Source organism: Apus apus, chromosome 3 (genome assembly GCF_020740795.1).
Source record: "Apus apus isolate bApuApu2 chromosome 3, bApuApu2.pri.cur, whole genome shotgun sequence".
NCBI lineage: Eukaryota > Metazoa > Chordata > Aves > Apodiformes > Apodidae > Apus > Apus apus.
In genome coordinates this window covers 38,368,889-39,455,535 of record NC_067284.1, presented here as the reverse complement: position 1 = coordinate 39,455,535, position 1,086,647 = coordinate 38,368,889, and the positions used below count along the sequence as shown (strand labels likewise).

At 38.1% G+C, this 1,086,647-nt stretch overlaps 4 protein-coding genes across 26 annotated transcripts; 2 read left to right on the top strand and 2 right to left on the bottom strand.

Moving 5' to 3' along the window:
* Positions 1 to 26,449: 26,449 nt before the first annotated feature.
* Positions 26,450 to 265,928, bottom strand: TRDN (triadin). Of its 17 annotated transcripts, none has more exons than XM_051616102.1 (39): positions 259,540 to 260,006; positions 231,265 to 231,474; positions 223,849 to 223,890; positions 217,095 to 217,235; positions 215,160 to 215,186; positions 198,718 to 198,768; positions 190,917 to 190,976; positions 188,112 to 188,171; positions 186,442 to 186,501; positions 183,627 to 183,686; positions 182,335 to 182,529; positions 176,308 to 176,367; positions 158,771 to 158,848; positions 148,687 to 148,722; positions 147,513 to 147,575; positions 146,894 to 146,956; positions 125,710 to 125,745; positions 123,152 to 123,205; positions 109,164 to 109,196; positions 109,028 to 109,060; positions 107,763 to 107,789; positions 102,625 to 102,672; positions 99,641 to 99,664; positions 96,916 to 96,966; positions 96,360 to 96,407; positions 91,367 to 91,417; positions 89,420 to 89,470; positions 88,785 to 88,835; positions 79,094 to 79,123; positions 67,752 to 67,778; positions 66,679 to 66,726; positions 62,197 to 62,241; positions 60,206 to 60,253; positions 59,160 to 59,180; positions 55,563 to 55,589; positions 54,461 to 54,496; positions 54,214 to 54,258; positions 53,260 to 53,307; positions 26,450 to 27,483 (listed from the first exon to the last, which is right to left on the bottom strand). In XM_051616102.1, the coding sequence occupies exons 1-39, from the start codon at positions 259,559 to 259,561 to the stop codon at positions 27,434 to 27,436; spliced, it is 2,160 nt and encodes a 719-aa protein (XP_051472062.1). In that variant the 5' UTR covers positions 259,562 to 260,006; the 3' UTR covers positions 26,450 to 27,433. The 17 variants fall into 17 exon arrangements, with proteins under 17 accessions (XP_051472062.1, XP_051472050.1, XP_051472046.1 ...); XM_051616090.1 differs by lacking the exons at positions 26,450 to 27,483; positions 259,540 to 260,006 and adding exons at positions 27,586 to 38,255; positions 265,867 to 265,928; XM_051616086.1 differs by lacking the exon at positions 26,450 to 27,483 and adding an exon at positions 27,586 to 38,255.
* A 63,175-nt stretch (positions 265,929 to 329,103) lies between these two features.
* On the top strand, positions 329,104 to 869,443 carry NKAIN2 (sodium/potassium transporting ATPase interacting 2). Its single transcript, XM_051615572.1, has 7 exons — positions 329,104 to 329,168; positions 574,853 to 574,990; positions 624,615 to 624,695; positions 791,767 to 791,967; positions 844,209 to 844,269; positions 860,734 to 860,815; positions 866,335 to 869,443. The coding sequence occupies exons 1-7, from the start codon at positions 329,115 to 329,117 to the stop codon at positions 866,342 to 866,344; spliced, it is 627 nt and encodes a 208-aa protein (XP_051471532.1). The 5' UTR covers positions 329,104 to 329,114; the 3' UTR covers positions 866,345 to 869,443.
* A 56,022-nt stretch (positions 869,444 to 925,465) lies between these two features.
* Positions 925,466 to 1,070,472, top strand: LOC127383404 (tumor protein D53 homolog). Of its 7 annotated transcripts, none has more exons than XR_007889186.1 (13): positions 925,466 to 926,450; positions 959,567 to 959,800; positions 966,275 to 966,439; positions 974,187 to 974,388; positions 979,422 to 979,493; positions 1,035,880 to 1,035,995; positions 1,042,286 to 1,042,434; positions 1,054,791 to 1,054,892; positions 1,060,291 to 1,060,305; positions 1,062,194 to 1,062,232; positions 1,064,994 to 1,065,054; positions 1,068,484 to 1,068,782; positions 1,070,321 to 1,070,472. XR_007889186.1 is itself a non-coding variant. In XM_051616298.1 (12 exons), the coding sequence occupies exons 1-12, from the start codon at positions 925,788 to 925,790 to the stop codon at positions 1,068,613 to 1,068,615; spliced, it is 1,950 nt and encodes a 649-aa protein (XP_051472258.1). In that variant the 5' UTR covers positions 925,466 to 925,787; the 3' UTR covers positions 1,068,616 to 1,070,235. The 7 variants fall into 7 exon arrangements, 5 of the variants coding, with proteins under 5 accessions (XP_051472258.1, XP_051472259.1, XP_051472260.1 ...); XR_007889185.1 differs by lacking the exon at positions 1,070,321 to 1,070,472 and adding an exon at positions 1,069,990 to 1,070,235; XM_051616298.1 differs by lacking the exon at positions 1,070,321 to 1,070,472 and having other exon boundaries at positions 1,068,484 to 1,070,235.
* Positions 1,070,473 to 1,072,902: 2,430 nt separating this feature from the next.
* HDDC2 (HD domain containing 2) lies at positions 1,072,903 to 1,082,436 on the bottom strand. Its single transcript, XM_051616304.1, has 6 exons — positions 1,082,188 to 1,082,436; positions 1,081,531 to 1,081,652; positions 1,080,515 to 1,080,617; positions 1,077,818 to 1,077,886; positions 1,074,283 to 1,074,421; positions 1,072,903 to 1,073,041 (listed from the first exon to the last, which is right to left on the bottom strand). Exons 1-6 carry the CDS (start codon positions 1,082,245 to 1,082,247, stop codon positions 1,072,947 to 1,072,949), a joined length of 588 nt encoding a protein of 195 aa, XP_051472264.1. The 5' UTR covers positions 1,082,248 to 1,082,436; the 3' UTR covers positions 1,072,903 to 1,072,946.
* Positions 1,082,437 to 1,086,647: the final 4,211 nt, after the last annotated feature.

Sequence of the window (1,086,647 nt, the reverse complement as noted above, 5' to 3'; positions counted from 1 at the left end):
CCGGTGGTCTCTTACCCGTGTTGCATAAAGAAATACACTCTCCTCCCAACCTCTGCTCCATTCTTTACATCCTTAGAATGACTTAATTAGTCCCTTTTCACCTCGTTATCATTCTGCAAGCTCATGCTCAGTTGCTCATCCTGTGTGGTTCTCACTGAGTCCCTGTACCATATGCAGTATTTAATTTCACAGGCATAGTCTGGATACTTTGGTCTAGAGGCACTTGACATTTAAAACGACTGTTTGTTTGAGCAGGCCCAGACTGACAAGCTGGATGTCTTCATCTTCATTATCTGCTATCCTAGCAATCTGTGTGTCATCCACACATTTTACCAGCAGTCATATTGTGTGTTATTTGAGAACATTAATAAAACATTATTGAATTAATCCCTGCAAAGGGATCATCCTGTTAGAATATTCATCACTTCAATATGACTCTCCATTGACAGCTGCATTTGGGCATCTGCCAATAAGTGAGTTCTTAATCCATTTAATGTGTTCTCTACTGGTTTATAAAAGACTAGTTTTATATCAAGGCTCACATGTGGTTCTAAATAAAACATCTTATAAATGGCAGAAGTTACCTATTACTTTTGACAGACAAGTTAGAAATCTCATCAAAGAAACACACAGATAGAGTTGTCTTGGGGACTGAGGTGCAGAATCTGGAAAGGAAGGGAGTGAAGCTACCTCTACTTGCCTCTCTCTTGCTGGCAATTTCATCCCTGAATACCTTACTACTCAAATTGTTTGTCATCCATTGTAAGAGAGGTCTTAGTACGGTGTTCTGATGGATAAAGAGAACACTCCAGTGTTCTTCAGTGTTGCAGTGCAAGTTGTCTGCTCCAAACCTTTTTTTTTACAAGTGCATTCTCTTCCTTGTCTTCTAATAGAGAGAGGACAGATTCAGGAGAACAAAATTAACTTGCCTAATAGAAAGAGGTGCAACACAGGACAAAGTGTGCAAGATTTTTCCTCCTCTCCTCCCTTCCATCTCTGTTTCTCTGTGATTAGTTTAGATGTCTCCTGGCTCAGCCCTAGTCTAAACCATTTTTAGGTATCTGAAAGATGTCTCCTGGCTCAGCCCTAGTCTAAACCATTTTTAGGTATCTGAAAGGATATCTGACCAGACTGTTGTCCACTGATGTGCATGTTCTCTGCCTCCAACTAAGCCTGGTACATATTGGCTCCACTGATCAAGCTGCTATTTTAGCATGACACTCTGCTGGAGTCAGTACTCTTTTCAGAGGGAGCACCATCATATTGATTTTATCAGTCCTTTCCCCTCTCAGCCCTACTACTAGAAGTAAAAATAATAAACTTCAGGGTTTTAGGCTGAAGGCCAAACTTTCATTACACCCATGTTCTGCAGTTTGAAGTATTGGCATTTGGTAATAGAAGGAAAATGTACCTTGGAAGTGTAGTATGAGATCATTCAAATTAGTACCACATTAAACATTTTTTTTCTTTTAAAATTTGTCTTACTTCAACAAGTGCCTGCAAACTGAGAACAGTGGCTGCATCAATCTTATAAATATTAATGGATCAGAAACTACTTTCAGGATGTTCCACACTAATAGTAAAATTATGCAAAATAACAGCATGCAAGGAAAATCTAAGTGTAGACTTTTGGGAACCATAATGTCTGACATCTATATAATAATTCTAAACTACCATTATTTCCTTGTATATGGCATCAGGCAATTTTATGAGCTTTACAGTAACTTAACTATGCAGGTGTTGAAAGACTTAGATTTATTGTCATCAACCGTTCCTTCAGGTAATCATTATTACTAGACAAGATGGGAGGAAATGTATTTAAATATAATGATCTTGACAAATTGGAGAAATAGTCTGAAAATAATGGGTCTCAGTTCAATAAGGACCAGAACAAATGCTTAGATGAAAATAGCAGCACAGAAGACAAGAAAAGGGCAACTAGGTGGAAGTTCCCAAGAAAAAGGTGAAGAACTATAAATATAAATATAGCCATATGGTGTAAGATTAAGACCAGCATCTGTTTCTGACAGTGATCAACTCTTCATGCTTAAGAAAAGAATTCAAGAATAAGGAAAGATAGGATGCCTCCTCTCCTACTATACTCTTTTACCTTCTGGCACTCTGGATTAGGAGTTTAGTGAAGCAGACTCACACTTCCAACATCATTAAAACAATCTCTGGCCCTGTTCATATTTGTGCTAACCAAATCCTATGGCAAAAAAAGTTCCACAATTTAGTTGTGTACCACATAATCATAGAGTGTCTTGGGTTGGAAGGGACCTCTAAAGGTCATCTAGTCTAACTTCCCTACACTAAATAGTGACATCCAAATTCTCTCCAGAGTCTCACTTCTGAGTCAGAAAATCTTATAGAAAGCCTGCTGCTGTATGTATAGAATTCAAATTACTTCTCTTCATTGTATTTATTTTGCATTTATTGACTTTGAACTTGTCCTGAAATATTTTCTTGCTTTATCATGAAATCCTTCTTCAACTATTTTCAGCCAGATTAGCTGCAACTGATGTGAATGTGGGAGGTAGTACTGCACCCAAATTATTGTCTCATCTCTGACTTATAAGTGGATCTGTATACTTATATCAGCTGTTTGCCTGGGTGCACAGCCAGTGAGAATACAAAGTATGTTTGTGTGCAGATACCTGATTTATGATTGCCCATATGACATTTATGCACATAAATAAGACATCCACAAACGTCTGTGGTTGCCTGTCACAAAAAATTTTGTCCTCTGTGAATTAAATGCCGCCCTAGTTAGAAACATAGCTTCATGCTGCAGAGACACTATGTGTACTTAATACAGTCTGTGGGTCCCAAGACTGAAAGAAAAGTCAGTCATGAACTCTGAATGTTCCTGCTATTGGTATTGAATTCTTTGCAAAAGTTGAATAGATAACTGTGGAATGGAGTCTGTAAACTGATTAATGACAGCACCAACCTTGTGGCCTAGTGGGATCTTGTATAGTTTTCAGACAAAGATTAACATTATAGGCAGTTCTGCTGTGTATGTTCTTTGTGGACAGATGCGATTTCCCTTTCTTTGATTTTATAACTATGGAAGAACAGTCATAGATCCTTCAACCCAAATGTTAAAGGTTAGCAGAAAACTAGGAAAATAATTTTCAAAATGAGGTCTGCCCAATTAGATGTGAGTTAGCTGAACACCTGATTGCACAGCCAACCAGCATGTTAAATTAGTCATGGTTTCTTATTCAGTTTGAGTAATTGTGCATGCAAATAAACAAGTAGTCATGTAACCTGTAATTTCCATAAGGAATTGACATATTTGCATGTGTAATTACTTTCTTCGTAACTGAAACTCAAATTTTTACTGCCTTGAGGTTCATCAGGAGCATGAACTTTTGTCATTTCAGCAGGATTTGAAGGTCAATGATCCATGTACAAAACGGAGTTTGCCTCACCAAAATCCTGCCTCACCAGCTGGGATCAGCAGTGACAGGTGACAAGATCCTAGTTAAATGTAAGTAACAAGGATCTAGACATAAAAAGACTATTCTCAGCAGCCACTAAGTCACTAATGTTTGTTTTAGAAGGAATAAAAATGGGAATAGCTTGTCAACCCATCAAAGGTTTCTATACTATTTACCACAGACACCATACAGGTATCTATATATTAATGTAAGAAAACAAATCTTGTCACTGTTGTGAGTTAACTGGCATAACAGAGATGGGATAACTCATCTGACTAGAAGATTAACATAAATCAATATGGTACACTCAAGAAGGACAAAGGAGAAGGGAAAAAGTATTACCTCATATATGCAGAAAGAGCACACTTGGTTGGTGATTGAACATGTAAAGTGTATGCCAAAAGCCTCTGGTTAATAATTAGAGAACAGGGAAGAAAGACTGCAGGTATGCTGACAGACCTTGACAATTCGGTGTGAAAAACCAAGATGAACCTCAATAGCAACACAAATAGGAATAAATGGCAAAACAGAAATAAGACAAAATAGCTTCAAGACAGAATGTGGGATTTACAGTTGACCACATCATGTGGAATATCATGTCTGGGATGTATGCTCAGAAATGCAGCCCATGGGACTTCTACTCCTCTCAGACCTGTAATGCCAAGCTGGATTTCTGTGGTCATCAGCCTTTGAGAAAGATGTGAAGAGACTGGACAAAGTTTAGGAGAACCTCTAAAAAAGATGGCCTTTAGGGAAATACTGAAAAAACTGGACCTGAATAAGATGCAGGATAGGAACTTGTTGGGACAAGGCAAGAGACTTTAAGTGTATAAAAGTCTGCTACAAAGAATGAGAGGATAAACTATTCTCCAAGTGTTCGGTAGATAAAGAAACCATAATAGGCTTTATTTTCAGCAAGAAAAGATCAAGTTAGGTATTAGGAAACACTTCCTACTTATATGGGACAGTGACAGTGCTAGTAAAAAATACAGCTTTGTGCTGTATGAGCAGACATCTGTGGAGGCTGTAAAATCTTAATTGCTAGAGATATTAAAAACAGTTTAGCCATATGTCTTTCACGAACAACACAGGGATAATTGATCCTGCCAGAGTTGGTCTAACTGATATTCTCTGGGTTGTTCCCAACAGTTCTTTATATAATTCTTTTATTTTATGGTTGACTGTTAAATTATGCATTTTTTAATAATTGCATAGGCTTTCACAAAGCCAGAATTGAAAAATTTTAATAACCCAGCAGTGCATATTTTTACAGCTACCTACAGTTCCTGTTCTTCTGGCCTCTTCTATTAGCATAAAAACAGTGGCTTAGTGACTTAATGTGTTTGTCCCTTTGGAGGGACCCTGAGGAAAGGCTGAAGGTAATTTCAGTGTCCAAGAGAGAAACAATCGTGAAGGCTTTATTAATTTGAAAGTTGGGTAATCCAGGCAGTCAGGGCTGTTAGGGTTGGATAATTCTCAGAGTCTCTCAAGAAGAAAATGCCTTTGACTTCAAGTCTATTTTTCATAATTTCTTATCCTGACTTCACGCTCTGAGTATTTCTGAGAGGTAACTATGGAAATGCTGCAAACCCCCCAGACTCATATGCTGCACTTCTGAGGAGAGCTTCTTTTGACTCTTTGATCCAGAGACTTGAAACCTGAAAACAAATACTGGAAAGGGAACTCAAGTGGCTTCCCATGCAGGCAGAGCCCCTCCATCTTTTCTGAAAATTGTGTCCATAAAAGCCTTGTGCAGTCTCAGGAAAAAAGCTGAGAGAACGTCAAAAGCCAAAGTTTTGCTTAAACAGATATGACATATTTAAAATGAAGATTACTTGCTTTAATAATTTTTTAATAATTGTGATTATTTTAATAAAGATTTAATAAAGACAGTAATGAAGATTCATGATCCAATTTTATAGACCTGAAAACATCTGACAATATACACTAGGTAACATAACTTTACAGTGGGAATCAAGACCTTTATCACCTTCTTCAGCATTTCCTCACCCTTCTCACTGCAGAAGTGGCTGGGCTAGGTGCCACACTGCCACACTAGGCTGCTGCCACACTGCTTGGATCTGTGCTGGGTTTGCACCTGGCTGGCTTAGATGGTGGTGGCACAGAGGAGAAAATCTGAACAATAGTAGTACAAAGTGTGAGCCACTGGCATGACCCTGAATTGAAGCCAGAAGCCAGGCTTGGTGTAGCTGAGGAAAAGAGAGAAATTCTCCAGAACTTGGGGGCTTACTTGAGTTTTCAATATTTCATGAAAGTGGAACAACAGTTTCTCAGGTCCCCCTCCCTGGAAGTATTCAAGGCCAGTTTAAATGGAGCTTTGAGCAACCTGGTCTAGTGAGAGGTGTCCCTGCCTGTGGGAGGAGGGTTGGAACTTAATGATCTTTAAGGTTCCTTTCAACCCAAACCATTCTATGATTCTATAACATGTGCCACATATTTCTGTGAAACACCCAGGAAAAGTCAGAAAGCCCCTTAACCTTAGGAATAACAATGCATATCACCTGTGTTTGCAGTCTTGTAGGTATAATTCTGAATTTATTACCTTCAACTCTCATAGATAAGCCTTTGCTTTGTCTTACAGTGAAGCCTGTGTGGTACTGGGGAGTGAAACGAATCTGGTTGAAAGCAGCAGAGGGGGTCTGCTCCAACAGGGTCAGTCGGCAAGTGTGGGTTGGGGTGTTCCAGCAGCTTAGAGGCATCCACTTCTTGGGGACTTGCTGAGGGAGGTTGACATCCAGGGGCTAGACTGGCAGACATGGCAGAGAGTGTCAAGGAAAGCTTATGTTAGCAGCATCTGAGTCTGCTGCAGGAGGCTTCACTAGAAATCACAGAGGAGCTCTGCCTGCAGGAATCAGGCAACAGTAGGTACCTGTCAGCCTAGAATCTTACCTGGGCTCCCAGAGCCACAGCTTACCAGCCATGGCACTGTGTGGAATACGCTGTGAGGAGCAACCTTTGAGAAGGATAGGAGTCAATGAAAACTAGTGGTGCTATGCAGAGGTTTGCCTTCCTAAAGGCTGTTGTGCAGTCAGATCAGGCAAGTGTCAGTGATCTGATCTCCAAAGGATTGTTGTGCAACAAAGCCTGGGTTCCTGTACCCACAGCTCAGCTGGGGCTACAGTTTCCTTTGTGAGAGGGTAAGGGAAGACAAACACATTTGCTATTTATATTAATAAAAAAAAGGTCACTGATCTTTGCTAGTTCAGAATCAGTCATGGCTGTAGTATTCCAGCTGTTTTTTTAAACTCTAAGGATCTCTGCACTATTAAATAATCAGGCATAAATTCACACAGGCATTTTCTTCAACATATGAAACAAAACATGACAATGCTGAAAACTCAGTTTCATAATATCTGCAAGAGAGATGGTTTTATTTGGTATGTGAATGCTGCTGTAAGACCCATTTACATCTATAAGAGTTTTTCCTTATAAGTGTGAATCTTTTCTGAGCTACAGTAAATACATCTAAAGAATAGTTTTGCGTTCAAAGTACTGTAGAAGGACAAATGTTCAGACCTCAGAGCATTCACAGTGAAGTGGTGTCACAATAGAAGCATTTCAGGTCCACTTGCACCAATCTTGATTATTTAAGGAAGATCTACAGAACAGTATTTTCCTACGTCTTATGAGAACACATGCAGAGGCTGCTTTCCTTCTAATGTTTTAACAAGCAATTTATTTACATGTTATTGCTATAAACTAAATTTATTCTCTTGTGTCTCAATCTCTCATCTGTATTTGTATGCCCAGGGCAAAATCCTGGGTCATATTTCTTGTCGGTTAAAGAAATGACATAGTGTGAAACCACCAAATTTTCTTCGTAGTAGGCAGTGAAAAGAAGTAGGCTGAGAAGCTGTAAGTAGGTAGCATATTGAAGGTGTCTCTGAATGAGACTTAACATTGTTTTCTACAGAAAGACATCAGCTAACATCTGCCCAGAATATACAGAAAAGAATGTGATGGATTTAGGCTTTTTCAGTCAGGATTATTCCAAGATTAAAGTGATGTAAAGCAGATCTCCCCCTTAAGGAAGTACTTAAAAGTAGCTGATAAGAATTTTTGTATATCACATTTGTGTTACTTGTGTAGCCGTAGATGTGATTGTAAGACCTTGAAACAAGATTGTTTCTCTTCTGCTTTAGTTTTGCAAAACTCACATATCTCTGAAATTGTTTCATTGGTAGGAAGGTTTTGGGATGTCTTTTTCTTCCAGTGCAATCAAATGTTAGAGTAAATGGAAAAGATCATTGTTCTTTGTGTTATGGCTAAGGAACACAGCTTCTCTCTCTCTAAGAAAAATTCACTCAGGGTTTTTAACTCCAGATATTTAATGGGTAATAAGATGACTACTGGGTATTTCACTCAGGTGAACACATCTTTGTGAGGATGTCTATATAGACAGCAGCACATAGACATTTTCAGTGGACTGTAAAGACGTGGATTCTAAAAAGATCATGGAGGTCTTCACTTTGTGTATTCCGATGCCTTCTTGCCTCTAAATGTTATACCTTTCTATGACTTCTTCTTTTCACTGTAGGCTACTACTCATGCAACCATGTGGTAAGTAACTCTACCTTATCTAGATTTGAAAAACTGTATGTGAGCTACAGGAAAAATACCACTAGCATCTGTTTCCACAGTGATTGAACTGCAGTGAAAGGACACATGATTCTCAAAAAAATGTTCGTTCATACAGAAATGCTTCAATTGCAGTATTTACCAGAATCATTTTCATAGTAGTGCTATCAATAGTGGAAGTGGTGTCATGGACAGAGGCAGACATAAGAGGTGTGCCTGGGCTACTCATTGCAGAGTTGCTCAGAAATCAATAAAGAAAACTATATCTATTCTCTTCCAGGTGCTTGTTTTATAAATTATACTTGTTCTGTTTGACAATGCAGACTAGTTCTCCATTGATGAGAAAGGGATCCTTCTGTGACTTGCAGCAAAGGTATCCATTTAGTCAGGTGAATCCCTTCTTCCACCCTCCTCCTGTAGGAGGTTTGTGAGTGGCTCTGCAAACTCAAAATCACTTGCAAAGACCAGGAGTTGTCTTTAAACTCTAACTCTTACTGCAGGTCATGGGGATGTTCATTAAAATGTGTTAGCATGCCCTGGCAGCAAAGAATTTCTCCACTGCAGGAAAGTCTATGCAGATTAAGGAATTTTTCTCTCATTAAGAGCTTACAGAAACATTTCTAGCATTTTATTCATCTCTTTTGTAAGGAAATGGGTCAAATAAAACTCATATATTTGAGAGAGAGTCCATTTTTAGGGACAGCTTGTGCATATCGCTCTTTGTGTGTTCAGTATTTTACATTTGAACTGGCACAGGGAGAAGTGAAATGACAGGCATGGCTAACCTGGACTCAATGCAGAATTGCTCATGGCAAGATTGCTCTCTTCTCCTATCTTATTTCACTCCGTGGCTATAAAATGATGAGCAATTCTTAATAGTTTTGTTTTTTCTTCAATATGTCAGCGTATCATATAGGAACTGTACAAGTGTGTGAATGTTTTGAGGGACAAGATTCATTACAAACAGGATCCTTGTAAGTGTGTGTATGTTTTGTTTATTTTTTTTTTAATCACAGTGACTTAGGATTGCTGTGTCAGATCAAACCACTGGCTCATCATATCTTACAGTCTACCTCTTACCCTAGGTAATATCTGAGGGTTTAAAAACACAAGGAAGAAAATCTTGTAAGGCACCTGGACTATCTGACCTGTTTTACAAGGTAAGTTTCTGCATCTAAGTTTCTATTATGTTACTTCAGATGCATCATTGCTACAGTAATACAAGTCATGCTTCTCTTCAGATAAGTCCGTAATATTGGATGCAATGTAAGGGGCTCAAAAAATTAATCTAAAAATCAGTATCAATATGCAAGAATTTTAATTGAGCACTAATGGGACAGACCAAGAATCATGATGCTTTTGCATACAGAGAAAGACAGAAATAGAAAATGCCTCACTTATTATTATATCACTCCTTTCCTTCAAGAACAACCCATCATTTTTATATCTGGTTCTTTGCTACTCTATCAGGGCATTCTGTGTACAGCTAAGATCATAGTGGTTTGCTGAATCAAAACAGCAGGTATCTGCTGAAGGGGATTATTAACACATTGTTATGCTCCTGACATTTTTTCAAGAACAAAAATACATAATCAAAGAGGAACTGGGCATAAGATCAGGGTTTATTTTGTAAAGTTTTCAGTTTAGTAAGATTTGTATTTTTAATTACTATTTGTCCATGTAGAAAAATTTGGCATGCAGATGTGTGGCATCACTTCAACTGGCTTATTTCTGTAGAAGATGCAGCTACCATACTGCAAATGGATAGCTGATTAATCAGTGGGTTGGCTTGGAACCTGTGTTTAGTCCAGTTTCCAGATCTCCCATGGACTTGCATGACCTTGGGTAAATCACCCTTGCTAAATCCGTGAAGGAACATCTGTCATTTCACACATTATACAACCCCTGTGCAATGAGTAGGAAGCCATATAGCCCAGTTTTGTATGACCTTGTTGATTTACTATGGTAGGGACTGACCCTGCGTTGCTTATTTTTCTGTATTCCTAATCCCATTGTTTTAACTTTAAATTTTAGTCACTAATTGAATGACAGTAAAAACACACAAAGGAAGCAAGCTTTCCCTTTTTATTTAGCAATAAAAAGGATTTATTTTAGTTTTTGAATATGCTGTTCTGGACAATGCCTATGGCACAAATAATGCCATTTTATTGCAGGGAAGAAGGAATACTGAGTCAGGCTGACTGGGGAATAAATAGTGCCCACCTCAGCTAGTGCCATGGGACACTACCAAGGATTGACTATGACAGCGACTATAACAGCCCTGGCTGAGAAGGTGACAGAGGAGTGCTGAGCATCTGCATGGGAGGTCTAGTTCTGGGGACTCTAGACATGAACATTTTGGCATGTCCTAGATGCAGCACAATAATTATTCTACAAGCTACAAGTGAATGCCAAGGATTAATTGTCCTAGCCACCTCACTTGCTGCCCTCCCTCCTTGTAGGTCAGTTACCACTTTGTGCAGCTTACTGGTTATGCATTCAGCTCCCAGAGGGTTACTGCTAGCAGGAGTTAGTACATTCAATTTCCCTGAAGCAGAACTGTTGAAAACATATAAATGCAGTTTATTACATTTTGTAATCATTAGAGTTCTATGAAGCATATTTATTTGACTCCTACTGTCACTTACTCTGTTTTCTCTGGAGTCATGTATTTACTGGAGTCAAGATTAATGTTATCAATCTAATCAATTAATGTTATTGATCAAATTTTCTGTGCTATTCCTATTATATATTTGATTCAGTAAGAGTTCTAACCTCAATAATAAGTCAAACAAATTTAAGAGCAATGGCCTGTTCACTCTAAATAAGAGTTAAAGATTTGCCTTAAATGAGCAATTTCAACACTGCGTGTAAGGTTTTTTGAGTATATTTCTATTCCGCCCTAATGGAGAAAGAACTTGTTTAACGAGAACACATTGAAGTATTTCCTATGTGCAGGAGACAACTCGAAATCATGTTAGTAGAGGGACACAGAATATGTAAAAGCACAGATACCTGAAGGAAGAGGGAAAAGGGAACAACCGTTAAGTAACTCGAATAACCTCTCCGGCTGTTTTGAGCTGAGTGAGATTAATTTTGATAACACGCTGTTTGTTTTCTTCCAGGTTTGCACACAATATAGAAATCTTTCCCCAAGACTGAAAAAGAAATTTGAAGCTTGCATCTCAGTAAAAGTCCCTGAATGGGTAATAAAATTATACCTCTTTCAGTAACTTGGAATCAGTACTTGTCCCAGTAGCCATAACCTCAATAATAAATAAATGAAGATACTGTCTTAAACATAACTCATTTCTGGATTGCAGCTGAAAGGAAAACCTGGGGAGGAAATGAGGAGGAAAGCTTCTCTCATTTTACTAAAAAATGGATTTACTGAAGAAAAAAAAAATCTATTTTAAATTAGAATAAAGCATAAAAATATAAGGCTTTGCAAAATGGAATTCCAAAATTTACTTCATTAACATAAAATATATGTTTAATTTTTAATTTTCCAGTGAGATATAAAAAATTGGATTGTTTAAATTTATTGTATTTAGCTTAATTAAAAAAATATTTAAAAGCAGAAAAATGTTTTTTTTTTGTTAGAAAAGATAAAAATTGTTGCTTTTGACAGCATTGAAAGTAAATAAATGCAGAAATTTTCTTCAGATATTTTGTTCTAATATTTTAGTCTGTCATACGGATGTGTAACTGAAAAATTCTCTAATAAACTAATGTATTTTGTAGCAGCTGAAGGAAGTGCTTATTTTTCTCAGAGCCTCCATCTGAATTTATCTAGTCCCTGCATATTTTGCAGGAGGAGAACTTGAGCCAGGACACAGTGCATTTTCCATTTCTGTGGATAAAGTATATCAGGGTTTCCTTTGTCTGCTCTGAGCATTGGTTCAGATACAGGGAACTCTGAACACTGTGAGAGTGATCCAGTCCCTGACCTTCAGCTGTATCCATCCAAAACACCCAATTCAGCTATGGTAACCGCATCTGTTAGTGAGATGAGGATGGGTTTGGGGACAAGGGCTGGCTGGCTGATGTTTGATTTGAAAGGGACCAAAGTGCTGGCAATGGTAAACAGCAGGAACACACGGCAAAGATAATATTGCTATTTTGACTCAGAAGAGGCAAGTAGGAATGAGGTTAATTCACTGCTGATATTTAAAAAATCAGAGAGATATTATGGAGGAAGGGATCTAGTTTCCCTCCTTGTTCTTCACTCTCATTTAGTTATGTAGCTGGGCTCATTTCTTCAACTCATTTTTCTAGCTATTACTTTCAGTCAGACTTTGCAATGAATTTTACTAAGAGGTACACTTTACAAACATCTGGCAATTGAAAGTGTAACAGAATCCAAGTTTCTGCTCACTACAAGCTTAGCTTTTTGGAGTGCATATACTAATGTTTCTGTATTTTTACAGTCTACACAGTAGGAACTAAATAGGATTCTGCTTAGTTTGCTGGCCTTGGACCAGCTTTGCTAAAGAATCTCTTCTCTCCTTAGGCCATTCTGTTGTTGCTGTGGTTGGAAGGAGACACATTCCATCTCTTGCCTCTGAACAGACAAATTGCCTGCAAAGGACACTGCAGCCAGCAGCCTACATGGTAGGGTCCAGCCTTCCAAAGATGAATGGGGTGATGAACAGGTTAAATGAAGTACAATCTCTCTTCCAAGCTGAATTGCTACCGGGTGCACTTTCACACATCTCTCCAAACTCCTGGAAGATAGTTACAGCCTCAGAAGCTTTGCAATAGTGTTAGGACGAAGAGTTTACCCAAATATCTTGTCCAAGAACTGTGAGTGTCAGAATATATATGAAACTGGGACAGGAAGTGTCATTGTAACTACTGTCCTGATATCATGGGGATAACTACAGCATAAAATCTTTTCATAAATATATCAAATTCCATCTTGAAACTAGCTATTACTTTTTCCCCTCTCACAATATGGCCTCTGGAAAGGCTGTTTCAGATTTATTCTAATGATGTTTAAGGTTGCAGATGGTGGCCTCTTTCTTAACAACCTATAGATAGTTGTTAAGCAGTTGTCCTCAAGATTTCAGTGTCTTCAGAAAGATGAAGGTTTAACACTGAAAGAAATTTTGCTCATGGCTGCTGCTTTTTATCTTTTAAAATCCCCTCCTCTTCATTGAGAAAATGTTCATTTCACCACAAGAGATGTTTTGAATAAAACAAAACTGGTGTATTTTTCTTAGCCAAAAGGTTCCTGCTTGAGTTGCCTGGAATGGAAATCCCATGAGAAGTTATAATTTTGGATCTATCTCTATCTATATCTAGAGGTTTGTGCCTCCTTTATGACCTCACACATCTAGGTATATCACTGAGGAAAATTAATGACATTTTCTAATATTTCTCCACTCTGCAGCTTTTCTGATCCCTCTGTATTACCAGAAAATGTCATACTGACATGTGTGACAATGTTTTGCACTGAAGATCCAGTACTGGACTAACTGCAAAGTCTTTGAAGAACACAGAATGTAAACTGCTTCTAGAAAAAAACTACCATTAAAAAACAAATTTAAGATTTACAACAAAATTTTGCTCAAATTTTGTGCAGAGTTTCAGCTCACAAGAAACTAGAAAGTATCAATGTCATTAAAATGTCAGAAACATTACAAATAGCACAATTTCAGGCAATATAGTTTCCTATTGCCAAATCACTGATAAGCCTGAAGGAAGTTGTATGGACTTGTGTGATCTCTTTCTTTAGTTAACAATGTGGAGCAAGAAGTGAGGTTAAATTGTGGGAAAAAAAAAAAAATAAAAAAAAAATTCATTGTCCCTGTGATTAGTTATGAAATAAAATCAAATGTAACTAACAATGCATATAAAGACATACTGTAAACAACCTTTCTTCTACTGTCCTTATGCTCTGCAGGGAAGTACTTCAATGTAGGGACAATAGAAAGATGTCTGTCTCTCTGGTGATTTCTTGCCCTGGGCCTGATGCATTAGGGAGGGGAAATGTGGAGTTTTAGATGAACGTGAGCAAGAAAGATTTTTTCTAGTTTTGGAATATTACCAGACTCTTTGCCCAAAAGGACCTTAGTAATATGCTCTCCATACAACTTTCACCCAGCAGAACCAAAACCAGGAGGTTCTTGTTTAGAGTCTTGTGCATCCTGTGTAGCCCAAATTCCAACACTAACATTTCACTTTCCAACCTCTTTCGTGATTTGGGCTGAAGAAGGAATCACTGATGCATAAAGAGGGTGAACTGGTCACTTGAGAAGAATTACACATAATTCTCTTTTGCACTCTTGCCTGCCCCATGCTTTCATTTTTCTTCTAGAATGCTGCTACTAACATTCACCTATGTTTCTCTTGAGCTAAAGATGTTTAATTCCCCACCTAAATGCTAAGTAGCTAGGGGGACAGAATAATATGCTGTCCTGAGCCTTGACACAAGAGGCAATGGGTCATTTCACCTGCTCTAGCCATTAGTGTAAATAAGGTTGCAAAAAAAGACTCCAGAAGAAGCTAAGGAGCTGGAGGTTATGAGCTGATAGTTTGATGCCAGGAAGAAGCACAGCTGTAGGAAGCAGAATGTTGAATTATTTATAGAGAATTTATGAGTTTTCATGAAGAGTTTTTTTCAGGTAATGTTGTGTGTATAAGACATTTTGGGAGAGAATAAAACAGACGAAGATCCTTAATAAAACCCTGAGAGGATCTCACCAGATTAAATGTGCCTGTTTTTTTTTTTTCTTCTCTTGTTGATTTTTTAATTTTTCAACAAAGGGCATGAATACACAGTGACCCCAGTTTTCAGTTCTGAAAGGCTCTTCACAAAAAACTACTTTTAAAGTCACTACAGCGCATGGGTGAGATGCCCTAGGTATGTTTAATTATTTAAGTTAACTTTCATCCTCTTGCCTCAACAGGCTTACCTATTTTAACGGGCACTCTTAAAGGAGATTGTGACAAATGTAGTGTCTCTTTTTGCTCTGAGTAAGGTACAGTTTTCCCTCATTTTGAAAATATTTTCTCTAGCTTCAGGTAGTGGAAAAGGATAGATTGATATCTTAGAGAACTGAGGTTGGCTATTGATTTCATTATAGTTAATGGCTGAATAATAAATATTAGGAAAGGTATTCTGAAAATTGACTAAGGGGAAATTGATTTGAAAGATGTGACCAGGGCAAAAGAAATGCTTTTCTTGCAATTAAGTGCCCCAGAAGCTGAAACTTAAACCACACAAACAGACTTGGGTGGCTTTCCAGCAAATATAGAAAAGTTTTTAAAAAGTAGGAGATGTATTCTGGGACAAGTATTATTTACTGTTATAATTTTAAATCTGAAGCAAAGATGTACACCAATGAGGTCACTTAATATTTTAGTTAAACAACAGATGATGATGTTCAGAGAAAAAATTGAGTCAAAATATGAATTCATAAGCTGAAGAATTTTCTTTCCTATAAGATGTAGAGTGTTACAAAAAACCCCAAACCAACAAAACAAACAAATAATAGTATTTTCTTTATAACATGGTTTTTCATCTACAGGGAGATGCATAATTATTTTTGCCTAGAATTTTTTTTTTTTTTTAGTATGTTCTCATAGCTGTCTTACATGGATGCAGTTCAAATATTAATCCTCATTCTCATGCTTTTTCATTTCTGAATTACTAGCTATCAGTTCATAATCCCGCTATGAACAACCTTCTGCTCTGTAGTCCTCAACTTCATCCTCCCCTGTTACTGTAGTCTCAAAGATCATCTAGTTCTTTCCTATCTTTCCTGGATTGATATTGTTATTCTTTATTAGGTCTTGCAGAAGTTTCATTATTACAGTTTTAGTTATTTTGTACTTAATTACTTTCTTTGGCAATTAAATTAATTTTGCTGAAGAACTTTCTTCTGAACCATTGTTTCTCTAAATGTACTCCCCAGCCTGGCACACTAATTTGCAATGGGTTATAAATGGGAATTTCTTCCCACATGAAGGGCATTTATTGTTTCTTTTTAGGTTCCATAAAAGCCCTTTCTCCCAGAGCAGGAAAATTTTTAAGAAAAAAACAGAAGTCTCCTTAACACTGAAGAGATCAGACATAAAATCAAGGAAGCCTCTGTTCTTTTTAGTCTACTGATTTAAATACACCACATGTTGAGACAATGGCATGACCATAGAATTGTAGAATGGTTTGGCTTGGGTGGGAGCGGGAGGGGATTGAGAGCATTGTTTCTCTCTGATTTAATTGCTGATCCTGAGCAAAACCGTAACAAAGGGACCTTAAAGACCTCATTCCAGTCTCCCTGCACGGACAGGGACACCTCCCACTGCTCAAAGGCCCATCCAACCTGGCCTAGGCTAAAAGTTGGCATTCAGTCACTCATATCTAGAACTTGAATTTGACAGTGTGATTTATTCTAACATTTCATAAACAGATATTTCAGGTAAGAAACCAATTTGGTGAAGTTACTGGCAGCACAACATTTGAGAAATCCTAGAAGGCAGCATGCTGCATAGACATTTCTATATTATATATGAAAAATTATGTGCTATACAGGACCTTTTAAAAGCAGAGCAGTGATATGGCACAGGTATGACTCATTTCACTAAGAAAAGTAGGCTTATGAGGGCATAAACTTTACTCTTTAGCCGAGTTTTTTGAGATTTATCCTGGGGACAATTACAAAGTTCTTTTGCATTCCTTTTGGATTGCAAAAAAGTTGGTTTGGTTTCAGAAATTACAGACAGCAGGGACTTATTTCCATTCTGAGCAAAATAGCTGGAAAATTAATTAAAGAAGAAATGGTTAATATTTACCTGAATTAGACTGGCAAGGACAAACCAACCAATATATTTAAAAGGAGAATAATACTCTTCTAATATGTTAGAGAAATCTATCTAGAGAGATTATCTATTATTTTAACGTTAGTTACAACTGTTGTTCTTTAAATTGATTATTTTTTTTCCTGTATTTCGTGAGAGTTATTGAATTTGACAAAACTCATGATGAGAAAGGTTTTTTTTAATCCAAGGGAGGCTATCTTGTTATTCCCAGAGGCAATAGAAAAATGTAAGGCAGAGAACTATTTCTCTCCCAAATGCTGACATTTTCAGTCTGAAAAAAAATTCATCAAGGGATAAGTCTGTTTGGTGAACCTGTTCAAATGTTTTCATTCCAAATGGAATAAAAATAATCTTTTAAACATCAGATGATGGGTGTTCAGCCAGCTTTGCTGATTTTCACCAATTACCGCAAAACATAACCCCAAACTAATTATTCTGATTTAAGTTTCTTCTTTATGAAGAAGTGAACAGGCATCTGTTTTATTGATATAAAATTGCACTTTTCAAATAATACTACTTTTGTTGGCTTTGTTTCTCTGACATTTCGTGGATAGAGAAGAATTGATGGTTCAGAAAATGCCATGCCTCTGATGCTGATTACACAGTGCCAATATATTTGCAGATGTTGGATGTGATTTCGCTTTTATAGGGGGTGGTAAAATTAACAGGAACTTGACTAATGTCAACGGAATTTTTCTATAGTGGCTACAAAAGTTCTTAGTTTGAAAACGTTGGTCATTGAATCATGAGACACAGAAACTTTGCTTCTCCAATTGTTTCAGTGGAGTTATACCACATTCATGCTAGCAAAGCTCTGTTGAGCTAGTTTGCAGGAGTAATAGCTAACATTTGTCTTTATCAGAATAATAGATGATTTTGGTAAAGACTTTTGAATCTATTATTCATATGTTCCTATATGAAGGAAGACATTGATTTTGTTAACTATCAAATAGTACTACTTCTATGTACTTTTTATTCACCTATCTCTATATGATAGCTGAACTCAGAATGATAATGTTACATAATTCTCTGGGTGCAGAGCTTCATGTGCCATGATGTGAAATTTTGTTATATCAGAAAAATTTACTTGAATAACTTTACAATTCCTCTGTTTTCAGTTTAACTTTTTATTTTGCTGATAGACTCTGTAACCTTTTTTTTTTTTTTTTAACTGATTTAAAATTCTATCTTGGAGTACTTTCAAAATTAACGTTTACTGAAGAAAAAGTGGAATAAAGAAGAAGCAGCAGTTCTTGCCAGTATTCAGAACATTAAGGTAAATTAAGAAAGATCATCACAGTTGTTATTTTGTAAGCTTGGGTCGCATCTGCCAGTAGTATTCTAACTAAGAAGGAACTGGTGTGTTTAACAGTGAAGCACATAAAGCCAATTTTTGACCATCAGTGTCTCTCCTCATGCTCTTTCAACATGACTCCTGAAACTTCTGAAAATGAAGGTGGCCTCAATTAAGAATCGTCTTGATCTGCTTTTTAGGTCAGACCAACAGCTATAGCAGTATGGCTAATGGCTGCATGTCTCTACAAACTGTTTGCCACTCTCTTCTAAGTATGGTGCAGGAGAATGATGGGATGAAAGAAGGGAAACTAGATATTGTTAAAAAGCACCCATCATCAGGAATTTTCTCAATAAAATTTCCAAGGTGAAAGGTTCCTTTGACAAATAGAAGAGTTGGCTTAATTTTCCTAAGTTAGGGGAGAGCTGTAATTTATTTGTCATTAACTGATTGAAGAAAGAGAGCATAAAAATGATATGAACTAATGCAATTTGAAATTGGGATCTTACCAAAGACCCAAAATAAATGGCAGCATGTCAAAGGATAAGACCTTTCCAGTTCCATAATGTACAGGAAAGTAAAGGTTACCCTACTTAAATAATTAAAAATGTAAACATCTCTAATGGGAAACGTGTGCCATGTCATAACTCAAGCCGAGTAATATCTGAATTTTGCCTAGCATTACATTACAGGTTTTGACAAAATATTCAGATCCAAACAGGGCTACACACAGAAGACAGACAATGTGAAAGCAATGAGGTAACAATATGTCTGCAAAACTTTCCAGTTTGGTTCAGAATCCTTACTGAAGCAAAGGTCTGCAGTTTTGATAGATAGAGCTTAACTATTAGAAATCCTTCCCTGAAACAGAACTGTGTGAGCTCTTTTTTTAATTTTTTTTTAATTTTTTTTTTATTTAATACCAGTTTCTTAAAGAAATGGTTGAAATCAGACTTTATGTCTGCTCATGTCTGGTTTTTTGTATGCAGTTGGGAATTGCTAGACAAATTTCAACCATGTTTGGCAGAGAAGTTAGTTAAATTGACTTTCTTCCAGCAAATATTGCCTGAAATGCTGCCTAGGTAGAGAGGTGCCCATGTTGGTGCTTCTCTTGGTGAAAAAACGTGGAAATGGGCACAGTGGTAAGCTACCCAAACACTGGTGCACATCAGTATGTCTTCAACAGGCAGTTTCTTGACCTGCCTCATTATTTCATGCAGTGAGGTGACAAGGGGAGAGGTCACGGCATTGTGGGAGTAAACCATAAAAGTCTGGCAGGACAACGTGAGGTAAGGAAAGTTACAAGAGTCTGGAAGGGACCTAATATCGTGAAGTGACACGGGGGATTCATTGATTCACCTGATGCAGAACAACTCCCGTTTTTGTGTCCTTTATTTATTTGTTCATTGTGAAATGAATAATGCTCCTCTCCTTTATAATGTCTAACAAATATCTTCACCTTCCTCTTAGTTAGTTTCTCATACGTGCAATGATATCAACTTTCTTTCCATATCCTGGAAATGAACACATCATTTATAAAAAAATATTTTGTTACTAATCTTCTGGGAAATATCAGCCCAGGTATATTTAATTAAAATAATAGGACGATGTACAACATCACTTTTGGCAAGGATATGTCATGAAAATTTTATATGGAGAGAGCTAATTCAGTTAATGTGTAGCTGGGCTAGTGTAAAAGAAATTCTGATGACAAAAGTGTTCTGGAAAGAATCTTGGCAATTGTGGAGAGTGGTAAAACTTTCTTGCTTGGGAGAAATAACGTGCAGCCTGATAGGCTTAAGAATTCAGAAGAGTACAACCAGTATTGGAATGAGTGAAAAAATTGCATGAGATATATCAGACATCAAATGTCAATGTGAAATAGGAAGCTCCATAAAGCATGCAAATAATCGTGCTGTTGAATCATTAGTATTAATTTTTAAAAGGACTGTTTTAAGTTTGTCCAGCACTTTCTGGCTGTCATCCTTCATTAGTCTACTTCTGTCTTGTAAATCAAAACACAGGCTATGCAGTCTAAAAAGGAATCTTGTGTGTTTCAGCCACTTATTTGCAGAGCTCATATTGGTCGTTCTTTGAGGAACCTAATGTAGGTAACTAAGTTAGCTAAGTAGTCTGCCTGGGCTACCTCTCTAGTCCCTGAAGAGAGATAAACACTTTTAAAAGGTGATTCAGAGCAATTAAAATCAGCTTCTGTCTTAACTGGCTACATTAAATGTCTCTACATGGAGTAGATATACCCCAGCCTGGATGTATTTGGTGGGAGGCAATAGCTGTAGTCTCCTAAATTCCTTGCTTGTGCAGTAGAGGATATAGAGGAAAAAAGTGGTACACAATCTTATTTCTTCTTCAGATTCTATTTGGGCTTCTCTGCTGGCATCTCATAAATAAAGTTTGTTGAGAGTTACCAGGTCATCTCTTCCACTATGTAAGACTCAATACAGTAACACTACCTGCACATTTTTACATTCATGTGATCTGTCTTTTTCTGCTTCATGTCAATCTCTTGTTTTATGATACATTTACCATTAGGTAACTTTTCCTGAGACTAATATTACATTTGTACCAGATTCTAAGGGAGACTCAACAAAAACTCTTGACATCAATAAGCACAACTGATTGCTGACAGGTTGTTAAACATTTGGAACATTTGAGCCAGGATTTTTTCCAACAAAAGGATCAAGTGCAGACAGGCTTAGCACTGCTCCAGGGAACTAAATCTGGACATTTTGCTCTACTTGAGAAAGTCAAGATGAATCAGAAGCCAGTCATTTCATCTTGGAGCCTTCTAAAGAGGTGCTTTCCTAGTGCAAATGGAAATAGTTTTCCTGGTAGCATGACAATATTATGTGTCTTACAGAGGAAGCTGGATTTTAGTTTAAGTTGCTTTCTGACATGTTTTAGTATAATGAACAAAAAAATATTATTGGTAGCATTGCTTTGGTATTTCTGTAGTCACTGGGTACGTAAATTCTGTTGCAAGTACATAATGAAGACAAATAAATGGTGCCAAAGATGGCCACATTTGCTCTACTTCATTGCTTGTGATATGTGACGTATGACAAAACCTCAGCAAAGGTCAACACACAGTATGAGCAATGAGGAAAACAACTACAGTTGTCTAAATGTCCCTCTAGCTGGAAATATTTTGCTAATAAATGACCCAGGAGAAATGAAGGCACAGAGTGATGACTCAGAAATTGCCCTTGACAAGCTCTAAGACCCAGTCAGCTTTAAACATTACAGAAAGGTGAACCAGTGTGCAGAACCAGCATGCCTTGAAGAACCTTTCACGTAAGTACATGGGAAAGTCTTACTAGTGATAATCAGCATAGCATAGTTATATGCCATGAGGACTTCCTAGTTGCAGTGTAAATGGTTGGTTTTGGTTTAGACTTTCTGAGAAATACGAGTTTATACCAAATAAGAAAGACTATGCTAAGACTATGCTAAGAAAAAAGATAGCTAACACAGGAAAAGAGAGAGGAAAGACATTGTCTTGGGCAACCTGCTCTTAGGTGGTCCTAATCGAACAAGGATGTTGGACCAGAGGTGCCTTCCATCCTTAACTGTGCTGTGATTCTGTGCATAATCATTCAGTGTGTTTGTTCTGCTAGTATTTGAGCTTATTCTGAGATAAGTCTCCTGTGCAAAAAAACAATGCTTAAACTCATGATATTACCATAGGAAACAAAGGAAAAAACCTCAAATATATGCTTAGCAGAGCTTGTCAGAAAGAAATACTGAAGGACAGAGGTAATGTGATGCTGAGCACCATAATCATACCAAGTGCTGACACACAGGTAAACCATAACCCATCTTTCCATTTTAGAGCTCATATCCATCATAAAAAGACAAAAAAGGAAGACATAGAATGAAAGATTTCCATTACTACTGGGAGAATGATGAAACAGGAAAAATATTTGTGAGTGATGAAGAGAAAACACTTACTATGTTTTCATTTTGTTTAGATTTTTGTCTCAAAAAATTATTATTCTTATTTTCATAGAAAAAAGTAAAAAAGAATGTGGTGATGCTATTTCCTTGTTGAAGAACACTACAGCCTTTTAAATTCTCTTGATATACTAAATGTAAACCATCACTCTTGCTATTCTGTTCACACAAGTACTTTTCCAATTAGCAAAATCTTAATGTGTGGTGTAACTATTCCAGGAGGCACATTTAATTGTATTTATTATGGTTGAAATGTTTTATTTTCCAACAGTTTTATCGATTCAATAATAACTATTAATTCAGTGTTATTTTGTCTGGGAAATTCAGTCTTGGATGACTGGTTATGAAGGTGTTCTTGATAGTGGTGGGTGGAAGTCAGATGTGTCTGCATATGCCACTGAGCTGGTGCAGAGCAGGAGTTGGTTGGTGTTGCAAGGTTTTGCCATTGGCTCACCAGGACAAGTAATTCCTTATTTAATTTACTGGCACAATAGAGGCGGTCTTAATGCACAAGGAGACTGAAGCTGTAGAAGCTATTGATGAATGGACCAAAAACAGCCAGCAGTGATACTGGCTTTTGTATTGTGGAGTTATTTTCTTCTGGAAGTGAACTGGGAAAAAAAAAATGTTTTCACAGCTGGCTGCACTGTCACATTGAAATAGTGATCAGGCAGAAGCAGCCAGGTCTAGCTTGAAACCAGCTTTCACTACTGAGTCTTGGTGTCCCACTGGTATTCCCCTGACCTCCAGAGCTTTTTGACTATAAAATTTAGTCAACTACCACCAACATGTTCTCTGAGCACCATGGTGTAGAAAATGAATAGCTACATTTTCAACAGTTGTGTAATGACAGGTTATTTTTCACAGGACATGAATTGTTGTATTGGTGATTCTGCTCTGCTGTGCTCTTAAGCCTCCTACCTCATCGTTCTGACCTGTGCTGTTTATTTTCACAGACATAAATTTGGTAAGTTGAAGTACAGATGTCAACTGTAGTCCACCATTTTATGCATTAATACTTTTTGTGACTGATTTTACCTAATCTGCTAGATAGATACAACACCTCCTGGGGTACTCCATTTTAGTTGAGGGTTGTGCCCCTCCATTGTAATCTGTGTGTTGGCAATCTGTGTGTTGGCAGTATTTACCCCTCTCTGATGTTTCCATGCCTGACACTCAACAAGGGTGCTGTATTGCAGCTTAAAGGCTTTATTTGAATTAAGCCTCTCAAGCACACCCAAATTTTTGCAAAGAAGATGCTGTCTCAATGGCAAAACCACCTATAAGGGAACCAGGTGTTTCATTCTGAATTATCCCAACACACAGCCTATTCTTAGGTTTTACTGATAAGGCATGGTAACAAAGTAGGTGATTTTTAATGAAGTCAACAATATTGCACATCCAGCATTGCTCACTATAGTGGAATTCACACAACCCTCAGTATATTAACCATACATACTAAAAACCTAATGCATGGTGCCCCAGGGGTTTATTGAAAAGCTGCTATCAAAGAGATCCTCCTTTTTCTTCAGAACTGCAAATCTTCAGAACTCAGACACCATTTCTCAAACAAACATTTGCTCAAGAGAACCCTCACAGGAAATCCACGTTTATATAAGTATTGGTGGAAGTAACACATGGATTTATTGGCAAATTTCTGTAGATAAAGAAAATTGTATCAGAAAACATGTAAATGTTTAGTAGCATTTGTACTTCAATTCTTACCTCAGTAAAATAGTGCAAATAAACACATGCCCTTTTCATTATCACTTCACTGATGAATGACATTGTAGACTAAAGTTTTCAGGTTGAAAATAAAAAAGTATGACTGGGGGTATAAAGGAAGACCATGAAATCAGCAGTATCACAAAGGACAGAAATAGGAAATGACTGTACACTGTCTTCTAGTACACAAATGGAGGTCAATCAAATTAAACAAGCAAGTGACAGTTGTAAACAAACTGAAGTCTATGGTTCTTCACATAGCATGTTTAATAACAGTGAAGCTCATTCACTCCATAATATTTTGGATACTAATTATTTACAGAGTTTAAAACCTGCCTTTTTTCTTCCATCACAGAAAAACAAAAATATCACTTTAAATTTAGTTCTTTAAATTGCCTCTTCTTTCTCTGCTGCCCTTAGTGCAATGATATGTTTGGAAATGTGCTTTGAGTCACTGACTACCTCTTCATTAAAACACACTTAAGGACAAGAATCAATTTAAACCCAAATTTTAGAGACAGGACAAGGAGAAATTTAATCTCTGAGCTTCAGCCAGTGATAAGAGGAACTTGTATGTGATGTTAACCTTTCAGTGGTGTCATAACTGAGTGAACTGCAACTCAGTCACCATCAACCCTTCACACACATGCTCCTCTGAATACACTCCATATGTGAAGTGTGTATGGAGAGCCTCAGCTTGACTCTATGTTATCACAAAAACAAATAAGCATATTGATGTCTACACATTAAAACTTTGCATAATAAAATCTTTCATTTATCATATGCTAAATGAAGCACACAGAGCATTTAGAAATTATGTGTCACTTGCTTGCTTTTTATTAATCAATTGATGTTTCATTTCAACTGTTTTTCATCTACAGCACAGAAATGCCAAATAAAAATATCTTTTGTTTTATTATAGAAGACTTGTTAATTTTATTGCAATTATAATTTCTCATTTAAGTGAAATTAATTTCAACAAGTAGAAGCACTATAAAGAATTAGTAATATAAATCTTTCAAGTATCTGTAATAACTTAGAAAAGGTACCTGCAGGGGAAACATCACAACCAAAAATGCATTTATAATGAATGACTGGAATTACATGGGGTTTACTCTGTATTTTCATTATTTCATTATTTATTTTCTATGACAAAAATTGCCAATACATGACAGTACATATACAATTTTATCTACATAGTGTGAAGAAAAAAACTATTGAAAAGTAAGAAGAAAAATCTGCAAATTAAGAGAAAGATACAACTTTTACATTTTGTTTTCTTGTTTTCTAATTATCAAGAAATTTTCAATCTTTTCTTTACAACTTTTTTCTTTTGAAATGCTTAGAAGATTGCAATTCATATTGTTCTGAATATGTATGCTGGGTTGGGTCCTGAAAGGACCTTCAGTGCTACTTTGTCTCCTGGAGCTTCATTTGGCCATGATGAGCATGAAATATTTCACACAGATTTTGACAGCTTTACAGTTTGCCAGAAATTGATGTATAGGTATGTGAAAGTATCAGAACAAACAGTAAGGTGTCTAATGGATCTAAATTTTTCTTAAAATGTTTTTCATGTATCTTGGCCCTTCTTTCTGGTTCAACAACTAGAGTAATTATCTTCACAGCATGTTTTATTGAGAAAGATATTATTTCTCTGTTCCTTAAACATTCAGTATTAACGGAAATACTTCTGTTTCATTAGGGAATTGAAGGATGGTAAAATAGATGTCTCTATGATAAAAAAAGAATATGGGGATAGTGTCATCCAGACTCTAGGCTTGTCTTCCTCTTATAACTTGTCCATGTTCTTAATCCCTCTCTGCCTACCTCAGATTGACGTATCTGTGAAAGCAAGTGTATTTATTTGAAGTTTGAGAGAAGAATTTGGAATATCTTCTCTAAGGGGCATGGTGCAAGTGAAAAAATGGAAGTAGAGAAAAAAAATAAATAAAAATACAGTGTTGACACTGACAGTGATAAAGGCCAGAGGGGCTGATATGCTATGTTGATATGTTAAGTTAGAAGTGAAATAGTTCACTTTCATTAAAGATGTAGGAAGCAGAACCATGCACTCAGAAGTGTAAATTTGTTATTTTTGGTACACAGGTGAAACAGCAGAAAATCTTGCACTCTGGACAATTGATGAGGAAGTATAGCCCAGCATGGGCTTCCTCTCCCCAGTACTGTCCTTGAGGAGCTCACCAGTTGCGAAAAAGAAGTTCAGGCACAAATATTCTGTATGCATATGATGGGAGGCACATTGTGTTTTGTATTGCACTTGACTGGCAGCTGTACTTTAAGGATCCAACCTTCCAGTGGTTTGAAGAGTGGAAATGTTCCAGTTAACTTCAGTAATGCAAACTGAGTCTTTCAAACTGAGAGGAAAGCCATTGCCTAAGTTTTATTCCTGCACAGGAATATTATTGCCTGTCATGGTTTCATCAGTGTCTCTGTAGAGGAAGGAATCACTGATTAAGAAATTAGTGTTTTACACCTCTATAGAGTGTAATAATTACAGCTGTAATAAGTCAAAGGAAAAAAAAAAAAAAGAAAAACAAAAGAAAAAACACCCTGCACAAGCAGCATGAGTTAAAGAGAAAAATATTATTAGATTTTTACAATGTCCTGAGCAATTCAAATAATCCTTATCTTCTACATAGTTCCATGGGGTAGGGGCAGTCAAAGGATACTGTATAAATATTGTTCAGAGTGTGAGCTGATTTATGCTCAAGTTGTTCAAATCCCACCTGGCTGCTGGCTGCTTTTTCTTTTAGACTATTTCCTATTTTGCTTCCTTTCATTCCAGAAGAGAAAATAGGAGGGAAATGGAAAGTATCCTATTTTTTACAGGATCAGGGACATAGCAGCCAGCACTGGTACTTAGGGATGGCTTTTCCTTATTTGAGTCTACAGTAACTCTGGTGAGAAGGTACACGTTTTCAACATCAGTTGTATTGTAGCTCCCCCACCTAATTTACCACAAACAAAGTCTACAAATTCAAGTTATGTAAGTAGGGTTGGCTTCTGTGAAATGTCATCTCTTCATTTGGTGATATAAAAAATCCAATTAGAAAGTCAATTGGAAACTTAGTCCCATGACATGTAGATGACATGAATTAAAAGAGGATAGGGAGTAAGAAGAGAGAAACAATAATGTACCAAATCTAATATGAAAACTTTTACTTTTGGCAACTACAAACTGACATAAAACAGAAAATGTTACACTGCACTTTTTCCATACATTAAGATTATCTACTGAAAGAGAGTCCATTTTTAACTTTAGAGCTAGGCATGTCACATCTTAGTATCATAGATGAATCTGATAGAGCTTTAGACCTATGAAAGCTAGAGACATCTTAGCTAGTTGAAAATACAGCAAACGAAGAAAGCCATGTTATCTTCATGGATGATTCATCCTACCTCTTAGATATTTATTGCAGAATGTGTAAATTGTCATCAAGAATTGCCGTTCTCTCTTCATTGACTAAATGTTGACACAGCATCAACCTCAGATTGGATGCATGACAAACCAGAGATAAAGTATCCTTTGAGTGATATAGTTCTGTATTCACTGAGCTTTAGGTGTTCTTTTGTATAGCAGCTCATCTTCACTGTGATCTATTGGGAAATCAGAAATATAGTCCCAGAGGTTGTTCACAGTTTGTTTCATAAACTTATTCTCATAAAGTCTAAAGTAATAAAAATCTGTAATACAGCTGGATTTTTATTTTTATTTTTTTCTCATTCGTCTCTGGGTCTACAAATTAGGACAGCATCACATGCAGAAGCTGGTCCGGCTACAGGATTTAATTTCTAGATGTTGGTGCTACTCAATGTTCCCACAAGACCAGTCGTGTTACTGGGATTCACAAAGGTTTTACTACTGAAATGAGGTCTGAATGACCAGAAGTAAGTAGAATGTAGCCCACTGTTTTCAAAGATATTTGAAAAAATGCCATTGTATTGAATGTCAGAATGAAACTGTTTTGACGAAAGAACCTGAAATGCTGTTTGGAAGTTGGTTAACTTTGGAAGAGCATATGCTTTCTTGACATTTCAGAATTTAATGCTACACCAAGAAAAATGTTAAGGATATAGACCAACTCAGTCACAGCACATAGGGCTAGAACGGACATTGTAAGGTGATCATCTTTGTCCCTAGGCAGGATCAGTTATAGTGGTGTCACTCCTGACACATGCTTATCTAATATTTTTTTTAAAGTTCTGAAAATTCTGTGAAGTCTACCAGTTTTCCACTGACTGTGTTTACCACCAGAAAATGGTATCTAATGTTTAATCAAAACCCTTGAGGATTTTTTTTTCCCCTAATAGTTGGAGCATGGACAGAGAATCTAATCCTATCTCTATTTCTGCAGTGAGAGGAGTATTCACATTTTCTTCTTTTTATCCTTGCACATCGGAATTTTAGTCAGTTATCAGAATCCCATTTGTTGAAGTACTGCACCACATAGACCAAATGAGATGATGCCTACTCTGCAGATAAAATGTTCTATTATATATTAATATTTTTTGCACGTAGGGAGTTGCTAGTATTGTATTTGAGATTATACTTTTGTAAAGCACAAAAGCAGAAGCATTATGCCATGGTTGTGGCTTGCAAGAAAACGTAATGGATAAAAACCCAGCTATTTTCAGTTCCATCATGAGTGACTGGAACAAGCAGGTAATGGAACAAATGTTGTGTCATAGAATCTTGTGGAAGGCTAGGGCAGGAGCTATGGGAAGGGAAAAGGTTTTAGATAGAAGCTACTTAATTGTCTCATGGGATATTAGTGATTATTTTTTTTTTGTTTAACAAAGAGAACAGAAGCATTATCTAACATTTGTTCCAACGGGAAAAATTTTAAACATCTGGAGATGCCTTTGGACATATTAAAGGAGCAGAAAAGAGCAAAATTAATTAACTTTGGTATGAGTTGTTGGCTTTCTGTAAAGCATAGTGATGAGATCTGGGGCCTGCTTTGTTTGTACCTGCCAGGGTATAATATAAATTATTGCCATTGAAATTGGACAAGGGGGTAGAACTCATTATACTTTTTGTGTAATTCCACACATTTTAATTTTTTTAAATTAGACTAGCTTGGTAGTGACTGTTTTTCTTTTGTCAGTTTTCAGATTCAGACAAGTTTTAACACAGTCATATACATTGGTCTTACGGCAGGTAAAGACTAGAGGACTTTTTTGCTGACTTGTCATTATCATAGTATATAAATACTAATATATCTTATTAAGATGTTATGGTTCATGTTGTATTCCAAGCCCTATGCAAATATATGGCAAATGATGGTTATTAATAATGACAACTAACAGAGCATCCAGCCCAGAGGAGTTCAGGAGCATTCTGCCCTGGTGTCTTGGTTGGCAAGAGCTGGGGATAATTACCCTGGCTCTGACAAATTCATGAAACAAATAACTTTCGGTCTTCACGCACACGATGAGCACCATCTATATAAATATTTTTAGGGCCTTGTCTGGTGGGTGAGGTAATTACTTTCCTGGAAGATGAGAGCAGTTTGGTCCCCAGCAAATGTCAAAGCTTCTAACACATTAACAGAAGCAAGCCCTCTTTGTCTCGTGGTTACTAGACACACTGGGATCACACCAGAGAGAAACAATTTTTATTTCCCCAGCATAACTGACAGTCCTAGTAGTTTGGAGTGGTGTTTGTCCACCAGCAGAAGATGGTACAGACAGCTTGGTGTGTGTGGTTGCTTGCCCAGACACAGAGAAAGAAGGAAGAGAGAATGATGATTTCTTAGACAGTCAGCAACTTCAGCTGCTTAACTGCAGATTTATGTTGGCTAGGCCAATTGATTTGAGCAGGTACTGATATTCATCAAAGCTATTATCAAAAAATAATCAACCAAAAGTAGACACAGCCTGGTAGTGGTTTGCAAGGGAAATGAATTGAATTTCCTGTTCATAAAACTGAACATGAACACTGTACATTCAAAGCTAGCTCCTCAGAAATAGTTGCAAAATAGTATTGTACCAGCAAAGAACAGAAAATTGTCAAGGATACAAAAATTTAACTCTGTAGCCCTTAGAGTTTCTTGAGTTCCGTAACCTCCAAGTAACACAGGGACTCAATGTGTCTCAAGCTTTGACTTTGTTCTCATCTGCTTTCACTGTCCTGCTTCTCATTTCTTCCTGGGGTGGCCAGTTCCTTGCAGGTCTGGTCTCTCCTCTCAGCTGGAGAGGGAAGGAATAAAGGAAGGTCTTCCTCAGTAAGCAAAAATCCCACTATCTCAGTTGCCCATCGTGTGTATGCACAATCATGTGTGTGATTTTCCACTCAATAGTTTGTTCCCAGACCTGTTTCTCACAAGCCTAAAATTACATTCTTAAAGCAGCCACTAATATAGATACTTCGTAAGGATTTCCAATAAGAGAAAGTCTGGTTCTAAACTTTAGAATCTTTTTCCAGTTAATGTACAAACATTAGATGTACAAATGTTCACATTTAATATAATCTAAGCTGTTGTCCTAGGTAAACATCTCAGTGCTCTAAAATGAAAAACATTACAGGTTGTTCCACTTTTTCCTCTACTGGAGAACACCAGTGATGGGGTATATTTGAATCTGTGCCTTGTGGTAGTAGAAATCTGATTTTGTCAAATACAACAATAATGGGTTTAGCTTCATCAATGATCCACAGTGAAATTATTTGTTCAGATCTCTGCCTCATCTGGGTCTTCACAGTAGGCAAAATCCAATTTTGAGCAATAAATTGTTATAGCTTCATCAGTGTCAATGGGAGAACACTAATGTAAACCATTATTAAAATGACTGTAATTGTGTTTTGAAAAGATAAGATAGGGTAGCACTGGATACTGAGACCTCTTATAAATACCAACAGCATGGGGAAAAGAGAGTGCTCAATCTACAAACTTTTTATTAGCTTGTCCAAAATGGTTTTTAAACAGTTCTGCTTTATTCCAGCTTGAGTTATTGGACTTTATATAAATAAAGGCCACAGGATGAAATAAAAGGGCCTGTTTGAGCTTTAAATTCCATGAATTTATGGATATGCTGAGGGAATGGGGTTAGCTCTGCATATGCATATCCATAGGAACACAGGTGCAGCCTGTGGAGCCTTGCTGCATCCAAACACACACAGACGTTTCTTCTCATCAGTCTTTGCATGTGAAATTTATGTCCTCAGATTGCTAATATAATGTAGTTCCACTAAATGTACATTTCAAGTAACTGGTATTTGTGCCATCAACAGGTAAGAAGTCATTCATAGTGTGAAAAGCATTCATTGCTAACATGTCAGAAGACAGCATCTATGTCATGTGATTTAGTTGTCAACCGCTATTTTAAAGAAATAGTTTTGTATATGTAGTATATGAAAATACTAAAGGTCTTCCCTCGTATTACTCAGTGATTTTTTACTAAGTACCAAATATCTTTCCAATTGAATTTAAATAATTTTCTTTCACTTAGAAGTTTTGGTTAAGGCATTCATATGAGAAAAAAATGAAAGAAATGGCCAAATTAAAAATGAAATACAAAATTTGCTTATACTGTTAGTTCCATTACAAGTCTAAAACACTGAGTTTCTTACTAAAACGAAGTCTTTGCATCTTAGACAGTTGTTTTATTTTTACAGCATATTAGTGCTAGAGAACAAATATTAGATATTTATTTTAACACTCTAAAAATACACATATATCTAAACAAAAGCATTTTTGGAAAAAAACAACTGACAATAGTTGCATGCAATAGAAGCCCTTCATGGTAATGGTCTCAACATGAAGGGTTAAAGTTGTCATATGGGGCCATACTCAAACCTCAACTGCTCTATTGTTGCATTTTTTTTTTCAGATAATTTATGGTGTCAACTAAATTGCAGAAAACCTTTCATTGCAGTGTGCCAATTACTACTGTCCATGATAAAACTGCTCACAAGCAGATTAATCTGTAAAATATCCCTATGAAAAATGTGAATTGGTATCCCATACCTGCATTAATTTTACAATATTTCTGTCTTTGATTACAAAGATATTTCATTCTCACTGATTCTAACCCACTAAGACTATAGAACATCAACAGCATAGCTATAAACTGAAATGTTAGACTATTTTTTCCCTAAATCATTAGGTTTTAGGAAAACTAGAGGCATGCATGTTTTTATTTCCTGGAAGCTGAAGCACCCAGGTGTTTAATTTTCATGACATTTAGCATTTAATAACCTTGCTGTCATTGTTATTAATTCTCCAAGTGCTTTTTCTGTTTTTGTTTTGAAAATGAATATGTGAAAAAATGCTTTGGTACTTTATTTTCTCTCCTGCTTTTTTTTGGGAAGCTTCCAAAATCATTAGCTAAATGATCAATCAGTTAAAAAAGTGGATTCAGGGATGGATTCAAATGTCCTTAAAGTCTGTAGAATTCTATTAGCTTCTATCACTTGTGCTCAAAGATAATAAATAAGTTGGCAAGACATTAATTGGAAAACACTATTGAAAATTAACTAAAAAGGAAGATCTGCCTGATTTGAACTGTTAGGGTCTTAAAATGTTCTAAGAAAAGCAGATATATTAATTAGTTTTTATCTTCCACTTCTGTATTATTATTTTTTTTACATTTGTCGTGAATTTTAAAAGAACAGTTAATGTTACTTGAATCACTGCTCCAATTTCCTTGTTTTATTTTACTAATCTGATTTATCAGAGAACATATTGTCATTCCAATTGAAATCTCCATGGTGGGTATACAAGTATAGTAGACCTATATGTATATATTCACATCTATAAATATATATATGTCAGCAGAACACTTTCATGGCTTCCAGGCTCTAAAAAATTTGCCAAGTAATAGTGATTTATTCAGTTTTTCACAAGCCAGACTTACAACCACTCACATCAAGATCAAGGACAGAACAAAGAGACTCGGTTGTTTTGCAAAAGGGTGACCGCATCACTTTGACAGGAAGATACAATGTTTAGAGAAGCACACCGAAGGTTCTCATCAAACTGTCTTCATGTTGCCTTCTCTTTTTTAAAATTCTAAAGCTAACCTCTAATTTTAAAGCCTGGTACTCAAGACTCTTTCTTTGCTTTGCTCTTCTGAAAGAAAAATAAAGCACAGAAGGTGGGTTGCACAATAAATGTGCATTTATATCTTTTTCATTCAGCTGGAAAGTATGTTGGATTGTTTATGTCCGCACCTTTATTTTCCCATTTGTTTGATAGATCCCAAACCAAGGAGATCTTAATTTTGTAATGTCCCTTTGCAGAATAAAAGAAGCATCTGACTAAGTGTTTCTGATTAGCCTTTACCATCATTACAGTTTTTCAGTTTGATGATTTGGTTTCAAAGAATGTTTGCTTTTGCTACTAGCTGGAGCTTAGCATGGGAAAATACATGTATTTCTGAGCAAAATTTAGCAGAAAAAATGAGAAAACTTTAGAATTATAAAAGCAAATATATTAAACTTATCAAGAAGAAGCTGCTTATTACCTCTGCTACTAACCATGTTCAGTGATACGCTTGTTCAGACACCAGACAGTATTACCTAATACACTTTCCCCTAGATGACTGAGACACATTCCAAAGGTTTAGGTTGTGGGCATGCTTATTACCATTAGATATTCTGTGAGAAAGTTAAGAGAAGTTTTCAGGTAGAAACAAATCTGGAAAGAAGCTTCCCTATGGGCAGAGTATCCTTTCATCTATAGAAAATGAAATCACTTAACAGAAGAACAAAGCAAAAAGGAACAGTCACTTGAGTAAGGATATATTTTTTTCCCTTTGAGAATAAGCAACTCATGTGAAGAAACAGGCCTAAAATTGTAAACAGATATAGTGAGCATTGGGAAAACTGATTTTCCTTTTCCTCTGTACATGACAAAACTGATATTGGGAAAGTGCTTTTTTTTTTTTTTCAATAATTTTCCAAAAGGAAGCATCATGGAGTAAATTAAGTGGCTGGGATTTTGGATGAGGAAAAATAAAATTGTGTTCTAAAAATGCTACTCATTTCTATCATAATAATAGACAAGACCGAAAACAGAAGAAAACTCTTAAGAAGTTACAGCAACAACTAACACAGTTCTTGAGATGCGAGTACTGCAGAACAGATTGTTATGCAGAGAATTAATCACAAGCAACAATTATACACAGAAATTAATACAAGAGGAAAAAAACCACAAAATATCATGTTATTTCATTGTTTAATTGAAAGGCTAAGAATTCTGCATTGAGAGATACACTCTGTGTAAGGAAGCTTTGCCCACAGAACTTCACTCAGGATAAATGGATGGTATTAAAGCTAGATACCTAGTGACCTTTTCAGGTGTATAAATAATACATGGTTCGTATTTCCACTTGTCTTTGTGTTTCTTCCTTCTGGAGAACTAAAGGGTGGCAGAAATATCACTTTCTCAAAGCTGAATCTTTAGCTGATCTTCTTTAATGCATAGTTCCTGCCTAGAAGCCCTCATAAGCATTTGATATTTACTCTTGTTTTGTCAGTTACCAGCCCCTCACACGTTCACTTTGTCTTTCTCCCGCTACTATTCATGCTATCCTTTTACTTTTGTTCTTGGATTCCAAGATCTTGAATCCTTGGAAAGAAGTACTTCTGATGGCATGTAACCATGGGCAACTGGAAGTTAAATGTCTTAAGTCTGAAGCAGCTTAAACAACCAGTATTCTTCCCATGGGAGTAAATCTTTCACTCATTTCTCACTATACTGTGTGGATTATAGAGGAGGATTCTGAAGTGGAAGCAAAGCATTAAGTAAGATAGGAAAGGGAAGAACCTTTCAGCTGCTCTCCTGGGTGCTTTTGTCCTGGCAGATAAAGACAGCACTCTGCAACTGTGTTTACTTCACTTCTAGTATTATGTTGGATTAAAGTAAAGTATTGTAGGGTATTTCTGCAGGGAATTTGGCATCTGCACTAGACTATAGTAAGTAGCAAATGGCTGTTTATAAAAACCCTAGCAGTGTAGTTCTGGAGTTGGTGATCCATGAGATAAATTTTGTGGCAATGGACAAGTTATATATGTTCTGTCTTGTGTTCTAAGTGGAGACCCTTCATGTGAGAGAAACATATTTTTTTTTGCCATTTAGTAAAAAGTGTATAGGATCTGTGTAACAACCAGTTGTGTTGGGTTTGCCTTGGCTCACAGCCAAACTCCCCATCCAGCCACTCACTTGTAACCTCAGGGGGACAAAATAAAAACTGGCAGGTTGACTAATTACTGTTGTAGACAAAGCAGACTCAGGGAAAATTAATATAAAATTGTAATTGCTGATTTTGATATTGGGAAACAGAAAAAACAAATATGAAAACAACACCTTTCTTCCCTGTTCTCCCAACCTCAATTTCACTCTTTCACTCCAGACTCAGGCAATTATGGCTGGTACATGGTGGTTCCTCTTCAGTGCAAAAACACTCATGTGGAATAACTGCAATGCCTATTGATACATGTTTCCAGTCTAATTGCAAGAAATGTGTTTTTATATTCAGAAGATTTGTATAACTTTGCAGGGATAGAAATTTTATATATATATATATATAAACCCTTGTTCTCTTTTGGATGGATCCATCTTAAAACATATCACAGCAACTGGAACAACATTTTTTTTTTCCCAAAATGAATAATAATCAGCACATGACTTTGCAATATTTCAGACTAATTTGAGTAAAACCATACAATTCAAGTAATATTTTTAGTTTCCAGCTGAATTTAAAATGAAAAATGCTTGCCACTTTGAGAGTGGACCTGTTTCTCCTGTTCTTTGAGACAGTGACTGAGATTAGGAAACAACAATATATTACTGATTTTATATAATTTATTCAGTGATAGTATTGTTTGTATTTCCAAAGATTTCGTATATCTAATTGAAACATTGTGGAAATGAAATCTGGAACATATTCTTGTCATCTCCCAACTCAAATTGCAAGAAAGGACTCAGGCTAACTATAATGAAAAAAGATTATTTTGCCAAAAGAAGCTGAAAAAAAAAATAATGACCTATATTATATTAAAATTCTATCCTGATCATTTGAACTCGATAAAATACTGAATTAAATTAACTGATTTTCAGAAAGTTATAATCTCATTTTAAAACTGTTTTCATGGTAAAATCCTAGGGCAATAACATCCATAGTAATGTATAAAATATCCAAGATTGTGAAGGGAAAAAAAGTCACTGGAAATATAAAGAGGCCCAATGTGCAAAGTAGATTGCAATTTTTATAGTGAAGTGTTCTGTTGCCAGCTCTATCTCCAGAGCAGATTTCACAGTCACTATGAATGCTTTTATCTGCAGTGTGCTCCTATGTGGGAAGAGTTGCTTCTAGGGCAGGACCTGTTCCTATGTCTTCCCAGGAACCACCATATAGACTGCTTGTTGCAATGACTGTTGTTGCAGCACAGGACCTGTGCAATATGAGAGCACATTAAGACCAAGAACCCAGTTATCATAAAGCCATGAGCAGCAATCAGAGCTTACCAACCTGACCCAGCAGTGTAACAGCTAAGCTTTCTGAATTGCACTATTCTGCCAAAGACTCAGTTGTCCAAAACTCCTGTGAGTCAATTATTTGATTGAGGTAAGAATGGATCACCAGGGAGAGGGGTGGGGGAAGGGACCGATGTTTTCTTGAACTATGTTAAAAATAAAAAAACAGTATACAGCTACTGGTGTGATCAAACTCTAGGAGTAGCTAGGTTGTACAGAGCGTCATGTGGCTTCATCCTGTAACTATATAACTAAGATCACTGCTGTACTTTTCACAGACTAAACAAACATACAGCAGCTTGCAAAAATGCATAATTACTGACATTGCCAGACATTCAGGCAACTGAGATGTTGGTTTTCAGTCATGTGCCTTCACATGGATCAAATACCATCCTATCTTCTTCTTAAGGCAACAAACCCATTATTTCTACAGAAATGGATGAAAAAAGGTTGAGGATTGGTTTATCTACTTCCAGTTCTCATCTATAAATTGCCAACTGCAAGGTGTTCTGAGGAGGTAATTTAATTTCATCTAGTAAAAACAGCTCCCCGGATTATTTCATATGCTCCTGATTGCTGTTGTTGGGGTTTTTTTGTTTGTTTGTTCTTTGTTTGTTGGTTTGGTTTTTTTGCCTGCTTGTTTGGTTTTTGCTTGGTTGTTTTTTTTGTGTTGTTGTTGTTTTTTGTGGTTTATTGTTGTTGTTTGTTTGTTTTGTTTTGTGTGATTTTTTGTGGTTTTTTTGGTGTTTTGTTTTGGTTTTGGTTTTTGTCTTTGTTTTGTTCAGTGATTTGACATTGCATCCAATTGGCATGTTTACCTATTGGAAATTTATGTTGCTTTAGTTTAATGAGTGGTATCTCGCATTATAGCTTTTCAGCTGACATGCTAATAGCAAATTGTTGCCTAATACATTCTTCATTTACATGGTCTTTGTTGCAAGTCAATCTGATTTATCTAGAGAAGAAAAGTAGGAGTACTAAAATTATTTAATTTGTTTCTTGGGACCTCCATGTTGGTAAAACATTGGATTTCCTCACCTTTGCTGTGTTGTTTCACTTTCTCTGGGTTTTACAGAGAGAAGAGTTGGTATTTCACCAACAGGCAGGGCAATCAGGCCATACTTTTACTGCTTCAAGTTAAATAGAAATATTAATCATTAACATGACTTGCAGAGTCAATTCACTAATAGTATATTGAGCTGCTCTGTATGTGTGAGCTTCAGGCTACACAGGTCAATGAGACATAAAAATAGCACCAGTCACAGAGCACATTTTCATGACTTACTGAGATTTTTTCCTGTCAGCAACTTGATTTAACATCAAGAAGAAATGATTTAGGACTGTAGGTAGTCTTGCAATCTTGCTGATATAAGAGCTACATTCAACCTTTCACTCTCTAGATAAGATTAAATGGAAAACAGACCCACTTCAATGCTAAGCAGGCAGGTAAAGAAAAACAAGAAGAGCAAAAGAGGCAGAAAAATACACACATGCACTCACACACACAATCAGGTCAATGTTTTGTTAGCTTTGCAGCCTTTCTATGAGAAATGGGGCACTTTTACGTTTCTACCTTTGTCCAACACAGTTCACTACTGCTTGATTTGCCTCTGTCCCATGGAAACTTTCCAGGTTCATGTGTCCAAGTGGATCACATTCTTGCAATGACAAGTACCACTGTAACTACTGTGGATGTCAACAGAAAAGATAAAGTGCAAAATGTGAGCAACAACAGAACTCTGTCTCTCTACTGCCCTGGTTTTCTTGTCTTTCTCTTGGAAGTCTTTGTGTGACTTGTTTCTTCCTTGTCTGAAGGGGGATTAGTGGGAAATTGCAGTCCAAATCCATTAGGTCCATTTAGGAAGACACATTGAAAGTAGCGGACAGGAGCTAGGAAAACAAGGAAGAGATGATTAATAATTGAGCCCATGAGTCAATTCCATGTTCTTTCAGTAAACACTGGTATAAATTCACTCACATAAAGTGAATTATAACAGCCCAATCTCTAGTGTGATCACAAGCCAGGTTCCAAATACCAACAAGATTTCAACTAAAAGGCTCAAGTACATCTTTGTAGTACAAGATGAGACATTATTGACAATTTCACATTTAAATCCATTATTCCTCTCAGTGTTATAATCTTATTTCTCCCCGAATATTTGTGGTTTGGGAAGGCTGAACAGAAGCCCCTAAAATTCACACACAGAATCTTAAAATGTGTTGGGTTTGAAGGGATCTTTTAAAGGTCATCTAGTCCAACCCCCCTGCAGTGGGCAGGGACCTCTTTAACTAGATCAAGTTGCTCAGAGCCCCATCAAGACTAACCTTGAATGTCTCCAGGGATAGGGCCTCCAAAACTTCCCTGGGCAACCTGTTCCAATGTCTCACCCCCTCACAGTCAAGAATTTCTTCCTTAACCTAAATCTCCCCTCTTTCAGTTTTAATCCATCACCTCTTGTCCTTTTACTACAGGCCCTTGTAAAAAGCCCCTCCCCAGCTTTCTTGTAGCCCCTTCAGGTACTGGAAGGCCCCTATAAGGTCTCCCTGGAGCCTTCTCTTCTCCAGGCTGAACAGCCCCAACTCTCTCAGCCTGTCTTCACAGGAGAGGTGCACCTTCCTTCTGATAATTTTTTTCTGATTTTGTATTTCACAGACACTTTCAGATACATTGAGGAATTCTGAAAGGACTCACATCTATCATTGATAATGACATATTTTATTAGGCTTCAAATGAATAGCTTTGATTTTGAATAAAGGAATAATAAATTACAGTAACTCTTCCTAGTCTTTCACAATCAGGAAGGTTTTCTCCCTTTTGATTTTGAGCACTAGCCTGTGTAGTCAAACTTCTTTTAATTATGTTTTAAAGCTTTTATATTAAACTTCTTTGAAATTATTTGGAAAATCTACAAATACTTCTGAAAAAAAGTTTTATTTTTTTAACTGGAATGTCATTAGAATTAATCTGAAATGTTTCATTTTGAAATGACAAATCTTCATTTTCTTCAGATGTTTTGGGGAGTCAGACAAACTAAAGCACCATACTTCATGCATTTATACTAAAATCAGGGCAATGTTTATACATGAGTAAATTAAGCAGATTAATTTTATTACATTGTTTACTATGTGAGATCTAGTATTTACTGTTGTCAGAGTACAAGGTCTAGTTAGCAAGGTGTTATGCTTCCATATGTAGGGGCAGAAAGGGTGTTTTCAGGTTTTGGAAGACAGTAAAAGTGTTAAAAAAGGGATTTTTTCCATACACTTTTTGTAATTGTTTCTTATTAATTTTTTCAGTACAAAACTACTCATTTATAAAAGAAAATTTCATCAGCATGCGTTGGTGGAATGGATCTTTTATATTTTACTTAATCAAACAACCGAAGCTTTGAAGAAGGCGTATTGCAGATGTCTGTTGTTTTTTTCTTTCCAATATTTTCTGGTGAGTATCTCATATATTGTCTTACTTCTTTATGATTGATGAGATCCAGTCTTTTTGCAAACTGAATGCTCTGTCTTTAGCACAGTCTAACTTGTTAGGCAAAACGAAGTTGGCTGTCCATGTAGTAAGTCTATGCAAGAGAAAATTGTTTCGGAATGACAGTTTTTGGTATGTGCTTTTTCACTATTTCCCTTGCATGTTACCCTGCTTAGGTTGCTTTATCTAGCAAAACTCAGCTGTAAAACATGCACATCAGTACTTCATTCAAAAAATACCAACATCTTTGGAACTGTGTCTGTACCGGAGTCTGCAACAATGTTATACAAAGGCTATAGTCAGGAGAACAATTTGAGTTTTGGGATGCAAATAAGACTATCGATGCAACTCATTCTGCCTTTGTAATTCCCACATTCAATGCGAATAAAGAATGTGTCTTTTAAATTGAAGAGTGTTCTTCAGGGCAATGTTACCAAAAAAGATGAACAGTAGGACTAAAATGTGCTTTAACACTAGATGTCTTTTGTCAGCTTAGCTGACACAAGAAATGTGAGGAATATTACAGGAGTACTCTCCCAGTGCCTTCAATTCTTCAACAGAAAGGAGGAAACCAGGTTCTTGAGGTTCCTCTGGATGGCAACGTGGTCCTCTGTGTATTAGCCATTCCCCCCAGTATTTTGACATCTGCAGAATTGCTGGGGGGACACTACCACATCACCCAGGTCATTAGAGAAGTTGATAAATGGAAGTAATACCCACCCCTGAGTTACCCACTAGTTACTGGCCGCCAACTAGAATTCTTGCCATAGATTCTCCACCCTCAAGGCCTGGCATTTTAACTAGCTTTCAGTCCTCCTCACTGTCTGCTCATCTAGCCCATACTTCATCAGCTTCTCTATGAGAATCGTATAGGGAGACAGTGCCAAAAGTCCTATTGATGTCCAGGTAAACAATATCCACTTCCCTTCTCTTGTGTATCAAGCCAGTCATTTCATCACATGGTGTCAGGTTGGTCAAGCATGACTTTTCCTTTGTGAATTTGTGCTGACTATTTCCGAACAATTCTTGTTGTTCATGTGCCTGGCAATGATTTCCAGGATTAGCTCCTCCATAGCCTTCCCAGGGATCAAGGTGATGGTTGACCAGGCTGTAGTTCCCCAGTTCCTTCTTGCCCTTTTTGAAGGCAGGAACAACATTTGTTTTCTGCCAGCTCTCAGGCACCTTCCCCAACTGTCATTATTTTTCAAAGACAATTAATTTTACTTTGAGAATCTATTTTAACTTTTAAAGAGCTAGAATGAAAATTACATACTATTAGTTGTTAATTGTTAAGCTTATTAAAACAGAAATGGTAACAGGTAAAAGGCAACCAGCTGGCATAAACCCCAGTAAGGGATGTGAGAGTAGAGAGCAAATATAACCAAAGCCATAAGATTGCTGGAGTAGTTCCATTTCCACATATTCAAGTAAGGTAAACATACCAGCAGGACTGACTTGGCTGAGGCAGGCTCACAGAGGTCTAAATATATCCCAGAATCACATCTTCCTTTCAAATTGTGCACATCTATCCTAGCCCCTACAGATAATATTGTGGTGTCATCCACAAGTTCTTTACCATTCCAGATAAACTGATTACTCTGTGTCTCATTCTTGGCAAAGACAATGAAGAGTTAAATACACCTGTATATGGCATAAGTCATCAATTTATGTGAATCTGTAGAGAATATTAGAATCAATGTATGAGAAAACTTCACACTCAGATTTGAATGTTGCTTAACAGATAGTCACAGTTTTTTTCTTTCTAGTGTCTTATATTGGTTAACAGTCTTTACTGTCTGGGCAGCAAGTTTCACACTCAGACATTTAAATTTTGAAAGCAAGAGAAAGCAGACACTGATGAAGCAACAGTAAAATCCCAAATATTTTTCTGATTAGAGAAGGATTAAAGAATTGCCGGGAAAGAGAGAAGTTTTAAATCTGAATAGATCACCAGAAATACCTTCCATACAAAGGGAATAAAGGGGTCCTCAACCAAGGGTCCCCTTCTGTGACAAATCTGGGTAAGGAAAGATTTTCATGAGAAGCCCAGTCACCAGGACACAGACTATTAAGCATCTGACAGTGGAACTGACAGTATAAAAGCCCAGTACCAGGTAAACACTGACTTGTACTGTTTCATCCTGCATATTTCTACCTTTCTAGATCCTGATATTCTAAGCAGTATATTTTGGGATTGTTTCTGTGCTGATTTAGCTGAAGCAGTTATTTAAGAAAACTGATTAATATGAGGAAACTCTGTCCTTAGAGAAGTGAACACATTTAAACTCCAGTGATGTCCAGGGACTTTGTGATAATTTTCATGAAAGTTTCTCTTGAGTTAATACAATTTAGTATAATTTAAGAGAAAACTACTTAGGTGTAGCTTTCTACCATTCAAAGTGCCAAACTACCATTCAAGTTACTACTTAAGCAATTAATAGGAGATTTATGTAAAGAATTATGGTGATCCATACAAACAAATAAGCATATTTTTTAATGATAGTATTTTTAGAAATTAACCTTACAAGGAAAAGTCATGGAAAATGTAGAGTGGTATTAAATTCAATCAATCCTAAATGTTATAAAGTTGTTCCTGTTTATGTGTTACAATAGTTAATGTCCCATTTCTACAAGGCTCAGATAGGTGTTTTTAAGGCACCTCACCAAATAAAATATTCATTAAAAATCAATAGCTTTCAGCAATAATGGACTGGTTATTATGGAAAAAAATTACAGAAAATACGTGAGGAAACATTTTTCATTGCTACTGTTTTTTAGTTTGAATCTAATTTATTCAGTTAGAGGCTCTCCTAACAGAATTAAACAATTCAACAGAGCATAAAAATTTAGTCAATCATAGCATTAGAAAAAACTAATTCTAGAACAATTATAAGTAAGAGGAAAGTATTAACAATTGGACTCATTTATTTATTATTGCTTCTCAGGAGCACACATACTGTGTTTTGGTTCAGCAATCAACACTGAACTACACAAGAACAAAGAAAACTTGTTCCAACAATGGTGGAACTGAAGTTTTTTTCACTTACGAAAGGTAAGGATAAGAAGCAGGTGATTTTCGCCTTGCTCTGCTTTTTTCCCTTTCCAACAATTTGGGTTCTTACCTTTAACATTTCAGAAAAATTACAGCATGACAACAGAGAAACTCTTGTCTGAACAGACAACAGAGAAAGCACAGCGGCAGGTGGGGAAGGGAAGTGGTGTGGAATCCTTGCTAAATATCTCAAATTTGTGCCTTCACACTTTCTAAAACCAAGTATATAAGTATTCTTTGTGCTTAGTGGCACTATGTAACTGACTAACTAGATCCCATTGCTCTGAATAGCAAAGCTGAAAATTGAGGGCCTATGCAGGAGACCAAATACTCTTTTCTTATTTTCACATAATGGTCCTTGTTTAGGTACTGGCTATTCAAAACAACACAGTTTGCCTAAAAAATGAAAATTATCTTTTTTTGATAAATTCTTTTAAACTTCTCTCTTATTACTGAGTGTGCTGTACAGCCACTCTGCTGTCATTCATAAGAAGTTTAATGCTTAATGGGAAGGAAGAGGGGGAAGAGAGGATGAGAAAACTTTTAAGTGTCCATTACAAATAAGCAAGAATTAAAGCAAGAAATATCACTATCACTTTAAATCACGTATATATATCTAAAAATATCTCCTAAAAGTGACATTTTTCTAGCATTGTAGAGACAATATGTAGGCAGGGAAAAGAAGAAATTGCCCCATGAGGATACATCTTTTTCTTCCCATTTTGTGTTTTGAATGAGGAAAGAAAAAGATGAATGGTTGGAAAGCAGCTCTCAATGCTGCTTTCTGTGTCTGTGACATAATGCAATTAATTGCTTATCTTTGCAAACACCACCCAAGTTTTCATATCCATTTTAGCAAAGGATCTGTCAGATAATTGATTAATTAAAAAGTACTAAAGGTGTTCGAGTAGCAGAATCAAATACCAGCAACATCATTATTACAGCCACGAGAACGCAGATCATATATTCTCCTTAACGACATTTTTTTTCTAACATTGTCGGCTTGCCAAGTCTGGAGAAGGTAAAATAGCTATACCTTAAAAGAATAAATATATCCTCTCTCAAAAGCAGTGCTCAACATTGAGCAGAAAATACCCAGAAGATTGTTCCATTTCCTTGTTGTGTCTGTGGTCCCAACTCTTGCAGGAAAATTACTAAATGCACAAAAGAGATCAGTCTTTATTGGTGTTTCAATTAGTAGGATAAAAACAATATCAGTGCAAAGTCATTAGTGCATGTCTTTAATAACACTTTTGTGATATTAAACATGTTATAAAAGTATCAAATCAGTTGTACTAGAAAGTTCCTGGTCATATTTAACATCATTAGAGGGGAAAAAATCTCCACGGTAAAAACGTACATAAAAACCTTAAGATCAGAACTGGTTAAAATCTGCTATGGTTTGTTACTTATCAAAGTCAATAATCTTATTGAAATATAACAACTAAGCTAAACAAATGAGGTCTTTATTCTAACAGAGAACCTTTTTCTGCATTATAAGGTGAAACTTATTATTTCTGTCTTTTAGTTTGAATGTGCCAGATGACACCTAAGAAATAGTGAAGGGAGAAAAAACAAATCTGTACTGTTGCTAATTGACTCTTGCATTGTTTAGTAAGAAGGCTTAATGGATAATAAGATTTATGTTTAGAGAAAAGTGTTAGATTCCAGGTTACGGTCACTGTACACAAACCACATCACTCTCACATGAATGTATGAATATCCCCAAAGTGTGACATTCCCCCAAAACTCATTTTAAAAATTCTTTTTGTTAGACAGCAAAACCATGCTAGATGTATCAGTGCAACACGTGTAGTAATACGGAAACTTCCACCAAAGCATAGCAGGGATCAGAGTACACAGTCTTTACTATTTTGCTAGCATTGAGCTTTCAAAGGAGTTTGGTACTGGCATTCTGTGTTGCACTAGTGAAACATAGGAGCAAACAAGTGAATCCAGGAATGATTGCCAGTAACTAAAGACTGGTTAAAACTTTACATGCAAACACACTGATGCACACAAAATATACTTAAAAACAAAGAAGATGTTAAAAATAATCAGGGATCTGATTATTTTAACAAGAATGGATACCAAATAACTGCAAGTTAATGCCAGATACTCATTCAGCTGTGAAGGCATGGAATGGAGAGAGGATGGAAAGAGAGAAGAGAGGAACAGAGAATGATAAGTCCATTAAGGAACTAATGAAAGTGAAGCTGGTATTGGAATGCTATAAGTGCTTCCTTCATTTCAGTTATAATTTTAAATGAAATATTTAGTAAATAAAGTTTTTTTGAGGGGATATGTGTAATATTCTGTGTACATATTTATCTTCTTCAGCGAAAACTTTTCTACAGGCAGCAGCAGCACTTCTTAATGACAATAACAACTCAGGAAAGGGATGAATAACCCCTTGGAGAAGTTCCTCTCTCATTGACCATGGGACTTCTTTAAGTATTCATTAAGTATTCATTATTAGGAGCATGGAATCTGTGTCTGTGTCCTACTTACAATAAGAATTAATTAGAATGTCTACCTCACCCTGAATTTGCACAGTTCTTGGAACAAGGAAAAACAGAAGGAAACTGTAGTAGCTCAATAAGCTGTCTTCTTTAAAACATTTCTCAGCATCTGCTGTCAGTTCTGGTCTCACTAGGTGAGAATTGCATCACATAATTACGATTTGTCCACTAGAATTGACTATACTGCTGATAACCTGGAATCAAGAACTCACTGTTACATCCGGATGCCTGTTTTTCAGCTGATAAATGTTTTAAACCAAAATCTATTGTGATAAAAAAAAGTAAGACAGTTACTCTGTCCTCTAAGCAATGTCTCCATTAGAAGAGAAGGAATATGACATTGGAGTAATGAGAATCCTAAACCTCAAGAGGCATTTGAAGAAATTGTCATTTATCTGAAAAAAAGATAAATAATCTCTGTCTCAGAAAACTATTGAGGAATCACATTTTTTATAGAACTTTGTTTCCATGAGATATGACATGGAAATATATAATATGTACTTCTCTTTTCTTGCAGTGTGATTTAAGAAGACACAGCGGTCAAACTAAAGGGCAAAACCTACTTAGCAAGGAGAAGCATTAAGATACTAGTTATTGATATTTTACTTATGCCAAAATAATTTAGAGATTTATACTGAGAGATATATATATATATGCTGTTTGTTTTTTCACTTGATTTGACACAAATTTAGTATATATTTATAAATGCTTGGAGCCACCTAGTTTAATTTCAGTGAAATGTTTTGACCCAGTTAAGGGGAAGGTAATGAAATAATTGTCCAGCAGGCACAAATAATGTTAATAATTGGATATGATTTGCAAAGTTAAACAAATCAGATTCTCATTGCTGGATCTAAAACCATCACAATAAAAAACAGTAATAATTTTTTTCATTATTTCATTATTTTATTCTATAGTCTGAGATCCTCATATGTCGTTTATTTAGCCAAATTTATCCCAACATTTATAGTAAATATAGATATAGCTGTAATAATTTGTTAGACAAATAATTTTTAGGCTAAGCATGAGAAGAAATCAATTAATGAATTAATTCTAAAAACCCCAACTTTTGACTATTTGGTTAGTTGTCGACTTCTGCTCATCCTCCAACTAATTTTTTAACCAAAGATCCCTCTTTGTTTTTGTGATCTCTGTATGGGCTCTGAGTTTTCTGTTAGTGTATTCATTGGTAGAAACCTGCTCATTCCCTTTTGATACAATCAACCATTTGAACCCCAGAGGGTATATTATCAAGTGTTAATGGAAGCAGCCAAAATGTTTGTGAACCAAGATTTAGAGTAGGCTTCAGACTCCCTGAACATGATTTAGGTTGAATGACAGCACCTATACTTAAAGAGAGGCCCTAGACAGACATCTGGATATATTAGAGATCCAGGCAATCACCAAATATGGTTGCCGGATTCTGCAAGTGGGGTGAGGTGATCCTGGTTATATGTGCAAAGTTGGGGGTGAGAGGCTGGAGTGAAGCCCTATGGAAAGAGATCTGGGGGTCTGAGTTGATGGCATGTTGAATATGATCGGTGTGTCCTTGCAGCCAAAAGGGCTAGGGAGCCTCAAGCACAGCACAGCTAGCCTGTCAGATTTCAAGGGGCATCTGAATGATGCTCTTAGTCACATAGTTTAGTCCTGCTAGGAGAAGGAAGCTGGACTCAGTGATCCTTGTGGGTCCCTTCTAAGTTGAGACATCCTGTGGTTCTATGATACCCAAGGATAGAGAAAGTATCACTGTCATTATCATTTTAGAAGCAAAATAATTACAGCTGCATTTGGTGAAGGGCTTGATGTTGTTGATCCATTAGTTGTACTCAAAGAAAATTTGGCAGGCAAGAGTTATCAAGTAAGTTTATGGATCCTAATGAAGTTTGTAGGAACGGAGTGCTAGGCCAGCAGTTCTTCCTGTTTCAAAAAAGAGTTGTAGGGGCAAAAAAATTCTGTGCTTTCATGTGAAGCTGCTTTATAAATGCAAAAACCTTAGGCTTTATGGAACCTCTTTGATAGACTATTTGGAATGTTAAAATCTTCTAAAATAATGTCTTGGGTCTGACCTTATGTTTCACACAGTGGTTTTCACTGTTGACTGGCAAGGACTCTCTCTGCTTGTTAATCTTCTGGATTTATCTTTTATGGATTTAGATTAGCATCCATCAATGTGGTCTATAAAGCACAATCATGGTTGTTGCACAGCCAAAGCTTGCATAACAATAAGAAAAGGTTCTCAGTAATTTGAAGACTGAGCTCATAAAGTTCAAGTACTATGCAGCTAATATTTAGGTGCTATACAGAAACTGAACTGAATTAACACTTCTTTTGCCACTGTGTTGATTACTGTGAAAATTTATGATTGTTTACTGGGGAGGTGGACTTTACACAGTTTAAGTAACTGTTATCATAATGCCAAGCTCACTGAGAATCTCTCTAAGTAATTCCTAATTGTAACCAAATCGTGACAATAAATAAATTCAAGAATTACCCAATATAGCCAAAGATTTAAAAAAACAGTAGTATAAAGCTAGGAATAGTTGTCCTCCTGTAGTAGACAAAAGGTACACAAAGACTCTTCCCATGAAGTTCTTTGTTTCAAAAGATAAAACTTAGCCTTTGGTCAATTAATTAGAATGTATGTAATTCATAATTTAGACTACTATGTTACTAGGCTGATAAGCTATCTCTAAACTTATAATTAATATAAAAAGGATGTATTGTTCTCATTTTTTGTGTGCTTTTACAGATTTTTATTTTCAAAACTTATTGCTATTTATAAGAAAATTTCCAGTGACATTTAATCAGCTTCATATCAGACCATAAAGCTTTTATTTTACCTAGCTAATACAATAAGTCATATATTTCCTCCTTATATGGCTTTTCTATGTAGAAACAATCAGGAAGACTAATCCAAGTTAACTTTAAAAATGGATTAATTAAGCTATATAAAAGTGTGACGTGGGCACTCAGAATTAAAGCAGCCTAGTGAAATATCAATCAATTCAATTTCAAGATAGGTTAAATGAAATTAAATCAAGGTCACCTTAGTTCCTAATAAGTGACCACTCAAGCATTTAGAACTGTGTAACTGAGCTCTTTCAATGCACACCTCTTGTTAATGTACAGCATGCCCCTGGTTAGACAGCTTCTCAAATTTAGTCTCCACATATTTATTTAGAAGTCAACTTCAGAATAGGGGAATGACTATCATCAAGTTGTTGGAAAGCCTACGTATGAAGCCTTGGTCCTCAAAGTCCAAACAACCTAACATGTTGAGACATTCCTGTGTATCCACGGAACAGAGGCTGTTCTGCATGGACTCTCTTGCAAGCAGCCTCAGTGCACAGCTCATCCTGCTCTTACAGTGAGCACTTGTCCTGCAGAGTGATGAGTACCCTGGAAAATCTTACTGAGACACAATATACTGCATAGATACAAGTCTCGTAAGTGAATGAGCACAGATCTGATGTAACGAATTCTGAAACTTCTCAAAGTACCATTCCCTTATATTGTTTTCCAGTCAATGGTACACTTTTTTATTTCCAGAAAACACAACATTAATATTAGTGATTTATTGCTGAATTCTGGTGAGAATATATTATTAATCTCTAATATAAATTATTTCAAAGATGCTATTTCTATTTTCATTACTACTTTTAGAGGGACAGCTGTTACAGCTAATGGTACCTTCTCTGTTCTAGATTTCTGTTTTGAGAAAGGACATAGTACCTTTTCTTCCTCATATTTTTGTTCAGCTTCTTTGGTCTAGTTACATTCAAATGGTCAGCTTCAGTAGTAGGAGTTTATGCAGCTGAAATTCTGGAAGAAACTGCTGACAGAGTATCAGAACCATGATACATCTGAGATGTACAGACTGGGTGGCAAGGTAAGTAGAAAATGTACTCCCAGCAGTTCATTATAGATGAGAGCTATCTGTCCTGAATCAAAGTTCTTGGTTCTTCTTTTGAATATTATGCATTATTTTTAAAGTAGTTCAAAGTTTTTGTTTCATGGAACAGAACCAATATATTTATACTTAATGAAATTGAATAAAACCACAACTTCAGAATAAAGAAAAAGATCAGATTTTGCTCCAAAGTCTTCAAATGCTTCAGAACTGAAGGAAAAATGTCAAGATTATCTAATCCTCATTCAAAATAACAATCCATAGAATAAATCTTATACATTGCACTCCTGACAAGATCATGTTTCCTCATCATTGCGTAAGCATCTTTGATGGTCTCTCAAACTGCTCTTATATAAAATCTCCTATTTAATAGAACTTTCTGCTTTTGCAGATTTGGAAATACTCTTTGCACTGGAAAGTATCTTACATGAATACAGAAAATGCAAAGCAATAGAACCACCTTACAGTAATAAACCAATTGTCACATGCTAATACAGACAAATAATGGATTAATCCACTGGAGTTGCTGAGGTTTTCCTGTGGTGACTGCTATGTGCTGTTGAATATATTTTTCTGAGAATATGATGAAATTATTCTCTTTAGGCTAGAAAACATCTGAAAAACTGTATCAGTCCCTATCACTACAAAAGCAGAATATAAATCTAGATGAGAAATGTGGGTGGTTTTTTTTGTGGGTTTGTTTTGTGTTGTTTTTTTCATAAATGCTTTAGTATAATATGTTCACATGAACTGTGTTAAATTCTGTTTAATGATAATTTTAGTTTTCCTGGAGGTATAACTTTTTTTTTTGAATGAATGAATGAACAGTACATATTGTTCTCCTGCCCAAGAAAGTTTTAAAACTCTAATAATATAGGAGAACAGATACATTAATTAAGTAAACCTATTTATGATACATGTATTTAAATGGAAATTAGCATGACAATTACTACAATTTCTTATGACCGACCTTGAAAATAATCTACATATTTCTCTAATTTAACAAAAAAACCTAGATAAGATTAGTATAAATCTCATTATTTTTCACTTTTAATGCTCTTCCATCACAGCCTCTCTTTATTTCTGCCACATCTGCACATCTGTGAGCCTAGATTACAGCACAGTAAAAACATCAACCTCTTCAACTAACTGTGACAAATGCAACACATATTGTTTCCTGAGTTTTTAGCCATGAGGATAGTTACAAGGTAAGTTACAAGGTACTAAACATAATAAACTTTTTATTATTTGAGATTTTTCACACTCTGTTATAAGCCTTAGAATAAACTGGGGCTTATATAAAAGTATACAATACTTCATATAATGTATATGGAAGATAGCCCTCCACACAGAGTTGCACTTGTACACTCCTCAGTTTCTACTCCAGGAGTCAACAAATCTGATTCCATCTGTTTGTTATTACATTTGTTATAAGATAGGAAAAAATCCCAAGAGTTCTAAGAATTCAAATTTTTTGCGTGTGTGGCTAAGTTTCAGCTGGGTACACCTGTCAATTTTTGACATTTAGGGAGGGAGAAAGAAGGGGAAAGACTTTTATGTAATTGCACACAGCTCTACAGGAGTGAAATTTAGTGTCCACTGCACTTATCACCATTGCTTGTGAAAGGTACTCTACTGTTTAAAATTCTGTTTAAATGCGGAACATTCTAAAATTGAAGATATATACAGCTTTTTAAATTGCTTTTTTGTCTTTATCTGATTGCTTTTTAATACCAGGGAAGGACTGAAAGACTCTGATAAAAATCTAAGAACATGTGTATCTACTCCATGCAGCTTTTGAAAGCTGAAAGAAGATTTACTATTTAGATTTTTAGGTTAGCTCAGGATGTGTAAATCCTTTTCTACTTCCTTTTATCAGCAGAAAGTATTAGCATTCATAAAACTGGAGAAAATGCACTGGCTTTGTCTTGAAATCACACAGTAAAAAGAAATCAAATTTTAACTGAAGTGTGCATGACCTAGGATTTAGTCTCAATTTGAGCAAATGCCAAAGAAAAATATTCACAAAGTGAAATAATTTTGAAGTTCTTCTGGAAACCTTTAATCCAATTTCTGAAAACTAACTTATTCTTCTTAGTGGACAAAGAATATTTGAAAATATTTATATAGTAAGTTCTATTTACGAAGCCAGTTATGAACTGTTTGCACAGAGCTGCTTATGATCTGGGAAACATCCAGTCAAGAATAATTGCACAATGAAAATGTACAATTAAGTTAACCAATCATAACAATCACTGTAAACAAAATCCACAGTAACACAGTTTTTGAATGATAGAACATTCACAGGAGTGTTGTGTGCAGGAGGAAGACAAGTTTTTATACATTCTTAGTTTACACTGAATTTGGAATTTTGCTCCATATGATAAATGTTTTCTCTCCTGGCAAAATATTTGGTGTAACTGAACTGCTTCTTTATTATGATCAGTATTACTTAGACTATATGAATACCATATTTATAAAGAGTATTATTATTTTTTTTTGCTAGCATAGATTCTACCTTCTATATCTGTCACTGAACAACTGAAACATTAAGAGGAATTAAAGTTTATGTCGGATTCTAAAACTCCATATTCCTGATTAAAAAAAACAAAAAAATTTGGAAAAAAAAAGCTAAGCCATGGTAGTTACCCTTACACAACAAAGTCAGTTGAGCCATTTGTGCAAATATTTTGACACAAGCACACATGCTAATATTTGGATCCTTGATACTAGAATTTTATTTGCATTTTCTCTTCTTTGATGTCAGATTGATCGGTACTTGTTTTATACTTAGCTACTGCTTTTATTATTATTCAAATATTTTGGGTTTATCCATATGGATTTCTAAATACACAGATACATACAGCTACACATATATCACACATTTTATATCATGTAAATAGGGCTCTAAAGCATTTTACTTATAATAAAAGAGGTAATATTAAAAAAGAAGTATGAGCCGAAAAAGTCTGGATGATGAGGTGAAATTCTTTCCTCACTAGTTTAAGACAACAAATATTTGCTAGGAAGTTCTATATTAATATTTAGTTTATATTTTCTGTGTAAACAAATTACACTTTACAGGTGAGATTAAAAAGTTCTATTATTGTTTCTCATGAATCTCAATGTCCTTCCTATACTGCTGCACCCAAAACTGCACACAGTGCTCGAGGTGCAGCCTCACCAAGGCCAAGTAGAGGGGCAGGATCACCTCCTTGGCCCTGCTGGTCACACTATTCCTGATGTAGGCCAGGATGGTGTTTGCCTTGGCCACCTGGGCACACTGCTGGCTCATGTTCAGCCAGCTGTCAATAAGGACCCCCAGGTGCCTCTCTACTGGGCAGCTCTCCAGTCACTCCTCCCCAAGCCTGTGGTGCTGCTGGGGGTTGTTGTGGCCGAAGTGCAGGACCCGACATTTGGTCTTATTGAAACTCATGCCATTGGCCTTGGCCCATCGATCAAGCCTGTCCAGATCCCTCCGCAGAATCTCCTACCCTCAAGCAGATCGACACTCCTACCCAGCTTAGTGTCATCTGCAAACTTACTAAGGGTGCACTCTGTCCCCTCATCCAAATAATCAATAAAGATGTGAAGCAGAAGCAAACCTAGAAGCATATGTTTGTTTTAAATAATGCACCACCAAATTAATTATGGGCTACGTGGTTTATACAGTAATTAACTGAATATATGCTTAACATTTTAGGAAGGTTATAAAGCAATACAATTTGAGCAAACCATTCTCCACAGAAAGAATATTTATGAATTTGATTTACCTGCTTGCCTCACACCTTATTCCATAGACTTGAATGATACATGGAAAGATAACAAGTGTGATCTTTACAAAAAACCTTCACAAACAAAACCCGTAAAACAAAAAGGACATTTTTGGAAAGGAAAAGGAAGGTCCTTTATGATAAAGGAAAATCATGTACCTGATGTCAGGTTGTGATGTCGTGGAGCTTCTTTTACTGGAGGGACTCCTAAAGAACAAAATATAGATGATAAATTAATCTTCAGTTTCAGGTGAAAATATTTATATAAATTTCAGTAAGAATCAAGCTGGTTTCTTGGAATGTCTATAAACCAGATGGTTTTTCAAATGTAACTTTCCTAGTAAACGATTTAAACATAGATACTAGTTTAGCTAATTTGCACCAGTAAAACCAACTAACTTTGTTATCCAAGGTTCCAGGACTTCAATAAATACAATATTCAATGTTTACATAAAAGTCACTCTCTTTGACCAACGTAGAGAAGGCATTTATATCTTAAGTCTTTATACATCAGTGTAAGATTACTAGATGCATTGGAGGTATAGCAGAAACTGTTTCTCTTTGTGCATATTACTGTAGGGAAACAATCAAGGCAGTGTTGTGTCCAGTAGGCTAATCACAATACAGGTGGCTATGAAGCATATCTTACTTTTAAAAGCACGTATTGTTATCTATGTAGTTATTCTTAAGTGTGAAGCAGGTAATCTAAAGCATCACACAAGCAATTGAGATGAACTTTGCACTGCTTCACTAGGGAGTATAACAGTCGACTAAGTGGGGACTACTTATCCGCTTGTCTGTGGATACAGTGCTGGAGGACCCTGCAGAAAGACTAATGAATGCAGCACCAGGCAGGGAGGGTCACAGGCAGGGCACTGCTGCAGCCAGACTTAATATGCTGACCTAATCCTTCATACTCATGTGCACAGGAGCCATCAGACATTCAATTACCAGGGATTTCTACACAATTTCATAATTTTGGCTCACTTGCACATATTTAGGAAGACTAACAAAGCTCCTTTTTTCCAATCTCATGAAAAAAAACACCAAACACAACAAACCTAACGTATGCATTTTCATGGCTGTTTTCAGAGATATAAACATTTTTATTACCTTTGCTTTTTTCATCTTTCATATGTTTCTTCTCAATTGTTTTTTCTAGCGAAGAAAAAGTAACACAGTTCAAGGTTCATTGACTGAATTCTGAACAGATCATTACTGAAGGTTTTAATATAAAATCTTTGAAAATTAACACAGCTCTTTTAGGGGTTGTTTCAAACAGCAATACATACAAAATTGTAATTTAATATTATTTTTTTTATCATCTAAACATGCATGTGCACACAGAGTAAATGCCTACCTTCTTTTTCTTTAGCTGTCTTTGTTTTTTTCATAGCTAGAAAGATTTGCAAGGAAACAACATTAAGTGACAGGCATCAGAAACAGGGAGCTTTTACTGGAAGTACATCGCACAAAGCTGATTGCCCTAGTAGTTTCCCTGGAATAATAAGGGTGGTAAATGTGTCTCATGGCATGTATACAATGTATCTAATATTACAACAGTGGCTGCTACTCTTAGCGGCAGTAGCAGTTCCGGGCTTTCTGAACAGTCATTGGAAATTCCCTAAGTATTGCTGGTTGCAGAGCAGTTTGGAAACTTCTGATACAGGCTTTAGGCACTAGAATTCTGTAATTCCCAAACTACTGTCATAAATTCCTAATTATTGGTGCCCAAAATGCACCAGGGAAGGATCCCTCTGGCTATTGTCTGCTTCTTACCTTCTCCTGGACCAATCTCAATCACCTCAGACAAACAAAAAGCCCATGCAGGACATGGAGCTAGATGGACCTGAAGAACTACCAACTGTGACCATTCTGAAGCCCTGCAGCAGTAGATTTGGATTTATTTTATTCAGTTCATTTTTCACTAATTGTACATTCACTTAGAACATATGCTTTTTTTTTTCCATTTGGCATCCTTTTTCCTAGCCCACAAATGCAGATGTTTGGTCTGTTGACCCCTTTCAAGAAGGCAGATTGAACTTGAGCAAGGTGTATTGCTTTAGGCATCTGAGCCCATTTCAGTATTCCCTGTTGACTCCAGCAGAAAACTGACAGGCTGCCTTCAAATTGCTAATTTTCACTTCATATTGTCCAACCGGTTGCAATAATGCTTTGTTCAATGTCGTCTGGAGCATGTGTTATCTGATTAACACTTGCTTGTTCAGTGCTGATCAACTGTGTCTAGCTCACCAAAATACTGCAGATGAGCAGTGAAAATATAATATAATCAGCCAGTCCCACCAGGCTTTGGTAGAGAACTGCAGACCTGCAACATGGCCAGTACACCAATGCTGATTTACAGTCGCATTGTTCATTGTTGATTAACAATATGCTTTAATCAACAGTGGTATGTTCCTTGGTTCTTTCCATAGGATGTACAAGAGAAATGCAATATTTACCTGCTGTTGGGATTTCATACACTGGCTCTCCAGGAAAGTAATAAAAAATGAAGAAGAAGGGCAACAGAAAAGAAAATGAGGTTCAGTACCTTGCCTTTTCAAGGAAAATAACTAATTAAATAAATGTCTTTAATCTGTAACTTTTCTGCAGGATATTAATTTGCAAAGAAATGTGCCTCAACAACAGGCATGTACACAGAATTTCACACTGAAAGCTGATTCCTACTCTTTGAAGTGCTCTAATCCAGCATGCAAGGGTTTTGCAAATGCAAACACTGTGCCAGACAAAGCTTTCTGGCAAGCAAATATTTAAATAGAGTTCTTTTAAAATGAACATTCAAGGTTGTAGCTGACTATGTTCCTTTCCAAGAAAATTTATTCAGTTTAATTGTTACCTCTCTTTTCATGTTATCCACACATCACAACAAAAGGCTGACACTGACCTTCAACAGCTGTCATTCACCCCTGTATAACTGTTTCTCCTGCATTATCAGTTTGTCTTGTCTCTTAAGAGTAAAACTCTGGAGAGGTGGAAAAATTTTTACTACATCATTGCACAGCACCTAGTGCAAAAGAGGTGTATATTTTCCCATGCTATCATAATACTCATAACAATTAATGAAAAAAGTTCAATGCAATGGGACAGCAATTCCCTTGTAAAATGTGTGTAAACCATCATTACTCCTTTTAAATCAAAGGAATTAATTAAATTGTGATTTGGAACCCAAGAGTTTTTTACACATCACTACTTCATTAGTCCCGGTTGTACTTGAGAAATCAGTTTTAAGGTGAGAGAATAACCTCCCTAGCCAGGCAAAACCTTTATTCTTTCAACCTAGAGCTGGATTAAAAAAACAAACAAACAAACAAAAAAAAAGGAATAAGGGCATAAAGCATTTCAAGGTTTCCTGTGATGGAATTATATCTGTATTTTCGTCATGTTGAGTTTTGGCTTCAGATGAACATGAGGTTCTACAGCTCACACCAAAGTGAAAATGTTTCAGTCAATGCTTTTTCAACAGGAAGACTGTGAAATTAAGCATGGTTTTCACTGACAAGTTCAGGTCTTTGTTTGTAAGGAGTCTCATAAATGTCAGTGCTCAATATTTAGGCACCAAAGGCGTTAAGCAAAGGATAGTTTTGCTGCTATTTAACCCCAGCATGCTTAAGGCTGTTAATATTTACATTTCTGCTTATGATCATGCTCATAGTTGCTGAAAGCTGATACATTACTGCATCATGACCTGGGGATAAATATGTGTTCTCATTTTCACATGAAAAATAAAAAGATTTTTCTGAGGCACCAGATCTAAGAAAGGGGTTCATGCTCTCAAGTCTTAAATGAGTTGTTCCTCTTGAACACCAAACATGGTTTGGTATTCTTGCATGAGTAAGAAATACCATCAGTTTTGTCCTCTGTTCAAGCTAATAAGTCACTATTTTAAAGAGCCTTTCATCAGTATGCAGGTCTCAAAGACCCTTCTCTGTGCTAAAACAGGAATAGTGAAAAATAATTTGTATCCGCATGATAATTCACTTAACAGGTCACTATAAACATGTTTGTAGTTAATTTGGGGACTTTACAAACTCAGCCTTCTATTTTGGTAACCTGTCATTCATTAAATGATGCAAGCTGTCTACTGATTTCAACCCCATTTACTTTTATGGTAAGACTGCACAGCGTGTAATGTGTGAAGAAATTTGGCCCAGGAAAAATATATGGATATATTTTACATTCCTGCTAGAACTGAACAGTGAGTATTTTTGTGTCCATGGCTAAGTGTCATACTGATGCTAGCTGTGTTCATGTTAAGCCAAGAATACTGTACATCTGTCTGAGAAACATATGAAGCAAAGCTGTATAGAGCTCTAGAAATAAAAAAGGCAGTGATCCAATTAATTGTTCCTCTGAGTAGGAAAAAAGTAATATAAAGCAGATAGCTTTGATGCTTAAAAACTTGAACATATTCAGGGATGACTCACACAAAATTGGCAATGTAGACAGAATTGCTTTTGTAGATGATCGTAGGTCTACTTGTTGCCTTTGTTCTTTTTTCTTTCCTTTTTTTTCTAAAGGCACTGTTAACCTGTATAATGACTTGAAACAGCAGGATATAAGCTCAAGAATGTGGTACAAACATCCCTCTGTGAAGGTCAAGGAAAAATATCTTGGCTGTTTCTTGTATTCACAGTAAGCCAGCATAAGATAGCTCTTGACAAAAAAGCATCGTGGACAGTAATTTTTATATTGCAAAAAAATACAAAGAGTTAGTCACTTAAATCTCTGGATGATTCTCTAATAGAAGAGAGTGCCTTCAGTGGATCTCTCGGATAAATCAGTACAGAAGGCATAAAATGTCTCTGAATAGATCCAGTGAATATAAGACTGAACAAATCTGAATAATGGAATCAAACATAGGAAACTTTACTTAAAATACAGGCAAAATAAACACCCCAACAGTATCACAGAGAGCAATAATTTTGCAATGATGACTTGAAAACTGAACACTACAATTCAGGATTGTAGGAGGTCTCCTTCAGTGGTGATACATTCCAGGTACTTGGTGTTCCCCCTTCCCCTTTGGAGCTGGGGTTCAGAATATCAGAGTGTCTCTTCCGACAGATGTTTAAGAGCAAGTATTTAACTTGCCTAACCAGACACTTAGCCTCAGATATGAGACTAATTTAGGAAGCTTAATGGAATCAGTTTGCCTCCCTTTGTAGTCAACTTCTGACCTGGAGCAGGATGAAGTCTGTGTCTCATGGAACCTGGCCTTGGTTTTAGGTACTCTGTAGATTAGTTTGCATTAGCATAACACATGGTTTGGTCATGATGTGTAAAGACCAGTATGAAAAGGCAAACAGAAGTCCTGTGCTAAAGAGGCTACAGCTAATTAATCTGTGAAGGTCCATCCTTCAAAATCTTCACAATTCAAGTCATGCAGTACAAATGTCCTGATTGTTGTCTGATCATGATTTGCAGTATGAAACATACAATGACTTGCCACAACAAAACATAGATCCCAGTCTTTATCTATTCAGAAATCTTACTGACTTTAACCTTCTTAAAACTAATCTAAAATGGAAACATTACTTTCTCTAATTTAATTTAATTTTTAATTAAAGTAGGAAAAAAATATATTGAAACAAGGTCAATAATGTGTTTAGTGAATTCATTAAATAAACAGTTTCCAAATAGTAAAAGAAGTAATGAAAAGGTTGTCTAAATGCAGTTGTGCTACATGACATTTTGTTATTTTTAAAAAATACTATTTTTCATAAAGCTAAGTCATGTGTCTATGCTCATCTAAAATCACCAGAACATCAATTAGGCTACTAGTATAATTTCCTTTACTTTTATGAAAAGTAAAAATTGCCAACAGAGTTTGAGTGTTGCAGCTTCACAGTATTGAGTTACAAATTGATTTAATTTTGTTGTGTTCAGCTGCTACTAAGCAGAATGACTAGAAAAGTATTTGTAGTATAAGCAAGAAAATAGCATTATCTAGCATGACATAATTGCAAAAATGCAAATTGAGACAACATGCATCTGAAAAGAAGGTTTATATTGCATAAGAAACAAGACATGAAACATACTTGCAGTGGTTTTCAGTTTGACTGGAGAGTAAAAAGAGGAAAGAAAAATGGTCAGAACACTTAGATGCAGCATAACAGCATTAAGGTGGAGAATTGCTTTATTTGTTCTGTGTATTTACTGCATACCTAAACATGATTTTTAGCAATCTCACAGCAATTAATAGCAATCTAATGATGGATAGCAGTAATAGGGATGTTCTCATTTACACATGATAATTGCTGGTTAAGGATGAATACCACTGAGAATTTTAATTCTTCATTTATTTCCTTTCACTGAGAAGCATGGAGAAAAATTTTTTAAAACCTCTAGTGAACCTGAACAGTGCTACTTCATATACCTGCAGTAATTTTGCTCTGTCTTGTACAAGTGAGGCTGTGTACGACCTATGATATGCAGCGATATTTATCATAGAAGAGAATCACAGAATGGTTAGGGTTGAAAGGGATCTTAAAGATCGTGAGGTTCCAACCTCCCTGCTATGAGCAGGGACACCTCACACTAGACCAGGCTGCACAAAGCCCCATCCAGCCTGGCCTTGAACACCTCCAGGGAGGGGGCATCAACAACCTCCCTGGGCAACCTATAGATGATGCACAGTGCAAGGTCATGATCTGAATAGCATAAGGTATAATACCTGCTCTGGAGGATAATTAAACTATGGCTGGTCCTGAGAAGTTGACTTATACAGAAAGGCTGCGAGGTCCAAATAAATGGCAGATATCAACAAATAATTAGGAAAATGAGACAATTTAAAACAAGCACTTTCAGAAAACGGTTCAAATTCTTTGTTGGCATAATTTCTTTGACCTCGGTGGAATTACAGAGGCAGAAGCTTGACCTTTACATATCTTCAGAAAATAACAACTGGCACTGCAAACATGTACAGTGCTACCTTAGCTATGGTACGGCACAGCAAGGCCACTATATACAGCAAAATAGATTACAGGGCCATGATTTTGGCACTTGTTTCCTGCCATTGTGTTTTGCAAATTCTTTAAGTAACACTTTCAAAAGTAATAAACAAATGAAATGCAGGATTGCCTACCTGATTTTGCAGGTGGAACATCTTTTTCATGTCTGACTGCTTCATGCTCTAGAGAAAAGAAACAGCAAAAAAAATTTGTCATAAATTATGTTTTGTATGCCTTTTTATTTAACTAAGAGGGATTGTATATATATTTTTTCAGGAATTAACATTCATTTTATCTTGCTTCATGCTGTTATTTTGGAAAAAAGCCACATGGCTAGTTGCTAACAGATTATCCACTGAGGGATCTGCCACAAATTAGCAAGTTCAGTAGTACTACACATAGCTGCACACATATAGCTACTATTAAAGTTACATTAAGATTTGTGCATATATCTTATGGAAGAAGTCAATTAATAGAGGCTCCCTTCGGTTTCTGAAATGTAATTTATATCCACTCTCCATTTTCGTTATTTGAAAGGAGAGTACAGAGAAAACTCGGCAAGCATTTACTTGACCTTGATGTTGTTGAGTCAGACATACTTGGGCTGAATTCCCAAAGTCTCAAACACATCCTATTCCATATGAATAAATTATATCTCACTGTGGAAAATTAGAGAACTAGTACTGCTGGATAAGCAATACATTTTTTAAATTTTATCCACCCCTCTGCTCTCCTTTCTATTTCATAATTGCTACTGAAAAAAAAGAGAATTTATGTTAGGTTGCTGGAAATAGAAAAAATGAAGAATCTTCTTTTTAAAAATAAGGTCTAACACTACTTGATACAAAAGTCACACCTTCATAAAAGCAATTGAAAAAACCCCACGCTGCAGATCTCATTGCATAGTAACAGCTACACCAAATGCATGCAAATAGGGGCCACTATACATTTCAGAGCTGAGAAATCAACGGACAGCTGTGCTGGCCTTGTTTCCAGAAGATGTTTCCTACTGCTAAAAATCTGGGCATCAGTTTCTTTTTGAGCAACAAGGACACGAAAGTGGGCTGTAAAGTGGAAAATGTTGAAAATGTGAGCAGCCCCTGAAAAAAGAACAATATACTTCAGCTCTTCTGCTACTTAGATGAATAAATGAACTAACAACTGTGAATTCAGGTGAAGATATATGCTGGGAAATGCCAGGATGAAGACATGATAGGGAATTTCAAATGGGAAACTGTTTTATGATGTATGTATTAAAATTTATGTCGGTGAAGAGCAAATTTATTCTTATATTTGGGCTTTTTTTAAGAGTGGCATTACTTTGGCTCTTAACTGATTTTTTTTTTTTTTCTTAATTTTGTAGCAAAGTAAGTTAGTGTATGGACTCTTCATTTTTTTTGACTGAGAAAAATTCTAGATGCAGTTATATCAAAATCGGATTGACCAGAAAATATGAGGATGTCTGTTTTTTCTCTTTTTAAGTCAGCAGCAATATTTATTCAACATAACTAATTCTAAACAGTGATTATCACTCCTGTATTAATTTTTATTATTTTTTTTCTGAGCCTCGTGAGACGATAAGGAGTTGACTCCTGTACTGAAGCCACTGAATGTGTCAAATGGACTTTCAAATAGCAATAACAAGACAGTATGTTAAATGAAAGTAATGGAAGGCATGATGATAAAGACACTATAGTTTTAAGCAAAACTAGAAATTGCTATGGGTTGTTTTCCATATGTTAAAGTTAAAAAACCCACACATATTCCAGTATTTTACAGGGATTTTTCTGATCAAGGTAGGTACCACATACAATTATTTACAAGGATATTTGGGAGAATTTCAGAGATCTGATTTACAGTTACACCCCACTTCACTAGCCTCTCTCTGCCAGAGAGGCTGAAGCAGGCAGCCCAAGAGCTGAAATGTCTTGACTTGGCTTTCTCATTGAAAAGAATTTTTTCTCAGGATGTTGGATTTGCTCTAAGAAAGTGTTATCAGTTGCATATTTCAAAATACTGTAAAAAATATTGCAATGTAAATATACTACAATATATATGAATACTGAATAGTATTTAACACCCCCTCCCACTGACCATAAATCAGGAGAGAATTATTTGTTCTTACCTGACTTTTCTGTGTGAGTTGTCCTTTGTTGTTTAATTTTCTCCTCTGTATTGTGAAAGCATTAAAATTAGAAGCTCACACTGTGTTAACATAGGTGCATATTACTGGAAAAATATTTCTATACATTATATTATTTATATGGCTCACACTGACAAAATAAATGCATGTCTTTATCATCACTATCCTGTTGTAGCAGTGTAAAAGAGCATGTATGCATTATGAGTTCTGACTGCATGGTGAGGTCATACTCCATGGGAAAAATAAGTTACTGGGCATTACCTCAGCCACCAGAAAACAGTCCCACACCTGGTGGTGTCTTCCAGCCAGGCACTCTGATGGAAACCGTATTCTAATAATGTAACTATCATGACTTTGTGAACATTGCCTTCCTAAGTGTTTAACAGTTCTGAAGTTATACAACACTGAGAACCTCTGCTCAGATGCTGCGTAACCACAAATATGTATGGATGTGTCTACACTCTGGAGATAAGAAAGGTATGGAAGGCCCGAAGCACATGCTAACTCACAGAGGCACATCCACATGGGACAGTGCCAGACTGAATGCCAGTTCAAACCTACTGCTACTGGACAAGCTCACCTAGACCAAGCAGGATGTCTGTCAGAAAACCTTAAAGCAGCCCTGAGCTTCTGCTTGTCTCATGAGAAAAGCTGCCCAAGTTCACATGCTGTTGAGCTGCCTGTGGCTTTGCTCAGGACAGTTCTCAGATGATGTGAACACATGGTGACATCAACCACCAGACCTGAGTGGCATCTTCTCCAACCTTCAAGCAGAGGCACAGGCAGAATTACACTTTCTGGTCAGGTGTGATTTGCCTTAACTTCTCAATGGCCCAGTCAGATGGGAACTGGTATGTTTGTTTTCTCTACTCTGCCCAATTTTGTTGTTTTGAACTTCACCCTTCCTGATTCTTTCTGAGCTCTAATTCTATTTTGTCTCTTTTCTCACACCTGAATTCAAACCTTTCTCCTAGCTCCTACCTTTCAACATTCACACACATCACTACCTTTCTTTGTAAATATGTTTAAGACACATTCAGAACGTATTTCCCCTTCCTCTTGTTGATGGAAGCTGCTTACAGCCACATGCCTCTGGCCCCTTCCTTTTACCCAAGACCTCTGAGGCATCAGATTGAAGCTGACAGTGGCTGGGTAGAGGTCAGGACAAACAGGGATGTCTTGTCCCCTGAAGCCATTCAACTCACCTGAGTACTAACTAGTTGGCTAGAAACCCTCCCGAGTAGTCTGTCTGTGCATAGTCCTGGAATATAAGCTAAGTTTCCAGCCTTGCAGATCTTAAACAAGGCAATGGATGGAGGTACTGGGAAGGTGATGAGTGGCTGGAACCACTCGTGAAGTGTCAGAACCCTGTCTCACCCATCAGTGTACCTATGCACCCTCAAACAGTCAACCTCAAGAACTGCTACTTTTTTGTGGGGGTTATTTCTCTGGCACCTAAATGTCCAAGTTTTGCTGCTAAATCTGCACTCTGACTAAATGTGTGTACCATACAATATTTAGAAGATCAGACTGTTGAGTGGTCTCAACATATGTGACATTTCCCATGAATTTAGAATGTAACTTACAAAGGATTTTTTTTTCCTCAGTGCAAAGAGCAGGTTTATCTTATTCTTGATGTTGATTTCTTTTTAACTTAGCTCTTTGAGATTGCTAGGGATATACATTTACCAAGGAGGTCTAAAAAGACATTTATCACGTTACTATGTGTAGATTCAGCCTCACTGCTCTACAGTCCATGCTTCTCATCCATAATACAGCAGCACCCAGCAAAGCTACAGCTCAAGTATTGACATGAAAGAGCAATTGTGGAATGGATTTTTTTTGGTTGGTTTGGGATTTTTTAGTTTGTTTCTGGAAGGAAATCTATACTGAAGGAGGAAAATACAGGGAAGAATAAAGCTCCATGGTTACTGATCTTTTCTGTTCTTTGGAAACAAAGTATAGCCCTGCATTATTATGCTTTACAGTTGTTGTCTAGGAGGTGGCAATTTAATTTCTTTTCACTTGTGTTAAGTTTAGGGCTTATTTCTCCCTTACTCAGCTGTCATTATTGTCAGCTTCTTATAAAAGCAGTGAATTAAAAAAAAATTCATCTCCATTTCATTGCTGTCTGTGAAGCTAGAAGTGTTTTTGTAGAGGAACCAGCAGCTTGCATATGCAACTTGTTGAAATAAAATATTCTCTTTCTCCTCATAGCTGAGCTTTAGCATATAAAAGTGTGTTTCACTAATTTGGATTGGAGTATTAAATTTTCCATGTACTGATACACAAAAAAGACACAATGTGCTGACTTTAAGCAAACAAACAAGCAAACAAAGAAGTGAAAAAGAAAGAAAAAGACATGCTGATGACCCCATAAAGCTACAAAACATCAAAAATGGTTTTTGGTTGAATATTTCAGAAAAATTCAGATTTGTTCCAATTTTGAATAAACTCCAGCTTTAGACTTCTGAAATCTTTCATTGGAAAGAATTTCTTTTCTCTGTAGAGCTCTAATTTTGCAGCACTACAAGGTTGAATATTATTTTTTTCCCTGCTGTACCTAGTTTAAATGGAAAAATAAAAAGCTGTAAACATTTTTCTGTGTATTGCAGGCAGCTTCAGAAGAATTACATCAGGAATGAACTCTCTTGCTGTACTTGCTCTCACACACATACACAAAACACTTTCCTACAGTATCAATACGTTTTCTGAAATTGTCTAGTTTCTTGGTCATGTGATACTTCTAAGTCTGCTGGTGGGAGACACAGGAAGAATAGTTTGAAGCTGCTCTGAATTAAGGTGAAAAAGGATGCTCTTTATAAAATGAGGCTTTTATAATTCAGTCTGCTAACTCAAGAGCACTCATTGGCACACAGCAGGCAGGAGCACTATTACCACCAGTCCTTGCAGATTAATACTTCCAGTCATAAACTGAAACTCAAAACAGCCACTGCTCTCCAAAGGGCTTTAGTCTGGACTGTACTGTACTATACTAGAGTAAGCTTCTAATCAGTCCAATGTACTGATTTGTGACATGATGCTCTTGATGTTGTCAAATTCCTCATCAAGGAAATTTACTTTTTGGGTGAGATAAGGTTGATTGTGCAGGACTGATTTCATTTTGCAGGAAAGGTGAGCAGTAATGCCAGCTGCACAGAGCTGGATAGAGTGGTTTCCCACCTACATTATTCTTGCCTTAGCTGAACCCACACACACCTGCCTGCTGGCTGAAGCCCTCTGCTAGCTGGTAATACACAAAAAGTGGCCAGAGGCACAAAAAAAAAAAAGCAAAAAAGCTTGACCTCTGCGTCTTTGAAAGCTAGAGCGACAAACATTGCTTTTTTTTTCTCCTGTTGGCTCAAAACCAGCAATAGAATGTAATTAATTCAGCTACTCAAGGCTTGTAGGAAACCTCAAAATGTCTATGGAAATACTTAACTTGCAAGTAGACTACTGTGTTTTAAAAATAAATTAGTAAAATGCATAGGAGAAGCTGCTTTCTTTAAAAAAACAACAAACCTAACCAACTAAATGAAAAAAGTCAGGAAAAAAAGCATAATGAAAAAAAAAGTCTGCCTGGTTATTATGGAATGTAATTAAGCAATTTTAACTGGTTTAGCCAATCACTTATTCATGAACACTTCGTTTTCATGTGAAGTTCAAACAGCAGGACTGCTAGTAAAGGCTGATGGGATGCTGATATTTGATTTTCCGTGCTCATTGTATCTGGTAAGACCACTAAGTAGTGATGGAAGTGGAGAACCAATAGTTGAATTTTCTATGAGGTTATCCTTTTAGACTTTTTTCTTTACACCAGACCCAACTGTGGATCCCAAGGTGTCTTCTTCCCCAAAAAGCATAATGAGGCACAAAGCCCTGGTCTAAAGAGCTTGTCCAGCTCACCACCACCAGTTGCTTCTGGTTATTATTCACAGATTACCTGAGTGCATATCCAGCCTGAGAATTATTTATTTATATATTTTTTAAATTGTTTACCTTCTGTTCTTCTGAGATTCAGAAACTGGAGGCAGCCTTTGTGTGAGCTATTATCTACCCAGTGAGATTGTAGCTCTCTTTTTTTGAGTTTCAAACTTATTTCATGTAACAACGGGTTTACATAAAAGGCTGTGATGGTGTAACTGCCTGTATTCCTCTTTAATGTACTGCAAGGCAGTAAAAAAACTCCTTCCTCAAATCCTGGAAAACAGGTTTTACTAAAGTTTTAAAAGGTGTACTGCACCAATGACAGCCAGAACTACAAAAAACTATTAAAATGGGATCCTTTTAGTTAAATTTAATTCTCATTTTTGTTCCTCTTCTAAACTCTGAAATGACAATAACACAAAGTAAAAAATAATAAAAAAAAGTGCCTAGCTTAAGAAAGTCTATAAGTTTTTCAACCCACACATATCTTTATGGAATGGAGCCTGGAGAAACTGGAAATTAAATTACCAAACCAACCTGGCTTAGTCTGGGAAACAGCTTTTTCATGTTTAACACGTTCATTTTCTGTAAATAAGAAGAAACCCTACATTAGAAGGTTTTTAATTTTTAGAATATTTAAAAAATAAGTTATTCACATTATGTTTTTAAGAGATAACTTTGCTTTATATAATCACACTAGACTTCAGGAGAACTTTTTGATGAGTATCTTCCTTGAGAAATTATATTTAATTATTTTTTTGGTAAAAAATGAAAATAATCCCAAAGAAGATACTTAGTAATGTGGCTTAAGAAATCACAAAATTCCTTTCTGTGTTTTTCAGAAATATGTAATGGAATTTCTAAAATTGTGAAATACTTCTATTAACAATTTTGATTGTTATCACCCTTCTTCTATATACAAAGTAATGAAGGCATTTTATTACAACAGAAGTGGGGTTGTCTCATATAAAGTATCAAATAAAAGATCTGTATACTGCATAAATTACAAATAGCTTTCCATATTTCTCTGTTCATCAGAATCCCATAAAATATTATGAAGCAGTAACAATAATAAATATTTTATTGTATTAAAATACAAGATGTATGCAATTCTGTGCCATTTTAAAACGGTATGGTATCTAAAACCCAACATTGTGAGACTGGAAAAAGCAAGCTATGGAATTTCAGAGGAATGCTAATAATATATTTAATTCTGATTTACAGCAGCTATATCTAAATAGTGAAACCATTGAGGGCTGCAGCATACAAGAGAAAAAAGTCTCTTGCCTGGATCTTGCCTAGTCAGAGAATTGCAATGACCTTTCCTCACTTCTCTCTTCCTTGATTTTTTTTCAGTGAGCAGCTGCCATGGAGGCAGAAGGCACAGGTGGGTCTTACTTCAGCCTGAATTGGAAAACTGTTTCTGCACTGGGACCTGTGAAGCAAACCTGGTCCTACTTTACAGGGACACTGAAAACTACTTTCATAAGTTGAAACTTCCTATGAGCTTAAGTTGCTCTTAAGCCGCTTGAACTTTGGCAACATAAAGAAATACCCCCCTCCTAAGAGCTGAAGTAACAAACAGTATTCTTTATCAACTTGATACTTACTGTTTTTGTGAGGTTTTTCTGAGGTAGCTAGAAGCAAACAAAGAAAAAAATGTATTTTAGTTTTTTTCTGATGACAATGCAAGATTTAATGTGTTTATTAATTATATTTGTAGACGGGTAAAATAGATGTTCAGTGAAATATATTTTGAAAAGTGCAACAGTTATTATTATTTATGCTATCCACCCCAGACACCTAACTGGGTCGCTTCCTTGAGGAACACAGGCACCCTAAATTCATCGTTTTGCTAATGTTAGATAAAAATACCCCTGGAAGGCTCTGTGTTCCTCAGTGGGCTGAATCCCCCTCCTTACATGGTGATCATAAATCAAACCTTGGGTCACTACCTTGCTAAGTGAGGTGATCAATTCAGTGCCCACTAAGAGACAGGACAAGCTCGGACCATGAGGTGTCCAACACTGGACAAAGTCAGACAAGAATTTTGAGGTAAATGGGGTAAATGACACCCAGGGCAGTCTAAATAAGACCCTGTAAGGTCTGTGACAATTGTACCTGCCATAGTGAGGTCAATGAATTTCAGAGGTACTGATACTCTGAGGAGCAGAGAGGCATACTTGAAAATGTAATTAAGATAATTAGAGCACATCTAACAAAATTGACTCATGATTTCAGTGCTGCAGCTCTTAAACGTTGTGTAATTCAATTTTCCACATTTGTCCAGATAAAACTGAAAACTGAGCCAATACTTTCCATGGACCCTAAGAGAACCTTTCTCAGGCAAAGCAAGAGCTCAGAGAGCTGTACCCATTATCGTTGCTGCAGAAATGCCAAGGCCTAACTTGCCACCTGGATTTTTCTTCTTGGCTTTTGTCAGGCAGTTGTTTTGGGTTTTTTTTAGAAGAATAAAGGCTCTACCATCTGCAAATAACAATCTGCTGTGTGCAAGAGAGTGTTGTCCCACTGAGAGGTGCAGCAGTGCAGGGGATGAGCTGCCTTTGCCAGCCCAGCATGGCAAGCAAGAGCTCTGTTCCTGTGAGCTCCTGGGCTGTGACTCACTGAGCTCCTTGAGCTCCCACTCAGGGCAAAAAGTAACTGCTGTGCAAGCAGGTTTTTGATCTGCTAGTTTTTGCTGCAGTAGAAAACAGATCCCATTCTATATCCAGTCTCAGTCCAAGTTGCTGCAGTGCATTTAATGATACAGCAACTGGAGATGTGTGCAGAATAAAGCAAAGATAATGGAATATTTTAGGGGTAATAGGAGACTAAAGGTACAAATTAAGTGTGTATGCTTACTCCTAAGGGAGGAATCAGAAATAAGAAGAGGCAGAAAAGAAGGGATCCTACAACACAGCCACTTTTGCTACCTGTTTGTGCGTAAGAAAGACTTACTGTACATTAGACTCTAATAAAATGGTTGTATCTTTGATTACATACTTGAAGCTACATAAGATCTGAACCAGATCAATGAAGAACAATTTTGAAATTTATTTTGTGTCATTCTGAATTAATCTTGATAACCAGGCTTGGTAGTGTTTTTGCTGTTTTTCACATTCACTTAATTATTTTTTTTTTAACTCTTGCCTGCTATTCTGCATGCCAGAAGGGTATTAATTATATATAGCATATTTTTGTAGATTAGGTTCTGATATAGGTTTAGAAAATAAATCATCTGTTTTATTGAACCATAAATTGGTGAGGTTAAAGCAGAATGTGCTTTTTGATTATAACATGTTTATTTTCCATCTGGATAACAGTCATTTTCTGTGTAGACAGCAAATATATATGTGAGTGTGCACATTAGGTAAGAAATGAAGATGTCATGCAAGAAATGGAAGCAAAGCCCAGAACTATATGTTTTAGTGAATAGTAGCAAAATAATAACTCATGCTGTAGCTGAGAAAATTATTTCTAATTGGACAGTTATATGTGTATTAGAAATAAGAAAGCTGCTCTCCAGTAGGCTAAGTAAGAGCCTGGCTCATCTCTCATTAAAGAGAGCACAAAGACTCTTTAACAGGATTTGGACTGGGCATTAGACAAATACACCCATTACGCTAATCTGTGACAACATTATAGACCAAAAGAGGAATCAAGATCAAGAGGAGTCTTTAAATGGAATTACCAAGATTTGTTCCTTAACCTTCCAGTTTATACATTGTGACGAAAGATAAGCCTTTGATTTTCTTATACAAGTTAAATGAGTCCTTTCTCTCTGAAAATGAACTCTAGTCAAGTTAACGAATGGGCTTTAAGACACACTAATGCACGTTCCTCCTGCAAAAATCAGTGGGAATACTGTAGCTTGCAAGAATTTAAGATACTACATCATTCTGCCTAATCTTCAATGCACTGTTAAATTAAGGTTGAATAAACCAGTTTTATTCTAGTTAGTACAAGGTTTTTCAGACTGTGGAGCAACTCTATTATCAAAAAGTCAACCAGAATAAAACATATTGGGCCAGTTCAGAATGTCTTAGATGATAATGACTTTGGACATAAGAGGGATTATTAGGATCTATTACTTTGTTCAAGAGCAGCTCCTCACCTTTGTGTAGTTATTGTCTGTACGCTTTGTAATTCAAAGGAGCAGTCAAATGTTCCCGTAAGTTTTCTAGATCAGCAAAGCTGATCTTTTGTATCTGACTGTGTCCTCCTAAATCCCTGCTGGCTGGCTGATCAGCTGGCAGACTGTGCAGAAAAATATTGTCTGATGAACGTAAGTCTTAAAATATGGCTCCTTACAAAACAGATTAGCTGCAGCAAGATTCCTATAAAGAGAATGGCTTGTGTTTGCACTGACCCCTGCTCTAGGTTAGGAAACTGACTTGACAGTGTACGGCAAATAGTCACCCTATGATGGGTCATACTGAAGAAGGCAATAAGAGTGTGGTGGTGGCACAAATAGAGGCAGCTGATGTATGGCTATTTTAACGTGCATGTTGTGCAAGTCTTGTCCTTACAGAATCTCTCAATTCCATACAGCATCCATTTTCCATTTCTGTTTTACTTTAAACCTTTAAACCTTAACTTTAAACCTAGCCAAAATACTAAACCTTTTCTGAGTTATATGTTCAGGTTTCTACACATTGAGGAAATATTATCCCACATTGATACGCCAAGTACAAAACACTAAGTGATTTATCATCTAATGCTATGTGGAAGCTTTGGAGTCAAGCAGAGAACTTGAGCTTCCAGCTGGCATTATCACATGTATTCATTAGCAGGGAGTGCTTGTCTGGGCCAGTGCAGCACCACAGACTTCCTTGGGCCACTCTTTCAGCATGACTCTTGATGAAAATAAGGTAAATGGTTAAGGCAAACCCTCCTAAAATGCCATGGTTTAATAATTAAACACTGGTAATAGAGCCAGTTGGGTTGCAACAGACTGATCTTTCTGTTGCCTCTTTCCACCAAAAAAGCTGTCAGGCTGCTCTCATTGTTCCTTCTGCTTTATTTCTGTTACCAGAGCAGCCTGGTCCACGATATCTGTCTTCATACAGTTAGCACATTTGTGTCCTTGCTGTTTGGTTTGCCTTTTACCTCAGGGCTGCACAGTGAAGAATGAGCTGACTCTTGGTTCTGAACAATTTTGCTGTTGTTGTCTAGAACAGCTTGTTATTTTTAACTGGCAATTCAAGAATACTTTACATAGCTGGGAAAAAACAAAAAGTAGTTCACAAAGAGGAGGGGAGGGAGGGACTTTAGCATGGTGTAAATAGAGTTGAAGTAGCAAAGAAGTACAGACATTTCCAACATTTTAAAATTATTTTTAATGAGAGGAATCGCTTCAACTTGAATCTGAGATGCATGCCTGTAGGGAGCATCTTTCTCTGTTTCCCAGTTTGTCAGTTAAACAATAGAAATGCACTGGGAAATGTAAGTCTTGTTGAAACAGCAATCTTCCATGATAGCACTGGAAGTTAATGACTTTAAAGTACTATAAGTCTTAAAATCCCAGGAGGACAAATCTTCAATCGACGGAGCTGGAAAGAATAAAATTTCAGTCAAATGTAGATGAGGTACATATGCTGTATGAATGCATTTCATCTTTAGGCACGTGTTGCGAAAGGCCTGAAGAGCTTCCTCTCAATATCATCCTCAGCTTCTGACGTTTTCATGTGTTCTTCCCTGAAATTATGGGATGGGAACATACAAATGAGGGAGAATATGCTTAACAAGCTTTCACTTTTAGTAGTATCAGTTTTACGTTTGCATATAGCTAAGGCAAAATATAGCTAAGCTCAGGCCATGCTTTATTGCAACACAAATTACTGACTTATAATGGGTAACTTAGTGAAATCTGGCAGACTGAGGTATGTAGGATGTTAAAGTGATGACATTTTTTCTGGATATTGACTTTAGTTTATGTAACAATAGTGTTTTTCATAATTCTATATAAAAAACTGGGGCCAAAAGGGCAACCTTTTGCAGATGTTTACATCAATTAATATTTGAATCTTCAGTTTATTTCACAATGCCTGTTGTCTGTGAAAGGTGCCAACCAGCCCCCTGGGTCATAATTTGGTGTAAATATTTTAAATACTAACTTCCTTGTCAAGCTCCTTCTTAACCATGACTGGATTTGTAAAAAAAAAAAAAAAAAAAAAAGATCATGGCTGAATATCTATTTACATACTCTGTTAAATAAAATACTCATCATTATGACAAGAACAAGATGACCCCCTGAAAATCTAGAAAATAAGATTTTTGGAGTAGAGGAGTGGGGAACAATTAAAAAAAAAAAAAACTTTTAGAAAGATGAATTTTTCTCAGTGTTTTACCCAAATTACTATGGTGATTAAAGCAGAGGGCTAATGACTATCTTCTAGAAGCAGAACATCCTGAACCATCTTCATTCCTCATGAAACGCTGCTGATCACTGTCCTTGTTTTAATTAAAACTTTGCAAGAGCACATTTCTGAACATGATGTCTGCATAGATAAAAAAGGAAACTGAGAATAGCAGTAGAAGAACTGTTAATTCTGGAATTTCAGCTGAATAGAATACCTCTGGGCATTTGTTTGCAGACATCTTTGTGCAATTTGAGCAATAAAGGAATAGTGCAACCCATGGGGAAAGTTTTAGCCAATTAACCATGTGTTGTATGGATATCTGGGTGTTTAAGCACATTATGCGGATTGACAGGTAAGAATGTTGCTGATGTGATACCAATATACATTTTATAAGTAACTTTTAGTAACAACACAGGACACAAATGACACAGATAATTCTTTCTTCAGAAATCACAGCTGTTTCATAATCTTACAATACTTCTAAAACTGCCTCCATTTATTGGAAGTAAGGGCTGAATGAATTACTGTTGTATTTAAGGCAAGTAAGAATTATTAACACAAGTTCTAATCATTATTGCAATTGAAATGTTATGCAAGATCTAAACTGCATGGAGTATGTAGCTTAACGCTGTGTATTCTAGATTAAATATTTGCATTAACCCCTCCATATAAGTACAATGAGAGTGGATATTTATCCAGCTTTTAAAATCTATAAATGACTTCCTGATTTTCCTCACCTTTCTTCTTTTTTGATGTAAGTTCTTAACAGAGAAAAAATAACTAAAGGGAGGATTGTTAAAATTATTAACAACAAACTATTCTGATGTTCATCATGGTTTGTTGTCTGTTTTTGTTACTAAACCTATATTATGTTCCTTGTTACAGTGAAGTCAGAAACACAGGTATCTCCAGGGGGCAAGTATTTGCATTTCGACGAATAGGTAAGACAAACAGATGAAACACTCTCTGCAGATGATTATTTCTTTCCATTAAATCTTAAGTGAGACTAGGGTGAACAGCTTCAATGTGGATGATTAACTTTAGACATTTAATTTTTTATGAGTTAAAGTTTCTTACTCATTAAGTTCATCTAAGTATGTAAAGAAGTTTTTTAAATTCATGAATTTGATTAAAAGTCTTGAGTCCAGTGCACTCACCATTCCTCTGCCTAATTTCTATTTATATTGAATGGGAATCCCAACTGAACTATCCGCAACATGGAAAGTGCATGAACCTGGTCCCTTAAGATATGGCCATTACTTATTTAACAGAGGTTGAAGAGAGCATTAAGCCTCCCATAATCCTGCAAAATGGAACACAAATTATTAATACTGCCCAAGACAGATGAGACAAGGTAAATAGAGGTCAAGTAAATTTAAGCTAATTGATGTAGACTTATCAAAGTATTTGCTATATTTCATGCAAATTCCCCATTCATGAAAGTGCCTTGAAAATCACAGGGTTTGCTGCTTCAGCATAGGAGGTCAAAGCTACCAATGCATGGCCCGTCATCTAGCAAATGAAAAATATCTTTAGGCAGGAGTGGATTTACATTGAAGCATACCTTGTCTGTACCTTAAGATTCCCATACATTTTACTTCGGTAAAACTGTGCTATTTTTTTCTTTATCTGATTCAGGATGGCGAAGTTAACTGCCTGCTCAGAGGTCCTTTGGGCTCCATCTTGTGGCTAATTTAATGACGGTTAACCTCTTGAGAGATTCTTACTTCCAATTACACCACATGGCTAGTTTAAACAGCATAGTAGCATGGGGTTGGTTTTTATTATCTTGGTCTGAACTTTTCACAAGATTTCAAGAAAATGCTTTTTAAATTATTTCTATTTTTTTCCTCCCTCTGCTTAGGAATATAGATTCTGCTAGGGGGCTGTATATTACACTTTGCAGTTATGGAATTCTGCAGTCCAGTTTCTTATTCTTGAAATATTTTACAAAATGATGTGATGAAGGTGTGGTTCATGTTGCACCAGTGGCATTTGCACCTGGACAGAAATCCCATGCTGCCGTGATTATTCGCTGTATGAATAAGCAGTTTTTTCTGGTCAACACCAAAGCTAAGTAGTTCTGAAATTCACTACTGCCCAGCCCTTTTTCAGATTGAAAAGCAACTTGATTTTTATATACATTGAAAAGGGACACGGCTGTGTCTTGGCCAGTTTCTACCACACTCCATATGCAGAGCAACAGTTTCCAAGGGATGCATAGGGTATCATTACAAGGAATAATTGAAACAAATTGTTCTTTACTGAATTGGCAAAAATATGTAGTTTGGAGCTGGAATGAGAAAATGTGAGCCTTACGCACTTTCTGCATTTGTTTGTTATTAGCTGTATTCAGACTAAATGCACTTTTTTACACCATGATGCATCTATGGGGAAAAGGTCAACATGTGATCCTCCATATCTCCTGTCAACATATTATTGATGAAACTTGTCAGACAAATGTGTTTTTTGGCTTTCTAAGAGCAAACTGCAGGCGAAATAACACTGTACATCAGAACAGGAGCCATGCTGTTGACAGGTAACTAGCTTCTGCATCTCACTGTCTTACGAGAACTCATAACATCTAAGTATAGGCAGTGTATACAGGAGATGAGATGCCCAGAAGACCACTACACTGAATTAGATGTGCCCTCTAACTTGCTCTCAGAAGCAAGACAGAGCCCTCTCTGCCTTGTTCATTAGCTGTAGCAGCCTGGAAAAATCAACTTTCCGGCAACTCAGGTCCATGATTTGCATGAAATAATGATACCTAACGCAAACCACTCTATGTTTCTACAGTTCTTACACATATGCATGTGATTGTGTAACCCACGGGGATTATGCAATGGTTAAATCTTATTTGCATTCACTAGAATTGCAGAAGTAACAAATCTTGTGGCAAGCTTTCCTGAGATGGATTTGGAGGGGGAACTTACTAAGCTTGTTAACGTTGGTTGCTTGACATCCCTACCTCAGTCTTTGCTCTCTTTAGTCAGAAATCAATAAGATATGGGAGCTACAGGCTGAAATGACAAATCCCATTTTATGCAGAACAAGGAAACCTTGAAAGTGGGTTTAATCTGGCTCCACTTCACATAAAGCATTTTGGAACTCTTTCTAATGATGAAATAATAATTGAAAATATAAAAATACTGTTTTGGTTTGCTACATTAACAGTTCTTTCCCTTTAAAAGAGCACTTAAAGCTGAAAAAATGCTGAAATAATTTGACATTTATTGCTTTCTGGAGATGTCCTAAAGCTGATGTGCTTTATCTCACTTCCCTAATATCTGAGTCTGTTGTACTTCATTTGAATCACTGGTTGCAGTGTTTTGAATTATGAGCAAGCATTACAAATTTTCATGTACTGGTAGCCGTATTTGCTCTTGGGGATTTTAGGAAGTGCCTTCCTCATGCAAAGGGCTGCTACCTCTTGTCCTTTAGAAACTAACAACTTTTCACATGTATCTATGACTGCTCCTCTATCCCACACACATTGACAGAAACCATAATGTGATGCTGGAATTTGAAGCCAATTATTTTCTAGGACTTCAGTCACCAAGTCTTAGAAACCTAAGCTTTCAAAAGGATGTTGTTAATTTGAATAATTCATGCATAGATGGTGCCTGATGGTTCCTACTATCACCACTCACATTTGGAGAAATCAGTGAAACACATAAGCTTTCTCCATCTGAATTTTGTTCTCTTCTGTCTCTTTCAAACTTCTTCATGTCTGATTCATGCTACGCATGGAATGCACTGTTGATAAAAATGTCATTTCATCTTCTCTCCTCTTTTTATGATAGCTTGTCTTTCTGTATTGCTCATTATTCTTGTTTTTCTAGATGACGGGTGCGTATTTGAATAAGACAATAACTGGAGAAAGCTTCATATACAGTACAGTGCCTAGGTGCTGCATGATTCACATGAGAATTAGTTAAGTGGTATTTGAACTGTGCATGCTACTACCACAATATATTTTGGATAATGAGTCAGTCAATATAGAGCACTGGCTGGCTACTTCACTTTTTTTTTTTTTTTTTTTTTTTTTTTTTTTTTTTTTTTTTGCTGCTGGGCAGTAAATACTGTATCCTTAAGCAAAACCAGCAGCAAACATTGCCACTTTTTAGTGCCAGTCAGAGGAATACACATGCAGATGAGTCAATTTTTTATGATAATTGATAATGGAATAAGTAGAAATAAATCAAACCTGATCATATTAGGAGTTACCTAGTAACATGTAATATTTTCCATGTGGGGCCTGCTGAGAGTGTGAAGCTAGATGAGAAAGCTAAAGCATGCCATATTCTTTTTTTGGAAGAGGTCTTGTTCTTTATCTCCAGTTGTTCAGTTCACTGCGTATCTACTGAAGACAGAGACATCGCTGAACCCGTTTTCCTTAGTTATTGGACTAGCATGTTTTCCACTACAATCATTACCTTCTTTGCTGACAATGTTGGTTATGATCTCAGAAAACCAGAGGGAGCTTTAGTCCATAAATAAATAAAATTATGATATCAGAGGAATGATCAGAGCTGACTTTTGGTTTGCACCTCCATGTTTCTGTGAAGAAGATTGGTGATAACCAGCAGGATCAGGTACATCCTGCCCTGTGCCAGGTGCTTGAAAGTATCCTACCTATACTTGTTGGCAAAATCTTTTCAATAAAATAAGAAATGAGAGGAAAATAATATTTTTTTAGCAAAATACATATATATATATATATATAAAGAATCAGAAAAATTGATCCAACTTCAAAGAATGTTCATTAAAAATTCATTTTTAATCAGGTTTTTTTTTTTGGACGATTATGATCAAGAGGAAAAAAATTCCTACCCTGTGAAATCCAAACCAAGGGCAAAGAGTAATAATTTCAAACGAATTCCCTTGATGTTCTGTCAGTGAATGAACCCATAACCTGTGGTAAGGCTGACAGAAACAGCACCCTTAGCAATTACCTCACTCCTTTCTTTCCATTAAGGATGTAACAGCCCACATGATAAATTCAAGGCTCCAAACACAGCAGGCATTTTGATGTCTGAAAACCAATGGCTGTAAGTAGCTGCCAGTTTTCTGATTCTCCTTGTTTCTTGTGTTACCTTTAACACTCCCATTGTTGCAAATTAATCTTTGGACAAAATATCTTGCCTGATACCTATTCAGCATGGTTGTTTTCGATAACCAAAATTAATTTTGTTAGTCTGTTAAACACTTGGGGCAAAACATTGGCTCCAGTTAAATCAATGGGAATTTTGCCACTAACACTAGCACAACCAGGATTTCACTCATGAGCTGTTAAAATGGTTGAGACTAAATTTTTTTTTTTCCAGTTCAGTTAACTCTGTATAGGCATAACATAAAAAATAATACCTTAACAGGAGTAAAAATATCTTCATGTATAGATAGCAAAGGCTGGCTCCATTATTCAACTATGTGAACCAGCAAATTTCTAAACTTTTTTTAAATTACAAAAGACATTCCTCCCACCCAAAAACTATCCACCTCACAAATAAACTTCAGAAATAGTCAATTTTTTTCTCACTTACTCAATACTAAATACCAAATAATCCTCTGAAATCTATGCAAAAGTTCTAGAAATGCTTCCAGTTTGGTGGGCAAGGTATGGCTTATAAACCAAATAATCAAAACACTTAAATAGATTAAAGAAAAATATCACTTCGGGTGCTAATATTTATATTTATTTTTGTCTTTCTTTCTTTCTTTCTTTCTTTCTTTCTTTCTTTCTTTCTTTCTTTCTTTCTTTCTTTCTTTCTTTCTTTCTTTCTTTCTTTCTTTCTTTCTTTCTTTCTTTCTTTCTTTCTTTCTTTCTTTCTTTCTTTCTTTCTTTCTTTCTTTCTTTCTTTCTTTCTTTCTTTCTTTCTTTCTTCCTTCCTTCCTTCCTTCCTTCCTTCCTTCCTTCCTTCCTTCCTTCCTTCCTTCCTTTCTTTCTTTCTTTCTTTTTTCCTCTTTTTCGTTTTCTTTCCAGTTGAATTAAATCAACAAATTACCAAAAAAAAAAAAAAAGTGTTTTAACTCACCAAATCTTATTCTGAAGGCAACACTATAAATATATACTTAGGGTCTGATAAATCCAGTATATTTATCTGTAGAAATTTTAAGTGAGGGTTTAGGTTCTGATTTAGTGCAGACTTTTCCACTAATCTGTTAAAATATCAAAGAAAGACTTCAGCAAAGCTCACATTCATGTTACATATATATCTGAAAAGAGGAAATTAAATGGCCCTAGGAAAGGGCCTCTGCCAAGAACAAACAGCCAGGTCAGCATGCACGGTGCACTACAAGTTTTGTTCTCTTTGACAAATCCTAACACGGTAACAAAAGCCTTTCATTTTCTTCCCAATCAGAATGATGAAGTGTCTGATACTGGGCTGTGTTGGCCTGTGGTAAAAAGAAGCTAACAATACTGGAAATGACAACTGTGTTATCACAGTAGGAGTAGATAAAGCTGGCTGATGGCAGCACATGAGGTGGTGTATGTCATCACAATTGTATTGCTGAAAGAAAGGAACGTTTCTCACAGTGGTCACAGCCTGAAAGACACTTCAGTCAAGAAAAAATAATGGATTTACCTTTCTTATCTCCCTCCTTTTTCACCGCAGCTGAAATGGAAACAAAAACACTACATTTTCACAACTGAAGTTAATAATAATAATGCCAGTAAAAATAATTCAAACACCTATCTATGAGTCTTGTGTACATTTCTCAAACCACACGCATATTATGCAGTATAGGAACAGATTTCTTCGCCAGATGAAGAAACTGATGCTCAGAAAGATTAAATGTTTCCTGACAGACACCCAGCTCTGCTATTGATGTGAGCAAATTCCAGCTTCCTAGATTCTCACACCAAACTTTAATCACAAAGTCATTGTTCCTCCCAGACACTAACACTGAGAGATAGAGGCAGAGAGTTAATATCTCAAAATCAACAATGAAGAAGGACGATAGATTGGAATGGGAAGGCATGAAGGCGTAAGTTGCTAAGCCTCTGTTCATCATATTTGAGATGTCATGGTGGTCTGGTGAAGTTCCTGCTGATTGGAGAAAAGGTACACATAGCCCCTATTTTTAAAAAGGGAGAAAAAGGAGATTCAGGGAACTACAGTCTGGTCAGTCTCACCTCTGTGCCTAGCAAGATCATGGAACAGATCCTCCTGGAAAATCTGCTAAGGCACATGGAAAATAAGGAAGTGATTGGTGACAGCCAACATAGTTTCACTAAGGGCAAAACATGCCTGTGCAATTTGCTGGCCTTCTATGACAAGGGTACAGACATGGTGGATAACGGCAGAGCAGCTGACATCATCTACCTGGATTTGGGCAAAGCATTTGACACGTGACACCCTGGTCTCCAAACTGATAAGACATGGATTTGACAGATGGACCCCTCAGTGGATAATTAATTGGCAGGGTGGCTGCACTCGGAGGTTTGTGGTCCATAGTTCAGAGTCCAAGTGGAGGCAAATGACGAGTGGCATTCCTCAGGGGTCAGTATTGGGACCAGTGCTGTTCAACATCTTTGTTGGAGACATGGATAATGTGATTGAGTTTATCCTCAGCAAGCTTACTGATGATATCAAGCTGTGTGAAGTAGTTGATACCATAGAGGGAAAGGGATGCAATCCAGAAGAGCCTTGACAGGCTTGAGAGGTGGGCCAATGCCAACTTCATGAAGTTCAACAAGGCCAAGTGCAAGGTCCTGCACCTGGGTCAGTGCAGCACCATGCCCAAATGCAGGCTGGGGGGAGAATGGCTAGAGAGCAGTCCTGAGGAAAAGGACTTGAGGGTGGTAGTAGATGAGAACTACTGCTACCAAGACAGGCTGTGAGAATTGAGGCTTTTCAGCCTGGAGAAGAGAAGGCTCTGGGAAGACCTTATAGTGGCCTTCCAGTACCTGAAGGGGGCCTACAGAAAAGCTGGGGAGGGGCTTTTCACCAGAGAGGGTATTAATAGGACAAGGGGTAATGGTTTTATACTGAAAGAGGGTAGATTTATGTTAGACATCAGGAAGAAATTCTTCACCATGAGGATAGTAAGGTCCTGGAATAGGTTGCCTAGGAAGGTTGTGGAAGCCATCTCCTTGGAGGTGTTCGAGGCCAGGTTGGATGAGGCAGTGTGCAGCCTGGTCTAGTGTGAGGTGTCCCTGCTCCTAGCAGGGAGGTTGGAACCTGATGATCTCTAAGATCCCTTCCAACTTTAACCATTCTATGATTCTGTGATTATAAGGGGAGTCTATAGGAAAGTTATAAAGCATCACCTGTTTGGGAGAAATATGTGCACTTTTTTTTTGGTGTTAAAGATTGTAGTGGTAAAGAAATCCATAAAATAAGAAGTAAAAAAACCAAACACCTAAAGTCATGTCCAGGTTTCTAAGCTTCTGCCTAACATAAGGAATAAGAAGATCTCATCATGCAGTAATCCCTCCTTCAACTCCCAAAGCATGAGTTTAGTTGGAAGGAAGACTGGAAAGAGACTGGAAGGAAACAGCTACTTTAAACTCAGTTTTAACAACCTGGATTTGGTTCCACAGAGTAAGCTGCACTGTGTGACCAGTATTAAAATTCTGGAGACAGAATAGAAGGCCCTGAAAATCTCAGTCTGGAATTCCGATAAAACATTCCATGTACTTGCAGGGAGTACTATGAAAACATACCAAAATTTTATTAAAATGACTGAGATGTTTAAAATGCTAAAAGTTACCTTCATTTACAGATGACTGCTGCAATCCTGATGGAGCTGAGCCAAGCTCATACCTAAGTCCATTTGAAATCCATGCATAAACATTCCCCAGCCTACATTTGTTGGGCTGAACCTTCTAAAAATGTAGTTACAGATATTACTTTGTTTTGAAACATGTCTGTTAGAAGTGGCAGTAGTAAGCCACTGCTTTAGGCTAGCATTTGCAGGCAAAAGCAGACAGAAGAATTAAAATTCAGAGCTCTTACTTTCTAGAAAATATGCTTGGCAGCAGGATGATGGTATGAACAGCTGTGATGTGGCACTGAAATTGGGAAGGAAATAAGGAGAAGCAGAGCTCTACCCTGTCTTTGCAGAAAGTGCCCTGGTGCAGGATGGAAATCAGGGGTCATGAGGCCATAGGTGGGAGTAGGCACCACCTCAGGCATTTGCATTTTTTATTTGAGTGCTGGTCTCTACCCCTTTAATGTTCTTAAAATGCAAAGTTCTTTTGCTTTAAACTGTTAGTACATTTGGATAAAACAGATCAGAAAGGAGAAGGTTAGTCCTGAAATTACCAAAATGCTATCATGGCCTGCAGCACAATCTCTGATTTCAAACATTTTTCAAGGTTTCTACCATTTACTCTCCTTTGAGAATGAAATTAATTTTTAGTATGTCAAGAATGTGCCAGCAATGGATAAAGTGTTTCATGCCTAGAATTAATGAAAAGCAGGCACAAGGTTTCCAGGATCTGGTCCTCTATAATCACTTTGCTTTCCTAAGTGATGTGTGTATCAAAGTTGTGAAGTGCACCTTTCACAAAACTTTAATTACAGAGGATTTACTGTATTTTCCCCAGAATCTGCTATAGAAGTATCAGTGGCCTTTGAAAGGCATACTTACTTGCAACTCAAATTATGTTAGATGGACTCCCAGATCAACAGAAAACCCAAATATGAAGAGTGTGGATAGGGCTTACAAGGAAACATGCAGTGCACCTCTGGATTCCTCCCAACTTCTGTCCTGCCAGCTTACATGATGTGATTCTTGCTTCTGGTGCCCAGGAAAACACAAGCAGAGCAAGGTCCATCTGGGCCTGCCACAGCATTTATGACTAGCTAATTTCTGTTATTATGCTATTATATCCTATACTGACATCTGTTTGAATTTTCACCTTGACTGTAAGATTTTCTGATGGAATTCACTGTAAATACTCAACAAATCTTCAGAGACAGAAGAGGCCTCATTCTGACTGCTGTTGAACAATCAAATCCTGTTACTCAAACTAAAAATGACAAGGAATAAATGAGAAAGAGCACAACACCATAATTTACATTGCTCTTCAGAATCTGAGAAATGTGTTTCTATCTCAAATGCAGCAAAAATGATGGACAGATTAGCCAAGAAATGTGGTCTACAGCTGATGAAAAGACAGATTATCTGTTGAGAACCAATATGAGCAATATATTGTAGCTGGGCAGAAAAGGACATGAAATAAAGTAGAATGATGTACTAGAAATTGTGATGCTCAGATATGAGAGTTGCTCTTCACTGTTTTATTTTTCATTTTGGTTTGGTTTGGTTTTTAACCTTGATTATTTGGAGAAAGAAGAAATTCTTAAGCCAACTTTTTTTGCACTGTTGGTGAGAGGTATAATCTAGTTCTTGAATTAGGAATTTGTACTTAGAAACCTGTTCAAGGAGGACTGTATTGACAGCCTTAAATCTTAATGACTCCAGTTAGATTCCAGTTTTCCTTTCCTAGACCTGTTGGAATCCAATCATACTTTATCAGTTAATATAGATTTCAGGGACTATGAATCCAGATTGACAACTACTCCAGAAACCAGAACAGAGCACCAATTTTTTTTTTTTTTTTTGGAAATGAGGAAAAAAACTTTATGAACCATGCCAGACTATGCTAAAAACTTTTTCATTGGGGTGGGAAAATAAAGAAAAATGTGTCAATATAGCAAATATTTTCATAAGGGAAAAAAAAAATCAGGTTCAGGATGGTTGTATCGTTTTTAACTGAAATCAGAAACTTGAATCTAGATCATCATCAGACCTATAACCCATAGATAGTGATGGTTCTGAGGGATTTTTTCTGAGCTGTTCAGAAAACATAAAAATTTCTGAAATTTTGAAAATATCTTGAAAATACAAAAAATCTTGAAAACAGTTTCCTACTCAAAAATAGTCCACTCCATGTAGCTTTATGACTCAGCACTAGCTAGGAACAGCTGAGTTCTTATTTAAGATTTTCCCTCCAGTATATATTACATTCTATTTATTTGCACTTCATTTTCTTTGTCATCATACTGTCCATTCATCTTTAAATTCAGTAAATAACACTCCCTTCTGATCCTGAAGTCTTTAACTAATTTTATGTAATCTGAAAATTCCATTACCTTACTATTTCTAACTTTTCCTGTTAATTAAGGAATATAATCAGCCCAGACATGGGATCATAAGCAATTATTCTGCAAATGGGCTACAAGATGAAAATTAATCAATTGCTGTCTACTTCCTAATCAGATATTTATTTCCTTCAATACTGGGTCTCTTAGGAAGTAGCTATTTAGTTTCTGCAGTAATTCCTACATTGGAACTTTCCAAAGGCATCTTCAAACCATCCTATAAAGGCTGTGCTTATTACTTCAGTAAGATGTTCAAAATACATATTACTAAGACACAATTTCCTTTTCCAGAAACCATGCAGGCTAGATTTCTGTCCCATGATTTTCTAGCCATTTGTGGTTTTGTTTTGGTTTGTTTGTTTGTTTTTCCTAATTTAAATTATGGTTTCACCATTTTTTTTACTAATTTTTAATGTCTGAATAACACTGGAGTAATTTCAAATATTACATTTACCCTGACACTTCGAGACAGACAGTAACTGGTTTAGCTGAAGTTAATGGATTTTTACTGAATTATTACATTTACTTTGGTTGTAGAGATGGAAGTTATGGTAAAACAAGATAAAATGCAGACTCATCCCTGGTGTAAAGTACTCTGTGATAATTATTCATGTGCATGCTGTTATGCTGAAGTGAAAACCACTTCATGCTACAGCAGAGCAGCTGTCATTCATTAAGTTGGTAGTGTCTTTGCTGCCCATATCACCATAAATTGTCCATCTGCTCATAGCTTGAGAGGTTGGTACGATTTTAAAATATTGGAGACAGGTATAGAGAGATCTTTCTGTCTCAGATCTTCCTAATAGCTGTTTTATCACTCTTTTCCAGTCTTTTGGAGTTCAGAATTTCTCTTATATATATCAAGTGAAATTTTATTCATGTTAAGAAATCACAGGTAAAAGAACCAGTACAGTGAGCAACAAAGAGGAGAATTTAGCCTTTGAATTGGCTGGAGCATGTTTGTTGAGAATGATTGTCATTCAGTAGCAGGAAACACCTTTCCTCCTCTGTTCCACGTTTTACTGGACAGGTTTGGAGAAATATCTTCTTATTCAATTATCATTCATTTTATTATTAACAGGCAAGGAAGATGTAGTGGTTGAACTCTCCTGCATAATCTAATTATCCCTTTTGTTCTAATTTGTAAGACTGTCAGACCCACTAAGAAAAACATAATTCACTAGATATCCCCCAAGAAATTTTACAGTGTTTTTCTTTTTATTTCCAGCAGTGCTTTAATGAGAATTAAGGCCTCTGGTCCTGCCTCTCACTGAGAGCTAAGGAGCGAGAAATGCAGACTTTTGGCAGAAGCCTGACTTGTCCTGTCCCAGCTTGAGTCCATGAAACTTGATACCCAACATGTATGAGGAATCACTCAAGCACTCTCTCAAAGACAGGCACAAATACCTGTGTGAAAATACCACTGAATGCCAAGAGAGAGGCAGAGCTATGCAGTGATCTGATCTCTCTGCTGCATCAGAGGGTGCAAATGTCTCTCTACCAACCACACTTTTCCATAAACTACTTTTTGGAATGAAATTTTCTTCTCTTTCCTTTTATAAAACGCTATTAATTCATATTATGTATCTTCTGTTTTCACCTTTACTTTCTAATATCTAGTAAAGATTTTTTACAGAGAAGTACTGACTCACAAGGGGAATTTTATACCTCCCTCTACAACTCAGTCTTGGCATTAATTTATCTGTCATAATCTTAGTTTATGAATTTTAAAGCTCTGATGTTTCCTGCAAGTATTTCTTATTGGCAATGTTCAGAAATAAGGTTCTGTAATGGAAGAACCATTTGAACAGGCTGATATTGCAATTTTTATGCTCTTAATATATCTACCTTACATTTAGGTTCTCTTTTATTCAGGATTTTCTGTTGCAATTCTATATCCAGCTTGGTTGAATTTGACTTTCGCATTTCAAAAACGTATTTATCTTCACAAAGTATTACATTGTAGTCACTTCTATTAATGCATTTTACACTGGATTTGACACATCTCTGTAAAATGGCAAGTGTTTCTCAATCCACTGCTGTTTCTCAAGGCATTTTTTGGTTGGCTGATTTAAACTGGGATGTTTACTGAAGAAATTCCCTGTGTACTCTCACCTGGCTAGAAAAAAAGTAGCAGTGCTCATAAATGTGACCTCCTGTTACCAGTTCTTCACAGGGCAACCGCCACAAAATTTCTGTACTACTTTTCCTTACAGAGGCTTTTTTCAAACTGTTTGCCTGATCTATGCAACATGTCACTTATCATTGTTAAGAAAGAGAGGTTTAGTGAAGCACAGCATCTCACATGGATGCTTAAAGCCACTTTGTACATTGGGGTTATACTTTTCTGAGAAAATGTCAAGGTCTTGTCATACATATTCAGTGTCACTGAGTTAGTTGTATTTGGTTTTGGAAGTGCTGCATTCTTATGAACTCCAGCAGCTAAGAAATGGCTTCTGAAAATCTGTCACATGGAACAAAAAAACCAGAAACTATTTTAAGAACCTGCAGCCACTGAGCTGAACCACCTTCAAAGTGAGCTTGTGTAATGCTGTGTCATGAACTCCAGTAACTGAAAAATAATGGAATCCTGTTGTAAACACTCAGGTGGCATCACTATACACATATATGCAACCTGAGATCTTCCCACTCAAGTTGCACTATTCTGTTGCAGTCTTGCTCTACGGGCCTTGAAGGATCTTCAGTCCTGCTCAGACCGGCCACTTTAGACATGTAACCAAGATACACAAGACTTAAAAAAGGGCAGTTGGCCTCATCATGTGTCTGACAGCATACAATCAAAATATTTTAAGTTCTCATAGAGCCAGCTAGAGTCAAAGAGAAATGCTCTCACTACTGTGAGATTTCAGATGTTCTGAGTGTGGTGTGCAAGATATGAAGTACATCTACAGGTGGCATGCACAGATGTGCCACTAGGGAAAACTGAAGGGAGTAGTGCTTGTGTCACTTGGGAAGCTGGTAAAGGCTGTGCAGGGTCAGCACATTAGTCCTCACTAAATGACAGCATTGCTCACCCAAATATCTTACTGTTACTATTAAAAAAAAAAAAAAAAAAAAAAATCAATTCTAGTTCAGACTTAATTCAAGACATTGTTCTTTATCAGAACAATCACAAATGTTTGTAGTGTGACCTTGTACTGCCATGGAGTTAAACTCAGCATACTCTGCACTAGTATTTGTTCTTGTGTTTTGACAGGTAGGAAACCATAAGAATGTGAGATGACACAACAACAAATAATCTTTTACATCTCTCACAGTGATCTAATCAATAGATTAAAAAAAAAGCCCATGGGAAAAACTCTGTGTGATATCAAAATTCACTGGGAAGATAGCTTGCATTTTCTACTCCTATCGTTTCAGGAAAACGTTGCATGCGTCCTACCAACTGCTATGGGAGAGAGAATTAATTTTATTTAAAACAAGAAAAAAAAAAAAGAGAGAGGTAGCGGAGTTAATCTATTTGAGGTATTGAGTTTCACTCTTAAATATACCAAGCATAAACCACTTCATGTGCAGTGAAAATCTACAATGTTTAATTAAAAATGTCCTTTCTTGAAGTAAGTCAGTTTTGGAACTTGAAAGGAGCTGTTATTCACCATTTATTTGACTGGCTGTTCAAACTAATTTAATTGAATATTTTAAAAATACTTATTTTTCTGCATAACTTGGTGGGTGTTTGACACTTCACTGAAGCTAATTCATTAGCAGTGCAGCTCAAAAAACTCTCACAGACATGTATTACTTCTTTTTAATATTTGATCTTTTGTAATAAATAGCACTTTATTTTAACTATCACTTAAATTTAAATAAAACCATCTTCAAATGAGAAATATTATTGTAGAGCTGAAGACTAAAATTAAATAGGAAACTCAGTGAGAAGCTCCAAAGTAATATACTTAAGGGGCTAATCAATGTTTACTTTTCTTTGTCCTACCTATGTTTCACAGATATGCTTGCAAGAACCTAACAGGAAGCTTGTAGGCCTTGCTTGCCTGAAGCTCAAAATACAAAAGCCAAGTTGTATTAAACCAATAATCAGTATTGGTTACTGTACTTGAACATTCCCTTTTGACTCAGATAAACTACAAGAAAGAGTACAACAATGCTTCCCTATTTTTCTAATGTTCTTGACTTTGGAATGACAATCCAAGTTCATTCACTTTGGCTACTTCAAAGAGTTTCAGACTAAACCCTAGTTCCGTTTGTAGCACTTAAGACCCTGCTTCGCTTCAGAAAGACACAATTGTGCAAAGTACCAGCTGATTTCTACTGTTCTGCTACTCCCTACCTACATACACCATGTTAAATAGCTACATTTAAAAACTTGCAAATGTTAACTGTCATAACTTTGTCAGAGAAAATACCGCCTCATTATTTCTAGTGATCCTTAAGGAAAACCTAAAGATAGGAAGTAATATTATTCAATTATCTGAAGTAGTTTTCAAAACTGACTAGATGTTTTAAAGATGGACTCCTATATTCCCATGGCTCCCATGACTGTTATTAGTTAGCAAGTTATTACATATTCTTATCTGTGTTGCATTATTTAAACATTTAACTTTAGAGACCGCATTTTAATGAGCAAGTGGTCTTCAATAAATATGCAGAGTGTCAAAGTAAGGCTAAGTTTTGTCTGAATTTAGTTTATATGAATAAATAATCCTTAAATAATTTGGTTAATAATACTTAGAATTTTATTACTGCCTAAAAAGGTCTAGTATTTAAGAGGTCATGTGCTATAAATTGTAATTGATCTTTATTTAATGGCTGGTGCTGATATTTCCGTATAAGAAGAGAGAGCAAAGCACAATCAAGTAATGTATTCTAGAAGAAAAGTAAAAATGTTATCTGAAAAGACAAATTTTAAATAGGAAGAACAAGACAAAATTAAGAAAGAAGAAAACGAGTCTTCATAACTTTGCTGGCTACAAAGTACTACTGCTACAACTTGCTTGTACAGCCCCACAAGTATCTCTCATTGCTCAGGTAAAAAGAACATTTGGCAGCAAAGGATGCCTGTCAAGGATATTTATCATGGCTAAGTGAAGAAATGAGGATTTGTTTTGGGAATACTTGCACAACACATTTATTTTCTCAACTGAATCTTATGCTAAGGCTCAGCTCAATTTGGGATTGTTACCTTTTTCCTTAGTTGTATCTGAAGTCTTAATTTCTTTTCCTTTTGAAGAGTCTGGAAAAGATATAAAACATAAAAATAGAAGGAAAAAGTTAGTAATATGAGTATACACTGTATCCATCAATACTATATCAAACATGTATGACACTAGATCAAGCAAAATGTGCCCAAGAGGTAAGCGTTAAGAAATAGAATTACTGTTGACTTCAATAAAAGGCTCGACTTCACATTTGAAAGCAAACAAAAAATAATTCTCACTAAATTAGCTGGCAAATTTTTTGCAGTTCAAACCATGCACTCAATCCTGTGCAGCCTGTCACCTCTGCCTGTCATGTGAATTCAGTAACAGCTCTGTTACTAATTCACTCAGAATAGACCAGCATTCCCACTGCAATGTTGGCTGTGCAGGTCAAACAGTGGTTAAAGAACACCAGAATAAGGGTTATGTTTTTATTATTTCTGAATTGTCAGACACTGCTTCTTTCAATATACCAGGTCTATTAAGTGAGAAGCTAGGTTTAGTTCCTCTTCACTAAAAGCCTGTAATTCAAAATATATCGAAAGTGCTCTGAGGTACCAGCAGACTCTTTCATGAAGATTACTTGTTTTTTCGCAACCACATTATGATAAGACATTACCCTTTTCCTTTAAGGATGCTGGAGGCTTCACATCTTTTCTTTTACCAGTCTCTAGAAAGAAACATTTAACATTTATCATAAGTCAGGTTAGAGAAATAAGAGGACACTTGAAAAGAAAGCAAGTCAAACCATTTGATGTGTAGAGATCAAAAAAGATGTGACAATTAAATGGATTTCACAGCATGGAAATAAAGAATAGGACAAAATAACAAGGTCATTCATTCGTCCTTTTAGACCTGGATATACAAAATAATACATCTTCAGTACGTCATTAGTTTCTTCACATTGAGGAAACTGTTCAGCTGTCTCTCTAGTAGACAACGAAGAATAGCAGTTTGAAAAGAGGAAAACAATTCTACAGAGCAGTTATCATAAATGTTTTTTTCTTTTACTGAACCCTAATAAAACTTTATCCACATTGATACAATTTAAATATTAGGAATACTGGTCTTGAAAGCTGTATGTTGGTGATAAAGGTAAGTGGGAGTTTTCTTTATTCAGGAGTGACAGAAGGACCAATTACTCTTTCAGGACTGTATTATTCTTTTAATATCAAAGAGGTCTTATGGGTATTCCCTGTGAACAGGATTTCACATCCTGCATATATATAACCTTTTAAAATCACAGGCAAGATGGGTATAAAATAAGAGCAGTGCTCATCCTTCAAATGTACATTCATGTGTTTTATGCCATAATGAATAGTCCAACAACACAATTAAATATTTGATTTTTCTGCCATATATGTCAAAGTAATAAATGAAATGATAGAAATAATTGAAATTCTAGTTCTTTCTTTCTTGTACCTGTTAAGGCAGAAGCCAAGGACAAAAGAAAGTCCAGAAGCTGCCTAAGCACAGATCTTGTTGTGGTGCCCAGGTGAGACATGTGGACCAACAACATTTAGAAAGAGGAGAATCCTGAGCCCCAAGTGGTGCTCTGGAGTTTTCACAAGGAATAATACATTCCTCCCAGAAGTGCCTCACTTTGCTGTCTGTCTGTTCAGTACTCTGCACTATGCCAGGTGTTATCTGGACTGTGTTGAATGTCAAAAAAATGGAACTTCATCACAATTTGGACCTAAAATATGCCTTTATAGCTCACGCGCCAGGCACAGTTCTAGTAGCCTTTGCTGTTTCCCTGAAATGTTTGAACCATTTCAGTACTATCCAGAAAGTCATCAGTGCCCAGGAATCCTATAATTCTTTGTATTAGTGTTCAATGCTTGTCTCATAGCAACAAACAGGGTTTTCTCCAAATAGATACTATCAAACAATCCATGTCCTCTGTGTGCACAGCTAGTGGGCCAAGCTCCTGCAGCTGAAAATATTAGAGATGTGGTTGGTGACTCAACCACCTCCCTGGGCAGGCTGTTCCACTGTCTGACTACTCTTTCAGCATAGAAATTCTTCCTAATATCCAATCTGAAACTCCCCTGCCTCACCTTCAGGCCATTTCCTCTGGTCCTGTCATTATTTACTTGGGAGAAGAGGCCAACACCCACCTCCCTACAACCTCCTTTCAGGTAGCTGTAGAGGGTAATAAGGTCTCCCCTCAGCCTCCTCTTCTTTAAACTTAACATCCCCAGTTCCTTCAGCTGCTCCTTGTATGACTTGTTCTCCAGACTTTTCACCAGCTTTCTTGCCCTTCTCTGGAGATGCTTCCAGCACCTCAGTGTCCTTATAGTGAGGGCCCGGAACTGAACACAGTGCTCAAGGTGCAGCCTCACCAGTGCTGAATACAGGGGCACACTCACCTCCCTACCCCTCCTGGCCATACTATTCCTGTTGTGACCAAAATGCAGGACCCAACACTTGGCCTTATTGAACCTCGTACAACTGGCTTTGGCCCATCAATACAGCCTGTCCAGGTCCCTTTGTAGAGCCTTCCTACCCTTGAGCAGATCAACACTTTCACCCAGTCTGGTGTCATCTTAACTCTTCCCCTTACCTTTTTCTTTTGATCCCTCTGGATTCTTAGGATTTTTTCCTTTCATAGAATCTGTAAGGTGATAATTAAGTTTTTGAGACTTAGAAGATAGGACTGCCCCTCCACACTTAAAACAAAAACTAACAAATATTTAAAAATTAAGAGTAAAATGGATGCAACTTTCACTTATCTTTACATCTTCTCTAGTAACCATATTTTATTTTTTAAGGTGCAATAATGTTAGTAGCAAATACAAGAGCAGAAGTCACTATAGACCACTCTGTCTGTAGAAACCTCACAGAAGGGACAAATTGGAAAGAAGGGGAAAATGCAAGTAATAATACAGGATTCTTATGGCCTTAACCAGAGCCAGAAGACAGAAAGGGTTATTCTTTTTTCTCTGATGGACTGAAGAAGTTTTTTGCTTCAGTCCTTCAGGGAGCATGTGTTAGGAGTCAGCAAGCACAGGAAAAACATACATTATATTGCATAAACAACTACATTTTAAATTTTTTTTCAAGCCTCCTGACCTTTTAAGTCTATGTATCAGAGAATATTTGGAATTAATAGCTTTTCCAAAATAAGTTCAACTCTGATCACCCTTCTGGCTGTTGAGGTACCATTTATCCATCTTCAAATAACAGAAAAAGTTCACTTCAGGGTGGCTGAAGCCATTGAGGATATTACACCAGTCAGGGTTGGATACTTAAATTAGGAGCATGGTCTTGACAGCAGCAGGTGGAATCCTTTAGGAGACTGAGAGAAAACTACCAGTGAGAAGACTGAAACCCTTTGAAGGATCCCATGTGTTGACTACATAGGAAACCTTGAGACAACAACTACCCAGCTTGACCATTCTACTCTGTGTGAACATTTGTGATCTCAAAGATCAGCAGCCACTGCTACAGCCACAGGCACAAACTATTGCCTTTGCTCTTGTGTGTTTGGTGGCATATGCCCATAAGATCTTTTTTGTCATTCATGTAGCAGGTCTTCCTGAGACTTCCTACAATTTGTAGCTTTTAAAGCAGGTTCAGCACTTTGAACTTACAACTTTTGGATGCGGCTATAAACACAGGACAGTTCCATGGTGCACTGACTTCCCCACCTCCTGAGTCAAAGCTACTGAGATCACAGTTCCTTCAGGTTATCATCTTCAGAATTTTTAACAGAGATGCACTGAAGACTTCTAAAACTTCTGCTCTTGAGTGACCACTTTCCTGATGGTCCCAGAAGGGAAAAAACATAAAACTGGCTTAAAGCCAACATTCAGCTTACTGCTTTCCTCTTGCATCCTACTCCAGCAGTGAAGCTGGGCCAGGTTAGCAAGATGGTATAGAAAGATGTAGCAGCAGTATGTGAACTCCTTAGGATAAAGATTATGCAAATTACAAGTAAGTGGATGGAAACAGGAGGAAATAACAACTGAATAGACACTGCTTTTCTATAGGTGAGTCTCACAGCATAACCTACTTTTAAATAAAAAAAATTGTGTGTTATAAGTTAAGATAAAAAATGCTACAGGCAATATGGTATTTCATTTTGCTTTTACTTTAAAGGAAGCATTTGTTTCTTTAATGACAATGTGCTATTATGTATATGGCAGGAAAGAAATATGCACTACTGACTTATTTCCCCTACCAATCTGTGCATAAAAATAAACAGATTTGTTATCCACATATAACTTATATAAGAAAGATGCAAAGATATCTCAAAACATGGCAAAAGCAAACGAGAAAGAAAGAAGGGGCATTGTTTGGGAAACAAATCATGGAACACAGGGTAAGAGTGAATTTATGTTATCTATAGAGCACAAATGCTGTCAGTGTAATAACTCAGATTAGTGCAATTCTAGCCAATTTCTTAGAAAAATTCAGGGAGGAGTTATATATGATCTACCACTAGCTTTTAGAGCCATTCTTAGAGACTGGATGCATGAGCTTCTACACTAATTAGCTGGGTAAGATATATAAAAACACATAACACATAAAATACATAAAAACACATGGCAAATGATACCTAAGAGACTAATTGGCCTCACATTATTTTAATATACTTATATCAACAGAAAATCAGCTTTTATATTAATTGCTGTAAGTGGGATTCTATACTCTTCTCTACTTCAGGAAAAAGCTGAAAAGCTAGGTATAAATTCAGAAGCCCTGAGATGTCCTTTATTACAAGGCAATGGTAAATATATTCTTCCAATGTTCTCCTTAATTACTGCCAATGAAATTAGACTCTAAGATTGAAGATGTTTTATTCACCTTATAAAATACATAAGGTAGCATTGTAAGGTTGTGTTCTATAGATTATCCCAGCAATAACTCTAAATTCAGGGCTTTATTTTCCTGTCTCTGTTTTAAATAAAACCACTATACATCAGTTTATGAGAAATAGGCTGCTTTATAATAAGGTTTTTGTCTGGACATCATCCTGATTTTGTACAAAATTAGCCCATCCTTCAAACAGAATGAGGTATGATGATGGCTCTTCATTGCATAAGGTGCCAGGAAAATGTTTATCATCACAAGAATGCAACACCTTTATTTGTTTTTCCATGAATAGTAACAAACTCCCAAGATACATAATTAGCATGTGTATGCAGTTTTAAAAATCCATACTTTCTTATGTTCTTCAATATATGTTGATTTGCCAGAGACATCCATTTTAAGGAACAGACTGTAAGACTCCAAGTCGCAACAAAGACTCTCTGAGGAAGCTTGAAGAAGTCATGGAAAAGGTAAAAAGCAGCATGCAAATAAGTCTTTAACTAATTTATGAACTAGAGTTTGGACAAATATGGTGACTGAAATGAGGAATTTATAGTGCTGAATGTATTTTTATGTAGGAGAGTAATCCAGAATGCAATACGGAAAGGGAATAGCCCAGAAAGACATCAAGGTCTCCAAAGGTTCCTCTTAGAAAGCTTTATAAATTCTTTCCACAGAGCCTTTGTTGCCAATACAATTTATACTTACTATTCAGCTTGCTGGTTAGCACCCATTTTTTTAGAAACAGACACTGAGCTATGCAAGTTTGATGCCTATTAGGGTAAACAGCAATGCCTCCATCAGCAAGTGGTCTCAGGAGCTGAGGAGCCAGGCCTGGCTGGGCTGGACACCCATCTTGCTGCAGGGGCTCAGGAGCCTGCTGTGCATTTCCAGCTATGCTCAGCATTGAGTAATAGGTCATGATCTTGCTGTTAGCATCAGTAATGCATTTGGCATACACGACTGTATTACACAAGGTAAATAAAGTGGTGTGAATCACAGAATCACGGAATTTTTTGAGTTGGAAGGGACCTTAAAGATCATCACGTTGCAACTCCCCTGCATGAGTAGGGACACCTTCCACTAGAACAGGTTGTGTGAAGCTCTAGTTGGCAACACTTTGAGTAGTATGCTGAAATTTTTTGCAGATTTTTTTTGCCTTTTTTTTTTTTTCCTAAAACATAGGAAATATGATATAACATGGCCTGCACTTGATGTTTAAATAAATTCTTGTCTACCCCTTTCTGAAGGCTGGGTGAAGAAGATCTAACCTCCTCTGTTATGTTAGAGGGACCTGTTAATAGCTTAGAGGTTGAAGTCACTGACCTGTAGAGCATGAATCTAGGAGATTAAAAGCAGAGCTGTAGGAGCACTCAGCAAAGGACATATTACAGAAGCCAGTTCAGTGCTGGCAACCCCCTTTCTGTTGGTTCTAAAGAAACTTACCAAAGAGGAAAAACTTTTTGGGTCTTCTCTCTGTTTCTTTTTCTTCCCCTCCCCCTCAGTAGTCCTTTGCAAGGAGCAGCAGTCTGAGCATAGCTGCTGCACACAGAGGAGGAGGGGGCAGAGCTGGCTCTCAAGTGCCTCTTCTAATTATTCAGCACAACTCCATTAGGGAACAACAGATTTAAAGCAGTCCGTTGCAAGGGCCATGGGACCCCAAGAGAGTTTGGATATACAGTTCAGGTCCAGACCAGATAACTAATCCCATGTAAATGGGGCATGCGTACATTAGGAGTAGAATACACACAGAAGAACAATATGTGAACAATAGGATTTGCAAATTTTTATAATTTAATTTTAATTTGTACATAAAAAAGGACTAATTAGTGATTGCCCAATTAAAGAAGAGTGAGTGAATGAACACAGCTTACAGGTCTTTGAAAATATGTCTAGAAATAAGATTATTTCTCCTTTTTTTTTTAGATTTTTTTCTCCTCATTTTTCCATAGTGCTTGAGCTAAACTCTTCATTCAGTTCTTTGTTTGAAATAGCATATAATGACTATAATTTAGAATAAATATTAATATGTCTATCTATATGGCAGATCTTCTTATCCTGATCATCTAAAGAACAGGTCAAATTAGAGTTATCCATAAATTACTTGTCCTTTCAAACACAGCTATGACTAGAAAGGAAGGAAACAATAAGATGGGTAAAAAGCACCCAGAAAAATAATGCATGAACAAAAAATCAGCTGAGCTAAGCATTCATTCTGACCAAATTTAAAAAGACATGGTAAATGTTAGATAAAAAAGAAGGAATAAAAGAAAGATTCAGACCAACTCTCATGTTGCAGGTTGTGGACTGGATGAAGCTATGGGCTTCTAACTATAGCTTTTACAGAGACTGGAAAGTACATTACCCAATTAAATGCTCATCAACTTAACTCCTATTATGTCCACAGATTTACTCAAGCATTCAATTCTGGCTCCTATTGAGCACTGCCTTGTTCAGAAGAACAACCTCTTAAGAAAGTTCTTAACTATTACTCACAGTGGTTTTGTGATCTTTATTTAATTTTGAGACTTCCAAACATTAATTGGCTCACTATATTCTATTTCTATACTTTTCCCCTCTTTTTTCATGCTATAAATCTTGTAGAATGTTTTAATCAATTAGATGTTGATTGGTTAGGATTTATAATGGGGAAGATTTAAAGAAGATAATTAAAAATTTAATACTTTCTTTCTATTTTCTGTAGTTTTCAACAAATTTCATATTCTATTGTGTATTCTTACCTTTATCTTTTGAAGAGGTAGGATTCTTTCCTTCTTCCTTAGCATGTTCTGTAAAAATAATTTATTAGTCTTCAAGCTAGAGTGATAAAAGGTTAAGATCTAATACTGCTGGGATAATGATTGATTGAATAATTGGCAGTTTCTAGCTCAGCCATGATACCAATTAAATGACTAGTACAAACCTGATTTGTATCAGTTTTAGCATGCTCACAAAGCGAAACCATGAACTTTTCTTAATCATGATGAAAGAACAAAGATCACTCAAAACTTTTTCACTTTGCAGCTTGTTATAAGAAATGTTAACAAGTGTTTCTAAATTCTGAGTTTGGACTTACAAGTTTTCATACAGATTCTTCATATTAACAAGGCTCTCTTTGCCCTTCTGATCCAGGAAATGCCAATGAAGTTTTATCAGAAACTTACTGAAATAGTTTTGTGCTCATGAATTCCTAACTAAACTATACCATAAAATCAAAATGGCCAATGTATTGCAAGATTTTTTTTCTTGATGCACATACTTCTAAGGATTTTATACAATGTTGTCCAGCCATGTTACCTTTATTTTTAGCAGCAGCTGGAGATTTCAATTCTTTCTCTTTTCCAGGATCTGTAAAAAAAGTATTTACACCAAAGAAGTGAAAGTCAGAAGTTATAACTGAGAGAAACTCAGATTTTTTCATAAAATAGAAAAAAGCATCTAGATCTTATGAGAGACTGTAACTGTATATTGGAAAAATAGTACAAAAAAAGAGTGTCTGGAAGACCTGTATGAAATTCACTTGTTTCTGTTCAGAGAGTTCAATCCATAAAATGTTTTTATCTATTTAACTCTGAAACCTATAAAATTTGCAAGCTTCAACTTAATGAGGGATAAGTATTGTTTTTCAACTTTCTTAAACAGAAAGGACAAAACTAACCAGTTGTTAATTTTTATTCATCAGAGCTGGTTGTGTTCTGTTTTCCTTATCTGTGAATGTTCACTTCTGCTGAGCAAGTCCATTATTGCAACTAATCTTTTCTGAGTCAGGTGTGTATCAAATTGAGATAGTAACACCATAGTGACAAATAGGAGGATGTAGAGTTCTTTTTATTCTGCCTAAAGACAAGTAGTGAAGATGGTGAGGCCACACCATCCTAGATGTATACTAGAAGGGGAAGGGCAGTTCCCTGTAAAAAGTAGAAGAAATTTTAAATATTTGAACTAGATGGAAGGCAAGAATTCTGCTTCAGACCAAATACGAGATCGTAATTCTAGGCTGATGATACCAAGGTGTCCAAAGATTTCCCACCAAGATTTAAAAGACAGATGAGACTGTCCCAAAGCAGAGTAGTCAGAAAGAACAGAGACTTGGATTTCAAATTCTTGCACATTAAGTGAGTGTTTTAACCATCTGGCTACACCAGTTTATACATGTTATTTGAGAAATACTGATTAACTATTTTGTTTTACTTTACTTATTAATTAATTAATTTAATAAAAGAAATAGAATAATGCAATGCTGTCCAGCAGATATGAATTTCTATTGAGGAACTCAGTAGCAATTCAGTGCCAGGAGATCTTACAGAATTCTGTTAGAAGACTCTCTTCATTTCTACACATAAGATAAGAGGTCAAGACTCCTAATCTGGAGGAAGTTGTATTTAGCAGATAGTAGAATAAGTGAGAATAGTTTACTGCCTTAAGCACACAACATTCAGAAATTGTTGTTTTTGTTAAAAAAGCATGGGATGTGTCTGGTAGTAATTTATCATATCAATTAAGTTTCTAGTTCACAATTTAGCATTCAACTCTGTGTATGACAAACTGATTTCAGGGGGAATCTAAAGTGAAGGAATAATAATAATAAAAAAACTACTTGTGGTAGAAGTAACCATCAAGTGGAAAAACGGTTTACTGATGATGTTGTATCTCCTGTTCTGTTGGGAGTGACTTGAAGGGATAAAATTTAATACATTTTCTCCTTCTACATCATGCTTTTAAAAAGGCAATACTTCCAGATGATAAATTTTTTAAAGAAGAGTTGGGAAAGGAAGTTGTAGAACAAGATTCAAAATGTAATTTTATTGTAATAAAGCCCTCTGTTTCCATCCCTACTACATCTCAGACATCTACTTGAGATGCTACTCCTGCTCTTCTGCTTCTGCCTTCAAGTTTTGTACTCATTAGTTTATGATTCAGTCATGAATTTTCCAGGTTAGAAAACAAATAATTTACTGCATATGTCTGTGAAGCCTGTACAGTGGGACTAAGTATCTCTAATAGTCCTAGTAAAAATTTCACATCAAATTTTAAATACTAAGTTAATGACAGAAATCTATTAAATAACACAGCTAAATACTACACTAGATGATCTCCAGAGGTTCCTTCTAACTCCTACTATTCCGTGATTCCAAGGCATTCTATTATGCCTTTACCAAAATAAATAATTTAATGCAAAACCTAAACCCTTTACTTTCAGAAGCCTACCTGTAAAAAATTAGAGTTGTTGTACACCTCCATTATTAAGAACATAGTTACCCAAATTGCTGCAGAATGCATTTTGAAAAAAACTATATAAAATATTCTGAATTGAAAGCTTAAGTCATAGCTGACAAAGCTTGAAGTCCCATGTGAACTCCAAACAAAGAAAGCTTTGGGAAAGTGCTTCAAAGATAGTTGTCATCTCCATGAGAAAAAAATGGCTTTTAAGATGGTGTGGCATGTGACACAGATGCTGCTGAAGAATTTAAAAAATGACCCAGGACTGACCTGGAAATGGGAAACTGAAGTGTAAATAAACACTGGCCATATTCTGTATGACTGAATTTACTGAGGTCTGTTAGATAATCTCCCGTAAGTTTTGCAAAATGACAACCTGTAACATAAATCCAATGACAAGAGCCTCTATTGATTTGCAGTGTTGAGCTCATATTGACATCAGGATACAGAACTGAGACTTGTAGTGAGCTTAGCAGGTGTGGAGAGAGTAAATTTTCCATAAAAAATATAAACTTTGTTAATAGTTTTTTTCATGCTGGCATTGCACAAATCGCTTCCTTTTTCCAAGGAAGCATATACAGTATTGGGATGAAACTTCGTCTTAAACAGAATAGAATTTCTCATCATATCCATTATTACTATTATCTGCATTGTTGTATCAGTTTTAGTTTGTCTAATCAACTATAATATGCATTCTGACTAGAAGTGGGAGCTTTTATATGTGGTTTTTTTTTACTTATTTACAGATCTGAAGTTGTTTTATCAGTTATAGGGAGAAGCAATATGTAAAATTGTAGCTTACTTCCTTGTTTCGTCTTTGGTTTATCTGGGGAAAGAGAAGAGAAGGGAAACAAAATTGAAGAGAAAAGAAAAAAATATTAGAATACATATTCACATAGGATTTTTTTTTAATACAGTCAGCCAATGAAAATGCATTTAAATATATGTTATCCCTGAATGTTGAAATAGATCTTGAAAGTGATTTCCACTGTATTGTTTCTTCACAGTGCATGTGAAAAAACTCACGGTTCCCACCTAGTTCCTTGCAGATGTTCAATGAGAGCATAAAAAAACCTGAGTCTCATATGCTTTGCTTTTACTGATGGTAATTAACTCCTTTCTTAGTACTATTGGATGCCACAAGAAAAAAATCTTTTTGTCATTTCTTCTAAGTAGTAATTCTCAGTTGCCTTAATAACAAGGATTAACTCTCTGGCAACCATCTGAGATCTGCTCATATCATTTTTCAAACAAATAGTGTAAAGGGTTAAAGCCCTATCTTTTTCTAGACACTTCTGGCAGTTCTCTGCCTTCTTGCTCTCCTTTTAACAGTTAAAAATGTCACAGGCAACTTTGCTTTACTTTGCTTTGCTGTAAAAAATCAGTAAACTGAACTGTTGCTACAATCTTTTAATCCATTTCCAGACTATAGAGATTTGAAGTCACAACTGCAGTAGCACGGGTGATCACTAAAACTGTCAGGCTTGAAACAATGAAGGTATGTCCTGATTGCTAAAGAAATCCTCTCCAACGCTCCAGATTTTCCTGTAAGTCTTATTATATTTAGTGTTTTCCTTAAATTGCAAATCCCAATTTTCACCAGGTCTGAATCCCCCTAGTTTTTTAAATGTATCCTGACATACAATAGCTAGCAGAGGAAATTATTTCACTTCTCAGTCTAAAAGGTTCAAAAATCCCTTTCAGTTTAAAAACTATTTCCTTGTGCATTCATACTTTTCTGATTAAGAAAAAGTGTCCTCACTTTTCCTCAGATCTTCCAGATACCTGAAATCAGTGAATTAGGTACAGTTTTCTCTTCACTCATAGCATAACACAGAGCTGTTTCATTCACCTTATACTTACTCTTCCATAAGAAAGACAAGTACCTGCTAATATTAAAAAATCAACCTTAAAGCTTCTTTTTGGCTCATTTTTAGTTGAGTGATCAACGTGTTGGCAGTAGCTACACACATATAGGGTGCAGAAATGAAAAAATGAAAACCTGAAAGTGTTGGTGTTCAATTCTGTGCAGCAGAGGAACGGAGCTGCTGTCAGCACTTGGAAGTAGCTGCAGGACTAGTTGCAATAGACATGACATGTTGCACTTTTTCCTTTGACTAGCAGAAACTAGATAGCTGCTGTCATGGGGAGATAGTGCTGCTGGTGCTAACTGCTCTCATGGGAAATAGTTTGTTCCCTTTTTGAGCTCCGAGTATCACAAACCATGGTTTAGAAATCTCTGCTCAATGTCAACCATGTGAAACTATGGTTTGTACCACTTGAACTGTGCTCTTTATGGCACAGTTAAAATATTTTGCAGACAAAGTCCCATCTAAGGGTCATTCATTGTCGAAGGAACAAATCTTACTGCAAAAACCACATAACTGTTCCATGAAACAGGCAGCCAAGCAGAGGGGAAGTAGGGCAGGTGGCTGGAGAACCACTTCTACGGCAATGGAAAATAGTGTGGAGATACCCAGATAGGGTGGAGATAACAATGACAGAAATCTAGGCCAAGGCCCATCTAATTATAACATTTTCCATGACAACTAAAAAGCAGCTGACAGCTGCTGCAGGGTGCCTGTTCTGACTTGAGCAATGCTGGGTAAAGCTGAATCTGAGAAACTGGTGAAAAGAAAGGGATAACAGTTCAACTGATTGAAGCAGCATTAGTTAATGTATCTTATACTTCATTCCAGAGGTTACTGGCAAGTTTGGAGTAAATCCAGTATGATGAGATTGAAAATGCCAAATTCATTATCAAGGCTCTAATTGCCAATGTGAGCATAAGTAAATACAAAAATCACCTTGGTAGAACTCTAGTAACAAAACACAGTAGATTAGGATGTATATCACATGAAGAAAGCCAGAACTGATAAATTTTGGGTCTTTATACCAGTGTTTTACAATCTTGCTCCTTACCATACTAACCTAAAAAAAAGTATGAATTGCCTTTAACAAATGTACAAGAAACAGATAGGCAGGATATAATGCTGAAACAGTAATAACAAATATAAGTCTATATAATGGGAAAAGGCACATCTTTGTCTAGATGCTTTAAGGCTCCAATGATTTTCTTTTTACATTCACCATCATCCCTCAGTGGCTTGAGTTTTGTTTTATCCTGGGTGTAGGCTGTCCCTTGGTTGACTTGAGAAGCTGTATGTAGGCTTGATGACCTGCTGAACCATTTGCCATCAACACATGCAGTTCTTTTATCCTTCTGGTGTTCCCACTCCCAGACATTCCCATTTATCCCTCCTCACTACTAATACCAAGCTTTTTGCTAAAAATGTCTACAAGTTCTGCTCCCAAAAACTTTTGAGTTTCTCTGCAGTGGGCCTTTATGGCTCTTCATGGGGTTAATGTTTCATATGGGGTAAGAAAAGCAGCTCAGCTGACTTTAGGGCACCTCTGCCCCCTTACCTCATTGCAAGTCACTCTCTGAGACTGAATAGTAAAGGCTGATCATTGCCCACGCTGCAGGGGCAGAAAGCCTCTTGCAAGATATGTGGGACACAAAGTCCCAGCACAGGATATTTCAGCTGGAGCTGGCAGCCTGCTCTCCTGAAGATTTTTCTGGGGATTTGCCATTTTGTTAAAGTGGGACAAAGCCAGTTTCCTGGAGGAAATTCCCTGTTGCTCAGATAAATACAGCACAGTGCTGGCAAATGCTAACGGAGCAGTGGTTTTAAAGGTTACTGTCATCCAGCTGTCTGAGGTTTTTGTTTCTGAGCCATTGCCTTTTAAGAGAGATAATGCTAACATGCTGTGTTTTCTTTTTACCTTGCTCTGCTCCCTTCCTTGCTTTTTCTTCCTTCTTTTCAGGTACTGCTGCAAAATAAAGATAAGGTTTAAGTAGGAAGCTTGTCTTAAATGCTTACAGATTATTTTGAGGCAAATTATTTCAAAAATTTGCAATCATGACATAGCTTCCTCCCCCCCAACCTTCAATATATGACTACATGATAAGTATCTTAAAAAGAGGAAAAGCAGAGAGAACATTTTTCTTCCAGAAAATAAATAGCAGCATTGTCTTCTTGATCTGAGGCGGAACAGGCTAAACTGCACTGGGTATCACAGAATGGACGAGAGAGCAAAACAGGCAGGTCTCTACTTTGCCCAGCTATGCGAGGGTTCCCTCTGTGAGTGCGGTTTTCTGTTTGCACCAGAAGAAACTTCCACCCTGCACCCCTGACACAGCAAAATACGTCCACACGTTATTAATTTTGAGCATGCAGTTAGCCTCACTGACGACACTGGACAGGCACCTAACTTGGTCCTTGTGAACACTGCAATTTCCTCCTGCAACAGAAAAGAATGAACCAAACCAGTTGTACAGTAGGGTTGCTGGACCCTCAGTGATGCCAGGGGATGCAGTTTTAACAGCCCAGGTCAGGGTGTCTGGACATACCCAACTGATTACTTGCAAGCTTTAGCTTGCACAGTTCCTAAATTGATTTCAACAGCTTGAGAGATTGTTTGCTTATGGCTTCACACTAAGGATTGAATTATATGAGAAGAGGAAATGCAGGAAGGATTTCTCTTGCTGAGATTTTGCTCTCTTAGGAAACTTGCATACCCATGAGTATCTTTTATAGTTTCTGACAATTTGCGTGGCAGGTTTGGCAAAGTACAAGATTTTCTGTATGCAATGTTGAGGCTGCTTTTTAAAAATAACAGTTAGTACTATTAATGGTATTCCGACTATCAATGTGTTCAGAAGTGTTGCAAGGCTTCTGTGAGTGAGTTTTTGTGAAGAGAAGAACTTGCTGAGACAGATCAGAGCTTTAGCAACTTTTGGGATCTGCCAAGTAGCATCATCTGGACATGGAAATGTAGTATCTGGAAGGACAAATGGGACATTACATTATTACCTTTGCTTTCTGAGAAGGGAGGTGCGAGATTTGGTAATACTGAGAAACCTTTTAACATCAGGGTAACAGGTGTCATTTAACAGTCTGTGTAAACAGAAAGCCTGTACATATAGTGTCAGTCTTTGGAATAAGGCTCTAAATAATGTTTTGTTTTGTTTCTATTATTTCTATTATTATTTCTATTTCTATTTGTTTCTATTCATGTTTTCTGAATAGCTCAAGATTTCATCCCTTCCACTGAGCATTTTCAAAGTTCTTAACATTTCTGAGTGAAAAATGTAATTGTAAATTGTAAATAATTGTTCCATTGCAGGTGTTTCCTATTAGAAAAGCTGATACTTAATCTTGTTACTTAATATAGATGTACTATAATATGTTAGAATTTTCTTTTCAGCAGAAGAACATCAGGTGTTAAAAAAAAACCCAAACACCCCCCCCCCCCGAAAACCAAATCAAAACCACAAAAAACAACCAACCCTTCCTGAATTAATACAAAATAAAATGAATGTACATAAAAAGTAGAACTAGAAATTTGTCAGGGATTCATATTTCAGTAAATTATAGTTGAAAATAAATAGATGAAGTAAATGGAGTCTGGACTCCCATTTATACTTCGTATTTTCTCAACAAAGTTCCTGACTTCTTGACATAATGTAGATCAAATGGGAAATTTCTAAGGGAATTGTTTCTCTGATTCCATCATGAGCTCTTTGGAATCAAATGAGGCAGAGCTTAGCAGACATTGTTTTGTGCTGAAAGTAGCCAGGAGAGAAATTTATCATTCAAATACTTCTGCAGTCTCAATAGTTTTAGGCTACAATCAAATTTGTCAGAATATTTTTATCCCAAAAGAGTCACGTTGCATAACGAACATACACACTAGAAATATGCATTCCAAAATGTCACTGCTTTTAAAGCTATTTTGAGAGGTCTGCTCAGTGTGAAGGAAAGCTAAAAGAATTCACTCTGACTGGAGACAACACTTTGCTCACATAACCCTGAGGTCAGAGACAGGAGCTCCTCGTCACGACGTCCCTAATATTAAGAAATCACGAATCTAAGAAGAGTGAATTATGATATTAGGAACTGTTCCTTATGTGAAAAAATTAAATAATCCTCTGCCATATCCAAGGTACAGAACCTTTTGTGGGAAAAATGCAACAAAATTTCATATGAGCTTGACAGTTCATCAAAAAGTACAAGCTAGTGGGAATGGCTCAGACCCTCTTCTGTGTCAATAGATTAATTTTTTCAGTTATCAAAGATGATAATTCCATCAAATTCTTTTCAGAACAGGACCTTTTGCCTTCCATGAATATGCTGAAAAATTTTAAAGTTAGCCAGCAGCTACTGAATATTGGAAACCACATTGCACCCAGAGAGCTGCTAAGTCTAAATGCATTAAGAGTATAAAAATGAGAAATAAGCATAAAGAACAAATACAGATTAAAAAACAATGGTTTTGTTCACATTTATTGAAAATGTAGCTATTAAAGTCTACTGGAATTTGTCATCATAAAAATTATACTTAAAGGAAAATAACAGCATTCCTTTGTGATTGTTACTAAGACACAAAAGAAACTACTGCAACATTTTAGTATAAATACATTTTTTTTCCATGGAGTACAGGCTATATTTGGGTTTCATAAAGTTAAATTTAGATCACTTGTTAACAAGTAGTTTTTCAGGAATTAACAATTACTTCAGAACTAACATCAGCTATTTCTGTCTAATGGGGACTGGTGAGTGATTAAAACTAAACAGTTACTTACTTAAATACTGGAGAATAATTTTGAGTTCAACATTAGGGTGATCCTATGGTAAAACTAAGATGGCTGAGATTAACTTTTTCAGTTGTGAGACTGCTCTTTTGACAACAGAAATAACAGAATTATTCTTGTTTTCTATCATAGAAATCTATGATTTCTAGCCATCCTTAATGAACTGTGATCTTCCTATAAAATCTTTTCAAGTGCCCCTTAATTCAATAACTCATTAGAAAGGGCTTGCTTCCATCCTGAAAAATGCAGGAGACAAAATGAGGACCTATTACATATACACAAATGTTTACTTCTTATTTGAGTAAATATGTTATTCACTAAAAAGACTGTAAAGTGATGAAAGAAATCTCTGTGGTTTTTGTTGTTGTTGTTGTTGTTTTTTCTATACCCTTGCTAATTCTCTTTGGAAACTTTACAAGTGGCCTAAATAAAATAACTTTTAATACAAGGGTAAATATATTCAGTGGGAATAGCAATTTCAAAGGGTATATGACAACATTTCCCAATAGTGGCCAAAGAAAAAGTTTGCAGAATTTTGCAATAATCAACTGCTTCACTTCTTTCCAGACCCTGGTGGGCACAGACTTGACATACATGAGTTCACAAGTGTTGAAATGTTGACTTCATGTGCATAGTACAGCATTACAGAAGAAATAATAATGTATCAAAAAGATTTGCTTAGAGGCTTCAAGCAATAGGGGAAAGCTATATTCAGTCACCCATAGCAGCAAGGCTATCTTTATTTTCAGCTATAGCTGTCTGGAATTTGCTAAAAATGCAGAAGCTTAACTCAACATATTTTTTTTTTCCACTTTAGTTTCTGTGTTTTTATCTGGTGGGAGTATAAAGAGAACAAATGCCTAAATTACTCTGGTTTCTGTTTTGCTCAATACAATTAGCTGCAGAGCAATAACAGCATTATGAATTTATCCAATAAAGCAGGGACCTTAAACACATCCAATAAGGGAAATAATGTATCAGCTTTGATTTCCTTATATTAATCTCCACAGCTGTGATTCTGCAACCCTGCTTTGTGCTCCAGAAGAGCACTCTACTGCCTTGCACTTCAGCCTGACTCCTTGTGCCAGTATTTACCAGCTAATGTCAATGAGGCTTCAGAGATGAACTCTTGATGCTTGAATGATAGCAGCTTATTAAAAACTGGAAATTATCTCTCCCCTGCCTTTGATTTGTTGTGAACAGCTTGAAGACCACAATCCACAAGTCTGGGCAGTTGATACATGCAGTCCTATTTGTTTGAAAGGAAATGTTTATAAAGGTAGTCATTGATACAAATAAACAAGGGCTGAGAGTGAGATGCAGTTTGTAACTTGCCATTCCATTTCCCATTTGTGTCTAGGATACAACTGACTTCTGTCATGTTCTTGAAGGCAATTGGGAGCTAGTATCTTGCATTGTATACATGTAAAATGTCAGACACTGACACAAAAAATCAAATATTTGCTCAGCTCAAACTTAAGCCCTTGAGGTTTCTCACCAGTCCAAGTTCACAGTGCCTTCAGGAAAGAAGTAACCTTTGGAGCAAGCACTGATACTCCCACACCTCCCTCCTTTTCCCATCAGCAGTTCTTGTACGAAAGGAAGGCAAAATCTGTTTCACTGAACGTCCCTGTAAAACTTACTGGACTCAGTAAAGAAAACTGTTCATTCCCTGGATTTGTGCTGCAACTGTATTGGCAAAAAGAGAAATATTACTCTTTGTAATGTCGGGAGCCTACAGGAAAGCTTTTCATCAGAGAGTGTAGTGATAGAACAAGGGGCAAGGTTTTTAAACTAAAAGAGGGTAGATTTTAGCTTAGATAATAGGAAGAAATTCTTCACTAAGAAGGTAGTAAGGTGCTGGAACAGGTGGCCCAGGAAGGTTGTGGATGCCCCCTCCTTGGAGGTGTTCAAGGCCAGGTTGGATGAGGTGTTGTGCAGCCTGGTCTAGTGTGAGATGTCCCTGGTCATAGCATTCTGTGATTATATTATTATCTTTCTGCCTTTCACCAAAACCTTATAGTTTGGGTTAGAAACTGAGAATTACAGTTTGTCAGTCTATGGATAACTTGGATAAAAGACACAAGTTTTCTAGAGGTGCCTTGATATGCTGCAAGAATGGAGCCATCACAATTTAAAAGGTCCGTTTTGTTTTACTTAAGTCACACCTATTAGCAGGTTTGTCCCAAGAAGCTTTTTCCTTTACAGGAGAATTAACAACAGTATTCTTCCATTTCAAGTTAAAAAGCCAAATGAAGTTGCTCACCTTTTGACTTTAGAGTTTCCATAGATGCTACCAGGAAAAAAATTACAAATGTATAAATAAATTAAGACCTGTTCCCTTAGTTAATATGCTACCTGACTATGCAGAGCAGGCATTCTTTTTTATTTTTTTGTTTTTTTTCAGAGAAACACTGACATACACATATATTGCTTGTTTGGACAGTGACATGGCAGATAACCAATTAACTTGCAGATTAAAAGTAATGAAAAATAAGGTGATTAGGTAAATTATATATGGAGATTCAATAGCACCACTGTTTTCAAGTAATGAGGATGAGAGAAGGAGTAAAAACAGGTTTCAGAATAGGCACATATCAGATTGTCCTGATTTGAGCAGGTGGAGGGTATGCAACAGAAATTTCCTTTTAACAATTTTAGTAATTTAGCAAAGTTAAGGATTTATTTTTTTTCTTTTAGCTTATTAAAACTAAGAGCTTCTAGTTGCATGGAACCGGGGAAGATCCACTTTCAAAAGTCTTCTTTGAACATATATTTTTTCAGTTTAATTTATTATTTTTTCATAATTTCATTAACTAAACCCAAGTTAATTGAACTACCACATTTCACTTTCTTCATTATTCAAACCTTCATTCTGAAGCACTGTGACAGGTTTTTATGCTATTAGAAAAGAACAGATTCATCTTTCTGTAAATTGTCTACTGTATGTATTTTTTCCTCAGAATTTATATCTGAGAAAATAGTCATCTGATGAATGAGTCATCAAGCTTTGCTGTAAAAGGGGTTGAAAATCTTTAAGCTCTCCCAAATTTGGATAAACTGTAGAAGCAGATTCCAGTCAGGAATAAGAAGAATACCTGGCTACAACAATAAAATACATGGACATGTGTGCTTGGAATAAAACCAAAATAAAACAAAATAAAACAACCGACATTTTTCCTCCCCTCCACACTCTGAAGCTCATATTTTGTGCTTTGTTCTCCATCCACTTCCTGTAACCTCCAGGCAGGCCCCCTTCCTCCTTAAAAAGACAAACCTTTTAAAAGCTGAAATAAAAAATTATCACCCTCATTGTTCTTTGCAGCAATATTTGATGAGATCTCAGTTCCAGAAAACCAAATGGCTAAATGTCTGCTCCACAGCCATTCACTTGCTTAAGTGACTTTGATTAAACTGACAAATATTTATTTCTGACTTCCATTTTTTTGTCCCTCAACCTAATCCTGTCTCAAATTAAAATTAAACCAGATAAATGATATTCTAAAACTTACTGTCTTTCACAGATCTTACCATGTATTTTTACTTCTTTCTTTGCTGTTTTGGCTGTGAAAACAAGCAAACAAAAATAAAATATTGACTTCTGACATTAATTAATTTCAAACATCAAGATAACTGGAAAATAAGATAAAAAGGGGACAATATTCACCACTTTGAATCATTTTTTCTCTCTTGTGTAGTTCTGAAAAAGAAAAAAAATGACATATACTTATTTTTTCTTGTAATATTTTGTTCAGTTGCACTGGACAATCATTTTCACATCACTAGAGGAGGTCTGATGTGATGCATTCCTTTAGACTTTTGGCTCAAGTGAGCCCTTCTCTACTTTCCTGCATGTAAAAATAAAGCCTTTAAAGTTGTCTTCAGTGTCTTCAGTGGCTTTCACACTGTGCAAACAAGGTGAGATCAGCTGTTAATAGTGGACATAAAGGGATTTAGCTCTTACAGTAAGGTGCTTGAAAGAAACTCTAGCAGCCATGCAGGTTAAAATACCTGCAGTTTCACTTCAGGGAGGTCTAAATGGAGGCCTGTGAACCAGCTGTATGTGCCTCAGACATCTGTGATACAGTCCTTGCCTTTATTCCCAGATACTGGGGAATAAGCACAGTTGCTGGTCCAGCTACTGCTGCTCTACAGCCTGGGGAAAAGGGGAGTGAGCCCTGGCCTCTTTTACATGAATACTCAGGGTGGGGGGTAGCTATGGCTCACAGAAGCTAATCACTGAAACAAACAAACAAACAAAAAAGCTTAATCCATCTAAATTCTGGCAAACTCTGAAAGGGATTTACAAATTTTTAATGGTTGTTTTTGTAACAGCTTTTTCCATCTTGCCAGAATGTGCTTCAAAAACCCCCTAGAGAAGGAGTAGGTGGCCCACCAGAGGAAGGAGGGAGAGACTGAAAGTTCTCAGAAACTGAGAATGATCTGCCAGCCAAGGCTGATGTTCACAGTAGGAGAACAATATATAAGCTCTTGCTGTCTGCAGATGATGTCTGCAGATGCTTTTAAGTAGCATGTATAAAGGTTTCAGTGTGCAGATTTGGATCTACACAGGCATATTACCTAAACTCAAGAGTATCTGAGCTGACTGATTATAGGGTAAAGGCAGTTTCTATTGAACATACGCATTTTCCTATGCTTATCACTTACCAGTGTCTGATGGTTATATCCTTACTATAGGATCCTTTACATATTGCTGTGATATACAGTTCAGGAATATCAATGTTTAAATAGTTTCCACTATAGAATCAAGATAAAAAGCTCCTTGTTCAAAGTGATTCTGAATGTTGTGCCCTCACTAAAAGCAAGTTTATCCTTAAATTTGAGATATCCTTGAACTACAAATTAAATATGTTGATCAGCAAAATTAATCTGAGTAATAGTCACATTTAATATTAATTCATAATCAATAGTAATACCGTATGCACAATGGATATCTAAAAGATGTACTCCACACAGAGGTATGAAAATGATTGATATTAGAAAGAACAGGCTGATCTGAAATATGAAAAAACACCCACAATTGCTAAGTTTTAAACAAAATATGTCAATGGTCCACACTCCCACTCCCAGCAAGCTTGTACTAAGCGATGCATGTAATTCTATTTGAAATAAAATATTAATTTTTTCTCAGTTTTTAAATCTGAGGAGTCAACATATATTTTAAATCAAAATGTAGTTTCTAGAACTAATGTTCACACTGACATAATAATAAAAAAAGCTTTTTATTTTTCTGTTTTAACAAAAAATATTGACAAAATTTCATCACCATTTCATGATCAATACCTTTCAGCCAAAACATACACTTTAAAGCATCAGGATTAGTTGACTGCAATCAGGGATCTAGCTTTAATATGGTTATATGAAGCTTATTTTAATATATTTATTATATAACATATATATGTATTTAAAATACCATAGGTGCTTTATCGTCACATTGTATATGAGACATGAGATTAAGTGGAAATGGCCATGAAGCAAGTTAATGTGGTCAAAACAATGAGCCAGCAAGCTGACTTTCCCAACATTTTGGAAAAATGATGGAGCTAGAGACTGACTTGGCATTAAATACTTTACTTCCTGAATAAATGTCTTATTTTTTTGCTGGCATCCTGCCTTGGGTGTCAATTCTAGTATAGGTCAAGGAGGAGAAACACAGCAAAAAGCGAGAAGACAGAAGTTTGGGACTCAGTAGTTTGTCTGACTCAATTGGCTTAATCATAACAACAGCTGCAGCTTTGGTTTTGTGCAGCCCAAGTGCTCTTCAGAGTACCCAATTTCATACATTTTAGGAGTCTTTCTGTGAAATGAGAATTATGATTTGTTTTGTGGGGTTTTCTGTTCTGCTATGGCTCAGAACTGCTTCCTGGAAACTGAAGGAAATGTAATCATGACTTTAGTGGTTCTGAGGCAATTATTTTTCCCTCTCATTTTACGATCTATCAGCTCTCATGAGATCAGGAAACAGTATGACATTAGCAACACTCAGCAAATGTTTTTGCAAAGTATAAAATTTTCCATTCATTCAGTTTTATCTCTTGTCTTTAAAAACTGAAAACATTAAGGAAGTTCTATAGAGATTATTTTATAATAGTTATACTTTCAGAAGCATATGATATAAGACCGTTTCACATGTGGAAAAGAAAAAAAACCACAAAAACCAACACAGAATTTCTGGTGAAATCTGCCATGATATGAAATTTCAGGTGATTCCTGGTCTGACATTTTAATTGAATGAACTGAAAAGCTTAATTACATGAGCCATAAACGTCAAGAAAGATCAGACTTAGAACTTTCCATTTTTCTACAGGTTATCATTGCTTTACCTCAATGTATTCTTTCTTTCTGGTTTTGGTTGGTTTTTTTTGGTTTTGTTGGGTTTTTTTGTGTGTGTGTGTGTTTTGGTTTGGTTTGGTTTGTTTTTTTGGGGGGGGAGTTTGTTGGTTATTTGGTTGGTTGGTTGGTTGCTTGGTTTGTGGGTTTTTTTGGGGGATGCTGCTTTTGTTTCTGTTTGTTTTGTTTTTGTTGCTGTTGAGTAGTTAGTAAAACACATGAAAGGATATTGCCAACTGTAGACACATTAGGCATTTGCTATGACATTGTAATTCTTTTATCTTTAACCATTTTTGTATGTATATGAGACCATACAATATGATTTTATTCAGGAAAATTTTGCTGGTAGTATATAATTTTTGTATTATGCATTGATTCAGTTAGACATTTCACCATCTTTACAAAGTCTGATGCTTTGAACAAATGGCTTTTCATTTTTATGAGAATTGGCAAAGTTACGCAGAACATGCAAATAAAACAATATAAATGCCTTTTTTATTTCATGACTACAGGACGGACAGTCACAAACTGGGACCCTCTGCCACTCACCAGGAGAGAACAATTGATAATCTAATGTGTTTAGCCATATGTGCAGAAATATCTGTGTGCGTGTGTGCGTGTGTGCGCACGTGCTATTTCATAGAATCATAGAATACCTGGGGTTGGAAGGGACCTATAAAGGTCATCTAGTCTAACTCCCTTACAACAAGCAGGGACATCTCCAGCTAGACCAGATTGCTCAGAGCCCCACCAAGCCTCACCTTGAATGTCTCCAGTGATGGGGCCTCCACCACCTCTCTAGGCCACCTGTTCCAGTGATCCACCACCCTCATATTAAAGAATTTTTTCTTAATGTCCAACGCAAATCTACCCTTTTCTAGCTTAAAACCATTATGCCTTGTCCTATTCTTACATGCCTTAGTGAACAGTTCTTCCCTGGCCTTCTCATAGGTTCCTTTCAGGTATTGGAAGATTGATATAAGGTACCCCCAGAGACTTCTCTTTTTCAAGCTGAACAACCCCAACTCCCTCTGTCTGTCATCCTCTCCTAATACAGATACAGCATTTATGTTCCAGAAGTGTTCAGAAAAATAAAAATTGTATATGGAATCACACAGAGGGAGAAGTTTAAATAGATGGAATTCCAGGTGGCTTTATTGTTTTGTGGTATGCATCACATATTAAACAACCAACACCGTACTGATTACACTCAGTAGCTGCATACAAATGGTGTTTTCTGTACTGTTGTTTAATTTTTGCCACAAGCGTTCAAATGAAACTAGTTTTATATTAATTAAAGCCTGTTGTTGTCATATTCCATGCAGTGTCTTGAATACTTAAATCCTTAGAGAGCACAAAGCCTGGGCTTACAGTCTTGCAATCATGGTTTTATAGGCTATATGCCTGTCATTTCTCTTCTAAGACCTTTGTACCATTTTGGTTAATTAAAACCAAATAAGACACTGTGGTAAAGCTCTCCAAGATATCCTTTAATTAAGAATATTGTGAACATAAGCAGCTAGATACAGAGAAGGTCCCTTTAGTCCCTCCTGCTGAAGGGAAAAGTTGCAATATGAGCTCAGTCACGTTATTAGATCTGAGATAATCCATATGAGAAGGTTTTGCATCAAGCTAGATATTTTAGTTCTCCTCCTAAGAAGTACTTGTTCTGCTATATTTGACTGCTCTTCTACTTACTGGATCAACGTAGAAAAACTCACTGCCACCATATGCTTTTATCCAGGGTTCCCTTCCAACCCCTAAAATTCTGTGATTCTGTGATTTTGTAAAGATAATGAACTGGGTAAATACATTTCTTTCTGCAATAAGAACACACCAAGGAAAATCACTTAATTGGTGAGATCATGCCACATAAATACTTGCTTCTCTATAAGTGAACATCTTTGGAGGGGGAGAAAAAAACAAACAGTTTTTCTGATGGATTTTTGTGAAGAAAAGGAAAGCAGGAGACAGTTTTCTGTATCAGTATCCTTGTATTAGAAATCTGCTGCTATGTTGGGACATATTTGGGAAATACATTGTGCAAAGATAAGAAAGAAAAGATGCGAATGGTTTTAATCCAATCTATTGGTTCTGAAAGCAATGTCGTCAAAACTGAGGATTGAAACTTCTTTTTTTACCATTGAGAAATATCTCAGGATCCCTGAATAAAGTAAAACTACCAAAAAGATTTAAAGACTTTTCTGCAGACTATTATGCTTTTATTCAAGCTTTTGTTACTGCACGGTTATACCTTGGTGATTTTGCTTAAGAAAACAAATAAGTAAATAATTGGGAGGCAGGAGGTAGAGATGCTGTCTCATGTCTAAACACTTGTTTTCACTATTTGCACTAGCCTCAGTTTATCACACCTCATTTCTTGTTTAATTCAGCTTGGGCATCATTCTGGATGTATGACTGAAACTCGCAGAGGCAGCTAGCATTAGGACAGACACAATCCAGATGGCCAAGGTCCCTAATTTTTGGTGAGTGTGGTCAGTTCTCAGCAAAAGAAAGCTAGAAACCTGTGTTTTCAAAATCTTCCTACATTACCATTTATCAGTGTGATATTAAAGTCATAATGAGGAAGAGGCTGAACTGGTCATGCCTTGCTAAACTGGTCATGCTTTGCTAAACCCGTCTTTACCTTTTAAGGGAGTAAACATGCTCTGCCTTTTTCTCAGAAGGTATGCACCACCAAAAAAGCCCACCCTGAAGTTAGAATAAATGTAACAGTTCATGGTCTTCTGTGCTATGCTGACATATTTGATTACAGATTGCTAGAAACCTTCACCTTGTTCAAGTCTAATATGCCTTCTCTTAGATTTCTGATCTTTCGTTGAAGCTAATGGGATCTATTTTCCTCTCTTTGAGTCAGCAGAATAGTCTATCTTGTGTTTTTTAGAACATCAAGTTGCATTAACACAGAGGGAAAGCAAACACCTTCTTTCCACAAGGCTACAGTATAATTTTACTGAGACATATATCTACATATACATATATACACACAAATATATGTAAAGACAAAGCTGTCTGTTAGAAAACAGACAGGTCCATTTTCCTCTCCAGAGTCTGAAATGCTCTGTTAGTTTCCGCAAAATTTGTAATAATAAGAAAAAAAGGAACCATCATAAAAAGGAAATGGAAATAACAGAATGCAGATTTCTGATGTCTGTTCTGCCAGCCTGGCAAAGCATCTCTCTCTGTTAGAGGAAAAACATTCCCTAAGGAGTCAAGTGACAGAAAAATCAGTTGCTCAAGTCAACACTCTTGAAGCACATACTTATGTAAATGTAGAGTATATTTTATCAGTCCTAGAAAATCAACACACTTTCATCACTTTTGCCATATGAAAATGGGTTTGTGTGGGTCTTATGGTTTCCCATCAGAAGGCACAGAACTAATATACTGCAGATGTATTCACAGATCACAGATGCCTAATTTCCCATTGAAATAAAAATCTTTTTGATTTAGAATCCTCAGAGTTCTGATTAGGGAACTGCCTGTGTTCAAAATCGATGTACCACCTGTGAGCAGCACTCTGTGAAATCCTTATACGTTATTAGAAGAGTCTAGGTGAAAAGATCAGTTCTTAATGCCTATTACTAGCACTAGTTTGTTTAAAGAACAAATTAACTTAACTAATCTTAGAATTTCTGGCATGGCTGTTCAGGCTAAGGCTCAGTTAGTAAAAAAAAATAAACAAATGAACAAGTTGTAATTCTTTAATGCAGAGAGCTAGTGTCTCCCAGTAGATCTTTACGTGTGAAACTGTATTTAAACTGTGTTTCCTTTTAAATAGGGATCTGAGGAGTACTTCCATCCTTTTGAGGACTAAGACAGCTAAGATTCTCAGATGTAGACTACTTCCAGTCAAACCCAATGAATAGAAGGACACTGTTGTGCATTTAGAAAAATCCTGTGTTCGACCACAACTGTTTGAAGCAGGAGCACCTCAAGGGAGGCACATCTATATCATGCCAGGTGGGTCTTCTAAAAGGAAGTTAGCCAGCAATGTGGCAAATTACTGAGCATGAGATCAGGTGCAGCAGTTGTACACATGTTCATACATCACAGCAAGGTGAAAGCAAGATTTTTTAATAGTCTCTCGTTGTGAACCGAAATGTGTCATACTACTTTGTATTCGAATTATGACAAGAGCACAACAACGGAGGGTCGTCATAGCTTGGATGTCAGCCATTACTACTTGTTCATGCTTTAACTTGTTCATACATCACATTCTTTTGACAAGGGAAGGACTTTTGCTTCAAGATCTGTAAGTCATTGAGAATATCAGCCCCAAACAGACATTTCAGAAGAGAAAGAACGCTTTGAAGTAAATAAGCACTTCTAGATTTTGACTGTCATTAGGCAAACATGACGCGGAGATTAAATTAGCTAATTCAGTAACAAAAACAGTAGACCTTAAAAATTAATGTAATGAGGTCCTAAAGGAATAAATTTAATTTGAAGTTAATTAACTTAGCACAGGAGCTCTAACTGCAGCTCCTGGCTTAGAACTGGGTACTGATGCTGGTTAGCCCAAAGGATTAGGATAGAACGAGACAGTGAGAAAAAATTTGGCATATTTTCTTGCAGCACAAGTCAAAAGGTGTGCATGTGGTTGAATATTTTGAAAGGCTTCCTTGACTGCCTTAAGCAGGACAAGCAACACCTCCAGGGGGTCCATTATAAAGGACATTGACAGAAAGCACTAGAAGCGTGCAGCACAGACAGTACATAAAACACTGGGAGGAGTCTACTGTATGTATGAAATAAATCCAGCACCCACTGTTTCTGAAAGTTGTAAAGCTCTAAACTTGGGCACTTTGTACAGCTATTAGAGAAGAGAAAAAAATAATCAGATTATTTGTGGCTCTCTGCAGACTGAAGTGGTACTGTGCATTGGCAATGACTTGCTTTGTTTTTATGATACTAGACTGCAACTTCTTAATACAGAAGCTTTCATATATGTAGTTGATGTAGGCCTGTATGATGATGTGAGAAAATCCATATTTAAGAAAGATCACAGTGAAGCATATTGTGTTTTCACTTGCTTTCTCTCTAAAACACAACACTGAATATAAAAAGAATATAAAAAACTGTAGATATAATATAATTGTACACAGTGTAGAAAACTCTACTCCACACTAGAAAACTCCCCTGAAAATCAAGTGCCATTTTCAAAATGGTCTCAATGATCAAGATGAGGCTTATTTATTCCCTTTCTAGCACAGCAAAGGTGGTATCACTTCTGAAAGAAGATAGTCCCATCCATAGCATCTGTGATAGTCTCAATTCAACAAAACTCACACATTGCCTTAAATGCTTTGCTAACTCAAGATGGAGTTAAAGATATGTTAAGTGCTTTGCTGAAACTAGGACAAATTCTTGCCAAAAGTGCACTTAAATCATGAAAGAACTTCAGGGCTATGAAAGATTGCCAGCCTCAGAACAATAGACTTTAATTTTATTTTTTTTTTTTTTCCTTAGAGTGGACACTTAGATAACCCTTTTGGCTCTGATTTGTATTTAAATAGCATTTAATTTTGACCCTCTTTTGTTCTCATTCTTTGATGCACTATATAATTTCTTTTTGTAGTTAACTTGCTCCCCCTGCCTTGCTTTTAAAGTAATGCCGTTTTTGTGCTGCTAATAGTACTTTGCTGCATTGCATAGATTGAACTGTAGAATTTAATAGTGCCCGGTAATACCAAAATAAACAAGGATCTATTTTTAGTGTGTCTTCACATTTTATTATATTGTTAAAGGAAGTATATACAATTATTTTAACTCTATGTGATCCTGAAACAGGGGATACTGTAAGGGACGTGTAAATGCAACAGTATTATGCCAGGCTACGAGACTGAGCATTTCAACATCCTAGGTAAAAGTAGCAAAAATATCCAGAAGTCTAAGCCATTTACTCAAAAATATTTTTAAAAATTAGTGAATAAAAACTGGATTTCAGTTTAGAAAGCTTAGTGTAAAATAAGCTATTTCGTGCTCCATTTAAATAAATCCAGTATGAAAAGCATTTAAGGTTGTAAAGTAAAATCTTGTAACATTGGAAAATTCTTCCCCTTTGAGGGCATATATTTTGACATAAGGCAAAAATTCATTTTTCCTTTCCTATTCAGAGTAGATAATGATTTGGCTTACATAATCCTGTGGACGATTTAAGACTTCCTTGTCTGCAATAGCTCCTCAGAGTTGAGCTGGGATGAAAATATCAGTGGATTGGAATGATTTGTGGAATTTATCTCCATCCACATAATAGACTCCTGCAGATATTAAAAAGCTGCTGAGTGATGGACTGCTGCAACAGCAGCAAGGTTTTAGCTGCTGAGGGCATAGTGCATTCCAAGCAGACCAGGAACAGTCAGCTGTAAGGCTTCATTAAGCCTAGTGGAAGCTCTCTGGGACAAACAGGTGAGGACCAAGACCAGTTTCTCTTATCCTTCTACAGATTGCTCGGGACTGAGATCAGATAATTTCTACCTATTGTGCAAAGATAGCCAAACCTGTATTTCTACCTTTAAAACCATAAAGAACCTGAATAAGTCAGAAGAGATATGATATTTAACTACCTAAAGAATTAAGGTAGAAGAGAGGAAGAATTATGATAAAGTAGACCAAAAGGAAAGCCTCTGTGATTCAAAAGGACTATAGTATGATCCTGAGTCTAAACCCGAGGACTCTGAGCAGAAGGATTAATACAGGTAGGGTTTCATTATTTTGTGTACCACCGCATATTCACCTGGTACCTGAAAGAAGATTTATTTTGTCTGGCAGTAAACTGCAAAGCCTACTCTTATGCATGCAATAAGCTGCCTCTATCAATTGTCCCTGAAGAGTTTATGTAAATCCAGAAAATAAACCCTGAGAGTGGGTGTGTTTACATTATGACATCTCTGAGAAGGCTAACATCAGGGACTTGAAAACTGCACAGAGTATTCAGCTACAAGAAGAATTTGCTGGGTAACACCTGTGCCACAGAAATGTAGGCAGAGATGCAAACCGGGGTCAGTGGATGCATATAAAGAGAAATTTTAGGGCACATAGAGGCACCCAGACAGAAGATCCTAAAGAGACTGCAGGATGGCAAACTCTACTAAGGCCATGTTCACATATGGTGAGAGAGAAAGAAACACTTTTCCTCTCCTTTCCTTTTTCCAAAAATATGTACATGGGGGTGTCAAACATCAAATTTACACTGTTTTTTGATGTGTCTTCTCTTGTGTGATATATCTGCAGAAGAGAACAAGTAGGTGGACTGATGATGGAGGGCATGTGCTGTTGTGAGTAAAATACACCTCTGACATGTGACTCAAGAGCTACTTGACTCTGAGAAACCTGAAACAAAATCCATGATAATTTTTCCTGTTCAACTGTGTTGGTAAAACATTCAGTAGCTGTGCTGAATTTTATTAATCTTTTGTAACATCTACATTGTTTTAGCATTTTTCCTGCCTAATTCTGTCCTATTGTGATCATTAAAACACAACCAAGGAGCCCAGCCTCCTAACAAACATTTTCTCCATTTTAAAGCATACCTGCTGTCCCAAAATTTTGTGTTATTTCTTTCTTTTTTGGTAGAATAGCACTGGTTATACCACATGGCAAGTACAAATGTTCTTCCCTGCTGCCATTTTAGTTGCTGTTGTTCACCTTGAACAAAGAATTAAAATAATTTGTCTGTTAAGTACATACTTCCCATCACCAGTTGAGCAGTTCTTCCTGCATTAGACAGAGGGATCTGAACCTCTTAAAATGATCCTCAAAACCTGAAAAAGGCAGGTTTTTCAGTATAGCCCACATTAACTCTTCTCTTATGTAATGTCTTTTTTTTATTATTATTCCCTCTATTCTGCTTCTTACCAACAGTAGAAGAATCAGATGCACAATAAAATAACAATAATTCTAGCACAACTGACAGAGTCACTTTGAGAGACTGGATGCAGACGACATCGGACCACTTAAAATGGGGTATTTTTCTGTCATATTTATTTTATTGTTTTCTGGGTCCAAACTAAATGTCACTGATTTTCAAAGAGGGATGTTTCTATTATGAACACAGATAGAGTATAAGATGGTTTGGGGTTTTTTTGCATGTGTGTGGAGAGGAAGATGGGAAAAATTAGGCATTACAAAACCAGTAATTAGGCAGTGAAATGACAGTTTGAAACATGTTAAATATACTGTAAAATTAAATTAAAAATTGCAAGACCATTCCAGGGAAATTCTAAGCTGCAATTAGGATTTAATTTTTACAGGGATTGAGAAAGAGTCGGATCTGATTTTTAAATCAGTCAAAACATCAGGGGAAAGCACTATGACTGAGGCTTAAAGAAGGTGCAGGAGCATTGTCTATAGTGTGAGGCTATGCCAGGAGAGGGACTCGCACTCAAACTGTTCCCATCCCTGACCCTACCTAAGAGGGTGTGCAGAGCTCCTTGGCCCCAAGGTTCCTTACTGTCTGCTGGGGAACCCAGCCATCCTTCTGATAACTTCTTTGCAAACACTCCCTGTGTTGTTTGGGCCTGTGCTCCCTTCCCTGCCCTGCTCTGCCGTGTGCTTGCTTTCCTCATGGTGCCAAAACAGACTGAGGAAACTTCCCAAGCAGAAGTGTGATGTGTCTGTGCCTGGTTCCCCTCCCAGCCACATTTCCTGGCAGAGAGAGGACGACAGGGTGAGGCAGGTGCTCAGCACCTGCACCCCAAGCTCTGAGAAGCCCTCCAAAGAACATGTTGGGCTCAGCCCACACTAGTGCCTAAGAAAAAGCTGTGAAAGAAACCTGTGCCTGTCCTCAGGGAAAAATTATAAACAGATATTTTGTAAGGCAGGTCACTCTCATACCTGTCCTGCTGGCACAGATGAGGAGGCAATGCACTGAGGTTAAAGAAGAGGAAATGTCAGCAGGGTTTGGGGTGGAAACATCAGAAGGCAGTGTAACTGAAGAAGACTGCTGTAATGAATTATCTCCAACTCTGGTTTCTCCCTTCGGAATAGCATCACTTGCATATATATGTATATATCTGTGAAACTATTCTGCTTTGAAGCACAATACTACGCTCTCCAGCCCACCTTCAGATGTGAGAGGTAATTTTTTTCCAGTTAGGGAAAACACTACATTTGAAAATATCTGCTTTCAAAATCAAGTAAAATATTAATGGAGGCGTGTTTCCTAGAGCAGCCAGCAGTTTCTAGATGCAGAATACACTTCTAAATTCCACACTCCATTTCTTTGCTTTCTCCATAAAAATTTATATGGAGATAAAAATAGTGCACAGTGTGTTAAGCAGGGTTTTCTTTGCCAGTGACATTAAAATCAGGAGCATATGTGATATAGAAGCAGTGGAAGATGACCAGCTGTGCCCTCAGTCTGTTCAGTCTGTTAATAGGACTGAACCTTCAGCTTTGGGCGTTCTGGGGTACAGGTTGCAATGTATTAAGATATATGGAAGAAAATCAAATATGAAATTGGATAATCCATTTAATTTACTGCACTAATAGGCAGCAGTCTAGTTCTGATGTTGCCAAACAAGTATATTTAATGTTTTGCTGTGGTGAGTTATTCTGGGGGTAAGTTAATTTTCAGAGAACAGTGCCATTTGGGGAGGGGAAACAAAAATGTCAAAGCCTACTGCTCTTTATCACTTTTAAGGCAAACTAGATATTTAGAAATGTGTAAGAGCAGACAAACTCACTTTATTTTTTCCTAAAAACCCATGCCAATTTTTCCTTTTTTCTATATCTTAAGCAGATTACTGTCATCACCATTCTTGCCAACAAGCAGACTCATTGGAATGTTTTTAAAAAATGAACACAAATATTGGATGCAAGCAGGTGGAATGAATTAATTATAAGCATATGGTTCTAACATAACGAATTCTGCAGTGTACTGTTGAGACATTAAGGGGTCTAGCTATACAACACACTTTGGCAACAAAGATGCTTTAAGAAATTATCAGTTACAGGGATATAAATGTTTGTGGAGCCAGACTTACTGAAATGATCCAGACTGAACACTCTGCCACACACACACATTTCTAGGACAGTTTTTAGCTCTAATCCATGGCAATTCTGTGGCTTACACTGTTCTCCTGGTAGTGTTAGCACAAATTAACATGGCACCATATAAATACAGCAGGCAGGGACTGGAAGCATCAGTAGGGAAATGGTGCTTCTTAGGCCAGATTCACACAGTACATTGTGCAGCTGTACAATCTGATTTACAACAGCCTATAGCAACTGTAATTACAGGCTACAAGTTGGTTTGTTGATGGTAGAGGTAACTGAAGGTGTTCTTGTCTTGCGCTGGTCCTTGACCCTGAGATGACAGACCACTGGGAAGGTCTGAATTACAGGAAACAGCCAGAAAACTTTCTTAAAAGATCCACACAGTTTCACATAGCTCACACCATGTGATCAGGTGCAGGTGAGAAGCAGCAGCGGCAGTGAGTGGGCTGGGCACTCCTGCAAAGCCTGCACCAGGCACAGCTCAGCAGAGCAGAGCCTGGTGCAGCATGGGCTGCCCTACTTTAGAGCAGAATATTATTATGTTTTTCTATTGGTCACATTTTCATATGGGAATTCCTGGGATTTTTTTGTTCATTAATTAAAAATGTTATAAAGGTACAAATAACCTCAATATTTAGATTGCTATTAATTATATTTGGTTTTATTAAATCAAGCAGAAATGTAAAGTGGCATTTTTTAAGGTGAGCAGAACAGATCGGAAATCAATAAAAAATTAGAATATTTTTACAATCCAGTCTAAATATAGATATGGATTTGTGCCATTATTTTTAAAAAAATTTTTGCTTGTCTTTTCAGTGCATATTTATGATTATCTAAGAGCTCCACTTTCATAAAACCTACTGTGTGATAACCACTTTTAAAAATCAGGTCCCCTTCTTGAAGGGCTCAAATACAGCTTCACATGGAAACACTTTTCTGTAAATACTGCTTTTCAAATCAGTCTTTACATCAAAATAAATTGTTTGGTTTTTTTAAATCTTAAGCCCTTCAGAATAGCCCAATATGACCTCTCATAGCTGCCAAAGGAGAACAAAAAACAATCATAAAGTTAGAGATCAGTGCAAAATGCTTATGTTATTAGCAAAGATTCCACATACAAATCATCACAATAATTTAGAGCAAATACTAAAAAAAACCCCTCGAAAACGTTGGCTTCTGTATAATCCAGCAGATGGTGCTATGATGCAATATACTGGTTCAAGAATACAAGAAATATAATAATAATATAACATAATATAAGTAATAATTTCACTCCTTTACCTGGTGCTACTGCCTTTTTGGCTGCTGGTTTGGCTGCAGGAGTTTTTTCTGGGTCTTAAAAATAAGAGAACAAATTAAACTAATTACTATAAATCATTATATCTTAAAAAAGCCCCAAAGAAAACAATCAAAAAGCCCCAGAAAAACCAGAAATCTAAGGAAAGGCTTCTAATGAGGTACAGCGGATTACCCAAAGAGAAAAGAGCTGAATTGCCTTCAATAAGCTCAAAGGCATCAACAAAATAGCAAGATGAAGGGGTAGCAGGCACTTGCCATAAGGCATTGAATAATTTATTTCACATTTTTTAATCTAGTAATTCAATATTTATTGGCAAAACAGGTATGTAGGAGTTTGGGCAGCAGTTATGTGTTGGAAGCCTCCATTTTTGATCTTGTAGCTATGAGAGCAACTTAGGTCGTGAACCAACCTAAGGCAATTGGCAAGGATTGACTGCTGTGAATTCAGCAGTGCTGCCTCTTGGGGTATCCCCTAGCTATTCAAGGTGGCATCCTTTGCCCTAAACTGAATCTGTCCTTGATGCAAAAAGGTGAAATTGGGCCACTTCTGAAAATCACATTCACAAACGTGGCTGTACCAGGAATCCCTCTCCATCCTGAGGAATGGAGGAGTGTTAGGAGAACAACTTCATGTTTGATCCTGCACTTGAAAGAGTAACTGCTGGGTTCTCCTACCAGAGAAATGTGCCCTCTTAGGATGCTTAACTGGTTCTGTTCTTGATCTTTTCATGAAACATTTGCACTATTCTCTTTACTGATGTAGGACATTTCCTTTCAGAATGAAGGTTCAAATCATGAAGGCTATGTGGATCTCCAAGAAGACTTTGAGAAACTCCGCCCTAGATAGAAGGACCTAACAAGGCTACTGTGTTTATTCACTTTTTACTAGTGCTTAATTAATAATTTTTATCTCCAGGTACTACTAAACCACACTTAAACTAAGATAATTTAACAAATATCCATAAGCTAAACTCCACCAAATTTTATGATGGATATTTTTATATCAAATAGAAGATCCTCTAGCTTAAAATACACATTTCTACATTGTGAGAGGAAATAATTAATCATTTTAATCACAATCTAAATTACAGAATGCAAAAAAAATGTTAGTTAATCCTTCACATCTGTCACTGTGTTATTACAAAGAAAAAGAGTACAGCTAAATCAGGAATGTAATTTTGAGTTCTTCCCCTCCAGTCTTTTGAGAAGTTCATAAAAGATGCATCAGATTGGCTTGTGAAACAGAATGAAAACAAAATATAGTTTGCATGTGTGGGATTGTTTTGTTTCCATCCATGTAAAAGTCTGCAGCAGATAATTATATCCTAACTTAGTTATTATCACAGCATTGTAATTATGTGGGGTGCTTGCCCTTCCTTCAAGAAAATATGCAGAAGACCCTGAAGAAGAGTTTATTTAGTATTACTTTCCTGAGTGCTTATTATTGCAGAAGAATCAGAAGATCCAATGCACATATTCTACAAGTGGCAAGATGGACTTCATAGAAAACTGCAAGACCCCTTCATTAATTCCCCTCTGAGTTCTTACCTGGAGCTTGCTGGCCACTAAGACTTTTGCCAGATCAACAGCTCCTTTAGGATCTGCTTGCAAGCAGGCAGTTATTTCACTAACAGGACAGTACTCATAGAGTAAGTCCCTTTAATATTTTGTTCAATGTTTCTGCAAATTTTGAGTATTAATCCAAAAGCTTATATGTAGGCTTTTCTTGACTGTCAAAAAATCTTTTAATAAATTCCTATAAAACTGAGAATGGAGGGGGATTCTTCTGCCATATAGGTCTGGAAAAATCATATATGGAGGTGGGAGTCAGTGCATTCTTTACTAATGAATTTGAATGAGATTTCAAAGCCCCATAGCTTTCCTGAAGTTTCTTATATATCATACTTTCAAAAAAGAGATCTGAGCAGATGAAGTCTTGCCAGTGAAACTGTCTTCTTAACTACAAGGCACTGATGCTTGCAAATTTGTAGAAAAGGAGGTTGTAAGAGTTCCCTTGTTAACAATACCATGTTCTCAGAGCATTTTTTGGTTACTTACGCAGAAGAGCCTAACCGCTATCTCTCTTCTGCCCCAGAAGTCTGTGTATGAATCTGAGGTAACTGGATAGGCAGGGCTCTTGTTTTGCATTTTTAACAATAAATTTGGTGGTCCTCAGCATGTTAGACTCTCAGCCTTATCAGTTCTTTTAACAAAAATTGCTGCAACTGAAGAACATGTTCAGTTGAGACCTCATTTGACATATCCTTCCCCATGAAACCTTTTTTTTTGAAGACTGATAAAAAAGAGGGGAAGGCAAAACTGTCAGTCACAAAGTGGAGTGTAGAACTGGAAGTAGGGTAAGAATGGATTTAGAAAGTAAGAGGCAGTCTAAACATATCATTTTCTATAATCAGTGTAGCTACTTTCTTATTTGTATTTTCAAGAATTCAGTAACTATTATTTTGGATTATTGAAACGTGCTGTTTGAAACTCAGTGACATATAAAAGAGATCATAACCTATGGCACAGTAGTTTCTTACTTTTGACTTCTTTGGACACCACAGCTTCTTTTTTATCTGTAAGATAAAAAACCACATATACATAAAACATAGTTAGGAAGGATATAAGCAGATAGAAAACTGCAGTCTGTTCTTTAGAGGTGAAACAACTTACTTCCTGCAAAGGGTATTTGAATGAATGATTCAGTGAATCAGTTCACTGCTGTTTCATAGAATAGTTGCATTAATTTAAGTGTAAATACAACAAAACCTGAGTGAACATGAACACTTTTGTAACATATGAGATTTGACATGTTGATTGAGTTACTCTGGCTTACTTGGACTAGCTGAGCCATGATTCCCCACCATGTGCACATTGTCTGGTTCCAAAAATGCAAGGGAATATGAGTGAAGAACTTCAGAACAGAGACATGTAATTAAAGGCATTATCTTTCTACAATTTTTGACAGCCATAAAATCGAGGCCTAGTTTGGAAGGCTCTGGGTAAAAATGTAGCCAAAATTCCAGCTGCCATGTATTTCCCACATGCCAAAACAAATGGAAGACTTACAGCTAAAGAGAAGAGAGAGAAAATCTGAGCCATCACTCTAGTCCAACCTGGAGGAAAGACACCTATTTCTCCAAACTTTTTGCAATGTTAATTTAAAGTTCAAGTCAATGCATTTCTTTCACGTTTGTGAGAAAGAGCACGCGCATGACTCTTACCAAAACTGAGCCAGCATGGAATACCTTATGAACCTGAAGAAACTCAGTCAGTCCTACATGTAGACCATGCCTCAAGCTGAAATAAGGTAGATTTAGATTAGATATTGAGAAGAAATTCTGTACTGTGAGAGTTGTCAGACACTGAACAGATTGCCTAGAGTTGTGGATGCCCCCTCTTTGGAAGTATTCAAGGAGAGGTTGGATGGAGCTTTGCGCAACCTGGTCTAGTGAGAGATGTCCCTGCCCATGCAGGAAGGTTGGAAATAGATGATCCTTAAGACACCTTCCAACCCAAACCATTCTATGCTTCTAGCAAGTAAAATCTGTCCCTGGTTGATTTAAATAAGGTAAATAACTCATCTCTAACAAAATAGAGCATGGCTAGTGAGTCTACCAGAGGCACTTAACAAAGCTGTTCAGTCCCTAGTTAAGGTGGCATTTGTGTGCCACTTTCTTGTAGGACTTTTTTCTAGTGGTTGAGAGAAGATTAGGAATCTTTACTAAGTAGAGTAACACCAACAGGGAAAAAGAAGTCATTACCTCACTCTACTCTGCACTTATCAGACCAGACCTAGAATACTGTATTCACTTCTGGTCCCTGCTATACAAAAAAAGACATGGGAGAGTTGGAGAGAGCCAACAGAAGGGCCACAAATATGATCAAAGAACTGGACAGCCTGCTGTATGAAGAAAGGTTGAGAAAACTGGGTTTGTTCAGCCTTGAGAAAGGCTTAGGAGAGACCTTATTGCCATGTTCCTGTACCTAGAGGGTGGCTACCAAGAAAGTGGAGACTCAGTCTTTACAAGGAGACACATAGAAAAGATAAGGGGTAATGGGTGCAAGTTTCTCCTGGGGAGATCCCAATTGGACATCAGAAGAAAAATTTTCGCTATGAGAACAATCAGGCATTTGCAATAATCTCCCTAGAGAAGTGGTGCTTTCCCCAATGCTGGACACTTTTAAGACAGCTTGACAAGGTGTTGGGCCATCATCTCATCTAAACAGTGTTCCCACCTTGAAAGGTTGGATGAGGTAATCCTTGAGGTCCCTTCCAACCTGGCATTCTGTGATTCTATAGACTAAATGGACAGAAATAGTCAGTGGTAGCTTCTTTCTCCATTGTAATTCTTGGTGCTATTCTACCTCAGGGCTTTTATCTCAGTACAAAAATGGGCCATTTTTATACTTGGGGCTGGCCTTAAGTACCCTTTTCATTAGTCTCACCTATACAACTAAGAAATGGTTCATGGAGGTCCTGTAAGACAGGAAGCAAAAGATCCATAAAGTAGTGATAGATTTGTCCCCCTGGATGCCCATGAGGAAACAAACACCCTCTCTAGTAATCTCTGGTGTGCCTGGAATGTAGGCAGGATAGTGCTTAGGTTCACAATATATAGGAATGTTAAATTAATTGTGCACTTAAACATTAATACAAGAAATACTTCTGGACAGAAGCTGCAAAAAAAGTAACTTACAAAACCAAGACCATTCCACTACTGTTAATAATGCAAAATTGCTTGAGTTTCTGTTGCTCTCCAAATTGCTGTGAAGTTGATATGAGATAAGGTAATGCAAATGACTGCCAAGTAGTCTAATAAAGTCTTGAAAAATTCAGGGGAAAATATATTTCTATTTGGGTGATATGTTGCTCTGAACAGGAAAGGTTTTTAGGTTAATCCTCTGCTTCCACTAACTCTCTGTGAAAGTATGTTTTGCAGGCATTACTTCAAAGTATGATAATTACCACATTTAGATGAAATTAATCATGAGGCAGCTTTCAACTACATTATCTAGCTAAGGAGCCTATTGAAGCCTTGAGGAAGTGCCTATTAGTTGCCAGATATGGAAATATTAAAAGGTGTATATTGTAGCAATATGAATCATTTATTACAATAAACTTCTATTCCTGGAGGTTATAAAAAGATAAATAAATTGGCAGCATCACTTACAACAACAGACTGGATCTAAATAAAGCCCTCATGTTCTTTCTCTCCTATTTTCATATAAGTCATCATTTATTAGGACAACATACATAAGTATATTTTAGAGACAAAATTTAGGTTAAAAGAATCAACATGTTTTTTCATCATCTGAAATACACAACATATGGTAAAATTTGAGTAAATATCTGGCTATTTTTCCAGTAGGAAAATCTTATTATTTGGGTTTTTTGGTGTATTTTGGGGGGTCATTTTTGTTTTGCTTTTTAAAAGCAGAAAAATTAACAATAGCTGATTCCAATAGTACACAATGACATGAAAAGATAAATGTTTTTACTCTTAGGCTATTCTTTTTAAGGCAAGATGCCTAAAGTTTGATTTCTAAAGCCGTACTTACATAACTTGGCTGGAATGATTTACAGAAAACAAAGCCAAATGTAGTTGGTGCTGGTCACCAGTGGTGTCTCTCAGGGCTCAGTTTTGGGGGTCAGTTTTGTTCAATATCTTTAACAGTGATCTGGATGAGGTGCTTGAGGGCACCTTCACTAAGTTTGCAGATGACACCAAATTGAGTGGGAGTGTTGTTCTTTTCAAGGGTAGGAATGCTCTACAGAGGGACCTGGACAGGCTGGCTTGATGGGCCAAGGCCAATTCTATGAGGTTCAATAAGGCCAAGCGTCAGGTCCTGCATTTTGGTCACAACAACACCAGGCAATAGTACAGGCTTGGGGCAGAGTTGCTAGAAAGCTGCCCAGCGGAAAAAGACCTGGTGGTATTGGTTAACAGATGGCTGAATATGAGTCAGCAGTGTGTCCAGGTGTCCAAGAAGTCTAACAGCCTCCTGGCATGCATCAGGAATAGCATGGCCAGCAGGAGTAGGGAAGTGATCATGCCCACGTACTCAGCACTGGTGAGGCTGCACTTCGAGTGCTGTGTTCAGTTCTGGGCCCCTCACTATAGAAAGAACATTGAGGTGCTGGAGTGTGTCCAGAGGAGAGCTACCAAGCTGGTGAAGGGCCTAGATAACAAGTCATATGAGGAGTGGCTGAGGAAACCTGGGTTGTTTAGTCTGAAAAAAATGAGGCTGAGGGGAGACCTTATAGCTCTCTACAACTACCTGAAAGGAGGTTGTAGGGATGTGGGTGTTGGCCTCTTCTCCTAAGTACTTCTCCTGAAGCAGCAGCACAGGAGCTTTAGATTGGATATAAGAAAAAAACTTCTACACTGCAAGAGTGGTCAAGCACTGGAACAGGCTGCCCAGGGAGGTGGTGGAGTTACCATCCCTGGAGGTATTCAAGAAACGTGTAGATGTAACACTTCAGGGCATGCTCTAGTGGCCGAGGTTGTGGGGGTTTTTTTGTGTGTGTGTGGATGCTTGGACTTGCTGATGTCAGAAGTCCTTTCCCACCATGATGATTCTCTGATTCTGTGAAAAGCGTCGAGGGAGTTTTTTGTAGGACCTTGTTCCATAGAGGTTCCTTTGAAGGTATAGAGCATTAGCATCTAGACATCTCATACTTGAATGAAATAAATTACCTAAGTATGAAGAAAAATTGGTAGTTCTCACAGGAGGGAAAACTGATCAGGACTTCTGATGTCCCTAAATTTAGTTACCTGCTATATGACACAACTAGCATGTAACTAAATAACTCAAAGGAAAAAAACATAAAAAGTAATTGAACAATGAGTTATATTAGTGTAATTAAAGTCTATGAGTATTTTGCCTGATTTATTTTTGTTTTGCACAGATCTAGAGTTTTACTTTTAAACTATGTGAGTGTGGAGAAACGCAGCTTATATTACATCAGATTTTTAAATCATTATGTCTTTTTCTTAAAAACAACAGCAGCAAGCCCTTTGGCCTCTCTGTGGGTCTCTTTTGTTTGTTTTTTTTCCTCAGTTAAGAAGAGGAATTACCAGAATAATTTATTTTTTTTTTTTCAAACATAGGTGTTAGGCAACATATGAACATCCTAAACATATCTTTGCTAATCAGCCTAGGAAACATAATCTCCAGAGTTTTAGACAATTTTCTCTTTAAAAATTTATTTTCAAGAAAAGCCCCATTTCTACAACAATGTAAAACAATATAAAAAACCCAACCTTTTCTAGACCTACTATAGGAGATCAGACTTCAAAATCTCATGCTTCTGGTAGTTAGGTGCCCAGTCTGAAACAGTCAATTTTTCAGAATGTGCTGAGGACACATTTGATATTCAGGTCTCCTTAAAAGGCTTATGTGGACCACTGAAATACTGAGCAATCCGAAATTTCTCATAACCTTAGGCATGGGTTTTTCTGAAAGCACCTGTAAGAGGCTTTAACAGGCTAAGAACCCTAGTTAACAACATCATTCATCAGCTGTGGAGGACTGTGAAGTAGCCTTTTCTTTTTACAGCTATTCTTGGGAGATATTTGAAGACAGTTTTATTCTGGTCTGTATTCTCAAAAAGTGAGCATGGTTGTATAAGCTCTCCTCTTCCCAGGTGAGTGAACAGGCTTTTCTTTTACTGGCTTTTGAAAAAGATTGAAGTACAGTAATTTTTTTTCTTATTATTTTGTTAAGAAAAACCAAATATTTAAACAAACATGGTCTGACTTTGTTCTTATCTGTACAGGCTAAAAGGATCATTTCTGAATTCAAGCTAGGAATGAACATCTGGCAGCCAGCACAGATGTATCTCAGTGAAACAGAAAAGCAATACTTTATTCTTTTGCTTCTTTTTAGCACATAGCTCCATCTTTTCCTCAGGCCTCAATCAGCATTCTTTTGAAGTAAACTAACAGTATACAGTAACTGCAAATGACATCTAAACTACTCATGGGACAAGAAAATAAAAATCCCTCTAAGCTTATATAGTGCCTTTCATGCTGGTGTGTCCCTAGGAGGCTGGTAATAAGCCATTAGACAAGGACACCCCAGTGCTCTAGTAGAGTATGGTTGTTTGAGTTTAAACAAACCTCTAAAATAGTATCTCAAACATTGCTCTGAAGTGAATTCTAGATCTAGGGTTCACAAAATGTTTACACCTGTTTTTTAGCAAAGAATTTATCATGCAGTGTACATCATCTGTCTGAGAACAGCAGATCTTCAGCTGCTCCATACAACCTATTATTTTTATATATAAAATGAAATACTATGAAATAAATGGCTCTCAGATTGTACTCTCTTGAAAGACTGTGTTTTTTTCTTTCTAGAAATCTCTCACTCAAATACATAGAAACATATAAAAATAAATTTAAAATGTTATTCAGATAATTTAATATTTCAATTATATTATGTTGATAGCTTAAAATAGCTGCCTAAACCACTTTTACTATGGGAAACATTATTTGGTATGTTGTACCTAAAGCAACCTTTCTCTTTGGAAGCTTCCAAAAGACCATGAAAGTAACATCAAATTTAGAAATAGAAACTAGTTTCAGCTTCAGTTGGCAACCACAGTATCAAAATGGAATGGTAGCTAGTACCCTAGTCAAAAATTGTGTAACCCACTGGCTAAGGCTAAAGATCCTAAGGATGCAAGCATTCCTCTGTACTGGCTGATCTTGACTAAGCACCAAGAACCAGGGGAATTACTAAATGTCTCTGAAAACCATGATTGACTGAATAAAAAACTAAAGAGAAATTTAAAATATTAAGCAGTTACTAAGGGAGGGATTCTCACCCTAAACCTCATTTGGCACTGCCGATCTGCCTTCTCTACCTTTTAGCTGATGATCACACACTAGAACAGACTTAATCAAACCCCACTGACTGGGTAATGATATACATAGACCCACAGAAAATAAGTTGTGTGATGAAGATGCCTCACACAATGTGACCATGGCTCTACAGCTGGCTCAGAGGAATGTTTCTAATAAGACTTACACAAATGTTGCATGATTGCTTGGCTCTTACAATTTATTTTGACTTAGGTATTAAATTAGTTTTGTAATTAAAAGTAGAAGAAACTTGAGGCTGCATCTTGAGTTCTATGTACAGTTTTGAGCCCCCCACTAGAAGAAAGACTTTGAGGTGCTGGAGCAAGTCCACAGAAAGGCAACAAAGCTAGTAAAGGATCTGGAGCACAAGCCCTGAAGGAACTGGGTTTCTTTAGTCTGGAGAAGAGGAGGCTGAGTGGAGACCTTATTGGTCTCTACAACTACCTGAAAGGAGGTTCTAATGAGATGGATGTCAGTCTCTTCTCCCAACTAACAAGTGACAGAACAAGAGGAAATGGGCTCAAGATGTATCAGGGGAGTTTTAGATTAAATATTGGAAACCATTTATTCAATTAAATGGTAATTAAGCATTGGAACAGCCTGCCCAGGAAGGTGGTTGGGTCTCCATTCCTGGAGGTGTTTCAGAGATGTAGAGATGTGATGTTTAGGAGCATGGTTTAAGCCCTGGACTTGGTAGAGTTAGGTTAATAGTTGGTGAAGTTGGGTTGTGGTTGCACTCAATGATCTTAAATGTTTTTTCCAACAAGAATGATTTTGTGATTCTGCAATTCTGCGAAAAAGAGGCAGAAAAATTAACAGAAACTTCAGGAATCACATAGAGTTGTGTTGAAGATACTTTCTGACGTATTGAAGTCAAAATTGTGCTGGTTCTCCAGGGCAAAAAAAAAAAAGGCTTCTTGACCAAAACACAGTCAAGAGCACGTTTAGGAGCTTGGTTCTGGTTTTGCAAGTGCAATACGACAGTACAGGTTTTTAAGACAATGCACCTTACTAGTACGAAAGCTAGTGTTCCCTTTGCTGCCCTGAGTGAGAGTTCACAAGAGTGGAAATAAAAATGATAGCAGGTGGCATCTGATGGCTGAGATTTTCCATCATGTGAATGAAAAACATAATTAAAGTTGCCTAGAGACGAGTCTCAGTACAGTCTGCTCCCAAGCTAGCAGATGTACCAGAATTTTAAAACAATTTATTAAGTAGCAAGATTTGCAATTAATATGATTTACAGTGTCAAAAGAGCAGATAGCTATTCACAATGAAGAATTACCTGCTATTGAACATATAGTAATTAAACAACCATTTTCAAACCTCTTATTGAAATAAACTGTTGTCTAGCATTTCTTTTTTTTATCTATGTGGAGTTCTTAAAAGTTATTTCTACAAAATAATATTGATTTTAACTAATATTACAACATTCTGAAAAGTGTTCAATTCTGAACTGTCTTTTAGAATTTGTTGCTCAGTTGTTTTTTAATTAATACTATTTTTGATAATTTTACCCTAACTGTATGCCATTAATGAAGTAATTATCATCTCACAACATCTCAAAGCTTTTGGAAGCTTTTTTTTTTTTTCCCGTCACTTCTGAAACAGCAGATGTCCACATATGAGGACATTTTATCAGAGTGCCTACACTTTCTATTAAGATTTTAAAAAATTAATATTACATCGAGTTAAAAAAATATTTCTTCTTTTCAGTGGGCTTAAGATCTAACAAGGCTGCTCAACTGAATGTGAGACTCAATTTTCAACATCCTTTCCCAAAACTCTAAAATTTGGCACTGGCATAAAAGAGCTGTTCAGAAATGCCAACATTTCTCCCACACGGAAAATTCTGTGTTTGGACCAACACTTGATTTTGTTCCCCGTCTTAATCACTGAGCATGATATTGCCATATGCTCTGCGACAACTACTGACAAAAACTGCTCTTGCCTTTCCAAACTGTCATTTCTTGGTTAGCATGAGAAAGGCATCTCACTGCACCAGTGAGGCTGCAGATGTGCTTGAGGAAAAGCAAGGTACTGCACCATTGCCACTTCAGAGATGTTCCCTGACCCATTTGGTAACAGCACTAAACTTCCTGACCAGAGTTTAAGTAGAGTCTTTGGAGAATAATTTGGGAATAACAGAGAAATTTAGTGGTAGAGACCAGTAAGCCTTGAACGTCAGACTGCAGGTTTTGCATTTAAATCTCTCCAGGCTCTAGGACACAAAGTGGGGGTAAACTGCAGATAACATTTCTAATGCTGGATGAAAATGGGAGTAAATGGAGCAACTGGAAAGTAAAATCTTGTTTCCTCAAACAGCATGAGACTGGACTATAAGAAACAGTTCTCAAAAGGTATTGATAACAAACGTTGGACTAGGAAAAAGAGTTAACTTACTACAAACACTCTTCTCTTGTGAACTACAATAGAAAATTTCAATGAAATGAAAATTTCTATTAAAGCAGGAAAAGTATTTAAGCTTGTCCTTCCACTCTTTCGTTACCATCACCTACATTTCCTCTCCACTCAGAGTAGAAAGCTTATTGATCAGTTCTTAATTTCTTTGGTGTCTCCAAGTCCCTTCTTATCAGCAGCCCTTGCATGTCTTGCATCCCCACTCCACCATCTCCTCACACCACCATGTCCCTCACGATTGACAAAGGAGCTCTGTCTTCTGTGCAGGCACAGAGGGCCTTCAAGGCCAGAGCAGCCTCAGAAATGGGTAGCAGCCTAGTCCATGTAGCTGCCCAGAAAGCTTTGTGGCAAAGCACATGGCTGAATACTAAATGCCACCATAAACACATTTCCAAAGATAAATAAATAAAAAAAAATCACTTGATAGAGTAAAAAATAAAGCAAGTAGAGAGCTGTGAGCAAAGAAGTGATTCAGCTACACTTGTTGTAAGAAACAGCCTGCACTTTGTGAACAACCAAACTCAGCTGTACCAGTGATTCATGGTCCTACTAATTAGTGGTTTCTCATTGCTATTTTATATTTGCTGAAATGGATTCAGTCTTCCCCACTGCAGAGCAGGTGGAAACATGTTCTCTTGCCTTCTGCATTCATCAAGAATGGTTTAAAAAAACAAAACTGGAGCACGATGCAAGATCAGTCATCCACACACAGGAAGTTATAAGTGCAGTTAATTACAGAAGCTGCAGTCATTGAGGGAAAAAGCAGTGGTGTTTTTTTTTTTTTGGTGTAGCAAACACAGGTAATATCATCAATTCCTAACATTTTAAGAATCAGATATTATCCTGGAGTAAATGTTCTTTTGAATTAGTGTAAATATTATAACTGCTGAAAAGGTTTGTCAGCATTTTTTACCTTTTCTTCAAACAGCATAGGGGATATACTCTCTCTACAGTTTTCTTAAGAAAGCTCAGCACCAATATTTTTTGAATGATTCACGAGAGGGTATTTTTTTTACAGTCAGAATCGGACTTGTCAACTGTATGTATGCTGTGTGCTCTTGTGATATCTCTTTCTGTACTTCTCAACATGTTTACTTTTCCTTCTTTCAGTTGGATTGGTGGATGAACAGCTGATATCTGTAGACATTATCACTATGGTGAAGATATTATTTGTACTTCTGAACACAGAGGCAGCCAGCATTCTCACTTTGTAAAAAGTGAAATCTTGAAGTATGTAATGTCCTTCCGTTCATCTTTATAACTCCAATTACACCCCTGTAAGTGAAGCAAAATCTATGAAGAAGCAACCTCATGCAGAATCAAACTAAAAATCAATGCACTTACAGCCACAGCTATGTATGGCCCTTCCGTTTAACAATATCTGCCAGTTCTTTTATCCTAATCCTTCAATAACATTTCATTTGACTTAGTCTCTCAGAGTTAAGCATAGCAAACCCATAAAGTTGGCTCTGCTTCTTAGAAAATTACTGAGAGAAGAAGCATAGACGTTTGGAACATTTACTAAAAGGTTAAACAATTGTAACTAAGAGTAAAGTGTAAAGGATGCCCTACTATAAGTCAAGAATACCTCCATGAACCTTTCTAGGGGAAAGGCATCCAAAAGACTGAATTATGCTTTCAAATAAGTGACGTGAAAGTCTTCATCTGTTCATTAAATGTAGTGAAAGCTTTTAAAACTTCATTTAAGGTAAATGAAAAATGTACTTTTTCTTTTGAAGTGTAAAGCAAAAAGAAAGAAAGAAAACCAGCTTGATCCAAAACTGTGAAGATTCCTACTGACTTTATTTAGCTCTGGGTCAAGCCTTCAGCTTGTTGATTGAGCTACAACAGGAAATAGATAGCACTACATTGGTATGTCATTGCAACCTGCCTGTTGTATCTATGCATCTATGCTTCACATAGAATAATTGTCCTAAATATCAGGCCTGCTGACTCAGATGTACATCTTATTTTGAGGGCACAGAACTGTTTTCCTTCATTAAAAAGATTAACTTTCTGTTGTTTGAAGCTTAGGCATATTCTAATCCTGTTATTTCTGGATGTGACTGGAAAAATAAACATTACATTAATCCCCAGACCAAAATAAACAGGGTTAAAGCAATAAATTAGATTCTTTAATTAAAGTTATGCCACCCAGCTGCTTGCACAGCACAGGTACTTCATTCTAAATATCTGAAAGTCCAAAGGCAAACTGATTATTTGCTTACCTGTGTGGTCTTTAGATTGAATATGTATCACCTTCAAGCTTAATTATTTCTAGGATCACATTTCCACAAAAGTTTCTCTGTAAGACTTACAAGAGATTGCTTGTCAGAAACTAAAATGATTCTTCTCCTTTGCCCACGGAAGATTGTCTCCCCAGGTCATGACAAAAGTTATTATAGTGTAAAGCCCAAGCCTCCTAGTTTTCCTCTGTATTTATTAAAGGATTGACATTTCTAATTCTTTGCTAACCAGATCTTACCACAACCATTTACCATTTGCCTTTCTCACATCACTCCTTGCTTTGTGCTGTCAAAGTTGGAAAAGAAGCAACACAAAGAAATGGGTCTGGGTTGAGCAATATTCAGCATAATCTTGAAAACTCTCAACTCAAAACAGTTAGCAAACAGACCACTGAAAGGTTCTGGAAGGTTGTTCATCTGCTATTAACATTTCACAGACAGAGCAGGCACCTCAGTAAGTGGATATTCACCACTTTCTCTTCTACAGTTGTTTTGTTTTTGTTGTTTTTTTTTTTTGCACAACACATGGAGGTGGCCGAGGATGGAAAAGGGAGACAGTTTACTCTAAAGCTGATACATACCACATGAAGTCAGTCTTCTAGCCCAGAGTTGCTGCATCAATTGCAACAGAAAGTCAGTCTTATGTTGAGACTGTTACTGTGAGGTGAGGGAGAGGCAAGGAGAAGGCAAGAAAACCTCATTTCTAACTATTTACCTCTTTGCATTTCACCTAATTTCTGCCTTTTGAACACTGAACCCTACCCATGTCCTGGAAGGGCATAAATGTTTGGTTTGCTCTTGGTATGAATAACAACATGATTGGCAGCTGAGGAACTATTTCATCAGGCAATAATGCACAATATTTGCAGAAACTCCACAGTGACTTTCCAGCCTCTGTACTCTTTCCAAAAGTGGTAGAGGTGTTTAGGAGCTCAGTTCTCACAGAAAATCAGTGGGTGTTTTGTGTCTGGCCTACTTTGGTGTGCTTGTAAATTCCATCGGGCGCCATGCTACATCTTTAGGAACATAAATATCTTTGAAATCTTTGTGTCAATCACTGCTGCTGCTGAAGAACAGAATTCAAAGTCCACTGGGTGCTTTGAACAGCAGTGCAGAACATATTTAAGCTGCCTTTTGTCTTGTTTCAGGAACAGACTCCCTTAATAGCCAGAAACATGGAGACCATGAGAATTGCTTTTCTGCTGTGTTTGCATCTCTGCTCTGCTGGATATTTTTCCTTGTCCCTCACTATGGCCCCATTTTTTTTCTTTTTATCTGTTTGGTGAGATACAATTTGATGTCTTGTGAATAGCCATCTCTATCTCTGGATGTTTTCTGAAAATATGTTAGAAAAGCAGGGTTTTGTTTTTTCCACAGAAGACTGAATACTTAGAGGATGACTACCAGTCAATCTTTCAGCTTACAAAGATTTACAAAAATAATGCAGAAAGGAATTTCCATTTTTCCAATGAACCTGCAAGACAGTTGTCTCTGGCTGCATTCTTGAACTGACTCTCCACTGCATTGTCTTTTAGCTTATCATGTGTATCTCTGAGGATATTCCTCCATAATGTTCAAGGTTAGAACACACCATCAGATTATCTAGTCTGACACTTGGATGTCAGAGAGTCCTGTATTTCAACTAGGCACCTTTTCAGCTGATGTGTATCTTCCACTAGGTAAACAATAATCTTCTGCAGACATCAGGGAAAGCAATATCCACCCTATGCTGTGGTAGTTCATCACTCTTAGTGTTAAGAACATGTTCCTCATTTTCAGTCTGAATTCAGTTAGCTCCAGCTTCCAGCCATTCATTCTTGTTAAACTCTTACTACTAGATTAAAGAGAGCTATAGTAACCAGAATATTTTCTTCTTCTGTGAAGGTACTTAGTATCCACAATAACAAAGTCACCTCATTCTGAAGAGATGAATAGAATACTCTGTTGCATTCTGTGAAGAATATCCTTAATTTGTAAATAACCTGAGTGACTTTTTTCTGGTTTTTCTCCAATTTGGACACCTAATCAACATGCAAGTCCCAGTCTCTGCAAGTGCCTTGTACACAGGTGATTGGTGGCCATGGTCTGTGCTCCCTGTTGTGAGGTTTATAATCTCTTATTGTATGGAAAAGCATCAACCTTAACTTACCATTCACCTTGTCAGTTTTAAGGCCACTTTCCGGATGTAAATGTAAGTGGCAATATAACACATGAGACGGTAGGGAATTGGGCCCTGGGGTTAGAAAGACTATATTTGGGTGTCATGAGAGAATATAACTCTGAGTAATGGGATAAAATTAAGCAAGGGAAAATTTAGACAGACTGGAATGAAACACTTCTTAACTGTGAGATCTATTATGTTGTAGAATAATCTTCTGTGGGAATTGATGGAGGGCTAGTTACTTCAGACATTTAAAACTAAACTGGATAAAGTACTTAAAGATATTCTATACAGAATTATCCTGCATTGCCAGAGGGAAGGATTAGATGACCTAGTAGGTCATTTCCATCTCTACTTTCTGTGAAACAAGAGTGAATAACATCACCTGCTGGTAACTGTGCAGGAATCCTAATCTAGCATTTCTTTGGCTTAGTAAATACAAACAATGTGGAGAACTAGGTGTATAATTTGTCTGAAAGCAGAATCATCTACTCATGTAAAAATGTCAGGAAACAGGAGGTGAGTTAGGAATAGGATCCAGGAGAGGAGGAGTACAAGAGGGAAAAATCATGATGGACCTGACATGCATGACAGTGTCATGAGCGAGTCATTAGTCAGAAATGAATCAGCCTGCAGTACAGGAAATGAAACCTGAAGCTCCAGTCAGCCAGCTGGGAAAACTGGATGCTTTTTATAGGCTTTGATGGATAGTCATTGATTCATATAATAATATTACCAATTGAAATAATAGTTGAGACCAGAGATAGAGTCAGCAGTAAGGGTTGTACAAACACATAGCAAGGCAAGCCATTGTCCTACAGAAACATACAAGGAGACAAACAGTCTAGCAGAGAAAGCTGTCATGACAATATTGATAAGTAATATCCTAGAGAAGGATCACACAGTTCTGAGGTCCATAATTTATTTTTTTTTGGTGTGTGTATGCTTTAACAGATGCCAAAACTTGCTCTCAACTCATAACACACCATGCTCCCTTGATTCCTGCTTTTATACAATCATTTTATCTGCATGAGAAGGCACCACACAACGAATTATTTATTATTTCTGTTACTTTTTTTTACATTTGTTTCTCCTCTTAATCTCTCTAAACTCTAGCTGGGTTGGAGTTAATTTTCTTCATAGCAGCTTGTATGGTGCTGTATTTTGAATCTGTGGCTCAGAAGTTATCAAACCAGTGTTTTGGCTATTACTGAACAGTGGTTTCATAACATCATGGCTTTATCTTTCTCCTGCTCTATCTGGTCCACTAAGCTGAGAAGAGGCTGGGAGGGGACACAACTGGGAGGACAGGTGACCCAGATTCTCCAGAGGTATGTTCCCTACTATATAATATCACAGCAATAAAAATTGAGAGTAGAGGAAGAACAGGGGGAAGGGTGGTTGTGGCTCAGATTGGTTGGTCATTGGTCTGCTTGTGGGAGGTGGTGAATGCTTGCCAGTGCATCTTTCCTCTTTCCTTCACTTACTAAGCTCAAACCACTGTTTTCTCCCTTTCAGTCTCCCTATTCTCTTCCCCATTTCACAGATGGGTAAAGAGTGAGCAAGAAGCTCTGTAGGTCTTTAACTGTTGGTCGGGGTCAACCTACTGCATTGTCTTTTTCTCATTGAAAAAACCCACAACAAAACAACCCAAACCAAAGAAACAGTCAGAGTTCTACCCTTAAAATTCCTGCCTTCTACATATTCTAGCAGCCACTCTGAAAACAGGCCTGGCTAATCCAAAATGCACAACAGCATGTATATATGCACCCCTCACCACTGTAGTTTATACCTTTCCCTCATGCTTTGTGTAGTAAGCTACCAGAAAAATTGTGAATAAATATGGTTTAGTTTTTTGTGTGACCAACAGCTTTCAAAATATGATGGGCTCACCTGGTCTGGCCTCTCAATTCCTTTTTGCCCTTGTAAGCAGCCTAAATTGAGACAGCCTCTATACCTCACTGGCTCTGGCAGACCTGACGTTGGGGTTCTTCTGAAAGTACCCACTACCCTCCCATCTGCTGATATCTATCCTGTAACATCTACCACATAAGGGAACATGAGACACATGGCAGTGCCCAAACTGGGCTGCAGAAAGCTGTCAGCATGTCAGTTATTTCCTATCTGGGAATACATTCCTGGGAGTGGGCAGGGGAGTTTTTCAGAAGTTTCAAAATCTGCTCCTGAGAGAACAGAGATGTCTTCCTACGAATCTGTACAAAGCCAATCCACTTGCTCATCAGAAAAAATATGGGATCAACATTTAGATCCCAGATTAAAGTGTTCAATCCATTGCAGATGTATTCACCCAAAGGATTTTAAGCAGTGTGGTATGCATGTAGTCCTCTAGATCAGTGGATATGTTAAACATGTGGTTTTTGTATGTATGAACTTATGTCATAAGATACATTTTATATAATTTTTACTTTTCTGGTAGTGCTGAAAACACCAAAATATTTCCTCTAAGAATGGTGTCACATTTGGATCACATTGTAACAAATTTATAGCCATGAAATAATAGGGTAAGGAGCATGGTGCAAAAAAAATGGGTTCATCATTTCATCAGCAAACTCTTTAAATAGCCACATTTGAAAAAACCCCATGCATACAGAATGAGAGAAAAATATAATTTGCCACCAGGTGTCAGTAGTTGTTCTCTTATTGTAATGGAAGGATTAATACCAAGACTGGAAGGGTAACGTTGAGCACATGAAGTCACAAAATTAGATATTTTTTTTTATGTTTTTCAGATCAGGAATTTAAAAATGAGCAGAGAAATTTGCCTTCGTGTCTGTATAGAGCACAGTAACAAAGAACATACTGTTGGTGTATAAAATGGTCTTTTCTCTCCATGTCCTATTCATTGCTCTTTTTTTGCAAATTACAAAGACTGGCTCTAAAAGCAAAGCAAGAGCAGCTGGTAAAAATTCATCTGTGATTAACCTGTGCAAAAAAAATCACTGTGACCTAGTAGGTCTTGTTTGCTCTTGCCAGATCACCTCCACTCTGCTGTGTCTACTGTAACATAGTAAAACATAGACTTTCCCCCAGCTACATGATCTCACTGGATGACAGACTAGCAAAACTAACCTGGTTAACTGAGTTCTGTGACAGTCATTATATTTTCCATGTTTATATCCAAGATTAACTTTTATGGGTTTTTTTCATGACTGCTAAGTGAGTTCACTTGTTACAGTGACGTCATTAAAATGCACCTCAGTGTTTGTAACATTAAACTCACTGAGACTTTTCCTATTCGGGAGGTAAAGATTTACTTTGGTATCTGGAGAGACATCACCACTCCCCTCTTCTGGTAACATTACATGGTGTGAAACATCGCATGGCATTATGCACCATAGATATATTTTTATCATAGTCATAACTTTATCAGTAATCAGGATGAGGGGATCAAGTGCACCCTCCAGAAGTTTGCTGACAACACCAAATTGGGTGGCAGTGTTGATCTGCTTGAGGGTGGGAAGTCTTTACAGAAGGACCAATAGACAGGCCAAGGCCACTTGTAGGAGGTTCAACCAACACCAAGTGCTGGGTCCTGTGCTTGAGTCATAGCAACCCCAGGCAATGCTACAGGCTTGGGCATGAATGGCTGGAAAGCTGCCCAGAAGAAAAGGACCTGGGGGTGTTGGTCAATAGCTGGCTGAATATGAGCCATCCAGGTGGCCAGGAAGGCCAACAGCATCCTGGCCTGCATCAAGAATTGTGTGGCCAGCAGTAGTAGGGAAGTGCCTCTGTACTCAGTACTGAAGAGGCCACATCTCAAATACTGTGCTCAGTTTTGAGCACCTCACTACAAGAAGGACAGTGAAATGCTAGAGCATGTCTCAAGAAGGGCAACAAAGCTGGTGAAGGGCCTGGGACACAAGTCTTATGAGGAGAGTGTGAGGGAACTGGGGATGTTTAGCCTGGAAAAAATGAGGCTGAGAGGTGACCTTATAGCTCTCTACAACTACCTGAAAGGAAGTAAGTGGGGGTCAGGTTCTTCTCCCAAGTAGCAAACAATAGAACAAGAGGAAATGACCTCAAGTTGTGCCAGTGGAGGTTTAGATCAGATGTTAAGAAAAATTTATTCACTGAAAGGGCTGTCAGGCACTGTAAAAGGCTGCCCGAGGAAGTGGTTGAGTCACCATCCGGAGGAGTTTAAAAGGTGTAGTGTTGTGGTGCTTTGAGACATGGGTCAGAGGGAGATTCTTGAACACTTGTCCAGCTCATTAGGCCTTACATTTTTAAGCAAAAATATTTTCTTCCTAAACATCATTTGTATTTGTTGGTTTCCCTGTTTCTTCATTAGGGAAATAATGAAAGAGTCTAGAAATTTAAGATCATTAATCTAGCTAAAATTAGTTTGGTGTTCAGAATATATATATATATATATATATATATAAAATAAGCCCTGTGGACAACTGTCCTCCATGACATGTCTATACCTGAATTTCCCTGTGTGGAAAGTGGAGGAAAAAGCACTGGTTATCTTTCTAAAGTCATTCTAAGATTTACTATAAAAAATGCTGCACAATACCTATTTTTTTTATTACCATTATTATTTGAAATTATGCAGCAATAACAGGAAGGCAAGATCATCAATGGCAGCTGAGCAGAGTTTTAGTTAGAAAATGGTGTGATGATCCAGGCTGACATTTTCATTGCTTTATAAGCTCATTTATTACCTACATTATTTTTGTTAGAAGCAAAACAAAGTGGAAGAGGAGTTTGCAGCAATCAAATTTAAAGACAAAGGCTGTGTGCCAAACATAATAAATTTTGAGGAAAGCTGATGCAAGAAGGAGCAGAGGAACTCTGGACTGCTGAGACTTTGAGAAAGGGACTATCAGGAAACATTCTCCAAGCAAAATATGAGTACCTGAAAGCACCAATCTCTTCATGTAGGGCTGGACACCAAAGCTTTAACAAAGAGGGTCCCCTTTCTCAGTCAGATGGCAAGCTGGACCCCTCTGAGCCCATGTGTCCCAACCACTGAGTGCTTTAGGACAGTCTGTCAAAGGCTTCTCTTTGCCAAGGCTCAGCAAGTCCCTTACAGAGATGTGGAGATGCAGCTCCTTCTATAACCAGCATAGCACTAGATAGATTTTTGTAAAATGTTTTGAAGTGTGACTGCACCATACCCTTGTGTCAGACAATTATGTTTGTTTAAGCAAGGCCTCTGAGTTTGTAACAATGGAATTATCTATTTTTCAGTACAATTAGCACAATGTTTTTGTACAAGATGAGGGTCAGAGGATTAATGTGGTTTTATCTACAATGCATTTTTAAAAGCTAATTAAGAATTATTCAGTTCACTCTGTATTAAAGACTGAGAACATTTCACATTAGATGACTCTTGCTTCTCTGCAGCAGCAGAAAGAGAAAGGGGGAGAGAGAGGAATCGAGAGTGGAGAAAGCTTGAGCTGGCATGCAAATAAACAAATACTTCACGTGGGTGCAGTTAATGGAGAGCAATAAAAAAACCTTCATTCTGGTAAGGCTAGAAATTAAATTGTCTCCTGGACAAAAGAGCTAATATAAAATATTAATCAGCAAAAATATTCAGTATTTGCAATCACAAGGATGCCTTGTTAAAGAAAGAGATATGGAGAGGAATAGAAGGAAGTGCCACTCTCAGAGCATGATTTCAGAGATGTTTTCATCACCTAGTGCTTGCAGAGCATCTCCTCCTCTTTCTCTCCCTTGCACCTGGCAGCCTGTACACACCTCCATTCCTCCGTGGGAAAAGCTTGGTTAATGGGCCTCCTGTCAGAGATGAGCCTTCAGGGAGGAGGGACGGTGCAGAAGAGGAGCAGCTATGGGAGCGGGGTACCAGGCAGCCAGCTTCTGGCAGAATGAGCTGCTTGCTGGCACAGGGTGGGTGCGGGTGGCAGTGAGGGGACAGCACAGCCTGCATGCACCTCAGCTTCAAGGATTGCAAAGGTTAGGGGAAGAAAAATGAGAGACAAAATCAGAGGCATCCAGAAGTAATGAGAGGATTTGGAAACCAGGATAAGGAGTTTATTTTTAATACAGTAGCCTCTGCCTAGCCTTTTAATGGGAAAAGGCAAGAAAACTGGAAGCTTTTCTTACACTGTTGCTTTTGGATACTCATCTGCTGATTCAAGTGCTCTGAGGTTCATTTGCTGTGTATGCCCAAATATTGTGTATACTATCAGACACTGAGGTGCCTCATTTAAAAACTGGACTATGCACTACTGTTTTGTTGATCAAATGTGGCAATTATTTCAGGCTTAAAACCTTTTAAGGATAACAGTAGGTGCTGTCAATCAAAGCTAGAAAGTACACTGCATTCAAAGAGCAAGCTGAATAAGGAATAACGGCAACATGTGTAGCTAGAATATATTATGGATTACTATCCTCTTACACAAAGGCTAGTAAACTCTTCAAAATACAGCAACCTACAGAGCTAATAAAAGGGACAGAAATATGTGGATGTCTTGGTTTGTCTAATTTGTGTCTTTCTAGCTTTGGTAGGATGACTCACTGGATTTAGCAACAGCTTGTGAAGATGAACATATTAATAACTTTATGCAGCAGCTCTGCCATAAAATGTAATCTTTTTACAAGTCTGTATTCTCAAGTGAAATACAAGCTTAGAATCAGAATAAAATTAGAAAAGATATTTGAATTGTCATCTTATTTTCTTTTTGAATTTGTGTTTATACATTTAAATATGCAACTTGGAAAATAATATTCACTTTCATCCTCATCTCTTCCCTAGTGTGCCCCTCTCCACTATAAAAGACTGAAGCATATTTAAATATGGGGCTACCAAGATAGTAGTACTCCAAGGTAGTCTGTGTCATTATGTGTATTTCTATACAGTACCAAACATAAATTAACCTTTTTACTTCCATCTGTAAACACTTGAATAGGAAAACTTATGTGGACCATGTATGACAAAAAAGCCAGTTGCATATTGAAATCTGCATATGTAATCCACAATGTTAGTAAACCATTATATACATATATCCTTCCAGCTTTTGATAAAATTCAACAGATTTGAATAATTAGATAACAGAGCACAGGGCTTGCCTTAAGGGTATAGTAACCATAGCCCTGAATTTTTCAATCCTATTAAAAACCTTTCTCTGTGGTTTTAGGCATTACTCTAGTCTACAGAAAGGTACATCTGACTACTTGATGACTCATAGCAGGTTACACGAAAGTGTCTGACAAAGCAGAAGGCAGAACAAGTGTTCCAAAATATTAAGATTATGACCAAACTGTTGGACTGGCCATTTAATTTCTCCTGGATTTTAATGTTACCTGATTTTAATGAGACAGTTTCACAGACTGTGTCACTCACGGAGATATGTATGCATGTGTGCATTAAACATACTCGTAAATTTAGTCAAATAATGGGAAAGAAAAGTTACATCTATTTTACTGTAGACAATATCAGAATTATGATTCCTAATCTTATTGAAAAAATTATCTTTTTATGCTCAATGTCATGAAACACAAGAAATTATATTCAGGCCATTCACTGACTGAAACATTTTAAACAACTATTTTGTGGGCATGGTTAAAGCCTCAGAAAGATATTTTGTTTGTTTTTTTTGGTTTTTACCCCATTAAGTGGTTTGATATGTTGAAATTTCTATTTATTACTGAAAATGGACTGAATTTATGAAATAATTAATGCAAAATTCTATGCACTCTATTCAATCTTTCCATGCCATGTACTTATGCTCTTATTTAGTGGATAAGAGAAAACAGTGTTTATAATGTTTTTTTAAAAAATCCCAGGCTCACAGAACTGAAAATTACATTGTATCTCCACATGCATATATGCATAATGTAATTTGCATAAATACTACCTGTAAACATATAATGTAAACAGTTGATATAAATAAATAAATCCTTCTTTGTATATCCATCTTGGATTCTGAAATGATAATGAATTACGTACACCTCTATCTTAAATGCTTGAAACCTGAAAGTGCTTACAATTAATAGGCAGATATCTACTGCAGGGAAAGACACTTCAATTTCTTACCTGCTTTTTTAATTTCAGAGACAGCTGTCTTCTCATCAGTTTTCTCTTTTTTTCCTTCTTTTTCTAAAATTTAAAGAAAGTAATTTCACATGCTAGATCTCTGAATCATACACTCAAATATCTAGTCAGCCAAGTCCTGGTGGGCACATCTTATAAAAAATATGACTTATTTGGGAGTTTAGTTCAGATTACTCCCTTGTAGCACTTGAACTGAACTAGCGACAGAGCAATCAGCTGAAAAGGAAAATTAATCAGTATGCATCAACTGTGGATGATTTTGACCCTTAATAATTCATCAAAGGCTAGGCAAAAATCATCAGTGCATGAATGTGGTACCTTTTAGCTTAATCTCCAGTAGCAATGAGAACATTAATAAATAATGAATGACATAAATATTTTCCATGAAAGTAAGGCCTTTTAGATGTTTCCTGGGAATGAATGATCCAAAATTGTATTTGGGTTGATATAAAGGTTTTGCAGTTTGGACAGTGAACACATCAGGCATTAAATACTGAAGAAGTCATTACATGCAAAGAGTGACTAAGCAGTGATGGGAATTGAGCCAGCAGTGGGAGTGAAAAGTTTAATGAGGCAAATACGGAACATTCCCAAACCATACCTTTCTTCTTAATTCCAGTTGAAGCCCTCTTTATATCAGTCCTTTTCTTTTCTTCATTTCTCTCTAAAAAAAAAAGGAAATAGAACTTCATCTGACTATTTTTACATACAGATACACATATATAGCCATGTATAAGCACGTATATATATCTGGTATGGGAATCCTTGAATAACTGTAGTAGGCTCTAGATTTGATAAGCTGGTCATTTATTTAGGAGTTTACTATCAATACCTCAGAAATACAGCATAATACTCAGAGTGGATGTGGAACTAAAGATAGAACTGGAACCCGTGTGTACAGCAGATAAGTACTTAAGTACTAATTCAAGAAATTATGCCCATTAACCTTGTGCAACTAGGAGTTTACTGTGGTGATTCAGAAACCATGTATCTGTTCAGCTTATTTTCTAGAAATTGACTAAATGGCAGCAAAACTTGCAAGTGACACTTGGGAATAAGTGCAGAATGCCCCAAGAAGCCTGTAAAAATAATATGGCTTTATAACCCTTTTTATGGATTCAACCTTTGAAACTTACAAGACTTCTCCTATTGGAGAACTACAGTCAAAGTATCATCTACAAAAGAACATGACTTGTTCTTTTAAAAGGGTGTGTGACTATTTTGTCAATTAATTGGGTAATAGTAGAAATAAGGACTTTTTTGCCTTTTTTTTTTTTTTTTTCCCAAAAAGCTACAGCAGTTTAATTACTTATTTCATTAACGTTATTAATTACAAAATTGAGAGTACAGTAAAGGAAATGAGAAAGCTCTAATTCTTATATTTCCTTTGGGAAATGGATCCCTGTTTTGATGGATAAGAAAACAAGACCACAAGAATAACTAATCTAAAATTTTTTGTCCATTATTCATCCACCAAATGCTAAATTTGTTATCTACAGTTTGTACTGTGTGGCTTTGGGTGTTGATGTAGTAAAAGATACTGTAGTTTTCTTTTTTGTGATGTTTTACTGTAATGAATGTGGGTAAGAAACCAAGTTTTATTACCTTATAAAATGGCGCAAACACAGGACCACAAGCCTGTAAGCACGAGTCTTTACTGCAAGAATATTTAAGTTATAGGAAGATTTTCTGAAGTCAGCAGATCCAAGAAGCAAATATAATATTATCCCTTCCATAAATTAACATGAAGATAAAAGAAAAATGAAGAAACTTACTTTTCACTTCTCTAGCTACCACAATAGACTTTTCTTCTGCAAGAAAAAATACAGACAAACAGGGAATGGAAAAAAAAAATAAAATTAAATACCTCACAATGTGCTTCCTAAACAAAAATAAAATATCTGTATATTTGATAGAAAAATTGATATTTTAATAAGTACATTAATTTCACAGCCTTTCTGTAGTGGTTTCATAAATAAAGTTATTTTGTCTATCATGGAAGTAATGTATTTACCAAGATTCAGTGTCTCCCCAAATCATGCATGATTTTTTTTCTAAAATAGTGTTTAATATTAAGTATCATATTGATGTGTTCCAGTTATTCTTTTTAAGTCAGTTTCTTCAATGCACATCCCTGGTTAAAGTCTCAACAAAATCAAGCAGAAAACCCTTGCATGTGTTTTACAGAATATTTCTCCCAGTGTTTTGTGTGCTGAATTCTCCCTGCTGAAAGCCTCAGTGTGCTGCACTTCATGCTACGAGTTACTTTGTGTCATGAGCGTGCTTTATGACACTCAGGTTCCTTATGCTCTTAGAGAGAGGGTATCAGAGTAATGCTCGTCCTTTACAAGCTTGTCTGGAGCTTCATTTGTTTGTGTATTTGAATATTCTTGCTATTGCCTATCAATGGGGTTCTCAGGAGTCTCTCTCACACTTTAACATGCTGTTCCAGAGGCTCATGTAGGGACTGCGGCTGCATCCTCAAAATGGAAGACTCTTCAGCCTCAGACTACACACAAGCTGTTCCACAGCTCTATTGTCCTGTGCCATTTAGGACTTCTTAGTGATTCATTTTCACATGTAATGTACAACTCTTCCAATTTCTAAAATGTGTAATTGTTTACTCTGCTTGATTTAACCAAAACTGTTAAACCTATCAAGTCTATCAGCTACTATCAGAAAAAAAAAAACACACCACTTCCTTCTAATTGTCTTCCTTCCACTAGCTTTTACTCCTAGTAACTAAAGACTGGAATGCTGCTGGTACTTCTGTGATTTCCATTTTTTCCTGAGTACCTCAGTTCTGGGGTATCTGTCAACAGCTCCACTCTTACAGTTAGATTATTTTTTTTACTTCCTTATACTCCTAGTGCTAGGTAATTCAAAGGAATAATTTGTAAGCCAAAGATTCTTGCAATCAACAAGATTCTTTTTAATCAGAGGCACATTTCTGCCTGTGAATCTGTAGCATACTTCTGGTGCCCAGCAAAGCCCTAAGTCTGCTTTCATAGCAAGGTTCAGAGCCATGTGCATCTTGAGAGTCACAAGCTGAGACATGGAGCTTTAAGGAATGAAGCTTTGTATGGGGGATATACAGAAGTAGCAGGAATTTTTACTGCAAGCAGCCTAAAACACAAGGAGATACATCCCTGCCTGAAGAGTTTCTATTGCTAAGCCATTCCACCAATTAATTCCACTGACAGAATTGTCTCCATCAAGCTCTTAAGCTGCAATATTCAGTGTGTCCAGTGAGCCTAGAGACATCTATATTTGTTATGAATTTTCTAAAGGATGATTACATAGAGGTATGAGAGGACTGTGGCACCTATTTCCCATCAGCACTGCCCAATGCAAGATATCCATTCTTGGTCAAGTGTGAGAAAAAGTTACAAGGCTTCCGTTCACATCTCAGCTGCATCTCACCCCACTGATGTCCCTTACAGGTACTACTGACAAAAGTTTATGTAAATCAGAATGGTAAATGGGTATTTCAGAATGAGTTACTTGTAATTTAAGGAAGCAATCCCATTTTCTGAATAAATTTATTTCCTCTCAATTTGAGTAGCTCACATTTAGATTCTTGTGTATTAAGTGTATATTTAACACCAACCAATATTGTCACTTTTGAAGCAGCAAATGCAGTGAGTTTTCTCCAGATGTACACACAGTTAAATGAAGAGGTAGAGCAAATAATTAAATAGGAACTTTGGCAGATCTTTTGCATTGTAAAATATGAACCCCATCTGTTAATTGAAAGTTCTTATTTTTTTCAGCTACGAACAGTAGCAGGACTACAAATGTCCATGAGTGTGATCATAATATGCATGAACAGTGGGTTACACAAGGAAACACAAGGAGTTTTGATGATTCAGGGTTGACTACAGTATGGAATTCAAGTGCAATTGAGAATTGAAAAATGTATTGTTATTGTTACTGCCTTTTAATATTGTAATTAATGATATTTATCACCAGAAGCACTAGTGCTGGATCACTTTTTCACATACAGGCTGCCAGAGATGCATACAAAAAGACCTCACCTTCAAAAGCCTGCAATGCATTTACAAGGATGAAAGAGGGATATATGGAGATGGCAGAGTACAAGATGACAGAATGGGTCAGCCAGACAAGCAATGTACTTCGAGTTAATCCAAGTTTTTTTCTGTAGACTGTACTCAAAACTGGACTTTATGTAGTACAAGGAGGAAACCAGTGAGAATAAGAAGTGTGAATTAAAGCAGTGATGTGCTGAGTGGGAAATTCACATATATAATTTATCCAAAGGGGAAAATAAGGAAGCAGCAAAGAATAATTTGCTTGAGTGGCTGGAGCAAAGAGAACAGCCCTCAAGGAAAGAAACATGAGATTAAGTTACTTATTTCTCAATAAGTGTTGAGAGACTGAGGACACTGGTGGAAATCCAAGTAAGATTCAACAGAGACCAAGCAAGACGTGTTTCTGAATTACCTTTACCAGTTTTGACAACATCTTTGTGTTATTGTCATGGGACAGCTAATTCTTGAATGACAGGGGGAGGGGAGATAGCATAAACATGCTAACAATGCAGCACTTGAAAACAGACCTGGCAAGGCCAGTCTGCTACTGCGCCAGCATTGAGTGGAAGCTAAATTTAGGGATGCATGTGAGTTACTGAGCATAATGTCATGGGAATGCTGGCCAGGGACTGGAAGAGGAGGGTGCTGTAAGAGTTTTTTCTCCTTATTGCTCCAGATGCTTCATGTGCTTAAGGTGACACTGACTCTGGAAGGACTTGTCAGCTCTTCCCGTCCCCTCTGAGAAGCTGAGGTAAGGAGGGCAGCAAATACAGCCACTGGTACCTTCTTTTGGAGAGGCGTGTGCGTAACAAATACTAACTAGTGGGACTGAATGCCAGTAGTTTGGACATGTTTTGATTCAGATAAACCTAAAGTTCAGGTACTTTGCAAGGCTTATCTGCATTTATATAAAATGCTATTGTCAGGAATTCTCAGGAGAAAAACTCTTGTGAAAGACTGGATATTGCCTGGCTTTGTGAATACTACAACAGTTTTTTTGTCTACTGATTCTGGTCCTGGAAGAAATGAGCAACAGCAGAGATATGTGTACTCACTTACAACAAAAGCAGAGCAAAACAAACTTTCATGTTGCTTTTTCTGAGAAACCGTAACTTAGACTGAATGCAGTAACTTAATTCCAGATAGAAATTGAAGCCATATTTCTGCAAGCACCTCTGTACACCTTAAGCTGTCATCAGCATAATTTTAAAAGATCTTCCAAAACATCACCCCAACCTATATTTTTAGATTTCTATTTCCTTATTAATTTTGAAGAAATAATGGTTGTTCTTCCTTTGTTTTAGTTGGTGACTGAAATCCTTTCCCTGCTGAAATCAATGGGATTTTTGCTGTTGATTTCAGTGGGACTTGAATATCCTTTAAAATATTAAATTACTCATTGCTTTTCAATTTTTATAATGATACTTCTTTCACCTTTGCATGTTGCTTAGGGTTGAGACTGGCAATGACTGGTAAGTTGCACTTTTGATTCTAGACAACTTCACACATGTTCACACAAGAAGGCCCCTTTAGGGTTACAAACATTTTAGAGGAATTAAAAAAAATGCAAAGGAATATTTCTGTTTCATTTAGGATGTCATGAGAAATCACATTTTAAAAAAAAATTAAATCCAAATTATAACTAAAAATTCACCTGAGCTACCTTTTTAAGAAAAATCCCTTTCTGAGATAACAATGTCCTTTTTGGTCCATTTATTTTCTCTGTGAGTAACAATCCTGTCTTGTCTCAGCCAAACTACTGAAAAGTCAAGAAAGATCAATGTAGGCTAAATAGTATTAATCTAAAGTTTTTAGAATGGCTTCTTTTCCCACACAAAGACATGGACACACACAAACACTAACATACTCTCTCCAATTTACAGGTGAGTGCTTAGGCCAAAATTAATGCATTTTTGGAAAGCTCTGTTTAAGCTGCAGCATTTCATTTCAGCAGACTAATGCAAAACAATTTGTTCTCCTGTTGAGCAAGTGAAAAACTAATGGGTCACACAGGTCCTGAAGTCCTAGGCAATCTCTCCAATCTCATTTTGCTTTTTGAACCACTTCACCATTTTCAAATCCCAATTTGAAACACTATTTGGCAGCTTTGAAGATTGCTTATGGAGATATTTTCAAAGTCTGCAGAAAGCATGGAATAGTAATATCATGCTTGAAATTCCTAGTGCTTTCATGTGACCCACATAAGTGTTCCTCATTTCTTCCTAGAGTGATTATAGGCTCTTTTTTCATGGCTTTGTTGAATTAAGCACCAAAACTATTCGTTAATAGCATGGGGCCATATGTTGCTCTCAGTAAACCACACAGTGGGGAGCAAAGGAATACAAATACCAGAGTAATGAAGCCAGAATACACATGTCAAGGGGAAAAAAAGAGGGCACACCAACTTCCATGACAAGACCATCTACAGAAGCTCCATTTGACAATGGTCAATGGCACATACAATACAAGTATGTGTATGATAAAGAATTACATTCCCAGAGGAACACTGACTTCTTAGGGAATGATCTTCATTAGCACGAGCGAAGCCAACACAGCTAAGGCAGCAGGGTTAGACTTTTCCCTCCTTGTGACTGGCATTCTGACTAGGCATCATCAATCAACAGCAGCATCATTTGTGTTGCCAGTGCTGGGAAAGGCTTTGATTATTCATTTTGTGGGGTTTGTTTTTGAGCAAGACAGTCTGAGGTTTAGGAAAACGGGATGACCAGCCTATGCAGGACTTCTCGTGCAAGGGTTCCACTTTTCTGTCCAAAGAAACATGGAGTTTTTGCCTTTAAAAGCCTAGAGAATCTTAAACAGAGTAAGTATTTTCCATTTGCAGGTGCCACATACGTGAAAGAATGTTGCATATCTGCACCAGTTAAAAAGCAGTTTAAAAGTTAAAATAGCCTTCAAAGTTTTTTGTTCTCTTTGACAGGGTAGATTTTGGTTACTATTTATTGTAAATGCATTTTCTAATATTTTAAATTGTATTATTATTGTTAATGAGAAAACAGTAATATATGAAATCAAAATACGCATATATTTGTATATATTTTTTGTAGATTATAATAAGCTTTTTTCCCTTTGTCTGTTAATTTTTTTCTGCCTTATGCTAGGACAAAAGTAGTACAGAAGAGCCTCATGTCATTAAATAAAATGTCAAGGGCTTTCTGGAACAGTAGAAGGTTTAGGCTTTTTTCATCTTAACTAAATCACTGGAGTTTACTGCTTAAATGTCTAACCTAATCATTAAATAACTCACTTTGAAACCTTGTGCATATTATTTCAAAGGTTTTACTGTCTTCTGTATAGACTTATGGAGATGTAGGGTCCATATTTCTCAACAAAACTTGGTTTTATACTGTATATACAGTATTCTGTTAGTGCTGCTTAAACTGTCTTCTAATAAACTAGATTAAAACCTAACACATTGTATTATGACATTTCCAACAGAAATATTTTTTCTTATTTTTTTTTAATTCTCTCTTGCATTAAAATTTATCAGAAAATGGATTTCCATCCACAAATCATGTCAGTATTATAAAAAAAATTCTAAATTGGCAATTCAAAATTCTCAATTTTTGAAAGGCTTCTATTGTATCTTGAATCACTATCTTTCACTAGAAGGATTTTCAAGTGTAATTTATTTTATAGTATCAAAGAAAAAAAAAAGTTTTTTATAGAACAATCTGTGTACAGAAGAGAAGAAGGCCATTGACAGACTGTACAGAGGCAGATTGATTTGTACAAGATTTATACACTTTTATACATCAAGGGAGCTTTGTCAAATTTTGTATTGACTTTAGTAATTTATATACTCTTGGTTATATCCCCTAATGTTATATTCATGAACTGAGATATAGACTAGAAATTCTTCTTAAGATAGTCACATCGTGTACATTCTATACAACAACAAAAATAGACACAGATTTCTATTTCAATGTCAATTTAGCCTCCACAGGAGTTTTGTACAAAGTTAAATGTATTTCTCAGTAACTCACTTTACTGCATTCTGCAAAATCTGTAATTAGAAGATTCAGTGACCTAAAGAAAATTTATTTTTTTTTTCCTTAAAGATCTTCCAAAGACATGCAGAAGTTTGGTTTTTTTGTTTTCTTTTCTTTTTTTTGTTTTCTTTTTTTTTTTTTTTTACCTTGTTTAATACCACAAATACCAGCAGGATGGCAAAGAACAGGCAGCATACTTCAGTCAAAGGAAGAGGATGTTTCAGAGCCCATCATGATCCATGCACAGATCAGGATGATTATGTTGGTGACTTTTCCATGAGGAGTGCTCTCCCAATCAGAGATAGAAGCACAGATTTCTAGGACCGTACAACTTGGAAAGTTATACTCAGATACAACGCTGTTAGAAGTTTTTTTTGTGATACAATGCTCTTCAGAGTGGTACAAAGCATTCAGTTTGTTTGAGATCATGTGTAATATGATGAAGGTGCCTTCCACTGAGACAAGGATTTTGATACAAGCCTCTCATAAAGGTACTGTGATCTTGTGAGAAAGCAAAGACGTTATTCTGGAACACTTAATATGGAGCCTTACGGCTAACTGACTAAGCCTCTGAGATTAGTTTTGACATTTCTTGTCTAACTGCAGCATCTCCCTGAGAGATTACTCTGCCATGATAGAGAGCATAACATGCAAGGACTGTCAGAAAGGAGAGTCCTTCTCAGGTGAATGAGGAAACAGAGGGAGCTGCGTGAGCCGAGCAAAAAAGTCACGAACTGAGAGAATCAATATGCATTTCAGAATTTTTAAGATGCCAGTGGGTAACAAAATACAAGAAAGCTAGAGAGAAAAGATGCAGAGAAGACTACAGTCAAGGAAGTAGCATATTAAAGTAAAAGTTCAGATAGCTCTAGAGAGCTTCAATTTATGTCCGGCACTGGCATCCTCCATAGATGGCAGCATCTGAGTGTCAGCCAAGCTGAGAGTGCTGCTTCCAAGTCCTTGTGAAAGCTCCAGCACAAGATAAGATCAAGCATTTTAAATTAGTTATTTTACTTCATGGCTTGCCAAACAAGGTTTCCAAGCTTGGAACACAAGTAGAAGTCATGTGTCAAAGTCTTTTGCTTCACAAATTCTCTTTTCCTTTTTCTATTGTTTATTGTTACAGGATTTTTGTTTTAGTTTGTGGGGTTTTTGTGTTATGCTCTTCCGTTGGTGACCTGAAACTTCAAACCTTTCATTGAACTCTGAGTAGCACCTCAAGAAAATATTTTTCTTTCCAACCACAAGACATCTGAAAAGTTCAATTCACATGCACATTCTCCAATGCAATCTATTGCATACTGCTATAATATAGGGTAGAAATTTGGATTGTCTAACATAATCACCCCTTTTTCAAAATATTTATTGTCAAGGTAAAGGAAGAGAAATTGGCAATGACAAGAGTAAGGTTGAGATTTAATACCCAATATCAATATACTGCTTTTCTAAGACCTCAAGAATTCAGCAGAGCATAGTTTCTACTGGGCATTGGATACTATCCAGGAAAAGCTTTCTATTTGAAATAATGTAAAAATGTTAGGGACATCTGGCACATACACTGCCACTGTTTGCACTTATCAGAAATCAAGAATGGTCCAAGATTAGTGAAAATATCTCAATTTAGAAAAAGAGTAACATCTTTTCAGCCTTTACCAGCTGCATGGTTTTGTATCTAATGTCTGAATATCACTGAGTTGTAAGCCTAGGGTTTAAACAGATTGGTTGCATAAATATTTTGTGTGACAACCATTCTGCTACTTCCTATGGTTTTACTGTTTTTCAGAGCTGGTTGCTTTAGTCAAAGGCTGGGCCAGTCCTTCCATGTAATATAAAGCACATTTTGTAGTTAACAAATGCTTGTACTGGTTTCCTCTTCCGAGAGCATAGTATACTATCTATGACTATACTTACAATAAGAACAACCTTTTGCTTCAACCTGTCCCTTCACCTGATCAGTGACATTTATTGACGTGCCAGCCATAAAGATATGGAAGCATTAAAGAGTCACAGAAAGATGTCTCTGCAACTACCTCAGAGATTTAAATTTCTCTGCCTACTCTTATTTTTCCCTTGTGATAGTGTGTCAAATATTCCCATACATTACTTTGTTTCCACAGGGCTGAAATAAAGCTTCAGTGTTTGGGGTTCCTAAAGGCACTGTGGCCTATTTTCTCATATATGGTAATCACACAATAGCACAATATAACAGCTTTCATAGCAGCATTTTACAAATATTGCTTTCTTCTTAACTTCCTCCAAAAGTCTTACATGAACAGTATTGTATCCTAGTGACTGGCCTTGAGTTTTAAAGGGAATTTAGTTGTATGATTCTAAGCAGATAACTTCCCCACCCCCAATTTGTTTGCCAAATGGATGTTTAATTTACATTTACAATTACCTCAATTGCATGCATAAATGTGATAATGAAACACCAAATGTGTAACTGGTCACAAATAGTCATTTCCATGTGCAATTGCAGTAATTCCATGCTCCTCATGATTTTGAAAATCAAGAACTTAATATTAATTTGATACTAGTTCGTGTTGTATAACAGTTATATTTAAAGATTAAGTTTATCATTCAGCAAATGCAGCAGCCTTTTACTATTATGTCTTTTTTTCCATTATGGTTAATTGGTGCATAACAGTGTTTAACATTGCAGGCACTTTTTGCTGATAAGCAGGGTTCAAATATTTCCCCAAAATAAGCAGGACCACAAACCTTTTTATATGTTATATTGTGTCAAAATAACCTCAGTTTTATACTCCTTTAAACAGTGAACTTTTAAAGAAATGCTCATTTGAGGTAAAAGTTTTTGGGGAAAGAGACAATAAGTCTCTTAAATATTTTTAGCCAAACATTCTGAATAACAATAATAACATTATATAAATCTCTAATAAAATTAACTGACTGTTTTAATCATAGGTTCTGCCACATTCTAACTATAATTTTGTGTTTCCAGATGCAGGTGGATCTTATACCTGTTGTTACTTACTCTGCTGCCATCCCATCTGTTTTCCTCTTAGATTGCAATTCCTTTCTGGATAATGTAGAACTAAGACCTCTATGAGAGATACTAGCAAGTACCATGGAGTGACTAAATGACTCTAAAGTATTATACAAATACTACCATAAAATTGCATTAAAAGACTCATGTATTTTGCACTACTGAATTGTATGGCATACAGACCAAGACTCTACATTGCATTAGGAGCTTTAAGTCATGGGACATAGTCCATTTTAAAATTAAAATGCTTATTTCAACCATTTTACTGATATGATTCAATTATATACAATATAATTCAATTGCAAAGTTATGTTTTAATCTTCTGAAGGTAAGGTCTGTCTTTGTATTTCTCTTTCAGTAGTTTTAACAATAAGAATAGGGTTGATAAACGCAGAGCCTGAAATACTATGCTCCTTATTGCAGATAACACACAGAATCATTACTGAATTACAATTGCTGAAAGAGTAATCTGAAGTATATTAAGAGGATAATGCTGATTATATTTACAGTTAGATGGCAACTTACTGATGAACACCATGCATAGCATTTTACAGATTGGGCCTCAATCCTGTAATCTATTTCATTTAGGAAATGCCCTGAGCCATCTGTGGGACTGCTACAAAGAATATGTAGGTCTTGCCATGCAAATATGATTGTACCATTCATTTCCCAGACCTAATAGTTTGATGAGTTTTGTAATCCAGGTTATGTTTATTAACAAAAATCCATTAGAACAGAGTGTTAAATTAATGAGTGAAAGCCAGAAAAGGAGGAAAACATTCAAACTTGCCTTCGATAGCTTCTGGTTTCTTTCTTGGACTATGTTCTAGAAGAAGACGAGGTGGTATCATTTCCTTATGTCCTCCACCTGAATATACAGGTTAAGAAGCATAGAAAATATATTCATGAACAGGCTGAGCAGAATCGCTGGGAAGCTGATCTCTCTTTAGAATTGTTCATGGTTAAAATATTACACTATGCATAAAAGCTATTACATTCCAGACACTGTAGGAAGGAAATGTATTTCTCAACAAATAAAGTAATTTGTTTTAAAGAGGTACATTTTAAATTAATGAAGTCCAAGTGACTCAAGTATATGCTGAAATGCTTACAATTCTATTTTTCTTCATTAGCCTAAAAAATTCTGAATAATAATGCTGTGATAATAGGGTTACATATTCATGATGCTTCTTCTACAGTAAAAGCTCATGTTCTTCTGTCAAACAAATGATCTTCAGTTCCCTCAAGTCCACTTATTATGAACTTCTTGAATCACCAGTAAAAATTATGATGTTTCTCATCCTTAAGGATTACTCCTAATTAGCGAATATCAACTAGGTCATGCACTGTAAACACTGATGAGGTTCTGATTCCAGCTGCTGACTGAAACACCTCTACTCTCTCATGGTGTTGAACTGGAACTTCCCGTACTGTCTTAGCCCACGTGCAGATAACAGGCTTTATCCAAAACATTTTTAACTTCAGTGGGGAAAGGTTCACAAACACATCTATTGCACCCACATATTACTTAAGCTTCTTTTCTGCTTTATAGCACCTGTTTGGAGTATTTGTATTTCCTTTTAATAGGTAGGGTTTTTTCCCTCTGATATTTATGCTCACTAGCTGTAATGCCCTTGCCCTTTGGAAAGCATACTATTTTGTCCTGGGAAATAAAATTAATTAGTTAAATATAATACTGATACAGTTGTATGTACCAGCCTACATTCACAGCACCAGAGTCCACATGCAATCAGGCTGTTAAATCTCAGCTCCAGCTCCACATCAGAAACTCGAAGCCATGCCTCATGCTCAGTGATAGACTCAGAAGAGAAATTAAGGTCTTAATGAGCCTTGGAAACTACAGTATCATACTTACCCCTCTTGTTTGACAAAGTTATGTATACTCATGGGGAATGCACAAGAGAAACATCATCTTGAAGACAGCAGTGAGATTTGAGTACCATGGTCTTAATGCTATTGCATCTCATCAGCATATGTATGGTTGCAGGCAAATAATTTACAAGCATGTAATTTAGCTCATATGTTAATTTGTGTGAAGTATCACACACAGAGCTGCTCTAACTTAACTCACATGCCTAAGCCACTGACAAAACATCAACACATTGTCAAAAACCAATGTTCTGAAGGCACTGTGTAATAAATTGTAAAAATCTTAGATTTTACATATTTTTCCTATGTTGGCAAGAATCACAACTGAATATTTACTGTTCTCTTCACAGAATGACTGAGGCCTTAAAATGAATGGTAGACAAACCAGAAATCCAGATGTCTAGCCATGACTAAAAAAAAAAAAAAAGTATTTAAAAAAACAGTCCTGAAATTGCAAACTGAGCTAATGAGATGCTGAATACCATTTTTTTCCAACCAGAATAGAGAAATTATATCCATAACCTCTGTCAGTAAAAAGAAACTTCATTAATTAAAGGTTCAGAATGAAAACAAAAGCAATTTAAAAATTAATGAAGATTGGGTAAATAATCCTTTTTTTTCCTGCTAGTTTTGATTAAAGTCCTAGACTAAAGTTAAGTATTTTTTTTCTTTTATTTGTTTTTATCTAAACTAGATCACCTATTAGTCCAATTTCACAATCTGAATGAGATGCTTTGTGCGAAAGTTGGTAAAGGGCAGTGGCTCAGTTTGTTGATTGGATCAGTAATGAAGAAGGATAGCCAATAATCTGGACTGCGGTGTGGTATCTACTGTGTGGGACAATGATCTAACACCTCAAGGTCAAAGTATAGGCTGGCCCCAATTATCTTCCTGTTCTTTGCTATAGTAGCAGTTTTCTAATGATTACACCCATGTTAGTTGGTATAATGCCAGTGCGATACCACTTATTGCTAATGACTTGTCAAGTTCTATTTTATAGCTTTACAAGTTTTGAACAAATCGTTTATTTCATGCAAATTGACCACATGATCCGATATGAGAGTGTTTTAAGCACCAAAAGCTTAAGCTTCACAGATCAAAAACTTTCCCTTAGGCCAGAATGTTTGTTCTGAGCGGGTTCCCATCCACTCTGATACAAAGCTTCTTTAATGTGTCCATGTGTTATTATATGTCTCTCTATTCACTTTGATGGGAATGCACAGAACAGTAGCTGAATGAATATTTTATCTATTCTTTTGATGAAATATGTTAAAGGGGATATCTTAAGTCGAATTTCTTTTCCTTTTTCTGTCCTTTGTAAGGTATAAAGCAGAAGTGGGGTTTTTTTGCAGTATAGAAAAGTCATATTAGAGTTAAGGAATTGGCCTCAGCCGATCAGACCCTTAGGATTAATGGTGTCTAATATCTCAAATCCAGCAGTGGCCAGCTGGACACATATCCATGTTGTACATGAGATGAAGGCAGGATATTTTTAATGATCCCAGTGAACAATCAGATTAGTCCATGAATTCTGAGAAGTCATTAACCAGATTATCACTATTATTATTGAACATACAGTTATCTCACTGCTTTAAAAATGCAGCCACAGAAAAAAGCACTGAAATTTACTATCTGCATATTTATTTTCTTCTCATTTCAAATGCAGACTTTATCTTTCTACTATAAGCCAAAAAGTTTTTTATTATGCTTTGACTGCTCCAAAAGCTGTAAGTGCAACCACAAAAATGTGCATATGTTTCCATGCCTGATCTGTACATGCAGTTGTGGTACAGATACCTGCTTCATATAAGATATTGTAAACAGCTATCTGACAACAAATTACAGCTGATGGAAAGTGAAATAGTGAAATCTGTTGACTGTAAGCTCTGTAGGAATTTGCACACCAGGATAAAAGGTAACATGTTAAGACATGAGTAGCTTCCTCCACTGACTGAATGGAAAAAAATATGCTGCAAAGTTGAGCAGAAGCTTTAAGACACTAGATGGTAACATGAATACTTCATTGAAAATAAGCTGCAGTCCTCAAGCTCTGTGAAACTTCTGTCATCGGTGTTTATTAAATTACTTGAGATGTCATGAAGAAATTATTTCTGACTTGGTTTATGAATATTTTAGATTTTTTCATTACATGATAAGGAATATAAGACAAATTTTAATTACCTTACTTTTCTCAGTCTAGGCAATGTCTTTCTACATGTGTCAAAAATGTCATGTCCAATCATTGAGGATAAATTGATTTCTTATGATAGCAGCAAATTATGTGGATTTTCTGTCTTCACTGCTCTGCCCCATTCAATTTATCTACAGTGACCTTAACTGACATACATAAAGTCTCTAAATGTATCTTTCTAAATCAAAAATAAAATGGAATAAAAGAAAACAATTGTAAAATTATTATTATGATGAAACAATTAAAGGCATTCTGGATGGAGGCATGTTACAATTGGATATGGGGATAAATAATGCCATCACAGAAAGAAATATGTGGAAACACCATTCCTATGACTGCACAATTCCTCATGTCCATATACTGGTTATCCGAACCATGAGAATCCTACAGTCCAACAGCACCAACACTTTGTTTTAATGTCTCTGAAACATGGCAGCAAAATGTCTTCAGATAAATCTCATTCTGCCCATATGTGACCTATTTCCCGAATGACAGTAGAAATAAATAAATCTGTGCTCTTTGCAGAATCGTTTGTTATGAAAAGTAAATTCAAATCAAATGTTTTGCAAAGCTTGGAACAAGATGTGGATGAGCAGAATGAGGTAAGGCTACCACATACGCTTTAAAGAGGACTGAAATCTTAATGGAGTCCCTCTGTTCCGTCCAGGCTTCCAGTGCTGACCTGTAAGTTGTTTGAAGTTAAAGATGAGCCTCTCCCTTGTTATTAGTCATTACTCTTGAGACATCAGAAGATTGTCACTATTCTGAGGAAGGCTTTCTTTGCTTAGTACATGCACATCAAACTGTTTTTTAATGAATAAAAAATAGCTGAGGACCAAAAGGAGAGATTGTATAACCGTTTTGAACAATGCAAGTGCTCATTTTGGGAAGGAATTAATTAAATTAATGAATCTTACTAACTAACACATCATCATGAGCTGGTTTTATGTAAACTAGCAAGTGAAATGGTGCCTGGATATGTTACTGGGCTCTGGAGTTCAAATACACATATTCTGCTATAGCATCTGACAATTTTGACCTGTACCAGGTAGCAACGTCTCAAACAATTAATTAGCTTAGATCAGGAGCCAGCAAAAGCCAGGGATCACTCCCAACAGACAGCCTGGATGCAGCTGGCCTGTTTTGACCTTGAGAAAGTATGGATGTGGATCACTCTAGAGCAGAATGAATCACATTCAGAAAACAGCTGAGCTGAGTTTGATTCACTAGTATAGATGCAGCCCAAAGACTTAAAAGTGATAACAAAATAACATCAAACGGAAAAAAAAAAGCCACAACAAAACTTTAAACAAGTTCTTAATGGCCTATTTTTGGAGCTCAATTTTTTGACAGCGGAAGATGGAATAAACAGATAGTAAAATGAAGCTGTCAAGGAGGTCTGTCCTAGTACCCAACATGTATTTCAGTTTTTCAATTATACTGAGGATCTGGCTCTTCATTAAATGGATAATTGCCCAACATACAGTGAAACTCTTATTTTACATTTTTACACTGCTACAGTATGTCCAACAATTGCCAGAAATAATACAATCCTTTACATTTGCATATTCTGTGACACTAGCTATCAACCAGTTAATAAGAAAAAAAAAAATAAAAAAATGAGAGATTACATGGATAACGCTCAATCTATGTGTTCTACTTTGGTTTAAAATACATTGAAAAATATCACAGATATATTGGAACTCTATATAGTGTCTAATTTATGTGTAAAGCATGTTATTGGAGATACTCCTCTCTGAACACACTGACAACAAACCCAAGCCTACTTTAAATACTCTAACAGCCCTGGGAGGCCATCCATCTATTAAACTAAAAGCAAGGACCAATAGGTTAACAGTGAAGGTGCAGGAAAGATGGATGCAGACTAGTAAGCTAAATGATCTTTAGAACGGCGCAGGGGTAAGGATTATATTTCCCTTTTCAAGGCATGAAGTAAAAAGTAGCAGCAAATTGATGTCTTCTATTTTTAATACGTAGAAATTTGAGTTAATCCTTTCTTTTTGATGATGCGTTCTTACATATATTTGTATACCTATGTAATATATTATTGCCGAAGCGAGAAACTGTGTACATATGCATGCCCATATATACACAAATACAGATAGATATAGATTTGGTGATGTTTCTAAACAGAAAATGCTTTATCTAGCCCTGCTTGATTTGGTGACTGAACAGATGTGAGACACTATTGGTGCAGATTCCTAGAGGTTGTGTGAACATCAGTCTGTAAGTTTTCACTCAGTCACCAAACCCAATTAAAGTTACAGCTGGGAATTTGTTTGATATTTTACACTTTTCCTGAGATTTTGCAACTCACAGAATGCAAGTGTGTATAGCAAGTATACAAATTAGGCAGGCAAGAGAGGCATGGCTAGGACTATGAGTGGGGTTTTGTTCACTGTTTTAGTCTACAGCTGATGCTTTTGGTCCTAACCAGAAATGTATGCAATGTATTTTAGCTGCACAACAACTGCTCAGTTAAATCCATTTACAAAAATATATCTGTGAAGTATTCTTTTCCAGAGATTTTCATGACATTGAGCCTCCAAAAACCCTCTTTAGCTCAACCAATATCTTGTGAAAGCTGGTATATTTTTTTGTTGTTGTTGTTCAAAAGACTTAATTAATTAAGGAATTAAAAGTTAAGTTTTAACAGTTTTGTCATTACACATTAAGTTATAAGTCACATAGCCTTTTCTGACATTATAAGAAAATTGAATTGGAAAAAAAAAAAAAATTGAATTGAATTGTCTTGATTTCCTGCCTTTATTTATCCTGTGGATTTAAAAAGTAAAAGTAATTCTACATGTTATGTTTGGAAATACTGAAAGACAAATCTCAAAGAATGAAGTCCTAGGGAAGTGAAAATTATGGTTTATTGTGTGGAAATGATGGGTTATTATAGTTATTCCTACATATTAGAGTGCAAAATACTGTAAATGTGGATTATAAAATAAAAAGACATATTCAGCCTTCCTCTTTTGCCCCAAGTAACCTTTAATAAATTGGTATCATATGCAGTGATCCCTAGCATAATTAACATGAATATCAGGATTTGATATAGATGCATAGTTTTTACAATATGAAGCATCCACAGGAAAATTATTAAAGCAGAGAAAATATTGCAGTTAAATAGTTTCTGGTAACAAACAGAATGGAGGGGCCTGATAAGAGATTATGATGAAAGGCAACAGACACTGACTATACCATGGGATCACTGCTCAGTAATTTATGAGTCATTTTTATTGGTTTATCTGCTTATAGCATCATTTCAACTGTCATTAGTTTAACGACATCTCAGCAACATTGGATGCTAAAGTCAGAAAAGCTGTCTAGACATTACTTCAAGAATGTAAAACTTTGTGCTGTCTTCAAAAAGTGTGCATATGCCTTGCTAAACAAAAAACACCTAGCATCAATAAAATAAGACTACAGATAAATCTCTCACAATTAGAGGTATATGTAAATAATTAATTTTTAATATAGAAATATCTGGAAGTCCAACCGAATTGAAATAGCTATGACCACAAGCCAAGAAGTTTTTCACCACTCTGCATTTTTTGCCAGACTGAGAGAAACAAGAAATTAATGGCTATGCTATTTCTCAATACCTGACAATCACCTGAGACTGAATCTATAACCGTTTTTCCAAAGTTAGAATTTCAATAATGCAGTTTGAAGTTAGAGGGAAAAGAACTGATAGATTTTATTAGATCGAATATCATGAGGAGGGCCCAAAAGTCCAGAGTTCCTGTTCCTTGTTCCCACTAAAATCAATGAGAGCATTAGATAGTGTTAAGTATTTCATACCTTTGAAGGTTAAGCTCTGTGTAATGAAGAAATTCAGTAAACTTTCTCTCTCTTCTAAAAGTGCCATGACTGTAATATTTTAGAGAATTATGAGGCTAAAATTTACACCCTTTGAGACATATCGTGATGTTAGGTTTGATGCAATACTCCGCAACAGCTGTGGTTTCAATGGCAAGACAGAATGCATGGCCTGAACTGCTTCTGGCTGAAACAATTTCAACTAAAGCTGCTAGTTTTGCATAAAGAGTAGGTAGAATTACAAGAAATACTGGAACAAAAAACTCCTGTAATACTGTAATACTCCTGTAATACATAATTACTAATTTAAAACAACCACAATTTGGCAACTTCTGTTTATTTTTCCCCTTTCTGTTTCCCAGGAAATATCCTCTTTCTTATAAAGAGGTTATTTTAAAGGACAAAGAGCCCTGGAATTCACTATCATGAGTTCCAATCCTTGAGCTCAAGCTTCCTCTATGATTTTTGGGAAACTGATTCAATTTATCATGCCTTTCAATTCCACCTTTAAAAGGGTATACTAGAAATTTTCTTTAAAAAAAAAAAAAAAAAAAAAAGACAATTTAATGTTGCAATCATACAGCAATTAAAAATTCCAAAGCTAAAACTCTATGAAAGTGGAAGCTGTAAAGATTAGGGTTTTGTTCTGATGCTAAAATTAGGTAGGCTTCATTTGTTTGGCTCATTTGGACAGAAGATGCCCTCCATATCTATTCAAGAGTATATTTCCCTCTACATTTCTTCCTTTTCCTTTTCTTTCACTCCCAAAATACTACAGTGATGTTATTATTGCTATTCATACTTTTCAGAGTGACAGTACTAGTTTGTTGGTTTAGCCAACATCTGCTCCTAATAATACTATTTGATGGCTTCCAGAAAACTTGTCATTTCAAGTCTTCATTTGAGTAAAATCCTTGTTTGCACATTTTTAGCGTACTGCTTGAAAGTATGTAGGCTCTTTACCAACCAGACACTTAAAAGTTAACTTTTAGACAGTTAAATCTAGATAAGTCACCCAGGGGATACATTTATAGCAAATGGAGAGAAATTGGTAGCTTCAAAGGGTGATTCATCTTTTCTATCTTAGGCATCTTTTTTAGGATCAAATTGTCCTCTGGAGGCCTCCATTTCATATCATTGGCTATAAAGACAGCTAAAGGTTAAAGTTTTGCAATTAACTTTTGGGTATCTAAGCAAGGTGCAATGAATTGCAAACATCTTATTTTGCAGTTCTACATAAAAATGACACTACATGCCACCAAAATATTCTGGGATTAAAATCAAGAACTGTGCATGATTTTTCACAGTGTAACTGCCGCCTAGTAACAAACACGGTATTCCCCAAGCCTCCAGAAACTATACAAATGAATATCACATGGAGAGAAAGGATTTTGTTGTCAAGCTTAACTAAAAAAAACAGAAAAAGAAAAGAAAAAAGTATTTCTTAGCTTTAATGTGTGTGGGCATTGGACATCTTTTGAACTGTATGCGCTGTCTGCTCTGTCAGATAATACTGAGTGTATTGAAGGACAAAGTGAAACAAGAGGAAGGGAAGTGAAATACCAGAGGGAAAAATACCATTTCCCAGTGAAGAAAAAATAAATTGATCTTGACTCATTCTAGGTATATGTCAGTAAGTTTCATGTCTCTTTTGACAAAGTAAATGCATGCAGGAAGAAAGTGGACAGCAAAAGAAAGATGCGCCTGAACTGAGAATGGCAAAAGGTTTGGACCTGCTACAGCTACCTGTCACAGTGGCCGTGGGCTAGATGCAGAGGTAAGGGGACATAAGCATGGCAAGGAGAGCACATGCTGCTTAGGTCACAGCTGGTGACTCTGCTGTCCTCTGCATTGCATTCTCACAGCAGAAGAGGTGAGGAATTATTGCTAAATTAGAAATGCTTCATCATGGAATGTTTCTAGTCAATGCATTTGTAGATCCTGTCTACGCTTTTATCTGTGTGCTTTGGTCACTGGGTGCTGTTCATGTTGGTAAAACTGAGCTCCATCATTTCCCAGAGGAGGCAACAGAGAATCTATATTTGAATGAGGAGAGTATCTTCTCTAAGTCCCACAAAAGAGCTGTAGGTTTTGCTTTGTTAATGAAAAATTCTGAAGAAAACTGGAAGCCCTTCAGTAGGCATTTTTCCTTCTTCATGAAGTTTCAGTGCATTCAGTGTCAGAAGGTGTTTAAGGGCATATTTGCATAGAACTCAGATATTTTCCTTTCTATTGCAGTTGAGAGATACTAGCTGGATGGTGGTTAATTTCTTTAAAACAGTTTCAGGAGTATATTCTAAAGGTAATGTATTCATTAGCTCACTTATAATTTTAGAAATACATGTGGTTTAGAGACATACATCCTGGGCTTCTACAACTAACTGAAGAAGACTGTAGGTTGTCATGTCTCATCAAAGACAGATGTTCACTTGCAACCCACATAAGGTTCCTAGTTTCCTGAAATGGCTGACATTTAAGATGTAGCTGGCTGCCTTGATTGGCTTATGAAACTACATGATGACCTTTATGGCTTCCCAGACATTGTGTAAGAACATTAGGCAATTGGTTAAGGACTTCAGAGACTATTAGGCTGATAAATGTTAAAAATATAGATTCTGTGGTGCTCAGTGTTACAACATCAAAATCTTCCTACAAGCCAAGCTTGCTCTCCAGCATTAGAAATTGGCAGAACCAAGGGGCACATACACATGGATCCATGTAGATGATCCTAAACTCTTTTTGACAATACTGTTTGCTAACAGGATGTTGCTAAGCAGATGTTCCAACCTGTGAAACACCTTTACTGGAGGAATATTTTGTCATGGCAAGTTTGGAACCCTACCAGATGAAATTTAGCAGGGCTATATGCAGCTGACTTTAGTGACAGTCTTTACCAATATTGTTGCAATGGCAGTTCCATCAACAATTGTATCCCATTCCTTTAAATAGCTAATCCTATGTGTGTTCCAAATCGAAATATAGGTAGTAAAATCTGCAGTATATTCATAGTCAGGGTTGTTTTCCAATATAGTGATTTTTTAAATCTAATAAACCTAGGCTTGAAAAAGACTCTTTCTTTTGGGAACTATGTTTTTTTTTGCCATGCTTGAAGTCATCCAAGCTCCAAAAAAGAAAAGAAACATATGCTTTTATAGGCTGACATTTGGAATTTAAGGTTTTTAGGTTTCTGAATTTTTTCCTTGCCAACTATGGTTCAAAAAGATGGATAAAGATACTTTTGGGTTAAGTAATTTTCTGCAAATATTTTTCATATTGAATTCACTTCCAAAAAAGCTATTAAGCACTGAAGAAGGGTTGTGCTCTATAACATTTCCATTTTTAAACTTACTTGAAATACTATCATTATTTTTTGTAATACTTCCAACTGGAAATCAGTGATGACAATGAGTCATTAAATGTAATAACTATTTTACAAGGTCACTGCTTAAGAGAATTTTTACCTTTGTAATATGACACACTTTTTTTTTTTTTAATTATTAGCTTTTTTTTTTTACATTTAAGTTTTACCTGTACTTTATAAAAAGCTTACTTTTCAAAGCTAAATTATTGAGTCTTTTGATAATGCTCCACAGCACAACTAGGTTTTTCAGACATGGTTAAGGAATATTTTTAAAGTAACCTTGATTTTAAAACTTGATTACTGACCTATTTGGAATAGCTATAATATGAAAAAATAGTAAATAAATATGATACAAAGGTGAGAATACTTTATTTTGTTTTAGTCTCTACCTTCACAGATTAAATTGGTTTATTTTCATTAAAAGCAAGGGTTTAAATTAATTTATACTAGCAAAGATTTTGGCTTTCTTTTGTATCACATAAGTCTGATTCCTCAGAGTGGCTTGCAGAGAACTATCAAAGAAAGAGATCCGTTCCTCTTCACAGAAGCAGAATACTACATGTTCCCTGGGTAGCTGCTTCTGAGAGACTGGAAGTCGTCTGAAATATTTGGCTAAGTTACAGGAAAGTGCCATAAGAGCGTTGACAGATGCAGCTTTGTGTGCCAGCATCTGGCTCTGATTCACGGTGGGATGATATAAACAGGGAATAATGGACAGCTGTTTTGCCTCCATGGGATGGTGTCAGGATTGTATGCTGATAACACTACATTAAGAGATCAATGTAATTTCAGAGTTTGACCAAATAGACACAGGTTTTGGGGTGAAAGTCATGTCATAGACAAGGACCTGGTTAAAATTACAGTGGGTGTCCTCTGATAGTTTTATATAACTGAATAGCAATGTAAAGAAGAAATATTTAGACTCCAAATGACAGCTAAAACTACTGCAAGTTTGCACATTAATAAATTAGTTTGAAATTTTTCAATAATTAAAACTTAATTCCCAGTTTCTCATACATATATTTAAAACCACTCTTCATTACTTCTTTCCATCCAGACAGTTTGAAAAGTATTCAGAATTCTCCCAGGAGATTACTAGAGGAATAAATGCTTCTGTCATTCAATCGTCTCCAGCAGAAACAAATGTGTCGACAAGTGTTTCATCATATGAACAACTTTTTATAAACTTATGGACAATTAACTGTCAACTCTGAAGATTAATCCAGATGGGTCTTTGCAAGTTTTGCGGTACAGTACTGCCCTCAGAGAGAGACGATATGTTATTTCTTGGGTACCTTCTCTGTTTAAAAACTAAAACTGGAAAATCTTCACAGCTCCCAAACTCTCCCTTTAGCATTTCACTAACAAAAAAATTTTAAAAATCTGATTTGCTTGTTTTCTATTGTAGGGAAGAGTGCTATCAAGTAGGCAGTGTCAGAAAGCATCTCTCCATAGGGAAAAAAAATAAAATAAAATTAATAATCTCCAGCATTTTCTTTCAAATGTGATAGCCTATCACTTTGTCCTCAGTTTTTCATGCTGAATTTCTCCAAAGAAGAAACAAACAACATATTACTTTCCCATTTATTATGACTGATTTCTTTATTGCATTGCATGAACTATATCCCCGGAGAAACTACACTGTTATCAAAGTTGTACCCACGTGAATGTATTGTAACAAGGTAAACAGTTACACTCTGTCATTTATATATCCTCAACACATCCTAGCCTTTAATCAAGTAGGAGTGACACTTAAAAATAGTTCAAGAGCCTAAAGCATTTTGCTATCTGAACAGCAGAGGGCAAGTATTTAACTCTAGTGGGTACAGCCCACCCACAGCAAATACAGGCATTTTTAACTTTCAAAATTAGACAGTTAACACTCTCAGGTTTTTGTTTGGTTTGGTTTGGTTGTTGTTGTTTTTTTTCAGTAATATACTTCATGATCTTGCAATATTGATGTACTTTTATACCAGTATCTCCATAAATCTTTTTTGATATTAAATGGTAAATATCACACTGATGATATTTTAGGATTCTCTTTTTGCATTGTGTAGTAACAGTAATCCCTGCTCTCTGACTGAATACTTTTTGACAACGGAAGAGAAGAGAGATGCCTTGGGAGAACATTGTAGACATGAAGGACATTCAGTCTGCCTATTCTTTCCAGCACCAAGTGGACTGCAGGGTTCCCTATGGACTCTCACAACTACTTGCCTGAATTTCTTAACTGTCTATGTTTGTCAATTACTTTTTTTCTTTTTTCAGAGAAGGTTTCCATAATTTTGAAATAAGAAGGTGGGATGACTGTTTTACCTTATAGGATGCACTCTTTCCATGTAAATGTGCCAGAAATCCTGATTAATTTTTCCTAAGCAAATATTTTTTTTCTACATCTACGTCACTTTGGTTTTTAGACCCTGGCATGGAATGCATAATAAACATATGAAGGAAAATTGATGAAAGAAAATTGTATGGCCACATTCCTTTTCAGTCTAGCTATTACTGCAATAGCTGCAAGAACAGCTATTACTGTTTTTCAGTACAAAGATTTTAAATAGGATAACTTGACAATCTGTGCTCCCACTGTCTTTGTTGTCAATCAGGTAACTGTAAAGATCATCCAGTGGTGAGTCCAGTGTACTGTGAAATGCAGTTTTGTTTAACCAAAACTAGAACACAGTAAAAATATGCATGTACAATAAACTTCCAAGTGATTAAAATGAAAACAAAATCTGACCATAAATATACAGTATACCTGTCAGAAACAAGGGTGCCACGATACAACCAAATACCAGAGAGATGCTTATCACTCTAGATTCAGCAGTACACAGCATGCACAATCACATGCTGGGGTGGGCATGCAAAAAGACACACAGAATAATCCACTTTAGGCAGCTGCAAAGTAAAAGAGATATTTCATTGTAACAGCTCCTTGATCTGTAAGAGTAGTTCAAGAAATATAAATATACAGTGAACTGGGAAACATTGCAGAAAAGGTGTGGGAGGAGTGGTAAAACAGGAGTATGGTAATGGGGAATAAAATAGAGCAGAACCAATTAACTTATGTAGTATGTGCTACGTGCTAAAAGAGTTGCAAACTAGTGTCCCTAAAATCCATCCCTATGGGTGAGGGTTTCAGACTCCATAAGGGAAAAAAATAGTCATGAAAATCAAGTTAAATATTTCTACTAAAATAGAACCTTTCCTCCTACCAATAAAATAGAAAAATACTAATAAGAACACTAGAACAAAATTCAGGAATTTCAAATAAATTATAGAATACATGAACTATACCCATTAAACCAGACAAAATAAAGTCTGTGGCCTTCTGTATTAAAAAAAGCTATCTTGGACCTCAGAAATACCAGTGCCAGTAGAAAAATAGAAGTGTTAGTCAGAACCACTCTCTTAGGCATCAATTAGGAAAAAAAAAAAAAAAAAAGAAAACAACAAAACTTTCCTCTTTAGGTTTTAAAGTTTTAGAAGTAAAACTTGGAAAATGAACACTGGAAGAAATGCATATTTTTCATTTACAGGCATCTAAAAGGAGTACAAAGCAATTTGGACAGAGGGATTTGTTGATGCTGAGACAGTACTGTCCATGCTTTTCTGAGAAACAGTAGTCCAGGAAGAAGATCAGAAAATCTATTATTTGGAGAAAAGATGGTTCAGCAGTCCCTCTTAGAAACTATTACTTATCACATGTACATAATATTCTCAAGTTATTTCCATACTTCATCAGATAAAATCAGAAAGTAATTTTTTAGACCTGTGTACAGTACAGCTCAAGAAGGCTATCTATAAATGTCTCAGTAGAATCCAGGGTAGGTCATTATTGCACTCGTTATATTAATGAGATGGACTTCTGATTTAGCAAAACCTATCTGAGTTCATGGCTAAAAGTCCACTCATTTATTGTAAAGGGCTGAGAATCTCAGATACTTTTCTTTTACAAAAAGTAAAATAGAAGTCTCAGAAGCTAATTGATATTGACATAATTACTGTGGTTTACAGGAGGATCTGCATGAAGCTAGTCAGTGTTAGGGACAAATGCTGGCCAGATAAACAAGAAAACCAGCTAATGCTGTCATGAAACAAGAATTCTCCCTTCTACGATTTCCTATGAATTCACTGTGTACAGTATATGTACATTTCATTCATTTTTTTTAAAGCTAGGACTGCAAGGGCATTACAAAATTTTACATAAATGAGCAACATTTCAGCCTCATTTGCTAGAATCAACACAAGAGCATTAACTGACTTCCAATAGATAGTTCAGGCAACTGTCAAAATGTATTAATTCACATATTTTTTAAAGTGAATCTAATCTGAGTTTTAGTTAATGGATCACTATAAAATGCAATCTTAAATGGTCTCCTTTTCTGTAAGTTCTCACATTAAAAATGTAAACCTAAAATAATCTAATCTTGCCAGTAATTAATATGAGCTTTTAATAATGTAAATATTCCAACAAAACCATCAAAGAATAAATACTGAATGGTATTGTTTTTACTGACATTGTAATCTATATATTGTGCATAAGGGATCTAATGAGTGGGACACTGCTCTTATAAACTCAAAGAACAGAAATTTATATTTTGTGTGAACAATACTACAAAAAGCCAATATATTAATGTGAGGAAACTTTCTATGACAAAAACGTGTCATAGAAAGTGGCAATATTGGGACTGAAATTATTCCTGATTTGAAAGTATTGTGGTCTTAGAAAGACTGTAATTAAATTCCTTAGCTGAATTGCACTCAGATCTCTTTGTTTGAATAATGCAATTTACCATAAAACACATAAACTGATGAAAGGATAAAGTATAGCAGATTTTTAAACTAATTGGATATTAGGGTTATTAAAAGGACTTAGAGTGCTGGTGTTTTCCCCAGATTTATCTATTCAAGAATATTAATTACAGTAATAATTCAGTTCACAAAGACCAATGTGAAATGAGCAGGTTGCCTGAGAAAGGCAGTAACAAAGGCTAACTAAGCTGTGCTTGGTGGCACTTTCCTCAATGATTTCTATAAAGAGCACAGAGCTGGGCATACCTGGCCTTTACCTTGCTTCTCAGAGACACAGTCTGGGTGTATCAGCATTGCCTTTCACAGCTTGTGCATTGACTATAGCTTGTTTTGAAGGCAATGCTGTATTTTACCTCTCACAAAAATGTATCAGTCTCCACCACAACAACCATTCAGTGTTTAACTTGTCAACAAATGACTTAGCAGGTCAAAAATCAATTGCTTTACATGTCGAGCCACTGGTGGACTTTTGGTAACCCTAAGTTAAGGGTCTGTCCTCTTTTTTCACCTACAAATCATGTGATTTAAGATGCTTTATGACTCATTTCCACTTTTTTCTGTGTCAAGCTGTCACCGTAACTGCTCACCTGTAAGGCCAGCTAACCACCTAACGACCACTGAAAATTTTTCAGCTGTTTACCTTGTGGTTTCTTAGCACAATTGTCACAGTACACTGAAATGGTACAAGGCAAATATAGGAAAGCAAGACCAGACAGTCAAGTCTTTCAGCTTCTGAAATTCAAGTCACTACAGACTTCCCTCTTTATCTTCCTTCTCCCCTTCGTGTTCTTCCCAGTTTCCTTGAAGCTGGAAAGGTCAAAACTGAAAAGCAATCTTCTCCAAAACTCCCTCCCCACAGCATGCTTGCTCTGCCTTAGGAAAGTGTCAAACACTCCAGGGAGCCATCGGAAAAAAAGAGCTCTGACGTGTCAAAGCTGCTTGCAAATGTCAGGAGAACTATAAGAGAGATCTTGAAGGTCTCCATGTAAGTCTTTGTGTTGTGATTTATTAATGGCTGTGCTGTGTAAAGCCAGAAATTGCATGAATCACATCTGTTATTGGGGGGTATTTTTTAAATCAAAGTGTAACTGAAGTTCTCTGGAAGGTTTTGTTAACCTTTCTCCCACTCTGATCTTCAATCAAGCCATCTGTTTGTAACTGCCTGCCTTTAAAAGTCCTAGAAACTATATAAAATTTTGCTCTCTTTTAATGGAACCTCATATATCTCTATGCCACTCTTTGAGAAAAGGTCATACAAACCCCCTTCTTCCAAAATCCCAAGCTTGTTCATTTCCTTCCACAAACATCTGTGTCCTCCTTCTCCCCACTTTTAGAGTCTCTGTTTCTCAACTACATCTTTCAGACTTCCCAGCTCTGACTGGACCTGGGCATGTCAAGAGAGGACCTATACCACAAGGTAGAGATAGGAACACACATCCAATTTAGAGATGTAACAGTAGAGAGCTTCTTGAGCAAGGAACTGACTGAACAAAGCTCATAAGGCTTAGTGTGTCCTTAAATATTCTATCCTTGACTCTTTCCATAAATATAATTGCTTATCATTCCTAGGATTATGTCCTCTCTATCGGATGCCCTCTTGCACTGGATTTCAGAAGGAAGAGTGTCCACAAAATAAGGTCAGGGTAGAATGACTTAATATTATGACATGATGGCCAGTCATAATCAGTAGATCTAGCTGCTTTTTTTTTTTTTTTTTTTTGGCTAAGAATTAAGTGTCTCTGTTAGAATAAATGAGCATGGATATATGGAAAGATAAAGCACAGAGTGATAGATCTGCTGAGGTATCTTGCATACTAAGAACAACAATGGCAGTTTTATTTTTGAAGCATTCTGCGATTAAGGCTTCCTATTTGTGGGGGGAAAAAAACCAACACACAATAAGCTATTAGGAATAAGCTTCTTTCTTTTGCATTTCAGCCAAAAAAAAAAAAAGCACAGAAACTTTAAGCAATTTCTACAGGCTCCTATTGAATCTACTTTTAACATAATCCTAATTTCAATTCATGCATTGTAGACAGAAAATTAAAAGCTTTAATAATACAGCCATTAGCTCTTATGCTTTATTAAAACTATTTGCACACTCATTGTTGCACTTGTGAGACCTTTCAACAATACAAAACACACTTTTAATACAAGGAGCAAAAAACTCTCAAGGAAACAGAAGAATATTAGAACAGATTTCAATGATGTAGGAAAGTACCTGGATAAAAATCCCCTTGCGCAAACATGTCAATCACATAACGACAGAATGCATATTGATCTAACAGAGTAAAAAGGAAAAAAAAAGAGTGAAGAAGAAAGTAAATTTAAAATGCTGTTTGTATTTAGCAGTTAAGATAAAGCTTGGCAGTGCAAAGGCACGTTTCAGGGACAATCTTACTTATGCGTTATTTTTTTTTTTACTGGCCTTCAAGTAATTCACATGTTCAGAAAGAGACAATTCATTGTTCAGTTCTAATTCAAGCCTCCCAGCCAAGAACTTCAGAGCTACCAGTGTCTCAGAGCTAGCAGCTCTTCCTTGGGGCCAGCAAGGCCCAGTGCGCATCCCGGGTCAGCACCGCACTGCCTTGGTTTTGGTGTACGTCTGGACCCCAGGCACACATACTGTGCAAACTGCTGCTTGGCCCAGCCCCCAAAGACTTTTCTTTATCCTTGAAGATCCATTTCAAAAGTTCACAGCCAGGCGATAGAAAAATTCAATAAAGTTTTATATCACGGTATCTTTTTAATATTGTTTTAAGAGTATAATCAATATGTACATTTAGTGAATGGGACTATAAAGAGAACTCTGTGTACTTACACTCCTGTAGCAAAGAGATTTAACACATAATTTTATCATTTCACTACAGAATTATTTTCCAAACACTAATCTTTACAACTATATATATATGTATATATGTATATATGTATATGTGTATATATGTATATATTAAATCTATATATATATATATAAAAACTGTGCTATTCAAAATTAAGGCTTCTGAATCTAAATGAAACAGTGACTTCAGAAATGTTAATTGTCTACTGATTTCTCCTATACACAGGCAGAGTTGAAGACCTTAATAAAAATTTCTAACATTAAGAATGGTGAAGAAAATTTATCAGTTGTAAATTATTATAAAAGACTTGCACTAATATCAGTGGACTCTCCCACTGGCCAGAAAAAACCCCACAATACTCCACTGTACTTTAAGGGACACTAGCTTTGAAAGTTAACATTGATGACTAAATGAAAATTCTGGTTAACTTAGTTCCCAACTGTCCTTGGGTTAAGCTTATTCATCCATCTGTCCTAGGCTGTTTGTAGGGTACAGAAGTTGCATCTCTTCCTCTCTCCACCTCCCATTCTTCTACTTACCAACAAAGCCACTTACTTTCTCTTTGCCAACTTCAAAGCAAAATTCTGCAGACCTTGAAACACAATGTTTAAACTGGCATGACTATGATATTTAAATACAAAATGATGTTCCCAAGTATATAACACTCGCTGTAGTATTTACTTTCTGATATTGTTCTCTGGACCAATATTAGTTGATACCGAGACATTCAGTGATTGTTGCTTTGTTATGTTGACTGCCATTGAGGTCCTTGGGTGGAGGACTGCAGTTTTCAAGTCCTGATTTTCTATGCAGTTGTAGAAACTAGGAAAGGGTTTACAAGATCAGCAAATATCCAATTGTTTCTGCTGGTTGATAGAAGTCCTTGAAGCTAGTTCATGTTACTGAGATGGCAAGGGCAATACTGGTCAGTATTGTAGAACCTGCTGCAAAACTTTCAGGATGTATGCAGGGATACACACTGCTTTTAAAACCTTTAATGAATAGTTTCTACTTTCATATTTAGGAATTCAATTTTATCATTCTGGCTGGTTTCATCTTTGGATTCCATCCTTAAGGAATCTAAAAAATTTGGCTGCAATATCTGCCCTAAATCTACCTGCTAATTTTCTGAAAAAAGGCAGCAGTGTATGCATGAGAAAACAACTCTATACTCTCAGTAAGCCCAGCTAGAGCCACTGAAGTCAGCAAAGTGTTTGCACTGGCATCAACACACTTGCAAATAGGGCTTCAGTGAGTCAGTCTGTATTAATAATTAAAGTGGACCAATGCCAATTCTTTAGCCCAGAAAGCAAATGGCAGGGCACAGCTCTTGCCCACAAAGCTGTTTTCCTTACCCATATTTTGCCAAAAAACCCTTTCCTTCATCCATACTGCCCACTGGGAAAACCCCTGGACTTTTTTTTCGTAACGGTATGGAAGACAGCTGGATAACATGGGACATAATTGGTGTCAGGGGACACAAGCTGTATGGACAGTCACAGGACAGAGCACAGTCCTGCAATGGTTCTATCTAGTTTATGATCTAGACATAGCCTGAGGGCCTTGCAGCTCACACCATTTTACTGATATTAAAATAATCAATTTTGTAAGCACAGTAATATAGATCAGGATTAAAATAGACTATGAGTGTTTGGATTGCTGTTTTGTTTTGGTTTTGTTTAGTTTGGCTTTTAGGGTTGGGCTTGGGTTTTTTTTTGCTTGTTTTGGATTTATTTTTTGTGTGTGTGTGGAAATGTAATCTACCTGGGTATATACAAGGCATTTGACACTGTCCCACATGACATCCTGGTCTGCAAACTGAAAAGACATGAATTTGACAGATAGACCACTCGGTGGGTAAGTAATTGGCTGGATGGCCACAGCAAGAAAGTTGTGGTCAATGGCTCAATGTCCAAATGGAGGCAGTTGACAAGTGGTGTCCCTCAGGGGTCAGTATCGGGAAAAGTGCTGTTTAACATCTTTTTTGGTGACATGGACAGTGGGATTGAGTGTGTTCTCAGCAAGTTTGCTGACAATATCAAGCTGTGTGGAGTAGTTGGCACCCTAGAGGGAAGGGAGGCCATCCAGAGGGACCTTGACAGGATGGAGAGGTGGGCCAATGCCAACCTCATAAAATTCAACAAGGCCAAGTGCAAGGTCCTGCACCTGGGTTCAGCAACCCCAGGTACAAATACAGGCTGGGGGGAGAATGGCTAGAGAGCAACCCTGAGGAGAAGGACTTGGGGGTGGCAGCTGATGAGAAGCTCAACATGAGCCGCCAGTGTGTGCTCGCAGCCCAGAGAGCCAAATGCATCCTGGGCTACGTCAAAAGAAGTGTGGCCAGCAGGGCTAGGGAGGTGATTCTGCCCCTCTACTCTGCTCTGGTGAGACCCCACCTGGAATACTGTGTACATGTCTGGAGCCCTCAGCACAGGAAAGACATGGAGCTGTTGGAGAGGGTCCAGAGAAAGACCACCAAGATGATCAAAGGCCTGGAGCACCTCTGCTATGAAGACAGGCTGAGGGAGTTGGGGCTGTTCAGCCTAGAGAAGAGAAGGCTCCAGGGAGTCCTTACAGTGGCTTTCCAGTACCTGAAGGGGCTACAGGAAAGCTAGGGAGGGCTTTTCACCAGAGAGGGTAGTGATAGGACAAGGGGTAATGGTTTTAAACTGAAAGAGGGGAGATTTAAGTTAGACATCAGGAAGAAATTCTTCAGTATAAGGGTAGTAAGGTGATGCAATAGGTTGCCTAGGAAGATTGTGGAAGTGCTCTACCTGGAGCTGTTTAAGGCCAGGTTGGATGAGGGTTTGTGCAGCTTGGTCTAGTGCGGGGTGTCCCTGCTCCTAGCAGGGAGGTTGGAACCTGATGATCTTTAAGGTCCCTTGCAACCTTAACTATTCTAAGATTCTATGATAATTTGAATATATTTTTTTTAAAAAGTTTAATCTTAGTTGCACCTGAGAAAAAAGATTTTGTATTAATCTTCTCATAAGATGTATTTAGTAACTCAAGCCCTGAAAATTTGGATTAATACAAAATTCCTGAAGGCGCAATGGTAAAGTGAATAATGACAATAGCATTCCTACTGCATGTGAAAAAATAAGGTGCACATTAACATGCCATTGAAGTTCATGGGAATTCTGCCCATCAGCAAACATTGAAATCTAAGGAATTTTGAGTGAATATGATTTTCCATGTATCTCTTCATGGCTAAAAATTCATGTTAATTTAAACCCTTCTGTTAAAAGAAAATTTCACTCTGTAGTTGTAACATTACAACTCTGTTACAGTGGCACAGATATTCATCTCCAGCAACTAATAAACAATGTCAAAGCTTTGAATAGATTCTTATTAATAAAGGCAATCATAGATATTTTGTCATATGATCTCATCTGATTTAGCCTAAGAGATGACCTATCTTTTTAAATTTTGAGGAAGAGATACTCAACAGCAGAAACATCGTAACAACCCTTCTATGATTAAGGCTATTTCCTTTTTTTTATATTGTTGCAGAAAAGCTGGCAGAATTACTCTCTTGAACACAGAAAAGTATGGATTGCAGGATCAAGAAATCTTGGCAAACCCATATTAACTTCAAAATTATTTTCACCTTAGGTCACAGTGGGACAGAAATACCTACTGAATTGAATTTTCTGCAAGCATCCAGCTGGGCAGCAATGGCTTATGGTGGGAAAAGGAAGGACAGAAGTAGAAAAGGCAGCTTTCACTGAAGGTGTGTAGCCCTATCTCCAGTGATAAGGGCAGTTTAAGAGGCTCCTTCTTTCCTCCACTCAAGCAGTTCAATCCCAATTTCACCTGCCATGGTTCAGTACATAGTCACTGGGGTCATGCTCTAAAGCAGACTTAGAAAAGGATCTGTTGATGTTTGATGTTAAGATGGCTCATTTTGCTAATATTTATCAGTTACAGTAAGGGAAGAAAACCTACAAAGAAATATAAAGAAAAACAAACAAACAAACCACCACCACTCCATTTCTCTCTGCAATCTTTGACCCCAACTTACTTAAAATATTTTGCTGTCAGGGAGTTAAGTGCCTCATCTGCACACTGTTGCTTTTTTGAGAGCCTTATCCTGACACTATGGAATGGATCCCACTGTGTGCTGAAACTCTGTCAAAGCAAACAAAAATGCAAAGGGATTTGCACCTCCCAAGAGGAGCACAGCAATTTGCTGAACTTTCCCCTCAGTCACTACAATCAGCATGAAAGATGTTGCTTTGATTTTATGCTTCAAAGGCTCCGGTATTTCAAGTAAACACCAAAATAATCTAGAATACAAAGAAATGTTTAAAAATACTGATTTAGCACACTGTGCATGTCAGAAAGGAGGCTATGTCTCAAAATCTCTCAGATTTCTAGTAAAGTATAATTTTGGCAACTCCTAAGGGATCCAGAGCTGATGCCTGTGAAATGCTGAGAGAATCTGCCCAGGCAGATTCAGATATCCAGGCAGGGATGGCTGCTTCGATGCTCAGGCATAATGATTTATTTGTGGTTATCAGCTGAAAGGATCAGATAGGTGTGTCATGCAATACTGAGCTGCCTCTATTAATGTCAGAATAATCCTTTACTTGCACTGTGGCAATTTGTACAGAGAGGCAAGTCCTGCTACCTTCATTCATACAAAATTGCATCTAATGCCATGGAATAGCCACAGGGAAATCAGGGAACACATCAGTGCAGCTTGGGAGTGGAGGAACCCAGGCTGGATCTGACAAAGAGCAGCTTTTAGTTAACTTTTTTGGTTTTGTGTGTGTTGATGCATGTTGATTATTTGGTTTATTGCTTAATTTCTTCCTTTTACCAAAGCAAGGACATTACTTTCCTTTTCTGGAGAAATTTGGAAGCTGTTCACATCAAATTGCATGAGGCAGGTATACCATTACTTCATAACTGGCAACATAAAAATGCCTCATATAATCTGATGTAATAGAAATTATCACATTCCCTTTCCTCTGCTGCTGCTTTTCTTATTGTTGCTGAGGACATATGCAAATATAGAAACAAAATGTAATTCCCAACAGGTCATTGGACAGTCTGCTTTTCCCAAAATAATTCTACTAGCAATTCACTGCGTACGATGTTACTAGGCAAATACATGAAGACTCCAGCCTTTCTGAAAAGATATTGGTCCTTTTTAAAGAAGGATTTAAACTAAAATGAATATTTAGCCATGACAAACAGTTAGAACATTTTGATTATTTAGATAAAACTATTTTATTCTCAAAAGTCTCCTAGCAGTCTGAGATTCGTCTGGAATTTATTTGTACCTCTCTTTTGTTTTTCATGGGTGGACATAGGTCCTTGCCAGCTTTAACTTCAGTCTCTCTGCTTCTTCCCTAACATCTTTTTAAGATCTTCATCTGTTTTCTCCTGGTTTTGTTTACCTTTCTTTTCCGATTTAGTTACAGTCTGAAGAGCTTTTTCCTCCTTAACTTTCGGTTTGGCCTTTATTAGCCCAACTTCTGTTGTTTTAGTCTCTGCCTGCTTGATCTTCTCAGTCATCTTTGCTTCTTCTTTTCCATCCTTCACTTCTTTTTTAACTTTTGCTTCCACTTTACCGCTCTTTACTTTCTTCTCCTCTGCAGGTAATAAAGAACAAGATGTCAGTGCAATTCTTTCCCACCAGTACCATTTATTTTTTTCCTATCCTGTTACTAATGAGTTTTTCTTCATCATTAATGCCTCACTCAGATCTGATAGAAGTTACAATCCCCCCAAACCAGACAGACAGACAGAAATATAAGATGCAAACATGTTTTGTCTTCAGTCCTGCACCAAGTCTTTGACCTATACAAACCATAATAGGCTAATCAATGTTTCTAAAGACAATGTGTTGGATTTGTGGTATAAACTACAGAGACAAATGTTGGTCATGAAGCAAACAAATATGGAAGATACTTCCAGGATAAATCTCAGTAACTTTAGACTTCAGAGATCAGAGTTAAACTCCGTTATGAGCTGTAAAAGTAGTTGACTTCAAGTGTGGCTGTTTGTAAGGGTCTCTCATCTGAGATATGGTGCTGACAAGATGTGTGCTTCTAGGTCAGTTCAGTGGATAAAACAACAGTAGCTTAAAATGCTTCTGAATAAGGTTTAAACTAATATGTTTACTCTGATGTTCACACTTCTGTTTTTTTCATAGCTTTAAAGGTCTCCATCCTTGAGGCAAAACTTAAATACTACAAAATCTTTGTCCTGTGTAAACTGTGGACTTCTTTTTCTATTAATCCACTGGGTTTATTTGACTGATCTTATCAATATGTAAACTCAATAGTTCTACCTATTCTAAACCAGAATACATATATTTATATAATGGCATTTCCAATTTGCAAACAAAGCCATGGCATACCCTAACATTGCTGGCTAACGAAGAAACAATTTCCTTATCTAGCTATAGCAAAAATGTACTTGCAGGTAAGCTTATTTTTTTTCAGGGAAATGGTTTTCCATCCCTTTAATTGTCATCTTTGAAATTTCAACAGGTTTTAAGAGATCAGGCACTGAACAAATTCCTGGATATTCTAGAGATATTTTAATTCAAATTATATTTTAACTTCATTACAGTATCAGGTAGCTGCTTTTTATACATGTTATATTGTCTACTCCAATAAAATAAAGTTTATAAATTTTAATGTAAATTCTAGTAAAAATGTAATATAATTAATTAAATAAATACCTTTGGGAGGAGGTTTCTTTTCAGTTTTTTCATGTCTTTCAGGTTTGTCTTTTTGAATTACTAGAAAGGAGTATAATTGTATATTAAGGAAAAACCTCACAAAGAATGAGAAAATATTGCTAAAACATAACAACGCCCCTGGAAGTTTCACATTTTATTCTCAATTCCTGTTGTACAATTTGCAAAATTCTTGCTTCTTTCTCTCTGGTTCAGACACTGTGTTTAAAAAACTTCAAAATATCTGTTGAAACTCACCTAACCAGAAGAAAAGGCAGTCATACAGACCTGAAGCTTCATAGGGAATGTTTATCCTGCATATTTCAGATGGCACACACTTGCTCTGCTCAAGCTCTGAACAGACACAGGCTTGATCTTCTTGTGCTCCAGCCAACGGGCAGCTGTGTGGCTACATTTGTCTTAGAGAAAAAGGTTTTTCTTAGCTTGGGCTCACTGTCAGACAAACACAGCCACCAGTCTGGTGCTCACTTCAGAGCCCAGCTTGAGTGAGTTCATGTCTGCACAGGATACACTGTGTAAACACACACACTGCTATGTCCCAGAAATGCCATCACGATTTTATGTGGAGACTTCTATCTTTCCTCTCTTGGTTGCCATCCAGACATATTGCCATGACAAAACAGCCTTGAGAATTAATTACACTTCTTTCAAGTGATAACTACATAATAGCAACATTCTGTCTAACTGAATTCCAGCCTGGAATTGCTAACTGTGAGCCATGATTGATATTTAGACTTGTGGGGTTGGTTTTTCTTTTGTTGTTGTTGGGGTTTTTTTTTGGTTTGTTTTTTTCTGTTTGTTGGTGGGTTTTTTGTTTGTTTTTTTTTTTTTTTGTTTTGTTTTGTTTTTGTTTTGTTTTGTTTTGTTTTTTCTTTTTTTTTCTTTTTACTTTTTTTTTTCTTTTTTTTTTTTTTTTTAAGAAATCTGTTTCTTAGATGACGTATTTACATAGCATTCATATCACTGAAGCTTTCTGGAGCCTTTGACTGGGGCTGAAAAAGTACCTTAAACCTTTATATTAAGCATATCGAAAATGTCTTGACTGTGAAGGACATCGCCACCTGATTTTCAGCACGCCTGTTCCCTCATGTCGGCCTGTACCTGAGCATCCTTGCTTCCTAAAGTCTGCAAGTGGCCCCTCAGCACTGCTGGCAGCTGCTGCATTTTCAAGCAGCCCCCAGACAAACGGGAGGTAAGTCTGGGAACAGCCAGCTCAGCACACTGCAGGCAGAATGGTGCCTGAGGAAGTGCCGAAGGCAAGGAGTGCCCCAGTGCTTTGTGTCCTGCCACAGGGACTGGCATGGCGTGAGAACTACCCAAGAGAGGGCAGCATGTCTAAACTTCATACTGCAAGAGCTTCAGCTTCAGAGTGACCAAATTCTTCATAAAATTTTTCAGCCAGTGACTGGAGTCGTGGCTGCTGTTAAACACATTAAAGCTCAAAGTGATTATTTGGTTAGCTAGCAGAAGATAAATGGGTAAACAGGGTGGCTGCTCATTAGGAATATCTCAGTGAGTGTTGGAAGTTATTTGCTTCTCAAATATACACAGTCTCCATGAGCATTTATTTTCTCTGAATTACTTCAGTGTGATTTTACTTTATAAAAAAATCCCACACTTTAAGGTTATAAACTGAAAGCAGAAAAATGAGCAAATATGCCTTTTAAACAGCTATCTAACAGTCTTTTAAGGTCTTACGTCTTCATTCCACTTTTTCTTCTCTCCCACTTTTTGTTTTCCCATTTCTCCTTAGAGTAAGGTTGACTTCAATAAACCCCAGTTTATATATTTCAATCTATATTGTCTGAACAGATCCAAATTAACCCTAATTAATTAATGAGTCCCATCATCAGATGATGATTAATTTGCATGTGATAACAGACTGATATTAAGTTACAGTGCACAGTATTTTTTAGTAGTTAATTGAGTAAAAGAAGAGACAAAAACTAAAACCTAACTTCATTATAAGTATACCTGGCTTCCAAAAAACAATGCATTAAAAAACCAGCACAAAACAAACAAAAAAAACACAAACACACACACAAAAAAAACCCAAACAAAACCAAAAAAAACCCCGGCACTACCACCAAAAAAATCCCAGACTTCAGAGCAAAATCATTCAAATGCTAAGCAATAATAAATGTTAGTTTTTTAAAAATGGCATAAGAGGGCCACTGGAATTTTAGATTCCCCTGTCCAAGTCCTGATGAAAGATGGAATTATCTCTCAAAAGAATACTGAAAATCACCTCTCATATTGCTTTCAGAAAATACGTGATAATTAGTATATGTAAATCTCAACCAACTCCAGTTCTGCTTTGGAGTACAGTACAAATCATGTACTGAAATGAAAATGTTATTGCAAAAAAATAAAGGCAAGAAAATTAAAATATGTTTTTGGATATGACGGAAGACCCAGATGGAGAGTTAGTAAACACTCTTGCATTAGATCTGCACCAGATAGAAAACTGATACAGCAGATAAAGCCTTCTTTGCAGACAAATTACTGAATATCATTGCTGGGGAAAAGACTTCAAGGAATGCAAATATAATAGTCATAGGCTTATTTCTTTAGCTGCACAAGAATGATTCCTAATTACCTCTGAGCAAGAAATATATGCTGAGCGAGACACTCAGGGGCTGACCAAGACCTGCTCAAACAAAACTGAGAGCAACCACAAAGGCAGAGCATGGACTAGAAGAGCTTTATATTTTAAAAACTTGTCTTCACAGTCTTGCAAGCTATGTAAGCTCTAGAAGTCTAAAATTCTACAATGTCTAGTAATAATTTGCATTACCTTTAGCAGGTGCCTTCTTTTCATATTTTTCTGGCTTTTCAGGTTTCTCTTTGTGAACAGCTAGAAACAGTAGTAATATTTATGGTTATTAAAAAAGAGAAATGTGATATTTGAAGTGAGAAAAAGGAGAAAAAAAATAAACACAAGGGGCAATAGCTTTACACTGAAAGAGGCCAGATTTAGACTAGGCAGTAGGAGGAAATTCTTCACTGTGTTGCTGATAACACACACGTTGAGGAGACCCAATCGCGGGAAGTGTTCAAAGGCATGTTGGATGGGGCTTTGAGCAACCTGGTTTCTTGGGAGGTGTCCCTGCCCATGCAGCAGATTGGAACTAGATGATCCTCAAGGTCCCTTCCAACCCAACCCATGAAGTAGGCACCATCTCCATGCAAAGAACCAACAAGATCAATTCAGTTGTTGCTGTCTGTTGCTGATGGTGCCAAAACATATTGGAGCTTTCAAAAACTCACCTACCAGCCCTGAGGCCTTTGCCATCAGGTGGGGGAGGAATGCCCTTTCTAGTACAACTGTAATCCCAAGAAAGAATTTAGTCAAGAAGAATCATGCTTACTTCTGTTGTTTACTGGTACATTTTATTTTGTTTATGCTGTTGATTATTGATTTATTTTGTTTTATTTTTATTTTTGAGCTTTCTTGTTTATTACTTTATTTAATTTTTGAAGGATATTCTGAACTCAATGTAACAACTAACTGTTTTTCCAGCTATGAATGATTAAACACTATAATTAATTACAAATCTAATTGCAATGGCATTATAACTAATGCTCTTTGGGGCTTTTTGTTTGCTTTTAATTTCCACTTTACATATTGAAATAAAGTACACTGTAGTGGCTAGATTTCTGGCTCAGATTTCATAATACACCTGAGTTGAGTAACAGTCCGTGAATGGTGGGTAGTCTGGAATATTCTCTTGTGTGGATTCTGTTTTGCTAATTTTTGTGATATATGTTCACACAGTAACTTGTCCATGAGTGTGCAGAACTGATAGTTGTATGTGTTTCTCTGCCCTGAGGTACCCTATAGGGATCAAGTGTGTGAAAACACTCAGCTGCCTATTTGTCTCCAGAATATGAGTTTATATTGAGAACACAAAATGTATGCATAAGCATTGCTATGTATTCTCCAGCCTTGTGTTGCTGTTTCAACAGAATGGTGGAAGTAAAGCCATGCTAGATACCTATTTATTGTAAGTAACTACTATAAAAAATTAGTCCTGCCCTACTCAATGCTTGTGCAACAGCCCTACTTTCTATCGTATTGAAAATGTCTTTCTCACATGGCCTGCCTCATTACCTTTGTTTACAGGTTGTCAGGTGTTTTTCTTGGATGACTGAACTCTCTTAACAACCATACTTACTGTGAGTGTTGAAAATACTCAGAGATTACTGGGAGATTACACTACAGAGTATAAAATATACTATCTCTATTCCTCAGAAAAAAAAAACAACAAATAAACATGTGAAAGGAATACAAAATGCTACTCAGCCCGTATGTCGCCAAAACCTTTATATGATCCCATAATTTTTATTGATAAACTTCTGTAACATTTGTATTCCAAGCGAGGGGATACATAAATATAAATTAAGTAGACAATTAGTTCTAGGGTACCTAAAAATGTAAGATAAGTTCTGGTGTTAAATCATTACCTGCATGCCTTTCCTTTTTTTCAGGTTTTTCTTGTCTTTCCAGTTTGTCTTTCTGTGACACTAGGAAAGAAGAAATATGTTCATATAAGTTAAAGTAAGTTAAATATTAAAATATTAAATATTAAATATTAAAGTAAGTTAATATAAGTTAAATAAATGTGGAAAAGCTTAAGAATCAGAAATAATTCTACAAAAAATAAACCTCAGGACTAAGTGGCAAACTGGGTTACTCCTGAGCTATCCTGTGCATATCTTCATGTCATACATCCATACTACATGGCTGTATGCAGTCAACTCTGGCTAACAAGTTACTGGTTACCACTGGTTACTAAAACACGGTAACATGCTGTTTACTATGGTAACACCATTTCTTGCAATGGTCTGTCCATTCCTAAAGCAAGATTTTCAGAAAACTGTCAAAGACTGAGGCAGAGTTCACTGTAGATGCTGCGGTCTGCACTAGAAAGAGGACGTCTCACCTGGGCCACCCCATTCACTGTCAGGCAGAGCCTCATAAAAACCCTGGAATCAATCCCAGAGCATAAAAGCATCACATGCACAAATGATGCATCTGTCACTTTCCAGCTGGCTTGAAATGGATAACCAGTAATGGATGTGGATAGCTAGCAATGTATACAGATAGCTAGTAATGGACACTGGCCGAGATCGGTCCCTGGCAGTGATGATCCCAGACCCATAATCAGTTGTTCAGTGTGTGCAAAGTAAAAACTAACATTGTGATAGTGGAAACTGTGTTATGCTATCCACTTGTTCATACAGTTTTTTCCACTCCCTTTTCTTAGGATTTTGCACATTAATTTTCCAGACAGTGGGAAATATGCATGTGGATTTTAGAGCACTTCAGAAAAATCAGCTGTGAAACTGCTAGCTAGCTTTACCTAATTCCTGTGGAGATTTCATCCCAGTGTAGTAAAACTCCCTTTGTCAAACATGAGAAAATAAGTAAGTTCTTTCATAGTACTGTGAATTCCATATCCAACTGGAAGAAAAAGACAAAGGGTAGAAAATCTACAGGCTCTCATATTTTTAGGACTATAGTGGTTAAATACATGAGAATGAGTTCCTAACATAGCTGACTGAGTCTCTTCTAAATGACTGAGACACACCTAATTATTCTCTGTGTCATTAGATAACTTTCTTAAACTTCATCACAGAAGTTGATTAGAAATTAGCATAAATTACTTACTGTCTCTGTTATCAAAATCTTGAAAGGGCAATGGATTTAAAGTAGAAAATAAGCAGTTAAAATAGAGGGATGCAATGAAACTTTGGAGTCTCCCAACCACACTATGATAAAAGACATGTAACAATAGCCATAGTTTTAAAATGTAATATAGTCTGAAAGCAATCTTTCTTAGTACTCTGAATACAGATAATCTCTATACCCAATCATGTTTTAGTAGCAATTGTAGAAATAGTTCTCTTAACAAAACTAAATAATACATTCACTTTACAATAAAATTCAGTTAGATAGACTGAATATAAGTAAGTGTCATGACAAGTTAAGGCAGTATAAAAATTCTTATTCTTCTTCTGGCGGTCTGACCTTGGCTGGGATCATCTTTTCTGTTCTAAGAAACTTTAAAAAAAAACTTTAAATACTGTTCTCTTATGATTAAATTGGTGAGTTTCCCAAGTTTTCACAAAATAACAGATGTCTTAATGACACGTTCATGTTTTAATATGAACTTTGTAGTCTTTGCTCTGTCATTTTTTCCAAATCTCAGAAAAAAAATTCTCTTTTCCATTCCATTTTCTAGTAATAAATATTCATCCTATCAGAAACCTGAACTTATATGCCTGTCATTAATCTCTAGAGTTACTCTTGCTAACTCGGTATATTTTGAATTATTTATATAAAATGGAAAAGTTCCAAACAGAGACCATTAGAAAGGCCCAGTCAAGCACAGATTTCAGAAAGGTGAAAGCTCACTGGAGTTGTAACACTCATGTTCTTGGTGTGAAATGAATCAGACATGGCTGGATATGGGGTCTTTTTTTTTTTTTAAGTGATTTATTATGAACATTGGCCAATTTGCCTTTCCAGAATGGGTCTCTTCCTCCAGGCTAAGACTCCATTAATCATATTTTTGTGTAAAGGACATGTTATCAGAAGGCTTAAAATGTTTTAGCAATTAGGTGTGTTTCAACAAAATTCCATTTGGCCCAAAAGTCCCTCATAAGAAGCAAACTAGGTGGTGGCTTTTGGAGCCCAGAGCTAACTCATGAGTCGTGGGTGGAGAGGAAGCTGTAACCTGATTCTAACTCCTACAGCAGGCTGGTCTGTAATTTGTTGTTGGCATACATCAACAGCAAACTAGTAAACTCTTTCTAACACCATCTCCCCAACATCTCTGAAATGAGTCTGGAGATTATTTTTTTCTAAGGCATTTCTCTGAAGCAGGATGCCTCCAGAGAGGATGCCCTTTATATTATAATATACGTTCTGCTCAGAAATATTCCCAAAGACAAATATTTTGTGACAAATATGCTTGAATTTATTAAAGAAGAATAAAAAAGGCACTTATTTATGCTTCAGGCATTTTAATAAGAATAATACAGTAAAAACTTATTAATTTATCTTTGAATATAATTTTTGCCTTTCTGAAGAGTGATTAATTCAAAGTGCTTTAAAAAACCTCATTCTCTTTCCAGCTGTCTTTAACAACACCTCCTTCATACTTAAACTTACTTATTATTTGCAAGAATGGTCTCAGAGTCAATAGGTTAGACTGTTTTGCACCACTGGTAAAAAAACACAGAACATTACATACTGATACATACCCTTTAGGGGTTCCTTCCTCTCAGTTTTTGCTTGCTTTTCAGGTTTGTCTCTATGAATTACTAGAAATAATAAAATAAAGAAATAAAACCCAACAACGATATATCTGTAATCTGGAGGTATTATGTACACTTATTTCACCAAAGTGATCAAGGAAAAATATTTGTAAAGTAAAATACTGGATTTTAGCTCAGAGTCACAGGTACTAGATGATGTATGGACCTTCTTAATGCCCATATTTAATTCCAAGTCCAAGAGAAATATTTTTCTTGAATAAGCCTTCAGATGTTGGAATTCATTCTTGCAGAATAAGTGATTACTCAGTAACCTTAATCTAATCTATGGGACCTCTTTTTGTCCCATTGCACAAGCACCTTGACTCTAAGAGTTCTGACACGGGAAATTATTTTCAGTCCTTGACAGCATTGCTTTCTATTCTTAAAAAAAAAACCCATCTACCATATTGCTTTCCATGCTCTTTTATTTATTTATTTATTTATTTTTAGATGTTACTTCAGCCACAGGATGGATTAACAAGAAAACACCTCTTTTAATCAGAGTGTAACTTCAGGAAGAGCAGCTGTTCACAACACAACCAACTACACGTCTTGCTAAAAGCAGGCAAACATGAATCCTTACAGACTGCATTGCCCACTCAAATTTTAGACAATGTTTTTTCCTGTGGCTGTGTTCTACATCCCAGTTATTTAGATAGACAAAAATGTTCCTTACCAACCTCTACCACTAAAAGGCCAGAGGTTTGCAGTTTCAGGGAAAAAAATATGTTCTTTTACAATACTCAAGTTTCTGTCAACAACAAAACCACAGAAAATACAACTGTGAATAGAAGACAAGTGTGAGCTTTATACACACAGTAATGTTTATGCATATATTCATTTTGTTTTGCAGCAAATGTAATTTCACAGAAGTGCAAGCAATTTTTTGTTGATTATATATTTCCTCATTAAAAATAGGTCCATGTCTTTAAAAAAAATAATTCCAAACTTTCAGTAATTTCAGTGTTTGCATTATCCAAATACATTTCCAGTCATAACAGTGAATTATTGTTGATAACAATTAGCAGTATAGTGGAAAGTGATTGAAGGGAGATTTTTCAAAGCCTTTAAGAACTGTGGACAGCCAATTTGTACTAAAAAAAACAAGCTGTGAAGAAGGCACCACACCAGCAAAGTATTAACGAATGAATTACAGACTGTAACTCATTCGATTGCTTTAGGATATCTAGGCACATAGCAAGGAAAAGCAGTTTCTTCTCTCCCTATACTGTATAGAACTTAGACTGAGTATTTTTGCCAAAACCCTAGCATGCTTACGCATCTCACAATTATATTAGTAGGTGCTAGCTCTGTGCAAAACACTTCAAGCCAGCATGTTTTGGGTTTTGGATGGTGTTAATATTCCAGTTTTACAGCCAATAGCTCTATGATGGTCAATGGCAGTGAAACATGAGACAAAAGCCTTTGTAGTCCCCGTGCCAAAAAATATAGCTGAACTATGCAGAACAGGCTGACAATCAGAAAGCTTGTTTTTATCCAGAGGTGACCTTACTTGAGCAAGGCAGATTGCTGTGCTTTTTTTAAAAAAATACGCTAGTTTCTCCATAACATTTTCCTATTTCATGCTTTGGAAAAAAAAATAAAAATAAAAAAAATAATAATAAAAAGCAGGCCCTGAACAACTCAAACTAGGTTGAGTATCAGCTGATCTTAAAGTGGCAGAAAAATCTATTTTAAGATTTCTTCCCATCATCAGCATGGTATAAAGGGCTAAAAGGGAAGCAAATATTAATTTTTGTGTGGACTCCAAGCCAAAAACATGGAGAAGAGATCAGTTGGCTCCTTCCTGAGAAATGAAAGTAACTTGATGTATCTGGGCAGGGAGCCTGGAATGCAGACAAGCAGAGACCAGGCTGGCATAAGCATAAGCTATTTTTCTCTTCCCAGTGATAGGCTGAAGGTGATCTCTGGTCAGTCCAAGAACCCTATCCTGTGTGTTGATATCTCCAAAGCTTCAGAGTTTGCTAATCTCAGGTTGTAATGTTCACCGTTACCACTTATGGACACTGTCAGAGCTATGGCTTTTTGGGTAGAACCTTATCTGGGCAGGGCAGGTGTTGTAAAAAATTAAAGGGTTCATGTTTCAGGACTGTGATGACTGGCAATTTTTAACTCTTCAGTTAGAGCGCAGCAGGGATACCAAAGTTCATGAAAGCTTTTGATCTGACAAACTTGAAAGATTTTTCTTTGCATATTAACTTTTTTCCTCAAAAAAAAATGTTTTCATGTTCAGTTTCATAGGTAGTCCTGAAAGCTGTCATAGAAAAAACTTTACTGCCCACAGATCTTTTCCAGATTTAGTCACTTGGATACCTCTTTCTTTTTTAAGAGCTCAACACACGCTCTTTTCCAAGCTCATAGTGCTCAGGTACAAGCATTAGGTTTTGGAAATAAGCTAGGCTGTCTGTGCTGACATGTTTCTGTGAAACAAACTAGAGTAAATAGGATATTTTGTATTTATTTATTTTTGCATATACAAACCAAGAGGAAAGCACGTACAAATATTTTTAAGGCTGCAAAATCAAACACACTTCAGATGAAAAATGCTGGTACTAAAATTGATTATTCAACTTTAGTTCAAACCTTTTATTTGCTTTATGGCACAATTTGTAGTTTAAAAATCACCTCTTTTTATTTCTTTTATTTTAATTTTTATTTTTTATTAGGATGCTGAATTAATCCAGAAAAAATTTAGAAGAATAACTAAAATGAGTTTCATGACAATTGTGTAAGCTAAAGTTTTCCCAAAACTTAAAGAAATTTTCTTGGACTTCCTTGCAAATACCAAAAAAGTATAAGCTGAGAATGAACTTTTATTAGCATTGGAAATGATACAACACCCCAACCTAATTTTTACCAACCTAGATTTTGGAAATTGCTGGAACATTTTTATATGACTTTGAATGAAAATTCAGCCTCAGGCAAAAAGATGAGCATGGGAAATTTTATCCTCAATGACTGCAATGTGGTAAATTTAGAAATAATCTAAAATAGGAGCTTATAATGGAAAATTTTAAATGGAATTTTTTGCAATGTATTCCAAACTTAATAAGAGCATTGTTATCTACTTCATATAAAATTAAAAGCAAGAAGCACAGTGTACATGTGAGAGATTTTTACAGATTTCAGTTGTCTAGTAGTATATTTGATTTGCATCAAGTGGAAGACGTACTGAAGGGGGCTGTGATTTAGTTTTACTTCATTAAAATGTCTGAGATAGAGACATTCCCCATCCCAAAAAAGCAAGTGCAAAAGAAGAAATGTAATAAGGAGGTACTAATTCCATGCCTAAGGGAAGTAAAAATAGTTTCCAGCTGAGTAAGTCTTAAGTCTGCTGCTTAGTATAAAGCTAGGTGATGAGTGCAATAACCATGAAGCAGAGATTGCTTGCTCCAGCTAACTGACTAAGTGGTTGTCTACAGAGCAACACTCAGGAAAGTTAAGACAAATGAACTCGTTCAATGAAGTTAGAGTGCATTAGTCAGAGAGCATTAAATCTCTGTGTAGATGCTTTTATTCAGAAGTAACTTTAGATGGCTATAACTTAATTCCTCTTGAAGTAACACGGAAAATAAAATAAAAAGGAAAGGGTTTGATCTAGAGAGGGGCACAGGCACAGTGTTAGATAATTGTTTAGGACCTAATAATCTGAGGAAATCCCAGCAATTCATGAACTGTGGAGGCACCTGCATTCATTAAAAAACCACCTCAGTTACCTGTGAGGGGGGGAAGAGTCTCACCTCTGAGCTTGCCCAGGTTTTCCCAGCTGGCACCAGACATGCTCACTGCACTACCTAGCACTAAGCTGGATACAGCCCTTCAGCATCAAATGTAAGTGCATATATGAGTGAGATAATGTTTCAAGAGTTACATTTCTGTACAATTTAAGATTGGATTTAATTGCAGCAGTGTTACATCCATCTGAATTGAAATTTAGGTTTGACCGCTACTGATGGTAGCCAAACTGCCCAAAGCATTGTCTTCACCCTAGGCTGCTGTAAGCCCACCCAGCTAAATAAATACATGACAGCTGTACTTGAGCCACTGCAGCTACATTGCTGTCTGTGCCGTGTTACCAATTTAACTCAGGTATATCTGTAGCCATACCTCCAGAAATCTGGTAGACAGCCCTTGTGTCACCTGTAAATAGGCCATTTAATTTGCTAACTTTTTCATCTTAATTGGATTTCAAGTATACTGTGGATTTGTATCATCCAGTTCTATTTAACTGTCTCAAATGCCTTATATTTCAGCTACAGGAAATTAAAATATGAGCACACTTTATATTTGTTTTTATAATCTCATAATTCATCCATATGCTAAAACATATTTTGATTTATTCCATGATGCTTAATATTTGCATTATCAGTATGGCCCTATTAGCAAGATGATAAGAGTAGGAGGGACAGGCATGTGTTACAGTAAATTGAATAGTTTTAGAGGACTTAGAACTGATTTTTCAAATCAGGCTGAAATCAGAGACAATTCCTGAGAAAAAGAGGGTGGTATTAATTCAGTCACACAAATATCTATCCTAACCGTGATTTAATCTACGGTTGTCAGAGGAAGTGTTTAATCATCATGTTGTCTTCTTCCATCCCCCACTCCAACAGCAATGGATTAGTGAAACTTTTTTTGGAAAAGCCACACGGTAGATAAGCCTTTTCCTATTGCTTCTCAATTTCTCTTGTAATAAGAGATATATCCCAAAAACCCAGGTAAATTGATTTCACTGCTAATATCAGTTTTCCATAACAAACTGAAATTATCCATTCACTTAGTTTATCATTGGAATTTCCACTAGACAGTAATTATACACTTCTATCTACTTTTACCTTAATAGTTATCTTATTATCGTTCTTCCTTATTGCCAAGTACCTCTTATTCATAGAATCACAGAATGGTTTGGGTTGGAAGTGACCTTAAAGATCATCTAGATCCAAACCCCCTGCATTGGCAGGGACACCTCCCATTAGGCCAGGTTGCTCAAAGCCCCATCCTACCTGCCCTTGAACACTTCCAGGAAGGGGTATCCATAGCTTCCCTGGGAAACCTGTTCCAGTGTCTCACCACACTCATGGTGAATAATTTCTTCCTCAATTCTAACCTAAATCTCCCCTCTTCTAGTTTTAATCAATTACCCCCTGCCCTCTCACTACAAGCCCTAGTTAAAAAAAGTCCCTCCACAGCTTTCCTGTAGCTTCTTCAGGTACTGGAAGGTTACTATGAGGTTTCCCCAGAGCCTTCTCTTCTCCAGGATAAACAACCTCAACTCTCTCAGTCTTCATAGGAGAGGTGCTCCAGCTCTCTGATCATTGTTGTGGCCCTTCTCTGGATTCTCTCCAGGAGCTCCATGTCCTTCTTATGTTGGTGGCTTCAGAACTCGACACAGTACTCCAGGTGAGATCTCGTAAGAGTGGAGTTGAGGGGGATTCATTGACAGCAATAGTATTAACAATTATAACAGTGACTTCTTACAGCCTTCAGCAGAAACTCAGAGCCTTGCAAAGTCTGTGTGCATCACAAAATGACAGACTCACAGGGCAGTTTTCCCTGGCTGAGCCAGCCCCATTCCTCTCACCTCCAGGTGACTGCTCCAGGCATGACCCCAGCCAATGGCCCCACACCGTACTTGCTCCTGATTATTGATGTCTTTCCTGTACTGGGAGGCCCAGAACTGGATGCAGTATCTAGATGTGGTCTCATGAGAGATGAGTACAGGGGGATAATTAATCCCTTGCCTCCACTGATTGGCCAAACTCCTGTTAATACAGTCTAGGGTGCTGTTGGCCCTTGTGAAAATACTAATGCATCAAATACAAAATTGGAAATATCCCGTTTTATAGTGAATTTGTGCTTATGTGTACATATAATCTTGAAATAATTTCATTTCAGTGCTCTTAAGCATGAGAAAATACTTTGTTGAATCATTTCTCAGAGTATTTCTTGTTTTCAGAATTAAATTGACTAAGTACGGTAATTAAAATGGACTTTATTCTAGTAGTTTGTCAAAATATTTAATTAAAAACAAATTTTAGGGCACAGGTTTCCCTGGCTTTATATTGTAAGAATATTTTTTTTAAATTTCAGTCACTTTTATGTGGCATCTTAATTCCTAGTATCTGTTCCTCATATTTTGGAATAATCCTCTCAAAATGAAGCTTATGGATAGAATTCTCTTGTAAATTTTGTGACTTGGATTCAGTGGATTTGACTCTTCAAAATTATACTTAACATTATTTTTAAAGCTCTAGTGTCCCCATATTTTTGGGTGAAGGGCTGAAAACTGCTTGGGGTGTCTGCTTCTATTAAAAACATTAATTTTAACTTGATTTTTTTCTATTAAAACCAGTAAGAGATTGTATTTGCACATGCTTGCTGGAGGTATTTTAGAAGGCAACGGTAAAAAAGATTCATGCCTTTATCATGCCTTAGCTTGAGGCTAGAATGTTTTCTTGTGACTGTTTCTCTTATGTGTGAGATGTATTTTTGGGACTAAATATGAAAATGAAAAAAAATAGAAAACAAATATTTGTCCTGTGTTTCATGAAGTGATTGTATAATTAAAGACTCCATTATTAGGTATATGCATAAAGGGTCTCAACTAATGGTACCTGAATGTCTCTTTTCTAGAATGTTACAACTTCTTTGTAATAATTCCTGCAATGTTAATATTCTTCTATGTAAGGAAATGCAGTACTGAATGAATGAAATGGTACACAACAAGCTATTTTGGTCAAGGCTGCTCCGTCATTTGAGCTTCTAGAATACTGTGTTTCAAAAGACCTTAACTGGTATCCCTTGCTAATGATCTGAGTTCATCATTGCCTGGCTAGCCCACTGATACTCTAAAAAAATTCATTTCCATAAAACATGATTTATTAAGTAGTTGGGAGGCTGTTATAGGCACTCCAGATGACCCTGATTAGCACTGAACTGGAAAGCTAGCACTAGAGGCATAAAGTACTATCAATTCATAAAAAGAATACAAACAGAAATTAATATAAATATAAAATAATATAATTGTGTGAGGGAGGGTGTACATTTGTAGACACTAATAATCTTCCTTCTTGCTGCCTTCTGACATTGTCAGGCACAGCTCTGGTGCATCAAAGAGATGCTCATCAAATTTTTTGTGGCCTGACCTTTATAGAGGTTTTCTTAGGCAACAAAAATCTACACATATCCCAGGAAACCTTTGTTTCCACAACCTCTGAAAACCAGTCCAAACCAGTTACTCTGTGGATATTTGGAAACTGCCAGTTAGAGAAGATGAAAAATTCTGAAAAAGAGTACATTCTTAAAGTTGAGACTTTTCTTATCTCTGGTATACACCTGGCTCACAGTTAACTAGGACTTCCTAACTTGGATGGCACCCACTGGCCTATAAATTTGCTTTCTTCGTTGCCTAGCACACATCACGCCTCTTGCACCAGCAGAAGTTCCTCAGCACTCTATTTTCTTGCACCTTTGTTACAGAAAAAAATCCTGCATATGTTTGGTCAGGAAAATCTTATTATGAAAGTGCGTTTACAACATAACCACACAAACATAAAATGACACTATTTGTTCATGCTAAGTCATAAATGAATTCTGTATCATTTGCAGTCTGTGCCAACTGATCATTGCATGTTTCTATGGCACAACAGTGGTAACATATGTAGTTAACACATACACTGTATATAACATACATATATGTAGGTAAACAGACAAAAAATAAAGTTACCCTTCAGTGGTGCTCTTTTTTCATGTTTCTCTGGTTTTGGTTTATGGATTTCTGAAAACAAAACAATACCAAGTTATCAATATTAAAATAATTCTCACACACAAAAATATCAGAGGCATTTGCGTAATAAAAAATAACTAAGTGCTTCAAAGAGCATAGCTGTGCTATGGCTTTATCTTCTGCATATTCAGAATGATATGTAGTAAAGTTCAATTTTATATGTATATATGCTGACAAAATATTAAAAATATAAAAAACCCATAACATTAAATGACTTCAAAAATGATTGTGTCTTCAATTGAGCAATGCAGCTACTTTTAAAGTCAATAATAAGTTCTGCTGATCTATAACAGCTACAAAGTTAATTGTCTTGGTAACGAATCAGAAAAAAAAAATGTTTTTACTAAATATTTTTCTGTATGTATCACAGAATCACGGAACGGTAGGGGTTGTAAGGGACCTCTGGAGATCGTCAAGTTCAACTCCCCTGCCAGAGCAGGACCACCTAGGGCAGGTCACACAGAAACACGTCCACAACCTCTCTGGCCAGTCTGTTCCAGTGCTCCATAACCCTCACAGTACAGAAGTTTTTTCTGATGTTGAGGTGGAACTTCCTGTGTTCTAGTTTGCATCAATTGCCCCTCATCCTGTCACAGGGCACTACTGAAAAGAGGTTTCCCCCCCCATTCTTGACACCCACCCTTCAGATATTTATCTTTATATATATATATATAATCATGCAGATATGTATCTTGAAAAGTTCATCAGGATTAATAATTTATGTTTTTCAAATAATCTTTGGAAGGAAAAAATGTCTTTTTTACTACATTTTCTAATTTTTTTGAAGTTCATATGCACAATTGGTAGCTCCAACACAATAAAATGTAGACTCAAAGCCATATACAAATTACAGAGATAAAAGTTCCCAGGTTAGGGATCACTGTCTTGGAGAATGACTTGTTATAATCACACTCTATACCAATGTATTGAGAACTGCCTTGGTAGAAGAGGAAGTGGTATGGTATTTTCCTGCCCTTGCTGTGTCATTTCTTGCATAAAATGCCTCAGCTGTGACATTGATACTAAATTACTGCTATATACATCTGTATCTGATTTTTCCTACTCTCTTTATTGTGCCAAAACCAGGATAATCTCAAAAATACAAAATGCTGAATTTGAGAAAAAGCAAATGGGAATTAAATTGAGCTTGCATAGCTTTGCTCGCATACCATGGCAGAAATTTAAAGGCCATTTATTAGAGGTGCACAATAAAGTATTTAAGGCTACACAGAGTGTCTAGTTTATGGTATTGTGCATATATTTCCTGCAGTAGGAAACTGGTATTAATTACTGCATCAAATTAGTCTTTGACAAAAGCACACAAAAATCTTACTAGACTCTGAGACGTGTCTTCCTGTATTTTAGGGTTAGATTTTGTCTGCAGGGTTTAAAGAACTAGAACACTGCCTTCAAAATTAATCAAAACAAAACTACACATATTACATCTCAACTCTAAGGAGCTACTTTAATGCCTAGTGAAGACAACACAAATCTTCCACTTATACTCTTAGTTTTTCCATCAGGTTTTAACCAGATACATGTTGCCAAAGAGATACACATAGAAAATTATATTTCCTCTGCCCAGGACCCTGATCTTTGTGTAGGTCCTTGAAAATAAACACATCATATTTTTATTGGATAGTATTTGCCATCTGAAGTAATGATTTGGTCTGGTTTGCAAGAAACGTAACTATCCTATAGTGTCAACCTCTGTCATCTTCAGACAGAAAGAACATTATTTCATTGAGATAAAGGTAGTAAAGGTCAAATAACTATCACTGTTAGCTACTTACATATGACAGCATAACTGAACTAATTATACAATGTCATTAAGCTAAAAGGACTTTTCAGTTTTTATCTTGCTCTTTGTATCCTGGGTGTGTAGTTAATTTATTATTCAGTAAACCTCAAAGGCTGGGTATTAGGAAGAAATCATGCTGTATTGATTTATTGTATTTCAGCTGTGCTTGGATTATTTTTTTCTGCAACGAAGTGAGGATTTATATTTTTTTTTCTATCAACTGAGAGAACCTAGTTTCTGGATTTTTATACTTTTCCCACCTGTTCTGCATAAACTAGTTTAGGTAGCGTAAATGGCAGGAATGGTGCAAGACAAAAACAGCTGGGGTATTACTTCCTGGTGCTGAGCACATCTCAGTTGATCTCCATGCTGCTTTTCCAGACCTCCAAACACTGATTAGTGCTTTTAAAGAAAGCTGAGCCACTTTCTCTGCATTGCAATGTATAGTGGAGATATATCTCATCTAGCTCTAGAGGTCATCCTAAACAGTGATGAGTATGGCCCACCAAGTGCTAAATCACATTCTTCTGTCAGTCACCTACGCACACACATGCTTCTTGCTTGCCTTAAGATGCCTCAGCTCTGCTGGGTTCCCGTTTCCTGTCACGTGTCTCACTACAGAAAGTGAGTGCTTCTTTTTCTTGAGAAAATAAGTACACTACTTTGCTACTTTAAAAAAAAAGCATATTTTAAAATTATTGTGGCTTTAGGGAATTTCCTGTTGCTACTTTGACAGCAAAATATTTACGGAGCAATGGCTGTAGAGCTGGTGATGTAAATCAGCTCCCCATGGAATCAGCAATGAAGCTTACTTGACACAAATACTTCAGTAAGGTGCACCAAAAATATTTTCTAGACAGCAGCACTGAGAATTTCATCTAACTTGTTGCAATTAGGATACCACATATCACAAAAAAAAACTACGTAGATTCCTTCAAGTGAAATACATCTTGATAACACATAAGTGTGTGTACATATGATTTCACACAATGCAAAATGTGCCATTATTAAGATATCTTCACAAGCTGCTCATTATAGTTTGAACCATCATAAAAAATTGCAGCATGGAACACATCAATTATGATACACTACAACCTAAATTTTCCCAGCAAAAAATAAATCTAGTCACAAGATATGTTGATCTTGATCAGTTTGCAAGACAAAAATAGTGACTCTTTGCTAACTCCAAAATATTTAAAACAGGGAAACACATTAGATTATTGGAGATATTATTTTGGTTTTGAGAGTTTTGATACTCTGCCTCATCCTTTATGACAAATAGCTTTAATTTTCTAGTAATCACATCATATCTTATTGCTGATTTGACAAAGAGGCTATAATATCATATAAGACTTACATGACCATTTTAAAGTATGTAATTTATCTCTATAAATGCGACACATTGTTGATAAATCCTAAATACTATGAATTCATGTTTAGAAAAATGACAGAATCAAGCAGCAGCAAGGATAATCTTTGTCACCAAGGCAACCATCCTGATTCTTTATAAGATGGCAGCACGGTTTATTAAATTACTGTAAGGGAGTATGTGTTTTAAAAGCTGTATTTCATTGTTTGTTTTCTTCGGTTATCAAGCAGACATGAAAAATTATCTTTCCCCTTGTGCTTCTTTGGTTTTGAATGGATAAGTACTTTGTTTCCTTAAATATAGATACTGCTCGACACTAGCTTCTCTAGCCCTTGGGTCTTATGCAGATCCACAGAATGTGCAGGGTGATTATTTTAACTCCAAGAAGGGAAGCTAGTAGTCTTCTCACTGACCATTTCAAGATGCTGAAAGGAGGTAGATTTGATTATACTGTTAGCAGGCCACTACGCCTATGCGCTGCTGCCCCAAAGCAGGCTCTCACAATCAGCTGAGAATCAGTATTGTGAGTGGCTTTACTCACAACCCCTGCTGAACACGCAGGTTGGCAGGGAGCTTCCCCCACCCCTCAGCTAGCTCATTTTAATTAACAGCAGTTCACAGTGTCTAGCAACAGCCTGGTACTGGGTATGCACTATGAAGCCCCAGCTCTGGGAATAAGAAAGTAAAAATGTGCAGTGCCCTGAACGCTTGTGAATTAGTGGTGCAGCACCGTGCAGGTTTATGTCAGCGTGAGCGAAAAGAACAGCCCCTCGTGGCAGGGCATGAGAAGATCTTCCTGGTTCCTGCCACAGACCTCTTGTCTTCATCTGATCTCATGTTTCTGATTTTGAATTTTGTTATTTCCTTGTTAAACAGAGTAAAATACATAACATTATTCTTAGCTGGTTTAATTGTATTATGACAGCACCTACGGGCCTCAGCTCTCATTAATTGCTTTAGGTACCTCATGGAGTTATCATATAATGTAATATGCTATCTCTGTAACACAGAAATTCAAATTTTAAAAGGGCTGCAGTTCTCTTAGTGGGAAAGTACAGTCCTGCATCTTGCTGCATAGGAAGATAAAGTGGTGAGTAGCAATATGGCATTGCTAAAAAAGCTCCTAGACCCCACCCTCTGCTGAGTTTCCGTCTTACAGACGAAATACACCTTAAAAAAAAAAACAAAATAAAAAATGTCAAATTTATGAGAGGCAAAGTGAGGAAAAAAGGGATTATTGTCTCCATCTGAAACACAAGAATGCTTTATTGAAGTAAACCAGAAAGTCAGCAAAACTGGAAATTCAGCTCTGATCCCTGAGCTGCATTATTTTCACCTCATATTAAAAGCTATCCTGTTTCTACTTAAATACTGTACTGAGGGTGGAACATCAGTTTAATGTATCTACTGTTTTAAGGTATAATTGGACAGATGGAATTTCAATTGAAATGATAATGTGCTGTTCATTCTTAGCAAATTTTACCAGGTGGTCCTATTTTTCATAATCTCTTACAGGTAACACAGCGATACACCTTCTGTGCTTTGACATTCTTTCACTTATAAATATGTAAGTGTGAAAAGCAGAAAGTCCTATCCAGAGCCCTACTGAACCAGAGGTCAATAATTTACTTTTGAGCAGTCAAAAGCTTTACAGCTATTGTCAGCAATTGAATGGGGCTATATCCTTGTTAGTTTATCATGATTAATTGGTAGCAGGCAGTTGATTATCCTGAAGAGTTGGTGAAAATAGATATTGAGGGCAAGACAAGAATGAGTGGTGTTAAGAGCTTTAGAAGATGAGAAGGATGTAATTTCTAGTGTTTCTAGATGCTCTCTGTGTGAAGAACTGTAGTCAACTCTCTCCCTGCTGCAATCCTCAGGAGGAATTTTTAGTTGTGCAGCTGATATCTATTTTTAATCTAGATAGTACCAGCTGGTGAGGGATGACAGTTACCCTTGTGATGCTAGGAAGAGAATAAAGGAATTTGTACATTAGAGCAACTTCCAGCTAAATACTAATTCATCATGTAGCTGTATTCCAGAGGGAAAAAAACCCCAACAACACAGACACAACCCCCCCAACAACAAAAAAAACAGCAGAACAAAACTCAAATTTTGCAACAGGGGGAAAAAAAAAAAAGGGGGGGGGAGAAAAAAAAAACAAAAAAATATCCCTACTCAAACAAAAAAAAAACAAACCTAGAAATATTTAATTGATGGATTAAATTGTTGTTTTATATCTATATCCAGGAACAAAAGACAGTGTAATGGAAGGTTTTAAGTTCCAAGTTTCAGTGTTGGAAAATCTGAGTGACACATACGACTAACTGAAGCGACTTCCCTTCTAGCTTGCTAGTAGCACAGTCTTATCTCTAGTGCTTTTTTAGGTCTTGCCCAGTTCTGAGGATTATCAGTAACTTCAGGCTGAGGCACAGAATGACTTTTCCTGAAGTCACGTGTCTAAGACCTTTCTTGAACATGTGATAGGAGATGAATTGTTTCTTACTGTTGAAAATGCTGAATGGTTTGTGTGGTCATCCAATGCATGAGATGCAAGGCCACAGTGCTTCTTAAGTATGGTTTCAAAATTGTTTATCTGTATCTTTGGAAATCACTATTACAATTTAGAGTAAGAAGGTTTCTCTTCTTTTTTTTTTTTTTTTTTTTTTCTTTCATATTTTGCAGAATTATACAGCTGTATAAGACTATTTTTGACAGACGTCACAAAAGGACACTTCTCATTCTTCTTGATGAAAAGCCTTTGCTCTGGTATATATTTACACAACACAATATGCTATTGTAAACTGTAAACATTGTTTTGAAGTGATGCTGACTGGTCTTTAATCTTCTCAGCAAAGCTCAGCTGCTTCACCTTACTAGCCTTTGTTCCATTTGATATGGTGGCATTGCTAAACAGCTCTCAGAGATGCAAAGAATATGACCCTCAAATATTTCTGAACGATTTACCTGTCTTGAGTAGCATACAGCAAACAAGTAGAATTTTGGTTCCCCCAAGAATATAGGGATTTAACATGGGCTTCCAGATATATATTAAGCCTTCGTTATAATGACAGAACAGGACACAAATACATTCACTATGGTTAAAGAGACATTCTAGTCTTTCTACAATATCGTAGTTTTGCTGGTCTATAATAGAAATTCACCATAGGGGACCTGCTGGCAACTTCATCATCTTGCTGAGGGGTGATTCCAGGAGGATGTTTTATCTTATTTTTATATTTTTACAAGACTATACAATGAAGGAGATGCATTGTAAGCAAGACATTTTCAGGAAGGCATGTTATTTTCATAACAAGAGAACATCCCAGCCTGTGTAAAGATTTAATTATAAGCCACTCTTCCATAATCTCCAACTTTCTAAACTGAACTTATTTCACTTCTCCTTTTCTCATTATGTTAAAGAAAATTAGATATGTACATATTTTTCCATATTGCTATGTTTGAAATAGTTGTAGAATAAAAAAGCTTTTGTTGTAGATTAAAAATGCTTTAGCAATTAATGGTGAGTAAAAGGGTATCATTATATTACAATGTGCTTATTAAAACAGCTTTATCACAAAATCATGATTGGTGTAGTTGAGCTTGCCCTTTTGTTTTTATATGCTCAGACATTTTTGTATATCTACCAGGGCTGCTTAAAAACTAAATCCTGCAAAGTCTTTCAATACAAAATGGTCTTTCAGCAATATAGGAAAATATTTCTTTTTCATGCAAAGCTGAGATGAAAGGGAAAGCTTAGTAGAAGTCCCCAAGGCTGAAGAATTAGCTGTAAATATAGAAGCCATTAACATAGCTCTCTTAAGGTTTGTTTCTTTGACAAAAATACAATAGTTGTGCTAGATTCGCCACTAAAAAAAAAGGAAATGGTTGTCTTGTCTTTAATTCCAGCCTGAAAGCCTCAATTTACCAGGGCAAATGGAACTTGGCGTAGAGTGCAACCATTTTAAGTTTTGGGTTTACTTTTCCCTCTGCTAAGGTTTCCATTTGTAGCAGAAAAGCAATATCTTAACACAAAAGTTTTTAAGGGAAGGGTGGTGCTTGTAATTATCTTTGATTAACTAACCTGTAAGTAGGACTGGCATGATACAGGAAAACCATGTGGAGGCTGTTTTATATGGACAAATTTTAATGACTGGGCTTTTGAAAGAATTAGAAGTGGAAGACATGAAAGATCTTCAACCCAAAACGTGTCTTACATAAAAGTAATTTTTATTCCAAGTATATAAATATGATTAGACTGTTTTTTCATTCTGTTCTGTAGCTTGGTACTGAAATGTAAAAGGAATGCTAAGTAAACTTTGATTTAAGTATAACAACAAAAAATAACCACAAAAAATCCCCAAACCATATGAATCAGAGATAGACGTGATCAAAACCATATTTTTCTTTTCTTCTGTGGAAAGCAAAATTGTCTTAAGATGTTTCTCTTTATGGATTCTATCCTGAAAGGATGTGATTGGACCAGTTTTAAATGCTTTTTTTCATAAGCAATTTTATCAGTCTGCCTTTAATTGAATGTAATTTTATACAAACAAAATGAAGACAAAAATCGTAGACCTCTAAGCAGAGCAAAATGATATATGCAGTAATATATAAAATCTCTAATCTTGATTACCATCAAAGAAATCTTTTTCCATATAAAACTATTCAAGAGGATTTTTTTTTTTGTGAAAGAAGGAAAAAACTAGAATAAAGAAATCACAAGACTAACCACAACTCCTCTGCTCAACTTTAAAATTGTCAACTCGGCAGATCCTACCTGAATGTATTGGTTTGCAAATATATATTCCTATAAATTCAATCACTTCTAGACCAAATTGACTTTTTTAGGGGCCTGGCATGCAGAGAAGAGATCTTTGTTCTGCAGGTCATGAGCATGGTACTCGCTATGTCCTCTCTTCAGCACAGCAGTAGCTGTGATGGGTTTTGAGTTCTCTCAGAAACATTCAGGATCCCCAGTTTTGGTGCTGTGGGTTCAAGTGAGTTGTGGATGACCCTTTCACATTTCAGGCCAGGCACTGGCTCTGTTCCAGGCACAGCAGGCTCCCAGCCAGGGGGGTGTCCGCCTAATGCTCCCCTCTTCTCTTTGAGTGAGGACCTCATCAGTGCTCCACTGCTGAGGCACAAATGGTTTCCACTGGTATAACATGGATAGCTTCAGTTGAGGTTTAGGAGGTTATTTTAAGCAGCAAACCTCTATGCTGCTTCACTTCCACCCAGGACTCCTACTAGCCTCGTTGTTCAAATTTCTTTGTGTATCTTTTAAAAGATAGCTGGCAAGTTTGGATTAAAATGTTTCAACTCGAGTTGAAATCCAACTCTTCAATAGGCATAAGAACTATACTTGAACATTGTTATTCCCTAGTGGTATATAGTATTGTTTCCTCTGGATAATATGGAAAATACTTTTTTTACATGATAAAATGTTATTTTATAGTGAATATGCTATTACTGTATTGATCAGAGTAAGTAAAACAATATGAGATTAATAACAGAAACGGATGCCACAAAAATGCAAAAAAACAACAAACTGGAAAAGTAGTTTAACATCTACAAATTAAATCAATCAACAATTTTCATCTTTTAACATAGGGTGCACTTTACATAAAGCTGTGCAAAATGCTTTGTGGTAAAGTGTAGCCTGGGGAGACAGTGAAAGTCTTTTAGAGAGATCTATAATAGCAACTCATACACAAAAAAATGAACATTACCATATGGCAACATAAAATAAACTGAATACATAAGATATTACGAGTACAAATAGATATATGCTTTAGGGACAAATAGAACTGCATAATTAATTTCTAAGACACACATGTAACAGCCACACTGGCAACTCAGTATTCAGGTTGCACCTATGGTACTCTGAAATTCCTTTCTCCAGTCCATTTGCAATTTCTTTGTTTGGAAACTGTTTTCTGAACCTGAATATTACCTCCAGAAAAAAGCTACTTGTTTCCTATATTTTTCCAGATTTGTTACTGTATAACAAAAGGACTTTTAAATGATAAAAATTATGTTCTAATTTCAGTATTCTGGCCAGAAATAGTTAGTTGCTGTGTTAGCTAACAATGTTAATTTTTCCAGATATTGTTCGGATAGAAACTATAGTAATAACAAATCATTATTTATATGTAACTTACAGTTATTTCAAACTTTAGAAAACCCTTAATTGGCACCTAATGGTATTTTAAACATCCTATGGTACTCTGGTATTCACCAGCTACCCCATAATGGTGCACTGCTCCCATCCTGTGTAATTTCTCCCAGTCCCATGATATATCTGAGATACTGTGTTGTATCTAAAATGGCACTTGCCAGCAATTCACCTGAATAAATGTTTATACGTTTATTCACCTGAATCCTCCTAGTGTGTTTCCACTGTGGGAAAAAGTTGTTGCTCGATAGCTAAAAGTAAAACCAAACAAACTTTCTAACGTATATGGTGCATATTTAGGACAGCAGATGTCTGAATGGGATTAATTACTAATCACATGAGAATTTAGAAAAGAAAAATACCTTCTTCAAAATGTTGTTATGAAACCTAACTTGTTCCAGTAGCTTACTGCCTTGGTGGTTTTGCTTCCTAAAGTTAAAGTACATGATACTTGTAGCCCTGGGTTTGCAGAAAGTGGCAGGTGGATTACAGCCCCACACAAACTGTGTCTGTGCTGAATTCAGTGACACCATTGTTTAGGGAGACCCTGACTGGGACAAATTTCTGGAGTGTGTTGAAAGGAAGAAGTCAGAACGTTGTGGTCAATGGGACAAAATCTAGTAGGAGGTCTGTGACTAGTGGAGTCTCTCAGGGGTCAGTACTGGGACCGGTGTTGGTCAGTATTTTCATCAACAACCTGGATGAGGGAACAGAGTGTGCCCTCAGCAAGTTTGCTGATGACAGTAAACTGGGAGGTGTGGCTGACACACCAGAAGGCTGTGCTGCCATTCAGCGAGACCTGGACAGGCTGGAGAGTTGGGTGGGGAGAAACTTGATGGAATTCAACAAGGGCAAGTGTAGAGTCTTGCATCTGGGGAAGAACAACCTCACGTACCAGTACAGGTTGGGGGCTGACCTGCTGGAGAGCAGTGTAGGAGAAAGGGACCTGGGGGTCCTGGTGGACAGGAGGATGACCATGAGCCAGCAATGTGCCCTTGTGGCCAAGAAGGCCAATGGCATCCTGGGGTGCATTAGAAAGGGTGTGGTTAGTAGGTCAAGGGAGGTTCTCCTTCCCCTCTATTCTGCATTGGTGAGGCCGCACCTGGAACATTGTGTCCAGTTCTGGGCCCCTCAGTTCAAGAAGGACAGGGAACTGCTTGAAAGGGTCCAGCACAGAGCAACAAAGATGATTAAGGGAGTGAAACATCTCCCTCATGAGGAAAGGCTGAGGGAGCTGGGTCTCTTTAGCTTGGAAGAGAGGAGACTGAGGGGCGACCTCATCAATGTTTACAAATATGTTAAGGGGGAGTGTCTGGAGGACAGAGCCAGGCTTTTTTCAGTGATGTCTAGTGACAGAACAAGGGGCAATGGGTGCAAACTGGAACATAGGAGGTTCCACATAAACATCAGAAAAAAATTCTTTACTGTGAGAGTGACAGAGCACTGGAACAGGCTGCCCAGAGAGGTTGTGGAGTCTCCTTCTCTGGAGACATTCAAAACCCACCTGGATGCGTTCCTGTATGATGTGCTCTAGGTGATTCTGCCTGGCAGGGAGGTTGGACTAGATGATCTTTTGAGGTCCCTTCCAACCCCTAAGATTCTCTGATTCTGTGATAGAGAACTGTTTTGGGGAATTATGACTATATTTTTAACAGTTCTTATACCCTTCCTGAGTCATTTGCACTTGGCACTCTTAGGCAGTGATGAGGACTTCTTTCCTATCCACTGGGTCTGAATCTAATAATATATAAACATTCTTATCTACTTAATAGATAAAACCAATCTGACACATTTTAAATTGCAGGACTAAAGCCTTAAATATTTGTCAGTATGTTTTTCCCTACCCTCTCTGAATATCCAAAACAGTTTCTTCTTAGGCTTATTCAGTCCATAATATCAAAGCTGTTTTCAAATCCAAATTAGCAATTTCCCTACCAGTCTTCTCTAGGCAGTTTGCTCCTGTCTCTCCCCTTTCCCAGACAAAGTTATTGCAGATGTTTGCTTAATCACTCTCAAACAGAGATGTAGAAAATTATCTGATCTCAGAACAGGAGCACTTTGTTGTTGTTAGTGCAGATTAACACCCAGATATGAGCAGACAAACAGTTTGTGCTGAATAAATTCTGAGTGTCTTAACTTTGAGGGGTTAATTGGAGTGGGTGTGAGGAGTCAGTTCTGGGGAAACAGCACCTTGGCCAGAGCTGCTGAGGGTAAGTCACTGTGACCAACTGTACCCTTAGAAGTTAGGAAGAGCTTTCACGTGTATGTCTTCAATATATTAATAACTGGCCTAACACTCAGGCAACCCATTCGAACTGGAGAAGGAAGGATAAGGTGTTTTGCTGAAAAGTTTATTTGTAATTAACAAAGTTTCCTACAACCAGTAACAGAGACTTTTCTTGCGTGTGGCTTCTTGTTTTAATTTATGATTCATTAGCTGTATTTCTTGTAAAAAAAATCGAAAAAAGAAAAAGAGTTTTCGAGACAAGCAAGAATAGGACCATTTCATATAACTGTTTTGTACATCTTTCTGTCTCATACATAGGCTAACTCACAGAAATTTAGACGTCTATCTCTATTTCAAGGAAATCAAGTTTTTTTTAATTATTGGTATAGAAAAATCTTATACCAATAAAAAACTATTCCATAAAACAGAAATAGTCAAAGTGCTGTGATAGTGCTTAGTTTATTAGTCTGCTTTCTAAGTCCACTGTATGTATCGAAAATTACTTGCATAGTGACTTAGGTGTGGGGGGAGTGTGTGCATGAAAGAGAGTCCAGGAGAGAGCAAGAGAAAGAGAGAAACAAAGAGAGGATTTAGTCTGAGCCCAAATACAAAACCAAAGAAGGAAATATCACCAAAACAAATTTACTAAACTTTGAAGTATAAAGTATAGAAAAACATTAAATAGAATTCTGACCTTAGAATCTTTCTCAGACCTTACCAACAACTTACTCCTAAGACCATATACCATATTCATGTTTTCCAGCCCAAATGCATTGGAGTTTTTGAAGCAGAAGAGGCTACTTTAACAAACAAAATCCACTACTTACATGTGCACAGCTTGTCAGGTGTACCCTGTCTAGCTAAATGAGGAATCCGTGTTCTGATTTTAAATTTTCAGTTACCCATATTTAAACTGGAATGAAGTTCCAGAGCAGTTTGACAATAACCATTTTAGCCATGGATAATAAAGCTGAAGTGTCTGCACTTGCCTGTGTTTTACAGATCATTATTTCCAATTCTATGTATCAGGTTTATCAGCTTTTCTCCAAATTCACAAAAGATACCTGTAACATCCACCAAAAAACAGTATTTTTTTTTTCTGTAACAATAATTTATTGGAAAAGGGGTCATAATCTGGGAAAACATAAAGCTGTCAAATAACTGGATTTGTCTTTAAAGGTTCAACTAAACCTGAAAAAATAAACAAGATTAACAGTCATAACCATTGTTCTCAAAAGAAACTAAGCCAAAAGCACATTGAGCCTGCAAGAATCTGTTATTAGGCTTCTCAATATCTCTTTTGAAAATGCTCTGTTGTCTTAGTATGTTGAGAACATGTATTGTTAAAGACTGCGAAGTCCTCTACAGAATAATCTGTCACTACTTCCACTAAAGAATACTTTTTCCAGACAATATCAAATGTTCATTCTTTCCCAATTATTAAAGATAAATATTAGCAATAAGACTTGAACTGACAAAAATAATTGCAATAAAAAAGGCATTCAAGAGGCATTTTCATTCTTTCTAAAGGATTCTGAAACTGATATTAGTCCTGTTGCATGTGCAAGTTTGTTGTCCTTATTGTACTTTTATTATCTGCACTTTCAATTTACATCTCTAGGAAGGTGATCTTTGCTATTTCTGGGCTCCTAATTACCATTGCACTTTCATCTGCTTCCTTAAGCACTGCACGGTGTCAGTACCAATCCCCTTGAAATGTTTTCATATGTAATTCTATTGTGGTACTAGTAATTTTCTTTTTTTTTTAGTTACTATATTCCATTTTAAAATAAAATTTGTGCTAAAATTTCAGCAGTCATAAAATCTGCTGGTCAACAAAGCAAAAGATTGAAGGCTTATTCATACCCCAAAAATAGGTATGGAGATTTTTCAAAAACCATCAGTCTCTTCAGGAACACCACCATAACTGTGGATTAGACTCAAAACAAATACTTAAAAATAAGACTCGGCAATCGTAATGTTTATTTCCAGCGTGAAATCTGAGGGCCATTCTTGTAAAGAAGTGCAAGAAGTCAAAATGTTCATCTTCTGGAGATGGTAGTAGTGCACTGCACAATTTCACTGAGTGATTTATTTTTTAGGATGTTCCAATGCCACAAGTGTGAGAGTCTCCTAAAGAAAAATAACTGACAAAGCTATAGATAGTAATGCTGCTTAGAGTGGAAGGGACTTCAATGCAGAAAAGGTATGTTAATGAAAGCAGATAATATTATATTACGTAACCTAAAAATTTGGTTTTGATTTTGTGGATCTAAATGCTAACATTTTGATACCCCGAAAGTCTCCGCATTTGTACATCTTGTCCTCCTCTGGATCGAGCCCTAACAGCAGTCACATGGGAAAAATCATGGATGCAATGTCCTGGTTTGTTTTAGAAAACTTTTCTTCTGGAACTGTTATTTCTGGACCATAGACACAACAGCACACATTCGTTAGGAAAAGCTACTCAAAGATGTGCACATTGTGCTCAGAGGGGCACATTGTGCTGTCTGTGAGACCATTACCTGCATGAGCTCGTCTGAGCCCTCACCTCCCGAGGCTTTGCCTTCTTTGCTCATGAGCTTTAGCCCTGGCCGTGAATGTCCCTGCCCCTAAGCAAAAAAGCTGTTGACTTCAGATGTTTTCATAGAACTCTCAGCAAACTTTTCTGTAGGCTTAGATCCAGGCAATTCATCTCCCTGATGTTTACACAATTTGAAGAGAAGTCTGCAAGGAGGGAGTAACAGCTCTGAGAAGCTCAGAGCTGCCTGCTGCTGAGCAGGCATTCTCAGTGCTCTGCACTGGCCTTTCCAAGGGACTGGTGGCTTCAGGTCACATATATTGTATTTCTGTAACCCAGAAAAAGAGGTGACAAAATAAAGTATCCTAGCTGCCAGGATGAAATTGAGACCTCCAGTCATCTGGAGATACTAACAAACTATTTGAGGATGTTGCTATGTGAAAGCTTATGGCTATGCTCAGAAAGGGTCTTCATCAGTCCTAGTCAAGAAATAGCTTTTTTCTGGGAGGCAAGGATAGGGTTCCTTTTCCTCTGAAAGATGGAGGGGAAGATCTCAAGCACACATCCAGGAAGTAGAAAATACCACTGAAAATTTGCTTTACAGCTCTGGCAGATGAAGCAGGTTTGAAATTGGGCACTTTCACATGTATGTGTGAGTGTTTAACATACCAGCTTCAGAGGAATCGTCAATTCCTCATCCATTTCCTTCACCCCAAAGACAAGATACTTTCTCAGGTTTGTGGTTTTTTTGTGTGGTTTTGTTTTGTTTTTTTTTCTTCCAGGGCAGGGCTGTGGGCTTTGAATACTGAGAAAAATAACAAAAGCTGGCAGTTGGATACTCAGCTCCTTGGATTGAGGGTTTTTAGGTACAATCAAACATCCCATCCCTTCCAACAGACTAATTGAAGCAGCTTCCAGTTTATTTTGGAGGCTTCTCTGAATTCTATTTCTGTAACCTAGTGTCCTAAATGAAAGTGTAAGGCATCAGTATGTCATGGATTTCTGAAGAAGCAGGCAATGCTGGGCTTGGTATTGTCCATACTGGTTTTATGGATTAAGCCTTCTCAGCAGTGCTGTCCACAATACTCCCAGCCTGGTCAGCTACACTGGTCCATTGGTGAGTAGACACCTTTCACCCATGTATCTGGCATCGCTGACAGCAACGCACTACAACTTCAGACTATTTTTGCATACTCTTCAATTTTCATACATTTTAACAATGCCTTTGTCTCTTTGGGAGAAGAGACAGGGCAAGGATGAGCCCTTTTGAGAAGCTTACCAATGAAGTAAAGAGATGGAATGTTTTCCTACACTGTGTAAATTTTCTTGAGTCCTAACATGAAAGATCATCCACAGGAAGATGAATGGTCCTGGTTTTCAAGCCTACTCATTCCTTGGATGTCCTATTGAGACTGACAAAATTTGTCATTAAATAGAAGCCTGATCCAGTTCCAATTAGCTTCAGATGAAACTGGATTGTAAACTCAGCACCAGCTGGGGCGATAGATTCTTCAGTACGGGCATTTACCTATTGAGAATTTGATGGATACCAAATTCAGATCACACAGGGCTGGTTACACATCTTGTTATTATCAAGCTGTGCTCAATTTGGAGAAAAAAAACACACTCTACTTTTGACAAGCTTTATATCATATCCCTGATATCTCAAGCACTCGAATATATTTTCATTTTGATTTAATAAAAGTTGAACTTAAGTTTTATGTTTCGACATAATTATTTCCATGTCTGAAAAGATTTATATGATATATCTTGCTTGCTTCACTTGTCTGCTCTAAAAATTTGATGACAGCTAAGTAATTTTTTTCAGAAGATTCAGAACTAGTCTTTATTTTAGGGTTCTGCTCTGGCACAAAGTAAAATGCTTTTACAATACTTCACCATTATTTCCCACTATTTTTTTTTTTTTTCATAATATTATTTCCAAATACCATCTATATCCAGACATACACATAACTCATATTGGCATTAATAGAAGTCTCAAATACAGGGCAAGGGCACAGATAATATTACTTCTGTAATTCTATTATTTTTTATGAATGTTTTTCAAATTTTCTGGATAATAATGAAACCGTCAAAATTCTCACAGCAAACAGTACAGCAAGTACCATTACTTAAGTTTCCTATGTAATGATTTGTTAAAGAACAACTTACATCATTACTAGAGTGACATGCAACTAGCGACAGAATCTGTATCACAAATAACAGATATACTAGTTAATTCTTAAAATTACACATTTGCTCCCCATAGTAAGTCAACTGACCAACCTTTTTTCAGGGAAGATTCCACTTCACCTAAACCAAGAGAAAAGAACAAACATCAGAGAAGGATATAATAATAGTAATAATTTTATTATTTTTTTTTCTTCCTCACATTGGCTCATTCTGGTTTGTTGGGTTTTTTTTTTGTTGTTTTTTTTTTTAATCTATTCTTTATATGCTAAACAGCAAGCACACTATTCTGAGATTTTTTATTTTTCACAACACATCTCTCTTACCATTGAGGTTTTCCTGGGTTTGGGGTAGGTAAATTCAATCTGCAGTAGTAATCAAGGCAACGGCCTTGTTAACTAAGTGTTAACTTGTGACTACAATTTACAATTTGCTTGATTGTATGCATGTTTCTATGTGTTAAGGAAAAGCCTAGTGCTTCAATTTAAGCTCCAAATAAAAATATGTGTGTGTAGGTTAGCAAAATTGTAAATGTAGCAACACTTCCAGCAAAATCCAAGACAAAAAATACTCCACTTTGGTGGAACTTTGAGCATTTGATTGCTGCTGTGTGTTATTCCACCCCCATGTGAAACATGGAATTTAAAGGATTGAGCCTGAACGACTGTGGTGAGTGTGCAGCCTCAGCTGTACTGGCTATAGTGCCCAGGGGGAAGGGGGTTCACATGCACACACTTCTTATGATATCAGGCAGCAAATTGCCTACTGCCTTTTCACACACCTGGTAGGTATTGATGTAATTCCACTTGGGTCAAAGACTGAGACTGAGGTTTCCAAACACTTTACAGTGAGCATTCAGATCGTGAATATTTATATGTCAGGTAGTTTGTGACCTTTCTTACTTGCATTAACACCTGAGTATTTGGAAGCTTGCAGGTGCTTTGAGAGCTATGAAATGGTAAAAAGGACAACTTTTCAAATTTTACCAAGCTCTCCATATTTCGCTTTTCCTCTGTTTCTCAACTACATGAGAGACTGACTTTCTATTAGCTGTAAATCATATCTCAGAATAGAATGCCCAGTTCACAGACTCACATGTAGCAGCTCATCTATTAGTATTCATATGTGATGCTAATATAAAAAGCTCATGCACATATTTAAAAGGTACAGATTTTGTAATATCTCAAGTTTATGAACAAATGGGCAGAAGTCTGTTTCAGTACATGCTGCTTTTTAGTTGTATTCTGGCATAGCCAAATAGAATATAAAATAAACTTCCATGAAGTGAAGATATCTCTCTTACACTTACTGCTTGTCAAAATGACCAATGCGATTTGACATGATGGTTCACTACTGCTCTGCTCATACCAGGGCACTATTTTATTTTTTTTTTATAAAAGAAGGCTGGTTACTTACAAACTTGAAATGCTAGCAATTTACTTTAATTTATCAGATAATGTCAAATGAGAAATGTTACTATAATGGCAGAACCATCATTTCTAGTAAACGGAACTATTTGCAATATACTATCTAAAATTCCCTTATTTCAGCCAAAATTCTACTTCTCTCCCGCCCTCTCCACCCCCACTCTCCCTGTGTATTTTTCTGTCATCAATATATCAAATAAAAAAATTTAAATTCCTTGGTCTATCTTGTATGTTTATCAGGGTTCTTTAGATTATTGCTGGTTAAAAATAATAGCTATTGCCATTCTCTGAAGCAATATCCTGATGCACACTTTGGTTGTGGCTTTGAAGTATTGTATAAATTAGTGCTCTTTACTTCAAGAGGTACTAATGGGAATATTTAATTCTGACAGCTTTTCTGCAACGGTACATTAAACACGAGATGAAAGCTAACAAAGAGACCAATTTACTGATTGGAATAGCCAGTAGATGCTTTATTAGCAGCAATGTTCACTTTTCATTTTGCTTGACCTTCTTGTCTGTGAGGTTAAAAGCTGAGTAAGCCAAGATAATGCATGTAAAACAGCAGTTAGAGCAGTTACAGAAGTCTTTACATTACAAATACCTTCATCACTGTCATCATCATCATCACTCCATACGATGTCAGACAGAAAAGAAATAAAGCCATAAAGCCAATCAGTGGATTCTTCCAGTGTCTCATGAATGATTCTCAGTGGTTCTGTGCTGAGCTTGTTAACAGACTTTCCTGAGTGCAGAGTTCAAAACAAAGAAAATACTCCTTCAGTGATTAAAATTAATCTTCATTTTATATACTACTAATTATACTACCTTGATAAAGATTGTGAATGTTAATTTTTATTATTCAAAGGTTTGAGGACAGCTCTCCTTCCTGTGCAAGACTGGTAGAAGCAGTATCCTACTGCACTTGCAGTAGTGATTAAGGACCCAGGGGATAATTTGGTGTGATACTGCACCCCAGGCTCTGGCTTTTCTGTGGTTTGGTTGGATAAAGGACATATACAGATTTGATTCTACCTAATTTTAATCCTTTTAGATGACTTCTTCCTTTCAGACCATTTTTTTTCTTTGGACCTTTTCCAGATCTCTGGACCTCAGGTCCTCTGCCTCTTGATGCCAATTTAGTATTCACTGACATCTGTGTCCCACTCGTCAGAGTACATCTCCCATTGAGCCCCCTCCTTTGCACAAATTCTGGCTGAGAAAATTGCTGAGCCCTGGTTTAACCTGGTTTAATGGCAGACAGGCAGTATAATTGCCATGGAATATGGGTAAAGGATGGGAAGGAGAAAACTCTGTGTACTTGGCCCAAAATAAACCTGAGTCCAGAATGAAGGGGAATGCAAAGTCCAAACTGGAATGCAGACACAGCTACTTTCAAACATGTACTCCTGGTTCTTCTCTTAGAAGTTTTCTGGAGTTCCTTTCACATACACACATCTGCATACTTTTCTAGTTCTTGTCTTACTGCTTCTGTAGGCAAGTACACCAGCAAACAAGGAAGCTGTGCATTTTAGCATGCTCCACTTTCCTGGGAGCCCTAATGGAAGTGAGGCCCCTGCTTCCCACTGTATCCACACCCAGGGAATGCAACCATCAGTGGGTAATATTTTCTTAGAGGCTTTTCCAGTAATGATTTCACCAGATTTCTCCCTACCCTGTTTATTCTGGCATAGTATTTTAGAGGAACTTTACAGCCTCTGGCAGAGTATTTCTTCCGACCTTTCTGCCCACCAAACTTTTATTTTTTTGAAATCTGTACAAAACTGCTTAGGAGGAGGAAAAGCTCTCATTCAGTCTATGTTTCTGTCCACAGTACATGAAAAGAAAGACTGAATGATTGCCCTGTGTGTGTGGAGGTTTTCCACAAACGTAGACAACTGAAGATAAATCACAAATATGAGTTGGGTCATTGGCCTAGTGTTGTTCCTAGGAGTTTCAATAGAAATATACACACTGAATGTAACCATACCAAGATAGGAACTGTATCTGTTTCCCACTATCTTTCTGTATGCAGATATTTTTGTAAGAAGTTAAACACAAGTCTCTTCAGAATTACTTCTGCTTGCAGTGTTCTGACTCACAAGCCAAATCTTAGTAGCAATCAGAAGTAGTCTCACATGGGCTTGCAGTTCACAAAAAAAGGCAAAGTGCAGGCTTGAAGCTACTTCTTTGATGGCAGCAGTATGAACAGTTATTTTCTAAAAGTATTGTAATGAAATATTCAAGCATGTGTTCATTTTAAATATAAATGTATCACTAAATAATGCCTTTTATTTCTAACTTATCATTCTGAAGCAGAAAAGACCAGGCTTATTTTCTGTTATTTTACATTTGCTCATTAATAATGCAAGCCAAATAAATATTTTGGTTAATAGTTTTTTGAAGATTGTATTCTGTAGGTATGTGCTACTGAACAATCAGGCACATCAAACAAATTAAGCATGTGCCACGATGAAATTATGTAATTGCAAAGAAATATGCATGCTCTATTAATGTATTGTATTATTGTTAGCACTATTGTTTCCAGAAAGATTGAGTAGTGTAACAGGGAATATTTACTTTGCTTATCATAAGACATTTATTTATTTGCATTGACCTCATGCATTGAGATGTAGGAATTTTATTTTTGCAACTGATTTGCCACATATGCTCTTCTAAAGTGTTTATCAGGAGAATGAATACAGACACTTAGGCTATTAAAAAGTAAATCTGCAACCCAGCCCTAGATGTCATTTGCACTTTACTTCAGGTTGACTAAAAGAATAGACATGGCCAGAAGGATCTTCACGTAACTGAGGTTTTGATTCACAAGCAGGGATGGTTTAACTTTGGACAGCTGCCTTGATTTCCATTCTGGCTGTCCACCTACCCTTTACCCACTGGATGGGATGACTCAGTTGCTTTTACAGCCACAGGCTTTCACAGTTGCAGGGACTGCAGCTGTAAATTAAAGAAGAATTGGTACTGCTTTTTTTTAATAAACTGGTCTATGAACTAGCAGTTCAAGAACTGCTTCACAGGTAGCAGAGCTGTCACTACAGGCCGGCAAGGGAAATGCTCAGAGAAGAGTAAGATCAAGAGCAGAGGAAATTATTCCAACCACCCCAAGGCAAGCCATCTTTGCTGATGAATCAGAGCCCTCAATGTCGTATCCTGATCTTTAATTCATAACATCTTCACAGCAAACTATGAAAAGGGATTAGAAATTATAACTGTCCAGAGGCAAAATCCTCCAGTCACGCCTAAACTAACAGGCACAAGTTGCAAATCCTGTTGAACAGTAAAAGTTTACAAAAATCAGTGTGGGCTGTGTAGAGGAAACTTCAGTGGTATTTGCAAAATTAAACATTATATACAGATACTGTGAAATCCACTTGCAGTCTGATGCAAGTGAAATAAGACTGGAAAATTGTCTCCTTCTACATAGATCTGTTTAGCTTCTGTCGTATTTCCTACATTTTTAAAAAGTACTGCTAAGAGTAACAATGAGTCCTAAAATGTTTAAGAAGAGAACACCAGGTAACGCTGAAGTGAAACTGACAACTGATCGAAGCCATGTTTTAGCTTTCCCCACAGCTTTAACAACAGTAGATTCTTTCCCTAGTAGAGCAAATGACTCAAGAAACAGGAAATAAAGCAATTAAAGAGCCAACAAGAAGAGAGAAAAGTGTCATTTTTCTCACACACATGCAAAGAAAGATAACAATTTCCAGAGCATTTACATTGTCTCAGCTTCAGGAATGAAGCTGAGAGAATGCAGATTTTCATAGCAAAATTCAAGCTTCATATTTGATGTTATTTAATTTTTTTTTTTAAGGGTACAGTATGATTAATTGTTTTAGAATAGTCTTGGATTCAACATGTTCAGACTGGATTAGCTGTTCTCTGTCTGACTTTTCATTTCTTGACAGACCTTAGAACACACATTATTTTAAAACTAAGCTCACAATATGCTTCTCTTGCTAGCATATGTTATATACTATGTAATATATAATTTGTAACTAATCTATAACTATAAAATATAATCATGATACCTCATATATGATGCATTGTGCTGGGAATATCAAGGGCAGGATCTTGATTTTAAACTTTAAAGAGCTTTTACGAAGACAGAGCATTTCTCAGATACAGGCTGTGAAATACTGAACTTTTAAATAAGGGCTGAGTACTTGCTCCTCTTAGATAACATAGTAGAAAAATACTAAACGTCTCCCAAAGGAGGAAAAAGAAAGGAGGGGATTGGAAGTGAATTGTTACCCGGCAGGTTAAGCTCAGGGATGAAACATGCAATTAATTTTGAAGAATTTCTCTGACAGTATGTAATTTCATTTAATCATGGCTTAAATTCAGATTATCCTAGCTAGTCAAATGGACCTGAAAGGCAGGCCTTGAATCCCTGGTGATTTCTACACTCTCACAAAAGCCAGTACAGAAAGACATATTGTGACTGTCAGAAAACAAGTCTCTTGTTTTTCTCTGACGTCTTTTTTAACATTATATGAATTAATTTCCAAATATGCCCATCCTTTTCCATTGACTAGAAAGGAAAGGAAGCCTGAAAAATTAGCATGGACACGACAACTTATTTTCATATGGCTGAAATACATGACAAGGATTCTACTAGTGGTGCTGTTTCATAGTTAAATAATTTTTGTCACTGTGTACTTCAGCTAAGCACTTAGATTTGTAACTTTACATTTATAATTAATTTCAGGCCAACATGACTATTTACTTTGATAAATTACTTGGATTGCAAGACAGTACTGGTACCACCAACAATGCTTTGTTATAATATTTTGTTCTGTCGTGGTCTTTTATTACTTGTTATGTGTTTCTCAGTTCAGTAAAAGTTCAGCTCTACTTGTGCTGGCACTTTTACTGTTATGAGAGTAATTAACAGTTTTGTTCCTTTTTCCTGTGGGAACTTAAACACTTTGATTCTGGAACTTTCGCAAATGCTGAAATTCAGAAGGGTTAAAGCTGACAGAGAAAGAAACCCAGTCAAGTTGAAGGCCTTTGTTTCATACCTTTCAACAAAACCTTATTGTAGGAAAATACACTGAATTTGGTTGGAGAATATTTGTTTCATATACAAGATACATGCAATAAAATGTGGAAGCTTGTTTGGATTTTCTTTATTAAACATATGCAAATTTGTTAAAATAATTCTTTAAGAAATAATTTCATATCTATTACAGGTATTTTATTCTCCTGAAAACTCACCTTGTATTTTGAAACTGGTTTTCATGATCATTACATCAAAATTAAACTGCTATAAATATTTGTAGCTCTCCAGCATCAATACAGAAACAGTGATTTGATTCAGAATGTGAAAGCAAGAATTTTGGCCAAGTAATTTCTTCAGTTTTGAATTTTCCTCACCTCACAATTTTATTTCCAATTGATTTGAAAATAGAATGTATACCTTTAATGGTAATTGATAACTCACACTTGACACAGTTCTTTGACATTAACCAATGGCAGATTTCCAAAGTCCTTCAATCAGCACTAGGTATACTCTTGGGACAGAAGACAATTTTCATCAAGTCACTTCAACTTCAGTAAAATAGTGGTATTTTGCAAACAGAGGAAACCCTATATTTAATCAGGACCGATAATGGATCCTTTAATAGTGGCTTTTGGAAACAGGATTTGATTAAACTCACAGTGTGATTTGATGTAGCACCTCAAGAATATTTGTTTACTTTCATGGTCTGTGTCATGTATTCCTGTAAAGCATACAACAAAAAATGACCAATTGGTTTATCTGTGCAAATCACTTCAGTCATTATTCCAGTCTTAATAACTCTGACAGGAATGTAGTCTCCTATCAGTCTTTATGGCTTGTCAAATAGTCAAATATATACTCAGAGTTCAACCTATTTCAAAGAGGTTTGTTGTTTTTTTGTTTTAATGAATTGCAGTGAATTACTTAATAATTGTTGAATTTTCATCAATTACATACTTTCACTCCAGTGAATTGGATGCAATTAAATTATACATTATGGTAATTATCTGGTGTAAAGATTGATCTATAAGATATAATCTAATTAATTGATACTGACAAGGTACACTTGATTAAGACAGAGAATTTCTGTCACCTTTGATAAAATACAAAAGCCTAACACTAGTTTATGATTAAAAAACCGTATCCTAGTTTTAATAAAATATTGTCTTATAAATCTAGAGAGACTTGTATTTTAATTTGGAAGTTTATATGTTTTCAAGTTTTGTTATTAGTAGCAGTAGTTTGTTTCTACTTTGTCGTCTTTTGAATACTATCTAACACATGAAATTCTGTGCACACATAAAAGTTATCCATTTTTAATATTCCAGTTTATCAGCATAGGTGTCCTTAGGTCTTATTTACTTACATCAAAGACTAACATTTTTGTTACTCTTACAGCACTAAGCTTCAGGACAAACTCTGGCGGGTATAATTGATTTAGAAGTATACAAATAGTAATTTAATTTTTAATTATAAGTATACTGAATTATAAGTATATAAAAATTGTCAGAGAAAAATCAGACCTAACATTAACCAGTAATTTCCATTTTACAAGTACTTAAATTGTAAATTTGAAGACTACGATTTGCCTTTTTCTAATATCAGCCTTAGATAATTATATTGAGGTCAAGCCTATAGAGAAAACCTCACCTGAAAGTGGACAAAGGCATTTTACCCAAAATGAGAACCAAACTGCAGTAGCTAGAATCTACTCACCAAAATTTAGGAAGAAATTCCCAAAGTTTCACAAAGTTTCAAGTAATTTCATAATCTTTTGTTATAGCCAGACACATGGACAGGAATGTAGGTTTAGGATGGGCTTTACATGTCATTTATATAACTCGATTTTATATCAGCTGAAGGGCTTCTGGTTTGATGGATCAGACCTTAATTAGGTGGCATTTTCTGAAACAGCCAGACATCTTATCTAAAATAATTTGATGATTTTTTGTTTTCTAATTCTAAGTACTCAGTTCTCTGACAAAGAACACAGAGCTTAACCACATGTAAAAGGCGATGCTGTTAAATAATTGTAAAATGGCATTTTTACAGGGCATTTATGAGGGTAAACTGACTGTCTCTCTGCTTGCCACCATTTCCTGGGAATCCCCTGATCATTAGCTGACAGATCTTTTTCAAGCATAATGTGAAAATGGGGAGGAGGTTATTTTAATGACTGTTGCAGCCCCAGGCAGCCACAGTTGGGGTTAGCAGAGAAGCAGTGGCCCCCTGTCCTGGCACTCCGCTGGTGCCCATGCTTTGTTATCACCCTCCAGCAGCCCCCACGCACAAACGGGTACTCAGAACACTGCAGGCAGAATGTCTTTACCAGGTGGTAAACAGGGATCATCACAATGTTCTGAATAGGTGGCTATAGCAGATGGCAACAGGATGAACCCCAGAAAGGCCAATAAAAGAAAAGGAAGAAACACCGTTAGCAATAATGAACGTACTAGGCTGTCACCTGGCTAAAGGAAGCAGTTAAGGAGTGAAGTGAGGAGTTATTTCATCTCTGTGGAGCTGCTGTTATGAAGCAGAAATTGCCGATCATTAAAAAGAAAAACAATGCACTGTAAGTGTGAGATACTAGAGTACAAATCAGAGCAATGTGAAAAGATGGTTAAATAAAGCACAGGTATTTTCACAAGTTACAAACATTCAATTGCTGAAAATAATATATTACACATAGTCAATTCTTGTTAAATTATTTTGATTTCTTCAATAGCTAATAACCAAAGAATTACATCACTGCAATTTTTATTGAAATAAATTGCTTGTTTAAAATTAGAAATTACACAGATATTATTCTGGACCAGAAATTTGGTTTGTACCCCATGAAGAGCTTTTTAGCATTCAAGACTTATTTCTCTTCTTAGATCCTTCTCTGTTCATTGAATCAGTTTCTAAAATTTCGTATTTTCAACTTCATGACCTCATGAAGTTTGATCTATCACAATTTATCACCTTGTATGTGCTAGACCATTTAGGATCAACACAGTACTTGCAGCACTGCAGTACTTCATAGACTGTCATTCTTTCCAGTATGAACTCATTTTCTAAGGGTTTATAACTCAGCTGTGACATTTCCTGCAGACTGAAACATGGAAAATAAGATGCCACCTGGGTAGCAATTCTTTAAGCTGGAATAAAGTTTAAATGCCTTTAATTGTTTTTATCATTGTGGAAGATAGTAGGAAAAAAATGCTTTCTAGGTTTTGGGTACATTAGTAAAAGTCCCATATAATTAAGTTAAGAATTTCCTTCAGAACTTTGAAATGGGTAAGCTGTCCTGCTCTGGACTGACACCTGTAAATACAGTAAAAATTATATTTCAAAAGAATATAGCACTATTTTGTTACATTCCAAGGTAAGAACAGCCAGGGCTAACACTTTTTTACATTCCACTCATTTGTTGTGTGGCAGGTTTGTGTAGAGTTTTGCATGCATGGAAAAGCTTTTTACCAATTATTCCAATTTGTTGAGACTGTGAAAAACTTCTTGCACCAAGAAAATAATTATTTGTTCTTTTAAGTTTGATGGTGCTTTCAACTAAGCCAGAAGTTCATTTTATTTTAATACTTGTGGATATGCTGTCATAAAATACAAGTTTAGTTACAAGTACACTTTTTTTTTTTTAAGTTCTTTAGAGTTTCCAGTGAACATGAGCCCAATAGAATGACTACAGTGTGGTGACATTCCAAGAGAAAAGGAGATGTATGTTTTCCCAATAATCTTTATCTCAAAAACAAGAAAAAAAACCCCAACCAAACAAAACCAACCAAACAAACAAAAATCCCAAAGAAAACAAAACCTTTAGAAAAGTCTTATTTTGCTACCTTAACCTCTTAATGATGAAACAAACTCTCTGAATCAAACAGATTTTGCACCTTACACTTTTATCATGCAGGAGACAGAGAAAACCAGTGTCCATCTATCAATTATCCAGTACAAGTTGTTTGGAGTCCTTTTTTTTTTTACCTTCACGTGTCTTTTTCCTCCAAAATACAGATGTTTATGTGAATATAAATTTTTGATTTTGTTTGTTTGTTTATTTTCTTCTGCTGGAAGATAATAATAGGCACATTATTCTCACTAACCAGGGCCTGTGAAAAGCTTTCTGTGGCTACAAGACAGTAAAAGAAGTGACCATAATCCGAGACAGGGAAAAGGTGACTTCAGACTGTGTTAGAAGCTCATGCCATAGACCCCACAACAATTTGGCCATATGTTTTGCCATTAACTTAAAAAAAAAACCCAAACAAACCCTAAAATATTGAAGAACGCATCTGACTGGAATCCCTTCCACTTCTTATCGAGCTGGAAGCTCTGCACCTCTATGCCCTGTTCCTATCCCCATTCCTGTCATTGACAGGCATCAAAACGAATTATCCACAACAGACCCTGCTCTTTTTTTCCCTTGATGTTTTGGGTTTTTTTCTTTTTGATTTTTGTTTCTGTTTTGTTTTGAAAGCACTCACAATGAAATGGCAATCTCACTGGGTTCTGTATATGTGTTTTATAGTTTCAGTTAGATTATTTTGTAAACAGTTTTGGGTTTCATAGATCTGGTGAGGTTTCATTAGCTTTGATTGAGTGTGGCCTTTAGGTGACTGGCTAAATCACTATCAATTTACTCTGAATATTGAACACACTGGATCTGAAATTAGGGTGGTGTTAATTAGCTCTAATTGGTCACAGAGATGGCAGGAAATTCTGAACACTTTATTAGCGCATTAAAGAATGTGGATTCCTGGGCATTTAATCTTTAGGACTAAAATAATCTTAAATTATTTAATTACGTTTACTAATTAAAATATATAATCCAGTTATGTGTACAAGAAATGCGTGAAATACATTAATGAATTATGAAGCCAATTAACAAGGCGTATATACTAACCCAAAGGATGGCAGTAATAACAACCTGTTGCAAAGCACACATCAAATAAAAATTAATCTTTTTCTGCATTTCTGAAAGCACTGATAATGTATAAGACAGCTTCCAGTGCTACTATGCTACTTTTTTGCATATTCATACACACTACGTACTGCACGAGTTTCATAGTTTCTTATCTCAGGCTTTTATAATGCATGTCCCCTTCGTACCACAATAGAAATATTTCAGTCATGTTTATAGTTGTACAATCCACCATGACAGGAATGCAAGCTTTCATTCCTTTCCTCAAAGGACTGAGCATAACACACTACAGCAAAACACTGCAAAATTTAATTTCCTTCTTCCGGGAATGAGTGAATCTTTCAGCACTGTTCTAATTCTTGTCTCACACTTTCCTTAAAATCCACCATCAAAGCTGCCTTGCAGATCCCATCTTTGTTTGAAACAAAATTCTGAACAAACTGACACAGCCACCAAGGAGAGACAGCTTTATACATGCAACCTGTAACAGAGGGTCCTCCTGCAATATTTTTTATTATAACCAGCACCTCCTGAATACTACACAGTACTGTAGAATTTGCAGTTCTCATGTTCAGAGTGTGTAAAATTACACAAAATGTATCTTAAATCTTTATATGAATGGAGTTTGAATTAATGTAATTAAAGATCATAGATTATATGATGATATGATTATATTATTATATATATATATTATTTTTTACAAGAAATTCCCTCCCCAGCCTTCCTGTAGGCCCCCTTCAGTTACTGGAAGGTCACTATGAAGGTCTCCCTAAAGCCTTCTCTCCTCCAGGCTGAACAACTGCAACTCTCTCAGGCTGCCCTTGTAGGAGAGGTGGTCCAGCCCTCTGATCATCTTCATGGCCCTTCTCTGGACTCTCTCTAATAGGTCCATGTCCTTTCTGTCTTGGAGACTCCATAACTGGACACAGTACTCCAGATGGGATCTCACAGGAGCTGAGAAGAGGGGGAAAATCAGCTCCCTTGACCTTCTGGCCATGCTTCTTTTGATGCAGACTCAGACACAGTTGGCTTTCTGGGCTGCAAGCACACTGTTGGCTCATGTTGAACTTCTTGTCCACCGTCACCCCCAATCTAACTTCAGCTACCCAAAACAAAAATGTTATTCTCCACTAGCCTCCCTCAGTTCTACAGGCTCCTTTTCAAATGCTAAATAAAGGGGGTGCCCCACAACCACATCTATTTTAAGATGAAACCAAACACCTCATTTTCTTATAGTTATTTCTGGGACAAATTTAATTTTATATAAATTGTTGAAATTGCCAAACTTTATCCTTTGCTTCTAAAAAAGCATGAAACCACAGTAATCAAGAAGCAAAATCTAGTAGTTGGCACTCTAATCACAGAGGCAACGTGAAGTTTATACTGATAAATTAAAAGAATACATAAGAACTAAAACACACATATTGATGGTTTATGTCTTTTTGGAATTATCTGTCTTTAGGGTAATGACAGCAACATTAATTGTTGAAATAAGAAAACAATATTTGAGTTCAAGTCTAAAATACTTCCTTGTCTGCTGATGTGTTGTTTTCCTACTGAGCTCCATGAATCTCTCTGTAATCTACGAAACTCATAATAAATAACACTTCCCTTACTGGCCAGAGGCCAGCAGTTCTGTAGTGTAATCAGAACGGACAAATCTGTGTATACTCCTCAGCCACTCAGTTCCCAGTCTTGATTAGTAAGTCAACCAGCTCCTGTTTTCTGCTGCAGCCAGTCCTGTGTAGTGCAGTTACTATGAGCAGCACTGCTAGGGAGATGGTAATTTCTGGCACAGAAACATAGTGGACATCTCCAGTGGAAGCCTATAAGTCAGAGTCAGACCCTGTGTGGAGGTGTATGCTACTTTCTCCAGCTCTGTCAGAGTTCTCTCAGTTCAGGTCCTTGGTTCCCATAATCTGGCAAAGGGCTGGCTCTGCAGATATGCACAGTATGCTTTTAAACCATCCCACTAAGAATCACTATGAAAAAACTGCATAAAAAATAACAGGATTAACTATATGAATGAGTGAAATCCTGACTACAAAGGTCACAGATCCACTCGCATGCTAGGCTGGAGAATCTGCCCCCTAGTTAACTTTGTGTCTCCACTGAGATCTCTGGCTGGATGCTTTCTAAATACCTCATGTTCAAACAGACATTTTAAAGAAATCTTGCAATCATGTAGATGTTGATCAGTAGCTATCTCTGCAGTTCATCTAGTGCAATTCTTCTCAGTAAGAGACTGTTGCTAACACTAGATCCAGCCAGTGATGGCCATCTGACCAAGTCTTGAACAGTACTAAGGATGGAGACTCCACAGCCTCTCTAAGCACCCCTCCTAACCTGTTTCAGTGCTGCACTGTTCTCCTGGTAAAGATTTCCCTCCCTCCCTCTCAGTAATCAATAAAAACCTTTTGGGTAGCACTTTCTGGATATATCCCCTTTGTTATATAACCTGATACAACAAGGATATCATCTTGGTAACTGTTTGTCTTCTGTCACCTTTGTAACTGCCTTTCCAAAAGCTGCAGGCTGCTCCTAGGTCACCCCACCATTTATTTTTTTTAGACTAACCAAGTTCACCTCTCTCAGCTTGTTTCATTCCTGTGCTATGTGTACTTCCTAAACTTCAACTTCGTGGAACTTCAGGTAAAGAAATGGGAAAGAAATTTAACACACTGACTAGAAAAAGGCCAGTGTAATTTAAAGAAAAATACACTCAATATTCTGTGTTTTATAGATTAAAAAATATACAGTTGAATGTAATTTCTTTGGCATTCTTCATTTAGTTTTGAATACTGGGAAATTAATTTAAATCATGCTGGCAAAAATAAACTTACAGTCCTGATAACTATTCCGCTTTTTTTTTCAGGTCTGGTTGTTCAAAGAACAATGTCAAACCCAAGAGAAAATATCACTGGATTTTAGAGTTAAAGAGTCAAAAGTATGCCCCAAATTCTACTTTCTATACAAAAAGATGGCATCACCTCCACTGGAGACAATAGGTCAAACTTTGAGAGGGTGAAAATCATTCTGTTATCAAAAACCAGAATGAGTAGGGATTCAGGAGTTGAAACCCAAGAAAAGAGCTGTGTAGCCATTGTTATATTTGTGTAAATATAGAAAACAATACAGTAAACCCTAGTCTGAAGTAGCACAGCAGCTCCTTCTCTTGACATTTCACTGTTTAACCTCAAGTTAAATATTGCCTTAATTAATCACTTAGGAACAGACACTCAGGAATAGAAATATCTTTGGGAAGGAAAATGAACCAACTCATGAACTCATAATACTGAACAATCTTCTCTCACGAGATCTCAACAAAATACGGACTCACACTGCAGATTAAATTTTACATTTATTTTTACAGTCTGGTCTGAAAATGTCAGTTTCCATCAGAACTTGTGGGACTTGAGCTACTTTTAACCAATACAACATGAACATCACATTTCCACCAGGTTAGAAAATTTCCTTCAGTGTCCAACATGAACACAGATTCTCATTGCTTAGCATTACTCTGAGCATGTGTGAGCTGACAGCCAGCTCAGGAATTGCTTAGTTTAAGAGCTTAAGACTTATACTCTGCTTCTTGACTGCTCACTGAAAACATATTAGGAACATGACTGATTGATTGCTTTCTTGATTATTAAAATGGAAAATCAAAAGCAGAATATGGTGGGTTCTCTCTCTTGGTGTGTACCTACAGTGTAGCAGTAAGTGTGTGGTGTCAAAATTAAAATCTGATGTCTGTTTTGGGAGGATCACTCAACAATAACTATATTTTGTTGAGACTCAAATGACTTCCTTGTAAAAACAAAGACAGACGAAAAGCAAAAAAAAAAAAAATCGAGAGAGGTTTGTCACACACTTTCTCCGCATTTCAAGCTTCTGTGTCAGCCATTAATCCATAATTGGCAATTTTTTTCAAAGATCTATTTATGTCTCTAAAGTTTTTGAGTAAATCTGGAGGTCAATATTGATATATAGCAGAACAAAAATATATGGATTTATCAGTAAACTAATAAAGTCCAGGAAATTAACTCCGAAACATCCACTCAATTTGTTTTGAATTAACAGGTAGAAGTCTGAATTTCCTTTCCTAGTAAATTATTGTGACAGATGTGATCAATTTAGAGATGGAGTTCTTATTTAAGAAACAAAAGGACCCAAATAATTTGTTTTCTGTTTCACATACGTATTTCCCAGTTGATACAGGCTGTTCACCTTACAAAAGTTTTATTGTTGAAATAGCTTGCTGAATTCTGTGCACCCTTTGCAAAAATAGTACTTAATTTATTTTATCTTTCACTATGCATCATTGCATACAAGACATAAAAATCAAGTAGCAGTGAGGTAATTTCTATTCCCCATTCCTTTCTTTCCATTCCTCAACCACAATCACAGTCCTTATACTACCCACTTCATCTTCATCTTTGCCCTCAAGATGTGGCCATCTGTACTTATGATTTTTGAAGATTAATTTAGAGTTAGCATGTTTAGAAAGTATCTTTTGCATTTTTCTTTTCATTGAACCATGTAAGCAATATGACTATACATGCTCATATGCATATTAAATTACTGTCAACACACACATTTTCCAGGACATGGATGGGATGCAGAATTGAGAGATTTAAATCATAAAGGTGTTTGAAACATAAAATAATATGTCCCAACAGTTGTCACAATATCTCCTAGCTTGGTAAACTCAGCAGAGACTGTGCTATCTCCAAGAAGGGGAGAGACATGCATACTTGCATAATACACACTTTTTAATAAATATTTTAGTTTAAATATATGAGATGTCAAACAGAATATCCTGAATTTTACCTGCAAGGTTTTTGTAATCCACCAAGTCAAACACTACAATAGCTACTGCTGACCAGGTAACGATAAGAGCAACAACAAGAATCCATGCTGCTGGTGAGCTGAATGTTGTCACGAGGTCTTCTGTAACTGATTTCTTGCCCACTTTCATGGATGATGAGGGAACAGATCCGTTCTTACCATCTATTATTGTTGTGGTTGTAGACATATGTCCTAGGCAAATAGTCAAAGGAGAAGAAATAGAATGTCAATGCTTGGAACCTAAAAATGAAGACTATGAGCATTGTTTTGAAATCACTCTGTAATCCAAATATTTTAAATAAATGAAAATATTTCATTACTAAAGACAGGTTCTTCTTGGTCCGTTAGCTGGGTATAATCAGCAGAAGGCTTCTTTGTTGACTTGAAAGGCATTTTGTCTAGAATTATGTGGGGAGGAAGAAGAACCATTTCCCACAGCTTCCTAGGAGTTTTTCCTGAACTGGGGACACTTCTAGTAAAGTTAATTTGGGAGCAAACATGGTGAAATAGCCATAACCAGCCAGATGATAATGTCTTCAGTCTGCCACTAATAGCTACAGACATAGGAGCGTGATTGATGAAAGCATAAAATATTGTTACCCTCCAAAGTACTGTCTTGTTATGGGCTGTAGGCCAGATTCTCAGGTGATGTGATTAAGTGTACTTCCATTGCCTGTAATGAAACTAATGTGTCTATGCCACTCAAGGTTGGGCTGAAATTCTGCTGGCAAGGACACATTATCAGTGGCAATAGGAATGTATATACTCCTTTTCATTCAACACAAACAAAAATTATCTACATTTCCAGTATCCTTACAAGTTGCAAAGATGTTTGTAGCTGATTTTAAAATACCTTTATTTGTGGTATTTTCCACTTAATTAAATAATCTCCTAATAATCAAGACTTACAGTGCCAAAGCAGGCTCAATTCCAGAAAGCATAGGTTTGGTACTAGAAGGCTGGTAGGAGGGTGAGGAAACACATTAGCTAAAAACCCCATTGTCACACATTAACTGTTTAACAGACAGTTAACAGTAATGACTTAATCTGCCTCTTTCTGGGGTATTAAGAAATGTTGATTCTGAATGCAAATCAATACTATAGTAAATGACACCTGACCACATTTGAATGTTCTCAAATTACTCTGCTTCATTAAAAAAAAAAAAAAAAAAAAAAAAGTCTCCTAAACTAATGTCAGTGATTTCAGGGACCTTTGTCCACACAGAGGTTTGAAATTCTGAGGAGTTAGATGATGCCTGGTTTGCTTATACCTTTGCTTCTTAACCTGAGATCACCTATCTTCTGTCACAGCTAATATTGCTTCTAAGGCTGCTAATTTTCTGGGATGACAGAGGTAAGGAAAGGGACAAAGCTGCTCTATAAAAATAAAATCATATTTACTTTCACTTTTCACATAGAAAATGGCAAATATGCATTTGGAAATAATCAGTAGAGCTCAAGTGCAAGGCTGTTGAAGGCTTTCAGATATTTGGCATCACAACGTGTATGTAGCCTCTGTTTGAATATTGTTATATTGGTATTCTTAAAGAAATAAATGAAGAAAGGTTTAGAACCTTAATATTACCCAGAGATACATGTATTTATCCCTAAAAAAAAAGAAAAAAAAAAGAAAAAAAAATGGCATTAGAAGTCTTACAACCCTTATGTGAATGAATATTGGTTTTGTTCCTTTTCCTGTAGAAAGTGAGAAAAATGTTCTAAAGTGTTACTGAAATGACCTTCATGTATCTCACATACAAATACCCTTCATTTTTTCATTGTTATGTAGTGCATTGCATTTGTGTGTACTTCCCCTAGCCCTTACTTTTCAAGCTTGCTTCTGCAAGCATCCTGACACTGATCAGTACCTTCCTTCAAGCCCCAGAAAGCTGTTCTGTTAAAATGGTGTTGTACAAGCAGAGCAAAGTTGGCATATTACATGTTTTTTGTTACTAATTTGAAATTTAGTCTTATTTATAGAATGTTTATTCTGTTTATGAATAATGTCTATCTGCTAGGATATAATTTAAATTTTTTTAAAAATAATATTATCAAAACATCACAGCTTCCATTTCTCCAAACATAAATTTTAGATCAAGCATTTCACAGTAGGAAGAAAAATCTACCAAGTGACAACTAGCAGTAAAGATCAGCTTCCTAAAGTCATATTCAAAATCAATAGCATTTTGTTATCCTACTACATACAAAGTGCAAGTAATTTGTGCATGCAACAAGTCATAAATGACACGTTATGCATTTTTTTCCCTTGGGTATATTAGTCAGAGTTTATGATGTGTAAGAGAGAATATAAAGGTACTGTCTCATCTTGACAAACCTGATTAGGACCACAGCATGTCTCCAAGGACATACTAATGACAGATATTTGCACAGTTATAATACAAGCCATTAAAACTCTATGTGTGTATATAGATACAGACTTTTAATTACCATTCAGAGGATCACTCCTCGAGGTCTGTTGCTGTGTAAAAAATAGCTACTTCCTATTTAGTAGACCTAACATTTCAAATTCAGACTGCTATGTGCTTTCTTTGGTGAAGAAAATAATCTCCCCACAAATCATCAGTCTGAGCAATGCTGAGGAGACAAAGCTCAAATATGCTAGAAGGTTCTCTGTGGCATGCTTTTGGTGGCTGATGTAGGCAAGTCAGATTTCCCTTTAAAATCTCAGGACATTATAAAATAACATCACCATCACTACCTTCATTGAAGTGGGCGTATACAGCTATAGAAACAAATTTGACTGTAAGGTAAGCAAGGTAAGAAAAATGCTGTTATGTTGCTAGACGTTCCCAACGCAGGTGCTTGCAGCATGATTCAAGTTCCTAAGAAAGATTTCCAGTGTTGTTATAGATGCTTTATAGTATCAGAGACACTCTCACAGGACCGGCAGGCATCATCTACAGGCCAGTAACTTCTGAACTACCTGGAAGAACCCAGGCAGGATGTCCTAAAACACTGAAAATAGAAATTAGACTTTTATGTCCCCAGATACTAATATAAACAAAATTGGCTGGAGGAGTTTATCTGAGGACTCCTGAGGAAGATATAGTTTGCTACTACATAATCTCACATGGAGTGGATTGTATATTGATAGCATCATAATTTCATGACTCCAGAAAAAAGACGCAATAACACCAAGGTGATTGCCCTCCCCACTACAACAATACTTTTATTGCACTACCCATGGTGCTATCCTGATGTTCTTCTCTGCCTGTTCCTTGCTTTGCAGTGCTCAGGTGTTGTGTGTATTTTCATCCATCTCCTGCCAGTGTTAACCTCCTCCCCAAAACTGCAATGATGCTATTTATGCAGTTAGATCAGTAGAGAAAGAGGGGATCTGCAAATGGGCAATGTTTCCACTAGTTCAGCCAGCAGCAATTTTCCTGTCTCTTAGAAAAGTGCCAAAGTTAAGCAGAGCTCCCGCCAGAGAAGTCAGTGTGACTGTGTTCCCAGTGGGGGAATGCGAAAGACAGGCATTTTTATTGCTTTGAAATCACCTGATGGAGCCCACTGAGTTTTACGTCTGCAATTGACAGGGGTCATTCAGCAACAGGTTAGCAACAGATTCCTGAACTTCTCCAGACATCCTTTATGCCCATATAATAGACATTCTCTTTCTCAAGACAATCCATGTTTTCTCGCCCAAGACAAATTTCACTGTCTGTATTACAGCCAACCAGAATCCAAGTCATCCAGATGAACACTGCAGAGGATCAGGAGATTCATGGGCAGATCAGTTGTCTCTTCTTTGGGAGAGGCAACATCCATCAGAGGAGTGGAGGGTACAGCTGAAGGCTCTTAAAATTTCAGCCATCCGATTTTAATCCGCCACCGCATGTCTGAGAGCCTCCTGGCACTTTGGGTTGTGATTGCTCTTGATTTTCAATGAGGATGGGAACTTTAAAAAGTTATACATACATATCTATAAAAAAGATTACTCTGGGAATATATACCTCTGAATTCACATCACAATTTCCCATGCACACAAAACTACTCCGTCAGGTCACAAATGTCACCTTTACATCAACAGATTGATTTGCTAAATTCCAAACAGCTTAAACTCTGAGATTCTTACTGTTCCTCTGGTTTCAGAGTTGTCACTTAGGATACAACCTGAAGACTCATAAGGTCTTGTAGCTATAAATAAATCTTGACAACTAGTGACAACTTTGAAGAGAACTCTGTGTGACTTTTAGAATCCAGAGTGAGCTTGTAGTCGTGGCAGCTTAGATAAGATACCCTTTGCATCTGTGAATTGAGCTCTCCTTAAGGCATAATAATAAGCATAGGAGTCCATGGTTAAGAATGGAAACTTGATTTTACAGTTTAGTAGCTACACCTTCCATTACCCCAGAAGAAAAACAAAATAAAACAAAAAGAAACCCAAACCAAAACATAAAATACCCCTACCCTGTTCAAATTCGTTCAAATCTAAAGTAGTAATTTTCCCTATTTATGTTGTTTCATAGTTAATTTATATGTAACAGTCTTCAGTCTTCAGTCTTCAATAGCACAAAAATAATAAAGTAAAATATTTAATGTGCAATGCCATCTTAAGGCTGGACATAGTAAAAATAAAGGGTTAGTTATGCTACTGAAAAAAAAAAAAAGAAAGAAAAAAAAGTTGTTCCCTCTCCAGTAATAATATTGTTGCCAGGGTAATTCAGTCGGGAAGTGAGAAGCCTCAGTGCAGTTTGCTGTAAAGGAGAGACCCAGTAGATTTTGTCTATTCCACTCCCCAGATGAATACACCAATATATAGGTTACAGAGTATTCTGGATTCAGGTCATTAATGGCTCCTTTCAACCTATTCCACTTCACTTGAAATATTTAAATACTAGTTGAGGGAGAAGAAAAGAGAAAGAATGACTGTATACATCGTCACGGTATGTTAAACACCGGCTCAAGCCTTGGGTTTTAACCTGGCGACCTTATCAATCCACTACTGTTGTAATCAGGCGGGCAGGAGTCTCAGTCTACGGTAAGGAGGGCACCTCAGGGAGAAGAGGACAAGGGATTTGAACCCTTCAGTGAAGGACTGGGCAATGGATATGTGATAATTTGCTGCATTTTTTTCAGGCACAGCATGTCACCCTTAGTGAGTCCACAGACAACAGCAGCTCTCACAGTGATTGTTCTTTTTGCACACAGGTAAAATGCTTTCTACCACAGGACAGGACTATACCCATACCTCTTGTTCAGGTGATATTTATGCCTGACTGTTGCCTCCTCCTCTTTTCATCTCTCTCTTATGACTTCTGCACCCTTGGCTAATACAAATGGAAAGGAAAAGACAGAACTTCTGCCGTGGTCAGTAGTAGCTTGCAGTAAAATATCAGGAGTAATATTCTTCCCTGAAGTAATCTAATGACTTTTGTTCAGAAAGCCTTTGCCTTGTCATAAGTATGTAGCCAATTTCCCAGCACTTCCACAGGCAGAGAGAGTTGAAAACTCTTCACTGGACTCATGTTTTTTGCCTCCTTTATACATTTATGTGGGAACAAAATGCTGAGCAGAAAGAATAAAGACCCTCAGAACCCACTGTGTGCACCTGAACAGTGTATCCACCACCTTATGTGGCCAGCATCAGAGGCCAAGAGATACAGATAGTAGATGATGAGTATGAGAGTGCAGAACACTTCAGACAAGGATGAGGAAGAGAAGTCCAGCTGTGCAAACCCTTTTACTCTCCTCCAAATGCCTCTAAAGCATGAGATTACAATGGATTTAAAAACGCTTATTATCAAGGACCTGTAGTCCAGTTAACCTTCAATAGGTTAGGAACCCAGTTAGATCCACCATGGATCATATTGGCCATACATGTTAACAGAAAGGTTCTGTGAGCAGGACAGTGATCTACAGTTCAGACCAGAAACCGATGTTGGACAGCTAGTGTAGATCTTCTGAGTATGGAGGAGCTTTTGCAAGATGTTGAGCTGAAATGTGACAGTTTTAAGAAAAGCTAACCTATGTAGAGCTGCAGCATAAATCTCTTGAGATGGCTGCCATCCAACTATTTATTTTCTTTTGTATCATACTACATCCCCATACAAACAAGCGAATTAATTCAACTGAAAAAACTAAAAGGGAATAATATATAAAAGGTGCTCCACAACGGATACCAGAATTTACAGTCTTCTGAATTGATTGCACAGAGTACTCAAGTGTTGCTCTATAGTTTATGTAAATACAGTGCAAGAAGAAAAACCTCTCAACACACATATATTGGCAAACTTCTCGGAATCAAAAAGTAGTCATTCTGCAGACTAAAGGCTTAGAAAGCTGTGCCTGGGACTGTCTGTGAGGGAACATTTGCAGATTTACTTCTGACTGATAGTTATAAAAATGTAATATTCTTTATGAAATGTGCAAAATAGAGTTGGAGATTGTGCAGCAACCAATTCTACATAACAAAAGAAATAGAAGAGAGATTATGGAATATGGAGAAGGTGGTGCATGAAAATTAACTGAACGATTGAATTCAGAAAAGGCTCTTATAATTACATATGGTAGTGTGTACTTTTTTAATTTCCTTTTCTGTTATTATATCTGTATTGGTCTTATTTTTGATCAATAGAGAGCATCTGATAATTTAAATAAGTAAATTGTATTAATCTTTTCCATTCATTCTCCAAGAAATTATGTATAGCAATCTTTTGATCTCATTGATTTCAATAAGAAGTTTGTAGAATAAAAGATACAGCCCATCAAGGCATTTCATTATCTAGTTAAAAAAAATGTGTACAATACAATATTCATACAATATTCATAAAATATTCAGTAAATAATACTAATAGTAATACTACTACTACTGTGAGGTGAAAACTAAAAGTTATTGATGCTGTATGGTATATTTTTTGGGACTGTAATAGTGACTGCTTCTTAACATGCAGTACACTATGGTGCCATGTGGGAAAAAAACCCCACAATTAAAGAATCTCTGAAGCAAATAGTTATAATAATATTCATTAGAAAACCTCCATACTTCTATGAACATAAACTTACTTTCCAGTGATGTATGGCCAGATAATGACTGGGCAATTATATGAATAGTATAAAAGGAAAAAGTACTTTTAAATACAAAGATACAATCTCTGACTCAGGAATTCTCTTTATTTCTTATCCCTAAATGCTAAGTAAGTATTCTGGCAGGGCAGGGATCAAGCATTTAATGGTCAACTTATACTTTTTCCTCAGCGAGTGGCTGCAGCTGAAGGCAAGGTAATGCCCCAGCTGGACCAATCCTCTGACATGTTGGCTGTTTTCACATTCTTCCTGACCATATTTTTGTCAAATAATACCAAATAAATAAAAAAATTAAAAGAAGTAACTATTTATTTATTTCTGTTATTGCTTCTCCATTGCTCTTTATTTGCACTGTGAGTTGTATGGAAACAGGATATTTTCACTTTTAGAACCTGCTGCTTATATTCTGCCTGCAGTCACAATTCTTTCATTGTGATATTACAACCATTTTCATGTCAATCTATTGTGAGGATTATGATGATTCTAAAAGGGAGAGAGCAGCAAGAGAAAATGAACTTTTAAGAAACAAATCTATTATTTTTATGCAAATGCCCTTTATAATAAAAAGGATAAAGATAAAATGTATGGGAGGATTTTTTTTTCCATATGGAACAATTTTTCAAAACCTGCTGTGAACTGCTACTGACTTTAAACAAAAGAAATATGAAAAAACTCAGAAAATCAGCTCCAATGTTTTAAAATGAGTTTCTCACTATATTTTTCTCTGTCTTATATCATCCACCGTATACCTGGTATGAATCACTTTTTGAAATAATTAATCAGGTAAGAACAGCAGTTCTTCATCATAATCCAAGAATACCAAAACAAAACACTTCCAAATCCCATGTTTTCCAGCTACCTACAGCTATCTGAATGCTATTAAGGATGGTTTGCCCAGAAAAGCTCAGAGCATGGAATGGGATAGTAGGAAAGGAAGTGTTCTACAGCCAAGAAATTACATTTTCTCCAAGACTAAATGAGAAAAGATCTTCAGAAGATTCTGAAAAGGCATAAAGATGTATAAGAAAGAAAACATCTCTCTGATCCAGGCAGATTTTCCCTGCAGAGAAAAGGAGTGGGAAAAAATCTTACCAAACACACTCCACCACCCTGCCAAAAAAATATAAATTATAGAATCATAGAATCATTGGCTGGTTAAGGTTGAAAGAGACCTTAAAGATCATCAGGTTCCAACCTCCCTGCTGTGAGCAGAGACACCTCACATTAGACCAGTTTGCACAAGGCCTCATCCAACCTGGCCTTAAACATCTTAAACACATCACATTGTGTTTTAAAATATTACCAGCAACAAAATAAGTTAACTATCTCAGGTGACATACTTCTAATCTTCGACTTCAGAGAGCCCAGTTAATTCAGCAGCTGTCTGCAGGATTCAGGAGCCCACATCCCACTGAAAATTCACATGAGTCCTAAATCACTTGAAAAGTTGAACTTCAGTGATTTGGAGCTGAATTTCCATCTTTCCTTACATGTTTGAATTTTATAGTCCAGTAGAGAATTGCTCGATACTTCATAGTAAGTGGGGGCAAATTTGTCTCACATACCTGTGCAAGGAAGTGTCAAAAATACCTTCACTTCATTCCAAAACTGCTTATAAAGAGCTTTATGCTGATACGACCTCTAACCCTTTGTCTCTCTGTGCTTGTTTCCTATATGCATATGTATTTCAAAGAGCTTTTACATTATTCTGATTATTCAAGCACAACAGACGCAGAAGGGATTAGGGGTTAGTTATTAGTTAGAAGATCTGTGTTGTTGAGTCTGCTGAAATACTCTTATATGATTGATTGTAATGAAAAACTCTCTGCAATAATTCATACCTGAAATGACTTTGGAAAGAAAAGTAAGGGAAGCCCTAAGGACCAGATTTAAAAGATAGCAAGTCATATTGGAAAATGTTATAGATCATTTTACGTTCAGCTGTATCACTTTGTGTATCAATTTCTTGAGAACTTATTAGGCCACAGGGGTTAACAATAATAAACACAGAATAAATTACTTCCATAAAATCAAAAGTGCAGGAAGTAGAGTTGATAAGAACAAGAAAAATTGTCATTTGCTGCACTTTAAACCAGCAGCAAGCATGGCAAAGGGATACTGAGCTGCTCCCTTTCCAAAAGGCAGTAGACTTCACTTCTTCCTGATTTGGAAGTTGAACATTTGAATTTTTTCTCTTTGAAGTGACTCTTCAGTTTGATATATTTTTTACATTTTCTTTTAGAAATGTTGATTTGTTCAAAAATCCAGTGTTTCATTTTCAGCTTTTCAGTATGCAAACGAGATAAAAATGTAACTGAATTCCAAACACTCAATCCTAAACTATCAGCACCCCTCTCCTGAAAAATCAATTTTTTCTTTGGTTCCATGCCTGAAGTTTTGTATTACTACATAGTAATACCTTCCCTTCTTGTGAAACAAATTGGTGCTCTAAAACAGTAAAAAAGAAGTTTTACCTTCCTGTTCATCTTAGAGAACTGACATTTCAGAAAGAGATGCCAAAGAGATATTTAGAAATACTCGTGAATTGATATAAGCTGAGAGGTACATCTTATCTTTTAAAACGTCAAAATGAAGGTTGGAGGAAAACGGTTGCCATTTATCTTTAAACAGCATGAAACCTTCTGAAGCAAGAGCACTGTATGCATTCTCCTTGTTATTTGTTTTCAGAAACTCAACTCTACACATCCTGAACCCTTCAGAGAGAATTAGAGAGAAACATTTACCTTTTTTTTGTGTTACAGAAAAAAGAAAATAAATCTGCCCCCATCTGTAAAATAGTGATAGATATAATAAATATTGAAAGTCACTAAGATAAACAGTAGGTTACAAATACCTGTAGCCACTGAGGACAAGTGTACCGGTATAAAGAAACTCTTTAAAGACAATTCCAGATCTTTGCTTCAAACGGTGGAACTATCATTCTGTCTCAAATAAGTGTATCTAGAAATTATTTGTAAGATTATTTGGTTTATTTCATTGATTCTAACCTAAACTGTCAGCGGAGGTAAGAACAACTTTATATGTCTTAATGGACTAATATCTACAGACTCTGAAGAGGAAAGTAGTTCTAGCAATAATTTGACAAATTCCCTACAACTTACAGTATCTCGCATCACAAGTCTGCCAAGTCTTCCATATGGAGCTATACAGTTCCTACAGCACTCAATATGGAGATCACTACACATATAGTTTGAATGTATATATGCAAAAGTCATATTCAAGAGACCTGAGCTAGAGAGCTCGCAGCGCAAAGAGTCAACTGCATCCTCGCCAGCAGGGCAAGGGAGATTATTCTGCCCCTCTATTCTGCTCTGTTGAGACGACAACTAGAGTACTGTGTACAGCTCTGGAGCTCTAAGCACAGGAAAGACATGAAACTGTTGGAGAAGGTCCAGCGAAAAGCCACAAAGATGATCAAAGGGCTGGAGCACCTCTGCTATGAAGACAGGCTGACCGAGTAGGGGCTATTCAGCCTGGAGAAGAGAAGGCACCAGGGAGATCTTATAACGGCCTTCCAGTATCCGAAGAGGGCCTACAGGAAGGCTGGGGAGGGGATTTTTACCATAGAGTGTAGTGATAGGACAAGGCATAGTGGCTTTAAACTGAAAGAGGGAAGATTTAGGTTAGATATTAGGAAGAAATTCTTCACTGTGAGGGTTATAAAGCACTGGAATATGTTGCCTGGGGAACTTGTGGATGCCCCCTTCCTGGAGGTGTTTAAGGCCAGGTTGGATGTGGCTTTGTACAGACTGGTATAGTGTCCCTGCTCATAGCAGGGGAGTTGGAACCCAATGATGTTTAAGGTCCCTTCCAATCTTAACCATTCTATCATTCTATGAATACAGAAATTGCTATAATAAGAATTATGCAGTATCTGTCTATATATAGACACACATATATTTATATACACACAAATACTTTGCTAAAAATATAGAGACAAAATTCCTCATCTGACAAAAGGGGAAAACCAAAAGCAATGCTTGCAGCAAGTCACTCATTTATATCACTGATATGTCACTCTAGTAAATGACAATTTACTACAAAACAGTATTACAGGTCATGCTGTCTGGGAAAGAGAAAACTGAATGAGATGTACTGAAGAAAACTGTTATGTGGCTTGCAAGATAGTCTAACCAGTTTCACAAGAGATGATAGTTAGCTACACTAAACAGGAGCAGATGAAGCAAGATCCGTCTTCTGTCAGGCACCTGTTTTCTAATAAGTATGAAAGCACTCCGTCTGCACACGTAACGAATAGCTACAGGCAAGTCCACTACATAGGCATCTAAAATACTAGGGAAACAAGATTTTCTGAAGCTGGCTTTGAAACATACAGGGCTATAAATATGCATTTTGATATACTATCTGTATTCGGTGTGTGTTCCCATAACAAAAAAATTCTAGGAAGCAGTGACAGTCGTGAAAAAAATGGTTTCTCTGAAGGTTTTTGGTTTTGTTTTCTTTTATTCTTTTTTGATCTGAAAGAATCCTTTGGAAAATAATCCTCCAGTTTTAGAGCATGAGAGGGGCTCTTGAACTCACACAGAGGAATAGAATTCAGTGTTTAGGTAAGGGTTCTGGGTGTTTTTTATAATTTTCTTTTTGGGATACTGATTCAAAAAATGCAATCTGAAGTTGAAGTTCAACCTTGATGGACTAAATTAATATTATTAATCTCTGTTTTTTATTTGGAAATAGGTGTGATCTCTACAAGCAGCTGAAACACATAGGATATGCTGCTGCAGTGAGAACAGTTGATCTTTGTTGAGGGTACATATGCACAATACATCTGTCATCTAAAATGTGTTCTGAGATTCTCAGGAGCTGGGAAATCTTTTCACTATCTTACAAAGATTCCTTTAATAGAAACTTATGCCAGATACATTTTAGAGGAAAACTTTGTTTCAAATGAGTATTAAGTAACCTGGAGTAAACTGAATGTTTTTGAGACTATTGAGACCCATTCTAAGTAGGAAAATCTTTGACCAAGTAAGAAAAAGTCACTGTGTCCTACCTTACTCACAGTCATTCCTGAACCTGCAACCATCACTTAGCAGTGTCTCAATCTATTTTATTCAATATTACACCCTGGCCAACTTTTGGAAAACATGTCAATTGAAATTGATGAGAAAAGACCACTACATACTGTTCATGTACAGGTACAGAGTTACAGAGTATTAGGTAACTTGTTTTCTTTTCTCCTTTTTTCCCTTTGCAGATATTTTATGGCACCTCATCTATACACTGAAAAGAAGGAAAACCCAAGAAGATTTGGGATTCCTCAAGGACTACCTTAAGAAAAAACAAAATCACTTCAGTAATCATATCCATTCCCTGTATCCTTTCTCCTGCAAGACCAAATAAATCAACACCTGTTAATAGAACAAGGTCATGATCAGATACTAGAAATTGTTAGCAATACCTGACTTTCATCCACAGGTAAATTAACAACAAATTAGACTACTAGGGAGTCTGTCTTGTATCCACAGTTAAGTGCAGAGGAATTCTAATATTGCTAATTTTCATGCTACCACATTCTGACCAAACAAACCCAGAAGAGCTGCTTGACAGCACAAAGGCTACAGATTGGTTTAGGGACTCTCACTTCTGTCATCTGGAAATCAGGTCCCAAACCCTCCTTATCTATTTTAAGGGGCAGGAGTTTGACTTGCAATTTAAATTCTTCTATCACACCTCTTCAGATCTCTGCAGAGTAGGTGAGATAAAATAATCAAGACCTCAACTGACCAAAAAGACATTTTTGGAATGTAAATCTTACTGAAGTTCATAGCCTCTCTCAGTTCCTTCATCTGTGTTAAAATATTAGACACTGAGACAAAATAAAGTTCCACCTTATTTGGTCATGGAAGATTAATATTTAAGCAGATGTCAGCAAAGCAGCCCTCAAATTTCAGTGATACATCTTTGAACAGAGGAAAATCTTTCTACTTTTTTAATGGTATAAAAGCTTTTATAATGTTAAAGTCTTGCCTCAGTGCAGTTTAAGATTTTATTCTGTGTTGGAAAGAAAGCCTCCATCTAGAGGTGACCCCTCCGTGTTGTTATTGCTAACTGGAACATAAAGTGATCTACATCAGGGGAAAATTTTGACTTGGTTGGAATGATAATTTCTTTATTTCCTCCATGGATTCTTAATCAAATAATCTTCAGCATCTGCTGTAAACATGCACAAAGTCATGGAAAAACCATTCAGTGCTCATTCACAAACTGTAACACCTTCCCACATTCTCCGTAATTGCAGATCCATAGAGTAGGAGCTCAAATATCCCTAGCCCACAGTAACAGCAGGTGCTGCAAAGTTTCCACTCAGCCTGAGTGCCCTGTATGCACAACAGATGCTTGCAGGATCTTGATAATGCTCCTGCCATCTTGCTCCAACCTTAAATCATAGAATCATAGAATTGTTTGGGTTAGAAGGAACCTTAAAGATCATCTAGTTCTAACCACCCTGCCATGGCCAGGGACACCTCCTGCTAGACCAGGTTGCTCAAAGCCCTGTCCAATCTGACCTTTAACAATTCCAGGGATGAGGTATTCACAACCTCACTGGACGACCTCTTCCCAGTCTCTCACCACCATCATAGTGGAGAATTTACTCCTAAATTCTAACCTAAATCAACCTTTTCCAGTTTAAAGCCTTTGCCCCTTGTCCTATCACTATATGCCCTTATGAAAAGTCCCTCCTCAGCATTCCTGTAGGTTCCCTTTAAGTACTGGAAGGCAGCTATAAGAGGCCCCAGGCCCTCCAGAAGAACCCCTTCAGAAGGCCCCAGAGCCTTCTCTTCTCCAGGCTGAACAACTCCAAAACTGCCTTTTGTCCTTCACTCCCTGATTCTTATGGTGATAGGAAATGAGAAGAGCAAAGTTGCATACATCTGCCTGAAGTTTCACCTTAACACCTGAAAAGGGTATTTATGCATATTTGTCCTGATTTCTTCCCACTCTTTTTCATTCAACAGAAAAACCTTTTTGTTCCGTATCAATGAAACAGAGGCAGCAGCTGAGAGGACATTTTTCAGCCTGGTGTTGCTTTCCAAACTGCCTGTGCTGTATTCACAAATCTTCTGGTGATGCTCAACCATGTCCATATAAGCACAATGTTTCTCTATTTATTAAACCTTCACATAGTCTCAAGTCATATTAAAAATGTGCAGTTCTGTTCTAGGTATTTGTGTAGATCTTCAAATATGGATTTATTTGCCCCTAGTCTTCTAACATTTATCTTCCTTCCAGCTTACACTCCGAGGTAAGGCCATATTATTTTAATTCAAAGGAAAGGAAGCGATGGAGCAATTAAGTGAAGAGTAAAAGCTATACTGGACATCTGGCAGGAGACAGAGCTGAACCCAGGTCTCCTATTCTAACTTCTGGTTCATTGCACCTTTACGTAGTGTAATGTTTAAGTTAAATACATCTCAGGCTTCACTTGAGTGCAGCTACTCATTGTCTTTGCTCATCTTTTCAAGGCATTTATACACATTCAGCATGTGTATAAATGTTCTTGAAATCTTTCCATCTTGGATTTTAAGAATACCCAAGCCACTGCTATTTTTTCATTTAAGGAAAATTTCAATAAATTCTCTGAAGTTTCTTTAATGTTAATACAGCAGTCTGAATTCATAACTTTGGCAGTATAATGAAAAGAGATAGAGATGTCCTCTGCAGATGTAGAAGATGACAGTGCTTTCTAAATTTTTAAGAAAGCTTTCAAGAGTTATTTAGTTATTCTGTATACATCTTTGCAAGATTTTACCAGCTTTCATATTCTGGCCAAAGGCCTAGTAATCATCCAACTTTTCTTTATTAATTTCCTTTTCTATAATATCAATACACTGCAGCTTCGGCTGTAATTAGATAAGTGCTTATAAATAAAATTGCATACTTTCACATTTATTGAAGATGAACATTTACATTAAAGTCAATATGTCAGCCTGACAGCTTACATTGGCTATATTCTTATGGCCACATACCTGATAATCTTTCATTCACTAACACAATTCATCCCCCAAAAAGTACAATACCGAGTGCTATTAAAGTATTATGGTAGAAGATAAGAATAACATAAAGTGCATGTAAAATAATTGAATTGCTAATAATGAATAATATTCACAATACGTAATAGAAGTAGGCCATGTACTACACTTGCTATAACTTTCTTGGCATTTTTGTTGAAAATAGTGCTTTATTTAAACCTTAGGCCAGATGCCACAAAAGAAGTGCAAAAGAAACTGTATAGGACAATGTTCTGCAAGAACTCTTACCTACGCACTGGACAGTTTCCCGTGTGCTCCCCAGGACCTGCGTGGGGAGGATACTTTTAACAAGTAAGTGGAGAAAAGCTAAAGTGCCTTTAGGGTTCTTCCACCATTGAGAATTAATTTTTTGCACCATCTAACTAGACAAGTAAGACTTAAATAAGACATCAGTCTTATTTCAGCTGAGCCTGTTTCCAAAGCTAGATCAACAGTTTATTCCTGCTGATTCTGCTGATCAGGGCAGGAGTGGTATTGTCAGCTTCTAAGGGATGTTAATTAGATACCTGTTGTGGGAGTCAGCTGGAACTTTTTTTTTGTCACCAAACGGGCAGGTGCTAGTTAGATTTTCTTACCTATATTTCCAGAAATACTCAGTCTGCAAACTGACAGAGTCCCTTGGGTATTCATTCCTCAGAAGGTGCTATTCCCTAGCAAATCTGTACACAATGGACTTGGAAAACCATTATAACAAGGATTTGTTAAAGTCACCATTCCTGTGATTAAGTGCTGAAAATATTGATAACAAATCTGCCAGTATAAGAAAGTGTAAGGTCTACTTGTCATGGAAAAATATTGCCAGGGTTTGTATCATGTGCAGTGTAGTTCTGTTCCAGCTGACACTTCAATTCATATCACCTTTTGCCAGGAGCTACTTCTCTGAAGGAAGAAGTGTAGATTAAAAAGAGTTTGAGTGCTGAAACACTTGCAGCTTCATATAGTGGAAATCTGGGCAGGTAACTTTTATACAGAATAAATTCAGATGATACCTTTGGAAATGAGCAAGACATTAAAATGTTATGTTTACAAGTGATCTGCAGAAAATTAATAGTCTTTGTGTTGGGAAGTTCGTATTATTTATACCTATGTTCAAAAACTGTTTAGGAAATGTTTGTTATAGAATCAATGAAGAATAATTTATGATTTCCTTATCTTCCCACTTCACTGCCCTATCATCTAAGCAAGTTGGAAAGACAAAACAAATGAAATATTTCTGTAACCAAAATTAAATCAGCAACTAATTAACTGATAATTAAGGACTAAAATTACATGCTCTTTCACATAGAACATAGGCTTCTCTTTTTCAGATGATGAGACAATACTGTAGTTCTAGTTTTATTCAAGTCCATTGAAAACATTCTCTCCAATCACTGTGAGAATAAAAGGTGATAATTCTACATTTAATGTAGCAGAAAAGTTTTATTCTTCCAATTAAAATAATGAAAGGCATAAAAGAAGAAAGATTGAAAGCAAACATAGATACAAAGTCCCAACTAGCTGAAAACAAGAGAATCTTTTCCAAGACAAAATTCAGAGATTTAGCAAACTACATGTAGACATCTTTAATTAAAGACATAAGTTAGTGCATCTACTTTTTGAAGACCTAGAATTATTCAATTAGACAAAGTGAAATAATTCTCAACAAAAAACTTAAATACTAACGAGGAACAATCCTTATTGGTAGTCATAGCAATAAGAGTGATTCCAAAGGTATTGATTTGACATATTCAATGAGTCCATGAATGTAAGAGTTTACAGTCAACACAAAAAATGGAATTTAAAATAGGACTGAGGAAAAGAAAATGTAGAATTATGTCTTCAAGAATATGAATGTAGAGAATGTATCCTATAAAAGCGAGTTTTTATTCAGACTAACCTGAACCAGTGAATCTGTGGTACGGTTGTTTTCAATTGTATATTCCTTAGGGACAGCTGATATGAGTTGATTTAGTGAGGAAAATATTGAGACAACTATTATAATAAAAAATGTTTTCAGAAGTACACTGACATTTCTGAAGTTTGCCATATGATTCTGCAAAATCACAGGCTTTAGGTCAGGGTGCAGTTCATGAAGTGCACTAAGCCTGAAGAGTTTAACACCTCCACTTCTCTGCAGCATACTTAGAATAGTCTATTTTAAAGTGTATTCATGTTGTATCTCATATATTTATATAAAGCACACTCTAAAAGAGTAGCAAACTTTAAAAGAGAATGTACCTACCTTTGGTATCACTTATTTTCAAACACAGGAAATGAGAGGAGGAAAAGGAACATGTTACACAACCAGGACTTCACTGAATTTTGTAAACACTCTATTATTTTAGCACATTTTACACATTTTTGTTTGTGATGCTACCTATCCTTGTGACAAAAAACAACAACAACAAAAAACACCAACAAAAAAAAACACACCACCAGAACAAACAAAAAAAATAAACCAACAAAAAAAAAAAAATCTGTGTTTGTTGTTTGGTTTTTTTTCAGATTACAGATTGACCTCCATACTACATAATGAACTACAGGCTGCTTACCAGATACCTGAGAAAATGAGTAGTGCAGGGTGGGAAGAAGGGAGAAACAGGGATATGTGGAACTGGCTGAAAATGAGATTTCTGGGCTAGAAAATATACACATAACAGCATTATAAGGTGGTATTTGTTGCTAGTTATGTAATTTCACCTGGAATACAGCTATCTCCTCCTGTGGAATACTGTTGACACTGGAATTGCTCCAACGCAACCAATGAACATTTATTGTCAAGAGAAGGTGCAGTCCATGTCTGTTTACTGTGGCATTTTCATAGAAGGAAGGAACACCAGGAAGTTAAAATTGTGTTCAAGTTTGAGAAATGTCAAGAAAATGTAAACAGCTTAATGGAAAAATACAGAGGAAAGTGCCTGAGTTTGCAGACACAGGGAATTGATGGCTACAACTTGATGTTTCACTCAACATCTCTTAGAGCAGCTCAGAAACAGAGAGAGAAAAATGGAGATGAGTTAGTTGAAATTCTGTAAGATATTTGCAATATTTAAGGAAAGGTCATGCTATGACAGAAATCTTGGGTCTTAGGCCTGGAAAGATACGTCGAGTTTTAAAATTGGGCACCTATATTCCAGGGTCACTAATCTTATTGTTAAAACTGAATAAAGACAAACTTCTAGAATCATAGAATCATTAAGGCTGGGAGGGACCTTAAAGATCCTCAATTTCCAACCCCCCTGCCATGAGTAGGGACCCCTACCACTAGATTAGGTTGCACAACACCTCAATCAACCTGGCCTTAAAAATCTACAGGAATGGGACATCAACAACCTCCCTGGGCAACCCATTCCAGCTCCTCACCACCCTTATAGTGAAGAATTTCTTCCTAATATCTAACCTGAATCTCCCATCTCTCAGTTTAAAACCATTGCCCCTTGTCTGATCACTACATTCACTGGTGAAAAGCCCCTCCCCAGCTTTCCTGTAGGCCCCTTTCAAGTACTGGAAGGCCGCTATAAGGTCTCCTCAGAGCCTTCTCTTCTCCAGGCTGAACAGCCCCAACTTTCTCATCTTGTCTTCATAGCAGAGGTGCTCCAGGCCTTTGATCATCTTGGTGGCCCTTCTCTAGACCCTCTGCAACAGCTCCATGTCTTTCCCGTGCTGAGGGCTCCAAAGCTGTACACAGTACTCCAGGTGGGGTCTCACCAGAGCAGAGCAGAGGGCAGAATCACCTCCCTGGCCCTGCTGGCCACACTTCTTTTGACGTAGCCCAGGATGCATTTGGCTCTCTGGGCTGCGAGCACACACTGGTGGCTCATGTTGAACTTCTCATTTATCACCCCCAAGTCCTTCTCCTCAGGACTGCTCTCCAGCCATCTTTATCTAAAGATCCGTTTCTGCCATGTTGAAAAATTCTTCTGAACATGAAAGTTTCTGAGACTCAAGAACAGATTCAAAATCACCGCAAGTACAAGAACCAAGAAGTACTATTGCTTGCTTGTCCTCCTTGGAGTAGCAGAGTTTTGAGAGTGTAGAACTAAGAGTTGAATAGATGGATGATTAGGGGGAGGACCAAAGGGAGGAATGAGGGTGGACTGGAGAGGTGTGTGCCTATGGGAGCACGAGCTCAGCTGCCCTCCTCCCTTCACCTGGGCATATGGGACCCCTACAGCCATGCAGCACTGGGAAGAGAGGCATCCCACTGCAAATGGCCCTGTTGGGGGGCAGTGAGGCAGATCATAGGTCCTGAAGCCCACCAGATCTGGCTGTCTCAGACAGAGCGGAGAGTAATCTCTTTTCTTCTTGTTTGGGTTACTCACATTTTTAAAGAAAAAAAAAAGTCATCCAGCAGAGAATGTAACACAGGGTTTATGTACTTAAACAGCATAGTTAAGCACTAAAAATATGGCAAAGAATTTCAGTGTTAGCTTTTAGAATGTTGTATAGTTTGGTATGTACTTAGAGCAGTAAAGCTTAACATTATTACCAAGAGAATTTTATTAGCGAAAATACTAAGGAAAGCAAAAAATCTACAAGTTGAAATGACTGTAAGATTGTAGTGTAGAAACTGTTGCTTACTACAAGAAGCAGTCCAATGCAGTTCTGACCCCTGGGCATTTCTACAGTAAATAAATAATTAAAATAAGAAGATCCAGTGCCATTTTGTAGTTCTGGCAAACTCTGTAGATGTATAGCATGACACATCGAAGAGTGGATAGTAACTGTGTTGTAAAACTAACTTAGTTGTTTGCACCTCTTTTGTGAAACTGCCTTTAGCACTTCACAGTGTGAAGTTCATTAGCCTATACTGGGCAACATATTAAACAATGCAAATATATTCTCAAAATAAACTTTCCACTAATTAGGTTTTAAGATAAAAAACTAGTCCTCGTCATTGTTTTCGCTGTAAAGTTGAAATTATCCTAATTCATTAACTTGGGCAAAATTGCACATTGCCCCCACCCCATGCACTAATATCTACATATGCACATATAATTCTCAATTAGTTTTAATTTTAGGTGTGTGTTGAAGCCTCATCAATATTTCTAGCTAACCTTGCAAAGCAAAAATGCTTTCCTGAATTGCATTCTCACATATAGGTAGCTGTTTTCTTCATCATTTCCAAATTTACTAAGTTCCCTTCTTTCCAGAATAACAGCCACCTAGAGAAGTTTCCCTTGTGATCTTTCTGACATGAGCTTTGTATAAATCACTAAAAGAAAACAACAACAAATCACTGGAAACATCACATTCAATAGCAACTTGCAGGCAAGATATAATAAAGTTGCATTACAAAATCTATGGATTTCTCACTTGTGATAAATGGAGTAGGCTTGGAGGTTTGCCTTTGGGCAGAGGGCCCTGCTCCACTCATTTCTGGAGGGGAAGGAATGAGAGAGTAGGTTGGGAAATAAGAGTTTTGGCTGTTACTGTTGTGGAAATTCTTCACTTCACCTGGTTTACTAACAGCAGAGTCAAATATTACATTCTCCAGAGCATTTCAGGTGGATTTTATGTAATCAATGAAAAATTATGATGTCTAGAACAAGAGATGCATTTCAAGGTAAATATATGTTACATGGGTTAATTTTGCTTGGGTGTCTGATAACAGGGCTACTATTGCTGTATAAAAGATACTTGCATTTAGTTTTGCATTGACATGCCTCTTACTAAATTGGTATTTTATAGAATATATTTACGGATTAAAAACAAACCAACAAACAAAAACTTTTTGAGCCCTCCATTTTTGTAGCAGGAGAAAACCTTGTATCCTCAGAATTCAATCTCTAGCACCAAAATAACATCTCCATTGACTTTACATGTTGTGACGCAAATTAAAAGCAAAGTTTGTAGTGAGACTGCTCCGAGGGATAAGATGTAGTAAGTCATCTGCTCATGTAGCTGTCCCAGGCAGACAGGGTTCACATTCAACCTCTGTCACAGACTTTTTGCTATGACTAGTGTAATAATGACAATAATACTGGTAAAAAACCAAAGCAAAACAAAACAACAATAAATATTTAAAGGAGTAATTCTAACTTTGGATATGTGGAAAGATCACATTTTTTAATCCCATCATTAATGGTGATGCAACAAAATCTCTAGGAAGAAAAGGGTTTGAGGTTTTCCCTTAATAAAATAAAATAAAAAATAATAAAAACACAATTAAAATGATACTAAATTAATGTTATTATTACAGTTTAAATATTAGGATTATAAAACTATAAAAGGTATATAGCTTGAGTTGTATCATGTCCATGTGATACCACCTCTTTGGGATGTTATATTGTATCCTGCATCATATATGCACCTGTACTAATTCTGTAGAAGTTACATATGGGGACCTGAAGTCAAAATTAAGGTTCTACCTCTTTTAGGAAAAAAAGGTCAAAGAAAAATGAGGATCTTAACATTTGAATAGACATATTAAATTATGCCTCTAAAAACAGTAAAAGAGTTCCCAGAAAACTGTATTTATGGTAATTGTGTCAACTGTGAATAACCTCTTAGCAGAGACTGAAACAAGATTTAGCCTTCCTGACATGCATAGAGAACCACAACTTAAATCTACATAATGGAATATAGGAAAAATTTAGTTCATTTGCATACCAAAGGAGGCTACAGAGGCTTAGATTCATTGTGCCTTTGACAATTTGACTCCAGGCAAAGGTACAGAGATACTTTTGAAGTTGTAAGAACATCAGCATGTACAGGGAGTAGCAGGTCTTTACTCATTACATATTTGTAAAAGATTTTTTAAAACTATCTTTGAAGATAGAGACTTCTCCAGTGAGAAAGTTTTTCTGTGCCTGGCATTTTATATTTTCCTTTCTTATGGTAAATGCCTTTGCATGACACTAAGTAGAACTTTTAGGCCAGAGGCAGGTTCATACTGTGCTCTGGAACTGATTCTAAAAAAAGCCCAAATCATGCACAGGACTCAAGTGAGGCTTATTCAGGACTTTAAGCCACAGCTTTTTCATTCTGATTTCTAAGGGCAAAGCCCAGCACTGACCATGATATGAGCATATGAAACAGTTTGGGATGAAAAAGAAATAAAATAGTATCTTCTGCCACTTTTTTGTTTATCTTCCTGTACATTACATGATCTTTTTTGTTAGCTCAGCTCTTTTCTTCAAAATCTAATGAGCCTGAAGAATAATGCAGCTGCTTACTCTGTGCTTGGTCATGTTCTTCTGACTATGTTTTGTATTTAGAGAAGGAACTAGACTTACATCTCCTGCGTATTGCGTGGAGTTTTGTCTACCAGATCTTGGAAGAGGGAGGAGAAGAGAAAAAGGAAAACTATTACAGAGCAAAAATGTATCAGAGGCTATGAAGAAAAAGACAGAACGTAGACAAGTTTTGTTGGCGTTGTCATCTGGTACCTCTGCTGCTGTTTTCCTTTTCTAGTCTTTGAAAAAAATTACATTAAAGAAACTAGCTTTACCAGCTATATACCCTTGTAGGATGCAGTGGCCTACATTTAAATTATAAATAGCATTATATTTGTTTAATAAATCACTTAACTTATCAAAACAAGTTATATTTAAAATTGACTTGCTCTATACATCCATTACATCCACAGTACACAAAAAAATTTTAAATGCTGGCTTTGTGCCATTTTAAGTTAATTCCAATTTCCATTCTAATGAAGCTTGACAGACAACACAAATAAAAATGAAATAACTATCTAGTAAAAAAAATAATGCACCATTTGCCATTGTCTATCATTAAAAAAACTCCAAAAACCTGTAAAAACTAAGAATCTGGATAACTGGCTCCTGAACTACGTAATTGTTTCACAGACAGATATTTAGGTTATCTTTCTCTCTAAGAGTAAAAGGCACAAATTTAGTGAGAAAGGCTGTATTCAGTCACCCTATTAGTAATCAGCCAACAGGAATCAGTGTTTTCCATTTTTGGGGGAAAAGAATTATAGAAGACATGCAAAAAAATACTGAAATTGCTGTTTTGAAATCCAGGTTCTTTTTGCTGATTTAAATAATTATTAAAATTGGTGATATAAAAGGTTTTTCAATCCTTTTTGTTTCAATTAATCCACCTTATACTACTTTAAATACAGTTGAAGCTGTTAAAATTAACTCTGTCCACTAGAGCATTCTTCTTAAACAGAACAGAAACCAGGAGATTTCAGCATCAGAAAGAAAAGGAAAGCTTGTCTGTTTCCATAAGCAGCTGACCTGCCTCGAAGAGGGCAACTCTGGTTTCTCTATCCTCAGTGTGCCCTGGACTGAAGCCAGACCTGCGTTATGAAACATTTTAAACTAAAACACTTTCTGCTTTCCACAGAAGAGCAGTAAAGCAGCATGAGTCCATCCCTTATTCAGTATTTATATTGTAGGCACTAGGTAAAAGTACCAAAAATATTTATATAGTAGATATTTTTTTAGGATTAGGTACCTGAACATGTAGATTGGGATTTCTGAGGATCTAAGTAGTTACACAGATTTCATTTTTAAATCAGTAGGAAATGATCCCCCTAATAACTTGAAAATGCTTCTAGGCTTTTAAACATATTTCTCATTACATAAGTAACCTTAAAGTATGTTCCAAACACTTATGAGCATAAGGTTCTTTTAATAAATTGAATAAATGATCAAGCCTATAGTTCAGCTGTTTGCACACAAGTGAACAAGAACTAACTGCACACATTCACAATTTTAGCCCATCATGGACCAGCAATACGACATTTTAGCTAAAACCTCTGAGAGCTTTAAAGACTGTCCATAGCTAGCTGACTTTCTAAGGGACTACCTAAGGTGTGATATATTAGAGTTTCTCTGTACCAACTGAACATGCATAGATACCATACCAGTTTTGAGTAACGTTGTTCACACATTCTTAAACCTAAAACTCTGGGTAACAAATTTGGCCTCACACTTTCTTGCCTTAATGGGCTAGGAGAAAGCACCCAGACAGAAGCCAAACTAACCAGCTCAGTTGTCCAGGCCCACAGGGACAGGGGAATCCAGGTTTTAAGGAATTTCACCAAGAATTTGTTCCCCCCCGAACAGTTTTTTACAGACAGTCCTGTTTTTTTCTGACTTCTTGTCTCTCCAGTTAATTTGGCAGTTGATTTTACCTGGTACTTCTGAAAAAGAGCAGAATAATGCCTTCAAAAAATTTTTGCCAAAATTGTTTCATTTTCCTTACCTCACTGCAAAAGGTATACTATCTGGTTCCTTTTCAATACTGATAGCCAGAAGAAGACAGCTTTTTATTTTGCAAACTCGCTTGTTGCAGACACATTCCATAGAAATTTCCTAACTCAATGCTTAAACAGCAAGTCTAATGGAAGGCTAGGAAACACCTCACATGCCTTTCAGCAATCAAAATGGATCATCTAATCTAATTTATTCATCTCAGCCTCTTTTGCAGTCAGCATAACTAGCACCTCTAGCAGCAACTCATGAATTACCATGAGAAGCAGCTATCTCCTTCTTGCCCATAGAGTGACTTCGCTTAACTTTTTTGGAGACTGCTGTTAGCTCCTGACCATCAGACCTGTGAAGTCATGGTTTTACCCTCTGGCTCTTGTGTGTTATTTCTCACACACTATCAATTTCATGTATATTAATCTTCAAGTATAGAGATCTTGTTAAAACTGCCTTTTGAAATGGCTTACATTTTCACTCTTTTTGTACCAAATAGCCTGAGAAAAGGACTGAAATCCAGAAGCTAATTTTGATTTTGTCACTGACAAGCTGTGTGTGGCCTCAGGGCTAGCCTGTCTCCTTGCAGCCTGCTACAAGACAGGGGAAATGTGTAGTTGCACATCTCTCAGCAGCAAAATAAGGACCAAACTGTGACTCATTGTCACATTTCTGTTTGTCTCCTGCTTCTCTCTTGCTCCACTGGGGAAATAAGTTGTGGCAGACAAACAGCTGGCATAGAAACCTTGTATTTCTCCTCTCCTCACCTCCCCAGATTAGATCAGTGCACAGTCTTGAGTGCATTGCAGCAAGCAGAGCTGAGTATCTGTTCACTCCTCGCTACGTGGGAGGATAAAGTTCCAGGGGACAACCATCAACCTTGAATGGTGACCTGCAGTAGATTGGACTAGAAAGGACCAACTATAGGGTGGCTGCTGGAGCTACTGTGCACATGCAGATTAAGCTGTACATTGGCAGAAGCCATTTCTTGGTGGTGCCAGGCTTTTTGTATTCCTATTTCAGTGGTGGCAACTCTAAGAATATCTGTGGTTGAGTCCAGTCCAATCACCATGTTCATAAACATAACAGAGTAGTATATTTAGATACTTGTGATGTTCTAGGTAAGCTCTTAAGTGGATCACAGAAAAGTCCCTGTCCATTACAGAATACTCAGTAACAACTGATATGTAATAATAATACAATAATACTAATAACAACAACAGCAACAACAATAATTATATCCTGCGTGTTGCAAAGACAGAGTACATAGTATCTGTACTGAGATCTTTTATACAGTTTTAAGGACTCCCACATTTCAATACTGTATTTCTGTGGTTGCAATTACATGTAATATAAGGATGCTGAAGATAATTCTTTGGAATCTTCTCTTAAATATTAGCCAGAGAAGATCTAGGTTCTGCCAACTTTCTAAAGACATTTATAATTTGCTGCCTTCAGAGATCTGCTTTTGTCTTTCACTGTGTATGCTTCACCAGTATTTCCACAACTAACAATTCATAACTGTGGAAATTAATAGGCAGTGCATGTGGCTTGTGATGCAAGTAGACAGGCCAGGGTAACTACTGGTCTCTACACTTTAAAGCTACTTAAGCCTCACTGTCATTCCCATGGTGTTGCTCTGAAAGAGCACTCCACCCGTCCTGTGTATCTGTGTCTGAATAGGTCATTTTATTTCCATGGGCTGTCATAGAAAGATACTTTGGGATGTGCACTAACAGTATCACTCTGCCAGGGTAGAACCATTTCTCTAAACCAGCAGCCACATTGGCTATGGCAGTGTTCAAGCCTGCATTACTGTTTTGCCATGCTCTCTGACATGTCAGTGTGGTACCCCAAAAAGCAAGGAGCCCCACAGTCTAGTTGATGTGTTACTGACAGTGTAAAATGGAGTTAAGAGTACCTACTACAAGGGGCAAGTACTCTAATCCTAATAAAGTCACAAAGACCCCAGCAAATCATGGGCTGGGATGTATTATGAAACAAAATTAAATCAAAAAGGACTTGTGTGAAGCATGAGGTATTTGTTTTTTAGTTGTACAAACTATATATTGCTGAAGTTGTCTTTCTCAGACTGTCATGTGAACTCCAGCAGTAGCCCCAGAGAAAAAAAAAACCTGCACTGAAACAGCAGCCCCAGGCTGAATTCTTAGTTTTCTGCCATAAGTAAAATTTCCATCTCACGGATCCAAAGTATAAAAATCAGTCGATCAATGTAAGTCCGTTTTAAAGACAAAAGGGAAGAGAAGGGAAGAGAAAGGAACTGAAGGGAAACCTGATTAAATGGCTTCTTTGCCTGTCATGGAGAAGGTCACGTTACTGTGGAGCTGATGCCCCTTATCACTTGAAGTGTATTGCTTTGAACAGAAAAAACACAAAAACAAAGACACACACAATAATACAGCTAAAGAACACCTGTAAAAAAACTACAGCAGTACTAGAAAAACATTTTCAGAATCTTTGTTTTACTTTTATTTTAGGGACTTAGATTTTCTTCATTTAATAAGCTAAATAACTGAAAAGTCACTTCCAGATTGATTGAAAAAAATCCTATTTTTGCTACTAATATTGGTGTTAAAATCTTGCTAAATCTCTTGCTAATAGAGAACCTTGCAAGATGCACTCCATACTGCTTCTCTGATACTGAGGGTATTAATGCAAGCATTTTGGAAGAAAAAGATAATTTCACAGATTTCCCTGATAGCAGCTAGAAAATAACCAATGTTTCCAACAAACCTGGTTAAGAATATCCAAATAAACTAGTGCTAACATTTGGATTAGAGCTGTCAGGCTGAGCCACCTGTTTTGGTAGTATTTGCTGCCAGAAGGAAATTATAGATCTGTTCAACTGCTGATTAAACAGTCATATGTACATAGTCTCCTTGCTGTGGCTAACCAGACATCAGGCAAGGATGGCACAATTTGATATAGTCCTAACATCAGTCCTTTAGAAGACAAAGGGCTCACCCTCTAACAGTGCTTAATGCAGATCCCTTCACAAATATTAACAGTGAAAAATGGAAGATGAAATGCACAGCTTTCATACACTGAAACATCTCTGAACCTTGACAAGCAGAATAAAAATAACTTTCAGGAGACTTTTTAAAAGCTGTTGGGTTTTTTTGTAGTGTCATAATTAAATTCAGATAAACAGTGGAGTAATCCATACTGGGAAAAAAAAAAAAAAAAAAAGGTTGGAATGAAATTCAACTAAAATATTCAGTATTAAATTTAAATAAGGTTGCATTTTAAATATATCTGCTGTCTGAGTGTGGTTGATAAAATAGTGTTATGCACATAAAATGTTATTTAAATATGAATGGTCAGGAAATATTAAAGTACTTAAATATTCATATTTTAGAATATGTATTTATTGGGTAATAAAATTGCCTTTTATTCTTGCAGGCCTAGCTCTGGTGTACTTATTTCAGCACAACTTTCACTGACTCCTTCAGAAGTTTACCTGAAAAACATTGCAGATTTGATAGCTTTTACCTCAGTATCTTCCTGTACTGTTCACAAATACTCTGTGCTCCTTATGGAAAAATCAGGGCCAACGAACTAAGCTGCTCTGGCTCTGACAAATCTGTTACTATAAGGGCCTACCAAAGCTTTACCTGAGCAGAACTTTGAGGATGGAACCACCTTACATTCAGATGTTCCCCTTCTTGTATCACTCTAACAAGCCTCCAAAGTGTTGTTCTGTAAACGAGACTAACACTGTTTTGCAAGTTGTACAGAGATCTAGCTTCAGTAACTGGTAGAAAATCAGGCTACAGGAGTGAAAAAGAAAAGCCAGGAAAGAAAAGTAGAAAGCAATCCAACAAACAAAATGAAATTATCCTGAATTGAAAGTGTTATTTGCTAAGAGCAATACATCACATTGACATGCTAGCTCAATTGCACTGTGAAAGTACATATCATTTTTAGTTAATTATATTTGAAAATAGTTACCGTACCTTCTGCTGTAATCTCGGCCATGATGATAAGAGATACTCTGTTAAAAAGGTCAAGATCTACTGTGGCAGCTTAGATAATACTTCTGTGTTGTTGGCTCTTGCAGGACCTGCAGAAGGTGGAGGAGGGAGGTCCTCTGCTTTTTGTAATTCTGTTCCTTCTTCTTTTGTGTTCCTCTGAACTTTCTGTTTCCTCTGCAGTCTCCTGCCCTCCCACAGCCACCTAAGGCTTTCCAGAGACAACACTAAAAGCTCAGTCTAAAGTATTAGCTTCTAACAAAAATAGCCATGCCTCACAGTGAATCTCCAACATATTTTTTTTCTAATATCCTATGAACCATGCACACTACAATTAAAAAGTAAAAGAGGCCCAGCTCTAAACAGGATAGGAATGCATGGAAAGGCAGCAAAACCCAGAAGAAGTGGGAAAGAGCTGTTTAATGCTCCTGCAGCTTGGCAAGCATAATTGCAGTTCTTTGGGGGGGTATGTCAGGAAACATGAAATATAGAGTTCAAAGTAACCTTATCCATCCCAGCTCAACTTTATTCTTAGCACACTTGGTGCTTAGCACATTCTTCCTGGCCTTATTTGGTTTGGGGAGGGTCCTATGAAGCTTACCGCTGACTAAGGGGGAGGGTAAATTTAGGTGATCTTCTCCACTTTGATACTTAGTCGCAGCTCAGAGTGAATTAAGACACCACTTTAAACCCGTTAAATTGGTACCTCCTTCACTTTGGACTTTTTTGGTACTCTTCTGGTTTTCTGCAAATACCACATGTAGCTCTGCAGTTCATCTGACTTTTACAGAACACTGTTAAAAATGTAAATAATAACTGTTCATATAGTAAACAGAAAATAATTTGTATGAACTAAATGTATGAAAGTAACATGCAAAAATATTAAACAGGTCATATTTTGTCTAGTTCTGATTCATAGAAACAAACAGATACAAAAAATCTGTGATTTTAAACAAGATTCTATAAAACTGAAAACAAGAAGAATTTAAAACAATTCAGAGGAACAAAAATAGTGACAGTTTAAATAAGAATAATGATTTAAAAACCTGAGCAATCTTTTCATTGCAATGCTTGCAATTTCACAGCTGTGGAATTATGTATGTAGGTAACAGCTTGAAAATTAAATTAGCAAAAAAGTGTCCTTAAGCCGGCATACCTCTACATAAATGTCAACATCACATGAAATTAGAAACCACCTTAAACAGTTCTTACTAGGGAACCTATAGTCATCTTGTCTCCTCTACATGGGCTGGCATTTGCAGTTCTCGTCTTCCCCCAGGAGATGTAAGCACCTGGCTCTGTGGCAAAGTATAAGGAAAGGAATCTACTTATCCAGTGCACAAGACGGAGAAGTGACACCTCACTGAACAGTTTATACAGTCACCACCAGGATTTTTCTCTTCCCTCAACTCTAACACACCTCAAATCTGCCACAAGTCAGAAAATGTTAGCTCGGTTAGATCGGTTCCCCATCCCCTTTCTTCTTCATCTGTGCTAACTAAATCTTTTGCATTGACAAGTTTTGATTACTCAGTGCTCAGCTGCTAATGCTGTTCTGATTATCCTTCTAACCCCTCTATTACTTCTTTAGCCTGTCATTCAGAAGATCCTCTTCACCAAAGCTGATGAAAAGATTTTGGAAAAAACCTTTATTCCTTAAAAAATACTCTTTCAAGAACACTGAAATACTCTATGTAATCACATTCACATCAAGAAAAAAAGCTGCCCAGAACAGTTCAGTGGTTAGTAAAGGGTGCTAGGATGTGTGACACTAAGACAAAGCCCTTGTCCTTCCTAATTTCTTCTTTCTTTCTGCTGGAGCAGTTCTGTTTTACGTGAACAGTTAAATATTTTGGGTCATCTGCATTTTGACAGTTATTCACTTGCTTGTGATGTGAGAGATCATGTCAGCTGAATACCTGAAGCACAGAGCTAATCAATATTTCAAAGTCAGGATTGCTTTCACTTGTGTTACTATTAGAATTGAAATAAAATAATAAAAAATTCAGTTAGGATATATAAGAAGACAGAACTGGGGAAAATATTAATGTCTCCCTTTTGTTCTTGTTTTATGTAGGAAAATTCTGAGATTGTGAACTATAATCAGGCATATCTGTTTGTATAACTGTATGTGTATGGTTGTCTGTCCCTCATTCTTTCCATTTCAGCTCCTACCACCTGCCCTCTCGCCTCCATGCCTTACTTCCCTTGCTACTATATATGCTCACTCTCAAACACGGGCTGATATTCTGAAACCAAAATATAAGAGCAGAGGAAGTGAGAGAATCCAGCTGGAAATCAATTTTCCACATCAGCCCACTGTCCAGAAAGGGAACTGCTTGGTAATCTCTGCATCCCTGGTATATGAAAAACATTCTTTCTGGGAAGCAGGCTAAGGCTGTCATGTGCACAAATACCTTACAACAAGTACAGCTCTAGGCACAGCTAGTTACACAGCTGCTCTCTTTAAGGGGGCAAAGTGAAGGGAGCTGGGTATCTTATATACTGGAGATAATAATATATTTTCAAAAAATACACGGAACTAAGGTAAACCAAATTCTGCTTCTGTGTATGTTCAGGTACCTTGATTTTGAAAAATGAATATTACTATCTGAAAATGATGCAGAATAGAATGTTTTCTTTAGGAGTCTAAGCAAGGGAAACTATCAAAATTATTTTTTAGGGCTGGTTAGAAATTTTGTTAAAATCTGAAGTTTCACACCTGACTCAGATTTAGGAGTTTGTTTATACTAACCTATGAAATTCATATTATGCAGAAGGCCAGCACAAAGTCTATACAGCTTTTCATCTGACAAAGTAAAACTAATTCCCTGATCGTGATTATATATAGGACCTGACTCAGAAAGTGTTTTGGTGGGAGCTTTCTCTGTCTAACCTAATAGGAAATAATATTTGTAAAATGCCCTTTCTCTCTCCTTGTTCATATTTCAAACAATAACAAAACAGAAAAATTTAAAACTGCTTTGGTTCTTGCAAGTGATATCCAAACCTGGACACACACAATTTCTCCTAATTTTCTTTCCATCAAGTCTCAGGCACAATGTGAAAATGCTCTTGGCTCCAGTTAGCAATAGGTGCTCCCTTCCCACTCACAGGGGCTTCATGGTAAATTAACTGTCCCAGGATCAGATCTCAACAGTGCTGGAGGGAGTTGTAGCAACAGGTTAAGTGTCCCTCCTCACACCAGATTCCTGAGCTAAGCAAGTCTGTATTAAAAAAAAATTAAATAAAATGAAGGTTCTTTTTGCTCTCTAGTTGCCTGGATAGGGAAAAATTAACAATCTTAGGAAAAGGGGAGAAGGAAGTTCTATATGATGCTACAGATGTTTGTGTGCAGCCATGTCCCTTAATCTCAGAGAATATGTATTTCAGTGAGAGTCCTAACTGACAAATCAAAGAAAAGCAATGATTTGAATATTTTACTTAAAGAAAATTTCAGAGGTTTTGTGTTTGGCAGACTCTAATACAAAGTCCTGCTTTTAGATGAAAAGTTGTACTGATTGTATAATCAAAGTAAGAGTATGTCAATACTTTATAAGCTGATTTCTGGGTTGCCTTGATGCTATTATTAAAAAGGAAATAGGGAAAGACAATGGGCTACGCTGAATTACTAGTTAATGAGAGGGAGACTTCAATACTGATACAACTAAACATTTGAGGATCTGAGTAAAACAGTCAAGAAGTAAATGCAGAACAATCCTTGAGCTTGTCTGCAAACACATTACTAAGGAATTTTCAGAGCTCAGTCCCACAAAAGCAAACTAAGCAAGTATTTCAGCACATGCTTAGCAGCATAGCATGTTTAAGGGATGGAAACTTAACTTTAATTCTGATATATCTTATAAATCCTGGAGTTGTTATCAGAAACAGCCAGTAATCAACTGATAAGAACTAAATATAGAATGGAAGTATAACGTTAGAGAGAGGGTGGATTCTGCTGAATACAGTGAACAGTAGACACATGCAGAGGGAAATACAGGATTAGAGTGATGTCTGTCACTGAGCTTTGTTGTGCATGTGAAGAAAAATACTAAGATTTTTTTTGAGGCACCAGCTGGTTTCCCCTGAAACAGACATTTCCACTTCTTTTTTGTTTGATTTTTGTTTAGCAATACTGTCACTTATAGATGAGATTTTCATTCGGTCCCAGTGGTAATACCCTGTGTTTTTGAGTATGAATATGAGCACACACTCATATTCTGATGTTCTTGAAGTTCTGGTGAGTCAGAGATGTAGTTATGGCCTTCTATGGACCATTGTGCAACTCTAAAGTTATTGGTTTTTCATTTGTGATTGATATTTCACCAATAACAATTGCCAGATTTTTTTGAATCAACATAACCAAAGTATAGACTTATTTTGGGTATACTGAAATACACCCAAAGAACTTAACTATACAAGACCTAAATATGATATTGGATGCAGGTAAAGCTTGACATATGCTTAAACACTCTCATAAAGCAGTCTGAAAATTTTTTCAATTAGAGAGTTGCTTGCATAGTACCTTTAAACAATTTCTTCTTTCATATGTAGGAGACAGTTGAACTCCATAGCAGATCTGTCCTACATTTTATGTGGACAACTGACAGACAGTTAAGAAGCCCTGTCTCTGTAGGCAGACTAGTCTGAATGCAAACCAGCCTCTGCCTGAAGATGGCTGACAAGCACACTGAGGTCACACCACCCTGGCACTCTGAGCTCATTAAGGGGCATTTGGTGAGGTAGGTTTCACACAAAGATTATTCCAAAGCTATATGATAGAAAATCACCAGTTACAAAAGAAATTGTCCTCTTCTCCATGACAAACTACATCCAAGGTTGATGGTATGAAGAACATAAAGAGAACCACCCAATTAGTAGTGATTGGCTGGCTCTGAGATAACATGAATCACCCATGGCAGAAGTAGTGATTGAGAACTGTTCTAATATCCTAATGAACAGATACAGAAGCAAAGGATTCCCCTTGCAAATAACCCTGGCCAAAACCTCAGGAGGCCCATCTGCATTTTGACTCTTTCCTAGCTCTTCTGAGAACAGACTCTCAGGATCTAGGCACAGTAAACTGAAACCACTTCCAAGCTGAGCACCATGTGTTTGGAAATGCAACAATAGGGCAGAAATAGGTTTGGACAATAGCAGGTCTGACACACTAGTCCTTTCTTGCCATTTTAAGCAGGCCCTTTTGTCCTAGAAGTTGCCATGTGTGTGATACAGTTACATCTCTAAGACAGGTCATGCAGACAGTGTGTGTCTCCTGGGGTGTTTTTTTAACAGCAAGTTTTTCTGCTGTTTTCTGCTGTCCCAAGTTCCTGTTTGCCCTGGGACATTAGGACCTGCTTGAGTTATGCATTTGCACAGATGGGATAGATATCAGCTCCTGGCAGTGGATGAATCATTCTTTGACTCCTGAAATAGAGAAGTCTGCAGCTGGAATTAACTCTTTGTGTGCCACAAAGTCAATTGCCCACTCAGCAGTACACAAACAGGATGAAAAATAATCAAGAAAAACTGTAATCTGTTATTTGTCTCAAGTTTATAGAGAGACAAATATAAACGAAAGGAGAAAAAAAACATATAGCATACAAAATATTTTGGCAATTTTCAGCTGTAGGAAAGAAATCACATGACAGAAATGAGATTTATTAGAAAACAATAAATTTTGTTTCAACAATAGCTGTGCTTCATCTTTCTTTCTCTCTCATGCTACCCACAATCTTAGAGAGATCAAAGTCAGCATTTCAGATGAAGAAATATATTTCTTATTGTTGTTATTATTATTGTAACTATTCAAAAATAAAATATAAATGGGGAGATTTTTCATTAGGCAATTTTGCATTTTTACAGGATGCAAGTGGAATATATTAATTAGGAAATTCAGCTTTGTCTATGCTGACAGCTGAAAGTGCACTGAGAAAAGTATGCCTAAAAAATAAAGGATCTTTTAAAAGGAGAAATAAGTTTGAGCATTAATATTTTTACCACTCATCATAGCAAATATACACTAATTTTCCTTGAATAGTACATCATCTTTTGTCACTGTCAATCACATTAGACTCATTTCCAAGCTCCAGCATATGTTCAAAGTCAACTTCCTAATGTAAACCATAAAATGATTTGTCTGCAAAGTTTTTACTGAAAAGAATTGCTACGTCTTCCTTTCTCCTCCCCTGTCTCCCTGAAAGAGCAGAACACAGACAGACCAAATGCAGAGGAATTTGTTGATCCTTAAAAAGGACAGTTATATAATTTATTTTTTCAAAGTCACAACTTAAACAGAAATAAAAGTATTACCCCAGAGATGCAGAGTAGAAGATCCTCAGCTGTGTCCCCAGAGCTCGGAAGGCAAGGCAAGGACATTGGGAACTTTTGGAGGCTCCCAGCTGCATTCCCAGGGCCTGATGAAACCATGCAGCTTTGGTACCACAGGCACAAACCGCAGCTGCCAAGGAGCTGTTGGCAGTTGTTCCCTGTGGGGTGAAGGAGCTGTGCAGCCAGATTCAGTAGTGCAGCACATTGAGAAGTTTTGCCACTGTAAAACAATCCTGGCTGGGGCACAAATACTGTCTGCTTCCAGGGTAGTTGGCCTCCAGTATAAAGATTTGTGCCTGAGATGATTTTGTGAGTCTTGGAAATAATTATGACTGTACTTACATATTTTCAATTCATAGAAACTTTCTCAAGCAGCCATTTGGCTATAAAATCCCATTTCATATCCCTGACACATTCAAGATTTTCCTCTTGGATCACTTGTGATTCTTCCCCTTTCCTGAGCTACCTGAACAGTTCAGAATTTTGCTTAAATTCATGCCTAGCAAAAGGTTTTGTGAAGCAAATATAACCTGGATTTTTGGATACTGCTTCACCTGACAATTCTACCTTATGTTTCTTGTTACTTAGGCAACAGACAATTGAGAGAGGAAGGTTTTTTTTGTTGTTGTTGTTTGAGAGAGGGAAGCTAGCCAGGGTTTTACTTAATCTCTGTGGAAGGCAGATATAACAACACTCCCATTCCCCACATTTCAGAGGAACTAAAAAAATTGTGTCTGTTCTACAAATAAGAAACAGAGCATGACAGCTAGGTGAAGAAACCCTTTGGTTCAGCTGCAGAAATAACAAAGGCCAGACAGCATAGAAACTACACAAAGACGGGACTGGAAGTACAACCAACCACAATGTGCACTTTTCACACATCATCAAATCTGAGCTAATGTTCACAATCATGTTTATGTCCCATATCCTGCAAAGAGATGCCTGACAGAAATTTGAGCACTGCACAGTCCTGGAGGTTGTAATGCACAGAGGCAGAAGGCCACAAGTAGTGAGAGATGTGCACCACAAGCAGGATTATGGTCCCAGTCCCTCTCCTTTGCTACCTGACTTTACAGACCTGCTCTGAAAATGACACTATCCTGCTTCCTTTACAGCATTTGTCAAATGAGTTCTTCTTACCCCACCCTCCCCATCAGTGCATTTGTTTTCATAGTTAAAAAACAACTCTTCCTTTGTCACAGTAGTGCCCTGACAGTGAACAGCAAATGCTACTGGCAGACTAAATTTTAATTTTTCTTAATGACTCAGAGTAACTTTACCGCTTCTTCCACTCCATACTAACAGATGTGGGCTGGGAAATATATTTGCTCCTGCTATTTTCCTCCTAAAAGACTGCCTTCAGTACATGCTAGGAAGTAAACAAAAGCTCTTTTCCCGCATCTGGCCATGCAAAGTCTTTCAACACTTTCATTAGAGTCAAAAGCAGTGCAGGATCAGGCACTTAAAGCTGATCATTCTGATGTAAATTAATGTCTTGAATAGTCCAGAGGTTTTTCTGAGGGTTTAATTTAAACACACCTGTCATCCTTAAGTACAAGGTGTTGGAGGATATTCATATTATCTTGAATTATTTAGAAGATATTACTAACAATTCATGTACTGTAAGATTGTTATCTGCAAAAATAACATCTGTGTCAGTCATTGCTGGGCAGTTAGGATTTTGGCTCTAGCATTTATCAGTATTTCTGAGTTATGAGTGATTCTGTCAAGTTACCAGATCTCCTTCACCTTCAGGTGTAAAACTCAGTCTACAGACTCCTTCACATTGTTCCTTTTGATCAGGGACAAATCAGAGAAAGGTACAGAGTCTTCTTCCTGAACAGAATCTCATGTAACAAGACAAAAAATCCTCCAGAAATATTTCTGAGAAAATATTTATTTTAATCACCAAAGGCTGTGGTGTAGATAAGTTAGCCTGGTGTGTTGTAAATCTTCTTTCAAAATAGCAGAAATGGATTCTACAATTTTATATTTTTTTTTGAGTCCTGAAGAAGAGCAGTAATATCAAATACATTAACTCAGGGAACTGCATGGAATACAATCTCCTAACTAAAAAAAAAATTCTCACAGTTTATGCTAATCTCTCCTGTGGTCACAGTAATATGGGTAGTTATGTATAAAATACAGTCTTCACGTGCATGCTAGGAATGAACCATCACTGAGAGGAAAAATGAAAGGGCATTAAAAAGTGCAACAAGGAAGTTTTAGTTCCTTTATTTATGGCAACAGTGTTCCTGTCTCCCATGATACATGTCTGATGCTAGATTAAGAACATTTGGGTAAACAAACTATATCTGATATTTATCTGATTTTATTGGAAAGAGTTAAAGAAGGACACTGTTTCTGCAATCTGCTGCTTCTACATGGAAAAGTACCAGCACAGCAAACTGTGCACCCCTTTGTCTCACCCTCAGTGAGACAGAAGTCATGTATGAAGTACAAGAACATTTCAAGGAAACAAGTTCCTATTCTGCTGCAGCATGGATGGATGAAGCTTTTTATAACCTGTTGCTCATGCCTTTCAGTAGAGGTCCTGGCACCAAAGAACTTCCTTCTCACCCGACTGAATAGATTAGAACCCAGTTTACAGAAGGCCAAAGATCTCTGTTAAAGCAAGTGAGAACCAAGGGAAACTTCAAACACAGAAGGCAGGCTATGTGCTTGTATTGCTTGTATACTTGTATTGAATATGTACTCAATAACTTTAAACAAAAGTATTTAATTGAAAGATTGTATATGCTGTGATCATACTAAAAGATGATAATTTTATTAAGCTATTCAAAGTTTTGCAGCCACTTCCCCAGGCATCTTTCATTAAATGCACAACATAGCAGGGAATTTGAGTCAGGTTATAGAAGGAATGTAGGAATGAATGAATGAATGAATGAATGAATGAATGAATGAATGAATGGTAGCCACATGTTTCAAAAGTCTAGTCCTTTATTAATTTGTATTCTCAATGTGAAAGGACATACAATATCTGTCTTTTCAAACTTTGCTGTCCTCTTTTATCTACTTACAAAATAATATTGTAGTACACTCCATAGAACAGAAATTTTAATTCCCTGAGAGCATCAAGAGATTAGCTCTCAGATTTCAGTTTATTTTTGTAAACTTTGTAAATTGTTTGCCTTATTTATTATTTGCATAACTAGTTATGCAAATCCAGAGTCAGAGTACTGGAATTTGTTTTAGTTCAAGTGGGGGGTCAGATGTAGAAGTGTATGTAGCCATCTTGAACAGTAGCAGTGTTGTGGTTCCCAGCTCCAGGTGTGCTTCAAAGCATAGCTGCTGCTACAGAAGAGCTGAGGGAGGAACAGTGAGGATATTGAGCTGCTCTTCTCATTTTGCAGATTTGTGCTAATATTCAACAGAGGAGGTATTTGAAATAAATACATCTTTGGGATAATAAAAGTATACTGGTGTGTCAAATAATTTACCAATGAAAAGTTCTGATCCAAGTGCATTCAAACACCCTGGTCTTGAGAAATGTTTTCTATAATATTTTTAGATTAGACAGCAATTTATGTCCGCAAGTCTAAAGAATAGGTCAAGGGCTTCATTTGAGCGTGAATCACTTGATATACTTTTTACATTGCCATTAGGATGATTTCTGTTGTGCCAAAGGCATCTAGAATGAAACACTAAGATGTGCAATCTAAATTATTATTTTACAAACCTTGGCAAGAACTGGAACCCAAATGCAAGAAGTTTACACCTGTGATCACCTACTGTGTCTGTTGCTCAACACCAAAATAACATAGGGATAATTCGTCTGTCACTATTAAAAAGAAATAAAACAGAACTATTAAAACGTAAGCTCACCATGATTTTAAATACTTTGACATATTTTTATAAAAAGAACACTTAAAAGCTATTTTTCAAGTGATTAACATTGATTAATTCAGCACTAAAAAGATTATTTGCATAATTTTTAGGATATATAATTAACACAGTGATTTGTATGAACACTTTAGTCTTGAAAGAGTTTTTAAAGGTTGTCCTTTCAAATCAAGCTGCTATTTTTGCATTCACAACCAGTAGGGCAAAATTAAATGTATATGCCTCGCTCTTTATACTGTTCATACTTACATTACATAAAGAATAAGTGAGCTTTCTTTGAGACTGCTCAGAAGGAGCTGCTAGTACTGGAAATACTGTGCCTGAGCCTTCTGACAGCTACACAATATAGTGTCATTAAGGTAGAAGAATTCCAGTTGCAATTGCAATTTTACTGGTTGTTACAGCAATGACTGCTGCTCATATCTCATCACTGCTGAAATGAAGTCCAGCATTTTATACCTGTTAAATTCAGAACAAAAGAACCAAATTTGTTTGTACGAGAAAACATGTTTGGAAAGCTTGAATGCCAAAATGCAACACCAAAACGACATGGTATAGAATCATAGAAGCATAGAATGTATGGGGTTGGATGGCACCTTTGAAGGTCATCTAGTCCAACTCCCTCTGCAGTGCACACGGACCTTTTTAACTAGATCAGGTTGCTCAGAGGCTCATCAAGCCTGACCTTGAATGTTTCCAGGGATGGGGCCTCCAGCACCTTTCTGGGTAATGTGTTCCAGTGCTTCACCACCCTTATAGTAAAGAACTTCTTCCTGATATCCAATCTAAATCTACCCTGGTCTAGTTTAAGGCCATTGCCCCTTGTCCTATGGCTAAACACCCTTGTAGAAAGTCTCTCCCCACCTTTTCTGCAGGCCCCCTTGAGGTACCGGAAGGCTTCTATAAGGTCTCCCTGACGCCTTCTCTTCTGCAGGCTGAACAACATTAACTCGTCTTCATAGGAGAGATGCTCCAGCCCTTCGATTATTTTTGTGACCCTTTTCTGGACTCATTCCAACAGGTCCATATCTTGACACACTTAGTTTTTTCCTGTCCTTTCTGACTTGAAGAAAGGCAAAGAATGTGCAAAATTTGAAATTTTCTGTGTTATCCATCCACTTCTTTTAAGATATTCTAGCATTAGAGCCCTTGTGATTTCAGTGGGCCAAGGCAAGATGGTGGCAGAAAAAACACACCTGCTTTGCTTATTGAATCCTTGGTTTCTGTAAAGATCATACAGTAATTCTGCAAAGAGAGAGCAAACTCAAGAATATCGTAAGAAAAAGGGGAGCAAATCTACTACGTGAATTCAGCACAGTGTAGAAACAAATTGTCTGGCCGTATCTGCAAAGCAAATACAGAAAGAATGGCAAAAAAAGCACACGTGATATGAGCAGTGGTGGTTTTCTACTGCTGCTAGAAAAGTCATCCTGTAGCTAAAATGCCAGTTCATTGATCAGATTGTATCAATAAAATCCAGCTACTTTACAGATCAATATCCAATCCGTATCCTTTTACTAGCAAATTTAAAACCTTCACCAGATTTTGGAGGGACAGAAAGTGCTATCATTACACTTGAAGACTTGTCAGCAGAAGGTTTGCCTTTTTATTGCAAAAAACAGACACATACACACTTGATAGTAAGGATTTCCTTTAAAAGTTATTTATAAAATGACAGCCACTTTTCTTTCTCATTTCCCTCTGGAAAACCTAGCATTAACAAATTTGATATTTTGTCTTTCAGATTTTCAAACATCTCCTGAATCTTCACCATGTCAAATTGATTCTGTCACTGAGTTTGAGATGAAGTTAGTCTCTTCCTGATATTCTTATTTCACTGTCCTATCCCAAAGTCTTCACTAGAAGTCCCCTGAACTTAGAGTTTTTTTCCTTTAGCTTTAGAAATAATCTGACACAAAAGAAATACTGGAAAAAAATAATCCCCGAGCATTTCTTATGCAGCTACCCCTGTCCTCCTCTGGCAGTTTGAGTGTGCTGCAAGGACATATAGACCAGAAGAGACTGGCAAGCCATTCTTCCTGATTCTACAAGACCTACTTCATCTGGTCCCACTGGGCTTTACCCTTACCCATTTGGCAATTGATACTTGTGAAGACTATCAGACTGGTGCCATTTTGAGCCCTGTAGCTCTAGTGAAAGCCCTCCACAACCCAGACAAGTCCACTTCTTAGCTGTATGGATTTCAGGTGGATTCCAATATATACTGGCTGATGAGTAACAATGGATTGCTTTGCCTTGCCAGGGCTATCGGAAATAAGTTGAACAAGTACCCTTGACATGGTTGCTTAGGCAGAAGATAATCAGCACCACATAAAATATTTCCAAGTACATCAATAATTAGACTAAGCTAATTTTTCTTGGTGGCAGAAGAAACTGGTCCATTTTATGCAGTACATTCAGTCTCTGTTAGTAAAACTCCCACCACAGGCATTCACCAGATACTTGCAACACTAGTCACAGGCCTCGTCTCCCCTGGTGAGTCTTCAGGTGCTGTTATCACACAGAGCCTCTGTCACTTGAGGCAGGCCAGTTTTCGTTACTTGGGTAACAATTACAGAGAAACAGCTTCTCTTTGGATAACCACAGTACTAGGTAGGGAGCTGGCAGCTCCACTGCATTGTCTTCATGATTACAGTTGTTCTTGTATAGACACCATAGTTTCTTTAGTGACTGCAGAATTTCCTGTAACAGCTGGAGATGTAAGGCTGAATATAGGCAACAGCCAAAATCAGAGACCACAAAATATCAGTTCCCCCAGTTTCCAGATTTGTCTCATTTTGGGAAAAAAAAAAAAATAAATAAAAAAATGGGGCTTGTAATCTTATGCATCCTTTGAGATCTTTGCTATGCTCTCACACATCTGTTTCCAGCTGATTTGACAGCTTGCCTGACTTATGAGACAGTTGCATCAGCGTTTCTCCTCTTTCCATTTTAGTGCTTCAATACACTCACCTCAGTGTTCCCTGTCACATCTCAGTTGGATCAAAACTCAGAATGCAAGATAGGGACAGCATCTTAAAAAAATATGTAACATTGCATATCAGGACCAAAGGGACCTATGAACCTACTCCTCTTACTGTAAGGAGATGAAATGTACCTGGTTTTAACTTTAAGTGGATGAGTAGTACTATTCATGTACCCATGTCACACTTCATTGCAGTCTAACACTTGTTTGAAAAGAAGGAAAAAAGCCTTCATGAGAATTGTGATAAATATAAATGTTTCCTTCAAAAACAGTCATGAGGCTTTGTCCTTCATTTCAGCCTTGTCTCAGGACTCCAGACTCTTACATGTGATTTACCCTTGACTCAAATTATCCTTGTGACTCAGAGCATGCTGAAGGTGTCTCTGATATGGATGAGATTCCTTTTTTAATTTGTATTAATTATTTTGGTAGTTTGCCTATTGCTGAAATCACTGAAGATTTCAATTTGACATGCATTTCTTTGCACCAAGATAGAAAGAGTTCGTGAATCAATTTACTTCTGCTGTATTTCTCCCTAAAATAAAAATATGCAAGCTGTCTCTCTCTCTGCTTTAAATATGCACAGACCACTTGACTGAAACTGTTTTGAGATATCTGAGAACTGAATATAAATAATTCTATTAATTTTCACTGACTAAACACTAAATCATAGGATTCTTCTCTGTCCCGCCAACTGCATTAGTCTTCAGTGGTTAGAAGCTGACTGAACTTACAAATAATATGCACCTATTAGTGTACCTAAAAAGGAACTAAAAGGTCACATCGAGTGAAAATCAAAGTCTGAAGGCAAAGGATTAGTTTTCAGCAGTCTCCTCTCTGGTCACTGTCAAGTAGTTCAAACCTAAACACCCTAAAGGGATTTAGGGTTTTCTTATCTTTTTATTGCTACCAGAAGGACAGTGGAACAGAGGGAACAGACTGTGGAAGTTCTTACCCCCAGCAAAGAATAAAATAGAAAAAATTACATATGCTTGCAAAATTTACTCAGAAAAACAACAAGTGCAACTTTAAGATGTGCTCCATTGGAGCAATCTCCAGGGCTAGAATCCTGGAATTTCTAAACTTGCCTACCGACAAGGTGGGCATAAGAAAAGTAAGCTGAGATCTGAGCAGGGAGGAATTCCAAGGTAGTAGGCTGGTGCAAAAACACTGTTCTCATTACACAGGCTCACATTTTCTTGGAGAGTCTGGTATTCTCCTCTTTGAAGGCTAGTTTTTGTGATTATTAGTGAAAGAAAACACATTTGTATCCTTATTCAAATGGATTGCCAGAAACTCTGAATCCCAACTGTTTCTCCCTAGGAAAGGATAATGTGACTTTCTATCTGCTGGCTGATCAATTAACCAGTTACAGATCAAGAAGAATAGACTTCCCTTGACACCATTGAAGTTTAGAGTTGTAGAACACATCAACCAGCTGTATTCCACAACTGGACTTCTGTGGATTTCAGGAAAGACTTCAACAAAGTTAGAAACCATTTATTTCAATGTAATAGGACTTGTATCATACTTTCTAATCAATAGAGAAAGCAAAGTAGCAGCAGCATCCCACACACTTCATGGCCTTTCTTGTTGGGAAAAGTCCCAAAAAAAGGAGCAAGTAAAAAAAATTTATTAAAAGTTATTAAGGTCAGATTGTAGTAAAGTGCAATTTTAGAAAACATTGGGAGATATCAATGGGGAATGTATAGCAGGGAGTAATGGGAATTAATTTTGGAGCTAAGCTGCTGCATTCTCCATCTGCACTGCATTTACAGAAAAATATCTAGAAGTATTTTACTACAGGCACCCCACACCCAAGGGTTCAGTGAACCCTGGCTGAGAAAGATGGGTTATAACTTGCTGCGGCTGGTAAAAGATAAAAGTTTTACAGTGACTGAAAAACAGTAGCAGTCTTTGAATGCCATTTCTAAAGCCAGCTCTTTTGCATCCTGAATAAGACTGTAACATGTTTTCTACTGGGTATTTCTTAAGATATTTTTCATTTTCCTCATAACAGAAAATAACAGCTGGAGTAATAAGGAATTCATTTCTCATCTGTTAGTGACAACCACATGTTCAGTTCTAGGCAGCTAGAAGAAAAAAAAAATGGCAGACATGAAAAAAAAACATCTCCTTAGAACTTCAAGCACCCTGATTCCTGTTGTTCTGCATGAGTGTCACTATTCCATGTAGAGTTTTCTGATATATTACTCAGGTAGGAAACAATAGGAAATACCTTGTGTTACATTCACTAAGATACATTAGAAATGTATTTGAGCTTAGCAACTTTGAAAGAGTGGTAGCTTTTTGAGTATACAAGCACGACAGAAATATGTTTTTATCTTTTCCCCCCAAATATTAAATAACCATATCAGAACTGCATTCTCTTGCTATTTCTTGGGTAGATAATGTTTGATGTATCATTTTTCTTTGATAAATATAGCTTCTGATCTATAAGAACCTTGTCCTTACATCCCCAAAAGAACAGAATCAGTCTAAAGAAAAGCTAAAACATGAAAAAGAGAGGATTAATCTATTGCTACAAATGAGACAAGTATCTCTACTAGGTATTTTCAGTGCTCCAGACTCTGAGAATATTTCAGTACTGAACATTTCGGCCATGCTAGATCAAAGTTGTGCACATTTTTCATTTGCTGCTTAAGACTAGAATATTGAAGATACGTTAGCCTTAGGTAAGTGACTGTATTTATTCACTCATGCTGGATAACAGATTGTATTGCTCACTGTTTCTTCTCCCTGCCAGCTCATTTCACAGTGCACTGGTACAAAGAGTTTGTTGGTGGAGATGGAGTTTCGCCAAAGTGGTCATTACTGGCAATCAGTAATTTGCTCACTGTCCTGCACACAAGCTAGGGCACACAAGGGAGGGATTTCCAATTCCCTGTCACAGACATACAGTACAGCTTGCAACTAAGCCCTTCACAAAAGGTCAGCCTATATTAGACGTGTTGAAAGATCCTTGGTGAATGGGAAATCTAGGAAAAAATCAGCCATAGGTCACTTTATTTCTCTGTTTTGGGCAAAGAGAAGAACAAAGTGTAATTTTAAGTGATAAGTAGGAAGGTCAGTACTGTGGAACCATGGCAAATAGCTTTGTGCTGAGTGCTTCTTGTCAGCCCCATAAGAGAAGGAACTTACCTAATTTAAATGACAGTGTTCCTAGACTTCCCAGTTGGAATAAGGATCAGGGTCCAGGGAGTGTTAAAGGAGCCTAGGAAGGGAAGATTTCTCTAATTATGCGCTGTAAACGAACTGCACTAGTATATGTGTTATGAAAGTCTTTCAAGGAATAACTATTCAAAATAGTATGGAATTACTGACTGAATGCCAAATTCTGAAGAAAAATAAAATCTTTATAGAGATGCATGGCAACTCTATTTTCAGTAACATAGTAATTTGGGGATTTGCAATAGCTAATAATAAGCCCCTGAATGCCTTTGACACTCCTAGAAGATAGCCAAAAAATGATGCCTGCCCACCTCCAGTGATCTCTGCCGTGAGTAGTGGGCCCATAGCAATCACATGCCTCCTATACCCTGTCTGCTTCTATCTCCAGCATACCTCAGGGCTGCTGTAAAGTTTGTAAAAAGCCTGCCCGCTCCTTTTTTCTTAGTTTTGGAGACAAAGGAATGTCCGCAACTTGGACCTGGAGTCTTCATAGCCTTTATACATAACTAACTTCAGTCTTTACCTTGAAATCATGGAAAAGAAGTGGGAGTAAGCTCCTGCCAAATAGGCAAAATTTACTTTTGTTCTCTCTTGTTTTTTCTTGATTTTTTTATTTCATATAATACATAAAGGAAATTATATTAACAGATTGAAATATGCTCTTTTGTCACCATTAATAACATTGGATTAGCAGTCTCATTTTATTTCCTATATATTTATATATTAACCATGCTCATGATCAATTAACATTAAATAAAAACAAGTAAAATGCAAGGTAAAATAGATATAAATCTCAAAAAGTATATGGAAATGTCTAAACATGAATGCAAGAAAAGAAAATGAAAAATTACTGTTAGGAGCCTTCCTTAAATTTAAGGATCAAAAAAGGAAAAATAATTAATCAATGACACACAACAGGGATTTTGATTATCCCATGATAATAATTCCCCCAGGCTTTCCCAGCAGTTTTCAATCCAAGATATAAATAGCATCACAGTAAATGCTAATTGCTGAGTTTCTCATTCATTTTCCATGTTATCACTGTGCAGACCTTAAGGGATCATTTCTGACAATGTTGCTCATGCTCTTCTACAAAATGAGCAGAATTTCAGGTGGAGATCTGAACAATAGGTATTACAGAGAAAAATATTCAGATTTTTTTTAAACAAACCTTGAAATAGAAGGACTTGCTATTATGGAAAATGTCACACTTTCTTTCATAAGTAAAGTGCAAAAATGGATTTCCACCTCTGAGTCATATTTATGAGAATACCAAAATTCTAATAACAATAATCGTATTTCCATTAGTGTTCATATTTCATACCCACATTACAAAATAATAATGTGTGGCAGCTGGAAATAATACAGATTAAAAATGTGTTAAACAGTAACTCACCGGGCTGTCTATAACCTTAGGGAATTCTTGAATCAAGAAAAATTAGTGAGTTTTCAAGCAATTTACAAAAACTGTTAAAGAGGAGGTAAAGGCTTTTAATAGCTGAAAGGAATAGGAAACATTTGCCATTAAATAAGCAGATTTCAGAGACAGTTTTGTATACAAACTATGTGTTAGCACTCTTTGCCAGTGTCTATTTCCACTCTCAGATTCACACTCAATATAAATAATAGGGTAAGGCAGCCATGAATACATGCTGGGAATGCATCATGATGAACTGGAACTCCTTAGAGGCACAGCTTACTGTGTGTGATCAAACTTGACGTATCCTAATTAATATACAGTCTCAGTAGCTTTCAGAGACAATGTTTGACAGGGTCCAGTGGTCCTGTTATAATTTTTCAGCTTGTATCTCATCCATGGACATATGAAATGTAGCACCATTTACTTGCTTGAAGTTTCAGCAAAGATGCCAGAAGCGACTACATTCTCTTATTCTAAAATTATAATTCTACACCAAAAAAAGAAGGCTACCTAGAAAAAATGCTCCTATATAGTTGTACAAAACTTATGGAGACACTTTTCATGCTCTCAGTCAATGCATAACACTGAACATTCATGATTAACAAAAAATAAAGGGTAGAAAATAAGTAAAGTTTTGCCATAATTTATATATTTCTTAAATGCTGCTTTTCATTAGTGGTTCTCAAAGCTCTGTGCCATTAGATAACATTACTGACTGCCATTTGCAGGTATGAGAGACAAAACCACAGAGAATAATATATATTTACGAAGATAATAAATTGCTAAACACAATTTGGTATACAAACCAGATTTCTTCAGTCTCAAGTAATTTATTTATTTGATCACCTCTATACTCTTCAATAAATATTTATTAGAAATATTTTATCATCTGTGGTTCAGATTATCCAATAAAAAACTAGGTGCACGTGATAATTCATTGTAGTGCTAAAATTTACCCAGGATCTAATCCTTACAAACTATTTCCATTTCTGTTTTTTCTCAAAACACATGCTTATTTTTCTTTGAAAGTTTTAAATAAAACCAATTCAAAAACATTCAGAAATTAAATGTAAATAATCACAGGAGGAACATAATTTCCTGTTGCAAAGACATCCACTTAGCTTCAGTTATTCTTTTTCTATTCTTATAACATGCCAGATGTTAATTTGGCTTGCAATCCCTTGCATACAGCCCTAGTGCAACTTTAATCAAGTGATTAAGAGAGCTGTTATTTCATTAGTGCATCTTTTTACTGATCATTGTGACACATTAGTCATAGATAAAATGGGTACCAGAGGCTTGCTTCAAAAATTGCTCATTGTGGTTTCAAATGCAACAACACTTTTGTTGCTTTCAATCTGCAAAAATGTCATTGTTCTAAACAATTTGGTCTAGCAACTCTTCTATCACTGTATAAAAAGGCTTCTCATTTTAGAGCAATATCCATTAATTTTGTCTTTTTTGAGTATTAAAAAAAAAAAAAAGAAAAGATAAAGCAATGCAGATAAGTATTTTATTTTGTTATTTGCAAAGACATCTTGACATGAGGGAATGACTTGTTAATAATAATCAGCCAGATACCTCCTACACCGCTTGTGATTAAATTGACTTAACTACTTTAAAAAAAAGCACTATGCCACAGTTTTCAATTTCCTGCATTTCCTGGCCCGGGTATGCAAATTACTCAGAGGAATGGATAGGAGCATTTTTTTGTAATGGGTTCTAATAAGAAATGAACTCCATAGTGAAATCAAAATTTTACAGAGACAAAAGCAATGTTATTAACAGTCAGAATTAAGGCATTTGTATAACCAGCCACCCATTTTTTGAGCTGTGTGTGGAAAATATCAGCAGTTTCCACACAGATAACACAAATTATACAAAACTTAAGCCTTTAAATTTTGTATTACATATACATTAGATGTTAAAAATTCACAAGTCTGTGAAATCCATTGTTGCCTTTCGTGAAAGGCGTGACGACCTGGTTCAAGAACGGCACGGCGGCCACTCCCAGGCCGCTCGGTCCATCAGCACGCAGACACCAATGTGGTGGACAGCAAATGGCGTTTTATTAGTGCGCAACACAGCTCTTTATACCCCAAATTATATCTTAGATTAGTGTAACTTCCATCTGCTTACTTCATATACTAAACCCCATTGGCTATCTAGGGATGGGGGGCCCTGTCTTTCCGTACAACGCGAAATCTTCCGACCGCCGGTCCCTGGCTACATTGTTTCCACGGGCTGCGTTTTCCCACAATTCCCCCCTCCCTATGCCTAACTAAATTGCCTAAAATATAACTACCTTAAAAAATTCATGTATCAAAATCTTAAGACTTAAAACTTCTTAACCTTACTCTATGTTTTTATAGCAGCATCACTTACTGGAGATATCTTTACCTTATTTTATGTTTTTATAACAGCGTTAGTGTATCTCTTTAAACTAAATAGAAAACATAAGACATGTTAAATAGGAGGTAGTTAGAGGGTAACAGGATAGGGCTGAGGATAGTTAATGAAAAACCTGAGCAAAAACTTTCTTAAAGCAATTGTTGGCGTCTCACCACCAAAATGTTCACCTTTTCCAGCCGGCTTTTGACACATGACACAAGCTTGTTAAATACACAGGGTCCAAAAATCAAAAATGCCACAATCGTTACGATCGGCCCTGCCAGGGTAGATATCAGGGTGGTTAGCCATGGTGAGTGGTTGAACCATGATAAAAACCAGTTTTCTTGTGCCTCTCGTTCCCTTCTCCGGTTTTCCAGTCCCTCCCTTAATTTGGCCATTGTGTCCCTCACTATCCCGGTGTGGTCCGCATAAACACAACATTCTTCTCCCAATGCTGCACATACTCCTCCCCGCTGTAAAAACACTAAGTCTAGCCCTCTTCTATTTTGCAAGACTACTTCCGACAGTGACCTAAGTGATTGTTCTAGGGCACTGATTGACTGCTCAATTCTAGCAAGATCCTCATCTACTGCCGACCTCAAGGCGCTAAATTCTTTGTTCTGTCGAGCTAAAGATGCCACTCCTGTACCTGTTCCCACTCCTCCTAAGATCATTAAAGTACCTAATGTTAGTGCTGTAAAGAGCTCTCGTTTTGACAGATGATGCTCTGGGATGATTACTGAGTCATAGACAAAGTCTTCAGAGTGATAAAAGATCTTAGGGACTATGGTTACCTGGACACAATATTCGGAGGACTCACTGATCCTGTCCAATGGCACACATGGTGTAATTCCTGCGAGAGAGCAAACCCACTTGGTATTGTTAGCTGGCACTAACCACTTGGCAGGGGTCTTAATTTGGATCAACTTATCACACAGTTGTTCTTTGTCTTTTGGGACTTTACCTACACACATGCCTCTTCCCACCACCTGCTCTAACGTAATCCCGTGCTTCTCTGTGTCCCAATTACACTGAGCCGGATTTGCACTGTTCTCAAGTATGGGTGTGTCGCTGATTCCCACAGCCTCATAAAAGGGTGGCTTTACGCCGTAGCACAGCCAACAATGCTCTGTAAAATTTGGGTTAGTTTTGTTTAGTACCTGATAGCTAGCCTGCATCATTTTCCAGAGAGAGTTGTCACTAAAAGGATTGGTAGTGGGCGTTACAGGCGCGATAGCTCTAAAAGTAGCTGTTATATCTTTTACATCATGCTGTGAGAGTATCTGTGGGTTGAAAACCTGGTTAGGTCCGATTGATTGGGGTGCTTGGGGTAGCAGAACCCTACGGATTTTTACTATCTCTCCCGGGTCTCTGGCAGCCTGGTGAAGAAACACTGACCACTTTTTTCCTAGAGCCCATCCCGCATTTCTTGAATGCAAGACCTTTATCTCCAGATGGGTACATGTGCTTTTACCTCTATTATATACCGCACCATACGGCAAAAATGTTGGGTGCTTACATCCGCCTGGTCCCCATGTTACCCGCAAAAATTCGCTCACATCCCCAGTACCCACAGAAATAATACCCTGGATAGTGGCAACGGGTGTTGCCTGGATTTGAGCTTGGACACCAATATGTTCCCCATAACATGTCTTCACTGGGTGTTCCAAGCATGGGAAACAAGTCAAGCACCTTTACTGTAAATATTGGAGCACCTGCTGTTGTGTTTTCTCTTATCACTTGGTCTCGGCTTTGTAGGACCCACTTGAATGGCCGATGAGGGTGGTATCCTGACTTTGCCTGTGTTTTGGTGATTAGCCCTAAAATCAAGATCACACAAAGGCTTCGCAGCCCTCCCCCACGGGGGCTGTGTCGCTGCTGATTGGATTCTGCTAGTGTAGAGCTCTCAGGTGCAGACCGGATGCTTGTCGGCTTGTCATCCTCTTTTGGCAGCGGGATGTATGGATTACGAGGACGTCCGATGATCCAGTCCTGTAAACAAAAACTCTCAGTTTTCATTAGTAATGCTAGCGTGGGTGATGGAACCCAATCGGCACATGCAATCTTTATTTTTTTCCAATCGGTGAAAGGGATGTTTTTCCCTTGCAGTCCCTTTTTATTTGGGATGGGAATGTTTTTGCTTTTGACTGTGTATATTCCCACTTCCTCCTCCTCCGAGTTTGAATCGGTAGCCGGCCACTCATCCTGGCTGGTGTCCGATCCCAAGTCAGAGCTCGACTGACCGGCTACTTCCGGTTTCCAGTCTCTTTTTGTTGAGCTCCAGCCCCGCCCACTTCCTTTGCGGGCGGGCCGCTCCGAGCTCCGGTTTCGCCCACTGCCCTTGTGGACGGCCCACTCTGAACTCCGGTTTCGCCCACTACCCTTGTGGACGGCCCACTCTGAACCCCGGTTTCGTCCACTGTCCTTGTGGACGGCCCCCTCCGAGCTCCGGTTTCGCCCACTGCCCTTGTGGACGTCCCACTCTGAACCCCGGTTTCGTCCACTGCCCTCGTGGACGGCCCACTCTGAACCCCGGTTTCGTCCACTGCCCTCGTGGACGGCCCACTCTGAACCCCGGTTTCGTCCACTGTCCTTGTGGACGGCCCACTCTGAACCCCTTGGCTCATCCCCCCCTCCGGGCTTGCTCCCCGCCCGGCTTGGCGGGGGATTTGCCCTACGGGGGCATTTTTTCAGATAACGACTCCGGTTGGCTTTCTGCCCTTCGTTCCTGCTCCCGTCCTCCTCCGTCTCGCTCCTGCTCCCGTCCTCCTCCGCCTCGCTCACACTCCCCTCACATTCTTTCACCTCCCCCCTCCTTCTGTGTGCAGTTGCTGATACTAACTTTTCCTCCCTTTTATCACCACAGGCATTTTTACTTTGCCCCCCCCTTTTTTGCTCGGCGCCATTATAGGGCGCATAGGGCGGCGGTTCAGCCCGAGCCTCCTCGGACTCTGCTTTCTCCGCGGCGCCCCGAGCCTCCTCCGCCAACCCGCCCCAGAAGGACCGAGCTTGTTTCTGTCCCTCCGTAAACGGCTCGGGGTCCGGGGACCGAGGGGATGCATCACCCTCCCTCAGCTCCACCACCCTTAAACCCTCCACAGACTCAGCAAAACCATCATCACCCGGGGGGTGCAAAGTCTGCGTGGCTGCCCCGACTCCCAACTTCGGGGTGTCCTGCAAGCAGTTCTTTGCCGCCCTCCAGGTCTCCTGCTCTTGTATCGCCTTCTGCAACGCCTGCACGACTTTCCCCCACGCCTTAAGGTGCTTCCCACAACTCGAGAGCATCGTCTCCTTAGCCAACGCTTTAGTGCATTTGTCCCACACCTCAGGGTGGAGAATATCCACCGGCTGATCAATGACCCCGATTTCCAAAAGCCTCGCAACGGCGAGAGTAAAATCTTTAGACTTACAATCTATCCCCCACTGCTTATGTAATTGCAATACGACCTTAACAAGGGCTTCCATCCTCCTTGTCGGTCCGCCCCTCCCCGCCGGGCCGGTCCTGACGCTCCGGCCGCCGCTTTCCTGACTCCAGGTGAATTTCCCGATCCCAGGCGTGTTCCCGGGTTTCGGCACCACTTGTTGCCTTTCGTGAAAGGCGTGACGACCTGGTTCAAGAACGGCACGGCGGCCACTCCCAGGCCGCCCGGTCCATCAGCACGCAGACACCAATGTGGTGGACAGCAAATGGCGTTTTATTAGTGCGCAACACAGCTCTTTATACCCCAAATTATATCTTAGATTAGTGTAACTTCCGTCTGCTTACTTCATATACTAAACCCCATTGGCTATCTAGGGATGGGGGGCCCTGTCTTTCCGTACAACGCGAAATCTTCCGACCGCCGGTCCCTGGCTACATTGTTTCCACGGGCTGCGTTTTCCCACAATCCATCCTATCTTCTCAGGCTTGCCAACGTGACACCCATCTACAGGAAGGGCTGGAGGAAGATCTGGGGAATTACAGGCCTGTCAGCCTGACTTCGGTACTGTGGAAAATCATGGAGAGGCTCATCTTCAGTGAGCTCACATGGCAGGTGCAGGACAGCCAGGGGATCAGAGCCAGCCAGCATGGATTCAGTAAGGGCAGGTCACGCTTGACTAACCTGGTCTCCTTCTACGACCACATGACCTGCCTGGTGGATGAGGAAAGGCTGTGGGTGTTGTCTATTTGGACTTTAGTAAGCCTTTGACAATGTTTTCCACAGCATTATCCTAGAGAAGCTGCTTGTGCGTTGCATAGACAGGTGTATTCTTTGCTGGATAAAAATCTGGCTGGATGGCTGGTCCCAGAGAGTTATAGTGAATGAGGTTGGATCCACTTGGCCAGTCACCAAGTGTGTGACTGGTGTCCCGTGTCCCCAAGGGCTCAGTTTTGGGGCCAGCCATGTTCAATGTCTATATCAATGATGTAGATGAGGGGATTGAAGGTTTCCTCAGTGAGATTGCAGACAACACCAAATTGGACAGAAGTGTTGATCTGCTTGAGGGTAGGACAGCTCTATAGAGGGATCTGGACAGTCTAGATTGAAGTGCTGTGGCCAGTGGTATGCAGTTCAACAAGGCCAAGTGACAGGTCCTGCACTTGGGTCATAACAAACTCATGCAATGCTACAGGCTGTGTTCACTTTTGGGCCCCTCACTACAAGAAGGACATTGAGGTGCTGGAGAGAGTCCAGAAAAAAGCAACCAAGCTGGTGAAAAGTCTAGAGAACAAGTCGTACGAGGAGTGGCTGAGGGAACTAGGGTTGTTTAGTTTGGAGAAGAGGAGGCTGAGGGGAGACCTTAGTGTTCTCTACAATTACCTGAAAGGAGGTTGTAGAGAGGAGGGTGCTGGCTTCTTCCTAGTAAATTATGACAGGACCAGAGAAAATGGCCTGAAGTTGTGTCAAGGGAGGTGTAGATTGGATATTAGGAAGAATTTCTCTACCAAAAGACTGATCAGGCACTGGAAGAGGCTGCCCAGGGAGGTGGTTGAGTCACCATTTCTGGAGATATTAAAAAAATGTGTAGATTTGGCACTTCAGGACATGCACCAGTGGGCATGATGTTTTTTTCTGGGTTGATGGTTGGACTAGGTGATCTTAGAGGCCTTTTCCAACCATGATGATTCTGTCATTCTGTGATTCCCAGACACCTTCAGCTTACTATATCAACATAATTCAACATATAAAGACAAAAAACATTTAGATGTTCATATACAGTCATGATTTTGCTGTTTTGGAGCATACTGACCAAGAGTTTGAAGCTCAGCAGCCTGGCAGTTGACTCTGGTGTCCTTATCAAAGGCTACCTCACAGTCTTTCCCTCTTACTTCCCCAGGGTGGATCTGCAATTCTTCCATGGCCTTCATCTATAGAAGCCTGGCTCAGCAAAACAACGAATTGGGCACTGAAGAATTCCCTGGTATTAATCTTTAAAAGATGTGTTCTAATAAGAGTTTTTAGTAGTTCAAAGAAATAGACTTTTTCTTCCTGCATGATCAGCTGCACATCTCAGAGACAAGTGGAAAAAAACCTAGAGATATTTTTTCCAAAATTGGATATGATCTAATCTAAGGAGTACGTCAACCTCCTTCAAAAGAGAAGCAGGCCTTTTAATTTTGAACCAGCAGGAGGGCCTAACTGAGCAGGCCAATCTTTCTCCTCAATTTCAGCCAGAATTTATAAGATAAACAGATTTGTAAATAGTCATTCATTCCACCAAGAAAAGATGGTTTTCAGAATCGCTATTAAAGAAGCATTTGACATCCTATTATTACAGTCTAATTACTGCACACATTCACAATGCTATAAAATTGTGAAAGGGTATGCTGCTACTTTTTGCTGACAAGTGTATTGTGATGTGAAATGTATGGAAGTATAGCGTATGAAAGAGCTATAGTGAAATTCAATTACTGTAGCATACATATAGGCTTGGAGAAAAATGTAACGGGAACATGCAGCTCTGTGTTACTGACAGATAATCAAAGTACTGGCTGCTTATCACAAACGTTGTAAGAAGGGATTTGCTATTACAGTTTGTTAGTTTATTTTTTTTTTTTTAAGTAGAATATGTACTGCTTCTTTAAAGATTACACAAACAACAAGAAAAAAATGCCAAAAGAATGGAACATATTAGCAAAAACACATTCAGCCTCCTGTAAATCCTTTTGCCACCAAAACAAATGCAGGATTGCCCTGCATTTTATTACAGGTTTCATCTGTAGATTCAGATCCAGGGCTCTGATTCAGGCCTGGAAATCTTATGCTGAAATTGAAAGACATACTTCAGCTGCAAATATGTAGCAATTATCATTAAATGAAGTTCATTCCACATTTTAGCTAATCACCATGGAAACCTATATTCATTGGCTCCTAATTGGAAATGTTCCAGACCTGGAAAACATTGTAAGTTTAAGACTGCATAATTTCTTAAGCAATTCTACTTTTCTTCTATGTTTGTGACAGTACATCATGGAAATTTTGGCAATACACCTAGAGAAAAAATATTTTCCTGAGAAGCCTGTATTTGGAAGTATTTTTTGCAGTCTGTTGGGACTTCTGCCCCTATCATTCCACTTCCGCAGTTTTTAAGATTAATACCTGAATACCCAGGCACAAGTATTCTAGAAGGATGCTCCTCCAGTAACTCCAAGTTAAAAATTAGTATTTGAAAATTTCTAAGACAAAAATGTTTTAAAAATCCTTATTATATACTTCTACTGAGCTTTTCTAATAGATTCAAGGCTAAATTTTCAAACTTTCGTGTCAAAAGTTAGCTGTCTTTAATGCAACTTCTATAAAAATGCTTGGACTCACTTAAGCAGAGATGGCACACTGATTTCCATTGATTCATTGCTAAACCCATCCTCTAGATTTGAAAATATTCTAATAAGCAAAAGTGATGAATAGTTAAAGGTTTCATTATTATTACTAAGACCCTCATAGACTTACTCTAAAAATCAGATTACTCAGTTAATTACTTTACCTTTACTTTTTTTAATATTTGGATCAAAAGCACAAATCGCCATTTCTTACATGTATCTTGTCTGTGTGTATATTTGTTATGTGATTTTTATTAAAGATGGCTACTATTTATAGTTGCAAGGATCATTTCAGAAAGGAGACTTCTAACTACAAGTTCCTAGATGATTGCTTTCTCTTTTGAAATATGCAATTACACTCACTGACTTTCATTAGGACTACAGCAAGTAATATTTCCTACCTTTCAAAAAAGAAGGGTTCAGACAAGGGTTGTTTTTCTGAAGATAAACATTCACTGCATTTCCAGGTTAGCTTGCTTGCAAAGTTTCCATCCTTTTCTTTCCCAGAAATATGCAGTTAACAGCTCACACATTTCTTCTGAACTCCATCTGAATAATTTTACTCTTTCTGGATGATATAATTTTCTTCATAGTAGCTGGGATGGGGTTTTGTTTTGGATTTGTGATGAAGTAGTGTTGGTAACACAAGCATGTTCTAGCTATTGCTGACCAGTGCTTACACAGCATCAAGACCTTTTCTGCTTCTTATGCTGCTCTGCCAGTCAATAGGCTGGGGTTGCACAAGAAGCTGGGAGGGGACACAGTTGGGACAGCTGACCCCAACTGACCAAAGGGATACTCCATACCATATGTCATACTCAGCATGTAAAGTTGGAGGAAGAAGAAGGAAGGGGGGATGTTCAGAGTTACAGTTTTTGTCTTCCTGAGTAACCATTACAGGAGATGGAGCCTTTCTGTCTTGGGGATGGCTGAACACCTGCCTGCCCATGGAAAGCAGTGAATGAATTCCCTGGTTTACTTTATTTATATGGAAGGCTTTTGCTTTGCCGGTTAAACTGTCTTTATCTCAACTCACGAGTTTTCTCACTTTGACCCTTCCGACTCCCACGCTGGGTGAATTTGAGCTGAGCTCCCTTCCAGGGCTAACCTTCAACAATAATGAAATCTCTGTCTTTCTATTTGAAAGAAAACTGTGGTCCAGTGAAGGCATGAGGAAAACTCATACAAAAAAAATATAATGTTTTCCAGGGTTTTTTCAGTTAAACGTAACACAGTGCACCTTTAGACAGGAAGGGATAAGCACAGGCTGAAAAAATCCTACCCTACGTAAGTAAGTTCTAAGTTAGAGTTAAGCTGCTTGATCAAACTCCAGAGTATTGCTCCATTACACATGTATTGGTGTCTGAACTACTGGTTTTTAAATCAGTTCATCTGCAACCACACTGTAAGATTACAATGTAAATGCTTCCCAAACTGTTATCAAAAGTATTCTACAATGTGTTTTGTTGGGTTTTTTTCTACTGCTATCTTCAATAAGTAAAAATGAATCTTTGTTATGCAGTTACAAAAAGGGCACAAAATACTTCAAATTATTGGAAATGGTTCTGTTTTGTTTTTTTTGTTTTGTTTTGTTTTATTTTCTGTGACTAGAAAGATACAGGATTCTTGTTCCCCTTCATCGCTGCAACTCACACAAAATACTCAAAGAGCAAAGGAATATCCAGATACCTACACCCTTTTATGCATATATACAGTTGTCATATAGTGGTCATTCAAAAGAACATTTGCAGGTAAGTTCTATGGACTCTGTTATGACATTTGGTGTCATTGGTCTGTACAAACTGATAGCACCAGTTTGTTGGCATAGCATTAATTTACACAGCCTATTTTTTCTCAGTGGAGTGGTACTTCTTTATATATATTTTTTTCTGCTAGAAAATTAATGAAATTATGAGTCAAAATAATTTATTTCTCTATTATTTAACTAAAATCAAATGTGATTATGTATGGAAGCCATGATCTTCAGGTTGAGTGGATGATGTTGATTTGAGTTTCAGATACATCTTCAAGTAATTAGACCAAGAAATGCACAATCTTTCTCATTTCTACAGGTCTAAGAGTTAATCTTGCATGTTGACAGGGCAGCATGTGACAATGCCATGGGTTTGGTTTTTCCCAAAATTTGTGTCAAATCAGCTTTCTAAGCTCAACCTCCCCTGACAGTGAGAAGCATGGAGTAGTAATGCAACTATTTAACTATCTAGTGAAAGTGTTTTTGGATGAGCTACAGTGAATGTGTGGAAACATATGAAAACATACCTTTACTCTTTCTATTCTTCAGATCTTGGTTGGTTTGGACTTAGCCTCTTGCTCTCAGTCCATGCGCCCTCCACACCACCCTCAGTGTTTCAGACTCATAAGCTGCTGAGTATGTGCTCCTGTCTTTACTGTGCAAACTACTTCTCACAGGGAGTCTCAGTATTATCAGGTTGTTTGAAGTACATATTAATTTATCACTTTTTCTTACAACGGAAACAGCCTTAAGTTCACATGCAGTCTTGGGTGGTTTTGCCTACTGATGTTGCTGCTGCCTCAGGTTAGCTATGGCCAAATCCAGGGTTCCACAGTCCCTGACAAGCAGCACAGCCTCTTCAGCACAAAAAGCTGCTGCCAAAATCTGCTCCCACCTTTTTCCTCCCACTAATGACTGCAGATTCCTGCTGTCACTCTAGCAAAAGCAGCATCTCTCCCTTTTCCCCAAGACCTTATCTTTCCCCTAACCCTTTCTCTTTTCCAAGGAATAATCAACAAATAATCATACCTACATTTCGTCCAGTCATCCTGTGGCCACAAGATGACAAAGGACTGGGGCACACATTTTCCTATTAAAACAGGGAAGGATGGTCTGGTTAGACACCAGTGCAGCACTGCTTTGTGAAAAGCCGATGCTCTTTTTCTAAAAAGTGGCCATTTTGAAATCTGTTGCACCACACTGCTGTGGTTTATTTGCTAAATTTGAGTTTTCACCAGTGTTTTGCTGCCTCAGTAGCTAAAAGACTGGAAAAACAGTTCTTTCTAATTTGGTCTTTCAGAGAAGCAACTTCCTGTTGTTTGTTAAAAACTTAAATGAGTGTTTTACATACATGTTCCATTGACTTTAAAACCTTCTAATCTTTAGGAACCATTCTTATTAAATGTCTCAGCATACTGATTTATCTGGCATTGCAAAAACCATTATATTTGGATCTAGCACTCCTTTCAGTTTCAAGCCTTGACATATCTGAGGCTTCTCCTGCTACATCTGCTGAGAACCTTAAGAATAACCAGTCTTCTGATGACTATATGTATTCATGCATTTTATTAATGCTTTCTGCTTCTGAGTAGTGTGCCTTCTTTTGTGCAAATGGTTGGCAAACTTTGAAGTTTTCTGTTACTCTAGCACTTTAAGATTATTTAGTGTGTGTTGATAGCTTTTGCTGAGATATTCTCCCCAAGTCTTCTTATTGCCCTCAAAAGAGCCACTCTACTTCTGCAAATACTTATGTGATGAATGGAATGAATGTTTACTGCTAGTTACATTACAAAATGAGATTTTTTTGCGTTCATGCTTTAAATTATTGTTCTCTAAAATCCCTTCCCCTAAATGGAACTCCAGAAACATTGAAGATAAATTAGAGCATACCTATTTTAAACCTGATTACTCTCTTAATGATTACATTCTTGTCAGCATCTTCCTTCCTCTATGCTTATTGGGTTGATCTGTTAGGATGGCAAAGGGAAGGCTGGGATGGCAAAGTGGGAGCTGGGAAATGAGCTATGCAGAAAATAAATGCAAGAAATAAAAATGTGCTTTCATTAAATAAAAAAAGCAAAAGAATATAAATTTACTTCAGCTAAAATAATAATAAATATTTATTATTAATTATGTTAATCTTTAACAGCAGGATAATAGATACCACTTTGTTAATTTATATAGAAGACAAGTAAATAGAGGTCTGGTTTGTAAAAAGTGGTTGTGGTTTCCAACTCTTTCTCAGAAGTGTACTACTTGCAATAATCTCCCAGGGTTTATGAGGTACAGATTTATTTTAAGTCTTTAGTGGTTTAAACAATAAAGCCAAGACTGGGACACCCCTGTTCAGGGATAACACAGGAAGTTTCCAGTCTTCATGTCATACTTACTATGCTGTTTTGCACCAAGTGTTTTAAAATACATCTAACTGCAGACAAAAGTCCAAACTTCATCTTTATAATTTTTAAAGCCATCACAAATATCCAGGCTACATCATTCCTCATCTTACAATGTTCTTCCTCTCAAGACCAGCTGATCAATAACATGTCTTGGAGTCACTTTTCTCCTGCTGGGAGCAACTGATGAAGGTCATCTTCAGCAGGGAATGTTTCTCATTAAAATTCAACTTTTTCAGACCAAATGTATCATAAAAAAATACTCCACTGAACAGTTAACTGAACAACAAATATTGTATATGAAAGGAAATAGCCAGGTTGGATGGGGCTTTGAGCAACTTGGACTGGTGGGAGGTGTCCTTGCCCATGACAGGGAGGTTGGAACTAGATGACCTTTAAGGTCTTCCAACTCTAACTATTCTATGATCCTATTAAATGGTTCCATGTTATCCAGAATATATCCTTCTTTATTCATTGTTCTGGTGGTTAATTTTTCTGAGCATAAATTAGTTTGATTTATGCTAGGTACAGGCATTCAAATAATGAAAATTTACTAAAATCAGCATTTTAATTTCTGAAAAAGAGCTCTGGAGGTAAAAAGTTGATGTGTAAACAAGATACATGTGTATCTAGGTAAGGTAAACCCTTTCTCCTATGGCGGACAAAAAGAAGCAGACAGGGCAATTGAAATAAATGTATTTTTTAAGAGAGGAATTAATTTTAAATCTCACAAGGAAGAGGTAAGGGAAGACATATATTAGTAGTATTCTTAGAGCACAGAGAGCACTACAATTTGAAAACCTTAAAAAACCCATTTTATAAGGTTCATTTATATGAATGTTATTAAAGCAATTTAATGGCAATCTCCTTCTGAAAAGGAGTGTTTAGTAGCCTGGATAGTACAATGACAGGTGCTAATAGAAAAACTAGAAAAATACAGTAGTGCTGCATTAATTCAGATGGAATAGGTTGGCTGGGCTTTACAAAGTTGTTCCCATAATCTTGTTACTTTATAATACCATGAAGAGCTAAGAAAAGTTCAGAATTTGAGTACCGTGATAATACATGTTATACAAAATCTTTTAAACTTTTATTAAACATATAGAAATGAAAAAAAAAAAAAAACAGTTAAAGTTTATGACATACAAAGAACAAGGCTAATTTTAAACAGCCTTTTTTTCTATTACTTTCTGCTATTGCTCTAAAGCTTTTAGAAATAGATTTCTTATATCACAGCTTTTAGATGGTAATAGCTGTCCATTTGGGATAGAGAAAAAAAAGCAAAAAAAGCATTAGATAGATGTTGTTATTGTAGTCTGTGTCCTTCAGAACAGAAGATAAACACAGACAAAAAGAAGATAAAAAGAGCATCAAACAAAAAAAGGAAAATGCAGCTTCTGCTTCTGAGCTTCACTTTTGAATTATGGGATTAGAGTTTAATGACCTTATAACTGTGATGAAGGTTATGCTTTCCTTTTGGCTAACCTGAAGAGGACACATTTCTCCTTTGGGCATGCATGACACGATGTACTGCTCAAACCCTGCCTTGGGGCTTCCCTTCCTTAATTGTTTTGTTGTGGGTTTTTTTGCAAAGTGTTTGAGAACAGGTAAATTTCTTTGCTCGTAATGAGAAGAGTATCATGTGGTCTGGACAGAGACCATTCTGTTCTAACCTGCACTTCAGAAAAATGATGTGAACCTTCTAAAACATGAAGGTTCCTCAAAATCATTAGCATACTTGGATACAGCGAGAGCTGACAGGCTGCCTGAACTAATCTATGATCTTTAGTCAGCCCAGCAGAGGCATGTTCTTTTCTGGTCATAGCTGTACTGCCTGAAGAGGTTGCTTTTGTCAGCCAGAAGATGAAGAATTTGCTCACCAGATAGTCTCTGGGTGGGGCTGGGAAACCTGCTACCAGTAGCAATTTGTTTCAGAACTTTTATTCAGCAAAATCTATTAGATGAAGATGTGGCTAGCAACACCAGGCAATAAACCTAAAAAAAAAAATCAACACCAAAAAACCACCAAAACAACTCCAAAAACCAAAAAAAAAACCAACCAAAAAAACCCACACAGAAAATGTAAAAGGAATGAAAAAGCTACGTGAGGGAAAGAGTCATTTTATTAGGGCTTCAGCTCATACTGTGAAGCTGGCATTTCCACTTACTTGTCTCCATCTGGTGTGGTATGCTCAGGGCATTTCTCTTAACTGGCTATGAAAGTTTTTGATGTTATAATGGAACTCCAAGGATCTTCAGTGCCAGACCCTTGGGGGGTGTATCTCAGTTTTTTCAGTAAAGTAACTGCTTATGACGGTAGGGATACCCTATCCTCTTAGCTTTTTTAATTCATTCAGTAAAGTGCAGCAGTTTTTGGTCTCACACTTTTGTCTGTCAGACATGATGTCAGCACAGTCCTCTGTGGATAATTTTGTGATAATTCTTTCTTTTTCTTTTCTTCTTTTCTTCTTTTCTTTTCTTTTCTTTTCTTTTTTTCTTTTCTTTTCTTTTCTTTTCTTTTCTTTTCTTTTCTTTTCTTTTCTTTTCTTTTCTTTTCTTTTCTTTTCTTTTCTTTTCTTTTCTTTTCTTTTCTTTTCTTTTCTTTTCTTTTCTCTTTTCTTTTCTTCTTTTTTTCCTTTCTTTTCTCTTTTCTTTTTTTCCCTTCCCTTCCCTTCCCTTCCCTTCCCTTCCCTTCCCTTCCCTTCCCTTCCCTTCCCTTCCCTTCCCTTCCCTTCCCTTCCCTTCCCTTCCCTTCCCTTCCCTTCCCTTCCCTCCCCTCCCCTCTCCTCCCCTCCCCTCTCCTCCCCTCCTCTTCTCTCCTCTCCTCTCCGCTCCTCTCGTCTCCTCTCCTCTCCAGAGCAGAACAGAACAGCTTGGCACAGTCAGTATAATACTGGCTTAACAATCTCTGTATGACATAAATTCAGAAAATCACAAAATTTGCATAGTAAACCAATTGCAATAATTACATTGACAAACAAAAACCATTAATTGAAGAACCTGTGTTTCAGATAATGCCTTTAACTATAATGAAGTTAAATATTTCTGACAAAAGTGAATCCTTCCAGTGACATAGGAGATGGAAAGAAAACAGTAGTCCACATTAAGTTCCATTTCTGTAACTTATTATTCTTCATAGACTCAAACATGCAAGCAAGCTATATCATAAGTTGCATAATACTGATCTTTTTGCCCTCGAGACTGTTGCAAATGTCTATCATTAAGGCAGCTACAGCTAGCCAGTCAGTGTCAATCAAAGCCTGCGAGGCATTTTACAAATTAGTCCCTATCAATATATAATGATATATGAAATAAAAGCAAAAGATGGAACCATTTGTCATTGTAACAGCTAAGTTTCCAATTAGCCTATTTAGTTACTTTTATTGTATATGCCATGTGTATGCCAAGCATTATTTATTGCTCAATGCATTTTAATTGAATAACACCAATGCTTGAAGGAGCTGACATTAAATCAGAAATCTGTTTTTTTGTAATCTACTGCATACACAAAAGCAGAAGAATAATATTTCTTATTTTATTCTTAACTTAATTTTGCTTATATTATTTACTTCATATTTCTTCATACAAAGAGAGACTTAAGTTATAACCAAAGACTCTTTGACAATATTTTGGGGACAAATTTGTTGAAAACAAAAGTTTATAGAGCATTCTTAGACAGAAAGAATCCAGAATAGACATATCTATCTCAGCAATGTAGACTAAATCTGCTGATGATAACTGAGTTGCTCCCACGTTTTGCCAATGAAGCTGAGATTCGAAGCTAACCCATCATTTCAAACAGTTCCTTGGGGTCACTTCTGCATACCTGTAGTGAACCTAGTGTCATGGTTTGGGCCTACCAGAACAACAAAGAATGAGCCACACGGCTGCTCACTCAGCTTCTGCCCCTGACTCACACACTTTGGGATGGGAAGGACAAAAGCCAACTAGAAGCTCATGGGTCAAGGTAAAGGGCAAGGAGGGTTCTTCATCTATTAAGGTCACAGGCAAAACACACTCAACTTAGGAGAAATAATAATTTAATTTAACACTAATCAGATGCACAGAGGACACAGACAATACAAACAGCAGTGGTTACCCCATCCCTCCTTTCTTCCCAAGCGCAAATTACTTTGTTTCCAATTCCTCTGCCTCCTTCTCCCCAGCAGCACTGGGGACAGGGAATGGGTTTTAGAGTGATTCCACAGTCTGTTGTTTCCTGCCGCTCCTTCCTCCTCAGGAAGGATTTCTTACAGTCCTCCCCTGCTTCCCCATGGGGTGCCTCCCATGGGAGAGAGTCCTCCACAAACCTCTCCTTCATAAGTCCTTTCCACAAGGTCAGGAGTAAGCTGCTCCGCTGTGGGCTTCCCAAAGAGTCACGGGCTACTTCAGTGAGAACAGTCAACCTCTCCTGCCGCTAGGTCTTCCACAGCTGCATAATTCAAGTCTGCTGGCAAAAAATCCAAGTTCACCCCTCCTGGCGGTGCCTTCAGGGAATGTTCCACCACATTCCTCCATGAATGTAGGGGGACATCCTGCCATCTTGCCATATGTTACAGGGAAACTTCTTCCTCTTCTTCCTCATCAACCATGGGCACTGCTCTGCCTCTCCAGCTCAGCTCCTTCTAACTGCTCGCTCTGCTCAGATCTTAAGTCAGTTCTTTCGTATGTTAATCGCAGAGGCTCATCCATTGTCCCTCTCTAATGGCTCCTTGGTTGGTTTTGGAGCTGGGGGAGCTTCTCAGCTTCTTACTGACCCCGTCCCTGGGGTCCTTCTCCCACTACCAAAAAGCTGCCAAACCAAACCATCACACCTAGCCAGAACTATATTCCTTTGCAGATGTGTTAGTGTACCCCAAAATGCATGTTCACTTTGCTCCCCAGAATATTTGACAGGGAATGAGGGAGCAGAAGAGGTGTCGGGATGACAGTCTTGCAGCTGTACTGCAGCATTTCTCTATACCCAGGCTAGGCATCACCCAAAGCATTAAGAATCAATTCAGCAGCTGGCAGATAAGCTGCAAGAATGAAAAACTGATGCTGTGTTTGGAGCTGCTTTTCTTTAGTTAGAGCAGGAAACTATTTAATTATTCTGTATTGCTCTAGATTTTAATTGGTGAAGTACTTTTGTTTATCTTGATTTCTAAAGTGTAACACTTTCACATCTAATATTCTGTATCAGAACCATAATTCTACCAAGATTGTTCTTGAGTTATTGTCATTCTCCATGCTGAATTTTGCATATCACATCTCAAGCATTTTAGACATTGATTTGTCATTTTTTTGGTCTCTCGTACTCAGAGAATATGATAGTTCCATTACATTACTTTTGGACTATTCTGAAATTTAAAGTGACATAATGCCATTAGAAATAAGATGCTTTTAAAGAAGAAGTATAAAGAAAAATTTAGAAGTAAAATAAAATAAAATGAAATTAATAATTTCACATAACAATATCAAGTAATTGCAGGAATCTGCTAGAGTACTGAACAATAATCATGAGTGAAAGAGGGAATTGTTAGATACTCTCTCTTCTAGATTTCTACTCCAAAGCTTCTTGCCAGATACTGTTTTGAATTTTCAAAAACAGTGAAGGGATTTAGATGTTAAAGTCACACTGGGAGTGCCTTTTCAAGTCCTCCCTAGGACAACAGCCTAGAAGGAATTTTGGGCAAGGAGTAATTAGGAACTACTGTGTACCTGTACCTGGAAGCTGAGCAGATGCAGAATAACAGGGTGGTGAGACACTGGAGCAGGTTCTCCAGGGAAGCTGTGGCTGCCCCATACCTGGAAATGCTCAAGACCAGGATGGATGGGGTTCTGAGAAACCTGGTCTAGTGAGAAGTGTTCTTGCCCATGCAGAGGGACTGGATCTAGATGATCTTTAAGGTCCTTCCCAACCCAAACCATTCTAGGATGCTATAATATATAGCAACTGTAATTTTTCACAGAGTTTACAATCATCACGTCACCGTTTTTTACTTAATCCAATGGTCCTCATTCACCACTGTACTTTCCCCTGTGTATAATCTATCAATGGGAAAAATACCCAGAGTCAACTGATTGCCTTGTTGTTTTTTTTTACTTCTTAAAAACCCCCTTCTTTTAATGAGAGGCTATTTACTGAGCTAAGAGGGCTTGTTTGATTGTATCACCCTGCTGCTATGTCTTGAAATGAGAATGAGTACTATATAAATGTAGTGGAGCACAAGTGCTGCAGGGTACAGACTGACCAGAAAAAGCAGAAATAAAGGCAGGTAGAAAGGGATCACAGGGAATGTTGGGAGATTGCAGAGATATAAGCAGGATGAAAAGAGATAAAAGAATCACCATGATTCAAACTCCTTTGAGGAAAGTGTTTTAAAAGGTTTTACAAGTACAATCTACCTTCACGGTAGAGAACTCTGCAATGCTATTAAAACAATGGCAAAATCCCTGAAACATATTACGGGAGATCTTTATTTTCCAGGTATAAATTAAGAATAAATGCTATTAAAATCATGAGGCTGAGAAGACAGTTGATTCTTCTCTCACAGCGTAAATACAAGAAAGAAGTAAGGAATGATTTACAGCGAAGGACAAAACTGGCATAAAGAAAATTAGTGCACATTGGTGAGGAATTAATTCAGGCTGCAAATTAGAAGCTATCTAACCATATAGAGAGCAGGTTTCTCAAAAGTTCAGCATGTGGCCCAGAAAAATAATCCATGTTGTGCTGGAACATGAGAAATACATGAGGGCAGTTGCACAGTAGTATCCTATCCTGGGAAGTGATTTGAAAGTGGAAAAAAGCAACAACAACAAAACTCCAAATCCCTCCTTTCAACTGTTCAGTTGGCCTGCTGTTTATCATTACATACTTAAATTTTAAGAGCCATTATCTCCTCGCTATACATTTGGACAAACAAAAGAAGAATCTGAATCTAATACAGCTAATATGGTAGAAATAATAAGAGACTAACATTGAGGTTTAAAAAGATCTATTAAGGGAAAAAAAGATTCAATTATGGTAGTCTTCCTTAGAAAATTTCAGTAAATCTACCAACATCATGTAAGTTCCTAATCAGTGAAATCTCACTATACCCACATTTACTAGGTAGAAGTTAACCAAATGAGTCATTTCTCTGAGTGGGGAAAATTAAGGAAATAAAAGAACACAGCTTTTTGGAAAAATGAGAACTTGGAGTTCACTCAAGACAAACATTCTCTGCTTTGTTCCTAAGCAAAATAGTAGGGTTAAACTCCATACTTTGCAAGCAATAAATTATCCTAGGTGTAGCTCAAGCTTCAGATTCACATAGAAACATTGGTGCAGTAGAAATTATTATAGCCAAGTCACAAGAACCACACTCTTCTTTGAAAATAAATGTTTCATTGTGACTTTATTATTCATTCCAGTGCTTTAGGATTCACGTGGAAGCAACAGACTATTATATTGTGACAATGTTCTGTTTGATTCATATTATCTCTTAATGAAATTAATGTAAACTGTATCACAGACACTTATTAAAGCAATTGTTCATGTCAAGCAAGGCTATCATAGATATAAACATTCTAGTCATCTTGATATGATCCAGAGATCTTTGCTAATGACTTACTTGAGTAAAAGTCTGGACTGGACTTGCCCTCTGTGATAATAGCTTATTAGAAATTGGGCTAAATTATTATGCCAGTTTTTTACTAGGCTTACAAACCTAGCTAAATTTATAAAAGGAAGATAAAAAGAAATATCCTGCAACTATGAGGTCTGGTGATCCTGTTTCCAGACTCAAACATCTAGGCAAGATTTCAATTCATACAGAGCAAATTAAAGGAAATGAATAAGAGTGCTGTCCCCCTGCCTCAGAACATGACATGATAGAGGGTCAGGGACAGTTTATTCTCTGGAGTCATGAACCTGCATCTTCACAGTGAGAATTCAACTCAAATTCATCAATAGCTTTGATATTTTAAGCACCACTGCCTCTTAGATAAGTTTACCCGATTAAGACTAATACTAATGATGATGTCGTACATTTCTCTTTAACAGGAGACTTCCTGAAACAATGACATGAAGAGTTGCCTCTTTCTTAGTATTATTATTTCTCTCTCCCCAACACATATCTGACCTGTCTGAAGATCAGTGAAAAAACTGTTTAATTTTACCAGGATTTTGAGGGAAAACAAGATATTTTCTCCACACGCAGACGTTCCCACCAGCAGCTATTAACTTGATAATGTAATATTAAAAGAAGAATTGTTGTGATATGTTCTTTGACTAGTACTATTTAACAAAGCAAAGATACTGGTGTCTTGAACATCACCTCAGACATATACTATATACAATGCTTAGGAATAAAAAATAGCCTTTGATTAAACACATTTCATTTTCAGTGAAGCGGACATTAATTGCATGGATTCCTGAGCCAAACTTGCCATTTGTAAGCTTTATTGATGTCTTCTATGTAGCCATGATAATTAACTTTACCAGATCTCATCTTCAAGCTTTTGCAAGACTAGAGCTAGAAACAAAATAGAAGACTATCACTGCTAATTTATAGTATCAGGTGATATCCTTGTAATGAGAAAAAAACCAAACAAACCCAAACCGCACTTTCCTCACATATGGGTATTGCAACTTTAGTGATGTTGAAGATAAAAAATATCCTTTTCATATCAGCTGGGCCAAATGTATATTCCTGAAATTTAAGAATTTGCTGAAAAAAGTTGGCTTTATAGTACTAGAAAAAACCCATGGAATTATTTATAAATTGTGGAATTGGCTACCAACCCAGAAAGAGATTGGTTGCTATGGCTGCTGCTTGTGAAAGCAGCTGCCTTCTTCAGCATCTCATTATTGTAATATATTAAGTGGCAATCTCCAAGTACTAGACTAATATATATATATATCTATATATATAAAATTATATATTTAAAATACAACCTGCATAGATAGTATTAATGAAAACTACCTATTTGAATATTTCATGTCTCTTCATTCCTCTTTCTGTAATGTTTCAGTTACTAGACTCAGCCAGATGTACTTTACACAACTTGATGGACAAATTGTCTTTCAGTGTTGTAAATTCTATTCTCCCGCTTTGATAAATTCAGGTTAATGCTATGACATTTACTTCACTCAGAAGAAGAGGTAGGAGAATTCATTCATATCTATTTCTCTCAAATGTTACTTTTGTTTTTTTTTACCATGAAACTGGAAAGAAAAAAGGAAAATGAGAGATTATCTGGATACAGGGTTATTATATTTGTAATTTTGAAACAAATCATTGGCTTGTCTTTTGAGTCACTTTTGCATACCATTCTAGAACAGTGTCATTTGGTTTTTTTGGATACTTTTATGGATCAAAGAACCACTTTCAAATAAAAAAATAAGTAAGCATATAAAAACTAACTTTAATAACTTTAATTCATAATTCACTTAGACAAAGCTGATTGCCCTCTCTTTTTTTCCTGTTCTTGAACTAAATAACAGAAGATAGGTGCACAAGTCATTACTCATGCTTGTGTGATGTCACCTTGCTATACTGTAACAATAATTTTCATGTTCAGCTACAACAACTTTCAGAGGGAATTAGTTGTTCTCAAGGCTTAAGCTGCAACTGGAGAAGTTCCAAATCATTAACTAAATTTACATTCTATTCTGTCTGGAAACATATTTTTTAACTTGCAGACATTGTCTTATGCCTTTTTAAGTCAATAGGAATTTTGCAGTTGACTTCAGTGTGAAAAGAGCATCCCTATAGTTTTTACAGGATAACTGAAAGTCACAGAATAATAGAATCACAGAATAGCCCAGGTGCAAGGGAACTCAAAAGACAATCTGGTGTTACCTTCCATGGCAATGGGAGCCTAGATGAGAATTACTCCATTCTTCTATTAGCTCACTGTCTATATATTATAATTTATTTTGTTTTAAAATTGAAAGTGTCACAACACACAGAAAAGACCTGTAGTCTTACAGAGGATGGATGGTTACGGACATAAAAGTAATGTTCTCTCAGAGAAATATCTTTTATGCACATGTACTGCTGAGACTTATTTCTTACATTTGAACTGCAATATAGCAGTCAGTAAATGTATGCAGGAGCTCTTTTGTATGACAGGGGGTGAAATCCTGCTTCCCTTAATCATCAGGTAGAATCCTTCAAGAGCAAAGGGCCTGACTACTAATTCTGCTTTGAAATTGAAAGCTTGGAAGTCAGAAGATTTCACCACTTAAGAGAACAAGGTACACTGATATCAGTCATCTTAGAATTCAGATGGCTCCTGTGTTGCAAAGGTTGTGCTAAATAGAGAAATAGTTTTGAGCTGAGGAAGAAAGTCTACATAAAATGCAGAAAACCCTGGTATAAAAAAGTTGTTTTTGCTCATGAGACTTCTCACATATATGAAACTGAAGAAATTATTCATTAAGGACAAATTCCACCAGTTTACAGGAATTCTTGTTAGATCAAAATCTCATTATTTAGGAAAATTGTACAACAATAGTTGCCAGATTTGGCTGATTTGTACTGTGAGTCAGAAATAAGAAAAAAAGGAATATTATTCTTTTTTTGAGTCACTCTCATGCTATCTTTCCCTCCCAGCTTACGAGTATTAACTCAAGAAGCAGAGAGAGAAAAGGAAAGCAAGCATTCATCTAAAACAAATGTAATTATTTTTTTTTCAGCCATAAAGACAGGTTAATATTTTTGGCAACTTACATTTTTCCCTCTGCAGCTGGAACTCAACAGTTCATAGCTGTCTGCCAAAGCAGATGCATAATCTAGGCCAATGCCTCACAACGGCTTTTGTTACTGTTGTTAAAAGAAACAATTTCTAGATAAACACTTAGAGAATCTTAAAATTAGAGTATTTGAATAAAAATTACTGGATTCAGTTGTCCAGGTTGGATCAAAGGAAACAGCTGGTTGCACAGTTTACATATGGTAATATTTTTTCCTGTTCTAATAAATACACATTAGTATTTCCCCCCTAACTGCCCATAAAGCAAAGATCTCACTGGAGGTTCTAATTCAGAGAATGCTGTATCAATGAAATAAAGCATTTTTCACAATAATCTATTCATCATGTTAACATGAATATGGAGAGAATTAAACCACTAAGAAGTTCACTTGTTCACAGTCCCTAGGCTTTTTCAGTTACTGTCCTGACTTTATAGCCTTTTTTCAAGTACACTTACAGTGCTGGGATTGTACTTTTTCCCCTTTTTTTATTTTGACCTGGGTGGAAACGGGTGCTTTTTGGAGGGGATTTGGAGGCTGCTATTTACTCAGCTGTCTCCTGTGAAAGCATTCCCACTAACATTCCTAGTAAATCAGAACCACCAAACTCATCAGTTTCAATAGTGCTCTAGCCAATGCAATATTTTTCTACTGCTAATTGAGGTATCAGGGCAATGTGTAGGAACTGTCATCTGCTACATACAAGTAAAACATTTTTGGATTTGGTTCTCCCCCTCTGGAGATCATATTTTCTCAAAGTACAAGCAGCTTAAAGCAGGTTGTTCAGGGCAAGATTTCACAGCCTTTCTGGGAAACCTATTCCATTGTGTGATTGGACTCACTTTAGTGTTGTTCTTTCTCATATATACTTAGAACTTCCCCTATTGTAACTTGTGTCCGTTGTCTCTTGTCCTTTCATTGTGGACTACTACTCACATAGCCTGGCTCCTTTTATTCTACACACCCTCATTAGGTTTTTGAGGACAACAGTAAGGTCCTCCCTTACAACACAGATCTCTCAACTTCCTCTCCTACTTCATGTGCTCCAGACTTTAATAATTGTGGTGGTCTTCAGCTGAACTTGCTCCAATTAGTCAATGCCTTCTTTTGCACAATGGTGAGTTGGAAAACCTAGCATGGTAGAAAGCCCCTGACAGTGGAAGTCACAAGCTAACTGCATCTTGCTCCTCCACAAGCTCTATATCATCTTTCCGTCTGTTTTGTCTTATGGGATGGCATTTAACTAGTGTACTTTAGGTCCAGAAGCAGTCTGCCCTCTGCATAACAGTTCTAAAGCAGATCCTCCTGTCTAGCATCAAAACAACTAAGGACTGTGATACAGCCAAGTCCAATCAGCTCCATATTGGTTTGGGAGTGTCTGCAAAAAAAAATGAAAATGGTTCCAGCTTCCTAATTAGAGCTAGTCTCTTATGGAACAGTCAAGTTTTCCTTTGCCATCAGTTCCCAGGCTTCTGAGGAAATAGCTGCACAAGCTGTACGGACTGATCGGTTATGCCAAACTTCATCCATTCTCCACTAGGTCGAATTAGGTGTATCTATAGCACAGATGGTGAATCTCTGATTCCTGCACTGTCCAACAATCATTTTCTGTAGATATGAAGATTCATATATCAGTGTATCTACCCACATACCTATCCCATGGTTTACAGAATTAGAGTTAATCAACCCAAATACTGACTTACTTCTTTGGGGCTGTTCATAGTGAAACAAGCACCTCTGTACCAGCTGATGCAGGGGAGACCTTGGCATGTACTTTGCTGGGTTTTTAATGCCAAAATATTAATTCTGTGTAGACACAGTGTGTGGTATGACACAAACCTTTTAGTCTAAAAGACTTGGTATATCTAAAAGCTTCCCTTACTAGTAAGTATTTCTGATATCTATTGTGGAAAAGAATCAGTATATTTTAATGGAAATCCTCTCTAGGGAAAAAAAAAAAAAAAAAAAAAGGTAAATGCACATGCCCCTACATCATGAATAAAGGTATAAAAAGAAGACAAAGGAGGAGAGAACAGGAGACAAAAGTAATAAAATATAACAAAATTCTAGATACCAAGTTAAAAATGTTTTGTTCTCCAACTGATAATCACCAGGTTTGTTAGGGAAGAAATCAGAAACTTGAGTGTGGTATTTGGTAAATATTAACTACCTGCAATGGAGCTTTTTGGCCAACTTCATGGCTGCATTCATTAAGCTCCTTTCTTCGGCAGTATTGTAGTGACCATATTGTAGTTAACATTGTCTTAAGACAAAAAATCCCAAAATACTATAAGAAACAACAATGGGACTCCTTAATGTTTTTTGTATTTCTGCCAGGAAAACAGATGTGTTCCTTTTGTACTGATTTGTGTATCCCTGAAGCAACAGCCACATGAGGTCACTGTTGCTCATACATGAGTCATGAGCTTGAATCACAATATTTTCAGTTGACTAAAGCCAAAATGCATTACTGGAAAATAAACCTTTTTGTCTTATACATTAACAAATCCTGCAAATATAATTTACTAACATTGTATATATTAAATTCAAACATTAATTGCATAAAATACAGAATATAAGTTAACAGGTTTTTTGTATTTGGAAAACAGTTAAAAATTAGCCCTAGTGGCTGAAAATAAGGAAGGGTTTAACCTACTGTAATTTACTGGAACTTTCTCTGCAGTTGTTACACCTCTGAGGGAAGTGATGAATGAAGTCACAAAGCCACTTTCCATTATATTGGAAAAGTCGTGGCAGTCCAGTGAAGTTCCCAGTGACTGGAAAAGAGGAAACATAAACACTATTGAAAAAAAAAAAAAAAAAGGAAAAAAAGAAGACCTGAGGAACTACAGGCCAGTCAGTGAAGGAGACTCCACAACCTCTCTGGGCAGTATGTTCCAGTGCTCTGTCACCTTCACAATGAAAAAGGTTTTCATCATGTTTATGTAGAACCTCCTATGCTACAGGTTGCACCTGTTGCCCCTTGTCCTATCACTGGACATCACTGAGAAGAGCCTGGCTCTGTCCTCCTCACACTTGCCCTTTACAGATTTGTAAACATTGAGGTTGAGGGAGCTGGGTCTCTTTAGCTTGGAGAAGAGGAGGCTGAGGGGTGACCTCATCAATGTTTACAAATATGTAAGGGGTGAGTGTCAGGGAGATGGAGTTAGGCTCTTCTCAGTGATGACCAGTGATAGGACAAGGGGTAATGGGTGTAAATTGGAGCATAGGAGGTTCAAGGTGAATATCCGAAAAAATTTTTTTACTGTAAGAGTGACAGAGCACTGGAACAGGCTGCCCAGGGAGGTTGTGGAGTCTCCTTCACTGGAGACATTCAAAAACCACCTGGATGCGTTCCTATGTGATGTACTCTAGGTGACCCTGCTCTGGCAGGGGGGGTTGGACTAGATGATCTTTCAAGGTCCCTTCCAACCCCTAGGATTCTAGGATTCTATGATTCTATGAAACATTAATGACGTCACTCCTCAGTCTCCTCTTCTCCAAGCTCAAGAGACCCAGCTCCTTCAGCCTTTCCTCATAAGGCAGATGTTCCACTCCCTTAATCATCTTTGTGGCTCTGTACTGGACTCTTTCAAGCAGTTCCCTGTCCTTCTTGAACTGAGGGGCCCAGAACTGGACACAATGTTCTAGACGTGACCTCACCCGGAGAGAGGAGAGGGGGAGGAGAACCTCCCTTGGCCTACTAACCACACCCTTTCTAATACATCCCAGGATGCCATTGACCTTCTTGGCCAAGATTCAAAGGCATTATTTTTTTTCTACTAATATAATAAAAGATAACTTTAGAAGCTGATTAATTTTTGCAACTTTTTAAATCAAATTACCATGCACATTAAATTGAACATTTGATCATAAAAAAAATTCTACATGATACACAAAAGGTCTGCTTTAATATGACATTAATATAGTAAAAAACCCAATCATCTGCTCAACAGTTCTTGCATTTATGTATTCATCTCCAGGCAGGTGAGTAAACAAGTCATCACATGATGTAATTATTGATTCCCATATGGGATTTAAGAGACCATGGTAAAAACTTAAAAATTGAACATACTCATCTTTGGTAAAAAGGGAACACAATAATCAAACTTAAAAGACAGAGCCTGTACAAAAAATTTATGAAGAAGTTGGTCAATACGGGACATTATCCCCAATTTATATTGACAGCATATTGCCTTAAAACTGGAAAAATAAATTATTCTCATAATTAAATATTCATTAGTTTAAATTCTACTGTAGAACTGACTAGACGTAATGTCACCTCCATGTATATAGAAACAAAACATAGTATAATTACAAAATATAATCAACTGTACTAATTAAGCTATAAAATAGCAGTAACTATAATAATAAGTATCTCACTACAGTTTGCTGCTTAGTTGAATTTATGATTGTAAAGGAAGGCTAAAAGGACTAGCTGTGGGAGTGAGTGCATGAGTTGATCATGCCCCAGCAGTCAACTAGGTTTAGAAAATCTGCCAGAATAGCTGGTGGAAAATCAGTAGCAACAATATGTGCAACAGATTATTGTACAACAGCAGAAAAGAGATCCTGTGTGCGAGGCTGCAATTGCTCCTTTCGTGGCTGGTGGCCCTCCTGTGATCTAAAATAGCAAGAAGAGGCTCATTTTGAGGTTTGTTAGCTGGGTCCACAAAGCAGCAATTCAGTCAGAATTGCCCTCAAAAAAGAGAAAAATCACTACCCAGAGAAATTTTAGATTGATGGGAAAGGAACAGTATCTAAATTATTATACAATATATAAAATTACTTGATAGTGTCATCAAGCTAGAAAAGAAAAACCTGTTGCACCTCCAGACTGTGATCATTACTGTGGAACACACGAATACTTTTCTTTTAGCTCTGATGTCCAAATAGATCCTGATTTTGTACAAACAATTATCCTAGCATATCTGACATTTTGCAACGTACCAGCTGGCAACTGTTGTACAAGATAAATACGGGAGGTATTTTCAGGAATAAGCCATATGACAAGCAATTCCAACTTAATGTTGCTTAGGTGTTTTTCAAGTAGTGAGTTCCTTCTTTCTTTTGTAAATTTTTCTAATAAAGTATTTCTGCTTACGCAAGCAAATAAGCTAACACGCCTCCTGCTACGTAGTCTTTACTCTCTGTAATAAAACTCTTTACTGAAAGAATTGATCAGAGGATAAGGAGCATATATTTTGAGTGGAAACCCTTCAAGGTGTTGGCAACACATCACTGGATTTCCCAGGGAAGAAAAAAACAAAACCGACAGAACCACTTCTTTACTAAAAAAACATTTTAGTGCCAGTACTATTAATCTAAAAGATCGGCAACCCTGGAGACTACTTTTGATCACTGAGTGTTATTGTCCACTGTGTCGTTCCAGCAGATGATGGTGGGGTAGGTGGAGGGCTATTCTATTAATTTATTTCAAGCAAGTTTTAATTTATTCTTCACCTTTTCATTTGCTGAGAACATCTCTTCCTTGCCTCAATAACCTACTTCATTCAGTGTGTCTGCCCAATCAGCAAAGAGGAAACAGGATAACATGTTTTTGTGTGAGTCATATGCTGGAAATGGTCTGAACTATTTTACTGCCTGAAGTAGCGTAGCTCTTTCATCTCATAAGTAGGTTTACCACTACTGCATAAAGCTTTAAATGAATGTATGGCCAGTCTATCTCAGGGGCAGCTGACACACAGTCAGAAAATACATTGGGGAAATTTTATATCAGTGAGGTTCAAATATCATTTAGAAGAAGCAAGCAAAAAAAAGCCTTTCATCATAGCCCTGTGATCTCAAATGCAGCTTTTATATTGTGTCTCTATTGCTTGCAACTTAAAAGGATCAAATTTGTACCATCTTTCAGAGAAATTTTTGAGATTTCATAATTTTGGTTGTTTCAGATTACTAGAAAAAAAATAGCACAGTTGCTGTCAAACCACCCATAAAACTTTTATAAAATTACACATTATTTAAACAAACATATTATAAAATTTTGCCTTTTTTTCCTCTGAAAAAATCATCATCCATCCATAGAGATGAAGAGATTTCAGCTGGCATAAGTAAAAGAGGAATTTTAGTAATTCAGAAGTATAATAATAATAGCATAATTAACATAATAATTAAACTTGTATACAACAACAATATGTAGTAAAACAGTTTTTTCCTACTGTTGTGGAGATTATTGGAAGACCTTACTCTCTGTACAGAAGTTTCTTCTTCCAAACCATGGAAGCCAAGGTCCAGACTCACAAAAGGCCATATCTCTCCAATCACCAGAAAGTCTGACACTATTCTTGTGGTAAATATACCACTTGTATATACCTTCCATTTAATCTCCACCTTATAAAAACACTTGGGACATGTAACTATGCAATTAGTTATTGTCAAGGCATTTTTTAAAGCCTTTTTTTGGGGGGAATATGTGTGTACATGTGTGCACATTTTTGTGTGTATAAACAGGGTCACAGAATAATTTAGATTGGTAGAGACCTCTGGAGGTCATCTTGCCCAACTTCCCTGCTCAAGACAGATATACATGCACTAATTAGGCTAGAAACAGTGAATTATTTATTTATATTAGCATCAGGACAGCAACAAAAAAGACACACTGTGATAAAATAAACCAGTATCTTGCAATTATGTACATTAAGCAACACCATTTTTCAGTTACCTTTCTAACATATACATATCTCTCTTTATATGCTTTCATATATATATATATATATGCACCACATATAAAGATACATACACAAAAGTTAGAATGATGTATTGTAGGATGTGTATGTACACGTATATAGCAGAAACTGCATTTGTAAAAAGAAATATCCTTATGTGAAATATTCTAAAATAATATTATTTTCCTCTTGAATTAAAGGCAAAGCCACAGACCATAGTAAGAGAGCTAAATAAAACAGGTTAGAAGATAAGACCACTTTTCTTTTACTTAGATCAATGTTTTTAAACAAAATTATTATAAAATGGAGCCTGGACAGAGGATGTAAAATTTTGAAAGCACACCAGTTGCCCTTCAATGCACTCTGTATGAATTTAACAAGTCAATGTTAATCTGGGTGACAACTAATTAAGACCCTGCTAATGAGGGTATAAAAATTGGGGTCCTTAGAGATTTCGGATTACTGGCACCTATTGCTCTTTGGTCATTGTATGAGGAGAAATGTCCATAAGTTAAAGCCTGAATCTTTCAAATCAGTTTTCCAGAGCACAGCTTTGCAATCTAAACAAATGTAGTTAATCATGCAGATATCAACAAAACATGGAACATTATGCTTTTGTGTGAATGCAGAAAGAAAACATGTCTGATGTAGATGTTTAGTTTTATAATAGCTTAATAGAACCAATATTTGGCATATTCAAATACCAAACTACAAACAAATGTGCTGTCACTCTGAAAGCTTTCATATGGTTGCAATTTTCAAATTAGCAAACTGAAAGTTATCTAAAATGTAACATATTGTTATACTCTAATGGGCCATTATGGTATAACTTATTTACTTATTTAGTTATCTCTTCCAGCTTAAACTAAATTTCTCCAGATTTTGGACTCAGAAACCCCACAGGGTTTTTACAATTTGGCTTCTGAAAAGCCTACTCCTTTCTCAAGAAGCACACATTTTCTTCTGCACTGTGTTCTAGGTGCGTGAACACTACAGACCTTGGCAATACATCTGAGTAAATGTGACCTGGTTAGGAATTTTTTTCCTGTACTTACCACCCCTGTTACAAGACCAGTGTAATGCAAAGACTCCCTTGTCATAGTATACCCTTGCAAACAGTAAAGCAACAAGACTGACCTGAGCCTATTCAGAGAGAAAATATCTGATCTCAGCACACAGGGAGAAGTTGAGTGAAGGCAGATTGCAGCCAATTGACCTGAAAGGAAAATATCCAAGCTCCTGTATTAGTTCCATTGATGCTCTACTGACTGAAAGGCATTTAAATTCACAATAATTTTCCCTGTGGTTTCTCTCCTAGCATTTTTATTTTCCTAGTTTTAAAACAGAGAACATGAAAAAGGTTGCCATGCTTATTCCATATACTTAATTCTAACAGAGTAATGCTGTTTTCTGAGATTCAGCATCTTTCCCTGACCCAGACATTAACTGTCCATAATTTAGATGTCTATATATGAAATAGTCAGTCTGAACAAACCGATTTTACAGTCAATGGAAAGCTGGTTGGTGTAGTATGCTTGAGGAGAAAAAGCATCTACAGGTCCTTTCATAACCATCAGGTTTCTGTTGACTACAGAGATACTTCATGATGATTTTTCAGAGACCCTTTTTTTTTGTGTCAGATGACTCCCAGAATTGCCTCAATTTGTCTAATAATAACCCATTGCTCTGTGTAGTTACATCTGGGGAAAAAAAAACCCAAAACATTAAAAACATTATCTCTTTCCTTTGACTTTCATTTCTTTAAAGCATTATCTCTTTCACTCTTACATATCAAAGTGACTTTCTGAATTCATTTTGATCTTCCATTAAGAAATCAAAGTATACACAAGTGAGGAGCTAAAGTTCTCATCCATGAAACTCAGAGATAACCACAGCTGGAATATTAGACTCAGGTCTAATTTAACATCTATCTTTTCTCTACAGGCATCTAAAACATTCAATTCCATTTCAGAGTTTTATGCAGTCTACTGCAGTCTGTTGAAAGATTTGCATCAATATCCACACTTACTGGATTAGGTTTCAGATATTTAAATTCTATAAGAATTTTGGGTGAAAAAAACCCCCTGAGTTCTTGGTTCAATCTGGTATTTAAACTGGTAACATTGTCAGCAGTACTGAATTATCTGGATGTCCTTATTTCTACATGCATATTGTATATGATCATTGACTTTCTCTTAGTGACTTTTCTTTCAAAGCTGTCTAAAAGATTTGTAAGATTCTTCCCAGAGCTGTGTTCAGTTTTTGTTTTTTTTTTTTTCAATATATTCCTAACACAGAGATGCCCTGAACTGGTCATAGTATTTCAAGTGTAGCCAGGACAGGAGTAATTATGTCCCTGTTAATACATGTTCTTTACATATGTCAAGTAAATATTTTTTTCGCTTTGTAAATGCAATATTAAAATTGCATATTTGCTTCACTGCATACTGACATCATTCCTTCTTTGAAGAAAATGAAAGTCAGGTTACTGCCTTCTATGGATTGTGTTGTTTCATACTATTCTCTGAATGAACTGTGTATGTCCTCGGTGGTATCTGTAAAATGCCATATCATGGCATTTTATCATGTAAAATCTCCCATATCATGGATCTGCCATTTGTTCTGTTTCTTCTGGATGTGCTATTTATTCTACTTCTTCTGAGCTTTCACTTTAGAAAGAAAAAAAGACTGACTTACCACTGATTCAGTAGGAGTTACTAATTTAGTTGTTGACAATATAGATAAACCTCTTTAATTCACAGTTATATGATTTTTCTCTTATAACTTCATTATATGATTTTATTTCCCTTTCTTTGTTTTAGAAGTAATTATATCATATTTATTAAGGAAAAAAAACACTATGATGACAATTATTTGGGTAGGGTTTGTGGTCCCTAATGTAAAATTGTAGTTAGTGCAAAAAAAGCATAGTCTACAGGATAGAGATGGAGATTTAGACCTCCCTGCTCCCAAGGCTGCGAATTTGATAATAGGATAAAACACCAACAGTATTTGGAGCAGTAACCGGAAGCTGGAATTATCTTTTCTCACAGACAAATACTTTTATCAATAGTTTGTTACAGATTTTTTCCCCCTTTCTGCCATCTCTTTGCAGAATGGCCTGTTTTTACCATGAACATGAGAAACATCTTACTACCATGGTATAACTGCTGATTAAGAAGGTTTCCTTGACAACAGAGTACTACATAGCTTTTTCTCCAGATTAGACACTCAACATCTAGTAGCTACAAGCTATAGTTTGAACTATGGGATTAACAGGGGAAAGAAAATAATTATTTATCCATAATACATACAGGAGACATCAAATAATACTTTCCTCAGTGGCTCACACTTTACAAGACAACAATGGTGTATTATACCTTTATAAATTAAATTAATAAAAGACTAATTTCAGGAGAACGTTTTTCAATTCTCTGTTTCCATCTTCATGAACATGCCAACTGAAGACTTCAGGCTTATGGCTATTAGCAAGATTTCAGATAATCTACTTTCTGTAGTATTTTCTGTTGATTTTTATTTACAAAAAACATCTAAGAAACTATTGCTTGTAACTACATTATATGATCTGTACACAGTGCACTGCTTTCAGACCTTTTACCATGGCTCTTTTTGAAGCTATCAGTGCTCTAAGTATCCTTGGAGGTAGGGCACTGCAGATCACAACTCTTGGTGAGCAGCCCAGGTTGTTTCCCCTGGTTACAACATTGAGACAAAACAGACCTGTAAAATCTTCAGACAGTAACAGTAAAGCAAGACTTTTCAGTATCCTGTCTCACCTACACTTGCAACTCCTGAAACCCCCTACACAGACTTAATGACTTCTCTGGGGTGAATCTCTTCTGCCTTCTGCTGCATGGCATGATGAGCTCCGAGGCCTGCAGCAAGCTGGCTGGTATTGCTTGGAGTGCACCACAGATCCCATCTGGAAATTTCATTCAGATTTCTTTTGCAGGGAAACTGGAGCCTGTGTGGAAGCGTGGGGAGAACAAGAAAAGTCTGAGGAAGAGTGGATGCATGCCCTTCTCTTTTCCCACCAGGATAACTTGATGCATCTATGCTTGGGCTTTGCTTCCTGTAGATCAGGACTTGAAGCCTGAGTCATAACGCAGCACTCACAGGTTCCAGCTCGTTCATTGCCTTCTGGAAATGGAAACCTTTAAGCTTTTTAATATATATTTCATTTTAAGATTGACTTGAGTATTAAAATCCTGGAGGAAGCCCCAGAAGCATCCTTTGTTATGTTGATATTCTGTATTGTATCATGCTAGGTGTGCTACTGTTTTTGTTTCCTACATTAAATCTTTTGATCTCACCCAAATGTAAGTAATTTATCACACAAAATGCACTGTTATTCACTGTGCCAAAAAAATAGAATGCAAATATTTCCCAGTTTGGCACACAGAGCATGTGCCACATCTTGTGACCAAATAACAGCAGCACACTACACATAAACAAGAAGTTAAAATTCCTTGACTATGTATCAGTCATCAGTTACCACCTCCCTCAAGACATTGTAATATAAAATTGCTTAATAATCACCTGCTGTTTTTTTGTTGGTGTTTTTTGTTTATTTGTTTTAATGAATAAGCCACACTTAGAAGACTTGTCTTTTAAGATAAAATGTACTCCTCTACTATTTTCTCATCACACCTTTTCCCCAAGAAAACATTTGAGAATCTTGTTAAAAGAGGGATTGGCCTATTTGAACAGGAGTATGTTTCACTAATATATTTCGCTCAGCATCCCACTGCTGAGGGAAGTTTACAGAAGTAAGCATAAGTTTTCACAGCCTGTTTATTGCATGACTTTGACACAATCTCTTGGAAGATCACAAATCCCTGTTCAGGACTGTAGTTTTTGGGAAAAAAAAAAAAAAAAAAAAAACAACACAAAAAAACCCCAACAAAACAGGGAACCAGATATACTATAGGGTAATTTTCTGAGATCTTGTCTGAGGTGTTACAAATCTTCACATTGCTTGTATTAGGACATGAATAGAAAGAACACTCTTAAAGATAATGTTTACAGACATTTGTATGTCAGCTCAAATGGAAAAAATATTCTGTTTTATTGAGAGATAATGATTACTTCTTATGGCTAAATTTTATAGTGCTGCATTATTTACAAAGCTTTGGGCGGATATTAAAATAGTCATTACCAAGGGGAGGATTTTCCTTTCATTCTGTCTCTGTTCTTTCACATAAAGCAACATATTGCAAATGTAAACACACTTTGAGCTGAATATATACAGTATTTCTGACACTCTTTCTGGCATCTTGCTGGGAGATGACTAGCTGTGATACCAAAAAATAAAAAAGCTTTTGTGACAATTGTTTTATGTGCTTTTTAGTGAAACTTTCTTCTGATATATGTGTTGTCAGGATGCACATGCACAACATATTTACGCTCTGCTGACTATCCATATTTTAAATATACCAGCTCGATATAGAACAATGAATGCAGTCAATCTCAAATGTCTGTGCATCTCAGCTCTGCAAACTAAAGAAATGTGGGTAGCTTTTCAATACTTACATGCCACAACTGCTCTATGTTTCTGTTAACTTGCCTTTGTCTATTTATTCTATTTGTATGAAGAAGAAGAAAAAAATAGGAACTTGCACAGGTTATTATTACAGGCAGGATTAGGTTTTTCAATACAGACAACAGTTGAGGTACCCCCTTTTAAGCCCAGAAGTCCCATTAATAGCCCCTGAAGACAGTGTGTTTTCTGAGACCCACTTTTTTAATCATTTACCTGGGTAGCCTTAGCATACATATGTGGCACAGGCTAATAGCAAATGTTAGTCGCTTTTCCCCTCTGCTAGTTGTTCATCTGAGCTAATGAAAAAGTCCATGAACAAAGGAAGAGCAGGTGCTGACTGCTATCTCTGTGCAGCTGTGGACAGGTTAGCTGAGACACCAAAGTCGACCCCACCACAAGCACAGAGCCACTCACAGCTTTCCTGCGCCTGAAGGCGTATCTTCATCAGAAGTTTCAGTTGGCTGCAATGATGTTAAAAATTGTGTGAGTCTGCATGAAAGGAATGATCAAGACAGTAAAGAGGTGGGAGGCTGAGGTCTATTTACACTTGTAAAATGTAAAAAGGTCTTACTCCTTTGCAAAAGCCACAGCTCACAGGGGAGCAGATTACTGCTGTGCGGTTGGTGTATCCATATGCTGATTGCATGGTGTGTGGAGTGGATGTGCAGAGATATCAGGGAGAGAAGTGAAGTCTATGGACTGAGTATGCTTCTGGTTAGGTAATGGTTTGTAAAGCAGTACCCCTATGTTGTCTCTTAGGTGGTGGCTGCTACATCTATGCTGTAAAAAGATCACCTTGAGTGAATCATCCAAAATAAGCGCATCAAGGAGAGATAAAGAAGGCAAATTTGGGGACAAATTAATTCAGCTCATACAAGCTGGTGTTGAGAGGAAAAAAAAAAAAAAAAAAAGCAATACTGATCATATTCTTTTATTCACAATGATTTGCATTATCCCAGTCAGCTCTATCCACTCATAGAATCTTGTTTGATGAAACGAAAGTCGCTTTAGTAATATAGTTTGCAGAGGGCATGGAGAACAAGATTGTTTATTCTTATGTTATAACTTTACTACTCTCTATATTTGCAGGAGAAGCTGCTTACTGTATGGGGGAAAATGAAGGTTTATAGTTTGACCATTCGCTTTTGAAATTTGTGGGGTTTTTACTTATATTTCATTTCCCATATCATTTTTAGATAATTAAAAAGAAAGCTACAAAAAGAATGAAGTTGAAGACTCACTTATAACAGGGAACTTTGGCTATGTCAAAACCTGCATGACTTGAGCATCTTTATTTCTTGATTGCATTTTCAAGATTTTTTGATCAGACTGATATATTGGGAAAATCGCAGAAGTGGGAAGAATCTCCAGTATCTCTGAGTCTTCTTCTGTATTACCCTGTAGCCACATCTTGAACGTAGAGTTGCAGTGACTTTTTCCCCCCAGTGTTGTTCAAGTAACAAACAGAATGTTCCAACTAATATTTTGAGTCACAAAAAATTAATAAATGGGAAAAAAGGCCTCAGGACTAGCAAAGAGATCACCTTGAGATCTTCCTGCACCAATTATCTGCAAATGAACCACAGAGTTCTGAAGAAATGTTGGGATATGGAAGGGATTTTAGCATGTGAAGAAAGAATTTCAGTGAAGTGAAGAAATGTCAGTGACAGAAGCAACACCTACAGGCAGTGAGAGCAAAACGAAAGTGAGTCAATATGTGTGAAAAGAGCAGTGTCAGGGAGAAAAACAGCTGAAGAAAAAGTGATAGAGAAAAAAAGAACAGGAAGAAAATGCAACAGAATATAGTTTTAGTATGGATTACTTATTTATGTGAAATCTTCCTAATGAGTAGTGAAAGATTACTCTAGGTTGGTTAAGCCTTCTTAGAAAAAATGACCCTGAGAAACAGACTGAAGGGAAGATTAATTTTGGACTTCTACTGAATATAATGGTAAAAAGAGTACTGCATATAATGGTAAAAATAGTACTGAACTCTTATCCTCAGAAAGCAATGATTTATTTTTTTAAATTATTTACCATCTTATTTACTATAATCTACCACGCTGTTTCTTAAGGGTCAGCCAAAAACAGAAGGGTTTTTATTATTATTTCCAGAGAACTGTAGGAAAATGCTGATAAAATAAATATTTGCTGAGAAGTTTTCAAGTCAGTCTACCTCAGTTTGTCATGCTTCTAACACAGGTGCATGGGATGGTGATACTCAGTAGCTGGCTGGAGGGGTGGATGGGGAACACATGGCAGGTACATACGTACTGTCAGGTGAGGGCATGAGGAATTTTAATGTACCTCGAGAACTTAAATGCTGAACAACAAACAACACACAAAATTTTGTAAACAAAGAAATAGAGATAGGTGATTTGCATCCACAAAGAGAATGCTCTCTCCAGAGAATGGATCTCTCCAGAGGATGGATCTCTCCAGAAAGGAATGTAAATAAATACCCTAGACTATCAATAGAAAGCATAGGGAGAAGGGAACAACAACAGATCTTAGAAAAAATTACACATACTGTAGGAACAACTGCAATAAAGCCCCAGATCTGGTGGCCACAGGAATTGACAAACCTTTTGCATTCAAACCTAACCTCAAGGCAGAACATGAAAAATTGGAAAAAGCATTAATTGCAAGAAAACTGCCACAGCTAAAGAATAAAATGAAATCAAATCTCTTTGCAATACTCAGCGGACTTAAGAGCAACTGAAAAAAATCTGCAATAAATCTTAACATGATACAGAAAATAGAAGCTTAAAGAATTTAGTTCTTCAATGTTCTATCTTTTTTAATGTTAATTTTTTAAATGACCAAATGTGTTAAGCATTTTATTATATGGTTAAGGGTGTAATCTCTCTCCTGAAGAATCCAATTTAGATTTGACGCGCAGCTTAGAACAAAAGTATTTCATAAAAAGAACTGGAATTGATAATATCAAGCTACACTGTTCAGATGATTGCTTGTTAAGCTTATGTGTGTCTCAGTGATTTGTGAAATCCATGTCCATCCAAATCCATTTTGGAAAAAACATGTCAAGAGACTAATTTTAAGGAAAGGTGTAAGGAAGAAGGAGAAACTAGTGGGATGAGTGAGAGAGAACAAAATAGACCTATTTCTAATTTCTAAATTTCTAAAAATAATCAGAGACTGTTACTTCTAAATACTAAGCATGGTGAAAACTTCAGCAGCCCATTACTATAAAGAAAAAAGAATCATAGTTAAAGATCAAAGCTTAATCTGCCTTCACAGCCCTCTGATATGTTGGTGATAGCAGGGAAGATGTTTACTTCACAGTTTTTATAATGAGATGATAGGATTTTTACAGCTTTGTTATAGCTACCTTCCACCAAAAGATATAATTTCTGTCCTGAGGAATTTTTTATCCTAAACTTTCCTTATTTCACTCTGACAGAAAAAGAAAATAAATCTGAAAAAAAAAAAACCCAAACAAAACAAAAACCAACAAACAACCGCTTGGAGGTTATTTTTATAACTAAACTAATATGGTGGTCTGAAAGGTTAATGTTTTCCAACATGCATCTTCTTTTAGCACACAATAACATCTTGCTGCTATCATCTCCACATATTAAATCTATCTCAAATCTCTGTGTCAGCTATGTAGCTGAAAAAAAATGACCATTCATGAAAGATAAATGGAAAGGATCTTCTTCAACCAGCACATATAAACCTCAGCATAGTTTGCTGTTATCCGAAGGCTGAGACACAGAATGTGACACTGCTATTTGATGAACTTTTTAAGCCAGTGAGTGAAACCTGATCCATTAAAGCTCTTCCCATACTTTCTGTGAACTAAATTAATCACACAGCTGGAAGCTGTTCCTGTGCTCTTCGTAGCAGATTTCCAGGCACAGTGGAGGAGTATCACCACAAGACAGACACATCTTTGTCTATGTCTTCCCCATCAGATAGTGCTGAGGACTCCTGCCTAAGAGCCAGGAGGACCTGCAAATTCAGACAGAGCCCCTGTGTGCCTCTTCCCCCCCACAAAGAAGGGCCCAGGTGTCACTGTGCAGAAGGGAAGACATGGCCCCTGCCTCTATAGCTCTGACCAGGGACCTTCAGCAGCCATCCCTGCCACCATGGGACTGGGACAAGGATTACTAGGGACCCTGCTCCCACCTTCATGCTTGCTGTCCCACTCTCCCTCAGACATTCCCACCCTCCCAGCCTGCTCCAGAGGAAGGCTTTTGGAAAAGTGGATTTCTTCACAGCTCTGATTTGCAGCCTGATTCCATGTGGAGTTGTACAGAGTTTCTGGGGAGGTGGTCCATTATGGGCAAGGCCTTGGTGAGAAGGGAAAGCAGGAACTTCTTAAACTGGTTCCACTACTAGCGGAAACAACAAGGAATTATATCCTAAAGGATGTTTAATGGATGTGAATCATGGCAGAAGAAGATGCCTGATTCTGAAGAAATTCCTATTGCCTATCTTTGGCAGAACTCTGCTGTTTCCATTGGGAATTCTCTTTCAGCCTCTTGATCTGCATTTCATTGGGAACATCGAACTTCCACTGCACATTTTACCAGGCAGCAACGCACCGGGTTATTTTTGCAAATGTTGCTTGAGGATGATAAACCAAAGCAGAGGACAGAGCAAGGAAGGGAACAGAGCAGTAATTCAGCACAAAATCAAGACACTAAGAACAAAATTAATTCAAGTTCCAAGGGATGTGAAGAAGGAAAAAAAAATATTTAATTGCCTATACTCCAAAGCTAGGGAATGGTTAGTAAATGAGAATTGGAATGGCTTATTTGTGAGCAAGAATTTGCCCTCACTGGCATTACAGAGACTTGATCGGGTCATCTGCATGACTGCAATGTTGAAATCACCAGTTGTAATCTATTTAGAAAAGATGAAGTGAGGAAAAAGAGTGGAATATGACACTTCATGTAAAAAATGGCACTATCTCTTTCCAAGTGCTGACACTGTAGATGCGATCAATATTGAAGGTTTATGGGTGGATATTTAACTGGCAAAGCACAAAGTACCAGCTGGGATTTGCTGCAAGGAAGCAGCACATCTGCAGCAGGAAGACAGGTTGCTCAGTTGAGTACCTGTCTATACAGGAGGAATCAGTGGCTCCGTTATCAGAAGGACTTCAGCCTGAATGACATATGCTGAGGAACTTCTGATGCCAGCGTTGAAACTTCTCTAGAATTTCAAAAAGTTGTAAGTGAAAAATTCTAACATATTACTACATAAAAAATCATGGTTGTATTTGCACAAATTCCTACATTTGTTGTTTGCAGAGAGAACAAAGCCCAGCCAGCACTGTTTATCTATCACTTTAAATGGGTTGATTTCAGAGAATTGATAGCAATTAAGAACCAAATTAAATGGAGGGGGAAAAAAGAGTACCACAATATAATGAGCATACACTTAAGTAGTAACTGGAGATAACAGAGAAAGGAAACAAAAGCAAAAGAATACACAATCTTTTTATCGTGGATCTCACCAGATCCAAGTATATCAGGATGAGTCAATTACAAAAATGAAAAGGCAGTAAGACTTGTCATGGCACTTAAGGTCAATAGGAAGAGAGACTGTTTGGGCTTTTTAAAAGGATATTAAAAGCAAATAAAAGAAGTACAATATTGGCTTTGTACTAGCAGGTGGGAATCACAGAATAAAGAATAATAATGCATGCAAGCCACGTGTGCTCAGTGCATAGCTCTGTTCTGTGTTTAAGAGGAGAAAAAGTAGAAATTTTATCATAAGGTAACACAGAAGCACTTTCCATTCCAGTGGTCACTCCAGAGAATTAAAAGGCAGTTACTAACAGCACGCATTTCCAACTAAAAAGGTCCAGATGATTTTAATTGAGGAGTTTTAGAAAAACCTGGCAAAGAAATTATCTGGACCATTAATGTTGATTTTCAATAAGAGTTGAAGGACCAGAAAAGCCCCAGAGAAAAGGAGGAAAGCTACTGTTGTGCCAATATTTTAAAGGGGTAAATGAGATGACCTGGACAATTATATACCTGTCAGTCTAACATTGATCCAAAGCAAAATGATGAAATAGCTGATATAAGACTCAATTAATAAAGAATTAAAGGAGGATAACATAATTAATTCTGATCAACATGACTTTATGGAAAACAGATCTTGTCAAGCTAACTTGATGGCTTTTACTGATGAGATTACAAATTTGGATGATGCTGGTAACTGTTGTTTTAAAAAGTTTAGACTTCTGAGAGCTCATTTTGATTAACATTTGATTAAGAAAAAAAAATGATGAAAAGACAACATAGAGCATATTAAGTTAGTCAAACTAACTAATATGTCTCAAAATGTAATTTTAGATGGAAAAAAACCACTGAATACGTCACTAGTACCTCACAGTATCTGCTATCTCAATTATTTCTACATAAAAGGAAAAAAAGAAATTGCTATGCATGTGGTTTGAAGATGAAAAATAGCTTCAGTGGCATGTTGTGCCATGTCCCAAGAATGAGAACCAGAGAAGGGGCCCTATAGGTCATGGGAAATGCACAAGATGGACAGGACCTCTTATCATGATGACATAAGCAAAAATGCTACAAGAGTTTTTGCACTTGATAATGCCACATTCCCTACTAAGATAATGTGTTCACTTCTACTGCCCTCATTTCTAGAAAATATTGAACACTAGCGAGGATTTCAAGAGATGCTGTGAGAATGATTAGATTGGAAAATCTATCTAGCAGTATAAGACAAAGGGAGACCAAAGTCTTTAGCTTACCAGAAGGAAGATTATATACTGAAATGGTAGCAGTATAGACAAGCTTGTAGAGAGAAGAAAGACTTTATTTATTATTATTTTTTTTTATTCCAGAAATAATCTTGTCCTCTTGACAGGACAAGAGATAACAGGCACAAAGTTGAATGCAGGAAGTTCCATCTAAACACGAGGAGGAACTTCTTCACTTTGAGGGTGGCAGAGCACTAGAACAGGCTGCCCAGAGCAGTTGTGGAGTCTCCATCTCTGAAGACATTCAAAATGCACCTGGACACCTTCCTGTGCACCCTGGTCTGGCAAAGGGGGTTGGACTAGATGATCTCCAGAGGTCTTTTCCAAGGCCTAACATTCTGTGATACTGTGATCCTCTGTGATTCCATAACTCTTCAGTGTTACAGACAGAGCCACTTCTTGAAAAATGAGTTTTAGACTAAAATTACAATGCAAATTGTTGATATTATACCTTTTACTGAATTCCTAGGATATATTCCATAATACTTTGTGCATTCCTTATTTTTCAAAAACTTAAAATCATGTCTGAATCAGCATTTCCCCAAAGTTTAGTTCAGTCAGAAATCAGTCCAAGGAAGACTTATGACCTCTTGCAGGTGGCTAGTCTGGGTCAACAAAGTGACATAATTTCACCCAGAAAGCCATTCAAATGTTATAAATGAAAATAATTAGAAGAACAGAATCATAGAATGGTTTTGGTTGGAAGGGACCTTAAAGATCATCAAGATCCAACCCTTCTGCATGGGCAGGGACGCCTCCAACTAGACCAGGTTGCTCAAAGCCACAGCCAACCTGGCTTTGAACATTTCCAGAGAGGGGCATCCTCAAGTTCCCTGGGAAACCTGTCTCACCACCCTCACACTAAAGAATTTCCTCCAAATATCTAAACTAAAGCTACCCTCTTCCAGTTTTAGTCCATTACCCCCTGTCCTTTCTCTGCAAGCCCTTGCAAGAGGTCCATCCCCAGCTTTTCTGTATCCCCTTTGCGTACTGGAAGGCTGCTATTCAGTCTCCCTAGAGCTTTCTCCACTCCAGGCTGAACAACCCCAACTCACTCAGCCTTCACAGGAGAGGTGCTGCAGCCCTCTGATCATCTTCCTGGCCCTCCTCTGGACTCTTTCCAGGAGCTACATGTCCTTCTTATGTTGGGGGCTCCAGAACTGGACACAGTACTCCAGGTGGGGTCAAAGTAAAGGAGACCCGAGTAAAGGGGAGTAAAGGAGAGCTGAGTAATTAGGGTTATTCTTCTCTCTGATCTGCTGTGTAAGTTACAAGTTCACTCACGGTTTCAGGAAAAAAGAATAGCTTCCCAAGACCAGAATCCAGAAGAGACCATTAGCTCTGCTGCGTTCCTTTTACACTTCATTCTTACATTTCGCTCTTCGTGGAGCCAATTAATCTGCTTGCGTGACAAAGTGAGATTGCGTCAGATGTGAGCTGCCTTCTGTAGCTTGGTAGCTTCGCACCAGCTTCCTCCGTTCTCCAGCGGCCGGTGGGAGCCGGCAGCGCTGCCAGGAGCACAGCTGTGCCGGCTGGGGCAGGAGGCAGGGCGGGAGAACGCGCTCGCTGGCTGGAAATCTGTGCATCCACAGGCGTGGTGAGGACGGCCGCCTCCCGTCTCGGGTGCTGTGTCTCTACATGAACACAGTGCCCTCTTTTGATGGGTTGCAGTTTAGAAAGAGTATCACGTTTCAGCTGTGGCTGAGAGCTCTTCCAACTACTCAGATGCCGATGAGATGTTTCCGCAAAGGCAGTATGAGGGTTCCTTCTATTTTTCTATTTGTCCATCAAGTTTCCTTTTTGAAGATGAGCCTTTTTTTCCCTTTTCCCCTTGGACTTTTTTTTCCCCGTTTCTAAGACTGTCATCACGCTTCTGCCCAGCTTCATCACAAAAGAAAATATCCTTGTGTTTTTCAAACATCAGGATTTTAGTCTCTCTGGTAATCAAAATATTTACTGAAAATAGAGCCCATTTATTACAGAATTAAAATACATTAAAATAGGTTTTTAAATATATTATATTAAATGAAAATTTAAGAAATGGAAATCAGATTTGACAGTGCCTTATGGAAAAGGCAACATCCAAGCCTATTAATAGAAGATTGCTTAAAAAATATATTGTTAACACAAATGCATCCATGATTCCATGACAATGAAGCAAATAGAAACAAAAAAAAGGTCACGAAGAATAATTTGACCTCCACATCAGCCAATTTTAAAAGTGAAAGGAAATTCCAGTGCTAGGAAAATTATTTCTCCCTTGTGTTACCTTGCCCTAGGCAAAATGAGAATACATTTATTTTCCAGATGAGACATAAAAGAAGCAGAATGTTTAAGCAACTTGCTAAAGGTTACACAAGTTTATAGGACACATGACGAAAATCCACTATGTGAATGTCCAAAGTCCCTAATATATGAAGTGTTTCAAATCTCTGTGCTCAGATCTACTGAAACATAGGATCAATAATATTCAGTTACCTATACAATGCTTTAACATCTACAAATGAGAAAGTATTGACTAAAAAAAAAAATAAAATAGCGATAGCATTATTAGAGTCTTCTTTTTTTTTTTTTATCCAGAAAGGCTAATAAAGGGACAGAAAATTATGGTGTTAGTTAAGAAAAACATTGTACAAATTAAGTCCATGGAAAGCAGTGGTAAGCCTCTAAGGTGACAATTTTGTTAACTCTGTGTGAAGCAACACAGCATAGCAAGGAAATCCTCCTCCCCTTTGATTCCTCTTTTTTCCCATTCACCCACAGACAGTGAAGCTGTTTGGGAATTGCCAGCACTGTTGCATCCTTGCTTTCTCCCCAGCCTGGATGGAGAACAAACTCAGCAGCAAGGATGAAGTGACAGCAGTTGCCTGCTATTGTTCTGTGGCCCAGGAGCAGGTTTTTGCCACTTGTGTTGTGCTGCAGTTGGTGGCCCAGGAAGGTCAAAGGCGTCCTTGGGCACTGAGATCTGCCTGTATCTAACAGACCTAAGGAGGTCAGCTCAGCACTTGCCTACAGCACCCCTATGATGGATGCAATATTGAGCCTCATGTATCATTTGCTATTATTTCTACTAGCTTTCATAATGGCAGGTATATGATGGATACATTGTCTGCAAAGCCAGTGTATGACAGAGTGCCAGGGACACCTCATTCTCTTCTTCAATCTAACAGCTTGCTGTGCTTTCCTGTCTTATTCCCTTCACATCCTGAAAACTGGCTTGTCCTTTGCCTGGCAAAAGTTGGAATGTTACTATTGCTACTTCATCGACTCATTAGCAATAACAAAATGCACTGGAAAATTCCCTAACTGGTTAGCATTCCTAGGTAGAAATGATATATCACATTATTTACAAAATCCAGTCACTCAGTATCTCTCAAGAAACTGAATACATTAAATTAACAGATTATCCTTTATCTTATTCAAGGTACAGAAGTTGTTCAATAAGGAAAGTAAATCATTATTCTCTTCACACTAATTTCCGTGACCCAATATTTCTGTGCAGAGGGGTAAGGGAGCCTGTTTTTCTACCCAGTAATCAGAGTGCATGACGTGGCCTCAGATCTCCAGCACAGGTTGGTAGGAATAATGGATTTTCCAAATAGGAGCGAAGCGGTTTTTCTTCTTTGCAGGAGCTGGGATATATCACAAGGCTTCCTGTTTCTGTCCTTAATTTCATTCATGAAATGATGCTCCTCCTAACTTGCCTCACCCTCTGGCTAGTTGTTGTCTGATGACTTTTACAAGTCCTAAATTCATGCTGGAAAGGGATAACACTTCTCATTCAGTTAAAACAAAGATTTGCTTAGAAAATGTACACATTTAAACCCACCTTAATGTTTCAAATATCATTATTTTCAGTGGAAATTGCTTCTTAGTTAAATGGGTTTCAGGCATCAGACTATTACATGACAGACAATTTTGTCACTATGCAAAATGTGAAACCTGTAATCAACTTGTTATGGCATTTCACAAAAGTATGTGACAGTAAAATAAGTAAACTGTCATTTGGGCAATCAAGTCTTGAAATCCTGCAATAGGAAAAAAGAACTACCTGACAGTCTTCATGGCAGGGATGAGGTTCAAATATAATTTAATACTGCCACAGTTTTACAGGTTTGAATAGAATTCTTACTGCAGTTTACTTAAGCCTGCAATAATTTTGTATTACGTTTTAGTCATGTACTTTCCCCCTAATTAATTTTTTCCCCAGATAATGTATACACACGTCACACAGCAAGGTCTGCTCTGTTAACAAGGTGTTGGTTAAATTGAAACAATATTCTCCCTTTACTGTCGATGACATTATCAATTACCAAGCACTCTCAGACTGGTTTGATATTAGAACAGATACAGTAGGCAGGAGCTCACGCTGATGAGAGCGTGTGAGAGCTGGACAGACAGGGTACTGGTGGTGGGGAAGGGTAAGCTCCTACAGGGCTAGAATGCTTGGACTGAAGCATCACAGAACCTGCCTTGTGCTGGCTTTAACAGAGTTCACATAAAAGTTTTATTAAAGGAAAGGGATATACAAGCTACAGTTCAGAAGCTGCTTGTGGCCTTTCATGCCAATTTGGCCTGTGGCTTGTTCTAGGAAGTCCTTGTTCTCTCCTGTGGTTGCAGGTTTGATGCAGCGGGCTGGCAGCCCTAGCCCTCTCTGGGCTCCCCTCTCCCCCAGGTTCTCCCTCAGGTGCAGGGAAGAAACAGGCTAGGGACAGGCTTACAACTGATTAGCAAGTCCTGTCAAACTTCAAGGAAGGCACCGGGTGGGACAAGACTTCTGCCATTTTGCCATAGAAGGCCCGTTCCCCACTGCCCCAAAAAGAGCAGACACCATGGGTATACAGGCAATAGCAATGAGCTCTTACAGCTCGGACTGTAAGATAATTCAGTAGCCTCGCATTTCCAGTCATTAGGGATGGTCACAAATTTTGGAATAGATCTCTTCCCAGATATGAGTTATAGAAATAAGAATAAAATTACACTTGATTATGAGGAGAGTGAAGGGAAACACAGAAACCTATTATCTTTTTTTTTTTTTTTTTTTTTTTCCTTTCCCCTTTTGGCCTCTTTACAGTTACAAATCAACTGGTGAAACCACCAAAATCTGCTAGTTAATATTTTGCATGGTATAACCTTCAGTGAAGAGCACTGCACAGTCTGGCTTCACAGAAAATTGGTTTTGTTTTGACAAAGTTATGAATGTTTGGAAATTACTGACTGAGCACACACAACAGACCTTTTGTTAAGTCTAACTGGGAACCTACAAAACAATATTACTGTATGTACACAGCTGATCTCGCCGCATGCTGAAGCAGAGGGGCCCCACAAACAGGCTTAGACTGGCCTGGGAAAGGCCCTGAGCGTTTGACCTAATGAGGGCTGAATCCTGTGGCTCACACAAAGTGCTCAGGGAGCAGTCTAATAAGGATTCAGGGGTAATGCTTCAGTTTTCCTTCCCCCTCTTGCTCTACATAATCATACTGTAATTTTTTTCCCCTCCCAATTTTTGATTTGTAGCTTCTCTAATTGCACAGAGCAAGCAAAGGCAAGCCTGCAGCAAGCCTAGCTGTGGTGAGTCTGTTGGCTACAGGGAGGAGGAATCCTCTTTGACACCTCAACAATGCGTTATGGCTGAAGACTCTCACAGAGAATCTACATGCCATAATTGTCAACAAGATTCAAGAGATGGATGAATACCTTTCTTTTTATATTTCAGCTTTTGGGAAGGTTCAAGCTTGGTAAGGTAGAATAACTGGAACAGCAACAGAGGGAAGCAGCGACGCAGGCAGTACCAGAGCTCAGACAAATGTCAGAGAACAGAGTGGCTGACACAACTGACTTCTTCATCTGCCTCTGCTGAGGTCTTATTCTGTGCATATGAGGGCTCTTACCAAGCAGCTCCAGCCAAAACCCGAGACAGGACAAAATGCAATCCACTGCCATGCAGCATTCGATGGTGTAGGACAGAGTGAAAGAGACTACTCAGCTCCTGCTAAAAAACAGGGCACAGACAGCCCGGAGAAGCCGAAAGGAAGGAGAAGTTTATGAGGTAAGAGTGACATGGAAAGAGAGTTAGTGTGGAAAGGCAAGTCATAGACCAAGGGGAACTGGAAAACAGTGGTAGAAAGAGATACAGCTACTTTGAAGCTCAGGAGAAAGCAAAGAAGTAGAAAATCTTACCAAAAAGCAAAACTACAGGAGAAAGTGATGAGAAAAGGATCAGGGTGCTCTGTAAAGCTACAGGTGTCCATGGAGATAATCCTTTTGGACTCTGTCACTACTGCCTGCATTTTCCTTAGGAAACCTCTCACTGGAATGAACAACCAGATCAGTTATGACACCCGCAGGGCACTAGTGTTAGGTCCCTCAAGAGTCTACATAGAGTACGCATTGCTTCACCTCCTATTAGCTTCCCAGCTCCCAGCCCCACATAATTGGATATGCTGCTCTTGCCACTTAGCCAGTTTTACCAGGACACAATTGCTGTGGGTAAAAAAAAAAAAAAAAAAGAAAAAAAAAAGTGTTTTCCATTGTTTTTCTGACCACTCTCACTCCTCAGTCAAGCAGGACTCACTGTAGTAGAAGAGATTATGACACAAAGCCAAACATGCCTGGGATGAGACAGAAGCATGGCTACAGAGGCTACTGCTACACCTGGTCTAGTTCAAATCTCAAGTTCAAACAACCATCATGCCAGTTAATACCCGCACACCAACACGTTACTTCTGTAAAATGCATGAATGGCATGGTGAAGAAGTCCACTTGCTGGACATCTCTGTTATCAGCAGCTCAAAAGCTTTATTTGTTCACAGATACAGCCCTCCCTAGCTGTTGCCTCCTTAGATCCTAAAGGAGATGTGTTCCCTCGGCTTGGAAATCTGCCTGACCAGTGTTATGGCAGGTCAATACTGTTTCTGATATCACAGAAGCTGATAAGCTGAAGGATGTCCTTATGGAGCGGTGGACAACCAGTGTCACTTTTGGGTGTGTTTTGCTTCCCTGTGGAGTGCTTATTATGTTGTAGGGCATTTTAGGAATCGTAACTGTTCACTTGACAGGCTGCCAACTATTTTGACAAACTCTCTCAGAAAATGAGAGAACAACTACACGGGATTCTAAGGTGTCAGAGACCTTCCTGTTTCACAGAATGCTTGTGCTGCAAACAAGCATCCACACGTGCTCAGAAAACTCAGTGGTCTTCCTCCAGTTCGTAATTGTTGATGTCACCACTAAAACTACCTGCACTAATGGGCAGCTCAGCAAAAAACTGACCTGGTCTGAATGCAATGTCAAGACTGCTGCTGATGACACAGCAAGTAAGTGCCTCTGGAGGCTGACTGACGCACTGGAATGTGACATATAATTTCCCATCAACTTCATGTATTCAAGATGCTTTTAATAGCAAGAGAAAGGCTGGACCACACCACTAAGTGCAACCGTTCTTCGTGGTGATGGTGAGCAGAACCAGTTCCCTGAAACCAACTAATATTTTTATAAATTTTCCTGATCATGTCTGCCCTCACCCTGCAGCGCCCGGCCTCTGCTTCGGAACCCTCTCAGGCCTCCAAGTCGGGTCTCTCCTGGCTTGCCCCCGCTCCTTCACTCTGCTTCGGCTGGGAGGGAGAACTGTCGCCAGGGCCGAGTGGATGCCGGCGTGTCCCTGGAGGTCTCCGGGAGCTCTCCCCGGTGCCGGCCGGAGCGGTGGCAGCAGCAGCGGAGGCAGAGCCCGCTGGGGAAGCTTCCCTCTGCACGGCCGGCCGCGGCCCGGCAGGCGGCAGCAGCGCGCCCCGCCGCGGGGCTGGGGCTGCGCGGGGCTGCGCCGCCCCGCTCCTTTCCGCGATCCGCGCTGTGCTCCGCTGCGGGCCGCGCGGCACTCCGCACCCCTGCCGTCCAGCCCCCGGCGAGGGCAGGGAGCTGTGCCTGGGCGGCAGCGGGGCTGTGGCTCGCCTGGTCTGGCCCGGCGCCGGTGGCCCGGTGTGGGGAAACCCCGGGACGCGGAGAGGCGTCCCGCCGAGACAAAGGCGCCCAGGAGGGTGAAGCCGCCCTCGCCGCGCCCGAGCAGACAAAGCGGCAGCTGCCCGTCCCCTCCGCGGCGCCGCCCCTCCTCGCCCTCCTGCCGGGGAGAGCCCTCGGGCGAGGCGTTTTCACTGCTGGGGCTGCCCGAGCCCTACCGGCGAGAAGAGAAGGGAGGGTGGGGGAAGCGCCTGTGCCGTGGGCAGGAGGGAATCCGCTCTCCCAGCGTGAACGAAGCTCAGCACCGCCGCCCGCCTCGCCTCGCCTCCACGTCCCTCCCTCCACCCCTCCTCCCCCCGCCTCCCCCCGCCGCAGACGGCTGCGAGCCCGGATGGTTTGCGAGCGGAGTTGAGGGGGCAAACTTTGAAGCCCAGATGCCTCTGGGGCTGCGCGGCAGAGCGCGGCTGCTCCTGCAGGCACCTGCCGCCGCCCTTCCCCCGGCGCTGCCGCCCTCCACGGGGGTGGCCGGCCCCGCTGCTGGCGGCCGCCGAGGCGGCGGGCGCTGCGGCCGCGGCTAGGGCGGGCAGGCGGGCGGGCGGCGGGCGCGCCCCCATGCGGGTCCCGGGCCGGGGCGCGCCGGCGGCGGCAGGCGGGAGCCGGGCGGCGGCCGGGTGGTGCTCCTCTCCCGCCGCCTGAGCGGGCGCGGCGCGGGACGGCGGCGCGGGGTGCCTGGAGCCATGGGCTATTGCAGCGGCCGGTGCACGCTGGTGGCGGTGTGCGGCGCGCAGCTGGTGAGTGGCGGCGGGGGCGGCCCGCGGAGGGAGCGGGGAGGGGGGAGGGAGGGAAGGAAGGAAGGGGCGGTGGGGCGGCTCCCCCGCTGCCCGGAGGGGGAGCCCGGGGAACGCGGGAGCGGGGGGCGGGCGGGCAGCGCCCCGTGTTTTGGGCGAGGAGGGGGAGCGCGGGGACCTGGATGGGGAAACGCGTGTGATAGCAGGGTGGGAAATGCGGGCTGCGTTACAGGTAGTTTCGCGGCAGCTTTGGCGGGGAGGCTGCGGTGGGCGCACGGCGGAGTTATCAAACTCAGGCAGACCTCCCAAGCGTTGGCTCAACTTGGTGCCTGCTTTCCTCTGGCAGGCCGGTATTGGGCTGACGTTAGGTAAAGCAGGGACGCGGCCGTGTCAGGGGTGATGCTTAGATCGCAAACACTTTGCCGTACAGGTGCGTGTGTGCGAAGTTTTTACGCCTGAGCTTTTCTGCAGATGTGTCTTTTCCCTTTCAGACTTAATGGGCAATGTACATTAACATTGTATCGTTATGTTGGTACAGAACCGAAACACGTATTTATACTTACCTTTAGAAGAGCCCTGTGGCAGCACTTGTGAGCTCAGCTACCAGCGAAACTAGACTGACTTTAAAAAGTAGGCACTGAGATACAATAACAAAGAGACCGCCTAAAAATAGCTCTGCTTAGCAAGATGGTTAAACCGTGCAATTGTGTTGTACTTTGACAGGGTTCAAAGTTGAGAAACTAAAAAAAAATATGTTTACTGTTATAAAAAAAAATACATGATGTATAGAATTCCTGTGGATTTGGATGCAGTGACACACAGCTAAAAACCCACCAATGGAATATGATCCATTTCTTATTTTCATTAGACCAAGTGTTTGTGTGCAGTCAGAAGATGTGCTGGAAGCACCTTTGGTAAGCAGTTAATCTTACAGCAGGAAGGAAATAATTCGTGTTTCTCCATCCCTCTACCTCTTACTGAATAGTTTTGCTGAGAAAGTGTTAGTCGGTATCAATAGCAACAAGCGTTGTCAGCAATTCTCCTGTGGACAGGTACTGAGAGTACTACAGAAGAAAAAACAGTAGATTTCAGGGACCAGTACAAAGGAAAAACCAGTAAAACAGTACAAAGGAAAAAGGTGATGTGTTAGCAGATTGGAAATTCAAAATGCCTATGGGCTTACTATTGGTTCTAATCAACCCTTAATCCTTCTGTATTCTGGAAAACATTTTATTTGTATACGCTGTTCTCAACATAAGTTATCTGATTCTTTGTACCCAGATGTATCTTGTCATATGTGATTTATTCATGCACACTGTCTAAAAAAAGAATCATGAATACAAGTAGAGGATCTTGAGTGGAATGGTAGGAATGTAACCTTTTCCAGCAATTTGAAAACATAAAATTAGTCACTGAAGTTCTTCAGATCCATTTAAGTTTCAGAGATATACTTTTAATTTTGTTTTTGTTTTTCCTGCAAAGGGAATAAAACATTGTTTAAATTGTACCTTTTATAGATAAAAGGTTGATTTAAAAAAAAGTTCATTCAACAAACAGGAGGTTATGATGACTGTGGACTGTGCTAAGAGGTTAAATTATTACTGGTTTGTAAGTCTGTGAAGGAAAACGTATTTGCTAACTCATGGTGACGAAAATACATGCAAAACTCATAGGAAAAACATCAACAGAAATGTCCTGTAGGAATGTATCAGCAGGTGGATGAGCAGGTACATGGATGAAGAACTGTAGCATTATGGTAAGCTTTCTAAAAGTGAACATTACAGGGTCAAATATATATTTATTTTTAAAAGTAAATACTGTATTCTGGAGTAGTTTTAGTGAACTTTTAATGTGTCATTTTAAACTGAAAGCAAACTTTGAAATTTTTACTGTGCAAGAGAAGGACCTGCTAGCAGCAGCATAAACCTCTGAATCACACTTGGCCTATGTAATGACATTTAGATAGGATCAAAGCAGAAATAATAATTTATGTGAGAAAAAAAGTAGTTGGGAATGGAAAAAATTATGCACTTTATGAAAAAGGCTAGTCACATTCCTTCACGTGCCATGTACCATCAGATGGGAACAGGTCCTAAGTTATAAGTCAAGGAGCCTTAACTCTCCTAAAGAGGCCTATGGGTCATTGATCAGCTGCCTTTTTTTAAGGTAAAGGCTACTTAAAGAAGCAAATTATGTCAAGATTCATTCTCAGATTAGCAGCCATGTTAATGCAGATGCAAATAAAAAACAAAAGATAAAGAAGTAATCTGGCCTGAGGAGATAGGCATGGGAAGCATTTCTACAAAGATAATAATACTAAAAAAAAAAGCATAAAGCTTTTAATGTGAAAATCTTTTGTTACTGATACCTGGGTTTAGCTTTTAAAATGATCATGTTTGAAGTAGAAAATACACTTTTCTTTGAGTGAAGAAGTTTGTAAAAAGAAAGGTTTCTTCCATTTTTTTATTGAAAATATTTTCTTCCATCTCTGCAGAGCTAGGATGTGGTGATCTAATTGGACTTTATAGACACCGTAAAATAAATAACGTTGAACAATACTGCAGCTCAATTAGAGAGGTTCTTGCATATGGCACATACCTAGATGATGTAAGTGAATGGGCAGAAAAAGTGTTTGTTTCAAATACTGGTGCAGCAGTAGAGCTACATCAACTTGAGAGACGCCGCACAAACAGAACTATTTTCATAAATACATTTTAAATGCTTATAGCCAAGGCAACAATACTGTACCATCAGATAATCAGAAAGCTAAAGGAATGTTTCTGCTCTCAAGGGCATACTGATCATTGCTCCCTTGCTTATTAACATACATATACCTTCTTGTTTGTGCTCTCATTTGCACTATGGAAAACAGCCTTTGGCAGCTCATTTTCCTCTGCATTTGTAGCCATTGAGAAGAATTAACAGCAAGTAAGAGCTAATTTTGCTGATGTTAGAGCAAGACATTGCCTTCTGTATACAAAGCTAATTATCATAAAATGCAATTTTATTTTTTTAAGATAATTTTGGTCTCTCTTGTACTTTGTCCTTCTGAAGAGAACAGTGGTCATGGAGGCTCTCATGTGTTTTGTTGAATGTCAGCCACCCTGGTTGCATTGAAAGAACTCTCAGCCACTGCATTTTGTCCTTTAAACCTCTTTATTTTTGGGTGTCTCCTTTTCTATTAATAGCTTATATCAGGAACACTAATATCTTGTTGCTTAGACTTCTTAATAGCAGGAGCAGCAAAGGTGAAACCACCAAGATTATTGTGCTTTCTGGAAGGCTTCAAGAGCCCTGTGGTAACCAGCTTGAAATTTTCTACATGTCCTGTGTTGCTGCTTGGGAAAACTTGGAGTAGTGGCAAAACAGTAAAATGCACTGCTTGTTTTCCACTTAGAGGCTCTTCCCAAGTGCAGTGATGAGAAAGGACAGCATTTCATAAGGCAACTTTAAGTCTCCAGAAATCATTGCCTTATTGTTTCTATCCATCAGACAAAGATCACTATAGTCCCAAGGCTAATGAGATGACAGATAATTCAACATTTGTACTGCCTTCTCTCAGTTTGCAGCTGAATTTATTTATACTGTTGTTCTTGAAAATTTTGCCTGTTTTTTTTTTTAAAAAAAAAAAACAACAAAACAAAACACAAACTAAATTGTAATACAATTCAGGTATTTTAGCTAAGCATTAAAATGGATATAAAATTTGTAAACAAGCTTCATAAATATCAAGGCTCAGATAGTGATTCTGGGCAGTTCAGTCTGCTACGCTGAAGAAGCATGTACTATAATGAGTACAGGCTTCCCAGTTTCTGAAAAACAGTGTCTTTCACGAGCATCAATGTATGGCTTTTGCAGTCTTTTGTTTTCCTCACCAACGCTTTGCTGTATTGGGGCATAAGCACACCGACAGACGATTTGGGTGTATCTCTCTGGGACCTCTTCCATTTACAATTCTGGCTGAAGCCCCTGTCCAAGCATGTCCTTGTGACCAAGCAGAAGACAGAGGCACCTGGATTTGGTTGCTTTTGCTAACAGGCCCAAAGTTTATCAAAATGGTCATAAAATGTTTATCAAAATGGTAAGTATGGAAATGTCTTTGTTTCATGCTTTTCCACAAAAGAATTACATGAATTAAGAGAAAATTCAAATATTTTATTTAAAAACCTGTATCAGCTGAGGTAATTTCTATACTTATCTGTGCTACAAATATCCATAAACACATATTGAGTTACCTTTTTTGCACATGAACGCACATGTTTGATCTGCAGCAAATAAAGTTATAGAACCACTCAAAGCCAGGAAATGAATTATGTACCAACTGGGAAACGATATCTACCATATGTCTTCTGTTTCTTCTTATGTCTATATTGCCCATGTGTTTTAAGGCTGAAGAGTGTTCTGTTCTCCTTCAGTTCTCACCTGCATTACAAAACAGTGGTACCTGTAACAAAGCTTGGTTCTTCGACAAAATCTCTTAGTGATGAATCCTGTAAAGTCTTGGTGTGCCTTTCAAAAATGTGAACAGCAAACATTCTTATGCTCATTCAGACACTTTGGGAATGGTGATTGTGGCAAGTTCTAGTCTATATCACAGATCTGCCTATAATGGGTAGCACTTGATATTATGAATATAATTGCTCAGTGGAAAACTCATGTTTTAACAGTTTGCAAACTGACTTGTTTCTGGACTGCAGCTTGATGTAATAAAGAACATCTTTGTGTTATATCATGCGTATCATCAAGGTGCTTCCCAGTAGCACACTGAACCATGTAACTAGTGTATGTAGCATGTTTATTTGCATTTAGTTGCTGGGTTTTGGGGAGGGTTGTTTTTTCTTTTTGCACGTGTGTTGTAATTGTGTTTCATTGTCGCTGTTGCCAATGGTTTTCAATGGCAGCTTTAGGAGAGAAGTGTCTGCAGTGGAAAATTCTGATGACATGTACATGTTCCTACATTTTTTGCTAGTCAAAGGGCATTTAAAGAAGTGGGTTTTCCATATTGAATGAAAAGTAATGCTGTTACAGCTTTTAGCCTGTGAATCTGTAGGCTTATCAGTCTAGAAAGAGCATAGAAAGAACTGGTTTCTCTGTTTAGGATAGTACTTAAATTTAAGTACTGCTTTTGAAATTGTAACTAGATCAAGTTGTGTCTGTGACTTCTCAAAGTTCTGCTTCTTCCTTTGTTTCAATTTTGATAGGAAAGAAAGTGAAAGTCTTAGTGCCATTGTATCAAAGAACATTGTGGTCCTACTAGCTATGAAAAGGAGACAGTCCTGTGAATAGCAGACTTTCAGCAAATATATATTTGAAAGCTATTGTATAATACTAAGGAGTAGATTTTGAGATGTTGCTGGGAATATATAAAACAAGACTTGATCACGAATTCAGAGAGCTAATGTCTTTTGTTCCTATGAAAGAAATACATAGCAACCTTTCTAGGTTTAAGTGAGACCTTGGTAAAAAAAAAGAAACACTATTATTCTGTTCTGTTTTTGAGATAAAATACTGAGAAGTCATAGCCAAGCTGTTTTTTTTCTGATAACTTAAGTTCAGAAATAGTGGTGCATAGAAAAAATAGATGTGAGGGGTAATGGTCCATTGCATAATTTAATTTTAGTGTCTTGATATTAACTATGAATTGTACTTTTTTGTATTATTTTTCATAGAATTGTGAATTAATAATAATTGTGAATAACCAATCATGCACTTCAAGAAAAGCAGAGTATGTTGTTTTAAGTTACAGGAATAAAAGAATTCAGGTCAGCTGACTAGGAAGCTTTAATTCACTGCTTTTGAAGCTGAACTTCTAAAGAGTTCAGTGAGCAGACTCAACATTCAGATGCTGTGATGATGGGTAGGAGGGAAAGGTTTAAATAGATTGAGAGAAGTGGAGTTGAATAAACTACCTGAATAGAGGGACCTAGAATATCTAGCAAAGTTACTCCTTTTGTATAGCCATGAGGCAAATCTTTGACGATAGGAATTAATTCCATATTGACAGAGATTTGAGCTAGCACTTTGAATGATGAGCAGCAGGATGGGTTGTTTTTTGTTTTTGTTTGACTTTTTTCTTTTTCTTTACAAAAAGCACTAAGTAAGCATTTTTAAAAGACAATAAAATATGAGAAATCTCTCATTCTGTAGTCAATAGAAAGGAACAGACTCCATTACAGAATTGTTCAAAGCAGAAACATAATGTTTTGAGTTGTTAGTGAGTTTACTGTCCCACGCTGAGCTGTAGGAATGTATACAATGCAAATGCAGCATGTAAGGTTTGTAAACAAGGGCTTGGTGACTCCTTCAAGGAAATAATGTAAATCTATTCCAGGTCTTCTCAGTGTTCTGGTGCACTGGATGACTTGGGTCTCAACATCTAGTTTTAGACTTGAAGTTTTGAGAAACTTCCCTGGGCTTAGGGTCCCATTCAGCCAGTGTCTGCTGTGGAGGCTGATGTCACTGCCCAGTGAACTACTCGGGTATCCCCCTATGTTCCAAACTGCCTTTTTGGTCCCATGGTTCCACTGAGCTCAAGAGATTATCCCAGGTGTACAATGCCAAAAGAGACAGATATGCCAAATGACATCTTAAAAGAACGATGTGTCAGAAATCTTGAATTTCTAGAGGATTTACTTTTGGTTCTGGATTTAAGTAACATTTAATGGAGAATAACAAAATTGAGTATTTTCATATTTGGCTTGGGGCAAGCGTATTGATGGTGTGACTGAACCAGAATAATATCACGCTCCTCTGCAGTCTGAAGAGGGACTCTTTCAGGGGCAGATCAGAGTGCCAGACATTTCTTACTGCCCTTTAGAGTTTTGTCTGAAGTAAAGTGCTCCTTCAGTTTAAATAAGCTTTTTGGGAGGTGCAGGGAGAGAAGAAACCAGAGATCCATTGTATGCTGTTTTTCCATTTACTATTTACATTTTCCTCCCTCTTGCATATTCAGTAGTCATTTTACTGAGGACTTCTTGATTTTAAAGATGACGGTGTTATAAAGACTGAGGAATGCTGTTTTGGGAAGGAATTTGTCTCTCTGCTGACTGCAGGAAGAAACTAAGGAGCCTGGTTTCACCAGAGCATGTCAGCTTTTGTGCATATATTCTTTAAGATCTCTTAATAAAAAAATAATGCTAAAATCAAATAGCTAAAGCTGATTTATGCTCACTTTGTTTTTTGGGTGATTTAATGTAGCTTCCAACAGGAGAGGGGAAGATATGGGGATCACTGTAAATAATGTGTGATCACAAAGAGTACACTGAAAACATGATAATTTGAAATCATCAAATAGTTTGTTGTCATGCAGATTAATCTTCACTTACATTTTTGTTATGGGGAGTGAGAGAGAGCGGCTGCTGAGTACTACCTGACTTGTAAAGTGGAATGGACACAGTCATTGAAATGACAGTTGCTTGCCCCTGTGACAAGTAAACATTTTGCAGTTTGTTATTTTATCCCTTCTCCCTAGATGTATATATACCAGCTGGATGTTACCTGATAATTGTTTCAGCATTTTATCATTCTATAACCCTCTGATAGAAATGACATTTAGAAGAAAAATTACTGATTTCTGTGTTCACTAAAAAGTAAACATGCATAACTAATAGTTTTATTCATCACAGATCATACTTATGCATTTTTAATAAAATCTTGATTTTAATTCATACATAACTTATGAGAAATGATTATCAGTTTAGGGCTCTGCTGATTCCCTCTTAAATGTTTACATATATCTGGATACCTTGAAAATGTATTTTTTTGAGCCTCTGATTTACCTTTTATACACAAACTTGCTTCTCTACTGCCTGTGTAATGATGTAATGTATATAAGAAATGCTGATTATTGTACTGATTGCTAAAATCAGTAAAAGTACCATTTATATGGCATAAATGAATCTCAGATTTTCCTATGCTGTAATAGCAGTAATAGCTTTCTTGCACTGGGTTTGTTGGGTTTTTTTGGGTTTTAATTTATTTTTTTTTTTTTCAGTTGGGATATTAGGCTGAATCTCTAGTGGCAACTCACCAGTTACATGTAACTGACAAGTTACCAGTTACGTGAATGGGAATAAGAAAAGTCTGTCTTACCCTATATTCATATGAGAACAGATTGAGGCTTGGTTTCCTCACCTTCTTTACTTATGAAGAATTCTCACTAGTAGAGTTTTGTACAGAAGGCAGCAAATGAGGTTAATACTATTATTTCTGAGAGGCATGTTGAAATGATGATGCCTGTCATGTTTATAGGTCACATCACCTTTCAGAAGGCAAAAATGCATCACCGTTTGCAGATGGTTGGGGAGAGATTCATACTGTCTCATATAAGCACTTAATTAATAGGCTTTGAACCACCTTCCAGAGGTGGCTGCTTCTTTCTGTTGACTATATAGTGATCTTTGAGGTGCTGTTGGGAATGAACCTCCAGGCTCTCTTCTGCATGCACCTTTACTTACTTCATTATATAGTTAAGCTTGCTCATCTTTGATGGTATCTTTGTACTAAAGAGGAGAGGATGGACTGTGAAAATATTATTTTGTAGGCAGAATAAATGAATGATGCATAACATTTCTTCTGGATGAATGGATGTCATGCTAAAAGCCTAGAACAAGGGTAAGAGGATTGCCCCTGTTCACCTTGAATAACATTTGCTGTCTTTGATCCCACAGTAGTGAATGAAATTGTTCTACATGAACAAGATAGTAATAAGAGATAGAGGGTCTTGAATCTAAGGTACTGACTAATATCTGTGTAAGAAAGCTAAACTGTCTTAGGAAATGATGTAATTCCTTTCCAGGTGACTCACACCATGGGTCAATTTTCTAATTAAATATCCCTTTCAGCTTCTTTATAGATGGATTACTAATTGGCCCTCAACAAGTATATTCTCTTTTGAAGATAAAAAGCTTTTCCAAGGAAAGTAGGAGAGATGCTAGAATGTCTCTTTAGAACAATGCAGGGATCTTTGGAAAGCCATTCTTCAGTAATTAAACAAAATGTGAAGTTTGCAAATTTTTGCCCTGGCCAACATTGACCCAGCATTTTTCATTATTCTCTGGTCACAGTCTCTGGCAGGCTGTTCTATTACAGAGCACAGAAACAAAAGGAGAAAAAAAAAGCCCATTGTGTGTCATTACTGTCTTCACAAAGCCACAGATACATTAAACTCATGATACTGTTCATTGTGTGCTTGAGCCACCAGTGACAAAGGTGCTGTGAGTACCACTGAATATCAGGCAGTCATATGTCATCACATCACTGTTCAAATTGGCTGAGCAAATGACAGTGAAACAAAGGAAAACATAAGCAGCTAAAGGAATGCAAAAGAGTAAAGCTTTTCTGAAAAAAAAAAATAAAAAATTGAATGTTATTTTTGCCATTAGCTCTGAAGTTGATTTATTTATTTATTTATAAGTTCTTCCCCATGCCCATCTTATGCCCTCAAGGCCAGTTAGCTTTTATTTCCTTTGATGCTAGTAGCAGTCACAGGCAGTGACAGCAGCTGGTAACAAGCCAGATGATGGCACTGGTAGTGTTAACATGAGACATGGGCTTCAGTGTATCCTGAAAACAGAGTTCATTGTCTCAGATTTTGTCACTGGCTTTCCTGAGTGTCAAGCTGGCAGTAAATTTGGTACTTGCAGAAGGAATACCACAAAAAAATGGAGCTGGATGTGGTATTCAGCAATATACCTAGTAATGACTGTTTCTGATCTTGGCACCCTCTCAGAGTTTTTAGAGAGGCTGCTGTCTGGTACAATCTTTTTTCATTTTTTGTTTTGGTTTGTTTGTTTTTTTAAATGAAAGCCATCACCCAGGGGTAGGATCATAATGGCAGCTTCAGAAGAAAGTTGTTGGCCTCAACTGCTGGAAGAGGTGGTATCTGTTCTGCATCGTGCTAAACTACGCTTTTTCAGATGCATAATAAAGGTTATTTATGGACACCAATAAAGTGGTATCTGTTGTATAATATCACAGATAGGCATAAGGACAATAACAAAAGGCAGCTGGTTTAGTAAGCTCTATTTGCTGCAGAAATGTGCTGTTCTTTGCAAATTGAAATAAAAAAAAAATGGGGGGGGAAAGTGTGGGGAGAATGTTGAGGGATTTTTTCCTGGTTCCTGGCATTTGCAGTAATTCTTGCTTTGCAGTGTGCTTATAAAGACAATTATGTGGGTCCCATGTCAGTATTATATTCGTCATGACAAGAGCCTTATTTGAGGACAGCTTCTCCTCACTGCCCAGCACATACTTGTAACTATCACTGACAATAATAGCAGTTATGAATGCAACCCTCCTCTGCTTTGTACAAATGGGGGATACTGGAGTTCTCATGGTTTCAGTTAATTCATTCAGGTGTAAAACCAGGAATCAAGCGATGAGGGACCTGGGGCTATTCATATGCTTGTTCAGAGTACAGTGTCCCTAAGGAGGCTTTGAGCTTCTAGCAATTATTAGTTGGCCTTGGTAACAGGTGGATAGGAAAGGCATTGTCTGAATGCACAACTGAGTCTTTTGGATCATGCTGAGTGCCTTCACTAGAACCCCAGATATTCAGGTCCTCATCAGCTTAGTGCAGCCACAAGGAAGACTGGTGTGCAGGGGATATTTCCGTGTTGTGAACATTTTATGGTAACTCCTCAGAATCTCTCTAATTCCATTTTGATTAAAAAAGGGGTAACAGGCAGGTTTCTTCAAAGTTCCTCAGATGCTGTAATGGTGCTTTGGCTGCTGTCACTTCTGCTGAGAACTGGACCAATTTGAAACAAAGCAGAATATAGAAATAGCTCAGTGCCATCACAAGGCCATTAAGAGCTAGTGTGAGCTGGAGAAAATGATTTGTAGTGATCAACAAGGTTTGTTGGCCATGCCAAACCAAATAATGTATTATCAGAAACTACCTTGTGGCATGTTAGCTATTGTAATGAGTTGCATGTGTACATCTTTAAGCACTTGCCTTCCTCAGCTCAGATCTGCATAATGGGCAACTCAGACTGACTTAGGGAATGTAAACTTTTGAGTAAGGTAGAAGTTCTGCAGTATTTCTGGGTGAGCACAAGCCATGACTTTTTTTGGAAGGTGAAAAGTATCAGAAGTGCAGCATCTATTCCAGACATTTCCCTTATTAATTTAACACTAGACATTGCTACAAAGCCACAGTGATGAATAGATTGAACAGTTAATATTTGACATCTCATTTTATGATTATACCATTTAAAAATAGCTGGATTTTGACATGATGTTAGTCTGGGGTTTTTTATGAATTAGAAAATCTGAATTTATGTAGTAAGTTCCCTGTTACCTTTCAATTTGAGGTCTGTGGAGAATGACCTGACTGAAGATATTAGCTGCTCTGATGTTTGGCACAAATAAGGACACATGCAATAAAGATGGCTTAGGGAGATGGGAGCATTTATTCACCCTCACAGCTGGACTGGTCAGGTGACAGAGAGAAATGCAAAACAGCATCACAGCCAGTGGTAAACTTTGGAAAAATAAAAGTAAAAAGAAAAAAAAATGTTTTAAGTGTCTGAGATATTTTTAACCTCTGCAAAATGAAAACTGGTGATACCAACAACTGCCAGAAGAGTACTTGAGAGCAGCCCTCTCTGAGGTAGTTTGAAAGGTATGTTTGTCAGAACTGGAATATATGGGAGAAGCTAACTTAGTATTTCAACCTCTCCAGATTTCAGGAAAAATTGGTTCTAATCTCTGCACCTCAGGCTCACCTGCACAATTTAGGACAATATTTTTTTTTCTGCCTTCAGAGGTGTTTTCATGTGTTGGTAGTAGCCAGTGGTGACTGGGATCTGGGGTAGGCTGATGAGCACATACTCCATGTCCTCTGTGTAAGCTGTGAATGTTGTAGCTTAGAGCTTTTATCTCATTTATTTTGAAGATGTGAAATTTGTCGAAAAGAGTGTGCTGAAGCATGCTTGCCGAAGGAAGGGATTGGTAATATTCCAGGAGGATTTCCATGTAAAGTCTCAACTTGCCTTTGTGAGGAACCTGTCTTGATGAATGATGTGGTTCCTTCCAGTTCTGTCGTCATAATTACGCAGATCTTTCCCAAAACAGCAAGGTTTGTTCTGCCTCTGACATGTGGTTCAACCCAGACCCAAATGATCATTGTGCAAAGGTGGGCTAAGCTGCAGTCCTACTAAAAGTATCATGCTCTACATCATAGCCATCCTAGACTTGTATAAGGTCAGTACGCTAACATATCCACTTGAATTCCTTTAGAACATCAAATTTGATAGCGATAAAATGTGCTTAGTGAATATTTTCTAAAAGGTCAAAAAGTAAAAATGATTTATTTACTTCAATTGAAATTCAGCAGGTCTTAGGTTAAGGTGAGGGGCCAAGAAGATAAATCTCTAGAATTATGTTATACTTGACAGAATATTGATCAGTAATTGTCTCCGCAGGAGATGATGGTGAGCTGAAAAGTAATTTTACAAATTTACATAAATATTTCTTATTGGGACTTCTTTTTGTTACATTGCTGTGCCTAGATTGTTGTTCCACACTTGGTCTCCAAATCTCAGGAATGTTAAATGATCCTAATTTTTTAAAAATTAAAAATACATTAGAAAATTCTGTCTTTCAGTTAATGTTCCTACAGTGAAAGAAAATAAATACATTTTTGTGCATTATTATCTTACAAATTTCACAAAGAATGTTTTATGTTGCTGTGGTTTTACTGGATGCCTAACACCCTGAGTAGTCGCTACAATAAGGAAGTTGGCCTTGGAAAGGGTGAGCATCTTCCACAGGCATCTAATAGTCACTTTTGAAGAATGTATGTCTATGAAGTTCTTCTAACAAGAGTACTTATATTTACAAAATATAATCTAGCTTTCTTTTATCACCCCTTTCTTCTTGTGCCTACTTTATGGTCTGCCCATGATTGCAGATGTAATAAAAACTCTTTCACTAGCCAACTGGCATAATCTTAAAGTGGATATTTCTAGTGCATGTTGCTGGAGATCTGTGTTATTTTCTGTACCTCTTTCTTTACTTGTTGCTATACTTTCCTGCCCATGCAAGCACCTGAGAGGAATTCCCACCAGGTACCTCAGCACCGAGGCTGCCTATCAAGACGATGGAGGCAGGCAGGTGCCTCGAGAGGGAGAATTCACTTCTCTGGATTAGCATGTATCAAGCTTCACTTTGGTGTTCTAAATAATACTCTGGAAGAACCAGTATGTCTCCCAATTGGATATAGAATATCAGGCCCTAAATTAGGTGCTTAGAGTACACTGAATACCTATGCTCTTTCTGCCCCCATGCACATCTGGTGTATGCTTCTTTTTGCTAAGTGTGGAATAGTTTCAAATATGGACAATTTTTATCTTTTTTTCCTTTCTCTTTTCCCTCCTGTATATTGGCTTTCAAGGCCTGCATCTTTGTAGTCAGCTGTAGCACAGACAAGCTCTACTCATTAGGCATCCCATGATTTGCTTGGACTAGCTGTAGGACCCTAGTCTCTTTTGATGGTACGTTGAAAAAGGATCTGGAGAATAAAAGATTCCTGCGCAGGGGCTGTTACCACTTATCCTGACAGATACACTGCATGAAGGAATGTGCTGCTTCTGAAGCAGGCCAGGTCTAAAGCGAAGTAGAGTTGAAAGGCAGATACTCACACAGTTCCTCCCTGCCCCCTCCACACATTCATGCATGTGTCCACACACATGCTCTGCCATAACCAGGTTTGTTAAATTATAGCATCTCCTTATGGGTCTTCACAATACATCAAGAAGAAACAAACAAAAAAGAGTCTATTTCTTCAAACTTGCTTATGTAAGAAATGGATATAATTGTAAACAAGAAAGCTGTAAAATAGTTAATTAAATTCATCCTTATAAGGACTGTTTGCCCTCAGAATGGTGACTGAGTCTCTGGTTTTGAAGAGCTGAGTCACTAATGGAGTATGAGAGAGCAGTTTTCTTTCATATCCTCTTTTTGCCACTGTTCATATCTTTTCACTACTCAGGTCCTACTTGTATTACTTCCCTGAAATATCTTGGTAGTAAGAAAAGATAGAGATGCTACTTAGTTGACATTTGTTGTATTAGCTTACCTTCTACTGCTGCTATGAGAAATATTGCTTATGTAGATATGAACAAAGCTATATAAGCAGTAAGAATTGCCTGCTAAATAGCTACTAATAAACACGAAGTATTTCTGGACAGAATTACTCTTTCTGCTTCCTTCATCCTATCATTGAGGCCTCATGAATCTTCTTGGTTGTAGTTAGTGAACTGTTTGGTGACAAGGTAATGTCTAGCCGAACAAATCCACCTACAATTCACGGAATTATCATCTTTATTCCCATGGGGAACCGTGGTTAAAAATGTGAGGGAATATCAGTTCTGTTGCAGCTAAACAGGAGGAAAAGAGGTGGACAGGTTCCCCAAGAATACTGTGCATCTTGGGGAAATGCATCTTTAGTGAAAGAAAATCCATTGACAGTAAGTGAATGGAATGACAGGCTTATTGAATTCAAGAAGTGAAGTTAGGAAAATGAGAACTGGTCTCTGAGGTAGTAACTACTGATTTAGTCACAAAACCACCATGAGCTGTGGAGATTAAGGAATGGGAGAAGAGATGGAGGGAAGAAAAATAAAATAAATCACAGATGGAACTGATTTTGAATTTTGGGAATTTAATTTCACAGGGATGTCTTTCCCTTAGACCCACCTCTTTTTATAGTGCTCTGAAATTAAAAAGGTTGAAATTAACAACTTTTCAGGGATTCATGGTTCTGATGAGATAAAGGGGTTGAAGGAATCATGTCAGTTTGAAACATTTATTCAATATATGTATACATATACAGGAAATGTATGTGTTTATCTAACAGGTAAAAATGAGTACATCTCGGTGATGTGTAAAAATGTCATGTTTGAAATCAAATTAATATTTAAGGCAGCAATGTGTCAGGTACTGCAGGTGTACTGCAGTGCATATGTGATGACACTCAATATATCATAAAACTGGGGACTTTCAAAGAAAAAACTCACGTACCTCTACAGCTTGAGTTGGAAAACTGGGCTTCTTGGGGAAAAGATTAGTAGATGAAGCTAAGGCACAGCCAGAGTCTTACACAGTATGTTGAATAAAGGGTATGTATAAGAAACGGATTACATATCCATTTCCAGTTCAGTGTTGCAACAAAGGAGACAGTAGCTTAAGCAAATATGCCTGAATGAAGTCATAGCTCTGTGTGTGCTGAGAGTTTTTAAAATAGAATCCTGTTGAATAGAGTCATGTTCTCCTACGCTGCATGGGTGGTACTTAAGCCTTTAGGAGAATGGATGATAAATCTGACACTAATGGAAGTATATTAGAAAGTGATATGAATTTATCTTCATGCATATGTCACAGGTGGATTTGTCTTTAGCAGACCTATGAGCTGAGTAAATGATAAATGTTTCATATTTATGTCACTGTATTAAATGGGAAAGGTCATTCATTCTGCCACTTCCTACTATTATTATCAGTGCTTGACTGCTAATTTGAGGGGGGAAAAAAAGGAAGGAGAACAGAAGAAAAGAAAAAGTAACCTGGGTAATGAATGGAGGTGGCAAGACCCAGGACCCTGCTGGGAACACAGAAATACACAAAACTCGTCTTCAGAGCAGGTAGAGCTCTGAAATAAATACAGACGGAGAGCACCTGCTGCTTGATCTTGCTGTCCAGGGATCTCATTGCTTCTAGTCGTTCTTTTGTGGCATTAGGACAGCACCCCAGGGAAGGAGACAATAGGGATGGACAAACTGTCACAGGCATCCAGGAGTGTCTTTGTTATGCCAGTAATCTGTATCACTGACCATCAGAACTGATGTTTCCTTTTGTGGAGAAATACCTTGCTTTTCTCTTTATTCCAGTCACCCCTGGCTTGATCACCTAAGAGAGAAATCAGTTGGGCCATTTATTTGGATGGTCTGGAAAAAAACCCAACATACTTGTAGCTTATGTGCTCTAGCAGCAAGCACATGCGCTTGAAATTAATTTTGTAAAAAAACCAACAAACAACAAACAAAACTTTAAAATATGCTTGGCTCAGTAATATACAAGTTGTATAGTCTGTAGTTCATATTGAGTATATTTAGAGAGTCTGCTAGAATTCAAGCTTCAGCTTAGGTTTTACGATAAAGAAATGGGCATAAATGGAGAACTGTGAGTAATGTCAGTAAGACAAGTTTTTATTCATAAATTGTATAAAAGTTGTTTTTTAAAGCAAAACTACACCCATACTAAGAAGACACATGATAAAGGAAAGAATGCATTAGAATTGAACAACTGTCGTGTTTTTTAGACTACCCACAGTGAGACACCTTTTGGCTAAGGCAAGGTGATGGTTTGAAGGTTTCTCCTATTTCTGAAAACTGTTCTTTATTGCGTTTTCACTCACTTAGCTTTTACAATTTTTCTTTTTTGTGTTATTTTGATTTTGTGAGGGACTAATTCTTGCTGATGTGAGCTTTTAACTGTTCTTTTATATCAACTTGATTTTATTATTCCTTTAAAAATATCTCTGTTTGTTTTCTGGATTTCATCAATCACCACAGAAAAATTCTGTCCAAAATGTAAGTATTTTCTAAATTCCCCTGAAGCTTTACTGGTATTATAATGCTGTGTTTAGGCTAAATAATTTTCCATTAGTTTGCTTGTCTGTACTCATTGTCCAGCTTGCCTTAGCTCCCAGTCAGGCCCGAAGACTACGTATTTTTGCTGCTTTAGCTACTTAGTAAGCTAAGAAGTGGTCAATATAGTGAAAGCTATTTTAATTAATTCTGTGGCCTTGCCCTAGGCCCTAGTGTAGGCTAGTTACTTGGTTTCTCTTCAGTGAACAGCATGAGCAGGACAGGCAGAAGTACTCCTGGGGTCATGCTGAAGATGGAAAAGGTGTCTCATCTCTCTTCCTGGCTGGGTTTAGGTGTCCACTCATTGCTCATGTTAGACACCTGTGGAGGTTTAGGATCCATACTTGCAGTCTGTGCTGTATTCAGACACTGAGATTGTTCTTGTGGTACTGAGGGGAGGGTTGGTCCTTTCTGTCACAATGTTTTTGGAGAAGGAATGGTGGTAGCTGTAGTGCTGCCCAGTTTTTTGCACAGTAAGTGACTAGTTGTTTTGGGTGCAATAGAAGAAACATCCATTTGTTGGCATCTTGAGCAGACTGGGACTGAAGCCTTCATTTCTCAGCTGTCTTGAGAGAGAGTACCCACACTAGCAACACAGAGCAATGGGAACATCTATCTATCTATCTCTCATTCAGTCTGGGCCAAGAACAGGACAGAGAAAGGAAAAATAGGCCTGCGCTCCATCTATGTAGAACAGAAGAGTTCTCTAAATAAAGGTAACAGGACTCAGCTCCTTGGACCACTCATTTTCTGTGATAGTTATAAGATGCAAAAACAGTATTAAGAGCAGATGTATACTGAGAATTTGTTTAGTGTGGTATTGAGTCGGGTAGAAATAATCTCAGTCACTTGCCTGGAGTCATGACATCAACCAGTGGGAACTGGATCTGAACCCTTAACCCTTGATGCTTTCTCTTGGAGGAGTGAGTTTACTTAATTTTTTCTTTAGTAAAGTGGTTCAAAGATTAATTACACTAATCATTGCTGTTACAAAAAAAAAAAATAGATTTAGGCCCCAGAACAAATGACTTTTTACAAAACAAAATCTCTTATTAAAAACATTAACTAAACTCCAGAGAGATTCCTTATAAAACTACTTTCATTACAACACCAAGTTGCTTTGTCAGGAAAAGCAGAATTAAGGTAAAAGGATCAAACATAACTTTCATATTTTTTTCCTTGCACTCTAAGATATGGTTGTTTCTGTCATCATCAGTAGTTATCTAAAAAGGCCTTACAAAGGGAAATTTCTTAAGCTTGCTTTCTTCTGCTAAGTTACTGGTCATGGTCTGATTTTATTCAATGAGCCTTCAGAACCGCTTTCAACAATAAAAAATGAATATACTTGGAGTTCTCTGTGCCTAGGAGAAATACTGAGTGAGTCTGAATCAGGGCAACCTGGTAGTAGTTATAACATTGCTCTTTTCTGCTCATTCTCATTCTCTGTGCCCTCTGCAGAGCAGTGCCGTGTGCGTGCAGAGGCTGACTTTGCGGGTCCCCTTCTGGTGAAGGATGGTGCCATGCTGAGGGGCCAAGCGCAGCATACAGGGCTCTTCCAGTCTTCACCAGATTGTGGTCTTTTGCCTTTGAGTATCTCTTTATGGCTCTTTTTTCTCTCTGAATAGCTCCTTACAGCAATTTTCAGAACAGCTGAAGATACCCTGATGTTTGAATTGGGATTATTTCTTTTTGGAGTCATCTTTCCTAAGTGCTGTCTTCAGTGTGTCTGGTCCCTGTTTTGCACAAAATGGAGTTTTTGTCTGACCATTGTCCTGTGTTTTACATCCCTGGTATCTCACAGGCAGAACTGAGCTGTTTTTCCTGATCTGTCCTTCTCTTTGGCTGTATTGTCTTTCAAATCTTGGGGGGAAAAAAAAGGATGTTATGGTTTGTTTGTTGCATATCCATCTGATTACTGTTGCTATCATCTTACTGCCATCTGCCAGACAAGGAAAAAAAATAAATACTACCATAACTACCAACAAAAAAAGCCCCTTACAGCTAAAATATATTTCTTTATAACCTACATTATTCATAAATACAGATCTGGTACTTTCAGAACGATGGTGTGCTTTCTGGGCTTATCAAAGGTCAGTGATGTTTCTTCATGTTTCCAGTGTCAGTTCAAGCAAGTGTGCTTTCAACAGATCAATTCTGAGTTTGTGAAAGCAAGACTCAAGTTTTTGAAAGCTGCCCTTGTTTTCAGTCACCCAAATCTGTTAAAATGTAAATCTAAAGTGGACATCCAAATGCCTTTCTGGCAGCTTTGAAAGTCTTAGTTTATGTGAGCTCTGTTGCAATTGCCAGAGTAACAGTCCATGAACCCTGTGTATCAGCCAAGTGATTCAAGTAAATTACTGGTAGCCACCATTATGGTTTTCTTTTCATTGGCAAAAACGTTAATGTAGTAGCTTTGCTATCTTGCCTCAGTTTTTCATCCAGACTGCCAGTAATAAAAAGTATGATTGCTTTATTGGAAATGTGCAGGTTGCTATAATTTCTGGAGTCTTCTCTGTTGTATTTTCTTTTCTCTGTCTCATTTTTCTTTCTCTTATTATATGCATAAAAATTAATCAGGTGATGATGTTGCACATTTGTAAAGCTTAGACTACTCCTTATATTTGGCAATATAAAGCTCAATCAGGGAGCTTTTCCAATTTTGATTACTTTTGTACATAATGCCTTATTGCTCTTACCTTCCTGTTACTCCCCTATATTTGCAATTGTATGTATTTTCCAAAACCAAAAAGAAATATAATAGAAAAAAAATTCATGACTGCTTTTTTGTTTCTCAGTTTTTTCCATATCATCTCCCAATAATGTTTTAAAGCATATGTATCTAACTGCTTTCCTTTTCTACAGAAAGTGATTAAATGTTATGTTAAATGTAATTTATAGAAACAGATGGGCAATTTTATGCATGATATCAGATGCTATCTCAGTATCTTTAAAATAAATCCTCATATGAATGTTTACTCACCTACAAGTTGTTCTCTCTTTAAAGAACACTGATAAGTAATACTGTGTGGTGGGTTGACCCTCGCTGGATGCCAGGTGCCCACCACAGTTTCTCTGTCACTTCCCTCCTCATCTGAACAGGGGAGACTAAATATAACTAAAGGGTCATGAGTTGAGATAAGTAGAGGGAGACATCACTCCCCAATTTGTCCCAGGCAAAACAGACTCAAGGTGGGTCCATCTTGGAGCTGGCTGGCATTGACTCTGTTGGACATGGCAGGAGCTTCTAGCAGCTTCTCTCAGAAATGACCGCTGTAGCCATCCCACTACCAAAACTCTGCCACACAGGCGCCGTGCATACTAGTAGCTTGAATTTGTATGTGAGGCAAGATTAATTTATAAAAAATCTTAAAGCCTAATTTTTGTTATATTCAAAGGGTATTTCCCTTCTGTTTATCTAGCACAAGCACAAGTGAAACTCAGTTTATGAATAACTGCATTTCATGTTATAACAAAAAATGTAGACAGTGATTACCACTGGGTCTAAAGAAAATAAAAATAGTTATGGTGAAAAAAGACAGAGAGTATCTTCAGTATTTGGGGACATCTGTCCTCTTAGTTTGTATAGCAGTACTGAAGTTAGAGTAAAGCTGTGTTTTCCTAGTCAACATATAAAATATCAGATAACATAGATCCCCATCTGACAAAGCTGTCAGAGTTTTTATGAAAGTACGGAAGTTTGAGTAAGTTGCTAAAGGTTACGAACTTTCGTAGTCATCAGGAGGAATATAAATGTAGGCTGGAAGTGGTTATCACTGGTGCCATCTCCTTAGGTGACCATTAAGAATCTTCTCTTTAATTTTGAAAGCCTTTCCAAGAACTGGTTGGAAAGCAAAAGGTTCTTCTCATTTTGACATTTATGTTGTCTCATCTTTGGCAGCCCAAAATAGGAAAGATTTATGGCAAACAATAAAGTATTAAAGATCTGCTTTTTACATATTTGAAAATGTTCTTAGTTTGCTACCAGTGATAATGCCTGCTGAGATGGAAGTTCACATGCTAGTGATATTGAAAACGCAGTTGAGAAGATGTCTGGTGATCTTTTAAGTAAATAAAGGTGCAGGGAACAAGTCGTCATCTCCGTTCATTTTAGAAATCTGTGGAAGGGCCCCAACTTCTTATCACTACCGCCATCTATATAATGTTTTTACTGACTTGTAGAGTTTAACCTCTTGGAACCAATCCAGAAAAGAATAGATTTCAGTTGCTCGCTCTGACTCTTGTTATATGTGTATACTCCTTGCAGCGCATTGCATCTTCGGGCTCTCACAATGCTCAGTAACTCATGGCAATATTTTGAGGATGACAGCCTCTCTGCATTTCACGCAAACTGAAAAGCTGAAGTTGCAGCATTGTCATTGATTAAGCAGTAATAAATAATTGTGCCAAAATATGGTGTCAGCTTCATATTCAGCTCAACTGGTTTCAAAATGCAAAACTTTCCTCTGAGATTCTTTCTTCAGTATTAGTACAATTTCGTTTCTCAGGCAGCTTCATAAATAAGTATTGTTAGAATGATTGAAGTGAAGCATCCATGTTTTCCAATTGAAACAAATATTTGGAAATGCTCCTCATTAAGCTACGTGTGAAATTGGTCTAGTATAGTAACTTTCGAAAAATATTTTCTACAGGCATGTTTAATCAAGAGCAACAGCAATCAAACCAGTAGCTCTTCTGGTAGTGAAACTCAGTTTGGGTAAACAGCTTTATTTTGAGCTGTGTTCAGTCCATTTTTTCAAGGAATGTCTTTGAGGATAGTGTTCAGATTTTAATTAAACATAAAAATGGCAGTTGGTAAAATGAATTGTATTATGTATTTTATTTTGCTTCATCCAAGACCATGTATGTGTACCTTCAAATATTTTCGGTTTTTCCTTTATTCCTTGACTTTATCCTAGAAAATGTAGCACATACTGTGAAAGTTGTAATTGATCTATATTGCTTTCTTTTCACTTACCACTGTTCTTTAAATACTACTTAGATATTCTTACCAAATTATTATATGCTCTTCTTAAAATATTTACTTTTTTCTATGGTTGAAGTGGTATTCAGGAAACATTTACGTATAAATTACATATTTGGCTTGAAAAATGTCCGAACACACAGGACAAAAAGGTGAAAAAAGTGATTCCCCAAGTTTCTTTTCTGTCAAAGGTGGCTTTCAAATCTGTCATTGGCAAGTCTTCAACTTTGCAAAAAAAAAGTAGATTTTGTAACTGAAAAGTGGATGCTTAATCCACAAGGTGACTCATTTTTGAAGACAGAATCACTGCAGAATTTTTTAAACATGGAAATTTTTATTATTTTTTTTTTTTTTACAATTGTTTTGGATAACTTCTGATTGTTTATGGTGTGAAATCAGTCATACCCTGGTAAGTGTGGTTTTTATCCTCCCATCTATGCTGTAATGAATTCTAGTTCTTTAGAAAGGAAAAGTAGGATTTCGTGCCCACTTCCTATACAGGCTTACACTCCTGGACATGTGTCTAGTTTAGCTCTGGTTCCTTCTTTTGTGGCTCCTTATGCCGTGCAGTTCCTCGTACTTCACTGCTGCATAACTGTCGGTGAGGACTTGAGTGCTGTTGGCTTGCAGTAGAGTCTAATGCAGGGTTTCACTGTTGTGATTTAATTCCTCTGAAGATGCTAAGTCTTGCTTTTTTAAATTGTTTTTCCCTAACAAGATTCTGACTTGAAAAAGTTGCCAACTCTATTGATACATGAGAAAACAAGAATAACAGACTTCAGAAGCAACAATCCAGACTTATCCGATTATTTCTGCTCTTAGTTTTTTTACCTGCGTTTTTTTCTACCTACCTTTAGTCTTTAGAATTTCTTAAAATATGTGCAGAGCTGTGTGATCATATGATTAAAGACATTAAAATAATGCGTATCTTAATGGTGTATGGTAAGACCAGAAGACTATATCTGCAGAGGCTTCCTCTTGACATGTTTTAAAGTTCTCATGTGCCTTTTCTCCAAACTTTTTTATCAACATTTTTGCAGTTTTTCTTATGAAGAAGCACAGGCTACACCTATGCACACAAAGACAAGACACTAAATTCCTCAATTTAAAACCCTATTAGATGCTAGTAGAATTTACAAAGTCACTGTTAGCTATTGTATGCTGCTTGCCAGTGTCTAGTGTCTGCAGAAAGCTTTGTGGATAGGTTTCACAGCTGTGTGCTGACGGCAGAGGAGCATTGAGACATGGAAGATGTATGTTTCCTTTGGCTCTAGGTCACATAGAGATTTCCATTTAAAGCCAAAGGATGTTTCCTGCCAAATCTGGAATCGACTCTAGAGTTGTTGCTCTCAGCAAGCAGTTAACAAGCCTTTTTTTTCAAAATATCTCATCTCCAGAAATAGTTGCTCAAAATGGTAATATCTTGCCATTGATTTATGTTAATTCTCTGCCTGTCATATGATCATCTGTAATTTACCTTATAACTTCTCTTATGAACCTAGGGGTTGGGTGAAAACTTGGGATTGGAAAAGTCCCCTTTTTTAGGGGGGCCTACAGGAAAGCTGCGGAGGGACTGTTCATAAGGGTGTGTAGCAATAGGATGAGGGGCAGTGGTCTTATAATAGAACAGGGTAGATTTAAATTAGGTATTAGGAAGAAGTTATTTACTATAAGGGTGGAGAAACACTGGAACAGGTTTCTCAGAGAGGTAGTGGAGGCCCTATCCCTGAAAGTTTTCAAGGACAGGCTGGATGAGGCTTTGAGCAACCTGATGTAGTTAAAGAGGTCCCCACTCACTGCATAGAATAGTGCATTCTGTGATTCTATGAAAGAAAGCTTCCATCTCCTGGGTAGGCTTTCCTATTAATTAGCATCTTCATGGTCTGGAGTGATGCTCAATGTATTGCCAAAACTCTGGAGGACAGCTGAATTTCAAAACCAGCATCTCCTGTGACATCATGATACCTACAATATCCAGATCATGGATTCTGCCTCATGCTGCACCAAATGTCTCCCTCTTTCATCTCTCTGTGCTGCACAGGGTGTCATTTTTCCCTTCCCACTTCAGTACCAGGTTTGTCCACGTCCCATCTGTTGTATCCTTGCAACCCACCTACTCTTTACTCACTGACTTTCCTAATTTGGCCCACTTAAAATAAAAAGGCAAAGAGCTCTGCTCCAGTATATGATTCAGTATTAGAAGCAATAAGCTTTGTTGTCTCTCTCTCTCAGCAGCAGATTACCTAAACCACATCATCTGAGCACTGTTTCATGCCTCTGTGTACCTGTTCTGCTTTTCCTACTTTTCCCATTCCCTCCCACCATGATTGTTCCCATTCACCCTTCTTTATTTTAGTCCTCCCTCATTTTTCAGCTTATAACCTGTTTCCTTCCCTGTTCCTTGTTCTGCTTTGTGGGAGTCAGGCTGCCTCTTCCTTCACTTGGAATCATTTGGCATGACTGAGAGCAAGGAAAACAACATTTTATTGCATTGACGCAGAAGAAAACCCTGGTAGATTGAAGTCAGGTGGTGCTCTCATCTGTCAGCCTCTTCTGGCTATTGCTTTTCAGCCTGAGAGACATGTTTGAAGCAGTTCCTGAACTGTGTATTTCAGCACATCGGGTGGGCTGTATGTTGTAAAGATTGCAATACTGTTTCAAGTGAGGTCTGACATCCTCGCTAGGTCACCAGCTAATGGATGGAAGAAAGACGTGACTAGTGGAGCAGAAACCATGTCAGGAGTCCCAACTTTTCATGATAAATCAACACTCTTGGAATGGAAAACACCTAATGTCTAATCCAATAATACAGTAAATCAAGAAGGTCTGATTGGTGAGAGAAATGGTGATTTGGAAGCAAGAGGAGTAATTTCTGATGTGTTCCTGCAGTCTCTGACATGTGATTTTCTTCAATATATAAGATGTGTTTCTTCAAAATATGAAATGAGCATGTGAATTTAAGTTGTGAAACTTTGAATTGCATGATTAACATATGGACAAAAAATTTAATTGCTGGCATGTATTTTCACCTGACTTTAAACACTGTTAGAAAACCTTCCAGTCTCACGTTTTGGCATAAAGATTCCTTTGTCACTTTCCAAATAAGTCAAATGTAAAATTGGAAAAAAACTTCTAATGTATTCTGGTAGTTCCTTTGCTGATTAACCTCACAGTGTGATTAATAAAGTCACTGTATTATTTTTACATTGTACAGCCTTGAATAACAACTTTTGAAAGAACCCTTCTTTCCTACTCAAATTGAAAACACCTCCATGTGATATACTGTACACCCCATCAAAGAACTTTGCATGGTTTATTCATTCTTGAACGCAGAAAACTCTGGCTGCACTAAAGCACTGGGAAGAACACTGAATTTTGTAAAATACTAGCAGTCAGGCCAACAAGCTCTCTTAATGAACCAGAGTGACAGATATAGCAAGTATTTGTTATTCTCCCTGGTGCTTTCTGAGTCAGAGAGCAGGAGTGCTCTGATGCTGCTGAGGCCAACAGAAGTCACAGTGGATATGTCCATGGTGGCGGTGAGGTTTATGCTGCAGGGTCCCTGTGTGTCTGGCTCTTCACTGGTATAGGGAGGATTAAGGTTGGCTGGTGAAGCAGTTACCTGCTCCCTAGGTGTGTTGTTTTCAGAAGAGCCCTGACATTGCCTGGGGTACCCACCCAGCAGCGTAGTAACCACATAAAGGTAGCTGCGTCCCACTGTTGAAGTTATTGGTCTGGATTCTGGGCGAAGAAGATTCCAAGTCCAAAATTTCATCAACAGCCACAAAGTCTGGAGTCACAGTCCCTCCATGAATCATGCAGGGGTTTAAGCAGCGATGGAATTACAGAGCAATAGCCATAGGCAATACTGCAGCTGTCACACTATCTGAATGTCTTGAATTCATTAATCACAAAGATTGTCATAATGTGATTGTCCCTGACCTGGGGATGTGTGGTTGCCAGCAACATTGTCAGGATTGCACTTTGACTCTCTATGGAAATAGTCTTTATTTACTGTATAATTAATTGTTAAGTTACATGGCTGAATAAAACAAGGCCTGGCATTAAGTTTGATGTGGGTTTTCTGGCAGCCCCTCAGGGCTGTGCTCACCTTCTCAGTGTTCCTAGCATAATTAAATACCATTCATCCTTTGAAGGACTTCCCAGGTAGGAAGGAAAGAAAAGAGAACACTGGGAGCAGGGAGGATGTGGGGGAAAAAGAACAGAGTGAGGGACCTGAGCATGGGGGAAAGTGGGATCTGGGGATAGGATAGGGACAGCATTTGGGGCAGGGGGATGTGGTTAATACAGGTCCTTCACTTGTAGCTGAGAGTAGCTGAGGATATCAAGTCGTTCAGGAACACAAAGAAGTTATGGTATCAGCTGGTGGACTGTAAAATACTCTGCATATTTAAAAACTTATCTCTTCAGCTTTCTGGTACGTTTTTTTTTTTTCCTTTTTTTTTTTTTTTTTTTTTTTGGTAGATATACTCTGAAGTGCTAGTAGTGTTTTAGAAGGATGGGAGACCCATGTTTTCAGAAGTGACCACTGCTTTCAGATAACTTTATTTTGTATATATAACCTGAAATACACAATGAAGCCATTTCAAAAAGGTTTGTAGCCACAGCTTTTGTTCACTGTACTTTGAATTTTGCATACATTTGTGGAATTTAAACCCCAATTTTACTTTGGATTGAATGCGTGAAATTGTTCCCTTGCAAAAATACTGACCCAAAGTGATTTTCCAGTCCTGATATGACAGCATTAGGAAAAAACTGCTAGATTCTAGGTGCAGTCTGTGCATTTTATTAAACTCTGAAAGAAATAGTATACTGTAAGAAGAGCATACAATGCTAGTTTACAACATCAGAAGTTTGTTCAGTGGAGTTAACAAGTTCTGATTATGGGACTGTAGTTTATAGAAGTTAAAAAGCATTTTGTAGCTTATGAAGTAAGCTAAGAAGTACAGCTTTGCAGTTTTCATTAAGAATCATTGATGATAAGGAGGGCAGAAATTTACTCTTGACTGAAGGCCTATGACTAAATCAAACTTTTTTCCCTCTCATCATGGAAAAAAGGGAAGGCAAAGGGTGGCACAGGATGTATTGAATTAAGAAGTTAAAAATACAGAAGTGAATGTAGAGTGGGCCTTAGGGTAACAATCAGAAAGCATTCAAAGAGCAAGTGTGTTGATGAGTTTCTGTCTAAAAGGTAGGTACTTTTTTGACAGATAGATTAGATAAGGGATAAATTCCTAGAGCTCATGGATTTAAACTAGCTGAGTTTTTAGCCCAGGGGGATTGCCATTACTTTGGGGGTCTGTTTTTCTGCTGCTCTCCCAAAACTTCCTCTCACCAATTACACTGAATATTAATGACACTGCGTGGCAATTCTGGCAAGGATATGGTAATAATTTTGTAGTAACTTGTTTTTTCTGCAGTTTTGCAGTTGTCAGCCTTCATATATCTGTTTAAAGTACCTGATTTTTTACTGCAAGCCTAAATGCTCAGAGCTAAGTTGGGGCTGACTGCTGCTGCTGCTGTTACGGGTGAGAGGGCCACAGAGCAGAACATTGCTGCTTTTAATGTGAAAACTTGCTGAGCACAAACTCTGCAGGCAGCTTCAGCCAAAGGCCTGTGGGCCCCAAGCCCAGCAGTGCCACAGCTCTGGCCTGTCTTGATGCCTTTCTGAGCATGATCTGGAGCAGGGGGCAGAGGGGCCCTTTATTGGATCTTACTTTTCTTCCTTAGTTACCTTCTCTTCAGTGCTCTGCCCGAGCTTTAGCTAAATGTACAATATATGTGCAATGCTGTATGTATTCATTGCATGAACAGAATAAAATAGATATACAGTGAATCCATAAGAAAAAAAAATATATATATATAAGTGAATCATAGCTGGAGAAACACTGCTATTAGGCTGTCAGCTGTTCTCAGCAGAGACTTTCAGATAAATGGCACAGCAAACTTCAGCCAAGTGACCTAGAAAGGCGTATGCTTTATCTAGATGTCAGCTCACTTCTTGCCAATAAAGTATCTCAAGGTCATGGTTGGTGGCTGTGTGCTGACCTCAGATGGTCCTGCCCTGCTGGAAACATATTTTTGCTGTAACCCCACCTCTGCTAATGTACAGCAGAAGCTCTTACAGCTCACTTGCACAGGGAATGAGTTATTTCACAGAGACAATTTTTATTTAAGTTGGTCTGTTTTGTCTCTTTGCATACTACTGTTGAGGCTGTTGCTGGTTAACCAGCAGGTAGGCTGAGGCAGCAGTCTGCTGTGCTGACCAGGGTTATGACTGCCTGATTCACTGAAGTGTCTTGACTGTCTGTACCCTTCTGCTGTCTTCCATACATACCATATGCTCTTTGGCTCATTTACTGTCGTATTCTGTGTTTGCATTATGCCAAGTGCTGAGATCTAACTTGGATCTTACATGCTACAAGAATGCCACTATTACTGTAGTCTTCCATATATAGGAGCTGTTGTAATTTTCTCTGTTTAAGGTTTCATTTCCAAAGCAATGCTATAACTAATATTTTCAAATTAGGCTAATTGGAATGTGGATATCTCCAGCTCCTACCTCAATCACTAATCCTGAAGCACTGCTAGCAATAAAACTGAGAAGGAAAATATTCAAGGTGTCTTTGATAGAGGATGGATTCTCCTGGCTCACTACTTCTGATGATTTCTAAGCACAATGGCAATTCTTAGATCAGACATGGAGACAAAATCCAGCAGGAGCCTACATTTTTCACAGTAACTGACGTGTAAGGTAATACCCGTCAAAATACCTTGATGATGTAGGAAGTGTGGGCTGCTTTGCCCCCAGAGTACCCTCTGATGCTGTCAGGATTTCAGACGGATCAACAGCCTTCTGCACGCAGGTGTTTTTTCCCCCAAAATGTTACTATGTTCAAAGACACATCAGTGCTCTGCCACACTATTTTCTACTGACCTGCTTTGAGTAGTAGGCATGGTTTATCTTGAGCACTCCAGAGGCCCCCTGGAAGGATTATAATGCAATTCAGTAACTAAAAGGAATATCATAATGAGTCAAGACCAAGATGCTGAATTTTCTTTCCACGTGCATCTCCTAACTTCATAATATGTGCAATCTGAGTATTCATTTAATATATTTTTTTCTATGTATCTCATTTGCCAGATTTTTTCAGCTGCCTCCAGAAAGTTTGTAATTAAGAAACATAATGTGGCCCACATGTTCATCAGTGCTATTGAAAGCTCTCATAATTAATAGCAGGAGAAGGATGTTACTGTAAGTGCAGATCGATCACTAGTCATAGATGGGGCATACAAATTGCCAGCAGGATTTTGAAGGTACAGTAACAGTGGTATAGAACAAATGAGAATTCTCTCTGATGGTTTTCAGGGGAATACTTGGTAGCATTTGTAGCTAAGAGCACCAGCAGATGACACTCCCTTTGCTCTGTAGAGAAAGTATGTAATCAAGTGTAATGGATACATATAACATATAGATGCATACGAGGACATACATACCTGTGGATACATAAGGAGCTGGGAAGTTCCAATATCAAAGACAAACAAAAGGCACAGAATAAATTTGGACATGAATCCATTGCATACTTCTTTCATTGGTTAAGCAGCATCTGGCTCATAATTTCTGATCTGACTGGCTAGTGATACCTCAGTGGCAGATGACCTATTTTGGGCCTTCAACCCAAGCTCTTTGGTCAGTTTATGATGATATTTTCCATCTTCCCACACTCCCTTAACCTTATGGATATCAGTGAGGCCGTAATATTTTTCTTTTAAATTTGGCATTTGAGTATTTTCACATTGACAGTTTGTTTTTGTGCTGCAAGAATGGATGTTTGTGCCTCTCTTTTGGCTTTGTGGATTTTTAATTACCTTCCCTGGCTAGCCTAGCCAGCTTATTCCTAGCAGATTGGTTCCTTATATACCAAGAAAGAGGCAATCAAGATTATGAAGAACTTCTCTGTAAAAACTGGATTAACATTGCACAAGGTCCAAGCTTTCTTTTTTATAAAAGATGTACTTCCAGAGCCTTTTGATTCCTTCCCTCCTAACCAATCTTTCTTTGTGGGGCAGACAGGATTGCTGGGGGGAAAAAAAAAAAAAAAAAAAAAAAAAGTCCTTAATTGCCCTTTTAAGTTAATTCTCTTGTCTGTGAATGACTGTGACAAATAGCACTTATATTAAAATCTGTAGCCCTGTGGGTTTTGATGATTTCAGAAATCTCTTCAATACACAGGCCCAGAAGACCATCATGTTATTCTCCTGGACATCAACCTTGCAGATCTGTTTACTGTTCTTCTTAGAATGGAAAGTTAAACAAGGATCAGATGGCTTCCTTAGAAAGTTGGTGATGTCTTTATTAATACTCTTAGAGCCTTTTGGCTGGCCTCTATAGTTACATAAAAATATGTCTTAATCAGCTGTTTACAATTTCAGGGACATTTAGTGAAATTTCTAAACTGAGAAGCTGATACAATCTGAGCAGTACTTGCTGATCTGTTCTTTTTTGAGTTTGGTTGTTTGGGTTGTGTTTTCTTGTGGTTTTGTTGTGGTTTTGTTTTTTTGTTTAATCTGGAAGCTTTTAGCTTTATAGAATGTCACCTGGTTTATGTGCTTGTGGTAAATTAACTGCAAAGGTTTCTGGTTTTGGGCTCTCTTATTCTTTCTTCTTTTGTTCCCTTATTCTTGTGTGCTAATGTTTGATTTTCATGTATTTTTCAGGCTCATATTTACAGTACTTGTCCTTTCAAATTCCTTTAAAACTGTTCTTTCACATTGTCTTTTCTGAATTGTTATATAAACACATTTTTCTGAAGTTTGTTTTTTCTTAGCTGAAGTCAGATACCGCAGTGTGGTTTTGGTTTTTGTTTTTCTTTTTCTGGGTCTGATTGTGTGGCTCTTGTGCTCTGACCACTGTTAGTGGTGATATATCACTGGACTAAAATAAAGACTAAAATAAAATCTTTGAGCAGGCTTACAAGGAAGCATTTTTGTTGTCCTCTGTACTTACATACTACAGACAAGAAGAGGTACTATGATTTGCTCTTTTTTTAGTAGTAACATGCAAAGAGACACTCTAACAAAGGATTAAATTCAGGATAATATCAGTTTCATGGTTGTTTTGTAACAGGATTAAGGGAAGGGGGGGATAAGCTAGTTTACCTACTCCAGCTAGTGTCTATCTTGTAACCGCCATTAGTGGGAAAGAACATAAAATGGAGAGCGACAGCTCAGAAAAAAAGCAAACTCTGGTGACTGGTATTGTTAGGAAGCTGTTCTGTTTTTGGAGAGCTTCCCCATGAAGTACAGTTACCAAAGGCAAAGCATTTTTCTTCTGATGTGAACCCTGTGGTTTAGGAAGTTGCTCTGCAACACAGTGTTTCACTGATAGTGTGCTTCACTTCTCTCTTGATTGTGCATCCCTCCAGTGCTTTGGCACAGGGGAGCTTGACTCCCATGACTTGTGATCTGCAGAGGCTTCTGAGCTGCTTGGTTGCTGTCCCCTGGCCCAGGCCCCTCTGTGTGAGCTGGTCACCTGAAAGCATAGCTGCACAAGGAACCTGGCTTGCCCTCAGGTGCCACTAGTACCTCACAGAGGAGATGAGATGTGACAAGGATGATAAGGGTTATCCCCATCTTATAAAAACTTAGAAACTATTTCATTTGGTTCCTTGAGGTGTAAAGTCTGAGTCTTCTGTCTTCCCTGGATAACAATTTTGATATGAGTTGAAGGCAGATGCCTTGGTTGCCCTTTTTCAAGTGTGTATTATAGCTACTGCCATGCAATCCCATCACATTCCTTTAATTGCATCTTCTCTATGGTTTTTCCATCAGACCAACCAATTGCCAGAAATGGACCAGGTTAGCACCTTAGTTATCTAGCCTTAATTAAAATAAAATCCCCAAACCTTGAGTGATTTGGAGCATTAAGAACAAATGAGCCAGAAAAGTTAATTACCAAGAAGGGCAGGCTTAAAGTAAGATGGAAGACTGATTGTGTGTGTGTGCACGCTGGTTTTGGGTTTCTTTCCTCCTTAATGGAGGTGTTAAACAGGTTAAGATGAAGTTTAGAAGCAGATAGGATAAGAGAGGAAAAGGGATCAGTGTGGATTTTGTCACTGACATTTTAAGATCAAGGTCTAGGAGAAAGGTAACTGACAAATTGTGAAATGGTAGCTTCTTAGTATAATGTGGTTGGTATATTAATTTATATATATATATATATATATATTTATACAGTTTGACCCACAATTAAGTTGGAATGTGAAAATGCAGAGTTTGGGGCTTTCTCAGTATTAGATTTTGTTCTGAAGAGAGAAAGAAACATAATATCTTTACCTGACCAGAATAATTTTATTTTCATAGAATCATAGAATGGTTAAGGTTGGAAGGGACCTCAAAGATCATTAGATTCCAACCTCCCTCCTATGAGCAGGGACACCTTCCACTAGAACAGGCTGCACGAGCCTCATCCAACCTGGCCTTAAAGACCTCCAGGGAGGGGGCATCGACAATGTCCCTGGGCAACCTATTCCAGTGCCTTACTACCCTCATGGTGAAGAATTTCATGATGTCTAACATAAATCTACACTGTTTCAGTTTAAAACCATTACCCCTTGTCCTATCACTACATTCATTGGTGAAAAGCCCCTCCCCAGCTATCCTGTAGGCCTCTTTCAGGTACTGGAAGGTGCTATAAGGTCTCCTCGGAGCCTTCTCTTCTCCAGGCTGAACAGCCCCAACTCTCTCAGCCTGTCTTCATAACAGAGGTGCTCTAGCCCTATGATCATCTTCTTACCTGCAAAAAGGCGCAGAGTGGCATGAAGCTTCTTCTAGAATGAGTATCCTGGAGGCATATAATGAAGAGACTACAGAAAATGGTAGCATGTTGCAGAATACAGAGTAAAGACAGACATCCTTCCAGGATTCATGGGGCTGAACTGTGGTGCAGAGTACAGTTTGTTGCTAGAGAGAGCAGTCATGATGCTGAATGCTTAAGCAGAATGGACCTGTTGAGTAAGAGGGATAACTTTTCCACAATCAGTTTTTAAAGTTATTTAAGTGCCAAACTAGTATTGGTTGTACTGAGTTAAATGCTTAAGTAACACATCTGACACACATTGAAGTCTTTGCTGTCTTGTATGCTACTGTTATCTGCATAGGCATCTAACTTGTAGGAAGTGCTGGGCAAATAAAGATGCACTGAAAGAGAGCATCCTCCTTCATTATAAAAATGACCTTTGAAAAATACATAATATATTTAAAAAATTGCTGTCAAGGTAGTATGACCTACTACACCCATACTAGACACCAGTTTAAACAGAAATCCTGGTTAAATTGCATTTCAATACCAATGTCATTTTATTCCTCCTTCTCCTATGTATTTATCAAGCAGTGATATACAGCTGACAGTACTAGTCAATAGCAGATGATTTTGTTACTAAACATCAGTGTCCTGGCTGGAATTCCACATTTTCCATCAATCTTTGTTGTCAGGTTGTTATAGATTATCCATGGTTGTTACAGTGTTTCTAGTATTTAATCGCATGGGGTTGATGTAACACAATATCTGGTAGGACAGTAGACACATGCATTTGTATTGTGCATTAAACATCACTGTTGTCCTACAGCTTTACTCTCTGAACATCTGGCATGCGAACATTACTGGTCAATGTCTTAAATTAATGTGAAGCTATCCTAAGTAGGTATCTATCTGAATGTCTTTATCTTAATTGTTCTATATAGACTCATGGCAAAATTATTAAGCCTATTGGAATGTAGAGGAAAAGTAGGTTGAGCACACTGCTTGTAACCTGTGACAGTAAACATATTCCTAAGCAATTAGAAAAGAGATAAAGTCTGGAAGTTCAGGTAGAAGTACACTGTGATCACTCAAAGTACCTAATTTCTTGTAATGTCAAATGACCCATATTTTGACAGTTGTTAGGAGGGAAAAAGGAAGGAAATCTTAAATATTTTTATTTTTTTTTGTCACATGAAAATAAAGCAAGTGAAAAGAAAATCTTTGTTTCCAAACCACAGTTGTTCTTCTAGTAGCATTTCCCTGGTGTTTTCTTAGGGATTTTTCTGAGTTCCTAGAAAACATGAAGTGTTCAATTCAGCTAGTAAACAGGCTTTTGTTGTTATTTTAAGCATATGAACAATGATATGGTTTAATTAGAATACCAAATATGAAGAAGGGAACTGAAATTCTACTTCAAATTATTCTTGGCTCTGAATATTCTGTCACTTCTACAGCATGCCGTATACAGGTGTGTAGAAAAAGCATTTTGTCTGTTGCAGATTATTTGCAAATGGCTCTTTGAAGGCAAGTGAGTCATGACAATCAACTCTAAATTTAGGATCTCCCTTGTATGGCTTTCACATATGAAAAATGCATGGTTGGTTCCATCCCTAGTGGATGCTGTTCTGTTTTTACTGCAAGTTTTACCCATGGACCACTATGTCAAACTAATACAAATTCAGTTGCGGGACATGTTCCATCTATATGATACAGTCTTTTAAATCTTCAGACTTAAACTTCTACATAACGTAGGGATTGAACAGATTTTTTTTTGCAGCCAAAACCTGTGATTGACCAGAACGGAGCAGCTGTAGCTCTGGGTAGGGGAATGTGCTTCACAGGTAAGGAAGCAAGTCCAAGACACAAATCTCTCAGGATATGAGCATTGGGGTTCCCTGATGACGTAGCATTGAGCCATTTAATTCTTTACCACACCTTGGCCTAAAGCCTCAATATTTGACACATACCTGAATACTGGAATGGTAAAAATGCAGGTATTCATCTTACCTTTCTTGGTTGCTTAAGGCAGAGGATTTCAGAATGACCGAATGACCCATTTCTATATTTTAATTTTTTTTAATTTAGGTATATTTTATTTAAAACATTAGACTTAAAAATCTAGAATATTCAGTGGACATCTTATTTTGTCATCTCTGCATATAAATACCGCCTGTAACTGTGAGCATTTCAGCATATATATTCTGTAGCTGCTAGTCCTTAGTGGCTATAAAGGAGCTGTAATTATGTAAAAAATGTAATTAAGGAATTTTTATTTTTTTTTAAATACATGTACTTTTTTTTTTATATCGCCTATAATGGCTCCAGTGTGTAAACATGTAATTATGGAGTTTTCTTAAATGCTTACTATTTACTCAATAGGCCATGAGGGCTACAGAAGGAGCTCTTTATTGCTTTGCAGATCATTGAACTTATAGGCTGCATAATAGCTCCTTTGAAGCCAACATGCGCTATGTTAATGTGGGTGCTGTGTGGAGTCCACATGCCCACATCCTATTTTAAACAGAGAGCAGGAAAATTATCTTCTCCTAATAGAAAAAACAGTTGTTCTACTCTATGGGAGACTTGAAATGTTTAGACAAAGAGAAAACATTACTGATTTAGGGATATAGTTTTTGAGGTTTAGTTATGTATTTTGTGACTTTTATTTTTAGGTTGTATGACCCAGATCAACATTTTTGCTGCTAAACAGTGACTTAGTGAATATAGAGCTTCATAAAAGAAACTATTGACATGATTTAACATTTCAGACATGAACAAACCAATTTTAATCTTTAGCAATCTGATGCTGTTTGTCTTTGAAGTGCTGGTGTGGGAAAGTTGCCAAGCTAGGGATCAGAATGGACAGGAATGATATAGAGAGTATCTCTCTTCTGCCTGTGGTTATTCACAGTAGTCAACAGGATTTTAGTAGAATCATAGAATCATCATAGATGGTTTGGGTTGGAAGGGGCCTTAAAGTTCATCTGGTTCCAACCCCCCTGCCATGGGCAGGGACACCTCCCACTAGACCAGGTTGCTCCAAGTCCCATCTAACCTGGCCTGGGAGGCTACTTCCAGGGAGGAAATATACACAACTTCCCTGGGCAACCTGTTCCAGTGTCTCACTTCCGACACACCTAATTTCCTTCCATTCAACTTCCCAGTTTCAGTCCTGCAGCTGGTCGCTGAGATGCCTGACAGACAGATCACTGAACCCTTGGAGTCATGCCCATAATAAACCTATGTAAGTCTCTTTCCAGGCCAGAGATGAACAGGGAGAAAACAGGAGCAGTATTTTTCATTAATGAAGAAGATATATACTGTGGAGATACACAGAAGAAGCAGGGCATCTGGAAGAAGAACCATGTTTAAAGCACTTGCCAAGTGGAGGATGAATCTAACTGGCAGTCTCTGGCAGGGAAGAAAAGCATCCCACAGGTGCTATGGAGACAAGGGTTGGAGGAATGAAATGCCTTGTTCCTCAAAATTCATAGTATGGTTGTTTTTGTATCCTAAAACCTGATAGGAAATATAAGTCACTTTAAAGGAGGTATTTTAGCAGTAAAAAGGGGAGAAAATGCAGTGTTGTGAAGACCTCAGTAGTGTTCCTGAGCAACGGGGGAACAGAAGATCAAAGCTTCCATTTTCATAATTTCATTTAACTTCTCTGATATGTAATTAGCTACATCCAGATGCCCAAGAAATTATGTCTAAAGAGTAAAAGTAATATGAATTCTGAGTCCGACAGGACTAATGAGCTAAAAAGCAGCGCATATTCTGATGACTGAGAAGAGGGTACTGTTCTTTTATTCTTTTGTAAGAGTTTGTATCTACCAAATGCCACAAAGCAAAATCAAACTCCATCTCAAAACATATTTTTGCAAGGCAAAAGAGATGTGTCATTTTAATAAGTATATTGTAAATACCTTAATTAAATGTACAAGTTTAAATTAAAAAGTTGCTCACAAATGATGAATGAATGAGTTTGGAGAATAACTGACTCAATATCAATGCTAACATTCAAGTTAGAGAATTTAATGAAGATAGGGTCTTAGTTTAATGAAGGGTCTTAGTTGCAGCTACCTCTTAAGATACTTGAGAAGAGTTTTCTGTTACATCAACGTGCAGGTTGAAGTTAGGTACATTGACATGAATTAGGAATAATGCTCTCAAATTTTATGTATGTTTTTAATTTTTTTTGTATGAAGTAGTGTAATGTTCCATTAGCTGAGTAATTTGTTCATGTCCTATTGTATACAAAGGGCCATTAGATACACCAACATAAAAATATTTCCTACAAATCATTCACAGAACTGTTTATTAAAAGGCAATATTGTGAGCATCTGGTTGGCTTCTAATCCATTTTGTAGTTTGTTACTGGTGGCACTAATTGGCATTGACTTGGTAGAGATGAATAGTGTTCTTCTAAGCCCTTGAACTGGCTTTTCCAGAACCATGCAATCAGTATACACCTTGCACTATCCTTACCTTTTATTGAAACTATTGTGCTGATAAGACAAGCCCTTACAGCCCAGAGCTCTTTGGAATTGCACCCTTGTGAGTGCACAATTGTGATACAATTGTATATGCAAATAAAAACATAAAGAAAAGTAATAAAAGAGGGCAAATTTTCCCTTGTTTGGCTTGTTTTTCTCTCCTTGAACTGAAAATTGCTTGGATTGAAAGTGAAAGAGGTACAAACAATGACGTTACAATCATCAGACTTCTAAATCTATGTCTCATAGGGGCAGGTGAGTAGAGGATTTGATAATCCTTCAAGGTGAAGTATGTCCACATTCTGAAGAGCTCTGTTAGAAAGGTTTTGTTGAGAGGAGACCAAGAAAAGCCAAAATCCCCCTTTCCCTAAGAAGTGGCATGTAAATGGGGCTATGAATTTAAACATGACCTATCAAATTAAAACTTAGAGCTGCAATGGGGGAAGAGAAGGTGAGTTGTTCTGTGCAAGTGTCTTTCCAGTTCAGACTTCTGTTTTAAATTGAGATTAATTGTCCACAAGATAAAGGTATTTGTTTCCACTCACCACAGGCAGCATAGAGTTTCTAGTTTAGACATAACCAACTTATTTTTAGAGGTTTTAAGTCAAATGATACAAATTTCACTATGACTGTTATTTAAGAAAGCCCTTGTGCATCTCTATTAGTGCATTTTTTTAATTGAATGTATCGCTCAGAAATCTCCATAATCTTGTGTACATCAACTTTTAGGAAAGAATACTGTTGTGTTTGTAAGGCAAAGAAAGAAAATTACTGTGTTCAGTATTAAGCCTACCATGTCAATGTAAGCAATATTTCAAAATGCTTCTCACCAGAACATGCGTCAGTAGAAATATATGGAAAGCCTTTCATCCTATCAACCATCATTTTGCTAATCTGTTGTTTATTCTCCCAGTGTTTCTTCCTTCGACTACATGGGTAAAAACATACTCTATTCCCCGTCTCCCAACTCTATTAATCCCCTTTTGTTTTGTGAGTAGCTCCAAAAAAAGAGAGAATTGTGTTTCCAGTATCACTTAAATCAATCAGTGTTGAGAACTGCTGTTTGGGGATTCCCTATTAAAAAATACTACAGGAAGATCACATTTAAAGTCCGATGATGTCCCTGATTTCAAAATACTCTTGTTTGTGGCATATTTCAACACCAACCATCTCTAAATTCTTCGGCTATGAAGTTTTGTGCTGCTGAAGGGTCTAGAACTCATGTCTTATGAGGAGCATCTGAGGGAACTGGGGTTGTTTAGCCTGGTGAAAAGGAGACTGAGGGGACACTTTATTGCTCTCTGCAAGTACCTGAAATGAGGTTGTAGTGAGATGGAGATCATTCACTTCTCTCAAGTAACAAGAGATAGAGGAAGAGGAAATGGTTTCAAGTTGTGCCAGGGGAGGTTTAGATTGGATGTTAGGAGAACATTCTTCACTGGAAGGGTTGTCAAGCAGTGGAACAGGCTGCCCAGGGAGACAGTTGAGTCACCATCACTGGAGGTCTGTAAAAGATGTGTAGATGTGGTGCTTAGGGACATGGTTTAGTGGGACTTTGCAGTGTTAGGTTAATGGTTGGATTTGATGATCTTAAAGGTTCTTTCCAACCTAAATTAATTCTATTATTTTATGAAGGAGTATTTTAGAAGGAGAAAACTTCTCTTGGCTGTAAAATCTTGACTATCTCATCCTCCAGGTGTAGACAGGTGAAGTATCCTTTGCAGTACACTTCATATTAAAATAATTAGTGTTATGAGGAAAGTACAGCCACCAGGAAATGCCAGTGGCCTGGAAAGCACCGGGGCATTGGACAGTGCCTGCAAGAGAAGGGATGGTCGTCCCATGCCACAGGGGACCAACTACAGGAAAACACTGAAGGTGTGTAGGTAGAGATACACATGTTGAGAGTGATTCAGTCAGACAAACTGACATGGTGGAGAGAAAAGCATGCCAAATGGTCAGCGTTGTGTAAGCTTGTTGCATGTCTGGAGATTCCTTCTTCCTGTTCATGCTCCCTCCTGCCTCCACCTTGTTTTCCTTCATTCATCCCAGTCCTAAGAGGGAAGTGGAGGATGGATTGGAGGAAGTAGCTGGGGAGAGTCGGGCAGTTCACAGTGCGTTGAGGTTCAGCATCTCCATGCAATCAATCCATTTTATTCAGATGAATTGTGGAAAACTTCCCTGTGCTATGCACAAAGACTCACTGTGGTGATTCTGTTTCCATTTCTGCCTTCTACCTGAACTTGTGGACTTCCTTATATAAAGCTTTTTGTGTTCATGTTTATTTTACTTTAAGCACTACTTTATTCTTTCTCTCAACCATCCTTGTCTTTCCATGCCTACAGATTTTTGAAAATGGTGACATGCTACTGAGCTCCAGCAATACATCAGATGCTTCTCTCTGAGTTCTTGCAAGCGTGAGACTTGCCCAGCATTGCCAAAAAGCTAATTATATCAAGTTATTATTTCCTTCTGGGATATAATTCTCATCAGCGCATACTGGCATTTTTATGAACTTAGTGAAAACCGTTGTAACCTGTTCACAGAATAGTGGGATTAAATACAGTCCCTAGTAAATAGCAATAAGTTATAATCAGCCTCTTCAGGTACCTCAAGAGTCTTGAGGGAGAGGCCATACAGTATAGATTGGTTAAAAAAGGGAAAGAATTGGGCTTCCAATCACATTTGGAAGGCATTTTGCAACTGCCATTAATGGTATTAATGGGTGTCATGATCAGCTGCAATGCTGACAATTAATTTGCTGCACTGGGGAAAAATAGTGACCAAGATACTGTAAAAAGAGTTAGATTCTTATCTGAGTATTAGACTAGCAATGAAAAGGAAATGTATTTGCAAAATTTTTATTTATTTATTTTAATAAACCAGACTATCTGAATGAATATCATCCAGACTGGCAGTTACAGATTTAAGTTATTTAAAGGTAGATTGGTAGCCATTGGGTTCCTGTGGCACTTTTGTCACTCTTGTGATTAATTTAGTGGTGCAGATCCTCTGGGACACTAGCTTTTATGACAGAAAGGTATAGGATACAGTATCATTCAATCTAGTGATGAATTTCCTGCCGTGTTCCCAACAGCACTGAGTAGGCAGCAAGTTTTGGTTTTGGGTGTATCAGCAATAAATTGGTAGAGACATTTTCTGTCAGAATGTTTTTTCAGAAAAGATAGTGCTTTGTCAGCAGCATCAATGGGTGGAATTTTGAAAGTGAACCGTATACAAGCACCTACAGTCTCTTATTCAGATACATTGTCTTGGGATAGCTGGTGGTGTAACACCTCCATAGGAGATGAAACTCAGGTTAGGGTCTCTGTTATGCTTATTTTAAAACTTGGTCTTCCAGATCTCATGAAAGTGCTCGGATCTCAAGACTATTTGCCGTTCAGTATTGTTGCCTTAGTTTAAGATCTTCTTTTAGTTCTATTGTTTAATGTAGAAAGATTTTGAAACCTTGGTATTTTTTGTAGGACTACAGCTCTGCTTCTCTCCCCATTCTGTATTTGCCAGCTGGTGTGCAGAAGAGTGGTCCCAAAGCTGCACATGCAGTTTGTCAGCTGAAGAACCAGTACAGATTTCAGTAGTCCTTCCCTTCTACTATGCCACCTGGAACCTGGGGACACCACAGGATCTCTGCCAATGCTGTTGTTAATGCTCTTGAAGAGGCATACAGTTTGTTAGCTGTGTTTTGAGATTGTATGAAACTGGGAGGAGTTGCAAACACTACTGAGGGGAAGGAAATGATTAAAAAGAAGAAAAGTGATGGTGTCATCGTTCAATTTGACAGGGGAACAGCAATTTGGTTTTGAGTGCTCTACCTAGAATGGTTGTCACGTCTTGGCTCAGGAAGGTGACAGTTCAGTTCTACGTATGGAGTATTGGGACATGGAAGCATTTGACAAGGCTACTTAATTTATTAGTACATTTTAACAAGCTTGTCAGGGAACTCTGAAGCTGGGAGTGGGGAGGAGTTGCAGAATAGTGAACTTTTAACTTAAAAGCTTGTGCAGTGTTGTTGAGCAGCACACAGAACCCTATCTTCAGGTTTTGGCACCTGAAAAATTTGTAAACATTCTAATGTGGTATCAGTGGTTTTATTTTATTTTGGTTTGGTTTATGTTATTTTATTTTTAGAGTGTTTTTAAGGGGTTCGTGAAAACAGGATAGAAAAGTTAATTGTTACAGGCTTGATATTCCACTAGCAATGTGCAGAAGTGAAACCAGTACAATTAATGAGCGACATAAGTTTACCACTAATGTGTATTCTGGTCTGCATTTTCTTACCAAAATTCCTGTCATTAAGTTGGAATTAGTTTTGTCCTTACACTTTTTCAAGTAGGAATTAGGTGACTCAGGCTCTGTAGTGGTTCTATACATGACTTGATTTCACCTCCAGTGAAGGAGAGACCGTAAGTTAGACAGCTAGGTAACCTAAACAGGATCATATGGAAACATCATTCTTTAAGTTGGATTCTTAATCTCCAAGTTGTCAGAGGTGCAGATTATCATATACACGAGACAGCTAGGGACAGAATGGGGTGACTCCTGTGAGAAACAGGTGGTCGATCATGCCAGAATATATTTCTTTAAGACCCTTTCTTCAGTTTAATTTCTTCTGTTTTCTCTATTTTTGCTCCAAAATACCTATAACAGAATCAATGAAGAAGTCAACAGCTTTTTTGCTTTTTTTTTTTTTTTAAATTCTTTTCCTTTTTCTGTCACATAATCATGAATCTCAGGAATCTAACTAAAATAAAAACACTACACTATATGATTCCAGTCAAAGATGAAAATTACAATTTCCTTATTTAACTTTATAGATTGTATTCCTTTTACTTGGTAGATATCTGGTGCTTTCAAGTGTTTCTGAATTTGACAATACAGACATTTACCTACAGGGAAGGGAAAAAAAACCAACATGAACAATGAACCCCAAACCTCCTAAGGCTTGAGCTTCTTTTGTGACATAAAACTTACCAGAAAGGTTCCATTAACCTGATCCAGGCTCTTCTTTAATAGGCTGCAGTTGATCCATCTATCCAAAAGACATTAGTGTGCCCAGTGTCTGGAAAAACTTTTCCTGCTTTTGCTAAGGTTATTGTACCAGTCGTTAGGTATTTTCTATTGAAATAAAAGTACTACATTGTAAAATCTTTTATTCTAAACAAGCTACCAGTAGTCATTGAAGGATTTTGCCCTCTTCCTCAACCCTCTGTCTCTGTAATTAGGACTTCGTTCAAAAACTAAATTAATGGCTTTGGCTTTTGTGTCAAATCACAAGAGGAATAAGGTAGAATAATTCTATCCTGCCAAGAAACACTGTCTCAAAAGCAGTAGACAGCTAACAAAATGCTGGTTAGAGTACTCAAGCTGGGAGTCAGGTGAAATTCTGAAGCCATGTAAAATCACATTTAGTGACTGCTGAGCTTAACACCACTGTGGGAATTACAGCATGACCCTCGGCAAGAAGGGCGGATGGACACTACTGCGACAGGCTGGGTCAGAAGGCAAAGGGATCTGTAAGAAAAGGATCTCTCTACGGCAAGGACGGACTTCTGAAGAAAGCATATAATCCTATGTCCAAACAGCTGACAACTAGTATAGAAGACACGGATGGGAGGGAGACTGTACCTCATTAGGGACATTGAATATCCTGTAAGAAAATGCTGCTCGGTTAAAAGAGGTATAGGAGCAAACACTGAATTGCTGTATTACTCAGAGCTGAAATGAGCTAATATCATATATATTATGCAAGGAGTTTAATAAAATAATAAAAATCCTATAATAAGTTTTGTAACTTGGCAAGAGAATTTGTCCCAAATGGAAGCAAAATTGTCCTCTAATTGTTATTTAAAAAAAAAAATAAAAAATGTTATATAGGGTACACTCCAGAGATTTTTATCTGTTCTGGATAAACCCTGTCTAGTATTTGTGCATCATTTCTAGCATGAGAGAGACAAAATATCATTTTGGGGAAATACTGCAACTGGAATGAGCCATTAAATAAAAAACGGGCTACAAAGGCATTTGCAGTAGGAGAATAAAATAGTGTCACTTCTTACCTTATGAAGACAAGAAGAGTGGATTTGACAAATACAGTGAATTGCTTCTTGTTACCCAGAAAAGTGATCCTTCTGTATTTGCAGAGTGATTTATATCACCAAGGGATAAAAAAAAAAGAAAGAAAGAAAGAAAGAAAAAAGGGTTAAATCCGTGATCTATAGAGAGAACACTAAACCAGCAGTGTTATTGATTAAGACTACATTTCCTTTTCTCTTCACATATTTGAAGTAATTGCTTGGAATAGATTTTTTTGAGAGCTCAATGAATTAAATATAATCCCCCTACACCTTAATAGCGCAAAAACTATGACACAAACAATAAAATAATAGAAACCTCACCTTTTAATGTCTCTTCTCCTGCTGTCTAAACACAGCGGAGAAGTGAGAGGTAAACTTGTGGTAAACATGGAATGGTTTGAAGGATATTGCACACATATGCCACAGAACACACACTCTTCACAGTTTGTGATGTATATATTTTGAGACATGATATTGAATCAGCTGGAAAAGTTCTAACAAACCTTTGCCAGATTGTGACTTTTACTGTGTAGACTTTTCACTAGAATTTTATTACATTGAAAAAAAACAAAACAAGACCAAACAAACAAACAAAAAAGGTTTCCAGTTGGCATTTCAGTAGGAGCTGATTAAATGGATGTAAAGTATGAAGCATCCAACCAACGTGTTAAAGGGCTGCTGTGTAGTCAGTAACTGTGCCTACTAGCTTCCTGTCAGGAAAAAAAATTGTGCAGAAATGGTCATAATTTTTTCCAGTTTTGGAAAACTTGTTTTTAAGGTAGCTTAGTGGTTTGGGTTTTGTTTATTTGTTTTTTATTTCAATTATTCTGTCAATGATATTAACACATGGGCTTAGTTATGTTTCTTGACTAATCACTGCTTCAGTATGGACAAGTGGTAAGCATTAAACATCTTTGTGCTTAATCCAGAGAGGTGATTTTGCAATAATTTCAATGACAGATCAATAGTTAGCTTTTAAAAGCTACTGTGATAAATACTTTCTGTGGCCTTTCAATAAATGTCCCTTCTTTTAATTTTTGGCAGTATTTTTCAGCACTGATTTAAAAGGTTTAGGCTGGCTATTAGAAAGAATTTCCTTACCGAAAGAGTTGTTGGGCAGTGGAACAGGCTGCCCAGGGAGGTGGTGGAGTCACCATACCTGGAATTACAGAATCACAGAATCACAGGATCATAGGGGTAGGAAGGGTCCTCAAAAGATCATCTAGTCCAACCCGCCTGCCAGACAGGGTCATCTAGAGCACATCACACAGAAACATGTCCAGGCAGGTTTTGAATGTCTCCAGTGAAGGAGTCTCCACAACCTCTCTGAGCAGCCTGTTCCAGAGCTCTCTCACTCTCACAGTAAAGAAGTTTTTTCTGATGTTTACATGGAACCTCCTATGTTCCAGTTTGCACCCACTGCCCCTTGTCCTATCACTGGACATAACTGAAAAAAGCCTGGCTCAATCCTCCTGACACTCACCCTTAACATATTTATAAGCATTGAGGAGGTCACCCCTCAGTCTCCTCTTCTCCAAGCTAAAGAGACCCAGCTCCCTCAGCCTTTCCTCATAAGGGAGATGTCCCACTCCCTTAATCATCTTTGTAGCTCTGCGCTGGACTCTTTCAAGCAGTTCCCTGTCCTTCTTGAACTGAGGGGCCCAGAACTGGACACAATACTCCAGATGTGGCCTCACCAAGGCAGAATAAAGAGGTAGGAGAACCTCTCTTGACCTACTAACCACACCCTTTCTAATGCACCCCAGGATGCCATTGGCCTTCTTGGCCACAAGGGCACATTGCTGGCTCATGGTCATCCTCCTGTCCACCAGGACCCCCAGATCCCTTTCACCTACACTGCTCTCCAGCAAGTCAGCCCCCAACCTCTTCTGGTACATGGGGTTGTTCTTCCCCAGATGCAAAACTTTACACTTGCCCTTATTGAATTATTTAAAAGAAATGTGGATATAGTGCTTAGCAACATGATCTAAGCACTGAACAGGTAAATTAGGTTATGGTAAGGGGATTTAGGTTATGGTTGGACTTGATGAACTTCCTTCCTTCCCTTCCAACCAGGATGATTCTATGATTCTTTGATTCTATGATTCTGTGATTCTATGATTATAAGAAGAAATTTAACTATGAAGTAGAACTGATTAAATTGAAACCATCTGTGAGTTCGTATTTTCTCTGCAAAATACTGTTTTTGAATCCCTACAGATTTTTTAGCTTTCATCCTGCTGCAGTGAAGCAAATAAAAACCATATATTCTGGCTTCCAAGACAAATCAGCAGAGTATCTCTGTAGTTCCATGCAGGCACCTGAGATCTACTCACAGTTTTCTAATACCTACAACAAGATATAAATATTTTTTTTGGTCAGCATTACACTGAATGTAAGTAAATGCAGATGTAGAAATGGAAACCACTCCACAGCAGCAGAACATTATAAATGTGTAACAAAGCTTCATTTTTCCTGTGTCCTGCTTGACTGTTTTCATAGCTGCCAGTCCGCCTTTTTTTTTTCTTTCCCATATAGAGGTGCAGTACCTTCACTTAGATTCATGCACAAAAATCAGTCTCTACTGTTAATGTTCTCTCCACATCTCCTTCCACCTGTTTGTGGATATGTGAATTTGAGGGTTTGGCTTTCATAAAATTTTGCTCATAATATACATTAGCAATCCATTAGCCTTAATAATTTGTTTAGCCAAAAATGGTTTTCCATTAGCACCCTTGTGGAAACTAAAATGGAAAAATGATTTGCTCGTGAAAGGCAGAAAAGAAGAATTTCAGAGAGATGAGTGCTTTCCTGATCTGTGTATCTTTCTGATCAGCCAGCTGGAAAATAAGACTAAAATAAGCATGGCCATTGAAAAAATGAGGATTGCAGACTACTCATGCTTTTTCTCACAGGACTTTGTAGAGATTTCATTCTTTGATTCCAAAATTATTTCTTATGTTATTGTACATATTCATGACATGAAGAATGTTACTTGGTATCAAGTCAGCCACCCTAGTTTAACCCTTTAGCAACATAGTTACTCTTTTGTAGTCCATATCTAGGTGAGTTGCGGTGGTTGAAGGCAAATCAATAATTTCCTTTAAATCAAGGATTTAAAAGGGTTTGGAATTATTTTTTTCTCTTTTCATTCTCAGACATTGCTGCTTGTTGTTGTTAGTTAAAATGCTCCAGTATGCAGGAGTTCACAGACAAGGAATGGAAAACATGTACCTTCAGGTATTCCATAGCCTGTCCAACCTTTTTATTTGCCTAATTTCATGTCGTTATTCCTTATTAAGCCTCCTTTGTCAGAACTAATCAGTGTACTTAACCTGTGTATTTGTTTTTCTCTACAAGGTATATTGAATGCATTTGTGATAGTGTTTAAGCTTGCATCAGGAGTGGGCTTTTGAAGTGAATCTCGGTTCCCAACTTCAGGGCTATGGTTCACAATGAGGATTTCAACTGGAACCCATTTGGATCAAACTAAAGCAGGATTGCCAAGAACAAACCTCACATGCTTTTGTTATGAAAGCAAACTCAGGGCATGGCACAGAATTAGGGCTTTTGAAAGAAAAAACCTCTCGATTACAAGAGCATCGGGTCCTCAGCACAAACCGCTTAGCTCAGCAAATCTGTTCCTGTTAGTCTTCACTACATGCTAGTGTAGATGGAGGCATTTAGTCCTGATTCTAGTTACACTACACTCTTACGCAGAAGGATTTATTCTTACACCTCGCACAGCTGAATCTGGATTTCTGAGTATACCAAGTTAGCACATATAGAATGTTCTTTTGGTTTTCTTGTCTGTCTCATAAGTATTTTCAGTTTCTTCTCTGCATTCTTACTACTATTATCTTTTTCTGTGTGTGTTATAACTCCATGGTATTATAGATACATTATTGGTAAGGACACAGATTGCAGGGCTGTATCGTGATATTGCCAAGGATCTGCAGGCACCCTCTTTAAGTAATTATAAACTTTTTTTTATCATGTGTCTTTCATTAATAGTAACATCTCTACTGTAGGCTAGAACTGAGACTGAAGAAAATGACAGTATAGGTCAGGCTGTGCCATGGGCCTCATGGGTGACCTTGGCCATATAATTTACCACACTGTACAGCTCTTTCTGAATCTCTGAGAAAAAGAAGTAATTTTTGCCTAAATTTATTAAGTTTTGAGATGTATAAATTAAAGTGAAGGCAAAACGCTGATGTCTTAGTTACTGGTGGTTCTCAGCCACTTTTGGAATATATTATTCTCTTAAAATGAAAGAGGGCAATGTTTTATAGTGTCCTGAGCAAATACATAGTATTAAAAATAATCAGGAAATGTAGGCAACTTACTACATTTCAGTATTTATCTCACTTCCCTTAATTTTTCTTTTTTTTTTTTCCTTTTCTGTGAGGATGGATTAGAGATATTAAGTAGTCAGACATCAGTTCTGATCAGGATTCAAAGAATAATATCAGACATTAATATAATACAATAAAATTGCCTAGGATTGCTGCTGTGCTGAAAGAAATGGAAATTGGGTGGTTCTTGGTCAGTAGGCTTTCCTTTTCTCTATTAACTCCAAGGAAGAGAGAGAAGGATGTCGGTAGAAACGTAATTAGAAACGTCATATGTGTTATTGTGGCTGGGTTTTTTTGTTTGTTGTTTTGTTGTGGGTTTTTTGGGTGAGGTTTTTCTGTTGATTTGGGGTTTTTTGGTCATTTTGGGTTTTTTGGGTGTTTTGTGTGTTTGGGAATTTTTTTTAAATGCGTACTTTGTGAAGTTAGTGGCATAGTTTAGTTGTGATGAAGGTGGAGCTGATGAAAAATTTTACATAACTTAGGCAATGCTGAAATAAAGCAGCTGACACTGGCAGAAACAAAAGCAGACATTTTTCCAGGCAAAATTACTGGTACTGAAATAACATTTCAACAGTAAAACATGAAAGCGATACGTAGTGGGAGATCATTAAAAAGTATCCTGTCACTTGAATCGGACCATGTATTGTAATGCAGATTATATTCATTTGCTGCAAGTTTTGGATTCAAACTAGAGTTTCCCCCAAGTGAGCGTAGGTACTAAATCTCTTTGAATTATGATGGCAAGCAGCAGGGTAGTTGGTAAAATGTCCCTCTTACCAAAATCCTGAGATCAGAAGGTTATTAGCAAGGAGGTTTTTAGACTTATTTCTGAAAGCTTAATAAATTATTAACCAATTGTATTCATACTATTTGCAGTAATGCCAATGGATAGATTTTTAAAAAGAGCACTGCTGTGTTTTGCCTTTGTTTTCGTTGTAAAGCAGAATATTATTCATGTTGTTATTTTCAAAGATTAAGAGACATTATCTCAGTTAGAGGCAAGATACCCTTTCCCAAGATCTCAATTCAAATCTTCCACGTTATGGTTCCCTGCAATTACCATATCTGTAAGACATTTCTTGTTGGTGATTTTTACAAATATGTCCTATCAGTTTTACCTTTGGTAGATACTGTATCCCACATCATCAAAGGATGTAAGCAGGAAAAAGAAAAGCCGTAACAAAAAGGCATGTCAAGACTATAGATGAGACTGCTGGAATTATCCTCTCAAATGATCCATTGTGACAGTTGAAAGTACTGGATGTGATAGCAAACTTCTCATAATTAATTTGATCAGCATGTGTCATGCAGAATAGAGGTTTCCTTCCATTTAGGTGCTGTGATCTCTCATTCATGTTCTGCCAGCTGAAGCCCATGGCAGTACAGCCTGTCCCAGTTTCCATGAGAACTCACAAAAAGTTCTGTGGGAACATGCCTGGTGTCTAATGCCCTGCTTTGGGCAGCTGAGGGACAAATGACTGAGTAAATCTTCCTCTGCTGAAGGCCAGTAGCAAGAAGCCCAATTCAGTTTCATTAAGACCCCTTTAGGTTACCTTACTAGTATGACTCAACCTGACAGTTACAGAACCCCTGCGTGCAAAGGAGTAGCCGACAGCCAGAGCAGAGAGTGTAGCACTATGTGAGCCTACTTACAGCCCCCAAAGGGTGAGATCAGACACTGAACTTAGGGAAGGGGAGGCTATTCAAGAGGAACAGTGGCACTGTATTGGGTGCCACTTTTGCAGCCTCTGCCAAGGAGAGGTGGGTTGTTGAGGAGGACCCCAGGAAGCACAGCTACAGGCAGAGCAGCCTGGACCCCCATCAACTTTTGCTGCTGGAGACACCATCTCAGCCTCTGTCAGAGTGCTGAAGTACAAAGTACTGGTGATTCAATGTTCATCTAATCTCCTCAGCTCTTTTCTCTGTTGCTGAAATTGCATATCTGAGAGCTGGGGCTAGGGAGTGGAATAAGATCAGAATTGCTCAGTAGCTGGTGGTGATACTTTTGAGGATCACACACCACCAGTACTAAAAATTACAGTAGATTTTCATCACTTTTCAAAGAAACTGCATTCAATTTCTGCTTTACCTTGATGCATCATATCAGATCTGTCAGCTTCTGTTTCACATTAGATCTGGCTTTGAAAAGATTGTTTTATCATTTCTTTGCCTGAAAGACTTTACAACTAAAGTAAGGAATGTGTTGTGATTTTCTTATTTTTTAGCTTGATTTAGTACTCTGGAATAAGCTCTATCTGAATTCTGATATTCTTGCTGTTACCAAATTTTGCCCTCATAGAAGAATAGCCTTTCAGGCTGTATGTCCCTATTGCAGAAGAGACATGACATGAGCATCTGCTTTCCCTCCCTAGCATTACTCTTTCAGCTTGTTCACCTTCCCCCTCAAGGAGCCCTCATTAACCATCAAGAGCAGTTCTTTCTCAGAGATCTGTTTTATCTTGGGCATTTTTGCTGGGCCTGTTCTGATAGTACAGAGTTGTAGAGGTGGGATATTTCTTGTGGCATTTTCTTAATTGGGTTTTGGACTCAGTCTGCCATCTTGTGTCAAATAAACTAATGAATATGTAACATGGTGCAGGCAGTTCAAATATTTCTGTCAATTTCTGTCATTTCCTGGCAAAATTATACCTTTTATAATTTTGGAAGGATTTCTTATACTAAAAAAGTTGCTGAGCTGTACCCCCATATCATGCCAGAAATTTGACCAAATATATGTTAATTTGTCCTACTGTGGTACTTTTGCATAATTTGTGGATTTCAAAAGGGAAGGAGGGGAGATGTCTGACCAGGTGCAAGTCTGAAAGCCTTTAAAAATTGCTAAATTGCTAGTATTTCAATAGAGGTTACTGATCATTGATTAAAAGGAAGTTCAAAAGGATTAGAAGAACAAAATCTTAAGTTGTGGACCTTAAGGTAATAGGTTTGTTCTTAACAGGTGGAGATTTTTTTGGCTGTAATGACATCCATGAGTTTACACCTTTATGAAGCCTTTAGTCTGAAAAGCTTTTCCTCTTAGCTTATGCATTTTTCTGCAAACACAAAGAAGAGAGAATTAATACTAGTTGAAAATGAGCATTTGTGAATTTAATTTGTGTCCTCATATGCAATATCCTGTGTCCCTATTTGTTTCCCATTGTTTTTATTTTCTCCGATGTTCAAAATGTGCTGGAGAATTATTCTAGCCCTTGTCTGGTTTTCAGTAGATCGGTGTCTTTACCAAATGTTAGATTTTCAGCACACCGTGGGATCTTGCCAAAAGTAATCATTGCCTTTTTCAGTGTTTGGATCCTGGATTTCAATTAATTGCTGTTATTTATTACTGTCTTTTAGAAGGCTTAGTAATACATTTGTACCATGCTGTAGCACTTCTGAAGTACAGCTAAATTAATGGCAAATTCATGGAAGAGAGCTTACTGGCAAGAGAGCTAACTGGCAAGAGAAACCACTGAATTTTTCAGTCTGAATTACAGCTTAGGAAGGATTGTTCAATGTGGAGTTCATGCATAGCAGACTTAGACATGGCAGTAGAACAAATGGCATTAGGGATTTTTTTTCAGTAATTCTCTGATGTTTCAAAAGGCCAACGCAATCTGCACAGATACAAGATACAGATTCATTTCTGTAATCAACGTATTTTTTGTTTCAAGCTCTCACCCCTGATTGAGTGGAACTGCATTGAGAAAGCAGCTTATATTTTAGATTCAGGTTTTCCTGGAAGATATCCCTATCAGCTGGGGTCACATTTGCCTCCTTTTCAGACATCTAAACTGAGATTCTTTTCACCCAGTAAAGGCTACAAGCTAGTTATTTCACCTTAAGTGACTCACTCACTCCTTCACTTCCCAATGAAGAGAAACAGCTAGATCAAGCAAGGGCAAATACCTCACATCACAGAATCACAAAATCACAGAATATTAGGGGTTGGAAGGGACCTCCAAAGATCATTGAGTCCAACCTCCCTGCCAGAGCAGGATCAAAAAAACTGGGGCAGATCACTCAGAAACGCATCCAGACAGGTCTTGAAAGTCTCCAGGGAAGAAGACTCCACAACCTCTCTGGGGAGCCTGTTCCAATGCTCTGTAACCCCCACAGTAAAGAAGTTCTTCCTCATGTTGAGCTGGAACTTCCTGTGCTCAAGTTTGAATCCATTGCCCTTACAATGAAATGAAGCACACTTCAATGGTACCTATTTCTCTCCCCTGATTATAGAAGATCATAGTCTAAGGCACAGATAGTTTTAGCTAACCTGACAATGTATCCTTACTTCTAAGTTCATCATTTATTGCTGAAGCTTCTCAGAAGAGCTGAATCATGCAAACAAGTGGCAGGAATGTTTATTAAAAAATATTAAAAACCATTCAACCAGGAGCTGAAAAGCAATTTCTTAGCTGGAGGTTAAGTACATCCCCCATTTGAACACTTCCTTAAAAGTGTATTATGAAGCTCTGGTGCCTGGAAGAAGTCTTTAACAAATTATGTTCTTGAATCATAAGAGCTGCATCAAGTTACTTTAAGAAAATGTTACTGAAGTGAGAGAACAAAAAGGAAGGGATGAGAACAAAAAGGAAGGGGTAAAGGAAGACCTGAAAACTTGATGTGTGTTAGCTGTTGGGTCAGTTGGTTTGATTCAGAAGAGATGTAGGGAGCCTTTGCAGGCCAGAAACCCACACAATTAAAAGGAAAGATGAAAACAGTCAGTGCAGTCACAATGACATATCTTGCTTATTAATTATCCTTTAGTAAAAGATTTGGGAATAGAGTTTGTCTGTAGTTCTTTTATTATTTCAGTTTAGAAAAAGCAAAGCTTTATGAAATGTTTTTGCACGCAACAGTTTTCCTTGAGTTTTAAAAGGAATATTTGTGATTAATAAAGCAAAGGTTAGAATTTATCAGCTAAGGGTAGAGGTACTGAAGCTGCTTTCTAAAGATGAAGTCTGTATTGAGGAAGAAATTAAACGGCTTCATGTACACTTGTACATATTTTTGAAAATGTAGAGGTATGAGAAGTATGAAAGCCACAATACCTTTCCTTTCCTAATGTATTCTGACAGTTAAAATTGCTAGAACCTAAGAAATCCCAGGCTTGCTTATTTGATCACTATCTAAGCTTAAGATGTTCTTTTACTCAGGACTCATAAAACTATCTGCATATTGATAAATGGGTAGTGCATTTTCACATTTGCTTTCTATAAATAAACAAACAAAGTAACATTAAAATATGGTAACAGCAGCACCAAAGTTTTACAATTATGTTTTTTTCTGCATTCCAAATCTATTTTCTTGCGGTAATTTTACACCATATTGCTTAGTTATATAGACAATGAAATCTTCATTTATGTTTTGAGAATAATAGAATGGTTAAGGTTGGAAGGGACCTTAAAAACCATCTAGATCCAGACCCCCTGCATGGGCAGGGACCCCACCCACTAGATCAGGCTGCTCAGAGTCCCATCCAACCTGGCCTTGAACACTTCTGGGGATGGAGCTTCCACAACATCTTTGGGCAGACTGTTCCAGTGTCTCACTACCCTCACACTAAAGAATTTCCTCCTGATCTCCAAGCTAAATCTCTCTTCTTTCAGTTTAAAACCATTACCTCTTGTCATCTCACTACAAGCCCTTGTAACAAGTCCCTCCCCAGCTTTCCTGTAGGCCCCCTTCAGGTACTGAAAGGCTGCTGTAAGGTTTCCTTGCAGCCAGCTCTTCTCCAGGCTGAACAGCCCCAACGCTCTCAGCCTCTCTTCATAGGAGATGTAGCCCTCTAATCATCTTCGTGGCCCTCCTCTGGACTTTCCCCAGGAGATCAAGGTCCTTCTTATGTTGGGGGCTCCAGAATTGGACACAGTATCCCATGTGGGGTCTCATGAGAGCCAAGTAAAGGAGGAGAATCACCTCCCTTGATCTGCTGGGTATGCTTCTTTTAATGCAGTCCAGGACACAGTTGGCTTTCTGGGCTGCAAGTGCACATTGCCAGCTCATGTTCAGCTTCTCATCCATCATCATCATTGTGTTTGCTATTCCACCTGTACTGGAAGACTGCCCTTCTAGCATTAACCAAAGGAAGTATTTCCCCCTCTTCCATGCTGGAGTTGGTTCTTCACCTTTTCCCGTGCAGAATATACTTCTAATACTTCCAGAAACCAACTGGAAGAATTCCATCACCTTGAATTACAAAAAAAGTAAGAAACTTATTATTACCACTCCCCCTGCCAAAAAAAAAACAAAACCAAAAAACACCCCAAACCCACAAAACAACAACAACAACAACAAAACACCACAAAAAACCAAACCCCCTAACAATAATTGAGCAAAAATATAGAAAGCCATAGTGTCTTACAACATATTCATGTTTTATCTTCTGGATTCCTTGTCAAGAGACTGGCACGTTCTACATGGGATTTTAGTAGGCTGCCACCACAACCAAAAATTCAATCAATAGCCAAATAATCCATCTTGTCAACTTAGTTTGCATTTAAAAAGAGTTGATATAGAAGACCTCTGTGCAAGCTTAGATAATTCTACAGCTTCCCTTGTTATCTACTGTACAAATACTTTGCAGTTCATCTTCCCTGTCTTGCCAATGTTGTAATGTTGGTGTCTGTCGCAAGGTCAACCAGAATTGAGAGTTCAACAGAAAAAATTAGGAACAGAAACCTAAGACTTCCTGCATAGCAACGCAACCCAGCATAAGCACATTGTCAAGCTCTGTATGACATTGGCTTGAAGCTTCAGGCAATGCTGAAGTATTTCTTGTTTGGTAAGTAGAAGCAGTGTCAGTGATGCTGTGCTTCACCGTCTCTATTACTAAGAGACTTTTGAAGTGCAGCCCATGTCATTAAACCAGTTAATGCTTTGTGACAAATTTGAAGCTGAGTAAGTGTATGTTTACAGGATACATGAAGAAGCTGTGTAAGTGGCTATCATTTATCTCAAAGGGGTCAAAAGGTACAGCAATCACAGGAAAGCAAGCAAAAGGAGAACGTTAGAGGAGAATGGCTCTGCTACTCTTCCTTACAGTTCTCCATTGCTTTCTTTTTTTAAACCTCTTTTCAGCTTCCCAGGTGATATCTTCATACTCATGCCTCTGTAATTTCTACCAATATTCATGTATTCCTTTACTTTAGCCCCAGATCTTTGCTTTGAACTTGCCTCATTGCAGTACAGACAGTACACATTGCTCAGTTTTGGAAGAGGACTTCAGGCATGACAACAGGCAGAATTTGAACTCTTTCTTTGAACTGCCTCTTTTATGAAATACATCACCTATAAAAGCTAAAGAATATAACAACTGGTTTATTCAAAGGGAATATAACTGGTTCCTAGGCCCTCTTCAGTGCCATTCAAAAAGCAGCTGTCAGACTAAATAAAAACACATGATAAAACAAACTTATCTTTTAAATTTATTTTAGTCTAGCTGCATCCAGCCATAAAACGCTCCCCATTGATGACATGGCAAATAGTGTGAATGCAATTAGTTAGCACTTCAATGTGCCTTCCAGAAAACAGACACCAAACCTTTCTGGAAATAAATGTCATAACAAAAAGGTTTTTTTGAGGTATATGTAACCACCAGGTTTTAGAATCTCTTCAGATCTGTATTCTGACAATTCATATGCTCTTTCTGAAATTAATACAAAAGCTTTGGTGTATGAGGCAATGAATGCTGGTTTTAAAGAGAAAGAAATAATTGTGGCATGTCCTAGCATGTAGACATTCTTCTGAAAATATTTATGCATCATGTATTATCTTCCACCAATCAGAGTCCTCCGCAGGACTGCAGTAACTTGTTTCACATTACCTTAAAGGTACAGTTACCATGATTTGAAGATAACCTTCTGTTTGTATTTCTAATATTGTCATATTTTGTGATCAAAAGGAACAGTATACTACAATTACTCATTTGAAAAAAAAAGGAAACCACAAGTGGTACTCAGTCCATTAGTGTACTGCATGCCTTACCTAAGTGATTCTGGAGCATCCTCTGGTGAAAGCGAAAATGTTCACTGAACTTCTCTGTTTGTGATACTGATACTGATAATTATCTAAAACTGATCACACAGATTGTTCTTTCCACATTGGATTACGGTTTTAAGCAACCTAAACCAGATGAAGTCCTTGCCCTCAGCCACTATGCAATCCTACAGTAGTTTCCTCTTGATCATTCGCAGATTATTTCTTGCATGTGTTGCTACATTCAGGTCAAACAAACACTTTCTAACACACAGCAACAAAATTAAGATCAAATGACCAAAAGCTACAACTGAGAAGAACACTGAGGTAGGTCAAGAAGGACTGCCTCTGGTAAGCTTCCTTCTGTTTACCCACCAGCTCACTGTCTTCCTTTCTGCAGTGCAAATAGCCTTGTCATTGCTGATGACATGATAAACAAAGGCTTTTAATTTCCAAGCTGGTGCATCTGGATTTAGATTGTTGGGTGACTATTATTATTGTTGGTTCTTTCTCAACAGGAGTTACATCTAAGCATGAATGCAGAATTGTCATTCACAGGTTCTTCTCCCTAGCTCTTAATGAAGGGTTGAAGGAAACTGTTTCCTTCGGAGTTTTTCTTTTACTGCATTTGTCTTGAGTACTACTGGCTAATGAGACAGCTCCACAAAATGGCCAGAAATGAGTAAAAGTCAAACACCAAGTTCTTCTCTGTGTGTGTAAAGATTATGCCTAGTTTTACAGCTGTTTCTCCAGTTCCCATCAGTTTCTAATAGACAATCACCAGGCTGCAGCTGATCCCCCTCGTAGGTAAGAGCCTGATACGTTTTGGGCTTGTATAGGAGCTTGACTGTGGTTACCTCACTGCTTTTGTGCTGGATTGAGGTACCTGTTTTGTTGTTCAGTGTGTTTCAGGGGCAGCCTGGCCCTTGAAGTAACACTTACATGTGTGTTTTGTTGCCTTGCTCTTTGGTGTACTTGAAAGTCTGCTTCATTACTGAGCCTATCTTGACTGCAAACCTGTCTTCCCTGCTCTTGTCAGGGGGAAATACTTCTTGATTATTGCTTAATCCTGGTTGACGTGCACTGCAGCATTTGACTCTCTACTGCAGTGGGTTTTGAAATTTTTACTGGAAATCTCTTGAGACTTTTTAAATCAATGACCTTTCACAGCAAAGTGAATCTATGTCACTTTCCAAGCACTTACTATGATTTCTCGAGTCCCTGGTTTGGGCTACTTTTAAAATAATTTCCTCTTCTTGTGTTGATAGGCTAACAACAGATTAGAGTATGTGTTTTGACATAGTCACCATTAATTCCAATTGTTGTTGTGCATGTAAGGTACAAGTACTCTTACCCATTTAACGGTAAGGCTTCCCTTACTTCCCTAATTTTTTCTTTATGGAAGAGAAGTGAATGACCTTTATTAATGTGGTAGTATTACACATTTTTCCTTTTCAAGAAGTTTCATTGAAAGTAGAGCTACAGGTGTAATATATTACTGTGACTAGGCATAATGAAATATCACTTTAAGAAAAAATTATTTTTAGTTGTCACCTGATGATCCGTATCTTTAGTTGAAGTACTTTAGTTTAAGATTATTTTTGCCTGAAGGCTATTTCTATTAAATATACGAAAAATACCTGTGATTTTTATAAGCTAGCTTCTCTGTTAATGATTCTTGTTTACAGGAGTTTCAGCACTTTACAAACTTCTTAAATGTATTGATTCATTTGACATTCTCTGGAAGCCAGATATAATTAAGAGTTTGCAAGTGTTTGTTTACTGGAATAATTTTGTGAACTGTAGAAAGAATATAGTGTTCATGCTAGAAAAAACCTTCTGATTATTAATCTAATGAGGATTATGTTGCTAAGTGCTTCTGCCTCCTAAAAGGCAAGAAATGGAGCCATAATACGACAATCATCAGCACCAGTGAATGTGTGTGTTACCAACAGCTTAGTTTCTCTGAGTTTTGAACTGCTGTTGAAAGCAATGAGATGCTTTGCGTGTTCTGTGCAATGCAGCCTCCTTGGGTGGAAAATGAAAATATGGAAGTGGATGGTATTTTGAGTCTAAAAGCAAAAATTTCCACTAGGTCAGCAAAACTTCAGTGCAAATTAACCGTAGTGACTACATATAGAGTGCATTTAAGAGCTCAAAAGAGCCAAATCGTACTGCATTTTTTTTTTTCTTTTGCAATGAGAATAAAATTCCTTCACTAATTCATTTGGGTGTATCATGTTCAGGTGGGGTTTTTTTGTTGTGACTGGTGTTGGGGTTTTTGGTTGTAGGGATTGTTTTATTTTGGTTGTAGTTTTTTGTTTGTTTGTTTGATTTGGGGTTTTTTCCCCTCCATAGGAATAGGCAAGAGATTAAAGAGAGTATTAACTATTTTGTGAAGCAGAGTTCCTCCCCTGTCTTGTGTAGCACCTAGTGCCCATTTAGTGACATATTTTGTGTTACCTGCATGGACTAAGAATGTGAAGAAAGAAGATACAATAAGAACTGTTCATATTCTGCTAATTTTGTAATTTTACACAGATGTGTTTACACAAATGAGAAGCTTTACTTTCTGAAGACAAATGAAAGGATTGGAATGTTGATTTTATGGGAGTAACTGCTATAGTTGAAGACAAACGTATTTGATTTTTAAGAGTTTCTAGCAGTGTGTGTTTATTTTAGATTTATTTGACACATTAAAAAGCACCCATCCAGGATTGGAAATGCCTTTGACATTTATCGAAAATACAGTTGTTACTCTAGGCAATTGTTGATTCTGTCCATAATTATACAGCCTAGGACTCAGCGAAGCATATATACAACTTTAAGTACACACTTAAATGTTCTGATGGCTTGGACAGCTTGGCTACTACATGGCAGTGAGGAAGAACGAAATGGAAATGTCATCTTCTCTTCTCTGAGTCAATCTACCAGGGCAAAGGAACCAGAAATTGGACAAATTTTACTATGTGGGTGTGGAACCAGCAGAACCAGATTTTATTTCACACTCTTTCAGAACAGTGCCAGAGAATTGTGAAGGAGCACATGGCAGGAACTTGTCAGCCTGCAACACATCATGTGGCTCTTTCAACATCTGGTGAGGGATAATGGTTTTAAACTGAAAGAGGGTAGATTGAAGTTAGACATTAGGAAGAAATTATTCACTATGAGGGTGGTGACATGCTGGAACAAGTTTCCCAGGAAGGTTGTGAATGCCTCATCCTTGAAATGTTCAAGGCCAGGTTGGATAGGCCTTTGAGTAACCTGGTTTAGTCCTTGCTCATGCAGGGGGCTTGAAACTAGATGATCTTTAAGGTCCCTTCCAACCCAAACCATTATATGATTTTAAGAAAGTGAGACCTACTGTGGTCTAGGAGAGCTTAGGAGCTCATCCCTATTAGGGACTTGCAAAGAATATCCTTACTCTTGTTTTAGGCATAGTTCAAACCAATGCAGGGTTACAATATTCAAAGTTAAGAAAATGCGGATCACTTAAAGACTGTTGTGGTGTTTTTTTTTCTATCTGATTCATTAGGAAGAGACTGTGCACTCCAATTAAATTGTTGGATACTTGAGACCAGTTTTACTACTTCCACAGCCTTAGTTCAGGAAGCCTTACTTAGATGAATGACCCATTTGGAAAAAAAAAAGAAAAAGTGGGAAGGATTTCCTGTTATGATTCTTAATAGACCTTGCATATTCTCAGTTTCTTACATATTTTTTTCCACCACTTTATGCCTGTATATATATCTGTGTATCTAAAAATATATATATAAAACCACTAGGATTTAGGCCTCTTTCTGAAAAAGAAACAGTGCTCATGAAAGTGTAAGTGTACTGCTCTTGTTACTAGTGTCTTGCTGCAGCCATCAGGGGGGTTAAAGTGAACTATAGTATCTCTTTAATTATCAGTTTAAAGGAGAAAAACATAGGTAGCCTCCTTTACATCACAGCTTACAAGAGTGGCTGGAGTGAACAAAACTGGCAGCCACATATTGACTTCATGCTTTAAATTACACGTCTGTAGTTTCCTAGTGATCACCAAAGAAGAAATCTTTATTTAGTGAGGAGAGAAACTGAGCAATTTTTATTAAAAACCCGTCGGTTGGTAAAGTAATTGGCCTTCTGCTGTGCATTGAAGACAAAGTTTAGTGTCACCAGAACTACCTATAGGGACTTGTCCTCTGGAAAGTGAGGAATCCGTAGGTGAATCTCACTTCTAAGGTAATGGAGCCTTCCAGCACATTCTGTTCACAAAGGTGTTACCCCAGGCTCTGACCACTATTAATCTAGAGCAGGTGAAGGGTGAAACAGAAGGATTCTGCCAAATAACTGAGCTAAGCACATGGTGTGTTGCAGTGACTCCAAGAGTACAGATAAATATACTTCCATGTGGCAGGATGATATCTGGTTTGGTGGCTCTAACCAGTCTGTATAGAAAATAAATAAGCTTGTAAATAAAGAAGAAAAAGAAAAGCAGATTCTAGGATTTTATTTAGAAATCTGAGGTAAGAGGATCCTGCAGAAAGGAACTCCTTTCATTTAGGAATCTTTCTTGAAATTGTGTTTTTAGCTTTAGCCCTTTGAAGGAGCAGGAACTAGTGCAGGCTATCTTTAGTTTATAACCTCTTGCAAGCAAGCAGTGACTGAAAGAAAGAAGCGTTTGTCAGAGATCCTTAATTTTTTTTCCTGTGGGGATTTCCTGACTGCAGGCTGCTTTACAGTTGATAAGATCCTATTGCATAATTCTACCTACCCTACATGCATGCACAAACACAAAAGAATATTGAAATTCCAGCATGATACCTAGAAGTTCATTGAAATGGCAGTAACCGATGCCTCTTAGTTCACATTGGACTGTCATGTTGCCAGGAATGAATGCAGAGACATGAACTCAAGCAGTATTTAACTTGTCCAATATCACTCTATCACACTCATACTATGTTTTTTTAAAGGCTGTGCTGGTGCATCTACGTACTGCCCTCTTCTCTAACCATGTCCAAGTTGTGTATCTAAGCCCACTTTCTTTCCAGGATTATTTTGAGAATGTTCTGTACACCTCCTTGGGGTTGATGTTTATATTATTTTGCTTTTGTGGGTGCTTGTTTTTGTGTTGTGTTGTTTTGTTTTGTTTTGTTTTTTCCCCAGTGTGTGTATACCACTATGGGCTGAAGTGATAAATAAGGATGTGTAGAGACATAGGTAATGCTGAGGGCTGGTTGTGATCTACTCATCCAAAAATGTAAGATGCAAAATGATTCAAGAGATGGGGCTGGGAGCCCTTCAAAGGATTTTATAGTTAGAGAAAGATCCAAGTGAGAAACAATTATTTGCCTTTCTATAAAACAACAGTACATTAAAAATAATGCTGTCCACAGTTTTGTTCCTGTCCACAGGGACAAAAACTCAATATTTTTACTCTTGGTTCTTGATTTGAAATAAAATTAAATAATTCTACAGTATAATTTCAGTTTTGCGTACTTTTACATTGCTATAGGTAGACTAATAACCCCATCTTCCAAATATTATTTTAGATCAATATTTTTCAATCTAAGAAATAAGAAATACAATTCTATTTTTCTTGCTGGGGTTTTGAATGTCAAAAGCTGGCTTTTAAAAGATGGCCTTTTCTTTGAAAGAAAACGTTTTATAAAAACGCTATGTAGTGTGCAAGCTAGATCTGCAAACTTCAGTGTTCTGATATGAATCTGTCCTACCTTCATCTTAAATGACACATTAGACTGACTTCATAGGAAAACTCTGCCTCAGGTATTAGTACAGTACCTTTATCTGTTAGAAAGATTAAGTGAACAGGTAACAGCTCAAGCAGAGAATCTGAGATGCAGAGGAGTAAGTACTGGATACCAGTGAACAAATCCAGAAAACAAATTAGATAAGAATTATTATACTAGAAGTTTTTTTGTCTCTAGGCTTTTTCAGTTTAATAAATATAGACAGACATAGCTTCAATAGTATTGATATTAATAAATGGGGACTGTTGTACTCCAGTATGTCAAAGTCATTCTCTTCCCTAAATAAGATAATTGACAAGAAAGGAGAAAAAAATGTGTACTTTTGTAAATACTTTGAAATGTTTAGGAGACTCCAGGCACCAGACTTCAATTATTCATTTCATGAAATAAGCTATTGCCTATGCAGTTAAACCACAAAATAAAAGTAACAGCTTAGTTGTTACACTGGATAAAGACTACATAGTGTAGTAGAAACTGAAACAAAATGAGAGGTTTATTTAGAAGTCTCATGTTTGTGTCAATGCTTATTGCTACATGGGGTAGACTAACACAACACTATTTCTTAGCAGTGTTTCTGCTTGCTTTATTTAATGTTTTTCTTTCATCAGTTTGTTTTTGTTATGTTTTTGTTGTAGGTTGCTTTTGGTTTTTTTTAAATTCCTGTGGTGTGAAGTACTCTTGTAAAGCTGTATCACTTTCCTCTTGGCATTATCTGCTGTAACTGAAAATTCTTACGAGTGGGAAGTATACATGTTTTCATGGAGTCTCATTGTGTAGTGTTGACATATAGAAGACACATGCTAATCCCCCTCCTGCAAACTTAGCTTTTTAGATCCTTAAAATAGTCTCTATAAAATAGGCTAATTCAAATACTTCAGAGAGGTCCCTATATGGAAGGAGCAGGGTAGAATCATGCCACCCTATTATATAGATTTTGCAGTGGCTACTACCAGAGCTGCTACCAAATTTTCCACAAGTGTGTGTCTGAAAGTTCAAAATGGGAAAGTAACTAAGCTTAAGAAGAGGAATTATGAACAGTACAAAAGCAATACAGACATTTTCTGTATTGTCTGACAGCTTAGTCTCAGTTGATTCTGGTGTATATTTACTGTGGGGAAGCAGAGATGGCCAGAGCTTAGAGATCTAGCCACATCTATTCCTTCAAATGAGCAATCCTAAAACACTTTAGGTGAGCAGATCTTGAAACAGAGAACACTCAAGATTTATTGGTCGAGATGGATTAAAATAAAGGGTTTGACAACAAATCTCTTTCCCCTCCCAGCCCACTGTGTTTGTTGCATGGATCCTGTCTTGCTGTCATTCCAGCAACTTTCATGAGTTTTTTGAGCTACTAGGAATTCAGCATTGTCTATTCTTAACCTCTACAAAACTTTAGCTTTGAAGTTTGGCTTTGAGCCTGTTCACTGCTTGTCTTCAGAGTCTCTTAATCTCCTCTTTTGCTGCAGGCTCTTACCTTGCTGTGTTTCTCCATCACTCTGTGTGCTCCATCCTGCAGTCAAACACATCCACTCTAAGGCAAGCATCCACTCCCATCCAGGAGGCTCCACACCCATTCTCAGCAGAGCATATGTGGTATACATGCTGCAATTGGCAATGCATAAACCAGAGTGGATGCCTTTCATCAGCCAACTGAGCAATGGGTTAACAAGGAAACACTTCAGGAGAGGTAGCTGTGCCATGAATTTCAGGAGCCTGGTGGTACCAGGAGCCAGAGTGTTCTGGAGGAAAAGAACTGTAAGTGAAGTTATAGCTTGCTGTTGTGCCCAACATGTAGGAATAGGTGGAGAAACAGAGATAATAACAAGGAATTAAGGACACAGTTCTGAAAATCTGTTTCCTTTCATAATATATTAAATATAGTATCAATTGTTTGTGTTAAAGGGTTTTGACTGTCATTCCCTGCAGTTTTATTGAGTGTGGGAGGCCAACCCTCCTGTTCCAAGGAATGGTGAATGATGAGTGACTGCTTCCAGGTAAATTCTTCCTCCCTCAGATGTCAGCAGAAAGAACCAGACTGATGTGTAGTGTCTGTCACTTGGTTATATGATTTTATTAAACAAACAGAATAGTTCCCCCATCTTTTTCAATGTAGCATATTATAAAATAGCTGGAAAGAATAAAAATAAAATGTTTGTCAGGTTGATTGCTGATTATCTAGCTCATTTGCACTCATAAAAGCTTAGGGGGAAAAAAAAAAAAGAAAAGAAAAAAAGCCCTGAAAAAGAGTAGAGCCAGCCATCACAGAATAAAGTATAGCATGATGAAAAAGAAATTCTGAGTGAACAAATTTACAATTGACCAAAGCATAGCTGCCATCTGTCCTTCAAATAAATGAGAATGCAGCTGTTCAATGATGTTACATTAGACTAATGTACCAAGGACTACAAGACTAAATGATGACATCTGAGTCATTTGGCATATATGAAATAGACATTGAAATAAATCACTGTCCCAAAGCAAATATCTCTTTGAAAACAAATTATTCTGGCTCAGCATTTATTCTTGATCTGTTCCTTGTCCCCACCTCTATTTCGTAGTTGAGGTGCCACACTAGAAAAAAATGCAAGAGTTTATGTGCCCCACACAGGCTGTGTAGATTAAGCAGAGGCACATGATTCACTGAATGGCAAAGGGACTTAGTGACTTATTCAAAACCAATGTGAAAGGAAATGGGTCACTTTTAACCGTTTGACAGTTCTGGCTTTGTAAGTAGGTCACAGCATTGGAATATTAACACATTACCGTGAAATTAATTGCATACAAGAGAAAGATTGTAAGGAAAGGATTTTCACTTTAGCTTCTGGATCTGTATTGAGTTCTGTAAGCAGAAAAAAGTACACAATATATGTCCTGTCTTGTTTCTTTTGTAAAGGAGCCAAAATAATTTTATCCAAACCCCTTTTTATTTGGATGTATAGACTGCAGATACCATTTTATAATCCTTAGTCGTAATGGTTAAGTGGTGGGTGTCTTGTTGAGTGTATGCCTGTATAGTTGGCTATGCTGCTACATCGCTTTCTAAAAAGCAAACTTAAGTACTTTGAGAGAAAGAAGATGTCACAGAGAGAACCTGACCTGGCCTTTACTTAAATGCACAGACCTTGTAGTGAAGATAAAATCTGTGCTTTGAAGGATCTTGCTTTAAAATGCAAAGCTTTCTCCCACATTGATGTCACTGGTGAAGAGCTTATTTCACAGAGGGTTCTGCTTTTAATTGTAGGGCACTACATCAAATTCTAGAAGTTAAATGAACATGGAACAAATTTGTCCTGGCTCTGTCAATAACTAATCTGACATCAGCATTTTAGCTCTTGGACAAAGGAAGCTTTGACATCCAGAGAAGATGACAAAAGGTCCTTTTCTTTGTGTTTAATTCAAATGTTAAATTTCTATCAGCTCAAACACCATAGTATTAAAAAAAGGAAAGAAAGAAAGAAAAAAAAGGAAAAAAGAAGAAAAAAAAAGGAAAGAAGGTGATCTTTGCTTCTTTTCCAGAACCAGCACACACGCTGTTATACTGAGACCTTTACAAGCTGCTGTTGGCTAGCCTTACACTCCTGAGGCTGTTTTATTATTGTTCACCCTTTCTGCAGAAAACAAAATACACCAACTTATGCCATGACATTTTGTGACATTTCCAGATATGAACATCTGGGAAGTTTAGTGTGACAGTGACAGCAAAGCTGACAATGATTTTCCAGTGCCATGTACAGCCTGGGCATCTGCACTCATTGCCTTTTAATTTCATTTTCCTCTCCCTCCCTCCTTCTCCCACCCAAATGCTTCATACAGCCCTTCACTGTTTTGGCCTTGAAGATAGAATGATATCCCAGATTTATTTCAAAGCTGTGTGGGGAGCATTGTACATCAAGTGGATCACAAAGCAGTTCAGAGCAAAAGGGAAGTGCATTCCAGCTAGCAAGGGGAAGCGCAGCTGCATAAGTTGGTCTAATTGCCGACATTGCATGGATTTGATCATCAGATGTCTCCTCTGCATAAAATGGAAGTTAAACAGCTAAACATTAATTACTTCTATTATTGTGTGTATATAATGAGATGAAGGGGATGAAAACCCCAACAACCCACGCATCTTGGATATTAAGCCACAGGGAGAGAAGGAAAAAAAAAGAATGCCAACAGCAGTCTGGTTTGTGTGATGAAAGGTGCGCTGGAGGAAGGCAACGCTGTTACAAATTACTCAAAATGCAACACTAATATGGTTAGTTAATAAAATCATGTAAAACAAATCATAGTATACTGAAACTTTGGGAAAGGTTATCAGGATCATCTCAAAATTATATTGATAGATATTGGTATGGGTGACTGTAGGGAGTTGTAGATAGCAAAAGACAGGGCTATGTGCCAGCAATGTACGTTCATGTTGGATTTCAGCACCGCATCTAGAAGCTTGTCTAAACAAGGAATTTTTGATGTTTTGAAAATATGATTTACTGTGACTTAATGATGGAACAAACACTTCGTCAACATAGTGCTATGTCAAATTATTTTTCAACTTAAGCTACCTCTTTGTCTTTTGTAGTCTCTTAGACAACTACAGAAACTGTGTTTTGTAAGGAACAGTTTCTCTCTTGCTTTGAAAGCCAATACTGAGAGGCATTAGTGCAAAAAAAAAACAACAAACCCAAACAAAATCAAAAAGCATAACGTATCTAGTGTGTTACAGCATTTGAATACACAAGACTGTGGAAAAGCCTCAAAAAATTGTAGCATCCAGGCCTTAAAATTACAGTGTGGCTTTCAAAGATAAATCAGAGAGTAATGCCTAAAATAAATACCTTCCTATCTTAAAAATATTAAAATGGAAGATTCAGTATCCACCTTCAGGTTTATGTTATGAGAACCTCTACTTCAGCACAGGTTGACAGCAAAATAGTTTGTAAGGAACTATTTTTGTTTGGATTTACTACAGTCCAATACTGTCCTGTGTTTGGCTGTGTTTAAACATGACACTGGTCTTACAGGGATTTTTCCTGCAATGAGCAGCCTTAAATATCTGTAGTGTCACTTAAAAAAAAAAAAAAAAAGTCTGTTAGGTGAGCATCTTGTTCATATCCTTTAGGAATTTTTACATTATTTTTTTTCAACATTGCTTTACCGGGAGAGGAGAAATGGCTGTATTGAATCCAGTCCACTTTTTGATCCCAGAATGGGTAGTATTCTTGGAAACAGTGACCCAGATGGAAAATTGTCTTCCTTGTTTTTCTTATCAGAGATCCCCCAAAACACAAGATTTTTCACTTCCTTGAAAAATACTGCATTTCCCCTGCTGTTCTTCTGGAAATCTTACTAGTAAATTCAATTATTAGAATATTCTCTGAAAGTAAGTGCTAAACGAGAGTGGTAACGGTGCAAAGGTCATAACTTGTCAACTGAAAACCAAGAATTGGGAGACTGGGGCCACAGAGCAATCCTTCAGTCAGACCAAGGAAGCTCTTGCTTTTGGAGGACAGGCAGAGCTGGAGGATGTTTCCATGTTGCATTCAGAAGAGTCGCTGCCTGGCAGAGAGGCAGAAATGACTTCTAATAGCTGGGTGATTTACTGCCTTCCCGTAGAAATACATATAATGAGTCAGAGACACCGTCTGAGTTTTTAGTCTACTATTAGCTGGTGCTCATTTTAGCCTGAGACAGCCCTCATTGAAATGAAGTAATTTCCTTACCCAGCTGAATATATTAAAACAAAGGAGATTATTATAATCTTAACTGGAAACTGGCCTGGTGAATCAGATTCGAGAGAAAGGTTTCTCTTTTACCTCTTTCCTCTTCCCTAAGCTTAGTCTTCATTTGAAACTCTCACACGTCTTTCTTTTACTTTTCAAGACCTTTGTCTTATTTTGCTTTGCCCTTTTTATCCTGCTGAAAACCTAAGCAAATTGATAGAGCAAAGCCCAAGTACAATGTCAACAGCCTACCGAGAGGTTTCCTTAGAAGACAGCAGGCAGCAGACTTGTATTTTCTGCTTCACAGTAAGAGGACGCAGAAAATATGATCAGCTGTTCAGTGGAGAGTTTTGGCACAGTGAAACAATTTTGTGCAATGATGCTTTGGCCTGGTCCCAAACTTTCTTCTTCACAAGCAGCCCTTATGTGATGTCCATCTTGCCATATAATTCCCAGGAACTGGATCTCTCATGTAGGTCCCTTGACCTGGCCTCCTTTCACAGCAAAATCAGCTTCCAGAAGAATTTGGATGATCTTTTTATCTTTCTTGAAAACTTCTTCTGGTGTGTCACCCCACACGATGATGTAATCGATGTACTGCAGGTGTTCTGGAGCTCCACCCTTCTCCAGGGCAGCATGGATCAGTCCATGGCAAATGGTTGAGCTGTGTTTCCACCCCTGGGGTAGTCCATTCCAGGTGTTTTGGACTGTAATCCAGGTGAAGGCAAACTGTGGCCTGCACTCTGGTGCTAGAGGAGTAGGGAAAAAGGCATGAAAATGTCAATAGTGGCATACCACCTAGCTGCTTTCGACTCCAGCTCATACTGAAGTTCTAGCATGTCCAGCACAGCGGCACTATGGGGTGGTGTAACCTGATTCAGGCCACAATAGTCCACTGTCAGCCTCCGCTCGCCATCAGGCTTTTGCACTGGCGAGATAGGACTGTTGAAAAGTGAGTGAGTCCTGCTGATCACTCCTTGGCTCTCCAGTTGCCGGATCTGCTTATGAATGGGGATCACAGAGTCTCTGTTGGTGTGATATTGTTGTCTATGCACTGTTGAAGTTAAAATTGGCACCTGCTGGTCTTTGACATTCAGCAACCCCACTAGAGTAGGATCATCTGAAAGGCCAGGCACAGTATGCAGCTGTTCAGTGTCCTCAGTTTCTACAGCTACTATAACAAAGGATGACTGGTACCCTTTCGGGTCCTGGAAATATCCTCTCCTGAGGCAGTCTATACCAAGGATGCAAGGAGCATCTAGGTCAGTCACTATAGGGTGTATTTGCCATTTTTTACCAGTGAGGCTTACATCGGCCTCCACAACAGTCAGTTCTTGAGATCCTCCCATCACTCCAGAAATAGCAATGGATTCTGTTCCTTTATGATTTGATGGCATTAGGATGCACTGTGCACCAGTCTCCACCAAGATTTTATACTTTCGGGATTCTGATGTGCCAGGCCACTGAGTCCACACAGTCCAATAAACTCAGACCATCTCCTGCATTTGTTCTATTTAGCAGCTCTTGTAAGCTTATCTGGAGAGTAGCAGTGGGTTTATTGTCCCAGATTCTCATATCCTCTTTGTAATAATAATGCAAGAGACCCCATAGGTATTGTAGAAGTGGGTCTCGTCTCTCCTGCTGCTGTCTCATAGCGGAATGTCTCCTTTTAATGGCTGCAACAGGAGCCAAATAGTCTCTAGGGAGATACTGCGGTTTGCCTTGCCGTCTTTCCAGCATCTGAATCCTTCTGTCAGTAATTTTTTCAGTGGCTGAGGTGTGGAACTGATGGGAATTGGATAACATATTGTTATGCTTTGAAAGCAAACTCACACACAGTTGGTCCCTCATATTCATCCCAGCATCCTATGAAGGATAATATGTGGGCATGTGCTGCTGGCACAGCCTGTGCAATCCACTGGAACATGGGCGTGTCGCAGAGACGTCATCAAGGTTTGTAATCGTGTGATTATCATAGATCCCCTCTTGCACAGCTAATTATCTCAAATATGTGGTGGTTCTTTCAAGAGTAGGCATTCTGCTCTGGTGCCAGTCGATGTCTCCCTATGGGGGTATCTCTCCCTTACAGCTGAAAGTTGGCTCCATGGGGTGGTACTTCCTCTCTTACTACCAGTTGTTCTATCCATACCAGCATCTCTGGCCAGGGATCCCAGCTGCCTGGCTAAGTTTCATCCATGTCATAGGTATCAGCCCCACTGTCAAAGCACTGGAGCAACCAACAAAGAAGTGGCTCACCTTTATTGCAGGTAAAGTCCTTTCTCATGAGGCACTGTTCCTTTAGAGAGAAATTTGGACAAGATCCTCATCCTCATCTGCTTGAGAGGGGCCTGCTCCTCTATCTGCTTTAGAAGGCCCTGCTCCTTTATCTCCTTTAGAAGTGTCTGTTTACATCTTTTAATATCACTTTTAAAAAGGGGTCTTCTATTGTTAAACATGTTCTTGTGGCTTTGGGTGGCTGTTTCTTTGCTTTGCTCCTAGTCAGGGGATTAACTGTAACTTTTGCTCATTTGAATCGAGTGGGAGTGGCCTTAGTCTTTGCAGCAGCAGCAGTGCTGGCAGCAACCTTGCCTGGGAGGGAGTGGATTGTGATCACTTTACAAATCCACAGTACATTATAAACATTCAGCAGAAGTGTCCTTAGTGAAACAATGCTATTTAGATAAAAAGCTGGGAGATTCAGCTGAAGAGAAAATGGAGAGGTAGAACTGTACCTGCCACTACCAACAAAGACCTTTCTGTTCACAAAAAAATCCTTACTATACAGTGCCAGCCAAAAGATCAGTATCAAAACCCCTGTTATCACTAAATAGCTAATCACATGATAGATTATGACTTTGGCAATAGTCTTGTGGATAAACTGTAAAACAATAGCAAGAGCTGCTACTCAGAGTAGTATTAAACAAGTGACAATAATGCTCCTGATCCCCTCCACCTCCTACCCAGGTAGCGAAAGGAGAGAGGGAATAAGGAGAGAGGCTTTCCAGATTGAAAACGAAACCAGACAGCTTTAATTAAATACTAATTATAAGAAAATACGTACAATTGTATACAATATGTATATACAATATGTACAAATTATATACAAGTGTGTGCAAGAATGTGCAAAACCCCTGTTGCCTCCCTCCACCCCTAGCAACTCCCACGGCATCTCCTGAGCTGTGAGCAGTTCCTAAATGTCCTGGAGCAGCAGGGCAGATAGGAGCGGAGAGTTAAGAGGGTCAGGAATGCACAAGCTTAGGGATCAACGGTGATGGATAGACAAAGTCCTCCCCAGATGACCACCATGGATGGAAGACAGAAGACTTCAGATCTCTGAATTTATATAAAAAAAAATATTGTATATATATCTATGGAATAGCTCTGGACAACTTTGCTGTCCATCTAGTCTGCTCCTCCCTAAGGTGGAGGGTTGTAGATACAACTGATCTGCTCCCTTAAATGTCCAAATTAGTAAATCTAACAAGGAGAGCAAAGTGTCCTTGGTCTCTCAGCAGCATCTATAAACACTGAGTGTTATCAGTCCACCAGCTAGAAAACGCTGCTGCTTAAAAGAGAGTTCACTGAAGGAAAAAAAAAAACAAAACAGTAAAAAAAAATTTGATTACGTCATGGCTTGAACCAGGACATGTAGTGTACTGGGGAGCTCAGTTGTCTGGGGGATGCTGTGCCCCCCTTCCCTTCACCCCAGCCCCTGTGCATCTACTCTACAGTTCAAGCTACTTGTGGAGAAGAAATATTCTTTCTATTGCTTTTCTGTTGCTTTTGGCCCTTGCACATCACTATCAGCAAACAGAAGGTTCTCTGTGTCCCCTTCCTTGACTGGTGGCTGGTTCACAATGCTGTATCTACTAAACCACCTACTCTGAGTTTTCAGCTTGGCTAAGTGGCCTTCCATTCACCCAGGCCTTTTGCTTCCTTGTCTTGTGGCAAGATCAGCAAATTCAGTTCCGTTCACTACAACTCTGTTTCTTCTATTCCTAGGTATTTTCCCTTAAATTTTCACGTTGATGAACTGGCAAGTGCTTTACAACATATCTAGAGGTTTTGCTGCTCTTGCAGCATGTGTTTTCTCGTCTGTGTTCATGGCTGGAGTCTGTTCATAGAGGATTTTTTTTTTTTAGTTAAGCTCTGAATTAATTCTCAAATAGTTTCTCAGATTTTTGTGAGAATGTTGCTACACAAACTTGGCCGACTTCCATGTGAGTGCTGTGTTGTAGTCTAGCTGAGGACTAGTTCACACATGTACATTCAGGGAAGTTTACAAAATCCTAATAAATTATTCTTGCATCTGTTATGGTCTCTGGATAGCGATGTGTGGGTGTAATGGGTACCCATGGGTGTGCAGGCTGTAATGCCACTGGCACAGGCAGTGTTGGGAATCACTTTAGTTGCCATGTAAGAAGCAGACATCCTAGGAAGTACCAGTGCAGACGATATACCAGAATTTAATCTGCAAGTAGGAAATTGAATGAAGTAGGAAATAACTCAAGCATTCTGGTGATGGAATCCCAGCTAATGTATCTCAGATGGGCCATGGAAATTAATGGAGTCAGCCAAAATATAAAGCAATGTTAAGAGCATATTTTGATGTCTGCTGGAGCCTGAGACTTGAGAAAGTTCACTTAGCTTTTTGACCCTTTTGTTACACCTTCAGGATGCTGGGCATAGAATTTTACATGACTGTAGCCCTTTAGCGAGTTTCTTCTGCCTCACTTGTGAGACTCCCTTAGAGTTTTTCATAGACATTGGTTTCCCTCTGGCCCCCCAAAAAATATCTCAAACCCACACAAAACAGAACTAAAATTAGGACTTGCATCACATTGCTTATAAAACTACATAGATTGCAAAGTATATATTAAACAAGTTGTCACCATTTGACTCAGGTCTGACAACAATGCTCTCGATCCCCTCCCCCTCCCACCCGGGTAGGGAAGGAGAGAGAGAAAAAGAGAGAGACTTGGCTGGATTGAAAACTAAACTACACAGCTTTAATTAAACACTAATGAATGATACAAGAAAATATATACAATTATATACAAATATGTTCAGGTATGAGCAAAAGCCTCTCGCCTACCCCACCCCCAGCAACTCCCACAGCACACCCCTCAGCTGGAACAGTCCCGAGAAATCCCGGAGCTGCTGCTGGAGAAAGCGGAGATTGATGAGGGTCAGGAGAGCTCGAGCCTGGGGGTCAGTGGTGGTGGATGGACGGAGTCCTCCCCAGACTCCGGCCATCGACGGAAGAGAAGGGAAGAAGAAGCAGGAAGGAAGTTGTCTTCTGTGATCTGTGACCTTCCTCTGAGCTTACGTAGATATATGGAATGGAATATCTCTGGCCAATTTTGCTGTCTGTCTAATTCAGCCTCCTACGGGGGGGTAATAGACCTCCCTGTAGTGTCTGAGCCGGCAGAGTGAAGGTGCGACCTTGAAGCCCCAGCAGCTAGGAAAACATTCCAATGTCCTATCAGCCTAGCTAGAACAGAATGTTGCTAGTTAAAAGAAAGCTTACTGAAGGGAAAAAAAAAATCAGTAAAAAGGAAAATTGGCTTCATCCTGGCTCAAACCAGGACACAAGTTTTATGAAGTAACTTGGATGTGAGTTTAGCAAACAATTTGGCAAAATATATAATCTGGAAGAACACAGGCATATTGAGAAAATCAAGGAGCTTTAAATAAACAAAATCAACTTTGTGGTTTTTGAGATCATAGCACAAGTGACGACAGTTTGTTTTGGTTTGTGTGCTTGTTATGTCAATCCGTCTATCAGGGGTTTGAACTGTTTTACTGAGCCCATGCCGGGGACTGCACACACTCTGTCACACTCTGATTTTCCCTCTGACACTACACTAGCTTTCACCCTGAAGCTCGGTATTATTTTATGCCATGTGTTAATTTCTTGCATGAATGCCTTATTTACCTTCATTTAGAGTAGGCTGCAGGTGGAAACAGAACAGTACTTACTGGAAATATTTTTTGTGGCAAAAACCTGAAGGACAGCTCAGGGTCTTACATAGCTCCAGAGTATCACCACTGTGTAAGCAATTTGGAGGTGTGATTTGTCATTAAGGAGGATCAGTTTCTTAAATACTGGTGCTCCACAGGACTAACCACGAGTATGAAGTTCTGCAATCTCTTCAAAGCAAGCAGATCTAACAATTTCTGGGCTTCATCCAAAAGCCACTCAAGCCAATAGGAATCTTTCCTGGAATTACAGCCAGCATTTGATCAGGCCCTCAGAACAAAAACACTGCTTTTTGTTTGAAAGTGTCTGGTAAGAACAGCTGAACTCTTGGTCTAAAATTAAAAATTTATGTAAAATCTGAGTAGGGTTTTTTTTCTAAGTTGTTAGTGGATATCAGTAGCTGTTCTACTATTCCCCCCCCCCTTCTTGTCAGATACAGTATTTACTGCACATTGTTCTGTTTTTTTTACTATTACAGAAGTTATATCCATGTGATTTACATCAGTTTTCCTGTAACTCAAGTGCACTGATTTTAGTAGTTACAGTGTGCCTTTAAAAAGGGTAGGTAGGTATGCATATGCATTCAGACATTTTTGCCCAGTGCAGCAAGCTTTGTAGAAGATCTGTTCGGTGGTACATCATATAGAGGGGTCATTCCTTCTCAGAGTTTTGTGGTGTTTTCCTTTATTACCTGGGTAGGTTTTGATTTTCAAAAAGGTCTTTTAGACACTTGCTCTGGAAAGTGACCTTTCAGTCAGCTTGGACGTTTTGTATCTGTTTTGCTCTGCAACCATTTGATCCTCTATTAATGATCTTCCAAACAGTGAAGCTGGTCTTCTCCAAGTATTAGGGTACACACTTTTTCTCAGGTATTTTTAGTGGCTAAATATATGGCTAAATGCCCTAGGCTGTCTGGGCAATGAAAGTCTAATTTTGGTGTTTTTCTTTTTCCTCCTTCACCATTCTCTTCAAAGGCTAATAAAACTACTTTTCAGTGATTAAGTATGTATTCAGCAACAGAGAGGTTTTAATGTGTGTGTTTCTGTGTTTGTGGTATTGGATGATTATCAGAGATATTCACATGTGTATGAATGCATGTATACATATGTGTGTATATATATAAGCTTAAACCATAATTGTGATAGAAAAGCTTTTAAGTTTCTATGTCCTGTGCTTCTCTTTGCATTTTCTTCTAGGAATGCAGAAATATGGTTTGTGTTTACCTTGAGGATGAATGCAGGGCTGCTTAAATCGCAGCTACAATAACTTATTACCTTTGCTTTTCAAGAGTGAAAGTCTAGGAAAAACAAAACTACAAGGAAATACCTTTGAAATAAAGTAACATACAATAATAGTACACTAATACATTTAAGCAGTATAGAACTTTATGTCATAAGATACTGTAGAAGTCAAAAGTTTAGCACAGTTTCTATGAACATTCAAGCTTAAGGGCATAAACTAACTTCTGAATTCAGATTTAAGAAGCAACTTTACTTATTGCAAAGTTATTCCATAATTGCCAATTTCATGGTTTCTTGCCCTTTCTTCTGAAGCATCTGCTGCTGGTCACTGTCAAAAAGAAGATGTTGGACTAGATGAATTGGTCTGAATTGCTATGACTATGGCTGTATTTTTTATTGTGAGGAAATTATAATTTCTGCTGATGCCTTACCAATAAAAACACTTGTAGCATGTAGGCGTTAGACTGAGAAACAACCTGTAGTAACATGCTCACACATTGTGATGGTTTTAGAATGCACAACTTTAAAATGCAAAATTTCAGACTGATCAGCCTGTTTATAGGAAAGAAATTAATCAATGCCTTGTATCTTCTTTAAAAGAAACATGATCCAGTGAAAAGTTCAGAGTTAGCAAATAATATACAATACAGGAGGGGGGATGTATTTCAGATGAGCAGCTTATGACCTTTTCAGGAAAACAAACCTGAATGTTCTCCCAAATTTCAGACCTTTATCACAATGATTTCAGGTCTACAGGCTGGGCTTCTAGGTAATATGTTAGTACAAACAATAAACGGTGATAGAAACATTAGTAAATATGATATTTCTCTTCCTGTTGTTTACTCTTTTCCTAGTTTCAGTAGTGGTGGCAATGCTAATACTCCTTTTAAAGAAGTGAATGATGCATCAGAGAGAAGCAGATATGCTTCATGGAAAACTTCTGCGGCAGGTTAGACAGAGGGCTTTGGTAATTTTTTTTTGTATTTTCTTGTGTAAAAGTGTTCTTCACTACGTGTCCCAAGTATCAGGAACTCAGTATCAGGAGATTCATATCTTCTAAACATTGACTTTTTTTTTTCCCCAAATCAAGCAGTCCTATTATGATAAGCCTGTAGTATAGACAGACAGACAGATAGATAGAGTTCATTTTGCTTACAGTTCAAGGATTTATTGTATTCCAGCCTAGGTACTTTTATGAAAAGGATATAAAAAGCTAAAAAGTAAGACTCAGGATACTTTTAGTAATCTTGTTCTTGATTTCTGCACTTATCCATGTAAAACTGACATCCAGCACATCACCGGAACCTCTGTAAATGCTTAGCTGTGGGACTCCACAGAGTTGAAACAAATAGCTTTGAAGAATTTTGTTTGGGCTGTGCTTAAGAATTAGAAAAAAATAAATATTCAGTCCTTGTCTTTGAGCACAAGCTGATCTTTCTGGTACCTTTGCATCACATAATTATTAAAATTTCCAGAAATTTCTGGGAAAGAGAGCCAAGTTTCTCCAAATTCTACATAAAAATATGCACAGAACCTGTACATTTTTGGACATGTTACTTACTTCTTTACTGTGGAGAAAAATGCTTTTATTAGGAAGGCCTCACTGGAACCTGCAAAAATATTTGGCAAGAACTTTGAATTGTCATTGCAGATTCAAAGGCAGCAGACAAAATATACATATACACATTTTTGAGGACAGAACAGACTGATGCAAAGTCTTGCTGAGAGAGAGCCAAGATGATCAGATCTGCTTGGTCATACAAGTTATTCACTGGCAAGCTTACAGTTTAGAATGTCAAATTATTAGGTCTTTCTGGCATGTTATGATTTTCCTAATTATAACAAGTTTACAGATTTTGTTGATGATGTCACCACAGGAGCATAGAAAAGAATTTGAATTGCTGAGGGACAGTTAGCAGCAAGAGCACCTTTACAAATAGCTCTAGATGCTGCAGTTACTATGACACAGTCAATGGAAATATGTTTGGTAATGAACCGCTCTCTTCTTGGCTCTGGAGTTCTAAGGTCCCAGGAGCAGTGTAGTTATCAGAGGAGAATCTTCTTTTTGGATTATGGGAATTAGTTCTGCTTGAAAAAGGACAATGCCCTTCACACTTTGGATGATTCCTTTGCTGCACTTTTTTCTTACAATGTGTATATGACAGCAGAAAAAGAAAACAGAATTTTCTGATGGCCTGTCCATGTACAGGGTAGGACAACACAGCAAATTTTCTTATTTGAGATCGCAGAAGACCCTGGTGTCTGCTCAAGGTATTCATAGAATCACAGAATCATAGAATCATAAGGGTTGGAAGGGACCTCGAAAGATCATCTAGTCCAACCCCCCCTGCCAGAGCAGGGTCACCTAGAGCACATCAGACAGGAAGGCGTCCAGGCGGGTTTTGAATGTCTCCAGTGAAGAAGACTCCACAACTTCTCTGGGCAGCCTGTTCCAGTGCTCTGTCACTCTCACAGTAAAAAAAAATTTTCTAATATTCACCTTAAACCTCCTATGCTCCAATTTGTATCCATTACCCCTTGTCCTATCACTGGTCATCACTGAAAAAAGCTTAACTCCATCTTCTTGACACTCACCCTTTACATATTTGTAAACACTGATGAGGTCACCCCTCAGTCTCCTTTTCTCCAAACTAAAGAGACCCAGCTCCCTCAGCCTTTCCTCATAAGGGAGATGTTCCACTCCCTTCATCATCTTTGTGGCTCTGCGCTGGACTCTTTCAAGCAGTTCCCTGTCCTTCTTGAACTGAGGGGCCCAGAACTGGACACAATACTCCAGATGCGGCCTCACCAATGCAGAATAGAGGGGGAGGAGAACCTCTCTTGACCTACTAACCACACCCTTTCTAATACACCCCAGGATGCCATTGGCCTTCTTGGCCACAAGGGCACATTGCTGGCTCATGGTCATCCTCCTGTCTACCAGGACCCCCAGATCCCTTTCACCTACACTGCTCTCCAGCAGGTCAGCCCCCAACCTGTACTGGTGCATGACATTTTTCTTCCCCAAATGCAAAACTCTACACTTGCCCTTGTTAAATTTCATCAGGTTTTTCCCCGCCCAAGTCTCCAGCCTGTCTAAGTCTCTCTGAATGGCAGCACAGCCTTCAGGTGTGTCAGCAGCTCCTCCCATCTTGGTGTCATCAGCAAACTTGCTGAGGGTACATTCTGTACCCTCATCCAGGTCGTTGATGAAGATGTTGAACAACACCGGTCCCAGTACCGACCCCTGAGGGACTCCACTAGTCACAGGCCTCCAACTAGATTCTGCCCCATTGATTACAACTCTCTGACTTCTTCCTTTCAACCAGTTCTTGATCCACCTCAGTGCCTGATCATCAAACCCATACTTGATCAATTTATCTACAAGGATGCTGTGGGAGACGGTGTCAAATGCTTTACTGAAATCAAGATAGACCACATCCACCGCTCTACCATCATCTATCCACCTAGTAATTTCCTCATAGAAGGCTATGAGGTTAGTCAAACATGACTTACCCTTGGTAAAACCATGTTGACTGCTCTTGATGACCCCCATCTCCTTGATATGTCTAGAGATAGTGCCAAGGACAAGTTGTTCCATCACCTTTCCAGGGATGGAGGTGAGGCTGACCGGTCTATAGTTACCCGGGTCCTCCTTCTTGCCCTTCTTGTAGACTGGAGTGACACTTGTTACCCTCCAGTCCTCAGGCACCTCTCCTGTTACCCCTGACTTACCGAAGATGATGGAGAGTGGCCTAGCAATGACCTCCGCCAGCTCCCTCAGCACCCTTGGATGCATTTCATCCGGACCCATCGATTTATGGATGGATTTTTCCAAGTAGCAATCCTTCTGACAAGAGTGTTTGGAGTTACCATTTTGCCATACTTACAGATTATAATAATTTTCCTTGCTTTGTAGACTGCCTTTTCTCATTCTTAGTACTGAGATGCTAAACAATGTGGACTGAAAGGTCAGAGAACTTTCCAGGTTGCCTCATACTTGCCTCCAACTGGTTTATCTTTCCCTTAGAGTCCACTTTCACCAGATTCTGTCAGAGGAAGTGAACCTTCTCTGTGTTTTGCAACAGGGGAAGAAGTTCCTCATGAATAAGAAGGAAAAATTTCAGTTTACACTATGTCATTGTTACTGTCCACAGAGAAGGGCTGGAGAGCCCACCATACCTTAATTCCCCAATTAACATCCAGAAAGATCTCCCAACACTTAGATACGTTCTCAGATGACAGTCAGAACTTGACAACACCTTCAGATCTTTTTTTCGTTTGTTTGATTGATTGTTTTTTTTTTGTTTGGTTTTGTTGGTTGGTTGGTTGTGGTTTTTTGTCTAGCAGCCCTCCTAACTGTGGCTGTGCTAAATAACAACATTACTTGAAAACAAGCACAATTTGGACATATATCCAACAGTTCTGTCCTTATTAACATCTGATATAAAGATCCTGGCAAAGTAAATAAAAAGATATTTTTTAATTAGACGATGATATGTATGTTTTAGAAAATATAAGTTCTCATGACATCCCCTTTTTATATATTTTATATAAGAATTTACTGGCCGTGTAAGGATGGACCTAAATTCCGAATAGCCTAGCATGCTGTTTCTAGCACCTTCCCAGAACATATATTGGGAATAATACAGATCAACCATTTAGAGATACTTGCCCAGAATATTCTCAGCCTCCAAGAGTTAGTAGATAGAGATGGCATATTTACAGTTGATATACATAAATGGATTTCTCGATCTGATGCAGTCTTTCCTGGAACTCCTGGAACTTCTGTCATTCATCCTGGTTTTCTTAAACATGCCTTGAATTCTTGCTAAAAATACTGTCAAGCTTCCCTATAGATCTCGTTTGTCTGCATAATTTCACTAGTTGTCATCTGGGTATGGAGGCCTTAATATCACTGTTTCGCTGTTCCAGTCTTTTTATGGAAAACAAATTAAAGCCTTCCAGAGTTTCCATAAGGCCTATTTGTTCCTTATCAAAAGTGAGACATTTTTTTAGTCCAAAGTTGATATAAACAATTTCCAAAGGTTGCTAAGCTATGTTATTAAGGCAACTACACTAGACTTTGCTTGACTTTGAGAAAAGTGTGATTGTGTTCTCAGCCCTATGAATCATCTATTGTTTCACATACAGAGGAGTAAGCATAACCAACATTATGTAAATTATCTGCTTGTTTTGCCCCAAAGGAATGATCTTTAGATGAATATAATTCTAAGTATTCTAATTCTGCTTAGTGCTCTGCTGCACTGGTTGAATGGTGTAACCTTCAGTACTCATGGGAAGCTCTGGGCAAAGAATGAACATTTTATGGCTTATCAATCTCATATCTGGAGAATTCTAGCTCTCTGAACATAATATATTGTACTGCCTGAACAGGTGAGCAAAATACTCTTACCACACAGAAGAAACTGGAAACTGCACCATCTTCTTTTCTGGAAAATCTTTACAGCTTTTCTTTTTAAATAGGCTGTATAGAACATCTGTATGAAGGATGGCTCTAAAGTACCCCTGTGCAAATATGTGGCTGTGTCTGGCTAGATCCTGTTTTCAAAATGACTTTCCTATCCTTAATAGGGAAGTTTAAATGTCTCTTTAAAGCCTGTTGATCCGTGGTGCTAACTTGCCAAGTGTTTTTCAGCAGCAGGTACCACACATGTCCAAATGTCAGTGCTTTGGGTCTCTGTTCACTGAGGCTGCCTTCAGCCTTGCAGAAAAGCAAGATCTGATTTCTTTGCATCTAAACAGAGCTATTTTAACAGCTTTGCCAGTATAATTTATAACAATGGAAGTATCAAAATGACAATGTGTGAAACAGCTGCACCAAGTGTCTTCACAGTATGGCAGAGCCGCTACACTTCTCATCCTTACAAGTTGAAACATCAGCTGAGGTTAGTACAGTCAAGAGAATTGTGTCTGTAACTGAGGATATTGTACCTTTACTAAGAGGAGCTACTGGATGTTTCTACACTGCTCGATGGGCAAGGCAAGTGCTATATGTTGGAGGTAACTTCCTCCTTGCTATTCATTTATGTGAGAGAGATGCTCAACTGGTCAGATAGTGTCGCGTATCTTCATCAAACCAAACTGACAAAAAGTAGTAAGGTTGCAAGAGAGTATTTAATTCCATAGACTATATCCAATATCTGAACTTCTGAAAAAACATTCCATAAAACATCATTCTAAAGAAATGGCCCTTACAGGAGTGTTCTTCAACACAAAATGTTTCAGAAGATGAGCTTGGTGATTATAGCAGTCATTGTCAAGGGGTAAGGAACTCTATGCAAATTTAGTATCACAGTGAAAAAGCAGTCAGACTACCTTTAAAAAAGTACTGAAAAGTTATGCCTCCATAAATCATCATGTTACTGGTTAATTGCATAATTTTCCTATCTTATTCTGATGTATTTCAGAACTTATGGTCATACCAGGCAAGGGAAATCAAAGAGACTGAAAACTCCTCTAAATATGGACACAGCTATCCAGGAACTCCAGCCCCTGAGAACAAGACAGCTTAGGAGGGAAGGATGGTGCAGCTCAGTATCAGATTCAGCAGCTGTTATTCTGGACCTGACCATCCGAAACAAGTGGGATGAAATACCTGCTTCTACAGGGATGTTAAGACAAGATCAATTGGAATAGAGTCAGAAATTTATCGGCTTTCAAAAGGGGTATATATTTCAAAAAAGAAGGGGGAAAAGAGGCTGTATGGAAGCCTCTAACATTGTTGAAAAGCTTTTGTGGAGCAATGCAGTTCTGTTAAAGGGATGGGTTTGATGTCTTAAGAAATGTAAAACAAGATATATGCACATCTCTGCTTTTGCAGTTCTATTGCCTTAGATTGCAGCTATTGCTTTCAGCAATTGGAAATGCATGTTGGCAATTATAAATCTGTGTGTGACTTCTAGTAAGGAAAGAAAAAGCTGTAAATACTTAGTGCCATAAATGCACCGACTAGCCCCCAGTGTCCTATTTTCAGCAACAAAAATAAATAAGTCTTAGCACTGTGCGTAAAGCTCTTCTGCCATATATTGCTATTTTTCCTGATTCATTAAACACTTTCTTGATATAATCAAACTTGTGGGAAAATGGTCATAGAACAAGTGTGGAAAAATAATTGCTTGTGGATTATTATTGCTATTAATCAACACTGCAGGATTTGTACAATGTATGATGTTTCCATAGTATATATTTTGTGTTCATCAGTAGTACTTCATCTGTGTAAAGTACTACAAACAGGATAGCAATTAAAGAAACCAGTAAAAAACAGTAATTGTATGGAGGCAGGTATTACAGCTGGACCTCAATTTAGTGCAAAAGTTCAGTATTTGCTGGAAGAAACTTCACATTGTGTAAACAAATGAGCATCCATACTTGGATGGGCACCCAGAAGATATCTGTGCTGTAACGGGGCAAAAAGCCAACATTTTTGGTAGCCTAGCAACAACACTATTCTGGACCAGAGCCCCCATCACATTGCCTCTGTGATACCAAGCTTAAGACCCCCTGAGCTAGTTTCTCTTGAAGTCCCAGCAGGAGAGGAATAAGGAGTCTGCTAGCCTGGGAACTCTAATCTTAGCTAAAATTTTCATGAAGATCAAAGGAGTGAAACTGAATATTTTAAGCACTTCTAGCCGTACCTAGCTTGGAAAGTTACACTTTGGCAATTGAAGACTGTAAGCTTTCTAAAATTACAGAAACAACTTGGATAAATGGTACCATTGAGTAAACACCTATTCTGTGTGTGCTAGGACTTTCTTTACACTGCAGAAGGAGATGTGGCTGGGTGGCATCAATCAGGAGCAGAGAGCAAGCAACATAGGATTTGTGAGGAGCAAAAATGCTTTTTTTTTTTTTTTAATAGTTACTTGTGCAGCAGTTGCTGTGCTATCAGGAGATTAAGGGTTCAGGGAGTGACACTATTCTTTGAGTCAGTAAGTCTATAAATTGTAATGCTATGGTTCTTCAGCTTCTCTGTATAGAAGGAAGGGCATCTGATTACAACAGGTGAAGAAAGTAAGTGATTTAAAGGGCTTTTTTCCTACTTAGATTTAGGATTAATTTTCCTTGATTAGTTTTGGTGTGTCTTCACTCCATATTAGCCTAAGTCACTTGTGATAGAGAGTGAAGGTGTTAATTGAGAGTTACTGTGTTGCTGCTGTGTGGTAGGTGAATTCCTTGTGTGGAAGGTTGTTGTTTGGTGTATTTTGTACAGCTGTTAGCACAGCTGTTTTGAGTGTCTCCTGATAGATGATTATAGAAGAGCTAGTTTGTGCTCTTGTGTTTGGAGAAAAAAAAGCAAACTATTGTGGAGAGGTATTTAAGTGCTCTAAATTGTTCAGTAGTTCAGTTTAATTCTCACAGAAGATGGACTGGTGACCCTCCTGAATGGAAACAGACCTAAAGGATGTTTCATGCTTCCAGATTAATGTAACTAACAGCTCCACCCAACTCAGGTTAGTGAGGTTTTTATGAGAGTGGAATGGCTGAGATTCTGTGTATATGTAAGGGTAGCTTTGAAATTATGTTAATATCTTCCTGTTATAAAGGGTGTCTCAGTGGCCAAAGTTTTAAAAAAGTTGCAGGTATGTATTCACCTCTGTTAAGGGTGAGTGGTTTGTATGGGTGGATGCATTAAATTAATTTCTCAGTTACTGTTCTAACCACCTTCTGCAACTTTATCTCAGGTCTGTTACTCAGAGTGTGTGGGGAAATGGCTGGAGTAAGATTGCTTTTTCTATCTATCCAGTGGGAGGGTTGCCACTGGATGTGGTTATTTTTATGAGTCTTTTCTGTGGTGTGCATGGAAGCAAAGAGAAGCTTATTGAATTTTAAGGTAAATAGAGGATTAAGGATTTAAGTAGGTACTATTTTTTCAGTCCTATCTTCCCTTATAGGGCTGATTTGTCAAGAGGAAGATTGTGTTAAAATAAATGCTATCTTGAGGAGAAAACCAGGATGTGAGTTAAGTTCTTGAGTAATAACTGCAACTGAGGTTTTAGCTTATCTTGGAAGCTGCTATTTATTTTCTATTACTCCTTATTAATAAAGACTGCAGTTGGGCTAGTAATCTTCTCTCTTGAGGCATGGAAGCATAGTGACCCATAGCCTCCTTTGTATTGGGAAGTTCTGCAATAGGTAATGTAGTGGTCCTCAGAGTTTTTATTGCCAGAGCTTTCATGCTCAGTATAATGGTAGGAAACGGAGGAATATATGACAACAAGTTTCAATGAAGTAGTATGTCCTTATGTTTGCTACTAAATTAGACAATAAAGAAAACAAAGATCTGTTCCTCTTGAAGTACAGTGTTTCTCTATGTGTCTAGGTATGTACATGTAGCACGAGGGTGGTTTGTTTGCTTATATAGGCTGGAAACCTGTCTTCCCTGAAGCTAATGGAAGAAGTATCCCTGACTAATAGAATTAAAACTTTGTTATATTGTATGGTCTTTGAAGGTAACCACTTTTACATAGAGGTTTCTGTGTGATTTTAAACATAGACCTGATGCATTTTGAGACAAAGGCTTGCTTTCAAATATGTTGGTTTTTTTTACATATTTAAAATAACCCATTAATGAATTAAGTGGTCAACTTGTTTCTCTAAGCAGCTTGACTATTGTAGTCAGAATTTGCCCATTCTGAGAAGTCAGATTATGCTTTGGATGAGCATAGGCCTGGTGTGTTTGGTGACCCAAGCAATTTCTGCATGTTGTAAAATACTTGGCAATTATTTCATCTCTTTGAACATCTGCTAGTTTGGGTGTACTTTAGCAATAAAATGTTTTGTTGATGTTTCTACTATAAAACCTCTTTTGTTTCTCATGTGAGTTTATAAATATCCTCCATGATCTTTCTTTTTTTTTTTTTTTTTTTTTTTTTTTGCATGTAAACTGAAGAAGGGCACAAGACCTTAGTTTCATCAGAAGCAATTTGGTTTTAGGTTTAGTTGTTTATGTCTTCAAAGCTGAGTGAATCATGGTTCAGTTTTAAGTGGAAGGGAAGAAGATAAACCTAAATAGTTGGACCTATGACTGCATTCATTTGGGAGCAAGAAGAGATCAATACAGAACTCTAGCTGAGGGAGTCTAGCCTGTGAAAGATGTGACTATGATGTCAGTTGTTTGATGTAAGGTAATAAGGTTTTTCATTTTTTAAGAAATTGCCCAAAAGCTATTGTAATGAAAATCTCTCCTTATAATAAGGAGTCACTGGATGAAGTTCCTTGGCTAGTGTTCCACTCTGTGTAGCTCTAGTTAATCACACTTAAAGCCTGCAAAGCCAAAGCTGTTTGTGCATCCTTGAATTTAAGCTAGTGAAAATATGCTTGCTGAGAATTTAGAAAGTGAGCACTTGTGTACAGGTTTTTTTTTATTGTATTTTTACATTGAGCAGAGAAATGGGAGCACCTTATTTTGCATTATTGAATTATATTGACCATATGGTTAAATTTGTGGTAGTGTAGACAATGGTCTAAAGAAGTCTTCAAGTGGAAAACTAGATAGATTAAGTAAGAATTTCCAGCTTTATGACAAAAATAAAAATGTCAGAGCTGGGGGATGGGGAAAGAATAGCCTCTGATCAGAGTCTTCAAAACAATATAATTTATTTGACAGCAGAAAAGATCAATAGAAAATTATTGATCCTGTGTATATAGTCGCAGAATCAATGCTCTTCATCAAAAAAGTAGGCAATTTTTTAAATTTTTTTTTTTGGCTGAGCTAGCTCATTGATAAAGAAAATACTATGAGCTCTCTGATAGTCTTAGAAAAAAAGAGCTGTCAACCAGTGATGGGAAGCTGTGGAGCAAAGGTAAGATGAGCAGGAGTGGTTGGAAAGATGGTCTTGGTGAAGAACTTTGCTCTTTCTATCTTGCTTAGCTTTCTGAAATAAAAGCAGACCTGCAAAAGAGAAATTTATGGTGTGATCTATGGTAAAATGGAGAGTACCATACTTACCTTGTGTCTGCTAGAACACAAAATGCTAAAAATCTTATCTATGGTGGCTCATTTGCTAGTCAGTCACTCTAATGTAGCTTAGCTGAAATAAACTAGTGTAAATCAGTCTCCTGTGTTTACTTGTCAGATGAGGAGATGGCTGCTTTTTTCTGGTTTTACTGCAGGGGTTTGTTTTTTTTATAATGTTCTTGTTACAGTTGTATAATATTTTGCATGGCTCTGGAGTCAGTTTTTAATTTAAAAGAAGTATTACACCTAAGAAGTGTTTATGATTGAAAGGCTATATTTTGGGGAAGTGACTATAGTGCCATTTAAATCTGGAAGTTTGTTTACAATATATATTAAAAAAAAATAAATCTTTGGGGTGTTTTGTACTACTGGAGACCAAAGCTTTAGGAGGCTTTATAGAAATACATGTTCTAAGATAAAACTGTATTTTTATAGCTAAATTCCCAAAGTGGGAGATGCTTAACTCTTAGGACTAATACTGGAGCTCAAGAACCCTAAGAGACAGGAAGAGCAAAGTGCTTGCAAAATGAGGATGATTACACACACCAAGTGTAGCTGTTACAGTCTTTAATCAGCCTTAGGATACATACCCTTTACAGTATTATTCAGCCATAATAATATATATTAGTATTTATAACCTGACAAGAATGAGATATTAGCTGTGACTGAGAACCATTCATCTCAGTGGTGACTCCATTCAAATGAAAGGAAAAGATCTACCATTTGGAACTGGACTAAGCTTGATAGCAGTGTGGGTGGTTTCCCTAATGGTGTGGGTGTTGGGGCTCTGTTCTCCATCTGATTATTCTTTACTCTGATTATTATACTTTTCTATAATGATCAAGTGATTACACCCAGAGGAAAATGGGTGTCATATTTTTATGTTTTACTCTTTGCTTTCTGTGTAGGACCACCTGAAGGTTTGTCTGTTGTCAGTGCTTTGGTATAGGCTGGGCTGACTTCCCTTTAGGTGGCTGAAATGAGAAAACCCTTGTGCTTTCTTGGGCCAATAGGAGGTGCCAGAAATACTGAAGGACTGAGCTTCAGATGTGTTTAGGAAGCCAGATCTTAACTGTTATGACTACAAGTGCTTAAGCCCTTTTTGAAAATCAGAGATTTGTGATTTGAGACAAGGTGTTTGTTGTTTTTTTTCTCCTCTCCCAAACATTCTGTGTGATGGAAGGAAGAGTAAAGCATCCTCCTTAGGATGGTTGGAGAAATTTGCAGAATGCGAGTCTCTCTGTAACAACATGGTGAGTTGAATGGATGTAGCATTTAGGAAGTGGTAGACAGCAGGAGGAGAGAAGGAAGCAACGCATCATGCTCCAGCACTTGAATGGGAACTGTAAGTTCTCAGCACTGTATTGTTCCAAGTCCTTCCTGCAGTTAATTGCTAAGGGACAGGGACCCAAAAGCAAATTGGCTGTTGGGATTAAAAAATTTAGATCAGTGTAGATTGTTTCGTTCAAATCAATGAAATTGCAAAGCAAAACAGAATTCTAAACTTTTCAGTGCCATTGTATTTCTAAAATAACCTAAAGCTCTGTCCTGTCTCTGGAGTTCATACCTTGCCTGCCTTTTCAGGGTGGGTGAGAACAGGCAATCAAGAAGATAAATAGGAACATGAATATTTTTAAGATTAAGGTTCTGGAAAGCTAAAGTGTGTTCAGCCATATCGTGTGGGGTTTTTTGGGGCTGTATATTTACTAAACAATTCTGTGCCGTTCTTCCTTCTTGTTAGAGCGTTGCTTGCAGAAGAATGCCTGAATGAGATTTTTCAATCCAACTCTGCCAAACCCTGACCCTCTTTTAAGACAAAAATGATGTACTGGAGGAGCCTAGATTAGACACTGAAAGATCCAGAGATCCAACTCATCCATTATCTTCTTAGACTCTGATTAACTGGACACTATGCCAGTACCTCTGGTCTTCATGAGGGTAGGGCACCATAAAACCAGCCAGGATCTTGACCCTGATGTAAGACGTGTTTTTTTTTTTTATAATGTGATTAAAAAACTAGGAATAATGTGATCCTCAGTCTGAAACAACAAAGCCATGCCCTGCATTTGCATGCTCATTGCCAGATGGATGCTGGTACTTAAAATTATCTGCTGGATGTAGAGGTTTTTAGTAAATTACTTAAACGCCAGAATAACTCACCATCTTCTAGTTCTGTCAGTCTTGACCCAGGTGATAGTACAACCCCTGAGACACAGGAAATTGAGTAGCAGGACAGTAACTGAGAAGCCAGTGGAAGATTGGTTGTGTGTTGTCTTGATCCAGCTAAGCTTATTGTATGACTTCCAGTCTATGAAGGTTGTCCTTGTTATACCATTGATCTACTGTGTTTTTAAGTGCTTTGCAGGATCTTTAGAAAATGTTTGTCCTGGTTCCTACTTGGTAGTTAAAACCACAAAGCTCTCTTTGTGTCTTTTGCTGGTATTACACTATAGTGAGCTCGTTGCCTGGAGTTCTCTATCACAGTTTGGAGGAAGTTATTGCCAGTAGTGGGCACCAACTGCAGCAGATAAAACAGTTCTATCAAACTGGAAAAACTGAAGTTTCCTTGACAGCCCTAACATCCTCTTTAATGTCTTGTATTTGCTGCCTGTAAGACGCTGGCTGGGAAAAAGAGGGTATTGTCTCTCAACAGCAGGACTGTTTGCCAGCCCTTTGACTCAACAGGAGAATTTTGAGCATTTGCAAAATTTGCAGTTGAGCAGATGGACAGCACACAGGAGACCAAAATGACACAAAGGGAGCCCTTAGTTTGTAGAGAACAGTTTGGATCTGTCTCCAGATTATCAGCTTTGTTCTGTGCAAACAAGGGTGGTACAGAGAAGAGTACAGGAATGAGACTGAAAGAAAATACTCCAAGCACAAAATGTTGGTCAAGACTCATAAACCTCTTCCCTATTTCTTCAAGCTGGATAGAAAATTGGAAGGCTGGCAGCGAACATGCAGTGTTTTTTAATTGTTTCCGCCAAAAAATGTGGAGGTACATCATTGTGACCTTGCAAAGGATACAGATTTCCTTTCTAGTATAGCTTCATTTGGGATTTTCTGAGCAGAAAGGACTTAATGCTCTAGCAATGCGGAATGTGGCTCAGACTTCACACAGTGACCCTGAATAAGTGCTTAATGCAAGAGGATAGCCTTTCCCTTCCAGAACTAGGAATAGAAAATAAATTGAAGTCATAGGAAAAGGAAGGAAAAGACAGATAATTAAGAAACACTCTGAGGCTTAAGAACTCATCTACTCTCCCTCCTCAAAGCCTTCCTCCTTTGTTGGAGGCTGAGGCATTGGTACTTGACCCACAGAACTTGAAAGAAGAAACTCGGGGCAGATTGTTCCCAAAGGATTTATTTGATACTGTGGTTGAATAGTAATACAATGTTCAAATCTTCAGCTGGAAAAGGGGAAAAAAGTAAGTTGAAAAGAGAAACACTAATATTCAAAAGTAGTCTGATTCTTTCCCCTTAGGGCATAACTTAGATTCAGAGGTCCTTGAAGGAAAGCTCTGACATGTCAACAGCATCCTATTAAACAACACCCAACCATCCACTGATTTTACTGAAGCATTGCTCTTCTAGTGCAATATATTAAAATGTGAATTAAAAAAAAAAATAGAGCTTAATTGACACCATATTAGATCTGTCTGGCAGTAATTTCCCACTTGATGTTCTTCTGGAAATAAGACATCAGCAGTGGCCTTGGCAGTGGAGTATTAACTCTGCCCTCAGTTATGCAACTCCCATAGCTCTAGAAAGCTAAGGCTCGTAGGAAAACATCTGTTAAAAAGAAAATAAAAAGTGTAATGTTAACAGTACAAGAATATCTAAAATGTGATCATTGTTCTTTCAGCCCAACCATGCAATGAATGTTTACCAATATACCAGGCAGATATTAATTCCAGGGGGACAGAACTGGAAAAGTTGAAAAGACATCTTTTTTTCCCTTTTCTGTTTCTCAGAGAGCCTCCTCAAATGGAGAAACTTCCATGCTTTCAGTTAACATAGTGTCCTTTTCACTCAGCAAAAGACAAGCATATCTGAAATGGGATGAGATGGCCTATGCAGAAGTTAGTGGGAATTTTTGATGACTTAAAGATATGCAGTCAGAGAAATAATAGCTTTCAATGGGACTGGTGTTTTACCTTATTTATCTCAAAACTTAAGGGCTACTTGTGTATTTCCTGAAAATATTATTTTAATAAGAGGAAATAATAAGGCCAGAAAAACACTGATAGTAAGTTTCAGGAGGCTTCCTTTGCCACAACTGTTATACTTGGTCACAACATGGATCTTAATGGGATGTTGTCAACTTGCAGTGTTCAAGTTTGGAATCAATGCAGTGATGCAGGCAGGCCCACTGTAGCAATCCATAATCAGCCAATTTATCTGTTGTGTGTAGCAGATATGGGAACAATTCTGAAAAATGTTTCAGAAAGAAACAACATGTTGAATAGTAAAAGAAGGCTGGAAAATTAAGTTCTCTTCCACAGGACTTCAAAAGGGGTGGAAAAAAAAGAACTTGAAGAGATGGAACAGATTAAGCCTGATGAGAAGAGGGCTAAAGGAGGGCAGTGTTTTGGAGATTGTCACTAAACTGGTGTGTGTTCATACAGCTGGTGTTTAGTTGGTACTGGAGCCAAAGTAGATGTGTGAGTGCTATCCACTTCTCTCATCTTTCTCACACCTCATCAGAGGTTTTTTGGGACTTGCAGTCATTCCATCATTTTCCCAGGAAATGGATGCATTCACTGGCTAATCTTGATAGTGTGTATTCTTAAGAACTCAGGCTCAGACATTTTTCCCTACTTTCTGGATGCATGGTAGGGAGCGTACCAGCTAATGCGAAGTGGTATGTATTTTGTATTACGAATTCCTGGGTGGATCTGCAGCTCAGGAGAGGGGATTTTGTAGCAATGAGTTACATATGGTGCTGGTCCCATGTATCTTCACTCATCCTTGTCAGATATTGCTGCACGTGTTTTTCTGCTTGCCAGACTACTCAAACAACTTTATCACTTGAAAAGACTTGGAAATAAAATAAACCTGCTTCAGTTACTTTATTGAACAGATTTGTTAATGGAACAAAATACTTCCTTGTTTTAGGGGGAAAAAAGGCAGAATACACTATTATGACTGTATTCAATGGTAAAAACTTCCTTAGTGGCTCCAATGTCATGTACAGTTTAAGAAGTTGGGTTATTCACTCAGCTATCTCAGTCTTTCCTCATAGGGTAGATGCTCCATTCCTCTAATCATCTCTGTGGCCCTGTGCAGGACTCTTTCCAGTAGTTCCTTATCCTTTATGAACTAGAGCCCAGAACTGGACACACTATTCCAGATATGGCTTCATCAGGTCAGAACAGAGTGGGAGGATAAGCTCCTTTGACCTGAGTTTTAGGGGCTTTTCTTCAGTTTTAGGAATTACTTTCTATCAAAACCCAGAAGACCTGTTATAATTAATGTGTAATATGCACTCTTCTATTCACAGAAGCTTGTAGCTTGATTCTCTTGATTATTGCTTTATACAGCTTGATAAATGAATATATCTATTTTCCTTTAATTACAAGTTCATGAGTCTCATGCTGATTTGCCTTTTATGATAACTGACCATAGTGGAACGGAAAAGAGATGAAGAATGAGAGACACTCTGTTAGAGGAATTGAATTTGAGATTAGAATTTGGCACTGAGCTGCAAGTTTAAGTGTATGATGTTTGGGCACCAGATTAAGAGGTGATTATGCAATGACACATCATTGTTCCTGTTTTCATGTGGTTCAAACTATGGGTAAGTAAACTAGCTTAGGGAGCAATGTCTCCTACCTCACCTTGAAGTTTAAATATACACTGAGGAATAATGTGTTATGCCTATCTTCTTGCAGAAGCTGGAAGAATACTTGCAGGCAGCCCTGCTGTGAGGAGCAAAAATATTTATATACCTGAAGTTATAAAATAAATTTAAAAATTCCTATTGTACTTTTATCATATACTGCTCAAGATCAGAGTTTCACACGTTGGCCTGTGCATTTTTAACTTTATTAAACTCTCAAGATGTAGTGGTACTGCCTTTGTATGAACTGCCTCAGAGCATGGATATCCTCAATTTGGTTCATGTGTTTCAGATGAAAAACAAGTAATTTTGCAGTGCATCAACACCCTGAATTATGATACCTATTCTATATTTAAATAAATGGTTCCCAAGGAGTGCTTATATCTTCCCTTGAGTTAACAAAACAAAAACAACCCAAAACCTAAGGTGAGTACCTTACATATAGCCAGTTATGATGACCTACAAAATAGGTTTCTTAAATGATGTGTTTCCGAGTTCAGTTGTGTTCCTTACTTATGCAGAGTAAAAGGTAGCTGCTCCGAAGTTTGCTTTGGGGATATAAACTTATGACTTGGGCACTACAAGGACAGGCATTCAAGGTTTACCATGTCTGGAATTCAGAATCTGTGCCCCGAAGTAGTTGCAATGTAAGACAGCAGTCCTATAAATGCATGCCCAGCTTGGTATTTTATGTTGTCAGGATTAAATACATGTTTTACTCTGTTTGGTCAGTAAAACATCTGAAGACTTAACTTCCCAGTTTGTTTAAGCTGAATCTCCTTAAATGTTCAGTTTCCATTTACGGAACATACAGTTTTGTTCTCTGAGCCTGTTTCATTCAGAGAAATGTGCAGTAACAGCGCTTTTGCTGGCCTCTTGATATCACGGCCATGTTTCTCAAGCAGGTGTTTGTATGCTGGAAATACTAATTTAAAATTATTATTAAATCACTTCTCCTTCACAACATACTGGGTACAAGTGTGTTACTGTACCAGGAAATGAGTCAACATTTACAAAGATACTGAATTACTGTTTCAACATACTGTATTAAATCCTGAGCAACAATAATATTGCCTTACTTGGCACTCACAGCCTTTGGGTCAGGGCCAAAACCTGGTGTTTGTACAATACAATCTACTTCCTAGAAGTGATAGGAAACAAAGTGGTGGCATTGTTTATAATCCTTCCTAAAAGGAAAGCTTGTGAAAGCTTAGTGAAGTGCTATGGCAATTAAAATAGCGTTTTGGTTTAATAGTTGTACTCAAGGTTGTGTGTACAATTATTTCATTACGAACTTCTGGTTTGTTGCTCAAACTGCTGTATGTTTTGCTCTTCCTGCTGTCTTTTTCCAGTCATCTTTCCATCCTGAAGGTGTTTCTAGTGGTGGTTTATTGTAGACTTCTAGCAACAATAACAGTTCTGCCATTTTTAAGTGTATGAAATCTAAAGAAAAAGCCTTTCCCCTTCAGTGACCCTTTGGATCTGTCCTTAAAGAGCTCTGCTGGACAGCAAGGTGGGAGACAGAAAGCTGGAATAGCTGCTACTATGGAAAACAGATTTCAGTGTTCTGGTAAAAACTGGCTTTAGTTTGGACAAATGAGGAGGAAACTGCAAAAATACACGCATGAAGTTTTTGTATTTGAAATAAGCATTTTAATGTGATTTTTATCGTAAAATATACTCAACTGTGGATTTTAACCAAGGACTTAGCAGTGGAAAAGCTGTCAGTTTTATATCCCAAATAGTATCCTCAAATATTGAGCAGTAGCTGTTTGTTTACAGCATTTCTGCAGTTCTTATTTTATTAGTGTCAAATAGATAACTACATTTTTGAAATGTAGCTAGTGTACTTTAACCCTGAATTTAACTGGGTAACTAAACTTTGTACAAGAGGAAAAAATAATGTGTTAAATCATATCTAACTTTCATGTGAGTTTGCATTCATGTAGCTCTGTCTGAGCTAGAAAACAAGATTTATTTAATTTGTGTAGGCTTCAAATGTGTCTTTTGTTAGACTCTTCCCTGGAAAAATATTGCAGCATTTTAGTGGTTGTACTGTATTTCTAAATCTTCCTGAATGGTATCTAAAGCTGATGGCAACAAGGTTGTAGAAATTCACTTCATGTGACTGATGTCAATTCAATCCCTGTGGTAATGATCTTAATCTTTTAGCTCTCTGGTATCAAGGGAATTGTGGTGGAAATGTTAGTCAATTGTTGGAACAAGTTGTAGTATTAGAAGAAGCACACCAATGTTCTGAAAGCTGTTTTTTATTTTGTGCAGTGCATTGATAAAAGATGGATTTTTAAGTACATGAAAAATACATGTTATGAAAAAGTTAGATATTCAAAATCAGTCTTATACAGGCAGAGTTAATATATTTTGTCCAGGGTTCCTGGTCTGTGATCAGTGGTCTGTTTTGGTGGGGTTTTGTAAATGGAGATGTGAAAACTGAACTAGTGAAAGAAGTGTTTATAGTCTCTGTCCTGGGGGTACCAATTCTGGCCTTGGGTTTCTGATAGCACCTGTGACAGTAACTCACTTTTTAAAAAAAAAGTGCAGTAGTTTTCTATGTATCATATTAATATGCAAGTTCAATTAAAGGATCAAATGCTGAAATACCTCTTTATCATCTGGATCTTTTAATAACAAACTTTTCTATTCCAGGGGTAGGGGGAGTAGAAATGGCCAAAAATGTTCTGTAGAAATAGATGTGTATGTTGTGATAGCCATCATTGCTGACCTGCAATTGAATGCCCATTGTCTCATTGAACTTCAAGAGGAAATTGAGACATTTCCAAATGCCACCAGAAAAAGAGTAAGAATTGGTTGATACAGTATTTTGAAGTACAGGAGTGCAAAGCTGTTAATGAGCTTTAGTGGCTGCCTTCACTAAGAAAGACATGTTGCTTTAATCAGAAAGGTCATACATGTCAGGTAGCATTATTGTTTCCTATGTTAGCTTGACTCTGCCTGAGTCTGGGGGAATTAAGATTTCAATGAACATTGCTAATAGTAAGACACATGTCTGGACATGTGGATGCTTCTGCATTCAGCTCTGCTGAAATTTCACTTTTGATTAATTGGCATTGCTGTTAAATACTGCTTAAATATAACCAGTTTGTGTGTCACTGAAACCCCTGGAGTCATGCAAGTGTTAAATTTATAGCACAGAGAATAGCTCAGGGATTAGTGAAGCACAACTAGTTCCTGCTTGGGTTTGAATGCTAAGAGCACCTTCATCATCCCCAAGATTCAAGTGATGTAGTCATATTCCTTAGATGTGCTGGAAGGAATGGAAGAGTTGTAGCTCAATTAGGCTGAGACTCAAATAATTTGGGAATTATCTGCAGAAAACTTTTTTTTTTTCAGTGGTCAGGCCCTCCTAGAAGTTTTATTTCCTTCAGGTCTCTCTTTGGTATGAAAACAAAGTTTTTCCAAATTAAGCTTTCTTCACACACTTCTAGTATATGACCTCACCCTGTGTCAAACAAGTTTTAAATGGAATGCTACTTGAGGGGATGTTCAGCAAGTTTTCCTTTTCACAAGATACTGGTTATCTGGATGGATTTCATTCTTCTTGGTGTCAGCAAATGATTCAGGGTTGTTAGTCTCTTCACTATCAGGTCAGTCTGTTTTTTGTTATTTAAGTCATGCACTAGGATTGAGTTCCCTTGATCTGGGTGGTTGTTGCTCCAACATGATTTCTTAGGCAACCTGAAGAGCTTTTTGGGAACCAATAATAATTTTTCTACATTCTGATACCCATCTTTATCACATTGTTTAACAGCTCATGAGTATCCTGATCAGCCTGACCAGTATTCCTGAAATTAATGTCAAATTATTTCTGTTCTTTACTAAACCTATTGAGGAAATGGTCAAATTCAAGAAAACATTCTCTAAATAGTATTTCTCAATAGGATCTCTCTAGTAACAAAAAACTGTATGCAGGATAATCCAAGATAATGCTTTTAAATTTTGTAGTTTTTTTTTCTAGAGCATTTTATTACATATGTGTATGCAAAAAAGAGGATATTTTCATCCACTAGGTGTTGACAAAACTGGTTTTGTCTCTGAGCCAGGAAAATGAAAAATGAGTAAAATGCAGGGGGGGAATAAAATCCCACCATTCATCTAACCTGAAAGTGTTTGGGGAAATGTATTCTGATGAGTATTTCATGGGAGCTGGCCAGCCTATCTTTCTGCCAACTTCTCCAGCCAGAACAGCAAGGAATCTGTGACGTTCCACAGGAATCTGTATCCTAGCAGAAATGATACTGTTGCTGTTTCAGTGCTATTGACCTGCAGTGATGCTAGACTGTACAGAAAGTCCTTTTTCATGGCTTGAGTGGGAAGTAGGATAGTCATCTTGTATATAGATATAGCGGACAAAATTCACATGGAGAAAAAAGTTATAGGAAAATATATTTAGCTCATTATTGCTACTTGTAAGCCTCTTCACTGGACTGAGGTCAAGATTTTGCTCTGTGGCTACAGGAAAGGCTGATAAAGAATAATATGGGAAATGACTGCTTTCAGAAATTGCATGGCAAGCCTCCCATGTTGATTCTTCTCACTGCCTGGGAAAGTCTGTGTACTTCCTTTTTTATTCTTTATGCATTGGTGATATTTTCTCTGCTTTGATTCACTTGAGTGAAAACTGGAGGCTTGCTTTGATTTTAATTTTTAAATTCTTTAATTTTTAATCTTAAGCTTTATTTTTCTCCCCTACCTAAGCCCTTTCTTCAGATGGAGTAAAAGTTGAGCATTTTAAGCCTAGCACTTGAAACCCAGGTTACAGCATTCAATTTCGTGGTACAGAAAATGAGATGAATGTCCAGAGAGCTGAAAAAAAATGAAGTTCAGAACAAGGTCAATGCAACCATGTTGCATTGTAGGAGAAGTGTATGTATGCACACCAAGCACTTAATAGAAATCATACCAATTGATATGGCCTTTGCCAGTGGGAGCTATTGTGCCTAAGTGAGGTGTGCATCTAAAAATTACCGACCTTGCAGGCAGCATCCTTTTTAAATAGAAAAGCACTGGTCAGCACTTTGTGGCATAGTTTCTTTCTGTGCAAAGGCTGTGGAGAGTAGTTTTCAGGGATAAGACTCAGCAAGGTAAGTGTGGGCTGGCCAGGAGTACAGCATCTTTCCCCTCAAGAGCTACAGTATCATACAGAGAGCTGGTGTGATTTGTCTTCCACTCATTAAAAATATTCTTAAATAATAGAATCACAGAATGGTTAGGGTTGGAAGAGACCTTAAAGATAATTTACTTCCAACCCCCATTCCATGGACAGAGGCACCTCTCACTGGACCAGGTTGCTCAGAGCCCCATCCAACCTGGCCTTGAACACTTCCAGAGAGGGGACATTCACCCTCAAGCTAAAGAATTTCTTCCTAATGTCTAACAGAAATATCTTCTAGTTTACAACCATTACCCCTTGTCCTGTCACTACAAGCCCTTGTAAAAAGCCCCTCCCCAGCTTTCCTGTAGCCCCTTCAGGTACTGGAAGGCTGCCAGAAGGTCTGCCTGGAGCCTTCTCTTCTCCAGGCTGAACAACCCCAACTCTCTCAGCCTCTCTTCGTAGGAGAGGTGCTCCAGCCAAATATGTTTGGGTACACAACCATTATGATTCTCCTGCATTTTAAAAGTCTCCTAATGGAGTTCTGTGTTCTCTGTGCAAACTATTTTTCATCTGTTTTCATCTTGAGAAGAATGGGGAAATACCTTTGCAGCCACTGATTACAGAGTGATTCAAATAGACTTTTCAATAAAAAAGGAAGCTGAGCTCTACTGTTCCAAGCCAAAGCATATAAAAGAAGCTGACAATAATTACAGACCAAATGGGAGGAACAGCAGCAACAAAAGAGGGGCTGGCACAAAAATTAGTAACTGTGTAAAAGACATAAAACAAATATCCATTTTTGGATGGCAAAGAGGCAACACCATCTTTGAATGTGCTACTATCTCAATACAAGTGCAACTGTAGGATGTGACAGCTCTGATTACATTGAAACACCAACAGTGTTTTAGTATCTGTCAGGTCATTCCTGTTTGTGATGTGGAAAAGCTCTTCACCAAAGGAAAGCTAGGAAATGTCTACATTAACATTGCCCAAGTCTATTGCTCCTTAATTGATTTTTGACTCTGAAGAAGAGAACAAGGAAAGCCATGCCAGTGATGTGGTTATAGGTTAACCTTTTGAAAGGTGAAACTTTAAATTGCACTTGGCAATATGAAAACTTGAAGCTTCCCAGTATAGATGCTCCAGATCATGAAGAAGAAAACATAAACCTCTTCATAATAAGTTATGCAAGAGTGGCCTGGCTAAATGCTTATTAAAGAAGATTGAAGATGAAAAAAATCACCTTTTTTTCTTTGATTTTTCTTCCGCCTTTACTTGTGTTGTCTTGTAAGGGCCTGGTGATTAACCTAGGGCATGGTATTCAATAGCATTTCAAACCTAGGCTATTTCACACCTTTGCAAGAGAGGTGCCAAAGTGTCACTGTTAAATTTCTGTAGCCTTGCCTTATGTGAGACGGAGAAGAGCAAAAGTAGCATTTTGCAAGTTGCCTGAGAACTTCCCTCAGGGCACCTGAGGTGCTACAAGTCAGATTAGACTTGTCCCAGAAATCAAGCCCCTGATTGTGCTAACACCTACTCCATCTTTCTTGTACCTGTACAACAAAAGTGATTAGGGATGTGATCAAAGCCTTCTGTTTGCAGTGCAGCTTTCAATAATATATAGATGCTTATTCCAGTGGATTATGATACCTTTTTTCCAAAGCTTAAATAGGTACTTTTTTAGATTTCCTCTCATGTCTTTGTCTGCCCTGTATGAGTTGTTTTTTATTACAGTAAACAAGTCATAATAATGATAATTCTGTAAGCAAAAGCCCTAATAATCTATACACCCACGTAAGGAGTATTCAAGTATATTAAATTGTTTTTATCCCTCTTATTACTTCTATCCTTCAGACTTGTCTAGGACAGCCCTGGTACAAATCTGGTACCAAGGTTTTTCTGCTGGAGCATGGGGAGCTCCTAGTGCTTCGCCTGCCCTCTAGTGGCTTTTCAATGGCTGGGGATGCCTGTTGGGTTACACTGCTGGCATTCCTAGTCGTGGGTGTGTTCAGTCAATAAAGGTACTAACCCAAGAGGTTTTGTTAGCAAAATATCTTTATGTTGCATTTGACATTGGAATACATAAGGTAAAGGATATAGTGCAAACTCAAAGAGCTTCCTGGTCTTGCATGTGTCCAAATAATCGCTTTGGCTGCAAGGGAGAGAACTGTTCTTCCAAATAAATGTTTACAGGAATGCTCTATGCACTTGAGGCAGAAATTTGCAATTGAAAATGTTATGAACATAGTCTCATTCTTGTGTTGCTAGAAGACTGCTTTAATTTTGTATCACCGACAGATTGGTTTTATTGACACTTTCACATCAGTGATTTATATAGAATAAAGTTAACTACAATTCATTAGCTGCTTCTAGTTTAAGGACATTATGAAATACTAGTTTACTTGCATCTCAGAAAATTCCCTTTGCTTAGTAACAAGATAAAGAAATATTTAACATTATATCCTTTCCCTCTAAATTATATTTTGGTGTTCGGTAGTTAAAACAATCTTCTGCCACCCACACTTAAAACTTTCTGTCTGCACTGAGGTGGTCACACCCTGTTATCTAGAACAACGATCAAAATGTCAATTCAGACTGATCATTCAGCTGAATACTGTTCATTGCTCTCACGCAGGAAAGTTAGCTGCAGAATAGTGCCTTCTGTTCATTGCTCTCTGGCACTGGATACCTCTTACCCCTGCTACATATACTGTAAACTGTTATCCTTCAGTTGCTTCTTTATGAGCTGTGGTGTTCACTGTGCAAGTCTGAAGTTGTTTCTTTGTTGTTTTTTTATTTCTGTTTTTTTAAGTTCAGTTAGATTTACTAAACTGTCCTGTAAAATCAAATCTATCAAGTTTGTCCTTCCATATCTGACCAGCATATGTGGTGGTCTGTGCATGTGTAAGACATACTCTAAAGGAACTTTTTTCAAATCAATACTTCTCAAACAAAATTGTCAGTTTCAAGTCTTCCTGTGAGTTCTTGTGCTCTTACAGTTAAGCATGGGATCAGATAAACGGGGTTTTTGGAATCACACTTGCAGTAAAAATTTAGTGCATTTTCTTCTGGTACAATGATTTTAGACATAATGGACATGGCAGCATTTTCAGTCTTGAGCCTTTATGTTGATAGAGTATCATTAAGAACTGCTTCAACTATGTTGACTCTTTAAAATTATCTACGTTTACCAAGCACTAGCATAAAGTAAAAGGAGTTGAATGGGTTTGTACTAGGTAATTACAGACAAAGCATCAAATCAGCAAGAACAGCCTTCAAACACTTGCATGCTGAAGTAAATTCATTAATTTAGCTTTATTAGTTGTTTGCTGAGAGACCAAGTGAAGGGTAGAGTGTATATATAACCAGGAAACTCTTAATCTGTGATCAAGAGAGTGGATGTGCAGGTGACTGCCCGTGCTGTTTTCAGGAGTTGATGCCTATAGCAGGAGACCTGTGTGTCAGTCTCAAATAGGCTTTCTTCTCTGCCTACAGGAACCATCTTATTAAAACACAGTAGAGGACTAAAATGGTGGTGTATTTGTGACTTAATATGATTCATTCATGCCCAAATGATAGAAAAGCCTAACTTGGAAAGAACCTCAAAGTTGTACAAAGCTTGCTTGTGGCCACAGAAGTTATTTATGATACTATGATTGTGTCTGTTAAAATTAGTTTCCCAGTCTTTGAAATGAGAACATGTCTCATTAAAATGTTTATACATTTTCAGGTGTTCCTTTTGCATGTAACATCTAGCACAACCAAGTATTTTTTTTTATGTGGGTGTGTCTGTGCACAATTCAGGATATAGGGATGGCTGGATGGACATTTCCAATGTGCAATTTGCATGCAGTCACTCTGCCCCTGTAAGCTAGGAGTTAATTGTCTAGGTTGCTCTGTGCCAGTAGGTCTCAGTGTCCAGGAACAAGTGGTATGTTGCATTTGCTAATATTGATACAGCTAATAGAAGTCTACTCATATTTTCTGTGATATTAGTGAGTAACTCATTAGTTTGGTAATAATGAAACCAAAACTTGGCGATCTTCATCTTATCTCTGTTGAGGCTCAAGGAAATAAGTGGAGCCGAGATGTGTTTGATTTCTCCCATCTGCCCTAGAGAAAGGGAACTGTATTTTCATGCTATTTCAGAAAGAATACACATTTCTTTGGAGGATAATGGGGAAAGCATAGCAGAACAGAAATAGTTCTTTTGCATCTGATATATTTTTATTTATGCCCTTGAAACGCAAGACTTAAAATCAGTTCCAAAATTTTGGTTAGTGTCAGGTAGCGACATACTAACTAGGGACTCCTTTTAATACCTGAATAACAAAATGTCCACTTTTTGCTCAAAATTTCTTCATTTTTGTTTTTTTAACTCAGTCTACTGTCCCTTCTCATCCAAGTTTACCTATCAAAGGATTGTTGTGTCATCTTCTTAGTCATCAGGAACAGGCCACTGAACTCTCCTGATCCTTGAAATCTTCTGTCACTTGCTGGCTTCTGTCTTTCTGTGAGGCTATAAAGCAGTAGAGGACCTTCAGATAAGCTTTTTTATTGCTTTGTAAAGATGAACTAGATAATTTTTTGTGATGATGGGAATTAATATTTATCCTATGCAAAACCTGAATTGTTCATAGTGAATATACATTTAAACCAGTGCTCAATGCTTCCTTTTTTCTTTGTTTTTGTCAGATCAGCTCTCTTTCTGAATAGTATGTGGTGATTGCCTGTGAAAGCAAGTGTTCCCAGCTTGTCTTGTGATTTGGGAAACTAATATGGAAAGTCAATGTATTTGCATTTTTTTGTTTTCCAAGGCTTTTGTACACTGGATTTGTAAATGAAAATTGATTTCCATGCTATATGGTTAAATGAATATTTGAGAAGAACAATGATAGGTGCAGAAAAATGATATTGTATATCTTGAAGCTATTTTGCTAAATGATATAGTACTCCCATATGTTCCCATTTTTTCAGATACCTTGCCTTTTGTTGCACAAGGAATAATGCTGAATAAGAATACTGAGAAGGGCAGAGAGACTGGTATGTAGGAACTGAAGATGCAACCAGATGACTTGCAATAACACTTTTGTCACTTCTATTATCTGAGGAATATGACAGTTAACTTCTTTTCCAGCTTAAAGAGAGACTGCTCTTGGAAAGCTTTATTGCTCTTTTCTTTTACTAAGCTAAAGTTGGAACCAAAGGTTATGAATGAACCCTATCTGTTAAAAGGAGAAGGCTCCTGCTTAAACTTATGTAGGATTATTAATAGACAAGGAATTGATATTTCTCAGTTCTTCAAAACTTTTATTCAATTCCTTAGTCATTTGTCAATCAAGACCACAAGTAGTTTTAAGTATGTGCACAGGAAGGATACATCTTTGTTTCAGTTTTCTTCATAGTTGTAGCTCAAACAGCAATCATGAAGTAGCAAGATTAGGTAAGTATTTGCAGTCCTTACTGAAGACCTTGATTAAACCTGATGGCCAGCCCAAGGCAGCCCAACTTTGCACCACTGTCAGCATCTCCTTGGCTGGATAAGCATTTGCATATCTGCATGAGCTGTAACTGCACTTTAATTACGGTGTCGAAGGATTCTTGAAAAGTCATGTCATTTCGAAAAATACCTCTTCTACTTGTTTACAAAGCTCCCTGTACAGGGACTTCTTGGTAATACGCAGGATTATGGAAATGCATATATTTACTAGTAATAGCGTATAGCTGAACTCCTAACCTGATTTACTAGCTTCAAGCAAATAGTTGCATAAAATGTTGCATATAAATTAAATCTGTTACTGTGGACTTTGAAGTTGACTCATTTCAATACAAAACTTGTATGGTTTTTTATATGGTAAAATGATCAATCTGTTAGATTCTTTCTTCTTATGTGTTGACCTGCTTAATTTCAGTAGTAAACATATGAACAAAATCATGTAATCCTAGGGTATACATGTCTGTTTATAGCAAATCAATTCCATTTGGAAAGGAACAGAAACTCAGATCACAATGACAAGAGAAAGGTGAAACTGTACTAAGTTTAACCAAAAGTCTGCCTGGAAAAATATCCCTGCCTTAAAATTATGCAGAGGATTCCAGAAAATAATTATGTGCTTTCAAGGGGAAGCCTTGGAAAGGAGGCAATGGGAGAGCATGGAGAGACTGCTTGGAATCGAGCAGTGGTCTATGGAGAAGGTCAAACTGTGCTTAGATGTCAAAGCTTGTAACTTTATCCTGCCATGCAAAGAGCTAACAAATTATTCTTGTGGTGATAACAATAGCACTGTTTCTTCTGAAACATTGTAAAAAAGCATCAAATCCAGTGAAAGTGAGCCTGACAGAATGCCTGTGACTGTTGTCTTGATTATACGTAAAATGCAACTAGAAGAATGTTATCTGTTGTGATCCAAAGATCAGGAAAAATTGTGCTAGAGACTCTGAGGGGCAGTCAGAGTAAATTTAGCCTAGTGAGTTGAATCTCCCTAGATTTGCTCTTTTGATTGATGCAAATATGGGAAAGAGAAAGTTTAAAAAGATTTATTTCAGTAGGCAAAAATTAGCTTTCTGTGATTTTTATCTTCCCTGGTCTCCCCTGGGAAGTCTCTAACAGATAACATGCTGAAACCAAGAAAGATAACTGATAAACTGCATGGACAACCTCAAATGCTACTACTTGGTCATCAAAGCTCAAAGGATTTTCATCAAAGCCTCTGGCTGATAGTGGGTAACAAATATCTTTCCTCCAGAAACAGTTATTTCTTTATGGTGCCCTGGAGCTGCCTTTCTTACCTTGCTAGCATTAGCATTGCACATTGGAACTGCAAAGCAGCAGCTTTGAAGGTAAAAGGGCAAGAAACCCAGTTAAGTCATAAAGAAAGGAAGGTCACATCATTGTAGTACACACTGAATAGCCTGATTTGGAGTGATGGGTGTCCTAGTGGCTTTGTGTCCACTAGTCAGGGTATAGAAACAATTTCCGATGTATAAAGAGTAAAGGCAATTATGAGTGTGAAATAATGCAAAAATTTATAGTTGGAGAATTTCTTGAGAACTAATTATCTAAAATATTTCAAGCAAACCATGAAATAAAATATAGCGTATGGCAAGCCCTGTGGGAACTTCTCTTGACCTGTTAGGTGAAACCTAGAGTGGCCATTATTTCTGTGCCAATTTATGCAGTGTGGCACCTGACTGTATTATAAGTTTAAAATAACTTTTAATATTTCTCTGAATTGATCTCTCAATTTTTTAATACCTTTACTCAGTGTGTTCTGAGTATGATAAAGACAGACAAGTAGAGAGAACTCAGTTTTCATCAGTGGTCTCCACAAACTACTATAAAAAAATCTATAAGTGTTGCTTATAATACTTACTTAAAATGCAAAACAAGGATGCTTAATTTGCTGTTATATATTTACATCACATCTTAAAATAAAATCTATATTGTAAGATAGGTTTCTTGTATATGTTTTACTGCTGAGGATTAAGAGTTTAGTCACTTTTAAAACTTGAAAGCATCTCAGTTTCTGAGATTTAAATAATGTGTTTTCACATCCATTATTTAAATAGGCTTAACAACTACACCATCAAAACTGTAGCTACTTTGGCATTTAAAATTGAATCTTCACATAAGATGAAGTTTATATTTTTGGTTCTCTTGTAAATTAGCTTTTATCTATTATCTGATTCTGCATCTCCAGAGAAGTCTGTACAGAGTTTGGTTCCCTCAAGAAAGAAAACACAGGATTTGAGGATTTTGTTATATGTTAAAATGGATTATCTACTCATCAGAATCGGTGCAGGACTTCATGGATCTTGTCACCTCACAGGAGTTATTAACATAAACCAAAGGAGAGAGGTGATGATGATGATGTTAGAAAAAGCTATAGAAATATCACAAATAAAGCAAGATTTCAAAGAAGTGGAAAACACCATTTAATTAACATGAGGCTGGCACATTCATAGCAATTGCTAGCTATTAGTCTGAGTCATTAACAGTTAACCTGAACTAAAATTTGCCGTATGTAGCAATCCAGTTTGGAATGCATGAAAAAATCTGGAGCATTCACAGTATGAAAGCACACAAACCAAAACAGTAACCTTTTCCTAATGGCAGCATAATTCATTAGCAAAATATTACTATGTCTGTGTTTCTTTTATGCTTTTTTAGGAGGTATCAGGATGCTAGTTTGTTTTTGTTTTTTTTTACCCTTCTATCCATGACTTAGTAGAACTTGAAATGCAATTCAATGTGCTTAAAGCAAAACAATTGTATAAAGCTACTCTTCACTGGAAAATCAACAACAAAGACTTTCTACAAAACAACAGAATTGGTGCTGGCAGTTGTTTTCCTCTCCCAAAATCAAGGAGTTTCAGCAATATACACCCCAATAAATCAAGTAGGAATATATATTGGGGGAAAATAGCAGAATAAACAGTCTTTAAGAGGCATTAAGGATAGACCTATGAAAAAGGCCCAGCTGAGATGGGGATGCAAGTGTCCTCTGAACACAATGGTAGCAACAGCTTTTGAGGGCCAGCTAGTATGTCCAACCTCTAACAAACCATTAGCTGAAAGGACAAACATATGCATTTTTAATGTCTCATTTGGATCCTTCACAGCCTGGGCAGCATTTCTGCTTCACTGAAAATAGTTTATGAAGCTATTATGGCATTTTGTTTAAGAACATAATTTCTGCTTGGAGAGAAGCCTTGGAATAGATGAAGAACTATGTTCAGGCCTTTTAAGAGGTTGCAGGAGAACTTCAAAAAGTATGCAGATAATGCTGCCTGAGTTTTGACTTGAAAAGTAAAGTCTTTCATGACTCAGTTTGAAGCTGTGTCTGTAATTGTTTGTTTTTGTGGAATACCTTTTTCATTGACATCAAGTTATTAGTATATTTTTGCAAAGATGGGGTTGGGGGCAAGGCAGGGCGCAGGGAGTGAAGAAGTGCAACTTTTTTACTATCCCCATAGTAAAAATATACTGTTCCTAGTACTATGAAAAAATCCCTACCCTGCTGAAGTAAATAGAAATTTACAGAGATTACAGTAGTATCAGGATTTGGCTTCTAATTATCATTACTTACAATATGTTCGTACAACTCTCTCCCAGTATAGATCAGTAATTGCTTGCTGCCTCAGAAGTCTTTGTTCAATTATATCTAGGAGAAAAGAGTTCCCTAGAGCAGCTGATACGCAGTGATCTCTTTTGTAGAAATTAACTGACGTTGCCAAGAATTTCACTTACACTGTCAGGTCAGAATTTTAAAAGGGATCAAAACCCAGTGTGATAATGATGTTAAATATTTGGTGTAGAAATGGAGCTGAGCATATCTGAGAATATTGGCCCAGGTTTGTCTTGCAAACTGCCTTGTGGATTGTAAAGGCGAGAAAACTACTAAGTGAGATGAATGATCTGCGGAAACTAATGAAATTAACAGAGTAGGAAGGAAAAATATCAGTATTGCCCCCCTAAAAGTTTTTACTTTAACTTTATTTGGAAAAGATTACTTTTATCTTAAGAACACAAAGTTTCTCCAGAAATGAGAACATTATGTATAGAATTCAGTTTAATAATATTTTTATAACGGCAAGAGACAGGAAATTCTACCCTGATAAAATGAAAGTGCGTATGTGAAGTATTTTGTGGGAAACTGGGATTTTTTGCTTTAGGTCTTCAGTTTGCACTTTTTGCAAAGCAGAGGGTGGGGACTATTTGTTTTATTACTTTAATGCTTTTATTTACTAGAATATAAAAGAGAAGGAGAAATCAAATTAGTCCAAAAGACAAAATATAAAATTGCTTTTGATCTATTCCAGTAACAGCTTTCTTTTCAAGGAAATTGAATACTGATTTTAAATATGTGGAGTCAATGAAACCTAGACATACGTGGATACCTGTATGTTCATTCAAATGACTCAAGTGGTTACTCAAGTGCTAAATGAAAAGGAGGACATAAAATATTCCAGACTGGAAAGTTAAAATATAAATGAATAATGAGTTTCAACATCATGAGAGCTCTAAAAATATTGAGATGTTTTATTCAGGTTCTGTTAAAAAGATTTTAGGTGGAAAGTCACTTTCTTGCCTTTGGTGCTCTCAAAGTAACTATGGACACATGTAGTCATACCATCTTTGCAAAGCAACATTATACTCAAAACAGTAAGGAGTCTTTGCTTGAAGTCCCTGTCCAAATAGGGTCTTCCGCTTTGGAGATGTGACTAATTGTGGAGAATTCCACAGTGTAAAATATACTGGGTTACGAGGAGTTGGAATCTGGTGTTGAAACTTTTGTTGTTACTTTGAGTTTTGCTTTTGCAAGGAGCCCAGTAATTGTGAGGGAACACAGGAATAATACTAAGAATCTCTGTTGGAAAGAGTTGACAGCCCCTGCAGGTTTAGGCTGAAAATTAATTCACAAGCCCACTGCAGATGAGAAGGTTCATTCAGTTTGATTATAAATAGACTGTATTTAGCTTTGAAATGCATCAATTTTATTCTGAGCTTCCAATAAAGTCCCACAGATATGCAGCTCCAGTGAGAGCTCTAAAGTTGGTAATAAAGAGAAAAATGACAGGGCTTTTATTTGGAGTGTTCTGACAGCTGTGGAAGAAAAATAAATCCATACATTGTTGTAGCTGCTTTATTTTCTACAATCAGTGAAGGAGCTGATAAAAAAACCCTTTCTGTTCTCAGGAAGCAAGTTCCTTGTTCTGAGAGAAATGTTCTCTGTGTGAGTGGAAATGTATATAGTTCTTGTACCCTTTTTTTTCACAATGTCCTTTCTTGTACTTAGATCCAGTAATGCCATGTGTGCTCCAGAAGAAGCCAGGTGCTGTTCTTATCTTGTAGTCTTGTGGAGATGGGATGGCTAGACCTATGCTTTTGCCAGCAGAGCAGAAGATGCAGACCCACAAGCTGGTACTCACCTGAACACATTGTTCAGTACAGGACTTTTCATAGTGGCAGCAGTAAAGGCAGTGCTATGTGCTGCCCAGCCTGAATTAATGAACTCTGTCTTGTAAGGAGTTACTAGGATGATTTGGATCCACATCTAGCAGGGTTCCCATTTGACTAGAGTATCTGCAGAGTAGACTATAGCACAGTGTAGGCCTGTGCTAGATGGAGCAGAAGCAATGTACCATCCTAAAAGGTATATAACACCAAACATCTTAGTCTTTGCATGTTAAGGAATAATGCTGTCTAGGTAACCCTGGCTATCACCTGAGGCAGAACTACATTTCTTCAATCTACTTTAAAATATATATTTTGGTGATTGAATGGACAGCATGTTTTTCTAATATGCATCTCGAATATGTGTGAAGTTTTTAATTCAGCTGGTGATTTTTAGTTTTTTAGAATGCGATTGAAACGGACAATCTCTGTCCCATCACCAAACATGAGAAAGGGTAATGTGTGTATTGCTGCTAAACAAAATCAGAGCATAGCCTTGTAAATTCTCCAAGTAATTTGATTTTGCATTGGGAGACAGATGGCCATAATAAACAACCAGAGAGTTGAGAGCCTTCAGCTTGCATCAGGAGCACATTGGTCTCTTAATTGTCACCAGTTTTGGAATCTACCTAACCATAAGCTATTCCTAGAGGGGATGTAAGGATAAAAGGGAATGCAACTATTGCCTTTATATGGAGTGCAGAGGCCTTAGCACACTGCTTTGCAAAATCTCTTTTCTGCACAAGAGCTACAATGGCTTTCCTAAACCACCATGTATGAGTGCTTGCACACTCTGGAATTTGTCCTTGCACAGGTGAAAGGTAAAATGAACACAACATAGTTGAATATTGCAGATAGCTTGCCAATGCAACAGAGAAAGGATCAGTTTACACAAAGCTGGTAACCAGCCAAGGTCCTTCAGCTTCTGTAGAGGCTGTAGGTGAGCTGGTGTATTCCCAGGCTGACACCATCTGATAAATTCCAATTATTGTGAGCTTTCTGCAATGCTGGTGTAGTTACTTAGTCATAAAGTAAAAACAGATACATCTTTAATCAGTAAAAAGGAGAGACTAGTGCTGCTCTTAAGAATTTATGTATTGTGTAACTGAGGCCATTAGAGCCATTCACCCCTTGATAAGAACCTTTATTATGTGCTGCCACTGGATTTCCATCATAAAATAACTAGATAAACTATTTGATTTGCTGCACAAAGCTGTAATATTTCAGTTTGATTAGTGCTTTTGGATGGGATTCTCAATCATAGTGCTGCGTTCATGTTAACTTTTGATTTTAAAGGCGATTTTATTATTCCTGATTCCTAAGAGCCCAATTGAGAGCTTGTATTGGCAGCTTTCCGTTGCAGCCCTACTTGCTAAGGCTTTCTAGAACTGTTCCTGACAGTGGAGATGGCAATGTGTGGCCTGTATTTTTCATGACAAATGACTGCCTTCTGTTTTCTTTCCAGCTGGATGTGTGCATCTCAGTACTAGAAAGTGAACCAGGTCCTTCAAAAGCCAGTGCTGCATGTAATGGTGTTACAAGTTATGAAACATCTTAGTTCACTTGACACTGTCCTGTTTGTATGGAATATTTAGGCAGAGCTGGGATTTAGCAGGACAAAATTGTTATCATCTGTATCGTATGTCCCTAATCAGTGGCAAGGAACTATCATCATGGATGTGGCTGTCACTCCAGCAGAAATGTTTGGATTGGTCCCACAGTTTGATCTAGATCAAACAGATTTTTGGTTGCTTTTTGTTCATATATATTGGGTTTTTTTAAATAAGTGTCTGAAAGACATGATAGCAAATAAATCCAGCATTGTAATTTGAAGGAAATGTTTAAGTATCCAATTGCTTTTGACACTATTATAAATTAGTTGGTGTTCATAGATGCTTTTTTGTTTGTCCAAAACAAACTGCGAAATTTGCAGTTCTCTGGGTCATAAAATCTCACATCACTGTATGAATCCAATTACAAGACTTGTTAGAAGCAAACAAACATGAAACATTACAAATCTAATACTGAGAAAAACACAGCAATAACCATCTCTGTTTTTTCACCTCTCACTGTGTTCTGGCCATTTTTCTTACTGTTCCTCAAGCTTCCAGGCACTGTTTTCTTCTAAGAAGTCAGATCTCCATTTTTTCTTGGTGTTTACCAGTCTCTGTTCTGATGCTTGTCTCTCTGCTTGTCTCATTTATAACAAATACCAATGCTGAGAACTGTCTAAGGCATCTAATGCAATTGTTGTAGTTGATGAAATGTTTTGGGGCAATATTAACTCTTTCATGCTAAAACAAAAATATTATATTCAGTTTTCTTATTGCAAAATGCTGAGGAGAAAAAAAAAACATAGTATCCTTGTAAATTATTCTGCCATTCTGTAACCAAGGTCACATTATCTTCAGAGCATGCTGCTTGTTGTTATTTTAAAAAATTAGTAACCATTTTCTTTTACATACTCATTTTTCCAGTGTAAATGTTCTAATTCTGTTGTGCTACTGATGAGTGCAGTGCACATTTACATAACAACCTTCCTTGTTGAGTTTTCTTTGCTAGAAATTAGACAAAAAATGTTTGTCTATTGAGTACTCTTGGTTCTTGGGATACAATAAGATTAGAACATAATGATACCACTATTATAGCCACATTTCAAAGTCCAAATGCACTTCATCTTTTTGACCCCTTTGTTCTACTGCTGGAAAAAGATCTTAGCTGCTGAATGAGCTTCCATACTGTTGCATGCAAAGCTGTTTAATCAAGGGCCTAAGACTCTTATTCCATTAAACAAAACCAATAATAATTCTGCAGGAGAACTGAAGTTTTAAGACGGATTTGATTTTCTTTTTCAGACTTTTTCAGTAATGAATTGCAGTGGGTATCAAATAGTTTCTGCTTTTTAGTTTGCAAGGAGCTCTCAGCTGCCACTCAAAGCAGGTACAGAACCCATATAGCTACATAGCAATAGCTAACATATAATGATATATTTTCTTTTTCAAAATATGTTTGCTTAGCTTTTGTAAAACTCCCCTACTCCTAAAAAGTCATCCTGTTTTGGGGACCTTTGGTAGCATGCTCTGCAAGACATTTTGAAAGGAAGAAGGGTTCCAGGGCAAGATGGATAGTTAACAATTCTGGTAGTGAGACTTCTAATTAGGATCTTGGTGTTTGTACTCATGAGCCTTGGACACTTTCCAAATCATTGAAATACTGGATAGTGCAAAATGCAGTTGCTCTGACTATACATATTTATCTTCCCAGTGTGTGACTTATGACCAATATTTTGCATTTCCCATAATTCTCTTCCTCCTGCATGCATTTCCTTTTTCCTTGTCCAAATGAGAACAATAATTGATTTCACTCAGTCTAGAGCTGCTGCTTACCTTTTCTAACAAATAATCTCTCATCAAATGTGTAGAACTTCAGGAAGCAGTCTGTAAGAAAAACCCCCAAAACAACAAAAAACCCACAAAACAAAAATAAACAACCCAAAAACTAAGTATAGAGTAACTTTGTCTTAAGATGCTACATAAGCAATAGAATTTAAGTTTGAGGTTGGCATTCAAATGCTCTGACTGATTAGAATCTGTAATGCATTACTTGTCTGTTATGTGTATACATATGCATATTCCTTAGTTATGTACTGTATTGAGTTTTATTTCAGTAGTGTATATTTAAAAGTGAAAGACTTAAATTTTGAAGTTTTTCTTCATGTTCTCCCTCTGTTCAGAGAGCTTCTTCAACCAGTCCAGTCCCACCCAAGTAACTGAAACATGCAAGGCTCATATGCATTTTTCTCTTAGGTTCTAGATCCTGTTTTGCCTCGTGATCCTTTTTTTAAAGACTGCAAACTAAGGTGCTGAAATAGGTTAAGCTGTTGGTCAACAAGGAAAATAAGTTACACTGCATTGAATTTTGCATTATAATAGACAGTTATTATCAATGGGGTAGTCTACATAGCAGCAGCAGCCTTTGATGCAACGGCTTTAATCTGATTCTTTCCCTCTACCTCTCTCAGGTTAGTGACCCGAGCATTCCCACCAAAACGTTTATTATTTCCTTTGCCTTGTGCAAAGTTTAACAGTTTCAGAAGGAAGCTGGAGCCCTCCTGAAGTAACTGATGTTAGCAAATTTAAGTTCTCATAGGCTTATCTACTCATTAGCATGGCTATTTTGTAAATGTATAAGTTGCTTAAAGTGAGATTTCCTTAAAAGAAGGAAAATCTATTATTTATCTATTTTATACTGTTAATTTTAATAATCTCTTCATCTGTTGTGATTCCTAACATTCCTATGACTGGCCCTGGAATGTATGTCTTCCCTGTTTTCTTTTGTGATTTTTGAGTTAGTAAAGATAGAAGTGAAAATATAAAGCAACAAGGGAAGTAACCTGATAGCGTTCATGTGTGAGGAAAAAGCTAGGTGGTCCAATCAGTTCATTAGCTCTTGCTTGTTCTTGAGTGTCAGACGATAATTTTATTGCCTGTTGTATTAATATACAATTAACTGACTGTATTTATTAAAAAAAACAGTTTTTGTATTTTTAACCTATTATGCTTGTATATTATAATAATTGAGTTATCTCGGACTATAGCAGGAATGCCTGACTGAAGCATTAAGGATGTGTTTGGGATTTTTCTTTATCTCTTGAAGTAATAGACAAACAAAAAAAGGAACAATACCAATATCTGGAAAGCATAACTTTTAAATTCGGTAGCTGGAAAATTATTCTCTGTTGGCTCTTAGAAAATAAACTTGGTGATCTAGTGAACTCATGTAAAATTTATGAGCTGGATCATCACGTTTTGTGTGGGCAGAACTTGAGATGTGTTTTACTTCAAAATGACTGAAATATTCTGAAGGCTGTTTGTCAATTTTAGCAAAATGGAGATTTTGGTGTAAGGGGTGGGGGTGGGGGGGTGGCATGCAGGCAGCTCAGTTTGAAATGTCTCAAGTAGTTAACTGCCAGACCTAACAGATCCTGTGGAGACATGGCAAAAAGCTTCTAGAACAGGTTTTAATCTACCCTCTTAGTACTTACTATTGAGTCTTCATTTCCAAAAGACAGTCTGTGCTCCTGTCTCATTTGTGAAGTGGCCCGTACAGCAATAATCTCCTGTGTGCAGTGCTACAGACGTGAGAAATATGCTCACCTGTGCACTTCCTCAGGCATAAGCACTAAATCAGGCTACTTACTGGGTTGAAGTCCAGGACTTGGGGTGCAGGTTGGTCTCTCAACCTATGTGTCATTGCAGTTGGCCCAGGAAGATGAATGCTGTTGCCAGGAAGAGCCCAGCTGGACTTCCCTACATGTCTCAGCCAGAAAAGGCTGGTAGTTAGAAGAAGGATCTGATTTATGTTGGGAATGGAATTCTGTGTGGCGTCGCTAAAGAAGAGTAATGCAAAAGCCCTCTCCTCTCTCCACCCCACACTGTGCCTTCTCTGAAGTTAAGAGCAATAAAACATTTTAAAGCTGTCCTCAGACACCCTCATTTGCCTTGCAAAGCTTTTATTGGTAAGGATATGCTGGCTGATACTGTAGTTTTGCAGGCTGAGTTCAGTCTACCATAGTAGACTGAACTGCATCTTGCACGTATGATATATCACCTTTATGCTAGTCAGCCTGTTTCATAAGCTAAAGTGTTTTACTGGTTGACTTCATAGTTCATTAAAAGACTTGAGTTTTCCTCCAACAACTGAGTGGTAAATGAAAATACCACTTGGTTGCAGAGACTGTTACCTAGTAATTCTGTCCTAAATGGCCATGCCTCTAGGAAGCAGTAAAGTCATTAAGTGTGACAGCACTGTTATTAATAATAATGTCTCATTCATCTCATATCCATGGTCCTTGACTTCAGCTGTTTTTCTTATGCATATTATTTAATGCTATTTGAAATTATTCCCTAAAATGTAAAGGTAATAGATTTAATTAATCTCCTTAAAAAAAGCTCTGATGCTGTGTCTTCAAACAATTATGTACTCAAAATTTAGACAGAAAATAAAACTGAATTATTAACTTATCTTAAAAAGGCATTCTTATGCAAGGCTTGATTACCTTGATTAATGTAGCAATTTACCACACGTTTCAAAAATGTGGCTAGTATTTTTAGTTCAAAATAGGTTTAGATACCCTAGAATTTCCTACTATATTCCATCAACACTGTTCAGACTTCAAATGGCATTTAATTTTTGCAGGTACAATAAGATTTAATTTTAAATAGGCTTTGAATTGGCTGATGGCTGAATGTGAGCCAGCTGTGTGCCCAGGTGGGCAACAAGGCCAACAGCATCCTGGCTTGTATCAGAAGTAGTGTGGCCAGGAGGAGTTGGGAAGGGATCATACCCCTGTACTCAGCACTGGTGAGGCCACATCTTGAGTACTGTGTTCAGTTCTGGGTCCCTCACTGCAAGAAAGATATCAAGGTGCTGGAGCCTGTCCAAAGAAAGAAGCTCATGAAGGGTCTAGAGCACAAGCCCTATGAAGAGTGTCTGAGGGTACTGAGGTTGTTTAGCATGGAGTAAAGGAGCCTGAGGGAGACCTTCTCACTCTCTACAACTGCCTGAAAGGAGGCTGAAGAGTGAGGGTTGGTCTCTTCTCCCAAGTAACAAGGGATAGCATGAGAGCAAATGACCTCAAGTTGTGCCAGAGGACATTTAGGTTGGATATTAGGAAAAAAATCTTAATTGAAAGATGTAAGGCACTGGAACAGGCTGCCCAGGGAAGTGGTTGAGTCACTATCCCTGGAGGTATTTAAAAGATGAGTAGATGTGGTTCTTAGGGACATGGTTTAGTAGGACTTGGCACTGCTGGGTTAACAGTTGATCTTGGTAATATTAAAGGTCTTTTGCAGCCAAGAGGATTCTATGATAACAACTAAGTGAATGCAGTTAGTTTTAAAGCTGTTAGTGTTAAAGCTATGTTTAGTCATTTATTTTGCAGCACATCCTTGATGAGCCCCTTTAAAATATCCTTTCATCTAGGTAGTAAGATTTTTGAGGTACATATCATTCACTCTATTTTCCTGGCAGTGTTTAGGGGCAAACTCAAATGATCAAAGAATGATCCTTTGTCCCTGGAGGCTGTGCAAAACATGCAAGTTACAATATTGCCTGGAGTCCAGCAAAGTTTTTCACACCATCCTGGGGAAGCAGTTTGTGTCCTAGGGTTACTATTGAAACAAGCAAAAGTTTTGTGAAGGCAGGTAAGCATGAACTGAAGAAAGTGGTGCCAGTGAGTTAGAACGTAACAGCAGAAAAAGAAGCAGCAAATCCCCTGTCCCTCTCCTCCATGTTCCCTCCTCTCCCCAAAAAAGGGGGGGAACCCAACCTGAAAACAACCTGCTAACCAAACAAAAACTCACTCAACAAATAAAAGGGCAAGTCAAATGTTCATTATTTGGTTTAAAAGGAACAGAAGTGAGAAATGGACACACCCGAAGTCTTGTTTCTCCCCCTTTTTTTCTTTTCTTTGAGAGTATAGAAATGTGTCTGTACTATCAACATACATACAAACTATCAGATTGCTGTCCTCTGGTCAGTCTTGGTTGGTCACTCATCTTCACAGGCACTAGTCCTTCCAATGTGTATGTGACTGTCCTTATACAAATGAGTCACTCCAGTAATCTGGCAGGTCAGTAGGTTCAGTGCAAATAGGGACTGGATTTTTTTTAGGACCACGTACAGTAGCACTTTTCTTGTCATTGAGTCATATCTGTACAGGCGTGGGGCAGCAATGATGATCAAGAGCTAAAACAAGCCATTTGATCTCTTTGCTGGCTCCCTTAGCCTTCAGGTGTGAAATAGTTGCTGCTCCACGAACTCTCATAGGGGCAAAAAGGCAAGATTGACACAGCAGGGCTGATTCTGGATACTAGGCTTTGAAAATGAGCCTGTTAGAAAGCTGGAAATAAGGAAGGAAACTGCAGATATTACATCACAGTAATTTATCATCTTTTTAGCTAAACATTTGACAATAGGCTATAGATCAGGTTAATCTCTGAATAATGTATCCGACTTTCTGGGGAAAATAGTGGCAAACAATGCAACCCTTTCTGCAGGCATTAAAAATTGACTTAAGGTAGGAGTTGAAGCACATCTCCTAAATGGTTGCATGTAAGAGTAGAGATGAGGCTCTGAAACACGTAGATTGCTAAAGGAGAGTAGTTGTACTAGTAGGAGGGTAACTTCAGCCTTATTTTTTGTTGATGTTTTCACTGTGTTGTGAGCAGATTGTGTGAAGCAGAGCCCCACTAAGTAGGTTAAGGCTGGATACAGAAGTGTCCATTTAGTTCCTATAGTGCTTTTTAAGATTAAGACCTAATCTGGAGGACACAGCAGCTGGGTTCTTGTGGTAGTAGCAAGACCACAGTGCTCTAGTGAGATCTGAAAGAAGCCAGAAGGAAGCCAGCATCCAATCAGGACAACATTAAGTGAGAAATAAAATAGTGATCTTCAATAACTGTTATTGCTTAAGAAAGAAAATAAGACAAATGGAAAAAATAATAATTCTGTAAGTAACTGATGCACATGCATAGCTACAATGGTAATAAAGGTCAGATAGTTGAAAATTATGGTAATGCAGTGTTTCTTAGACATTCTTGGACTATCTTTTTGTTCCTTCCTACTATTGCATATATAAACTTGATTTTTTATTTCAGGTTGGACATGAAAAATTATTTTATAAGTACCCAGGAACAGTACTGCTACAGGTTGGCGTATTAAAAAATCTAACAAGAGTCAGAAATTGTTCAGAAATTCATGTTATCTTTACATGGAATGTATTGAAATATATAGATTTTGTTACAGACTTGAAACTTCTTCTCATGGCACCTTTTTGTAGACTGCAAGTGTCTTATGCAATTTCCAGTGGCTTCAGTGTATGTTGGATCAGGCATACAGCAAGTAAGCTTGGAAACAGATCTGTAAAAGAGGTCAAACACATCCATGTGTGATTTACAAAAATAAGTATATTAAAACTTTTTAATGTGTTTCTGAATTAATTTTCTTTTGAAAGCCTCAGGGTTTTGCTGATTTTTTTCTTTTTTACTTTAATATTGAGCAAGCTTTAGCATACATTATAAACAAAATCCTTCCAAGAGTTGGTCATTTGTCCTATTTTTTATTATATAGTGCGTTACTCCTGCTTTAATTGTACTGATTTTATTACTAAATTAAATGTTAAAAACCAGTTTTTTATGCTACGATCCTGATTCAATAAAATGCATTTCGTAGTTCACCGTCAATACAGAAAACTTAAAGCTGTTCTTGGGGTTATTCTGTCTTTTCACATGTCTTTAAAATATTTTATCTGCACTTAGGAGGTTTTCTTCTAGCGCTCAGCCCGAGCTACCTGTGTAGGAGATAAAGTACATTTCCTTAGGCTCAAAGTCAGTTTCTGATAGACTGTAGCCAGATCTAATTTCTTACAATTTTTTCAACTTATTTTTTTCTGATATTTCTCCGTATCATGGTTTTTCTCATTAGCTCCTCTCCTAATGGTCCCACACCACCAGAGGTGGTATGACACTTCATTTCTGCTTGGGCTGTATTCTGGTTCAGTGATGCAGGTTGATTCCCATTCATCACTAGCACAGTATTATGTCTTCCTGAATAAATCCCCTGCTTTCCTAATGTACTAAATTACTGAAACCAATTTTGGCCGCCTCTTCACATATCTTAGACTGATCAGTGACTCTTGAAATATCTCCTTATCTTTATAGAACAGAAGACTGTGGTGCCTATCTTTTTTTTTATACAGGCAAACTAGACTGAAAGAGAGAAATGCAGGTGCCTAAATAAGGTCATCAGAAGAATATGCATTGTGATATCAAAGACATTAGCAGACACTGGGCAGGTAGGATATGTGATTAATGGGATACACTTCTGGAGTAGCACCTGGAAAACACACAGGGTACTTGAAACATCAGATGCCTGCTTTTAGACTCCCAAGTCACTACCCGGAAATACTGCTGAAAGAGGTTGTTCTTGTAGGTTTGTTGTTGTTGTTGGGTTGTTTTTGTTTTTTTAAGTAGTCTGTCCCAAATACACATGTGATTTATTTTTTTTTACCCACTAATTTTAAGGGTCATAGTTGCCACACCTTTTCTGATTGCTATGTGTAAAGTTGCCAAAAATGTGCATTCCAAAAATCAGAAGAAATATTTAAATATGGCAAAAGCAAAGGGAATAAAGGCACAAATATCTGCAAAGAACCCATTTATTCTAGCAAGCATGAAAGAAAAACTTGTAAAGGCAGTTATTGTTTGTGAATATGCTGTGGTTCCACTGGAGGGGGGAAAAATGGTTACTAAAATGCACATGTACACACACGTACACTTTTAGCCTTTTTTTTTCTGCTACACATTTCCTTCAGCCTTAGCAGTAAAATAGCGCTGAGCCATTCATAGGGAATTTCATTTTCTGATCTTTGTACTGCTGGACTATTTTAATTTCCTGATAGTGCCAGAATATAGCCACTTTGAAATCTCAGGTTTAATTTTCTTAAAATTATGAAAGCATTTTTAGAAACCAGGCTTTTAGAGGATATCTTTTTTCCTCACAGAAGATCCTCACCTTGAAGAGGGGAGGGGTGACAGAGTGAATATCCACTTGTAGTAATGTTGGAAATAAAGTAAGGCTGAAGTATCATTTTCTTTCAGTGAAGCAATGAAAATGAGAAGGGATGCTTTAAAAGTGCTAATGAAGGACTATGTTATGAAGAAGCTGCAGAACTCAAAAAGCACCCAGGAGATTGCTGCTTCCAAATGTGTTTTGCCACAATGTTCCTATTGGGTAAAAATTTTTTTCATGAGTCAAAGACTGGATGATTCCCACACACAACTGCATTGGTATTCAGGTTTGAGCGTGCAGGAATAAACATCACTGTGGCTAATCTCCTCTTTACTTAGAAGAGTTAGAAAGGAGCAGGGCAGAATCTGGTGTCTCAGGAGTACAAGGAAGAAGTAGGAAAAGATTCCTCGTAGAGCATGATGCTCAAGGCTTTGTTTAAGAGCACTGTCTGCCATTACCTGTTGCTTCATCTGAAGTGCTCAATGGAGAGATTACACTCAAAAAAACAGTGAAGCATTATGCTGCTTCTAGTAATTTGTGTCAGTGAAGTGACATTTCGTTTGTTGAAAAAGGCCCAGTAACAGTGGCAACTACCTTATATCTCTATACTAAGTGTTTTCACATCCTAGCTTGAACTAAAACAGCACTTTAAAAGGATAGAGCAACTAAGGATAACTTTGCATGTGTTGAAGGCATAGGCTCAATGAGAGCAGAATTTGTCGTGTGTTTTTACTTTGGTTTGAGGCAGAAAGATCAGAAGAGATTTGGCTAATTTAATGAACGAAGTGTTGCCTCACGTGAGTCCCATGTAGAAAACAGATGAAGAGCTATTTGCTGGTGGCTCTATCATTAATGACATACTCCAACCCACAAAAGGAAGAGGCATTTAAATTATTAACTGCATGATCAGCAACTCAGTTGGAATTTTTGTTGGGTCATGAATGCTGGTAGGTTGTCACGGAAACAAGAATAATTTAACCAACTACTTAGATTTGCTGAAAGATGAAACCTTTTTACATATATTTGGTGGCTAATAGCTGAACTGGGTTTTTAAATGGTTGCTGAAATAGAAAACACAGTAATACTTCGGTTTCCATGCAGACAATTTAGACAATTTAGTTCTTAATTTGTTTTGATTAATGAGAAACTCCTTGGGTGTTTGTGTCCCCCTTACCTTTTCCCTACCCTAACCTTTATATGAAGACTTCTTGTTATCTTGGCAATTTGAAAGCAATGAAGTAGTGTTCTGAAGCTCACTTTAGTTTCCTGAGTATGATGAGCCAAAAGAATGTAAGTGGTCCAGGTGCCACCATTTCAGCTTAGAATTTTATTTGAAGCTGCTGCCTTTGCCAAACATATGCCCTTCAGGACCAGCAACGGTTACTTTCAATGGCTGAGGCAGTTTCTCTTTGTTCTGGATAATGAAGCAACCACCTGGAAAGGCAGGTGGAGAATCACAGGCAGGAGAAAATCTGTGTTTGACTGAGAGTTAAAAGTAAGATTCAGTCTATGATTTGGAGAGATGGGAGGTTCCTCTGGTTGCCAGGACCACCTTTCTGCCTGCAGTTAGGCTGTAGTAAGTTGTGAAATGGAGTCTATGGTCTGAAACTCTCAGAATTCCCTGTGGCAAGCTCATTAGACTTGATAGCTAGTCCATAGGGTTTGCCTGTTCTCCTGAGTGTTTTCTCATCCGGAAGGCCCAATGATGGGAGCAGGGAAAAATAACTGTTGCAACAACTACCTCTTCATGTATATTTTTTTATTTTTATATATATTTATTGTCTCTATAGATAGAATTATAGATTACTGGGTTTGACTGTTCCAAGTCACTGCTGCTTTTCCACCCCTTTACAGGCTCCCATCCCTTTACAGTTCTTGAAATGGCATAGCTTGCCATCAGCATAATTCTGCTGTATTTCTGGGTCTGAATACTGCCTTAAAAGATAACAGCTCATCTCATTTAATTCAGCTAGTTGTCTAGACCCACTTTATACTTGACAAAGAGAAACAACTATTTAGAAGAAGCAGTTTGCTCCATCTGACAGCATAACTACCTGCCTTTCATGTGGATCTGCTGACTTCATGGAAATGCATATTTCCTTCTGTTGACAAGTGGAGTTTGGACAATCCGTTCAGATACCTGAAGTGTTTAAATCTGTATCTGGACAGATAAAATGCACTGAATTGACAAAGGCTAGGTAAAATAGTAGTTTGTATTTGGATGTGAAAATAAACCATTTCTCAATCACACTTTCTCAGATACTGAAGCATTTCCCTGCTGGTTAGGAGACTTGAATAAAAAATATTCCCCTGGTAGCCATCTAGTATTTTTCATGACAGAATTTTCCTTTTTTATTTATTGATACTACACCACCACATCTAGTTCCAGGTGTTTTTAATGTATGCTACAAATAAAATTACACTGTGCATATTCACAAGAGAAAATACAACTTCCTTGACCAGACTATCAGAATTTTCTCTGTTAGAAGAAAATGTACTTAATCTCTTCTTGACTAGTAGGAACAAATTTCCTTTTACCTGGAGTAGCAAGATTAAAAAATTCTCCAAGTCTTTTTGCTTATACTTTTGTTTTTTTCTTTTATAAGCAGACCTTTTACAAGTGTAACAGTAGTAAAATAAACTCCCTGTTAATAAGATGGAGAAGCAAAACTATACCTCGTATTATTCAGCATCATCAAATCCACTTCTCTATTTCAAAGTAGTGGGTTTTTAACTGCTAATGAAAGCATTATAAAGACATGTTTCTGAAGGGGAAAAAAGCTTTTTCTGTTTTCTTTTTTTCTTGTATTCTGTCATTCAGCTGTGGTTCAGAAACAATTTTGCTGTTTTGGATAAAATTCATTTGATGCACTACTAAAGTGCATTAAAATTACCAAATTCTCATTCATGCCTTAGAATATGGTATTGAAGTGAGAACACTGGTCTCCTGGCATTTCATGGATAGCTTGAAAATATCAAGCTAAGAAACTGCAGATGAAGTCACTCAGTTTCTGCTTGTAGGTGGTTATCTGTTTTCCCTTCCTATTGTGTATTAAAATATTATTTCCCTGTAGGTTTTTTTTCCTCTTACCATCTAGTCAAAAGCTTCAATTTGTTATTCTCTGCAGTGGTGACTTAAACTTCAGCCGCTAAACCTTTCACAGTTGAAGAGCTACTTTAATATAAAACACAGTTCTAGAAAGCCAGAGAAGTCTTCCATATTATAGCGACTCACAGAAGAAGCAAATATACTTGTGAATTTGATTGAGAACTGTTTTGGTAAATGAAGATCAGATTATGAAAGAGATTTGAGTCTTTTTTTTCCATAAGTTGTCCTGTCACTGAAATATAATACATTCCATTCATACCAGCCTCTAACTCTAGTGGACCTCTGTGACAAAGTCTGGATTAAAGAGAAAAGGAGTTAGACTACCTAAGTATGTGAGAACAATGAGAGCATCAACTTATTAGTCTAAAGTCTTCATGATCATCTCGCCCCTCAAGTTTTCTGTGCTGTGCACGGCAACTAATGTACTACTACTTTCTGACTGTTATACTCCCTGAGTATTGTATCCTACTTTAGCTTGTCTCCAGTGGCATCTGAATGATAAAATACTTTTGTTCTATGTAAAGTAACAACTTTTGTGACTTTGGTGTCTTTCGTATTTTGTTTCTAATATCAAACTTTTACTAAAGAGGGCAAGTCAATAAAAAGAGCAGGTTAAGTAAGAGAAAATTGCAGAAGTCAGTAACTCGTAAGAATTAGAATTTTTCAAAAGCAGATAAACACCAAGGATTGTGAACTTCAGAGATACCTAGACAACTTAATGCCATTAATATATTCGCCAGTAATGCAGTCAAGTATTCGTGCTCTTGTGTCAATTACTAGTGTCTCTGAGTGTCTTGGTGGTTTTTCTACCTCTTTCTGAAAAAGTAGCTTACAGTCCATTGAGGGTGGTTTGTCACTGAAAGTGGTTTGTGTCCCTTAAAAAGGCTATTGGTGTGTCAAGTGGTACTATCTACTCAAGGGTAACTGATAATATATATATTTTTAAATTGTTAATAATTTAAATGTTATATGCATTTTTAGGCCTGGCTGCATGATGTTCTTGGAAGAATTTTCACATTTCTGTGTGGACGCTTGCTGCAAACCAAATAAAATAGACTATGAAATACAAATTTACGGTTGGAGGTCTTGCCAAGTCAACATTAAAAGCCCAAGGTGTGATTAGCACAAGGATGCTTTGTATGAAGCATATAGATCAAATACTAAGTCTGAATTCTTGGTGACAAAAATCAAGATCTTCATCACAGATAAAGAGATAACAGGTAGGACTGTTTTCTGTTCCAGCATTTAATAAATTATTACTGGTGCTTGCTGTCCACCAAACTTCCTTAGAACAGGTAGTATCACTTTTGTAATCCTGAAAAAGTGATTAGTGCTATTAGTTCACAGCTCAAGAGCTGAGTCATCAACAGCTGGAAAATTTGAAAGGGGAGTAATTGCGTCTGGCAAATATTTGGATTAGAGGGACCATTGGTGCCTTGATCTGTGTGTGCTTACTGCAGAAAAGGCTCCCAAGAGCTTTTCTTGTGTGTGTAAAACTGTTGAAAATACTTTTATTTCTATTTCATATTGCCTAGGCAAAATAGAGAGAGAGGCGTTTTACCAGTTTTATGGGTTATAATTTCCATATTTATAGATTAAACCAAATAATTAGGTATTTATATCATCTACGGTAATTAATTTTGTCTGCCTAGCACTAAAATATTCACACTTGACATGTTTAACATCTTTTTCTTATGACTAATTAGCAAAGTGATAGTATTCACTTATTTCAGTTGTATACAGGGAAGTAGCATTATGGTGAAATGGTCGTTAATTATTAATATGTGTAGTCAAGGAGGCTGTTTCTTCATTTTATAATCCTTTCAAATGACACATTACATTATATTAATAACATGTTACACTGGTATTTTTGCAACTCTTTTTGTGCAGTTAGTAGGCATCCCAGTTTGAAGATATACTCTGCTTGACCTTTGGCACTTACTGAATGGCTGTTGTTCTTACTGGAACTAATTTGGAGGGCTGAAGAGATCAGGATCTCTGCCATCGTTTGTTTTACTGTGTTCAAGGATAAATAAGGGAATAAAATTATGCTCTGATTCAGATTTTCAATAGAAACCCCTATGAAAGTGAGTTGTTCCTTGTGTCTATGAAACTTTGGAAGTCTGTCTTTATTGACTAGAGTTCCTTAGCTGCAGTGTACATCCAGGCCAATAGTAGGACATTTTGGACCATGGCCTGTAATTTAATTTTTTGGCTTTTTTGCTGGTTTGTTCGGGGGTTTTCTTACTTTCTTATATAGAAAATACTAAAGTGTGTCTGTTAAAGCTTTTTGACTTCCAATGAGACGGTTTTCTACTTTTGACTTAGATTTGTTTTGTAGTGCTTCATGTGCTTGCATTTTAAATTTTCTCTTTTGAGTTGTAAGAAAACTCAACAATCTTCAGAAACTGAGGCTATATCCTACTGAACATGCTATACAAAATTCAAATACTCCTTTTAGAGCTTAGAGGCAGATTTCTGTGGCTACAGATATTAAATGGCAAGGTACCAGCCTCTGGACTTTCTCTGTTCAGTGGAAAGAGTTGGTTTGTGATGGTGGTTGGTAGCTGTGAAATATGGACTCATGGGAAATATACCATAGTGCTAATGGTTTATTGCAAGCTTGTCAGAAAGATTAAATAATACTGGCAACAAAATTCCTTCTTTGGTTTGTGTCTGTTTGAATACTTGCAAAATGAATCCATTTCCACTTTTTTCTTACCATACGTCTTTGCCCTTGTCTGAACAATCGGTGCAAACCTCAGGCACAAGAGTTTAATTCTTTACTGACAGAAAACGGGGATGATAACCGAGTAACCTTTGTCTCACTCAGAGGCTCAAAAATGAGGCTAAATGGTTCTTTTATGGTGGTAGTGATTATAGTGTTTCAGCTTATTCTTTTTAAATTACATTTAACTCCCTTTTAAAAAAATCAGAATTTATATAATGCAGTTCTCAAAATGACCAAGGTCAGGGTTACTACAGCTAAATCCTTCCCCTTTTTGCCTTCTCCTCTTACCCTCCCAAATATGTTAGTATATAAATTAACATGTTTTTTTTCATGAAAATACAGTGTGTGCCTATGCTTTCTCTGACCATCTCATCTCAACTGTAATAGGTGACAAAATCTAGCCAGTGTTGCTACTTCCTCAGATATTTTACCCATACAAGTAAAATCCTTTTGCTTGTACAAGTAATTGGTGGCTTTCTTGAAACTCTTTTGCAGAGCTTGGAGTCTTAGCCAAATCTCATTCAAGACAACAGGATGACTTTAATGGATTTCAATAACTACACAGTCATTCAAAATGTACATTTTGGAAGCAGCTTTTAGCTGTTATTGCTAAAGAAAATTTTAATACAAAAGCTTAAACTACAAATTCTGGCTGTTCTTTGTCTACCAAAAATGTTCTGCCAAAGCTGGAGTCCTGTAGTAAGGCAACACTTTTACAAAACATAACTTGGGAAAAAAAAAACAACAGAACAAAACATGCTTTTCTGAGAAAACATCTGCTTCTAAGGAAAGAGACTGAAATCTTCCAACAATCGCTTACACCTACTCATTTTGCTGTGTCATGTTGGAAGAGCTGTTGAGAGACATGAAGGGAACATGAGAGTAGAAAAAGTAATTTGAATACTTGAGTTTGGGATTTTTTTCCACTTTGCCCATTGCTTGTTAGACAACAGGTTTGTCTAAAATGCTTTTTCTTATTTACCTTACTAAATGATTGATCATCTAGTGAAGAATTAATAGTTCAAATAGAAGGACTAATCTGCGAAGGTATACCAACTCATTATATTTGCTTTGGAGTTGTTGCCTGCTTGTTGTTTTTTTGTTGTTGTTGTTTTTGAGTCAAGACCTATAAGTAGAGTTAATAATTTACTTCCTAACAGATAAACAGAAGACTCACTTTATACATGTAATAAAGTAACATTTTCTTTAATGCACATTTTGGCCACTCACTCATTATCCATCTTATTTAGAAATGCTGAAAGATAACTTCTCCTCTCGTCCCTGCCCTGGTATGTTAGAAATGTTTCTTTTGCGGTGTGGAAATCACTGTGAGGTTAGTGGATTTTCGTTAGTGCATAATTCTAAAAGTGAATAGAAAATTCTAAGGAACCTTTATGGCACAGTCAAAAATCAAATTTTTGTCACAGAATCATAGAATGTTTTGGGTTGTAAGGAACCTTAAAGATCACCTACTTCCAACCCTGCTGCATGGGCAGGGACACCTTCCACTAGACTAAGTTGCTCAAAGCCCCATCCAGCCTTGCCTTGAAATTTGCTGGGAAATGTCTCTGCTCATGGGTAAATAATTTTGGGTGTTTTTTAGGATTGAATGAATGAAGTTGCTGTGAGAATGAATAAAATTAAATTAAGACATTTACTTACACATTGAAGATCAGGAGCAAAAATAATTCATCTGCAGTAGGTCATAAAGAGATTAATCATGATTCTCTGATAAAGAGGATAGCCATATGTAAAGAGCAGTAAGAATCAAGACCAGTAACCTGATTTTATTTGCAAGACAAGTAGTGTCATAAAATTTACCAGAGCATAAATGCATGGACACTAGAATATTCAGTTTAAAGCAGTGTGATGTTTCATCTGTGGAGAGTACAAACCCTTAAGAATTCACTTTCCCTTTTTTGCTAGAGCAATACTGTGAAATGTTGATGAAACAATATTTTGGTTAAATAATTCGATGCTGAACCATAGTAATGTGAATTACTACAAGTTAGGGCTAGTGATTTAGCAGTAGTGCTACAAGTTAGACTCAGGTTTATTTAATGTATTTTATACAAGGCTAGTAAGTTTTCCAGTAACTTTAGATTTTAATGATCTTGTCCCTATTTTGCTTATTTGTGTGATGGTAGCACAGCCAATAATGAAGGAAAATTATAGCTACTAGGCAATCTGTGTGTCCTTAACACCCGCCCCCCCCCCCCAAACCAAATAAAAACCACCACACCAAACCCACAAAAAAACCTCTAAAATTTGCAGATTTAATTATTTACGAGAAATTGTTTTCTTAGGAGTCTTCAATTCAAATTAGACATCTAACTTCACTATAGATTTACTGTCATCCTGGAAATTAAGCATAAGTTTGGAATCAAGTAAGGCCAACAAAAAAATTTGAGTAAGTAATGAATCAGCAGCATTACCTTCCAGGGTCTGCAGAGCTCTGAATCCAAAACAAGCAAATAACTGGGAAACATGCACACTTGAAGATGTTTTGGTGCGGAGTGATTCTTGGTTCATATGTGTTTCATAATTGCACAGTACTGTGTAAGTAGTTTTGAATTTACCAATTCTTAGGAAACTGGGATAATATACCATTCTTAATAAACGTGACAATGTATAAGCAAACATTTTTTAATTATCTGTTTTAAGTTAATTCTGCACTTCAATGGATGCGATAAGAGGTTTGCATGTATATATGGAACAGTTGCTGAGGTGGCCTTCTTGAGCGTTAACACAGATAAACAATTTAAGTAATTTATTGAAGGTATAGGACCCCTGACTGGGTGCAGTGCATATGAAGTGCCAGGGCTGCTGAGATCAGGAATAGGAACAGGTAATTTCAGTGATTTTTAAAAGCTGAAATAGATTATTTTTCATTCCCCTTGGAAATTTCTGTAAACTGTTCTGTTGAAAGAATCTTTTTAAGGGATAGATGTCAATAATAACAATACCAGCAACACAGGTGGACCTTGTGTGCCTATAGGGGAATTCTCTCTGAAACAGTGACATGATACTTGACTGTACTTTAGTCAGTGGCAGTATTTCCTCTGGCTTCAGTGGTTTCTGAAAGTAGACTTAAACTCTGCCTTAAACTCTATATTGGCATAATTTCCTATTTGTTCTAATTAATTTCATTTCAGAAGGGCAGTTCACCTTGGACCTCGTGGCCTAATTATTTTTTTATGAATCAAATTAACATTTCTTATCACATAGCTTGCTTGCTGAAAAGGTAAAATAACTTTTAGGATGAATAAGGTCAAGTATCAATCTAACCTATTAGATGGTCAGGAGTCACCTATCTGTAGGCACATGCAGCCCTTGCAACATTTCTGAAACTCAGTTATTTCCCTTTGTGTGAGTATTTTCTATTAAAGTTAATGCAGCTTTAGTATTTCTCAGTTTACACATCTAGGTGACATGCAGAAATTTACATATAATGATTGAAAAACTTATATAGCTTCTCATTTGAAGTTCAGCTGTGTAGGCAGCAGATGAATATGGATTCTTACAAAGATCACTGCTAGTACTTCTTCATACAGAGTAAGTTCAGCTTGCTGTGCATTCAGAAAGTGTAATGGGGTGAAAAGGCAGGACTGTAAAAGTCTAAGAAGCCATTTGTGCATGTTAGCAATTCATAGAAAAAATATTCGTGGTCACTTTTTCAGACAGCTTTTGGTCTCAGGGCCCCTCAGCTTGTTGCATTGCATGAGGCTAGTTCCACCTTGCAGTCAGGGCTGGGTGACAGGGCTGCTGGCACCCTGGCAAAGCATATTTGTAGACCCCTTTTGTAGAACCTGCCTTCTCCAGGTATTGTACCATTACAGCTAGGATTTGTCCCTGTGTGTTTTGGGGTGAAAGAAATATGAGAAGATCCCACTGCTTGCGACATTTTAATCTAGTAAAGACAACTTACAGAGTGCAGAGGTGGTTTTCCCCTTTTTTATTCTGCTCAGAATGTGCTATGTCTAAAATAGGCAAATAGTAACTGCATATCATTAATCATTAATAGGCTAGTATCAAAACACAGGATCACCTTAATCCTTTTGGACATTGACAAGTGCACACTGCCATTTTAAATAATGGCATAAAAGGCATCATTACTACCTAGTATGGATTTACCATAGTAAATGAGTTTGAGTTACTGTATATATTTTGCACTCCATACCCTGTTATAAATAACAGTCCCTAGGCCTCACAAAGGGCCACATGAGCAGGAAAAGAATAATTGCCATTCTGCATGGAGCCAGTTTATTGATGAGGTGGACAGAAGTAATATTTTTAGCCTGCTGGGTGTCCATCTGTAAGCAGTTTCCTGGAGCTGCCACTTCTCCTTTCTCTGGAAACTGTTATGGCTTTGTCTGCCCAAGGAAAATAATGAGATCCATCTATCAAAGAGAGAACAAACAATAAACTCTATACGTTCCAATTAATTTGTTTTTCACCTCTGTTTACCAGTGTGCATGCAGTTAACTATCCATCATATTATATGCATGTAAAGAAGTACATTTTTCAAAAGGTTGAATCTATTAACCCTTTTGCTAGAAAAATATATCTGCTTGCCCTGCAGCTAAACAGGAGACTTGGAAAAAAAAAAATCAATCCTTTTGAAGTGCCAGAACCTAAAAACATAGTGTGCTGTAAAATCATACTGTCCGATCATAAGTCTGTATCCTCTGTTGTGTTAATGACTTGTAGTCTGTAAAAAAAAATCTTTTCATGGAAAAAACCCCAACATAATTTGTTTATCTTGCCCAAAATGTACAGTAATGAATCAATTCAGGATGCAATATATCTATATTAAACATAGAGATATTTCAGAAAATGCATTGAGCTTATACTTGAAGCTGGAGTGGCTTCTTACCACAATACAATAACTTATTTTTGTCCTAGTTTTGCTTCCCTCTCTTAAGTGGTCTTCCATTGTCCATGTACAGGGATTTTCGAAGAATGTGGGAATGGCAATAGCAAATGCTGACCAAGCTATATTTTTCCATTGATATGATAATGCGAGAGCTTGGGGTGGTTTTTTATTTTTTGGGGTTTTTTTTTCATTGGTCTGTTACAGGGGTTTGCTTTTGTGTCTTGCCATTTGCATGATTAAGAAGCACTTGAATCCAGGTATTATTAAGCTACTGAAACAGGTTTGTGTACTATTTCCTTGTATAAAACATGCAAGTTCAGTTTTTCAGGACACAGATGGTGAATGAAAAAAAACAAGAAGCCAACTAGACAGAAGCATTAAAAATCTGGCCACACACACAAAAACCAACCTGTCCTAGGAAATGGGCTCCTAGGAATCAAATTGTTCCTGATATTTCATTAGCTTTTAATGCATAAAAGGCTTGAATGTTGGAAAAGATTCAAAACAGTATAGTCGGTCTTCTTAAAATGTGTCTGGGAAAATGCCTAGTGCTAGGGAACGCGTGATGCTTTAGATCTTGGAATGCTGGCTGGCTATGAGTAATGTATGAATGGCTCAAGCACTGTATCATTGCCATTAGGCCCTCTGAAATATAGTAAAAATTCCACTGGGAAGGAGCTTGCTTGCTTTTGAAAAGGAGAGGAATCTCTGTTGTGAAGAAAAAGGTTAAAAGGCTTCAGAATTGAAGTGTAACAAAGGGAAAACAAGATGAAAAAGATAAAGCCAAGAAGAAAATGTCTTTCTATGTATTTGTCTCTAAAGCAAACGAATTTCTAGCTGCCCTAAGTTAAACAATTGGTAGATGACTTTTTATGCAGATGAATCAATGTGTTCCCAATTATGGTTTTGTATACAATATCTGACATGCAGACCACGTTTTAACTAGTATTTTTTTAGCAAGTTGCTCTAAGCTCAGCCACAAATATGTCATAGAGAGAAGTCTGTATGTTCTGAGTAAGTGTGAATTTGAGAGGCAGATGGGAAGGCTTCCAGATTCATCTTCCTTAAACATGGATGTGTTCAAGATTGGCTACACTGCCCAGGATTATTCTTTGTTCCACAAGCTGTCATCAGCATGACGATACTTCAGAAATAAGCTCAGGCTCAATAGCAGATCATGTGTTTGATTGGTCCTGGCCTCAGCCACTGGAACTGGTAAGTCTTAAAGGAAGAAATGTCTTATCTGGTGTTCTCCTGTTATTTCTGTCTTGATATTGGATGGCCAAGTAGTATAAATTGGCACAGCTCCATTCAATTTAATGCTTAGCTAATGATCTACATAAAGAAACCCAACAAAACATACCACCAAACCCAAAAAAAAGCACAATATGGTACATCTATTAGTTATGAATTTCTTATGAAACATCTGAAATTGAGAAGTTCTACACTTCCCTGCTTTTTTGGCTTTTGTCATCCCATCTGGTTGTATGACTGTAATTTTAACTTCTATCCTTTATTATTTATGCATTGTTCAGCACTGGTACTCTGCCTCATTCTCTGAAGCAGCAACAGCTCTGCATATAAGGCTGCTACACAGTTCTGGACCCAAGTGTAGTTCATTTAGTCTGAATTTCAACACAATTCCTTTAAAAAAGTCATCTATACAAAGTGCTTTCCAGTAGGATCACACTCTTATTTTGATATAGCTGGAATATTTGACTTCTATGTAACACTTCACAATGATACCTCACATGCATTGCAATGTACCTGTATCACGGGATTTTTAGCATTCACTACTATTGTTTTGGTAATATCTCCCTGGATAAAGATTGCTACTTACACAAAGTGTGTGATTACTCTGCCTTGGCAAAAAGCTGTTAAGCTTAACAAGACTGCAAGAAGGGTGTATTTTCAAGGAACAGGTTTGTAGGTTCCAAATGTTCCAGCCCTGTAGTTTCAATATCAAATGGGAGGGATATAACTTAATTAATCTACTTCTATAAATTTTACTCCAATTGTGAGTTCTCATAAAAAAAAGACTAAAAGTCAATGTTGATGACATGCTCTTGTGTATATAGAGGACTACAGCTGAATTAAGTAAAATTTATTGGGAATCTTGTTCAAAAGAAAAGGATTTTAAGGCCTGATTTTTCAGCTGAAATAGCTCTGAAGAACTTTAGTGAAGCCTGCAGAAGATATGTTAATTTATACTTTCCTAGAGTATGGTTTATGTTTTATAAGGGTTTAAAATATGACATGGTGAAATTAGAAGAATTTGGCTTAATATATTTCTGTAAGATCAATCTGTTTCATATGGTCATACTCCTTTAAAGCCAAAGTGTTTAACAATCTGATTCCCTTCCTGTTCATAGTTCAATTCAGACCATAGGTCATTAAGTAATGACAAGCAGTTTTTCCTGAGTTACTCTGAACTGACTTTGTTTGCCAAGATATTAAAGGGTTTTTGGCACTTAATGAAATTTTACTCATGACATTTTATATCCATTACTCAAGAGGCTAACTAAACTTGCATGTATCTACTGTCAAGATGCAAGATTGATAATGCTACATTGTTGCCACAATGAAAAGAATATTTAGTGTGTTGTGGGTTTTTTTTGTTTGTTTTTTAATTCAAGATAATTTCAAGAAATAGCACTAAATAGGGGCAGAAATACTGCACTGCTGCCTAGAAGCATTATGTAAAAAGCACTGTATTTGTGTGAAAATCTGTGGGGTCTGAGGGGAGAAATGCATTAGTCTGAGTAATGTAGGCTCATTTCTGCAAAATTATTATGGCAAAAGCTTTGCAGAGATTTTTTTAATATTAATCACGTAATTTCCAAGAGAAGGCTTACTATGATAGACTGGAATAGTTTGATGTTTCCAGGTACTATAATATTATGTAGTGAGATTTTTTTCAAGTGCTTCAAATATTTCATAATTGAATAATGTGACTGATAAACTTCTGCAAGTAAATGTGTAAAAGGCAGCCTTCCAAGCAGAACAGAGGCCCTTCAAGCTCTGCAGGAGATAAGCTGCCTGGCCTCAGTCCACTGAAGCACTTAAGTATGTATGCAGCTTTAAACACCTAGCAGTCCCATAGTCTCACATTTTAGGTATCAAATCACTTGCATGAGGGAGACTACGCGGGTGCTTAAGCTTATTTACATGCTTAAGTTATTGCTAGATATGGATGGGTTTAAGGAACTAGGCCCAAAAACAGGCTTTCTTTAAGGAGAGAGTTCTGCACCATGGGAGGGAGATGCAACTATGTCTTGGATCATTTTGTCTCCAAAATGAAGTAGAAACTTTCTGTGGATGCTACAGCAGGAAGTTCTGTAGGGAAAACAGATCAAAAATTGACAAATGGATGCACCTGCTGTTCTTTCTTATTTTACTTTGATCCTTGTAGTTGTTTTAAAGTATACCTTAAAAATGTGGCATGAATGATCCTTAAGCAATAGCTATTCACTGTTGCATGATTAGTACATTTATAAACTAGAAGATTAGATATGGTGCCTGGTGTGTGATGGACTGTGAATTGTCAAGAGAGAACTTCTGAATACTAAAAATGCAAAAAACCCACTTGTTATGAAGAATACTCAATTCTGTTTCAGATAATATCATGGTATATTAAGAAAAAATAGAAGTACAGCCATTTTTAGTTGCTGTTTCTTTCTTTTAAATGTTGATTCTTGGGAACAGGAAATATTAATCTGTTCAAGAAATACTTCCATTAAATATATCTATCTATATATATAATGCTATGCAAATGGAATCTGATTCTGATCTCCTTTTTACTGATGCTAGTTGCAATGTTTCAATTTAAGTGAGATCTCTCAAGAGACAATGGATAGCCATGGACCACAGCATATTGGCAGGAAACAGGAAATCCAGCAAAGAACAAAATAATCAGATGAAATTTTTGGTCAGTGGAGAAAAGCTTTCAGCATTTTGTAAGAAGATGTGGATCTGGAGAAAATATGACTGTTAGGAGATGGGAACCCAGAGTTCAGGGATCAGATAAGATGGCACACGGCAGGCATAGCAAGGTAGAAGAAAATCGTTAGGTGTGTATGAGGAAGTGTCACTTCTTTGGGTTCTTTTATAGTATCTTGACTTTACATGTCAGTTGATGCAAACGTCTCTGGGAAGTAAAATCCAAAGTAGACAATAATTGTAAAGATAAAAATTACTTTAATCTTATTACCCTGATACTATGTAGATGACTTAATTCCATCACTAGCCAAGATTTTTTAAGTGTTGTTACAAGCCTGCATGGATATACTTCTTCTTTTTTCCTTTAATCTCTTTTTCAAAACAAAAAGAAATTCATACTGTGTGTGTTCACAAAAGGAACTGCATAGACATGCTATAGACCTTGTAATTCACACTTTGCTCATATAATATTGTCATACATGCAAGTTCTTTATAATAGATGCTAAAATGACATGGTGAGACAGTTTTTTGTAGCTGTAACCCCTAGAGCTTACTTTCAAATCAGTTGAAAATGATATGGACCAGTTAGCTCATCCTGAGTAAAAGGCACAGAAGAAATCATGAGCTTCAGCAGACAAATGGAAGAGGGCATAAGCACACAGACAAAATAATGTGTATTTCTTCAAAGATATTAGAAGCAGGAAGGCAAAGAGAAGTACTCATAAACAGCTCTGCAGTATCCCTGCTTTTCCTACTTTTACACTTTGGAGTAGCCAAATTGTTGATCTGGCTCAGTCTTCACTACGGAGGATGATGAAGACACATACTTGCTGTTAGGTGCTACAAGCAGTAGAACTAAAGCACAAACACTGAAGTGTTAAAAAGGGAAGATGTCAACCAGTTCAGTTCAAAGTTATAGCTTACTGGTGATACTCACCAGTGGTTCAAATAAATTGGTCAAGAGAAATGAAGTAGATAAGAAGCTACAGAAATCAGCCCCTGATGATAGCCTTACACCTTGCTTAATGATCAGAAGATGCCACATGTTGCACATATTTTTTAAAAAAGAAATATATTAAGAGTGTAGGAGTTAGACATTTTAAGCCTTACTTCAGTATTTTTGAAATTTAGAGGGGAAAAAAAAAAACCAACAAAGATTATTTAAGAGAAGAGTTAAGTTCTTTACTAATGGCACCATGATGTATAAAATTTATACTGCTCGGATTAAAGGCAACTATATATATCCAAGATTCACTAAAAAATTTCTTATATTAGGATCAACCTGTACTGCAATAATTTCAGGCAAGGAGAGCAGAAGTAAAACAACTCTAGTAAAAGTTACCAATACAAATGCATAACTTCCTGTGAGAGAAGTCAGTCTAGTTTCTGCAGCTATTGTCCACACATGTTAAAATAAACTTTGCTTGGTTTACATAATATTTTTGTTCTTGAAAGTATTTAAAAATCAATTTTTTTCCTTTGGAGCCATTAAACTTGCCTGCTTGGTTGACAGAAGCTGATGCCCCTGATATTCCTACCAGGACTCAGGCTCCTGCTATTTACCTCCTAAGGTAATTAGAATTTCTCATGTTTACATCTGAGACTTCAGACACATAAATGAATTTATCCTTGCTGCATCCCTGTTGAGATCTGGCGATCCAGACCTGAGCTTACCTCTGAATCATTGTACATGTTTATTTGGAGGAGCCCTGGGAGACTAATCTTCCCTTCCTATGTGAAGGGACCATACAGCTTCTCTTGCCTGACAGAGTTTATGCATGAGAAATAGGGCGAATTTTACCCATGGGGGTTGCCTTTTAACTCTTATGAAATAAGATGAAAACTTGTTACTAGCATATTTTAAAGTCAACCTTGTGTCTGTTTTCTGAGGTGTAGTTTTCCCATGCAAAGCAAGTGATAATAAAAATTTCACATTAAAAGAATGCTATAGATATGAAATGGAGCTAATAATTTCAGTGTTATGTTACAGGGTTTTGAAAAATGAAATAAGATACTTGAAGCAATTAAACATAAGATTTCTATTCTAGATGCTTAAGGTGATTAGAAAATGTAAATGAATAATGCTTCATTCCAGCTGTTCTGGGAGCAGGTTTTCATGCGCCATAGCCATACTGAGCATAGCTGTACTTCTGTTCATTTGCACAGCCCATCAAAATACCATTTTGATTAATGGTTTTTACCCTGTTAGACAGTCTCAGTGTTATAAACTATGGGTTTCTATATTACAACAGAGCAGACTAAATCTATGATATATGGTGAAAGCTGAAGATACTCTGAATAAAAAAAATATTTCAACAAAATTCATATTAACATTCTATTTAGCAATAATGTTCCGAGGTGCATTTTGCTTCGTTTCATGGAATAGACAAGTTTTATGTGTATAATCTGCAGCAGTAATTGCAAAAGGAGCTAAAGTTTATTGCCTTCCAATTCTCCAGCATAGTGTGTTTTCACTCACTTAAATGTGGAGAATTCTTGATGTCGGTTCCAACCTCTACTAAAGGAAAAAAGAAAATCATCTGGCTTTTTTTTTCCTGGTGAAGACACTCTGGTTTTGCTTCCAGTATGCTGAAGAAGCTGTTTTTATTAGGCAAGTAAGGATTGTAGCAAATGTATAAAATCAAATCTTAGAATGCTCTTGGCATTGCCTGAGATTCCTCAGATTTTAGTGCTAATCTTATGGGAACCCTTTTCAGTTAATTACTAGTCACACCCTAGCAATAAAGTCATAGCAATTCTTTGTGTTGTTTTCTTTCTGTTGATTATGTGGTACTTTAACTATCAAAAACTGTATTCCTATTTAAAGTAGTGCTATCAGTTTGGAGGTGGGAATTAAAGGTCTTCCAAAGACTTTTCCCCCATGTACTTTTTATTCATGTTAAAAGCTTAAAAGAGCTTTTGTCTGAAATGTGCTTCTGGGGCTTTAATCTTTCATGTACTTGCACGAAAGCAGCAGCCTCTCACTTGATTATGTATTATCCAAGTGACACTAAGTAATTTCTATGTTAACTTTCCATTTAGTTTTACGAATGTCTGTGGTGTTGATTCTCCCTCACCTCCTTCTTTTCCTTCCCTCAAGTCTTTCTTTTATGCACAGGGGTTAGCTGAGTGTCTTGTCTACGAACAAATTCTCATTCTGCTGCTCCAGAAGTAAAGCTAGAGCATCTCGTCACCTCAGCTGAAGTTATGTCATTAACTGCTTCTGCTCACTAATAGATGCAGTGAGCAGAGAACTGCAAACTGTTAGAGATATCTGTGTCCCTTTGTGCCTTATACTTGGTCTTGATACTCCATTGCATTGTTCCCTTCAGCATTCATTGCATTGCTGTGAAGGAAAGCTGTACCATTCCAAACGGAAGAAGTATTTTAGTTGTGAATATCACAGGAAAAAAAAAGGGCGTAAAGGTCATCTAGTCAATCATCTGTCCCTGGAAAGCATCATATCTTCATCCATCTTATCTGCAGGATCTTAAAAGCCTCTGTTGATAGAGATTATATAACATTTACAGGCTGTTACAGTACTTCAGTGTGTTCATCAGTAGGACACGCACATGTGCACCCATGTATGTATGTGTGTATATACACATTTATGATCATATGGCCAGGCAACTTAATACTCCCTCACAGCAATTAAAGGCCCCTGTTGCTACTTGCCATGTCCACAGTAGACTCAGAGAACAATTAATTCTCTTGCAACAGCATTTTACATGTTTTAATCCATTGTTTTATCTCCATTGATGTATTAACTGGCCACCCCCTCTTCCTTGTATCACTTCATCACAAAGATGGAAACACTGGAGTATAACAGAGATTTAGGTTTCAAATTCTGTGTTGAGGTTTTTTATTATTTTGTCTTTTTACAAAAAAAAAAACCCACATCACTACCCAAAAGAGTGTTTTGTTTGGTTTGAAGTTTTTTTTTTTTTTCTTGGTCTGTATTTTGTTACTGTTACAAGTAATTACTCAGTGCAGCTTTGGAGACTATTTTTAATTAACTAATGCTTCATCAAGGGTGAAAGCCCACATACATTGTGCTTTTTGTAGACAGACATGAAAATGGAGCCTTGTGTTTTAATTTCTCTACAATAACACAGCTTTTCTAGGTGACAAGGTGTTTAGGTGTTGATTATATAATTTCAAATATGTCTTCATATTCTAAATTATTTTTCAACTGTTTCTCTGAAAGCAGGTCTATATTATAATAGTTTAGTATAAAACAATGACAAGCTAATTTGAAATTTTGACTTGAGGAATGACAATATGCAGGTTAATCTGATTGATCAAAGCTTTCGGTTGCTTTTTTTGTTGTTGTAATTGGGTTTGGTTTGGGTTTTTTGTTATTTTTTTTAAGAGATTTTACTGGATTTGGCTATTGTAAATGTTTAGAAAACTTATATCAGAGAGAATAATTTTACATTCCTTGGGATTTATTTGTATGTACACACAATATGGTGTATATTGCTTCATTTACACATTGAGTTGGACATTTAGTGAGAGAAGCACAACCTATTTGCTCCTTTCTGCAAAAGTGAGTTGTAATATTGTTCCCGGCAGGTTCTTCAGCTGCTGTAGCAGAAATGGCACCAGGCACTTTCTGGACAGGGGGTTTCTGAGCACATTCACAGCACCCTAATTCCTTGTCAGACCCTTTTTTTTCCTGGGCTGTACTGGCTCCCCAGTGCCCAGAAATGGGAGCAGACAGCCCCAGGCAGAGGGGGGGAGTATCTGCGGGGCTGTGGAGGTGCCTCTGTGAGGTGGAGGAACAGAGTGCATACGTGCTGCTGTGTTTGTACACCTCAGTACACACCTCCCCCAGGTGACATCCTTTCATTTCAGAAGGATTATTCTTCAGAGGCTTGCCTTTCTTCTGCTAATCAACAGAGCTGACTTTATACTCTCCCCTTTTTGCTTTCATCATCATCCACTTGGCTTATTTTCCTCTAGCATCAAACCCTCTCTAGCTTTAATTAATCTCTCTCACTGGTAAGTCAAAAGCTGCAATTATTTGCAGTGTGTCAAGAGGAGGGAGGGAGCATGTTAATTTATAAATAATTTAAAATTTACTCTTCATAAAAGGTGGTGTATGGAGAGCTCTGGCCTCCATCCACTGAGCTTAGCCAGAAAACAACAGACTTGTTTAATCAGTAGTGCCAATTCTTCCTGTCTCCTACAACAGCTTTATTCTGCAGGGACCACCTGAATGATGAGAGGTCTGCCTTTCCCCAACCCTGCACAGTTTGTGGCTTTGCTGCAGGAAAAGTCAATATCCCTTCTAGTTCTACTGTTGAGATTTTTTTAACCTGCTAGGAGACTGGGGGTTGTGACTGTTGGCTTGTTTTTCCCAGATCACAGAACTGCTTCAGCCTTGCTTTCAGAGTGGTAGTCTGGGGAGTGTTGGCCAGGAGACAGACATTGCAATATTCTAAACAAGGTATTAAAGTTCCTGATGGTCATTCAGGTGGAACTGTGGGGAGGGGAGAAAGAATAAAATAAAATCTCAGCACATGTGCTTTGACTGTATACTATTAAATTACAGAGGACTGGATGAGTAATTTTCTGAGATAAGCAACACGTAAAGAACAAATGTGGAAGGAGGAATACATGAGTACTACCAAAGATTGTCTCAAGATATGGTCCAAGCAGCACAGTGGTAGAAATGGCTACTAAAAACAGTTGTTAATGTCTGGTGAAAGAAAAGTTACAAGTGGGCAAGTATTCTGTAACCCAGAGAAGAAAATCAAGAGTGTAGAGTTCACAAAGTGTCCCCTCTGGAAGGAGCATAGATGAATAGCTGTTACCCATCTGGGCTTCACACAACCCCAAAAAAAGTCAGAAAATATATCATAGACATTCATCAGTGATGGCATGTGTGGTATGCTTATGTGTAGATACTTCTGTGAGCTTGTGCAAAAGATCTGTGATTCATGTGCCACGTCCAGAGAAAATGCCAGGAACTGGGTGTTGTGATACCTTGTAAAAGCCTGTACCCCCACAGCAACTCTTAAGACTATATCCCAGCTCTGGCAGCAGCTGGTGGCGGGGACTTGTCTGCCAGCCCCACATCCCTGTGTGAGCACATGCTGTGCAGTCAGATCAGAGCCTTTGAACATGAAACGCGTGACAGCAGCTCTGACGCTGCTCATGGTGGTGATCTCTGTGACACTCCTATTCCTTCTTCTCGCCCCTAGGTCGGTGCCGAAACAAGTTTAAACTATTGTATTTACTTTGAGGCAGTCTCTTCAGTGGCACAATGCCTGAATCCAGGCTGCCAATACCTTCCCATTTTTCAATGGAGATTTTTAGTTTATTCTTAAAATTCGTCTGTCATTTAGATGAGTTTTCTCCATCCCAGCCTTGTGGGTGATGGTGAGGGATGGCCAGGGCCATGCTCTGCAGTGATTAGAGCTAACTTTTAAATTACCTGCATTTGCTACATTTCACCTCCAAAGAGCCTTTAAAATTAATACAGGGACAGGTGTTGTCTTCCAAATTCAGCTGAGTTCACTGCAGTCAATACTACCCAACTGCAGGTTGATGCTGAACTTTTGCCACCCTTAGAGCCCTGCAGTTTAAAATTAGCTGAGCCGGTTCAACTGTGCCTGCTGATGAAGTAAATGAGGTGTGCTGGGGACAATTCTCCCTGCAGAGTTCTGAGATGTGGAAAGGACTTCTAGACAGAAAAAGCTAAACATGCATTAATCCTTCTTCAGCTTCAGTCCGTGTGTACTTATGGTCTCCCGCTCAGATGTGTTGCCCTATAAGCAAGGATTTCTCCTTTTTACATCACTGAGGGATGATATATAATTACTCCATATGGTTCTGAAGCAAGTCCTTTTTGTATTGCCTAGAATGCATGTAGAAAAGCAGTATAAAATGGGGATTGTGAACCAGCAATGCTGAGACTTATTAGTCATTGAATCGGTTCTATGAGAACAAATTTCTGTAGTACATTCATTACCAGAACCTGCTTTGCAGCTGCACTTTAATAACTCTTCTCTGTTTCTTCCTATCAAAAAGAACAAAGTTTTTAAAGAATAATGCTCTGTAGCATGGAGCAGTGGATTCTGTGAGGGTTTTAAGCCCAGATATTTGATGCAGAAAGGGAGTTTTGCAGCTTAAATGATGCACCACACTTTTGTAAACGGGTCCCTGTAGTGTTATAGTAGGAAATGAATGACCTGCAGTGGACAGCAGGGACTTTGCATGAAGTTTAAATGCTGCAGCCTGCAACTAGCAGTATTTTTAGAATGCTATTAAACTCAGTGAGAGTACTTGCATACTTTAAGTGCAGCATACTCTTAAATATTTTGCTAGAATATAGGGGTAGTATGCTCAGCATCTAGTAATTTCAAGTATTGGATTAGTGCTAAGTTTATACAAATACTTTTGTTTTGTTTGAGTATTTTGAGTTCCAGAGTATTTCTTTGCAAGGATTTGCACAGGAAGTAATTTCAGAGTTGTGTTTTTTTTGGTGTTGTGCATTTGTTTTAAAAATGTGAATGCTGAGGTACAAAGGGACTCACTTGGAAATGAGTAAATAAATGATGGGAAATTCAGAATATTTTATTTTATTAATTAAAGTAAGAGTTTATGGTGCAACTGTGAAGTTAGAAAGCAGGTAATTCTCAGCTGTTGGGATTAGAATTGTGCTTTAGAGGGTGCATTTGGCTGTACTATTGAACCATCTTATTTTGTAAATGGAACTAAATTTCTATCACTGGTCATTTTATAAATGCTGTGAGAGAATTGCTGTAATGCTACTGGTATTGCTGTTTTTTTTCTTTTAGATGGTAATCTTTGACTAGAACTAAATACCAGCCACAGTCCCCATTGGAGACAGTGGAAGGGGGGGAGGTCAGTCTTTTAGTACACACAAGAGGCTTAAAAAGTTACTATACTACTCTTCATTTTAGTTTATCTAGACCTGGAAGTAATTTATTTTGAAACACAATTGGTCTAAGAGTTACATAATGATGCTCACTGGCAGGAACCTCAGGAGCAAAGGTGGAACACTCCTTTGCAGTATAAAGGAATGGACTCCCTATGGCTTTATATAGTATTTCAAAAGAAGAAGAAAAATGTGAATGTGAAGATTGTACTTTATAACTAATTTCACTGAAAATATCAGTTGTACAGAAGTGTAATAATAGAAATCCTTAATTGTCTGTGCTAATAAAAAGCATAAAATAGAATTTTAAGTCATAGAATTCAGAGCAGAAAGCTAATTGACAGCAAACAGTGGAAGCTTAAGTTTTAAAATATTGGACCATAAATTCTGAAAAAAAAAAAAAGAAAAGAATGGAAAACAAATTTGATGCTATAGGGAGTAACAGAATGTGTCTTACAAATGTTGCTCATTAATGCTATTTTCTTATCTGTTTTAAATTCAACTTCCACAACTAACCATAAGTAAGTGCAAGTAGTAAATTTTCACCATTCAAAACTATACAGGTTTTAAAAGACATTATTAGAAACTGCATTTTTTAAAGGTCATTTTTTAATCATATATGCAAGTCAAATAAATGCATGCTTTTTAAAAGTTTTGCTGAATCAGGACTTTAACATCATTTTGCTTATGTGAGCAGTCAAACTCAATCTTTTTCAGAATGGATGTTACCCATTAAGATTAGTTTAATGTAACAATTCAAAACTACTTAAGGGTAGGTGATATTTCTCTGTTCCACCTCCTCAATCCTACACGTGGTGGTCCTCCCCCCTTGTTTGCCCTGAATCTTTATCTTATGCTTCACTAGGCCAATTCAGCTCACTAACTTTCCAGAAAAATATACACTAGAATTTTCCTAATCATTATAATTATTATTACTCCTAATGTAGCAGCATGAATTAAACTGGGACACAAACTGGTACAGAATGATGAGAGGTGGAAGTATAAAAAATGGTAGGACGAAGACCACTTCCTTTTAGAAGCTCAAAATGGCCCAAAATAGTATGTGTAATGCCATCTTGAGGAGAACGGGTGCTGGAACTGCATGATACAGTCTTTAAACTCTAGATCTTTGCAATTTTCTTTTTCATTTTATAAGCTAGTTAAAGAATACATAGAGCATTACATAAATAGCCTTTCAACATATAACAGAGGCTTGTAAGAAAGATGGAGAGGGACTTTACCAAGGTCTGTGGTGACAGGGCAAGGAAAACTTATTTTAAAGTGAAAGAGGGTAAATTGATATTGGACATAAGGATGATTTTTTTTATTATTATGTTTTAATGATAAGTGTGGTGGAACACAGCAATGGGTTTCCCAGAGAAGTTGTGGATTCCCCATCATTGGAAGTGTTCAAGGCCAGGTTGAATGGGGCTTTGAGAAACCTGGTCTAGTGGAAGATGTTGCTACCCATGGCAGGGCGGTTGGACTTATATGATCTTTAAAGGTCTATTCTAACCTAAACCATTCTGTGATTCTATGAAATTCTGAAATGTTACAATCTTGGGTTGGGGGAGAGAGGGCAGAGTTGCTTTTTTCACTCTAGCATTCTTGTTTCTTCTACTGTTGCTCTGCTACTACTCTATAAGTGTATTACTATAAGTGTTGCTGTCTGCAGTTTAACTTCTTGGTGGTCTGAAGCATCCCTGAATTTGAGGTCCCAACCTGTATTCCCTCCATAGGCTTGCTTGAGCTATGGTTGCTGTTTTGACTGGTAAGCTGCTGTGTTTTTGTCTGTTGAGTATAACTACCATTTAGAAGAGCATCTCTGAGTTTTGAGACTTATTCCTGAGGCAAATAAGCTCTGCGTAATGCCCATTCTCATGGAAGGGTTTCAGGAGATGCTGATCTGACACTAGCTCACACAGAGCTCAGCTGACTGAATGACTGGCTGCCACCAGAAGGAAGAAGTCTTTCTACTCCTCACTGAGCTGTCCTACCCTGTGGGCTGTGCTGGTCCCAAAGGGAAAACAACAGAAATTTACCTGGGGAAACATGGCAAATTTTGAAGGTGGGTCAGTAGATCAGTAGAGTTCCAGCAGTTTATTAGAAAAAAGTCTCAGTAAACAACAGAATTTGTTGAGGTACGAGGTGGAGAGCAGGGATAAAAAAGGCAGGTGGAAAAGAGGTGAGATGGCTTTCAGTGATTGTGCTGGTTTACTTTGGCAGGGTTTTTGGTAGTGGGGGAGGGAGGGGCCCTACAAGTGGCTCTGGTAAGAAGCTGAGAAGTTCCCCCAGCTTCAAAACCAGTGAGCCAAGGAGCCACTAGAGAAACAATAGATGCACCTCTGCGATTAACATATGTAAGAACTGTTATAAGACCTGAGCAGACCAAGCAGTTAGAAGGGGCTTAGCTGGAGAGGCAGAGCAGTGCCAGTGGCTGGTGAGGAAGAAGGGGAAGAAGGTGCCCAAGCAGAAATTTCCCTGCAACCTATGGCAAGCTGGCAGGCTGTCCCCCTTCCATTAATGGAAGAACGTGGTGGAACATTCCCTGAAGGCATCAGGACAGGTGAACTTGGATTTGCTGCCAGTGGACTTGGATTATGCAGCTGTGGAAGACAGCGACAGGAGAGGTTGACTGTTCCTGAAGCAGCCTCTGACTCTGTTGGAAACCCATACTGGAGCAGCTTGCTCCTGATCTTGTGGGAAGGACTCATGAAGGAGAGGTTCATGGAGGACTCTCTCCCATGGGAGAGACCCCATGGGGAAGCAAGGGAGGACTGTCAGGAATCCTTCTCCCTGAAGAGGAAAGAACGGCAGGAAATGACAGACTGTAGACTCCATCCCCTGTCCCCCTGTGCCACTGGGAGGAAGGAGGTAGAGAAATTTGGAACAATGAAACTGGGGCCTGGGAAGAAGGGAGGGGTGGGTGTAACGTTTATAAGCACTGCTCTTTATGTTGTCTGTGTCCTGTGTGCATTTGATTAATGATAAAATTATTTTTTCCCCAAGTTGAGTCTGTTTTGCCTGTGACCTTAATCGATGAAGAACCCTCCTTGCCCTTTGCCTCCACCCGTGAGCTTCTGGTTGGCCTTTGTCCTCCCCATCCCATGTGTGTGTGGGGGGGGGGGTGGAAGGAAAGTTGAATGAGTGGCCTTGTGGCTGACTCTTTGTTGTAGCATTAGGCCTAAACCACATGGTATAGAGCCATTAGCTGGACTTCAGGAGGCCCTTCAGCTGAAGAGATGGTCCAGTATATTTGCATCTCCAAAGCAGCACTTTGCTAGGCAGTGTGCTCACTGTTCAGGAGGCAAGGAAAGGCCTATAAAGATCAAGTAATAGCAAAAAAGTACTGCAAGTTAAATATTTCCTGCATGTTTACCACTATGAGGCAATCGGAATATATTTTTGTCAGTGTTTGCAGGTACTTGGACTCTCCAGTCTCCATGTTCATGCCTTACATACCCTGTCTTTACAATGCTGTATATGTATATCTTGTACCTCAAGCAGTAAAAAAACCAGATTCCCTTGGACTAATCTATTCTGATTATCACAGAAGCTATAAGGACTTATTTGATAGAAGCGTGAGGAAAGAAGTGGGAGTATTTGCTCATTTACCATCCCTGTTACTCCTTTCTCTTTTTTCTCTTTTCATGAAATGATGATTAGCTATTGTTTTTAGATTGCTCATGCAGCCAAGTTTGGTACTGGTTGTGGGGCTGAGCTATCCCCTTGTTTTTTGGTTGGTGGATTTTTTTTTGTTATGTGTTGGGTTTTGTTTTGGGTTTTTTTTGGGAGGTTGTGTTTTTGGTTTTGTGGTTTTAATTGAAAGAGAGACTATTCTGGTGCATCAGGTCCCTTGTTCCATGTTAGGAGGCAACGTAGCACAAAACCTTTTGAAATTTTGGGACTGAATTACTGGCAACAGGAGCATTAGAAATTAAGATGATCTTAAGAAACAAAAATTCAGTTTGCAGTGTTATTTATGTGTGTATATGTATGTTTATGTGTGCATATACATGGGTGTATATAAAACAAAATGTTAAAAAAAACACACATGAGCACCATAATGTAAACACAGGGCTGCTACACTGTAACTCCACTTAATGACCTGGCATACTCAGCAACTCTAAATATAACCTCCAAATCACTGTTGCTTACTTCATGATCTTGCTCTTCAAGTAGAACAAAGAAAATCACATATACAATAGAAAGCTACTGTTTTCATGGGAGCTTTCAAATGAGCAAAAGCTCTGAAATTTAGAGACTGTAATAACTTATTCTTGTCTTATTATTGTTATTTAGAAACTGGAATAACTGGTTTTTGATAGATTGAATGAGTTTAGTTTAGGTATTTGAGTTGGAATATTTGTCTTAGTCTTGCTTTGTCTCTCCAAGATATATACTTGGGCACTTTTTTCAATTAAAAAGAAAGACTCTTGGGCTGAGGTGCTAAATTTCAGCATAAATTTTTATTCTGAAGTTAAAACCCCCCGGAAATAGCAAGGGGGAAGGTTATAACTGTCTGACACTACCTTATCTATATAGCTGAGAACAGCATCACTACAGTAAAAGAAGATAGCAGTGTCTCCCATTGATTGTTGTTTGATGAATGTAAAGCAATTTACTGGAATGCAATTAGCATTCGCAAACGCATTACCGTGGGGAATATTTTTATGCTGCTTTTGAATTGAAAATCTATACATTTTCTGGCCATGAGTCACTTCTAAGGAAGCTTTTTTCTTTAATTTTTTTTTTTTTAAGGTTTCAGAACTATAATTTGTGCAATGCTGAAAAGAAGAAAACCTAGAATTTTATTGTTTAAAATATGCTGAGGGACAAATTGTACAGTGCATCTACGGCAGTGAATGACTTCGATTTAAATTTGTAATGTTGTGTATTGCTGGGAAATTAGTTTTCCAGGTTTTTTTATAGAAAGAAATAGCTCTCCTGAAAAACAAATGACTTCTAGATATGGAAATTTAGCAACCTTGAAATAATTTTATAAATATATGAATTAAGAAGCTGGAAGTACATAGACTGAGCGTATTGCTTTGCTTATTTAAACAATAAAAGCTGTGTACGATAGCAGGCTAAAAATACTGCAGGAAGTAACAATGGTGCCTTTTCACAAGCACCCAGATCTCCAAAAAGAAATACATGTGCATACAAGTGCTTAGTTGGACACACTCTTCTGTCTGCACTTTAAATGGGTTTAGATTTTTTTATGTTCCAGCTATTTTTATTTCTGCATCACATAGAAATAATATAGAGGTTTTAGAAAGAAAATACATACAGTTGTGCTAAAATTTGCATTTTCTGTGGACATGTATGTGAATGATTGTCAGTGTCACTGGACAAATCTCAGCCAACATGCAGAAGCTATCGATGAAAGATATGTGTATGTTGTAGCAGGCTGTCAACGTCCTCCTGGTGGTGACATGTGAATATAATAGCAACAGTAATCTGTGTGGTGGCTTCTATATCTTTTGGTCCATGTGATGCTCTCCTAGCTCAAAGACTACCACAGAGAATTATTTCCATAGAGCACTAGCTGTGAATGTTTGTTGTTTTCAAAACACAGTTATTTTTAACACTCTCAGTTCATATTCTCTTGCTATAACGGTATATAGTTTAACTTAACCACTTTAGGAGAAACTTCTCTTTTATGTGTTTGACCTTAGAGGTCTTACGAAGTTCCATTCTCTATTGCACTTTTTGTACCTAAATCTCTGTGAGGTCTAGAAAGCATTGCTACTGAGTTCCTGGATACTATATTAATTTTCACATTGGGATGTTATCTTCTGAGTTTTCAAAGGATTATTTTTTTTTTTTTTTTTTTTTTTTATTGTAATGAAAGCCTTTAAAGAAATCCAAACAGATAGGAATAGGAACAAAAGAGTTTCTGTGTTTATAATATAGTGGTAGAACTAATAATTTTATTTTTCTTTCCACTGAAAACTTTCTTCAATTTTAATTATAACAATGACATTGTAATGGTAATTTTTTTTAACTGGGGTTGGTATTCATATTTTATGAGGTAGAATTGTCTGTGTGCCCCCATCACTTCCTTGCTTACCAAAAAGAATGGTCCCCCCATTTATCCCCATTTGCTGCTATGATCAGGCTGTGGCCTGGCCTGTCTGCCATCTTAGGGAGAGGCTAGAGGCTTTGGGACACCTCTTGGTTTGGTAACAAGCAAACATAATTTAGGAAGAATAACTAGGGTAGCAATGCAGTCCCTGCTTCCTTCAGAATTAACTCTTTGCTGCATTTTCCTTTAACAATAATCAGTAGATTACTTCATATTTTCCACACATCCTTTTTTGATGAAAAAGTCTAAATACTTTTGACATACTGACACAAATTTTCTATCATTTATGTTCTGTGAAGACCCAGATCAACCAATATGTAATGCATGGTGCAAGAAACAACGTAACGTTGTATGTGAACAGAAGAATTGCATTTTTATTATTATTTTTAGGGGGAGAAAAAAAAAAATATCTGTTTCCCTGGCTGAAAAGCCAGAGACATTTTATTGCTGAGTTTCAAGGCTGGTTGTGTTCCAAGTTTTAATTCTTGCAAATGAGTTTCTTGAGAAGGGAGATTTGCGTTATTTATACATTTCCCCTTCTATATTGCTGTCTCCTTAGACTACAAATGCCATTGCTGTGCCCTAGTTTCCTTGCCAAACAATCCTAAGGCTAAAGCAGATTCTTTGCCCTGGGAAATATTTTTGTTAAGTCTTGACTCTTATTTCATATTTGTAAGGCTGGTGTGGGACTTCCAAATATAGTAATAAAAATTCTGTCTTGGCTGCTGGTCTTCTGGAAGACACGTGTTTCTTGGGATGCAGTAGGGGTTGGCGTTTCATCCAGAAGCTGCTGAGACCAAGCTATGTGTGTGATAATTGTGTGCTGGGTTGTATCTAGCTAGTGTTCAGACTGGGGAAGATGCAATGCTACTGGTTTTTCTGCTTTATGAGCAGTGACATTTGTGGCTGAGGGACAGGCTGGCTTGGAAGCCGACACCTGGCACTAAGGTAAGAGCGAGCGTGCCAGGCAGCGGTTTAAGTTACTCTGCTCATGGGTGATCAATGACTCCTGCTGTCTGATAGCTTTAACTTAACAAGACCCAGTGCACAGCAGGGGATAGGAGACACTGTTTGTTGGATTACTGATTACCTGATTAACATTGTCTTATCTCTATGAAGGCAATGGCTCCTGTTTCTTGATGGGATAGGACCTGCAACTTCATACAGAGGCTTGTCTCTAGGGTGAAGGCTGGTTTCTTGCCCTGTGCAAGTTTGCTGCCATTGTGGGAGGCTTGGCCTACCTTGAAGGAAGGCACTATCAATAAGAGCCCAGAGCCTTTGTTTCACATGGAGAGAATAAAAGAGAGGTCATACGGGAGGAAATTGCTCCTGTATGTATAAGAAATAAACAGGAAGCAAGAGCTCCCTCATGGTAGAATTTGGATGATTGCAGGAGCTCATAAAATACCTTTCCGCTTCCATGTGAAGCAGGCATCAAAACTTACTAGGCTTAATGCCAATTTCCCTCTAACTGCCCTATTGACCTTCAAGCATTATGTTCAAGGATCCTTCTGGTTTTTTTATTATATAATTTTAAGGCCCTTCATCAGAGGTAAGGGGTGACAGCTGTCAAGCAGAAACTTTATGGTGCCCTTGTAAGAGAGTAATTTTGTGCTCAGCCTATGCAAGCTCAGTGCAGCATTTTGAGTTCATTTTGATCCTGGCTTTAAAATAATTGAAAATTACTTGGGGGAAAAAATGGGTTTTGAAGATCTTGCCCCTCTCTACCAGCTATTGGATGCTGTCCAAGCTAGTGAAGGCTCTTGCACAAGTAGAGGATCTGCATGGAAGGTAGACCAGAATTAGGTCATGTGGAAGCTGGAGGACTTTCATTGAGGTCAAACAATGAGTGTCTAAGACATGCCAGAGAGTCTAGGTGTTTTGAGAATAGACTGCAGGAAATAGCTTTGCTTTAATATGCAACCAGTGTGAAAGGGATTAGGCAGGAGGAGGAGTCATAATAAGTTAGAGCTACTTAGAAATGGTAAACTGAAAATACTTAAACCTGCTTTTAATGCATCTTCTGAAACAAAGGAAGGAGCCCAGCCCCTCTAAAAACATGTCATTGTCACTGTAGAAAAGGGGATTCATTTATTTAAAAAAACATACAAACAAAAATAAAACCCCTGTGCACAGATTGACATTACCCATCAGGAGGACAGAGCAAATATCAGTTCACCTCATCAAATAAAGGATTTGAAAAAGTTTGCCTGAGGAAGAGGTCATGGAAGCTTCAATCACAGCATTTTGTCCAGATTTGAGTCTTGGGAGTAACTTAGAAGAGAAAACTGAGCTCTTTCTGCCAAAAGTGATGTATATCTTGAGGTCTTATTTGCATATTTTTCCTGACAATGAGCTTTACAGGCAGTTATCAAGAATGGAACATGAGCCAAAAAGAATCACCTCAGGATTTATAAATTTAAAAAGTCCTGAATTGGAACAGTAAATGCAGTTTGCTTCAAAAGTATGTTCTCACCTCACGTGTGTTCCTTTATTTCAATCAACTATGTTTTCTTTGGTGCTGTTGGGATCACAAAAAAATGTAGTATTAATTCATGGATGAAAAATGATTTTAGCAACCTGGCATTAATACATTTAAAAGACAAAGAATAAAGTGGTGTCCTTTGAAACCACTGTGTGCTGAAGTCCTACCAGTAATGGAAGCAGCAGTAGTTTTTATCAAGGGAAAAATGTCTAAAAATGTAATTTATTTTGTGAAAGTGATACATGAACTAAGGGCCACAGTTGATGAAATAAGGTCATAAATGCAGAGATGAACATATTAAAAGTAGTTGTCCAAACACATAAGAGAAGCATATCTGGGAAGAAGAGTGTGGCCAAGGATCATGGTAAATATCTTTATGGAGATACTTATGAAACCCTTTCAGAGTTGGGGGTAAAAAACACAACTGTCACATGCTGTGGAATGAAGACCTCCAAAGAACTGCTCTGAAGGAGAATTCTAAAGCCTCTTGATCTCAAAGTCAGGTTCAGTGCCTTGCAAAGAAAATTGCTGGGTAAAGGGACAAAACTGAGAATACGTTTCACTTATAAGGAGTAATAAGCACTTGGTTGATGACTAAGATGTAAGCAGGGTCTCAAGTGATTGATAAAGTGGAAATATCCTGAGGATTTTTTTTATAATTCTTATTAGAATATATATTCTTCATAAAGGATGGACTAAAGTTCTCTTCAGTTTAAAAGTAGTGACAGCATGACCATTTCTGTTCTGCACAGGACATGTGAAAGGAAGGTAAATGCTCAAATATTCAAAATTACCTTAAGGAACAAGGAATGTAAAAGTGACCCCGTGGGAAGACTGGTATTCCTCATATGCTTTTTGTTCCACAAATTCATGTCTCCATTGCATGGTTTTTTATTTGATGTTTACAGAGCTTGTTGCTGTCTGAACAAAAGCAAACCCAACTACTCACTTGGTACAAGCAAATGTCCAGTCTTCCCCTGTTGTGGTTTATCTTCTATGCCTCCCCCAATAAGATGATCATGCACTTACGAAGGTAAACCAAGAATATCTGACTACGCATCAGAATGCAAACTGCAGCTAAGAAGTATTATTAACTTCATATAAGAAGGGTGAAGTTTTTGCCTTGAAGTTTGGCTGTAGCTGACAAATGTCACCCCTACCTGTACAATTCTTCATGCTTTGTAGCCATAACAGCCTGCTAACCTATGTTTTCACTTCTGCAAGGCTGAATGTTACAGCACACTGGTGGATATAAGAATTACCTGACTGCAACTTTGAGAGCAAAGGGAAATCTAATACTGCACTTAATTCATTATTCTCCTCTTGATATGAAAGAGATTATATATGACAGAGAAATGAATAACGGATCTTTTAATGTTGCGTAACATCCTTGGGCATACCATAAAGTGCCAAGATATCTTGGCTAATAGCTATTGCTACCAACCATCAGCAGTAAAAAGCTTCTCCATGGACATTAAAGCTGCCATCAAGCCTATTGCACAAGAAGACAGCTGAATAATACCTAAAAGAAAATCAACCTGTTGTAAAAATATTTGATCCTAAATCATAGATCACAGTAGACAATTGTGGATACTTCTCTAGATAATCAAGAGAACACTTGAGACTGGTAAAAAGTCTTCATGACAGAGCAACTTGAATGACTGTGTTTGGGGAAAAAATCACCTACTTTTTTGTGATGTGAAGCAATGAAATCACCAGTTACCAACTAAAAGGTTACAAATTGATTCAAGTCCTTGAAAATAAGTTACATGACTAATTAAAGAGTAAATAATCATCTCAGCTGCAAAGAAGAAACCAAAGGCTTGATCACGTGCAAAGTGGAACAGTCAGCTTTACATAGCAACCAGAAGTGGTGTGTTCACAATGTATTCACCAGACACCTGTTTCTGTCTCACCCATTCAGTAAGAACTCCTAAGAAGCTGAAGGAATGAACAAATGAATATAGTTTCTAGGGAAAAATAACACGCATACAGTAGGTAAATGAAAAAAAATGAAATAATTTAGATTTGGTGGAGGGACCACTTGGTGGATAAGGAGTGGGCTGGATGGTTGCACTCAGGGGAGACCTTATAGTGGCTTTCCGGTATGTGAAGGGGGCCTGCCAGAAAGCCAGGGAGAGACTTTCACCAGAGAGGGTAGTGAGAGGATGGGGGCTAATGGTTTTAAGCTGGAAGAGGGGAGATTTAGTTTAGACATTAGGAAGAAATTATTCACTGTGAGAGTGGTGAGACACTGGAACAGGTTTCCCAGGAATGTTGTGGTTGCCCCCTCCCTGGAAATGTTTAAGGCCAGGTTGGATGGGGCTCTGAGCAACCTGGTCTAGTGGAAGGTGTCCCTGCCCATGCAAGGGGGTTGGAACTAGATGATCTTTAATATCCCTTTCAACCCAAAATACTCTGATTCTGTGATTTAGGGAACTTGTGTTTTTTTAGAGACAAGTTACCTTTGAGGAGTTTCTAGTGCTTGAGAGGGCTGTAACAGACCCCAGCAGCCTGCCTCGCTCGGCTCTTTCCCTAGAGCAGCAGCTACACTGCTGCTGTCATCCTTTATGAGGGGGCAGGTTTTTGTGCTGATTGAAGGCATGTTTTTGCAAAGAAAATGCACTAAAAATCTGAAAGCTGTTTGTCTCTCTTCTGCACCTGGTGTTTTAGCATTCCACTGAGTAAATTGCAACCTTTTTTTGCTACGCTGTTTTCCTCCTTTTTTTTTTTTTCTTTCCCTAAAAGCTTAACCTTTTGAATTTAGATTTACAAAAACTGTAGAGTCTACAAAATATCTACATTCACTATAAACCACCTGTAATTGCATAAATTAAAATGAATGTTACTGCTAGTAGTTATTCTAGTAAAACAGTTATTTTACCATAGTTGAATTACTGTTCTGAATATCTGAGAGTTGTGTTGTCTTTCAGGTTAACTCTTTGGCAGACATTAGTGCTTTAATATTAGCCTGTATTTAAAAAGTAGTATCTATAAGTAATAACTACAGATTTATATCTGACTTCTCTAGGGCTTCAGAGATAAAGGTGGAAGAAGATGTTACCATGCTTTAACAAGCTTCAGTGAAAAATCCATGGTCCTTGCTTCTGTTTTGATAAGGAAAAAAACCCACGACAATCTAAGGAATTCCAAACCTATACTTAATATTTATGCTATCCATGAAGATTACAGTAAAAGGCTAATTTTCAGCTGGCCTGCACAATTTTCTCAGGTGTGCGATATCCTTCCTAAGTACTGCATTTACACTCAGATTTCTGTGCAGGGTTGGTCCCCGCCTGTGATAATTGTACTTTGGGTTTTTTTGGGAGGGTTGTTTGGTTGTTGTTTTTACTTTGTTTATTTTGTTTGTTTTATAGCACAAACATAGTATAATCATAGAATCACAGAGTGGTATGGGTTGGAAGGCACAGGGAGACCTTCCACTAGACCAGTTTGCTCAAAGCCCCATCCAACCTGGCCTTTGAACACTTCCAGGGAGGAGGCATCCACAATGTCCCTGGGCAATCTGTTCCAGTGTCTCACCACCCCTACATTAAAGAATTTCCTTCTAATGTTTAACCTAAATCTCCCCTCTTCTAGCGTAGAACCTTTACCCCTCATTCTGACACTACAAATGTATGATCCTGGTGAAGTAACTGAGATGCAGTGAAATCTGTGAACAGCAGGCAGTTCTGAGATCTTTTGTAATTTTCAGTAACTACTGTTACAACTACACTACTGCTTTTGTCACCTATTTAGATTATATTTCATAGCTTTCTTTAGGGAACTGTTATAGTTATAGTGCTGAGAAATATATATATAATATATATATATAAATGTTATAGTGCTGAGAAAGCTTTTGCACCTGATCCAGAGATGGTGCTGCACTAATATGATTTTATGGACCCTCCAATTGCATAAAGAAAATATGATCGTTGTAGCAACAGAATTTCAGCTGTGAAGATGTTTTAAGAAAAGGGAGAAAAAGCCTCTGTCACCCAAAGCCTCCAAATGGCCTAAAATGGTAGCTTACAAAACTGGCAGAGTATGAAAAGCATGATATACTTGAACCTTCAAAGAATGGACATTGTAACAGATGAGAAGAAAGAGTAAATGTCACTGAAATAGAACAGATAGTGGCTTTTTGCTGCCACATAAAGGCTGAGGCCACAAGGTGAAGTAGAAGGCATTTCAAAACAGGCAGCATTGATCCTGTGATAACAGTCCCATTACCCTGATTTTATTTCTGTGACATTGCTTGATTGATACAGATGTAATCATTTCATTTCCTAGTTGCTGGTGCAATAGAAGAATATTTCCTTATTGTGTGCACAATACCCCTTTCCTTGCACAGCCAGAAGTCTCACCCCTATTTCTCGCATTACTAACATAGGACCTAGCCTGATGACAGAATACACCTGTATTTTGCTTCAAGGCAACCAAGTGTAATTGTGTGTGGTGTTTTTATTACATATTTTTGCATACAATCTAGTTACTTCCTGAAGTTTCATAATCATTAAATTGCACTGTTAGTAAATTAGGGATGTGCATCTTACAGTAAAATAAGTCATAAAAACTGAAACTGCTGACAAATATAAAGCACTCAGTGTATCAAAGTCAAAACAACAAATAATTGAAAGACCAGTTTTCAAATGTAGAAAGTTGAAACCAGAAAACTTTGACCAAGCTATGTGAATTCTACTTACTCCAGATGTAGCCCTAAAAATTGTGTGATTGTGGGATATTTTCTTTTTATACTTTATCTTAAGATATTTATATATCTTATATATATGTTATTTCTAGGAAATGCTGTTGTTAATACTGAAAGTAATTATTAAACATCTAACAAAGATTTAAAAGGAAAATGTGCATTGTGTGTGATTTGTTTTTTTAATGGAGAGATTAACAACAGTAGAGTGGTGCTTGTTTAAGAATGTAAGTGGGGAAATGCCTTTAAGGAATATATATATTTTATTAGAGCAACTGATATAGTTGGGAGAGAGAGACAGGCAAGATTTCTGTCACAAAAACCCTTTTTCCTGCATATGTTTGTTCTGTCATTCAGGAGTGCTGTTCAGAGCCTACAAAATATGCCATATGTCTTTGACAAAGTGTTTATAGTTTGTCATTAAAATTAATTTCTCTAACTTGTACCAACATGTCTTGAGTTTTAAAGAAGTTCAAAGTACAAAAGTTCATTGTTACAATTATATATTTCATAATTTGCTTTATCCAAATTACTAGAAAAAAATAAATTTCACTTGTGCAATTATTCTGGAGCTCCTGTGCCAGCAATGGTATTTCTTTAAGGGGTTTCTGCTAGTACCATCTCCTTCTCTGTTTGAACTATAATAAAGGTCACTGGAATAAGATTAGAAGAGAAATCTACTGGTTCTTAATCTCACTTGCATCAGTGTAACTCAGGTATAATTCTGAGCTCTCCGGATAGCATCTTAGTCCTAGTGAAGTCAGTACCCAATTCCCTCCCAAGTAGCTTGGTAGGTACAAAATCAGACTAAATAATGAAATCATATAAGCTAGTGTATGGGTGATGTAAGTGTATCTAGTTTGTCCACATCTCCATTATTATAAATAAAGACACTGGGCAATTAGACCTCTTTTTTTTTTTTTTTTTTTTTTTCTCTTTTTTTTTTTTACTTCTGTGCTACTATCATGAATGCCAAGCACCTTGTGGATTCCAGCTCAGCCTACAACATCACTGTGGTGTCCATATTTTTTATATATGGCAGCTAGGTGTGTCATCACACATCTCCTGTACAATGGGGAAACATTTAGCTGCTGCATCTAGGGCATTGTCAAGATTAATTAGTTTGTGTTTGTTCAGTGTTATAAAGAGTATTACTGATATTAACCGAGCATGAAATGATTGAAGTTATTTAGCAGAGCAGTTCACTAGAACATTTACAGAGGGAATTTCCTGTGAACATATATGTATACTTAGGGTTAGTTCTCATTCATCCTGGACAAACCAATCAATGAATAGAAGATTTAGCTGTTAAACATGTCTCAGATTTTGTTGACACTTTCACACAAGAAAGTTGAAGTTAAAACACAATCTGGATTCCAGTGCCTATCTCTGCTGAATGTTTGGCATTCTACATGTGACATCTACATGTCACTTTATTACTAGAATTCCAATAACAGAGAAAGCAAGAAAATATTATCAGAAATAAGCTATTGCTGTTCAGGAAATTCTTACGCCCTGGTTTCTGTTTCATATGAGACTTCACTTGCTGTTAGCCAATCTGAGCCTTAGAAATACATATGATTTCTTCAAGATATTCTGCATTATTTTGTCAAGGACTGGTTAATCTCTTTTTACTGTGTCTGGACATAAAATAACCAAACACTCAATTCAGATATCTTGGAATATAATTCTTTGTGATGGATACAGGCTACCTTTTTTTTTTTTTGCTTTATTTTGTTTTGTGTGGGTTTTTTGTTGTTGTTGTTGTTTTTGGGGGGGTCTCTTCTCTACTACATTCTCACACCTTTTAGGAAGAACATTTCAGTGGATTTTACCTTCCAGACTAAATTTTTTGTTTCTTGAATAAGACTCCCTCCATCATTACAGTCTCCATTATGAGGGGACATACCCAGATGTCCCAGCCCAAGAGCAACAATAAGGAGTGTTTTCTGTTCCTCAACCGATTGTTCTGACTGCCCTCAATTCCTCCAACTATTATCTTTTCTCAGTATCTCTGCGCTGTGCCATAATCCCATTCAAGACTGTGTATGGTCAGGGAAATGTTACTGCCAGTTATCATTTCCCGCAGTCTCGTTATTGATTATGTGAGGGGCCAGAGCTCTTTGCAGCTGTGCCCATTTCTTATGGTCACTTGCATGGAAGTGCCTTTGAGGTTTGACCCTATCTCAGGTAGCTGAATTACCTATACTTGCTGATTAGCCAAGATTATCAGGGTCTTCTACAATAAATATGATACCTACAAAAAACTGTTACACATTAGCTTATAATTGAATCTGAGATCTTAGTGAATTGGTGCAGTTTCACCGTTGGAATTCAATTCAGTAACCATCTCAAAATTAAGTCACTGGAGATTATGCAATGAGAGGGAAGAATGTGAAATGCTTTAGCTGGATCTACCACAAGAAATTAATGTAAAAGTCATGTGATATCCTTTTTTTTAATTATTTCTCCAATTTACATCTTTTCAAAGGGGGTTTCAATTTTTGGTTTACTTAAATGTTAAATTAAACTCAAGTTCTTAATGTTTCTTCTGGTAGAATTTAAACTTCATTTAATTCAGATTCTGAAGAGGTTCTGCTGCTTGTTTCCTAAGACCACTATGTCCTAAAATGCTCTTTGCTTCATCATTGCCATGACATTTCAGGGATTGGCATTAAGTCTTTTTGCAGAAGCAACTAGAACACATTTTACAAAAGGGTCTTTCTACAGTTAAGAACACTGTATAACATGTTGAATTGTGTATGCATTTTCAAAACCATTACTCCTGTTTTGCAGAAATAACTACTAATATTGCAGTTATTTGCAGCATTCTTGTTGGACAATCAAGTGAATTCCCAGACTCTGTTGTAGAGTATTCTTCTTAACAATTTCATAAAAACATAAAAATGGCCTGACTGTTGTTTTGAGGTTTACATATGTGATCATTTTCACTAATAGTGATGTGGATTACATACAGCAAACATCTGAAATTGGAGATCAGTCTCTTTATATTAAGAGGTTTCTGCAGGCTTAGAATTAATGAAATGTGTAAATCAGTATGTTGCATCATAGATCCTGAATGTGATTAAGTACTTGCTGAGGTTTCATGTAATCAATAAAACTTCTGGAAGGTGGTGGAGCTTTTAACTAGTCATAGCATCATTTGGATGGAAAAGACCTTTAAGATCATCAAGTCCAACCATTAGTCCAGCACTGCCAAGTCCACCACTAAAAAATGTTCTTAAGCACCACATCTACATGGCTTTTAAATACCTTCAGGGATGGTGACTCCACCACTTCCCTGAGGAACCTCTTACAGTACCTGACAACCATTTTGGTGAAGAAATTTTTCCTAATATCCAATATAAACCTCCATTGGCACATCCTGAGGCCATTTTCTCTTGCCATCAGGGTTTGTTCTTCATGGCCTTACTAAAGGCAGTTAAAAACACATGAAGAAAAAGTTAAAATATTTCTGCAGTATATCAAGGCTATTTCTGTCTTAATATTTTTCAAGTTATTTTCTGCATCATTTTTAAGAAACATGTTGTATTTTAGAAGATGACAAGGAAAATAGATATGCTACAGAGCATAGTTACCTATATAGCAAGAATGAAAAATATGTTGCCTAGACCCCTATTATTTGAGATAACTTTCCTATTATAAGATTTAAATTTTCCCTTGACATTGGGCTTGTATGCTGCTGAAATCCATAATACATAGAATTAAGGAAAAGTTGACAAATTCGTGGTATCTCACTAGTAGAGCAGTTTCCACTTCTGGTCCTTTGTTTTACAGGGGAAAAAAAAAATAAAGGGGGGCGGGGGGGAGTGTGTACAGAAATAAGTAATCATTTTCTTATAGCTGAAGTTTTTCAGTGAACTGGTAATGCCTAATTAATTTTGCTTATTTATGATAAAGTCTGAGAATGAAGAGGTCACAAGCAAACCAGAAAAGCAAATCAGTCTTAAGACTGCTGTAGTTGTGAGTCTGTGCATAGATGGTAGGGTGAAATTTCTTGGAGTAAAACCTGTACCTTCTCAAGCTCACTGGTGTTTTGGTTTTGTACCACATCTGAGAAAGATGTGTTGTGTTGTTTTGTAGTTTTGTTTAGAGTTAAGAAAGAATGCAAAGAATGAGCTCATTTAAGTAAAGGAGTACATTTTTCCACAGTACAACCAGTTTTTTCCACCATTAATCATAGCACTGTATTTAACTAGGATAAATTAAACTATTTTTATTCTGATTGTGTCACAAAGGATCATGTTTAGTGTATAATACAGGTTCTCAGGTCTGTATTCTTAATATAATGTGGCCTGTTGAACTGGCTAAGTGCTCAGGTGAGCCAGTATTTGATGATAGTAGCTTTTTATGTGCTAAATAGGAATGAATCTATGTAAATTCAAATAAATAATGAAACACACATGCATTCTTTATAATCTATATTTAAAATCTTCTTTACTTCATGAAGACAGGTTGCTGGATTGCTATTTATGGTGGGGTTGGAAGCTTATGAATATTCATTACATATAATATGTCTTATATCTGATTGTCCTGAAAGAAGCACCATACCTGTAAATAAATATTCAAACAAGCAAATGAAGTGCAATAAAAGTAGAATGCACATCAGTGTTATCCAAAGAGCAACAAAGAAGGCACTTTAAAGAAAGATAAACCTGTGAATAAAATAACCTCTTTTTTTACATTTCTCTTATTTTCTCAATAGAAAAGGAATATATCAAACAAAGGTGAATACGACTTGTCTGATTAAAAGGTGATCATAAAAAAGTAGTCTAGAATCAAATAAAGAACACAGATATTCCCTGAAAAGTCAGGAGCATGCTTTTTTAAAATTTGTATTTACCATGATCTCTCTTATGGTTCAAGCTGCATCATAGTTTATATCATAAAGAAGAATTTAATGAATTTTGCTTACCTTAATATGGCGTAAATGCAAATATTCAAGACCGAGTGGGAAATGATTTCTGGAAGCATAAATTGAAAGCAGATGAATGTTTCAATGTGCAGTCATAAATAAAATTAAAGGGAGCTAAATACATGGTTCTCATGTCCTAAAGTAGTATAGAAAGACATTTAGCAACAACAGTTAGTCTGCAGAAGATTTGTCAAAACTTATAGAAGAATCTGGAAAAACGAAGGAAAGCAATTATGTTCTTGTGGGTGTTCTAACTGCTTAGGATTCTGGTAGTGCACTAAAAATTCAACTAAGAAATAGTTCCTTTAAATGTTTTTCAGATCAAACAAATTTGAACTAATAAGAATTGCGAGTTATTTTTATAATCCTTTCAGTGATAACCATGCACATCACACTTAAAAGATCAAATTTCTCCCTTAAAAAGATATTTGGAAAAATATCACTGTTTGGTTTTTGCATTCAATGAATTAACTGGAGTTATGTTTCTTACTATTCAAATGGCTGCAAAATTAAGCAGTTGTGTCACCTTTGGAAGCATTGGTTGTTGATTCAGTTGGTTTGGGGGGTTTCGTTTGATTGGGTGGTTTGGTTTGGGTTGGGTGTTTTTGCAGGTTGGAGGGAGGATGAAGAAACCTTTTTTGCTTTGCTTTACGTCCATTATCTCTTGTGAATGAGATCAGCACCAGAAATGCCCATGCCTGAGTTCTCAACCTCCAAGACGTTTTGCTGAGGAGGAGCAACTTCATTGTTGGTTGTACTGTAATACACCTTAGCAATTCCTTGCACCTTTGTCCTGAAGGTCTCTCCAGCTGCAAAGGAGAAATTAGAGAGGCTAGGGCAGGTATCCACCCAAGAGCTGGCTTGGCAGCTCCTGGCTGAGCTGTTCTCAGAGAGATGCTGACTATGGGGCAATCCCAAAGGTGCCCACTGCACCCTTCCAATATTCCTTTTACTTTGAGAAGCAAAGTTCTCCCTCCCTTGACTAAGGAAGTTAGGGTGCTTGTAGGACATTCATCTAGAAGTCCTCCTGTGTCTGTCTAGTTTGACCCAGTGCTCTGTAAGGATCAAGCAGACATTGTTTCTGAGGCAGTTTCTCCAGCATCCCTGCTGCAGGTCATAGCTTCTAAGCCACAATCTCACCTATTCTGCACCTGTCCTAACAGCTGGGGTGCTCCAGACCACAGCATTGCAAATGAAACACTGCGGTTTAAACATGCCCAAGTTATGCTATAGGTTGGAGTGCATATAGATGAGTAAGACACACCAGGGACAGAGCAGAAAGACTCAGCATGGTTTACTCATAGTTAGGATAGGGAAAATGAGTGAACAGCATACTAATTACAGGAGCCTGAAATACCAGCTTTAGTATTCTTTACAGTGATTGGCAACAGGTAGTTCAGAGTGCTCAGTGGCACTGAGCAAAGCCAGGGATACATACAAAACCAAATCTGAGTTAGTTTTTGGAAAATCCTTACTACTGCTATCCAGATCCACCCAAAATGTTTTTGTGCCATTGCCTAGTATGAAGTTTCCTTGAATATTCTTTCCTGTTAGCTTAAGGGAATTTACCTAGTATCTAATTGAACGCTTTTGCCCAGAAAATGAGGAACTAGTACAATGGGATCCTATTTAAAGTGAGCAGTAATTTCTTCCTCCTCAAAGTAACAAAAGGATCTGTTTGTTAATATGGGAGAGGAACCACTCTTGAGAGAGAATAATTTTCCATGCAAGTTTCAGGAAGGTTTTATGAGAAAGTATTATGCAACAGAAGAAGTAATCACTGAACCTCTGATACAAATAACAGGATCAGTTTCTTAGTTCACATCTTGTGCCATATTGCTGCTCTCTGCATTGTATCAACTTTTTTTCCTCTCTGCTCTTCAGCTAGCTCTGGGATTATGATTGTTTTCACTGCCTTTTGCAGACTTTCCTTACCCTATTGTCTCTCAATTGATACTAAAATATCAACTGACTCATCTGATTAGCCCTGTTCCAGTGGCCACTGTTTTCTAGATGATTGTCAAAGAAGTACCTCCTTTTAATTGTTGTGTTGTTTATTTCCATACAGCCCTTCATATTAATGCAAGAGTTTTGCATTTTAATATAGTTTACCTTAGTTTTATGAAGGAATGAAGACAATACAAAATTCAGAACTAATATTTAAAGCAATGCTTTTTACCTTTTACACCTGTTTTTCTTTTGTTAACGTTCAAGTCTTGGAACTTGATTCCTTCAAGATGATCAAGCAAAAAGGTCTATATTGAACCAGTCACTGAGTCACTGCCCTGGGTCTTGCCTGAGAAGCTTGCAGGCAGGTTTCACTCATCTGACTTTTACCTAGTACTCTAACCTAGTCCTCTAGGCAGCAACTTATTGTCAAGAAGAACAAAGCTTCCAGAGGACAATTCAATTCACACATTTTAGATGTCAGTTTTTTTAATTGAATTAATGCCCCCATGACAGTCCCTGTTGCCTTCTCTCAGCCACAGAAGGAGTCCAGAGATCTGGTTCAGAACAGGTGCCTCTCTGGGAGAAATGAATTTAAGATCAATCTGCTGTTTTTCTTTGGTATTCTCTCTTTGCTGATGAATGTGACTAAAACACTGAAATGGTGGTAAGGACAGTTTATTTTTATTGATGGAGATGTTTTTAGGAATCAGGCTTCTCTTTTGTATTTGATCTCTCTTAATAAGGCCATTTTTTGACAAGGGTAGAAATGCTGCATATGATATCAGTGCTGGCTCAGGAACCACAGAAACCACAGGGTGAGACCTCCAGCACCCCATCTTTCATGCATACATGTATCTTTATTGTTAACAGCAGACACCTAATTGGTCTTTTATCCATGGTCCCCAAGTATCACTATTGTTGTCACATCATTCCAGTTCTTTTTAAACATTTAGTTATTAATTACTTTTTGTGAAAAGTGGCTCTCTTTTTTTTTTTTAATTTATTTTTCCATTTCCTGTTTGCTTCTGTCTCCTTCAAAACATGGTCTCAGTGTTTCCTCTTTTTTTTGTTGTATTTTTTGTTTGTTTGTTTTGTTGATTTTTTTTTTTTTTTTGTTAATGGCTTTACACGTAATTTCCAGTAATATTAAATGGTCTTAAACAGGAATGTAAAAAAAAAAAAAAAAGAAAAAAGGTTGGAATATCTTCCTTCTTTTTCTCAAGCTTCTTTTTTTCCCATTTGGTTCTGTGGTTCTTTTAAGCTATTATTTTTTTTTCCCCTTTTAAAGCTAAATGCAGCTGTCTAATAGAGTATGTTGCCTTCTCTTAGTACTTTAATTGGTATTATACCTCCTTGTCCTGGAAGAATAAGGGCACTTTTTCTAAAGCAAGCAAATTATATACTTCAGGTTGTGTAGCAACATGGTGCTGATGAGCAAGTCCTTTAAAGGAGTTGTGTAGAAAGCACTTTTGAATTACAATATATTGAACTGGTAACGTCTATATTTTTTAGTATAGTATTCTTACGCTGCTGTTAGCAATGCAAATCTAATCCCATTATTGAAGTCAATGTAGTACAATTTTCTGTACCTAAATTTAGATCTCAAATATTTCAAATAGTTTCCAAAATATTGTAATAGGAGTAATTATTATCAATCTACTCTTTTCATTAGTTAAAATCCAACTTTGGATATATTAGGAAATTGAGAGATAACAGAGAATAAAAAATAGACTTAATTAAATATAGGGACAAAGATAAATCAGGCTACAGTGTACAGTTTCTAGAAATTATCAAGCAAGCTATCTTCTTGTGCAACTGGGAGTGGAAATACAAGTAAGCCTGTGCTTCTTATTTAAAGTCTTCAGCTATGTTGGTTAATCTCAAAACTTTGATGTGACTGAATGTCAGAATTATGCAGCAGTGTTAGAGTTCAAACTATCTCTTAAAACTCTGTGGGGACTGGAGTGGTAATTAAAGTCCCCTTCCATCCCCCTGCGGTCTAACCATTAACGCCTTTCTTTCCAGGGAAGGATAAGATTCTCCTTCATGCTGCTCATTGCCAGAGATCAGCAGAGCTTATGGTTTCTGTAACCGGGGACTGGATGTAGGAGAACAAGGGCTTTGGTGACTGGAATAAATTGGCTGCCAACATGGGATTGTAATTGAAGCGCAAAGCTGGACAAAGCTCACCTTCCCTCTGCCCAGCAGAGAGTCATTTGCAATGCTCTGTTTCACTGGCACAGGCATGGAAGAAGATGTCAGCCTCACCTTTTTTAATTAGGTGCTGAAGGCTAAAAATATTCTCCTTGTATGTGATAGAAAGACAAGATAAGGTACGCATGCTGACTCCCACGTGCTGCACGACTAGTACGGCTGCATTTGCTGAATGACAATTGAGTTAAAGCCGGGAAAATGTAGCTTCAATGCAAGCTTCCGAAGGGAAAGCCGGAAGAGCCGCACATTTTATTTGCATACAGAAAACTTCACCTCTCACACACTGAGCTATAATAGCAGCAGCATGTTCTGGTCCAAACCTGCAGACGTGCACAGGGTCATACACTTTTCTTGAGCTCTCTCAACTGCAAACCATTGAGCAAGCTGAATAGTGCCACAAAGGGGAGAGAGCTGTAGCTCTGAGAGCAAAGGCATTCTGTCACCTTTGAAACTGTATCTTCCTGTAGCAATTCAGAGACAATGCAAGCTAGGGAACGGTGTACATATTTTGGCAGAAATTAAACTTTCTAAAGGAGATGCAGACCATTAGGCAGCTAGCAAAAAAAAAACAAAACAAAACCAAAAAAAACAAAAATTCAGACTTAAATAAAAAGACCAAAATAATTGTGCCATGAAAAGTCCCTTGGCCAAAAGCAATTCACACTTTATATTTTTGCTGAGTTTTCTCTGGTTTAAAACTATCTCAGCTCCACTGTATTGAAAAGTGCTACCATGCTTAAACTTGAATGTTGCTTCTTCTCAGAGAAGACCCAAATCAAAAGCAGTGGGCAAGGTACTTGACTGAGCAAAACATTTAAATGAAGAGGACCCCTTCTCCTCAGATAGATTGATTCTTGTGGGAGACTTAAGTAGAATTAATAAAAATTAAATGTGCTCATTGTGATCTTTTCCCTGTCCTGATGCTAGCTGTCTAGTTACATCAGTGTAGCTACTCTGTCGAAAGGGTGAAGTATGTGATCTTTCAGGTTAGCTTTCCAGTAGAGAAGTGATGACATTAGCTTTGCAGGGTTCTTATATTTAATGCAACTTCTTTTATTTGCACGCAAACATCAGTGTTTGACCAGAGCTGGCCCATTAGGATGCAAAGCAATAGTTTCCTCTGATTATCTCATGCCCACATTGTGTTACATAGTTATGGAGACTAAAGCTAAGAATAAATTCTGGTTTTGATATCTCTCTCCCATGAAGTACACTGTATAACCCATCTAAAACCCACCACATGCTTTCCCTCCATGGATGAAATCATTAAGTAATCAAGCAAATCAGACTATAGTTATCTTCATCTGGTGTTACTTCCCAAGATCGAATGTTACAGTCCAGTGGCTGCAGGTTGTCTTTTTCTTGGGGATAGCTGGTATCTTGAATGCCTGATATATTTTCTACCTTTAATACAGAGAAAAGAAAAGTCTTCTGAGAGGAGTATGCTGTTCAAGTATAGGAAGAAAAGAGTTATATTAAACTGGATTTGTGCTGATGTCAGTCCTGCTGATGGTGGTTATGTTTCTAAAGGGTGGCTTTTTTGTTTTATTTTTTGAAGGGGTGGTAGTGTCCAGAGTTGTGTGGATTGGCATGGGAAGGCCCAGTCAAAGTTTACAGATGAGCAGGAAATTAAAAGTAAATTTAATCAGATGTCAGAGTTTCGGAGTAGAGAAAAGTTCCTCTCTAAGAGTTCAGCATTGGTTTGGCTTATTCTTGTGAATCACTGTTTCTGTTTTCATAAACTTCTTCAGTGATCTCAAAAGAGTCTCTGTCCTGTCTATGTACTTAGCTAAATGACTGGTGTTTTTTTTCCTACACCATTGTAACTGCAATCTGTAGGGTACTTGAATCTATCTAAGATGATAAGTTTTAAAGATATTTCAATTTTTTTTATTTTTTAATTTTTTTTGTTACCAGCATTGCAGTTCCACCCACTCTTCAGAAAGGGAGTACTGTCTTTTTTCTTTTTATTTTTTTTTTCCTTTTTTTTCCTTTTTTTTTTTTCTAATTATCAAAGCTGAATGAGTTGAATATGATCCAGAAATACTTAATCTCCAGATTTCCTGAATAAATGATGGCATTAGAAAGCTCCATATCTTCAGTTGATATTGTCAGTGATGGTTACACATCTATATGATAGGATAAAGCCCTTCAAAGTGCCTGTACAAGGCTTTCTGATTGTTTATAACTTTCAGCATCCTTTAGAGTGGCAACCACTTGCACAGTCAAATTTTTCGCTACATCACCTGTATTTCCTTGTGTCATGACGTCCTTCATCCATATTAATGAAGTAAATTTCTTTCTGGTAATCTAAATACTTGGTTCTCCTTCCACTCAGCCCTTCTTTAACTAAGTGATTTTTTTACAGCAAAAATAGTGTTTTTAAAATGTTAAGACAAATCCATAATTATGAGGAAAAAATAGCTTTTTTTCTTAAAAAAAAAAAAAGCAGGTTTTATTCAGGGGCTTTCTTACTAGACAGATCTTTTTTAAAAATGTACTTGGGGCCTAAAAGTAGTCTGTCAAGAATCAGATAAACCTTAGTTTAAGGCATCTGAAAAATGGAAGCAATGTTATCCAAGGGGTTGTATTGATTAAAAGGGTAAAGTGAGGATGCAAAATGCCACCTCATTTATTCAGCACAGAGATAGCAATGAGAAAGGTGGTAGAGGGATTTAAAGAAGCTTTCAAGATCAAGGCTAGATTTTCCAGTAAATTGAGGTACATGGATAATAAAAAATTCATTACTTCATAAGATGATGAATAAAAGATTGTAGTTAATTAAAGGGGTGCATATAATAGGAAAATAGTTTAGATTTGCAGTTAATATCCAAGACGAAGCAGGTAAAACAAAAAGTGGCAAGAATATTCTGATGGAGAGTGTTTTATTTAGGTTGAATGTTTGGTTTATAGACTTGGTTATTACTGACAACAGTAAAAAAAAGCCCTGATAAGTTTATTGAGCAGAATTCAACTTTAATATAAAAGCCTATCTTTTGGAGGCACGCTGAAACACCACCAGTTTTTTTAAAATTTGATATTATTTTTTTTTAAAGGCACTTAAACCAAGATCTTACAGAGAATTGGTTAGAGTTGCATGACCAGTGGAGAAGCCTAATGGCTTGATTAGTGTCATAAGGAGAATGGTGTGACAGAAATCAAGTCAGCAAATTGGGATTTGTAATGAGATGAGAGAGACAATCATTTAAGGATGCCTGGACAAAGAAGAGTACAAGAGCAAATGAAGAGGAGTGAATGAAATTGATCACCCATCACTCAGAAAGATTAGTGATAATTAAACCACTGTGGTGAGATCTGATTTATCACCCCACCAAATCTCAGAGCAGTTATAGTTAGTGATGAAAATAATGGTTAGCAAAAGTAATGTTTTCCTTTAAGAAACCATTGACATATATCATGTAATGTCTCTTTTGCTAGTTGATGAGGCCCTGCACGCCCTATAGTCCATCATGCCAGTGTCTGTAAGTTGTCTGCTGTAGTGACTGGTGCAGCATTAAGAAAGGAGGATACCATTTTGATTTGGCATGTTCTGTTGCTGTCCTGGGAGTGTATATTTGCATTCTGTATTTTTTTACAATAAATTTGATACTAGTTTTTAGTCTTAGGTAAATAAGATTAATTTGTATCTAACAGATGAGACAAAGTAGGTTTCAGTACAGCCATCCCCTCGCCATTGCATATACTGTTACTAATAGACAGGCATGCGTATGTAGTGAGTAAACAGCTGGAGGACCTCTGAGAAGATGTGTTTTCCTCCCAAGAAAGGCACCCTGTGTCCACATAGCATGTAGAGGACACACTGCCCTGGCATATTACTTAAGCCTTGCATTTCCAGTGCATTTCAAGGTGCAGTTTAATTCATGACACATGACTCAAGTACAGATGTGATACAATGCATTTCTATCACTTTGCAAATGAATAGGATGGTTCCAGTCCACTAAATGAGTTACGTAGATGCACCCTGAGCAGCATGCACTCCTCCTGTACCAGTACTTCGCCTTTTTGCCACTCCTGCCAGATAGATAATTAGGAACCCCTCTGGTTAATTTCTGGCCTTAGAATATTATGATTGCTTACAGAATGGAAGTTTTCTTATACTTCTGGTAGGGCAAGTTCCAGTTTTACATGGTTAATCTGTAATATGCAGAATTCCAGTTTTTCTATATTTTTGTTTTGTTTGTGGCATGACGCATTTATTTATTTTTTTAAAGCAATACAATATTACCAAAGGTCCATGTATGTAACTGTCCTCATTAATTTTGTGCATTAAGTCTTTTAAAGCGTGTGTGTTTACAGTGTCTCTTCCACACAAACCTTTTCTAGGGTCTAATTCCAATTTTGAAAGTAGCATTGGGTAGAGCGAGAATCTCACAGGCATATACACATTTTATCTGTAGAGCAAGTTCATTTGTTTAGGGTTTATTTTCCCCAGGGTGTCTGTCCACCATCAGTGATTTGTTTAATGAATGCATTTTAGCTATTGCTTCAAATCTCACAGGATTAGAGTTCTAAAATATTTTAATGTCATTAGCTACCACTGGAAATCTCAGTGTAATTCTGAATCAAATATTTGTATCAAGGTGCTCAGTATTCTTTTCAGTCATGTATATTTTTCCTCAGTGTAAATTTTAAAGGCCGTTCTGCTTCATCTGTGTACATAGTAGAAGTTTGATGGCTTTCTCCTCAACAACACGGTAACCTTCCTTAAGACACAAGATAGTAAATACTGGTTGCAATTTCTTTGTATGGATTATGTATCCTTCCTGTCAGAGTCTGTGTTTTGTTTTGCTGTGTGGATTGTTTATAATTTATTCTTGATGTCATCGTTTATGGTTTTTTCGTGGAGCTTCTCTGTTTTATATGCAGGCCTTTGCAGTATTTTTCCTGACCAGTACTGCGTAACAGTTGGCAGCGCACAGCATCACAAGATGATTCTTTTCATTGAAGGCTTTTGTAATAAATCTTTAACCATGGGGATGGCGTTCTTTATCTTTACCTGAGGGGATGTACCTGTGCAGGGCATGATTATGTGAGTTTCTCAGATGCCCTGAATCACTGGGTTTTCTATCTTTTTTTTATCTTTTTTTTTTTTTTTTTAATTGATTCAGCAATTTTTTTTAATTGATTCTCTATGGAGAACCTGGGTTTCTTTCCTTGCCCTCAAAATACTATATAAGTTTAAATGGGAAGCTATGCTCCTTTGACTGAAGACACTAGATATTTTAGTGGAAGTACTTGTAATGTTCTCTATATTAGAGTGTAAATCCTTTAGAGCTTTAAAGACTAGAAATCCCTCTTCTAACTTAAAGCAAATGTTTAGTTTGTAGGATGGTGTATTTAATATTCTAAGCTAGAACTGCAAAATGTTCCTCTGCATGTGTGCAGGTGGATGCTTCCTTGTCCACCTGACTCTACATGTGGCAAAGCACTTGAGCTATATATGAGTGCTGAGTCATGCTCTACTTCAGGTATTTTGTTTTTTACCCTGCTGTACAGTTGTAATTTGGATGTATCTAATTAGTCTGGTATACATACAGAACATTTCTATCTTCATGTTCTGTCCACAAATTTTCTTTTGAACAAGTTTTCTTGATAGAGCAGCCTCATGTCTCTTGGCATAGAGGATCATACAGCTGCTAAAAGTATAGAAAACCATGATGGGCTGAGGCAGTTCATGGGAGGAACTAGAACAGGATGAGGAAAAAAAATCCATTTCATGACCAAAAGTTTTAACTAGATACAAGGCTTTCAGCAGCCTTGGGAGTATGCCTGTCAGCATAGTAATTCACCAAATATTCGTATTTTTTTTTAATATATATTAATCTAATTTGATTTATCACATATATAACAAATGTAAGAATCACTTTTTACTTTTGTGAACATCATTCACTAGAATGGCATACAATACTCAGGGTTGAGTCCTGCCAGTGTTTTGTCGACTCTCTTCAAAACTTCCTTTACCAGAGCTAGAGCAGGGTTTAATTTCCATTTTTGTGCCCACATTACGTTGATCACTTACAATTGATGAATCTATCTAATTTTTGTCATCTTCTATTCTTAAATTTTGAATTTGCAACAGAGTTTATATTAGTCATTTAATTGATCTTATGCTTGTTTCCATTTCTATTACTTTAATATTGCTTTTATGATTGCTTTTGTGTGCACTTTGGTCACAACAGCCCCAGGCTACGCTACAGGCTTGGGAAAGAATGGCTGGAAAGCTACCCAGAGGAAAAGGAGAGATGGCCAATAGCATTCTGGCTTGTGTCAGAAATAGTGCAACAGGCAGGACTAGGGAAGTGATTGTTCCCCTGTACTCAGCACTGATGAGGCTGCACCTCAAATCCTGTGTTCAGTTTTGTGCCCCTCACTACAAGGAGGACATTGAGATGCTGGAGTCCAGAAAAGGTTGATAAAGCTGGTGGACCTTATTGCGCTCTACAACTACCTGCAGTGGGATGGGGGTTGGTCTCTTCTCCAAGTAACAATTGATAGAACAAAGAGGAAATTATATCAAGTTGTTCCACGGGAGGTTTAGATTTGATATTAGAAGAACAGGAACAGGCTGCCCAGGGAGGTGGTTGAATCACCATCCTTGGAGGAGTTTAAAAGACGTATAGATGTGGTGCTTAGGGACATGATTTACCACTGGACTTGGCAAAGTTGGGTTAGTAGTTGGACTTGGTGGCCATAAGGTTCTTTTCCAGCCAAAACAATTCTGTAATTCTGTGATCAAATAACTTTTCTCCTGTGATAACTGCAATTCTCCCCTGAATGTTATTCTGCCTGTTGTAATTTTTACCAAAATTGAGGTTCTGGGAGGAGGACAAAATAAGAAAATAAGTTACTCCAGAAGCTCTCAATCCTTACTTTTCCAAGTTGGTGTCTACATTTTGGTGAAAAAGGTGTTAGAGAAGCTAGCTATCTTCTGCCATCTGTGTAGCTCTTCGGATGGTGCATAGTCTTATATAGGGTATTTTCTTAAAGTAATAAATATTTTTACTGCCATAAGGCAAAAGCAAGTCAAGAGTGCAGAAAAATTCTGGCTTTAGTCATCTGGATTCTAATTTAAAAATCTTAGTTGCAAAATGATATGATATTTGAAACTGATCATGTTGTTGGTGATGAAAATAATTCTGCATCTGGCAAAGTTGATCACTGGTATGCACTTAATGTTTCATTTATGGATTCGTTTTATTTAATTAGCTGGGCTCTTGTATTCATTCCCCTGAAACACTGCAATGTAATGTTTATGAAAGTGCATGTGACCTTGGAGATGTACTTCTAGCCATTCCCTTGTCTTCTGAGAATACAAAATCCATATGGTGCTCTCCAGAAAAGAAAGTTTATGTTGCCTTGATGCTAAATTAGCTGTCATTATATTTGAATAAAAGGTGAATAGTTTGAGGCAAAATCTAATTATCATCTATTGCTGCTTATATTCTTTGTGCAAATTGAATATTTATATTTTTTAATAACAAAGTAGAAGACCAAGGTATATACTTGTCAGTTTTGTTTATTGTTGCCATCTATGCTGGTGTCATAAACTCTGGTATTGACAGACTGACTGACAGAATAGCTAGAGATCTAATTATTTGAAGTAGGTTTCATTAAAGCTATTAATAAAACCTTGTCACAATTATCACACGTAAAAAGATGAAGAATGCTGTATTGGAGCACTGGTTTTGTCGAAAACTTTGTTTCTATTGAAGAATTTACACAACTGTAACTATTTACAAACTTGTAATGATTTTTTCATTAAAAAAAATTAAGACAGTTGATAGTGAACATTTAACAAAGGAAAAATTTCAACTTTTCACCTAAATATTTTTAATTTCAAAATGCACTTTTGAAAAATGATCAACATTATTCCCAAAAATCTACTCCTAAACTGCATAAAATGCTCAGTTTCTAACTAAGTAGTCTAGTTTCATTTTATTTGAGCTGGTTGCTTGAACAAGCACAACTGTTTCAAATTAATATTTAAAAAAATCATCCTCTTTTTAAGCCTCCTAATCAAAACAATATAATGAGAATAGAATAGTGTTTCAAAGGCTAAGGATGTTCTTGGAAGAGATGTTGACATTTCAGTCATAGAATCATAGAATGCCAGGTTGGAAGGAACTTCAAAGATCATCTGGTTCAGCCTTTCTTGGCCTAGATAAGATGGGCCAGCATCCTGTCCAGCTCAATCCTAAAAGTGTACAGTGTTGGGGAGATTAGTCTGATGTCTGATTGTTCTCATTGTGAAAAAATTTCCTCTTACCTCCAATCGGAATCTCCCCAGGAGTACCTTTTACCCATTAGCCCTAGTTTCACCCATGTGACTCCTTGCAAATAGGGAATCTCTGTCTTCTTTTTAGCCATCCTTTAAGTGCTGGAACAGTGGCAATAAGGTCTCTCCTAAGCCTTTCTCAAGGCTGAACAAACCCTGTTCTCTCAGCCTTTCTTCGTGTGACAGGCTGCCCAGTCCTTTGGACATCTTTGTGGTCCTTCTCTGGACCAGGCTGTCCACATCTTTAAAGCAGGGACTAAAAACTGAGCACGGTGTTCTAGGTGTGGCCTGACAAGCACTGAGTAGGCTAACAACTTCTTTATCTCTGATGATTATGCCCTTATTGATGCAACCCGTCATCCTGTTGGCTGCCTGCAACATGCTCTTCACTCATGTCAGGCTTGCTGTTCACTAGGACCCCCAGGTCCACAGAGCTGCTCTCCAGCCAGGTAGATCACAGTCCGTGCTGTGCTCCTGGGCTATGTTTTCCCAGGTCGGTGACCTTATGCTTCACATTTATGATGGTCCACAAACAACCTGCCCCATACAAGAGGCACAAAGAATTTTCCAATTATTTACATGAATCCCAACACTTAAAGGACTGAAGATCAAAATATAAAGAATCAGTGGGCCACAGAGAGACAGAAGAGATCAAAGGCATTGCCAATGTCCTAACTGCCTCCAGGTTTACCTGGAAGAGTACTGTCCTCACCATGCCAGTGGAAGTTGGACCTTGGAATCAGCCCTGATGTGATTGGGGCTGAAATTCCATCCTGTCTGCAAATCTGGAGATCAAAGGCTCTAATCATGTGATCTATACAGTGACCCATCCTGGAGTATTCTGTCCAATTCTGGAGTCCCCAACATAAGAAGGACATAGAACTCCTCAAGCATGTCCAGAGGAGAGCCATGAAAATGATCAGAGGGCTTGAGCACCTCCTCTATGAAGACAAGATAAGGAAGTTGGGGTTGTTCAACCTAGAGAAGAGGAGGCTCCGTGGTGACCTTATAGCAACTTTCCAATATCTGAAGGGGGCCTGCAAGAAAGCTAGGGTAGAGCTTTTTACACAGGTGTGTAGTGAGAGGAGAAGGGGCAATGGTTTGAAGCTTAAAGAAGGGAGATTCAGCTTGGACATTGGGGAAAAAGTTCTTTCCTGTGGGGGTGGTGAGACCCTGGAACAGGTTGTCAATGGAAGTTGTGTATGCCCTCTTCCTGGAGATGTTCAGAGCCAGGTTGGAAGGGGCCTTGAGCAACCTGATCTAGTGGGAGATGTCCCTGCCCATGCAGGGGAGTTGGAACTCGATAGTCTTTAAGGTGCCTTCTAACCCAAACCATTCTCTGGTTCTATGATATAACCGTGAGAGCTGAAATCACATGCCCTTTATTTTTCATATCTAGTTGACTGCCAGTTTCTGGAGTGTTTGATGCCACTAGCCAATCACAGTCTATGGATTGAAACCAAAAATTCCCAGGTTATGAGCATGCTTCCTGCTGATACAGGTACTCTTAAATATCTGGGAGAAGCAAAAGGACAGAGGAAGTTAAATACACTTTCAAATTCAAACAAATATTTGTGGAAATATTTTCCGTTCTTGACTCAGCTCTGGCCAAAAGAAGAATATTTTAATTAACAGAGCTTGGAAAAGTAAAACTCCTATTTTGAATTTACCAAAAGTATTTCCCATGGTGACACTGATGACCAAATTTTTCAGAGATCAACAGCTAACATGCTGATTTTTCCTTGAAAAACCTCTCTTGACTGTGGGAGCTGGAAAATGTAGGTGACTGTGCACTATTCACAGGAAAAACCTGCTGAAGCTTCCAAGCAGAATTCATTTGGAAGGATTTTTACTTGTATAGCTTTTTAACTAGGCTATGTTGAAAGAGGATTTCTAGAGTGTGTTGTGTTCACAGCTGGTTTCATCAAGAGCTACATTAGTGATGAGTAGACTTGATATCCTGTTTGGGTGTGCTTTCGTGTTAGTACATGTGTCTTGAGAGTAGTATGCCTAGACATCTTTATTCTCAAGTAGCTAAGAGAATTTGCAAGCTGAGCATATTTTATGTGAATGTGAAATAGGCACCTGCCAAGTAATGACACTTCTGAGATTCCTCAAGCTTGTAACGCACAAAAAAGTTTCCAGGTAAAAACAGAATTTTCTTGGTATTTTTAGATAAATACTATCATGCTTGAGCTCCTGAAGCCACATGTAAAATATATTATTGGGTTCATTCTTAACACTTCAAATGCAACCTTGTAATTTAAATGGATTTTTTAATGTGTATTAATTTTAATGAATGACTGGGAGGTTTATTGGCGGGAGGGAGGTAGATCAATGTCTCTGAAACTTCACTGGCTAATTAAATTGCTATAAATAACCTTCGGTAGTCTAAGTCTCTTCCCCTAGATGATTTCTGTCATCATTATCCAAGATATTAAAGAACTGACACCTGCAGAGGTTGCTTTCAGCTGTTGTGAATGGTCCTGAGCATAAATCCTCCCCCCATGACAAATACCTTTCAGGAGAGGCTGTATGTAGCATGTAGAATGTCAAATCTTTGTTTTGTGTACACTTGGCAACGAAAACTCATCTTCTTTAAGCCAGCATAGATTGGCATTCATGCTCACGCTTTAGATCATGGAAGAAAGACCGAGGGGAATAAGTGTGCACCTTTGCTTGGAAGCCTAATTTGTTCTTGCGCCATGCAGTCCATACAGCAAAAATAGAGAAACTTTCGTAAAACTCTTGCAGAGATTTCAAAGGGAATACAATAAAAGGTGGGACAGTGCAAAAGTGAATCAGCGGTGTGTGGACTGGGAAACTTCTTTCTGTAACTGAATGTTGCTGAGAATGGCTATCAGTCTGTCTTCATCTACTCCAAATTCTTCTTCTTAATAGATCTGCACTATAATTGGGTTTTTCAGCAAGAAACTAGATGAAAGTTAATGCAAACAACTGTAGTAATAGTTTCCATTTTGGAAGTGTGAGTTTGACACCGAGAAGTTGATTCAGTTGTCCAAAATAATGACAGAAAAAGCCAGCATGAGACCTGCCCAGCAGCAGAAATAATTTGATCCTAGGTCCTACACATATTTAAAGAACCAACTAATTAATTCTCACTCATAGTTTCTGTATTCTTTACCTTCGATTCTGACAGACTGCAGACTGGTCCTGTTGGGGTTATGCATTTGTTCTTACTCTGTGGCAGTCTGTGATTTGCATCTACCTTTTATTATTTCATACTTTCTTGAAAATGTAACTAAGCATATTAAATATGTCTGCATATTTATTCAAATTTCTGTGCAAATACAAAAAATGGGGAACTTCGGAGGGTTCACAGCAGGTTCAAGTAAGTGAAATTAGGTTTTATCTGTTGCATTAGTGTAACGTTAAGGTCAGCTTTGGCATTGTACCAGTTTAGGCCCAGTCACAAAGCTCACTGTCTTTTCCTAGCTTTTTTACTTGTAGTCTCAGCTGAGAAATTTGGTATTCAGTGTGCTCAAAAACAGGAATCACCTGTGCCCACTAGAGATACCAACTTAAAATTAGAGTATTTTGTACGGGCTAATAAATGTGAGCTGATTGACAGCCTTGTGAAGACTGTTCTGCAGTTTAGACACATCTTAGTATAAACTGAGGGTTTACTGGTGCAGACTTAAAGTTAGAAAACAGAGTCTTTGTAATCTCACACTGCTGTACCTGTCTGAGCAAGAGAGCAAAGATGCAAACCTGTTGTGCACTTATATTTGTGACAGCCTTGGGGCTGAAATTTTGAAATGCACATTTCCCTCTGGTCAATATGGAAACTACATGTCCCAAGAAAGGTTTTGAGAGTTTGTTTTCCCTGGTGTACCTAGTAAATACCTTACTTCCCATCCTGTTTTGTCGTTCACTGGGCTACACACCAAATTGGCTGTATTTCAGCACTGCCACGTGTTTATTTTGATAAGCACATTGTAGCGAATCTTCAAGACAAAAAGCACTGTATGAACGTCAAGTTATTTACCCATTTTAAAGCATTCAGTCTTCCAGAGGTTTAAATCCAGCAGTGTTTGCTAACACAAAATTAGCTTTTTAATGCTATAGGTCCCTTCAATACATATAGCAATGTCCATATCTTTGCTGATGGGAAAAAGATGAATGTGTGTAGCAAGTGAAGCTTCAGCAATTCAAGTCCGTTATTCACATTGAATTTGGAATCACAATAGGCCATATCAGGTCTTAATTCATAAGTTCAGTCATCCTGCCTTCTCTTACAAACAGTATGCACCAAATATGCTCATATACACAGTCAACACTCACTGAAATCAGCAGGAGCAATAAGTATCCAAGCAAGAGCAGAATAGAACTCCAAGTTTCTTACTGATAAAGTCAGCGTAGGATAGTGCATTGTTTCTGACTATTACTATGTTTGCTCCATAGAAGATTTATTACTTCTTTTTTGGCAATTAGTTGTGGTCACCTGAAAACCTGAAAAAATGGTGGAAAGCCTTCTTGTTTCTTCTCAGGCTGGTGATGTATTACACACCTTGTGTTTTATCTCTGTTGGTGTTCCATTGTGAATTACTTTTTTTTTGTCAGCTTCAGCTTTCTGTTGCCTAAATTTGTCTTACTACTCTCATGTCCTTTTCTTAGAAGAAACAATCAATAGAAAGTGCTTTTAGCAGTGGCACAGCACAGTGGTTTTCTGCAGTGTAGGTTCTCGGTAGCATCAACAGTGCTGACTTCTATATTTGGATTTTGGTTAAACAGGTATCTTATGGTGCTCCTTTAATATGTGTCTTCATGATGCCTGGGCATGTCTGGAGCTGGGCTTTGTTAATACACGTTTGCTTTAGCTTCTGAAAGAAGACCTAAGACAGAATCTTATTTTCTGTTTTCTAAATACCATACAAAGAATATTTGTTCATGTATAAAGTATTTCTATTAACAATATAATACTGAGAAAAGGGAACACAAAACTATCAAGTATGAAAATACATTCTATTTTCACTTGATTTTTAGTGCTATTTACAGTGTGGCAGGATGTTACTGCTTGTTCCTTATTTTGGACCTGAACATGTACTTCATATGTTAAAAAGCTTTGAGGTAAGGTTCATTTTCCATTTAAGCCAGTATGTGTGAGATTTAAATTCCTGAGACCTAAGTTTCAGAGAGAATTTAGTATGAATTCATAACTACCTACAAGTAATAGTCAAGAAGTACTTCCTTGCTTGACAATAGCCCAAGTTTTTGTACTCCCAAAGAAGTGCAGTTTGGCAGAGAAGAACAGGAGCCACTGCCACATCCAGTGAGGTAACTGATGTTTCTGTCTCAGATGGAACATCTCAGCTCTGTGCTTTCTTCAGCTCTCATGTGCTTGAATCTGAAGTGTACCCAATTGCCCCAGCTCTCCCTGTGACAGTACACTGTGGGCAGCAGGATAGCATGGCCGGAATTGGCTATTGTGGAGACGGGACTGTAGGAAACAGAGAGTGAGGAACAGAGAAGCACCAGGGAACCTGGCTTCAGCAGTTGGCAAAGGATCCGGTATGAATGGGATCCTAGAGCATAGGTGCACACTTTACATAGCACTCGCTTTGAAGGAAGAAGCAAGCTACTGTCTCTTCTGCTTCTTACTAGTTTCTTCTCCTCAGGATAGCTAGGTAGATTCTTGGCTTTCTTAGAGACACCTAAGAGGACTTCAGAGTTAAGAATAATGCCTGGACTAAGGTAATGCTTAATGTATCTGATTTAACATGGTTTGTCTGGTTAACTCTGATTTAGATCATGGCTTTCATTACATGCCTTAAGAAATATTTAAACATGTGGGCAGCAGAAGGAAGATGAGGGCAGCCTGACACTACGCCTACACTGTTTACATAGGGTCTTTTCTAGGCACCCTTCAGTGTTGGAACTCGGGAAGTCAGGTTGGGTCCTCCTGTTGTGAGAATCTCATTTTTCCTCTACTCAGTCCATCCTCTGCCTCTGTTTGTTTGTTTTGTTTGTTGTGTTGTTGTTTTTTAATATAAATATAGCAGCAAAATGCCTTTTCTCTTCCTTAAGAATTGTAATGTCTGTCTGACTGAAGTTAAGAAGTAGTCTCCAGATGGTTTGAGATTTTCACAGGCCTAAGTTAAGTTGCAAGAGGGAATTTTTTAAAATTCTATTTAAAAATAGAAGCAGAAAACAGGATATAGTGTTACTACACCTGATATAATTTTTGTTTTGTAAGGAAGATATAGCTTGTCAAAAAGCTGTGAGATAAAGCCTTGAAAATTCTAGAGCCTTCATGCTTGATCTTTTTAATTGCTGAAGTTACTTGGGATTTATGAATGCAGAGGCAAACGAGAAACTGAATAGTAACTGGGGGATTTCTGCAAGGTTCCATGATAAGAGTTATATTCTATTCCTGGAACAAAATAAATGACAGTAATGCAAATTAAAAATTAGTACCTGAAGCTATCTTTTAAAAACCTTTGAAAATCAATGTAAAGTCATTTGGGAGATTTAAAAAATATAATACTTAATATTAGCTTTTTGTCTTTTAACTTCCTGCCTGGTGAAGATAACTTGGCTTCAGAAACTTTAGTTTCTGAACATAAACTTCAGTAAGTGCATTCTTTACAGATGTGTGGGAATACAAAAAATCTGAAGGCATATGAAAAAGCTACCCTAATGAAATGTCTAATATAGATAAACACAGTAAGTGATGTTTTGCATTTTATCTGCTTATTTATAGTTCACAGAGACAAGTAAAGGTCATCTTTTGCTAATGGCATTATAACCTTGGCCACTTTGGTGTGAAAATGTTAAATAATTTAAAGAAATGTTTCTGTGAGAGGAGAATTTTAATTACAATAAATCTTTATGTTTTCATTTTAGCACCAGTCCATTTTCCTTCCCTACTGAAGTTCTCAGTAATTTATTCATGACCTTTAACTGCTTTTAAGAAACGTAGATTGGGAATTACTGCTCTCCTAACCACTGGAAGTACCAAGGCAGGAATGCCTTGAGAAGCTTCAAGGGATTTTATTAATGAGATCTACTTCTCTCATTAGAATAAAACAGCTGAAGCTGCTGATTTTGCTCCTCCTGATATATATGTGAAGGAGCAATGTTTAAAATCATGGGGAGACTTTTGAGCGAAGATAAACAAGTGATCAGACCACATAAGGATGTGCAATTTATGACTTGGTTTAGGATTAATTTTCAGCATTGTGATTCTGACTTTCCTTGCCCTAAAAGTTAGTAAAAAAAACCCCCACATCTGATTTCAAAGGCTGAGTAAGAAAAGAAAAACTTCTTCATATTTATGAAAGTATGGGTAAGAGTATATAGCATATCTACCCATGTTTATGTAACATATGTTCAGAAACACAGATATAACATGTGTTCCTTCCCAAAATAGCTTCCTCCCAGTGAACTAATGCTGTAGGCACAGACTTCAAATAAAAATTTTTAAGTTAGACACCTGAGAACTGTTAACTTTTCTATATTGCTTGCTTTGTCACTAAGCAAAGTGACATCTGGCAGGATGACAAGGGTGGAGAGCTCAGAGACCCTGTCTCCTTCATGTGTTTTATTTTTTACTTCCCATACCATGATCTACTCTGGGTAACTCCATACTGTGATGGGAGTAGAATTGGAGATGAGGGGAGAATGGAGCAGGGAAGAAGAGATGGTTGCCAAGTGGCTATGTGAAGATAAAGACCACAAGAGGAGGAAGGAAGACTGAGAAGCAGGTATTCAGTTTATAGGGCAAGACTAGAAGGACAAGCAATCAAGTCTTCAGAAATTTGTTTTTGCATATGGTAAATTCTTCAGTATTTTCATAGGTGTTGAGAGAACCTCCACCACGGCTGGCAACAGCTGAGTGTTCCCTATGCAGCTTTCACCACCTGTACGTGTGCTAAGGTTACAGAAACTGAAACACTGGGATTTTTGTCCCTAAACATTCTCTACAATCTTCCAGAGAGCGTGAATCGGGAAACATCTTTAGTTAAGTATTAGTGAATGTACCAGATTGGGGTTACAAGACTTTTTTGACATAATTGATTCAGATTAGGGAGGCTAAGACTGCATCCTATGCCTACAGGAGACAGAATGGCAGTGGGATCATGAGTGAAATTTGGAAATGAAGGTCCCAGGGAAGAATGCTGGAACTTAAAAGGGAGAAGGAGATTAGGAAGGACTAAATGAAGCACATGCTATCTCAAACCCTTAATGTTAGCAAATAATTGTGAAATATTGACAAAATGTGCATCTTTCTCAGAGAGAATGACAAAAGATGGTAACTCTTTGTTTACTTGGTTCCAGCAGAACATTCTGTTGTGAGTCTGTACTACCTAACCATGCTTAAGCACTTTGATGTCCTGTGCCTCATATTGACTATCTTATTTTGTTAACTTGATATTTTATCTTTGGAGATGGGAGGAATTATTTTAATTATTACTAAATACAAGATCAGATCTCTAGCATTTACCATATTCTAGAACTGGCAATCCAAAGTATTATACTTAATTTAATGATGAGTGCTTTTTTGCTATAGTCTGTTATGTGCATTAGATTCTGTATCGACAGATTTTAAACTCACTTTATTTACTCTAATTCTCAACCTAATTACTACTCTGCAGTAAAGAAAAATAACACATTTCAAGAAACCTCTTCAACTCATTTCAAAATTTAGAGAAAAATTTACTTTGGTCCCAGATGTCATCCACCACTGAAAAAATAACACAGTTTTAAGAAGGATTAATTTAGACACATGATAAAATCAGTTGTAACCTTTTTTAGGGGAATGACTGTTAGCATATTTTCTTAGAGGTCATGAGAAGCTTATGTCTTATTTCTTTTCTAATGACTAAGTGATGTACTCCCTGGAAGCAGTAGAAATATTTTTTTCCAGAATAGAGCCTTGTGGCTAAAGTAGAGTTTCATTATTTCATCAGTGTAAGGTGTGATACAGGGGAACATTTTGATCTCAGCAGTATAAATCAATACAATTACTGTAGAAAGACATATATTGTGATGTGCTTTATTCCCTAAATATGTGTATAGCTTCTGTCCATTTATGAGTGATTTTCACAACAGCATTACCTGCACATCTTTACTATTGACAGGACATATTTCAGCTCTTCCGAGGAACTCCTTAATATTGCAACAAGTTCTTGAACAGCGTTAAGCCTATATGATGCATCCTATCACTAAATTTTAGATATATTTAATAAATAAAAATAAAAATAAAAATCTTATTTTGGTTTCCACATTTGAATACTTGCCAGATGTGCTCAAATTCAAATGCATAAGTAAATAATTTTTACACAATCAGGTTTTACTGTTATATTCATGACCGGTAAGCATTTACGATTAGTTGACTGGCATTTAGCATTAGAAGATCTGATGACTAGTTATTTGTTTGGTAAATGAGTCCTATTTAGATTTAAATTTTACATATTAGGGTCTTCCTGAAAGAAAATGTCATCAGAAGTTAAAATAAATTATATAAAAATAAGTATTTACCAAGAGAATGGAGAGAGAACACAGGGGACTCTGCAGATTGGAAGGAAGAAACTAGGACAAAAAGTAGGAATGGAAATTAAGAAGGGGAATAAGACATTTCTAGGAACAAAACAATGGAACAGGTTGCCTGGAGAAGTTGTGCATGCCCCCTCTGTGGAAGTGTGCAAGGCCAGACTGGATGGGACTTTGAGCAACCTGGTCTAGTAGGAAGTGTACCTGTCATACAGGGTGGACGAAACGGTATGATTTTTAAGGTCTATTCAAACCCAAACCATTCTGTGATTCTATGATAAGAAAGGGAGCAAATGAGGAAAGGGGGAGGGCAGAGCTAGTTCTGGCAAGGGATATGTTTTGAGTGTTTTGGATGATGAATTAGTAGGGGCGGTGATTGGAAGATATCTGGGATCAGGAGGGAAAAATAGAGAAAACAGAGATGGTTAAAGTGGGAAGTACCCAACATGGGTCAGAGAAAATTAAGCTAGGTTAAATTAGTTACTTTAGATATGAAAAATTACCCCTCTATGTGAAAAGCCTTCTCAGAAGGAAAAAAAAAATGCCCTCTGCAGAGTACTCAGTATGCTTCCTCTATTAGGTTGGCTGTTTCAGGTGTCTCTATTCCTCAGTACATTATGTGGTATAGATAGCCTAGGTTTCAGTGTCTGAAGGAGCATGTTAAGGTGGGTTGAGTAAAGAAATTGAAACTGAGTTGATAGTCTCATACAGGTCCAGTTCAGTCAAAAAGCAGGACTCAGAAAATTAGCAAAGATTAGAAAGAAATAGCAGTGGGAGAACAACAGATTGGAAGAAGAAGAAGGAGAGGTCAGGCCTGTTATGATCAGGCTGAAGAATCTGTTCCCCAGATGGTCAGTACATTGGTATGGCCTCCAGGATTCCTGGACATCATTCTTCTGCTAGTTGAAATATTTCTAAAAACCTCCAGCAGACTCTGGACTTTCTGGTGATAATCCAACAGTCACCTGCCCGCCACTGCTGCTACTTACTCTGCTACCTCAAGAAAAACTATGTGGTGGATCTACAAGTTCCCCAAATAGCTGATGTTGGAACAGTGATGTGAGTAAGATATCAAAAAATGGGGTTTGGTTTTTCACTCTGCTTTTAAAATCAAACTAGACAACTAAGAAATAATTTGCAGAAATAGCTTAAAAGGACACCTTGAAAGTAGAGTTAAACTTTTGGAAAAGACATTGCTCTGGATGCTTCTGCAAATTCAGCTTCTCTCCCTTTTAACATAATTGTAAGGTTATTTCTTCCTTACACTTCAAACAGAGCAGGATGGTCCTACTCTGGGAATCCATCAATACTGAGTAATGAAAGGAAAGCATTTTTTTTAATCTGACTTCTGCCTCACTTGATGCAAAAATTGGAAAGCATACTCTTTAAGTGGGCAAAAGACTGTGGAAGAGGAGAGGTCATTTCAAGATAGAAGTATTGCCACTTGTTCTGAGGAGTTTTACTCTAAGCGTAACACTGACATCAAGTTCCTACCTCATGCCTAACAGGTGATTAAAGCAGACTTTTCCTAGGTGGGATTGTATATTCTTAATTTGTAAGATTCTAATTTTTATATTTAAGATCCTAACTTTCATATGTGGGGCATATCCTTTTTCTTGGAAAACAGGTTTCAGGGTATGAATTGCTGCATATGCACAGAACCTTGAAAATCAGGTCTTAGGTTCTCATCCTAATCCTCAAGAAATAATGGATGCCCTAACCTTAATCTCTCTGTGCTACAGTTGTAGTAGCATAAAGGTTGTTGTGAAAATCATATGAAGTGTGGAAAGAGCCATCAACAATCTGGTGATGAAAATTAATAACACTGGGAGGAAACTAATAACTCTGTCTTTAGAGCAGGATGTGAGTAGCATGCTGTAGGTAATCATGGAGCCACATGTTGAACAACAAAGAGAAAATAAAATATTGAATTATTACTTGAGTGGGTAGTGTCCATCAGGAGCCCTGAATAAGGTGGAGATTTTGTTTAAAAAAAACATAATGCGGACAAAGACATGATCATACTACAAAAGCAAAAAGGGCTATGTAAAAGTTGCACAGGCAGCCTCTGGAATTGCCTCACATTTGGGTACTCAACCTTACAATGATTTTGATGTTCTTTGATTAGAATTTTGTTTTGTAAAAACTCATTTGCTCATAAATCTGTGTATATTTCTGCACAAATGTTTATTACACACATTCTAATTGGGTGATTACATTCTGTTTCTGTATCAAAGTAATTTTTCCTATTCAAGCTTTAGTTTTAGTAGACCCTAGAGGCCTAATGCAGTCTTGAATTTTACTATTCAAGGATGATTATAACTTTTTTTTTTTTTTTTTCACCACAAGTGTTAATACTGTTATAAATTATTTGGTGTTAGTGCTCAGTATGTTTTGTACTACATTTCTTAATTAAATAAGCTGGTTTTCTTAGTGTTTTAACTGTTAAGGTCTTGTCCTGCAACTTGTGGTAACCTTATGTATACCTGGTGACTTTTCCTGGACATTTTGGAGTCTCTACTTTATAGATTATTATTATCCCTCACCTCCCACTCCCCTGCCCAGCTTGTACAGAGTAAAAAAATCACAGCATCATGGAATTGTCAGAGTTGGAAGGGAACTCTAGAGATCATCTAGTCCAACTCCCCTGCTAAAGCAGGATTTCCTAGAGCACATTACTCATGACTGCATCCAGGCAGGTCTTGAATATCTCCAGAGAAGGGGACTCCACAACCTCCCTGGGCAGCCTGTCCCAGTGCTTTGTCACCCTCACCATAAATAATTTTCCCTCATATTTAAATGGAATTTCCTATGTTCCAACTTGTGCCTGTTGCCCCTCACCCTCTCACTTGCAACTACTGAAAAGAGTCTGGGTCCATCCTCCTTGCACCCACCCTTTAGATACTTACAGGCATTAATACGGTCTCCCCTCAGCCTTCTCTTCTCCAGGCTAAAGAGTCTCAGCTCTCTCAGCCTTTACTCCACTCCCCCAGTCATCTTTGTTTCCCTCCGCTGGACTCTCTCTAGTAGTGCCCTTTCTCTCTTCAACTGGGAAGCCCAGAACTGGACACAGTATTGCAGATGTGACCTTATCAGGGCAGAGTAGAGGGGGAGGATGACCTCTCTCAACCTACTGGCCACACTCTTGCTTATGCACCCCAGGATTCCATTTGCCCTCTTGGTGACAAGGACACCTTGCTGGCTCATGGATAATTTACTATCTACCAGGACTTCCAGGTCCTTCTCCTCAGAACTGCTTTCCAGCAAGTCCACCTCTAAGCTGTATTGGTACATGGTGTTCTTCCTCCCCAGGTGCAGGACCCTACAATTCCCCTTGTTGAAGCTCATTAAATTCTCCTCTGCCAGCTCTCCAGCCTGTCCGTGTCACACTGGATGGCAGCACAGCCCTCTGGAGTTTTGGCCAGCCCTCCCAGTTTGGTATCATCAGTGAACTTGCTGAGGATACACTCTGTCCCCTTGTCTAGGTCTTTGATGAGTATGTTGAACAAGACTGAATTAGCTGTTGACCCCTGGGGGACACCACCAGTTGCAGGCCTCCAACTCGACCCTGCACCATTAATCACAATCCTCTGAGTTCTGTCACTCAGAATGAGTTGTGAGACATCAAGGTAAACCTACATTCAGTGCCATTGCCATGTTTGTCCATTAATTCTGCCAAAAAAGTGAATCATATGAAGTATTTCCAAAAGCCACACTGAAAGCTAACACAGGATTTGAATATAGATTGACTTGCAGGAGCACAGCAGCTCTCCTCAGTTTGAAACAGTGTCAAAGAACATATAATGTCGTTCTGTGCATGCTTCTTGGGGATGTGAGTCTTTTACTTTTCTAAGTGCAGTAGAGATAGGAAGAGCTTGATTTGTGCAGGTGATGGAGAAGAAAGTGTGGGCACCCCTGTTACAAAAAGTAATTTAGTACTGGAAAAAAAAAAAAATCTTTAAACTGCTACTGCATGAGGAGGACTTATCCAGATAAAGAAGCATCCTGTCCTTAGTTTGAAAACATCACAATCCCAACTTTGTCCAATTAGTCATAACTGCCAGTTATTGCACAGCCTACCAGAAATGCATGTGGGCTTTCCATCTAAGTCACTGAAAAATTAGCATTCAGTGTTTCCATGCATTTTTATTTCCATTATAAGAGAACTCTGAACCAGTACATCTCATTAAAGAGTGTAATAGCAATACAATGTTTTTATTTTTAGAAACTGACAAAATCCATTGCAGTGACTGCAGTCTCCTCTTGGTACAAGTTCTGAAGAACCTGGAAATCTAATCTGTCTAGAATTGAAACTGAATTTTCTGTTTTGCAGAGTATTCTGCAAAGTCTAAATTGCCAAGCTTCAAAGTCAGAAAATTGAAATTAAAAATTGAAATTAAAAATTGCAATTAAAAATTAAGAAAAAACGTCATTAACATTTAAAAATGATATTTTGCTTTAACACAGAAATATGCTTCCGAAACAAGGAGCTAGTTCTGAAATTAAAAATAAGTGTTCGATTCCCAAGATGAAATTTGATCTAAAAGTGTACACTGCTGTAATAAGTTTCAATACTGCCAGTGTGATTTCTGTGTAATTTTTCCAAAATCGAATATATTTTCTGATGGAAAATTGTTCTGTTAAAAAATTTCTAATCTGTTCAAGTTGTAGCACCTTTTTATCTGAGACGTGAGAATAAATGTATTATTATGGTAATTTGTTTCTAACTAGGGATAGGAAATCTCTTTCTGAGCATATAATGCTTTCATTGAAAGCTATGGAAGTTCAGCAGTTGTGCATGTTGATGTATTTGAACACAGTTTTCTCTCTCCTATCAAATGTGTGACATGATTATAAGATAAAAATATATATCAAATCCTGTTTTAGTTACAAGCATTCATTTTTCTTGTAAAACGAATGGACTGTAACAAAGTAGAAATATACAGAAAGGATCATTTATTTATTTATTTATTTATTTAATACATTTAGAGTTCATGCTGATTTGGAATGAAAGCTTAAAAAATAATAATAAAAGAAGAATTAGAAACGCTGGATGCCTGAGAACAAGATCACTGTTCCTCATTTCAGATTCACAAGATGAGGAGAATCTGAAAGTGGTGGACTCCACCCAGATGTAAAGTCTTGAATTTGTTTGAAAGCATGTACTGTGGGGCTTCTGCATTCCCCAAATCTCCTCCTTGGCTTCTTAGCTAGACTATACGGATATATATATATAAGTGACAGCTTTTGAGATGGCTCTTAGCATCTTAGTTCTTGTATTCTTTTCTGTCTACTACAGTGTAAGTAAGGCTTGGAAGCTTAAGATATTCATATGGATATCTGAAGCTTGCAGGTGGAATTGGAAAACATGGCTTCTTGTGTAAATTAATAGAAATTGAATAATCTCCACAAAACAAAGTAGGAGAGCTACAACTAGCCAAATGTCCCAGTCCCCTAACTTTATATCCTTGGCTCTGTTAGGTGGTGCTGAGTAGAAAAAAATGGGACCATTTCCAGAATGTGTTAATACTGACAACCAATGGTGACTGGAAAAGACCTAGGGAGGCACCTGGCAGTGCAGGAAGAGTTAGACGTTAGAGTTAGAGCTCATTGGAAGGCATAATTTGAGCTAACCATACACATTGCTGGATTCTAGCTGAGCAGTGAAGATCTGATACTGCCAAGGATTATTCAATCAGTGCAGCAGGAATTGGGAAAGCAAACAGGGTGTTGGAATATTTAAACAAACAGGTAGGAAATAGTATTATGTGACACATAAGTAAATTATAACCACTCAGCTGGAATACATCCAGTTCTGGTCAAAAAAGATAATTCTGAAACACAGTAAGTATATGAAGGGAGGCTCAGTAGAAATATTTCCATATAAAGACTCAACATATTATTTTAATTTAGAAAGTATTAAAGAGAAGAAATTATAGAAATGTGTAAGTAGATACACAAGAGGAAGATAAAAAACACTCTCAATTACCTTTTGTTATCGTATAAGAAAAAAATTGATAACTGAAAGAAAATAGCTAACAAAAAGCATACTGTTGTAAAATACAAATTTTGGAAGCACACAAGATGTGTGAATCTCATTTCCACAGGCAGGATAGAATTGAGGCCAAGATCTTAATACAATTTTTTAATGAATTAGACATTTGCATACTTCTTTCAGCTTCCTAATTTATCAAATAAAGATTTTGTAAGCAATATGCCTTTCAGGCTTAAGAGTTAAGAAGAAACATCCCCAATAGGCAGATTATTCCATAACTGTTCATTACTTTACCCAAGGCATCTTGTCATCCTCTCTGTTTGAGACAGACTACTGGAATAAACCAGTGTTACAAGTTGTTTATAGAAGTGCACTGTCCAGTATTTTAGATGAAATATTTTAATGACATTAGGACTGGCTCTTTTCGGACACAATGACTGAAGTGTTCAGAAACATGCAAGCATTCCTATAAATTCTTGCCATGCCTTGTATTAAAGAACAATTTCTGCTTTAGCTCATTCTCTGTATATCCACAATACAGTAACAGAGCATACGGGCAGGAAGGTATACAGAAAACACGAAAAAAGGAAATATGACTCAATATACAGTAAAATGTCTTAGGTTTATAGTCGTTCCCATTTACAAATTTTCTCCAACTCAAAATTAATTTTTAATTCTGACAATGGCTCTTAAATGTTTCCTAAATGAAAAGGTGCTTTTTAAAAGGATGTTGTTTTAGCACTTCTTTTTCTTTAAAAATTAGCCTGGGAAAATAATAATATTATTTACCTGAGATATCAAGGCAACCAAAACATTAAAAAATGTCATCAAGTATTTAGATACTTATGATTAATTAGCCAATCTATTAATGAGAGATTAAGAAGCAGTCAGAAATATTTGAAGTGTGCTTAATTAGTAGTTTTTTATGATGTCTTGGTTTTTTTGATGTTGTTTGCCATTTCAGGCTGTGAAATCAAAGATGTACAAGCTTGCTATGCTTTGCATATTGAATTCTGCCATTGCTCTGGTTGACTGCTATACAAAAGGATAAGCTGCTCAGAAAAATAAGGTCTATGCAGTGTTCATGCTTCAATATTAGATACAGCAAATTAAATACAGAATGAAATCCTGCCTTCCTAAAATCAGTTCAATGACAGTTTTGTTGGTCACTTCAGTAGGATCAAGATCAGAACAGAGGTACTCTAACTTATTAGACTGTTGTTTGTAGTAATCATAGAATTATAGCATCATAGAATCATTTAGGTTGGAAAAGACTGTTAAAATACTTGAGTCAAAACATGAACCCTACTCTACTGAGTCCAGCACTAAGACATATTCCCAAGCACTGCGCTGCACCTAGACAACTTTTGAACACAACCAGGGATGATTACTCAACCACATCTGTCACGAGCTGATGCCAGGGGGGCTATCGGCTGTCAGGTGCTTTCGCGACTTCCCACCCTGATGTGGAGGGGTTATTGAATAAGACCGAGGGCTCGCACATGGCACTCACCTCTCACAGAGGAACAGCCGCTGCGGGACCATATTTTAGAGTGGTAGTTAGAATACACCCCCACCACGCTCACAAACTGCTTCTAAGACCAATGTTTACTTCACAAATTAACTGGTTTATTAAGAGTTAACACAAACTGAGGGATGATGTGTTAGGGAAAATATAAATGTAAATGGCTACCAGGGATATATATATATATATATATATATATATATATGTATATATATATATGCGTGCAGTAAGAAAGTGTCCTTTAGGGAGGTAATGCAAAAGGTACTGTGCTTTGAGGCATTCTCTCCGAGAGGGGGTTGAGGACCAAAGGGAGGAGGGAGGAATCCCGACGTCAGTCTTCTTTAAGAGGTCACGCTGTGTGTGCGAGTATGAGGAGCAGAGTGTGCGTGTGTGTGTGTGTTGATGTCACCCTCGAGCTTGTCCCCAACAGCTCCTTACCCAGCGGCAGCATTGGTCGATGGCCCCTTCTCGCCAGGCAGGACGGCAGGTTCACAGCCCATGGTGTCGGAGGGGCAGCCTCTCGGCAGCGGGTGCAGCAGCCGCTGGTTTCCCCTCAACCGGCAGCAACATGGGGGGGCTCCAGCCCCGACCCCAGGGCTCAGGACCCTGGCACACTCAGTGCTAAGGCCCAGGCTCAACCCGGGGCAGGCAGGCAGGGTTCCAGCACCAGTATCCACAGCAGCAGGGGGGTGTCCTATGCAGAAGGCGTCCAAACAGGCCTCAGATAGAGAGAGACCACCTGCAGAACTTGCTGTCTTTTATACCCCTGTGACCCACCTGTCCAGTCAGTGTCACTGTCCAGAGCCAATTAACATCCATGAGCCCCAAGTTAGGGTGGTGACTGTCAGGGGCACAGGATGGCTTGTCGCTCATCCTTTCTGTCCCGTACCACATCTGTTGTTTTGGGTTCATTTGTCCTTGAGAAGCAAGTCTGTTCTAGTCCGTTAGCTGGGGATAATCAGGAGAGGCCTTCGCTGGCTTTTACGGCATTTTGTTTAGACTTATGTGGGGAAGAAAAGAACAGTTTCCCACAACGTCCCTGGGCAAGTAGCCTCCCTGGTGACAGCCAACTGTAAAAGGTTATAAAGTCAGCATCAGCCCGTCGCAACATTTCTCCTGAATATTGGCAGCCACCGGGTTAGAGGTGTTTCTTTCATATTTACTAACTCTGACAGTTCTTTCTCCTTTTCTCCTAGTCTCCCCTCATATTAATCTAAACTTTTTTTATCCACAAATTCCTGAAGAATTACTCCCACAAGTAGACATCTCCCTTGGCTTGCTACCTCCTAGGTTTCCTATGATACCCTCTAGTTCTTGTATTTGAAAAGATGGTGAATGATGTAATGCTTTCTACTAGAGTGCAACATAAAGCAAATGAAACATCTCACTCTTGCTTTCCTCTAGTAGGGACAGACCCATGTGTAATTCTGAAGGAAAAGATACAAGTTCTCCCACTGAGTTTTAAGCTGAAATTTTCACTGCAATAGATAATTTTGTCCTATTATCAATGGTATGATATGGCTCTGTAAATTCCTTTCATAAAAAAGAAAAAGGTCTTAAAGCCTCCAAAGTACTTGTTTCACTTATAATGTAGAGCTTTTCTTTTGGGGAGGAATGATAAAATGGAAAGGTTTTAATGATTGCTTGCCCGGAAGCCCCTAATTTTCCTTAAGTTTTACAAAGGCTAAAGATGTAGATAACACTCTGTTTAACATTTCACACAGGTTTCCAAGATAATAAATCTATTGGGGTGATTGCATTCAGTTGATACCTTTTGCTAGCATAAGGAGATCACCAGCTCTGGGACCATGGCAAAGGGTGGAGGGGCAGTGGAGAAGGGAAAGAACAGGCTTGGGACAAAATTAAACAGCAGTGCGTGTTCTCCAATGTGTGAGAAACAGCTAAAGGTGCCATAAGATTATGGCATGGCAGACTGATATGAACTGGATACAGATACTCACCCACTCAGAATTCTCATGTTAATGTGGGTTTTAGGACTTGAGTGTTGTCTCTCAAGTATCAATGGGAGACCTTCCACTGAATTTAATTAAAATTAAATGAGGCTACTCTTCAGAAAGGTGGTTAAGAACAGGCCCAGTTTCCAGGCACATGAGTAACTGACTTCAGAGGGACCTGGTACATGCATAAATACCTTAGTGAACTGGGACTATATTGGGTGATAGTCTGACAGGACTAACCAGGATGTGAAGACCATAAAATCAGATGGATATGGCAATGTGAAAGTAGCATATTTTATGTCATCAATTTTTTTGCCAGACGCACCACATTTATCTCTTCATTTCCACACAGGAAAATCTTCCTTAAAATTCTACATTCTAGTACTGAAATGTATTGTGAAATGGTTCATTTTATTTTGACAGAATTAAATATGCTTTTAAAGGTCCAAAATGGAGTAGATTTTAAAACCAGAACACTTAAAAATAATACAGAACCCAAACCTTGCTACACTGAACAGGTAAATGCGGGGGTTTATGTCAGATTGTTTGAATTGATAAGAAATTTCAGAAATTCTATGAAAAATTAGTGCAGTGGGGTAGGGTGTTGTTTAGTGCCTCTTTCTATGGTGTCTGCACTTTTTTCTCTTATAAGTAAACAATGAAATATAGGATCTGTAATTATTCAAATAGGCACAATTACAGTTGTAATTCATTCTTTCACATGCAAAACTATTTCAAACGGGAAAGGGAAGAAAGAATCTCTTTATGACTTTAAATTAAAAATACCAGTAATGTGATGGAGCAATTTATAATTGTAAAAACAACCCAAAACACAACTTATTCTAGTTAATTTGAAATGTTGGGACAACAGGTCTTTCTCTTACCCTGTTCAGCTGTTACTGACCAGAGCTTTTAGACATTTAATCTTAGCTGCAAAGCCTTCAGCTAATAGAAGACAATAATTTCTATTCCATCTCTTTTCTGTCAGGGAATGCTGGTGTATTAGTTTAAATGCTCTGATTGTACTTGCACCTGATCTTATATTAGAGCAGCTCGGAAGCTGCTCTAAAATGCATAATATTGTAGTGGTAGCTACAGAAATTCAAATCCCAGAAGCTTAATAATTTCTAGGTTTACATCAGTGTAATTTTATGCAGTGACAGCAGGATAAAACTTGAAGAACATCACAGTGATGCAAGCCTTCCCCATAGATAAGTTTGTAGGAAATGGTTGCTGAGTAAAGAGGAGTTAATCCATCATTTATTCAGGTTAAAGTAAAAATATCTGTTGACCTTAACTTTATTAGCCAATTATTAAGTGTATCTGATGACAATTTCTGAGTGTTATTTTACAAAATGCCTGGAATTAACATGTTTTTTGCTAGGTCCTGTTTAATACCAGTTTTATATTGTTTACTAACCATCTGGGCATCTGATTAGGCACTATAACAGTCATTTGGTAGGAGCTTCTCTACTTACACTAACTATGAGTTATAAAAGATAATGGCTTGGAAGTGAAAATATACAGCTCACATGGGTAGCAGAGCAATTGTTTTGGCTAGCTGTGACTTTCTTTGTATTTTGATGCTTTGTGCTCAAAAGAGGAATAAATTCTCCCAAGTCTTGTATTCTACAAAGAACCTGATGTGTAGTATGTGAGGGTTTGCTGGGCTTTGTACACCCCTCATGGCAAACAAAGATTAAAGCTTTTTCTCCTGAGCATTTTGTGTTCATAGATACTAATAGCCAAATAAGAAAAAAGGAGATATTTGATAGCTAAAATCCAGTAATATTATGTGTCCCAAGTCAATTTGAAATTTAACATGTTTTTCCCCTTCGGCAATTTTACTACAAAGGGCAATTCAAACATTTAAAGAGAGGGATCCATCTTGCTTAGTTGTTCTTTTCTCTACATAGGTGATCTTTTATCATTACAGCAGTGGCATTTCCTTATGTACATAGATGGTCTATAAAGAAGATTAATATGTATAGCAAAGGCTTTATTATGACTGATAATGACCTCCTGAAGGTTTCTTATTTTTTTAAATAATATAAGGCTTTCAAATTTTTGGATGCTTATTTCCAGAACTACAAGTAAGAAAGAGGGGAAAGCAGCTATACATTTTTGTGTGTGCATATGTTTGGGTAGATTAAGGCAGAATTATTTAACAGATTTGTAAATTCAGTAAGAATACCTAAACTTTCAGAAACTTATCCAAGTGGCTGGCAACAATAATGATGTAGACTCATTGACAATAAATAGCTACTGAAAATTTTGATTTTCTGTGAATCACTGCAAATCCTTCCATGGTCAGTTGTCATAATAAGTTGGGGTTTTTTTATGGATCAGTGTGCTGAAAGGGAAAATAACCGTCAGTAATTGATGATTTTTTGTAACTGTTAAATAATTACTTTAAACTGTACCCAAGATACAATTTTTTTAACATGTTCATTTAAATACAGGTTACTTTTAAAAGCAAAAGCAGCAAAGGGTAACCATTGGGTTAGAATTAATAACTGTAGTTGGTGACAACCAAATACTGCTAATTTTTAAGTCTGTAAGTCTGTAGGCATCTTCACATTGTCTGGTATTACTGTTCCATAGTAACTTTTATAGCCAATGACTCCAAAGAGAAGCCCTCTTTTTATTGAGTCCCCATCCCTTCCAACTGGTAAATACGTGGTAAATACAAACCTGAGCTGGGCTATTTATTGTGTACTTTTTTTTAGTTGAAACAGTGAAAATACCTATTTAAGTTCTTCCATATAACACATCACTGACACTTAAGACATTCATTAGGTCATGATACATAACTGTTTTTATCTGTTAGGTATGGAAAATCACTGCTTTTTAAATCTTTTTTATGGTGTACCAAAAAATTGTTTGTCATATGAAGTCTTCCTTTGGTTGAATGATAATCCAGAGAGACCATAACATGGATTTTCTCTTAGCAGATTTTATTTTTTTTGTTTCAAAAACCAATTACAATTTATCGTGATGAAAAAAAAAAAAAAATAGAATCGCTACCAGAACAAAAATACCAGCAGAAACAAAATGCATAGACCCTGAACTGTAGTATTCTGGAAACAGGGAGGGTATCAAAGAGGAAAGGTCACTGCACACTGCTCTTCTTAGACTGTTCTCTCAGCATCGGCCACAGGCCACTGTCCAAACGGAAAACAAGATAGGCAGACCTTGGTCTAGGTATAGTATAATTGTGTTTAGTTATGCCTTATTTAATATGGACCTGATGAAAATCTCAGGAAAATTATCAGAAAGGTCACTTGGGAAAAAGAAAATTACGTCTTTTCCTCGTAATGCTCTACAGAGGTCATGATAATCTCTGGCAGAAATTTGTTTTATAGGTGAGCACCTCTAAAAAGGAGATGTTCTTGAAGTTTCTCTCTGAAGTATCTGTAATCTCCATTAGCTTCTGAGGATTCTGCAAATATTCTTCAGCTCCTATTCACTTCTTAGACTATAAAAATTATTAAGTTAGAGACAACAAAAAATTAAGATATATCTTTTGCCCTGTGCATAGGTAGAAACGTCTTCATTAATGTTTAGTTATGGACCTAGAATTCTGCAGTCACCTTCTTCCATACAGATAAGGATGTTACATATGTCATTCTAGTATTTGGTATTCTCAGTCATCCCTAAAAATGTCCCCTACCTTTAATCATATCCCTAGTCCTGCCTCTCCCCAGGCTTTCTTACACAGACAAAATGATTTCTAATTGGTTTAAATCCTCTCAACTTCTGTGGTTTGCATTGCAAAAAATGTTGTGTATGGAGTTCCTTGGTTTAATAGTTCAGGTCTGGTTTACAAAAACACCTCTGATGTTTCCCAGTACAGACTGAAAAATAAAATGTGCTCAGCAAAATCTCTGTAAATATAATAATTAAGTAATTCATATATATAATCCGTGAGTTGGAAATGTTGGCTTCGGTCCTGCAAATACAGATGTCTTTTCAGATGCATGCTTTCTGTTTGTTACACTTCAGTGATTTCATTCCTTTTGCAAAATATTGCTTCATCCTGGGACAGTGAAAAAGACTCAGTGCTCCTGTCTAATTTTATATCCACTATAAATGAAATATTTTGAACATCTTTTTATTCTATCACTTGTGCTTATTAATGCTGAATTATGAGAGTAGAACCAGGGAAACAGACACTTGCAGACTCCCTGTCTTTGCCACCTGTGGCAAAGGGATTTACTTGTTCCTTTCTAAATCACTTCTTTTCATAAAATCATATTGACAAATATCTTGTTTCACTTTGGGTTTTGAAGGACAAATCCTTGTGCATATCCAGCCTTACTCAATACCTTTGTGAGGAACAGAAGGGCCATGCCTTCTTTCCCTCCTGTGCTAAGGAAGATCCTTGCCACAGGAGCAATGGAGCAAACATTCAGTTCTGCACCAAAGGACTTTTGCAGGTCCTGCTTAGCATGTTTCAAGGAAAAGAGGCCAGAGCTATAACAGTTAAGTCCTCTTTTGTGGCACTGCTGATGGTAAGCAGTGAAGCCCTACCTGAAAAAACCTCCTCTCTTCTACCCGGGTTTATACATAGGTTAACCACAGCTTTATGTCACACCCCTAGCCCCAGAGGACAGTGAAGTTTTACAGACAGACCTGCTTTCTTTTCCTCTGGCTGCTGAACATTTTGTTCTGATTAGGGAACAGAAGCTCAACTCAAAAGAGCAAGAAAACACTTTCATTCACGTACAGTTTTTTATCAGTTTTGTCAGCATTTGATCAAAACTCATGTTCCTGGTTGTGCAGGAGAATCCTATTGTGCCAGGTAGCATATAAACACAGCATGAAAATATTGCCCTTGCTCCAAGAGATTGTAAGACAAGAAGATGGCAGGTTGTTGTAGGCAGATGGGGAAGTGGGTTGAGACAAAGAGGCAGAGCTGCTTAGCTGAAGAGGCAGCATTACTGGCATAACAGGGACTTAACAACTGTCAGGCAGTGTAAAGTTTCAAGGAGGGATTTAAAGGAGGTTAAAAAAGAGTCTCTGTGGATGTTTACAGGGAACTCCTATTAGACATCAGAGGCAACTGTGTTTGAAAATACACCTAGTAGCAATACAAGTGTCATAATTTGATCAGGGACAGAAACTGACAAAGGAAAAAAGATAGGAAAGGAACAGCCTATACAGTGCTTTGAAAATTGAATTAAGACAAGTCAATTAAAGTTTATGTTCTGCATAGGGGTGGTATGATCAATGCAATGCCTAGGGAAAGGGATCCTTGCAAAAAAATGGTAGATACTTGAAGGATGCAATTGCTTTTGTTAAAGCAAGATTTTAGTGCCTTGCTGGATAGCTCTTTATTGTTGTGAAAAGGGTTTCTGCTAAATCATGTGCGAATTGTAGGAAAAAATCTGCATACAATTTTATTTCTACAAGTGCAGTTCAAATAATTGTTCTTGTTTCTATTTTCTTTCAAATCAAACCAGTCATTTTCCTGTGTTACTTAAAAACATCGAATTAAAGTATTTAGGTTTTCCTCTCATATTTTACTCCATTATGACTAAAGCTATAACAAAGACTTACTTATCATTCAGCTATTCTGACAAGTTCAGCATGAATACCTTCATAGAGCTATTTTAAACACACTTTATAGTAGAAGCAGTTTTCTGGCATACCTCTTTCCATTGAGGCGTGATTCTCTGATTGAGAATTTGTATTGTAAACAATATGTATTGAATTTAGAAAATTGTTTTGACTAAAAGGATATGAAAAAGTGAAAACAAACCTAAAAATTTATCTAGATCTGTAGAACAAAGTATACCCATTTCTCATCTCAAAATACTTTTTATCTGAAGTTAGTCTTTATTTCTCAAGTTTCAGTTAAAAGTAAATGAAATATTGTCTTGACCTGAAGCACCTTTGCTGTAGTTTTTTAAAAATAATTCTGATGGGTTTTTTTTGCCTATTTTTAATTAGGTTTAATAGTAAGGCATTTATTATTTTCAAAATGTATTACAAAATAGTATCTTGATCTGTCAAACATCATAGTCTAATGGTGTCTCAAATTTATATTGTATGCAGAATTGCTTTGTATATTGTCTAGATTCCTTTTGTCTTCAAGTGTCTTCGAATACTGCACATTAGGGCAGATAAATATGATAATTCTCAAATTTTCATATGCTCCTTTATCTTAAGCTTTATGTACACATTGGATTTTGGGTGGCTGTGTTGGCCTGAGTACTATTTCTCATGTGTAACCTACACTCTACAAATAACTATGCAAAACATGTTTCACGCATGATGCAAGTCCACCTCACAGCTCTGCACAGGAAAGTAATCACTGCTCTCTTCCTTTGTTCTTAAAGCATCCACATTACGTCCAAGTTATTCTCTTGTGTTGAATGCAAAAGCCCTTTGAAATAGAGGTGTCACCCTCTTTGATTTTCTTTTTTTTTTTTTTTTTTTTTGCTGTCTGTGAAGATTATTCTGTGTCTTCGAGGCAGTGCATATGTGTAGAGCTGATGTAGTGGGAATAAGGAATGCCATGTCTGATTCATTAGTTGCAATTACTTATCATTATTCATTATTTATTTTGATTTATAATGGATAAAAAGAACCTACCCAGGGCCATTTTAGCATGAATGATAAATGCAGTCTCATAAAACGATTAAACTGGCAACTACAGCTTGTTTCTTAAGTGGACAATAATTAATGTAAGATTGAGAAAATTTCAACCAATGCATCCTTCAGTCTTTTTTATGCAACTAATTACAAACTCTGGCCAATCTTCCCCAAAGCTAGAAAATCTCCAGATCATTTTTAGCAAATGGCTAAGAAACAAATGTTATAAAATCACACACTTTTCTCATTGCAGTCAACAAAACTCATTCTTCAGTCTCAAAAGTCAGTTAGGTCCAGAGTAAGCAGGGGACTAAAAATTTGTCATGGGAAGGTTTGAGTGAAAATCACTTTTTCTAACTTAAGGGTGTCTGTCAGATCTAGAACCTCTTCTACAAGCTGGAAATAGTCTTTCATTATACTAATGTCATAGAGCTACACTTAAAAAAACTAAAATTCCCTGCCCACCAAAAGGACAGAAAAGGACATCAGCTTTTAGAATGTCAGGACATTGTTAAATACAATAATGTTGTATACCATTTTTTTACATGTTTCCTAGTAGTTATATTGAAATATAACCATATATATATATGTGTTTATACACACACATATATACACAAGTATTTTTCAACAATCTTGGCTCAGAATTATGCTGGAAAGGGGAAGTATGTCTATAGTTCACATGCTTTCACTGATTCAATTGCTGTTGAGCATTTGTGTGGTACAGTATTTCAATTTCTGTCTGCCTAGTAAAGCTATTAACTTTTCTGTCCTATGTAAAATGAAATCCTGGTGCCTAGGAAATCCTTGCAAGTACAAATATAATAAAAAATAATTGGGCTTGTGGTCACCAAGAAAGCAATTCTAGGTATCTTCAATTCAAAGATAAAAAAGTTTAATTTACCTATCATTATGCATATATTCTTTCTTTCTCAGGAGCAAGAAGAATTTCTTGAAAATGGCTACCTGCCTGTCTTGTGGCAGGCATATCCCTATGGTATGCTTAAATTATCTCTTTCTTGGTGGGTGCAGTGATTTGTGAGCACAGCAGTTCTTTATATTGTGACTCTTAGTACATATAAACGTGAAGCAGGATTTATCCTTGGCAAACAGTCTCAAATAAAGCCAGGCCTCAGTATTTCATGAAGCTGTAAGAGCTGGATATCTTCATATCTGTGCCTTGAAGATAAATGAAATTTAGTGACCCAGTCACATGTGGAACATTCCTTTGGTAAGATGAAGTCAGTATAGTTGTAGATAACAGGAGTATAGGTATTTTTGGTCAGTAAATCTTGAATGGGACAAAGTATACTGTGGTTCCTCACTGAGTCTTTCTGTTGAGCAATGTGATCTTTGATTGAGAAGAATAGGGACATCTCTCAGCTTGTGGAAATACCACATGTCCTGCTTCTTCTCTTACTCAATCACACACAAGAAATGGTGTCTTGCTAATCAAAATTATCTCTCAGTGTCTAGACATCACTTATGTGACAGGCCATTGGAAGGATTCTACTCAGCCGTGTAGGGAGGCAGTATGTCTTAAGCATGCTACTGAATATATGCAAGTATAATACTAGTTGTTCTCAGTTGTAGAGCTAATGAGAGTGCCTGGTTTCCTACAGACTTTTGTCCTTTAATCTCTCAGATCTGTCTTCCATGGAAATAACATCTGTTCCTTCCTGGGTCTGTGACACCCCTGCAGATAAAGCATTTTGTCATTTGTCTGCAACTAGATATGTGCAGATTGCCTGGCCCAGCTGCCTTCAGAAGGGATGTGTAGCTGTTATATTCTGTCTACCTTCCTCTTAGGAAATTGTATCTCAGGATGTAGCTGTGTCTGTAGTTCTCTCTTAAGCTCCATTTTTTCTTGTCTCAAATTTTATGAAATCTTTTAGAAAATCAAATATTTTAGGAAGTCAACATTGCTTCAAAAGTTATTTTAGGGATAACATGGAAAGACATAAAACTAAGCCTTCTGTTCTGAGACATTTTAAAATTAAACCTGTTTCTTTAAAGTCTAACTTTAAATATGTATCTGAAATATCTTAAACTTATTTGATGTAATATGGTAATACTTACATACATGAAGAACAATCTGTGATCAGTACACTCACAGATATGTGTAGAATGCACCGTATACTACTTAGCCTGCAGTCTTCACCATATTAATCCTATACATAAATTTATGAAACTGACTTTCCCAACAGGAGTAGAACAGTATTTGAATATATTTTTTTTTAAGCAATTATTTGCTTGGATGTTTTTATTATAGTTTATTGACCAACATAGAGGTTTTTGATTAACATACACAATGCTGGGATTTGCAAAGTGTTTCTGTAAACGTAGGTACAAGGTGTGGTGACTTGCGTCTGAGAATAATTTTAGAATAGATGATCAGACCTCTGTTTTTTTTTTATAGCTTCCTGCAATATTTTTATGCTTTCTGCATTCCAGGACTCCTCTGAGCAAAGCCTGATGTAGACTTCTCAGTCACAAATTTTGCTGTATAAAGAGTATAAACTGGAAAGCTGCTAGATTTCTGTTACATATCCCTAAAAGCACAGATTGTAGAGAAGGTAAAGAAAACACTAAGGCAGTTGAGAATAATTGGTTTTATTTAATACTAGATGTCTTTTTTCCTTCTGAATTAAATTATGCATAGACAACATAACAGATTACTCCCCTCTGTGCCCTGGAACTTCTTTGCTTAATGGATAGATAGGTGGAACTTCAAAAATAAATTATTACCATTAAAAAAAAAATAATAATAATAAATGAAGTGTAAGAACTTGATTACCACTGCAAGGCTTGTTCTAATATTAAGTCTGCAGCATGTGCTGCATATAAATGCCTGGTTTGTGTGGTAAAGGGCAAGATGGACTGCTCTGCTACCATGAGCTTACTAATTAAGCAGCACTGAAGGTAGCCTTCTCATGAGAAAATAGTCACCTCCAGTACAACTAGGAAGCAAATGCTTTTGCCACCCAGACCAAACGATTAGTACAAAAGCAGGGTGGAAGATACTGTAACAAAAGAACAACTATTATGTGTGAAAGACACTTATTTTCCATTCTGTATCAAGACTTGGGGTGCTGTAACATTACTAGAGTTACAGGTTTTTTGCTAGTAGCCCTAAACTGAATGAAGAAAAAGTGAAGCAGAAAGGAAGAGCTTAAGCAGACAGTGCTGCCAAGGTCCGCTAGTTTTTATTCTGTATAATCAATTTTCTGCTGTTCTTCCAACATCTTATTTAATGCTTCCAACATTTGCAATTACTTTCCCTGTGCCTTCTCTTAAAATGTGCATATTTATACGCAGCAGTGAAAATAAGTTGGGGACTATTTAGAAAATTAATGGTTGATGATCAGTTGTGGTAATTCTGCTTTTATTTTTATTTTATTTAAACTCTGTTTTTATTTTATTAGAACAGCCTTAGCTGAAAATCAGACAGATGTGATAGTTTTCCCAGCCAGTCTCATTTTCCTTAGTGGAGCTAATAGTGCATTTGCATGTGAACACCTGTTTTTAATAAATAATTGAAGCTGCTGATCTTATGCTTTTCAGAAGTGTCACACTAAGATAACTGATATTGGAAATGTACTGTGAAGCAAGCTTTAGATTTTAAGAAGTCAGCTATTATAACAACTTTTAATAGGAAACATAGCAGTTAAAGGAAATTAGCTATCTATTGTTGGTGGCAGTAATATGGAAGTGTTGCAGTTCTCCGTATTATGACTCTTAGTACATATAACTATATTTCCCACTGTTTCTATCCCAGCCAGCTGATAAGGCTAAGTAACTGAAAACAAAAGAATACAATACACTCCTACTTCTGGGAAATATAAAGAATTGTTCTGTTTTGAACGTCACAAAGTATTAGAAAGGATAATATTTTAATCCCGTGAAGATGCCGATTGTAATGATAATTCCTAGAATAACTCTTGTTTTTCTTGTAATAAGTATGGATCCCTCTAGAAAAATAATTTCGAAATGAACACATTTTTTTAATATTTTTTTTTCCCCTTGAGAAACAAACCAAAACTTTTTACTCCACAAATATCATTCAATTATTGACAGTGTAATGCCTGGGCCATCCAGTCAGAAGCTCACAGCTCCTTACAGAGCACTTATACCAATGGAGCCCTGCTCACACCAGAGAAGTTCACCTCTGACAACATGGATGTACTGCCCTTTCCAGCCTAGTGGGTTTTATTTGGTAGAATTTGTGCATGATTTTCAGTGAATGCTTACAGAGAGTCTTCAGTGAATGTGTAATATTGTGAACTTAATAGGGGAAAGAAAAATATCTTTAGGCCAAAGATGCTAGTTATTTTCATTTGTGTAGCAGTATAGGAAAAATATTTGGCAGTTGGAAAACTAACCCTGCCTACAACATTACAGAGAGGCATACAGGCTTCCTGAGAGCTCTCTCTCTTTGCTGTCACAATTAGATATCTCAATCTTTATGATTTACAATTAATTTTGGTTCTTCATGTATTGGTGTTTACCCCTGAGCTATTCCTCTGTTTTACCCTGCCCTGGCTCTCTACAGCTGGTATAAGAGGTTAGTAAAGACGTGTCCCAGCCAAGGGGTCTTGGTAGGTTTCCTTCCTGTAGCTTGACTTCCAGCCAAGGTGGGATCAACTTGAGTATCAGCCATGCATTTCCTAGGACAGAATACTTGGGTTCACAAGCCATAAAGGAGCCACAATGTAATCTAGTTAGATACCCAGTTTCTACAATTAGAGGACCAGTCTCAGAACATACATCTACATCTTCATCCAGGTAGAGCCATGGAGAACTTTGTCTTAACCCTGTTGTTGTTATTATTCATTACCTTTTAAAATACTTTTCCCCCTCAAAACAAACCATGATAGAATGGTCATAGTAATTAATGGTAATCAGTAATAAAAAATCTCAAACAATATTTGCACTAGAAGCATGATCACTCCATCATTATGTTTGACTAAAATTTATAATTGTTATGTGATTTCCAGATAGCTAAACTGTAAAATGGCAAGCACAGGAGTGTTGCGGGTGCAGGTTGCACATTGTGTAAATATCGTTTAATTCCTGAGAAACGGCCGAGAGAAGAGAGAGAAAAATAGCCACATAAGAGTCCTATGAGTGTAATGAAGAAAGGCTTCATGGCCTGAAAACACGATGTTCATGCAATTCAGCTAGCAAGAAGAGGCAGTCCAATCCTTTAAGTCAGCTGTCTAGCTCAGTATTACATGTACTACAAGACAGTAGTCGGCATTTGCTGCATGTCTCCTTGACCTTCATTTTGCACAGCCTTCTACTGTGGATGTGCACCAAACAGGCTGTGGGATGTAACCATGCTTACTACTTTGTTACTGCTACTTCTGACCTCCTTCACTGTCTGGCAGCGAGAAGCCCCCCATATGAGGAACAGCAAACTGGGCTCTTGGCTGTATTAATTTCAAGAAAGATTGAACTCATCATTTTATGTACTTAATCCTTACTCTGAGTGAGCATGTGCTCCTCCAACTTCTTTATACTTAGACCACAGTGAGTTAGAAGCACAGTAGTCATGATGGATAGCTTCTTGGAGGGGAGTGAGTTCTGGGGAATTAGAAGAGGCATTGATGTGGTTGCAGGTCAGTCCCACAAACAGAAACATATTCTACTTAGGTCTGCTTTAGACAAAGAAATAGCACTGCAGCAGCAGCCAGGAGCCAGCTCAATGCCAAACACTTTGCTAGAATTATGTTTCCTCCTGCTCCTTCTGGTCTTACGGCTCTTGACTGCTCCCTGCCTGGCTACCCACAGTCTAGCTGAAAGGCGGAGGGTGGAAAACACACTCACTTCCAGTTAGAAAGCAGACTATATTGGTGTGGACCTAGATTAATTTGAGGTACTTAAACAGCAATTTAGATAGGCGGATCTGGTTTGTTAAATGAGCATGGAATTATGACTTCTCTCCCACACCTGGAAGTGCATCTACCTGAACAGGATTACAGCTGCTGCCCACTCTCTCTCTCCCTTCTTTGTCAATGACAAGGAACTCTTGAATCCTTAGCAGATGGTCAAATACCTTGATGGATTGCTGAATTAGTATTTACCTGAATATTTAATCTCCTTTTCTAACTTCACCAAAGTTTTGTATAATGTCCTGTTTTAGCAACAAAATAAGCATATTGGCAGACAAAGATTATGTTAGTATAATCTATTATTCATAAAAGGAATGGCTTATACAAAATAATGAGGAACTTGTAGTGACTGTATGACATGGTAAAGTTTTAGTGTGAGATTCTAAGGGAAAAAAAAAACAAAAACAACAAAACTATGTTAAGGAAAATAGAAAATACGATAGGGGATATTTTAATGGAGACAAACATTTTACATATTTTTAAGATTATCTATGTATTTGAAACAGCCTTTGTGTAATGAAATACACATAGTAAATCTTGTAAATCTTACATCGACTTTAATGTACCTGCCTCCACATTAATGCATACAAGATAACTGTTGCACAAGTCTTTGGTTCTTCTTGGTTGTTTAAACCTGCACAGTTTCTTTGACGTTGGTAAAGTGATAAAAAATTTTTTTTTTACTGTGTGGGTGATGAGACACTGCCCAGGGAAGTTGTGGATGTCCCCTCCCTGGAATTGTTCAAAGCCAGGTTGAATGGGACTTTGAACAACCTGATCTAGTGGGAGATGTCCCTGCCCATGGCAGAGAAGTTGCAACTGGATGATCTTTAAGGTCCTTTTCAATCCAAACCATTCTATGATTCTATAATATTGGCAGTAGCCTTCCATCATTTTATTGAAAAAGGATAACAAATATCAAGTTGGGCTTAGGTAATAATTTTTATTATTGCAGTCATTCCAAACTGTTTTTCTCTAGAAATCTGAAATTTGTATCTTTCTTAGTGTATGTCTGATGATTACAGCTGAAAGGAAAATTTGGTAGAACTGACATTTCTGTCAGTATATTTGGGTATTTTAGGTGAAGTTTCATGCCTATTGCATGAGTTTTGTTGCAAATCCGTTTTGTTTCATTATTCTGTGTGATTATGTTGGAAGGAAATACATATGAACAACTTCCCCTTAAATTAAGTGGGAGGGGTTTTTTGCAATTGTATTAAATTCCTTTCCTTAAGTCTGTATGAGACCTCTGGAAGATAAGCAAAATGTACAGAACAATCCCATTTAACACCTGGGTGCAATTTCTTAGTACATGGTTGGTTGTAGGTGAGAAAAAGTGCTTACTAACTATGGTCAAAATTATTATAGAATCATAGAATGGCTAGGGTTGGAAGGGACCTTAAAGATCATCTAGCTCAAACACTTCTGCATGGGCAGGGACACCTCCCACTAGATCAAGGCCCCATCCAACCTGGCCTTGAACACCTCCAGGAAGGGAGCATCCACAACCTTCCTGGGCAACCTGTTCCAGCATCGCACCACCCTCACAGGAAAGAACTGTAGTGCACAATAGAAAAATGCACCTGACAGAAATGAACACTGCACTCAGAAATTACAGTATGAGAAAAAGCCACTGCCTTGGATTCTTAGATTCATAGATTAGTCAGATAGTTACAGTAAATATTTTTCACATTTGTCAGACTAAAATACTGTGGAGTTTATTTTTAGACTATTCATGGTTTATTTAAAATTAAGACCTATAATTTACAGCAGCTGTCGTTTTCAGTGTAAGGATGCCAGTGCTTGTGCCTAAGTGATAGTCTCATTAACAAAAGCTCTGCTAATTTACATATCAGCATAAATGTACTATAAATCATCTTTTGCTGTAGTCTAGATAACATTTTTTTAAAGACTGTTGCTATCTTGGGTGGGGGAGAAAATTCTCAAAGAATGGTCTGTTGGGACCTGTAACCATAGGAACTAGAAAACTGACTTGCTATAATTTGTTGAAATTTTAAAGATCTAATACCAATTTACTTTTTATTTCACAAAATATAATGGAATCTCTACTAAGGAATCCATACAAAGAAGTGTTGTGTTTCTACCCTGTGTTGAAATTCAGTAAAACTGTATCTTCAGAAAATAATGTCGTCGATCTGTAATATTTGAATAAGTTTTTGTTTTCAGTTGTAAGTCAAAAGATTTTATCATGATGATACTACCTTGAAGTTCCGTTACAATATATACGTCTTGGTCCCTCCTAGTCTTGATCTATGAGATATTTGAAAAGGGCACTTTTAATAACACTGTTGTTATATTTCCCCTTTGGGCAGTTGTTTTGCACCAGTACCTAAAATCTACATCCAACACAGCAAGAAAGGTTAAAAAAATAAAAGCTACCACTCAGAATACTCCAACCTCCCCAAGTGCTGTACCAGAACCTGAATGGGAGGGAGGGATTCCTGCAAATCAAGACTCTTTTGGAAGCAGGGAAAGAAAGGAAAGTGAAATATTAAGTCAACTCTTCCCAGACTGGAAGAAAGAGTTGCTCTCTTTAATTACATTTTAGAATTGGAGAACTTTGAAGTCAAGGATTAGTAACCTTCCTACTTTTGAATTTAAATAAAATAGCTAATTAGCCCCTAGGAGAGAAAAGGAGTCCCATGAAGTCAAGCTTTTGTCTTTGTTTTATGTTTCCATGACCTCTGAGGATTATCAAGGTTTTGTTTTGGAAGTAAACGACCATTTTGTGGGAAACTGTAACTCAAGGGGATTCCTGCATGAATTAGAACCTGTGGTGTCTTTGTGCAAACATTGACCAAGTTCAGATTTCAAAGAATTAAAGCCCAGATACTAAAAGAAAATTACTTCTCTTAAATGCTTTGGCTCTCACTGCTTGCTGAACAAAACATATATTCTCCATGTACCTTTGAATTGTAGTGATCACCTTGTTCAAGTAAAGCTGTTTTTTATATTTTGCTTATACTTCCAAGGCAAGGATGACATTTACTGTTAATTCTTGAGGGAAAGACAGATTGCAGGCTCTTCTTATGTCATCCCTTCCTCTGACATTCTTTGCAAGAGCTCTCTCCTACTGCAGCTGTGAAATACCTGCCTGTTTCAGTATCTGAAGTTCACAAGTGGGTTCAGACAGCATATACATACCCTTTAATCCTAACATTTGCTAATTTAAGGGGACAAGCTTTTGAATACTCTGTGTTAAAAAAAAGGTGAACTTCAAGTCAGTATTTGTAGTGTCCACAATTGATGGCAGTTTCAGAAACCACCATTAACTTAGAATACACAAATGAAATTGAGAGTTTTCAATATAAATCAAAATTTCAATATAGGAAGAGGTGAAATGATTTCTATGTTGAAGCTTGTACATTTAAAGAAACACCCAAAAGGCAAGCTGTACTTATGGACTTTATATGCTTTGAAGCGTCTTTCTATCCAGAGTGCGAATATGATATAAACTCAGGCAGGTCCATTTCTATAAAATGCATCTAGATTTTATGGAGTCACAATGGAAGAAAACAAAGTGATGCAATTAGTGCAAATCAATCAGCCTGAAGGTAGAAGAATAAAGAATATCTTCTACCCATATTTGTACTCATCACAGTTCCATCTGACATCTGCTTACAAAGGAACTTTGAATTGTAGCTCAGTTATGTATATGACATTTTGTCCATAAATATCTTTAAAAATCAGTATGATTGTGAGAGAAAAATGTCAGCAGTTTCTTCTGCAGGTGCATATATGCCATTCTGCTAAACTTGAACTTTTCTTGGTTTATTATGCTCTTTTTAGGGAAAAGACTTTCTTCTATGGTAATTATAATCTTGAAACAGCTCAAAATATTGAACTAGTTTAAAAATAACACTTCCTTAATAAAGAGAGACCTGAGTCAAAGGGTGCTATGTCATTATGTAATTAAAAGGTACATTAAAAATTCATATGCATACGAGAGAAGACTTCAAAAGTTCAAATTTAACTTTTGAATCTCTGATTTTTGATGAGGGAAAATAAATCTTGCATGAAAGTAGGATCTTACATGGAACTTAAAACGAAAAAAATAGTATCTATTGTCCTTTTTGCCAAAGTGCTTGGAGTTCCAGATTTGGGATTTTGTTTTTGTGTATTTTTTAAAACCATCTCAATCTATTTTTATGCTATTCTTATTTCCTCTCTAGGTGCATGGTTAATTTAAAGTGAAATTGTTCTAATTCGAAGTCAGATTGTCCTCCTTTTCTCTATCAAAATAACGCCTCTCTGTCTCATATAACCTTCCTCCAGAAGAATGTTTTTACATGCTTCATAAACTACTGAAATTATAGATTTTTCTACAATTAGAGAGGAAGAGCATATTTTCTATTAAACGTATTAAAATAATTTATTTTTTTGTTCTGCTGCTCTTTGCTGGAAGTATGTCTTGATCCTGACAGTATTGCACCTGACACAAAATGTGCTTGGATAATCTGTACTAAGTTTTACCATAATTAATTTAATGAATGAGAGTCAATTTAGTTTTTTCAACTAGTTACTAGTTTTTCTCAAATTCTGGGAGAGTACATTCTGTTTGAAAAAACTACTAGTGTCTCCGCAGGGTGCTGTCTTTGCTGCTGAGTTTAGACCAACCCACCATACTCCTTCCCATTTTTCAGGTGCCAATACCCACTCAAAATTTAGGATATGTTATCACCAAGGTCAATATCAGAAACTAATTCAGTTGAGATAAATGTGGATAGTAGGACAGAAAGGTTTGATGGTAGCACTTTATTATTATTTTTTTTTAGTTGTGGACAAGGTGTATGGGAAAGGAAAGGTCAGATTAGGTGGGGGAATGTGAACTCAACATGAAGAGGACTGGTGTCAGGAGCTTCCTCTTTCTTGTGAAATTTTACTGCTGCAAGCTCCGTTCCCTGGTAGAAGTTTTCCCAAGTCTTCAGCAGTTTGTTGTTCTAAAATGATGCTAATCAGATGGGATCTATCAAGGTTTTATTATTCCTGGTCTAGAAGATCCATGGCATGGGCTTGATACCATACACTCTGAGACACTTAATGATGCAGCAACTTCACACCATCAATTAGAATTCGACTTGCATCCATATTCCCTTAATCATCGTATCCTCAAATCACATCTCCTCTCCTCTGTTACGTAAATGAAGTGTAAAAATACACTTTACAGTTCCTGCAAGATGCATTGCTGTACAAGGAGCAGCTCGTAAAATTACTGAATAGAGTGAATTGATTAAGAACATTCACGCTGTTACTTTCAGAGGATTAAATCTCCCTGCTTTTTATTTCAAGTTAATCAGCACTTCGTACTGCAGGACAAAAAACAACAGTCCCATTCACTAAGTCTCAGTAATAAGAATCGTTATCATGCCAAAGAACTTTTTTTGCTGTAAATAAACTGCTGAAATTTTAGAGATGCCAAATTGCACTTCCTGAGTATGTACTATTTTTGTTATTTTTAAAGTGAACATAGAGGTTTATTAAGTAGCTTTTTCAAAAGTTTGGAGTTAAAAAAGTATCACAAAAAATCTAAGCCATGTTATTCATTCTGTCTAAATTGTAGTATACACTCTGTATAACAGATCTTAATATACTCCCACAGATGATATTAATATTTGCTGAAAGTGGCTGGGTGACATGTGGAGGTTTTTTCAAATTGCATATGTTAATAAAGAAAGATATTTTGGTTTTGACTTTAAAAAATTCCATACGACACTACATTTTACCCTACAACACTTAAGCAAGTAAGGAATATTTTTCGTAAGTGTAGAAGATGCACAAATGTGAAACCATAGTTGAAGTCCTTGTGCAACATTAATTTGGACATGCTACATGAAGTGCCTTTCATAACCATTGTATCTTATACATATTGTAACTTTTAAATTGTAATGTGTATTTACAAACTGTAGGCGGTCTTTTGATAAATACATACCTGCTAGCTCTTCTGAGAAGAAGAAAGTACAACATTGACTGGTCTTACTAATAAAGCATAATAAACTTAAATTGTTTTCTCAAATAAAGACTCATGGGTGTGCCACATCAATACCAAAATCTGAAGAATGCTGAAGATTATTCTAGACAAGTGTGTGTCTAATACCAATTGTATCAAAGTTTACCAGATCCTTTCAGGGTATTGCTTACTTTATCAGACTAATTTTAAAAAGAGGGCTGAGGGGTTTTAGGAGTTTTAAGCCAAGGTATATTTATGGCAGCTCAGGTATTCTGGAAATACTGTGGGTGTTGGCATCATTTCTACTTCACTTTTGTGATGTAACCCCTTTTCACCTCCTTCTTTTAGAAGTAAATGTTTCCCTTGGCAAACACTTTGAGACTAAATTCCAGGTTGGGCACCCAAAGAGGTGATATTTCTGCTGTACCTTAAGCCACAAAATAGAGGAGAGTAGGAAAAAATCTACATATTTTTCTCCTCACTGTGATTCTAATTCAGCTGTTAGTAGCTGCCTTCTCCAGGTTCTTCCTCTTTGTTTCCTTAAGTGAAATGTTGCTTGTAAGAATGACCAAAGTTACAGTGATAGCATGTGTAGGGGCATTTTTTTTTTTTTTAATCTTCTGTTGTGTTTCTTTTTTTTCTTTTTTTCTTTTTTTTTTTTACTGTTTCTAATTGTATTCTATTTTATTTCAGACATTTCCTTAGTTTGAAAACTAACCTGGGCTGTAAAAAAAAAGTCTATAAATCGGAACTATTTCATGTTTAGTCTGAGGAAAGTCCTATATTAGTCTACAATTTAAACACTAGAATTGCAGCTTTCTGTCAGTCAAACTAAGGGCTACTGTAATCTGATAATTATGGTTTGAGTCCTAGCTAGGTAAGAAGTGTTAATAAATGGTCCAGTCAGAAACCCCATGCACCTCACCCATTTACTGTATGAGGCACTGGATGAGACTATTGGATGTTTGAGATCACATTCAGCAGAGCTAAGAACAGATCTCTAAATTCTCAGTTCAAACTGGGCATTCACTTGCTTGTGAATAGGGAGCCATGGTGATCATCCTTTTAACCCCAGCTTATCCTCAACAAACTTCTGCATGGAAGTATAAACAGCTGCCAGGAAAGATAACAAGACAACACATTCTTCTGATTAGCTCAGTGTGCTTCCCCTAGGCTACAGGGAATTTATTTCTTGGAAAAATGTAGCTGAAGGATACTAATTTTGTTCTGAGTTGCTAGACAATAGACAGTGGTATTTGATTGAAAACCTGATACTTCTGAATTGTGGAAACCTTTGTGTACCTTTTCCTCCTAATCATTAAGCGCTGATGTTGTATTAAGCTCATTAGATTTTTGTCTTCATCTGTGTTTGATGTTGTATTCTGCTAAACATTTCAATTTTGAATGGGAAATACAGATCAGAAGTGGGAGGGCTTCACATCTGTTTCTTCTGTCTTCCTAGACAGTGGCAGTGTTTACTTTTTCTCTTTTAATTTTATTTTATAATATTAAAATTATTGTTCTTCTCTTATTCTTTCCCTAGTGCATCTCAGAGTTTACAAATGTATAGCAAATATTACAAGGTGGATTTTTATCTGCTTGATTTTATCTTCTCTTTTGTAGTTTGTCATATCTGTACTAGTCATGACAGATGGTATCCATTAAATTCCCAAATCTGTAGAAGGTCAAAATTGCCCTGGAATTTTTCATCATTCTGTCACAAGTCATAGTGTCAACCTCACTTGAAGGTGCCAAGTCAAAAAGTCAGCCCTGTTTTCCCTGATTTTAGCAACTGTAACTGGGTGCACAGTAATTCTTGATCCTCTTCCTTCCTGCTTCCCAGAGGCTTGCACGCTTTTAGATCAACCATCATAACAACACAGATCGTTGCTCTCTAACCCATTTCTATAAAAATCAGGCAGCATTAACACTAAGGCTGCACGGATCTGGGCCATGCAGGCCAATTTAAGAATGACAACTTACACACTTACCTCCACAGATCCATGATACACCGTGTTTGTGATGAAGGGCAGTAGGACCGTATCCCTATAACCCAGTTCAGCTCTAGGCAGTGTATAAACTCCTATCACAGCCTGAGTGATCGTAGCTTTTGGAACTTTCTGATTGTATGTGCACTTTAAAGGTGCCCAGGGACTCATGATAAGGATTACAGTAGGTCAAGCAATGCTTAACTGTCTCACTTCTGCACCAGTTCTTCAGTCACTGGGCAGATCTGATGGTTCTTTACCAAAACACCTAAGCACCTAAGTGTTTGAACGAACGAAAGTGCTGGGATATCATCCAAAAGCCATTAGAAGCAGCGGAATGTCCTGTTTTCTTCAAGCTTGAATAATTCCCTAATAGGACATGCCATTTTGGTGCCTTAGTGTTGATGAGACAGGGGAAGAAGCTGAGCTGTTGCAGATTAGTCAGGGCAGCTTATGGTCTTTATGCTTCAAATCATGTATGTGGTTGCCAAGCCAACAGAAGAGGTCAACTTCTTTTCATTTTTTTTTGCTAAGGGACAAGCTGCCAGAAACCAAATGCCAGTAAAATTACAATGTACGCTAAATATGGGAAAGTTGTTACTACTAGAAGTTTCTCAAAATCTCTGTCCATTAAAAATATTGCAAGTACTTTGTGGAGTAAGCTAATGTGAGTCTTTAAGAAAAATAATAATATTCTTAAAATAACTCTTTCTTGATACTAATCTTTAAGAACATAGCTGGAACATAGGAAGTTCCATTTAATTATGAGGAAAAACTTCTTTATGGTGAGAGTGACAGAGCACTGGGACAGGCTGCCCAGGGAGGTTGTGGAGTCCCCTTCTCTGGAGATATTCAAGACCTGCCTGGATGCAGTCATGAGTAATGTGCTCTAGGCAATCCTGCTTTAGCGGGGGAGTTGGACTAGATAATCTCTAGAGCTCCCTTCCAACTCTGACAATTCCATGATTCTGTGAAGAACAGAGCTTGATTAATGTTTGCAGTAAACATTTTCTTTTCAGTGCTGTCCAGTTGAGTGACAATATACTCTAATAAACACTAGAAGAATAGCAGCACAAATAATCACATTTAAATACCATTTAAATCCCAACCTTCTTGATTGGAGAATGGCAATACTTTCTTCTTGACACAGGACCTTTCCATGCCTGGACCATTTATTTAAATTATTTCGTCAAAAATACTTTCCAGATAATAAAGAAATGTCATGAAATATATTGTCTTGAACAGAATTACTTTGTTTTAAAGTGTTATGCATGACACCCAACAGAATTAAGCACCCTGCATTCATCCAGAGCACTTCCTGTGCTTTGCTGTTAAGAGTTGCTTGTGTGGCAATGACTTGTCAACCCAAGTTCTGCTTCCCTACTGCTGAACTCAGCAAATGCTCTGTACAGAACTCTAGCATATGGGCCTCTTCTCTTCTGACAATGCATTTTATCTTATGGACCATTGTATAACAGAGACATGGTGGGACAGCTCACATGACTGGAATGTGGTCATGGATGGTTATGTGCTTTTTAGGAAAGATAGGGTGGGGAAGCAAGGTGGTGGAGTTGCTCTTTATGTGAGAGAGCAACTAGAATGTATTGAGTTTTGTGCAGGGGCCGATGAGGGGCAAGTTGAAAGTCTGTGGGTAAGAATTAAGGGGCAGGCTGGTGTGGGTGATACAGCTGTGGGGGTCTACTACAGACCTCCAGATCAAGATGAGGAAGTTGATGAGGCTTTCTACAGGCAGTTGAAAGCAGCCTCACAACTACAGGCCCTAGTCCTCATGGGAGATTTTAACTACCCCGATATCTGCTGGAAGACTTACACAGCCAGCCTTTCACAGTCTAGGAGGTTCCTCCAGTGCATTGATGATAACTTCTTAATGCAAATGGTGGACAAGCCAACTAGAAGAGGAGCGCTCCTGGATCTTGTATTAACTAACAAGGAGGGCCTTGTTGAAGCAGTGGTGGTCAATGGCAGCCTTGGCTGCAGTGATCACGAGATGGTGGAGTTCAGGATCCTGTGTGGAAGGAACAGAATACCCAGCAGGATCAGAACCCTGGACTTCCACAAGGCAAACTTTGGCCTCCTTAATCAACTGTTAAGGGAAATCCCATGGGACAGGGTGCTAGAAGGTAAAGGGGCTCAAGATAGCTGGTCAACATTCAAGGACCACTTCTTGCGAGCACAGGATCAGAGCATCCCAATGGTTAGGAAATCTAGTAAGGGAGCTAGGAGACCTGCATGGTTAAAAAAGGAACTACTGGGCAAACTCAAGTGGAAGAGGAAAATCTACAGATCATGGAAGGAGGGGCTGGTCACTTGGGAGGAATATAGGTCTGTTGTCAGAGGATGTAGGGAGGCAATTAGAAAAGCTAAGGCCCCTTTGGAACTTAACCTTGCAAGTCAGGTTAAGGATAATAGAAAGGGCTTTTTCAAATACATAGCTAACAAGTCTAACACTAGAGGCAATATTGGCCCTCTGATGAATGCGGTGGGAGCCCTGGTGACAGAGGATATAAAGAAGGCAGAGGTGCTGAACACCTTCTTTGCCTCTGTCTTTACTCCTGCAGGATTTCCCCATGAGCCCCAGATTCATATAGCCCCAGAAGAAGTCAAGATAGAGGAGGAGTTTGCCATGGTAGATGAGGATTGGGTTAGGGATCAGTTGAGTAATCTGGACATCCATAAATCGATGGGTCCGGATGGAATGCACCCAAGGGTGCTGAGGGAGCTGGCGGAGGTCATTGCTAGGCCACTCTCCATCATCTTTGGTAAGTCATGGGTAACAGGAGAGGTGCCTGAGGACTGGAGGATAGCAAATGTCACTCCAGTCTACAAGAAGGGCAAGAAGGAGGACCCGGGTAACTATAGACCGGTCAGCCTCACCTCCATCCCTGGAAAGGTGATGGAACAACTTGTTCTAGTCACTATCTCCAGGCATATCAAGGATATGGGGGTCGTCAGGAGCAGTCAGCATGGTTTTATCAAGGGTAAATCATGTTTGACTAACCTCATAGCCTTCTATGAGGAAATTACTAGGTGGATAGATGATGGTAGAGTGGTGGATGTGGTATACCTTGATTTCAGTAAAGCATTTGACACTGTCTCCCACAGCATCCTTGTAGATAAGTTGATCAAGTATGGGTTTGGTGATCAGGTAGTGAGATGGATCAAGAACTGGTTGAAAGGAAGAAGTCAGAGAGTTGTAGTCAATGGGGCAGAATCTAGTTGGAGGGGTGTGACCAGTGGAGTCCCTCAGGGGTCGGTACTGGGACCGGTGTTGTTCAACATCTTCATCAACGACCTGGATGAGGGTATAGAATGTACCCTCAGCAAGTTTGCTGATGACACTAAGCTGGGAGGAGTGGCTGACACACCTGAAGGCTGTGCTGCCATTCAGAGGGACTTAGACAGGCTGGAGAGTTGGGCGGGGAGAAACATGATGAAGTTCAACAAGGGCAAGTGTAGAGTTCTGCATTTGGGGAAGAAAAACACCATGCACCAGTACAGGTTGGGGGCTGACCTGCTGGAGAGCAGTGTAGGAGAAAGGGACCTGGGAATCCTGGTAGACAGGAGGATGACCATGAGCCAGCAATGTGCCCTTGTGGCCAAGAAGGCCAATGGCATCCTGGGGTGCATTAGAAAGGGTGTGGTTAGTAGGTCAAGAGAGGTTCTCCTACCTCTTTATTCTGCCTTGGTGAGGCCACATCTGGAGTATTGTGTCCAGTTCTGGGCCCCTCAGTTCAAGAAGGACAGGGATCTGCTTGAGAGAGTCCAGCGCAGAGCTACAAAGATGATGAAGGGAGTGGAACATCTCCCTTATGAGGAAAGGCTGAGGGAGCTGGGTCTCTTCAGCTTGGAGAAGAGGAGACTGAGGGGTGACCTCATTAATGTTTACAAATACGTAAGGGGTGAGTGTCAGGGAGATGGAGTTAGGCTTTTCTCAGTGATGAGCAGTGATAGGACAAGGGGTAATGGGTGGAAACTGGAGCATAGGAGGTTCAAGGTGAATATACGAAAAAATTTTTTTACTGTGAGAGTGACAGAGCACTGGAACAGGCTGCCCAGGGAGGTTGTGGAGTCTCCTTCACTGGAGACATTCAAAACCCACCTGGATGTGTTCTTGTGTGATGTGCTCTAGGTGACCCTGCTCTAGCAGGGGGGGTTGGACTAGATGATCTTTCGTGGTCCCTTCCAACCCCTAAGATTCTATGATTCTATGATTCTATAGCTTATGCTTGTTCAGTTTGTACCATAATAGATGCACTAATAAATAGACCATCCATGGAGTTCAGCTCTTTTCTTCAGAAAGATGGAAGATGTCATGAAAAATAAATCGCTAAAAACAGGATGGGTCCAAATGCCTCGATTTCAGTGTGGCCGTGGAAGATTTATGCCTGCTGATGATTTTTTTTTTTTTCTATAGAAACCCAAAAAAAGGAATTATATATGTTTTAAAAATAAAGAACACTAGCTTAATATGTTATCTTGGTATGGCATACAGTCCTGAGCTGAAGCCGTATCCCTTTCCTGGATGCACTGAATTCCATTCTGCGAGCTCTTTTTTGAGGAATCTGATATGTGGATCAAGCTCATTGTGAAACAAAAATATTAATAATTTATAAAAGGAATTAAATTTTGCTTTAAGACACAGGTGTAAGACCAGTTCAGGATGGGATTTAAACTGTAGTCAGTTTGCTTGCTTCTGTGGTCAAATATAAGTGTACTCTGCAAGGAAAGGGTAAGAATGCTTAGGGAATTGTGTGCATCTCTTAATTAAAAACAAATTTTGAGTGAAATTATATTTTGACTCTGGGTTTTGTGATAGCAGGGCTGTGGGCCAGGATAGAGGTTTGGGGGCTTAGTAATTCTGACAGCTCTCTATAGCTACTCTAAGCTCTGATTCATTCTGCCTTTCTAGCAGGGATGTACTTCCATCACTTGATGTTAAAAAAATAGTCCTATAGTTGGCAACATCAATTGTCTGAGGACTGAGAGGGAGAACTTTGAAACGTCTCTTCAGGCTAGAAGGATACTCAGTGTTTATTCAGTTTTAACAGAGATACACTTACAAGAGTCTTATTCTAATGTTGCAGAACATGAATTTGTGGTTTTTTTCTATACTTACGTTTGAGGGTTAAAAATGCATTCAAGGTATGAGCTACAAGCCCACAGCCTTGGTTTCCATCATGTATTCTGCTTTTGTGTGGTGTGGGAAGTTACTGGGATGCTGGGGTGAACAATTTCTAGGTTGCTGTATGACCTCCTTATATAATGTTATAATCTATACACGTATGTCTTCTGATTTCACAACATAATTTTGTTCATATTTAATCCCTAGACTCATCTGTATGGTGTCTTAAAGTCAGGGAGTACAATGACACAAAACAGAGAAAAGTCATTTGGTCTTTAAGAAAAGCCCCATTGATACTGTGTGGTTAAGAGAAATAACATTCATTTTTAAACAGCTGCTTGGGTGCTCCTCACTGTGCTGTGTGGCTGCAGGAAGAGTAGGAGAGAGAAGCTGGCATCCTTTCCCTTTCTCCCAACTGTCAAAATCCTCCTACATCCCTGTGTTTTCACCAGAACTTTCTATCACATACTCACCCATCACTCAGCTCCTGCAGCATATGTCCTTCTGTGTATTATGGAGTTTTCTTGGCTTACTAAGTCTTTTCATGTTTGAAGCAGAAGTACCAGCTTTTCTACCTTTCTAGAACAATTTTGACAGCTGTAAAATTCTATCAACTGCAAGGGTATAAAATAGGATCCAACCTGAGTCAGTGACAATCCCTGTGTGCATACAGAGAGAAAGAAAGACGTCTGTTTAAATACCAAAATCTGTGGTAAAATGATGTGAAGGGACAGTCTGAAGCAAAAAAGTCAAACAGCACAGAGTAAAAAGCTTTTCAACCTTTAATCCTGTAACTGTATCTCTGTATTTCAGTTGACACACGGCAATGTATTGCTATGTAGTGGTGCAACTCAAGAATCAAGTAATGTAGTCAGAAAATCAGTAACTGCACTTTCATTTCTTTGTTTCAATTTCCTCTTTTTAAGCTCAAAAGGAAAAAAAAAAAAAAAGGAGGAAATTGGAAGAGTAAGTTTAAAACCAAGAGGCATACACATTTTTTTTAATTATTATTTTTCTCTCTCATGGTGTATATATTTGTATATTTATTCCTAACTTAGAGTTACATATAGAAAAATTTGAATGAAGTGCATCTATCTATATCCATTATGAAAAGCATTAGAAGTGACTGGAGAACTGTACATATATAGAAGGTTTTTAAGTCTTTATTTGACAGATTAAAAAGCTAGGGGTACTGTTTTCTTCTTTTCTCAGAGTTTACAACTGACTTTACATTGAAACTATGTATTGAGTGAATAGGAAGGTAGAGTTAATAAGGGAAAAGGAAGTGTCAGGAATTAGGGGTTTTAGATTACTAGATTCCCTTGTATATCCACGTGGACAGGGATGCTTACATTATGCTTGTCAGCCCACTACACCCAACAACTTGCAAGGAGTCCATCTTCTTATAATAGCTTATTGACTAAGCTGAACCATCCCAATAGTAGAGGGGGCAGAAATTACTCAAAGGCAGAGAAGTTGACACAATAACCCAGAAAGTTTTTTGTTTTTTTTCCTTAGTCCTAAAAAAAATTATCTCTGTCCTTGCAAACGGTCAGTGTTAGTTTAAGTCAGTTATTCTCCCTGAGTTTGAACCAAGAATAATTTGAATGGGTTATAAATGATGGTAAACAGCAGTTTTCCAGACCCAGTCTTGCCAGTTATTTTTCTGGGAGTTGCACAAGTGTGTATATTTTCAAGATACCCAATCTTGAAACACGAGCTTCAATAAAACATTGGGTTAGCTAAATGTACCATGCAAACCTTAAGTTTTTAATTACTTTGTGTTTAATGTCGTAGTTGTGTTATCACTTTTTCCAACAATTTCCTAGTGAGATTTAGCCTTTAGATCTTGGATCATAGCAGTCAATGCTATGGAACTTAAAATTAATTTTGTTTCATCAGGGTACAGAATTTTACCATTTTTTCACCTCAAAATTGCACCTTCTAAATGAAACCCATGTTGTTCACAGAAGTGCCGTGAAAAAAAAACATTGCAATGAGAAGGTTCACATTGCTAGGGGTAAAGATTTTTCTTGCTGGCAAATTATCTACAGAAGATTTCACTGTTTGTTTATGAGGAATTCCATTTGTGAGGAATTCCAAATTCAACTTGTCTCTTCTGGAGTTGTATTTTGCTGCCAATCATTCTGACACTTGTTATCTGCTACAAAATATCAGTCTGCAGATCACTTAAGAGGTCTTCTCCTGTGAGGAGTGCCTCCAGTATTTGCTATTTGCAATCTATGATTAGCATGTTAAGTAATATGATAATTTTCTGTGATTTAAATTTATATGAAAGCAAAAGATTATACACTGTCTTTTCCCCCAGAAAAATATATATCAATGCTTTGTATTGGCTTTGACAGGAATAAAAATAGGTTCATTATTGATTACCTTGCTGGTTATATCAATGAAAATAAAAAAGGTGATAAATAGATTTGGGAAAGGCTCTTCTGTGAGCTTTGCTTTTATCTGTAGTGCTGTGGAGAATTACTGTGCAGGTGCCTAACATTAAATCAAGATGAAGGGAACTCTTAGGGTTGTTGGGTTTTTTTTTTGTTTGTTTCTTTGTTTGTTTTTCTAGTTTTTGTGGGTTTATTAACTTATTTTAAAAAAATATTTTGTAGAAGACCCAGTCATGGCTTAGAACTTATTTTCTGTGTAAATACAAAATGATGGTCTGTGCCCTAAAGTCTGCCCATATGTCAGGAAGCTGCTCCACTAGAGATGAAAAAAGAGGCAAGGCTGATGAGCATGATAGACAGCATCTTAATCTATTTTCAAATGGTGTGATGGTTTTAGAGCAAAGGATAAATTTAGGAAAGGACATGAAGGAAAAAAATAAGGGAGTTCTGTATGTGTTTACAAGGAAATCTTCCAAAATGTGTAAAGCAAAATAGGAGAAAAGAAACTGATGTTTTTAAACGCAGTAAATGAATGGAGCCTTGTATCATGAGCTTATCAGTGGCAGAAGTAAGTCTTTGTGGCTGATGAGAGAGAAATGGTCTTGACAATTGAGGCTGATATTTGAGTCAATAGTGAAAGAGGCAACAAGTGGGGTGGTGTGAAATGGATGACCCTGAGCAACTCACTGAAACAAAAAGATCCTTGCAACAGTGTTATGAACAGAGATAACAGAGCAAGATCACATGGATTCAGGTCAGAAAAAAGGATAGTACTGTGATTAAGATTTCTGATTACAGAGTCTGTTATAATATTTACATGCATGTGCAGGTGGAAAGGCAAAAAATATGTAAGGCATTAAGCAGTGAGAATCTGTAAGGTTAAAGCTAAATACTTACTTAGGTATTTGAAGGATACTCTCAGATTTAATATAATTAGTGATTTCAAAGAACTAAATGACATGTTAATGGAATTCATAGATAACAAAAGTTGACAGGAGTTGCAAACATATTTAGGAGAAAGTATCCAAAGACTGGAAGAGCTGGTTAGTGAGAAAATATGTAAATGCAAATACAGTAAAGCAGGATTGTTTACAAGATGTTGGGGTATTAGAAAAAAAAGGCCTTTGATCATTAAAAATTTAATATCTTTAAGTCAAGTTATGTGACAGAAGTGTGAAAAAGATTCAAAGGTCTAATTTCAGAGTTTGTTACAGATTGCCACTGTTAGGTTATAAAAAGTTTGGTCTAATATTGTTTATATTACAGGAATAAATGTCCTTTGGGAGATCTGAAGTTGCCTTATCAAAGAACAGCTCTTGTAAATTATAATAGGTTTTACATATTTGTAAACCAGATAAACAATCTACCAACAAAATATTTGATATTGTACATTGGCAAGTTGTTGCAGAACACCTGTTGCTTAAAACAACCCCGCATGTGGGTGTTCCTAAGAAGTATCAATTTGGTGTATTATTTAAAGATTATACTAAATCTGTACAAAGTTCTTAATTTTAGAAGAGAAAATTGGAATAATAATGTAGACACTGTAGTGAAAATAAGTGGGCTAAACAGTTCCAGAATTTTAAAATCATAAATGCAAAAGATATTTGAGCTAAGGGAAAATATTTCATGAGCAATAGTTGACAACAGTTAATGAAACATGTCCTTTTTTACTTTTATTTTTTAAAAGGAATAGAGTATAAGTAGATAACTTTTTTAAAAAGCTAGTCACTACAAAAGCTACATATTAAGATTCATCACACACAAGGAGTGTGAGAATTGCCAAATATCAAGCCAAGATACATCATACAAAAAGTAATCAAAACAGGAAGTCTTTAACCATGCAAAACTGAGAACAAAACAAACAAAACAAAACAAAACAAAAAAGGAAGAAAAGAGCTCTTTATTTTGGGAACTGGCAGATGTTAAAAATGGCTTATTTGCCCCCAATTCTAAATAAAAATCTTATCAATCTTATCTTCTGTGAAGGCAATGGTATAGAATATGGAGAAAACTATGAACATGAGGACATGGAAATTTGATTTACTGCTTCACAGGAGGAAAAAAATGCTTAAACAATTCCAAGGGATCCAGATGGAAGAGATTAGGTCTTCTTCATTCCAGAATTTTGAAAGAACCATATTTGAAACCATAGGTCTATTTGATCAATCTGTCCCTAGTCAGCCTTTCCCAGCTGATACCACATACTTGGAGAATAATAGTAAAGCCTGCATTTAAAATTTAGAGGAAGTTATTAAGTGATTTGAGATAGATGGTTCATCTGGCCTTAATAGCATGCAAAGTGTTAGGACAAATTTCAACTGAAATTATAATGAGATGTATGAAGGCAATTAGAAATGGGACAAAACACATGTTTTTAACCGCAATTTTTTCTTTGACAAATAATTTTGTAGGCAAATGAAATGCAGTAAAGTTCATCTATTTGGACTTTAGTTAAATATTTGATACCATGCCAGAGACTAAATTAAAAATTGGATTACTACAAGAATTTTAATGTGCTGCAAGGAAGTTACTAAAGAAGAGAAAACCATGTGTGATATTGAAGCAGATAAGATACACTGCAGGGGAAGGATGTTATTGTGAGAGATTTTTAGCATTGGTTTATAAGGGTTCTCATTTATTATTTTCTTTGATGACCTTAGTCCAAAAGGTAGAAGGATGTAATTGATAGTTAGTTGTCTGTCGTACATGCTTAGAAGGATTTTGTCAATTCAAAGAAAAACTGCAGTAGGAAAAGGAAAGAATTAAAAAATAATTGAAGACTAAGAACAGGAATATGGAATAAAATTCATTAGTGCAATAGAGAGTAGTAGATTTAGGGACTGTTATGAATTTGTACTATAAACTGGGAAATACTCAGTAGGTAAAGAGGAAAAAGTTGGATGTATTAGACAAGTGAATCATCAAAATAATTCATATGTGAAGAAAACAAACTCAGTTGAGGAGCTGGCTCTGGAAAGAAAAAAATGCTCATTTCATTGTGGAAGTGAGTATTCAGGCCTCCTCTGAAAAGCTTTTTAAGACTGAAGTTACTAAGTCTCAGAAAAACTGAATTCAATGTAACTGATTAATAAAAGCATCCCAAAAGAATCAAGCAGGGGGGAAACATAACATATTAGAAGACACCAAGAAGCTGAAAAAAAAATAAAAATAAAGCTGAGAGCAGATATTATCGTATCCTATAAATCTACCAGAAGTGTAAATACAGAAAGGAAGGGAGTTGGAAAGTAGTTACATGAAGAGAATTAATTGGGTATAATCTGTTCATTTATTGTTTTAAGCTGGTAATTAGAAGATTTCTAACCACGATAGCTTTGTGTCTCAAGCTTTCCAACAGAAATAGAAAAATAAGAAACTAACTGCTTTTAATAGTACATATTTACTTCACAAAATAAATTACATGTAGTAGCATTATAATCAAGTTAGTGAGCCATAAATTCTTTTTTCAATCCGATGTTCCTTTCATAACCAAGGGGAAACATGATACAAATATCTGAAAGATATTTCATTTTTCCTTTCCATTATTGTTTTTAATATGGTACATAGTGCTAACATTACTTTAAGAGTACTGGAATATCAAAAAGGATAAAAATGCCTCTCTTCCTTTTGGTTCTGAAATAGCTCTTTAAGAAAAGTGATGGTAGCTTCATCTCTTGGAACTTCAAAAATCAGATTCAAAACACAACTGAAGAAAAATACTGTAGGGAAAAAAACTGACAATGAAAGGAAGAAAGAGGCTTAATAAGCAGTTTTCCCCCTCCCTGCTTCCTAGAGTGCCAGCCCTTCCACTGTTCTTTGCTCTGGTGTGGCATCTCCCAGTCTGTGCACAGCACTACTGCCCTTCTGAATCCAGAGATTAGCAAAGTAGCTAACACAAATGTTTGGTAGCGATTTTCAGATTTACGGCATTTTCCATTTCAGTTTTTTCTTTTAATTACAACAACTGCTCGCCCGTAAATTGTGCATACTCTTTAATTGTTAATGGGAGATTTAATTTTCTGGTTGAATATTCTGTTGAATATTCATTCTGATTGAATATTTGACACAAAGAAAATGGCAGTTTCTGGAAACTAATAGCATATACCCAAGAACTATTGAGGAAAATGTAGAGTCAAGGAAGTCTTGTATTTATTTACTGTGAAATAAAAAAATGGACAAACTTGTATGCGAAAAATAAGTAATTCAATTATTTGTGAGAAACTTTACTTGCAAATAAAAGCAAAGCATCTTCTAGTACTTTTCTGAATGTAATCAGTGTTGCTTTGGGAGTAGAGCAGAAAAATCCCAGACTGGCACATCAGAAATATCTGCTTTTATTCTCATGGAAAAAAAGAGTATTCAAGCAACAGAATGTGCTATGACTGCCAACTCATGAGTCATTGTCTTTTAGGTAAAGCTAAAGTTTCACAGGTTGCAACCTGCGAGCAGACCAGTCAACATTCTCAGAGCCTTTTAGACTTAGCAGTGTTTCACTGGAAGCCAAGCAGTCCATAGGTACATTTTAGCTGTCAGAAGCATTTCTACTGGGGAGAACACTTCTGCACTAGGATGGAAAAGGAAGTAATTTGTAACCTAACAATAATTCTTATCATCTGTCCCTTTTCCTGAAATCGTACAAAATCATTATCCCATTGGTTCAAGAGTTTAGAATACATCTTTTTTTATACTTGAATAGTTTAATCAAGTTAACAATTTGCACTAGGATGATTGAATTGTCACTTTGAAGGTCCTATTTTGAAAGAGAAAATAAATTCATTGTGAACTTTTGTTAACACTGGTGGAGGGAAGAAGAAAATTTTGCTTCCTGGGTCCAGCACTGAATCACTGAAATTGCTTACTTTAATTCTCCAAGTGACTTTGTGAATTACTAATCTGGCACAAAATGAAAGAAAAACTTAACTCTTGCTTCTACTGCACGTGTTACAAAGGCAACATTCCTTCCTAACTTGAAGAGTGTGTTACAGTTTGAAGAAAGAGCTTACTCTGGCCTCATGTTTAAGGGCTTCACTTTTCTTTAGAGATGCATAATATCACAACACTAATTTTTCTGTTCTTTATGGAGTGCTGAGGTGTTCATGGAGGTCAACAGGAAATAGTAGAGTTGCTATTATTTAATGGCACCATTTTCAGTAAGACTGAGTTGCTAGGCAAAGTATTAAGTGTACTATAAATTTAACAATAACGTATTATTACATGTGTAAATGGCCTAGAAATACTCCATTTTATGAGTACATCTTGTTAGTTGACACACAATTATGTTAATGCAATAGAATTGGAGAGTAATTTAAATGCAATTATCATTTTAGAGCTTAAAAGATAAATCATACAGAACATAGAACTTGTTCTCATAGAGTATGTCTGAAATACCGTTTTACCTTTGAAATTCATTTTTTTCCAAATGGAATAGAATAAGAGTAATTTGTAAACCAAAATACAATTGCACTGCTCGGGCTTCAGTTCCATTCCCAGTTGCACAATTAAGACAATCAGAAAACATATCCATAACTGAAATTCAGAATAATTATATGGATGTCTTGGCTTCAGTTTTTCTGCTTTTCTAATGCATTGAATTTTCAGCCTTAGCACCACAGACCTATTAGTTCATTTACCACAGAAATAGAAAATTAGCTATGGTCAGTCTTCAAGGTCTAGTGGGAGGTGTCCCTGCTATGGCAGGTGGGTTGGAACCAAATGCTCTTTAAGGTCCCTTCCAATCCAAAGCATTCTGTGATTCTGTCTCAGGTGTCGTATAGTCAAAAGCTGACTAGCATCTACAGCTGCCAGACTGGCTACCTAAATTCCTTACAAAGTAGGTGGCAACAGGCCAGTGCCTCTGAAGACCTGCAGTGTTCATATAAATGCTTTAGCCCTCCTAATGTTTTTTCTCTGTTTTGGTCATACATCTAACTTAGCCAGGTGCAGGACAGCTCAAGTTGCTGAAGCTCTCTATCTCTGGTGCATGGTGTTTATGAACCCAGTAAGAAATGTTAGTCACCTTTGGGCTGCTCTCCTTGTGTTGCTTCCTTTTCTTGCCATACAGATTCAGCAGGAGACAGAGTGTTCTTACATTCAGGTTACCACTGAATGGGCCTGCTCCATACTGTAGTGCATCCAAGGCTGTCACAGCTAGGAATGAATGTTGGTATTTTCTGGATCAGTGCTTAACCACTAAGATGTTAAATAAGTTATGAGCTCCAAATCCAACTTTTAAAATGGAATTTAACCAGATTTCACATCTATCTGCCTGATCCCAGATCATAATGGAGCCTTTGTTAACAAATGTCATCTCTTCTGCCTTTTGAGGCAATTTCGAGCATGCACAGATAAGTAAACAGGGTAAGACAACCCGGTTACTTTAACCACCTTCAGAATCGTTCCGCTGGAAAGCATATTTGTTGGAACTCAGTTTGGGACCATGTTAGCTTTAGGCAAAAAAAATCTAGCTTTTTTTGCCAAAGTAGCAAAGTGCCATCCTAACCATTTTTCCTGAAAACTCCTTAAATATCTCTGAATACACAAATTTTGCTTTCTCCCACTGGACACTGACAGAGTAAAACACTGCAGGGGCCCATCCCACAGTTTTGAGAAAGCTGCACTGATTCCTACAGTTTTCAGACAAGTAACTGTAAACATAGTGAAAGAATACCAATTTTATTGTTCTGAAATACTTAGAATACTCAACAAAGTCTTCTTAATTCAGAAAACAAATAAACAAACAAGCAACAAAAACCCAAACAAACAACAAAACCCACGCTATTTACAATTCTGTGAAGCTGTGCCATAACAAATGTTTCAAAAATCTGGAAACTAGGCAAAATTCTCAGCCTGATGTTAAGGCTACTCTGCTCTATTTTGTTTCAAAAAGATGTATTGCATCACATCTTGTTTGGCATATAAAGAATTTGTCTTGTGTGTGACATTCTTGTACACACTTTTAAGCAGCCAAGGTCTCTGGCTGTCAGAGTGGTCTATAGGCACTAGAATTTTTCAGTTAGGGCACTGGCATTACTCCAACCATCTGTTCTAGAATAAATTCCATCCAGTGTGACTTTTAAAAATCAGTATGCTTTTTGCTGTTTTGGCTATGTTTAACTGAATATTGGATTTGAAAAATGTCCATTACTTTTAGGATTGGCCAAGCAACACAAGCTACCATTCTCTTCAGGAAAGCCTGGTCTGATTCGTGCTTTGCCCTGGAGTAGATGTTAAAATTAACTTTGGGAATGAACTTTTACAGAATCAAAATTGTATCTGGAATGTATTGCTATGGAGGAGGTAAGAAGAGGGAAACTGCAAGAGAAGCAATCCAAAACCAATTTAATAATCCCAGTGGCTTAGTACAAGCTCATTCAAATGACAGAGCATCTTTTAGGGGTATAAATTAGCACTGTACATGAAATTTTGCATTCTGTCTGGGCTTCAAACCTTGTCTTCATCTGCTAAGTACAGCTTTCTGAAGCATAAACCTGTCTTCATAGTGTCCTTGAAAAGTCACTTAGAAAAATTTGCCATCCTAATGACAAAATATACAGAAGGAAAAAAAAAAGAAAAATAAAAAAAAAAGGAAAGAAAACAAAGAATACAATGGCAACTAAGGCTGATGGAGGGAAATGAGTTTGGCACAGGGATAGTTTACATAGATTGGCAAGGGGAGGAGGAATGAAATTGGAGTGATATAGCTTAGCAAGTGCTCATCCCTCCAGGACTCTGAACAAGAAGTATTTCCCTCTAGATGACAGCTTTAAAAAGCCTGCTGACATCCTTTACTATTTTTTAAAGTATTATCATCTACAGTCACAGAACAGTTACAGTTTCAAAAACAAAAGGGAACTTGCATAAAAGGTGTTTTCAATTCTCCGATGGAACTTAGATAAATAGCTTATATGAATACAATATAATGTGATGTATTAGACTTGGTCAATGCTACTGAAAACTCACACATACTTCATACGTGCATTTCCTGTATTTCTTAATTGCTTACATTATTTTTCCCAATACACTATTTTCCCTAAATTAACATTGTAAGTTTTGCGAAGTGATGGCTAGGCAAAGAGGGAAGACTCTGAATGGGTGGCACCATTGAGTGCAAGTGAGCAAGACTGCAAGGGAATTGCATCTCTCAGTGCATACATGACTCAGAACCTCCTCAGTATAATCTCATCTTTTCCTCAGGTCACTGCTGGGATCCTTGGGAAAGGGGACATACAGAGTGTATATGAAGACCGAGGGTTATCATTAGTATCTGAACAAAGTGCTGGACAATCAGAAGATCACAAAGGCCAGGAAAAAGAGCAAGGCTATTGTGGCAGTCGTGTTTTAAGGATGGTGGTTTAGATGACCTGCCCATCACTACAGTTGGTCAGAATTCATGTCTATGTATCAGTTCTTTTACTTGAGGTCAGAGAAGTCATATTGAAATGCCTGGGTTTCACTGGGCTAGTAATGTGTCACAAAGATGCCTGGCCTGTGTCAATGCAGCAATGGGCTCAAGGATATATCAATTCATCTTCAGTGCTTGCTAAAGCAGTGGGTTAAGACTGCTTTAGAAATCTCCAAGATAGGGATGTTTTGATTTCCCTTTTTCAAACCTGTGCAGTAAAACAAAGTAGATTTTATGGATTAGGAAACTATTTCAGAAGTGCTTAGCTGAAGGCTTACCAAAGATTCATTTACACCAAAATACAATTAGACAATAAACTTTTTTCAACAAAGATTATTAAAAAGTTGACATTTTCACTCAATGCAAAGTGTGTATTGAAGAAAAAAACATTTGTTTGTTTTCCTGACTTGTATATCTGTTGATCAAAAGAGAAATTCAGAATTTAAAACTGGTTTTATAATGTGCTATTCCAAACCATTAATACTTTTTTTCACTGGAAGGTATTTTCCTCTTCAGTGAAGGGGAAAAAAAAATATTAAAAATCTGTTCTCTTCAGAAGAGGACCAAGACAGCAGGCTTTCTTCTGTTCCCTTTTCAGATGGTGAGTTCATTTCATTGCTCCATTTTCAGGAAGAGCAGAGACAATAGCATCCACAGTATAAGAACTGCAATTATTCTCATTCTTCCAGTTCTGCAAGTTGCTAGAGCAATCTGTACCCAGATAAATAAACTATAAAACCTATTCAGAAAATCTTTTTCCAAAGAAGCTATTTCAAATTCATAAACTTCAGCCTGTAAAGAAAAGCACAAAATTTTCTAATTATTATGCCACATATTTATTTTTATCTCAGCTCTTTCATCTGTTTGTGAGTTTGCTTTGTGTTTTGTTTTATGTCAGTACCATTTTCAATCTCTTCTTGTCTTTTCTCCTTGAAGACTAATCCTCATCCACAGTTTGACCTTTTGCCAAAGAACTTTGTAGTTTATAAATCCTTTTTTTTTCCCTCCTACATTCTTCAGTGATAGCTCTCTGGGAAATGTATTGCTTCCTTCCCAAGCTATGAGGACTAATCCAGCCAAGGACCCCCACTCCTTAATAAGACATATGAAAGGTGCTCCAGGCATTTAAACTGAAATGTGCTTCACCCTATCGACAGTTTCTTGGTTTGGCACATGGGAATGATCATTGATTTCTCTCGTTCAATGTTCTGCCTCTGGCAATGGCTTATAGCACATTATGCCAAAAAAGAGATCATACATATGGCACATAACAATTGAGTTTTTTCTGAGTGAAGTAGGATGAACTCATTCTTTCAACTTAAATGTGAATATTTTTTTTTCAGTTATTTTCTCAGCTGGGGTATCTATGACTGCAGCATGCCTGGGAGTCCCTTGGCTGGAGTTCCTTTATCTGAAATAGAAAACATGGAGAGCTTATCCTATGTGGTGACATACGGTGTTCTGGAGAAGGCCAGATACCGGACAAGATTCAAACATAGCCTGTCCTCCATAAAAGGTGCAGGGAGTAGAGCATCCTTGTGAGAGTCCTTCACCATCACAGCATTAGTATGAAAAGTACTTTTGGCCAGTTAGGTTGGAAGGATTACCAGTGCCTAGTATAATGTTTGAAATCCATCACAGACAGGAGATATTAAAGAAAGGGCATGTCCTGTTCCCTCTTTCTTTGGGATATGTTTAAACACAAAGGGCTTTATCTGTAATAAAATATCTGACCAGAACAAGAATGCTGTTAACTGTTAGCATGTCTGTATCTGAAAACATTTCATTATTTCAAACAGCTGCACTTAAAAAGATATCCAAAACTAGACTAATAATTCATGAGTTTTGCACAAAGTAATCACATATGGATCTTTCTGATTGCAAATTGAAGGTTGTTTTATGTTTACATACAAGTCAGATTTTGATTTTGGCTTTTTTTCGGTTACTTAATCTTGTCAGTTTGGGCCTTTAGAAGATAACAAAGCCTCATGTTTTCAAATGTCAGTGCAAGAGATATTTTTTTAGCTGGAGGCTTGTTGGTTTTTTTAGGGGGCAGTGAGAGATGGGTTTAGGACTTGACTAATTAAAAGTTATTTGTTTTCATGATCTGGATAAAGTGTTTTTGCCAGATGCCTAAGATACCTCTGAGATTCAGGCAGAATTTTGTCACATCATCCAGGAAATCCTTATCAAAACACAGCTTGGATCTCTGGTGGCACTGGGTGTATGGTTTGATAAGTGAGTCCTATTTTCTTGTCCTCACACCAGTCCTTTATAGCAGAGGGCATTTATTAAGGAAACAGATGGGGAAACATCAGTTATCTTTTGTGCCTTCTGTTTTCTATAAAGGCCAGTAAGACAAGGCAAGCTCAACCAAAATAATTGAAGGCTTTGTAGGATGAGTGAAGTAAGTCAGGGGAGAATAGATTCACTACAGCTCTGGTAGCAGTACAGTTCCTGATAAAACAAAGTGCTTTTCTTGTAGGTTAGTAAAACAGCTTAAATTTTGAAAATCCAGAGACTGTTTTTCAAAGAAATTTTGTTCCATGAAATTACTTTATACTGATACAGACTGTTCTGCTAAGTATACATGTAACTGGTATAAACCAATTCTGAACAAAAGTTATTTAAAAATCTAGGGTAAACCACCACTTGCAGGTTTTATGGACTTCTGCAGAAATGGTCAATAATAATAAAAATCCTAGGAAAGTTATCTTTAATCAGAATAAGACTCATTAAAATGAATATTTTTGTCAAATAAATAGCTTCTGTAGTATTAACTCAGGTCTCATGTGTTTATGTTTCCCATAGTTTTATAGCTTGTTGCCTGATGCTCACCCTTCTGTTCTCACTCCCCTTCCTCAACAGGACAGGGGCAGAAAATAAGAGGAAAAATCTTGTGGGTCAAGACAAAGGCAGGGAGATCACTCACCAGTTACCATCACAGCATAAACAGGCACAGCTTGGGGAAAAACTTAATTTATGGCCAAATAAGATGGATTTGGATGGTGAGAAACAAAACCTAAACACTTCTCCCAGTCCACACTATTTTTCCCAGGCTCAACTTCACTCCTTCATTCTCAACTCGGCTTCCTCACCCCAAATGGCAGAGGGGGATAGGGAATGGGGGCTTGGGATCAGAACATGACAGCTCTTTTCTACCATTCCTTCCTCCTCATGCTCTCACCCTGCTCCAGCTTGATGTCTCCAGGGATTGCAAAGCAATCTCTGCTCAGACACCCCAAGCTCCTTCTCCTCCCCTCCTTCTGGCCTCACCTTGGGGTTCAAAGGCCTGTTTCTCATACTTTTCCCCCCTCACTCATTGTACCTGGGCACTGCTTTGCACAGACTTTCCTCATGGTGCTGCCATCCTCTCCACAGGGCTCAGCCATGCCCTGTTGGTTGAAGCCACCTGGAACTGGCTGTGTCTGTCATGGAGCAAACCCTGGCTGCCCCTCACAAAGGCCACCTTGCAGCCCTCTGCCCAGAACCTAGATACCTGCACCCAATAAAGGTTTACAAGTAAAATGTGAATTACTTGACAATATTAGAATGAAAACTATAAGACTTAGAGATTATGTCTTTCATCTGAGCTTTGTTCATGGCTGCACTTTATAATTCTAATACCTATGAGGCTTTTGCTTTTGTTCACTAATGATAAATGTATTAATATATAGTGATGATTAAATAAATAAAAATGTAATCACTCAATGCTGAGATGATTTCTCATAAAAATCCTTCTGATAAAAATAACGAAGAAAGTGAAAAGTACTTTTTAATATGAGTTCTCTCTATTTTTTGAGACAGTCTTTGCCATATACATGCATGGAATTAAAATAGTTCTATTTGATTTAGTAATCAAATGAGGCCCTAACAGGTATTGCACATTCTCACAAATTTGTGTTAGGCAATAGCCCATAAAAGAGGCTCTCGAGGGAGAACATGGAGTTCCTCAGCTGTACATTCTGCCATAGGTGTAGAACAGACCAAGGAGTGCAGTAACATGGAGAAATACTGCATGTTAAGAATCACAATGAGAATGAAAAAGTCACATTATCATACAGTTAGTAAGCCGTAGGTTTTTTACTGGCCACCATTCAGTGATTGTCAGGTGTCAGTGGAGTTTTCTATCTGCTGTTCCGTTCTTCCAATCCAGGCTTCTCAGGGCATGTGTTTTCTCCTTAAACATTATATTTTAAGCTTGCAAAATACGTTTTTTGTCTTGTGCTTTCACTTGCAGGATGTTGCATTTATCTGCCATATCTGAGTGATACTTTTTCATTTGAAAATATACTTAGTGATTCATTCTCATTGCAGTGACAGTTTTGTGTAGGGATATATCCTGTAGCAGTTACTAGATGTTTTCACCTCTCAGTGCCATGACAGCTAGTGTTCATCCAATTAAAGCGCTACTTAAAATAAGGAAGCATTGATATTTTGGTTGGAACACCATCACCTTATTATTAACATATCTCACAGTCTTACATTTTTTCATGGCATACATTATTAGAGCCAGGTAATAATATAGGTAACAGGTGTTCATTAGAAACAGAAGGCTCTCTTCAGGTTCTTGAGAATGAAAAGAAAGTACCTTCAGTGCAAGTAAAGGCTGTGTACTTCACTGGATAGGACTCTCAGCAGAACTGAGAACATGTCAGCTACTCTCCAGCTGTTATTTAGGGGTTTTTTTGGTGGATCTCTGTCCTTCTCGTTCTCTAGTTCTTTATTTTTAAAATGAAGACTGGTGTTTCATGTCCTTTTGCAAGAATCTTAGGCTCAGTAAAGGCACAGTAACAGACTTCCAGATGTATTTATTTATTTAGACTTGCTAGTGACCACAGAGGAGCAGATGAATTGAAGAGAAATAGTTGAGTAGGATCAGCACAGCAATACATATCCCAGGATAGACAAAATAACTTGTACCTAAGGATGGATAAATCCAAACTGGAACCAAGGTTTCTTGTAACCTCATTTTATTCACAAATACTTGACTTGTGCCTCAGTTTTGCCACCTCCTTTCCTGCCCTCTCCCCACTGCCTCCAGTATCTGGACATGTAAGTGGAGAACAGTATTTTCCAAATTTTTTGAAGTGGTACTACTCAGCATCAAATTTATGTAACATGTACAAAGAGATTAAAATGGAAACAAATTTATAAAGAGTTTTAAATAAAGAAAGTTATTTCCTTTTATACTCTACTAATTCTTGGTCTTTCCTGTTAGCCACTAGAGAGCAGCTTCTAACAGGACCTGAGAAAATTTTACTGTCCTGCACTGTTACTGAAACTTTACGGGGGGATATCTCTGAAATGATCCTGTTGAAAAGTCATTTTATAAATATGTTTAGGCAATATGATTCTGGATCATATTGGGTTTTGTTCATGAACAAATTCAAATATTAACATTTTCAGAAGTCTGAAAGCATAATTGTCTGTGACTTACGCATAAGTATATTTATTCTTGTATGGTTTTAGTAGGCATCATTTTAATATGATTTGTGATTTTGCAGTAATTTCATTGCAACTTAAACTGAAAACAAAACAAAACAAAATCCTGTAAGCTGCTTCAAATGGAAGATATAAAAGCCATATTATATGAGAACAAAAGATCACCTAAGCACAGAAACTTGCCTCAAGCAGCCACCAGTAGCAGGTGCCTAGTGAACAGTGCAGGACGCTGCACATCATGGCTATTCCTTCAATTTGCCCTCCCAGGTTTCAGAAATTCATAATTATGAGACTTTTTAAAACAAAGGCTGTGGTCAGACCATTATTTTTAACTGCTCTCAATGGACTAATCTGCTGTTAAATTCTCTAATGTTTTTCTGTCTAAAATACAAAAGCCTTTAGCAGTTTTTTTTCCAGTTTCATTATTAGCCCTGTGGAAAAATATTACCTTTTTTTTGTGGGTTTTGTTGTTTTGTTTTTTCCTCAGATCATTGTAGCTAGCTACCTCTATAGCTAGTACAAGAAGAAATAATAAAACTTGTTCCCTACTTATTTATATCATCCTTGATTTTAAAGACTTTTTCATATCCCCCTACAGCACGCTCTTTTCTGACCTCAAGAGTCCTAATTGGTTTAGTCTGTCCTCAGTAGAAATCCTTCACTGTTCTGATCATCCCTATTATATTTCTTTGTACTTTTGCAGTTTTACTGCGTCTACTACTGCAAGTGTGGTGCAGTTCCCCATTTCATTGCCCACTGTTTCCTAACAATTTCTAAAATTTGGGGGTTGGTTACTATCAGGCTGACATTTTTAATGCTAAATATCTGTATCTGGAATAATTTTAGATTTCCTGAGTAGTAATAGTTAATGTAGAACCATTCACTATGTATATGTTCTTTCCCAGGATATTACATCATTTTACATTTATCAGGAATTTATTTAATTTACCATTTCAATGCACAGTCACTCAGTATTGTGATATCCTTTGCAACAAATTGCTGTCAATTTTAATATTGCCTACCAAGCAAATTTGGATAATCAGAAAACTTCATCAATTCACACATAACACCTTCTTACAGCATGCTTTCTTCGAGTGTTCAGTATTGCCAAAGCTTCATGAAAGAACAGGTGTACTGTGAAGATTCAGCCACTGATTCTTAACATCCTTCAGCAAAAGTAGTGTTGATTGTCCCACAACAAATTATATTCATCAAAATGTTTTCCCAGTCTAACCTAACTGTAACCTGCAATACAGAAGGAAAAGAACCTGGTTGAATAGCATTTGACCAGATTTTTACTCCATGACACTGACTGTTGATAGGAAATTAACTGGTGTCGCCTCTGATTCCTGATCTCCTTTTAAAAGGATGGAAAAGAAAGTCCAGTGTATAATAATGCTGACAACTAATATTACCATTAAAGATTTTTCACCTTACAGGTGAATCTGATACATGAAATAAAATATGCAGAAACATTTAAATAAGATGGGAACTTAATAATTAGAGAAAGCCAATGAAATCTACAGTTCCAAATGACTTTGTCTTGTAACCAGGATGTAAATACTGCCTATATGTGTTACCATGAGATTAAAAGATTTTGTCTGGATCCTGTGGGGAATTTGTGGCAGACCCTGGTCTGTTTATTCATGAACTATCAGCCATATAAATGAATTAATAATGACACTTTTAGATGAAGTGGATGGATCAGATGCAGTTTTTCTGACTTGGGTACCTGCACTCCCTTGCCAGTGTCTTCTTTCCCAGGAAAATAGTGTCAATACATGGGGAAAGTTTACTTGCTCAGCTGTAAGGGTTTTACATCCATGTATGTGTTGAAACCTACTTCTGGGCAAAGGATGAATGAAGGGACTGGGCTGCAGTTAATCAACACTCACCACAGCAGGGAAGGCAGTTTCAACTAGGGGAGGGCAGCTATACAGGAAGCAGTTGTTCCTACCTGAGCTTCTCACAAAGCAAGAACATGAACATCACTTCCGAAATATCATAGACACCAGCAATCATTGACAGCTCTCAGCAGAAATCTGCTAGCACTTTGGTTAGTTTCCCACAATAAAAACTGTATTTACCCTGGAGTTTTACCTTCTGGCATGATTTTCTTTGTATAGTGAGTTAAGAGAAAGTGTGATGAATCCTATTTTTTCTTCATATTTTCCCAGATGCGCACAAGCTTTATCTAATGCTTACTTTTCTCCAATGTACCTGTCAGTAGCAGGGCATTTTGAATGGGCATTGATCCTTTCTTTCCTTAGCTGCAGTAACAGAGCAGCAGGGGTGAAAGAGGTTGACTCTGCTTCGAGTTTTTTTTTCCACTCAGAAAGAAGGCAGTTCTCATTAAAGTAAGTTTGCTTTCCAGCTAACTATGCTGTTTGCCAAGGAGGTCAAATGCCTGCATCTTCGTTGTAAATGGAGTTCTAATCGTCATGTCATGGGGCTAGAGATAAACCACAGAGTAAAACCATTACCCCAGTCAGAAAAGTGTCATGCAGCAAAAAGCAGGAACCAGTAGGTGCAGCATTTGTTGCATGAAGTTATGATTTTGCTTTAGCAGAGAAGCAGAATGCACAATCTTATCAGATTTGTTTTTTGAGTTAAAATTACTCTCTCTAAAGAGATCACTGATGCTACTAAGGAATGTACAGATATTTGGTGTTACGTAAATGTTATTTTTTCTTACTGTTTCAGTAATAACAGAAGTCCACTTGGAAAAATACATTGTAGTTTCCTCAAATAATTGTATTAAAAGCCACTGTCTAACAAAGCTTAGAGAGTCAGTAGACATGCATAATTTAAAGCACTAATATGATTATAAGAAAAAACCTCCACTCTGTTATTTTTACAATCTTGTGTAAAATAGCCTAAGTTTTTTAATTGTCAAGCACTGTTAGCCTTTATTTCCTAGTCTACTCCACATTAAATTGGTTGAAAACAATTATAAACACCTCTTTTTTGACAGGTCATTATTGAATAGATGATTGTGTTTTGTGGAATTTGAGAAGGTCATTTACTAACAAGCCAGAGCATTTAAAATTGCTAGATTTAAGCAGCTAACCTAAAATTGTCAGCTCTTCTTTTTTCTTTTCTTTTTTTTTTTTTTTTTGCTAGGCACTGTACAAGAGTCTAGCTCAAGCAATTTAATTTTCCTTTCATAGTCTGTCACAAGGCTCAGGATTATTGCTAACAACAAAATATTCTGTGCAACAAATTAGTAAATTCTGCTTTGTTGGTTGGGCTCCATTCCAATTCCTGCCTTGGTGATGCTGGCTGCCTTCAGAACTGCCAGCGCAATAATTATTGCTGAGTTTTCTAGACCTCATCAAACCAGCAAGGTGATCACCCCCTTGGAACAGCTGGGGATATGAGGTATGGAAAAGTGGAAGGAAATTGCTGCAACTCTGTGCTATCGTATCAGCAAGTGCCACTTGAATGATGGCAGCTACAGGCAGGGGTAGGGCTCTGCTGAAGGAGAGCTTGCAGTCGTTCTAGATTACAGCTTTTGCTTCTTTCAAGAAGAATTGCTGTGAGCACTGAATTAAACAAGGCAAATTGGAAGGTAAGGGAAACAAGGATTTCAAGGCAAATGTAGAAGGGGAGGAGATAATCTGTGGTAGTGAAGCAATTTTTCTTTTACTATACGTGATTGGATCTTGTATAAAGCTAAAAGCTTCCACAAACACCATGATGTTAGCTATACAGGTTAGGCAGTCCTCTCCAGCCTTCATCACATAATGAAGGTACCAACTGGTGTCAGCAAACTGATGTCATGCTTGTTCCAATACAGGGAAGTATAGTACTACTTGTCAGTATTTTACCATATGAGGTACATAAGCAATGTAAAAAAATGTATCATTTTACATAAATTTAACAATATCGTCATCTTTGAAATTCCTGCTGAGAGACTTCTACTGTGCTTGACTGTAAATTTTGGATAAACAAATGGGTTTAATCCAGGACATTCAACACTAACCTTTACACAAAATAAGCACCCAGTAAAAATCAGTTTAGCTGCAAATTATTTGATGTAAATGATCTCCATGTAAATCAGAGAAATATTCTTGACTGCAGTAAACATTTAGGAAAATAAGAAGGCACATTTTAGCCCTCTTTATTGTCTTTATTGTTTTTCCTTTTTTTCCCTTTGGTTTGAAGATTTTAGTGTTGATGCAACTACATTTAATGTTCTGGACAATCTACTCACATTGAAGTGTAATATTTTGACACCGTGCTCGTCCTCATTGCTGGGGTACAGTAGCACCTGTTAGCAGTTCACTACAGAATATAGCAAGCATTCATCATGCATGTTTGGTTTTTTGTTAGAGCTTTGCATCTATCCTTTTCCTTGTCCCTCATATTTTTAACTTTTCAATCTTAACAAACTGGGAGTAGAGCTTTGTGATTCACTGTCTCGTAAGCTAGAATTTCATTATAAGACTATTCACTATTTGTTACCTTGTAGTTTGATAAGTCCTGGCTGCAAACAGGCAATATTTCAGAAGCAATGTACTTAAGACAAGGAGGTATTTGTATGCATACATGAATTGGTTTACTAAAAAGAGGTCAACATGCAGTATAAGTTCATTTATCATTACAGACTAGCTTTTTTATCATTACATTTGTCATCAGGGCTGGTGAAAAGGAATGGGCAATCTGCCTTTTAATTTTATCATCGCTTTAATTTTGGAAGAGGCAAGAGAATGTGACTGTAATCTGTAGTGTGTACTTACATTACAGAGTCTGTGCTTTCTAGAGACAGGTTATGGGGTTTGTATTTCTTTAAAACAGGAAACTTAGAGTCCCACTCGTTTCAACATGTTTCATAATACCAGAAAAAAAATAAAAAAAATACTAGATCCTGTTTTACTCCAAATGTTTAATGGGATCCTTTTGAGGGCAGTGTCTGACTGATTCACTCCAGCTCTCCAAAGGGCTTGGAATGGTGACCCCCACCCCAGTTGCCCAATGGCCTAAGGTTTTCCTGTAATCATTATGACAGCATGAAGTGTTTTATATGCTACCCTTTTTTCATATAATCATATTCCAAAGCAGATTGAATACAAATGGTGAAATGTTGAAAATTGCTGCAAATTGACTGGCTCTAATCAACAATTCTTGAATTGAATCAACAATCTTGAACTAGCCTATGAGAATGCCCTATTTTCTGTGAAAACAAAACAAAACAAAACAAAAAACAAACAACAAACCATCACCCATTGGGATAGAAATTTCTTAGTCAAACTGGGTTGTAGACAGCAATCTATGTTCCCCAGCTGTGGTTGAATTTAAAGTTGCTGGACCTGGGTCTCTGGACATCCGAAAAAGGAGATCTGAGACACTGTGCTTGTCCCTGGGACTCTGATGCAGAGAGTAGATGACAGGTCTGACTCTTAAGATAGCCAACTTGCAGAGGAGATGGACTGATGCCTTCAGCACTACTTGGAGTTCCCTAAGGACTAATGGCTTTATATACAGGTAGCAGGCAAAGTTTAGCAACTACAAACTTTTCTGACTGTAACTGATGTCAATTATCTCTCTTCCATAAAGTGGCTCAAACCAGGACAAGTTTAAATGTCAATTTTAAGGTTATACCAAGGCACGAAAGTGTAGTATGTGCTTCACATATTCTGTACAAAAATAATGAATATGTCATCAGAAGCATCTTAAGAGAGCGATTTTTGTAAGGTCAGACAAAGTCAGCATCCTACTTATCCAGGTTTAGCTGTGGAATGAGTAATTACAAAGCAAGGAGCCCTCTGTACCTTAGAGTTCTGACATGGATTAGTTGTCATTCTCTGTCTTGCTTTGTGGACACTAATGTCTGAATACAAGTAAAACCACCATAGTAACTCTAGATTGGCTATTTTCTCTTTTTATTGTCCTCTGATACCAAATGCCCAGTTCTTATTATCACAATATGCAGTCTTGATGAGATAGTGTGTGATCCCTACCAATACCACTCAAAATTATTTGGCTAATGAGGTTTCTTACAGGTGTGCCTTTCCTGCTGAAAAGGAATACTGATTTTTTATTGTTGTTGTTAGAATATATTTTTCTTTTCCCCAGGTATTAGGTCACATTCTATTTTCTCTGAAGAAATATACATAGAGGATTGTTTTGCTACATGACAGTTAAGATACCCTAGATGCATTCTCTTGTCAAGTCCAAAACAGCATTATGAGCTGGAAGGGAACCCCTGAGAGATCAGTCTTGATCTTCCCAGTGTCATTGGCAGAATGGGAGAAGCTGAGGTTGAGCGTGTTGCCAGTGTTTAAACTTATTCCCACCAGTGGTCACTAACTCATCTATCGTGATCCCTCCTGTCCTGGTTTAATCTGAGATAGAGCTATTTTTCTTCTAAGTAGCTAGAACAGCATTGTGTTTTGGATTTATATTGCATTTGGTAAGAGAAGAATGTTGATAATATACTGATGATTTTAGTTGTTGCTAAGAAATCGTGAACTTTCAAACTTCCTATGCTTTGCTTACGTGCAGATGCATAAGAAGCTGGGAGGGAGCATAGCCAAAGCAACAAATCTAAGCTAGCCAATGAGGTATTCCCTGTCATGCAACATCATGCTCAGTACATATATGAGAGCTGACTGGGAAGTTTGCTCTCTGTCTCTTCCAGGATTGTGGTTTCAGGGTTTCTCTCCTCTGGGATTGCTATCCAGGGAAGGCACGGGCATTGGTCACCGGGTGGTGAGGAGCTGCACTGTGCCTTACTTGTTCGTATATTCTATTATTACTATTATTACTGCTGTTGTTGTTATTTTATTTCAAATATTAAATAGTTTTTATCTCAACCCACGAGTCTCTACCTTTACCTTTCCAGTTCTGGCCCCAACTCCCCAGTGGGGCAGGGGAGAGTGAGTGAGCAGCTGCAATGGCATTCATCTGCCTGCCATGTTAGACCATCATGACACATCCACTGGCCACAATCACAGCTAGCCTATCCCTGCACAAGTTTGACATAAGCATCAAACCCCAGCCCATGCTCATGACCTACTATGCTACCTGACTTTGTACCAGGTGGTCATATGAAGCTAATAAGGCAAAGCACTGCCTCCAGGAAATGATAGGTTCCCAGTGTGTTTAAGTAGTTTTCTTAATCCTTGAACCTACTCTAAGCTTGTACCAGCAAACTGTCACAGCTTTTTCAGCAGGGTTCTGTAGCTGTGGCAGGTTACTGTGTTGTTGTACTGCTTCCAGGCCTGAACTGGCATGCAAAGAGATGTCAGCTCTGTCTGCCCTGTGCTCTGTGGGGGGAGGCAGCCCTCACATCTCTGCTCGTGTGGTACAGGCCTGCTCTCACCAGTCCTGTAAATCTGGCCTTCTAAAGGTACAAATGACATCTAAGCAAGTGTGTTAACTATTTTTATACATTCTATATATTTTATATGTTCTATCTTTGTTAATAAAGATTATTTTCTATGTATATGTGCATGCAGCTCATCTCATTTTGAGTGTTCCTAAAAAAACACATTGGCAGGGTTTACTAAATGCTTACTACACTCCTAGCTGGGACCTGAGAGCTGAATATTTTCTGCTCTAACATTATCTTGGTTTTAAGGTAAAAATGAACCTCATAACTGAAACAAATTTATCAGTTTGAGTCTGAACCATTTTGGGCACGTTCATTCCTTACCTTCCTGGTCTTGGTGGAGTGCAAATATGTCTTACTAAAATAATGCACACATTTTTAATATAAATGTGTATTAGCAGGAAATAAAATCTTAGCACCTCTGAGTTACTATTACTTAAGTTCATCCTGTAGCTGAAATACTAATTGCATTATATTTAGCCTCATGGGTAAGACAGTTTACATAAGATAAATTTTGCAAATTTCCTTTCAGGTATACAAAAGGATGAGGTTCTGATACATATCTAAATCCTGTTACTGTTGGCCAACCAGGAATAACAAACTCCGTAGTCTTAAAGCGTACACACATGCACACACACACACACAAAAATTGGCAGTAACTTGGTGTTAAGATTTGTGATCTAAATTGTAGGGTTATACTAAAAATAATTTTGGAAAGCAGTATTAAAAATACTAAATAATTCCATGTAAAATTAGGGACTTCCTTCATTTTTTCCCTCATCATTTATCTTTTTCAAGGATATTGACCTTTCATAACTTGAATGAAGCAAGTATTTTACAAGAATTGAACTTGTTGATCAAGCATTCTTCCAGCAATCTCCTCTTTTTTTTTTTTTTTTTTTTTTTTAATGCCTGCACACACAGAAGGTGATTCTTTCATTGAAGTTCTTGGAAGACAGGGTGTTGATTTTGTAATTGTTTGAGTCACTGGGTCTCCATGTATGTATGATGGAGTCTAAATGTTTATAAATCATGAACATAATGCCCTGAGTATATGTTCATTGCACAAGAAATAATTTTTATTTAAACAAACTGTCAGCTTCACCAGCTCAGCTTTATCTAGACTTTCCTATTTTCATGTCATGAGTAATAATAACTGAAGTGTTATTTAGATAGCAGCTCTGCTTCTCATTTCTACATGCTACTTGTGACCCTTTTCCTACCCCTGTTGCCTGATAACACTGCTTAGGTTCCTTCAGTCATCTTTACTTCTGCACCTGTGAAACTGGTGTAATTGAGCCTATTTGTTTTCCCTCCTTGCCCCTCCTTTCCCCCCTGTTCCCTTCCTTTCCCCTAGACATTAGAAGGAAGTTCTTCACTATGAGGGTGGTGAGACACTGGAACAGGTTGCCTGGGGAAGTTGTGGAAGCCCCATCCCTGAAAGTGTTCAAGGCCAGGTTGAATGGGGCCCTGAGCAACCTCATCTAGGTTGGAAGGTGTCCCTGCCCATGCAGGGAGGTTGGATCTGGATGATCTTTAAGATCCCTCCCAACCCAAACCATTCTATAACAGAAAACCAGCTGCAGAAAGCTTGTATTTGACAGTTTTGTATTACTACTATATTCAGCTAGAGGCAGCAGCAGCTGAGACTTAGAATACACTCTGTGCCCATGGAGAGCCCTGTTGTCCTCAGTAGGTCACAGCAGAAATCCACTTGTACCCAGTATGGTGCAGGAATGTGGTCCTGCACTGGATTTTTAAAAAACATGATTACCTTTTTATCAAGTACTGTGGTCTATTCCTTCTCTCAGCAGCATCAAATGGATTAAGGACAGGGACTTAGTACTATATTTGTGATTCCTTCAAGGAACCAGTGGAAAGCTGCAAACTAATTCCTTCTTGATTTTAACTTGAATTACCTGTGCTTGTGGTGGTTTTTATTAGATGTGCTGAGAACACCATTGTGTACACAGCTCTTCACAGAACTTCATTTTAGCTTTGCCACTCTTCTTACATAAAAAAAAAAATATATCTTTTTTTCTTTCCCTCCTGTCTTGCAGTGAAGGACTTGACTCACATGCACACTTGCAGATGTGTAGGTGTATTTTGTATGGATTTGACTTTCAAAATATCAATGTTTTTCTGCTGTGTGACTGTGGAGAATTCATTAAGTAACTGTGTCCTCTATCTCAGGATGCTATCTGAAATTTTGATGAAAAATTAAATTAACCTCTCTAAGGAATGGTGCAAATATATGCATTCTGCCTCAAAATGATGGAAGTGCTGGGGAAAGGTTAGCTGGGGATGTTGTGTGTGATGCAGGCAGGCTTTAGCATTAGAATTCTTTCCTAAGCCACAAGCCCAAAATGCTTGCAATTTATTGGGCTCTTTTTAGCTTTCTATGCCATAGAACCAAGACCTGAAAGTCATTAAAAACCTGTGTGTCTAACTTAAAAACACAAGCAAATGATTAGAAGCTGAGGGCATCTGAAGCAATACAATTGAGCTGAGGGGACTTAATGAGTTACTGATTAGAGTTTAATTTCAGTAGCTCATTCTTAGCCTGCACCAGTCACGGTCTAAGCTATGGTTGCTTAATTCTCCTTCATTGCGATTTAAGCTCATACTCTCTTCTTCCTTTAGAGTGCACTGAGAGCCTGTTACCATGACTCAGCTGGGGACCCCATCAGTTGAGTGTGACCCTGCCCCAGGCCCCAGAGTACTGGGTGCCTCAGTGCTGCATGTGCTGCCCAAGGGCCCTGGGTGGCGGGAACCATACGTACCCACTTGTATGTGTGTGCCTGTGTGCACTTTAATTTATATCAATGAAAAGTTTTGATTTTGTATCATTATGAAGTAGTCGTGGTTGAGTTTCTTCTCAAGGAGCTTTCAAAGGAAAGGCACTTTGTCATTTTCCATTTTGGAGTTTGTGTTATAAATCATCTTTTGACTGGTTTCTCCTTTGTGGTTCCTGTCTGAAATTTTAGTCCAATCATATACTTTAAGAATCATCTCAAATGGTTTTCTTTATCCTCTGGAAATTCAATTCTTAGATCCCTCAAGGTCAGTAACACTGTTAACCTATTAACAACCAGTCTCTGACAAGAATCTGGAAATAGTTTGAGCTATTCCAACTTGACAGTATACAGGCTGATTTTATTTTGTATTTATTTTTAAAAGAGTTAGCAGAAGTCTGGAAAAAATGCATTAGTAAAGATAGTTCACTGTAATTACACTTAACTCTTCTGTAATTTTATCAGTGATTTATTTAGAAGCCTAAGAAGAAGATGTGGTGGATGTTTATTTTCTAACATTAGGAGCTAACTCTCCATAAACCTACCTTTTGGGTTCACTGCATTATTAAAATGAAGCTGAAGTAAAACATTTTTCTTACCATAGTGTACTTTTTCATCTAAAGCATCCATATTTTCCTCTTTCCTGTTCTCATTTTAAGCTCTTTTTTCCAGAAGAAGAAAGAAAACGGACAATTCTTTATTTATTCCTAGACTTCAAAGATTAATATTTCTTTGTCAGTCCTTCCCTATTTCTTTGTAATGTCCTTGAAACACCATTACACATTTGAAGCTGGTGGACAGGATTTGGAGAAAGAACCAAAAATTTCAATTTTTTTAAAGTAAAAAATAATCTTTCAAAATCAGGTCTATATTTTCTCTTGCTGTGTAAGGAAATTCCTTATGATTCTGGCACCTGTGGAAGAGGAGGAAGCTGTGTAATACTGGTGATAATATATGTTGTCAGTACGTTGTCCTACTTTTCACTTTTCCCCTTTTAGAAACACAGATCAAATGAGATTATTTTTTTTAGTAACTGCATGTAGTAAGTCCATATTGTCTTTGTTTGTTTGTGGGTTGTTTTTATTTTCTCTCCACCATCATCTCTTCAATAAGTGGGAATAAAGATCTAGCTCTGTCCTATTTTTCCATTTGATAAATCTACCATGCACCTTGCTGCAGCAGTCTGATATTCTAAGGAACAGCAGCTGCATTTCTGCAGCATTTTATCTCTGCCCAGCCTACCAGAACACTGTCATTTCACATATCCAGCAGTCCCCACACATAGCTGATTTCTTGGAGTGACAGGAGGAAGACTAATAGCAAGTCTGCCTCTGGCAAACGTGAGGTAGATACACAGGAACAGAGGTGGTGCAGACTTGTCTCCTTGTTCTGCACAGCTGATATTTGCCCACTGCCTTGTCTGCCATGTTTTATAGTAGTTCCCCCCACTGAAAGTTTCAAGATGGTCACAAAATCTGAGGGAGTGGTTACTTGGTACTGATGAAATTGCTAGTGTTCCAAAAGAAAAAAAAAATAGTAGGACATTGGCAAATGGGGAGCACAGATTTGGACAGAATAGCCATTTGTCCAACACAGCCTCATAGCAAGTTTTTCACAAAACAAACAAACAAACAAAAAAAAACAAAACAAAAATGTCCTTGATGCATGATAGTGCAGTTTCCTTTCAACCTTAAGTTGTAGCAGGAATATTAGGTTTTCTACTTTTTTATATAATTAACTAGAGTGCTGCAATTTCCCTCTATAATTGGCATGCTTAACTGTATGATTTCCTACTGGTTGAATGATTTGCCGCATCCCCTGTTTTTTTTTACTTGCTGATTCCCTGCTGTTACTATACTAGAAACTTGTACAGTCTAGATTCATTTTGCTGCTGCTTTGCTATTTTCATTTACTCCTTATTCAGATGATGAAAATAAGAGCTCTATTTTCAGAGGGACCATTTTCCCTTTGTTAACTATTAAGCAGCACTTAAGGTGTAGCATGGTCTTTTGCTTATACTCCTAACAGACTTCACGTAGACATACATAGTACTGCTATATGACACATATTGGTTGGTTTTTTTTATATAAATGACTTTGTCAGTAGTCAAGGAAATATTTCTTAATGATAAACTCAGAAGCACGGGGAGTCTGAGATTTCATTAAGTTCCTGGTACAGCTTGGCCTTCCTTTTCTTTCTTCATCCCACTGTCACCATTAGAATGTCATGTGTTTGGATTCTGAGAACTCTTCTGTGATGTTGCTTTGCTATGGAGAGTTGAAGGGTAGGACAAATCAGATCATTAATATCTAGGAAGATATAGGACCAGAGTATCTTTCTGTCAATAAATCTGTACAAGAAAATGTTAGACAAAATACCAAGACTAGCTATAATCTGGATGCATTTTGCGAAAGGAATTTTAGTTGCAGAGGGGAATTCAGTGGTTGACGTGAAACCCTGAGCTTTCAATTTCAAAATTATACTGGTAAAAAATTTCCCCAGGGTTATTTTGAGAATCCCTATCTTCAAGTTCAACATATACCAGTAAGTACTAAGTAATTAACACTCTTTGCATTTGCAATACTGGTGTAAGCGTAGGCTGTCTTAAGGGCAAGTTTTCTTACTTAATTTCACAAATAAAGTGTTGGTGTGGGAGTGGACTACAGAATGAAAACTGAGAAGTTCTCCCATAGCCATATTGGACAAGAACACTGGTGAACAGCAGTTAATTATTCATTTAGTACTCAATCTCTAAATGTGTTATTTTTTAAATTAATGAAGTCTGTGGCAGATGCACCTAATTCAATTAATCCATGGTTTAATATTAACTGAGTAAATAATCACTTGTCATTTAATGAAACTTTATAAAGAAACAACCTGCTTTTTCTCTCTGTCTTGTGTGTGTGTGTGGTGTTGGCATTGTCTTTATTGTCATTGTTTTTATTTAATTATCCGTATCTTCATGAAACTCATCTGTTCACCATTCCAGTTAGTGAAATTGTTGGAATGGTGCCAAAGGAACTCCTTACGCTTTCTGTCTAATTTTATTTCACCGTCACATTGCCTTCTAGTACTCACATCACTATTATTTTTATTAAAACATGCCATTCTGCCTATGGGTTGGGGTGCAATGCTGTATTTTGATTTAATATTCAAACACTGGTTAAGAACATGTACTATTTGAATTCTGAAATAATTTCTACTCATACTGTTAGAAATGCAGTTTCTCTAGTTTTTGTTTTGTCTGCTCGGGATGGTATTGCTTGAAAATAGTAGTCAACAGCCCTAGATTGTTCCTTATTTAACTTTTAAAATTAAATATCTGAAGTGTTGGGTAACAGCTTATACTTCACCTGATGTTTGTGACAGCGAGAGGAGGTAAACTAAAGTAATTATCAGCAGAACCAGGTCAAAAAGTTACGTACTTTTGGATACAGGTTAAAGTCCACTGACAGGATAGCTAGGGATAGAGGGAAGAGAAAAAATCAAAACCTAGGGAAACAGTGGAAGTAAAGGGGCAGGACTAGTCTGTAGGATGGTGTTTGTGAATGGATGCAAAGTAGCTCAGATGTCATAATCCTGCCACTTACTTTCAGCACCAATACCCCAGAACGTTATAGTGTTTGCTGGTATATATAACAAAATGATTTGTCCTTCTCCTGCTGCAAACATACCATCCTAGTGAACAGTTTAGTATCTCAGTAGAATTGCCCACATTAATAATTTAGCTAACTGAATATAATTTAGTAAACCGCCAGTGAGAAATGCAGCTTTCATTAAAACATGAAGGTGAAACATTGCAAACTCATTTCATTTCACTGCTGACTGAAGTATTTTTTTTAACTCAGAGCAATTATCTTGGATATGGGAAAGGGAAATGCCCTAATAGATATTTTATAGTCTGTTCTAATCTATTTATTCTTTTGCTTTTAAATCATAGGTTTCTGTGCTGGAGAGGCAGATATTTGACTTCCTTGGTTATCAGTGGGCACCCATACTGGCAAATTTCATACACATTATTATAGTCATACTTGGCTTATTTGGAACCATCCAGTATAGACCTCGTTACATAACAGGAGTGAGTATTTGATTTTATTTACTTGTTTTGATGTGTATGTAAAAAAAAAAAAAAAAAAAAAAAAGAGTTCCAAACTCTATTGCTTATAAATCAAGTAGAAATCTTGTTGTGATTTAACTTTCTTCTGTAATATTTTACATTCACTTATGCTGCTTTTGAGACACCTGCAATAATTAAGTGGTAACAACCTACAGAAGTTGCAAGTCAGTTTGATCACAAGCTACATGACAGTATGAACTCTCAAGAACTGAAATCAGTTTAAAGAATTACGGCACCTTCAGAATTAAAGGAATCAAAAGCTGGAATAAATGCTAAGCATAATTGTCTTGGATGCACTGGACCTACACAAAAGATCAATTCTTTATTTTAGCTACTCATTATTTTTATTGATAATGCACACAGAAAATGCACACAATTAAATATATTCCAAACCATGTCTTATCAACACGGAAAAATGTATCACAAGCCTGAAATATTCACACTGTTTCCTTCAAGTCAGAACTCTGGGACTCACATGAATGTGAACTGGAGCTTTCTTCTTCCATTTCTAGTGCTTTGAACAGTACAAAAGGCTTGAAAATTGTAGAATCATAGAATCATAGAATGGTAGGGGTAGGAAGGGACATCTGGAGATCATCAAGCACAATGCCCCTGCCAGAACAGGATCACCTAGGGCAGGCTACACAGAAAAGCATCAAGATGGGTCTTCAGAGTTTTCAAAATCTCCAGGGAAGGAGACTCCACAACCTCTCTGGGCAGCCCAATTAAGTGCTCAATCACCTTTACAGCAAATAAGTTTTTCCTTATGTTGAGGTGGAACTTCCCATGTTCTAGTTTGTTTCTGTTGCCCCTTGTCCTATCAAAGGGCATGACTGAAAAGAGACTGGCCCCTCCTTCTTGACAGGCACCCTTCAGATATTTTTATATACATTAATAAGATCCCTTCTTAGTCTTTTTTCTAGACTAAACACCCCCGGGTCTCTCAGCCTTTCCTCATAAGACAGATGTTCCACTCCCTTAATCATCCTCGTAGCCCTCCATCAGACTGTCTCAAATAAATCCCTGTCCCTCTTGAACTGGGGAACACAGAACTGGACACAGTACTCCAGGTGGGGTCTCACTAGGGCAGAGTAGAGGGGAAGGATGACCTCCCTTGACCTGCTGGACACACTCTTCTTAATGCACCCCAGGATCCCATTGGTCCTCTTGGCCACAAGGGCACATTGCTGTCTCATGGATAACTGATTGTCCATCAGGATTCCAAGATACTTCATGGAGCTGCTTTCCAGGAAGTCAATACCTGATCTGTACTGGTGCATGGTGTTATTCCTCCCCAGGTGCAGGACTCTAAACTTATCCTTGTTGAACCTCATTACATTCCACTTTGCCCAGCTCTCCAGTCTGTCCAGATCTTGTTGAATGGCTGCACAGCCTTCCTGTATATCAGCCAATCCTCCCAGTTTTATCATCAGCAAACTTGCTAAGGATACATTCTGTCCCCTCATCCAGGTTGTTGATGAAGATGTTGAACTGTAACCAGGACTGTAGCCAGTACTGACCCCTGGGGAATTCCACTAGTTACAGGTCTCCAACTGGACTCTGCAGTATTGATCACTGCCCTCTGGGCTCTATTTTTTTGCCAGTTCTCAATCCATCTCACCATCCCCTTTTTCAGCCCACACTTCCTGAGCTTACCCATGAAGATGTTATGGGAGACAGTATCAAAAGCCTTGCTAAGGTTAAGGTAGACAACATCTTCTGCATCTACCCATTCAGTCATATCATCATAGAAGACTATCAGATTAGCCAAACATGATTTCCCCTTGGTGAATACATGCTGGCTACTCCTGATAAACTTCTTTTGACCCATGTACTTAGCGATGACCTCCAGAATGAGCTGCTCCATCATCTTTCCAGCAGTGGGGGTGAGGCTGACTGGTCTGTAGTTTCCTGGATCTTACTTCTTGCCCTTTTTGAAGACTGGAGTGACGTTGGCTTTCTACAAGTCCTCAGGCACCTCTCCTGGTTTTCCATGATCTATCAAAAATGATGGACAGTGCAGCCAGTTCTCTTAGCACTCATGTGTGCATCCCATCGGGGCCCATGGATTTGTGCATGTTCAGTTTACCCTAATTTCTAACCCAGTCCTTATTGACCAGTGGAGAGTCTTCCTTCCTCCAGGCTTTCTCTCTTATTTCCAGGGTCTGGGATTCTCACTGGCTGGTCTTAGCAGTAATGACTGAGGCAAAGAAGGTGTTTACTAACTCTTCCTTCTCTGCATCCTTTGTTACCAGAGCTCCCACCTCATTCAGCACTGGACCCACATTTTCCCTATTCTTCCTTTTACTGCTGATGCATTCGAAGAAGCCCTTCTTATTCTCTTTTGCTTCCTTTACTAGCTTTAATTCCAAGAGGGCTTTGTCCTTCCTTGTTACCCTGACAACATTCCTATAATTCTCCCAAGTGCCCAGTCCCTTTTTCCACATCCTGTGAACTTCTTTCTTCCACATTTTTTTTCAGCATCTTTTTACCCATCAATGCAGGTCTCCTTCCTCCTCTGTTTGAATTCTTACTCAAAGAAATAAAAAATCAAAATTCAAGCAAGTGTCAGTGAAATAAAAAAAAAAATTAAAAGTTCCATCCCAAGACTATTCTAAGGTATAAAAATAAGCATGGGCAAAAATGTTTAGCTGATCTAACAAAAAAGCTAGATTTAAATGGCCTTTTCAACAGTAATACAGATAATTACCTGCTACAAGGATTAGTTCATTTTGAATGGAGTGGAATAGTAGCCTTATAAATAGGTACCATTCACATGAGTTTCTGGATGATACTGTTTGTGCCACACCATCCTACTAATTTTCACACACATTTTTCCTTAGAGCTCACCCTCACTGTATAGCCCATCTGCCTTTGTGAGCTTGCCTCCCTGCATCCTCACACTGAAATGAATAGAACCAATATTGTATCAAATTGTCTGTCTTTGTCTTTTAATAGACACCTAAATCTACCACCTTTCAGACTGCTTAGAGAAGGTGACAAAAAAAAATTCATCCTTCATTTAGTTAGATCACCAAAAGAGTACTGTGATTTTTACATTTCTACTGCTGCTCTCTCTGCAAAGTATCTAAGGTCAGGATGTGGGAAATTATGCTGGTCACTGGAGGGAGAGATAAGAGAACCACATCCTTTTCTTCAGTTCTACTGCACCCAAAATAGGCACCTTGTTGAAGATGGGCAAAACTCAGTGGTGTCATCTGTCATCAGGAGTAAAGTTATGAGGTCAAAGGCAAGAAGAAAGATGACAGCCTAGAAGCCTGCAAGGGTATAGCTATGAGGTTTTCCGGTGAGTGGAAGAAAATGCCCAGACTTCAATAGATTCTGCAAGGGTCAATCTATCTTGAGTCAACCCTCTAGGACCCTTAATTCATAGTCACAAGTACTGCAAGTATAGCTTGCTTCAACAAGACTACAATAAATTTCCTTTTTACTGTGCATGCTTCATAAAGGATATCACAAAAATGTTTTCCAGAGGTTGTGAATCATAGGTTAAAGAGAGCAGGGAGGTTTTAAGGTGAGATTTAAAGAAATGATTCAGTGGCTTAGGAAGAAAAATAAACAAGTTTTAGACAGATGAGACACCACAAGTGAAAGTGTATTCTTGAAATCACAAGTCACAGGGAAATTTAGAAGTGGGTGAGAGGAATAGGAGGTGGTGTGGTTTTAGGCCGTGGAAAACATTTAAATTTACATGAGTTGCAGGAGTTGTGGAGGTTAATCTTAGTGTAGGTTTGGCAAGAACAAATTCATTTTTGCTTGTAAAACTAAACAAATGATCAAGTTATACAGGAGGTGCAACATCTGTTCTGAGGGTGGGAATGTGTGTATGTTCAAAGATTTCTTTTCAAAAAACGTTACTGAAGCAAGTGGTTTTTGGTTTTTTGGGGTTTTTTTTATTTGTTTGAGGGGTGGAAAACAATAATGATAAAAGGACTGCTAAACAGCACTATGCTGAAAGAGAGAATGAGGATTTCATTAGGAGCAAAGGTTAGCCAGCATAATTACGGAGATGTAAATGTGTTTTTTAGCAGTGCTATTATAGGTTCTATTCAGGCACATGCCTGAGGAGAAATACCAATGCAAATTTTAAAGGTTCTGGAAAGAAGAAATGCTCTTCACCTGGGTAGAGCACTCACTGGAGGCTCAGTTTCTCCCTGTGCCTTCTATAGAGGGGTTCCAGCTGTGCTGATATGCTCAGAATGTATTCCTCACTCTGCTATTGATTATTAGTCAGCTGATTAGTCTAGTGACCTTCTACATGGACTGACTGCTTCAATAGACAAAGGAAGTGCTATGGATGCAATCTATCTAGACTTGTGTAAGGCCATTGATATTGTTCCCCACAGCATTCTAGCTGCTAGATTGGAGAGATGTGGTTTTGACAGACAGACGGTTAGATGAATAAGGAAGTGGCTGGATGGCTGCATCCAAAGAGTTTTACTCAATGGATCAATGTCCAAGTGGAATCCAGTAATGAGGGGTGTCACTCAATGGTCTGTACTGGGACCAACCGTATTTAATATCTTCATCAATGACAAAGACAGTGGGATTGAGTGCACCCACAGCATGTTTGCAGACAACACCAAGCTGAGTGATGCAGTTGATTTGCTGGAGGGAAGGGATGTTATCCAGAGGCACCCAGACAGCCTTGAGAATTGGGCCCACGTGAAACTCATTAAGTTCAACAAGGCCAGGTGCAAGGTCCTGCACATGGATCAGGGCAATCCACAGTATGAATATAGACTGAGGAATTAAGGGATTGAGAGCAGACCTGCAGAGGACTTGAGGGTAATGGTGGACAAAAAATTGAACATGAGCTGACAAAGTGAGCTTGCAGCCCAGAAAGCAAATCATATCCTGGGCTGCATAAAATGAAGTGTGACCAGTGGGTCAAAGGCAATGGTAGTCCCCCTCTACTCTCCTGGGACCTCACTTGGAGTACTGAGTTCTGGGGCCCACAGTACAAGAAAGACACAGACATGTTCAAGAAGGTCCAGAAGTCTACAAAAAGTCGGAGTCCTGGAGCACCTCTCCTATGAATACAGGCTGAGAGAGTTGGAGTTGTTCAGCCTGGAGAAGAAAAGGCTTCAGAGAGACTTTATGTCAGCCTTTCAACATATAAAGGGAGCTTATAAGAAAGATGAAGCAATACTTTTTACCTGAGCCTGTGATGACAGGAAAAAGGGGAAAAAGGTTTAAATTGAAAGACAGTAGGTTTAGATTGAACACAAGGAAGAAAATCTTTGAATGAGGATGTCAAAATGCAAGAACAGGTTACCCAGAGGAGTCATGGATGCCCTGTCCCTAGAATTAATCAAGGCCATGTTGGATGGTGTTTTGAGCAACATGGTTTAGTGGAGGGTATCCCTGCTTATGGTAGGGGGGTTGGAACTAGGTGATCTTTAAATGTCCCTTCCAACCAAACCATTCTGTGATTCTATGAAAGAAAAAAGTAAGGAAATTCCACTGAATGAACAGGTGTTTTCTGGTTCCTGTACTATGGCAAACCGTGGCAATATCATTCTACTGTTCACTTAACATTTCTAGAAAGCATTCTCAGAATATCTGAAAAGGACAAAAAGCTCCATTTGTACTGAATATCTCTCCTCCAAATAGAGGAATCCACCTGACACGTGAAGCTCACGGTATGGTTGTCCAGTGCTACAAAGACAACACTGTAGATTTAGGTACTTTGTTTCTTTACTGCCATGAGAAGAAGATAAAGGAATGTCTAGTGGAGCTTGACAGTGACATAAACAGAGACAAGCTTTGAAGTGAGTTATGAAACATAATAACTTGAGGAAAATCATGTCTGGGAGGTCAATTCTACTGTAAATGCCACTTCTTATTTGTACCTTGTAGACCTATTATATTTACCACTTCTGAAATTAGTTTGCACAAAGAGAGAATTTTTGTATAACTCTGTAGATTTTATTGAGCAATCTTATAGACAAAGCAAGAGTGACAAGAAAATGAAAAAGCATTTTCACTGAAGAATAAATTGTCTTACCTTGAGCATAAAGTGAAGACTCAGTATCAGAAAGAGTGAAAACTTTTAATCCAGAAGGAATTACATTGTTTAAAACCTGCAGTAGCAGGAGACTGCACAAATTGTTTTCTCACTATGACCTATTCATTGCGTATTTCAAATGGACTTCAGTTGTGTCTGCAATGGAAAGCAATGCTACTAACATTTTTCCAGGGATTAATTTATTCCGTTCTAGTATTTCCTCCTCTTAAACATAGTGGTAACACCCCCTAATACCAGTGAACATAATAGGGACTCATAGAGTCCAAAATATACTAACAGAAGAGAACAAGAATCTGTTTGACACAAAGCAAATTTGCAACCTTTATAAGCAAGAAAAAATCTTAGACAGGGTAGTACCTGGTCACATAAAGTCTGAGAGAAAAGGATAGATTATTACTGGTACATTACTTAACACATAATTGCTGATATATATTAAAAAAGAGAATGAGGCAATTACCTTATGTCTGAGCTTCTTGCAGCATCATCAGTCCAACAAACCGTTAGGCCCCAGAGAATGCAACTGAGTTAATCTATGTCTTTTTAAAGACTAGACATTGTCAATGGCTTTAATATCCCTAGTGAGATCTACTTAATTCCCTGAGTCTACCAGGTCTGTTTTGGGGATATTTCAGTTGTGTATTGCAATTTAGGATCTTCCATTTTTTTAAAATGTTTAAAGTAATACATCAAAGGGTGCAGCAGTTCATCAGGATACTATCAAACAACAGTAACCATACTATAGAAAACTGTAAAGCCCAGAACAGCAGGATATCTGCAGTTTTAGTTCCATGCTCTCTGACCTACTTTTTTAAATTTTAAAGACAGGCTTCATATACTTTGGCCAGAAGTTTGGTGAGAAAATGTTTCAGGAGACCATTTTGCTAAATCTTGTAAGAGAACCAGTTTTCATTTCTTGGATTCTTAACATTTTTAATAGGTCTTATGTGAGTAATTGACCTTATGACTTTTTTTAATTTTTTTTTTTTCCCCCCCCAGATACTTGGTTTATTTTGAATAAGAAAGTGTGTGTACTCAACCTCAGTACAGAAAGTAAATTTGACAAAAAAATATCTTTTACTTCTGCTTTCTGTATAGCTGTAGGGAAAAAATATACATATAAACCCATTAAATAAAGAGGTGGATGAAATAAAATGAAACAGAATGGTCATTGTACATTCTGGTCAGCCTGCAAGTCATGAAGTTCTTGACATCAGTGATGTCAGACTTTTACCTGAGACTGTTCTCTATTAGAGGAGTTCTCAGGAAGTACTTTCATCTCCATTCTAAGACAAATAATTCAGTGCTTCACCATAATTATTTTTATACAATGACTTATGGTGTTGCAACTAAAATACTGACATTTATTTATAGAAGGAGGCACATAGTCACACAAACTACTTCTATGCTCTACACAACTTTTTAGAGAAAATTATAATTTGGGGACATAAATAACAATCTTCTGCATGATAATTTTGAGCTAATGCCCAATAATACTATAAGTACAATTAAATAAATTAAGACCTTGAACATTTCAGCTTTGTCTGTTGCCGGTCACTGGAGACTGTGAATCAGGATACTGATTCTGCTTCAAAATGTGCCATTGGCAAGATGTTTTGTTTGCCAATATGTCGTTCAAGCACACATAATGATGTTCCTCAGTTTGTTCCTTGATTCAGTAGTTTGCCATGGATGTTTATGAACATGAATGTTTAGTCTGTATCTATGCTCTTTCAATGTATTCAGTTACTGAATTCAATATTGCTAATACTCAACATAGATTTCTGGTGATTCTGTTTACAAAGTAAGCAACCAAATAGTTATCTACATAAATATTTATTATATCTACTTGTCTTTTGGAGAAGACCGGCCTCTTAAGCATTTGTTTCTGGCACATATGTGTTTGAAAAAAAAAGTAATTTCTTGTCTGCAAATACCATAAATACTAGCAACAGAATGGATTTGTTTTAGCATATTCTGTCACTGTATTTACTAGAATCTTTGCTGAATGTGAACCAGAAAGCAAGCTGACAAAGACTGAAGTAAATACACTTAAAATTTGAAATATTACTTGTAGGAAGCATTTTAATTATCCATGCTGTTCTCAGTGTAAAATCTCAAGGATTTATTGGTTTCAATCAAGTTGATTCATGTTTTAGTACTTACAGGTCAGATCAAAACCAGGAAGTGTGTGACCACAGAGGTTGTATTTCCATGCTAGTAGAAAAAACTCAGTTAAAATGTAAGTAATGGCTAAAAAGTCAGAGGTAATCCAAATGTTTATATACCCACTGGAAAAGTTAAAAGAGAACGAAAAAGTAAGGTGTCTCAATGACAAGAATAAAAGAGAATGGTGACAGAATAGAATTTTCCCCAAATAGCTGAATTCTATAAATTCAGCCCTATATAGTGTGTGTGTGTCTTAAACAAAGGGGGCAGAACAGCTATTTTATTTGAGAAGTGCAAGTGTATAAAGAAGTTCTTACACTTGGGAAGGGAATAAGTAGATGTATACATTCAGTATTTTCAAGTCACTGTGGTATAAGCACACTAAAATTACATTTTCAATCAGAAAAAATAAAAGATTCAGAAATCCAGAACTACACAACATCAAGGAAATTATAACATCCCACAAAGTGGTCATTATGGAAAGCTCTGTCTACACCTAAGTAGAAAAAATGCTCAGTCAGGTTAAACTTTAACAAAATGTTTCCATGATGCTTACTCACTTGAGGGTGTTGATTAAAAATGAGTCACATCGAAGAGGTTGCTTTCAGTTGAAAGTAAATCACATTAGTTTGTTAAAAAATAATTATATCTGAGTCATCAAATAAGAGAGACTACAAGATTGGCGATCATTGTGCCTCAGGAAATATCAAGAAACAAACATTTATTACTAATCCTCATATTGGTGAAAAATGGGTAGTAAAATCTTGATGATAGTTTAGGATCCCCAGAGAATCATCCTAAATTAAAAAGGAAACAAAGCAAAGGAGAAACAGCACAGTCGTATGGCTACTTAGTAGAGATTGTAAATTAAAGTTAAACATTTCTGTGAGAGTTTGAGTCTGATGAAAGAAATTAGAAAAGAAAATTACTAAAACTATAAAACATGATAGGATTGTATAGAAGTTAATAAAGGCTTTGAAGAACCAAGTGCATGACCAAGACTATGAGGACAAACAAAAAAATACAGAATAAAAATCGAAATGTTAAAAAATAACTAGTAAACCTTCCAACTGAGTATTGCAAAACCATTTTTGGGACACTGTGGTAAAGCTCAAAATTGTAACATTAATTAAGACTGTTATAGTGCTGGAGAATCCACGTCAACCCTGAATTAACCGCAAGTTTCATGCATTGTTTCATTTTCATTATGCCAGATAAATCAATGCTAATTGAAGCACTGGTATTTTATGGTATAGCAATTACTCTATAGGGGCACTTTCATGAAATGTTTTCCATGCCTTGAATAGCAACATGAATTCTTCTTAGCACTTTTCATGATAAGTATTCAGTATCATTAACATTCTTTTCATTAGAGTTTATACTAAATAGTTTGATTGAGGGTTGCTTGCTGATTTTTGAATCTTGTCTTCCTAAGAAGATCCTTTGTCCTGGTCACATTTTCATTAATCCTCTTAAAGATCTCATCAGTGTTTTCTGAAATATTTCCTTGTTCGGAAATACCTAGAGCAAGAACATGTTATTACAACTTTTTATCATAAGAATGCTTATAGAAGATAACAGTTTAGGTGCCAGAGAAGAGTAGAGTTTGGGATTCTTTATATAGTCTGTCCTTTCACTACTGGATGCTACCTTTGTATGACCTTTGTAAACTTTGCTAACTGCTGTTTTATTGGAGAGTTTCGCTCACTTCTGGCAGATGCTGTGAAAAATCTGTAGGGACTTAAGTAGAAGACTGGTCTTTAAACAACATTTGCTGAAAGGGATTTCAATTCACAGGGAGGTATGCTATTTAACAGAGTGGTTTTGCTGGTGTTGTGTTACAAGGTTAGATTTTAGTATGTTGTGGATTTAAATGTGCTTTAATTTATATTTAGAAGGACAGGCTCAGCAGCTTGCTTTTGGAACTGAATCGAGCCTACTTTATGGTTGGGGTGGGAATGTGAAAGGAATAGAAGCCAGTGAATAGCTAGCTGGTCAGTGTCATAGTTCTAGGGGTATAACTAATCCAAATATAGAGTCTAACACCTTACACACATACAAAATTTGAACGAATAAAAACTTAAGTAATCCAATGGTCAAAAAGTCATTCTTTGTTTTATGTTTATTGTTGGAGTATTAAATATCAGTTTGAAACCAACGTTCCAGTTTTTTACCTGATAGTCAGTCCACAAAGATAGTTTAGGATTTGATTACACAGGGATTTTGGTTTTGACTTCTCCTTTTAGAAATGTTTTTATAACTTACAAAAGATCTCAACAGATCTCATGTTCTCCAGCCCTTGAGATTCAGTCTGAGCCTTGGGCAAATATCTTGGAGAATCACTTCCAATATGATATTATACATCTGTCCCTTGACTGTATGGAAGCAGATGAAAGAAGGTAGCCTACAATAAATAAAGACCACACTAAGTAAATTTTTTTCATCGAAAATGCCTGAGTAAAGTTTCACTACTTTCATCTATACTCTTCACTGAAACGTATTTAGGTGTGAGGCAACCAGGTACAAAAGGATTAATCTAAAGAAAATTACTATAAGGAAATTTCTTCTCTATTCAGAAAACCTGACCCAACTTCTTTAGAAAGTGTAAAATATTCTTTCAAGATTAAAGAGCAACCAGACATTTATATAGGTCATTAATTTGTCAGAAGTCCCCTACTGTCAGAAAACAGTTCTAAAGAGAAAAAGTATACCAGACCTCTAGAGTTGCATTGAGAAGTTGAGTGAGAAGCTGTGAAACTTGGGGCATTTTAAATAGTAAACATTTTGAAAACACAATAAGCTCTTATCACTTATTTGCTTATAAAATCTATTATGTTCTGAGTCACTGAATCTTGAAAATTAATTTAGGGTGTTTTCAGAAAATATGGTGAAAGACACCCTGGATAAGACTCCAGGACAGAGTTTACTTCAACAACAGTTCTGCTTGTAGTTTCATTTTCTTTTAGATTGTAGTGGATTTGCATTAATTTTCAGAGTGTTTTTTAAGTTTTCCATTATAACAAATGCTTTTAAAGAGACTTAGCTAATACTAGTTTTTAATGTGATATGTATGTTGAGTATTAGAATATGAAAGATTGTAATTTGCATCATATAATGAAGTACAGCACTGGTTTCCAGAAAAATTTAACAAAGAACCTGTTTAGTGCATGAAGCTGTCTGCTATTTGAAATTTAAATCCTTAATTATTAGTTTCATAGAGTTTTAACTGGTGTAGAATTCAGCTGCCTTCATCCTTTCCTAATGCTTTTATCCACTTTCAAAGAATTGTATTCATTTTTAAAAAGTAGCTATTTATAATGTCTCTCCCTCGTCCATTCCACAGAAAAGGAAGATGGTTTTCCACAGACTCCACTGAGGAGTCCTGTGTGGAACTGCTAGTAACATATAATAAAGATAGTATTTTCATTCAAATTAGAGAGCCCACTAACAGAATCCCTGGAAAGGTACCAGAACATGAAAACATTAAGTTCCTCTATATTTCATGTTCTCTTTCTTTGGAATAGATCCTCTGGTTTGTCACCATAATGATGATTGGATTTTATCCTACAGGTTTTATGTGGGGCTGGTCTTTGGGTTTGGTTTTGTTTGGGGTTTTTTTATTTTGTTTTGGGTTCTGTTTTTTTGTTGTTGTTGTTGTGAGGTTTTCTGTGGTTGTTTTGTTTGGTTTTGTTTGTTGTTTTTTTTTTGGTTGGTTGGTTTGGGTTTTTTTAAGAATAAGCACCCCTTTCTTTTAAAATACTGTCTAATTGACACTTTGTAGGTGAGATACTATAAAAAACATGGAGAATGAATGGCTTGGGTGATGGTGTCTTTAACGCATACTCAGAGGAAGAGATTAGAGAGAAAATCCATGGGGTTTGCTACCACTATCTAAACTGCAGTTGAAAACAGTACAGTTCTCTCAAACACTCAATAGTTCTGGCCAGGTAGAGATAATTAAAAATTAAGTAAGGGTAAGGTAACGTTTCCACTGCTCTGAGATGATCTCTGTAGTTCAGTGCCAAATATTTCACTTCATCTGGAGTAATCAGATTTCCTTGTATTTCCCACAATTGATCCTGTATCTTTTACTATGGGTTTCCACCTTCTTATTTTAGTATTTTTGCTAGCTGGCACATATCAATGACTGCTGACATTTGCTTGTCTAACAAGTGATAGCTGTATCTTTTTGTCTTGTATGTGTTTATAGCATGCATTCATGGAGTCCGTATCTACCTCAGAACTTTTAATGTTCTGTCCTTGCATCACACTTCTGAACTAGGGGAGCACTCCCCTCACTGCTTTATAAAGTGGAAACTAAAACACTAGAAGACTGAGATGTTTTCAGTACAGGAGGAAACACTGGGACAGATCAACATGTGAATCTCTTTTTCTGAAGTTACAAGCCAGTGCTCTATCCATTGCATCCTGCAATACAGAGATGCCCCAAATTCTCCGTAAAGTCTAGGAATAAAGGTTGGGATCACAGCTACATAACAATGTGGAATAGTTGTCTCAGAAAAAAAAAAAAAAAGGAAAACAGTGTTTGGACAGCATCTCTGTCACCAAGGGAAAAGTCTGTTGATGCCTTAATCTGTCATTGTGATAACTCGTTTGTCAGACTTAGCGGCGGTTACGATGGTGGCTGGGACCTGTATTTGCACTCCTTCTGGGAAAAGATTAATATATTTTAATTAACAACTTATACCACAATGAGGTGGTATAAGCTTTAGAAATTAGAAATTTCTACATTAGAAAATCCACATTAGAAAATAACCAACTACATTGCCTCTAGTCCAGACTACTGAGTCTCACTTTCCTCTGGTCTGCCTCTCCTCACAACAGGCTGCAGGTTGAGAGCTTATTCTAGAGTACAGTTGAGTAACAACAGCTCTGCTACTGATCCTCTTTCTATTCCAGCTCCTTCTGTACTTGAACATCTTCCTCTATTCTCTTCACCTAGATCCTGTCACTATTATCTACACATATTTAAAAGGGCATTGTACTGCATGTAGCTAAAATGAAGTGGTCAATTTTTAAATTAAATGAAGTCTGAACAGCAGTAATTGCAGATACATTGTGCCAAAATCCAGTTCTTCTTTTGGCCAACTGATTCAGGTTTAGACAATCTCAGTCATTGAAATGAAGCTGACAGTACTCATAGTTGGTTTCTATCTCTGATCTACCAATACCTGGAGTCCGCCCTTTTTTCCCCAAGCCTTTTTTCTAGGCAATATGACTGATTTTCTTATTTTGTGAGTTTTATTGTCATCCTGAGGTTATGCTTCACAAAAGTTTCCATGATTGTCACACAGAACTATACAATTCTATTAATTTACAAATCACCATCTCCAGTTTTAAGAGAAAATGTAGATTATTTTCCTCAGTCATATTCCAAATGTGGCTTTTTTTGGCTGCTTTTTTTTTTTTTTTCTTTTTTTTCTCCTGAGCAAGAACCTACATAAAACTCTTTCTGTAAGTCTCCTTGTAACAAATCTCCATTTCAGAACTTCGGAGATTTTTCTCACTTCTTATCTGTACTTATCATACTCACTTTTTAATGTTTCATCTTCTGAAGCTCCACAAGAAAAAGGACACGCTAGTGTTTTTCAAGCTTTTCCTGTTGCCGTGAGTACCATTACCAATGAAGATATATTTTCTGAATGACACTGAAAAGCAAGGTAAACAATGAGTAGAGCTGTAAAATGCACTATTAAACATGTTCCAAAATTTCCATTGCTCTCTATTTCCATAATTTAGCTGCCAAGGGTACTATTTATTTGCAGCTTGTTTTTATGGGTTATTTTGTATGTTTGGACATAGATTTTAATGCCACATACATTCACATTGGATAAACTTAAGTATAAATTATAAATAAATTTAAAATACTTAAGATCACACTGAAAAAGCACTTTATGTGCTGTGAACTCAGCAGTTATGATTTGAATTATAAATGCCTCTAAGGACAAAATTTTGCATACCAATATAAATTTTACTTTTAAGCAAGTCTAGTAAAGTAGCATTGTAGTTTTACAAGTAAACACTATGATTCCCTCTATACCACTTTGAACTACCAATGGTTCTGCTGCTCAGTTTTGTTTGTAGCTTCAGTTTCGTAGCTATTTCAAATAATGCTGGTTTTCAGAATTTTTTAAAATTTATTCATTTATTTATTTATTGAAGCTCTACAGCTTTTTTATTTCATTGATTTTAGTATCAATTTTGGGTGGTTGTACACATAAACAATTTTGGTTTTCGTGCTGATTTCTCTAGCCAATATGCCACTTAAAGTTTCTGTGGTGCTTCTGCTATAAGACCAGTGAGTTTTTTCACTTTGATTTACTTTATGGGTCAAAAAAATTAATATTTAGCTGTGGTGGGTTTACTGTCCAACCAGAAAAATACGGTGCTTGATAAAAATAGCTACAGAGCTTTCCAAGTTAATAAAATCATCAGCTTCGGGAAGACCCTTGATATTAGTCCTTGGTTTAAAAAATTTTGTTAATGGATAGCATTATGTAATTAATGCATAAACAAGCACAATTGTGCACAATTTCTTTCTTAAATTATTTGGTTCAGTGATAAATCTGAAAATAAAATAATTAATTTTAAGGTGGCATCATTTATGTTAACTTTTTGCTGGTAAGCAGTTTGGCATTTCTAGTCTAAGTCTAAAGTAAACTGCTTCAAAACTTTTCAATCCTATATAAAAATAAAAAAGCTACTCACAGCATGTGGCACTGTGCACTCTGCATGTTTCACCTTAATTACATATCTCCCTGAAGAGCAAGTTCCTGTTTGAAATTCAATGTTGAAACATGTGTATTTACTTTTGAATTTGGTTTACCTACTTACTACTACTTTCTGTGAAACAAGAAGCAGCCTTTTGTCTTTATTCTTGTTGAAATACCTGTTCATAGATTTGAAATGGTTTTGGTGATATAAATGGTACAAAGGTTCTGGGTTCTACACCACTTACTCTGCTTGATAAGCCAATATTTGATTTCATCTTGAATTGCTGTATTCTATAAAAAATTTAGATCCGATTTATATCTTGAGAGACTTGCTCTTGTAATTAATTCAGTTACTGGCAACATTAGTGGTTTTGTCTGCATGTCTTACATTGATTGACAATACTTTGCCCTCATAAAGATGTGATTGTTAAATTCACATTAAGTATAGATACAGTGTGAATAAGCAGCCTTTTGTGATACACGTCTGTTTCTAAGATCTGTTGCTGTTTCTGTGTCAGAAGTCTCTCTGAGATTATTGACACTGCCTTTTTACCATTCAATAATTGAATTCTAGCATAACTGATTCTAAAAATGTGCAATTTTATTTATAGCCACAAAAAGTCTGAAGATGGGCACTAGTCAACATTCTACATTTCAGCTCAGATGCAGATAAGACCACAAATAAACAAAACTGCGTTGTTTTTCAGAGGCCTAAAACTGATATTGAAGTTTATTCAAGTTACTGCACAGGAGCTAGATTTACCACAGAAATTCAGGAATTCATATTTTAGTTTAATAAATGCAATCTCTAATCAAACTGCCAAAATGTATCATGTCAAACAACATGGAAACAAAATCCAGTCCACTCCAAACTTACAGAAAGTCAAAGGGTGAAAAAAAGAACCCACATGTTGTTGACTAAAAAACCTCAAAAGGGCTGACCTATGGAAAGGCATACACTGTACATAACTGTAAATAAACAGTTCCACTCTGGAGAATTTACCCATAAAAATGCAATAGCCACACTACTGGTTAAGAAAAATTGCCAATAAATGAACACTACATCCATATACTTAATTTTTATGTCTTAAGCCTAATGTGAAAAATAATAATTAATGTAAGCTGGAAGTAACAAGAAGTTAAATATGATGACTGCAATGTCTGAATCACAGCCACTGATATTTTTGGACTTGAAGATAAAGTCTGTATGTTAGATGACATAAAAACTAGGAAAATGGTCTTGAAATGAGGTCAAGACCACTTAATCCTTGTATGCTGTTACTCTGTTGCACTTTAAAAGATGTGACTGCATAGTAGGAGGATTCCTGTATGACCATATAGCTCAGAGTCTGTAGGAACTCTAGAGGTCTGATTCAGTCAGGGTAGTACTGCATATGTTCATGCATGACAATGACTGGAGATTTTAAATACAATGTTGCCTTCCCCACAAGACTAGTCTTCATTCCACTGGTTGGAGAAAAGACAAGGCATTCAGATGTATCCCTTTCTGCCATCTGGGAAACAGAGGTGCCAAGTGAGTGCTGGCAACACTGGCACAAGTGAGGATTTTTTTATTGTCTTCAGAGGAGTTGAGTTTTTCTGTGTGTGTGTGTCAACAGAGTAATCCTGAGCTCCAGCTGGCACTTACACCAATACTCTGCTGGTGCCAAGTATCCACATTCTCCTGGCCATCAAGTGGGCTGCAAAGGCCTCCTGGCAGTCCAGTCACTGCTCTGCACACTCAGACAGGGGATCCAGAATCTCACCTTTCAATATGAAAAAATCCTTTTGTAAAACACATAGGCTTTCAGGAAAGAAACACACTTTAAAACAAACAAACAAAAAAAGCATGCTATGGAGTTACTCAAAGAAAACTATCATGACTTGTGAAAATGTCATATGGACAGGATGTTATTTCAATTCTCTGAACTGTTTAAAATAAGTAAATAAGTTGACCAAGCAGACAGGGGAGTTAAAAAAACTAGAAATGCCCTGTCTTCAAAATTATTCATTTTCAAAAGTTACCCATTCGAAATACATTTGTGTGGTTTAAAAATTCATTCTTGTCCTACTTTTTTATACTGAGTGGTATGGCTCTCATCAAAGAGGTCTGTTGGTTGAAATATACGTCATGGGTTTTACCACTGTTCCTCCTTCACCTGAATACAATTAGATGCCAATTCCGTACCTCATTTTATTGTCTATAAAAAGGGACAGGTAAAACATTGCAGTCATGTAAAGCACAAACCAACCAACTGAAAAATGGTTGTGAAGACAAGAATTGTGGGATAAGTAAACCATTCCTAAGTTATTAAAAAGTATTCAAATGATCTTCCTGAAAAGGAAGCTAAACTCATGGAACATATTTATCCTGTAGGCAAATTTAAATGGTTAAAAAAAAAATAATTATTAGTACTAACTTAGATTTTGCAACAGATTTTATATTTAAGCAATACTTCATCAAGTAGGGGAGAGAAGAATAAAATCATAAAGACCAATTAAAAAATCAGCAATTTATATATGTTATTTACTGTAAAGTATATGGCCTGCATGTTGAACTTGACTGATTCCAGTTCCACATCTGAATGTAGTCTTTTATATATTCCAGACAAACCACTAGACTCTCCGAGTGTCACATATATAAATATTCCTCAGACCATTAAAACTATGCTGATGAGATGAGCTGCAAAGTCTTGGCTTAGTGATGAAAGGTCTGGAGTGCTCTGGTCATAGACTCCCAGGGAGTTAAGGGTACATTAAAAAACAGTATGTTGTACTGAGGCTATTTTTTAATTTGATGCCTAAAAATACAGAAGTATTTTATCATTATTTGAATGACAAAATATTTCAGTATGTTTCTGTGCTTGCACAACAGCAACACAAATGTCCACTATCAACTTTAGCATCTAGCAGCTATACTGGTTTTGCCCAATCAATTTGGCAATTTGCTTTCACTACCAGTAATGTACATTTTCACAGAAACTGACATTTACTAACATTAGCAATTAGCATTTGCTTATATTACCTCTCTGAAATTCAGGTAGAGATAGGAATGCTTCAAGCTGCAATTGACTTTACCAAGTCAACAATGCATTTACCTCATGATAAAAGCAAAGTAGCTCATACTCACTAGCATTTTTCAATTGGTTTGCTGCTACTGGTAGAAGCCTAATTTTATTAAAAACTGAATTTGACATGGAAATGTATTTGTTTTGACAATTAATTACTTTTTATCAAGATATTTCAAATTTAGCTATGTGAAGAGGTGGTAGATGAAAGTAAAATACCTTGATATATTAATGACTGCTCATCTGAGATATGAGGGAATAATATTTAAGGTTGTATAGGTTCTGAATTGTTCCTACCCATCCTTTGCTGGTGCTGTAGTATAAGCTCTTTGCCTGTTCTCAAAGACTTCTGTGTAGTTGTTAACTTTTTAAGTGTGTTGTATTTTTTTTCTCCAATGCACTTTGAAAACAAATTTAAAATATCAAATACAATTTTGCATAATGGGAAAGTTTTTTTGTAGTTGTTTTTATGTTTGTGTTTTGTTTTTTTCTGGGCAGCTTTGTTAAGTATCCTGTTGGGGGTTTTTACTGGTTTGGGTTTGTTGTTTGTTTTTTTTTCAGTGAGGTTTTAGACTAGGTAACTGTAACATTTAATGCTTCCCATCTTATTAGAAATCTATCAAAGTAGACTCTGCTGTTACTTGAATGGGAGAACAGTTTGCATTTCTTTACAGAGTAACCTTTATCGTGAGGGAGTACAAAAATCAAAGAAATGGAAGCCCTCTCCCCGTAGGGGTTGGCTCTCAATGAATCATCTATCATCTGTCTCTCCATCTATTTTATGTAAACTATTTGAAGCTCTGTGGTGAGTGGTGAGTGTTGAATGTCAATGACATCTGTGTTAAGCCAGCCAGGAATATTCCTGAATATAGAATCATAGAATCATTAAGGTTGGAAGGGACCCTAAAGATCATCAAGTTCCAACCCCCCTGCCGTGGGGTTTCCCCAGCAGGGAACCCTACCACTAGATCAGGTTGCACAAAACCTCATCCAACCTGGCCTTAAAAACCTCCAGGGATGGGGCATCAACAACCTCCCTGGGCAACCCATTCTAGCTCCTCACCATCCTTATAGTGAAGAATTTATTCCTAATATCTAACCTGAATCTCCCGTCTCACAGTTTAAAACCATTGCCCCTTGTCCTATCATTATCTTCTCTGATGAAAAGCCCCTCCCCAGCTTTCCTGTAGGCCCTTTCAAGTACTGGAAGGCTGCTATAAGGTCTCCTCAGAGCCTTCTCTTCTCTAGGCTGAACAGCCCCAATTCTCTTAGCCTGTCTTCATAGCAGAGGTGCTCCAGGCCTTTGATCATCTTGGTGGCCCTTCTCTGGACCCTCTCCAACAGGTCTATATCTTTCCTGTGGTGAGGGCTCCAGCACAGTATTCCAGGTAGCGTCTCACAAGAGGAGAGGGGCAGAATCACCTCCCTGGCCCTGCTGGTCACACTTCTTTTGATGCAGCCCAGGATGCAGTTGGCTCTCTGGGCTCCAGCGCACACTGGCAGCTCATGTCGAGCTTCTCATCTACTATCACCCCCAAGTCCTTCTCCTCAGGACTGCTCTCTAACCATTCTTCCCCCAGCCTGTATTTGTGCCTGAAGTTGTGCCGACCCAGGTGCAGGACTGTACATTTGGCCTTGTTGAATTTAATGAGGTTGGCATTGGCCCAGCTCTCCAGTCTGTCAAGGTCCATCTGGATGGCCTCCCTTCCCTCAAGGGTGTCAACCCCACCACACAGCTGGGTATTGTCAGCAAACTTGCTGAGGATACACTCAATCCCACTATCCATGTCACCAACAAAGATGTTGAACAGGACCCAATACTGGTCCCAATACTGACTCCTGAGGGACACCACTCATCACCTGCCTCCATTTGGACATTGAACCATTCACCACAACTCTTTGGGTGTGGCCATCCAGCCAATTTCTTATCCACCGAGTGGTCCATCTGTCAAATCCATGCCTTGTCAGTTTGGAGACCAGGATGTCATGTGGGACAGTGTCAAACGCTTTGCACAAATCCAGGTAGATGATGTTAGTTGCTCTGCCACCATCCACCATCTCCGTAGGCTTGTTGTAGAAGGCCAGCAGATTGGTCAGGCATGACTTGCCCTTAGTTAAGCCATGTTGGTTGTCACCAGTCACCTCTTTATTTTCCACGTGCCTCAGCAGACTTTCCAGGAGGACCTGCTCCATGATCTTCCTGGGCACGGAGGTGAGACTGACTGGCCTGTAGTTCCCTGTGTCTTCCTTTTCCCCTTTTTAAAAATAGGGGCTATGTTCCCTTTTTTTCAGTCAGCAAGAACCACTGCAATATGCTTGTGTGTAGTTTTCTGTTTATTTTTTTTTCCTGATATTTGGAACTACTTCTACTAATTTATTAGGAAGCATTTATACTTACTAATATTTAATTGAGAAGTTAAATATGAAATGCAAAGGGATTTTCAATAATTAGAGTTTCAGTAGAATACTAGTGTTTTATGACATTCTTCAGAGGTCCAGTGCCCATTATGACTGGTTAAGATCAGTCTACCATAAACAAGGCATGCTATTTTCTTAGCCAACAGCACATGAAGTGGGAATGCAATATTATCATTGTATCACTGTTATAATTTCTCTAGGCCAAATGAGCAAATGTTTCCTTAAAATTGGGTGAACTCAGTTTAGGACTAAGGCATGTTTTCAACTTTTTATTTTTTGTTTGTTTGTTGGTTTGGTTTGTTTTTTTGGTTAGCAGAATGCCTTTAATTTCTGCATTGTTATGGCTCAAGAACAAATAAAATTTTGAAAACGGTTTAGCAGCTGGATGCCACTTTTAGGCTGAGTTACAGAATTAATTCATAGTTAACACTTCCTTTGAACCTCCAAATTCTTCTAGGACAGGCATTTGGAGTTTTCCTGCAGCTCAACAGATGTGTGTTAAAGGCTTTAATTCTACTGGGGAGAGATGAGAGAAGACTATGGTCACTTTCAGGAGAAAATATAAAACAGAAAACGGCCTGTAGAAGGAAACCGGAACATGTGCATGTAACTGCAATGTACAGATGGCACAATTACACTGTAATAAGGCCAGTATAGTACAAAGTTATACAGACATCATGGTTGTAAGGGACCTCAGAAGATCTCTCCTACTCACAGTCAACACCAAATTTATAGCAGGTTGCTCCAACTGGGTCTTGAAAGGGTTGACATTACTTTTGATCATTTATACCAAAAATCAAAACCCTCTTCAAACTAGTCTGGGTGGTTGAGATTTGCACCAGCTCTTCTGAAAAGATGCTTACTGCTGTAGCTTTAAGGACGGGATTGTAGCAGGATGAGTAAAGATCCAGATAATATAGCCATGCTGAATCTGTCTTAATATGCCTCTGAAAGTAGACTGCACTGCTTTCATTTATATCTGCAGCCCCTAACATAAGAAGGTCATGGGGCTCATGGAGAAAGTCCAGAGAAGGGCCATGAAGATGATCTGAGGGAAGGAGCAGCTCGCCTATGAAGACAAGCTGAGAGAGTTGGGATTGTTCATCCTGGAGAAGAGAAGGCTCTGGGGAGACCTTATAGCGGCCTTCCAGTACCTGAAGGGGGCCTAAAGGAAAGCTGGGGAGGGACTTTTTACAAGGGCTTGTAGAGAGAGGACAAAACTGGAAGAGGGGAGATTTAGGTTAGACATTAGGAGGAAATTCTTTAACGTGAGGGTGGAGAGACACTGTAACAGATGGAGGCCCTCTCCCTTGAAGCATTCCAGGTCAGGTTGGATGGGGCTTTGAGCAACTTGGTCTAGCGGGAGGTGTCCCTGTCCATGCAGGGGGGTTGGAACTAGATGATCTTTAAGGTCCCTTCCAACTCAAACCATTCTGTCATTCTAGGATTCTAATTACATTCATCAAGAACAAGAAGACTGTATAAGGGGGCATTTAGAAAGTCAAGGCATATAATGAATGTACTATAATGCAGTGAAAACTGATTTCCACCCTTTTAAGGCTTTCCTGCTGTAAGACTTCTGGGAGGAGTAGCATGTTAGGAGACTGCTGAATGATACTGTCAACAGTTTAACTATTTGAAGTTTTCCTGAGCTATAGATGAAATATTTATATCTACCAGAGGGAGAAATGCTTTTAATCCATTCCTCATTAAAGGCTTCTAGTCAATAGTTGTGTGCATGCTGTGGTTGTCACCAGTGAAAATGGAAAGCTTTTAATATACATAAGAGATAACAGTCGTAATTGACATTCTCTTTCTTTCCTTTTACTAATCCAGGGAATAAGCCATATCCTGAACAATAAATATCTGGGTTTTGGTTGGCTACGTATTTTTTAATGTTTCTCAATTGCAAATTTTCTCTCACCACATATAATTCTCTATGTTTTTCCAGAATAGACACTTGTTTAAAAATTTGCCTCAGCTTTTTTCCAATGGGGAGAGTTTTGCTGTAACTAAATTATAAATTACCTCAATATGAACCTAATAAAAATTACAGCAAAAAAAATACATAAGTGAATATTCATTGCTAACTTTTTCATTAAAGGTTTAAGGATGCTTTTGAAAGTAAAAATGGGTTCAGAATATCACTATTCCATTATTTTGTACAGTCTTTAGCAAGAGTTGCAAAAATTGTGAAAAGGTTGTTAAGGTTAAAAAAAAGGTTAATGTTGATGTTAATACAAGATCTAACTAGAAGATTTTAATTTAACTCCTTCTTTAAAGTAGTTAAACTAGCTATTCTTTTTATTTCCTGTGAGTGGGCACCAGGGTGGAGTCATGAGAGGTTGCTGACATGAAAAAGTTTTCAGACAACTAGGGGACCAATCCTACATACACCTACATGCATGTTTTAACTTTTACACATCAATAAAACACTGAATTCAGCAGGACTAGTTAGGCATAAAGCTAAGTATGAACATATTTGGGGAATTGTGGCTGGAAATTCTGATCCACTATATCATTCACTGAAAAGAGGATTTCGATTGGAATTTGATACAGACTTAAAAAAGGGCAGCAAAAGCAACTTCTCTTTTTAAATTAAATCAAATTGAAAAGCAAATCTACAATGTGAAAGGATTTTTACCTACTGAGCTTTCTAACCTTCATAAATAGAATTATGACTTTGCATTTCAGATCTATAGAGGATGTGTATTTGCAACAGGAATTTTGAAGAAATCTTTCCGAATAAATGTTTCTCATCAAGCTTACACAAACACTTTGGAAAATATTTATACAACATATCAAATGGATTTACATTGTTCCCTATATCTTCTCTTCCTGGCAGTATTCTCATAAATGACCTTCACAAGCATGAAACTTCAAGGCTGAGAGACAAAACCCCCCCATGAACATTTGAATAATAACATTTGAACAATAATGAACATTTGAGTATTTGTTCAAGTTGAATGCAAATCCTACATTCATGTATAATATTCTTAGTTCACTGTATTGATTATTCAGGTAAGTAAAGCAGCCACACGCATACGATATCACAGAATTTATGAAACAACCTAAACAAGAGAAGGATGTACTATCAAGAACAAATCTAAACAGAAAATCTTATTACTGTCAAGCTTGGTAGCTAGTAGCCAATGCATCAAGAAGTTATCCTGTATGATGTTCAAGTCAAACTTCTGAGTAATAATGTATTTACATAAATATCTTTTGATTAATTATGAAATTAAAAGGTCCAGTTAGCAAAATTTTATTTCTGTGCATTTGCAATTTTTAAAATGCATTCATGAGCATTATCACTTTATGCAAGTAATATATTCTACATTCTCTGGAAAATTGCAGACTAATTTCGCACCTTTTGGTTTAACTAAGCTTTCTTGGCAGAACTCTGGGATTTGAATTATCACACAGTAAAATGCACAGCCTGAAAGATTGCTGCTGTTAATATCATTATGAATCACTTTTGTTACCAAACTTTTTAAGAGCCAACCAAGAATGTGCTCTGTTGTGCTAAACAGTGTACAAATTCAGCAATGATGGGATAAGATAGTAACTTGCAGAGAAAAGTTTAAAAGTTAGGAGAGAACAACGTAGCAATCACAGTGACAAAGGCAAGAGTAAAGCTGAACTGAGCAGACTGGTTTTGTTTTAATGGTGAAGACATACAGTGGCTAGACACCAGGCTCCCATTTTGAAAAGAGTTACCCATTTAGTTGCAAGGACCTAATGACCATGCACTGAGTCAGATTGGACTTTTGTTAAGGTTTCCTGGGGGTATCAAACCTCTTGGAGGGGCTGGAAATGGGAGCATCATCCCATGCACACCCTCCGCATTCTGACAGACATTACTGGAACAGAAGAGAAAAGCACAAAACAGGGAACTCTAATCATAACTGCAGAAAGGTCTCAAGAGTCTGATGCTCCCTGACTGGCTGCTTTCTGTGATTGTTAAGGCAGGAGACTCCCTCTGAAGTTTTATCTCATTTGCCTGGAAATAGAGAGGGATCTCTGTGGCCCTCTTTGTCCAGTATCTGCAGTTTGAGTGCTGCCAGTATACAATTATTGTGGAAGATTTTATTAGTTACCTTAAAATAAGAGCTTGCAAATAAGTGTCTTCTCAGCTTTGTCTCCTTTTTTGGACAAAATGACGCATTAGATGCCATACAATTTATTGAGTGTCTACCCTGTATCAGATAGAGAATGTCACAAAAAGTTCACACAGTTATCACAGGTCAGCAGATATGAGGATTTAAAATCCTTGTCTGGATTATAGCCCTAGTGAAAATACATGGAGAGCGATTGCTTTCAGTGGAGCTTCGCTTAATGAACTAGCTAAGAATTTGGTGTTGAGGGCTGAATGTAGCACTGACAGAATGCTTTTTTTCCTCTCCATAATAAATTCCAAGAAATAACAATAACACATCAGCAGCATACCTACCTGTAAGAGTAATTGTATTAGAGCTTGAATAATAGACAGTGACTGTTCAGTCAAAATCTTCCTCTCTTTCAAAAATCTCACGACATTGCAGATGCAGTGCTTAGCTGAGGTCTTGTTTTTTGTTTATATTTTATGGATCTAATTCTCATGGAAAGAGGCAACTTAATTTCCTTAGAAAATTAAGTTGTTGTTTTTTTTTACTGAACAGACACACGCTTACTGTACTCGAGATCCATGTTAGCATCTGCATTATAACCTGCCATATACCTCATCCTAGGCCAACAGGTGAAAGAGTAGTTTAGTTCCAATATTAATGTATGTAATTTTTCCATGACCAAATAGTTCAGTATTTGGCCTATCTGCCACATATAATCTAATCAAAATAGGTCTTTATACAGTACTCACTACTGATGTTTCTTAGTGCCTTACAAATATTTTAGATCATTAGCATTTTAAAACTGAGAAAATTAGGTTATATTTCTATGAAAATATATAAAATTAACATCTTTCTTCTAGCATAATCTGCCACTTTAGGAAGTTTATTTAAGCCTCTTTATTTTTTTTTTTTTTTCTTTTTCTTCTTAGTCTAGTGTTTTTATAGAGGAGATTTTATATAATTGCAAGCACTGTTAAGGGTATTTGGTTTTGATGGGTACTGTCTGTTAAGTACCCACTATATTTAATAAAACAAAACCCCAAAGTTCATTTTTCGATAGGATTACATTTAATACTGCATTTTGTTCAGCCGGGTATCTCATGCTTTGTGAGTACTTAAGTTCCATTGACTCCAATAGACTTTGCTTGAAATTATTCTTAAAAGTGTACACATATTTTCAAATGAGTATTAAATTAATCGTGCTAGATTAGAGCATTAGATCTCAAAGAACTGCAGATTTCTGCCTATGCAATAGATGCTACCCTGTGACAGCCTCAGGATTTCTTTGTTTATTGCTGTTAAATGAAGTTGACTAATCCTGTCACAGAAGAGAAATGGTTAAGAAATCTTTGAATTGTCCTCCTGAAATCTTCATGGGTTTAGAATCCAGTGTGAAATTCCTGGGTGTGCTGGGTGTTTTCAGCACCAGCTTAATATTTTTCCACTTAGCACATTGCAAATGTACTGTCAAATTTTACACTGTATGGAGCTTGCTAAAGAGGAAACACAAATGGACATGCAGGACTAACGTATGGCATGTACACAGAGAGTGTAAACATTAGTAAACAGGTTCTGCAGCAACTCCAGCATAGGTCATTAAGAAATTAGAACTTTGCAGGGAAGTCATGCTAAATTGTAGCTTTGTATCTCTAATTTTTAGCCCTTGAAACCATTGAACTGTGAGTCAGTTTTAAAATTATTAACACATTTGGGTGACAAAGTGGAAAATGCTGAGGGATAAGAAATTAAACAAAACAAGTGACTGTGTGTGTGGGTGGTGAGAAACAGCAATGTTTCTGTTATGAAGGTAGAAACAGTCGTCATAGATACAGAGAGAGCTGGTTCTGGAACCAGTTAAAATGTTCACAGAAAGTCAGCCAATATGTGACAATATTGCTAAAAGTGAAAGGAAAAGGATGAATGTGTGTGAGAAAATCCAGTATGGTAGAAGTTCAGATTCTACAGCAATCCAATTTTACTTTCAGGAGTAAATATAATAGAATTATTGCATTTCTGATTCCTAAGAATTCCTGAACTCATGCTTTTGGCGAGGGCTGTATACTCTAGGAACAGAACAGTCACCATGAACTGAAGTTCTTGGGTCCTTGAGCTAACACTAGAGCATCAAGTGTTGCAGCTGAAATAACTGCAAACATTTGAATGCTCTTCAAAATTTCTTTCAGACCTGTGCTGGCTTTAGAAAAGGTTTGAAAAATTTCTGATAGGAAGTATGACTAGATGATGCTGAAGTTGTCAGTTTTTTTAGTTGTTTATGTTTGTTTGTTTGGGGTTTGGGGAGGTTTTTGGTTTTGGGGGGTGGGATGTCATTTTTGTTGTTGGTTTTGGGTTGTTGTTTTGGGGGGTTCTTCGGTTTGTTGGGGGTTTTTTGTGTTGTTGTTAGGGGTTTTTTTCCTTTAATTTGTGGGATCTGTTGGAAAAAATGGCAACATGTTGTGATTCATGTGCTTGCAAATGAGTCAATAAAATCATTGAATCTTCTCAGACACTCAGCCATAAAACAACCAGATTTTAAATATAAGACTATAGATTTTTTAGTAAGGAAATTACAAGAAAAAAAAATAATAAAAAAAATGTAGTTACTATGCCAGGGAAAATGTTGAATTTTGCTTACCTGTTCTTTCTTAAGGCAGCAACACAAGGCAGGAAATCTCATACTACTGGGAAATCTCTAGATATGCCATAAGCAACTGACAAGTATAAAGCTATTATTGGAGTGCAGCAAAGCTACAAAAAAGCTATAAAATATTTCAACAGTATGTCTGACAACAGAATAAAAAAATTGAAGACATGAGTTCAGTTGTAAAGTCAGTCTTGGACAGAAATTATGTGAAGCTGATATTTGAATTTTGCTGCCTGCTCAGGTGGTATTTGGATTACTTGCTGGGTATATTAGCACAGTTTCATCACATCAGTCAAAATAGATCTAACCTAAAATAAAAATAGCTTTATAACTAACATTGGAATAGGAACTTCATAGTAGTATATAAAATCCATTTTTAAAAATCACATTGACTGGAAAGGAAGATAACGTAGTAATGAAGCAGCATTTATACTAACAGCAGTCATGAAAATGTAGTTACTGTTTTCCCCTTTCAGCTCTCAAACATTTCCATTAAAGACAAAAATGAACCCTTATTTGAACAGTATAGATAAATCCTTCTTTGTTACTATTAGAAAGACAGAACTTTGTTTTCCTCCTTTTATTTGTGCAGTGCCATATGCACATTTAGAATTTATTAACATTTTGAAGTTTGTTCTTCAGGCTGGAAAATGCTGATCACAGCTTAAAATGTCATCATAGGAGGGCTCTTAGAATAAAAAGCATCCTTTTTTTCTCAGGAGGCATCTAAATTGGTTGTGCAGCTCTCTCACTTGAGGATAATATGTAACAAGCAGGAAGAAAATTGTACTTTTTTACATTGGGATCGAATCCCCAACATGTTCTTTTGTGTTATGAGTTATTTTTCTATCTGCAGTACATTTTTTCTTTGTTTTATCACAGACTTTTAAGTCCCGATTTTAAGTCCTCAGAATTAAAAGGGCTACTGCATAATACTCTTGTCTGTCCATGAACTACCTTGCTTAGCATTTAACCTGTGATAAGGATGATCTTATCAATATAGAAGGTAGTTAACCTTAAACAAGGGCATTCTAAACACTTAGACAACTGATCTTTGGCGTACATTTTTCACAGCTCGTATTCAGTTCAAGAATCAGAAAGAAGTGTTATTTATATCACATAAGAGGTTCCTGTTAGGTTTCTGTTACTGAAAGGGTTAGAGTAGGTCTCCTCTGCATTGCTGGGGAAAGGTTTACCTCTCCCTGAACAATCTTCTTCTTCATTTAGGAGTACAATGGATGTCATAGCTATTTCCAAATCAAGACTGGTTTTCATAGAACTGTTCTTTGGTAAATATTTGTCTGTGGAGGCACCACAGCCCTTGTGATATATCTTTTAAAAATATAATAGTTATAAATAATAAATAATCGTTTTGGTGTCTTCCACTTGTGAAATTTAATGAACCCATGGCTTCTTTTCAGTTTTCTAATTCCTAGGAATTACTAAAAAATGAGAAAATTAGCCATAATGCCAACTGTTACAGCATTCTTTTAATTACATCTCTGTGTCCCAGACATGCGATAATTTACATATGGAGTTTAGGGCCCATTTCTTACTTGCTTTTCAACCTGTAGAGAGCAAAGAAAGCAAACTAATAATACCAAAGGCTATAAAATTGCTGGACAGCACATTGTTTCTTTCCCTTGACTTCCTGAGATGTCTTTATTGCTATATTGCTTTATTGCTTAGGACTTCTTCAACTAAGAATAAAACAAGGGTAATTGTAGTAGGTGACTCCCCTTTCAGGGGAACAGAGGGCCCCATTTGTCCACCAGACACATCCCAGATGGAAGTCTGCTGCCTCCCTGGGGCTCAGAATAAAGTTGTTAAAAGAAAGCTCTCTGGTCTGGTGCAGCCCTCTGGTTATTACCCTCTGTTGATTATCCAGGTTGGCCGTGATGAGGTTGCAGAGAGAAGTCCAAAGGCAATTAAAAGGACTTCAGGCATTGGGGTGACTGGTTGAAGGCTTGGGTGTGCAGGTGGTGTTTTCATCAGTCCTTCAAGTGGTAGGGAAAAATACCAAAAGAGGGAGGAAAACACACCTGATTAACATGTGGCTATCATCATCAGAATCTTGGGTTCTTTGATCAAAGGGAAGTGTATATGGCCCTGGGTCTGCTGGCAGCAGATGGAGTACATCTGTCTCAAAAGGGGAAAAGGATCCCTGTGCACGAGTTGGCAGAGCTCACTGAAAAGGCTTTTCAGTCTAGAGAGGAGAAGACTGAGGATCTAATTAATGTCTATAAATACCTGAGGGCTGGGCATCAAAAAGGCAGGGACAAGCTCTTTTCACTTGTGCCCTGTGATAGGACGAGGGGCTATGGACTCAAACTTGAGCACAGGAAGTTCCACCTCAACATGAAGAAGAACTTCCTTACTGTGAGGGTTACAGAGCACTGGAACAGGCTCCCCAGGGAGTTTGTGGAGTCTCCTTCTCTGGAGACTTTCAAGACCTGTCTGGATGCCTTTCTGAGTGTTCTGTCCTAGTTGCTTGTTTGAGGTTTTTTGTTGTTGTTGTTGGTTGGGGTTGTTTTTTAGTTGCTGTTTGTTTGGTTGGTTTTGCTTGAGTTTTGTTTGTTTCGTTGGTTTTGGTTTGGTTTGGTTTTTTTCCTGCTCTGGCCGGGGGGTGGGACTCAATGATCTTCAGAGGTCCCTTCCAACCCCTAATATTCTGTGACTCTGTGATCAAAAAGATAGTCAAGGAGATTGTCCACCCTTTACTGAATGCGAGGAGGAACATTGCTATCAAGGATAAGGAAAAGGCTGAGGTACTGAATGCCTTCTTTGCCTCAGTCTTTAACAGTCAGACCCATTATCCTCAGGGTATTCAACCTCCTGATAGGGATGGAGAGCAACAGCAACTCCCTATAATCCAGGAGGAAGCTGTTAATTAGCTGTTATGCTACCTGGACATTTAAAAGTCTATGGGGCTGTATGGGATTCACCCAAAAGTGCTGAGGGAGCTGTTAGAGGAGCGTGCTGAGCCACTGTCCATCATCTATCAGCAGTCCTGATTAACTGGGAGTTTAGTTTGGATATTAAGAAAAATTTATTTACTGAAAGACTGGTGAGGTGTTGGAACGGGCTGCCCAGGGATATGGTAGAGTCACCATCTCTGGAGGTGTTCAAGAAGTGTTTAGACGTGACACTTCAGGATATAGTTTACTGGTTGTGGTAGCTAGATTGCAGTTGGACTCGATGATCTTAAAGGTCTTTTCCAACCTTAATGATTCTATGATTCTATGCCAAATCTGCAAGGTTTGGAATAGGTTTGGTATCAAAAGGCATATGGAAAAGATCTGCAGACTTGCTACACTGAACAGATACTTTCACCCAACCTGTCATAGCAGCATTTTACAAGCTGACTACAGATCATTTTGAGAAAGGATTCTGAACAGTGCAATTCATGCTGGAGTCAATAATTTAGGGGCCTAACAGAGGTTCAGGACTTTCCTGTTTTTAGGCAGATGTTCCGTTATCTTTCCTTCATCAAGAATGACTTTGCAATGTAGGCTTCTTAAGGCTTAATTTCTGTAGGTTTACATATAGTGAACTTTCCGTTTCCACAACAAAATAAAGTCTTAAGACAGAAATCCCTGCTGAATCAGAACAATTGTACAGGCTAGCCTCTGGCTTCTTCCCAGTGAGTTTGGGGATCACATCTTCCGTCTGCACTTGAGACCTTATATAAGGCTTGCCATCTATTCGTTTGAGTGTTCTGCAAGAATATCCCATGAGATAACTAAAAAAAAAGATAGACTTCCTTACTTCCTAATACACCTTCAAGAAGCAAAAGCATAAGGACTCGTAGAACAGCTCCAGAGTAAATAGGGAATGTGAGTTGGATATTCAAGTTGCATGGCAACCTCTTATGGTGCTTCATCTACTTTCTGCAGCATTTTTTTCCAAATGAGTGCCACATGAATGTCATCATGACAATAGGTTCTCACTTAAACTGGGAGCAGAAAAGATTGCCACAGAATTAATTCAGCCAAAGACATTGCAGATGTTGGGACAGAGCAGAGGATGAGGGTGCACTATCCTTTTCTTCCTATCCATTCACCCCCAGGCAAGTGTGGTCTCAGGTTGGGTGAGAGGAGCAAGTGTTCACTAATCGGAAAGGACAGAGATTTCTAAGGATTCCCCTCTTACTAGGTCTGCCTTCTGCTACTCAGCCCAATTAACACAATGAGTATTTATTTACATAACCTTGAGAGTAATTGATGTCGATACTGCTAAACCTAGACTTTCCAATTCCTTTCAACCAATTCTGTCTGGTGGGGGAACACTGATTTTATTGTTTTATAGCTGGATCTATATGACAAGTGCATGGCTGGCATAGATTTCCATCTTTTCATGTTAATGTCAAACTGCTTTGCAGTTACTTCTATTGCTTTTCTATGGAAGTGTGATCCTGAATCTAAAAGATTGCAAACACAAGCTAATTGTTCCTTTATCCTTCTTGCCATTTCATTAGTGTTCTGGGACAAAATCCAACTGCCATGGAAGCTTTCCTAATCCTCAGAAACTAATTTCTTGCTGACCACTACTGACCTGATAGCAATACTCTGATATTTTGGGTTTGTTTTTGTTTTTCTCCCTTGGAGTTTTATGCTTATCATGGCTGGCTTTTTTACCTAAGTGCTTATGTGAGGCACAAATCCTGTCTACATTTAGATTTATCTTTTTATTTTGTCAGTGAAATTACCCTTTTTATACTTTAAAGGTGTGAACATATTCTCCAATGACGTCTTGCGACTTACGTATTTGAACAAATCTTATTTACTTAACATTTCACTCCTTTCTGTTCTGAGACTTATTCTCTAACTCTCTTTACATTGTTAATATTCCTATCTTCCTTACCCTCCTTGCTTTGGAAGTTCTTCTCTTTTTTTCTCTGTATTACTGCTGCTGTAGGATGTCTGGAATGAAGGAATGAGGGCAAAAGAATTTCTAACGATGGGAAGAGATGGCCAGCAAAATAACTCAAGATACGGGTAATTCACTGAAATTTCTAGTAGATGAAAGGACAGCAGAGCTTTTCTATGTGACTATTTCTTTTGAAATATCAGCAAAGAATGGGAATATATCTGTTCAAAATTCCTGAAGTCCCGGAAGTGCTTTTATTCAATGTCTGAATTTCTAAAGGAGGAATAATAAATTACTGGATCTGTTTAATGATTTACATAATGATAGTCAGATTTGATAATAAGTGTTTACACATAAAGTTGTCTAACATTTTACATTACAGGACCTTGATATTTAGCCACTGTTTTGAGTGGGTTACAGTTAAATCCTTCAAACTCAAGTTTTGCCTAAGTCTATTATTTTATAGTTAAAGCAACTCAGCTTTCCTGATCATCTAGATCAATAAAATTAAAAACAAACAAAAAAAAATATGGATTTTTTTTTCATAGCCATTACAATAATGAGTTCTAATAATTCTTTTTTGCAATGTCAGTGTGACATTTGATGTGGAAACAAAGAGGGAAGAGATGCCACGGGGCATCATTTCAGGCTGTCATTTGTCCTTTTTGCAAATTCATCTAGCTTTGTTTGACTGGGCAGTGATTTCAAATCAGGGTATGGCAGCAAACTCTAGACAAGAGAGCCAGTGTGCAGCCGTCCATCCAGCAACAGAGACACAGTGCTAAGGGAACAGGCTCTGCTCCTCCTGAACAGACGGACGAACCCTGGGGGCTGTGTGGGCCCTCACTCTGCCCATGCCTCTCCTGGCTTGGGCAACTAGCACCTGTGTGGGATGGAGAACAAAAGGGACCATCCTTTCTTCTTTGCTCCAGCCGTGTGGAGGAGAGGAAGGAAACTATCACTCACTGTAGGGAAGGGAGGAGGGCAGAGTCCAGAAGCCTCTAGACCATATAATTGTGGCTGGTGTAGGGTTGCCTCTAGTGTTTTTGTTGTCTTGATTGGCACAGATCTGTTTTGAGAGGCTGAGGGTCTCTAATGGCCATGTTTAGATCAGCATCTCTCTGTAATAGTGTTTTAGGGCTTATCTTTGGTTTTAATGTTTCCTTTCAACAAGATAGAAGCATTTATAGGTATGTATTAACAGAAAACTTACCTGGGAGCTAAAAGAGCATTATCTTCCTACTCACATGGAGGAAACTTCTCATCACATGTTATTAATTAACTGTGGCTACCTGAATACATAACACCCACTATGCACAACATAAGCACAGTTGTGAAAATACCTACACACACAATTTTATATGCACTGGAACAAGAGTTTATTAAAGTTCCAAATGCAGCACCCAAGACTAAGAAAGCTCCAGAACTGAAGCTGCTTCTGTGGCCATTATTTAGCCACCTGTGCTTTTGAATTATGCTACAGTCTTTAACTGTGTGATCAAAGTGAGCACCTCCTTATTAGTGCACAAGGTGGTTTTCTCTCACTGGTAATGAGTAATGTGCCCCTGACTCATTTGCAGCAGAAATTTCTCATCTCTCACATGGGACTAACAGCTATTGCCCAGCCCAGCCAGGTTTTTAGGAAGGTAAACTGTGGTTAAATGTATTCAGAAGCTGCAGTATGTCAGCTTGCCTAAGAAGAAAATCCAACAAACAACTGAATGTGGATAATATTCAGTAAATAAAGCACAAGGCTGGGCTGGATGATGAAGGTAAAAAAAAATATTGAACAGCAGCATCCAGTGAACCTCTGCTGTGATACATTAAAAAGAACTGGATGTTGATTTAAATTAACATGGGTAACTTCTCATTCTCACTTTTCTTAATTTTCCAGTACTTTGCTTGAATTTCCTTTGGATGCTCAGAAGCATCTTTTTTATTTTCTTTGCATGCAATACATTATTGTGCTTGGACACAAATTTATTTTTTGAAACATCCAAGCAATCAGGCCAGCAGCAGATTCTAATCAAATTCAAGCATTAAATATAAGCATGAATTTAGCTTGCATAGTTGCAACTTTTTTAAATGGTCACAAAGTTATCCTGTTGATTTGACAGCAATTAAAAAATGACAGGATTATCCTACTGGGTGTTTTTGTACTTATTTCCACATACAGGGGGGAGGATGCACTTGATCTGGTACTCTGAAATGGAACTGGAAAGCAGGGAAACCTGTTCAGTTTTCATAATACCTTACAGAATTTAGAATAATTCAGTCCAGACTCTTTAAAAAAATGTTGCTTTTCCAAGCAAAGTTACCATTCTGTCATGCTGTTGTCTCCTGTCATAAAACTGCCTTCACAGTCCCTCTGATGTGGCAATGGTGGGGGCACTAGTGAAACTTCTTGGCTTGATGGTACTCCTATTTTGCATAGCAAGCTAAGTTGCTGCAATGAAAGTCACATGGCTCTACTGCTGCAATGTGGGAGCTACTAGGCCTTTCATTACTAATGTCATCAAATGCCATCTTGACATTTGGATATATTCCCACCCCATTTGAAGTATCAGCTGTTTATTCCCTCACTGTTGACCTTTCTTACTGCCTTATAATTTGTTGAGCTTTCATCCTTTCAGCAACCTGGTGGTTTTTTTGTCTGGTTTGTTGTTTTTTGTTGTTGTTTTTTTTGTTGTGGTTTTTTTTTTTTTTCTGAAAAGTGCTGGAAAAGGGTCTGTGTAACACTGTTTATCAAAATAACGAGTATGTTTCTCCATCTGAATTGTGCATAGACTCATAATGCCAAGACAGATCTGTAAAAGTCAAAGAATCAGAGGGAAAGCTGAGTTGGGAGGAGCCCCTGAATATTATCTTGCCCAACACCCCTCTAAAAGTAAATCAAAGTTGTGTAATCTTATGATTCAAGGCAGGTTTTGGACCCTATGGTCTCGGACCCTATAGTTTTGGACCACTGGGTTTCTTGACTGTATTTGCTATATCTCCTGATGTTGTTATATCAGAAATTATGCTGTAATTGATTGTCTTAATGATATATGACAAATCCATACGCATCTTGTACCTTGCAAGTCAGTTTAATTCCTTCATCATGTAATTCTCAGTAATTTTTTAAAAGATTTGTTTAATTTAAAATAATCTCATTAGATTCCAATTTGCTAAGTTAGGACTGCTACAAAAAGAATGTGTTATCTCACCTTAGCTTGAAATAACATCTATGCTGAACAGTGGTTGTTTTCAGGTGATACATCCAAGCAGAAATGTAGCTATATTTTAATTTGGTTTTCTGTGGAATATAATGGATTTACAAGAACTCTAAAACACTATACTCAAGAGGGATTTGTTTTTCTAAATCTTCTCCAACAAGTCCCCAGCCTTTGGGTTTTTCATTAATCACCAATGTGTCATAGAAAAGAATCTTCTGAAGTTTTAAATATTTCTTGCCAGAACTATTTTAAACTAGTTACTTTCGCCTCATAATCAATACTTTGTACAATTTTTCCTTTTGTTTAATCACAGACAATAAGTAATGTTTCCATGAACAATTTTCCTTTAAACTCCTGTTCAGAATGTGAAAATGACAGACTTTTAACACCTAAAAAACAATGTGATGCTTTTACTAGGGACTACTCTGTGATTAAAGGTTCCAAATAGCTGCAACTCCTTCTACAGATACTGCTTTCTTTCTCTTTGACTACCAATAATATATCTTTCTTTGTAAAAGAAAGATTGTATTAATTTGTAAAAGAAAGATTGTATTAATTGTTTTACCAAAACACATCTTCAGTGAGTGGGGAAAAAAAAGAAATAAAAAAATTAAGAAGACAGTCTATTTTAGTATCTCAGCACTAGCATTTCTTCTTGCAAAAGAAATGGCAGTTCCAGGGTACAGTACACGCTACCCATGTAAAACCTTTATTTGGCAGTCCTGTGTACTGAAACTGTCCAACTAGCTGATAAGCAGGCACCATGCCACTGGAGCAGATGGGAATAGCTGTAGAGAGCCAAAAGACAATGTATGTTCATCAAGTGTGGATGTTGGTGGCAGGCTTCCCAGTCAGTGATGTCTTAACGATTAAATGTCCTCAGTTTTTTGCATCTGTAGTTACAGAGATGCCAGCCTTACTCCTGAGTGATCTTTGAAAATCTCTCCCATTTTATTTTTAAATTATAAAGAGCTTCTTGAGAATGCTTGATCTGGAAGGTAATTGAGACAAGAAGGTTAACAGTAAAGAAGATGGTAATTATAATCTTTCCCAGTCCAAACCAGGCACATGCTCTCACCCAAAACTGAGATGCAAACTGGCATTCTGGAGGAAAGAGAGTGAAAGCATTTTTCAGGGTATTTGAGATTTGCAATGGAGAGAAGCCACAGGTATTTCCAGAGAAAGAAAATCAGATACAATCAAAAAAATTGCAATTACTGCAATTTCACCAAAAAGAAGGATTTGGAGGTTACATCATGAATGAAAAAAACTCAAAGGCATAAATAAGGCACATTATGACAGTCTTTGATTGTATCACAGTTAGAGAAATAGAATTTGGCCAGTCTATATATATTAAGAGGGCTGGATCACAAAATTACCTTATTACATTACCAGTTTATTCCCAGAACTGGAAGAACTTACTGCATGTAATATTTTTAGCTGATGTTTTTTTTTTTAGTGCAAGTTGAAAGTAAGGGAAAAAACACTTTCCCTAAAATACACTAAGAGAAAGGTTTTCTTTATTTCCTGAATAGTACAGAACCAAACATGCACGCAGATCCAGGTGTAAACCTTTCTGAGGAAGGTCATAATTCAACCAATAAACAAACAAAGTATGATGTGTTCTGGTGATTTGAGTGAAGTCAGATATTGATTGATTGATTGATTGATTGATTGATAAATGAAGAAGATATTTTTAGAATAGTGCTTCCTTTAAATATATACAGTCTTGTTTCGGTGTGAAATTAATGTTTTTTTCATATTTCCCTGAAGAAATTAGAAAAAGAACTCAACTTTTATGCAGAAAGAGTGATGTTTTGAGTATCTATTTTATTGTTATAGCTTTATATTTCTTTTTTATCTCATTGAAAAAAAAAAAAAAAAGAAATTGAAAAAGACTCGAAAAAAGCCATGTTGTATTAAAACATACTGTTCTTGCAAAATCAGGCAGCCTTGCCAATCAGATGTACCAGAAAGGAAGAATGGAAGAGTAAATGTCTTCCTCTCTCCCTGCCCTGTGGCTCCTTAGAATGAGTCAGTGAGTCAGTCACACTCATGTGGGCAGGTGACAATCTCACAGGTATGTATTCCCTACACAAGGAACTTTCATCTAACCCTATGATCACCCTACAGTTTCAAGAAGCTAGTTTTTGTGCCTCTAGAATTTTGCTCCATCCACTCCAGCCATCAGCCTCCTAAACAAAATTCAATCTAGCTCCATAATATGGTTGGCTCAAAACAGCTGTGTTACTTGGGGTCCCTTAAAAACTGAACGCTCTGCAGATCAAATTTATGTATGTTTGTTATCTCCAAAGAATGGGAAGTGACCTCTGCTGTTGACTGGTACAACTACTAACCTCCCAAACAGAGCTCCCAGCCAGTGTCTTTGAATGACTATGTTCTCTGTTCCCCAACCTTGAAACACAAACTCCTAGTTTTGTAGCCACCTCCCATTTTTTTTTCTCAAATTTTGGAGTGGTCTTAGGAATTTCTGAACATTTGTGCTTTAGAAAACAGTTCAGAGAGAGGTAAGAAAGATCCTGGTGATTCTCGCTTATTTTCCCATTACAAATACATCTTTAGCTTCAATTAAATCTCCTTTGGAATATGAACACCAGGGGCCAAACTTAAAGCCCTGTGAATTCAATCTCAGGCTCCTCATGGCTTTGACTGTTAAGGCTTTAAGTAAAAAAAAAATGTAAGGAGGAAAACAATACCCAAGAAGCTGAATAAAACCCTCTTAATTTAGCAAAAAGATCATATTGTAAAATGCTTCGTTTTTGCAAGAATTTTGATGTATTCTCTGAGGGAGATGGATTCCCTTTATAAATAGTTTCAGTTGGCACTCAAATACTGAGGCATCAATAAAAGAATCTAGATAAATGTCAGTAGAGTTCTGTTCCTAGCAACAGTATCTATCAATTTTATTTTTTGCATTCTGTTAAAAATGAACACTGAAAGAATTCCGAGTGTCCTGATTTGTATTTTTAACAGGGAATTTAAATGGGCACAGCTGCTAAAAACTCCATTAAAATGAACTGTTCAATGGCTGAATTATAATAAAGATTTTTCTCTTTGGGTATTTCTGAAAAAGCCAGAGTCACCAAGGAAACAGTCAATACATGTGTATATCCACCAATATGCTGATATCCAAAAAAAATTACAGCTTCCCACCTTTCCAGTGAGAAGCCCTCCGTGTCAGATTACAGCAAAAATATATTTCTTGTGTTTATTTTATCTGGACAAAACCACCTTGCCTTCTTGGCTGCATGTTATCCAGTTCAAGCAGGAAAAAGAGAGAATGTTCTCACCCATGTCTGGTCACTCAGCAAAACAGGTAGGTTCCTCCTAGGGCTGTCTGAGGTTGAAAAAGACCTTGAGAAGTGGTCCTGAGCAGGTGAGACTGGTTTATCCCGGGTGAAATGCAAGCATATGGCAGGGTGAGCATTGCACAGAATCCACATGGAGAAACACTGCTGTCCTGCAGAAGAGAGAGGCAGGGAGGCTTGTTGGACTGCTCTCAAGAACTGTTACAATCCGTGAACCCCCTCAGCAGGGTTTTTGTTCTCAGACTGGGCAATGGCAGTTAGGGAGCAGCACTGCTTCTTGCTAAGGAGCTATTCACCTATTCTGCAGAAAAGCAATTACACAATCTGTTTTTTTGCGTTTTTCCAAATATTTGTAAACAATTGAGGCAGACTTGTACATACAAAATTATTCTTCTACCTATCACTTTTGTGCTAAATGTGTGGGATTTTTTAGCTGTGGGTTCATTCATACTAAAAGACACTCTCAGGTGAAGCCTTGGATAAAGCAGTAGCCGTTTCTAGTGGCCAGTGACCTTGTTCATGTTTCCTTTTTATTATTAATTCGTTGGCAAAATGTTCTGTAATGCTACAAGTTACACTGAAAATTTACTGCAACAATTTATGCAGTTTTCCCCTAAGATTTAGTAATTAAAAAATATACATATAGGTCAGCTTGAATTCTTGTGAATGCAATTTCTACGCTGATCACTACCTATGAACACTGAGGAAATCACGGGCTTGAAATACTTAGTGTCTTAAGAGTGATCTAGAAGGCAGGGTTCGGAAAAAAAATTTTCAAACATTTCTAGCCCTTGCATGGAAGAAACAAATGACCTCCAAAATCACATCATTTTGATTTCCATCCTTCTTTCTATGCCAACTATAATATGAATTTAGCAACTGATAAGAACTGCTTAAAAATAATGCCATTTCAAAGCTATGATTTTGTTTGTAGATCTTGCACAGCATTGATTTTTAGTGTGAGCAGCTCTTGAGGTAGATCCTGGTAGATTCATATTGGAATTGAAGTAGAGAGGTAGGAGAGGGTTAAACCAGCACTATTTTAAGGTTCACTGTTGCCTGAGTAGCTCCAGTTATGTCTTGAAAAATAAAGATATTGCTAGAAATCCAGTACCAGGAAAGGATATTGAGCTCTATTCAAGTGAGAATTATCTGTATATCATTTTATTGTTACTTACATTTAATTAGCCATTTCTATTTTGAGAGACTTTATAATATCTTCCACAAACAAAAGAAAGAATGCTGAAAAACAAGGAAGGTAACATAAGAGGAAAAACATCAAACCATCTGTGAATATATGCATGTATATGTATGTGTCTGCAGCTGGGTGGATATGTACTGTGTTGCAGGAAATTAGGTATTCAGATATTTGAAGTTGCTTCCTGCTGGTAAATGTTTCACAACAAAGATGTGATCAAAAGAAATATAGGAATTGAATGATAAGTGAAGCCAAGCAAATTAAATCTCTACTGCTAAGTCAAAAGGATAAAATAAATATGATAAAAAATACACTTTTGTTAAAAAGGTCATTAGCTTTAACATATGGATGCAGAAGAAACCTAAAAACAAAAGAGCAAAGAAAATAAATTGAGATGACAGGAGAAAGTTTCTCTGTTCCCATTTTTAAGAATAGTAGAAATACTGTCTTTTTTAAGAAAACTTACAGAATGCTTTCATTTGAGGATCTAGGATATTTGCAACACCCTAGCATAACATAATAGATTGACTGAACAATGCTAAAATGTAAGTTATCTATTTCTGTGTGCTTCATTTAACATTTTGGCTATTCACACTTAAAGCATCATATGAAAATATGTTATTATTTCTTAATAATAGAGTAATTTAGTGTTTAGGGTAAAATTTTAAGATGGTACAACTGGACACTGAAACAGAAGCTGAAAAACAAGCTAAAGTGATGCAGTACCCAAAAGCATCTGTCATGTTAGGAATTCTCCCAGTCTTTCCCACTAAAATCTAAAGAGCTGTGAATCCAAGAAAGGGAAAATGAACAAATTCAAGCTTAAGCTTGAATGATTCAAGCTTAAGCATTAATGGGCCATCAGTGTGTTCAGGACACAAAGGACACTAGTTCTCAGAAGATGTCTCTTTAGCTGTCCTTTGTGAATATTTACAGTGATGATATTTAAATTGCTTTGTTCTTTTTGTTTATGTGGATTAAAAAAAAAAAAAAAAAGTGCATATCTGCATAGTGCAGTGTTAAGGTCTCATTTTTTTATGACACCAGTACAAGATTTTTAATGGGCTCTGTGACATTGCAAAATTTGCCTTGAAGGAGTTTAGTTTTCCAAACAGCAAGGGTGGAGTGATCTGTGTCAGACTCTGAGAAATTGTCTGAATTGACTGTGATGGGAATCTAGACACTGCTCAGAGGAGGACATCTGCATTGCAGACATCTAAATGTGGACAGATGGATATCACTCTGGCAGTAATGTACTCTGTAAAAATCTAGCTTCTTTTATGCAGAAAGACCTATGAAGACCTATATCTTCAGGAAAAAAAAAATAAAATATATATATATATAATGGAAACAAAACAGAAGAAGCCAAAAGAAAAAAGGAGCCCCACTCAAGCTGTAACTCGCTGGCTATGAGTAGACTGATGAGTGGCAGCACAGCATAGCAATGTCCTGGACTCTGGCATGTCCCTTCATCCATTTGTGACCTGACAAGAATGTGTTTCAGCTTTCTTCTTGCCTTTTATGCTTATGAATCCTTCTCTCACAAATCAAGGAGAAAATAGAGTTAACAAACTCCTATATAAAATCAGGGCTTATAACTGAGTCCAAGGATCTTGAAAGTTTATACATAGCTACTGGGTATATAGAAGCCTCTGGGAAGAAATTTTAAGTAGCACTCACTCCATTTCTGCAAGCAGTGATTGCTCAGGAGTAAAAAACCAATCTAACAGTAATTTTCTATTTGGTAGTGACCATTTCTGATGCACTTGACAGGTCAGCAGTTTTGAGTCAGTTTTGGCAAAGGATATTAATTATTAAAGTGTAACATAAAGGAAGTAAAATATCAGAGATATTTTTTATCTGAGAATGCAAAGCAAGGAGAAAAACAGATGTACATTTGTAAATGATGAAATGCTGAAGAACCAAGGTTAAAAGGTTCCCTGATAAACATAAGCAGACAAACTAGACTGTCACTGTAATTTGAGATAGAAAAGTCCGACAACTCAAAAATTAGCAAAATCAATTCCTACTCACTCAGAAATGGTAACTCACAAAGATGGACAGTGCTCTGACACTATAGCCATGATTAATTAAAAATTAAACAAACACAGCAAAACAAAAGTAAAGCAAAACAAAAACAAACAAAAAGCAAACAAAAAAACCCCCCAAAACCAAGAAAATATCTGAATAATAATAATATGAAGAATTCAGCCCAGCAAAACTACTGAAAAAAAAAAAGCTGCATGCTGTGACAACCAAGAAGTAATTAAAAAAATCCAGAGGATTATGTCATTTTGCAAGAGCTTCCCAGCTCATTCAAGAAAATTCAAGAATTTATTGAAGTTGAACTGGTTACACAAAGCCCTCTTCTGCCAGAAACAGTATTTGTTACTATTTGTTGTCAAGACTATTGGCTTTGGCCCTGAGCTCTCTCCTATTGAGGCCTGTAGGTAACTACTGGGCAGGGAAGACTTTAATCTGGATCATTAAAAGCACAGCACGGTTGCTCTTTGTGTTTAGTTGCTGAGAGCAGCAGTTCTGCTTAAAACAGCTGGTCCTCACACATTCAATAACTGAATCTCTCCTAGGCATGAATTTGGCTCTTGATTCCTCTTTGGGGTCAGGCTGTGGTTTCTGATCCTGCTCTGCAGTGAAGGCTTCCTGCTGAGGTGTGGCTCCTGTTGGCTTCTAGAGCTGGACTTTCCACCATGCTGTGTTGCCCACACCCTCATCAGCTCTCAGGGGAAAGCCTCAGGCAATGGGAATGGGAAGGAACCAGCAAAATGTACCGAGCAGATTAAATTACATAATGGTGCCTACTAAGTAGCCACATGAAGTCACCGTGTAGACTGCTGTTGCTGTCATTTCAGATGGACGTCTCCTAGGGAAGTCTAGGTGAGGTGTTTTACTAGTTCCAGGAAGGAGGGAATAAGAGGCAGACCTTTTGCTGTTTGGTGCTGAAGAGGTTTGAGCAGGCAACACCACAGGTAATGTCAACTAAACTGTGAACTTTGCTGTTCAAGAACAGCTGACTGCACCAAATAGTTGTTTCTGTTTCAGAGGGGCTTTTTAAAGGTAAGCAGAGCTGTAAGCACCTCAAAGGTTAAATGAATGTTCTCAGTAAGTTTAAATAATATGTTGGTGTCAAGTATTCAGGATTCCACTTGTTACCAGATTTGATGGGGAAAAGACAAGTTTGAAAACTGTATTTCTAAGTGATGTATCTTCATAGACAGAGGAAATTAGGGGAAATTGCTTTAGAAGCAAAGTTAATTATAATTGTGGACAGTGATTACTGTGTTATTGAAGAGTTGCTCCTTTCCAGACATGCTGGGCTCAAGATAATCTTTGAACAACTCAGGTACTACTGCCCAGATAGAGTAAACAATCACATTTTAAGTTACTATGGCAAATGTAGTCATTATAATTTTAGAAATGAATTTAATGGGTTTTTTCCTGAATAAACGATAGAAGAGTTTTGGGGCATCATATTTTCAGATTTGGAAGAATCTGAAACTAAAATTTTTACATTTCTATAAAGATGCTAAGTAGCAAATCACTAATCACAACAACAATTGCTTTAACTCGCACTAGATAATATCTTGTAGGCCTGGAATGGTCTAATGTGACTGTAATTGACTCACATATCCAAAAACAAATTGGAAGCAAGAGAAATGTCGTGAAGTTCTGTGGGGGGAAAAAAAAAAAACAACAAAAAAAAAAACAACAACCCCAAACAAAACAAACCAACCAAACAAAAAAAAACAAAAAAGCTCCTGGCTGTGAGGGTTGCTGTCACAATTTCAGTCAGGATTGGTAATTAAACCAGCAACAATAATGCTCTCAATCCCCTCCCTTTCCCACCCAGATAGGGAAAGGAGAGAGAGAATAAAGGAGAGGGCTTTCTGGATTGAAAACTAAACTAGACAGCTTTAATTAAATACTAAGAAAATATGTGCAGTTATATACATGTACAAAACCCTATCACCTCTCCCCATCCCCAGCAACCCCCACGGCATCTCCTGAGCTGTGAGCAGTTCTGAAATGTCCCAAAGTGCTGCCGGAGAGAGCGGCAGAGCAGACGGGAGCTGAGGGGAGAGTTAGGAGGGTCAGGAATGCATGGGCCTGGGGATCAATGGTGGTGGATAGATGGAGTCCTCCCTGGCCACCAGCCATGAACAGAAGAAAAGGGAAGAAGAGGAGGAGGCTTGACTTCCACTATCCCTGAATTTATACTGAGCATTACGTGTATATATATGTATGGAATATCTCTGGCCACTTTTGTAGTTTGTCTGGTCTCCCTACAGGAGGGTTGCAGATACGACTCTTCTCCTTTAGTATCTGAAGCAGTAGATTCAACAAGAACAAAGTGTCCTTTTTTTCTCAGCAGTAGCGTAAACATTCAAGCATTACCAGTCCACTAGCTGTAAAACTTGTGTGCCACTTAAAAAGAGAGTTCAGTAAAGGAAAAAAAAAAAATAAATCAGTAAAAGGAAAATTGGCTATATCCTGGCTCAAACCAGGACAGTTGCTTACTATTCATACTCAAGAGGTTTGTGACGTATTTCGCCTTCATGTAAAGTGACAGTATTAGATGTGAGTTCTGGAGACTAGGTTTATATCAAAGGCTGTAGTGAGCTACCTGGACCTTTGGCTTTTGTCCCCTTGTGATCATTTTTCTATTAGGCTGTGGAATTCGGTCTAGTCATTTTTATGTCTTTCACCTTCAGTTTTCCTGTTAGTAAAATGGACGTAATGCAACTTAGCTGACTTTGAGAGAAGTGTGAAGAGGGGCGTGTGGATTCTTAATGCTGTTACAAGCAAGTGTTTTAATATTTCAGTGTCCCATTCCCCAATAAAAGGGATATCCTATATTGTTTTTTGATGACTCATAGCAAATTTTCAAACCTGTAACTACACAGTATCACGAAATCATAAAGTAGGTAATCATTCTTTGCAGAGGGCTATAACTTTATAAAGTAATGTTTACTTGAAGAATGGTAAGTGTATTCTACCATATAAGAGCTATTTCTGTATAATCTATTTAAAAAAAAAAAAAAAAAGTAACTTTTGCTGATTGGCTACAGCTTTGCAAAATAGTATTTAAATCTTCAGTCTTAGCCTTCCAGTTATACCACTTTCCATTGTGGATTTCCATAAAAATAATAAGCTGTGTTGTTGTTGCTATGCCACCTGTCAGTATCTTCTGCTTGGTCAAGTGTCTGTTCAAGGTTCTTGTCTCATTGATATGTGACTGCTGTAGCATTGTGGTGGCTTCTGTCAGATAATGCAGCTGTCTTGAACTCCCACATATGAGAAAAAAATACAGCTACAGCCCTTTGAAGAACTCTTATAAAATGTGTTTCTAATTAGAAACATATAATAGAGGGTACCAGAGGGATTTGTTCATTGTCACAGACCTTCAGAGCTGAATTTCCACAACAATTTGCTGAAGCACATAGACAACAAGAGGCATTTATGTCTGTATGTGATCCAGAGATAAGAGATTTGCTGGATCTGAAGCATCTGAAGTCAGAAGCACTGGGAAGCAGAAGCATCATTGTATTTTAAGATAATTATACTCAGTGTTTATCCATAGAATTCAGGCAGCAAACACTTATTCTAACATTTCAAAAGGAAGCAGTTTAAAACATACTTTTAAAAGACATTTATAAACCTTATCTTTAGTCCAGTAACAGCAGATGCTTCTTAAAACAGTGTATCTAAAAGTCAGATAAATTTGATATTTTTTTAGTGATAGTGGAAAAGAGAAGTTTCATTTCTTCATGTAAGCATAAGGCTCTCTGCCAGAACAAGCAGCTCTGAAGTAGACTATTTTGTTGGATGTTCTGTGTACAGGGAGCTTTTTAACCAGCTGTTGCTTACAAGCAATGTGACAAGTTGTGCCATGAACAGCTGATCTAATGAAACCTATTTTCCAGTGGCTCTCTCCCATATTTTTCCCCCTTCACATTGACTGATGAAAGGTGAGTTCATAAGTCTTTCTCTGTACAAGGATTTAATAGTCTCTCTTCCCATTTCTAGGCCTATTTTCATTTTTGTAGGCCTATTTTCCTGAAACAATTGTGATAAAATATCTTTGAATCTTCTAGTCTTTTGTAGAGTTGTCCTGCTTTGAGCCAGGATTAAGCCAATTTTCCTTTTACTGGTTTTATTTTCTTTCAGTAAGCTTTTTTTTTAACTAGTAACAGAGTGTTCCAGCTAGGAAAGATGACAAACAGTGGAATGTTTTTCCAACTTCTGGGTCTTCAAGGTCGCACCTTTAGTCTGCCAGCTCGGACACTACGGGGAGATCTATGACTCCCTCCTAGGAACCTGAATTAGACAGACAGCAAAATTGGCCAGAGATACTCCATTCCATGTATCCATGTAAGCTCAGAGGAAGGTCAGAGATCACAGAAGACAACTTCCTTCCTGCTTCTTCTTCCCTTCTCTTCCATCCATGGCCGGCGTCCAGGGAGGACTCCGTCCATCCAGCACCGTCGACCACCAGGCTTGAGCTCTCCTTTCTCCAGCAGCAGTCCAGGATTTTTTGGGACTGTTTGCTGCTAAGGAGAGTGCTGTGGGAATTGCTGGGGGGTGGAGGGAGGCAATAGGGGTTCTGTACATTTCCTGAATACATTTGTATATAATTGTGTATATTTTCTCTTATCACTAGTCTTTAATTAAAGCTGTGTAGTTTAGTTTTCAATCCAGCCAAGTCTCTCTCTTTTTCTCTCTCCTTCCCTACCTGGGTGGGAGGGGGTGGGGATCGAGAGCATTGTCATCGAAGCTGAGTCAAATGGTGACACCAGTTCACTTAAAATCACTCAGGAGCAGAGAAGGCATTTCAAGGAAACAGACATTGCACACAGATACTACTGCTTTAGTCCTATTTCTTTGGAAAACCAGTCTAGATTCAGTATTTACAATTTTCACTATAAAAATCCAATTGGCTTCATGTGTCAGAAGGAATACTTTTATTAACTCTGTCGGGATATGTGTATACTTGTATATAACATTAATTTAGATTTTATAACCTTAATTATTATTTTTTTTCCTAACTTTGCAGCATTTTGACTTATCACTTTTTGCCAATTATTTCAATATGTTAATGTTTCCTTCTCTTGTTCTGGTAGCTACAACACTCTGTGTTACAGGTGAAGCCAATAGTACCATGAATAAGCTACAGGAAAATTAAATGCTCGGTATACTTCATGTCTCAGAGTGTGTTAAGGCCGTTCATCTGCATTAAGTCTCTGTGTTCCAAAGTTTTATGAGCAACCTTCACTCAAAGAATAGTGCATCAGACAGGCCATAAAAACTCCATCACCTTCAGACCTCAACTGGACAAATCTCTGCACAACTTGATCTATGCTGGTCGTACTTGGAGCAGAAATTGGATTAGGTGAACTCTAGAGGGTGCCTCCTGACCTAAATAAATCTATGATCTGTGGCCAGACCTGTGGACCCAAAAGGGCTGTCCTATAAAGTATATGCAATCTGCTTGCTTTAAATTACCTGAGGTTACTACTGTGTAAAACTATTTGAACCTTTAAAACTGTTAGCTTCCACTAGATCAACACAGTATTTATCATAATTATTACAAATTGTACAATTATAGAATGATTTGGGTTGGAAGAGACCTTAAAGATTTTCTAGTTCCAACCCCCCCTGCATGGGCAGGGATGCCTCCCATTAGACCAGGTTGCTCAAAGCTCCATTCAAACTTGAACTCTTCCAGGGCTGGGGCATCCACAATTTCCCTGGGCAACCTGCTCCAGTGTCTCACCACCCTCACAGCAAAGAATTTCTTCATAACATCTAATCTAAATCTACCCTCTTTCAGCTTGAAGCCATTACTCTGTGTCCATTGCTACAAGCCCTTGTAAAAAGCCACTCCCCAGCTTCCCCTAGCTCCTTCAGGTACTGGAAGCCTACTATAAATTCTTCCTGAAGCCTTCTCCAGGTTGAACAGCCTCAGTTCTCTCAGGCTGTCTTCGTAGGAGAGGTGCTCCAGCCTTCTGATCATTTTTGTGGCCCTTCTCTGGACTGGCTCCAACAGCTCCATCTCCTTGTTATGCTGGGAGCTCCAGAACTTGACACAGTACTCCAGGTGGGGTCTCACAAGAGCGGAGCACAGGGGGAGAATCACCTGCCTTGACCTGCTAGCCACAATTATTTTGATGCAGCCCCAGATATGGTTGTCTTTCTGGGCTGCAAGTGCACATTTTCTGGCTCAGGCTGAGCTTCTCATCTCCTACCACCTCCAAGTCTTCCTCAGGGCTGCTCTCAATCCGTTCTTCACCCAGCCTGTAGTTGTACTTGAGATTCCCCCAATCCAGGTGCAGGACCTTGTTGAACTGCATGCTATTTGACAATTATTTGGCTAGAAATAAGAAATTGGAACTGACTTAAATTTTAGTCATGTGGAATATAGTCTCACTTTAGATCTCCTGAGAAAGGACAAAGCTGTATTATTTTCACAGTATCTAGAATATTAAGTAGAAAATGGCATCTTGAGCGATAGACAACCTGATGTAAAGCAGCCCTTCCAAGAGAAATGCAAGAAGAATCCTACATAGGTTGTTACTGAGTTTATAAAATGGGATTGTCATTCATGACAAACAATTTTTTAATTTATTTTTTTTTTTTGTAAGAGCATTGTCCAGTCTAAAATACTGTCTGCTTATTCAGAATACTGAGCTGTGCAGGAAAGGGTTTTTCCCAATTTGGAAAAGTTGTTTACAAAATGTAATCAGTACAGTTTGTAGAAAAGACAACAAAACAAAAAGAGTAAGTCTATAAATAGTTGAGAGAAAGGAGGAGGAAATAACCCTCAGCTATCACAGGTAGGAAACAGTGTCATGTCTCTGTCATGTTTCACACATAAGCAGTGCCATGGGTCTATGGAAATAAATTAGCAAACGTGGAACTGAATTGTGAACAGCTAGAGGATAGGTACAGCAACCATTAGAAAGGAAATTGTACATCCTAAAGTTTATTAGCTGACACAATAATTTGTCAAGGGAAGTTCTCAAGCACAAACATTAGATAAGAGTAGCAACAACAGGTCAAACTTTATTAACAGGATCCTCTATCATTACAGCAGGGAAATGTAGTTTCCAGTCCTAGTACATAAGGTATTATGAATACAGGAATGAAGCAAACTAGTGGACAGATGGAGAAAAAAAATATACTCCAAATAGGTGAATAAGAATTTATCAACCACAAATGAACAGATTAAGCATGAGTATTTCTCCTATACACTGTAACACAAAACAAACAGAAAAAAACCCCACACCAACCAACAAACAAAGTTTATTTTCTTGAGGTTATATATGTAAGTTAAGTTTCTTGAGACTAATTCTGAAGTGCTGCAAAATCCAGTGCCTCCTCCAATTAGACATTATATTTTAATAAACATTTGAAGATAGAGCCTTGCACTTCTCACATATAATTGATATTGCCTCTCTTGACCTTGCAATATTTCCCATTTGAACAATAATAAGAGCTCCAGATTAGTCTCAAATTCAGTTGTCAAATCTTTCAACTGTTTTCTCAGCTACTGATTTTCTGGTGTGACTGAGTACTCACTAGGTCTCTCTAGACTGTGTCTGTGAAAGGGAAGAATTTATTCTTGATTCTCTTTTCTATATCACATTTTTATTCATATGCACCATATTTATAGGCTGTTTTTGTCTTGGATTGAACTAATGATGTAATGAACTTAACTCAATTGATAGTGAAATTATTAATGCACTGTTTCTCTCTTCTTCCTTGCAGTATGCTGGCTGGCTGGTCCTTTGGGTTACGTGGAACATATTTGTTATCTGCTTCTATTTGGAGGCTGGGGACCTTTCAAAGGTAATTTACCACTGGATACATTTAAGCCATCAGCTCTGTGTTAGCATGGCCCAGTTGAAAGGCTATATTCTGTTTTACTCATCCTCTTAGTATTATTAGAATGACGGTAGTATGATGGAAATCTGGAGTATTCTGGGTGCTTAGAAACGTTTAATCTAGACAGTAATGAACATATACCTTCTGATGCCCACAATAATAACGGTGTATACATTTTAAAAGCAAATTACTTTTTTTTGCCCACTCGGTAATTCTGAAATGCAAATTTCACCATTATGAGAGGTACTAATTAGTGATTTCATGAGTACAAGAGATTACAATCTCAAGGATAAACAATTTTTTTTCTACCATTTAGCTTGTTGTTACTTAGCTGGATTCCTTTCAGAGGTCTTATACTGCAGCATAATAGTAGTAAAACAAGGTGTCTTTCATTAAATTAAAATGTAAACTGAGGTTCAATAATAGCCATCTGGCTACTGCAATGTTATTTAACTTTATGCATCTGATCAGAATGTTATGATTGAACACATATACACAGTCAAAATCCATAGGGAAAATATATTTTACTACAAATGATGTATTTGTAGGTTTTTATTGACTCTGTAAGTGATAGGACATTGAGTGCCAGTTTGTAATAGGCTCAAACCAACACCTCAAACTGAAATTCCTGCATTCTAAGGAATTTCCAAAAGACTGGCAATTTGTGGGATAAAAGATTAGCAATGGTAACAAATTATTTTGTTAAAGTAATAAGCCTCAACTGGGTCTAAATATTGCTGTCTGTGCAGTTAGGCTCACAGTGATGTGAACCGACCATCAAGGAGATTCCCACAAGTGAAAGAGATTACATTCTCTTCTTGACTCAAATATTTAATTGCCTTTCCTGATTAAAGGGAGTTCAGCTCAACTGTAAATTACAGATGCAATTCTCTGATCCTTTGTGAGTTACTGATATGTTATGATGCAGAAAGTTAAACACAATTATAGGAAGAATAATGAGGCAAAGAGACTTCCTTTACCTGTATTTTCTCTCAAATCACCCTCGAAGTATGAAAAATACTAGAGACTGGGATATTTCATCTCCATGTGTTCTGCTCTTCAAAAGATGCAGACTTCAAAAGGATCAGAATTTAATTTCCTGAGGGTATAAGGTAATCTTCTGCAGGTGAAACATTACACTTTCTAGGATTTATACCTTCATACAGGCCCAATCTCATTAAAAGCTTGGCAAAAACATAGTCAAAAGAACTTGCATATATTAGCGTTTATTTGGTTAAAATGCTTTCTATATTGTTAAGTGAACTAATGTATATAACAAAACGGACACCTGTTTTACAGTTGTACTCAACCCAATCCACCCTCTTTCCACCTGCATTCCTAAACCTGTAAATGTTGGGATGCTTATTGTGTCTGGGGAAGTAAAAGAGGGTTAGAAGGAAGGGAGAAAGGAGAAGCATCTGTTTTAACACTTTTAGTGTTTAGTGATGAGTATAAAAAAAGCTTAAGAATATTAAGTGCTGGTTGAAATAAAATTGGGCTAAACCAGCATCTAAACCTGGAACTGATTTTTTGGAAAAAATCTTGAGGCTTTGTTATCCAAAGTGTTTCCCAATCAATCATATATTTCAGTCTTATTTTTGGATGAAGTTAAAATTTTATTTATATTTTATACATTTATATATATTTATATACGTTAAAGTATTTAGAGGTATTATTTGTTCCTGTGAGAATATCTGCCTTGAAATAACCAGTTGGGTATATTTCTTCCACTTCAACTGTTTTTCAGACCAACACCATTGGTAAAGAGAGGGAGAAAAGGAAAAGTTCCTAGAAAACAGATTTAAGAAATAGGTACAGATTGACTCATTATCTACAAAAGGTCAAATTCACACATGGAACATGACTCTCGTCTCCCTTTCAATTGTTTATGGTACATCAGAACTTTCCCACATTGTCAGATATTCTGCAAGATCTAACAACTAAAAATATATGTCTCATGGAAAGATACCCAACTTTTTGGGTGGATAAAACTTGCCCCCTTGTTCTAGATCCTTCAGAGGATCCAACTGCTTTATAGATGGATCATTTTAAGTTTTATGTATCTCAGTCACACGCATACATCTAGCATTGAATCTTCTTTATGTTTTATATTTTCATGTGGGAATAACTGCTACTTCAAATCTGTAATGATTCTCTTGTGTATTTTTTTTTTGTTTGGAATGGCACATAGAACCTTGAAAAAAGCTCTGGGTTTGAATTGGTTCTAAATAGAGAATAAAAGATAACCTTTAAGTAAGTACCAGAGGGATGCTTCTGAGGTTGTAAATGATGAGAGAGGATCCTGCGTAGCATGGCTTTAGGAATTTATAGGTTGAAATTAGAGCCCAATAATAGTTCAGCTGGGCATAGTTTATTTTTATATGTATAATTTATAGCTTTTTATGAAATAAAAGAGGAAAGGTTTGTTTTGGTTGTTGGTTTTTTTTTTAAGTTTTGAGAACAGCTTTTATTCTGTGTATGTACATAAATTTTTGTACCACCTCCTGATAAAATGGAGAAGACGTATTTCAAGTGTTAATATCCCTTATTGCAAAAGGCTTGCTAGCTTCATCCTTTTTATTTTAGTTATGGGGGCAGAGGTCTTGACATTTTTACAGCTTCTTTTTATTACTCTGAAAAAGGCCTGCAAATTCTCAGAGATGTTTAGAACAATGAGTTAATAATGTCTGAAGGATTATTAGTTAAAAGACATGCAAATCAGTTTGCATTATATACCATTACAATCCTATATAACTTCTGGAGAATGGCATCACACTAGGTATTTTCTCTCTGTGAGGCATGGTTGTCTTTGCTGAAGCACTTTCACACCAAGCTGGAATATTTATGGCAAAGGTTTCTAACAAGGAGGAAGTGCAATCACTTGTTCTTAACCTTCATTGTTATATGGATCTGTGAATGAATACCTAGAAAACCCACTTCTCAGACTTACTTTTCAGTATTACTTTTCAATAGTATTTAGATAGTCTCTGTGTTGTTTTTCTTGTTGGTAAATGCCATACTCAGTATAAGTAGGACTTTAAGGTTTCAGGAGTGGTAATATTTATTTTGGCCTGTGGCTGAGTAAATGTAGCATACAAAAAGCATAACCTTTTTTCTTGAGTAAGACACATCTGAAGAACAATAGTAAAACAAAAAAAGAAAACATAAAACATCTCTCTAAGAAAATGTAATATTTCAATGTTTTGGTTAAATATATCAAGAAAGGACACAAGGGACTAGGTTCAGCTATCTTGAAAAAAAAATAAATCTGTTTAGCATTTTTTACTTTCTTCTTCAGACAAAACTCGTGTTTACTTCTATGGTATTCAGCTGCAACTTCCAAGTAAAAGCCTCAGAAGAAACAGTGCTGCAAATACTCATGTAATGATAAAACAGCACTCTTGCTACAAGGCATTTACAAGCAGATTAGAAGCAGAATAAGAACTATCAAACTTCCATTTTTAGTTTAAAAATGCGTAGACATTTTTTCACCACCAAAAAATGCATGGTTGAAGTTGCACTGGCCCCATGACAAGTGTGGGAGTGTAGAGATGCTGCAGCCATCAATTACTGGGAGTCAAAGCAGAGGCTGGACTCGGGGTACGGGACTTGAGGGATCAGCTGAGGTTCAGGGTCCAAAGCAGCCCTTGCTGCGCATGATCCCAGCCTTATGCCATTACTTTTGATTCTCCTTGCATGCAACCCTACTTACGTGACTGGATACAAGAGCTCTCCTCTCAGTGCTGCCTGGCTGAGCTCTGTTATCTCTTTGCTGTAGTCCCTAGAGTACTATGGGAATGTGATCAAGAATACAGTTTCTTGAAATAATGACGTAGTTTCTGTTTGTGTGTAATTCTTAACATCTTTCTTTTTTATACCTAATAACATACAAAGGTTATATTTAATATATTAAATCATAAGGCTGTACTTTTGACACAAAAATTAGGTGTTTGAAAGTCAAACACTCCAGTACCAAGAGATGCCAGTATTAAAGCTGGTTATATAAGCATAATTTAGCTCTCTCTGAATACTCAGTTTTATATAGCTTTTAATTATGCAGTCACAACTGTATTTTTTTCTTTTTCACTTTTCCTTAATTTCTGTACAGTATGGCCTAATTTAGAGATGAATCAGGTTTAAGAATTGAGTGAGGTTCCCAAACTGGATTTTATTCCATATATTGCAGCAGTAAGAAAAAGCTTAATAAAGGGGCAAGGAAAAAAAAAAAATAATAATAATGGTCATTTTCTTACCATGCATGGCAGTTACATATGGTTTTTTTCTAATTGGCCATTATTTTCCATTAGTTTCATTGACCAATTACTTTCCATACTTCATACGAGTAAATCCTCTGCTTCAACTCTGCTCTGCAAACATGCAGAATGATGCTAGGAAAACTTACGCACAGAACTGTGGCACCTAGGAATTCTAATCACAGTGGCAACAGTATGTACATAGTTCACCATGTGTCGTTAAAGTTCAGCTCCTCGTTATTCTTGCAGTCATTCTACAGATCTGAGTTGCAAGCTACTGCTCTTAAAAAAAAAAAAAAAAGAAAAAAAAAAGTTGCTATTTGCATTCAAATGAGGTTAATTCCTTTCCTGTTTTGTCCTGAGCTGCAAGAGGGGCAACATGAAAGAACAGGAAAGATTTTTAAAAGATATGTATTTAAAATGTAAATTATTAAATATGATACAAAGAACTGAATCAATTGTAGCTATTAAAATGGACACTAAATATGTAATCAGGTTGTTTCCTGCCAGAAGTTTTAAGAGAAATAAAATGTTTCTGAGCACATTTTCTCCTACCCATCCCAAATATCTGCAAATATAAGATAACTTAGACCCACAAAATCAGAAACTAATTCCCATAGAAAGATATGTCTCAAGGTCACTTAATCTGGTTTCCTCCTCAGAGCAGCACCAACTTCAAAGCTAGATCAGGTTGCTCAGAGTTTTAGCCAGTCAACTTTTTAAAGTCTCCAAGAATGTAAATTTCACAGCCTCTCTAGTTCTTAACCATTATCATTGCAAAAAACTTTTTCCTGATATAAAGTTGAAATTTCCATTGAAATTGAAATCTGTGACATTGCCTTGTGTCCTTTCATTGTGTACCTCTGTGAAGGGTCATGCTTCATCTTTTCTAGCATGGCCTTTCGGCTTTTAACTGAAGTTGAGTACTTTGTCCTTCTTTTTGTCCTTTCTGTAGCTAAATACCTATTTCCAACCATATGCAGCTTGTTGCCTCTCACAAGAGCAATAAAAGCTAATTCCCTTTTCATAATTTGATGTGCTTTATTATGGAAGAAAAACGAAGGATCTTCACATATATGTAAATCTATATAGAATCTTAAATAAAATGCAAAAAGATGGTTATCCTTGTTATCTGGAAGAAGTAATAATACATTTTAAAAGAATTATTACCCTTTAGCTCAAAGACAATTAAATTGTTATCAACATTTATGTTGTCTCATATTGTATTCAGGGAAATACTGAAAATATTGCATATAAAACTTGCAGTCGAATAAAATGCTGAAAATATGTAACTCTTCCCCTTGTCTGCTGAAGTATGAATCAGGAAGGTTAACCAAAAGTTGGTGAAGGCTCTCCAGTAACAGATAGGGAGCAGGAGAAAGGCAATATAATGGCATTGCTGAGAAATATCCCTGGGGAGAGAGATGGCTCTGGGAGTGTAGAGGAACTACTGGAGAAAAGAAGATTTAGGGAGAGAGTTTGATGGTGTTTCATTGCGTGCAAGTATTACCCACTCTATAGCTGAACTGCAAGTTTGACCGTTTTCCACTTAATGAAAGCAGAGATGAAAGAAGTAATTTAAGTGGAATTCCCCAACTGCCAATGTACACTGTGATTGAAATCAGTGTTTTCATATTCATAGTCATGGTTCATATGAACCATGATGTTATATGGTATGATATTCATAGTCATGCTTCATAGTAAAGTAAGGCCACAAGAGACTTCAGGATATGACTAGTCCATTCTCCTTCCTTCAGCCAGGGCCAGCAACCAACCAGGACTGTGGTAGAGCATCTGATACAAAAGGTCTTAAGGGAGAAATGAGCAGTTTAGAAATCCAGCCATAGCTGACAAACATGCATTGGCAGCTATTTGCTACTGATAAGTCCACCATTCCCTTGGTGACCTGTGACGTTAGTCCAGGATTAGCCAGATACGGCTGACTTTTAATGGCTGTGGTACAGTCCATCCATTCTCTTCCTTGTCCATTCGATGATACTAATGGGAAGAAGAAGAGGTATCTATGATCATAGCACTCCCTGCCAACAGATATATTATCATCAGCCCTGCATTGCTAGTGGGTATAAATGAAAGGGGTAGGAGGAACTGTGGAGCCCGTGTTTTCTCCTGCTGTTTCCATTTGTTTCTACCATCTTATCCAGCAAAATTATAAGGACCACCAGAAACAGACACCTTGTTGTACTTTTCCACTTGAAACATTCCAACATTGGCAAGCACACACCCATCTTTGCATCTGACTTTCACATGGCACCACTTGGATTGACACCTAGTTGCTCTGAAGTGCAGTTTATATCCGCATGCAAATTAACTGCAATAATGCAAATTACTTCAGGATATGATTAGCATACCTTGTCACTCATAATGCTTTAGCATGCTGGCTATGAGTGCTGAACACTTTATGCAGCTAATATGCTCTGATTTTAAAGGAACAGTTTGGATGAAAGTGGTGAAAGAGGGAAACAAAAGAAACCATTAATTTGTCTTTGTGTCAGGTGTAATAAAGCAATGAACTTGGCAACAAAACTGAGTGTAGACCAGTCACAAAATCATTCCATGTTACTTTGTGTCCATTAGTTTAATCATTATACTGCTTCAATTCCACATTTATTAATTCTTTTTGAGACAGTGGTTGTTAACAGTTAAATGTCAATGTTGCACGTGCTCTAATAAAACAATCTGCAGGATGTTTAATTTTGAACATATTACCTTCCTTGGATGTTTTAACAGATGTCCTGTTAAGATAACAGAGAAATGAAATTAGTTTTCAACTCAAAGCATCTGGTTAACTTTGTAGGTAAATGCCTTTGAGCAGTAAATCTGACCAGGGTTTTCAGATAAATAGCTATCAGAATGTTTTAAGTAAATGACTTTATTTTTCCACTTCTATTACTCAGGGCAGATTTGACATGCTTGATCATATACCTAACAGATGAAAATTGAAAATAGTGCTGGCAACCAGCAGTGCTAGGTTATTCTGAGGATAGCTTCATGGGTAGATAATATTAAGCATGGTTATGGTTTCAGACAATTTAGTTGTGCACAATTTTTTAAACCTCAACATCTTAACCAGCTAGAAGATAACCATTTGTAAAATTGTAACTTTATTACTGTAGACGTAGCATATGGTGGAAAACATTTAGATGAAAGTGCAATTTTTTTATCTCCTTAATAGTAAAGTCAATTGTGATAGGAAATCATTAGAAGTATAGAAAATTCTGAAATATGGGTGTATAGATTTTGCTTATCGTACAAAATTTATCTTTTAAAATTCTGGCATGTAACTATCTGTATCTATCTATATAATCTATATCTATCTATATCCTTGTTCTCTGGAAACATTCAAAACCTGCCTGAACTCATTCCTGTGTGATGTACTCTAGGTGACTCTGCTCTGGCAGGGCAGTTGGACTGGATGATCTTTCAAGGTGTCTTCCAACGTCTAAGATTCTGTGATTCTGCGATTTATATATATATATATATTATGTTCAGTTCATGAATGAACATAACTGCATTTTGATGTACACTTTTCCCATAATCTGTTATGCACTGAGTACAGAAACACATTAAAACGAGTAGGTGTAGTGACTGATCAGATGCTAATTCCATATGATAGTGAACATATGTGTGTGCATATTGTATAAATATATATATGTGTACATAGTTATTAAGTATTAAGAGTACATAGGTAAGCACATATTTTACCATGTGCCTTGCAACTCCGTGTATTTTAGTTACATGGAGGTTTTATTATTATATATTTAAAGGCAGTGCTGTGGATATTTCTGCAAGTCTTCCAAATGCTACAGCCAAGACATTTCAGAAAAAAAACAAAACAAAGCAAAACAAAAACCAAACTTTAAACCCCAAATATCTATTTATGATATTATTTTCAATATTTATTAATTATATTGCAGTACCATCTAGTGGCCCCAATTTGATATCAGGGTTCCACTATTCTATGAGCCCTAGAAACACATAAATAAAGTCTGTCCTAAATGGTGGACAGTCTTAGTATGTGGTGAAACAGAATAAGAAGTGGAAACCAAAAAACAAGAGGCTGCAGGGAGAATACAAATCAATCTAACATCTTTGAAATTCTTCATGAAGTCTGGATTTTGTCAGCTCTCTCATCAAGTTTTCCCTATGTTTTTCATCCTTGTGAGGAGGGATACCAAGCCTTGCTTTAGATTGGGTAAGATTTCCTCATCCCCCTTTATAAGGAAATAGATTTTGAATCCACCATTGCTAGCATTTCACCAATTATTTGAGGAACTGGAGGGAAAATTGTGGGGTTTGCTTAAAATGAAAAATCAGAAGATTAATTTAATTCCAGTGAAGCAGATGCTCAGAAGATCACAGCTACTGAATACACATTTGCTATGACACCTCTTCTGGGAGTTGTCTGTGCCTCTCATAGACAGGACTGTTCCTATGGATAGATATATAAATCAGGCTTTGGAATCAGCTGTGGAAAAGGGCTGAAGGTTTATTTACCATAGTTGAAAGTTGGGGAGTTTGCCAGACACTTGCTTGTCTTCTGTGAAAGTATAAAAACATATGAAAATGTGTTCTGCTTTTTAAAACTGAATTAAGCTGCACTGTCTAATGGTCTCAGCTTTTTGTTTTATTATATATTCTTGTTAAGTACATATGCAATACTGTAAGACAGTCCTTAACAATTTGTTGTTCTAAATGTACGCGCAATGGCTAGAATACACTTTATCCACATTTACTTTTTCTCTAAATAAAAGCAAATGTTTGACATTCTAATTGTAATCTATCAGATAAGCTCCATCTTGTGAACCAGGGGACTGCCAGAAATTTCAAGGCAGTACTAAGCCCATGCATTTTCCAAGGAGCTTTGTAGTCGAATTTCTGAAGGTAAACATTTTCATCCTCATATTACTGAAAATTATGCCAGTGTTAATTCCACAGGAAATAATAATTCTGAATCCGGGAAAGCATTGTGAGCTGTGAAGCACTGTTCTTCTTAGTTCCTGTTTGATATTGTCCTCACCCCATAGAACATTGTGAAACAGCCAACAAGCAGTTCAGTGTCATTTGTACCATACTCCTTTGTCACCATGACGGTGGTAGCAGCAAGATCACAGACTACAAGGACATACACTGAAAATGTCTGTGGTGGCTGATCAAGGGTCCCACTCCCATGACATTGCCAGAGCACTGAAGCACTTGAACATTCATTACATTGCCTAAAATACACAGGTGTATCTTAAGCCACTGCTACCAGCCACATAAAATACGTTCTTATGCACACATCCAACTTGGTACTGAAGGAGATGAGAAGCTCCTAGAGAAGACTCTAACAAAAGCCAAGGAGCCAGTAATATGTGTAAACACAAATATTTCCAAGTCAGTGTCTGCCCTGATCACAAAGCCATTCAATGCTTTCTACACCCCAAGAGAATTTACGCTCACTTGATAAATCGCCTTAAATATTTAAACAGATCTTTCCAGGAAAAATGGTGCAATGTAACTATTTGGGATGCAATAGAAAATTTTTCCTCCTGTAAAATTGCTAACTCAAAACTATATAGTTAATTTGAAATATTAGTCTTTTTTTCTTCTCATTTTCTTCCTTTGTCATTCCAATGGAAGTAATGTTTCGAAAACTGAAAGGCAGTGACCTTTGGCTTATGCATAAGTTACTTAACTAATGTCAACTTTGATAACTGTAGGATTTGATTTAAAAATTTTATTAAGTGTCCATAATAGAACAGAAAAATTATTCTCTAGCAAATCCTCATTGATTTCAGTGCTGTCCCACTGAAGCTTCCAGCACACTTCCAATTTGGTTTGTTAATTCCATATGCTCAGAATGAAGGCCTAGCTATCAACAATCTTGTGTCTTCTTTTTTAATAATGCACTAAACCAAATTGTTATCTTTGTGAACTCACCCGATTATGAGTTCACTCTAGTGTTGATGTTTTCAAAACTTGCTGGTGCTATTTCAATGACATTAATTTTAAGGGGCATCCTATCTATTCAGAAGTAGACAGCTGTACTGTGGCATTATGGCCCACTTATCAAACTACCACAAACACCTTTTTGGATACAAAGTGTATTCTGTGTTTTGAGAGTAAAGTTTGATTGATTAAAGAACTTTACAAATTGAACAAAAATGTGGTTTATATATATATATATATATATATATGTAATTTTCAGTGTTTTCCATTTATTTTCACAGGATATATGTGCTGTTTTGTGTCTGATTCTTCTTTAATATTATTTTTTTATTTCTTCTTATAGAAAGAATTGTACAAAAGCAACCAAATGTTGTTCTTAGCTGTTGTTTGTTTTACTTTTTTTTTTTATTTCATGAGTTGTTTTCTTGTGATATGGGTGCCTTGGTTTACACTGTGAAAAATATCCCATCTCCTTTCAGTTATTCTGTCTTGAATAGCTCCTAACCTACTTACCAAATGTTATCAGTGCCTTTGTGAATGTTTTTAAGTATTTCTATCACATAAGTAGTTTCAAGTCAGCACAAGATTATACAAGATAGCATAATTTGTGTAGAATCAGAAAGCTTTTGAGCTTCTAACTATGCATTCTTTGTGGCTGACAATAATGGGGTTCAAAGCATGTTTACTAAAACTACAACTTCTGGCTGTTGTGTTTGCCTTCCTGAATTATTGGTTTTAAAGTTATAAGCTCAGACAGCTGTTTGGGAGGTTACAGGAGTGCTTAGTATCAACAGACAATGATACTATGTAATTAGTTTTTTTCTCTTCATTAGCATATACAACCTGCTACAGGAATGAGAATATAATGATAATTGCCAGACTCTTGGGTTTTCACACTTTGAAATAGTGTAAAGTACAAATCTGAAGTAATTTGGATTCTTTCAAGAAATGTCTCTCTCCACATAGTGAAAGCAGGAGCTTGTAACAGACTATAGAGACTTAATTTTGATGTTACATTTCTGGCAAACAATCTTCAGGAGATAATAGTACTCATCCTGATTCTGGTCTCAAAGTGAAAAAGAATGTAGTCATTTTTAACTTATCATTAAAAGATGTTTGTGTTACAGTATGTAGCATTAATGATTCTACAGAGGAGAGTTGCTTTTATAGGAAAAGTCACTGAAGAGAAAAGTTTACTGAGAGAGTTTACATGTTAAATAGTGTGTTTGATTCCTGTATCCATTCTGTTTAGCTTTAGGCAATGTGTTCAGCTGTTTTTCTCATGTGCAAAAATACATCTGTTAAAAAGAATATATAAACACTAATACAACTTTTTCACACTGATGTCATTTTGTACTGTGTAAGACAGCACTCCCTTGTTTCCTATCACACAGAAGCATGCTTTCAGAGTTCACATGTATCAAGTACCATCTCCTCCAGGTCTCTCTCTGCTATTTATGAAAAATGTCAGGTTTTAGGCATGAAAATATGGACTCGAGGAAACCAGCAAGCTACTGTGAGTCCAGAGGCTGATGTGTCTTCAGCTCCTCTCAGCAGAACATGCCACTGTGTGCTGCCATCCTTCCATGCCCATGTGACATGCTCCTTCCCATGTGTAATTCTTCAGACTCTCACTCCTCCTTTTACACTTCCCCTGTTTTCCTAGCCTGATGCAGGTTGTGATAGGTGGAAACACTCTTTGGAGATCTGTGCTTCTCTGCCTAGACTGCCAACATGGCTCAGAATAGATACCTGACTTCTAGACAGCTAAAGTTAAATGAGCTGTATCCAACCCTAAATGCATATCACCTATTGAATTCATGGTAGTTAAGCACAACAGGATGCTTTCCTCACCAAGCTCCTCATATATTTAAAAATCTGGTGCCATGAAGCCTAGATTGCATTTAGATTGGAATTTTCAGTATTTAGTCTGTTAGTAATTTCTGAGTATGGGGTTTGAGTTCTAGAAAAAAATTCCTTTTTTTTTTTTTTTAAATCCTGCATGTACTGATTTGCATTGAAGAAAAGGAGAATGAATGGCAATGGTAGAGTTTTCATTTATAAACTTACTGAAGACATACTACTTCATGGTTTCCATTGGATTTGCTTAGTTCATTTGATTCTTCTCCTTTATTGACTATAATTTTGTGTCAGATTAAGTCAGTGATGCTGCACATGAAATAAATTGAAAACCTGCCTACCATGTCCATGAAACAATGGGAGTCAGTTTTGAAAACCTTATAAAAAATGTCATGCCAACATGCAAATGAATAATAAGCATTTGTGTTTTTAATTCAGAGCATGGAATAGCTGAATTTCAAATACTCATGTCCTTGAAAAGGCAAATGAAGTGCGCTCTTCAAAGCAAAGAGTAATGTCAAGAATTTGTGACTATATTGACTGGTATATATTGAGAAGACACTCAAAACAAATAGAAAGACTGCATGAAAAATCAAAGCAAAAGATCTGGTCTGAGGTTTTTCAGTACTGAGCAAGATATATATATATATATATTGACCCTACTTAAAATTTTAAAAGTATATTTTTATCAGTGGTTGCTTCTTTCCTGTACTATTTTCTTTGTGAATGGCTTTATGGTACATGACAGATAAGGTAAAAAGGGGGAAAAAGCAAACAGTTGAATATGCAAGTCCTTTAGCAAATAAATGTTCTATTTTATTTTTTAGAATTAAATATTAAAATATAGAAATGTGGAACACCTGTATTTTATGTATATAAAGACACGTGGCACTATGTTAAGTGTAAGTCCTTTGGGATTATGATTTGTTTTATCATTACAATGAAAAAAAAAAGATAAGAAAATTACATATTCATACGTTGCTGATGTATTTAGAAAGATATACCACTGAGTCCAGAACGTCCTCTCTCTTTTGCTCCTCCGCTTAGGTGATGCTAAATTACCTATAGTAGAATTATAGAAACATAAAGATGGAAAAGGTGTCCTTATAATATTTCTTGCACATGGAAAATAGTAATATTTAATCTGTCTTTAACACTTGGTTAGCTAATGATTCTTTACAAAATAATAAAATGAATTGCATATCATTACTGAGTAGTTTGGTTTTGCATCCAGGATGATTTTCTTAGTATCCAACCAGAATTATTTTACTATATCCTTGAATATCTTTGAGCTTTCCTGAACAGGCAGGACAAACACTGTCTTTATTATACCATCTACACATTGAAAGACATTTATGCTGATTCTTCTGGGGTTTTTTTCCTCCTCTCTAGGCAAAGCAGATTTTTCTTTTTTTCCAGGTCTTGCTGTTCTCCTTTAGATTCTTCCCATATATACTCTGTAGTGTTTTTAGTATGAAGTAACAAAACAAAACCAACGAACCAACCAAAAACCCAGCTGTACTCCAGCTGAGACTGCATAAAGTGGAACTACGGGACCTCTAGTATTTTTATCTGTAAAGCTTCCATTAAAGCTTTACTGATTTAGATTTTCAGAGTTTTGCTCAGGTCTACAGTGTTAGTTCTCATTTCTGAGTCACTTTTACAATCTCCTGCAGTTCTCTTTGCCATATTTTGCCAGCTTGCCAAATGTTCCTTACTTTCAATCTGTCTGATTTCTCCTGCCTACATTGCTCTTTTTATTTAATTCACCTTCTTGTTCTTGGGTCATCCCTTCAATTTGCTGAGATCATTTGAATCACAATCCTGCCCTCTGCAGTGTTTACTGTCCTTCTGCATTATATAAACAGCGTTCAACACACCCAAATAATTCATTAAAATGCTAATGGAGTTGACACTGGAGTGGATACCCACCTCCCACTTCAAACCCTTTCTCAGCTTCATGGCCAAATACTGATAAATGCTCTTTGTGAACATGTTTTAAACTATCTGTGCAACTGGTGCATGGTAATTTGTATCTATTATGCACTTTCTTAGTTTGCATGCCGTGATATCACACAGCCTAGTGTTGGAAGCCACAATGAAGTCAAGTATGTTCTAACTACTGCTCCCTCTCCCCAAATCCACCGCAGCCAACTCACCTGTCATAGTTGAAAAAGGAAAGTTATTTTTTCTGTGAACTGCTCTGGAACGCTCAGATAAGTATCTCTTCCATCTTACAATTTCATATGAATGCAGGGATCAATGAATTAACAATTTTGTTACAGAACCTTAAGATCAAATAAATAATCACTATTCTAAAAATCTAAAAAAACCACTTCTGTCCTGATTTTCTGTGATTGCTCCTACAGCTTTTTAATTAGGTCTGGGTTTTTTGGGGTTGTTTTGTGTGTGTGTGGTTTTGGAGCTTTTTTTAGGCAGGAACTTCAGGTGAAGTCAATGCCTGGTGTTTGTTGTTTTTTGGTGTTGGTTTTTTTTTTATTATTATTCTATTGACTAAAATGAGGCCAGGAGCTGACACAGACTCTTCAAGGGCTTCTCAAAGTGTCAAGTCTTACCCCTAAAAACATGATGATGTCTTGAGAATTCTTCACATCAAAAACAATTGAAAAAATAAAAAAGAATATTTTTGTTTCATTGATATGGAAATCATGTTGCAGAGCATGTATCGTGCAAGCATTTGGTGTCTAAACTGACACCATGTAAGGCATGCATAGATAATTTCCATCCTCACCAAAATGTTGTTGAATTAGATTTAGTGAAAAATGACATACTGGTATTCATCATCACAAAACAGATAAACATATGAGTAATGGTATGAGTTCAGGTTTGTTTTTTGGCTTTCGTATTACAGTGAGCTTGGAATATAAAAGATGTGCAAATGTTAGGGGATCTGAATCTGTACATGAAGAAGTAAACATTTATTAATCTATTAAATATCATCTGCTCACTGAATGAGCCAGTGATTTAACTGCAGAAAAGGAGCAGTAGTTCAAATCAGTTGTCTGAACCTTGAGAGATTTGGGTCCACCTTTCAGCTCACCCAGATTTCCTGTAAATCAGAGCTTCTGCCTCAACTTCCACTCTCAGTTCTTGCCACTGTAAAACAAAGTGACTGTGGCTGCCCACACGAAAACAACAGCATTAAAGTAAGGTTATAAACTCAGTATTCCTCAAGACCCCCAAAGTACTAGTGGAGACACCTTAATCTAATGGTTCACCAAGTGTAGTCCTGTTTGTATTGCAGAATTACTTGAAGCCCTGCTTGTAGAGATGGACCCCATTAGGTTTTCTCATGTATGAATTATTCCCTTTCTCAGTGAAATTACCGCCTATTGCTAACAAGACAAACTTAACCTTTCTTCCACTAATTTTTGCGATGACTATGGTTATCATACTTGTATATTCAAGTTATTTATAGAACTTTATGGGGAAAATCTCTTACTAGAAATTTGCCACCACCCAATGACCAACAGTCAGTTTTGTTCAAAGATATTTTTCTTTTTACTGATTGAATGAGTATGATTGGATTAAATTAATCTATTTGGCATACTGAGTTTCCAAGCTATAGGGCATTTGCATACTTTAAGAAGCTGGTGAAAGTAATCTGAAAATAAGGAAAATCAGAAGCAAGATTAGCCACTTTTACTTCTTCTTTCTGTCTCATTTTGGGGAAAATAAGTAAATAAATAAATAAATATATTTCCTGGAAAATCACTAATAAAAAGCTAAAGAAGTCCAGGGCTCCTGAAAGTTGCATACCTTTTTTTTTTTTTTTTTTAACTTGATTTTCTTGGTTTTTTACTCACTAATTCATAACAGTCGATGAAAAAGTATTAGTAGGAAATATGTGGCAGAACCCTTGTAATTCTTCTTTCATCTGGATTTTGGGTGAACAGATCTGGAAAGCAAGCCTAGGGAACCGGTCAACACTTCTGTTCTATATTAACCAAACACAGTTGTAACTTCACCGTCTTTAAGTAGTTATCCTTGGATTTGATGTTGTAGAAGCCATATGAACAATATTTTTATTTAAACAGTATACTTCATTAAAGATGAAAATTGTTCATGATGCAGTCTGGCAATTTAAATGAGTCCTTACATCTATGTTTCTTTTTTGTGTGGCATAGAGGAAATGGGGAAAAGGAACATGGGGAATTGAACAAGTTTATTTTAGAAAATCAGTAACAATTGCTTAGTTTATTCATATATATCTTAAAATACATTTATTTGGGGGACTATGCAGACTAAAGATTTGTACAATATTTTATATTTCTAAAACAAGTATTCTGACTTAAATAATGAAGATTGACTGCGATACATTTAAATGAATATTAGTGCACTGAAAGTTTCTGTTTGCCATAATTTAAGGTGTCATATTTTGCTGTAGAAAAGGTGATCGGCCCTGACAAAAGCAATAGGAAATCTCTTCCAGTTTAGTAGAGCTGATAGGAAAGTTTGGCCCTGATGATACATACACAATGATCGATCTAAATTAGCTGTTATCACTTAGGAAAAAGAACTATCATGTAATGAGTTCTCTGAAGCAGCAGCTTGCCACTGAAAAAACAATGTCAAGACCTGCTAGGAAAGGAGCAGATCACCAGACAAGGAATATCATGCTACTGCCGAAACATGATGAAGCCCAGTATTAAATTCTGTGTTAAGTTCTGTTCATTTGTATGAAAAATAATTAATAAAATTGTTCAAGAAGATGAACAGGGATGCGGGAATGTTTGTATGAGGGGTGAATGACTGTCAAAGCTTCTTGAAGTAAACAGTATTTTCCTCCAGTGTCTGTGTTACACTTACACTGTCATGGCAGTAGTTTCAGTTTAGGCTATGGTTTCTATACTCTTTTATTTTCAGGAAATAGGACATGTTTTGATTTGTTGCTTGTAAATATTGAGCTGTTAAAAACACCAATGAAAAAAAAAATAATCCAAAATAAAAAACTGAGGAACAAAGACAACTGTCCAAAATTATTTAGGAATTTCCTTGCAATTACTTGGTTTTGCTTTTCTAGCTGGTAAACCACCCTGTCTCGCTTCCCTCCCTCTCCTCTTCTGCTCCAGTAGAGCAGAGAGGAAGACAGCAGTGATAATCCTCTTGGAATGAAATATTTTACACTTTTTTGGTAAGTGATAAATGCTGCATTCTGAGGGGATTAGCAGAGTGAAACTTCACTAAAGGAGTGAGTTTTTGCATGCACACTAAACAATTCAGAGCCTTGTTGGATCAGCAGTAATATTAATACTTTTTTCAGTAGGAAAAGCTAATACAGGAACAATAGCCACATGAAGTTAACCACAAAGCATTTTCTGAGTAGATTATATTCTTCTGCTGCAGATTCTGTCATGGGAACACAGTTAATTGTTGCAGATTTTGTTGGTTTTTTTTTCCATTAGTTTACACTAATTTGTGAACTTCAGTTAAGTCTGAACTGAGTTAGTGACATGAATTATGTCTTCTTGGGAAAGGAAGCCAATTTTAGGCAATCTAATGTTCTAACCTAGATGCAACATTTGTAATGATCAACATTATAACCACCATAAAATCTTAATAAACGTATCTCCTAATAATTGCAAAGGGAATAATATTGTAAGTGAAACATATCTACCTTTAGTGGATTCCTATAATTTCTATAAGCATTTCAATTTCATTAAAACCCGTCTTTAAAAAGATACACTGAGTTTTCAGGAAAGGGAACTGAAAGAGCATTTTGCATTTCCTCCTCAAACGTATAAGCATTTAAAAGTACCGTTGAGAGCATTCAGATTTGTTTCTTACCTTAGTGAAAATAATGTCATAGGTACAGCAGGCTTAAAATGAGAAATCAATTTTATTATTACAAGCTGCTTTAACTCCCTTCTTCCAGATATGTACAATTTATGGTTTAAAAAATGCTGTTGCTTGAAATTTCTAGTCTGCATAGAATAACAAGGCAATAACCTATTTTAACACAGAATCCAAACAATGTGAGATTTAAAGTACCATATGGAAAGAGCAAAGTGAAATTGTTTTCTGGTGTCTTTATATTTAAACACAGAACATAATCAAAAGTCGTATGGAAAAATGTTATCGACATTTTTTGTTTGACTTATTTTTTCTTATTCTGTCATTTACTATCTGTAGTCATGTCCTAATGCCCAGGCAGAAGGGTACAGTGTAACACCAGGAAAAAAGAACTCATATACCTAATACACCTAATACTAAATATTTCTACTACCAGATGGAATCACATGCATTATTTAAAATTGTCAGATTTATGCTAGAGCTGATTGCGCCATCTGTGACAGACTTCCAGCTACCCAAGATGGAAATACTGCTTTTCATCAATTTCCCTGATAGAGACAAAATGCATTAAAAAAAAAAAAAAAGCCATGCTTTGAGCACAGTTATATTTAATTTTAAGAACCAATGCAAAATAATGTCCAGTGAATTGATGCCAAGAGATTGAGATGTGCTCACTCCCTTAAATATTACTTGTCTTTGAAGTCATTATACAGGTTATTGTCATAACTGATCTCAATATTGAAAGCAGGGAAGGGGAGGGATTTGCATAATTATCTTTTATTTCCCTTTTAAAATGTGGTTTATGCAACTCTTCAACAACATAGGATTACAGACAAAGAAAATGTAGCCACATTGCGTGAACCTATTGATATGTGATGTAGTGGAGAAGATGAAGGAATCAGAGGCCAGAGTGACAGAGATCTCAATCTGGATGTGAAGTGATTGCTGGGAATATTGATACACCCTTTGAATGCTGAGATGCTGTGCCTTTACCAATCCCTTTTGCAGCTTTTGTCTCAAACTAAGTGTACCAAGTGCTCAGACTGTATGTACAATAGACTGCTTTAGGTGAAAACTCCATTTCTAAAAAATAATTTCATTGATTGAAATGTTAAAAAAAAAGAACTAGTGAAGGCAGAATTTAGAAAATATCAAATGTGTTTTCTGTCTTCAGCATCTTGACAAGAGCTGTACAGCTTAAATGGTAGGCAATGCATTTAAAATACATATTAAGCTAGGAGAAGAAAACCCTAATTAGCCACACTACTAATTTTTTTTCTGAAGAAAATGATGGTTTTAATGTTTGAAAAAAAGCTACCAGTGATGGATAATTAGACCTTGAATTTAATGTGCAATTTATTTTATTTTATTTTAAGCAATCATATATAAAATGCTACCAAAAGTGCATTTACAGTGTTTACCTTAGAATTAGTTATTTCATAATTTTGTTCCAGCTTTCCAATATGAAATGCAGTCATTATGGCAGAAGGTAAAATGATGCCTCTTCTGCTGATTTAGGCTACAACCTTTAAATGCTGAGGTATCTGGAAAAACTGTCTGCACCTGGTAATTTTTAGTAATTTGTTGGACTGCTGGAAATCTTCTTGACACATGCAAAAGGGAAGAATAAAATATTTCTATTATAATGCTGCAACACTAAAAATATCTAAATATCATCAGATAACTCATTTGATGGTTAACACCAAAAATTTTCCTTTTCAAGTAATGTACCTTTTTAGCCCTTTAGAAAAAATAATACTTGTGGCAATAAAAATGCACAATATTGGAAAGTCCACTGAATATATTTCCATGTAGACATAATATTATGTGAGTTTTCATTTTCAGATTTATGCTCCTAAAATTGGAACAAAATTTTTTAACATAGGTTGATATCTCATAGTCAAAGTTGCATCTCAGAAGATGTGCAGTGGAATTAGTAAAACTTTTCATAAACAAGTCCTGTCATAAAGATGTTTACATGTTTCATCTCTTATACACATTTTAAAGTAGTTCAAATAACGAATATAGAATTTTGGAGATGTTTGTTTGCTTTTTTGGGGCTGGCTGTATAAAATCCTCTGGAGATCGCATAAGGTCTGTATTGATGTGTGAGAACGCTGAGGGTTTGTGTATATTGTGACTTTTGTCACTGCTTTTGACAAGCAGTAGGGAGGTGGCAGGTTCAAGGTAATAGAACTGATAAAAATGGTTCTATGCACAAAAGCATGAATATAAAAAAAAAATGGACAGTGGAATTGAGTGCACCCTCAGCAAGTTTGCTGATGACACAGAGCTGTGTGGTGTGGTCAACACACTGGTAGGAAGCTGTGCCATCCAGGGGTACCCTGACAGGTCTGCAAGGCCAAGTACAAGGTCCTGCACCTGGGTCAGGTTAATCCCAAGCACAATTACAAGTTGGGTGGAGAATGCATTGAGAACAGCCCTGAGAAGACGGACTTGGGAGTCTTGGCTTGTTAAAAGCTATACGAGTCATCAATGTGCACTTGCAGCCCAGAAAGACAATCATATCCTGGGCTGCATCAAAAGAAGTGTGGGCAGCAGGTCAAGGGAGGTGATTCTCACCCTCTGTTTCGTTCTTGTGAGACCCCACCTGGAGTACTGTGTTCAATTCTGGAGTCTCCAGATATAAAGAGGACATGGAGCTCCTGGAGTGAGTCCAGAGGAGGGCCACAAAGATGAGAGGGCTGGAGCACCACCTATCCTATGAAGATAGGCTGAGAGAGTTGGGATTGTTCAGCCTGGAGAAGAGAAGGCTCTGGGGAGACTTTCATAGTGACCTTCCAGTACTTAAGGGGGGCCTACAGGGAAGCTGGGGAGGGACTTTTTACAAGGGCTTGTAGTGATGGGGCGAGGAGGAATGGCTTTAAAGTGGAAGAGGGGAGATTTGGGTTAGACATTAGGAAGAAATTCTTTGGTGTGAGGGTGGTGAAACACTGGAATAGGTTGCCCAGGGAAGCTGTGGATGCCCCCTCCCTGGAAGTGTTCAAGGGCAGGTTGGATTGGGCTTTGAGGAACCCAGTCTAGTGGTAGCTGTCCTTGTCCATGCAGGGTGTGGGAACTAGATTATCTTTAGGGTCCCTTCCTACCCAAGCCATTCTATGATTCTACGATTTTTCCTCAACAGATCTGATATTTTGACGTGTTCATTTTTCATGGCAAAAATCAGTTTTGCTCCATTTTACTGCTTTATTACAGTGTTGGTACAAATATTAAGAGGTAGACAGGTTTTTAAGTCTTTCCCTTGTCTAATCATTGGTGTTATTTAGTCAGTTACACTTTTAATCCCATTTGAAGGTTATTAGGCACCATTTTGGAGACACATTCACTGACAATTGAGGGCTACAGGGGACACAAATTATCTCACCGAATCTTTTCCTGCGTAGTGGCGTAATAAAAGATGACACTGTTTGATTCCAGGTGGTGCACTGGATTTTGTGATTTTTTTATTCTTTTATCTGGAAATCATTTTGAAAAATTAAAATTTGAGCTGTGGATTTAGTGTCTTCTGTAATATTAGGATCACCTCTTAAAAGTTCTGGTTGTAGTAGGTGTGTACAAATCAGTTGTAGCAAAAAATTTTGCTGAAATACTCTTGCATCTTTCATTTTACCTGGAGAATCACAGAGAACAATGTAGTTTTCATCAGAATATGAAGTACAGTATGAATATTAAATGTGTTCATTAAACAAAACTTCTTTGTTGTTGTTGCTTACATATTTCAAAGGTTGCAGGGGTGGCTTTGAATTGAGAATATTCTCAGTAATTATAGTATGCTGATGCTAGTAAGAGATGTTGTCATGTATTTTAATATATATAAGAAGTGTAACAATACTGTCAGCATTCACCTGTCTGAAAATTTTGGCAAGTGAAAAGGACCCTGAGTGCGGTGCACAGAAGTAGGCAAACAGGGGTGGGCACGTCTGAAGTGGGGCAGTTGGCGTGGGCAGGGCGGGTGGCATGGCAGGGCTGCAAGGGCACTGAGGAGCTTGTGACTCAGGGAGGGAGCCAAGAGCTGAGATGTGACCTCAAGGATCTTTAAGGCATTTAGCACTTAGGACCCAGCACTTCGCATAGTTGATTTCCAGATAATGAGGCAAACAACAGCTACTACAGTACCAACAATAGAAGAAAAACCAACAAAGAAGAAGAAACTTGGAGATGGTTTCCACACTGCAAAAGCAGTTACCTCTGCTGTAAAGAATAAAGCAACCCAGACGATGCTGCCACAGAGGCATGCGGCTGTCCAGTTCTCTGGCTGCAGGGAATGCCACAGCCTACCTCCAACACTTGATGATTGCTCTAGCAACATGTGTATGAGGTGTGACCAAGTAATGGACCTGCTCTGCATGGTGGCTGAGCTAAGAGATGAACTCGAGAGGCTAAAAAGCATCACAGACTCTGAGGATGAAATAGGTTGGTGGAGTCGCACTCTAACATCCCTGAGGCAGGTACATCAAGAGATGCAGGAAGACAAAAAGAGTCCTCAGCCCTCCTGCTACCAGTCTAGCAGTAGCAAGCAAGAAGATGAGGGAAGGTGGAAGCAGGTTCCTGCTCGAGGCTGTAGGCATCCCCCTTCCCTTCATACATTCTCCCCTCAGATAAGTCTGCACAACAGGTGTGAGGCTCTGGAAGTTGAGGGGCAGACTAATGACATCACAGATGATAGACCATCTGGGACAGAGGAGAAGCCCAACGTGAGTCAGCCTACTCATATAACATCTTCTGTTAAGAAAAAGCAAAGAGTTGTTGTCATTGGTGATTTCCTGCTCAGAGGAATGGAGGGCCTGTTGGAACGTGTCCAGAGAAGGGCTACAAAAATGATCCGAGGGCTGGAGCACCTCTCTTATGAGGACAGGCTGAGGGAGTTGGGGTTGTTCAGCCTGAAGTACAGAAGGTTCCCGGGGGGACCTCGTCGTGGCCTTCCAGTACCTGAAGGGGGCCTACAGGAAAGCTGAGGAGGGTCTTTTCACAGGGGCTTGCAGTGAGAGGATGAGGGGTAATGGTTTTAAGCTGAAAGAAGAGAGATTAGGTTGGAGATCAGGTGTAAATTCTTCAGTGTAAGGGTGGTGAGACACTGGAACAGGCTGCCCAGAGATGTTGTGGGGGCTTCATCCCTGAAGGTGTTCAAGGGCGAGTTGGATGGGGCTCTGAGCAGCCTGTTCCGGTGGAAGGTGTCCCTGCCCATGCAGGGGAGTTGGAACTCGATGACCTTTAAGGTGTCTTCCAACTCAAAAAATTCTGAGATTCTGTGAATCTGAAGGAAGGCAAAGACAGAAGGGAATTGGAAGCGTTACAAGAAGTGTTGAATATTGTATGATAAGAGCTGTAAAATATTTTTAAATGAGAAGTATCAATATTTTTTATTGTTACCATAAAGAGAACATATTTAAGTAACTAGTTTAAAAATAATGTGACTTGTTGTACCAGAACTGTGATATTCATGAGTTTCAGGTGCTTTTTAATGGGAAAATATTTTCATTCAGTCCAACTGTGCATCATCAGACATGTCCTCTGCCAGAAAAGTCATGAAAGTGGTAAGTCTTGCTGAGGGGCAAAATAGACCAATATTTTGTTGGGGGATAGTAAAAAGGTCAAAGGTATTTCTCGAAATGTTATGGCAATTTCTCCTTTATACTTGCTGTGTATTCTGTTGAAACTTCTATACTTGTGATCTGAGATGTAAGTTATCCTTTTTAAGACTCCGGGAGCTCATTATGATCCTCTAGTTTGATCTTCTGAATAACATCGTCCTCTGAATTTCACTGAGCAATTTTTTTTTAATTATGATGGATTTTCTTCTTATAGAAGGAAACTCATTCTAGTCTAAAATAGTTGAACTGATGGAAAATCCATTGCTTTAGATAAGTTTTTCTACTGTAGAAGTATCTTCAGTGTTAAAAATATTCCTCCTATCCAATCTGAATTAATTTAGCTTCACCTTCCAGGCTTCTTATACCTTTGGTAAATCTAGCATCTTGCATCATGAGGAATGTTCTCTTCATATGAATCATCTATATCAAGCTTAAACTATGAAGTTTACTACTATTGAACTACTAACTTAATTTTAAAAGTTTGCGACTTTGAAATCTCTCACTGTAATTCATGTTTCTGAGATCTAGAATAACTTTTTGAGCTCTTCCTGGTGCTCTTTTCATTTTTTCAGTATCTATGTAAAGTGACATAAAAGAGCTCAACATTGTCAAGAACAGGGTAAACAAAAAGTCCAGACCAAACATGAACATGCTACATATTGGTCAGAGACTGCTTCTATTCTCTTCTCCATTATTTTACTGTGGGATTTCTAGTTCATTACCCACTACAGAAATCAAAATCCTGGCTGAGAATTATTTTCCAGAATATGGGCATTTATCTGAAAGACTGTGACATCAGTTCCTACTTCCTCATCATAAAATATTAAAATGACTTCTTTTAAAAGTCTGCCTTACTCTGTAGCCTGGTATACATGTAGCACTGTCTGTTCCTTATTACTGTTGGTCATTCTACCATTTTTGTCAACTGTGTTTTCACTGACACAAATATACAGTTTCTTCTGGATAAACAAATATTGGATATTAATTGGTCAAGATCTCTGCACTATCCCACTAGAAACTAATTTTTACACTGTTGTTCCCAATTTAAAACTATTTTCTGAGATTTGCCAGCAAACTGTTTTTTTAAAAATTATTAGTATATGATACAAGGAATTTTGTATAATGCTAATTTTTAATCTGCATGTTATGCAGACAAATGCCCTAACAGAATTTATATTATGTCAACACACATTCATCTGTGAACTGAACTTGTCACCTCATCAGAAATTTTGACAAGATCTATTTTCCATGAAACTGTGCTGATTGGCACTAATTGTGCTATCATCCTTTAATTCTTTAGTCCTTTTATGTTGCATCAGCTTTTCTGTGACTTTGCCCAGAATGGAAGTTCAGCTAACTATAGACTATAATTATTTGGGTCATCATGTCTACTCTTTACAAAATATGCCACAGAAGATAATTACAGGATTTTATCCTTTATGTTGTGTTTTCTAAACATATTTTAGATCTAGACACAGAATGGAAAGTATAGTTTCTTGTAGTTGTCCTTGAAAAGGTTGCAGATTTGCAGGTCCCAGAACACACTGTCCCACACAGGACAGTGTACCTACAATGCACGTGAAGAGGCTGAATATTGCTTATTTTTGACATGACATAAAGTGCATGCTGATGATACTACTGGAAAGGTTACAGCCTCCTTAAAATCTTCTCTACCCCATTGAGTCACTCCATATCTCAGATAATCTCTTTCAATGGTGTGTTTTTAAAGCTTCTGTCACAGTTCAGTATTGTTGTCCCACTCTTGCCTGTTATGGCATCTCATCACAGAATATATGCCCCATAGAGACCATGAAGATGGATGAAAATCACTATATGACCGTGTTGCTTTCACCAGTGAAGAATCAGAAGACATAAATGTATTTAGAAAAGGCACCATAGAATATATATTGATCCTGGACCTTTAATTCTCAATCTCCTGATCTTTAGGCAGTTATAATCTCAGGGCCAGATCCTTAACCAGGGTAAAGCAGTGTCACCAAGCAATGGTCTATTGAATATCGTGATGCCACTATGATTTCTACAGCAGCTGAACAGTCATCTTCATTCTGAAATGACAGACGGTATTTTACTTTTGCTTCTGCAGAATAGCTAAAAGAGTTGCATGGCATTACCAGAAACTTTTCTGATGTCTTTAAATTTAAGTATTTGCTATGCATTTGGAGTTACTCCAATTTTATTTTATTTTTTTCAGATTAATATATCAAAAAGCCTCTGTAGTGATACTGAAGAGCAAAAAACAGAAGAGTGTCGCAATCAGAAAAAAACACTTCAGAAAAAAATACCTAATGTTTTCATACCTGCTCTTGCCCCTTATGTGGTGAACTTTTAGGAAACAAAGCTTAATTCTCCACTTTACAAACCCAGTCTTCTCCTGTGCAATAAATGAGGTCAGCATATATAAAGGGAGTTATCTATGATTTAGAATGTTATTTTCCCACCTAATCAGATATGCATTTTGCTGCCATCTTGATCTTAGACAATAATTGGAGGACAAAGTGTTCTTGAAATGTGCCAGCAAAAATACTTTATCAGAACTCTTTTTATTTTGAAGTTGCACTGCAATCCACTGAAAGTGAACAAAATTCTCTATATAGAGGGACTGAAAGTAAAATACAATAGCCTGGTTTCTGTGTGGAAGGTGAAAAGTGTAAACAAAATCTATTTGATTATCCAAATTTATAAAGTGTATTAAAATTTATAAGAGGCATAAATAATTTGGGAGAAGGTAAACTGTAATCCACATACCATGCCACATCTGAGGATTCATAGCGGATGTCACCTTGAGCAACTGCTAGTCCATATTCATGGACATGTACACACACAAAGCTTAATCAAGTCGTTCTTACAATGAAAATATTTCCAATTCTTTTTTTTTTCTTTTTTTTTTTTTTATTAGGGTTATATAAAATAACATGGAGTAGCTTATTTTTTTTGTACTTTGCATTGCTGTTGGTTTTGATCCAGAATTCTCCTGAGGATATTTTTCTTCTTGGGAAATTTCTAATGCTTATTGCTACTAGGAATTTAACAGGTCACTTTCATCAGATGTTTCTGTAAGTTTGATAAAATCAAGAAGGAAAAAAAAAATTATAGAAACTACCAACTATGCTGGAGGCAATATATCTATAATTTTTTCTCTGTCACGGAAAAGGCTCAGATGTTGTGCTTTTCAAAATGTTATTGTAATTAGTTTGCAAATTCTTGAAATAGGTTTAAGGTGTTTTTAAGTGAACCCAGTAAATACAAATTTAGTAATTTTTCCATTTCTCTGTCATAGTTTTTGGTATAGGTATTTTTCTAGTCTCAAACAGCATTGATTTATCTGTGATCCATGAACAGAATACATATTATCTGTGATGTGGGCCAAAGTTCTTTGAAGATTAATTGACATGGATAAGTTTGAAGCGTAATGATTCCCCTCCCAGGTGACAAATTTGTCATTATCAGCTAAAGAATCTGTTTCAGCTTTCTGAATCTGATACTGATTTTTTCCTTCAGCTTATACATTATAAAATACCATAATACATGCAATGGAGAAATTATATTTCAAAATTATAAAATGTCTACAAGTACTTGAATTCCAGCTTTTTAAATTAAGTGTGTCATACCAGTCAGTCATTAGAGACATTCTACTTAATTCACACTTTTAGCTGAGACCTACTTGCCAGTTCCTGTCTATAGGTTATCTTTGCCTTCCATTGAGAATTATTCTGTAGTTAGTAGTGCTTATCTGTGGCCAGAGACTGTTGTGAAACCTTAGCAGTAGACCTCAGTGTAGTGCCTGACTTCTGTGAGTGTGCTTTGCATTTGAAAAGGATGCTTGCATATTTTGAAGACAGCTATTTAACTTGAAAAGCCAAACATAGTTTCATCCTGTGCAACAACACAGGACTTGATCCAGTTTTTATCACCTGGAAATGTGCTCCTCTGTTCTCCACAGAAACTGCTGGATTAAAAAAATTATTACTTTATGCCAGATCAATCTGGTTTTTATATTATACTGTTAATGCATTAGCCCTCTGTGTTGATCTACTGAACATGATAAAGTTTTGCCTGCAAAGAGCATCAAAGAGTCATTGTTCATCTAGTGATGAGGTGATACATGAATTTTGGGAGACTTTTATTTTTCTTCTTTGGTTTTACTCAGCTTTCTTTTACTATTTTGTCATTTCATTGTGCTAGAAACTTCAGGGTTATATAATTAGAAAATCTGTCCTGATTTTAACAGAGTCCAGTTGTGATTTCTGGAACATAAAGCCACCTCACTATCTAAAACTAGGTTCCTGAAATTAGAGGTAACTCCTGGAAAATTGCTAATTTATCTCTTGTTTTTCAATTTTTTTTAATTCCAGTATTCTAGATGATAGCTTGGAAAGCATCAGCTGCAGTTTTGAACTCTGTTGGTACAGAGCCAGTTAGTCTCTGTAAATTAAGGAAGGAAAAATGGATAAAGTGTGTCAATGAAGAAAAGAGACAGACATTTAGACTCTTGAATGTGAGACTAGTTTTCCTTAAGTAGATTGTTTTTTCTCAAGTCTTATCTATTTTAATGAGTGGTGGTTGAAAAAACTGATCAAAAGCTGCATTAACAAAATGTATGCTTTAAAAGTTACCCAAAGAGATTAAAAAGGAGGCCTGTAAGTGGAATAATTTCCATAAGCTACTGTGCTTATATGTATTTTTAAAAAATGTAGTGTACTTTTGTATAATTAAACTTACATTCTTTTTTAAAGACCTGAAGAGCAAAAGGTCTTGTACTTTTTTATAGGTAAAAATCAATAATGCTTTTCCTCTCTATTTTCCTTTATGTAGAAATTCCATGTTCAGAAGATATTTTAGAAACTTAACAGCAGTATGACAATATAGGTGTGAAGAAATTGAAATGTAATTCATTAAGAGAGCATGTTTTTTTCTTACTCTCTTTTCAGTAATATCCTTTCAAGCACTTCAGACAAAAGATGAAGGCTAATTATGTCTCTTGGCTGCGTATTTAAGGATAGATAAACATATCAGACAATTTTGCAGAAGGAAGAGAATAAAAGCATACAGGAAACAAAAGCTAAGGACAGATTACAAATAGTTGAGAAAAATCACTGTATCAACAGGCAGTTTTTTCACTGGTACTGAAGTAAGGAATTTTTTCCCCTGTTTTTATTCCTCTCTATATTTTTGTTGTCAGTGGAATCAGTTTCCAGCTGTTGGAACCAGTTTTATCATATTTTTCTATATTTTTGTATTGTAGACTGAATTATATTTCTTTTTTGGGAGGGGAGAAGGGGGAGTACGAGGAAAGCAGGAGAAAGTGAAACACCCTCATTTTGAGTGAGAGGTCTTTATTCCTGAGCATATCTACTATCCAGTTTCTGAAGACAATTTATAGGAATGGAGACTTGTTTCTTTTGCTGAGTCTTAGGTAGAGAAGAAGAAAGGAATTTGGCTGCCTTCAATTTCATTTTTCATGTTCAACAGAAAGCAAGGGCAAAGACAAAGAACAGTCATGTCAGGACAGGTCTCCCTTTTTACATGGTGACTTCCATTTTTTCAGCTTTTCAGATGCAGTTGCTCAAATGTGAAATTCCGTTATGTATATGCAACCTAATGACTTGAAAATGTTACCATTCCAGATAGTCTGGGTACCATGGAATGTAATTGTTCTCTTCCATTTGATTTTAATGCAATGGCAAGCCTGTTTAATTCTAATCCTTTGTTCTGAGTCAGCCACAAATATTGTTATTTTTAACAAACAGGGGAAAATGGAAAGTCTAAGCAGCTCTTTCTACAAAGATGTTACATCTTTGATTTTGTTCTCTCTTATAAATACAGATCAACACATATTTTGAGGAAATGCACACACAGCAATCTTTTCCAAACATAACAGCAATAATACTGCCAAAACATGATACTCAATTGCACATTTTTCTCTCATTTCTCTCTTCCTTAGATCAAGGTTATTAAGGAAACACATGGGATAGCTGTTAGTTATGTTGTTTAGAATACACTTAACATAAGAATCAAAAAGCATAGAAAGGTTAAAATTATTTTGAATTTACTTCTCCCTGAAGACTGTTTCTATAACATATACATGTAATTTTCCCTTCAGAAAATGAAATCTAGAGAAGTCACAAATTTATGAGGCTAATGATAATTAATGTCTTAAACAGCTGTATTCATCTAACTACAAATCGTGTTTTCATACAGATACATTCTTCCAGTATATGTACATAGAAAACACATGTACTCTCCATTTGCACTCACTGTGCTGCTATCAAATATATGGTTTAATAATCTTAAATACAGGTTATATTATAATCAACATTTATATCCAAATTTTTCTGTTCCATGTAGATTTACATGTATCTCCAGAAACAAACATGGCCAACCCTACCCTATTTGAAAGGATGCTATTGAAATTTAAATCTAGCATTCAGACATTTGGAAAGTGCAGTCCAATATGTTGTCCTTTTGTGAAGAGTATTAAACAGAATGTGAATAGATGGGCACACACAACTTTTGCTTCAGACCCACTGCCACATTAAATGCACAGAGTCCTGGTTATGGTCTAAAGTAGCAGAGTATTTCTGTTTGTGACATAGATTATTTGTTACACATTATCAAGTCTCCGCATAGGTAATAGGAGTGTTCTACTGAACATTGTTTTAGAAGTATATATATTTTTTCATACAGAACAGTCACCTCTTTGATAAAAAGAGTATCTATAGTGCTTAGCCTTAATAAGGACTTTTTTTTTTTCCTTTCTGATGAACTTTCATTTGCAAGCAATATAATAACTATTAATTAAAGCTGATTATGTATCAGAAACTAATGTGTGCTAAGGTATCTGCTAAAACATCACGTGGATAGATTAGAAATAGTTGTGCAAACTGCATCCCAATAAGGCAGTCCAGTTTTCTTTGCAAGGAGCTTGCCACAGGCACAGTATTAGCAGAACAGGAAGACAAATCAGGCGTTTCAATTCACTGGCTATTCTTTGATGTGATGGGAGCTGTTCTTTTTATCTAAATTACATATTTCAAGAGTGCCTAATAATACAATTACGCTGCATTTAAAAACTCTGCCCTATCTTTCTAGGAAGGACGCCAACAGTAGTGACAATAGTCCAGAGTAGCTTTCAAGAATTATCCCAAAACACTTCATATAAGCTTCTGTGCCGGTGCTTTTCATTCAGTGCTCTAATATAGTCTTCAATATGACATGTTTCAAATCCCCCCAGCCAGCTCAATAGTTTACCACACAAGCAAAACCTTGGGCTTATATCCCAAAAAGCTATTTTGCCTTCTCATGTTGCAAGAAGTTCCCCAGATATTTCATAACTGCAAGTCTTGTCTGCACTGATTGTGTCTCCCCTGGAAGCTGGCACACTGAGTTACCAAATGGTTTCTCAATATTATGCTGAGGCATCGGTCTGTTTATGAAGAGAGGGAAGAGTGCCAGATACTGAATCACTAGTGCTACTTTCCTGAGCACCTGGGATTTTCTTTGGAGCATTCCCAATCAATTATTATGCAGGCCAGAATCTGCTTACCTTATGAGATCTGACAAGATCATAACCTGAACAGACACAGATGGTAAGGCATTTCCATCATCACCAGAATCCACAGGCAAATGAACTATTTTCTGTTCAGATCTGGTTCCAAGGAGACTTAATATTTGAGGGCTATAATTATGTTAAGAGAAGGCTGAATCCAGGACTAGATATGGAACTATATTTGCAGTGCATAGACAAGATGTCTCAGGTATGGATATATGCCAGTCCAAATAGCTAAAATACGAGAAAGTGATCCCAAAGTAAGTTGTACAAGAACTCTGTAACTAATCATTTTGTTGGCCATCAGTTACATGAGAAAACCCAAACCAGTGCCTTTCAGAGAACCTGCAAAGAGACCTTTTCACATATATATGCCTCTGTGTGTATGTTTGTGTATATACATATACATATATATATATATATATATATATAAAAATTCAAAATCTATGGACCTAAAAGATTCATGGGAGAGAAGCAGTTCTCATTATTAAAAAAAAAAAAAAAAATTTAATCCAAATTTCCCCTCCAAGACAGCTGAAATAACAGTAGAGCCCATGAGAGTGGTGCTGATCAGAAGGCAGAGATGAGAATAGAGACACCCTAAAATAATGCCTCATCACAGAGTCATTGAAGTCATTCCCACTTTCATTTCTGACTCAATAAATACTTTATAATTTCACAAATTTGAATAGCTTTCAAGTATGGATTTCCTGTTACTAGATCTACCCAAAATTTCCACAGGTGAGGCTGAGAGACTTTTCAAAACACTTCAGAGGTGACAAAAGATGGTATCTATTTGAGTGACAGGAGAGTCTAAATTAGATCAAGGGTGTTTAAAGCTCTCACATTCATTTTTAGTTGTCTAGTCACAAATACAGAAGATACAAAAAAAGAATCCCATTGATTTTAAAGGTGATGCATCATAAGATAAATTTTTGGTAGGACATGCTGTAATCAGTTATTTAAATGTGCTTCTCATTTGGTGTCCTGCAAAGATGGATTCTACAGCAAAAATGCAACAAATGAAAATAATTACCAAGACTGAAGAAATAAAATATGCAACAAATGAAACATTATTGTCCAGATTATGTATACATAAAGTCAAGGATTTGTGCCATCTGCCTCCTCTGTTTGAACTCCAGATATTTTTGAATCCCAGCTTTTCTGACAGTGGTGGCTTTGCAGTCTGTGAATCTTTCCAAAATCTCTCTGGATTTTCCTTTTGCTAAAAGATCTATTTTGTCTTTCACAGAAGTAATTTTGCAGTTCTCTCCCTTGATATCGAGCTGCCTTTCTCATTTAGTGGAATTGCAGTGCTTTGGCTCAGAAATTTTACGGTTCTTCCAATGATCACGACTCGTGACCCTCATGGAGCACCTACAATTCATCTACAGCAACAAAATGAGTCTGCCTTGATATAATTTACCTGCCTCCTTTTTCTGGTAGCTTTATCAGAGCTATCATTTCACCAGCAGTGAAACTGTGCTAATAATATACATATTTCTGTCTGAAATGTAGATGAAAGGAAAATAAGTCTGATTGATATGCTAAGAAATGTTATTCTTCTGGCTCACTTTAGGGTGGGAGCAGACAAATGTCTGAAGAAAGGCACTTTTTGTTTCTCTTGTGTACTCTCCAATCCATAAATAAAGGGGTCAATATCAGCTACCCAAAGGAAGAAAATCCTCCCATAAAATGCTGCAACAGACTTGCCTGCATACCATTGTGTGATAGCCATCATCTCAATCCTCTCTGCAATTATGATACCATTTTGCTTTACAAAACTGCTGCAATTAGCATCTTTAAACATAGCCCTTTCAAAGTATGCTATTTAGCTCAAATTTATCAGCATTTTCATTGTATAAAATTTCATCTTAATAACCCATGAAGGTCAAGCTATTCACAAGACATACTTAAGCTCCCAAAGACTATGCCTGAAGCATAGTGGAAAATTCATGACACTCTAAGTGACTTGGCTATAATTCCTTTTCATCTCAACAGCCCTTAAAACTCTCCGCGTGAAAACAGCAATAACCTTATGACAGTTGCAGGGCACTGTGTTTTCTGGATATTTGCTCACTTGACAGTGTTTTTTTTTTAACCTAAGGGTAACACACAATGTCAGCATATTTGAAAAAAGTTAAGGGCAGAAACAGACTTCAAAACTGTAATATTTTTCTTAAGAGCCTTATGGTATTTTTTATTTTTTTTTAATACATCACTATGTAGGTGCTCTTAATTTGCATATGTGTAGTATTTTCTGTGGATAGCCTGAATTTTTATGAAGAGAAGAGAAAACCATGCATGCATGTCCTGTTTTATGCCTCACAATATTATTTCTTACAAATACTTGTTCAGCTGCCTTTCTGAAATTGTTTCTTCCTATAGCTCTGAATTCTGCATGAAGCTGTGAACTTTATACATTAGTTTATTTAAGAGGAGAATTTCTTTCACAATTATTTTGACTATTTGTGTTTCAGTAGTAGTATGTGAAATCGCATAATTTGACAAAAAAGCTCTCCATGTGTTTTAATTTTTATAATGAAAAAAAAACAAACAAAAAAACAAGCAAAAAAAACCCAAACAGCCCAGACAAGAAATGTACATACTGTTCCTCTTCTACGGTAAATACCACCATTAAGGAACCAAATGCATTCAGTTTTAATCCACGCTTTGTTTAGGTCCATGTCATGGATGTAAATTACCTTCTCAATGCCTTTAGCACTGGATTTGATAAGAAACTTCTGAAACACTTCATGAGGTGCTATTTATGGCCCTAATCTCAATCTCCCAGGAATGTTCATATTTTATTTCTAGTGTACATTTAATTCAGATTTTTATCAGATTTTTTCTGCATACTGTGTGCACATTCTTCTAGCTTACTGTTCCATCAGCTGTGCAAAACTCCATGCCATTAATAGAGTTAATGGGGCAAGCAAGTGTCCATTGTCTAGTGATATATGCAACCTAATGCAAAAGCAAATGAAATAATATTTAATGGAGTTTAGTAAGGAAAGGTGGGGGAGGTTTCTGCTGCCCCAGGTCAGTGTTAAGAATGACAATAGTCAGTGCGAAGGGAGTAGGAAAAGGGCAGCTGATGTCAGTATTCAGCCATTTTAAATAATGATGTCATACACATGCTCATTACCTGCTGTTACAAGGATCAGGTTCAAACACCTTTTCACTTGCAACTTACTGATATTAACAGTTTGCTGGGTTGTCCCATGAAGTTTTTGGTCTTGGAGAACCACTTTTAAGCTAGGCTTAGGCATGCATTACAGTGCGGCCTAAATGTTAATGACTAAGTGGTTTCAGTTTTGAGCCAGGCTACCTTCTGTACTGGCTTTAGTTTATAATTTGTTATAACGTGTTCTCTTCTGTAAAATTTTGCCATGGTCAGTGTGGCTGGTTAGTAGGGAGATCTGTGTGGTTCATCTCCATAGTGCTACATCTTGCCAAAACAAATGCAGTGAACAGGGAACACCTTAAATTACACTGCTTCATCATGTCATCCGCCTACAGAAATTATTGCCACCTGTCCTGTCACCTACAAAGAAGGGTTTACCTCCTTGACTACATGCCCATAGAGATGAAGAAAGTAAAATTTTATGTAATAACTTCAAAAGCTTAAAATAATCAGTTGGAGAAATTCATTCACCCTGGAGGACAAAAAAAGCCAAAATCCAGTCACTTTAGCTTAAGTCATCTTCTGTCCTCCACTTCTAGGGGACATATTTCAGTTCAATGTGATCAAACAAAAACACCTAATTCCTCATAGTGATTTCTATTCCTAGACAGTGATCATCAAATCTCTAAGTGTCCTTGAAGTTATAATGAGTCAGGTCAGAAGTATAAACAATTTTATTTTACCTGCTTACATAGGTTTCTAAGTGTCTCTCTCCTGTTACTTCATGTAGAGAGTTTGTTGGCCTTGCTTGATATTTTTTATATTTTTAATAGAGATGGCTATTTGCTTAAGAAAAACAAGTCCTTCAGTGCTGGAATTAAATAATAATATTTACATAGTGTATTTACATAAGTACTTTCAGTATATCCACCCTGGTTTTCTGTTTTTCACTTTATTAAGAATGGACACAAAAGAGACCAGAGAGTTTCTTCTCCACTGAAATAGTATTGTGTAGTAAAGAATTTTATTGTTTTTTTGATCAGCGAATATAGTAGGAGACTTCAAAGTCAAAATAAGAAATTAACTTGCCAAGAGCTGAAAGTAAATGTAAATAGCAAGTTCACATAAATATAAACTTAGATTATATACCCAGTAGAATATTTGCCCAGAATTTGCCCAGTGAGCCTGATCAGCATTCCTTCTCTGTCACCATGTCAAGTGTGTGTCTGTGTATATGTGTATGCACCTGTCTGGTTAGTGGAAGTCAAATTGCAATTTTTTTTATGGGAGTGTTAAACCTTGCAAGATGCATTGCCCTCCAACAACAAGATTGACTGTGGGTCTTATTTCTACCACTAGCCTCTATGACTTAATATAAAATTCCAAAATTCTGATAAACTGTCATGGGGAAAAAATGATAAAGTGATTTATACTTGATTTCACTGGAAGGGAGAAATGCAGAGGCTGTCAGTCTGGGTCTTCAGAACAAATGAGTTACAGCTCATGAGGCAGCTCAATAAGGCTATCATTTCCCATCAGCTCCTATCACTGACAGCCACAGATTTACTGGATGGAGAAAAGGAAAATGGCTGAGTTTTGGTGCCAGGTGAGTCGACACTATTACTCCATCAACCAGACTTGTGTAGACAAAAGGCTACCATGAATATTTGATAGAAGCTTCTTCCCAGAAGTGCCTGTAGAAAGCAGTAAAGCTGTTCTTTCATTTGTGTAAAAAAAAAAAAGCTTGCTCTCTCTCTCTGTTTGGATCCTGTTGAAAATGCCCATTTGTAAACCACTAAGGTTTCTCTGATTTATTTTGTGTGTGTGCATTTGTTTCACTCAGCAGTCTGGTTTGTGCCACATCGCTTATTTATAGCCCTCACAGAATGAAACAAAAGAATCCTAAATCTGCTGGGATTTCATATACAATGCATTTGTCACTCTCTGTCTCACAAAATGGCAATAGGAACACAGCCTCAGAGCCACCTGTGCATGCCCAGAGGAAAGAGGCCTTTGATCTGCCACAATTACAAATTGTTAGAAATAAGTATGTTCCACTTCCAGGCAGAAAAAAAAAATAATCAGGTCAAAGCTAAAAACTTACTCCTTATATATTCATGTTAAAATAGTTCAACATAAATGTCTAGTTTATTATCCCAGCTTTCTGTTGCACAAAACTTTCCTGGCAATTGCTGGCATCTGTTCAAAGAGCTGCTATGTATGCTGCCTGCATTTTTTTAGGATGTTTGCACAGCAGGATTTCCTAACAGAAATCCAGATTTGCCTTGCTGATACTCAGATGCTAAAACATTTAGCTTTTTTTAATCTTAATGGTCAGTAAGGGATTTGGTCCCTAGATGTCAGCATCAAACATTCTCTTAGGCTGGATTGTTGTGCTACAAGGGTGGGATGCTACCTGCAGATACTATTGCCTGTTTGCCTTTTAAGACAGAGATATATATTTCCAAAGGAGAATTTATTATGACAGCTAGAAACAAGGCTGTGATGTTCTCCCTCACATTGATATACCTAATTCAGTGTGCAAGTCTAAGCTGAGAGTCAAACACTACTATACCTGAATCAGTCACCAGAGCTAACTCTCTATCCCATAAATACCTACAGAAATGAGATGTTCTCCAACCGTTGCTTGTGTCTGTAGCTTAGAAAAAATTATTTTTAAAATATCTGTTCTGTTACAGGAAGTTCTTCTATCACCCATCCACTCAGAAATAAAGATTTGGAGAGTTCACAAAACAAGAATTCAGCTTGTTATCAAATATTGCTTCCATTAAAAATGAAAACAAAACCCAAAATGAAACAAACAAAACCAAACCAAAAACCAAACCAAACAAAAAAAAAACCCTGAAAAACACAACAACAAATACAAACACAAGCCAAACAAAAACCACCAACATGAAATATCATTGATATAGTTTCGCAGAATTCCCTAGGTCACCTATTTGAGAGAATCTTATCTATTCTGGTCTGTAAATCATTCCTCCCAGATGTACAGTTCTTTTCCTAGATAATAAATACATGTATAAATAAAAGCATTATATCCCCAAAACAATCATGGGCTGTCTTCATATATGATTGTGTTCCTGAGTTTCCACAGGAAACCTAATTTATTATTTTTGTTTTAGAATCTGTGAAGGCCATGACAAGGATATCCAGGCATTGCAGCTATGACTGACCTAGCACCAAAAGTGTTAATGATGTCAGATTTGTTTTGAAACAGATGTTTTTTGTCTTGCAATTGAAGACTGAAAGATTAAGAATGACCGTAAACCTTTCCACAATTATGTAAAAGTAGAGCTAACACATGTATTGCTAAAGTTAAAATAATGGTTTCTTGCCTGAAACCAGTGATAACTTTTTTGTTTTATTGTTTTGCCTGGAAAACAAATATGTTTCAAAAATATTATTTGGGGTTTTCTTTCCCCTCTTGTTAGACCCTTTCCCATCATTGCTAATAGGTACTTATGTTTTTTACTTTTTTTTTTTTTTTTTTTTTCAAAAACTGGTCTGCTTTCATTTGCTTTAATGATTGAAAGCTGTGTACCAACTCTATCTTTAATCTTTTTCTCTTAATCTTGGAGAATCTCAGTAAATACACATTCTAAAATAGAGAAAAAAAAATTCAAAGTCAGATCAGATTAACAGGTCTGTCATTTCATGGACCGTTTTTCATCTAGGAATAATAAATACAAAGAAGTATTTTCTGATTCATATTTCTCTCTCCAGGAGCTAGAGATGCAGACTGATGAAAATCAAAAAGGTTTCATAAATGAATCAGAGTGTGTAGACAGAGTAAGGAAAGTGCAGGATGACTGCAGTCATAGAGTCCTCATGTGGTTGTTTTTGTCATCTGTCATGTTGAAGTCTCAGAATACATAGCGAAATACACGCTAATCGAGTCTGAGAGATCCTAACATCTATTGCCACATGTTTTTGCACTCCTGTTTTTCTTGATTTATTTAAATGCAGGAGATAGTGTTGCTATGACAGAGCCTCAAAATTATCTGTGTACAGAGCAGGAACTCATAGGAATCCCTGCATCACTTCAGGTTTTGTCTTCTTTTTGTACACATAGCTGATCATAAGAAGAAATAACAAACTAGGACACCAGTGCTCTATGATCCTTATCACTGCAACAGTTCCCTGCTCTCTCCACTAACTGAAGCATTGAGTATGAACTGGAAGAACTGCATTTTTTCAGAACATCAAATGATCTTTCACAACCTGAAACATCCTATATCTCTGTGAGTGAATATTATGTCCTAAAAGCAAGTCAAGAAATGGAAAATAAATGGAGAAGGGGATGAGGAAAAAGAGGAAAATTGAAAAAGTAGGGGGAAGGGGGATGAAGGGGAAAAATGAGAAAGGGAAATGGAAAGGGAAATGGAAAGGAAAAAACATACAAGGCAAGAGGTTTCTCAATTAGTAGACGGTCCTGGAAAAATCTGGCATTTTCTAACACTTTAATTCTAGCTTGAGTTTAGTTTATTGGTCTGGAGTATGTTACCTTTGCATGCCACTCAAATTTTAAATTGACTTTTGTTTCTTGTAATCTCCTATGAATTAGGAGCTACAAGTCGCAGATTTATGAAGTTTTACAAAATTTAATGTCACTTTAATTTCTCTTTTGTATCGATATCATTCCTAAATTTATCCTGTTTTCCAGTTCTCTAAAGAGGTGCCCACCTCGACTGGGGGTGATAGGAAAGTATTTTTCTCAGTTTCCACTCCCATCTTGCTTAACTATTACTGACTGTCATAAAAATCACAAGTTAGAGATATTTATCCTTTCTGAAATGTTTTTCAAAAAGTTCTTATGACACCTGATATACCTTTGATTTGTTATGCTTCCTAAATGAACTGCATCCTTTCTAGGCTTCTGGTTTCAAACAAAGACTGGTAATGCAAGAGCAAATGAATTTTCAGGTTTAGTCCAATTTTCAGGTTCACATTTGAAATCTACTTGTATCACAAAGCCACTATAAAAGCTGGCAAGAGTAACAGCAGAAGAAATGTATAGCTGAAGAGTATCACGTGGGCAGTTTCCACATTGCCTTCCTATCTGCCTTCCCATAATTTCTGGCACTGGTTCTTATATTTCTTTAAACATCCTGTTGCATGACAGCCTTATTCTTACTCTCTGATTTTGCTGTCCCAAGAACAAAACAACCAAATATGTGTATGGGGTGTTAAGCAAAGTCTGTGGAGAACGAAAAGATTTGGAGTCAGTGCAATACCCTGTCTTCTGCACTAGCAGCAGTACTTCTGTACAAATATTACACATTAAGTTATCTTCAGGAATAAGAAACTGTCTTGTGAATTCCTCATTTACAGTTGTGCAGGTGAATATGTGCATGAGTATATGACATTATCTCCATTTTATTAAGTCATGTAAAAGGCAGAGAGCCTGTGAAAATAAAATAATAATAATAATAAAAATATAAGAACTTACTAGAAGGTATTCATTGCTATCACAGTAATTAATGGATGCATCATATAAATTCTGTAAAACTAAGCTTGTAAGAATGCAGCTGCTGAACTGTTTTCAAACTATACGCGTTTCTATGGATAGTGATGGACAAATCTGGCTCTTTGCCAAATCGCATCACTCTCCTTGTCTCATGTAGGTTAACGTGGTTGCTGTTTTTTTACAGCATGAGAAATTGTGTATCTTGCTCAGGATCAAATAATTTACTTTCTAGCAGTTGAATCACCCCTCAGTTTTCTTTATTAGCTGCTGGAGTTGTCACATCTTCCCCATTGCATGGATGAACCATGTCTCTTGCTTTCTTTTCCACAAGAATTTCTGCTCATTCAGACATTTGGTCTGGCTCAGTGCACATTGATAGAGAGCTCAAAGAAAAAATGTGGAATATCTGGCAGTCCTGTATATGGCCTGGCAGTAGGCACCTCAGGGCATGATTCAGACACCATCAAGGGGAAAAGCAAGAAGGGTAACTACTGTAATATCAACAGTGAACTAGAGAGGAGGCCACACATCACTACAGCCTCACTGTCATCTGCTGATATGAAACATATGCCACCCAGGGCAATTCTCACAGAGTCAGGGAGAGAACCAGACCACAGGACCTTCATTTTGCACAGTAGCATTCGTTTTCCAGTTTTCTTTCTGTCTTGGGAAAGCCAGCCCTAATTCTCCAACCATACTAGAAAGTGTTTTGGCAGCAATGTTTTCCTTTGATCCTTTACGCACAGCCTGCTATACACCGTGGAATTCAAGATTATTTAGACTTGAGAGAGTGAAGGTGTAGCCCTGTAATGCATTGTGGGCCAACAGTCTCAGATGCCCACAAGAAGATCAAGGGATCTGAGGAGCTGTATCTTCCTCCTTATCTACAAAAGCCTCAGTGTAAATTGGCAGGCTTGTATGAAATTTCTGGACTTCTTCAAATTGATGGTTGCCAATGATAAACATTTCGGTTGGTGAATTTGCAACGAGCTGTCCTTCTCTGCAAGATGTTGAGAAAAATCTGACAAGAGACAAAATTCATGTCAATTTTCTTTCGTAAATGGGAATCAGTAAGTTCTTTTGGCAACAGGAACTAATGATTTGATTGTCACATAGAATTTGCAACAACCCAGTTCCAAGGAGCTGGAAAAATTGCTAATGTGCAACACTTTTTCATCAAAACATACAGACATATACAAATGTTTTGGTTTGGTTTTTTTTTTCTTTTCTCTAAAATATGTATTTAAAAATAAAGACATTGAAGGTCTCCCTTTTACACAAAATGACAGTGACCACATCTAGTTCTTCACTGACTTGGTATTTAGTGTGACTTACTTCCTGCCCACTTGCATCTAGAAGTAGTTCTTTAATCCTAATAACACAATTCTTTTGAGAATCCTGTTTAGGCTGTGCTAACCAAATTGATTTTAACAATAACACAGTACCTCTGTACTTGCTTGGACATATTATTATATATATAAATATATGGTATCATGTCTACTGATGAGCTTTCCTGAAAAACTTACAACTGTTCTTTCTTGTAGCTCGTAACTATTTAAAAAAAGCTTTTGATCTTTAACAATAGAGGCATGGGTTCTTTCAGAAGTTTTGGCTATTCTTTCTTAGAAAGCTTTCTATGCATAGCATATATTACCAGAGCTGTGAAGGACATGGAATTTAAGTTCCTCCATAAATACTAAATTATTAATTGGGGTTTTTTTCACTGGAAATAGAATATTTTAAATGCTTTCTTTTTCAGCTGAACATTTTGCTTCCCATTTCAACTTTTTAATTTTGTGTTAATGATTTACAATACAAAACTTCATCTCAAAAGAAATAAAAATTAAAATATTATTGTTTGTGTCTAAAACAAGCTTCCCTGAATCTGTTGACATTCTCATGGAACATTTTTATCATATTAAATGAGAATTTCACAATAGAAAATGTTTCCAAAATCTTGGCATCTTTTTCATTGCCTTGGTACATTTCTGGCTGTGTTATGACATTTTGTGAAATTCCTCCACGTTACTCTGAGCTTTTGATGATCCCTTCATGTTCTGTTTAGACTTTGTTACCATACATTTTTTAAAAAATGAGTAAGGAAGAGTAACTCCTATTTCCAGTGAGTTAATTCTGTGCAATTTCTACTGATATTTGCTAAGTGGCTTTGCGGCTGAGGATCTAGGTCTTTATCCTAAACCTCTGTAGTTTCTTTATGATGTGTCTTTTCCTTTTCTATTTGCATTTTCATCCTGGCTTTACTATGCTTTACTACCTTTACTACTTTCTTCTTTTGCTTTGATTTTCTATCTTGTATTATCCCACTTTTTAAAAAATCATAGATATTTCTTACTGTAAGTAATTCATTCTTTTTCTTTATGCTTATTATTCTAGACATATCACTTTTCTTAATTCATTACACTTTCCTCAGTAAAGGATAAAACTTGACTACTAATACTTGACAGGGCAATTAATGCAGTTATTTTGGGGAAGATAAACTGTGCTTGTTGAATATGCTTTGCTTGTAGCAGTTGTAATTTTATTTTTCTGATTGCATTAGCAGTGCAAAAAATTCAGTATTAAATGTTCGGTTAATGTCAGAATTTACTCCTGTTTTTTTAGGAGCTGCATCTTGCCCTGTCCACTATATAAGAAAAAAACCAAACCCAAAGCACATGTTACTGGCCTGTGTTAAAGCCTGAGGATTTGGGGGTTTTCCTCTTAATGTGATTTAAGCTGTCAAAGTAGGTGGCCTAGTTGCTTAGCATTATTCTCTGGCTCACATAGCATCTAATTGAGTTAAATTATCTGAATTTTCATCTTAGTACTATCAGTCTGTTTCATATCTATTGAATTTGGAGTGAAACAGAAAACAACTGTTGGCAGAAATATATGAATCTTTGATACACTCATCTCTCAATCCCTATCATATTCTGCACTCAGTGCACACATAGGCAACCCAGTTAAAGTCGTGATATCCCACAATGCAAACTCAGTTTCTCTGTATAGGAGTGTTATTGGGATTTTGCAAATTCCCTCTATATTAGTGTATTCATTGAAATAAGATCCTGTTATGTTAAAAGTAGAACTCTTATGTTTAGAGTTTTCCACAAATTATAATTTGTATCTTCCTTCATGCTGAGATATCCTTTTCATTAATGTAGATGGGAACATAAAGATGTTGGGAAACAAAGCTCTTTATCACTTTGGGAAGGTCATTAGTATTTTGGATTAAGTTTTTGAAGAAAGGGTCTCTAAAGTTTGGCCCTACATATTTCAGTGCCTGTGACATGTTTCTAAAGCCATTGAGTACAGCTGGTTGTTGTGTTATAACTTTTATCTCTATGGAAAATTTTTACATAAACAATCTGTTTACTAAAATTAACAGAGGAATGTTTTGTTTTCTGAGTGAAGGACTGGAAATATCTATTTTAGAAACCCTGGTTTCGATTAAAAATTTGGAGAAATAGCCAAGGAATAAATTTAATGAACATGTTTGCCTAGTGAAAATTATTGTTCTTATTAGAAGGGTTTTGAGGGACTTTTTACCATGTCCATGCTTGATCAGTCCAACAGCAACTATGGCTCTCTCTTGGCTGGATTTTTCTCTCGTGTGGAAGGAAGTATATAAATAATATCAACACTATGACTGTGCACTTCATACTTGGATGATTTTAAAATTCTTACATGTTTCAGAATACTGTCTGCTACAAGGACTGGTTGAAGGCAATAAAAGGAGGACATAAAAAAATGCAAAAGCATTCCCTGCCTCTCTGTCTTTCTTCACACAGATTCAGAATACTTATAATCCAACGAAAACTAAACATGCAGAAGAAAGTCTGGTTAGCCATACTTATGCAACTGTTTTACGCTGTGCCAAAATTAATTGTGTATGTAAATGTGAATAGTGTAATAATTGTATAGTAGATGGAGCACTGGCATGTCACATCTACGGTCATTTAAATCTAACCTGAGGTTTTAACCACAATTAGAAGAGTGGTTTAGGGTTATTACCTGTAGTCCCCCATTATCTTGAATAGAGAAAACATAATTTTTCACAATTAATCCTAATTGGCAATTCTCAGTCTGTGTTCAGCAGGATATCAAGACTGAGACAACATTGGCAATCACTTTATTCCTTCTATCCCCAAAAGTGATTTTCCTTGGGTCATTTCCAATCTCAGTGATAAACAGTATGAGGATCTCATTTTAAGAAATCAAAATTATAAATTCTGTACCAGTAGCTATCATACATTTCATTCCTCCTCAAGTAAAACATTCAAGGCAATTCAGTTAGCAGAGAGGGCGCTTCAGTCAGAACATATCTCAAAGTGTATTACATTAGATATGCAGAAAGCAAAAAAATATGCATTACAATACTTACATTCATTAATAAGATTTTTGTTGGCGAGTGCTGTGACTACTAAGATGACAAATCTTCGTATGTTAAAAGAGAATAAATAAAAGTTAACACTATCTTGAATTTTGTGACCTAGTCTGCCCACCACTAGGACTGTATTTCTGGAAAAACTGTAACCCCATTCAAGCCTTGTTCTCTAGTCTGACCTATTCAAAATCCTGTTCCACTGATGCTGAAAATGTGACAAGACTGCAGCTTATGCACAAACAGCTCAACTGACTTCACAGTATTTTTTTGTCTCAGAGGACATTCTTCCTTATCAGCTGCATTTAACTTTCACTGATTATCTACTATAGCAATTTATTTTATTTTATTATTATTTTTTTGGCAATCTCTGTGACCCAGCACTGGCAAGTAAAAAAAAAAAGTTTGCAGGGAGAGAACTCTCTGGCACGTTTGCTTGTCATTTATGCAGTTGTTTCATGGAAACAAGAGAAAACATGGGAAAATTAACAAATCTAGGTTTTGTTCCTTTTATGTATGGAATTTCTGTGTTTCAAAATGTTGCCAAGTGTTGTTTTTCAGTGTTACGGTGAAGCAGGAAGGAATGGGTCTATTTCAGAAATAAAAATAAACTTCTGTCCTAGCCTGTAATATGTGTAGATTGGACTAATCTGAAGGACAATCATATCACTCAGAATATGACAACAGATGTAGATAAATTATTACCTTTGTATTGCTTGAAATAGAGTAATTACTCTTTTCTGGGAAAATTAACTTGAAGTGACTTCATGGTATGCAGGACTTGCTTACTGAATTTGGTATTAAGGATACTTATAGATAGTGATAACATGTATGACAAACAATAAGAATGTAATCCTTTCTTCATAGTGAGTGCTTAAGCAAGAGCAGTATTTCATGTTAGGATAAGTTTTTTCTGTTCAAATTATATGATTTTAAAAAATTTCTTTCAAACACGAGTGACCAGAATAGAACTGAAGCATTTGCACTCATATGGCTTTTTGTTCTTAAAGGAATCATTGAGAAACATTTCTTCTGGATTTTGAACATAGTATTCACTTCCAGATGCTGTTCTCCCTCACAATCCATTTCCATTGCCCCAGCATCACCTCTTTCAACCTGTTTCAACAAGTACACTTGTTCAGCATCAGAAACATGCACTTGATCCTTAAGAAAAGTAAAAATAGATACAGATATGGGGAATGTAACCACATATTTTTTCAATAACAAAATATGTCAGAACTTACTGTTTTGTAAACTGATGAAATGAGAAGGGAATAATCTGCCTCAAAGCACATGAATGCAAAGTTGAAGAGTATCTGAAGAAATTTATACAATGAAGAATCAATATTTCACTCATTCACTTGAGATGCAAGATCTGTATCGTGAAATGCACTGGTTTTTACCTGTGAGAAATGGAGAATTTAAACAGTCACTTCAGTGCAGTAACAACACAATCTATTTATATAGCAACTTCCCTAAAAGAGTCACAAGGGGCCTATCTGTGATCTTTCAGTATGTCAAGCATACTGGCTCTGACTAATTTCTTGTGTGGTGAAAGGAAAAATGAATGTTGTTTAGGTCTCCTAGACAACAGTCGATGCTTCAAAAGTGTAGTATGCAGTAGGTACACATTTGATTCAAATCTAGGATTCAATTTGGAAGTAAAAGAACATGAGTATCTGGCATTGTTTGCCTGTGCTGCTTCAGGTGGACAAATGAAACTTAGCTAGGCTTTGGTATTGTTCAGTTCTGATAATACAGTGTTTTTTTTAAAAATAAATAGTACTCATCCTTTTACCTTATATAAAAAATAATTGAATTTATCTTAGTGTATTGGGCTTTCTTATAACAGTGGTGTTTGCTATGTGTAAATTCTATTTTTCTGAATGGGCAATTGCGTACTACAAGCAAACAACTAGTAATGCTTTTCTGCATTGTTCTTTAGATATTATTTTTAACAGAACATTATTTTCCATGGGTTTAGACCTGTATTTCTCCCTACATATAGTTTAACTTTCCCAATAGATTTCTGATACCTGCAATCACCAACCCAGATACCTCAGTAATATGAATTAGACTGACTTTTTTCTAACAGGCTACAGAAAAGGGAATATTCTCCACAGAAAGTAACAAAGTACTAAATAAGTCAGCAGTGCTTTCCTTATTTGGTAACAACATCTTAAAAAACCCACAATTATGAAACAACTTCGATGTGATTTCTAGCATATACATTAACATTTAATTGGTTGAGCAGCACCATATGGATTAACTAACTTAATTAATTGAATTTTAGCTGCATCAGATTTCAGGTGAAATTCCAATTAGCTGAGCCAAGTTTAGCTAAACCTTTTTTCCAGGACTACTCCTTGGGGAAAGAGGGAAGAAATCAACCAAAATACTTTGGATCGTAAAAAATATAGCCAATTCTTCAATGGCATTTGATCCTGAAGAAGTAAACTGTCTACCCGAATTGTTGAATTCTGGCAGTAGAAACTGATTCAGAAGCTCTGCCTGTTATATAAGGCTAAAGCAACATAAAAGAAAAAAATTGTTTTCTGTGAAAATTCATGTTTGAGAACTCCCAAATGCAAGAAAAGCATGCTATGATAATTTGCCTGCAGAGTAATACTGCTTTTCTCTAGCAAGGAAAATAATTAAGTTTGTTTCTTTACTAATTCACTGTTCATAAAATTTGTCACAGCTGCAACTATTCATGTTTAAAATTCAAGAATTTATAGAATTTAACTTACATCTTTATAAAATCAGATGGACTTGCCAAGTTATTTTTCATTTTATATACTATATGTGATATATAAGTAGTTATGCTGGTTTATAAATAAAATGTGATACAGGTAGATATTTTAACAAGTAGTCTGAGTAGAAAAATGTCCTCTGCTGGTTGCCAGGCTGTATATTCTCATTTACTTTCAGAAGCAAAAACTTGCCATAGTTACATGTCTGTGACAATTCTGATGCAAAATAATTAGATAATTATAATTAACAGGTGTATTTTTTTCTCACATTAAAAGACTTGATATATCTTTCTCGAGCAGCTGTTGGGCTGTTAAAATTGGCCAAGTAGCTTTTTCCTGTTGAGTAACCATTTTAATACTTTAAATACTTCGAAAGTTCTCTCAGCTGTTTCGTCTCAATGTTAACCACAATATAGTTGTCCATAGGAAATTAAATTTTTGTTTGTTTGTTTATGGCATTTTAAAGGGAAAGTATGTACACTTTAAGATGACAAATGAAAGTCAGAATAAGAGCTAAGATTAGAGGTGAGTAAAGCAGTTTATATTGAAAGACTAGTAATTTTTTAGATTAAATCACTTTAAAAAACATATGTATGTGTAATAATTGACTCTTTTTTCCCCTTTCAAGCTTCATAGTAGTGTAATTCTATGATATTTGGTATTTTTAATAAAATGACGTCTGAAGCCTCTGTGCCATAAATCCCTGACATGAAAAAAATAAAACTTTAGTGGGACTCCATCCTGGTATTCTGATGTTGAACTGCATTTGCATGGGGAAGGGGTGGGGAAGTGTAGGATGTGGGATCAGTGCCTAAATCTGAAGGGCATCTAGCTCAGTGAATTAGGGAATACAAAGGATGACAGACTGTCAAGTCACTGACAGTTTTCTTGTTGCTCCTGCCCCATGGGAGAGCAGATGCCTGACCCAGAGCTTACAAATGCTGTGCTTTCTTCTACCGTTCCCAAGTTTCACAGCAGCGGGTCAGAGGCTGATGCACAAGAGCAGATAGTCTGTAAGCTGTTAACTGGGGAAAGCTGTAAGAATGCACCAGCAAAGAAAGACTGGATACATTCCTCTGAAGCTTCCAGAACTGGTCTATGTCATAAAAAAAGACACCAGATGCTCTTACAGTTGGGTGTTGTATGGCTCGAGAGTGTTTGTTTTTACTCTCTGGGAGCTGAAAGCTCAAAGCAAAACTGCATGTTCAACCACCAAAATGTTTTCCAAGGCTTTTTTAAGGTAGAAGGCTTCACAGTAGCCGTCTTCATATCATATTGGCACGGCTTATCTTCTGTCATGTTATATTTAATGACAGACTGTTAGAAGAACTTCAGAGTACACATGGTTTAAGCACTGACATTTGGCCACAGATGCCACTGTGAGATCCCAAATTGCCATTGCAAATAGCTAGAGTATTAATGGGGAATTAAATCTCTACCCACTAAAAGATAAAGCATTTTCTTTTATGCTTCCCTGCCCTGCCTGAAGTACTTCCCTTTTATAACGGCTGCATTTCTGCCAACTGCCTTATCTTTGCAGCCAGGAACTATAAAAGCAAAGTGTCCTTGCCATTTGGGAAAGATGTTGACAGGAGGTGGATGCAATGATCCCCTGCATCCTTATGGCATCAATTCTTTCCCCGTAGCATCATATATGAATAAATGACTAACTGCCAAATGCCATTTGCTGGAATGGAGACATTTAGGAACACTGAAGAGTTGAGTCTGGATCCCTAAAACTAGAAATCTCAAGTTTGCATCTCTGCATAAGAATGAGCTTACTTAGCTTTAAAACTGAGTATTACTGAACAAAGTAAGTTGGCTTAAACAAAGCATTGCAATTAATGTTTACACTTTACAGATAAGCTTTTATGATATGTATGATGCACAGGAACGCTGGCCATTGAATTCAATGAGTATTTACTTTATTTTCTGAGGCTTAGAGGATAGCATGGATCAATTTTTAGTCCTGGAACACATCATAATACCAGACCATCTCCCTATCCTAATATGTAGTGAGAATAAATGCACTGAAGTGATCTGGGTATTTTATACATTACAGTGTAGATTTGGTAAGTACCATCTACAAAGCGAATGTAGAAAAACACACAAGGTGTGTTTTCTCAATGCTAAATTTGAGCATGCAACGTCTGCAACTAATGCTCCCTGTTCTTGCTTTCTGTATTGCCTCTTAAATGACTATAACTTTTCAGTGAAGAAACAAACACATCCTTAGAAGATAGGTTTTAGAAATAAAAATGGCAAACATTTTACACTGTGTAGAGGTGTGATATATTACAAGTAATCTTGGAAGAAATGGCGTAGTGGGCAGATTGCAGGTGGAGCGTTCGAAGCTGCATGTATAATTCACACTTAGTGTGGTGGGTGCTATAAAAGAAATCAATACATGAACTCAAAGGCAGATGGAACTTATCACTTATCTCTGCTGTTTGTCACCTGAATATCACCAGTATGTATAGATGCATCTGTATAGTTCAATTTTATTTTCCTTCTAAAAACACATAATAATGACATATTAATTCCTGTACACAGAACTAGAAGTGCTTAGTGTAAAATATGATTAGGATATTAAGAGGCTTTAGCTGGAGAAAACATGCATAGTGCCAGAACAAAATGCATCTTTTCCAAATATTATGTGTACTCCTCTATGAAAGATCTGTCACACCAGTGCTTCTGTTTGGATAGCTCATTTTGTTGAAATGTACAATAATTACTTAACCTGTAATAAAATATGACAAGAAAACAAAACCTTTTAGTACAGCAATCATTACAGCATGCTAATTAAATATATTATGCTTCATTTCCATAGCTAGGCCAAATGCTGATTTCTGACAACTAGAGAATTCTGGTTTTGCCATTTGTTTGAAATCTGCTGGGTTATCCTAAAAGAATGAGGAATTATTGAGATGTGTTAGTATGTTCTTAATATGCTAAAAAAGAAAATGGCCTTTGGGACTTTGCTATGATATTGAAAAATGACCTATTAAAGGGAAACAGTAGGAATTTTAATTCCAGTATAAAGTTTTCAGTGTTCTAAGAAGGACCTTCCTGATAGTTTAAATTGTAAACACCTGAAAATCCAGTGTAAACTGATGTTATATTTACTGTGTAGCAGTCACTTCAATATGCTTGCCTTGAAGCCTCAAAAGAAAAATCCCGTGTATTAATACTATGACTTCAGAAAAGCAGGCAGAAAAATAACCATTGATGCTTATAAATATGAAGCCTGCAGAGTATCAGCAAAAGAAATTTATAGATAAAACCTTGAATGATTCCTACAGCAACATCAGCCCAGCTTCATTCTGAACTGCTGAGCCAGAAATGTGAGAAAATGAAGTGACTGAAGCCTGTCAGAAAAGAAAAACAGCTAGTGGAGTGATGATGTGAAACCACAGACGGCAGCATTGAATCCACTGTCTTCACTGCATTGATTAAAGTCTGTTAGTATTCATGTGAATTGAAACCTTCACAGAAACCATGGTGGAGACGAGCACAATAAAAACTTGTTTGTCATTTGTAACACAGTAGGACTCTGAAGTAAGGAACTGTTTTCTTCTTTTTTTGCTTCAACTGAGTTATCTTAGATGGCTCATGGAAAGAAATATCCATTGTGTATGTTTCTTCCCATAAATACCTGGGTTTATAGTTGGGTGGGTTGCCCCTGAGTGGATGCCAGGTGCCCACCAAAGCTGCCCTGTCACTTCCCTCCTCAGCTGGACAGGGGTGAGAAAATACAACAAAAAGCCCATGGGTTCAGATAAGGACAGGGAGTAATCACTCACTAATTACCATCATGGGCAAAACAGTCTCGACTTGGGCAAAAAATTAATTTAGTTTATTATCAATCAAATAAATGTAGAATAATGAGAAATAAAAACAAATCTTAAAAACACCTTCCCCACACCCTGGCCCCCTTCCCAGGTTCAACTTCACTCATTATTTTCTCTGTCTCCTATCCCCAGCAGTGCAGGGGGATGGGGAATGGGGCTTGTGGTCAGTTCATCACATATTGTCTCTGCTGTTCATTCTCCTTCAGGAGGGGGACACCTCACACTCTTCCCCTGCTCCAGCATGGGGTCCCTCCCATGGGAGGCAGTCCTCCACTAACTTCTCCAGCATGGGTCTTCCCATGGGCTACAGTTCTTCATTAACTGCTCCAGCATGAGCCCCTTCAACAGGATTCAGTCCTTCAGGAACAGACTGCTCTTGCATGGGTCCCCCATGGGATCACATGTCCTGCCAGCAAACCTGCTCCAGCATGAGCTTCCCAGAGCATCACTATCTCCTTCTGGCATCCACCTGCTCCAGCATGGGATCCTCCATGGGCTGCAGGTGGATGTCTGCTCTGCCATGGACCTCCATGGGCTGCAGGGGGACAACTGGCCTGTCACCATGGTCTTCAACACAAGCTGCAGGGTATCCTCTGCTCTGGTGCCATGAGCACCTATTTCCCCTCCTCCTTCACTGACCTTGGTGTCTGCAGAGTTGTTTCTCCCACATGTTCTCACTCCTCTCTCTGGCTGCAGGTTTTTTCCTCCCCTTCTTAACTACGTTTTCCCAGAGGCACTATCACTGTCACTGATGGGCTCAGCCTTGGCCAGCCTCGTGTCCGTCTTAAAGCTGACTGCCATTGCCTCTATCAGACATGGGGAAAGCTTCTAGCAACTTCTCACAGAAGCTGCGCCTATAGCCCCCCTGCTGCCAAAACCTTGCCAAGCAACCTAAAACAATAGTACATGTAAGCAGATTAGGTACAACAAGGTTCACCTTCCAAGTATGGCACTACCTTATTGCTATAGCTTATAGCTTGAGTCCTTCCAGATTGCATAAAACAGTGTATCACATTTAGTCTCATTTGAAGATGAATCTGAACCTTGCAGACACCCCAGGTGTCAACACACTCTGCTCTCTCCTGAGCCAAATGGATATAAATATCTCATGCCAACTGTGACAGAAAACAGTTAGGCCTTTTCCCTGACAAAAAAAAAAAAAAAAAAAAGTATAAATAAATTAAAAATCAGCATTTGTTCCATAGCTGAAACTTAAGGGAGTTAATTTTTTGTTTGTTTGTTTGTTTATTTGTGAGAAGACAGCAATTTTCATTAAACCTTCATCTTTTTAGCATTTCACATCTTGTGGACAGATAAACTGATCAAAGTCAGACACTGCAATCCCCAAGGACTCTCCAGTGGCCCAAATGACTGCCAGGGAGAAGGCATTTATATGGAGCTTTTTTCCTGACTTAAAACTGAGTACCTAAGCTGGGTGTCCCACATTTCAGTCACACCTCCCATATATGAAACGACTAAGTGCTATGAGTAGGTTTTCCCAAAAAATGTGTAGGAACTGTTCAGGGAAGTTATTTCAAAAGCTAACTTTTACCATTTCCATGAAGATAGTCTTCTTGCCATGAAAAAAACACATTTTAATACCATTATAAAATATATTATTCATGCCAGGACCTGTAAAAATGAGGTATGTGACAAAGGCCCAAACAACCTAAAAGTTAAACAATGTTGGAGGCTTGTCAGGAGTTTGACATTGGTTTAAGTGAGATTCAGAAAATAGCTATCATAAATCTTTCTACGGCTTTACATGAAGTCCTGTAGTTTAGAGCATACCACAAAGAATGACTGTCAGGAACACAGAAGAGCAAACCTCTGCTCTGCCACTCATGTGTGCATAGTAGCAGAAATCAGATTAAGAGTATTCACTAAAGTTTAAGGGGAAAATAATTATTTCCTCCAGCAGTTCTGAAATTAAGTTGGCATTATTTTAAACCCATGAGGTTAAATTCATTCAGAATCCTTTTTGTTTTCCAGTCAGTTATAAACCAGTATCGTTTTTGTTCCTTATCCCTCAAAAACCTGTGAAAGTGAAGCCAAAAACCTTCTAATCTACGTGAAACAGCTTTGAAATATGACCTATAGTAGCACTGTTTTACAAAGCATCATCAGCCTGACAGAATCAAAAAAACTAAAACTTATCTGCTGTGTTGCTGTCCTGCTTCTACTGAAAAACTTTCAAAAATCAGTTGAGAAATGCCTAGTGATTTTAAAAGATAACCTTCTTTTTCAGATGAAAACTCAGCTGTCTCTGTATATACTTTATCCTCTCTTAGTAGTTTTTTAACATCACTGAAGATGAGACTTAAAACTTTCAGGAGATATTTGTTGAACCATTAGTATTTGAAGAACATGTTATGAGTTTGCAATGTGAATTTATAAGTCAGCAATCACAGAATCACAGAATCATCAAGGTTGGGAAAGACCTTGAAGATCATCAAGTCCAACCATCCACCCTACAACTCCTAAACACTAAACCATCTCTCAAAACACCACATCAACCCCTTTTTTGAACACCTCCAAGGGTGGTGCCTCCACCACCTCCCTGAGCAGCCTGTTAATAATTGTTCAGGACTTTGGATGGAAGGAGGTTTTGTTTCAAATTACATCAGCTAACAGTAATATATGATTTCAGTGAGCTCTCAGTCTTCATAGAATCAATTGTCAGTAACATCACATTCTCTGATGTAAGTTTATCTAATTAAATCTGATTATTTACCATTTATTAAGTTGTGGTTAAGAAAGCTCTCCCTAGTATTTTGTAGATCACTGAGAAATTTTTCAATTTTACAGTTTAAAATTTTGTTATTCCAGTTGACCTTACCCATCCTTACCCAAAGCTTTTAAGTATAGCAGGAAAACATTGATCCTACTGAGGCAAATGCATATATTGGGCATAAAGCCAAAGCAGACTGGCTATTGCATATTCTTGTTTAAATCTGATGCACCTGAATGTAATGAAGTTAAAATTGTTAATTAAGAACAAAACATTGATGAATGTTCTCCCTTTAGAGTAGTTCCCCTAGTCACAAAATGTTGCAGGTTTTTTCAAGATCTTCAAGGTGAAGAATGGCCAAAAGAAAGCCTGGTGAGGCAGTTGGGTCCTCTGCATTTCTTCCTCATGAGCTGACCTAGCTTTGTCACTTAAGAAACTCATGACCGCAGTGAGTTATTCGCATGGTAGCAGCAAATAATATAAACTAGATTCTTAACCTTCTCAGTCAGATAGAATGTCAAGCATATATTTTGGCAGTGCTGTGTATTTTCCAACAACTACCAATTAACCTTAAGGTGAAATTCAAGGTGTTGGGACATAACCCTACCTGTTTAACATCCCATTTCCTACAAGATAGCTTTCCAGTCTCTGCATGGCTGTGTTTCCTATGTTTAGTTATCTGTGCCGTAGGTAATGAGGTTCAAAGTCACATGCTATTTGTAGTGCTGGGTTCGCCTGTCTGGAATTGATCCTCACTGGGTAAGTGTAGGTGTGACTACTTTTAGAACATGACATAAGCTGTGAGCTATGTTCAACTTTACTACTTCACCTCCCTTTTCATTTAGATTCCTGACAATTTCTTTTTCAGTTCTTTGATTCTTCCAACGAGTTAGTTCACTTGCTGCAAGGGATGACACTATGAAGTATTCCCTAGTATAGAGGAAAATGCCCCTTGTAATTTTAAATTTGAATCCTATAAGGATCCCAGATCATAGAATGGAGTTTTACAAATTTATGTCTTAATAATTACAACTAAAAATCTTTAGAATCTGTGCTGCTATATATGTTTAGGTGGAAAATTCTCTGTGCATGCTAACCAAGGAGAAAGAACAGTGCCAATACACTTAGTGGGGAAAAAAATGAAATTTCTTTCACAGAAATATTAATATTTGGTACAATCTGAAACAGTTACTCCTGGACTTTGAGAGAAATGCCTATTATTAGTAAACCCACCCCAGCCGCTGTTACAAAACTCATACCAGTGTGTGTGGTATCTTGCAATAGCTTAAGTGGGAGAGAACCGAGAGAGGAGAGCATTTTTTAGCTTCCAAATTTGAGCTTCCTATCTGTCATTTCATATAAGTTTAGAGCCCTGTCTTCTCCAGGCTGTCAACTTCACCCCTCTACAGTTATAGCTTCTGCTCTTATGGAAGCCATTCCACAAGTTTGATCAGCCTTATCCCATTTTCTGCATTTTTTCAAGTTCTTCTTTCAGCTTCATATATTTGAAGATCAGGACAATAGAACTGTACACATTATCCATAGTAAGGCTGCACCATTGCTTTAAAGTGGCACAGAGTTATTTTTGGTTTGTTCTCTGTCTCCTTCAAATATTTCCTAGTATTTTATTTGTCTTTTAAGTACCTCTGAGTAGTGAGCTGAGATTTGCAAAAGTCTCTCTCAAGTGCTAACTTCATGTTTTGTCACCGGTGAATTTCATCTGTTATTTTGTTGCTCAGTTATTCAGCATTGCAGTATCTTACAACTCCGTTGCACTTCTCTGTTTCAGTTCTGATCATCCTGAACATTTTTTATTATAGAAATTAGGAAAAGTATTACAGTGTCAGACTTTTGCACATACTGCATGCATTCATTCTTCAGTGAGTGCAGTTCAGTTCAGGTGATTGACTTCTATTCAGTTTCTTATGTACTGATTTACTTTATCACTTTATTCTAAAACCTATTCTACTGGGTCTCCAGTAGACATTTTATTCTCTTCATGACATCTTAGAATGATGCCCAAGAGGAAAATAGATAGATAAATAAATAAATAAATACTCTTGTAGTGAGCATCATTAGAAGTAATTATTCTAGGTTTTCTGCTGTGATCTTCTCTTTCTTTGAGCGTTTGTGCAACACATTGGTCTTCTATAGGCACTGAAGACTTCTTTTGCTAAATTAACACTTCTAATAAATGTAGGGGGAAAAGGTTCTTTTCTGAGTTTAATGGATTTGCAGACAACTTCCTCACACTCCCTTTTTGGCCTGTGTTGTCATGCTTTTGCATTTCACTTCCCAGATAGTAGATTATTTCTGTTCTTCTGGTCTGGACATAAATTGCAATTTTGTAAGGATATCTTTTACTGCCTTTTTTTTCTTTTTTCTCTTTTTTTTTTTAACAAATATCCTTACTTTCTCTTCAAGAAATTAAATACTGCTCTGTGGATAATGGATAATAAATATTTTACTATGACTATTATAAAATGGCTGTTGTAGCTATTATGCCTTGAATCAGATTCTGGACAGCTATGCTATTTAACAGAAGATTCTAAACAGAGTAATTTCTATAGGCATGAACATATATATAAAATAAGAATATAAATAACTGGGGGGGAAAAAATGGCCTAGCAATAGAATAGAATATATCAAAGACTGAGGATTCCACATTGACAATTAGGTATAAAGTTTGCGAAGATGATAGAACACCCTCAAATAAATGCATTTTTAATAAAAGCATTTACACATTCATCTACTACAGGCAAAATCCTAAATCCTTCATAAATACAGCTGCTATTATTATATGACAGAACAGTGAAAAGCAGATGGACCTTATTTACAATAATGTAGCTGAGCTGAAGGTATTTTTCCACCTCTCTTCCTACATTAATAATGACAGGTGTTGTTGGAGATAATTTTACCCAGATTATGATGAGCTGTAGTTCAGATTCAAAGACTTTTTCAGCTTCTCATGCCTCGTATATGACTGAACATACTTTTAAATGCAATTCTTCAAAAACAGCATTTGAAGATTTGTGTGCATGAGAGCTGATGAGGTGCTTGCCTTTTCTGAAAAGAATTCTTTGAAAAACTTAAAAAGGACATATTTAAAAAAAAAAAAAAAAGGTTCCTCTGACTTTCATGTGAAGATCCCTATTTTGATATGAAAATGCTTGTAAATGGGATTTCCAAATAGCAGATTCCCCCCTTCTGAAAAAAGGGATCAAAAAGTAGATGAAAAACAAAAAAGAATCCTTTGCTTATTTTAGACCTTGTGTGCTAACAAGGCAGTGCATTAATTGCAAACTAATTGCAAGGTGGTGTTTCTTCTTTTTAAGAAGGATATAAGAATATATACATTTATGTGGTACTTGGTTTACCTCATAGCTCAATGAGTTACCTTCAAAGCTACCTCAGCCTTTGAAGAGAATTTCAGTTTCTTAACTTACATGCTTTGAGTTTTACCTTCTGTGCTATGTGCATTTATGCGTATGAATGTATGCAGATATGTGCAAATCACTGCATATGTTCAGACATTTTATAGTTGTTTAACCATATGTAGTGCAAAAGGAAAGTATAATAGTGCTTAAACTACAGTTTATAACTTATGAGAGTGAAGAAATTATTTGTGAAAGGGTTAATAACCGTAACAGCTCGATTCAGGTGAATGAAGGTGCATATTGATGAAATATTAAATAGAGAACTTGTGCTTTCTGTCGTTTTGCTTGTGATGAAAAGTTTCATGTTATGAAAAGCCTGTTTTCAAACACAGGAAACTGAAGGTACAAGGAAAGCAAAAAAAACACACTGAGTCCTGCCACAGATTTGTTTTGAATGACATCTGAATTATCAGGCTGCGAGGGTTGAAAACATAGTAGCTATAGGTATTTGGTAATTTGTAGAGACTTCACTTGCTTGGGAAAAACAATATAAAGAACAGTCCACAACTTCTGTAAATGTTTGTTTATTCTGCCTGTTGAAGCTACAATTTGATGCACTTTCATCCTGCCATCTGAAGACACTAAAAAAGTTGATATCATTGCAAATACGTTAGAGTAATAATATGGTGCTTCCATATGGTTGAATTACATTTTGCCGTCAAGGAGCTATTCCTGTCCTGACGGAGAGCTGGTGGCAGATTCATGGGGGCCTGAGGCTGAGTTCACAGGCTTCTCCTTTCTTCTGTTTGTGCATCAAGTGACTTTCTTTGATGTCTTTTGCCCAGCTGAGTCCTCACGCATACTTGTGGCAAGCTTACAGTCTGTTTATATATGCAGTTTAAGGGAGAACAGGTCATGTGAGTAGTAAGTTCTCTTCACCTGGGCTTGGTTTGTATACAACCACGACTTTAAAGAATTCTCAGAGGAGGAGTAGTAATGTTTGCCCTTCCCAGTGGGAGCTCACTGACACCATGTTGTGGTTTGGGACAACACAACAACAAAAGGAACAGCCCCGTGGCCACTCACTCAACTCTACACACACACACACACAAACACACACACACACACTCTGGGATGAGGAGGACAAAGCTCATGGGTTGAGACAAAGGACAAGGAGGGTTCTTCACCGATTAAGGTCCTGGGCAAAACAGACTCGGGGAAAAATAACTTTATTTCACACTAATCAAACACACACAGGACACAGACAACACACAGAGCAGGGCTTGCATATGTTACCCCACCCCTCCCTTCTTCCCAGGCCCAAATCACTTTGTTCCCAGTTTCTCTACCTCCTTCCCCCCAGCGGCACAGGGGAGCACACCATTAGAAAATTAATCAGGAAACAAAGATATTTTTTCCCAAACCAATTCCTAGTCTGCATAAGGAGGATCTGCATAAGGTTCAGTTTTCCTTTAAAACACCTTGATCATTTGAGGATTGTTCCAATCCCATATTTTAATGTGTTCTTGGTATGAAGTGTTTGGAAGATCCTTGTAGAATGCTGTTAGGTCTCACTCACTTGTGCAGTGCAGTTACACAGTAGCCATTTTCAGAAGTGGGCTTTGTTAGTTACTGCTCAAAATAGCAAGATAATTAGCAATTCAACCAAACGTAATATATATATAACTAATTTAACTAAACCAGTAAATTAAGTTGTGCAGCTACTTTTATTGCAGTTTAAATGAGGCATTTTTCAATTTAGCATAAATTGAAATATGTTTAAGCTAAACCGAATAAACCATATTTAAACTGAGTTATACACCCACAATGGATTTTAACTAATTCACTTTATAAAAAAGCTTAAGTTAATAAACCACAGATCTCTTGTGTGAACAGAACTTAATTCGTCCTCTACAAAACTGATAAAATACTGTTAAATAAGGTTTCTTTGCCTTAATAGAAAAGTGTAAAAGGAGTCATATTTGACACACAGTAATCAGATCGCATCTGTACTTTGCTGAAATATGCTCAGACAGAAAGTAAAGATATTAAATAAAAATTTGACTTGGTTAGAACAGTAAGTGTAAACACTAAAAAAATGTTGTGTGACAAAATATAAATAAATTAATCACAACTCTTTGAAAAGGTAGTGCTTTTATCATTAGGGAGAGGAAAGACCAGAATGAACAACATATCTTGGTTCAGGGTGCTGGATTCTTTGCTGCAATGAAGACAGTGGAACTGCAATGATTTCTTTATATTATCTCATGATCTACCTTCTTCTAATATATCACTTATATGTGATTTATTTCATACACAAACCTGAATTCAGGCTGACAAAGTTTTTTAAGTAAAGCATTGAAGATAAAGAGTAATTAATCTTCAAGCATATGCTTCAGTTCTATGAAATTCCTGAGTAAAGAGAGACTTAAGCACATACTTCTGGACTTTTTATGATTTCTAACTATGGAAGTACAAGTTCTCTGTGTTATAGTGCAGTATAACTGAAAAGAGAAATTGGTTTTTTACTTCAGAATAAGAGAATACCTTGGAAAAAAAAATTTATTATAGTAGCCTGAGGCCCCTCTGTAGACAAGAGGGGTCTGGAGTAGTGTAAGTCTGCTGCTAGAGCATATTGTACTTTATATAGATACTATGGATCATACCTGTAGGGAAACTGTATTGAAGATCACCTTCATCAGGCTTTGATATTTTTTCTACATCTGACTTCAATGAACTTTTCTCCAGCAAAGAGCAGCCACATTTATGCTAGGCTGCTGAACAGAACTCTCACAATGTGTCAAATGCAGCAAGGTGGATCTCCTCACTGTGACACCAGAAAAGGAAAAAGGAACAAAAGACTCTTCACAAAAAAAATCACAAAAACTTCACGTCTGAAGCCATGGAGTAGTTCAAGCACCTTTTATTCCTGATTCTAGATATATCATGAATATGTCATTTGAGCAACCCTGTCCTCAATATAGTCTTACTGAGCTCTCCAGATCTTCTGGATCTCAAGCATACTGTTTTCACAAGCAAAGTATGGAGGGGAAAGTGATGGACACCTTCTCACCAAGAGGAAAGTCTGCCCTTTATGAGGGGATCCTGCCCTTGAAGGAGCACGGAGCTGGAGATATTGCACCAGAACAACTAAAGGGTGGACTGTGGCTTTATGCTATGATTGCCCTATAAGACTGTATGAGACAATAGGTAGGAACAATTCTGAGGCCATAGATAAGATCACAAAGCAGCTTTGGTTGATTAGTCATGAGAAAAAAGAAAAAAGGTAAAAATCCATCTTAAGTAGGTACTTTGTTTCCAGAGCAGAAAGCTGACATGGAACATCTAACTCTTTTTAAACTGTGTGTTTCATTCAGGATAAAATGTTGGCAGAATTCAGTTATTTAAAAATAAATAAGCAGCAGCTTGAATGCAGATAAAGGTAACTTACTCAGTTAGGAACAATTTTTGTTTCCAAATCTGAAAGCAGGGATTATATTCCTTCAATAGAAAAACACAGCTGTGCAGTGCTGAGATACTAATGCATTCTGTGTTCAGCAGATTGTAGGGAAAGCAGACATTCTTATTTTGGATACAATTCAAACTTTTGACAGTGTCTTCCAGCTTCTGAGGTCATTTAAATCAACATGTTCATACCTTGTTATATGCCGATTGACTCTAAGTATCTCCATATTATTGCTCAATAGCTTATTGAGAGTAATTTCTTTTCAGAACTTTAAATATTTAGTGACCAGGTGTTTAACTGCCAAATTCAAATTATCGTCTGCTTCTTATGAGGAAAAAATCCAGCCAATGTGGTAAGACATTCTCAGCACCCAGCCAGTGGCGTATGTAAAAAATGTAGTAAACTAAATTCTGTTCTCATTTAAAACAGCATAAATCTGCAATTACTCCTCTAAAGCAAAAAATTCGCCAAAAAAAATTGAATACAGAATCTAGTATCTCAGTATGATAGTGATTGTTTTCATTAAAACACAAACACAATGGATGGGAACACTAGTCGAGGGAGGAATAAAGAAAACAAAAGAGTAAACATACTTTTAAGGGGTTTTGTCCATTGCTGTTTGTGTCTTTTTCCAATTTATTCACATTTCAAAACTGTTCTCTTTTTTTATTATTATTATTATTAGTGGTTTGGGGGTTTGAGGGGCTTTGTTGTTCTTTTTAAATTGATGAGTGACTGAAAGACTCTTTAACATGTGCCTAAATGAAAATAGTTTGATTTTCAAAGTCATAAAGCATCTTCTGCTCTCCTTGATTTACTAGCTTTCATTATTTGACCATGAAATGACTATTAATGTGAATGTAATGGGATCATAAAAAAGACAGATATAGTCCAGGGTTATGTCAGGTAAGGTATTTCCACTAGAAATGGGGAGGTATTGAAGCTTTTTTAGAAGTCATGGCTGAATATTCATGCAAAAGACAGGGCACAGTCCCAGTGGTTGCACTGAAGAACCAAGTATTCGAAAGCATCAGATGTAAACAGAGGCTACTGGGATGATTAGAGGTTTGGAGAGCTTGCAAGAACTGACTAAAAGAGTTCAACTTATTCAGTTGAAAAAGAAAAAACTATAAGATAGAGGAAAAGAGGAGGGTGGTCTCTTAATGATATCCCTTCCTGCCTCTGTGAATTAGTGTACTAGACACTTTCTGAGCTGCAGAAAGTTGCTTCATCCTACCAGCCATCCTTGTCCCTTTGTGTACTGTGAATAGTATTGTAACCTCATGTCTGAGATAAGTGACCTGAAGTGTGTACACAGTATTTGAGATTTCTATGAATTGTGTATTTATATAGCAGCATAATATTTTTTTCCATTTTGTCATATTTTCTTTAGTGACCTATTTAATTTAGTAGAAAATAATTCAAATTTTCTATTTGTCTTTTTATTGTTATTGATGTTTTCAGATCTCTAATCATTCCAAAATCTGTAACCTGACTAGTAAGATGTAATTCAGAATCCATCAATGAATTTGTAAAACCAGAGATTGTATTTTTTCGTGAATAGTATTTTTCACTGAATTTCTTTTACATATTATTTATCCAGAGAGTTAATTTATCCTGGTCCTGGTATGCAGACTGCATATATATTACCAGACCTAAAAGTATGCAGACAGGAACTGGGTCACTGGCTCAGATCCATATCCCTGCATTGTTTAGCTGGGTCCCTGACATATTTTTTGGCCTATGCCAACCAGTCATTGTTCAGACAAGTGACAAACACCATTTGCAAAAGAAGACTGTCAAGAGGCCTTTTAAATGCAGCTATAGAATAGGAAATGTGTAGTAAGCAAGTTTAGCAATGTGTGTACAAGCTACACATTTTCAACTGTCCTCTGGACTAGAGACCAAGCCCTGAATGTTTTTGTTTACTACTATACACATTGTCATATCAAAGATTGGAAGAGACTCAGAAAATAAAAATGAATTTTACACATTAAACTCCTGACAGATACATGTGTAGCCTAGTCTTAACTGTCCGATGATTCTACAGTCATTGAATGGTACTGCCAGATCATGACTGCATACCTTAGCTTCACAATTAAATGACATTTTATGATATTGAAGGAAACTCATCTATACCTGCTGCTTTTGTCCTATTCTAATACAGTGGTAATAAACCAGTTGCTCAGTAGCTATTATTACCATGTTCCCTCTTAGATTTGCTTTTTGGTTAATTAAAATCTTGAACTGTATCCTCAGATTTTCATGACTGCAGGTTTTCATCTCTTGTTTGCTATGGTCTTCTCTGCCAGCCCACAACTTTTTGGGAGACTGGTGCCCAGAGCAACTTTCTGAAATGCTCCAGTTGAGTCATTGCCATTACTGGGATGAGGAAAAGAATGTCTCACATGTCTTACAGAAGATAATGCTTTTAAGACTCTTAATATGGTATTTGCTACTTCTACAAGTGTGTGAGAAAAAAATGAAAAAACCAAAACTTCTTTCTATTTGCCTTATGGTTCTGAGACCTTCAACAACAGAAACATCTGTTTTCTTTGCTTCCTTTAAATCATCCAGCCTTTTTAAAGAGAAGGATCTTGCTAAATTCTGAATGTCAATACAGCTGTTAGGCATAATTAACACACAATTCGATGCTTCCTCTTGTTCTCTCTGCCTGTCCTTCCTGAGTTAGCTATTACTCTTAGCATTAGTTAGTCCAGTCAGTGTCCTGCTGATTCTCAGTTACCATACATTTCACCTGCATTTTTCCTGTACCTCTGACCTCACCATACAGATATCCAGCAGTGAATTACTCACTATCCAAGCCAAGAAGAATAATGTAATCTCACCACTACCACTGCAACCACCACAATAACTTTTGCCTTCTGACCAACAGCCATAGGCTGGTTTTCATTAAAAGCTGCAAAATGGTGTGATGTTTTCAAGGTGAAGATACTCTTCCTCTTTTTCATTACAGAACCTCTCTCGCTCCTTACCAGTTCATTGAACTGTATTCCAGCATCAGAGCAGCCAAAGTATTCTTGTCAACATCATTGCACAATTTGGTATTCATCTCCACATTTCACTTGTTTCTCACTGTGCACGTCTTCTTATTTTTTCATAGTGAGTAAGGGTGGACCAAAAATCTCAGAAAATGCAGCCTGTGATGTGAATTAAATCATCAGATCTTCAGGTGCCCCTTTTCAAATCTTGGTGTAGTCATTTGTGAGGCATAATATAAAGAGAATAAATGCAAGCTATATGAAGTCAAGTAAATGCACAAGACTGATAGGAAGCCTTCTCAGCCCTCCCTTCCCCCAAATGACAGATATTGTAGGAAACTGATGTACTTCCCCTAGCTGAAACTGTTTTTCCTCAGGGATGAGAGATATTCCATTACAAAAGCCCTTCAGATGTGCAGAGGCAAAACACACTTATCCACTGTATTTCTTATGTTTACTGTACAGCTGATTCCCACCAATAATCCAAGATTTCTGGGTGCCAAGACTGTAAATTATTTTAAGCAGTCTGGACTATCCTAATCAGATGCCTGTATTTCATTACAGTGTACAGACATGCCTTCTTTATTCACAAAATTTGAAAGAGAATAATTGATGAATACAGTTTCTTAATCAGAGGTAATGATTAAAACTTCAACTTTTAATACTTTAGATTTTGGATTATTTTCTTTTACTATTTTGACTTAGAACACTGCAGTTATAAATGTTTCATCAGACAAGTTTGAAGCATCTTCAAACTAGCAAAGAACTCTGTTAGGTCGGAGGACGGCTGAAAGTTTGAAGGATCTTTCACTGAATTGCTGAGGACTGGTTTATGTTACTTTTGCTTCACAATGCCTTATTTTGGAACCATTTTTCAGTTAAATAAAAAGCACATTTCGGTCTGAAAGACTTATAGATGTTTTCTTCCCTTTTGTCTGAATCATTGAGGTAGAGAAGAGAGTGTGTGCGTACAGGGAGAATGGGTTCTTCGTAAAATAAGCAACCCTTTTATGAATTGGTAGCCTAAGAACTATAACTACTAATGCCCTCTGATATCTTCCAAATATAAGTGAGTAGATATTTTGCTATTGTGAAAATATTTTTTTTAAACAGTTTTTTGATCTTTCCTTTCTTTATGCGATGTTCCACTGCTTGAAAAAATATATATGTTCAAATTTTCATCTGCTGACCAACAGTGATCTGGCTTGATATACACTTATTTAAGGTAGGAATCCCAATTGCTTCTTGTTGGTTTATTTATATCTGGGTTGTTTTTATTATCAGTATTAAATTTAGAACTTTAAGTGTTCTATATTTTTACATACCTGCATTGCAAACATATAAGATTTCAATACACTTCATATTTTTCTCAGCTTTAAAACAAATCTTAAGGGTTAACACCTTATGCTTTGTTTAACAGCAAAACAGATCTAAAACAGTCAAGTTATAAGCGATTAAAAATAGACTCTAAGGATAACTGCATAATAGCTCAGTAAGAAAGGCTATAAAGCCATTGATCACTATGTTGATATAATCTAATATGTTTAGAAAATTGTTATTTTCAATCTTCTTCCTGAGCTTCCTGTAAAAAACAACTGTTTTAATTTTAATTCTCTAATTTTCTTTATTTTTCAAATGCACAGTAATACAATCTAAAAACAGATGTTGCCAGATTAATCTCTATGCATCCTGCTTTACATTCATGTGGAAATTTGCCATGTGTGTATTATCACACACATCACACAAGAGGGATTGAGCAGCTATGTCTCACTGGCCAAAGGCAGTTTATTGAACTTCCATAAAGTTTTCAGATTCCTGTATGACAAATAATTCAGAATGGTCTTGTTAAAAAGCTGCCTCTTCATGAGAAGTCTTAAAGCCCTGTACATAGTTTCACTAAAAGTTCCATCTCACCATTTAAACTTTAAACTCTGGGGTCCAGCAGTCATTAGCCTGACAGGGGAAAAGAAGGTGCCCTTATTTTAAACTAAAACTATCAGGATGCAGTATTGTAAATATTGGACTGTTAAAAATGTGAGTCTTTCCCTGCTAAGCCTTCAATTGATTCTGATTAAAACTGTAACTCTTTCTAAAGCTTGATGTATCCTAAATACTATAAAGGATCCCATGAAACCATCTCCAAGCAGAGCTAAGATAAATGAGCTCAGAAAGTTGTCCTGTGGCAACAGATATTGTTCTTACATGTTGTGCTTATGAGAGTCCTGTTCTGAGACATTTTAAGTTTTGAATGCCAGCAAGCACTCATGTACAGAATATACAATATTGATTTGGAAAACAAAAATAGATGTTCACATTAGCTGTTTTTCTACTTCCCTCTTTACAAAGCTTATAAATATGTCAGCAGGGATGCTTAGGCCTCACTTTAGCTTCTGGTGATTAATTTATCTTGCTTTGCTATTATTTATGTCTACTTGATTGCCCAAATAAAGAGCATGCCCAAGTTAGTTATGTTGTGTTTTATTTTTATTTTATTAACTCCAGCCTTGGTCTCTTGTTCCCTTTTTCTTGCTTAGTGCCATTACAGACGTTTCATTTATGAGTACTATCAGCAGTTACGAAAGAGCGATAAAAATGATTGAGGGTCTGGAAGGGCCTGATTTATGAGGAAAAGGAGAAGAGCTAGATATGGAATGCCTGTCTAATTAATTATTTATGAATGACGTGCTAACTATCTCTAAGTGTTTTAAGAGGATAAATGAGAGACGACTCAGGTAGGGTGGTTGAAAGAGAAGTAACCAGGAGTGACTGAATGGAAGTAAGTAAAAGAAGGATTTAGGCATATTTTTCTTTATAACCCTATTTTTCTTACTGTAAAACTGTATGCAATAAGAAACAATCTCCCAGGGGTGCTTTAAGCAATGCTACAACTTGACTGGATCAAACACAACCATCAAGACACTTTAAAAAAAACACTTTCCTTTGAATCAGTAATAGCTACAAGAACTGCTTTTGTGTATGTATCTGAAAGTGCTCTGCAGCCAGTACTTAACACCTTCTGACACCTTTTTGAGAGGTGAGGAAGGAGTATTAGTGATCAAAATCAGTATAGACACATATGTTTACAAACTTTGACATAAATCACATCTTTCCTCTTAAATGCTTCAGTTTGAATCACAAAATTGTGAAGAAAGAAATGCTTTGCCCAGCAGCCTAGTTACAGCGCTCAGAAAATCTCAGTCCCTCGTTCTGTCCTATCCTTTATTTATAGATATTTCACTCTATGTCTTTTATCTCCTAGAGGAAGACCGAGTCACCCATGTATAGAGCTAACAAATGTGAAGTATTTGAGATGCATTATTCCTATTTTCAGATAGTTAAGCTATCCTACTTCCTAGGAAGTTCTTCTGCATGGACTGCAGAAAGGCACTGAGAGTCACTCTGCAGCATGACAACCCTAGCAGTCTTCTGGAAGCTGGATGACACGTGTCAAGTTTCCCTGAGCAGAGGAGGGAGGTAACTTCCAAAACCTGGCCAGTATTCAGACACTGGTCATTCTGATAGTATCACATGGATATTTTGAGATTGTGTAAAAGGACTCAAGGAAACAAAAATGTTTCGTTCATCCCTAGCAACATTTTATTTTCTCTTTTACACATATTTTCTTTGCTTTGATCTGGAATTTTCTTTTTCATTTTGTCTGTTCAGCTTCCACAGACAGCTTCCAGTCATATGCAAAAAATCTGCTACTCCCTTATTAGTCTCAAATATCCTTCTACCTGCAAAGCTGGATGACCTAGAAACATTCACAGCAGTAAGATTAGTGAGAGAAAGCCAATCACAAATTAGAGGATACCAGTGAGCCAAGCTGCAGAGTGGAACGTTGAATCCTGGGAAGTTTGTCTCTTCTTTTTATAAGATGCAGTGTGGAATTAGAAAGACAAGGAGTAGTGACTGTGCTTCCCCTACTGGGATATTTTATAACCTTATTTTCCTGTTAGAACATACTGCTCAGTTGGTAATGTTCTGAAAAGGTAGTACCATTTCAGCCCTTTCATAAGAGGTGAGGAAATGGTATAGGATGTAGTCTCTGTAAGAGAACATGGAACAGAATTGCAGAACCACACAACAGCTTTAGTTGAAGGGACCTATGAAGGTTATCTGATACACTGCCCCCACCCCGCTCCTCAAGCAGGTCCACCTACAGCCGGTTCCCCAGGATCACATCTAGACAGCTTTAGAATATCTCCAGGGATGGAGACTCCTCAGCCTCTCTGGACAACCCATATTCAGCCACCCTCACAGTGAAAAAGTGTTTCCTGGTGTTTAGAGGGAACCTGCTGTGTTTCAGTTTCTGCCCATTGCCTCTTGTCGTGTCACTGAGCACCACTGAAAAGACCCTGGCTCTGCCCACTTTGCACCATCTTGGCAGGTATTTTTTTGTACACATTGTCAAAATCCAAGAGCCTTTTCTTCTCCAGGCTGACCAGTCTGTTCTCTCAGCCTCTCCTTATGAGGTATGCTCCAGTCCCTTAATTATTTTTATGGCTCTTTGCTGGACTCTCTTCAGTATTTTCACTTCTGCCTTGTACAGGGGAGCTGCTGAGACCTGGATCCAGCACTCCAGTTATTGCTCCACCAGTGCCAAATAGATAGGAAGGATCACCTCCCTCAACCTGTGGGCAGTGTTCTGTCTAACGCAGCCCAATAAACCATTAGTTACCTTTGCTGTAAGGGTGTTGTGCTCTCTCATATTCAACTTGATGTCCACCATGATCCCCAGGTCCTTATCTGCAAAGATGCCTTCCATGTGGTCATCCCTCCAGCATATATACAGGTTCCTGGAGTTTATCCTTCCTCAGGTGTAGGCTTTCACACTTGCTTTCTTGAACCATGAAGAGGTCAGGCTAAAGTTGCTCGATTTTTAGATACTTTTTTTTCCCTATCGTTCCCTTCTACAAACACACTGTTCTCAATTTGCTTTTTAAGTTTGGTCCTGAATCAGTAATGAGGAAGTTCACTTTTCACAAGTGGCCTCTTAACATGTAGTCATTCAAATCCTGCCACGGATCCTGCCAGTTTGGACTGGACAAGACCCTGTCAAGATCTATAAGCTGGTTAAGAATAATAGATTTGGCCTAATTTCTAGTTTCTTCAGGGAAAGTTTGTATCTGCAGGTCTTTTGATTCTTAGCACGTAAGCACTGGTAACTTTCTCTATGGCTGCTAATTTCAGTTCTTGCAGAAAAAATTCTCCATTCGCTTTCATTTTTTTCTTCTTTTACATCATACGTCTTGCAAGAAGTAGAGGAATTATTACCATAATAAATTACTTCTAACAGTATCAGTGAAACAACTTTGAGAAGAATGGGTTTTTTTATCATCCAATCCTGAATTGTAAAAGCTGATTTGGACTTTCACTGGTTTATGGACCAGTGTCAATTACAGAACCAAGTAATATATTCATATTCTCTTTCTAGAATACCGCAGTAGGTGTAGAGGTTGCAGCATAAATAGTTTCTGTTCCTAGATAAGTGTGACCTATGCAGTGTACATTAAAAAAAACCAACACCAAACAACAAACCACAAAACTACCCTGAGGTACTTTGCATGAGTCATAGAAGACATAGTATTATATTTAGAATAATAATCAGACAAGAAATAACAGACTCCCAAAACTTAACAAGGTCATTTAGTAAAAAAGTGTATTCCCAGTTTGTGTCAAGCTACAAGTCAGTGTTATATGTGCTTAGTTCTTTTTCTTCCTTTCTTTTACATTCTTTTAAACAACTATGTGCAATGGAGCTATAAATTCCCATAACATTAGTTCATAACCTTAACAAGGAAATATGAGGTGTCTAAGGTTTTGTTTTGTAATCATATTGCCTGCATATTATAGGGACCACTGTAGTAAAAAATAAATATCTATATTAGAGTGCCTTGTAAGTGAATAATCCTTATTGTATCACTGTAGGTGATAGAGGCAACCTGCAAAAAAATAGAAATGCTTCAATGATGGCCAAGCCCATAGACTTAAATAAAAGGAGATTTGCCATTTGAGACGGTCAGGAGTCAGCAAAGGTGCATTGCTTCATCCTTCTGGTTGGAAGAAAAGGAATGATGAGTTAAACAGCAGAGGAACTGGAGTCGTGTCTTCCTTTCAAATTGCACTCTTGTCCAGTTTCTGAGCTACTCCTGAAAAAGGGAATACAAGTTCTGGTGATTATGTAAAGAGAAGGTTACCAATATAATTCCTGTTCTTTGGGGGTTTAGGTTGTATTTCTTTTTTCATTTTCCTTCTGCAATAGTATAGCTTTTGAAGAAAGGATGTTTTGAATTAATTGCTTTTCTCCTGTCCCATATATATATCTGAAAAAAAACACCAAAAAAACTCTTTTTTTTTTTTTTTCCAAAAATGTGCAAGAAAAATGTGGTGGGCTTCCATGAAATGCATATATTTTTTTACTGTAAATTACAGTGATGTGTTCTTTCAGATTAGGTTGTACCTATCTCTAATGTGCAGCAAAAGCAGCTCCTGAAAAATCCTGGTATTTTGAACTATTTGTGAAATTTCAGATGTAGGGAAGATACAGGTTTATTCAGGAACATGCTTGCTGAACCACAAGTAATCCGCTATAAAAGAAAAAGCTCTCTAGATGTTACTGTTATTCTTTTATACATTCCATAGATCTGAGAACTGTCAGGCCACAGGGCACCATGTAGGATTGTTCAAGAGATAGTCTCTTGCCATAGAACAGATATTTCAGCACAGAATTTGAAATAATACTGGTGGATCTTATTTCACGTGTCCATGTTTGTTTGGGTTTTGCTTTTCTGAGATCTCTTTAATAATTTAAACATAATCACAAGCAACATAAATTCATTATCTTGATATTTCAGTTGCAAATTCTATTATTTACTGCTCAGTCCTGGAGCTAGCTGCTAGTCCTGAGTTAGCTGACATTTTTAGCTATTATCTAACACTGCAGAATTGGACAAATTACTTTAAAAGCAAATGAGCAAGCTAAGCAAAGCAAACAATCAACCCACAGGAAAAAGGTGGAAGAGGGTTTTTTTCTAGAAAGGTTTTCTATTAAGGCCATTAATTACCTCCTAAAATAAATCTGAAAGAGTCACCTTCATGATGTGGTGTTTGCTATCCTTGACAGTGGACTTGCAAAAGTGGAGATTAATTTAAAAAATTGTTTAGGATGCTCTGCACAGTATACTAGATACACAGAATCTGATTTTATCATGTAGCAGAAAATTAAATGCATGAGCATTGAGCAAAGTATTTTGCTGATTCTTATTGAAGAAAAAGACTTTGGACTGATGTGAGGATGTTTGTTAATTAATTGTAGTGGTCAAAAACCATGATGCTCTCAAAGACTCTCAACTTCTATATAGTGGTGGTGTTTTTTTATGGGCCACAGAGATAACGATTGGGTTGCTAGGAAACTTACTTGAGTTTAACAAATAGTAATGTAGGCATCTCATCTATGGAAATGATGCATGAGTCAAAAGCTGTGTTACTTAAAGAGCTGCTTACCCTAAAATGCCTTTGGTTTTGGTTTCCAAAGGGTGAACAGGTTCATCTGTCTCTTCACAGAAATATTTAATGTATTCTTATTTGTTAGAGTGTATAAATGTGCCTTAATCTAACTCCAAAGTGCAGACTTCCCTGAGACATAGTGGGATTGTTTCATTAACAAGAAATACACAAATGTTCAAACTGTATCAGTGAAAGAACCAGGAGATCCTACCTGTCTTGCCTGAGTCTGTTAATAAAATAATTCTACAAATCTAATACCCCGTAAGTAGAAAAAGGGAGAGAGTTACTCTTGGTTTTGTCCTTTAAGAGAGTCTTAATTCTGATTCTCTTTGCCTTAGCCCTGAAGACAAGGCTGCTTTAGTGTGTTGTTTGGTGCTGTCCCTTCACCTATGCAATTTTCCCCCTATAGCTAAAGAAGTATCTTCACAAACGTTCTTGTGCCTTCCCCAGTCTGAAGTACAGTAATCCCAAACAACATTCATAGAATCATAGAATCATAGAATCCTAGGGGTTGGAAGGGACCTCAAAAGATCATCTAGTCCAACCTCCCTGCCAGAGCAGGGTCATCTAGAGCACATCACACAGGAACGCATCCAGGTGGGTTTTGAATGTCTCCAGAGAAGGAGACTCCACAACCTCTCTGGGCAGCCTGTTCCAGTGCTCTGTCACTCTCACAGTAAAAAAATTTTTCCGAATATTCACCTTGAACCTCCTATGCTCCAATTTGATCCCATTACCCCTTGTCCTATCACTGGTCAACACTGAGAAAAGCCTAACTCCATCTCCCTGACACTCACCCCTTACATATTTGTAAACATTGATGAAGTCACCCCTCAGTCTCCTTTTCTCCAAACTAAAGAGACCCAGCTCCCTCAGCCTTTCCTCATAAGACAACTCCAGGGTCCAGAGCCTCACCTAGATCATGGGGTGTCTTAGATGCTGCCCGCATGTCAGCATTACCCTTACACAGGGTTTAGAAAAGGTTTCTCTTCAATGATAAACCTATGTGAAGGCACTGAAGACACTGATATACCTTTCTTCTTACTCTAGGGACATTTCCCACCAGGCCACAGCTTTACTCTGATTCATTCCTTTCACTCACAATTTTAGGCAGAAGCAGTCAAGGTGATAATCTAGCTTTGTAAAAATTTTGTAAAAAAAATCTATAGAAACAAGCTGTGTTCAGGTTGAATGCTATTGGTTTTATCCCTTTTGAATGGTGTTAATTTTTTTTGGTGAGCTTTTTCTTCTCAGGGTAACCATGGCAGCATCATTATCTTACCTACTATATCCTTCTTTCCCCTGTTATCAATAGGTTTTCTAGGGGGTCAGAAGAATATATAAAAATGAATCCATGCTTTAAAATAATATTAGCGTGCTTTGCTGACATTTAACCCCCCCTGATTTTAAGATCACTGAGAGCAGATTTGCTTTTGGCAATGGGAGTATGACAGCCATCACTTGCACTGCACAGACTACTTTAGCATTGTTAGGATCATAGAAATAGCATAAAAATTATTTATTATGCTCTTCAGTGGAACAATTTATTTCTATTTCTTGCTGTCAAAATAATAATGATGTAAACTTAAAATAACACGTCAAGGAGAAAATGAAAACATACCTTATGGATTTCAGCCTATTTACCAGGTTCCTCACAGTTAGCATCTGAAATCATAGACAGTCTGGATACTGAATATGGGTTCCAAGTGTGCTGGTGAATATAATTTTTTAGTTATAAGTATGATTTCAGAGGTAAAATCAGAAGGTTTTCTGAAGGATAAGTAGTCTATGTCACACCACCTGTCTTTTTATAATGTAGGCTACACTATTATTCATCTTTTAGAAGGTAGGAATATAACGATTCTAAATGTAAAAGCAATAATCAATGTTTTAAAAGTTATTATACTTCATTGATTACCATAAAAATTAATTTGTTAATTTGTCCAGTTCTACATGAGTTTGAAAGAGGCAGAAAGAATCAAGGGATTCTTATTTTTAAGAGATCTGAAATAAGAAGTGCTGGTCCTTCATTCAACTGAAATAATTTCTATTGAACTCAAAAAACCCAGAAAATTGGTTTCTTCAGATTCTCCAAGATCAAGTGTGCCAATGACTGAAATTTTTCTAGTCATAAGCAGAAAATTGATGAGTCAGATGATCCTGCAAATGAGACATTTTTATTTCATCATCCTCATTGAAACATAGCCACATGTTAACTGATGTTTCTTCTCCAGAGCTTTCAGCAATATTTTAACATCTGTTTTATTCAGGAGTAGTTTTCATTAATTTTCAGCATCTGAAGCACTGCAGAGATCAATCTGTGCTGTATGATATAAAAACAACTGAAAGGCAAAAGCTTCAACCTGATCAAAAAGTTAAGGTTTCCTTTTATATGAATAAAAATGCCTTCTATTGAACAACATCATATTAAAAATAGTGAATGGAAGTCTGACAGATTTGCCAACAAATTTTGGCAAGCAGAAAAAATATAGGTAGTGATAAAGGAAGGCTACATGAAAGGAAGGAACATGGTTTAACTTGGTGGAGTTGGGTTATGGTTGGAGCTGATGATCTTAAAGGTCTTTTCTGACTAGAATGATTCTATGATTCTGTGAAGAACTAAGGCTTAGGTCTTGTGAGCCAAATGGTTGTGACCTTTTAAAACATGTATTGAGCAACAGAAGCACATACTGTGACTTAACAAAAAAATATAATAAATTATTATTTGGATTCATCTGACCATGAAGGCATCATCAGACATATCACTGACTTAAAAATTCTTTAGTGCCCAGTAACCCTACTTATGTCCTTTACTGCTATTACTTGAGGATCTTTTTTCACCTAAAATCTGTGGTTTGGTTTGTATTCTCTAAAAGGCTTAATCTCTAACCTAATATAAACTGAATTTAATGGCAGTCTGGTGGCTAGGTTTCCTGTATAGGAAACAAATAATCTAGATTCAGTTCTTTCCTTCCCATCAAAACAAAACAAAACAAAAGGTCTCCAGGTTCTATAAAGATGCCTTAGTTAATATGCTATGAAGAAGTACTTCAGAGCAAAAATCTCTCCGTGGTTTTAAGTAGAGACTCTGCAGTGAAGAACTCAAGAGCTAAAGCGCATGGAGGACCGAGCATGAGCCTTCAGCCTTGTGACTGACACATTCATTTTATGAGAAAAATATGCTATTTCAGTTATGTTTGTGCATTTCATGTTTCAAAATCACTGGCTGAAATATTGAATAACTTCTATTAGAGAACAGATCCAAACCTTGGTCTCCTCTCCTGATGAGCATCTTCTTACTGTACTTCCTAGAGCCCCGTGGATCTGAATTCTTCCCTGCAGTGATAGAGATTCAGAAAGATAGCATGAATGGATCTGTAGCCTGAATAGCAAATAGCATAACACCTATTGCGTTTTCTGGAAATGCAAATTTATATTCAAGACCTGACAGAGAGGGTTGGATAAGACTGATACATGGCAGTTTTTCTATAAAGCCTTTTTTTGATGTGGCCTAACATTTCGTGTTAGCCTGTTCACTGTGAGATTTTTCGGTTACAGCTCTAGTACTTAGCCCAGTAAGTCCGCGTTTAACTGGGGATCAACATGCTTAAAATGTCAATGCTCCAGTACCCAGCCTATAGTCACCTAAGGTGTTTCTTAGAGCTATCACTACTTAATAACTACTGTAATGTCAGGTGGTTAATCAGACAAGATGTCTGGTCTAAAAATCCATACAGTTAAATGTTCTCACTACTAAAATACCCCATGCATAACTTTGTGTCCAGGTTCCTAAGGATGCAGTTTGTAAACCCAGGGCTTGCAAAACAAGCTCATTGCTAATTTGGGACTGCTGCTTCATTAGCCACAAGTGAAGGCCGGTAGGAGAGTTTTTGAGAGCAAAGCTGTGGGTGCTGAGGACCTGACTTGCACGCTATGAAGGGTTCATGGTCAAATCCCATTAATTTAATGCCTGCAGCAGTGGGAAGTCATTGGGAGGTTCCTAGAGTACATTTAGTTTGTTTTGCCCAAAAGGGTGTGCATGCAGAATTTCTGGGACTGCTCTGCAGTGTGAACCAAGGCACACCAAGTGAGGTGATCTGCAGTCCTTTCCCAAATTGAACCACTAAATTAGTCTCACTCTTGTCTTGTGAAAAGCCTGGAAAACTGAGGGATTTCAAATCAAATTCTAAAAGGATTTTTGGCTCTTGAGCCATCTATATGAAACCACATGGCCTTAGAAATGCCCGGGGGTGTCGGGTTCCCCCTCCAGGCCCAGCAGCTCTGACACAGGCCTCTGAGAAGACCACCCATCTGTTCAGTAGCAGTTGCACACCAGGAAGAACAACTCAGGCTGCATCAGCACCTACATTATGGAAACCCTACCATTCCCTTGGCAAGGCCCTTAGTTCAATATTAAGGCATCAGGATTTAGGTGCCTTTTATGCACAAGCGTCTTGTATTCTGTTCTACACTGCTATGCTGTCAGTATTGTGAATGGAGCGCAATATGGAGTTGGAGCAAGTAATTTTCATCCAAAAGTAAATACTTATAATCTGGTCTTCTGAATCCCTCCTTACGTTCCATTGGTTGTATCTCCATTGACTGCAGCAGAACATTATGGACCCATATAATGGAATGTATATATTTATCACACAAGCAGACATCTGTGTGAGGCATGAAATTAGGTGTCTTCATCTTGCACTGCATTTGTTCCTTGAAATTGCATCTTGGCCATGCTGAGGTTCCCAAAGAGCTTTATAAGCATCAGCGGAGTATTTGTGTTCAAATCATTCACATTAGGATTATTCAGATCATTGTGAACCTTTATAAATGTTGAGTCTTTCTGAAAGCATAGGTTTTGAAAGGGCAAATGATTTCAACAAGAGAATGCCAGTGTGTCAAAATAGACTGAAAAAGCTGGTTTCCCTTCACAGTGAAACTAAATTACTTATTGTTGTGTTATTTGCAGAATGGTGAGGTTTTCATTTACAACATGGATTTATTCTTGGTTTTGGAATAAATATACTTATGGAGTAAATTTAGGATTTCCAGCTCTGCAGGATTTCAGTAAGATAGTAAGTTTTTAGAAATTATCAATTTGCTGGGAAATCTTGTAGCCAATGAAAAATTTTCCTTCTGTTTGGCTGCTGTTACTCATTCCTCTATTGCAGAAGAGCAGTAACTCATCTCTCCATGTGCTGAGGGACAGATTGTTCCTTGTCGTATGCAATAGACATAGGCAGTGCGTTAGAGCTGAGGGGCTGGGGTCATCTTCCTACACTTAAATCACTTCTGTTAGCTTTTAAAGCTTTTGTTTTACTCTGTCCCCTTTCTTTTACTTCCAACTTTTTCGTCACTCATCCTGGAAAGTGGAGGACAAGATCTCCCTTCTTTATAGTGACAAGAGTCCATCTGTAAGAGGCAAAGAAAAATTTTAGTGCTTTAGATATGAAAGGGGGGAAAGGCTGGAAGATGGTGAGCAGAGACATCTGTTTTTTAAGAACAAGCTTAACTGTGGGAGACCTGAACACCAACATGATATTATTGGAAGGCTAACTGCAGAATAAAGGTGTTTCTTAAAATGTAGCTGATAGGAAAGTGTAGCATTTGAAAAGAAAAAATGTTTCAGAAACAGAAAAAGGAAATTCTTTGGAGGAGATGAAAGTGATAGGGTAAAATACTGGAAGTTTTTGGAAAGAAAGTAGATGAGTCAAAATACAGATGGTAGTATCTGAAGAGGAGAAAGTCAAATCCACAACACCCTTACATCTTTTTTGAGGAAAAATACATCAGTAACTTCTTGGCAATAACATTCAGTATTCAGTATGCTGGGCCACATACTCATGGAAGAGGGAAAAAAGAGCAGAATGTGGTGGTGTGTGTGTGTATGTACCTGTAACTGAGATTTTTCTTTTTTCTCCAAGTTTGTCCTTTATACTGGAAAAAAAAAAAATAAAAATCAAAAGCCCCAAACCAGGAAACAACCAGCTGTGAAGGATAAATTGTACCTCAATACTCTCTTAACATCAGAAGAAAGACTGAGTGTATTTCAAAAGCTTTGGTTACCCTCAAGTCTTGATATAGTACTGTGGTTTGATACTCAGAAATCACTTGTAATTTTTATGGAAAATCTGTCTTGCTAGAATAGGAAACACTCATAGCAGTCCCGTCAAGGTGTTGCATTTTTATTACAGAAAGTAATGTAATGGAAAAGTGAATTTATTTTTTGTTGTTGTTATTGTTCTGTTTTTATATATTGTGCTAACCATTACCTTTGGCAGATCACTGCTGATGTAATTGGCACAGAATTTAGAGAGAAAAGGTTTCCTCTGTTTTCTGTACCTGATAATCCAGACTTTAATTCTAACAAGTTAGGAATTAGAAATATTAATTTGAGAAAACCTTGTTTATTTTTCTTTTTTTCAGAATTAAATCAAACTCATTTTATTATTGAGTCTATAGCTGAGCAATTTGTTTTTTTCTCATGAATTTAGTTTAATTTGTTGAATACTGCAGCTTCATGGTCCACACATATTCAAAGGGTAGGGTAAAAAATAGTGAATGGTTTTCATTCAGAAACTTGTACAAGTTGAACCATATTTGCACACTTCATTGATGTTATTGTTTGGCCACTGACTGTAGAAGTAATTTTCACTTTTTTTTTGCAACTGAAATCTACACATAAAATGCACTACATTATTATTTCTGTGACCAACTAATAGATATAATGGTTTCACTGAAAAAAGAATGTCTATTTTTCAGAGTGCAATTTCTTTGAGGTATCATTTTTGTGCTTTGCATATATAATAGGAATGTCTAATACGTTTCCTTGCTTTCAAACACTTCATCTGTCCTTGACATGGAGAAAATGTCATTCATTACATGGCTGCTAACCCAGTTTCTGTTCATTGACCCCAATTATACAAGCCAGCACTTCCAAGGCTTAAGAAAGCACTTAGACTCACCCTTGAGGTCCATTAATGGGGCTTGTTGAATGGGGAAAGGCAGACACAGACTTGAGTGCCTTGCTGAACAAGGCCCATCTTAGGCACTAGCCCTGCCAGAGTTAACATCTTGTGGTACAAGAGTCATCTCATTACTTCCAGCAGGGCAGCTTACACAGATAAAAGATCAAAATTAAGCAAGTACCCAAAAACTGGAAGAATCAGAAGCTTAATGCCTGTCTGTGTATTTAACTGCAGATAAATGCAAGTTAGTCTTGTCCACAATGCAGACTGGCCACATACATGCTGGCCCAAATCCTGTGACTGTTGTGGTAAATCTGGGAGGGTACTGTTAGACTATTTCTGGAGCAGCCACTCTGTCTGCTACTTTGGGCTATCTACACCGTTGCACTACAGGGATGCACATCACAGGTTTGGTTGGCAACAGGGCTGTCTGTGCCTCTGCATGAAGGACCTATATCTCATTCACTCTACAAAGATAATTGAGTGACTATGAACATAATTCACAATTGCATAGCTCCCGTAGAGCTGTCAGAGGTAGGACATTGGATACATCTCCCCAGGTCTCACATTGTTCAGCATTTCCCTAGTAAGGGATTCCTGATGAATCACTCACTGACATTAGAGGCCAGGGCCAGATAGGTGCTTTCTCATGAAAAGGAGCAGTGGTGATGGTGGCCAGGGAAAAACAAGGAAATCAAACTAATTTTAGTGAAAATTCTTTTTTGCCCTTTTATTTTTCCTGCAATATACAGACATTTCTGAGATGAAGGGAAGCTAAGAGTCTATGGTTGAAAAAAACAAAGACCTTGTGTCTGCACAGAGCGCACAGTTTTCAAGATGGGCAACAAATTTGTAGGGATACAATATCTAATTCTGCATTATAAGCCAGCTTGTCATTCACTTTGCTTTGATAATTTTGTGTTCTTTCTGCTGAAGTGTTTTTTATTTTCACTGAATTTAATTCAGACATCCAATTATCATAGTTCTTGACAGAGTCACACATCCTTCTAGGTGGGCTTACACAAAGCAGCCTTTCTGTCTCTTACGTCACTATGAAAGCCATGCACTGATGTTTCAGGTGCAGAACTTGTTGCTAAAAATATAACCTACCAACAAGGAAACAAACATATAGATTGCCTTTGGCCAGCCATCATATTTAATTGTTTTCCTAAACTGTATCACCTCCCAGGCACACATTGCAACACGCTTGTATCAGAAGAGGTAATACAGCATCATTATTTTTCAGGGGGAAGAAAGGATTTTAATGAAATGCCACATTTAATAAGAAAACTCAATAATATTCAGTCCTGGTTGTTCCAGCTAAGATATTAATGTCTTGCTCTCCTTCTGGAATCCAATAACTAAAAGGAAAAAAGGTAGAGACAGAGAGTTAAAAAATACTTGGCTGCGCTAAGTGTACAAGGTGACTGGAATTGCGGGTGGAACTGATTTAACACCACTTGCTCTTTAAAGATATTTTTGTACTATTTTTCAAGACAGCTGGCAGGGAGCTCCTCATCTACCTAAAGGCTAAAAATGATTACACACTTTTACTGCCAGGCAGAAGCCGTATCATATGGAGTCCAAGAAAATTCTGAAGCCATTTGCAGTGCAATATCTTTGTACTACCACCATCTTGTACACAGGGACAATGAAAGCAACTGCCATTCAAAGCCATAGACTAGAATTGGGGAAGATCTGGAAGTCAAATATTGAAACAAGCAGGTTTGCATTCACCAATTGTTTTCTGCTTTAAAATGTTTTATTTGACCTAAAAAGACCTGCTTTAGAGGCCTGCTGACTAGGGATCTAATCTGTGGAGTTATGTGCTTAATGTCGCAAGCAGGAGCAGACCCACTCACTTTCATGAGATTGTTGTGGGCATTAAATTAAGAATGAGTGCTTTTAGACCACAGAAGATGAAGTCCGTTATTGTTATATATAGTTGTGATCAACAGAGATGTTTCAGTGTGACTTAGGAGAGCCTCTGCTGAGGTGGTATTTGGAATGGACTGACCCTTTTGCACTACATGCCACTCATTCTGCAATTGTCGAGATAAGATTTCTGCACTTGCAGCAAATACCCACACATCAGAAAGAAACTGTGGGCAGCATGTGAAAGGTAATCTGATAGAAATTTTAGCATGTGGGGCTTCTTAAATTTCCCTATTTTTCCACTGAAAAAAATGCTGCCAGCATTTTCTTAAATGACAGTTTCCCAGTACTTGGCAAGCTCAATGATTCACTCACTCTTTTTGTCCCCTTTTAATTCTTTATGTAAGATATATTTCAATACTTAAATGAATGAAAGAAAAATTAAGAAATAAAAAGAAATGTTGACTGAAATTGAGTACATCTTTTCATCCCAACACTTTTATTTGCAACACTGCTATGTATCGCTTTGTTTGCAAAAAATATGTCAGTAAAAAACCCACAAGTCTGAACATTTTATAGTGGCCAGTTTTACACTTTCAAAAGGAAAATCTCCAGCTTTTTCTTTTGAAATTATTTTTCATATTATACCCTTCAATTCTAAAAATAAAAATTAAACAAACTGTATAAAAAGCTTGGACATTTTGAAGTTCATTTTATACTTCAATGTAATGTGTTTCTTCTCATCTCGGCAAGAAAAAGCTTTTAAAAAACAGCATCATAGCACGTAAAAAAAAAAAAAAAAAAAGTGGAAATCAGAGCTGAACACTAACATTGGAGATTAGGAAGAAATTCTTTAGAGTGAAGGTGGTGAGACACTGGAACAGGTCACCTAGGAAAGCTGTGGATGTCCTCTCGTTAAAGTGTTCAAGTCCAGGTTGGACGGTGCTTGGAGCAACCTGGTCTAGTGGGAGGTGTCCCTGCCCATGCAGGAGGGTTGGAGCTAGATGATCTTTAAGGTCCCTTCCAACCCAAACCATTCTATGATGATACTATGATTAAGCATCATAGTTTATTGAAGCTGAAGTGTACAGAATTTAGGTAAATGCCCAGTGGATCATGCTTCATTCATTTTAAAAAATCGGCTGCTGGAAAAGTATATTTGGGTAAATATAGCCCTTATCTTTTGCAAATAGTGTAATAATTAAAACATTTTCCCAGTTGATGTAAAATCTGAGTTGTTGATCTGTATGTCAGATTCCAGGGTTTCAAATCATTATATGCTGCTTACATGGAAAGTTTCTCTAGCAAATGGGGCAAAAAAAGAGAACAAAAAGGCATCAAGCTCCTTAGTCAGAACATTAACTTACTCTTCTTGAGGGGGAAAGGCCCAGTCCAAGTTCTTGTCCCTGGGCTGTTTTATGTATTATTCACTAGAGAAGTGTTGCATGAAAACAAAAAATAAAATACATAAATCATTGCAAGATCGATAAGCTATTTTAAAACAACAAAAAAACTTGTTATTTCCAGTATTTTATGTTATTATTTTTTTAAGAACAGAAAATATTTTACTGTTCATTAGATTGGCATTGCAGGATGGAATGGCATCCGTGTTGATATTGCGTTAGGTCTTCACACATGCTGTCTTTCAAAGACAGTTATGCTTTGGATAAGTTCACGTTGGAGTTTAACTGAAAGGTACAAAAGTAGCAACAGTATGAATGACCAAACCACAGAATAACAGTTTGGAAGGGGCATCCGGAGGTTACTTAGTGCAGTGCTTCCTGCTCAAAGCAGGATCAGCTATAGCAGGTTTCCCAGGCACATGTCTAGACAGCTTTAGAATATCTCCAGGGATGGAGACTACTCAGCCTCTCTGGACAACCCATGCCCAGTCACCCTCACAGTAAAAAAGTATTTCCTGGTATTCAAGGGGAACCTGCTGTGTTTCAGTTTGTATCCATTGCCTCTTGTCCTGTCACTGAGCACCACTGAAGAGACCTGGCTCTGCCCACTTTGCATCCTCCCTTCATGTATATATTTATACATGTTGGTAAGATCCCCCCAAGACTTCTCTTATCCAGGCTGACTGTTCTCTCAGCCTCTTCTCATATGAGATGCTCCAGTCCCTTAATCATCTTTATGGCCCTTTGCTGGTCTCTCTCCATGTTTGCTTTGTATAGGAGAGCTGAGACCCGGACCCAGCACTCCAAGTGTGACCCCACCAGTGCCAAGCAGATGACAGCCTGCTGTCTAATTCAGCCCAAGAAACCATTAGTTGCCTTCTTTTCCATGAGGGTGCATTGCTGGCTCATGCCAGGATGCCAGGTCTTTTTCTGCTAAGGTGCCTTCCCAATGGTCAACCTCAAGTACTGGTGCTGGGGTTGTTCCTTCCCAGATCCAGGACTTTTCCTTTCCCCTTCATCAGATTTCTCTTCATCCTTTTTCTTAACTATATGAACAGAGTATGATTATACCCCACTTACAGCACTTAAGGTGAGGTGATTGCAACTTCCCAAGTGTTCATAGTCCTCAGGTAGCAGTGAAGCCTTGCTGCAAAGTAACAACTGATGTTTATTTTCTTATTCAGATCCTAGTTGTCTCAAAATAGAGCTATGGAAAGTTTTCAGTTTTTCAGGTACAGTATAGTGTTATGGATGTCTCCATTGGCTGACTGAAAAATCATATAAGCAGAGAATATCTGCTTCTTTTTTATTTATTTAAATGTCTTTTGTATCAAATGCAATAAATAAATTGACTTGCCTGTAGCAGTGAAAAATCAAGGATCAAAGTAGAATTCTTGCAGCAACAACAAGCAGAGTAGTCACTGAAACAGAAAGGCTCCCCAGCCCCTACTGAATTGTTTGTACCTAAGTAGCACTGTCACCATCCTCAGGATTTCATATTCTAGTGCAAATGATTCAGCTGTGGCTTAATCAACCCCTTCTTGACATCAGTCTCATTTTACAAGTTTCAATAAATATATTTAAAAAAAAAAGTTGTAAGATTCCTTATCTTGTCATTCCCAGCATCCCAGCCACCAAAGTGTATGCACAAACATCTTGTTAATGTTGGACATGAGCAGCATGCTTGAAATTTGGGTGAAGAAACACCAAATGCAAGAAAGAAAGAGATTTGGAGGAAGAGACAGTCCTGTGTCTGCAGGGCTAGAATTCTTCCTGTAATTCTACCACTTTTGTAAATAGCTCTTATAAATACACAATTCAGACTTATAAAGCACAAGTCCTCTGATGTAATAAGATGCACTCAATGCATGAAACAAAGTAGAAAGAATCTGCTTACTAGCACTCACAGCAAGAAAGAGGGGATGATTAATAGGAAAAGGAAGCAACATATTGAAACAGAGCAGCAGGAAGCATGGGAAGAGTCAGATTACCTTTAAACCTTATTTCCAGGAAAACAGAACAACCTTACATAAACAAGAAAGTGGTTATAAAAAGAATTAAATCTGTGTTTGTAGCCAGTTTGGGGGACAAGGGTGTAATAGTGATGATATGAAGACAAAGTTCATTACTACCTATTTTAAAGGACAGATTAGGAAGTCAATGATACAATGTGGCTAGACATAACTTTCTAAATATCAGATGGCTGGAAAACACTTAAGTACTGCCACACAGGAGAGAATAGATTGGATATGACCTGTCTTTTAGGGAAAATTGATCTGTATCCAACAGCAGGTGCCCAGCCTAAGTATAAATCACTCCAGACTCCCTCTGTAATAAATAGAGAGAAACAAAGTCCATCTCACCATAAAAAAAAGGACAAAGATTATTTTTCTCTACTTTTCTTCTAGAAATCTTCAGCTCAGATTTAAATGTGAAACTGAAAGTTTGGATGATAGATTCTATCAATAAAGGCTAGAGCAATACCTTTTTTTATTTCTTTTGTTACTTTGGAACTAGAAATGGGTCTCAACAAATTATTTATCCCTACAGCTGCTCAAGACAGCATCTAGGAAATTTCTAACATATTTGTCACATTTTCTAGAGATTTTCAGGTTTTGTCAAATCTGTTTGTTAGTTTTTCATGCACCACCACAGCCCTAGATAATTTCTCCCAATTTTCATTAGTTTTAACATGAAAAGACTGCTATCATGGAGAAGAAACTCTGTAACGATTAATGCACTGTGCTGCAAGAGTATTTCAGGAATTAATGGCAATATATTTGCCCCTTCTTATCTGCCTCCCTAGGCACCTGTTTGTGGCCATTGACAGAGATAGGACAGAAGGCAGGATGCATTTTTGGTCTTACCCATTACAGCCATTGTCTTTCTAATGTTGCTCCTTAGATTTCTTTTCTTAGTAAGGCTACACAGCACCAGTCATTCTGGAAGAATATAAAGCTAGCTTTTCAGATTTTCCAGAGTCAAGATCAGCTGTGAGATTTGTAACACCAATTTCCAGGAGGCATTATTTCAAAGAAAGAAATTTAACCATACTGAAGTGACTCCAAAGCAAGGGTGACCGAAACCACCCCGGGGAAAAGTTAAAAGGTCACAGTTCCTGCTGGAGAACAAGAATGCCTGGCTAAGCTTCAAGAGCTCAAGTAGCAGAACAAAAACACTAAGTGTTTAAGTGTGCTAGGTCCAGTACATATATCAAGACCAGCATGATGAGAAGGAAAGTATTTACTCCCTATCAAGTAGTAGAAAGAGGGTTAGAAATAATACTAGCCCCTCCAAGGCTTCTTGTATTCTAATTATCTTGGCAGGCCCAGGTGAGTCCAGCATCAAAAGCTGTGCTCCTTCTCAGGCACAGTGTCAAAGTTGCCCAGGGATGGCCAGGTTTTTAGTGCACACTACAGTTTGTTCAGAATTGAAGAACAGATTAAATAGATCACAGAGCAGTAAGTGGCTTCCAGTAATTTCTTGCTTTCCTAACACTATCTATTGCACCTGTAGGAACCAGATCTCTTTTGTTTGGTTGGTTGGTTGTTTTTGTTCTGGTTGGATGTCCCCTATCCTTCCAAACTATATGTATTATATTTATCTCTATCAGAGTTATGGATAAATTACAGGAACAGATAACACCCATGTATAACACATGCCTATACACAGAAACACATATAAAAATTGTAGTACACTTATGCAATAGATCTTGAATATTTAATGTATCCATAGCATCTGTTATATGTCAATTCATTATTACATGCTTCCAAAACATCTCATCTTTCTCAAAAGGCAACTGCAATTCTACTGCTGCATTTTGCAACTATGCTGTTAGATCAGTGAAAAAATTATATTCCAGTCAATTTGTGGAGGCAGCTGCAATGTGACCCCTAACACACAGAAGAGCAGAAAAATTATGCTGAAGGAGTAGGAACAAGTGCTAGTGTTTTAGAAAAATAAAAGGTTCTGAGGCCAGTGGCCAAATGCAGTGTTGCTAAGAAAGTCCTGTGAAAAAGAAGGTTTATAATGTTTGCAAACAGTGGCACCAAGTGCTGGGGAGCTGGATGGATCAATCCATATATTTAATTTCAAGTAGCACCAGGATATTCTCAAACTGAAAAACAGGAATTATAATGGGTCTGTACAGTTTTCTAAAAATAGCAGAGTCATGATGCTAGGGAATAATTACTAGGATACTAAGAAAAATATGAAGTAGATCTTGCAGTGCAACATGAGACTATAGCATGTAGCACCTTAATGGTCTTGATGAAATTCAGAAGAAAGAATATGTCAAATCCGTAAAGAAAAGGCCATGCTGAAACTTGCACAACCTTCTAGGAAACAGTGAGAAACTTAAATAAAGTGAGATTCTGCACTGCACCTAAGTGATTTCTCAACCCATATAGAAGATATTATCATGAATCCAGTGATTGTGTGCACACCTGCCAGGGAAAAGTGGGTTTTGCATGTGAACAAATAAGGTTAGCTGGGTAGGTAAGGTTCTCCAAGGGGGAGGAGAATGCTATATAAACACAGAAGAGATATTGGAAAAGCTCAGCTGTTTCACAATGTCTGTCAGGAATGACCAAAAGGGACAAAGATTTTCTCATGCCAAAGAGCATTACACAAACTCCATCAGACACAGTAAAAGAAACTGTTTAGATAATATCAGACTAAGCAGGCACCCTTAAACAGTAGAGGAGCTGAAATAGAAGAATCCTGTTTGGTTCAACCACAATTCAGATAAAGCAACAGTGAAAGGCATCATGCTGAGCCTCAAGGGCTTCTGCTTTCTTGACAACATCACACACTGCAGAATGAAAATAGGGAAAACTTTCCCAGATTGGGAGCAGTCCATCCTCAGTGGCAATAATACAGCAGACAAGAAAAGGCTTTTTTATATGTATCATCACAGCTGAAGAGTGGTCTTAGTTATCAAAAGAAAAAAAGGTTGAGAGTGAAGATAATTTTGCTAATCTACTGCCTGTATAATTATGCATCTTTTCCCAGACAGTTAGTTAAGAAATTTCAGAGCAGAACACATTTTCAGGAGAAAAGACAAGCAGGGAAGGGAAGGTATGAATAAAGGGGCTGAAAGAGGTGCCTAGAAACAGTCTAGATGTTGTAAACATCTGTAATTGTAGACAATAGCTGTATCTCTGTTAACAGGCTTTGTTGTATGAAACTTGTACTTTAGTCTTATACATTCTGGTACAATGCAAACAACAGACATTAAGACAAAACTGAATACCTTAAAAACAAGAGAGCATGTAGGTCTTCTCTCAACTCCTTGCTTTCACACAGGCAAGCTGTTCCTGTGCAAACTGTCATCTGGTACAGGCTGGATGAGGGAGTAGCAAGAGCAGGGCCTTTCCAGTATGAGAGGATGAGCTGAAGGGATGAGGTTGACTACAGCACAGGTAGTGCCCTCAAGGACCTGGGCACAGTCCCACAGCTCAGAGCAGGGTCTGCATGGCAGCAGTGTCAGGACTTGTTGACAGTCTTAGACAGGACGAGGTGACGGGTCATATCTGGGGTGGATCCAGGTGAGCAGCAGGACGTGGCTGCAGTCAGGTCTGGAGACAAGGCTATCCAGCTCACAACCCAGCAAGCTAAAAGCTTAGTTGTGGGATGCCCTGCTCCTGGTGTGGATTCAGTCTCTTGCAAGATATTTTACAACAAGACTATGTTCATTGCTCCAGAAATATTTTATTCAATGCTAGTAATGCTCTGTTTTCTAAATGTACAGGACCACACATGTAGGATTCAAACTAACAGCAGAAGGTCTTACCATGCTTTACTGAATCTTTTTAACTGATGAGGATATATTATTTAGGAAAAGGGTAGTCAATAATTTATCACAAGTCATATGGTATTAAAAGACCAATGTTGCAACAGTGCATCAGAAAATTTTTCTTTTCTAGAGTTAAAGTAGGAGAAAAGTGTGTTTTATTAATTAAGAACTGTTCTACAACTAGGCAAATGAGGTTCCTATTGATAAAGTGTACTGATATCAGTCATATGGGTGACAGTGTCCTCGATGTACTCTATAGGTTGTAATGTGAAAACTGTGTGGCTTCAGTTCTATGAGTTTTTAATACAACAGAATGACCTTAAATACTTTGAATACTGAAAAAGCCCAGATTTTATGGGTTTGCATAGTTTATGGTTGGTACAGATTAACAAAGTGAAATCCAGAGACATTCCACTTCATAAATGCATTAATTTGTATAGGAAGAAAATGCAACCAAAGAGACCTCTTGAGGGTTTGTGGAGCTTATGTTATCAGTGGACGCCTCTGACTTTCCCAGAAGTGGGAAGGGTTGTGTCATGGGGTGCTACAGTTACCATTCCTGGAGCAAGTGAATGGGAAACTGAGTATTATGCAAAGATGGATGCAAGGATTTGCTTTTACAGAGTTCCACACTATCACATAAAATGTTATTTCTGTCTTGTACAGCAGCCGTACTAGTGGCCCTTTGCATTTGGCTATAAAAATCTCCAGACTCAAAATAAACATTTTTCTCATGCTCTGTGCTGGAGCAGAATGCTTCCATAGCACAGCTTTCACAGGATTTGGTAATATTTTAATAGATTTTCTGCTTCTTGTTTCTAAATCAGACTCTGAATTGTATATGAAGTCTGGATTAAAAATGTTGTTGGAAATCAAGAGCTCCTAGCAGCAATTTCATACTTTGAAAGGGAAATTCTCTGCCTGGACCAGATTCTTTCCAACAGGAATTACCATCGTTTGCAGAAATTTTTCTGGGTGAAGCATAGTAACAATAGTCTCTGCTAATCAGTTTTAGCACTGAATCCCAAAAAAGCAGCCCAGAGAGACTTAAACAAGGGAGTGAAAAATTAGCTGTAGTGCTAAACTGGTCACTTGTTAAATAACCATTTGTTTTCTTATCAAACTGAGCCTCATTCACCCTCCTTTCAGCACTAGACATGTTCACTCTCTTTCTCTTACTTCCCCTCCCAGATGAAATAAGGATTATACTTAGGTGCTTGGAAGCTGAAAACAGTGCATGCTGCAGCACTAGGAAAAACATTTATGATGTTGTTAAAATATTTATACAGCTGGATTCAGCAAGATGCAGCATCACCTTTTAAGCTAACAAGCCTCTGTCAGCTGGTAGATAGAAAAAATAAAACACACCTTTAGAGCCAAACCCCCCTCAGACAATTTTTGCAGTTATCTTATGAACCACGTATTTCACAACACCATTGAAAACACGGTGCAGTGCCTTATCCCAAATACAGACCAGAATATGCACATAAGTGCATGAAGAATACTCATACATTATTCTTAAGTCTCTGTGCTTGGAAAGATTTGCTTTAGTTCTGACTCTGGGAAGAGAAAACATTTCCAAGAGAACAGAAAAATAATTTGGTTATCATCAAGGTGAAACCAAAGTCACACATTTGTTTCTCTGTATATACATTCTAGCTGGTAATATCAGAGAAAGCATTTTCCTCATATTAGCAGACAGAGCTGGATTGCTTTTATGTATCTTAGACAAAGCTATTATGCCAGTAGTAAATTAAACGTTACTATATAGTATTTATTCCAGTGAGCGATATCATTATTTTTGCACTGACAATAATATCTGAAATTGCTGTTTTAAAATCACTAACTTAGAAACCAGAAGTAATTCTGTATTCACAAGACCTTGGTACTGAATAATCTTTCTGGCATATTTCAGCACACAGTCTGGCTGCTCACATAAAAAACCTAGAAAACATAAGCAGTGGAGGCTAGCAAGCCACAGGGTGAATCAAACCCCCATATGGTGTGTGCCTGTCTGTCAGACAGGTGCAGATACATACATCTCATGGTCTAGGAAACTTAATTTTCTGTGTGAGCAGCTGGGAGGAGACTGCCTTTCCAGAAAGACCCTAGACAAGCCACTCTCCTGCTCTGGGCTAACCACGGAGAGTAATCATGGCCCCTTCCTCCACTTCCTTCCCCTAGTGCCGAGTCTGAACATCAGAGGCTGTGCTGGACCATTCCTACAAGTCCCTGGAAGTATTTCACCTCCCAAGGCAGTTTCCTAACAACCTCTCAAGATTAGCTTTTCATTTTTAACTTCATTGTGTAGTTCTGGCATTGGGTATGGACGGTGTTTGCACCCATGGCTGCCCATTAATTTGTTTGCAGGAAAGTTCACCTTCACAAAAGGGACAATACAGAAAGCCAAAAACAAGTATTTGTGTGAGCTTTCTTCTCTTTAGTTTTGGAAAATGCTTCCTATTTTATATGCTGAAAAGTTATATAATTTTTTACTTTGAGATTTAGCTATGGGAATTTTTACACAAAAACGTAATTGTGGTAGCCCCTCCCTGATGTTAATAGAGCAGCTGTATCTATTGTTCACAATTGTAATGACAACAAATTGGTGGACACTCAAGAAAGTGATGGTCCTTATGGTTTCACTGATAACAGTAGCATGACAAAACTGTCAATTTTATTTAAAAGCCGTAAGGGGTCATTTGTGAGGTCAGTGCCCTGGAGCAGACCTGCCAGTTCCATGTCTAAGTTGGACACAAGTTGGGATCTGATTAGGACTGAAACTAAATTATAAGCAAACAAATAAAATTCCCAGCAACTGGAAAAATGGGTTTTGGCTACCTCAACTGATAAATGACAGGGTCAAGTCAGCTTTATGGATTAAACTGAATTGCTTGGTGAAGCAGGTTCATTTGAAAAATGCAAAGAATACCAAATCTAAGGTCATGAATCTAGGAACAAAAAAGTTGTAGGTTATTCCTGTGAGATGAGAGTATCTTGGATTGCATCATTGGTGCTGGGAAGAATTTGGAGACATGATAGACTAAGGAAAGTCTCAGTTAGATACTGTACCTCTGAGGATAAACATGACCTATGAATATAGAATATTACATTTATAAATGGCTGTCAGTCTCCTGAATGCAGTTTTGCTGTTGACATTTTAAAAATTATAACAAACACGAGAGGAGTGGGAAAACAGTAATTAATAAAACATAACAAGAAATACAGGAAAGTCAATTTATTGCATTTGTTCACAGAAAATAAAATCAATCTGGAGGATGACCAGAAAATTTCTAGCAGATAATTTTTTTTAATCAAGGAGAAAAAAAAATTTGTAGTAAAAACTAATGGTTGAAAATTCTAGGTAGATTAATTAAAAGTTCTTAGAAGTGCTTATTTGTAAAACAGAAATAATTAATATTCCCTAGAGAACTGGAGAAGCCCTCATCACTAGAAGTAGTTAAGCCGAGATTGTATACTATTTTTAATTCTACACAAAATGCTACTGCACAGTACCTTTGTACTTTGTGAAATTGTCTGAAATTATCTATCCTGTTCTACAGAAAATGAAAAAACACTTTAACACTCCTCACTGACTTTAAAATATACATTTCTGGTAAACTTTTTTCCAAGGAGCTCAACACTGCAACTTCCTGAAATCCTTTTGGCATTTATTGTCTCCTACTTCCACTTACATTCTGTGGGCTACTGAATAAAATAGTAACCAAATTCCACAGGAGAAGCCTAGCTTTTATACACATTTACAGGGAGGGGTTTTTTTTTATGGGTATGTATGACCATTTAGGTTACACAGCTGTTTGGAAATCTTACCTAAACTCCTGAATCATTGTTCACTCTGCACATTGAGGTATGGTCTGCAGCTATTTGCACCCCGACAGTAAAAGTATTTACATTTACATATGCAAACTAAATAATCTCCAGTAACCTAGGTCTTGGAAACAAGGTCATTGTATCAAACTGACTACTTTTCTTGAAGTATCCTTAGGAGGCAGGGGGGGGGAGGCAGGAAAGAAGGAGAGAGAGAGAGAGAGAGAGAGAGAGAGAGAGAGAGAAACAGGCTTATCTGGGCTTCAGTAGCCCTTAAATCAGTGCTATATGTAGAAGAAGGGATCACAAAGTTTGTGTTTTATGTAGTTAGTTGTGGAGTCTTATTCCAATTGCTTCTACTCTCAGGATGCTTTCCAAGTGAGGTATCACTCATCACAAATAACAAGGCCACAATTAAGCCCTTCAACAACAGAGTCAGCAAAGTGAATCACCTGCAGCCCACAGTGAATAAAAGTCTATCTTTTTTAGAGAACTATATTGACAAAAAACTTAACCTGAGGAACAAATTTGGATCATAAAAGGGCTTTTTTTTTTTTTTTTTTGCCAGATTTTACCATGACTTCGGGAGCTGCCAGGAAAAGAACAAAAGAAACTCAGTTTTTAAATACTGATTAGCAAGTTTTGTTTATTTATTTTTAATAATAATAATAAAGAAAACAACCAGAGGCTTGCTTTGATATTCTTGAACACACTCTTGGATTTGCATCCTTAACTAGACATTGAACACAGCAGTGGTCTTAGGTATGTGACATTTTAACTTGTGTTCATTTGATAAAAGTATCAGACTTCAAACATTTATATCTTTAGAACCATTAGTAAATTAGTCAATATTAATGAAGTGTTACAGTGCTCGTACTATTTTTATAAAGTTATAGTATCCTGTCATGCTGTCCTTTATGCGTTAGAATTTCAGAACTGAAAACCACCCATACATTGAGCAGTCTGGCTCACAGCCAGGTGCTCAACTTGACATTTTGAAGAGCATGGATATTTCTAGCTCCCTTTTTTTTTTTTTTTTTTTCTGCTTAATGCATTATAATTATGCATTTTAAAGCATTTTTATTCTAATTTATCGCTCTCCTTCCAAGCAGTATTGCTCTTGAGTCTCATACAGCATATATTTCATTACAAATGTAATTAATAGTATTTTCAAAGCTACTTCTTTTTTGTATACTCTGTTGCATCCACTGTTGTTTCTCATTATTTAATATGAGTAAAGCTGGGGAAAAAACAATACCCCTCTAGCTCTTTTATATCTCTTGCTCTGTCCATACAGTAGGAAAAGAAATACCAGTCCTGTGAAAATTATTATCGTACATACTGTGCATTTTTCAAATGCACTGTGTACTATAGGCTCTGTGCCTAATATAGTACAATACTATGTGCTTATGAACAACTCAAGCCTGGGCTTTCTGTGTAGCTTAAGCAGTGTTTCAGATTTACTTTCTTCATGGACTGATTTTAGGAACCTGAGTTAGTCTAAAATAGCCAGCAGAATGAAACACCCACGCTATTTGATCTGAAGGTTCACAAACTAACAAGATATTTGCCTGTGTTCTGTGACTATAACTGCTGATTTACTTAACTCACACTCACAGTGATTTTATTCACAAACATTTGTACAAGGAAGACTTTATTCATAATAATAGTCAAGGAAAGAGAATGAATAATGAAAAGTAGAAAGAATACGTTTATAGGGTATTCACAGTTAGTAGAAGGCATCATGGCTCTTTATTAAAACCTCTTTTTTGCCTTTATCACAAGAGGTATAAAAACCTGTGATATTAGTGTATAATTAATTTTAAAAGGCATTTTTTTTCCTGTTTATAATCCATAGATTATCCATTCTTGGAGCAGAAATAATAGCATTTGATTTTGGTGGTTAATCAAAATTCACAGAATAAACAGGAAATAATCATACTGACCATTTATGAATAAATTCTGCAGGAGGTTAAAAACAGTGCAAACAAACTACTAAAAATAAGCAAATACAAAGATTCAATTAACAGCTTGGCAAGGGATAATTTGCAGAATGACTGTATTAATAAAAAATTTGCTCTCCATAGTTTGTAAAAGCAATAAATTTTAACTTTTTAATGTTCTGTGGCAGTGCTTGGATAAGCAAAATATCTTCATATACTTAGCCCTCCATGAAGTTGGGAAAATTTTGTTTTATATTCATAGTTAAAATGGAAGGTTGGGTAGTTCCACTATTTTGAACATAATTCTGGACATAGGAAAAAAAATGTGTGAAGTGCAGAACCTGAAAAAGTTGGGATACAAATAAGAAAATACAAAAAAAGGTTTTGCATGGCAGACTAACTCATAAGACCTTATTTCCTACCATTTTGTATCTTTTTGTATCTTTTACAATCATTATTGCTGTGGCTGCCCTCTGCCAAATCAACTTATTCCATAATACTCTCCTTTTCCCCTTCAAGGGCCTCCATGAATCCTCTTCCCCAAACCATCCCTGTGCTGACTTATCATCTGTGATACTACCTCAGTTTGCCAGAGAAAAAAAAACAACAAACAACCAAACAAAAGTATTTACACAGTGCTTAGCACTGTGTCAGCCTGTTTGCTTCCTACCTGGTTGGGCAAGAAATGCCAGTTGTGCTGAGTTGCAGCCACATTTGTACTGATCTCTTGGTCCAGGTACATGTGCTGCCCACATGAGACACCAAGTCAGACTGCAGAAAAAAAAAAAGTAAACACATTTTATGCTTTTCCTCAGTGGATACAGTACTAGGTTGTTTCTCCTCTTGATTGTTTCCTCTCTTCATGAAATTTGTACGATTTTACTATCTAGATGTCTCTGTCAGATTTGGTTATAGTCTGCCGGAAAGCTCAAAAACTGCATAGGAGAAGGAAAGAAGTTATACAGACAGGCAGTAGAATGCTGGAAGCTTTTATTTTTTTCCTTAGAAAACTAATCCAAAGGAATTCCTGTAATACATGTTTGAGTACAGAGCTTTAAATATTCATTTAGTGACAAATATGGGATTCAGGACACTCATGCAGTTTACATGAAACACTAGCTGTAATTGAAATAAGAGTTTTCCAAAGACCGATGACATTGTGTAGGATCTGTGGCAGGTCTCAGTAGGCAGGTGGTTAGTATGAAGTATGAAAAGCCTGCAGAAATGTTAGTAGTAGTCAACTAGGAAACTCTTATTTAATCTTTGGACTTGTGGGAAGTAAAAGTGGATGGCACATTTAGCTTTGGTGGTTTTTCACTGCTTGGCAGCTAAGAAGCCCAGGAGAGACATGAGCAGTCCTGGTTATTGAGAGCAAACATGGACACAATAGATCTGTCAGATTCTTCATCTCCCTGCTGAGATGTCCTTTGATGCAGTCAGTGAGGTCTCTGCCTGTCTCTCCATTATAAATGTCTGGGCATTTTCTGAAGGGAAAAAAAATACCAAAACCAGATACACTCCAGTATATTCTGTTACTGGAAGTGTAAGTAAACTTTTATGCTTCATACAAGAAATCACCTTCTGACTGATGAAATGCCTACCTGTGTTCACATACAGCATGCAGAGAACAGAGAGAGTTTTGTGCACCTGTGAGTATACTTTTTAAGCTTATTACTGTTAGAAGAATAAAAACACGAAACAGAATAAGTTCCTCTTCTGCTCCCCCCAAATACTCAAGTACTCCACCTCTTGTGGATAAGTTGGTCAGGTGCTGTTTTATTAATGTCACTAGATACTTTTTTTTTTGGTCTAAGTATATTGGCTAGGAGTATCAGTCATCAGTTTTTCTACCAAGTGCTGCACAAACACAGGACAAAAAGATAGTCTCATGCAAAAGTGCTCACTATTTTAAGTATAAAACAAGCAAACAATCAAAATTAAAAAATAACAAAAAACCCCAAACAAGCAAAAAAAAAAAAACAACAAACCCAAAATTAAACAAAACCGAAGGCTAGAGAACACAAAGTAAATGTTAGAGGTGGGTAGAGTTAACTTCATTTAGAATACTTTAACTGCAACTCTGTGCTTTCCCATTTTTTCCCATATTTCACTTCATCTTTGGTTAGCTGATTGCTTTTGTCTAGTTTCTCTAATATTTGTGGATTTAAGACTGAAGTATTCTTGTTTCCATTTGTTTTATAGACATCTGTTTACAATCACACTCAATTTGAACAAAGAACTGCGAGACTGAGCTTGTTCAAAAACAGTATTTCCTTGTGGTTTGTAACTGGTAATTCTTATCCACTTGCAGTCAAGGACCATTTTCTCCTCAGGCAGCAATACTTAATATCTTCTATGCTAGAGAAAAGCATATCTAAGAATTAATTTCCTGCACACAGGATTTAGTATAAACCCTCTTTACCTTCTCACACTGTTTCTTGAAAACACAACAGCCCATTAACTTCAGTGTGGTTTAGTTGCACCACCTGCCTCCTTTACTCCTGCAAGGACTACAGTAAATACAACACTAATAAAGGTGGTATTTGTCCACCTCACCTTTAGTTTTCCATGCTTGTGGCTTTTAAACTAGTTTATCTCCAATGTACAAGGTGATAATAATAAATCTGTGTGTTCCAATATTTCTAGGGAGGTGGGAGCAGTATAGGTATCATCCAATATATTCCAGTGTTGGTTCTGAGTGCAAGCAGTTACATTTGCTGACAACAAAATGCATTTATCTTCAGTGGCATTTTAGATACCTTCACAACCTGCTGCGTATTCTAATGAAACCTGTATCACTACCAATTAGACACCTGCAGAAGAAGTGGGCTATGCAAATGCCTTGCCCCCCAAATGCTATTTTCCTCTCTCATTAAGCTTTCAGACTAAATTATATCACAGTTAATGGCTAAAGACTTTCCCCTCAAATTTCAGTGTTGCATGGAATTCAGCCAAACATCTCCCACTGGTTTTAAGGAGCTGTGTGACTGAAAATCTTTGAAAATGGATTTGCATTGCTTCCCACATGCCTAACCTAACCCTGCACCTGAGCATCTTCCTTTTCTTGCACACAAACAAAACCACAAATGCACTCCCTCCATTCATCTCTCTTCCCACCTTCCATCACTGTGACAATGTATTCTGCTAGCCTTGGCAAACTGTAAATTATTGTTATGCTTTTCATTTCTGGGGGTCCTTGAGTTCAAATGTGACTAGATGTAAGTCATGTTTGCTGTAAACAAATACTTGTGGGTTATATACACAAGGTATAGAATAAATATCAGGTATCTTGCATATGAGAGTGTATTTCTATCAAGGGTTTCCAATGATATCGTAAACTATGAGAGAAAAGCAAACATGATTTATGAAGTTACCGCAAGTCCCAAGATAGAACTATGTCTTGGTAATTCACACTTACCCGTTTGTTTCATGCGAATCTCAGGACCTGTTCTAAGCTCTGCCTGGGATACAGTCCCCATCTTGATCTCACAAACGTTGCATTAACATTTTATCTGCTCCCAGCTCCTACTGTTGCTGCCTCATATCCTAATTTGTCTGGCTTCTGCTCTGGTTGCTTTCATCTCCTTCTCTAGGGAGCTCTCTGTTGAATGCCTTGGCATGAGCTGTAAGCATTACCCTGTATCTTTGAATTACACATGCAAGCATATTTCTGAAAGCAAGCTGTGCATTCGTAAGTCAAAAATGGATTACGAGATGCCTAAACAGTTTGTGCTCACAAGTGAGTATAAATACAAGATCGTCTCTGAAAATGTGGAAGACAGAGATTTGGCAGTAAGCTTTAGAGTTCTCCTTTGTAATTTTGTCCATATTGTTTTAAGCATTTCTTGAAGAAAAAATTCTCAAGAACAGCTAAACAGAAACCTAAAATCTGATTTACAAAGGCAGAGGGAGGGAAGTAAACAAATATTTTACCTTGACCTACTATCACTTAAACAAGATCCTCTTTATATGTCAGTAACTGTAGAATGCCACAGAAAAGCCATCAGTGCTTTGCAGAAAGAAAATGTGTGTCTTTCCAAATTGTTTTCTATCTGCAGTTATGATAAAGATTGAACATGCCTGTGACTTTACAATTTTTCACTGGACAGTTTCAGTGAGACTGGTCATAAGAACATCCTTAGTTTGTGTAATTGTCAGCAGAAATTAATGTCGTTCTATCATTATGCACATTCTTATATTGTAAAGTCAGAAAATAGAGGACAGGATGAATCTGGTAATGAGTTCATTTCCTAAATATGGTAAGTCATATCCAGAACTGGAATTAATTTAAGGCATTAAACCACACTTCAACTGACCCTATAACAAGTAATGTTGTGGTTTAACCCTGGTGGGCAGCTCAGTCCTACCCACCAGGCGGATGGGGGAGACAATCAGAAAGGTACAAGTGAGAAAACTTGCAGGTTGAGATAAAGATAATTTCATAGCTAAAGCAAAAGCTGAGCTCACAAGCAAAGGAATGTAAGTGGAATCTGTATGTGTATATATATATATATGTACATATAAAAGTGTATGTGTATATGCATATATCTCAGGATTACTTTTACATAAAGTTATGTAGCCTGTTGAGAGTATGTATTTTATATATGTACATATATATATATTTAATTATAAACATATAATCTTTTAAGAGACAGGCATCTCTACCAGTTATTATTTTTCTAGGAAATGGGAAAAAATATTTTTTTAGCTTTGCATTCAAGTTTTTATTTGAGTTTTTGCCTTTTTATTCTCATTATGGCATTAGCTAAATATTTTCCAGTTCTAGTAGCTTTGACAAATATGGGCACAAGATCAGACATAAGTATTACTCTGATAGAAGCATTAGCAATGTAGTATTTCTATCTATCTCACAAATGGCAAGAAATTCACACAGTAATGTCAACTACAAATATTGCCTTTAGCACAATTCACTGTAGCTGGCTATAAAGTAAGCATTTACAATGTGAGTTTATCTTTATGACAGAGACCCTTGCCCAGGGGGCAAAGTCTGTGAAAAGGGATGTCAAATGACTATTTAGCGAGCAAGGCTTGCTTTTATTCTATGGATGAGTTTTTTTGGTATTCCTTTTGTTAGCTTGCAGTAACATCTCTCCAGGTGACAGAAAAGATTTGAATGTGCTTTATTTGCTATTGCTCATAAAACCTCAGAGAATAAAAATTATTCTGAGTCTTAAGAGAACAAAAATTTTAGATACTGAAAGAAACCTTATGGCTAACTGGTTAACCTGGATTATTTTGCCTGATGGTCTGTAAGATTTTTCTGGATAACCAACAGGTGTTCTTGTCTGTCTCAGAATAAAATATGATTTTTCCTTGATTAAAGTATGTTTCTATTCTTAATTCAGTGTTGAGGAAGATATATTCCTTTTAGGCTTGCTTTTTGTCTAGCATGCATAAGAGTCTGAGGGAAGTTTGGGACGTTATTCTCGGTGGGCTAGTGTTTTTGTCACAATTGTCGTCAAAAACCCAAGGCAGTGAAGGAAAATATTTAAACTGTGCTGATTCATAGCAACAGGTTGAGCCTCTTTCAGCTGTAATGTAGGGTGGCTCAAGTTGCTAAAAACTGCAAAAGTTGCAGCTTTATAATTTCTTTCTGGTGTTTTGCTTGATTTCCTGATTCTGGAGTCAAGATTCACCATGCAGATATCCTTCTATCACACAAATACCCTAAAAAGGTTCTAAAAAATATTAGTTAATAATGATGTAATTATGACCCTCACATCTGTTAAGAAACACACCTGTACTCACAAAGGTTCAGAAACCAAGAGAAACGATTCTTAGGGTTCCGAGAAACAGGTTCAAGATTTTTGTATGTTTGAAATGGAAAATCAACCCAGAGGTAAGGGGAAAAAATTGGGATGGGCCCTTTCTCTCACAATTATTCCATGTATTTCTTAAGTTAATATGTGTTTCTTCCTTGGAATGTCTAGAGTGCATCAGTAGACAGGGAGAGCAGTTCCCAGTCCTCGTGGAGTAACATGCTGCACTGTAGCCATATCATGAAAAAGAGATTATCTACCTGCCACAATAACTTATGAGAATTTTTTTTCAACCTTCTCCCAAAAAAAACTTAGTCATACACAGGTTAATACTCCTTTCATGTTCCTTTTGAGGCGTCAGGGGTACTATGACCTGCTAGCAACCATCAAAACACTAGGTCTTCTCTGGTCATTGAAGAGAGATTGGCATCTTCAGAAGGTTGCTCATTTAATCTGCCTTGGAAGCCTATCCATTTCCTTGTGCAGCCTGAAATCTGTCATTTAGATGACTAAAATTAGGTGGGTGAAACCCCAGTTTGAGTTGGTAGCATTGCATAATGATTGTGTATTAAGAAGCATTTGGTGTGTTCCTGTACAGCCAATACTGTTGTATCAATTTGGGTTCATTTTATGGAATAACTGAAGGATTGTTTCGACAATATGCTATTGATCTGGAAGAATCACAATCAATAACTATTACAGCTACTCAGTGACTAGATTATTATAAAATAAATTAGGAACTATACTGCTTGCAAATAACCAATATTTCACATGATGGGTAGAAAAAACTGTATACATACCATGGCATATTGTTCATTTGCAAACATAGAGAGACCTTTTCTAATGTTATAAATTTCAGTTATTGATTGGACACCATGATAAAGTGGTTTCTTTTGGAGTGCTCTTTGTCTAAGCGCTCTCTTTTAAATTAAGAATCTATTTTGCATTACACAACCCAACATAAAAAGTATGTGCCTGAATGCATTCAAGCAAGTCACTTCCTCTCTCTTCTGTTTCAACATAACTGACTCAGCAACCCTTTTTATTAAGGAACATAAAATCTGTTTTAATCTTTCTCCAGCTGATCTTTGTGTTCAGGTATAGCAAACATACTGCTTCCTATTGTGGCTTATGCTACAGGTGGTTATGACATTTGTACATCATGTGCAGTTTGAAATAAAGAAGTGACAGCTTATCTCCATGTTGAAAGCAGGCTTTTGTATTGATATTGCTTTGTGTTTGTTGTTTTGTTTGGCGTTGCTTTGTTTCCTGTGGCTAATATCTGCTGTGAAGATTTTTTGTGTTAAAAAAAGGAAAAAAGAAGTATAACTCTCATAGAGAAAAAGTACTTGATGCAGAGCAAAATTGTCACAAAGAGCCAGGCATCTCTGATAGAGGTTCAAGCCTTTAGACCCACAACAACAAAAATACACTGAGGTAGCCATAGGTTCCTTATAGGGGAATTTGCCCTTTCCAAGCACACCTCTCGTATTGTATTGATCAAGGAATGGCGGAGCCTAAAAAAACAACTGCTCATCCTTAAACAAAGTAGAAAGAGGTTATGACAGAGAGATACACAGAATTCAGTGCACCGAGAATTCAGTGAAACATGAGATGCACAGCCCTGGTCTCCTTTGTAAACAGCAATAATCAAATGCATCTGGCTGCCTATGTACAAGCATTTGCCTTACTTGGTACTTTGCAAATGCCAGCTCACAGATAATGACACACAAACAGCTGAGAGAATTAGAAGTAGGTAGAGGCAGCAGGACAAGGATGGGTTTGATGGAAGTGGAGAAAGTATGGGAGCTGACCCTGGTACACAGGAAAGAGAAGGTAAGAAAAGGCTTTGAGAACAATGTAATCCATATGCTGCTATTTTCATTAGGTTATTTTTAATGCAAAACTGTCTAAAAATTCAATATCCGCAATGTAAATGTTCAGAAGCCAAATCAATACATATAATTGCTACGCAGGTCTGGTTCAGACTGTCACTAAATGACAAGATGAGTTGTATCGACAGGCTTAGTACACTCATAGGGAAATAGCAGGGCAGAGAATTAATTACTAAATGTCCACAAGGTTTAAGAGAAAAAAGGGGTAAAAATATTAGGCTGACCAATTCCAAGTATTATGATAATGTAATCCTGAGAGTAAATTTCTACATCTTTGGTACAGAAGGGTGTTGAGGACAAAACTGAGGTACAGGGAAGCACAGTGCCTGTCCTGTGTCAGCCTGCACGGCCCAAGCCCTTTATCCTTTGTCAAGCACAGGAGTACAGTACTGGCAGTGCGTCCAGCATTGACCAGTCCTTTCAGTTGCTGGAGTAGGTGCCAAAATGTACTGAGAGGACACCCTTTGATTTCCATTCCCTCATAGTGGGTACAGTTGACCCCTGAAATTACAGGTTCCACCAATTAATCAGCATGATAGTTCAAAATTCGATCTGGAAATGTTGTCTCTTCCTGTTCTCCTACACCTTCTCCATCTGGGGGTGGAGGAGCTTTGTCAATGCCAGCATACTTTTGACCTTCTTGAGTGAATAAGACAAACCTTTAGCCTTGAAAGATGAACTAGACCTTTAGTTCTCTTCAACTTACATCTAGACAGATACGTGCATTGCTATCCCACTAGTTCCTTCACTCTTAGTCTTAAAACTTCAGAGAATAGAGAAATTATTCTTCCTCCAGCAGCAAGTGTTCCCCTCTACACCTTTAATATGGTCTCCTTCTTTATGGCTTGTTTCATTTATGCTAATCACTTTTTGTTGACATGGGAGAAATTTTCTTCTCCTTTCCAAATAAGCATGCATTTCTCTTCTCTCAGACCCCAAGTGACCAGAACAGATAGGTTCAGTTACACACTTCTTTTTCCCCAGTCAGAGAAGTGTCACGGAGAGAGTTTGTGAAGCACTAGATTCACTTCAACAGACATTACACCCTTTGAAGTAACAGAGATGAGCCTGAAGCACCAAGAAAACCACGCCTTTGCCCTGGTCTCAGTGGTCATCCAAGGGTGAGCTAGGGAGCTGCATTATCAGGGGGCTTGAGGACAGCACTCATACAGAGCCAGAGCAAGCCTACTGCAGTGGTAAAGTCACAGACAAAGAGTGCTCATAATACATTGCTCACAAAACCCTAATAGTGTATATGTTATCTTTCTTTCAGTGGTTTTCAGTGTGTGTGTGCAAGTTTTTCTATTTTTCATCCCTTGTTAGCTTAAATATTTTTGTATTAGTAGTGGCACTAATGCATGCTATAAAATATGCAGTATGGCTGACTTAGTACTGCCTTAATACTGCTTTATAAAATATGATTTTTGCATCTTCAACTTCAGAAATTTAACACTACATTAGATCTAGTTTTTTGGCATTTAAAAGATAAGACCTTCCCATGCAATATTTTCTTGAAAATAATCAAATGTTTGGCTCTTTCAGTAGAATCAATGCAACTTTTAAACTTTTTTTGTTTGTTTATTATATCATTATTCTTTTTTAATTAAATTGAATATAGCAATCAGAAAATATTCCATGTTTCTAATCTACAGTGTGTTGCAGGGAGTATCTTCTCTCCAAGTATGTAGCATCCTATTTCCAAATAGTACTTTGAGTCATTCGACTTATGTGACTAAACGTCATGTGTGTGCAGAAATCACGAAGTGACACAGATAAAACTGAAGGCCTTTTTAATGAAAATCTATATTTTAGGGTTTAATAATATAAATGGCAAATGCTAATGAGTAGATGTGACAGATCACCAACTTCCCAGCTCGTTCTGACCAATACTTTTATCTTTAAAAAGAAACAAACCCAACAATGAAACAAAATCAAACCTACCAGAAGAAAACATCTGCCACCTGGAGAATTTTGCTTCCTTTAGAAATAAGATTTGCAGATACTCTACATCAGCACAGAATGAATGTCTTTGCTGTTTCTTGTGCTTATTCATCCATTTTCTACTACTCCTTGTAGGGGAGGAGAGGTCAGGAAGTGATTCCTTCTGTCTACCTGCAGCCTCCTCTCTGGAGCACAGCATCTTTACAAACAGACTTTATCTTTCCTATGTTGCTGTGAGATAAGAAAATACTGTCCCCTGTTTAGGAACTCACAAGTGAAGGAAAGAGAAGCGGGGTATTTTATTCCACCAATTATTAATGTATTTCTACCAAATCTGGAAAACCTGCCCAGACCTTTTGCACCTTGGCCTGATGCTCCTACCAACAAAGTCTGGACCCAAAATGCAGGTAGCATCATGTTTGTTTGCATAGTTCTTTTCTCCTTATATTCTAGTAAAGGAGAATATACTTTAAGAAAATACAACACAATGGGAAAATTCTTTTCTAATGATGGAGCACTACAGAGACCATCACAGTGAGAGTATGGATGCCAGTGCAAACAACCGTTTGAATGTTGTACAAGAAACTAAACAAAGACACATAAAAAGATTATATTGGATAAAGCTTCTGTTGTAAATGAAACACACTGTTGGAATAATGAAAACAAGTCTTTTGTCTGATGAGATGGTATCCTTGGGAGTCCAGTGTAAATTTCTTTATATTTCATTTCCCTGAAAAACAGATCTTGCCAATTGAATACAGTGGTTACAGCTCTGGGATACTTATTTATAGCAGCAGAATCCAGTCTATAAACAAGCATTACACCCCATGTCCTTTGTTATCTGTATTTTACTGTGATGAGGACAAACTGCTAGACCAGTCCTGCTTCTTGTATTTACAAAGTATCCCGATAGATAGTCAATATGGCACTTTTCTGTAAGGGCTAAGGACAAACTATGCAAAGCAGGCTTCTCCCACCTCCTTTTCTCTCTTTGATCATTACTCCTTTCTTTCATGTTGTTTTCAGCCAAAAAAACACCACATGACCTTTGATAAATGCCAGGAAAGCATTATTTTCTCTGCACTGCTCCAGTTTGCAGCCATCAGGTACATCCTTACTCCAAGACCTGCTCATCGTAGTGGCTCTGAGATAGGTCATGCAAAATCACCTGTTGCTGTGCTCTTGGGGATGCTGCACACCCCTCTTGACATTCTCCAACTGCTAATGTGGGTGTGGGAGGTTCACTGATGAATGGCATTGCACCATTCATGGTTTGGCTCCCCCGTTGCACCTCCTTAGGGTGAGGGAGGAGAAGCAAGCACGTGCTGGTCCAATACCTTGGCCTGACTCACAAAGCAATACAGCCACAGCTCCTGGGATTTGTGCCTCCTTTTTTTTCTTTACAGAATTACTCAGATACATTGTCTTTCAGAAATGTTCCAAAAGTGTAGAAATTTTAAATGCATGTAACAGAAATAAAGTGATCAAAGTATATATTAAAGGAATAAATAAAGGAAAATTCAACCTGGATATATTTCGAACTGCATGAAAATTTATCTGTGAATAGTTACAGAAGTACAGGTTTCAGGTTTTGAGAGCTGATTTTTAAAAAAAAAAAAATATCTTTTGGGTATAAATTATTTATCAGGGCTTTTACATTGCACTCATCAATTAAAAAAAATAAAAGATATGTATGTCATTATCATGATTGCACTTCATTTTAAATTTGATGGGACCAATACTCTGTTCTTTCTTCTCTATATATTTTCTATACATTTTTACACCATGGTAATACAGATTTTGGCATTTTGAGGTGCCCTGTGCCAGAAATGCACATTTTATTTTGTACTCTACAACAGAAGGAAAGGTAGTGACTTAATATGATACATCGACTATCATACTCAGTCTCCATGGAGGTGCTGAGCCCTGACTGATGCACTCAATGAGAGGAGGAGCTCACCTGGGGGGTGATGCCCCTGGGGTTGTGGGGCAGGAGATATACCATGCCACAGGGCTTCTCACTGCACAGAGGGACCTGCTCAGGTGGGCATTAATAGGTATGTTGCCATGGATATGTTTCACCTTGTGAAAACATACCTTTTATTTCCATTTCCCTAGTTAAAATCTCTTAAGTGCTCCTGCACAGGTTGGAGATTTGCAACATTATTTCAAAGGACTTTGGAATTCTATTCTTGCTACTTTTGTTAAGTAAATGTCTTGTGTTATGTCTTCAAATAGTATACACCCAGAAACTCTGGCTAATGACTGGGAGAAGTGGGTGAAAGAAGCCTGTAGGCACAATGTTGATGACAAAATATTCTGGGAATATTGAATACATTCTGGAAAGTCTGAAAGGATTGAGCTGAAAAGGAGCAAGCAGAAGAGGAAAACCAGAAGATGCTCTTTATGTTTGTTTCTTACAACTGACAGGAAAGACCTTTAAAGACTAGTCTTAGAAGAGGGTTATCAATGTCTGATTATTTTATCACACATCTATGTCACTGATGTGTTTTTTAATATCTGTTCCTTCTCTTAAACTATTCAACCTGTTCCAAAATCAGTGATAAATCTGTTTCTGTATTCCCCAAGCTTATATACACTGTGCAATCAATGGTGAAGTCTGTGGCTGGTATTTTATGCTCTTCCACACACAAAAGAAATTAGAAACTATTTTATAGATGCACATATCTTCTGGCTGTTTTTTTAACAATAAGAAAATTTTCACAGAAGCTGACAAAATCAGAAAAAGTTTTGAAACTATTGTTAAGTATTATATTAATTCCCCTAGGATTTAGGGCATGATTTCTTCTTTAACTTGTATTTTATTCAAAGCTTTGATAGGAGTACAATGTACTATCAATTAGTTTGTAATGCTCATTTATCTTGAAGGAAATTTTCAAGGCCAACTCTAATATGAGGTATCTAAACAGAAGAAAAATGCTGAAACTGCAAATATCCTTACCTGAAGTAGCAAAGGGTTTTCAAGACTACCTGTAAGGTGCCTGTTTTATTTCACACTGGGGACACTATTTACTACCTCTGAAGAAATGGTGTGCCTTCTCCAGTGAGACTAATCTGTAGAGGCATAACGTGTTTACACTCCAGATGCTGGATTTCCAGGGGTTCACTCATGACAGGGCTGATTCGTTGCTTTCAGAATGGATGAAATTCACTCCTTCAGGCACTCTGTAAACAAAAGTCACTTACTGCATTTAAATGTAGCTTAAACTCCCAAGTGTATGTTGTTACTGATATTGTAAGTGACATGCAGGGAGCAATTTTGTTTCATTTATATGTAATTGTCTTCCCAAAGCTCCAAGGAAGACTCTTGGAAAGGTTAAATATGAGGCACAAACTTCAGAGGAAAAAAACCAAACATGGTACCTGCCTTCCATAAAGACCATTTTCAGAATAACAACTGTGCTGAACTGTATCCACTGCTGGGCAAACACATGCCAGAGCCTCACTTTGTTCACTCAGAATTACTTTGGCATTGTTTGTTTGTTTTTCAATTGTTTTGCACTCCAAAATATGAGCAGGATACACAGAAACCAACCCCAACCAAGTCTTGCAATCAAATGTCACAACAGTTTCATTTTATATTGCAGCAAAGGGAATATTTTCTGATGTACTTTAATATATAATGCTGCATCCGCTCAGAAAATGAGATAGTCTTATGAAATTTTACAGGAAAAATACATTTATTTCACCTCTACTATGGAATGTACTTGGCTGAATAGCTGTGAAGTATATATAATGCTATTTTAAAAGAAAAAACAGTGTGTGGGGTGGAAGATTTACATTTAAATCATATTTCAAGCAAACTTAAAGGTTCTCTTTACACAGAAGGATATAAAATTTTAGCTCATTAAATATGCACAATGTTTTGCATTGCAGAAAGGATGTGGATTATACTTTCGATTTCCAAGCAAATTAAAGCTGCTGTCAGAAAGCACACTGTAGAAGGATACAGTGGGCTCTGTGGAAACCAATTTAAGCAATTTATGCTAGTGCTTAAAAGCAGGGTGAATTGGATTTCAGATAAATGCTCAGTGACAAGCTTAGGTTCCTCTTACAGGAGAAGGAAGACTTTTCATTTCTTGTAGGCAGGGGGCAGTTCCTCTTTTTCTGTTCACAGATTAAGGGCTGCAAAGAGTTTCAACAATGGATTGAAAGAGTTGGAACAGGGGATCCAACACTGAAGGCACAAAAAAATGCAAAGCAGCGAGACAGCCTCCACAACTTAGCAGCAACTGGCTATGTCTTGCCACGTACACATCAGAGGTTGATCAATTAAGGTTGGTACCTTGCAGCCCAGCCCTCTCATCCCCAGACCCCATCAGTGCCAATGCAGCCAGCCCAGTCAGTGACCTGTTATCCTCTTTTCCTTCCTCATTTCAGTTCATAGATATGTATAAATGGCTTTCTGGGTCTTTGAAAAGGCCAGAATGTGCATTTTCAAAATTAACTCATTCCAGTAAATCTACCTCATTGTATGGTTTTCCTTAATGCCTATGCTATGAAAAAGAGGAGGGCAAACCCTGCCTTTCCAGTGCCTTGCATTGTTTTTTCTTAAGGCGCAATTAGTAAACCACAATGCAAATGAAGTTTTCAAACAGCAACATTCCACTCCTTTCCCATGTTCTAATGAACAGCCAGGGACATATCTTCACATTACTTTTTATGGTATTCACTGTGCTTAAAAAAGATACGCTAACAACTTTCCAAACACTGATTCATCATCCAGCTGAGAATTCTTCTGTTGGGAAAAATGTATATAATAAAGATGAGGCCACAAAGTAACTGCTGGCATTTAATTTAAAAGCATCTCAGATAACTATATGTATAACACAAACAAAAACAAAACTATTTTGAAGATAACCAAATGTCTGAGGTAAGATAATTTTATCGAACAGGTATAATTCCTTGGTAATAATACACTTATATCTTTAGGTTAGAGGATTTGAAATCCCTTTACAGACTGCATGGCCCATCTTCATTATATTAACAGAAGCAGGCAAAAAGTCCTAGATGGTACCCTTAAAAATTAAATGACTCAGCAAACTCCTTTTATGATTCTTTCTCAAAAGGAGCCTGGAAGTCTTTATATTACCATCATATCCTCCCAGTCGATGTATTGGTAAATTACTGCAGCTACTGAAGAAATTGGATTTTGTTTGTACAACACCCAACCATATTTTCAGCCATCTTATCTCTGGACAGCAATCACAGCAGGTCCAATTTCTAATCATAAAGTCTATTTTTCCAAAACTGGCATCTGTCTCACAAAAGGCTTCCATCAGACACTCCTGTTAACATCCTTTGGGTTTCCTCTGGATGAATCTGTCATGCAATTAGGTTACTGATGGGCTGCCGTGACAAATAGGTTGCTATTTTCCTTTTGATGTACTTTTGATTTTGATGCTTTAAGTATTTTATGCATCTAAATACTGTCTTCTGGGAGCAGTACCCACTCAGTTTTATGTTTTCAATGAAATACTTGCAGCAGCATCTTTCTATAATGTGTCATACTTTTCCCAAGAAGGTATTTTATTTTAAACAACATTTATTGTATCATGGAATAGTCTATAGACTAAAGAGCGTATTTAGTTACTGTTTCTCACAGGCCTGAGAGAGTTCACCAATAATTTTCAGCCCATTACTAATACTGTGCAACTCGTTAAATTGGCAGTGAAATATTTTCATTGGTAAAATAAATGTTGATGTTTGTCCAAAATATCTAAATATCTATTACTATCTAATAGTAATGATTTCTGTGCAGACTTCATGTGGCTCTGCTGCCTGTGACTTACGATATCATCTTTAATTATTTTACGATTTACTATTTTTCCTCAAGATATGTGCCTTGTTCACTGCACAGGAGAATGAATTTGCAGGTAAATCACATCTAGGCAATGAAAGAGACTATTGTCTGAAGGAACTGATTTGCTTAAGTTGGAATAGTAAGGCAGGAGCCTGCAAGAGAAGGGAAAAACTGAGAGGTATTGCTGCCCTGAAGAACTAGGTTCTACTGCTGTCTTTATTGCCTCCATTTCTGAGTGATGCTACTGTCCCCTATCTAAACTAACATTTGCCTAGTCACTGTATTCTTTTGTTTTGGGTTGGTTTATTTTTGTTTAGTTTTTTCTTCTTTTTTTCTTTTTGTTTGGTGTTAATTAGGTTTGCCCAAATAAAGTGCTGTCTGAAAAATTTGACAAATGGAAGGTAAATTTAGTCTTTTTTGAGTTATTCTATAGTTAAATTCAGCATCTAGTTCCGACTGCTTTAAGCTGTGTTGAAAGATTACTAAAGAAGCAAAGCATGATGGCCTTTGAATTATAGAACTGCTTTATTGTACTAGATCAATGCCAAACAGTTATAGAATACACTTTGAATTTCTCACTGATGCCATTTTCCAATTTCTCCCTGCCTTATTTTTGCCTGGCTTTCCCTACACCAGTATGGAAAAATTTAGGTCAAAGAGACTTAATTAATATTTAAAAATATTTATTTAAATTCCAATCAGTATGAGCTTTTATAAAAAGAAATTCAAAACCTTGTGCATTGCTGCTTTTTATTACCGTGTTTAATGAACAAATTATGAATGCAGATTTTAATGACATAAATGTGAGGATATTGCTTTTGAATTTTGCAACACATCTAGAGGCAAAGAAATAAAATGGCCCCTTAAAACAAATGTTTGGTACTGCAGGTGAGTAGGCAACTCCTCAGCTCTTCTGCACATGACCAGCATATTCCATTTATGCAAATGCAAAACACAGTTCAGGATTTGCCTCTAAACAAGGCGACTGATCTGCAAATAAATTTGGGTTGAGTACTGAAGATTATTGTTGTCTGAGGGCAATTCAAATTTTAGTCTATTCTTTTCTCTTAGTTGCTTAATGTCCTTGTAACTTACAAAGCAAATTGCCTTGTATTAATGAGGAATAATTATTTCCACTTTCTAAACACTGACTAATTTTTTTTGTTCAGTTTCTTTGTAGAAGCACTAACACTTAAGAGTAGTCTACGTTCACACTCTTCATTTAGGCATTTAAAAGATGGGCTTTCCCAAAGCAGTTAAGTGATTTAAGAATGCAAGTCCTATATTTAAAATAAAAGCTCAGATCATCATAAGGTGGCATAAAGGTTTCAGAGCTTTCGATACACTGGAAGTCAAATGTGTCAGAAGATGTCAGTGGCCTAAAAGCACCTTGTCAATAGCCAGGTTATAAAATAGAAAGAGGTAAAGAGCTAGAAATAAGAAACATAAAATAATAGAAATTAAAATTACAAAATTTACTCAGGTTGGCCTATATTCTGAATTTCTCCCACCAGTCTTTCTTAAGTATTGATGTATCCTACTTTATTTTTATGTTGTCATCTTTCTATTGGAGGAAATTAACTCTGCAAAAGATGAGCTTAAGATAAAAGAGTAAATACTGAAATTTAGGAGGGAAGATTTCTTAGTTTTTTTCATACAAAAACTCAACTTCTCTTTGAACTTGTCTTTAACATGAAAGCTGCTGCTTGTTTCCTCACAATGTTTACCAATGTGCTCAATGTCTTCCGCACACTTTATGTTTTAAAAATAGTATTACTTCTATGATATAAGGAGGCATAGGTAATTGTGGTATATACTAGCTAAAAATTTCTTTTTTCAGCAACAAATATATGCAGGCTTAATGTGTAAAGGATGTTGCCTTTGTACTGCATACAAAAGAAAAGTAGCAGAAATAATACTAACTAGCAAATATAACTGCTTGTTCAAATATTAATATACTTTCCATACAGTCATTGTAACTAGAAGAAAAAAATTGCTTTTGAGCATTTCAAATTCATCAGCAGTTCATGAAAATACATAACAAGTTATGACATATCTAATAAAGATGAAAGGGATTAAAATCCTGGTGAATTTTTAATATGGATAATAAAAGGCATTAATGCAGCTTAATTATATTGATAAATAATTAAAATTAATGTTAAACTATGTTTTATTTTTAGCTGAAATATCTTTATATGGTACTCTTGGAGGAATTATATAGATGGCATTACAGTGCCAGCCCCTCTACAAGGGGAAGTAAAAGTTGTTCTATTGATTATCTGAGTAAATATGGCCATTTAAAACATTCTTAGGACATTTCAGCCAAGATACTCTTATCTTTTTGAAACAGCCTTTTAAATCAAAAGTTTAGATAAATATTAAATAACAATGAAGAAACTCAAAGGCCTGTTCTGAGGTTCGATGGCTGATTGTACTGCCACTCCAAGCAAATTAATTTCTGTATATAACCACATACCTAGGAATAATGTGGCTGGCTTTGCAGGGGATGCATTTGGTTTTGAGTCAGCTCAGGTACAGCTGAGATAAATGAGAGTTTTAAATTCAAAGGCTTAAACCAAAGTTCAGCACAAAGTTGCTAGCTTTACTCCAGTGAATTATCTCAATCTTATTCCCACAGAAATACAAGGTAATATTTCACACTAGTGTTAACTACTCAGCAACTCAGGCTTGACATACTGTTAGCAAGAACTGTACACCCATGTTGAAATTTGTCTTCTCCACCTTTGCTGCATTTTCACAGGTGCACATTTTCACCAGTGCACCTCCCTTCCTCTCTTTCCTCGTCTCTGTCAGCATACCCTAGCTGGAGCCTGCTGGCACTCACTTAGAATCATAGAGCCACAGAATATCTTGAGTTAGAGGGACCCATAAGGATCAAGTCCAACACCCTGCTTCTAGCAGGACTATCTAAAACTCAACCACATGACTAAGAGCGTCATCCAGATGCTTCTTCGTCTGACAGGCTTGGTGCTGTGACCACTTCCACAGTGGAGAACCTTTTCCTAATGTCCAGTTTGAACTTCCCGTAACTCAGCTTCATTCCAGTTCCTCATGTCCTGTCACTGGTCACCAGAGAGAGGAGATCAGCACCTTCCCCTGTGCTGCCTCCTTTGAGGAAGCTGTAGACAGCAATGAGGTCACCCTTCTTTTCTCCAAGCTGAACAAACCAAGTGACCTCAGCTGCTACTTACAAGTCTTGCCCTTGAGACTTTTCACCCCCTTGGTCACCCTCCTCTAGACACATTCTAGATCTCCTTCTTACACTGAGGTGCCCAAACATTCACACAGTACTTGTGGTGGGGCCATAGCAGTGCAGTGTAGAGTGGGACGATCGCCTCCATTGACAGCTGTGCTGTGCTTAATGCATCCCAGAATATGGTTGGCCCTTTTGGCTGCCAGGGCACACTGCTGGCTCATATTCAACTTGCCATTGACCCAAACCCCCAGATCTCTTTCTGTGGAGCTGCCCTTCAGCCTGTCATTCCCCAACTTGTATGTATAACCTGTACAGTTTACTATTGTAACTGGCTAACTAGTTTGAGCTTACCAGCTTCCAGGGTTTCTCACCTTCTAATCATGAGAGCCAGGGAAACAGTTATTACAGCCACTTGAATCAGTAAGTGCAGCAAACTTTTACAGGGATTTTTTTTTATTATTTTTTTAAATTATGCATTACTTGCAGTACTGCCACCTTTTGACAGCTTTAACATACCCAAGTGCCTCCAAAGGTCCAGAGGCATTTTGTGTCTAAAACATGTGAGGCTGATCTCTGCCTTTTCAACCTGAGCAGTCTCTTGGAAATGGAACAGGGTGTTTTCTAGCAGCTCTCGAGACCTTTAATCCTCTTCAAAGTACTCTCCTGGTCTCAGCAGTAAGCAGACCAAAGCCTCAGAGTTACTAGTTGTGTCTTATCCTGTGCATAAACGAGTTGCAAGTGTTCACTGAGAGGTGACTGTCTTGAACTATCCCTGTCCTCCTGTTTGACTGATTCCTACAGAGAAATACTTAAACTGCAACACATATAACCCTATACCCATAAGCAAGCCAACACCTATATTAATAACCTATTGAAATCCCTGCATAACTGTCACAATCTCCATATAGGTAACTTTTGAAATATTTGTTAATTGCATAATACTTTGTGGAGTTGTCTGTATTCTTATATCGAAATAAATTAATAAAAATCCATGTCCAAATCTGTGGATGCTAACAGGAATTCTGAATTTGGGTAGTGGTCAAACTGCCTCTTTGCAACAGCTCAGCAACACCTGTTTTCCAGAGATAGGGTGGGACTGGTGTACTTTTTGCCCCCGAGGAAACATCACCTCTCTGGCCTCCCAGCAGAGTAAAATGAATTTTTATTTCTGCTGTCTGCTTACTGCTGAGGGTAATTGAATGGTTCACAAACATGAGAGAAAGGGAGAATCTCTCAGTGGCCAATGATCTTATGAGTCATGAAAACAAACAAACAAACAAACAAAAAATACCAAAACAAGGTTGCTGGAGAATAACAGCTTCACAGACATCTAAAAACTCCCCTCTCTTGTGTAAATATTGAAGGGGTTTATTTAGTCATGTGTTAGAATAGCATAAGCCACCACATCTATATTAAAAGCTTTAGGATCAAGGCTTAGAAATTTTATTTCACAAAATATGTAAGTTCAAAAAGTGCTGCATTCATATGAAGAGGAAAAACAGAAAAAAAATGTTCCTAGGAAGTATAGAAGAGGAAAAGTAGAGGAACAATATCTGCCCCTGCTTTTAGAAAAAAATTGCTCAAATTTGAAAAAGAGAAAGGTGACATAATGTGTCCAGTTTAGGGAAAGTGGATTATGTCCTTTCAGACTCTCAGCTGGCTCCCTTTGCATCAGATGACCTCTAGAGTTTCCTTCCAACCTCAGCCATCTGTGAAAGGATATGTGCCCTCTCACAAGGAGACCTCTTGACAGCCAGAGGGACACAAAGGTGCCCCAAGGGCCAGACCACCTGCTGAGCAGGCCCTGAGCATGTGGCTGAGAATATAAAGTGCGTGTCCATGGTGTAGTCCATCAGCTTCTGGCTTGTACCATTTTTGAGTAGAGAGAGAGCCCAGGGCTGGGCCAAGTGTGCAGCCTCTCATCGAGCTCCACCTCAAATTCTTCTGCAGTTGTGCCTTCACCTTTTTTAATTAGACTCTCTGCATCTGAGAGTCTTCTGTAACACCTGTTGATTACACAGTCTCCTGTAACCATTTGAGTAATTCATATTCCTCTCTTATGCCTTGAGACAGACCTTTGAAAATGCTCTGAGGTTTTTGGTAGGGCTAGGATAATTTTAATGGAGACAAGCCCTAGTGACAACAGCCAACACTGAATACCCTGAATCTGCAATGGGCAGAAGATGTGCCTTTTGGCATTTCTTCAGATGTCTCTCCTGGCCCTCAACTGCTTAGGGAAGTCCTCAGGTACTTGACATGCATTTACATTTTTCCATAAATTTCCACATTTGCCTTTTAAGCTTCTGTAAGCTTGTCCAAGAGGTCAGTATCCCACAGCAATTAGTTCCACAGCTGAATTACAGTTTGCGTTTCAGCTGTTTGAAATGTAACTAGGTTTTCCAGCAAATGCTTCAAAACAAAGTGTCCAGGGATCCATGCAAAGCTACAAGAAAAGGGGGTTATATCTGCTGTTGAATTTCCTTTCCTTGCTACTCAGACAATCTTTATGGCTTCAAGGCAAATAATAAAACTACCTTATTTGATATCATATGCTTTCAACTTGGTACTGATATAAAGACTGAGGTTAAAACAAAGAAACTTGATTTCTTTTTATTTCATTGCCTGGGCCCATGAACAGAACTTGGCAAGTACCATTATTCAATGGTACTTAAATATAATGATATTCAATGCCTTAGAGTTGTATTTTTAAAATAAGTGAAGGCTATAAAATCTTGTGTTGAAACATCATTATTTTTCTATTACTAAAGCTCCATCTTAACATGACATTTAGCTAAGATTCAAAAAGCCTTATGATTTTCCTAGTGTCTTCAATATTTAATAATAATAAAAAAATCCCTGTTTTGATGAATTTGCACAAAATATAAATACATAGTCATCACAAACAGGGAATCTCCGTCTGAGGTATGTTTGGGGTTTGCTCATGCACTTGCACACCTCTAAAACACCTTTTAAAAAATTCAGCTAGATGACCGCTATGGGAGAAGTTCAATCCACAACAGTATATAAAGTGATACTGACAAGCAATAAAAGACAGAAATGTCAGGAAAAGTTACATAAAGTCAGGACTGAAATTCAGTTTTCTTTCTTTATTAATAATATTCATCATTACCACACCCTAAAGAAGAGTATCTTTCTCATTGAATTGAAGAACACTTGATCTTATAAGCAGCTACACAGGATAGCATTAAAATACCTTATTTGACATAGAAAACTCTGAAATCTCTCGTATTTTTTTTCCCATTTTGTTTTTTTAAGCTTGTCTATAAGAAGTGCCTATCAGACAACAGATAAAATAAAACATTACTTGGGTTATTCTCAGTCATTTAGTGCATTTCATAAAATCGTAGACTCATAGAATGTGTGGTGTTGGAAGGGACCTTTAAAGGTCATCTAGTCCAGCCCTCCCTGCAGTGTGCAGAAACCTTTTTAACTAGATCAGGTTGCTCAGAGCCTCGTCAAGCCTGACTTTTAATGTCTCCAGGAAGTCTGAAATTTTTTACTTCCTTCTGCTGGATTTTGGAGTGAACTATGGGCAGCTAGAACTCTGAGAGAAGGATCTCTTCATAAAATGTAATCTCAGGGGGGCCTATCAGGCCTTTTTCAGAGCATTCAGACATGTCAGTCTGCAGGAGACATCTCAGCTAAAACCCGCACTGAGATTGACGAGCAACTATGTGCTTCATCTGGATTAGAAACACCTAAAAATAAACACCCATTGCAAAATATGAAAAACCTTCCCTTTCTCTTCTCGAGATTGCTAAAGCTATGTTAACACTGTGTTTGTGACTCAGAGTCCAAGCCCCAGGTTCTCACCTGCCAAGTCAGCTGTCATGGTCAGTTTATGTCTGTAGCTTCATTCCCAGTCTTATCTTGCTGTTCAAGCAGCACAATTCAGGGCCAATTCTGCTCAGCAACCAGTTGCTTGTAAAGGGGCAGTGATTGGGTTCAGTCACTCACAAGGATTTTCTGGAGTGCAGGCACAGATGTTATGAAAGGGAGCTTTGTTTTTGAGGAGTTCCAGGTTAAATATTAGCAACCTTGTAACTGGGTGCTGCTTGGTCAGATGGGAACTTGGGGGGAGGATCAATGTATTGTATTCAGTAATCCTGTCTCTTCATGGTAGTAGACTGAAATTTTAGTTCATTATGTTCCTAATACAACCCACTGTTCCTGTTTACCTGTTAAAATAATATTTGTGGAAAGTCATTTTGGGGTTTGAAATCTGTTTTTTTGTGTGTGTAACAAATTTTTTGTATGTGTGGTTTCACATCCTGGGATCTGATGCATTTCCCAGACTTTCTTTAAGGTGGAGACTTTAAAGACAAGTGGGAATAGTCCAATGAAGAATACCCCTTAAATTCAGGGGATAACATACTCAAATTAAGTAAATTGGTAAGTTCCAACTCACTCACTTATGCTGGTTGAATGTGAGGGTCTTGACAGGGCAAACCACTCTGAATGCTACGTGAAGCAATGCAGTGAGTAGAGTTCTGCTATGGATTCTGGTGGAAGTGAAGCATTGCATCACTAGCTGACATACGATAGCATAGCTCTGACTGTAACCTATGGTTATGATTCATAACCTTCATAATATTGTCTTACATGTCTAGGACTGTATGACATACTCTTTCATCTCTTTTCAGTTTGTTCATTATATGTAGGCAAGAAGAATTTAAAAAATGAGTTTTGGACAATTTGTGGCAAATGAGTTCAGCATAAACTGAGAGAGAAGATGTGAAAAAGATATGTCAAGCAGCTAGATTCACCAGCAGACTGACTTTTTTGTTGGTATATAGAAGATAAAAAGCACATGAGATCTGAAAGTGAGAAAGGTGTAGGATTCAGAATCCCAGTGATTAAAAAATCTGAAGAAAAATGAAGGGAAGTTCTCAGCCAAATATGTGATGGCCTGGGATGAGCTGTAACTAGAAATTAGCCTAAATGGAAATCACAAACTTTGGATATTATTACTTTTGGGAGACAGATTGTGTCTTTTAGTGAAACATTAAATCTCTGTTCAAGTCTTTTAAATGCCTTCCGTGACCAGGAGAAAAAAAATCTGAATTTTGAACCTCCTTTGAACCTGGGAAGTTTTAAATTTTTATTTCAGATCCAAATCTAACACTTTTACCACTTTTCTAAATGTGAATTGGATTAATGAGCTTGTGAATTGGGTTCATGGGCCTACACTTTTCTCAGACTTCTTACACTCAGTCTACTACAGCTGTGTGTGTCTGTGCCTGTGTGGGTCGGTGGGTACATCTGTTTTAAATAAGTAACTTAAAACTACAAGGGAGGGAGTGTATCTTTCAGTAAGATATCTTAACATGGAATGCTTGTTGCTGTTTAGTGCTGGTACCTGCAACTTTAGTCTTTAATATTTCTTTTTGTGAGAAGTAAAATTTGAGTTTAACATTTACGTCTTGAACATAATTGTTTTCATTTAAGATCATATTTTCTCCTTATGAGAAAAACTTAACCTAAGAGACCTGAGTTAGAATATTCTACTTTTGTACTTTTACTGAAGATAGCAAAGTTTGACAAGAATTCAGGCCTTTATCATCTGAAATGGGAAAGATACTGTCAGGGTTAAAGCAGTAAAATAAACAGAAATGTTTGCTTCTCTTTTCACTACCTTAATCTGTTCAGGAGTTGTTCTGAGTCATATAGCCTTAGCCAAAAGTAATATCAGGGACCTTTTTATTATTTATTTTTTCTTTTGTGGAGTCTGTAATCACTTTTCAAATACTGCACTCCCTAATCCTTTTCTGAGACAGGTGCGCCTTCTCCTGTGTAGTTCCTGGGAGAATTGAGCCTGCTTCTTCTCCTCATATGTATTACTTATGTAAGTACACAGGAAAGCTGAGATGAATAAATTCACATATTCTTCATTGTACACCATTCAGCAGAAAGGTTAGGATGCACGGCACCACAAAAAGTGCACCATAACTTTCCAGAGTCGTTGGGCTCTTTGAAATATTTTACCTCTTTATGGTCAAGATGTCTGGCTTCTGCCAACATACCTGAAAATTAACCATGACAACAAATACTTGTAGGACTTGTACACTGCAATAAATATACCCAAATAATAGCAATAATTCAGACCACACAGGATTTTCTGTTACTATTTTTAAAAAGGAAGAATAGTCTAGTAAAGTAAATGCAAAGGTTGCCTGTGGTCGCCTGTGTTTCAAGTAAGATATTTTGTGCAGGTTATTCATACCTTACATCTCCCCAGGCAGAATTTTCTTTCTGTCTAGCCACTATGTAGAAAGAGGAGGGCAGCAGCTATTTTGGGAGTTTTGCCTGCACCTGTTAACTAGGTGACAGGAACAGTGGGAACAGTAAACTTCTGTGAATGTAGGGCAGCAGTATGTTGCCTGCCTTCTGCAGAGAAAGAGGAGAGTATTAGTATAATCTCTTTCCTAGGATGTTCCTGGAGTGGAAGAGCACTGCAACATCTGCTGGCATAGATACTCCCACAGGGTTTAAGAGCTACTTAAGGAACACATTCATAGCAGTCCCAAAAAAAAACCTCCTTCACCTACTCTAACTCTAGCCACCTGAAAATCAAGCCTACAATCCAGTGTGATATGCAGCAAAGCAGAAAGAAATCCGTATCTCAGATAAACTACCAACCTGGAGGTGCAGTACCTTGGTAGGTGCAACTGTGAAATCCCTGTGAAGGCACTGAGTGGCTATTACCTGAAAGAAGCATCTTAAAAATGTAAAAATTGTTGAAAATATAAAATTCAAATGAAATTGTAATGGCATAAGAAGTAAAAAGCTCTGAATGATCTTTCTGAAAGGAATTATGCACATGCAGGTATGCTGTGGGACCCATAGTTCTTCACAAGTGCTTATGGTCTCTTTCACTGTGCTTTCATTCTTAACTATTACCAATAAGAGAACAATGCAACAGTGACATTTTACAAAGGAGAGAGAAAGCTTTATTTACCACAGATGCACATTTAAATCCAGAAAGTTAGAAGATATATGAGGAAACTTCTCCTATGAGCATCTCCATTAAATAGTTTCTCATCTTTAATGACTGCCTTCTGTATTCATAATCTCCTGTACAGCTTTTCATGTCATTTAATTCAAGATCACTTCTACTAGACAGTTGTTTGCTGATAATCCTTTACTACTATTCATATCCCTAGTGTTGTAGTCATATCCTATCAATCTCTAGCAACATGAAAGCTGCATTTTTCTTATATGCTTTACAAAAACATAACAAATTCAGATACACAGAAATACAACATGAATTTATCTCTGTTTAAAACAAAACAAACTCCGGGAAAATTGTTTTCTTTCTAATTCTATTTTTTTTTTGTCTCTTTGAGCTTCTATGTTTTTCATCAGTGTTTATTCAAATCATTAAATAGGCAAGACAAACCTGTAGAATATAATTCCTACACTGGCAGGTAAACAGAGCAGCACAGTGTATTTTAGCTAAGGTTCTCTTCTATGGTTTGTTTTTCCACCTGAATCTGAGCACAAAATAAAACTGGGGAATGGAAATTTGTGTTTTTACCCTGTGATACTCACTCTTAAAATTTTTTCTAGATTACTGAAAGGAGACAACTAAAATGGATAAAAGATTAAATTATTATATGTTTTACTGCTGTATTTCTGATGGAACAAACTAAAAACTGAAGTTCCATTGTTCGCAATACACAGTTCTTGTTTACTGATTTAATGAGTCTATAGAGCTGAAATTTAAAGAGTTATCATTAATTTAAAAACAAATGTTGGTCATGGATTTCTTTCCAAACTACTGTTATAAAGGATGCAGGATAGTGCACTATTTTTTTTTTTTTTTTCCTATTGGTTTTATACTTTTGCTTTTTGCAGTGTCTGTTTTTTTTCTCTGGATAGTCAGTTATTCAGCTGACATTGTTATAAGTTTGCTGTTAATTTTGCTGTAAGTTCTGGCTGGATGTAGGAAAAAGGTTTGCTAAGCAGGGCAAGTAGCTCGCAGGATTTAGCAGGGCATTGCAGGTTGTTGTTATGTGTTGTGTTCTGATCACTACAATTACAATTTTCCTGACCAGAAAAAACTTTTCTAACCACCTGCATTTTCTCATTACATTGTATGAGAAAAACTTATGATCCTCCATTCTACCTGTGGAGAGAGAAAAGTCTGCATGGGAGGAGAAAAGGCAGAGAAGGGACAAAGAAAAAGAAAGCAGAGCATGTTGCTTCTCAGTTACTGAACACTGATAGATTAATCTTCCTTGGTGTCTCCACCTGACCTGATTATCTAGATTACCATTTTAAGTCCATGTAGAAAAAGGTACCTCTGGACTATGATTTCTCTGCCCTGAGTTACAGAGAAGAGACCTATACATATATGAAGGAACAAAATGCATTTACCTCTACAAGGGACTGTTTCCTTTGGTTGTAAATGGATTCCAGATATCTTGCTTAGCTTGGCTTTGCTAGTCCAAAAGTTATGTTATTATAAATGTATAAAAATAGACAAGATGAATCTCACCCTAAGTGCCTAGAAAAGAGTTAGGTCAAAGCAAACCTACACCTTCAGTCCCAGTAACTACGTTGAATAAATAAAACCTGCCTCAGGTGGGATTCAATTGGAGGCAATGCATAACTCTGTTTAAGTCAGTCAGTTTTCTCACCTTTGACAGTTACTGGAATTATATTTAATGGAGTTAATGGGCTCTAGGATACAAGTCATCTCATCTAACATAATCATCTAATAAAGGTCATATAAATCATATCTTTAAAGTGAATGTTTGCCTGCAGCTGTAAAATGGGAGTTGGTAACATAGTAGTGAAGGAAGAGTCTAGCATTGGGATGGGAGTACCAGGCTTGTGAATGCCTGGCTCCCAGAATACAGTCACAGAGTTGTAGAATTGTCACAGTTGGAAAAGACCTCTAAGATCACCGAGTCCAACCATCAACCCCAGAAAAAACAACCAACCAACCAAATAAAACCCACCATGCCCACATAGATCATGCCCTGAAATGCCTCATCTAAATGTTTTTTTAATACCTCCAGGGATGGTGACTCAACCACCCTCTGGGCAGGCTGTTCCAGTGCCTGACTACGGTTTTGGTAAAATAAATTCTTTTCAATATCCAGTCTAAACCTCCCCTGGTGCAACTTCAGACTGTTTCCTCTAATCCTATTGTTATTCACTTAGGAGAAGAAGCTAAGACCTGCCTCACTCTTTTCAAGTAGTTGTAGAGAGCAATGAGGTCTCCCCTCAGCTGCCTCTTCACCAAACTAAACAAGCCAAATTGCCTTGGTTGGTGTTCTCTGGACTCACTCCAGCACCTCAATGTCCTCCTTCTAGTGAAGGGCCCAGAAATGAACACAGTACTTGAGGTGCAGCCTCACCAGTGCCAAGTACAGGGACACGATCACTTGCCTACTCCTGCTGGCCACACTATTCTGGGTGCAGGCCACAGCTTTTGTCTTTTGTCTTCACTCTCATTCATACATTTAATCTAAATTATACTCATAATTAAATAGGCTAAAAGCATGCTCACAAACCCTTGCAGCTGCTCAGCTGACAGGAGGCAGCTTGTTAAGTCACCACAATTCAATTGTGTTTGATCGTGCTGCTACAACCTGAAGTTTTGGCTTTCTTCTGCTGTGGGTTTAAGTCACAAGTAACTTCCTTGAAGACGTTAGATTTATTTCACAGAATAAAACCAAAATGAGAAGAGAATCAGGGCCTCAGGCCACCCAGCTTATACAACAATAAAAAAGAGAGGGGGAATTTATGTGTGACATCAGCAAAGAGGGTTATAAAAGCAAACTTAGCAGCTTGAAACATCTATACTAATTAAGAAAGCGGATTGCAGAAGTTAGAGGTTATAGTGTAGATAACCACACTGCACAAAACCATAAAGGTTGATGTTTTCTGTTGAACTGTTGAACAATAGCTGAAGCCCACAAGTCTTGAATCACAAGTGGTTTGACTTAATCAGAGGCGTGGGTCTGTAAATCCTACACAATAGAAATACACAGCCTTTACATACCTCAAGTGAGTATTTCCTATCTTATTGTAGGTGTCTGAGCCATGAACACAATTTTATTATTCAGTTAAATACATTAAAAAGCAAAAGCCAAACCAACACACCATACTGTTCAACATTACAAAACAATTATTCTATTCAGTCAGTGCTTTAAAAACAAACCCATTTTGGAACAGCTGGAAGCCTGCAAGTGACATTTATAACAATTGCAAGTAGCAGCTAACAGAATGTAGTAAAAGAAAAGATTGACTCTTTTGGTCTTTTTTTTCCACATATTTTACTTTTAAATTTGTGTTTGGTTTATGGTTTTCATGTAGTATCTTGCCTATTCTTTTGTCTCCTCTAATTAGCAATTCTCACTGGCTCTGCTGCACCTGTCACTAGAATTCCTCCTAATGTGTTTTAACATGCCAAAAGTCTGGTCCAGAGTGTTTTTACACCAGTATATGAGTTTTGTTTGTTTACTTGTTTCAAATTCAGATGCATTCTGCAAGCACAGGTTTATCTACCAGAATGTATTGTGCCTGATATGTTGCTGTAATTGTGCTCACAGCTGGCGAATTGCTGCTAAATATTCCTGTAAAGAAATAAGCATTTCTATGTTTTGGTTTGGTTTGGTTCTTAAATGTTGATGAGTGACCTCTCATGGGTTTGTGCTGTTTAGGGCAGATGTCAGTGAAAAGCAAGGCAAGCCATACCAAAAAGATACTCCGTGATGTCTCATGCCTGAAGAAAAAGAAAAGCATTTGAGGGCAGAATGTAAATACTCAGTTTGAAAGGCTCTAGTCTGTTCTTGTCATCTCAGTGAAGATGCAGCATCACACTGAAGCAGATCAGTTCAGTCTTAGATTCCCAAAACTAGAAACGAGGTACCGCACTGAATTTATTGCGCTAACATGTAGTCCTGACTAGGAATGCCCGTTAGCAGTGCAGTAGTACAAGTAGATATTTTACTTCAGTGACCATCCAGAAGCTATGAATTCAGGCCAATGAATGAAAAACATTCATTGATGAAAAGCCAAAATACATTGTAGTGGGTGGTCAATCACCTCATGTATCTTCAGGCAATAAAATTAGTGGTGAAGGGTTAAGAGCTGTATTTACTGAGGAATCCAATGAACTTTAGATATGGAGAAGGAAGGCTGAAGCTTCTCTGCTGCACAGAAAGAGCTCCACAGCCAAGTTCATGGCCAGATTCAGCAACTGTGGAAACAATCCTTAAAATGCTTTGCCAGGTCTGGGGAAAAGGGGAGGTAATGCTACATGCCTTACAATACACCTCAGGTTATAGTTACCTGCCATGTGGGTAAGCTCTAGACCTTGTCCATTTCATCTGCTGGTTCTACAGCTTTTATGCAGCTGATGTTAGAGGGTCATAAGGAGCTAGGGTTTGTCCTAGGGAAGCTCTGTGATGCTTATTGCTAAAGCACAGGCTGCTCCAAGGCTGCCTGCATAAACAATGTAGGCACAAGCTATCAGGTCTTGGGAGTATCCAGGATTTCAAGCACTCAGACTAGCCATCTTGACTGCCCTCTACACATCCCCATAAGATTTTCCACAGTGTACTTATATCACCTAAGTTAATCTCCTGCTCTGAGTGTTCCTTTAGAAGTTTCAGCCACACTCCAATGACTGTAGAAGTAGTGCTGGGAGATCAGACCTAAATAAGACACTTCATCCTGATTCCCTAGTGCTTTCTATCATTATGAATTAAACTGTTACACACATATACGAAGTATTTGGTTTATTTTTTTAAAGCCTTGTATTTGAGGAAGGGTTATCAAGGCATTTTAGTTTATTTTCCAGTGATTCCTTCCAGACACTCAAAGAGGCACACCGGACTTCTGATTTCAAGACAGCAGGAGAGTGATGCGGGCAGCCCTAAAGCACCACACAGTAGTACTTTTATTCCTCCCAGACCCACTTAGATTTCTGCATGCAGTTCAGCTCATCTAACCAATAATTGTTCAGAGTTTTGTTCAGAGTTTATAGTGTCCATCCATATTCTATATGTAGGAATATTCAGAGGATAAAACAGCCAATGACAGTATGTTGCAGAGATCAGTAAGAAGATGTTTTCAGAAAATCTTATCCTTAAATAGATTAGTAAGCCTAATGTATTATTAAAAGATATTCTGAAATCTTAGTGGATTCTTTCTTCTCATGTTGCCAATTGTTGTGATACCCCTCTTGTACAGTTTCATTTTGCTGCTGGATCTGGTCCAGTTCCCCAAGCAGACAGGAGAAATCCAGCTGCTAACGGGTTGAACAGCTCTCATATTGAAAAAAAAAAAAAAAAAAAAAAAAAAAAAAAAAAAAAAAGCATTATTATAGTTGGCTTTGTGGCAGAGCCTGTATTTTAAACATGCCATTTTCTATCATGTAATCTGATTTATGCCATCCTAAGCTCTACAACATTAAGGACTTCATGGATTAGGTAATTCAAGTTATTTAACAGAAAGAATAGGCATGTCCACAACTTCATATTTGCTTTTGTGGAATCGATTCTAGAGTTCTTTTCTAAAAGTGTTTAAACAAAAATGAGAATGAATCCACTATTTGACTTTCTGACTTTGTTTTGTTCTTGTGGTCTGTGCTAGGAAGAGTGAGACACTGCACAGCTTTTAATAAGCCTTTGGTGGTTATTTTTAGCCACAGAAATAACTCATAATTTCTTTCCTTGCCTTTTTATTTTCAAAGAAATTAATAACAAAATGTAAAGTAAAACATAAAGACTAAACATTTTCCCTGTGGATTTCAAGTTAGTATTCTTTAAAATTGTTATTTATCAGCTTAATAATTCAGTTTGGGAACCTGTTTCTCCCCTCCTTTCATGCACCTGACAGAGCAAATTATAGAAAGTACTATCAGTTCAGATTTTACTGCAGACTGAGATTGTTCATCCAGAGCACAGCTTCAACTTGTGACAGCTTCTGAGTCTGAATAAGCTGGGTTTTATTTCAGGCATTTTGGGTTGTAAATCTCTCAGATCTCACTGAACCTTATCAAATTAGTGTTGATGTCTGTAGCACTCAGAAAATGAAGGAAAGGTCAATACCATCAATTCAGCTTCAACTGAGGTCATGCCAACAACAAGAGAGATCCTCAAATAAGATATGATAACTCATCTCCTTGAAGAAACCTGCAGCGTGGCTCATTTGTTGGTTATTCTGTTTAGTCGTCAAGGTTTGCTGCTGATAAAGAAAGGAAAAGAGGAAGTTGTCTAGCTCTCAACTTTGGGAAAAAAGCTGGTTTAGTTCTCCATCAGTACACATCTGTATACCTGTCTGGTCACAAAGCAGGTGTTGTTTATTCAGGTGTGTGATAGGTCTTACTGAAAACAGAAGCATCATGCATTTTATCAATACAGTCATGTTCAGAGCCAGATAGCGCTGTACACAATAAGATCAGAAAGAAGCACATAATCCCTCAGCAATACAGTCTACAATCTGATAGATTTTAAACATCCAAAGAGTGAAAAAGAAGTTAAAAAGTCAATACAACCTTTGCATTTGACATACATGATGCCTTATTTTCCATTGTATCTCACTTTAAGTAAAAGCTGAGCTACCTGGGTGTGCTCCCATTCAAGCTGGAATTCAAACTCTTCAGGCAATAAGTCAGAGCCTGGTCTTCAGCTAAAGAGCTCAAGCCCCATGTTAGGCATCAATAAATCTGTCAAGTTTTAATGCTGGGCCTGCAATTAAACAACTGACACATGCTGTCTACTAACCCCTCTCTCTTTCCAGAAAGAGAAAGGAGAGAGAATAAGGGAGAGAGACTTACTGACTGGACACTAAACTACACAGTATTAGTTAAAAAATAATGATGAAAAAGAAAATAATGAAATATGTACAAATATATACGTAACCAATATCATATCCAGGTCCCCAATAACACTCATATTGCCACTGAGGCTGCAGGGCAGGTCCATGGAAAATACCCAACTGGACACCTGGGCTCAGCAGCAGACAGGAACTGGATTCAGGAACACACTGATGGGGATCAAAGGCAAGCAGATAGGCAGCCGGCCATGGAAGAAAAGAGCTTAACCCTCATTATCCATCAGATTGATACTGCATGTGACACATACGGGATGGAATATTTTGTTTGGTCAATTTTGATCACATGTCTGGCCTGCACCTCCCCACAGGGTTGAAGGTGTGACTCTTTTTCCTCCCTTTCATTTCTGGTGTTTAGGAAGTTCAGCATAACTAAGCAGTGACCTTGGTTTCTATTAAAATAAGTATAAGCAAGAGCCTTTCTACACACCATTCTCCAGCAATAACTATAAGCATAGAGCATTATCCATCCTAGAAGCAGCACTGACTGAAAAACGTGCTGTTAATTTCAGGAAGTGCAGTTACTTAGAAGAGGCTTGACTGAAAGTAAAATTACTAAAAAGAAAATTGATTCTGTCCTGACTCAAACCAGGACACACTGGCACTAGGATCCTCAAATTAACCTGATCACTTTTGACTCAGGAACATGGAACCGTGCATGCTTACACAGGTGGCAAAGAAATAAACTTGTTTCCGTGTAACACCTGTCTGTGGGCTTTTAAAGATTGGTAAATATTGCCTAAAATCCATATAATCTATATCATCTCCTCTCTTGTTGCAGTCTAATGCTATGAAAGTCTGGCATCACTTTGAGTAGGAGTCACCAGCTGCAGCTGTCTGACAGTGAGTTGTCTAAGGCAAAACTAATCAGCTTGAGGTAATCATCTGGGTAGGTGGGATGATTCATCCACTGGAGCTGGCAGTCACTTCTCAGTCCTGCCAAGGGAGCCTAAGCAGCTAGTTTAGTTTAGAAGCTTAACAATTAGTCAGCCAAAGATAGGTGAGATTAATCTTAGTCTTGCATATAAAATTACTCCAATCTAGCATAAAGCTATCCTTAGTCATGGAGACCCTTAACATGATAGGTACCATCTGATATCTTCTGCTGAATTAAGTGCAAGAGTGATTCAAAACTGAATCAGAAGAGGTTTAGGCTGGACCTTAGAAAGCAGTTAATTTATTGAGAGGGTTGTCAAACACTGCAACAGGCTCCCCAGAGAGGTGTTTGATGCCCCAAGCCTTCCAATGTTTAAGAGGCATTTGAACAATGCCCTTAACAACTTTTGGTCAGCCTTGAATTGGTCAGGTAGTTGGACTAGATGCTCAATGTAGGTCTCTTCCCACCAAAACTCAACTCTTCCCTTCCCTTCCCTTCCCTTCCCTTCCCTTCCCTTCCCTTCCCTCCTCTGCCATTAACTTTCTGTAAGGTTAACATTTTGCTGCTGAAGACCATCAAGAAAAGCTCAGGGTCTTGTCAACTGATAATTTTAACAGTCTTTAAATGGTATTATCAGTGATCATCCTTTAAAGAAGTACAGATTAGTTTCTTAGCAGTTGCAAACTGCTAGCAAGCTGCTCCTGTTCTCATAGTTTTGGGGAAAACTCTTGACCAGGGAATCCAGACAAAGTTTTTAATTCCATAAATCAGGATATATAGTAGTGATTTCTCTGGTCAAATTTGTAGATAATCTTCCTTCAGAAATGGAAATAAATAAATAAATAGGTGTGTGGGTGTGTGTGTATGCGTTAGGTCATTTTTTTTATCTAGCATCAACCTTTGATATGAGGTCTGCCTTACAGCATTGTTCTGGAGTTTTCCCTCAGACATATCCCACACCCCTTTAGGCACCAACCAGAATAATTAAGTTAACCTTTATCTGACTGTGTGTCCTGATGCATGCTCTGCATCATCTGGCAACATCTATAGGAAAAAGGCAAGCTCTGACATTCATTATAATGTGTTGATAAGACTAGATTCTATTTGTATCATTTGTCTTGAAAGTCAAGGTGAATACATGAACTGGTGTAAATCTCCCAGGTTGTTGGATGGTTTTAAATTTCAAACAGACTTTTCTCAAATGTTTCCTGAGAAAAAATGTTGGTTTTGAATGCACATATGAAATCAAATCCCCAAAGATTTTCAGTCTGTTTCATGGCAGTCTTTTTCCTCCCCTGCTTTCAAGGGGCAAAAAGGGAGTGAGAACATGGACCAAAATATACAATCCATTCTGTAATTTGTTCTGAAACTCCAAATTTGTTCTCAAGCAGGTGTCAAAAGTGACACTTTTTAATGAAATTAAAAATAACTGAGGATAAAAAAGACATTTTTCATCATGCAACTGCTTTTCTAAAAATGACTACTGACTTTTTGCTACTTTGATAATTTAGCCAAATGTTAGGAATTGATGATAGTGAAAATTACGGATCAAGAGGTATGTACTCTATTAAGAGTACAAGCTGATGTTCTTTCTGTTGTTAGTTGATATATTTTTCTCCTTGTTCTTCACCAAGGATCTGTTCATGTGATTTCTTTTCCACATATATAAAAGTTTGGCCTTCGTTCATGCTGGTGAGAAGAACAGTGCTGGTTTTTGTTTGTTTTATCATTTAGATTGAACAATTCACCTGTGTTTCAGTATTTGCATTGCTATCTCTCCAAAGTCAAGGTTAAAAAGACTTAATTTTAGAAGACAGATAAATATTGTTAATAATTTCCTGAAAGTATTAATTCCTCTTGGGATATTGAGCAGCAGCTAGAAGAAAATAAGGTAAGGTATTACGAGTCTCTTGTTATAGAGGACTTAGTCTTTTATGGTTGTGACAATTACATATACTGCAAAGTTTCTGTGAATATTGTCTGTATGGGAAAGGATAAGAACAAGCAGTGGGAAGGAGCTGTACTGATTGCTTAAAGAGACTTATTTTGTCTTTCTACATTCATTTGTGGAGCCAAATAATACTAATTAGGTTCCACTGAGATATGTTAAAAAAAAATAATTTACTACAGCTAGAAGTAGTTTAATGTGGTTCAGGGTGTTTTCTTTTAGAATGTTTTGCAGCTGCCTTCTGCACTTTGAAGCTGTGGAAAAACATTAGATTAGGAGTAGTCAAATCTGCTTATATGTTAAGAAGCTTTATATGTACTATAGCTTTGTCATTTCCATACATTTCCTAAAAATACCACCTGTGTTAGCTACCAGATAGAGCTACAGGTAAAATCTATTTTCAAAGATGAGCCTGATGGTCTTTTGTAAGTAACCAAGACCATTAAATCTAGATCTGATGTTAGAAAAAGTGAGCTTGGAGATAAACAGAGATCCTTCCAATCTGGAATTGTGTTGGAGCTCTTTGATTCTATTACATGCATCACAGACTCCCTGGTGTAGCCCTGCAGAAATCTAGTGTTAAATGAGCCTCAAGTACCATGAAGAGATTGATCATTTATATAAAATAATGCTCTTTTTCTGGTTTATTCCATTTGTGCAATCACTGGAAAAAACATTTCGTTTCTTCAGAAAAGCATTGTTCACCATCTGACAGGTCTTATGAAACTAAGAGAAATATTTTCTTTTGCACGACTAGATAGAATTCTTATTAAATACTTTGCCATTATTTTAAGCAATGTTCTCTGTGATTTTCGGCTTCCTATTTTTTTCTTGCAAAGATATATTAATTGTACCTTCTTTTTCTGTACAATGGATATAACTTGATACCAAGATTTATAAAAATTCTAATAATTCTAATTAATTTCAAGTGTATTAAACAGAGGTTGGCCACTTAAGTTTACAAAAAAATAAAAAAGGAAATAATAATAACAATAATAATAACAACAACAATAATCATCATAATCATAATTTCATAATTTCATTGTCCTTTGAGATAATTTCATTGTCCTTTTAGGAAACCGTAACAACAAACTCTTCAAGTATAAGGAAAATTTTGCAGTCCCCTCTACAGCCTGTATCTCCTTTTTGCTTTGGGTTTTCTTTGCAATTTCAGAAACATTATCATGCTAGAAAGAAGATATCCATGTGTTTGGGGACGGGGGGGAAATCAACAATAACAAAAAACCTAAACAGCCCAAAACCAGAAGAGGGCATGTAATTTCCAACACTAATTCAGAAGGATGCTTAGTCTTGTGCCCAACTTTTGCCATTGAAAAGCATTAGACTACTAGTCAGACTGAGGTTTATTGGAGTCTTCTGCTGAGCCTCTGAACAGAAGAGGTTTTTTAACATAATTCAAACTTAAAGAATTCCAGGTCCTCATGTGTGCTTTAAAACTTCACCATTCCTGTAGAAGTCACCACTGGCCATCTGCAGTAGTTACAGATGGTAGAGAAAATTGCCAGAGAGTCCCTGAAAGAGTCTGACATTTTAGAAAAATTGCTAACAAAGGAAAATTGTTTTTTTTCGATGCAGCTAATCCTTTTTTCTCCAGCAATACAATTCCTTTTGATCTTTTGGTGAAACGTTTACACATTTGTAAACAAAAATATAGTGGTGTGAATGTCTGCCTGGGATAGCAGATGTGATATGCACTGTACTTTCTTTCCTGGATGATGTTACTCTCATAAACATATTCTCAAACTCTTTAATCATTTGACTTTCAAAAATAATCATGCTAACAAGCAAAACTGTCATTGTCCACAAGACCAATAAACAAAGTAATGTCGTAATTATTTACTGCCATAAATCTGATGCTATCATGAATAAGGGTATCGTGACTCTTAAAAGGTAATTTCTCTTAAGCTGTAGGAGAACTAACAAGCTAATTATAAATCTAGCTGAAGGGAAGACTTATGGACTCAGCCCATAATTATGCCTAGAATTCATTGTTTTTATTCTGACAGGATGGTGAACTCAGTGGAACCCACTGGGATTTCAGGCACTGTACTTAGACCATTAAAATAAATCCTTAACACTGTTACCTAGAATTTAACTTTTTTGTTTTACTTTTTTTTTTTACTTTTTTTTTTTCTGTATAGATCAGATTATTCTGAATGCAGAGATATTTTTTTTTCCAATTATTTAATTGTACCAAGCACTTAATGATGCCATTTTGTAATAAAATGTATTGTAACACTTATACAGATTTAAATATATAAAGATATATAACTTTAGACCTATATTCAAGGGGGGACATGCTGAGATTTTGAACCCAATAGAGAAAAAGATGTGTTCAGCTATTTGCTGGACCAGGGTTTTATTTGAAACATAGATGAAGAATAATGGGAGTTTCAAAGGAAAATATTTCTCCCCTACTGCAAAGTGACTGGGAAAATAAAAGGAAAAAAAAATGAAACCTTAGAGGTTTTTATATTAAACCTGAGAAACAACATATGAGGTGAATTTGAAAGACTGTGCTTTTAAAATGGTTTTTCAAATTAAAAAACAAAACCAAAAACAAACCCCAAAAAAACCCACAAAATGTTTTTTCACTATTAATTTTAAACATATTTTCTCAATCAAATGAATGACCTTTTATGTACAATCAATAGTCCCTGAGTATGTAAATTTTGCTTTCAAATCAATATATAGGAATAAGCATCAAGATAGAAATATTATCATTGACAAAAATATCCCCATATAACTGAGTGGAGATGAAAATTTATTTTTCTAAACTTAGCATCATAGTAATTTTTTCCCTTTGCTGTGAATTGGTAACTGGTACTGGCATACATAACAATTATACTAAAATGAATATCAATGTGAAAATACTAAGACGTACTAAAATAAAAACTCCTCCTTTGAAGCTTTAAACTGCAATTCAAGAAACTTGCCATTTTTATTGATTGATGCGGGAAGACTACAGCAAAAGCTGTGAAGTATGAAAACTTTCCTGAGGAATAACATGTAATTGTCAATAAACTGAATTTAAGTCCTTTCTTCACCTGAACAATGCTTCCTTTTGAAAGAAAATCCATTTGTCAGGCTGATCAAAACTGAACTCTCCATTAACATATGAAGGAAAAATAAGAAATCCTACAAAGAATTGGACATGCTGACAAAAGTGGGCAGAAGCGTGCCCTACAATTTTATTGAATATGTGGAAATATCAAACCAAAAACCAGAATTTGAGATAACTTTATATTATCCCCAAATGCTTTAATAAATGCAAATATGAGAGAAAGCTTTGGCATGTTCTTGAAATACACATCCCTGGTTATTTTACAGTCTAAAATTCCCATTCAAAAGCATGGCTTTTGTCCAAAGGCAATTTTCTTAGATAATCAAGGAAAAGCTTTGTCTTTGCTAACACAACTGTGTAATGCACTTTCTGCATGTAGACTGACAATGCTTTGAAAAGATCACTAAATTTGTTCTGTTTTCCCTGACCTGTCAGAAAAGCTCAGAGGTTTGCTGATTAATATATATTTGACCTTGGTTTATTAAGTAGGAAAAAAACGGAGTATATATTAAAAAAGTTTTATTTTGATAGTAATTCTGTTCTTCAGCCTGTCATCCAATAAAGCAGAACATTTAAGTCTTACTATCAAACAGCTATAACTACTCTGTCAAGCGTGACTTTTTAAACCTGTCAAGCAGTCATTCCTTTCCCATTGCAAAACATCTAACTTCAAGTTTCCTAGCCTTCTTCCCAAATGAAAGTTCCAGAAAAATACACGGTAAAATTCAACTTTATAAAAACTTTTTTTTTACAAACTCTTACTCAAAGAAAAATTCTGAAAGATGCTCTAATTAATATTTTTGATCAGAGGTTCATTTAACTTATGTTTCTGTGCTCAGGTCAAAGCAATTTCTAGAAACAATAGTTCAGTGGGGAACTGTACGGAACAGCTAATATTTTAGCTCATTGGTTACCACCTGTCAAGAATTAAAGTGCTATGGTATTTAGTTATCAAATTGTCAACATTTGATTAAAAGTTGAATTCTTTACTTGTAGCACAGGTTGTGTAACTAAAGTGTTGTCTTTCTGTACTGCCATCTCAGCAGGAAATTCTAACATAAAATCTGTATAATTAAAAAACTACAAAAAGTTACTTTCTCTGGCACAGGGTAATGTTAGAAATTTATATATGAAGCTACCTAATACATTCTGCTAAGAAATCCCCATTTTCAGCAGCTTATGATTTTGACTTAGGTCAACTTTTCATGCTGAAATTTTCCATACTTCCTTTCAGCTTCAGGCTTTTCCTTTTTTTGGAGGGGAGATGGGTGTTAAATTTCAGAAGAGGTTCAGGTACTGCAGAGAATGAGAGTAGATGGTGGTTTTACCACAAAGAATTCTCAGGTATTTGTCAGATGCATTCTGGACTATTCATACTTTAGAACAACATTTTTACAAGAGAAGTAAAGACTGGCGTTGGAGATACTCACCTATTCTCCTTTTGAAAGGCAGATTTGGCGAAATTAGCAGAGTCCTAAAATTTTCTAGTGCACATGTTCAGTGGGTTCAGCCAGGTTTTGTCATGGATCCCCTGTAGGTGATCTAGGCACCTGGCTGTTGCTCTGGTCTCACAGTGGACCAACTGCACTGAGGCCACCAGAGTCCTCCCAGGAACAGAGCACATGTCCGAGAAGATCCTTCCTATGTGGCCTGGGGCAACAGTGACTTGTCAGCAGGAATTCCTGTTTGCATTCTAGTTTAGCTTTTCCAGGAGTAATAGATTACAGATCTATACCTTCAACTCTCTTCACAGTTTTATAGGAGCTCCTGTTGACTACTATGTTGTAGGCAGAGAGCAAACATTGCTTCTGTATCTTACAAAAAAAAAAAAAATGCAAGAATTTGCACAAACTCTCTTCTGGAAGATGTGAGGCAGTAACTCTATGATCCTATAATAAATTTTCTCTACTTAGCCAGGAAACTATAAGAAAAGACGAGCCTTTTCAAAAAAATTCTTTCAAGAAATAAACCTGTTAATTTTTAACTGAGAATGTTCTGCCTTTAAAAGATTTAATGGCTAGGCAAATATTAGAAAATATTCTATATATATCTTTTGGTTTTGGCTGTCATAAGAAGTTGGGATCATCCAGATGTGTCCCCAGCTGAGTCTGGTTCAATTGGGACATTGGAAGGAGAGCCCACAGTGTTCCTTCAGGGACAGAGGCTACTAAACCACTGAAGCTTCTTTCCACAGATTGGTAGGGAAAATAGGAGTTATTCAGTTCTGGAAGTTCTTTTGTTGCCTTGCATCCATTTTTCAGTGCCTCTGACCCTATCCTTTCTTTTCTTTAACAAAAAATCACCAAAACCAAAAATTAGGTTAAGAGCTATTTTTGCACAGACTATGGAACTATGCTAACAACTTTAGCAACACATAAATAAATTAATAGTTTTGTGAAGACTTACAAAGTCCTGTGACAAAAGGGACCAAAATGTTCTTCATGGCTGGATCCTGGGCTTTGTTCTAATTGTCCTCTGAGAAAAAGAAGCTGGGAAAACCAAGTAAGAAACAAAAAGCCCAAGCCCAAGATAATTTGTTTCTTGACTCAGCCTCTCTAAGCAACATTACTGACCCCTAAATCACCTTCAAAAGGCCAAAGCCCTCTACCCTAGAACTGCACTGCAGTGAGCTTTGTCTGTGACAACTAAAATAAGAGAGCAGAGTGAATGTGCAAATCAAACTGAAATAACCGTTTTGCTGAAGTACAACAGTTATGGCCCTAGAAAAGAAGGGCAAACAGCTCTCTTAAAAATCCTGCTCACCCTCACACTTTACATCCCTCAAGATCTGGCCTTTGGGGACTTGGCAAGTATACCAGTATATGGAAAGATATACTTAGCTTTAGTTATTTCTGATTTGTGGCCAGCTTCATACCCAGGGTAGAATGAGGCGCTCTATTCCTCATGCCAATTGAAAACACAGACACAAAAAAAGTTTCTAGTTTACCAATATGGCAAGTTAACTATTCCCATTGTCTTTTACAAAAAGAAGAGGTGAAATCAACCTACTCTGTGTTTTTTCAATGCCACTGTGAGCCCTTAGCTGAGATCATGGCTGTCATTGCACAGGTAACAGAAAAGGACAGGTAGTGACTAGTGACCAATATTTGCAATCAGCTAGACACCTCCTTTTCTGAACTTTCCCCCTGTATTCCACTGCAATAAACACATATTTTGAGATGTAAAAAGGCCTGGGAGATGTCAGTCTTTAAATTAGAGGCTTGAGCTTGCTCTGAAACATGTTCACACCATCTTCTTGTGATTTTCCAAAATATTTTTACTCTTCTTTGAAAAGCATACTGTTTGTGGGCAGAGCTAATATTAACAAGATTTTTCTAAAGCATAATGAACTCTTCTAAAAAGCTCAGTAACATATTCCATTTTGAGCATGTGCTATACAGATCTAAATTATTGCAAAACTTCCTAAGTTTTTAGTAAAGCCTTCATTCCCAAGGAAATGAGCAGAATAACAGAAATAATATGTATAAATTCAAGTGTGCTTTAAAAAGTATGTGCCTGCAATTTCAAAACTGCTGACAGTGAGTCAGAGCAGGGAGGCAGGTTTTTGCATCCTCTATAAAACTAGACAAAGCCTTCTGCTTTCTCCTGCTTGGCCATACGGTTTTTTAAGGGCTAATTTTAATTTGAGTAATTTGTGAGTAATTTGAGTAATTAGTGAAGCAGGATTTTCAGCATTGTGCAGTGCAGCACCTAGGAAAGAACATTGCAGATCATCTGGAAATGTATCAAAGCAGGAATGTTTTCCCTTGGAAGAAGGAGGACAGCATATTGTAAATTCCAAGTTCAAAGCAGTTTTACATTTGCAGTCAGACATCCCAAGGCCACTAAATGCATAGTACCTCACAGATTATGCAATTAAAACTATTTATATACACAAATAGAGAACAAAAACTTACTTTGCACCCAGCTTTTTTTTTTCTTCAAAAGGAGAGGAAAGGAAACAAACTGCATATCACAGATATGAGTCATGTTGTTTCAGTCACTGGTGGATAACAGACAGAGATTGCAATAATGAGATCAGTATAAGGCTCTGTATTGAGTGAAATGGTTTATCTTAGTGACAGCAGAGAGGCTGAGTTTGTGACAGCAATTCTGAAGACATACTGAGCACAGAGCAAGGTGGAACAAAATGGTCATAAAAGCACCCACAGCCGTGTTTCAGTTCCATAGCTGTTGTCAGTGGCAAGTTGCTTTGCTTTTTTTTTTTTTTTTTAGGTTAAATGCATGGAGTCTGTCTGCATCACAATTCTCAAAAACTTGATGAAGCTGGATGTAAACATCAACCTATAAATGGAAGACTTAGCAAGAACACAGTAAAGTAAAGCTCCCAATTTTAGAAATAGAGCATCTTTTTACTCTGTACTGAAATGCAAGACACAGATTTAATAATGTTATAGAACATATTGCAGGGAGAAGAAAGTTGCTGTTAAAATACCAGGACATTCTCACCAAGTCCCTGGGGCTAATATGAAATGATTTTCTGGCTTTATAGTGCTGTGTAGATTTTAATTCACAATGAATGTCTGAATTTGCATATAATGGACAACTCTCTGAATTCCCTTTGCAGCACGTTATTATTCTCTAATCTTTTACTTTTTTAAGAAGTTAAAGTGGTCTTTGACAAACCATTTGCATCAGAGAGCTGCCTTTGCAGATATCTAGGCTTTGCAGATTGGCATGTATTTCCCAGACTCACACAGCAATAAGCAGTTCCAAAATGATAAAGAAAATACCAAACCATGTGTCTAGAATGTGTTCCTACTGGGTTTCAAATCAATTCTGTATAGGATTGTATTAAGGCCTTTCTGAAAAATCCATGTTATTCACAAAGCTGAGCACACAGTGCCATTGAAAATTATGTGGTTCATTGTTCAGCTTCTGCACAGGGTAAAGACATCTGGGGCAAAGAATATGACTGTATTATATTTGGAGAATAGACACAAATGGAATATGGAGCAAATGGTATAATGAGTTCTTGAGCAGACAAGGTCCAATTAATTATTTTTAGTGTCAATATAAAGATTGCTCCTGGATTTCTGGGAGATCTAATGTTAAAACTATATATTTATTTTTATTCATGGATAGAAGAAAGGAGCCCTTGGAATGGAACACCTCACTATGCAAGTGAGGTGTACAAATACAGAAAAAGTTTTAATTCAGAGTATTTTTAAGTGTAAGATGAGATTTTAATGATTTCAAGGGGTTTATCCCCATAATGAAAAAAGTTAACATGCATTCAGACTATTTTAGTAACAGATCATGTTCTAAAGGACTGGCCTAAATAATTTTGAAAAGCTGAAGATATTAAAAGCATTTGATAATTTTGTGGTGCAGTGTGTTTTTAGGCAGTTCTGAGGTTATAAATAACTGTCACACATTTTAGTGCAGACAATATATTAATGTATCTTATTTCTACATCGATGTACTTCATCTGAGCTCCTCACTACAAGAAAGACACCAAGGTGCTGGAGCGAGTCCAAAGGATGTGTTTAAAAAAACATGTAGATGTGGTGGTTATGGACATTGTTTAGCATCAGGCTCAGGAGAGTTAGTTTAATGGTAGGATATGATGATCTTAAAGGTCTTTTCCAACCAAAACAATTCTATGACTCTATGTATCTATGTAAATCTGTGGCATCTGGGATCTGGAAAATATTACTCCTTTTTGAGATCTATAATTGTTTTCAAAAAGCTTTGTCTACATAGTAAAATAAGATTAAACTCTAGTCATTTTATTCAAAGTGATCAACAGTGTGGAACAAGTTTTCTAATTACAAAACTTTTGGGACAACTTTTATTTATGTCATCATTATTCAGCTCTATCAGGCATATCAACAGCCAAAATGCAGTAAAAATTACATGTATTTTGGCTGATGAAAAAAGCACCTTGCATTATAGATAATTGACTGTTTTCTTGCTGACAGTAAGAGTTTTATTCTCTCTGTATAGGTTTAAATTCTTATGTTCAAGATATGATACTACATAACTGCCCATACAAAGTATGTACAGGATGAGTTCTACAAAAGAACGAGTAAACTCACAAGGGAGTGCTCTGTGCTTAAACTAGGGGTGTATTGCTAGTTCATTTAAAAACATAAAAGACAGTAGTCATTGCTCACCATCTTTTCCCCATGATTTTCAAAGGTTTCATAAATTTTTATTCTCATGACTCTCACTGACATTATGAGAGTTGTCTCTTATGATGGGATTCTTGCACCTAGAAACCCAATGTTATTTGAGGAACCCACATATGTAAGGACTTCTGAAGTTAATTTCACTTTATGCAGGGCTGTACCCCACATTATCACTTAAAATAATGTTTTGTGATGAACCATCAAAGCTTTTTAGCACATGACCAACTCTAAACAGGAGGACTGTTCAGGAGATGGGACTGACCTGAGAAGAGGATATGTCCCGGCATATGACTCTGCCTCCCCATGCAGCTCAGATCCACAACAAACCTTGCACTTGTGGTTCTTAAACCCTTCTCATTGTCAAAGGGTGTCCACAACATCTTTTTTACAGCAATGGCAGCATCAAATGTCTGGAGCCACAAAGACCTTTGTATGGTACATCCAGGCCAGGTCCAAATCCAGGGAAGTTTCTTTTGAAGCAGGGGTAGGCACTCCCCAGTCCCACATCATGCAGTAGCTACAGGACATGAAACAAGTGGTTGAATACTTGTCCTTTATGTGACACAGAAATTTAAATTTTGTTCCAGTGCCACAGAGCCTTCAGCAAATAAGGTATATCAGAAAAGCCTGTGGGAGGACCCTGTGCATGAAAACATGAGCTTTGATCCATCTTTCTGTTTTGCACCCAGTAACAATGAAGATCTAGAAAAAGTCTCTTCATTGCAGATCATAAAAGTAATTTGTGCATACTTTCTCCCTAGCATTAAGTAACAATCGATAGGCTTTTGAAAATTTTCTGTAGTACTCACAGTCTTCTTTTCATTCTTATTATATTGCTTCTGTTAAGTCTCTGAAAATCTCTCATAAGTAAGGAGAAAGGTTTCTTAAGCTATGCAGTAGTCCTACTTCCTTTTTCACAGAAGATTAATATGGAGTTTATTTAGTTATTTCATTACTACAAGATTTTTTGCTTCTATACTAGGCATATAATTAAGCTTGATATTATAGCAAAGTTTTGTTCCATATTGTCATTTAATTACTTACATAGTTGGAATAAAACTGCAAAGACATCTCCTGTAAAAAAAGGTTATAATATGACTCAGTAACTGCTGTGATTTTTTTCAAGGAGTGGTATAATAAACGAGCAATAAATTTCAGTTATATGAAGGACAAGCCAAAAGGATGTTAATAAGCACAATAACTTACCTCTGTTTTTAGTGCACCTGTGCCAACGTACTGTTCAGCCTCATAGTGAGGAGGATAAGGCTGGTTTCACCATGACCTCTGGTGAAAATTGGGTACAGAGGACCCTCAGTTTACGATCTTAAACTTCTCACTAAATAGATTGGGAAGACCCACTTTATTGTCTGAATGCAGTAAACTGTATCGAGAAAAAAAAAAAAAAGCAAGAGAAAAGCAGAACTTAAAAAATGAGAACTACGGGAAGGCTGGATCACATAAACATAATTGCTACATCACACTTCAGCTACAAATGTGCCATGAAGCGTTTTATTGTGCCTCGCATCCTAGTTCTACTTGTGAGGTTTGTGCAGAAAGTACCATTCCAGCCGGCTTTGTCACGCAAGTGCGCTTTTGTGTTGCTAATTTGCCAAAGCTGTCACCTTACAGAATGCAGCAGCATTAATCTTGGGAGTTGCACGTTAACATTCCCCAAATGATCGCAGTAGCTGGAGCACCCACATCTGGTCTCTGTCTGCTGCCGGTGCTAAACCCTTGTGTCACGAAGATGATCTTGCCTTTTCATCTTAGATTTGGTCTGAGAAAGGGAGAATTTCTCATTAGTGGGGTGACTCCAGCACAAGGCTTCTGGCTCCAACAGATCAAAAGCTCCAAACTGACCAGCACAGAATTCTAAATCTTTAAATTATCAGTCTTACTGTGAGCTTTCCAAATGCAGTTAAGCACCTTATTTTGTAGGGGTCTGTTGCCATTTGTGGATCCCTAAGCAGTGTCTCTTTACTAAACAGGAGGGAATGTCGTTAGCTCCAGCTGACCTCCTGCATATTTCCATCAACTGCAAAGCCTTGTTCCTATCCACATTCTGGCTACATACATCCCTTGTAAGCACTTTTTTATGTCTGGCCCTTGATGAGCTGCAATCATGTCTCAAAAGTGTGTAAGACCTATAAAAAATGGATTTTATATAGAGGTGAAGAGCACAACTCCCTTTCTAATCATACTTTCTATTCATCAGGCAAGGTTGTCAGATGTTTTACTTTGGTAGGCAGAAATGTAATTGGAATGGAAAAAAACTTAAAAAATAAATAAATAAAAAAGCTTTACAGTCATCTCTAAGTAAATATATTTCTAAATTTTGCAACAGTGAGATCATACATTTTACCTGTGTTATACAACTGATGACACACCTATCTGCCATATATAAAAAAATCTGGACACCACAGTGATGTTGTAGGCTGAGCTGGAACCAACAAAGTGATTGGCATTCATGATAGTAGCATAGAAGTAAGCAAACACTGTGCCTAAGCAAGGAAAAACTTTCTTGAGCATCCAGCATTAATTTCACAATTACCCATCACTCTGTAAACTCCAGAAAAGACAACTTTCAGCCATGATTCCATGAATCCACACATAAATTTGGATTTCTACTACAAAAGAGAAAGTCTGCAGAATAGATCAACATACCAGAGCAAAACCAGATTTCTGGCCCATCTTAGAAAACATGCTGTAAAATCCAGAGAGAAAACCACACAGTTTTATGAGTCTAGAACTTGTCTCTTAGATATCGTGGTTACAGGACTGTAACTTGGAAAAACAAGTTTTCAGAACCTGCACTTAATTTAATTTTCTATCTCCTTTGCATTTGTCACCAAAATGCATACCATTCTGAAGGAAGGCAAAAGATTTTTTAGCAGTCACAGACTCACCAGCAGATGTCTGGCAATATCTATGCACGCCAAAACAAGAACTGAGAGGTAAACTCCATGTCTTTGTAAGGAATGACCTAATAAACCAAGATAGATTAAATAACAGAAGAACCTAAATTTGGAATTCCTTTTTAACACTATTTATAAAGTTTTCTCACAGCTTCAAATTAAGGTTTCACTTTTGTCATCTAAATAATTTTTAGGGTGCTGTGCTGGTATGCAATTGAGAAAACTGGAAACCATTAGGAGATTACCTTAATAGTTTTCACCTTGATAGGGTTGTTAAATTTGCCTTGCAAATATAGCTAATAATTGATCCGCGATGGTAAAACATTGATTATAGTTTTCTTTTCCTCCATAGTGATGGTTTTAATTTCCTTCATAAGGAGGGTTTTCATACACTCAGAACCAGGTACAAACAAAATTCTTTTTGATATTCAGTGCTATTGATGGAGCAGAACTTCTCATCAGGGAGGAGAGAAGGAAATTGCCTATGGTGGTGATGCTACCAACAGAGGAGGAAGACTTTATAAGCTCTGGTATCTGTCCCTTTGCAATATTGGTTGTTGTGGTTTGCTTGGAGGAAGGTGAATTTGGGGGCTAGAAGCCTGTGGTCTGATAACTGGTACTCGTAGCTGCGGATTGCTATATCTTAAATTGAGGTGTCATCTGTTACTTTGGTAGCAACACAGAATATAGAATAGTCTTGATGTCGCAAACTTTCCTTTTTCTGAACTATAAGGGAGGTGCTATTGAAGAAACATCCTACTGCATACTGTACAGAAGAGTTTACAATAGTCATGTATACTTGCAATTGTATATATTTTTCAAGTCATTCGACAGCCTAAAATGCAGTGTGGTTGACATAGATCTAAATGTGGGAACTCACTACAGTAGGCTGTGGTTTGGTCTTCTGTTGTATTTTGTTTTGTTCTCTCAGGAGGTCTTTTCTGTAGAAAAAATATTTTGACAGAAAATGTTGGAATAAATTCAGACAGTCTATTCCCCTTTGGAGCAAAGTTAATTCCTCCAGCATTAGCAGACATAATGCAAAGGGCAATTTAGTTACTCTTACAGCAATCTAGCCATTAGTGATAATAATGTAGAAATATGCAATGTTAAATACTTACAGATTCACCAACACCTTCAGAGGTGAGGATTTAAAAATAAGTCAAAATTTCCTGTGCAGAATGTACTTTTCTAAAAGCAATTAATTTACAGCAGTAAAAGGAAGGTGATAGAAATTGCATTAAGAATTAAGAATTTAATTCCCAACCCAATCAGGCTCATGGGGAAAAAAAAAAAAAGCTTCTAATTGCCTAAAATACATTTTGGGTCTACTCCTTGTTCACTTGTATTAATTGTTAATATATGAAATAGATAAATGGTTCTTGCCTTTGTCTTCTGAAGGGAACTTCTAGACTATTGTTAACTAAGGCAAATTCTAATCTTGTATCTTCATTATCAAAATAACGGAGAGAGGCAATTTAGTCTAATGGTTCAAAAAACAAAGCTGGAAATTAGTAACTCTTCAATCCTAATTTGCCAAAATCAACTCAGTTTCCTGTCTCAGTTTCACTACCTGTAATAATTTTACTACTGACACTATATACCTCATGCTATTAATTACTTCTAAAGTGCTTTGAAACTATAAGGAGTTGAATGTTTTTATTAAATCACTAAACAAAATAATTAAACTGCCTAAACAGAATTACAAAGAATAATTAGCAATTAAACAGGATGCTATTATCTGTGCAGTGTGATGTTGAGAGCAAAACTAGAAGAATGCAGAACTCATCTGAATACAGAAGAAATAAGCAACAGTGAAAACGTGCATAAAATTCAATTCATTAAAATGCTCCAAAATTACTTTAAATGCATTTTGTCTTATATTAAATGATCAGATTTAAGACTTGGAAAATAATTTTCTCTTCTATTTACAAATGAATGTAGTTGTTCATCCTCCACTCTGGTCAAGCATTAAACTCCTTCCTGAAAGTATCAATGAAAAGGAAGCCTCCAGCAATTTAATCACTCTTGGTCATAGCTAGTTGGAATATATAGGTACCACCAGATCTGTGACATATCTTTAATCTATGTGTTCTTAAAATCCAAACTTTCCCTTTAGCTACCTGTATTCAGATCTCAATGGAAGACACTGGGAATTGTATCTGGCATCTTTGGACAAAATACTACAGTAAATCTGAAAGCACCAATATTTCTGTGCTGTCCCAAACAATAGACGTATCAGGGAGCTGCAGTGTCGATAGAGATACAGACACTACATAGTTTGCTTATAGGAAACTTGTATATGTTGCAGGACATTCCAATGAGCAGCTTTATACAGGCACCAGTCTGCTGACTTCTCACAAAAAAATTAGGAATGTGGAGAAGGCATTCAATTCATAAAGTGTTTTGTCTTTTAGAAGCTTTTCCAGATTGTTCTGTCATCATTTAATATGTAAAAACAAATAAACAACAGAAAAAAATGTTTCTTCCTTTGGGTACAATGGAGAGTGTAAACAATACAACTGGGCATCTCTATTTCTTAAAATAAAGCATTGCAATCTTAGTTGCCCATCATAGGAATAACCAGGTTAAGGCCCCTAGAAAACAGGGTAGTTTCACAGAAACACTTGTGTGATCTGCTGACAAAAAGTATCGTTTTCACAAATGCTGAAAATACTCTAAAGGCTTTCTCTGAGATGCTCTAACAAAAGTGTGTTTGATCATTTAATTAAACAACCCAGGAAATTTCAGAAAAGATTTAAAGAATATTTAGATGTGAGCACAAATGAGCAATTATCTATAAAAAAACCAAGAAATATTAGTATTTTTTAATCTGAAAAGCACACAATTTAATAAGAACTCAGACGCATAACTATGATCAAAGGTCTCAATTTTGAGTGGTTTGCTAGTTACTCTAGAGACAAGTGGAAGATACATAAAGATGAGTTCCTGCACACTATGTAGACATGTGATGGTCCCAGCCTGGGTAGTGAGTCAGTGAGCACATGGGGGAAGTGATTAGGATCGCAACTCAAGGCAATGGAGGGAATGTCAATACACTGTCCAGAGGGGATAAGCAACAGCAGGTGCCTCCAGGGCTAAAACTGAACACCCTAGTCTGGGATCCAGGCTGAAGAGCAGGATGTCAGACATGTGAAGATCTGCGGTCAGAGATAAATCTTCGGGAAGGCATGCAGTTACGTGTCAGGCAGCACAGGGAAAAGGCAAGAACGAGGAGTAGGAATAGACTGCTTGAAGCCACCAAAGAAGCCTTGTAATGACCAGTGAATGTGCTGGACTTGCTGTTTCTCGGGGGCCAAGCCAGCCCTCTAGGAAACTGCCTGTCACTGCTGGCTGACACATGCTGGAAGTTGTCTGCTAAAATGTCAGCACGCTCAAGACATACATATTTACTTTACAAATTGAAAAATCAGTCAAGGCTGCATGCTTGTATTATTTGGCTTGGAGGCTGCATGAGATTGACAGGCTTTGCTTAACCATTCTTGTTTGGCCATGATTATACTGCTGCCCAAATACACTCTGTCATCCAACCATCTGCTAAAGTTTATTGTATCCTGATGAAGTACTTCACATGTTTCAGTTTAAGAGAGGCAGATAAGTTTAAAGAATATAACTAGTTGGTCTTTGGTAACTGACTGATACTGGCAGAATTGGTTTTGACTAAATGACAGATCTGAGAATCTGGTAACCTCTGATATACTGTGGAAAGTGAGGAGGTCTCTAGCCACCCCAGATCCAGTGAAAAAAGGTGTACCTGAAGCCTATCTTCCTTGCTGTTTATTTTGTTATTAGACTTGATATAATAGACTCAGTTCATTTGACCGAGTTCTAAGATATTTTTTATCATTTTCAGGTATATGTAGATGAGCATGTTTAATCTTCATTTGTTAAAAAAAAATAAAAATCTAATTTTTAAGGCAAATAGAAATAAAATTCTTTATTAAGCTTCCCTCTTGAAAAACAAACTCCAAATAGCATTAGGACTAAGTGCATTACAGCTTCAAGAAGCACAATGACTTCAAGAAACACTAATGCTATATGAATGAATGACTAAAAGCATGAAGAGGTCATAGTAACCACTGCCAGTTCAGCCCTCTTACACTGTATCATCCTGTCTGGAATGTATACACTGTGTGAAATGCATAAGGATGGGCAGAAATACAAGAATTACTTTTGTCCCATTTATTAGTCATCTCTTGGTGTTCTGGATACTGCTCCATAATATGGGAATATTTCTGTGGTGAGTTACATTATCTCAGATTAATTTAACATGTTCTATAGAATTGTCCCTGAAGAAAGAACAATTACATGAAGTTTTGAACTGAATACTGATGTGGCATTAACAGCCTTTACAAATAAAGCTTAAGGGTTTAGATGACAGAGTAAGCTAGGTCAAGTCACAGCAAACTAAGCCTTTTAGCATTGTGTATGTTCAAGTCAAATGTATTAGTTTCTAATGGAAAAACTGGCTCAAAAGCTTGGAGGGATTTATAGTGAGCAAAAATAAATGAGCACAGCCTCTCGAAGCCAGAAAGATCTAGTTTAAATCCCATAAAAGAACACTAGAAAAGACCTGCCAGAGGGATCAAAAAATGTTTAAAAATAGTAGCAACAATAGCAATGCACTTTATGTACTTGATGTGCCAGAGGAGACAAGTTTGGAATCAGCACCTTTAAACAAATGGAAAAACATAAGCTGGCCTGTGTGCAAATGTGCAAGGGCTTTTCTGCAGCAATATCTGTGGTACTTTAACTTTTAGTCCTGTAGCTGATGAACAACCAAGAAAGTCTAGCAAATGTTTGCAGAAGTTTGTATGGTAAACACGTAAGACTACTCGAAACCTACATCCAGTGGAAAAATACTGAAGAAGTTGAAATGTTGCCTATTTGGAAACCCCAGAATTAAGTTTTTTACACATCTGCAATTCATTCCTTATTGTCCATAAGCATCATAATATGGTTCTCACATAATATTTACATCCTACTATTTTCTGCAAAGGTGTGTCTCACACCTATGTCCACACAAGGTACAGAGTGTTATCTTAGTGCTCTCCTGTAATTTTTTTTTTCTTTCCCCCCACCCCATCCCCCTTTGTTCAGTAGGTGTCTTGTGGTGTTGTTATTTTATGCTATTCAAAATCCACTTCTTCCTCAGTGTATGGCTATAAAAAAGGAAGGAGAGTAAAAGAGAAATAACAAGACATCAGGCCTTTTGTTTCCTCCTTCCCAAGCATGTTGACTCAAATACAAATTCAAGTTGTTTCAGCCACCCTTTCTAGCAGGAAAAGGGGAGTATTATACTACATATCAATGCAAAGGAAGTAGAAAATTAAGTATGAGCCTAAAATATCGTTACAATTGCAAGGAAGATTTGTGATGGCATTTTATGTAGTCAGAAGCATGACAACTTCATTTAGTTTAGGTTAAATACCAATAGCCATATAGTCATAGCAATGTGGATCTTACTGCACAAGCCCATCCAGGGCCTCTAAGCAAGTGGTTGAATTATTTTATGCACCTTCTTAATTAATATTGGTATGTCAAATTAGTTAAATTAAAGGTAACCAAGACATACATCTAAGCTGCAAATTCACACTACATTTCAGTGTCACAAGACAAATTTTTGGTCTTTGGGTGGTTCAGTCTATATGAGCCCTCATACAAAGCCCACACTGAAATAACTCATATGTCAATTTGTAATGTGATCATCATAATGCCGAGAAGACAGATGGGATTCTAGTAGAGATTATAAAACTAAAAGATTCATTAGACCAATTGCAGTATGGTTATCTGAGAAATTTCAGGGTCTGAATCAGTTAGAATAGAATTAGAATCTACTTATTTTTAATTTGCAGTGTCCTGATTACAGAGGCCTGTACAAGATGTACTCAAGATTTCTGAAAATAAATATTACTTATGCAGTATTGTGCTAATGGTGTTGAAAGGAGGGCCGAATGATAAAGATTCTGTTCTGAATGTATCAGATGTGTTGAAGCAAAAGTTATATACCAATGTTATTTTTACTTATCCATAGTTCTTTTATACAGAGGTGATTGGTCCTTCTTGTCTTTGTTTTCAGTGTACGTATTGCTTGTACAATGTATGTATCAGTATGATCTGTAGCCTTCCTCTTCTTGGTGAGATTGCAGTGTCATTTTACCAGGCCTGTAGTTTTCCAGGCCAGTGTATATTCGTACACTCAAATGTTACTAAAGTGAATGAAGATTAAACAGAAGTCCTATTTTTAAAGGATTTCACATCAGCTTAAGACAGTTTTCTTCTTACTGAACCAATTGTGGTTATTTGAACAACATATGAACATCAAGGATTTAGCTAGTGTTTTCAATAAATTTTACACTAAGGAAATAAGTTTGTTATTTTGATAGATTAATTTTAAATAGATTTCTAACTCAGGCGTTAGGAAAATAAAGATAACTTGGACTGTTATTTGCTGAGAATACAGTAGGTAACATATTAAAAGATTAAACTTTTCACAGATTCCATACTGTTCCTCTTTTTCTATAATTTTTTAAAAACCTTGATACAATGAATTAAAATGTTTGAGATATGCTCTTAATCAAAGGAAATGTTGTTTTCATTTATTTATTTATTTATTTAAGGTAACTGGATATGTGCTTGTCTTTTCCTTCCATGGGCAGATTAAGACCAGTGCATAGAGACTTTAGGCTTGTTGTTCACTGGTGAGTAGCTTCAGTGGGGCTTTAAAGTAAAGTACCTAAATCATACAAGTCTGGATAAAGACATCTCTTTTGCACTCAGAAAATCCTAAGTAAGTGAAAACAGAATTTTAATGTTTGTATCAATATAACCTTTATGTATAAACACATGCAACAAAGCAGCAGTCGCTCTTACTTTTGAGATGAATACTCAACAGACAACATACACATACAGATGTACAAAATATCCTTAAATTAATGGTGTGTATATACAGTCAGGCACTGAGACACATGTAAGCATGTACATATCTGTTAGGATACATATAATTTATTTTGATTGAATTTCAGGAATTCAGCAAAAACTATGCATTTAGAAGGTCAAGAAAGAGATTTCAGTATTGCAATGTATGGAATTTAATTCAAATGCATGTACATTAACACAAACTAACCCTCGTATCAGTAGACTTTGGATAAGCCTCTCTCCCAGCTTCAGGAATATTGAGAAAAACAGTAAGTAACTCAAAATATCTTATACCTACTTGAAATTTAGGCATTTAGATTATGGTAGTCATCTAGGACAGTGGAAAATTGTGGTTTCCTTACAAGACACATTATCATGAGTTTCTTTCGCACTTGTAAAAAGAGAAGGGTTAGCAGTTGCTGTCTAGTGCTACCTGCTCCTCTCCATTGACTGTAACGCAACCAGGGAGTTAGTTTTGAGTGGATACCTAACTTTTGGAAGGTTAAAGTTAAGTGAGTTTAATTCTGCCCTAACTTTTTACTACTATAAATTTTAGGGTAATTTACTGTATTTGCTTTGCACATTGGTAGCCTGGTATATCAGTTAATCAAAATGGAATTGTAGCTGGTAAATGGTGTAATTAAGATAAAAGTAAGAGAAGCCCCAATAAGAAACTGCAATCTATTCCTGATGTTGCTTATTGTACCAAGAGGTTGACATCATTGACATACAACAGCGATCATCAACCACTAATTTCACTTATTGCTCTTCCTTACATACACAGAGGGAATGTAAGTGTGTGTATGCATGCCCACACACATGGATATAAGCAGTGATACTTTCCGTGCATGGATCTCTGCATCCATTCAGTTCTGAGCATTTCTTATAAAGAAGTTTATTCTAAATAGAGAGACAGACCCAGGCAGATTTTCAGTTATATTATGCAATGTAAAGATGGCAGCTTAAAGAACTTGATGCCATTTCTTAGCAATGGGCAGAGACCACCTTATCTCCTGTTTCTGCGATGCATAATTTTGGTGTGAATGGTTAAATAAAGTGCAGGGCTTGAGAAATCATAGAATCATAGAATGGCTAGGTTTGGGAGGGACCTTAAAGATAATCTAGATCCATGCATTGTCAGGGACACCTCCCACCAGACCAGGTTGCTCAGAGCCCCATTCAACCTGGCCTCCAACAGTTCGAGGGATGGGGCTTCCACGATTTTCCTGGGCAACCTGTTCCAGTCTCTCACCATCCTACTAGTGAAGAATTTCTTCCTAATGTCTAATCTAAGTCTCCCTTCTTCCAGTTTTAATCCACTACCTCTTGTCCTGTCACTACATGCCCTGGTAAAATGTCCCTTCCCACCTTAAATGAAGCTCTAGCTCCATGAAATATATCCAGTAAATATCCTCCCACTGATAAGATTTTCCATCTTGTCTGATCAAGGAGTTTATAATCTTCCATTTAGATTTTATCAAAGATTTAGTTTTGTCTTGTTATAGATCATTTTTTAAATGTTTAGTCAAGCTGTCTGCTCTGTATCAGAGGAATAATATACCTCTAAGAAAGTAATAACTGCATTTTAATAGGAAATATAAAGTGTGATTGTTCACTTTGATTCATCATTCAGTGGTAATATCATAAACTCCATTTCACAGAATTATATCCAGAGATCCAATGAAAGTGTTTACAACTACTGAGAAAATATTGCCACTAATGACCGATTTAGAGAGTTGCAATATTAAGCGGAACATGGCCCTTGCGTGTACTACAGGATTCATAAAATTTGATCTGCTCTTTATCCAGAAGACATATTGCATTTAACCCAATGATTAATATCTAGTTTGAAGCTATAAATAGAAGTGTTACCTGCTGATATTTTGAATGTATATGAACTGTGCAGGGATCAAGAGCCACTGGTTCTAATATATACATAGGCCTGTTACATGAGGGTTGGCTGATAATCACAGCTGGTAGCAGCTTGCAAACAAAGTGTTAAGTAGAGACTGGAATTGTTCAGGATAAAGATCATAATATGTATGATGGCAGCTAAGAAGCAGATTAATAATGAGTAGAAAATTAGGACTCAACAGAAATTAAAATCATAATCTGAAAATGGAAAATAGGAAAGTATCCAGGATAGGAAAATATCCGGGACTGTGAAAGAGAAATAGATTGGTGGAGTAATACCCTATCATCCTTGAGACAAAGCCTTAAGGTGGAGGCTTCATGAGAAGTAGAGGATCCTCTGCCTTCCTGTCACCTGGCAGAGGTAGGGGACCTGAGACAAGAGGGGAACTGGAAGCGGGTCCCTGCTCGAGGCAACAGATGAACCCACTCCTGGCTTCCCTCTCCTTCACATGTGCCCCTACAAAACAGGTATATGGCCCTGGATCAGGAAAATCAGGTAACTGAGGTTACTGACAAAGGTCTGTCCAGGGAGTTGCCAGGGCAGTCTGTCCCATGTGTTAGGACTGCCTCTGCTAAGAACAAAAATAAGGTAATTGTTGTAGGACATTCTCTTTTGAGGGGAGCTGAAGGCCCTATATGCCATTCAGACCCAACCCTCAGGGAGGTCTGCTGCCTCCCTGGGGCCCAGGTTAGGGATGTTACTAAGAAACTCCCAGGCCTGGTGCAGCCCTCTGGTTACTACCCACTAGTGGTCATGCAGGTGGGCACTGATGAGGTTGCCAAGGCAAGTCCCAGGGCGATGAAAAGAGATTTCAGAGGACTAGGCCGACTGCTTGTGGGATCAGGAGCACAGGTGCTCTTTGCTCTTTTCCTCAGTTGCTTCAGGGACTAGGAAAACACAACTGATTAATGTATGGCTTAGAGGCTGGTGCTGTCAGATGAACTTTGGGTTTTTCGATCATGGAGATGTTTGCAGGGCACCAGGTATGCTAGCAAACAATGGCATAGAGCTATCAACAAGGGGGGAAAGGATTCTTGGCCAGGAGTTGACAGGACTCATTGAGAGAGCTTTAAACTAGACTTGAAGGGGGTAGGGGACAAAACTCCTGGATGGTTTGATTTCCAGGACACTGGGCCTGCTGGCATTGGATGGGAAGACCCTGTCCTGCAGGAGACAAAGGGTCCTAGGACAGGAGTTAGCAGGACTCATAAACAGAGCTTTAAACTACATTTGAAGCGGGAGGGGGCTGTAGCTGGTTTTGAACTAGTGGGGCATTGTTCTGGTATTAGTGAAGACCAGAAGGCGTCGCGCCTCCTGGTGGACAGGAGGATGACCATGAGCCAGCAATGTGCCCTTGTAGCCAAGAAGGCCAATGGCATCCTGGGGTGCATTAGAAAGGGTGTGGTTAGTAGGTCGAGAGAGGTTCTCCTTCCCCTCTATTCTGCCTTGGTGAGGCCACACCTGGAATATTGTGTCCAGTTCTGGGCCCCTCAGTTCAGGAAGGACAGGGAACTGCTTGAAAGAGTCCAGCACAGAGCCACAAAGATGATTAAGGGAGTGGAACATCTCCCTTATGAGGAAAGGCTGAGAGAGCTGGGTCTCTTTAGCTTGGAAAAGAGGAGACTGAGGGGCAACCTCATCAGTGTTTGCAAATATACTAAGGGCGAGTGTCAGGAGGACAGAGCCAGGCTTTTTTCAGTGATGTCCAATGATAGGACAAGGGGCAATGAGTGCAAACTGGAGCATAGAAGGTTCCATGTAAATATCAGAAAAAACTTCTTTACTGTGAGAGTGACAGAGCACTGGAACAGGCTGCCCAGAGAGGTTCTGGAGTCTCCTTCTATGGAGACATTCAAAACCCGCCTGGACACGTTTCTGTGTGATGTGCTCTGGGTGATCCTGCTCTGGCAGGGGGGTTGGACTAGATGATCTTTCGAGGTCCCTTCCAACCTCTAAGATTCTGTGATTCTGTGAAAATTACTTTCAGGTTCACACAAAGAAAGCAAAGCTTATACATTTATACCTATGTCCATTAGACTAAATTAATTACAAACATGTTCACTTTTGCAAAATCTAGAAAACATCAAGAGCCAATTCATTTGCAAGCAGATTTAAATTTAAAGATTCAAAATCAAGTGATAAGATATTTTAATCTTCCAGATAAATCATGAACCAAACATGCTCAGTGTTATTACAAACTGTTTCTGATTGCAATTTTTTTCTTTCATGCTACTGTATTTTACCAAATCTTTTGAAGATTACGGTGAGCATGAAGAGAAGCTAAGCTTCAGGAAATTCCACTGGCTTCAGGCCTGTTTTGCCTATTTAATAAAAACAGCTTATCAAATTTATTACATTTTATTTTTTTTAAAGACTAAATGTGTTCCAAATAAAATTTGACCTTTTCATCTCTCTGAGTGCTAGAATACTTGTCATAGCAATATTTTTCTGCCTACTATTAATATGTTAAATGTGTGGGGGTTTTTTCTGTTTCCAAGACATTTTTTATACTTGAGCATTCATTACTTCTTTTTTCTTTGTGGCAATTTAAAATTTGTGTTCAAGCTAATGCTATGGGAAAAAAAAATCCCAGGTGCATTACGTTTCTGTATTGTCTCCTATTACTGAGTATAGTTTTCAACTTAGAAAACAAGTCATCTTTACTGAATTTGGTAACATTTAGTTGCCTGGAAAAGTGGTTACTTTTTAATTTTTTTTTACTTTTCCGTGGCTACTTAGATCAGCTTTGTCATGCCAAATATGAATTTTACAGACAGTTTTGATATTATTATGAGTATAATATCTGTCTTGTCTTCTTTCCACTTTTGGGCTGGGATATGAAATGCATGTCAGAGAATCTGATGGTTAGTTCCAATGGGAAGTTTGGGAGTGTGAATTTTTAATCCAGAGCAATACAGCCATGGCAAAATGCTTGTAGAAGGCTGGGAACTGACTACAGCCCTGCTGCAGTTCCTGGAGGTCACAAGCACCCATCAATCAACCATTTAGTTGATTGACACAGAAATCAGTTTTCCAATATCACAGACCCCCAGGAACCGTGTCTCAGAGTCCTCAGATTTCTCAAGTGACATGAGTTCATTTATGGTTAATGCCAAGTTTACAACAAGTTCTAAAAGTTTTGGAATCCTACATAAGTCTCAAAACAAATAATCTTCCTAATTTTCAAGCAGAATTTCAGTATTCTTGCAAAGGAAATTCTGCATTATATATTTAACTAAATTTTTTGTTATGCATGAGAGACTTTCTAACTTATTGAATAGTCGCAGTAATACCAGGTATTTCTAGTTGAAGTGCCTTGACATATCTAGATGCAGAAGACATGCAGTTGGCTCACAGATTATTTTCATATCAGTGTATATATATATATATAATTTATTTTACATCTGATTTATATGTATTCCAGGATATCTATACTTCTGATTTTATTTTTTTAATATAGAGAGTATCTAGATCTGCTCTAAAGCAAACAGACTTGTAAACAAGGGACATTTTAAGGTGTGACTGACTTCATACTAAAGACACCTAATGGCCTACAACTGATGAGATGACTGAAAGTTCCTCTTTAGCTCCACTGACTATATAGGTGACTGGCTCAGAAGTAGATAACCAAAGCTGCAGAAATGCATTCCAGCCATTACAAGTCATAGTCTGTTTCAAGAGTTCTGAGTAGACTGGACAATACTATAGGAATTATACTATCGAAAGCTGGGAACGTAAGAAAGAATAATTTTTTTATAGTCATTCACTTAACATGACTTCTATAAATAAAGCTCCCTATTTTTGCATTAAAATTTCTCATATTTGTTAGAAAACTCCAGGGAAAAGTGATATCTTTAAATTCAGTTGTTTTTAAGCTTTACATGTTGGGTATTTCCGGTAATTATTTTAAATATACCAGATCTCATTGGAATTACTTGTGATACATGTTACATATTTACAAATATTATATATTCCCAGAACCATGCTTTTAGTCATTATAAACATAGATTCACATTGCTGAATGACTCAGTACATCAGTTAGTCCATGTCCCCAACCTAAATATGTGTGAAAATGTGACTGAAGTTTGTCAATCTTTTTCTTAAATGCCAGCAACTATAGATCCCACAGACTTCCCAGACGGTCCCTTCCAGTGGCTTCCTCTCCCATGGCTTCAGAAGCTTCTTTCCCAGAGATCTTATTTGTATCCTCTTTGCAATGCAGTCCAGTTCCTGGGCCAATGATTAATGTCTCTCCAGTGTAGGCAGGGAAACAGGTTACATAGCTCTTTTTGACAGCCAGTTATACTTTCAATCTTGTCTCTTCTGAGCTAGAAAACCCCAGTTCCTTCTACCTTTCTTCACAGGTGTTGTTTGCAGACATGGATCCATTTTAATTGCTCCTTTTTGGCTCCTCTCTAGTCCGTCTGCAGTTTTTCTTGAAGTCTTTTGAGCTGAGGCCTCACAAACGTTAAGAAAACATGAATTGTAACAGTGCTGCAGACTTCCCTCCTGTTTATACAACCCAGAAAGATGACTCCTTTTCTGCAGCAACATGAGTGTTTACTTCTATTCAGGTTGTGAACTGTGTTAACCTTCTATTCCCTTGTGAGAGAGCAGTCAGTGCCTAGACTGCTGTTATGCCTACTGTGCTAGTGCATTTAGTTACCTCAACCTCAGTGTGGTACTTTCCATTTGTCCTTGCTGAATAGCATTTCTCCAGGACAAATCTCAGTTTTCTAAAGATGAATTTGAATGCTCCTTCTTTCCTCAAACATATTGCAATCATAAAGCATACACTTAGTCTTTTCTCTAGTCAGCCATTCATGTAATTAATCAAAATGCCATAGCATTGGACCCACAACACATCACAGCATACCATGATGTGATGCTTCTTCCCATCATGACCATGAACTATTGAAACTTCTCTCAGGATATAGTTTTCCCTTTTGCAGAATGCCTTATGAATAAACCTGGAAGGAGATATAGTAGGTCTTGGTTTTGACAACATTAAACTTTACTCATATGACATTCTCTTCGCTATGCAGAGGAATCACAGTATAATTATCCAAATCAGGAGGAAAACCACACCCAGAATGAAAAAGATATCCATGTCATCATCAGTATGGAAATACATATTAACGGGGTCAGTGTACATCTTGGAAAGTGTTTATCTGAGTGTCTGGTCTCAGTGTAACAAACTTAGTATCAAATATTGTGAGTCCCATTAATTTAATGGAATAATTGCCAGTACAAAAAAAAATAAAAAATAAAAAAAAAAAATCTGAAGTCATCTAGGATTAAGCTGCAAGACTTCACACATTTTAAGACTGAAAAATGTGTAAGGGTAGCTTAATTATGAACTTTTATAGAAAGTTGTCCATTCCGCTCAGGAAAACAGTGTGTAACTAATAATATATGGTAGTGCTGATGTGCAATAGAGCAGAACCAAGGAGTTTGTTATTTCCTAACCTTTGAGTACTAAACTACAGAATCTCTATTTTCATGCCTAATTCTGTCATTCATTTTTGAGATTAAATCCTTTTTCTTTTTTTTTAAGAGATGTATGCCTCATATGTAGTAATACTTTATGGATCACTCTTTCAGTTTAAATTAAAGCATTTCTTTTGAATTGGACGTGTATAGGGCTTCACTGCTACGTTCTCTGGGCAACCTCATCTCCCAGTGAAATCAGAATTTCACTAATGCACATTATGGAAAACTACTCTGGTAGTAGGAATTCACAGAAACTTTAATACTTCCAATGCTTTTCTTCAAGAAAGAAAAAAATCCACCACATTATGTCGATCTAAAAGCTATTTGTCTTGTAAACAAAAAAATCCCTCTTATAAGTATTTTATGAGAGTTTTATTTCAAAGAAAGAGACAGAGCACATGTGGTATATTGCTGGCACTTCATAGTGAAGTGATTATATAGATACTGTAAAAATGAATTATTTATTGAAGTTTATATATTTTTCCCTTGGGCAGATATATATTTTCTTGAAAATATTTTTACCGAGTCTATATTTAATAAACCAGATATACTATGTTTATTTCTTGACCAAAAAAAAAAAAAAAATGAACTCTACTTCTTTGAATTCACAGTGTATTGCAATATTCCTAGGCACCAGGAAATCAAAGAAGAGCTCTGTATCATTCTTCCCACTGCGACTGTTCTATTGTGTATACCAGCTTTCCAATTCAGAGTAATAAAAGCATCGATCTTGTAACATCTTGACAGCGAAGTTCCTCTAATTCTGCATTAGCACTAAACACAAACAAAAAATTTAGTATAAGCAGCCCCAAGAGACGCTTCAACCAGATTTCTGCATTTCCCTGGGCTAAATCAGCTCTTGAAAACTCAATTTAAGAAACTGACACAGACACTACAGTTAGAATGGTAAATCTACTCCCCGTCAGTTTCTTAAATAAAGTTTTCAATCACTGATTCAGTCTACAGAGATAGAGCTCTGTTCTAGTTACTCCTCTTAGGCTACGCTCATTAAAGATCATTGCTGCTAGTGTTTCATCTTAATCTTGGTTGGAAACTGGAGAGTCTTTGGATACAGAGCTAGATTCTGAAGAGATTTTCTTAAGTGAAATTTTAGCTAGACAGCATGAGATGCTTGCGAACTAAATATGCAGACCTAAGTACTGTGATGATACAATTCAAATAGAACGAATGCTAGAGATATAGGACTTTCAAAATAAATTTCCTAAATTTTTGAACACTTCAATTGTTTCATTCTCTCTTACTTGGGATATTTCATTGGCAAGATAGAGAAGAGCCGTAATTGTAGCTGCATGATTAAAAAATCTCTGCAAAATCTTTGGGGCTGATATTTATGCTAAACCAATGCAACCTTTTCCTTTTCCATTTCACTGAAGGACACATAACCAGATTGTCCCAAGGGAGAAAGCATATAGGTTAAATACATATTCTGGGTTCCTGGAAATACGTTTTCCCTGCAGAATAGCATACAAGTCAGATTTGAGTTGCTGTGCTCTTACTACTACTGTGCTCCACAGTATGTTATAGTATGATCTTAAGATATTCATGCTGCAGGAAGACAAACTATTCTGTAATTTAGGGGGTTTTGTTTGTTTGTTTGGATATTGTTTTGTTTGTGGCTTTTGTTGTGGTTTTTTGTGGGTTTTTTTAAGAACTGCAACAACATTCTAAGTCTTCAAGGAAATACACTTTGAATCACAAAATTCATAGAATCATAGAATGGTTAGAGTTGGAAGGGACCTTAAAGATCATTGATTTCCAACCCCCCTGCATGGGGGGTTCCAACCCCACTAGTTCAGGCTGCTCAGAGTCCCATCAAACCTGGCCTTGAACGTTTCCAGGGATGGACCTTCCACAACTTCTCTGGGCAGCTTGTTCCAGTGTCTCTACCCTCACACTAAAGAATTTCTGCCTGATCTCTAACCTAAATCTCTCTTTCAGTTTAAAACCATTACCCCTTGTCCTCTCACTGCAAGCCCCTGTAAAAAGCCCCTCCCCAGCTTTCCTGTAGGCCCTCTTCAGGTACTGGAAGGTCACTATGAGGTCCCTCCGGAGCCTCCTCGTCTTCGGCTGAACAGCCCCAACTCCCTCAGCCTATCCTCTTAAGAGAGGTGCTCCAGCCCTTGGATCATTTTCATGGCCCTCTTCTGGACACGTTCCAACAGGTCCACATCTTTCTTGTGTTGGGGGCACCAGAGCTGGACACACTATTCCAGGTGGGGTCTCACGAGAGTCAAATAAAGGGGGAGAAAACATATCTTATCTTCTATCTAAATGTATCTTACATATATTATACAGGCTAGTATGTGTGTTGTATGAACTGGTTCTAAGCATAAGATCAACAAAATAATGGATCTTCTTATTGAGGTGATTTTGCCATCTTAAATTGATTTCTTAAATTCTTTTATTATATATAAGAACACATATTCTTGTAGTAGGTAGTCCTCTATGCTTTAGCAGCATTGTACATTGCATAGTCAACATGTAAAAGAGAGACAAACTACTAATCTATGGATTAGTACCTTAACTGGTTTAAATTGCTACCGTTTCTTTCAAAGTACATGGCATAGTCTCCCTCTTGCTAGCATGGCTTCATAGCATTACTCCTCAGGGTGTGCTTTTGAAAATCTAATAAAAAACATACATTTACCCTAAGTTATGCACTGAATCTTTTAAAATGGCTTTGAATAGTTCGTAGGAGGCTGCAGTTTACCAAAGGTGTGGGCATTGCCACGTCTAAGCAATATCTCACAAGAGAAAAGGACATACACTTGAAACATTTGCTAACATCAGCTTGTTTGACATTGTAGTTTGTGTATTAATGCAGGTGACCAAGCTTCTTTTTAGTCTATTTCTATGATATTTGAATTGTCAGAGTAGAATTTTGTGAACAGATTATTTTTCTTTTCTTTATCAAGGAGATTTGAATATGTGGGAGGTTTGGATATGTGGGAGTGCTAACATTTTCCATCCAATTTGCAAATGCCACCTAAAGGCCTTAATAAGTCAAACTTGGAAGAGTGTAATATTTTCTTTTTAAATGTTGAAACACATTTTTTGCAGGTTTGTTCACATTCTTTTCATTTTGAAATCTAAAATTAGCTAAAACTCAAAAACAGCTCTAGAACTGGAGAAACCGTTCATCTTGTTTTTTTAGAAATAATTCAAATAATACTCAAATGCAGGAAGCAGCAATACAGAATATCTATAATTGACCCTGTGTTCAAGACAAGTTAGATCTTATTATTTCTGTACTTAGATGACAGTCGAACATAATCAAATTAGTTTCAAGAAAACTAATCTGTGGCCCATGCTGTGTGACATAATATCACACCACAAAAAGAGAGCAGTTTCACCTACTGTTAAATTAATTACTGTAGGTAAAGTGAAAAGAGTTTGATTTATCAAATCTGAATATAGCCTTAGGTGTTCTAATAACTGTCATCAACTGCAAGGACATGAGTGAGCTTCTTATGAACTAAAGTTTATCAGAGTCAGATAACATGGCCCTGTGAGAAATATCTTTTTAATTTTAAAAATAAATAGAACCTTTCTGACAGAACTAAAGGTAGTTTTCAAAGTCCATGGGGCAAGTATAGATCAGACAAATGGAGTTCTTGCCACACATGAGCACTGAAACCTGTGGCACAGTTTTTGTTATGTCATCTGCTGGAGTTGCAGCTGTTCAATCCCTTGAAACTCATAAAAGTCATATTTAGGAGTAAAATGTGTCAAACTGATGATCAGAAACACCTTGCTATAGGTACTCAGCAGTGTTGCAATAGAGACTGTTGTATACAGGCTTTGTGCACATCATGCTGAGTATGTATTGCTGTGGCTTCATTGGTGTGTGTTTTGGTTTACTATCCCAAATTTGCAAGCTACACAAATGCTGTTCATCTTCAGATCTGTGGTTATTCCACACTGTTTCTTGAACAGGACAAAAGGGCTGTGTGGAGCTGGCCCACACGTCCACTTCTGTACTCTGCTTCCTCACTATCAGTCCATGGTTGGCTTCCTGCTCAGCATCTTATCTAGGTTCTCTAAGCAGCTATTCAGAGTACTTCAGGAATAGTTAGGACTCTCTTTCAGCTGAGTCCTTTCTGTTGACTGCAGAGGAATTAAAACTATTTAAATCTGGCTATTTCATTTCATACTGAGAATGCAAGTGGGTTGTGAGGACTAGCTATGCATTTTAAACTGATGTGTTAGCCCATTGCAGCCTCCCCACAGAAGTATACCCTTCTGAAAATATTCACCTGGGCTAGATTTGAATTAAACTGAGTAAGATGACTCCACATGCTTTTTAGTAATTTCCCAACTCATCCAGGCTTATTTTTAAATCTTCTGAAATCTTAATGCATATAAAATCACTGCTGGCTAGAAATGCTTAGATTAGAGAGCACTATGTACAACATCCATTTATCCTCAGCCTAGTGTTTCAGGGAACTCTTCTGCATCACAATGATCTCATGTTCCCTAACACCACTTCTGGGTGTGAGGGGGTGAAAAAAACAAGGAAAAAAAACCCCACAAAAACATTTTAAAATATAATAAAATGTAGTAGGAACCAGAGAGCAAAGGTTTGTCACTGTACTCCTGAATTTTGTACTACAGCACCTAATACTATGTAATAACCAACACCAAGGAACACTGAACAAACCACATCATCTGGAATTTCTTTCTGCACACCCTCTGTAAACCTACTGATGTTACATTCTGCACCATACACTTCTGCATCCTTCCTTACTAAATGTTGGACCACAGTAATACATGTCTTGGACAGAGATGATTAAACAGTGTTCTTGAAGTGATTTGGCAACTCAGTAAACCATTTATTCTAGAAAAGGGAAGCATTTTAAGGATATTTGTTTTATCCTGATAATTTTTTCAAGGCCTAGACCTTTCCATTTCCAGCCTGCAGAACTGTGTTCCCAGCTCGCTCAAAGCTCTGCATAGTCTTTTGGATAGTATCCAAACAGAAGATGTCCTTGTACTTAGAAGGGTTATTTAGAATTAAGAGGTTATTTATATTTGTGTCTGCAAATTCTAAGCACTATTGATCTGTGTATTTGCCTGGGTAAACCAAGACAAGAGACATACCTCCTTTACCATTTAAAAAGAAGAGGGAAAGAAATTATTCCCAAGAGGTGAAGGAACTTAAACTTCTTTAAAAGCATTATGTCTTACTCATAGTTCTGTTATATCATAGAATCATAGAATCCTAGGGGTTGGAAGGGACCTCAAAAGAGTACTGTTATATCATTAAAGTGGTGAAATCGTGTGTTTTCAGCTCAAAATTAATAACCAGGGTTTATGAACCATTCAGAACATTTGCTTCACCTTAGAAAGAGATTCAGAGCCACACTGATTTTGGTACCATGATAAAATCCTTTACTAGTTTTCTTCCATGGAACATATGTGGGTGTGGGAAAAGAGACCATGTGCCACCACCCTGTTTCCAGCTCTGGATCCCTGTCCTAAATCAGGCTGCTCAGTTTCACCCAAAAGCAGAAAATTCTCTCAGTATCTGCATGACCATCATCTTCTGGTTCCCGTAGTAAATATTTAAATTGCCTCTTTGTATCTTCAGATTTAATCCAAATATTAAAATAGCTTTGGTTTTTGAAATAAAATAAGCTGGGATTGTTTGTTGTTGTTGTTGTTATTTTAATAAGAGCTGGTAATAAACCCATGCCCATCAGTAAGGTCAGAACAAAGTAAATCAACTGAGGCTGGAAAACAGACCATTGTACACCCCCACTAATGAAGTTTGCAGGCAAAGAGAAAGACAGTCAAAACAGTAACTTTTCAAAACAAAGTGTTACATTTAACTCAATTTGCTTCAACAAATTCTCACAATTTCAGAATGATATTCCTGATTACTCTACAGTGAGAAATAAATAAGGTTCCACAAAGTTAGCTACTACTCTGGGATTTTAGCACCTCTGGTCTGTTGCATATCACAGTGTAGTTTTTTCATTGTACAAGCTTAGATCCTCCAGAAAGTAATTTTCCAAGAAAATACAAACATTCTAGTGCTCAGGATCTTTGCTAGGTAGGTATAAGAGCCAAATTACAGCATAAGAACTGCAACTTTTCAGGCCCTATAAGTGACATGGGGCTACAATGATGAGCTTAATGTTCTACACAGAAAAAAAAGTCAAAGAATCTTAGCCCAGAACATTTTTATTCTAAAAATACTCTGATTAGATATGAAAAATATGAATGGGGTAGTAATAATAATTTTAACCTCGCAATACAAACTGAAAGTTTCTATTTTCTTTCTATGATACCTTTAATTTAAAAACTACATGGGTAGAAAAAAATTGAACAAAGATGTTAATGAAAGATGTTGGTGGCACTGAACTGGAGGGAAGCAGGTATCTTTTTTTTAATGAGTTGAAACAGAGCAGGAAAAATTTGGTAGGTTTGTCAATGTACATATTCCAATGCTATAAAAATATGGAGATCTTAATTAAGATAATATTGATTGCAGCTCTAAAGAATTCATAAGATTATTGATAGGAATCACACCACAGAATAGTAAGTGACAATGTTAATCTCTTCATAGTATTACCTATGCTTTCTCAGGACTATTTTATATTTTATTAATTTAATACTCTAGTTTAATTTTAGAAAAGAAAATCAGGACACCTGAGTCATCTCTTTCTTTCATGCTGGTATCTCTATAAGTAATTAATTGAAATCTTCAGAAATAGGTTGGAAATCACTCAAGATACCTTTGAAATATTTTTTACAAAATATTGAGAAAAGCTAACAGTGAGAAAATTTTTACTGGTTTTCGCGGATTAATTTTACTAGTAGATCCACTAGGTGGATTCAGACTGATTAAATCTTAGCTGATTAATGACAGATATATACATAAATTTCTATATTCAATTTCTAATTATACTCACATAAAATTATTTTGTAAGAGGAAGTGAAAGTTCTACATCACTGAAGAAAAAAAATCAAAGAATCATGCAAATATGAAAAAATGGAGAGGCTAAAAAGTTCAGATGCAAAAGGATAAAAAAGATCAGGATACTTAAATATCCATGATCCCTACAAAATTACACAATAACTATTCCCTATATCTCAACTGTGGATTAAAAAATAAAATATAATAAAAAGGAAATAAAAAGGAAAAGAAACACAGCTGCCAACATCTATTTTGACCCTTCAGTGAGAGCTGATTTTTCTTTAGACAGGAAAATATCTGCTTGCATGAGAAGATGGTACTGCCTGCTGGGAGCTAGTTTTAGTTGAAAAGTGAGATAGCAGAAGAAAAAAAATGCCTGTAGAGTCCTCTGTGCATCCAAGGAATCCAGAACTACAAATGCTTTCCGACCCTGATCTTTTATCACTGAAGCCTTGTGTGATCATTCGGTATCCAAGCAGCCTGTTCTTGCTAGTTTGAGTTGGAAAAATGAAACAAGTGCTTACATGGCTGTATTTGACAAAGCTTGTACAGAAGCTTGGCAGGTGTGTGCAGATTTCAGCTATTCCTAATTAGAAAAATGGAAGAAACTTATTTCCCCTGGCACCGCAATCCACAGCTATTGAAGTCAGTACAATTTAATTTCCCTGAGTCTGTGAGGTCTCCTGGACTTTCAGAGAATCACCCTGAATCACTGCTGCCTCTTTTTTCTCTTGGCACTATATTTGGGGTCTGCTTCTCTAAGCTGCACCTAACACAAATAATTGAAAAAGTAATATATTGTAATTAATACATAGAGATAGTATAATAAGTTATTATCTACTGTATTAAACACAGGCAAAACCATCAGAGCCCAACGTTTTTCACAAACTAAGCTGAAAAAAAAAATTACAGACTTGATTTGAAGATGCAGGCAGGCTAGAGAGGGTCCAAAGGGCCACAAAGATGATTAAAGGACTGGAGGACCTGCTGTATAAGGAAAGGCTGAGAGAACTGGGTTTGTTCAGCCTGCAGAAAAGAAGGCTTCAGGAAGACTTTATTGTTATTCTCCAGTACTTAAAGGGTGGCTACCAAGAAGCTGGAGACTCCCTTTTCACAAGGACTCACACAGAAAAGACAAGGGGTAGTGGGTGCAAGTTACCCCTGGAGAGATCCCGATGAACCAGAAGGTAATGTTTCACTAGGAGAACAGTCAGATATTGGAATAATCTCTCCAGGAAAGTGATGGATTCCCCAATGCTAGGCACTTCCAAGACTCAGTTTGACAAGGTGCTGGGTGATCTCATCTAAACCATGTTTCTACTTAGAAAGGTTGGATCAGATGATCCTTGAGATTCCTTCCAACCTGGCATTCAGCTATTCTATGTCTCAGCTTCTAACCTCTGAGAGCTGATACTCTGAGACCTCCAAACCCTAGCCTTGTCTAACCCAGCAGTACTTCCCCGACCACTACAAATGCCAGCACATCTTAAGAATGTCAGCAAAGATGTAGTACTAAATATTTTCTGCTGCATTTTTCCTCTTTGATGAATAGCAAAATCTCCTTTAATGCACCAGTTTTCATTAACAGGCTTTACAAATACCAGCAGGATTTACAAAAACAGCACAGTGATCATCAATAAAGCTCACACAGATGTATTTCTGGGTCCATGAAGGAGGCAGCTGTTTATTGAATTCAGGATAATGAAATCTTTTCTGGCACACAGACTGTGAACAACACTGTATCGGCATGCCCAATGTGTATCAACAGTTCTTCTTAGGTTTCATAGCTTCCAGGGTTATCAGGCCATTTCTCTGCATTTCCCTGAACAATGTTTGAGCCACAGATGTCAGAAAGAAAACAGACGACAAATACATTGGAGAGTACAACAAATCCCCAGCTTCCAGTGTAGACTATGTCTACATCCTCTAAAACGGTATTCAAACAGTGCATAAAGTAACTAGCAAGTGGAGTTTGTCCAAAAATAGCTCTAATTTTTTTCAGAATAAAAGATGTTCATGATAGATACATCATCAGCTGCTTGGCTTACAGTTTGACAAGGAGATTCAAGCCTTTATCAGTGTTCTCAGTAAGATGTAAAACTTTTTTGTAAGCTGGGTGACCTTCGCTACTAAGGAACAGGAACTGTTCTGCTTATATGGTTGCATACAGTGGGACATGGTTTGAAGGTTATAGGCAAGTTCAAAGCCTGTAACAATTTATGCCTGAGAAGAGCTAGCTGTGCAGCAGCTGACTTTGTTGTGAATAAGCTCCTTCTGCATTTAGTCTTATCTCACATATTCTAAGGACACGAACTTACAGAGCTTAACTTAGGTGTTTGCTTGTGAACATCTGCCTTCATTATCGTTCTATTCCAGCCCAGTTTGACTTGAGCCACGGATGACATCTAACCTTACCAGAACAAGATTTCACCTCCGCTTACCATTTTGCTTTTTGAAGTTGGCCGTTTGTTGACTGATTAACTATATAATGAATACAGTCCTTGAAAATATTCTTAACCATGCTGTTCAAAGTTCTTTAAGATTTTACATCAGAGCTTTCAGTAGGATTTATCTGGTTTTGCTAATATTAAGAAATAAGGAATGCAACATTTTTGTGATAGGTAGCAGGTCTATTTATGAGCTGATGAAACAATACAGCATTTTACTGATTACTTGGAGATAGGAATAGAATATAGACCTGATAGAGATCTGTAATTGTTTACTAGCAAGATCTAAAAGACTATTCCTGAACAACAACAAAATAAAGATGATTATTTAGTCTTAACCCCATTATTCAACATAGTTGTCAAAACATGATTTGAGGGCAAGGAATTTTTCTAAATATAACAAATTATTTCAGAAAACCATCTGGATATAAATTATGTGGTGAAAGAAAGCTGGATTTTTTAAAGTTTTATTTACACATGTAATTATAAATGTTTTAACGTGTGATTGTATTTCCTGTGTAACTTGGAAATTTACTTGTGATTTTAACATGCAAAGGTTTGTTTGCACCTTTTGTAAGCAAACATAACTATCTCTAGGGCAATGATGTTCTAATCAGACAGCCCAGTTATGGTCTTTGTATTTAGCTTCATCTGATCCATTTTAACTTCACCTGGCTTAACAATACTCAGTTCCCACCAGCCAGTTTATCCCTTTCTTTTTCAAGCAATACATTTCTCATCCCTTGTCTGCACTTTGTAAAATAGTCTTGCAAATGATAAAATAGAACCAGACAACAAGTCCTACTCATTCATGTTACATCTCTGATAAGAGACTAGAGATTAAGATTTTTCTGTGGTAACTAGAATTGCTTAAAGATCTTCTGACAATAAAGTGATGGATTCTGATTTTATTCATCCAGGAATAAATCTATTACTTTAAGCAAAGTTACTCCAAAGATACTCATTCTTTTAACTTCCACCAGGTAAGAAAGACAGGGTGCTACTGAGGGGCTGTAACAGCCCTCACTCCAGAATCACAGAATCACAGAATATTAGGGGTTGGAAGGGACCTCTGAAGGTCAGAGCAGGTCCTGCCAGAGCAGGCCTGAAAACCAAACCAAACCAAACCAAACCAAAAAAAATCTAAGGCAGATCACTCAGAAAGGCATCTAGAACAGGTCTTGAAAGTCTAGCAAGAAGGAGACTCCACATCCTCTCTGGGGAGCCTGTTCCAGTGCTGTGTAATCCTCACAGTAAAGAAGTTCTTCCTCGTGTTGAGGTGGAACTTCCTGTGGTCAAGTTTGAATCCATTGCCCCTCATCCTATCAGAGGACATAAGTGAAAAGAGGTTGTCCCTGCCTTCTTGATGCCCAGCCCTCAGGTACTCATAGACATTAATTAGATCCCCTCTCAGTCTTCTCCTCTCTAGACTGAAAAGCCCCAGGTCTCTTATAGTCTTGGCTTGGATGTAAGGCAAAATTGCTCATTTCCAAGAAACATGTGGCAGATACTTTCCAGCATCTGAAGCTTTGGTAGGGAGGAGTGCAGAGAAAGGAGGGGTTTGTTGGAAGTGAAGACTTACATCTGTGGATAAATATTTCTAATTTATGTAGTTTATACAAATGTTCACTGTTACTTGGATCACCTTCAAATGCTTGAAGTTAGTTGCATGACAAATTAATGTGAACCATCATACATTTTCTCATACAGATTATTATTTTCTGGATTGGGCTGTTGTGAGAATGTGGGTTAATTATCCATCACAAAAAGATTTATGGCCCCTCCTGCCATCCGATAGATGTGTGTGCTTATATAATTGCTGGGGTTTTTTTAGATGTACAAAATTTCTGCACTTTTAGAAAGAACTACAACTTAAAGAGAAGGGATTTAGAGTCAAGTGTAATCATGGATTGATTGACATGTCAGTCATGACATTATCCAGAACCTTTCTGGATGCAGTTACCTTTGCATGAGTTAGTGGAAAAAGAGAAAATAAGTGGGATTGAAAATTGACTGGTTTTGAAGGGATGGAAATGTGGACATGTAATATCTGCCTCAGAATGGTATTCTGTTTATTCCTTTTGGCATGGTAAACCTAATTAAATAGTTACACTGTAAAATCTTTATGAGAATCTTAATTATTAATGTCATCAACAGGCTGAAAAAATGTAGGTTAGGTGTGGGGAGAGTTTGGCTCTGCAAAGAAATCACTTAAAAGCAAATTTTTTTGCATGACTGAGCACATGTGCACAGAGACTAGATAGTCACACTTTACAATGAGGTTACACTTATAAATAATTCATAAAGGGTAGGTAAACACTGTAGCCTCTTACAGAATCCTCGAAGACCATAGTTTTGTTGTAACTCTGTGTAACACTCTCAAGTAATGTGCAGCCAAGTATAATTTATGACAGTCATATCCTTAGTATTGTTCATTATTTCTATTAATCATTCATTAATCCTTTATTAACTATTTATAAATACAATCTTAGAAGAGACCATGACTGGGTAGTTACTCCATTGCAGCAGCTGCATGGGACTTAAAGATTGCTGGTCTCTTTACCCCTCCTTTTTAACAAGCTAAGCAGTGTTTATACAAGGTAACACTCACTAGCTATTTCCTTTCAGATTCCTTGGAAGTTAGAAATCTGGAAGAGGATTTCCAAAGAGGCTATACTTGTATGCTTGTGTACTTGTACAGAGTAATATTTTTACACCTTCTCTGATACTTCAGCAGACTTACAACAGGTCTGCTTCACAGGGTCCCTGAAGCAAAACTCCTAGCAGGTGACCCATACATATCAAAGTCTATGAAGTCTTGGTTCCCAAGGACTCTTGTACAGCTTGGAATATCAAACCACCAAAATATGGGCTATACCTCCAGAAACTGAGCAGAGGAGGGTTGCTGTGTAAATGTGCATGTCCATCAGTCCTTATGGTTTCCTCAGAAAACTTGGCAATGTAACAGAAATTACTGCTATAGGCTAGGCTACCATAATGTCTAGGAGCAGATCTGGCTTGTAGGATTATTGTTCTGCTCCAAAACAATTCTATCTGCCAAGGTACAGCTACTTTTGCTTGCTGCAGGCAAGCTCCACTAACTTTCTTGTGACAGTGTGGTTTTATTGCTGCTCTTTGTTTCTTCATACACCCTAAGAAATCTCTTCCTGAGGCATTTGATGCTGGAGCACTATCCCAGTGCATTAATTCTTAACTTGTTCTTTTGCAGGAAACAGATCTCATTCTGACCTTTAATATCTCAATGCATCGCTCTTGGTGGATGGAGAATGGGCCAGGCTGCACCGTGACGTCAGTAACCCCAGCCCCAGACTGGGCACCAGAAGATCATCGTTATATCACTGTCTCGGGGTGTTTTCTTGAATATCAGTACATAGAAGTGGCTCACAGCTCTCTTCAGATCTTCCTTGCAGTAAGTGTTTACAGATAGCTTCACTTCCATCACCTTTTCTCAATATCTTATTGCAGAATGTCATTACCAGAATGGGAGAATATTGTGAAATTCATTCACAGACCCTGGCTCTAAGAGTTAATTTTGTTATGAAACTCTGTTGTCTTGCAACTAGTTCAATATACCCGTTACAAGGAAAACTCCAACATGTTTTTTGCTGTGAGAATTGCCAACATGACACACACTTTACTTTCCTGGCCTCCGTTTTGACTATTGACCATACCACAAATCATCTATTGCAGGTTACATTAAAATTGTACTGTAGGATATAAGTTGTGACATAATTAGTTACAGATATTGCTGTGAAACCAAGTTGAATATAAAAGAGAAACCCAAATGCAGGAGAATTTTTCAACAGTAAAAACAGACTCACTGATCAGTTCACAGGACTCAAGACTGATCAGTTTGTTATTCACCATGTTAGTCAGTATGCACTTGATGTGAATGGGAAAGGTTCTTCCCAAAAGAACAAAATATTTTACTTGTTGTACGAAAACCAAAACCAGAAATCTTAAGTCTTTTTTAGGAGGATGATAATCCACTGTCACACTGCAGAATGAAGAAATTAAATATGCTTGTTTAGGAAAATTGGTAGCTTTTCCAACCGTATTTACCTGTATAAATACTTTTGCCCTGTGCTGTCTCTGACGTAGGTGGAAAGCTGACATAAACTTATTAATTCATTACATTGAATAGCAATCTTCACATTTATATTTGTTCTAGTGATGCAACCATGTTTATGTCCAAGTGGAAATATACATGACTGCAAAAAACCCTGTTACTATACATCTACATTTGGACTGGGTACATGACTCCCTCTATATAATTTTTTTTGCTTAATATATTCCAATGTTTTGTTCAAAGAGGAACCATACTATCAAAAGAAATGCAGTTAGCCAGACAGAAATTATAGTAAGACAATTGCATAGTCCATAATATACTATTTGGCCCTCAGCTACCCAAAAAATGAGCAGCTCTGCCATCTGTCTATTCCCCAGCCCAGCTGTAAATGGCCAAGTACCAGGTGTGGAATATATTGGGACAATATATCTTTCCATCAGTGCATCTCTGTGTGAACTCTGCATGTAAAAGGTTGGTGGCTGATTCACCTGCAGGCCCAGCTACCTCGATGGAGCCATCTCAGATCTCCTCCATGCTCCTTAGCTCACCGTGTTGTAGCAGCGCAAAGGAATCTTGACCAACTAAGTAGCGAGGCAGGCATTAGATAGGTCTGGAAAACAAAAGCAGCCCTTTCTCCAGCTAGTTCACAAAAGCAGTTTTGACAAGCTAAAGCTGGTGCAAATGAGACAAAGGTAAAAGTGCAACAAAATCAGTGTGAAAAAATAAATGAGCTTAAATATCTTTACAATTTTTTTTACAATCAGTTGTTATCACCCAAACTTTACTCATGGAGTCTTAGAATCATTTAGATTGGAGTAGACCATTAAGATCATTGAGTCCAACCACGAACAACACTGCTGAGTCCCATTAAACCATGTCCCTAAGCACCACATCTCCACATAATTTAAACACTTTCAGGGATAGTGACTCAACCACTTCCCTGGGCAGCCTGTTCCAGTGCCTCCTTCTCTGGATTCACTTCAGCATCTCAATGTTCTTCTTCATAGAATCATAGAATTATAGAATCATCCTGGTTGGAAGGGACCTTGAAGATCATCAAGTCCAACCATAACCTAAATCGCCCCACCATAGCCTAATTTACCTGTTCAGTGCTTAAATCATGTCGCTAAGCACTGCATTATGTCTATATTTCTTTTCAACACTTCCAGGGATGGTGACTCCACCACCTCCCTTCTTGTAGTAAGGGGCCCAGAACTGAACACAGTACTCGAGGCACAGCCTCACCAGTGCCACATACGGGGGCACGATGACTTCCCTAGTCCTGCTGGCCACACTATTCCTGTTACAAGTCATGATGCTGTTGGCCTTGTTGGGCACCTGGGCACACTGCTGGCTCATATTCAGCTGGCTTTTGATCAACACCCCCAAGTCCTTTTCTGCTGGGCAGCTTTTCAGCCACTCTGCCCCAAACCTGTAGCATTGCCTGGGGTAGTTGTGACCAAAATGCAGGACCTGGCACATGGCCTTAGTGAACCTCATACAGCTGGCCTCAACCCATTGATCCAGCCTGTCCAGGTCCCTCTGCAGTGCCTTCCTACCCTCAAGTCCTCCAAAGGAGATATCCAGGCTTATTTTTCTACCTTATTTTTTTTTATATTATGAACAATGAACAAGAAACTCAAGGAATATATAGCTCAAGCTCAATTCTGTTCCTGATTCAACAAGGGGTTTTTTGTGTCTCTGCCTAAAGGGACCTGTGTTTCCAGATAAGGCCGTTCTTTGCAAGCTAGGAGAATGGTTCAGAATACAAACCATTGGTAATTGGGTAGCTGTAGCCAACTACAGCTGCTTTTATATTTCTATTTATGTTACTGTAAATGTGATTATCATAGGTAAAGAGCTACACAATATAAATATGGGTCAATTTTCCAAACCTGGTTCTTTCAACTTTACTGTTTACATAATTTTCAACTTTCCTGTTGTGGGTGTGGGATTCATTTTCAAATAGAAATGCTAGTATAAATTCACTATCATATTAAATGTGATGAGAAACAGAAGAATTAACTAGTACTGCTCAGTGGCATACAACACAAAGTTAGATATTTCTTGATTTTCAGCAAACTAGCTTTCAACAAACCCAAGCCTTAGATCAGATTTATCTCCAGCTAGCAGAAAATAATTACTCTTTCCTTTCAATTTTCTTTTATGGGCACTTCAGTGAATCTTGAACTTAAACTTAAAACTATAAATTGCAACCTACAAATTGGTTACTTGCTTTCTACTTGTATTTCTGTGTGTTCATGACAATGATCAAGGTAATGTTGATCTTGGCTTTTTCACAGACTAGTGACTCTGCAGCATGTTTTTAAGGATGTTTTCAAGGAGGTTTTCTACTGCCTACAGACAGAAAGTTACAGAGAAATTCAGCTTCACTGAGAACCACTTATTTCAATGTTTGAAAAAAATTATACTGACTGTATTTTGTATAGCTTGCCAGTAAGCTCATAGGGAATCTAGATATAGAACTTGAGGCTTCACATAGATGTGGTATTTGCTGTGGATTATTTACTGGAAAGAGTATGACAGCTAAAATAAAACCTATAAGCCCCCCGTGGTTTATGCTTTCTAAAAAGCAAGTCTCAGAGTGGGCTGTGGAATATTTCAAGGACTGCAGAGAGACTCTGCTCAGGAGGTGCAAAACACTCACAGTCTCCAAGAGGCCTTGTCTCCCCACAGCAAACAGCACTTAGACTGTGAACTGGCCTAAAAACAAGCAGCACCAGAATGTGAACCATATGAACACTGCTGCTAATTTTGTGCAAATCAACACAGATTTTAGTTTTTTAGAAGTGAAATTTTGGTTAATTTTTATTTCTCCTACTGCTTAAAAAAGTAGTAACTAAAGCAACTGGAATGATCCCTAAGGTCAGGAGAGTCCCCAGTGTGCAGGGTGGTGGTGTTCCCCATGTAGTACTGACCTTAGGGACTAAGGAGAGACAGATGTGATGAGGCACAGATATTTTGCCAGCTTCTCCTGAGGAGAGGATTTTACTCAGGATAAAAAAAACAACTGGACAAAATTTCTATTTTAGCTCACACTGAAGAAGTGACATAAAATTAATTTTGGCGGTCTCAATACTTCGATCAGATGAACACTCATCACTTAGGAAATCTTCAAAATGAGGAAAAATTACTTGAGAACTAATGCATGCAAGAAAATACTGTGAGAAGACAAGGATTATCTCAATTGGAGTATTTAACATTTATGTATGCAAAGCAGAGCTGGAATAACCTATAGTGATAGGAGGGTCTGCAAAGCAGCCACAGCTACTCCTTTGTCCCGTGACACAGAGCACTTAGTGCATGGGGTGATGCTGGTGAAAGACCACAGCCTCTGTAGACCCTATCAGAAAAAGAATCATACTATCATAAATATGAAAAATGACCAAATAATGCACATTTATGTCTGTTTTGTAACACATTTTTTCTTGCTCAGCCACTGTCTGATTTTTTTCCTGTTTATGGAAATCTATTTTGAAAAATTTCTACTGATTTTTCACTCAATTGTTGTGGTAGTTGCCTGTCTGAAGTGGTACACCACCAAAATCTCCATGCCACACAGCATGCTAGTCAGTTTTTGCTTTGTGCTCCATACCATTTCATTCTTTCGAGACTGGACTGCATTGCTATCACTTTGCCTCAGCCTTACCATCTTCATCCAGCATGTTAAAGAGAGGGGTTCAGAGTAAAGAAGGGAAAATGCAATGGAGGGGATTCTATTTCATTATTAAAAGCAGCTTTGCAATCTGCAGAGCTGCAAAATAAACAAACATATTTTTAGTGCACCACCTGCAGCACACAGCTATATGGAACTGAGCAGAACTGCTAAGGAAGTAATTTGTTTTGCTTTGTGTGAAACCCTGGGATCTGGGAAAACATGGGGAAGGTATTTCTATGGAACAACTCCCTCCTCTCCTGCACTCCCCACTTCTTGGTGAATATCACAGCAGAATCTGTAAAGGTGAGATCTTAGCTTCATTGCACTTTGAGAGCAATGGTCATTTCTTTAATGCTGTGCTGATACCTGGAGAAAAAATACATAGTTTTGGCCACAGCTAATTTGTTTGGTTGCACATAGCTTCATGTCCAATGCAGCCTGTGCTCACATACTAAGTGAAATTCTCCACTTAACTCTTCCCAAGGAAGTTCCATTTGCAGAGCTATGATATCTTGAGCACCTGGGCCACCCAGTGTCCTCTGCAATGAACACAGCTCTGCGTGTTCTTGGTGCCTACATACTACCAAAATGAGCTGGTTTGGTGATGGCATGACCTGGATAACTATATGCTTTGTACATTAAATTATCCTTATGTGCTTAATGGGTATTGATTTTTGCTGCTTACATCAGATAAACTATTTCATTTTCAGGACTACTGGGTTATCAAGGATAGATATACTTAAATTACTGATCTCCAGAGAGAATTGTTCCAGGTAAAGAATGAGGTCAGTTGTACTAATGGAAATTTTATTTACTACTGGTTTGTAAAATTTGAATAGCATTCTGTATAATATTTACGGAGTGGAGGCTGAATGCAAGTTCCCACCTATCCCTAAATGATAGGAGGTATAGCTTGACTTCCCCATGCGGAAGGCAGTGCCTGTGAGGGTCTGTGCAGGGTATACACCCCTGCTAACCTTGGCATGTAATGGTAGTGCTTAAGGTGGTATTTGACTCTGTGTATAAATAGTATATGTATCCCAGGATTTTGGTGACACAGCTAAAAAAGGGTCACAAGCTTGCAGTTTCACAGGCTCCCACATCCCTTAATGTCTAGTTCTAGCTATGGATCCTATGTACAATTTTCTTCATTTGCACTCTCTGTTGAACTCTTTTTTATAACAGAAGGTGAAAATCTTTTTAGTTCAGGCCTTGAACTGTGGTTCAAGTCAGTAGGTTCTCCTTCCAGGGCTACCACAATGCCATTGAGAAAGTAATTTCATCTCTCTGTATCCATTCCCAAGAGCTGCAGAGGAAAAGATGCCTAAAATTTCCATATTCAGTTCATAATACACAGTAACATTTGCATAGATTGGGATGTCTCAGATCTCTCAAGCCTCTAAATGTGGATAGTACCCAGTACAGAAAGGCCTTTGTGTGGTACAAGGAAATTATAATTATGGTAATTGCATTTCATACAGAAATGGAGCTCAGATTCTCTATATCTCCCTTCTGCCTGTGTTTTACTCAGTGATTATGCATGACCTGTCCCCACTCCCACAAGGCTATTCTTGCAAAAGTTGACAAATTAAAATCCATTTGTAGATCAAAACTCTGAAAATATGCAAATAAAAAATCAGCCTTGGAGATAAGTGTGACAGAATTACATATCTATTTGCCAATGCAGGATTAAAAGTATTTATTATACTTGTCTTTTAATCTTCACTTACAGAATCACAAGTCCATTGATTTTAGTGAAACTACGTGCCTGAGTTATGGGAATAAGACTGATGTGAAGTCATCACCTTAGCCAATTTGGTTTATAGTTATATAGCACTCTAAAAGATGAACAGTGTAATATTATTCCAGTAAAATAAGTGGGTGGAAAAACATTTCTTCTGAATCACATCTGCATTATTGATAGTAACTTACACACCAAATGAATAAAACCATAAGTAAACTGTTACATAAAAGTATTGACCCGTTTTCATAGTGATCCTGTCCACTGACTTTTATGTGCTGTATATTAGATGTAATTCCTTTTTGTTCCTTCATGTATTTATACTTGGGTATATGCTTCATACAATCATTACAATTATTGTTTTGTGTTTTAAAATTTGTAATATGTAATTATCCATCCATACGAGTTACGGTAAATGTATCCTGTTGAGTCTGTGTCATGCATAATACCTTTCAAGCTCTGATGCTGTCAGATTGATTTAAAACATCATGAAGCATAACTGTGTTATTAAGATGCAATAATACAGCTATGCAATTAGGGTGCCAGCTTCAAAATCTCTGCTCTGTTGCAGACTTAGAGAATGACCTTTGGCAGGGTGCTTAATTCATGCCAATTATTGTCTGCTCTGTACAAGCAATGGCTCTTAAATATTTCAGAAGGGTGTTGCCGGGATAATTTCTTTAAACATTGCTAGGTAATCAAATATTACAGAAAGGAGGTCTGTTATGTATTTAAGCACTTTGAGCAGTGGACAGTATTGATGTTCCTGCTTCTCTTAAGGATTAATAATAATTAGAATAGGGTATTCTTAAAATCCTTACTGTTAGCATAGCACAGGTGACATTAAATAGTCACATTCCCTTGTGGAGAGATGGGAGTAGTGAGTAATCATGTACTCTCCTAGGAATTTCTTAACTGGTCTATCTATTTGTGCTTTAGACCCACATGCTCAAATATGTTTCTAACAGTATATCACTTAAAAGCCCCCAAGAGTGCTGAGGACAGTACGATTGCAAAGCAAAGCAGCAGTTCCTGTCCAAAAAAATTAACCTTGAAAGTACAAACCAAACTAGCCAACCTATACAGACAGAAAAGTGGGGAAAGACAGGAAAATAGAGAGTGAATACTAGTTTGCAATTTCAGTGCACCTCCTGTTTGTTGTCAGCTTTTTTGTAGGCATGATAGAAAAGCCCTAAAAAGGGTTATGAACAAGAATAATGAGTAAACTTTATATTATCAGGTGGAAAATTCTCCCAAAAGGCAGCAAAAGAGGAAAGTCTGTAAAAGTTTGAAATCTATTGAGGCTGACAACAAGCTGGTGCCTCGTCACTGATGTTCCCTCATACTGACAAGAGGGGACAAGCCAGGTGGGACAAGCCACAGAGTCTTGCAGGTGAATAGGGTAGCTGAATTTCAGATAGAAAAGAACTAAGGTGAAGAAATGGAGAGATAAAACAAGCTGTGGAAAATCATCTCTGCAGTAACTTTCCAGATGGGCTCAGTCTAGACTGAGAAAGAAGCAGGGAGAGGACACAGCACATGTAGAGGTAGGATGCTCCTGTGAAGCTGAGACTCACTGAGTGAGAGATCAGGAGGGCATCAGCAGGATGGCAGAGGTTACAGTGACAGAGGTCTTGTAAACTCCTGCGTTTAGAGTAGGATAGGGAAATGGGCCTTTTGCAATGGAAAGGACAAGTACATTCTGCCTTTTCTTCTTTTTACTTTTTTTTTTTTTTTTTTCCCCCCCCACGTAGGGGAGGCTGGGGGAAAAAATTGGTGAGACCTGAGCAGAGAAAAAGACTAGCAGTTTCTCCGGGAACACCACCAAATCACAGAGCAGGACTAAAAGAAGTGAGTAGTGGGTGTAAAACAAGTAAGTGTATCCGCAGGACTGGCTGTGTGATAGGAAGAGGAGCAAAAGAGTGAAGGCAGAGGAGATGAGAGAGGGAACCATAAGAATGCATGAAAAATAGAAGCTGCCTAACTAACGATGTCATCAGGAATGAGGCTAACAGCAAAGGGGTCCCAAAATATGCATGAGTGGAATCAAACAAAACAGAAGTTGGTCCTGGATTGTCCAGGTTGAAATGCTGATTTGCCCACACCAATTTTGTTTCCCCACCTCCCTTCTGACAGCATCCTCCAACTCTTCTTCATACACTCACTCATGCATATACACTGCAGATCAGCTGCCTCCTCCTATGCTTGCATAGTGGTGAAAATATTTATATGTGAGACAAGACTAGAGTTCATGTAATCAAGTTTTGACTCTTTGAACCTAACAGGGAAAAACAACATTATTTAATTAAGGTGGAGTTCCTTTCTAGGGCAACACCATGACTGAAAGAAAATTGAATCTTAATTATATAGATTGGTACTTTAGAAAGACTATTTTTTACACTGCAAGACTGGGCAAAATCAGTACAATGGGAAGAGGGTATAAATCATTGTAAAGTGCTAATTTAATAACACTGTTGTGCCATGTTAGCAGAGGAGCAACATCAGGTTCAGGCATCTTTGACATTGCCTCAGAGCACAGTGCGTTGCTGTTTCTCTGACAATAATGTTAGAGCATATGTCATTAGTCTTTTGAAGGATTACTGTAAGAAGAGATTTCTTTATGCCTACATGTATTATCTGGATTTGCTTCTTTCAGATTTTACCTACATTTCTTCACTGCTCCTTGCAGAAAACTGAATTGTACACATCAAAGCATAAGCGGGTTTTTAATGAGCAGAGAGCTTTGTCAGTAGAACTGTGCTCATTCATTTCCCTAAAAGCTTCACATCTTAATGAGCTGGGCTCCTATAAAGCTAAGTTACATGATAACTGTCTGAAAACAAGTTTACTTCAACTGAGTGGCATGACATCAGTCTTAAATAGAGTTACCTGACCAGTGCACCCAAGGTTGTTGCTGAGAGGCTTATTTGCCTGGCAGAATGGAAAGCAACAGCACCAGCATGAACTGAGGCTGGGATAAGCAGTTCTGCCTTTCACAGATCCTCTTGCCCTAGCAAAGGCAAAGAGTAAATGTGGGGTTTTGGGGGGGTAGGATTGAAACTGTGTTAACCAAGAACTGAACGTTGCACTCATTACTTTGAGCATGAGGGAAGTTTCCTGAGAATTTGTTTCGACCATCTCATATGTATTCCTTCACACAGGGGACTCTGATGCATACTGTTCCTTAGAAATATAAAAAAAATAATCCACAGTTGAGAGGTACCTCACTATCACCATGCTCAGCATTCTTGCTGAAATTACAGTACTGCCTTGTTCTGCCTTGTAAGAATGTGACAGCTATTATTTTGCCATTTTGCTCACACCGCCTAAAGGACCTCCAGTCCTGGAAGCAAAAGGCTTCAGTTCACAAGTTAAAAAAAACCAACACACTACTTTAGGCCAGAAGACAGTCTCTGGGTTATTTCAGTTGCTATTATGTCTATATACACTTCTGTACATCCACAATGCCCTGGCCATTACACACTTAGGAGTCGGTGTTCCTTAGAGCTGTAGTAATACTACACTAACCAAGTCTCAGCCTATGTTTGAGTCACACTGTGGCCCTACAGCTTGACGTCCAGGAAAAGAACATGACCTGTAACTTAGTAATGTGTGAGGAAGATTCATTATTCGCAGGAAAAATTCTTACTTTTTTAGTGCTTATGTAGCATGCCAAACAATGGGTGCAATAGAAAGATCCTCTATCGGATCTTCACATCATAAAGATTCTTAGCTATCTGACTTCTACAGTGCTACAAATCTAAGGAGAGTGGAGTGTGAGATAACTTTTTTTAATAAATTTGCTCAAGCTTACACCCGAAGCCCAGATTTTAAATGACAGGCAATATTCATTAGTGAAAAATGTTGTTTTGTCCAACTGAAGAAAATTACTTTCCCTTGAAATCACAGGTAATCTGTTCCTTGCACATGTTCTCAGTAGACATCAGCCAATTCTCACCACTTCTTTAATAGATGCTATCTTCAACGCTGGTTGGACAGGTAGAGAGCACGTTCATGCTCTGCTGAGGTGTTTGGGGGTTTCAAAGTGTACTGCCTAGCAGCACCATTCACCTAAACTGCAGCACTATTGAGATATCAGGTTTTCGTTACTCAACAGTTTGAAACTGATTGGCATAAAGTGATTCATGTTTTCAAAACCAATAGAGCATATTTTTTTTTTTCCCAGCAGTCAGCCGTCTTTTAACTCTAGCCTTGAGCTTTGCCAACTTCAACTCCATTCTTGTCTGAACACAGTAAAGGAAACAGCTATTTCTTAATGTATAAAAGCTAATAATGAAATTTTTATACTTTTCCTCTGCTTTCTTTTATTTTGGTTGTCTGGGTTTTCTGCAAACAGATGTGTGCATAGTCACAAGCTAAGGAAAAAAGCATCTGCAAAATCACATGAGCATTTGTCTGCTGGCAACTATTGCTGCCATAGATGGGAATTCAACATTGACATGACAGAATTTATTTTTCCTTTTACATAGACAATGATCAAGCAGTGTCATCTGAAATCCACTCCAGAGGTTCAAGTCAATAAAATATTAATAGCTGAGGAGGCTGTAACAAGAGCACAACAGTGGAATCTCTGACATTTTTGCACCTATTGTTCTTCCTAATTAGTTAACTGTTTCCTCTTCTGCATATTCTTAAAGACTAGGGAAAATGAATCTGGGACTGAGACACAATCCCATGTGCAAATGTAAGTAAACTGCTGTTAAAATAGCCCCATTTTCTGTGAGCGCTCTATTGGGAAGTGGCCACTATCTAGGGTCTGGACCCTCTGGTCCTCTTTGCTCCACCTTGCTGGGAGAAGTGTGGACTGACCACACACTGCTGATTCACAATGAAAACCAGGCACAGAAATCAAAGCAAAACTGGGCAATCTCATCTGAAACACTACTTTTATCAAAAGATTACCAGGGCTTTCCTTAGTAATTGAATTCAGTCTATTCAGTCATGACAAGCAGGGAGAATAGGTGGAAGAGAATGACTGTCAAGCCTTGTTTCAGACAATCCTGTTCTTCCCATTCCTCTCATTCACTGAGCAAGTATTAATAGTCACTTATGCATCAGTAGGAATAATGAGGTTTAATGAATCTCCAAAGATCACCTACTTCATAAAAGCAAATGCCACATTTTCATCAGTTAAAGGCCTCCAAATTCAACATCAGCAGCAGAGGGAATTTTTATTTTAAAGCAAATTGCACCCCGTTTTGGTAAATTATCATGGAATGATTAGTCGACTTTTATCCGGTCGATGTTATGCCTCCCCAGTGAATTGGTTTATTGTCAGTATGTCTGCTTCAAAACATGTCTTCCCTAGAAAGCACTCCTTCATTCAGCTTCTACCACTGGAATCAGGCAACAGCTTGAAGCTAGCAGCTGCTCTTGAACAAAGCCGGTAGAGATGCAGAAAGGCTGCTGAATCCATAACAATGAGCACACATCATGACATAATTACAGCAAATCTCCAGAGTGGTCTGTACACAAAAAATGCCATATGTTTTGAGTAGAGGAAGCGTGCATTAGTAAAATTATAGTATAACTTAAGCTTTTTCCATGGCAGTCCTGTTAGCACGGAACTGATTTTTTAATCTCAAAAATTAGCATTGACAGAACAGAGGACAGTATTTGAATGGTCAGCTAATTAAACTGGGGGGATATAATTAATATCCTGAAGGGTGAAAGGAGATGATAGAAGGTTTGGGGGAAATTTTCAGTTGTAACTATGCATAATCTAATAGCTGGTACATCTATTTAAAGTTTTTTTTTATATAGTCTTCTTTCACCACTGAATGTAATAGCTGTTCTGTTTTCTAAATGTCTTCATTTGACTTTGAACAGGTTAATAGGATTTACTGCTTCTGCAGCTTGCCTATACAAAACAGATTGTCAATACAGACAATACTTTGTGGTCTGTCAGGGAATAATAGACTGCTTTCTCCATCCCTGCTTTTAGGAAGTGATTTAGTTTCCTAAACATTTAGATACAAATAGGAAGAAGGGGGGGAGGTATTTTTCTGTGTGAGTCTAGCATGAGCTGGCAGTGCTAAATAGCCACTTGTGATTTGCTGTTTCAGCTGATGTTGCTCACCTTATTTTCAGGCGACAGCCTCCAGATTCTCTGAGATGTTTGCAGAAATTTCACTGAGGCTGGATACCAACTGTACAAAACACACTACCCAGATACATTTCAAAAATTGCAGTGGTCTCTTGCAATCATTTTCTCTTACAAACTGCAAGAATTGATCTCATCTTCAAAAGCCTTAATCTCCTAAATCATTGTTTTGTGCTCTGTCTGACCCTGCATTTTAGATTTCAGTGGCTTTGTGTTTGGTAAAAATGATTCTAGAACCTCTGTGTGTCATAAGAAAAGGATTTTTCCCCTGGCTGTTACCTCTTTCTTGCCATGATTATTGCTTCCTTCTGCAAAGATAAGAATATAATGATGCAGCAAATTTTACAGGAGTGTAAACTGAATGAACTAAACAAATTGACGTTTTCTAAAGCATCAGGTCCTTTCAAAATGCTGTCTGCACATTTACATTTTTATGAGTTATGAAGCTCTAACCGACTGAAAGAGGTTAGTGTTATTAAAAATGATGATACTGGTTATAAGTAAAACATAGGTAAGCAAGATGTGCTGCATTTTCAGCCTCTTTTTGATCTTCTAAATGGTACTGCTGGCTGGAGGTCTACTGTGATTATAAGAACCTTAAACTTAGCATAAGGGGTAGCCATTTAATCCTGGGATTTTTATACATCAAGGACAAACAAAATCCCACCATAGTACATTGTTTACTTTATCCTGAAATGTTCCTTTTCTGCAGCTCTTCAGTTTCTTTAAACTTGCTGATTCATTTAGTTGAAACAATCTAGAAGAATATGAGCAAGAAAAAGGAATTAGATTTTTGTTTTCTCATTGTGTAGATGTCCATAAACTTAAGAAAAACCCAACCGATTTCTTTACAATGTCATACGAAGGTATTATTCTTTTGCACGCTTACTGGAATCATCTCAGGTGATGGGAGATGTATAATCTCAACTTGAATACCACCAAAAGTTGATGTACTTCCAGAATAACATGATTAATTCCACCTCTTTCCAGAGAAGGGACAGACACAAATGACAGTTGCCATCAGGGGACTGAACTAATTCCTGCACTTGAACATTGTTTAATTTGTGGAGTTTAATCTCAGACCACCTCTGAACTTCGGGCTGAACTTTGCAAAGGTGCCTTCTTTAGCACAAGCACACTTGAGATCAACAGGCTCTGTTTGATCCACAGCTCTTCAAAGAGCTTGACTCAGTGCAGGAACCTTTGAACAATTCTCAGGGGGAACTTTGGAGAGGGTATGAAAAGCATTTAGATCATTAACCTCCTCATTGAGTGATTCAGCTGCATTTTTGAGTTCGCTTATGCAGCTGCATAGATCATTCAGGAACTTTCCTCTAATTTCAGGTGTTCAAACAAAAGTGCACTGAAATTAAAATTTAGCACTTTTCTGGAAGATTGTTAAAAGTTTTTTTGGTCCCAAACAGACTGTCAGCTGGAAGAGCACAAGCTGTGTTTGGTGCCTGTAAAATAAAGTGGGGTCTAGAAAGATAGAGTTGCCTTATCAGAACCTTTAGTATCTACTATACACTAGCTTAATGTATTGTGACTTCTAAATAGTGAGACAAAAGCTAAACTGCAGTAGGACTATATTCTGGTTTGTGCACACAAACACAGAGGTTAATTTATCATCACATCTGAAAATCTAACTCTTTTTATAATTTTGTTTGTTATATCTTAGGGAGGTGCAAATGAACCAATGAACCTACCATTTTATTTTTCCACTACCTGCAATTACCTCTAAAAATCCATTAATTTTCAGAAAATTTTCAAAATGGCTTATAAGAGTCTCTGTGATTACATATGAAGATTTTTTTTTTAAATATAAATCCTAAAATCTAGTATTTTTCTATACGCAAAAGCTAACAAATCAAAGACTCAAATTGGGAAATTCAGATTTAAAATTTTTCAAAGATGTCTGAAAGACTTAAGTTTCACATTAAAAATACCTATCAGCTGGAAATGATAAACGTCTGAAGCTCTAAACCATTAAAAATTCATCTCTATGGCTTGCCTACTGAAATTTGAAAACATTACCTTAGTTCAGTTATCATTTTCTTATTCTAAAGTAAAATTTCCTACTAGTGTTGTTTGTCACAGTTGTTATTGCTTGATTGTTGGTACTGTTGTTGTTGTCATTTGATTTTATTGTGTCTAATTATTGTCTCTTGGTTGGTTCACTTAAAATATCAAGTATCATCCAGGGTAAAATCAGAAACTAAATATCATATATTGCCAGATTGTTTCAGTATAACTGCCATATACTATACTGTCATATACTATAAATTTGTGTTTATTTACCAAAGATACCTGAGCGTTCCAGATATGTGACATAGCATCTAGTGAAAATGACTGAGCTCTACATGAGTTCCCAGAATGTAGTACATTTGTCTGATCTTTTTTACCCTCATTTAATATGAATGGCAATTGTCAAAATTGCAACCTGTTAACCATCATTCAGCCAGCCTCCACCCATGCACAAAGGCACTTTGGCTATACTTCATGCAGTATGAGGCCTTTGCTGTCCTTCCTGACAAGCTGGAGCCACACTGGAGCTGTAGAGACAGACAGACTGCCATGGAAGTGCATACAGCAATTTAGAGCATGCACGGGACTGGATTTTTTCAGCACCATCTTCATGATAATACACCTGTAACTAAAGCAGGTGACTGGAAGTGGAGTGGATAGGCACAGACAGATGGATTAAGACAGTAGTAATTGTGCTCTCACTTGATTATAAAATTAAGAGTCTCCAGGTGATTTCTATTTTTCACGTCACTCATCTCAACAAATCCCAACAGGCTGGGAAGCAGAGCTGAGATTCATCCTGCTTTTCACATGAGCCTGTTTCCAGCATCAGCACTTAAGAGAGTTCTTCTGTAGAAAAGCAATTAGCTTCTGCAGTCTAGGGTGCCATTTAGAGTATCCAGGCTCATGTGTTTCATCATAAAATTGACCTTTTAAATTTTTTATGTCTGAGATTCCCCAGTAATAGAGTAAGCATTAAAAAAAATACAACCCTAGAGAAAATACTGAAGACACATGTGGAATTTATTAAAGGATGCCTGGCCTCGAAGTGCTGCAGATAGCAACTCCATCTGAATGTAATAAATATGAAGTATGCAGTACTGTGTGCTTAATTTTTAAATAATTGGTGTCATTAGGTAGCATAATGATACCAGTTACATAAAAAGCATACGAAAACAATATGTGCTACATTTACAGGCTCACATTTTTTCCCATAGCAATTGCTTTTTGATAAAAATAGTGTTTGCTTGTTGATACCTTTGAACGACTGTGTACTAATGGGTCAGAGGTTTGGTTTATTTTGTTTTATTAACACTGCCTATCTTGGGAGTATATTTTTTTAGCAAAACTTTGCATTATTTTGACATAATGGAGACTTTCAAAATACACTGATTTCAGGATAGGCAAAAAAATACCAAGACAACTTGTGTAAAAATATTGCCAGCAATAGTAACATCTTATATCCATGCCTGGGAAGTAGCAAGTTTCTGTGAAGACATTAGAAAGTTTCAGTAGTCCAAGAGTATTCAGGATTTAACATACCAATAGATGTTAAACATAAGGAATTTCTGACAGAAGCTGACATAGTTTTACACCAGTCCTTTGGTACTTTTTCTTGAACAGCAGAAAGTTCTACTTGCACCTCTACTCCTTAGAAAGAGAGAGGACATGAGAGAACCTTTAGCTCTGCTTCATAGTGGTTTGAGGTCAGCTAAGAGTCTTGATGTTAACATTTATTCCTACTTATGATCTAGTATTTAATATCTTTACAAAATGATGCTCTGCTTTAGCAGGGTAGAGACATAGTGCCAAGAAGAGCAAATTTAGAAAGCAGCAAGAATATGCATATATGTAACATACATAGATGTATATAGTGATTGCATAAACCTTAACCTGGCTGGCTGCCTCACAGTCACAGTATTTCTTAGAAATTAATGAAGCAGGATCTGCTGTAGCCTATGTAGGAGAGATGTTCAGATGATGTGCTGTAGAACATAAATATGTAAAGAAATCATTAAGATTAATGGCTTGTGTCATCCATTTGACTGTATTTAGCTTCAGACCCAGCCTGTGCTGTACAGATACTAAGTTGTAGAAGTTCAGCAAAGACTTTGCTACATAGTCAGTATATAGAGATGAGAATAACTCAGTGGTCTATCAACATCAAAACCCTATCTCTGAGACTGCCAATGAAGGATGTTTCAGCAGAAGCTATAAGGTAACTCAGCTCTCATAATGAATTAACTAGGCAATATGGTACTCTGGCCTGAATAATGACACATGAGAAGTAGTTTTTCCTTGAGGATGGGCCATCCTTAAAGAAAGTACCAGATTGCGTAATTTTCCAGATGGAAAACAAGCAAACAAACAAACAACAAGCAAAAACCAACAAAACCAAACAAACAAGCAAACCCAAAATAAAACAACAAAACACAACCACAAGAAAACCTGTCTATCCTGTATCATTTAATCTCTTGAATGTCCCTTCCTTCTCACCTCTGGACGTTTTCCATGCAGCATACTAGGTCACTTTTCTTCCTCTGCTCACTTCTGAATGCTTTAGTTTATTACGTTGTATGGCCTCTTTCTCTTTTTATCCTTTCCCAAGAGCCTAGTTTTGCACTTCTAAAACTGGCTTATACTTATTTTATTTCTATAGCCTTTCTCATGTCTGTCTTGCTCTTTCTACCAGATGGTTCTGTTTTTCTTGCACCATCTTTTACAATGCTTGCTGAATCACCCTGAAACCTTCTGCTTTGTCTTAAAGCTTTTGAGACATTTGAGTTTATGTAAATTACTCTAACTACAATCACACTAACCTTTTCATTAGTCCTGTAATTTATACTTTGTTTTCTAACAACTCCTCTGTTTCTTATTAGCAACTTTATTCCAAAATCTTCTTGGAAACTCTCTGTTGCCTTGTTCTCATGGCAAATCCTCCTTCTTCTTCTCAGTTTTTACTCCATTATGTATTTACTCTTTACGTTTCTCATGTGGCTTTTTTTTTTTTTTAAAGATACTAAGTCCTTTGGGGCACAGGATGTCACCTTGTCTATGCTTATAATACACAATGTAAAATCATTGCCCTCTGTAAAGCAATAGTGAGAGCACCATTATTTGACTGATAAATCAATTGGAAAGAAAATTTCCAAAGACTAATGACTCTATCATATCAACTAGGACACCTGCTATTCCTTTTTGAGGTAGCAAGAAATACAACACTTGTTAATGACACCAGCCATAGCCTGCTCAGTGGTCATGTAAAGTTTTACTGTCATTGCAATGGCAAGGACTCTCTGAAAGTTACTTCACCATTATTTCCTTTCCTTTGCAATACCTGCTGTAATGAGAAATTTTGTGTTCTGGATTTTGCTTTTTAATGACTTATTGAAGTTCAAACTCCTACAAACCACACTGTGAGTAGGATGCAAAGATGCTGGACTGAAGCAGCCATCAGAAGAAAGTATTGTACTTAAAAAACCTAATTTTCCTCTAAGTGTGGTAGATTGCAGCTCCCTGAAGCAGAGTCCTTGCTTTCAGAAAACCAATTTCTGGCAGATTGCAGAGGTTATTCCCCTTTGGTTTTCCAGCATCAGACAGGAGATAGGAATGGAGGACCCACTCTCAGGGGACTGGCAGCTTCACAAAAAAACAGATGGCACCTGACAGGCTATTTCCAGGAGACGGAGTCTCTGAAGCAGGAAGCAGGGATTCCTGAATGACTCTGGGGAAAGCTCCTGCTTTTAAACTTGGTGAATCAAGGAATCTTTTGACAAGAGGCAGCATCCTTTTGTAGGCTACCAACTGTCCTGTTTGTTCTGTGACAGTCTTATCAGACAAAGGTTGTATTGAGAATTGTGAAATATTTGGCTAGGGTAGTATTTGACCTGGACAACACCAGCTGTCTCTACTTGTTTTTGACAAGAACCATTTGGTTTGCTTTGCTAATTTTTGCCCCTCCCTTAATCTCCAGCCTCCGTCTCCTTACCCTCTGCCATCATTTAAGCTTCCCCCACAAGGGTCTGAAAGCATCCAACTTCTCCTTATTTCTTACAAAGCCTTTAAAATTAAAAAGAAATTGTTTTCTTAAAATAATTTAAATGTAAACATTTAGAGGTCTGCTTTCAGAATTCTAATCTCTCATCTTGAAAATGTAATTGAGCATGCTACTTTTGTCAGAAAAGAGTCATCCCAAAGGAGTTAGCTTTGTGTTTCACAGGCACGTAAGCAGGTACTCTTCTTCACCAGCTGCAGGAAAGCGTGCCAGCTTTTTAGCAATTGATGACATTTAGCTTCTGCAGAAAAGAGAAGGCTGGAGGAAAAGGGCCAATATGTAGGTCCTGATCTAGTCATCCAAACAAGGGGGCTAAGTTTGTAGTTACCGGAGAAAGACAGGTATATAGATACTCTAGAAGGCTGGTCAGCTCTTAGGTATACATTCTACTGAAAACAGAGATATACTGAAAATGCAGATAGAGGTTTGGGCCCTGATTTGTGTGCAAGACAATGTGCATGGGCTCTTTCTCAGTGCAGGAAGGGGCTGTGAACAGAGACAGAGATCTTGTATAAAAGTGCTCATTTCAAACAGTTGACTTGGAGCAGGTACTTCCCACCCTTGAAAAAAGGGAGGTGGCAATAAAGTTTCACCAACACAGGAGGCACGGATCTAAATAAGGCCTGAACTCAAAAGGTGAGAGTTACAGGAGAGGATTAAGAATTAAGAATCCATGCAGTGACTCTGCAGCTTTAAGCCACCTCCTGGCAGAAGGACAGGGTACAGCACTTGTAGCTCTTTGTCCCACGCTGTCATTTACAACTAAGGGATTCTTAGAAACCAACTTTATCATTGCCCCTAGCAGAGCTATTCCTGGGGATCCCTTTCTCACCTTGGTCTTCGACCCAACCAAAAGAAGCCATTATTGTGGCCAGACGTTATATCTTGCACAGATATTCAACAGATTTTTAAGCAACTTGCTGTCTGCATCTTAACATGGTTAATACAGCTATTGCTTGTTGCAGTATTATGAACAGATTTCTAATATATTTTGCCATCATAAATATGTATTTCAATGTAGGACATTAAATTTTGCGTAATGTAAACTTCATGTAAATTTGGGTGTTCGATGCACACCAGTGTATTTGTGGCTGCATACCTATTCACATAACAATGATCTGCATATGTTCATTGAGTTTTAATTAATAGAGTCCTTGCCAATTCCTCTTTAGACCTTTATCATCCCTTTCTTTTAATGCACTTCATTCATCACTTTTAAAAATTAGACCAATTTAGTAACATAATTTGAATCCATAATTGAATTTGCTAGCTGCTCTCAGACTTTACAAGTTAATCAAATGGCATAGTTTTAAACACATTTTCAGCACTTGGGAAAAACTATGTTGGTGACCCATCAGCCCATTTAAAATGGGAAACTTATGTCTCATTCTCAGCCAGATTCTGCACTGATTAAGCTTTTTCTCCTCACAAATAATAGACTAGACTTTTTTCAGTTGTCTGATAAAAATTAATAGCATAAGGCTGTGCTGAAGGTTGAATAAAGTATAATTCTAGTTAAGAATGGGAAATGACAAATAAATGAAAAATGCTAAGTGAGGTGGAAGAGAAATGTGTAATTGAGCAGCACTACAACCATATGTCAAATGCCTTCACAGGAAGAGGCAGGAAAGGAAAATCCCAACAGTAGCTCTGTGGAAATACAAGTGACTGCTGCTTTTTCTTACCAGTGTGCTGTGGGCTCACCAGGGACACCTTAACTAGTCTAGCATTTGACAGGTTAATGTCTCTGTTTACAAGTGCTGCCACCCATACATTTTTTTATTATTTTTTTTTTCCCCATTCTCTCTCTCTAGACCTAAAAAACTATTCAAATTAAGCTACAGAAAGTAATTCAAGTAATTTAGGCTGGACCAACATGTGTCTTCCGTCCAAATGAGTCAATATATCAGAAAGTTGGCTTGTTTTACACACTGGTATGTTTGAGCTGTTGCTTCCATCAGATTTGCACAGATTTGTGTCAGACATAATTTTAAAAGTTTGGCAAATAAATAGCATGGATATACACATATGTAACATGATTTTGAGGATGCACATGTGTCTGGAATAGGAGAAAATAAAATGTTCATGGAAATATAAATGGAAAATAGGGATTTCAAAATTCATGCATTGACTTTGTAAATGTGTTTAGAACCTGTTAATTTTCCTGCTCCCAGCTGTGTAACCTTACTAGCAAAAGCATAGGTGTTCATGCCGTTATATCTAAAAATAAGAAATCTGAAATCTGCTCATGAAAATGGCTTAAGCTGTAGCAGCTGAAAACTATTTTATGGATATATTCTACATCTCTCTCAGAAACCATTGCTTGTGTGGCTGCATTGATTCTCAGTGCTGATATATTCTTTCATTTTAATATAATCTCTCTGCTTTTTCCTTTCTTTGTCAGCTTGTGGGCAAAAATTTTGAGCAAATGATTCAATGCAATCAGCATAATCCTTTTCCCTTCCTCTCAACAGAAGAAACATTGTTTGTAGAGCACAAAATACATAATTTTCATAGCAGCAGAAAGTCTTGTGAACTACATGACATATTTACCATTAACTCTCTGAACTCCTTTCTTAAGAGCTTTTCTGGGCAGCCCATAAAGCCACCCCAGATAATGACTTACAGGCAGCATGTCTTCAGTGGAGACAATAGGCCATAGCCCTAGGTGGCAGGAAAAAAAAAAAAACCTGGAAAAGGAGAGGCCAAGTGCTGGCTGTGAAATGAGAGACATTTCTTTCCATTGCTCTTACTTTCCTTTCTTTCATTTTTTCCTTTCCTGTTAGTGTCATCCAAATCTTTATGTGCCCTTTCCTCCTATGGCCAATTTAACAGAACAGAACAATGACAAAGAGCTGCCTAATGCATGTGCAGTCAAATCTTCCCCTGTTTATCTGAGAAAACATTCAACATTTCATCAGCTGTAAGACTACCTACCTCTCAGATAATCAACTTCTTTCAGGGCTTTGGTTTACATTTGATACTGGGACTCAACAACAGTAAATGTATTGCTCAACAATTGCTGGTTGGGACCCCTTTTTCTGTGCATGCTGTTACGTTCATCAGGTCCCTCACCTAACTCAGCATTGTCCTGAACCCAGGAATTGTGCTTCTGCTTCCTCAACAGAAAAGGAAATTAGTATAGCGTCATTACACAGTGATGTTTCTCCACATTTTGGCATTTAATTAATTTGGAAAAGCCCCAGAATAGCTCACATTCACACATTCACTGTATTATTAATTTAAATGTTTCCATATATTTTTACTTTAAATAGCATACACAATTATATTCAATATGATTAAGATTACTATGGTGGTTTTTTTGCCCCCTTATTTTCCATTCTGTATTAAAAGGGAGAAGGGAATTACATTTAAATTCCCTTTGTTTGTATAGCAGTTATTTTTAAGTCTTTCAAGATAACTAGTTTTCTGGGCACTATTTCTTTGGTGTAGCCCATAACAGAAAAAGGCAAACTGGTAAATTGTGTTAGTTATAATTTTCTAGCTTATTTGCTATCCTCACTTAGGATTTTCAATAAAGATCCTTGATATATTGTGCTAATTTTATCTTTAAGTAGCAAAACAGAAAAGTCTGCGAGCAATGGTTGTTTTTATAAAGGCCGTTTAATTCTCTGGGAGTATCAAAGTAAGTGAAATAGTACTTAGAGCTTCAATTGACAACTTTTAGCTAAAGGCAAAAGAAAAATTAACAAAGATCTAGAATATACTCCTCAGACTGATTTTTTTCCTGATAGAATTATACTTTTAAAAGTAAGTCCTACCAGACTAATTCCCCAAAACCTGGGCTCATTTCCAAAGTTAAGCTTGAAGATTTATTGCATTTCCACCCTCTATTTTGCTTCCCAGGCACTATCTGCTTTTAGCAATTAATACAAACGTTATGGGGTTTGATTTGCTTCACTGCAGCCTGTGAACTCAATTTCTTTTCATTTGTAGCTTTGAAATAGCATAAGCCTCTTTGTGACAGACTTTCACATTGCACTGACAGTGCTTACTGAGCCATGGGCTCCCACCATCAGAGTCAGCTAAGTAGACCACATCCCACTTGTTTCTGTCTAAATATGCTCACTTTGTGCCATGCAGGAAGTTTGGCAGATAACTGTTATAACTGGGTTAGAAATGGGTCTTTCAGCCATCTGACTACTGACACACAGTTTTAGAGAGGTTGGAATGGAAGTGGAAGAAACCCCGTGGTTAAGAAGATTACACGACCACTCCAGGGATTAGAGCTTCATTTATTTTTATTGTGCAGAGTGGTATTCTTGCAAAGACTCTGACATCTTGGGTTGTTCTCATATTTGTTTGCTCACATCCTCACAGACTAGCAAATGTGTCCAAAACAAACCAAACTTTACATCTATGAGCTCCAACAAAACTTCCACCTGTTTCCACCACCAGCCATTACTGCTGCAACTCCTCCTGCAGGACGAGCAAATATCAACATCTGATTTGAGCTGATATTAGTAAATCCTGTAGAGGCATATTTCAAATATGTTTCCTTCTCAGAATTTCACAGGAAGAAAAGTGTTGACCAGACACAGAAAGGAAACCTGACTGATGCAATTGAGAAATGCAATTGAGAGTACAGTCATCCCATGTACGCAGATGTGTACAAAACTCCCAGGTGGTCTAGAACCAGCCTGTTCCCAGGCACAGCTGACAATAAGCTGGAGAGCTTGATCATCAGTGTAACTACCATTCACTCTCAGGGCTGCAGCAGCAGCAAACACAAGGACAACTGGCCATCCTGCAAACAAAGGGAGCATCCTCCTGGGATGGGCTGGTAGGGTCTGAAAGCCCCTCCGTTCTGGCCCACCAGTCCCAATGCATGCATCAGGTATGACAAAATGAAAGTTATACCCATTGTCCTTAAAACTGGCCTCTCATTCCTCTCTGTTACACTTTTGAATGGGTCGCAAGAGTTGACCCCTGTTGTCTTACAGCATCCATTGAGAATTTTAAAGGTATCAATTAATCCTCCTTCATCATCAGAGTATTTCTTATCTGTATTGATCCTCACAAGACTTTTCAGCATGGTGAACAAAAAGTAATTAATGTTGCTAAAGTTAGATTAATGTAGCTACAAGCCTTTGTGCTCTCTTTTATAATAAGAAAATGATCATCAATCCAGTATTAAAAGAGCTGTAAGATAGGAATGAGGAAATGTAAAGAAGTACATCTACCTCATACAGCAGACCACACAGAAATACCCAACCTAGCCCTGAGTAGCCTAGTTCACAAGTTAGAAACATTGTGCTCTATCTGCCTGTGAGACAAGCATTTATTTTGTCCAGTTGCAGTACATCTTAAATTGCACAGTTGTTACACTCGAAGTCTTGCATGCCTGATATATGTAGCTAAGAATGTATTGAGACCAATAAAGATTTGTCTTATCAAAACACAACAGTTATTATTAGTCTGGCTACAATGATACTAATAGTCATAGTCTAGATTATCCAATCATGAGAGGAAAATCTGAGTAAAAATGCAGTTAAAATTGCTATGCAAAAACTTCCCAGTACCTACCCCTTTCTCTAGTGTTACACTCATCCTTCCAATTTTCTTCTGGGTCCTAAGGTCATGCATGATGTTAGTTTTACTTGTACTGTATCACAGTCTGAAAAAATTGCAGCTGAAATGCAGCATCCTTTTTCCTAGACCATTGTGCTGTTGAGAAGACAGGCTTTATAACTGAAGACACTGGAAAGATGATAGAAAGAGTTGTGCTTATTCCCAAGATAATTTTCTTCAGAGCCTTTTTCACAGCCTGCTAGGGAAAAAAATTCTCCCTTTATCCTGATTTGCACTGAAGAATGAAAAGGCAGAAAATGCAAGAATGAAGAAAGCTAAGGGGGAAAATAAACACAAAGATTACAATATAGTGTTTCTATGATAATATATGTGAATAAAATTAGACATTCTTGAAAATTAAACAAAGATGCTTCATCTTCCATTCATCTGTACCATTAACAAGAGATGTTAAAAAATATAGGCCTGGTGGTGGGACATTTGAAAATGTAAAGTTTACCAAAACTCAATAACTGAAATGCCATGGAGAGTTAACAGAGATGTAAATTATTTTCACATCTAATCTCCCCTTAGATTTGCTTACACTACATCATCTGAGTTACAAGCTGCTTCTTAGCACCATACTCTGTTGATACCACCTGAGAGTTAATGGCTGCACACCTTTAGTTTACAGTAAAGATTTTTGTGCTCACCTCAGTAAGTGTTGTTTACAAGATATGCCTCTAAACTGAGGGACTGTGGAGCTTTTTCAGCCATACCGTTTATAAGTCCTTCTACCTAGAAATTCTGCAGCCAGGTTTGCTTTTCGAATAAATAAACGCCTGCATACTCAAAAACCATAAGCATCATTGCAAATACGGGTGTGAGATAAAGAGTGAGAAAACTGGTCTTGTCCACTGAAAAGCCAGAACTGAAAACTGAGTTACAAGATAATTAGATCATAATCTCCTTAAAAACAAGTATTTATGTTCATTGAGATGTACAGAGAACAGCTAAATGCAATTTCTATGGAAGGACTGTAAGTGTCCACTTCTCAGGGCTGCGAGATAGACCTCAGCTTCCATCTAAACAGTCTGTACAACTGGCTTGGTAAGACCTGCTGAGAAGGAACTCACACTGTCTCAGCTCTGTGCATATTTCAGAATATCCAGACAGCTTGAAAAATTAGCCTTAATGTCCAAAGAAGTGTGAGTCGGATCCCAGCTGAGATTTTCATTTTTTTTTTAATCCTAGGTTGGAGCTGACATTTATAACAGCAGTAAGGCAATCGGTAGAGCTTAATAGCATGATGCGTTCTCACTTGCTGCTGTGTACACATATCAGCTGATATAGCCTCTGCTATCAGCTGGTATCATTCCATCTAGGTTAGCAGTCAAGAGACAATGATGTGTCATCTTGTCATGGTTAAAAATAATTCTGTGAAACTTAGAGTATCACCCAGTTTGTCAAGTATACCTAATTGAGTTATACTTAATTGAGTTAAAGCAGCTCAGCCACTGATCAAATCACGGTGGGATCATAGTGACATAATAGGCAACAACACATGACAGCATGAATTATGTTGTCTTAAATGATAGGTAAATAATTTGAATTATAAGAATGGAAGTGCATCAGGAGCTGCTGGGAGTGCTGTAATAAACTCTACATGCAGTGCTCCAACATCATCACAGCTACTTTCATTTTTGGTCTTGTTCACAGTTCCTTTTATGTACTGATGAGATATACATGAAATCACAAGTTCCAAACAAGCCAGTTTGTTTTGTTCTTTTAAAATCTGAATTCACACTGGTCTTATTTCTGTGTGATGCCCATTTTCAATTTACCAGAAGTATTTTGATGCATCTCATTTGTGTTTAATGAGAAATATATCTCACAGTGGTAAACTGTGGGCTGGAATTGTTTTTCAGGTTTTATTCAGCTTAAAAAAAAAAAATAAAAATAATTATCTGGTCTTTTTCTCCCTACCTTGCTTTAATATTGCCACTGTTTACTGATTCTCCATGGAGCTGACTGGAATATTAAGACTTGTCACATTCAGGAGTACATGGGATTATTCCTGGATTGTATGTGCTCTGAAAGACTCTTGCAAGACCAGAAAACAGTTGCCATCCTTGTGAGTTGTTGCTTTTCAGAAAGTTAGGAAGGGAAAGAAAAAGAATCCAAAAAATTATAATTAAACCTGTATGAGTCCAAAGGATGCCAGGCACACAAATCGTGGGAGCAAACAATTTCTAAGGTAATTTTATTATCAGTTTATGCGATTTGTGGTAAATTGCTATTCATTTATTTCAAGTCAAAGTCATTCACTCTTGGGCAATTTAGTCTGGTGTAGGTTGTTGGTACTTGCAGATCTAGTTGCATGACCTGGATATTTAAATCATCAAAGTAGCTACAGAGACTTTTTTTGATGTGCTGATAAACCAGGGCCATGGCAGAGCTGGGTGGAGAAACTGCCATTTGCCTCATTTCTTCACTGGATTAAAAATCCTTTTCTAACCGTGGGAAATGAAGTCTCAGAAAAAGTATACATTTTTAGGATTACTGTCTTTTGGAGCCCAGGTGAATAATAAGGGCAAATCCCCTATTGCCAATGCCTGCCCTCATTTCAAGAAAACAAATGGTGGCTATTGAGCTCTGTAAATATGCTGGCTTTCAATGATATTACAGACAAATTATGTAAATAAAAGAAAGGTACATCTCTATATCACATCAGAGGCTTCTTACCTTCCAACTCAATGAACAGCTAAATCATTCAGACACTCCTTAAGAGACTTCAGTTGGAAGTCTTGAACTTCATCTCTGAAAAGAGACCTTTTTCATTCATTTACTCTTAGTTTCCTAAATACAAAACAGAAATTTTATTTTCTGGTGTAAGAAAAGTTTTTTAGAAGCACACACACCATAGCTTGTGTTTCTACTTCTGTAGCTGGGCTCAGGTTGAAGAAGTAAAATTTTTTTAACATGAACAAGCTATCCTCCTGAAACAGCTGTGTTTTTCTGTTTCTTGACTACCAAGTAGTTCATCACTTGCATTTATTCCAAGGCTAGCTGTTCTCTAGCATAACCAAAAAGAAAGAAAAAAAAAAAAAAAAAGAAAAAGAAAAAGGGAAACAGAGTAAGTGGCATTAAGGTAAGAGGATTTTTCTACTCAAGTTTTATCTTCAATGTGCTTGTAGTCTCCTCTGGTGAGGACTGAAAAGCAGAAGGAAAAAGACTCTACAACCTCTCTGTGCATCCTGTTCCAGTGCTCCATAACCCTTAAAGAAGTTTTTCCTCATGTTGACATGGAAGTTCCTGTTTTCCAGTTTTTGTCCATTGCCCTTTGTCCTACCACAGGGCACCACTGAAAAAATACTGACCCTTCAGATATTTGTAAACATAAAAAAGATCCCCTCTCAGTCTTCTCCAAACTAAGCAGCCCCAGGTCTCTCACCCTTTCCTCGTAATCCAGATGTTCCTTCCAGTCCTTAATCATCCTTTTAGCCCTCTCAAGTAAATCCCTATTTCTCTTGAGCTGGGGAGCCCAGAACTGGACACAATACTCCAGATGTGGTGTCACTAGAGCAGAATAGAAGGGGAGGAGAACTTCCCTCGACCTGCTGGACATATTCTTCTTAATGCACCCCAGGATACCATTGGCCTTCTTGGCCATAAGGGCACATTTCTGTACCATAGCTCCTCCATGGAGCTGCATTCTAGCTAATGACATAGTTCAGATTTTTCATTTGTTTTCCTCTAAGAGTCTCTTCTGACATTAATAAATTCACTCACTTTTTCTAATGGGCTTCCAGTTGTGAGGTCTACCACAACTTTGCATTTACAGTTTTCTAATACAACACTCAGAAAATCACTGTCAAGTTTCGCTTCTCTTTATTCAGTCAGAATGATGCATTCAACAATAAATAAATATGGATCATGCTGATAAAGTATTATTTTTATCATTCCAAGCAAAAAGGGTCTAAGTCACTCTAGATCATGTCTCAGTAGAAGTTTAGAGAGGAAACAATCTGCAGTAACATATTGTGAACAGCTTTTGAACAAGGAAGCAAATTATGTAATCGTAGCAGCACTTAAACTGTGATAGCTGGTTTAGAATGAAGGAGAACAGGATAAAACATTCCAAATACCAGGGACAGGAAGGCATAGATTGCCTTTGTAAAATCTGGTTCTCACAAGGATACTTAAGTACTCTTTAAATGTAATTAATCATCTCAGGAAATACTGCAGGATTGTATCAATACCCAATACAATTTTCTATGCCTTTTCCATTTATCCCCCCAAACTAAATTTGTATCTTCATACTCAGTTGTTTAACATTTTCATTTCTATCTGTTTATCAGATATAGCTGAAAACAGCAAAGAGCATGGCCACTGTGTAACTACTGATGTAATGAAAAACTGGAGTTTAATTTGCAAAAAATGTAAGAAAAAGGTATGAGTGAAAATCAGAAGAAAACTTTTTTTTTCCTCAAAAGCAGTAGGATTTGAATTTCTCTCTGATACAAAAATAAAATAAGAACCATATTGCTGTCTGCAAACAGGTTTTCTGTGCCAGAAACGGAAATATCAGATATAAATTCAAACTACCACACTGCTGAAAAACAATTTTGTCTGAACTGCTTTCTCAGATCTTGAATAATAATTTTGCCAAATCCAGTGGAAGTATACAAGTATTGTTTTATTTTCAAATACATTTGTTATCACTGGTGGTCTTTATTAGTATTTATAGTATTTGTCTTGGAAGTAAATGCAAGGTACCATAGAACTTCCAATATCAAAGATTTTCCCTAGGATACTCATAATGTACAAAAAGACAATTATTAGAGGACAGGTCAAGATTGCGTGTGCTGCAGCACATTCAGAAATGCATAACATCTGATTTTCAGGTTCACTTCAAAGTCAGGAGAAAGGAAAGGAAAATATTGTGTTTAATTTTTAATGTATTTATTGATAAAATCAAAATGCTGTCTTTAGAAATGAATATAAATGACTTTTAGAAAATAATTAGCTAAAACAAACTTGATGAGCTTCATACAAGCTGGCCAATATTTTCAATCAGTTTGAATCCATACTCTTCAGGAAATCAAACGTGAGAATGAAAATACTGCTGAGCTCTACCACTCATGCCAACACAGCTAACAGTTTTTGCTAGTGCTACTGGAACAACTACACCATCTGTTGATGAAAGGTCACAAGATCATTTTAGCACTGAAGTACCTGAAACCAATTCTCAGAAATAATAAAGCAAGGAAAAAGCTGAAGCGTTACTGATCCCTCCTGGGTTTGCGCAAGTGACACAAGAACAGACCAACAGTCAGTCTTGTGCGGTCCCTTTAATCTCAGGACAGCCTCTGTTCAAATGTGATCTATTTAAAAGCATAAAATCGAAATATTTTCTATTAAGCATCCGAAAGATAGTAAAGTTCAATTGAGTCCAGTACCATTCAAGGTTAAAATAAGTCTTTTACTTACTTCCCAGTAAAGGACAACTGTCTCTTGCATTTAAACTAGATTTTCAACACATTGAAGAAGCGTTGAGGACCAGAACATTGATTTGAACCTTAACCAATTTATAACTGCTGAAGTGTATCGGGATGATTGCAGGCTCCCTCATCTACAATTTAATTGGCACCAGTTCTCTATCACTGGGGGAAAGCAAAAAAAAGAAAGAATTACCTGTTCTCAAGCCACATATTGCAGAATATTGTTTATTAGGAAATAGATTTAAATACTGATATTCTATTTGTGCCAGACTCAAATCCTGGACGGTACATTGCTTTAAAGATAATGCTGTACCTAATTGGCTGTGCTGGGGAGCAGTATACCTTAAAGCATTCCAGTCAGTCTATAAAAACCTCTAAAGCAATTTATTTTCTTTTTGCCTAATCTAGTAGATCTGTAGTTGCCATCAGTGAGACTGATAAACTACAATAATCCGTGACTCAAAGAATTATTATGCAATTTATTCTATGGAAGCATTTTGAAATACAAATATTATTTCTGCACTCTACAACAAACAAACAAACAAAAAGAAACATTAATTTCTCATATTGCTGCTTTCACTATTACTGCTGTTTTCACAGAACCAGCTGTGGCAGTTAGATCTACAAAGAGACTAATCATCTTAAGGGGGCCTTTGGCAGGGTAGGGCTATTCATGTTTGATTAGTGAAATTGAGACTATGTCTGAAAGTAAAATCTCTTTACAGACAGCATAGAGAATGCTCAGAGGTGATTCAGAGCATCAGTCAGATGCTACTGTCAGCCAGCATGATTAACTATATGCTGGCCTTTGCTCAACTGGTGTCTCACCCTATGAGTGCCTGGAGCCTGCATTTGCCTGAGCTTTCACCCGTAGACTTCACTTAACATCTAATATTTTGGGTTTTTTTCAGAACTATCAGTCTTGCTGACATTGAGCAATTAGGTAACTATATTTAGTCCATGCCCCCTGGCCTCTTGGTTTTACAGGTGCTCTGATTTTACAGTTAACTGTAGGTGATGTCTGGCTGTGAAGTATGGTTCTGATCATCTGCTGACCCCAAAGTGCCCATCCCGTGGCACTTCAGAACCATGCAGCTGAGGAACAAATAAAAAAGCTGAATACTGACACTGCAAAGAGAAAATGGTGATGTGTTTGTTCCTGATTTCATTATTCCAGTGCTTATTAAAGGTGGAAGCAAAAAGACTGCAATGAGCCTGATGGAAGCCATGCTCAAATCATAAGACTCAAACCCAGACCCCACTGGAATCCAGGACCAGACCCTGCATAAGGTGTAGGAGCTGCATTCAGATCAAGGGCCAAAACTCAGGAATCTCCCCTCTCCCACCTGCTTTACAAATTAATTTCTGAAAGGTGAAGACTATTAAGGAAAATGGGAGTACACTTTTCAATGTCCAGTTTTACTAGGGCAGCACATCTTTGGTTTAAATTGCAGTGAGGAAGAAACAGAAGCAACACAGTGCTTCTCTGCTGAACATGGAAGTGGGGAGTTGCTCACACAGATCAGCTAGGCTAATCAAAGTATTGCTACCAGGGAAGGTTTTCTAAGACACTTTTCCACTCTCCCAGCAAAACATCTGTCAGGAACAATATATGTAGGGCTGACTCTGCTTTGTAGTCGGAAGAGGCAGTAGGTGTGCTGCCTACCCTTTTTTCCTATGGCCCCAAGTATTGTTTAAAAATGGATTAAAAGCCTGAGAGGTGGGAACCAGGAAGCAATTCTGCACATATACACCCACATGAAAAAGAAGAATAGGGTGGATATAGGGACAGGCCACCTGCAAGGAAGACTGTATGCCATGGTTGTTCTCATTCCTTGAGCACAATCTTTCTTGAGTTGAAGGGGTAGCACTGAGGGCTTGGGAAGATCAGGGCAAGGGATGAAGATTAATGGAGCATCATCCAATTTGCAGCACTGCCTCTTGCTTCCTGTACTCACCATTGGCCTGCAATACTGCCTCACATTAAAGAAAACTTAAAGAAAAGCACTGGCAGTCACAAAAGGGATAGGTCTGCTACTACCACCTCTCCATACTTTGTATTTTCAAACCCCACTAGTTAACACAGCTGGTGTAAAATAAAATAATGCATTTCTGCTGAAGACAACATGCAGTAAGGATCAAAAATGTTTAGGGCTACTAAGGGGAAATTAGATGAGTATCTGAGCTGGAATTAATGGAGGAAAGAGGAGCTCTCACTTTTCAAAGGAATATGTTGTCACTCAGCAGGATCTGCACAGAAAAGCCTGCCTGTCATCACAGGGAGGGGGTAGCTCTCATGGATAGTAAGATAGGTACTGAAATAATGGCAATTGTACTGAATTTATCCAGAGCAAATCCTACATTAACTAGTGCATGTGGTGCAAAGTCTGGGGTCCCAATCTAGCAGCTCCACTCCTGAAAATCCCCAAAGCAGCACCAGCTAACAGGGAGTTACCTTAACTCTATGGCATCTTTCTGTCCTTTCTCTCCTCATGACTAGTAAACTCCCACCTGAGCTAGAAGACATATGGAAAACAATGGTAAGGTTATATTGTGACCTAAATTAGGCATTACTGTGTTGGGGTTAATTAGTGATGGGAAAAAAATCATCTTCCTCAGTATTCAAAATGAGGAGCTTGAAAGGAAAAAAGTGCTTGCTGTGACACCTTTGAGTGTCAAGCGTTCAAGAGGACAGGTGTGGGGCATAGGTCCCATGCTAAAGAGAAGAGATGGTGGTGCTGCAGTGTAAAGAAGAAAAGAGAATGGCATTTAGACAACTGGATTCAGTGTGTACCATATGCCCTTAAAGACATTACGGCCTCTTCCCTGGTATTCACACACACACACTCAAAAACTGCAACATGGCCCATTTATTTTAAAGCACTGCTGCATTTTAACACAGATTCCAACTCCAGTGGAGCAATGTTAAGTAATAGTGTTGATTTTAAATGTACTACACAGGAAATATGTCCAATGGATTTATGTATATAACTGCTCTGTACTGCTTCAAACACTTCATCCCTAAGGGCTCTTATTCACTAAACTGTTTGGTTTTAGTGCAGTACAGGCATTCAAAAAACCCCAACACTGCTAGCATGTTTATCAAGTAGGGTGGCCAGATGTTCAAAGCACCAACAAAGACTAAGGTTAAATATCTCCCTCAGGGGTTCCTCTTCTGAAAATACTTCACAACTGTGGGTTATTTTCAAGAGTATTGAACTGCCTTTTTTTCTGTCACCTTTCTGCAGCATCAGACAGAGCACAGGGAAATGGAGGTAGAATGACAGAAATAACAAGAAAGGACAGTTCTTTATGTTTCACAAGTAGCCTGTTATTTGTATTAATATAAAATACTAGAAATTGAGACAGATGACAAAGAATTATACTTTAATATACAATATTATATTATAATGTAGTCTGTCTCCTAAGCTCAATGCTTAATTGTGTTAGGTTTAGCTTAATAAGGTTCAGCCTACATTAAGAAAAGATTGAGGCAGTTAATGTGGAAGCAAAAATAATTTCAGATGTTCTGTGACGAAATCAAGGGTGAGGGGTGGGTGGAGCAGTAGACCTTTTCAAAATTGGAAATTTTGCATGGTTTGGGGTTTTTTTGGTAGTTTGGTGGTAAGTTATGTATTTTCTGGCTTCATGTATGTCCTTTATATATGTCTATACTCTCTCCTGATTATTCACATTTTTACAATCAGGCAGTGGGTGATCATTTTGATGCAGTATAGACTTTATAGCTGAGAGCAGTTTCAGCCATGGTGAGATAGTCTTCTTTCCTGGTGTTTTACCTTTAAAATGTTACCAAAGTTATTTTAGTAAAAAAAAAGAGTGTTGTTTCTCTTTTTTTTTTTTTTTTTTTTTACTCCTGTGCTTTGGGGTTTCTTCCTAGAATGTATTTGCAGTAATAATTAAGAAATGTGTTAAACCTTCTGTCAATTAGCCTAATTGATGTAAAAACCTGATTGGGTCCTGAGAGAAATTAATTCCCCCAGCTGAACCTAATCAAAGAACAGCTTAGCACAAAATAAGGAAGAAACAAAAACATGCAAGACTGCCAGAAAAAACACTTGTGATGTCTTGAGATAAGATGAAAAAAAAAAATTCTGCATGTAGACTGCTGTGTAGGTGTTTTAAAAAGAAGTCAAGTGTTTTTAAAATGTCTTCCTTTTAGTGCACAGACACTTTAAAAATAAGAATAGAAGTAAGGAAGAGATGTATGTGAGATAAAAGCTTTATCAGGAAATAATATCAGAATTTTGAAGGAATGGAGCCTGTAAAAATGCAGTTGTTAACAGGCCATGAAATAGACTTGTTTTTTAATTTCTGTTTTGTTTTGGGTTTTTTCTGGAAATGCCAATTACTGAATACAGTGAATACAGAGTGCGTAGTAGGTGTGATGAGATAAGTTGTAATCTTATGATGTTATCAGCAGAACTGTGTGTGAACTGGTAAGACCACTGGTAATGTTGAGCTCATGAAGCTCAGACTTGAATGAGAAGGAGATGCTGCAAACTCAGGTGTGCCCGTGTAGTGGAAAACTCTTAGGCAAATAATAGGCTCAGCTGCCAAAGTATTTCTAAAATATTCCAAGTTTTCTCTAAGTTGACCTTATTTTCCTTCAGGTCAGAGGAATTAAGTAGTGTCTGAGAGCCAGGTTCTAATGAGTTGCAATGTTTTCTGCTTACCTGAAATTACACAGAAATTCAGTCTCTGAGTCAGGTTTAGAACCTGTGCTCTTAAATTCTGAGCACAGTATAAGAACACAGTGACCTCCTGGTAAACCACTTCACTATATCTCACTATTATCTACTTGTAAAAGAAGGTAATAAGTTACCTGCTACTCTCCTATAACCTTGTTGTAAATTCCTTGGCTTACGTGGAGCAAGAAAAATAAATGCATTGGAATTACTTCTTTTTATTGGCTTGAAGGTATATATGTGAAAGACAGTTCATATTAATCAATTCTGAGGAAGATCGGGACAAGTAGTGCTACATGCAGACCAGCTGCTGCTATGCACGTTTTACTGTATTTAACCTAGATCTCAAAAATGGTTAAATAAGTTGCTGTATTATTTTGTGTGTTCTAATTTCTGCTAGCACACTCTTTCATTGCCATAAAATTCCAATGTCACATCCACTGGCTTTTTTCTCTTAGTGAGGACAGAAAGGTTAAGCAGACACAGAAGGCTACATTCTTTTTGATGTTAGGGTCTACACTGAGCTTTCCTTGACCCTGTTAACTAGTTACTAAATTAAAGCTGAACAGAAAGCTGAGGTGAGATTAATGCTCAATGTTGGTGTGCTGTGATATCAGAGCCTTTAAAGAGTTGATGACTGGATGCTGTCAGGCTGTGTTTCCCATAACATCTTTTCACCATGGTTGGTCAGAAGAGGAAAATACATTCCCTGTATGTAGAAACTCATAAACTGTAAGAAGCAGGGAGAATAGAGCAACAAGTACAGCCCCCGTCTTTACGCCAAAGCCTCTCCTCCCTCTCTCTCACACGTGCACATATGCATGTGGAGATTTGCAGAATAATAATCATCATCATAATACTAGCACTATATGTTTTGAGTACATTGACAAACCTTTGGATCATAGTTGTTGAAAGGTTCAGAGTGTACTCAGGGTATATCTGTGTTCAAAATAAGAGGGCCAGAGAGAGTGAAAGCACTGGACTCCTGATAAATTACATTATTTATTTTTCAGCTTATACTCTGCCTCTGTTTTGTGTACTCCCACAGGCATTTTCTCAGACAGTACCTACCCGTATTTCCAGAGATAGCTCCTTTCAGAGACCTCTCCCAAAAGGAAAAATGGCTAAGACAGCACCATGTTTAGCTCTTTCAAGTTTACAGTTTCCCAGTGTTATTCCCAGATGTTTTGAACCCTCAAGCACCCCCTCCTACACTTCTGCTACATCCAAGGGACATGGCACAATCCTCAGTTCTACATCCAGGAATAGCTGCAGAGTTAAAGACAAGACAAAATCAAGGGAACATCTCAACGCAGACATCAATATCAAACAAGAGTGTTTTCAGCTGTGTCTCTTTTGCCTTGCCACCTTCGCTATGAGAAAAACTAGGATGGGTTTGATATGACACAGCCATTTTACAGTAAGGCAATAGTATACTAGAAGCCCAAACCTCACTCTGTTGGGCAGTGATGATGCCCTCATTATTTCAGATACATTGAAGTGAAAAAGAAAACAATAAAGATGGCATTGCCTCCTAGGTGTAAGTCCCACCATGTAGGACTCATAGGGAGTCCCAGTTAAGCACTAGGCAGCCTGTGCACAGCCCCTATGCTCTAGTTGGAGCTGCACCAAAGCTGTGCAGTCAACAGCCAGACTACACAATCTGGCCTTGAAGTCACAGATTGGCCCTTGGCCCTTTTCTATTTAGCAACACAGCCATAGCCAGACTATCTTTCCCTGCATTGTTAATTACCCAATTCCCAAGAATGTACTCTATTTTATGAGGATAAAATATTTCCAGTTTTTAGGCAGTGTGGTGCCTCTACCTCATTAGCATGGCCCTATTCCATGAGACACTTGATTTATTTCACTGTATGACTCCCTTTCACTGCTGTCTCTACAGTTCACTTCTTTTAATACATTTTGTGAAGGTTACTTGCTGATGAAGGAGGGCTCCACCAGCAGTGTGCTGCCCCAGTGTACTCGTAGCCTTCAGTCGTTGCACCTCATCATTTCAGAACAAATGTCTGGCACTATGATGGGCGGAGGGGAGCAGTGCTTGCCTCAGGCAACCTCCTGCCAGAGGAACAGTGCTTATTTTGAAATTTCATCCCCCTGCACATTTCATACTAATCCATGTCCCTCTGTAGAACAGAGAAGTCAGTCAGATTATGCTCTGCAAAAAATCAAAAATTAAAAGAAAGGAAGAAGTGAAAGAAGAAGTCAAGATGACATGTTCCCTCGCACTCATCTTCTTGCCCTACTCCCAAGTGTTCTTTACCTTCTTTAAATTGCCTGCATTTTGCTTTAGGAGTATATTCTGATATAGTATTTTCTTCCTTTTTGGAGATTTCTATGCAATTTCTGAGATAAGGGTTGAAGCTTTTGAGGTGTGCCTTCTTTTGCCATATTTCCATATTAATTATTAAACCAAGGTCTGGAGTAAGCTGGTTACTTCTCTCCTGGGATTCTTTGAATTTAATTCAGCACTTATAGAAATAACAAAGCAAATGACATATCTAGTGAATTAGGTATAGTAATAATGGTGTAATATACACCATGCTACTCATTACTGAATGTGCAAATTGAAGTTAATTTACTCAAGAATAAAATAATAGAAGAAATCATAACACAATTGAAGATAATTGTACTCCACCATACCTAAATGAGCTAGATACTGATTACAAATACTTTTGTATCACTACAAGTTTCTTGGGTCATTTGTCCCCATTTCTGGAATACATTTCTTTCAAAAATACTACTATATACAAAAATTGTTGCATGCAATATGATACGTACCATATTAGAGTCATAAATCATGAAGCCAAAAGAAAATGCTGTGATTGTCTAGTTTGACCTCACAAATAATACAGGGCATAGAAATTCCCTGAATTAACTCCTGCTCAAACTGCCATTAGAAATACATTTAATATTTATCTTAGAATTTCCCATGATGGAAAGCTTGCCACAATTGTTAAAATTTACATTCAACTGTAAAATTCTGTCTTTCAGTCCAGATGCTTACAATACATTTATCTGAAAAACTGCAGCCTCCTGTCATTAGAAATTTGCTTCCTGTTTCTATGATTTTTTATTTAATTTAATCTTATTTTCTTATGGAAACTGCTAAATTTCCTCTCTAGTTTTTGAGCTACTTATAATCCTAGTCTTCTAATCTTTCTCAAGATTCTTCTCCAAACCTTCTCTGTTTTTTTCAAAATCCTTTTTGATGTGTGGACATAGAAAAGTATTTTGAAAACTAATATGAGTGGCACCGCTGTCAAATGCAGACCAAATGTAACATTCCCATTTAGACTCCAAGTTCGTCCCATTGAAATAACACTACCTGTTTTTAACTGCCACATTAAGCTGGGAATCCACACTAAGCTAATTATGCACTATCAACTGTAGGTTTGGAGTCACTACTCCACACACACCCCATCTGTGAGCCAGGATTTTCTGCCTCTCCGTGTTCAAACACTTCATTTGCTTGTACTTAGAATAAAAAGAGGTCCAGATTGCTCTGAAGGAGTGTCAGTCCTCTATTCTTTGTGTGTTCTAAATTCAGTTGATTTTTAAGACTGTTGTAGGCATATGGAAACTCTGCACCTCCTGCTTTGTTCTGCTAGAGTATGATTATCCTCAAATCATCAGGCTTCAGTTATCTAAAAGTTAGTATCTTAGCTGAAGCTAGACAGCAATGGGGCTTCTTTCTCAGACACAGAAAAAAACAGACACTTCTAGAGAGGTTCATCCCAACTAATTTAGATGGTTTAGAAGTATGTGGTAAGATTTGTTCATGCTACAGATGCCTGCATCTCAGCAGTGACTACACAGGAAAGCCAAACAGCATTATTTTTCACATTCATGGGGGAAAAGGGGAAGATAATTATAATTGTTGTCCATTATGTTCATGACTCTGGAGATTAAAATTTCAGAAGCTGCTGGAACAATGCTGAACAAGTGAAACCTGAGGGCAAAACTGGTCTGACATTTCTATCATGCCCAGTCCCCTGACTGACAAAGAATGAATCAACAAGCAAGAATATTTTCCTCTTCAAGGGAACATCTGTACATTAGTATTCCATTAATCCCTCACTAAGCACCGTGCTTGCCTTGATGTTACCTTGCTGGTTTTGGAAATGTGTATAATTAATTACAAAGATTATGTAGCTGGAAAGTATTTAAAAGTTAGTATGCATACCACAGTTGTAACAACAGGTTATGTTAAGGTTAGCTCTACAAACTGCTGCTAGATGTGTGCCTAGATTAGATCTTTCCGCATTTGACATATGGAAGACAAAAGATATATTACAATGTCATACCTCCCTGTGATAACATCTGTCAAAAACAGTATCAATATGAAGAAGCCATAGATCATTAAACCATGCAAAAGAGTGCATGAGAGAGATGCAAATGACCACCCTAAAGTAACTGAAAAAATGTTATCAGGGAAGAACCTCAACAGAGAAAGACTGTGCCTCACTGAGGCAGCAGTAAGGACAGTGAAGACAACTGCACTACTTAATGGGCTCCATAAGACATCAAGATTGAGTAAATCAATATAGGAATGATGAAAAAAAAAAAAAATCCATCATCAGGACCTTCATATCTGGTACAAAAATGTAATGACCTAAAAAGAAGTCTAAGAGGAATTTGGAAGGATGCCTCCAAAAGAGCCCAGAGGAGTGTCAGGATGACTCAGTTTCAAATCAGACCAGTGGGGACTCATTGTCCAGATACTGTGTGGAAGTTGCATGAGGGCTTGACTAAATTATCAGAATGAGGAACAAAAGGATCTCAAAGCAGAATTTTGTGCTAGATGCCACCCTTCAGGTAAAGTAGGTATCTTCACGAATCATTCAATTAAGATCTCTTTGAATACCAGCAGGGCTTCAAATCTATTTGCTGTCCAGTAGTTTAATATCTTCCTTCTTGGCTAGACTGATGGATGCTGAAGACCAGAGTGAAATCCAGAGGAAAGCACCTGCTAATCAGGCACACACTAAGCATAAAGTCTTAACACTTTTTCATGCAATCATGCTTTTGGTGCCAATTTTTCTGACTTTTCATGAGAAATTTGCAAGCACCTGGGCTTTCTGGGCATATAAACAGTCACCTGCCTTTGCAAATTTGCTGCTTTCATTGCAGAGGAACAGTGGGCATCTGAACATGTGAACAAAGGACTGTGAATGCTGCGAAAGAAAGATTTCCACTCTCATATGCCCAGAATTATCTCAGACCTAAGCACACACTTATTTCCTCCTTCCTGGTGCCCTGGTTTCCACAGAAATAAAAAAACTTGTCTCAGCCAGGTCTCCAAGTGAAGGGACCAAGACCATCAGATTTCAGCAGCTTAGCCAAGTTCTTAATTTAGACACAACCTGTAGCACTTTTGAAAATGAGGGTTTTCTGACCTAACAAATTTTGCATTTGAAGTTTGTTGGCATTTTCAACTTTAATTTTAACCTCTTTCTTCATTATTATTAATTTATCTGATCTGCTTCAGTTCTGTGGGAAACAGAGACCTGCTTTTTGGACCTGTGTCTCCTCCGTTTTTTAGACATGCAAGGAAAGGGTCTATTTTATTTACATAGCACATTTCTATGTCAAACCTTGCAAATTATACCTTTTATCTCTAATAAATCCTGCTGCCACTCCAGCCTCTGTTCACTAAATGTTTGGATGCTCTTTCATTTGTCTTGGTATAAAATGTTGAGGTTTTTCAGTCTGTTTTCTTTTTCTCCTTTTTTCTATAACTCAAAATGTATTCTGCAATGTCTCTGGCCTTGCATACCTAATGTTTTGCACCATGTACATTTCCATGCTCATGCTGCAGACTTATTTTACTGGAGATTGATGATTTCTTGCCCCCTAATGCCGTGTTATAGATTTTCCAAGAGCCATGTATCTTCCTGAGCATTTGAATGGTAGTGTTAGTGTTCTACTGCACAAAACATGAATGAAAAAACAAACAAATCTGTGAGTTCATGAAAGTGTAGCTCATCCGTAACAAGCTGCCCAAACAGATATGATGTTTAGAGAAGATAAAGTTTTGTCAAAAGTTCTTAATTCTCACTTTCAAAACTCATTTACACACTTCTCTACCTGAAGGTCATCAATAAGCTCCTAAGTCCTTTGTTCAATTTAAAAATTGGTCTTCTCTGCCAGGTTTACTTTATACAAAATACTTACCCACTCTGCACAGTTTGTTTCCTCTTTTATAGGTCTAAGTGTGGAAGAACTTGCTAAACTTCCTGTCTAAATCACAGAGCAGAATTTCGTAAAATGGATCACTAAGTGATCCGTAACAGTAGGACATACATATTTTTGCTACAATTATTATCTCTGTCACCTTGTCACTGTGGAAGGCAGAAGTCCAAAATAGCTGGTAAGGGCTGTTTGCTAGCTCAACGTGAAGTTTTTCCACAGAGTGACGTCAAGTGTTTGTCAGATTCTGTCTTAACTCCCCCAACAGAGAGTTATTTATATGTTTACCTGGCAATGCCAAGGTATTTAAGACTGATATTATTATGTTATATTTCAGATAAATAAGGTAAGGTTTGGGTTGGGGATTTTTTACTGTTATTTGTTAACTTCACAGATTATGCAGAAAGGCATCACCCATGGTGCTCCAGATGTGACATTCAAAACAGCACAAGGAAAGATGAGGAAGGAGAGAGTAACCATTTGGTGAAGGCACCTAATTTTGTCTCTTCTGCAAAGCAGGATGGTTTCAGAAATAAATATCTTAGTTCGATAATGTTGTAATTCCCTAGCTGTTGACCTGATAGTTACCCCAAATAATTAACTTCACCTCCTAACCCATGAGTTTTGATGAAGCACAGTGTCTTCACACTCTGCCAAATTACCTACATAAAGATAGGGCCAAACTTTAGTGTCTCTTGTGTGTCAGTAGATGATTTAAGGTGCCCGTGATTAAAGTAGATGTAACAGACAGTTGTTAGACAGTATGGGCATATCTCCTAATTCCTAGTATGCTCTTATGCATGTTAGATTATATACTTCACCATTAGGACACCCGTGAAAAATGAAGGGCAGGTCAGCATGCCTGTGTGCACCTGAGCACCTGGTTTCTTTTTCCATCTGTGCTGGAAGCTCTTCCTTCCCTTCTGATAACACACTTTGTGTGTTTAATTTTCCTCCAAGCAGTTCTCCAGTGCATTATACTGCAATTACTGGTTTTCATCTGCTTTTGGAACATTCTCCTGAAGCTTGCTAGTAGGTACAACTTTGTTTGCTGGCTAAATCATAGACAACATTCTAGGCAAAGGCTCTTGAATTCAAAACATGATTAGAACTGACCCACAATAAGAGATCTTTTCTTCCTTCTTCTGAGAGGTCTAAATAAATCACTATGCATGTGTTCCCTAAAACTCTTACCTCTTTCATTAATTTTTAAATATATCAGTAGAATTTTGCCTACTTAAAATGAACAGATAAGAAACCAGGGAATAAAAAAATATCTTTAAATATGACATGTTTTGGCTTTACATAATGTTTAGTGTTGTTATGCAGCTGCACAGCTCAGCTGTCTTCAAAGATGGCTGTGCAATTTGGACCTCATTGCACAGTATCGTATTACATCCTCTCATGTCTGGCCAATTAAATTATCCTCCCTTTCCTTTCTCCTGCCAAGGCAATAGAACCAGATGAAACAAGGTCATGCTTCTCATTTTTGGCACTGAACTGGTGATGTAGGAGAACCAAACATCTAAGAATCATTTCTTCTCTGACCCTCAGTAGGATATTACGTTGTTCTCCTTTGTTCAAAGACTTTGTGCATCTGTTCAAGTCAATAACACCAAATCTCTATCTACCAAAGATTCTCTGTCAGAGCTGAGACCAAGAATTAAAAAATAAATAAATAAAAGACATTACAAACTGTTTGAATACAGAAATTAAATATAAACACAATTTAAAACATTAATGCATTGCTGTTATTGCTGTTATTCTTTGCAGTGTACTCTAATATAATAAAATAATAACAGGATAGAATACATCGCTGTAGCACTTTTCATGCTTGCCATCCAAAATCTTAAACCAAAGTCATAATGATGACTAGAATCTTACAGTGCCCCAGTGAAACAGGGACTCTTATCTCCATTGTGCAGATTTTGTAAGGAAAAAGAAAAAAAGAAAGAAAAAAACCAAATTTGATTGCACTGTATTGAAGCTTGTGTTAGGGAGCACTGTGGCTCTGCATCAGCAAAGTGGCTGCTTCTGGGGCCAAGAAGAAAAGCAGAGCATTTTCAGGGATGAAGAAGGAAAACAGCTTCAATACCAGCATGGTGGCTACTGTGTGTGCTGCTGCCAAAGAAGAAGGAAACTGGCAGTGGCCTTTTCTCTTATGTCATGCAGTCCATTGCCCATGTGGAGGCTGGATGGAGATTGTGCTTCCCTGCTGGTTCAGAAGCTTCCCCTCACCTCTCCTGCAGTGGCCAAGGTGTCCCAGTCTGCCACTGGATGGGTTGCCCTGAGCGACCTGTGCCTGGAACAGATGACAGAGCTACAGCCTTCACCACACGTGGCTTAAAAAACCCACAGCTTCACATTTTTCAGGAAGACTAACATGTCAAAGTATTGCTGTCACTTGTGCTATTCCTACCAGAACAGCTTCTAAATCAGCATGTTAAATAGCCAGTTACTGAGATCTAGGGAAGAGGTGTGTGCTGGCTGCTGAGAGCCACACAGAGCTTCAAGCTGATGATCTCTGCTTTAGAAGATAATGAGAGACATGCCTGTTTCAGATGAGATATTTAGTTTCAAATGGGCATCTGATGTCTGTGGATGGCAGAGGTCTAATTTAGACTTCCTTGATCGCTGTGGCTGGCACACTCCCAGGTAGTGCATTATATTAACAAGGTTCATAAACTGTCAGATATAACTCATCCACTTAACTCTCTGCAATGAGGCACAGGCTCTGAGGACACGGCCTTTCCGAGAATGTTCTGTCTTTATAATTCGTCATTCCCCCCAAATGCCTCATGAGATGTGATGTTACTGGAAGCAACAGCTTAAGTTTTTTTGGTCACACATAGTGCAGAATTTATTAATGCATCTTCTGCCACCCCAGACAGTGTCTGAGACCTTTGCCTTCAAGCTGTTCCCATTTGGGCCAAGGAGATCCCTATTTTTTGTGCTGAATAAACAAGGAAGTGACCCCTGCCCTTCAGCAAAAGGACTGTAAAGAGAAAGGTGCCTTTGGCCTTGGAATTCAAACTGTCTTTCTTGGAGGCTCTAGAAGGTAATCTCTCTTTGTACCAGCCTAGGCTGCATGGTGTGATATTCCTTTAAACTCTCCAGTGGTTCTCCTTTTGCAGGAAAGGTTTCACAGAGCACTTTGGCATTTGCTTTTTGAAGACTGCTTAGCTGATTTTGCTGAATGAAAAAGGAGGCACTGAAACACATCTTTTATTATAGTTTACAATGGTGGAAAAAGCCTGCAGTAGGCTAATGCAGAGAGGAAAAATAGCATTGAAATATGAGCTGAGTTCAGTTACTTTAAACATTAGATGCCACAGGAAGAGGTTTTATTGACCTTGAAACCCCCCTGACACCTGATGCTGTTACACAGTGCATCCAGAGCAAAATGTTTGTGCTAAGCAATGCATTTGCTAGATGTATGGATCCTAGGGAGATGTAATGATGTGGAGCACCCCATGCAGACTGCTTTGTGCTATTACTGAGATACTTCTCTTTCCTTCCTCCAGAGCATGAGGCTTGAGGGAGCTATTTGCTTAAGATACCTTCATTCTTTCTCATCTTCCTTACATGCACTGCCAGAGAGAGATGCTGTCCTGTCAGATATCCCACCTTCCCATCTTGTGCACAGGCACAGACAGCCATAGAGCACAGGCAAATATTCCTCCCAACCTTCCTGGCAGCTCTGTCAAAGAGCTCTGTTTGTTGCTCTGCTGTTAGTACACAATTTCCACTGGGCTTGTGCATGACTATTGCCATATTTTAATAATCAATCAGTGTTCTATCTCTTCAGGTCCTATTCACCTAGATCACATCCTCTAGAGCTTTTCCTATGAATACCTTATTTGGTTTTCTTTTTTAAGTTAAAGTAAAGAACTTGACTGTTGTGGTTGCTGAAGTGCTGCTTCAGCTGAGCTGTGCACTTTGCATTCCATACATCCATCTGCCTTGTCAACACTGCTGTCGCCAGCCGTCGTGAGAGCACTTTGATCAGAGCATTATTAGGCTGTTACACCATGACTGCTGCCATGAAGCCAGAGTAGTGCCAAAGCTGTCATGTACCATGAAGCTTTCTGACCCTGTGACTGCCATCAAAGCCTTCGAATAAACAGTAATTCATCAAAGGGAAAATAAATAGCATCACAGGGAAAGAGTCAGTTGTTGCTGGAAAGTCTCTCTCACCTCTGATGAAATGTTCTGGCTCTTGCCATTTATGTGACAGCATTGCTCTAACTTAATCTAATATGTAATGATGGAGAAGAGCAAATTACCTGTGCTTCCCTTGTGAACTTTACAGAATTTTCATGGTTGACCACAATACTGAGAAGCTGGCAGACGCAACAACATATCACTCCCTTTCTCATCCTCTACTCACTATCCTCTGAGTGCTTCTGTTTCCCCCATCTGAGGGCCTGGTGTTCACACTCACATCATTGAGGTTCACTTGCCATATGGGTGCCTCAACATGGAAGGATGGGTTTTCACTGAACAGAAGCACTCATATGTGTTTGTTTACCAGGAATTCAGAGTTCTCTTGTACCATCAAAATATTTTCCCCTATACAATCTGCACAAACTTCAAACATGCATTTTTTTTCCCTACTGCCCCTCGGAAGAGTGAGTAGCATTCTTAATCAGCTGTTTCATCTAATGCAGTTCAATTTAAAATGCTAGGCATTCATTTGGTGAGCTGTGAGCAGTCTGTGGCTTTGTTAGATTTGCAGCATAAAGAACCAATTTTTCTTATCCTAATCCTATGGCTGTCTACAAAAGGTGACACACAGACACAATGATAAGAAAAGCTACTGCTGCCAAAGGCAGTCAGATACCAAAGCCAGACAATTAAACCATTCCAAAGCATTCCCAGAAGAAAAGAAAGGGGAAAAGCTCCACAGTTTTTTTCACGTAAGTTTTCTTGCTGTAAAACTTTCAGACCAATGCCCACATCCTGACACATATACATTTGTGCTTTAATAATCCATTCCTATTATTAACAGAATGACCAGTATGTTACATATTTTATAGCCTTATCTATTTTTTTTGTTTCAAATTCATTCTTTGTTTTGTTGTTTTGCTGTTGGTGACTGAATAGTGGCAGCTGTCCTTGTTTTAAAAATAAATGGGATGATTTTTCCCAATCTGCACAGCTCTAATGGCTAAATCCCTTTGATGTGAATAGCAGTCACTGCACACTGTTGACCCCTGTACAATCAGAACTCTAACAGTGACAAGTTGGGTTTCAGAGCTATGCCATGAGAGGAAACAGAGAAATATACTTTTCCATTTTCAGGACTTCCCATAGCCTCAGTTTGGATGGAACTAACAAAAATATGTAAACAAATATACCCTTTAACCCACATCAAGTGAGAATATGTAAAGAGGAGACAATTCTACAAAAGCAGAAAATTGAAAATTAAAAGTTCTCAGAGCTTTTTTGCAGCACCAATGCCTTCAGTCTGCACTTGAGCTGCAGCCAGTACCTGCTGAATGCACCTGGTGGAGAATTTCCCTCCCTGGCTTCCCAATCCTATAATTGCTCTAAGCTGTGATCTGGGGACCAACACAGATCAGCCTGCTGTGACCTCCTCTCTGCCCCTTGAGACATACCTGTTTCAGTCTCCTGAGGGTATCCAGCAGAGTCCCAGCTGATGCATTTAGCCTGTGGGAGCAGGAACGTAAAGTTCAGCTCTGAGCCTGGATCTACACAATGCTCTGCAGTTTGGTTAACACAGTGGTCGGCAACAAGAAATCTCTAGTTCCATCTTGCACAACCCGGTAGCCCCTGTATTTTGGGTTGTATTTGATGTCTGAAGCAGGAAAAAGATTATCCTACACATTAGATGCGAGATGAAATCATGAGAAAGCAGCAAATCTCACGTGGTCACACTGAAATACATAGGAAGAGGGAAGATTTGTAGAAAGTTTTAATTCAGATCTGCAGAAAAGTCTAGCAAGACTTTCAGGAAATTTGGGTCAAACTGAGTGTCTGTAATACAGCTTCAAAACAGGTAAGTATCTCTTGCTTGCTACTGGTGTTAAAGTTTTGCCCAGCTCTTATCTAACAAACCACAGTGCTGTGATTTTCAGTGCCCTTGTGGTCTCTTCAATTCACCAGGTGAAAAAGCTTGCCGGGGAAAACGCTGAGAGAGCAGATGCCCTGAAGAAGGCAGAACCACTCTCAAGTACCCAGCAGCATTTCAAACGAAGCATTCTAGCTGGCCTTCACCATCAGCTTCAAATGCTTATTCAAAAGTAAATCTCCAGAAAATGTAATAGTCCACTGAGAAATAAAGACTGACTTTATGCTAAGCACCTTCTAGGCAGCTGATATTAAAAAAGATTATGATGTTCTCATTGAAATAAATGCAATTTTTATCACATTTCTATTTTCCAATGTGTCTAGATTTATCTGTGTTTATAATTCATGTTTTTACTGTGCCTGGTGAAAGGAAAAATCAAAAACTTCTGAGGCAGCTTTCAGCTTAAGAAAGAAAAAGAATTTGACAATCACATAGGCTAAGAAACTATGTTTTGATTTTAAATTTCACGACTGGCCTCTAAATATTATTATGAACATGGAAGTTTAACACTGTCTTTCTTTAATAATTATTTGATTGTTCACAATAAAGTTACTTGGCCACAGTAATGAGTTCTTCTTTCCAGAAAGCACATAGATAGTTAATTCTGTAGAATGACTTCAAGGCCACACTGCCTACATTCCCCATCAGAAATCTGGCCTGAAATCAATAGTTTTCCAATGTTCCTTTTATGATGAAATACACTGAAACTTGGAGGAATTACAGAGTTTTCATCATGTTAAATGCAAGCACAAATAAAAGTGTACCTCAACAGAGTAGTTTCCATGGAACATAGCTTAAGTATTATATAAAACTCTAGCATTGATGTCCACTCACCAATGTGGTACTGCTGCAGGCAGCGAAATCATTCTTGAAAAGGTTTTTGCAGAGGGCAGCTTTAGAACCCCCATGACACTGACTTAATTTTACAGATATTGAGAGAAACATCTCTGTCTCACCTTTTCTGCTAAATAATGAGTATGATTTTTCTGAGAATCAGTACACTGGAAGCTTTCTAGATAGTAATTCTCTAGTTCTTCAGTTGCTCATAATGTGTATATATATACCTCCAGCCTTCAAAAATGGATTTTAAAGAAACACTGTTCCTTAAATGCATTAGCATTCTGAAGGCTTTATTTGTGCACTAAGCCTAACAAAGATGATTAAATTGGACATGAGTAGAGATATAACATCACAACTTTGCAATAAAAATTTCCCAGGGCCAAAAGTAACTTACATGTAAATCTGCATTATTATTGCTTGAACTAGCTCATTTTTTTCTCAGGTCTTGAAACCACAGTGTTTGTAGAATCCTGCAAAAATTTTAAAATTAAAAGTAGATACACAATCTTCAGCTGTTTCAGAAGATACTGGGACAACTTTTTACAGAAAAACACAATGGGCTTGTGTTTTTAAAGTCTAAAGTCCATTTCTTCTGACATACAAAATAAAAAGTTATAGAATAAAACACACTGATTCAATGAAGCCAAGACCATGTACTGTTTCCATAACCCTTAACTCATTCATCTTCATCTTGAGCCTTCTTCTCATCACCTTAACCCACTCAGATCTCACCCACTTTTACTATTTGTTTCTTCCTTGCTGTCATTCTTTTGTTTCAGGTGTCCAGCTTAATAAAGATAACTCCTCATAATTATCTATATAGATATTGCTTTAAAAGAGAAAGGTGGGGGCCTTGACCAGGATTGATGGGTTTTTATATAACAGCTTTTTTCCCAAATCTAGTGCTATTTGCAGTGTATGAAAACATTCATCTCCATAAAAGAAGGGAGAAAAAGTAGCAAGACAGGATTTTGATCAATACCAATTCTGATTAAGTTTGATCACAGCACTTGACATTTTGAGCAAGTCTAGAAGTTCACTCACAGAAAACTCAGGATTTGCTAAGGGTCTCTATCAGTGTAACAGCACACTGTTGACTTGGGTAGGGAATATTCTGTCAATGTTTTTGTTTGCCTTATAGGGCTATAATAAGGCATTAAGATGCATTAACTTAATTCCATAAGTAATCTCATTGCCAAACCTTCAGTAATTCTGCTATATTGCTGGTTTATTTTAGGTCTTTGCTCAACCTCATTTTTTTTCTTGGCAGAAGAAATGTGTTTATGAAGATGTTTTTAGATGAAAAAAAAAAAATTTAAAGTGTTTGAAGTCATTGTAAATAAAAATGGTCATCAGATGCCATCTAAATAACTGCCAGGGCCGTGGTGCAGGAATGGGCAATGTGTCACTTTTAGAAGAGCAACTTTAATTCATACTCTGGTATAGGCACATCAGGGAAAGTTGGAAAGGGCAGATTTTTTCAAGCTTCAGAAAATGACGTTCATAAAAACATGCAGGCAATAATCACTACACGTATAAATAAGCCAGAGTGTCGTTAATTGGTCCTTCTCCTCTAGAGACCTATACTACAGCATTAAAATGTGAATAGGACAGATGTAGACACCTAATCTGGATGGATGTGGGATCCAGATCCCATCTTCTCTTCATTGCACCTGTTTTGGGTTTTTTTAATTTTTTTTTTTTTTTTATTGCTACATGGTTTGTGAAAGAAAGCTCAGTTAATGAAAATGTATGAAGGGGGTGAGGATATGAAAAGGAACATGGGTTTTCAATATAGCTTCTCTAGTTTTAAACCAATTTTCTAAGACAGTCAAACTCTTTCTCTTCTTTATCTCTGAGGATTCCTTCCCTTCCTAAAACAAAAAACTTCCTGAGATACTGAATAAGGAGAACTCTGCTCTGTGTGTTTAAGTTGCATACTGCACTCAGCACTGCTCTGTTTCAGGGCTTCCCAGAAAAATACGAAGTGATGTGACTAACCTCTATAATTTGGGTTTGTATTTTTTTCTCTCATTTTCTCCAGGGGGGAGGAGTGTGTTCAGTGGAGAGCTTTGTTTAGAATTTATTTTGTTCTCTATGTAGGTACATGGGAGTGTGCTTTTCTTATAGAAAAAAAAGGTCAAAGAAAAGCAGCTTGCACTATAACAAAGGTGGTAGGTTTTTTTTTAAAGCCCTTCTTCCATGTGGAAATTCAGTAACAATTTTAGCTGACTCATCCCCAAGAAATCTCTGCTACACACATAGATGAGCTGTACCCTTCCTACAGGAAACATGAGTCCACCGAGGAAGAAGCATGTTCCTGGTCTCCAGCCCAGGGGTCTCTATAGTCACCATGGGCTCAGGCCACTTAGTGTCCTCAAAACAAAAACTACCACTTTCTGTTCTAAATATCAGCTCTCAGCGAATGCCCCCTATGGCTGATGCAATTAAAAGATAAATCTTGAATGGCTGTCACTGGATCAGAACTAATAAATTCCTTGGTTAAAAAAGAGGAAGACTAATAGACTCATAAACTCATGTGATGTTAAAATTAAACCAAAATTTTTATGGGTACCAAGCAAAGGGTTAGATAAATGTGGGAGAAGAAAAGGTTTATTTTATGAACTCTGATAATCTCATGGGAAACAAACTTCCATTTGTATTTAAAACAGAACAACTTCCAGCTTTAAGACACACTTTTAATCAGCAGGCTCATCTGATAAAATGTTACAGGATTTACTTTTATATCAAAGAAGTTCCCTAGACATTTAAGGGATGTAACTGAATACAATTAAAAGATCAGCTGTAGTATAGTTTGTGAAACTGCTGTGCTTTGTGAGAGAAGCTTAGTTAATAGTATGGGAACTGGTGGTGTTTTCGCAGATAGTAAATTATTGAACTGTACTGCAAGAAAAACTTTGCCAGCACTGTGTCCTACTAGAGATGCAACTATTCAGCTATCTTGGATCTGATGGTCTGTAAAAAGAGAACAGATAAACTATTAGAGTCAGGGTTCATATCCAAGAATGGAACCATTTATGAACAACCTTTATGGGCCTAATTTGTTGCTGAATTAAAGCTCATGTAATGTCATTGAAGTCAATGGGGTTATACAGGGCATAAGTCAGTGGAGCAAATTAGCCCTTTGTCTTGAAGCCAAGAAACCAAAGAGTGATCCAATAAAACAGAGATGAAATGCTGATATTAGCTGAATGCCACTGTTCTTGGTACAGGACATTCTTTGTGTCCAGCAGTGAACATTTCATCTTTCCCAGGTGTAAAATCTTCCTAGCACCACTATGAGGTAGATATATAGTAGACAGCAAAATCAGTGATTTAGTAATGCAGCTCCTGAGCTCCCAACAGGAACTTAAGCTGTTAGCAGACAACATCTATGCTGGCTGCTGCATGGCCTCCAAATCAAGTCTTGATCTTATCAGAAATGTCTCTGGGCTGGCCTTTTCCTTTTCCCACTAGCCATGCCTCATCCATACAGATGTTAGAAGATGCCATTCATTTGTTGGTATGGAGAGCTATCTGCATAGAAAACTGACAGAAATACTAGGAAGATCTGTGCAGTAAATTAGGCACAGTCACTGCCTCATGTACGAAGCCAGTAGGAAACAGCATGGATTTGTTTGTTTTTAATGGATACAGGTAATATTAAGGGCTCTAAGAACCCAGAACCCTGCAGTGATTGTAGGTGTGCCTTGAATTAGTTAAAAAAATCTATCTGCACTAACAGACATTCGTAACATTACATGGTCTTCTCTCTGATTTCCCCCTTTTAACCACCTGACCCACTGATTACTTTGTCTGAAATGAAGATCATCATCTCCCTCATCACCTGGAGATTAAGAGTTTTGCACTATGCACAGACAGCTCTGTTCTGGCTGGAGCCTTTAGGCAATTTCATTATCCACATAAGGAACTAGTTCCCAAAGTCTACAGTTGGGTTTATAGCTCATAAAAAGATCTCTGTGAGGTGACCTGTACAGAATAACACTTTTTGACAGCATGGCTCATTTTTCACTATGAAGAGATCAAACAACCTGAATTCTTTTGACTTCCTGCCATGCAAACTTCAGTGATGAGCTAAAGGATGAAAAAGGGTCGGATGGCAATCAGTAAAGTCTCCAGACTTACATGTAAGGGAAGGTTTGTAAAGCACACAATACATGGCACATGCTGCTGCTCCAGTATTTGTTCTGTTCCTTCTGGTGTCATTTCTCAGTCTTGACAGAACTTGGTGGAGGGACTAGCAAAAGGCTCATGTGATGCTTGTCCCATGGCATGTGAGATATTTCCCATGTATTCCGTTGTTTTTTTTTTTTCAGGTGATAGTGTAAGATATGCAATCTGCCATGGTACTGAAGAACCAATCCAGATATTCATTTTCTTTAAATCCTGTTGCTTTTGTTCACAATTCATTTCTGGGCATACGCTGAGAAGAAAGCAAAAACAAGATACAAATTTGACAGCTGCAGCATGAAGTGCCCATATAAACACATTCAGACCCATCCAAAGCGCTGGTTGTATCTTGAGGCTTGGGGGCTATTGCAGATGCAGGAACAAATCCCACTAATCCACAGCCCTAATTTTAAGTGATAAAATATCATTTTAAGTCCAGTTTAGAAGTGCACTGGATTCATCCTCAGTCTTCCTGGCAAGGTTCTGCTAAAAAAACTGAGTTCTGCTAGCAGGTCAGGTTTTGTTGGATAAAAAAATCTAATTTTGACTGAAATATTTACATTTTCAGTGGCTAAAGGTCCTTCTATCCAACCACTCATTTGATTTTTCAGTTTTTGATAACTAAAAAGAAGCCAATTCAATAATGGAATATTTCTGATCAATTTTTGCAAGTCTTATTGAAGTCTTGTTTTTCAAGAATGATGCAAATAGAACTACTATTTCCAAATAAAATTACCAGACTGTTGTGAGGAATTATCATTACCTCATCAAAGAGTGTCCAGTGAATGTTGTTATATCTCTTTCTGTTGTTGCTTTTTCTAAAACCAGCTCTAATTTTTCTATTGTATTTGCTTTACATCTAATGCTATTACATTTTGTTTCAGCTGGCGGGCTTCATCTATGCCTGTTATGTTGTGAAATGTATTACTGAAGAAGAGGACAGCTGTAAGTACTAAAGCTTTATTACATACAAAATGGACTCTTTTTTTTTTTTTTTTAAATCAAAATCACCCATCCACTGTGCTGGCTCTTGCTGACTTCAATCTAAATGCCTTATACTGTAGCCAGAATGTGCTTTCTGTCCATCCTTCTTGATCTAATATTTGCAAATGCCCTAAAGACAAAAGACTCGTGAAATGCAACTTTAAAAATACATTTTCCTTTCTTCTGAAAATATCATTGCAATATTTTCTCCTCGCACCTTAGCTTGCAACATAAAATTAAAAAAGCAAAAATCCCAACTGGCAAATACAAGCCTTTTCTTTTTCCAGATTGTTTAAACTATCTTCACAGTAATTGGTTACTGAAGGTATAGCTCTTCTGTTGCTCTCCTGTAAAAGCACTTCTGGAAGAAAAAAAAAAATAAAAATAGCTTTAGATCATTGCAGGACCTTCATTTATGAGAGGTGAAACTGGAGCTCCTTTTTGTTCCTGCAGCTCCCAGGGTACAATTACAAGGAGTAAAGGATTTCCTATAGATATTTGTTTGTGTTTCTTCTGCTTATTTATATCAATAGAAGCCTGTTGAGCAGAATTTGCTCTTACTACATGCTATGGAGTCAAGCCATTTCATTTTTTCTCTAACCTTGATATTTTTAGAAAGGGCCACTGCAGCATTACAGTATATCTTGGGATTCATAATAAAGCACTTTAGAAACAAGTATCAGAACTGCAGGTAACTTTGATAAAATATACATGGATCCTAGAGAGAGCTCCACAACAGAAAGCTAAAGGGTTTTTATTTGATTGAGAGTGCTGCTAGGGCTGGAGGGTGCTCCTTTGTGTGCTCTCCTGCATGGGAAATAGCTGCAAACCTATAATCTATTGGCAATATAGTGTCACTGTGAGCCATCAAGGGAAGATTTAGTGCCAAAATCAAGCCAGACTTCAGACGTCTTTCTGGCTATGCTTGTTTCAGTTGTCTTTGTGTTTCTGTCAAGGCAAAGAAGGCATAAGAGTAAAAAGACTCTGAGACAGGTGTGTGGAGCAGGTGTATGTAACAAATAAGTCCTGTCTTTTTAGGGAAGGGCCTAGTAATATGTGCTTTCTCCTACTCTCCCATTAAGTGCATTCACTCTCCACAGAGCAGGAAGAGAGTGATTCCTTGCCCCAAAATGAAATCCTGTTTAATATCATTCTATACTTCTTCTGAGGGCATACATCTTTTTTTTGCTCTTCTGCAATGCTTTAGGGCATGATATAAGTAAGAGGCAGGGAAGGAACTTGTGACTTGGCTCAGAAAACAAGTGCAGAAGTAAGAGCACATTTGAGAGATTTCTCCTGTGGTCTGTAAAACATCATTCCTGGCAGCAGAGCACTGCAGCCAATATGGTATTATTTTCTGCTCACTGCAGCACGAGTTTCCTATTGTTCAGAGCCACAGCTTGTCATGCTTCCTTGAGCCTTTTCTTGCCATCATCTTGCCTATTTTGAGGCTTTTATTACTTTGTTAGTATACTCCAGCCAGGATCCTCTTCCAGCCAAAGAGCCATCTTACTCATCTGTGAGCATCTGCCTAAGGTACCGGAGTTAACGCCCCACCCAGAACAACGGAGCCAGCACCAGCTCAGGCCCAGCAGCTTCATCTCTGCTGAGATCTGGAAGCATGGCTTGAAAAAAAAAAAAAAAAAAAAAAAAAAAAGAGAGAGAGAGGAGAAGGAAACTTCTGTTACTGACTTGTCCCAACACTGTCATAATGTTCAGATCAGATTTGACCCCTCAAGGTATCATAAAATTAAAGCAGCTCTCATTTCTCCTGAGAGGCTGCATTTAGCAGAGAGTAAGAATGATTCTAGTTCTCTCTCTGCTTAGGCATTCACCATGATACCTCTGACTGCTCACTGTGACAGTCAGGGGCTACAGTCCATACAGATGCTCCCTGCTCAGGTTTCATTTTGGATTATTTTATTTCCATTTAGATATGCTTTCTTGCCTTTTCCCTCCCTTTTAGCAACACATCCATTGCACTCCTCTGAGAAGTATGGATCCCTTATGGAATGCTCCAGAGGAAGATACTTACTTTTTCATTATCTTCACAGATGGGGTCATCTCATGCAGATGACTGAGTGTGAAGGAGGAAAGATTTCAGGAAAAGTGGAATATGTCCCAGAGCCACTGCTAGGTCTTTCTGCATGTGCCAGTCTTTGATCTTGAGGTTGGTCTAGATCTGCTAGCTATGCTTCTCTCCCCATAGTCTTTTCCACTTTCAGTTCCTCACTGCATGCTGCTATGGGAGCAATCTCTTTTGGCACAATGGGATGAAGACACTCCTCCCAACTACAGTGTACTCCCTTCTCCAGACTTGCTGGACTTCTAGCATATCAGAAAAAAAACCTTACTCTGCTGCCCACTAACCCTTGCCTAGCATCCCTACCCAAGTAATGGGTGAGGCTGGGTTTCTGCTTGCATGCAATTTGGCAGCTGGTCATTCCTCTGTGTGCTGAAAAGGTGTCAGCTTTAAAAGGTCCCCTGGTAAAACCAGTCACCACAAATTAACTCTCCCACACCACTGCCCTATTTTTCCATCTTGTGAAGTGGTCTGTGAAGAACAGCAGAGGGACACTGCTGACTTCTTACCTACCTCTATATTCACTGACATTGCAGCAGAAATTTAGATCTCTGGTTTTCAGGACCACTCATGCCTGTAAAAATGGGATGCCTCACAACCAATCACAGAGGACCTCAAGAATAACCACACTGGGTCACAGCTATTGGGCATTTAGCCGTAAGTCCTGTCTGATGAGACAAAGTCAGTAGAAAAAGCCTTTCTGATGAGACAGAGCCAACAGAAAAAACCTTTTGCTTCTCACAATATATGTGGTGAATACCCATACACTCAATTCCATTTATTTCACTTGCTAGCAGGGTGTGGATGCAACAGCAGCCCAGAAGAGGAGCAAAAGAGCCTGGCAGGAGTGTGCAGCAAGGCAGGAAACTAGAGAAAAGGTCATGCAAGAAACCGACGTGGGTATATTCCAGATTTTAACCAGAGAAACACATTGGCACTGCTCCAAAGCAGAGAAGGTGCCTCATCTTCTGTTGGCAGACAGCCTCAACTGTAGAAACACAATCAAGTTGCTCTTAAACTGCTTCAGCTGAATTAGCTTTGCTCTCAGAGTAATTGGAACAAGCTGAAAGAATTACTATTTCTCCATTCTTTACGCAGATTTTATTAAGAGAGCAAATGAGCGAGGGTAGAATTAAGCAAACATTTCACTAAGATTAACCTGTTCTAACTTCACTAAAGGATTAATAATGGAACAATACAGTGATCAAATCAGACTCATAATTATGGCTGAATCAGCAAGTCTAGAGGTTTTAATTTCTCAAACACCAAATAAATCCAGCCGCAGGCCCCCTAAATCAAAGCACAGGTCTACACTGCCTTTCATGAGAACAGTGCGATTTGGGTTAGTCTTGCACCAAGGATTAAAGAGGAAGCTGCCTTCCCTCCTGGTACAGTCCCAAGCAGCACTCTAATGCTGATTGTACCAAGAGCCAAACTGCACCACCCATCTGCAAGGCTCAGACAAGGGTGGCTTCTCTTGTCAGTGGTTTGTCGCTCCCAGATGTCCCTCCTGCATTCTCTTCCCTGTGGCTGCAGAAGAAGGAAAAACTCTAAGGCTTTGAGCACCTCAGGTCTCCATCTGGGAAAGACGAGGCAGGACAGGTGCCCGGCTGGGCTGCTGCAGACTCAACACTCTCTTTTGCTGTTGCCACTGGTACGCCTAAACCACTGTCATTCTTCCCTCATTATCATTATTAGCTGCAGCAATTAAAAATAAACCATGAAAATGTCAGCAACAATCATTACTTGGAGGCATTCAATGGTTGTAAACTTATTGGAGCTCCTCATTTGTTTTCCAAAATCGTATTAGGGCTGCATTTTTCAAAGACTGCACATTATTTTTAATAACATCAAAATGTTCATTTAATGTGTATTTTCTCACTAACAATTTGGCTCTCTGCTATAAGCTGTTGCTGACTTAATAAAAGAAAATTAAATGCAGTTTTGAAAATGTTAAAAATATACAGGTGTTTTGTGGAAAACCCTGGAATCTAAGCAAAAAAGCAGCATCCTCCTGGGGCTTTTTGTCTGTAAGAAATGAAAAAAAGAAACCTGGGTTATGGAGGTGGGAATTCTGCACTTGCCTTGCAGGTTCTGTTGAGAGAAAGGGGATTGGTTTGTTCTTAGAGACACAGTTTGGCTGGGAAGGAATCCCAGCCCAGAGAGAATCACCAATTCAGCCTGTGTCTCACAGGGAAATCCTAATCCGGAAGGCTCCTTTGCAGACCCAGACAGGGTGAAGAAAGAGCATTTACCTACCATAATACAATACCAAGTCAACGGGAGAGTAAATATGGCCTATCTGACTGTGCCCTGAGTACCATGAGGTACAACCTTTGCACTATCTCACTCTAGCACACACACTATCTTCTTTCATCCTGACACTGTTTCCAGGTAAACTGCAAAGGAAAATAAATTGAAACTGTGTTAAATAGTTTTTTGCTGCATATTCCCTTGAGCCCAGCTTCTAGGCATGTTTCACACAGAAGTAAACTCTAGATAACCCTTTAAAATTATTTTACACACCCTAAAAGCTCAAATCAAGACTGTAGTTGAATTACTGAAAACGTTCAGGAAGACAATATCCCAGACAGGGGATATCTACTGGTGAGCAAAACAACGCAGCAATTATGTGCTAATAAACTCAGTGCCAAACAAGAATTCACTCTGGGATTTTCGGCCTGACTTGGGAAGTCAGATTGTCTTTTAACAAAGGTTTTCTTTTAAAAGACGATATTATATTCATTAGTTGTGAGAGGTGTGAAATTTTAACAAATATTTAGGATAGGTAGAAAAGTCTTTTATTTTTTTAGCTCAGTTACAGGCTGCTTTCTACCTCTGGGTGCATTATTCAACCTCTATATACTTCTGTTTCCCATATTTAGAATGGGAAATAATGACTGGGACAAACTCACAGATGTGTTGCTTTGTAACTGAGCTTCTGAGATGAAAGGCACTATTGAAGTGCAGAATATGCTCAAGTATCACTTTATATCTGTGCCAAATGCTTTTCACAATCTGTTTTGCAAGACACTACAGAAAAATAATACCTCAGCTTCCTTCCCTGTCAAACGGTGACACCTTCTTAAAAATCTCTAAAACAAAGACAAAGTGGTAGCAAATGATATTCATATCCCATACCTAGAGCCCTGTGTAATTAGGCCTGCAGTTTAAACTAGCAGTCATCAGTCAATGGAGGCAGGGATGGAACTCCAAAAAGCAACTTGCCCTATCTGTGGTAGACACCTCTCTCACAACAGGGGTGAATCACTGGTCTTACTGGTTGGTACTGGTTTGTACTAAGGACAGCTTAGGCAGACTGCAGAGGGAACACAGGATCAAACAAGTGTATGAACAAATACCAACCAATGTTTACAACACAGTTGCTCTCCAGCTGTTGAACAGGTCATTCTTGAATGAGAATTCAATGAACAGGCTACAAAAGCTGAAGCTACTTGCTTGAAGTTCTTGCTCAGCTGGACTCTCCAATTTACAGCCTGCAGCTGAATTAGAAGCTTTTTCCATTTAGTGTGATGACTGCTACATTACTAAGTAAAGCAAAGGGAAGGAAGTGGGATGTCTTCAGCTGTCAGGATGATGATGCAAGCATGGAGAAGGAGAAGCCTTTGAAATTCCATGCTTGTCACCCTAAAGAGTGCTGTCTTGGAGAGCCACGGTGCCACCAGGAGCCTTTAGGAAATTCCCTGAGATGCCTGTACAGCATCAACCTTTTGCATGTACCAATATCTGGTTCCTGTGTCATTATTTCCAGTCATGTACTGTCTTGGAGGGGACCTTTCACAGAGCAGAAGGCTGATGCTGAACATCTCATTCTCACTGGTGCAGAGCACAGGCACTTTGCATCCCACAAGGTGTGCTCACTGGTTAGAAACCACAGACTGAAAATGTTTGTGCTGCCGAGTGTGAGGCTGTAGCACCAGGGGAGTTTGGGGGGGTGGTGGGGGAAAGCCTATGGCAGGAAGACAAGACAACTGAAACCAGCTGCATTTGAGATGCAAATGGACCTGAGCAGTCCAAGGTGTCACAGGGCTTGGCAGAAGTTACACAGCCTGGTCTTTGATCATTTGGCACTGCACTGCAGAGAGAGCAACAAACTTAAAGCCCAGAGGAGGTGCAGTTTGTTTAAATAATAGCAAGTAATTAGTCTGAAGACAAAATCAGTGATGGCATTTTATAATTACAATTAATTTAAAGGTTAATTTCCTTTGGTGCTAAAATCTTATTTAAAACATTTACCAGGAAAGGAAATTAGGATGTTACTATCTAGATGCACATAACCCTTTGGGGAATCCATGCCTATTATCACTACAAAATTAGGTTAGACTCAAAATGGGAATTTCAATTCATTTTAGTGTATAATGAATGGTGGTCAGGGCCTTGAGTCAGGTGAGTTGCTTAGGGTAGACTGTAGGATTTGCATGTTCTTTGTTTGTGGGATTAATTGCAAATGTTTCCAACAAAAGGGCTGGGTTTATACATGAACATGCTTGACATGAAAAGAAAATTGGTTATGGATTGCTGCCTTTGTAACTAATGAAGTTGATGTTCAAGGAATCCATAGGAGACAGGGCTGTGGTATGAGGCAAATATATAAATAAAATCACATGGGGAAAATGGTGGTGGCGCTGGCTCCATCTATGATAATTTCTCTTCTCCCTCACTGTCTTTGCTGCCACTCCCCTTGCATCCATCACTGCCTCTTGTGGGGATTGTCAACCTCAAGTCTAAAAAATGTCTAAATAAAAAGATGTAAAGCTTGAAGGAAGTAACGTTTCCATTCCAGCAGCTCATCACAACAGGATACTGCTTAATAAAATCAATGCCTCCTAACAGCCAGGGGGATATACTTACACTGCATCATTTTTTTTAACTATTCACTACCTGTGATTTATCTTTTCAAGAAAGACAAGTTGCAGAAGAATTGGAAAAGATCTGCACATGTGAAAAGGGAATGAAGTGTTAACATATCTTTTATGAAGAAAGATACATTTCATACCAAAACATTTTGAAAATATTACTAGTCTTGTCATTAATTAATTGTTTGAAGAGAGAAACACAAACAAGTCCAGATCATGAAACAACGTCCCACATGTTTGTGTTAAACTGGTAGCAGAAATGAGGCAGTAACTAGTGACAGTTCTGACAAAAGCCACAGATTATTTGAAGAGATGCTCAGGTTGTTGCTGCAGCTGAATAGGAAGTGGTCTTCTGACCATGGAGATGTTTTGGCACTTAAAAATAAACAAAACTCATATTTGAAATCAGGAAAAATTAGCATAATCTGGGATGCTCCACAAGATGAAAATTTCATTGAAAATGGTTTCAGGCAGACTGTCATGTTTTGTTTTGATGCCGGTGAAAGACTTCATTTTGATGTGAGTCAGTCATTGCTACTCCATGCTTAATGTGGACAGCAGGCTCTGGGAGCAGGTCCTCCAAATCTGTGCCCAGAGAGCATCTCCTTCACCCTGGTGGATGGGGGAAAGGGCAGCTTGGCCTTGATGGAGGAGACAGCTTGGTCCCACCGAGGACAGGCAAAGGAGCAGCCCAAAGTGGCTGTGAGGGGCTGCCTGTCGCCTTCCCCAGTTTTCCAGCCTCTGAGAGTGGCTGGCTGCCTCCTCAGTGTTCAGCCAAAACAAGTGGGTGTGACAGAGTGGGTCCTGGCCAGCCTAGCTCCTTCTGGACTGAAGGGCAGCAACATGTCAGAGGGGAGCAGTGATGTACTGCTCCAGGTGGACTTGCCTTATTAACCATTTCCAGTGGCCCTGAAAAGGACACCTGCCCACAGCTTCTTAGTGTCTTCCTTGCTGAGTCAGTCAATGTGAGCTCCTCTCTGGTTCCTACATGCCTGGGTCATAGCTTTGTACTAAATTATTTCTATCAGCATGCCTACTGTTAAAATTTTCCTTATTACTTTTCCTTTTAAATATCTAGATAGGTTTTAATTAGCATTGGATTGTTAACTTTCATAGATTTGGGCCTTAATTCTCCACTTTGTTGCACCTACTAATGACTCTTATTCTAATTTATTAGTGTGGTGGTCACACTTGAAAGCCACTGCCTCCAGGCATTTTCTTTTTCCTCCTTTTTTCTTTTTCCTCTCTTTATTGCTTGCCCCTAGCAATGATCTGGCTAAGAATAATTTTTCCTAACAATTTATTTGATAACTTCTGTGATAACTCAGTCTACTCCACATTTTCTGTAATTCTTAGGATGATTTGTCAGTCAAAAACTATATCAGAGCTATATTTTTTTTTGCTAAATACTCAAGTATGAAAATTTGAAAGCAAATGTCTATTATCCATCAGTGCCCAGGTCTGTTAAGTTTAGAAAAATAATGCATTCTTCAGACTATTAATATTCCCATAGCTGAGTGGAGGTCTTTTACAGACTGTTTACTGAGCACTGGACAAGCCCCACTACAAGCTTGGAAAAGCCTTGCATGGCTCAAGTGCCAGCCTACCTGACTGCAACCCTATTTCCAGGTCTATAAGATTGGGAGGTGGCTTGCTGCATTTATCAGATATAAAAGGCAACACTGACCATATCAGACCAGTATTTCTCATTGCTGCAGGTATGCTCCAGCCATTTCCTCCTGGCTCCTGGCTCTCGTTCTTACCTACCCCATCCCTGGTTCCTTTTTCTGCCTGCAGATGTCAAAGCCTTGCTCATGTCTCTAAGCCCTTGTTTGGTTACTCCTGGCTGATTTCACCCTGACACCTTTCTACTTAGCCATGACTCTGGATGCTGGATCCTTGACACAGTTCCTGTTGCTGGGCAGCCTTGCCTTGCCGAGGCTTTGTTCCAGAGCATAGTTTCCCTTGCCCCATGCTCTGAGACTCTGACTCTGGCCAGACCCCTTCTCCAGCTGGGAGTCTGAGATTCATTTTAGCTTCTCTAATTTCTGGACCCTCAGGATCATCCTGGTGTTTTCTGCTGGGTATGACCATGAGCTGGACTCATCTTTAATGCAATATCTGCATTCCTGCTCAGCCCTAATAATAGGGAGCATCAGGCCAAGAACCTTGTCAGTACCTCTGTAGAAGTGGTGTCACCAGGTGGTGCTTATCAGATTTCACAAACTTATATACCTCCCCAATCCTACGTCTTATCTCAGGACAACTGATCAAAGAATTAGGCAGGTGATCAGCAGCAACAGAAACAGAATAAGATGCTGCAAGCCCTTATCCGACAAGAAACATGACAAGAGGAGAAAAACCTGGAGGAAAAGCTCCTGTGAAGAAAAAAACCCATACAGTCTAATTTTTATTTTAATAAGAGTAAACAGCATGAAAATAGTGGCAGTGGCTGAGAATCTGAGCTGAGAATGTCCACTGAAATTTGGGTAGAAGTTTCCCTTTGCTCCTCCTGTGGACATAGCAGGGCTCAGAAATGCCATGAGGTTACGGTTTTAAAATCTGAGGTTTTAGTTTCACCTTACAAATGAGTGAGCTAAGAGCACTCACAGGCACCTACTGGCTGTTTGACAGAAGCGTAGCTCATTGCACCACAAGAACCAAACCAAGTGCCCAAGTCCTTCTGCTGTTTCTGAACCCCTTGTGCTGGCAGGAAGGGCACAGGCTCACCAATTGGCAGATCTCCTCCTTCCCCTGCTTTGCCAGGGCTTGGCTCTATCCCATTTTGCAAACCTACATCACTGTGCATTCTGCACAAAGACCAATAACATTTGATTATCGTTGTAAACAAATTTTATTGAGGCTGTATTCAAGCAAACCTCCTCCTGTGTGCTATGTTATGGGGCAACTACCCGGCCATGATCACAGCATAAACATGCAGCAGCACTTAAGTGTTTGGAATTGTCTTCACCAAACAGCAAGGCAGGTAGCAGGATATTGGCAAAGATGCAGGAGCAAGCGTGTCCCCATATGTTCTTTTATATTTTTTCCCATATATCATTTCCAAAGTTATTAAAAGCAAGTTTAATTTTACTCCCCTACATTTTTTTCTGATTGTGTTCAGTTTTGAGTTACAAGCATTTGTGCACAGCTCACTCTTGCCTCACATACTTACTTCAGCCCCACCACTTCAGTCCATCCAGTGATGTTATTAGCTGTAGTGTGTTTGCCATCTCTCCTCTCTCCTATCTACGTGTGCAGTAGAGTGCCTTGCTGTGGTAGTGAATTTCATCCCTGCACCCCCGAGGCCTCAAGCCAGGACGTCAAGTCTTTGGCCTTCAGAGACAACATACATGAGTTTAAGATCTCAGAAGTCAAATGTAGCACATGTGCACCACATTTTCTTTCTCTGCTATGCCATGTGGGAAATACGTTCAGTCATGACACGCACGTGCAAGAAACATCCCTGTGCACACGCACATGAGCTTTCCTGGACATTAGCCCTTTTAAAATTATAACATTTTTTCATGGGTAATTGTATATTTTGAATATTATTTTAGTGTTTTAGGTTCATTAATATATTTAAGGACTACCATGATGCCAAACACTGTACTAACATGAGCCCAACCCTGTTTCTTGAAGTTTGCGCTCTATGTATCAGACAAAAGGTAACTGGTGGGTACAGGCAGGAAGTGAGCCCAAAGAAACTATGAACACATATTATTCACTGTGGTAGACAGGAATGTAAGGGCATTGGCAACCTAAATTTTGCTAATGGAGCAAAGAAGAGTTCTAGGGAAAATCATTACAGAATTGTTTGTGAAGACATTCTGAGAAAGAGAGAAAGTGCTTGGAAATTTTGCAAGTATATATCTATTTTGCAAGATCAAGCTGGCAGAATGGGTGCCAGTTTAAGCTTTCAGAACTGGAAGGAGGAGAGACTGATGTGGAATCTCTACAAAATATTTTAAATATAAAAATATTTAGCTTCTACTTGATGTAATATGAAGATCAAATCAGGAGCAGGATGCAGAGAGGAGTAACCTTGCCAAAAAGATTAAGTCTTACAGCTTTTGTCTCAACTACACACTTGGTGAGTTAAAAAAAAAAAAAGGAACAACTGTGGTGTTTGACATTGAGAGCCCTAGCTAAATGCTATAGCTGTGTCAACAGACAGAATAGTATTCCTCTTCAATATGCAAAAATAATCTTTGTAAATTAAATCGTGCACAGCCCAAACCATAGTTGTCATCTAAATTATATCTTCAAGTGACAGGCAGACCTGAGGATGTAAGTGCCATAATTCCCTATGAGAGGTAGCAGAGAAGGTAAGGGAGGAGCAGCTAAAAGTTCTGGTTTTAGTTGTGCTGAACTGGAATTAATGTTTAATTATCCATGGGTAAATATCACAGACGGAAGCTGAGATTTCAGTTCCCATCAAAGGAGCAGAGTGAGCACAAGCCAGGTACCCTGTGACACCTCAGAGAGCCAACAACAGCAGAATTCCCTTTTGCAGCACAACTATCCCATTCACGGGAGGTGGAGAAAAGTGAAAGACAGAGGCTACTGCTCATGGGACTCCAGCAGTGTGCTGGAAGTAGAACCACCAAGAGAGGAAAGAAGTTATGAGAGGTGGAAGGTGAGCATCTGCAGAGGAGAGGGCAAAGGCCAGGAAGGCAAAGATTTCAGGAAGAAAAGAGCAGCAGCTCTGTGAAAGGTGGCTGGATGAGGATGGAGAGGACTGTGTGCACCGGTTTACTAGTCTACAAGTTTGGATAGGAAGAGATTATCTTACTGCTTTTCCAGCTGTGTGCAAGGGACAGAATACAAGATGGGGAAAAATATTCCACAGAAATGGAGGAAAGTGTTTGGAAGTGTCTGAAGCTGTCATGAAAGAGAGAGAATAGGAAAGAGAGAGAATAGGGTAAGGGTGGGGTTGATTTTTTTAGGAAAGGAACTTGCATGTATTTGTATTGGGAGGGAAATGCAGAAAAAATAAAGAAAACAAGATAAAGAGTCTGTCACTGGGACAAGCAGAAGTTTTAAAGGGCAAAATTACTCTTTGGGTCAGAACCTAAGATATTAATGCTTCAGTGAAGTCACTGAAGCTATAAGGCTATATATTAGCTGTGGACCTGAATTGTTATGCTTCTGTATTTATTTCTTACAGAGGAAAATTTCTATAACGAGAATAGTATCTAGTCTTCTGGTTTCTATTCAATAGCTTTCCTTTTGCTTTCTCCAGGTAGATACTCTTTCCTTTCTCTGTGTCCCTCTGTTTATTTAATAATTTTCATTGTTTCTCACTGCTAGTTTTCTAGAGTCACTTCTCCCATATGTACATCCATGCTAATGGAATCTTTTTTGTGCATCCCAGTTTAATGGTCCCTCTATACACCACAAGCATCCAGAAATGAAAATTATAAACCCATTTATGCATCTCATCCTGTCCTGATATATAATGGAGACAGTGGGGACTGTGAGCAAAGAATGAAATTTCACATTCCTCTGGGTACTTAGTAATAGAAAATATGTCCCTATTTTGAGCTGTATGTCCTGTTTGTGTTACAATTGTAACCACAGCCATATGCCTGACAAGCCCCTTAACACCCACAAAGGAAGAAAACACACTGGCTGAATTTCTTGTGACACATTTTACAAATAAATATTACTGTTATTATCCTATTCAAGTCCAGCCAGGAAAATAATCATCTCAGCACCCAGCATTTCAAAGGAAAGGGATTCTGTGTTTGCATATGCATGTGTGTTTTTACTAAAGCAAGAAGTGACAAAAGAGCCACTTCTGATAAAAATTACATGCAAGATGAATGTAAAATAGAATGGTCAAAAATGTGTTTGATGGATGAGGTTAAGGATGGAAGCCTTTGTGGCAATTCAGCTAATGAGCCTTGTTTTATTCATCTCATGTAACTGTTGCCAGGAATGTATCAGTTGCACAACACTTTTAGTGACCTTTCAGGCACTGCCAGGATAAAATGCCTGCAGAAAGGGCAGCCTTTTGCATGCTATAAGAAACTAGCTCAGAGTCCACGGGGAGCTTTTAGCACAGTCTGGACATAGCAGGCTTTGCAGTGCTGAGAAACTGCCACCATCAAGAAAACTTGCTGAAAAGAAATCTCTGAAATCCTTTTGTATTGGAGTTCACTTTCTATTACGTACCTTTACCTGTCTTGCAAAGTTTGTTGATGTGTGTAACAAGCCATTGTATGCCTGCAACAAGGCTACAATACTACTCTCTGCCCTATCATCCTTTGGGAACTTGAACACAGAAATGTCTCTACAAGCTTGCCTTGTTTGTCACTTGACACTCTGGCTTTTTGACACTCTGTGTTTATTCTCTGCAACAGGGCAAATACAAATGTGCAGAGATACTCAGCATGTATCTCTCTCATGCCCACACAAACTCATTTAACTCAAATATTTTCCTCAGTATGTTGGTTTAGTTTGCTAAGAGCAACCCTAAAAATCACTTTTAAGACCTTTTGCCCCATGACTACAAAACAAGAGTATCTAGGCCTGCAGCCTTCTCATAATAGCTTACAGATTGGTTTAGGGGTCTTGGGAAGTACACAAGAAATGCAAAGCCAGACCAATGCATATGAGCAACATCCATAAAGTGACATAGGTTGACACCAGTGAGACATTCACTCAGTTCCACACAGATATATCCTGACTTGTGTTGTCAGAGGTCAAGAATGGAAAAAAAACAACAACAACAACAACAAAAAAGACAACAAACACACAAAAAACCAAACCAAACAAACAAAAAACCACAACAAAACCAGAAAACTGTGCAAAAGAACAACAAACCATAGCTAAGATATGTCCATTCTTTTTTGCTGCAATCTTTGTATTTGAATAAGATTTTTATTTCCTTCCAGCCTAGCACTTTACTCAACAATATTCCTATAGTGAATTCTTCATTCTGTGCCTATGAGCAGTATGCTTCCAAAGACACAATCACATTTTACTAAAGTTATTCAGGTGGTTATAGACAGTGAATAAGCAGGAAGCAACAAATTGCATTTTTCTTGATTTTAGTGAGATTTTTGACCCTATGAAAGATTTGTAAGCAGGCCAGGGAAAAAACTATCCAGATGCAGTCATCATAGATTGTGTGCAAAATTGTTTAAATCTCTATTTGACATTAAGTTATCCATCAGCTGGAATGACATTTCAGATGGGGTCCCACTGGGACCACAGTTAGGCAAAAAAATTATTCTCATTATTTTTGTTAACAGCTAGAGGAGATGATAGACGAGAGAACATTTGCAAAAATTTCAGATGAAACCAGATTGGGAGGGGTATCAGCACTTGTGAATACAGGGTTAGAAGTCAAAATGATCTTGAGAAGTGGTTTGAAATCAAGAAGATCAGATTTAAAACAGACATTTGCAAAAGAATTCCTGTGGGGAAGAATCAATCATCTCCAGACAAAATATGGACTACTTGTCTAGACTACAGTTAGTGTCAAAACATAAAAATAAAGATCTGGTTATTAAGTGTTTTTATGATGCTATTGAAAAAAGGAAGAAGGAAAAAAACCCCATAGTGTTACTCCAAGTAACGTACAGGTCTACATGGCTGTTGTTCTAGCTAGTCCTGATTTGTGCACAACACTGTAAGAAAAACAACAAAATAACCTACGCTTAGATCTGGAAAAGATGGATAGCATGAAAATACTTTCTGAAAATGCTTAAAAGTAGTTATGAAAGAAAAAAAAAAGGTTCATTTGTCTTCATATCCGTAGGGAGAAAAGGCCAAAATGTAGAAAAGTAATTAATTTGCAGGAAATTACATTTAAATTAGACATTAGGAAGTTTGATGGAGAGAAAGGCAACACAGAGAGTCTATAGAACCTCCTTCATTAGAGGTGTCCAGGATTAATTTAGTAAAGCATCATTCTGGGCTAGGAGCATATGTAATGCTGCCACAGAGCAGAGAATCAGCTAAATTATTGCTGCAAGGGCTATTCTTGCCAGGAAAGAAGGTGGCTGACAGGTTCAACATGTCTGTGTTACAATGGAGACACTCTTTACCTTTCCAACCTAGTATTTTCCTAGCTTCTTATTTTCAGAGTAAATGGTGGTACTTGCAAGGCAAAAGGCAAAAGGTACAAGAATTTGATTTTATGACATATCTGGAATGAGCTGGATTGCATTGATAAATTTGGCACACACGGAAGGGTACTGTAGTATAAAATAACCTCACAAGTGCAAGTTTCACTGGCTCCTACCAGTTTAAATGGTCTCAAACCAAGGTTTATAAATTTATGTTTTGTGATTTTTATGTGAATGTTACTGGATTTTAGATCCACAAGAAACCATCCTCCATCAAAGAACCTTCACTTCTTTTCTTTTCTTTTCTTTTCTTTTCTTTTCTTTTCTTTTCTTTTCTTTTCTTTTTGTTTTTGTTTGTTTGTTTGTTTTCTTTTAATGTACGTAGAGCCAGTCTGTCAATAGCAGTGCCCAGACCTTTTAAAAATGCACTTCTGTAAGTGAACTCTTTGGCCCTTTTCTATCAAAATAAAGTCAAATTGACATCTACTATGTAAGAGACAATATTTCAGGGATGAGAGCTGCCCGCAAGTAACCCTCAAATGCCAACAGTTTGGTCTCTTGGTACAAAGGAAGAAAAGAGTGTCCTTTTAACTGTGTAAAGAAAGTGTTATAGCACAGAAGCAGGGGTCTCAGGCTCAGATGAGACTGAATTATCCTGGAAATTGTTTAAAATAAACATGAGAAGCCCATCGTGAACTGTCTGGTGCACATTAATAAATAACTCGCACCCTACAACATTCCTGCAGACCTCCAGCGCCTTGAGAGAAAAACTGGTTTCCTTAGGTCTGTGAAGCATCATCTCTGAAGCTCAGATAAATTGTTCCAACCCTGTGTTCCTGCATTTCAACCCAAATGTCAAAGAAAGGAGTCAGAGAAACTTCTGTCTCCCAGTCAGAGTTGGATCAATGTGCTCTCTCCTCTACATCACTGAACCACAGTATGACAGCAAGCCAGCCACAGTAATCACAGTCAGGAGCAATGCATTCATGCCAATAAATGGTTTTCAGCATTTGTACTATCTGAATAGCATGTTGCTTTGTACTTCGGTGATGTGGTCTACTTTAAAAAGAGGGATGTGTGGCTATTTCTGATAGAGAGGTGGCAGTTATAAATCCTTCATTTTCTTTCTGCAATTTTAAAATAAATTTGATTTTCAAATTTTAGAAGGGATTTATCTGTTCTCTTCTTTTTTCTTTTTTTTTTTGTTTGGTTTTTTTTTTGTTTTGTTTTACCCTTTTTCAGCATCTCCACAATTAGCTAGTCTAATTTTAACAGATTATTAGGTGGTCCATCAAAAATAATTTGTGTGCTGGGTGATTCTTGAATGATAATGCCTATCACCACCGAAAAGCTGTTGCTAATGAAAGCAATTTTCCTCTTTCAGTTGATTTCATAGGTGGATTTGACTCTTATGGCTATCAAGGTCCACAGAAGACATCTCATTTACAACTACAGCCCATGTATATGTAAGTACTTAACTTCTGAGATACTCTGCAGAATGGCAGGCTGATATTGAAGGATCATTAAGCTGAAAGATGACGTGACTTAAAAATTCAAAATAGGCAGAAGTCTTTTTTGAGAGACTGAATTCATGCTCCACTTAAGCACCAACATTACTCTTCTGTTGAATTATAATGATTTCTTATGCAGGATACATGTGTCACAGTTGTTTAAATAACATCCATCTCTCACCTGATTTTCCCCCATTTTCATTCAAGCAGTTTCCACTCAAAGGCAATGATAATACAGTTTAATAACAAAATAGTCAAATCTGACAAAACTTGGCTGCAAAAATGTGGGTTTTATTACATTTTATCAAAAGATCAGCAACTTGCTAATTTAGTAGATGTATTTAGCATTTGTCTTACCAGCACATCTGTTCACTAAGGCACTTCTGCACCTCATTTCCAGTCTCCATATTGAGAAAAAACAAAACAAAACAAAACAAACAACCCCAAGGGTAACAACATACAGCTTTGAAAACTGGTTGGAATAGATGACAGCATTCTACCTAACTTGTGGGAGTGACAGCTCCGTCCACTGCCTAGAAGTGCAGCTTGATATATTTAGGGATTAAATAGGTAGCTGAACCTCACCATATACACACAACTGGAGTACATTCACAAATAGACCTAACACCCAACCATGGACATAGTTCCGGAATAATGATCTCCAAATATTTCTTGTACAGATGCCAACTGCAATTCTGAACAGTCCTTACTGCCCAGATAAATCTTACCTCACTCTGCAGCCTTCAGATATGTTTTTTATTTCCCATCACTGGCCTACACAGTAAAACTACAGCAGAGAACACCTCACAAAGTGGCAACATTTACTTTTTTCCTTTGTTTCTCTTCTAAGCATTTCTTTTGAGGGAAAGAACCGAATACAGGCAAACAATACCCATCCCAACATAAACTTCTGTTCTCCCTTGAATGTAATTTTATGTCTTCTGATTAGTGGAAGTAAGTCTTCTAATGGATTAGTGGATTTTTGCAGGAATTGGCATTTACTCCTTTATTAGTGGTGCAATCAATTCTGCGGTAGTGCTTAGGATTGGGCCCTTTGGGAGCTTTGCTAGGAGCTTTTCAATAATCTCAAATTACAATAGTGCATATCTCCAATGCCATCTTAACTTCAGCTTCCCATCTGTCTGTGCTCAAGTAAAGATTTTTCACCTGCACTTTTGGCATAGTGCTATGCATTTAGAAAATGTGATTTCCTTTCTACTATTATGTGTGGCTCATAAGTACTTAGAACAATTCTAATCCTATTTCTTTCTCAGTACACCATACCTTGTCATCAACATATGGAGCCCTCTAGCTGAGATATTATCCCATTCTCTTTATGTTCTCAGTGTTTCTTCTGGAACAGCAGATTGCATTTACTGAGCATCTTCATACTGACTGGAAGGAAAGCTAGACCTGTGGAAAAGGAGGCAATATTTCAAAGCTTGTAGCTGAGACAGAGAGATATATGATTAATCCATATAAACTGTGTTCTGCCTTATTTAAATGCTGCATTCTCACTGGAGTGTAGGGGATTTTGCTGTCTTGACTGAGAGACAGAAATCAGTGTGTCAGCTGACATTTTGCCCAATCAGCCCACTAAAGTATTTCCACATTCTCAGTCACAAAGACACTTTGTGTTTCCCTCTGACTATTTAGTATCTGACAAGGTTCTTTAGAATTGCTACACTCTGTCCTTTAGAGGCTTTTATAGCATTTAGTAATACCTCTCCGTTATTTACAGCTGAAGTGCACCAGGAGCACATGCATATGTATTCACACCACAGTCATTCTGTAAGTGTAGGCAGACCATTAGGTAACAGTGACAAATCTGAATCTCAAATTAATCAAGACAGAGCTTGATCTCCTTGTAACACTATTTACAGCAATATTAAGTACTGAAAATCAAAACACACTGATATATTAATGTGGAGAATGGCCTGTCTTCTCACCCCACATAAGATTAGATAACAGCAGGCCATACTCGGTGCTTTAAAGCTTTATTTGTTGAGAGGAAAGGTTTGGTTCCCTCAGGATCTTGTTCACCAAAGAACATCAGTGTTAGCCTCCATAGTATTTCAGCGGGGGGGGGAAAAAAAACACAGGACTTTACATTACTCTCTAGTCAATGTCACCTGCGCTTCACAATGTTTGGCATCTGAGGAGAGGAGAGGAGAGGAGAGGAGAGGAGAGGAGAGGAGAGGAGAGGAGAGGAGAGGAGAGGAGAGGAGAGGAGAGGAGAGGAGAGGAGAGGATGGCACAAGATGACATGGGACAGCATAGATTAGAACAGAACAGTACAGTGCAGAGCAGGACAAAATAGACCTTCTGCTTTATGGAGTCCATTGCCCTACTCTCACCACTGTCCAAGGTATAATCGTATCCATCCAGAATAGAACTACACCCACATGTATCCATGTAGCTGTATTCATTTGACCACTTCCACAATGTTATTATCTGCACAAAATGTCTTTGAATCCATAGGCAGTGGAGGATATATTAATAATCATCCTGTTTAATTTCTGCGGAAGATCAAGAAAATATAAAAATAGCTAGTTGTCCTGGGTTCATGAGAGAAATAAGAGGTAATTGCCTTTAAATCATCTGGTTACTAAGTATTTCCAAAGACACAATAGCACCGCTTTTTGTTGTCTGTTGTGTGCCAGTACATATGTAAGTGTGCTAGGCATTTTACAAAAGTGAAGAACATATGGCCTCATCTTTGAAGAGCTTACCAAAACAGTATCAGTTTCTAATGGTAATGCAAGTTCTGAAAAAATACATGTATTTCAGTAATAAGCACAGAGAACCCCCAGTTTATTTACCAGATCAACTCTTCTACAAAAAAATAGTACAAATCTTAAAGACTTACAGAGTTCTGTGGTAGCTCTCTGTCATCATCCAGATAATCCTTGCTGACATGATTCAATGGATTAAGATGACAGAACTCAATCAACACAATCTTTTAGTTTAAATCAAGCCAGACAGATTTACATCCGAGTGATTTAAATCAATTTTAGCTGTGTTATATATGCTCAGTTTAATTATTATCCTGAAGGAATGCTGGGTTTAGTAATTGCTAACTGTTAAGACACACTGTTTTGCAACCAGTTTCCTCCTGTGTGCTAAACCTAGCACTTAATTTTATTAATTTGGAAGTTATACTGAACCTACACAAACTTACACATGCAATTAAATAATTATACTGATTTACTCAGGCTCTGCATGTTTACATTTTTGTTGTCTCAGGACTTTTTCAACTGAAGATTTACTACTTTTTATTCATGTTTTCAGTCAAGCTCTACATTTGAAGAACATACATAACAACATTTGGGCTAATTTTAGACACACAGAGTACATTTGTGTGGAATTTTGTCAGTTGTTCAAGACTACCATAAATGCACAGGATACTTTTGGAATAAAAAATCTTGATTTATGAAAAGGAAGTGTTATCTATAGATAGTGAATTGAGGTGACTATCTCTGGCTACTGTTTACTTATGTAATGTAGAATTATTTGATTCGGGCTCATTGTGTTTTCTCTATATATTATGCTTTGAATTCCAACCACACTCTCTTTATAATCTCTCAACTTCACATTTAATTTAATCACCTTATTTTAAGGAGAAAATTTAATCAATTTAAAGTAACGTTTTAAATAAAACACTGGTGTTTGGGGGGAGAATTCTTACAACGACATTTATCTATCTACCTTTTATAAATGGCTTTTTTCTTATTTAAGTGCCAACAGTGTTCTTTATGCTGTACAAGCTAAGAAGCCTAGACAGTCCCTTGAAAATGAGTATGCTTTTTAAACAGAATGGGACACAACTGGTGCTCATATACCTCCTTGCAGCGTGGCCACAGCTGATGTCCTAAAAAGCAGCTTCCTGGCATTCTGTGCAGGAGATGCCAGTGATCATTTCCAGACAATGGGACAAGAACACAATAAGATGGTGGAAATTAATTGTCAAGAGAAAATTCTGCTCTTGGGAGGTGACCAGGGAAGGTGACTAAACGCTCCATGGCATTGATTCTGCTGCACATGAAAAAACACAGTTATAGTTGTGGAACAAGTCTGCACTGCATGGTCACTATTCTAAAAACAGGAGGAAGGAAGGAGGGGGAAGAGATTTTTATTTTTTCACAATATACTTGTTTGCTTAAAAAAAAAAAAAAAAAGTGAAACAAAGAAAAAGCATGCATGTCTGATGCTGATGCCTAATGCACTGGAGAAATTGCACAAAAGCAGTTCAGCCCCAAAGTGAAGCTTGCTTTCCTTTGTATTCTGTGAAGTCTAAAACTCTTTACATTACATAGATATATAGATACACAATTAATATATGTATGCATAGAAACATGCACACAGACCCCTTTCTGTATATGTGTGTATATATGCGTGTCTGTATATATATATATATATATGTATGTATATATGTACATATATATGTATATGTACACAGCCACTTATGTATATATTGCTACACAGGACTGTTTGTGGGCACTGCTTTTCACTAGAGGACATGTACAATAGTTTCTAGCTTATGGGATCCTCCCTTTCACCAAATGTTAGGGGCATTTTGAGTCAATGACTGAGGGAGTGTAGGAAGTATTAATGTATTTTCCTTAGTACTTAGTTCCATCTTCATCTACTGTATTTACATGTGCATTAGGCTGTTCATGGTCTCCTAGCCTAAGACTGTATGTATTTGTCTAGATAACTGGACACACAGATGCTTACTTTACTCTTCACTTGAAGAATAAATGAAGTGTAAATGAAACATAAGCAAGACATGCACATACACACACACAAATATATATATATATATATATAACCCCCATGACACTTAGTAGGTTCATGCAGCACAAATCTGCATAAAATGTTGCCCTTAGAGACCTTATGGGCAATATTTCATTTGAACAAACTGCCAGCTAAGCCTTGTATAGCAACCAACAACATCTTGTATGTTTTATACTGAAAGTTAACTAACTGGAGTTACAAAACACGGGTTGGGGACAACACTGTTCAGGTGTACAGGGCTGTGCCACTTGCTCATGCACTGTACTTTGCAAGTGAGCCCTGGGTTGCTTTCCAGGGCTGACATCACCTGGGACTCAGCCCTTCTGTCTTCATACTGAATCACTTCTTGCTTTTAAAAAGGTAGTTACATTTCTGATGGATTATTATAGATCAGGTCATCTTCCAGTTGACCCATGGATATACAGTTAATGCTATAAGTAAATATCACTCCTCACTAGAATGGTGAGGAAACCTGTGCTGAATTCTCTAACTGTGTTCCAGAGAGAGCTAAGCAAACATCTGAGCAAACACTTTTTCTTTCTGTCATCTTCATCCCAGGTGTAGCTGAACTGTTACTTGTTGGTGGCTTTCACTTGCTTGCAAAAGGGCACCAGAACAGCAGGGCAGTGATCAGATAGGTAGTAGATTATAAGTATCATTCTTTTTCTTTCCCCTAGGTCAAAGTAAACATGGGGACTACGCAATGTGGGCTGGAGGACCTGTCAAATAAACATGATATCAAATTTCAGGATGGCCTCCTGGTTCTTCAAAGAGAAAAAAAATAATCCAGTTTTTGTGCTAAAAAAAAAAAAGTATAAAAGCTGATTGAACAGTGAGACAAAAAACAACGGACATCTTCAGCCCTCTTTCTAACAGGCACTAAGGGAAATGCCCCGGACCGCCACCTTGGACCTCCTGCCTCCCGGCACCGGAGAGCTAGAACTGAGGCGTTGGTGCCATCTTCTGGCTCTTCCCTACCCCGGACACCGCCAGAACGGCCCATCTGGATTAAGACACGAACCCAGCCCTTTCGGTGCTTTCGGAGCCCCCTCCACATTCCTGGCCGCAGCGAGTCTCCTTAGTCAAGGCAACACTAAAAATACCAGGATGACCTTGCAGCAGAAGTCAATAGCCAGCGCGTTGTTTGCCCTGAAGGCTGTACAGTTCATACTTGCCTTAACCCAACTGCGTTGCACATCAGAGAAACCCCGTGCAAGCTTTCTGAAGTAACGTCCTTTAGGCTCAACATGCTGCTGTTAATTCTGAACGATTTCTAAGTCAGTGGTTTCTCCTGTTTGGTTTGGTTTTGTTTTCATTGTCAGGGAATAAGGCTCTGTTGCTCCATGGCTCCAGAGCGACCAAGTAGAAAACTGCCAGCTGTCTGAGAAGTGCTTTACTCTTGAGGCTCCACAGTGGTCAAGAAACAGTTTATAATGGTTAAAAAAAGGAAAAAAAAAAAAAAAAAGAAAAAAAAAGGAAAAATAAAAAACATTTTGGGAGGGGAAAGGGGTAACAGACTAATAATTGAACCTACTGGAAATAAGCAGCAGAAACAGTGCTTCTTAATCCCGCTGCTTTTATTTATCGCACTGTAGGTGCTTTTATAGCTATCTCTAAATGTCTTTTACTAACTACAGAGACATCTGCAGATTTCTATCAACAAAGGCCAACTGAATATGTACTAGCTACATTTACTCTTTTATATCTAATTTCAACTGAAAATTCTCTGTAAGTGAGCATTTTTTTTTCTAATTGCACCATAAGGGATCCATATATTTTATTTTTTTGTTTCAGCTGGGGAGGGCAGGGAGGGACTAGTTGAGTTGGAGATATATTGAAGACCTTTTTGTGGTATATTTGGGGGATCTGTTGTGTGTTAGAATGTGTATTTTATCTTCCTGTATTATTGTGGCTGAAAAAAAACCCTGTGCTGTTACGTAGTTGGCACCAAGATGCCTTTGGGAATTTTGCTAGTAGGTCAATGTGTATACGAAATACTCTGAACTCCTAGGAACACGTTTTGTTCTATATCTGATCTGTATTTTCAAGCACTTAGGTGGCTTATATTAGGAAAAAAACAATAATTTGCTCAGGCTTTTCAGGAACTTGGATTGTCATTGTTTCTTTGCTCAGACCTTGCATAGGCAAATGCACACATCTTCCACGCCTGAGGTGGTCAGGTAGCTTTTGAGGGCAAGAGGGAATTTCAGTGCCAGGAAAGGCTGGAGCTACCCTGAGCATCTCCCTTTCCCTGGCTGGCCAAACCCTGGTGCCCACACGGCTCCCAAGCTTCCAAGGCTTGTGCTCACACCACTCATCCATCCCTGTACAAACCAGTGCCCTTTGCTGTGTCTGCATGGATGTACAGTGTCAGAAGCAACAACTCTGGACAATGACAGAGGAACAGGCATTCACCAGTGAAAACAAGATACAGGACATGTTCAGGAACTAAAAGTACATTTATTCAGTGAGAATTACAAATATATATATATATATGTAAGTGTGTGTGTGTGTCTATGTATATAAAATACACAGGAACAACTATTGACAGGAGCTGCATAATCCAGGAAGCATCTGATGCTCAAGACCAAGGGCTCCAGCCTCAGATGATGCTAGGTAGGGGACTTCCTGCATGAATTGGGCATGTCCCCTAGGCCTTATCCCATAGAGTCATACATTACTGATTTGGATCTCAAATTTAATTTTTCATACTTGAGTTCCTGAAATTCTGTGTTTATTCTGGGTAGAGCTGCTTTTCAGTCCCTGGAAAATCATGCAACTTCCAAGTGCCAGCTTGAAATTGCCCATAACTTGAAAAATGTCAAATGTTTCTACTTGTATGTAGTGTCAAATATAGCAGCTGTATAATATTAAACACAATGTAGAGGTTCAACTGGAATGGAAATGTTGTAACAGGGTATTTTAGCTTTCCCTGTGATACAGTTAATCAAAATCATATTTCTATAAAATAGTCTTTGAATGTGAAAAGAAACCAGTTTAGGCATCTAAGCAGTAACCCAGTTTTCAGAAGATAATATTCCATATCCTTCAGTGGTCTCCCACAGAATGATAGCTACTGGTACTTAGCAATTTTAGAAGTTAGACAATTTAATGAAGTGTCTACATGTAGTTTTAAGGCCTAATTTTAATTTAGAATATATTGGCCTTAATTTCTCTGTGTCTTAGTCTTCCCACCTTTAAAATTGTAATAATACGTGCCTCACAGGCTTTTTGTGAGGTCTGGATTGTTAATGTTTGTAAAGTGCTTAGCAAATAGGAAGCACATGACTAATTATTACAATATACATGCATATTCATATATTACATATAGAGTAGACATACACTCACATACACACAGTATACATATATATATATATATATACGTACCTACCTATAGGAAGCTGGTATTCATAACCCTGCTTAAGTTGCAGTTAGAGCACCACCATTAAAAAGAAATTAGGACTGTTGACTATTAAACTAAATTATTAGTGGACAGATCTCTTCTGGAAGCAGTTTAGAGCACAGCAATGTGAGAATATCTGGGTGACATTTTTGACTTGTACAGCTGTATCCTCCTCAAAATCCAGTAAAGAATGTTATTTTTCTAGGCTGGGCTTTTGTTATAAACTTAAATATTCAGAAGGCAAGAGATACAATCCAAATGTGTCTTTTTTTTCTTTTCTTTTTTGCATTTGTTAATTCTGAATGTATTTTTAACAGAAGTGATTTTTTTGACTTACTAGTGTAATTTGCATTTAAAAAAAAAAAATAAAAGGAAAAAATATAGGTTTCCAAGCTATTCATGGCCCCCTGCTGCTATTCACAACTTATCGGAAACTTAGAATTATGGTTCCCAACTGAGTATCAATGCAGGACAAAGAATCCTATTACATTTACATGATGACAATCCCGATCTGTGCAGTGCATGGATGTGACAGCACTGAATAGAAATTGCCAGGTCGTGACACCATTTTATTCTGTTATAGGTAGCAGGTATTTTCATTATCACTGACACTAAAAGGTTTCTTTTACAAGGCTGACTGCAATACACTCATCACTCAGAAAATGGTGGGGGTTTTTGCCTACTCATCAGGAATTTTAAGCCTATGGTGGATTTATAGTTGCCAACACTGTTGAGTGTTGCAAAAGTAATTGTTCTTAAGAGGGAAATATGTAACATGGATATTTCCACTGCATTAATATTCTTTTATATGCTGTCCATTGTCCCTACACTGAAAAGATTAAATCCTATCTTAGGCAACATCTTCACAGAGCTCACATACATTGACAGCTTGCCTGAGGTCATTTAATAAAGGCAGAGCACAACAGTACACATTTTGAGATACTTGGTCGTGCTCTCCTAAGACTGTTCCTCAGAAGGAGAGTTAATTATTTATTGGCATTAGGAATTTTTATGCCATAATTGTATTTCAAGTGATACTTTTCAGTCAGATAAGGAGGAAAGGTTTGTGCTCCACTTCCTTAATTTAAGCACTGGTTGCAATACTCAACTGCCAGACAGCATTTTGACGAAGGGTACTGCAGTACATATTGATTCCTACATGTCTCTGGACAGAAGTGGCTATTAACTCAGTGTCTGAAGGTTTTGATCATTTGCACTCTCATTCTCCATTTAAGTACAGCGACAATAGGCAAAGCAAAACTCCACATAGCATAAATCTTTTCAGTTTGGAATATTTTTCTTTCCAGCCCCCTGTTTTTTTTTAAATGCAGTTACCCAGAGGATGAGTATTTTTCTCACAAAGGTGGAAAGCCCCATGAATAGACTATGTGTCTATATTGCTTGCTTTGTTTCTACTGATGAGTCTCTTCAATATAGCTGAGATGAAATTGATAGACTTTTTGAGTTTCTTTTCTAGCTGATCTAAATCTAGAGGTTTTTTTAGTGCATGTGGATTGGCAACAGACACTAAAGGTGAGCCAGGTTTTATTGAAGAACTGATGCATAGAAACACTGCAGACAGCACTGTGTCCAGTCCTCCTTGGAGAAAGATGTAGACAGTTGTTATGCTAAGCAGTCTCATACAAACTATGTGCAATATTAAGTGTAATTACCACGCATAAAAGAAACTGCCCTTTAGATTCCAATTACTCATTCACGTATAGAAGTGACATAACACAGAATGAGTCAGTAAAAGATGTTTCCTTCCTGCAGTCATTAATACGCTTCATCCCCAGTCACGGGCTGGAAAAATCAACCCTGTTTGGTCTCATGTCCTGACAAGTCCTTCTATTTAGACCTTCACCAAGAGGGTCAATTGCAGCCAGTTGGAGTTAAGATCTTTGGAGTTGTGAGTGAGGTAGAAAGAAAAACATTGTACCAAATATGGAGATTTAAACAACATCATACAGGCATTCATTACACGTCTCCATATGTACATGAGAAGGGTCTTTTAAAATGTGTGTTTGCTTTATCTCTCAGAAACCAGCTGAGACAGATAATGACTTTTACTAATGTCTTCTGAATTCTGAATCACAGAATCATTCTGGTTGGAAAAGACCTTTAAGATCATCGAGTCCAACCATAACCTAACTCTACCAACCATTAACCCAATTCTACCGAGTTTTCTGCAAAGATCATAGAATCACAGAATTACAGAATCACAGAATGAGCAAAAGACTTAGCTCTTGGGCCTTCCAAATGCCTTGGGATTATTATTTTTGATAGACAGGAGCACTGTAAAATCTGAAAATTTAAAAAAAAAATTTAAAAAAAATTGCTTGTGGTCATCTCTGACTAAAAATTAATCTCCTGCACAAAAGCCAGACCTCTTCATTCACCAGTGGATTAAGTTCTTTGCTGGTATCTGTCTACCTAAGCAGTTTCCTAGCTTTGCCTTTGTTCTGCTGGGAAGTAGGTTATATGGAGTTAAACATGAAGAAGTCTGTTCATATTCAATTTGTGCTCTTCGGCAGCCTATTGTTCTGCCACACATGTTCTAGTTACCCTTATTTCATATTAATTTAATTTATTTCTCCTGTCACCATCTTTCTCTCCCATTCTACCTCTGTCTAAACACAAACCCAAATACCCTCCCCAGATTACGTACTGCTCTTTGTCACACCCATTGTTTCCCTCACATAAGGACAGTATTATAGGAATGGAGGATGGTGTCACTGTGGATATGTGCAAAACTGGAAGAAGAAGAAGCACAAAGGTTATGTATGCCCTCCAAAGCCCCCAGACATAGTGAGACTGAATGTAATGGTAAAGGTTGGCAGTGTTAACAGAAGCTGTGAGGTACAGGAAAGCCCTAGCAGGAATAATTTTCAGATGTGCAATCACATTTGCTAAAGCTGTATAGTTCAGTGAGTACAAAGAGAGTCATAAATATCCAGAGCTACAAAAGGCACAGGTGGACTAGAAGAATATTCATAAAAAATGTATTTGTGAACATGTTGAATGAATCAGATTCACATTTCAGTCTGTACAAATTTCTCTCAGGTTTTTTTCTTCCTCTTGCAAACATTGAATGGCTGGTTTCTGTGCATGCATGTGAACTCTTTGTTCCTAGGAGAACATGTAAGTATGTGCAATTGCATTCATTTACATGAGATTCTCATTATTCAAGCATCTATGTGCATTTGTGCTAAATGTTGCCTCATATCTTTCAGTCAAACATACATAACTCTTACCTGAGTATATTTTGTGTTGGAGATACAAAACCATACACAACCCTTTTCTTCTTAGCTTTCCCTATTCCTTCTCTCAAAAGATTCAAAGCCCTACTTTTATTTTTTGAATGGGCAACCTGTACACAAAAATTAGAATTTCTGATACTTACTGGATGCACAAGCATGGCACAACCTGTGAAGACAGAAAATGAGACACTCCTCTCTGCAAAAAGTTTCTATGTTAAATAAAGTAAGTAAATGAGAGCATTTCAATCAAATAATTTTTTTTTAAAAAAAAAGGAAAAGAAAAATATGATCTCCCACTCTGCTGTTGAATTTTGATTAATCAAAAAGAGGGTGCCAAATAACTTTAAGAAAAGAGAAGGGCAGGAAACAAGGTAACTTGGAGTACAGTTAAAAGGTGATATGATTAATTTTTGCATGTACATATGAGAGCTGAGGAAAAGAATAATCCAATTATATCTCACTAGAGTATCCAGCTAATTTATTATAGTTCCATAGGGATGTATTATATCATATCTGACATTTTAAAGGTATCTAAAGCAGTAGCTATGGAAGAACAACATTGAAGGGACTGCAAATTGATGCCATCACAAAAGGTTGATGGATTGATTCAATTAATCAGTAAGTCATTTCTAAGAGTTCTGCAGGGATTTATTTACCAAACACTTACATTGTTTATTTTGTTCTCTGGAGGGTATGCATACTGCCATTTTTCTTCATTATTCTCCTTGTTTCATTCATCAATTTCTGACAAATATTTTGATGGCAACATGTGGCATGTTAAGCATGTAAATTCTCCACATTTACTGATTTAAAGAAATACACTCCAAGCTTCCAGTAGCTGAGAACTTTTGTTTATTTCGCTCAGCTCCTGAGAAATACTAGTCATCTATCATTAATACAAAGCTGTGTTTTCAATTTAATCTTTGCTTTCACTGTCTGCTTAACAAGACAGGAATGTAAGGTCTTGTCTAGCATAAGTCCCTGCTTAAAATTTAGACAGAAAATCACTATGGAAAACATTTTGAACACTGTTGATGCTAAATAAAATAATGGTTGCATTTTTGGTTTGGCCATATATTTTGTAGTTCAAATCCAGGAAAAAAATGCAAGCATGTTTTAAGACTGTCAGCAGTTTCACTATGTTCTCCACAGGACTAGAGAACTTCTCCATTTTAATATTGTCATAGTATACTCTTCTAAATCAATACATAGAAATGGACAAATTGGATCAAATCATAGATTACAAAATGGCAGATGTTGGGCATGAAAGAGGTCTATGAAGGCTGAAGAACTGAAACAGAAAGGAAACCAAGCTTTGAAAGTGCCAAATCACATTTGAACAAATATTTTTAATTTAAACTGTCAAGAACACTGAACCTCTAAATAAAAATAAAAAGAGAAAAAATATTTCTCATGTGTTCATTGCATACACGTATGCAGCATAAGTGTGATTTTCAGGCATCTTCAGCCAAAATCTAATCCCACTTTAGGTGGCTAGGAACAGCTTCTCAGGAAAAGTAAAAGATCACAGTCCCTTGTGACAAGAGCCGTGGCAGTCTGCACTGCATGACAGCCTTCCCCTGTGGATTTAGAAAATTCCACCCTATCTCATGAATATGTTAACAGAGTGAAATCATGGTACAAGTCTGAATACAAACACAAAGTTTGTGGTGCAAAGGTAATGACAGTGAGACCATCAAGGATAAAATGTCAGAGGAAACCATGCCAGCATGAATAAGGGGCTGAAAGGGCTAACAGTGCCTGAACTGCATGAATGATGACACTGTGCTGCTCCTTTTGTCTGCAAAGATGATCTGGGATCAAGCAAGGCAGCACATGGTCACACTGTAGATGGTAGTAACACACAGGCAATTATTTAAGAGAACAGTATAATATATGGCCAGCACCATTTGCCTCTATCTTCCCATTTTTCTCTGTCCATCAGTTTTGTTCTCTTGGGATTGTTCCAAATCATGCAAATAGTTGCTAGAACTCTTTTTACTAGCTTTGATTTATTTTTTTGAAATTATTTTGCATCAACAATCAAAAACTATTTCCTTCTTCTTGTCAAGTTTGACAATTACACCAGCTAAAATCAAATGGGCTGTAGTCTTAGGTACAGAATTTTTAGTTCTGTCCCCAAGTCTGATTTATAGCAGACAGATGGAACCAGACACTTTTCAGTGGTGCTCAGTGACAGGACCTGAGGCAACAGGCACACCCTGGAACACAGGAAGTTCTATCTGAACATCAGAAAGCACTTTCTTCCTGTTAGGGTTACAGATTACTGGCATAGGTTGCCCAGAAACACTGTGGATTCTCCATCCTTGGAGACAGTCAAACCCTGACTGGACATGGTCATGGACAACCAGGTGTAGGTAGCCCTGCTTGAGCAGAGGGTTTGAACTAAAGGATCACCAGAGGCACCATCCAGCCTCAGCCATTCTCTGATTCTGTGATTCACCTGTCATTTAAGCTACCTTTGTTACCCATTGGAAATATTCCTAGGATCTCAAGAGAATGTAAAAAAATTGTTCCTTGTGCTGAGGTAGTCTTGGAATTAACCTCTGTAGTGAAAATAAGAGTTTTATGTATTTAAAAAAAAAAAAAAGAGCTTTCAGGAAAAACATTTGTTTATAAAATGTATTGGTTACTGTTTTTCCCTTCTTTGAGTCTCCTGCAGTTGGCAACCTGGATGAAATCCCAGCTATATTAAGGACAGTAGGAATTTTGCTGTTTGTTTCAGTGAGAATTCAGGATCTTATTCTTTGCAATTAAGATGCTTGAATATTTGCTTTGGTTGAAAAACAAAAATCCACAGCAATTACCTCAAATAATTTTTAAATGCTCTACAAAATTTCTGATGTTTTCCCCTTTCATGCTCAGCACTTGTGAAATGGGGATATAAAAATTTTATCTATACCCATTTGTGCTGACCTACATAACTTTCTCATTTCTCCATTTGTGCCAGTAAAATCTTTCTATCATTCCCACTTTTCTGTGTATTTCATTTCATGTCAATGAATATCACTCCAGGGGATTAGCACCCTGGGAGATCTTCCACAAAACATGAATATTAAGGAGGCATTAAAAGACATTTGCATAGCTATTTGGCCAATATGACAGTGGGAATCTGCTACATGAACTCTTCTCCCTTTATAAATAAATGTGAAATTGTAGTTGCAACCTACAATTCTCAGTGCATTTCACATCCTTCTAGCTTCTTGCTCAGCTGCACAGAGCTCTTCAGATTTGGTAAGTTTTCCATTGAGCAAACTAATTCAGTGGCAGGGAAATTTTTCATAGAATCATAGAATCGTAGAATCCTAGGGGCTGGAAGGGACCTCGAAAAATCATCTAGTCCAATCCCCCTGCCAGAGCAGGGTCACCTAGAGTACATCACACAGGAATGTGTCCAGGCGGGTTTTGAATGTCTCCAATGAAGAAGACTCCACAACCTCTCTGGGCAGCCTGTTCCAGAGCTCTGTCACTCTCACAGTAAAAAATTTTTTTCTAATATTCACCTTAAACCTCCTATGCTCCAATTTGTATCCATTACTCATTGTCCTATCACTGGTCATCACTGAAAAAAGCTTAACTCCATCTTCTTGACACTCACTCTTTACGTATTTGTAAACATTGATGAGGTCACCCCTCAGTCTCCTTTTCTCCAAACTAAAGAAACCCAGCTCCCTCAGCCTTTCCTCATAAGGGAGATGTTCCACTCCCTTCATCATCTTTGTGGCTCTGTGCTGGACTCTTTCAAGCAGTTCCCTGTCCTTCTTGAACTGAGGGGCCCAGAACTGGACACAATACTCCAGATGCGGCCTCACCAATGCAGAATAGAGGGGGAGGAGAACCTCTCTTGACCTACTAACCACACCCTTTCTAATGCACCCCAGGATGCCATTGGCCTTCTTAGCTACAAGGGCACACTGCTGGCTCATGGTCATCCTCTTGTCTACCAGGACCCCCAGGTCCCTTTCTCCTACACTGCTCTCCAGCAGGTCAGCCCCCAACCTGTACTGGTACATGGCATTTTTCTTCCCCAAATGCAAAACTCTACACTTGCCCTTGTTGAACTTCATCAGGTTTTTCCCTGCCCAACTCTCCAGCCTGTCTAGGTCTCTCTGAATGGCAGCACAGCCTTCTGGTGTGTCAGCCACTCCTCCCAGCTTGGTGTCATCAGCAAACTTGCTGAGGGTACATTCTGTACCCTCATCCAGGTCGTTGATGAAGATGTTGAACAACACTGGTCCCAGTACCAACCCCTGAGAGACTCCACTAGTCACAGGCCTCCAACTAGATTCTGCCCCATTGACTACAACTCTCTGACTTCTTCCTTTCAACCAGTTCTTGATCCACCTCACTGCCTGATCATCAAACCCATACCTGATCAACTTATCTACAAGGATGCTGTGGGAGATGGTGTCAAATGCTTTACTGAAATCAAGATAGACCACATCTACCGCTCTACCATCATCTATCCACCTAGTAATTTCCTCATAGAAGGCTATGAGGTTAGTCAAACATGACTTACCCTTGGTAAAACCATGTTGACTGCTCTTGATGACCCCCATGTCCTTGATATGTCTAGAGATAGTGCCAAGGACAAGTTGTTCCATCACCTTTCCAGGGATGGAGGTGAGGCTGACCGGTCTATAGTTACCTGGGTCCTCCTTCTTGCCCTTCTTGTAGACTGGAGTGACATTTGCTATCCTCCAGTCCTCAGGCACCTCTCCTGTTACCCATGACTTACCAAAGATGATGGAGAGTGGCCTAGCAATGACCTCCGCCAGCTCCCTCAGCACCCTTGGATGCATTTCATCCAGACCCATCGATTTATGGATGTCCAGATTACTCAACTGATCCCTAACCCAATCTTCATCTACCTGGGCAAACTCCTCCTTTATCTTGACTTCTTCTGGGTCTATATGAAACTGGGGCTCATGGGGAAAGCCTGCAGGAGTAAAGACAGAGGCAAAGAAGGCATTCAGCACCTCTGCCTTCTTTATATCCTCCGTCACCAGGGCACCCACCTCATTCAACAGTGGGCCTATGTTGCCTCTAGTGTTAGTTTTGTCGGCTATGTATTTGAAAAAGCCCTTTCTATTGTCCTTAACCCGACTTGCAAGGTTAAGTTCCAAGGAGGCCTTAGCTTTCCTAGTTGCCTCCCTACATTCTCTGACAACAGTCCTATATTCCTCCCAAGTAACCAGCCCCTCCTTCCATGATCTATAGATTTTCCTTTTCCACTTGAGTTTGCCCAGTAGTTCCTTTTTTAACCACGCTGGTCTCCTAGCTCCCTTACTAGATTTTCTACCCATTGGGACACACTGATCCTGTGCTTGCAAGAAGTGGTCCTTGAATGTTGTCCAGCTATCTTGAGCCCCTTTACCTTCTAGCACTCTGTCCCATGGGACTTCCCTTAACAATTGATTGAGGAGGCCAAAGTTTGCTCTGTGGAAGTCCAGGGTTCTGGTCCTGCTGGGTATTCTGTTCCTCCCACACAGGATCCTGAACTCCACCATCTCGTGGTCACTGCAGCCAAGGCTGCCATTGACCACCACTGCTTCAACAAGGCCCTCCTTGTTGGTGAGCACAAGATCCAGCAGCACTCCTCTTCTAGTCAGCTTATCCACCATTTGCATTAAGAAGTTGTCATCAATGCACTGGAGGAACCTCCTAGACTGTGAAAGGCTGGCTGTATAAATTTTCCAGCAGATATCGGGGTAGTTAAAATCTCCTATGAGGACCAAGGACTGTAATTGTGAGGCTGCTTTCAGCTGCCTGTAGAAAGCCTCATCAACTTCCTCGTCTTGATCAGGAGGTCTGTAGTAGACCCCCACAACTGTATCACCCATACCACCCTGCCCTTTAATTCTTACCCACAGACTTTCAACTTGCCCCTCATCAGCCCCTGCACAAAACTCGATACATTCTAGCTGCTCTCTCACATAAAGAGCAACTCCACCACCTCACTTCACCGACCAATCTTTCCTAAAAAGCACATAGCCATCCATGGCCACATTCCAGTCGTGTGAGCTGTCCCACCATGTCTCTGTTATTGCTACCAGATCATAACCCTTAGCCCGTACACAGACCTCTAACTCTTCCTGTTTATTCCCCATGCTGCGTGCATTGGTGTACAGGCATTTCAGGAAGCAAGCAGAGCACACTGGTGGGACCAAATCCTCCTTAGACCACCTTCCTTCAGGCCCTGGTATGTTCCTCTTGAGCTTGTCCCTAACAGACCCAGTTTTCTCCCCTTCCCCCTTCACATCTAGTTTAAAGCTCTCTCAGTGAGCCCTGCTAAGTCCTGCCCCAAAAGCCTTTTCCCCCTCTGTGATAGGTGCATCTCACCTGCCACCATCAGGCCAGGTGTCTCATATAGCAGCCCATGATCAAAAAAACCAAAACCCTGCCTTTGGCACCAGTCTCGTAGCCATTCATTCATCAGTGAACTCTTCCTGTTTATCTCTCCACCCATTCTTGCAGGAGGTATGGAGGCAAACATGACTTGTGCTCCAGACCCCCTAACTAGCCGTCCCAAGGCCCTGAAGTCTCTCTTCATTGCCCTTACATTTCTTGTAATAATTTCGTCACTACCAACCTGAAAAATCAGCAGTGGGTAGTAATCAGATGGATTTACCATACTAAAGAGTTTCCTTTTAACATCTCTAATGCGAGCCCCAGGGAGGCAGCAGATCTCCCTGTGGGATGGGTCTGCTCAACAGATGGGCCCTTCAGTTCCCCTCAGAAGGGAGTCTCCCACCACAATTACCCTCCTTTCCTTCTTAGTTGAAGAAGTCCTAAGGCGTGGAGCTGAGCGACAAGACCTAGGCGGTTCACTAGACAAATCTGTCACTCCAGCCTCATTTTCCTGTCCTTGAAGCTCCAAGGCCTCATACCTGTTCTTCAAGGGCAACTCGGAGGGCGGAGGGAGTTGGGAGGGTTTTTTCTTGCCTCTCCAAGGACAGAGCTCCCTCCATTCCTCCACGTCTCTAAAGTTCTCTCCTTCTGTCTGATGACAGGAGGGGAGGGGATCCATCACTTGTTCAAGAACCTCTTCCTTCTGCCCTTGCCTCAGGGTTTGGCTCCACCAATCTATTTCGCTCTCACATTCTCTGATAGTTCTTAGTCTTTCAACCTCCCCTGTCAGTCTAACCACCTGCCTGAGGAGATCATTGATTTGCTCACACCGCACACACGCGGTGCCACTGGCTCCCTCTACTACCAGTGCCAAGCTCAGGCACTCGCTGCAGCCAGAGACCTGCACGGCTGCGTGCCTGCTCAGAACCTCCGTCTGAGTTCCCACATCCTTTTTCAATACGGTTTTAGGGCGCGTTGTCACCATGCTTGAGAAAGCTGCCGCGCGCCCTCGCGCTCCCCGCCCTCGCGCCGCTCCCTGCTCCGGCCGCTGCCGCTCTCCGCTCCGAGGGAGCTGCCGGGATGGCCGCTGTTCAACCTGCCGCCGTTCTCAGCCCCGCCCCTGCCACCTCAGCCTTCCTGCTCCTCGCTGGATTCCCGCTCAGACTCGGGTCTCCTCGCTCTGCTCTGGCTTCGCTGTCCCCGGGAAGCCCGACCCCTTCTCTAATCCTCAGTAATTAAAGGCGCAGCTCTCACCGCTGCCGGTGGCGCTGCCGCTCTCTACTCTGCTCTGGTTTGCACATAAACCAAAGGTTAAAACACAACCTTAAAAGATAGGCTAATAATATCCAGTGCTTCTGGAAATCCAGTACTTTTGCCGAAAGCATCACTCAGTCTGGAGTGTCTCCTGTGAAAAAATGCCTCTTGTAAATTAATTTACAGCCTGAAATGTAATTCCTGACTAAACTCTGTCCAAGTGAGACCCTAACCATGACAGTCACTGACATGTATAGCCTCATATTCTACTCTGTGAAAGGAAATACATGGGAAAATAGCACTGCTTCTTCAGACTTGTTCCCTTGAGATTGTCCTTCTCATGCCTCATGGCCTGAAACTGTTGCACCTCAACAGTCACAGTTCTCATGGGCATGTTGGGTAATTAAACTGAGCTGCTGGTCAGTGCCAATTAAAATTAAGCAGGGTCTCTGCACCCTTGGTGACGAAGCATCCAGTGTGCTGGTGGTGCTGTGCCACCTCAGCAGCAACAGCTCTAGGCACACATTGAGCAGAGAAATCCTTCAAGCAGGGACAGCCAGAACGGCAACAAGATCATGAACTCACAGTATATTTACAGTTGGAAGGGACCCATAAGGCTCATCAAGTCCAACTCCTGCTCCTCTTCAGGAGCATAACTACACATAACTTTAGATAACAACTGTAAAATATTTCATGTTGCTTTTAAATGATCTTAAATTCTTAATTATGACAATCAACAGGAGGAACCAATGCAGGATTAAGAAACTGTGCAGACGAAGTAGATAAGCAATTTGCTGCACAATGTAGCTGCTGAAACTCCTTATGACCCAAGGCTTCAGATTTCAGTTTTTAGGACTGGAACAAGTCTTCAGTTTCATTTGTGTTTGTTTGCTGAGCAAAGTGATCCACCTTTATCAGGATGATTCAAAATGAAGTGTCTTCTACAGCTGTTCTGATTTTGCCCTTGCCAGCAGATAGATGTACACCTAAAATAATACTAGCTTCTCCCCTACCCATTTTCTGTTAAAATCCTCCTTTAAAGTATGATGAAAGACTAGAAGTTGAAATCCACTTTGCTGTCTCTGAAATTGCATACTGCAGTTGTTTCTAAAGGTGGAAAGCATAACAACCTTCCCTGCTCTCTGCTCCTTTCAAAGCCTCAAACACCAGCACCCTGCACTGGCTTCATCACCAGAGTACCCAGAGATGACTATCACAGTTTGACTCAGGATTTGCAATTAAACCAGATAACAATGCTCTCAATCCCCTTCCCCTCCTATCCAGGTAAGGAAAAGAGAGAAAATTAGGAGAGAGAGACTTTCTGGATTGAAAATTAAACTAGACAGCTTTAATTAAATACTAATGATAAAAGAAAATATGTACAATTATATACAAGTATGTTCAGGAATATGAAAACCCCTATTGCCTCACCACACCTCCAGCAACTTGGCACTTTCCTGAGCTGTGAGCAGTTCCAAAAAGTCCAGGCAGAGCAGATAGGAGCTGAGGGGAGAGTTGTGAGGGTCAGGAATGTACAGGCCTGGGAACCAATGATGATGGACAGGTGGAGTCCTCCCCAGATGCCAGCCATGAACGGAAGAGAAGGGATGGAGAAGCAGCAAGGAACGGGCTTGACTTTTGTGATTTGTGACTTTATACTGAGTCTTACATATTTATACATATGGAATATCTCTGGCCAAATTTGCTGTTCATCTAGTCCTCTCCTCCCTACAGGAGGGTTGCAGGTAGAACTTTTCTGCTCCTTTACTATTCTGAGCAAAGTGTCCTTGATATCTTGGCTGTAACATAAACATACCAGTGTACTTAGTCCACTAGCTGGACAACTTGTTGCTAGTTAAAAGAGACCCCACTGAAGAAAAATTAAAAAAAAAGTACAAAGAAACTTGGCTTCATCCTGGCTCAAACCAGGCCATCAATGCACCATCACAGAGGCCACATCCTCCTGGCACCAACAGGAAAACCTAGCTTGGATCTGTAGGAATCTTTTACTAAGTCTGTTTCAACTCAGATCATACCTTTCTTGTAGCAGAAACAGTCAGACTTTTGTCTGGCTCCAGCTTTTATGCTGGAGGTGACAAAGCCCTGCCACACCTCATCTCCTCAGAGACTTTGCACTTGCTAAAGAGTTAGTTCGATTAAAGGAGGGAGTTTTGGCAAGCAGAGACAGCACTTCAAAACTTTTGCATTGGGAAAGCTGCAGCTCACGTACACTTCTGAAAAATAAAATTTACTTGAAAAAACCTACATCACTGTTTGAACTTAAATATATTCAAGACTTTTTAATGGATGTGAAGACTCCGTGCATAATTATGTAGTGCTTGATTGCTTTTTTTTTACTGCTTATTAATGTACTTATTTGCTTTATTTTTTTGTTATTTTATAATACCCCGTGTCAGTGAGTACTTTTTACATTTAGAAAAATCAAAGAAACTAGTAGTAAAAACTGGAAGTAAAAGACCAGAGGACTGCCATATTAACTATCAGGATCAATCTCTAAAGCTATCCCCAAGCTCAGCCCTACTCACCCTTTACACTGAAATAAACATCCTCAGTCCTGGAAGCCATCCAAAGTATGCCCAGAAGTTCTGTTTAACTCAGGTTGTTAAATTCCATTTAACTGGGTTGACCAGTCACTGCCCCAGATCATCTCCCAGTCCTACTTCTTTTGCTGTAGCCTGCTCTCTTAAGGGCTCTAAGCTTGTGAAATTTAAGTTAATAATTTGGTTTTTGTCCCTGAATTATTCCCTTCCTGCATTTAACTATTCTCCTGTATTGTCCAAGACTTAACTGGGAGAGAGAGACCAGAAAGACTCCTAGAAGGACATTCTGGGACTTAAAGTTCAATCAGGGAAAATATATGTGGGGAAGGGTTCCTCAGGCTGAGTCTGCTCAGATATTATGAGGTCAGTTGCAGGAGTAAAGAATTGGACTCAGAAGGCCAAGCTGTCCCCTCAGGCACCTTATTTCTGTGATGTCCATGAGGACATAAGGAAATACTCCTCTTGGGTATTTTGCTTCTTAGGCCTTTTTGAAAGGCCCACTAGTGCTTATTTTAATTTTCAAATTCCTCTGAAATTGAAAAGAAGAGCCTTTGAAAACCAGTGGTCTGTTATTAGGCCCTGTGGACAGGCTAAATAAATGCAGTTATTTGATTCAGCCCTCAAGTGTCAGGGCTACACATGTATTATATTCTGCGGATTTCCCTGAGATTTTTCACAGCTTGTATGGGGAGAGAAATAGAAACTTCCTCCACATCTGTGTTGATGTTTTTATTTTGTTACGGGTGACTTCTGTTTGAGCTCCTGGTATAACAGATGCATGTCAGTAATAACCAAATTAACTGATCTGCAACAACCCCCACACTGCAACAGTTTGTAGAATATTTTGTTACTCTCCAACTCCATCACTTCCGAATCCCTTTCTCTCCCATCTGTCCTAAACATGTGGGAGAGGGTTTTTGCTATAAAATATATATATATATATATATATACACATATATATTTCTAAGTACCTCTCTGGAGGATAGCATAACAACTCTGCCTTAAGAAAAATGCAGTTAGCCCTTCCCATGTATCAGAAGGGAAACTGCTACTAATTATAACTAAGATCCAGTCAGTTATCTGAATTTGCTGGTAATTCTCATAAGATCCTGAAGAAAGTGAGCAAACACAGTAACAGGCATGTGCCAGCAGCAAGCCACTGTAATTCCTTTCCCAGCTTTCTAAAATCTACTGCAAGCTTACAGTAGCTGCGGATTTGTGCCGCAGCCCATGAAATACCTAAGACTGGTGGGGGTGGCCTGATCCGAGCTAGCAGTTATCTCCAGATAGGCACATCCATAGCAGGGGAGCAGTGCAATAGCTGGGAAATTTTTTTAAGTATCTAGGGCATAAAGGAGATTTGGACAACAGAGAGGAGAATCTGCCACTCAAGCTCCTTTACCTGAGGAGCTAAGTGGAAAAGAAAACTGAAGTAAAGCAGGGTGTGCATTAAAGTGCTACACCAGCCTCCCTGGGATTTTTGGTATAGTTGGTTATACCATGCTCTTTGTAGGATTCAAACGGAGAGAAATCTTTCTGCTTAAAAACCTAGGTACAGCTAGTGTTTCTGCAGAGCCAGGTCTTCCCCAGGGGCCATTTCTGGAAGCCTGAGCACACAGGATACCCGTGTGAACCATAAAGGACTGCTTCACATGAAATAATAGCCATCTTCATGTCTGAGACCTTCTAATACCTCTCTGGAAGTGTAAATGGACCTTCATGGGAGTGAGAATGTCAAACACACCTGTCCGAAGGCTCATGCACTTGCTCAAGGAGCACAATGGGGTATAAGTGAAATCAAGAACCCAGTCTAATGCTCAGCAGGAGGGTAGGTTAAGTACTCTCCTTCAAAGCTTTTTGTTATTATTCATAAATAACAGGTGCAGCAAATTATTTCTTTTTTATCATGTTGTGGTTTTTTTTTCAAAATACACAGCAATGCCTACTTGTAAAGGGTTTGACAGACAGGATTTCTCAAGCTGAACACAACCGTGGAACCTCCCTGCCAAGAGATGGATCTCAGGACCTCTCTTACCCTGGCCAGGTTTGATACAATTCACTTTCCTGCATAGAGGACAAGAGGGTTAGGGAAGAAGGGGAAGAGTAACAAAGATTAAAAGACAGTAAAAAATGCAGTGTATCCAGTAAAAGCTTAATGAGATAATCCCATGGAAACCATCAGGTTCTGGCTTTTGTGTGCAGCAATCTGCAGAAAGGCCACTGGCACCTGGGGGGTTTGCTGCTGATACTTTCTGTTAAAGAGAGAATATTTGTGACAAGCTCTGGATTACTCACAGGCTGGCAGCAGGACAGAAAGCTGGGGGCACGGCACATGTACTTGAGAGCATTGTCCTGTAGATGATGATTTCAAGGTATCAGCATTTACAAGAGATATGTTATGGTTTGGGCAGTTAAAACTGAAGATCATGAACTTATACTGCTTTTAAAACAAAACAATTTTTCTCTGTCTCAAAGGAGACTTGTCAACCTTTGAATAATCAAAATCTAAAAAAATCACTTCAGAAGCCTCCCAGTTTTTTACTGTCTATATAATATTTTCCTTCTCCAAGTAGCAGGTACCACTTAATATCAGGTACCAGCTCACTTAATAACTGTCTGGACTGGGTCCAAACTCTCTTATTTTCTCATTTTGAACTGCCTAACTTGACCCTAACTTCTATCCAGGCTTCAGTCTTAACTGAACTGAAAAGAACAGAAACCGGTGGTGTTACATAGGAACAAATTATAAACCCATTCAATGACAGGCTCAGTAGAAAGGTCTTCTTCCAAATCCCATTGGCTGTGACAGCTGACAGTCTCACTGTCCTTCCTGCTACACTGGCTTCTGGCAGTAGTGATCTAGGATCACAGTAGCCTGAAATAAATGTAACAGGTCTTTCAAATTAATAAAGATGTAAAAACCTTCTGTTATCAGCAACTCAGGCTTGGCACATGCTGATACAGCCTCACTATTTAGGGATGGGCCACTTACTATGCCTCTCTTGAAAAAGTAGAGTAACAGAAACATCATGAATTACTGCAATACAACTGTATTCTGTCACACTTTGCCATAAACGTGACATCAGCAGATGCCAGCCCTAGCAGTGCTGCAGATCTGTGGCAGTGGCAAGTAATTACATGGGGATTTAGAGACCCTCATTGCAGAGCTGGGGAATCTGAGGCACCAGGAAACTGTCACTGAGCAATTTGCTCTCTGACAGAGTGTTCCTTTACACATCCATGATGTGTTTGCAGGTCTGAGTCACACCAGTGAGTCACACCGTCAGCCAGGAGTAGTGTTAGGTGTTTGAGACAGTACAACACTCTGGTCTCGGGGCTTCTTTGCAACTCCTGCTGCTTGCCCCCTGCCTTTGGCTGATAGCAAGGCATATTTCTAGCCAATCAGCATCTCTCAGGGGCCTTTCCCAACCTGAAGAATAAAATGTTTAATATTTATGAGGCCAGCCTGAAACAGCTCCTGAAACGGAAGAAAATATAATGTTAAAGAGGAGATACTTACTCTGGAAAAGACGGAGAAAATTGAGGGAATTATTTATTGGCTTTGCAAGTGAGTGCAAAGAAATGAAATGACAGCACACCTTTAAACTGCTTCATGTGCTGGCTGAGTCTTGGGCTGTGTTGTCTGACTTGCTCAGCTGGCAAAGCTGACATGACAGTTTCACACTCATAAGAATTAGAGCCTAATTCCTTAGACAGATCACCTCTCTTGGGTATTGTCTTTCCAAATAAAACCCTAAGCTGATGTAAAAAATCTGCTGCTGTATCTTCTTATTTGCAAAGCATTCCTTGATTGGAAATGCACCCCTTCCTCCATCCCATCACTTGTAATTTTGGTACTTAATTAAAAATTTTGATACTAGCTCAGAAGTTTCGTGGTGTTGGAGAGCTGTCTGTCACAATGTAAATCTTTAACATGCAAAGAAACTTCAGAAACCCTGTAAGAAACAACTGTGGAAAACCTGATGTTGGTGACTCTGCTCAATCAGGGGTTGGACTGGCCCATCTCCAGAGGTGCCTTCACACCTCAGACATTCTGATTCAGGGAAATACGACTTCTTGCTGGGCACCGAGGCATCCTTGGCAGCCAGTGTGGAGAGCTTTTCATGCGAGACTAGCATTGCCCTTCTGACAAATTCAGGGTCTATATGCTTCTCTGTTACATAAGTTTAAGCATACAAAATTGTTAAAATGTGCTGTGCCACAATCACTACTTGTAGACTTAAATAAGAACACAGCTCAGTATTTGCCTTGAATGCACAAATGGTAATAGAAACAATTCAAGCTTTAAGGCAGTAAGGTCTTTGGAATAGCACCTCAAATCCTGTCTGTGAGATTTAGAAGATCTTATCAGAGTGAGCTGCTACATCTTGAGATCCTGCATAGGCTGAATTCTTCTACACCCTGAAGAGGTGTCTGGTACTATTCCACTTTTTTCTTAAGAAGGGTACCAGAAGGTCAAAAACAGCTAAAAAAAGCAAGTGTTAGAAAAGAGATGTGTATAGTAGAGGAAGACCTTTAAAGAAGAAAGGTGATTTAGAGTAGGTGATGAACCAGGTGACTGTATTTCAGATCGGGAGAGAGCCAGGTTTTACACAACCAATCCATGAGTTGCCTCACTGCTTAACCAGATGCAGGTGGATACACCTTTCGTTTCAGTTAATGTGGCAGTGAAGTTCACCCCTTCTATGGGTAACACAGTCCAGGCATAGCACATTGCATTTAGGAAGCTTGTTGTGTAAGTTAAATGTTGCATGTTAACAGCTCTGTATGCATGTTTTCACAGGGAAGATGAAGCTCAAAGGAACCACAAAATTTGAACCAGGGTTAGGCTGCTAGGTACTGATATGGTTAAGCCATGAAGTGGAGGAACCTCAGCAAATGCTGATGTAGTCCCCCTGACTCGAATTTGGGTTTTCTCCCGCATATGCATCAATGTCTGTGCCGTGCATTTATGTGTGTTGCTACTAGGTCATCTATGGAATGTGTAAATTGTGAGCTGTGCTGCCTCTTTTCTCCTAGAGGCAGATGGCATGCTGGGAATCACCTTCCAGATGTCACAGGGCTTGTATGGTCACCACCCACCATGCCCATACTGATACAAGCAGCTTCTAAGAGTCTGTGATTTCACCCAGGGAGGAACTCTTTTGGCTGGCTTACACCCAGCCCGGGGTGTTCAGTTATCTCACTGGAGTGGCTCTGGCCCTTATAAACCAGTTTAGGATGTGATTTTGTATACTGGCATTTTTATCATTTCTAGTAATGCATTTCTACTATTTTCCCCCCTGTTCACTCAGCTGTTTTATTTCACCCTGATGTGAAGTTTTGGGAAGGAAAGATACAGTTTTCACAGGGGTTACAGCTTTGCACTTTCTCCTTGCTAGAGCCCATGAAGGTGAAATGTTTGACTCCCAAGGTGCATTTTAGCAGTTTAATGAACAAAGAAGTAGCACTCTTGACCACCTTGAAAAATACCAGGATTTTCCTGCTGATTTTTGTGTATTACTTCAGCCAGCCCCTGAGACAGTGGGCAGTGGTGGCAGCTGGTTCTGCCTCTGCTCATCTGTGTGTGCCTGCATGTAAATGAAATGCCAGTGCTTTGAAATTTTTCAGCTGTGCCCTGTGGTTCTGTGTGTGAAGTGAGGTCGTTATTGCTGCTTTAGCTGGTGAACATCACCTTTGTTTCATCCAGTCCAGAGATGAGAGATGAATTTTCTATTGAAGCTACTTCAAAAATATTTTTTTAATAGTAATCTAGCATTAGGTTAAAGATGTCCTCTAGATCAGTTATCCATTGCTCCTGGGCTCTCTAGTGTACATCATCTATTAGTATAAGAGACTCTGCTTCTGCCTCTAGTAGTTTCCATAATGGAAGTATCTATTAATTCATTATTCCAGTTCATCTTATTCAAATGTTTCAGTTGTTGCTATACACATTTTATTGCCATGAAAGAAGAAGACATAAATCGTCAGCATGTCCAGACCGTGTCTTGTCTTTCACACACATTTGGGATCAGTGAAATATGTTTGATCCTCAGACTTCCTATCACATCATTGTCAGATCCATAAATCTTTTCAGATGCTTGTAAGGAGTTTTCTCCAGAGTCACTGCTTTTTTTCCTTTCATTTTCCAGGTTAACTTTGGTTTTTTTGTGCTCCAGAAGTCCTGAAAGACCAGGAGAACTTGTTTTTGGGCAATCCATCTTGACCTATCCTTTTAAAAGATTCATCACATCGATTCTGTTTTTCCTCAGAATTTCTTTCCTTTTTTTTGCAGTCACCAGTACATGTTGCTACAGGAATTTCTCTTCTGGGCTTGTATTTCACTTTGAAGTCGTGCCTTCGTAGGTTTATGATCATGTGCAAAGTATAGATGGTGCAGAAACTTAAGATTTGTCAAGAATACACCCTAAGGTTTGTGATCTTTTTCAGCTATACTACACAGTATGTACTGACATTCAGTGATGGTGGTAAACTCTATTTGAGTAAAATTTTGCTGTGACAGTTCTACATACAATCCTTATGCCCCCAAAGTGTCTCCTGCAAAATAGTGCTTCATCCACTGTTTATAGCATATCCACTTTTTCAGTGTTGTGACCTGAATTTCTAGGAAAATACCCTGAAACACATCCAGTGACTTTGTTGCTGTCATTTATTGCTGTCATTTATTGTGGTCTAAAAGTTATACAGCTCCTGTGTTCTCAAAGTTCTCATCAAATTTTCCCAATAAGGTGTGCTTTTTGCTTTTTATTTTGGTCTTCATAGCAGGGAGCTGTATTAATCTCTGCTAGGTAAACCATCGTGATTATTATGGATTCCAATTTTTCCAACAGGAAGTCAGAGATTTGAAAATGTTTTATTGTTCTCACTTTGTTTGAACAGGTCCAGATGTATTTTTTCCCAAGGTCTGATCAAAGTAATTCACACAACACCAATTTTTATTTTGCTGTGATTCAATTTTAGATGGCACTCCATCTTATGAGCAGTGCTATTAGGTTTTTGTTGAGCATCTCTATATACTAGACTGTCAACAGCAAGGACTCCTACTCCATCTAATATTTCACTGTACCCTTTCTGGACTTGTGCAGATATTATATGAATATACCAGAAGGCATATTCTGGAAGTGCCATCTTCTAGACATACAAGTGAGTGTACTTGGACTCTGACACAATGCCCAAATGCAGGCTGTAACTGCTGAAGAGGGCCTGTAGAGAGAAAGAAAAGTGAGATGCTTGGCCCAAGGGTCATGTCCTGTGTGATCACATAGTCTACTCAAAAAAAGGGAGAAGAGTGGGAGCTACATGGTAGCTCAGGCTCAGCAGAGACAGTCTCCTTAGTTTTGATCTTTGATTTTGGTAGCTACAGAAGGCCTGTGCTCATTTATCTCAAGCTAGTACTGGTTTTCCCCATGTCCAGTTACGCTCAGCTGTATGCTGCTGTCTCCCGTCACTAATGGCAGGCATTATGGCATGTGTGCTAGTCACACTGTATTGGGAAGTGGCTTAATCCTTGGAATCTGGGAAGCATCAGGTATCCTTTAAACACACCATGAAAAACTTCCTTGATCTTTTCTGCTCAAAGATAAGTTCATAGGCATCCTATAGACTAAAAAATTGATTTCATGCTTCCTGACTCTAAGGCATATGTTCTTAAGAGTAGCTCTGCTGTCATAGCTGTTACACAGGCCTCAAGATTTGTTCACATCCTTACATCTAAACCTTCATTTCCCCATTATGCCTTCATGACATTATCAGCCTTTCTGATACAAACTATATGGAAGTTGTGGCTTAGACTTGACAGTCCAAGTTGTTCTGCCTATTCTAGTAGACCAGTTCGGATAATGTAACCACGTGGTCTAAGTGCATTTCCTCATACTCTATTGCAGCAAAAGTGAAAGTGGCTGCACTGCTGTTTAGTCCTCCATCCCTGATCTGCAAAGACCTAGACCATATTTTTCTTTGTGTCTAAATAGTACACAATGTTTTGCTCTTACACATTTTGTGAATGTCCTTATCTGACAATGCTGGCACAGTTTTCCTCTTCTGTTTCCTCCTCACCTTCCAGAAAAGGATGAGTTTGTGCTGACAGATGTCCTGAAATCCTAAGTAAGTAGTCACTGTACACATGCAAGTTAGCTTTGTCTCCTTAGAACAAGCCAAACATAACCAATGTGCATTAAAACCACTGGGCACATGCTGTCTGATTCTTCTGCACATGTACTGCAGATCTGGGCAACCAATGCACACAGAGCCATTGCACAACACATGCACAGTGTGTCAGATGAGTGCTGTTGATATACTGTATTTGTATGCTTCTTATCTATGGAGGTTTGATCAGAAAAATGCAAGGCCTCTAGCCAACAGCAAATGTATCTGGACTCAGAACATCAACTGTTTGGCCAGAAGCCCTGTTTGGGGCATTTTCTTTGACTGATGTGATCTGGCAGACACTACATACTTCGTATGATTGTGTTCTGCCACATGCTTTCTTTCAACTGCTTTCCACACCTTGATGTTGCTTTCATCCTTTTTTTTTTTTTTTTTTTTTAATTTGTATATCTACTGTCTGGCTATTTGGGTCACCATCATATGTATTGCATAAAATATTTTTATGACCCAGGAGGTCATCTTTGGCTCTTTCCCTGTCTTTCTCTGTTCATACATACAGTGTGTCCTCCTCTGTCTGAAATTGCTCTCTTTTTTCTTTTAGCGATGCTTCAACTGACTCCTGCAGCTGTTGTCACTTCGCTCCTTCTATACATATTTCCTCATTTAAATTCATCTGATGCCTGAGAACCACTTATTTTGCATATCTCTTTGACTCTATCTCTTAAATTTTTCCAAGAAGTCTCTCTGCATCCCCTTCAGATTATTTCCTTTCCTTTTCCTATATAAAATATCACCTTCCCTGTATCTGACAATGAATTGGTCTCCTTTCCCATGGTTCAGTTCTGCTCTGTCACCAACACTTATCTTGATGAACTCTGAGCAGACTTTTCTCTCATCAGCATCTTTATACTTTCTTCCACCATAACCCTTAAGTTTTGTATGGACATCTCCAAACTTGGCATAAAGTAATTTATTCTACCAAACTCTGCCTAAAATAATTTTGTCCTCATCCTAAAGGTTTAGCCATTAATAGCTTCTTTTTTTAAGAAAAAAAAAAAATAAACTGTGTCGTATGACATATGTAGATGTTACTTTATGTTATTGTCATCCTCCAGTTTTTCTTCATTCTCTGTGACTGCATTGCCTTTCATTTGTTCTGATTTTAGTCTATAAACTGTTTCAAAACATTTCTGTAAGGAAGCATTGTGCTTTGTGTTGGTGAAATTATAGAAAAAACAAAATAATCTACCCATGTGCACATGACATTAGCAAAAGACTACAATATCGTGAAATTAAGATGCAATTTAACCAGCGTTATGTGAGGTCAGTTCTCTTTGAACAGGGCTTTTTGTCCCTGAGAGCTTTTCGTTCTTAAATTCAGTGGCAGAGCAGCTCAAACTATATCTCAAAACCAGTCATCCTCAGTAATCTTATCTCAGCTACATTGACACTCTACCACCAGTTCAAACAACTGCTTGGGAGCAACCTTTGTTCCAGAGAGCCGTATGAAGCAAATTCCAAATTCTCTCAAAGCAAATTATCAGGAAACACGAAAATGTGAGCTGAGGAACTCAACTCTGGAGTGTGCTGGTTGCTGTTAGGATGACTTAATGACAGGAAAATAGCTTAGATTTTCCTGTAATATCGTCAATACAGCTGATTACCAGGTTGTCATCTCTAATGAAGTTGAAAACATGCTGACAATTCAGTAACGTCTTCTTTTCAGCTGTACAAATGCTGTGGCAACAGATTACATCTGGATTGTAAGTACTTAACAAGAGTATTAATAAAAGAAAAGAATAATTGGGATGAGAGATGAAAAGGGAGAAAAACATGGCAATAAATTAATTTAATGAAAAATAAATCCTTTTCATTACTCTAAAATTTAGAACAACAATAGCAGAAAAAGTAGTCCATGACATATTTTCCTTACTGGTTTATGTACCAATTTTAAAGCTGTCTTTCTGATTAGTTTTGGGTTTGTTTTTTTTTCATTTTTAACTAGGGAAAAGAGGGGACAAATAAACTTCTGAACACTGTAACTGTTATATAGTATGACACACACAACATTCCACTGGTTACATTTTGGATAAATGCTACCATTACTCTGAGTTCCAGCATAGCCCATAGTACTCTAATTTAGTTATGGTGGTGTGTGCTTTGGTGATCTAAAACCCTGTCTTGAGGTGAAAAATTCTCATGGGTACAAGCACAAGCCTCAGCTCTGATTTGCAGTAGAAATTCAAAAGACAAATTTAGTTAAAACACTTTCTGGTTTCATGGAGGTATTTTCTTCTCAAAAGGCTGAATGAAGTAGTTCAATGTAGGATGAAAAGTATGAACAGCACCTACACAAAAAAGATTTTGAAACTATCTGCAGAAATTGAAAGTGTGTGTCTGTTTGTGTGTGTGTTTGCACGGTGCAGGGGAAAGAGTACAATTCATTCCTTCTCTTGGTTCTGTCCAATATTCAGCTAAGTAAACAGGTCTTTTAAAGAGTTGGCAAAATGAAGAAACTTACCCTGAGCATGGTACAGTATATAGATCCACAGTCTCTATCCTAGCTCCTGGTATAACATGTAAAGTAGATTTCATGTACAGGAAGGCTTAGAATACCTACACCAGTTTCTCCACTTCTGCTTTACTGGTCCCTTGATGATGCCACTGACCAGGAAGAAAGCACAGATACCTTCTCCTGGATCTTCCTACACCACCTTTACCATTGTTGATCTGAGTTGAAGAGAGAAAGTGTTCTTGGAAGCAGCTAAGTAGTATATGCCTTGTTCATCTCATGCAGAAGACATCTTTCATTCCAATAAGTAAGAAATAATGGCCCACAAAACATTAGTATACGCCTCTCCTGTCTGAGCTGCCTGAAATACCTGCTACACTGTGCATGAGCAGCTTCTATAAGAACACAAAAAAGATTCAATGCAGCTGTTCAGCCATATATGCTTAATTTAAGCAGGATTAATCAGGTTCTATATCAACAGTCCATGGCAAATATAGCAGAATCCTCCATTCGTTGCTGAGCAGTGAAAGTGCAATAAACTATGAATTAACTTGTTGTATATAAAACATGCGTATTTCAAAATATCCTAGGTATCTATCAAGATCATGGAAATGGAATTCAAACCATACACATAAAAAAACCCAACAAACCAAACCCAACTTAAAACAACCACAAAAACCACTAAGCTAAAACAAAACAAACCAACTAAGGCAGATATAGTAGCAGAAAATGGTTTATAGGATAAAGAGAATGGTCAATATGGAACATAAATGCAAGGAGAATACAATACAGACACTGCTTGATTAAAGCTCTTTATATAAAAGTTATCAGAAGTTGCTCTCCTGTGTTTCCTGTTTACTGTTTTAGGAGCGCCAATCATGGAGTCTATTTACAGCAGAAAGCTGAATATTCTCCTTCCATCCAACCAGGCTAGCAGGCGAATTACCTTGCAAGGAGAGTTTAAAGCTCTGTTATTATGCTATTTGCTATGAATCATACATAGTCTTACTATCTGACACCCTGTAAACAACTATTTTAAAAGCAACATCAGCAGTACATACATTTAATTCCCAGAAGACCCACTGTAATTGCTTTTCTCACTGTCAAGGAGTTTGATTTGCAAAAGGAATAGTGCTTATCTGTAAATCTGTTTAGCAGGAGAAGACCGACCACCATTTCAAGACTTGTTCAGTGGTTTGATACTAGATTTATTCAACATCTTTGGATGGGGGCTTTCTTTGGCTTTTCTGAATTATCCATCTACACAGCAAGTGCAGGTGAATGCAGGACACACTAGCTCAGTGCCACTTCACCACCAGCCTCAGGAGGAGCAGCTCTCATAAGCTCTGTGCTGGCAGCAGCTGCCTGTGGCCAAAGGGGTCAGGAGCTCAGCACTGGTGGGGAACAGCCACAGCCACCTTCACACTCAGTGTGACCCCCACAACCAGCTTGAATCAGCTAGTAACCTCTTTTCTCCTGGCTAAAGAGAAGATATTTTGGACCTGAGTTCAGATAAAAGTTCAAGCTTAGGCTGCTGTGTGCCCAGTGCAATGCCACATTTGCTCTGGCACGTGTGTTTGCAAATTGTAATTTAACTGGGAGAAGAGTTCATTATTTTAGGATTACTCTTAGAGCCTGCACCAAGTTCAGGTTTTTTCAAATTAGTATCTCCTAATACTCTGTCCCATAACACATTTCTGAGCAATGGCTGCTCAACTACTTTATATGAGATTATTCTCCAGTTTGAAACAGCCTTTGGAGAACTCCATTTTTACAAAGCTCTGACATAAATCAGTTGGAAGAAGTTATGTTGTGGCTCAGATTAAGTAACGCCAGTCAATCAGGTCTCTGACCAGACAGACCTCTGTCATACTCCTTGGCTCTGCATAATTTCTGAATTTTCAAGGCATTGTGCAGACATCCATAAGCAAACTCTGCCTATGCTGCAAGCAGAATCAAGGCTACATAATTGTGATCTACTGGTACTTCAGCTAATCTGTCTCCCTCAGCTCCTCTCTGCCTGAAGAATCATCTGAGACATGTGCATAGTTACTTTAGCCCGCTTACATCAGAAAACAAAGTTTAAGCAATTCTGCAGCCAGTATTTAAGTGAAAACTTCTGAAATTGTTTGAAATAAACTGGCCAGAGGGGGAGATACCACAGTTCTAGACAAGTCCTGTAAAGGTGGGGCTTGAGTGAGAGACATTTCTGGACAGGCAGCTGGGTGGGCTTGAAAATAAATTGAGGAAGTGGCTATACCACCCTTCAATTTGGAATCCGCAATGAACAATCCTGACTAGGCTACCCTAGAGAGCAAAATGTCTGGGACAACCTCACCGGAAAACTTAACACCAGCAGCCATACCTAGTATGATGCATTAATCTGGTTTGGGGGGAAAGCAAAATTAAATTTGCCTTAATCCTTTTCATAAATAAAAATAGCTTGCGTTGATTAAATCTCTTTGGATCAGTAACAGAGTGCTGCACAAACAGTCTGCTGAGGCAGCAGCGGGATCTGTTAACAGACCCAGGCTAAACACACTAAACAGCGCTTTGTACCTTCTGTATCGGACACGAACAGAAGGGCCTGCTCTCACTGGTCTTATTATACCTTCTTCTGGCATTTTGATATACTTTATCTTGATCCCATCAAATCTTAATCCTTTGTCCATAAATGTTTTTTACAAGAGCTAAAAGCACCTTATCAGTTCTCCCCTTGCTTTTCTTCAACAATCACACAGTTACAGAGTGAATGAGATATGCTTCAGAGGGATTAACTACTTCAACTGGATGGAAGAAGCTGTAGAGTTACAGGTGAGATTGTAATACCTATCTCTTCTCAGAAAGCTAGTGGTATCATGTCTGCTCGTCCTCCTGATCACATGTGATAGAGTCACATTATTAATGGGATCAACAGTTCATGGGGTTCTTCCATTTTCACCTTTTCTTTTCCCCCTCTCCTTTATGAGTTATTTTCCAGGTTACACTGATAAACTGAAACGTAGCCTGATAGCCTCAAAGTGTTCCTTGCAGCTCTGAATATTGCTGAGGAACTTGAACTGAAATTGTGGATGAAAACAAAATTAAGGCAAATCAAGATAGGGTGAGAGTTGTCACACAGAAAACTACCATTGTAGATCACGCTCACAACCTTAATTAAAGAATCTTCATGCCTACCACTACTGAGGCTCTTTGTCAGAACTGTTAGCTTCTTGTTACACCTTTTGTCCTTTATAACTAAGAAAACTATGAAAGAGTGCTAGAATCTGTGAAACTATGGTCTTAGACCACACAATGTACACAGTACTGAGTACTGAAACAGTCTACTTACTGATCAAAAAAGCCCTGAAAAGATATGGTTCTTGCTAACTGCCTAGTGCCATCTATTGATGAAAGAGTAAAAGTTGAAGGCATTTGTTGCAAAATGTATGCATGAGATGACCTTCAGCTAGACAGCACAGTAGGGGGAACTGGCTGCAGAGCCTCCACAGCACTTCTGCTGGGGTTGGGCTTTATGCCTGTTCCTCTTCCCAGCCTGGAAGGCTTCCCAGGAGCTGCAAGAGGCAGGAGCTGTCCTTGTGCTCACTGCATGCCTTCCTGCAGGCTCAGTATCCACACAATTCCTGGTAGCATTTCTCCCTTATGCTCAATGTTACTAGGGAATCAAATGGTCAGTACTCTCCCACGATCCATGGCAGCAGGCTTTTCCCCCTCCACACAGGAGAGAACTGTAGCATCTTGCTGAGCTTCATTTCTCACCAAATATTCTTATAGCCAGAAAAGAAACATTAGAGGTATGAATCAGATTCAGATTGGGTTTCTGCAGCTGGTGTGTCATATCTGCCAAAACATTGAGGACATCTTAAGTGATAGTAGGCTCCTGTGCTCAGACAACTGAGTCAAGGCAACAGAAAATACCACCTGTAAATTTTTTGGTTGATTCGTTGCCCCAGATGAGACACCTGTTCTGTTGAATGATACCCTGAACTCCTAGAATAATGGAAGTATAAGCATCAAGCTAATGTAGACATTTGAATTTGGATGCCTTCATCTGTAGCTGAACCTGAACTTATGTCTGAACACCATCCAGCCACTCAGTACAATGCTGCTTGTTCGACACCTCCATCTATTTCTTTCTTCGACACCTCAGTGCAACTGAGTGCAACTGTTGCCCTGGTTTTGGTCAAAGGATGAACAACCTTCTCTGAATTATTACAGCTTCCCTTCTGAAAGGTTTTAATTACCTGTTAACAAGGCAGGAAAAAAAAAAGGTAAGCATAAGGGTTGAGGAATTTCTGGAGTACAGTTGCAAAACAACTTTAGGAGCTACTCAATTCACAGCTCTTCTGTCTCCATCGTGTTGCAGAACTTGTTTACTGTTGCTGGAGGTAGTCATTGACAGCAGAAAGCTGTAGACTGCTAAGCAGTGGTGGCTTTATCTAAGTGAAGAGATGCAAGGGTTGGGCTACACTTTGAATGATAAATTCCAGAGAAAAGAGAAAATTTTGCCATTGTGTAAAGCAGCATTCAGGGACTCAAAGCTTTAGGAAGTGAAAGTTGTAAACTAGGAGTGAATGTGAGTGACCTTACTGCTTTAAGGTCTGTGATTTTGTATAATAAATAAGTATGCTTTGTACGAAAATATATATACTTTTCAGAAGAAAGTTATGGCTCCTGGAGTGTTTCGGGTGTGGCAAGTAAGTTAGATCTCTCAGGAGCACAGGAAGAAGTATTCCAGAGCATGATCTGAGATCAATGTAAATCTCCTGTGAGAGAAAGATACTAATAGACATTGAACTAGGACAACATCCTGAGTTACCAAGAAAGATCAGAACAGCTTAACCTCACCATTGCAATATCTAGACCCACATGGAAAATCAGTGCAGAAGCAAAGGAAGCCAGGAAAGGGCACAGAGGCAGCTGAAACTCTGTAATAGCCACACTAAGCATCCACAGAGTGGTAACAGAGCAATGGATGAGCTCTCCCAGTCCCCCACTAACCCAAGCAGCCAAAGGGGTATCAAACTCTTTAAAACTGGTCAAATTGTTTTCCTGCCAAAACATGCTGTTTCTGAACCTTTTCACTCACTTAGTCAGGCACTTTCCTCTAATTGAAAAGCTTAATCTATTAATGGCTAGCTTATTCCCACTCCATCTAATTGTGTGCAATGATAAAATACAACAGATACTGATTTTCTGAGCTTTTAACTCTGCTTCTGTCTTTGAATCACATTAGCAACTCAGCAGGTATGAGAGTCCCATTGAGTTAGACACCCCACTGTGATCATACATAACAAAAACATCTCCAAGTTTTAGTGATGTGCCAAACACAACATTATGTATTTCCAGACCAGGGTCAAAATGAGCAGTTGCCAAGGCAGAGTTAGTCTGGTTAATGAGGCTTTCATTCTGGGAAAATAAGAGAAAGCATTTCCTCGTATCTCTGTTGCAATATAATAGCTACTTCTGTATAATGATCAGAGTAGGGTAAAATATTGTTAGTGATTCAGAAGAACAAAGTAATAAAAGGGCTTGAGTAGCTTGGAGGGAAGAGAATGCACTGAACTTTAAAAGATACTTAATGCATCCATAAATAAGCAAAGATAATACTATATACAGCTCGTGTAGACTCTCATCAGAAGCACTAAGAAGAGTAATGAATCATAGAAAATAAAAACTAAGAAGGACAAAAATACACATTTGCTGTTCCCCTCCTCTGCCCCCCAAATCTCAGTAAAGATGAGGATGGAGTTCTAAAATTATGCCCTCCACAAAAACCCTGTGGTACTTATGTGGCAAATGGAAAAGTCATCAAAATATTCCTAATACTACATTTAACTGATACGTGCTTTCTTCTTTGCTAATGAATACCATGATAACCATAATGTATAATGCATAGAGCTATTGTTTTATTAATATACATGAATTATTAGTCCAATTGGTCAGAAAAGTTTAAACACACAATGTTGTTTTTTTAAAACATTTTCAAGTATTTTTCTCCTAATGAGTGATTTTTAAAAGAATCAGTTTAACATCTCCAGTCCCCCCCCCCACTTACTAAAACTGAAATTTGCGCCTTACCCTTTTCTCCTTCAGTCATAGCTTAGAAAATGAGGAGAAAATGTTGACAGAGGAAGGAAAGGAAAACAAGAAAAATATTGTAGGGATTGATGCTGACAGAGGAATCCCCAGGTTCCCACCTCTCCTCTGAGTGCTCTCTAGTCGTGTCATTCATGCCTGTATGTTACACAGTGTGAAGTCAGTGAGCAGCCTTTGGAGCCAAGCAGGGAAACCATTGGGTTATCTCAACTATTCAATTAAAACAGTGCTCTCTTTGTCTTCTAACTCCTGTGAAGCCCTTGTTTTTTCATGGGAAGTAAAGTAGCTTCGACAGCAAGGATTTAGGTTTTCTCAGTGGCACACTACCACCCCACAACCTTGGGTAGATATTTCTGAAGAGGGAAGAGGGGGGATTGTGTTGCTTCAGGCAGAGGAGGGAATTCTTTTGTGTCCCAGAGCATCCTTTTCATACTAGATAAATGAAGGTGCATCGTTTTCATTTTATTTTTAAGGTAAAAGGGGACTAATAAGTGTACTTCCTCTGCAACCTCACTGGAGATCACCTATCAGATTAGCTTCACCAAGGAAGGCATATGAAGGAGCACCAGGCTTGGAAGTTTCCAGAGGATGATGGATGAAATGGAAAATCAAAAACTCCATTTCAGAAAACTCAGGAGTTCATGTCTAGTTTTTGCTTAAAAATTGTTGACTTAAATCACATTCTCCAAAAAGAGTTTTGACTCCAAATACTAACCAAAACATCTCTGAGCTTCAGTCAGGATTCTTGGAGTATGTGGTACAGGAGAGGACTGCAGTCAGGGAGGGAACAGTGGGAGGACCTCCAGTCCAGCAGCCTCGTGGCTGTCTGTCCTGCCATCTACCTGGCTAAGCTGAATCGGAGGACACTTTTTCTGTGCCCAGGAACAGCAGAAGTGAGGAAGCCTTGGTGTCATGTGATGACATCATGGCAGGGGCTCCCACATCACAGCGGTTTCCTCCTGGCTGCCAGTACTGGCTGTGAGCATCAAACGAGCTGTCTTACCACTGACCATGGTTTATCCTTGTTGGCACTTAGGGCCATGCATGGGTCAACAGCAGTGGTGATAAACCAGTTATCAACAACAGGCAGTAAATCACAACTTTTTCATAGTCTCAACAAAGCTTTTCTCTACCTTGGTGCTTTCATAAACTGAAATGTCACTTTGCAACTCTTCATATAGATGCCCACGTACTAATGGTGGAGTCATTGCTGGGGTGTCCTACACCCAGGGTCAACATAGGTCAGGACTTCCCTCACTCAAAACATGGAAGTCTGTTATTTGCAGTCACATGTAATGTCCCAGCTCCAGCCAAATGGCAACAGAAAACAAGAAGAAAAATCATGACAGCACAGGAAGACTTACGGTTGTAAACCCTGAATTGTAAGGAAAAGAGATATTCAGGAGTGCAGCTGGCCCCTCTGTTTTAAACTGTTATGCAGTCAGAACCCAAATTCCTCATGGACAAATGCTGAAAGTCTTTATCTGCAGTACTGTTTCTAGCACTAATGGTGAGGATAAATGCTTCTGTTTTCCTTTTTTCCCACCAGAGAGACCATTTTCCAGAGCTGACTCTTTTTTAACAATTGTGCTCTACAGTCATAGTATTTTGCACAAGGATAATTCAGGAAGGCAAGATTGTTTTAATTGCAAAATGTGTAACACGATGTCGAAAAAAAAATCTTGTTTTATACAATAATAGATATGTCTACAACATATGCTACTCCACAGAAAATTTGCAGTAAGACTTGCCAATAGACTTTATCAAAAGGACCAAAATGCATCCTCTTTGGCAGTAGGTGAGTACGTGGCAGCTCTCTTGATACAGTTAGTTGGTTTGTGAAGACAGATAAGTAGAACTGGAAGCATTGGTGTAACTAGATGTACCCAAATCTTCCTATCAGAGAGGGCTTATTTTGGCTCCTTAAAGCTTTAAGAAACTTTATGTTTAAATTCTCCACCCAGACAAAATTTTTTATGTATTTGAAAAATGAAGTCAGGTGACAAAGTGCGTGTTTGCATTAGAAATGCCTTTACAATTCTTCATTGAGACACTATAGCGATGCTGAGGTCTCAGGTGTTGATAATTTGTGTGAAAAAAATCTTCCAAACTCAGTCAAAATATAATGTCTACACAATCCCACAAGTACAGCAAAGACTGTTGAGTCTTTAGCCAAAAAATTTTAATATTCCACCTGTGATGGTTATGTTATATCTCCCTGTGGTTTTTCACAGAATCACAGAATCCTGGGGGTTGAAAGGGACCTCGAAAGATCATCTAGTCCAACCCCCCTGCCAGAGCAAGGTCATCTAGAGCACATCACACAGGAACCCATCCAGGCGGGTTTTGAATGTCTCCAGTGAAGGAGACTCCACAACCTCTCCGGGCAGCCTGTTCCAGTGCTCTGTCACTCTCACAGTAAAGAAGTTCTTCCTGAATTTCCTTACTTACCTGATGTTATACGCCATGTCCTCAGAATGAAATGTCTTGTTTCATTTTGGGCTATGGCAACTTTATTGTATTTTCTCTGTAGTTTCTCTGCAGTCCTGCCAGGGTTTTGTGGGATGTAATAAAAAAAAGACATTATTTCACCTCTAATTTCCATATTTGTTCCCCAGTTCTTTTTTGTTTCCACACAGTTTAGTATAAGGGACAGAACCCTGAGGGACAGTGTGGCAAAGGGTAGTAGTGTCCTCACAAACCTGCTGCATAACCGAAATAGTGGGTAGCGAATGAGGTTGGCAGTTGCAGGGAGGGACAGGATGTTCACATGAGAAAGAGAACTGAACATTGCCCATGTTCTGTCATCTTTAGAGCTGGGAATTGGATTCTGTACCACCGTCCATCACAGAGTTTATGTGATCCTCACTAGGGCATTTAAACCCAGTGGCTCACTGCTGGACACTCACTGTGTCCAGCATCTTTCTCTTCTAGTTAGCCATCATGGGACAAGCAGGGCCTGGCTTGCACATACACCAGACTCTAAACTGAGACACTTTCTTCTTCCAGTCATACATCACCTCATCAGTTGGTACTCTGTTTCTCACTCTGTTTTCATCTTTCTGTCAACAAGATGGGTCCTTCTGCGTGAAACCTGGATTTAACTGTATCAGCTCCAGACCTGAGGCAGCTCATGGCAGTGGTTCTCATATGTGCATTTGTGTGTCACGCATGGAAGCATCACATGAAAACAAAGGGAGAATAAGTAATGCAGTACATCAGGATGAATTTGGTACATAAAAGAAGCTTCAGCCAGGGAACAAAAGGCTCTGCTGTTTATTGGCTAGCCAAGAGTTTGCCACTGTTGTGTTGCCTGCTGCTCTGTAGGGGTGAAGGAAGCTGCAGTGACAGTAACCACCGAGCTGTGTGTGACAGACAGGTCAGCTTCCCTAGCAGGGGCGGCTTTTGAGGGAGAGCCATCAGCACAAAAAATCCAGCCATAAAATTAGTTTCATCTTTTGCCCAAGGAATGATAGTTGCTTTATTAAATCCCCATTTCAATCTATGATTCTGCCAGGCAAGTTCTGACTGACCTTGGAGTGACACTGAAGAATGAAATCCAGCTCTCAACTAGTTTAATGCCTCCACCAGAGCCTAGATCTGCAGCAATTCTCTGGCAGACTTTCAAAGGTGTTTAGAAGCCTCAGGCTGAAGGCTGGCATTTAGTAGACAGACAAATAAGCATAAACAGGTTCTAATAAACTCCCTTTGAAAATTAGATACTTAGACTGCTCAGGCATTTCTGAATAACCCAGCAGGTGCTGATCTGTATCTTCATAAGTTTTTGAAAATAATGCAGCTGCTTCTGCCTGCTTTTTAGCTGCTCACTTCACGCTCCCATAACACACTGAGGTGCAATGACTGTGAATTCACGGCTAGCTACGAACTTTTCACACCTGGAATAATGAGCAAATTTTTAAGTCCCTACATAACTACGCAAGAAAGAAATATGCTAGAGCTGCCCAAATTGCTCAGTTTCTTGCACTGATGACAAATGCACAGGAGAGGGGGCTGTAGGATCAGGTTGATTTTCACTAAAAGAGCCTTGACAAAGCTGAACGAGTCTCGATGGCTTAAAGAGTGACAGAAATAATGAGAAAATAGCTCGAATTTAATGTCAGCCATTAAAAAAAAAAAAGTTTCTAAATAGTTTTGTGTTATATGGATCCAAGACATATGGACTTTAACATCAATTAATGCTCTTAATCTTACCTGTCTGCTACAACTGCAGAAACAAATCTCACTAAGATCATTGACTGCTTTGCGTGACATTAATGGCTTCTAGGACTATGAGATCGGTGTGACATAAGTGTTGGTGAGTGCAGAAGGGGTAGCCAAGCGGAAAACAGGCTCCTGGAGCTGCTGAGATAGGTCAGCTTGAAAAACGGGAATTGGAGAGCAATCAGGATAATTTTATGCTCATTCAGTAGAGACATGGAGTTTAGAGACAAAAAAGAAAAATTACTTTCTTACCTTAATATGACTGTTCTTTTTGCTCTGTTGTGTGCACAAGGTCTGGTACAGGTTAATTCTCTTTAGACTTTAAAAAACTTAATTTGCAAATAGTGTGGCAATAATGGTTCACGCCCCTTGTAACTTTTGTAAAATTATTCCCGATCCGATTACAGTGGCTCAAGCATTGCACCACAAAATATCTTTCTAAAAAATATTCTAAAAACTGAACCAAGAAGATGGCTTCAGCAGTTTTAAACACAGGAATCCATTATAGATGCTCCCTCAAGTATGAAATAGCTAAAAATAGAAAGCTTCCAGCACCATTACAGAAAGCTTCCAGCAACAATTACTTGGAATACCTCTCATGCCTTTATGAATAATCCAGGTTGCTCTCCAGAACTGTAATATATGTACTGATGCTTTGTTTCCCACATGCAGGGTAGTTTGTCTTGTTCAGACACTGTTTCTTGAAACTGGGCATTTTGAGTCTGTCTACTGCACTGCCCAACTTGGAGATCAATGCAGGCTTGGAATAGCATTTCAGATGCCTCTGATGCCACTATCAGAGTTAAACCACGTATTACATAGTCTGTCTTGCTGATATTTATTATGTGTTTGGAATCAGAGACATTTTGTCTTTAAAATCAGAAAAGACAGAAATTTAAATGTCTTCTTCCATAGAAAACTGAACCTGTGGAATTGTATTCTTGCAGGTTTTATCACTTTATCTTCTGTCATAATGAAAAGCTGGTGGTCTTGATTGAAGGGCTTTACCAACAAACAATTAGTGGAAGTGTTTTGCATTTTTTTTCTCCCTCAGAGTGAATACTTGGGGATTTTTTGCTTTTTTTTTCTAAAGACCAGTAATGATTCATGGGTTTTTTGTATTTCACTGTTAAATTTGTCAGTGTGCATGTACTCTTATAACTCACAATGCATAATTGTGAGACCAAATGAATAACAGATATTTAGCATTAGTGAAAGCCTATCTATAGAGAGGTAGTCAAGGAAATGATTTAGAGACTGCAGAGGTGAAGAAAAGTGGGCTCCTCCTGTGCCAACAGGGACTTAGAGCAAAGGGAATTCCTTGCCTTCCTGATGCAAGGTACTTTCCCCATCGCCTGGGAGAAAGCCAGGACTAGACCAGATGCCTCCCTTTTCTGTGACCAGTCTTAGATAAAATGAAGCCCCCCAGCCAGAGCTAAATTACACTTAAATTCAAGTGAAAAATTCCCTACATATTTTTTTTGTAACCTAGTTAAATTTTAGCTCTTATTTTCCTCCCACGCTCTATTATGAGATGAGACAAATTATGTCCCTGAAGGCTTGACTAAAGCAGAAGCCATGGTTATTTTCATTAAAAAATAAAGTGGGAAGAGGAACTGTACCCAGCTTTTACACAGCAGGTGACTTATTAGATAGCTCACTCAAGATGTGGAGGATCCACATCAAAGAGATTCAGTGAGAAACAGAAAAGCAGGCAGCCAAAGCTGCCATTCCTGACAGCATGGTGACTACAAGTACAGCTCTGTTAAGCTGTAGTTTCAATGAGGCCAAGTGATCATATGGTATGATTAAGACAATCAAACACACAGCATGACAGTCAAGGATACAGATTTTTTATTAGATTTTTGTCTTGGGCATAACTGAGGATGCTGGAGCTGTTGTGAGCTGTGACTTGCCTTTCTATGTCAGGGTGAGTATATCTCTTAATTCCTCCCTGCCTGAATTCCTCAGTTTGTAAAATGGTTTAGCAAATGTGGGACTGTCCTCGCTGCACTAATATTGTGTGAAAGAGCAAACTTTAGACCACTGAAGCCAGGATAAGCTGTGGCTTCTTGCCCACATTTTATACCATCTCCCCACATCCCAAGGCAGCCAGCAACACAGATGAAGCCTGCAGACTTCTAAGCCCCAGGGGGTCCAAAAGACACATGCTGGCTGCCCTGAGCCCAAGCTGGCCAGATCTCTGGCTCAAGGGAAGCCTTAATAATCTATGAGTGGCTCCTGAATATATCAATATTTTTCATCAGCAGGATCTCATCTTACGTTCCTTCTTTATTTTTATGAAGTCTCTGTTGTAAAGCCCTAGTGTAATCTGTACACAGATGTCTGCAGAAAAATTTAAATAGTCTTGCAGCATCCAAAAACAATGCTGAAATCTCTTGCATGCAATCTCCTGGCACCTCATCTATGAGATCCCTAACAGATACAAGCAAGTTAAGTGAGGCATAATTTCCTGTATTAGAGCAGCTGCTAGAGTTGCAGAATACAAGCAAGCTTTCTAGCATAGAAGCCCTTCTTCCCAACTCAGGGAAGAGCTCCTGATTCAGAGTAAAGAAATGCCTGTGTGTCCCAGGCAGAGGTGTCTGTCCAAGCCCAGAGGAAGGCTTGTGTGCCCAAGGCCACAGTGCCCTTGCTCCAGCACTGCCCAATGGTTTTTGCTGCTGTATCAGTCAGCCCAACAGAAGGTATTATTTTTTCTTCAAAAGTTGCTGCATTTATATCTTCACACTATCACAATTACAATAATGTTGCCATTTGTATAAAATAAAATAAAATAAAATAAAATAAAGTAAAATAAAATAAAATAAAATAAAATAAAATAAAATAAAATAAAATAAAATAAAATAAAATAAAATAAAGTAAAATGCTGAATCATCCGACTATCACAGAGCTATTTGTCTCTGCCTTAGTCGCTTTTTGTGTTTCAGTGAATGTAACCCTGTCTCCTATTGCCATGTCTGCATCCAATGGATGCTAAGGAAACACCACAAGAAATTAAGTTTCCATTTGGAAACACCAAATAGAAAATTCATGATCACACCAGTGATCACACAAGGTTTGTTTTCCTCCCTACTCCAAATAACAGCTGCTGAAAATTTTAAAGGTCTGTTTAACCTTCAGCACTTTTACAAAATTCTTGCATTAAGGAGAGGAGGAAAGAAGGAAGGCAGGAAGACAGGAAGCAACAGCCAGCACTATGCTACCCATGTGCATGGTTTATTTTGTGTAATGCTTGCTATGTAACAGTCCATCTAGCCCATTGCGCTATTCCAAAAGTAGTCATAAAAGATTGCTCAGGGAAGAGTAAGAACAGGCCAAGAATGAGCAATGCATACCCCTAATGTTCTTCCAGCCATCAATTATTTCCAGCTTGGGGACTTTCAGGGCTAGATACAGCTTTTATGCATTTAGTATCTCCCCTATGAATTGTTCCAGCACCCCTTTTAAAATCTCTTTTGGTTGAGAAGTTAGATCCAGGTCTTACAGTGGAAAGAACCACCTCCTTACTTTATATGTACATACATTGAATTTCATCTGCCATTTTGCTGCCAGGTCACTTACTCTTGTGAAGACTTCCTGCGTCCCATAATTAGCCTTACTACCTTAGACAAATCAGGGTCATCCACAGTCTTTCTTTGGCACTTACTGAACTATGGTTGTCTATGACTATGTTGAGCAGTACAAATCTGGATGGATATGGACTATACTGGTAAAGTCCTCTTGTCTTCAAAGGTTGTTTCTTCCGATTCCATTTCCTATTCTTTAAGCAGATTTTTATCTTTTCTCTTATATATTAGCTACCTAGTTGCTGTATTTTAGATGTTTTTTCTGTTGCTAAATCAGAACAGGTATGGCAGTCAAAGAAAAAGATGGCAAAGATTATACAGGTAGGTATGCAAGCACAGGATCAAGGTGAGATTACAAGGTTAATATGATCTCCTAGGCTGGCTGTCCCAGTGTTTTCAAGGATAACTTCTGAGGCTTCTGACTGCATCTAGCCACTTGGAGTCAAACAAAGAGCATTCTAGCTTGACTGTTGGGGAAAAAAAAAAACAAAAGCACAACCTTGAGGGTACCTGGTCCTCTCCCTCCTGAGTTGGTCTGCACACCCTCTAGGCTTAAAGAGTGACAGAACCCCAAATCCACTGAAGCATTCACAAAGTAGTACAGTCTGGCCACCTGGGTCTGCACCCCAGCACTGCTGTTGCTCCCACATGCGCTGAGCTGCTGAGCCTCTTTGCTCTGCATGACAACAAGAGGTGTCACTTCCCTGTTACATGCAGAACAGCTGTGTAGAGATGTCCTGCTCACCAGAGTTGAGCCAACATGCTCTTCTAACCAGGGATGGGATATGGCACAGTCACCAGGTGCCTTCCCCACACCATTCTTGCAGACACCTGCCTGGACAGTGTGGTTGTTGAACTCCCCCCAGCTCCTTGCCCCACATGTACAGCATCTTCCCTCCTTTCCCCATCCTGAGCACTTTTCCGTTAGTGGTGACCGTCAGCTGACAAAATCTCTCTGGCAGCCAGTTTCAGTGAAGCTGGAAAATCTCTCCACAATAACATCATACCTCACTGGCTGGCATCCCACAAGTGTGTGTGTCTGACTATAATTTTGTTCCTGGGCAGCTCCTTATTTTCCTTTCCCTCCCACCACCAGTCCAAAAGAAAACAAAAGTCATCAGAGCTTGTTCTAGCCACCTGTCCAACTTAAACAGACAGCAGCGCTGCTTACAGCCCAGATGCATGACTACTCATATAAAGACAACTGCAACATTCCTGGTTTTTACCTGGATACAAAATACTGTGTTATACCTACCATTCTGCCCCACTCCACTGCCACCTACTATAAAATTCTCTGTCCTACTTATCCTCACCACCCTCCTATGGGTCTTTGTCATGGAAAAGTCCTCTTCTGAGCATGACCATTACACTGGCATTCATAGAAGCGAGGGCATCTTCTCAGGTGATCAGTTTTTTTTCTGGAGAGCAAGGACAAATAGAAGAAATATGGAGAATATAGGATATGTTGGGGAGCATGTTTTGGACCATACACATTACTGAAACCTTGCCCTGGGAAGCTTTAAGGATGAGATCCGTCTAAATGCTCCAGTAATGAAGGGTTTAAAGCATCTGCTAGACCAGAGGAGCAGATAGGGTGGGCCCAGAAGACTCCTCAGGAGGGGTGACAGGTCCTGGTTTCCCCAGGGGACCCTGCATTGCTGTTGGAGGCATTTGAGAGGTGCCAATGCCTGGGCAAAGCTCCCCCACATCTCACGTGGGCTGATTGCGTGGGCTGGAGAGGAGCTGAGTGTGGCTTTCCCTGTAACGGAGGGAGGTTTCTTCAGAGGGTCAAACCTAGAAACATGCTATGCCTAAGGCCTGCTCTATTTTATTTTATTTTTAATGGCCCCCTTCAGGCTGTAGTAGAGTTGCTCAGCAAACAGGCATTTGTCCAAAGCATCTGGTGTGACTTCTGTATCACTCTGGGGCATGGACCCTGCCGGGAGGCTGCTCTCTGCAGCACTGGGAGTCATCTTCACCTCAGCCTCTGTAGGAGAAAAGAACAAAGTTATTTTGGGAACTGAAAAACAACAGGGTTTAGCTCATGCCAGAAATAGCGTGCAGCACTTGTCTCCTGACTTGCTACCCTGAGAAGAGGACTTGGGCTCAGAGCCCAAGCCATCCCACACTTTCCCTGCATATAAACCTAAGGAAGGTGTTCACAGCCATGCCCCTGGCACTGGTCAGCTCTGGCTGGTCCAGGCCTGGGTATACTTTTAAGAATGGTACCAGGTGGGGTCCCCTGAGATATAAGAGAGGGATGCCACAGGTCTCTAGTCCTTGGGCTTCAGGGGAATGGCTGGGTTTGCAAAACTCACCACATGAAAGTACAGACAGGTCTTAAAGAAAACCCATGAAGAGCAAACTCTCTAAGACCCTGAGGTTCTTCTACCAGTGCACAGGAAAGGCACGAGCAGAGGCCAAGCAAAGCCAGTTCTGTATGTGGCACAGTTATGGTCTGACCTCAGTGCAGACAAGTGTTTCTCTGTGTTAACAGGACTTTCATGAACCAGGATGACAGGAATATCTGGTAGCCACAACAGCACTGTGAGTCCAGCTGGACATTGAATGCAGTATAATGATAGTAGGACAGACGAAGATGCCTGAGCTTGGATAGACATGGGACATGCACAATAATATTTAACTACACTCATTAAGCAATTTGAGATTTATTGACAGCTGCTACATGCCAAGTCTTGACAAAACTTTGAATTACGAAAACATTTTGTTTCTAAATAAAAAAGCAGCACTGCTTAGCAAAACTATTTTGGGCAATGCACCTAGTGTCAGGTTGATGCCAGTATGACTTTGTAAACTTAAACAAGGCATAACTATTAACTCTTGGACTCTTTTAGTAAGTTAAGATAAACTATATCTATGGTCCTTCCCAATATTTATGCAATAGAACAATTAAAGATTGTGTTATGTTTCTTCTGTTCCAAATTGAAAGACATCAACTTAGGATATTTGTACCTAGCAGCAAAGTAAAATAAAATTAAACTATGTTCTTCCAGTGATGTAGTGATTTTTTTTAAAAAAAAAAAAAAGACAAACTGGTTGGTAAATAAAAACTTAGGTGAGCTTGCCTATTGAATAGGTAGCAATAAACAAATAATTTATTTATTGTTCCACATTGAAGTAGATAAAATCCATTTACCGATGTTTTGCCTTGGCTACCCCATGACTCTCCGGTTTGGCCTTATATTCAGTACTTAGTCAGATATTTCCACTATACACTCATGTATTCTTATACTGTGGCTAGAAGCACACCATACGTGAATGTAGGTACTACTACCTAATTTCACAAGGAATGGAAAAACAGACAGAAAACCCAGATTACTTACCACTAAGTCTCATTGAAAGAATTTGGCAAAAGCATTCCACATTTTCTGTCACTAAGTAAACAGAAATGAAGTTTCATTCACTAGGGACCCTCTGTGATGTTAATGCTCCTGGAATGTCATTTGACTGGTTAGACTGAATAGTTTGTTTGCTTTGTCCCTGAACAGAGCTTCTCCTTTAAATAAAACAGTAAATTATAATAATAATTACAACCTTCATAAAACCTTCTAAAATGAAATGTTTAGATTTTACACTTCCGTGTGCTTTTGAGGATATATAGCTTAACGTCCAAAATGAAAAGTTTCCCTACAAGGCAGAATAAATGCCAGAGCCAAGGGGATGCTGAGGACAAACAACAGAAAACCATCTATCAGATCCTAAGTAATACTTCTTCATAAAACACACTTATAGCAGAAAAATAATGGAAACTATCATCCTTCTGTCCAAATGTGTAGAAAAGCAGGGGGAAAAACCTTTAATTGTACCTGCAGCAGGATAAACAAGGTGCAGTACTTGCTGCTTGTGCCTCATGACCAGTGATTCAGAAACTGATGTACCAGTGAGGCTACTGACCTTCTCCCATATGCATACACACTATCCCCTATGGTGCCTCTCCCATTACAGAGTAAAGTGAGACAGCAGAGCTTCACGCTGCTCCCCATGTAGATCCCGACTCTCTTTGCTGCCAGTACCTGGGAGGCTGGAAATGACCTAGAGGCTGATGCTGCAAAGCAGGAAGATGGGAAAGTACCTAGTTAAGGAAAACATTCAAGGAAATGCACAGTTGAAGAAAATGTTGAAGTTCCACTGAAAGCAAAAGGACTGAAGAATATTTTCAAACCCCATTAGCTTCAATGAACATTAAATATGATTAAGAGTGAGAGCATAATTCTGTGGATAAGAATTTTTTATGACCCTTAAATCTACAGCTGTCTCATCAACATTATTATCTAGAGTAGAACCTGTTTTTTTTTTCTGGTAGTCTGAGGGTAAACTACTTGAAAATTAAACTTTATGGTGATCAAGGGACAGTGATTCATGTTAGAGATCCACAGTTCCCTCTCCTCCTGTCAGTCACAATTGAACCAAAATCTTCCCCTTGCACACACAAAACTCTTAGGGGTTTTTATTCTTTCCCATTTTTATTACTTTATTTGCAGGTTTTATTTGTTGCTTGGTTTTGTGGGGTTTTTTTGTTCTTTGTTTTGTTTTGTTTTGTTTTAACTAGGTAGACATTATCTAATAACTATGTTTGCTTGCCTGGATCAAGGCTTTATAAAACTCTTTTAAAAATTGATGGTCTCACAAAGTAGCAAACATGTAGAAATTGCATTTTTCTTTTCATAGCTTAACTGAGCAAATCTATAAAAGAAAACCCATGTAGCTTTAAAACATCAGCAGCATATGCTGCCAGCCCTCATTCCACTACATGTAGGTCTTGTATCCCACAACCAACAGGGCAGAGACAGCTGAGGGCCACACATGGGGCAGGTGGCCACATGGACAATGCCCAGAGGTGGGCAGCCACAGAGCCCTGGTCTCACATCCCAGAGACTTGTGGAGAACACCCCAAATCACAGACCCAATAGTCGAGATATTTACAAGCAGTGCTAGTCAAACTTTTCATAGTGTTATCTTCTTATTCAAGTCATGTCTTTCCAGGATGTTCACTGTTCCCTACACACTTGTTGAAGGTAAACTGTGAGGGGAAAAAAAACCCTGATCTTATCACCTTCAACAACTTGACAGTCCATAATTATCCTTGATTTTTTTTCTTTTAAAATTGTAAGGCAGGACTAGAACTGTAGCTCTTGTCTGTCTTAATTGTTTCATCTCTAAGCTTCATTTACCTTTAGAGGTACAGAGATCTGTTAACAAAACAAAAACTTGCAGCATGAAGTTTAAATGTATCATTTAAGGATTTTTCAATAAAACAAGAAAAACCTCCAGAATGTTAATGCATTTTACATTTTTGCCTTTCCCCATGTAGTCTTGCTTCTACCTTTTTTTACATTCCACTCTGAAGAACAAAGGGTGAAAGAGCTGCACTGTAGAATGGGAGACCATTAGGTTTTTTGGCCCTTCCTATTTTTTACTGGTTTTAAGTAGACAAAATGCTTTTTCTCCTGAAAAATTAACATATTCTACAGGTTTCTATATGGTTGTACACCTTTGTACCACAGAACTCAGACTTGGTTATTTCCCAACAGTATCTGTCTTTCTAGTAGTTCTTACCTTAAAGAGAACACAGTAATTAAATGAAATTTACCAAGATCAAATGATGTTGCTGTGTTCTGTCTTTGACTGGTATGACAAGGCTTTGACCATTACATCTTCTTCTACTAAATTACTGCCATGTTGGAGATGCCAGACTAGGAAATAGGATCTGACTCTCCAGATCCTGAGACTGGCAAAAGGCAGAACACAGCAACATCATTTGATCTTGATAAATTTCATTTAACCACTGGAGGCCTGCTGTGCCCCTTCTAGGTCATTCTGAAAGACTGTACAAACCGGAGACACAGACCAAAACATATATGTAGATACAGATACAGGTTTGGAATAAGTAACAAAGTATTTCTGTTTAGATAAATTGTTCTCTGAAAGCAGAGATGTTTTAAAATAGGCTATTAACATACAGCATTGTGGATCAAAACTAATGCTACAATGGAAACGTGATTCTGTATTTAATCTTGTGGTCTATGATTGGATCCAGCTCTAAATACATGCGACCTGACTGTCAGCTGAAGGAACAGTTAGCTCTTGAAGGAGTGTATTCCTGGTTTGAAACTGCAGAATGACAGTCACATGCCTTGTGCTTTCTTAACAGCTGCTCTGCAGCTTTGACTATAATGACTATTTAATAAAATTGGTTTTTTGCATAAGTTCCATGTTGATTTTACACAAGGTTCTATGTTTGTTTAAGGTTTCCTTTCTAGTCAATTGATGTGTTTCACTGATTACTTTGATTACAGAGCTCAGAGCCAGTTGGCAAGAGAAATCAGCTGTGTAGATGGTGACTTGGTATATGAAGGAAAGCACTCAAGCTAAGTTTTCATATACTGTTTATAATATAAATTATTTATATATACAATATTATACTATATTTAATATATATAAAATATTGTATCTATAAAATATTGACCACAGTACTACATATGAACAAAATGCATTTTAAAAAAATGTTAAACCCTTCTATGTTTAGTTTCCTCTAGTCTACAGCCAAAAAGCTATTTGAATGCTTTGGGATTTGAAATTGTAATAGACCCCTGGCTGCAGTTGATGCCCCCTGCTTCCCCCATCCCCACCCTCACCCCACCTGCTGCTCAGAAGAAAACAAATTAAAGCACTTACAATGATTCCTTACTTTGGTGCAGAGCTTACAGATGATCAGTGGAGAGAGAAAAAAATATATATGAGTACTACAAGTAAAATCTGAAAAGCAAAACTCCAGAGCAGACAACAACATAATCATTTAATACAAAGGCAAGAAGAGATATCAGGAAGGAGAATAATGGCCTGGAAACCTCCATTTTCACAAATAGAGAAAGAAAATCGTGAAACAAAGAGATCTGTACTGGTATCACAGCAGTGGTGATTCAGGAAGCAAACCTGTAGAGGAGCGGAGACAGGACTTCCAGAAAAGAGGGGCAGAACAGGCAAAATACTTGTTTCCCTTCTGAATTCTCTGCAACAGGATTTCCTCATCACATCTTGTGGAGCCATGTAAATATGCCCCCTTTGGCTACGTGACAGGAATCATTTCCTCTACCGTGCTTGCAGGGAAGGAAAGTAAAAAAGGGAGGTCAGGATCTTGGGGATTTGTATTAGCAGATAGCACTTAGTCAGGAAAGGGATAAAGATTACAGGGGAAGAGGTGCTATTGGTCTGTAGTTCTTTTCTGTCACACACACTTTTTATATTGATCATAAGAAATACGTGGAAAAAAAAAACTTTTACTATTCTTCACTTTCAATTTCTAATTCATGCTGTAAGCAAGGTATGAAGATTTCAAAACGTACTTAGAACAAGCTTACAAGCTGAATTTTTGTTAGTATCCATAAATTTGAAAGTAAAAAAAAATCTGCCCAAGTTTTAAAATGTTTCTGTGCATACCTCAAAACCCAGAAACACGGTAAAACAGGTATTGTAAATCATGACACATTTATTGGCATATTATGAGCTGTGTTCTCTCTGTTTCATATATTTAAATGCTGACTAATAGCTCAGATTAGACAGTCTAGTTTCAGCATTACTGCACATTGTACCAAACAACCAAGGAGAGTTAAATTGGTATGACTGTGTGCCTAGGTCATCTTTTCACTTTCTAAACTGAAAGTTCAAGGCATCTATTTTCAGCAGGGTAAGAAGCATGAACCTTGCCTAAATGAAAGTAAGGCAACAGCTGTGCTGGAATCCTTTACATGCTGTAACCCCATTCTCATGGGTGCAGTTTTGACAGCTCAAAGGCTTAAGCTTTCTAAAACAGAAAGAGAAAAGACTGCTCCATATAACATATTTACATCCACACTAGGAACTGCACCAGTATAGCCCCCTGGCAAAAAATTGCACTGCAAGCAAAGCTGTCAACCTGGAAGAAGCACATTGATTTCCTTAATAGTCTGTTTGCAGGAATTGCTGTGATTCTTCCCGATGACACTTCTGCATATCTCCATGGTCTGGTGGAGCTGGGACCCTAATTCCTGCTTAACACAGTCACACAGAAAAAGCCCGGGCTCCTGCAGCAGCACCATGCCTAAGCATGCAGGTGATACAAAAAACTACATTTATCAGGTCTAGTCAATATGCAGAAGTTTTGTTGGTTACAAATGGATTCATAAAAACCAACACAAGAAAGGATTCTTCTTACAGATTTAGGTCTTATTTCCTACCCTTGTAATGTGGACAGACCACACTTAATGCATGTTTGATGAAAAGGTAACTTCTAGAAGAGCAACCCTCTTTGAAGATATTAGGCACTACAAAATTCCTGCATACTAGATATATATGTTGAAACATACTAGGGTTTTTTAAAGTACATTAAGATATTCTATTGCAAGAAAACTAACACACTCAGACTTCTTTGTACAACTGCCCTGTCCTTATTGTTAGTTACTTACCAGCTGTTAGTCACTGTATTTGTTTCCACTCTGCTCATGAAATTGAGCAATGGCAGGAAGCGCAGTAATCCCCATTGAACTCTAGTGGAAACAGCCCCACTTTATGATCCTTTCCTACCAATAATTAGTTGGATGGCCACACTCTGAGAGTAGTGATCAACGGTTCAATGTCCAGATGGAGAACAGTGATGAGTGGTGTTCCTCAGGGGTCAGTACTTGGACCTGTGCTGTTTAACATCTTTGTTAGCGACATGGACAGTGGAATTGAGTGCACCCTCAGCAAGTTTGCTGATGATGCCAAGCTGTGTGGTGTTGTTGATGTGCTGGAGAGAGGGGATGCCATCCAGAGGGACCTTGACAGGCTTGAGAGGTGGGCCCATGCCAACTTTGTGAAGTTCAACAAGGTTAAATGCAAGGTCCCGCACCTGAGTTGGGGGAATCCCAAGCAAAAATACAGACTGGGTAGAGAATGCATTGAGAACAGCCTTGAGGAGAAGGACCTCTGGGTGCTGGTCAATGAAAAGCTCAACATGAGCCGCCAACGTGCACTGGAAGCCCTGAAAGCCAACCATGTCCTGGGCTGCATCAAAAGAAGTAGGGCCAGCAGGTCCAAGGAGGTGATTCTGTCCCTCTACTTCACACTCACGAGACTCCACCTGGAGTGCCACAAAGATGATCAGAGGGATGGAGCAAAGACAGACTGATACGGTTGAGGTTGTTCAGCCTGGAAAAGGCTCCAAGAAGGCTTTATAGTGCCCTTCCAGTACCTGAAAGGGGGCTACAGGAAAGCTGGGGATGGACTTCTTAACAGGGTGTGTAGTGATAGGGTGAGGGGTAATGGTTCTAAACTGGAAGAGGGGAGATTTAGGTTAGACATTAAGAGGAAATTCTTTAGTATGAGGATGGTGAGACATTGGAACAGGTTGCCCAGAGAGGCTATGGAAGCCCCATCCCTGGAAGTGTTCAAGCACAGGTTAGAGGGGGCTCTGAGCAACCTGGTCTAGTGGGAGGTGTCCCTGCCCATGCAGGGGGTTTGAAACTACATGATCTTTAAGGTCCCTTCTAACCCAAATTGTTCTATGATTCTGTGATCAAATCACGCCGATTATCAGGTGAAGTCACACTAAGTCAAGCAGTCAGATACCTCCTGATCTAATTATATGAAGAACGCTCCTTATTGCAATTATCTTTAGTATTTTCTGCAAAATCTGCTACTGCTCTGGTAAAAGTGAAACTTCTGACTTGGCACTGAAGAATATGATGGTGAGAATTTTCTCCGTGAGTCTAACTCAAGTTTGTCTGATGTTTAAAGTTATACCAATGCTTTTTACCATGGTGCTCTGAAGCTTCATCAACTGAGCTAGTCTCATTCTTCTCCTCATGAACGGAGATCCACATAGGAAGTACCCATCACAACTGTTGTCTTCCCAGCAGACAGGCACAAGACTGGCTCCTTGGGATGGTTTCTGTGATAGCTTTCTGAGATATTTAATTTTTTTTATGTTGCTGATAAGCATACCAGATCCACAAAACAAACTGCAGGGCTTTCACCACGACCTTGGATTGCAGACAGGCCCAGATTCCCCTCTGGCAGCTTAGGGATTCTGTTTTCTGTGCAGACAGTAACTTCAAATGTTACTTTTTTTTTTCCCCGGTTATGCTTCCCTAGGATAAGAGGATTATTGATGTCTTTTCATTACTCCAGGGATTGTTTCAGCATCTCCTTTTCATTTTATGACTCCATCCAGGACTTAATCTGCAAAACCAAGCAACTAATCATTAGGACAAGATGTACTACTCCTGCTTCTAAAATGGCCACTGGAAAATTTTGTAGGGACAGTGCAAACGATTTCTTGCCTGTATCTATCAAGTTCCTAGCAGAACTTTTCTTTAAAAAACACTTTCTGTTGCAGTCTGTAGAGTGCCCTAGTTGGCCTGCACTTTTTCTGATATGTTTTAAAACTAGACATGTCAGACAAGAGAACAGAAGAAAAGACAGGAACAGTTTTTTCAAGGTTGCTGAGTACTACATGCAAAAAGACATGTGATGTTCTGTGTGGCTTTATTGGCTGTTTGTCTGTCTTCAGCTGTATATAAGGCAAAATGCACGCCATTTACCAACACTTCTTTCAAGGTATGCAATGAAGTCTTTAAGAAGCAGTCTTTAGCTTAACTATGGGGGAGCAGAGAACTGCCAATGCAAATGAACGGTGTACAGCAAAAATAGCAAAGCTGCCTTTCAAGGAAATCGTTAACTGATTCCCTGTTAATTGCTGTGTCTTAGCAGTCCTTCAGAAATGAGGTGACACCTGACACTGTTTATGTGTTGCATCAGATATTGGATGTGTATTACAGCAAGTAAGCTGTTAGGTTTTAGTCAAGGAAATTTACTGCCTGTTCCCATTTCCAGTGCTTCTAAATTCCCATTGCAGTGCACCATAGTCAAACTATCTATAGAATAATCAATACAACATATATAATAATCAATATACCACTACTTTAATTTTGCAGAATCATAATTCAACCTCCTTTTTCCATCCAGCTGTGAAGGTTTTCTGAGCATGGCACATCTACAGTGAAGCTAGCCTTGCAGGCTGGAAAACAGGGCATTTGCAAATTAAGGTCAAAGCCATAAAATTAACCTTTATTTTCACCCGTGATGGTATTAAACCAGCACCACCTTACTTTGTAGAATGTTAGAGTGTGAGCAGACATTACTTCTTGTGACAGTAGAAAAAAAAAGTTTGTGGAGGGGAAAAACAGTGTTTTCTTCCTGCAAGTGAACTAAATTTTATTCAGGCTTTTCTTTCCTTAGTAGAACTGTCACACATACCCTAACAACAAATACTTGCTTTGGTTCACCAGGTAAAATCACACTGGAAATCTGGATACATTATCTGAGCAACGGAAAAAGTTTAGATTCCTGCCTTCTTACACAAAGACAGTGTGAGGCTAAGGACAAGTCAAGATCTTTCTGTGAGGTTATGCCTGTAAAACCTGACAGCACACAGTAATGATTTCAGCCCAGCAGAGAAACTCTCATAAGTATGGTGTTCACCAAACAAAGCAAAAATAGGGAGAGGTACCTGAACATACATAATTTTACTTCTAGCTATAAAATGTGCTATTAATTAGCTAATTCATTAGCTAATACTCTCATGACACCCCACCTGGAGTACTGTGTCCAGTTCTGGAGCCCCCAGCAAAAGAAGGACATGGAGTTCCTGGAGAGTCCAGAGGAGGGCCATGAAGATGATCTGAGGGCTGGAGCAGCTTTCTTATGAAGACAGGCTGAGAGAGTTGGGGTTGTCCAGCCTGGAGAAGAGAAGGCTCCAGGGAGACCTCATAGCAGCCTTCCAGTACACGAAGGGGGGCCTACAGGAAAGCTGGGGAGAGACTATTTATAAGTGCAGATTAAGTCCTTGTAGCAAGAGGACAAGTGATAACGGATTAAAACTTGAAAAGGGGAGATTTAGGTTGGACATTAGGAAGAAATTCTTCACTATGAGGGAGGTGAGACACGAGAACAGGTTGCCCGGGGAGGTTTTAGATGCCCCTTACCTGAAAGAGGCCAAGCTGGATTGGTCTTGGAGCAATATGGTCTAGTGAGACATGCCTCTGCCTATGCAGGGGGGTTGGAACAAGGTGATATTTAAGGTCCCTTCCAACCCAAACCATTCTATGATTCTATATGATTCTAAGAATTTCCTGTGACATACTGGATCTTGAAATGACTGCATTTTTGTCTGTGTCATGGCAATACCTCGAGTCCTCAGCTGAGACCAGGGAATCCACTGGGCCACATGGTGCCACAGCTGCAAACACTCCTTGTCACACACAGCTTCCAGTCTAAATAATTGAGACAGGCAAAGAGTAAAAGGGGAAACAGAGATACAGGAGTATCTCATCCAAGGTCACACGGCTGGTCAGTTGCAGAGCTGAGATTAGAAAGGGGGCCCCTGGGCCCCCACTCTGGTGCCCTCACTGTGCAACCATGCTGCCTGTCCCTGCTGGGCTGGTGAAGGCAGCTGTTTGTTACTGCAGTTCCTTGCAGGAGTGATAAGTCTCAATAGAGTCACAAAGTGTGTAATGGGAACCTCCACTGATAGCAGTGGATTTTGTTGAATTACAGAGACGAGCAAAAGGAAGCCTTCAAAATCATTCTGAAATTTGCTTTTAAGAAACAAAGAAGCATAATTAAAAAATAGCTCATTTGAATAGCTATGTACCCCTACTGATCAGGTTAATTACTTAATTTTATTATTTCCTGAAATCCTTTTAAATTATTAACATTGTAAAACAAAACAAAACAAAACAAAACAAAACACAAAACAGTGCAAAATTATAAAAGCATAATGAGATAACCCTGTAATAAGGGTAGACAATTGTTTTAACAAATGTACAACTGCTTCTCAGGCCTAAAGCTGAGAAGAAAAAGATAGCAATTTGCACATCAGAGAATTACTCACAATATTTTAGAAAATGTAGCTGCTAAGTCTTAATTTTAAACCATTCTATTTGTGTGTCATTCTGCATAGTTAATTAAAACAATAATAGCTATAAAATATATTTGCCCTTCAGGAGAACTTACTCTTGCTGTGCTGTTGTCAGGTAATTTTGTGGCTAGCTATTACTATAAAAATAACTTCAAAGGCATATTAATAATAATAATGCAGTAATGAAGGGTTCTTTATTTGGGAGAGTCTAAAAATGCTGATGTAGTTTGGAATGGTCTCATGCCTGTGCTGCTGCTGGCGGTGGCAAAAAACTTCATCTTCCTCAAAATGATGCATTGCACCCAGGCTGTGCACTGAGGCATTTAATTCCAGATTAATTCTGATAAATGATTCAGGTGTTGTCTGCTGTTAAGAAAAAAATTATGATTGTAGGCTACGTCGAGTGTAACTTGATTTAGGTGTGGTTCTGGGACTAACAGCAAATAAATCCAACTGGGGAAGCAATCTGTGGTCATAAGAGTCCCAGCTGAATCTTACAGTTTTAAACTCAAAACTTAAAATTAGATACTGCTGCTCTACAACAAGTTTAATGTTTAAGTACCTTGCTTCACTCAAGTGTTTTTTTGCATTTGCTGAAGATTAAAGTGATTCCCAAGCTATGTACCTGGGTGACACGAGGGATGATAATGTGGTAAGAAAGTCTAGGAACAGTACAAGATTTGGGTGAGGAGGATGAAGTTGTTTCAGCTTAAGCTGCTGGTAAGTCCAGCCCTCAATGGGAAACTGGATTTAGCAAGATCAGGAACCGAAACATGGTCAAGGTTTCTAATGAACACATATGCAAAAGCCATTTATTGGAATTCCTGGAGATACTTTCATGATACATAGTTATATTTTTGAAGGTTGCTTCCACAGTGCTAGACAAAAATAATGGCACAGACTGTTTTTAAAATAAATACTGTAACAATTAAACTAGGCACACAGTCATTCCTCCTGATTTAATTAGGATGTTTTGAAGAAATTATTCTAGTGCATGCCTTTTGCTAACCTAAACTTTCTGTAGAATATATACGACTCTTTCACCTTACAAGATGAGCAGAAGCCCACGGAGATAACTATATTTTTCTTCTAGCCACAGAAACATACTGTGTAACTATTAAAACCAAGCACCATCCAGGATACTTTCTTTTGCAAAGCATAATTCAGATGCTAGGAGACTTTTTCTAGGGGAGTTATATGACATCTTATTAACCACCAAACAAGTTGTGCCCATGTATCCTACCTAACTCAGAACTGCAGATATAGGAGAAGGTTTAAGTGCTCTTCTCTTCTCACTGGGCGGTCCCAGAAAACTGTTGGCATTACTGCTATACCATTGCTACAAGCTTCTGTCACAGAAGGTTATAGTTATTTGCTGGTGAAAACTGTCAAACCAGCATAGCTTGTTTACAGCTTCTTAAAGGAGGACCACGTTCAGGGTGTAAGTGGTACAGATGGGATGGGTTCTGGAGATAATAAGACAAATTATTATATGTGGAATGTATAGAATAGTGAGAACTGCAAGTATGGAGGGGACAGCTGCAAACATGAGAACCTGATTTTTTATTGTATTTTCTAAATAAATATAAAGATTTTGCTAATATTTATACTTATTATAATATTTGTATTGTGTTTAATTGTATTGTTATATTTCATACAATACTCTAAATACATTTGCAGTGGTAGGCACAGTAGAAAATTAAAATTCTAAATACTTGGAAAAAAACTTAATACCACAGTAAAAAAGAATCCCTGCAGGAAAAAAAATAAAAAATCTACACCGAATGACCCAGTAAAATGCTGCCAGTTACTTTCTGCTATACATAGGAAAATAAATCTTTGAATTTCCTCAGAGGCCATCAGCATAAACCCAGAAGAATGAATGTTAATTACTCATCCTAGAAATAGTAATTATTTTTAGTAAAAGTAATTTTAATGAAGTATCAAGAACTACAGCCTTAGGAAATTGAGTTCTCCTTTTCATATATGCGTATTCACACACTCAGAGATATATATAGGTATATATACATAGCTGTTACAGACACGACAGCCTGCTTTAGCCCTGCTGTATTGCTAAAAGTAACCAAGCAGTTTTTAAATTCACTATAGAACTGCTTCAATGATTATACGTTGTAATGAATTCTGCAGTTTGCCTATATCCTGCATAGCCTAGTACTTTTTTTTTTGCTGAAGTTTTGTTTAATTCTGTGCTCTTTGATTAAAGCAAAGAAAGGAAGGGAGGAAGGGAAAGTGGGAACTGAGGGAAAATAAGGAAGGTTGGAATTTCTCCAGCAATACTTCGTAAAATTTTACAAATTGGGAAAAATTTAATTCATTGATACAATAGCCACCACAACTTTAAAAAAACCCCACAACCCTAAACTCAAGCATTACAGGAACTGTGGCTATTAAATATATTTATTGTTTGAAAATACAAGGTTCTGCCCTCAGTCTTAGCCATGGAATTTAAAAATCAGGCATGAGTAAAAGGACCACCCGTAAACATAACACCTATTCAAACCAAACCCTCCAATAGTTTCAACAAAGAAGAAAAAAATGACAGACTTTGTTGCTTTCCCAGAGGTAAGCAAATCTAGGCCCTGGTGGATGACAATGGATAGAGCTTTCCAAAACTGGAGATCCCTCACAGATAATGAATGCCCTGCCAGCTGCTTCCTCATACTTCATTTGCAGAGCTCAAATGTGTGAACCTCTGTGGAGTTTGACTTGGCGGTATATCACAAGGAAAAAAAGCAACCTTTCAAGGAGCTAGATTCAGTCCCACACAACTGTGCTCACACATTATGAAGTTTGTGTAAACCAAGCAGTCTGGTGAGAAAAAAAGGTTTGCCTCTGTAGAGCAATTTATTTCAATCTGTTATCTTACACAAATCTAGTAGTGCTGCTATCTTTTTAATGTCTTCCGTGATGTGTTATTTAAAATCTAGACATGCTCTACAGAAAGTGTAAAATTTGTGGATATAAAATCGCATTTTTAAACAAGACAGTTTTAGCAACAGTCATACTGAATGCAAATCTCACTCACAGTTTCTCAAAAACCTGGGCAACAGCCAGCCCAAGAGACACTGTGTAGGCTGTCAGTCAGCAGTGAAGCAGCGTGTTTGGGAACCACACATCCAGCCCTGTACAGGCTCCTGGTCCCCACACCCAGGCAGTGCACTGAGCAACAGCACCAGCATCTCTTGCTGGCCACTTGTTCTCCCACCAGCTCTCTTGGGGAATAAGCAAGTGCCATGCAACATGGCATCCTATTTTGTCAGATTTTGGGTGGCTTGTGGGGGCTTGGTTGGTCTTTTTTTTGAAAATTCTTCTTCCTTAGGGTGCCTAAGGAATATAAATCTGTGTGAAGGCATGGGGAGAAAGGCAACCAGTATGTACTAGCAGGTCATGTTATATTTACCCCAGCCCAGTATTTCTTCCTGTATATTACTATGTTGTTTCATACTTTTGTAATAAGCCTGAGAGAATATATGCAGAATATGGCAAAGACTTATTGCAAAGCATACATATGTCAAGGAGCCATGCAGCAAGGAGTGGAAGGGCCCTCTCTGGGGCTGCCAGGTAGAACCTCACCAGCCAGGGCTGCTCCCACCATCCCAGCCAGAAGTTAGGCAGGATGGGGGGCACAGCACACAGCTGGGGCTGACACATCTGTTCACAGTCAGGTCCAGCAGGACCCACAGTCAGGCACAGACCACTCCTCCTCCGTCCATAGTCTGGTAGGGCATGGGCAATTGTGTAACTCGTATTTGCTCAATGCTTCCCGTCAGCTGAGTGCGATTAGCATTGCCGTCCTGAATTCCCCAGGACCATTGTTCCTTTGCTGTGCTTTAGCACACACATTTCTGAATTAAGTTAATAGCTGAGCAATATTGCTTGCTCTTGCACTGACATTGTCTTTCCAGGTTGTTGTTTTTTTTTCTTTAAGCTCTAGCTTCTTGAATGTCAGACTTGTAGGAAATTCTGATGTTTATTCATTCTTTAGAAATTTTATACTTTGCATTTTCAAAGTAAGATTTGGGAGCATAAACTCTAGCAGCTCAAGTAAGAAAAGCTAAATAAATGTATTGTTTAAAATAAATAATTCCTCTAGATGATTTTCCTGCAGGGGTAACTAGTCTAACATTGCATAAACTCATTCACACTTACTTTCAGGTGAGCTTGGTTCTGGAAGAAATACAGCATTTTCAATTAGGAGAGACCTGAGGCCAGCAGATGTTGCCAGTTGCCACAAAGAAGAGCCTGGGGTGCCTCCATGCCCAGCCTTTGGCAGGACAGGCTCCCCGTGTGGCTTTCTGGGAGGCTCAGCTCCTCTCCAGAGCATACAGGTACTTCAGCAAGGTGCCAGGCCCTCCAGAGCTGGGCTGGCCTCATCCAGTGTCCTCAATACCCTGTGCTCTGGGATGGCTGGAGGGTTGCTGAGCTCAAGCGTGGAGCCAAATGTACAGAGCTGCTGCAGATCCTGTGTGGCCTGCATGAGCCTGAGCTAATAAGCTCAGGAGGGCTGAGGTGACAGCATGCAGACACCCTTAGTATCCCCCCACTGTCATGTCTCCAATGGCAAACCTCCTCCTCTGACTAGCTAGCCCAGTGCCGCACACTCTCAGCCCAGCAACTGATTAACTTCTGATTAACATTGCAGATAAAGTTCATGATGGAAACTGCACAGTCCCAGTTAAGTTACTCATTTGCTGCGGGATCAGCTCCGTGATATCTGCCCTGTCTGGCGACTCATGATGTCGAGGTCTGGAGACAGACTCCAAGCAAACGCACTGACGTACTGGCGAACCCTCGGAGCAGGATGCACAGGTGTTCCTCTGATCCCCTTGGTTGTGTGAGTGACCGACTGACCGGGTGCTATTTTCGCCCTACGTGGATCTGCCTGTTTTTCAATCACGTTATTTTAGTGAATGCCAGTCTATTGTCCGTTTTGAGTGCAGAGGTCTTACAGCAGCACTGCTCCTGCTCTCCACGATTTGTTTTCTTTGGGAACTGGTTTTTAATTGGATGCTCTCAATTTGTTCAGAGACATCCTTTCGGAAGCATCAAGGGGTTACGAAATGTCAGGGGGTGTTTGCTGACACACACACACACATACCCCCCCCCCCCCCCCCTTCTCTCCCCGTCGTTCAAGCAGGCCACGACCTCAGGGGGAAGCGGCGGCAGAACGCTGCCTCCCGCAGAAGGAGGAGAGCCTGGGGCAGCAGGAGGGACAGGCCGGCCCCGGGTACCGGCACACGGCAGGGCTCACCGCCCCGGGCCGCGGGGAGACGCGCAGCCCCGGGCCCCGGCGGCGGCGGCGGCCGGGCAGGCACGCGGTGTTTACGGTTGAATGAGGGGCGAGGCCAAGGGGCCCCGCGTCAGAGCGGGGCGGGGGGAGGCGGCCGCCGCCGCGGGCAGGGGGCGGTGACGGGCGGGGAGGGTCGGGGCGGCTGCGAGGCGCGGCTGGGCGCGCTGCCCCGCGGCAGCAGCCCGCGTCCTGCCCGGCATGGGGGTCGGGCTCCGGGCGAGACCCTGCGGGCGGCGCTGACCTGAGTGGCACCCGCCGCTGCTGCCGCCGCTCCCTCCCCCCCTCCCTGCCTCCCTCCCCCGCAGCCCCGCAGGGAGGAGGCCGGGCAGCGGCGGCCGGCACCCGCGGGCGGGCGGCGCAGGGCTCGGCGCGGTGGGCCGCGGCGCGCGGGGCTCAGGACCCGGAAGCAGAAGCGGGACCGGGGCCGGTAGGCGGCTGGATGGGAAGGAGCGGCGGCGGGCGGCGATGGGGGAGCAACAGAGCTCGCTGAGCGCCCCGCCGGCGGCCGCCGCGGTGCCGCCGAACCCGGCCGGGGGCCCGCCGGAGCCCGGCCCGGACGAGCCGCCGCCGCCGCGAGAGTCAGCCCCTGGCGGCGGGGCGGCCGGGCCGGGGCGAAGCGGGGAGCCGCCGCCGCTCGCCGCCAGCCTCGAGCGGCGAGGGGCCGAGGAGGAGGAGGAGGCGACGGCGGCAGGGTCGGAGCAGTCGCCGGCCGCTGAGGAGCCGGCGGCCCTGGCGGAGGAGGGGCCGGGGCCGGAGGGGGCCAACGGCCGCCGCCGCGCCCCCCGGAGGCACGTGTACTGCACCGTCTACTGCGTGGAGAACGACCGGCCGGCGGCGGCCCCCGCCACCCCCCGCGGCGGCCCGAGCGGCGGCGGCCCCGGCGTGGGGCAGCCCGGGGCGCGGCGCGGGGTGGCGGCGGGCGGCGACCCTCTGTCGGCGCGGGGCAGCATCGAGGTGGTGGACTTGTACCTGCTCCCCGAGCCCTTCTCCGGGCTGATCGCGGGGGAGTTCGGGCCGCTGCTGGTGCTGAGCTGCCGCGTGTGCCTGGAGGAGAAGCCCATCAAGCCCCTGTCCTGCTGCAAGAAGGCGGTGTGCGAGGAGTGCCTCAAGCGGTACCTCAGCTCCCAGGTACGGCCCGGCGGGCGCTGCCAAGTTGTGCTGGAGGCGGGCAGGGGGGAAAACCTGTCGAAGGGCGCGGCGGCGGCGGCAGCCCCCCGCCCGGCCACCGGCTGTGGGGCACCGGCAGCGCGGGTGGCGGCGGGAGCATCGCCGCAGGCCCGGCTCCGCGGCTTGTGCGCCGGGCGAGCTGGGCTCGCCTTGGGTGGAGGGTGGCGTAGGAAACCTTTCCCATCCCGTGCGGAACGCGTTTGGCAGCCGCCTCCGTGTGAGCTGCTCATTTAATTACCGTTTGTTCCCGGAGTGTTTTGCGCGTTGTTAGGCAGCCTGTCGGGTTGGTCACTTACGCTTTCAGGTTTTTCTCATCTTCTAAAGGATTTTCACTTTGAATTCTCAAACTGTTAATGTAATATGGCTGGCACCAGTTTCCTCTAAAGAGGAGTGCAAAGAATCAAAGGAACAGAGTTTGGGAGCGTTCGCAGCTGCTTCCGAGGTGGCTCCTGGAGCCAGGGGCTGGGGGTTTGGGCCGCGCACCCTCAGCCCCTTGTACCGCCCCTTGTACCTGCGTGCGGGTGTGCGGCGGCCCGTGGTGCGTCCGCTTGGCCTCTTCCTCCGAGGGTACATCGGCCCTGGGATTATGCCAGTTTTGTAGGATAAAAAGAGCACACTGTCAGTGTGACTGTTGGTGAAGAATCAGTTACGATAGTGAACAAGCGCTTTTTTTTTTAATTATTTTTGTGGGTGGAACAAACAACGAACAAAAGCCAAAACAAGACCCACCACTTCTCCATCCTTGACAGACAGCTGATAGGTAGGGTGCTTACATCTTAATCACTGTTATGTCAGTCAGAACTACTGTTTCAAACCGAAGTCAATGGCTTCAAAGCAAAGCTGTGTCTTCACGAAGTGTTTTTAGTAGCTAGTTTAGCATCACAAAACACTTGTGTTTTGTTTCTGCCGCCGGTGTAGACATGCCCTAAACCCAGAGAGCAATGGTAGAAGTATGGGTGCGTGGGAAAGACAAACCCAAGTAAACCCTTTGCTTACCACCTTTGTGTTTCCATTCAACAGAAACTTTAAGAATGAATTTTTACACCTGTTTGGGCTGGGAGCTGTGGTGGGGGAGTCTGTGCTCCCACTGGGGTGTGTATGTGTAGGGATGGGATGGACGCCTCCAGCTATTCCCTTGTACTATAAACAGTTGTCAGGCTCTTCCGACCAGAGAACATCTCACTGCTTGAAAATTGTACGTGCTGGCTGACGTGAAGCATGTGCTTCTTTCCAGGCATTGGTAGCATTTACTGGCACTGGTAGTGTTTGTTCTGGCTGATAGTAAAATTGGTAGTGTTTTTATGGATCACCACCACCACATGTAGATAACGGAAGGGCTTACCGTGGGAACTGTGTGGAGTTGTGTTTTGTGTGTCTTCTGTAACACTGGAACTCAGGAATACTTTATAAGCCATTTCAAGACTTTGTGCATAATAGGCCAGAACAGTTCGGTTTGTAGTCAAGTGGTGGACTGGAAAACTCAGTAAGTTCTAGAGTATATTGTCAGTACATGTTAGTGCCAGCTTTGTATTTGTCACTGAGGTCATATGTCAGAATATTGTTGTGCTCTGAAGCTGGAAAATACGTGTCAGGGTGTTTTTCTCCATATTCTGTAGGTACCTGCAGTTTACAGTGATCTAACAAGTTATGTGATCTGGTAGCTAAGGCCATACCAAAGAACTCTTCTGCCTGGCTTGGGCTGGACTCTGAGGATGATCGAGCAGCTTGGTGGCTGAAACAGCTCACTGGCCTGTGAAATGGGTTTAGTGCTGGCCAGCTGTTGGGTGCATAAGCAAGGATTCCTGCTTCAAGGAAGCCGCTACTATTACCGACCACTCCACAAAGCTTATCCAAGCAACTGTTAAAAAGTTTGCTTGGCAGATAGTCATATGGGCACTTAGTTGAGTACATAAAAGATGGGGCAGCGATACAGATGAAGAGGAGGGGTTGTCTACAGCAGGGATGCTAATCTTGAGGCAGGAGCTTCACAGAGCACTTCTGTGGGCACGTGGTTACAATGCTGTTATGACCAGACAGAATTTTAATTGCATGATAAATTTGTTCAGGGAAGAAGGAAACAAAATATGCTCAAATAACAATCCAATGTGTTCTTCCCCTATCTTTGCTTTTTGAGAAGAACAAGAAGTGATGTATCTTTCCTTTGTGCTGTGGAAGGACCTTGTGACTTATCCTGAGGAGAGAGAAAAGGCTGCTCCATATCAGTTATGTTGGAGGATTTTCTGGGAAGGATGAGTAGAAGGGCAGTGTCTCTGAGTGTCTGGAGGAGTAGTGTATTATGCTGAAAATGTGGAGTAAGTTGGTAGAAATATAACACTTCGAATAATTAATGTTGCCTTTAATGTCTGTGCTTTCTCTGAAGTTGAAGGAAGGAAGGTTGGATTCCTGATGATGATTTCATAATGATTTCTGAAATTATGCTTAATGGGGTAGCAAAGTAAAAACTCTGTTAATGCATTCTGCCCTCTATTATGCAAAGGTATAACAGCAGCAAAACTCTTGCCTTGGAGCCCTTTAGAGATCAGAAAATCAACTGAAGGCATTGTTGAAAAAATTATCCAGATGAAAACACTGCATTGTTCACTTGTAGTGTTTCCAACATGCTGGAAAATGAGGGTAATTGATTTAGGAATGTCATGTTGGAAGGCCCTTAAAGGTCAAATCCAGTTTCTCTTATCACCAGCACCTTGCTGCATAATCCCTTTCAAATATTTAATGGCTGGTGAAGTTTAGCAGACAAGCTTGGAGTGCCCAGGCTGATCTGGAGCCTGACTTTTGGTAAATTGTGTAACTTTACCTCTGTCTCAATTTAGCCATTCTTTCTCCCAGCCTAATACTTAGACCCCTCAGGGCTTTTCAGGATCTGCCTACAACCAGTTTATCTACTACTCATGAAAAAAGCTTATAACTTCATTCTTTTGAACCCAGAGAAACTGAGGGAGGAGTAGATACTGGTGATGGGTTAGAATGAAAGAGGTTGTAGCTTTTGCACCTCAGGAGCTGGTGTGAGTTCCACAGAGCCTGAGTCAGGTCCCAACAAGCCCCATCTCCAGGAATTGATGCAGCCCAAAGCTGTTCTTAGTTGTTACGCTTAATCATTAATGTAAAACAGATGAGGCTGAAGAGTGTGAATGTTTGAAATGTCAGTGCTCTTCCAGGACCATGGTGCTCACAGAGGCTATCTTCATGGGCCCTTAGGTATGTGCTGAGTGAGGTCAGGGTCAAAAGGGTGGAAGAACAGTTTCTCCTTCAGCTGGTAGCTGTGGGCTTCTGCACTCTGCATCCAGCATACAAAGTGGGGAAAAGAGTTGGGGGAAAAAAGTAAGCACCTCAATCTCGCAGATGTAATACTGCATTCATGTCCCACTCACTTCTCAGCTTCCTCTCTATTCAACATGGTATCAAACCTAGGTTATTCCAGAAGCTGTGGGCACATATAGGTTTGCGAAGTGGGTGATTCACTTCCTAACCTCCCCCAGCTGCTTGTACAACTGAGTCAGAGAGGGTATTTGTGCCTGGCTTTGCTTTTTGTTTGATTGTGTGTCTGGGGGAGAGATGGAGGTGGGTTAGTTCAGAAATTTTCTTTAAAAATAAACAAATAGGTATGGGAAGAATTTTGATTCTCCCAGAGAGGGAGAAGATGTAAAGTTTAACTAGGTTTTTTATATTTAACTTATCCCTGACTGGTAAAGAAGCTAAAGTTTATATATGTTTTCTCATCTCCTTAATCTGTAGACCTGTCAAGATCTATTCAGAACAACAATCTTACTCTTCATATTTTAGCAAGTATTGACTAGATCAAAATAACATTTGCTGTTTCCTAACATCTGTAAAGTACAATATGTTCTCCAATAAATATTTGAAGCTGTATATAACTTTATCTCTACTTGTTTCACTATTCCTATAAAGTGGCTGTAAAAGTTTTATAGAAACCTTGGTGATTTGACTTGTCTGCTTTTCTACATGCAAAATAGCAAACTTGATAATCCAGTTTTGATCCTGTGCTCATTAGTGATGATTTATTTTGTAAATCTTGTCATTTTTTTGGAGCAGTCGTTCTTACATTACAGGATTATTTAGGGTGAGTTAAGTTAAACCACATACCGAATTCTTGGTGCTTTAATTATAGGAATTCTAATGAGATAAATGGCCATGAGTAAATTGACAGGGATTGTTGGGGGCTGGGAGGGGCTGCATCCAACAGTGTTTTGTGTGTCGATGGTTTGTGTGGGACTAAATTCTTGCTCTCCCCTCTACAGTATGAACTATAGAGATCGTGTTCCCTCTGCGTGGGACCTGTTACCAGTATTCCTTTCTCCATGATCAGAGATCGTTTTAAGACCCCTCTCTGGTGCATGATCCCTTTCTGAAAGACCTGGGGAAAAAAGCAGCAGACTGTTACAGTCAGGATTTTTTTGGTAGGGAATGTGGTTGTAAGGCCACATAGTGAAGAGGAAAATCCAGGAGCAGGCTGTATTGCTTAAAACTAGTTCTGGCTTGAAGCTAGAGGGACTTGACACCTGTATGCCTCTTCAGGTGCCTTGATTATATCATGTAAATGATACACCTTCAAAGCAGTAGTCTGGTTGCTGATGAAAACCAGCCAGCAGAAATGTAGGCACCAAGTGCCGAATCATCTGATGGTTAATGAGCTGCTTGTGCCCTGAGTCAAACCAGAGCTGAGAACGGCCACTGGCAGTGTGGGAGAAGCTCTGTGTTTGCAGGGATTATTAATCCAAAAACATGCTCTAACACTAGCTAGCAAGTTGCTAGGATGGCTGCAGACTGGCTACCAGGAGAAGAGAATATATTGTCTACTGCATTGCAGACTTTCTAAACCACACCAGCCGCTTTAGCCACTGTATTGTAGCTGTGTTCCTGAGTAGGAGGAGGAGAAAGAGGCAGATGGATCTGGTCCATCAACTATGAGCAGTGTGTAAGCTACAGGAGCAGTGTAAGCTTTTTCACTTGTATTTTCAGCAAACAGCTTCTGAAAGTCTGTCCTATTCTCCTGACGTGTTGCATCCAGTGCCAAAATGCTGCTGCTCAAGTGTTATTGTCACAGTTCAGGATGACACCCAAGTATCTTTAAGATTATATGCATTAATCTTTAAAGTTGACTAGGCATATAGCTGGTTTGCAGTCCCTCTTGAATGCTTGTTGATGAATCCAAACAATTTGTTCTTCTTACAGCTAAGATCTCCATTAAAACTTTGATCTGTAGGATCAGAGATGCTGGGAATAGAAAACAAGGTGTCACCTTTCACAGTTGCAGGAAATGGTTTGCTCCAGGGGGGAAAGCCTGAATTCCTAGGATGAAGATAAATCGTGTTATGGAATTGTTGATGTTGGTAACAAGGGGTGAGGAAAAATGGTGAGTCCTGCAGCAGTGCAATAAATTTTTTGGTGCCAACAGTGAAACGGATTTTGAAGGGTAAAGATTCTCTATAAATGTGAAATTGTAGTGGGAGATAAAGAACTGGTTTTGGTTTAGTTTGGGTTGAAACCTAATCTTGAAACTGAGAATTTACGTGAAGCAGAAGCCCTGCTTGTCAGCTGCCTCCCATAGCCAGTGTGTTGCACCTCACCAGTCTATCAGTGGTGTCGGCATTGGGGACCATAGACAGGCTGAGCACCATCAGGAGATTGTCTTCTGTGTGCCTTTCCTCCCGCTGCTCCCACCAGCTGTTCCCAGGAGCTACCAGGCACAGGTATGGATTTAGTCCAGGGATTTTGAAGTGAAATTATTTGAAATCTGAACTCTTGGATTTTATTTAATTGCTGAAACAAAGAGAAATTAAGGAGTTATATGAGGGCTGGGGAGGCCTTTAGCTCACCTCTGCCCCGTTTCCTGCTAGAGCATCTGTTTTTTAACTGCTCTGAGACTGCTTAGCCCTTCATTCCTTTCTTCCTCTTGTACAAATATGTTGTCTGCATTGGGTTTGTATAGAAAGGTTTTGGTAGCAGGGGGTCTACAGAGTTGGCTTTTGTGAGAAGCTCCTGGAAGCTTCCTCTATGTCAAACAGAGCCAATGCCAACCAGCTCCAAGTTGGACCTGCAGCTGGCCAAGGCTGGGCCCATCAGTGACAGTGGTAGTGCCTATTTAAGCATACTTAAGTAGCTTAAAGTAGCATATTTAAGAAGAAAAATACATAGGCAACTGCAGCTGGAGAGAACGAGTGAGAATATGTGGGAGAAATAACTCTGCAGACACCAAGGTCAGTGAAGAAGGAGGGGGGGAGGAAGTGCTTCAGGTGCTAGAGCAGAGATTCCCCTGCAGCCTGTGGTGAAGGTCATGGTGAGGCAGGCTGTTCCCCTGCAGCCTATGGAGGTGTCAAAGGTGGAGCAGATAACCACCTGCAGCTTGGGGACGACTCAGTGTCGGAGCAGGTGAATGCCTGAAGGAGGCTGTGACCCTGTGGGAGGCCCATGCTGTAGCAGGCTCCTGGCAGGACCTGTGGAGAGGGAAGCTCATGCTGAAGTAGGTTTTCTAGCAGGACTTTTGATCCTGTGGGGAACCCACGCTAGAGCAGTTCGTGAAGAACTGTAGCCCATGGGAAGGTTTCACATTGGAGAAGTTCATGGAAGGCTGCCTCCTGTGGGAGGGGCCCTTTGCTGGAGCAGGGGAAGAGAAGTCCTCCAGAGGAGGAGGAAGGAGCAGGAGAGACAATGTGCCATGAACTGACCACAACCCCAGTTCCCCATCCCCCTGTGCTGCTGGAGGGGAGGAGCTAGAGAAAACTGAGAGTGAAGTTGGGCCTGGGAGGAAGGGACAGGCAAGAGGAAGGTGTTTTAAGATTTTGGTTTTACTTTTCAGTACCTACACTGATTTGATAGGTAATAAATTTAGTTTCCCCAGGTCAAGTTGGTTTTGCCCATGACTGTAATTGGTGAATGATCGCTCCTTGTCCTTATCTCAGCCAATGAGCCTTCCATTGTATTTTTGCTTTCCCGTATCCAACTGAGGAGGGGAGTGATAGAGAGGCTTTGGTGGGCACCTGGCATCCAGCCAGGGTAAGCCCGCCACACTGTCTAAAATAGCCAGGTTCGAGGCAAGTATTTGTCTCACGTGGCCAGGATGTAAGTACATGGTCAAAATGTTTGAGTTGTAAAATATGTAAAATAATTTGAGCTGGTGAAGAAGGTCATTACCAACCATCTTATGCTGGTTTATCTTTCAGTATGCTTGAGCTGCTTGCACTTATATTTCTCTTGCTCTTTTTAATACTTTGTTTATATATTATATTTTTTTTAAAAGCCATCAAAGCTCTTCTATAGAATTAGCCAAGTACCTATGACTTTTTCTAGTATAGAAAAAGTGACAAGTTTTTCTGGTGATGAAGATGATATTTTGACTTTTGAGTCCATTTTCAAGTACTTGAAAAATTTTGGTAAGGCAAATTAGCTTTATTTGGAAATTAACTTGAGCATAAAAGTAACAGCATTGCTGTTGATTAGCCAGTTCTTAAATGTATGTTTTTCTGCTATGGCGCACATGCATTTATTGTATAGGTAGATAAGCCTTGCAAGAGTAGTTTCCTAATGTAAGTGAAATAAGAAAAAAATAGGATTAAAAAACAATTTGGTACTTGTAGAGAAGAAAACTGTATGGATATCAATGCAGAAAGTCAGATGTATATAAGCCAGATTTGAAATTGAAACTGAAATGTCTTAGCATCTACATTTACCTTAATAGCTACTTCACTGCTTCAGTTGAAGTTTGGTGTATATTTTTACTAACAAGCTTGTTGGAACATACAGTTGCCCCTGTTTATTTACTTAATTGTGAGAAAGGCTGTGCACTTCCTAGATCAGTTTCATGAGAAAAGAAATGTCTTTAGCTATCCCACTTCCTTTTCCTTATGAGCTTGCTAGTAGACTGTAGTGCACTTATAAAACTGCAAATGCCTTTTTTATAAGGGAGTATCAGATTGAAATAATAATAAAAGTAGCTCTCCCTTTCTGTGGATTTTTTCCTCAGTTATATTTTTATTAAGTACAGTACAAACTATATTGGATATTGTAGTGGAAAATAGAAGGGACAAAGTTAATTTTCTCAAGCCTTATCATACTGATGCCATTCTATATTATTTTGTACCACTGACATGATCTGAATGGCCACAAAGGCATGTACCTCTCTAGCTTAATTGGTTTGACTCCCTGATCTTGTAGGAACGGTGGTCTATCAACTCAGGGATGTAGGAGGAGGATCTGAATGACTCTGTCCCTTTAGCTTGTAGGAAAGGGAAGTCCCATCCAAACTGTTTCAGCTGTGATGTGACTCTATGGGGTTGCTCACACAATACGAGGAAGGAAGAGCGTGAAGACTATTACCAGAATGGGACGGGCTTGGTGATGTTTTAAGAATCGCTTTGCCCCAGAAGGTGAGCTTACCCAGGGTAAGCTGTTGTAAAACAGAAAGGTATCATGAAGACTGATGGCCTATCCATATATAAGATGGATCTTTGCCCTCTGTTTAAACCTGTGTCTGAATACTGGCTGGTTGTTCTGGTAGATGGTGGCCAGAAAGTGAAATGGAACTATATTTCTGGTTTGCTGTTGCATGGGTACAGACAGGAAATAAATATAACATTAGAAAGGAAAAATGTACTAGATTTTGTACACAGCCTGAAATACAGAACTTCCAGGAAAATAGTGGTTTAGTGCTTTACTGCACTGCTGGAAGACTTTTCTACCCTACGGGTAGCAGAGAGGGGCAGGATAGGGAGGTGCAGCATGCCATCTGTCACACAATTACTGAGGTGATGTGAGAAGTGCTGCTTTCCTCAGCCGACATGAAGAAGTGCTTTGCTGTTGTCAGTGATATTGCTGCTGTATGGGGGAAAAAGAAATGGTGGGGAGGGCTTCCTAATGCTTTCAGCTATTTTAATGTTGCTTGCTGTGTGAGTGCACTTTGGGGAGAGGACACCTTGTGCTTTTTCCATTCCAGCGCACCTCTGCAGTACCAGGTATAATTTGTTTGCGTAGAAGTACTCCTCTAGAGGCCTCACAGAAGCAAGTATGCAAACTGCTCAGTGCTTTTTCAAGTGCATGTGCAGCTCAGTTGTGCAATAGGTTGGAAACTCTGCTTAGATAACTTTATGGCATTAGTGTGCAGTTTCAAAAGGGGAAAGAATGTGCAACTTCAATTCTTTTTTTAAATGTATGGATCTACACAAAAGCAGAGGCGCCGCATAGTGTTTAGATGCCAGGTGTTCTATACCAACTACAAAATGCAAATGTTAGGGCTCCAGGCAGGATTATACTGTTGATAGTATGTTTTATTATGGTGAACTAATCCTACTCAGATTAAGGCATAAAATCAGTTGTAAAACACCGAGTTCTGTTGAAATGTTGCTGTTCGACATTTATGGATATTGACATACACACAGCCATCTAGACCTCAAAGTGGCTGAAGTGTGAAATACATGGCTAAAATCTGGGTGTTTCAAAGTATGCTAATATCTATGTTCCCCATTTTCCTTATGTGAGGCAGTGGGAATTAAGCAGCCTCAGAAATTTTCACTTGTGTATAATGGAAAGTAGGTTCAGCCTTGCCTGTGTTGTATTTCTCAGCAACACTCAGAGTACTTTTCAAACTTCTGAATTATTTGGAGTTGTAACTTTATTTTAAATTACTAGCATCTTCCCAGTCTCTAAGATGTAAATCTTCCTTGCAGTGAGTTGTGACTTTTGCTTACTGACGTTGCTGAATGCTTTTGCTTCAGTGCAGTATTTCATATGAAGGCTTGATTTGTGGTGGTGGTTTTTTTTTAATATTGTTTGTAGTGAGACAAGGCCGAGCCATCACTCCTGGTAAATTAAGGATCTAAAATGAGTTCTGGATCTGACTCTCTTTCTTTCTATATCAAGAAAAGCAGACCTTGTCTAAAGCTGAAGATCTACAGTCATTTTAATTAGTGGTGCTGCTCACCCCAACCTGCAGCTTGTTCTTTACCATTCTCTACCATCATCTGATCCACTAGCAAAAGAAAAGTTGTCTAGTTTAAAAGTGACCTTTTACAACCATTTTTTTAACTTCTGTTTTTTATTATCCAGTTCCTAATTGTCTTATGCACAGCATGCAAAAGTTTATTCCACCACAAGGCAGTACTGAATAAAGTGTCCATTCTTAAGCAGGGCCAGTTGTTGTGGCAACTGTGACAGCCCATCAGAATGAAAAAGTTGAAAAGGCAGCACGAGGGAAGGGGACGGAACATGTTCAAGATGACAACACGTAGTTTTTCATTGGAGCTTGATGAAATTAAACGTGCAATTTGTTCCTGTTGCTGCATTGTCATTTCCTCTTTCACAATCCGGATGGAAGTCTTGGATTGTCCAGTGCCCGAAGGTGTGGCTGCACCCTCAGCTCTTGGACAGGTATGGTTGCAGGATGCATCCAGAACATTTCTCTGAGCTGCTCACAGCTGAACTGAGGTTTCCAGTCCAGGCTGGCACAACACAGAGTCCTGCCTGTGCTGCCTGTAGCATTATTAAATAAGAAACTCTCAACTAACTGGAATTTTAGAGCACCAAGTGTTTTATAATATAGGACAGATTATTCCTAGGGCATTTTCGTAAGTGAAACGTTTCAAGTGAATATTCTTGTAGATGAGTAGCCTCTTTTTTGATCTTGATTGTTTCAACAGCTTTAGTTTGCTGCAGCCAAGCAGTGCCAAGTATGATCATTATTTTCTTTAGAGAATTTTTTTTCTGCACAACAGAGCTCTCAAAAGAAGTTCTTGCTGCTCTTTACCCATTTGAATAACAAATAAAAAGATGCAGAGCTCAAAATGATAAGAGGTTTTTTGGTTTTTATTGTATGGGTTGCGGGGGGGGGGGGTATTTTGGGAGATGGGTGATTTGTTGTTTGTTTTTCTGTTTGTTTGGTTTTTTTCCAGCAAAGACAGAAGAATGTTTTAAAATCTGATGTTACTAAAAAATGCACAACAGAAAAAAGCACGGCACTGACATGAACAATGGGTATGCATCATCTTGAGATCTTTTCTGGTGAAGGTTTGAGCTTGGTCACACAGTCTCTTGGTACAAGTACAAAAAAATAGACTTGTTTTGAAGAAGACAAGCAAAATCAATTCATTACTATTCCAGTATATTCTTTTCCACTCTGACTTTTTATGTTTCAGTAGGTGTACTATTTTTACAATTAAAATTGATTACTTTTTTAAGCTGTATGTAACCCACACTTTTGGTATGTACATTGGCCTGAATGGGCTGTAACTACAGCTTTTACAAACTAGAAGCGTGTTTCTTAGTGAGAAGCATTGAGATGTTTGTTTTGGGGGAGGAAACAAGGAGAGAGGATCCACTCTCCTTATATCAATAATGAGCTGGCAGCAGATGGTGAGTTTTCTGATACTAGCTTATACCATTTAGCTTCTGTATTGAAGTTTTCAATCTAGGAGAATTCTGTTTTATGGGTACTTATGGTAAAAGGAAGGAGCAACGAAGATGTTTCATGATGACTTTCATTTTTCAAGTGGAAGCCCACCTGACCATTGGAATGTTATTAGAAGGCAGCAAATCTGGGTTAATGATGATAGATGATGTGAGCAACCAGTAATGATGGAACCACAGCTGAATGCAATTTGAAGATGTAGTAGAGAGGAAAGCAATGAGGCCATTGGATGTGGTGAGGCTTTATTTGGAACCTTCGACACCAGGGCTTATGAAAAATGGTGGGAACCAGGAAGTACTGGGAGGAGAAATGTCTGCTCTCTAAATGCAAGAAGGGGTAAGTTGTGTAGGCACTTCTTTAGAAAACAGAAACAATAAAAATTGCAATGGATTAAGTTAGACTAAAAATCAGCATGAGCCTGTATACTTGGGATAGAAAGGAATGACCTGGGAGAGCCTTTCCAGTCCCTGAACTTGGGAAGAAGGGTGCAGCATCTGAGCAGTTCTCAAAGCTGGCGCCTTTGCTGTCAAAAAGGCTTAGCTATGTGACACCATTATGTGCTGAATTTGGCCCAGCTGAATGCGAAGGCAGCCTGCACTTCTCAGTGCATGCTCTGTTGTGGAGAAGCTTGAGTCCAGTGAGAAAATGGTAGAAGAGTTTTATTATCTGGTGTTACTTTTTTTTATTAAACCATCAAAAGCTTTTCTAATGCTCAGTGTATAGCTGCAAGCAGTGCACTTCAAACCATGCTTCATGTCTGGTATTTTTTGGTCTATAAGGAATCTGAAGTCCAGTGTCTTGCACTGTTATGAGGAGAAATGGCTTTCACATACATTGCAAAACTGTATTTTTGTGACTGTTTTTGGTTAGACTGGTCTGACTGAATCAGAGCAATTTCCAGGTGGTCTCCTCCCTCTGCTGGGGGTGGAGAGACTGTATTGCCATTACCTGAGCTGATCTAGGCTGTAGCAGATGCCTTTGTGAAATTGCTCTCCAAGGGAATTCATGTAGGCTGTTGCATAAAGAAACTTATGAGAGAAAGAACAATTAGCTAAGACCAGTGATTGTTTGGTTTAGTTTCCACAGATTGATTGTACTTGAAAACAACAGAACAGATGGTAAGGTACCAAAGAAAAACTATGTAACATAGGAAAGCAGTCTCTGAAACAGGATGGTTTAGGTGGGGAGGTTTTTGTTTAGTTTTGTTGTTGTTTTTCTTTTTGTGAAACTACGGTTACCACGTGGGCAAATGTGCTGTAAATTACTGGAAGGTAGATGGTTGTTGTTGAGCTCCTTGAGCTTCTCTTTAGTATTTAGCTGCTTTTCTTGACAGGCTGCATCATCATCACTTTGGATTTATTTCCTGATGTCTCACTCCAAGTTAGGGGTTTTTTTCTTCCACTTTTTGATAGCAATATCTGACAAGTTTTGCAAAGGATTTTAGCATCCTTAAAGTACTTATGTTCACTGCCAGGGAGTCTTCTGGTGTCTCGAGGTGATTGCAAGGGGATTCTGGTGAAATCCCCGCTGGCTCTGTGCCTGACCTGGTGTACATAGGGAGGGCTCTGCTGCTGAGATGCAGTAAGTGTTGAGTTTCTGTATTCATCACAAAACATACCTGCCAGCTGCCTAAATGAACTAGTTGAAGCTCTTGTGCTCTTCGTAGCTGCTATATGCAGAAGCTAGATCCACGAGGAAAATCAAGAAATCTTGCACAGAGGTAGAGATGGGGTAGCCAGACATGTCTTATGTCTTTAACGTCCTGTGTGTTTGCTCCTTTGAAGACTGTGTGTAGCAATAAGGAGTATTTCTATTCAATTCTTGTTAAGTTAGGTTTATACCAGACTAAATTGGCATGAACTTTTGCAAGGTTTTAGTGTCATGTAGCATCTCTGAGTTTACCAGTTAAGTCTGGGAAGATGATTTCATGGAAGCACTAATTGATCTAATTCTTGGCTCTGAAATGGTTATGGGGCACTAATCTGATCATGACAAGCCTACTTCTGGATTTGAACAAACTTGATACAAGCATGAGGACTGATATATGCTGCACGAACAAGCATTGAAGCATTAAAGTATTTCTGAAACATGTAAAGTAATTATTTTTAATGGTGTACTTCATATATATAAGCCATAGTGGAAAAACAGATGAGAGCTATCTCTGGAATATATCAAATAATAGTGTATCTTGTGTAATGGTCTGTTGAGACACTTGAAAAATGCACTACTACACGAGAAATAAGAAACAAAGTAAATGGCTGCCTGGTACATATTTCAAGTGGGTTATAAAACCTTTATTTATGGCAGGAAGTTTTGCTTCTTCAAAAAGTATATCCTTATCTAAGGAGTGCATGAAGAACCTGGAGAGTGACCTCTGTTCTCACCAGCTTCCAACTTTTGCTGGCCTTCTTGGTTTTCTTTTCCCTTTCCTGCATGAACTTCCTTTCCACTGTCAGGAACTTTTTAAAATGGTGTTTCCTTTCCATAGTGATCCGTTTGCTTACAGTCTTTGCAGTTGTGTTTTGAAAAGGTAGATGTTTATATGACTTAATACTATCTTGGTCCCATTATGGATTATTCATCAGTACCACGAAAGTGAAAGTTTTGTCCTGAAAGAAATCTAAAATCTGTTGTATGCTGTGTGACTTTGGGGGAAGGGATTGTTATTTCAACTGTGGACTCTTACCTCTGTTGCATTGTTGGAGTGTTTGTCTTGGGTTGGTTTTGTTGTTTTTTTTTCCTGACAATGTATAATTGACCAGGAGAGAAATATGTCCTTGCAGGAGGAGGATCTTTGTAGATGTTATGTCCTTTTATCTGTCCAGATGATTCAAGCAAGTATGATCCATGTAGCAGTTTTTGAGAGCTGGGCACGCTTTGCAGTAGTGGCATCACTCTTGTCATGTTAAACTAAGACTTTAAGGCAAAACTGAATTTTCATGACATGTCAGCTAGAGGCTGGCTTAAGAAGCTCTTCACCATTCCTTGCTATGTCTGTACACCTCTGGAGGGAGTCTGAACTGTGTTCACAGGAGTGAAATTGCAGCTTTCTTTTTTTAATTCCCTGCTTACTGCAGGGTCATGGGAAGCATTGTTAGGTGTGGCTTGGAGAAGTTGGGATATATCTCTTTTCTGTACTAGCCTATGTGACTCTGTTACTCAATTCTGATTTCAGCACACTCGAACTTGATAGCCTTGTGCTTCTATTATGGAGATATTTGTGGTGGTAAAGTAGAGCAGTTGTGAAAATCAGAGGTATAAAATCGTAAAAGCCTGTGTCAGAAGATTATCTTACTGTTGCATTGACCATTGTAAGTTTTTTGAAGACAGCCCCCCCCTCAAGTGGCAGAAAAATTACTGATTTTGTTCTCCCTTTTCTTACTTGTCTCTCAAGCTCTAGAAATGAGGAAAAGAGGTAATCAGGAGATTAAGACTTTGTGTACTTTTCCTTCTTTTTTTTTTTTTTGTGTCCTCTTTCTCTTTGAACATAACTTGGTTGGGGTTGGGAGGGCACTGGGAAAAGAAGTTAGTCTCTCAATGAAGCAATAGAGTTCCTGTCCAGAGCATTTTGCAGGTGGCATCCTTACATGTGATGGCGTAGGGGACAGGTTTGCTCAATTGCAGCTTTAATGTTTCAGTCAAACCTGTATACTGTGTTGGATGTAATAAGAGGTGTTTTGATTCCATGTAGGTGTTCAAGTGCTTGTGCAGGAAGTGACTAATATGGCAGGGCAGGTAGGGCTGCACTAATGAGACCAGAAAGAAAATGGGCTTTATTTTAAAAAGAGCAGCTGTCACTACTCAATTTAGAAACACATCATATGGTGGCAGGAAATTGATTTAGCATAGTATTGCTTTGACCACTTACTCATATCTTAGAAATGTTTTTTTGGGGGATTTAGGATATTGAGAAGTTACCTGCATATACTGTGTCTTGGTTTGTGCAACATACGTTAATTGTGCTAATCCTACATGCTGCAAGCTCAAGCAAACAAGAAATTGCTCCCAGCTTTTTTTTTTTTTAAACTGGAAAAATACAGAATTTGGGAAGCCAATCACTCTTAGTAACCACAGTTACTAACTGATTCAAACATTGGAATTGTGCCTCCTTGTACTACAGTTTATACTGCCTTAAAAATCAGTTTTGCCTCAACTTCGGGGGAAAAAGTGCGTTTTGGCATAGTTTCATGTGAAACTAGTTGCAAACTTGTAAAACTCTAAAAATGCTGTTTTGCTTGAAAACTCTGAATTCGGGGAAGCAATACCTAATTGCTGAAATGTCCTTGAGTCTGTAAATACTGTAATGAATGACACTTGACTACTGTAACAGCGCAAACATCTGTGTTGATAACTAAGCTTTCACACTGAAGTTAAATTACAGATCATTCAATGAAAGAGGAAATAGATATACTTCGCACAGCTTCCTTTCATCTTTTATGTTTCCTTTTGGAATTTTATGTTTGGACTCTTGATATTAGTTTGCTTCTGATTTTACACACCTCAGGAAGTTGTAATACTCCTGGAATACTGGTAGAATTGTGATGTTCCCATCCTAGTGGTGGTTAAGCAAAGTAGTCCTCTTCTCATGGTCTTTTCCCTCAATGTTTTTTTCTTGCCCCTATCTCCCTTTTCTGGTTAGATCTCTTGAGCAGTTCCTGCTGGCTGGCCAGGCTTTCTTTGCTGTACTGCATTCAAATTTGTGGCTCAATGGTTTTTACTTTCCAAGTCTCTTAAAATAACTTCCATTGCACAGTAGTTAATACTGCATGCATGCAGTTTGTCTAGTCCAATGTAAGACATGAATCAGCCATTTTTCAACATAAAATGTTTATCTGTTGTCACAGCTAAGGAGGAAACTAATTGAAATGCTTTGTGAATTGGGTGGGTTTTTTTCTTGAGTAAAGATATCTTCTGTGTATCACAGTTGCAGTTTGTTGTCTGCTGTTTCAGTCGAGTAATTCTAGCCCAGATTTCTAGATTTTTCATGTGTTCTTGCAAATGGCAATATTCCATCCCACTTGAGTCTGTGGGGAAAATCCTAGTATTAGTTTTGATACTTCAGTGAACTTCAGAGAAACCCCCTTTTGTTGTTCCTGCCAGTATATTGAAAAAAAATATATAAAAAAAATCAAGTATCACATTTAGGTTATTTCATGAAAGGTCGGTGACTGAGAGCGGCACTCAGCATTGCAGGATGTCTCTTACGTTTTCAAATGCTATATGCAGGTAATCAAATGATACATGGTGAAAATACGCAGATAAACATGCAGAGTTTTCATTGGATGACTTAACTCACTAATAATTCTGGCAGCATCAAGCTGTCCAAGTCTTGTGGGACTTGAGCAAGATACACTTTTTTGTCCATCCTGGCTGTTTTAGACCCCTGTAATATCCTGTGGTGGCTCCTGGAGCAGCATGGTACTTTTTTGGTGTGTGGATATGTTCCTTTCCTGCTGTCCAGAAGGGATGGGCGAACTGAAAGGCAGTAAGAACGGCAGGGTGGAGATGGTAGGGGAATCTCATTGAATGGGACAGTCTCCATGCCAATAACAATCCAGTAATGCTTCTGATGTGGAGGATGAAGGCTAACCAGGACTGGCTTGTTGATGATTAAGAACAATTTGGACTGGGGAGACCTGGCACAGAGACCAGGAGAGGTGTGAGAAGCAGGGGAGAGGCAGGGTGTCAGCTGGCTGGGGCAGCTGAGGCTGCATTTGCTCTGCCTAGGGTGATATCTTTTCTGGCAAATGTCTCTCTAGCGGCTGACCAGCATAAAATGACTGCCTATTATTACAACTTTCATGAGTCTAGAAGCTGTGAGATGAGAGAAAACAATGTAATAGTTAAGGTAGGAGAACTGCCTTATGTGTTTTTCCTGGCAGTATTAGAGCCTTCCAATGTGATTTCTGGCCAAGTTCCCTTTTCCAGACTCCTCACAAATGACCACTTCTTGCAGTGACTCATTTTGTGAACTCACCTTTGGCATGCAGTCACTAGGAGCTATGCTTTGAGGTAAATCAAGGTGACATTAGGAAAAAAGACATTCTTAGTTGCAAGGTGTTCATATGCTATAATGAGAAGTAAATCACTCTCTTTAGAGGTTTGGTGTGCAGAAATAGCTGAGGATGCCCATTGCAAATTGCTTTTATGATCTCAATTTTATCATTCTTCCCATGAGGTGAAAGACTTGCTAACCTGTTCGTTCTTACTGATTACAGTTTTGCAAATGAGAAATCAAATGGACTGTAATTTGTTCTTAAAATTAAGCATAACCATTTGTACTTGGGAGACTGAGCACACAAAATGTGCATACTGTATGGAAACTAGCACTGGTGTAAGTTTTCTTTGTTTTCTTTCCAATTCTACTAAAGTTTACTTTTTTCCTGATGTATATAATTTTGTCAGACTTCCTTATGTATAAGGGGTTCATTGTGCAAAACTTACACCATTGTATGTGAAAGCATGAGATACAACTGATGATTTGGGAAAAGAACTGGTACATTTGAAGACTCATGCACTTTTTCTATTCCACTTAAACTCCGTGTCAGTCTTCTGTAATTCTTAGCATACTTTCATTAAAATATTTGTACTAAATGTGCTTTCCAGTACAGGTTGAAAGTAGTCTGCAGAGACTGTTACTAAAAATGGCTTTATAGTTAGGATACCCTATGCAGCAGGATACAACAAAGGATTAATTTTGCCTTTGATAAAAGATGTTTCTTTTCCCTTGTTCAGGTGAATCATGCTGTTCCCATATGAAGCTTGACCCAAAAAAATTAGTGTTTTATATGCTCTTTCAGCTCTTTCAACTGTATCACCTTCAGTTTACGTAGGGAATACATAAGAGTATGGGGGGGAGGCAAGTGAAAGAGTGTCTTTCATTCAGTTAACTGCTGAATTTCAATGATGCTGTCTTCATGTTAGTATCATTAATTTGGTACTAAAAGTTTAGTAAGCTTGTGTGTTTGTAGGAAGCAATGGAGTTGCAGAGACACAGGAGAACATCAACTGGTGATGCTGAGCAGGGAGGAGTGCCAGGAACTTAGCTCTGGAAGGATTTTTCTGCTGTCCCTCCCCTATCCAGTTGGGAATAAGTAGGTGAGAAAGTCACAGGGCCTGATCTCTTGCCACCAAGGAGAGTACTGAGACTTGTTTTAACAAGTACTGGAAGTACTGTTAACCATCAGGGAAAACCCTTTATTGTGGACTGTCAAACTATTTTCTGTCCTGCTGCTGCTGCCAGAAAATCTCAGTTTTTATGCCACTTTGAGTTCAAAAACCTGTAGCATATTGGAGTGGTGGTGGTAAATCAAAAGCAGGCACATGTGGACAGAAATTGCAAAATTGCTGAATTTACTAGGATGTTAACACAACCATGTTTGTGCTCCTGCAACATTTTGGTTCTTTTAGAGGAATCTCAGTACAATTCAAAACTTAGTTCTGCAGCAGAATGCCACCTATTTCCCTCAGTGCACACAGCAGTTGAGTGAAAAGTGCGTAACAAACGCACCACATATCTTGGTGTACGAATGTGCTCCCAAAACCTCAGAAATATTACTGCCTTTCTTTTGCACAGAAAGTCTATGCGCTTTGAGGCAACAGTTTCCTGGGCAGCAGTAACAGCAGTTTACTGCAGCAGCTCCTGCTATTCAGTACAGATAAAAAGGAGACTTTACAATGCTGAGCCTTCCCTGGATGAAGGTACAAGGCAGAAGGAGCAGTTCAGAGGGTAGCCAGCCTCTGTATCTTTGTTATTGGAGTGAGGGAAATTTTGGTGGATTCAGAAAATTTTGAAGACTAGACTTTTTTTTTTTCCTTGTACATCGGGCAAGAGGACATTATATTCCAGGGAAAAACTGCAGGAGAGGTGATGTGACTTGTAGGAAAGGGAGGAACTTCCTAGGAAAGGCTGAAGTGGATGCCTCTTCTTTCTTTTCCCTGAGTTTTCCATTCTTTTTGTCTTTCTCCAAACAATCTAGAGCAGCTGTGACAGCTTTCCCCTCTCCAATGTAAATCACTGCAGCTAGCAAGGCCTCTATAGAAGTTTGTATTGGTTGCAAGTGATCATCAATGATTGCTTAGAGGGTGATTGCAATTAGCAACTATTAAGTACAAGTATTTGCTCTGGAAGAAGAATTGTTGGGTTATTTTACTAAAAAAAAAAAAAGAAAATTAAAAAAAATAGTTCTTATCCCATTAAAATCTGAAACAAAACTAGGATTTTAAGAGAGGTCATATTTGGATAGACATGTCAGTGGTGTATGACATCATTTGATGTGCTTCCATTTCAATGAAAATATCAATGAAATTCTAAAGCAGTAACTCTTTAAAGGTTTTAATCTCCTTGCTAACAAACATTCTATATATTTTCTTGTCTCTTTGATCCTTTCCTTTTGGTCTTGAAAAATCTGGAGTTGGAGAGAGGAGTGTCTTTGTATATAAGCCCTCTCGTGCTTTCTCTGTAACAACTCCTTTCTCCTCCTGTGCTGCTTCAGGACTTCTCTCCCACTGAGGACTATATACAGTCTTTGGAAATAATTAATGAAAATACAATTTCCTTACCTAGTATTGAATTCAACTGCTACTGGAGTCTGTGGTTTCAGAAGTGGAGATGGATTTAGTTGACTTGATACCTCCTTCACCTCACTTCACCAGTCTACCTGCTCGTTCCCAAGTTGCAGATCTTACTGGTGGTGGTTCAAAAATTGTGATACCTACTGGTAGGAAAAAAGCTGCTTCTTCAAGTATTCTGTGTGGCAACCTGCAAAAGTTTAATGCTGGCTGAATTAATGTTTCAAGGTATCTAACAACCTGTTAATCACTTTACAAACCCTCATAATTAATAACCTTGATAATTTTTTACTGGGGGGAGGTGGGCTTACACGAGTTAGAAGTAATTTTTTTTTTTTTAGCAAATAGGCATTATCTACAGAAATTACAGTGTTTTTCACCAACTGTAGCCTTTTTTTTTCCTGCACCTTAACTGTTTTTAAGTTGGAGTCTCTGGAGGTGATTTCTTAACTCCTGGAACAGAACGATAAAATGTGTTTAGTAAAAATTCTTTGCAGAGTATGTCAGAATAATGAGGTGTCCTGTTTGTAGAATATCTTATAATCATTGTTTATTCTGGTTAGCTGCTTCGCAGTGTTTTGTAGCATGTGTGACAGTTGTTAGAGTTCCTCCCTGCTTCTTGTTCAGAAGTTTCTGATGATACCTATTAACATAGTTGTTTTGTTACAAGTAATGCATTTCTTTGTCTTAGAAAGCCTAGTTATTTCATAATTACCCCCTTTGCTTGAACTTCACTGACTATAATATTGTCCACAGAGACAGTTGGGAGGGGAGGAGAAATAGTGCCAACAAGGCAGCAGAAAGTGTGAAACTGAAGGGCCCCAGGGTGAGTGTCAGGGCAGATGCCTGATTCAGACCTGAAGTTCAGTGAAGGATTTCGAAGAATACCATTGAGCATTTTAAGTACTTGTACAGAATGCGAAAATATACATTAGTGCTCATAAAGGTTATAATCACCTAGCTATGCCAAAATACATGCTGCTTTCTAAAGAACAGTAGTTTTAGGATGTGTGTGGAAAACACTGATGTGTAGTCTTGTGTGGAGAAGGGGTCAGGTGCAGCTCTCCAACCCTGCTATTACAGTTGTCGTTTAAGTGTTTTTACTGAGAGGAGCTTCTGAGCATATTTCAGGCTTGTAGCTTCCTAGAGGTAAAAAAAAGTTAAAAAGAGAAGTACCTGGTACATGATCTGAAGGTGTAGATTGACATGACAGCTAAGATGGTGGCCAGCTGCCTTCAGCAAGTCTTGGCTGTGTGTTTTTCCCATTTTTCTCTATGGTTGTGAACTGGGAGAATTAATTCGGCCACTGAATCAATTGGAAAACTTATTTAAAACCACTTCAGTCTCCTGTGTTAACCAGCTGAAGCTTCTCTCCTTGCAGCCTTGGAAGGCTCTCTAACACAAGACATGGAGAAGGGGAAGCTAGATTGACTTCTATGATTTTTCTGCCATTAGGCAGGGTGCACACTGAGATACCAGCAGTCTTGTCTGACTGTGACCTGATGAAATGACTAAAGGGGTCTGAGACCTGGGGAGGGGTACGTGGACCAGTTGATATGTGAGAGGTCTTGCTGGACCTGCACCCCAAACCTATGCAAGTGTTTCATCATGTAACTGGAAATGTTGGGGTAAACTCCCAGCGATACAGGATAGGCTTGGCATAGCAATGGATTAAATTTAATAATTAATAGTAATTATTAAGTAATTTAATCCATTCATACTAATGGAACAAAACTTGAATAAAGGAGTTTTAGATTAGATATTAGGAGGAAATTCTTCACTTTGAGGGTGGTAAGACACTGGAACAGGTTGCACAAGGAAGCTGGTGGATTACCCCTCCTTGGAAGTGTTCAAGGCCAGGTTGGATGGGGCTTTGAGCAACCTGGTCTAGTGGGAGGTGTCTCTGCCCAAGGAGGGGGTTTGGATCTAGATTATTTTTAAGTTCTCTTCCCACCCTAGTGATTCTATAATCATAATATATTTTCATGTATAAACAGATGAATAAGCATTAGTATTTAGGGGTTTTTGCTTTCATTTTTTGTAAAAGGTATTTTGAAAGAATGGGAAATTGTTATTTCTTTTATTGTACCAAGCCTGATGTGAAAATTAGTATTTTAACAGCCTAATCAGCTGATAGAGCTGTCTTTAGGAATTTAAATGAGGTTGCTTCATGTTTGCTTTGCTTTGTGAAAAAGTGGTAAGCAGAATGTATTCTGAATACAGTTATGGCTTGTTTTTCCTGTGTAAAACCTGTTGTCTGCTTCTCTTGTTTTGCTGTTTCTAATGATTTTGTGATACTGTAAAAGTTCTAGTTGCTTGTGACAAACAAAGGCTGCAGCAATCAATAAACACTCTCTGATGGTGCAGGTGAAGGCTGCGTTCCAGCCTCAGTTGGGTTGGGACCAAGTTTTCGCAGAGTCCCAGACTGAGCTGATATCGGTAACAGCACCCAAATTACAGCCAGAATTTGATCAGCGGAAGAATGATTTCTGATAGTTTGGCTGTTAATACGCAGTTTAGAGATCACTGCAGCTTTCTACTGGATTAGGATCAGTGCTGGGGCTGAATTGTTCTTTCAACTTAATTAAGAGGATTTTTCTTTTGTGCCATAGTGTTCTGCTGAGGTATCTTAGGTAACAGTTTAACTGTTTGATTTGTACTTTGCTTTTACCGGTGTTGCACTTTTTCTTTGCTTTTGCTTCTCCAAGTACTGGTGAGAGCCATAGTTTTAAGATTTTCCCTCAATCTGTTAATTTGGAGAAGGCAGTGCTGTTTGCACATCTTGACTTTGTATATTCGCTTCCTATTGTGACTGTATCCATCATTGCATTAAATGTGTATTAAAAGGTGATTTAAACTTAAAAGGCATTATGAAAATTAACTTCACAAAGTAATGTGAAGTTGGAGCTTTAGCACAGTATCTGGGGCTTGTCCAGATCATGGTATATGGGGAGAAACTTGGAAATCCATTCTACATTAGCCTTTCCCAGAAAGTATTTATCCCTAAAAGTGTGTCAGCATGCACACTAGTCCTCTTACCACTTAAGCTATGTAAAAGTTACCAACTTTTTCACTTTGTCATGGCTCTCATAGAGTGACTTTTCACCAAATGCAGCTTTGTGTATTGTGGATAGGTACTGGTATGCTGACGTAAGTCTCTTTTCAGGAAGGCAGTGCCAAAAAAAAATTTCAAATTTTAATTTTAGCTATTTTGTAACAATTTCAGTGAATAAACAGATTTCTTTAAGTTACCTTGTTTGTAGAAGAAGCCAAATTATGATATTTTAATCTTAGAAACGTGGTATGACCATCATCTGCCAGTTAAAGTACTTTTCAGGCTTTCTTCTGCTTTTACTTGCACCTATGCAACTGCTGTTCCTATATGAGGTTTATCAAGTACAGAGGGTTCAACTTGGTTTCATGTCTGATACTCAGGAATCAAAACATTGACAATTAATGCATGCACAAGAAAACAACTACAACCTCAGATCTAGCAAAGACATGGAAACTAAATAGTTGTAGGTAGTTATCTTAAAGCAAGCAGGGCAGTTTACAAATGGCTATAAAATGTTGTCCTTTTTTTCTAAGGACCAGGGAATGCAGGTGATCAGGATGGTCAAGAGAATAGTTGAGAGATGTGTGTTAAAATTTTTTTTGCTTGTTGTTTTTAAGTCAATGACTTACATCCATGGCAACTCTCTGTTAGGTTTTGTAGCCATCTTCTGGGATGGACTAGTGAGATGGTTGGGACCATACCTCTCCTACCTCCTTCCCTTGACTGTGAGAGTTGTGTTTTATGCTAAATGCCACTTCTGGTCGGGAAAATATTAAGCACACTGAAAAGTGTCTTTAAGTACATCAGTAAAACACAACAGCAGCCATCTGATGGCCTAATCTTGTATTAAAGGCTCAGTAATACAGATTAGTTTGTGCAAATATATTGTGGTTTGGGCTGTATTTTATTTGTAAAGGGAACACTGGTTGGCAACTGTGAATTTAGGAGCCTTTTCCAGCTTTTGTGTCTGGCTGGGACACTGACTCCTAAATAGCAGAAGAATGAGATCTCTTGTTTTCAGCAGAAATAGTTACAGGATAAATTGTCACTGTTGTTAATGTATTTTACTTGGCTTCACCTGAAGACTCAAGAGATGATTCTCAATGAAGACTGAGACCACTGTCCTGTAATGCTGTTATGGGTGCTAACTTTTTGTCTGTGTTGAAGAAATGCATGGGGTAGGATTTGGTTGTGTTACTAATGATTGTTTATAGTTGACAGTATTATTCCATTGGAATTGATCTGAATCTGGGTTAATCCAGTCTCAACCCAGTGGATGTCAGAGTTTGTGTTCTGGACTTTCTTGTGCATAAGAAATAGCTACATTCCTTTTTAAGCATTGCTCCAGTAGGAGACCAGCCTATAGATAAAAATTACCTGCTCCTCAAGTAACTGAGAACACTTTGGTTGAATCTTCTTTCTTGGAAAGGGAGAAGAGGTTTTGGGTGTGTGGGTTTTGTTTGGTTTGTGTTGTTTTCCTTCTGATCTGTTTCCTGTTAAATTAATTACAGTAAATACCTCATGACTTTGCTGTTTTTGTGAGGTCAGGTCCCTGCATGCTCAAAGTGAGGGGTGCTGTCCCAGTGTGTCAGCCTGAGCTCTGCAGTTTGTGTTCCTAACCAGTTCACTCAGATAGGCAGAATAGACCTGGTTTAGGCTTGGCTAATAACAAGTTAAAACAGAGATGACACTGTCAGCCAGTCTTAAGCTGACTGTAGGAGAACAGGCTTCTCTCTGAATTTAAGCCTGTTGATTAAAGAGTTAACTGATTGATTTTTCATCCTAGTTATTTTACAGGTATCAGCTGTGGGAGCTGGTTTGTTTTGATTCTGTGCTATTTGGATGTAATGTTTTTATTCTGATGCTGAAAGCCCAGCAAATCATTACCTTGCAACAGTCTTTACTGCTTGGATTCCCTGATACTACTAAGCCCCTGTGAGGAGGGCTCACTCTGGAGATGGCCAGGTTATTTGAGCTTATTGTGGTATGTGGATGGTCTCCTAGCTTTTGCTTTGTTTCTGTAGTCCCTTCCCACACCTGCTTGGTTTTAGTGTGGTCTTCTGATCCTGCTCCTAGGCAGAAGCAACTTGCTTTCAGGGCTTGGATATATTTGCCTCTCTTTCCCACCCCAAAAAGAGCAGGTCCCTGGCTTAGTCTGCTGTCCTCAAAGGTGGTCTTTTTTCATGAGCATCTTTGGGTCTTTTAGTAAAAAGTGAATCAAGTCTTCTAAGGAATAGAGAAATACCACACCCATACTTAGCTAGCATTGGAAATACACACACCTGGACAAAATAAGAAAGCTCTTATGCATTTCCTTGTTCCTTTTAAAGAATGCTATGAACCTATGGGTTTGAGTCAGGTTCCTCCAAGGTTGGCAGTTTCTGCCGTGCTTCCTCCTGGGTTACCTTCTGCTGCTGAGATTTCCCCCTCTGTCTGCCTCCACAAGTGTCCCAGGATAACAGATGAAAGATTGCTCTATCTCGCATTCTCCAAGGCTCCCAGAGGTTGTGAAAGATTTCTGCCAATCTCTTGGTCTAACTCCAGCATACCTCTCTGTCAGAGTGTCACAGCTTAGCGGGCAGATGGAGGGACGTACAAGTCCCAATTTTGTTTGGCTGTGGTACTAACTGTTGCTTATGCTGTGGGTTTCAACTCACCCTGGGTGCTCAAAAAACAGAGCAGAAAGTGTGTAAATTCCATACTTGCTTGTGACACACACTAGATTTGAGCATTAGCAGGCAGAAATATGATTTAATACTGCGTGGTTTTTCTAAATGCATTACTGAGGTGAAGTCTTCTTTTCCTTTTTTATTTACTTGGTGCCAGAGGAAGTCACAGGAGAGGAAAGAGTGAAGGGTGAGCTCATGCAGATTTATAATTACTTGTTTGCATCTTTTGAAGGAGAATTTGTGTTAATTTGTTTTTTATAAGTAATTTTCTATAAATGCTATATCTATGCATACAGGACAAATAAAAGCTGAATGTTCCCATTGACATCAAGTCCACGTGAGCTGGTAATGCCTGGTCTTGGGGAAGGAACGGAAAAAGAGTAGAGTTTTTACACCAGCATGTTGTCAAATGACAAAGCAAATGAAGAGGCCTTTAAGAAAAAGATTTTGGTTGAGGTTGGATGTATTCTGAAGATTATATTGCTAGTTTATCCTCACAGTTATTTAGGCAAGTTATGTATGTGACTGTGGAGGAAAAATAATGAGTTTGAAAAGGAAACGGATACCATGGTTTAGGGTTTTGCTCCAGGCTACTGAGGCCAGTTTTGCTAGTTAAGGTTTTGGTTGGTTTCTGGGACTAAAGCTGCTCTGGTCTCCATCCACGCGGGTGGTGCCAGCTGTGGCCCATGCTGGTTTATGGCTGCACCATCCTGCAGTGCTCTGGAGATTGTGGGTTTGAGTAAGTGCACTCCCTAAAGCTGTTCTCAGAGTGTTATGGATGAACCTGGAATCCCAACTGTGGCTGAGGTTGTGAAAACTAGATGGGGTTTGAGAATTTAAATTATTGCTGCATTCAAATATGCATTGTAAAACATTCAGAAGACACGCTTTTGGAACAGAAAAGTCAAACTTTTGATGTCCTGGCTGAATTATAGTTTTGTACACTGATTCCCTCCCGGCTCTTTGCTTTTGAGTGTCCTTCCATCCTGAAGGATGATTTGCGGATGATCACCTCAAATACTGTGTTCAGTTTTGGGCCCCTCGCTGTAAGGAGGCCATTGAGGTGCTGGACTGTGTTTAGAGAAGGGCAACAAAGCTGCTGAAGGGTCTAGAGCACAAATTTTATAAAGAGTCCAAGGGAACTGGAGTGGTTCAGCCTGGAGAAGAGGAGGCTGAGGGGAGACCTTCTTGCTCTCTACAACTACTTGAAAGGAGGTGGTAGGGAGGCAGGTGTTAACCTCTTCTCCCAAGTAACCAGTGATAGGACGAGAGGAGATGGCCTCAAGTTGCACCAGGGGAGGGTTAGATTGGATATTAGGAACAACTTATTTACTGAAAGAGTGGATCAAGCATTGAAACAGGCTGCCCAGGAAAGTGGTGGAGTCACCATCACTGGAGGTGTTAAAAAAATGTGTAGACATGGCACTTTAGAATGTGGTTTACTTGGTATGGTGGTGTTGGGTCAATGGTTGGACTTGATGATCTTGGAGGCCTATTCCAGTTTTAATGACTTTGTGCCTAACGTGTTCATCGAAGGCCCTGAGACTTGGCTTCTGTTGGTGCCTTTTTTAGTCTTGACAATGTGGCAGTTCATAGAATCCTAGAAAGGATTGGATTGGAAGAAACTTTAAAGATTGTCTAGATCTAACTCCCCTGCATGGGCACAGACACCTCCCACTACATCAGGTTGCTCAGAGCCCCATCTAACCTGCCCTTGAACACTTCCAGGGATGGGACTTTCACAGCTTCCCTGGGCAACCTGTTCCAGTGTCTCACCACCCTCATAGTGAAAAATTTCCTCCTAATGTCTAACCTAAATCTCCCCTCTTCCAGTTTTAACCCATTGTCCTCTCACTACAAGCCTTTGTAAACAGTCCCTCCCCAGCTTTTCTGTAGGCTTCCTTCACATATTGGAAGGCTACTACGTGGTCTTCCAAGAGCCTTCCTTTCTCCGGGCTGAACAACCCCAACTTTCTCAGCCTGTCTTTTTCGGGGAGGTGCTCCACCCCTCTCATCATCTTTGTGGCCCTCCTCTGGGCTCTCTCCAGGAGCTCCTTGTTCTTCTTGTGTTGGGGCCTCTAGAATTGGACACGCTACTCCAGGTGGGGTCTCACGAGACCTAAATAAAGGGGGAGAATTGCCTCCCTTGATCTGCTGGCTATGCTTTTGATGTAGCCGAGGACGTGGTTGGCTTTCTGGGCTGCAAGTGCACATTGCAGTCTCATGTTGAGCCTCTCATCCACCATCAGCCCGAAGTCCTTCTCCTACAGATTGTTTTTAATCCCTTTTTCACCCAGCCTGTATTAGTGTTTGGGGATTGCCCTGACCCAAGTGCGGAACCTTGCACTTGGCCTTGTTGAAGTTCATGTAGTTTGCACAAACCCACTTCTCAAGCTTGTCAAAGTCACTCTGGATGGCATCCCTTCCCTCCAGGGTGTCGGCCTCACCACACAGTGTTGTCAGCAAACTCGCTGAGAGTGGACTTAGTGCCAGTGTTCGTGTTGCCAACAAAGATACTGAACAACACTGGTCCGAGTACTGACCCTTGAGGAACACCACTTGTCACAGGTCTCCATCTGGATGTTGAGCCGTTGATCACAACTCTTGGAGTGCAACCATACAGCCAGTTCCTTATCCAAGGAGTGTCCCATCTATTGAATCCACACTGTTCCAGTTTTGATACCAGGATGTAATGCAGGACAAAGTGTCAAACACTTTGCACAGGTCCAGGTAGATGATGTTGATTGCTCTTCGTTTGTCCACCAATGCTGTCACCACATTGTAGAAGGCCATCAAATTAGTCAAGCATGATTTGCCCTTGGTGAAGCAATGTTGGTTGTCACCAATCACCTCTGTTTTCCGTGTGCCTGAGCAGAGCCTTCCGGAGGATCTGCTCCATCATCTTGCTGGGAGCAGAGGTGAGACTGACTGGTCTGTAGTTCTGCAGGTCTTCCTTTTTTCCCTTTTAGAAAATGGGGGTTATTTTTCCTCTTTTCCAGTCAGTGGGAACTTTGTCAGACTGCCAGGACTTTTCAAATTCAATGGACAGTGGCTTTGCAAATCTCATTAACAAAGAGTTGGTGTCAGCTCATGCTTGCAGTGTTTGGGCCCAAGCAACTCTCTTTCTGAACGTCACATGGAGCAGGAACCACCACATCTAGTTATTGTTAGTTCTAGCTGTTTGTTCTTGCTTGTATTGCAGCACTGAGGATTTGTACCATTTGATAGTAAGAAGGATAGATGGACTGAAAAAAGAGAATGTTTCACAGGATTTGGTTTTGGTAAAAGGAGTTGAATGGAGAATGCCAGGATATCATTGACACAAATCAGAGGTAGGGGATTGGGGCTGCTGATATTAGTACTTAAACCACAGAAACAATCATGGAACCATGACCTTAAAGGCAGGTGCAAAATGCTTACTAAAAGTTTGCTCTCTTCACCTTCCACTTTTTGAATTGTGTCTACTTGGATTTGGGTAGCACCAACCACTGTGGAGTTTGGAATCCTGGTGAGGCCTTTAAGTATTTGCCACATTTTATTTTATTTTAGGAAAACAAACTCAGATTTCACAGGTAGCAATTGGATTTATCTGCAGACGTGCAGATTAGACATGGTACTGTTCGCTTTGCTTTTAGAATTAATAGGTGAGAAGTAAGAACAATTTACTGGATTACTTAGAATATGAACTAATACTAAATTTTCAGTTAGAAAATGTTCATTTGTGTCTATTTTAAAGTAGAATGGTCCCTTCTTTAAGGGATATAGCTGTAATACAGCTGCCCAAGTACAGCATGGACATGCTGTGTTACATCCAGCTTGGATCAGGCTAAATGACAGGTATACACAGTGCTTCCAGTGTAGTTTGAACTTTGCTTTCTGTGTAGCTAACAAAGGTTTCCTTTAAAAGAAATCTTGGGGGGGGGGGTGGAAATAATTTTTTTTTATTTAAAGAACCATGCCATCTATTTCTGTTTTCTCTTGCTGGTATCTCACTCCATTTTGGGGCATTAAGTGTATCAGAGTAGAGTCTGGGTCCCGTCTACCCACCTGCCCCCCCAAATATTTTCAAATAAAATATCAGGAATTATGGGGAAGGTATGTATTGCCCTACTGATAGTTTAAATGTTACCTTTCTGTAGAATGAGAGTCATGATACCCTCTTTCTCCTTATGAATTGTAAGCAGAGCTAGCCTCTCCTGAGATGAGTTAGAGAAGTGTGAAACACAGCTGGGTGCAAGAACTGTATGCTGCCTGACATTTAACAGTGTACTGAGGCTCAGCTGTTGTTTGACATATCTTGAGTCGTTCCTCATGCTGTGAAAATACACCATGCTGTTGTGTATACCAAGAGCTCTTAATACACAGTGGTATTTTGAAATTCAAAGACTTCTTAAAGCTCAGGAGTTTGACGTTGTGATGGCTGATAATAAAGGATAAGAATCTTCAAAATTGCTTTAAAAAAAAAATGAAGGAAAATAATAAACCAAGTTATTTTTACCCATGTTGTTGAGATTTTTTCTTTCCCATTGCATAGCACCTTCTGGGTCTGTAGAAGTAGGTAGCCTGACAGGCTACCTCTAAAGCTGTGCTTACATCAATTGCTGATGCTAGTGCACAAACAAAGATGGACTGTTTTGGTAAGACAAGGCCCCATTGAAGTTACTGCTAATAAGCAAACCAGCTCTGTTCACTTCAGTCCCATTCAAAACACAGGAAAAGGATCAATCCTTGCCAAGCTTGGAAGGCTGAAACTATTACAGAGGATAAAAATTATTTACTAAAAGTGGGTGTAAAACATATTTTCTAAATAAACAGTGAAACCACATTTGACTCCTACATATATTAATAATATTCTGTGGGGGCATGAAATCTAGGAAGTTTTCAGCTTTGTATTCCTTCATTTTATTAATGCACATTTGTTCTAACTAGCATTTAATATAAGCATTGCTTCTTAAATACTAGCATAGATGCCAGATACAATGTCTCTTCTCACTGTGAAGTCTAACTTCATTGTAGCTTAGTTTATTCTTAGCAAAAGGGCTTGCCTCTTTTATTCTTTCCCCTAGTGCTTAAAAAAAACAGCCCTGAGATAGCCAATAGATGGGATTAATTTGGCTATTTGTTTTAAAAATGTTGTACCTACACTTTAAACAGAAGCTGATAGTAATCCTTGCAGTAGTGCAATAGCATTTTATATTTCTGTAACGAATTGTTTTCCTTCTTTAGTATGTTTGAGTGCTCTAGTGTTGGATTGATCACCATCTGCTTTTTAAGCACAGCTCCATGATGTACTGGGTGATTCTTCTGAGAAGAGCAACTCTAGTAATGTCACGTGCTCTAGTTCAATTTTCACATGCTGCTACGGGTGAATTAGTGTCCTACAAGTATAAAATGTGGACATTTACCAGCATGTAGCTTCTGGGGTTTGGTGCTTTTTTTTTTCCCCCTAATTAGAGTACATACTCCTCCTGTACTTACACTGGTCCATGTAAAATCCAGGCTGTTCAGCCTAGCCTTGTTTGCATGTGGTAGAGCTCTGTTCGCCTTTTAGAGGTGGAAATGGAATTTGGGTAAGTTCCCTCTTAAGAAGGATGTATTGCTGGGAAACTGCCTCTTCTCTGTATCACAGGCAGATCTACCTGCACCTTGAGCTGAGGCTGTGCATGGCACTGCAGCAGTGATTGCTTGCTGAGATCTTCTCTGCCCTGCTCTGGTGTGGGACAGGCTGCTGCCATCCTCACTCTGCTTTTCCCTCTAATGTGTACCTAACCTCTTTGTTCTGTTTGAGTTTAGCTACATAGCTGAGATAATAAAGGTAGTGCAATAGGGATTTTTTTTTTAATCAGTATGAGCCTTTGGTTTGATACCATTTTGTTATGACTCTTTTAATCCTCTGGTGCCTGACTAAATTATTTGTCATTCAGTTAGAGCCCATATGGCTCCGTCACTGAGGCAGCACTGACAGGGTTGTGTTGGTTCATTTTTTTCCCTTCCTTCTTAGTTTAAATACTGCATTAATGGGGTTTCTGATATGTTTTCTGATACCACTGGGCAGCAGCAAGGTCTGTATCCAAATCTGAGGTGTTCCAGACGTATTTAGCGTATTGTTTGGCAGATTGAGCAAGATTGAGCATTTTAAAGAAAAAAACGGTCTAGGGAAATCAAACTTGCCAACATTGAAGCAGTAATTCCTAAAAAGTCGTGCTGGTTACACTATTACACCCCATTTTCCTCTGCAGGGAGATACTAAGGAAGGAATTAGGCTGGTGGTCATTTCCACTTGTGCAGTCAACACTCATTCAAGATTACTTGAGGCAGACACAAACATGCTCAAGCTGGGTCTGTGCAGACTCTCAGGATTCAGCAGGGTTTATTAACTTAGGCTCAGGGCCAAGGCAATGCAACTCTGCTGCTCCCAGGCCAAGTAGGATCTGCTTTTTTGGCACAGAGTCTGAGCTATGAAAGCCTGCCAGGCGTGAAGGGTGCAGACCTGGGTCCAGTGCTGTTGTCAGATCCAGGAGCTCTGGAAACACGTTGTGAATATCTGAGCATATGGATCAGCTTGGGACCTTCAGGGCTCATTAGATCAAAAAGTTTGAGCCCTATTAAATTTGATCTTGCTTCTGTGCATGTTTTTGTTTTGGTTGTCTTTTTAGTTATTTTTGTTTTTTAAAAGGATCTTTTATTTTTGGGGGGTTGTTTCTGAACCTCAAGTTCTGGGAAAATGTATTAGCTTGGTCAGTCCCAAGCTCAGGTAGTGCTTTCTGCATATGCAGTGTGGCATGTAAGGAGCTTCTTGGAAGCAGACTGCAGAGGCACTAGTCTTGCTGAGCAGGAACCAGCTCGAGGCTAGCTCTGAGTCAGAGCTGCTAGATTCTATGACCCTAAATTGACTTTAATTTCTCTTGTGCGGTGATCCCCAGCACATTTTGCACTGAAACAGTATACAAATGTTTTCCACTGCCTGCTTTCTCACAGCCAGTATGAGCTGTGATACTGGACTGCTGAGCGTTACACACAAAGCATGGAATGCTGGATGGGAGCTGCTAGTTAGGACTCATGTTTTGGTTTAATGGAGTACATAGACATTGTACATACACTGAGATTATACATTTAATAATTGCAGTTGTCATACAGCTAATTAGGCTTTCTGTTTGAAATTGAGAATACTCTTTGGAAAAGGTGCAGTGTGCTTGGACTAAGTCAAAATAATTTTAAGATGATGAACTGGATAGTCTGTGAATTGTTACAGTACTTGAAATTTAATTTCCTCAGAAAATTTGTAAATGCTTGCTTACCTGTTCCAAACAAAAGGTCATACAGCTCTTCTGGGTTTTTTCATATGCAGGTGCAGCTGGGACAAGTGGATATAAAATGCCCGATCACAGAGTGCAGTGAACACCTGGATGAAACAACTGTCCTCTATAACCTGCCCCACGACGACATCATCAAGTATAAATATTTCCTGGAACTCAGCCGCATTGACTCCAGCACCAAGCCATGCCCTCAGTGCAAGCACTTTACAACCTTCCGGAGGAGAGGCCACATTCCGACCCCTGCCAAATTGGAGAACAAATACAAAGTGAGCATACTTGCCAGGGCCCTGGGTTTAGACAGCACCACAAAAGTAGGACAGCATTTGGTAGGCATTAAATGAGCATTCTGTCATCACTGGAGCTGTGTGCAAGCTGTGATTAGGAATATGAATCTGTAGTACATCTTTTATCAACTACCTAATTGATTTCTAATAGTTCAAACAATTGAACTTAAGTCCTTATTTCTTTGGCAGGCAGCGTAATTTTGTCCTGACACAATTTAAAGAGTGCTTTCTTTCTGACATGCAAATAATACGGTCACAATCAGAAAAGACTGGGGAGGGGAAATTGTCACTACAAATTATAGTTTTAGACACACAACTCCAGCAAAGGTAAGTTTTCTCGGAAGCTCTCAACAAAGAATTCTGCGCATTTACAGTATTTAGCTGTTGGCTTACTCCTTCCTTAGAACAGCCCTTTGTCTGTTCTGCTTCTTGGTTGTGATTTCTTCAGTCCCTTACCAAAGATTAGACATTACTGTTGTCTTATCAGTCACAATACAGGAAACTTGAGAAACAGGAATGCTGTAAAAGTGTTTTTTTTTTTCCTTTTAGTAGAAGACTTTCTTATACTGTGATTTCAAACAAAAATTAAAAGCAAGAGCTGACAGATTAAAGAAGCTTTTTGCTCCTGAAGGTCCATCACAGTTCCAGAACATAAAGGTTCAGTCTGCAGCATCATGCTCTGTTGTTATTTTTCTATCCGGTTATTAGATTTGTTGTGGTTAATTTCATGATTGAGCTGGCCTTTCCTGGACAAACCAGTTTTCCTCAGTAGGAGTTTAGATGACTGTTTAGATAGCCCTAATTACACAGCATAAGATCCAGCCTGGTATGGAAATTAAAAGGTAGAAGATTCAGTATTCAGTTGAGTTGAAATCTTGGTAAATCTAACTCTTCAGTTATGAGCTTTTTATGTATATATGTCCACTGCATGACTTACATGCCACAATGTCTGTTAGACTCAATGTTTTCAGATTTGACATCTTGCACAGAGCTAGAGAAATTCAAAACTGCAGGTAAAATTCCTTCTGCCCACAGCCCTTCTTCACCCATTCATTTAGCATTCCCTCAGATGTAGACAGGATGTGCAGTCCAGGATAAATTAGATGATGTAGTGGTTCTGCAGGAGCCTCTCTTAAGGTACCAGAGGCTGTTATTGCCCACTGATGTGGGTCACAGGTGGTGCAGCTGTTGTATCATAGGATGCCAACTCTTGAGAATGTTCCTTGAGGCAGTAAATGGGTTGTTCTGCCCACCAGTGCCCTTTTATGAGTTAAAATGCTATGGTTAAAATGTTCACGCCAAATCCCTCCAAATCATAACCATGGAAGTGCTGTGTGGTGCAAATGGTGCAAGCCAGAAGCAATTCCCTGGTCTGGTATGCAGAGCTCAGATTTCCTCCTAGGAACAGAAAATGTCCTTTAAACTGTGACTAGGTGTTGCCTGGAAGAATGTCTAGTTGATGCATGTCAGATGATTAAGGAAATGCTAGCAAATAGCATGGACTGGCATAGTCCACAGCTTCAAGCTTCTCCATGTACCTTTGTTGTTTTCTGTCATAGGGACAGTTTTAGTGACTTATTTTAACACAGTAAAGAGTTCTGCTTCAAGGGTAAGATTTAAAAAGAAGACTATACATAAGATAGTGTATATGTGAGTAATTACATCCACAGCTACATGTGTACCAATATCTCAGGTTTGTTAGATTCTCATATGAATGTTTGTATGGCAACTTGTCTGTGCCTTGACTTATAGGTCCTTTGGAGGTACAGACTCATTTTCTCCTTCATATAGCATAGGAGATACCTGAGTGGAGACTCACATGTTCCCATGCAAGCAATATAAACAGCAATTGCATCAGAGGAATTCTGCACCAGCACTGGAAGTGCTGCCTTCAGAAGAACTGAGTTATGCATGAGGAAAGTCTACGCACAAGCCTACTAGTAGGATCACTGCTTACGAGGGCTCAGTGCCAGTACCTTGGCTCGCCTATACACTGCAACAGGAAAGCACTGCAAAATCAAAGAATATATTTGAACAGATACTTTTGAAATGTTAATGGAATTCCTGAAATTTGATACACTATTTAAAATTATAAATAAACTTCATATCTAAATTTGAAGAGGTAGCAAAGTAATTTGATTAATTTTCCTTACTATATCTGTTTTATGTCAGCTAAACTGATCTAAATCAGCAGTTCAGTTTGCTCCTGTTTTTTGGTTTTGAGTTGAAAATCTTGTGCTAAGCCTAAGAAGTTAGCTGGTACATGCATGCTGAGAGAGAAGGAAAGGAAGGAAAGGGAAACTTGTTCTGCAAACCTTTCTTCTCCCATTAGTGACACTTGGGACAGCACAGTACAGCAGTGGGACTATTTAATTTTCTGTATCAAATATTCGTATCACAAATAGATCCAGCTTTAAGTAAGGAAGTACTCTTGCTCCCCTCTTATGACCTAAATTGGGAGCAAATTACTTGGTTGTAGACAATATCCTAATAAACCTATGGTCAAAGCTGGTATGCTAAAGTGCAAAGGAAATGTTAATGTTAATTCTTTGTCTTGCCACCTGTCATTAAGAAGCAGTCTTGGTTCTTGGACTGTGTTTTTTGCCTTGTTGACCTGTGAGGTTCATAACATGGTTTTCTTGTCCACTTGTCAAGAGATATAAATTGCATAAAATAAGGTCTTGACTGCTTGGATTTGGAAACATAAATGTTTTTTTTCAATGCAGTTGTTTTATAATGATTGTGTATTTTAACTACTCAAGAGCTTCTGAAACTCAGTACTCTAGAACTAGTAGGAATCTGTACTTGCAAAGATGCTATGATAGAGTGGATTTTTTTGTAGTTTGTACCAATCAGTTCCCCCGTTTTAGGATCAGATTTTAACCTTGAGTAGCAGATATCTTCTGCGTATCACCTAATCTGTTTTGAGTCTGAACTGCTGCAAACGTGCTCTCTCTGCTCTCAGCTTTTCATTCCTGTCAGCATGCTTTTGCTTGTGTTGATGTTTTGCTGTCTCACTGGGAGCTGGATCAAAGATCAGCTCCAGTGGGGTACAAGATTTGTTTTTTTCGTTGTGGCTTATTTTCAGCTGGTACAAGAGAGTGGGTGGGTTGGTGACAAGGAGGAGGCAGCTGTTTTGGCAGGAGCCCATATTTACTTTGGAATAAAGTGATTGTGTAGCTGTAGCCAGAGATTGTAATTCATGTAATCAGTTAGTTGCACAATTAATTCGGCCATCCTATTATATAGCTGGCATTCCAGTAAGCAGCGGAAAATCCAGCTAAGCTTCTTGCAGCTTCAGGCTCTCAATATTTTTAATGTGCAGTCAGTTTTGCTACCATCATCTCACATTGGGCAGTGATTTTTGTTGCTGTTGCCTACCAATTTTGAAGGGTCTTTTCCTGGTAGGTGAGGAAAATTAGAGTAGTTTGCAGTATGGAGGCTATCTAGGAAAATGGAAAATGTTAGCCTCCAAGGTCAGTGTTTCAGAAAGCTGAGAACCAAAGGGTTAGTATGAGAGGTTGTGTAATCTTTTCTATTTCAAGGGAGGCTGACCTCCAGATGGGATAGAAGTTTGTGTATATATCCATCTTCTCCATTCTGATTGACTGAAAGTCACAAAATAAATGGGAAAAAAATGTTTGTGTGAAGAAAAACATACTTAAAAAACCTACTTAATTAACATTTGGGGCTTTTTCAGATACAGCTTGTCTGCTTTTCTAGACCACGATACACACATTTTACTGCTTTACATTATATATAGATAGCATTTCTGTGCCCTGGGTATGAAGGTCCATCACAGAGAAGATTAAAAAAGTTACGAAGATACCGGGCAGGATACTTACTAGTAATCTAATCTGTCTTGTGCATATTGGTTTCTAAGAGATAGCGGAAACAGATCAGTGCTCTTTTGTTAATTTGTTTAGTAGCAATAAATATGCTTTTCTTTACATTCTTCAGAGTGGGAATTTTTCCTTTTAAGTTGTTTTTATTAGGAGAATTCATCTGGGAAGCAGAGATGCAGGGTAGTGTTTCATTTGGTTTAGTATCTGAGCCAGCCTTACCAACAAATTAGAGAAAGGGCACCAATTGTATTTTGTATTGCGTTTGTTTTATACTTTTCTCTTGGCCTTAGGCATTACCGTGTTTTTATGCAAAAAGTAATAATGTTTGTAATCCACACATTGCAGCTTTTATGTGATGTTTCCCTAGAAGTCTGATTTGTTGTTCTTTCCTGATTATTTTGCTGCTTACCTGTGTCTCCTGTAACTCATCAACTGAAAGCATGTGATAAATGCAGTTTTCTTCTCTGTGAGGTATCTCACTGCATGCCTTTAGAAAAATGTCACTTTGTAGCTATAGAAAACAATAAGTCATGTTTGCACAGGGATACAGTATTGCACTGTCTTCAAGTCTGCTTGATATGAAGCAAGGAAGGTATAACACTTAAATGCGTGTACAATATTATTTTTTTTACAAGGATAATGACTAGTAGATGGTAACTGACTGAACTGTTAATGTGTTGTAATAAGAAGAAAATTTGCCAGCTTCTTGATGTTGCTTCCCTTCTTTGTACTTTGACCTTATCCCCAGGGAAAGGATCCCGAAAGGCAAAATGCTGGCTTATGGGTAGTGAAAAAATATTAGTTCTCTTGACCATTAACTCCCATTCTTACACTTGCTGATCTGTAGATGTGGATTGATATGAAGAGGTAAGCTGAGGTGATGTATTAAGCAACACATCATATAGTCCACTGTGAAAGGTAAAATACTTGTTAAACAGTGCTGTACAGACAGAGGGGTACATAGCTTTATACAAATGAAGCTGACTGTTAACACACTGCTGTGGTGTAAAACCCATTTGTTCTCTACAAGTGAAGTTAAAGACTACTAAAAAATGGGTCAGCTAGGGTCATAGAAATGCTCAGCTTGAGCCATTGTGTCGATTAGGTTTTTAATGTGAAACATCGAAGGCAGACTCCTAAATGCTGTCTCTGTGTATAGAATGTGGGGAATAGCATTAAGGTTAGCAGAAGGCTTCATTTCCTGGTCATGCATCAGAGATCAGATCAGCTTTGTATTAGCATGCTGGTAGTGACGGACATAGGAATTGCACATGTAAATAGTAATTTTGGCTGCCCCCCAGCAAAATACTTACGAGAGATCAGAAGGCCTGCTTTGGACTCTTAACTGGAGCCAGGGCAGCACTCCACCAGTCAGCCTCTCTGAGCAGTGAGCACAGCAGCTGGTGGGAGTGAGGACTTTGGAACTATGTTTTGGGGGCTTCACATGCAGCTACACCATAGGATATAGTTCCTGAACAGCACCCCCACGTCATGCATAGCCAGCACAGACACATGCAAGGTACAGTGGTGAGACAGGTCTGGACACTGATAGAAGCAAAGAGCCTTTTTTTGGCTGGTTGAATTCCCCAGTCCCATTCCTCTCCTGGTGCAGTGCCAGGCATGGGTTGCAACTGGAGCTGGTGGACAGAACTTGGCAGTTGGTTGAGGGTTGTGCCTTCCCATCTTTTAAGCTGAGATGTTTTGCTGCCAAGCACTGCATAAGTGAAGATGTTGTAGGAGCCTAGATTTGCTTGTGTCTAAATGTGGCTTCTAGTTCTTGCCTCTCTTAGTGATGATCTGGGTGGGAGGCCTGTCTTTCATCAGATAAGCACCTGCAATGTGCCTATTTGTTACTTTACATACACAGCAAAACTAGCCAGGCTCTGGAGGAAGACATGATGACAAGGGTACCTGTTTGATGCAATGATTTAAAACCTAGGAAATGGGAAGAACAGATCGTTCCTCAATTTGAGGAGCTTGACTTGAGGTTTTTTTTGCTGTTAGATGTAGTCAATGGCAAGCAGGCTGTTTAGCACAGCCTCAACTCACCTGTATGCAAGCAAGAGCAAAAGGAGGTGCCTGAGTTCCAGGTGGTAGTTGTGGCCCTTAGTTGAAACTCTTTTGGCCTCTTCTAATTAGACCATTTCTAATAGATGCTTCATAACCCTTTCTGGGCTCTGTTGAGCCCCTTCAGAAGACCAGGTACTCCCTGGTGATAGCCAGACAGTGAAGTTTGTAACTATAGGACTGAGATCTACCACGCTGAAAACTGGCTGCTGATTTTAGCTGATCTCAGGCAGGTATTGGAGCTTTCTAGATTTTGCTTTTTGGCATTTGCACCACGTGGTGAATTTGGGAAGCAGTTCCTCTGGTTTAACCAAGCTTAATTTGATTTGGTCTTTAGCAGTAAGTTCTGTATTTTCTTTTTTTTTACAAAAGAAAAAGAACAAATTAGCTTCCATTACTTGTGTTTTTTAAAGCATACTTTTCAAAAGATGTTAGATCTTTGCTGGGCATTTACTCTCAAATTAAAAGCAGTGGGTTTAAAATGGGCTTTCTAGTTAGGTTGGCACCCTGCTTGCAAACATGTGGTATTTTCTTATTTGTACAGATCCAGTGTCCCTCTTGCCAATTTGTCTGGTGTTTCAAGTGCCACTCTCCCTGGCATGAAGGTGTTAACTGCAAAGAGTACAAGAAGGGAGACAAGCTGTTGCGTCATTGGGCCAACGAAATCGAACATGGGCAGAGGAATGCCCAGAAGTGTCCAAAATGCAAGGTGAGCTGCTCTCCCTTGGCTTGCAGATAGTGGCGTCAAACCATTTAAATATGTATTTAAAGTAAACATTTGTAGCTTCAGCTTGGTGTTGAAAATGGAATTAATGCTTGCTGTGCAGATTTTTGCCAATAACACATTGAGAAAAACAAGTCAGGTTCCTGTACTGATTCTGCAGACTCTCTGCACATGAAAGAAAAATTAGGGAACTCCTAAGAGCAATTTTTAATCTATGCTTATAATGAATTTGTATTACAGGACAATTTTTTCCTAAAATAAATCTTCAAAGTTTTAAAGAAATGTATAGCTTTAGAGAAATATGATGCCCTTTATCAAGTTTTCCAGAGTGCTTGGGTGAACTGAGTTTCTTCTGAGTAAGGCAGAAAGAAGTCTATCAAGAAGTTAACTAAGGGAGACTTCCAAGATTTGCAAAACCAGAGTAGTTTTAGGATTAAATGTCAGTTCTTCACAAGCCTTTCTCATGAGCGAGTTAATTTTCAACAGAACAAAATGCAGTCCCCTGCCCTAAAACCATAATTAGTCTGTTCAAGGACAGGAAGTATTTCCCCCTAATCAAATAGGATGTAACAGCCCTGGCACACCCCTGCCCCAGCTGTCCTTAATGAAGGTGGTCATTATGTTTGTTCACTATTTTTTTCACAGCACTTGTCTCCAGCTGCTGTCAGAGTAGTAAGTCAAAACCATGAGAACACCATGGTGATGGGAGACTCTTTTTTTTTTTTTTGAAAGGGAGTACCTAACCTGAACCTGTCCACTTCATGGACAGGATGAAGTAAGGAAACTGGAACCCTTAGCAGGATATAAATATTGAATGGAAAGATTTACTTCTAAATGTCTGAAGTATACTTTTATCATACTTTGAGCCTTACCCGCTTTACAAAAAGGATGCCGACAGGCTGGAGAGGGTCCAGAGAAGAGCCACAGGAATGATCAGAAGCCTGGAGAACCTGCCATACGAGGAGAGGCTGACCATAGTGGGTTTGTTCAGCCTTGAGAAAAGAAGGCTTAGGGGAGACCTTATTACAATGTTCCAGTACTTATAGGGTGGCTACCAAGAAGATAGAGACTCCCTATTTACAAGGTGTCACATGGTAAAGACAAGGGGCAATGGGCAGAAGTTGCTTCTGGGGAGATTCTGATTAGACATGAGAGGAGAATTTTTCACCACTAGGACAGTCAAACATGGAAACAGTCTCCCAAGGGAAGTGGTAGATTCCCCCCACATTTGACAGTTTTAAGTCTCAGCTTGACAGGATGCTGAGGCATCTCATATAAACTGTAGTAGTACCTAGAAAGGTTGGACCAGATGATCCTCGAGGTCCCTTCTAACCTGGCACTCTGTGATTCTATGATTACCCAGTGCAAGTAAGAGAATGTTTATCCATTAACTATCTTAAGTTGGTCTTGGGGAAAAAAATGTCTATGATGCCATAGCTTGAAATTGGAGGAGTTTCCCCTTCCTCCTGTGTACACGTGACATTGAACAGCATTCTAACAGCTTGCCATTTGGTAAGAGTTGATAGTTTTGCACCAGTTATAAAGAGTCTTTACTTTCTGGGAAGTCTTAAAGTAAAACCTGTTTAGAAACTTTGTTCATTTTGGAGTGGGAAGAAGTACCTGTTTTGATTTTAATTCTTTGACTTGTGTCTGGACTCAAGTTTTATGACAACGTGAATGATGTAACTATTGAAATAAGTTGTCCAAAAAAAGAGAAGAAAATGCACCAAGCAAAAAAGCTTGAATGTGAAATAGCAGGGGGAAGAAGGCTGCTAGCTGGAAAGAGAAAGGAACTAAAACTGCTAACCCTAACATGTTTATCCTTAATAAGCTTTAAATTTAAAATGCCACATGTGCAACTGTTTTCACCTTCTTTGAAAGAAAAGGCTTAATTCTTAAAACGTACACAGTTAAAGTTACTAATTTTGAGGCCTGAAGTTGCATGAGTTTGGATATTAATCCCAAAAATACTTTAGGTTTCTTTTTATAATGAAAATAAAATCTCCCTGGTCAGAGGCAGTATGGGAAGTTTTGAAAGTAACACAGAAACAGAATCTGTTAACGAGTCTTTTCTGGTATGTGTTGATACAAGTGAGTATTGAAGAAGGGAGTTCAACCTTTTCATAGACTGTGTCACTCCCTCACTCCTGATGTTTTTCTGCAGAGGTGAAGAAAGTTTTTCTTGCCTACAACCTCCAAAATGTTTATACCAACACGTTGTTTTTAAATCAAATCTATAACCAGCAAGTAATCAAAAGAACCACTTAACCAGCAGTTATTGGTACTATTCTTTTTTCTTAATCTGTTATTGAGTAGTTCTAAAAAAACACATATTTTGCAAGGTTCTTCATCACAGCAGTAGTATGTCTGGGCACATGGAGATAAACATACCAACAGTAAACAATCTGGGGACAGGGGGATTGGAACTAATGCTTTCTCTGCTCCTCTCTCCAGCTATCCTCCCAAACCCCCTATATAAAATAACATCAAATCAGATGACTGTCATATTTCCAAATAAAATAGTGAGAGAGAAAACAGAGTTGGTAACATGCTTTATCCTAGATCCACATAGACAGTGTTTCAGGTGACAACATACTTTATTTTGATATATGCATAGATTCTATTTAAAAAACCTTTTTCACATTTTGGTTAAAAATTTGCAGCAGCCAAAACTGACAAACAGATTTGAGAACAAGTTTTAATCTTTATCCTTAAACTGTAGGTAATGGAAATTAAAGGTAGAAACTTCAGTAAAGGTAGAATTTCTTCACTGCAATAACTTACGAGGTTATTGTTAACTTCCAAAGTGTGATACTGATTACAATGTAAACTGTGACCAAACTTTACAGGTATCTTCTAGACATAATTTTATATATATACACACAGACATATTTACACACCGACTCTTTCATTAGGTAGCTGTACCCACTGAAAAGTAGAATGCATTTTTATTATCTTGTCTGGGCATGCAGGTGAGAAAATGAGAGCACTCTGATGGTGTGTGTGTGTGTGTATAGGCAGATCATTAGGCAAGTATTCACAAGTTTTTCATTGGTTTTGGCAAGTGCTTTGAAAAAACATAATCCTTTGTAATGTGAATACTAGTGGGACCTCTTAAATAAGCTTTATTCCTTTTTTCTGTAGGTGTACACAGCTTTAGTGCACCTAGTAGAAATACCTTATATTTACCCAGTCTCTCAAGATTATCTTAAATAAGCAAATAAAAATGCTATATACTGTCAGAATTCAGAATTGTAGATGCATTTTGGGACTGTATTTCAGTACAAAAATATTACAAAATGCTACTTTTATTACCTATATCTTAATTTTTACCTATTTTTTCTTCTTAATAGAGCCTTTTTCAAATTCATTGTACACTGTTTTGAGAAACTCAGCAGAGACCATTTTTTTCCAACAAGACTTGTCCAAAAAGTGCTGGTCTAGTTCTAGAGGGAGCTGGTTAGTGAGTGCAAATTTACTACATACTATTTGATGCTTTTTCATAAGATCTGTGGCCTTACTTGTCTTTCCTGACTACAGGTTTAGGGTTTTATTTTCTACAATTTCTTGCAATGACATGCTTGCAGCAAAACGCCTTTTTTCCACAAGTGTTTTTACAGTATAGCAAATCAAGGAGGTATGTCATGTTGGTGTTATGTTACGGTGTTTCAAAAACAACACTGAGCGAACAGAGAACAGCAGCTCTAGATTAGAAAGTTTTGAACAGCAGCAGAAATATAAGTAATTAACTAAAGATGTCAGTGCAAATTGAGGAGTATGTACTTCTTATCTCTGGATTCACTGTTGTGATTAATATAAGCGTTATCAAATAACCTAGGGCATAGTTTTTGAAGGTACTCTGCAAATTTTTTCTCCTCTTCTGGAAGGAGGAGAGTCCTTGCTTGTTTATGAAGGGATAAAGCTGGGCATCAGGTTTTCTTCAAAAGGAGTAGAGAAGAAAATGCCACTGTCATCCTCAGATCTCTTGGAAGCGATTTCCCTGGAATATTTCTATGAGAGGGCACGTAAGGTGCAGAGGGTGTAAAATGAGGGTCTGAAATAGTCACTGTGCCACTTCAGTTGTTTCCTTAAGACTCTGAGCTCTGTCTGCTTTGCTGTTAGTGTGTAATTTTCACCCCTCTTGTTCTGCAAGCCATTATTGGGTTTCTGAATGACTGCACTTTTCCCTGTAAGGTGAGCGTACGTCTTTGGGTTTGAGCAGGCTCTGGGTGCAGGATGGAGCCAGTAACACTGACTGAATGCTGGGAGGTACAAACTGGCCTTGCAGTCGTCATGCTTTCACCTTGCTTCCTCCACCCATACCGTTCTGCTGGGGAGCCTGCAGTCACAAGGCACCTCTGAACCCCACACGGTTCCAGCTAACTATAGCAGCCTGCATTCCTAGCCCCCTGCATTCTCCCAGCTGCCTGCTGCATTCTGCCGTATTGCCAACTGAGCAGGAACACTTGTGTGTGTGATATCTGACCCATTAGTGATTGCTTTCTCAACGTATAGGTTTGTAATTCATCTGTCAGTGGATTATCCTGAGGGAAGGAAGGCATGTCCATGCAAACCAGTGCTGAAGTTGATCTGGTGAGATGTCATGTCTTAGGCTTGGAAGCAGCCTGACTAATTCATACAAAGTTCATCTGGCATTGTCAGTCTGTGCGTATAATGGGAGACCAAACCCCACATCTAAGATTTGGGTGGTTTTGTTGTTTTTTTTTTTTTAGTGGAGTCTCTTCTCACTAAAAATGAGGAAGTTTTTTGCAACAAAAAATACAGCAAGTACAACCAATTTTTTCCAAATTTGCGACTTTTTAAGACAGTTATACATGTGCAGATAAGTATTCACTGAACTCTTTTTAATATTTTGCTTTTTGAAGAAGCAAAGCTGAACTGTATATAATTGAAATATGTGTCCATAAAAAAATAAATCATGTATCAACTTTATGCTTTTAAGAGGACAGTCTGGAGGATTTAGAGCAAAACCAAGTAGATTTAGGAGTGACTGCAGTTACTCCTGGCTAACTGGAGTTAGGATGCTTCTAGGAAAGTGTAGAAGGATGGCAGACAGTGTCCCAGAGGTGGGTGTTTCTGAAAGGTGTTTGGGGTAGAATGTATAAAGCTGCTATTGTCAGCAATTTCTTGAAGTTCTTCCTACCAAAGAAAATGATTTTTTTAAAAGGTGAAGTAGTTCTGGTATTAGTATTTTACATCTACAGTATTTATAGGCTCCAGGCTTGTAAAGATTTTTCCATTAGGATTGATGGTAAGCTAATTGATTGGGTTGGTAAGTTGGAGAACATAGAGGATAGTTCAACAGTCTTGATTTAAACAGAAAAAAAACCAAAACAAAACAACACAGTTCTATTATTCTCATAAGATCTTATTCCCTCATTTAAAATTTTAACATGGAGATATGTCAGTGAATCAACATGAGGAAAGGTACCTCTAAATTACAAAGTTCTATGTGCTTGTCTGAATTTCAGTCCATGAACAACTAATTAGAATTCAATTTTAAAATTAATTTATAAAAATACACTAAGGCCCTGTGTACAAATCCCACATTTCAGAATTAAAATTCCATAGTTTCAGTTGAAGTTAATTACTTAGGAATTAAACTAAATAATCTATGGTTTCATAAGTGGGCTCAAAATATTTTTATATAAAACCTGGAAAATATAATCAAAAGTCAAACTGACAACATCTCTTAGAAGAAAATAGTGCGTAACTTAAAAGTTATGCTTAAGTTGGTATAATATTGGGTAGAATTTTTTCCTTTCCACTTAGCATGCAGTAAATGCTTAAACATTAAAGTTTTAAAGACACGTAGTTTATGAAGCTCATCAGCAATTGTATTTTTTCAGGTGCTTCTGGAAAACGAGGCTTCTGTGATTCAGGTGAAGGAGTGGCAGATGAACCGAACAGCAGGCTTTCTTGGGGTGGAGGGGCATAGCTGCTTGGTCAGTTTGTTTGCATCCCTTCTAGGGGATCAATGCAAGTGCCCTACTTGCCTGATAAAGAATAATATTTTATAACCCAGCCCTCTTTTTTTGTGAATGCGTTTCCCTCTTATGCTTAAAAGAAGCACTTGGAAGAATAGAAATAAAAATTCTGTGAGTGTTGTCGTTTGCACAAAGATGTTGGCAGGTGTACTTGGAGCTACTTTTCAACTACATCATCTGCCCTGGAATCTTTTACCAGAAGTATTGTTCATTAGGTGTAGGCAGTGCCAGTTTAGGTGAACGAGATTTCTGAGATCCCAGGTGAACCATGATCAGTATCAGTGCAAGCACAGTTGACCTTCTCAAGTATGTTGGATACCCCAGGAGTCACAAGTGTCTTGGGGGTGGGAGGCTTCAGTGTTCCCTGAGCTTCCAAGATCTCTGGTTCTTGCAGGGCCACAGGGTGCTGATGTCTTGTCTTAACCTGTACCTCCCTGCAAAATAAATATATGTAGTTATGGATAAGAATTTCAGGACATTTTTGTTCATTTTACGTTTCAACAAGTAAAAATCCAATTGGATGTAATGAGAAAATATTCCCAAGGAGGAAGAGTGGTGAAGCGTGGGACAGGTTGTCTAAGAGTCTGTGACATAACCATACTAGGAAATTTTTTAAGTCTAGTAGGACAAGGCCTAGAGCAATCTGATCTGGCTTTGAAGTTAGCCCAGCTTGGAGCTAGGGGTTAAAATAGATGACCTCCAAGGATCACTTCCAACCTCAATTATTAGGTAACTTTATCTGCTGTTTCATTGTGGAGCATGGTCTGTGGGTGGGAGTATAGGGGGAGGTCTTCAGCAGTTCTGTGAGCTAGGAAAAGTGTGTTTACAACCCTGTTACAAACAGGGTTGTATAGGAACTATAAACTAAAACTGAAGCCTTACGAAATTTGTACAATGTAGGTGAACATACCAGTTTTGCAGGTGAGTACATGGAGATACAAGAGTAGAATTATTTCATGCAGGTGAACAGCAGAAAGATGGATGTAGAACCTAGGCTCCCAGCTTTTGATGCCACACCGTGGGCATTATGAAAACTTGGTGTAATTATTCTATATAATTTGTAGAACCTTTTTTTAAACAAACAAAAAATTAAAACCACAAAAAACCCCACAAAACAAAAAAACAACCAAAAAAAAAGCACCAAAAAAAGCCCCACATACTTTTCAAATCATTCACTGTAACAGCAGAGCCTTTCTGACATGTATTACAAAATGCTGTATCCCTTCGTGATGGTAATGGGAGTGGAGCCACAGGTGGCATAAGAGGGAAACCCATCTGTGGAGGGGTCAAACAGAGTTCATTACTATATTTATTGTGCTGTTGAGGTTTTTTTTTTTTAATAAAGTTTGGTGATCATGTGTCCAAATAATAAAAACAAGTTTTCAGTAAGGGCAAGATTTGCTTAGATTGTCATCTAATACAAAGAGTGTTTATACAAAAAAGCAGAGTTACATAGGAAAGATTTCTTAAGTAGAGATCTAGAAACCACTAAAACTCTCATTTCATGCTTGAAAACATGCCTGAGCAAACCATAACTGTCTTAGGACAGCCACAGTATGTATTAATGCAATTAATTAAAGGCGTTAACCCCCCTGAGTTAAGCAGGGCATTGGTTGTGGTGTCTTTTCATCTGGTGTGTGGATTGCACAGGGTAGCACCCACTTTCCTGTTCTCAGGGAAGGGGGGAAAATAATCTTTGGTTTTTTTTGCTTCTGCTCACACAGATCCACATCCAGAGAACAGAAGGGTGTGACCACATGACCTGTTCACAGTGTAACACTAATTTCTGTTACCGTTGTGGGGAGAGATACCGCCAGCTCCGGTTCTTTGGAGATCACACATCAAACCTCAGTATCTTTGGATGCAAATACCGCTACCTCCCCGAGAGACCACATTTAAGGAGATTAGTGCGAGGCTCTGTTTGTGGTGAGTGGATAAACGTTACATGTGGAGAGCTGCACAATGTAGGGGGGGTATCAATAGCAGTTGAATAAAAGCTACTGGTTTGAAGTATTGAATGGGCAGCTTGTTGCTTAGGTATATAAAAAGGTGGTTTTACTAAATATATTTTCATATCTAGCATTTGGAGTTACTTTTTGATGGCCTGTGAATTAGTAAGTATTGTCTCCTCTTCTGATAGCTTCTGTTTCCTAACCTTTTTTAGTTAAGCAAAGTGGAAAAATACTGTCAATATGCATACTGCTAGCTGTGATTGCTACTCTAAAAGCGTATAGGAGAAATGGATCAGAGCAGGAACCTTTCTTAATAAACTTTGTGTCAAGGATTCCTTTAAATAAAGCACTGATTGAGTTCGAACCTGACCTTATTTTGAAAAACCCAGCCACTCAAGCATGTCCATTTAAATAGAAGGACATTTATCTTTTAAATTTTGGCTTTGGTTCAGATAAAATCCAGCTTAAACCAATGTACAATTATATACATCGATTTCTCTCGCAGGGATATAATGCCAAAAGCTGGACTTTTTTTTTTCTCATTAAAAAAGGCACTCGCTTGCATTTGAACCTGTCTCGATATATAGAAATATAAGAAAAATGGATAAAATAGATGCCTGTGTGGCATTGTACACATGCATTACTTAAGTCCTGACAGTGAGTTTACAACATGTAAATCTATCTATAACATTATAGGAAATGTTTGTATAAGGTTTTGAGAACTGGAAACCTATTAAGAAAAATAGGACCTTTTGTACTTTGAATTAGGCATAGGAATTGGAGATGACTTGGGATTCACCTAGGCTGAGGAAATGCTTTGAGCTTATCAATTGTAGAGGCTGTATGTAAAGGTAAAGGTGAGAGACTGAATGTTTGGAAATAGGAGTCAGCAGACCTTCAGTGAAAGCAGTACTCCTGAGCCAAATGTGTTTTAGTAAGAAAACTAGGTGATTTTCCATTTTAGATTAAAACAAGAATTGGCACACAAACTCATAGGCCTGGTCATAAGAATTTTTAACTGGTCTGCAAATTTGCGGCAGACTCACAAACCTGGTGACAAATGACTGAAGTCATCCAGGCCCATTAGTTTGACCTCAGGAACTTGCAAGGTATTACAACAAACTTTGAGACAGGTGAATTAAAGGTACAGAAATAAACAGGAAAGTGAATAAAAATGCAAAACTACTGGGTGTGTGATTACTGATACATTTTGTAGAGATAAATTATAAAAATAGTCTAGATTAAAGACAGTGCTGGCACTAGAACAGATATTTAAGCTTAAATACCTTCAGCTTAAAATTCAAGGGAGGTTTCAAAGCGCTTAAGGTTTCAGAAGAGCTTTTGGTAACTTTCACCAGTTTAGACAGTTCTTACATTATTTATAGTTTTGGCTTCCATAAAATCTCTGATGGGGCTATAGGATTTCACTCTGCATTGTGTGGAGAAAGTACTTTCATCCTTCTGTTGTGTTTGTGATTTTATCATGAAATTGAGTAAATAAGAGTAGTTTGCTTACCTCATATCTTTCTCATATAGACCCTCCATCAGATTCTTCTTTGTCATGATCTTTGATATTTTTTATTTTGTTTTGAACTGAAGTTTCCTAGTCTTCGTCATTTAAGATCAAGTTGAAAATCCAGAAATGTTGAATTCCAGTTAGAGATCACACCTAGGCTAAGACGTGTCAGATGAGTTAGAACTGTAAATGTAAAAATGTTCACTCTTTTATCAGGCAAGAGTGGAGCATTATCATCAGTAGGTGTTACTGTACAAGTCTGGATTTTGGCTCTGTTTTGAGAGTCAGCTGAAGATGTTTGAAAGAGGGGATGGTAGCAGAGAAATAGGCCATTAGAAGCATAGCCTCTAAATATTAGTAGCAAGTAGCAAGAAATAAAGGTTGGATTTCCTGTAATAAAATGATTCTGCTACTTAGCTAAGTAATGGAAATTAAGAGGACATTATCTTGGCTGTCAGTGAGAGGCTGGTGAGGTACAGAGAGGCTTTCTTCTGTGTCTCTTTATTTTATTCTCTTGCCAGGGAGATGAAATACTTGTTTAACCAATTGTGGTGTCTTTGTAGCCTCCTCTGTGAACATTCTTTGGCTTGTTTCTACCAAATCTGGCTAGGTGGGGTGTGTGGCAGGCTGGCATACTATCATTGCTTCTGTTGAGAAGCAAATGTTTGTGCCTACAATGACAAACTGTTCTGTAATAAAATATAACGGAAGATAATTTATAACATAAGTGTAAATTATACTTTTCTTCATAAACCAATGGTTTTGTAAAGAAAATAGAAATCACATGAAGAAGAAAAAAAAATGGGATCAGAAATCATAGAATCTTAGAATGTTAGGGATTGGAAGGGACTTTGGAGATCGAGGCCAGCCCCTCTGCCAGAGCAGGAGTACCTAGGGCAGAGCAAACAGAAATGCATCAAGACGGGTCTTTAAAGTCGCCAGAGAAGCAGGCTCCACAACCTCTCTGGGCAGCCTGTTCCAGTGCTCTGTCACCCTAACAGCAAAGAAGTTTTTCCTCATGTTGAGTTGGAACTTCCTGTGTTCTAGTTTGTGGCTGTTGTCCCTTGTTCTATGATGGGGCACCACTGAAAAAAGACTGGTCCCCACTCTTCTTGACACCCACCCTTCAGGTATTTGTAAGCATTAGTAAAATCCTCTCTTAGTCTTCTCCAGACTAAGCAGCCCCAGGTCTCTCAGCCTTTCCTTATAAGACAGATGTTCAGTCCCTTAATTTATCCTTGTAGCCCTCTGTTGGACTCTGATATTATATTCCTGTCCCTCTTGAACTGGGGAGCCCAACACTTGGTGTGTCATAATTCCCTTTATGATTAAGAGCCTCATATTCATTCACACTATGACAAACAGTATGTGTTGAATTGTATATAAAGTTATGGTCAATTCAGGTACGTAAAATGAAGCACTTTATGATTGTTTTGTACCATGCTGTTAAAAATTATTGGAGTAAAAGGTACATATCCACTACTTTGCAGTGATTGCTATTTCTTGTACTCTTACTGGATGGTAACTCATGCAAGTCTTGTTCACCTTCTGTTAACTTGTTCCTTAATTTAATTTACAGAGGTAATGAGAAAGCAGTTAAATGTGGTACATATATGAGAAGAAAAGATATTTTGTTTTGGTTTTAAAGTTTAACCTTTAGAAAGAATGCACGGGTAACCAAAGGAGGATCCTGTCCCATGATGATGAAAGGTCATTTTATCCTATAAGATCTTGGAACAACACAATACTCATAACTTCATATTCACAGGCAGAAAGATAAGGACACTCATGCTTTAGTTCAGCTTTGAGTTAGTTTGTCGTATGTAACTAAACATGTTCTTAAACTGAATTAGCTTAGGAACTGTTCTTTGTGTCTGGAAAGAAAATACTTCAGTGAAACACTAGCTTAACTCTTTCTGCAGATGCTGTTTCTGTGTACTTAGTCACCAGTTCAGTGATTCGAGTGTTTAATAATTTTGGTACCAATCATCATAACCATGGAATTAGAATTATTAAGTAGAGAGAGTTCATACCTTAACATGATCTTTTATAAGCTTTACTTTGAAGTTGCTAAAGGGTCTGGTAATGTTTTAAAATGCTTTTAATCGCTGATTTTTGTGGAATTTTCTTGAGGTTTTCCATCACTCTACATTCCTTCTATGTCTACACTTGAATAATTTATTTTACAATCTCTATATATAATGCAGTGCAGTGAAGTCCCAAGAATGTCTACCATTAGGATGCCTAGCAACTCGACTAATAGGAATAATATTTGCCAATTTTATTCTTCTAGGAACTAATGTTTCCTACCCACAAAACTCCTATGAAATTTAAAAGCTTTCAAAACAGAGCATGAAAAGGTCCAATTCATTTAACCACTGTAAATATTTCCAAAATATCTCATTTTTCCTCAGACTGCCCAAATTAGTGGCTCAGGTTATGGAGAGGCTTACATCATTATTGAATGAAGTAATCCATTTACTGAAATGTGATACAAGTGACTTGAGAGGGAAGGGCAGGGAGGGAGGGAGGTAACAAACTAACTTTTCCTCCCTTTTAGAGGTAAACTTTCAAGCACACACTTAACTTCAGAGAATTGCTAGATTTCAAATCCCTGATCAAGCTGCTGGGGCATCAGTAAAATGCCTGCCCTGATGCATTTTCAAACATCTGGGACAAGTGACATATTTGATCCAGATGCTCACTGAACACAGCGAGGGAGATTCTGCCATTGAGTTGAAAGTATGCAAGGCATGAAAGATAACTTGGATTCAAAGTTCAGTTTTGACTTCAGTGTTTCAGAAGGAGCCCTGCCTTTCTTCTGTGCACCTCAACGTTAAAGAATATGCGCAAATTTTTATTTGTTCTCAGTGTCTTCTACTTTAGCTGGTGTGCTGCACAATCTCACTGCCTCAATCATGTAAGAGCAGAAACATAGCCTATTAAATGTTGATCAAAAATAGACTTGGCTGTGGTTTGATTTGGACCTAAATCACAACTGTACACAAGGATGTCACCATAACCTTTTAAAGTGAGCAGAAGTGTATTTAGAGTTGATGGTCTCATCACCCTGAGCTAATCTAAACTCTCCAAGATGCTGGTTTGCTTGGCATCTTTCCAGGGTGGTTGTCGTACAGTAGGATTCCAGAGAAGCCAAATGATAGTAGTTTCATAGCTATCACATTCCTGCTGTTGATGCTTGAGGTATTTCAGAATGGAAACAGAAGTAAATGCAAGCTAACTGTTAATGTACAAAATTAGTTGTGCTCAGAGAGTGGTGGTGGGTGAAGAGGGCAAAGAGAAATGTGTGCAGGGAGCTGACTGAGTGGTGATAGCTCCTAGCTGGATTTGTAGAATGAATTTACATTTAGGAATCCTGGTAAGGTATTAAAAAAGAGCTTTGAAAGTCTGATATTTAAATGTTTATGGATGGTTGGAAATGAAAAAATAAAATGCCTACTTTGAATTGTTTAATGAATTTTGCATTTCAGCTGGAAAACTACTCATTACACCCCTAATACTGGTTCTGGGATTGGCACTGGGAGCCATAGCTGTTGTAATAGGTAAGAGTCTGATTTTGCAGTGACTTTCATATGACATCTCAGTATTTTCATCTCGAAGAGAATGGACACAAAGTACGAATTTAATAGATACTGGTTTAGGATAAAATACATTATTTTTTTTCTAACAAAAATAATAATATTGTATTTGGACTATTTTTTCACTTACTTGCATGTTATGCCCATTAGTTTAATTCTTTTTTCATGACTGTTTGGTTCTTAGGGCTTTTCTGAACCAAAATCTTTGTGTAACATAGTTAAACTAGGAAAAAGACCAGAGTAAACATAGTGCAGCGTCTGGCTGACTTGGACCCTCTCTTAAACACCCCAGTGAGTCCCCCTCCTAAGATGTTGGCTGTATGCTGAGCAAGATTTTTGTGCACTAGCCATAATCTCAAGAGCCTTCCAGCTTGAAGATGCAACAAAAACACAAAAGCAGCAAATTGGGAATGAGTCAATCTCAAAATCTAATTCTGTGCATAGGCTGCCAAATTGGGTTTCATCATAAAAACCAGCATTGTGAACTCACTTGATGCAGGATCAAAATTCTCTTAACATGGATCTTAACGTGGATGTTGTAATTCTAGCAAATCTGCTTGTTGCCTGGCATGACTGAATTCTCCCACAGAAAAGAAATAAGCCCTCACAATACATGTGTAATTTTGTTCATGTAAGTGCATATCCCCTATTTATGTTGGCATAATATGTCAGTCGGGGATCCCACTGATTCACAAATCTTCACCAAACTACTTACTCTGTTGAAAATTTGCAGTGTATAACCAGCCCTGAGGCATGTTGGGATGTGGTACCTTTGTCTTGATATAATGAAGCCAAAGTATACCAGATACTAATATTAATAAGATTGTACATAACCAATCAGCATATAACCAAAATACCGTTACAGCTTTCCTAGACTACATCTGGCCAAATAAGGAATATTGTTACAAATTTCAGGCTAAGAATATGTATCTTTTTTCCTGTACCAATATTCTGAGTTGGATTAACTGATATATATAATTTTATTTGTAAAAATATGTAAATAATATTTATACTTTTTATTGGCATTCTTATGTAAAAAATAGAAGTGACAAAGTCTTTAATGCCAGTAAAACATATTTTTCTCAGCAATCTGGTATAATCTATGCTGGAAAAAAACCCACTTTTGCTAATATTAAAAATTAAGAAGGTTTTTCAGTAATAGCAGTGATACCCAGTATGCCACTGAAGTCCCATCCTAGGTATGGCTGGATCAAGAAAAGCAGTATGAGCAGTTATGTATAGGAAAGTTTTGGTTTTGAGGTAAGTACAGCAATATTTACTGCCAATGTATGTTAACATAATCTCAGATTCATAGCTGAAAACCATTTTACACCATTTACAAGGCTAGCAAGCAAAGCAAGGACCCTGGTGACTGTAGTAGTCTTTTGTTGTATGTTGTTACTGTTGTGTCTGAAAAGGAAATCTTTCACCATTTCAGTAAACTGATGTCAAGAGAAAAAGGGGAAGGTGCTTCTATTTGGGTTTGAAAGAGTGCATCTTATGTTGAACTATTTTTCACTTGAATAAGTCTGATTTATTTATTTATTTGCCCTTTTACAGCTTCCTTTCTCTCAAAAGACTTTTAAGAATAAATAATTCTCTGCCCAGGCAAGGATAAACATTTGGTATTGCTTCACAATAGATGAGGATGTTTGTAAAAATAAATATTTTTTAAAATTAAAGCTGCAGTGTGCTGCCTCTTGCATATGAAACTGGTTGAAAGCTAGTTCAGTTAAATCAGCCTTGGATTTAGACCTAAGGATTGCCAAAGTGCTTGTAAAAGTTTTAAGTTTGTATCTTACACAAAACAGCACGGTTCAGGAATTAATTTGTCAGAGATGGGAGTAATGTTAGCAGGAATTTGTTGTAAATAGAAAGTATAGTTTAACTTGTTACTTGAGAATATTGCAGGCTAGTATTTTTTCTGCTTGTCCAAATGCCGTGTCTAAACCCTCTTGAGACATGAAGAGCTGCATCTGAGTACTCTCTGCACACTGAAAGAACAAAATGCATGCACAGATGATTGCATTTAATTATGTGGGTTTTTTCTTTTTTTGGCAGGTTTATTTGTGTTTCCTATCTATTGCCTTTGTAAAAAGCAGAGGAAAAGGTCACGGACAGGTATGCCCTGGTAAGGATGGACCTTACTCACCTGAACTGAGCTGGTCCTGCAAGGGCTTATACATGCTTTGTGCAACAGAGCAATACAGTGCTGGTAACAGCATCAAAGCCACCGCCCTGGAAGAAGAATGGGGGATCTCCTGCCATCTGCCCTCAGCTGAAAACACTACTGCAGACCAGAAAGCCTCTTTGCTCTGGTGCACTCTGAACAAGATGCGTCCACCCCTCCCCACCCCCCCGGCTGCTGCTTTTTAAATGTTTTGGGTTTTGATTTTTTTTTTTAATTATTACTTTGGAGGGGTTTTTGAGTCTAAGTTTCTGAACTAGACAATCAAAGTCTGTATTGTAGCCACAACTTTACTACCGATTTGGCCTGTGAAGAAAGCATTTAACTGCTAACGTGTGCTCCGTTTAGCTTCAGTGTCGGCCTTTAAGGGGGAAATGTTTAGGAGTATTGGGACTCTTACTGTATACTGAGCATACTACTTTTGGTATTAAAAACTACTTCTGTAAATAACTACCATCACACAGCCAGCATTCTGTTCAGCATACTGAAACCCCGTTGCATGCCAGAGCAAGACAGCTGGTTATCTTCTGAGTCCTCCTGCTAACGGGCAAGAGTGTAGATTGCCACCGCCAAACTGCAGTGCCTCAGAGGGAAATGTCCTTAGTATTGAAGTTCTGTGATACTTAAAATATAGTGACTGGTTTCACTTTGGTATTTAATTTATGATAGTAATATTGATTGGAGGGTGAGAGATCTGTTAGAAGAATACAGCATTTTGAACCTCTCCTAATACAGAAAAAAATTGAAGTGTTTAGATAACAGGAAGTGTCAGTGGCCTGTTCTGTCCCAGGATATCCCTGAAGTGTGTTTGCAGGGAAGCTGGAAACCTGTTCATCTGTTCTGACTTGGCATGCAATACACAACCTACACACTAGTTTTGTGAAGATTGACTTGATGACATTTTACAACCTAGATAGCACATTTTGTTTGTTCCTTTGTTTTAAGTAGGCTAGCTAAGTCTCATAGCATCCACTGATGTCTCATGAGGAAAATCTGTGAATTTTGGGTAAGGGGGAGGGGTCATGAATTCTAATTTAGGAGACAATTTCATTCTTCTTCTCTGCTTCCAGTGTTTATCTTCCTGGAGTGTTACAGATCTGAAGAGAACAGCGATCCGTGCTGTTTTTTCCCCAGCTTCAGGGCACCACTGTTTGCTACCAGACCTCTTTCTCAGCACATCACCACAAGAGCAATGTAATTCGCTGTTGAAAAACGGCTACTGAGAATTCTTTCAGTTATAATCCAAATTTATCATACAATATAACTTAAAGAATAAATTTGTGTAAGCAGGACTCTGAAACAATAAAGAAAGGAACTGACTAAGAGAATTACTGACTTTATACTTCAAAAATACAGGCTGATCTTAAAGAAGATTGGATTTGTACTGTGAAGGTACTTTTTTCAGTGTGTGTGTTTAAAGAGACGTGTGTGTATATGGGAGGAGAGGGGAAGCAGGGAGATGGGCAGTATTCTAAAGAGTCTATAGATGTCAAAATTTAGGCCCGCAACTAGCATGCTGTTTGAGAGGATGTACTTTGTACCACTTTCTTTGAAAATTGTTGTTAAATCTGAATCTAGCTGTTATTTTTAATTAAATAGGGTTCTACCCTACCAACATAATAACTGTTACAAGATACTTTGACTTCAAAGCCTCAGTGGAAGAAACTGATTAATTTTGTTTATCTGAAAACACAAATGTCAGCTTATCATAGTTGGCTAGTAGGCTTATTTTCTGACAGCTTCTGGTTTTATTTTCAAGAGGTTTTGTTTTCTTGTTGAAAAAGTGTGGACAAGCACATCATACTTGTCAACAAGTACTTAATATTTCCATTTGAATTTACAGACATGTTAAACCTGTTGGCTAACTGTACTGTAAAAACAGTACCTTTCCAAGATTTGCAAATGAACTGGGAAAGCAATGGCATTTAGAAGTAAAGTTCAAAGCCTATTGTCAATGCCAATCCACCTGTTAATCAGATTTCTTCTTCTATGACACATCAGTTTTCTATTTGTGTTCTGAGGTTGGAAGCTGCCTTAAAAGCAGTCTTGTTTTTGAGTGTGTTTTCTGAGGCTGTACATATCAGTTGTCTTTGGATTACTCAGGGATTTTTATTCCTTTCTTTTAAATGTCAAATAATGAAGATATTTTTATATTATTTAGAAAAACCTTCAGACCTCAGAGAGCATTATGTATAGATAGATATGGGTTTGCAATGCAGTCCGTAATATGGTGTCAAACTATTCCACTTGAGAATATTTTAGTACTTGAGATTATCTGTAATTAATTATACAGTGGATTAATTTCCTTTCTTTTCCTGGTTCTTTATAAATATGGGAGATATAATTACACTCTTTGCAGCTGTTTTCACTCTGCTCTGTTTGCCATTTTCTGTTTCTAATGGGAGTTTATTAAGATCAGAAATTAAGATGCTAGAATAAAGAGCATAGAAGGAAGGATAATGTACCTGCACTTACTTATATTCAGAAAGCGTGTCATTGTGGGTGGAGGAAAGAAATGTGCATCTCAACTCCTACATTACCATTTTATCTAGGCCATTTTGATTTTATCGAACAGATTAAATCAAAGGGAAATGGTTCATTTTCTACACAGAGAAATGAGGCATCTTAGATGTTGTGAAGATGAGAGAGTCTAATCTTGCTTTCTCTGTAGAAAAAAAAAAAGTGATAATAATACTTTTTCTGTAGAAGAGGAAAAAATGTCAAGAGCCAGGCAGAGTAGGGATATGGAAGTCTTTTTCCATCCAAATAAAAATACTTCCACTTGAATAGTACATAAATAAAATTTTTCATAAATGTTATGTAACAAAGCCAAGTTAATTATTAGAAGTAGTTTAGTGCAGAACTTCATTCAATAAATCATTAGCTTTTAAACAGCTCTTCTCATATCACAGGAAATCTTACATACATCAAAGTCCTGTTATTTACTTTACAACCATTAATTTATCAGTTTGAAAGTAATAGAATGAAATTTGTTGTAAGTAAATTCAAGAATATTTTTATTATGTAAATGTTTTGGGGTTTAGTAGCTGTACTCTAAAGAAACCATCAGGCTGTTCTGCTCCATCTTTATTAGCAGAAAACTTTATCAGGCAGCTGAATTAACCTGCTAAGGCAGATTTCATGCTACTGTATGCTGATCGTCGGGATTTCTTTCACTACATTTACTATTTAGGGTTATTTATCTTTGTGAGTAGATGTTGCTCACTGATATGTGTTCAGACTAGGAAATTCTTAAATCCTTTCTACACTAGCCTTCTATTCCTAGCTTGCCTGGAAATGCATTTGTTCAGGCCTCCTTGCAGATGTGCAGTTGGGGCTGTGTGTGTCCCATCCTGCTGGGAATGGAGGGCTGGCTGGACATGCTAGTCTGAAGGGGGCTGCTTTCCCTTGCTTCACTTTTTTCACAGAAAGTAACTAGTTGAATTTAATTAATTGGATCAAGTTTCAGGGCTGCTTAACTATGTCAGTGGCAGGATGAGTCTGACTGCTGCAGTCTCTCAAAGCATAGTTAGGTATATTTGTAGAGCTTATGCAGGAGCTTGCGACTGGAAAATAATGAGCAGGAGTAAAAAGTAAGAGGCAGGAGTGCAATTCTGAGTAGCCTTGTGCTGTAGTTGACCCATCAGTTTTAATTCTGTACAAAAAAGTCTTGACAGTTTTCACCATGTCTACAATAAACAGTATATTCATATCTTTCAAATGTCACTAAAATACAGTACCCTTTGAGTGATCAACTTATCTTCCTTTCGGGCAGTGCAAATATGTAAGAAAGGGGGAATTTTATTTGGTTTTGATAATGATACTGACTTCATAACTCTTCCTGGTATTTAGGAGGTTATTTTATATTTTTTTTTTAAGTTTGATCAACATCAGATTTTGCTTTATTAAAGTAATAATTTGCAGGGACTACTGCCAATTTAACTAGAAAGCGTTTTGGATCACTGTCAGTTTTTCTTTTTAGCCAAGGGGCTTTCTGCTCTTCCAAAAACTGCCATAGCTCGTAACTGCATGGATATGAAATATTCTGTAGGGAGGGCAGAATTGCTGTCAGAGGATACGAATTCTCCAGTATTTGTATGGTTTCTCTTGTCAGGTAGATCGGAGAAACTGTTTTGTTCAGTTTGCCACGCAGACATCAAGTATTTGTAGTGTTTTGTTTCTTGAGCAAACTTTGCATTGTTTGTAATTTTTGTATGTTAACTGTGTAGGTCCAAGTTGTGGATAAGAACCATGGATTACTGTTACTTTTATAATCTTTATTATATCTCTCATTTTGCTGATGGAAAGAATCCTACCCAAAGAAACTATGAGATGACATCTTTGTTTCTTTTAATTTTGAAGCCTTATAGTTGCAGTGGGTCATCTCCATTCCTTACATGAATCATAGCCCCATTGAACCAGGGAAGTCGTACCCATTTTTATGTTAGCACAGAATTTAGCCCCAAATACTTTGATAAAAATGTCTGGAGGCATGTTGACAGCCACTGTGTAGCAACTTGAAAATCTGGTTCACTTCTGAAGTGCAAATACTATGCAACTGGTCCTCTAACTTGCAGAGTGGTACTAGTACTGTTTAATAAGTGCAGGAGAGGGCAGGGAGTAGGGAAGAATTTCCAAAGGGCATTCCTATTAAAGCAAATTGTCAGGGGAAGGAATACAAGCTTTTAATATAAAGAGACCTGAATGCTTTGAGTCAACAATAAAGTTAGATACAGCATCCACAAACAGCGTTAAATAACATATCTTCACCTTCTGCTTGCTTTAGTTTATAACTGATATTAGCACAGTGCAAGAATTGGAATTGCAGCTGTTCTGTTTTTTCAGACCTAACACATAAAACTGAAAAAGAGGGCATACACTTAAAAAGTTATGTTGGTGTTACATTTGGTGGCTTATCTTGCTACTGTTACATGAAAAACCAGCATTGGTCAGCTGCAAGACTAGCAGTCTTTTTACGTAAGTACTGCTTAAGCTGTAACCCAAAGTTTCTTCTTAATAAAACTAACAAATGCAGCTTGTTACATTTACACAGGGACTGTAGCTTCCTGGCTGATTCTTCCATATCATTATGTGCATAAGAGCTCAGGATCTATACATTCCCACTAAGGAATGGAGTGCTCATATTAGGTAGTTAATCACTGATGCTCCTTTTAGCCTGACAGTGAAATACCATAAGGTAGGAAAATGGAAACTGATACTAGAGTGCATGCTCTGATTTCAAAGGTAAAAATATATAATAAGCTTTAATGACTTACTCCCTAGTAAAAAAATACATAAATTTCTAAGCATAATTCCAGCTGTTTGTTTCTAAATACATGTTAAAAGAAGGAAAAAAAAAAAAGTAATTATAATAGCAATTAGTTAAATAAAAAATGTGTTGTGCAAAAGAAAACTTTGTTGGAACTTATTTGGCTAATCAAAATTTAAAAATTTAATCTGAAGTTTTTGGATGGCTCAAAGCCAGAAGAGAGAAATTTATTGTGTAAAAATAGAAAACATTTTTAGCATGAACATGGATTTTGCACATACCTGCTTAAACACAGTTGCCTGCTAACCCCATTCAGTGTTCATCTTGTTGAAAACTTGTTGAAAATACTGAGGACAGTATTGTTGAAATTTTAACCTACTGTCACTGAGTATGCTGTTACTGATACAATGCTGCATTTACCTCATTTTTAGAAGGAAGATCTACTTACAGAATCCAAACAAGCTGTTCAGATATTTTAAACGTGTCCTATAAAAGTGCCGATGCAGTCAATAAGCATTTTCATGCCTTATGCAAGCTCTGGGTGAGCAGATGGTTTCAGTCTTTAATCACAGACTGTATTTTTGCATTAAAAATGCACTCTAAGAGCTTTTCATATCAATTTACAGTCTGCTGCTTTGTGTCCAGAAATTGCAAGGACGGGGGTAGATTTACATTTCACTGTGTTTACTGTATCATAATAAAATGTTTACTGTATTTCCATTTGTTACACACTTCATATCCAGTGCTCTCTTCCCTTCCAAACTTCATAATTTTAAGTTGACTTTTGAAAATGACTGAAGATTAAATTGGACCTAGAAAATGTGATCTAAGTTTTACCAGTAATGCTTTGCTGAGCTATACCAGCAAAAGATAATTTGTTGTATTTAGATTACTTAAAAGCAAAATGTGGAAATCTGTTTCTCTTCAGGGATATTTGTCTTGCATTTCTTAAAATGTAAACACCACAGTCTTGTTTCTTACATAACTGACCATCTGAGTCAGAATTTTTTTTAAGTATTTCTTAATTCTTTTGACTGTGATAGAGATGAGACTAATAGGTGCTGAGAAAATGTGGTCTCTCTTTCTTAGAAGATTGTCCAAGCTGAAGAACTTCTTAATTTCGAGACAATGCAAGGCTAAGTCTTCCCCTGTCCGAGTCTCTTTTATTTTTATATATTTAAAGGTGAAGAATTCCCTTTAAAATAGGCTTAACTTGAATGGCAGGAATGAGGGTAGTGAGATGATAGATCACATCCCTTTTAGTTTACAGGCTTCTAGAGTGCTGGCCAAAATACTGCAGATTTGTTAAGAAAGTGATTTCTAACTCCGTATTTGGGCTGTATCCAAATATGAGATGCCTCAATGATTATAACTTTCTGTAAAATATTTATTTGAGGACTAAGAAGTTGTAAAAACTGGAGGTAGGCAACATTTTAATTCCAGTATTCAGTGTTTTCTATAGTGAGGAAATTTAAATGTGTAAGTGCCTTATTGCTTGAAACAAGAAAGGTTTTGTGTTTTTTTTCCCCTCCATGAAGCAATATAGTAATTTCTGTTTGGTGGACCCCTGCAGGCAGACATGTTAAGCCAAAGTAACAAATACTGGTTTGCTCAGAAATCTGAAAAATGTTGTCAGTGAAGTAGTTATCTTTTTATAGATGTAATCTGTCATGCCTGTTTTAATTCTAATTATCTTGATCTCATGTCTCATTGTTTTATCTTGCTGTTCACAGTCTCTCCCATTCCACTGTCATCTCCCTTCAGACTAATGCAGAAGTGCATCTTATATGTATTGTCAAAATTAGTTTGGTATTCCAGCATAACCAGCTAGGAATTTTCAACTGCTTAAAGACGTGCAACTTTTTGGAGAAGAGAATTCACCTGAAGTTAGGTTACACCACAACCTGTGGTGTGTGTACCTTTAAAGTCCACAGTTCAAAGTGGCCCTGTTTGCACTAACTGATAAAGATGGAAGCTCTGAAGAGCATGGCACACGGAGGTGCAGTGTCATTAGGTTGGGACTTAAGAGCCATTTAACAGCATTGCAGTGGTATCCAACTTGAGCTAACATATCTTGTTCAAGTAAGTTGGTAATTCTTCTGATGTGGGTATCTAAACCATCAAAAAAGCTTGGAGGAACAGCTCTGAGATCTCTGCCCAGCCCTTCATTATATGGTGGAAGGTGTATTCTGAAAAAAGTAGACTTCATTTTACCATCTTCAGATAGCTTGTAAATAGATACTGTAGAGTTTATTTCTTCTGACATTACTTCCTTTCCCGGAAGACAGTGGAACTTCTACGATCTAGATTTTCTAAGGGACCTCTTTTTTCTTACTAACATTGCCCCCACTTTTGTCCATCTCTGGTAAGTCCAAGTGCCAAGAATAAGCTGCTTTACTGAAACTATCTTGAATTATATGAACTTATGTTAGAAATGATCTTTAAAAAATATTAGTTATTAAAAAGTCATTATCACAAGGAAATTGAGTTAATAATGGAGAGGAGTAAGATGAAAAATAGTGCTTAGAAGGTCTGTTCATGATCATTAAATGGTTTTACTGTGTTCAATTTCCTACACTAAGAATTTTTGAAGGAAGGAGGGGAGAAAAAGAGGGAGAAATTAAAATGAGAAGAGCACCTCTTGGAACATCTCCTTCTGAAATTCCGGAGTTTTTCAGAACTGTAGAGAGGCTTTCCCCCCAGAATTCCTTATCGGTAATATCTGTCACAGTATTATTTCTTCATTCATTAGTGCACACACATGTTTAATTGGGATTCACCTTGCATAGCTGAAGGTTTTGGAGATGGGAATTTGATTTAGAGCCATACTGCAATAAAATTATAAGTGAATTATCACTCTTAACAGATACCTTAATATCTTCCATTTCAGTATTATCTCCAGTTTTTAGGCATTAACAAAGTCATTCTACAACCCATTGCATAGGAGGCACCACATACCAAAATATTTCTTCAATCTTACAAGTTACTGTTTATTTTCAAAAGTTAATTCCATAAATGAAATGTCTTTCTTACAACCAAAATGCTGATAAGGTTTTTGTATTATCTTTCTCTTACATTTAGCTGATAATTGTATTTTTGTTGCATAGTATTGAAACAATGGTCTTCATGCTGTAATAACTTGAAAAAAATGTTCAGTAGTCTTGGACAGTATTTTCCAAATAATCCATCTTCAAGTTGGCATCTTAAATGTATAACAGTAGTCACTGTTGAGCGTGCTACTTTTATGGCTGCTGTAGTTTGTGTCTGTTTTGTAAGGATTATTTCTGGCTGCCCTCTCAGAGTGCCTTTTCATTTGGGAGGTCTGGAGACAGTTCACTGAAGTCTTCTGTTGAATCTACCATAGTAATGTCTGATTTTTTAACTTGTCCTGATGAATGTACTACTAAAATCCTGTTCTTAAAAAAGCTATAGTAGACACAGGTTGTATATGCACATGAACATGCATGGATACAAGGGAAGGTGTTCTGCCAATGTTTGTCCTGCTGGACAGGACCTTTTGAAAGTTAAGTGAATTTTTTAACATTTTTGTTTTCAAAATGTTACCTCACTAGTATTCAGTAGTAGATACGTCTCTTTAATGCTTCACTTCGCTAAATACAATCACAATCATGGTAGGCAGTTTAATTTAAAAGACTCCGTGATGAATCTGGTGTCCGGATTGAGAGTGAAGTTCGTAAGGCAAAACTTACGGTACTTCGTTTCCTTTAAAGGCATTCCTTTTGCTTACACTGATATCCCAAGCCCCTGTTGCCAACAGACTGAAAAAGTGCTTCCCTGTGATGAAATGGAAGAATGTCAAGTAGCATTTGGATGCACTACACCTGTCTTAGAATCAACATTCAGAAATATGAGAGAGGGGGTGGGGAGTAGATTTAATGAATTGTGGGAAGATGTACGTTGTAGAGTTTGTTCACTTGCACACAAGGGGTTTTACAATGTCATCAAGTAATGTCTACCTAATAAAGTTTTGAAGAGAAAAATCCAACTTGTCTGAATGTTTAACTCTTTTTCTTTAAACAGTTGTATACATGAATGATAGTTTACCAGCTCCAAGGACTCTTTTAATATTTTTTTTAATTATTATATAATCCTAAAAAAAAAATCTCACTAAATGATTTAAACTTCAGAATCTTTGTGTTCACAAACACTGCAGGACAGCAGGACAGTCACTTCAGTCTTTTACTGGTTCAATACTGGAAATGAACCCAGAGGTAAAAAGCCAGTTTACTATGATAGATATTTTAATGTAAAATACTCTTAGCCATGTAGTGTCATCTCTAGGCTAGTGCCTTTTTAAAAGCATCTTAATATGCAACACAATTTTATCTTCTCATGAAATGTTGAAGTGTTAGCTTAAAGTAACATAACAAAATATGGAGAAAATACACTGTAATCAAATTTTCCCACTCCCTTGTAGGACTGCTACTTAAAGCTCCCTCTCTTTCTAAGGCAGTTGTTAGCAAAAGCGGTCTGTAGGTGTAAACTTGAAGTCTCTAATCCATTAATTGAATCAGGTGCCTGTTTCTCTGGAAAGGAACTGTTTTCAGGTTCCACACTTTGTGAAGTGACAATATTGATACAAAGTTTTATCTGATGCATTGGATGTTTTTAATCACTATGCCTAATTATGAAACTGCACTTGCATGTTCATACACAGGCAGACAAGGTAGCACACTCACCTGTTTCTGTAGGAAATAAACCTGCAAAACAATTAACTGCAGTGAAATACAGAGCAAAAATCTTGAGGCCCTTGCTAGTTCCTCTGGCAAAGTACAAGCCTTTCAACCCTCTCCCCATCCCCCTCCAAAACAGTCAGGATTTTCAACCAAATGTCAAGGGCATCATACCAGAGGTTCCTTATCTGCAGGAATTCTAGCATGCAGTCTGCAGCAGTGGAAGGATGATGAGGAAGCCAAAGAAATTGATATCCCTAGAGCTGAAGCTGAAGTTAAATGCTCACTTCTCACTTGTCATCTCAAATTGTTCAACAAAGGCAGACTTTGATTATAAACATGGTATTTCTCTTAAGTAAATTGGACAAATGTGCTCCATGGAGATTAGAGATATGTAATTAAAATTTTTAGATGCTTCCCTTCAGATGATTGATGTGTGCTTTTGCAGGTACTTGAAATAGTGATTGAAGGAAAAAATGAGAGGTAGTTTTCCTAAATATTCCAAGCATTTGTGTCTGCATATAGGAAATTACATTTAACCACTAATTAAAATATGTTGACATTAAAAAAATATATTGAATTAATACTTATATTTGGTTTGGTTAGTAGTTTGGCTTCAGCAGCAAAATGTGGTACCAGTATATTGAAATGTGGGATATGTGAAATACTGGCTAATAGGAACAGAACTAGAATTAGCAGCCACATGGCTAAAGCTGTCATGCTTTTGAAAAGTTGACATGGCTTTTATGAAAGAGTCTTGCCTTACCAGCCAACAAGTTTATTTGGCAGGTCAGCAAGTTTCATGTTTATATAGTCTATTTGAATTTCTAGAAACCTTTGTTAGAATGCCTTGCAATAGCCTCAGATGAACCTAAGAAGACACAGGCTAAGAAAGAGAATCTCATATGGGCAATGTGGACATAAGTCAGAAGATGCAGAACAGCTGCAGTAAAAAACTTTTGCATTGAAGGGAGGGTGCTGGTTGAAGTCTGCAGAAATCTGATGTATTTGCAAATGAGGAAAAGGTAAAGCAATGGAGTAACAAATGATGCTGATGATGAAGAGTTATCCAGATCAGTAAAGATGGGAGCTAGGAACAGTGATCAACTGAATGGTTTTCAGACAGTAGACAACAAAATAGAGGAAAACTCTTCAGCTCTGGGAATGATGTAACTGATATAAAATGGATATCACATTTGTAACAAAGGCCTCTTCTATACTGGAGTGATGCAGAAAGACAAAACAGTGACCAAGGATTCCTTTATCTGAAGAGATGGTAAACCATGGAGCATTACATCAGATCAGCAGGAGCTGTAGCAAAAATAAATAAATAAAAGATCTTCATGCAAACAGCAAAAGACTAATAGAATCTCCTGTATAAGGATATTGTAGATGCAGAGTGTGAAAGTGGAAACTGGAGCAATTTACAGGAGATAAGTTTGTGGAAAGGCACCATGTGTTTAGATAACCCTGTCTGGCTTAGGAAGTCCTACTGATGAAAATAGTTGGAGGCCTCTACAGTAGTAGATGGGAGTATTTGTTTGCTGTATCTTGTGTCCTCCACACATCTGGTTTTGCTTATTGTCAGAGATGGGATATTGGGCTCCTTGAAGGCATTGTTGTGTCCCAGTATTTGTAGGTCATCCTCTTCTTGTATTGAAGGTTGTGGCTAGGTAAGAAGAATATCGTAGTAGACCACGGCAGTGATCCATTTGGGATGGTGGGGAGAAGGCCTCTCCCATCCTACTTGGCTATAGAAAATACTACCCCACTTCTCAGGTGGAGGTGCTGATGGGTGAGATACGAATTTGCACAGTTGAGAAGCTATGCTATGCTATGTCCACTTTGTCATGCACTATTCTCACTATCGTGTAATTTTGTTCCACCTGATCTGAGCAATGTTCTCCAATGTAGTTTCCACCTGGCTTGCCCGCTTACCGTCTTTTGGATGCACCCATGGTCACCTCAGCCTTTCCCAGGCTGTGCTTTTCCTTTTCCTTAACACTTCCTCTATTGCAATACTGAAGTGATCTGAAGTTAAGCTTTGTTTTCACGGCCCTGTAAGAGTGATAAATGTATCCAAGTCCATCTTCTATGCTGGCCCAGACTTTGCCTCCTTGACCAGCTTGAACATAAATAATATCTCTTCTCTCTAGAAACAGTTCATAGAATCATAGAATCTTCAAGATTGGAAAAGACCTTCAAGACCATCAATTCCAACTGTCAATGACACTGCTGCAGTTTTACGTGCCCATTGCTCATTTTGTTCTGCCTTCTGTCTCATCCATCCCATTTCATTCTGTAAATGATGGTTTCTAATTTGTTCTCTTTCATGCTAAAATATACTGGATAGTCTCCCAAATCTCACAGGAGATGAGTTATTTAGTCTGGAGAAAAGGAGATTGAGGGGAGACCTTATTGCTCTCTACAATTACCTGAAATGAGATTGTCGCAAGGTGGGGGTTGGTCTGTTCTCTCAAGAAACAAGTGATAGAACAAAAGGACATGGCCTCAAGTTGTGCCAGAGGAGGTTTAGATTGGATATTAGAGAAGATTTCTTCTCTGAAGGAACTTCCAGGCACTGGAACAGGCTTCCCAGAGAAGTGGTAAAATCACCATCCCTGGAGGTATTTAACACATGTAGATGTGGTGCTTAAGAACATGGTTTAGTGGTGGACTGTGTGTGTGTTAATGGTTGGACATTACAACCGTAAAGGTCTTTTCCAAACAGAAGGATTCTATGAAAAGTGCAGTAAATCAAAATAAAATCATAAAGCCAGTTGAGCTTGAAAAGTATTATTGTATGGTTAAATAGGACTTTGTCAGAGATTCCCCTGGTGATAACTCCACTTGTACTCTCATTTTCTAATTTTTATTTGTATTATTTTTACCGTGCATCCAAAGAGTTACCTGCATGCTTGTTTCAGGTGTGGGTTTTTTTGTTTGGTTTGGGATTTTTTGCCTTGGGTTTGGTTTTGGGGAGGGTTTGGGGTGGTTTGTTTTTTTTTTTTTACAGAGTCAGTATCAATCCGTTGGTCAGTGAGAGGTGGCAATGAGCCTGCCGCCTCTCTGAGGGTGGGTTTTAGTGATGATACCCGTGATATGCTGCTTCCTGAGAGACAACCACAACAACACTATGCTGTTTAATGAATAAAGAATCATTTCAGTGTCCACTTGTGACATCCAAGGCACTGTGGCCTTCACCTGCAGGAGTGGAAATATGGCCAGTTCTGGTGGTGGTTGTAGAGGGTGGCACACAGCTGAGTCCTGCTAGTGGACACTGCACTGGAGAAGGGAGACCAGGGGTCCACCACTGCCAGGCTGGGTGGGGTGTGCCATTAAACTGTCCCTCAGCTCGATGGGGCTGGGCAGCTGCCTCAGGTGTTCCTGATCCTATAGGGAGCTTGGTCCATCATGAGCTGAACAGCAGTGTGTATCTCCCTGACATGGAGAATAAGACCTGGTCCTGGGCCAAGGCTCATCCTCACCAGTGGCCCATGTCACATGGTGGCATTGGTGCATAAAGGAGCTGACTGGGCTAATAGCTTCTCTCCTGGGGTCTGTACATCATTGAGGTGTTGGTCTTCAGCCATCCTGTGCCTGCCCTTTCCTGCTTAAAAAGTATGATGCAGTCTCTTATTTTAACTCATATCTTGACAAATAGAAGTAGTGGCAGGTGTAAGTCTTTGTTTCATCACACCAAAACACTTTGCAGAGCAGAAAATGCTGGGCTGGGACTGGGCATTGTGGGGAGGACAAAGTGTCTGTGAGCAGTGTGGTGTGGCAGCACCCTCCCTCCATCCCACCTCTGTGCACGCAAGCTCCAGGCTTCTTGCAGCCCTCCCCAAACCTTGATTTTAATTATTATTTTTTTTTCAAATGTATATTTTAACTTTTAGCTTGACCATGTGGTTATTATTATTAAAAATACTTTCAAAAACATGGTTTCATCTTAATTTATTCTGACATGTATGAGGTGGTGGACAAGTCCAAGCTAATAATAAACTGGCTACTGGTAAACTTTTGCCAAGTCAAACATTAATCCAGCAGAGCTTTCCAACAACACCTTCAATGTCTTGGACCTTCAGTGTCTGCTATTGTCTTTTTCTCAAATTCCTTTAGAACAAGCACTTTATGTCACCACTTCTCTTAAGTTATTTTTAAAAAATAGGTTGCTTAGATGACAGGAAGCATATAGCCTCCATTTAACTATAATTTATTAATTAATTATAATCTCAAATTAGCTATTTTGCAGCTTTAAACCTGAGAAATGAGCATAGTAGTGTTAACTGTCCTGCAGCAGTAAGAGGAGACAAGCTAGAGAAAGGCAGACTTTTCCTCTCCCAAAAATGAGCTTTCAAGGACTACACTTGATTGTCAGAATTGTACTTCATAAGAACCAACCTATGCGGGGAGTGCTTGTCAGCCTTATCAGGGAATAAGCAAGGAGCAGGTGTCTCTGCCAAAGCTATTCATTCAGCTGCCAGCCCAGCAGATGAAGACAGCTCTGAAAAAGGTGGCTGAATATGAGCTGCAGTAAAGGCATTGGTTGTGGCAACCTGTTCCGAGCTGCCGCTTTCCCCATCTACTTGAGAGGTAAGTAAGCATGAGGTAAGTGCACATGCTCTACCTTTTTCTGAAGTACATAGGTGCCAATTGATCATTTGCTAGAGCTGCCAGTTTGCCAGAGGGTTTTTCAGGAGCTGGCAGGCTGGCTGGCCTTGTACCATGTAGTGGCAGCTCTTTGTCCTGACTGGTACATTCCTACTTTAGTTGCTCTTGCCCAGGTACTGTTTTTCAGGGGAAAATCTAAATTTGACATCTTTAAGTGTTACTCTAGACCACCACACCATGTGGTGCTATAAGCCTTGTTTCTTTAGAATCCCAGGATAAAGTGTAGATTTTCACGTGTGCATGTGAAATGCACATAACTTCAGTGTGAAATTTCATTGAACATTAGTATTGAAGCACAGCACTGGTAAGTAGATCATTTTGAAAGTGCTCCAGCTGTATGTTGGATACTGCTACTAGCAGGGGGCATGAAAATTTCTAAAGATGAGACAAGGTACATAGACAAACACAGGCTAAGTTCTGGAAATGGGAATATAAATTTAAAGGTACTGATAGTTTTGACCTGATCTTTCCTGGTTGTGGAGAATATTTCTTCAGGCATGCAGTCTGAATATATCAAGAATCTCCAGCAAAAATTTCCTAGAACTAGAATTTTCTAATTACTTTGTGATGCTGTAGTGTCACCAGGCAAACAACTGCTAGAAAAGGATATAAAAAAACCCTGCTAATAAAAATCAGTGATATTCCTTTCCATTTTTTATTAAATAAAAATAGATTTTATTTAGCTCTAAGTTTTAAAAGATGTGACATTTTTGTAACAAGTGAGAAATTACTTAACAAACTTAACTTTCAGTCATCACTGTTCTGCAGGCTAAAAAAAGCGATGGATCTTCAGCCATAGTAAATTTCTGAAATTAGGCACAAAAATTTGAAAATTTGCAGATAATTTTTTCTCAGTCATTTGTATTTATTAACTGTAAATAACTCTGTTAATTAGGTTTATTCTGTAAATGCTCTCACCTTAAAAATTTCAGAGTTGTGTTGTTTTGTGCATTTTAAAAATAGAAATAAGCTGTTTTAAAAGGATTCTGGCAAATTCTAGGAACCTGTTAAAATGGTTTCAAGTACTGCTTCTGATGGCCATTCTGTCCTGGAGTAAAGTTACTTTATCTTGGAAAAATCCCTGCCTTTGCTCTTTTGCAACACCAGTCTAGAAGAAAGGGCTCACCTATGTGTTCCTTTCTTAAAAGGTGACTGTGAAATTACTGGTTGACTCTAACCTTACATGTTGTTTTGGCCTAGTAGACAAGTATCCACAAAGTTTTAGATCAGGAGGGACAACGCAGTCCAAGAAAGTCCCTCTCCTTACCTAGATGGAGGCTAAAATCAGTAAGGTAAAGAGTTCACTTTTCAAAAGCCCCATAAAACTATATGTGGAAAAAGCTTTTTTACTTTGTGTGGTTATCTTGGCAAAGATGTGAAGTCTTAGGAGACAAAGTACTTCATTTTGCTAAATCTCTCATGTTCATGCCTGCTTATTTTATTGACAGCCCACCGTGTCAGAAAAAGGAAATGATTGAGTGGGTTAAGGGATGTGACATTGGATTTATTGTGTGTGACTGGTTTACATCATGTTTAAGTAATACTGTATGACACGCTCTTTTGTAACCAGGCATTTAATGAATTTGTGCAGGAGTTAATGAAAGTTAAAAATGACCCAGTAGAAGGACAGCACATCAAGCATATTCATTATTATAAATCAAATTAAGGCATTTTTATGAGACATTTTGTGTGTAATAAAAAGGAGAAAAATGCAGCCATTTCATTGAATAACAGTATTGTGCTCTTTGCTCATGAATAGAAAACTAAATTGGAGTAGACATAATCACTGGAGTACTGTTCAGTAATGCCTTGTAATGGGATAGGGGTCACTACATGGCTGACCTCAGTGGATTTGATGGATGCAAGGTATTTTTGAAAAGGTGCCATGTACTCAAGAAGACCCTAGTATCAGCCTTATCTGTTGGAAGAATGCTGCCAAAGCTCATATTTTAAAGAGGAAGGAAATGCTTGAAAATGAGGGGTAAAAGCATATGTCTTTGAAAGATTTTTGCAAAAGAACGGGCTATATCTATGTTTTCAAAACAGATTTTAGCCGGATGCATACTTTGCATTTTGTTGTGCATGAGTTCAAAGTTAGTTGAAGATAGAATCACCTCCCTTTTGTGTTTATAGCTGCACCTGGAAGATGCATTTACCCACCACATGATTCTGTTGACCCCACAGAGATTTTTATCAGAGACAACATACTGTGTCACGCACAGTCCTCAGTGTCTCACTGGCTCAGCACAGGGGCTGTGAGCGTCTGCAGACGTGACCTAGTCTACCACAGACTGAAGCTTCTTGCCCGCTTAACTTCTGGCCTCTGAAGATGTTTCTAAGCCAGAGAGCCACAGCATAGATACTGTGACTTGACAATTTTCACACATCCATTGACGTGGTTTGATACGGTGTGTAACAAACAAAAGCTGCTCCATGTGTAAGTTGTAATGAGGCATAACCAGATGTGTTCAAGTGGTTCCAAAACCAAGTCACATTGCTACTCACCTTGAAGAAGTAGAATTTTCTTAAATTATTAAAAATGTTCCCCTTTCACCTATCCTTTGATTTCCTATGCAGCCTTAGAACTAAAGTGCAGATTTTTTTTCCAAAAGGAAAATTCCCTGCTTGTAATTTTCTCCACCCACAGCAGGAAGTTAATTCATTGGAAAAACTTCCAGCCTGCTTCTTGACTTTGTGGAGATAGATATATATGCACACACACACACACAAAATCTTACTCTGAGCCATTTGGTTTGCTTTGATGGTTATGTAAACAGCAAAATAAAAAAGTAGTGTATTTCTTATATGCAGATTATTTTTCCCCTGTAGTTTACATATATATATATATTATGTATTATAATATATATCATAATAATATATTATTGCATGTTGTAGTGTTTGCTAATATATTAAAGTATACATTGCTATGTACATATTATCTGTGGATGTATATAATCTGAGTCTTGTTAATTATTTAACTTTTTTTTAGTCCTCTTAAGCTGATTGTACTAAGTTTATACAGAATCACGTTAATTCTCACTCATGTTTAAGCAGCAGCACTGACAACAATGCTGTATTGAACTGTACATGCAGTGATGCTAACAAATCCTTCCCACCACAGGTGACCTAAGATTAGGACAGCTCTGTTTATTAGCTGAGAAGGGAAGTTTGCACAGTAGAACTCACTGAAGTGCTATCCTGAACCATCGATCCTGTCCTAGCTAAGCAGGTAGGTGCTAAAAAGGACAGTTGGGTAGGGAAGCAGTAATGGCTCAGATCTTCCCCACAACAGACAGCAACGTTCTTTCAAACAAAAGGCCGAGTAGCACAGCCTCAGAAACTCAGCTTTTCATTGCTACCTGGTGTTTTCAGCACAGCAAATGAAAAACTAGAGCTAACTGAACAGTTGGAAGCAAGAACTGTTTTCCAGGAAAAACCTGCCTTGAAAAGTGCTTTGTATGCATGTTGAAGTCGGGGAGGCAGCTGTGTCATTTTGCACTTTGATTCTAATTGTGATAGCTTGTATCTTCCAGTTCTTGGGTTGGGGCAGTGGCAGAGAACAGACTGTTTAAGACTATATAATTAGACTTATGGGAAGCAGTTTAAAAATAGAAAAATAGCAGATAGACTCTCTGTGTAGCAGTAGTGAGATTATTGTGCCAGTGTGTTTTGCAAATACTCCAAGAGTTGTTTATGTTCTTGGCTTTTTTGAGCATTGCTTCTGATACCAACATCCCACCCTGACCACCAGGAATAAATATGATTGCAAGCACATGGCTGAGACATTTCTACCATAGCAGAGGCACTTCTAGTTTAGCACAGATGTCAGAAATTAGTTAAATCCCTTTTCCAAATCTCAGTAAGTCACAAGGCATCTTTCACAGGTTTGGTAGATGATTTCCCATGTGCACAGAATGGTGCACACTGTACACCTTGGCCTGCACCTCAGTGTAACTCTTGCAGCTAGACAGCATCCTAACATCTTCCAGGTGTTCTCAGGACACAAGGTGTTCCCTCCTTGCATTATTTTCCTTCTGCACTTGCACTCAGTATAACTTTCACAAATTGATCTTTTTGCACAGATTTCTCCCTGTCTCTAAAGATGAAGTACATCCAAGGAGGGCACATGTGCTGCTGTGCAAAAGGTGATTGTTCCCTTGGTGCTGTGGCAGAAGGGTGATGACATGGCCTGAGAAAGTGTCAGGCTGCAATCTCTTTTGCATCTCCAGCTCTGAAGTTCCCATGCATCCTGTATGTCATCCTGGCTGACTGTATTGAGGGCTGACAAAATGCTCATTCTGTGCATGCTGTTGCTATACATCTTTTGCAGGAATCAGGAGTGTGCAGGTCTCCTCCCTTTGCTAGAAACACCAAGCACCAGCGATGCCTCAGGAGCTCGTTGGAGGCTGAACAGATGTTCCAGGGAAAAGGAACCGATTCCACTGGCAGAATATGGACCCTGTGGTGTTTCTGAGGCACAAGAGCCCTATGCATGCTGGAACAAACAGAACAATGAAAACATTTCATGCAGTTAGATTCACCACATCTGTGGGGAATTATTCCATAATCTCAGAAGATATTTACAGACTTTGTTAAGCTTATAACCTACAAACTGTGGGCTGAAAAGAAGTCCTGCTCAGGATACTTACTGCAACTCACATATCAGCCCCTAGGGCATTTGCAATGAGTATTCCAGTGAGTTTGCAAAGGACAGCAGGTTAATGTCCACCCCAAACCAGAGCAAGCCAGTGGAGACATTTTCTCTGAGACCTAAAAAGCATGTGCAAAAGGTTAGGATTAGCAGCACCTGAGCCATCTCCTTCCTGTAACTTCTCCAAAGAGCAGCTGCACTATAGAAAAATGTCAGCCTGCCTCTAAGTTTTGTCTCCAGCCTCCTTGACACAAGTACATGCCAGCTCCTTCTCTCACCCCATCCATGGTGTCTTTCACCACAGCCAAGTCCTAAGGACCAAGCATGGATCCCCCACCCATATCCTTTCTAATAACCAAGACTGTTCCTCTTCTAATGCTGAATTGCCCCTAGGCCCTGGTACTGCTCATTGTCCCATATCAAATCAATCCTGCTGATTGCACCACGCTAACCTACACTAAGAGCCCCCTGAAAAATCTTGTGCTTGCTCTCACCTAACTCTGCTCATGGGGATGCTAAGCCAAGGGCCAAGAGTCAGCCTCATTCCACTGCTGACTCTGTGTGCTCAGAAAAGCTAATTTTATCCAGGACTCAGCTATAAATGAACGTCTTGAGAATGGTGAGGACAGGATGCTGATTTTGGAAAGAAGGTGAGTGTGGGGTAGGCACTCACACTGAAAGGGATGTGTCTGTGCAAAAGGGGTGTATTGGAAACCTATAGGTGCTGAGCTGTCCTTACCTACAAGGTGTAAACACCAAGTGGGTGCACCATCTGACAAGGGGAGGCCAGATGAATCACTGGCAGATACAAATGCTTAAAACTTTTTCAGTGCTGAAGTTACAGCAAGTTCACATTAATGCCTTATCTTCAAATATACACGATGTCAAATGATAATTGTATGTTTCCTATGAAAATGAAATACTATTCAAGCTACAACTTAAACTGCATTTCAGTAAGTGACCTGGTTTTGAAGCTGTTTCAGCTTTGGTATGTGTGTAAACCATTTGGCACCATCAAGTGGTAGAACGGTGTACTGCTTATCCAGAGCAGTGTCGAAAGTAAAGGGTCTATTGTATAGTTGTATAAAAGAAGCCTAAAAAATCTTTAAATACATTTTACAGAGGTTATTTGAAAAAAGTTTCTGAGTTTTACTCAGGAGAATTCCCGGATTTAAATCTAACGTGATTTAAATCTAACAGCAAATCTAACGTGAACCAGTCATTGTTTTATCACTAATCAATATTGGCATTTTTCAGTCTCAAGTACAGATATTGAGTTTATTTGCAGGCAATCAACATGGAAATACTGTTCATTTTAGGATAAAAGCTGGTATAGACTTCTTTGTTATTCACCTTTCTTTGTGATGCCTTAATTTTTTTTATTATTTTTTTTTCTATAAAATGGTAACAAAACCACTAACCTGCACTGCTACTAGACTTGCTTAACTTTTCCTTGCTAGGCTTGAATGGGGCCAGCCACAGGTAAAGGCAGTCTGCCAAAGTGACAACTGTAGGCAGGCAAGATGAGTAGAAACTAAATACAGAATTTAAAGCAGCACAATTAATTTGGGTCTAAAAGAATAACAACAACAAAGTCCTTTGCTAGACCAAACTCAATTCTGTGATCTAAAGAGATTTTAAATTATGCAGTAATCATGCATCATTTTAATTAGTACCAGCCTTAGCACAGATAACACTTAATATATTCCTAGCTTGATTAAAGAAATAATTGACCTACCTGTGGGGTAAAATTATCTATAATTATCCTGGTTGGTTGTTATATAAATGTTTGTTATTTTGTCACTGTGTGCTTATCAAATAAGGATAAAGAAGATCTTTTTGTTCTACAAAAAAACCTCAAGCAACAAACTTTTCTCCCATTAAAATAACCCTTTTGTTACTTAAAAAATATTCTAATGAGAGGCAGACTTTAGAAAATGAGATCACACAAGTGAAGGGATAAAAGAAACAGGCAGTTGAGTTCATCTCTGAGAAGGAAATTGAGATAATTTGTATCAGGCAGGAATTAAACAGGCAGCAAACCAGCCTGAGTAACAGTGAACAGAAAATCCTTATGTTACAGTCAAAGGTATCTTTCCTGCTATCAGTTAATAACTCAAAGCATTTGTTTGGGTCGACTCCTCAAGATTATCTGAGGAGAAATATGTGATGCAGAAAACATTTCTCCGTTTTGCTGTGGATACAGGAGACAGAGAATTCAACTTATCAGAAAAGAAAATTATTACAGTTACAGTTTAAGTTATTTAATGTTCAGTCACATGAGCACAATGTTTTATAAAAAGATGAAGACTTAATTCTCTACTGTTTGTTTGAATATGCTGAGATAGAGAAGGTCCTACGATTCCAGCAGTAGGCTTAAGTACACAAAAAATCCTCTTTCAGTTTGTCCCAGGGTTACATGCTAGAAACGCAAATACAATTGCAGAAAAATATGTAGTACTTAATCAGTTGGCACTCCTTAATGACTAATCAAGACCAAAATACTTAACAATGCTTCTGTTAAACTATCACAGCAGGAAGACAGACACCTTCAAAAGAACACTGGGGACAGCGGCACGGGTGATTCACTGAGTTTTATAAAGCCTCCAGCAATTATTTTGTGTAATTCCCCTGCATAGACCACAGCCACTCATCTCAGAGGGTGACTGATAGCAGCAGTCTGCTGTCATCTTCCCAAAGGCAGCACTTAAGGAGAAGAGGAGGGTTTGTTGCAAGCTTTTTTGTCTGCAGGGAAGACAATCTGGGGAACGGCAGCAGAGAGCTCTGCAGGCAGGTGTCCCAGCTCCACCTAAATGCCAATCCAGCTCCGAAACAGGGGCCATGTATCCCTGCAATAACGCAGCACTGAATCCCAGCTGATGCACTTTGCCCTCAGCTCAGTTTTCTGTCTGGGGCTCTGTGAAGAGCTGGTTTGTTTCCTTCTGAGCTGGCACACAGGCAAACTGCGCTGAAACGCAAACTGCTTCTCATGCCTGCCTCTGAAAGCTTTTGTAGGCATCTTCTGAGTTATGGAGTGTTTCATTTCAGGCCTTTGAGGGGAATCTGCTTTATAGATCACACATCTTTCAGTCTGATCCTCATCTCGACTATCCCTGCATTTAGAATTTGCAACACCAAAGGAGCATGCAGGGATGTCGCTTTATCACAGGGATAAAGCCTTGGCTTAACAAGTGGACGCTGCCTTATGAAAAACTCAAAAGTACCATGTTTTACAGGTAAGCTGCCAGCAAAGAAAAATTTGAAGACTCATATTGATGTTAATTTGGATCCTTGTAGGTGTACTATTATCAAGTTAAAGCAGCGTGCAGAACAACAAACAGCCATAGAGCAGCCACTTTCTAAAAAGAGAAGAGGGGTTCTGGAACTGTGAATGGTTATGCCTGACATGGAAGGGGAGCTCTTTCCAAAAATAGTGATAGCACAAGAGCAGATCATGTGGGGTATCAGGTGATTTGGTTTATGGTAGTTGGGATTTTGAGGATTTTGATTCTATTTTCAGGCATCAGTTGTGTTCGTAGGGAGATTGAAGTCACTCTAAGTGGGGACCCAGTTCTCTGAATGCACTTTGCTTACCGTGATGGATTGCTGACAGCTCATCCTTATTCATTGAATATTATCACACTCTCTGGACTTTTCAGCAGAAAGGCACAAATGAAAAAAATACTATTTTTCTCCTCAGTGGTGCGTTCTTTTGGGTCAGGCTTGAAAACATCAAACAGGGAGAGGCCTTCCAATTTGCTTTTGTATTTAGCAAATCAATATACAGGCAAACTTGATGAAGATGTGCTTTGATAACTTAGGTTTTACAATACATTGAGATTTTTGTTTGGGTTTTTTAAAGATGAAGCAATAATGAAATATTATTCTGATGTTTGCTGATTCTATAATTGTTTCTCCAGAGGCGTCCTTTCAACTGTGAACCCTTTGTAAGGAAATCTTTTTTTTTTTTCTATTTTTTAGAAGAAACAATCTCAAGTGTTTTGAATGAGTTGGAAACATCTTACAAAATATAATCTTCCAGTGAAGTGTGATTCATATCTTTGCACCATGAAGCTAAATGAATGCATAGGGAAGACATATACCAGAGTTTTCATATAATAATTTTCTTCCTTCAGGTTACAATAATTTGTTAAGGAGTTACATTTTTGTTTTGGTGATCTGGGTAGTAAATAGGCAGAAATGTTGTCAGCTTGGTTAGGTCACTCCCAGTCAGGTGGCAGAATGTACTTCCACTTCAACCTGGAGATGGAAGGTTTAAGCCCCAGTAAGGGGCATTACATCCAGCTATACAGCAATAATTAAATGTGGTAGGCCTTCCATCAGTATCAAAATCACTTCAAAGAAAGAACTTATTTAAGAGGATGAATGTAAATACTTCTCAGCAATAGCTTGTGTACCAGTTTTCCAGTGCATACATATGTAGATGAATGCTTTCTAATCCAACAGAGTCCTAACTGCTCCAGGCAAGATATCCACTTCTTAGCTACATATGAAAAATAAATGGTATCCTTGCTTTTAGGATAGCATCTTACCTTTTGAATATAAAGAAAACATTCTAAGAAGACACTAGTAACTGCATCAGTTATGTAGAGTTAATATTAGATTGCATTGGATCTGTCATTATTATTTTACCTGTATCAGAGATTGGTTTTGACCCATTAAAATTTTAATCATCATAACTAAGGTTCATATATCATCATATATAGTTTCACCAAGTTGCCTTTCTTAATGAAGCATCATTTTGCAGTGTTTTCAAAACCGAAAGTTTATGGTACAGCAGGACTGGCACATAACTATATAAATGGACAGAGAGGTAGACTGAAAACTGGCTGAACTGCTGGGCTCAAAGACCAGAAGCACAAAGCCTAGCTGTAGGCCAGTTACTGATGGTGCACTGGACTGCATGACGTTGAGCACTGCCAGGAGGTCAAGGCAGGTGGTCCTTCCCCTCTAAGCAACGCCAGTGAGGCCACACCTGGAGTGCTGGGTCCAGTTCTGGGAAAACATGGACATAGTGGAGGAAGCCCAGCAATGGGCCGTAAAGATGTTGGAGGGATGGTTGTTTGAGGAAAGGTTGAGAAGGCTGGGATTGTTCAGTGTGGAGGCTCAGGAGGGATCTTGTCAGTGGGTATAAATACCTGATGCTTGCAGTTCCACTGGGGCAGCCTCTGGGCTTTGTGTGGTGCAGTGGGACACAGGCAGAAATGTCTGTAAAAATGGAAAACCTGGACAAAATGTCAACAAAGAGCATGTGCACAGAAACAACAGAGAGGAGGTCCAAAAGGATTCCAAAACCAGACCACATGAACCAGAAGAACAAGCTGAGGGGCCTGTGAATCAGAAAATACACTTTTAAGTTTCACAGAAGTGGTTGATGGGGGGACCTGCCCCTGCCAATGGTTGTGGAGGAATTTACAGCTACCTATTACAGGGTGTAGGCTGGGGTGCTGTTGTGTTTTCTCATCTTCAGGTCAATGTCTTTTTACAAAGATTCTGTCTGCATGCATCAACTCAATTGTCTAGTGCTTAATTTCTGGTGTTTGTAGTAGCAATATGTCAGTAGACATGTCTATGCCACCACTTCCTATGCTCTTGTGGAGATGAGAAGCTCCTCAGGATACTTCCACTTTTTGAAGCTGCTAAAAGGTTAATTGCTGGTCTGAAGAAAAGCCTAGTGGCAACTTGAGTTTCAAACAAGGACCCTTAAAGCTTACACAAAGTGTCAAAAATGTCCTTTAAAAGAAAGGAGGTAATTGTAGCAGAGGTGGATGCACATTTCAGGCAGACTTAGTGAATATGCAACATTTCTCCAAACACAACATAGTGTTAAGTACATCCTAACAGTGACTCATCTACATATGTTTAGCTCACATCTGGCTGCATAGAGCAGGATTCAGTTGTCTGGAAACAGACTCTGCCCTGTGACTTCAGGTGTCTCAATGAGTCTCACCTGGCCTGGATTTGCTGCTCTAGAGTAGTGCTGACCTGACATCAGGGCTGTGGTGCATCTCTCTGCTCTATTGAGACATTTCAGGCCCACCAGGAACTCCCAAGAGATGCTGGGTGTTTGTCTGTAGGTAACTGAATGCTGTCTGTACACAATAAATAATGTGCTTAAATGTCTAGTAGTATTTTAGATATCCTAAGGTACCCTGCCTGTCCCAAGATGCCACTTTACACATCTCCCACAGATCCTGTGTCATACATGCTCATGTGGATATCTTGGGTCTTCTAAGATATCCAAAATTGTTCTACATGTCTAGGCATTTTAATTATCTTTCTACATTTAGACATCTCAGATTAGTCATGTACCATCTGGTGCTGAAAGCTACCATGAGGGATTCAACTCTGAGCTCCTGCAGCTGCAGTACATCTGAACCACTCTAGAGCTCTGTGTCAGGATGGCATGAACCCACACCTACAAATGCTGGGTTTCTTTTGTACTTTGACATGAGACATGACCCCTTATTTTGACAAATGGAGTATTTAATCTCACAAGTTATAATTATATGAATGAATGTTGCATTGCTTATTGCAGTATACATATCTTTCAGAAAGTCCTAAATGCATCATGACAACAGAATTTCCCTGTAGGAAATGAAGTCTCAATGCTGCTGCAGTGACATGGCAACACTTCATAGGAAGGAAAGATTAGTTTAAAATAGACTGATTTCAGTCCATCACACTGTGATTATCCACAAATACCAGGATGTGTGTAGGCAGTTTGCCAGGCATTCAGGCACTAAGGCACCATGTCCAGGCAGCCTGCCCAGGATTGCTTCCAGCGATGTGGAGGATGATGGGCATCAGGTTTAGAGCCCTTCCTCACACTTCCAGGATTCTTCTTAGGAGCATGCTGATTTGGGAGGTGTCTTATCACACCCTTCAGGAAATTACTGCGATTTGTCTCTCTATCTTGTCCAACCTCTGTGAGTCCCCAGGATTTAGTAATTTTCTCAATTTCAGATCTGTCACCTATAGCTGTCAGCAACACACAATGATTTAGTAGCCCTTCTCCTGATGGTTTTTGCTCTCATACATTCATATTTGCTCTCCATTCATATCAATACAAACATTTTTAATACAATTTTTCACAGCCCTAGAAGTTTCCTGAGCTTCTGTTTTCTAAGGAATTTTAGGCACTTTGGTACCTGCTGGCAACAAATTACAGCTTTCATAAATCCTAGGTTTTCTTCCCAAAAGTCTGCCAAGCTGCTGGTGTTGCTCTTTGGCATTTCAGCAATATAGTATGATAAACTTCCCACTTGCCATTTCACTTCCTGATAAAATTCTAAATGCTCTCTGTGAGTTACCATAATACAGTGTCCTAATATTGTCACTGACTGTCACATACTTATCAAAGACTACCACACTGGCAAATCAGAACTTTATTAGTTATAATAGAGATGTCAGTTGGCATCAAATAAAGATGTCGATCCAGGTTCTCTATGCAGCATTTACAGTTGGGAACAGCTGCTAAATTTCTCCTGAGATTAGGAACTCAATGATCAATGCCAGATAGCTGATATGAAATTCTTTTCCACAGATCCCTGTTATTAAAAAGTCAGGATGTTTGAAGGAAAACCGAGCTGTGGAAGAATCAGGCAGTCATTTTTAATTCATATTAATAAAAATAACAATTTTCTGTGCATGATTCTATCACAGAGCATGTCCTGTGCAATGGTAAGCATTGAGCCATAATTTCAAAAAACACAAAAGGTTTGTGCCTTCATTCTTACATTCTGTTAGATACAGCTGGTGAAAAAACATTTCATGGTGGGGAAAAAAAGAAACAATTCAAATATTTTCTCCTCAGAACATTAAGATAATTTGGAAAGTAGTTTTAGAACTATTAGAACAATCAGTAAAATCTGCTGAAAAAAAAAAATAAATGTAAGATTTCAAAATCAGATTATATCTCTAAAAAGCAACTTCTTCAGGTCTTTTTATTGGTTAGAATTGCTGTCTTCTGCAGCAGGCCTGGCATGATATCCAGTTTCAGGTTCTACAACTCACATAAAAGTAAAATAAGTATATTTAGAATGCATTCCATATGATTTTGCTTGTACCTAGTACATACCATGCATCCTCACAGCCTGTCAGAAAACACGTTGTTTTTTAGTCCTTAGACCTTTTCATTGGGTTTTTGTTTGTTTGTTTGTTTTTTTCTCCTGGGTGAACAGTTGGACTTAGTGATCTTAGAGGTCTTTTCCAACTCTGATGATTCTGTCATTCTGTGATTCTGAGTCGCAGGAAGAAACGATTGTGCTTTGATCCCAACCTCCTGCACCACTCACTGCTTCACCAAGGAGTGTAATGTGTGGTGTCAGATGAGTCTGGGGAAAGGGGAGGAAATATGTTTCCTTAAATGTTTGTCTAGTTATCCTCATGAGAGGGTTTTTTTTTTTTTTCCTCAATACTCGAATCAGAAGTTAAAATTTAATGTTAATTGGCAATACATTCGATTAACTGAAAGTCACTGAGTTGAGACTGTTTTGCCTGTGACACCAACCCATCCCTGAAACGAACATAAAAATTTGATCAGTGATTAGTATTAAGAGCCTGCTTCGTGCAGCCTTTCAATTTAACCATGGTGAAGTTACTTGGTTTCCCTGAGCTGCGTTTTCCCATTAACAAAATCAACTCCTCTTTCAAAACAGGCATTCTAGATGTATTTCCTCTTCTCCATTTTTGCTCCCCAAAATGGAAAATGGTTTGGCTTTATATTTTTACCTGCCATTATTGAACATAAAGAGAGGACCTGTACTCACCTATTCGAAGTACCAGTAATACCTAATTAATATCTCATCTTTTGAAGATTTATCAGCTATGTAGAAAACTAGAACTCCATTGGAAATAAAAACGTATAAACAATGGCACAGCCTAAGGATATACCAAGAGTTGCAAACAGAATTTTATGATAACTGAGTAGGTAGCAGCTGCAGAACCAAATATTTCTATTACTAGATTAAGTAATGCTATTTTTCTTTTAATTTGACGTGTTTTTAAAGACAATTTATTTTAGTGCCTTTAAACATTCGCAACAAGCAAATATTGCAAGAAATTGAAAGTATGGGATAAATGATAACTGGTTTTCATTGGCTAAGTTACTTACTCTCTTCTAGTTCTGAATTTTATCTTCAATTTATTTTTTTTTTTATTGATAGAGTAACTAAAGTGTGTTTAAGGCATCTATACTTAACAATTTAAGATTACATTAATAACTTAGGCACATCCTGATTAGTGATATTTCTTTTGGGGTTCTTCTGTAACAATTAGAGTATTGTGCCTGCTGTTTTTCTTACAAAATGCATGTATGTGTATGCTGCAGTTTATTCTACTAAACAAGCATTTATTTTTTCAGTACTACAGAATCATCATGGTTGGTAAGGACTTCTGAAATCACAGAGTCCAACCACCAGTACAAAAAAAACCCAAACCAAACAAGCAAAGAGAACCACATACACTCCATCAAAAAAACCCACAAAACGCCCCACAACCTCGACCACTAGCACATGCCCTGAAGTGATACATCTACATGTTTCTTGAATAGATCCAAGGATGGTGACTCCACCACCTCCCTGGACAGGCTGTTCCAGTGCCTGACCACTCTTTCAGTACAGAAATTCTTCCTAATACCTGATCTGAACCTCCCCTGCCACAACTTCAGGCCATTTCCTCTGGTTCTGTCATTATTTACTTGGGAAAAGAGGCCAACACCTACCTCCCTATAACCTCCTTTCAGGTGGTTGTAGAGGGCAAGGAGGTCTCTCCTCAGCCTTCTCTTCTCCAAACTAAACAACCCCGGTTCCCTAAACAACCCCAGTTCCCTCAATTCAGCGTGAAGAACCAACAATTTCCACTGGCATTTCACGATTTGCACTTACGTGAATTATTCAGGACAGTTTTTCCTCATTATTTTTTATGGAAATGTAGTTAAGAATTTAGGAAACTCAACATCATGCAGAGTCCTGTCTTCATCTGCATGTAGTGACTCTCAACAAGCACAGAGAGATCCTCTGAAGTCTGGCACTAGATTGAATGCTGTCATTTTTGTGTTGGAGAACAAAAACCCATCAGTGTAATACCATAAACATAATAAATTCATTGGTGCTTTTTAACTGTTGCACTGTGAAAATGGTGTAACCTGAAGCATACAGTAACACGTTTCAAAACTTGAATAATTTGGCTTTTGTTTTATTCCTTCTTACCCCTTAAAAAAACAAACAAAACCCAGCTGTCTTTAATTTCAGCATGGTGGAAGAGACTGTGACCTTTCTGAGGCAACAACTAAGCTGCTACAATTTGATTGAGACCTTCCGAGACAGAAAACGAAGCCTGAATTATGTCAATGTCTTCAGACAGAAAAGTGGATCAAAATCTCTCACAAGGCAAATTCAGTGAGAAATCTCAACAAATCAAGTGATGCATGTAGAACAATACAAAAATGGGTCCTGCTGTTCTGTAGGCAGAAAATCAATCTGTTATTTTACAACTGATTTACATAATTTCAATAGGATATTAATTTTCTAATAGTATTTACCTTTAAAATGCTGATTGCCTCTATGTTACTGAAGAGCATTACCTCATAAATTACTGTTTTTATTTTTCCTGTGTAACATGCCATGAGATGAACACATTACAACAGGTTTGTTTCCCTGAAGATACTTATGGATCTCTTAAATGTAGAACTAGTTTTGTTGTTTGCCAGTACTTGTTAGGTAAAACACTGTTTGGATTTTCTTTACAGAAGAGTACATTTCTGGTGTGGAAAAGTAAGTAATACATGTAAATGTAAAGAATAAAGCAAACACAGCATCTAAGAATCTGGCAAAGTTTTCTGTTGTTCAGTGATTTGAACAGCATATGCCTCTGTAAGAATTGTAAATTATGCTTCTACATAAACATGGTTGTTAATATTGTTGTAGCCTGGTAAGTAAATTGGGTGCTCAGTGTTCATTATGCTTCACAGAAACTGCTCTAGGCTGTTTTAAAAACTTCTGCCTATATTTGCAGAAAAGTAATTTTCCGATTATACTGGTAGTTTCACACATTGAGAGAAATTTCTCAGCTGTTTCATGCATTTGTGGCTGGGCTTGGATTTGGGGCTTTTTCACGTAGAAGTTGCTACCTTTTCTGAGCTCAGATCTTGTCATGGTAGGATGTCTCTTTATTTGAAATAATATGAGTACAGGCATTCATTCTTCTGACAACCTCCGTTCTGCTTTTGTAAGTGATAAATTCCAGCCTAAGGAGATGTCAAATCACAGTGAAGAGAGGCTTGCCTAGAAAAAATGATGATAATTCATGTTTTACAGTAATTAATACTCAAAACCATCAGCATGCACATATTAAAACAAAACTTCTTTAGATATATACAAATTAAAGCTGCCTTGGCATTAATTTTCTAATTTGTTAGAAAAGCAAAGTTGATGGATAATTAAACACTTTGCTATGTTCTACAATACTTTAAAGAAAATAACTTTTTTCCACCTGTAAATGTTCTTTTATCTTTAATCTCACTGCATAATCATTTTATTTTGGATTTGTTTTTCTTCAACTCACAAACAATTGTCCCATACTTCCTTCATCTGTCTTCACTCTCTTGCTTTAATATTACAGGCGTTGGGAAGCTACGTGTCCTCAGTGTGTCCTGGAAAGCATTCAGTAGTATCATAGACACAAATTAGATATGCTGTGTGATCAACAAATACACAGATAATCAGCCATGGTAAATGCAGCACTGCTAAAATGAGTCATCTGGACCCTTCTGCAGGTGAAGTCAGCATGGACAGATAATGAAGTGTGGAAGTTACATTGGCATGAGCAAAACTTAGAGTAAAACTGTACTGCACTATGAATTACATATTGTCACCCCGGCTTCTAGTGAATAGGATACAGGATGTTAATAGAAAAGAATAGTTCGGTTCAGGCACCTGACTTATCTTCACACCACTGCCCACGTACACTTGTTTGCCTGCTTCTGCCAGCACCCTGGGGCTCCCAGGGGCTCCCTGCTGGGAAGGGACAACTCTCCACTCCCAGCTCTCCATGTGACAACTTACCATTGGGACACCTCTACACTGGGACAGCCCTCCACAGGGACCGCATCTGCCAATCTGTGGAGAGTTGTCCTTGGTGAGGGCTGTCCTGCTGTAGCGTTGTCCTGGCATAGAGATGTCCTGGCAGCAACTTACCTGGTGGAGAGTTGTCCCAGCAATGAAATGTCTTGTGGAGCATTGGCAGTGGAGAGTTGTCCTAGACCCACTCCCTGGGGACAAACCCTGGGTGCCTTCCCTTGGCGGAGGACTTCCATGGCCTGAGGCAGGCGCAGGGGAGATGGTGAAGAATAACCATGTGGCTGAGGAACCCGGCCAGGGACAGATTTGGAGCTGAGGTGTTGGTCCAGGTGAGTGGGGCAGAGGCACCACTGGACTGCAGGAGAGGGTCCCCAACACATGGTTTGCCCCTGGGACACTGAGGTCTCTGTGGGGAGATAGCACCTCCTGCCTTTGCTACTTTTGACCCTTGAGCTGGAAGTTTTGCCTGTACTCTTGCCTCTGCACCAGTATCTTGGAATTTCCTATTGAAAGAAGCAGGAGACCGCACAGTCAGTCAGCGGGCTGGGGAAGGGCACTGAGCAGAATTCCCCTGCCTCACACCTCCCTGGCAGGCACGGTGCCCTTATTTGCAACCACAGCAGATGCGACCTTACCCAGCGGAGTTTCCAGGCACGCAAGGCTCAGCCCGTCCCCAGGAGGCCGCATGGAGAGGCCCGTCTCCCCAAGGGGGAGCAAGCAGCAGCTCCCTGCCCCCCGAAGGACTCTTCCTCGCGGTCATCTCCCCACCCCGGGCTCATTGCCCCAGGGGTCCCGCTCACCCCCGCCTGCGGCCAGGGAGGCCGCAGGTGAGCGGCACCGCCCCTACCTGCGCCTGGCCGGCAGGGGGCGCCGCCCGCCCCGCCCGCAGCCCGCGGGGGCGGGCAGCCGCGGCGGCAGATGAGCCCAGCCCGGCCCGGCCCCGCACAGCCCGGCCCAGCCCAGCCCGGCGCCGGCATCTCAGCGCCTGCAGAGCCGCGGGGCTGCGCGGGGCGGCGGACGGCAGAGCCCCGCCGCCATGGAGCCGCAGGCACAGGGTGAGTCTCGCCGCGACGGAGCCCTACGGCTCAGGGTCCCGTCGCTTCTGCCGCCGGGGGCTGCCGCTCCGCCCTCCCCGCCCCGGGTAAGCGCCGAGCCCGAGAGGGGCTGTTCCCCGCGGCGGGGAGAGCCCGGGGTACGGCGGCCCGGGGTACCGCCCGCCTCGCCGGCCGGAGGAGCGCGGTTTGGGTGCCCGTGAGGGGCTGCCCGGCACCCCATGGGCTCGGGCTCCGCCGGGGAGCGCGGCGTGTCCCGGGCCGGGGCAGCCCTGCCCGGCTGTGCCCTGTCCTCGCCCTGCGCCCATCCCCACTGGGCTCCCTTCGGCTTTTCTTATTTCACTGCAAGGTTGGGGTGGAGACCTCCGTCCTTCCCTTCTGCCGGCTTTAAGCGTTTCGCGATCAAGTAGCTGGGTTACACCTTCGCGTTAAATTAATCTCGGTGAAGGTTCGGGGTTCTGGTGGGTTGCTTGGAGTAGTTTTGTGGGGGGATGTCCTGCCTGCCCGGCAGAGGCAGAGCGCCCCAGGTCGCTAACCGGTCCGACTCAGCCCCTTCCCCCGGGGGGCGCGGCAGGACCGTGCCAGCCCCTTCCCGAGCCGCAGCCCTGCTCCGGGAAGGCAGCGGGTACCGGAGGGGCGGCTCCAGTAGCAGGGACCAACCAGTACGGCTCGGTCGGGACGTCCTGCAGAGCTCTCCGCCGAGATCGGCTTAAAATTGGATGTACCGAAGCATTTGTGTAGTTTTGCAAACACGGTTTTCGTTAGTTTGAAGTTAACTTTTTTTTTTATTGCAACAGTTATGATTAAATGAGCTATTCATGTATCTCTTTGGGTAAAGTTAATTGGCCCCAAAGAATAGAAGAAACTTTCGGTACAAGATTTAGGTGACGTTTGGGTATTTAGCATGTACAGATCTTGCTCACCTTGATGTTATTGCTTATATTTTCTGAAGAACCTTGTGTCTTCACCACACATGTCTGCGAGTCAACAGTACTCAGCAGGTCGTACAAATATTTCTGTGACAGCAGAGTATTTAGAAACCATTTTATGTCATCTATGAAACAGGGAGATGAAATAAGGAGGAGACACATCCTCATGGAAAGGAACTGACAAAATAGCCTTCCAGAATAGCTGAAAACTATTATTAAACAAATACACGTAAAGGGGACAAATCTTGATGGCAAATACAGTTGTATGTAAGGGAATGCAGTGGGCAGCTTGAGTTCATGATACTCATGAAGGAGAAACAGTGTGCTTTTGCCAGACAGGCTGTGGGCTATCCTGAAGGGGATACATGACTGAAGCGGATTGGCAAAGTAAAACAGAGCTGTGGCTCAGTTCCCAGGATCTTTAGAAGTTCGTTAGAAGACTATTACTTAAACTAATTTTCCAAATATATCTGTACAAATACTATAGTGGGAGCTCCTGTTATTTAAATAGAAACTTCATATGGGATTTGATAATTTGATAATTTCTTGTTCTGTAGAACTGCAAATGGTATCTGATTCTAATTAGCCAGGTAGTGGTTTATGTGCATGTGAATTTTTTCCTTCCCAGACGAGTACGATGAGTTAATTTAGTACATGTTAAAGATTCAAGCCAATAAGTGTGTTTTGCTAATGTATGTTTTCATCAGCAACTCTGTTACTGCCACGGGTCCTAAATATTTTTTTCTTCTGGATTAATAACTATTGGCTGGTGAGACAATATCAAAGCATTCTGCATTGCTTAATTTTGTCTAATTAGAGATAAAATCTATAAAGTTACTTTTTGCTTCTGTTTCTCACCTGCATGTTTTTGTGTCTACAGCTTCTCAGAACAGTCTCCCATTATTTAAAAACTATCCTTCTTTGATACACTTAGCAATAAGCTAGGTATTTTGTGGTAGGTATTTGCATGCTGGTAAACCTTTGTTCCAAAATTCCCCTCTTTCTTTCTAGACTTACTTCAGCACATGCTACTATGCTTATGGAGCCTTGCTGGCAAAAAGAATTTAACCTGCATGTGTCTAATGCAGTTGATTTCAGTTCAGTATATCTAAACACTTGCCAGAAATCTGAATTTTTCAACCCCACTATGCAATTTGCAGAACATTGTTATGGGAGATTACTAACAGTACTGTAGCAGTTTGCTTTGAAATAAAAAAACAAAACAGCCCACCACTTCAAGTATCTGCTTAAGCAGCAGGAAAAATGTGTATACATTTTAATGAGTTTATGAATTGCCTCTAAGGAACCTTTAGCTGCCCACGGAAAAATGAATCCTGAATGGTCTGTTCCAGTGTGCTCTGCTGGGGCATTGCATTCCAATTGAAAAGGCAAAGTAAAAGTTATAAATTTGAAAGCACTGGCAAATTTCTCATGGTTAACACTTTAAAGATTTTCTTCAAAAGGAATTTTCTATGTAATTGTGGTTATTGTGCTATTTTATATTGTCCTGAAGGGAGGTTATGCCTGAATGGATCAATTTCATCTTAAAAAACTACACACATGCAAGTATAAAATGTAGAATCCTTCAAAGTGAAAAAATATTTTTGTCAGCATTTTTACATAGCAGCGTGAATCAACTTGGTAAATCTTAATGCAACTGTTGACCAAAAAAAGTATCATATCATGTAACTGTACCAAGGTACTGCAGAGGGGTCACAGCTAACATCAAGAATTTCTGTGTGTTTCAAGGCACAGCATAAAGTCTGCCCATGCCCCAAAAGACTGAAAGTTACATGCTCTGATCTTGATCTTAAAGCAGTAAAGAGATTTCATGGACTGAAATGAAGTTACTGTTCTACTCCTTGCACTGATAACTTGCCAGCTTCTTGCACTTCTAGCCTCTGAAAGGGTTTTTGAGGCATTTCTCTTTCCTAGCAGTTCTTATAGATGTTCTGCATCCTCTGCTAGTTCTGCATTGTAGCCATATTAGCTTGCTGTGGCTATGCACACACCTGTAAGGTTTTGTGGTGAGCTGTGGTTAGTTCCAATGTCAGACTCTGACTCCTCCTTGAGGCCTGTGTCTCGTAGGCCTGCAGCACCGCACTGCTTTGCTCTGCCCTGTGCAGCTGTGATCTTCAGGCCAGTTGCATCTGACACGTGAGGTTGCAGAGAAACTTGGGCAAGTGCCATTTGACTGGAGCTTATGACCAGAAGAAAATTATTAGAAGTTGAAGCGTTAGCCCAGTGGCCCTCTCCTTTTGGCAGTGGCACCTGTCATTTCACCACAGGCAGGTGGTTTGAGGTCTCCCATGGTGGGAGGCAGTGGAGAGGAGGTCTGGTGTTACCTGTGATGTGGTGTACAAGACTTGCTAAAAGAGAACACTGGCAGCTTGGTCAGCATTCTCTCTTCCTCTTTCCCCTTGCTAATTGCTCATGTGGTTACTTATGCAGAGAGGAATCTGGATGGAGAGTCAGTTTCACTGTGGGAACGTGATGATAAGGAACACATGGGGGTGTACTTCTGTGGCCATTTCACCAAAGCGCAGCCTTGCTGGACAGGGCAGCACCTTCCCTGGCCTCGTTTTTGGGGTCAGTGGCTTTACCAAGGAGCACTTACTGTTTTGTTTTGTGTGTTCTGTGTTCACCTTTCCCCTGAGGGCAGAGTAAAACTAGCGGTTTGGGGCTGATTTAGTGTAACAGTTCTATGAGAAGAAAATCCCTCTGGCTGGGAAAGTCCCTCAGCACACAGGTTGGTCAGTGTCCATACATGTGAGAAAATAGGAAGGATGAGGCAAGGGGAACCTTAGTTTTCTTGCCCAGTAGCAGTGCTAATTTCTTCCATTGCAATAACTGCTTTTACATTCCCTACCTATGCTTGCAAGAAAAGTGCCTGGCCCCTAACATGCTTCTGAGGCTTCAGGATTTGCTCTCATTACCCAGGCGGCTGTGCTGTCTCTTTACTGCCCTCCAGAGCTCACCATGGCCCTGCTATGGAAAGCAGAAGCAAGGACTTGGCAAAGGGTTAGGAGGACGTTGGGGTAACTGAACCAGCCACCAATAATCTGCATATTTGACTGCATGATGGAAGTCTCAGCTGCCATGTTAGTAAGATCACATGAAGATGAGGTCAAGTGAAAATGGAAGGGTTGTAGTTTGTTATAAGATTCTTAAATATTTAGCAAGAGGGCCCAAAGCTTGAGATAATTGCTCTTTCATCCTTTGTATACTAAAAGGAGGAAAAATGTATGCATGGAATGAGTTATCAGGTAGATCAGATTTTAAGCAAATAAACGTCTGAAATCAAATGCAGTGCTTCTGGTTTGCCCTTCTGAACTTGTACTGCTTTCAGCTTTATGACATATGTCACAGGATGAAATTCAGTTTGCTGAGGCTGAGGTAATCTGAATCATTTCATGCTATGCATGAGAACTGAGAATAGAATATAGTAGATTTTGGAAAAGAAATATAAAAGAGATACCTCTGTTAAATCTAGAGCCAGACTTATGAGCCATTGTAACTGATTCTGTGAAGATATAAAATGCAGAACACACACTAACAAACACAGCAAGCCCTAAAACATTTTTTTAAATTCTTGCTTTATTTTTCTTCTGGATCATCTGATTTTCCCAGGATTGCTGGTGTGAGTCCCACTGCGGGGCAGCACAAGTATAGTCTGAGTTTGCTCTCTTGTCAGTGTTCTCAGGTGTACTAGTGAAAAAATGAGTCAGCTGATGCTGCTCTGATGTGCCTCACTAACTTGTACAGTACAGAAATGCATGGAGCTTTTGGGGTGCTTAGCTTGGGCCTTGTGCTTCTTGAAGGTCAAGGATATGGCACAAGCTTGATAGAAGATTGCAGAGAGGTTGAAATATGTTCTGTGTGGCCATATTTCGAAAAGTAGATAATGTTTAGTAGCTTCTTTTAGCATAATCATGGAATTTGAGTTTAGAAAAACTGTAGTCAGCCCTTGTTTCAGTAGGTGTTTTAAGGGTAAAATTAGATCCTTCTTACTAATGAGAAAATACCTCTTGGGTTAAGTATGGGCTCTGAGCAGGCTAGTTTTCTCTGTTTTTTTTTGTCTCTCATAGAAATGCACAGTTGCAATGCCAAATATTAGAGATGTAGTCTACTGTAGTCATATTGCTGCTCCCTAAACCATGCATTTTGGCTGCTGCATTCTCTAAACTTGTGTATGAGAAATGGTGAGAGAGGACCAACAAATCTGGATTCTAATACTAGATGTCACCCTGACCTTCTCCAAAACGAGAGGTAGATATATTTGAGATCTGTGGATCAAAATCATATTACAGCTGCTAACTAGGCTATCATAATTACACTTCTGCATCTGTGGTGTGGGTAACTGTTGCAGGTGGATAACTGTAAAAGATACAGACATTTAGTAAGTGTTTGCATTGCACTTTAGTGCTAAATCCCCTTTCTCTTCTGCTGTCTTTCATTCCTTCTCTGCTTTGTAAAAAGAAGTAGAATGTCAGCAGTGAGGATCTTTCTGTAAATATTCTTATCTGAAAGTGTAAAGAAATGCAAGAACATGACATGCATGAAGTGATGCTGCCTCAAGTACCATCTTACCATGACAATAAAAGTCTTACACTAGGTCTTCCATTTTCCCTTTCCTCCTTGGCACATTTTACTTTTTCTGTGTTTGTAGAACTTAAACTCTCTGGATAATAAAAAGGGTTTCTAAAAGACTGTTCTCTGTAATTACTTCTGTGCAAGATTTCCTGAACTTTTTTATTATTTTCCACTTATTACAGTAAAAAGGTATTGTATTTGTATTAGTGGCATGGTTTTAATGGCACGGTAAGGTGAAGGATCCACTATGGGATCCCCAAGCAGTCAAAGTTCCCACTGCAAACAGTCACATAAAATATTAGGAGTCTTGGTATTCCTTTCACACAGGCTGTCATGAAGTTTCCTTATGTAAGGCTGGTTGCTGAAAGACATGTCATTTTCACAGATGAAAGCCAGGACTTTTACAACAACCACATAAGAGCAACACAGCAGTAAAACTCAGGAAGACAGGTTTACCAAAATTAGAAAATGTAACAATTAGGTGTGTGTATCCTGTGGCCAGATACAATAGCTTCTATTATTACACTGCTGTCCAGCAGGTGCTTGGAGATCATGTAGTCAAGGATTCAGTTCTTAGGCCATTTTTACCTCTTTGCATTTCTAGTCACTGAAGGAGAAGTGGGTATAAAGATCAGAAGGTCTAATGCTTTGTGTCACTTCAAGAAAACAGAAGGTGACGCTATACATTGATCAGTTCCTTCTGAAGCAGGGAGGGCTGTCAGAAAAAAAAAAAAAAAAAAAGCAAAAAGCTTGCTTCTGGGTTTTTTGTTGGTCTCCTGGGGCTTCTTTTTTGTAAAGTTGTCCCTCTGACACCGCTAATTTACCTTAGCGTGCTTTTACCCTTGCTGTCCACCAAGAACCTAGTCAGTAAAGCATTTCAAACTAATGAAAGTACTTAAAATGTGTAATGGAAAGCAGTCACTTTTCAGCTTTGCAGTCCTAAACACAAAAATAGCCTTTAACGTCTTTATCATGTAATAGAATTTAAAATACTTTTAACAGCACCAGATTCCTCATAGTGCAAATGTAATATTCAGCATTTATTATAACATAGGAATTAGAGCTCTAGTGGTACTTTTGACAAAGAGAGACACAAAATTAGTCTGAAAAATTTTTGTTATTCATGAAAGTATAAAGTGTCTACAGATATGGTGTTAGTTTTCCCAGTGAAAAGTGTGCAAAATATATTTGTATCAGTAGTGCAGTTTATTTTCATGTGCTTTCTTGCTGAAAGGGCTACTTTTATTGGCTGGTTGGTGAAGTTATTTGCTTTTCCACACTCCAAAGGAGCAGATCCTGCCTAAAGTATTTTTTTCTCTTGAAAACCATTATTCCTGGGTTTTTGTGTTTTGTTGGTTTTATTTTGGTTTGTTTTTTTTGTTTCAACTTGTGCTGCCTAATTTCTGTCTGGGTTTTGCTTTAACTTGTGAAACCGTATTCCTTTTTTTGCCATCCAAATACATAAGTTATCTCTCTTTAGTTTCTGTACACACTTTAAAGGTGTATTTAATAAGTGCCTAATAATTAAAGTTACTAATTTATAAATTGTTAGTAAAGTAGGGAAAGCTTGATTAAAAACTATGTATGGTACAGATTTAAAAGGCTGTATGATTTATATTATGTAAGTGTTTATAGATAGTGGCTGAAGAGTGCTGATGCTTCCCATGTTTGCCTCTTCACTAAAGAGCTGGGTTTTTCTGCGTTCATCTGTTGGTTCAGGTGTCTTTCCACCAGTTTCCTTACCAGGAAATTGCCTTGCCACCTGGATGGAACTGACATGGCACAAGTTTGTGGTTACTAAAAGGTTGCTCGTAACCATCTTAAAAAGCTTTAAAATATTTTTGCACAGCTCCCTTGGAATATTTTTTTCACTGTGCTTTAGGTGGATTTAGTAATAAATTGTCAGGCTGATGTTGGCTCAGACATTTAGGTGATTATCTGATTCCTCTTTCTATGTTTTGCACTTTAATTAAAATGTTCTTAACTCCATTGAGTAGATCTCAAATGGGTCATTCTAGGAGATGAAGGCAGATTTTTAGAGAAGTATTTGGAGCAAATGTGTTTAGTTAGAATATATTCTGGAGGCCTCAGATGCTTTATATTCTTTCTCCGCTGGGTTTGTACATGCTAAATTTTTATTAAGAAGTGATCAGAGATAGTTGTATTTAAACACAACCAGATTTTCCTTAGAGACAAGTAAAATGTAGGTACATTACAAAGTTACAAGGCCAATTATGCCAGGAACAGAAGATTATCTTCTGCTCAAAGTATTTTAATAGGCAGATGGCAGCTATTAACTTATTATTGTGGGAGGAAGGAATCAAAGTCATAATCAGGGAGAATTATGTTTGCTATGTAATTAAACTATGTAACCAGTGCTGTGCACTGTTATGTGCATATGAGAATACTGAGGAGCCAATGAAGCCACGAGGTCTTGCAAGGATAAATCCTTCAGTTGTGTTGTGGGTCAGATGGTGTAGAAGCTTTGATAGCAAAGAAGAGATGATGGTAAAGAAGGAGCAATTTTAAACTGATTTTAAAAAAAAAAAAGACAGCTGAATAATGTCATTCCTGTAAACTGAATCACAATGTAGTTTTGAAGATTTAAATAAGATCTTTGCAGAGTTAAATAAAAGATATTGTCAGGAAACTGGAAGCAAAATGCTACAGGTAAAGGAAAAAAATAAAGTCTCCTCTTTTGGCTTTAAACTGCTTCAAAAAGTAGAGAAGCACAGATTGGTATTAAGCACAAGGAATTCAGAAGAGTATGTAATGACAATAGTTTGTCATTACCCAGTTAAGAGAGGTTCAAAGGCAGAAACTAGATTGAGATCTAGATCCAGAATTAAAAGGCTGCTCAGTTGTGTCCAGCTCTGCACAGAAATAAGAAGCATAAACATGTCCTGAAAGGGGAGGAGTTGTATTCTGGTCACAGTTGCATGGTGCACATACTGATCAAAACCAGGGGAAAGGTAAGAAAGAATAAGATTTTAACAATAAGATTTAAACTTTATTTAACTTACTAGGGATGAAGACATGAATTGAAGTTACTAGCAGAGATGCAAGCATTGGTTTAGTGGTTTAGTTTGGAAAAGTACATTGTGCTATGTCCATCCTGCAACATCTTCAAAAAAGTTTTAATACGTAAGGTAGTAGAAGAGCAAAGAGAAGACAAGGATTGTCTTGTGTCTTCTCTCGACCTTCCTAAAGTATTAAAGTTAGAATAGGTGTGATGGCAGACTGTAGGGTACAGGTTTGGATGTTGTTCTTGTCATTGAGTGTGATCAAATGCAACCTTGAGGGGGTAGCAACTCATGTCATGTGCTTAGATACCCCCTTCCTTCTCTTAACCTGTTCCTTCTCTGGACACATCACTTCTGTCCAGAGCAGCTGTCAGAGGAGCTGACCCTCTTTGTTTTAGCACTTATCTTCCCTGTTCATGTTCAAGGAGGGAAAAAAATCACACTCTGCCTGTGAGGGTTGCCATTTTGGATGGTATTTGAGGATAAATCAGGAACCTCAAAGACTGGGACTGTATGCTGTGGCTGGAAGTGCCAGTCTCTGTCTCCCTGTCTGACAGCCTTCCTCCTGCAGTGTGGTCGTCTGTGTAACTTGGGCCACCTGCAGAGTCATGCCTGCTGTCTTCAAACCCTACCCAACAGAAGAAAAGGCCAAGAAACCTGTTTCTGTGGGAACTTCTCTAGGGCCCTAAACCCCAGATGTCTCCACCCACAGCCTCACTAAGCAAATAGATTTCCTTGTACTGGCATGCTACACAACATGGAGTGGGCAAAGCCACAAAATCAATGATGCCAAAACTCTGAAAACCTTGATGTGGAGCTTAGCATTAAGAGCAGAATAATAAATACCTCATTTCACAGTTCAGGGTGCTGGTAAAAAACAAACTGTGTTGACAGGTCTGGCTAGATGATGGTATTCTGATTGTGATGTATTTCATGAGGCCTGGGTCCAGAAAACTGGTGTTACCCTGACTCCAAATTCCAGATGTATCAGAGCAATCCACCATAGCAGTGACTGCCCAGCTATAAGGCAGTGCATTTGCAAGAAGCAAGGTGGCACAAATTAGAGCTGCTTTTCAATATATTTGGAGTATTTATTTTAATAAATAAATGCTTGTGTTATCTTAACCTAAGAGGCCATACAAGGGAATATGTGGCTTTTGTCTCTGGTAAAATGGATTGTTTTCAAATAATGTTTGTATAAATGAGCTTTATTTTTATTGGTTCTAAATGGAAATGTGATTGTGTTGCAGGTAGATGCATCCAAGATAAGGAAGACTAGAGGAAGTCTACACTGGCAAATAACCCCCCCTTAAGAAGACAAAAATGTACTGGTGCAAAGTGGCTAGTCTGAATTATGATGGGGTTAAGGCGTATTGCAAACTGAAGCAGGTGGTGCTTAAAAATGGAGGGGAGGAAGGGCACAAGGCATGCCTGTTCTGATGAGCATGTTGATTCACTGCTTCTTGGTGGCCATGAGCTCCTACATAGTCTAACACTTAAGAAAGACTCTGGGGACAGGAACTCTGTCTTTATTCCAACTTAGCAAGTGCTTTCTTGGTGTTAATTTATAATTATGCTGCCTACAAAACTTAGTCACAGATCATGGATGTTTTGTGCAAAACACGATACAAAAAGAGAGTCCTGATCCTGAAAAACTGTAATTTTTACTGTCCCAAGGTGAGAGATTGAGCAGATATAGGGGAGAATAATTTGTCCCTTCTCTCTCGGCATTCCTAAATGTGTATTTTAGTATATGTAACAATTTGGAGACATTTAGTCTGTATTAAAGCAATGGGAATAACAAATTTGAGCCTGAAGAAAATAAATAATCTGTTATAATTGTTTCCAGTGTATTTTTCCTAGTAAGTTTACAGGATCCAAAGTGACACATCCACATCACATGGTGAGATAGGAGGATGGGGGTATGGGCAAAGCAAGAAGCCTGCTGGCTGCACCAAGATTTTGCTCACTTTTAAATTAGACTTAGAAAGATCTTGTTAGTTATGTGTTTTGTGATGTAAAGGACAGAAATCATAGCTACTTGAAGAATTTATTTCTTAACTAAAAAATAGAATTTTATCACTTCTTGCAGCACAGATACTTTGCTGTAAGTTAATTGAAGAAGCTTGTGAGTTTAGTTATACTGCAGTTAGATTGCTATCTAGTGATATTCTTTTGTACCTGGCTTTGGAAAAGTACAATTAACTGATCTGTTCTTAGGACAAGATTATTAAAGTTTCTGAGATTTTGATTCACTGAAGCAGATGTGTGAGCTTAACCATAAAGTTGATGAGGTTGCAGTCACTTCTACCAGCTAAGGATGGGACCCAAGGTGCCTTTCTATTCTGAGATTAGAAAAACGCACTCTCTTGTATTTTTAGTGTGAAAGGGTGGGTTTAAGAAATGTGACTGACAACTTCCACCTCTGACTGTCAGCATTTCCATGTCATAGCTCTTATCTTCCTCTGCATCACTTTTTCTCTAGTCTATTAATCATGCTTTTTTCCTTCATTTGTCTTATGCAGTCTGTTACAATTTCTAGAGTACCTTATCTGTAGAGAACAAGTCTTTTTTGTGACTCAGTGTCACCCACTTTCTCTTGCCCTATTATTCCATCATGACTTCATTTGTTTTTTTTTCTTTTCTGCCTAAAGAAAGAAGAGATGATAACCCTTCCAGTTGTGGCATCTTTTTCTTACCCTTGACCTCACAGAAGATTGTGTAGAATGATCAATAGAATGCATAGTAAGTGGTACAATACTGTCATTACTTTCAGTATTGACATAATACAGAAGCAGCATCTGCTGTCTTTAAATTGTTACATTTCACAACAATTGCTTTGTATTTCCATAGCTACAACTTAGAAAGCAATGTTGCCCTTGTCTTCCCCAGGCAGGCAGGGTTATTATTATTTTATACAAAGAGAGCTAGCTATTGGGTAAAATATAGATCTTGCCTTGCGTTTCTGGACATTGAAGGGAATAGTTTTGTTTGGAAGATCGGTTCTCAGGTTGAAGCTTGGTACCTACTTTTAGCAAGCAATATGTATTTTTTACCATGATTGCTATTCTTACTTTTGTGTGCTGTACTTCTGTCTTTCAGATAATTGTCACACTCTTTACCAGTGTGTGTGAGTTGTGGGTGCAGCGGTCAAACTGTGGAGTCTGTTTTCTGCCAGCTATTTGTGTGTAGGTTGTCTCTCTTCACTGACATAGATTAGCAGCTGTGTCAATGGCTTCTGGGGGAAAAATAACATTGCGAGATCCTCGATGTATGATTAATTTATTTTCTTTATTCTAATAACATAAAATGAATTAGCACATTACAACTGGCTGCTTATTCAGTAGGTTCTGATAAAAGTGTTCCTTTGTTTGGAAACCTGCCAATCTATCTCATAGCTATGGATAGATTTATTATTAATTCCTAGTTTTGCAGGGGTTAAGAGATAGACTGGGAAGCTTTAGTAAGGTCTGTATGTATGAGCTGCTCCAGGATGACTGGAGACACTGAGATGGTAGGCTGCATCCTAGAGCTCTTCAACACCCAAAAGCTGTTCTTCCTGTCTTTGACACCACTTCCAACCCAAAGCCTAGTGGAAAGAGGAAATGAAGACACTTGCCCACTTGTATCTTTCTTCCAAGGAGCATACTTGGAGAGAAAGGAAAACTGAGCCTCTGTGGTCACAGGAAGTAGAATCTACAGTTTAATATTTGCATTTTGGATCTACGTGACCTGTGTGTCTTGAGTTCTTCACTCTGCACCAAGATGAACCCAGGCTCTGGGTTTATTTTCTATTCATAGCTTCAAAATCAACCTTCTTTTCTAAGTCCTCCAGCAGAAAGGCAGGCTGTATGACAATCGCTAGGTTCAAGCAGTTCAGAATTGTCCACAGTTAGAACCAAACACAGAAGGGAGGATCTTCCTTCAAGTAGTTTGTTTTCTAGGTGGTTTAAATGAAAGTCTATTTTCCTATTTAGATCCTCTTATAATAACTTAAGAGTGGAAAAAATGGTACTGGAAATTCTTGCAATTTTTAATAGTTTTTCTGATCAATTTAGTTATTTACTGTGCATGCTTGTAGTCCCATTTTTTTCCTCCTTAATCTCTATATCTGGCATTAAGACTACATTATAAAGAAGATCAAAGACCCTAATGCAATGTCTGGACGGTTCCTTTATTCTAGTTACCATCTCATCCCTTTGAAGACTTAATTGCAATTTAAATTTGTAAACAGGAGTTCTTCAATTTTAAATAAGAAACAATACTGTTCTGCTATGCTGTTAACTACAATATAACAATGTGGTGAAAGAAGCTTAAAATGTCATTTTGTTTACTCTAAGGGTTATACAATTAGATGATGTCTTCTCACTATTTTATATTAATATTAGATAATAAGGTAGGGATGCTATTTTTAACTGGTTGAGAAACAAAAAATACAGCAGTAAAAGGGCTTAAATTTTTAACCATTTTGTTAAAATAAAGGATTGTTTATATGTTCCCCTAAAATGAATGTCAGAGAAGGTACACGAGCAAAAATTTGGTGTTCTTGCTGTAATTTTGTTGACAGTTTTGTTAATTCAACAGACATCACTGTCAATAGTGTGTTTGGGGATTTTTTTGTTTTCATTTTTAACAAGGTCAACCTACACAAATCTGCCTGATATGTAATAGACCAGAACATGAGCCTGTGATGGATACGAAGAAAATATATTAAAAAAAGAGCATCCATTAAAACATCTTCAGATACCTGAATGAGTTCAAAATTATGTTTTGGATTTTATCATTATATTCTTTGGATAATTTAAATGTTGTGGAATAGTTACATATTCTATACTTTCTAAGGCTTATTTAATTCTCATATCTATAATTCTAGTAGGAAACATGCTCACAGGTGCATATAAATACTGAAACAATTTCTTGCATTAAATTATATTTAACAGCAGACTGTAGAACTTCGATTATTGCTCTCAGCCACAACTACCATGAACTTTGGGAGAAAACTCAAAAATGCTCATGAAGGGTTTTAGCATACTTTAACTCCTTGCACTGTTGCATTATCTTGTCGTATGAATCTTTCAGAAGATCACATTAAATGTGTTCCCCCAGCTATCCACCCCCTACTTGTTCTGTATAAATATCCTAGTTCAAAGGCTTGTTCACTCAGTTGTTTTGAGTTGGATCCTTCTGTATGATTGGCAGTTCCGAATTACTGATAATCCCATACTTCTCATATTCTCTGCATACTTTGTCTAATTATATGTGACAGTAAGTACTAAAACTTTCTTTAAAGTAAAAGCCAAACAGCTCTTTGCACTGATTTATACCTACTATATACTTTCCTATACTACTTATGAGGACCTTTTTTTTTTTTTTAGTTTTGAAGTAGCAGATGTCCAAACCATCATTAGTCTGCCTGTTTGTGGAGGATAAATGTGTTACACATGATTATATTCTTAGTGTAATTTGTTGTAAAAATAGGAGGTTGTATGAGAACGAGATCTTCCAATCATTGTCCCCAGCAGTCTTGGGCCATAAAAAGTGTGGCTGTCTGGAAGAGATAATGAGGGAGGTGGGAGAGGGCTTGTACGACTATCTATACAAGGTCTTGTGATAGGACACCCCAGAGCTACATCTTGATTGAGCTCAATTGCAACTGGAAAAAGTGGAGAGAAGGGAACAGGCAATGAGGACTTCTCAGCTGACCATGTGGTCTGAGGGATGAGAAGATAATGACATAGGTTCTAAGATGGCTTCTGCTCCAATGATGCCTCTTGTGTGATTTTTCTGTGGAAGAGAATTGCTGGGCACCAGGCACAGCAACTGAAATTAAAGTCAAGAGAACCAGGATTGGCTTAATCTGAACAAGATAGAGGAGGAGAAGAAAATAGATGTTTTTAAGTGGTGGTGTGTGGCCTCAATCCTCGTGTCCTCTCTGTTGGTGGCCTGTTTGAATGAAACTTTGAAAACATCTACTTTAGAGGAATACGTGGAGGTTGGTGCCTAAAATATTGTGCTTTTAGTAAAGAACATAAGAGATGCAGGATGTCACCAATGCAATGGGTTCTTGTGAAAACTGGTATTCTGTTGGATGAAGTTCCTAATTCATTCTGGGAACCTTGCAACATCTATCTACAAAGCATAGGCTGTTCTACAGAGCAGAAGCTATTCACCCACCCAGCAACTCAATTGTTATTCTAAATGGGTGGAAAGTTAATTCCTGCTTCCTCAGCTGGATATTGGTATAATTCTGAAATCACAGAAAATCTGAACAATTTTAATAGCCATCACAATTCCAGTTTTTCCAGTTTTGACCACAGCTGGAAACAAGGTATGATCTGCAGTGTTTCTGTGAGGAGTGGGGAAGGCGAGCAGGGAAAGCAGCTTGAATGTGAGTCCTCCATGAAGCACATACATGCTAGCCAGGAAAAGGAGCATTGGAAACCTCAGACTGACCCTCCTTCCTTTCCCTCTCTCTCTGCTTTCCCTCTCTCTCTGCTTTCCCTCTCTCTCTGCTTTCCCTCTCTCTCTGCTTTCCCTCTCTCTCTGCTTTCCCTCTCTCTCTGCTTTCCCTCTCTCTCTGCTTTCCCTCTCTCTCTGCTTTCCCTCTCTCTCTGCTTTCCCTCTCTCTCTGCTTTCCCTCTCTCTCTGCTTTCCCTCTCTCTCTGCTTTCCCTCTCTCTCTGCTGCCAAATATCCATCAAGATTTTGTTTTAATCTTGAAAACATCACAGCTGCTTGTTCAACTCTCTTCCCAAAGTGACCGCACCTTCCATGGCTCATAACTAAAACCTATTCATCTTTAGGTGTTTTCAGGTTTTCAGGTAGCAGGACAGAAGAAGAAAATGGCTGGCCTGGATTTTGAGAGCATATGAGAGCAGTACTTATAGGTGGGCTTATATTACATTCCTTAAAGTGTACTGGAAGTGTGTGAGATGACTATCTAGAGAGAAAGACCAGTAACTGCATTAAATGTTCTATTGCCTTTGCAGTGCAGCACAGTGAAGAGATACCCACAAGCTCTGAGCAACTGGTATGCATGTGATGCAGAGCAGTATGTTATGTTATCAGCATGCTTGAACTGATAAGCTGTGTAACTTGGCATGGCTAACCAGCAAACAAGTCTGTATGGATGCAATGGTAGCCTGAGTTTGAGCTGGTGGGTGCTGACCTATATTATATTTGACCAGTTCAAATATAATTATGTCCTAATTGTAAGGACTCTGCTTACTGTTGCTGCTTCAGTAATGCCATTGACTATGCAGAATTTGACCTTCATTTAGCAGGATTAAAGCATCATTATATATTCCTCTGAGAAGTGTCAGGTATCTTGCAATTCTAGAATTACTGTGAGTCTCAGTGCAGTCAAGTCTGTTAAACAGGGGTTAAGTCAGGGGGAGGAATCCTGACAGAGTAGGTTCTTTTGGTGTCTTTTGTAAGCATGAAGGTAAAACTGTTGCAGTTCTCTGCACGTAAAACCCGTTGGTAATTTGGCAGTAATGATTCTCAACAGGCATAATTTTTTTACTTCATATGGAAAACTAATTTAGCCATTGGGAAATGTTTTGCTTTGAAATTTTTATGCTCCCTATATTTTGTCAGAAGGAACTTAACTGAGAGTTAGTAAGCAATAAGGAGAAAGAATGATTAAAATTAATTTTACAACTTCCTCATGCTTTCAGTAAGCTATTGGGAAAACAAGAGCCTTCAAGTGTTACCTGGCCAGATTTGCAACTTCCCCTCAAGCTCATTTTAATAAGCAGCTAATGATAATTTGAATATATTATTTTAGCCTAAATTTAAAGAAAAATAGTAGTTTTGCATAGACATCAGTAAGTGGAAATCGAAGTGCACTGTAAAAGTTCTTGTATTCAAATGCTGCAGGAAAGATTCGCCTTGGATGTTTGACCAAAAGGTCATTCTGTGTTTTAGTCCCTGTGAGAAGTTACGGATTATTTATAAAACTATAGATACATTATGGTTATATATATAGTTATCTGTATAAGAATATACTATATAGATATATTTAATTTCAGGTGAATTGGAAACCAGTTAAATTCCTTCTACTCTCAAAGGAAGAAAGGTGAAACTAGAAAGAGCTGTGTTACGTGCTCAGCTGCAGGAACTGTAGGTATAAACTGATTGTCTGTACAGGCACACAGATGAGTGCCTACATTGCTGAAGTGCCAATTTGTTGGTTTTTTTCCTGGGTGAAGTACATAATTGTTGGAATTGAATGTACATGGTGAAGTATGAAAATGCAGCGTTATCTTAATATTTTGGCTTTCAGGTGCATAAATCTGACACTCTTCTATATAGTGTATAAAAATACTTAGATTCTAGGACTTGGCTCTAAGCATTTAGCTGAATCAACTCATCCTTGTGTGTGTTTTCATGAAATATTAGATTGCTTTAAACAAAATGTTTAGCTAGATTAACCACACAAAAAAGGATCCTACTTTGTGTTGTGGTTCCTTGTCTCTCTCCTGGCTGGCTCACCATTAGATGTGGTGGTTTGGGCCCAACACGACAACAAAGAAACAGCCCCATGGCCACTCACTCAACTCCCCCTTCCCAGCCCGATGCTGATGTTCAGCATCTTTGTTGATGACATGGACAGTGGGATTGAGTGTATCCTCAGCAAGTTTGCTGACAATACCAAGCTGTGTGGTGTGGTTGACACCCTAGAGGGAAGGAGGGCCATCCAGAGGGACCTTGACAGGCTGGAGAGGTGGACCAATGCTAACCTCATGAAGTTCAACAAGTGCAAAATCCTGCACCTGGGTAGGTACAATCCCAGGCACAAACACAGGCTGGGGGAAGAATAGATAGAGAGCAACCCTGAAGAGAGGGACCTTGGGGTGGCCGTAGCCGAGAAACTTGACATGAGCTGACACTGTGCTCCCAGCCCGAAGGGTGAACCACATCCTGGGTTGCATCAAAAGTGTGGCCAGCAGGGCCAGGGAGGTGATTCTGCCCCTCTACTCTGCTCTGGTGAGTGACCTCACCTGGAATACTGCCTACAGCTCTGAAGCCTTCAGCACAGGAAAGACATGGAGCTGTTGGAAAGGGTCCAGAGAAGGGCCATGAAGATGATCAAAGGACTAGAGCACCTCTGCTACAAAGACAGGCTGAGAGAGTTAGGGCTATTCAGCCTGGAGAAGAGAAGGCTCCAGGGACAAGGCATAATGGTTTTAAACTGAAAGAGGGTAGATATTAGGTTAGATATTAGAAAGAAATTCTTCACCATGAGGGTAGTAAGGCACTGGAATAGGTTGCCCAGGGAGGTTGTGGATGCCCCCGCTCTGGAGGTATTCATGGCCAGGTTAGATGAGACCTTACGCAGCCTGGTCTAGTGTGAGGTGTCCATGCTCATGGCAGGGAGGTTGGAACCTGGTGGCTGTTGAGATTCCTTCCAACCTTAGCTATTCTATGATTCTACTCATGGTTATTTCAGAACATTTCAGCAATCCCACTGAGCTCTTGTATTCTATTACACTTTCATACTTGATGCACCTATAACCAATGTCTGAAAGATGTACTTCCTTTGCTGCACAGTTGAAAGGACTCTATAGGGAAGGTTGGGGGAAGGCTGTGCTTCCTGCACAAAGTAGAAGGCGGAAGAATATTTTGGGGTTAGCAACACTAACAGTAGGAGCTATTTTGCTACTGTAATCATTACCAATTCTTACTTATATGTGGGGGGAATTTTGCCGCAGGTTCCTATTCTCCTTGGAGACTAAAAAACCTAAAAAGTTATCTAATGTGTAAGAAAAGTTTTCTCCAAAGGTTTTGTATCTTGTGGTTGGCTGACTTCCCTGAATCAAGCAATTACTGTTGTTCTTCCTGAGGCTGAGCCAAACTCCTTCTGGGTAAGGTGGTGTAGGAGCCTCAGAGAAGGTTTGTTTTAGTGGAATGGATGCTGTGCTCAGAATTACAAACTTAAACTTTTTTTTTTTCTTTTGTTTTCAGATGTTTTAAATGACCTTTATTCCCTGTTTGTTTTCTCTGGTACCTCATATAAGGATGAGCTTATCTAGTGTCTCTCTGTGAAATCACCTACTGACTGTTTTCATTATTCTTTTAAGAGACCTCTAACTCTGAAATCTAATACAGGATTCAGTGTTTTTTAGTGGGGAAATAGGAACAGGCATGTAAGTTAAAAAAAAAAAAAAAAAAAAGTCTCAGAAGACCCAAGTCTTGGGAACTTTGCTTGCATACTGTGCTGTGTAGTTGCTTGAAACTTTAGATGCCAAATTCTCTAGGATATAAATCACAGGGACAGAGTTTTATGTTTACATTCTCAATAGATGGAAAGAGTTGAGAACTGTTCTGCCTCAGAAAACCTGCTTCCTTCCTAATGTGTTCAGTTTTTTTATTCCTCCTCTTTCCTAAACTGAAGACTAAGACAGTTCTAGGACACTTCCCCAAACCGGAGAAACCATCTGTGAGGGTAGCCCCAGACACTGGTGAAGAGACCTTTTAATGTGAGATTCAAGAAATGAATTTCTGTTGCTCATGTGGGGAAAAAAGACGGAGAAGTTCAAATGACCTAGCACTAGAAATGAAGCATCCAACCTATGCTGATAGACCTGGCCAGGACTGAAGTGGTCAGTCATAAGTGGTAGGAGGATACCAGTGAAGCTGCCTTCAACAGAGTGGAACGGCAACAAAAGGTGCAGTCCAGAACTGAGAGCTGGTGTGGCTGGAAAAACACAAGGATCATGAAGGAAAGACAGAGTGAGGGAAACAGCAAGAGAAGAGTGTGAGAGAGTATCTTGCTTGTGGTATTGTTGAGGTGAAGAAGTTTCAAAACTGAGGCTGACTGAAAGAAGATTGCAATCCACAGTATAGGGGAGAGATGTTCAGGCTAGAACTGTGAGGTGACTGAAGTGAAGCCTTTGAGAAGGGACACCGACGATTAGGGAGGACTCTGGTAGTGGCTTGAGCAAGAAAGTGGAGACTGAAGGATCAGACTAGATTTTAGAGGACTTAGATTAGAAGCAGGAGATAATTGGGGCTGGCAGTGCATGAGGTTACAAGGGATCATGCAGAAGATTGACATGCATGTACTATATTGAAATGGATTATGATTTCAGATCAGCCTTGAAGTTTGAACTTAACCATTGTCATCTTTGGTGATTTTTGGTCTCTGATGGCTTCCATCTTTATCCAGCCATTGTTGAGCAATTCTGGCCTCTTTTACCTATCCAGTCCCAAACTAATGCTGCCCCTTGAGCACATACCTGCCTTCTTTTTAGTTCAAGTATCAATTGCTCCAAGATCACCTAATCTTTTGTCTACCCCAAGGCTTTCCTTCAGAGTCTTTAGCCTTAACCCTGTTTCCCTTGAGATTCTTCCTGGTGTTTGCAAGAGCTGCCCTTGTACTGCTGCTTCCATCCATGAAAAAAAGAGACTGTTTTCAAGACCATGGGGAATAAGTTTAGCCTGATTCCCATAGCAACACTATTAATCCTCAAACAAATACCAGACAATTGTGTTTAGAGATGGAGGGGTGTTAATAAAGGTGATTTAGGAGTAATCCTACTGAATAAATGTGCTTTTCTTTTGTTGTGACTTTTGCTATCTAGGTTTTCCTGGCAAGTTGCTTTTTGGGTAATAGCTAAGGTATCAATCACTTATATATGCTTTCATGTTTTTTAAAAGGTTTTGTGCTTAAGGGTGGTGCTCTATTCTTGCATATGGTGCCAGGCAGGGGTTCAGCCCCTGTGTTGCTGTTCTTTATCTTCCCACTCAGAGGAGGTTGTAATTAACAAAGCTGAGTTCACCACATTGTGCTCTGCAGTGAAGCTGATGGTATGAATCAAGTAAGTTCTGTTCTATACAATTGGAGGATATCCAGGTACACTGGGGGACTCTAGGTGAAAGAAATGACAGAAAGCTGGAAGGAGTTTTGCTTTCTGTATGAAAATATAAAGTACTCATTTTCAAGTTGTTGAGTACTCCAGACTTTCTTCTTGTAACCTCTATATCCTACTGCCAAAATTTAAAAAAGTTAAATTCTAATCTCTCTATAATAGAGTATACAGGTGACTCTGGACCTGGAAAAGAAATTGTTCTCTTCTGCATTAAGCAGTGTGTATATTTCAGGAGTCAGCTGAGTTCGCTGATTACCCTGATAAATAAATTAAATAACAAGGAAACCTGCAGTCCCAGATGTAGCCTGGAGGAGAATTTTCTTCCACAACAGAAACAGATCGAGAACTTTAAAACAAGTTCCAAAGGAGTGAGAATGTTTGCTGTTACCTCATGTTTTGAGTTGTTTTCTTTGTGGAAAATGAAGAAGGAAAGGCTATTGATGGCTGGAGCCCCATAAATCATTCTTGTATTTACTGAATGATCAGGAGATAGGATATATTTTGTTTCTGCTCCATATATTCTGTCAGGCAGGCCCAGGTCTCGAGAACATTTACGTCTGTGCTTATCTTGGTTATCATACATACTGATCCTGGCCTTGCATGTGCTGAAGAAGAAACTAGCTGGAGGCTCAGTACAATTGTTCACCTTTCACAAGTTTAGATGGAGCGATCAAGGTATGCTTCTCTCTGAATTTTCTAAATGCCAGTAGGTATGGCATTTGCTTCTGCAAACTGTGTACACCTGTAATGTTCTTGAATTGCTGCAGTCAGAGGTACTTTTAAAGCAACCTTGGCTCAGTAATGTACCTCCTAAACTGCTCAGTGTACTATTGCCACTATTCACGTTAGGGATCCACATTAATCAGTTTTCTTATTTTGAAGAAAAAGCTATCATTTTTATTTTTAGAAAATCCCCACCCCACCCCTTTTTTTGTTGTTGTTGTTTTGTTTTTGTTTTCTTCTTCTGCAACTGTTAGAAGCAAGGAGCTGCCTTATCAGGGATTAGTGGTGTCCAAGGTCATTGTGTTCTGGGGTTAAGTGGTGCTTTCACATATTAAATTGCTTTGTGCAGACATTACCATCTGATACTTCCAATAGCTTTTCAGAAGCAAAGAGAAGCAGAATCCAAATGACCTTTAGCAGGAAAAGGTGCTTTTGTTTTTCTTTCTTTTTTTTTTTTCTTTTTTTTTTTTTTTTCTGGTGTGTGAATGTTATGTCATTTTTAGATTTTAGGAGAGGTCAGTATCATAGCTGAAACAATTGATAATTGTTGTCTTGACCTTTTAACTCTTTATTTTAAGGCCTATTGGAAACCCAGTCTTTGCATGAAGCAGATGAAGATGTGGTCACTGATGTTGATTTCACCAATATGATTTCTGAAGAAGAAAAAGAAGAGTTAAAGATTGAGCTAGCCAAGGTAATGAATTTGAATTTCTGTGGGTGTTACTGGTTTTACTTCCTTAAACTGGAAGATAATTGTAGGATGAAGTACACATCATAAAGTTATGCACTTCCTTTTTAGTAAAATTATTCTAGGCTACAAGAATGTGGAGCCTTATTTGAAGATTAAATATCTTCTACTTGGTGATTCTAGAGAGAAAGTTAAATATACCTTCCCATTTTAGTAAAGACGTGTCTTTATTTATAAATCTTCCTTTATAAAGAATGGAAGGTGTTCTTATTAGATTTATGGTGTTGTTACAGTGGTTGTGACAACTGGTGGAACAGATTCTTAGTTCGGTGCTTGGAGGAAAAGATGATGATAATGGTTACACAAGTGAGTGATTATGAGCACAGTAATTTCACAACATTTTTGTTACCTTTGGCACTGTTGTGTTTGGAGAGGGCTATTCTTTTGGTTTGCATTTGTTGTTTGATTAATTAAAGAACTTAAGGAGATGTCATGACACCATGAAGAGGTTAAAAAAACCCCACAACAATAACAAGGAAATGGGGGCAAAAAGGTATGAACTATGTGGTCTTTTTATTACAAAGGTTAGAAATTGTCTAGATTTAGTCTACAGTGGGAGGGTGGATTCAGTTTTAATTACTGTAGAAAAAGAAGTTAAATTCCAAAATGGAAAATGAGAGAATAGGAAAAAGTTAGGGTTTACTTATTTGAAACATGAGACAAATAACAGAAATCACAGCTGTATGAAGAGGGCGAGGTTAGGAGAAGTTGTTTTTTTTCTTAATTGAAATAATGAATTTTTAAGACAGTAGGTTGGAAACTTCACATAGCAAGAAAAAAATAACCCACTGAACATCAGGAAACATGTATTTACTGTGAGTATGACTGAGCACTGGTGCAGGTTTCCCAGAGAGGTTGTGGAGTCTTTATCCTTGGAGATATTCAAAAGCTGTATGGGCACAATCCAGGGTTCTACATGGTCCTGCTTGGGCAGGAGGGTTGGACCATATGATCTGCAGAGGTTCCTTCCCACTTCAGCCATTCTGTGACTCTCTTTTCTTTTCTGGTGAAAGAGACTTATAAGACAGATGAAACAAGGAAGAAAAAGCTTCCTGCAACCGTCTGAAAATTATATGCCTCTCTCAGGAGAATTAATTTCAAGAATTTCTGAGCATCCTTCCTGCTTGCTGATTCCTGTGGGAGCAGAGAGTTCTCAGTGGCTCATGGTAGAAATGCTTTAATTTATGTACCAACACACAGATGAAAGATTGCCTTTCAAATTTTATGGTCTTGGCTGACCTAGAAATTATTTTCTGAATTGCTCGCAGCAGTTCACTGGCATACAGTTTTTGCTTAAAAACAAAATAAAACTGATAATTATGCTAAGAAAGGTTTGGAAAACTTGAATTTAGAAGGAACAAAGTCTAAACTTAAATGAGGCTTATGATTCTTAGAAAAGACTGTAAAAATAGTGTAAGACCTCGACTCCTTCAGAAAGAAACCTCTGTGGGAATTGACTAATGTTTCCCTTTGAAAAGCTATTGTCTTTGCTTTCAAGCCCCCTCTGCTCCACCGGTGGTGGCTTTGTTTTTATTCCATGTCCTAAAGTGTTAGGTAATATCTGTTAGAACTTGTAGGAGCAACCACCTTTCTTCTAATTGTTCTAAAAGGTTCCAATCTTCCTTAGTGCTGGTAACCGCTTAATAGTTGATATTAACGGGTGCTGTTGTGTTGTGAGCACCCATTGTGCATGTATTTAAACAGAAAAATTACATTCCATATCCATGTTGTATATCTGTTGTATATATCATCTGTCTTCTTCCTCTTCCCATTAGGAGGGGAACTATCAGTTCTCCTGGCAAGGTTCTTGTATACTCTTTTCCTGTTCCCCTGCTAGTAGTCTTTTTGTACTGGAAGATTTTAAGAGTGAGGGCTAACTCTGTTCTTCTATTTGTTGTCTAGCTAACAAGGCAGGGCTCTGACCCTGATTGAGCCTCAGAATTTCTACAGTGCAAGAAAAATAAGTAACTCTTGCAGAAACTTCGAACAGTCATTTGAATTAACAGAGGTCAGTTTGACACTTTGGAATACTAGCAGAAAATTGTACCCCGAAAACTTTACATAAGGCCAGAGGTTTCTTAGCAGAACAGGTATTTTTTTTTTCCCTTCCACCCTCAGTGTGAGGAGCATGGTACAATGACTCCTGAGTCATCATGGGGGCTGAGGTTTTGAGGTTGCTCATTGCTGTCAGTTCTCCTTCCACTATGCTCATCAAATAGTCATTTACTCCTTGCTGTCTTTTCCTTCCCATACCTTCACTAAAGTAGCTATCTTATTTACAAGCTTTCTAGCTGATGCAGAGGTTCTAAGTTCAGCTATGTGTACTATTGCATGTTTATTCCCAGTTTGAGGAAAGATGCAAATACTTTTTTTCTGCAGACTTACGGCTAATTTTATTTATGAGTGTCCCTGATGTCTCTGGGTGCCGTTCATCCAAGATAAGACTTATAAATCAACAGGTATATAGGCTGGAGATGGAAAATTTGAGCCATATGATTTGGTGCAGAGGTGAAGTGCCTGTTGTTTTTTTTATGCTATGTTATTCTGTTCACAGTTAAAACTACTTTCTTTAAGAGGCTGCCATGGATGCTTGCATTTCCATACAAATATTGTATGCATTTTAGGATGGATGTTATAATACTCAGCAATTTTGAAAAGAGGTAACAATTCAATAACAGTCACTACTTCACTAAATACAATAGCTAAGAAAAATGTAAGGGTTCCACGGATTTTCTTCATTGCAAGACAGTTTTTCTCTATGTTTACTCTAACTTTCTTTGGGTCTTCTGACATAAAAAGGATTATGTGAAAGAACTGTATAGAGAAGATGCAGCCTTGTAGGTTCTTTTTTGAAAGCAAATGAAATTAAGGGAAATATAATTTTCTTCCTCACAAAGCAAACTTCTTTCTTTTATCAAGTACCCCTTCATAGTAGCTGATATAGCAGGTCCTTCCTTATTCTATTTTTTTGTCTGTCACATATTTTTTCAGATTTTCTCCACGTGATATAGCTATGCAGAGAGTTAATGTTCAGTTCTAGCACAGGTGGGAAAATGCATGCTGCAGGCTGGCTGCCGTGATGATACCTGGTGAAGTGAAGTGTTTGAGCCTTCCCTGAGGATCTAGGTTATTTCTGAGCCATGGTTCCATGATGTGAGAGCTTTGGTGGCACTGCCTTTTCAAAATTATTGCCTTGATCTGTGAAACAAGCATAATAAATACTCAATTTACTATTCAACTCACCATTCGACCCATTCATTAGTATTATTCCAACCAACAGCTGAATCTTTCTACTTCTACATTTTACACAGTGCTATGTGTATCTCAGAATATAGATAATACCAGCTGACGGATTTTTTTATTAGTAGTAGTTTATCCAAAATACTCCATTTTACTGAATAATTACTTTGTGGTGGGTTCTGTTTGTTTGTTGTTAGGGGTTTGTTTTGGTTTGGTTTTGGTTTTCTTATCAGCTGCTTTGTGAATACCTGCTGAAAAAAAATGGGAAAGACTACATGTTGGAGAACTATCACAGTGTTTTTTTTCAGGCATGCCACCACCTTAAAAAGATGTTCAATAACCTAAAACATGACATTTGCCCTAAAACAATAATTTAAAAAGGCAAAACAAGGGAAAATAATTTTGTGTTTGTGTGTTGGTCTTCTGTCCTACTTCCATATTGTTAGTCCCAGATTTCAGAGAGCTCTCTCTGTAGTTGTGGATTTTTTTTCTTCAATCTTGCCTCTGCATGCTTTACATGTTACTCGCGTCAACTAATCAAGGGGATCATAATATCTTGGGTGCTAAGCTACTCCCCTTGCTTTTGCATATCCCACACAATAAGAGAATAAAGAAAAAGCATCTATTAGCTCTGATTCCTAAGCCCACAAAAAGGGAGAAGGGAACTTTGTCCCTATGTGATGCATCTCTATTCCTCTTACTCTGTTACACATACAAGGAAAATGTGAGGACTAGAAGCTTGGTTCGGTTGATTTAAGCCCCAGTTTCATAATGGAGTCTGCATTTATAACAGTGGGTTTTTAAAAAAATGCTTAACCAGGTGATGCCTGACTTCCATGGGAGTTAGGTATGTAACTTGGTTGAATGCTTTCCAAGATAACACTACAAGTTCCTAGTCCTTTCTGCCTTTCACAGTCTTGAATCACTGATACTTGAGCACTTGAGGGAGGCTTTGTATCTGCCATTATTTTAAAGTTATGGAACCTGCGGAGGATTTTGTCAAATCAAAACCAGATTCTGATTTCTAAAGAAAAAGAAGTTGTTATTTTTAATACAGTAAAAAGTGCTATTGGTGCTTACACCATTGAGCACATGGCTAATGCTTGCTGAGGGCTTTACAGCTTTAGGTCTCTATTCAGTGGAACAGATCAAAAGTCATTTGAATAGAAGCCCTACAATTTTTACATATTCAGGTACCTAATGATCAGCCTAGTGCTAGCCCATATGGAAAGCATTAATGTTAAAGTGCATGTAAGCATACTGGTTTTGTTTTAAGTTAATCTCTTTAGCAGTGTTATTCCAGCAGACTTGTGCACTAAGGGGTTTGCTGTGGATGGGAAACAAACTCAAGGGATGTCTGAACTGCTGCAGGGGGAATGCTGACATTTCTGCTTTCTTCTTTCTGTAAGCATTTAGCCAATTACCCTCTCAGAAAAGAAAGTTGTGCTGCCTCTTGACAGCATTTCATTTGCTGGTTAGGTATATAATGGAGCACAAAGGATATGGGAAAGAATAAAGCCATTTTGGATGCTTATGTTTTCTACCAGTGAAGTGTTGGCATTACTGGCATTGGTCAATACTGGGATCTGATTCACTGAGGTCATGATTTTGCTTTGTGTTCATAGTCTTTCTGCTTAATTCCTGAGCTGCTTGAATAATTTGATAGCAAGTAGTGACAAAAGAGAAACTGATAGCTGTGAGATTCAAGGGTGAGACTTTTCCAAGAAAAATAAGTTTTCAGCCAGTTTTACAGGGAAGCATAATGTGTGAGTGTGTAAAATAAAAATAATGCTGGTATTGACATCCTAAATACAGCCCTGGAGGTCAGCAACTGATTCAGCTGCTGCTTTGCCTCATTCCCTGCAGCCTATGGAGTTAAATCACAGGGAGACTGCGCTTCCAGGGAACTTAACATATGGTAATCAGATACGCTACCATATGTTATGCCATTAACATATGGAGGAAGGAGCACAGTTGGTAAGGGAACTTCTAAACCTGAAGTGAAAGGCAGCTGCTCTGGTGTCACTTGCCCTTGTTAGCTTCAGTCCCTCTGAGTGCTGCCTGTGTAATTGGCTTGGGAAGCTTCCGGATGAAGAGTGCAAACCTATGCTGGCAGGAATGCTGCCCAAGGGGCAGGATCTTAAGCCAGGGGCAGGCTAATTTATCAGCCCCTCCTCTCTGCCAAGTCTTCTATCCTTGCCTTTCTAAAACACTGGCTTGGTTTAAATGTTTCAAATAATGTCAACTGCAGGTGAATTATGTTCCTCTGGGCTGAATGACATCTTCTTCACAACTTGAATTCACAGAGTTGGGTTAATGACTGGAAGCTCTGAAAAGACTAATCTGCTGTGTCTTCTGAGTGATTCTATGCTTGGGTAGGACCTGTTCACTCATGTTAACAGTCCATTGCTATATATTTTTGTTCTACTGTTTTGAAATATGTAGGGCCTAAAAATAAAGCTAAAACTCATGTGACAAGGATGTAACTATGATACTCTCAAGTCATATGTTATAATGGGATTATTTTTTTTTTAATCTGCTGCATCTGTGTTTTTCATGAGTAGAAGATTAAAAAGCTGCAAATATGAAGTTAAACCCCTATGAATTCAGGGAGATACCTCCCTGAAGTAGTCTTCTCTTGTTCTGCCCATTCCCATTTTACAAGTGAATGGAAAGCTGATGTTTGAGACTTCTAATGCTCTAAGAAAGATCTTGACCAAGTTGCTCAACAGTCACACCCTTACTGGAGAATTATCTTGTATCTGGTATGTGTGTATGATGGTGCACATGGATGACACAGTTTGAGACATTAATGTGGTGTCAGCTCTGTTCTGGACATGTCTTTTGATGTCCATAAGCACTTCTGTCTTCTCTCTCTGGTCACCTGTGAAAAATGCAAGTTTATGTGAGAGTCATTAGATCTCTTCATATATTATGTCTGCTTTGTTCTCTGGGAACAGGCTAACTCCTTTCTCCTCCCTCTTTCTGTCTCTCAGCTAGAAGATGAAATTTCAACTTTGCGGCAAGTGCTAGCAGCCAAAGAAAAGCACCTGATTGAAATTAAACAAAAGCTTGGTATAAGTCTGATGAATGAACTGAAGCAGAACTTTAGCAAAAGCTGGCATGATATGCAGACAACATCTGCGTGAGTACAGACCTTGCACAAATTCCTTCTTATATGTTGTGTAGCATGTTGGGGGGACTGTCTTGATGAGCCCTGGCATGAAATTTAGCAATTGAATACCTGTCAAGTGAAGTAGATGGCAGGGACAAATATATCAAGCTTCCTAGAGCAAGGAGACATGAAAAAAACCTTCCACAGCAGGAACCATGTCGCACTTCACTCTTATAAAATCACAGCTGTCCTGGCACTGAGGAGGTTAGGTTGTCTACCTATCTCATAACACACTGCTACGGAGTCCTTACGGAGGAGAGAAAGTACTTTTTTTATTCTTAAGGTATTATATTTTTCAACTTCCAAGAGACACAATGTAAAATAATAATAATAAAAAATACCAGAACATTAAAAAAAAAAAAGTATTATCATCTGAATTATAAAGAATACTGGTAGGAACAGTTGATGTGTGGCTGTTTAATTACTGCTTTTTGTTGTCCAAAAGAAATAAACAAAAAAATTGTTTGAGTAACTGTACCATCTTTGAGGCTATCATAAGCCCTACATCTGTTGAGTTTTTTGTTATTTTCTAGCAGTGTGTTCTTAGGCTAGTCCCGGCACCTCTCCCAGCCTTGGTTTAACATTGTGCACAATGGATAACTAGTTCACAAGAGTTCAGTGAAACTCACCTTGTGTAGTGTGTAAGCAGCTTTAAGTTCCAAGGTAATGAAAAATGTGAAGAACTGTTACTCTACTGCTGTTGTTGAAATGGTTGAAATTATTTTCTGTCTATCTGTCTGTCTATCTGTCTGTCTATCACCCAGACCAATTATACTGTGGAATTCTGTAGTCTTAAGTCAGTTGCTGCCTTCCAGGAGGGTGCCCCTTCTAAAAATGCACCAGCTTTTGGGTGAAGAAGCAGAGGAGGGGGGTTACTTGGGCTACAGCTTGTTGCCAAGAGCTGCTGATGCAAGCCTTTTTGTTGACATAAAGGAGATGAAAACATACATATGGACATAGTGATAAGGCCTGTTCTGAATTTGCCACCAAAAATTTTCAGACCCAGTATAGGCAGTGTTAGTTGTAACCTTCAAACACTTTTTGCTCTGTATCTCTGATGGACCATCACTGAGAGAGACGGTGAATAACACTGAATTCCAGAGCTCTAGGAATGCCATGATAACTGCTGAGAGGCTGGTCTTTTTCATACTCATCTTTATAGTTACACATAGGAAAGTACTATTTGCCTCGAAAACTTTTGGGCTGGATTAATAGCAGCACTGGTAGAAGGAACTATGTACCTTTCATCAAGTGCTCTCTGAAAAGTTACTTGATTTTTATTTCTTTGTTTTTCCAATTGACAACTGAATTTGACATTCTTAGGGAGAAGCAAGAGTGCTCCACAACAGAGCTGAGCTGGGAATCAACAGCAAGGTAGGGAGGGCAGTGGCATCACCCACAAGGGAGCAGTCCCACAGGACTTGAACAAAGAGAGCAGAGCAGGTCCAGTGACAGTAAAGAGGGTCAAGCCACGAGTTCAGATCTCCAGGTGAGTGTAGTGATGATCCAGGTCCCAGGTCAAGCCAGGAAGTCAAATCTGTGGGTCAAGATCAGTGAGGTACCAGGCCAGATACAGGCACCAGTAACCTATCACAGGCAAGTTCTAAGGGCTTAAACGCAGTCTTAAGGTTGAGGGTAGCTCCCAGGAGAAGGGAGGAGGAGCCTCAAAAGGCTTCTCCTTACTCTTTCAGACACAGCACTGTCACCAGAGTCTTCAAGCTTACTTACACAGTTGTGCAGTGTCAGAGCTGACTTTGAGACCAGGCAGCCAAACCCATGGGAGCAGGGGGAAGAGTTTGCATTGCCTCTTGGTGCACTCAAGGTCCTGACTGAGACTTGGAAAAAACATGTGAAGATGTACATTTTTACATTAAAATAATAGTTCCTTCTGGTTTAGTGAGAAGCTGTAAACTGCTTGATAGGAAATGTAGTTTGTATGTCTCCTGTTTCTAACTTTTGGACAGTTTCTCAGGTAGGTCCTATTTCTTACGACATGTTATTAACAGGGGCACCCGTGCTGGCTCATTGACGATGTCTGCCATGTGCTATGAGAGGGTAGTCTAGAGACACTGAGCTTTTAAAGAGAGGAGGGACCCAAGACACCTGAACTGGAGGAAACAACAGCAAAATTTTGAAACAAAACCGTTTTTACTTGAAATTCAGTAGAAAATTCTAAGGCAGCTTTCAATTTTCCCTTCCCAGTGTTTACAGTTTCCACAAGGATAGAGAGACTTAGGTGACTTTATAAATATGGTAGCTGCTACTTTTCATTTAAGATGAGTTTCAAAAACAACAAGCCATTAGGTGGTGAGCATCCACAAGTAGTTATGTGGAACTAAGCAGCAGGGGTCCATTTGTGTCCTTGAAAATCCTAATGGCCCTGGTCCAACTGATTTATAATTCTGGCCAACACTCATGACAGTACACTGATGCCAGTAAAAATCATGGTAATCTGGCATTCTTCAGAATGGATGCGTTAAGTAATAGAGGTGATTCATTGTTCCTGCACCAAAATAGCAATGGGATAGCATTACTCACCAAGATTCACTGGTTTAGTAGCAGTGAAAAGCCTGTTTTAAAAAAATGGAAGTTCAGAATATTTACATGCCTGTACTTTAGCCTTCTAAATCCACAATTCGTAATTTTAAATTTTAAAAATCTGTTTTTAAGGAGGCAATTTTTGCTTTCATTCAGTCTTACTGGATTTTATAGCTGCTGTGCTTTTTTTGGCAAATAAAACCACTTTTTTTTTTTTTTAATGGGGAACTTTTGAAAGCCACAGAGAAAAATGAATCACCAAATTCTTGTCCTCTTATTATTAATAATATTTTTAAGCTCTTCATTTAGGGATTCAGTCTTAGGGTTGAAGTGGACTTAGAGGCAGAGGAGTGAATTTCACTCAGAAACAGCTCTGTAAAGTGTGTCTGAACAACTAGTTAAGTCAACTAGTTAAAGCTCATGACCTAACTCACAGGGTGGGTGCCACCTGGAATGACTAAATGTAAACTTGAGATTCTGACTGGTTTTAAGCATTTACATTTTAAATGGTTGTCCACAGGGAGCTTAGGAATTAGCCTGAGCACACTTGACATGTACATGTCAAAAATAGTCATTAAAGGATTGTTATCATTAAAAAGGAAAAAAAAAAGTGATTGTTGTCATACTGAGGAAAGCTAGAGCTGGAGGTCAGTGAGCGGGTGTCCTCCATAGATTGAAGATTACATCAGACTCAACATACAGTTCTGTAGAAAGTCTGTTTCCTTGTCATTAATTCATGCTTTTAAGGTGTGCAAAAGGAATTATAACTACTTCTAGCAAGACATTACATTTGCAACAATAATGTGCACCTTTTTTTTTTTTGTATTAAAGTAGCTTTTTAAAATCAACTTTTTTTTTTTCCTTAAGAAAACCTATACTATTGTTTGCATTTTTCAGCCTTGTATGAGATACACCTGGAAATCATTCACTTATTATGATGACCAGAATCGTAATGCGTTTTTCAGGTTCCTTTTTCATTTCCTCTGCTGTTTTCAGTGCACTGATTTTTAGTATAAATTTGTTACCTCAAGCTTATTTTGCTTTCATGTGGCAAGGCATTCAACTGGAATGACTTCCCACACACACCTTTTTAAAGATCAGATTTCCAGTGAATAGAGGTGGGTGGATATTCAGTTATATTCTAGCAATGCAGGGGGTTTCATTTATATTTTAAACACAGATAGTTCATTCTTATTTAGATGCTAGAAGCAGGGTAATGTTGGCAGATTTTGAGGTTATTTATTTTAGCTTAAGGAATCATTAAAAACATCTTTACAGGGATATTTACAAAGGCCATAATTGAACTTTTCAAATTAACATTTGCTACAAAGGGAATGTTTTATGTAACCTGAATGCATTATGTTTGCTCAGTTAAAGCTGTTTGATAAATAAATCTGTTTGCTTCAATAAAGTTTCCACAGTTCTCTCTAGCCTTCTGTACTTCTGATCTTCACTGCACAGTGCATTAAGGTAAGGAAATAGCTTCTATAAAGATTGACCTAGTTTTATACATAATCACAGAATAGCTGAGGTTTGCAGCAGTACCAGGAGACTGGCTAGTTCAATTCCCCCTCTCAGAGCAGGGTCAGCTGGAGCAGCGTGCTTAGGACTGTGTACAGTCAGGTTTTGAATGTCTCCAAGGTTGGAGATTCTGCAGGCTCTCTGGGCAACCTGTTCCAGTGTTGAATTACCCTTAGTCCTAGTTCTTCCCCTGTTTAAATATTTCTTGCGTTCAGTTTGTGCCTATTGCCTCTTGCACTTTCACTAGATACCACTAAAAAGAGTCTGCCTCCATCATTTCCACTCCCTTCCCTCAGGCTATTTATACACATTGATGAGATTCCCCCATGAGCCTTCTCTTCTCCGTGCTGACTAGTCCAGCTTTCCTTTTTTGACTCAGCTTTCTCAGCCTTTCCTCATATGAGAGATATTTCAATGCCCTAGACATCTTCATAGCCCTTCACTGGACAAGGTCCAGTATGTCCATTTCTGCCATGTATTAGGGAGCACAGAACAAGGACCCAGCACTCCAGGTGTGGTCTTAACAAGTAGGAGGGGAGAGTCACCTTCCTTGACCTGTAATCACTTGTCCTAATGCAGCCCAGAATGCTGTTAGCCACCTTTGCTATGAGGGTACATTGCTCACTCGTTCCATTTGTTGTCTACCAAGACCCCAGGTCTTTTTCTGCAAGGCTGCTTTCCAGCTTGTTATTAATCCCCAGCTGTAGGACTCTGCATTTCCCTTTGTTGAACTTCATGAGTCTCCTGTTGCCCCATTTTTTTCCAACAGTCAAGTTCCCAAATAATACTGTTCTTCAATGCAGTTACAGAATTGCATTGCACTACATATGGAGGAGGTTGCCAGGGTTAATTTATCCTCCTTAACAATCCCTCATGTGAGGCACTGAGAGCACAGATCCACAAGATACCTTGCCCTTTGCTAAGCATATATGTTGTAACCATGCTCAGCTTTGTCTGTCCCACAGGTTTGAAGCTGGTGTTCTTCTGTCTGTCTCTGGGAAAAATTAATAGAGTGTTACAGTGTTATCTCAGGAGATACTTCAGTACAACTGAGTTTCTAAGGAGCAGTTTTATCTGTAAAATTGCCCACTAATAACCTCACTCCAACCTAATAGTTCCCAGAAGCTCTGTTGTCATTCTTTCTTGAAATGCTAGCAACTGTTAAAAGGCATAAGCCTCCCCTGTTTTAAATGGATAACCTCTCAAACTGTGGATGGAACAGTAATATAACTACAGAAATAGCTTCTAGGGAGATGAAAATTGTTTGTTTTGCTACTAATACCCTCCAAAAATAATACTCCAGACATTCAGACCACTCGTAAGCAGCAGTTCTGCCATGGCAAATAAATTATTAGAATAGCTAAAACCTTAAAGATAACCCATTATTTCCTCAAGGGCTGTAGTGGTGAAATGAAGTGAAATGTCTTAAAGTCCGTATGCTTACTGATTCCACGCAGGGGATTGGGAAGGCTTGATGTGAGGGGAAAGTGGACCCATATGGGAGTGCCATCTGGGATAGGAATCTCACAAAGCTGTGTTTTCAAAATGACTTTTCATCTTTTTATCTCAGAGACAAAAATTGTCACTTGTTTTAAAAATGGAAAATCTCATGAATTAGTGGCTAGAATCAAGAGAACTGTCAGTGCTAGCTCCAAAGAGCCTGCCTCCTAGAAAGTGCCTGGGGCTTTCTCAGGTGGTGGCTGTCCTTTGAAGCCTTTTTAGTACTGTTTCAATATTGCTGTACTCTTACATGTAATACTTACCTGAGATTTGGGACAAGAGCATTCAACATGGACTTCGCCTTTTCCTTCAGAGGTAGAATAAAGATCTCTTTGTTCACTACCAGTTGAAAACTATGTGAGCAAGCTTAGTTCTGCCGATAGGGAACCTTAGGGCAATTTTATGGATTTCCACAAATAGTGGGAACTTAATGTTTTGTAGTTCAAATTTGTACCAGATGATGATACAATAGAAAGTAATAGTTGCACTGCATGTGTTCTAGACTTACAATCCACTGTACCTGCAGTCTTCATTAATATAACTTTAAATATGTAGTAATGTGTTCCAGAGGTTCAGAATTTTACTCAGGAAGTCAGATATCCTTTGTGGACAACCACAGTCCTACTGTGACTTCTAGGAATTCAGTATATCATGTTCCCATGCTCCTGCTTCTTATGAGTGGTATTAAAAGAAATATGGGTGTTTCTGTTCATTGAAATGTGTGCAATTACCTTTTGACATTTTCTTCTGTAAATTTGCAAGTAAATGTAGCCATTGTGTGAGTGAAGAAATAGGCACGTGTGCTTTAGCAAGCACATGACCTGCCTGTGAGCCTGTGCTATGTGGAAGTGAAGGGAGCCTCTTGCTTCCACTGACTCTGTGTCCATTGAGTCAGACCAAGAACGTGCACGCCTTCTTCAAAGGCAGTTTTTTGCCACTTTTCCATGTGTATCTCTGGCCTTGAACTTGGAAGGGTGGTGTATTGGAAAATAGGGCTGGAGAAAGGACTTTGAGTAGTTAACTTAGTCTATTCTCCCTCTCATTGTCCCTTTCCTAAAATATATATGCCCACTTCTTTATGCCAGAAGCTTCAGATAATGCAAATTCCCCAGCACCACCAGGTGATCTGTTCCAAATCAGTAAATATAGTGTTAATTTTTCAGGGAAAAATCCACTGTAATTATGATTGTCCACCAGAAAATAAATGCACATATAATATAGGTATCTGTATGTGTATCTAACTGTAAGAAAGGGAGGCCTGAATGTGAATTGCAGTCTCTGAAATTACCAGGATTAAAAATATCCAGGAAGGTGTCAGGGGAAAAGGAAAGGAAATGGAGGGAGGAAAAGGAAAGAAAGGGAAGGAAAAATTAAAGAAGGATAAGGAGGGAGAGGAAGGAAAATGAGGAAGGGGAAGAAAAGAGAGGAAGGAAGGGGGAAGAAAGGAAAAGGGAGACTAGGATATGTTTAATATGTGTAATTTTGTTTATCTAGTGTACAGTACAGAGCCCACAGTATTATTGGCATTAGCTTACGGTGTGATGAACTGTGAAGTTTCAGCCTGGAATGTCATAAGCTCATCTAAGCTTTAACCAAGATATTGTGGCTTTTCTACTTGGAGATTACCTGTACCACAACTGGTTGTTTTTCCCCTATTTTTAGCTTGTGCTACACTGCACAAGCAGTGCCTTTTACAAAACTGTATCCCCAGTTTTTCCCAAGGTTTTGAATATTACAATGCAGGGCAGCACAGAATATTTGTCACTTTCATCTGGCAACTTTCCTGACACGTGTCTCTCTCCAGTCTACTGAACAGCCATCTTCAGTGTGCTGCACATGGATTGCTGGCTGCACGCAGGTCTCCTGCAACCTGCAGAGGTTTGGTTCCCTCAGCTCTGTCCTTCCTCTCTCTGTGGCAGAGGAACTACCTGAGGCGTACTTCCTTTGGCTGATTTAGGCATATGTACCCATCCAAGTGCCAGCACAGTTTCAATTAATTCTTAATGTACTTGGCAAAGGGAAGAATGTCTAAAAATGTCATCTGTCTTATTTTTCAAGTTGGAATGAGTTTCACCTGAGCACTAAAAAAAACCTGACCCCACAACACCTTAGAGTTCACTGGTGGGCAAAATAACAATATGAATACTCTTAGAGAATGTTTCGTGTACATATTATCTGCCATTCTAATATGCACTTACTTAATTTGAGCATTAACATAATTTACTTAATGCTGAGCCTTGTTTTTCACAGCAAATCGACAGAAAAATATTTTCTAGCTCAGAGTTTCTCAGAGATCCAGATGCTTTACACTGATTCCAGAAATGTCATTCTTAAGCTGACTAATGGTTTGAAAACTAAAAAGAAGCAAGCTCCATAGGGCATGGGTTGTGCTGCCAGGCTCTGCTCTACTGTGTATGGTTTTGTTGTCAATTGTTTGCACTATGTTGAATCTTATGTAAGCTTTAACACAGAAGAGGGTTTCTCAAATGGATCGATTTGTCAGCAAGCATCAACACAGAGGCACAATGCTGAATGAAGATGCACTAATTAGCAGATGTACTCATTTTTCAAGCCAAATTAAAATTCTTCATAATTTACTGTAGTAGGTCAAATATGCAGCTTGCCATGCAAAATATTAATATTATATTTGTAGCCTACTTCTGTCAGCATCCCATGTATTGCACCTGTGAAGGAAGGTTAGATTTAACTCTTCATGGAAGTGCACTTCTGTGCTGAATTGAGATGAGATCAAATAGCATGCAGTATGATTATCCTGTCTTATCCTTGGTCATTTAAGTGTCTAGTTCTCTGATCTCTCTGTATGTCTGCTGCCTGGCTATACTCTATATGAAACACTATTTCCTTTGCCTATTGTGTTTTATGAAACAGTATCTTCTTTCATTCATTTCTTACAGTAATGTGATATAAAATGTAATGTTCAAAATGACACAGGAGTTTTGTTTACAAGTTTACAATTGTGACAGCAATTTACGTACCATGTTTGTTTAGTCCTTCTTGTCTGTGAAATACATTAAAAATATTTACTATGTGAAAAATGATAAGTAAACATGGAATATGATCTGTGTTAGCTACTACCAGCGATTCTTCTATGTTATGGAGTGGTTTTAGATGCCACAGAACCAAAGAAGGCATTCCTGCTTTAACTGCTTAAATCAAGCAGCCTGGTTCTACTTTGACAAATGCTACTGGGTGTCTACCATAATGCTGATAAACTCGTGGAAGGTTATGGTGACGTTGTATTAGTGTAAGAAAGGTATAGAGCCTAGTGATGTATTTGTGTAAAAATGTATGCCATGGATTGGGTGGAAAGTGGAATACCTTGAGTATCTGTGTCCTCAGTTCTCTGAGTTGGTTTCTGGTGGAGCATTTCTGTCTTAAGGTGCAGTGTTCCTGACCTTGTTTTAGGCTGACTGCCTGTTGAGATGCTGTCACCCACCCTGACAAGCTGGGTGGTCAGTACTTGCGTAACGATTGCCAGCAATGGTGGCTCCAAGGGTGAGAGTGAACAGGCAGTGAAGATGACTTAGCGTGTTGGAGCAGTTGCTGGTGTTAGGAGGGCTTAAGCCATGCATACAGCACTTCTTCCAAGGAATTAATGCTAGTAGGTCTTAAGTGGAATAGCTAACTTTATTTCTACTCTTAGGTGAAAGTTCTGCAAGCTGTTCAGTGAATTAAAACAAAACTGCGAATGGATGTGAGTTACATGAGGATATGAAAACTGCTGGCCCAAATGTTTAATGCTATGTACAACTGAGAAGATTCCCAGAGTACGTTGCAGAGATCATTGTTACCAGAGTGTTTGGCAAGGGATCAAATGACTGCTGTAAATACAAAATAACTATGATGATTAAAATACCTGAACCACAATACTGTGCAGTAGATCAGTACAAAGCATAACTAACTACAGTCAGGCAATGTGCTCTGTAAAAGAATAATTTGTTGATGAAGAAGGCATAATGGTGGAGAGGCAGGGATGGGGGCACCCTTCATTTTAAACCTAATTATGAATGAGATCTACTAATATGCAAGTTAATGTTTCTGGTCTCTGCTGACAGGTATTGCACATTGCACTGCATTTTTACCTTCAATTATATATATTTTTTTCCCTTAAAGCTCTTCTTCAGCATTGCTGGAGGGAGGGAAGGAGACAGAGAGGGGGTGGGTTCATGTCAAAGGTCATTTTTGCTGAAGTTAGTACTGAAAAAAAGACCAGTTGTGTAACAGCCTTAGCTGGATTTAAGCTGTTATGTAATGTCAAAAGCATTAGGAACATAAATGCAGTCTCCATGTCTTCCTTGTTAGTGGAAATACTGGGGAGGATGTAGGGTTTTATGGGATTTACAGAAAAAACACAATATTAGTTGGAATGACAAAATCAGTGTCGTTTCAGCCAGTTCCCAGAAAGTGTGTTCTGACCAACGTAATGTTCAGAAATACACAGGGGACTCTAATGTTTCTCAAAGTGGAACTATTCTCTAAACAGTTTACACAGTGTGAAGAACCTGAAGCAGAAAGCTAAGACATGGACATGTTTTTTGATAAAGCTAAATATGCCTGAATAAAATTGACCCCAATGTGTCTTCTTAAAAAAATCAGTTCAGAAGGATATCTGCAAAGCATTTTACTGTGTGTAGTCATCCTGTGTGTTAATAGGTTCTGCTACCAAGGAGCTTTTAGGCCTGGAAGGCAAGTCTTGGACTTCCATTTTGTCATCAACAAAATTCCACTTGTGCTGAATAGTTTAGGAAACTTCTCGGTTAGGAAAATGTCTAAAGACGTGTATGCAATAATGTAGACATTTTAAGAAATGTCCATATATGTATAAACCCACAGGCATTAGAATATTTTTTTTTCATAGGCAGCACTTAGCAAAAAGCTGCATGCTCACAGTTTGATGGAAGCATCACTAATGTCTCTCTAATTTATATGAGAGTGTGTCCACTGACAGCAAGAGAATGACAGAGCTGTTAAACTAGCTAAGCTAGAGAATGACGCCTCATTAAAATAACAGCATTGCAGTCTTGCTATGTCCAGGATCAGACAGCAGGGCTGAGGAGAAAAGAGACAGTGGAAACAATCTTTTTGGTGGCCTTTGTATGCTGCCAGAGGAAACAAACCAGGCATAATCAGTGCTCTTACCTTTCTCATTATAATTTCATCTCCTTCTGTCACTGTTGCAATGTTTTAGCTCTTGTCATTCAGCGTTGTGCATGTGATTGTCTCAGCTTATCTAAATCTAATTTTCTAGAGATTTATTACCTGGTTTAAGTTTTTCCCTTCAAATTGCCTTTCTACTCAGTGAAAACATAGACTAGCACCTTCCTAGAAGGAGCCATTTCACTTGGCACTTCTTAGGTCACTAGTCTGTAAGCTGTTCTGAGGCTTAGAAACATAAAACCAGAATATTTGTGTTGGGGAAGATGGTTTGTTGATAGAATGTTGTCTGAAATAATAGATCATTACTTGGCATTTGCCTTCTGATGTGTGCTTTGTAAAACACAATCTTCAAGAGAGGACTTCAAGCAGTAGTTACTGCTAAAGCTTAGAAGCACCTGACATAAAATGTGATGTGCCATATTGCAAATGTTAATCTTACTTTACTTCCCCTCCTGCCTCCATAAAATTACATTGCTTTCATATACCTGAAAGTACAAAGAAAATACTCTGTTCCAGGAATTAAGCAGTGGGATTTTTTTTATTCATCCTCAGTGTATTTTGGTACACATTTGCAAGCTTAAAATAATTTATTCAGAGGAGGATTAGAACCAGTGGAATAGTATTTCTGACTTTTTCACAATAATTTCTTCAGATCTTGTCTGCCAACATGCACCACAGGATACAAGTGTGGTTATAATCTGCTGTCCTTTGTTACTAGGTCAACATTTCTAATTCTGGACTTGTTTGTGTCAGTGGGAGTATCAGATAATTTACTGGGAAGGAAGCCTCTGACATGCTTAGAGTTAGTTTACTCAGCAAAAAAGCATCTGTGCAGAAAAGCTTATTGATCACTCTGAGAATGCAGTTTAACTGTTCTGAAGACTCTGTGTGGGTCAGACCATATTTTCTGGTTCAGTAAATTCAGATGCTTCTGTATTTGAATGTACACGCAATGTGTGACATGAGCATCTTCTGAAAGGATGCAGTGCTATAGCATGGATTTCATGTCTAGATATTTTCATCTTTCTTTCTCTGTCTCTCCCAAAACCCTCTTCCTTTAAATAAATAATAATAATTAAAAATATTTCAGCATTTGGAAACAAATTTGATCAATTTTGTCTAATTTGAAATATCATTTTGAAGTGTATGTTTTCAATGTACCTAATATGTACAAAGTTGTACATGTCCTGATTCTTTTCTGTGCTAAAAAGTCTATGTCTGCTGTGAGAATGCTTATTTGAGGTACGTGTACAGAAATTGCATCAAACAGGTATTCACCAAATCACTGCAGTCTACTTTTAAGCAGCTTGCACTGTCCACTCAGGTGATGTTATCTGCCAGAGGGAGAGGGACAATGAAGAAATGCTCTGGAGGCCTTTTGCTCACAGCAGGATAAAACTGCACTTGGGCAGCTGTGCAGATGTGGGCATCTTGGTAATTTGTTGCATTACAGTTAATAGGTTTCTTAACCTCTCAGTGGATGGAACTTTAAGATGTGGAAATAAAGGAAAAAAGAATCAATTGCAGGGGATTGTAGCCTCTCTTTTTTAAATACTTATGAATATTTATGTTCTATTTCTTGTTTCCAGTTACAAGAAAACACATGAGACCCTGAGCCAAGCAGGACAAAAAGCAACAGCAGCTATCAGCAATGTAGGAACTGCAATCAGCAAGAAGTTTGGAGATATGAGGTATGGGGATCTGTTGCTTCTCTGGTCTTATTTTCAGGACAAAAAGTATATGTCATCTGTTAGCTCTACTTTTCCTTTTGCATTAGTGTTTTAAGGATTCAAGTATTTTGCAGTCAATCTACTACATTTGTGGTTTCAGTCATAAAGAAGGGTAACAATGAATGGAGATGTAGTTCCCATTTGAATCCTTTTGGTTTTTGTTTTTAAAAGATACAGTTTCAGTACCTTTTGGAATAACTTTGCAATCTCAAGGAAAGGTACAAGTAAAATGAAACAAAAAAAAAATCTTTATTAACCCAATTTTTTTCATATATGGAACCTGGAGACCAACATAATCTGAAGAAAACAAGCCTGCATTGGAGCTGCTTGTGGAAAGATAACTCAAAATGAACTTTTCAGGCTGTTTTATCAGCTTTTTAAAGATGGACAAATGCAAAAGTTTTGTTCTGCAGTTGTGTTTATAAAAGAAAGATACTTGAAAATAACAGGAGATGAGGTCAGAAGAACTGCACTTAAGTACAACTTAAATGTCAGACTTTATATGTTGATGTATCTTTAAAAATGCTGATCTTAAAGTTTTTCAGAATGACAGCATAAATGAAGAAATTGTATGCTGCAGACCAGCACTTCGGTTTTCAACAGGATTACAGAACTTCTCAGACATTTTAGGGATTTGATTTTGTGATTAAATAAATGGACATGAGTAACTCTATATTTTTTGAGCTGCAGAATTAGGATGCCATTTATTAGAGATACTGGCATGTACTCACTTTTTTTGTTAATTTTTTACCGTGAGGTAACCATATTTTAAAAACTGTGTTGAATCCATTTTACAGTCTATCAAATATATATGGTTGGGTTTTTTGGTTGGTTGGTTTGGGTTTTGGTGTTTGGTTGTTTGCTGTTGTGTTTTGGGTTTTTTTTCTGTAAATGGCTGAAGCCATTTCAGTTCTTGGCAGCTTTTTTTTTACTTTTAAAATTTTTACACTGAATCTTAAAAAATTTTTAGAGTCACACCCTCATACCTACCTTTTACATCCAGCTTGATAAACCCTCTACAGAAGTACTATAGTTTTTTCTAGGTAAAACTAAGCAAGAAAAATCTTCTTCTAATTTACAATGACATTTTCCACATTGCAGTTTAAAATGCAAATATGGTGAGTGACTTGCAACCAGGATATGGACATAAACTAAGAACTGTTTGACTCGATAAAGTTAAACATCCATAGGTAGTATATGTCTTAGATGTCTAAAAAATGATGTAAGAATAAGGAGGTATGCAGTCACATTTTTCTAGTATGTTTTTTATCACTCAGCAATCTTGAGAGCTGAAAACTTTCTAAAGCAGAGGTTTGAGCTTTCACTTCTAAGTCTCTGAAGTGTTTGTTTGTTTTTGTTTCTTTTAACTTGTATGAACTTCTAACAGCTCACCTCTCCCCAGATGAACAGATAGTTATGTGGTAAATAAATTTGTTTCTTTGTTCATCCTTTACCTATTGTGTGTCCACCTGGTCTTTCCTTTGATACCCTCTGGCTCTTCTATTAGGAGAAACAGTGAGTGTAGTCCTTCTGCTGTCCTTCACATCACTCATGTTTTATCCTACTTCCCTTCAGTTCCCTCTTTTCCAGGCTGAGGTTCCAGATGCATGAGTTGCTTTTGCAAGCCCTTTTCCAAACTTTATTCTTATTGCCTTCCCTGCATTCGTAGTTGAACATTTTTGAGAAACGCGTGATGAGATGTGCGTGCTGAGTGTGGCACATATACATCCTCTATTTTCATTTTTTAACACTTTTTAACACTTTCTCCACCAAGACAAGCCCAGTGCTCAGTGAACAGGTCCTGTAGCTGCTTCCATCCTTTGGATCCTACAGCAGTGACCACAGAGTTGGTGTGCAAATACCTTGAACACTGGCTCTTGATCACAGAGGGAGGGATGACTCTAACAATTCCGTACTTCTCAGGTCACATTGCTTGTGCAAAGGCAGAAATGTCTTTCCTGTAATAAATCCTTTAATATTTCCCATAATTAATGACTGCTACCAAATTCCTTTGTCCTACCTGTCAGTACCAACCCACCACTGTGATCATGCTTCTGCCTAGCAGATGGGTGGTATTTATCCCATTAGCCCCTTAGCCAAGGGTGTAAAGCAAAGACTTAAGTCCGTAAGCCTTTTGATTAATCAAGAAGCTTGTTCCTAGAGACTTTCTTTGATAAAAATTATTACCTTTAATCTGGTTGAGAATTTTTCAGGAAAATATGAACTACCAGCGCTGTCATTTTTTTGTGGTCACTTACTGTGTTAAGTTCTCAGTTAGGATAGTTTTCTTGACATTTGATGATGAAGAAGCAAGTGGTACAGCCAGTATCCTATAATTACATAAAGCATGGCATGACTTGGGCCTTCTGATATATATGATAAGGTATTACTTCCTTTCTCTCATTTTCTGACATGGAGAAGCAAGGCGAAGGGATAGAGGGAAATCCTAGGTCACTCATGGGGCAGTAGCATGGGCTCAGATCTCTCGGAAGCAGAGGTTACAGTGACATTTCAGCATGGCTCTTGACATGTAGAGCACAGACAGGATATGAAGTTGAGGGTATTTTTCCATTGCTCCTTTGCATACTGGTTTTGGATCATTTCATGCAGTTCTGCTGGACAGATCCACAGCTGTCTGTGTGGATCTGAGAGTTTCAGCCCTGCTGATGGCCTTTTAGAAATAAACTGTAATACCAAGTGAGAGACTTCCTGATTTTTTTTGTTGCTTTACAAAAAAATGAAATCAGGAAGCTACACACACTATATTAGTATATGCACACTAACACATACATTACAACTACATGAGTAAATGCATTTAAAGATTAAGATAACAAAGACATGCATGCAAATTAGGATGTCAGCAGTTATACTGCTTATACATCCTTTATTCAACTGTCTTGTGCATTCTCTTTAATTACATGATTGCACAGACCCCTTTCAAATTCAGTGCCTGGGATAAGCCAGCTCTAAAGATGAGTAAAGGTAATATAATACCTCATTCCTGCCAGGAGTTGGAAGACACATGTGGGAAGAGACAGACTGCTGCAGGGGGCAGAGCTTGGGGGCATGATTGAGGTGGCTAAATGTGCCCATTAGAGATGATGGGAATTGGCACAGAAGGGACAATAGGGTACCAGAGGGGTGGAATAAGGCAAAGTTCATCGCCCTGGAAGGGGGCAAGGGAAGTTCTTGGAAGTACAAAGCAGATATTGGGGGAATGCATTAACCTGTTGTTTTCTAAGTGTCTAGAAGATAGCATGATGGCAAAAATGTAGAAGGCTTTGTTAAGAACAATTAATCTTGAACCGATAGTGCCTCTTATGGAAGATGGAGGGGAGGCAGGAGATATGATAGAGCTTGACTCTGATAAGGCTGTCCATACTGTTTTCACTCCTGTAAGTGAACTAGAGAAATATAGTTTAGGTGTTACAGCTTAAGCAGGAAGAAGACAGAGGGAGCTGAAAATTATATTCAAAGAACAGGTGTCAGTAACTCACCATAATGCAGGATTTTGCAGGCATCTATCCTGAGTCTGTTACTCTTGAACATTTTCATTACAGGTTTAGATGGCATCATGTGTACGCTTAAAATCCCCAGATGACTGCAGTGGGAAGGAATGCAGGCACTTTAGACAGCAGGATTAGAATTCAAAATTATTTAAAAGGATAAAATAAAATTCAGTGTAGAAAAGTGTAAGGCACTTTATTAACAGGTGGAAAAAAATTAAAAGCAGAGATGGGGAGCACTGACCAGCCAGCTTTGCAGATAAGTGCCTAGCACGTGCATTCAGGCCAGGGCACCACCCTTGGAAGACTGTGCAGATGAACTAGAAGGAATGGGGAGAAAATTTTAAAAAGTCAAAAATCAGCTTCAGAAAATACAGCCAGTGAGAGTGTTTGAACAAGTTGGCTTTTAGGTTAGACAATTGTGGCTGAATAACGAAAGGAGAGGAAGGATGTGATAAGTTAATTGTGAGAGATCAGGAAAAACAGGTGTTGAGCTATAAAGCTGAACAAGGGCACAGGTTATTTCTGAAGGCTGTGAAATCTCTCTCATTGGAGGTTTTTGGAAGCAGATTAGGCCAATATCTGTTGGATACAGTTCAGGTATAATTAATCTACTTTAGCGCTGTGGGAGTTGATTCTTGCTGTGCTTTTATTGCTGTGCTTTTATTGCTGTGCCTTTTAGGGTTTTTTGTTGTGGTGGAGCTTTTGCATTGCCAATTGCTGTGCATTTCCAGGACTTCTGTGATCTAGGGATGTTCTGGGCACTTAAAACTGTTGTCAAACTCATTGGGAGATTAATTCCTTGAAATATTGTAGCTCTCATACCCAAAACTACCATTCCTAAAACTGTGTGTCTCCTAAATCCCCCATAAAGGAAACAGTAATATTGTCTTGCTTCAGAATGTAATTTCATGAGTGTTTATTTTGCTGATGGGTGAAGCAGTTTTCTCTCATTCTACTGACACCCCTTCATTTGTTTTTTTTGTTGTTGTTTTTTTCATAACCCCGTAAATAATCCTGAAGAAATCAATGCTTTTCTTCAGAGCAAGGTATGCATATTTTGCAGTAAATAATGCATCACACCACACATGGAAAAAGGATATGAAAAATAAGTATTGAAGAGATGTTTCATTAATGTGTGTGCTACCTTTGTGGCTCACTGCATGAGATAGGTGTTCCCTTGAAGTGGTCTGTAATTAAAGACTACATCAGGCTCTCACAGATGAAGGAGAGACTGCCTGCTTCATAATTTCTTGACTTTGGAACCTTAATGACACCCTTTGAACATTGTATATCAGTGTGCCTCTCTCACTTCTGCTGCCTTAATTAAGTTGCTTGTGAGCTGGAAAATGGAGTCCAAGTGCTTCAAGTATTGCTTTCAACAAGGAAGAAGTATTTTAGAAAATGTCATCTTGGTAATTCAAAGTGCCTTATTTTTGCCATATCCGTATCAGCTGAGAGATGATGAAGAGATCCAGAGGGAAAGAAAAAGACAATTGCTGCTGATGTACATGTACTATTCCATATTGTCAGTACTTTCTCTTTAATGAGGATAAGGCAGGATTTTGGGAGGGAAACCGGTTTGCATCAGTTGAATCTGATCTAATGAGGAGAACACAAAAGTTCAGGAGACAAAACTTCCATTCTTTGTTGACTGTTGTAGTGAAGAAGTGTGTGAAAATTTTTACTTTGAAGGAATCTCAACTGATCCTCATTCTAGTGTGAATTCCAGTATGGAGATTTGAATGCAAATGACTTTATTTTTGTCCTCGGGCAGTTTGAGGTGTATCTTTTTTTTACATTTTCATAATACTTTTAACTCTTGCTTTTCTTCCCTCATGCATCCACCACAGATCTCATTCAATTGGGTAAGATACATTACTATCTTTTAATACCACCTCTGTATTTGACAAGATCTGTTTTATGGAATGTAATGCAATAACCTCTTTCCTTTGAGCATCATTATATATGATAAAAATCATGTGTTACTTAAATGTTTTTACAGCATGGTGAGTATCATAAGGAGAGGACTTGACTAAGTGTTTGCCTTGCTCCTGAGTAGATTATTCTCAAAATCAAATCATGAACTCATTCAAAAGATGTTGCTCTTGAGCAACAATTATATATAATCCCATTTTTTCAAACATCTTCTTCTGTCAGTTTGGAACATATACAGCAAACATTCTGTAAAAATTATATTCACTCTGCCGAGTTTTATGAACATTGTATAAATAATTTAATTACTTCCCCTTCAATAAAGAAAAAGTCTGTTAGTCATTAAATGTACATGCTGACTCTTAAAGAGTTTTGGGTCCTGGGGAAATTTCCAATAGTAGGCCAAGTTCTTAACTTGATTAAAAGCATTCTTTATATTCAGAGCTTGAATTTTTTCTTAAAACTTGCATCCTTACCTCTTGAAAGAAACTAAAAGATGAACTCGGTGAAATGAGCACTTAGTATTCAGATTGTCTGTCACATACTATCTTTAAGCTGTGCAAATTTTATTTGGCACAATGTAATCTTCTTACTTAGACCTTTGTATTTGAAATGTTTTGTTCTTAGAAGAGGACCAGCCTATGCTGAAATACTTCCAAATTCTTATTTTGGCCTATTTGTCATATGTTACAAGACTAAGATGGTAAGCATGCTTGTTTAATTTAACTAGGGTTGTTAAAGATGTGCCACATTTGTGAAATGTTTGGGCTAATCTTTCATGAGTCTTAAAAATGATGTGAAAAATTGAACATGAAACATTTGCATTGTCTGCTTTCAGTTCTTGTCTATCTGAGCTTAGCAGAAGCCTTAAAATATGCACAACAGTTTGTATAAAATCACTCTGTCCCACCTGCTTGCCAAATAGCTCTTCCTCACCCCCTCCCCCACCCCCATTTCTGAATCTTTATGCTGGCTGGAAAAAAAATATCTTTTGTGTGTATATTAACAGAGTGCTGCTCTGAATTTGTACAGTTTAGAACAAACACGTGCTGTTTATATGTACATTAGAGAGGGCAGCCACTTGCAGGGTTAAAGGTGTGCAAGACAACCTGGGGATGTTTGAGGGATGCCAAGGCTCCATCTTCCTCTTGCCAACCTTCCAATAATCTTGCTGCTGGGAAGCCTGAGGAGGGAGGTGTGGTGAGGAGAGCTGTGGACACTTGGTAATGTTGAGGTGTGAGGTGAAACATCCTAGAGAGATGGAGACAGCAACAGAGACCTGCTTGTCTGGTTGAAGGCAGTAGCCTCTTGTGCAGGAGCCTATAGAAACTGAGGCCCAGCACGGGCTATTTGGACAGCATATCTGGTACATGCAACAAAGGCAGGCAATTGCCTACTTACCTGCTGCCTTGAACCAGCTCTGCTTATGTTCACAAACCTGAGGTGTACTGTATTCACCCAGCTCAGAGCTTATCCTCTGCTGCTGTGGAGCATGGAGGTAGCTCTCTGTTCCTCTGCCTCACATTGCATGTCTCTGTAGATAGCAGGAGCCTGCATCATTTAAATGAATATTCCCAGCACCTGTTTTGCATCATTCTTTTGAGTCCTTTTCAATTGCTGATTGGTTGACATGAGAATGTGGTGGTAAGATCTTCAGTGCTGAAAGTGAGATGGAATTCGCAGGTGAGTTTAACAAACTTGCCATCAGGAGAGGAAGAGTAGCAACACTTGAAATTAATAAAAAAAGAATTATATGTTATAATCATGTTGCAAACTGGATTTTACAGCTTTTTTTCCTTATCTTTTTCTTTCATCCCACAGCTACTCTATTCGTCATTCCATAAGCATGCCTGCCATGAGGTAATATGCTATCCCTATTCTGTTTGCTATGGTGATGTTCAACAGTGTACTGAGGGGGGATTTGCATACTTTGATCCTGATCCTGCAGTTTTTAGTTGTATGAATAGTCCCAGTTCAATCAATTAAGGTTATTCATGTAGATAAGGGCTGCAGGATAGGCCATCTGTGTTGTTTGGGGATTTTTTTCCCTTTTAATTGTATTAACTGTTTAATCTCTTGTACAAGCCTCTGAGTAAATGAAGCAGTTCTGAGATGTATTTGGGTAGTTGATTGTTATCAGGTTTTATTACTGAATCTGAAATTCAGTTATTTTGCTGTCTACAGAACATCATCCAAAGCCCATTAGCATCAGAGAAGCTTTCCATTCCAGCAGGCTTTGGCTCATGCTCCTATGGAGGGATTTTATATGAGTGCTTTCATATTTTAATGGCTATAATCATGCTTTACTTGATTGCAGCCAAATATTCATGTCTGTTCAAGTAAAGCTCTGTCTGTTCTCAGTAAAATTAGGATTCAGCTTGCTTTTTACCCCTCAACCTCTAAATACATTAATATCTCCACTTCCTGCCAAGCATGTGGGGAAAACAAATCTCCTAACTGCATAATAGAATGATAGAATGGTTTGGGTTGGAAAGGACCTTAGAGATCATCTAGTTGCAAAAACCCCCTACCATGGGCAGGGACACCTCTCATTAGACCAGGTTTTTCAAAGCCCCATCCATCCTGCCCTTGAACACTTCCATGGAGGGGGCATCCACCAGCTTCCCTGGGCAACCTGTTCCACTGTCTCACCACCCGCTCACAGTGAGAGAAGTATTCAAGGCCAGGTTGGATGGGGCCCTGAGCAACCTGATCTAGTGGGAGGCATCCCTGACAGTGCAGGGGGGTTGGATCTAGATCTTTAAGGTCCCTTCCAACCCAAACCATTCTATGATTCTATGAAAATGTCCCTCCCTGGCTTTCTTGCTAATTCATTAGACTTCAGCAGGTGGATATTTAAGGCAAGCATTCACCACTGTGACCTATGGGTGAACTATATGTCATAAAACTCAGTTTGTCTCTTGTTTTGACCCTACTTGCCCTATTAAAAGTTTGTCACCTATTTAGCAGAAACCTGCATTATTTTTCCAATCAGCTTCTGTTTGCCCTTTCCTTAAATTAGGGTCAGTTTAACTTAGCCTGATGATATAGTGTAAATGTATTTGCAAAAATAGAGGCCATCATCATCCTCCTGGTAAGTTCCCAGAATGTGCAAAGAAGATGAACTGTTTTAGCAGCCACTGGCTTCATTGCTTTGTGAAATGAAGTGCAGGCTCATCCAGCATGTGGTTGCCGGTCCCTGTAGATGGCAGAGAGGCATGGAAACCTGCCAGGATTAAGTGGTTCTCTCTCAGTGTTCCACTCTGATGGTACCCTCTGTTATGGTTAAAGATCACAGTTACTTTTTATTTCATGTAGAAGCAAATGGATGTCATGTTTTTAGTACATGCTGCTGACCATGTTGATAGGAGGTACCCTGTGCTTTCCATCATAATAGTTTCTATAATCACTTTCTGCCTCTACTCCAAAAAAAAGGTGGGAAAAAACCCTGAATTAAGTAGCTGCTTCATTATACTGTAGTGGGCTTAGGTAGATCATGTCACCTCTTTGTTTCTTATGGCAAAGAAAGTACAAGAGGAAACCTGCTGGACAACAGTTTCTGAGCTGCAGTCTTCACTAATAATGAAGCACAAACTATGCTATAGTTGAGCTCTCAGTTGTCAAGCAAGGAGCAGAGAAGCAGAGGAAGGTCCCCTTTACCATCTAAGCAACTGAGGGGCAACTTGATTACAAATTTCTGGGGGGATCCATACTCTCACTTTAAAACAGCAAATGCATTATATTGATACTATTCATAATATTACATGGCAGACATTAGTTCTGCTTGCAGGAAGAAATGTAAAAAAAAAATTAATGCATTTAAAATGAAAGAGAAGCTATGTTTCAAGTTTTAGAGAAAGAGAGAGGTTGTCAGGCAAGCCAGCAAACCAAATATGTTATTTGCTTTAAGAAGGAAAATCACAGCTGTCGCCTTTTATTGAAATTCTTTTAAGATATGTTCAGCTCACAATTTTCCCCAGGACAGTGTTTTGTTCTATTCTACAGTGAGTGAAAGGCAAAAAAAAAGCTTAGCTTTGTCAGAGTGGCACCCTTGGAAAAGTGTCACTAAAGTCTTCGAAAGCACCAGGATACACCTGCAGTCACAAAATCATGGAGTGAGGGGTCAGGATTCTTCAAAGGCATTTGGGACCACCTCCCTACATAGGTCTAATCTCCTTCATCCTACCCTCAGGACATTAAGCTGACATATTTTTAATTATGTGGATTATGAACTTGCTGAAAAAAAAGTTAATTTAATTACAGCAACAACACAAATGAATAAAGCCATAGAAATGCAGCACTAGTGCCAGCATTCTCTGGTTGCTCTTCTGAAAACATAACAAATGTATCAGAGGGTAGGCAGGCCAGTCACTGTTTCATGTCAATTACTAGGCAGGTTCTGCTTTTGCAAAATTGTAGCTTAAAAATACTTATGCAATTACCATAATTGGATTCTACTGACAGAGCACAAGTGACTTTTCATATCCTACTGATCTACAGCCCTGTGCTATCAATCATTCTTCATTCTGTCCTGGCATTGTTGCCTGGTAAAAACTGATTAAATTGTGGAGTTACCCCATGACATTTGCAACTGACTTCCTTAACTTCCTTTTTCTCCTAGGAATTCTCCAACTTTCAAATCGTTTGAGGAGAAGGTTGAGACCACTGTCACAAGCCTTAAGGTAAGGGTTAGAGGCAGAGTGACAATGGCTGTGCATGTTCAAGTGTGACAGCTTAGTTGTCCCTATTATTTGTAGAGGAACTGACTGAATTTGCTGTTCCACCAAGAATTTCACAGAACTGCAAGAGCACTAATGGAAAATGAAGGCAATTTGCAGACTATGTCTGCCCTGTTGCTAAAAAGTTACTTCTCTTGTCTGCCAAAGTCAGCAAATTGTCTCAGGAATGTCAAAAAAAACAGCCATACTAAAATGGCAAGCAGAGACCTCTCATAAGGTGTGACCACGCTTGATGATGCTGTGCAAGGCAGAGCCATGTGCAGATGCAAGGTCAGCTTTTGAAAGCAATGGGGCCTCATGGGTTCTGGGATGTGCCCTGCCAAACAGACACAGACATAAGCCTTGCAGAGTGAATTTCCAGCCCTGAACTGCATTTGTTTCAGTTCAAGAGATGTGCCCTTTACTCAGCTGGTGGGAGCTGTCGTGTCACTCAGGTGTGGTTCACACTACCTGTGGGGCTCCTATCACTGAACTCGTCTTTCTGTAATGCAGATGTGTTTCCTCTCAGATTTTTGTTTTGTCTGGATTTAAAATTTCATATCTACATTGACGTATTTGCTGTGGGACAGGAAGATCTGATGGCAAAGTTTCTCGTTATCACTTACAGCACTTGCTAAGGCTCTTATATAGCAGGACAGAATGTGGCACATTTGCAGAAAGCAAATCTTTGCTGCATGGTAAGGCACACTGGAGGGGGAAACTGGTTCTTTTTCATCAGATAAAGTCAAGTGGGCTCATAAATTGGCATTTTCCTTTGCTGCAATAGAACTATTCCAACACAGTCCACGTACAGTCTGTCAGTGGACAAGAGCCAAATGCACCATCCCTGATTTTAGGGGGAACTGAAAATACTTGGTTAATGTCAAAGGGCATGGCAACTTGGAAGGCATTAAAAAGACAAGCAAATGGCCTTCCCCTTGGGGCAGAAGGACATTCCTTGTCAAAGAAAATGCAAATTACAGCTAGAACTGAAGCAGCAGGTGCAGTGGGAAGGTCTGTCTTTCCTGTGCCACTGTGAAATTGTACAGCAGATAAAATTTTAAATTGCTAAAATAATAACAATAAAATAAAGATAAAATGCTTTGTCTACTCAGCCTCACTGTAGGAGAAATCATTCATGCAGTGGGGTGCATCAGCTTGGAAGGTCTGAATTCCTGTCTGCTACAGTCAAGCATATCACTTGCTTATCTCTTTATGCTCCTTCTACCCATTAAGAGTGCAGCTCATTGGCACACCTGAGGTCTGAAATTTATATATTTTTTTTGCTTTTTTCACCACTCACAAATTAGAAGGAACCACACTGGAGAAGTGCAGCACTTTTGGTACCCATTTAGTCACTAAACATACTCTGAAGGCTTCTAGTTCTCAAGTTTGCTCTGTGACTACTCCAGACTCCACAAATCCATTCCTCCTATGCTTAGGCCAGCCTGTGTGAGGGACAGCTTAAAGCCTTTTGCCTTGCTTTGAGGGATAAAGGACAAATATGAGTGATTTCCTTTCTGCATCAGGGAAGAGGTGTCCATTTCCTGTCCCTCGGTGTGTCACTGAGAAAGAGGAAAAGTCAATTCAAGCTGTATAGCTCTGAAGACCATTTCTTCTTACACTGATCTGCTTGAGGAGCCTGATCTTATTTTGCTGATTAAGCAAAGGTGATGTTCTGGGAGAGACTATTTGTCACACCCACTCTTAGCCTATCATATGTTCAGGGTGCTCTTAGGTCAACTTTTAAGGGATCAGTTAAGCAGGACAAATCAAAAATCTTGAGTCTAAAGTCATCTTCCAGGTCCCATGAAACCTTCACTGCCCAGCTTTATTAGCAAGCCCACAGACATTTTCTGAAATACCTTGTCTCTGTATTTTTTTCTTTCATTTCTTTATGCAAATAGAGAAAGGAAGCTATAGAGTCATGGATCTAGTGTGCACCAACATAGGCTGGGGACAACTGGGAATGTCTCAGCACTGTTCTTCCTTTTCCCTGCCTCTGTTCCAAGGCTTGCAAGCTTAGGTAGACTGGACTGAGGGGATGATCGTAGACTGCTCCTTTAGTTCTAGGATCCTGATGTGATCTAGAAAAGTGAGGAACTTCCCAGAGAGGTTTCTCACAAAAGAACAGTGGTAGCATTATCATCTTCCCCTGTCTCCTCCTCCCTTGCCCATATTGGTTACAGATCTTCAGTGTTCCTACAGTTTTCCACAGTTGGCCAAAACTGATGTTCAGATTTAATACATTTGGAAGTAAAATTTCAAATTAGATATTATTTGCTCTTGAGTTTCGACTTGCAGCTTTCTTAGGAGAGAGTGTTAGTTCATCTTGCCCTAGAAATCAACAGCACCTGGGTGCCTGACTCTCTTCAACTTTCTGAAAACCAAAACACTGATAAATGTTTGCTGTAAACACTGGGGTATTGGCCAGAGGCATTCAGTAAAATGACTCACATCATTCTTGTTTTCCAATGGAAGAGCAGGCAGTAAAGCAAACAGAAAATTAAACTGCATTAATGTTTCTGATTATGAGATGTCCAAACTCACATGCACCTTACCTGAGTAATCTGGAAAAGTGCAGGAGTAGTCTACTTTTACAATCATTCTGATCAGTCTGATTCAATGTTCTTTTGAAAAGTTTTATTGGCAAATAAAATTAATGAGTTTTGCCATAAAAACTTAGTAGTAGCTTTACTAGACAATGGCTGCCTTTTCACTGCAAGTCCTGGGCCTACCAACATTTAACAACATATGGGTTTGTATTGTTGTTTGCAAGAATCAGTGATGGACCAATAGTTGCTAAGAGTCAGCACAGACCACTAGACTGGACACAGATTTTTTTAGTAACCATAACTCAGACTGTTGGAGCAAGTATCAAGCCTACTGCTGCCTTATTTTATTGAACTTCCAAGCAAGGCAAGCTCCTGTGCTGGCTGATGAAACAAAGGATTACATAGGATTAACCCTTTGGAAACTTAGGACACAAAGTTCATTTAATTAAAATAATCTTCCTATGCATTCAGTGGCTGACAGGCTGGAAAAATGGCAGCTTGGCTTGAAGTCCTGCTGCAGTTGTAGGATGGAGTAAAAAGTTTTGCCCTATTCTCAGGCTTGAAAGAACCACAGTAAGTTTACTAGTAGGATCTGGGATCCTGCTTGGGACCTACTTAGGGACTAAATGCCACTGGCAGGTTTTACGATTGCAGCCTAGAACGTTAGAAATTGGGGGAGAAAAGGAGTTGTTATATTTGACTGTTTTTATTCAAAGAAAAACCTGACCCTGCACATGCTTTGCCTGAGCTCTCTCATGGCCATGGGGTGGAATACAGATGGATCATGCTACAGTGTGAGCAGAGGAACCTGCTGTTCTCTTTGTTTGCCTTGTTTCAGACCAAGGTTGGTGGGACAAGCCACGCAGGGGGCAGTTTTGAAGAAGTTCTCAGCTCTACAGCCCACGCCAGCGCGCAGAGCTCTCTTGCTGGCACCCGGCTCCCCGAGAGTGAAGAAGAGCTTCAGTGTTAGACCACAGGCCCTCCTGAGCTGCACATGCCTCTCTTCAGAGACTTGCCCAGCCGGTGATTTTTAGAACCCCGTCACCACCCAACTTGTGCAACAAGGTTTTGTCAGCTTTGGAAAATTGCCTCCCTTGCCTTGTGATGAAGAAGTGTTTATTTTGGATGCGCCATCAGGTAATTTGTACCCCACAGAAACCACACAAATCATTGACTTGTAATGCTCTAAACTTTATGTTAAGTGACCCAAATAGTTTTCATTTCCACATAACTTCCTTCCAATAATCTCCCTGTCTCTGCTTCTTCTTTCTTTTAGCTTACTGTTTTCTATCTCTTGGTTTCCCTCTCATTGCCACATCAGACAGATGGATGCAGTGCTGTGCAAAGGCTTTTCCTGCCAGCAATAGCCTGTATACCAGCTGTCTACCAGCCATACCAGGTGCCCTTTGCTGAGGAGTAATCTGTACATAATCTACTTCTTAATGGAATTAAATCACTTATTGTCACAAAAAGCTTTTTCTCCTTTACTGGTACAGTCTGGCATTGCCCTCCACCCATTAGTCAGCAGAGTTACAGAGGACAGGAAGACACATCCAGTTATTCATATAGAAACTGAACTGATCACAGCTGATGATTTAAGATGATCATCGTAGCTGGAAAAGCTTCAGTTTAAATATATGTTCCATTGCTTACTCTCTGTGGTTTGGTAAGACTTGACAGTATAAGTTAATTACAGAGAGAAGTGGAGTGGAGGGAACCTCTAGTCATTTTGCCTCTTTTATCTTCCCCTCAAAAATAAGGGAAGCTGTATTTATGAGCCTCAGTCAAGATACAGCCTTAAGAGAAAAAATACCAACTCAAGAACTGGCTAAAGAAGTGCTGTAGGTTGGAGAGCCCATTCCTTCAGTCTGCATTTTCAAGCTGCTCACATAAACCCTGGTCTCTTACAATGATGAGTAGTAGGTACTTCCCTTCTGGTGTCAAATGGTCTCGTGCATCGCTCCAGGCTATAATCCCACCAACCACATTTTATCTGCTTAGCCACCAACAGCCAGTCATCTTTCAGCTTTGCTTCAGCATGTTTTCTTGCATCTTTTGAAAGCTTTTTTTCCAAGAAAAGAGCAGCACACTTGTGACACTATCTTGTTGTCTAGTGAGCACCTGTCAGTCTGCATGGTGCATTACTCAGTTCACCAGACCGAGATGAACACAACTTTATCAATAAAGTATAAACAAGATGGAAAAGAGTTTGGCTGCTTTCAAAATGGATGCATTATTTGAGCATTTCAAATCAGTGTTAGTGCATTTGACATTACAGACTGCTTAAAATCTTGTGAGGAAATTGGCTTTAAGTGATTTCTTTCCTGTGTGGCTTTTGTTACAGTTTTTAAGACGCTGGAAGTCCTTTCGTAATGGTCTACAGGACATAATTTTGGACATTTATATCTAATGCTTGAGTGTGATTTTTAGCATGGAAGCAATTCCAATTAGGGGTTTTTTAGTACAGTTTTCTTGTGAGACTTTGCTAGCTTATTTTACATGGTTTTGTGCATAAATGTGATTTAAATAAGGAAGCTATTAATAGTCAACTTAGTTCTTATTAAAAATAAATTTCTCTCTTACTCTTTTACACTTTGTGACTTTTTTTTAAAAAAAAAATTCTGTGTATTTACCAGTATTACTGTGCATCTCTAAGCCCTTCTATGTCTCTGCAGGCATCAAGGTAAGTCACAAGAACAAAATCTGCCATTCCCTACAATTTAAAAAATCTCTTCATTTCCTTCTGGGCCTGAAATTCCCCATGGAAACCTGTGGTTCAAGTTCTGAAATTGCTGAAGTTCAAAGGACAAAAATTATTAAACCAAGTTCAGCAGAAGTGAATTGCATGGCAAAACCCCATCTTCTAGGTCTACAACTATTGACAACCTTTTGAGTGGGAACAGCAGCCAAATCAAGGTTAAAATACTGGATCCAAGCACTGTCACCTCCTACAGGCCACTGATTTAGACCTTATTTTATTTCTAATGTATGTATATACATATACACAGAAAAGTGCTTCTGGGAAAGCAGTAAAACACTTTAAGCTGCATTCATTAAGAGCATAATTTAGAGCATTTGTGTAGCTATGACTGTTAGTGGAGGCAGGATGGCCAAACCTCTTCCATATAGAAATCCTGACATGTTATTGCCATTACAGCAGCTGCCATTATGTATACACTCAGTGCTGATAGGGAGATCAGAAGAAAGACAGATTATTTCCTTGCACAAGCCGCAGGCCCAGGGCACAGCACCCTTTTCCTACATGTGAACATTCACTTTGGAAGCCTGAGGCCTCCCCAGGCTGTTTGCTAACCTGCCAATATGTGGTGCATGCTTTCTGATAACACACACTCTTCTCCTGTCTCTTTCCAACCAACTCCTGTTTCTATTAAAAGGCAGTGCCCAAAACTGACAAACAATAGCACCAGCAGTGAGAAGATGGGGTTGTAATTTTACATAAAGTACCTGTAAGATTTCTTTAAACAAAACCAAACCCACACAACACATGCTTAAACCATGTCTGTGTTTCTCAGGATATTTACCTTTCTGGCACCATTGCACTGATCACTGGGGTTCAGCGCTGCATCCCCCGAGTCCCCTGCAGAAGGGTGTAGAACCAGCCAGCAAAGCCTCCTGCTATGTTGGAGGAATTGACTGTTCCTGCTGTGTTTCTATCAAACAGCCTGTTAAGCTTGTCTTCTTGTTTGTCAGGAATGTTCTCAGTTCTGTCCTCCAATGCATCTGTAGCTCTTTCAGCCTTGGCATTCAATGCAAACTAATGGAGACTATGATCTGTGTGCATCTCAGTGGGATAAAATGCTGAAGAAAGCTCAGCAGGCCCCACCGCCTCACCCCTGCAGTATGACAATTGGCTGCCAATAACCACTGATTAGTTTTCTGCTGCTCACTGAAGTGCAGCGTGCTCTTCCAGGGTCTTCATCATGCACAACTGCTGCCTTGTGTGAACAGAGGAGCAATCCCACGTTGGTCCCAGTGGGAGCAACACACTACATATTTTGTGCACTGTGCTGGTGGCTGAGGCAGGAGCTGCCAGCAGCTCTGCACACAGCTCTGTGCCTCTGCCAAAGGCACCAGCTGCAGGACAAAGCACCAGCTCCTGTCAGGCCCCTGAAGTGTGTGTAGAGGACACATTTCCTGGAGACATGGTGCCCAAAGGGGTGTGCTCAGCTAAAGCACCTGCCCTTAAAGGCAATGACAACTGAATTTGGTTTTACGCTGCCTGATCTGACATGAGGCTGAAGACAGAGAAGCCAGCTCCAGGTCTCTTACCATCCAATTTCTTCAGGTGCAAACTTCATTATCTGGTAATTGTGACACTGCTCTAATCTCCAGCTGCACACATAACACAACAGTTAATCATGCAGACACTGGCCTTATTAAGGCATTTACCACCATTACAGCTTTACTTGACAACCATATTGTACTTTTGCATTAGCATTATTGCTTCCAATGAAAACTGCCATTTAGAGCAGAATCAGTGCCAGCATGTAACAACATGAACAAGGGTTGGCCAGCTTCACATGGACTTTTGCATTAGACTGCACAAGCTCCAGAAGTTCACCCCCAACATCAGCTAGTCTGTAGTTATTAACTACTTGTCTGTAAAACTGCCAGTCCAAGGTGAGGGGGAGTCAGGAATACTGGCCTTATGGAAACATCAGCACCATTCTCTGATGCAACACATGAACAGTGGAAAAATCATATGCAACAATGAACATATTGAGAAAATGGAATTACGAGAGATTACCAGTTCTATCCACTATCAGTTCTTAAGGCTTATGCACTCCACAGAAATCTTAAGTCTGGCTCTGTCAAGAGCTTCTAGAGAAATGTGCTCGTTGGTCTTGCTTTTTGGTAGCACAGTGAGAAGATATTAACCCAGTTGACACAGAAGGTACTTAAATCCTTACTTAAAAGTCACAGAACAAGATGCCCAGTCAGTGCATTACATAAGATTAGGTTGCAATCAGCAAATGTTGAAACTTACCTGAATTTCCCTAGCGGAGAATTTATTTATAACTGAGAATGCATCAATCAGAGGCTGATTAAAAAAAAACCCCAAAACTCCTCGTCCCCCCATTCTAAATATTTCGTCCTTGACATAACCTCTGATCTGGGAGGTCACTATTCCACCTGCTCCTTTCTAAGTTGTCCAGGGATTCTCAAGAGTGAATGCACAGGAAAAAAAATGCTGGAAAAAACAGCAGCATTACAGAAGGAAAAATAATGCACAGAATGTAAAACAAGGGATTTATTACAGCTACAACATTTACAAACACCTTAGGAGTGTGGATGAGATGTAGCAGCTATTTTTTTATTCCTTTCTGTGTTAATCAAAGATACAAGCTGGAGTATTTCTGGGTGAACAAACTTTCCTGCAAAGGAAAAGAAAGGGAACGTTAATTTAAAAGGCTCTCACTCTGCAATGTGTGAAAGGCTGGCAGTGAAAGGTTAGCAGCCATGTGGCTTTAGGCTCAAAATAAATGCCAGCCTAGTAAGCAAGAGAGTACTCCCATTTTATTCCAACTATGGAATAACTAAGAGTAGTTCCAGCTATTTTTCCCCCTAAACTTACAAAAATATTTCATGCTCTATTCAAACACTGAAGAGCTGAAAAAACAAGGATGCACCCTGACCTGGACACTCCCATGCTATGTACCCTGCTACAGGAAACCACCCCAGTTACAGGTGCACAGCGGGTACATGCTGTAGGCTCTACTCAAGACACCAGCTTAGTTTAAGTTACTGAATTCTAGTAGGAGGGCAAAGATGTCAATTACAATATCAAGTATTCCAGCTATGCTCATGTTTTTCTTTTTTTCCCTTCTTCCCTAAACAAATTACTGTGCTTCTCAGAGAGATTATTATTTCCCTGAGGAGTCAACAAAGTATAAATGGGACCTGTCAGGAACTATGTCTGGTGATTGTTCATCTTCTCCCTGAGTTTGTCTGTCCATAGTTTTGTTTTGTATTTTTCCCAGGATAGGATGACTTGGGATCACAGTTATCTTTTGGTGTTCAACTCCCTTTGCTAAAATAATAAAGACTGTTATTCTACCTATTTTTTCTCTCCACCATCAGTTTATTTTGGAAAGGATTTGGAAAGGATGAAAGAAATTGGACAGAATAAAAAAGTAATACAATTGCACCTAGAACATTTCACTGAGCTGGTTCTCACATGTACCTTGGGCAGGTCACATGAGCAGAGCTCACATAAGGATAACAAATTTTACTTCACTGGCTAACACTAACAAAGCAGAAAGAAGCTGCTGACTGAGCACCAGTTAAGACTGAGATCTCTTTTACAGCCCTCTGATGGTATATGGAGATCTTAAACACATGCAAGTGTAATAAATGTGGGGCCTGTCTCTAGGTGAAAAGTCCAGTAAAAAGAACTTTGCATGAGTAAGATTCAAGTTCAATACATATAGATAAATGTAAGGTGTTTTCACACTGCAGAAAGTTTCTCCCAAAATATTTAGGGTACTTCAGCAATTAGGAAAATAACTAGTTCTCACTTACTCTGAATGCCTGTTAGGGTGGGAAAAAAAAAAAAAAAAAAGCATTATATATTTCATTTCATTTATGAAAGAAAAAGTAAGCCCAAATGTCATACCAGCAGTTGAATTGTAAAAATCTTGCAGTCTGCCAGGTGTGTTTTCCAACTCTTCATATTCATATGCTTGCAGGATCATCTCACACTGATCCAACTGTTTTACAAACTTGGCTTCTGAAGTAGACTGGTTTTCATATTCCTGAATAGATTTGCAGTTGTAAGAAAAAAAATAAATGTTGTTTTTAAACAGAGTATTGGAATCTTTTTATATATCTAGAATTTTCTTCATCAGTACAAGCCAGTCCATAAATATTCATGATAGTTTTATTTTTCACTCTCTTTTTAAAGACTGCTATTCAGCAAAACCCTTGAAGGAACTATGTGCTAAATTTCTATTAAATGCAATGGAACTTAAGAACACAATTCTTTTGTATACTTTTAAAAACATAGCAAGTGCTTTGGTTGAATCAAGGGTGATACGGAGACAACCCTATAAGATATACAATTTAGGTTACATTTAACAATATTTTATATCTAAGTATCATTTCAGGCCTGGTTAAGGCAATGAATTACCACAGCGTGTGCCTATGCATTAAAATCACCTATTTTTAAGACCTATTTTGCACTCTTCGTCACCACCTGCTGTTTTTAGAAGGAATTGTTCTTTACATTTCTCCTGTCACTTCTCCTCCATCTCTCTGGTCTAATCTGTCTGAGCTACTTATGTCTTCATGTCTTTCCTAGGAGATAGGCAGAGGAGTAGTTAAGGGGTTTCCTCCCCTTCAGACTTCAAGTCCTTTAATCCCTCTGCTATCTTTTCCCTCTCTCCAGTCATCATCAGTATGTATCACAAGCCATTCACATTTCTAGTCAAATGAACAATTTTGCTGTTGTTTGCTTCCAGTGATGGTTGCAGACAGATTTGCCATTTTGTGTTTTCCAAGTCTACTGCACTGCATTTCATGTCTCATCAGCTCATATTTTCCTGACTTCCAAAAGTAACCCCAGAAAAAGGCTTCTTTTTGTGCAGGTAACCAATACATTGACAGCCTGAGCAGGTCTGACCCCATTCATCATCACCACTGCCAATTATCAGAGCAGAGGCTTAAGGACACACTGGGCCCATCTGTGTTCTCAGATCCACACGATCTGTGACACACAGCAGTTCTGCAGATAAAAGCAGCACAAGTACAGGAAGAGGTTTTTCCTACTGACCAAAGAACATGGCATCTCCTTCTGCATCTTAAGAAGGCAACTGTGTGTGTGACCATAGTGGCAAGATCCTGGGTTGTAATTCTAGCAGAGTGATGCTTGGAGAAGTGTCACGATCACTTCCTTGCCTGACATACTATTAGAAGCTTGTTTGTTTTTATGCTTGTTGCTTTACCTTTGGAAGTTAGAAATCCAGATTTTGGTAGGCAAGATCGATTCATATACTATTCTATTTGGATTTAGACGATGCTTTGAATTTTCAATTACATTTTGATGATTATTTCAGCAATCAATTTAATTTCAACATTTTTACCTTCCTTTCAATCTAAGCTTTGCCTCATCTTTAAATTGTTTAAATAGTGCTTCTTATTTTCTTAAATCAATTTATTTCTACAGTTCTTTTTAGTCACCAAAAAGAACAAACTCTTAGCAGTATTATAAAGAACTTCAGGAGAACTATGGCCCTTTGCTTGTAAAGGTTTGTCCCACCTCCAGCAATCAATCTGTTACCAGCCTCTTTGTGCCATACAACCCACCAGATCTTACTCATACCTCAGCTCACATTAACCTCAAGAAGCATCAGCTATTCTATGTACAGCTGTGCACAGTGCAGAAATAAACTGTCTCCTCCCTGCAGGTGTTTAAGAGTGCAAAGTTAACAGTACACTTTAGAAAAATAGTAACTCGTCTCTCAAACATCACAGCCTGGCTTTTAAAACTTACTCCTGTGCTTTTTCTCTTGAAAACAAAAAAAGCAGGACAGAGCTGAAGTGTGCTGGCTCATTTACTTTCACGTTTTTTCAAACCTGGATTACATTATAAAGTGAAAATATATCGGAGGCATCAATACCATCCAAAGCAATAGTCCTTGTAAGGCTGAAAGGGACTGAGGGGCAGGGATGAGGGCAGAGCAGTGCAGGACAGGAGAGGCAACAGATTCTGTCCTGTTGGCTCTGGGCCTTAACTTTCTTCACTCACAAAAAGAAATCTGAGGGAAATGCCTCCGGCTAGCTGAGAGCAGAGCATCATACCAAGCGTCCAAATGCTTCTTTCTTACTTTCTGCCTCTTTTATTTCCTTCTTTTGAAGAAGCACCTAGTTGTTCCACTTAAAATAAGACTAGAGGGACTGCATGTGAATATTAGATTTTTAGGTTATACTCGCTGCCATGTGGGTTACACTCATACTGCTGCATTGGAGACTGAATGCCAACAAATTACCCTGAAGGTAGAAACAAAGAGCAAGTGATCAAAAGTGTGTGAATATTAAATTATGGTTAATGAGAATGATAAAAAGCTTAACATGCTGAAGAACTGAATGCATACTAAACCAGCACTTATAAAAACATAAAAGACTAAGGCAAAGAAGAAACACTGTATGTGAAAAAAAAGTCTTACAGGACTAATCTATCAAAAACTTCTTCCTCAATTATACCTGCTTCCCAAAGGAGAATGAACCACTGCTCACTAAACAAATGCACACACACTATTTCCCAGATCTGGTTATGCTGGTTTACCCCCTTACCATACATGTGGAAATGGGAAAGTATCAGCATAAAATACAGTTTCAGGTCACAGAGTCCAAGAAACATATAATGCTTTGTTTTCAACTACACATGAAGAAGAGATTGTAGCTGCACTGGTCCTCATGCACACTGTGGCCAGAAGATAAAGTAATTATAAAATTTAACTGTTTGGAAATAATCTTATCATCCCTAGTTTGAAAGTGTAAAAGATGACATTGATTTAACAGCATGAATTCACGTCAAAAAATCACCTTTAAATACAGAAGATGCTTTCCAGTACAAACATTTAAGATACCCAAGACCAGTAAGCAATGTGTTGTTTGTAGAAAGGCACTGTTCTGTGTCAGTACACTACATTTAAGTTTAAACCAGAAGTTACTACTAAATATTTTAGCCTAATGGGCTGTATAATAAATAAATGGAAGCCACATAAATTTTCACTTGCATAAAAAGCAGAAAATATTCCATATCATCTTCAGCTCCCATTATTTTTTCCTGTATTAAAAGGTCATGAGCTGCAAACAGCCACATGTGAACAAGAGATGACACATTAAAAAAACAAGATTTATATCCAAGAGGACTGTATATAGAGGACAAACTCTTCCTTCAGTTGTACAAACAAAGCCCTGGGACAGGTGAGGCCATGGACAGAAGCTGGTTATTTTGCCAAAGTTTGGCGTTTCCGTTTGAAAATTATTCTGAAGTGACCTTGACTCACACCATTAGCTTTATCTCCCAAGCAAATGAATCTACCCTGCTTGAAATCAAACTAAGAGATGGCACAGTTTCATTGGTAAACAAGAAAAGGACAATGGGTCACCCTAAATTTTAGAAAAGTATTAAACGAATGCAAGCTTACTTCCCAGAGTTCATAGATTTCTTTTCTAAGGTCCTCAGATAGAAGCTGGGTCAGTTGTTGCATAGCTGCCTGAAAAAAAAGAAGCCATTTCCATTTATCCATTTTTTGAGCAAGCACATTTTTATCATCACTTTTTTTAAAGAATTAATTACTTGTTACCAAGTTTGTAGGAATGTACACTACACAGTATATTATTCGAAAGCGCACCTCTACATAAACCTGCCAGAGAAACAAAAGGACCACTCAAAGACTCTTTTATGGGAGTTGCTAAGTGAATTGTTAGAGAACTAGTCTAAAACACAAGAAAAACAACCTGAAAGTTCATCTGATATCTTCAAGAGTCCAAAAAGAAGCCCAGAACAAAACAGGCAAGTCAAATGCCAGGAAACTGCCATCAGTTACCAGCTCTGCCTTCCAGATTTAACTAGTGGAGGCAACATCTGAACACCTTATAGGTGCAGCTCATAAAAGCAGCTTCAAAAGTCTAACTCCCAGTGTTGACAAAAACCTGCCCCCTCCCAAACGAGTACTCAGCTAGCACATTTCCACTAGCAAGGCTGAGAACAGCTACTGACTGTCAGGCAGGCAACAAAACATAAGCCTTAAAAATGTCAAATTTTGACAAACAGAGGAAAAAACCCCACTTAATACCCTGCAGCAATAGAACACAGTGCTCCCAGACTGAGATACCATTTGTTCAACCACAAAAATCTTGGGACAAGGTTTAATGCAGTATCAAACTAATGGTGTAACCAGCAAGCAGAAATTGTTCTGCATGCTCTGTGCTCTCCCAGCTGATCAGACTAATTTCTGTGCTATTTCTACCATTTTCCTCGTAACACCAAGGGCTGCGTCTGAAATAATCAACATCATAGGCAAGACAAAGGTTTTGGGCCATGATTGTTCCTCCACTTCAAACACAGGGCATAGTTCCACAACATGACTGAACTGAATCTGCTGCTCCCCAACACTGAAGCAGCAAGGTCTCATTTCTTCCCACCTCCTTACAGCTCCAGCTCAGCAGATTTCATGGTTAGCAGGCCAAAGTGACTTACCCAGCAAAAAAAACCCCAAATCAAACCCAAACAACCCCAAAGAAAAAAAAGAACTGTTTGTTTGTTGGGTTTTTTGTTTCTTTTTGTTTGTTTGGGGTTTTTTTGTGGGTTTTTTTGTTTGTTTTTTTTTTTAAAGCAGGTAAATTTCCTGTTGCCTTGGCCTTGGTGAGACTAGCTGATTAAATTCACTGCACAAGCAGCAAACTTCAGAACCAGCTCAATATCAGCTGCAAAGCAACGGGAAAAAAAAGGAGAACTCTGCAACGGAAGCAACATATTGATAGTTCAGCTCAAACCACCTCAGGAAACGGTTACTCTTGGTGTATTTTTACAACAAAGTATTTCAGCATCAGTCTAAATATTTAATGCTTGACCCCTCCTTCCCACAAAGTCAAAAGCAAAGTCCTCACTGAGTGAAACAGGAGCAGAAGGATCTACAAATACTTAAAAAAACTTCTGAAACATACATAGCCTCAATAGCCTTTTTCATTGCCTAAATACAAATGAGTATTCTCTCTGAACAAAGTTGAAGCCTGATCCTCCCTGACAAAACAACCTTTGGAGATTTCCAGCAAAGAGTTGTAATTATTTATTTGTTTAGTGTAAGAACACACCTGGAAATACATTGGGAAAAAAAACCAGCAGAATTCTAGTCAGTAAAGATACTACTTTAAGGATGTTCCACTTTCTTAGCAAAGAGCTTACTCCTAGAGTTAGTAGTAGTGTCGCGTTTCCCCCATCCCTCCTGTCAAGTTTTAAGCAGGTAAGCATAGAAGTGGTGGGGGATAAATAATCTCTGAAGAGCTAATTGTAGTCTCTAAAGAGTTTCTGAGGCATCAAGTTGCCCTCTGGTTGTGGCTGAAGGAGTGGCTTACATTTTCTTCAAATAATGCAACGATCCAAAAACGACAAACCAACAGTTTGTGTAGGTACAAGGCCAAAATTAAAATAACTCTAGGCATGCTGCACCTGAAGACTCAAGACAAAAAAAAGACACCTGAGTCTGGAGTCCTGTTCAAATGGATTAAATTAAGTGTCTATCATAACCACACGATCTGGCACCACACATTGCTATCCACCCTTCCCAGTGCACTTACTCCCTGCTCCCCACTTCTGGGTAAGGCTCATCCACATGACTAATTCAGGCTACCAAAAATCCAGCCTGTTGAGGAATAAATGCCCAACTACTTCTGTAGCATTGTATCTGTACGAAAATCAAAGTGAGATGAAAACTTTGGTTGGTTGTAGCATACTTCTTTAATGCCAATGATGGTATTATGTTGCTTAGAGGGTCCCTTCACTCCCACCAGAACATTGTAGCAAGAGTTTGAGGGTAATGTATTCAAACTGGAAGAGGAGACATTTAGGTTAGACATTAGGAAGAAATTATTTAGTGAGGGTGGTGAGACACAGGAACAGGATACCCAGGGAAGTTCTGGATGCCCCAACCCTGGAAGTGTTCAAGGGCAGGCTGGATGGGGCCCTGAGCACCTTGATCTAGTGGGAGGTGTCCCGGCCCATGCAGTGGGGTTGGATCTACATGATCTCTTAAGATCCCTTTAAACACTAACCATTCTATGATGCTATGATTAAAAACATGCAGAACTCTTTATAAATGTGGCTTCACACCTTAAGTCCATACCTCTTCCCTCCTGTGTTTCTCCTCTTTTGAGATATTATCTGCAGGAGCAATATCTCCAACAATGCATTCAGCCATGTCATGTACCAAAGCTAATCGTATGCATCTGACAAGAAGAAATAACCATTAGTTTTTCAACATTTTAAGTTATGTCTTGCTATTCATAACGCTAAGAGACTGCATTATGTATCCCCTTCGTATATTTTACAAGTTGTTTGGTTTCTTTTAAAACTTTACATAACATTTTTTACTCCTTTACTAAGGGAAGTAGTTTCCACCTAGACATTATTTTAATTCCCTATTTCTAGCCACTGCTGCTTGTAAATGTAGACTTAGTTTTAAATACACTTTGTACCAGAGCACAGCATTCAAAAGTAATGTACTTAGCCAGTAATGTAGTGGCTTTTTTAGATGTGATAACTAACAACATTACACACTTCCCATTATTCCTGCAACAGGTTGAAAGTAATCTGATTGGAGCCATGCCAGATTCAGTATATAATGACACTCATAGCTCTGGAGCTATGCCATTCTGCAGCAGAATACCTAAAAAAGCCTTCACATCAGCTCCTGAAGGGACAAAGAAAGCATGATCCCACACTACACTTGACAATCATTCAACGTGATCTTTTCTCTGCTATGCTAGGTGATTTCTGAGGCTCCTCACTGCCATTGAGTGCTAATCTGCCAAAACCCTCCCAGTCTATGGCTTTGTCTTTGCTGTCTGCTGCTTCAAACTGTATTTTAACTGAGTGGCTTCAGCTTCCTTACTTATGGCTTGAGAGAAGACTAGCTCAGAGCCCCTGCAATGCAGACTTGCCTCAGCACTCGAAGTTTAGCAATAAAAGTTTTTAGCCCCTTTCAGCACCCTGTCCAAAGGATGGAGGGAAGAGGGGAAGGGAATTCAAACTCCTTCAGTCTATTTTAACTTCCCTCCCTCGGGGTGACATTTTTACCATTTTGGTCGGCGCTCTCCCACAACACTAAGCTAGGGTCGCGATAACAAGAGGCAGCCTCACCTGTCCTTGTTAAGGCTTTTGTCTTCGGTCACCAAGGCCATCATTGCCATCCTGTACATGTGATCGGATACGCTCTCCGGATGCGCCACGTTCCTGTACACCCAGCCCGTCCGCGGCACCCTCTGCATGAGGAGAGCGTCCCAGCAACGTCAGCGTCAGAACCTCGAGCTTTGGAGGCCTCGCTTCAGAGACCTCAGCAGAAATTTTGTCCCACCGCGACCTCCACGCTCCAGCAGCGCCGGCGTTCCCGGGAAACGCGTGCCCCGCAGGCCGGGCTCCGCAGCGGCTGTGCCGGGACGCCGCTGCCGGGCCGGGAACGCGCTCCGCCAGCCGCAGGTGCCTCCTCAGCCTCACGGCGCCGCGCCCCAAGCGCCGGGCCCCGCTGCCCTCCCCCGGCCGGCGGCCACGCTTCCCCGCCGCAGCCCCCGCGGCGGCCGCCACGCACACCCGGGAGGCCCCGGCTCTTCGCCGGCCGCCCCGCTGCCCAGACCCCCGCTCTCCGCCGGCCGCGGAGCGGGCCGGGCGCCAACAACACGGCCTAACTCCCAGACTGGTGCTCGCCGGGGAAACCCGCGGGAGAGCCGCCGGGAAAGGCCGCGGGCCCGGGGCCCGGAGCGGGCCCGCCGCCCCGCCGAGGAGGCCCTTCCCCCCCCTCACCTTGAGCTGCCCCAGCAGCCTCAGGAAGGGCAGCAGCCCGGCGCTCGGCCCCGCCGCCATCGGCCGCCTCCGCCCGCCCCTCCTCCCCGGCCCAGGCCGGGCGGCGGCGCTGGGCGGTGCCGGGGGAAGGGAAGGGAAGGAAGGGCGCGGCCGGCGGGGCGGTAATAATGACTCAGACTGAGACTGCAACGAGGAAAGCAGGAAGGGAAGCCGGGCTGCTCACGGGTCGCTGCTGTGTGAGGGGAGGTGGGTGCTCTTCTGGGGTGCAGGGGGAGGAGGGAAGGAAGGAAGGAAGGAAGGAAGGAAGGAAGGAAGGAAGGAAGGAAGGAAGGAAGGAAGGAAGGAAGGAAGGAAGGAAGGAAGGAAGGAAGGAAGGAAGGAAGGAAGGAAGGAAGGAAGGAAGGAAGGAAGGAAGGAAGGAAGGAAGGAAGGAAGGAAGGAAGGAAGGAAGGAAGGAAGGACTCATACTTCAGTCAGAACTGATCGTATCAGTGACCTGTAGCATTTTATTTTTTTTTTTAATAACAAAGGTAAATAGTGCGAACTCATGTCGTTATTTAGAGAAGAGAGGGTAGTTATCAGAGTGGTTGCACTCAAGAGTTTTAAATTATTTTAGGGACTCCTAGAGTGTGGTGACAGGCACTTCTCATCACTTCTGCAAGCTGAGTAAATAACACGCTGGAAGGCTGGGGAGGGACTTTTTACAAGGGCATGTAAGCAATAGGATAAGGGGTAAGTTTCAAACTGAGAAAGGGTACATTTAGATTTGATATTAGGAAAAAAATTATTTACCATGAGGGTGGTGGGACACTGGAACAGGTTCCCTGGAAGTGTTCAAGGCCAGCTTTGATGGGGCTTTTTGAGCAACCTGGTCTAGTGAAGGTTGGAACTAAATGATCTTTAGGGTCCCTTCCAACCCAAACCATTCTATGATTCTACGAATAACTTCACAACTGGTGGCTTTTCAATACCCATTGCATTTCTTTGCTATTTTTACATTGCCAACTGAAATAGCAGATAACAGTTTCAATGTGGCAACGAAATACTCTGTTTACAGAAAAGACCATCTATGTTAACAGATGGCAGAGCATTCTTAGTTTTGCACATGTGTATGCTTAAACACAAGTGTGAATTAATAAAGCCCTGACAACATTTTGGTGGCTATTTTAAGGCTATCTTCCCACAATACAATAAACAAGAATCATAGACCAGAAAAGTCATCAGCTTTACATTTCTGCATAATCACAAACTGATTGGTGGGAAAAGACCTCTTGGTGTTGCCCAGCCCAGCCTCCCTGCTGAAAGTAAGTCATGCCTGTTGCCGTTTTGTCATGACGGCTCTTTAAACCATCCAAAATAAAAATGGCATAGTTTGTCCAGGTTAACTACCTTCCAAGTAAATTATTTGTTTCATGATGTCCTCTTTGGACCTCCTGAGCCTCTTCTGTCTGTGGTTTCCTGTTGTTTTGCCTGCCACTATTAAGGATAGTTTAGCCCTGTCATGTTTGTATGTCGTTGTTCAGGTAGTTGTAGGTTGCTGTTGTATGGCCCCTTATGTTTTTAAACAGGGAAGAGAGGAGAGGCCCAGGCTCCCTCAACCACTCCCTTGGGGTGGTGAGATTTAGACTGAGCATCTTGGTGGCCTCCACTGGAGATGCCTTTTCTTAATCTAGGGAAGTGCTGGAGTGGTCCCTGTGTCCAGGCAGGACCTTACCAATGCCACACAGGGGGGCAGTAACTTTCCTTACTCTATTGGTCATACTCCTGATGGAGGCTACTGTGTGATTTGCCCTCTTTAGGATGAGAATACACTGTTTGCTCATATTAAGCTTGACTTTCACATAATCCCCAGTCCTTTTCAGCAGAAGCCAACCTGTTTCTTCCCAGCCAGCCGGTACCACTGGAGAGGCTTATTCTGCCTCAGGTGCAGGGCTGAGCTTTTCTCCTTGTTTGTGTTTTTCCATGTTGAGTATGTCAAGGCTTCTGTCAGCCCAGTCCCTAGGCTTCACAAAGTCCCTCAGAACTCAAGCTCTACTATTTAGTGTGTCAACCACCCCCCCTAACTTAACTTACATTAAAAGATGGTGAGGGTGCATCCTGTCCCATCCTCCAGGTTTTTGATTTAAGACAATAAGTGGTATGGGCCCTAGTGTCAACCTCTAGAGCACCCAACTTATTATGGGCCTTCGAGCAGATTGCAAGCCACCAATTGCCACCCACTAAGCCCATTAGCCTAGGCAGTTTCCCGTGCATCTAACAGCCAGCTTGTTCATGCCATATTTCCACAGTTTGTGAGCAAAAGTGCTGTGGGAAATTATATCAAAAGCCGTACTGAAGCCAGATCTGTTGTGTCCACTGCTCCCTCATTGTCTTTGTAGCCAGCTGTTTCCTCATAGAATGCAATCAGGCTGGCCAAGTCTTATTTGTCCTTCATAAATCCATGCCAGCTGTTCTTGATTGCCTTCTTGTCCTTTGCAGGTCTCTTTCTAACAGAGCTCAATCAGCTTTCTGTATCTTGCAGCTTCTGTGGCTGAAAAATGAACTTTGGTTTTCTGAACGCTTGTCAAATACCTTCTGAACTCATACGATCATAAAAATAACCGAGTAATTTAATAATTTGCATTTTAAGTAAGATGCTGTATCTGATTTGGGAATGCTATTTTTAAAGCTAGCAGGTAACAACAGATGCTTTGTCTTTTAACTCTTCCTGAATGTTTCTATTTGATGTACATGTTTAGTATTCATATCCCTTTATGTCCTAGAATCTATTTGCTTTTGCAGATCCTTTAACAATTCCTTAATATGGACAAGTCTTGTACAGCACACATGAGGAGGCATGATTTTCAGTTTTATTGTGTAACAACTTTTTGCCACTGTTGTTCTTAAGCTATGTTTCTAGAACAAACTCTACTATGACATTAATGAGGCTGGGGTCACAGCCCCCAGCCATGGGTATTCAGTTAGTTTAGAGAACACTATTAAAAGCAGCATACCCACATTTAAAATAAGGACATGGAGCTCCTGGGATGAGGCCAGAGGAGGGTCACGGAGATGATCCAAGGGCTGGAGCAGCTCTCCTATGAAGACAGGGTGAGAGAGTTGGGGTTGTTCAGCCTGTACAAGAGAAGGCTCCAGGGAGACCTTATAGCAGCCTTCCAGTACCTGAAGGGGCTACAGGAAAGCTGGGGAGGGACTTTTTACAAGGGCTTGTAGCAAGAGGACAAGGAAGAGGGGAGATGTGGGTTAGACATTAGGAAGAAATTCTTTAGTGTGAGAGTGGAACAGGTTGCCCAGGGAGGTTCTGGATGCCCCATCCCTGGAAGTGTTCAAGGCCAGACTGAATGGGGCTCTGAGTAACCTTATCTAGTGGGAGGTGTCCCTGCCCATGCAGGGGGGTTGGATCTAGATGATCTTTAAGGCCCCTTCCAGCCCAAACCATTCTATGATTCTACCATTCTATGATTCTATGACTTTATCATGCACTTCATATCTCTGCTCCGTTTGAACTCTTTGGAGCCGTGAATGCTCTGGAGACCTGAGGTTTCCCATGGTGTTAGGAAGAACAGAAAGCTGCTGGGTAACAGGGTGGCAACGATATAATTTAGCATCTTGGTCGACAACAATTTATCAGGCATCCGCTATAAATAATGTCTTGGGTTATCATTTTCAGCACAGAACTTCTTTAAAAGTGTACATTGACATATGTACCATTTATGTGGGATAAAATGTACATAAGATATACTTGTACATAACAGGCATAATTATTTTATATTTATGTCTTTTTATATTTATGTATTTTTTGTGTTATCGGTAATATTTTGTAATATTTGAATTATGTAATTTAATGTATTTTTGTAGTATTTATGTATTATTTTTGTAATATTTGTATTAATGAAATTGTTCTGCATGCAATTTGCAATGTGTATGCAAAAATAATTCCTTATTTATAATAGTATTCTATCCAGTCTTTCTGGAACAGTACTAGAGGTACAGTTTATGCCTTTTCCAAGTACTTAGCAAATGTATCATATGTTGTATAGACTCTCTGTTGACTGGAGGACTAAAATATACTACATATTTTAGCTCTGTTAAAATCTGATCTGATTTTATTCTTGACTAAGTAGCCTGAAAACAGAAACAAATTTGGGAAGCCCAGCTCCTTGCAGGTTTAAGCATCTTTTTTTATTTCATTCAGAAATGTTAGCAAGGATTTGCAAAGTCTCCCTACAGGCCGTTAAGATAGTGTTAAAGCTTGTCTCGAGCTTTCATCAGACTCAAATACCTCCCCCCCCCATCTTTTGCCAGGACAGATGGCAATTCCAAAGGAGACATGCTGAAGTAGTGGGTTTGTGACAGCTAAGTAATTATTTTTTGGTAGCTGGAGATGGCGCTCTCTGCCCACAGATTTCTGCTTCGACCGCATTTGCTGCCACCCAATGCGAAGGTGAAGTTATACTTTA

Bases quoted from the DNA above. Each gene is read 5' to 3' on its own strand.
- TRDN (XM_051616086.1), bottom strand. From the start codon at position 259,561: ATGGCCGAGATTACAGCAGAAG. The intron at 217,236-223,848 runs GTAAAGACATTC...CTCTGCACTCAG, and splicing joins TGATCCCTGTTTACCACCTG to GAAAGTCTGTTAACAAGCTC. The intron at 146,957-147,512 runs GTATGGTTTGGG...TTTAAATTTTAG, and splicing joins AACTGGAATTAAGAAGAAAG to AAAAAGAAGGAAAAAAAGAG.
- NKAIN2 (XM_051615572.1), top strand. From the start codon at position 329,115: ATGGGCTATTGCAGCGGCCGGTGCACGCTGGTGGCGGTGTGCGGCGCG. The intron at 329,169-574,852 runs GTGAGTGGCGGC...TTTAAATCATAG, and splicing joins CGGTGTGCGGCGCGCAGCTG to GTTTCTGTGCTGGAGAGGCA. The intron at 574,991-624,614 runs GTGAGTATTTGA...TCTTCCTTGCAG, and splicing joins GACCTCGTTACATAACAGGA to TATGCTGGCTGGCTGGTCCT.
- LOC127383404 (XM_051616298.1), top strand. From the start codon at position 925,788: ATGGGGGAGCAACAGAGCTCGCTGAGCGCCCCGCCGGCGGCCGCCGCG. The intron at 974,389-979,421 runs GTGAGTGGATAA...TTTGCATTTCAG, and splicing joins AGTGCGAGGCTCTGTTTGTG to CTGGAAAACTACTCATTACA. The intron at 979,494-1,035,879 runs GTAAGAGTCTGA...CTTTATTTTAAG, and splicing joins AGCCATAGCTGTTGTAATAG to GCCTATTGGAAACCCAGTCT.
- HDDC2 (XM_051616304.1), bottom strand. From the start codon at position 1,082,247: ATGGCGGCGGGGCCGAGCGCCGGGCTGCTGCCCTTCCTGAGGCTGCTG. The intron at 1,080,618-1,081,530 runs GTGAGGCTGCCT...TCTTCTTGTCAG, and splicing joins AAAAGCCTTAACAAGGACAG to ATGCATACGATTAGCTTTGG. The intron at 1,073,042-1,074,282 runs GTATGACATTTG...TTTCCTTTGCAG, and splicing joins TTTTTACAATTCAACTGCTG to GAAAGTTTGTTCACCCAGAA.